The sequence below is a fragment of the Mauremys reevesii genome, linkage group 1, assembly GCF_016161935.1.
Source record: "Mauremys reevesii isolate NIE-2019 linkage group 1, ASM1616193v1, whole genome shotgun sequence".
NCBI lineage: Eukaryota > Metazoa > Chordata > Testudines > Geoemydidae > Mauremys > Mauremys reevesii.
Genome location: NC_052623.1, coordinates 103,323,984 through 104,204,687, shown reverse-complemented (window position 1 = coordinate 104,204,687; position 880,704 = coordinate 103,323,984). Strand labels below are relative to the sequence as shown.

Below are 880,704 nucleotides of genomic sequence, written 5' to 3'. Positions count from 1 at the left end.
TGAAACAAATATTTTTAAGCATATCCAAGGAAAACAAGCAGATTAAGAGTTAGCCACAATGGAAAAGCCAGAATCCAGTTGTCTGTACCCTAGTTGGGCTACATGGGATAGATCACTTGATGATTACCTGTTCTGTTCATTCCCTCTGGGGCACCTGGCATTGGCCACTGTTGGCAGAGAGGATACTGGGCTAGATGGACCTTTGGTCTGACCCAGTATGGCTGTTCTTATGTAGTTTTGCTGTTACAGATGTAAGCAATCAGATACAATTACAGAGATGTGGAAATGTATATATGTCAATCGTAACACTCAGGGATGTCAGAAACCAGGTGAAAAACCTCCTTATATAACTAAAGAATAGGAGAGAGCCATTACATTCAATAGTGGAGAACCTAGCACGGGAAAGAGGTTAAGAGGCGACAAGTTGAAAAATCACCTCAAGTGCAGTGACAACTTGCCTGAACAATACTGTTCAGCCAGGGAAAGAAAAGCCTGCCAGGGAGACAGAGTGCACCAGTTCACCGATGGAAATGTAAGTGTCCTGGAGAAGAGAGAAGTTGAAAAAAACACAGACCTAAAAGTTTAAAAATAAAAAAAGAGCACTCCCACAAGGCCAGAAACATCTGTTGCACACAATGTCCTTGGTATATGAAACCAAACCCAGAGTTATCACGTGAAAATGAAAAAATAAAATATTTTGGATTCCCCATAAGTCCCAGCCCTACTCCCCATGATGTCAGTGGCAAAAATCCCTGTGACTTCAACAGAGCAATAATGAGCTTTCACAGAAATAAAAAGCAAGCTATTATAAAATCTGAGCACCAGCCTTAAATGAGCTCAATATTATTTTATTGGTTCACTATTATTTTATCATGTCAGATTTCAGACAGTTAAATTTGCAACCAAAAATGGATAGCATTTCTGATAAGGAGATACCACTTCTTAATATTGATCTAAAAATTCAAACAAGATGTTTGTCTATCAGACTTAAAAATTATCATTTCTTTAGTCAGTGAGGACCAGGTGGGCTTTCTCATTGGTAGATTCTCCAAAAAAAATATTGTCACCTCTGAACTTCTGAAAGGGCCTGAAATTGATGTTATATTAGCTTAATGGCTACCTATGAAGATCAATATCATAGCTTCTGAGCAATCAGAGGAGAGTTGTACTCCCAAGTGGGGTGTTTTTTTTCGTAGGAGAAAAATTCTGAGGGGACAGAATCAGGATGAGATTTCCTGCTCTATTTTTTATTTGCAATAATCCACATTGCTCCTGTCATTGCTTCAGAAAAGGATGGCTATTAACCACAAAAGCAGCAGCAATGCTTTGCTTTGTGTAATAATACTTTTGGAACCCCAGCAACATAATGTGCAATCCAGACTGCACTTTATCAACTCCTCTTAAATCTTCCTCAAACCACAATCACCTGGAACCCAAGCAGGTGGTATGGGTATCTCAACCTCCCTGAGCTCAGCGTCAGCAGGCCAAATCTATCCCTGCTGTAATTCCATTGAAGTCAATTTATTTACAGGAGGGATTAATTTGCCCCAAAATGTAGGTTGTTGATGGACAAGTTGGTTGTCCTGACTTGTTCAATTGCTCTGCAACACAAAGGAAGCTCACTAGAATTCAATTAACCTTCCTCTTAATCTCAAGGGTTGTAGTGTGGGAATCCATTAGCAATTTTTGCTCATTGTTCTCACTGAAGTACCTTCAAGCACCAGAGTTATTAACCCCTCAGTGAGCTAAGTGTATATGCAGCACATTTAACCCCTCTCTGCAGGTCCCCATCTCAGCTATTTATTTCACTAGCATTATAGGGTTCATACTTTTACCTGACTTGCACATGTGCATTGGGGGATTTGGGCAACTAATTTGGGCACACACAAAAGTGTCCCTTACAAAAGGGAAGCTTGTTGTGAATGAAAGAAAAGCTTAAGTAGAGGGTTAAAAGGAATAAAATGTTTAGCTGCCTGACGTTTCCTCCTCAGACTTGAAGAGCCTTTGCTTCTTTTGTTGCTGCCACAAAACTGGAGTTTTTCAATAGACATTTTGTGTCTCAGCAAAATTTTTGCTGAAGTTGGACATAAAAACGTTTGTACTACATGCATATCAGTAAGAATCTGGGGAAGGCTTTGACAGGGCTTTCTGAATTAGCGATAGGGTAGACTCAAGGAACTCAATCTCTTTAGTTTAACAAAGCAAAGGTTAAGGGGTGAGTTGATTAGAGTCTATAAGTACCTACATTGGGAACAAATAGTCAATAATGGGCTCTGCAATCTAACAGAGAACAGTGTTTGTACCTAACATGCTCCAGTGGATGGGAGTCAGGGCCGGCTCCGGGCACCAGCATTCCAAGCTGGTTCTCGGGGCGGCACTCTGTAAGGGGCGGCAGTCCCTGTTGTTTTGCCCCCAAGCAGCACGCCCTTGGGGGCAGTCAGTGTGCCCTTAGGGCGGCAGGCGCGTTTCCACGGCGGTGGCAGCAATTCAGCAGCAGCAGCTTCTATGTTTAGCTGTCTGCGGCGGCTTCAGCTAAATATAGAAGCTGCCGCCGAATTGCCACCACCGTGGAAACGCGCCTGCCGCCCTAAGGGCACACGGACTGCCCCCACCGCCCACGGTGGCAATTCGGTACGCTGCTTGGGGCGGTGAAAACTGTAGAGCCGGCCCTGATGGAAGTTGACGTTAGCCAAATTCAGACTGGAAATGAGGCGTACGTTTTCAAAAGTGAGGGTGATTAACCGTTGGAACAATTTACCAAAGGTCATGGTGGAGTCTCCATCACTGGCAATTTTTAAATCAAGACTGGATGTTTGTCTAAAAGATATTCTTTACTGATTGTTTTGGGGAAGTTCTATGGTCTGTGATATACAGGTCGTCAGACTAGATGATCACGCTGGGCCTTTCTAACCTTGGAAACTATGAATTTCAATCTGGAGTAGTCACATGATGGAAGACTTGGATGGTGTTGCGGGTTCTCTGAGTGGCTAAGACTATGCCATGGGTTTAGGAGGACCAGATAAGTTTTTGTTGTTTTTTTTACTTGCTGTCGCTGATGGAGAGGCTGGATTTAGTAGTTCTAGCCATTATGCCAGCCTGTTTTTTTTAAAGCCTCAAAACGCCAACTTGCCTGTCAGACAGCAGCCTGATACATTTAACATTCTCAATATTTACCCAGTTAGTGGGCTATGTGTCACTATAATTGTTTAATTTTTTTTTTCACATATTGGATCTGATGGCAGTTTTACAAGGAAAATCAGTCTTATTTTCCATCTGGGTATTCCTCTAGGAGCCCTACACTCTCCTTAGATCAGTAATGTTACTTTCTGGGCTTCTCCTACTTCTTACTGATTGAGAACTCTACTAATAGTACAGTTTAAAGACTTCCAAGCCTCATGTTGTTATTATGGATTTCATGTTACTGTTTTTGGCATAAGAAAAATGTCACTTTTCTGAGAGGAGAGGGGGAAATATTGTATGGCTCATTTCATTGCTTATCAACACATTAAAGTTATACAACAACACTAACATTTTGCTGTACTTGCTTCAGTTGCTTTGATCCAAATTTCGGTTGTGGACGTTTGTGGAAATCTTCTTTTTCTAAACACTTGAGATGTTTTAAAAACTAAACAGATCATTTAAAAAAAAAACCCAAAAGCCATTTTGGGGTTTATTTTTTTTTTCCTTCTCAGCTGTCTGCCAACTCTTAGCCCTGGTCTACCTACCTAGACCCCAGTGTAGACAGTGCTATGTTACTGGGAGGGCTTCTCATGTTGACTTAGCTACTGCCTTTTGGAGAGGTGGAGTACCTAGCCAACAGGAGAAGGTCTCCCATCAGCATAGCTAGCGTCTTCACTAAGGGCTTGTCTACATGACAGAATTATGTTGACCTAAGTTACGTTGGCATAGAACCGCCACAGTAATTAAATCCCTTTTGCGTGTCCACACTATGCTCCTTGTCTCGACGATGTGTATCCTCACCAGGCACGTGTGTGCCAACTGTACTGTTAGTGTGAGGCATTGTGGGACAGCTTCTGAAAGCTGTTAACAGTCAATGTAAACAATGCAGTGTCACACTGACACTGTGTTGACCTAACTACATTGACATTGACTCTATGCCTCCCAAGGAGTTATTCAGTGTAGCAAGGCATTTATGTTGGCAGGAGTGAAATTTTAGTGTAGACACTTATAAGTTAGGTCAATGTAAGCTGACTTGCGTCAACCTATTTGTGTAGTGTAGACCAGGCTTAAGCGCTACAGCAGCGTAGCTGTAAGTGTAGACAAGTCCTTAGGGCTGGTCAAACCAGAAAGTTACACTGGCTTAACTAAAGTTGTGATTTTAAACCCCTTTAGTTAAACCACTGCCTCTTTGTCTGTGGACTCTCTTAAACCAATTTAAACCTGAACATATCAGTTTATATTGCACTGGTAAGGCCTTGTCTACATGCAATGGTGGAACTAAGTGAAACTTAGGGCATGGCTACACTTGCAAATGTAGAGCGCTTTGAGTTAAACCAGCCTTCATAGAGTGCAGTAGGGAAAGTGCTGCAGTTTGTCCACACTGAGAGCTGCAAGCGCACTGGCGTGTCCACATTTGCGGCACTTGCAGCGGCATTAGGAGTGGTGCATTGTGGGCAGCTCTCCCACAGAGCACCTCTTCCCATTCTGGCGCTGTGGCTTGTGGGAAGGGGGCGGAGGATGCGGGGCATTCTGGGTCCTGTCCCAACGCCCCGTGATGCATCAGTTCACATCCCAGCAATCCCTCTGCTTCCGTCCACAACTGGCATCATCTTTCAACATTTTTATACTGCGTGCTCTGTCTTCCCTTTTGGTCTGTGGGAATGGAGCCCAAACTGCTGAGGAATATGCTGATAAGTGTCGCCAGCACGTCACGTTTGGCAGTTGAGTTATTCCTTAAGACCCAAAGTGACAGTCAGGACTCTGACACTGATATCGACTCGAGTAACGCATACAACACAAGAGTGTTTGTGGCATTGACGGACATGCTCACCACCGTGGAACAGCACTTTTGGGCTCGGGAAACAAGCACTGAGTGGTGGGATCACATCATCCTGCAAATCTGGGATGATGAGCAATGGCTGCAGAACTTTTGGATGAGAAAAGCCACTTTCACGAGACTGTGGGAGAAACTCACCCTCACCCTGCGGCGCAAGGACATGCGATTGAGAGCTGTCCTGATGGTGGAGAAGTGAGTGGCTATGGCAATCTGGAAGCTGTCATCTCCAGACAGCTACTGATCAGTCGTGAACCAGTTTGGAGTGGGGAAGTCGACCATTGGAATCATGTTGATGCAAGTTTGCAGGGCCATTAATCGCATCCTGCTCAGAAGAACCGTGACTCTGGGGAACGTGCAGGACATTGTGACTGGCTTTGCACAAATGGGCTTCCCTAACTGTGGAGGGGCAATAGATGGGACGCATATTCCAATTCTGGCACCAGCCCACCTAGCCTCCAAGTACATTAATCAAAAGGGGTATTTCTCTATGGTTCTTCAGGCACATGTGGATCGCCGTGAGCATTTCATTGACATTAACACACGCTGGCCCGGAAAGGTGCATGATGCATGCATCTTTCAGAACACTGGCCTGTTCAGGAAGCTGCAAGCCGGGACTTTTTTCCCAGACCAGAAGCTCACCATAGGGGACGTCGAAATGCCCATTGTGATCCTTGGAGACCTCGCTTACCCTTTAATGCCGTGGCTCATGAAACCCTACCCAGGGAGCCTTGACAGCAGCAAGGAGCGGTTCAACAACAGGCTGAGCCGGTGCAGAATGACTGTGGAGTGTGCTTTCGGGCGTTTAAAGGGCCACAGGCGCTCTCTGTATGGGAAGCTGGACCTGGCCAATAACAGCAGACTAGCAGTTATAGCCGCGTGCTGTACCCTCCATAACATTTGTGAAGGGAAGGGTGAAAGATTCACTCAGGCCTGGAACTCAGAGGTTCAACACCTGGAGGCTGAATTTGAACAGCCAGAGAGCAGGGCTATTAGAGGGACCCAGCACGGGGCTGCAAGGATTAGGGCTGCCTTGAGGGAGCAGTTTGAGGCTGAAAGCTACCAGTAATGTCTGGTGCCCTGCAATAATGCAATAATAAAGAATGTTGTGAAAGCAAAAAATGCATTTATTGAAAAGAAACACAACTGCCTGGGAAACAGAAAAAGCAAGGGGCTGGGGTGGGGAACGGTACAATCACAGATTTGCGTATGCCCTGTTATCATTCTCAGCCTTCCTGTTTGGAGTGCTGTGCAATGAGTGCTCCACTTCAAGATGGCTATACTGCATGGTGATGGGGGTTGAGTGCAGAGGGTAAGGGTCGTAGTTTACAGGGCTGGGTGGTGAAGCTACAGGTGTTGGAGGCAGCTGGTGGTGATAAGAACCTGGATGTTGGGGAAATTGGGTTGGAGGTGACATGGGGGCACAAGGGAAAGAGTTTGGGGACAAGGGCTGCAGGGGGGGCGGGCGCAGTAGTGCTCCACCTGCATGGCTACGAGCACCTGGATCATGTCTGCTTGGCGCTCCATGATGCTTATCAGCCACTCCGTGCTTTGGTGCCGGTGATCCACATTCTGCTGGCAGACCCTCCTTTCACTCTCCTGTACTTTTCGATTTTCATTAAGGGAGCACTGCATGACTTCATGCAGCATGTCCTCTTTGCTTCTACATGGCCTCTTCCTGATTCTTTGCAGCCTCTCAGCCGGTGATAACACAGAGGGCTGAGATCTCAAGGTTGCATCTGTAAAGGCAAAATGCAACACTTAACAGAGGCAGCATTGTTCACACCAGACAGAGCAATGATTCGCCCATACTTAAGGAGGGCAAGCACAGTCTACACAATAGCATAATTTGCCCATCCCAAAGCGAGTGCACATAACCTCCACGACCTCCAAAATGGTGAGTAAGCACAGGGTCAAGCATGACTGATTGTTTCATAGCTGTACTGTACTCTGGGTTTCTGTGCCTTGGGGAGAGCCAACAGCTGCAGGGGGGCCCTATACTGAACACTGTCCCCACATTTTCCATAGGAGTTCATCCTGTAAGATATCTCGCTGCTGAGGGTGACCTGGGAAGCAAGAGAGGATCTTCTACTACAATGCGGCTTCCGCCCTGGTCCATCTGCAGCTTGCCTATGTGCAGCGATGGTCCCCCTGCCCCTCACGACACGGTGGTGCGGACATGTTAGCCAGACTGGGACAAGGACCACAGTGGCTCTCCCAAGAAACCTGCACAAGCGCATTGCCCAAGTTCTGGATGAGACCTTTGAAGAGATCACTAAGGCCAATTACCACAATGTGAGAGAGCACATCAACGCCCTATTCTGCATCTAGGCATGCATGCAGCCCTAACCCTCCTTACCCTAAGAGCCCGCACCTAATAACTTCCTTCCCAAAATAAAAACCGCTTACCAGGAACCTCCTCTAGTGTTTGTCCTTCCCTAAGCACCGGCTGCCGCAACTGGCTACCTTCCTACTGGCTTGAGAACAGCTCCTGGCTGCATGCATCTAGGGATGCCAGGGTGTCTTTCTCCTCCTCAGCACCCTCGCTCCCGCTTTGCTCCTCTTTCCATCATGTAAATGCCCTGGGCCACACACTGCTACCCATGCTCCCCCCTGCCAGCACCAGCTGGGGTCCCAAGCTGCATGGCACCACACATTCCCCCTGCCAGCACCAGTGGGGGTCTAGGCCCACCCCCCCCCCCAGCACCCACGGTGCCCCCAGATCACTCCCCCCCCCAGAGCATCTGTGGCACCCCGACCCAAGTTTCGTATATAGTAAAAGTCATGGACAGGTCACAGACAGGTCATGGGCTGTGAATTTTTGTTTACTGCCTATGACCTGTACATGACTTTTACTGAAAAATCATCATCATCATCATGTTCCTATTATGCCTCTGGCGTTTAGGGCAGTGCTGAAGCTGCTCCACTCCTGTCTGTTTCTGGCAAGTCTTCCAATGGTTCCCCAGCTGTGCCCCAGGTTTTTCAGCTCGGCTTCCACAGCTCTTCGCCATGTTGTTTTCAGGCGGCCTCATTTTTGCTTGCCTTCAGGTGTTCAGCTTATTGCTACTCTGGTGATGGAATCAGTTTCCATCCGAAGCACATGACTGATCCATCTCCAGCACCTCCTGGCAATGATGGTGCTCAGATCCTGTTGGCTGCACAGTGTCAATATATCTTGGTTTGAGATTGTTCTGGGCCAAAAGATAGGGAGGATTTTTCTGAGACAGGTTGTATGGACTGAAGACAGTTTGGACATGTCAGACTTTCTCATTCCTCAGGTCTGATAAATCTTGGGTTTGGTTTTGGTGCTGTATTTTGATGATTTCCAGACTGTATTTAAACTCCTGAAGGTACTCCTGACTTTACTGATTTTGTTCCAGATGTCCTAGCTTGTTCCACCATCCTGGCTGATGGTGCTGCCAAAGTATGTGAATGTTTCTACATTGGTGAGAACACAGTCCTCTAGCCGTACTGGTGATGGTGCGACAATACTAAAGGTCATGATATCTGTCTTATTGCGGTTGATTTTCAGTCCAATTTGCTGGCTGAATGCATTGAGTCGAGTTGTTTTTTCTTGTACTCACAAGAAGGGTGAGCATAGGCTCAGGGCTGAGAGTGTGTATGTTTTTGTTGGTTTGCATTAAAGATCTGTAACTCTTGTAGGTTTTAAGTGTATAAATTACTGTTGGTTTTAGACCTGCAAAACCCGGGGTTCTTACTTGACCTGCCACAAGTGTCCCAGGCATTAAATTATAAACCAGAATGCCTGTGGAGCTGGAAATCTGGGCAGCCATGACTGGGGAGGCTTTCAGGGCCTAGTTGGGCTGCGGATGTCACTTCCCAAGGAAGGGGGCCAGACAGAAGAGCTGCACCCAGCAGTGTGCATGTGAGGCCCAAAGCTAGAAACAGTGTTTGGACTCTGCCCAGACCTCGCCGGCTTGGAATCACATGGTTTCCAATTACAAGATTGGTGACAGTCCACTGGGGGACTCAGGGAGGTTTGTAATAGCATCTACAAGAAAAAAAATCTTCTGTGACAGAGCAGACGTTGAATGAGGGGAAAAAAGGGAAAACCTTTCACTGAAATAATGTTCACTTGTGTGCAGCTAAAAAATAAAAGCCACTGTGAGTATTATTAAACACTACAATGGAGATGTGAACGTACAAACACTGTAGTGCTGTTATGAGTGTGTCCTCACTAGCCAGAGCTATCTTTACTTGCAGTGGCAGCCGCAATACATAAGTGGCATTGTCACAGCACAGAAAAGATGGCAGATTAATGGCAGCTGTTTATGATGAGCTGTGGTTCCCAACACTGACATATAATGGGGAGTGATTTGTTTTTGACACTGCACTGTAAAACAGCAAAGAATCAAGCTTGTCTAGTGAATTGTATTTGAGCCAAAAGATATTTAATGTCCTAAAAGAAACAGCTTTGCCATACACAGAGATCTACGGAAATAGCCATTTAAACAGTAATGTTAAATCAGACAAGTTAGGGCCAACTTGGTTTGAAGATTTTATGGAATGAGGAGGACTCCATTTCACAAACAGACGGAGAATCAGAAGATCCTCGGTGTGAGGAACTGGGAATTTTCTGTAATATTTTTGTGAATCCTATGTATGCCTCAGTTTCCCTCTGGAGCAGAGATGTCATGTAGCTGTCTCAGTGGAATGAATGGGTCATTAAGGACTGGCTGAAACCAACCCATGTCAATAGAGATTCCAAAAAGCCAGTGGGAACCCTGATTGCTGGGATATTCAAACAACAGGAGGAAGGAGATTTTCCCCAACATCTCATCATGGAAGCAGAGCACAGGCCCGAGAACAAAGGGGAAAGTTGTCAGGTGGCTGGGGTAAGAGCTGTCCTTTGAAGAGAGACAGGGCTTTCACCTGGAAGTGACAAAAAGAGCTGGAAAGAGTCCATGGCAGCATGGCTGAGTGAGCCAATGTCTTAAACTTTATTTCTCTGTGCTCACCTAAGGACTCCTCTTGCTGTGTTCCAGTTGACTAATAAACTCTAGTCTGTTTTTGAAAAATGCTGCCTGGTGTCACTGCAAATACTTGCTGAGAAGCATTGGTCACTGAAGAGAGTAAATCTCTGATTAGGAGTCTATGTGAGATGGACTTGCTGGGCAGAGCTCTTGGTGTGGAGCCCAGAGACTCAATCTAGGAGGCATTGAGGCAGGGGCGGCACTTGTGGGGGGAGGCTTGTGGGGGCTATAGCCACCCCAAAATTTGCCTTCGCCACACTGTAGCCACCCTGTAGCAGCTGCTGCTCTCTGGCTGCCCAACTGTGAAGGCCGAGTGGAGAGAGTGGTGGCTTCTGGCCGGGCACTGAGCTCCAGCAGCAGCGGAGAAGTAAGCCTAGGTGAGTGGCAGCGTTGTCTAAAAGCAGCTCTCAGCCCATCCCTGCCGGCCGGGGTGCACTGCCCATGGCAGGTGGAGAGTCCGGAGCTCCCCACAGCAGCCTGAACTGACCCCTCCATCCTGGGCTCCTCAGCCCCGCCCCTCAGGATCACTGCTCCCCGAGCACCACAAGGGCGTTGCCATCTCTGGAGCTGGGTCCCCTGCCTGGGTCGCTCTTACTGCCTGGGAGCAGCCAGCACTGTGCACTTCCCAGCACCAGCTTCCAGCGTCCAACAGGGCTAGGAGGCAGGATCTTGGGGGGAGATGAGGGGCAGGGCCACAGAGACAGGCAGGGCGTCATGGCAAGGGGGGGCCTAAGGCTCTCCTCAGACCCCCCCACCGGGTAGAGGCTGATGCTGTCCCTGCATTGAGGCCACGTGGCCTACCTTAAGGAAGACTGGGACCATTTTGGGGTGTGCCACACAGAAAGGGTTCCTCCAAGGGACTGTTTAAAAGCTGAGGTGTGGCACAGACCCTATGGATCCATGACACTGGCTTAGACTATCAAGGACTAACTTACTACCTGATAATTAGTTACAACATCCTCATCCACCAGTCCACTGTCAGCCCAAGGGGAACCGCATTCATTCTCTCAAATGTTTTTGTACCATTATGTCCTAGAGCCAGTCTGTGCAGTGTGTCTCGTTTTGACAGCTGTTTTAAATTCACAAGCCACCAGCTGTCCAATTGTTAATTGGCTGTCCTGGCCTTTGACACGTGTAATGATTTGAGTCACCTGCTCATTGATCACATCCTCTTGGATGTTAGATTTTACCTGAACCAGCTGCATGTGCAGGCTCAGTAACAATACCACTGGAGCTCCTCTAGCTGTTTTGAACATTAGCTATATTGACTTGTGAACAGTATTCCATGTGCTAATCTCACTGATGATAAAAATGACATCAAAATGTCACTTTAGTTGTTTTTCAATTTAGACTTTTCTCCTGCAACTTTGCCCTAATAACACAAGGAATGACAACATAGCAAAAAAGAAAATCTCCTGATGCTGTTACCTTCATTTTACAATGCAGCCTTCTGTTGATGTGAGGCACCTTAGCAAATATAACAGTAAATATGGTTTTAGCAAATCAAATTTGACAATCCTGACCACTTACCATTGGTCCTTGCCTTTACTACCCAACACATCCCAGCAGAAAACAATTAAAAGTACATTTAAGAAAATAAACCCTTCTCTTTAAGGATGCCCTAAGCTACATTGGGAGGAGCCAATTGCCCCATATTTCTTCAAACCACTTCAAAAGCCTGGCTGGAACTAGCACAAGCGAGGCTGAAATAAAGCGGGCACATTTTCTTATAATGAGTGAGCCAACAGAATGGTCTTAAGAGAAATACAGTGACATCTGAGTGGCCAGACCCTCTGGCAATCTTGGAGAGAACTCAAGTGTTACCAGAAAATACAGACGGTGAGCTGTAGATGGAATAATTGCATCATAAGAACATAAAAATGGCCCTACTGGGTCAGACCAAAGATCCATCTAGCCCAGTAGCCTGTCTTCCGACAGTGGCCTATGCCAGGTGCCCCACATGGAATGAACAGAACAGATAATCATCAAGTGATTCATCCCCTGTCGCCCATTCCCAGCTTCTGGCAAACAGAGGCTAGGGACACCATTTCTGCCCATCCTGGCTAATAGACACTGATGGGCCTATCCTCCATAAATATATCTAGTTCTTTTTTGAAACCTGTTATGGTCTTGGCCTTCACAACATCCTCTGGCAAGGTGTTTCACAGGATGACTGTGCGTTGTGTGACTAAATACTTCCCTTTATTTGTTTTAAACCTGCTGCCTATTAATTTCATTTGGTGACCCCTAGTTCTTGTGTTATGAGGAGTTGTAAACAACACTTCCTTATCTACTTTCTCCACACCAGTCATGATTTTATAGACCTCAAGCATATCTCCTCTTAGCTGTCTCTTTTCCAAGCTGAAAAGTCCCAATCTTATTAATCTCTCCTCATACAGAAGCCATTCCATACCCCTAATCATTTTTGCATCATTTACAATTGAAACAGAAATTGTACAGATGTTGAGGCCTAAAGTTTCACCTGTGTTAAAGTGATCACAACTGGTAAGTTTACATCTTCCAGGCTCTCGGTGATACTTTTTTTAACCGCCCTAAATAAAACTCTCCTCTCCAAGACCTGTTTTTTGAAGAGCCGATAAATATCCATAGGGGACCCACATGGAAGGAGTGTTTTGTTATTGTTGCTTAGCGGCCCCAGCTGAGATCAGGGCCCTGAGGTGCATTACAACCACACAGCAAGAGACTGCTCCAAAGAGTTTACAGTGTAGGGTCCTGGTCCTCTGAGGACAACTGTGTGGGCAGACTGCAGCATCATCATGAAGCCCTAGTGATTTCAATGGGAGCTGAGCACTTTTGAAAAATCCCATTTTAAATTATTCACCCAAGGCCACACAGGGAGCTCAGGACTGAACTCAGCTTCCCTCATCCCAACCCTGGGCCTTAACCACAAGACTATCCTTCCTCTTCTTCCTTTCTGGGCTCTTGTGTTTTCTCTGGTGGCTCCACAGCAGGTAACTAGTCTGCACAATTATCAGTGGTTTTGTTGCTGTTAATGCTGGTGCTGGTGTACCATGTAAGCAAGTGGAGCCTTGGAAAATAAAGCTCCAAGAGAAACAAAAGGAAGAAAAATCAATGTTTGCTACAGAAAAGCAACCTGCAGTGAAAGGAAATGACTGCTGAGGAATGGGATTTTGTGATATTTTCTCCCCACGTGCTCTCTCAAGCTTTTCCCCAACAGTCAGAGATCTGGAATGATAAAACACTGGCCGAGGGGTTGCTGCTGGTGCCCCTCTCAGCCCAAAGATGTTCCAGTTTTGTCTACAGAATCTGCTATAATCATAATATTTTGTGAGAGGTTTTTTTTTTTAATGACCAAGCAGCTGCAGATTACTTGCTGTGCATCTCTGGGCTGTACAGTGGGCACTGGTTCATACTTATTTAGAGGTATGAAGCAGGACACCAAAAGAAAGGAATAACACGCGGCCCCTAAGTTGTGTTGATGGATAGAAAAATTCTTTATTTGCAGGGCATGAAGCCAGTGTGAATGTGCCCAGAATGGGGCAGTTAGTTCTTACTGAGGAGTGTACACTATATTGGGTTATTGATTTATTCTCTGCGTGGAGATAAAAATAAGCAGGAAACTCTTTTCACACTTGACCTCATGCATGTTCAGCAGTGAATTGTTTCCTAGCAGGTTCTCATGCATCAGTTTTTAACCTTTAGATGCTGCTGTCTCCATTCACTCAGCCAGGACACTCCACACACTGTTATCTACACTTAACCATCAGCTAATTAGTCATTCCAAAATACAGCACATTCAGCCACAAATTATTAAATCGATGCAGTTTTCAAACAAACCATTAATTATTTTTCAAAGCTCTTGTGGTTTGTGTGACCTGCTTTTCTATCAGCACATCCTATTAAGCAACAGTTTTAACTTGTACCGACTCTAATGATATATTTTTTCTATCTTCAATCATTAAAATAGGGACAATGATGATTTACACAAAAATACAGATAAAGAGGCAAATAATTAATTAGAGTATGCATTGGTAAGCATGCAGTCTCCCTTATTGTCAATTGCAACACAGCAGTAGGGATTTAGCAAGTCCAAAAGTAATATCGTTTAATGTAAATAATAAATCACTATATAGTCTCTTTTTTTCTTGAGAGCTACACTTAAAATTGCAAAGCTTCTGACAAAAGGTAATGCACTTACTTTGTCTGACTCTTCAAAACTAACCACGTTAATAACAAAATTATTTTCATTGTGCGGTTAATATTGCTGGTTGAATAATGCAAAAAGTGATTCTCAAATATTTTTGTGAATAAGTGATACATTCACTTCATCTTTCTGTTATTTTGGGGGTCCTATGATACATTGTCTGCACAGTCAAATAGGCACAAGCTATTTGTGCAAATGTTCAAGACAGAAAATCTCAAAAATGTAATTAATTTTAACATAAGTGTTAAATTCACAAAATTCACAGCACAAATTATTTATCCACTCTTGATCATTCTCCTTTTAAAAATGTCTCAGCCATCCAATCAGGGAGCAGGAACAATAACCACTGATGCCAGTGACTAGTCTTATACCCCAAATAATAAATGGTGAATAGCTCAGATTAATATTTCCCAATCATCCCATAGACTTAATCTATTCCACACATTTATGAATAACAAACACATTCTTTCATATCAGGATTGAATCACAATTGATTTACTCTGAGATAAAAAGGCTAAATTTGCAATGAATATTATTCACAATGAATAAATTGACCTGTTGGTTTGGCTAATGTATGCCATTTATTCTCTATTCTTATACAGTTTGAAACATAATATAAAAACTTTAACAATGGGTGAACGACAGTGAAAAGTTTTCTGATAGCTTCTTCTCAACTTTGATACTGTTGAAAGTGGACAGTAGCCCTCTTTTATTAATCTTTTTTTCTATACTGACTTCTAGATTCCTTGAGGACTTTAATCCAAATGACCCTATCACCGACAGATACTTTTAGAGGAAATGTGGGTTTGTAAAGCTAGTGTTTATGAGGTAAGTAAATAATTCCAATAAACTCCTATTGGATTGCTGGTGGTGTCATATTTCAATAAACAATGGGATATTTTTTAAACATAAAATAACAATTGGATTGTCACAATATGGGTGGTTTCTCAGTAGGCACTACTTTTGTCACTGGACCAGAAGATAAAAGGTTGAAATATTAAGGGACACAGAGACAGATGTGCTTCATCTGACAGCATCCCAGCTTGGTACCAGTGATGTGGTTCTGTGGAGGAGACATTAAACTGAAATCTCCAAGAATATTAACCCTTGTGTCATCACTCTATTCCTTTTGTCCATACACTCACATCCTCCACCACAGAAATGGGGATAATGCCACTGTGGTGCTACTATCCGTGGTGTATTTTCACACGGCTGCAGAAAAGATGTACAATCAAAATTTGACTTTATCCTGTCAGCTACAGAGCACCTTGAGCTCCCACTGAAGTCTCATTTAGTGGACCTCTCCCAGGACAAACAGCATTTATTTGTTGTACCTCTCTGTACATGTCTCTAAATATGTTCTGTGAGGTTAACTACAATATTACCTCAAGATTCTAAGGCAAGCTAAAGTCACACTGCAACTGTAAAATGAATTTGATTCAGCAATGCTTGTACCCATCTTGCTGTGAACATTTGTGTTATTCGAGTTGTACTAACACAAATGTTCATGGAAGACAGATTTAAAAGTCTCACGTACACAAGGATTTTCGATAAGGGGGTCTTCAATTTCCATACTGCACCCCAGCAGAGTGCTCAAGTACCCAAAAGCTCTCATACCCTCAATTTTGAGAAGTCCTTCCCTTCCTGACTCACCCAAGCCCCAATCCAAGCCCAAGCCCCAAGCCCCAATCCAAGTTTCATCCCCTAACTGTCTAGTTAATTATTAAAAATACTTTGCTGTTAAGTACTGTTTCCATCATGTTTTTTTTACAGAAGACTGTGTTTGAAGGGAGGAGTGGGGAAGGGGGTTGGTAATTGCATAGGGCAGTCTCCTTTACCAGGGTACAGACACGGGGGCAGGATCAGCAGCAGGTCACACACACAGTGCAGTCAGTAGGCACCCTGGTCGGTATGGGAGGTAGTTTCCAGGTTCTGTGTGGGTGGGGGGGTATGTGACTTTGTAGCGGGGGAGGGCGGTTACAGATCTTATGCAGCGGTCCTTGTCCTGGACCACAGGGCCACGCAGCAGGGGAATCTGTAACCGTCCTCCCCCGCCACAAAGTCACAGAGCCCCCACACACAGAGTCCCAAAAAGGAGGGATGGCAGGCTCCATTGAAACAACCAGTCCGGCACTGCGGACCGCTCTAGGAGCAGGAGCCTGTCATTCCTCGAGTTTAGAGGCGGTCTTTACATCACCGCACACCCTACCCAGCACAGTCTGCGTCCCAGTTTCAACCCTTTAACGCAAAGTCATTAATAAAGAAACCTTTGTTAAGTAACAATGGAACATGTATTTTATTTTTACACGTGTGTTGGAAGTGGGGGAAACGGGGTAAATGGGGTATGTAACTGCAGAGGATAGTCAACAGTAACTGGGTAAAGAAACAGGGGCAGGTTCAGCTTCTCTGTAAAGAAACTGAACAGTCACAGGTCACGCTGCTCGCTGGTACTTGAAGAGTTCCTTGTTGCTGTCCAAGGCGCCTGTATAGGGTTTCATGAGCCAGGGCATTAGCGGGTAGGCTGGGTCCCCGAGGATCACTATAGGCATCTGCACATCCCCAACAGTTATTTTGTGGTCCGGGAAGAAACTACCTTCCTGCAGGCGTCTAAACAGACCACAGTTCCTGAAAACACGCGCATCATGAACTTTGCCCGGCCACCCGAACGTTGATGTTGGTAAAACATCCCTTATGGTCCACCAGTGCTTGCAGCACCATTGAAAAGTAGCCCGATTTCTCAGCAGCTGACTGTGGAAGAGGTGGACGATAAGGTGCAAGGAGGTGAAAACGGCCATAACTGCAGCGGGCTCCATGCTCGCAGTGCTGTGGCGTCTGCACTGTCACTGACCAGAAAAGTGCATGAACAGATTGCCCGCAGGTGCTTTCAGGGAGGGAGGGCGTGATTGATGGTTGAATGATGACAGTTACCCAAAACCACCTTCAACACATTTTTCCCCCAGCAGGCATTGGAGGCTCTACCCAGCATTCCAATGGGCAGCGGGGACTGCGGGAACTGTGGGATAGCTTCCCACAGTGCACCGCTTCCAAAGTCGACGCTTGCCCCATTAGTGTGGACTCACAAAGTCGAATTAGTGTCCTTAGTGTGGATACACAAATTCGACTTTGTAAGGTCAATTCCACAAATTCGACTTAAGTTGAATCGAACTACTCTTGTAGTAGACATACCCTAAGTAGTGAGTTAATAGATTAGATGCCAGGATATGGTGCTCAGGAATATGTAGCATAGTTCGTGACGTCTTTCAGACCAATAATGCTGGTTGTTGTGCACTCCAAATGGCTCCTGCGTGTGCAGCTCTTAACATGGAGCATTTAACATATAGTAAGGGAAGGGTGGTAGCGAGGAAACCAAAGGCCAATGCTCCCCTTTGGAGCAGGCTTTCCTTTGCAGTCTTGTTTTAGTTCTACAATATCTTCTAGTGATATTCTTTGTAGCTCCTGTTTCTTTTCTTCTTTGTTCCTATGTGCCTTGTTCATCTGGAAATTTTCTGGAGTGCTTCTCCCGTTTTTGTACCCTTTGGGAGGAGGAAAAAGGTTGGTCAGACTGGTCTTTGCACACAGAATAATCTGTCTGCCTGAAACTCAGAATAGTGTCTGAACGTTTAATTGTAGCACTTTTGCAGTTTCTTTCATGTTGGAACAATTCTTTAAGCTTTGACCGTTGTTATCTTTGGCCCTCTCCACAGGTTCTGCTCAAGTTCTACCCCAGTAGACATCAGCTAGTGATCTGAATGCATCTTATCACTAATATCATTGGCTTTCTTCTCTGATCACACAGACAGAGTTATTTCTATGCTCACAGTTAAAGCCATTAAACACAGTAGTTCTTAGCACCCTTTGTAAACTGGTGTTCTTCCACCCCAATTAGAAAAGTAGTCTGCCTTGCAAAATAAAAAAAAATAGAGAGAGTATTGTCTTGCCTTCTCCTTAGTCACATAAGATGTTTCTCAGTTCCTTGGGCTGCATTCCAAATGAAACTCTGTCACAATCCTCTAATGTAAAAGGCCCTCCAGGAAAAGACTGAATATGGCAATGCAGAACACATCCATTTTTGGACAGGTATAGAGAATGTGTGAAAGGTTGGCATGTGGCTGATTGCATCTCCAACATTCACTGTGTGTTGCCAATCTAGCCTTAAACAAATGTTCTGGAGTCAGGTAGTACCTGTTTAATATCTCGTTTTGAAAGAATCATAAGGATAAAGAACTTGAAGTATTTTTCACATTAAGCCAGGTATCTTCCCAGGTTTCTGTTGTGATACTAAGGCTAAGCTGTTTTCCCCATTTTAATTTGAGACTGAGATTGTGAGGGTAAGGCAAATTAAGCTACCTATCAGTAATTCCTACGAAGTGATTTTGTATCCATATTTCTTAACATGTTCTTCTAGAGGTGAGAGAGTTGAAACAGAACAATTGTATCCTGTCCTTGGATGAATCATTGGGCACAGCCGCTGAAAGAAGGATCTGTGAGAGAGCAGTAGCTAACATTTGTTACATATGTAATCAAATTAGGCCAGTCTATTCAAATTATGTTAAGCATAGAGTTGACCTTGATCCTGAGGCATGTGTTATCCCATAGTGGTACGAGAAGAGAATTAGTAAGATGCAGGAGTGCTGAAACAATTTGTACGGTGGGGTTACTGAGAACCATTGAACCAAACTGTAAACTCTACATATGATAGAAACCACTTCAAGCCAGTGGGTGCTGCCTCACTCCCAGCACCCCTGGTTCCAGCACCTATGGTAAGAAGGGAATGCTACAATCATAGAATTCTATAATCATAGAAGTGTAGGACTGGAAGGAACCTCAACAGGTCATCTAGTCCAGTCCCCTGCACTCAAGGCAAGACTAAGTAATAACTAGACCATCCCTGACAGGTGTTTGTCCAACCTGCTCTTAAAAACCTCCAATGATGGAGATTCTACAACCTCCCTAGGCAATTTATTCCAGCGCTTAACCACCCTGACACTTTGGAAGTTTTTCCTAATGTCCAACCTAATCTCCCTTGCCGCAGTTTAAGCCCATTGCTTTTTGTCCTAGCCTCAGAGATTGAGAACAATTTTTTATCCTCTTCCTTGTAACAACTTTTTGTGTACTTGAAAACTGTTATCATGTCATGTTATCTTCTCCAGACTAAATAAACCTAGTTTTTTATATCTTTTCTCATAGGTCATGTTTTCTTAGATAAGAAAGATTAGACAAGGCCATTCAACCCTATCAAAGGCTTTCTCTGCACCTAGAGATAAGGCTATGGAGGGAACATCTGACATCTGAGCTTGCTGGATCAAGTGAGCATTTTTTTTCTTGTATTACCAGCAGCCAATCATCCATTAATAAACCCAACTTGATCTGCATGTATAATTGATGGGAGGCTGGTGTTCAGTCACGTTGCTAAAAATTTTGCAATTATTTTGTAGTCTGTGTTCAATACAGATATGGGGTGGATGTCACCACAGTTGCAACCATCTTTATTCTTCTTTAATATTAAAGTAAATAAACCAGTTCTGATATCATCAGACATGGTTCCTTTTTGGAATGTTTCAGTAAAAACCTTTGAAAAAATACAAGATAGCTGATTACAAAATGCTTTGTAGAAATCTTTCAGAAAGCCATCCATCTCAGGGGTCTTGCTGGAATTAATATTTTTATAGCCTGTTTGACCTCTTGCATTGCTTTAGATAGCTTTGTCTACAAAACATTGTTCTGAAGTTAGAGTTTGAAAAGGCAGGCACTCGATGAAATGATCAAATTTATTAGGGTCAAATTGGTTGTCTGATTTATGTAAACACTTGATAAAATTGCTTAAATTGATTATTTATATCTATTGGTTCCAGGATGGCACTCTTGTCTTCTTGTAATAGGGAAGCAATATTGTTGTTGCCTAGTTCCACCCTAAGTCTTCTGACAAGTAGTTTTCCTGCTTTATCTCCCCATTCGTAATATCTTTGTGTGACCCTGTTGAGTGCAAATTTGATTTAAGCTGAGTAAGTATTCATTATATTTACATTTGGCCTTGATTAGAGAATGTAGGAGATTTTCATTATGTGGGTAAGTCTTATACTTTCTCTGCAATTCATCCATTTCCTGGTGCAGAGAATTTACTAATCTGAGTCTTTCTCTCTTCTTTTGGGAGGCATACTTTAAGCATTTGCCCCTTTCAGGGCTTCCCAAAAGATGGTATCTGAGGTAAATGAGTGCTTATTTTCTTGTATGAAGATAGAGATGACTGAATTAACTGTGAAACGAAACTTTGCATCTTTTAGTAGCAGAGTGTTCAGCTTCCATCTAGAAGATTTTAATGACCTTGGTAAGAATAATTGGAGCATGATCTGAAATTAATATATTATCAATAGCTGCTTCTAGGCATCCTGCAATCAGTTCTGAATACAAAAAAAAAGTCAGTTCTGGAGTAAGATGAATGTAATGTAGAGCAATGTGTATAGTCACACTCCTTGAGGTGTCTCGGTCTCCACATATCTTTTCAATCTTTTTTATTCAGGGTTGGCTTATTGTGCTGTGAGAGCTGGGTCTCATGTAATTGGATTTGTCCAGATGTCTATCTAGTGTAGTATTCCAATCACCTGCCAGTATTACAGGAAGGTCTTTTTTATTAGAATATCTTCAATGTCTTTGAAAAATTCAGATTTACCTTCCTAGAATTAACTTTTTTGAGTTAAAACAACCTTAAAGCAGAATGTATATTCTTTCAGGATCAGACTAAGACTGCATACATTGAAAAGTCATACTTTTATGAGTTAAGATTGATGTGCATCTGTTCTTAGAATTCAATGATGAATGATACTCAACACCTACCCACATCTTCTTGATTCTATTGGCATCAATGCTAGATGAGTTTCCTGCAATAAAGCTACTTGACACTTTTTTGATCTGAGGTGTCTCAGTATTTTAATTTTTTTGGAAGGTTGATTACATTCCCTCACATTCCAGCAGTGCATTCTAAGAACATTCATGACAATACGGTAGATATACTGTAGAACCTCAGACCAGTCAACCACACACCTCATTTGGAACCAGAAGTATGCAATCAGACATCAGCACAGACCAAAAAAAAAGAGAGCAAATACACTACAGCATTGTGTTAAAATACAAAGGGAAAAGTTTACAAAAAAGATTTGACAAGGTAAGGAAACTATTTCTGTGCTTGTTTCATTTAAATGAAGGTGATTAAAAGCAGCATTTTTCTTTTGCAGAGTAATGTTTCAAAACTCTATTAAGTTAATTTCAGTTGTAAACTTTTGAAAGAACAACCATAATGTTTTGTTCAGAGTTACGAACAATCTCCTTTCTGAGGTTCTACTGCAGGGCCAAGGGACGTGCTGGCCACGGCTTCCCGCCACCCCCATTGGCCTGGAACAGTGAAACATGGCCAGTGGGAGCCGTGGTCCGCCAAACCTGCCGACGCGGCAGATAAACAAACTGGCCCGGCCCGCCAGAGTGCTTATCCTGGCGAGCCGCATGCCAGAGGTTGCCGACTCCTGTTCTACAGTATTAAGATATATAACCTTATTGTAAAGATACATATTTCCCCATTGATATTGTAAAACCATATCTCTAGGATATAGTCTGTATTTATACATATTAGATACTGGTTAGTTTTGATTAATTTATGCCTTCAGTTGAGCCTCTAAGAGTGTCAGGTATACAAAGAGATCTATAATTAAATATCATGTGTCTTCCAAAGTATATTTGTAACAGAAAACAAAACAAAACAAAAATTAACAGACTTAAAACAAGCAGTGTGGGCATGTTCAGATTCCTGCTGGCATCAGTTTCATCCATTCCTCCCCTCCTATATTTTCTAATCGTCTAAACAGCTGTAAATATAAAAATATTTTAAGTCATATATTACCCTGTAAATACGATTGGGTATTCTAGAAAATATATAATACATTCCTACCTACATACATATATGCATACACATATATACAGACTCATCATATGTAAATTTACAATAGATTTGCTAAATCAAATATAAATTAGTATAAAATCTAAATATGAAAAATATTACAATATAAAAAAATCACAATCATAGTATATGAAATGCCCTGCACAAATTGAATAACAAGTATTTATTTGAGTAAGTGGCATTTAAGGTTTAGGATATAGTTTACACATCAGGAGTACTGACAATTCCATGGGACTTGTGTCTAGAAGTGCAAGTTGTGATGACTGGTGCACATAATACTTCAGTCAGTAGATGGTGCTATAAACCCCAGCTTACTGTTAAACTGTTACTCAATGCATGGGGTGGGGGGTTTATACAGTTGCTATTGCTCAGTTCAAAAGTAGATAACAGAAGAGTTCAGTCTAGCTGGTTAGCTGTTAGGAGCTGGAAGATTATATAAGCAAATATTACTATATCTATAAGGATACATAGGAAAACAAACTGATTTTTAAACTTGTTGAGGTACACTTTTTGTGATAAAAACCATTCTGCTATTTTTGGTCGAAGCTGGTCTCAGTCTTTGAAGTGTTTGCCAAGCTTCAGAGGGGGTCTTACAAAATCTTATGGAGCCTGCTAAATCTATAATGAAGGTAGATGGGTACTTCATGTTGTATCTGACTTTGGTCCCCCTCGGAATTTGCTTTATGCCATTGAATGCAGCCTTCTTTTTGTTAAGCTCAGCTGAGAAGTCAGGAAAAAGAGAAATGTTGTGGCCTTTGTACATCAGGATTTCAGATTTTCTAGCAGAATTCATTAACGTTACTTTATCATTGAACTTCAGCAGCTGGAAGATGATGGTTCTGGGCTTGCCAGACTCCTGCCTTCTAGTACCAGCATTCAATGAGCCTTTTCAATATCTAATGAGGGCAGCTGGGGGGCCAATTTAAGTATGTCAGGGAGCAGCTTCTGAAGAAAGCTGATAATATCCTTCCCCTTTAGACCCTCAGCAATGCCCAAGAGGCAAACGTTGTTTCTTTGAGAGCTATTTTCTAAGTCATCCTGTTTTTCTCCCGGTTTGTCTAGTCAAAGCTTTAAGGAGGCAGTTTCTTCTTTAATTTCACTGGTATCAATGGCAGTCTTTTGTAGCTCATTTCCCAAGGAAGCCAGTCAGGATTTTACATCACATCTTTAGAGAGGCCATAAATGTCTTTTGAGATTGAATCCAGTCGGTCTATGAGGAATTCTTACAGTGCCATCTCCCCTCCCCCCGCCCAACCCCAATTTTTTCATTGGAATCCATATGCAACTGTCTGACATTTATCCAGGGGATTTAATTTAAACTTTTATGACAGAAACTTATTGCCAATTTGCTAGGAAAGTAATTATTGATATGTGGGGAGTGAGGAGGTCTGGGACTAGGTATCCATCTTCCTCATGAGTATCAGGCTAGGCAAAGCTGTCCCCTCCTATTCTGCATAGAAATGAAGTAACTACTGAGGTCACCTAGTGAGTCTACCCACCTACCAAGGCAACACTGTTCATTATGGTACATTTTTTGTTAAAGATGGTGCAAAGATCGGATCAAAAGAAGACCCTCAAAATTTCCCATTCCCAAAGGGTGACTGAAATTCAGACCAAGAAAGTGTGCTTTTCTTCCAGTTCTTTTCAGGTAAGTCTGTCCTCAGCAGGACCAGCAAGATCAAAATCAGAACAGGAGCAGTAACTAAGAGGGTGAACATGAGTGAACATTTGCCAGCTGGCTTAGGGTAACAGAACCCTCAGAAACACCCTTTCCCAACAAGAATCCTCTAGAGCAGAAGTTGGCAGTACAGGACACCCCATGTTTATCTTGTTGTCACTGATTTTATATATCTCTATCTGCATACGGATAAATTGTCATTTCTGAGACGGTCCCATTGCGTTTTTGTATCGCATTAAGAGAGCAGACTGAAGAGGAGTTTTGAAACTGAAGAGGAGTGAAGAAATTAAATGGGACAGACAGGTAATGTGAATGGTGGGCTTTCAATGGTTCACGGACGTTAAGTAAAATGTAAAATGTTATTTGAAAAGGTCACATACTAGAAAACATCTATTTTAATAAGACATTCCTCACAGCAGTTGAAGTGAAAGTGCTGGTATGCAACACGCTAGTAACAAAAGCATTAGGGTTTTCATGCTGCAAAGTTTTCTCGTGTTTTTAAATACCATTCAAAATTATTTGAAACTGAAGTATGCAATAAACGTATGTGGGTGTGGGGAGGTCACTCTGATTTTTATTAACTTTAAACAAAACAGATGGGGAAAGTATCATATCGTGCTCCATATTTACAAAGTTGTACGTTGAGACTTGTTCACGTACGTTTGTGTGCACCTATCTTGTGCGTGCAAATAGCTAATATGTAAATGTGGGACCCTGACCCAGGGTGGATCACGTGAGTTCAGGAGTCCTGGGCTGCACTGTACTATGCTGATTGGGTGTCTGCACTAAGTTCAGCATCAGTACAGTGATCCCTGAGAAGCTTGCAGTCATCAGGTTTCTTAGGAGGAATGCTCCAGCCCAAGTCAGAAATGAAGCAGGCCATAACTCCCATGCAAATCAGAAGCGGGATCAAATCTATGAATGTGAGGTAGACTGATTGGTTATATATGCATGAACAGTATTTGCCCATGGACATGGTTATTTTGGCAACTACATACTGAAACAACTAATTCTGAAGCTAATCCTAATTGTTTCACTGTTTAACTGTTTAACTTGTCTTCCCACCTCTACTTATTTATGTAACCCACATACCTCCTGGGTGTGGTGTTTTGTCCCATCTAGTGGCACCGAGACCACTTAAAAGAGAGTTAAATGAGTCTGCTCTACAGCCTTAACTAAAAAACAGCTGGCTGTTAGCTAAGACTGTAGAGCAGACTCATTCTCTCTCTCTCTCTCTCTCTCTCTCTCTCTCTGAGTGGCATCAGTGCCACTAGATGGGACAGAACACCACACCCAGGAGGTATGTGGGTTACATTTGTCAACTGGTTATTGCATTGCAAACATAGATTGTACTCTCCAGAGAGCAGGGACAGTCTGTGTACAACACATAGCAGAATGGGACCCTGATCTCCAATCAGTGCCTCTGGATGCTACTGTAATAATAACATAATAACAATAAATAACTGACCGCGTGCTGATACCAATTGCTGACTTATGTGAACACTTCTTATATTTGCCTACCTATTTGTAAAACTGTGCAGACCCAACGTATTGAATTTAAGTCATATTTTTAATTTTTATTGCTATTCTTTATTGACTGTCTTCTTATGGGCATGGAAGAGATTAGCCTTGAAGAGGTATTTGAATGATGAAAGTGAAGTGTCTTGGAAAACTAGAAATGGGCGTGTGCCCCAGGCACGGAGTAGGCCCATACAAAAGCTGGGGGTGATGCAGTAAAAGACTATGTTGGATGTAGAAAAAGAAGCAGATTTATGGAGGGTCTCTGATAGTGAACCAAGAGTGACATCTTGACTCCATTGTAGACAATGGCAAAACTCCCATTGACGTCACTGGGGCCAGATTTTCACTTCAGAAATTTAAACCTGATGCAGAGGAGAAGGGGGAGTCAGTGGAAGGGTTCAAAAAGGGGGTGACGCTTAAGAATGCTGCTAAAAAGCAGAAGTCTCAAACAATGCAACTGCCCCTCTGTGTTACTTGAAGATAGGGATTACTGCCTTCATTTTACAGCTTTACTCAAACCCTTCCTGATGCAGATCATTTCTGAACAAAGCTGATATCCTTATGTCTTAGCTGCACAAAAATTCAAATAATATTTCATAGATGCGATTCCTGTTTTTAAATAATTAAAACATCACTTATGGAAGGACATATTATGGCTATTTCAGTCTTTATGTGCAATATTTTAAAATCTTGTTTTATAGAGACTGAGTATTGAATCCCGGCAGTCTTAATGAACAAAATTCACTTTCCAGTTTATATATTATTGCCATAATACATCTGTCATCTTGTGGTCTATTTTATATGTTTAGTCACTGCTTTCTTCTTCTAATCCCAGGGATGAACATTTTTCATAGGTTTTCACTGTACAAGGCTAGAGGAAACATCAAATTTCCTCTGGGTAATAGGTAGCAAAGCCAGCAAGGCACAGCAAGACTCTGATTGTGAAGAATGGCAAATCTGGTATCTCTTGTAAATTGTATTTTCACCGCACTGAAATTAATAAACATTCACTAAGAATAGAAGAGTTGCAATGAGATTGAAAAGGAGATTAGCACTATTTAGCATTTATACACCAACCTTCTTCTTCCAAGAACTTTACAGACATTAGCAAGAGTGATTTATCTCTCCTTTAGCATTTAGCAATTCTTCCTTCCTTCCACTCTTTGGAACGGTAGACTCTGTTCTACCGCACTCGCACTAGCAAAGATAGCTTTCTTCATGTTTGTTATTGCTCTTTTGAAAACGAGGTGCTCACTTTCCAAAGTTGTGGCTCTGGGTATGGCCCAAAGTCACAGCAGTTAATAGAACATGTAAGTCTCTATTACAAAGATCATTTTTCCCGGGAGAAAAACCGCAATAGAAATCCAGCTTTCTTTGATAAAAATGGGAGTTGAGGAAATAATTCTTGCTTGTTATGAGATTTGAGTTTGCCATTTCTGAGAATTATTTCTGATATTACGCAGTTAAAGAAATTACTCCCTCTTTTCCACCATAACTTTCTTATATGCATATGTATTTACTCACAGACAACTGGTTACTGTAGTTCCTGGGGGAAAGCCATAAGTTACACTAGGATGAAAGGGTGACATTTATGCATCACTTAATTCCCACTCAGGGCATAAATAACTGGTCTCATGCTAGCCCATTGCACAACGTGAATGGTACCCAGAATATGAGAATGTCAAACTTTTCAATTCCATTGTTCAACCAAAAGGGTCTTAATTTTACTGCTGATCCCTAGAGGAAAATATAAAGATCTTTTCTTCCGTCACTGCATAAGGGATCCACACATGTGACTCTTTAGCACTAATGCTTGTTGCTTTTTGCAACAGTTTTTCCAGGCTGACTGCTTGCTTCTCAAGAGCACCACTGTACTGTTTTATTTTCTTGAAGTTTATAAGAACACATAGCCATACAACATACAGGGTTCTGTTTTAATTCACAGAACACACAGCTTCAGGCTTACATGGCATAGGACAAATGGAATCACTGTGCATATGCAAAGGTCAGCTGGGAAGATTATATTTAAACTTGAAATACCATCTAGGAGCTTCATTAAGGGGCAGTATGGTGACCCTTAGGGCCAAATCTTGGCATCCATTGATGTCCCCTTTGCACTGCTTCAGTTGCTCAAGAGATACTTAAAGCTGACTATTGCAGCATCTGAGGATTACCTCAACTAGCATAAAGGAAACCTCACATGGTATAGGGGTGTCATAAACAGCCCCTCTTGGACAGCCTATAGCAGTGGTGGGCAACCTGCAGCCGTGGGCTGCACTCGGCCCATCAGGGTAAGCCGCTGACGGGCCTCCAGACAGTTTGTTTGCATTTGCACCACTTCCCACAGCTCCCATTGGCCAGGAACGGTGAGCTGTGGCCACTGGGAGCTGTGGGCAGCTGTGCAAATGTAAACAAACTGTCTGGGGGCCTGCCAGTGGCTTACCCTGATGGGCCAAGTGTGGCCTGTGGGCCACAGGTTACCCACCAGTGGTCTATACCCTATGTTCATCCCTTTTATAAGACTATGATAAATTTTGTATGACGTAAGCCTTGTGAGGTATCATTTGAAAACTCATAATTTGCTGATCATTTATTGTCCTGGTAAAATATGTGTGGCAACATTGTATGTAAAGTTATAAGATTCTACTGTATGACATTACTGAGACATGTTCCAAGTGTAGAAAAGCAGCCACAAAGCATTTCTTCAATGACAAAAGGCAAACTGATACCTCAGCCGGGTGTCAATGAAATCAAATGGACTATCACCAGGTTAAGCAGCCATTCTTTGGCAGGAAAGAGGGTGGGAGTGAGAAATCTACATTTTGACAAAAGAACAGCTTGAGGTTCCCAGCCACAAACACTTTCTGTCTCCTGAACCTCAGCTGGAGTTGATTTTCAAAAGAAAAAGAGAATTATAAGAAAGGGGAACAGATGCCCCAAAATACTCCTCCCTTTCTCCCTAGCCACGGCATCAACAACACCTGAAGGACAAGGAAAGTAACACTGAACTGAGGGAGGAGTCCTGGCTGAAAGGAAGCCAGCCAGTAAGATGCTGAATCATGTGGTGAGAGAAAATTTTGCATTGAATTAATTTAGCTTGTTAAGTTAGACATTAGTTGCATTTTACTTTAATTTTCTTATATCCAGTTCTGACTTTTATGTGTTGTTACTTGTAATAACTTAAAATCTTGAAATAACAGGATTTTTGTATATCACTTTCTATTAATAAAATGACGGGCTTTATATGAGCTTCTATTGTCCAGGAGGGTGCCAGGCAGTACAAGACGCACATTTCTGGGGGCAAGTCTGGGACTGGGAGTTTCCTGGTGTTGCTCTTCAGTGTAATTCAAGAATGGCTGGCCATAGCACTCATACAGTATAACTGGGAGTGATGTACATGCTGGTGTCTGTGTGTGAGCAGACCAGGAGTGATAGCTCTCACAGAGAAGCTGTGTAAAAGGCACGCCAGGGTGGAGAATTGAGGGGACACAGCTGTTCAACAGTCCAGATCGTACCGTGGGGGATACCACACCTTGGTACTGTTTCTTTAAGGGCCTGGGGCCAGGAGCCTTGCAGAGAAAGCAGGACAAGGCCCCCCCCCTCTCCCAAACAATTGGAGATGAGTTGGGAAACGGAGACAAGCATAAATGCTGATGCCTCCTCCCTCATAGCTAGGGCCCTACTAAATTCACAGCCATGAAAAACATGTCACTGACCATGAAATCTGGTCTCCCCTGTGAAATCTGATCTTTTATGTATTATTACCCTATAGCAGCATTTCTCTGACTGGGGGTCCTGACCTAAAATGGGGTTGCACAGCTATTGCAGGGGTGTCTTGGTAGTGTCATCCTTACTTCTGCACTGCCTTCAGACCCAGGCGGCCGGAGAGTGGTGGCTGCTGATTGGGAACTCATCTCTGAAGGCAGCACCCTACCAGCAGCAGCACAGAAATTAGGGTGGCCTGGTATGGGTGGGGGGTCATATGGGGGGTTGTCATGGGCTTTACATGTTTATAGTTAGCCGTTTTAAAACTACATATTCATGCTTTGTTACAACACTGTGAAATTTTAGATTTAAATATCCGAAACTGTGAAATTCAAGATTTTAAAAATGCTATGACCATGAAATTTACGAAAATGGACATGAATTTGGCAGGGCCATGCTCATAACAGTGCAGATGCCTGCAGATACTGCAGGAAGTAAGAAGAGTCCTGCAGGGCCCTGTGTGAGCCAGGGGAAGACAGCAGCAGAGGAAAGGCTGCCTGCTCAACCCTCCCAGCCTGAAAGAGGAAGGCTTGACTGGGAGAAGGGCCAGTTGGAGGAGAAGCTGCCTGAGGCTCTATGGCTGGTCTAAAGTCAACCCCAACTCCAAGGAGGCTTCTGTCTTAAGGAGAAGGACAGAGGGATTGTATTAAGTACAACCTAGCTCCAGGAGGTAGACCTGAAGCTCCTGAACAGAGATGGAAATTGACCAGGACTCTTCAATGGACACAGACTGGGTGTGAACTTCAGCAGCTAAATAAGTGAGTTACCCTCTGTAGAATGAATAAATAAACCAGCCCCTGCAAAGTAGGGTTGAATCGTCTGGTCTGGGTAATTGTTTGAAAAGACCCTAGGGGAGCTAAGCTCAATGTATCTGCAGCCCCATGATGGACCATAAGGGGAGGCTTCTGGAGAAGCATGCCCTATGACTATGCAAATCTGGAGTAACTCCACTGAGTGAAAAGGGCACTAGTATACCTGAGATCAAAATCTGTCCCCTAGCCTTCTGTTCCAGTTCTGGGTCTCTCAAGACTGAGACCTAAGTAACTCTGAATACAGGTCTCTGGAACTGAAGATCTGGGGCATTAGTCCACAGTGACGACAAGCAGTCTTTCCACAATACATTGTAGGAAAATCTACCTTTTTCTTGAGCTTTTCTACCTTCCTTTTAATCTTTGAACTTTGAGTTCAGTGGTTTATCAAGATGACTCACCTGCTTCTGTGACCAAACCATTCAATCTCATGCAGGAATCTGATATCATTATTTGGTACTTTTGAAATATATATTAGCATATATTAACATGCATTAACTTTATTAAAAAGCAACAATTTATTTGCTGCTTTGTTCTTTCAGATATGATCCACTGGTCTGTAACAATTTTTTTAAACTCTTGTAGCAAAACCATATTACAAAGTCACACAGTAGTGGGCAAATTAGATGCATGTTCATATTTTTACATAAAATGCATCTGCAAAGAGACAGATAGACATCTTGCAATTGAAAACCCATAATTTGATGTGCTGTTCTAATAATTCATTAGGGAATCCAAAGATTATACTATTTAAATTTTCAAAAATGAAATACAAAGAACTGAAATAATCAGGAAACCAAGCCAAATAACATGCTGAATATGTAGATGTAGCTTTTTCCTTTTTAGATATTACAGGAAAATATGACGAGATATTCTTCTCTTGATGTACAGTTAAAGACCCACTAGCACGCTACATTCAAAGGCAAGTATATACGCCATGTATTTTGAATGATATATTTCCACATTCCATCACATCAGTACACACATTCTAAAGCGATGTAAAATAATTGGAGGCCAACATGGACAGCTTTAAAAAATACACTGGGCTCAATCATGACTTAGCACAGCCCACAGTGCTTTAAGAGGTGATGCAGAAGTGTTCTGCCCCAGTGGGAGCTCCTAGAGACACCTTTACACTAGCTGAGGATCTGAATGCCTCCAGGACTAGAGGAGGAGTGTGGCTATTGAGGACCTGTCTACCTCTGGCACTTGCTAGAAAGGGCATTCTCGGGCTAGCAGTGCTGCTAGTGCACTGCACTCTTTGCACTCCAGAGAGCACGGGGGTCTATTTTTGTGCCAACTCTCCGCACACATACACAAGCGGTGTAAAGCTCCTTATGGTTCCTCATCACCACTTGCACACTATGGCATAGCCAGATGCCATCTGGCACAACAGTTAGAAAGAACCTGCATTATATATAGTAGCATGAGCAAACATAATTGTGCCCTCATTTTTTATTGTACTAATCACCAGAACAAATATTATTAATGTCTAACTATCAGTTTGTCTACCAATATTTGCACCAGCAAAAATAGTTTTGCAGTTATTTGTGACCCCAGAAAATGACATCCGCAGAAAATGGCCTGTTTTTTCATGGTAGCCCCTATCTTGTGCATGTGTATAGATCCCATTTTCTGTTGTATCTTCTAAAAGACACAAGCATTAAACTATTTGCTACTTAGGAGTTTATTTGCTCTTGCAATTTATTCCTTGTCCAAAGTCATAAGCCTATAATCCTCCCTCTTTTAAATCACTGCTTGGATGTGGTGGAAAAAATTGTCAAAAAACAGATGACTGCATTCAGGAAGGGTGAAATTGGCATTTAGCACATTGACATTAAGTCATTTAGCACATTGACATCGGTGGGAGATGCAGAAGTTCATTACCTTGTAGGGTTTGGCCCTTTAGGCCAGGTTTAAAATTGGATCTAAATGGTGTGAAGTTCCTTGGGCAGACCTTCTGCACAGGGGTGAATTTCACATGAAGGAATAATCCTCAGGACCAAACAAATAATCCTAAGAATTAAAAATCGTGTACATTAATGTTTTCAGCTTTGTTATAGCTGTGTTGGTCCCAGAATGTTAGAGAGATAAGGTGGGTGAGGTCATAGGCACTGATTCCATGGGTGCTCTGGGGATGGAGCATCCACAAGAAAAAAATGGTGGCTGCTGAGCACCCACTGGCAGCCCCCCTACCAGAACCTCCCCCGCCCCCCAGCACCTCCTGCCCGCTGGCAGGCCCTGCTGATCAACGCCTCCCCTTCCCTCCCACTGCCTACCACCTGCTGTGAATCAGCGGTTTTGTAGCATCTGGATGTGCTGGGGGGAGGGGAGGAGTGAAGGTGCAGTGTGCTCGGGGAAGGGGGCAGAACTGGCTGGGGAGGAGGCAGAGCGGGGGTGGGAAGAAGCAGGGTGGGGGTGGGGCCTGGGTGGAAGGGGTGGAGTGGGGGTGGGGCCTGGATGGAGCCAGCAGGGACCACCCTCTGGCAGATTACAAACTCGGCACCTATGGGTGAAGTAATATCTTTTATTGGACCAGCTTCTGTTGTTTGGTGAAAGAGACAGGGCAGGTCTACACTTAATATAGGGACAGCTGCACTGATGCAGTTGAGCCACCGTAGCACTTTAATGAAGACGCTCTATGCTGACAGGAGAGAGCTGGTAGCTATCTGGGTGGGATTTTTCACACCCCAGAGCAAAGTAAGTTATACCAAAGTATTTCTATAGTGTAGACCTGCCCACAAGCTTTCAAGCTTCACAGAGCTCTTCTTCAGGTATGGGAAAGGTGCTCAGAGTATCACAGCTAAACACAAGGTGGAACAGATTGTTTAGCATAGTTCCTAACACATGTTGTAAGAGATAATTCAAGGTAAAGCGGCTAGTTAACATCTCTGCGGTCATGGGACAAAAAGGGGGGGTTAGTGGATGTGATTGGGTGCCTACCTCATACAAGGCCTGAGTAGTGAGAAAGGGCCAGTTTACCTTATAGGCTTCACCTACAGGAGAGGTAAGGCTGATAAGCTTTTAACTGAATATGAAGCGCAGCTAGGCAAGTACAGGCTGGGCTTGTATAAAGCTAGGAAGTTGAGCATGAGAGGGGGCTGCAGTCACTCCCTAGAAAGAAAGGAGGTTGGCTAGGCACAAGGAGGAGTTTGTGGGGGCAAGCACAGGTGCCAGCTTCCAACTTTGCCTGGGGGTGCTCAATCTACATTCAGTCCCAGGCCCCACCCCCACTCCACGCCTTCCCTTAAGTCCCCACTCCCACCCCACCTCTTCCTCACCTCTTCCCACCCAGTTCTGACCCTCTCCCCCAAGCGTGCCCCTCACTCCTTCCCCTCCCTCCCAGCACCTTCTGCATGCCACGGAACAGCTGATCCACAGTGGGCGGGAGGCGCTGGGGGGAGAAAGGAGTGCTCGGCTGCCCAGTGGCTGCTAAGCACCCACTAATTTTTTTTCCAGAACTGGAGCACCCAGGGAGTCAGCACCTATGTGGGTAAGTAAGACCTGAGATCCTGCCCTGGACTACAGAGTCTGGCAAGGAGCCAAGAGGGGGAGTAGCCACTGGGAGCAGAGCAAGCATGGGCTGGTAAACCCAGGAGAGGGCCAGGACATAGAGAAGTAATATAGGAAGGAGACCAGGGAAATCGCAACAGGGTCTGAGATTGAGTAGCCCACAGTTGTTAGACATAAGGCACCTGGGCTGGAACTCAGCGTAGAAGACGGGCCCAGGTTCCCCGACCAGCCACTGGTGAAGTGACACTTGAGCTGGACTTGGGCCAGAAGACTGCCTGACACAGCATATGGGTAACCTGTCCAGTGAGATTTGGATACCCTGGAAGGGGAGGACAATAGAGACCTCGCCAGAAGGCCCAGCCATGAGAAGGGAGCACCTTGAATTATGATGAGGAGGTCACCTGGCTCTAGAGAGAACAAGACCACAGGGTGAGAATCTGAAGGAGGGGGCATCAGACTGGTCTTGAGCTAATCCCCAGATGTGGTCATTAGGAGGCACCACATCAGTGAGTAGTGTATCCCATGACAGTGGGTTACAGATTGTTGTAATAAGCCATAAATCCTTTGTCTTGATTCTGACCACAATTTTCAGTGTCTTACAAAATTATGAACTTAAGCTCCCAGGCTCATCCTTTGAAGGTGTTGTGCAGTTTCCTTTGAGGATGAGGACAATATCCTCATTAATAACCAAGGTCAAGATTCTGCCACCATTACTCATGTTACGAAGCACTTTACTCAGTCCCTTGGGGCTCGTTGGCACTAATTGCGGCATCAGGGTCTACTCAGTGCAAACACTATTTGTGGGAACGGCTGTCTTGTTTTGAGTGGAATGGCAAGAAAAGCAATTGCTATTTAAATAAGTTTGGTGTTTTGGTGTACTTATATGTTTTTTCAAGTAAATTGCTTTTGTGCTCTTTTATCTTCCCAACTGTATTTTTTTCTGTTTTTATTATTTATTTAAATTTGGGCCAAATTCTCTGGTCCATTAGGGCAGCTTGTTGTGGAATTTTGATGCAAATTGCTTAGAGTTTAGTTAGATGTTATGCAAAGCAAAAACAAATAAGTAAAAATTCAAAAATATTCTACCAGCCAAATAAACATTAGGTCAGTGGAAATTCAAAAATCACTTTTGGCCCTTAATAGCTGAGTGACTTAGAAGTACTATAAATGCCAAATGTTTGACTTTTCCATGTACCTTTTATCTTCTGTTACATATAAACCAAATACAGGAAAAACAACCTACATTTTCTCTGAAGTTTCATTAACGGTCTAACCTTTCAGTAAGAAATGGCATTTTGGAAATGCCACCTTCAGCTTGACTGTTGATCCAATTACTAAAGGAAAAGATTACCTAGAAAGTAGGAAGTGGAAGGGAAATAGCCCAGCCATTAACCATGTGTTAACCTTTAATGGCTCACAAAGCTGTTATGGTTCTATTTTCTGTTTGTGCCACGTGATTTCACTGACCTGGTATGCAGTGCACCCAGCATTTCTTTTCCAGGTCTAAGATGACTTGCCATGCAGTTGATCATTAGTGCCCTCAGCCAGAAGGTCTTCACGTACTGTGTAGTCTTAAAAGAGAGACCCAGCAAACATTACCAGTTGAAATGATGGCATTTTATTTTATTTGTTCGTTCTTTTGTCTGTATATCTAATTGGCTTCCACTATCTCTCCCATTTGTCTCCTATGCAGTAGAAATAATAGCCCTGAAGTTCATACTTTCTAAAAGTCTTCAAATGGCTTTCATCTCTTTATGTATCTAGGAAATTATAACCCCCCTCCCCACACACACACACACACACACATCACAGTATTCCCAGACTGCCTCCCACATATTTGTGAATTTATCCTCACTGTAGCCAAATGAAGTAGGAAAATATTATTTCCATTTTACAGATGGAAAATTGAGGCAAACAGAGGTAAAATGACTTGCCCAAGGCCACACACTGGGCTTATGCCAGGAGCTAAACCCTTATATTTTTAGTCCTAGCCCAGCGCCTTAACCACAAGGCTGCCCTTCCTCTCTTCAAAGGCTTCAAACCTACCTTGGGAGCAAAAAGTAACTCTTCCTCCCAGGGGGTAGGAAAGAAGAGACCCTTCCCACCCCCTCACAATTGCAGCAGCTAGGAAGAGAGGGGCTGCACCCATAATCACACAACACTTCCTAGTAGCCAGCAGGAGAGAGAAGAGAGACACTACCAGATTCTAGTAGGGAAAAGAAAACATGAGGACAACATGTAAATTGCACACCAAGGAACCTGTGCAGACTTTGATCCATGAGAGTTGCCACTGATGCTGATGGGGAATTCAGACACTATTGTTGCTAATTCTTGAGCTTGTTATCGTGAATCTTGTGATATGTGATATGTGACTTGCATCCGAAGAAGTGGGTATTCACCCACGAAAGCTCATGCTGCAAAACGTCTGTTAGTCTATAAGGTGCCACAGGATTCTTTGTTGCTTTTACAGATCCAGACTAACACGGCTACCCCTCTGATACGTGATATGTGGTGTTTTTCTTGGAGCCCCATCTCCTGGAGGCATGTGATTAAGTAAGAATCTGAGTTTTCATTTAAAGAAAAAGTAAATATCTAGCCCTTGTATTTAGAGATTAAAAAGGCCACCTAAAGGCTCAGAAACCAGAAAGCTAATAAAAACAACTCAACATTTATTGTTTTTTTCCCACAATCTCATGACTGCTAACAAAATCTTATGGTTTGGGGTTGCCTGATTCATGTTTTTTGAATACTTGGGGTTGGCAGTACTGAAATGTAGATGGATCAAGAGCAATATCTGATTATCAGAATAGTGTGATGTGTTTGCAGGTTTACATCTAATTAATTCCACTCAAAGAGCAAAGCATTAGAAGAAACATTGCTGCTACGACCAAGCTGAGTGCTTGGACACATGCCAGCCTCACTTCCCCATTTGCACTAGCAAGCCTGAGACAATGCTGAACAGTATCTTCTAACTTATTTACAAGACTTTTGTTATTTCTTCTGTGCTGCTTTTAAATGTTTCTCTTTTCTCCTATGGCTGGTATTCCAAAAGTTGAATGGCTGCACTAACCAGATGCTTTAGATTTGAAAATTCATTGCAATGTTGAAAAAACATTCAGTTGTGACTCTTGATATTTTCTGTGCAATACAATCTTCTACTCTGAGCTGCTCCTGCAACAGGAGCAGAATGTTACATTGCAAATGCTTGTGGACTGCTTGGAGATTGAGGATGGATGTATAACTCTATTCTACTCTTATGCAGAATACCAGCCTTCTCTCCTAAAAAGTCTAAATGACAAATGTGATCCTAAACTAACATTCCCCATGTGACAAAAGGGAGGAGGACGACAGAGCTGGAGAACTAAAGGTGGAATATTGGAACATATAACACAAAATTACTGCCGCCCTGAGTGACAACACTTCCTTATTGGCATCACCAAATCATGGAGAAAATATGGGTAGCCAGATGGACTTGGACCCAGACATTACATAGCGAGGCAGAGACAAAAGCCATGCTGTTGTTACTTTGAAGGAGTCTCAAGGGAGAGCATATGGTCAGAAATCCATGGACTAGAACTTTGTCATTCTCACCTATTGGGACTTCATACTGCATCGGACCAAAGGTTCATCTAGTCCAGGATGCTGTTTCTGACCAGATGGTTCCAGATAACAAGGCTTGGACACATCTTCCTTTTGTAAAGGGAAATCATGCCTCACCAATCTATAAGAATTCTTCAAGGGAGTCAAGAAACATGTGGCAAAGGGTGATCAAGTGTATATAATGATCTAGTGCAGTGGTTTTCAACCAGTGATCCGGGGGGCCCTGGGGGGCCTCGAGCAGGTTTCGGGGGGGCTCCAAGCAGGGCCAGCATTAGACTCACCTGAGCCCTGCCACCCGGGGCTGAAGCTGAAGCCTGAGCAATGTAGCTTTGTGAGGACCCCTGTGACATGGCGTCCCAGGCCATTGCCCTGCTTGCTGCACCCTAACGCTGGCCCTGGCTTTTATATGCAGAAAACCAATTATTGTGGCACAAGTGGGCTGTGGAGTTTTTATAGCATGTTGAGGGGGGCCTCAGAAAGAAAAAGTTTGAGAACCTCTGATCTAGTGTATACAGTGACAAGGTCCCTCACCAAAGACTCCTAAGCAAAGTAAGCCATCATGGGATAAAAGGGAAGTGCCTCTCATTGACCAGTAACAGGTTAAAAGACCTGAAACAGAGGATAGGAATAAATGGTCAGTTTTCACAATGGAGAGGAGTAAATAGTGGTGTTCCATAAGGATCTGTACTGGGGCCAGTCCTATTCAACATATTCATAAATGATCTGGAAAAAGGTGAAAACAGTGGCAAAGTTTGCAGATGATACAAAATAACTAAAGATAGTTAAGTACAAAACAGACTGCAGAGAGTTACAAAGGGATCTCACAAAGCTGGGTGACTGGGCAACAAAATGGCAGATGAAATTCAATGATGATAAATACAAAGTAATGCATATTGGAAAACGTAATCCCAACTATACATACCAAATGTTGGGGTCTAAATTAGCCATTACTGCTCAAGAAAGAGATCTGCATGTCATTGTGGACAGTTCTCTGAAAACATCTGCTCAATGTGCAGTAAGCAGTCAAAAAAAGCTAACAGAATGATAGGAACCATTAGGAAAGGGATAGATAATAAGATAGAAAATATCATGATAGCACTGTATAAATCCATGATATGCTCACATCTTGAATACTGCGTGCATCTCAAAAAAGATATATTAGAATTAGAAAAAGTACAGAGAAGGGCAACAAAAATAATTGGCGTATGGAACAGCTTTTGTATTAGGAGAGATTTAAAAGACTGGGACTGTTCAACTTAGAAAAGAGATGACAAAGGGGGGATATAATAGTGGTCTATAAAACCATGACTTGTGTGGAGAAAGTGAATAAGGAAGTGTTTTTATCCCTTCACATAACACAAGAATCAGGGGTCACCCAATGAAATTAATAGGCAGCAGGTTTAAAACAAACATAAAGAAGTATTTCTTCACACAACGCACAGTCAACCCATGGAACTCATTGCCAGGGCATGTTGTGAAGGCCAATAATATAACTGGGTTCAAAAGAGAATTAAATATGTTCATGAAGGTTAGATCCATCGATGGCTATTAGCCAAGATGATCAGGGATGCATCCCTATGCTCTGGGTGTCCCTAAACCTGTTAGAAACCAGGCCTCGATGACAGCGGGTGCATCGCTCGATAATTGTCCTGTTCTGTTCATTCCCTCTGAAGCATCTGGCACTGGCCAGTGTTGGAAGACAGGATACTGGCTAGATGGACTGACCCAGTATAGCCATTCTTATGTTCTTACGATGATCTCCTCTTGGCTGAATAACTTTTTAACATAATTGAATAGTCTGCAGCATCACATTTTAAGCACAATCACTGAAGGCTTTTTGTGTTTTTGAAATGCCTTTCTATGATTGCCCAAACAAGAAAGCCATGTAGTTATAGTTGGAGTGAAAAATTCTACTACTAAAAACTAAGTGTCTGCTTCCAGAGGAGGTTGGATATGTCTCCTAAATTTATCAAGGATAAGTTCCTAGACTAAATACATACAATAAAACTCTGCCTCCTGCTGATTGATCCTATTGTGTTCAGGGAAACAGGATTTTATGTACATTCTTTGTAAATAAATGGCGTTATTTAAAAGAGTATGCCTGACTCCATCATCAATTTTTCTTCTTAATGCAAACAACCCACAAGGTCCTGAATGTTGGCTAACCATCCCGGCCAAAATATAAAATAGGAACAGTAAAGATGTTGAATCAAGAGAATAGTAATGGGACACAGAGGGGTTGATTCACTGGGATTACACCTACATAAAACTGAAGTGGTGAATCTGGGCCTTAGTCTTTCATCTTTAGGGTACTGGTTTAAACTTGGTTCTGGCTGGTATTAGTGGAAAGATATTACCATCTGACATCTATTCACTGAGTTATGTATACCATCACAATGATACTAGCTTACAGAGTCCTTGAGGAGACCAACAACTGAATTTGCATGGCAGCGCTCATGGCAGGCTCGTCAGATCAGTACTGAGGCATACAGGGTATGACAACACTTAAAACGCGACAGGAGCACAGCTGCACCGCTGTAGTGCTTCAGTGTGGACACTACTTATGCCGACAGGAGGGGCTCTCTCATTGGCATACATAACCACGTCTCTGAGAGGTGGTAGCTAGCTCTAAGGGAGGATCCTTCCATTGACCTAGCGCTGTCTACATGGGGAGTTAGGTTGGTATAGCTACATCTCTCACAGGTGTGCACTTTTCACACCCTGAGAGAGACAGCTATCCCAATGTAAGTTTCTTGTGTAGACTAGCCCATATGCTGAGAAGCTTGCACTGCTGCTTCACATGCTCTACCTCAGGGGTCTCAAACATGCGGCCCGCGGAGCTCTTCCCTGCGGCCCGCGGAGCTCCCCAGGGCCGCCCAGAGGGGGGGGCTCCGCAGGGGCCCCCAAGAGAAAAGCGGAGGCTCCCGCCTCCGCCCCTCTCCTGGAGCCTCGGCGCATAGAGCGCCGAGTCTCCGTCCGAGCGCCTGAGCCCCGCCCCGATCCGAGCCGCGTGGGGAGGGGGCGGGGCTGGGAGCTCTGGGCTGGCGCTGCGCTCGGCGTGGAGCTCACAGCCCCGCCCCTCACCACGCGGCTCTGAGCGGACGGCTCAGGCCTCGCCGAGACGCGCTGGGTAAGGGGAGGCGGGAGCCGCCGGGGCCTGGGTGGGAGGGGGGACCCGCCGGGGCCGGGGCGGGCCGGGGCCGGGGCCGGGCCGGGCCGTGGGGAAGGCGAGACCCGCCGGGCCGGGCCGGGGTGGGGAGGAAGCGGGACCCACCGGGCCGGGCCGGGGTGGGGAGGAAGCGGGACCCGCCGGGCCGGGCCGGGCCGGGAAGGAAGCGAGACCCGCCGGGGCGGGCCGGGCCGGGGTGGGGAGAGCGAGACCCGCCGGGGCCGGGTGGGAAGCGGGACCGGCCGGGGTGGGAAAAGAGGACCCGCGCCGCCAAAGCGCAGCCCGGTCTTGGCGGGGCCCCTTCCGTTCGGGACCCGCGCCTAAGTGCCCCAAAGACCTGTGGCGGGACCCCCGCCGCAGGTCTTCGGGCACTTTGCGGCGGGTCCTGGAACAGAAGCCCCCGCCGAAGACCCCAGGCCCCCAGAATCCTCTGGGCGGCCCTGGAGCTCCCCCAGTTACTTCCTGTCACCGCCAAACTCCCCTCACCCCCGCCCTCCTCCCCGAGTTATTTTCTGTGCCTAAGCTCCCCGCGCGCTGCTCCCCAATGTTTGGGGCCGGGTCTCTCCCCTGGCCCCCCCAGCCCCCCCCACGCACCTCCCCCCAGTGTCTCCCGGCCCCCACTTGCTGCCCCCTCACCGCCCGGGAGCTCACGCTGACTCCACTCCTCTGCTATGCCAGCTTCCGGCATCACCTGCTGCCGCAGGGTCCTAGAGCCCCCCTTCACTAGGGCCAGGGCAGGCTGCCCTTCCCCTGCCCTTCTGCCCTAGTCCTGAGACAGAGACAGGGCAGGGGCGGGGCCTCATGGAAGGGGTGGATTGGGGGTGGGGCCAGGGGCAGCAAGGGGGCGTGTCAGTGATGCGGCCCTCGGGCCAATGCACTAGTCCTCATGCGGCCCTCGGGGTCATTTGAGTTTGAGACCCCTGCTCTACCTGTTCTATAGATGAAAAGAAAGACAGAAAATATATTGCCTCTATATCAATCCATGGTACGCCCACACCTTGAATACTGTGTGCAGATGTGGTCATCTCATTTCAAAAAAAGATATATTGGAAGTGGAAAAGGTTCAGAAAAGGGTAATAAAAATTATTAGGGGTATAGAACGGCTTCCGTATGAGGAGAGATTAATAAAACTGGGACTTTTCAGCTTGGAAAAGAGGCGACTAAGGCGGGATATGATAGAGGTCTATAAAATCATGAGTGGTATAGAGAAAGTAAATAAGGAAGTGTTATTTGCTCCTTCTCATAATACATGAACAAGGGGCCACCAAATGAAATTAATAGGTAGCAGGTTTAAAACAAACACAAGAAAGTGTTTTTTCCACACAACACACTGTTAACCTCTGGAACTCTTTGCCAGAGGGTGTTGTGAAGGCCAATACTATAACGGGGTTCAAAAGGGAGCTACATAGATTCATAGAAGATAGGTCCATCAATGGCTATTAGTCAGGAGGAGCAGGAATGGTGTCCCTAGCCTCAGTTTGCCAGAAGCTGGGATTGGGTGATGGGGCATGGATCACTTGATGATAGCCTGTCTGTTCATTCCCTTTGGGGCACCTGCCATTGGCCACTGTCAGAAGACAGGATACTGGGCTTGATGGACCTTTGGTCTGACCCAGTATGGCCGTTCTTATGTTCTTCAGTCTCCAGGGCTGTCAAATGGACCCCTTTGGCAAGCCCCCAGTATTTTTTTTAACTATTCACTTATGTCTACAGTAGAATGTCTAGCCCCAACTACTGTTCATTGAATCATTGTCCCTGTCAGTAGCCAGTACTCAGAGCCCATGTAAAATGCCTGTTACACATCAATAAATGGACTTGGTTGTTAGTAGCCTCTGACTCAGTTGCCCATCTACTGTGCTCTCTTCATTGTATCTGCAGCAATTCAATCGTTTGCTTCGATTTATGACTGCCTGAAAGTGGTCAGACTGGCATTTTCTGTCTTTTACACCCATACGTGTGTTTTGTGCGCTCTCATGGATGTGTGTATATCTTTATGGCTCACCCTTGCAGCTGAACTGGTTACCTGAACGGAGGGGACTGGCCAGGGATGTCAATCAGTCTGACATTTTGAAATACATGGACCAGGTTTCCTCTGGAGCACAAGTTCTTATTCCCCTGTCAGTGCTAACCCATCAAGTCTCCAAATGCTTCCAGGGTTTTGTAATGATTGAGCTAGGTGTAGGTACCTTCTGCAGGCACCCTTCTACTGCTACTCTGCCTAAAGGCACTGGGAGCTTCATGGATGTGTCTTTTAAAAATTAATTGCACTACTAAAAGTTAGAAAACTCTGAAGTTTGTTCTTTCTCCAGATTCTTAAACTGAATTTGATCTGTCTTTCTCTCATCTTCCCTCCATTCTCGGGTTGCTTTCCCCCATTTAGCTTCAATCTAATTTTCTTACTCCACTCCTCCAACAGGAGTTTCTCTGGCTTTCTCACTCTCCTCCCCCTCAGTGAGAAGCATCTCCTGCTGCTGCAGCAGACCATGTCACAGACACAGGCCACTCATGTGTTGCACTATTAACAACAGTGGCTGTGCCGTTGCACTACAGCGACTAGAGGTTCTGCCATATTACACTTTTTAAAATGTGCAACTTCTGCTTTGATCTTGGCCAGGGCCGGCTTTAGGCCAATTCCACCAATTCCCCCGAATCGGGCCCCGCGCCTAAGAGGGCCCCGTGCCCAGTGAGAATCTCTTCCCTGGCTAGAGGCGCCTTTTTAATTTTTACTCACCTGGCGGCGCCACTTCGGCGGTCCTGCTCTGGGTCTTCGGCGGCACTTTGGCGGCGGGTCCTTCAGTGCCGCCGAAGACCTGGAGTGAGTGAAGGACCCGCCGCCAAAGTGCTGCTGAAGACCCAGAGCAAGCGAAGAACCCACCGCCGAAGTGCCGCCAAAGACTCGGAACACCGCCAGGTGAGTACAAGCCCCATGTGTTTTTTACATACATATATATATTTTTAATAGTCATCCCTGCCGGGGTCCCGTCGAAACTGTTCGAATTGGGCCCCGCACTTCCTAAAGCCGGCCCTGATCTTGGCAGACTACGACACTGATTAGAATGCCTCCTACCTCCTTTCCCAAGCAAACCCTTCAGCATCCCTGCTAAAGAGCACAGCAGGCTGACAGCTCTTTGGGAATCAAACTACTGAAATGAGTCCCAGGGAGGAGGAAATATGACACTGTACCTTGTCTGCTTTGCCGATTTTAAATGGGGACTCAAATGGCTAATTCTTCAACTTTTTTTTTTTTAACAAGCAGCTTCCTAAATGGACTGGGCCTTTCTCTAGCCACTACAAGGGAAGCATCCTCTTTTCTCACCAGGCCAGCTTCCAAGAATGTGGATATTCCACCCAAGACCATCTGGAGATATTCATGAGCTTTGTTTTCCCTTTCCTTTTCCCAAGCAGACCTCTGGGACTCATGTACAGTATCCCTGGATCATTACCAGAAGCAGCATTCTCTAGCAACCTTTACAAACTTTCGGCAATAAAACGGAATACTTCCCAGACAAGAAGTTCTCACAGCCACTGAAGTAAACAGTTAATCATCACTAGCAATCTAGAAGCCAGCTCAAATTTCACTGTACCCTAGATTGCCTTTTCAAAGGAACACTTAGCCTTAAGAAAGCTTTTATGATCAGCCAACTAACTCACTGACTCTAGTGTTAGCCTGGGATCTCTGATATTATTACATAACAATGCAAATATTGAAACTATTCCTCTGGAAAGCGATGAGCTTTCCATATGTATTTTGGTTAGTACTTGACTCTCATATAATGGTGGAGAGAAGGCATATATAATTAAGAGTATGTCATAAATCATTAGCAGTTTTAAGTGAGGATTATAAGCCAAAACATCCAAGTGGTGACATGGATAATTTGGGCAAATGTCATTTTTAACTGCAAGTTGAAGGAGTTTAGTTCCGATAGTTAACTATGGAATTTTATTTAATTAGTTAGTTTGATTCAGATTGTTACTCTTTTTAAATGATAGATGATCCTTCGTAATGATTTAGACTATAGCCCAGAATTTCCTGTTTGTGTTGAGATTTGAACAGCCCTGGCAAAAGAGCTAGAAAATCAGTACAGGATTCAGTGCTAATGCACTGCCTTGCTGTGTTTACAGTTTTTCTACAGTGCTAGCAAACTGATGCGCCTCTTATGAAAACTGGTTTTCAAGCTACGAAAGACTCTAGTTCACTACTGGGAACACCACCCAATTCAAGTCCGCAGCAGTGGTATGTCTGCCTGATGGGAGGGTTCAGTGGTGCAAATTGGCCAGACCGGGGTGAAACCAGCCCAAGAAGTGGGCAGGACTTGCTGAGTAGGACCTGGCCAAAAAGAGATCTCCTGATTCCTTGAGTTCGTAGGTAGTCTCTCCTGGCCACACTGCATAAGAGCTTTCATCAGATTTTAAAGATTCCTTCCCCACATGGGACCCTTGAAGGAGGGCAGCAGCAATACTGACTCCTCTGGGGCAGGCCAGGATGTATACAAATGACACCCCTGAAGTTGCAGAGATGAATCTGACACACACACATGCAAAAGTTGCTTTGTATTTATTTGCATCAAAAGTAATTGAAATTTTGGCCACCTACTATTTTCAACAAGGCACATGTCGCAGCCTTCACAGCTTAATCTCGTTAAAAATATGTGGATCACACTTGGTTTGTATTTTCCTTATTGACCAGATAGAGAAGTTCATAGCAGTTAGAAACTTGAGGATTTCAGGTTACAGGAGTTCAGTTAAATTTTTTGTTCATAGAACATAGGAATTACCATGCTGAATGCCATGTTGAATACTTTGCCTGGTGTCTCTGGCAGGGGCCAGTATCTGATATATCAACAGAAGGTATAGACCCACCAGGATTTAACTTGCAAAGCTAACAAGAACCCTGCTTCAGCCCCTTTGCACCTGACTGAGCATGCAGGAGTCTTGCCTCAAGATGACTTTATTTGACTAGACTTTTCATTATATGCATGGGCGGCGGGTGAACCCCAGGCTCGGGAAGGCTAGCTCCTGGCCTGGCCCTCCACTTCTACCTGAGGTCCCACCCAAAACCCAGAGCACGCCCCCACCCCGCATGGCCCTCAGCCACGGACCACTTGCCACCCCCCCCCAGCACCCGCTCTCCCAGCCCCAGAGTGCCATGTAGGCGGGCAGTGTGGCCCCTCCTCCAGCCCCAGAGTGCCAGGTGCTTGGGCCGGCAGTGCGCTCCTTCCCTGCCCAGCACACCGGGTGGGTGGCGCAGCCTCCCCCCAGCCCCGGAGCACAGGCCAGCCCCCATTAGCCCCAGCCTGGGGCCCCAGCCACAGGGGGAAGAGCTCCCGGCAGCACAGTGCTGGGAAGTAGGAAGGGGCGGAGCGTGGGCTGGGCCACACAAGGCTGTTTGGAGTGGCTCAGCTTTCCCCTGCTTCAATACCCACCACCCATGATTATGTGGCTAACTTAGCCAGGCACTTCGATTCCTTACCTCTACACTTTAAAGCTTAAAAATATCTTCTGCTCGTGGTTTTCAAAGGCTTATAGATTTCTCATACCAAAATCAATTTCCTGCAGAACAAGCAAAGGCATGGCTTCTCAGTGTACGCCAGTGGTGTGAATGAGCTCTCCCCTGCCATCCATTGATTAACTCTGGGGAAAGACCTCAGGAGCAGCCTGTATTTGCTTAGACACATCTACTTTGCCTAGGTGATCAGCAGACAGACCTGCTTTGCCAAAAAGATCAATTTTGGCTATGTGGGGTTAAAATTCCCTTAAGATTTGAGTAATGAAATGTTGTTATCCTTATTGTCTGACTAAAGGGCAGCAGAACTGTTCTTAATATGCCCTAATTGAGGGGGAAGGCCACCCTAGCTTTAACCTCACTAAACAAGGGGTAGTGATGTCAACTCCAAGTGAAAATCAGAGGGAGGAATAGCTGTTCCTTCCTGGGGGTGTAGACATGGGCAGTGGGTGAAACTTCCCTTGGGAGAAGACGGGCTCCTTGTCCTGCTTCTTCTGCCCACACTCCACCCCTGCTCTGACCCAGACCCTGCCCCCAGGCCCTGCTGACTCACCACTCATCTCTTCAGCCCCCCCAATATCCCCCCTCTGCTCATCTCCTCCCCCACCCACCTGCCGCTTGCCCACGTGCTGCTCACCCCCTCACCCCCCCGCCAGACCCTTTCCCTGCCTGCCATGAGACCCCCCACACCTGCTGTGCAGCTGGCTTGCCGCTCACCTCCTCACTCTACTGCTGGCCCCGCCCCTCATGACGCCCTCTCTCCTTTTCACCTTAAAGCACTAATAACATCCCCCAAGGGAATGAACTGGTATAGCTCAGTTGCCAGACAGATTCTCCTCTGCATGGCAAGGAGTTCCATGTACAGAGAGAGATGAAAAGCCAGACTACCTGTGCCAAACTGAAGCCTAATATCTTCTTTTGAAAAAGTGCTTGTCATTGACAGCCTGCATTAAGGCAGTAGTTAAATCACCTTTCTTACACAGAATTCCCTGCCGGACTTGTTTACTTAAACTGGGTTTGAATAAAACGACTAGCTCAAGAAATAAACTCACTGGCTATGTCAGCTCCTCCTTGAGCCAGGTTAGCAGTTACTTCTCCTGGGTACAGGGGCGGCTCCAGGCACCAGCACCCCAAGCGCGTGCCTGGGGCGGCAAGATGCGGGGGGCGCTCTGCTGGTTGCCGTGAGGGCGGAAGGCAGGTTGCCTTCGGCGGCGTGCCTGCGGAGGGTCGCTGGTCCTGCGGCTTCGGCAGACCTCCCGCAGGCCGCCGCCGAATTCGTGGGACCGGGGACCTCCCGCAAGCAAGCCGCCAAAGGCAGCCTGCCTGCCGTGCTTGGGGCACCCCAATAACACATTTTCCTACAATATAAAAGCCAGCTGAATTTGGCCAAAGGCTCCCTGGGCGTTGACAAATGCCTGTTAAATGGCTTCATTACCACTTTAATGGCTCTTTAATAGTTTTGGTGATCTCTGCTGCTAGGTCTCTGGAAGGCTTTTTCACTGTGTACAGTTACTCAGCGATCCTCTCTGCTCACCTCCTCACTCCCCCCATCTGTCACTGACTCCCCGCTTGCACTCCCACACACACACGCCCGGCGGGGATGGAGGGTGAGCAGAGACGTGGCCAGCAGCTGTGGGAACCTCCGAGTGGAGAAGGGGATGGAGAGGAGAGGAGGAAGATTCACCCCAGGCAGCAGGAGCAAGCCGTGGGCGCCTCGGGTAAGGGTCAGAGCAGGGAGGGGAAGAGGTGGGGGTGGGGCACCACAGCCCAGGTGTCGGGCACTGAAATCATTGGTAAGCTGGTCTGGCGGGGGTGAGCCTTGGACCTGCTGTTGGGACAGCATTGTGGTGCAAGGTGATACAGAAGGGACAGCAGCAGAGAGATTCCCCACTACCCACTGAAATTACTAAGAGGTGACATCACTAAGGAGTGGGCTATGTACTGGAACCTCTGAACAAGGCATTGCTGCTACAGGTAGCAGTGGTGAGCTGCATCAGTGGTATCACTCAACATTCTCCCTCCAGGGGCTGGAGGTGAACCCATGCATATGCATCCCTGGACTCTAGGACTTCACTGCCATCGGACAACAAACTGTGAGTGGGGTGCAGCAGAGGGAAAGGGAGAGTGGCATGTTAAAGGGGCATTCGTTGGACTTCCACGCTGCAAGGTGGAAACTGAGGCAAAAGACTAGTGCCCAGAGTTCTGTGGTGCAGGTGTTTGGTTAGCAGTTCCAGACTTTTGAGCCACTATTGTGGTGTTTTCCCCATGCTGTGTTCCTGCTTCTCTTCATACAAGTTTTCTTTTGTTATACACAGTCTCAGTGCTTGTGAGTGAGGAAGTATTGTTTCTTAGAGTCACCCCAGAGAGGTGTTTAGTTTTCCCAAATTTTTGGTTGGGGGCGCAAGCCTGTTCTGTATTGTAATGTTAAGAGGAACCCCTAAATATGGAACCCAAACCTTGTTGCTGCTGACATCACCTGGGAGAACAGTTAAATCAGCTTTCATAACAAATTTCACCTTGCTGCCCAGGCTGCTCCATTCATTTCATATACAGCTGGTCAAAAGATGGGGACCTTCTTTTTATTTTCCCAAACTACTTTTTCTCTTTTTTTTTTTTTTAAATTACCTTTCAGCAGAGAGTAAGGACTCGACTCACTTCTGAGTTACTCTGTTAATTCCAAGAGTGACCATGATACAAAACTGGAGGAATGCTTAAGTTAATTGGGCCCCAAATGTGGAAAGTTTCTACAGGCAGAAATTTAGAAAGGTATGAGTGACTGGAAAACATGGATTGAATGAAAACTCATATGCAATCTTAACTATAATGGTTGCTGCCACTCCTGCTGTAACTGGAGTGTGTCCAGTTTCTTTCTTAAATTATTTGGAAATCATTTGAATGAAAGCACCCAAGCAGTGCTGAGAAGTAAATCAGACTCTAGATAAATAAATCTTGGAGAAACTCCAGAATCTGATACGAACCCATTGATTGTCTTCCATTTCTATTTTAAGGATAATTCAGAACATCTTTTGTGAATGACAGTCAGTCATGTACAGAGGCCCAAACAATATTGTTGACTTGGCTTTTAGGTCACAATCAGAATTCTCATTATTACAAGGCTTCTTCAGCTCAAAATAAAGTATTATTAAATTCCAATAAACCTCTTTTACTGCTTTTTAGAAGCCCAAATAGACATACGCAAAGATTTATGACAGCTTTGTAATAGAGACTATAGAAATGAATTTGTCCTAACTTCAGTGCATACATTTCCTTATCTTAGCATGTAGCTAGATTTAGAACTGTCTTTTGAAAATCATGGAGAAATTATCAAGGATATATCCCGAGATCAACTCTGTATGGAGGGGCCACTTTGCAGGCAGATTGAGGTAAGGCAAAGCTCATCCATATGGTTCTCGGCTAAAGCTGAGGATCAGGACCCTTATATAAGAGCAAACATTGCTTCTATTGTGAGAATGACAACTCAGGCCAAATTGTGCCTTGATCAAGCAAAACTCCTGCTGAATTTAATGGGAGTTTTGCTTGAATAAAATCTGCCAGATTTGGCACTTATTTATTATGTATGTTATTTTGCCATCTCCTATCTATGGTAAAATTGGAGAATATTTAAAAGTAGATACTTTTTATAGGTCACATCGTTTATTTAGTAATATTATCATTGATGATCAGTCAGTAGCCATCAGTGTTATGTAGAAAGTTAAAATTGTTTACTGGATTGTTAATCCAGTAAAAGAAAACCTTTAGTATTGATTATTAGTCTAGTAATGGTAACGAAGGTTCAAAATTCCTGCATTTCAATCCAATTTTGAGTGAAAAAAATTGTCTATATAATAATAACACTTTCTAGCATCCTTGCTGGAAATCTTGACAGACAGCCCAAGAACTGAATGAGGCTGGAAACTGAACTCTACCCCTCACTCCTAGACAGGGTCCCTCCAGGTTAGAGTTGAGGTTTATTGATAGAACAATGAGGAGAAACTGGCAGAGCCATGGCCCTGTAAATAAGAAGATAGTTCTGTAAATATGCAGAAGGCTTCAGTTTCCATGACTGTAGATACACTGGCTAATATTCTCAACAACAAAAACGCTAAAGTTAAACTTTGATTTAAAAAGCTGAACTGGGAGATGATTTAAGGCTCCCACTTATGTTTGCTAGCAGAACCATACAGCAATTCTATAACAGGCAAGGCACAACCGGATAATGGGGCAGGGGGGAGCTACAGGCTGCCTAGGCCTTTTCATTTAAGGCACACAATGGGAGTGAGGCACCTAAATAGCTTTGAGGTTCTGAGCCTTACTCCGTAGAAAACTTAATCTGGAATGGTCTCACTGGATCTTACAGGGCTGTATCCCTGGGTATCAACAGGCATTTCCATGTAGCAGGAAGTCCTTGAGGCACTGAACAGATCCTAATACCACATGCCAACTTTGATCCATGACAGTCTTGGCAGGTAAATGTCAATCCAGAGCACCTGCAGCCTCTCCTAACAGAGATCATCAATGCCTCCTTTAAAGAGGAAAATGTGCTAATGGTAAGCAGTCATAGCCACCCCTGTAAATACATAGCTAATCAAAGTCAACTACAGTAGTTTCTCATGCATTTCATTTATCTTTGATTTTCTACCATACCAGTTAGCCGAGCTAAAACTGTGCACATGAAAACTCCTCTTCTGTTGCATGGCAGTGATTTGGTTGTATTGAAAAGGACCCTCTGACAAATTATTTATTTATAACTAAAGAGGGATCTGCTTATAACATGAAAATGCCTTTATGTTCATGAATTAAATTAGCCACATTTTCATAGTCAAGGTCATCACGATTCTAAACTAGGTAACTAGGAAGAGCATAACTCATATTATGTGGGGAAATTATCTTTTTTTAAGAAATAGGGAATAGCTCAGTTTCTCTGTGTGTGTATTATATATAAATTTTAGTACAATAATAATTTCTTTTCACTGAGAAAATCTAAAATTACATCATTCAGCAGACGGTCTAAAGCAGCTAGATTGACTTAGCTTTAAAGAACACTTGCACCCAGACCAACATAAAAATTAAAAACTACAAAGCAAAAAAAAGGAGCTGCTTTTGTTCCTTTAAATTGTTTTTTTTATAGCAAAGATACCTTTGCTAAATAGGTTTATATTAATATGTATTTTCAAAGAATTTAACAAAAGATAACCTGAATTTTTAAATTATAATATATTCCCACCAACTGTGGTTTGTTACTAGTAACAATTAAATTTGGTCTTTTCTACCCCGGCATTGTCAGAAGCATGACACATGTGATGTTCCATTTCTGTTTAGATGTGATGTGATAATTCTGATAACTGCACTTCTGCAGAAAAACTTCCAAAGGTGAAATTAGAACTAACCTTATTTTCAACATGAAATTTGTTGAGCTGGGAATGAGTTCAAGATCGCTACTAAAGACTTAATAAAATATATTTCATGTAATTTGGGGGCAACTGAATAGTTAGTTTCTAATACATATTTATACTGTACATGTACCTTAAATACAACTCTTATAATTTTACAGTGTTGGAGATCATTATTATTATAACCAAGAAAAATGTGTTGGACATAATGTTCAGTAACATTTTTTTCAATAAGGACTTATCCTGATCCCACCAAAGTCAAGAGCAAGGCTCCAATGCAAGATCAGGACTTACATTCACATAATACGTTTGGGACGACTGATTGACGTCTAATAGCAAAGTTATAGTAAAAATTATATTCTCCCCGCATAACATTTACATCTTTCTTTTGTGGTGCAACATTTATTTTTTTTAAATAATTAGACTAATATCTATGGAGAGAATGATCTGAAATACTTACCCCTTTTTTAAGTTTGGCCGTGAAGGTGTACACATTTTTCCTTACATTTCCTTTGGCTTTTCAAGTCTTCCCTTGTAGTAACATTAAGGAATGAATAGTGAGCCACTCATTTATATTTCTTATTTTAAGTTCCAGAAAGTCTTGACATTTGCATTCTACAGAAAGCCAACAATATATAGCATAATGATTTTATCATCTGTTCTACTTTAGGCAGAGATGTGGTACCAAATGGGATAGGATAGATGTAAGTGAGGGCAAAGTTCAGCTGATGGGATCTCAGGTTAGATTGGATAGTTTTAAGTAAAGCCAACTCTAGTGGTTTAGGAAAATAGCACTCAGAAGCTTGCAAACAAAGCTTGCTGACTAAGTCTTGTGGTCGGAGTGACTTTTGGCAATAAACATGGGGCCTGATGAAATTTTCCCTTGTGTACTTAAGTAACTAACTGAAGCAACCTCAGGACCTTTAATGATTATTCTTAAGACCTAATGAAGTGTGGGTGAGGTCCCAGAAGACTGGAAAAGGACAAACATAGTATCTATCTTTAAAAAGGGCAACAAGGAGGACCTGGGGATCATAGACCAGTCTAACTTCAATACCTGGAAAGATACTGGAACAAATTATTTTAAAAAATCAATTTGTAAACACCTAGAAGATAATAGAGTGATAAGAAATAGCCAGCATGGATTTGTCAAGAACAAGTCGTGCCAAACCTATCTAATTTCCTTCTGTGGTAAGGTTACTGGCCTGTAGGGTGACCAGACAGCAAGTGTGAAAAATCGGGACAGGGGGTGGGGGGTAATAGGAGCCTATATAAGAAAAAGTTCCCAAAATCGGGACTGTCCCTATAAAATCAGGACATCTGGTCACCCTACTGGCCTGTGGATGGAAGGAAGCAGTATGTGTGATATATCTTGATTTTAATAAGGCTTTGGACACAGTCTCACTTGATGTTCTCATAAGCAAACTAGGGAGATATCGTCTAGATAAAATTATTATAAAATGGGTGCACAGTTGGTTAAAAAAACACATTCAGAGAGTAGTTATCTATAATTCGCTGTCAAACTGGGAGGATGTATTTTGTGGGGATCCCCAAGGGGCTATCCTGGGTCTTGTACTATTTAATGTTTTCATCAATGACCTAGTAATGCAAGGAAGAATATGCATATAAAATGTATGGATGACACCAAGAGGGGGTTACATACACTTTGAAGGACAAGATTAGCATTCAGAATGACCATGACAAATTAGAGAATTGGTTTGAAATAAAAAAGATGAAATTCAAAACAGACAAACGCTAAGTACTACACTTAGAAAGGAAAAATCAAATGCACAAACACAAAATGAGGACTACCTGGCTAGGTGGTAGTACTGCCGAAAAGGATCTGGGGTTTATAGAGGATTATAAATTGAAGCTGAGACAATAATGTGATGCAGTTGAAAACTAGGCTTATATTCTGGGGTGCTATAACAAGGGTTTATGTTTTTCCCCATCCTCCCCTCCTGAGTCACCACAGAAACCACTCTTTTGGTGTCCACGCTGTATAATTTATTCAAGTCCCCTCCACCAGCACCTGTGCAGTGCAATACAACCATTCTAATACCTGTAACCCTATTGCCTTCAACCCCTGTTCATCAGGGCCCTGGGAGGAAAAGGGATCTCCCTTCCTTAAGATCTCCTTTGGTCTGTGAACTGCTAGCCCTGTCCTCCCCAAACACTTCCTTCCTACCTTTTACTATGCTAGTCAACTAATGAGCCAATTAGTTCCTTAACTCACTCAGTCTCCCCATATGATTGAGGAAATAGGGAGGAATTAGCCAAACAACCATCACCAGAGAAACTAATTAAGGCCACAGTGGTCAGAGTGCTGACTCATCTGTTAGGCCTCAGCACTCTGTCACAAGTGTATTCACAGGGGTATGGGAGGTTATTGCTCCACTCTACTTGGAAATGGTGAAGCCTCAGCTGGAGTATTGTGTCCAGTTTAGGGTACCACACTTTAATAAAGCTGTGGACAAATTGGAGAGAGTCCAGAGGAGAGCAACAAAAATGATAGAAGGGTTAGGACATATGAGGAAAGGTTAAAAAACTGGGTATGTTTAGTCTTGAGAAAAGAAAATGGAGAGGGGACCTGATAACAGTCTTGAAATATGTTAAGGGCTGTTATAAAGAGGATGGTGATTATTTGTTCTCCATGTCCACTGAAGGTAGGACAAGAAGTAATCAGCTTATTCTGCAGCAAGGGAGATTATTAGATATTAGGAATTATAACAATAGGGATAGTTAAGCCCTGGCAAAAGTTTCCAAGGGAGATAGTGGAATCATTGTCATTGGAGATATTTAAGAACAGATTGGACAAAGACCTGTCAGGGATGGCATAGGTATACTTGGTCCTGCCTCACTGGAGGGGGATGGACTTGATGACTCTCAGGGTCCCTTCCAGCTCTACATTTCTATGTTTCTGTGACACATGACCAGAAAAGGTTAAGCGTCCTGCAAGATAAATGACCCAAATTCAACCTCTAGGGACATATTGGTAAATAATATTTGTGTTTTTGTGTATTTACATATATATTGTTAGAAGTGAACAATGTAATCAAACAGTTCCTGTCTATGCTTGTAGTCTGTTAATTCAGAGATCAAAAGGAGACCTTAACATTTAAATGAATTGTAAATATAGTAATATCACTGTATTCATCTCTTTTAGAAATGTATAGCAAATCACCTGCAAATGGCTGAAAACAGGCAATTTCCTTATATTAATCCCTGTAGCTAAGTACCACTGATGCTTAGGAAATAGGTCTACTTCAAAGTCTCCATGATTGCCTATTGTTCACCTGAGGACTACTAGCTGTCAAGAGAAGGCCTGGAATGGTATAAAGGTGTCTTGGGTCCTGATCCTTTTTATCTCAGATCTGCTTGATGCTTTATGCAGGGGACGCTTGAGTCATAAGTCTGAGATCTCCAGTCCCACCTGGATCACCCTGAATATGAACATTGGACTATAACCTATGGACTAATTCTGAAAGAACTCTTTGCAACTACAAAGCTTACCATCTCTACTATAAAACTGATCTCAGAATGGTACTCATGTCTGTGTGTATCTTATCTTTTAACCAATACTCTTTCTCTTTCCTTTTTTAATAAATTTTAGTTTAGTTAATAAAAATTAGCTATAAGTGTCTATTTGGGTAATATCTGAAGTATTCATTAACCTGGGAGGTAATGTGTCCGATCCTTTGGGATTGGTAGAACTTTCTTATATGATGAATAAGATTTTCAGTAATCCTCATCATATTTGACTTGGGTGTCTGGGTGAAGGCCTAAGGCTGGGTTGCTTTAAGGGAACTGTGTTTTGGCTTCTGGGTAACCAATAAGGTATTATAGAAGCTGTTTGGAGGCTAGTTTGGTGGAGCTAAATACTGGAATTACCACCAGTTTTGGGGATTGTCTGCCCCATTCTTTGCAGTTTGCCCTAATTAAGTAACCTCAGTGTGGCTCCTCTGGGACCCCAATCACAGTTTCTATATCTTTAGGTTTTCCCAGTATAAATAATGTGCCAAATCCTGCAGTGCTTCTGTAGGGTCATATTCTTTTGGACCCAGGAAAAATCTATGGTGGCGAGATACCATAAAAGTTTAAACTCAGAGTTTTCTCCTCATATTCCATAAATAGATGGGAAGCTCCCCTTTCTACGGAGGTTGCCCTCCTAAACTAAAAGCTGTCTTGGAAAGCCTGGTACATGCATATAGCTGCCAAGCTGGTTCCCTCTTTCCCAGCAGTAAGGCTCCTACAGTGGCTCACCCAGGAGTCTCACTGTAGCATGCATAGAGGGGAACCCAGTAAGAGGTTACTGCTTGGATCATAATTAACTCCCATTAGTTAACAGGGCATGTAACCCTGGCTCCTGTAGGAGATCAGGTTTATGATAGTTATTCTCTAGCCCAACCTCTTCTTTTCCCTGACCCCATAGGCGCCGACTTCCCTTCTACCCGGGGGATGGTCGAACCCCTCGCCCCAGACCCTCCCCCACTCCACCCCATTCCACAAGCCTCTGCCCCCACCCAGCCTCTTCCCCACCTCTTTCCACCCCCTGCCCTGAACATGCCCTGTCCCCGCTCCTTCCCCTCCCTCCTGGAGCCAACCAGCACGCCATGAAACAGCTGTTAACAATGGGTGGGAGGCACTGGGAGGGAGGGAGAGGAGTGATGAGTGGGGACGCCGGCGGGGGAGAGGCATGGGGGGCTAAGGAGGGAGTTTGGCTGCCAGTGGGTGCTTGCACCCACTAATTTTTCTCTGTGGGTGTTCCAGGACTCCAGGATCACCCACAGAGCTGGCACCTATGCCTGACCCTATTTCCAAAATCCAAGTAGACCCTGAAGTAGAGTTGTGCCAGTAGATGAGAGTCTGTTAGATCAGAAAGGTGCACACCATAGAGCTAACACTCCCCCATTCTGTGTGCTTCTGGTGGGTTCCAGTAGATTTGACTCCTCTCACAGAAGTAAATGGGAAATGTGCCTGAGTAAGGAATTAGGCCAATTATTGGTATTGGCCTAATAATTAATAATGTTTAGTTCTTTTAAAGATATCACAACTCTTTTACAAAGTGTAGCCAGATTTGTGAAGGCTCTAGTTGCAACCAGAAAAGAGTAATTTTTCTGTGAATTTGTATGAAATTATGTATTTTCCAGAATGGATTCTCTTTAGACTGTCACAGACCCTTCTTATGAGGATTCTGATTGTCACTGTATTGGCGCACATCAAATTTTCATTTTGATTCTGGCGTCTGTACTGATTAAACATAGAGGAGAGTGAAGTGGTGATGATACCTGTTATTGCTCTGAACTGTGAAGGTCAATATGTCTTTTCCTTTTTTCCTAGAAACATTTCTTCTGGAAAGCAGAAGTACCAGAAATGAAATCACATTTAATTATTGTGGTCTGATACAATGCCATTCCTAACATATTTCTAGATGTCTGCATTACCGTTGGCCATGGTTTAGCTATCACATAACAAAAGTGGTAAAGATAGGAAATCAATATAGTTGTTGAAAGAAATATTAGAAATGTGAAGTTGCAGAAGAGGTAAATGACTATTCTAGATAGATCTAGATCATGGATAGTCCATACCTCAGTGCTTGAAGGTTGTAGGTGATCCCTCAAGGTCGAGAATGATCTCTTTCACAGATTTTATTTTTCATGGGTGACTGAGGAGTCCGATTTTTGAGCCACAGGCTTGTTGGTAGACATTGCAGGTAGTGTTGGAAGACAGGGTTGGGCCACAATTGCAGTGTGACAGTTGTCTTTCCTTTTTTTTCTGGCATTTTTCTGTGACCAGGGCAAGGCGATTTTCCTCAAAAGTGGACGTTCCCTCTCCGACAAGTCTTTGCCAGTTATCCCTATCCTGAGCTGCTATCTCCCAATGTGTGATATCAATGCCACATTTCTTGATGTTTATCTTGAGGGTGTCTTTAAAGTGTTTCTTTTGGCTTCCCCATTTCCTTTCTCCTTTGGTGAGTTGGGCATACAGCAGTTGTTTTGGTAAGCATACATCAGGCATGTGCACACAGTGCCCGCTCCACCTCAGCTGGTGCTGGATAATCAGGGCCTCAACACTGAAGATGTTGGCCTCTGTGAGGACACTAACATTAGTGTGATGATCCTCCCACTTTATGTAGAGGATCTTCCAAAGAAAGTGCCGGTGCTGGCGTTCCAGGTTTTTCAGGTGTTTTCTGTAGGTCACCCAAGTCTCACAGCCGTAGAGGAGAGTTGGGATTACCACCGCTTTATAAACTAAAAGTCTAGTATGTGTTCTTGTGTTGTGATTGTTGAACGCCCACTGAGACAATCTGACAAAGGTAAAGCTGGCACAGTGAATTCTGTGCTGAATTTCGACGTCTATGTCTGCCCTCTGTGAAAGATGGCTGCCAGGATAGGCAAAGTATTCTACATTTTTCGGTTCTTCTTTTTTTATATAGATCTTCCTTGCTGGGTCTGATGATTGACCGGAGACTGGCTGGTGAAGAACTTTTGTTTTGCTGATGTTCAGAGTGAGCCCTAAGCTTTTGTAAACTCCAGAGAAGCAATTAAGGGCTGTTTGTAGAGGCTCCTTTGTGTGTGCAACTACAGCATAATCATCTGTGTACTGGAGTTCGGTTATTGTTGCTGATATTACTTGGTAAATGACTATTCTAGATAAACCTAGATCACTGATAGTTCATGCCTCAGTGCCTGAAGGTTTCAGAGTGATAGTCGTGTTAGTCTGTATCAGCAAAAACAATGAGGAGTCCTTGTGGCAACTTAGAGACTAACAAATGTATTTAGGCATTTATTTAGCCCACAAAAGCTTATGCCCAAATAAATTTGTTAGTCTCGAAGGTGCCACAAGGACTCCTCGTTGTTGTTTTTTGAAGGTACTTCAGTGAGAACAATAGGTGACAGCTGGAGAGAAGCACTACACTCAGAGGTTTGAACTTGATTATGATTTCACACCCATTTTACATCTGCACTAACTTAATTTGCATTACTTCTATTTACACCAGTGTAAGTGAGACTGAAGGAACAAAACATGTCTGGTTAGTTTGTGAGAAAATTCAGGATTCAGATACAGACTCTGCTCATATTATCCTCCTCAACCCATCATCCTTAGACTGACTCATAGCTTCCCAAAAAAGCCATTGATTGATTGGTCAGGGTGATTATGTTATGGTGAGTCAACAGGAGCACAGAATAGTGATACTCAAACTTCACAGTTGAAGAGGTTTGGTTGGGATAATGTTGATGCTTACTTGATCCTTACCCACACTATCCAAAACTCTTGCAGCCTTAAATCTGGAACATATCCCACATTCCTGATGTTCCTAAAACTCCCATAAATTTCCATTGGAGTTTTGTGAATATTAAGATCGAGCTGTTGAGCTGGAAATCTTGCACAGTCAGCCTTTCTCGTAGTATCTGTGTTTGGTGTCAGCTGGAAAGCAGAAGAGACTGGAAAATAAAGAGGAAAATGTTAACCAAACTTTTTAAAACTTTTTAAAAGGTTCTGTTCCAAAGGTTGACGTTGATTAATACTTTACTCAGACAAGTTCACCAACCCTTAATACAGATGCTGGCACCTGATCAAGATGTGGAAGAACATAACCAGAAAAACACATATAAACAAGGTTAAGAAACTGCTAGCACTTTTCTTCTTGAAGTTTAAAAAAGAAAGGTAAGGCAAATCTAAAATGGAAGGTAAATTAAAACAGTGAACCCTTTCCTTCATGGAGTTAGAATAATACATTAATTGCACAGACACCTCTGTGAAATGCATTTTATAACATTACTGATAAATGTCTCTCTCCCACTGTTTCCAAAGGTTGAGCCATTAGTCATTAAATGAGCAACTGCCACTAATAATTCACTTGGCCTCATTCCACACCATAATGAGTTTTGGGACAGTTAGAAAGTATTATATATTAATGCTTTCCTAGTTACTGACCAAAAGAAATTGCTCAGAGAGTCTTCTAAGATCTGCATTTTCCCCTCATATTTACTCCCATTAAATTCTAAATTACTACCATTTTTCTTTCCATTTAACCATTTGAGGATGAGAAAATGTTTATTTAAAGTTGAAAAGTAACATATGCAAGGAAAGTTATGGTTAAGAAAGACCTTTTGTACTCTATAGTTGATACGCTGGTTTGAAATATAGCATGGAGAGGTTCAAAGAGACATTAAACTAGAAAGCTATTACATGCTTTGGAAACTAAGAGCAATATTTTTAAATTTAGGTGACTAATGTGAGACTAAAGTCAATGGGAGCAGCTGAGTGCTCAGCAGTTCTGAAAATCAATCCACTTTTCTGTAGGTCTCTACATATGGATCTAGAAGCCTAACTTTACTCAGCTTTAGTTGAAAATATTGTCCTAAGTCAATAATACAACAAAAAGGACAGGAGTACTTGTGGCACCTGAGAGACTAACACATTTATTTTAGCATAAGATTTAATGGGCTACAGCCCACTTCATCAGATGCACAGAATGGAACATATAATAAGAAGATATATATACGTACAGAGAACATGAAAAGGTGGAAGTTGCCATACCAACTCTAAGAGGCTAATTAATTAAGATGAGCTATTGTCAGCAGGAGAAAAAAAACTTGTGTAGTGATAATCAAGATGGTCCATTTCGGACAGTTGACAAGAAGGTGTGAGGATACTTAACATGGGGAAATAAATTCAATTTGTATAATGACCCAGCCACTCCCAGTCTCTATTCAAGCCCAAGTTAATGGTATCTAGTTTGCAAATTAATTCCAGTTCAGCAGTTTCTCGTTGGAGTCTGTTTTTGAAGCTTTTCTGTTGCAAAATTGCCACCTTTAAGTCTGTTACTGAGTGACCAAAAAGATTGAAGTGTTCTCCTACTGGTTTTTGAATGTTATGAATCCTGATGTCAAATTTGTGTTCGTTTATTCTTTTGTGTAGAGACTGTCCGGTTTGGCCAATGTACATGGCAGAGGGGCATTGCTGGCACATGATGGCATATATCACATTGGTAGACATGCAGATAAACAAGCCCCTGATGGCGTGGCTGATGTGATTAGGTCCTATGATGGTGTCACTTGAATAGATATGTGGACAGAGTTGGCATCGGGCTTTGTTGCAAGGGTTCCTGGGTTAGTGTTTTTGTTGTGTGGTGTGTGGTTGCTGGTTCCATTCTATATGTTCTATATGTTCCATTCTATGCATCTGATGAAGTGGGCTGTAGCCCACGAAAGCTTATGCTCAAATAAATTTATTAGTCTCTAAGGTGCCACAAGTACGCCTGTTCTTTTTGTGGATACAGACTAACACAGCTGCTACTCTGAAATAATACAACAGACATTTGACTGCAAAATAACATAAAGGTAATTTATGGTATGTAAAAATGAAGCATACATAGAACTATATATATACATATAACATATTATCTTATGAGGATTCAGATTAAATGGGATCCAGATCTTACATTTAATCTTATGTTTGTAATGGAGATGGACTGGAACTATTTATTCTTGTGACAGAATATACCCCTGTATTCACTACCTACATGCTATTGTAATAATCTTTGTACAAAGTATGTCTTGTAATGTATCGTTTGAAAACTCATAATTTGCTGGTCAGTAATGTCCTGATAAAATAGGTGTGACAACATTGTATGTGAAATTATAAGATTCCTCTGTATAGTCTTATTACCATATGTTCCAAACCCTACAACCCTGCCCAAACAGAAACTGGCAAACAAAGAAATGTGTGCTTGCCTTAATTTGCATTTAAGCAGCACGGAGTCATCAAGCAGGAAGGAAAACAGAGTTCAAACAGGTGAGACAAAGCCAGGAGGGAACATCCTTCCACATAAACTCTTTGTACCCTCGTGCCTAGCTCTAAATGTTTTTCAAGAGGGGATTGAAACTATAAAAAGGTGGGACAAACACCCCAAGGAGCCCCTCTCTTTTCCCCTGCCCATCACATTCACTGGACCCAAAGAGACAAAGGAAGCATTTTTTGGACTCTGCAGGAAAGCATGTGGTGAGAAACCTTGCTTGGATCTTACATGGTTTGCTAAGTTAGGCATTAATAAGTGTTTTGTCTTTATTTTTTGTAGCCATTTCTGGCTGTTATGCCTCATTATTTGTACTCATTCAAAATCTATCTCTTTATAGTTAATAAACTTGTTTTACTGTTTTAGTATGTTTAAATTAAAGTGTCTGAATAACTATTTGAGCTAATAAGCTGACATATTATTCCCTTAAAGGAATAATGGGTTTTTAATGGTTGTACTATCTAGGAGAGGGCTGGGCAGTACACAAGAGATACATTCTGGGGGAAATCTGGGGCTGGAGGTATGTTGGGATCACCCTGCTGTATGACCAAGGCTGGTGGAAGCCACAGTTTAACTTCTGTCAGTCACTCAGGGTGTGGCTTGCATGCTGGAAGGCTGTTTGTCAGAGGCCCACATGGGAGCTACTTCAGCAAGGCACTGTACGGCTCCCAAAGTTGTAAAGCAGGGGTGACAAAACCCCACGCTGGTCTGGACTATACCCTGGTATGTCACAATTCTAACTCCATGTACTTTGACATCCAGATGAAATAGGACCTTAATATGAACATCACCTTGGTTTGGGCTTGGTTTCGCAAAATCAAAAACCAATTGACAGGGTTTTCGAAACCAAAACCACCCTGTGACTTCAGACTTCTACCTCTTATATGTCAATTTTAATTCTTCTTTCCTCTTCTCCATCTTCTTTTCTTTTTTTCTTCTTATCTATAATCTTCTCCATCAACACCTATGATGGGAATGATTGTATTTCTGGGCACAAGTTTGGGTTTTTCATTTTGATATGAACAGGCTCAGGAATGAGTCCAATCTTATGTGCTTTGGTAAGGAGTCCTACAGCCAAGAGTGATCTTCCCTTAATACCTGAGAGTCATATTTTGGATATCTCCAAGTGCAGATGTTGTGTTGATTGTAATAGTGAGGTGGTATCTGAGATAGCCAGGTCACAGCCCTTTAAGAACTTTTTGTACATTAATACTAGAATTTAGAATTCAATGTGAAAACAAACAGGGAGCCAGCCAGTGGAGTTTATAAGAACACTGGAGTGATATGGTGCACTGTCCTTTTTTGTTTATTAGGTGGGGTGCTGAAAGTTAAACAAGATGTTTCTTCCATGCGCCATTCACCTTCTAAGGTAGAGCAAGGTAAAGTGAGTTGTAGGAATATAGTTGGAAGATGACAAACACAACTTACTGTAGCAAGACCCTAATTTGAAAGGAAAAATTGCAGTCTCTTAGTCAACCAAAGAGGAAAGAAGGCTTTCCTAATCATGGCTGAAATCCAGGAGCAGTGGGGAGTCCAAAACAGTCCCCAGAACTGCACAATATTTTGATAATGGGGGCTCGTATGTATTTTTAAGTGGAAAGGGTAAAGTACTAAACCTTACAGGATTCGATGTGTGAGGAGGCAAAAGTTTCCATCGTGAGTTTCTGGGATCTGCCTGACAGGAATGAGTGAATCCTAGAGTGCCCCTTTATTTACTCCTGTTAAGTTTTGTGTGTATCATCAGCATTGTAGTGGGTTTCACTCAGAGGCCAGCAGTGAGCAGACCATGGCCCATCAATTCCCTGGTGCTCCAGAGTTCTCCCGGACAAATGGGAGTGAGGGGAGGTAGGGGCCTCTGGGCCTTCCCTCTCCACCAGGTCCCAACCCAGGACACAAGGGGGAGAAGTGTGATTACACTGGATAGCAAAACCCCTTGCTGGTCAGGTGCACCAGGCTCCCTGGGGTTGCTTCCTACCTCTCTGCTCTCTCTTTAGTTTGGGGTATGATTGCAGCTCACTTCCCCCCACAGCAGGAGTTCTCAGGCACTCCCAGTAGCTCAGTCAGTCAACTGAACATTCCCCAGCAGACCCCTACCCTCTTAGTTGGATCTTACCCATAGTCCAGACCCTCGTCTGTGGATTGCTTTGTCCAGAGAAGCTGCAAACTGGCTTCCAACTTTAGACAGCCTATCCTTTTCTCTCCCCTCTGCTTGACTGTCAGAGTCCCCTTTTGAGCAGATTCTCCATTTGGAGCATGATCTGCAGGTGCTGAGGGGTGGAGCCTTCAGGCTCAGTACTATTCCTTCACTCTCTTAGTTTCATACACACACACCCCCCAACTCAGGCCTGGCTTAATGGGGTTGGTCTGTGTTGAGAAATTCCTCCATCCCATGAGAAGAAGTCCACACACTTGTGATCTTTTCCCAATTGGTGCAGCACATCAGACTGATAGAGCTGTAGTGAGAGGTACACAATCCAGGGGGTGTGGTCCTTCATGCCATGTATCCACTGGAGGGGTGTGTGGTGTAAATATAGAAGAGTTCCTATAGTGGGAGTGTTGCAACTGGTTCCTCAATACTAAACCATAATGTGGCATTAGGCTGCTCTCTCTCTCTCTCTCTCTTTCATATAACCTAGAGATTACTATCTCACAGGCATTAGCTATTTGTGTCACTTGTGACACAGGGATGTCTAGTTCTTGTATAATCACAGTTTCCAAAGGCATTCCCTCTTCTCTATCGGGGCAGACGCTAACAGAGAAGAAGATATTTCCTCCCGCTTTGCTCCACTAGTCTCCTCTGCATCACCAGTCCCCTCCTCTAAGATGACACTTGACTCCACCTCCTGCTGTGTCACTCTGGGGCTTCCATTTTCTGTTTGCAGACTACTTGTAGCTGCTTCACTGCTAACCTCCTCTTCTGACTCTCCCTGCAGCTCTTGAAACTCAGTCTCTGACTCTGCTCCTGAAGGTACCATCTCAGCCTGAGCTAACTCTCTTGTCCTACTTCCAGTAACTGGCTCCGCAGGTTATTCTATCTCCGTCAGTTTCACCATACCATCTAGGAGGGGAACCGATGCTCTGTCCTCCTCTAACTCATGTCCTATGTCTCTAGCAATATGTGTCACCATCAGCACCACTTTATTTGCTCTCTTTCTCAAGCAGCTCTCAGCAGCGGGTATTTCTGTAGCTCTGCTATACTAGAGGCCAGCTACACCACACCGCCTTCCCTCTTCGGCTCAGACATTCACACCCCCTACCTCCAGAGCCCAGCCACACACCCCCTAGCCTAGACACTCACACTCCCTACCCCCCAGAGCCCAGGCGTGGGCCCCACCAAGCCCAGACACTCACACCTCCTACCCACCAAGAGACCAGCTGAGCTCCCCCACCCCAGCCCAGACACTCGCAGACCTTACCCTCCTAGAACCCAGGGAGCTAGAGGGAGAAACAGCCTGATCATGCTATTATAGAATATCAGGGTTGGAAGGGACCTCAGGAGATCATCTACTCCAACCCCCTGCTCAAAGCAGGACCAATCCCAACTGATGCTGGGCTTGCAAGGAATTTCCTGTGCACCGCCACCTCCTTCCTTCTTGGCTCCACAAAAGCGATGGCCCCTACCCTGGAGCTCATAAAAGTGTTTTCCTAGGTGGGGATCCCTCAAGAAATGATTACGAAGAAAGGTATAATTTTATGAGCCAAATCCCCTGGCCTTGTCTGCTATTTGCGAGCCGGGCTCTGATAGGTCCAGTGGCCCCTAGGGTGGCCAATATCTCTGCAGCCCACTTCTGTGGGGAAAAAAGGAAATTCTGCATCCACAACATTAATTTCTGCAAAATTCTGCATTGCATAGGAGCACAGAATTCCCCCAGGAGTAACTTATGGACCACCTCACCCCAAACTTTACAATAGCCCTCTCAAAACTACTCTGTGGCAACTGTAGTGCTTTGTTAAATGAAAAGAAAAGAAAAAAATTAGGACAAGAATAAAGAGTCAAGACGAAAATAAATTCATTGTAATTTGGTGCAGTTGCTCAGATACATTCCCTCCTTCTCTATCCCCTTCATTTCCTCTAGGAAATGCTCCATCCTTTGAAGCACTGAGCATCTTCAACTCCCATTGACTGCAGTGGGAGTTAAGGGCTCTCACCATTTTGCAGTGGGTTTAAACTTCAGCAAACTAAAACCACTTTATTTCTGCATGAGAGCATCCACATGTGGTTTTGATGCACTTTAATTTATGTGCATTAATTTCACATGCATCCGACGAAGTGGGTATTCACCCACGAAAGCTCATGCTCCAATATGTCTGTTAGTCTATGAGGTGCCACAGGACTCTTTGCTGCTAATTTCACACAGTTAGTGTAGACATGCCTTCAGCGTCTTGTTCTGTCAGGGCCTAAGTAAGATACATAATACAGTTCCGAAATAGAAAATACAGAATGAGCAGATGAAGTTAAAGTCTTCAGGCAGTGTGCTACTACACATGTAGGGCCTGATCCAAAACCCACTCTAGCCCCTAAAGTCTCCCGTTGACTACAGGGGTCTTTGGACAAGATCATTATTGCTTGTCTACACATAAGAAGATGTACCACTTTAACCACACAGGCATGCAGTCATATGGGTAGAAAAGTACTTATATCGGTATAGCTCATTCACGTATGAGAAGGGGAATAAGATATATTGATATAAACATTTCTATGCTGATATAACTGTGTCCATAGTAGGGCTTTACCAATATAACTACTTTAGCTAAAAATCACACCCATAACCAAAATATTGATACTAGTAAATTTTTTAAGTATAGACCAGCCTTATTTGTGGATTAGCATTACTAGCCTTCCCAGAATTGTGAAAATGTATCCCTGAATGGTGGAACAATTGTAACCATAATATGATTTCTTCGTCCCAAGTTTCACTTGTTGTGATAGATAGATACTTATGGGACCTTTACTAGTAGCTTTAGAAATATTTAAGCAGCTAAACATCTAAACCTTAAAGACTATGAAGTGGGTAAAGTTAACTTGAGTTCTCAAAAGTTATGTTCTCACCAGAAATTCTAGTGGTGAAAATTCTGGGTTGTATAAAATGATTTAATGCCCTTATGTTTCCTTCAGCTGATGTAATGAGCCATTTAGCTCACACAAGTTTGGTGGGTTTTGACAGTTAATTTACAAATGACATCTCAAAACAAGCAACTAAGATTTCAGGTCTCTCTGTGCCAAAAAGTAATTAGCCTGAACCTACATAACACTAGCAGTTAAAGCCAAGCTGAGCTGTTTTATGTGCCCTTTCAACATGGTGCAAATGAGTTTTCAGTGCAGAACTGCACAAACCTATTGTGAATTAAAGTCAGATTCTGCCTCAGAGGAGCTATATGCAAATCTGAGAAAAAAAAATTCTGCCTAGGCTTTCTTTTAAAATCGCCCCCAAATTAAAAAATGCCATCTCTTCTGACCACAAATTTGTCATCCCCTTGCTAATCAAGTGTCCATAGCAAGCCATAATGACATGGTAAATTATAATGAATAGCATAGAGACCTAGCATTAATTAAACACACATCTGATTTCTATTATAACAGGAGCACAGACAGGTTCATACCTATGAGGCCAGAGAATGTAGAAACGACTGCAAATTCTACTATCCTCAGTGGTCTTCTTAAAATGTGTCGGTAGTTTCATAAAATGACTGGTCAATAATAATTTCATTTCACAGTAGAATCAATGCTTTGGGAACTACCATACCCTGCGATGCCCCTAGCATGAAATTAATGAGGCAAGTGAAATGGCCATTTTAATTTCTTTTTAGCCCCGAGACTTTTCAGAACAATATTTCCATTACTCATATTCAGTAGCATTAAATTTCTAAACTGCATGTAGGTAACACCTCATTAAAACATATCACTTTTTGTTTGTAGATCTCAAAAGAACTTCACCAAAGGTGATAGGCATCTTTAGCTCTGTTTTTCAGATTCACAAACTGAGGCCAAGGTCACACACTAAGTCAGTGTCAGAACTGGGAATAGAAGCCAGGTTTCCTAGATCCCTGTCCTATGCTGTCTTTGAATAATGCGCCCATATGCCCATAACACACATACTTGTTCTCTGCCTTTGCACTGTACTGAATAAGAGCTACTTACACCTGTCCTACATTTACACTTAGCTTACTTCACAAAAAGAACGTAACATCTGCTAACTCTTCCTTGACCTTATCGGGTACAGAAAACAGCTGAGACAAGATTCTATGCTGCATCTGTCTGCATAAATAAAATGATAATGATAGCTCAAATGCTTTTGCAACACATGGCACCTCAAATTCAAGTATAGCTAGTGTGCAATTTTTCCACCAGTGTAGGCAGCAACTATAAATTTCAAGCACTATAACATGGCAGCCAGTTGAAGGTGTATTGGGTGCTCAGTGAGAAAAGAATGTCAGTCACTGAGCCGTCTAATTCCTTACACCACCACAGCCAACAGAACATGAATATTTATTTTCATCCAGTATTTTCCAACTAATTTTACTTTAAAGTCACTGTCAAATTTTCCAGCAGCATTCTCATTCCATCAGCGAGTGCCTCTAGTCCTAATCCCATATCACTCTCTCAAGATAAGGCAGTGACAAATGGCCAGGCCTGTCTGACTGCAATACTGCCACACTCTCTCTTTTTCTCTTCAGGTTTCTCCCTCTGGAATAAGAAACAAATGTAGTATTGTCTGCAGTACCTCCTTTGAAATTTTAATCACGTAGATAAGAAAAGTGTGAGACAACATGCTACTAAACCCTCCTTCTCCCCCCCACCCCACCCTATATAACTCCCTCAAATTTTGCAGGAGAGAAGGCACATCTGTTTATAATTTATGGGACTCACAGTGTGAAAGTGGAACAAACTCTTTCAAACATAGATGCCTAAAGTTAGTCACTGAGAAGCAGATGCTTCAGATTAAAGGATTATTTATATAGGTATCTGTAATGGTCTTCACTCGGGGTCTGGTTCTGGAGCATGGCCTAGTGGTCATGGCCGCAACCTGTGACTGCCAAGGGGGTTGTGGGGAGGGGAGCCCAGGCCCTCCCACTCCATTGAGCTCTGATGCAGGGTCCTTTGGGCTACCAGTAGTCTGGCAATCAAGACTGCTTAAGGATGTCCTCATTGGGCCTCTTCCTCTTGTGACCCCCCTTCCCCGCAGGGTCAGCTTAGTCCAAGGCTTTCCCCTGGTGGGAAAATCCAACCAGAATAAGTAAGAGGCAGTTACTAATGTCCAAGGTCCCCAGGATACTTCCCTCTAGGGGGTGGGTCCTTCCTTCCCTGAGGGAAGGCCCCTTTGGGCAGCTGTGTCAGAGCCTTTAGGCTTCCTCTGCTCTGCTGGTGCTGTGGGCTGCAGTTCTGCTCACTTAAGAACATCAGAACGGCCAAACTGGGTCAGACTAAAGGTCCATCTAGCCCAATATCCTGTCTTCTGACAGTGGCAAATGCCAGGTGCCCCAGAGTTAATGAACAGAACAGGTTATCATCAAGTGATCCATCCCCTGTTGCTCATTCCCAGCTTCTGGCAAACAGAGGCTAGGGACACCATCCCTGCCCATCCTGGCTAATAGCCATTGATTGACCTATCCTCCATGAATTTATCTGGTTCTTTTTTGAACACTGTTATAGTCTTGGCCTTCACAACATCCTCTGGCAAAAAATTCCATAGGTTGACTGTGCTTTGTATGACGAAATACTTCCTTTTGTTTGTTTTTAAACCTGCTGCCTATTAATTTCATTTGATGACGCATAGTTCTTGTGTTATGAGAAGGAATAAATAACACTACCTTATTTATTTTCTCCATGCCAGTCATGATTTCATTGATCTCTATCATATCCCTCTTAGTCGTCTCTTTTCCAAGATGAAAAGTCCCAGTCTTATTAATCTCTCCTCATACGGAAGCCATTCCATACCCCTAATTATTTTTGTTGCTCGTTTCTGAACCTTTTCCAATTCCAATATATCTTTTTTGAGATGGAGCGATCACATCTGCACACAGTATTCAAGATGTGGGAGTACCATGGATTTATATAGAGGCAAAATGATATTTTCTGTCTTATTATCTATCCCTTTCTTAATGATGCCCAGCATTCTGTTCACTTTTTTGACTGCTGCTGCACATTGAGTGGCTGTTTTCAGAGAACTATTCACAATGACTCCAAGATCTCCTTCTTGAGTGGTAACAGCTAATTTAGACCCCATCATTTTATATGTTTAGTTGGAATTATATTTTCCAATGTGCATTACTTTGCATTTATCAACATTGTATTTCATCTGCCATTTTGTTGCCCAATCATGAGAGATCCTTTTGTAGCTCTTTGCAGGCTGCCTCGAACTTAACTATCTTGAGTAGTTTTGTATCATCTGCAAATTTTGCCATCTCCCTTTTTCCCAGATCATTTATGAATATGTTAGTAGGACTGGTCCCAGTACAGACCCCTGTGGGACACCAGTATTTACCTCTCTCCATTCTGAAAACTGACCATTTATTCCTACCCTTTGTTTCCTATCTTTTAACCAGTTACCAATCCATGAAAGGACCTTCCCTCTTATCCCATGACAGCTTAGTTTGCTTAAGAGCCTTTGGTGAGGGATCTTGTCAAAGGCTTTCTGAAAATCTAAGTACACTATATCAATTGGATCCCCTTTGTCCACGTGCTTGTTGACCCCCTCAAAGAATTCTAATTGATTGGTGAGACATGACTTCCCTTTGCAAAAACCATTTGACTCTTCCCCAACAAATTATGTTCATCTATGTGTCTGACAGTTTTGTTCTTTACCATAGTTTCAACCCGTCTGCCCGGTACTATAGTCAGGTTTACTGGCCTCTAATTGCTGGTATCACCTCTGGAGCCCTTTTTAAAAATTGGCATCTATCCTCCAGTCATTTGGTATAGAAGCTGCTTTAAATGATAGGTTACAGACTACAGTTGGTAGTTCTGAAATTTCACATTTGAGTTCCTTCAGAACTCTTGGGTGAATACCATCTGGTCCTGGTGACTTATTACTGTTTAGTTTATCAATTTGTTCCAAAACCTCTTCTAACACCTCAGTCTGGCACAGTTCCTCAGATTTGTCACCTAAAAAGAATGGCTCAGGTTTGGGAATCTCCCTCACATCCTCAGCCATAAAGACCGATGCAAAGAATTTATTTAGTTTCTCCGCAATGGCCTTATCTTCCTTGAGTGTTCCTTTAGCATCTTGATCGTCGAGTGGCCCCACTGGGTTGTTTAGCAGGCTTCCTGCTTCTGAAATACTTAAAAAAAATGATGTTATTTTTTGAGTGTTTGGCTACCTGTTCTTCAGATTATTTTTTGGCCTTCCTAATTATATTTTTGCACTTCACTTGCCAGAGTTTAAGCTCCTTTCTCCTTTCCTCACTAGGATTTAACTTCCACTTTTTAAAGGACACTTTTTTGCATCCCACTGCTTCTTTTACTTTGTTGTTTAGCTATGGTGGCACTTTTTTTGGTTCTCTTACTGTGTTTTTTAATTTGGTGTATACATTTAAATTGAGCCTCAGTTATGGTGTCTAAATTTTCCATGAAGCTTGCAGGGATTTCACTTTTTGTACTGTACCTTTTGATTTCTGTTTCACTAACTTCCTCTTTTTTGTGTAGTCCCCCTTTCTGAGATTAAATGCTACAGTGTTGGGCTGCTGTGGTGTTTTCCCCACCTCAGAGATATTACATTTAATTATATTATGGTCACTATTACCAAGCAGTCTAGCTATATTCACCTCTTGGACCAGATCCTGTGCTCCACTTAGGAGTAAATCAAGAATTTCCTCTCCTCTTGTGGGTTCCAGGACTAGCTGCTCCAAGAAGCAGTCATTTAACATGTCAAGAAACTTTATCTTGGCATCCTGTCCTGAGGTGACATGTACCCAGTCAATACGGGGACAGTTGAAATCCATTATTACTGAGTTTTTAATTTTAATAGCCTCTCTAATCTCCCTGAGCACTTCATAGTCACTATCACCATCCCGGTCAGGTGGTCGGTAATATATCCCTACTGCTATATTCTTTTATTCGAGCATGGAATTACTATCCAGAGAGATTCTATGATACAGTTTGGTTCATTTAAGATTTTAACTTCATTTGATTCTATGTTTTCGTTCACATATAGTGCCACTCCCCCACCAGCTCAACCTGTTCTGTCCCTCTGATACATTTTCTACCCTGGTATTACTATGTCCCATTGATTATTCTCATTCCACCAAGTTTCTGTGATACTTATTATATCAATATCCTAATTTAAGATGACACTCTAGTTCACCCATCTTATTATTTAGACTTCTAGCATTGGTATATAAGCACTTTAAAAACTTGTCACTGTTTAGCTGTCTGCCATTACATAATGTAATTGAGTGTGACTTTTTTTCATTTGCCTGTTTCTCATCAGATCCTACCTGTATTTTATCATCTTCCATCCTCTCCTCCTTATTAGGACATATAGAATCTCCATTAATAGATCCGCCCCTAAGGAATGTCTCTGTCCAAACCATGTGCTCCTCCGCACCTGTAGGCTTTCCCCCAGCCTTTAGTTTAAAAGCTGCTCTATGGTCTTTTTAATTTTAAGTGCCAGCAATCTTGGCACTTTGGTTTAGGTGGAGCCCATCCTTCCTGTATAACGTCCCCCTTTCCCCAAAGTTTCCCCAGTTCCTAATAAATCTAAACACCTCCTTCCTACACCATCGTTTCACCCATGCATTGAGACCCTGCAGTTCTGCCTGTCTATCTGGCCTTGTGCGTGGAACTGGAAGCATCTCAGAGAATGCTACCATGGAGGTCCTGGACTTCACTCTCTTACCTAGCAGCCTAAATTTGGCCTCCAGGGACCTCTCTCCTATCCTTCCCTATGTCATTGGTACCTACATGTACCACGACCACCGGCTCCTCCCTAGCACTACACATAAGTCTATCTAGATGTCTCGAGAGATCCACAACCTTCACACCAGGCAGGCAAGTCACCATGCGGTTGTCCCGGTCATTGCAAACCCAGCTATCTATGTTTCTAATCATTGAATCGCCCATTACTAATACCTGTCTCTTCCTAATAACTGGAGTTCCCTCCCCTGGAGAGGTATCCTCAGTGCAAGAGGATACCACAACATCATCTGGAAGGAGGGTCCCAACTATGGGATCATTTCCCTCTGTTCCAGTTGGATGTTCTCCTTCCCTGAGACTTTCATCCTCCTCAACAGCACATAGGCTGTTAGACCAGGGGTGAGACTGTTCTACTGTGTCCCGGAAAGTCTAATCTATGCACCTTTCTGTCTCCCTTAGCTCCTCCAGCTCAACCATGCTAGTCTCCCAAGCCCGTACATGGTCTCTGAGGGCCAGGAGCTCCTTGCACTGAATGCACACATATGCCACCTACCCATAAGGTAGGAAATCATACATGCTGCACTGGGTGAAATAAACTGGATAGCCCCCAATCAGTTGCTGGACTTCTGCCTGCATTATCTTTTTACTCCTGAAGCTCATTCCTTTGTTGCTGTTTTGTTTTTATCAGGGGGTGTTTTGGGCTTTAAGTTTAAAGAAAGTAAGTTTATCTAGCCCCCCTCCTCACACTTCCCCCAGAGAATTCCCTTGCAAAACTCCCCTGTTAGCCACTCCTGTTCACAAGCTAGTTCACTTCCAGCTCTGCCACCCAAATGAGCTAATTTCCTGCCTTTTAATTCCTCAAGCACATGGAACATTTCCTGCAGGTGTGGCAAGGCAGGGCTGGCTGAGCCCAAAATAATCCCTTAATCCCTTGTTGCCCAGTGTGGGTTTTGTACACCCTATCACAGCGTCTAAATTTGGATTTAGGTGCCTAACTTTAGGTATCCAAGTTTGTATGTTTTGGCCAAAATAAGAGAACTAAACTCTTATTTCCACCTTTAACAGAGGAGGATTTCCCACCTTTTCATAGTGTTAACTCCTGCTCCCCGGTGCCTGTTCAGAGAACGGATTTGAAAGCATTTAAAGTGTGATCTAGACCAGAGGTTCTCAAAGTCGGTCCGCTGCTTGTTCAGGGAAAGCCCCTGGTGGGCCGGGCCGGTTTGTTCACCTGCCACGTCCGCAGGTTCGGCCGATCGCAGCTCCCATTGGCCGCGGTTCACCGCTCCAGGCCAATGGGGGCAGCAGGAAGCGGCACGGGCTGAGGGATGTGACATCAGAATGGACTCACTTTCTTTTGAGGACCCTCCCCTAACCCCCATTGGTGCTGCAGACCTATTGAGTAGTCTAGTGTACTTTGTAATTCCTTTGGATTCATACATTAATAAATAACCACGTGTGTTTTTATTGTGGAAACCTTATTCTTCTGATATCCTTCCGCATCACCATTTCTGATGCCATTTTCCCTCTCTACTAGATGTAAGGGTTTATCTACATGAAAAGGTTGCACCGGTATTTCTTGAATTGGCTTTTAAACTGATATAATTAAACCAGTGCAAAAGGCCTGCACAGACACTCTTATTTTGGTGTAAGAGAGGCTTATCTCAGTTTCTGTTAAACCTGTAACTGATCAAATTAAGCTAAACCAAAAATAAGCCACTCTTACTGAAATAATAGTGTCCACAAAGCTTTTTGCACTGGTTTAACTATTTTTAACAAGTTAAAATTCACACCTTAAGTTGTACCTGTAAAATTTTATTGGAAAAAACACATCCATACATTGACTATTTCAGTCTGCCCATGCACAGTTTACACAATGAAGGACTGTGGTCTTAGATCATAAACTCCTTTCAGCCGGGACCTAGCATATTATGAATAAACAATTTAAAGTGTGTATAACATTCAAATTCTGCTTTGGTCATATGTGGAAATGTGTGTGGTTTCTTCATGTCAGTCCTTTCTGGATGCTTTGTCCACAGCAAAAACCACCGTAGAATTTGGTTCTGTTGGCAGCTGCCGCTCAGGGTGAGAGTCAGGACTGGAATAAGAGGAGTTTTGCTGGCTGTGACTAAGGTGCATTGCCAGAGTTGTGCTAAGGGAAGCTTGCCTGCCTGCATTCTTTCTGGCACAAATCTGTGCTATTAGTGCCTCGCTTTCATGAGCACTCAATCCATCCATAAAACTAATAAAAAAGAGTCATGCCCTTTCTTATTAAAAGATATTTCCAGTGACTCATCTTCAAAAAAATGTCATGATTGCATTTCCTGCTATCTCACTCCTGCTTCAGCTCAAAAGATACCCTGTTGATGTGAAGCCACATAATAGCTTTATGTCCCATCAAGTTATCTCAACCAAAACCAGCTGCACCACTTACCTAATTAAACTCCAGTCTAAAATGTGTGCTCCTACATCCATCATTAATATTGTCGTTTGTATCAGCTGAAATCCTTCCTGTGGCTGGATGGTTCCTCTACATTGGTCTCTGAAGTAGAATTTTCAAATAATCTCCAAACTGCATCTAAAAAATAAAACAAGTTGCCTGCTGTTAGATGACAGTATTGCTGCTTTGATGGGTTCAGATTAGCTGTTAATACTAATTGAGAGGCACATATTGTTTCTTCAAGAATACTAAATATATGTATATATATATTCATTAAAGGAAGTAGGAATCTAAAAAATTGGCTTCTATCTTCAACACTGGTCTTTCAAAATTGTGTCTTTTGGTTCTTTACATCTATATTATATTTTGCAGAGGAATTAAACCAAATCCCTTCCCCCCAACATGAGTAACTTCACACATGTTGGGGAGCTGTGATCTCTACAGAGATTTTACACATTCACACAGGAGTCAGGGAAACCTCATGATCAATTCCCATTTGTAGGTAAATCTCAGACACAAAAAGATATAGTTTGACCTTTCCTTAGTTCTAACCTTGTAAACTATAGACTTGATGAAGTCAAAGAGATCAAGCAGAATGAAACCACATAGCTGTGATTCTCTTTTTATCTAACTTACTAACATTTTCACTGTCCTGTTTTATGGGTGGGTTTTTGGTTACCCTTTCTCCCATCTCCACCCCCACCTCTGCCATCTATCTGCCCAACCTCTTTAGGTTGAAAATGCAGACCCTGGTCCTTATTTTGAATTCATAGCAGGTAATCCATCTAAATTACACAATGTAAAAAAATGTAAATGTGACATTGTCACATTGTGTAACATCTTATTATAGCAAAATATTAGAATGTACCAGGATCACATTAAACTAATTTGCTGTATGGAAGACAACAAATAAGCAATGCACAGAATATACTTTCCTCTGTATTGGACATATAGAGACAGGTAGGCCCGCTTTGCACCACTCTAATAGCATAAAAAGGCCTAAACTGGGCAAAGCAGCCCTCTGGGGAATGCAGGGGCAACATAGGGCCAATGTAGGCAGCTGTATGCTGCCCTCCTGCACAGCCCAGTGCATGAGGCATGTAGGATGCATGGCCATGGCAGGAGGGAACATGTCAGAGCAAGCACAGCAGCAGCCTCAGCACTTTACACTACAACTGTCCTGGGCTGCATATGCAGCCAGGCCAGGCCGTCAAAAATTGAAGTACTACCTAGGGCTGCTTTAAGTTACAGAGCTCCTTGAGCATCCCCAAATAGGAATGCCTCTGCCTGTGATCCAAGTCCTGTGCTATACCTCCACACAGTATCAATTCAAATAGCATAAAACTTTCTTTTAGGTAATTAGCAAGCACTATTGAGCATCAAAGCTCATATTCCCTTTTGTCCTTCTCTTAATTAAAATGTCTTTCTACTGTACTTTCTCTATTTGTCTGAGGATATAGGCACATTTTTGCCTATCAACAAACAGAAATAATTCCACAGTTATCCTTAGGAACCAAACACAAGTAATGGAATAAATCCCATGTCAGGGACTGTGGGTGACTCAGTCTACAGAGAGCAAGAGTAAATCTGATATAATTTCTGAGGTCAGAGCACAGTAAATAACAGCTTATGCTGTTTTCCCATCTAATACCCCTATCTAGTATTGACTCATTTCTGCAAATGGGTTCATAACATGCCTTCCAAGAATGTTTAGAGATGAACATCATAAATGGTGTAAGTGCTTTTCTGTTATTGAGGTGTTTTTCTTTTACCATAGCATCTGGTCTCCTTGGCAACATAGGAATATGCCTGTAGTAAGTAACATTACTCTCCTTTAAAAGACCTTCACCTTTCTGAATAGCTACGTCTCTGATGATGCTCAACATATAAAAAAAATAGCAATAATGGCAAAGAGATTCCAAGATAAGAAAACTCTTTTTAAAAGTATATTTAAAAATGCAAAGGCATATTTTCACACAATTGTTATACACAACCTCATCTCAAATCTCTGCTGTAAAATAAGCAAATGTTCACCCTCTCTTTCACATTTTGTCCCATGCCTCTCGGGGCATTTGCCTCAGACCACATGGTCTGATCCACTGAGGAACCATCCAGGGGGTTGCATCAGCCTGGGTTCACCACACCTCTGAGACCCTGATGAAAACCATTGTCCAATTTTAATATTAAAGCATTCAGGGTTATCTTAAAAATGGAATGAGATTTCAGATTTGGATTCCTCTCAGAAGGACTGGATTTCAATTTGCAAACAGATCTGGAAGGTCTAAATTAATGCAAAATATAAAATTGATCTATTGAATTTTCAACAGAGAATGTAGTTAGAACCTAAGAAGTTGCATACTATTTTTTCTTCTAGATAAAAATGTGTATTAAATGTAAAATGATTGATATATTGTAGGGGAAATTCTTGATTCACATTTGCAGTTGCAGGAGAATTAATAAATCTTGGTTAAAAAATAATTTAGAATGAATTGATAGGAGCAAAATAGGCAAGAAAGGATGGTCTTGTGGGTGAGACAATAGACTAGGGTTCAGGAGGTTTGGGATCAATTCCTGGCTATGCCACAGACTTCTTATGTGACTTTGGGCAGTTAATTTAATACTCAGTCTTGCTCCTTTTGAAGCCAATAGCAAAATTCTCATTGTCTTCCATGGTGCAGGATCAGGGCATTAATCATTGTGAGTTCTGCTCAGCTGTGTGTGCATGTGCACATGTGTTTGGGGTTGGGGGGAGATGACACTGAAAGCCAATTATGGCCCCTGATTCTGTGCTGGACCAGCCCAAGCATATAATGTAGCTTCTCATCCCAAACAATCTTTACAATCATGGGAAGGAGTACAGCGTCACCATTCATTCCTGTCCATGGCTTGTTCCTCCATTAAGCCCAACCCGGTCATGTTCCTGCATAGATGTTCCACCATCAAGTCAGTAGTCAGCCTCTAGGTCTGACTGAACTTGGTTGAATTTGCATTATTTTCTTTGGCATCCCATCATCTGTTTGCATCCTGCAATGTGCCCTCTACTGTAATCTTTTTGATTGCAGCCAATCCTATGCACTGATTTCATGTCCTACTCTCCTTCTAACACCTTCATTTATGTTAAAAACATTCCACTATACACCTGCCATCTTCTGGAGAACTATCTCTACTGCCTCTAGCCTTCTGATGTCCGTTTAAGTTAATGCAGCTGCTTCCAAACCGCAGAGCAAAACTTTTAGTAGACTAGTTTGATAACTTTTCACTTTGATACCAAGTGTAATGTTATTATCAGTCCATAAATTCATCAACTTCTGTGCAGCACTTGTAGCTAAAATCCATCTCCTTTTAAACTCATCCGTGCTGGAACCACTGGCACTGATCAAGCCTCCACGATACATATAAGATTTTCCTTGCTCTGCAACTTCACTGCTGCTGCATTTCAACACTTCTATCTATTGTCACTTTTCCAAGACATAATAAATGCCAAGAAGACAGAGTAGTTGTATATCCAAGTGAACTACACCAGTTTTCCAAGGTGATGAAGAGCATCATTATTCATTCAAACATTGGTGTCAGCTGTACAGTGTCATCCGCACCATAAATGAAAGTTTAAGTTTAGATCACCCAATATCACGCCCTCCACCTCACCTACGTTCTTACTGTCCAATTTAAGAATATGAGAAAAAGGTAATGATGATTCTATTCTCCCTTCTTCTTCTTCTTCCTTTATGCTGCTTTTTCTGGTGAGGGTCATGACAACAGCATGGAAAGTAGGGAGGAACAGACCTTTTCCTCCTCAACAGGTTCCAGCTCCTCCTGGGCAATTCCCCAGCATTCTCAGGCCAGCCGGGAGATGTAATCCCTCCAGCATATCCTGGGTCAGCCTAGGGGCATCCGCCCCATGGGACGTGCCTGATATAGTTCCAATGGAAGCCTCCCGGGGGGCATCCTTATCAGATGCCCGAACCACCTCAACTGGCTCCTCTCGATCCGGAGGAGTAGTGGCTCTACTCCAAGGCCCTCCCATATAGCCGAGCTCCTCACCCTATCTCAAAGAGTAAGCCCAATCACCCTGCAGACAAACCTCATTTCCACTGCTTTTACCCATGATCTCATCCTTTCGGTCATTACTAGGGCCCTACCAAATTCACAGTCCATTTTGCTCAATTTCATGGCCGTGGGATTTTTAAAATTATAAATTTCATGATTTTAGCTATTTAAAACTGAAATGTCACGGTGTTGTAATTGTAGAAGTTCTGACCCAAAAGAGTTGGGGGGGTCTCAAGGTTATTTTAGGGGGGTTATTGTAGGCGGTTGCTGACCGGGCCTTCAGTCAGCAGCTACCACTCTCTGGCTGCCCAGCTCTGAAGGCAGCAGTGCAGAAGTAAGGGTGGCATTACTGCAACCCCCCCACCCTAAAATACCCTTGTGACCCTTCCTCAACTCCCTTTTGAGTCAGGGCCCCCAATTTGGTCTCCCCCGTGAAATCTGTATAGTATAGGGTAAAAGTACACAAGACCAGATTTCACGGGGGGAGACTAGATTTTACAGTCCATGACGCATTTTTCATGGCTCTGAATTTGGTAGGGCCCTAGTCATTACCCACATTTTATGGCCATAGGTGAGGATGGGACATAGAGTGACCTGTAAACCGAGAGCTTCCCCCTAGAACTCAGCTCCCACTTCACCACCACAGATCAGTACAGACGCTGTACCAATCCGCTGGTTGATCTCATGCTCCTGCTTTCCATTACTCTTGACCAAGACCCCTAGATACTTGAACTCATCCACTAAGGGTAACTGCTCCCCCGTCACCTGGAGAGAGCAGCCCACTTTCTTCTGGGAGAGGACCATGACCTCTGATTTGGAGGTGCTGATTCTCATCCCAGTCGCTTCACACTCAGCAGCGAAACGTTTCAATGAGCATTTGAGATCACAGTCTGAAGAAGCAAGAAGGACAACAGCATCTGCAAACAGCAGAGATGCCACCTCTGAGTCCCCATACTGGATACACTCCACAGCTTGGCTTCACCTAGATATCCTGTCCATGAAAAAATCACAAACAGGAATAGGGACCAGACACAGCCTTGGCAGAGTCAGACACCCACCTTGACTGAACTGGACTTAATGCCAAGAATACAAACACAACTCTCTCTCTGAGAATAGAGAGACCAGAGAGCACACAAAAGCAGCACCAGCACCTCATACTTGTGCAGCACATCCCACAAAACATTTTGGGGAACATGGTCATATTCCTTCTCCAGGTCTACAAAACAATGGTAAACTGGATTATCATACTCCTACAATCCCTCGAGTATCTGTGAGAGAGCAAAGAGCTGATCCGTTGTTCCACAGATGGGATGGAATCCACATTATTCCTCCTGATTCTGAAGTTCAACTAATGGGTATAACCTCCTCTCCAGCTCCCTGGTATAGGCTTTGCCAGGGAGGCTGAAGAGTGTGATTTCCCCCTTTAGTTGGAACACATCCTCTGGTCTCCTTTCTTAAAGATTGGGACCACCACCCCAGTTTGCCAGACCAGAGGAACTGCACCCACCTGCCACGCAACATTGAAGAGGCACATTAAACATGACACCACAACATTGTCCAGTGATTTCAACATCTCTAGGCAAATCTCATCCACCCCTACTGCCTTACCACTACAAAGGTACTTTACCACCGTATCGCCCTCAGGATCAGAAATAGATCCAATCTCACCTGCCTCCTGGAAGGGGACATGTCCATTGGGTTGAGGAGTTCCTCAAAGTGCTCCTTCCACCTCTCAACGATCTCCTCAGTCGAGGTCAGCATTTCACAACCCTTACTGCGTACAGCCTGAGCAACGTCCCGCTGAGCCCTCCTAAGATGATGAATGGTTTACCAGAACACCTTTAAGGCCATACGGTAGTCATTATCCATGATCTCTCCAAACTCCTCCCATGCCTGGGCTTTCGCTTCAATGACCACCACAGCCGTAGCCCTCTTAGCCAGCCAGTACCTCTCAGCCATATCAGGAGTCCAGTTTGAGCATTGCTCAGAAGGCCTCCTTCTTTGACTTGACAGCTTCCTTCACTACTGGAGTCCACCAACAGGTCCTAGTGTTGCCACCATGACAGGCACCAACCACCTTCAGGCCACAGCTTTTCATGGCTCCCTCAATGACTGAGGCCCTGAACATGGTCCATTCAGACTCAATGTCCAAGACATCACCCAGAATGCAGGAGAAGTTCTTCTGGAGATGGGAATTAAATTATTTCTGCACAGGGTCCTCCACCAGATGTTCCCAGGTGACTTGCACTGATCGTTTGGGTCTCCTGTGTCTACCTGGCCAGTGACCCTTGCGTCGGATCCAATTCACCACCAAGTGGTGATGGTTTGCCAGTTCTGCCCCTCTTTTCACCTGAGTGTCCAGAACATACGGCCTTAAATCTGACAAGACAACTATGAAGTTTATCATCGATCTTCAGCACAAGGAACTTTGGTACCAAGTACATGTATGAGCAACCTTGTACTCGAATATGGTATTTGCTATGGACATGACTAGCACAGAAGTCCAAGAGCAACTCGCCTCTCAGGTCCAGACCAGGGAAGCCATTCCTCCCAATCACTCCCCTCCAGGTCTCTCCATCATTCCTCACGTGAGCATTGAAGTCCCCTAGTAGAACTACAGCATCGGTAGGTGGCACTCTATTGAGCACCAATCCCACTGTCTCCAGAAATGCTGAGTACTCTGAACTGTCATTAGGTGCATAGACACAAACAACAGTCAGGGTTTTCCTCTCTGATATCTGAAGTGTCATTGAGGTGACCCTCTCATCAACCAAGACAAACTCCAACTGCACAACACCCAGCTGGGGACTTGTGAGTATCCCCACACCCGCCCAAGGCCATGTGTGGCCACTCCTGAGTAGGAAAGAGACCACCCTCTATCAAGATGTTTGTTTTCAGAGCCAATGCTATGTGTGGAGGCGAGGATAAATATATCTCGTCAGTACCTTTCCACCTATTCCTCTTCTGGCTCCTTCCCACGAGTGAAGTGACATTCCATGTCTCTAGAGCCTAGAGCAGAGGGCCGCCGCGGGTCTTCAGAGCCAATGCTATGTGTGGAGGCGAGGATAAATATATCTCGTCAGTACCTTTCCACCTATTCCTCTTCTGGCTCCTTCCCATGAGTGAAGTGACATTCCATATCTCTAGAGCCTAGAGCAGAGGGCCGCCGCGGGTCTTCGGGGCACTTCGGCGGCGGGTCCCGGAATGGAAGGGCCCCCCGCCGCCGAAGACCCCGGGCCCCCGGAATCCTCTGGGCGGCCCTGCCCTCAGAGGGGCATTCTTCCTTGTCTTGCACCAAACTTTGACTCTAATTTTCCACCAATTCTTACAGCACTACAGGAGTCTTCATACCTAACTTTTATAATTGCAAATGTCTTATCTGGAACTTCATGATGCTGGTTTCAAACCAGGTGTCAGCTCTTGCCAAAGCTTTAGGCCTTAGCCCAGCACTGATAATTTCATTGCTGGAAATCAGTCCAGCTCACCTTTGTGTTAGTATGTTTGAGATGGGTATTGAATTTATAACAAATATTTACTGTTTAGATTTTATGAAATGCTTGTAGGTTGCTACATGCAGGGCCGGCTCCAGGCACCAGTTCAGCAAGCAGGTGCTTGAGGCGGCCAAGGGGAAGGGGTGGGAAGGACCTGCCGCCGAATTGCCGCCGAAGAAGAAAGCGGCGCAGTTGAGCTGCCGCTGATCACGATCACGGCTTCTTTTTTTTTTTTTTTTCCTGCCGCTTGGGGTGGCAAAAACCATGGAGCCTGCCCAGGCTACCTGTTTTAATGCTACTTATAATGTCTGTATCCCATGCTATAAAATAATCCTTAAATGCGTACTATATATCTGTTCTGAACTACATAACTCACCAAACAAGAAAAAACTATACCCAGTGCAAAATGCTAAATGCCTATGAAAGATATTACTACTTGCTCATCAGAAAAGGACTATCAAAACCAAATGGGCCACTGTGGGACTTCACAATACAGACTTTGCTAATTGCTCTGGCACACCCAGGAAGAGGCTATGTGCAAAAGGGCTCCTTACATCAGCCTGAATTCTGTAAGAAGGAAATAAAGATAGCTGACAAGAACTTGTAATCTCCTTTGCTGTTAGTGCTCTCACAGAGACAGAGCTACGAAACAGAAGCAGAGATCCCCTGAAAGACATTCAGTGCTGACAGACTGCTACAACTCTGTGACCTTTTGGAGCCACAGACTGTAACTCATTTGTGTATATATATTTGCCTGCTATAACCTGTAAATAACTCTATCATTTCTTTTTCCTAGTTAATAACTCTCGAGTTAGTTTACTATAGGATTGGCTACAAGCATTGTGTTTGGTGTGAAATCTGATGTACAAATTGACTTGGGGTAAGTGACTGGTCTCCTGGGACTGGAAGCAATCAGAATCTTCTGTGATCTTTGATGTATAGCAACCAACTATCACATAGTCCAGCTTGCCTGGGTAGTAAGATAGACTAGAATGCCCAAAGGGACTGTCAGTGACTCCATGTAAGACTGTTATAGCACTTCAGGAGTTCACATTTGTTACTGGGTTGCTGAAATCTAATTACAGAACATACCACCAGTTTGGGGTGTCTGTCCTGCTTTTTGACAGTCTGCTCTGAGGTTGGCACTCACGGCTGTGAACTACTCCAGACAGCGTGGCAAACTAAATATGATTTATGATTTACTACTTTCCATAATGCTTCCCTCCAAACCAAATCAAATACCTTTGTGAAGTTGATGAAAACAGCAAACATCTTTAATTCCTTTCTTGTTTTTTCCCCCCCATCAGCTGTCAGAGCATGAATATCTGATCAATGCAACTTCAGCTTGGTCTGAAGCCACACTGTTCCTGATTTACTACTTCTTCTAAAACTAGTCTTAATCTGTTGATAGTCACTTTAATCATGATATTTCCCAGCACTGATAATAAGCTTATAAATCATCCAGTACTTCGTCTTGCTCCCATACCTTATTTATTTTTCCTAATGTTTTTCTTGCATTTGTCCACCAGCTTGTAGCAGCTCAGCTGTTGTATTATCTATTCCTCCAGCTTTCCTATTTTTTAACAGATTCACTCCTCTTTCTATTTCTGCTTCTGATGATGGTTCAGTGCTGATATCCATTCTGCCTTGCAAGCTGCTTTATTCATCTAGCATGTCTAGAATGCTTGCATCTGGATAAGCTACAGGGTTCTAATATATAATATAACATAATATATTGAATAGGAATTAACTAGGTGTATTCCTTCCAGGCTAAATTCAACTATGGCCATATGGGCTGTAGAATGCCCCCATTGTAGTGGAATTGTAGGTTCTGCTACACATGGGGTGTACAGCTGTGGCGCTGACACAGAGCGGGAGCCTATAGCCCATTCTACCATGAAGTTTGGCTGATCCTGCAAAGACTTAAGCATGTAAGTAACTTTACTCATGTGAATACTCCTGTTGAAATCAGGATAAAATTAGGCCCTAAATCAACTATGTATATACTATGATAGAGGAGGGTTTGAGGATGGGACAGGAGAGGAAGAGCAGCCTGTGGTCCACATCTGTTGTAGATCCAATTGCCAAAAGTCACTCATAGGGGTGCAAAGGCTTTGTGGCTACTGTTCCAAATGAGGGACTGAAGAATTCATAACAACTGCCTCACACGTCATTTGTGAGCAGGGAGTTAGATTTGCAACCCCTGCATAGATTCCTACATAAAGCTTATTTACTCAGGCTTGGTGCAAAAGGGCTGTCAGAGTTCCCTCCCCACTCTGAACTCTGGGGTATCCACATGAAAGACCCCCTAAGCTTATAAGTACCAGCTTAGGTTAAAAACTTCCCCAAGGCACAAATCCTTTCCTTGTCCTTGTCCTTCGATGGAATTGCTGCCACCACCAACTGATCTGGACAAAGATTCAGGAGAAGGACCACTTGGAGTCCCTATTTCCCCAAAATATCCCCCAAAACCCCTTCACTCCCTTTCCTGGGAAGGCTAGAGAATAATATACCAACCAATAGGTTAACAAAGTGAGCACAGATCAAATCCTTTGGTTTTTAGGACACTAAAAATCAATCAGGTTCTTAAAAGAAGAACTTAATTATAAAGAAAAAAGTAAAAGAATCACACCTGCAAAATCAGGATGGAAGGTAACTTTACAAGATAATAAAAGATTTAGAACACAGAGGACTCCCCTCTGGACTCAACTTCAGTTACAAAAAACAGGAATAAAACTACCTCCTAGTACAGGGAAAATTCACAAGCTAAAACAAAAGATACTCTAACGCATTTCCTTGCCTTTACTTACAATTTCTGTAATTTTATATGTATCATTTCAGGTATCTTTTTAGGTGCTGGTTTACTTGCTTGGTGTCTCTCTGTGTCCAGAGAGGGAACAACAAAGAGAGTACAAACAAAACCTTCCCTTCCCAGATTTGAAAGTATCTTCTTTCCCCATTGGTCCTTCTGGTCAGATGCCAACTAGGTTAATAAAACTGATTAACCCCTTACAGGTAAGTGATTCTGAACCTCTGGACAGGAGCCATTTTATGTTACTGCATACATCAGGGGTTGGCAACCTCTGGCACGCGGCTCACCAGGGTAAGCACCCTGGTGGGCCGGGCCAGTTTGCTTACCTGCCACGTCGGCAGGTTTGGCCGATCACGGCTCCCACTGGCTGTGGTTTGCCATCTCAGGCCAATGGGGGTGGCGGGAAGCCACAGCCAGCACATCCCTTGCCCACGCTGCTTCCCGCCGCCCCCATTGGCCTGGGACGATGAACCGCAGCCAGCGGGAGCTGCGATCAGCCGAACCTGCCGACGTGGTGCTTACCCTGGGAGCTGTATGCCAGAGGTTGCCGACCCCTGACATACATAAAGGTTGTTATCCTTCCTTTTATATTTATGACAAGGGCACTGAAATTGACCTTTAGGGTTTATTAGCTATAGGCTCAGAGAAGAGACAGATGTGTTTTACATCATTCTCAATAAGAAATACTAGCTTAACTTACTGGATAGCTAACACTTATTGTCCATGAAGGTTAGTTATTTTTGTCTTCATATTATATATTTATTGCTGTGTAATGAGACAGTTAACATTCCAGGTATGTTTTCTGTACATTATATTTATAGAAACCTACATACAGATGTTTCAATAGGTAAACCACATGTATTGTGTTGTCTCATTTTTAAAGGCTGGTGTTAAACAGAATCAATATTATTAGCGTCCTACCAAATTAACATCTGTGAAAAACACGTCACAGACCATGAAATCACAACTTCCCCATGAAATCTAGCTATTGGATGGGACAGGGAGGGACAGGGCTGTGGGCTCCAGCTGCTTGTCCCGATGAGGCTAGGGAGGGACGGGACTTCCTCTTCCCCTGAATGGCCACTCTCGAGTAGGGTTACCAACCCTCCTGGATTGGCCAGGAGTCTCCCAGAATCAGAATTAATCACCCAATTGCTATGGAAACCAGTTCGGGAGATTTTAAGAGGTCGCTAAAAGTCTGGTTGGCGTGCAGTAGGGCTAAGGCAGGCTCCCTACCTGCTATGGCTCCATGTGGCTCACAGAAGCAACTGGTGCAGGGGCAGCCTGGGGGTCTCCGCATGCTGCCCCCACCCCAAGTGCCAACTCCGCAGCTCCCATTGGCTGGGAACCATGGCCAGTGGGGGCTGCGAGGGCGGTGCCTGCAGGTAGAGGCAGTGTGCAGAGCTACCTGGCCACCTCTGAGCCTAGGAGCCAGACATGCCGGCCACTTCGGGAAGCTGCCTGAGGTAAGCACCGCCTGGCCAGAGCCTGCACCCCTGCAACACCGAAAGCCCCAGCCCTAAGCCCCCTCCCACCCCAAACTCCCTCCCAGAGCCTGCACCCCCTCCTGCACCCCAACCCCCTGCCCCAGCCTAGTGAAAATGAGCAAGTGAGTGAGGGTGTGGGAGAGTGAGTGATGGACGGAGGGGGGATGGAGTGACCGGGGGGTGGGGCCTCAGGGGGATGGCAGGGCAGGGGGCAGGGCAAGGGTGTTTGGGTATGTGCGATTAGACAGTTGGCAACCCTAGTCTCAGGGGGAGATCAGATCCACCTCCGGGTACCTCCCCCAGCTGCAGGAAGCTCCATGGCTGCACTGCCTTCAGAACCCCTCACTTCTGCACTGCCTTCATAGCCCAGCAGCCGGGGAGCTTCCTGCACCTGGAGAAGGTTTCTGGAGGAGGGTCTGATCTCCCACAGAAAGCAGCCATGCAGGGGAAGAGGAAGTCCCATCCCTCCCCAGCCCAGCTGGGACTAGCAGCTAGGAGCCCGCTGCTGGGGCACTCCCAGCAGCACAGGGGAGATCAGACCTACCTCTGGGAATCTCCCCTGGTTTCAGGAAGCTCCACAGATACTGCCTTCAGAGCCCAAGGCAGCACAGAAGTGAGGGTGGCAATCCTGCGACCTCCATACAACAGCTTTGCAACTACCCCATGATCCTCTTTTGGGTCAGGACCCCCATGGTTACAACACCATGAAATTTCAGATATAAACATTTGAAACCATGACATTGACTATTTTTTAAATTCTGTGACCATGAAATTGACCAAAATGGACTGCATTTCACAGGGCCGTAAATATAATCTAGATAAATAATCTACATAATAAAGGCACAATCACAGTATGAAACTTCATAAAAAACTTGGTTATGGGGCAAGTTTCCAAAATCCTGATAGGGCTTGATTGTGCTCCTCAGCAGACTAAGAAAATAGTCCATAATGTTCCCATTTGTCTTAGAAGCAAAAGCATTCAGTGGAATGATGCAATTTACATCTTGGCTGAAGTCAACTGTAAAAAAGCCTGCTCAGTCAGCCCTTAAGTGTGTTTTTACCACTTGGTGCCAATTGGCAATAAATGAAAACTACTACTGTGGGTTCTCAATGGACATTAGGGATTTAATCTAAAATACAATTTTAAGAAGAAAAGCTCACTCTGATTTCTTTCTCTAGACAAAAAATATAATCCTGTAAATGCCACAATTAAAATGTAAGATAAGTTTTTGCCTTTTGAGTTAGCCCTTGGACAATTAAAGCTGCCTGGCATTTGATACGTTAATAATCATAACTAAATGGCTATTTTAACTCTAGGCTACTGCATGCTGAAGTAAAACTCCAAGGGTGAAATATGATGCCATTGAAGTCCAAGGGAATTTTGCCATTGACATCAGTGTGACTAGGATTTCACCCCAAGATGGGTAGAGGTCTCTAAATTATATTACAGCACGGAATCATTGTTCAGATATAAAAATTCAATAAAAAAGATTGTTTTATAACATGCAACGTTACCATATGTGACCTAGGGACCCCTTAATGCCAACTGGCAGAGGGCATAAGGGCTGCACAGGGGTTTACAGGATCACTTGGGTCTGATGTTTACATAATAGTTATACAAAGGATAGCATGTAAGGTCTCTGAGAGCCCGTAGCCTGCTGGTCATCATAATCATTGCAAAATATTTGTAAGGATATTATTTTAAAAGGTATGTATGTATCTAAAACTGTGTTCTTAAGGTATGTAAGTTAAAACTGGTCACCAGAAGGTGATAAACAGGTTCTGTTCGGGTAGGAGGTTGTAGACACTTATCTCCTCTCACAATTTAAGTCTATTTGCATATGGAACAACCGGCTAATCAAGACTGTGAAGTCGACAAGGGATCACAAAATCTACAGGAAGGAATGCCCATCTGGAGGGCATTCTGTTTATAACTAAGATCAAAGGAATGGCTTGGTATCCTTCTCCTAAGGGACAGAGTGCTTATCTTACAAACAGAGGGGCACGCTGGGCCTGGCAGTTGAACGCTTGGAAAGAGAGTTTGGGTGAGCTATCCTTTGAGAGAGGAGAATGGCTTCTTAGTCTATGCTTTAGAAGGCATATTACAATTTTGTTTTAGATGTAAACAATTGTTTCCAATACTTCCACCTACTTGCTATTATTTAAATTTTTATTCTTTGTTAGATTCATTGGTACTACGTTTATTTAAGTGCTGTTCATTGAGCAGAGCAGTGATCCTGGGGTGAAACCATTAAACTGAAATGTACTGTTCTTTGGGAGCAGTGAATCTGTGACTTCTGGGAGAGTCCAGTGGAACAGGGCCTGGGCACTCCACAGAGACACTCGGAGGACTTGGGGGTTGGAGAGTGCCAATCGCTTACCTGCAGAGGGTGAGAGGAGCGTCTGTGGCAGGTGGAGTCAGGGAGAGGACCCGTGGCTGGCACAGAGAAGGTTTTATCACACTAAGGGAAGGTGGCAGCAAGGTGCCTCACAACCCTGGGTACCCCAGGGAAGTGTCACACTATCCATATTTCTGAATGATCAGACTACCGTAAGGAAGAAAATCACTATGGGCTCAATTCTGCAAATACTTAGGTAATTGCTAATTGCTAATTTTTGCAGGATTCTAAGGCCAGAAGGGACTCCATTGTGATCATCTACTCTGACCTCCTATATAGCACAGGACATAGAACTTCCCCATAATAATTCCTAGAGCATATCTCTTAGAAAAATATCCAATCTTGATTTTAAAATTGTCAGTAATATAGAATCCATCACAACCCTCTGGAACAATGGATAATTACACTCACTCTGTTGGCCATAGAGTTTGCCTTGTGTTCCTTGGCTTCCCTTATCAATTTTCTACAATTCCTGTCTTCTGATTTATATTCATTGTTAATAACTTCCCTTTCTTCCATTTGTTAGATACATATATATTTTACAGCTGCAGGTGTCGGATGCATGCAAATCTTAAAAACTCCTAACCTCCACAACTTGCCTCCTACATGACCAGCATCTCATTGTCTCCCAGCAGCTCTGTAGCTAGGACATTCACACGGTGGCCCGCTGCCTGGCAAGAAGATGCTTGCCTTCAGAAGTTCATGTACTTAGTGAAAAACGCAGTCTCAGTCAGAAGCCTTCTTAAAACTTTGTTTTTAGGAAATAAAAAAAATAAGATCCATAATACATATTCAAGCATTCAAAAAAGATTCAGAAATATAAAAGTATAGTCCTTACCATGAAAGTGCTGTGTAATGTAAAGACTATTCAGACAACTAAAGATGAAATCTTCTTGGATAATGACATCTGAATTCTTTCTCAAAGACATCCAGGGTCCGTTTTGAACTCAAAGCATTTTCATATGGTAAGAGAATTAGGTTTCTCTTTTATTCATGAGTCATGCTCTCTGATAAAATGCTTTTCAAACAAAAAAAGGAATTCTCACAAGCTGCAGTTGATGCTCCAAACAACAAAGACCACTATAAACCTTTCAAAATATATGAGAAAGCCTTGTTTAATTCCTTAGCAGAACCTAGGATTTTTTCAAATTCCAGAGAGCTGGTGAAATAGATTGCTCACAAGCTTATGTATAATTTGGGGGTTCTTCTCAGAAAATCTCATCTGCAATTCACTATTGGTTTAATCAATCAGTTCAGGATAAATCTGGAACCACTGATGCCCATTTACATTTCAAAATCCAGGTAAGTGCTCAGTGACTATGGAATCTTGAAATTCTGGGAGCAATACCTTGGCTCTTTTAGTGGCACAACTTAAAATTGATGTTTCATCACATGTATCTTTCAAAACATTTTGCTGGATGAAATCGCTGAGAAAAAAACCTTAAAATGTCTATTTTATTGAAGTTCTTCAGAGGCAACGATAATCAATTCAACTCAGTTAGCAAGTTGCATTTGTTCCTTTTGAAGGTAATTGTTCACAGGAGCAAAAACATTCAAAATTCTCATAACCTCTGTTGAGAACAAGAATTTGGATGATTTTGTAACTTCCAACAGCCCTCTTCTTCAATGAACAGATCGCCATATCCATTCATAAAGGCTGACAGAATACTCTGAATCTCCTCCAAATTATTGAGGATTATTTCATAGAATCATAGACCTGTAGGATTGGAAGGGACCTTGAGAGGTCATCTGGTCCAGTCCCCCGAACTCAAGATTTTCCAAGTTTTTCAAGTGATCAGTCTATTTTGTTTTTTATGAGTCTTTGCAGCCTTTGTTCAGCATGCTCACTTCATGCCTGTGAAAAAAAATTCATACAGACCTACAATTTAAGAACATATATGTCACAGCTGTGTTCTTCTCACACACCAGTAACCACCAGATGTAATTGGTGATTCAAACAGTGTGTGTAAGCTATTTGTTTGTTTAATGTCTGTTGTAAAAGCATTTGTACACCTCCTTTTCACCCTGACATAACTTTTGCACCATCAAAGCAAGAACAACGTATCTTGAGGGTCAAAAGCCAGTTTGTGGAGATCTTTCAAAGTTTGTTGTGTAACATCTTCAGCGATGAGGCCATGCAATTGGGCTAGTCCAATAAGTCTCTCCTTGGCTTTTGCTGTCAACAGAGGAGCATAAAACAGTGGATAAACATAAGTATGTTGATGAAAATTCCTGATTAATTGTTCACAGTAAGATGTAAGTCCTTGAAGTTTATGGTATCTTGATCTCTTCTCAAAAGCAACTCATTTGCCACTGCAAACTGGATAATTTTTGTCAAGGTTTTTAAATAGTACTAGTTTCTTTCAGTTGATGAAGGTGACACCAAAGCAGCAATCGTGGAACTTGAAAATGAAAGTTATGATAAAATAAATATCATAATTCATTAATGTTATTGAGCAAATGAACATACTGAAATAATAAATTTTAGCAAACTTTTGTATGATAGATCTACCACGTCAAGTTTTAAAGCTTTCCTCAAGACAAGGAATTTAAAATTTATAGATGCCGAAGATCCCCCCCCCCTTTTTTTTTAAGTTTCTCTCTCTCTCCCGCTTCTTTCTCCCCCACCCCCTACACTTGGCATGGTGACTCATGGTTATTCAGGGTGGGGAAAATGTTCTTCTTTCTTATAGCTTGTCTACGCTTACTGCACTGCTGTAGCGCTTAGTGAAGACACTATTTATGCATAGCTTCTCCAAGAGTCGGTAGCTATGTTGATAGAAGAAGTCCTCCTGTTGACACAGCACTGTCTACGCTGGCGGTTAGGTTGATATAACTGTCATTCAGGGGAGTGGATTTATACTGATATAAGTTTGTAGTGCAGACCAAGCCTTAGTTTTCCAGTACTAAGGGGTTTTATTCGGTTTCAAATTGTTCTGATATTTTCCCATTAATTTTAATGGTCCAGCACTGTCTTTTTCCTGACTTGTACAATGTTAAGTACTTGGAGCTAGCCTCATTCTCTGTTTGAGGAGGCGGCCCCTCCCTGCCTGATTGCTTCACAGAAATTATGAGCACAGTTTTATATACACAAATACATACCCACAGTTTGTATACATATCTCATAATGACCATTGGGTTCAGAACATGACAAGCTTTCATACGAGATCTTCCTTGACATATAGTTATACACACTAATATGGTATACAACCATTTGATTAAATTGTATATTGTTTGGAGTTCAGACCTCCTGTTCCTCCATCGGGGTGTCAGGACCCTGATTGTCACAGAAATGTGGAATAGCAAAAAATTATCTGTAGCATCTCTTTTCCTTGCTGCAGTCCAATCAGCTGTTTTATTCAAGCAGACGAAGTAGTTTTCATATTTGATTAAACTTTTGTCTGGAGAAAGTGCATTTTTCCATTTGAAAAATCCAGATTTGATAAAAACCATATCAACTCCCATTCCACCTACATTCCCAGGGTGTGCATATATCCCACAAGGAATACAAAGGGCCTTATCATCTTTGACAGAGATGGTATTCACAACCTGTTGCCTGTCAATGAATTCCCCTTGACTCTGTCACAGTCCCTGGAGCCTGGATAGTCCATCTAATAGTTTCTTCTAGGCTCTAGAGGAGCATTCCATTTCAAGTCAGCCCATCCATGCACTCTCATGCACTGTAAATGGAGCTTTCTCCTCTCTCTCAGTTTGAGAGAGGAACTCTTTCCTTCTTTGAAAGGAAAGGAGCTCTTTCCTTCTTTTCCCTCCTAACAGGTAGGCAGGGTCCGGTCACAGAAACTCCCGCATAGAACCCTGTGTCCCCACTTAGCTACTTTGTATACTTTGCAAGCCTCCTTACAGAGACCCTTAAGCACGTGAGTGCTTTCTTACCAGGATTACAATGCAATCCCCAAGTTTAATTTTGCTGAAAGACTGTTGATAAAATGTCCCACCCCCAGACCTCTGCTAGCTGCCGGAATTGTGACTACTACTCTGTGGCTTTAGGCCTACAATCACTTATCTGTGGAAACTCAGATAAGAAATTGGGGGGCAGAGGACAGGAAATGGAACAAATTTAATTTCTATGGGTGGGGAGGGGTACAATGGCCCCTCATGCCTCCCCCAGTTATGGGCTATCTCCCAGCATTAGGGACCCCCACTCCCATCAGGGGGATGGGTATCTGAGGCAGAACTGACTCATATATAAGCCAAATTCCTGCCCTGATATTAGCCTCCTGTTTTGGCAGGAGTAAAAATAAGCTTATATATGTGAATGATATGGCTGACATATGATATATAAAATCACCTTTCATGTATTGTAATTATTCTAAAATACAACTAATCCATGCATCATAAAACATGCTTCGCCTCAACCTATGAAATGCAAATGATCTCAGTCTAAGAATGCATGAGTGGAACTTTCTGAATTCCAGGGGACTACTACTCATGGCATATCGTATTAACTGAAAGAACCAAGAGGCATTTACAGTGACTTTCAGCAGGAAGGATTTCACATTAGTGCTATCTCACAGGACTTCATAATGCAGAATGGCCCCTTTGGATTACTCTAAAACTAAATATCCTCTGTAAAATATAGCTATCATTACCCGTCGGCAAGTTAGACCCTTTTATTACTAATATGTGGACAGATTTATTTCCAGATCCAATAATACTCTCTAAATCTTTAGGAAGTCTGTCTGCCTTCATATCAAATCCTTAAATATGAACCAAAAGCTTTATAAAAAGATATGATAAATGTGACGGATAAATTCTGCCATAAGATGAACACTTGGGGAGCCCATTGATTTTGATGGGAGGACCACATGCTAGTTCAGTTTCTCTGAGCGCAGAATTGGTCCTTTGGGACAAGCGTACTCTTTATGGCTTGATGCTCAGAGGGCCTTGAGGTGCTGGGGACAGTGGAAACCACAACCTCTGGGGTAGGTATATATCTCTCCTGTCTGATGAAAACCAGTGGGGCGGCACTGAGATCACTGCTCATTTGACTGTCAATATCCCCAAAAGAAAAGATAGGTGATATCTTATCTCCATTGCTTAAGATTCATAGATTCTAGGACTGGAAGGGACCTCGAGAGGTCATCAAGTCCAGTCTCCTTCTGACATTGAGGGTCTTGTTGGCTATATTCTGAATCTTCTATTTACAGCAATTATTATTAAATAGGCTGTGACAAAATAATTCCAGTAGCGTCTAGATTCTTTTTTCAATATTTTTACCAGCTCTCTAATGTGGGTTGTTGTTTTTTCTTGGGGGGGGGGGGTCGACTAAATATTTGTGGGTGTTTCTTACCCCTTTTTTTGGTTAAATCTAGCTACATTTCTAAACAAAATGCCATTTTGAATCAAAAAGAGTAAGTATTTTGTTTTGAAAATGTTGCAGTTAAATAATTTGACTTGTTTGGAATGCCCCCACTTCCTTTTTCTGAAACTATTTGCTGAATTTCACCTGAATACACAAATAGTTTCAGTCAACCCAAAACTGGGACTTCCTGCCCCTTAGCCAACCCCCTGGCCCTGGCCCCGGCCCTTACCCCTGGCTCCCCCCTCACCCGGAACCTCAGCCCATCCAGGACCGTTCCTGGACAGCTGCACCGTGGCTCCGGTGGGGCCTGAGCTCCTCCCCGCTCAGAGCCGCATGGTAAGGGGGCGAGGCTGCAAATAAACTATTTGTCAAAAAAAAAAATCACTCAGCTCTGGTCCTGAGTCTCTGTGGGTATGTCTCACCCCCAGTTGGCCCATGCCAGCTGACTCAGGCTCATGGGGCTCAGGCTAAGGGGCTGCAGACATTCAGGCTTTGGCTGGAGCCTGAGCTCTGGGACCCTCCCTAATCCCCTCCTCCCCTGTGGGCAGGGCTGGCTCTAGGCACCAGCAAAACAAGCAGGTGCTTGGGGCGGCACATTTCCAGGGGGCGGCATTCTGGCCATCCGTTTTTTTTTTTTTTTAAACTCACGTCCTCCCCTCTCACAACCCTGCAGAAGTGGACCCACGGAGCAGCTGGGGATCCAGCATGGGAGCTGAGAACCCACAGGACCCTGGGAGCTGTAGTTCCTTGCCTAGCTCCCTGCCTATAGAGCCAGCCCTGGAGCAGGGAAAGAACTACATTTCCCAGCAATCCCTTGGCTGCTATCAACAGGAAAGGGAGGGGTAAGGAGTGAGGTAGCTGTGCCATGCTGCAGCTTGCTGTGAGTCGAAAGGGGTGGCACTGTGAATGGGGAACAAGTGTGACCAGGGAGTGGCAGGCTTTGCCCCAGGTATCCCCTTCAGAAGACTTCCCCAGACTGGATTGGGGATACTGGTGTGACCTCACCTTGCAGCCCACAAAGAAGGAATTGGGCAGGGCTGCCCAGAGGGGGGGGCAAGTGGGACAATTTGCCCCGGGCTCCGCAGGGGCCCCCATGCGAATGGCTGAGGCTTGTCCCCGCCATTCCCACGGCGCCTCAGCGCTTCCTGGACAGCGCTGCAGCTGCATGGCTCCGGTGGGGCCTGAGCTCCACCCCGCTCAGAGCCGTGTGGTAAGGGGGCTGGGCTGTGAGCTCCAGGCTGAGCGGAGGGAGCTGAGCTCCTGGAGCTCACAGCCCCGCCCCCTTACCATGCAGCTCTGAGCGGGGAGGAGCTCAGGCACGGCCGGAGCCACGGTGCAGCTGTCCAGGAACGGTCTTGGATGGGCTGAGGTTCCGGGTGAGGGGGGAGCCAGGGTAAGGGGCCAGGGCTGGGGGTTGGATAAGAGGCAGGGAGCCCCAGGGACACTCAGGGGACAGGGAGGGGGCAGAGGTTGGGGGGGCGGTCAGGGGACAGGGAATGGGGGGGTTGGATCGTGGGCGTTCCAGGGGTCTGTCAGGACTCAGTGGGGGGGTGGATAGGGGTTGGGGCAGTCAGGGTACAGGGAGCAGGGGTGGGGTCCCGGGGTGGTGGTAGTGGAGGGTCTCTGGGGGATGGTGAGGGGGCAAGGAGCAGGATGGGTCAGGGATTCTGGGGGATGGGCAGTTGGGGTGCAGGAAGTGGGTGGAGGTCGGATAGGGGGCAGAGCCAGGCTGTTTGGGAGGCACAGCCTTCCCTACCCTAAAGCTCATTCAGCAGTTTGAGGCTTGCAGAAAAGCCAAGCTGTTAGCTTTTCCATTAGGGCTCCCATCCCTTTCACTTCTCAAATGCCAAATTATGGTCTATATTTAATTTCAGTGCCATTGGGAGATTCATGTCAGGGGAGGGTAGCTTCATTTAAAATTAGCCACTGGGGGAGGGATCACATGAGAAGAGCAATATCCTTCCCAACCCTACCAAGGGAGACCCCCCTCCCCTGCATTCCCTGAGGCTCCAGAGGGGTTAACTCAGTGGTTCTCAAATTTTTATACTGGTGATCCCTTTCACATAGCAAATCTCTGAGTGTGACCCCCCCCTTATAAATTAAAAACACTTTTTTATATATTTAACACTATATTTAAATATTTAAATGCTGGAGACAAAGCGGGTTTTGAGGTGGAGACTGACAGCTCGTGACCCCCAGTAATAACCTCGTGACCCCCTGAGGGGTCCTGACCCCCAGTTTGAGAAACCCTGGGTTAATTTAATTTTAGCACCCTGTGTCCATTCACATGCATGTGCTATTTTGAGCATTTCAGTTTTCACAACAGAGGCTCATCTCAAATGCTCAGTTTGTGGAGTATATACATAAGCTATACTAAAGACAAACCCACAGTAACGGTCTCCAGTTTGTGAGGGACCCCATGGAGCCAGTCTCTAGGAAACAGATACATTCATGGAGGTTCAGTCCATTAATGGCTATTAGCCAGGATGGGTAAGGAATGGTGTCCCTAGCCTCTGTTTGTCAGAGGATGGAGATGGATGGCAGGATCATTACCTGTTAGGTTTACTCCCTCTGGGGCACTTGGCATTGGCCATTGTCGGTAGACAGGATACTGGGCTGGATGGACCTTTGGTTTGACCCAGTATGGCTGGTCTTATGTTCTAACCTAAATTAACCCAAAGTTATGGAGACAGATACGAGTCAAAGAAGCCAACAGAATATCAGAAACCTGGAAAAATCTCTGACTGGATGGGCTCAGGCGTTTGGTCACAAGCTGAGGTGGTTCAAAAGTTTTGGATTTTTTTTAAGCAGAATTTTTTTTATTGTTTCTTTAAACAGTCAAACACAGCAAGCAGCAAATATTTGGCCACACACTTCTGAAACTCCAAACCATATTCAGGTTTTGGCAGACTAATTTCAGCTTTTCAATTAAAAAAACACAACAAATTTGGAAGGAAAGCAGACGTTGTCCGTGATTTTTTTCTGCTTTTTAAAACCCCCTAGTTTTCGATCCAGAAAAAGTTTTGACGGAAAATGTTTGTCCAACCCGTTTCATGAGCTTTAGTGCCTTTTAGCACTAGCTGATGCTGAGAACCAGTGATACCTTGTAAAGAAGTTTTCTCAAAACTGGGTTTGTGCCGAGATGCAGAAGGTTTATGTTCCCAGGGCCGCCTGTGGGAGGGGAGCAAGTCGGGCAATTTGCACTGGGCCCCGCAGGAGCCCCCACGAGAATATAGTATTGTATAATATTGCAATTTTTTTTATGGAAGGGGCCCCCGAAATTGCTTTGCCCCAGGCCCCCTGAATCCTCTGGGCGGCCCTGGAATTGGGTGGACTAAATGGACAGTGTATCTCTCTATCTGAAGCCTAGCAAGGGAGGTACGTGAATCCCACTAGAATTTAAAATGAAAAGTAAGGGAGGGGAGGCTCTGCTAGGGGACTTTGGCAGCTTTAGATACAGTACCGGGCACGTAGGAGGATTTCCACTTCTGAGCCATGGAAGCAGAAATTGACTTTCCTTTCCAGATTTAGCTAATATTCAGAAAGGGAATCTAGCACCTGCCTTCCAGATTTGAACATCCTCAAAATTCAGGAGTGCTCAAGCTCAATTTGGGCAGCTGTTACTTCATTTTTCCCAAATCAAATATACTGATCCACTGTAACTTACTGTAGAAAAAGTAGGATAAAATTGAGCAAGAAATGCTTCCCAGTGGTTTTTAGGACTGGAATTGCTATTTTCAACAGCTATTGCCTTTTTTTTAAAGTTTTAGTTGTTTAAAAGGAAGACAGTGATATTGCATTGGCAAATTCCCCATAGAAACAAAGAGTGGAACAAAAGAATAATAAAGGCATCTCAACTTTTCCTCATTTATGTAGGACAGTCTTATAATATGCATCCAGATATCCTCCAATCACACAAGCTGAAAATTGTTCCACTTTACTACAGTTCTGTAACATATGGGAACCAATCCTGTCTGTGTTCTGTGCACATCCAAAATTCCTGCTGAATGACCCGCCCTGGGAATGAGTTACCAGTGACCCAGGGCTGGGACAGCAGGAGGGTGCAGGTTGCGGGGGAAGTCCAGGGCTGGGGCAGCAGGGGAGTGTGGGTGGGGGGAGGGCACTGGTGGCAGGGAAAGGAGGGAGCCCAGCGCTGGGGCAGCAGGGGGTGCGGGTGTGGGGAGAGCCCAGGGTTGGGGCAGCAGGGGAGTGCTGGTGGGGAGCCCAGGGCTGGGGAGAGGGGTGGCCAAAAATTTTTTTGCTTGGGGCGGCAAAAAACCTAGAGCCGACCCTGCCTGTGGGCCCTCAGAAGCTGGGCTCCAGCCTGAGCCCAAATGTTTACACAGCAAGCTTGAGCCCTGCAAGCCTGAGTCAGCCAGCACAGGCCAGCCACGAGTGTCTAAGTACAATGTAGACATACCCTATATTCCTCTGCATTTGGCAAATAGTTGTGAAACCCACTACCAAAAGGTGTTTCTAGTGTGCAGAATGGACAGTGTTCTGGGAATAAATCAGGTTGCATAGTGAAGCAGCCTATCTGTAGGACCCATGCCTCATTTGTTGCAGAAGTTGAAAGGTGTGCAGTGAATGAGGCAGGGGACTGTAGGAAGAAAAAGGATGACCTCATGATTAAGGAAGTTGATTCGCTTTCTGCATCAGCCATGGAGTTCCTCTGTAATGCTGGGCAAGTCACTTAAACCAAAATTTTCATACATATTTGTGGCCACTAATTGGATTTTCCTCATGAGACACCTGGGGCCAGATTAAGAGAAGTGCTGAGCACTCACAACTGTAACTATCATCAATTGGAGCAGTGCTTTAAACATATGTGCAATTAAAATATTAAGTACTCTGAAAAAATCCGATCATACGTGTCTCACATCGGGCACCCCAGATCAGTTCCCAGGTTTGGCCTTATTCGCTATTCCTTATTTCCTCAACTGTAAAATGGGGATAATCCTACCTAATCTCATAGAAGTGTTGTGAAGGTAAATTAATTTGTAGTTGTGAAGCACTCAGATACTGTGGTGAGAGCACTATAGAAATGTCCTAGAGGAAATTAATAATTCTGTATTCAGTGCTGGATTTGAATGGAGTCCATTTAATGAGGGGTGGAGCTGCATGTTGAGTGAGGAGAATTGAAAGAAGTATTGAATATTTCTGGTGAATGAGGCAGAGGGTCTTGTGAAAAAAATAGTCTTTAATTACATGATCGCATGCTATCACAATGCATATGCACAAGGGGATCCAATTATGGCTGGATGGGCAACCTTAATTCTGGCCTTTACTAACTTCTGAGTGCTTGACTTTTCCATCTTAATAATGCTCTTTTAACATAGATTTTGTTTTGATGTAATTTGTATAAATATTGCTTTAATCAGTTTTTAATTGGTTTTATACAACAGCCACTGCTCATGTTATTATCTGGTACACATAGCTAGTGTCCTGTGAGCAGAATACCCAGTATTTGGTATGCAGAAGGACAGAAAAAATGGATTAATCCTAGTCCTAGAAAATACTGTTTAAATGCGATGCCTCATTTGATGAGGCTATTAAATATACATAAAAGAAACTCTGCCTTCCATACAGAATGTGATCATTATCTGCCTCAGCTATGTTAGAACTTTCTGAAGTCCTACTCCTAGTCACAGTACAAAATAAACTCTAAGTTGCAGACATTGCAATATTACAGCCTAGTTATAATAAACAGTAATGTTGAATTTTCAAAGGAAGCCCCATAAAATAACATCTGTACAAGAAAGAAAACAAAGAAATGGCTCACTAGAACAGGATTCAAGCCTGAGAGAGTGATACTGTACTAAGCACTTAGGACTGGCACAGCATGAAGCAGGATCATTCACTGGGGCTGTTGCCATTGCATGTTTCCAACCAGCAAAGAGTAAATCCTTGTGTGCATGTGTGCACTCTGAATGGTTATGTGCCCTCGAATTGATTAAAATAAACACCACTATAGGAGTTTATGCTGTTCAATGCACTTCTGGAAGGTGCTCAGCTACTACCGTGATGAGCGCGGTATAGAATAGAAACGAGTTCAAACTGACTGGCTTGTAAGACCAAGATTTTGGCCAGAAAAGATAAGTGCCAATCAAGGAAAATGATTAGGAAAAACAAGACGTGGGAAGTTTTGAATGTAAATTTCCCAAGCCCTTTGTTAGCAGCAAAGCACATGTTCATATTAATGGTCACTGTTTAACAATTCTGATCTACCTGTTATACATGTCGGTTAAGCAAATGGTTCGGTCTTTGCATGTATATTATTACCATGTGCAGAAATTGTTCTTTTTGTTAATTACTCACATGACCTTGGATCACTAAAACAGACCAAACAAACAAAAACCCCAACCCTGCTAGCTGCAACTAACAGCTTTAGTTAAGAAAGTTGCACAGTAAACATATAAAAATAAATCCTGGTTAGGTGAATGTTTAATATTTGAATGACTGCAGGTGTCTAGTTAAATTCTGTATTTGAGGGTTATTTCTGCGATCCATATGGCAAGCAAACTGATGGTTACAGGCTGAAGTCCTCAAAAACTTTACTACGTCAGGCTATCTCCATCAAGGAAAGCTAAAGTTGAGAGACAGCTTTGTGGTACAAATAGCTTCCAGAACCCAATTTGAGGGATTGGAAGAATAGAAGAGATGCGTAGCTGGATTCCATTAGAAAGACATTCACAGCAGAAACAGTGGCTCACACTGTGGCTTCTAGAGCCACACATAGCAGGTTATTTCTCAATATGTAGGTATTCCCTGTACGTAAATCTCTGTACTGACTTGTGAATAATGGATTTGCAGAGTAAAGGGATTTGGATTTGCATATTGAATAGTTACTGCATAATCACTGTACCGTTATATCCCAACAAATGCTATGTGTGTCTATGCTTTCTCTACTCTGCACTGGCCACTCTAATTCCTATGCTCTGAATGGCTCCTCTGCTTAGTTACTTTCAAGCTAGGTTGTAGTAAGAAAGAGGCCACCTCAGCTTCTCACTTCCTTCAGCTGAACCAGAAAAGTGCAAAATGCACAAAGACCCTACCCAATCCAGTGCAATGGAAAAAGCTCTTAAAAATTAACCCTCTGTGTCCCATTCCTCTACTTACAAACCAGCAAGACTCTTGTCCCAGAATAAATGTGATATATAGTTGGGGTGGGGGAGGGGGCGAATCTGATCCCACTGAATTAAATGGCAAGCTTTTGTAAATGTGATAATTAGTTTGTTCATCCCAGAATAAGAATCCAGCTCCTGGTAAATACTAATGCTTACTGCACCTCACTTCAAGCATGCACTTTTAAAGATAAATATACTGTGCATAAACATAGATTAAAATGATTAGAGAAAATTAAAGCTGGTCATATTGGCCTTACTTGTGACAGTGACAAGATTTTTAAAAACTATATTATAATTATTATTAACAGTAGATGATGCAATAAGCAACGTGCTATTGAAAACCAGAGAAGAATTTCAAATTAGCAATTAGTGATCCCAAGCTTCCCTTCAAAAGAAGTAATATTTACAGTTCTGATTATCTTCCTTCCCTCTGTAAAATCCACCGCTGAAGTTACCAAGATTTTTTAAACAAATAGTTTACAAAACAAATATCACTCAGATCCTTATATGATGCCATTCAAATCAATAGAAAGATTTCTACTGCCTTCAATGGGCTATCGATCAGGTCCATAGGGACTGATCTTGCAAATCCCTGCTTATTGGTTTCATTTAGATTACTTGCACGTGTAAAGACCAATTGAGTAAAGATGGGCAGAACTGGGCCCATATCTATAGACATAAAGTTACGACAACTTTAGGTGCAACAAATAGAAAACATTCTTTTATCATGAATGATGTTAAACTGCTCCAAAAGGGAATAATATCAGTTCTTGAAGGTTGTATGCCGCTTGCAATGCTTACAATAAAAAAGTAATAGGTTTTAAACACTAACAAACAGATTTTTAAATGTATTTAGGCACCTAGAGGGATTTTCAAAAAGCACATAGGGGCCAAGCACCCACTGAAATAAATGGGTTAGGTGGTGATGCTTTACAGACATGCCAAACCCGCAAAAAAACCCACAGAAATCGGGCTTAATTGGCTTGTGAGTTGCTTGTTGGCTAGTTTTTGGCTTGTAGCTTGTTGCTTATTTGGCTTGTAGCTTGTTGCTTCCTTTTTTTATTGGCTCCCGGCAAGCAGGGGTGGGGGGAGGGGGGCCCCGAATGGGCAAGTTGGGGGAGCAGGGCCAGCTTTAGGAAGTGCGGGGCCCAATTTGAACATTTTCGGCGAGGCCCCGGCAGGGATGACTTAAGTAAAAAAATCCTTTCATTTCTTAGCAACCGGTTCCCTATACAAAGTTCTGATGTAAGGGATGTGCCACAGTATGTATTTTTTGTACCAGTAGGGTTACCATACGTCCGTATTTTCCCAGGAGAAATTTTTAAATTTAAAAAATTCCTCCTGGATGGCGATTTAAGAACCAAAAAGCCTGACATGTCCAGGAAAATATGGATGTATGTTAACCCTATCTAAAGTTCTTTTTTAAAAAGATGGGCCTGAACTAGAAATGAGCTCTGTTTCACATGACTGGGTTCTCGCTACTCCCTGGGGGTATGTGCACATGTGTGGGTCCCAGCTGCTCCCTGCACCTCTCATTGAAGCAGGTGTGCAGGGTTACTGCCCTGGGAACTGCAGGGCACCAGTGGACATGGGGCTGGCTGGAGGCAGGGCAGGGGCTGACTGGAGGTAGGGTCTGGCTGCAGGCAGGGCAAGGGGTGCGGGGCTGGCAGGAGGCAGGGGGGTGTGGGGTGGGCTGACTGGCTTCAGGCAGGGCCGCAGGGGGGGATGCGGCAGGGGTTGGCAGGGCTGGAGACAGGAGTGCGGGACTGGCTGGCTTCAGGCAGGGGGGTGCGACGGGTTGGCTGGAGACAGGGCAGGGGGTGCAGGGCTGGTGCGGGTAGGGGCTGGTTGCGGGCAGGGGGTGCGGGGCTGGCTGGAGACAGAACAGGGGGTGTGGGCAGGGCAGGGGGTGTGGGTACAGGGGGTACAGCCCACCCTGTATGGTGAGAGCCCCCTGCTCCCTCCCTCACCGAGGTAGCAGCAGCAGGCCGGGGCTCCCCTGCTTCTACCGCCCCGGCCCTTTAAATAGCCAAGGGAGCCCTGAGGAAGCAGCGGGGCTTCGGCGGCTATTTAAAGGACCGGGGCTGCAGAGGCAGCTGGAGCCCCAGCCCTTTAAATAGCCCCCAGAGACACGCAGCCCTATACCAGGGCTCCAGCAGTGGGGCTCTGGTGACAATTTAAAGGGCCTGGGGCTGGAGCCACAGGCCCTTTAAATTGCTCCCTGGGGAAGCCGAGCCACCCCGGTACAGTGCACCAGCTCTTGCTGGTACGCTGTACTGGGGCTTGGGTGTGGGGCCCCCTTAGGGGCGGGGCCCAATTCAGGGGAATTGGTTGAATTGACCTAAAGCCGGCCCTGGGGGGGAGAGAGTCAGGGGTGCACAGCAGGCCCATCACAGTCCCAGACTGCACACCGTGGGATCTAGTCACATAGAGTGTTGGAGTTCTTAGGGACTGGCTTGTTTTGGCCTTGTTTTGAAATGGGATTAGCTTGATTTTGGGCTCATTGTGAAAGTCGGGGTGCTTCTTTACCGCATGAAAGTTGGCAACTGATGCTTTTGAAAACCCTACTATGTGTCTAAATATCTTTAAAAATTTGGCTCTAAACCTTTTGTAAATCAATTAAACAAGTGTAACATAACAAAAATATAATTCTCATTATGACTAGGTTGTTTTTCAAAATCTACCACAACAGTAAAACTTCAGTGTCCATAGTATGACAATATCAAAATCATTTGGCATTATAACTGTCAGACTAAATATTTTGAATGATTAGAACCAGCCTTAATTTTGTAGGGTAATACATTGTTATGTCTGCCCCCATTCAAATACTGGTTTCAAAGCCACAGAACCTAAACAATAGCAGGGAAAACAACAACTCATTTCTTAACAAAGAAAGATTTTCAGGGTTCTGGCAGCAGCCATCTGTCATGGTTGACTGTTGATAATAATGAGAAAGTTACAATCACATTGTCCAGATGTTACACTTTTTATAGATACAGACTCCTGAGTGCTTGGTAGGAATGGAAATTTATCTGGCTTCCAAAGCAGTATATTTTTAAGAAACTAAATGTTCACATTTTCTGATATTTTACTGGGTAATGACGTTACATTATCTGTAGCACCAGCCTCTCCGACCATCTCGTTTATCTGAATTTTTTTTAAATGAGTGTTTTATCTCATTCCCCAGAGTATCTTTGTATGAGAGGAAATCCTGCTCCTACTGAAGCTAAATTCCTGTTGACCATAATAGGATCAGAATTTGACCCTTATAAAGTTTCTTTAACAAATAGCCCACCTGGAGATCTTAAGTTTTATAAACAATAGATCAGATCACACTTCCTGGTGTACAAGAATGCACACCTCTAATTATGGGCAAGATCCCAGTCAAAAAGTGCCTCTTTGAGGCTGCTTGCAGAAGAATCCCCTAGTCTCAATGGCCAAGGAGCATTCAACTAGACATTAGCTCTCTCAAAAGCATACTGAATCAGCAGGATTGTTAAATATAAGCAACCAATCTTCTGAGAAACAGGCTTCTAGCTTCTGCACCAGTCTCACTCTCCAGTCTTGTGTTTTGTCATCCTTTGAACAAATCCGTAAAAGTTGAGCATGTTTTGTTTGCTACAAAACATAGCTCTGCAGCTGTTGCAGCTCTGAAGCAGGTATCAGGCACAGATTTAGCAACTGGCTCCCTTTCCTTTCGTTAATGTGCTAAATCACATTAAAAGAAAGTAATCATACTTTAAATATTTTCCTCATATCACTTTTCCCTAGGAAAGGATCTGCACTGCCTACATCCACCAACAAGCAGCCTGCCTGAATTCCCAGAGTTCGATACATTCACTGATGGAGTAGTTCTGGACACTCCAAAGGAATCTCAACCCAAGAACTGTGAATCCTACCTGTGTCCTTCCTGGCTGGTGAAAGATTCATGAGCAACTGGTACCACTCATGACTGAAATAGCTCATGCCTCATTCAGGCAAGGAATCTTTCCTTCTTACTTCAAACATGCAATAGTCTGACCAACGCTGAATGAACCCACCCTGGATACATTGGTTCTATCTCACTACAACTCCAATATCAAACTGTTCCTGAGTGAGCTCAGAGAAGTCAGCCAAAGGCTGACTACATGCTCATCTGATTGAAGCTAAAAGTCTAGACCCAGCACAATCTAGATTCAGGCCAGGACAAGGAATGGAAATAGCTTTAGTGACACTGATGAATAGTGCCTGAGTGCTAAAAAGTAGAAGTGCCAGAACTCACTTCTCTGCTGCCACCTGTCTGGGTCAACTTGCTCACAGCCAACCAAAACGAGTGGGGGTGTCACTATACTCCTGCCAGGACCCCTCAACTTGTGAAGCAGTAAAGAGCTCTCCCTGCCTGTGGCACTGACCATGGGAGAGGCAGGGACAGAGGTGCAGCAAAGGGGGGGGGGACCCAAACCTTTCTCTTGTCCAGCTTTGAGCAGGGACCCAGCAGTTTCAGCCTCCCCTCCTGGCCATGCCGAGACAGCAGCACAGGGTAGCTTTGTGGCTGGGGACTCACCACCTGCATAGTTTAGGGAGAAAATTTTTATTTTACTGTTATCTCCCTTACACCATCTTGCATCCCTTTAGCAACAAGAGGGAATCCACATTGGTTGCTCTTCTTCCTCAGCTTCTGTTACACCTTTGGTGCCCTTTTTGCTCTAAGGCGGAAAAATGGGTAGGTCACCTGACCTGTAATCTGCCTAGCAACCGTACATTATACAAAGATCAGCAGCATGTCTATCAGATGGGGCTGCCCATCTTGGAGGTAGTGTGTGCTGCTGCTGCCCATCTGAGAGGCAGAGTGCTGCAGTGTGCTACTGCTTGCCTTGGAGGGTAGACATTAGCATCATGCATAGGGCTGTAGGGAGGGTTTCTTACCTGCATGCGAGAACAAGCCGTCATCTGCAGTTTTGATCCTGCCTCAGACATCCACCCACAACGACGCAGGGAAGAACAAGACAGAACTTCTATCAGTCTGTACCTGAAGTCCTGCCTTCCACCTGCCTTACCATCTGGATTGGGTCCAGAGCCAGTCCTGTCATGCCCGTGCCAGGGATAATGCTGCAGGATATGGTAGAGACTCATTTGTCCTCCATCTAACCTACTTGGGGTCAGCCTTGGGGAGGGAGCTAAGCCCTCTTTGTTACAGCCAGTTCCCTTTTATAATTAGTTCCCTTGGTTTTTGATTATAGCTTGGGAGTGCTTATAGTTACCTACCTGAGTTATTCTTACCCTTGTTAAATGTTGCCTGTCTGATAAACCTGTTCTTGTTCTGCACCTTATCCATTGCCAGTTTTCCTTTGGGGGAAATAAGACCTCAATGATAGACACGGGAGGGGGGAGACATTCCTGAGACTGGTCTTCTGGCCAAGTATAAAATCCAGTCAACAACAGCAGGTAACAGAATGGGGTACCTGCATCCCCACCCAATAGGAGAACACCTGTTAGAGTCCCAGGCGGGGAGGAGAAGACCCAGCACTTCCCAGAGCCTCCTGCCTCGGGCAGGGGAGCACCAGGGAGGGGGGCTGCAGCCTGTATGCCAGGGCTTTCCATTGGGAGTGGGGGTGGGCTGCACGGTACCTCCCCCAGAGCTCTCCAAGCTGTGCACTACCTGGCATTGAGGGCCCAAGCTCAGCACATCCCAGGAGCTTCCTTCCCAAAATCTCACTGCTTTGCACTTCAAGTGTAAGTCACCCTTCTTTGACCTCACCTTCTCTGACACACACACAGAGAAATGCATACATTTAAAAAAAACCCTAAAACCAAAAGCCTTCCAAAACAAAATACTCTGCTGCACATACAATTCTTCCCCTGGGGAGCGGAATGGGCTTTGTGCCTTGCCTTTTAAGGGCCTGATCCTGCTCTCATCGAGCATCATAAAGGCTAAATCACTATATACATATTATACTGGACAAAACTCTAACTAGCTAATGGTGTGTTCAGCATTGCAGATACTGAGTAGGAGGGTTTTAAAGATATTTAGAATATGGATGACTTTCCACACTCAATTAGAATAATTTTGTAGTCAGCCACTTTTGCCCCTCAGAAATCTTGACAAAGTCTATTTGAAACACTAATTAGTTTACTATAAATAAAGGGCATTGCTGTTTGCATTTCAATTTGTGTGAAAAAAATACAATTAATATAAACCTGAAGAGAGGCAAACTCTTCTTTACTCGTCCGCTTTGTCATTTGAGAGCCTGATGTATGCTGAAGTTATATGAGTTTATTTAAAAGAAATTGATTACATGTGTGCCATTCAGCCCAGTGGAATTTTACCAGCTTATATATCACATGTCAGGCTTTAAAGAGGTATCAGTAGAATTATTATACAGTAAAGCATCAGATTTCATTTTTAGGTACATCTGTTCCCCATTGAGCATAGGGCTTACTGGACATCACCAATGTTTGGGAGTTCAGCTGTTCACACTATGAAATGTTTCCAAGCCCAACTTTAGCCCTAGTTGACTGTTCTTTCTCATTATTCCCTTTTTATTTATGATTCACCACATTTATTAAGATAAAAGCTTACACTGCAGAAACAGTCTAAAGCATACCCCCTACGTACAAACTGATCTCCAGATTACTAGTGAAATTGCTGCCTTTGTATACTTATGGACTGATGTGATAACTGAAAATAACTTCCATTAGCACTATAAAAACTCCAGCTGATACCAAATGAATTTCATTTGATACCAGCAGAGAAAAATATTGGCTACTGAGATATTTTTTGTTCGTGGTTATTTACAGTTGCTAGAATCCATGTACCATTCAGGAAGTCAGAAGTCTCCAGGTGTTTTCCTTAACATAAGACCCTTTACAATGAGCCTTCTACCTTGAGGCTGACTAACATTTGTCTATTAAAAGGATTTTTCTCTCTCCTATTCCTTATGTGTCTTCCAGGTTCTCCAGGTTTCTAGGAATTAAATTTCTTGTGGGGAGTTCAGTCTTTAAGAAATATGTTGGCACTTGACTGCTATCCATTACTGGGTTTGTCTAATTTTTGCAGCAGCAGATGGCTCCTGCAATGCATATGTAGTGCTCTAAAAGGTAGACAGTGTTACAATAAATATGACCTGGTACCATTCTGATGTTATGCCATACTGGTTTTTGTCCATCAAACGTTGGGAAAGCCTGTACCAACACAATAAGAAGAAACAAAGAACCGTCAAAGTGCTGTACAAATATGTAACGACTCCTAGACTGTATCTACACCACAGGGTCAATAACTATAGGAGGAGGCTGAGACACAGATGTGAATTATAAAAATGTTTGGGTGATCAAAAAAATATTTCACTGTTTATGTTTAATGCCATGTAGTTTTTAGATAGCCCACAACCATTTTCTCTCTCACAAATATCTAGTTTTTCCTCAACCCCATGACCAGAATATCTCAGAGCAATCAGATTTCCTGGAGCCAAACTGCAAATTACCTTCAAATTCCAATTTAAGTCTTAAGTACACATTTTTGTATGGTCAGTGACTCAAAAGTGCAAAAGGATTCCAGGATACAATTAATCAGATAATTATTTCTTTATTTATCCGTAATATCAAGAATAAAGAGTTAAATGAATTCTTTAGCAGTATATTTTTCTACTTAGCTAAGCATTCTTTAAATACTGTGCTCTCTCACTCTCTTTAGAGATTGAATAAGTTTGTGTGGTAATTTTCTCTACCTTTTTATATTTTAAATTCAAATTCAATTAATAACTTGCTTAGCTGGAAGACACTTTGTTTCAGTCTCTGTTTCAGATTGTTTACCATTGTCTTCTAGCTGCATCCAGTAACAATAACTCTTCTGCTCAGTTGCACAAACACAAAGACATGCCATCAGTAGGGTATTTGTGGAGGTGTATATCTTTAGTTCTCTATAAAATTAGCTTGGCTAATTAGTATTTCAGCGCATCCCGCTTTGTGCATTTCTTGGTTATTTCTGTCTTCTTTGTGTTACATTTGGTTGCGGGGGAGAGGGTTATACACAAAAATGCCTTGGATCAGAAATTGGATGACTTTTCCCAGAAACATCTGTGATTCCAGCACTTCAGGCAGAGCTTGATGAGAGTCACTTGGGGTTGCCCAGAGGGAGGGCAAAAGGGGCAGTTTGGCCCAAACCAGTGGAAGTTGAGATAATGGCATTGCATCACACCACTCTCTCAAATTTGTTCTGAGTGCCCCTTCACGAATGGAGGGGTGGCCAGGTCAAACCTGAGTGGCACTGCGATCCCATGACCCAGGTTGCAACTTAGGCTCCGAAATCTGATCAGTTTTTCTATGTTCAATGCAGCAATGCCTAAATACCTTTACAAATGTGGGCCTATGCGTTAGATTGTGCTCCCCTCACATATCTTGAGTAGATCTTACTTTACAAGTAATCTCATTAAAACCAATGTGACTACTTGCAGCATGAGACCCTGACTCACACTAAGTTGGACAACAGAATCAGATTCTCTGTCAGCCTTAGTAACAAGTTTGGAAGGAAGAGTTCAGTGACTTGGAAAAGAGCTCTTCCATATTACTAGAAAAAGAAACTGAAATGTCAGATAAATTAATATCACTGTACAATTCTACTGATGAAGGGAAATATGTATGTCGAGTTTTAATATTTATACATTTTGAATTAAGTATATTGGATTTTTCGCCTTCCTCTGTAGCGTGGGGCACGGGTCACTTGCTGCACCTTGAAGTCTTTAAACCACAATTTGAGGACTTCAGTAGCTCAGACATAGGTTAGGGGTTTGATACAGGAGTGGGTTGGTGCGATTCTGTGGCCTGCGTTGTGCAGGAGGTCAGACTAGACCAGTGGTTCTCAAAGCTGGTCCGCTGCTTGTTCAGGGAAAGCCCCTGGTGGGCCAGGCTGTTTACCTGCCGCATCCGCAGGTTCGGCCGATCACGGCTCCCACCAGCCGCTGTTCGCCGCTCCAGGCCAATGGGGGCTGCAAAAAGTGGTGCGGGTGGAGGGATGTGCTGGCCACTGCTTCCCGCAGCCCCCGTTGGCCTTGGATGGCGAACCGTGGCCAGTGGGAGCCATGATCGGCCAAACCTGCGGATGTGGCAGGTAAACAAACCGGCCCGGCCCCCCAGGATGCTTACTCTGGCGAGCCACGTGTCAAAGGTTGCCAATCCCTGAGATAACATTTGCTTTTGTCAGTATTCTCACAGAAGGCTTTGGGCAGTTTTTCAAGGTAGCTGGATCAAAGCTGAAAGTCACATGGCCAGCAATTTCTTCCCTTTTAAAAACAGATGTCAGTCCTTTCTGTCAGCTCTAAATAGTTTTATTTTTCAAACAGTGACAAAATGTAATACCAAGAGAACACAATAATAAAATATTAATTCCCCACCCCCCTTAGGTGGAAAAGAGGTTAGCTTATATGAGCACATAAGATTTACAACACCTTGTATTATTTCCACACAGCTTGAAAATGTATGCCATATCAAACAAAGTACTGGGTTTTACAGAAAAGCAAAAGTAGAGTAAGGAAGCAAGAGCCACGAGGTTGGGAACACTGCAGTCACTACTTCCCTGGCCTGACCCACTCCTAGCCAAGCCCCCAAGACCACCATCTATGGGGCCAGCACAAAGACCATTTCTACAACACACAGATGGTGAGTGTGTTCATCTACATAGTTCCAATGCACAATGTAAGTGGGGGAGGGTCTTGCATTGGCCCTCCACGTCACTCACGCAGCATTTTTCTGCATGGTGCAGTGCTGTAATGTCTTACCTGCTCTGTTTTTCAGATTTGGGGTCACTCCATTGAACTCTGATTTGTCAATTTCCCATGCCAGTGGAAGCTTTCCAAGACTACTAGAAACCGGCCCGGCCTGCCAGGGGCTTTCCCTGAACAAGCAGTGGACCAGCTTTGAGAACCACTGGTCTAGACGATCATAATGGTCCCTTCTGACCTTAAAGTCTATGAGTCTACCATTGGTTTGTCTAATTTATATCAGGAAGAAGTTTTGGACACTTTTTCCTCTGCATTCTCCACTTCTCTGGAAACAACCTTTGCTTTTCCCACTGCTCATCTGAAAGAATCTTAGCATTGTTTTAATGTTGTGCTTTAGCTTTCTCTCTATGGTTACAGGATGATCTCTTCAGTACAAGCCTCTCGACTACCTAAAAATAAAACATGGCTTTTCACTCAAGGGTTGTTTATGTATTCTGCAAACTAGAAAAACAAATTCTACGATCTCTGCACTCTCAGGAATACAGCTATATGTTAATTACCTCCCCAGTCCAAAGAAACTTTACCCTTTAAAATTCATTTTCTTTATAAACCATGGGCTAAATTTAGTGTGTTTTCACATTATACCAGTGTAAACCCTTGCACTTGGTCTTTATCATGGAAACTCCACTGGATACAGGTTTCAGAGCTGCAACCTTTCTTCTGCCTTGGGAGTCATAAAGGACTAACACGTACAGCCAAAAGTATTTTTAGTCTTATGATTGGCCCAATATGACTAGAGATGTAAGTAAATACACCTTATTTTTAAGTCAATAAACAATAGATAAGATTCTACAGAGTCCGCTGTCTATCAAAGTGCTCCACTATATGAGGCCCATCATACGTCTCAAAGGTTTCAAGGGCTATATAACCTTTACAGAGACAAGTTGGGTGCAATAATCTCTTTTATTGGACCAAATTCTGTTGCTGAAAGAGACAAGCTTTCAAGTTACACAGAGCCTTCTTTAGGTCTGGGAAAGATACTCAGTGTCACAGCAAAATTCAAGGTGGAGCAGATTGTTTATCATAAGTAGTTAACACTCCATACAATTCCGAATATGGTGAACAGCTCTGCAGAAGCACTTCAGAAAAACTGAGGAATACTCTCCAACACCTCACATACTCCAGAAGAGACCATCTCATACAATAAATAATTACAGTCACACACTAGGAAAAAAAAAACAGGAAACCTATCTGGAGATGATGCAAGAAACCCAAAGCAACTATTACAAAACTCTGACAGCCATCCAATACACAAACAAAAAGTGAAACCAACTACAACTCCACAGCCCACAGAAAAGTCACCTCCAGGATAAATCATGGCACCAGGACCCACCCCAACACCCCAACATCAATTTATCAAGACTACCCTTATCTGGAGCAGAATTATTTGTTCTCTCCAAGGGACTGAACTTCTGCCCCACCACAGAACCTGATACCATACTAACCTGTGGAGAACCAGAAGAATTCTTTCATGGACTCCTCCTCAAAGAATTATTTCATAACAATGGAAACACCAATTACCATGTCCCCACTGACAGTGAGAAAAAAAAGAATCAGTTGAATGGACATCCCATAGTGTATGAAACCACACATTTGATCATTACATTGAGTGCTTCAGGGAAAAAAATTGACTGAAATCCTTAACAAACTTCACATCCACCACAATGTTTCCAGTGTCAAGAGGACAACTATACAGTCCCTGAAATCCAACCACCAGGTAGTGTTCAAACCAGCAAACAAAGGGATCTCAACTGTGATAACTATGTTGAGGCCAACAGACAACTCTGATACCACCTACTATAAAGAACTCAGAGAAGACCCACACCACAATTCACCCAGGAATTTAAGGATATCATCAAATCCTTCCCCAAACAACTCCAAGAGAAACACTACAACTTTATCCCCACAGTTCTAGCCCAGGGATATTCTACATGCTTCCCAAGATACATGAACAAGGGAATGCAGGTAGGACCATCATATCTGGCCATGGCACTCTTACTGAAGGAATATCAGGACTGATAGAAAGCATCCTCACACCACTCACCACACAAAGAGCCAGCTTCCTTCAGCACACAACCAACTTCTTCCAGAAACACCTCAACATTAACAACCTCCCGCAGAACACCATCCTTGCCACCATGGATGTCACTTCCCTATACACCAACATCCCTCACCATGACGGCATCACTGCCTGCCTCAAATATCTACAAGACAATGAACAACACTCAGAATTCCACCCCAGACACATCGCTAAACTCATCCATTTCATCCTCACCCATAACAAATTTTACATTCAACAAACGCTTTGTTTAAGCCATGGGAACAGCCAGTGGTACTATGATGGCTCCCCAATATGCCAACCTCTTTATGGGCCACTTTGAGGAAGAATTTCTGCACAAATGCACCATGAAACCAATGATATACCTGAGGTACATTGATGATATCAGCCTATGGACAGTTGACCTAAACTCCCTCATAAATTTTCACTACAAATTCAACAACCACCTGCCATCCATCAAACTCTCTCACATCAGCATCACCTTCCCGGATACCATGATCAGCTTCAACAATGGAACTTTACAGACAACAATATACAACAAACCCACAGATCACCTCACTTATCTTCAAAGATCTAGTAAACACCTCAAATAAAACAAGAACTAAGTTATCTATAGCCAGGCCCTCAGATGCCACAGAGTATGCTCCAGGGAGAAAGTCTGGGATACAAATCTTAACACACTTAAAACTGCCTTCACCAAACAAGGACACTCCACCAGAGAAGAAGATCACATCATGGAATGGGCCACCCAAATACTCTGAGAGAATTTGCTTTAATACAGGGGAAAAAAACAAATCTCCAACCGCACACTCCTAGTTGTCACCTACCACCCACCCTGTTTCAGTGTGATCATTTAACAGTTACAACCCATAACTCAAGAGGACCACATCTTGAAAGAAATCTTTCCCAAGATCCCTCTTCTGGCCTTCAGACAACCCCCCAACCTTGCCAAGCTCATCATCAGAAGCAAGCTCCTCATAGATGAGGATTCACCAACTCAAAAAAGTGGCACCAGACCCTGCCATAACACCACATGCAAAGCCTACAGACATATCTCCACTGCTATGATGATCAATACCCCCCAGAACACAGCTTTCAAGATCCATAGGTCCTACACATGGCTATGACAACATGTGGCGTACCTCACCCAGAGTATTAAATGCCCCATGTGACCGGGGTCCCGGGGGAGCCAGCTGAGGTCACTCAGTTAGGGTGAACTGCAAAGAATGGGGCAGATAATCCCCAAATCTGGTGGCTATTCCAATACTTAGATTTACCAAGCCAGCACTAAACAGCTTCTATAATACCTTACAGGTTACTCAGAAGTCCAAAACACAGTTCCCTTAAAGTAACCCAGCCTCAGGCCTCCATCTAGTTAACCAAGTCAGATAATCCTCATCATAATGAAAATCTTATTTCATGATATAAAGAAAAGGTTCTACCAATCCCAAAGGATTGGACACATTACCTCCCAGGTTAATGAATATTCCAGCTCTTACCCAAATACATGCTTAGAGTCAATTATTAACTAAACTAAAATTTATTTAAAAAGAAAAGAGAGTATGGTTAAAAGATCAATAAACATACACACACGAGTTCAATTCTTGAGGTTCAGATTCATAGCAGAGATGGTGAGCTTTGTAGTTGCAAAGGGTTCTTTTAGAATTCTGTCCATAGGTTATAGTCCAATATCATATTCAAAGTGTACCCGTTTAACTGGGATCGCAATCTTGCAACTTAAACTTCCCCTGATGAAGCTTAAGCAGATCTGAGATGACAGGATCAGAAACCAAGGATCTTTTATACAATTTCAAGCCTTCTTTGACAGGTTGGAGTCCCTTGGCTTACAATAGGTGATCAGGGCGACTTTGAAGTAGGTCCATCACTAGTACTTAGATACACAACTTAACACAAGGCAATTGCCTGTTTTTCCACCATTAGCAGCTGATTGGCTATACATTTCAAAGAGAGGTGAATACAGTGACATACTATGTTTACAGTTCATTTAAATGCTAAGATGTTCTTTTGATCTCTGAATTAACAGAATACAGCATAGCCAGGGACTGTTGATTACATTGTTGACCGCTACCTATTTTATATATATATATATAATGTGTGTGTGTGTGTATATATATATATATATATATATATATATATATATATATGTATGTATATATATATACACATACATATACATACACACACACACACACACACACACACTATCTCCCCATATGTCTTTAAGGGGAGAATTTGAGTCATTCATCCTGCAGGATGCTTAACCCTTTCTGGTCATGCATCATACCCCAATAATAACTATGTGAGTGAAACCAGACAATCGCTACACTTTCAAATGGACTCACACAGAAAAATGATAAAAGACAAAAACACTGTATCACCCTGGGCAACCATTTTTCACAGAATGATCACTCCATATCTGACATCTCAGTCCTCATCATCAATGGAAACCTGCACAACACCTTCAAAAGCATAGCCTGGGAACATACATTCATAACTTTTCCAGACACTAAAAACCATGGTCTTAATATTACAATACTCTTTTTTGTCCTATGACTACCGAGATGTTAAAAAGCCATTTCACCCTGAATGGTCCCTGTCACGGGGCAAGACTCACCCCTGCAGCGCCTCCTGCTGGCGTCCTGGGAATCAGCTCTTTTTCTAGCCTTGGAGCACCCTCTGAAGGCCAACGTCTCGCTGCCGCTGAGCCCCCGTGTCCCTCCCAGACCCTGGTGCCCCTTTCCACTGGGGTGCTTCCCCCTGGCAGTAACCCCACAGTCTCAGAGTCTCCCCCTTCCAGGGGAACCCCCACCCCCTATCCCCACCTTGCCTTAATATATGACTACTGCCCAGTCCCATATAGCCTCCATTCACTGGGGCAGACTGCAGTATATAAGCCATTCATCACAGGCAAGGGGGGTTTGGACCTGCTCCCTCTGCCTACCCTTAGGCTGCCCCCTGCAACCCTAGTACCTATTGGGCCTTATACTAGGCCTGCAGCCTGGGGGTTTCCAGGCCAGAGCTCCCCAGCTCCTCTGGCCTTCCCCAGCCCTGCTCCACCTCAGGTACCTTGGTATGCTCCCCAGCAGCCAGGTCCCTCCCTCTCCAAAGGCTAGAGCGAGACTGTCTCTGTCTGCTCCTAGCCCACTGCCCTCTTATAAGGACCAGCTGGGCCCTGATTGGGGCATGGCCACAACTGAGGCTGCTTCCCCAATCAGCCTGGGCTGCTTGCCTCCAGCCACAGCCCTCTCCTGGGCTGTTTTAAGCCCTTTATGACAGGAGCGGGTGACCACCCCACTACAGTCCCTTAGAATCTCTGTTAGCTACTTATGCTAAACAACCTGTTCCACCTTGTCTTTAACTGTGATACTCCTTACCTTTGCCAGACCTGAAAAAGAGCTCGGTGTAGCTTGCAAGCTTGTCCCTCTCACCAACAGAAGTCGGTCCAATAAAAGATATTACTGCACACACCTTGTCTCTCCAATATCCTGGGATCAACATTGTTACAACACTATATAACCTTTGTCATTACTGGGGTGGTTTTTTTTGTTCCCACACTATCCCTGGTACTGTAGAAGACACAAAGAAAAATATAGTCCCTCCCCTGAAGAGTGTACAGCCTAAAGGTATGTCTACACTGTAAGTGAAGCTGTAATTGTAGTATCACATGCTTGCTGTGTACACATACCTTTAAAGGCAGAGTAGCTAGGACATCCAGAGGAGGGGAAAGTCTAAGGGCTTGTTTGTTTGACAACTCATGAACATCACAGACATTTATTTTTAGGAGGGATTGGAATGAGGAGAGGGGATTGATTTATGAACCGGCATTAGGATGCCATTGCACATATAGGGAGAAGCATGGAAAAAGGCACTGAGGTGGCTGTAAGAGAAGAGAATGCATGGAGCACCAAAGCTGCCACCAATGGTAAGCTAAGGAGGGGATGTGTTTTGAGACAAGGTCCAAAAAAGGGCAGAACTGTGTTGGGCTGTGAGGGTGAGGTCAAGATGTGTAAATTTGATGCTTTGTTGAAGAGGGAGCCAATAAAGAGAGTCAAAGAGGAGGATATGGCAAGGAGGAGAATTTAGGACATGCTGCCTTTGGTTGAGGCAGAGACATACCCGTGGGAGGATTTCCAGTAGTGTGCAAATGGGGCAGTGTGGTGCTCATCCCTCACATAAATCCTCATTTTCTTCCACTACCGTCCCCAGGTTTGTTTTTTGAGTAGCATAGCCTACATACCCAGACCCCAGCTCCTCTCAAACTTCCTGCTATCAGGAACCATTCAATGGGAAATTGGCCAATTTTCAAGGGAGTAATGATGATGGAGAAGTAGGGAGGCAGCTTAAGCTGTTCTCATGGAACAAGTAATTTGTTTCTCAGAAAAAAAGGAAGACAGAGAGAGAATGTGTGGCCTTGACATTCAGATCAGATGACAGACTGGAAACATAATGCTAAAAGATTGCATTGTCTGACAGCTAAATTCTTTAAATGAGGATATATTTCAAAAAGTGACTGAATTTTTATTATTTTTGTTATTTATTTAGATTTATAAATACATTTTAAATGGCTAAACATGATCTCGAGGCCTTTGACATTTCTTAAAAACACAATCAGACTGTAAAGACAAATCGAGCAGCAAAGTCCACTATATATCAGTGAAAACCAGCTAATCCTTACAGCAAAAAGATTACAGGATATCCCACCTTCTATAAATACTTCCCCTCAGTATTGGCCCAGAGTCAAGCCCCACAAGCCTCCAAAAAAGTGCCAGTGAAAGGATTTGCTCTGTAGCATGCTATGAAGGCCAAGATCTGACTATTTTGCCCGGGAGGGAAGTAAGTTCAAAATTCAAGAGACTTCCTGGAGCCTTGCCACCCACTCCCTGCCATTTATAAGGGAGATCCAGCGTGAGTACCTTTGCTGGTAGCAGTTGTTCCAATATCTGTCAACTATTTCAATATCAGATTTACTCAGCATCAGGGGCGGCTCTAGAGCCCAGTGGGGCAAGCACCCGCCTGGGGCGGCCCTTTCCCGGGGGGGCGGCAGATTGGGCCGGTGGACCTGCCGCAGTCATGCCTGCGGGAGGTCCACCGGAGCCCCGGGACGACCGGACCTGCCGCAGGCATGACTGCGGACGGTTCGCTGGTCCCGCGGCTCGGCTGGACCTCCCGCAGGCATGACTGCGGCAGCTCAACCGGAGCCGCCGGACCCGCGAACCGTCCGCAGCTGCGGGAGGTCCAGCTGACCCGCGCGACCAGCGGACCCTCCGCAGTCATGGCCGCGGCAGGTCCGCTGCTCCCGCGGCTCGGGGGCGCCTCCCGGGCATGATTGCTTGGGGCGGCCAAATTTGTAGAGCCGCCCCTGCTCAGCATTCAGGTAAACCTTACAAATCCAGCCAGGATTCTGGAAGGCAAGCTGATTTCTTTCTGCCTTGTGCATCCACAACAGGACAAATATTATCAGGAACGAAGACTTTGCAACTGGAAATTAGTTAATGATTCTGTTGATCACAAGTTGCAGGAGATTCTCTCTCACCTTCTCCTAGCTTTTTTAGCTCTGCAGACCTCACAAGTAATAAACTCTTATTTTTATCTGTAAAGGAAGCAAATAGGATTCCCTCTGAAGCACCTGGCATTGGCCACTGTCAGAAGACAAGATATTGGGCTAGATGGACCATTGATCTGCCACCGTATGGCTGTTCTTATGTTAGGATTCATAAATAGTGACATTTTGAAATAGCAGCAAAGAGTCCTGTGGCACCTTATAGACTAACAGACATATTGGAGCATGAGCTTTCGTGGGTGAACACCCACTTCGTCGGATGCATGTAGCATTTTGAAATAGTCACTCTTCTGATCATAATGGCACTTTAAGAGGAGAACTGAATATATTGTTTTTGGAGAAGATAGATGAAATTGACTAGATAAAAATATTATACATTAAAACTGCAAGTATATTGATTTATCAACTACAAAGAAAACAAAGAAATGCGTGCATCCTAAGACTGAACAAAAAAGACGACTTCTCCACCTTACCCAAATTGCTATATAAGCATGGAGTTCTGATATGATGACTAGAAGAGATGCACAGCTTATAGAAATAATTAATCAGCTAGTTCCACATTTCAGGGTTCAACCCAGACCAGCGAGAGGTTGTGTTATCACCTGCCCTGTAACCCTGGGTCCTCAAATGCTCTGCTGCTGTGGCTCACAGCCTGAAGACAAGAATGCAGTTCCCTGACTGTGTGCTGTGCAGCCTGGTTCAGCGCTCTGACCTCAGCAGCCTGCCTATAACATAATAGCCCCACACTGGTCTCCACTAGCCTTGGTTACTACTTAGAGGATGACCCCAACACACCCCCACTCCCAAGTTTCCCCAAAATGGTCTACCCTAAAGTATCCAGGCCTCTTGTAGAACACTCAGGGAAGTAATAAGGTTTCTTGCTCCTTTCAAGAGACAAAAGTACATTGTATCGCTTTAACTGGAGTTAACAATCACGTCCATTCAAACATAGCACTGGTTGGTTTAGATTAAAAGTAAAACAAGTTTATTAACTGAGGCACGTGGATTAAGTGATACCAAGTAAAAAAGATAAAGATAGAGATGATTACAAGCATCTAAAAGTCTAAAACTTAACCTAGTAAGATACAGTCTTTGTTCAAGATGGTTTTCTGACCCATAGTCTTCTTTCCAGCTTTTTACTGGCTGGCCGGGGCAGAACCCATCACAGAGAGCAAATAGCTTGGTTTCTTTATCTCCTTAAGGTGAAGGATCATTTAGGGGTTCACTCCCCCTCTCTTTATCATTCAGTGAAACTCTGAAATGTATTCTTCTGAAGGGTATCCCCAGATAAAGTTAATTAGTCATGCTGAGTAAAGGCACCACGAGGTCTGGATGCTAAGGCTCCATGCTGGTTCCTCCCCTGCAGGTGATTGCTGCTATTCAAACGATCTCTTCCTGCTGCAGCATCTGCTACAAATAAATAGCCCATTTAATTTGGCCACACTGGGTTTGAGGTGTCGGCCTCTGTCCTTTGTCTGGAAAAAACCTGTTTATCAACTCCCCCTGACATGCCTGGTTTACACCTTTTAGTCACAGACTTCAAAGCATAACATCAGTGAGGATCCATAATTTCACATACAGCATTGATACATATATTTACAATGACATTATTGACCAGTGTGTTATTAGTTTTCAAATGATACCTCACAAGGCCTATTTTGTACAAAAATCATTGCAGTCATGTATAGGATGAGAATACAGCTGACCTACAGAAGCTGTTTGTAAATTAATGACTGAATTCTTTAGTTAGGATATAACAGTAACTCCAGCAGGCCATTATTTTGTTTATTTACCAGCATCAAATATTCACAGTGTCAAAGCACACTGGAAGAAGCTTTCCTAGTATTTGCCTTCCATAGGCATCTTGCTCTAATTTATTCAGAATGGATCTGATCCAATGCCCACTGAAGTCAAAAGCCTAGTGTGCAGTGTTATAGAATAGATAGTATCTATAAAATACAGTATCTATGCAGTGTTAACCTTATGTTCTAATCACTTTATTCCATCGCTGATAAACATACAAATACTATTTAGCAGGTTAAAAATAAATGTGTGCATTCTATGGATTCTTACATAGAGACTGTGTGTGGGAGCATTTCACTGATGGAGAAAGGTTATATGTTCATGTTAGCAAGTGTAGCAGTTGTGATGACATTTGTTTGTGATGGTTGCTACTGTCTTTGTGCTGCTGTGGAAGAAAGAAATTATCTGGATATGATATTATAGATATTACCACCATGTTTAACGGGGGGGTGGAGGATGTGTGTGTGTATAATGTATTTGGGATTATGAATCTATATAGAATTATGTACTGAATGCCCCCCATAGGAGCAGGGAGAGAAGGATTTTGGGTCCCCTTTGGTTCAATTTATCTTACTTGGGATGCTTTGTTTTGGTTTTGCAGAACTCATCAAGTCCAGTCACCTCCTGGATCACCAGCTTCTGTTCACAACAACACCTCATAAGCACTCTTCTGGTGACATCGTCCTCCCCACTGGACCTGCTGGACTTTGCAGACTGTTTATAGGGTAAGTGTGTTTCTCTTCAGTATTATGTGATTTTTTTTCCCTACTGTTTTGAGTGCTTTTGTATTTTGTAAAACATCAAATAAGATTTTTTTTGTCTCCTTACATTCTCTTTCCCCATTGCCTTCATCTAGCCTTTCTCCCTGTTCATTCCCATCATTTTCTGCTCTGGGGTTTGCCTCTCCAGCTCTATCTTACACTACATCCAACTTCCTCAGACTGCCTTCTGCTGCCCCATTGTATTTCTTCTTCCCATTATCCCCCATCTATTCCTCTCTGCCAGGTTACCCATGTCCCTGCCTCCGACTCCATTCTTTCCCCTATTTACCTGATTAAAGGTATGGTCCAGTATCCTACAGTAATGGGCAAACACTGCAGTAACACTGTTATAAACGCTAGTGTTACGTGTCTGTTTTAAATAAGGGCTAGTTCGCCCGCACCTCACTCCATCACTTTCTTCTTATTTGATCCTCTCATCCCTTTACACAGAAACACACATACGGCTCCTTTCTCTCTCACTCTATTGCCCCAGCAATCTTCTGAACTCTGCCAGAGCACAACATAGGTAGGAATGTTGCTTATTGCAGCTCACACTCCCAGATGGGCAACAGCTATTGATCTGTGTACCATTCCTTGATTATTAGACAGAGAAAGGAATGTAGTATCTATCAGTACTGCTGAAGAAGTCAGTGTGGAAGCTTTAATATGCAGCAGTCCCATTCAGCAAGACCTGGATGCACACAAAGGGAAGTTCATGGATGAGGAGAGGGAGCATCACTGGCAAAGCAGGGTTCCTCCCCAACAAGCATGTGCCAGAGCATCACAGCACTCACGTCCACAGTGCTTTGCAAATGCTAGAGTGTCTTCGTGGCTATGTTCAAGACAAATACCTATTTTGCCCCTGACAGCTTATTGATTGCTGGGAGTCCTTTGTGAAACTAAAGGTACAAAGTGGAGTTTGTTGGTCCTGGCTGAGATAGATGCTATTTTGGGGGCAGGAGGAGGGCTGTGCATTATCAATAGATCCCACACATTTTTATCCACATCCCTAATCTATTAATATGTTTACACGTTATCACAAATGTCTCCTTAACCCAGTGCAATGAGGTACAAACACTGTGTTCTGGACATGGCAAAATGTGTTTTAATGGGTCTGCTCAACTATTGAATCACAATGGCTCAAAGTCTTTTAAATCCATCGTACCCCCAAAAGTATGGATAACTTCAGCAGTTGCAGTAACATAATCTATTGGGTAGTAATAACCTATTTGGAGACTGGGCATTTGTGGCCCTTCTTAGCTATCCAGTTTGTGCCCTCCCTTTAAGTTCCCTTTTTTAAATTTGTATGGAAAAGGTCTGATCTTTTCTGATACCGACCCAGACTTGCTCCATGAGGTTATACAGTAATGAATCATCATGGCACCTTGTGCAGTGTGATGCCACATGCTATAGAGCTGCTTCTTCCATGTAAAAGAAAACTGCACACCTTTGCTTAGTGTCCCATTCTGGACGCTCTCATGGGGAGAAGAGGCACGTCTCACCATATGGAAACTGTGAAATGGACGCGAGAACAAATGTTTTTAATTGAAATTGTCATTGTTGAGCCAGTCTGCTGTCTGGAGCAACTTGCTGAAAAGTGACAACAGCAGCAGGGAAATTTAATGGAACAGATTGTGAAACTAGTGTCCATTTTGCATTAATTCAGGAACAGCATAAGGAAAATGTTCAGGTTGTTTGCTTAAACAGAACCATAAAGGTTAGGGCCCTGATCCTCTGAAATTGTGAGTGTGGAAAAGCAATGTGGTACAGTGAATCGGACACTGGGGATCTGGTTTCAATACCTAGTTACATAAGAACAGCCATACTGGGTCAGACCAAAGGTCCATCTAGCCCAGTATCCTGTCTTCCAACAGTGCTCAATGCCAGGTGCTTCAGAGGGAATGAACAGAACAGGTGATCCATCCCCTGTCACCCTGATCTGCTGTGTGACCTTGGGCCAAGCACTTCCCCTCTGTCCCTTTGTTTCTCCTCTCAGTCTTTGTGTGTCTTATCATAGAATCATAGGACAAGAAGGGACCTCAAAAGGTCATCTAATCCAGTCCCCTGCACTCATGGCAGAACTAAGTATTATCTAGACCATTCCTGACAAGTGTTTGTCCAACCTGCTCTTAAATCTCTCAGATGGAGATTCCACAACCTCCCTAGGCAATTTATTCCAGTGCTTAACCACCCTGAGAGGAAGTTTTTCCTCATGTCCGGCCTAAACCTCCCTTGCTGCAATTTAAGCCCATTGCTTCTTGTCCTATACTCAGAGGTTAAGAAGAACCTTTCCAGATTCCTTTCCGCAGATTCCTTTCCGCAGTACTCCTTCCTAGACAGTCATTGCCCATTTTGTATGTGTGCAACTGATTGTTCCCTCCTAAGTGGAGTACTTTGCATTTGTCCTTATTTAATTTAATCCTATTTACTTCAAGCCATTTCTCCAGTTTGTCCAGATCATTTTCAATTATAATGCTGTCCTCCAGAGCACTTGCAACCCACTTGGTATCATCCACAAACTTTAAAAGTGTACTCTCTATGCCATTATCTAAATCATTGATGAAGATATTGAACAGAACTGGACCTAGAACAGATCCCTGTGGAACTCCACTCATTATGCCCTTCCATCATGACCGTGAACCACTGATAACTACTCTTGGAATGGTTTTCTAACCAGTTATGCACCCACCTTATAGTAGACCCATCTAGGTTGCATTTCCCTAGTTTGTTTATGAGAAGGTCATGAGAGACAATATCAAAAGCTTTACTAAAGTCAAGATATACCACGTCTATGGCTTCCCCTCTATGCACAAGGATACCTTGTCAAAGAAAGCTATTGAGTTGGTTTGACACGATTTGTTTTTGACAAATCCATGCTGACTGTTACTTGTCACCTTATTATGTTCTAGATGTTTGCAAATTGATTGCTTTATTATTTGCTCTATTATCTTTCCGGGTACATAAATTAAGCTGACTGGTCTGTAATTCTCAAAGTTGTCCTTATTTCCACTTTTATAGTTTGGCACTATATCTGCACTTCTGGAATGTCTCCCATCTTCCATGACTTTTCAAAGATAATCACTAATGGCTGAGATATCTCCTTAGTCAGCTCCTTGAGTATTCTAGGATTCATTGCATCGGTCCCTGGTGACTTGAAGACATATAACTTGTCTAAGTAATTTTTAATATGTTTCTTTCCCTATTTCAGGCTCTGATCCTACCTCATTTTCACTTGCATTCACTATGTTAGACATCCAATCACCACCAATCTTCTTGGTGAAACCCGAAACAAAGAAGTCATTAAGCACCTCTGCCATTTCCACATATTCTGTTATTGTTTCCCCCCGCCCCTTCATTGAGTAACGGGCCTATCCTGTCCTTGGTCTTCCTCTTGGTTCTAATGTATTTGTAGAATGTTTTCTTGTTACCCTTTATGTCTCTAGCTAGATTTCTCTTTTTGTGCCTCTCTTTTTCATCCCCGCTTCTTCCCCCTCATCCTCCCTTTCCTCCCTATGACTGGAGGGGTGGTAAGGACCACTTCACCTTTAATGATCCCTTGAAATATGTGTTAACTACTTATGATAAACAATCCATTCCACCTTGTATTTAGTTGTGACACTCTGAGTAAATTTCCCAGACCAGAAAAAGAGCTCTGTTCAAGCTCGAAAGCTTGTCTCTCTCACCAGCAGAATTTAGTTCAATAAAAGATATTACCTCACCCATCTTGTCTCTCTAATATCTTGGGACTGATATGGCTACAATAACACTGCATACATACTCAAGTCAGTCACTCTGTACAGATTCAGTACATTTACATTGAGTAAACCTAAAAAAAATCTCCTATCATTCATCTTGTAAGTCAACAATGAACTATGTTTGCATTTCACACTACTTAGATTATGCTATTGGGACATTAACTTTTAGACAAGGCTAAAAATAAATGGCAATTTTGCAGATGTTCAAAGGAAGCTGTCCTGATTACCTTCGCTTCTCTTAATGTGCCTAATCAGAACTTCATTACTCCTACTCTGTGAATTAATGTTTACAGCTGCAGTAATTCCACACATTACAAAAAATTGATAAGGACAAAACCCTAAATTAGAGAAAGAAAATTTCAGAATGAATCAGCAAAATATCCCTGCCCCAAACCACATAATATCAAACTGTATGCATTTCCTCTTTGTAGTTCTGTGATGGGGTGTCCACCCCACACAGGTGTGGAAGGGATTAACCATGACATCCCCAAGAGGAGCAGTGGAGGTGGGTCCTCCAAGTAGCTGAGAGAGGCTGCATGGGTGCAGCCAATTACAGAAGAGCTGCAGGAAGCAGCCAGTCTGGGCCCTGCAGGCCCATATAAGAGGAGTTGCAGTGCAGCAGAGCAGGAGTCAGTTGCCGTGAGAAACCCAAGGAGGGAGAACTGTGTTTCTAGCAGGCTGCAGGAAGGGTAGCACCTTGGACAGAGCAGTTGCTAGCAGGGACTGGGGGAGCAAGAGGGAGCTCCTGGCTGGCTAGTGGGACTTGCTGTCTGTCTGAACATGATGAGGGAAAGAAGCGTAAGACCAGACCAGGAAGGGGCCCAGGGAAAAAAAGCATGGTGTGGAGTAGTTAAGGCACAGCTGGAGGCTGCTATCAGCAGGGTCCATGGGTCAGGACCCAGAGTAGTGGGTGGGCCTAGGTCCCCCCATTAGCCATTGGAGAAGTAGCTGGAATGATGGGGGAACTATGGATGGTGACTCAGCCAGAGGGCCGAGTCATGAAGAAGGCGTTGTGATTCTTGGAGTGACACAGGTCAGTATGCGGAGACAATAACTAGAGAGCACCACTGGAACAGGGTGTAGGCACTGGGAAGCTAATCCCCAGGATGGTCAGCAGGTGGCGCCACTGTGGTGAGTGAACTGTCACAAGCTCATTATGGCCCTGATTCAACAATGCTCTTAAACACTTGAGTAGTCTCATTGATTTCAACTTAGGCATTTACTGAATCAGGGCTTATAAAAGTTGTGGGAAATGATTTCAGTGAAACTACACAATCGAATTAGGCTTCTGATTTTGGCACAGTTTGAAAGTCAAAGCAGGGAAGTTGGAAGATTCACTAAAGTTTCTGACTTTTGAGTAGTGATGAATCAAAGCTAGAATGAATTTGTCTGAATGCTTCTCATCCCCAGCTCAAACTTTAGGGGTTTGGACAAATTAAAACCTGGATTCATACTATTTCTGGGGTTGGTTTTGCAAAATCTGACTTACAACCACCACCAATTTTGTCTGTCTGCTTCTACTAAATATAGGCCAGAGAGCAGAACTGACTTGTCACCTGAGGTGTGTAGCAATGCGCAGACTCATCCCTGCGGTGCCTCCTGCTTGTTTCTTCCAGGAATTAGCTCTCCAGCCTCGGGAGTGCCCTCTGCAGGCCGGTGTCCCGCTAGGCCCCCCGTGTCCCTCCCAGGACCCAGTGCTCCTTTACCTGGGGTGCTGCCCCTTTGGGTCTCCCCTCCCCAGGGAACACCCACCCACTATCCCCTCCTCACCTCAGTATAAGGCTACTGCCAGTCATTGTCTAGCCCCCATGCCCTGGGGCAGACTGCAGTATCAGCCATTCATCACTGGCAAGGTTGGGTTTGGACCTGCTGCCTACCCCTGGGCTGCTCTCTGCACCCCCAGTACCTATTTGCCTTCTGCTAGGCCGCAGTCTGGGGCTTTCCAGGCTGGAGCTCCCCAGCTCCTCTGCCTTTCCCCAGCCCTGCTCCACTCAGGCACCCTCTCTAGCTCCCTGCAGCCAGGCCCTTCTCTCTCTACAGGCAGAGAGAGACTCCCTGGGCTTCTGGCTCACAGCCTCTTATAGGGGCCAGCTGTGCCTGATTGGGGCATGGCCACAGCTGAGCCTACTTTCCCCAATCAGCCCAGGCTTCTTCCCCCCCACTCCTGACCTCTCCTGGGCTGTTTTTAAGCCCTTCAGGGCAGGAGCGGGGTCAGCACTCTGCTACAAGGTGGCAGAGGGAAACTTGAAGTTCTCAGTACAGCAACTCAGTCCCTCTCTCCCTGGGCTTTACTCAGCTTCCTACCCTTCAACCCAGCCTTTTCATATTGCAGGCCCCAAACAGAAATTTTCAGTTGAGGACTGGAAAGTCTTGCTTGTCCTTCTCCCTTTGTTCACTCCTTTGGTAACATGAAGAAAGCTGTATCAACTTGCTGGAGGGAAGGATGCTACAATGCAGAACTTCGGAGTAAGTAAAAAAGGAGGGAAGTATGGGGTTTTTCAGAAGACACCCTTCCTTTTAAAGAAATATCAGAATTTTCAGTCTGTATGGCCCTGGACTCAAACATATTGGAAGGAAAAATAAAGGCCTAAAATGACAAAAGACCTGTGGGCCACCCTGTGCAACTGGCCTGGCCTGCAGTGTTATTTACCGCATGGGAAGCCGGCACAGCAAAGGAAGTATAGAGGGAGGGTAATCGCTTAAACCTGCAACAATGGGCAGGGTAACTGCAGCATTTTGAACAACCTGTAATTTCATAATTAACGTTCCAAGGTGGCCAAAATAAACACAATGACATTAATCAAGAACTGCTAAAGGACACAAGTGTTTGAATCTGTGTGCTTTCCATTTCAGGAAAACTGACACTATGCTATGTTGCAACTATGTAACTAACTGGAGCAGCAAATGACAACTGTGAACTCAAGAAGACTCCAGGGTTATACTGTACCCAGAAGATTAGGAAACTACAGTGTGAAGGCACCTGAAATAAAACAAGGTTTAAGACAAGCTCTGGAACAGCACTACCAAATACATTTTTAATGATCACAGGAATGGCATTAAGAGCCACGTTGGGGTCTCCCAAAAAGATAAGACTTGAACCAAGACAATTCTGTCCTATAAACATAAACTTAAATTGATAGACGTCAAAGATCTGAGTGGCCCATTGTAGATAAAGTAATATTGAAACTGCAATTCACTTCTGGAAAGTGATGTATTGAAACTCTCAGCAGACATCAAGGGGAAAATTCAGGACTGGCCTATGTAGAGGTAATTTAGACAAACCATGTAAAGGCATGCAGCTAGACAAAGCCACAGGTGAGGACCCACTCAGGTTATCTCAAGGCTCCTACGAGAAAGAGACTTTCTAGTTGGCTCAGTGTCACTACCTGTGGGTGGGAACACTCCCATTGCTTACTAGTTCTGACAGACTCCTCCAGCTCCAGCGTATGCCTGTTTCCAGGCTAGCCAGCACCTGCTGCAGACTTCACCACCCTTGCCTCAGCCAGTCACCCGGTGACTCTGACAGTTTGAGCAGATTCAGACTCAGCGGTAAGTCACACTCCGGCCAAGTCTACACTACAAAATTATGTTGACTTAATTTATGCCAGCATACAGCCACCACAGTTATTAAATATCTTGTGTGCGCGCACACTGGGTTCCTTGTGTCAGTGGTGCACGTCCTCACCAGGTGCACTTGCATCAATTGTATTGTCAGTGGGGGGCATTGTGGGATGGCTCCTGAAGTCCAGTAACAGTTGATGTAAGCAATGCAGTGTGTACACTGACACTGTGTCAACCTAATTACATTGATGCCGCTCAGGGAGGTGGTGTTACTAAATCAGCGCAAAGAGGCACTTTTGTTGGTGGGAGTCAAATTTAAGACACTTCCACAGTTAGGTCACCACAAGGCAGCTTATGTCAACTAACCATGTAGCATGGACCCAGCTCTAGGCTCAGTGGTAACTCAGGGATTCATCACAGCTGCCTCTCCATATCAGAGCTAGTTGAAAAATGGAAAATATATTTTCAAGAAAAACTCTGAAGTTGTTTTTGTTACAGGTGGTTCAAACCAGACCATTGGAGGGGGTGGAGGGTTATGTTAAAAAAATTTTTATCGAGAGCCCTATAGAAATATTTAACAAGAAGGTACTGAAATTTTTCATTTTCTGAAAAATGGGCTTCCAATTAAAAATTTTGAATTAGTCACCAAAATAAACCCCACCTTTTAAAAAAGTCAGTTTTTTCTTGAAACTTATTTAAAAAAAAGATGGTTTTTGATGAAAAAACTTCTTATTCAAATAACTCCAAGCAGCTCCAGTCCCTATATCTTTGGGCTTTGTGCCCAGTGGCAGAAATCCATCCCTGCACTGGCCAATGCTCCAATGTAGGGACAGAAGGGAGGCAGTCTGGGCCTTTCCTGGCCATAAACTACCTGCTGGGGAACTAGTAGCTCCCCTGAAGGCTGCCCTAATTTGTGTCCCTCTTGCAATGACCCCTAGTGGCCATTCCAAGTGTGCAGAATAGTCAGCATGGGGGTGCACCCCAGCTATTTCCCTTCTCACCCCCCAATCCATCCTTGCCTTCCTCTGGGCCACCCTCACCCCAACCCCACTCACCTCCTGGCCCACCCAGGAATGCCTCCTGAATTTAGGACTCCTGTGGAGATGGCACGGAGACCCCATGCACTAAAGCGTATTCCCCAGACGGTTTTGCACCAGCCCTGAGGCCCTCTGTACCAACCTAGCTGGTGCAAAGGGGTCATAATGCAATGCTGAACGGGACCCAGAGAGCACAGTCCATATGCTCCCCTGAGAACAAGGACTGCAACTCTTCTTGACCTTTGCATGGAGTGTGACAATGGAAGGATTCTTCCTGCATCCTCCCTGCCCTCCCCCACATCTCTGCTAGTGCCAGGAAGAATCCATCTCTTTGTGGCTCTTTTTCCTTTGACTAGGTTGGTGTGGGACCACTGATGCTTTTAGTAACTCTCTCCCATTACAGGTTTCAATTTATAATATTTTTATTATCTCTGGCTTTAGTGTTCATAATAAAAACATGACAGTCAAATCTCAAAAAGCTTCCTTCTCCCAGAAAAATACCGTTATGTCTTCTGCCAGAATCCTATTTTAATGGGTTGCCAGAAGTAGCTTAAGATCAAACCATGGCAGGTTAAATGAAAATAATCACTACGGATACAAGCACATACTGTATGTCTTGTATTTATATTTTGCTTTTGCAGTGCTTGTTCTGTTATTGGTATACATGTATTTTGTACATTTACCATGTAGTCTTTAAATCTGTGTTTTATTTCTCTTGCAATTGAGTATTTTTCAGCCAATATAGTTCAATGGCGTGTGTGTGTGTGTGTGTGTATACACACACACACACATATAAAAACAAAAAAATCCACTTACTCATAGGTGATAAAAAATCACAGTAAAATCACAGACGTAGCACAATGAGAATTACCGAAGCAGCAGGAACTGAAGATAAAAGAGGATTACACATGATGAAATGTAGTAATTTACAAGAAGTCACTGAAAAATACCAGATGGATGTCACTATTCCATACAGATCTCATGTGCCTGCAGACTTTATTGAGCTTCACTTTTACTATTTTCCTGAGTGTAATTGAGGAAATTGATATGGTGTTATAGCCCAGTTTATATGTGATCATAAAAAATACAGTTTGATGCCCTTGTATATCCAGGAATACTGCATTGCACTGCTTGGCTAAAGAGAGTCACATTAATGACTGCAATAAGATAAATTCCAGTTTCTTCCATTAGAGTTTGAATGGTAACTACTTGTAACATTTTGGGGTGCAACCCAGACCAGTGAGAGGTTGTGTTACCCTGTAACCCTGGGTCCCTTAAATGCTCTGTTGCTGTGAACACCTGGTTCAGTGCTCTGACCCCTGCAGCCTGCCTACAACACAACAGCCCCATCCTTGTCCCCACCAGCCTTGGTTACTACATGCAGGGTGACACCCACACATTCCCAGTCCTGAATTTCTCCTGGAATACTCAGAGACGTAATAATATTCATGGCTCCTTTAAAGAGAACAAAAGCACAGTTTATTCCTTTAACTGGAGTTAACAATCACTTCAATCCAAACACACCACTGGGTTGGATTAGATCAAAAGTAAAACCAGTTTATTCAAAGAAAAAGAGAGAGGTTTTAAGTGAATTCAAGTACAATGGATAAAGACCAAAATGGTTACAAGCAAATAGAGCAGATTCTGCTTAATAGCAACCTCTTGGTTCTCAGCTAAATGTTGCTATTATCCAGAAGTTGCGAAAAAGCAGAAGGCACTGTTTTCAGGGGGATACATAGAAAAATGAGCACAGAACAATGATAAGTTGTACAGAATAGTTATTGTGAAACTGTTTATTAACTTTCTGTACTAAAGAAAATCAAACATGACACAGTAATAGATACAGTGTAAAGTGTACCACAATGCTTAGAGCAAAGTTGGGAAATTTCAGCTTGCTCTGTGGCACAAGAAATACTGTAAAGCAGAACACAATTCTAAAGTATTGTATAAAGAAAGCTTTTAAAACCCTCCAAACTTATAAAACACTTAAAGTATAATGCCTCTGTATGCTGAGCAGTATTATACTTACAGTTAGTGCTCCTTATGTATCACACAAATTAAAGCAGCAAAATTTTTTACAAAAAATTAAAATAAGTGTTTTTTTAAGAATGAAATGTCTCCATTTTGCCACCTTTATCTGTAAATCCTTGTCAATTTTGTGTGCAGCCTTGCAACTGTTCTTAAAGCCACAACGCTGGCATATCCTGCAAAAAAATGTCCACCACATGTAGCTGCTCTGTGAGGGAAAGCTCTTTGGGTTCATCACCACATGCACTATTCCTTTGTGCCTCATCAGCCTATTGGTGCTTCACAGCCACAAGAGTATCCACAAGAAGTTTGGCATCAGAAAGCCCCTGCTCCCCCAACTCTGTCTCCAAATGACTGTCAAACTCAACACTGCCCTTAACTTCCTCTGCAGTGAGATTTTCAGGAACAAAAACATTGGCCAGCACATCAGTGTCCACCAGACCATCATTTTTGTTGTTGTTGATGAAAACCTTCTGTGATGCTGTATGAAAATAACCAGTTACACTAATACAGTCACCATTGTTACAAAGTTGCAATAAATCTAGTACTAAGTATGTCATATAAGGTATCAATGGAAAAGTTATGATTTGCTTCTGTTTATAGACATGTATCATCTTTGTATCTGAAGTTATGAATATTGACTATGTATCTGTACCCCAAATATGTGTTGTATGCCTGGGTGACAGCCCTCCCGCCCGGATAGATTTACATCAGGGCTAGCCAGCTGTGTGTTGATGTTCCATTAAGGACACTCCACTCTCACATTGGGCCATTGAAGAAACTCATACTGTCAAATGGGCCTTTCCTGTGGATGCCACAGACAGCAAGGAGCCAGTGGCCACCCCTGTGATTCAGCAAATCATGTACAGACATATGATGTGGACATGTGACCTAAGACTCCATCTTTTACCAGTAACTTTTCATGCTCATGTGACCCTGGACTCCTTCTTGGGCCAGTACCTTTCCATGCACATGGCAAAAGATATAAATGACACCTGAGACATCTCCATTTGGCCTCTTTCCTGCTCCAATTCTCTGGACAGTGGATTTACAACTAAAAGGAGTATTTTGAACTATGGACTGAGGACCTTCCAATCTTTGGGAAGTTACCAGAGAGACTTTTGCAAGCCATCACTGCTACAACCTGATACAAGGACTTTGCAATCACTTTTGTGTATGATTCCTTAACCATTCAATAACTTTCTTCTTTCCTTTTATTAATAAATATTTAGTTACTTTACTAATGATTGGCTGACAGCATGATATATGGGGAAGAGCTGAGATATATTGACTTGGGGGTAAATCTCTGATCCTTTGGGATTAGTAGAACCTCACATATGGTGAACTGAGTTTTCAGTAACCTCTCACTATATTAGACCTCTTTGTCTGGAAAGGAGCCAAGGGCTGAAATACCTAAGGAGGACTGTGTTTGGCTTCTGGTTAACCAGTGTGGTACTGCAGAAGCTCCTTTGTTACTGGCTTTTGGGGATTGTCTGTCCTGATTCTTGCAGGCAGCACTGAGTGTGATCCACCCCAGGCACCCAGTCACACCCTCTGTCTCTGAAGCAATTTAGAACAGTCTGTGGGAGAACAGCTTAGCAAGATGAAGTACATCGATCAGAGTTGTTTTTTGGCTACATCTATGGCTCATAGGTGTGGTCAGCATCCAAAGAGATAGGTCCATGCATTTGGAAACTATGGCACACAGTGGAAGCCCTCATTTGCACATGCTCAGAGGCAGGAAATTAATTACAAGTAGGACCTTCCCTCTAAAAAAAAGTTACTATTAAGCATCGTGCCTGTTGCTAATATCCAAATGCCATTAACATTGATGTTAATGGGATGGGACTGGTTCCTGGCATTATGTTGCCCTTAATGAGAAGTCGCTATTATGAGGATTGCTATTAAGCAAGAATCTACTGTAAAAGTAAAATATGCTTTCTAGTTGCTAAGACTTAACAAGCTACAGCCTTGACTCAATGTAGATTTCTTACCAATTTTTCTTCTTTCCAACCATCCTGACTTTTTCTCAGTCAGGAACTTCCACAGAAATACAAGGTGCTGGTTTCCCTTGTCTTCCTAAGTGAAGGATGCCAAAATGGCTTTCTGTTTCCCCTTATATCTCTCAGAGTTCACTAACCCTGCTTCAAAAGGCAGGATGACCTTATGCTGTTCTTCCCTTCCCGTATACCTCCCATCCCCCTGCTGATCTGTATGTAAATGGAGCTTCCATCGGTTTGATTCCATAAGGTTATCTTCTCTCCTGTCTGGGAAAAAAACATTTTTTCCTTGTGGTTGGTCACAGGGCATAATATCACAGAGTAGTCATAATTCCTCATATAGTGTTAATAGATACATTCCACAATTATATTAATCACCAGTGTGTCATTAACTCTCATAAAAGACCTTAGTTGATACACTTTTATAATACAGTAATATTGTATATAATCAGTTGATTCAATTGCTTATCATTCGAGCTTCAGACCACTGTCTTTATAGCTAAGAGCTTATCTCCCCCACTCCCTAAGTTTATTTACCTTTTATGTAAATATACCTTCATTGTCTCTGCCTGACAACATGTCTGGTCAGACAAACAAACACACATTCCATTGTCTAGGCAGACTGGACTTTTGCATTGTTTGCCAAACACATTTTAAGAACATAATTCTAGCACATACCCATAACTCTTTGTACAACCATTATATGTACATCATGCAATAATATTAATGATCAGTGGGTATTAGTTTTCCAATGATACTTTATATGACACCTTTTAGATGTCAATCAGCAGATTATGACAACAGATGTAATGAGTATGTCAGGCTTGACAAGAGTGTCTGACACAGAGTAGTGAACCACCAATGGGTCTCTGTCACACTGCTCCACACAGAATTTAAATTGCAAAAGTATTTCCAAGGGGGGGGGGGGTGTTGCATAAAAGATCAGACATGCAATTTTAGATTCTACAAGAAGAGGCTTATGTAAGATTTTGATACTGGTTTTATGTAAAAAGTAATCAAATCTACATACTATAATGACTTGCCACAGCCAGTTCAGAGCTCCACTCAGTTATCAAGAATTTCTTTTTCTATTTACTTTCATGATGGGGGTTGGGGAGGAGGCGAGACACATTGCAGTTCATAGCATGCAGAATATTCTCTTTGAAATTCACTCACTTTCATCTCCCTTTGTCAGCTCCAACCCACCAGGGGCTAAACTAAGGGGCACTAAGAGGCTACAAGCAGATGGAGGGCTCCCACTCTTCTGTCCAGCTTTGGGGATCTCTGCTCCTTGCTTGGCTGGCAAAGAGAGGCCAGGGCAGGAATCTGAAACTGGTGGTAGCAGGCAGGGCTGGCTGGTGGCCTGGCAGTAGCAGTTTCTAGGACTCCTAGCCTTCCTGCCAGTGGGTGGAGCAGCAATAGCATCTAACATGAGAAGAGGCATCCCAGCTGAGAGTCCCTATGGCCAGATTTTTAATAGGGATTTAGGTGCTTCTTGACTGGGCAGAACAACACTTAATCTCTGGGGTGGCCTTCTGCATAGTGGAATTCTCAGCCCCGAGTTAGGTGCTGCCTAGGCTTCCTATGGAGTACATGGGGATAGTTAAGTGCCTAAGAAAGGGATTTTCAGAAACCAGTCTGCAGAGCAAGATGCTACCTTGGCTATCCAGGAAGGAGACAAAATCCACACTTGGCAACCTTGAAGTGATGAGAGACATGGCAGGCCATGCAGCGGTGGCTAGCCAAGACAATTGCTGCAGTCAAACCCAGCTCTTAGGAAAGGCTACTGTTGTAAGTACATGGACATGTTGCTAGCTAGTGACATTCTGAACAGAGGGGTGGGGAATGGGGCAGAGGGCCAGGACAAGGAGAGGAGTGGGGCTTAGGCAACTAAGGGTACATCTTCACTACCCGCCGGATCGGCGGGTAGCAATCAATTTCTCGGGGTCTGATATATCGCGTCTCATCTAGACGCAATATCTCAATCCCCGAACGTGCTCCTGTCGATTCCAGAACTCCACCAACGCGAATGGCGGTAGCAGAGTCGACATGGGGAGCAGCGGACGTCGATCCCGCGCCGTGAGGACGGTAAGTAATTCGATCTAAGGTACTTCGACTTCAGCTACGCTATTCACGTAGCTGAAGTTGCGTATCTTAGATCGACCCCCCCCCCAGTGTAGACCTGCCCTAAGTGTCTGACCTGCTACTCCTGGGTGATTGACCACAGATAGATGCCTCTCTCTGCCCTTTTAAATCAAATTGTATTTATGGAATACAATATAATATTTATACTGTACTATGACATAGGTGGGAAGATTTCATTTCAATAATCTGAATCTTTGTAAGAAATATAGGTATACGAATATTTGTAGCTTTGGCCACAATTTGCATACTGGCACTTTAATCAGTACACCTTATGGTTTATACAGTATATTTTAAATATATTTTCTTTCTAAAAGGGATAATTTTCTTAATGCCTCTATATTTAATATGCTTATAAATTTCATTAGATAAAATTGTCAAAAGGAACTCACAAGAAATCAGTGGGGCAGCTAGCTTTTCCCCTTGCTGTCTGCAGGATTCTGAACCAACAAGACCTGACTCTCTCTTTCTGTCTCCTTCTCATTCTCCCATGACAACTGCTAATTGTGATGTCTTTAACCTAACTTTAGATTAAAAGGGAACCCATCTTTCTACACATCGATTAAAGTGCCATGTATATTTATGGCACTATACAAATAATATTTATTAATAATAAATGATATACAGATATTAACTTTTAAAATAAAATTACAAACACCAACAAGCCCATCACTGTGACATCACCTTGAGAACTCAATGTATTTAAACTGCTAAAAGCTGATTAAAATGTCTGTGAATAGTATTTAATATGATATCATGTATTTATCCCACAGGAAATACCTATCCTATCTTATAGAACTGGAAGAGACCCTGAAAGGTCATTGAGTCCAACCCTCTACCTTCACTAGCAGGATTAAGTACTGATTTTGCCCCAGATTCCTAAGTGCCCCCTCCCCAAGGATTGGGCTCACAACCTTGGGTTTAGCAGGACAATGTGCAAACCACTGAGCTCTCCCTCCCCCTAAAATAAAATAAAATACTAATTTTGCCCCAGATTCCTAAGTGGCCCCCTCAAGGAGGGCACTCACAACCCTGGGTTTAGCAGACCAGTGCTCAAACCACAGAGCTATCTCTCTCCCATAACTACCAGAGACTTACAAAGATAATGTACAAATAAAAGAGGTTTGAATCTGCTATGTAACTATATTGCAAATATCAAATTAGATTTAGTGAGAACACATGTACAGAAGTATTCAATGAACTGAAGGATAATAACTGCTTCAGAAATTAAAACAGCTGAACTGGAACAATGATATATGTCATCCTGTTGCCATCTCCTTATGAAGTGTAGTAAATAGAAACATTTCAAATTGCATTTCCTGATTCCACACCCCTCTCTCTCTCACACACACACACCAACTGCCTGATAAAGTGCAGAGTGGGCACTTGGTACCAGCACTGATTGCTCCTAAATGGTCTGTGTTGCACCAGGTACTAGTTTATTAGCATTCAGCACCATTGCCATAGGATGAATGATTAAAAACCAGAAACATGAGAAGAGATTAAAAGACATGAATGAGGGGGAAATGCCTTTAAACTGTCTGTCTCTCTTCTCTCAAAGGATCATCCTCCCAAACCACCTTCAGTCAAGTAGCTGACATGTGGCTTGTAGTGCTGATGGAGAAGCAGACATCTATCTGAAGTAGTTATTTGATACACAGATTTTTTTTCTTGCCTTCTGCAATGACTATCAGAAGCCAGATTATTTCAAGTATAACCACAATTGTAGCAAAGAGAACGTCTTTTTATTAATAATAGTAATAATCCTCACTCATGGTGTGTTCAGTGTTTTATTCAGAGCCATTTCTCTCACTTTTAAGAACCATATTTGCAGAAATTAATATAATTAGCTTTTTCTTTGATGAAGCAAAAGGAGCAAAATTGATCACTCATGCATCAAAAAATAAGAAGACAAAAGGCATGGTGATTATAAATTCAAAGATGATACATATGTTGTGTACAATACAACTGTTCCCTCTTATCAAACATACTACTCTATCAGAGACAGAAAAATCAGATGTGAAGTTTATAGCATAAGCATATCAAATAAATACTTTGCTGCTGTCTTGTCTGCAGTTCTGCAGCTCAGTTGTAATGTCAGGCCTAATATTTACGAAGTCTGACAGGGAAGCACAGCTCACAGTTATTTTGATGTATGCTGGCACCAATATGTCTTTTTATCTTATTTTGCTGCTCAGATCAGACAGGAATTTATGACTCTGATTAGTAAGTGGGAATTTATGTCACAATACTCATAATACAGTAAACCATTTCTCTTGCAACTCTCCTAGTTTTACAGCTTTTGAGACTCACAGGAAAACAGTGGGAAAACCACAGAGGAGATATGAATTTCATAGTAGATGTGATTTTCAAAAGGAAGAACTGTAGGTAAAAAAACAACCTGCAGGTAATAACCACCATTCAAGTGGGTTCAAAGCCCAGTTAACAAAGCCAAGGAACCTGCCCTTTGAATTTCTAATTGTATATATCACAATACACAGTAGCATAATTCTGTCTGTGTGTCTCACGGTGGGCATATATAGGGCTGTTTCTTGATGGAATCCTCTATGAGCAAATTTTGTTTTTTATGTAAGAAAAAATGGCTTCAGTATACTCACTGCTCACAGAAACATCTGGCCCCCATCCTGAGATCAGTGAAACCTTTTACTATACTTCTTCAAAGCACTTGTGCTCTGGAGATATTTACAGTCATATCATTTTAAGTGGTTCATTTTCTGGATATATTTTGCTGCAAACATTCCTTTGTTAAAATACATCATTAGAACATGAATCCATATAATTACGTACACCTGACATATAAATGATAGAACTGAGCTATGATTCCCAGTCTAAGATATACCAGTGGTCCCAATCTTTCATATGCATATCAGCAGCAATATAGTAGTCCACATTAAAAAGCCAGATCTGCCGTCCTTTGCATCTGGCTAATTCCGGCAACAGTTGGAGCCTGCCCAGCAAAACTGAGAGCAGCCTTAGGGTTGGTCTAAATTATGCCATCTGAAAACACCTTCTCCACCCCACAGTCTATCCCCAACACACGCCCTATGCCAGGAGTAGGGCCAGCTTTTACACTAGCTCCATACCAGCTAGATAATCCCCCTGTGATGAAGGTATTCTAGAAGGGTCATTTAAGCCTCTTTTAATGACTACTTTTCACCACCCTGTATCATAGAATCTAGCCCAGCATTTGTTAATAGTTACCAAGATTTTCTGTAGATTTAGACCAGGAAACATTGTGGTAACTGGGGGAATCCTCAGATCTTTGTCAGGGCAACTTTATGGCCTCTTTGCACTGCTAGAGTGGTACAAAGGGGACATGTTGTGGAAGTGAATATAGTCCTGAGCCTTTAGCTTTTAAAAGGTTTAGAATTTGTAAGATCATTTGAATTTACTAAGACAATCCTCTCTATTAAAATGGGGTAAATTTGTCAATCCTTCATGTAGTATATCCGTTAACAAACCTTTCCCATGGCCTAAGGACATGAGCAATGGGTAATATCTCTGAATTTTAATGGAAGTTATATATGGTACAATGGAAAAATAGGTATTTTTCAACATTGGTAGCACTGGTGGCTCTTCAACCATGCAGAAAAATGAATATACATCTTCTGATTGTAGACAAGGTGTTGATGGCTAGAGTTCCATATGATGAAGACCAGACAAATTACCTATCTGATTTCAGGTTAATGCTGGGTAACTCAGGATGGATAATGTCCATGAACTTTTGCGTCTGACTATTCGACTTTTAACTAAGATTTTAGGGAGAGATTTTCAAAGGCACAAATAGCAATTAGGTGCCTAATTCCCTGTCTACACTGGAAACTTATATCAGCATAGCTATGACTCTCAGAAGTGCGAAAAATCCACACTCCTGAGAAACATAGTTATGCCAACCTAATCCCTAGTGTAGATAGCACTAGCTTGACAGAAGAATTCTTCCCTCAACCTAGTGAATTAACTACAGCGATGGGAGAACCCATTCCACCACTGTAGTAAGTGTCTTCGCTGAAGCAGTACAGCAGCCAAGCTACAGGGCCACAGATGTTAGCATTTTAAATGTAGACATAGACTTAGTGGGTTAAATATTTGTATGTAAAATAGAGTGTTTAGTGACTTTATAGATTCATTAAAATATTTGAAACTATTTTCCCTTTAACCCTTTAATTCAAAAAGATTATAATGAACACAAAATCCTTTATAGTTGAATGTCCTTGTTCAGCAATCTATTGTCACTCTCATAAATTTATCCTAAGGGTATCTTTCTTTCAATCCAAGATGTTAGTGTGTATCTATGATATTCTGTCTTTCTGCTCTAGTTGTCTGGAGAGTACATGTTTCTTTCTATTCTTTTCAAGGCATTTCCATCTACTCTGACTGTGATTAGGCTCTATGTTTCCTGGACCCACACTTGGGGATAGATTGAGCCAAGCCCATGACATGGGGCCGGGTGTAGTTGTGCCACCCAAGGAGGATCTCTGGAAAGGAATTCAAAGTAAAAAGAGAAGTTCTTGCTGAAAATAACGTATTTTTGAACCATTCATACAAAGTGAAGTTTCATGAGGTACCAATAACAAGTTAAATAATAGAAAATTAGGACAATCTACATCATGTACTAATTCCACTGACGGTTCAACTTCCCGGGTTCTCTACTGTCAAATATCCTTTAATCTTTACATCCCCTGCCTGGTGAAGTCTGCACCTGTGCTAAGAGAATTAATCAGCTCTGTCCAGATGGATGCTAATGACAGGGACTTTATACAAAACATTATTATAAATTCACATCTCATTTTCTTTTGTCTCACTCTATTTATAGCGCTGATGTCTACAGGTGCAATTATGATCCCAGTATTTTTCAAACAGGCAAAATATTAAGGTACTATTTGAAATGTTTCATGTACACCCACTCGGATTCATATCTGTCAAGGGCTGTTGAACAAATCCTACAATTATGCTTCATCCTTTCCATAATATTTATGTTATTACACTTCTATATTGAAGTATCCTAAAATGCTTTTTCAATTTTACATCTACAGTACAGAAGTAATTTCACCTGCCCTGAAGTGCAGCCAATTCTTGGGGAGAAATCGCTGAGCCGATTAACAGTGTGCAGCAGCATTACATATACAATTAGGCCGGGAAAGGGGAAAAGAATTGAAATTTCAGGAGTTTTTAAGTAGGAAATATGTACATAGTGAAATTTGGATTTGGTCAGAATACCAAAGCTAGCACACAGTCTCTTATAAAAAGTGACCTGGATTCTATAATGAACACAAGCGGTTAAACTTTGGTTTTACATTTAATTCAACAGAGTTGAACATGCAACAAAGCATTCCCCACAACCATGCTGGGTATTGGTTCATTAATGACTCAGAAAGGAGAGTGCTGCTGATGGTGGGGGGAAGACAAATGGTGTGTATTTTGTGCTTTTTCCAAGCCTTGTAAATTGTTATTGGACAAATCTAGGTTGAGTTTGCAAAGCTTTTTTTCCTGTATTTTTAAGAAGTCACGCTGTTGGTTTTATTCAAGGATATTTCTGTTTATCAAGAAAAATGGCTTCTTAGCTAAAAAAAAAAAAAAGATCTTATAGGCAACACACTATAGTGAAGCCTACACTTAAGTTTGTCCATAACAGCCTGTTTTCAATTGCTTGTAACTCTGCCAAACTTTAACCAGTTGGGCTAAAATTTTCCCTGCTCGGTGTCTGCATAGGCTGAATTCTTTTTGGAAAATTTCGGCTAAAATGAGTCTCAGGTGAGATTCAGAAAAAGTACATTGTTTTACCCATGTTAAAAATTCTTATAAAGCTGTTTCATTGAGCAGGGACTTGAAATTGAGGGGGGTCACCTTGGTGCAAGCAATAAACCTATGGATGTCCACATGAAAATTGGCCCAAATTTGGCCAAATTATGAGTCTCAGACAGTGTATCTTCTCTTCTTGCTTCTTTCTTGCATCCAGACAGGTAAGTCATCTCAGGCATCAGCAAACATGCCCTTTTTTCTCTTTTTGCAATGTCATTATTTATGATCTTATACTGATTGGTACCAAATTTGATGATGATGATGATGCCCAATCAGACCTTGGGCCCCGTTATCCTGGGTTCATAGTTCTGTGTTCAGTATTCTTGCCAGCAAGTTAAAGAAGTCTGGGCTGGATGAACGGACGGTAAGGTGGATAGAAAACTAGCTAGATGGTCTGGCTCAATGGGTAGTGATCAATGGTTCCATGTCTAGTTGGCAGCCGGTATCAAGTGGAGTACCCCAAGAGTCGATGCTGGGGCCAGTTTTGTTCAATATCTTCATTAACGATCTGGAGGATGGTGTGGACTGCACCCTTAGCAAGTTTGCAGATGACACTAAACTGGGAGGAGTGGTTGATACGCTGGAGGGTAGGGATAGGATATAGAGGGACCTAGACAAATTAGAGGATTGGGCCAAAAGAAATATGATGAGGTTCAACAAGGACAAGTGCAGAGTCCTGCATTTAGGACGGAAGAATCCCATGCACTGCTATAGACTAGGGACCGAATGGCTGGGCAGCAGTTCTGCAGAAAGGGACCTAGGGGTTACGGTGGACAAAAAGCTGAATATGAGTCAACAGTGTGCCCTTGTTGCCAAGAAGGCTAATGGCATTTTGGGTTGTATAAGTAGGGGCATTTCCAGCAGATCGAGGGATGTGATCATTCCCCTCTATTCAGCACTGGTGAGGCCTCATTTGGAGTAGTGTGTCCAGTTTTGGGCCCCACACTACAAGAAGGATGTGGATAAATTGGAGAGAGTCCAGCGGAGGGCCACAAAAATTATTAGGGGGCTGGAGCACATGACTTCTGAGGAGAGGCTGAGGCAACTGGGATTGTTTAGCCTGCAGAAGAGAAGAATGAGGGGGGATTTGATAGCTGCTTTCAACTACCTGAAAGGGGGTTCCAAAGAGGAGGGATCTAGACTGTTCTCAGTAGTAGAAGATGACAGGAGTAATGGTCTGAAGTTGCAGAGGGGGAGGTTTAGGTTGGACATTAGGAAAAACTTTTTCACTAGTAGGGTGGTGAAGCACTGGAATGGGTTACCTAGGGAGGTGGTGGAATCTCCTTCCTTAGAGGTTTTTAAGTTCAGGCTTGACAAAGCCCTGGCTGGGATGATTTAGTTGGGGATTGGTCCTGCTTTGAGCAGGGGGTTGGACTAGATGACCTCCTGAGGTCCCTTCCAACCCTGAGATTCTATGATTCTATGATTCTATGAAACACAGAATAGAGTCAATCCCTGCCTGAAGGGTGTACAGGCTAAAGAATAAAAGAAGATAGATACACTGATTGATTCAGGATCAGGGATGGCTTCCCTAAAACTTTTAAGTTATTCTCTAGCTTTTTTCCCTAAATTATTGAGTGAATAGTTCTCAGATTAAGCTCCCTGATTTTCAAGAAAAAAGTTTCAGTTTCTTGCATCTGTATTTGACCTGTCACTCATCTCATTCGTCATGTAGCTCAGTACTTTAGTCCACCAAAGTCCTCCATGAATTCCAAGGTCCCAGAAAATTACATGTAGGGAAATAATAACTCTTCTAAAAGTGAGAAAGTCAGTCACAGGAAAATCAGTTTTAATCTTTATGTGTGGCCTCATCCTGCACCATGAGTTGTGCCAATGACTTAAATAGGAGCCGAATCAGAGCTTGAGCCAAGAGCCCCACTGTGACAATCAGAGTCCAGACATCCCAGGGGAGAACAGGGGATATGAACTCCATCCAAAGAATAAGCAATTGAAATCAACTGATTCTATGTAATATTATTGTATTATAAAAGTGGATCGAGTAAAGTCTTTTATGAAAGCTGGTGACTAATCTCATTGTGAAATGTAGGTATTAATACTTTATGAGGAATTATGGATATTTACTGATATTATGAAATCAGTTTAATTTATAATCTGTAACCAGGGCCAGCCTTAGCAGTGGGCAGGCTGGGTGACCACCCAGGGTGCACCTTGCTCAGGAGGCACCTCCGGAGCAGGGGTTTCATGTCTCTCCTCCCCACACTCCTTTTCAGCCATCTGCAGCTGCTGCTGCTCCTGCTCCTCCCTAAAAAGTGTGGGGGAACCACCGCCCATTCCCCATGTGCCCCTGCCCTCACGCCGTCCCTCCCCTCTGAGTCCCCACCCTCACATTGCCTTTCCTCCCAAGGCCCTGTCCTCGCATCGCCTCTTCCCCCCCAAGACCCTGCTCCCTGATTGCGCCTCTCCGCCCACTCCCCCATCACTTGCCCTTACACTTTTAAAAGTGATGGGGCCAGGCCCTCTGACCCCCACCCCCCATTCTGGCACCCCTGCTCCTGCCCCCTCCCCCTGCTTGGAGCTGCCCCGGCCATGCTGATCCTGGGACCCTCCTGTCTGCTGTGCGGGGGCAAGGGGGCTGATGTTCGGGTATCAACATCCCCCCACCTGGTCTTTGCTGATCTGGGGTGGGGAGACCGGAGCCTGTGCTGCTGCCTCTGGGTCACAAGTGGGAGCTGGTGGCTGCTGCTGCTAGATTGAATGAACCTCCAGACTGGTGGGTGCTGAGCTTAAAGTGACAGCACACTGTTTCTCCCACTGCCCCAGCACACCCTCTATCTTTCCCTGACACACACACATACACACTCTGTCTCTCTCTCACACTCCCCCAACACACACTTGTATTATTGTTTAAGCTGCAGCAAAGGGCTCTCTTGCTGAGGCAGAGAGGTAACACAGTGGTTTATGGTTCCGGGTGCCTTGAGGAGAATGTCACACCCTCAGTAGCAATCACCTAGCCATTGCCATGGTAACCATAACACTTGTGACACAAGTGAGTCTATTGTGCCATGCTCCTGCCTCTTAACCACTGGTGAGATCCTTCCCTAGCCCAGCCCCAAGTGATTGCTTTACTTCTACTAAGGCAGATGCTGCTTTCCTGATTGCAGAAATCAAACTGGAGACACACAGTATTACTCAGCATCCCATCATCTCAGACATATAAGTGGATCTTCCCATTTATCCAGATGCTTCTACGCACATTCTGCATCCCCATATGGCATTTACTCTGCTGATCCCATCAGCCATCATGTGCCCTGCTGCTCTCCAGGTGGCAATTACTGTCAGCTTGTGAATATCAGGGAGGATCTGCCTGCCCTTTTCCATGTTGCTTTCTATCCTTTTGTGGCATGATGGCCACCATCTTGGTTGTGAGTGAGTATTGCACAGAGCTAAAAGCTAAGCTAAGAGATACTGCTTCACCTAAAGAACTGAGTCCTGTAGCTGGAAACTATAACAGACTTGTATCCTTTTTGGCCTGGACACAGAGTGGGGACACATACCACACTGTTAATAGTGGGTTGTAGGGTCACATTGTGGCGCTGGTTTTACAATGTTTTTTCATTTAATTTTAAAACAAAAATGTGTTTTCTTGGTAACCACGCTACCTGTGAGTGACATTCCTGTCCATTGTGCCCTGACCTTGGAGCCCTGCACTGCTACTCAATACAGATTGATGGTTTTTACTCTCTCTAACTCTCTGTTATTCTAATCCAATCTAATCTGATGTCATCTGCTTCGATGCACCATCGCTCATGCAGTTTTCACTTGGCTGCTTCCCCCCAGTTCTGTAGTTTCCAGGTGAGAGTTACCAGGTTGATGCCATCCTCAGAGTTGTTTGCCAGCAGCAGCCAGCCTTCCCCAGGCTGAGACTTTCTTGAATCCCAGATTTCCTGAGGTACCACATAACAGACATTTCTTCATCCAGACAAAGACTAGACTAGACTCTTTGCTGCTTTTACAGATCCAGACTAACACGGCTACCCCTCTGATACCAGATTTCCTGAGGTAGCTCCCAGTTTCCTGGCTGGGACATAGAATTTAAAGTAAAATTCTTACAGAGGATATAGCTGGGAAAATTCTTGACCTGAACATATCCAATATTTGAGCAGATAGCAGTGTCCCCTGGGAATGGCAATTAAAAAACATTAAATTTTAAGCTTAGAGTTTTGAACTACATGATTAGTGAAGTGAGAACTTGAATGACTGAAACTCTAGTCTTTGTCTGATGAAGAAATGTCTGTTATGTGGTACCTCATTTTGGCACTGGAAGCATCTGTGAGCTCAACTGTTCCAAAGCAAAATAAAATGTTAACCATTAATGGCAGCTTCTAATATTTTTTGAAAGTCTGTGCAATCTTATCTCAACAGCACGTTAGTCAGTGTGTCCCTTTGAATTTGAAACAAATAGGAAATATTTTACAGTGAAGATTGTCTTGGTATATCAATTTTTAATTAATATAAATTAATATTTGGAAACAAAGACATTCTCATGACCAAAGTATACCCACTGGTAGAAATGTATGTTACTAACATAGAAAGAGAAAGATTTAAATTTACCATACATAGTTAAAAAAAAATTAATTAACACCCCTGCATGATAGGTAGGTAATTATATCAATTTTACAAACGGGAAACTGAGGCCTCAATGATTTAGGGCCAACATTTCAAATTTGAATGCCTTAAGTTATCCAGAATTATAATTGATGATAAGACTGTTGGAAGGGATAGAAAACCTTGCTGGGTTTAAACCCATCTCTAACTATTAGAGATTAGGATGAAACATAATGTGGAGGCCAGATTACCCCACATCTGCCTACTGCAAGGTTTTTGCACCTTCCTCTTAAGCAGCTGGTGCTGACCACTGTCGGAGACAGGATACTAAGTAGTTGGACCCTAGGTATAATCCAATCTGGCATTTCCTGTGTTCCTACACTGATTATCAGAGATGCTGAGTATCCACAATTTCCATTGAAGTCAATGACGCCCAAGTTTGGAAATTCTGGCCAAAAGGATGCACCAAAGGCTACACATAGTTAGGCAGTGGCAGAGTTAGAATTAGAATAAGGAGCTTTTGGCTCCCAGTCTTATACCGTTTTCACTAGACTCTCTGTGGTAGGAATAAAAATGGGTGGGTTTTCTTTCTGTCTTGCTTGTAGGATGGCATTAGCTATAAAGAAATTCATCAAAACAACCTATATTATCTATCTGGAGCTGAAGAAGGTTCCCACCAGAGAACCAGAGATCATCTTCTTAGATGAAAATATACAGCTGCGCTTGGGGAATGAGGTAAACACTGTGAACCAACAGCAGCAGGCAACTTTTGAAACATCTCAGCGCATTGCTCATGGGAAGGAGAGACGCTGTGTGCTGAAAAGGAAAATCAGACGCAAAGTGGTGGAGGAGAAGGTTCTAACTGGTGAACTAGAGCCTGAGCCCCGTATTATAATGGAGGAGGCAGAAAGCATCACCCTGCAACAGGAGGAGGAAAAAGAAAATATCAGGGCAGAAGGGGAAAGCGCAAAGACATATCGTGGTTTTAATACAGATATCTCCCCACAACAGGAAGAGAAGAGCGACTGTGAGGTACAAACATTCACCATTTATTATGCAAATCATGGCTTCTTTGTACAGGTGAAAGTGGGCTGGTACAGGCTGATACAGCATACCGGTAAGAAGCCGGTACCAGCCTGTACGCAGTTGATGTTAAAGCGCTGCTGCGGCAAAGGACCCGCCTTAAAGTGCTGCCACGGCAGCACTTTAACATCGCTGCCCCTTCCCCCTCCCCCAGGCCGCCGACACAGGGTAAGAGGGGCAGCTGCCCCGGGGCCAGTGATTTAAAAGGGCCCGGGGCTCCTGGCCACTGCCATCAATATCGTAGCAGGAGCTGGAGTCCCGGGCCCTTTTAAATTGCCGCTGGAGCCCCGGGCAGCGCAGGCCAGGCAGCATGGATGGGCTGGCTGGGGGAGGCTGACCCCAGCCCTGCCTCTTCCACCAGAGGCCACGCCCCTTCTGCCAGAGTTCATGCCCCTTCCGGGGGCCCGGAGCTGGGCCCCAGTACCAGTAAGTGTTTCATATTACTTTCACACCTGCTTCTTTACCTCTCACGCTCCAGCCCTCTCTCTGTATGCCCCATGCCTTCACTTGGCCTGTTTATTCCCACACGCTCAGAGCATCTTGTCTGTATGCTCCTGGTCAACTCTCTGCACACGTGAGGCTCTTTCTCTGCCCACTTAACCCTACGTACAACAAGGTGCTCTCTATGCACACATTTCCCTGCATGCTCTGGTCCTTATCTTCACACATCTACTCCTGCAGGTTTCTGGCCCTTATCTGCATGGTACTGGCCCTATTTTCCCTCCACACACTTATCCTGCATGCTCTGGGCCTTCTTTTTGTACACCTATCTCATACAGTTCAAGCCATTTTATAAACTATGACATTACAGATTAAGGAAACCTGCTGTGAGATTTTATAACTCATCTGGCACCAGGAAAGAAGCTTCCTCTCCAATTCAGGCTTTAACTAGACTCCTGGTAGTATCAGTCTTTTGAATGCAGGTGATGTAAGTCATCTGAAGGAACTCAAATATGAAATTGCAGAACTACTACCTGTGGTATATAACCTATCACTTAAACCAGTTTCTGTACCAGATGACTGGAGGATAACTAATGTGACACCATTTTTTTTAAAGGGCTCCTTAAGCAATCCTGGCAGTTACGGGCCAGTAAGCCTCACTTCAGTACCAGGCAAATTGGTTGAAACTATAGTAAAGAACAGAATTGTCAGACAGATAGATGAACATGATTTGTTGGGGAAGAGTCAGCATGGCTTTTATAAAAGGAATCATGCCTCACCAGTCTATTAGAATTCTTTGAGGGGGGTCAACAAACATGTGGACAGGAGTGATCCAGTGGATATAGTATATTTGGACTTTCAGAAAGCCTTTGACAAGGTTCCTTACCAAAAGCTCATAAGCAAAGTAGGGAGCTATGGGATAAGAGGGAAGGTCCTCTCATGGATCAGTAAAAGTTAAAAGACAGGAAACAGAGGGTAGGAATAAATTGTCAGTATTCAGAGCGGTAAACAGTGGTTTCCCCCAGGAATCTGTAGTAGGACCAGTGCTGTTGAACATGTTAATAAATGATCTGAAAAAAGAGGTAAACCGTGAGGTGGCCAAGTTTGCAGATGATACAAAATTACTCAAAACAGTTAAGTCCAAAGCAGACTGCAAAGATTTACAAAGGGGTCTCACAATACCATGTGACTGAGTAACAAACTGGCATATGAAATTCAGTGTTGATAAATGCAAAGTAATTCACTTTGGGAAACATAATCCCAACTATACATTTGTAGTGATGGGGTCTAAATTAGCTGTTTACACTCAAGAAAGAGATCTTGGAGTCTTTGTGGCTAGTTCTCTGAAAACATCTGCTCGATGTGCAGTGACAGTCAAAAAAGCGAACAGAATGTTAGGAACTATTAGGAAAGAGAGAGATAAGACAGTAAATGCCACTACTAAATCCATAGTACAACCACACCTTGAACACTGCATACAGTTCTGGTCACCCCATCTCAAAACAGATGTATGAGAAACTGAAAAAATACAGAGAAGGGCAACAAAAATTATTAGGGGTATGGAACAGCTTCCCTCTGAGGAGAGATTAAAAATACTGGGACTAGTCATCTTGGAAAAGTGATAACTAAGGGAGGATATGATAGAGGTCTATAAAATCATGACTGGTGTGAGAAAGTGAATAAGAAAGTGTTGAAGCAGCAAAGAATCCTGTGGCACCTTATAGACTAACAGACGTTTTGCAGCATGAGCTTTTGTGGGTGAATACCCACTTCTTCGGATGCAAGCCGAAGAAGTGGGTATTCACCCACGAAAGCTCATGCTGCAAAACGTCTGTTAGTCTATAAGGTGCCACAGGATTCTTTGCTGCTTCTACAGAACCAGACTAACACGGCTACCCCTCTGATACTTAAGAAAGTGTTATTTACCCATTCACATAACACAAGAACCAGGGACCACCCAATGAAATTAATAGGCAGGAGGTTTAAAACAAACGTAAGGAAGTACTTCTTCAGACAATGCACAGTCAACCCATGGAACTTGTTGCCAGGAGATGTTATGAAGGCCAAAAATATAACTGGGTTTAGAAAAGAATTTGATGAGTTTGTGGAGCGTAGGTCCATCAATGGCTATTAGCTGATATGTTCAGGGATGCAACCTCATGCTCTGGGTGTCCGTAAGCCTCTGACTACCGGAAGCTGGGACTGGATGACAGGGGATGGAACACTTGATGATTGCCCTGTTCTGTTCATTCCCATTGAAGTATCTGGCATTGTCCGCTGTCAGAAAACAGGATACTGGGCTAGATGAACCATTGTTCTGACCAAGTATGGCCATTCTTACATTTTTATATACAAAAGGCTTTTCCCTTTTCCTTCAGATCTATGAGGAATCTGGTCCCCTGGCTACAGTTACCAGCCAGATCCTTGTAGCTGTGGCTGGTCTGAGAGACACAGTGAAAACCAATGCTCGGGCAGCTGCAATAATGTTGACCTCAGTCCTGAAAGAGCAGAGGCACAATATTAAGGAAAAGGTAAGAGGTTGGGAAAGTTAGAATTCTCTTTTCTGGATCTAGAAGATGGAATTTGCATTCTTTAGAGTCTCTGAGTTGTCTTTCTCTTTACAAGTTTGAAGCCTGTAGCACAGGCTCAGAATCATCTTTTTAAAAAGATAATCCAAACTCTTTCCTCAAGGACTGTGCAGTCCCCTCTTGTTCTGCTTAAAAGGTAGATGAGCAAATCCTTCCTATGTCTTTCTATGAGTATTTGTATCCTGTCTATATAAAAGCATAGTCTCAAAACAAGAAAATGCATCTGAAATAACAGATGTAAATTGGGGTCAGCAAATTGATCATCCAAACCTTAAACAAAGCATTTTTAGGGAATTGAGATAGTTTGGTTGATTTTTATTTCTTTTCATTGTTTTTCATTTTCACTGCATCTTTGCATTTCCTAGATCTGGATGTGACTAGAAGCCAAAATAATGCAAGAAAAAAAAACACATTTGTGGTATTTCCAGACTCAACAGAGGCAGGAACTACCAGAAATCCTGTAAGGAACCCAGTGTTCAAACTCTCAAATCCAGTTTTGCAGACACAGGAGGTTCAGATAGTTTGAAAGAGTGTCCACATTTTGGATGTGTATCTGATACAAATATCTGAACCCTTAAAGATTCAACTTTCACTAATTATAAATGGTCATTGGGTAATCATTATGTGAATTGTCACATGAGATCAGGATTACTCAGAAGCCCAGCAATTACAATGGTGACACTTGATGAACTGGATTAGCAAATCTTCCCATATATGCCCTTTGTTTGTTTCTCTATCAGGGCCTAATCTTGCAAAATGCTTAGTGCCCTCAATTCCTATCGAAACTGATGGAAGTTGAGGGTGCACAGTATATGCTCATCACCTTGTAGCATAAGGCCTTTAGCTCTTCTGACCCCTGGAGTTGCTTTGTTTGTTATTCAGCAGGAGTATTCTGTAGCACCATGAATCAATCCCACCCAGACACTCATCATTGCTAGATTCAGGCATAAACTGGAAGGGGAATGAAACCACAGAAGAAACAGTCTCTAAACCAGTTTTATTGTTTTTTTACAGGTGCCAGAGATCATGGATATTATTTATTTCCACCTGCAGGCTATCGAGGAGGCCAGTGCCAGACAGACAGCTATGGGTGCTGTGTGTTTACTAGCTGAAAAGCACACAAGAGAAGTAGTCTCAGCCCTACTGAGACTCTCGCTCCCATGTGACAGGTAAAATTGCTGCACTGCTCCCTTCATGGGTTCCAGAGCTGAGTGAGGACAGAGGAATCTGGTCTCAATCCATTTCCCCATAGATGGAAAGATAGGAGGAACAGGATGCTGAATACAATAGAGTTCATCCCAATGACTCTTTGATATGTAAAATAGGGTTTGTAATTAAAAACAAGAAAACCAAATAGAGCAGCAGAAGTCTAATAATCCCTGTCAACTTTGTTATGATGCAGACTCAGAGTGCCTTCTGCTATCAGGGTGTTCCTCCATGCCCTTTTGAAGGACAGCAATTTTTTCTACTGAAGACTACATGATCCCAGTTACTAAACCTATGTCTCAGCTCCCAACTGTGCTACTCCAGAACTAAGGTCCAGTTCCTTCACTGACCGCCACTCATGGCCATAGCTCTACTTACTAGCACAGTACGACTGTGAAGAGATCTGTCAATCACATATTCCTGTGTTTTCGAATCTGCAGCCATGTCAGTCAGATCTGGGAGGCCCTAGGCAGAGCCAAAAAAAGTGTCAGTCTCCGGGTGCTTGCTGAGCTCCTGGAGATGCTAAAAAGAAGACCATGCCTCAAGAAGAGTGAAACCTCTGAGTCAAGAAATAGCTTTGAGGATAATGCCTCTCTTTTGCCTCTAGCTGTAAGTAATAACCCAAATATTACCCTCCTATCCCCCAGCTTCCAGACTTGTCTATACGGCTACCTAGGAGTTATATACTTCATGGCAACCTGTGCAGGGAGCTCTCATCTCTTGGAAGATGGAGAGACCTAAAGAGCATGATATGCTGCTGGGTCTTTCTAGGACAACTCTTGGATGGTAGCTTTTACTGCTGCAGGAGCCTTTCCAGAACTGAGCAGCAAGGAAGGAGAAACCAAGGGTAGGGGAAATTGGTCTGCTTTGGCGTTTTGGAACTGGGGTCCTTAGTGTTGGATAGCACTTTGGGGTACATTTAGGGTCTCAACCTATAGTAGAGGCTGGTCAAAATCTTCCCTTTACCTCTTCACCTCCCTCCATTGCATTGGTATGGAATTTCATTGTAAACATTGGCAGAGACCCTGAGACCAGAGTGGCTGAAGACTGGGTCAGGTATTATTTGTGGAGTAACACTGGGGAAGGAAGAACCCCGAGAAAGGGTAGATTTCTTGATTGGACTTTTTCTGGAAGGGCAGGTCAGTGTTTGTTGAAAGGGGTGAAATTTAACCCAGATCTAAACTTTTGCTGATGTAGCTATGTCAGCTGGGGGTACGATGAGCAGTGATCTCTAAATGACATAGCTGTGCGAGCAAAAGCCCCAGGTGTGGATGTAATTATAAGAGTAAAACTGCATTTTTACCAGCATAGGTTATGTCTCTCAGGAGGGCTGCAATAAGCTGTGCTGGTAAAAGCACAGTTTTGCTGGTATGAGCTGCATCCCCATTAGGAGCTCTTTGCTGGTATAGTACACTGGTATATATACCGCCAAAATGCTCCCGCTGTAGACCTGACCTTAATTTAGCTGGAGACCCAAACAACCCACAGGCCAGAGAAAGAAGGGTCCATGTTACTACTACAACAATGTATGGCCTCCCTCCACCAAGAAAGAAATGTATAATATGCTCAGTACTGTATGTCTGAGATTGAAGAGATATAGCTCCATGGCACAGGGAAATGAGAGAAGTCCTTCATGTCCTTGCCAAAGCCATGACAGCTTCCTCATCTTTTCCTGCTTTGCCTCTCTCATCACCCAAGACATTAACCTTCTTACAGGTGCATGGAACATGAGTACTTTTGTAGGTCATGACATCAGCTACTCATACAACAAGGGGTTCACTGTGAAGCAGACTGAGGGCTTGGCTACACTTGCAAGTTAGAGCACATTAAATCAGCCCCGGGCGCCCTAACTCCTGAAGTGTCCACACTGGCAAGGCACTTAGAGCGCCAGAACTCTGCAGCTGGAGCATTCCTGGTAATCCACCTCCATGAGAAACATAAAGCTTGCTGCACCCCAGCTGAAATGCCCAGGTGTCAGTGTGGATGACGTGTTGCATTACTGCGCTGTGATTGGCCTCTGGAAACATCCCATAATCCCCTGAAGTCAAGTGGCCACTCTTGTCATTGTTTTGAACTCGGCTGCAGACATGTGGGTATCCCCTTTCAATGCTCCATTTCTGACAACTGGCATGCTTATCTGCTCTGGGACAAAGCAATCATTACTGTGGAATGCTGCTGTTGTGAGTGTGTGTGAGAGATGTGGCACAGGGGAGGGAGATCTGCTGCTGTCTGAACTTACAAGATAGCATGCTGACACACTCTCTGCCCCCCAAAACACACTGTCTCTCCCTCCACATACACACAACACACTCTCTGTCACACTCCACCCCACCCCCTTTGAAAAGCACATCGCAGTTACTTGCACACTGGGATAGCTACCACAATGCACTGCTCTTTGTGGCATTGCAAGAGCTGCTAATGTGGCCACGCCAGTGCGCTTGCAGCTGACAGTGTAAACACAGAGCAGCATTTTCCCTGCTGCAGTCTCTGAAGGCTGGTTTAACTCCCAGCGCTCTACATCTGCAAGTGGAGTCAAACCCTGAGTAGAGCTCATGTCATACTGGAATGCTCCAGAATGCCGCTCTGGCACTTTTGGAGGGCATTCTGGTACTTCTGGTAGTATCAAGTAGGAATAACAGTTCCAGAACTATGTTCTGGCACCTCTCTTTTTAGGACTCTCACACTTCTTCAGTACAGCCAGGCCCTGCAGTTTATGAAACAAGTACCCGGGATGCAAATCAAAGCTGGGCCTTTGTAGCATGGTAGTGCCGTGTTCTGGCTGCTCTAATGACAATATTTCAGGGGACACAGTTCCATCTTCTGTGATTTACTGTGAGTCAGGAGAGGAACAAAGCATATTTGTGGCAGAGAAAAAGAAATATTGGAGTGAAATGGAGGCTTTTAGAGTTAAATTTGTGTCTAATTTTTATCTTTTTCAGGCAACAAGGGCCCTGTGCATAATATTCAGTAATAAAGAATGCACAGTGCCTATGGATGCCTTTTATGTATCTGTGTTAATCTTCCTGATCATTCAGCTGCATTACCTGGTGAGCCTCCCAAAGGTTGTGTGTGGCTGGGAGGACAGGTTCCAAACATCCAGCTTTGTGAGGTAATCTCTGACAAGGTGCTAATTAGGTGGATAATCCTATTTCTGTGAATCACCATCATCAAAGTCTCAGTGGTAATCCATGGCCCTATAGTTTGAGAACCTCTGCACTAGAGGAACTTCTGATTTAGCAACTTTCCTATGGGATGATCTACATAGGGGAAATTCTGAGGAGAGTGTTTAGGACACCCCGCTTAGAAGACAATTCCCCAGTCAGGCCTAACCCCTGGAAGAATATTTCTGTCAGAGCAATCTCTTAGAATAATGCTCCCTGATGGGTTTGAGATAAGAGGCTTTAATTAATGCAAAAGAAACAGTATCAATATTTAATGAATGTTCTTTGGAGGATGGGATGGGAGGAGGTTAATCTATGTATGTTTTTTTAAATGCGGATAACAAGGAAAGTATTAGAATGTCTGGAAACAGAATCTCTCCTGCTTCATCTCTTCTGTTTGTTCTCATTTTGATACCTGTACCCACTGCCTTCTCTGCTTATTTATTTGTGTAAAAGGCCTTATGTACTGGGTGCCAACAATTAATTAACAAAAACATGAAAAAGCCATAAGATGCTGCATTAAAAGAACTGAAATGAAAAAAGAAATGTTTCTAACATAGTGTGCCAGGCCAGGGATAATCTAGGGAGGTGAGCTCTGTGTAACACTCAGCCGATCTTGCTTCACTGGGTTTCCAGTAAATACTGAGGCTTTCTTCCGATTGTGGTTTTTGGAGTTTCTTACTCCTTTGAATTTCATTTGGGGTTTTCATTTGAGATGAACCAAAACCCCAAAAAGACATTCAGCAGGAATGTTTGCGTTTTTTCTTGGCTAGGGTAAAAAAAAAATGCAAAAAGACAGTTTGCCTCCGAAAGATAAATTCATCCTCAGCATTCCTTTCCTTAGCTTAATTGGCATGGGGACAAGATGATTCCCAGCAGATGCTTGCTATGAAACAGAGGAGAAGTGGGGCTACCCGCTGGCCTTCCCTGACTCAGAAAGGCAGATACTTTGGGGTTCAAGTTCAGATGTACTAAAAATTCCAAGTAAACCTCAAAGGGCTCAAATCCCACCCATACCTAAACAGATGGATTTTTCCCAACACTTACTGCAGTTTAGTATGGTGATGCTCATAGGTTTGAGATCTTGGCTGTACACCAGGGCTACAAATGTAACAAACATGCTAAAATGTAAACATCAGTGTTAGCTATGCTGTACATGTATGTCATTTGAAGGCATAGACCTCAGGAATTTTGGCTCCAAAAACACAGGCCTGTCCTACCGGAACCAAATAAAGTCTTCATTAGCCATATTTCTTGACCAGTCCAGGCACTCCCTGGTAACCATTTGAATAAGTCTATGAGATGCCAGTCACATAATTCTCACTCTTTCCAGTACAATACACCATGTGGTGAAAAAGGGGGGGGTCAAAGTCTCATTTATAATATAAGATGTGCATGAGAGTGGTACTGATGGCTTAATTACATTAGTTTATTAATTTAGCATCTTAGCCATAGGCCATTGCACAACCCCTAAAAACAGATATATATTTTAAAAACAAAAATTAAAAACACAAGTTTAGCCCTTCAATTGCTTTGCATAACAAAATCTATGTTTTGGTGTGTCTCCAAATATCACTCATCTATCACTCTCTTGTCTGGAATTTAGCTGTGCAGTGGAGGCTCTGAAAGCTGTGATTAAAAGAGAAAAATCCTCTTTGATGCAATCTGTGAGTCTAGCAGGAGGCTGGGACCTTTTATCCATGCCAGAGACTTACCTGGAAGGAGTTCTCCTTCTGGCTAGGTAAGTTATTGGAACATTGAGTTCATCTGGCTGTGCTGGCCAACGTGGTTTCTGTCTGGAGTATCCTCTATTCCAGGGGTAGGCGACCTATGGCACGCGTGCCAAAGGAGGCACGTGAGCTGATTTTCAGTGGCACTCACACTGCCTAGGTCCTGGCCACCAATCCGGGGGGCTCTGCATTTTAATTTAATTTTAAATGAAGCTGCTTAAACATTTTAAAAACCTTATTTACTTTACATACAAAAATAGTTTAGTTATGTATTATAGACTTATAGAAAGAGACCTTCTAAAAACGTTAAAATGTATTACTGGCACGCGAAACCTTAAATTAGAGTGAATAAATGAAGACTCGGCACACCTCTTCTGAAAGGTTGCCGACCCCTGCTCTAGTCCTTGGCTTGTTTACTCTTTCTCTCCCAATAGTAAAAGTTTTGATATGTGTTCTACAGAGCCATTGTAAAACACTACCGGAGCCTGGATTTTGCTGTGTTTACCAAGGTGTCCCCTCTCCTGCACCATGGGGATGACAAACAGAAGCTGACCGCAATGGCCTTGTTCACTGGGGTAAGACTCTTATCTGCTTTGAAAGTTTGGGATTCTTGGGAACCGCTCACTCTCAGGCTAGCTCAGTGAGGTAATGGGTCATTTGCATCAAGGTCTCAGTTGATGCAATCTCTCCATTGCCCTACACCTTATATAGTCATTTATACCAGTGCAAAGTGGGCATAAAACATTGCCTTTCTGATTTGGTGTGACTTACATCCACTTTGTTCTGGCCTAAAATGACCACATAAGGTGCATGGCAACAGAGAATCAAGTCCAGGAAGTTTTATATCTGATATGACCCATAGGAAAATCTTTCTATTTGCCTGTCAGCTACTTATTATGTGTTCTGCCTCTTTAGCTTCTCTCTACTGAGTCCACATATGTGACACTAAAAAAGCAATATATTCTGGGCCACCTGAAGAACTGGCACATTGACCCAAGTCCTACTGTCCGTTGGCTTGGTCTTCTTGGACTTGGAAATGTTGCACTTCATCTGCAGAAGGTGAGTGATGATTGTTTATACATGAAATCAAACTCTAGAGGACTGCCAAGGATATTTAAACCTACCATGAAAGCAATGAAACAAACCACACCTCTACCAAAGTAGAATAAGAAGTGCTAGAGGGAGTCAGGACTCAATGAGAGATACCTGGCACAGCCACAGAATCTGCCCATGAATCTTCAAGGAGAAAAATAACTGTTCCTCGCTGTCTCTAATAGCCTCTGCCTCAGCTACAGGGGGATGAGCACCTTTGCTGTGTATCTGGGTATCTTCCTTTCCATCCATCTTAGAAGAAATGGCTATGGGATTGTGAGATTGTTGTTATACTTCTAGGGATGTGAGCAAATTTCCATTTCTTGTAGCAGAAAGAAGTCAAAGCTCTGCTTACTGATATCCTGGAGACTTTTAATGACCCTGAGGAGAAGGTAATTCTGATGGCTTTTGAAGCTGCTACCAAAATTGTCACCCGCCACAAGCACAAGGGCCATCTTGGCACAGAATTTGTGAAAACTGCCAGACAGCTTCACCCATTCCTGGCTGACGTAAGGCATAATGGTGGGGGAGACTGTTGAAGTGAGTGTGGTTAAACCTTTGTGGGGGTAGGGGGAGGGGTGTTAAAGCTTGTGTGTGCATGTCAAATAAAAATAGAAGCCAAATCGTACTCTATAGCAAACATTGTTGCTACTCTTGTCTATTACTGTATTGGTTGCAACTCCTGTTTTCAGGTCTCGTTAGGTAAGAATAATTTCTGATGGAAAAAGGAGACTTGCTCCCATAAGGACTGGAGACAAAGACTAAGTACGGACAGGCTAAAATCCTATCTGATTGGATTCAAGCAATATAAAGGGCCTGAGTCTGCATTTTCACTGGTGCAAATGAGGAGTAATCCACTGAAGATAATGGAGTTACACCAGCATGAAATCTGTGTGAGGGCAAAAATCAAGCCCAGAGTGTATAAGCAATAATACACTATGGGGTGTGCTATTATTGTCATACACAGATCACAGGCAACAAAATAAAAGGCATGGTGTGCAGATCTGGTGTTATATATATATACACACACAGACACACAAACACAGTGTATTACTTGATAGGGTGTGCAGATGCCTAAGCCGAGAGTGTTGCATCTCCTGCATGCATCTGTCACTGATACTGCACATGCTGGAGATATTAAACATTGCCTTAATTCAACAACATTTAGCACTTACAGGGTAGAGAGCTTTTCATCTTCAAAGTGCTTTATGAACTTTAACTAATTAAGCTTCACAGAAGCCCTGTGCAGTAGGTAAATGTTATCCTCATTTGTGTAGATGAGAAAACCAGGACACAGATGTTCAATGACTTGCACAACCAAGGTCACACTATGAGTTACAAAAGCCTCAAAGTATAAGTGGCCAAACCCCAGGAGAGGGAAAGTGAAGAACACTTTAAACTAGAATCTTATGCCTCTCTTATTTGACTGTATTTTGGGGCCTCAATACTACAAGCTGTACACATACACACATGAAATAGAAACAAATGGGAGTTCTTGGCTCTGGCTTTAGCATTCATTCGATCATTCCTTTCTTTAACCCATTTAATCAATAGAAATGTTTGACACAGTCTGGCTTTTGGTAAGTTAAAAAAACAATTTTCTCTCCATGGTTTGCATTATGCTGTGATCACTCAGTAAATTGCATGGAAATGCCCTTTGTTGAGGTTCTTTCCTTCGTCATTCACAGGAGAGGCAAAAAATATGCTGTGCTGCAACTGAGCTTTTTGGGGATCTGCTCAGGGCCCTGAATAGGAAAGATAAATCCCTCATGCAGGAGCAGGTCCTCAGCAGTATGGTCCCACTGCTGCTGAATCTGCAGCAACAGCATCCTGATGTGATCAAGGTAAATGCCACTGCCATAAGTTCCACAGCACAACACTACAAGCCTGATCTTCAGACTTTCCTGCTAAACTCCCAAGGCTGCATCATCTCACCTTTTTCATGATAGTATCCCAAGACTCCTGGTTTTCATGCTATCATACATTCTGTGCGGGTCGTTAGTGAAGTGGAGATTAAAAATCTATTCCATTACCAGGAAGAGAGGGATATGAATGGCTCAGACAACTATATGGCCCCAACGGACTACTTCCCTATGATCACTATGAACAAAAGTATGTTAAAGGCCAGGGGGAACCATATGGCCTACTGAGCCCTCCCTTTAATATTCATTTCAACTGCATTTCCATTCTCAGTTGTCACCTATTTGATAATATTATCAGTACTCCTCTCTGTTAACTCTAGAAACCCTTCTTGTCTCATCTTTTATAGAGTTGTACAGACACCTTACAGGAGTGTAAAGTCTTCTTGGGATGGACCTTAAATGACAACCAGGAGTCCTGGGACACTCTCTGTGAGCATCTTGTAAGGGAACTCTGGGATTTCCTTCATTCTGCATGTTGCTTTTTCAGTGGTGTGGGAAGAAAAGAAGGGTAACAAACATAAGCTTCATTTTTAAATTGTGAGGGACTTCCATCTCCTCCAGTACATCACCTGACGTGGCTCATGAAGTTCCACAGCATCGCCATCTGGTATTTCTACTCTTTGGGGGTAATCCAGTCATAAAAAGTTTTGTTTGGAAAGGATTGTTTGTTGATAGGCACTAGGCATAGGTTTGTGGAATATAGGTACTAAAGGGATGTTCGCGCCTCACTAATCTGAGATTTTTCTTTGTTTTTTTTCCAGATCGAGCAATACCCAGGAAGACTATGGAGCTTCTTACACCAGGCCCAAGAGTATCTCAGAAGCCCATGGACTTCTTCAGGAAGAGCTGCCGGCATATTCATAGGTAAACACTAAGTTATTTGATCTCCTTCAGCTTCCATCATCACTCTTAACAAGGACTATTTCCTACAGCAGCAAGAGCTAATCCCTTAGTTCCAAGAGTCTTGATTTCCATCACCTGAAGGATTTAACACTAGAGTTTACGCAAAAATAGAGGAAACGCATTAGACCCTTAACATCTCTTGTTATTCACACTACACTACCCCTAAACCACTTTCCAGATATCCACCTCATTATCTTGGAGTTTGGTGGCAGAACAAAATATTAGACATTTCACTGGAGGGTATGAAATGTTATGTGACATTAATTGTTTTTATTTACCTCTAGACGTCATAATCCAGCATATGGAATACAGCCTAGTGAAAAAGGAAGCCATGGATTTATTGCAGTGTGGTAAGTAATGACTTACCATTTAAAACCAAGTGTGCTTCCTTGGCATTGAAACACAGACATCTACATAGATCTGTCTGTGATTGCACATGTCCATCCTTCACTTCAACTGTGGTATCTTCATGTCAACCTTGTGTGACAATTGCAAGCTGAGAACCAGCAACCAGTTACGATTTCCTGATTCTCTGCCCCAGTGCAGGTCAAAGCAACCTCCTTTACCTTGCACTCTCTCTTGGAGAGGGTTGGCAGTTAGCACAAGTTAGAGGCACCCTTGGCCTGCTCTAACCTGTATCAGGGTAGAGATTCAGGGTGCCATAACTGGTTGCTGGTTCTCATCTCCCCACCACACCCTCCCTTGGACTGCCGTAGGTCGCTGTGTGCTAGACACTCCCCTCGTCTCAGGCAGAGTGAGTAGAGCACTTATCCTTCTATCCCAGGGGCTCTAACTGCTCAGCAGGGAAGCAAGCAAAAAACAACACCCAGAGTTACTCTCTGCAATCCACTGGGTGAGCTGCTGAGCTCCTTGGGCTGCAGATGGGGTGGTTGGAGGCAAATGAGGAGGTGGCACCCCCTACCTACTCTTCCCTATTTCAGGCATTAAAAAACTACAGGATGCAGCTCAGATAACACTGTTACATTCATAATCAAATACACGTTTTCTTCTTAAAACAGTCACCTTCAAGGGCCACAGTTTAGAGGCTTGAGGTTTACAAGTGGCCCTTGGGTTACAGGTTGGACTATCACGGCGTAGATAACTTAATCATAGACTTTTTGTAGCTTTTATGTATATGATTCCATCAATCATCAGAATCTATTCCAGACAAGCCTCTGGAACCTCTCCCCCTCCCTCACCCATGGAGTAGTAACATGACATTTAGAAAGAGATCAGGCTTTCAAAGTTCACACAAGATGAGATGAGAGCAGGCTGCACTCAATGAAAGTCACTTAAGAATAAGATTAGACAGAGCTCTCCAAGTCACATGTGACAATGGGGGTGGAGAGGCTTCTGGGATGCGTGAGTGATCATGCAGGAGTCCCGATGGTAGCTGGGACTGGTGACAGTAAGAAGATCCAGGTCATTTCTGTCTTTATGCAGCAGTTCTGCCCTGCCCTTTGCTCTTTGGTTCAGCTTTGATGTCTTTACCATTAGAATCAGAACTATCAATCCAGACAGTTGCCAGTATCAGCACTGAGGAGGTGAGGCAAGTATGCAGGCCTTACCCACCACCATGTGCCATGGCCTGCTGCTTCCTGTGGTAAGCTTTGCCTCATTTTGTCTAATAGAAACATGCAAAAATGAGCAATGACCTCAATTATTGTCACAGTGCTGGTGTAATGGATCCAGGACTACAAAAGACTTAATATTCATAATCTTTATCAAATTCAAGTCCTTCTCCAAAAGCACAAGCCCTATCTTCTGAACTAAAGGAGATTCTCCATTAGCTGTGACAATATTTGTGCTTATATGTAGAGCTGGACCCACAACCAGGAAAACACATCTCAAGCAATGCTGCTTTGTTGAAATTTCCACCCCAAAATTTACAAACCCAAGAGGCTCAGAAAGTTTAGAGGAGGTGTTGGAAAGGCTCTAAGTCAAACCACTGAACTTTTTGAAGTTTCTGCATTTCTAATATAAAGTGTCATAGTCCCAAAGCTTAAAATCAGACAACTAAGGAATAGTCAGAAGCCGTACAAGTAAAATAGTGAAATATAAATAAATAGGGCTCAGATTCAGTGCCCATTGAAATCAGTGGCAAAACTTCAATTGATTACAAGATATTGTATACTGTGTGCAGTTTTGTATCTCTGAATCTAGAGGGATGTAGCTCATTGAGGAACCCACGTGGGGTTCTCTCAGATGTTTAAAGGGATCCATCACGTCCCTTCTGAAACCCTGGCAACTTCTCCAGTTCTCCGCTGCAGATCCGGTATTCCAAACCAACATCTTGTGAAAAAAAGAGCACTGGATGAGTCACCTTTAGAATAATGGCATCTCCTGTGGAGTCACAGAGGAATCTCTATAGGATACAAGGAGTAGATGGGGATGCCAACTAGGATATTGGGAACAGGGGAAGGGGAGGATTCAGGAGGTACCTGGGATATACTGGATTTAGGTCACAGTCAGAAAAAGGTAGAGACTAGAGCTGGCCGGATGCCAACAATTTTGTTTCATGAAGACTTCGAGGTTTCAAAATTTGTTTTCATTCTGAATTGGAATGAAAACCAAACTTTTTGAAAGTTTTCACAAAACAGAATATTGTTGAAATGCCCATTTTCAGATTGAAAAGTGAGGTTTGCTGTCCTCCTACTCCTAACTGACCAGAGAGTCCACCTCAGAAATCTTCCCATTAAATATGTCATCAAAATCGATACAGCTCTACAAAAAGTTGCGGTTTCAAGGAAAACTGCATTTTCTGACCAAAAAAAAGTTGTGTTAAAAATGTTATTGCCAATTCTAATGGAGACTTTTTCTGTGGGAAATTGTTGATGTTTTTTGTGCTGTGTTTCTAACTGGACTTTGTTCTATGTTTCAGTTCTTGTGGATTTGCTGTTTGATTCTGAGGCCTCTGTCCACACCATGATCACCATCCACCTCAAGATAGATCAGGAATCAATAACGTGTGCAATTCTCAGTGAAAATTATCTTCTCCATCTTCCTAGAACTTTATTTTATAATAGTAACATCCAGCAATTAACAATTCAGTCAACTATTGCCAGCATTCCTCTGTTAGATCATCATGTCAGAGAAATTGCCTTGTTTGTTTGTTCTTTGGGGTTGTTTTTCTGTAAAAGTTGGACAATTCAACCAAGAATGTTCACTGATGTTTGTGATGGGAGGTATCAAACCCACGCTGGGCCAGAAGGGGTTAATAAGAACCTGTGGGCTCAATCAGCCTTGCCCTGCTATACTGGCAATAGGTGTCACACCTAGAGGAGGGAGTTAAAAGGACAGAACCCAGGCCTGTTGGGGGCTGACCAGAAAGAAAAGCGAATTGCTGACTCTCACTCAGTGAGAGAAGCCTGGCTGAAGTCAGGATGCTGAGTGGGACTGCTGGCAGACAGAACATCCATGAAGGAAGGTAGCCCAAGGCAGTTGGGAAGGAGAGTGGGAGGAAGTGAGTCCTCTAGGATTCTCCCTGGAGGGCGGGGTCCTGCAGAGAGCAGGAAAACTCCAGCTGAGTCAGGAACTGCCCTGCCAGGGGAACAGAGAAACCTCTCCGGCAGCAGAACTCACTGCTTGGGCAGAAAGCACCAAGAAGCTCTACAGTGAGCCTGGGAAGAGACTTAAAGAAAGAGGAGCTGATACCCTGTGAGCCCAAGAGGAGTCTGTGGCAGAGGCACAAGATAGAGCAAGGTAGGAGATGGTCCAGAGAGGCAGCCAAGGGTCTGTGTAGTCAGGCCTTGACTGCTTGTTAAAGGGTCCCTGAACCAGAACTCAGTGGAGAGGGATGGCCTGGGTTCCCCTACTGAAGAAAGTGGAGCTGAAACCCCTTGACGAGAGCTAAGGCCTATTGAAACCCCATGATAGCAGAGGTAAGTCAGGAGTCAGACCTAAGTTCTAATGTGAAGTCCGTGAACTTCACCTTTGTTGGACAGTTGGTTTACCCCAGAACGGGTGGAACTATATGTGACCTGGCTGGAAAGCCAAGTTGCAAGGAGAAGCAGCCCCCGCAGGGCCAGAGCAACTGTCCATAGAGGATGCTAAAGGAGGAAAGCCTGCTATACTGTGCTCATCTGCAAAGGGGCACACCTGTGAGTCGCTCACTTACATCTTACATTCAGATTTAAATAGGAAAGGGAAATGACCCACAAAGAACCACAGATGAATTAGTCTCTTAACTGGTTCTGTTTTCTACCAGATTCCAAAAGTTGCATCTAGATTGTGATTCCACTTAGGTGCCACAGAAGGGACTAGCTCTGTGGCCCCTCTGTTCTCTGAATGAGAGGTGCAGAACAGAAGTGGTCTCAAGCCATCTCGGCCATACAGCATGGAGCTGGCATGTACAGGTATGTCTATACTGCAACTGGGATCATGCTCCCCAGTCCAAGCAGACAGACTTGTGCTAGCTCTTCTAGAGCTAGTGCACTAAAAATAGCAGTGTGGACATTCAGCCTCCTGAAGCCAAGGCTGCCCTGGCTCTGAGGTTGGGTGGCTAGCCTGAGTGCCAGGGCTGCAATGTCCTTGCTGCTAATCTGTAGCATGCTGGGTTTAGCAGAGCTAGTAAATGTCTGTCTACCTGGACAGGAGGCACTCTCTGAGCTTCAGTACAGATACACCCCAAAAGTACTCCATAGTGCTCCATGGTGATCCACTGGCCAATGAAAGAACAGCTGGAGTCTCATCCAACCTTCCTTTTATCAGAAGGATGGCAGCTGGCACTGGGGTGGCTAAAGAGAAGAATACATTTTAAAAATCAGTGAGTTGCCAGGGCTTTCAAAGAAGGATAAGGAGACCCTTTCTTGCCTCCCCACTTTTAATATGGAGTACTATGTATTTCTGGGCTGCCTGCCATCAACGACCCAGTGCTGAGCTGTGTAGCTTGCTTCTCTCTGATGATAAAGATACGTCTGTGTTATTTTGCAGTGTTTTAGTTAAATGCTAATGCCTTTCTCATCATTTCAGAGTTTTCTTGCCAAAGTGAACTCAAGCTGCTGCAGTAGACTGCCTGACTGAGGAAAAATATTTCACAAAAAAATTCAGATCATCGTTTTTTCAAATTTGCAGCACCACTTTTTTTTCATTTTCAGCAATTTTTATGAAGATTTTTATTAGAATCATTATCAAAATATTAGAAATATTTTGTTTATTGAAAATATTGTGAAGTTCCTGTCTCCCTAATATAAACTGCTATAACTTCCCAGACGTCTAAACAATTCAGAATCACAGAAAATCAGGATTGGTCAATAGCCCAAAAAGTACAGTGGGAAGACTTATAGAACTAGCTGAGCAAGTCTGCACATATTTGCCTTTCAGCAGTTATTTGGTAGTTCCCCTCACTACAGAAATCACCGTTACTCTTCACAAAGGAGTTTTCTGCAGGAACAAACAGGAGACTGGGTCCCTTACACTCAAAGATAAACAGGAAGAGAAAAGAACAAACAAGTAACCCTAAAAACAGTCTCTTTATTAATTCTTTTTTATTCTAGGTCGTTGAATTCATAACTTTAAACACAAGCCAGGGCTAGCACTCTATCCCATGTATTTGAGAAGCTTACCCTAGAACTGCCCACTTAGGTTCTCAGGCATCCATTCTTTATGGCAGCTACAGAGGAACACTGATGTGTCTCAGATTTCTAAACGTTATTTCTCATACTTACACTCCAAGGTGCAAGATGGGAAGGAATCTTCTGACCTCAAATCATGCTCTTCCATGACCAAGTATCCCAAGTCAATGTTCTTCTGAAGAAAGTCGTTTGAGTGAGACGCCTATAAAATTATTAAGGCACCTCCTGAGATGACTGAGGAGTCAGTATGGAGTCACATGGGATATGAATAGGTGTCAGGGAATGCATGGGATGTAAGGGGTAGGCAACCACGAAGATTCATGAGGTGGGTTTAGGTTTAGGTCATAGGGAGACATTTCTGGACTGGGTTAAAACTAGTAGGAAATATCACTGCTTAAAGACTCCATGGCTGCAGGTCCAAGAACTACTTAAGTCATAGTTTGAGATCTACTCGCTTAGTATGTAGGGATGTGTGAGGGCATAAATAACTTCCCCTCGTGCACTGAGGTCTTTGCACTCATTAAAGTCCTAGCACCCAAAATGGACGTGGGTTTTTATGTTCAGAGTTAAACTGAGTAAAACTTTGTACTTACATCAGAGAGGGATTTTCCTTAGTCATGGTTAAACATAACTGGTAGGAAAATGGCCTCTTGAAGAAGAACTAGAATACTAACTGTGCTTTCACAATCTTTGCCATTAAGTTCCCGCTTGACCATTAGAATCTGATAGGTGCTTGTTTCTGGTAGTATCACTAAGCTTCACGTGTGGTGAGGGGTTGGGGAGGGGGTTGCAGAGACCAACACCCTAGTGAGACCTGCTATAAGCACTGCATCCAGAAAAGCAGATGGAATGTGACAGCTGCACTGTTCTTGAAGGGGGTGCAGCGTATGCTCCTGATCATGGGGGCCAGAGATACAGGCACAGATACAGCTCCATTTTCTTCTCATCGCCTTTGGGTGCTAGGACTTCAGCGAGTGCAAGAACTTCAGTGCAAGAGGGGAAGTTCCCTGTGCCCTCACTGCCTTGCAAATTCATGCAGGAGCCAGGGACAATTTACTGTGTTGCCTGTATGAGAGCAGAATGCTATATCATAATCTTAGTTTTAATAGGGGTGGTTATACTAAATATCAAGTCACCACTGTGTATTTAAAACAGATTTTAAAATTTCCTTTCAACAAGCCACTTTTTCCTCAAACATCTCCTCACTCTTAGCCTGGTCAGTTATAAAACACTAACCTTCTACGTATAACAGCAGCCAGTGCTGGAGATCTTTCAAATGGCATTAATAGCCTGAACTAAGTATGCCATGTTTCAATATATGTATGAGGAGGCAGTCTCTCTCTCCCTCCCTCCTGTCCATAAAATCTAGGCATTTTTACATGCATGTTCCTCTAAAAACTATACTCTTCGGTCCTTCTTTTGGAAGTGCTCGATCTTCAGAACAAAAGATAATCTGAGAAGTAATTAACTATTTATCATTCAGCAGCAGAGGTTGTTAGAGAGAACTAGTTCCATGATAAGCATGCATATGAGCTTCCTGAAGTCTCAGTGTGTAGCACACATGAAAAAGAAAGGGACCTTGAGGTCAGAAGCAGATTGCTATTATACATCACCAAGGACGGTGTGTCAAGTACCATACTTATGTGTGAAGTGGAAGAGAATTAATTAATACAAGTACAATTCAGACAGTACATGTTCTCTGGAGCAATACAAATGACTGGTGGCTTGCAATAATCATTGAGCCAGATCTATTTAAATAAGAAATTCTGAATGTATTAACATGTTAACTGACTTGTTAACAGTCCCAAGTATAGAGTGCACAACAAAAAGTTTGCGCTATTGTTTCCAAGGTTTTTAACAAGCTCTTCATTTTTCTCATAAAACATGTGGGTGTCAAGATGTTGTTGAGCTATTGCAGGCATTCTGCATGGTATTTAAACTTTGGAATAATAATATAATGCATAATTTTACACAACATGCACTTAAGCATTCTTTATGAGACTGAAATAAATCATTTGTTTTAGGAAACTCACTTGTCAGCACTCTGTAATTAGTTATTAGTGCCATCATGTTCTTGGATATCTTTTTCTTCACTAAGAGCCAGATTCTGCCACCCTTACCTTACCTCCATGGAGTAGTACTTTTCTTGATGGGTGGTCCTATTTACATCAGTGGTGCTAGACACTACTCCACAGAGGTAAGGGTGGTAGGATATGCTACTAAAGGGCTATATATCCTCCTGTATCACAAGATTCACTGGGCCTTTAAGAGGTTCAAGTCCCAGCTCTGATCTGTGCCTGGTTCCCACCTCTTCCTGATCACATAATGTAGCAAGCAGATGATTTCAAACCAGGCCTGCTGGAAAATCTGAGGCCCCCAGTTCTTAGCAGAGGGAGAACTAACAGGAGCAGCACTACACTGGGAGGCTGTCCTGGAACTGGTGAAGGACTGTTAGTGGCTCCTGGCTGCGTGGGAACTTAGCAGAAGAAGCCAGAAAAGAGGCAAAGAAAGCCTGATCAGCAATAGGCACTGGAGGAAATGACCCGGGGAGTCAGTGGGGCAGGGCAGTCCTAGGTTTAGAGCAGACTGCTGCCCATGATTTAGGGGTTCAGGGCTAGAGACTGTAGCAGAGGATGTCTCAACAGTGCCACCTACAGAGATGGAAGGGGCATACTGCACCTATGGGGAAAGAACTAGTGAGTTTGAGGGGGACCAATAAAGGTCTATTTAGGTTTTTTTCTGGATTCTTTTAATTTGATCTGGGCAGGGAGGATTCTTACTTTGGCCAAGGTCAATCACCAACAAACCCCAAATCACTTGTTCAGCCAGAGGACAAACTATGGTGTAGAGTGAGGGGAAACTGATGCAGTAGACAGCTCCTGATGCTGGACCAGGTAAGCTGCTATTACATCCTCCCTTTAGTCCTGCATTTACTTGAGTAAGGCAAATCTTGCTTTTAACTTTGCAAAATATTTTCTGAAAACTCAAAAGGCAGTGTCACATCAAGGTTGCACAATAGTTTTTCTGTTGGAAATTTTCAGTGAATCTTAAAAAATGTGTCATCCCTTAAAAACAGTGTGCCAGTTGCACAACTTAGCCGGAAAATCAGTTGCAAAAAAAAGTCTAATAGAACAAAACTGTTTTCCACTTTACTAGTGGAGAGTGGGTGTTTTGCTAAGTAGAGAACCAGATATTTTTGAGATCCTGAAGAATTATTTACTATATTTAATAGTGAAGAAAATAAGAGAAATGGAACAAGCTGGTGATGGGAGAGGGAGGGAAGGAAGACTGTAAACAGAGAAATAACCATTTTGATTATAGGAAATCATTTCATAGAGGGAGACGAACCTCTGGAATATACCGCATAACATTTTTTTTAAAAAAGCAAAGGACAAAACAGATGGGAGACAACTGAGGCAAATGGAAAAATATGGCTTTCCTATTCTCAAATCTGCACTGAGCCATAAGTGTCTAAACAGACCAAAACAAATTAATCCAGAGAATTTTAGGCCCTGATTCTCTCTACTCATAGGTGTAAAACAGAAATAAGTCCACTGACCTTAATAGACGTATTAGAAGCTAATTTCCATGGGCTGTCTTTTGAGTGGTGTTTTTGTGGCGGTTGTCTTCCTTGTAGAGAAAAGCATAATGTATGCCTGGACTACTACAGATAGCCTCACACTGGGACCTAGCCACTGATTTTTCCTTGTGAATAAGGCCTCTTCCAATCAGTGGTACATTAAAATTATAAGTAGCCAATTTATACATCAGAACAGCAGTGAATTATGCTGCAAACTAGGAATTATGAAGCAATGGTAACTGATTATGAAACTATTTGAAAACATTCAGTCCTACTAAAATATGACTATGTGGCGGTGTATGCACACCCCATCCCCCTCAGGGGTGGATCGTGGGTGCTCTGACATCGCAGTTACAGTCTACTACACTGTCCTGGGCCTCACAACAGTGCCACCCAATGGCCAGTCAAAGTGGCAGCCCTTAGGTTCTGGGCTGCATGGCCTAATGACCCGAGACAATATGGCTGCCATGAGTGCATGCAGGAGCCCACAAGAGCAGGGCAGCATGGCCTAGCGGCCAGAGTAAATGTGGCGGCCCTCAAGGCAGGGCGGCGTGTCCTAATGGCCAAATCCGGGGTCATTACTAACGGGAGATGGCGGCAGCATAGCGGGATCCGGGCCCACTAGACTCCTGGGTCCTGACCCAGGGCCCTAACAGTGGCAGAGTGGTCCACCACTGGGTCAGCAGGGAATCCAACCACAACACGCTGACCTTACACATGTGGGAGATACCACTCACTCCACTTCCCTGGGTCACTTCATACCTGGCTTCCTTAAACTGCAGTCCATATGACCTCAGGGTCTCCAGGCTCCTTGGTGCAGGTAATTCCCTGGGACTCCAACTCCCCCAGTCAGCTGTAGGCAATGGGTCTCCGGAATCTCCAGCTTTCACAGGCAAGTGCTGTAACAGTTCCTGGGCTGGAGCCTCCACCAAGTCTCCTTCCTCCTTGGCAGTCAGCCCAGACTGAATTGGGCTGCTCTCCTTTATACTAGCACAGCAGTTGGAGCAGGCCCAGCACAGTCCGAGGGGAGGGACTTCCTCCACCCATTGTGTGGGATTAACCCTTTCCAGCCTAGTGTGGGGTATGCACACCCCATCATAGGCTAACACAAAGCAAATACATATAATTTATGCATATTATTTGTAGTGTAGCAAAGGCACACCGCCAAATACTGTCTGAAATCTCTAGAATGTGCAAGAAGTTTATGATGATAGAAGCAGTAGTTAGTTAAACCAGCTCCTGACTTAATTTCAAGGGGCTCGCATTCACACTTCTGAGGTGAATGGAGCATAGCCTCAGAATTTCATACGCCATGTAAGTCAATGCAAGGAGGGGAATTTCATATTTGCTGCTATCTCTTCTAAATAGTTTTCTGTCTTAAGCCCTGTCTACACACGATAAGTAATGCTGACAAAGGAGGCCAGCAAACGGTGCAGCTGAGCTGATGCTAAACGTGGTTTAGTTGCAAAGGTAAAGGAGGATAAACCATGCCTGGACAATTTTTCTCTTGGCTGTCCAGAATTTCATCCTCTGTACATCTCCAGATATAACTTTTGGTGAAACACTCTTCTTGAGACTGAGAAAAGGAGAACTTATGCTTCACCAGGCTATTAAAAATTCAATAATTCTGAACAAATCTAGAATTAATGTATGTAATTTTTAAAGGATTAAATACATTGCAATATTTTTCTTGACTTATTCATCACTGCAGCGCCTTATATATTGCTGATATCAGCCTTATATTGCCTCACTCCCACAATGAGAACTAGGCACCTCGGTGCTCTGAAGTCCCAGTAGGTGCCTACTTGCATCTTTAGGTGCCTAAATACCTCTAAAATCTGGCCCTAAAAGTCTCAGGTTGTACCCTGTGGACCAAATTAAAAACTTGTATAAAAGTTGAAATCAGTAGGGTTATGCCTACAAGTGTCAAGGTTGAATTTGCCCCCCTTTGTACTGCTCCAATAGACCACTTTAGCACATTGTTCTGTTTATAAATAATTGTCAGCTTGCCAACTGCAAAGGGCTTGGTTCATTATGTCTGTTTTTAAAAGGGATGATACAGTATTAACACCGTGGTACAGAGAAGCAGAGCATGCAGTGGGTCACATTATTTTGCTCATACTTCTCACCTAAAACTTTTTTGTTTATCATTTTTAACTGCCAACTTTGTTTCTTTCTATTAGGTTGAAGTGAGCACTTCTCTACAATAGAGACCAGACTTACAATATTAGCAAAAAATTACTCAAGAGAGATTGGTTACCAAGGTCTAATCATAACCTCAGGGAATTAGCATGTCTATCTTGCATTTTGCAATGCCCTAAAGATGCAATTATTGTACTCTAGCCACATAATTTATTATGGTTATTAATGAAGGAATAATACATATACAGAATTATAAAGTGACATCCAAAAGTAGAATCTTACAATATAAACAAAGTTTATAGATGATATATTTTGATTTAGCTCAATAATTATGGCTCCAGACTTGCAAACTTTAAACACATGGTAGATAATGGTCTTTTACAGGATTACTCATATGAGTAAAGTTGACAGGATCAAGCTTTCTATATGATTAAATTAAGACATTTAATTTAACAGTACTCAGTAGGTGTGTTATCACAGGTGTGTTATCGTGGACTGTCAGTTATAAACCCCAATTTTAATGGGTGTACATGGTCACATACACAATACAAAATTCCTGGGGAGGAAAAGCTTGGCCTATTAAATTCATAGGAAGGGAGAGAATTTCCTTCTAAAATGATTTTTAAAACCCACTGGAGAAACAATTTCTGAGATTTTTTCCCTCTCCCTTAATTTTAAAAAAGCTTAATTAAAAAATACTTTCTAGACCAGTGTTTCCCAAACTGGGATCACCGCTTGTGTAGGGAAAGCCCCTGGCGGGCCGGGCCGGTTTGTTAACCTGCCCCGTCCGCAGGTCCGGCCGATCGCAGCTCCCACTGGCAGCGGTTCGCTGCTCCAGGCCAATGGGAGCTGCTGGAAGCGTCGCGGGCCGAGGGACATACTGGCCGCCACTTCCAGCAGCTCTCATTGGCCTGGAGCAGCAAACTGCGGCCAGTGGGAGTCGCGATCAGCCAGACCTGCAGACGCGGCAGGTAAACAAACCAGCCCAGCCCGCCAGGGGCTTTCCCTAAACAAGTGGCGTCCCAAGTTTGAGAAACACTGTTCTAGACAATAGCTGGAGTTTGCAATAAGGAGCACCCCCTGGTCTCTCTTTTAAAAAGTAAAAGAAGGTTTAAAAACACAGTGCTATTTTAAACAATCTTAAAGTATTGCAAATCTTTTCAATGATGATGTATTATGGCTAAATGTAATACACAAACTATAAAGTGCTGACATGCAAAGTTTGCCTCAATATAACACTTGAGTGCTGCAATCTTACCTTGCACTACAAACTACAGTAAATTTTGCTCCATTAACAATAACAACAGGCCCTATTGTTAATCTGAGTTTTACCAACAGAAGTGATTAGGAACATGATCAAGTCAAAGTATATAATTTATACAGCTGCTTTTGTGCATGCACACACATACTCAGAGCGCTGCACAAGTGGTTCAAATACAATATTGGACCCTAAATGACAGGCTAATTCATGTAGTTATGGCATTTTGTGAGATGGTACAATATCTCATTTTAGAAAAAAGATCTAGTATCCACTGTGCCTAAATACAGTTACTATTAAAGAATATTTATTCATGTCCAAATCTGTCTTTACTAACACTGAAAGCAATTTCCTTGGTCCAAAATCTATTCAATCCAAAGGCAAGCCCTGTTAACTTAGCTAAATTAGCCCCCATCATATTGTATGTATAGTTGGGGTTCTTTTTTCCCATGTGCATTACTTTACATTTATCCACATTAAATTTCATTGGCCATTTTGTTGCCCAATCACTTAGTTTTGTGAGATCTTTTTGAAGTTCTTCACAGTCTGCTTTGGTCTTAACTATCTTGAGCAGTTTAGTATCATCTGCAAACTTTGCCACCTCATTTTTTACCCCTTTCTCCAGATCATTTATGAATAAGTTGAATAGGATTGGTCCGAGGACTGACCCTTGGGGAACAGCACTAGTTACCCATCTCCATTCTGAGAATTTACCATTAATTCCTACCCTTTTTTTCCCTGACTTTTAACCAGTTCTCAGTCCATGAAAGGACCTTCCCTTTTATCCCATGGCAATTTAATTTATGTAAGAGCCTTTGGTGAGCGACCTCGTCAAAGGCTTTCTGGAAATCTAAGTACACTATGTCCATTGGATCCCCCTTGTCCACATGTTTGTTGACCCCTTCAAAGAACTCTAATAGATTAGTAAGACATGATTTCCCTTTACAGAAACCATGTTGACTTTTGCCCAACAATTTATGTTCTTCTGACCATTTTATTCTTTAATATTATTTCAACTAATTTGCCCGGTACTGACATTAGGGGCAGTTGAATCCTCCCTACCTCTAATAAAGAAAAGCTAAGGATGGTTGACCTAACGCTTTGACATTCAGGGCCACATTTAAAATGAAAGACCTAAGGAAAGATGGACCTATTGAATTGCCAGGGATGGAGAGGTGCAATCTCACCCACATCTGAAGGACACCCCCCACCACCACCCAAACCTACAGGGAGGAACCACTGGACCCAGGCATCAGAAGAGTTTAGAGGGCAACAAATGATAAAACACTGATGGGAGTGAGGTCATAGGGTTGAAATCAGGAAACCAGAGAGAGATATGAGCACAGAACCATGGACAGCACCCACTGCTCCTCAAAGGCATCCAGAGAGCCAATGCACACAGTCCAGATGAACTCTGCCTGGACACATGACATGAGGGAGGAGCAGAAACAGGTCCCACAGTTGCAGAGCACCTCCCAGTCCAACTTCCTCCTACTGGTGTGGGGGATGGCCACCTTGGCAAGCACCAGGAGGACATTGATGAGAGGCCTCGAGACTTCATGGGGCCATGGATGGGGTGTGCAACATAGGCACCAACTCCATGGGTGCTCCAGGGCTGGAGCACCCATGGCAGCTCCCCGTCCCTCTCCACCCCTGCTCCAGCTCACCTCTGCCTCCACTCTGCTTGCATCCGAAGAAGTGGGTGTTCACCCACGAAAGCTCATGCTACAAAACATCTGTTAGTCTATAAGGTGCCACAGGATTCTTTGCTGATCCTCCCCTGAGTGCACTGCCACGTCCTGCTTCTCCTCCCTTCCTTCCTCCCTCCCTCCCAGCATTTACACCATGAAACAGCTGTTTCGTGCAGCAAGCCTGGGAGGGAGGGGGGAGGAGGGGGAATGCGGCACGCTTGGGGGAGGAGGCGGGGCCAGGGCAGGGATTTGGGGAGGGGTCCAATAGGGGCAGGGAGGGGTGGAGTTAGGACAGGGACTTTGGGGCAGGGGTAGAGTTGGGGCAGAGGTGGGGCCGGGGGCGCAAGCACCCACCAGAGAAAAAAAAAGTTGGCACCTGTGGTGTGCAAATATCAGGAGATGCAGGGGAAAGTGCAGCCATAACCTGAGGAGAAGGTTCTGGAGGAGCTGGAAAAGGGGCTGAAACCCGGTGCACTCAAGGTGGATGTGTGCCAGGGTCTCCATCGCACTGCAGAAGGGGCAAGTGTTGGAAACGGGGGTGAACCACACCAGGTACATGCCTGTGCTCATGGCTCCATAAAGGAGCGATCAATTAATATCTCCAGTGGCCGGAGGACCAGGGTAGAATACAGGAGAGCAACCCGCTGGCTCTCACTCAATGAGAGAAGCCTGGCTGGATTCAGGACACTGAGTGGGACTGCTGGCAGACAGAGGCTCCCTGAAGGACAGTAGCCTGCAACAGGGAGCCCAAGGCAGTTGGGAAGGAGAGTGGGAGGAAGTCAGTCCACCTAGGATTCTTCATGCTGAGGGTCAGAGGGGAAGCCTGCATGGAGCAGGAAAACATCAGCTGAGTCAGGAACTGCCCTGCCAGGGAAACAGAGAAACCTCTCCTGCAGTAGAACTCACCGGGTGGGCAGAAAGTGTTCAGAAGTTCTGCAGTGAGCCTATGGAAGAGGTTTGGAGAGGGAGGAATTGATATACCTTGAGCCTGGGACAGGCTGTGGTAAGGTTGGAAGTGATACAGGAAGGCAGAGATATGCGTAGTTAGGCCTTGACTGCTTATTACTGGATCCCTGGACTGGAACCCAGGGGAGAGGGCAGCCTGGGTTCCCCTACCAGTCCACGCTGGAAGGTGACATGGAAATCCCCTGATAAGGGGTAAGAACTAATGAAACTCCCTGATAACATGGGTAAGGACTAGTGAGTCTGGGGTCTGGAGGTCAAAGGACAATTGTTTGTTGGACTACTGGTTTACCTCTGAAGGAGTGGGACTATATGTGACCTGGCTACAGGGCTAAGTTGTAAGTAGAAGCAGAGGACCACAGGGCCAGAGTGGAGCTGTCAGCAGGTGTCCCTAAGGAATCAGGCCTGCCCAGCCAGCAGGGGCCATGTAGGCTGGTGAGTCATATGTTCACAGCCTTTGACAGAACATTTTAAGTGAATATGTGCACTTGCAGGAAAAGGTACAATTACAGGGAGACATTTAAGGTAGGCTCCAAAGTTAGGTTATGCTCTGACAGTTTAAATGAAGCAGCATTTTCGTCCAGTCCAGCAGAAATTCATTTACACACTACACAATTCTCACCGAAGAAATCTCTTTTTTATGTACCAGTACAAGCTGTTATGTATTCCTCAACCCTCATTGAATAGCAGAATCGGACCCTATGTCAATAAGCATTCAGAGACACACAGACCTCCTATAGCCTGATTCAAAATCAGGCATTCTAATCTCAGTTATACCATTGTAGGAGAAACTCCACTGAAGCCAATGGGCCAAATTCTGCTTTCATGTCAATGAAAAATGGAGTCACTCCACTGAAGCCTATAGAATTACATGATGGAAAACCATTGTGAGATCAGTATCAGGCCTTGATACACAGTGGTCTCCTCACCCCTAAAGAGCTGAGTAGTAGACAAAAACTAACACACTCAAAGAGTCAGATTCTCTTACAATTTGTTAAATCCTTTTTCACACCATAATGTGTGGTGGTGGAGACCAGCATCACAAACCAAAAATTACCATGATTACTTGATGCATTTTTGTTACTGCAAAACATTATTGTCATGGGAACATGGGTGTTAGTTTACTATTCTTTTGCTCTACTTTCATTATACCAATTTTCTCCCAAAAATATCAGTCAAACAGGGAAAATAGAAGCCTCTCTGAGCCAAACAAATGCAATCTTCAAATACTGTAATTAGAAAACGCCTGCAGATTTGAAAGAAAGAAGAGGAAAAGAAGAAACTACATATAGCAATACAATTTCTAGTGTTTTGATCATATTCCATAAGAAGATACTTGGTATTCTTATGAGAATCAAGTGTGCTAGTCTACAGAAATCAAATTGTGTGTGTTTTTGGGGGAGATAGAAGTATTTATAACACATGTATATAGCTCCCTTCATTCAAAAGAACCAGAGTCGCACACTGTTGGACAGTTTGTAGTGCAATGCACTGTGCTTTTTAGCAGTGCCAGCACCATTATAAAAGGAGGTAAGGAAAGGGGTAAAAACATAACTAAAACTAGAATGGAAAACATGTGATGGGAGGTGATGTTAGATTGTAATTGTCAACTATTAAATCCTGTTCTTGTTGTTATGCTCATTGTGACACTGCACTCTATATGATTTTACGAAAGTATGCTGATGAGTGTGAATATAATGTAACTAAAATATTCTTCATGCAAAAGGTCTCTTGTAAGGTATCATTACAAAGCTTATAATCTACTAAGTGTGTTCATCCTATTTGTATAAATGCATCACTCTTGTATCTGAAGTGGGTGAAACAGAACAAACGGGGTGGCCATCATGCGAAATCCCTTAGCTCCCACCTGAGCTGGAACAAGGGCTGTACCAGGGGAAAGGATTGTGCCCAGACTAGGAAGGCATCCAGTCTGTGGAAGAAACTTATTGAAACAGCTCAGAGAGTGAGATTTTATCTATATTCAGTTTTATTACTGTACTAGGCTTAGACTTGTGTGTTTTATTTTATTTTGCTTGGTAATTCACTTTGTTCTGTCTCTTACTACTTGGAACCACTTAAATCCTACTTTTTGTATTTAATAAAATCACTTTTTACTTATTAATTTACCCAAAGTATGTATTAACACCTGGGGGTGGGGGGGCAAACAGCTGTGCATCTCTCTCTATCAGTGTTATAGAGGGCAAACAATTTATGAGTTTACCCTGTAAAAAGTTTATACAGGGTAAAACAGATTTATTTGGGGTTTGGACCCCATTGGGAGTTGGGCATCTGAATGTTAAAGACAGGAACACTTCTTAAGCTGCTTTCAGTTAAGTCTGCAGCTTTGGGGCACGTAGTTCAGACCCTGGGTCTGTGTTGGAGCAGACTGGTGTGTCTGGCTCAAACCAGGCAGGGCTCTGGAGTCCCAAGCTGGCAGGGAAAGCGGGGGCAGAAGTAGTCTTAGCATATCAGTTGGCAGTCCCCAGGGATTTCTGTGTCCCAGCCCGTCACGCTCACATTATCCAGATTATTAGTAATGAGGGGGAATCCTATTTAAATAACGTTTTAGTGACTGATTCTCCAAGCTCTGCTTAAGCAGTTCTCCCTTTATGTTAATAATGAGTGTTCTGGAGGTTTTGGGCTTGCAGAACAGGAGTCTTGATAGTGGCTTTTAATAAACAATCACCCAGTTTACATATTAAAATGCAAAATGATAATATAGAACTAGAAGGGACATCAAGTCTAGCCCCCTGCCTTCACTAGCAGGACCAAGTACTAATTTTGCCCCAGATCCCTAAGCAGCCCTCTCAAGGATTGAATGCTCAACCATGGGTTTAGCTGGCCAAGGCTCAAACCACTGAGCTATACCTATTTGCTTAGAATTGGTTGAACTACATGCTATTGTAATTTAAATGCTCTTTAACTTGCAATAGATTTGTATCTCAGGGACTCTCTGACTTATTTAGGATTTTTAGATCATATTGTAGGAGGGATTATTAGTTACATGAATAAAAGATATTTTGTTTTGGAAAGAATACTGCCTGTGTCAATTACTTCAATGGAAGGATCTGTCCATGTCCTTAGTGTTTCCTTAGCAATCCTGGGAACTTTTACCTCAGGAAGAAGAGACTAAGGAGGCAATAGGCAAGTTGTTGCAGCAGCGTCCCAAAATCCATTTGTTGGGGTAACAGAGGAAAGAGGGTAGAAGGAGCAAAGCTTGGATGATGCCTTCTAACCAATTGGTTAGATGAGCAAAGAATTCAAGAGGAGGAGCCACAGTATAAGAGACATTCATACTACCCATGTGTACAGCTGGGAAAAACTCTTCGGTAAAATAGTAAATTTGATAGAAAATGCTGTTTCGGGGCAACTGAAGCTATTCAAGAATTCAGGTCAAATTCAATAGTTTCAGCTGAATAAAAAATTTAATTTTTTTTCAAAAGTTTGTCATTTTTGAAACAAACCGTTTTGACATTTTGTTTTGCAATGAACTGTTTTGTATCAAAATGCTTCAAATCAACACTTTGTTTCAACATTTCACTTTCAAACTAACTGTTTCAGTTTGAAAAGAACCGCATTTGTGGGGCATTTTTGGTTTGGTCACCAAACAGCAAAATCAATTATTTGCTCAGCTCTACCTGTGAGTGACTAGAGAGGGGGACGTGATGGCTGGGAAGTTCTCTTAGCATTAGCGACTCTCATTAGCAACTCTATTCTTTGGCTGAGTTAGAATGCTGAACACACTACCTTGAGAGGCCAAGCACTGAGGGAGTGTGGGCCAGGTTCAACAGCTCACAGACTAATAAGGAAATCATCTGCACTGGACATAAAGGGAGAATTAAGGCTGTGATTGAAAAACTAGGTTTAGGGCGACAAAATGTTTGATGTCTGGAAAGAACGTAGATCAACGAAGAATCTGAGGGATATATAGGAGTTTTCTTGGGACCCCGGTGACTCTAGACACTAATTAATATGCCTCCAGCTCTGGATAGAAGGATTTGGGGGGGGGGGAGATATTTTGGGGGGGAGGGAGAGAAAGGAGTTGCTGTTCTTTAAAGAAAATTAACAAATGTGTGAGTGTTTATGCTAGAATTATTAGACTGGGCATTTATCTTAAGGGTATTTTCTTTTTTAAAAAAAGGACAGATTTGCCTATATATTACTAGCTAGTTTTCACTAATATGTTTTCATAATAGTAGCACATTTATTAACATATCATATTTAAACTATCAGCTAACATTGTCAATTTGATAGATAAGGTAGGTGAAGTAATGTCTTTTTACTGAACCGATCCTGATTTCACTCTGACTTCCTTCTCCAAACCTGAAGATGAACTCTGTGTAGCTTGAAAAGCGCGCACCTTCTATCAACAGAAGTTGGTTTCATAAAATAAATTACCTCACCTACCTTGTCTCTCTGATCCTGGGACCAACACAGCTACAACAACACTGTAATTCTCAATTTGGTCTTTTAATGATGCAATAGTTTTCCTAATGGTTAGTAGTTTAATTTATTTCTTTTAAAAATATCTCTCTCTAACTTAATCCAGCACCAACTAGGTGGATTTTATGAGAGGTTATTACAATACATGAAACATATGGTCTCACTTCAGCTCCCAGTATGCTGAGAATTGGTCAAAAACTAAACACTACTATCTAACCCAGGCCTGCACAACTCGTAAAGCGGCGAGGGCCACATTACTCCAAAGAAAACAGCTGAGGGCTGAAACCCCCCGGCCCCGTGGAAACATCCCCCCAGCACCTCCCGGCCCCGCGGAAACACCCCGCCCCAGGACCGCCCAGCCCTGCAGAAACAAACCCACCTTCCCCAGTGCCGCCCCACCAAAACAGCTGTGGGCCAAAAAGGAAGGTTGGGGTGGGGAGGTGATACTTGATTTTAAATCAACCAGGGGCTCCCAGCTGAAGAGGTGGCTGGGAGCCCTCAGGGGCAAATTAAAGGGCCCAACACTCCGGCGGCTGGGGGAACCCGGAGCTTTGCGGGGCTGGGGCAGGGATTTAAAAGGCCCAGAGCTCCTGCCGCTGAGAGGAGCCTGAGTCCTTCAAATCCCAGCCCCAGCCCATCCGCTGGAGCTGCGGCCGGGATTCAAAGGTCTCTGGGCAGCCCACAGCCCTTTGATTCCCGGCCACAGCTGAGATTCAAAGGGCTCAGGGCTCCCTGCGGCTGGGGGCAGCCCAGAGCCCTTTGATTCCTGGCTGCGGCTGAGATTCAAAGGGCTCAGGGCTCCCCGCCACTGCGGGCAGCCCAGAGCCCATTGGTTCCTGGCCGCGGCTGAGATTCAAAGGGCTCAGGGCTCCCCTCCGTGGCCGGGATTCAAAGGGCTCTGGGCTGCCCGCAGAGCGCCGTGTGCACGGGATTTATAATCCCCCCGTGGCCCGCACAGTGAAGCCTGGTCTACACTAGGCGTTTAAACCGGTTTTACGAGCGTAAAACCGATTTAACGCCACACCCGTCCACACTAAGAGGCCCTTTATATCGGTATAAAGGGCTCTTTAAACCGGTTTCTGTACTCCTCCCTAATGAGAGGAGTAGCGCTAATATCGGTATTACCATATCGGATTGGGGTTAGTGTGGCCGCAGATCGACGGTATTGGCCTCCGGGCGGTATCCCACAGTGCACCACTGACCGCTCTGGACAGCGGTCTGAACTCGGATGCAGTGGCCAGGTAGACAGGAAAAGCCCCGCAAACTTTTGAATATTTCCTGTTTGCCTAGCGTGGAGCTCAGATCAGCACGTGTGGCGATGCAGTTAAAAATCAAAATAAAGAAAGAGCTCCCGCATGGACCATGCGGATGTGATCGCTGTAAGGGCAGGCAAATCTGTTCTATCAGCGCTCCATTACAGAAGACAAAATTCAAAATCATTTTTAAAAAATCTCCAGACAGACGCCATAGCAGGGGCTCAGTGCACTGCTGCGTGACAAACGTAACGGAAAGCCCAAGAATCAAATGGACGCTCATGGACTGGAGGACTCAAGCTATCCCACAGTTCCTGCAGTCTCCGAAAAGTATTTGCATTCTTGGCTGAGCTCCAAATGCTTCTAGGGTCAAACACAGTGTCCGCGGTGGGTCAGGGCATAGCTCGGCAATTTACGCACCCCCCCCCCCCCCCAGAAGTGAAAGGGAAAACAATCCTCTCTTGACTCTTTAACATGTCACCCTATCTTTACTGAATGCTGCAGATAGACCCGATGCTGCAGCACTCAACACCAACATCCTTGCTCCCCTCCGCCATGGGTGGCTGATGGTGCAATACAACTGGTATCCGTCCTCGTCATCAGCCTATTGGCACATGGGGCAGTGCAAAAGGACTGGTAACCATGCAGACTACCATCCGTTAGGTTGATCAAGGGTGCCTGGCCCTAATTTTTCATGGTAGATGGTACAGTATGGCTGATAACCATCATCATCATAGCAACAGGGGGCTGAGCTCTGTCAGCCCCCACCCTTCATGTGTAAAAAAAAGATTCAATTGCCCCTGGACTAGCAGAGGGATGCTGGGCTCCTCTGCTCCACACTCCTTACTGTCCTGTCTGGACTATCATAGCAGCTGGAGGCTGCCTTCCACTCATTTCTCACTAACAAGTCAGTGTGTCTTATTCCTGCATTCTTTATTACTTCATCACACAAGTGGGGGGACAATGCTACGGTAGCCCAGGAAGGCTGGGGGAAGAACGGAATCAACAGGTGGGGTTGTTGCAGGAGCACCCCCTGTGAATAGCATACAGCTCATCATTCCTGCAGGATCTGACACAGAGCAGCTGTGCTCTCTGATACAGTGGTTCTCTAGTACACTTGCCCATATTCTAGGCAGGACTGATTCTATTTTTAGATACCATAAAGGAGGGATTGACTCTGGGAGTCATTCCCAATTTTGGCTTTTGCGCCCCTGGCTAAGAGCAGCCAGGGGCACTTATGACAGCAGCAAATGGTGCAAAACGACTGGTAGCCATGCTCATCTTTTTACCAATTTATGGATTGGTAGATGGTACAGTATGGCTGATAACCATCTCTGCTGTCATGCAAAAGCAAAAGCATGCTGCTGTGTAGCGCTGCTGAATCGCCTCTGTCAGCGGCATCTAGTACACATACGGTGACAGTCACAAAAGGCAAAACAGGCTCCATGATTGCCATGCGATGGCATCTGCCAGGGCAATCCAGGGAAAAAAGGCGCGAAATGCTTGTCTGCCGTTGCTTTCCCAGAGGAAGGAGTGACTGACGACATTTACCCAGAACCACCCGCGACAATGATTTTTGCCCCATCAGGCACTGGGATCTCAACCCGGAAATTCCAAGGGGCGGGGGAGGCTGCAGGAACTATGGGATAGCTACGGAATAGCTACCCACAGTGCAACGCTCCAGAAGTCGATGCTAGCCTCGGACCGTGGACGCACACCACCGATTTAATGTGTTTAGTGTGGCCGCGCGCACTCGATTTTATACAATCTGTTTTACAAAACCGGTTTATGCAAATTCGGAATAGTCCCGTAGTGTAGACGTACCCTGAGCCTCCGCGGGCCGTATGTTGTGCAGGCCTGATCTAACCACTATTAGAACATGTGGTTCAGTTAGCAATCTTGGCCCAGGAGCATCTTGGGACTGATTTAGCTTGAAAAATGCAATCTTTTCCTCACCCCAATCTTATCTCTGTAGGTCACACTGCAAACATGAGGCAAAATAGAAAAATGAAGTCTGTCTTCTATATTGCTCTCAGTCCCTTACTTTGTATTTCTCTCAAGCTCGTCTCTGCTTCCAAAATAACAATTGCTTTCAGAGACTGGGAAGTCTATTACTGGAATTTATATTGGCTTTTGGAATCATAGGAATCTATAAATATTCTTGCATTGATGAGACAAATACTGGAGAGAAATATAGACACAGCACTGAAAGCCCTTCCTAATTCAAATGTCAGCCTGGCAACAAAGACACTTTTGAATTGTCTGTGGGAATGGAGGAGCACCAGCATCTGAGTAGAACCTTGCTTTCTTACTCTCCATCCTAGCCATGGTGGCTAACTCCTAAGCAGTCTCTTGTTTCTTTATGAATGGAATTGGAGGCAAGACCAAAGTGTGGTCTTACGTTTTTCATCTCCCTGTTTATTTTGGAATACCAACACTAAAAGGGAGGCACACTGGGACGAAATCTCCACTGCTATAAGTGGGTGTAACTCCTCTGGGGCAAACTATTCTCTAAATTATATATAGTTGTAAATCTGCTGGATTATTATTCAAATAAATCACTTTGGATTTACGCCAGCGTAACTGCAAAAATAGAACTTGACCCTTTAGCTTAGCTGCATTTGAGCCTCGTTATGGCAACTGTATGCGTGGCCCACTGCTGTTCTAGTAAGCATGTCAGATTAAAAGTGAAATCAAAATGTAATTTTATGTAATGAAATAATAGTACACAACAGCTGTCAGGGGTTTCAGATCAGGAAGTAAGTTCAAACACAGCTCTTCCTCTCAGAGTGACTCCAATTGTTTAAATTCTATGGGTACGATTCTGATCTCATACTCGTGAAATCAGGAGTAACTACACTTCAGTCCATGCAATAACCATTGTGTAAAACTGGAAAGTGAGATTAGACCCAGGCCTTCTATATTGTAGTAGGAAATGTAGTACTAATCTGTGCTATGGGACAATTTTTTTCTTATTCTCTTTAATCACAGTTTTCACACGATTCTCTGAGTGAAGAGAGTCTAAGGATCATGTATCCGGTGTTTGAAGCTAAAATAATGTGGCGTTAACTGGTGTAATCTTCTGAGAGAGCGTGAAACCTAGGATTAACACCACTGAATTGAGTTTAATAACACCACACACCAGACCCACTCCTAAAATCAATATCTAATTTTCTCAACTACCTCGCAGTTTAGTTCTTGCCATTATTTTTCCAGTGAATGCCAGTCACCTTCTGGAGGGCCATCCTTCTTAAGTAACATTTCCAGTAGCCTCAAGTAACCAGATACACTTCAAAATATTCTTTTGCAGCGTACATACCAAGCTTCCACATGTGCTTATCCCATTCATCTTGGAGGCACCCTCATGGCTCCATGTTAAATATTGCAATGAGTTTTTCCACTCTAAAACAGGGTGTATTATGCCAATTCCTCCTGTGATGGTGAACAACAGATAACTCCTTTGGACGCAAACAAAAATATTACTGCCTATCTGTTTTCACAAAAATAAACTTACCCCACTGTGACCCAGGGACCCCACTGGTACCAACCGGCAGAGGACACAGGTGGTGCATAGAATTTTACAGGGATCCCCTTGGTCAGATATATGCATAATAGTTCACCAAAGGGTGGCATGTGAGGTCTCTTCTGAGAGTCATCATAATCATTGTGTGATGTATAGATGGATAATATTAAAGGAGTTATGTATTTATACTAAAAATTATGTTCTTGAGATCTTGGAGTTCAGGTGGGGCACCAGGCACCAGGTGGTGACATAGCTAAAAGATATTCCTTTCAGGCAGGAGATAATAGACACCTAGCTTCCTGTCTGGTCATGTGTGTATTGTATGCTCATTTGCATACTGAGCCACAGGCAAAAGGCACTTTGCTTCATCTTGTGCATTTATTCTCTTGTAGATTTCAGAAACAGCAGGGGGTGTCCTGATTATGAATGGAGAGAAAGGCTTGTTCTGGTCTATCTTGGGGTGCAAGGAAACACATGGGGTCCTTCACCTAGGAAACAAGCTGCTATTGTGCTTGTCTTTTGAAAGGAGGATCACAGCCAAGTCTGGCTGGGAAAGAGCGGCACTGATTTTGGGTGGGCAATACTCTAGAAGACATGAGAGCATCTTGTTAATTAAGTCTATTCTCTAGAATGCCATGTTATGTTTTTATTTTATATATAATCATTTGTTTCCAATACTGGACTTCTACTTGTTATTATTCAAGTCTCTAGGCTTCGTTAAATAAACATATACTTCATTTTACTTTAAACATAACTCAGAGCTGAGTGTGAGGCAGAGTGGTGATCTGAGATAGAACTGGTAAGCTAGGGTGTACTGTTTCTTTGGAAGCAGCAAATCTGCTAATACTGTGAGTGTCCAGGGGCTGGACACTCCAGGGAGACACTGGGAGGGCTCAAGGGTTGGGGTGTGGCAGTCACCAACCAGTAGAAGTGACAGCAGGGCCTGCAATGCCTAGAGAAGAGTGTTTGTGTTGTCCATGGCCAGTGGAGTTGAGAAGCTGATGCATGGCAGGGACAGACAAGATTTCCTTGTGCAAAGGCCAGTTGCTAGCAAGACACCTCACAACTCTGGATACACCTAGGAAGGGTGTCACCCACCATTGCTATCAAGAAAACTAAATCTCAAATAGAGGTCACATTCTGCATGCTCTACCATACAGATTCACTGTTTGAATCACTTCCATATTTTATAATCATGCACCTTTTGCTCAGGAGTGGCTACTAGTTAAGAAGAGAAATTACATTAAGGGCTAGATTGTATCTGAAAGGCGTAGCCCCAGCCTCAGCTGTGAGAGAATTGTTTGTGATGGGACTGTGTTGCAGTAGGAGCCCTGTCAAGGCTGATTTCCCACTCTGTCAGCCTGAGTGCAGAAGGTGGGGACCCGCAAGGATTCTAAAAATGATACTAGCCACTCCAGGCTGGTATTTAACTCCCAAGGTTACAGCTTTTCTCTGACCTTGGCTTTGTAAATGGTGCCACCACCCAAATACAAAAAAAAAACAACCCTTGAACCCAGGAAGGAGCACTTCGGAATTCCTCTCTGTGGAGTACTCTCAAGCCCTCTCTCTCTCTCTCTCTCTCTCTCACACACACACACACACACACACACACACACACACACGCTGAGCAGAGCAAGAAAACAAAGGAAATTATCTGTTGCTACCAGCTAGTCAAACAGCATATACACATCTCTTAGGACACCAAAAATCCAATCCTGTTCTTAAAAAAGGTAAATTACATCTGGAACTTAGGCTTTTGCTAGATTTTAAACGAGCAATTCCAAAAATCAATCACCCAAAATAGCTTTCTTGGGGATTCAGCTTAAAGGTTACAAGCAAACAAAAGCATTTGGGGCTAGCACAGAGGAGATCCAGAAACCAAAATAAAAAATAAACCTGATCGTGTCTAACTAAACATTCCCTATCCAAATAATTTCTTCTAGGTATGGAAGATGAATTTTCATACCTAGTTCAAACCTTACACAGCATTGCTGCTCCGTCTCGCCTTCTCCGGAGAACAACAGACAAAGGGAAAGTTTCTTTCCCAAATTTAAAAGTTCTAGCCATTGGCTCTTTTGGTCCGGTGCCTACTCCTTTTCTTTTACCTGTGGGCTTGTTAACTCTTTACAGGTAAAGCAAGCAGAGAACAGACACCAAGAGGGATTTTACAGCTAACTGACTGGCTGAGTGTTCATAAACGGGGGCTACCCCTCCCCTTCATTTATCACAGATGGTGCTGGCCAGCCTGGTTCCAGTCGGGTCCACACCGGCTGGAATTTCTTCCAGGAGGTTTAGGAAACAGAGTTAATAAGATTCATGCACCTCTAATTTTACTAATAATTATATGAAGAACTAAACAGTACTTTTTACATTTCAAGGACTACATTGACTTAGAATGCAGGAACGTTTTTACTCGACTGATTCTGAGAAACCTTCCTGGGAGAGTGCATCAGCCACTTTGTTAGAGGCTCCTGAAATGTGTTGTATTTCAAAATCAAAGTCTTGAAGAGCTAAATTCCACCGAAGAAGTTTTTTGTTAGTCTCTTTGACTGTGTGAAGCCACTTCAGTGCTGCATAGTCAGTCTGCAGGTGAAACTGCCATCCCCAAATATATGGGTGTAGCTTCTCCAAAGCATACACAATGGTGTAACATTCTTTTTCTGAGACTGACCAGTGGCTTTCCCTCTCAGAAATTTTTTTGCTGAGAAACATGACAGGATAGAATTGTTGATCTGGTCCTCCCTGCATTAAAACCGCTCCTGTGCAACGCTCGGACGCACCTGTGGTTACGACGGTTGGTTGAAGTCTGGGGCCCTCAGTACAGGATGAGACATAAGGGCCGCCTTAAGCTAGTTAAAGGCTTTCTGACACTTCTCAGTCCACTGAATTGCATTTGGTTGTTTTTTCCTGGTCAGGTCTGTCAGTGGGGTGGCAATTTGGCTGTAGTATGGTACAAATTGTCGGTAATACCCAGCCAAGCCCAAGAAGGATTGGACCTGCCTCTTTGACTTTGGGATAGGCCAATTTTGGATAGCATTTACCTTAGCCTGTAGAGGGTTGATAGCACCTTGACCCACCTGGTGTCCAAGGTACGTTACCCTGTTTAGGCATATTTGACACTTTTGGGCCTTAACGGTTAATCCTGACTCCCTTATGCGCTGGAAGTCAGCTTGGAGGTGTTCCAGGTGTTTTGCTCATGAATCTGAGAATATAGTCACATCGTCGAGGTAGGTGACTTCAAATTCCCCAATCCAGCCAGAAAGTTATCTACTAATCTCTGGAAGGTGGCGGGTGCATTTCGCAATCTGAAAGGGAGCACATTAAATTCATACAACCCTAGATGGGTGATGAAGGCTGACCTTTCCTTGGGGGGGGGTCATCTAGCGGCACTTGTCAGTAGCCCTTAGTTAAGTCTAAGGTGGAGATGAACTGGGCACATCCCAGTTTCTCCAGTAGCTTATCTGTGCATGGCATTGGATAGTTTTCTGGGCGAGTTACAGCATTTAGTCTATGGTAGTCCACGCAAAAGTGGATTTCCCCGTCTGGTTTCAGAACCAGAACCACCGGAGAGGCCCAGGCACTCTCAGAGAAGTGGATTACATCCATTTGTAACATGTCCTTGATCTCTCTTTCTGTGGCAGTTTTGGCTTGAGGAGGGTTGGGCTGTAGTTGGGTGAGCATCACCTGTGTCAATGGAGTAGTACACCCGTTCTGTCCATCCTGGGGTGGCTGAAAACATTCCTCCTTCATTTATCACAAACCCCAAGAGGATTCCTGGCTCACTCAGACTGCAGCAGAAGTGCTACCACCTTTTAACTGGGTACATGGGGCAAAAATGTTGCATCTGGCCACTTCCCCTGGCTGGACTGGAGGGAGAACACAGTCATGGTCCTGCCCTTTTTGGTTAGGGAAACTTGTGCAATCAGCAGCGCTAGAATAGCACAGTGGGGGGATTCTCAAAAGCATTCAGTGCTGGCCCAAGTCTCCCATTGGCATAAGTGGAAGTCGTACCATCAATGTCAATGGTAGCAGAGTTACACCAGCACAGAGAACTTTTGGAAATCCCACCTTTTGTGGCTGACTGCTGCACAGGGGTGAAAGGAGAGAGAAAAAAGCTCTTTGTTCCCTCGCCATAGATACACATTACTTTAAACCTCCTTCTTGGCTCAGTTATTCTTACACTGTTATTTCATAAAATGATTTATGGTTTTGGGAGCAATGAAATCATCCTGCACATAACATTCTCCCCCAGGCAATTTGGGAATAAATCTTACTGAGGTCATGGAAGCAGCATATGGTAGTCTCCGCTTTACCTTTGGACTCTGCTGGGTGGCTTTGTGAAACAATTGCCCAGTCTAACGTGGCAGAATTAAAGACACATGTGAGACTTTTAGTGAGAAGATGTGTTTTGTTTGGGGTTGGCTTTTTTCCCAAGTGATAGGTCAGTTAGAGTTATATGTAGATGATGTTTGCATATACCCGTGGCCAACCAGGGGGTATTTTTCGGTCTCTGATCTCCATTATTGGAGATGGGTTACTGGATAAGAGCAGTGCTTCCCAAACCAAGAGTCATGCCTACCTTGGGGAGCTACGAAGGGTTCATGGGAGAGCCCCAAGTGTTTGGGGAGAAATTGTAATTGATATGACTGTTTGTTTTTTTCTAATTAAGAGACTATTAAACTAGGCTTAAAAATCACCTGTCTTATCTACGGGTCTGTGTTTTATGCTGCTGTTGCTGCTTCCACGGCCTGGGAGCCTGTCTGTGCCCTCCACTGCTGCAGTGGGGCCTTCAGCAGAGAGACTTCCTGCTTGGAGAAACATTCATCAGGAACTCTCAGCTGAAAGCTCCCTACTAGAGTGGAGGGTAAAGAGAGGCTCCCAGTGCCAGCAGCACCAGCACCAGCAGATAGGGCAATAGGGCTGAGGAAGAGACAGGTGCATCTGATCTTTATAATGGAATGATTTCTACCAAGTGTTAAGCCTACATTTAGCAAACACTTGGCAGAAGAAGACCATTTTAATAAAGTTAAACAAAAGAACCACAGACAATACAATGATCAGATGCATGGAGTGGAAAATACAGTAGAAGGTGTGTATGTATATATATATATACACACACACATAGGACATGAAAAGATGGGAGTTGCCTTACCAAGTGTGGGTGTCAGTCTAACGAGACAATTCAATTAACAGTAGAATACCAAGGGAGGAAAAATAACTTTTGTTGTGGTAATGAGGGTCGCCCATTTCAAACCAGGGCCGCCCAGAGGATTCCGGGGGCCCGGGGTCTTCGGCAGCGGGGGGGCCGTCCGTTCCGGGACCTGCCGCCGAAGTGCCCCGAAGACCCGTGGCGGGCCCCCCCCCCCGCCGCCAAATTACCGCTGAAGCGGGACCCGCCGCCGAAGTGCAGCCCAGTCTTCGGCGGTAACTTGGCAGCGGGTCCCGCTCCGTCTTCGGCGGTAATTCGCCAGCTGGGGGTCCTTCCACCCCGGAGCGGAAGGACCCACCGCCGGCGAAGACCGGGAGCAGAAGAAGCTCCTGCGCCCGGCCCCGCAAGAGTTTTCCGGGCCCCCCGGAGCGAGTGAAGGACCCCGCTCCAGGGGCCCCGAAAAACTCTGGTGGGGGCCCCTGTGGGGTTCGGGGCCTGGGGCAAATTGCCCCTCTTGCCCCCCCCCCCCCGGGCGGCCCTGTTTCAAACAGTTGACAAGAAGGTCTGAGTAACTGTAGAGGAAAATTAGTATGGTAAAATTAGGTTTTGTAATGACCCATCCACTACTGTATTTTCCACTCCATGCATCTGATGAAGTGGGTTCTAGCCCATGAAAGCTTATGCCCAAATAAATTTGTTAGTCTCTAAGGTGCCACAAGGACTCCTCATTGTTTTTGCTGATACAGACTAACACAGCTACCACTCTGAATACAATGATCGTTGTATTATGTTTGGATTTGTGTGTCTTGCTATTACTACAGAAAGTCCACAGCCACAATGAGGCATTTGGTTTCAACTGAATGGAAGTATAAGGCCAGGGAAACTACAGAAACATTTAGAAATCAACACCCTGAAGTCGTGAACAAGAGCCACAATTTTTTAATTCTGAAACCAAAAGAATTAAAGCAGAAAAAAGGCACATCTAATGAAACAGCTGTTCCTCAAAAAGCCCTTAATAGCATCTTATGTTATGACCATATGAATTGCAAAATGCAAACAAGCACACACAATTGGTGAGACCCTTCTGCTTCCAGAAGCAATAGAGATGTAGAATTATGAATGGGAAGCAAGCAGCCATGGCACTGAACACCATTCCTATGTCAAATAATACACTCCAACAATGCTCTGATGACCTCGCAGAAAATGTCCAGGACTAGTTGATAGAACAAGTTAAGAAAAGTCAGTATTTGGCACTGCAGCTTGATGAATCCACAGACATAGCCAACATCACTCATCTTCTGTGTTATGTGAGATTTTTCAAAGCAGGTGCACTAGCTGAAGAACTTTTATTTTGCAAAGAAATTCCAACCCAAACAACCGATGAGGAAATAGTCTACAACCTGTATAAATTCAGAGTGGATGAAGGTCTTAACTGGACTATGTGCGTGCAGTTGTGCACCGATAGGGCAGCAGTCGTGACCAGAAAGAATAGTGGGGTGGTGGCACAAGTAAAGAAAGTGGCACCAGCAGCAATTTGGACACACTGCGTGATCCATCATCAAGCTATAGCATCAAAGAAGCTGCAACCTGAAGTACGTGAGGCCCTCCTCGTTGTTATTAAAATGGTTAATTTTATTAAATCTTGAGCAGTGAATACACAGGTGTGCAAAGAGAAGGGCTCTGATCACACAGACCTTCTGTTTCATAGTGAAGTCAGGTGGCTAGCGTATAGCAAAGTGTAACAACACATCTTTGAATCACATCACAAAATTAGAATTTTTCTCCTTGGGAAAACAAACCTTGTAGATTTCATATGTAATGTGGACTCCTTGACTATGTTACCTTAGCTGGTGTACTTATTTGGCAAACTGAAGGCACTGATCCTAATACTTCAAGGTAGGAATACAAATATACAGTACTAGATGTGAAAATAAAAATCAGGGGGATTTTGAAATAGGAGTTACTGAGATGTTTTCAGGTTTATCAGACTTTTTAAAAGAACAGAGTGAAAGTGATCAAAATGTTATTAAAGACCAAATATTAACTCATTTGTCTGGATTGTACTCCCATGTTGATGATTATTTTCCTGGAATTGAACATGAATTGCCATATACTGATGGGGTCTGAAATAGATTCTCAGTAAGAGTTGACTCTACTCCAATTTTAAGTATCTCATCTTAAGAAAAGCTCTTAGAATTATCAAGGGATCACATGCCGAAGACCAAGTTTTCAAATCTAACCAATCTGAAATTCTAGATTTCTGTAAAGGGAGAGTAGGAAGAATTCAGCGATGAAGCTATGAAAGTGCTGCTTCCATTTGCTTCCAGTTATCTCTGAGAGGCTGGATTTTCAGCAATAATGTCTGAAAAGTAAACATAAAAACTGCTTAAACTTGGAAAATGACTTATGTCTGGTGCTTTTAGATTCAGCCAAACATTGTGCAACTATGGGACTGTTTTGAACTTCAGTCTTCTCACTAAAATCTAAGTCTGAGTCTGAACACAGCAAAAAAATCCATAGTTTCAAATTACAGTTTTTAAAACCCAGATTAGATCAGAGTATATAATCAAACAAGCTATATGTAGCTCAATAAAGTTGCAAAACTGTTATAACTGTACTGTTCTGAGCTCTTCAATCTGGTATCCTGAGTTGGTTAAATAAATAAATAAATAAAAATGGTTTTTGGTTGAGCCATCACATTTTAAAGTATCTGTAAGGGAGTCACAGTACTAAAAGGTTAAGGACCCATAGTATTAGAGGATCATTGGTCTGACCTGATCTGGCAATGTCAATGTTCCTATTCATCTCTGCCCCGCCTGGATATTGTTAAACCATCCCTAAAAGGGATAACTGTTCTATTGGCTGAAAATACTTCCTGGGGGAAGTATCCTTCCAAACCTCCCCAATAAGGGCTTTATTCTTCTTGTCAAAAATTACCCCGGAGGCTGCTTAAAAGAGATCTTCCAAACTGCTGCTACGTGTCAGTCTGGTCCTGCTTGATAAACAAACAATGCATGTGTGAAAATGCTGGAGCAGGTAGAAGACACTAGCACTGCCATGTGAAATTCTGATCTCACATTTATGTCCCTGGCTCTGGTGGTTTTGGCTGGTATAAGACACATATGAAAGACACCTCTGCATTGTGAGAGGACCATGCAATTATAGTGCTGCCATAGTAGATAACACATAATGTAAGACAGTACATCAAACCTGACTTGTAGAGATTACCATCTCCAAATATAAAAAGTGATTTAAATCACTGATACTGCATTTGCTTGTATTCAATATTTAGCATGCAACCTGTGGGGTACTCGGTGTTATTTAGTGATATACCATGTGAGAAGAGTCAATTCAAGTGTCTAGGTTCTGAGAAGATAGAAACTGATCCTAGTAATAAAGACGTGCTTATAATTTCTGGGAAGGAAAAGGATGGTTTTGACAGTAATGTAGTTGTCATGTTACATAAGCCAGTCCAGGAAACAGTATTGGCCTCAGCTCTAAATCAAGCTTTCTCTCTGTCATGCAGACATAGAAATTCTGTATCATACTATAATATTCACCAGAAACCAATGGCCAGAAGGGAAAAAGTCTGAGTGGGCGAGCAAGGAGAGGAACAAAAAGAATTTTTGAAAAGTAAACACTCACAGTCCTGATAATATTCTGCATTCATGTATAATCTTCACACTCTGGATGTCACTTTAATATTGGCAGTATTCGGGCACAGTGGGATGCAGTCTTCATTTACTATAATTAGACTTGGAAGAATTAGATTTTTATCAGTAAATGTCAGTAAACGTCGATTTCACTGTACACACACAGGCTGATGAAAAACTATTTCCATCAGTGATAATTGACATTTGCAGATAGACAAAGTAAGAAAAATGCTGCTTGAGAACGTATTAGAGTTTAATTTAAGGGTATTTATTTTGTATATTTTTATATGTGATGTTGACAATTTGTGCCTCAAGGATTTATAAAGATTTAACTTTTTGAATCTCAACGCCTACATTCATTAAATAATTGTCTAACCCCTACATAATTTTCCAAAAGTGTGAAAATTGTGATCAATACCCATAAACAAGGCTTACAACCCAGAATTTTGCATAACTGCGAACATTTAAATTGGAAACAAATATTTTAAAATTCTTAAAAATAAACATTGATATCTGTCAAAATTATTTTAAAAAATGAATTCTGCTAAGCCTAACAATAAGTAAACACTGTACCTGGGGGATTTTTATATATACATATTAGTTGTTTATTCAAGCAGTACATTATTATGTAATTAATACCTTTTATTACTTTTAAGAATTAAAAGTGCAATTGCTATATGCTGGCTCGGCTCTGCTCTAGCCATGTGGAGTGAGTGACTAATCGGTATGCTTTTACTCCAGGTAATAGGCAGCTTTATTTCAGATTGTTTGTTTGTTTGTTTGAGTTTGTTTCTCATTTTTAGCATTCCTAAATGAAGTTTCAGGCCTCCCTAGCCAAACCAAAGCACAGGACACAAGCAGCAATTATTAGTTATCCTCTTCACATGTACCAAGAAACAGAGTTTCAAAAGTACATAGGTGCCTAAATATGAAGCTAGGTGCCTAGTGGGATTTTCAAAGATGCCTAAACAGGTTAGGATTTGAAAATTCCACCAAGAGTCTATCTGCATCTTTATGTGTTCAAACATTTTTTAAACTCTATATCACCTGGTGTAGGTCCAAAAGAACTAGACAATATCATGTTGTACAATCAGTGAAAACTTTCTTTCATATTAAGATTTAATTTTGTTGTGTTTTTAAATGATTTCTCCTTGGTTTTTTTCTCTTAAAAATTGGGGATGAATAACACTACATAGAGCCAAGCAATGGTTGGATCTCTGGTACTCATGAAACTGAGTCATTGCAACTGACTCAAAATTATTCCTAAATGCAAGACATCAAAACATTGGCTTATTATCTGAGAGCATATTTCAGACCAAATGAATATGGGACAATTAAAGTGGCTTCTGTTTTGCAGCATATAACTGATGACATGTTCCCTTCTGCCAAGGTATTCATGGGGCTGATCAGTATAATAAAAATAGGATTTAAATATGTGGTGTATTGAAGTCTGTGTTGGTATTGCAAACTCTCACTTTGGGGGTGGGGGGGAGGGAGGAAGGAGGCAATTCCAGCTCATGTTTGCAAAGCAGGGGGCTCTGTAGGAAAGTATTTGATCAGTGTCAGGGTACGTCTACACTACGGGATTATTCCAATTTTACATAAACCGGTTTAGTAAAACAGATTGTATAAAATCGAGTGCACGCGGCCACACTAAGCACATTAATTCGGTGGTGTGCGTCCACGGTCCAAGGCTAGCATCGATTTCTGGAGCATTGCACTGTGGGTAGCTATTCCGTAGCTATCCCATAGTTCCTGCAGTGTCCCCCGCCCCTTGGAAATTCTGGGTTGCGATCCCAGTGCCTGATGGGGCAAAAATCATTGTCGCGGGTGGTTCTGGGTAAATGTCGTCAGTCATTCCTTCCTCCGGGAAAGCAACGGCAGACAATCATTTCGCACCCTTTTTCCCTGGATTGCCCTGGCAGACGCCATAGCATGGCAACCATGGAGCCTGTTTTGCCTCTTATCACTGTCACCGTATGTGTACTAGATGCCACTGACAGAGGCGATTCAGCAGCGCTACACAGCAGCATTCATTTGCTTTTGCATGATAGCAGAGATGGTTATCAGCCGTTCTGTACTATCTACCATGCCATTGTAAATTGGCGATGAGATGACAGTTACCAGTCCTTTTGTGCTGTACCATCTGCTGCTGTCATAGGTGCCACTGGCTGAGATCAGCCGGGGGTGCAAAAGACAAAAATGGGAATTACTCCCTGAGTCAATCCCTCCTTATAGTATCTAAAAATAGAATCAGTCCTGCCTAGAATATGGGGCAAGTGTACTAGAGAACCAGCGTATCAGAGAACCAGAGAGCACAGCCGCTCCGTGTCAGATCCCGCAGAAATGATGAGCTATATGCCAACAACCCCACCTGTTGATTCCCTCCTCCCCCAGCCTTCCTGGGCTACCATTGCAGTGTCCCCCCATTTGTGTGATGAAGTAATAAAGAATGCAGGAATAAGAAACAGTGACTTGTTAGTGAGATAAAATGAGGGGAAGGCAGCCTCCAGGTGCTATGATAGTCCAGACAGGACATTAAGCAGTGTGGGGGAGAGGAGCCCAGCATCCCGCTGCTATGATAGTCTAGGCAGAACAGAATCTTTTCTTTACACATGAAGGGTGGGGGCTGATGGAGCTCAGCCCCCTGTTGCTATGATGAAGATGGTTACCAGCCATTCTGTACCATCTACTGGGAATGATCAGGAGTTTTTTACCCAGGCGCCCCCAGCCGACCTCACCGGAGGCCAGCCAGGAGCACTCATGGGCTGATGATGAGGACGGATACCAGTCCTATTGTACTGCACCATCTGCCACAAGGCTGATGATGACGATGGATATCAGCCATATTGTACCATCAGCCACCCATGAGGGGGGGCGAGGATGCTGCCATTGACTGCTGCAGCATCGCGTCTATCAGCAGCATTCAGTAAACATAGGGTGACATTTAAAAGAGTCAAGAGAGGATTTTTTTCCCTTTTACTTCTGGGGGTGGGTGAGGGGGGTAAATTGACGAGCTCTGCCCTGAACCACCACGGACAATGTGTTTGACACAACAGGCATTGGGAGCTCAGCCAAGAATGCAAATGCTTTTCGGAGACTGCAGGAACTGTGGGATAGCTTGAGTCCTCAGTCCCCCCTCCCTCCCTCCATGAGTGTCCATTTGATTCTTTGGCTTTCCGTTACGTTTGTCACGCAGCAGCGTGCTGAGTCCCTGCTGTGGCCTCTGTCTGGAGATTTTTTAAAAATGCTTTGGAATTTCGTCTTCTGTAACGGAGCTCTGATAGAACAGATTTGCCTGCCCATACAGCGATCACATCCGTACAGTCCATGCTGGAGCTCTTTTTGGATTTTGATTTCGGACTGCATCGCCACCCATGCTGATCAGAGCTCCATGCTGGGCAAACAGGAAATGATATTCAAAAGTTCACAGGGCTTTTCCTGTCTACCTGGCCACTGCATCCGAGTTCAGATTGCTGTCCAGAGCGGTCAGTGGTGCACTGTGGGATACCGCCCGGAGGCCAATACCGTCGATTTGCGGCCACACTAACCCTAATCCGATATGGTAATACCGATATTAGCGCTACTTCTCTCGTTAGGGAGGAGTACAGAAACCGGTTTAAAGAGCCCTTTATATCGATATAAAGGGTCTCTTAGTGTGGACGGGTGTGGCGTTAAATCGGTTTAACGCTCCTAAAACCGGTTTAAACGCGTAGTGTAGACCAGGCCTCAGCCACACAGGAAAGAGCCAGCTTAAAGCAAAGTGTAGTGAGCTGTGCCTCTCTGCCTTAGAGAGCAACCTGTTTTTACTCTCATTTTTGGGGTTCTGGTGTGTAATCATGCTGAATTCTAAGACATAAAGTACTGTTAGGTTGCAACCTTCCAGCAGGCTTATGTATATTTTTATCAAACTTCTCTGTGTTTATGCCATGAACAAACTATAATTTAAACATAACAAAAGCACCCGCTTAAAGTCACATGAAAACAACAGGTCTGATTCTCCTCTCACTTACACCAGTGTAAATCAAGAGTAACTAAACTGAAGGTGAAATGAAGTCAGTATATAAATATTTCATTGATAAAAGACCCCACTTGAGTCCAGAAAAACTTAGAATATAACAACCATACAGCCTGTGAATAACTGTGTTTTCATCAGAACTACAAGACCAAGAGAAGTCGAGATTTTCTTATCTCACCATTTTGACTGGAGCCCATAAAGTTCTTCAAAGCATAAACTTGGTTTTAGTTTGAACAATTGAAGCTAACTTATACTAACAAAATATTTGTATGGGCATTATTCATACAGTATTTAAAAGTACTAATTGTATTTAGTCATTCAAGTTTAGTTATTGTATTACATTTAAGTTGAAAGAATACTTGTTAGTGTTTTCTGTAGTAGAAGTTAACAAGAAATCTGATTATAATAATAATAGCTTGAGAGTGCCTCTTGTTTACAAGTCAATATTCATAATGTGGACTAATAGATTCCAAGGCTGAAGGCCAAGGACTTTATTAGCGATAGTGAGCTATTACCAAATCATTATACTGAATGTTTGTTTAAATATTTTAATCTTAAATTAAAGAGGGAAAGGCAAATGATTTTTAAGAAGTTAAGACACCATTCTGGTTCTTTCTCCTTTAAGGTACACTTATAAAGTCAGTGGATGATTCCAAGCTGGGAGGGGTTGCAAGTGCTTTAGAGGATAGCACTAAAATTCAAAATGATCTGGACAAACTGGAGAAAAGGTCTGAAGTAAATAGGATGAAATTCAATGAGGACAAATGCAATCAGTTGCACACATACAAAATGGGAAATGACTGCCTAGGAAGGAGTACGGCAGAAAGGGATCTGGGGATCATAGTGGACCATGAACTAAATATGAGTCAACGCTGTTGCAAAAAAAAGCAAACATCATTCTGGGATGTATTAGCAGGAGTGTTGTAAGCAAGACATGAGAAGTAATTCTTCCACTATACTCTGCACTGATTAGGCCTCAACTGGAGTATTGTGTCTAGTTCTGGGTGCCACATTTCAGGAAAGATGTGGACAAATTGGAGAAAGTCCAGAGAAGAGCAACAAAAATGATTAAAGGTCTAGGAAGACATGAACTGTGAGGGAAGATTGAAAAAAATGGGCTTGTTTAGTCTGGAGAAGAGAGGACCGAGAGGGGACATGATATCAGTTTTCAAGTACATAAAAGGTTGTTACAAGGAGGAAGGAGAAAAATTGTTCTTAACCTCTGAGAATAGGACAAGAAGCAATGGGCTTAAATTGCAGCAAGGGTGGTTTAGGTTGGACATTAGGAAAAACTTCCTAACTGTCAGAGTGGTTAAGCACTGGAATGAATTGCCTAGGGAGATTGTGGAATCTCCATCATTGGGGATTTTTAAGAGCAGGTTGGACAAACACCTGTCAGGAATGGTCTAGATAATACTTAGTCCTGCCTTGAGTGCAGGGGACTGGACTAGATGACCTCTCAAGGTCCCTTCTTGTTCTGTGATTCTATGATTTACCACCTAATATGTGCTTTAGCCTCCCATCGTATTTTTCTTCCTTATTGCCTTCCTATTATGTCCTTCCCCCACCTTTACCCCTCCTCAGCTTCATTTTCTCATCCTTTGGGGTGTTGTTTCCCCTCTCTTCTCATTCCCTTCTGTCCAAAATCAGCATGAAAGAAAATCTGAGACAGTATCTGTTGTTGGCTGACACTTGAAAAATCTGAGTAGAGCAGCCAACCAGAGCAGAGGAATTTTAGAAGCCAGTAAGAAGAGAAATATTTGCATATTCACAGTAAAGTTATTTTAAAATAACAATTATATGATTATGTAAACCCCTGCATTGTGAGTGGTTAATCACAACTGTCAAAGCATAATGATTGATAGGTAGTCTACTCTGTGGGCAACAAACAGTTATTGAGAAATAACACTGCAGTGATAGTGTAAATCACACAGTTACAACCAGTTTGAGTGCAGGGAACTGCACACAACTTAGAAATAACTGCATAGTTGTACACTCACTGTTCAGCATCCTTGAACTCTTATTGGCCAAGACCATTCCAGTTTAGTATTATTTAAAACACATTAAAAGGTAAAGTTCCTACAGTGAAATGCAGTGTTCAAATAAACACACAAAACATGTCTGGGTAGCTGAAGCCAAAGTAGGGGTAAATGGTGGCAAATCATATAGGAATCAGTTGCAATTGCTATGGTGACTGATGTTGAGTTCAAATTTGTTCAAATTACCTGCAAAGGAATCTGCAGCAAATGGTGCTATTTTGCAGATGACACAGTTGGGTGGGTTTACCAGTACCCCAAAGGAGGGAGGCAGCTTGTGAGGAGCATGAGATGAAAATTACATTTGCAATTTCATGTAGATAAATATAAAGCAATGAGGACATGGCTGAGAACTGATAAAAGGATCACTAGTAAAACTTAGTCCCTATTGAAGTCAATGGCAATACTTCAATTTATGTTGATGTGAGCAAGATTGTTCCTTTATTTCTAAATAGTTATTTTCTAAAAGTTGCAATGCACTAATCAAGAAAAGGGTCCAGGAATGATAGTGGGAAGAAACTTTAAACCATCTGTTTAAACTAAATGGAAGGATAAACGAAAATAGGCCTGCAACTAGTGTCCTTGATTTCAAAAGGGCAAACTTAAAAAATTAAAGGAATTAGTTAGGGAAGCTGACTAGACTGGGTTTGGTGGAATGGGTGGAGTGGGGGCGGAACTTGAGGTAGAGGGGGGTCAAGTACCCCCCAGGAACTCTCGAAGTTGGCGCCTCTGGCAGTAGATCTAATATATCTGGATTTCAGTGCGGCATTGTATACAGTTCCACATGGGAAACAATTAGTTAAATTGGAGAAGATAGGGATTAATATGAGAATGGGAAGGTGTATAAGGAACTGGTCAAAGGGAAGACTACAATGGGTCATACTGAAAGGTGAACTGTCAGGCTGGAGGGAGGTTATTAGGGGAGTTCCTCGGGGATCAGTCCTGGGACCAATCTTATTTAACATTATTATTAGCTGCCTGTGGTAAGCCAGATCCTTCATCTTGCACACACACCCCCAACCCTCTGCCCTAGGTCAGAATCCCCTCCTGCACCAAACTCCCTCCCAGAGCCCGCACCCCTCACCCTCTCCTGCACCCCAACACTCTGCCCAGCCGGGAGCCCCCTCCTGCACCCAAACTCCCTCCCAGAAAGAAACTAATAGAACAGCTGTTCTAAGGTCAGAAGTAGGTTATTTTGAATTAACGTAACTATATTCTACATGTTTTAAGACTGAAATGTAACCACGGAACGGCTTTATGTTCATTAAAAGGCAAGTTTAGTATGGCATTATCAGCCTCGATGCCATAATTGTGAGCATTTTGTTTTAAATTAGGAAAAAGACTTGTATACAGGGGCCCCACAAAATCTAATTGCCCTGGGCTCACAGGAGAGCTAATCCAGCCCTGATAGTGGTGGTGGATTTTAGGAGGGAGCCCTAAACATTGTGAGGATAAGCTCTTCCATGTACACCTGACCCAGATTTATCTATAACAAAGACTCCCAACTTGCATAATACAGTCCCTACCAAAATGAGGAAATGATACACGTAGAGTCATTGAATTTTTGTCCATCTGTTGTTCTAATCCTAATAGTTTCCTGCTTCTCATTTTCCCTCTGGGCTTTTCAATTCTCCAAAGTGCTAGAGCTCAGCCTCTGACATTAGCCATGAAGAGAAGCGTGAGTTCTGTGATCTGGATGCTCCCCAGGCAACTTGAAGTGACATTGCCAAAACTCCAGCAGGGAGCAGGAGTTCTGAGGCAAAAGGCGGTTGCCAAGGCACTGGGCTGATTTATATTTTTTATTTTCAATACACATGTATTTCAAAGTCTAGTCTCTCGGTATTTGACCCACACTGACAAGTCCTCACACAAAAAAAGAATATCTATTCTATTGTTCATATATTCTACTTCAGGGATTCTTAGCACTCGAGCGGAGGGCTAGCTCGTGTGCCTACCAGTCAAAGATATTTAACTTCTGGCTGTAGAGTAGTTAGCTGTCTACAAAATCCTTGATTTACTGGGAGAAGGGAGGTCTGTATACAACAACAAAAACACCAGTAAAAACACATGAATAGAAAGCTTTATTTAATGGATTTTTTTATTTTATGTCTTAGAAGTGATACACAACAACTGTTACATCCTGTAGTCAGAGTAATGGGAAAAGTCACAAAGAATAGAATTCTCAGGAGACAATTTATACTATATTCTTTCCCAGCAGCCTCAAAAGAGGTAGGGAAGAAAGACGCTTACTTGATTGTTCCCATTCAACCTTTCTCAGTGAGTCAGTCAGTTGGAGAAATTTTTTTTGTGTTATTCTGATCTGGCTGCAGCTTCCTCTCCCCTTTGCTATGTTATAGTCAAACCCTATCAGTAGCTCCATGAGAGAGACTGGTTATAAAACACTACTATTATGTTTGCCCCCATGGCAACATAAAAAGAATCAGTATTGCAGCTATGGTGATTGTTGAAGTGCACATACATGTGCACATCATCTATTTTAATATATGTAACTGACTACCACTAGTGGAGCTGATCTGGGAGCAAAGGAAGGGCAGAGAGTGTCTCTTCTGCAACATCATTCCCCTGACTCCACAGAAGCTGCTGTATAGTTGCACGATGAGGACTGGGGAACCTGTTCGTGAGGAGGTCGGCTGGGGCAGGAAGGGCTTAGTTGGTGACATGGCCATGCAATTAGCCCACAGCAGGTTTTACCAAGGTAAGGATCATGCTGACCTATTCACCGTGATCTGATCTGGGTGATTCAAACATGCTCCTTAATGGGAGACTCCTAGGCCACAGCATGGGATCATGGCCTCAGGAGTTAGCATGATGCCATGGAGTCCAGAGCATCATGAAAACAGTACTGAGGCACAGGGTCTCAGCATAGAAGTACCAGGACTCCACTAATCTCTCATGACCCATGGATTTATAAAGTCAAACCCCCTGTCAGTTCCACAGGGGTACAGCAAAACTCTCAGCCCAAGCCTGTGACGGAATGGTGTAGGGGGAATGCCATGAACGAGAACTCATCATCTCTTTTCCCCTAGGAGAGCTTTTTTCCCTCCATATAAAGGATGCTCTGGCTTATAATGGTTAGCTTAGAAAGTATCCTCTATTTTCAGTATAATGGTGTTATGTTTGTTTTATACAACATATTTAGTAACATGAAACTGAATAATTTGACAATGTTGTAAACAGAGTAAACATTGGCACGCTGTAAATATAATGAGCCAGATTCCTGAATGTGTTGCTTCTGCTTTGAGCAACACCACCTGCAATGTTTGGCCACAAAACCTGAGTAATGGACCTAGGGAGGATCAGCCCAGTGTAAGGTTGACCCTACAGTGGCATATAGCTGGCATAGGGGTTCATACTACACATCCTCCCAGTTGTGAGCATAACAGGAAAAGGGAGAGCATGGGTGATGGAGGGAGGGAGGAATGGGCTATCCCCAGGCCATTTGGGTGAATGTTTTGGCCCTTGTAGCCTCTTCAGGCTGCTTCAGTACATTGCATGGTAGAAGAAATGCATAGAGAAGCACCAGGATCAGAATAATGCCCATCACTCTGCTCACGTGTGCTCTGGGCATTTTGGCAGACCCCAAGGGGCTGGCCTAGTATTTCATTAAACATGAAATAAATATATGCAAAAATGGGCCAAAACCTGCTCTCTCTAACTCAGACAAGTAGTCCCATTGACTTCAAAGGACCTACCTCTGTAAGTAAGATCAGCAGGATTTCTCCCTTTATCTTTTTGCCTAAACAATTAGTGTCCCATTTTCATAGGCTAACTGTTTTATCATGCCTACAAAGTGGCAGGTGCTGCACAAATACCAAAAGGCACAGTCCCTACCATAAAAAGCTCACTCTAAAGGACAAAGACAGGGAGAAGGGGGGCCCAGATTCTGCTTTCTGTTCTGGCCTCTTTATGATGCTCCAAGTGCAGAAATGGGTCACAAAATAGCTGGTTCTCCCCACCTGCAACATATTGTGGTGCAGGAGTGTTCCTTTGCATAGCAAAGTGTGCAGCGGCGGTCATAAAAGCAAACAGGATGTTAGGAATCACTAAAAAGGGGATAGAGAATAAGACAGAGTATCTTATTGCCCTTATATAAATCCATGGTACATCCACATCTTGAATACTGCGTACAGATGTGATCTCCTCATCTCAAAAAAGATATACTGGCATTAGAAAAGGTTCAGAGAAGGCAACTAAAATGATTAGGGGTTTGAAATGGGTCCCATATGAGGAGAGATTAAAGAGGCTAGGACTTTTCAGCTTGGAAAAGAGGAGACTAAGCGGGGATATGCTAGAGGTACATAAAATCATGAGTGATGTGGAGAAAGTGAATAAGGAAAAGTTATTTACTTGTTCCCATAATACAAGAACTAGGGGCCACCAAATGAAATTAATGGGCAGCAGGTTTAAAACAAATAAAAGGAAGTTCTTCTTCACACAGCACACAGTCAACTTGTGGAACTCCTTGCCTGAGGAGGTTGTGAAGGCTAGGACTATAACAGTGTTTAAAAGAGAACTGGATAAATTCATGGAGGTTAAGTCCATGAGGTTAAGTCCATTAGCCAGGATGGGTAAGGAATGGTGTTCCTAGCCTCTGTTTGTCAGAGGGTAGAGATGGATGGCAAGAGAGAGATCACATGATCATTACCTGTTAGGTTCATTCCCTCTGAGGCACCTGGCATTGGTCACTGTCGGTAGACAGGATACTGGGCTAGATGGACCTTTGGTCTGACCCAGTACGGCCGTTCTTAAGTTCTTATGTAGCTGTTACATCACCAGTGCAACACAGGCCCCCTTCATAGCCCCTGAATGCAGAATCAGGGTCACAGGTCTCCTGCTCTGTTTTTGTCCTTCTAGAGTGTGAGCTTTTATGGTTGGAAGTGTGCCTTTTTTATATTCGTGCTGCACCTGGCACATTGAAGACATAATAACCCTAGCCTATGCAACTAGAACAGCTATTGTTTACACAAAGATATAGGGGGGAATCTTGCTTGTCTTAGGCCATGTCTACACTAGCACTTATGTCGGCAAAACTTTTGGCACTCAGGAGTGTGAAAAAACACCCCCTGAGCAACATAAGTGTTGCTGGCATAAGCATTCATGTGCACAGTGCTGTGATGGCAGGAGACACTCTCCCACCGACATAGCTACCACCGCTCATTGAACTGATTTTATTATGTTGATGGCATTACACGGCTACACAGGCACTCTTACAGCAGGACAGCTGTATCGATAAAGCTGTGCGCTGTACACTTGTAAGTGTAGACATGGCCTTACTTACAAAGGGGCATAGTGCCAGTTATCATGACGTTGGGAGGCATGAGGCCAGAGCACTCTGTGCTCCAGTTATTCTGGGATTGCCAGACTGTCCTCTGAGCACTTTTGCAGACTGGGCGTGTTAGATCAACCCTTGGAACTGTTACATTTTATGTCAGGAACTGTGCTGGCCCCTGGCAACCCAGCTGGAAGTGCAAAGATGGTATAGTCACCCTTGCCCCCCTCCAGAATGGTACAGCTCAGAATCAAAATTGGAGTATAGGACAAAGGGACACAAAATACACGTACAGTGGTCAGGTGGTAATTGGCCAGGTCCTGATAATACATGTTTAAATAGTCATTTCTTCCTAATGAAAGATATAAAGGTTATCCCCAATTCCTCTACCACCTTGCCACTCTCCACTGGCTAGTTCCTTTTATTTCCCTTGAGGAAAGTCAGTCAATAAAGTTATCAAAGTGACCTGTTCACACGACAGGGTAAAAGTTACTAATTACCAAGCAAATATAAGTGTGCAAAGCAAATTTCATACTGTGGGCAATGTGACTTCTTGTTACTTTACAGATAATGTAGTACTATATAAGAATTCTTTATTCTCCATATCTCAACATAGCATCACAACTGCAACTGAATAAGGCAATATAAATATGCAAAATGGCAATACATTAAAGTAAATTATAGTAAAATATTGCCAAGCTTAGCACAAAATTACAAATAACTAACTGAACACTGTATAGTGGGTTCATTCTCCAAGCAATTCAAAAACTAACATAATGTAATTGCGCAGCTGGTTAGAGCAGCTCATGCAATGTAATTTAAGCCTCCTTAATGGATAAGAAGAACTTTGAAGCGTTCCCTAATGATATTCCACTTTGGCCCTAACAGCATCCTGAAACAGTTCCCTCTTGGGCTTTCCCTTTGCTTCCCAGACATATTTATAGCAATCAAAGTAATGGCTTCTGTACATTGACTACATGCATTTGCACCTTTACTATATGAGGTGAAAAATGGGTGTTGCTCCAAGTGCTTACACAGCTGTGCCTTGTATACTTCAAAAGGGTAAAACACTGGATAGAATATGAACACACACCCTAGCAAATGATGAGAGGACAGCTGCAGTGTCAAGGCAGAACAAAGTTATTGTGTTCTGGTGATTAGATAATGCTGGTTTATTTGGCTTGTTCCAAGAGGTAGTACCGTCCAAGAAACAACCTTATTACTGGTCATGTTGAAATCCAAAATTACCAAGTCTCTTCTCTGTCCCTACAGTTTCATACATGGTCAATAGTCTTGGTAACTGAACCACACTATTAGGACTTCTACACTTGCCTTTAGCATGTTGGGACACCTTATCAGTTAACTAATGACACTTAAAATCTATAATGTGAATAGAAAAAAAACAAGTGAGTCAGCAGTATTTTAGATAAGCAGCAGTTACACATGCATGCAGTAAATTTGGTAGATTTTCCATAAGAAAGTAAAAGTGATGCCACAATGCAGAAGCAGTTATTTCAATAGAAAATACACTGCGTGATATTTGCTAAAATAACAGAGTACAGGGGTTTTCTTAAAACTGGACTCTGAAAGGTGGTCTGATTCAGAAAATAAATCCCATGTTTCTCCCTAGCATTTAAATCTGGAAAAACTGCTTTGAGCTGTGATAGTTGCTCATTCTATGAAGAATTAAAACACCTCTACCCCAATATAATGCAACCCGATATAACACGAATTCGGATATAACGTGGTAAAGCAGCGCTCTGGGGGGGCGGGGCTGCACGCTCCGGCAGATCAAAGCAAGTTCAATATAATGCGGTTTCACCTATAACGCGGTAAGATTTTTTTGTCTCCCGACGACAGCATTATATCGGGGTAAAGATGTATTTGCAGCAACACAAACTAGCACTTTATGGAGATCATCAGATAAATTATTGCAATAAATATGAGCTATAAGAGTTCACTGATACATTGTTGTTAAGAGATGTAAAAGATTAAAAGAACCAGACAGGCATCTGGTTTTGTAAGTTTTTGTTTTGTTTTTATAATCAAATTTGAGAAAGACAAAACACCAAATAACCCACTCGGGTTTACAAAAATGTAATATGAAAACATTCTGTGCGGGACAGAAACATAAATGCCAAGTCATTACCAGTCAGTTGTTTTCATACTTAGGCTCTTGAGAATGTATCAAGTAATTAATGATCATGAAAGACAAAAAGATTCATTGTTGGTGTTATGCATTTTTCCAAGACATGCCATTTCTTTAGTTTGTTATAAAACAGCACATACTATGTTAGGACATTTTCCATTAAGGACCATATCCTGGAAGCAGCATGCAGCCGGGCTCTATGCCACCTCCCTCTCAGTCCTTGGCAAAAGGGGTGTGGCTGGGGTATGCTATCACAGTGAACCCTTGAGGCTGTTGGTAACTGGGTATAATTTTGATCAGACCTGAACTATTTTGATTTTTGCTACAGACTTTCCCAGTGCTGTAGTGGGCCGAGTTGGAAAGGAAGAAAGTGGCTTAAACTCACCTTTGCACACACAGCTCTTCTCATGTCCCACGTCCAGCCCTTTTGGTTTTTATAGTAATAAACTGTTTGAACTGATTTTCTATATAAGGAGGTTAGTTGAGAGAGGCTACAAATACACATATAGTACAATGTGTTGATTCACGTAGTGCTATCAGCAGTTCCTCTTGTTACAAGTTTTTATGGGTTTTGGATGGACCTATCCTGACAAAATTAAAATTAGGATAACAAAGAAACCCACAAATGATCACTGCACTGCCATACAAATGTTACAGAGGATGACAGAATTTCAAAGTTACCAGATGAAATATGTAGAAAACCTGTCACAGGGAGACTCTCTCATTCAAGTCAGAAAGTCTCTTTGCCCTTTCTAATAGTGAAGACTTAATAGCTGTGAACACAAAACAGCGAGTATTGCGAGTCAAGACTTCTTTTTTGAAAAAATGGCTTTTTGTTTAATCAAATTTTGTTGTGAATTTTTTCATTTTCATCAAAAAAATTCCTTTTTCATGAAATCCAACCCAGCCTCCAAAAAAATCAGCAAAAGAAAATTGAGGAAATGAAAAGTTTTTGCTGTTGTTGAAATTTTTGACAGAAAATAGAACACATTTTTCAACCGGTTCTCGCAGTGATGCCTGTGCAGGCCCTTGCTGGTGCACCTCAGTACGGGTTTGACCAGGGCTTCTCCTAAGCAGGGATAGCAAATCACAACCAAGCGTGTAAATGTACATATGGGGCCTGTGATAAGCCACCAGTTATTTTCATTTTAACTCAGGGCAGAATTTGAACCCCTAACTACTTCAGAAATGAAAGACAGCGTAAAATTTTCCAAAGCACCTAAGGCTTCTCTACACGTGCAAATTAATACAGAATAAGATAGAGTGTGAATTTAAAGCAGATTAACTAATCCTGAACAACTTCATGAGTGGATGCTCCTATTCTGAAACAAGAGTCCCTTATTCAAAATTAGCATAACATACTTTTTGCTAATTCTGAATAAGGCACTCTTATTCCAGAATGTGTGTGTCCACACACAGAGTTAATCAAGAGTTAATATTCTGTTCCAGAATAACTCCCTGTGTAGACAAACCCTAAACACCACCAACATTAACAACTTCTTCTTCTTCTTCTTTCTTGAAATCACCTTCCCATATAAAAAGAAGGAGAGTGCCTTCTAATCTAATCACTTCTTCAGCAGCTCTGAGGTACGCTTTCCAATATGGGGACCAGTATCTTTAACAGTGGACTATGCTGCAGTGTTTGTTAAAGAATTATTCATGGACTTAATGAAGGCTGAGCCATTTTTAGCTGAGTGCACAGAACAGTTAAAGAAGCAATTAATCTTTAAGCTGTTTGCGTCTTGATTGATCCATTAGATGAAAGTTGTGCTGTGCAGGTGCTATTCAGTAAAAACAACTGATAAGAAATCAGCTCATCCCATATAATGTATTCACTTTATACTCTGATTATGTAAACAAAGACTATCCAAAGCAGAAACACTCAAAATCTAATTTAGGGACAAACTCTGATGCCTTCAGTCATGGTGGGCCACATCATGAACTCCTTGCTCCCACTGGTGAGCAGCTACTTCAGCTGAAACTAGTGTAAGCTGGGGCATCAAAAACGGGCTCATTATACTCTCCAGGTGTATGTACTATATGGTATATTTTTAGTAAACATTCTGATTGATAGCATAACTCCCTACTCTGCAAAACTTCACCAGAATAGTCTTTGCTCATGCAGGTAGTTCCATTAACTTCAAATAGACCTGGACAAGTGAATAACTTAATTGCCTTCTATGACGAGATACCTGGCTCTGTGGATGAGGGGAAAGCAGTGGACGTGTTATTCCTTGACTTTAGCAAAGCTTTTGATATGGACTCCCACAATATTCTTGCCAGCAAGTTAAAGAAGTATGGGCTGGATGAATGGACTATAAAGTGGATAGAAAGCTGGCTAAATCATTGGGCTCAACAGGTAGTGATCAATGGCTCCATTAGGGTTACCAGTAGATGTGGGGCTGGCTGCAGACAGGGGCATGGGGCAGGGCTAGCTGGAGGCAGGGGGTGCAGGGCTGGCTGGAGACAGAGTGCAGGGTTGGCTGGAGGCAGGAGGGTGTGGGGCTGGCTGGAGGCAGGGCGGGGCAGGGGGGTGTGGGGCTGGCTGCAGGCAAGGTAGGGGGTGCAGAGCTGGCTGGAGACAGGGGGGTGCAGGGCTGGCTGGAGACGCAGCAGGAGCTGGAGACAGGGGCTGGCTGCTGGCAGGGGGTGTGGGGCTGGCTGCGGGCAGGGTGGCGGATACTCACGGGGAGAGCGGCTCAGGGCAGCAGCGCACGGAGCAGCCCGAGTGCCGCAGCAGGACTCAGCCCAGGCCAGCAGAGCAGCCAGGGACCCGTCAGGCAGCAGCAGCAGCGGGAGCCCCAGGGCCAGGGGAGCAGCACAGCAACAGGGCCTGTGCCCAGGGCCAGGCGGCGGCCCGCATGGCTCCCGCTCCAACAGCACCGCGCCCCCGGCCGGAGTGGGGCTGGAAGAGGAATGACATCACTTCCTGGCTGGCCAGAGGCCATCAAAGCTGCGTTGCCCCCTTGCACAGTGGGGGGGAAATGGGTTACACATTTAGCCGCGGCCGGGTGAGCATCCCAGGCATTCAGCTCCTGCAGGCAACTCTAGGTTTACCAGGCCTCCCTATTTTCCCGGACATGTTCGGCTTTTTGGAAATTCCTCCCGGACAGTGATTTGAGAACCAAAAAGTCGGACATGTCCTGGAAAATACGGACGTATGGTAACCCTAGCATCATGTCTAGTTGGCAGCCTGTATCAAGCAGAGTGCCCCAAAGGTCCGTCCTGGGGCCGGTTTTGTTCAATATCTTCATTAATGATCTGGAGGATGGCGTAGACTGCACCCTCAGCAAGTTTGCAGATGACACTAAACTGGGAGGAGTGGCAGATATGCTGGAGGGTAGAGATAGGATACAGAGGGACCTAGACAAATTAGAGGATTGGGCCAAAAGAAATCTGATGAGGTTCAACAAGGACAAGGGCAGAGTCTTGCACTTAGGCCGGAAGAATCCCATGCACTGCTATAGGCTGGGGACTGACTGGCTAAGCAGCAGTTCTGCAGAAAAGGACCTGAGGATCACAGTGAATGAGAAGCTGGATATGAGTCAATAGTGTGCCTTGTTGCCAAGAAGGCCAATGTCATATTGGGCTGCATTAGTAGGAGCACTGCCAGCAAATCAAGGGAAGTGATTATTCCTCTCTATTTTGGCACTGGTGAGGCCTCATCTGGAATACTGTGTCCAGTTTTGGGCCCCACACTACAAGAAGGATGTGGAAAAATTGGAAAGAGTCCAGCGGAGGGCAACAAAAATGATTAGGGGGCTGGAGCACATGACTTCTGAGGAGAGGCTGAGGGAACTGGGATTGTTTAGTCTGCAGAAGAGAAGAATGAGGGGGGATTTGATAGCTGCTTTCAACTACCTGAAAGGGGGTTCCCAAGAGGAGGGATCTAGACTGTTCTCAGTGGTACCAAATGACAGAACAAGGAGTAATGGTCTCAAGTTGCCGTGGGGGAGGTTTAGGTTGGATATTAGGAAAAACTTTTCACCAGGAGGATGGTGAAGCACTGGAATGGGTTGTCTAGGGAGGTGGTGGAATCTCCTTCCTTAGAGGTTTTTAAGGTCAGGCTTGACAAAGCCCTGGCTAGGATGATTTAGTTGAGGATTGGTCCCGGTTTGAGCTGGGGGGTGGACTAGATGACCTCCTGAGGTCCCTTCCAACCCTGATATTCTATGATTCTATGAATAGCATTTACTCCCATGAATAAGGTTTGTAGGACGAGACCAAAAAAACAGCCCTGAGTGTCATTGAGTTTGGTGTTAATAATGACCTCGGCTTGTTAGGTAGTGTTCATCTTAGTAGTATTAGGTTTTTTGCTAAACAGGCAATGGAGTTACTAGAAATGGGTAGATAGCTTTAGGCAGTAAAACTTTGTTTCTTGAGTGTACAAATTTAGTACAATTCTGATTTTCTAATATACAATGTATGAATAAGTAAAAATAAGACATTAGTCATGCACTTATCCATCAACTTTTATAATATAATTCACATTATTATAGATTTTTAAAAAAAATTAAAATGCAATATGTAGGATCAAAACATATATACCCCAAATTCAGGAATTTCTACAGGATTCACACGACCAATGTTTTCCACAACATTGCACATATGTAGTGTTTCAGACAATTCTTTTCCTCATTAAATATACTCCTTAATACTGAGTATTTGAAAAGTGGCCAGCATTTTAGAGGGAAACAGCATCTATGTGGGGTGGGCAAACTTTTTGGCCCAAGGGCCACATCTGGATATGGAAATTGTATGGTGGGCCATGAATACTCATGAAATTGGGGGTTGGGGCATGGGAAGAGGTGAGGGCTCCATGAGGGGGTGCAAGCTCTGGGGTGCGGCAGGGGATGAGGGGTTTGGGGTGCAGGAGGGTGCTCCTGGCTGGGACCAAGGGGTTTGGAGGGCGGGAGAGGGATCAGGGCTGGGGCAGGGGTTGGGGCCTGGGAGGAGGACAGGGGTACAGGCTCCAGCAGCGCTTACCTCAAGAAGTTCCTGGAAGCAGTGGCATGTCCCCCCTCCGGCGCCTATGCAAAGGCATGGTCAGGCATCTCTGCATGCTGCCCTGTCCACAGGCGCTGCCCCTGCAGCTCCCATTAGCCATGGTTCCCGGACCCTGCTCCTCAGCAAGAGCTCAAGGGCCGGATTAAAATGTCTGAAGGGCCAGATGCAGCCCCTGGACCGTAGTTTGCCCACCCCGATCTATGTGAAACTTCGCTACCAGTCTACACAAAGCACTCCATGTAGACTGGAGGGAACATTCCAGTATTGACAGGGAGAGGGACAAGATGATCTAATTGATCTCTTCTTTCTCTAATTCCTATGATCCTTATTGTGGTTAGGAGAGATGCATGGCTCTTTAGAACTTCATGCTTATTTGGCTTCCTGAAAAATATTGGTACGCATGATGTCTGTATTTTGACTTGTCTACTGGTCTGAAAGAGATGTATTTGGTGCCCTACTTCCCTCTCTCTCGCTATATATATGTATATCTATATATATAATCTTGCTCTGGAGTGTTGTTTACCCTTTTGCTGCCTGAAATAATTACAGCCTTTCTCTATGAGAAAACGTATAGATTAGTGAAGATCCTGTCTGCAACATCAAAAGCGTAATTGGTAGATCTGTGTTACAGCCTTATTTTTGACCCATAAACCTCTGTCAAAACGTGTTTAGCAAAGAGACCTCAGACTGCTATATTCTCTGTCTGGATCTACTCATCAAATGCATTTCACTAATTCAATTATAAAGTTAATAGAAAATTAATAAACCTAGAAGTTTAGATTGTATTTTTAATATTCCTGATCAATAGGTTCCATTTTTTGAACACAAGAGGAAGAGTACAGAATATAAACAGATAAGGGAAATTGCCTTTCTAATGGATGTAATCATGGGAACAGCACAAGGAAACCATTTTCTTTTGTTTCCACAATATGAGTCCAGTGTGAATTTCAAAGGGGAAAAATAATTTGAAACAATGCAAAAACCCAACATTTAAATAATATTTTTTACAAAATTATGAGAAATTGTTGGGTCTTGGTCATAAGAGAAGTGTTCACAAAAAAGGAGATCAATATCAAATGAATTGCTTCCATAATTCAATAGCTATAGAGTCTATATTTTTGGCTTGATTCAGACCCACCTTTCACCAATTCCTTTCTGTACATAGTGTGGCCCCTCTTCTTTATGGAGTCAAGTGATAGCAGGATTCCAGAAGTATTCCTGCAGGAAGCTCCACTCCATCCATATAATATAAGCATTATGAAGCACAAGTATATATTGTTGCAGTGGTTTACTGAGGACAGGCAGGGAGGGAGCTAAAAAATCCCCCATTACATGCAAGAGTCATAAAAGAAGCAGCACAGAGGTTGTTCTGTAGGCAAAGACCAAGGAATCCTAAGATAAACTAATTAAAGCAGAACAAACTGCAGTTTCTCTGAAGAAGAAGAATCAAAGAAATAGAAGACTATGTAGTTTCATGAGGGGCTTCTCAAAGATCTGAGGCTAAATGGAACCCTGCACTGTGAGGAGGCACGCAAACAAGAACACTACAAACTGCACGGGCAAAGCCTTGTGTACTCTGTGTCAAGTAGGGTCTAAATTTTGTAGCAAAGTCCCTGGATTCCACAGTATGCTGGTGAAAAGCTGGAGAGATTCTGTGGCTGTTTAAAATATTATGTTCTATTGAAATAAATATTAAAATGATCATTATGGTCAGCTCAATAGCCCCTGTGTTGGTTATTTTAGGGGTTACAGGATAAGCAAACTTGGATTATTTCAGCTGAAATGGTCAACAATTAAACAGTTAACAAGATTGACATTTTAAACTGTCATCTTTAAGTTACAGAGTTAGCCCTCCCAAGCTGTGAACTCTGGCCGATGTAGCTGCATGAGTTTATACTTAATTAATGTTTTCTTTGCATCCATAAACATTAGATTTTTTTTTTAATGAAAGCTGAGATTCTTGAGGACAATTCTGCAGTAAGGGTGAATTCCATGGCAAATCCCATAGCCACGTAATATTAGAGCCTAGGAAATAACTTCTAGGGAAAAATATAAGGGTAGTAAAAAAGCAAAACAGTGAAAGGAGTCAAGAGAGCAAGAAGTGCTTTTATAAATCAGAGCGAAAGGAGGTAATTTGGAGAACACTATTATTATCGATCTATCTAATGAGGCCCAGTTCAGCGATCCAACCCTATCCACCACAGTATTTCCCCAGGTGTTCAAATCCCATTCACTTTGCTGGGATTTAAGTGCATGCTCACACGCTTTTGTGAATAGGGATGGACTTAAGCAGGTGCTGAAATGCTTTTTTAATTAGGGACACAGTACCAACAATGTGCTAGACATGAAGTAGGATCTTTGAAGGGACTTAGGTGTCTGAACACCTGTCTTTCCTTGGTTCATGAATTGCTCTGGGATATAGGCAGGAGTTAGGCACCTGGACTCCTAGAATAAGGCAGCAGTGCTCATGTCCAGAAGCAAAAACTTATGCACATAGGGAACTTTTACACCGAAAAATTAGTTTGGGCGCCTACATAGTTCAGCAGGAGTTTTGTGGATCACAGTGGGGCCAAAATTGGGATTTAGGCACTTATACTTGAGACTTAGGCACCTAAGTAACTTTGTGGATCCTGATAATTGTGGGTTAAACATTCTATCAAAAAAAATCAAGTCAATATTTGTAGTTTTAGCATTTGTTCTGAGGCTCTCCTAGGTAGTGTTTGCATTGTCAACGTAAGAAATCAGTGCCAAACATTCTCCAAGGTGAGTAGTTAGAGATATCTTCTTGCTTTAGTAAAGGCTTAGTCACTTTCATTTTTGTTAACATTATAATTATATACCTCTTAGAGCAGGCTTGTTTACTCTCTTATGGTGGAGGCTATTCCCAGCATTCATTATTTTTAGGATCCAGCACACACAGAGTTCAGGGATGACCCATTATAGGTGCATTGCAACCTTAACAAACCTATGAAATAACACAGCAAAGATGCTTTGTCACAATGAGTGTTCTGACTAATGGTATCAGACATAGATATAGGTTTGAGTGATGTCCAGATATTTTTTTCTTATTTTAACCAATAATAATCAGAAAGGAAAGTTCAAAGGTTGTATACTGTATGTTAGCTAGCTCAAATTATAATTTTAGTACATTAATTAAAATTCTGCTAATTGGAAGTTGGACTGATCTTGTGGATTGGAAGGAAGGATGATCTTGTGATTAAGGCACTAGACAGACTCAGAGATGTAGGTTAAATTCCTGGCTGTGCCACAGATTTTTGTGTGACTTTGGGCAAGTCACGTAAATTTTGTCTTGACATGGGAAGAATATGGTAGCTAAAGCTGACTTAAATTTAACTTTTTTCCTAGTGTAGATGCAGGGGAATACCTTGAAGTTCAATTTTAGCTGATCCAGCTATTGCCAAGGGTGACCAACTAAAATCAAGCTGAGGCGGTATCTATTGCGGAAAAGCTTTAGAAGATTTAAAGTTAGATTTAGGTGCCACATGTTAGCTAATCTTGACCTAAACTCAAGCATTTTCCCTCATCAAGACATAGTCCTTGGCCTTATTTCAGCAAGGTGCTTAAACTTATGAGTAGTCCCATCCATATTCGGCAAATGACTAAAGCATGAAGAGCAAATTAGTACAATCTGGCCCTATAAAAATTCGAGCAGGACAGGATATGGGTTTCCCATCCCACAAGAATTTTTGAAATTTCAAAGAATTGTACTATCTCAAATCAAGAAGAAAAGTCAAAATCTTGGAAACTTTCTCAAACCAATAATAAAAAAAATTGTGGAACAGGTCCACTGAAATGTTTTGTTTCAATTTCAAAAAGTTTTTTGGTTTGACCTTTTCTGAATTGTCATAACTTTTTTTTTTTTGAACTGGGAGATTCATTGAAACTGACTCCCACAAACAGTTTTGGTTTTGACAAATCAGCATTTTCCAAGGAAAAACATTTTGTTGGACAATTCCTGACCAGTTCTAACAAATATATTTTTAATATGATAGTTTGTGCTTTTGCTCCATTTGCAGCAAAGTGTGTGCTAGAAAATAAATACACTATCAGGAAGTCAATGATAAACGAGAAAAAGAAGTCCTATGTATTACCAACAGATCCAGTCAACGTTTATCTAACATGAGTTTCCATGGCAAACCACATTAATGAAAAATACCTCAATTCTGAATTGCATCACAAGAGAGCAATTGAAATGGAAGTAACAATGAGATATGTAGGTGATAACATTCTTTCTACACAACATAGCAAAATGGGGAATAAATATCCCTGTTGTATAGTAAATGCCAGTAGGTATAGCCAAAGCGTTTATTGTACCAAAGCCCTAAGGAAAATTGTATAAAAGCTCGAGCCAATTTTTCTATTGGAACTTTCAGTTAAATGAATGTTCATTACAGCACATAAAAATGAAACAATTTAAGGCCATTTAAAATATATTTTTATCCAGTTGAGCAAAGATTGTCACATTATTCTCACTGTAGGGTATGTGTTGTTGCATCAGTTAGCATCTGTTCCCTGCAATTCCTCCAGTCAGAATTCAGTCATTTAGTAAATATACAGAAGGCTGTACTTCTGCAAATTATAATTTTTCCGGAGGTGTTTGTTTTTATTTCACATACAGTAGATGGCACTGGCTGATTAGGAAGTTGTGATATGCCTGTGGCAGTTGAAGTGAATTTTGCCAGCCTATATTAGATCTCACAAATCATGCTTTTCTCTTCAATGGGAAAACAACAAAATACTGGAGAAACCCACTAGTAGCCTAGGACCCCAAAATAATTGGAAAAACAGTTTCCTTATTTTTAAAACAGAGAACGTTCTCATATTACCTCACAAGAACTAATGCATGTAACTATAACTTAGAAAGCCACAGCATCAAGCACTCAATAAGTTTTATATTGCTGAGAGGTTGCTGGGGCACTGCTGTACTCCAAAATAACAACAGCTATAGGAGACCCGAGATATTTCCTAGCAACACTCTCGTATGAGAGCTTCGGAATGGCACCACTTGCTATTTAGGTATATTGGCTTCCCTAGAGTGACATTCGGTTTTTACCTCATTGTTCTGATGACAGCTGCCTGGGCAGAATGCTGGTGAGACGAGAATAATGAGAAAATTCATGGAAGAATCCCATCTGGTTTCAAATTAAATTGCTGAGTAAAAAGGTATGTTCAAAGTGTTAAGAAAAACATTATGGGTTAGAGAGGGGAACTGAGGTAGCTTAAGTTACTGATGTGAAAAAGAGACTGGGGATGAGGAATATATTTTGAAACTTCAGTGAGCCACGGGCCCTGAAAGACCCTATACAATGTACCAAACATGCTCACATTTTATCAGACGCTTTTGTTACATTAGAAGAGAAGGTAAAGTCCCATATCTATTATGTAAGATTAACCACTCTTTGGAGACATCTGCAATACTCATCCTAAGCACAAAAAGCCAGCTCTGCCTTTCCTAGATTTTCTTAGCAGCTTAAATATTACTGCTTTGTAGATTCTTTTATTGCAATGTTATGCTTAATAGTAGCATTTTTTTTAAAGTAAAAGCAAATTGACTTTTACTTCTAAGTGCATTTTAAAACCATTTTGTTAAATTAAAAGCTTCACATGGTATAACTTCCCATTCTGTATGTGAGTAGAAGTAGCGCGAAAGAAAGCTTTAGCGGTTCACACAAGAAAATGCAGTTGTGACTGTCAGTTGTCCCCCTGCACTGAGAAATTATGCAGGCAATTTGCATTATTTATGATAAATTCTGTTCTATAATAAGGGTCCCTGCTGTACTACAGAACAACCAGTCGCTGTTTTCAGTATACTAATTCTTCTTCAGTGCATCATGCAAGTACCATGCTAAATGTCCATTCATCTCAGGACAGAGTAGCATACTGACAGTTCTGGAAAGTCTTTCCTAGATCTATCTTCTCTGCATGACTTTGGGACTGCACAGTCTCATCTTTCACTTCATTGTATGTCACTGTGTTAAGTGAAGAAGCAGGCAACCTATTGACTTCCTTAATCCTTCAGTGCCAAGTAACACATGTATTCTTTCCCCAAACACCGTTCTGGCAGTTACTTCATGAACATCTGTTGTCCAAGGCCAGGAACCTCGTGGCTCCTACAACAGATAATAGCAGTAGGCAGCTCATGCCTTCACCTTTTTCTAAAAGTTCAGCTATCTCCACCAGCTTGAGGTCTATAACTAAGACCAGTCAGAGATCAACTACCACAGAAAGCCAGAGGACAGAGCAGTTGTGGTCATTGTAGCAAAGTAAAATGAAGAATGACGTTTAACTGACCTGTTCCAAAATTTCAGTTCATTGTCCTGAAAACTTGGAATCTCTCCAGAATTCACAGGAAGAACTGGCATCACAAAATGTGTTATATGAGTACCAGAAACATGTCAAGCTCTGTCCCTGACTCTTGCTGAAAAACTGATTTTGGAGGAGGGGAAGAAAATGTATATGGACAGTGGGAAGGGAAAGAGGAAATCTACTAGATTATTATGATTATACATTATGAAAGGAGGCTAATATTTCTCAACTCTGGTGCAACAATGTCAGAAATGATTTGTAGTTTTAAAAAAAGAGTAAAACAAAAGTCATTAAGTATAATTTGTTTCACTTCTTCACAGTTATAGTTGGCTTATCGCCAAGGCATTCATGGGCTGCCAAAATACTACTCCTGCTCAGAATCAAAGCACACAGTAGGGATAGTTGGTTCTACAGACGAAAAGGGAACAAAAGAAAGAAAATAGCTAGAGGTGTTCCAAATTCTCTCCAAAATATACACCCAGTGGGGATGAATATGCTTCATCAGTAGGCAAGTCACATATCTGATCATCTTCTGTGCTAATTTTAGTTTTGTTTATTTTGAAGGTTCTATTTTTTAACACTCGTTCAACTATTTTCCACACTTTCACTTTCTAGATTGCAATAGTTCTCTGTAATTCTGAAATACAAGCCATATACAATCAATGATTCTTTGTTCTCACAGCATACAGCACCATACAACAGAGATTGCTCCTGCTGGCCTGCCAGCTACTGGGTGAGGAGCATGAGTTCAAAGAATCAAAAAAATAATGACAAACAGTATCATTCGTTCTAGTTCATTAATGTTCAGTTTGAAGCAAGCTGTGTCTGCTGTGGACAAAAAAGTCACATCCATTCATCTAATTTTTGGGGTACAGAACTCTAGGTCTCCAGTTTGAAGGTGATACCTTATTTCATAAATTACAATTATAAGCTGACTTTCTGTTAATACTTGGGAATGAAATAATGAACTCTCAGCTAGAAAGGGGTCCATGAAGGAACCAAGATTTGGGCAGCTGCATTATTTTCCCTTGCATGATGCTGGTTTGAGTGAATAACTGAATGGTTCCTTTGGGAGGTGCCAGGTGCCCACTAGCTGTCATTGGCTCAACTCTTCACAGGATTAAGCTGCTGATTGTTCGATCCTTTTGGGCTGGAAGCCCTGAGGGATCTTGTGTGACTCATTTCTGCTCCCCAATAAGATGGCCTCTCAACAAGAACATGCCATGTCTTACTACTTAGCAACAATTCTTTTTACTTGACGACTGCAAAAGTTGGAGAAATTGATGTCCCACCCCCGCACAAACATGCACAAGAATATGCCAATGTTTGCTAGAGGTCTACAATGTGCCTACACCCATACACACATATATCACTGTGTAAATATAGATGACAGACTGGGAAGAGAGTGAAAATACTCTACTCTCAAACCTTACTCAACCCATCCACAATCCCAGCATGCTTCACTTGTTACGCCCACAATCTCAGCATTTCATACTAATTATGTCCACAGTCCTGACATCACCCACTCACCATTTCTACTCTGCTGGGTCCTCCAATTTTTCTAAGACATAATATTGTGAATGGAGGCAGTGCATGAAATAAAAACCATGATGAGATTGAGAACTCTTGAGTTGTGATCCTGTCTCTGCTCTTGCTAGGGTGACCAGATGTCCGGTTTTGTACCAGAACACCAGTCCAGTTTTGTACCAGTCGAAAAAGGAACCTGGCAGCTCCGGCCAGTACTGCTGACTGGGCCGTTGACTGTCCGGTTGGCGGTGCCGCACAGTTCCCAGGAAGCAGCCGGCATGTCCCTCCTCTGGCTCCTATGAGTAGGGGCAGCTAGAGGGCTATGGACGTTGCCTGCACCTCAAGCGCAACCCCCACAGCTCCCATTGGCTGGGAATCATGGCCAATGGGAGCTGCAGGGGCAGCGCCTGCTGCTAGCACAGCACGCAGAGCTGTCTGGCCGTGTCTCCATGTAGCAGCTTCCCGGAGCTACTTGAGGTAAGCACCTCCCAGGGTCTGCACCCCTTGCCCCATCCTGGGCCCCAACTCCCTGCCCCTGCCCGGATCCCCCTCTTACCCTCCAAACCTCTCAGTCCCACCCTGGAGCACCCTCCTGCACCCCAAACCCCTCATCTCCTGCCCCACCCCAGAACCCACCCCCACAGCCAGAGCCCTCACCCCCTCCTACACTCCAGCCCCCTGAGCCAGCCCGGTGAAAATAAGCAAGTGAATGAGGGTGGGGAAAGCAAGCGACAGAGGGGGGAGGGATTGAGTGAGCAGGGGGCAGGGCCTCAGAGAAGGGGTGGAGCATGGGTGGGGTCTAAGAGGAGGGGCGGGGCAGCAAGCGGGCAAGAGTGTTTGGTTTTGTGCAAGTAGAAAGTTGTTGTATGGTCATAACCACAAGATCTTGCATGATCTAAAAAATAAAAAGGAGCCATATAAAAAATGGAAACTAGGTCAGATTACAAAGGATGAATATAGGCAAACAACACAGGAATGCAGGGGCAAGATTAGACTGGCAAAGGCACAAAATGAGCTCAAACTAGCTATGGGAATAAAGGGAGACAAGACGACTTTTTATCAATACATCAGAAGCAAGAGGAAGACCAAGGACAGGGTAGGCCCACTGCTCAGTGAGGAGGGAGAAACAGTAACAGGAAACTTGGAAATGGCAGAGATGCTTAATGACTTCTTTGTTTCGGTCTTCACTGAGAAGTCTGAAGGAATGCCTAACATAGTGAATGCTTATGGGAAGGGGGTAGGTTTAGAAGATAAAATAAAAAAAGAACAAGTTAAAAATCACTTAGAAAAGTTAGATGCGTGCAAGTCACCAGGGCCTGATGAAATGAATCCTAGAATACTCAAGGAGCTAATAGAGGAGGTATCTGAGCCTCTAGCTATTATCTTTAGAAAATCATGGGAGACGGGAGAGATTCCAGAAGACTGGAAAAGGGCAAATATAGTGCCCATCTATAAAAAGGGAAATAAAAACAACCCAGGAAACTACAGACCAGTTAGTTTAACTTCTGTGCCAGGGAAGATAATGGAGCAAGTAATTAAGGAAATCATCTGCAAACACTTGGAAGGTGGTAAGGTGATAGGGAATAGCCAGCATGGATTTGTAAAGAACAAATCATGTCAAACCAATCTGATAGCTTTCTTTGATAGGATAACGAGTCTTGTGGATAAGGGAGAAGCGGTGGATGTGGTATACCTAGACTTTAGTAAGGCATTTGATATGGTCTCGCATGATATTCTTATCGATAAACTAGGCAAATACAATTTAGATGGGGCTACTCTAAGGTGGGTGCATAACTGGCTGGATAACCGTACTCAGAGAGTGGTTATTAATGGTTCCCAATCCTGCTGGAAAGGTATAACAAGTGGGGTTCTGCAGGGGTCTGTTTTGGGACCGGCTCTGTTCAATATCTTCATCAACAACTTAGATGTTGGCATAGAAAGTACGCTTATTAAGTTTGCAGATGATACCAAACTGGGAGGGATTGCAACTGCTTTGGAAGACAGGGTCATAATTCAAAATGATCTGGACAAATTGGAGAAATGGTCTGAGGTAAACCGGATGAACTTTAATAAAGACAAATGCAAAGTGCTCCACTTAGGAAGAAACAATCAGCTTCACACATACAGAATGGGAAGAGACTGTATAGGAAGGAGTACGGCAGAAAAGGATCTAGGGGTTATAGTGGACCACAAGCTAAATATGAGTCAACAGTGTGATGCTGTTGCAAAAAAAGCAAACGTGATTCTGGGATGCATTAACAGGTGTGTTGTGAGCAAGACACGAGAAGTCATTCTTCCGCTCTACTCTGCGCTGGTTAGGCCTCAACTGGAGTATTGTGTCCAGTTCTGGGCACCGCATTTCAAGAAAGATGTGGAGAAATTGGAGAGGGTCCAGAGAAGAGCAACAAGAATGATTAAAGGTCTTGAGAACATGACCTATGAAGGAAGGCTGAAAGAACTGGGTTTGTTTAGTTTGGAAAAGAGAAGATTGAGAGGGGACATGATAGCAGTTTTCAGGTATCTAAAAGGGTGTCATCAGGAGGAGGGAGAAAACTTGTTCACCTTAGCCTCTAATGATAGAACAAGAAGCAATGGGCTTAAACTGCAGCAAGGGAGATTTAGGTTGGACATTAGGAAAAAGTTCCTAACTGTCAGGGTAGTTAAACACTGAAATAAATTGCCTAGGGAGGTTGTGGAATCTCCATCTCTGGAGATATTTAAGAGTAGGTTAGATAAATGTCTATCAGGGATGGTCCAGACAGTATTTGGTCCTGCCATGAGGGCAGGGGACTGGACTCGATGACCTCTCGAGGTCCCTTCCAGTCCTAGAGTCTATGAATCTATGAATTTACTGATCAATCTCAATTTTCACACCTGTAAAATGTAGATAAAAATTTACCTACATCACAGGAGTTTTGTGAGGACTAATTAGTTAATGTTTGAACAAGCAAAGTGTTGTTATGAAAATTAAGTGCAATTGGCATTTAATTCTTCAGCAATTTTTCTCACAATGGATTCAATTTGTAATTTACAGTTATTAAACTGGATACTGTAAAGACCGTGACCCCAATTGTGGGCCATCTTAGCGCAAGATAGGGTGCAAGATGTGGATTCTGGGGCCCTAGGATGGCTGTAAACAAAGCTGTGATGCAACAGCTCCCTGAAATCCAGAGAGTACTCAGTACCTTAGAGGATCGGGTCCTGAAAGAACAATCTTGTGAGGTTCTAATCATCTCTGGAAGCTGCTGAGCACCCTCATTTCCCATGGTGATCCATGGGCCAGTTCCCTGAGTCAATATTCAGGGCCTACTTGCCAGGTGCTGAGCACCTTGTAAGAGGGAATGGACAGCTTCCGCTTCCCACAGGGGGCAATCAGCACCTTTCAGGAATGAGCCTTTAATTATTTATTTATTTTTTTTAAAAAACACTGAAAAAGAAGGCCCTGGGCAAAAAGGAAAAACAAGGACATATGTTGAAATAAACCCACCATCTTTTGTTAGTGTGTGATGCAAGATTCAGATGATTCCATATGGAAAAAAACGTGTAGGCAATAAATGTGGGTAGGTGTTCACTTTTAATGCAGTGAATCAGTACCAGTTATAAAAATCTGTAAACATGACAGGGAGGAGGATGTAAAATTACCTAGAAACACATGACTCCAGCACAGTGAGCTATCTATAGTACATGACTCTACTGTTCAGTGTGGAGCCTCTTTGCTAGCAAATGCACTAGAAAGCTATCTATCGCATTGCTTATAAATTAATTTTGAATTGACTGTATTAATACTGAATAAGAGTACATTGTCTCATTATTAACAACACATGTTTATAAATATGTAAATAGCACTAGGTTACCATCATTATCTGAAATCATAAACTGAAAACACTTAGCATAACATTGGAAATCATTAATGAAAGACTACTAGGGTTTGTTGTGTGTTTTTCCTGCCCCCACCCCCCATACTCTGAGCAGTCAAGAATCATGCATAATGTAACAGCACAGGCTGCAGCTGGTAACAGCGGGCTGGCTCACTAGCGATATTTTAAATGTGTTTTTATTAACACAAGGAAGAGTCCCCAAAATTGCTACTCCAGAGAAAAAGCTGAAGGTGATCATATTTTAAAACTTAATTGTATGTAATGATCACCAGCAGACACTGTCATGAGAAACTGTTTCTCCCTGTATTTGATCAATATTTGTTGACTACTTGACCTTCAGTGAGCTTTGGACCAGGTACTGAGTACAGAATAAGGCTACTGAAATTATCCACAAACATTCCAACTTTAAATTAAAAGTAAATGATGGTCAATATCATCTATGAACCTGACATTAAAACTAGCTAAAAAGTGTCCAAAGACTCAAGAAACCCCAGGCAAATATTTAATTTCATAATTGTGGGGAGTTAGAGCCCAACAGCTCACGTCCCTCTAGCTATGGGGGCAAGGGCCTACCCCTGTGTACACTCTCTTTTCATCTAAGCTGTCCAACACCTTGCAGATCCAAGCAAGTCTCCCATCTGTTAAACTGGCGGGTGGCGATCATGCTCAGGATCATGTCTGAAGCTGGTATCAAAATCAGAGATAAGACTAAGCTGCAAAATTTGGATCTGATCTACGTTTCAATCCCTTCAACTTCCCTCATCCAACCCCTCCTCTAAAGTTTGGGAGGTTTTGGTTCTTAGGTTTTGGTGGAAAATCATTACAGAGAGGGGCCAGACAAGTCAGTTCCAGAGAGACATTCCCTGTGTTTTAAAATAGAGAATTCTGGGAGCAGCAGTAGAATCTTCCACTGTATGCCAGGGTTGAGGCAGATTGGCAAGCCAGTGTGTAGATGCATGCACTGCTGATGTACATATTCTGTGGATAAATAGACACTAGTCTGCAGAACTGTTATTCTAGCACCTTTCATGAACACTTACTTTCATTTAAAAAAAAACAAATTAACAGGGATGTCAGGAAATTAGATAAATTGCAATGCTGTATGGTTGTTAACTAAACCAATCTGCTTTGGGGTTGAGAGGCTTCTAGAACTGCAAAACTCTAACAAGATTCACACCAGGGAAGAAGAGAATTCAAAAGCTGGTGAGTTCGTGCCATGATAGGAAGCAGTAGCAACACATTAGGGTCACTCTACCTCCTCCTCTTCTTTGGAGCAGGAGGGATCTGTAACAAACCCTTTTTTAAAAGGTTTGCTTTTTGGTAAAGGGGTGGTCAAAGTCCTTGCTGGTTCTGATTTTATCCTAATCAGTTTACTAAGCTTTACGGATAATACTATCAGAGACTGTTTCTGCTGCTGGTGAGGACTTAGAAACATATTAGTTCTTGTCTGTTTCTCATTTATTTTGGGCATCTTATTTTGTAATGTAGAGTTTGATAAAGGGTCTGGGCAACCTTTTCTCTGTATAGTTGTGTGTGCAGAATGGAATTAAGAGTTATTTATAGCCTTCATGGCTTTAAGCAGCTTTTTATGGAAGAAGAGACCTTTCTAACACACTCTTCATCATCCTGCAGGTGTGTTTGATATACCTAATTACATGTGAGTGGGGATATCAGCCTTCCTTAATGTACTTGAGACCTACTCTCTATTGTGGTCTTTCTATCACTGATGGTTTACAAAAAATATACATACAAAACAGGCTTTTTAAAGTAAACTTGGTTATCTGTATTTTTCATTTGAACCCTTCCTTAACATTTTGTTTAGACTATGGCAAAGGACTTAACCCGTGCAATATATTTCCCAGCATTCGATTTCTGTTTATTTTGTGATTTCTATATAGCAGGGGCCGGCAACCTTTCAGAAGTGCTGTGCCGAGTCTTCATTTATTCACTCTAATTTAAGGTTTCGCGTGCCAGTAATACATTTTAACATTTTTAGAAGGTCTCTTTATATAAGTCTATAATATATAACTAAACTATTGTTCTATGTAAAGTAAATACGGTTTTTTAAATGTTTAAGAAACTTCATTTAAAATTAAATTAAAATGCAGAGCCCACCGGACCGGTGGCCAGGACCCGGGCAGTGTGAGTGCCACTGAAAATCAGCTTGTGTGCCGCCTTCAGCTCGCATGCCATAGATTGCCTACCCCTGCTAGATAGTATATCAAACTAATCTTTCTTAAACACATCTCTTTTTCTCCAGGCATGCGCTAACCTACAGCATATACACAGAGCCAAATCCTTCTGCTAAGCAGGCATGGGGTCTGGGTACCTCTGTGGCTTGGCTGGTGTTTGTGCCCATAAAGCTGCAATCAATGCCCTCAGCAATGATGCCAGAATTACTCCATGGCCACTGGCTGCTATCGATGGCACATCTGAGACACCAGCCTGTATATGGCAGTGGGGCTGGTGATATCTGGGAGGTGGTGCACAGGAAAAGCAGTGAGTGCCTCAGCTGACTGGTAGGTAAGGAAACACTGCAGAGAGCGAGCATCACACCCTTCTGGCAACAGCCAACTGACAGCCCCAAGTGACATTGAGAGCCACCAGCTGAAAACACATACACCAGGCAATTGGCAACACATAGAATCATAGAATCTCAGGGTTGGAAGGGACCTCAGGAGGTCATCTAGTCCAACCCCCTGCTCAAAGCAGGACCAAACCCAACTAAATCATCCCAGCCAGGGCTTTGTCAAGCCTGACCTTAAAAACCTCTAAGGAAGGAAATTCCACCACCTCCCTAAGTAACCCATTCCAGTGCTTCACCACCCTACTAGTGAAAAAGTTTTTCCTAATATCCAACCTAAACTTCACACACTGCAACTTGAGACCATTACTCCTTGTTCTGCCATCTGGTCCCACTGAGAACAGTCTAGGTCCGGGGTTGGCAACCTTTCAGAAGTGGTGTGCCGAGTCTTCATTTATTCACTTTAATTTAAGGTTTCACGTGCCGGTAATACATTTTAATGTTTTTAGAAGGTCTCTTTCTATAAGTCTATATATTATATAACTAAACTAGTGTTGTATTGTAAAATAAACAAGATTTTCAAAATGTTTAAGAAACTTCATTTAAAATTAAATTAAAATGTTGAACTTACGCCGCCGGCCCACTCAGCTCACTGCTGGTCTGGAGTTCTGTTCACCTAGGCCGGCAGCGGGCTGAGCGGGGCCTGTGGCCGGGTCCCCAGCTGGCATGGGTCTGGCAGCCAGAACCCCAGACCAGCAGCGGGCAGTGCGGGGCCGGTGGCCAGGACCCCAGACCGGCAGTGGGCTGAGTGGCTCAGCCCACTGCTGCTCAGGGGTTCCATCCACCGGCTCCTGCCAGCCGGGATTCTGGCCGCCGTACCTGCTCAGCCGACTGCCGGTCTGGGGTCCCGGCTCTGCCCACATACAGTGGGTACCTACCTTCTCCCTGGTTCTGGCCCATTTTCTTCCTCTCTCTGCACTGAGCTGAGGGTGGGAGTGCACTGAGCACAGGGCTGGGGGTGAAAGGTCTGGCCAGGAGCTAGAATGAGGGTGGGGGCTCAGGGTTGGGGCAGCTCCCATTTGGTGCGAGGGGTGCAGCTGGGAATGGGGGGCATGCAAGAGCTCTCGTTTGGTGCTCAGGGTGGGGTGGGGATGTGGGGGTGCATGGGGTGTGGGGGCTGGGGATGTGGGAGTGTAAGAGTCAGGGCAGAGGGCTGGGGGCATGTGAGGGGTGCAGGTGTCAGGGCGGGGGCTGGGTATGTGTGGGGGTGCCAGAGTCAGGGCTGTGGTTGTGGGGTGTGTGTGAAGAAGTCAAGCGGAGGGGAGGGGGCTATAGGGCTCAGGGCAGGAACCTGGGGTGTGTGGGGGGCACAGGGCTCAGGGCACGGGTCTGAGGGATGTGGGGGGGGGTCAGAGCAGAGGGCTGGGTGGATGTCAGGAGGGGTCAGGGCAGGGGGCTGAAGGGGATATGTCCCTATTCCACTCCCTCTTCCCCAAGGCCCTGCCCCTGCTTCTCTGCCTCCGCCAGGAGCAGCAAACACACTGACTCTGCTCCTTCCTGACCCCCGCCCTAGGGGCGGCTCTAAGTATTTTACCGCCCCAAGCACGGCAGGCAGGCTGCCATCGGTGGCTTGCCTGCGGGAGGTTCCCGGTCCCGCCGATTAGGCGGCACGCCTGCGGGAGGTCCGCCGAAGCCGCGGGACCAGTGGACCCTCCGCAGGCATGCCGCAGAAGGCAACCTGCCTGCCGCCCTCACAGCCACCAGCAGAGCGCCCCCTGTGGCTTGCCGCCCCAGGCACGCGCTTGGTGTGCTGGTGCCTGGAGCCGCCCCTGCCCGCCCTGGCAAGGGCCATCAGCTGATCGGCAGGGAGGGAGGGTCAGGAACCCAGCACACTACGGGAAGAGGCAGTGGAGTCAGCAGGACCAAGCTTCTGCCCCCTGCCGCCACGGGGGGGAGCAAAGGGTGGAGAAGAGTGGGCCGGGCCAGGCTGGGCAGGATTTTTAATGGCACGCTGCTGCCTGCCGGAACTCCGGCAGGCAGCAGCGTGTCATTAAAAATTGTCTCGCATGCTGTCTTTTGCACACGTGCCATAGGTTGCCAACCCCTGGTCTAGATCTATCCTCTTTGGAACCCCCTTTCAGGTAGTTGAAAGCAGCTATCAAATCCCCTCTCATTCTTCTCTTCTGCAGACTAAACAATCCCAGTTCCCTCAGCCTCGCCTCATAAGTCATGTGCTCCAGCCCCATAATCATTTTTATTGCCCTCCACTTGACTCTTTCCAATTTTTCCACATCCTTCTTGTAGTGTGGGGCCCAAAACTGGACACAGCACTCCAGATGAGGCCTCACCAATGTCAAATAGAGGGGAATGATCACATCCCTCGATCTGCTGGCAATGCCCCTACTTATACATCCCAAAATGCCATTAGCCTTCTTGGCAACAAGGGCACACTGTTGACTCATATCCAGCTTCTCATCCACTGTAACCCCTAGCTCCTTTGCTGCAGCTCTAGTCTGTAGCAGTACGTGGGATTCTTCCATCCTCAGTGCAACACTCTGCACTTGTCCTTGTTGAACCTCATCAGATTTCTTTTGGCCCAATCCTCTAATTTGTCTAGGTCTTTCTGTATCCTATCTCTACCATGCAGTGTATCTACCATTCCTCCCAGTTTAGTGTCATCTGCAAACTTACTAAGGGTGCAATTCCCACCATCCTCCAGATCATTAATGAAGATATTGAACAAAACTGGCCCCAGGTCGGACCCTTGGGGCACTCCGCTTGATACCGGCTGCCAACTAGACATGGAGACAGTGATCACTACCTGTTGAGCCCGACGATCTAGCCAGCTTTCTATCCACTTTATAGTCCATTCATCCAGCCCATAATTCTTTAACTTGCTGGCAAGAATACTGTGGGAGACTGTATCAAAAGCTTTGCTAAAGTCAAGGAATAACACGTCCACTGCTTTCCCCTCATCCACAGAGCCAGTTATCTCATCATAGAAGGCAATTAGGTTAGTCAGGCATGACTTGCCCTTGCTGAATCCATGCTGACTGTTCCTGATCACTTTCCTCTTCTCTAAGTGCTTCAGAATTGATTCCTTGAGAGCCTGCTCCATGATTTTTCCAGGGAGTACATTAGCTTTTTCCACATCTCTGTCACTAGATTGCCTCCCTTATTCAGTAAGGGGCCCATTCAGTAAGGGGCCCATACTTTCCTTGACCTTCTTCTTGTTGCTAACATACCTGAAGAAACCCTTCTTGTTACTCTTAACATCCCTTGCTAGCTGCAACTCCAAGTGTGATTTGGCATTCCTGATTTCACTCCTGCATGCCTGAACAATATTTTTATACTTCTTCCTGGTCATTTGTCCAATCTTCCACTTATTGTAAGCTCTTTTTTGTGTTTAAGATCAGCAAGGATTTTGCTGTTAAGCCAAGCTGGTCACCTGCCATATTTACTATTCTTTCTACACATTGGGATGCTTTGTTCCTGCAACCTCAATAAGGATTCTTTAAAATACAGCCTGCTCTCCTGGACTCCTTTCCCCATCATGTTATTCTCCCAGGGGATCCTGCTCATCAGTTCCCTGTGGGAGTCAAAGTCTGCTTTTCTGAAGTCCAGGGTCCATATTCTGCTGCTCTTCTTTCCTCCTTGTGTCAGGATCCTGAACTCGACCATCTCATGTTCACTGCCTCCCAGGTTCCCATCCACTTTTGCTTCCCCTTCTAATTCTTCTCTGTTTGTGAGCAGCAGGTCAAGAAGAGCTCTGCCCCTAGTTGGTTTCTCCAGTACGTGCACCAGGAAATTGTCCCCTACACTATCCAAAAACTTCCTGGATTGTCTGTATACTGCTGTATTGCTCTCCCAGCAGATATCGGGGTGATTGAAGTCCCCCAGGAGAACCAGAGCCTGTGATCTAGTAACTTCTGTTAGTTGCTGGAAGAAAGCCTCGTCCACCTCATCCCCCTGGTCTGGTGGTCTATAGAAGACTCCCACCATGACATGACCCTTGTTGCTCACACTTCTAAACTTAATCCTGAGACTCTCAGGTTTTTCTGCAGTTTCATACCGGAGCTCTGAGCAGTCATATTGCTCTCTTACATACAATGCAACTCCCCCACCTTTTCTGCCCTGCCTGTCCTTCCTGAACAGTTTATATCCATCCATGACAGTACCCCGGTCATGTGAGTTATCCCACCAAGTCTCTGTTATTCCAATCATATCATAATTACTTGACTGTGCCAGAACTTCCAGGCTTCTTGCATTTGTGTATAGGCTCTTAAGATAACTCGCTGATCATCCTGGTTTCTCAGTATGAGGCAAGAGTCCTCCCCTCTTGCGCTGTCCTGCTCGTGCTCCCTCCTGGTATCCCACTTCCCAAATTACCTCAGGGCTTTGGCTCCTTCCCCCGGTGAACCTTGTTTAAAGCCCTCCTCACTAGGTTAGCCAGCCTGCTTGCGAAGATGCTCTTCCCTCTCTTCATTAGGTGGAGCCTGTCTGTGCCTAGCACTCCTCCTTCTTGGAGCACCATCCCATGGTCAAAGAATCCAAAGCCTTCTCTCTGACACCACCTGCATAGCCATTCGTTGACTTCCACGAATCGACGGACTCTACCTGGGCCTTTTCCTTCCACAGGGCGGATGGACGAGAACACCACTTGCACCTCAAACTCCTTTATCCTTCTTCCCAGAGTCACGTAGTCTGCAGTGATCTGCTCAAGGTCATTCTTGGCAGTATCTTTGTTGCCCACATGGAGAAGCAGGAAGGGGTAGCGATCCGAGGGCTTGATGAGTCTAGGCATTCTCTCCATCACATCATAAATCCTAGCTCCTGGCAAGCAGCACACTTCTCTGTTTTCCCAGTCGGGATGGCAGATAGATGACTCAGTCCCCCTTAGGAGGGAGTCCCCAACTACCACCACCCGCCTCCTTCTCTTGGGAGTGTTGGTCGTGAAACCCCCATCCCTAGGACAGTGCATCTCATGGCTTCCAATCGGTGGAGTCTCCTTCTGCTCCCTTCCCTCAGATGTATCATCTAGTCCACTCTCTACATTAGTACCTGTGGAGAGAACATGAAAACAGTTGCTCACCTGTATCTGCATTGCTGGTACATGGATGCTCCTCTTTCTTCTTCTGGAGGTCACATGGGAGCCCCCACAATCTTCCCTAGTCCCCTCACCAACGTTTTTCCATGTACCATTACAGAAGAATGCTAGATACTTCACAGGAATAAGGCACAGTCTCTGCCCTGAAGAGCTTACAGGCTAAATTCAGATATGTTGCAAAAACGGAGGATCGTAAACAAACAAGAAAGGAGAGGAAGGACAATAGCAGGTTACACAGATAGTCAGCCATCTGGTTCCATTAGTTGGTTTATTTAGCTCATAAGTGACATGGCAAAAAATGAGTTTTTAAAAGGGATTTGAATGAGCAGTATAGTCTGAGATACTGCCCCTTCACCTCCTCAGAGGGAGTGCCATGGGGACCACTGAAGTGCCAGGTGGGGGAAGTGAGGAAATCCACTGGGAGCTATGGAACTCCAGCTATTCCACACCCTTACCCTGTGATCAGTCACACCATCACGGTAACGTCAAGCTAGTGTTGTGCTTCCCTTCTTAGGAGCCCGAAGCCTCTGCAACCTTCAGGCCGTGGACCACCTGTCTGTCTCATGTGATTAGCATGGCTCTGCCACTGAACGATCACAGAATTCCATCTGTAGTGCAGACATATGCATACACAGTAACCCTGACTCCCTCCTGTCCCTGCCCCTATTCCTGCTCCTCTAATGTCAACAAAAAGATTTTTGCAGCTATTGCACGAGGGGAGGGGGGGAGGTTTAGAGTAATCTGGCCCTGTTGCTAAAATGACAGCAGGTGAGCTACTGTAAACAAAACTTTAAAACATGCTCCTTGCCACCATCTAGTGGGTGGCTGGACATTTTATTTACCAGAATAAATTACTGGGCTATCTTTTGGCAGAGGCCACAGTAACACTTCACAAGCCTACAAGAAATAGCTAATCATTTGCCCTCATAAATAGCTACTCTACTAATAGATTCAATAATATAAAATATGTAAAACATTTGCATCATAAATACATTGCTAAAAGCATGGCCTCTGTTCTATAGCTTCATGCTATCGATTAAAAATAAGAACAATGTTGGAAACAGCTGTGTGCATTTATACTGACTTTCATTGTTTCTCTGAGCCCGGCTTTCAGTTAGCCACTAGCATGCAATAAAGAGCTTCTTTTCATGTTCTTGATTTGCATTTTAAAAAGAAGAGAGAGAATTAGGCTGCTTGTGCAGTGTTGGCCAGATGCTGAAGTTCTTGCTATGTTATTCCTGTGACAACGCTCTCACTGAAATCCTGATCCCACTGAAGGTCAATGGGTTTTTTGGCATTGTTTTCAAATTGGCCAAGATTTGTCCCACGGGGTCCCTTGCTGATCTAAGAAATGAGTGAAAACGAAGGGTCAAATCCTGAAGTCCTTACTCAGTTTTATCTCAGTGTTTAATAGGCGTATAGAAGAATTAATTTGTTTTTCTTTAAGAGGGAAGATGTAGAGATATGTTTATAAAAGACTGTGATTTGGAGATGCTCCTTCATAAGATACTGTGTTGCGAGTGTGGGAATTTGGAGATGTGCCCTGGAGGTGGGGGTTGGGAACACCACATAGTTGTGTGCAGCAGCTCACTACAGAAGCTCTCCCGTTTGTTTTATTAAAGTTTTATTCCTTTGTTATTTGTTTGTTATTTAATGAACCCCAAGATTATTACTGCTTCCAAGAGGGAAAGCTGAGTAAGGACTTGAGGCTTTGCCTGTTTGAATATGAGCTGGGTAATGGCTATTCAAGTACCAGTAGTAACTGCGAATCAAATTGGGAAAGTTCCTTCAGAGATTGAAACCTAGGAACTTAGAATAGCTTTGACAAATTGTGGCCCATCTAATTCTCCCTTAAGAAAAACCAACCTAGGAAACAGGAAAGTCTGCAAGGAAACAAGAAAAGACTTAGCCAGCGTGTTCTGTTAGAGTCAGCAGGGGTCACAAGCTGGTGATTCTTTGGCCCCCAAAACCTGTGGCTCTCTTGTTAAGCACATGAATAGCAGAGGATCTCAGGGAGGCCAGAACCAGCTACTTTGCTTTTTGAATGGCCTTTGGCCTTTTGCCTCCTGCAGCCCTCTCCATATCCTTTCTGCAGCTATTCTTGGATCTCACCTAACCAGAGGGTCCAAAAAGGCAGAATAGAGATTTCAATGTTTATGCAGGCTCAGGCTGTATTAACTGGTCAGCTTAGCACATCCTGCCTCCAGCCCCACTCCCGCTCTTTTCTTCCACCCCCAGCCTGCCCTCTTGCCACAGAAGGGCTTGCCTAGGGACATATGGGGGCAAGGCATAGAGGCATCTGATCCCTTTCCTGGAAGGGAATCTGCTGTTTCCAGAGGGGATAATTTGGTCATTGTAAACATTTCCCCTTCCGCACCACTGTCGGTAAGAGGTACATTCCAGCAAAATGACAAATACTTACCCTTCTCTGCATGACTTTTGTTCATTTTTTTTCTGCTTAGCACCTAACACTGTAAGATTGCTGTAGCCCACAATTTAAGTACTGTCACACTCCACACAACCATTGCCTTCTCATTCCCTTATTGGGCTTTGGGGCACAGATGCTTTTAAACTGCACTCAAGGATTATCCATTTTCTTTAGACATGAACATTTTTTATATGAATGCAGCCCTTTACCAGTAAAAATGTGATTTTTCCAGTGACACTTCTGTATGTATAACCTTTGTTGATTTGGCTATTGCTTACAAGAAGTGACTGGGATCAAAACTGTAATCTTGATAGGGAAAATAACAGGCTGAATTCAGAGATGGGGAAAGTGTTTTCATCATCAGTTAGTACTTCTATCCTGTAGTTCTAAATCATAGAGATGCTATCCAACAAACCATACAGATACCAGTTTGTAAAAAGTAGCAATCTGTCAGTTTGGGATAAGGTACCCACAAATTAGGGAGGCAGTGAACTTTAGGGTTACAAAACAAAAGTAACTCTGCATTTTAGTGGCACAATTAACCACTGTTTAAATCTGACTGTGGAACATGTATTCATGTTGCAGAGCATTGACTCACACAAGTGTTGAAATTGACGTCGATGCAATTTCTCTTGGGAGTAAGTTCTCACCAACAAAAGTGGTCCAACAGTGAATTCCTATGCGCATATTCTTATTGCTAACATATGACTTCATTGCACTTGACAGCACACACTCTCAGTTAATACTGAATGAATTTACACTATTTAAGCTTTCATCTTTATAAACAATGGACCCCATGTTTTTGTACTGATAAGGTTTTCTATTTCCCAAATCTAGAACTCGGGTGCAACAATAAAGATGGCAGAAATGCCTGGGGAGACGGATAGCTCTGGAATTCTAACACTCCAGACTCCTCCCAAAGTCATATAGCATGTGAAATGACAATGATACACTCTAGGGATGAGCCCAAAATGTCAGAATTCCAGATCTGTCTGTCTGTGTCCAGGCATTTGGGTTCATTATTGTTGCATACAAGTTTAAAGATTTCTAAAACAGAAACTCATTTATCACTACATAAAGCTAGGGACAGCTGTTGTGTCCGTGGCTGGAAAAGATGGAGTGTGTCCTCAAACAAAAGAAATTTAACATAAATGCAACTTTTTATGCTTAATTTCACCTTCACATTGAAGGGATGGGGTAAAAATTATTAGCAACTAATTAGGTGGTGCTATTAATGGAGCTCTGCTCATGGGCAGCGTGTGAACCGCTGGCTGGAGGATGCTAGCCCCCAGCCATGCCCCTTCCACCCGAGAACCCCTCTTCCATGTCCCCCACCCCAGCCCAAAGCTCCCCCCACAGCAGCCACTGGCCCACACTCCAGGCTAGTGCCCCCAGCTTCCTCCCACCCTGGAGCAGGTGGTGTGGCCACAGCCCTCCCAACCCCAGAGCAATGAGAGGGCAGTTGGTATGGCCCCAGCCCCGGAGCAACAGGAGGGTGGGTGGTGTGGCCCCAGTTGAGGCCCCCCACAGGGAGACTGGAGGTGGAGCAGCCATGCCGAGCAGAAGCTGGGGGTGGGGCTGGGGACGCAGTGTGGGCAGGGCTATGCCCGACTGTTTGGAGAGGCACAGCCTCCACAAGCCTATGGTACCCACTGCCCATGGTTCTGCTTTATGTCTATGTAATGAACTTCTGGTGAAACATACAGTCTAAGGCATTTACTGAAAACAAATATTGAGCCGAAGATAAAATGCTTTGTTTCCGTGTAGCAGACAGTAATCCAGCCTTATACATTATTTCTATAATATAAGAGTTTTGTCCCTTTAAAAAACAAAACAAAACCAAAAAAACCCAGCTCCTGACAGCATGTTGGATTTAACTTTACAGTTAGAGATCCAAATTGGCACCACTCCAAGGAAATTTTTAGAAGGGAATTTAGACAGGCTAGTGCTTAATGGTACTGTATTCTTCACTGACATGTGGGACGTGTAAATTAGTTTCCTGGTCTTTGCCTCCTAAGAGCTGGGGCTACAGAAGGTGGGAGTGCTAAGGAGGATGCACAGTCATATGCTAATACATAATGGGAGAAGAGAGAACATTTTACTTTATAGCACATAACCACAAATCTTCCAGCTGAGGAGGCAGCAGTGTTGGCTAGTTTCAAAGTGAACCATCCCACAGTACTAATCTGGAAAACTGATAGCGCACAGTGAGGCAGGAGATTATTAGTAGTACTATTTATACAATGTCATAGGTGTGACAGGAATTGTTCAACCATGTTTGAAACATTTTGGCCTAAGTCAGTAGACACCGAACCATTATAACAATGAAATTACCCTAGTATATGCATAAAACAATTACAATGGGGCCCAATCCTGCAGGCCCTCTTCACACACGTCCTGATCCAAACCTCAATGAGAATCTTTTCATTGACTTTAATGAGCTTTTAATGAGGCCAATAGATGGCTGAAATCATCCAACATACAGGATTTGGTCCTAAGAACTCATCATATTTAGCTATTATTATTTCATATTTACTGTATAATAGTGACCACATTGTACTGTACAAACAGAGGCAAAGAAACAGTCCCTTCCTTGAAGAATGCTGAGGAGTCACATTTGGCTGAGAGCAGGAAACAGTTAATAAAACCACAGCTGTAGATCTCAGTACTGGGATTCAGGATCCTGACATGTATCTACTGCCACCAGAGGAGGGATCAGCAGAGATAAGATGATAATACTTAGCATTTATATAGTGCTGTTAATCGGTAGATCTTAAAGCGCTTTGTTAAGGTTAGTAAGCATTATTATCCCTACTTTACAGATAGCAAAACTGAGACACAGAGAGCTGGGGTCATAGAGTGGGTTAGCAGCAGAGATGGAACAGAACAAAGGTCTCCTGACACTCAGATGAGTGCACTATCTGTTGGACTACATTGCCTCTGTGTGAAAGGAAGAAAGATGTGCATCCCTTTTTTCAAAGAGTCATACAGTTTAGGGCCAGAACAGACCATAAAATCATGTATTCTGGCCTCCCATATAACACAGGGCACAGAATTTCATCCAATTCTGTATTGAGTCCAATGGCTTGCGTTTGACTAAAGTCTATCTTCCAGATAGGAATCCAGTCTTGACCTGAGACTTCAAGAGATGGAGAATCCACCACTTCCATTGGTAGTTTGTTTCAATGGTTAATCATCCTCACTGTTAAAACTATGTGCCTTATTTCTAATTTAAGTTTTGTCAGGTTTTAGATTCCAGCTGTTGACTCTTGTTATGCCTTTCTCTGCTAGGTTAAAAACTCCTTAGTACCCATATATTCCTTATACACTGTAATCAAGCCACCTGTTGATCTTTTTATCAATAAACTGAAAAAATGTGTCAATTAGCAATGAGGTCACCACTGGACAGAGACCCACCAAACTCGTTTCACTGAACAACTGGTGCATGGGAGTGATTTTCAGTTACTGCTCACTGGGCTGGATTTTATTAACCAGTGGCACAGCAGTAAGATAATCTATATGCTGTTATTTTACCCCACTGGGCCATCTAGTCCCCCTAATAGTTTCCTCAAGAGATTACCCTACCACTAGGGGTAAAGAAGACCATCCCTTTCCACCCCTCCAGGCCACCAAAAATGACCTTCCACTGAGGTAATTATAGTCATTGCTCACAGGACTGAGGTGATAAGCGGGTGGAGGAGATGGGGAGGAGTTACTGGGAGTGGTTAGATGTTGCTAGATGTTTGGCTGTGTGTGTGTGTTCCCTTTGTGTGCCACCCAGCCCTGCACAGACAGCTGGCATGGCAGACCTCGAGCGAACCACCCAATGACCACAAGAAAATATCCGATAAGGAACGAAGGCACCCAGCCAGGTTTATTGTCAACAAAGTATGGTACTAGTATCCCGCAGACTCTGCCGGTCACTAATACATGTATGCCCATAACAATGAACCAGTTCAGTGAACAGTGGGACTTTCTGTTCCTCCATAAGGCCAGACAAAGATACTCCCTCTGAGATACATCTTTATACCCCAATACAAACAAGTTAGTACTGCCAATCTGACATAGTTAGTTACTCCCCCGTGACGTCGCTAGTTATCACCCATCATCTTGTACATGTTGGTTCAATCAAAACATCTTTATTATCATCCTGACCTTATCTTTTAGGCGGGGTCAATGTGTTCTTGTTATCCTTGGGGAATGTTTTTGTACCATCCTTGATATCAGGATGTTCTGGTACCACTTGATATCGGGATGTGTTTGTGTGAGCACTCTGTGACTAGCACTTCTTAGGAATGTGTATTTCTGCAATATTAGCCCGGTTCTTCCCAGATTCTGTGAGCAGGTCCTTCCTTATACCAGGCCTCTAATACAAGGGCTTACGTCTCAGGGTCTCTTCCTGCTACACTGGACCTTTCCCAAGTCTACACAATTAAAAAATCTAGTTTGGTTTGTTTCTGAGCTTGATGAATAAGACCAATTCTTATGTTGTCTGAACTGGCTTGTTCATCCCTATTCTAATCCTTTAAAAATTAGATACTGACCGTGATACCCCATCTGATAATAACACTTGCTGAATCTAAGCACAAAATAGGGGTTCCTGAAGGAATTATAAAATTGGTGGGATTGAGTTGCACAAAGATTTTTTTATTACTGCATTCAAGCACTATTAAATTCCCCCCATACATTTAAAGAACCACTGCTGCACTAAGGCAAATGTTTGAAAATACACTTCATGGAACTTCTAGGATAGTATAATTGGAATCATTGTCTGTTATAATAAATGTTTAGGGTATTAATTTTGTCTTCCTCCCTTCTCCTTTTTTCCCTTCTTCCCCCTTCTTTTGAATCAGTGTGTTAAACTTTTTTAAAACCATATGTTATTGTGATATAGTAGAACCTCAGAGTTACGAACACGTCAGGAATGGAAGCTGTTCATATCTCTGAAATGTTCGTAACTTTGAACAAAACATTATGGATGTTCTTTCAAAAGTTTACAACTGAACAGTGACTTAATACAGCTTTGAAACTTCACTGTGCAAAAGAAAAATGCTGCTTTTTTAGTAGTTTATGTTTAACACGGTACTTGCTTTTTTTTTTGTCTCTGCCTGATTGTGTACTTCCAGTTCTAAATGAGGTATATGGTTGACTGGTCAGTTCATAACTCTAAAGTTCTACTGTATGTGTGACTGCATATTGTTGGTTTGACTTTTTGTGGTTTTGCTGTACACTGTAATATGCCTATTATTTCAAACCAGGTAATGTGTTCATAGAAAAATATAATAAAAATATTGTTAAAATACATTGACATTCTCAGAGTTGTACAGGGTTTTAGCCTCAGTTCCCATTTAATCTAGTTTATCTGTAATGGGAATCATGGCGCTACAAATCTACAATACTCTATGTATTTTGTACATTTACTGGATAGTAGTAGACTAGCCCCAGCTTATGTACTTTTGCTGCATTTCTTTTCCCATTACTGTTGATTACCAAGATATGCATGAATAAATAGAAGCTGTCTCCTTTATGATTGGTCTATCCCTTCAGAATGGTTCATTCATTTGCAAAACTAGCCTACTGAAATTATTCCCTTGTCTTATACCAGGACAGAATTTGGACCACTGAGTCTATGATCTTGTGTCTATAACATCATCATTGCTGCCATAGTGATGAAATGTGAGGTCAGAGACACTGGACTGTGGTATTACTGAGGACATGATCTTGTGAGGTGCAGAGTACTTCCTCAGAGACACTCGGTATCTCACAAGATTGAACTCAAAATGAGTCTTGCTGGAAAGGAGGCTTTAGGAGAAAGTTTGTATGTAAACAACTTGGGGCACAATCCTGTATGGTGCTCAGTGCCCCCAGCAATGTGGTAATCATCTTTTACCATCAGTGAAGTCTGTGGTAGCTGAGAATGCTTGGCAACTTTCACGACTGGCACTTGATCTGAGACAGAAAACGTACATAATTGTAGGGGGAAGTGAGGTTTGCTGTAGTTGTTTAAAGGTACAGCAGTGTTACACAACTTCTCTAACTAGTGAGAGCCTTAAAATGATATAAATAAAGAAAACACTGAGTTCATTAATCCTGGGAGGGATAGGAAGATATTTTTATACCAACAACTGGTGCCTGAACTACATGAGTGCTCCTATCAATTGCTAGCACTGAGAAAGCTATACTGATGCTAGTACAAAGTACGATGGTGAAAGAATTCCCTAAAATCCTCATTTCACTTGGAAGTGAAATATTACAAGAATGAAAAACAGAGGACATGGTAGCCCCCACGAACCTCTTCTGTTCATAGAGTCTGCTTGAAGGCTTCTACAAAATGTTCAAAGAGCCAAACTGCTGAAAGCTCTCTTGTATATTTGCCTGAGGGGATGGGATTGGAGCGTGTCTATGTTATATTTATTTCTAGCGGGTAGAGTGAAGTATCTCTTTCTGGTTGATATGAGTTCACTTATTTGGTGATATCTTTAAAAAAAATGTTACGAGCCCAGAAACAATGGCAATGGGATTTTTCTTTTTTTTTTTTAATACAAGTTAAATAAATGCAAGATATTGTTGATATTGTGTTGGCTTCAATTGGGGTGGCACTAAGCTACTATTCTAATTATTTTAATTGACTGAGCCTGTTACAGAATCTATAGCAGCCCAACAATTCCACAGATGATTTGTTGGCAGGAGGCTCAGAATATAAATAGGATTGAGAATGAAAGCTGATGTACATGGCTGCACCTTTCTTCTGCCATGTGCTGTAGTGTCACCAATTGACTCCATTGGCCAAATCTGTTTGCAACCATGAAACTTACTTGCAGCAATTGCAACAGAAAATGAGTTCAACTATAAAGAGATGTGTTTGCATAAATTCTACTGAATATGTGTGAAGTGAAGAGAATGCCTTTGAGAGAACTGTACCTGAAATTTCTTAGTATCTATTCTCAGTATTCAATTATATATCTGTTCACAGACTTGGAAAAGAAGGATAAGTATTATTATCCCCATTCTACAAATGAGTCACAAATAGCTCTTAGGGTTTCTCTTACTTGTGATAGGGCATGAATCTCCAGGAGCCCCAGCACAGAGAACCCACAAGCAGTCTGCCTTCGTCCCAGGCTGTCTTTTAGTTACATATTTTTACAGTGCCTGGCTGTAGTAAGCTGGTGTGGCTCCCCGCTGCCCCAGAGGGGGAAGAGCCCGTCCGGAGGCCGGAGTGGCTGGAGCTAGGGAGCTCTGAGCCTGCCCCTCAGAGGGTCAGGTGGCGACCCAGAAGTATAAAGGCTCGCCCTCAGAGCTCAGTAAGGCCCCAGCTGCCGAAAAGACCAGACATCTCTAGCCTAGCCTGTGACTGAGAAAACCCCATGGCCCAAGGCGGCCGCCCGGACTGGCCAGGCCTGCCCTGCACCCGCTACCTGGAGGAGTTACCGAACCTGCCCTGCACTCGCTACCCAGAGCAGTTGCCAGGCCTGCCCTGTGCTCGCTACCCGGAGGAGTTGCCGGGCCTGACGCTCGCACCCTGCCCCGAAGAACCCATGGTCCTGGATCCCCCAGAGGCCAACACCAGGACCCAGGTATAACCCGAGGGGGAGTGTGGAAGTAGCCTGGGGGCAGCCGCCCCCAGTCTGGCTGCAGCACTGCCAGAGCCCATGTTGGTGTGCTGCGGCCAGGATCCGCACTGACTAAGCAGTGGGCCTTCTGCTGCTGCTAGGGCCCCGGGCTGGGATGCAGTGGAGCGGGAGGGCGTGCGTCCCCCCTGCCACCCAATTTGGGGGTGGCAGTCTCCCCCCTTCCCCAGGCCTGAGGAGGTTTGGGCTTATTATTATTGCTCAGCCCTGCCTGAGGGCCTGAGCCCTTGACTCATTGTTGCGCCGCCCTGACCCAGGGCCTGGGCTCCTCGTTATTTGCATTGCTACTGCTCAGCCCTGCCTGAAGGCCTGAGCCCTTGACTCTTTGTTGCCCGCGCTGACCCAGGGCCTGGGCCCACAGTGTTCCAGTTACTGCAAGGGCTGCCGAGGGAGACCTCCGTGGACAGACTAATTCCCCCCGAATGACAACTGTGTGTAGTGAGCCGGTGTGGCTCCCTGCCTCCCGGAGGGGGTCGAGCCCCAGCTAACCCGTGTACACTGGCACAGTGCGGCATATCCTGGAAATTTTACCATACAGAGGTGGATTAAGCTTTTGTGGGGCCCTGGGCCAGAGCAAGTGGGAGTCCCTCCCCACCCATTCTGCCTGGAGGCCTCTCTGCCACTCCCCCCATGCTCCTGCTGTGGAAATGGGGTCGGGGCACAGGGGCTTCCCCCACCCGGTGCTCCTGCCAGGGAGTGGGTTGGGGTGCAGGGGCTTCCCCCACTCCCTGGCAGGAGACCTGGGTGGGTGGAGTGAAGCAAGCCCCTGACCCTATTCCCCAGCAGTTGCACCAGGCAAGTGGGCGGAGTGGGTTGGCGCACAGGGGTGCAAATAATTAATAGTAAGTTGTGTATTCAGAAGAGAAGAGACATTGCTTAGAAGCCAGACAAGCTGGGTTCTGTTTCCAGTTCTGCAACTGCTATACTGCATAATCCTGGGTAAGTCACTTTACCACTCTATTCCTCAGTTTCTCCATTTGTAAAATGGGGTAATGGTACTTATCTTTCTTTGCCAAGCCCTTTGGGATTTTTGGATGAAAAGAGCTAAGCTAAAGCTAGTTCTTCTTTTAAGCAAATGTTGTATAGCAGCCCTAAATTACCCCGAGCAAAAAAGTAGGGAAGAGTAATGGTATTTACAAGTAGCTACTTTAATTATACTGCACAATAACTCATATGCACTAAATTCAGAGTGCTTATGTGAGCAGGCACAAAAATTTACTCATTTAATTACTGTATTCAGATTTATAGCAGTGCCTACCTAGAACTCAAGGTGTATTACAAAATATCCATAAAGCATGATTTTAATAAAAATAACAAGGCTATCAGAAATGCTGATGTTAGGGAAAAAAGCTTGAACACCTTCCTTCTGCTTTGTAGGAGATTTTGCTGTCTGTTCTCTACTGGTGCTACTCATCACCCTGCCTCAAACAGGATATATATCAGACAGAGACAGGTTTAAGAACCTTCCCTTCCCTCTGCTCTTTGGGAGAATGCTTTTAAATGCATATATTTTGATTTGTGAGTTGCTAACTGGGTTTTTAATATTTCAATACATATTCGCATGAGTCATATACTTGGCTCTGAAATTAAGAATTCTGAGCCTCTATACTGTGGGATATTTTATTATATTCATTTCTCAAGTATTCCCTTATTATTTCGGGGCTGATCTTAAAAGACAATCTTAATTTTTCCCTACTTTTTTTCCTTGGGGCTCCAATCCTGTAGCTTGGCAGTGGTGGAGATCCCCCAGCACGAACAAGATGCAGGACTGGAGCCTTAGTTTGTAATACTGTATAATGCTATCAAAAAGAGAGAAAAGAAAGTGTATGTACACAAAAATGCATAAGGCCTGATTGACTGTTGCTCTGCACCTTGTGTAGTCATTTACACTAGTCACTAGAAAATGTCATCCTTCTGACACGTATCATCCACTTTGATCTGGTGTAAATGAGAATATACAAGGTGCAGTGCAACAAAACATCAGGCCTCTTGGCTAGTCATGTACAGCCATGCCATGGGATTCTGAATGGGTATCAAATGCTACCAAATCATAATAGTTCCATTTCTCACTCACTTTGCATTGGTGTAAATGGCTATACATGGTGCACAGCAACAGTGAACCAGGCCCAGAACCTCCAATTTTGTAACACCAGAAAGTGTATGGAAGGCCAAATTGGTTTCCTTGTTCTCTTATCAGTCAAAGTGCCATGAAAGCAGTTTTAATCTCTGCTTGGACAGTCAGAAAACTGTCCTCTGTCCATTCTGTTCCCTCATCTCCTAATGTATATTACCAAACACAGCTTTGGTGTATAATCAAGTTTCAGTCACTTTTAGTGAGATAGATATAGCAGACTTTAAAACTACCTATATAAAAGAGACTGTTAAATTGGTAGAGAAACATAATGAATTACAAATTGTTTCTGACAGCACTGATACCGAAGGAGATGTTTTGATGAAGGATAATGCAATTCTTCATACAAAATTTAAGCTTTAGAAAATAATTTTAAATTATATAATCTTAGAATATTTGGTCTTTCTGAGACTTTAGATGACTCAAATCTCTTCCTTTTATCGCTTGAAACAATTTTGGGAAGAAAATCTGATCCCTCTTTGAAAACGATTAAAGCACTCCACTTTCTATTTAAATATTCTCCTCCATTATCTGCTTTGTTCGAAACACTGATAGCTACTTTCACTTCAATATCTGGCAGATGAGGTGAAGTGGAGAAATAAGGGAAAAGCATCATGGGTGAGTAAAACTTTGCATTTAGCAAGCGTTACATAGATGCACAGAAATAATTGGTGAGGCTTAAATCTCAGTTTTCTATCAGCTGCTCTAGCTGCATCAGTACTTCTGGACAGCTTAGATTTACTGTAGATGGGAAGAAGTGAACTTTTTTGATTTTTGAGAAAGCTAAGCCTTGTCTTAGGCTATGTCTGAATAACGGGAAAGAAAGGCAGATAGTTGAGGGTCCGGATGGTTCAGGCAGTTTCTGACCTTCTGAATTTCAGAAAAGTATTTTGATATGCTGTGGAGTTTTCACTGTGTATTAAAATGAATGCATTTCACAATCTCCCTGTAGAGGAATGTATTTCTTGCATTTTCTTACTATTTTTAGAAACATTTGGTAGCTGTTTATTTTTTGGATTAAGAATATTTAAAATAATATTTAAGAATAGCATCCAAAGTAATTTGAGGACTTAGGCCCAATCTTTCAAACACACATTTATCTTTACATGTGAATAGTGCTCCTTCAGTGGGTCTGCTCATTCACACAAAATTAAGTATGAATGTAACTTCAATATCAAGGCCTAATACTTGACAAGTGAGTTTTTTTATTGTTTCCTTTTGAATGTTATCTCTATAATTTATTACTAATCAATAAGAGTTTATTCCTGACTACAATTTTAAAGGATACCAAATATATTTTTAAAATGAAATAAAAGACAGGATGCCCAAACATTATACTGTGCAGTACATTTTGTCATATTTAGAAAATACTCAGGAGGCATGTTCATTGGGGAGAGAAACTACCACACTCTTATTAACTTCAGAAGCACCCAATTCAGATAGCGTTTCTTCAAGCTTCTGAAAATATGGAGGTCATATGGGGTATGTTCAGAAATTTAAGATATTATTAATATAGTCACTCCCATACTAACTTTACATCTTCACATTTGCATAATCATTCCAGTATGAGTAACATTATACCTGTCCTTAACAATATCATGTAGTTTGTACACTTTTTTCATTCTTACATATGCCTTTGTTCATGCCAGTCCTGCAACATTATGTTTCTAAAACAAAGATGGTCTACCCACATAGGCAGATCAACTTAACATGATGAGAAAACTACAGAGTAGGTAGACTCTCACTCCAGCTATTCTTTCCCAGAAATTGCAGATTTTTTTTTTTAAAGTACTGTATTTAGGAACAACTGTTTTAAAATAAAACAGTGTAGTAACACTGCTGTGAAGCCAATGGACTGGAGATAAATTCTGCAAATATAATTTAATTGAACCAGATTTTGAAGGAACTATAGAATGAACCCTTCCTAAAACAGGTACTTGCTCTGTGACTCATCGGATTAATTGAAACAGAACAGAAGGTCAGTGTGACAAGGTGATGCATTACTGATGGTGAAATAAGAGGACTGAAGAAATATACCAATTAAAATACTCTGAAAACAACAAGAAAGCAGGACTAATATGTATTGGCCAGAACCTAAAGCGCTGTAAATCAACACAGCTCCATTGACATAAATAGAGATAAGCTGATTTACACTACCTGAGGATCTGGACAAGGATGTGTAGGTATGTGTGGATGTGCACATCTGACCAGAGCTGATAATATTAGCAGACTTACATTGAACAAATGAAATTCTGTTTACTAAACATGGATCAAAGATGCACAGATGTATCAGTTGTGAGCAAAACAACTTGGCAAGATAAATGTCTGATATGAATGGCCCATTAGCAGACACAAATAGAGCAGCAAACAATAGTGTCAAATCCTCTTTAGAACAATATATGATATAAGATGACTCAATTGGTATAAGTCTGCCAACTGTAAGAATTTATGCAATGGGAAAAACTGGAAATCATGTTAGCACATGCTTAAATTCTATTGATTTCAATGGGACTTAAGCATGTATTTAAAGTTAAACATATGCTTAAGCATCCTTCCTGAATTGGTGCTCTGGACATCATTAAAGCTAAAGAAGTTGAAGATATGTATAGGCAGAGTGGCTTAGATGAGTGTTGGATTTGGGGAAGTCTACAATAGTCTTGTAGGGCAATAGTCTACAAATATTTGAAGTGTTAGCACAAAGAGGGAAAGGAATTATTTTAGGTGGTTCAGTGAGGCATAACCTGGAGTAATAAGGAAAATGTAGTCTGGAAATCAATAAAATTTCCTGACAATGAATTCCATTAGACTGTAAACCTATCTTCCAAAAAAAGTGGTGTACGTCCTATTGCTTGGGATTTTTAAAAGGAACCCTAGCAAGTAGTGCTAGGGATTATCACAGATTTGGTCAAATCCCCCCTCTTGGGCTCTCACCATACTGCTACGAGAGGATCTAACTGCTGGATCCTATGAGCTTTCTCTGCTTGAACAGAGGCCAGGCACCAGGGCCAGCTCCAGCTTTTCTGCTGCTCCAAGCAGCAAAAAAAAAAAAAAAAAAAGATGAGCGGCGGCACTTCAGCAGCAGCTAAATCGCACCGCTTCTTCGGCGGCAGTTCGGCAGCAGGTCCTCCCTCTCTTCCTCTTCGGCATCAATTTGGTGACAGCTCAAAGAGGAAGAGAGGGAATTGCCGCCAAAGACCCGGACGTGCCGCCCTGATACCAGACGGAGTGCTGCCCCTTTGAATTGACCGCCCCCACTACCTGCTTTCTACGCTGGTGCCTGGAGCTGGCCCTGCCAGGCACTGCCCCTGGCTTAGGGTTCCTAGGCACAATCTCAGGGTTCAGACCCTCTTTCTAGCACACCCTCCTGGAGAAAGGAGACCTCATACATAGTCCAACAGCCCAGCCCCTGGGACCAGTGCTGATCTCCTCATACCTCCTATGTAGCTTAAACACACCCCTCCCACCTGAAGGCATCAGGTGTAACCCATAACACAGACCACACAGAATTCTAAAACATCACTGCTCTTTTTTAATAACGCAAGAAATGCACAGACTTATACAAAAATAACAAATCCTACACTCATTTACTGTTAGGCTTATTTTGCCTTTTGTTTTTTCTTATCCTCCATATTGGTTTTCCTCCTTGTTGTCTTGTTGGCGCACTTTCCTTGAAATCTGCCCAGCAACAGGCACGTTGGCAGGTAGACTTCAGCAGGAAAGGTCACATGTAAGATCTGCCTGGCAATTCTGAGCCCTGCACAGGGTACTGTCTGCCGACGTGGCAGCCTGTGCTCACGTTTCAGTTCCATCAAGAAGAGAGAAGATCATGCTGGTTCCTGCTCCTGACACCTACCTTGTTCCTGTTGGCCTCGCCGTGGTTCCTGTTTCATTGGTCTCCCGGTAGCTCCTGTCTTGTTGGTCCCATATGGCTCTGTGTGGGCTCCCTGGTTCCTGTTCGGCTCCTTATGAGTGGTGAAGTATACAGTTTATTTCATATCCTTGTAACCCACATTTGGTTAGTTTGGGGTCTAGGCGTTATGCTTCTGAGGCTGTTAACCATCCAGGTTTTTTATCAATAAAGCCCTTGTTTTATTTGTACCCTAATTATCTCTGGTCTATTTCCTTTAGAGAATCACCACAGGTGATTAGATACTGATTCAAGAGATAGAAGCTGGGGAGGGAGTCCTTTATAAAGATTGCTTCTCTCTTTGGTAAAGAATTTTCTGGTAACATTATCTGCTTTGGTTTCCTCACCACCCTGGAGCATTTTTTGGGCCGGGGAAAGTGGCACAGTAATATGGCACTCCCTAGAAGCTGGTGCCCAGGCCAGGGCAACCACTCTGATCACTTGCTCCTAGAACTGGCTCTTGTAGCAACTTTCTATATTATTATTATTGCAATGGGTTTATAACATCGTCTTCCCCAGGATCAGTGTGTGTAATGAGTTGGAAGAAAACTCATTTGCAAGAGGAGAGGTGCGGTGTGAAGCAAAAGAGAAATAAACAGATGCTATTTCAAACCTTTCAGTTTCAGATTGTAAACTCCTTGGGGGAAAGGACTTCTCCTGTGCGGGCACTACAGTAATCCCCATATAAAACAAACGCGAGTGATCGATAATAAAGCAGGGCGGGAGGGGAAGCAGACCAGCGACAGGACAGTACAGCCCTGCCAGCGTGCCCGTCAGCCGCGCAGCTCGGCACCCACGGGAGCAAAGGGAGCGACACACGCTGCGCCGCCCGGACAAAGGTTTTTGTGAATGAGGCGCAATCTGCGAACCGGAGGGCAGCAGCCTCGCGGGCCTGCGCAACGCCGGCTGGGCGGCCGCACCCCCCGCCCCGCCCCGCTTTGTGTGTGGAGCTGGGGGGTGTGGCTCGGCGAGGCTCCCCGCTTCCCTGCGCCCGCAGCCGGGCCAGAGCCAGAGCCAGAGCCAGAGCCAGCTCCGCTCGCTCCGGGCCTCCCCCGCCCGCTCCGCCCCGCGTCACGGCGGCCGCCACCAATGGGCGCGGGAGGCTGCCGGGCGGGGCGGGGAGAGGGAGGGGCGGGGACAGGCCGCGGGCCAATGGGCGGCGAGGATGTTTTCAGGGGCAGACGCCGCGCCGCCCCCTCCCCCGCCCCAGCAGCTCCAGCGGCGGCGGCGGCGGCGGCGCCCGGGCGCGCGGAGCGGGCAGAGTTTCGCAGCCCGGCGGGAGATGCCGCTCTGGCTCCGTCTCCTGGCAGGTAAAGCTCTGCGGGGCTCCCGGCGCAGGGCCGGGCGGTGGCGCCTGCCCCGCGTGCCGCCCGCAGGGACCGGGGCTGCTCAGGGGGGCAGGTGCCCTGTGCGCCCGGGCTGGGGCATGGGGCTGAGCCAGGTCCGGGGCGGGGGGGGTGGCTCTGTACCTCGCCAGGTAGGGGCTGGGTTGGGCTCCTGACTTCTGCTGCAGTGGGCGGCGGAGGCAGCACGGAAACCTCGCCGGCGTTACGAACCGCGCTACATCGCGTGTCATTCATGTGCCGCTGCTCCCAGGACAAAAGAGAGACACGGAGCCGCCGCGGCTACAGCTCTGGAAACGTGTGTGTGTGGCCAAAGCTTCCTGTACTTGCTAGTAGCGCTCTCTGCCCCGGTCTCATCCCACCCTTCTCCCACTCCCCTGCTGCCGCCTCCCCCAGCGGAGCAGCCCTCCTCCTCCTTCCCGAGAGGACAGGCTGCAGCGGGCGAGCTCTCGGCGTCTGCCTTTCCCCGCTCTGGAATGGAAACTAGGAAGGATCAAGTTTCTTGATTCCCCAAACAATGCTGGTGGCCAGCTGTATTCTTATAGCGGGACGGTGTGTGGGTATCGTCGTCTGTGCAATGACAGAGGCGCTCTCATGCAGGCGGAGTACTGACTCCCTGGTTTTCTTTACCTGCATAAACAACTGATTCCATCTGAGACGGCACAGCCTCATTAATTCACAAATATCAAAGAAATCTGTTCTTGTTACAATGGAGTCTTGAGCTCTAGCAGTATGTTTAGATACGCCGCCAGCTAGTGGAATGTGGTGTTGCAAGTAATATTAAATATGCAACTTTCCTTCTACATGTAAAGGAACCCCCTAGAATGATATTTCATTAGGTGCTTTGCCACACCACACAGCAGTGAAATGTAAATATGCACTCTGACTGTACCAAAAAGGGAGCGGGTGTTGTCAGACCCCAGGTGGTATGATCCCCTGGCGTCAAGCCCACAGTGGGTCCTGTTTAAACAAACAAAACATCTGTGATGCATATGATTGTTTCTCCCCCATATTCAGGGAACATGCTTGAGTGTTTTAACAGTTCTATTCTGCTAGATAGCTTCTTCTGAATATTTTTCTTTCTTTCTTTCCATACCATGCCACACCTGTATCTCAACAGAATTGGGTACCACAATAGAGCGCTTGAGGGGCACACCTCAGGAGCGTGTGTACACACACACACATGTACCTACACAGGTTAGGAATGTGTAGCAGTTCAAGGAACTTGTATGAGTTCCACCGGTAACATTGACAAGCTCTGCAAGCTGAACAGTTACACAGTAAGGAACTTTATCAGTTCTGTTTGCCAAGCCAGTAGAGCTTGTAAACTCCACAAGACAAAAAAAACTCTGGACTTTTTCCTTCTTAAAATAAATAAATAAAACTAGGAGATCAAATGCAAAACCGCATCACTTAGGTTCCACAAGTTAAAATCATAAAGTCAAGAAATGCAAAACTTAAGGTTTTGACAGCATTAATAAAGCTGGGTTGCAACATGTACTTACTGTCCTTTTTCCTTATTAAATATATATTTGATATGTGCCTATTTTATCTCTGTTACTAAGATGTGTATTATAAAATATGCATGACGTGCTGCATGACCGAGTGAACTTTGCAGTTAAACTCTTAAATTTGTGCTTCTTGACAAGGGTTGCCAAGCCTTCAGGATTGTCCTGGAGTCTCCAGGAATTGAAGATTGTCATGTGATGAAACTTCCAGGAATCCATCCAACCCAAACTGACAACCCTATTCTTGACTGTGCCTTTTTGAATACCAGTTGTAGGGCCTCATTCTCTAAGAACTCTATGCATGTGTTTCCTGTTGAAGTCCCTGTGAGTTCCACAGATGGAGTCCTTGCAAACTTAGGCCCTTCATGTTGCATCAACGCAGTTGTATTTGAATTTATTGTGCCCGAACTGGTATTCATCATCCTCAAAGAACTTTATTAATTCTCACAAGGCATGTGTTTATGAAATGGGTGGTATTATCCATATTTAAAAAACAAGGAAACTTAGTCCAAAAAGTAGAGTGACTTGCCCAAGGCTTTCGAGGTAGCATGTGTCAGAGTAAGGATTATAACTCAACTCTATGCTCAGACCATAGTCAACCATGCTTTTCTACTTTTTTAAAATGTGAAATATAAAGTTATGTTCAAAGAGGTTTTAATAACATTTTAATTTTTTTTCCTTTTTACCTTAATGGATTTCAGAATTACATCTCGCTTGTGTAAGATGTCATGTTTTCCTATGCATGATTTTAATTTCTTTAAGCAAAGCTAATGGTGTTTAAATGTAATCGTACATTGCATTTTTTTTTTTTTTCAGATTTGCAACCAACATAATGCTGGAGCGCCACACTCGAAACAAGCATTTCACAGAATGGCACAATCAGAATTTAATTTGGATCATGAAATATCATGGTTTGTGCTTCCCTCTTATTGGGCTAAAATTATTGTTGGACTCATTTCCTGCATGTGTTTTGCGAACAGCTACGATGGAGATTTTGTCTTTGATGACTCTGAAGCTATCATCAATAATAAGGTTTGTATTTATTCTGACTTAAATTGTAGTAGAAGAAAATTAATTTAAACTGATACTGCCAACTTAATTAGGCCTTGACCCTTGCAAAATAAGAATTTGGGGTTGAATTTCTCCTTCCCCCCCCTTAAAAAGATCATTTGTCTCTGCAAAGACTTTAAAAAGTAAGCCACTACTTATGTAGATAATGCACAAAAGCTATGCATTACTGCTCACCTGTGTACTGAGGTGAAATTGGCTAGATTTGCACAATGTTTGGGCCTGATCCTGAAAACACTCGTGCACATGGATGTGTGTACATGAGACTATTTATAGACCCAGTCTTATTCCCATTAAAGTCATTGGGGGTTAGATTCACTTGGGGGATTTAGGCACCCAGTGGCATTAGAAAACGCCAAGGAGAGGGGCAGGGCTTAATCTCGCCCCTCAAAAATGGTTAGGTCTCTTAACTCGGGATTGGAGGGAGGTGCTTTCCTCTGCTATGGATTCACAGACATGAACCCTGTCCTGCAATTAGATATCCAAGCCAGGTCAGTCCTTGCTTGTGGAAAAATTGGAGAGTGAGAGCCCTCCACCCCATTATTGTCAATACTCTTGTGATTAGGTTACTCACCTGCGATATGGGAGATCTGGGTTCAAGACTCTGTTCCAAATCAGGACGAGTGGGGATTCAAACCTGAGTCTCCCACGGCAGGTGAGTACTCTAACGACTGGGCTATTGGGTATAAGGAGACACATGCACAGCTCCAAAAAATCCTGACCTGCTCCCTCCGAGCTGTCCTTTTTTGACTATATCTGCTAGGCCTGCTCTGAGCAGGCCTACTGAATAGGTCCCCACATATGAGTTAGGTGGGGGAACACCTAGTCTGAGAATTCCACCAGGGTTTATGTATGGACTAGGGGACTGAGCAGTTAGGCATCATCAGGATTGAGGCTTTTTGGTGGATACTCACTAGCAAAAATTTAGGTACCTAAGGGACTTTACTGACAAACTTAGGCACCTAGGGAATTTCAACACCTCCAAGGTTAGGCAGCAGATCAGTGGGGTTTTGAGGATCTCACTGGTAACTATAATGTTGGACTTAGGTGCCTAACCACCATTTTGAGAGCCTAAATACCTTTGTGGATCTGGTCCTAGGAGTTTTACCATAGACTTCAGTGAATTCAAATTATGGTTGTTAAGATCCAGTCTAATACCCACTGAAGTCTGTGGGAGACTTTCCATTGACTCCAATGGGTGATGGATGGAAGCCAAGTGGATACAGTTACTCTTGTGCAGAAGTTGTTTGCAGGATGGGCTGATGGTGAGTTGCACTCAGCAAGAGTTCTCAAGGTTTTTCATAAGGTAAACCCCAGCCTAACATAGAGAGAGTCTCGTGGACCATCTCACTTGTAACATTCCTGTGGCAACTACAACAATTGTTTAAGTAGAAAATAATATTAAGAAAGTATTTGCTTTTTTAACAACAGTCTTTAATGCACTGCGAATCTTGTTCTTTTTGAAAAACCATTTAGCCAATCATTGCTTACATCCCTTAGCCAGTTTTCAAGCTACATGATTTTAAAGTATGAATCCTAAAATAGATGGTTTAAGATGTGGTCCTGCAAGATATTGAGTGTCCTCAGTTCCTGAGATACCTCTCATGGGGACATGTAATAACTTCCAAGAGTGGGCCCTTGGGTGGGGCCTGGCCTTATTCGAATGGTCCTAGTCTGATCTGGGAGGTATGCGTGATGGAGGTGGTAAGAGAGGCACATAGAAGCAAAAAGAAAAGGAATAGATACAGATACTGTACTCTCTTAACACCAAAAGAATGAAGAGAAAAATACCATAGTGGTAGCTGAAAAACCTTCTGGAAAAAATATAATCTAAAGCAGGGGTCGGCAACCTTTCAGAAGTGGTGTTGAGTCTTCATTTATTCACTCTAATTTAAGGTTTCGCGTGCCAGTAATACATTTTAACTTTTTTAGAAGCTCTCTTTCTATAAGTCTCTAATATATAACTAAACTATTGTTGTATGTAAAGTAAATAAGGTTTTTAAAATGTTTAAGCTTCATTTAAAATTAAATTAAAATGCAGGGCCCCCCAGACCGGTGGCCAGGACCCAGGCAGTGTGAGTGCCACTGAAAATCAGCTTGCGTGCCGCCTTTGGCACATGTGCTATAGGTCTTCTACCCCTGATCTATAGTATTTTTTTCACAACAGAAAGTATAAAGGTAGCTACTGCAATTTGCCTTTCAGCATCCCACCAAATTATCATTGCTTAAATAAATTTGTAGTGTACTTGAGTAAGTCATCCATACCCTAAGCTAGAAAAATGTTGGGGCGGGGGAATGTCTGCTAAATTGCAATGTAAATGCATACAAAGATTATAGAAGTGTCATTTTACAAATGCAATACAAACTTGCAGAACCAGATTTTCCCAGGAGATGTATTTGAAGGATAATGATGCAATTTCATTTTCTTAAACTGACATTTAAACCAAGGCAATGGTGGATGTAGTTTGTTTCAATGCAATTTCCACACTTGTAATCTTCCTCCACTTCTCTTCAGGTTTACCTGACAAATGTTATTGTTTGTTTATCAACATGCACGCACACAAATAAAAAAGCCGTGCTAAAATTCTGGCTGCAGGCAAGGACAAGAAACTAAATCAATTACTTAAATAACCTCATTCTTACTTATTCAGCTTGCATTTGAAAATATGAAGATTTAATTTATTTCCCTATCTAAAGCTTGACACACTCCTTTAGAAATTGAATGGGATTTTGGTGCCACTGAGACTTTTTAATAAAGGGGCTAGATAAATATGTAGAAATATTAAATCAGTACCAAACATGTGGAGATGAAGGGTTATGAATTGGTGGGGAGGGAAAGTACCTTAATAAAAGCTGGTTTTGTTAAGCAAGGTACTGCAGGCCATATTTTATTTTTTCATGTGAAATACAGCTGATGAAGGCATTCCGTGGATCTGCTGAGCCTTGCTTTGCCAGTGTTTTCTTAGGTACCACACTGTGATCCTTTTGTTAACTTGCTAGCCCTCCCCCCACTTTCCTGTTTTAATGAAATATATGTTGTTAGTTGGCCCCATGCCTACCGTACCATGGCGCATTCAGTTATTGGATTTTCATTGGTGTTCAAGGCTGTTTTCCAGATGCTTCCTTATCATTTAAAACCACATTTTTACTGATGCACACCAATGATTTGTCTTTATTTATTTTTTTGGCAAAACAAATGGTTGGGTTAGCAGGAATTTCAGACACAATGCATCTTTTCCGCAAACCATTATGTGGAAGAACTGACCCTTCTTCAAGTACTGCACCCTACTGTGCATAGGCTGCTGCTGATCAAATATTTAGGGATTCCTAGGTATCCACTTTCTGTTCCAATGGAGAAAATCATACATAACTTTTCAAATAGATGTAAAGTTCTTACAGTTAAGGAAAAGCAAACAATTCCTTTTTTTTTTTTAGTGTAATCCCGTGAAGGTGAACAAACTATTTTATGTAGCATTCTCCAAACTTTCAGTGCTTGATGATCAAGTTCACCACTTTTTAGCTCTGGAGAATTCAGGTCATAAGTAAGTGGAATTGAATCACAAGATATTTCTGGGTATTTTGCTTTGTCTGCTTGTTTCCTACTGAAGATAAAAAATGAACTCGGATAAAATTGTGCAAACTGTTTCCTAGCTGCAGCACTTAGAGACCATGCAAGACTTTTTTTTTTAATAGTTCGCGTTCTGTTTTATGAACATAACGATGTTGAGTACTGTTTCTTATGGTGGTTAAAAATCTCTGTTAGCACACAACAAATATATTTTGTACCTCTTGTTGTTACAGTCTTGACATAAGAGATGGTATTCAAATCGTAATGCTTTATATTTTAAGAAATATATTAGACTTTCTGATAGCTTTGCATGTTCTATATACTGACAAGTTAATAACAAACAATTGCAATGGAATGGAAAATCAAGCTGTAAGTGGCTTGCAGCGGATCATGGAGGAAGTCTGTAGAAGAGCTGAGAATTGAACTCAGGTCTCTACAGTCCATATCCAGTGTCTTAATCACATGAACATCCTTTCTCTCGGGTATAGGAATGCAATGGAGTTGCAGCCTATACATCCCTGCTGAATTCAGTGCTAAACTTGGCCCTATGTATTGGTTAATAACCCTTAGAAAGTACAGTACTTGGCTTCATGTGGTGATGGTGGAGTTATGGAGTTTTGGGTTTTTTGGTTTGTTTGGTTTGGTTTTTTTACTACTACGTTAGTTGAATGGGAAATAAGGTGAGCTATAATTTATTGCACCCACAGTACCAGTTCTCCTATTGAACTTATTCTTTTGGTAGTGATATCTCACTCTTAGGTGCTCTCATGGTTTTGGATCAAACTAAGGGCACATTTTGCTTTCATTTATACCCCATGAGGTTCCACTAACATAAATCAGAGCAGAATTTGGCATGCTGCGTGTGTGGAGGAGAGGTATGGGAGCTCGGTGGAAGTAAGGTGGCCTTCTCAGCAGAGCAGCTTCAATTATTGATGAATATGAAGCATGCTGTGCTGCTGCACAGAAATTTCTCAGAGGCTGTGTAGATACAGCTATATATAAAAACATATTTTTAAAGGGCTGCCTTTATGTCCATATGTGTTCTTCAGATTTTCACATAGTCTCCTATGGGACCATTTACAGTTGAAATAATCAAAATTACTTCCTTATCACCTTAGTTATGAGATTAAACAAACTGTACACTTCCATTTTGTAATTGTTTTTAAAAAGTGTGATTTTATTTTTCCTTCATGATGGTACCTAAGAAATTCCTTTCCTAACTATTACTATGAATCTTCTTGTAGAGCGGTACATAGAGGAACTTGCTGATAGGTTTGATATGTCAGAAGCAGAGAGTGCTAGTTGAATGGTGTTATGTGAAAGTTAAGGAAGCCACCCAACAGGATTTTAAAAAGAGCTAATCACTGGTTGCCATCTTTAGTCTTTTCTGTATAGCTTGCTTTCATTAATGGTTCTCCTACTGATGCTAGTGGAAAAATGGCAATTTGCAACAGCTTGTGGTGTTCCTATTTCCAAAGATCCTAGCTCTAAAATAAGATATTGTACAAAACCAGACATTTTTAATACATTTTACACGAGAGCTGTTGAGTCAGAATATCAACTGGTGGAAATCAGCATAGCTCCATTGAAATTCATGAAAATATGCTGATTTATGCCATATGAGGATCTAATCCACAATAATTAAAGGAATACAAGAGGGTATTGAAAAGGCTTGGAACTATCGATCAGGTTTCAGTAGCCAGTCACTGAAAGACTTGATCAAAAGTGTTGTCTATAAAATATGGTCATGGTGGTGCCCATTTGCTTTGTATGTAACTGGTCTCTTTCCAACTGCTTTAACTAAACTGAAATGTTAACAATGTGGTGCTAAATGTGTGTTCTTTCAGGACCTCAGAGCAGAAACTCCACTTGGTGACCTGTGGCATCATGACTTTTGGGGTGGCAAACTCAACAGCAATACCAGCCACAAATCATATCGACCACTTACTGTCCTGACTTTCAGGTGAGACCTGGTGCCGTTCCCATAGTACTGCGTTTGGAGGTTTATTTTGTTAACTGACTTTTTTTGTTTTGGAAAATAAGAGACTTTGAGGGAAGTGAAATCTCTGATGCAACTTATTTGCAGTACAGCTACTACCTTGCTTAACTCCAAAGACCTGAGCGTGCAATAAGCTCCATGCAGGTGAACTCTCACGTCCCACAGCTTGTTGCAGGTTCGGAACCAAAGGGTGAAATTCACCCTTATGCAGAGGGCCAGCATAAGGGATTTAATTGATGCATAGACCTCGTGTTGGTGCTCTGCATAAGGGTAAATTCTGCCCAGTGGGAAGAAAAGTGGAGCCTGGATAGATGAGAACATTATTCATAATTGTTTATATAATACTTCCTACTTAAATTTACCTCAGAGTCATGTTTAATATACCAAGAAAAGTATCCCTACCTCAGATTCTGTAATTGTGTTTTTTTCTCTTTAATCACTGTAATGTCTGAGCAGCTTCCACAAATTATCAGTTTAAGGTCTGAAGACCCTTCTATGATCTAAACCAGTTTTCTCCCTTTCGCTCAATTTCTTCTTCCCTTCTTTTTCCTATGGCAAGAGGTGCTGTGATATTAAACAGTAAGAATGTAGCTAGAGAAATATATTCATGTCACCAGAACCCTTTGGTGTAAGTAGACTGAACTGTATACATCCTGGTTGATGTATACATAGATTAAAAAACGAAACAAAGCTAAGTGCCCAGTTTTGTGTTTATCAATCTATCTTAAGTATATATAGAACATCAATAATAGTAGCTTCTAATCTAGGTGCTAAAATGCAGTGAGATAAGTATAAAACTAAACAAAAATGGGCTCTGTTCTCATTTTCCTGGGGTTCGGTTGCATTTTGATCTCTGCCCATCTACTCTAACCTCAGCTTGACAGTTTGTTTTTTAACTACTCACCCCGTCCTCCCTCTGATTCAGTTTTAATATACACCTCTACCCTGATATAATGCGCCTCGATATAACACAAATTCGGATATAATGCGGTAAAGCAGCGCTCCGGCGGGGCGGGACTGCACACTCTGGTGGATCAAAGCAAGTTCGATATAACGCGGTTTCACCTATAACATGGTAAGATTTTTTTGGCTCCAAAGGACAGCGTTATATCGCGGTAGAGGTGTGCTTTCCTGCTATGTATTAATGTATCTTTGTACATATATTTTTGCTTTCTTATAATAGCTGTACTGGAGGCAGCGTTGTTCAGTGAATAGAGCACAGGTCTGGGCATCAGTAGAACTGGGTTCTTCTCCCTGCTCTGCCACTGACTTGCAAAGTGATCTTGGGCAAGTCACTTTGCTTCTTTGTGCCTCTGTTTCCACACCCAGCCTTGTTCTTGTCCATTTAGGTTGTAGGCTCTTTGGGGCAAGGGCCATGGGACTTTCTCACAATGGCTAGATTGTAGAAGTTCACAGTTTACAGTCTACGTGGGGATGGGGTGGGGGGTGGATGTAGCTGCACTGTCCTAGAAGCAGACCAGGGAGACTGAGTTTCATCCATACTCCCCATTTGCCTGGGAAAGGAGTAAGTAACTTCACCGTTGTCATGGAGCTGCTTACTGCATGCTGTGAGCCTGGCCAGCCACTCCCCCTGGTGAGTAAAGGGGGCAGATCCAGGACTCCTCCCCACTCACTTGCTCTCAGCGGGGAGTATTGGGCAAGTATTCCCCTGCTCAATCTGTGACTCCAGCAGTAATGGTGAGAGAAGGGTCTGCATGGGACCTTACTTCCCTTTCCTCCCCTGCATGGTCAAGGAAGGGCTGTGACCATGAACTATGGGGTCCAATCTCAGTCCAATCTAGGCACCACGGTAATACAGATACAAATAATGTAAATGTCTGGGTGTTTGAAATGCCTATTACAGGCTTCCAGATATTGCATAAAACATACATTATAAAATGATTCCTTTCCTCCTGCGGCCTCTGAAGCTCATTCTGACTCCAGTAACACCCTGGTTAATTTAAACCGAAAACGTACGCATAAGTATTTAAAAATCTGAAACTGTAGAGGAACACGTGGAGGTAGCCAGTAAAATGCTATTTCCTCCAGCAAGAAATTGGCCTTCCCTAACTCCCTTAAGACTTTGCTTTTATGTGTATTACACATTTATAACAGGTTAGATCATCATAATGAACTCCACTTAAGCCAGATGCAGGTTGGATAGACATACTAGGTGAAATCCATTATCTAAATTAAGTTTCTGTATGTTTTTAGCATATTGCTTGTATTATACAGAACATTGTGGTACACTTTTTCCCCTTCAGCTTTCCTACCCAGAATAAGCACCTACACTGAACCTTTATCCAGACAGCCTGACCAGTACTAATTCCCTCTCTCGCCTCTCCAGCCTACTTTCCTGACCTCTTTTCACCTGCACTCCCTTCCCTGTCCCTGAAAGAATGCTGCTTCCACATACACCCTTTAAATAATGATGATGATGTGTGTTTTCCTTGTGCAAAATCCTGAAGTACATCACTTAACTGTATGTATAGAGCACCACGGAAATGCAACCACCGCTGGAGTGGAGAGTGAAAACCCAGCAGTGAGTAGGCCATACACACTGGAAAAATTTTGGCCAAGGATCCTGTGACAAATCTTTTTTTTTTTTTTTTTAACTGAAAGCTTCATGGGATCTTTAGTGTCTATGCAAGTCAGTTAGGACCTTAGTGTGTGAGTGGTGTGGACTTTTTTTTAAAAAACATTTATTTTAAGGTACACCTCTACCCTGATATAACGCTGTCCTCGGGAGCCAAAAAATCTTACCGCATTATAGGTGAAACTGTGTTATATCAAACTTACTTTGATCCGCCAGAGCATACAGCCCCGTCCCTCCGGAGCACTGCTTTACCGCGTTATATCCAAATTTGTGTTATATCGGGTCGCATTATATCGGGGTACAGGTATATAATCTGAAAGAACAGTCTCATATTACACCATCCTTCCTGCTTGCACCCCCAGGAACATTCATGTGCACACACTATCTTTGAAGTTCAAAGATGCCCTCCAGGAGGTTGGGCTGCTTTTCTGCAGGACTCTCCAACTTTCTAATTTTACACAGGGTTGCATCCCAGAGCACTACTAGAACATGCAACTTTAAAGTTATGGCGCCAACTGAGAAGCAGCCACAGTCGCTGTTTCCCATTTGGGATCTTGTAAAGGTAGTGGTCGTGCAAATTGGCACTGGTGTGAGGGTATGGATGTTATTCCGTAGGGAAATCCTCTGTCTGGGAAAGGATCAGGGCCTGGTAGCTGCAGGCTAAGAGCCTACAGGGATGCTTGGAGATAGAACCATGGTAAGGTGGGTGTGTTAGATATTATTTAAAATGTACTTTTAATATTAAGCTTATCGTGCAATGGCTACTACTCTTTCTTCAGGAGTGTTTAGTTTTTCTTTGTGTGTCTCCAAGCTCTCCTCTGACTCTTAATCTCAATGTTTTTGTTTTTATGTAGAATTAATTACCTTTTTGCTGGAGGCTTTCACCCAGTGGGTTTTCATGTCATCAATATAATACTGCATTGTGCTATCTCTGTATTAATGGTTGATGTCTTCTCGATATTATTGGGTGGGCTGCAATACAGCAGTAAAGGAAGAAGGCTAAACCTTGCTCCAAAAGCATCTCTTCTAGCTGCTTCACTGTTTGCTGTGCATCCAGTGCATACTGAATGTGTAAGTACCTAATACTTAGATCTTTGTATAATGTTTTATATCTCCAAAGTTCCTGACCAACGCTAATTAATCCTGGAACATTCCTATAAGTTGCACACTGTATCTGTCATTACTACCCAGAGTATCTATTGTTACAGCTTTGCATGTATTACATTGAGAATCATGTAATATTATGGTTAATGTGCCCACAAGTTAGTGATTCTTCAGAGCAAGTCACTATTTAGGGCAAAAAAGGGCAAAAAAGGTAAAGTACAATAGATAAACACTATTCTTTCAGGCCATCCATCTTTAGTTAGTGGATAAAGAATACATTGCTGGACATGCTATCTCATGAACAGTAGAGGAGAGGCATGAATAAACTGCATGCCAGGGCTTAATCACTGTTAATTCCTTTCTTTGCTTTACATAAAGTGGAGTCTCAACTAGGAGCAGGGAGGTTATATGGCCTCTGTGTTTGGCACTGGTGCAGCAACTCCTGGAACACAGTGTCCAGTTCTGGTGCTTGCAGTTCAAAAAAGATGATAAATTAGAGAGGGTTCTGAACTGAGCCATGCTAGCGATTAAAGGACTGGAAAACAAGTCATATGGCAATAGACACAAGAGCTCAATCTATTTAGTTTAACACAGTGAAGGTTAAGAGACTGACTTGATTAGTCTGCAATAAAAATACAAAACAAAAATTTGATAATGGGCACTTTAATCTAGCAGAAAAAGGAATAACAAAGTCCAGTGGCTGAAAGTTGAAGCTAGATAAATTCAGACTGAACTATAGTGCACATTTTTTAACAGCGAGGGTCAATAACCTTCGGAACAATTAACCAAGAGTTGTGTTGGATTCTCTGTTAATGGGAATATTTTAATTAAAAACTGGATGGTTTTTCTAAAAGATAGGCTTTTTAGTTCAACAGTAGTTATTGGACTTAAGGAGGAATTAATTCAAGGAAGCCCTATGGCCTGTGTTAGGCAAGAGGTCAGATTAGATAATCACAAATGGTACCTTCTGACCTTAAAATTCCTGAATATTCATAATCCAACAGGAGGCATTTTAACTGCCTTTCCATTGTAAATTATTAAAGAGTTTTAATTCTAACGTTCAGTCTGTGCCCTAGAAGTAAGTGCTCTTAAGTTTGGTACACATTTTCCATACATAGCAAAGGGATTTACTCCACCACTTGAGCCAGATCCTTGGCCCTGCTCCATCCCTTTTGCACAATGATGATGGTGAAAAAGAAAGGGACAGCTATATTAAACAGCCTGCTGGGGAATTGCTGTTGTGCAGGGGGATCCTTATGTACAGAGCTCTACATCAGGCTTTCCTGTCCCCCACCCTTAGTAAGAGGTGTGACCGGAGCATTCTGCATTTCGGCAATCTAGAGAACCATGGCTACCAGTGTAAAGTTATGTGAGGGTGAAGAGTGCTCTTGGCTGTCCCAAAGACCAGATGTAGGGCAAAAAGGTGGTGGAGAGCGCAGCTTCTGTGCACCTGGGAATCCGTGAAATCTTAGTGCAGCCTGAACAATAGAATTACTGCCTAGACCTTGATAATATAAACTATTACACATTTGTTTAAATTGGGCTCTAAATGTTACTAAGGCCCCAATTCTGCAAGCTAATCTGCATTGGCTCAGGGGGTCTGTTTGTATATATGAGCTTGCAGGATTGGGAACTATAAAATTTGTTTATATTTTGGAAAGAAGAACCTAGCATGCTGAAAATAAACATGCCTTTTTTTAGATCAGATGGTGCACAGATGTACTTAATCTGCTAAACAATGAATTATAAATCTTTTACACTCAATATTTTTAACTGTAACAATCAAGACATTGTGTGCTTCCAGCACATACATGAATGCGTTTCTCACCCCTCAAATAGCACCTCCCAGGAGGCTGAAAACTCAGTTGCTTTGAAATCATGACAACCCGTCTCTGAAATTAGATAGCAAGTTTTGACACATAACTGTGAAGAGTTTGTCACTTTCCTGTTTTGATTTTTGGTATGTTCAAAACCAAGGAATTTTAAAGCTTTCATATATAAAATGGATATTGAAAAGTTTAGTCTTGGTAATGTCTGAAGATAAAATTTGTTATGTCAGTATGATTTTTCTGAGTAGCAGGTAAGTACTTCTGCTGTATAGTTTTCTTTTAAAAAACAAAATGTGTTGAATTCTTCCTGTTCAAACACGAGTGATTAAAATATTACCTGTTGCATGGATTTGATAGCTAGTTTGATTGTAAAATTAAAACTGTGTGTTGCCTTGAGACCAGAGGCTGTGGGCCTGATCCTGTGCCTCTGTCTCACACAAGGAGTGCTGTTGAAGTCAATAAGACAGTAGGTATTAGAGGACCAGGCCCTTTGCTGTAATACATTGATGTTTATTTCTAGAATTGATTCTTTTATGTCATTAGCTGATGACAGTTCCTGAAACAGAACAGCACTTTGACTTTCACCTTCAAAGCGCATTACAGCCATTGAGTTAATCCTCACAACACGCTTATGAGGTAGAGAAATACTATTATCCTTAATTTACAAATAGAGAAACTGAGGCAGGGGTTAAGTGGCTTGTCCAAAGCCACACAGGGGTTCTTTCAGATCTGGAATTAGAATTCAGCAGTTTCTTTCCCAAAGGCCTGAATTAAAAGCGCGTTTGAAATCGGGGGGATCTTTCCATTGACTCCAGTGGGCTTTCGATCAGTCCCCTGGTCCTGCACTCAAACCGCTAGACCTTTCAGCTCTCGAAAATTCTATTTAAGTGATGCAGTTTACTCATTTGAGAGTAGCACAGCCTTGCTCCAGAGTCTGCATTTCACTCTGAACCCTGTGCTTTGCCCAAGAGAAGACTAGAGAACTCCAGTGAGGCAAGTTGGGGAGGCGTCTTCTGTCAACAAACAAATATTCCTCCAAAATCAGGGAAAATGCTCATGGTCTTATAAAGTTTATTAAAACAATTTACAGAAATGAAAGTCACACACAATGTTATGTCCGTTTCATATTTTCAGTGAATTATATTTCTGCGTTTTCTCACATATCAAAAATATTTTTTAAAGAAAAAACAAAGTAAATCCTTTTTTCTTTTTCTTTTTTCAAAGGTTGCAGGGATTGTTGGCAGAGCAGACCTGCTGTGTGCCCTGTTCTTTTTGTTGTCTTTCCTTGGCTACTGTAAAGCCTTTAGAGAAAGTAAGCATTATGTTTGCCTCTTTTGTGTAATTCATTATTTTTATTCACAGCCTCTGTAAAGTACAGTAAACTAAACCATCAGCTTGACATGAGCTATTTTTACTGCTGTTTAAATTATCAGGAAATACAGAAGATCTATTTTAACAGGTACATGCCACTAGAGGAAATGGGAGAAACTCTATACCTGACTCCTGTTGTACATTACATTAGAGACACATTTTATGTAAAAGATTTGTTTTGTAACAGGGCTTATTTTTTATGAACATAAAGGAATAAATCAGTTTAAACCGATGTCTCTCTGGGTATAAATTGACAGGCTAACTTTCCAATTTTAATCTTTTTGGCATGCTTGTCAACGTTATGCTGGGATTGTTTACACAGGAATTAAGTTTATAAGCCCTACTTGTATTTTAAAATACAGCCAAGTCCTGCTCACTTTGCTTACGTGACTAGTCCCTCTGAATTCAGTGGAAGTGATTGTTCATTTACCCCCTTTTTGACCCAAGCACTTAACTAAGGTTCAGAGTCCTGGAAATGTTCCGTTTCGGAGAAAAGGTTGATGATGCGTCAAAAAAAAAAATAGACTCCAACGTTGGTACATGCTTTTATAAATAAACAAATCCTGCTTGTCTAAATGCAGGAGGAGACAAAGGCAAAAGAAGTTTCTTAGCTTATGGGCCCAAGCGTATTGTCAGCCAGCACTCTGATCCAGACTACTACTACTATTGGGGTCATACCATGCTTGTAGGCTTCACCTTGGATTTCTTCAGGTGCTCTTTCTTTTTTTTCTCTCTCTCTCTTTCTTTGTCCTGTTTTGCCTTCTCTCTCACGTACACTCTCCCCTTACGCAAAACAATACTCAGCAAAACTCCCTGTGCTCACACTATCCAGGACTCCTGGGCAGGTTCATATAACCCTTTTTTCTTAGCTGCAAGTTTGTGATTAATATACCATTACAGTTATGTTAACAGATGGGTGCAAATGCACCCTCCAATCTCAAGGTTTTAACTCAACTTAGAACAAGGTTTCAGCAAGCTCATAACATGTTTAAGGTGTACTGAATTTGGCCCATAGGCTTTAGTTCACAGCACCTGTATTATTTTAACATGCATAGACCTTTCAGAGACACTCTTCCAAGTGAGCTCTGCTGTGGTATTTGATCTGGAAGGAATTTGGTGGTACAGATACTTTGCTTTGAGAAAATATCTTGGGGCCCTATTTAACAGAGGTGTCTAAAAAAATACATTAATGTCTGATCATGAAGTTATACATATGTGTACAGAGCATTGAAAATCTGGCTATAGCATCTTAATGTGCCTCTGCCAGAAATGTGGGTGGGGTTAAGGCCCTATTTAGTGGCTCTGTGAGTGCTGTGGTAGAAGAACTTTGTTATAATACTTCTCTAAGATACGATAGACTACTGGCCACATAAATGATTTTTAATGGCTGCTGTTCACTTCTAAATGTTTGTGTAGCTAGTGACTATGCCAACTAAACTGAGCTTAATCAAGAAACTCTACACCATCACGCTCACAATGAATAGTCCAGACACCATCTTGTATTTTATATTTACTTCTCTCGCTACATATTTGTGTCAGAAAAGGTCATTGGAGGTTTTTAAGAACAAGTTAAACACCTGTCAGGGATCATCTAGGTATACTTAATCCTGCCTCTGTGTGGGGGGATGGGGTAGATGACCTCTTGAGGTCCCTTCCAGATCTACATTTATGGGATTCTATATGCTATATTTCCCTGCAATCACTCTGTACTAAATCAAATAAATTAAAGACAACTTTGTGCATGCAATAAGACCCTGTATGAGACTTGTCTGCCAGTTTGTTGATGCTGGTAGATATGTGGCAGAGGTAGAACGCCACTAGAAGAACACAGGAACAAAACATTAGCATGACTCTTGGAGACTTTTTAAAATAACAATTTTACTATGATGAGTAGACTGAAACTTATTGAAAAGAATCTTTAGGCTCTGATCCTACATATTCTGAATATTTGTGCAATACAAAAAGACTAGCCAGGCTGTTTTAAGAAGCCTTGGTTACTTTATTAGCCACCTTGTGCAGAAACCTCTGGCCAGAGATGTAGTGGGGGAACCCTTCAATGTGTAGGAGGATGTACAGAGTACTGCTTGGACAATCTGTTGGAAACAATGAATTGCAGACAACTGTCTTTATGGTACTACTGACAGGAGAAATAAAAAGTAAAGCTGGAGAAAAATTCCATGAAAGAAACAGTCTCATCTTTGCTTAACCTCATCCTTGTCCCTTGAGGTCATAAGATGGGAACTCTGTTTTCTGAAGCAATGTCTTGTGGTGGGCATGGGGCTAATCTTTGAAAATGCTGACTCTTGTGCTTTTAGCAGACTCCTATAGAGTACTTAAAACAGTGTGTTGTGTGGGATAGATGTGGCATTACATCAATACTAGTGACCTTCTAAGAATATTCAACGTTAACAGATATAGTTATTCTTTATTAAGCTGGTTTATCAGGGAAAGCCCAATCTCCCTGCCTTTTATCTTCCAGGCCAATTCAGCTCTCCCAAAGTTCATAGTGGCCCTCACCACACCACCTTTGGCACTGTTTGGGGAAAGCAACCGAGGATTTCTTCATGCCCAAGAATTGTATCCAAGCTTTCTGCTCATGGCTCTCCCAAAATCTGAATTCAGTTGCCTTCTCCTAGGAGCCTTTCATAACTGCCTCAGCTCATATATCACAGATTCAGTTTGGGGAGTCATAAATGAGGGAATATTTGTTAAAGATGTAGTGAGATACTGTGGAAAGCAGTAGCAGGCCGCATGGAAGTTGGCAGGAGGAGCACAGGTGCAGGAGGGTGCTCCCCCCTTCCAGGTTACACACATGTTGGCACAGGCTGGTTCTGTTCTTAAAGCGGAGTTCTAGTCTGAAAAGTGACTGTAAAATGCCACTGTATGCTTTGGTGTTTGACTGACTTTCAGAACAAATGTAGTTTTTTGTAAGGAAAAAGATGTGGGTTCCACTCCTCCCTCACCAAATATCCCTGCAAACTCAGCCTCCTTAGACTCAAGTTGGGTTCCTTCTTTCCACACACCTTCGCCAGTAATAAAGATGACCCAATTAGGCCCTCGGTGATACTTGTGGACCCATTGCCTAAGTGGGTTTTCACAGTGATCAGAGTCTGTGAACAATTCTGCTGATATGCCAGCTGCACAAGTGAGTGTGTACCCTGGGGGTCAGGCACACTTGTGCAGCAAGTGCTTTAGCATCCACTGCAGTGTCCTCGCTTCTTTTTATTAAGAGAGAGAGCTAGCGTACAGCTAGTGCTGTAGCTGAACTGCAAATCACACTACTGGCTGCAGTATAGATGTCCCCTTAACTGTGGTGGTTCTGCAGGGCATGCAGGAGTAAAAATCCATAAAAACATTTTTTGCCTCCAAGGTAAGCGCATATGACTGACTATTTAGAAAGAACAGACCTGTTAAGCAATAAGATGTATTTTTTACATTTTTGGGAGTCAGACCTGAAAAGGTCCAGAGAGGAAGCTGGCACTGCCTGGGAGGGGTGAAGTATCAAAGCTGTTCCAGGGGTGCGGGAAAGCAGGAGAAGTTGTCAACCTGGAAAACTTTCAGGAGAGGAAGAATGTTTTTTGCAGTTTGTTATATTCTAGCACGCTTGTCTAGTTTGGTTTACTTTTGACTTTTGTCTGGATTGTCAGACAGACTCTGGTTTAACTGGAGTCTTTTGTATTACATTTAAGAAAAATGCATCAAGATATAGGGTATAATTATGTCTTGTGTGTCCCGGGTCTAAATTTCTCTCACTCCCTTTTCATGGTATTTGATGTCACTAAACTCCTCCAGATAATATTTTATTTGCATGGCTACTAATCCATTTTCTCATTCTCTCCCTCTATTTTAAAACACATTTATCTGGGACTGAAAATCTACTCTGGCTATTGGAAAAAGCAAGAGCTGACAACTGTTAGGATATAGTAGATACTGTAAGACAGTTGTAAATTATTGACTTTAAGTTGATTGAATTTTAATACACTGTACTTAAGGGAATTAATAAAGAGATCTATAATGTTCATCCTGCCTTGCTTTGTCCTCAGCCCTGTAATCAATCCTGTCGTGGGTGTTTTGCTCTGTGGATTTGTGATAATTGTGTGATGTGGGATGATATTAACTTGAGATTCACTGCATGTGAATAATATTTGGCCAAGATATTAACCAAATGATCATACCCTTCATTCCTATATTGTGCACATGCTAAAAGTGACTTTGTTCTGCTTTTGCTTTTTATTCAGAGTTTCAAGTTTCTGGTTAATATTCTTTTCCACCCACCTCTTGCTGTCTTTAATGTGGTATAACATTCAAAGTAAAGTAGAGTGATGTGCATTTGCGTGATTCTACTGCTCATATTTTGTTTAGACTGGAAATATTCATCTCTTCTACGTGAAGATTACCATTATAGTATTGAAGCAGACTTTGTGAACTATTTCTGTTAGCTGTTCTGCAGTTGGCAGATGACTGTTCTTTTGCCATTAAACACTTGGGGCCTGATTTTTCAGAGAGGTGTCTGTTTGTGCAGTTCATGTGTCTGCACATCAGGTGTCTCCTATGTGCATGGCTAATTTTGAAAATCTCAGCCCTGTTTTATTTCTCCTCTTCCTGTCTAAAATAATTGTGTAGCTTTTCTATGTAGTATGAAATGAGTGGCGCATTTCTCCCCTGACATGGTTGTAGGTGAATGATAGATAGGGCTCCATATCTGTCACGGATTCCATGACTTTCCGCAACCTCTGTGACATCTGCAGCGGCCGGTATGGCTGACCTTAGGGCTGGCCCCAGGGACCACCCAAGCAAGAGCCGGGGTGGTGGGAGTAGCTGCAGCTCAGCGGCTCCCAGCAGCGGCCCCGGGGGTGGCCAGAGCAGCAGCGGTTGGGTGGCTCTGGGGGCAGTTGGAGAAGCTGCTGCTCGGTGGCCCCTGGCAGCTGGTGCCGCTGTCCCTGTCTCTCCCCCCCGCCCCAAGCAGCAGGCCCTCTCCTGCCCCCTAGAGCAGCGCCCCCCCCTAAGATTTAATCAGGGGTATTTATAGTACGAGCCCTGGATAGGGCATGGACCGTGAATTTTTGTTTATTGCTCATGACCTGAACATGACTTTTACTAAAAATACCCATGACTAATTCATAGCCTTAGTGATAGATGAATTGATCCCCTTATAGAGCAGTTTACGTTTATATACTTAGATTAGGGATTCTTGGGATATATGGGTCCTTTAGGACCTCAGAAGGCCATGGCACTCCTTGTCCTAGTTTCATCTCTAAGGGTATGTCCATACTGCGAGCTGGAGGTGCAAGTCCCACTCGAGAAGATATACTCGCCCTAGCGCTCATCACACTAGTGTGCTAACAAGAGAGCGTAGCTGCGGCAGCAGAACAGGTTAGCAGCACTGAACACGCATGCAGGGTCCTGGCTGGGTACATGATGGGGGCGGCTAGCCCCTCCCACAGCTCGCACTGCTGTGGCTACATTCTATTTTTAGCACATGTGAGTGTGTCTGCTTGAGCTGGAAATCACCCCCCGCCCCCAGCTCGAAGTGTAGATGTCCTAAGAGAATATGTAGCTGAACTGAACATCAGAGGGATTAATATCAGGGAGGGAGAGGAATTATTTAAGCTTAGTACCAATGTGGACACAAGAACAAATGGATATAAACTGGACACTAGGAAGTTTAGACTTGAAATTAGACGAAGGTTTCTAACCTTAGAGGAGTGAAGTTCTGGAACAGCCTTCCAAGGGGAGTAGTGGGGGCAAAAGACATATCTGGCTTCAAGACTAAGTTTGATAAGTTTATGGAGGGGATGGTATGATGGGATAGCCTAATTTTGGCAATTAATTTAGCAATTGATCATTGGTTATCAGCAGGTAAGTATGCCCAGTGGTCTGTGATGGGATGTTAGATGGGTTGGGATCTGAGTTACTACAGAGAATTCTTTCCTGGGTGCTGGCTGGTGAGTCTTGCCCACATGCTCAGGGTTTAACTGATCGCCATATTTGGGGTCGGGAAGGAATTTTCCTCCAGGGCAGATTGGCAGAGGCCCTGGAGGTTTTTCGCCTTCCTCTGCAGCATGGAGCACGGGGCACTTGCTGGAGGATCCTCTGCAGCTTGAGGTCTTCAAACCATAGTTTGAGGACTTCAATAACTCAGACATAGGTTAGGGGTTTGTTATAGACGTGGATGGGTGAGATTCTGTGGCCTGCATTGTGCAGGAGGTCAGGCTAGATGATCATAATGGTCCCTTCTGACCTTAAAGTCTATGAGTCTGAGTTTATGAACAGCAGTGCTAGATGGAGCCAAAGAACTGGAGATGAATGAAGAGGTCTTGGTCTTAGGAAATATGTGAAGTTAAATTCCAATTGCAGATACTAACCTGGTCTCTTTGGACCAGTGAGTTCTTACCTCAGGTCTCTGAAGCTGAAGGGAAAGTAGCTTAAAATCAGTCAGCTGAGACTTGTCATGGAGATTGAAAATGGACAGGTCTTTTCTTGAGGAAGGAAAGAAGGAAACTACACATGGTAACCAGAGGGCTGTGGGTTGTTTTATGTAGCTGGGTTATGCACTCTAGATTAGTGGTTCCCCACGTTTTATATTGGTGACCCTTTTCACAAAGCAAGCCTCTGAGTGCGACCCCCTTTATAAATTAAAACACTTTTTATATTTAACACTATTATAAATGCTGGAGGTGAAGTGGGGCTTGAGGGGGAGGCTGACAGCACGTGATTTATGAGGAGAGGCTGAGGGAACTGAGATTGTTTAGTCTGCAGAAGAGAAGAATGAGGGGAGATTTGATAGCTGCTTTCAACTACCTGAAAGGGGCTTCCAAAGAGGATGGATCTAGACTGTTCTCAGTGGTAGAAGATGACAAAACAAGGAGTAATGGTCTCAAGTTGCAGAGGGGGAGGCTTAGGTTGGACATTAGGAAAAACTTTTTCACTAGTAGGGTGGTGAAGCACTGGAATGGGTTACCTAGGGAGGTGGGGGAATCTCCTTCCTTAGAGGTTTTTAAGGTCAGGCTTGACAAAGCCCTGGCTGGGATGATTTAGTTGGGTTTGGTCCTGCTTTGAGCAGGGGGTTGGACTAGATGACCACCTGAGGTCCCTTCCAACCCTGAGATTCTATGATCCCCTGAGGTGTCATGACCCCCAGTTTGAGAACCTCTGCTCTTTCTTTCTTGTTTGGTTGGCCAGCCCAAAACCTGAGAGTGGCTTATTGGTTCAGGACATTGCTTAACTTTTTTTCTCTTGTTGAACCATAATAATAAATGTGAGGTCTCTCCAAAAGAGAAGTTAACTTTGCTTTCTTAAGTGCTGCGGTATGTCCCCTCAAAAACACGGCTGCTGTCACCTTAAAATCCAAGCTGTCCATCAGTTACAGTAGAAAAGCCTAGGCTCAATTAATTCCACAGTGTGGAGCATCCGGTGTATGCAGAATTACTTAGAAATGTTCACCTACCACAGCAATCAATGGATGACCATCCCATAGTGGTTTTTCTCCAGCTCATGTGGGTTGGTCATTCAGTCACCCGGACTCTCGCCCTTATTCTTGTTCTAAGAAGCAGCAATCTTAAGATCTCTTTATGTATAAGTACAAAACACTGCATTGATTTCCAGCTTTTTTAACAGGAATTTAATGCACACTTTGTTTCTTTGGCTTATTTACAATCGTACCCATCTGTTAGTGTGGCACTATGCCCACTCACAATATGGTGTACTGCTTTCAACTAGGTACAGGTGCCAACCAAAGATTGGTTTCCTTTTCTGACAGAAGATCTTAGTGGGAAGCAATGCAATGTTAAGGGAATGTGCTTCATTAAATTGATTACCTTGGTTGGTATGTGTGTATCTTATAATAATTAGCGCTTATACTTTACAATGTTTTACATTTTCAGAACGCTGTTCAACAGTTAATTGACGGCATTGCTAAGTGCCTTTCTTCTGGATCATTTTTCCAGGCTAGCTCAGTACTGACACTTCTGCATGAAGAATAAAAATTATTGACCCAAGGAAAAACACAAGAAAATATATATTTAAATCTTACAGTACAGTACTGTCCTTTTGAAAGTGCAAAAGGGAATAAAGGGACTGGAATTGCATTTATAAAGGAGAGGAGCTTGATTTTTATTTCTCTTTTCATGCTGAGCACTTTCAACATCTAGGAGTGCTTGTACTTAACCAGAATCATGCTGAGATGATTCTGGCTTCTGAGAATCAAGGTGTGCCCAAGAAGTAGTCTCTGCTTCTTGTGTATATACGAGAGCAAAAAAAAAAAAGTAACAACAAATGTAAAATAGGTGTGACGTTAGCATCTATCTGGGACTATGGCAATTCAAGCTGGAAACTTGAGCTGGTTTTCCCTTGGCCTCTGGCATTACAACACAATAGGAGCACGCGTCCATGCTCAGGAGAAACATGAGCTTTATCTTACTTCATGTGGAAATTTTGCCTCCATATGTATATGATGAGGATAGAAGAATGGAGAAAAATAATCTTGTTCCAGTGTGGCTATCAATTTGAAAACTTTCTTTGTAGTAGTAGATACTCAAACATGAAATTACTCATCTTGAGGCTTTTAATTTTGCATGTGTTTCATATTCATCTGTGGAAGCAGGGAAATAATTAACAAGAATTTGAAGGGAATTTTAATGCATTTCCCTGCTTCCACAATCATATTACAATAGCACTCGGAGGGCCCAGGATTTGGGCCATTTAATGTGAGATGTTCTATTTACATGTAGAAAGAGAGAGCCCCTGTCCCAAAGAGCTTAATTTAAAGTGGAAACCTGGACAAAGAGTGGGAGAAAGGAAGCGTTATACCCCCATTTTACATATAGGAAATCAAGGCACACCGAGATCAAGGGTCACAATGGGAGTCTGTGGCAGAGCTGGGAGCTTTGAACTCAATATCCTGAGTCCTAGTCAAATGCCTTAATCATAAGATCATCCTTCCTCTCAAGTAAGCAGAGTTGTTCAGTTTCCTAAGTCTATATTTCCATGCTGGACTGGAATAACCCTTCAGTGGGGTACATACTAAGCCAAATGCATCCCTGGGTTCCGTCATCCAAAACCTTCAGCATAGTTACCCCAAAGATGAATTTGGCTTGTTTTTATGTTTGCTTGTATACTATCTGTATTTCAAATAAAGTCCTTTCTGTTTGGCTGATCTATCCGGGTGGTGTCAGGGATCAGGGTCTGCAGCAGAAGCAGTCAACTGGCAACCCAGCAAGTACAGCTGGCCTGCAGCAGGCTACTTGATTGACGACACCATATGATTGGTCAGGAAGGGTGGCTGACTTTTAAGCCCAGCAGCAGCTCTCTGCCGTCAGTGCATATCATGCCTGCTGTTGCACTTGCTCCTGTTCCAGTTCCTGCTTCCAGTCCCTGCTCTTGCTCTGCTCCGCTCCAGTCCTGGTTCCCATTTGGCTCCTACCTCTCCAGAACTGATCCTCTGCCCTCGCTTATGACTCTGGTTGACCTTCAGTCTCTGGCATTCGGCTCCTGTCCACCTCTGACTTACGACTCTGATTACACTTTGGCATTTGGCTACTGATTCTTGACTCATTCCTGGACTTTGCCCACCTTGGACCCAGCTGTAATCGATAGACTGAATTTTCCCTTTAACCATTAGGCCATACCGCCCATGGCCCAGTCTCTAACAATTGGAGCAGCCTCCCAAAATAACAAGGCTAGGGGTCCATCTCGCTGACATAGATCTCACCCAGGCTAGTCCTTCATTAGTAGAGTTGGTAGGAGCTCTATGAAACTTGCAGGAGCAGGGGGCATCAGCAGGTGCCCCAATTCCAGCCCTCTGGGAACTGAAGATCCTGCTGCCAGAAAAATTTGGCTATGATCGCAGCCAATTCTGAGCCTTCCTGAACCAGTGCTGGCTCCTGTTCTTATGTCCTCTTTGTTCCCTACCGACCAGGCTTGGGTTGAGCTTATTAGTTGATTGACTGGGGAAGTCTTGGCTTAGGCATCTGCCATTTTGGAACAGTCCTGCCCTCCTGGGCCAGTTGGAGGGGTTTATTCAAGCAGTGTTTGTGATCTTTGCTGACCCTCACTGCTCTTGAACTGCCAAGGCTAAACTTCAAGTGCTGCGGTAGGGGTGTTGATTTGTGGCCAAATACATAGCCAGATTCCACCATCTGTCCATGGATGCTGAATGGAACGAGGCAGCACAGCGCCACCATTTCTGGCTAGGGTTGAACAAAGCTGCTGAAGATGAACTGGTGTGGTTCAAAGCGCCATCTAGTCTAGACATCCTGAATAATTTGTGCATTCAAATTGACAACCAGCTGACCAAGCTGTGCCATGAACCTGGTTAAGCCCTCTGAACCCTGCCAACACGCTGGACTCTTGACTCTTCAACTGTGCAGTTCGCTCCAGAACCCAGGTGGTTTGACCAGGTCTGCCCACGTCTACCTTTTCTAGAGAAGCACAGATGCAGAGTGTCAGGGCTGTTCTTATGTTGCAGATACTTCACAGTGTTATGTCCAGCAAAGATCATGCTGGTCATTGGGTCAGGAAGATGCCAGGCCCCAGCCTCGATAAAGTAACCTGTGGTGGTCCACTCTCATCCCTCCTTTGGAAATTCTTGGCTCCCACGTGCCATTGTTGGGACAACAGCAATCCTGATTCAGCATCTGACATCCCTTCGACTGCCACCGAGGATCCAGCTTTCTATGAGTCCCAAGATCCACCTGGAAGCTCTAGTTGATTCAGGGGCCTTGGGCCTTAAAGTCCCAGCCCAGAAAATTGTCCAAGTGATTCCTACTCTGTGCAAGAACTTTCTGGATCTCGTGGAAACCATTGATGCTTTGCTCCTGTCCTTGGGCCCAGTAATTCTCCAAACCATTCTCCTAACAGTTGTTTCTCTCCATGGGCATTGGGGAAACACTCTAGTGTGAATTAATTTGGGCCCCTGCTCTGTGGTCATCTCGGTCTGCCCTAGCTATCTGCACATGACCCCAACATCCACTGGCAGAAAGGAATGATATGTTTCTACTTGCAGTATTTCCCGCAACCCTGTTTCCCAGAAGCCAGTAAGAGGACTAGTGCTCTCTGCAGCTTGTGCCATAAGCTGGGAAATCCCTACTCTGCATAAGCAAGCTCACAGCAGTGAAACACGCCAGGCCTGCCATAGACCAGTCTGCTGCTGTCATGATACTGCTAAAATACTATGACCTCACTGATGTATCCAACAAAGGAAACATGGATGCCCTACCCCCACACTGGAGATATGACTGTCTGTCAACCTCCAGCCCAGAGCTGAGACTCCCTTCCACTGTATATATGCCCTCTCTGAACTGGAACTGCAGGCTCTCTGCACATATCTGCAGGAGAACCTGCAGAAGGAGTTCATCCATCCATCCACATTCCAGGCCGGGGCTCCAATCTTCTTTGTTAAGAAGGAGGATGTGTCCTTGCAGCACTGCATTGATTACTGGACACTCACAAGGTGACCGTTGGGAACTGCTATCCACTCCCTCCCATCCATGAGCTCCTAGACCATCTGTGCCTCGTTTGACTTTTTATGAAGCGAGATCTGTGTGGGTCCTAGAACCTGGTATGTCTGTGAGAGGGAGATGAATGGAAGACTGCCTTCTGCACTCGGTATGGCCACTTCTAGTACCTTGTCATGCCAGTTGCCCTGTGCATCCCTCAGTGACCTTCCAGCATTTTATTCATGACATCTTCTGGGACATACCGGATCAGTTCGTCATTTACTGATATCATCCTTTTTTTTAGGATCAGGTACGTCATGACCAGCACATGCAAAGTGTCTTGAAAAAGCTTTGCCTGAATCATCTGTATGCCAAGCTGGAAAAATGCCAGTTTGACCAGAACACAGTGGAGTTTCTGGACTGTCATCTCCCATAATGAACTGGCTATGGATCCATGTAAGGTGGCAGCCATCACAGACTGGACAGTACTAAAAGAAGTCTGCAGAATACAATGTTTTCTGGGCTTTGTCAATTTCTATAGGAGATTTATCAAGGGGTTCTCTGGTGTGGGTGCCCCAGTACCGACTTCCATGTTAGGGAGCATTGTTTATCTCCAGAACCACAGACTGCATTTGCTGGCCTAAAGCAGAGATTCGTCTCAGCCCCCATCTTGATCACTTAAATCCAGACAGACCATTTGCAGTGGAGGTAGATGCTTTAAGCTTTGTACTGGGACCAGTTCTCACTGATGGCTAGCTTCATCCTTGTGTTTTCCATTCATGCAGATTTACTCCACCAGGGCAGATTTATGACATTTTAGACAGTTATTGAAAATTAAAGTGGCTTTTGAGGAGTGGTGTCATCTCCTGGAAGGTGCTAAATTCTCAGTCCAAGTTCTTAATTCCTAAAGACAGGTTGGCCCTTGAACCAACAGCAGGCCTAGTGGTCTCTCTTCTCTACCCTTTGATTTCATGGTCACCACCTGTACCAGAACAAGGAATGAGAAGGTGCACACATTATTTAGAAAGGACAAGTGTTACGAGCCTGGCATGGAAACCCCATCCATGATCCTCAGACCTTAAAATTTTATTGTGGAGTGTGGTGCTGGCAGTCTGATTCCCTCCATCGGGTCCCTGTTGCCCAATGAATCATTTGCTATTCAAATCCATTGGGCCCTAGAAGATACCAGCCATCAGACTGACTTGGCGTTCACCCGCCATAATGGGAATCCTCTACCACAAGGAACGCATCTGTGTGCCTGAGGGGCCAGCCAGGCTCCATGTCCTAAGATTCTGCCATGACGCTCCTCTGGCAGGCCACTTTGGCCAATTTAAGACCCAGGACCTGGTGTCTAGAAGCTTATGGTGGCTAGCCTGGCATGCTTCTGTAGTAACTTACGTGAGGTCCTGTGATCTCTGTGCCTGGACGAAGACCCTTGTGTCAGACCACTGTCTCTCCTGGAGCCTTTGCCCACCCCATCTCATCCCTGGACTTTCTTGTGGAGCTGCTGCCCTTCATTGGACACACTACAATTCTAGTGGTAGGGGATCTTCTTATGAAGATGCTGCATTTTGTACCACATTTGGGGCTTCCACACCGCCTGAGACAAGCCTTCCTTTTTGAAGAAAATATCTTTTGCCTTTGTGGGTTACCAACAAGCATAATTTCTGATTGGGGATCCCAGTTTTTCTCATTTTTGGCAGAAATTTTGGCAGGTGCCTTCCAAGAATTGACACCTGTACCTGTACCTTGACTGCTTACCACCCAAAAACCACCGGTCAGACGGAACAGATCATTCGGTTTCTGGAGTAGCACCTACACTGCTTTCTTAATTATTGTTGCTTATCTTTCACAGGAATTCACCTACAATAGTGCCACGCGCATCTCCACCCAACAGTGTCCCTTGTTTTGCTAAGCATAGATTCCACTTTTGCTTCCCCCCCCAAGATCTCCACCAAGTCCCCAGTGCCTGCTATTTCTGACCTTACTGCTTGCATCCATCAGGTGCACCAAAAGCTTAAACGCTGGCTAGAAGAAGCTAAGGCAGCCTACCAACTATATGCCAGTCTGCACTGTCAGCCAGCCCCTAGCTTCTCAGTAGGGCATAAGGTCTGGCTCTCTGCCCAGAACTTTAGATCTACTCACTCGTCTGCGAAGCTGGACCACCAGTACTGGAGAGCCCTTTCAGGTTATGGAACAGATTAATCCAGTAACCTTGAGGCTACAGCTATCGGAATCCTTTCAAGGACTGTCCCATATTCCATATCTCCCTGTTAAAACCACATACTGCAAATCCCTTTAACAGCCACACCCCACTGATAACCAGTGAAGAGTAGGAACAATACATGGTATGGCAAATTTTGGATGGTCACTGACTGTGGTGAAGGCTTCAGTAATTAATTGACTGAGAGGGATATGGCTCAGATGAATGCTTGTGGGAATCTGGGGAACACATCCATGACCCTGACCTGCATGCTTTTCACTGTGCCTGATTGAAGAAAACAGGCCCCGAGGCCCACAGGAGTTACACTTGGGGGGAAGGGGACAGGGCCTGCAGCAGAGTCAGGCTCCTGAGACCTCAATAAGCAAAGCTGGCCTGCAGCAGGCTACCTGATTGATTGCATCACCTGATTGGTCAGGAAGGGCAGTTGGCTGGCTTTTGAACCCAGCAACATTAGCTCTCCGGCTGCTCAGTGCATATCAAGCCTGCAGCCGCGCTTGCCCTCGTTCCATCCTTGTTCCTGCTTTGTTCCAGCCACGGTTCCTCTTCTGCTCCTGCCTCTCTGGTACTGATCCTTGGCTCTGCCCCTGGTTTATGACTCTGGTTGACCTGCCAACTCTGGCATTAGACTCCTGTCTCTGTTACTGACCCTTGGCTTGTTCCTGGACTCTGCCCACCCTGGACCCAGCTCTAACGGGTAGGCTGAACTCTTGCTTTAACCACTAGACAAGACTGACCACAGCCCAGTCTTTAACAGGTGGAAATAAAAATGCATTGCCCCTTTTCAAAAAGCATATGCAGTAACCTCAGGGTATCCTGATCACCATTCTCTCTTACATCCCCCTCCTTTCCCAAACTGGAAGGGAGAAGAAAATGCTGCAATGTTCAAGGGTATGGATGTGTGAGCTCTTGCTAATAGCATAAGGTTTCTCTTGCTACACCAGAGGTAGGCAAACTATGGCCTGTGGGCCACATGCAGCCCATGGGGCCCCTGAGGTCCTGGCCCGGGAGGCTCTCCCCTGGCCCCACCCCCATCCCCTCAGCTCACTGTGCTGCTGGCGCAATGCTCTGGAAAGCGGGGCTGCGAGCTCTTGCCTGGCAGCGTAGCTGCAGAGCCGTAGCCTGACCCGGTGCTCTGTGCTGTGCGGTAGAATGGCTGCTCCAGCCATGCGGCATGGCTGCCTGTCCTGGCACTCTGGGTGGTGCGACTGTAGCGCCACCAGCCAGCGATGCTCCAGGCAGCACGATAAGGGGTCAGGGAGCGGGGGGGTTGGATAGAGGGCAGGAGAGTTCGGGGTGGTGGTTGGCGGCTGGGGGTGTGGATAAGGGGTCAGGGCAGTCAGAGGGCAGGGAATGGGGGCAGGGGTCCCGGGGGGCAGTCAGGAATGAGAGGAGCAGTTGGATGGGGTGGCAGGGGGTAGGCAGGGGTGGGAGGGTCAGCGGATAAGGAGGGATGGGTGGGGCAGGGGTCCTGGGGGGGCCATCAGGGAACAGGGGGGGTTGGATGGGGCAAGAGTCCCGGGGCAGCTGTCAGGGTGAGAAGCAGGGGGGCTCAGATTGGGGGCCAGGCCATGCTATGCCTGGCTGTTTGAGGAGGCACAGTCTCCCCTAACTGGCCCTCCATACAATTTCGGAAACCTGATGGGGCCCTCAGGCCAAAAAGTTTGCCCGCCCTGTCCTACACAGTCCGTGCACTACCAGGGTTTGTGTTAATAAAGATCTTCGGGTATCTCATGCATGAAAGGTGCCATAGGTGCTAAATATTATACTACTTATTTATTATTTTAAGATAATTGCTATCCTATTCTAGCATACTGCTTCTGATATTAATTTCACCAAAACAGTCTCCAAAACTAGGTCTGTTTAAAAATCCCAAGTACCCCGAAAACATCTCCCTTTCCCCCAAAAGCCTGATCCAATTGTCAGACAAAAATATTCTAAAGACAGAATATGGCAATGGAACATTAAATCATAAACTTTGATTTGTTCTAGGTAGTCTCAGAAATCTATGTCCCTGGATTGTTATGAGCAATCACGTGATTGGTTATGCCATACAGAATCAGCTGTACTTCTCTGAAGTCCAAACGTACTGAATACATAAGTGTCTTGAAACAGTTGGGCATGTTGTGATGTAGATATTGGAAATGCCTGTTACGTTGCCCTGAAAGCATCAGCTGTCAAGCAATATGCTGCTTCTGAGGGCTTCTGTCCACAGTAGTATCTGCTGGTAACCCTCTGTGTCTTCCCACTGACCCTGAAGTTCTCACGTTACTATAATCTGTGCTTCCTGACCTTAATTGCTGCACTATGGCCCTCCACTTAAACACTGGAGTTGCTGAGTTCTATGACATTCAGGCCTGGTCTACACAAGGGGGGGATCAATCTAAGTTACGCAACTTCAGCTATGTGAATAACATAGCTGAAGTCGACGTACTTAGAGCTACTTACCGTGGTGTCTTCGCTGCAGTTAGTCGACAGCTGACGCTCCCCCATCGACTCTGCCTGTGCCTCTCTCCCTAGTGGAGTACTGGAGATGACGGGAGAGTGCTTGGCAGTCGATTTATTGTGTCTAGACTAGACGTGATAGATCGACCTCCGCTGGATCGATTGCTGCCTGTTGATCCAGCAGGTAATGTAGACAAGCCTTCGGTTACAATGTTAGTTACTCCTGGGGAATTCTGTGCCACTGCACGCGCATAGAATTCATGTTCCCTGCAGATTTCTTTGCTTCCATGCAGAAAAATGACTTTGTGATGGGGAAGCAGAGGGAGGCTACAAGAGTGGTCACGGTCATGCGTCCCTCCCCAGCAGCATGGGCACGTTGTTTTGGGTGCCTTGGAGCAGCTGGTGGAGAGGTAAATCGCTGCCAGAGGTTGGGGAGGGAGGAGTGGGGCTGGGGACACCCCAGCTGGCTGTTCCTACCTTTTGCTGGGCTCAGCATGACAGGACTTCCTCTTCACCTCCAAGGAGCAGCTGGGCCCAGGTCAGACCCACCCCCAGAAACCTCCTCTGGCTGCCGGAAACTCCAAACCCCACCCTGCTTCCTGCCCCCATCACTCCTCAGCCATGGGGAGAGGGGTCACTGTACAGGAAGCTGTTCCCCTGTGCATCCAGGCTCCTACATACCCAACCCCCCATCAAGCCTCATCTCCTGCACCCAGACCGTCCCTGCACTCGAACCACCACCCTGATGACTCTCATCCCCCCACCAGGCGAGCCCCCTGCACCCAAACCCCTTCCCTGCTGAGCCCCAGCCCTGGGTCCTGGAACTGGGGATGCTGCCTCACCCCCGGCTTGAAGTAGTTTGCATCATATAGAGGGTTTACAGTTTGGTTCAATGGCTCTCAGCACCTCCACTATACAAATTGTTCCAGCACTCCTCGCCCCAACCACGTTCACCTGCAGAGTCCCATTGCCCCAGCACCTGGAATGCCCCCACCCCATCCCGCCCACCCAACAAACCCCTGTGCATCCTGATCCGCATCTGGGCCCTCTGACTGAGCCACCCACACCCAGATTGCCCCAACAGAACCCTCTTGCCCCACACCTGGATCACCCCACACTAAGCCCCAATTAGATCCTGCTGGACTGAGCCTGCCTGCCCTGCAGCCTCACCGCCGTGTCTGTGTCCCGGTAGGGAGGGGCTGCAGTGTGATCTCCCACCTCCACGCAGCCAGTGATCTTTGCTCCTCACTGCCATGCTAGAGCCTCCACATTTATTCATTGACAAAATTTGCAGAATTTTAAAATACTGTGTGCAGAATTTTTATTTTTTGGTGTGAAATTCCCTCATGAGTAGTTAATGGAGTATCCTGATGTATTACTTAAACAAATCAGCCTTGCAAGTGCTTTTAACCCAGTGCACCTTTCAGATTAAGCAGCAGTTAAAATATGACTCACGTGGATGATACCTCACATAGAATAATTAGGAGGAATTTTAATTTCTTATTCTTTGATAGCCTGGGAGAGTGGCCAACAATAACAGACCTATAGCCAGGAATGATACACTTGTGTCTACGGAGTGGGGATTAGTCTTTGAAGATAATGTATTGTGGAAACCTATGTGGAGCCTCTGCCACACTAGAATTGGAGAGACTAGAATGTCTACCAAACAGGAAGATATCTAAAGTGTCTATGGTGCATTAAATAGCTACTGCCAAGGGACTAATGCAAGTATATTGCTATTGGTACCTTCGAGTCTTAAAAGGTGAATCTCTCGTTTGGCATGAGAGAGAAGATTTAAAGAGAAAATGAATAGTGTGTTTTATAAAGTAAAATTTCTAGTGTTAATTTAGGTTAATGTACCATTTTATGTCATATTTTACATTGACAGATAAGGAAGGGAACCATTTTTCTATGCTCTGGGTACTGGCGAGTGTTCTTCTTGGTGCAATAGCCATGCTGTGCAAAGAACAAGGAATTACAGTACTGGTAAGGTCTCTTCGTAACCCACTAAATTCTGTCCTGAGCATCCATAAGTTACTACTGCACACATGCTGCTGCAGATCTTCTCCACATCTGTGAACAACTTAGACTGTGCTTCTGCACTAGTTAGTCTGTTAAGAAAATTGACCTATGAATGTTAAACATTGACCTAGCCAGGCTCTGTGCCCAGTGCTTCTAATGTGATTCCTTTGTGCTTCTTTGTGTCTCTGAGAGTAGCTTGCATGTACCTATAGAAGTCTCTGCTTGCCTGCTTTGTAGATATTATAATACCAGTTTTAGTTTGTGCCACATTGGATGCCTGTGTTCTTGCATGTCTTGGGCCCATGATGCCAGCAAATCTACAAAGGGATTGTTCATAGACTAAATGAACAAGACTGATAAATGGCTGATAAAGAAGTTTTCGTGTGCCCCACATCCCTTCTTTTTTTTAAAAGAACTGTTGACACTGCCTAGTTAGTAGCTGTTCTGCTTATCGCTTTTATTAATTCTCTTCCTTATTTTAAGCACATGTCTAAATAGGAGCCTTCTTTTTTTGAGTTGATGTGCTTCTGTATCTTTTTACTCACCTGAGGTTGTCCTGTTTGTGATGACCCTATCGCTTCAACAGTAGCCTACTGAGATGCCAAAATTAGGGTGTATTTCTACAGCTGGAGAATGGCTTCAGCTAGAACTGGGAGGGATGGAGTAGTACAGCAGCAGCAGTAGTAGTAGAACAGAGGAATATTTAAGGAATGAAGAACCTTATTCATATTATTTTCGGTATAAAGAAGAGAAAACAAATGACAGAAAACATACCCTGGAGTGTAAGCAGAATTGTTTTTAAATAGACTATCTTTCAAAGGCATGTGTGGGAGACACAGAAGTGGCTCTCTAACTTAAGGTGTGCTGTGATTGTTTCTCATAGTAGCATGACAATAATGTTTGAGTAGCAGCCTCAGCTTTTATTTTCTGGCCGTCTTTGTTGGATGTTACATTGTTAGGATGATTATATTCATCCTCAAGCTCAGGGATAAGGGTTTCACAGTAAGAGAAGCACAGGCCAAAGGGAGCAAAAACAAGGGTAAAGAAGAGCCATAGAAGCCATACACAAAAATGAATAGTGCCTCATGCTGAAATGCCCCTTTCCAACTGGATCCCTGCCTCCCTCTCTTCCTCAATAAGCCAACCACGTATACTGCCTGCTGGCCTCCTTGCATGGAGTCGCTCTGAGGTTCATGCCAGTTTCCCTCTGATTCCTGTGGCTGACAGACTGATTTGGTCTTTGCCTCTTAATGAATAGAAACCCTTACCCTCACCTAGCAATGTGCTTGTGCTAGTTCCTCGTAGCCCTTAAGACACTAGATCATCTCCAAAGATAATATTAGGATGCTAGCTACATATCCCTCGTGCATAAGTGTTAAAAATTACTGAACATTTTTGGTGGGGTTGGGATGTATTTGACATAGAATATGCCATGAAAATAGCATGTCAGAATAAAATGGTTACTGGAGCAGATGGATATATGGGACCTGATTCTGATCTTGTTTTCACCAGTGTAACTCCATTAACTCCAGTTGAATTACTCCTGATTTTAAGGTTTTGTCTGGCAAAGTGCTGAGAAACAAAGGCTGATGCCCTCAGATCCTATAGAGGTCTGTAGAATTTTGCCAGAGGTTTTCAGCACCTTGCAGGATCGGGCACTTACATTGGCATAATTCCAGTGAGAATCCTGCCTGGATCCTCAATAACTCTGTCTAAGCTATTGCTCTGGCAACCTGTGTGACCATTTAAAAAGAAAAAGGTGATTTGAACCCATCCAGCCAAAATATGCTTGATGCTTCACTGGTGCACAGTGAGAGGTAAGGGATGGGTGGCTTTTAAAAATCCACTTTATTGCTCTAGTCCCTATGACTGCAACCCCTGGGCTGCGAAAAGGGTTGGGAGGGCAGAGAGGAGGTGGGGTAATGTTCTCATGCCCCCCATTACACATGCATAGGCCAGGAGGCTGCCTGGCCATGCACAGGGGTGCATGCGGCATCCTGTCAAGTGCTGAGGCATGGTCTCCTGCAGTGTTCTTTCTTTTTCTTGGAGCACTGACTCTATCCATTTGTAACAAGTTCAGAATCAGAATTAAGATGCACGATTCAATATAGAAGTAGGATTTTTAAAATACCCTTTTAATAAATGAATTCTGCTTTCTCTCTTGGTTATTTAGGGCTTGAATGCTGTATTTGATGCTCTGGTGATTAACAAACTAAATATTTTGGAACTTATTCAAAAGGTACTACATAAGGACAAGTCATTGGAGGTGAGTGTGCTCAGTCTCAGTTCATTCTAGCTGACCAGGCAACAACAAAGATGCCATTTTCACAGTTTTGTATGTGCTGGGAGTGCAGTCAAAAACTAGATATAATTTCAGAGTCAGCAAAACAAGGCAATGATCTGGAACGTCTTTTCAGCAACCTGAGTGATCATGGTAGAGCACCGCTGTACCCAGCAAGACTTAAATGCCTGCATTTCATAGCTCTTTTCACAGCAATATATAAAGAGCTGATGTCCAAGTATTTAAGAAAGCTGGCTCTAACGTATGGAATCAGTCCAAGACCAGTCAAATGGATGTTGACAACATCCGATTGGCAAAGCGAAGAGTGAATTATTTATCCAGGTTTACAAAACAGATTTTAAGGCCGAAAAAGCAAGAGTTACAGCATGCACAGAAGTACTTGTTATGTAAGAGAATAATTTTCTCTCTTGGCAATCCAGCTCAACTACTTTCTTTCCCCTGAACACAAATTGCAAAGAAAGAAAGAGACCTAGAGACCTCCTAGGGGTCGGCAGACTTTCAGAAGTGGTGTGCCGAGTCTTTGTTTATTCACCCTAATTTAAGGTTTTGCGTGCCAGTAATACATTTTAATGTTTTTAGACAGTCTCTTTCTATAAGTCTATAATATATAACTAAACTATTGTATGTAAAGTAAATAAGCTTTTAAAATTATTTTTAAATTTAGGCTTCATTTAAAATTATATTAAAATGCAGAGCCCCCCGGACCGGTGGCCAGCACCCGGGCAGTGTGAGTGCCGCTGAAAATCAGCTTGCGTGCCGCCTTCGGCCCCCGTGCCATACGTTGCCTACCCCTGATCTAGACATAGAAGCTGTGAATGAGAACCCAGTTAATCCACTGGCAGTCACTGGAGGATAAACGGGTGTCTACAGTGAACCCTAATTCATCCATTATCAGCTCAGATGGAATCTGGCATGTCACATGTGCAGTGGCAAGCAAATCCCAGAAATAACAAGCATTGGGTAAACTTTTGACTACAACTGGATAGTCCCTCAAGAGAGAGGAGAGTTACTAATGACAAACTAATTATCTGTCCCTTCTGTGGAGGGTTCAACAAGGCAGAAAAATCCTCATTGGACTTTGCATGGTGTAAAACTGCAGAGAACCGTTGCTCCTCTGGTGCTTAGTTTAAGCCCTGGGGAGCTTCCATAAACTCTGCAAGGATGAAATGTGAATGAAAGGCCCTTTGGAGCTTAAGGAGGGATCTCAGTAAATGGGAGTGGACTCTGTAGAATTGAATTAGCCATTTTGGGCAAAGATATCTAGCTCAAGAGAAAGGGGTAGTTCTAGCAGCAAAAAGGAATGCCAGAGCACTCAACCGTGTAAGATGACTGTCAGTCAGTTTAAGAGAAGTGAGGAGTCTTGGGATTTGTAGGGGGCTAAAGCAGAACCACTTCAGAGTTTTATTGAGGAAAATGGTTCAAAGATAAGCCTTTTTTAAGTGAAGCTCTTTAAAATGTGAAGAGTTTAAAGTATTGTTTCGGTTTACAATTTTAAATCATTAGGGCTATGTGTGGAAAACTTCAAATGCCAGTTATTTCATGAAAATATAATGGAAAATATTAATAGCTCATTAATTTTAACTTCTCTCACCTCCAAAAATTGTTCTGATCTGTGCATGGAAATGTTGTATACAGACGGTTTCAAGTTTCTTACAATTTCTTCCCCCATCCCTTGGGAGCCTAAAGAAACATTAAACTTTTTTTTACCACAATTTCAGTTCCAGACCCTCTTTTCACATTTAAGCCTCAACCCTTGGCATAAGAATTGGACAAAAGAGCAGTGACATTTTTTCTAATTTTTGTTTATTTTAAATTTTTCTCTCCACCATGATGATTTTCATGAAAGATAAACTTCCCTAATCATGTAGTGGAGAGTGACCTGAAAATTAGGTCATAATGGAACACCAGAGGCAGTCTTAAGGATGGAATTCTTGCCTCGTTTCTCCATAATAAATCCTGTATAAACTGCAATAGTACATTTTACAGTAAAATATAGGTTCCTAAGTCACTTGGGCTTAGTCACACTTTTAATAATTTTACCACAGTTTCCTCCTTTTCCCTAATTTTTAACTGTGCAACTTTCATGTATCAACTCGTATAATTTTTACAATGAATAGATTTAAATGGAGAAAAACACTTGTTTTGGAACAATATCATATAAAAATATCTGTTTAAAACAGAACGCTAGTTAAATATTTCAATTGTATTTAATTGAGATATTTTTAAAATTAAATGCTCATGGTACATTATCATTAATTCTCAGAGTATTGATCTTTCCAACATGCTGTATGCATACTTACATGTATGTTCCTCAAATCCCGACAGAAACTGACTTGAGAAATAACTTAAACTTCCAGAGATTGTTAGAGACGCTTCTTAAAGAAAAATTGTTTCCTTTGTAATTCATTATCAATAAGATTTTGTTTGCAATAAGTCTTTCTTTTCAAATTAATCAGTGAAGACCACAAAATAAAACCAGAGAGAAAGGAATCCTCAGCCTTTATTATTTTTGTTTCTTGATTATTTGTTTCCCAAAGCTCCTACAACAGTGGCTCTCAAACTTTTTTTTACTGGTGACCCCTTTCACATAGTAAGCCTCTGAGTGTGACCCCCCGCTTATAAATTAAAAATACTTTTTTATATATTTAATACCATTATAAATGCTGGAGGCAAAACAGGATTTGGGGTGGAGGTTGACAGCTCGCGACCCCCCCAGGTAATAACCTCGTGACCCCCTGAGGGGTCCCGACCCCTAGTTTGACAACCCCTTCCCCTACAATATACATATTAGATGCAGTACAATCAGAAGGCACAGTCCTTCTGAAGAGCTTCTTTCTTATTCTTTGTTTATAATAAATATTTTTGCCATAAAGCAAGTAGATACCCATGCAATAGAGAATTTGGTTCAATGGCTGTAAAACATTTATTCCCTTCAATATTTAGAATGCACAAATACCATCTTCTTTCCAGCTATTTCTGTTTTAGGTGGGTGGGAACAAGATCTGAAGGTGTTAATAATTTGTCCTGTTGTTGTTTTCTCCTGTAGAATGTTGGGTTGTTTAAAAAGGGACTCCTCTTCAGGATAACTCTTCTGTTGTCTGGAGGGGCCACTATGCTCTGCATGCGCTGGAGAATTATGGGCACAGGACCACCTGCTTTTACTGAAGTAGACAACCCAGCTTCATTTGCAGACAGCTTGTTTGTGAGAGTAAGTCACAAACCTGTCATACTTCCGCAAGTTCAAAAAAACTGGGTCTTTAAAAGGAAAGTTCAATTTTACTTCAGCACTTCAAAAAAAACCAAGCCAATAAAATGAGTGTTTCTTGTATTTGTGGACTGTATGATGAATCACCTTTTCAGTAAATCTTGTGTGGTTTTATTTAATGTACTGTGTTTTCTTCCCCTCTTTTCTTTGTTCTTGGGAGAAGGGATACAATCCTTTTGCTGTCCTTTCCCTTAACAAATATTGAAAGTTGGTCCTGCACTTTTCCTTCACCTTTGAATAAAATAACACCATGTTCTGGCTGGGTATGTGGCTTTGTAATTTTTTTTTTTTGTGCTTTGCCTACAGTGGGTATGTCTACACTGCAGTAAAAGACCAGCGGCTGGCCCAGGTCAGCTGACTCAGGCTCGTGGGGCTCGGGCTTTGGGGCTATAAAATTGATGTGAAGATGTTGGGGCTCTGGGACCCTCTCCACCTGTGGGGTCTCAGAGCCCAGGCTCCAGCCTGAGCTCAAACATCTACACTACAGTTTTATAGCCCTGCAGATGGAGCCCAAGTCAGAAGACATGGACTAGCTGTGGGTCTTTATTGCAGCATAGACATACCCAATAATAAAGCTGGGCTTTTTTCACATTGCCTCATATTCTGGGAGATTGTCCCACCGAGATCCACATACATAGAGGACTGTCTATAATTGGATCTCCCATCCTGAATAGGAGAACCATCCTGTGCATGGAAAACGTTTTTCATAAAAATAATCATATTTTTAAAAAATGCAAAATGAATGGACCTGTACGTAATTAGAATCATGCAGCATTTAAGTTAGGACACTTATTATTTTACAAGATACATTTTGGGGGTGGAGGGAAGGGAAACAAAGAGTGCTGAAGTTGGATTTTGGGGGTTTTTTTTGGAAGTTTAGTATCAAATAAATGTTTGTTTTCCTTTGACTGACAGGCTATAAACTATAATTACTACTATTCGTTGAATGCATGGTTGCTGCTGTGTCCCTGGTGGCTGTGTTTTGATTGGTCAATGGGCTGCATACCCCTTATTAAATCAGTCAGTGACTGGAGAATAATTGCACTAGCAGCACTTTGGTTCTGCCTAATTGCCCTGATATGCCAAGCTCTGTGCTCACAAGACAGCCATAAGAGAAGGTAAGAGACAGTGCTGAATTTTAAATTCCACATTAGGTTAAGTACAGTATTATTTTGTTAAATCCAGTACTGATCATTTTAACAATTCAGTGGAACCAATATCTAGCAAATGTATTTCAAATAAATATTTATAGCTATTATTGCAGTTTCATCCCAATTTGGGCATTGACTACTGGGAGGCAAACTTGTAGAAAGAGGTATGGATGGCTGCTTTATTTTCCTCCTGAAATGGCATTTTGAGATCCTTAGCACTGTAGGTGGTAAAAAGTAATTTGTGGTCAGAGCAGAGTGTAATTGATGTATGTTGTGCCCCTCTTTTTACAATTCTTTTTTTCCTTCTTTTGTAATAACAAAAAAGGGGCCTTTTTTGAAAAGATGTAGTGATTCTGGCCATTGATTAAAAATAAAATGCTATCCCAGAGTGATTACTCTTTTATCAATGAAGGGTTATTGAGAAAATAATTGGGGGGGAAATCGTACTTCATAGAAAAGAAAACCAAAAGCTTTCTGTAAATAGAAGCCTTTAATACATAAAAGAATTTAACATCTCTCATGATATGTTTAGGTTGCACCTTTTGGATGTCCGTAACTGATAAATTTGCCAGCTCTTTAAAATTATATAAACAATTTAATCCCAGTGCCATCCATTGTTCAAATTTTGATCATCTTCTGCAGTGCCAATTTTTCCCTCTAAAATGTAAATCTAATATATATTTCCCTTTCCTCCATGCTTTTACCACTTTGCACAGCCTAAGTCATTACTAAGTATATACTCTCTTATTAATACAGAGACAGAAGCAGTGAGACACACACACCAGAGTATGGTTTAATGCAGAAGCTGCAATTTTAATAAACTACCGTATATACGTGATCATAAGCCGGTTCATTTATAAGCCGACCTCCCTGAAATGGATAAGTAAAAATAGAAAATTGTTATGACCCGTTCATAAGCCAACCCTATAATTCAGGGGTCAGCAAACTTTGGCTCCCAGGCCATCAGGATAAGCCGCTGGCAGGCTGAGATGGTTTGTTTATCTCAAGCGTCTGCAGGCACAGAGGTAAACCTAAGTAAACAAAATGTCCCAGCACGCCAGCTGCTTAGCCTGATGGGCTGGGACAGCAACTGGTGGGGAAATTATTTTTGGGGGGGAGAAGCTGGGGGTCAGGGGAGTAACCCCCCGTGACCACCCCCCACATGACCCTACCCCTAGCCTGGGACCCTCACACTCTCCCCATCCCATCCCTTCCCACCTTATCTGGGGAGGGCCAGGGGAGGATGTCTCTGGCCTGGCTGGAGCTGCTCTGGCGGGCCGGGCAGTGCAGCCGCAGCCTGCTCTGGGGGGCAGGGCTGAGCGGCATGGTTGCAGCCTGCCAGCCCCAGAGCTGCAGCTCCTTCGGAGGCTGGGGGAAGAGCAGCGTGGCCAGAAGCAGAGAGACTCTGGCCCCGCCTCTTCCCTTCTGGCTCTGCTGGCTGTGCTGCCTCTCCTTGCTCCCTCTGTTGGGGGGAGGGGCTGTGTCCCACCTCTCCCTCTCTATACCCGTTCATAAGCTGACCCCCTTCTCTGGTGCTTCCCTTTTTTACTAAAAAAATTTGGCTTATGAACGAGTCTATACGGTATTAACCAACAAGGAACCCCTTACCAAACTACCAGGCAAGGCTGTTCTAGTGTGCAATTTAAGTGGGTGCTAGTGGCTCCAGGTTCTACAAATCTCACAATGGATATGGGGGCAGTGCCCCCTCTATGCCCCCAGGCCTGCTCGGGGATCTTGGCAAGAAGTCAGAGTCACAGCCCATTCCCCTCATCCACACTGGAGGTAGGAGAGATGGGAGCCAGGCTGCACGAAGCATGGACCCCTTCACGCTGCAAAGTTGTGCTTGAGGCCCATGCCCAAGAAGCACATTGAGTTAAGAACCTCATATAGGACTGTTTCTTAACTCCCTTTTCCCTCCCCCCCCCTCCCCACTGGAAACAGCCAAAATTGCAATATATGTAATATAAATCCCTAAATCAAACTGCTTGGATGTTTGATGGAAGGTGGAAAAAACCCCACGCAGTCTTTTGCCATGTAGGGGAAAAAAATTCCTTCCAGACTAGGTAACCAGACAGCAGATGTGAAAAAATCGGGACGGGGGTGGGGGGTAATAGGAGCTATATAAGAAAAGGACCCAAAAATTGGGACTGTCCCTATAAAATCGGGACATCTGGTCACTGTATTCCAGACCCCAAATAAAATTTGGCCAGCAGCATAGCCCCCTAAGGATCTAGTATACTAAGGGGATGGGGTGGAGCTGGAACAAAGCCAAAATGGCTACAGGCCAGCCGTGGGCAGAAACAGTGGTTTGAGCATTGGCTTGCTAAATCCAGGGTTGAGAGTTCAATCCTTGAGGGGGCCATTTAGGGAACTGGGGTAAAAATCTGTCTGGGAATTGGTCCTGCTTTGAGCAGGGGGTTGGACTAGATGACCTCCTGAGGTCCCTTCCAACCCTGATATTCTATGACTCCTCACCCTGCCTCTGCAGTTGGGAGCCAGTCAGTGGGTCTGTCCTGATCTAGCAATTCAATGGCAACCGGAGTGTGTGGGTCAGACTCAGACCCTGTTAGAGCCAAGCCACTCCCTCCCCTCTCCTGGAAGGGAAGAGGGGAAGACCAGTGAAAGCCCAAATTTCTGCCTCCATTCCCCACCCAAGCAGGAGGGGCAGCAACTCAAAGAGCCAATGAGCCAGCATCCATGATCACCTCTAAACTAACAAAATAATTTGGAAAGTGCAGTGAAGTCCTAGCACATTGGAGAGGAGGAGGGAGGACACCCAATTTTGGTTTCAAGTTCTCAAAAGTTTATTATAAATAAAAATTAGTGTAAAAATAAATATTTTAATATAATATATAAATATTTTGATGGTGGCTCTCTTTATGATGAACATGGCGGCTTTCTGACATGAACACTTGTCTTCTTTGATTGGTCTTCTACTGAGAAAACTGGTTATTTCAAGCACAGTTTCTTCTTTAACATGTTTATGAAGCCTCTTTGAGGTGGCTTTTTAAAAAAAAGTCAAATATTTTACCTTAATTGGTCATTTATTAGTTTCAAAAATTTGTATATAGCTGTAATCAGTAGTTTTATTGCCTGTATATTTGGATCAGGGAGAACAGAATTAATGTTGGTGTTGGTCCTGTTTGAGCAGGGGATTGGACTATATGACCTCCTGAGGTTTCTTTCAACCCTAATATTCTATGATTTTATGAATGATTTCCAGTTTATTAGTTTCAGAGTAGCAGCCGTGTTACTCTGTATCCGCAAAAAAAAACAGGAGTACTTGTGGCACCTTAAAGACTAACAAATTTATTTAAGCATGAGCTTTCGTGAGCTATAGCTCACTTCTTCGGATGTTTATTAGTGTAATTTTGTGTCATGGAATCCACATCTTGACTTCAGTTTAATTTTGTGGGAAGTGTGTCTAGATTTTCAAAGAAGCCCACGAGAGTTAGGCATCCAGAACCCATTTAAATTCAATTGGAGGTAGATGTGAATAGGTTAAGTCCACATAATAGCTCCCAATGATTAGTAAACAGTTTTTGTATATTAACAAAAGCACTTTTTCATCTAAGTTTTTTTTGCTAAATTGTAAGTCTGTTTCTTATTTCCAGAATTCTGACACTGGGACTGGGATTTCTTATTATCCCTTTTCTTCCTGCAAGTAACCTGTTCTTCCGAGTAGGATTTGTTGTTGCAGAGAGAGTCATCTACCTCCCCAGTATTGGCTATTGTATGCTACTTACGTATGGATTTAGTCTATTGAGCAAACAAGCTAAGAAAAAGGTACTAACTAACGGTCAATAAAACTGATGACCAAGACTAGTGGAGGAACTTTAATACAATGATGATTAACCTATATCTCCTTTCTTCAAGAAAATGCTTGCTGCCGCTGTACTAGGAATCTTGTTGATCAACGTGCTGCGCTGTGTTATCCGCAGTAACCAGTGGAGGTCTGAAGAACAGCTTTTTAGGAGTGCTCTGTCAGTGTGCCCTCTTAATGCTAAAGTAAGTTGGTCACACTCACCTTTTATTTAGTTTTTTAATATTCCACATGGTGTATACATTGCAGTACAGCATCTGATGTACAATGCTAGCCTCGTGAAAGCACAGCCTAAAATAGACATCTAAATTATAATGACAGCATAGTCAACTTCTCAGCCAGTGCAAGTTACAGTACTTTAATTCAAAACTGAAAAAGATGAAAATAAATTGACTTCAATGCAGACATCCAGTCAAATAAGAAAAGACCAAATACTTAAATACGTAACTAGTACCATCCATTGAAATAGTTGCATACAAAAGTGACTCTTTTCTGCAGCAGTTTCATAATCTGTGTAAAAAGAAAAATTAAACCATAAAAATGTATTCAACTGATTTGCTGTCTTGTATTTTTAGAATCCTATTTTTGTCTCCTTCAGTGGCATTAGTACATTTCTGCTTTTTCTCCTGTTAGCTGTGCTGCCTCTACAGGGCTATGGGAGAATGAACTGAATCACTCATCTCAACAGAACTACTGAATTTATGAGTGAGATCCTCACTCCTGCTCCTTGACATCCATTAAAATGGCCAGAATGATGAAAAGGAGCGCAAAAAGCTTCCATTGTGGACAGGGGATGATTTCCCCTGGTGGCAGGCACTGCAGAAAACTGCCAAAGGCTGCCTTCAGAGAATCCCCTTGCAAGCCCTGACTTAGGGGGAATGCTAGGGGTGAAGCTGGAGGGGACGTGTCAGTGGTAGGCACTGGGGTCCCATAGGGCAGGCCTGAGAGGCTGCCATAACTTAGACAGATCCCCATGGCTATCTAGGTTTTGTTCTAGGCCTCTTTAGCTCCTGGAGCAACCCAGTATCAGGAGGGTTCAAAGGTGGCTAAAAGCCATGGTAAGCCCTCCACATCCTTGGGCTGCAAGTTCTGTGCTGCCGCACTAAGAGGTGCAGGGAAGAACATCACCATTTAATACTAGCGTTGATGCACAAGCCAGAAAGAATAAAGCTTGAATTTTGACCCCAAGTTGAGTTCTAGGACTGGCAGTGAGGAGGAATATTCACCATCCCCTTATTTGTAAACTATTACATTTTTGCCATTTCTCTTCGAAGTATAGCTGCAGTTTAAATTTCATTCACCTTTTGCAAGTCCAAGCTGAGATTTCCATTGGGTAGCATCCCTGTAGAAAAATATCTTACCAGCTTACATAATTTCAGAGCTCTGTAGTCTAGAGCAGTGCCTCAGAAAATGTGGATCAGGACCCCGAGGTGTTGTGGCGTTTAAATGAAATATTTGAACTTTCTTATTTAAAAAAATGTAATAAATATTCAACTTGGAGAAGCGAAAAAATATACAAATTAATGAAATAGAGCTATAAAGGGGTCACCTTTAAAAAGGATCTTTTGCCAACATTTACACCAAGGTGGGGTTACCTCACCTACCACTATTTCCTTATCTCAGTAAATGAAAAAAAAAAAAACACACACGTGTATCTGAGGTTCTGTTGTGTGGTAACTAGGCAACCTTTTGCCTTGCCCATTTATTGAGGCATTACTCTCACCGGCCTGTATGGTTTGGCAGTAACAATCCCAGCCCCATGCAAATGCGTTGACAAAAAATATTATCTGCTAGTCAAGGATTTAGAGTATTTTTTCCCCCTCCAATCCCACCCCTAACTCCCTGGTGGTAGTTGCTGTCAGTGAAAGAAATAAGCAATATCATTCCAGGACTATGCCTTCTGATAAATAACGTAGGTACTTGGACCTTACAGGCTACAAGAGCTATTCCTTGGCTGCTGTCCAATTTAGAGTTGTGAACTATCAGGCCTTGATGTGTGGTGGGCTCACTCATCTTTGAAGCACCCCCTTGTGTTGGCATGGGATGTTGCTGCTGTCTTTGACTTCAGTGCCTCCTGCTGACTTCCTGCTTCTGAATCCAGTGGCTCAGTCCTCTGGCCATGTCACAAAGTTCAGACCACTTCCAGGGTATCATGAACAAGTGCAAATGTATATGGATAATTCTCCTGCCCCTTTGAGCTGCTGAAGTCATCTCCTTGTACTCCTGTTTTAGGGATTCCTTTGCAGGAGTGTATGTGGCCCCTGTAGGGGACTTGCCCCCATTATCTCTGTTACCCTAACACTGGGCTTCCCTCAGCCAGAGGCACCTGTCTCTTCTGCAGTCTCACCCTTCAGCTGAGCTTCTTCAATCTACTTATTTTGTGGCTTAGCTCTGCTCCCTCTGGCTGGGAGCCAATTAACTATTCACCTGCTCCTTCCAGAGCTGCAGAGCATGACTAATTGGGTGCATTCACTAGCCTTGCAGGTGATGGGGATTAAGCCTCATTACATCACGGCAAAATATGGCTTAACAAATTACATTACATTTTCACATTTCACTGAGCATTTGCGTCAAGACCAGAGGGAGCAGTTACAAGCCCTCTTCCCAGAAGGCCAGTTAATCATGAAGGCTTCCTTTCAGATTTCTCTCAATGTGGCACATACAGCTTCACATTCGATGGCAACTGCTGTAATCATGCATTACGTGTCATGGCTGCAATCCTCTGGCCTTGCCAGGGAGATACAAAATACCATGGAGAACCTTCCTTTTGAAAGGCCTAAGCTTTTCAGTGATGCCATGAATGGTTCCCTCCGCTCACTTAAAGACTCTAGGGGGACTGTGTGATCTCTTGGCATCTGTATACCTGAAACAAAAAGAAAATACAGCATGTTGCAGACAGCACAGTGATCCCACCCAGTTGACTACCAAACCTCCCTCAGACTGACTGAACCAACCACATTTCCCAAGAAACGGTCACCATTTACAGTAAACTCTGTTGGCGACCTCTTCCAAGTGACCTTTTTGACTTGCTGGTCAAAGGTCATGAACCACCCCTTAATCTGGATCCTATGATGCACCAACTCATCCTGTGGAGAATGACACCTCTCCTATTTCCTACTTTCCTGGGTGCTCATCACCTTGGACAGATGGATCCTAGAAGTGGTTTTGACAGGCTATCCATCCAGTTCAACTCCATGCCTCCCTTCCATCCTCCTCCCCACGTCCTTTTTCAGGGACTGTTCTCATGAAGGCTTCTTAAGGCAGGAGTACAATCTCTCCTTCTAAAGTCCATCAAATCCATTCCACCAGACTTTACTGGAAAAGGATTCTACTCCGGGTACTTCCTGGTTCCCAAGAAAAGAGGCGGATGGAGACCAGTTTTGGATCTATGGACTTTTGAACTCCTTTGTCCTCACACAGTGATCCAGGATGGTAACTCAGGCAGTGATCATTCAATTTTAGATCCAAGGGACTGGTTAGTTACCCTCTACCTCCAAGATCATACTTTCATATAGCTATGAACCTATCCCACAAATGCTTCCTACAATTTGTTGTTGGCAAGCACCACTTACCGTACCGGGTCCTACCCTTTGGCCTTTCAGTCTCCTAGAGGATATTCACCAAGGTCTTCTCGGCCATTGCATGAGAATAATTCATCACTTGAGAATAATTGTCTTTCCCTATGTGGATGACAGGTTCCTCAAGGTTCGCACCTTCCTCAAGGTACAGTCAGCAACCAACAAGGCCCTATTTGTCTCTGCCTTAAGGTGGAGAAGTCTACTCTAACACTAGCACAATGCATAGAATTTGTTAGAGCCATTTTAGACTACACAACTGCCAGAGCAAACTTGCCCTCAGGCAGGTTTGCTGCAATGTCCAGCCTCATTTCCAGGCTACAGCAGAGCCCACAAACCACATCAAGGGCCTGCTTTCAGCTCCTGGGTCATATGGGAGCCCTCACATTTGTAACAGCCCATGCAGGTCTGCACACTCAGTTGGCTCAGGTCTGTCTACACTCCCAACAAGCACAAACTGTCTCAAATCTCTCACCTGGTGGAAGGATCCACAGAATGTCTGTGGGGGAGTTCCATTCTCCCGTCCCTCCCTCATAAAGATTATTGGCACAGATGCCTCCCTGTTGGAGCACTAATTTTCAGGACTTCACTGCTCAGGGCAAACAGACTCACAAGAGGTGTCCCCCATATCAACGTTCTCAAACTCAGAGCAGTCCATATTGCTTGCTTCCACTTTCTATCCAACATCAGAGGTCACTCAGTCAGACTAATGCTAGACAACAGGGCAGCAATATACTATACAAATTATTGAGGAGGACCAAGATCGCAGTTCTTATGTGCAGAGTACATAAAGCTATGGAATTGGTGCCTATCTCTCCACATAGAAATCTCAGCAATTTATCTTCCGGGACTACACAACATCTTAGCAGAAAATACCTTGAAGAGATATTTCAGTCAAGACCACAAGTGGGTGTTGAACAACGCAGTCTTTCAGGAAATCTGTCTCACCTGGGGCTCCCCAGAGCTACATCTCTTTGCAACACCATCCAATATGAAGTGCTGGCACTTTTGCTTTAAGGGAAGGCACAGTCGGAACTTGCTGAGATGCACCCTCCTCATCCCTTGGCCTCGCCTCCTGCCATACACTTATCCCCCAATGACCTGGCTCCTCAAGGTCCAGAACAGAAACGAGAGAGGTTGGTGATCATTTTTATAGCACCATCGTGGCCCAGGCAGGTATGGTTCCCTGATCTGCTCCACCTGTCTCTGTGACCACCTCTTCACCTCCCTCTGACAGCAGACCTCCTGACCCATCCCAAACTTTCATTGCTTTACCTCAGGGCTTGACTCCTTGATGGCTCTTAGGCATAGAACAGGAGTGTTCTCCCAAGATTCAGACAGTACTACTGAATAGTAGAAAACCCACCACAAGGATAAATTACCTGCAAAAGTGGAAGCGTTTCCAAGCCTGGTATGCCCAATGGTCCACGTCTCCTCTGGAGTTTCTCCTTACAGTCTTTATTACCTGCTAAATTTAAAAAGCCATGGGTTTGTCACTGACCTCTGTTAAGGTTCACCTAACTGCCATTACAGCTTTTTACCCCCCAATCAAAGGGTTTTCAGTTTTCGCTCATTCTACCATGATGAGATTCCTTAAGCGTTTATTTAACCTTTTTACTTATGTAAGGGAAGCTACTCTGCTTGGGATCTTAATTTAAGTCCTTAGCGCCTTAAGGGGAAAAAAATGTTTTAAACTCTTGGGGAATTTTTTGTTTCTTCATCTGTCCTTCAGAATCTCGTTCCCTGTAGTCATCTGCCTCTGCCGGAAGGGTAGGATTGCTAGGAACACTTTTATGGCTGATCCACCCTATACGGTGTTCTATCCTATTAAGGCGACTCTGTCTCCACCTTCATTTCCTACCTAAAGCTCTTCTGACTTCCACATCAATTGCCAGTGTTTTACCCAAGTGTCACACCTCCAGAGAGGAAGGCAGTTTTCATGATCTGGATGAAAGCAGGGCTCTTGCTTCTACCTTCGTAGGCCTAGGCCCTTCAGGGATTCTCTCAGATTGTTTCTTTTGCAGAAAGATACTAAGGACATCTGATTTACACACAAAGATTATTGAAATTGTTTTGGGGGATGCATTCTGGCATGCTATGTAGCTTTGGTGGTACATTCCCCACCTAGCGCTGACTGCCCATTCCACTAGGGTTTAATCCATCTCTGTTCAGTCGCCCTACTGGAGAACATACCTATCTTGGACACTTGCAAGGCTGCCACCTGGTCAGTAGTGCACACACTTTCCCAACACTGTGCTATCATGTATGCTTCCACTGACCTGGCTTTTGGCAGTACTGTCTTCAATATGCTCTACACTTGCCTCCTCAGCACCATTATCTGTATTGAGGCACTGCTCCAGAATCTGCTCACACGGAGCATCCGTAGGGACAATAACTTGAAGGAGAGATTACTTACTTGTACAGAAAGTGGAGTTCCTTGAGATGTTTTGCCCCTATGCGTGCTCTACTACCTGCCCTCTTTCCCCTCTCCTCTGGAGTCCTTGACTCTGGATTTCGTGGTTGAGAAGGACCCGGACTGGCCCCTCCCTATAATTGCTCTCATTCCAGAGTATGAGAATATGAAGGGTCCAGACACTGCTGCCAAAATTTCTGATTAAAAGTGCATGGGTGTGGTGCACACATCCTCACATGGAGCTCCCGTAGGGACAAACATTTTGAAGAACTCCAGTTACTGTATGAGTAAGTAACTTCTCCTTATTGCTGTTCACTTTATCGGGATATTAAACCACCTCTCTCCCCCCTGAGCATTTGAGTCTGGGCTGCAGATTATCCTCTTTATAGATTTTTAGAATAACTCTTTCGGAAATGCTCAAATTGCAGACAATTTTAAGTTATGAATGTCTTGTTACTTTAGAAAACCACAAGCTGTTTCTTTCCTTTTAAGCAAAACTATAGCAATCTACACAACACTGGTACCATGAACAATTCTTATTTCTGAATAGTTTTCTCTAATAAGTACTCTAAATAAAACATGTAGTTCTGCAACAACACAGCCATTAAAGAGGTGGAAAATATTTACCCCTTTTTGACTTTCAGAAAGTAAATGTCTGGCTGCAAGAATAATTTTAAACTAGTCCCAGAATTTTAACACTTTACACACTGCAAATTCTTTCCCTGTTGCTGGATTGTCTTTAGAAAACTCTAATTATTTAAAAAAAATAAGAATTGCAATGAATTTATTTATTTATTAGTAATACTTTCAAAATAATGAACAAGGAAGGTTTTTTTTGTTATTCCCAAATAGCCAGTGGCTTCATAAAGTCCGTTAATGGATTAGTTTAGATGGTAGTTAAGGGGCAGCTGGCTTCTATGTGTATTTGGCATCCAAAATTGGTTCGCCTTGGCTCTCAATGCATGCCTGTGCCTTTCATCTGTTTTCAAGTGGTTGCTGACAGAAATGCTCTCAGAAGCATCTCTAGAATAGTCTCTGGCATTCTGCCTCTCCCTTTGTCCATGCAACTATTGGGTGGTGGTTGTGCTTAGTCTGTACCTCCCAGGATTCTGCCTCCACTTCATACTGTTTCAGCCTCTTCTCTGGTGACATTGAATCATACACCTAGGCTATTCATCACACTAATCTCTAGAATTTCACCTCAGAACATCTAATGTCACCCCGGTATCTCCACAAACAGCTATCATGTAGCTTGTGGCTCTTCTGCTTTTTCAGTGCAGATATCAGTTTCATTTTAGAGTTTCTAGTAATCTGGAGATTGTTTGGAACCCTTTTCTGAAAAAGTGGTGGTCCTGCATGCTCAGTATTTCCTGCTGCCTTTCTCTCCCATTTTCTCCAAATGTGTACATTGTTTGCCTTTTCTATTTCTTTTGTTTGCCTTCTGTCGAGACAGCCTTCTCTGGCGCTGAAACTGACGCTATTTGAAGCACTAAGCTATGGAACTTGTTGCCCAAAGGCTGACTCCCAGATCCCTTCTGCTACACTCTGTTGTCTCTCTCTGGCCGTACTCAAAGCCTGCCTCATTTTGTTTACATGATCAGCAACCGTTTATCTCAGCCATCCAATTCCTTTGCCGCTTTCTTAGCACTGTCTAGCATGGTTTTGTCATTGTATTTTGACACATTCCTTTCTACTTCTACTGCTCTGAAAGACATGGTAGTTTATATTTCATTTTCTTAAAGGAAGAACTTTTTTTTTATTACTTTAATACAAGTCAGACTTTCTCACTATTCAAATTAAATACAAATATATTTTAGAAGTGTTTTATTTCTAATTTGTTTAACTTCTTATATAAGTAAGAACAAGTTGTTAAGATGGTTGGAATCTATACTAGCTTCCTTAAGATTAATTTATTTTAAACTTTTTTCTTGTGTTTCGTAAAAGTGAACTATTTCTAAGCAGTTCCAAAGCCTCCATCACCATGTGGTTTAAGTGCCAGTTTTCAGAACTGTATGTTGCTATACAGTGTTTCCAACCTTAGCAGTTTTATTGTAGGAAAAACTTCAAATTAAAGAGTCCCAGTGCCTGAAATCAGGTGATTATATGAAAATCTCAGCTTTCATTTTTAAAAAGCCACTAACTTCCTAATCCTCATGGATGCAGAGAAAAGCTTGAAAATATGAACCTTAACAGTCCAAAAAGCAAATAAAATAATTCACCATTTATTATTTCTTTAAATCTCACGTTTTCAAGCCAAATCTCATGATTTTTGAACACTTGGGTTGACAATAGTGCATAATGTCTGTTGTCCAACCAGGTCAAACCCTGTTTTATGCATTTTAAAAGCATTTACAAAATATAAAAATAACTTTTAATGTTAAACATCACAAGCAGGTTAGACCCTGTCAGAAGTTGAATCTCATTCTTCTTGCGTCAGAATTAAAGTATTGCTTGGATAATCTTAACCATTGCATATACAAGAAAAGAGAGTAACTGAATGGAATAACACCAAAACCATTCTGTATTCTAGAGGTTGATAAGAGGCTTAGCTTGCTATGCTTCAAAGCAATACTGTATAGTTCAAATACCATAGTGATGTGTGTTGTATAGAACCTAACAGAATTTAATAGAATGTGTCACACCCATACCATAAATGTTCTAAAGCACAAAATAAGTATGTTAAAGCAATTCCAAATAAAGTCCATACTATGCTTGCTCTGTCAGATAAAAAATATCCTCTCTCCTCAGATATCTCAGATGATGTAAGAAGGATATTGCTTGATATATATTGCCATGTGATATATAATCTCTCAGAATGGAGTATCAGTCCCCCTGTTCTATGTAAAAGTAAAATGAAAGACAAACCAAATTAGATATGTGGGTTGTCATCACTTGCAAGGTCCGAATCACTCCACTTCTTCAAAACACTATGCAAATGTTGTTATATCAGTCTTGTGATACATACGTAACGGAGAAGGCAGTTATGTACTTGGTGTTTAGTTTATGCTAAAATTATACTTGTCAAATGCAAGCTATGATAACACTGAATATGTACAGCGGAGAACTAATTTTCTGAACCTTACTAAAAGGGCTGGCACTATTTCTCTTCAGGTCAGCACAAGATTTATAACTAACTGTTTAAAGATTTATTGAGCGGATGTAGAGAGCATCCCTTTTATTGACTCTTTGATTTTCTTGTCTATGCTACGCATGAAAGAAAAACATACTGTGCATGTTGTACAGAATAGTTACAAACACGGCCATGGAGTTTGACACAACTGATGTTTAGATGTCTAACTTTCTCATATATGTGGGCACAGTCATGTTATTAAACCTCTAGAAGACATTAATTGCAGATGGAAAAAGGGAACCTGGGATAAGTCCAGGACTTAAACTGGGTCATTTTGTCTTGTATATTATTTAGAAAATGTTTGATGAAAGGAGTTGGGCTGAATTTTTGAGCAGAAGCATCTGTATTCTTACTGCTGAAACTTCAAAATTTAGGGCTAGTCTACACTACCGCACATATCTGGTGATGACGTGCTATGCTGATGGGAGAGCACTCTCCCATTGGAGTAATAACTCCACCTTAATGAGAGGCGGAAGCTAACACAGCGCAGTGTAGACACCACATTTAGTCGATGTAATTTATGTCGCTTGGGGGTGGGGGGTTTTTTCACACCCCTGAGCGACGTAAATTACATAGACTTAAGCAGTAGTGTAGACAAGCCCTAAGAGTCATATTCATAGATTCCAACACCAGAAGGGACCATTGTGATCATCTAATGACTTCCTATGTAATCCAGGCCATACAATTTCCCTCAAATAATTCCTTTTGAATTAGAGCATAGCTTTTTAAAAAAACATCTGGTCTGGAGTAAAAAATTTCCAGTGATGGAGAATCCACAACAATCCGTGATAAACTGTTTAATGGTTAATTAGCCTCACTTGTAAATTTGATTTATTTCTAGTTTAAATTTGTCTAGTTTCAACTTCTAGCCATTGGCTCTTGTCATACTTTTGTCTGTTAGAATGAAGAGCCCATTGTCAATATTTTTGTTCCCCATGTTAGTACTTGTAGATTGTGATCAACACCTCCTAACTGTCTTTGTTAAGCTAAATAGATAGACTCAAAGAGCTCAATCACTGTAAGGCATGTTTTCTAATCCCTTAATCATTCTCATGGCTCTTTTCTGAACCCTTTTCTATTTATCAACATTCTTCTTCAATTCTGGACACTGGAACTGGACACAGTATTCTGGCAGCAGTTGCCCAAGTGCCAAATACAGAAGTAAAATAACCTCTCTAATCCTACGGAGTTTCCAATTTATGCATTTTGGCCACAGTGTGACACTGGGAATTCATCTTTGTGACCCTAAAATCTTGTACTCTGATTTCAATTGTCTCCTTTATATTCATATTTGTTTACAGGGTGATTGGAAACAACCTTGAAGAAAGGGAAAGCATCACAGACTTTATGAAACTACAGTAAAGAACAAAATTGTCAGACACATAAATGAACATAATTTGTTGGGGAAGAGTCAACATGGTTTTGGTAAAGGGAAATCATGCCTCACCAATCTACTAGAATTCTTTGAGGGTGTCAACACGCATGTGGACAAAGGGGATCCAGTGGATATAGTGTATTTAGATTTTCAGAAAGCCTTTGACAAGCTCCCTCACCAAAGGCTCTTAAGCAAAGTAAGCAGTCATGTGATAAGAGGGATGGTCTCTCATGGATCAGTAACTGGTAAAAAGATAGGAAACAAAGGGTAGGAATAAATGGTCAGTTTTCAGAATGGAGAGGTAAATAGTGGTGTCCCCCAAGGGTCTGTACGGGCACCAGTCCTATTCAACATATTCATAAATGATCTGGAAAAAGGGGTAAATAGTGAGGTGGCAAAATTTGGAGATGATACAAAGCTACTCAAGATAGTTAAGTCCCAGGCAGACTGCAAAGAGCTACAAAAGGATCTCTCAAAACTGTGTGACTGGGCAACAAAGTGGCAGATGAAATTCAGTGTTGATAAATGCAAAGTAATGCACATTGGAAAACATAATCTCAACTATACCTATAAAATGATGGGGTCTAAATTAGCTGTTACCACTCAAGAAAGAGATCTTGGAGTCATTGGGGAAGTTCTCTGACAACATCCACTCAGTATGCAGCGGCAGTCAAATATGCAAACAATGTTGGGAATCATTAAGAAAGGGATAGATAATAAGACACAAAATATCATAGTGCCTCTATATAAATCCCTGGTACGCCCACATCTTGAATACTGCATGCAGATGTGATCACCCCATCTCAAAAAAGATATATTGGAATTGGAAAAGGTTCAGAAAAGGGCAAAAAAAATGATTAGGGGTATGGAATGGCTGCTATATGGGGAGAAATTAATAAAACTGAGACTTTTCAGCTTGGAAAAAAGATGACTAATGGGGGATATGATAGAGGTCTATAAAATCATGACTGGTGTGGAGAAAGTAAATAAGGAAGTGTTATTTATGCCTCATAACACAAGAACTAGGAGTCACCAAATGAAGTTAACAGGCAGCAGGTTTAAAACAAAAGAAGTATTTTTTTTCCACATAACGTACCTGTGGAACTCCTTGCCAGAGGATGTTGTGAAGGCCAAGACTATAACGGGCTTCAAAAAAGAACTAGATATATTCATGGAGGATTGGTCCATCAATGGCTATTAGCCAGGATGAGCAGGGATGGTTTCCCTAGCCTCTGTTTGCCAGAAGCTGGGAATGGGCGATAGGGGATGGATCACTTGATGATTACCTGTTCTGTTCGTTCCCTCTGGGGCACCTGGCATTGGCCACTGTTGGAAGACAGGATATTGGGCTAGATGGATCTTTGGTCTGACCCAGTATGGCCGTTCTTATGTTTATTTAGAATATAAATAAAGTGTTCCCTTTAATATCAGATTTGATCATTGATTTTCTTTCACAGCTGAAAGATGGTTGTACTCATGAGCAGACATTACTTTGTTGGAGAGGGAATAAAATGTACTATACCATATAACCAGTGTTCCAATTGAAGGCTGTGTGAGTTTTTTAAAAAAAATAAAATTATGTCATAGTCCCACTTTTACTGCCCCTAGCTGAAAAAACAGAGGAATCGGTTGGACAAAAACGTTGCTTTTGTGTAGGGGAATAACATTGTTTCTCTCGAGCACTGTGTTTCAAGCACTGCTTATCAGTCTTCTGTAGAACAGTATTCCGTTACATTGCCTGCTTGTTTGTATTGATTTCCTAATCCCACTGGTATATTATGCAAAGACAACTATATAGGGTCAGATCTTTGGTTAGTATAAATTGGGGAAGCTCCATTAGCTTCAGTGGAGCCATGCTGGCCTATATCAGCTGAGGGTCTACCGTACAGTATCTCTAAAATACTACAGTGCATTTTTAGATTACACCTTTCCAGTCACCTAGCTCTTAGAGAGCACTGTGCTGTTACACAGCTGTAAGGAATTTTCCTCTTAGCGCTATTAATATAAGATAATTACCTGTTAAGACTGGTAAAGAAGTGTGTGCCATAATATAATAGGTCATTTCCAGTTAACATCTTGCTTTTAATACTGATTTGACAATGAAATGCTACACAGCCCATAAGTGTTTAAACAGGAAACAAAAGTGCTCTTCTGGAACACGCGTGCATATTCCCATTGAAGGCAGTTTTGTTTCTGAAGGCAGAATTTAAAATATTATAGTCTAATTATTAAAGGATAGATTTTTTTTTCCCCCTGGCCTTCACCCAGGTGCACAGTGGGTAGGGAACAGTATCAGGAGCTCCCCTTGAGTAGCAAACCAAGCGGAATTGCATCTCTTGTGCTCAGTGGAAGGCAGGTATTACTCTGTTCTTACTCCCCTCGGAGGACACAAGGGGGCCAGGAAGCTGGTCCATGGGTCTCTTTTGTGTAATGGCCAGTAGAGCTGACTGGCTGGCTGCATGGCAGAAGTAAGCTGCACTTCATCAGTGTCTCTCTGTGTGTGTGAGCCTGTTGGTGCTCTTGCTGCCCTTTGAAATGGGCTATGCCTACATGGTGCAATCTAGCGGTTAATCTGGCTGGAAAAGAGCTTCCCATTAATGTACCTCTATTTCCCCCATCCTAAAAGGGATAAGCTCACAGAAAGTGATGTGACTTCATTGCAATATCAGGAAGCAAAGAGACTTGCTAATCATAGCTGGTATAATTATCCCAGACAGGGGCAGCCCTAGACTAGCTGCCAGCAACTGGTGCCCTAGGCGAACCATGCAATCGGCATCCCCAAACCCCAAGGGCAGATTTAGGCTCAGATTTTTGGGAATCTGGAAAACATTTTGCCCCTTTTTTCCTTTTAATGTTTTTTTAAGCGCTTTTTTTTTAAACAGAAGCTTAATTATTTGGTTTGTCTGTCCATCCATCAGTCCAATCAATGTTTCTGAGATCAGTTAAAGTAGAGACATGAAATTTTCAGATTTGTACACGACAGCTAGATGATATTTCAGTCCAATTTCAAATAAAAATGCATTAAAAATGTTTTTATTACAAATCCAAAATCATCCATTACGCTATCCTGCTTTAACTGCCATTATCACCACATCCAATATAGAAAGAAATAAGAAAACTCTTCAATGAACTTTTATCTGTATTTACAAAACACTCAAAATAAAAAACACTCTGTGCTCTTAAAACATGACTTTTCTTGCTTTAAGTTTTTAAAATTCAGTCACTAGTTCTTTTAGATCCAGTTTTCCAGCTATTTCATGCTCTACTGACATTGTGGCAAGTCCGACAAGACTCTCTTGCACCATTGTTGAATGCAGATATGTTTTTATCAATTTTAACTTTGAGAAGCTACGTTCCCCACTAGCTACGGAAACTGGCAAAGTTAAAAGAATGCGTAGAACTATAAATATGTTTGGAAAACTGTCGGAGTTTATTTTCACAAACAAACTTCAGTACTTCTTTAGGAGTGGAATGTTTCTTAAGTCATCTTGAAAAAGCCTGAAACTCACTCCACAAATCTGTAGCATCAATGTCTTTTGAATTTTCATGAGTCAATGCCAACTCCAGTTTTATACAAAATTATCTTATCTGTTTTGCTGTTTTCTTTTGCAAGCTATAGATATCATCTAGAAAGCCAAATACTGACTCTAGCTGCTGCATCTGTTGACACCTTTCATCGACTGAGTGAATAGTAGTATCAAGGACTGCGAAGTAGAAATTCACTTTGAACCTTTGTTTTGGGTTCTGAATGGGTGTGTCTCGTCCTTCATAAGAAAACTGCTGTTTCTTTTGCCGAATGCGAACTGGCTCTGGTTCAAATTCTGTTGGAAAGTTTATTACTTCAGCAAGCTCGAGAGAATCTACCAGTGTTCTTTCAAACCCTTCATCACTTCTGAATTCCTCCAGAATATTTTTAGTTTGCTGCAGTTTTTGAATAGCAGAATGTATGTTCAAGTTCTTTCCTGAAGCTGCTTACTAGTGAGGTTAATCTTGAAAAGGATATTATACCACAAAATAAGTAAGTCACAAATTTGAACTTGGAAAGGCCATTTGCAAGAGCTTCTGCATCTGAATGTGCCGTATTGCCAGATGATCCAGTAAAGGTAGTATCAGAAATTTCAATTAGGGCATCATAAATGTTTCCAAGTACATAGTGAAGAGGCTTCAGAGCATTGATACAAAATATACAAAAACCTGTAGGAGAACACTTCAACCTCCTGCACACACACAATGATGTTGTTAGTGGCCATCATCCTACAAAAAAACTTTAGGACCAGACTTCAGAGAAAACTGCTGAGCTCAGTTCATGCAAAAATTTAACACCATCAGCTTAGGAAAAAAAAAAGACTGTGAATGGCTTTGCAAATACAGAACAGTTTCTCTCCTCCCTCTTTCACACCACACTGCTGGAACAGGGCCCCCCCCCCTGATTGATTGATCTAACTATCTCTAGCTCTCTTTTTTTTTGCTTTATATATTATACACACTACTGTTCCTGTCCACTTCCATCCCATCAAGAAGTGGGTATCACCACCATGCTGCCAAAACTTCTGTTAGTCTAAGCTAAGCCTTCTTTTTCTTTGCTGCTTCTACTCTTAAAGAACTACCAGACAGACACGGCTACTCTACAGAGCATTGATGCAATTCTCCCATCTTGTCTGACTAAGTGGTTTCACAGAGAATTCACATGGCCAGTTGGAATCTCCCAATGGTGTGTTGAGCCTGAGAAAAACACATAACATGTTGCACCAGGTCAAAGAAACTGCTTGTCTCCAAACAGCATCTAGCAGCATCATTTACAACCAAATTCAGAGCATGCACACTGCAAGGAACGAAAAAGGCCCTGGGATTGATTTCCATCATTCTCCTTTGCACACCATTGTCTTTACTCTTCATATTACTCCCATTATCATAGCCTTGGCTGCATAAGTTTTCAACAGATAATGACATTGTTTCAAGCTCTTGTAGAATAGTTTCAGTCATAATTGCTCTAGTCATCTCCTTCAGTGGTATGAAACCCCAAAAATGTTCCTTTATGAGCACTTCAACGTTATCTTCATCTGCAGACTTTTCGATATTCACAGAATGAATGATCGTCATTTGTTCAACAGTACTCACATCTGGTGTACAGTCCAGTATTATTGAAAAGTATTTTGCAGAATAGGCAGCTTCTACAATTTTCTTTTTAATGGCATTTGCTAGGATTTGAATCAGTTCATTCTGCATATTTTTTCCTAAATAATAAACCTGTGTTTCATGATCAGTTATTTTGTGTAGATGCTCCTTCATGACTGGATCAAACAAAACTTAGGTATTCAACAAATTTTAAAAAGTTTCTATTACCTGGACTGTATAATTTTTTATTTCTATCCTGGCCATGGAATGCTAAATTTTGCCCACTGAGAACTCTCACTAAAGCAATCAGATGTTCTAATATTTATTGCCAATAATCTTCTTTTTCCTTGATCACATATAAATTTTCTTCAATAGTTTTTCCTTTTTTCAGTCGTAATTCAAGTTCTTTCCAATTTTGAAAGCATTCCAAATGTTCTGTACTTCTTTCATGTGAAGAGAGAATTGAAGATATATTTTTCCGGTCCTTTGAACCATTTTCAATAAGTGATGAACCAGTTGCTTGATTTCTAAACAACTTGCAGCAAAAGCAAAACACAGAGTCCTTCGACACTGAATATTGTAACCAGTTTCAATGAATTTCTTCCCCGTTAATGAGTTTTTTTTAATGCTGAGAGCATTTTTTTTTTTTTTTATTTAGAAAAAAAATCAATTTGTTCGGTCCATGTTGTTCAATGATTTTTTGCTTTGCACACTGTTATCACATCTGGGCCCTGAAGCTGGGTCCTCTGTAACTTAACTTGTTTTTGTCCTTTTTTTTCTTCATTCTTTTTATTTCATTTACTTCAATTTCTGTGTGTGTGTCTGTGAATGAATACATTTTCTCCACTTCAGTCTGAGGCTGTGAGCTTATCTAGAAGATCTAGAAGTAAGTTTCCAGCATCTTGAGTTTTTTTTTTGCTTTTTGTGGATGTCTCAGCATCTCAATCTCAGTCATCTTGATGTTCAATCTTGATGTCCATGCAGATGTCTATGCCTCCTCCTCTCCCTCCAAGTAAAATTTCTTCATCTGATGTTGTGCTTTTGTCTTTTTTTTATTTATTAAGATATTAGAGAGATTCGGAAAGGATCCCTGCTTTCTTTTTTTTTGGTCCTCCTTCTCAGGCTTGGTTAACGATCTCAGCTCCTTGAGGTTTTTCTTTTTCCTTTCTGTATTGGGGGATTATTCTGTGTACTGTGTTCAACTGCATGCATTATAGCTAGCTCCACACACATGATTACACACACAACATTACAACATTTTTACACCACAGCACATTCATCACCATCTTTTCACTGCTTTTTTAACACATAATAGTTCTGCTATTAACAACATACATTCACTTGCCTATTAAAAACAGCTAATACAAATAACAAATGACCTTTTTCACATTGGTTGTTTGACAGTAATTGTGTTTTAGTGTTTGCTTCCTCACCCCCACCTGACGGTTTATGACATCATCATTTTTGTTCATCAGTTTTGTTAATTTGTTTTTATTTTTTTTTATTATTATTATTTATTTATTACATTAGAACAAACTATAAAATTAATTTCATAATATATATAATTTAATAATATAACAATTTAATAATACTACATTTTGATACTATACTTTTTTAATTTATAATGCTGAATAGGCAACCAGACAGCAAGTGGAAAAATCGGATGGGGGGGGTATCGGTGCCTATATAAGAAAAAAGCCCCTAATAAAAAGCCATCTGGACATCTGGTCACCCTAATGCTGAAAGACATTTTTTATTTTATTTTTTATTTTTTGGCACCAAGCAACACAATTTTCCACAGTATTCGCTCGATTCTTAACCATCTACCAGCGATGTGTGTTAAAATGACCATTTGACATGTATCAGCTTGTGATATCTCCACTCTGTATGAATTTCCGGCCATGCGACCTTGATGTATGTTTGAGTTAGGTGTCACTAGCATTGCAGCTCTTGCCGCTGGTGGATGTGTTTCACTGTGGCTGAGTTACTGCTTATCAAAATTGTGGAGTGGGTCATCTTGACCCTACGTTGCAAATTGGAAAAAAAAATTGCTAAAATATTTTCTTGCAGTAAATAAAAGATTTGACATATTAATACATTTTCAGAAATGTAGAGAAATGAATTATAATTCATATTCCCTCCATATGCACACGGGAATTGAAATAATGACATCTTCGTTATTTTTTTCATCTTTTTCATTTTTTTCTATTTTTTTACTTGATTTTTTTCCTTGAATTTGGCGCTCCATTTAACTTGGCACCCTAGGTGACTGCCTAGTTTGCTTATATGGATGGACCGCCCCTGATCCCAAATTGTCCATTTCTTCCTCAGATACTTTTGGGCCCTCTTCATGATAGAGTCCATATCTCAGGAACCAACTGGAACCTTTCCCACCCCTGACTGCAAGTCTGGGGGAAAGAAGTCTTAAAGGTGTGAAAAAAGAAAAGTAGCCATGAAAAGGTTCAGCACTGAAATAAATGAATACTGATTTTGTAGCCAAAAACTTTAGCAACTTGGTCCCACAATATATCTGACTGGAACATTTGGATAAATTTTTTATTTGTATTTTCAGGTGCACTACAATGTTGGCAAAAACTTGGCTGATAAAGGCAACCAAACAGCTGCAATCAAATACTACAGGGAAGCTGTAAGGTATTTTCAATTTATTATTTCACTAAGCTATCCTAAAAGTTCTTTAATTTCTCAGAGGCACAGTAAGACTGAGAAAATGTTGAGGACTTTGGGATTTCAGCTGCAAAATTTTGCAGTGTCACATAACTAATCATCCAGCTGAAAGGAAAGGGAATGACTACAGTACCTTGATTCTGTATGAGTAACAAATTTCTCTTATATTCTAGGTTGAACCCCAAATATGTACATGCCATGAACAACCTTGGAAATATCTTGAAAGAAAGAAATGAGCTCCAGGAAGCGGAGGGGCTGCTGTCCTTAGCTGTGCAAATACAGTATGTTAAAAGAATGGCAAGCATTGTTGCGTCAACTGACCACAAACAGTACAATGGGATCTTGTATTCCAAATGCTAAAATGTATTTTAAATTTTTTGCCTAGGCCTGATTTTGCTGCTGCATGGATGAATCTAGGAATAGTACAGAATAGTTTAAGAAGGTTTGAAGAAGCAGAGCAAAGCTACTGGACTGCAATTAAACACCGGAAAAAATACCCAGATTGTTACTACAATTTAGGACGGTTGGTAAGTGTTTTTTTAATGAAATTGTGGCATGTGATTTAAATTGTGATAGCTGGATTTTCAGTGTAAATTCTGCTTTATCACTCAACACTGACAATAACTCAGATTTGAGTGTAAATTGGAGGTGATCTCATGTTTTTAAGACCATCTCTTGTGAATCCCCAATCTACCTCTCCCTCATCTACAAAAGAGGCATTCTTCCTGAGTTTGTCATTACTTTTTCATATAAAAACATATAAATACAAATATATTCGGCAAAAATCTAGCTTCTGTGCTTCACAAAGCTACCTTTTCCTCCAGGAGATAATTACTAGTCACTTTTCAAAATCTTGGCTTCAGTTCTAAAAAAACTAGGATATTTCAACAACCTGTTGTGTAACAGAGCTATACCAAAAAGGAGGGGGAGAAAAAAAAAAGTCAATGCAGATTGGTTTCAATATTTTATTTAGATTTAAAAAAAAATGTATATGCCCATCCTTTTCCTCTAGGCACATGAATCTCTAAAAACCATACACAAATCATACCAGAAGAGCAAAAGGAAAATATGATTTTTTCATAAAAAGGGATAATCTCTAAAGATTTAAAAATACTGTGAAACCCCGCTATAACGCGATGTTTGGGGTCCAAAAACTTCCATCGTGCTAAATGTGGGGTCGCAGTATAGCGGGGTTTCAAGCCAGTCAGTTTGTCAGTGGTCCCCAACGCGGTACATTGATGTGCGCCGCCTAGTGCCTCTAGTGCCCAGCAGGGGAGAGGAGCTGCAGCCTCCTGCTTGCCGGGGACAGAGAACTCCAGGGCTGCGGGCGCCGGTACTCTCTGTCCCCGGCAGGTGCGGGGCCGTGGTTTCTCTACGGCTTCAAGAGTAGTTGCGGCTCCCCGCCTTCTGGGGACAGAGAACTCCGGGGCTGCAGGCGCCGGTGCTCTCTGTCCCTGGCAGGCCGTAGAGAAGCCGCGGCCCCGCACCTGCCAGTGATAGAGAACTCCAAAATAAGTCTTGAAAAATTGTTGGCTCCACCACACTCTTCTCAAAACATGAATGTGCTACTGGCCACAAAAAGGTTGGGGACCACTGCCGTAATACTGTTCGCGTTTTGCTGGAATACTGTACTTTTTTATGACATTTAGGATAAAGTGACTTGTGGCCATTGCAGATCCATTGCACTTACTGTAGTTCTCAGGTTGTACATGTGTATGGTGTTTGTCTATGAAGTTGTTGTTAATTTTCTATATTTTTAAAGATATTTTACCGTTATGAATATGCCAGTTCGCAAACGCAAGTCGCTTTCTGCCCAAGAGAAACTGTATGCCCTGGATCAACTAAAGAAGGGCAAACAACAAACTCAGCTTGCTAGATATCTAGGGATTAGCGAGTCCACTCTGCGAGGGTGGAAAAAAGAAGAAGAAAAGCTCCGTAGCCTACCCTGCATTCTTGAAGAGGAAACTGGTTTTCAGCGCAAAAAGGTCAAGTTTGCTAATGATGAAAGCCTAGATTCAGCCTTGTATCAATGGTTTGTCCAGGCCTGCTCAGAAGGAGTTCCTATTTCTGGCCCTATTCTGAAAGCTCAAGCAGAGAAATTTGATCGCCTTATCAATGGAAATGAATCCAAATTTAAGGCGTGTAATGGCTGGCTGGACAGATTCAAGAAAAGGCACACTATAAGCCAAGTTCTTGTGTCTGGGGAAATCCGCTCAGCTGATAAAGAGGCTGCTGATTCCTATCCAATTGAGCTTAAAAAGTTGCTGGAGGAAGGTTGCTACACAGCCAATCAAGTTTACAACTGCGACGAGACTGGTTTATGCTTTAAAATGTTACCCAATCGCACCCTCGCAACCAAGACTGACAGTCACAAATGAGAAGGCTTTAAGCAGAGAAAGGACCGAGTCACTCTCTTGTTTTGCGTCAACAAGTCTGGCAGCCACAAACTCCGACCTCTGATGATCGGAAAAGCGAGGTCTCCCAGATGTTTTCATCATGTTAATATTAAAGCCCTTCCCTTTGAATACACCAACAGCAAGAATGCATGGATGAATAGCTCCATATTTGAAGGCTGGTTCCATAAAACTTTCGTGCCAGCCGTTCGGGCTCATTTGCGAAAAATGAAGCAGGAGGAAAAAGCTCTCCTTCTGCTGGATAATTGCCCTGCCAACCCCCCAGCAGAAAATCTTGTCAGTCGTGATGGCAAGATTAAAGTCTCTTATCTCCCGAAGAACACTACATCAGAAATCCAGCCACTGGACCAAGGCATCATATCGGTATTTAAACAAAACTATCGTCGGGAAATGATCAAGCGGATGGTAGTGGGTAACAACTCCTCAGTCCACACATCACTGGCATCACTCAACTTGAAAGAAGTCTGTCACCTCGGCGGGAAAGCCTGGGATGCTATCTCTGCACGTTGCATTGAACGGTGCTGGATTAAGGGTCTTGATCCAGCTTTTCCATCATCTACACACGAAGATGGCAGTGATGATGAGCCTGAATTTACAAGATTCATTGAAGACGATGTATGTTTAGCCAAAGAAGCACTCCAAGAATATGAGCACAGTCATCATGATATCCTCAACTGGTTTTCAGCAGATGACATCTGCCCCATATATGAACACATCTCAGATGATGAAATTGTTGCAAAGTCAGTGAGAAGAATGAAGCTGCACCACCAGAGCCTGAAACCAGTGGCGATAATGACGACGACGACGATGATGCAACCTCAACTACCCCACCAAAAGCGTCTGAGGCAGTAAAGCACCTAGAAGCCAGTTTGAGGTGGCTGGAAACTCAAGACGTGGAGAGTATCAAAATCCTCCAACTCAGAAGCATACTTGATTTTGCTAGAAGCCAACCGTCCGCGGCAAATAAGCAGACCACACTAGATAGCTTTTTTAAGAAGCGATGACATTTAAAATTATGAAGTCATGCAACCAGATTGACTTTGCACTCTGCACAATGATTAGTACTGTACTGTATACAGTACTGTAGTTGATTTCACGTTTCTCTGTCCCCGGCAGGTGCGGGGCTGCGGCTCCTCTTGAAACCAGAGAGAAGCCGCGGCCCTGCGCCTGCCGGGGACAGAGAGCACCGGTGCCCGCAGCCCTGGAGTTCTCTGTCCCTGGCAGGCGGGGAGCCGCGGCTCCTCTTGAAGCCGGACAGAAGCCGCGGCCCCGTGCCTGCTGGGGACAGAGAGCACCGGCGCCCGCAGCCCCGGAGTTCTCTGTCCCTGGCAGGGGGGGAGGCGCGGCTCCTCTTGAAGCCGGACAGAAGCCGCGGCCCCGTGCCTGCTGGGGACAGAGAGCACCGGCGCCCGCAGCCTCGGAGTTCTCTGTCCCTGGCAGGTGCGGGGCTGCAGCTTCTCTCCCCTGCCATGGTGTTGGGGACCACTGGTACAGTACTATATTATGCCTTAAAGGGGAACCAACCTATGATCACGTTATATGCGATTTTGCATTATGGCGGGGTGCGTTATTGCAAGGTTTGACTGTACCACCACTCTTAAACACTTTATATCCTCTTTAATGCACCCTTGTCTGCTGAATGGGATAGTATTCTGATACTACATACATGTTTTAGTTTCTTTTCTGAAAAGAACATTGGGAACACTGAACAAGACAAATGAGTATCTCTGTACCATCTTTAGCATGAACTGTATGACAAAAGCAAAGCAGGATATAATTACTGTGGATTGCCTTACTTTCAGTATGCAGATTTGAATCGCCACATAGATGCATTGAATGCATGGAGGAATGCTACAGTTCTGAAACCAGAGCATAGTTTGGCTTGGAACAACATGATTATATTGCTTGATAATACAGGTACAGTATATTAATGGTTTTGATGGTTACTTACATAATAGGTCTTATAAACCTTGAAGCTACAGATAGAGGGATAGCAAAAATGCCAACCTGGCTCTGCGACTTTTAGGGATGTTTACCAAAAAAAGGCGGATGCCTGCACTCTCTCTCTCCCCCACTCCCCTCATCCCAAAGAAACCAGGAACTCTCTCTCCTCCCTAGAAAAACAGAGATCTCTCCCCCACCCCTTCCTATCTGTGGCCCAGATGGGGGCCTGCCCCCCCCCCCGCTTATGTCCCTGACTCCCACCCCCAAACAGGGAGAACAGGAGAATCGGCATCAGAAAGCTGCCCTCTTATGCCACCTAGGGCCCATAATTACCTTGGTCAGTTCCAGATGTGCACCTCCTTCCCAAGATGATGATACTCTTCCTTTTCTCCCTCCTCTGTCATGTTCCCTCTCTTGCTGCTTCTCGTCTTCTCCCACAGTCTGTGCAGTGAGGGTCTGATAGGAAGCAAATCACTGCAATTGTCAGTGGAGTTCGGGGTGCTGGATTCACCGCCCAAGCCACAGGCTGCGTGTTGTGCTCTTACTGCTCTGTATGCTGGCATGCTCTAGGTAGCTAGTGCATATTAACATAGGCAGGCTCCACGTGGTCACTTGTTCTGGCAGCTCCGGGAATGGAAGCTACTTCAGTTATGCCCCTGAAGAAGTCCTGGAGGTCCCAGAAGGTCACGGAATCTGTGACCTCTGTGATGGAATCGTAGCCTTATTTATAATACAGTATACATATGCTGACTGGAAAGCGTCTAAAATATTAGCTATGTTAAAAGTTCTCTGTTTTTCTTTTCCTTCTCTCCTTCGTCACCCTATGCATTCCCAGGGAATTTAGCACAAGCCGAAGCAGTTGGAAGAGAGGCCCTGGAACTGATACCTAATGATCATTCTCTTATGTTTTCTTTGGCAAATGTACTGGGAAAATCACAGAAATATAAGGTATGTAATCTGAAGTGATCTGAATGTTTGCATTTAAAAGTGAAATGTGTGGGAGGAAGGCACTGGACTGTGACTCGGCAGGTCGGGGTTCAGCGTCCCACTGTGCCACAGAACTCCTGTGAGACATTGGGCAAGATACTTAATCTCTCTGTGCCTCGGTTTCCCAAATGTAAAATAGAGATGATAATTCCTTAGCATCCATTGTGTCATGAGAATAAATCTGTAAATACTTTGGGGCATCCAATCACTGTGGTGTATATTTTGAAAAATAGAGCCAGATAATGTATTTAAGACTGTAGATAGGACAGGACTGAAAGAACCAACCAGTCCTTGTACTTGGACATAAAGAAAACATCTGCAAATAAGGAGGTAAACACAGTTCATATGGTAAGTGTTAGACATTTGTTTCTGAAAGGAATTGACTGCCGCATGTAACAAGAATCAGTCTCTTGATTAAATATTCTCATCAGTAATTGTCACCATTGCTACAGCATGAAAGAGAAATAAAACACACATTAACAGGAGACAACATAATGGAAGGGCAGCAAGGAAAAAAATTGCAATTAACTGTTCCGTTTGGTCTCATTTTTTGTAATGGGTAGTTTAGGAGCAAGCTATCAAAGTCAACTCATGCATCTGTGGAGTGTTTTGCAAATGGATCAGCAGTAGCACACAGCTCTGCATATGTGTCACGAAGGGTTTGAGTTATGTTTGCTTGTTAATGAGCCAAAAGTTAGTCTTATTTTGTGGAATCACTGACCGAGAATAAGCCACCTACTGTGAATAAATGTAGTTGTCCTCACTGCCTCTGTGTTTATCCTCATCATCTGAAATGTAAGTGACAGGAAGAGATGAATAATCTGGGAAGCTTTTTGGATTTCTCATATAAACAATGTTTGCTCCACTAAGGTCTTTTGATTTGTAGCAATAATATAGCACTGAAGTAACATCCTGAGTACATCTTGAATGAGAAGCATTTATGACCTCTAGATCTTTCAGGATAGAAATATATTTTTTTTCACCGATTACAGTGTTAGGTGATATTTATCTCCATTTTCTTGCCCTTTTCCAGGATGGTGAAACCTAGTTATGTATCTAAGCTATCAAGTTTACTGTAGTTGTCACAGGAGAAATGTGCCTTCAGAGAGGACTTAAAAGAGAAGAGGGGAGGTGCTTTGATGACCAGCTCAGGAAAGTCATCCTGTTTGCAGGGGGGTAATATGGAAGAAATTAGAGATGGTTGTGGGAGAAAATGGGGCTCTGGGATTGGCACCATTAGTGGAGTGGAAGGAACCAGAAAGTGGTAGTGGGGGAGAATGTGATGAGAAGCTCAGTATGATCAGTGGGGAAGTGTGGAATTATGCACAGGGCCAGCTCCAGGCACCAGCCCAGTAAGCAGGTGCTTGGGGTGGCCACGGGGAAGGAGCGGCACGTCCAGCTCTTTGGCGGCAATTCGGCAGCAGGTCCCTCAGTCTCTCTCGGAGCGAAGGACCAGCCGCCGAATTGCCACCGAAGACTGAAGCGGCGGCAGTAGAGCTGCAGATCGCAATCGCGGCTTCCTTTTTTTTTCCTCTCTCTTTTTTTTTTTTTTTGCTGCTTGAGGTGGCAAAAACCCTGGAGCCAGCCCTGGTTATGCAGGGCCTTAAAAGGCACTAACAGGCAACTTGAACTTGGTGTGGTGTAGCAGGGGAAGAGCAAGTGGAGGGATTCAAAGAAGGGACTGATATGGTTTGTTCAATAGGGAAGGGAAATGATCTTAGCAGCTACCTTCTCTATGGACTGGAGGGGAAGAATGTAGGCATCAGGAAGGCTAGGGAGCAGTAGGTTACATGGGAGATAATGAGAGCTTGGACAAGAGTTCTAGCTATAAGGATAGACAGAAAGGGATGCATCTCAGAGATCTCTTCTAGGAAAAAGATTCAAGATTAGAACGTGTCAAGTGCCTAGACAGGTTGAGTGAAATTTGTGTTGGAGAGAAAGATTGAATGATGATATGGCTTCCAGTACTTAGTGGATAGATAATCTCATAAATAATGTGTCTGCATAAGGGTTGCCAAGGTGTCAGTTCTGCCCTTGAAGCACACTAAGCATATTTTTTCAATCCATATTCCTTTTGAAGCATTCTATTGATTTTGGAAATGTCTTGCCAGCTTGAAAGCTAGGTTTTCTTTCAATATGACTGCAGCAATGTTGCCTGTAGTTTCAAATTCACTATGCATTTTTCCAGAACGGATGACTTAATGTAACTCCTAAGCGTACGAAAGATGGAAATTCTTAACTGAGATCTGGTTTTAGCAAATTAATTTCCTTCCTTAAATATACTCCCTTTTTGAAATGGACAGAGCAACCACAGATCTCGGAAGCCATCTCTACCACTTTGAAAGTATGTGTATATTATAAGTGTAACCACAGTGTTTTTGTTCAAGAAATACAAGATGTTAGCCCCATTGGCTAAGTTAACGTGTCTCCATATTTGAGGTAAAAACAAACTCGTTTTGTGCTGCAACTCTGGCAGCCGATGGAATATGCAGCATGCTTTTTTTCAAAGCTTTTGCTACAAACAGTGCTGCAAGTATCCTGACAACACTTAATTTAAAGATTTGGCTGTCCAGACCAACTGAAATATTGCTCAGTGTACTGAAATGTTTATTTAATGCAATGGGATAGTCTTCAAACTGCCTTTAATCATCTGATGCTCTTCTACTAACTGCTGAGCAAAGCAATGGCAGTAAAATCTTTTCAATAAGTATGTGCCAGAAGGCATATGGTAATGGGAGTCAGTTGCAAACGTGTTTTATTAAGTTTTCTGGAGAACACCATGCACAATAACTGTACTCTATAATACTTGGGTAGAGGAGGAATGAGTTCCTATGTTTGCTCCTCCTACTATGTGGCTGGTAACAATTTATTGAAATACTGGGTTAACTGGGCAGCAGCACATCTGTGCACTTTGATGGCTCTATCTTCCCAATGGAAAAAGCAGAAGTCTACTTTTTAGCTAAAATCTTAGAATTTCCAGCATATTGGATAATACAGCAAAGATTGCAGAGAGATTCCAACATTGTGGGAAGTGTGACTTTATTAATCTTTTACTTTTTCCCTGCTCCTGGTGTTAGGGCAAGTTTGTTTGGAGGATTTTGCTGTGTGTGTATGTGCAATGAACTTGGAGACAGATGGAAATGCCAATCCTGCCACCAAAGGCCTGTTTTCCCCACTTTAAAGAATTCAGATGCATGGTTCAGTAGCTTGTTCCCATGTAAGGACAGAGTAGGCCTTCATGGCTGTGGTTTATAAAACTGTTCTCACAGGACAGCTTGTATTTGGTTTTTGGGCCTAAGATGTAAAGGCCTTGTACACCAGACAATCTTCTAGGAAGTAGTGGCCTTTCCTTAGGTGTACTGGACAGTAACTGTCCATTAGGGTATGCTTACACAACAGCTGAAAGGTGCGATTCCCAGCGTGGGTAGACTTAAACATACATGCTAGCTCTGTGGCTGTGGTGGCACAGATGGTGCCTTGGGCTAGCTGCCAAATATATACCTAGGAGGTTGGGTGGGATTATACTCTTGCAGCTTGCCCAAACTACTGCCCGTGCTGCGGCAGCTATGCTGCTATTTTGAATGCTCCATCTTGAGCGGAGCTAGTACGTCTGTCTGTCCACACCCACAGACTCAAGGAACGCAAAACGTACCACTTATAGCTGGCCTTTTGTCTCTAAAGTCTTTTGCCTGGGAACTGAGCTGGAGACTGTCCAAGAATCTAAAATATACAGCAGAACAGAAATTACCTAAAATTACCTTTCTAAAATATCTAAACTTAACTTTTTTTTTAACATGATTTTTAACAAGACTGATTCTCTGGGCACAGAGTAAAGGTCTCTGCACTGGTGGTTAGCTTTGGGAAGATAAAACTTGAAAAGCGGTTAAGAAACTGACCAGATTCTTATAATCTTGGCTCTGAACATCTGGTGCCATGAGAGGCCTTTGCTTTTCTAAAAGATTCCCAAACGTCAACAGTGCTAAGGACACATCCCACAAGTGGGAATATTCAGAGGACACGTATAGATGTAGTGATTTTTTTCCCAGTGATTTGTAGTTTTTATATTTTAAAGTAGAGGTACTGTTCCTCAAGGTGGATTATATTCAGACCTCCACTTCAGATGTGTTTACTGTAACTCTGTTTTACATTCTGAAACATTAGGAATATGTGAAAATTTGATTAAAATGTACACTGCTTTACAAACTTACTGCTAGTTGCCTGCTACAATAGCAGAAGCCTGTGATACATTGGTGCTTGTGTAGTAAGTATTAGTGTAGTTTATATTTAGTGGAGGCTGCAGCCACCAGAGAGCAACAAGTTCAGACTGTGTTATATATAACATTGTGAGGAGGTAATATATTGTATAGATGAGAAAATATGGCTACAACTCTAATACAATTTGTGACGTCTTTGTGGTGCTTTGGTGCACTTTGCATTTTGTGTACTACAATAGTAACCTATACTGTTGACATCTTCTTCCAAATTATTCAGGAATCTGAAGCTTTGTTCCTCAAGGCAATTAAAGCCAATCCAAATGCAGCCAGTTATCATGGTAATTTGGGGTAAGAACCTTTCTAACTCCTCAAGTGTAAACTTTTATAACATGCGTTGTTTGTTCCCTTATGTTCATTGTGTATAAAAAGAAGTTTTGAGACTGTTCCTGCTGGGTGGATTTCTATTCTGACTAATTTCTAGGAAGCCATCAAGGAAATGGGGCATCAAAAACTAAAAGCTGTCACATGGTATGATAGATCAGATAGGTTGCATGTAGTAGTCCAGAGATGGCAGAACTTCGGTGGCTGCAAATTGGTTCATTTGAGCTATGCTTGTAAACCTTTATGAGCTCATATAAATACAGTAATTTATGGCTACAACATAGTTCATTCCTCCATCATTCCATGGCTGGTTCTTTTCCCAAGCTCTGCTCCTGCAGCTGGCAGAAGAACAAACTACTACTGTGCCACTAACCAGCCAAAAAAACCTTTATTGGAAACAAATGCCTTAATGTTGTTTTCCAAGTGATTGGCAAGATTGCACATTATTCAACAGTATTGCTAATGAAAACTCCTCATTGCTGTTTCAGCTGTGCTTTACCATCGCTGGGGAAATCTTGACTTAGCCAAGAAACACTATGAAGTCTCTCTGAAGCTTGACCCTGCTGCACCTGGGACCAAGGAAAACTACAGCCTCTTAAAAAGAAAACTGGAACAATTGCAAAAGAAAGGCGATGTCTGATGTTTCTTTTTAGGCTGTCAGTGCATGCTGCGTACCTTTAATGTTACAGGGCTACTTTTAACCATGTAAGGAATTCAGTCACAGAGTTTTAAAAATAATAATTACAGCACCACTAATGCACACTCAAATGCTTGATTTGGTCTTACATTGGAAATGTATCTTTTTTCAGTTGACGCAACTGTAGATTCTAAAATTTCCGCTCAAGAATGTTATCTTTTCTGTTTTTGTTTTTTGAAATCTTTAACTGTTTTAAAGCCCATTAAATACACTGACATGGGTATGTGAAATTAATGTAGAGTGGAGTTTCACAACTGTACTTCACAACGCTATAAGTAAATAGCAAAGTTTATTTTCATATGCAGTTGATTCATTCATCTGACTTGTAGTATCAATGTAGAATACTAAAATGGAGAAAGTGATTTGGAAGAAATGGCACTTTCCTACTTGAAAATCTGATCCCTTACACCAGGGGTCGGCAACCTTTCAGAAGTGGTGTGCCAAGTCTTCATTTATTCACTCTGATTTAAGGTTTTGCGTGCCAGTAATACATTTTAATCTTTTTAGAAGGTCTCTTTCTATAAGTCTATAATATACAACTAAACTATTGTTGTATGTAAAGTAAATAAGGTTTTTAAAATGTTTAAGAAGCTTCATTTAAAATTAAACTAAAATGCAGAGCCCCCGGACCGCTGGCCAGAACCCAGGCAGTGTGAGTGCCACTGAAAATCAGCGCGCGTGCTGCCTTTGGCACGTGTGCCATAGGTTGCCTACCCCTGCCTTACATGTATGCAGAATCATAGATATTCACTTCAGAGAGTGAAGTGGATTCCAGTCTATATAGCACATCAACAGAATGGTTAATCATTACAATTGTAGGTCCAAATTCTGACTTTGTTTGTGCCTGTGCAAACCCGTTGAAGGCAATGAAGTTGGCAAAGGTGTAAATGAGGCCATAATTTGACAAGCATAGGGTTATCGACCACATGTGATGGTGCACTCGATCAAAGTATTTTAGGGTGGAAGGACCCCAGGAGCAGAGAGTCTTCCCAGAACAATGTAGTGGTACAAGTGGACAGCCCTGGCTAAGGAGTGAGTGTGGCCTTGGTACAGGGGGTGCACTGACGCGGCCTTTTCCAGTCAGCCTCTGCTGGCAGGACTCCCCTAGAACCGTTCCCCAAGCAGCCATTAAAGTTGTCTTAACCCTTGTGGCAGGATGGTGGGGCAAACACAGTCTACTCTATGCCAAGGGTTAATCCTTATCTCCTTGGGCATAGCAACTCCCACTGGTTCAGGAAGTTGCAACTTGGAGTCCCTGCATCAGGGATGAACCAAGCACAAAGCTACACAGAAACTGACCTGCAGAATCCTTTGCTACTGGCGCATGAACCAGAAGAAATCCAGATTCACTTTCAGAACTCAAGGTGAGTTTCCTGAAGTGGCAATTAGGGGGGAAAAAAATCTTTTAATTTATAAACTGAGAAAATATTATATGGAAATGACTGCGACATTTGTACAGCACCACTTTTGGAGTATGCTGCACTTTACACTAGGGTTGTCGATTAATCGCAGTTAACTCACACGATTAACTCAAAAAAATCACGATTAATTGCACTGTTAAACATTAGCATACCAATTGAAATGTATTAAATATTTGTGGATGTTTTTCTACATTTTCAAATATATTGATTTTCTATTACAGCACAGAATACAAAGTATACAGTGCTCACTCTATATTTTTATTACAAATATTTGTACTGTAAAATGATAAAGGAAATAGTATTTTTCAATTCACCTTATACAAGTGCTGCAGTGCAATCTCTGTCATGAAAGATTTTTTTTTGTTACATAACTGCACTCAAAAGCAAAACAATGTCAAACTTCATAGCCTACCAGTCCCGTCAGTCCTACTTCTTCTTCAGCCAATCGCTAAGACAAACAAGTTTGTTTTCATTTACAGGAGATAATGCTGCCCACTTCTTATTTACAATGTCACCTGAAAGCGAGAACAGCCATTTGCATGGCACTTGCTGGCATTGCAAGGTATTTATGTGCCAGATATGCTAAACATTCGTATGCCCCTTCATGCTTCGGCCACCATTCCAGAGGACATGCTTCCATGCTGATGATGTTTGAATTAATACTTTTTTTTCAAACAATTTGTGACTGAACTCCTTGGGGGAGAATTGTATGTCTCCTGTTCTGATTTACCTGCATTCTGCCATATATTTCATGTTATAGCAGTCTCGGATGATGACCCAGCACATGTTCGTTTTAAGAACACTTTCACAGCAGATTTGACAAAATGCAAAGAAGGTACCAATGTGAGATTTCTAAAAATAGCTACAGCACTGGACCCAAGGTTTAAGAATCTGAAGTGCTGTCCAAAATCTGAGAGGGACGAGATGTGGAGCATTCTTTCAGAAGTCTTAAAAGAGCCACACTCAAATGCAGAAACTACAGAACCCAAACCACCAAAAAAAGAAAATCAACCTTCTGCTGGTGGCATCTGACTCAGATGATGAAAATGAACATGCATCAGTCCGCTCTGCTTTGGCTCATTATCAAGCAGAACCTGTCATCAGCATGAACGCATGTCATCTGGAATGGTGGTTGAAACATGAAGAAACATACAAATCTTTAGCACATCTGGCATGTAAATATCTTGTGATGCTGGATACAACAGTGCCACGCGAACGCCTGTTCTCACTTTCAGGTGACATTGTAAAAAAGAAGAGGGTAGCATTATCTCCTTCAAATTGTAACCAAACTTGTTTGTCTGAGCTATTGGCTGAAGAAGGACTGAGTGGACTTGTAGGCTCTAAAGTTTTACATTGTTTTGTTTTTGAACGCAGTTTCTTTTGTACATAATTCTACATTTGTAAGTTCAACTTTCATGATAGAGATTGCACTGCAGTACTTGTATTAAGTGAATTGAAAAATACTACTACTTTTGTTTTTTACAGTGCAAATATTGTAATAAAAATAACTATAAAGTGAGCACTGTATTCTGTTGTAATTGAAATATATTCTATTGAATTCAATGTTTGAAAATGTAGAAAACATCCAAAAATATTGAAATAAATGGTATTTTATTGTTGTTTAACAGTGCGATTGATTTTTTTTAATCGCTTGACAGCCCTACTTTAAACTTTTAATTAGCAACATAGAGGAGGGAGTCAAATGCTATTTGTGTGCTGGTATTTACATAGATCAACATAAAGTTGCTGCTTCCGTAAATATTAGTTCATCTTTTTAAAAAGAAAGTGGAAGAACAGTCTATTGGATGTGAGAATTGAGAGGTTTGACCTCCTCTCTCTCCATGTTCCTGCATTCTATATTTTTTTTTCCATAGGAAGAAATTGATTCATGCAATATTTGCAGCTTTCCTAACTTGTGTGATAATATTGTACAGGCAGTTCTGGTATATTCTTAATATACCACTCAACTTAATATGAAACTGTTTAAAATGTAAAGCAAATGTCTACCATAGTACAGAATATTACATGATCTTGTCCTTCTGAATACCACGTAAATGTTTTACATCTACAGTATTCTACTTTTTAAATGTTATTTTGCTTGGAAAAGAACGCCACATTTGGAACTAAAATACAAGTGGCAGGTTTTTATAGATTTTTATATTCTGTCCTACAGCTCAGCCTAATATGCATGAAATGTAGAAGGTATTGTGTTAAATAAGCCTCTAGACAAACAAAACAAAACAAAAACAAAAAAACAACAACCCATAAATAGATTTTGCTATGGAAACTAGTTTCTAGCAGACAAAAGAAATGACTTCACAAAAACAAGCCATATTTGTTTATTCACAATGTCTGATGTAATTGAGTTCTAAATTATTTTTCTTGAAATGCAGTTCACATGTATGATAATCCTTATCGGCATGTACTGTTAGTTTTGGATTAATTCAATAGATCAATATTGTACTTAGGGCAGGAAATCTCTGCATTTCATTATGCAGCAAACCCACTACACGCACTCGTCTGGGGATGCTGACTTGTCCTCCTAATCTGAGTTTCTGATGGATTGGACCTCCTATTTTGTACTGTTAGTATTTTAAAATGTTAATTTACTCTTCTAGTACCAACCCCATGATCTCTTCTTGATTTATTTTCTGGCTATTTAATATCACTTAACTTTTTTATTGGTCTTCATTGTTTTAATTTATAATTATTTAGCTAAATAAAAATGAAAGGTAATCACTTATATGAACTTAATAGCAATGATACACTTATAGCAGAGTATAATGCAAGAGCTCAACTGGCTTCTGAAGAACTAATGGACAAGATTCTGTTTATATAAAATACCCCATAAATCTTTTTCAAGAACACTAAATAGAATAGCTAATCCCATATCTTCCACTTTATCCTCTCAAACAACTTGGTAATGCAACTCATTCAATGTATTAGGCCTATTAAAATATTTATGAATTTACCTTTTTGAAATGTTTAATTTTCCATACCTGATTAACTCCTGAGTCAGCATAGAAAATATTGCCTGCAAGAGAGAGAAAGAGAGGGGGGTTTCACAGGAAGGAGATTTTATAAGCTAAGACCCATTTGTTTTTTTAATATTTTTTTCTTGCCACCATTGCGAATTGATCGAATATTAATATCAAATATTACCATTGCTAATTTCTCCTTGCCAGCTGACCAATCCTTTACTATTTGATTAGACAGTGAAGTCATAAAGCTATATTTGTGACATTGTATTAATTTCCATGGCAATAGACTGTGAGGTCACAAGTGCTTGGTCACTTTGCTGTTCACTCATTTAAACAAAATTACAAAGAAAGAGCAAAGGTAGGCAGCATGCTTCAGTGGATAAAGCACAAAATTAGGAATAAGGTCTGTACTCAACTGCTACTGTTAATCACTGTAATTTTGACTTACTCACTCATGGAAACATTTTAAAAGCATCCACTAACTTTGGGAGCCTCAATTTTCGAGTGTCCAACTTGTCATACTTCGGGTCTGGCTATCGGGATGTGCTGAGCACTTGCTGTTCCTGTTGATTTTAATTGCAATTGTCAGTTTTAGTATATCTGAAGATCAAGCCCTAGGTGTCTGTTTGGACACGTGACACTGAGGCACTCAACTTTTGAAAATGTTGGCTTTACTGTCTCCCAGCTATACCGTATGCATCTGTAAAACTGGAGCCAACGATATTTGTTAGGCACCTCTGTAAAAGTACTTTTGATCTAAGGATGAAAACCTCCTTATTTAAGATAAAAAATGACTCACCAAATCGCTTTGTGTACATATTCTCCCCATGCTACATGAGGCTTTCTCTTAGGATACATATAGTTCCTACAATTCATTATAATAATGAAAGAATCTGAATCATATCAAAGCATCCCACATAGCCAACTATACCTACAACATTAAGTCATTTTCCATCTTCATGTGCAGTTGTTCTTTATGGTGACCAGATGTCCTGATTTTATAGGGACAGTCCCGATATTTGGGGCTTTGTCTTATATGGGTGCCAATTACGCCCCACCCCATCCTGATTTTTCACCCTTGCTGTCTGGTCACCCTATTGTTCTTTCCTTTCAAGGAAATCCCCTACTGGTTAAAGTTTCTTCAGACCTCACTCCTCTTCCTGCCCTCTTCAATTAGTCCCCTGAAGTCTGGCTTCCTGAAACTCCTGGTGTTTTATCTTTATGGGTACACATCCTTAGCATGTGTGTCCCTTACATCAAGAATCCTAAAAGTCTTGAACTCAGGCTGAATGTAATATGAGCAACAGGTACACCTGGGGAGGTCAGGTGGCAACAGTAACTGGATGAGGGAATGAGATTGTAAAAGACAAGTGAAGGAAGAAGTAAAGTCTGGGGTTGTGTTTTTTGTGGGGGGAGGTTTCTGTTCATACAAAGGTTTGGCTACCCAAAAGAATTGCAAGTTCAGACTAGGACAGTTTATTTTCTGAACTAGTTTTGCCTATTGCTAGGTTATATATGATCATGTTGTATTTTGGTAAAGTCATTTATTTATTTATTTATGTCTAATCTTACAACTAGTTTAAAAGTAATCAAGCAAATAACTGTAAAGCTCTTAATATTTTTTTTTAGTTTAAAGCCCTGTCTTTTGGAATTCCGAGTTCTAAATTGTAGCATATTGCTAAAAGAATAAAATGTTTGAATTAAAAACATCTAAATATTTTGTTTAGATGTTGGTTCCTTTGTGCATACTAGATTTCCAACAAGCATAGCTACAGTGTCTGCTGATTCAAACATTATTCTCATTTTCAGTGAGTAAGCAGTACTGGTATTTTCAGAGTCCTTTAGATGAGTCTCTTAAATGTGCCCTCTACTAACAAATCTTTTGTAATATGAAATATAATCCACTAGGAATGAAAGTGAGAACACAAATCACATTGCTATAGCATAAAGGTTAAGTACTGTACACCTGCTACTTTTAAAGATGCAGATACCTGTAGCTGCATGAGCCATGTACTGGAGGACTGATTGTACTGTTAGAAAAATGCATTAGCTGTGTTGTGGCATGGGTGTTTGGTATGTGTCAGTGTATGGTATATTAGAAATGATTCAAGGCTTATTAAATTATGGGTTTTTGTAGAAATCTGGTCCCAAGAAATTTGAAATCGGTGGCTTTGAATTTGATGCTGATATCTGAACTCCTTTCTTGATGTACTTGTTAATGATCTGAGTTGCAAATAGCTATTTTAACTTACAAAGGTTCAACCAAGAAAGAAGCAAATGTATTTGTAATAAAGCCCAGTAATAAATCTGCATTTTTGCTATCATGTTACTGAGGTTTTATTTTTGCTTGTAATTAAATAAGTGGTGTGTTTATCTTATAGCAGTACCCAAAATGTGCTAGGCACTATAGAGAAATATGACCTAAGATGACGTGGTCCCTGACCTGGTGTGCTTACAATCTAAAGCACTGATCCTGCAAACATTTACACTTCATTAATTTTTATCATTGTGAGTAGTCTCAATAAGATTAAATGGGGCCTAAAAGGGGGGGGGGAATCACCCCTGGGGGTGGAGGGGAAGGTGTAGCAAACAAGGTAGGGGCATGACCAGCATGTTGGTTCTAACTTTAAAAATAATGATATAACACTATCCACAGGTACTCCATCCTTGTTCCAGAACCAACTCAGGTACTGCTCTTGGGGAACTGAACCCATCAAAATGAATTTTGACTTGATCAAAATTTCCCTCTAACGGTACGGCTCCTGAACCTGGGGCTGTCACGTTACTGAAGCCCTTGCAAGGCTGTGCGCACTTGCTCTCCTCTGCAGTTTTTGGCAGCTACTTCCCCAACAGACCAGCTGGCCTAGGAGCTAAAAGGGAACATGGTCTGGGAGGTGGGTTCAGGCGCTTGTGGGCTGTACGGGGTGAGATCTCCCCGGGGCCATTGATGCAGAGAAGGGATTCCATCTGGCCTGTTTCTGCTCCCGTCTCCCTTTAGGGTCTAGTCCCGCTTTGGGGGCCCATGGGAGGTCACTGGGCCGCTGCAGGTGTTTTTCTGTAAGAAGGAAATTTCCCCTTTATTCCGCCCAGAAGCTCGTTTCGCTCTTTCTTCGCACGTGGGGCAGCGCTAGGTGGAGACGATGCTTAAGCCGGGAGGAGCCTGCCAGGCTCAGGGCAGCCAAGGGGAGCAGAGCTGCAGATGCAAGCGGTCCGGCCTCCGAGATGCTCCGCTGTGCGGCGGGGGCTCAGCGGCTGCAGGGCAGAGCCACGCGGGGGGGGGGCGCGCGCTCTGACTCCGCGACTCACAGGCAGCACGCGAGGGCGGAGCCCCGAGCGGCACAGGGACTCGGCGCTTTAGCATCAGCCCGTGGCGTCACGTGTCCCTAGCCCAGCTCCCAGCTGCGCGCGCACTCTCCTGGAGGGCGGGAGTAGGGGCGTTTCCACGGCAACGCCCTCTCTCCCGGCTCCGTCCCCTACCTGTGCCGCCGCCCGGCTCCTCCCTCCGCGCACGCTCCGGGCTCTCCGCAGCCGTAGGGGTGGGGCCAGAGCTCACCCAGGGCCCGCCCCGAGGGTGGCGCTAAACCCGGGAGCAGCCGGGCGAGGGGACGCTCGGCGCAGGGAAGAGGCTTCGCGGGCGGCCAGGCTGGCGGGTGAGTGCTGGCGGGGCGCGCGGGCCGCTGACACCGTTACAAAGCAGCGCGCCCCCAGTTACCCGCCCCAAGCGAGGGAGCCGCCAGGGCGGAAATGATTGGCTCAAAGGCGTCACGTGCCAGAGCCCACGGGGTCACGTGCCAGAGCCCACGGGGTCACGTGCCGCTTTGCAACCGACGCGTTTTGGCGGGAGGAAGCAGCGCAAGTAACATGCTCCGCCCCCTTCGTGTACCAGGGGCTGGGCGGCTCCGTGCGTGTGTCTCGTCCCGGGAGGGTGTATTGTGGTGGGCCGCACATCCCTCCCTGTCTGTTTTGTTTTGTTTTGCCATCAATCTCTCCCTGCAGACTCTGCCTTCCCATTGCTTTGTGGGGACCCAGGGGAAAATGTCTTGCTCAAATTCCCATTCGGGGCTGAATTGTTTGAGTTCTGCGCCCGTGTACTGCAGCCCATTGTCTGAGTATAGCATATCAGACATGACATCTCTTATAAAATGTGCCTTTAGTTTCCTGATCGCTGTTGTTGGTTGAGTGTCCTCCAGATAGTCCATCTCCCAGAAATTAAAGTAGTAAGCCACTGTAACCATGCACTTCCTGTCATTAAAAGTGGAAAGGTCTCTTGATCTTTCTCCAGGCCATTAGATGCACAGCCTGGCTCATCACATGTCTCTTTATCCTGGTGTATCCATCTCTTGATATTAGCATTTAAATCTGCTTGGTCCCCTTTAAACAAAATTCTGGCTTGCACTCACAGCTCATCCCTCATCTGGTAATAGGCGGTAACCTCCTGTGGCACTTGCTTCTTGCAGTCAGGAGAATGAACTCTTGTAATGCCTGTAAACCCTGTTCTTCTTCGAGTGATTGCTCCTATCCATTCCAGTCAGGTGTGCGCGCCGTGCGTGCATGGCTCTCCAGAACATTTTTACCCTAGCAACTCCGGCGGGCCGGCTGCGCGCCCCCTGGAGTGGCGCCGCTATGGCGCCTGTTATATACCCTAGCCGGCCCGTCCGCTCCTCAGTTCCTTCTTACCACCCGTGACGGCCAGTTGGAACAGTGGAGTGCTATCTCACCTCCACAGCCCTAGCGTTTCTCTGTATCTTTAGTGTATATAGTTGTTTCACTTAGTTTAATAGTTAAGATTAGTTGAATAAGTTAGTTGTATAGTTGTTATAGTTGTGATAGTAGGGAATTAGAGGGGTTAGCCCCTCTTCTTCCACAATCGGTGCGGGCTCATGCCCAAGGCACCGGGCTTTAAGCCCTGTGCGGCTTGTCAGCGGCCTATGCCCATCGGCGACCCGCACGATTCCTTCCTGCGCTGCCTCGGGGAATCGCACAGGACTGATAAGTGCCCGATTTGCATGGCATTCAAGCCGCGCACAAGAAAGGAGCGAGACTCGCGACTTAAACAACTCCTTACGGAGGCGGCACTTCAGCCCCCCGCTCCGTCCCCGGCACCGCTGAAACCATCCTCGGCGCGCAGCGCACCAGCGGCACCGAGCCGTCCCGGTACCGAGGCTCCTAAAGGCACGCAGACGGCACCGAAGTCCCGGCACCGTTCCCTCTCCCCCCAGAGGAAGCGGAAGACAGCGCACCCGGCTCCAAAACCTGCAGCTTTGGGACAGTTTACCCAGGCACCTCCGGCACCGGCTGTGGTAGTGCACAAGCCGTGCACGGTTCCGCTGACTCCGGCACCGCAAGAGCCGTCGAGTCCGGTACCTCCCTGCTCCCCGGCGCCGGCCGCGGTAGAGCTGCATCTCCCGTCCACCCCTGAAACGTTTGTGACGGCGAGAGAGCTTATTCAGCTCGTAGAGGCACCGAGCCTCCGGCCCCCGGCACCGCCGGTGCGGGCTGTTCAATCGTTGGGCAAGCCTGCAATGATGCGGCCCCAGACCCCTGACGGAAGAGAGGGGCGACGCTCCAAGCCTCGGACCCGGTCCCGGTCCAGGCAACGGTCGCCGTCACGCCGGTCCCGATCCCGGCACCGATCCCAGTCTCGGTACCGCACCCCGTCCCGGCACCGGTCGCAGTCCCGGTACCGCTCAGTCTCGCGGTACCGGTCGCACTCCCGGCACCGCTCACGGTCCCGGTCACCGGACCGACGGTACCGTCGGAGATCCAGTTCCCGGTACCGATCTCGACGTCGCGACTCCCGCAGCCGCTCTCGCCACCGGCGATCAAGGTCACGCTCTGGCTCCCGGTACCGAAGTGACCGACGGTCCAGATCACCGTCCTGGCACCATGACGGCCGGCACCGCTCCTCGGCACCGTCTGGGGATAAGCTGCCTCATTCAGCGGCGCACTCCATCAGCGCCTCTGCACCCCCGGGGCCTTCGCGTCAGCCATCGGTCGTCTCCCAGGCGGACAGCGAGACAGATCTCCGGGCTCCCACCCAGAGCCAACATCTTGGACACCAGCAGTGGGGTTTCTGGGTCCCCTGGGCCGGCTATGAGTCCCAAGGGCTCCCCTTGTCCCAGCGCCCAGTGGGTGCTGAACGCAGGATACCGGAAGCCACGGTGAGCCGCCCTCCCCCAACACCACTGGGGGAGACCCTACCGTCGTCGGATCCCGCAGGGCTTCCGTCAACCTCACAAGCCCCTGAGCAGCCTCCGGCAGAGGTGGTGGTACAGACTCTGTCTTCATCCTCCTCTCCGGATGAGGCAGTGGCGGGCGCCGCTACGGTGGACCCTCCCCCGATCGACCTGCGGGCCCACCAGGACCTTCTCCGCAGGGTGGCAAAGGCCATTGACCTTCCGGTGGCGGAGGTCCCGGAAGATGAAGACCCGGTGACCAACGTCATCGGCGCGGAGGCCCCGACGCGGGTGGCCCTGCCTTTTATTAAAACAATCCAGAAAAATGCCACGACCATCTGGCAGTCGCCGGCGTCCGTCCCCCCTACGGCAAGGGGCGTGGAATGTAAATACTCGGTCCCCCCCATGGGATACGAGTATCTGTACACTCACCCTGCTCCGGACTCACAGGTCGTCCAGTCCGTTAACGACCGTGAGCGGCATGGACAGCCAGCCCCAGCGCCGAAGTCGAAGGACGCCAGGCGCATGGACTTGTTGGGCCGCAAGGTGTATTCGGCGGAGGGTCTTCAGCTGCGCATTGCAAACCAGCTGGCCCTATTAGCCCGGTACGCCTTCGACATTTTCGTGTCCCTCACGAAATACACGGAAGTGATCCCGGCGGATTCCCGACGAGAGTTTTCGGCTCTGGTCGAAGAGGGCAGGACAGCCTCCCGCTCTTCCATCCAGGCTGCCCTGGATTCGGCGGACTCAGGGGCCAGAACCCTGGCCTCTGGAGTAACTATGCGGCGCATCTCCTGGCTGCAGTCCTCCACCTTGCCGCCGGAGGTGCAGTATACCCTCCAGGACTTGCCCTTTGAGACTCACAGCCTGTTCTCAGAGAAAACAGACTCGAGGATACAGACCCTGAAGGACGGTCGTGTAGCTATCCGCACTCTGGGTATGCACACACCAGCTACCCAGAGGCGCTCCTTCCGCCAACAGCAGCCCTTCCGGCCTTTTACCCAGGCCAGGTCAAGGCCTTATAATAGTCGGTGCAACGGCCTCAACCGCCGTAGACTTTCAGGCAGCAGGCGCAACCAGGCCCAGGCGTCGTCCAAGGCCCCGCAAGGGCCCAAACAGCAATTTTGATGGGACGCCCGAGGACGGCTCATCAGTCTATTCCCAGGATCCAACCCCTTTATTTTGCAACCGCCTTTCCCACTTCCTCCCGGCGTGGTCCCAAATCACATCGGACAGCTGGGTACTCCGTACTATCCAGTATGGTTACCACCTTCAGTTTATTTTGCCCCCTCCTTCCCACCCCCCTTCCCCGTCCCTCTTCAGGGACCCCTCTCACGAGCAATGCCTCTTGCAAGAGGTCGAGACTCTATTGAGGTTGGGTGCCATAGAGGAGGTGCCGCAAGACAGGCAGGGCAGGGGATTCTATTCCCATTATTTTCTCATCCCCAAGGCGAAAGGAGGCCTCAGACCCATACTGGACCTCCGGGAGCTCAACAAATACATGATCAAGCTCAAATTTCACATGGTGACCTTGGGGACCATCATTCCCTCTCTGGATCCGGGAGACTGGTTTGCCGCCCTCGACATGAAGGACGCACACTTCCATATTGCTATTTACCCTCCCCATCGACGCTACCTGCGTTTTGTGGTCAACGGTGCGCACTACCAGTTTGCGGTGCTACCCTTCAGCCTATCCACCGCTCCGAGGGTCTTCACCAAATGCATGGCAGTGGTTGCTGCAGACCTCCGCCGTCGTCGAGTTCACGTCTACCCTTATCTCGACGACTGGCTGGTTCGCGGGCCATCCCGCCAATTGGTAACAGACCAAGTTGCCGAGATACTCTCCCTATTTCGGGCACTGGGCCTTCTCGTCAATGTGGAGAAGTCCTCACTGACTCCATCTCAGAGGGTGGAGTTTATTGGAGCGGTCCTCGACTCCACGGTGGCCAGAGCCTGTCTCCCTCGCGCCCGGCACCAGACGATGGTCTCCATCATCCGAGACCTGCACGCTTTTCCCACTACGACGGTTCGGTCCTGCCTACGTCGTGCACGTTCGTCACCGCCTATGCGAGACTGCACCTTCGCCCATTTCAATCTTGGCTGGCGTCGGTGTACCGCCCGCACCGCAACTCGATGGACAGAGTAGTCACGGTCACAAAGCCTACCCTCGCTTCGCTCAGTTGGTGGCTGAACCCAGAGGTCGTATGTGCAGGAGTCCCGTTCCGCCCGCCTCGTCCGTCCGTGACACTGACGACAGATGCCTCGGCGTTGGGATGGGGAGCACACCTGGGCGACCTACACACCCAGGGCCTCTGGTCGCCCCAGGAGCTCTCCCTCCACATCAACGTCAGGGAGCTGCGGGCAATTCGCTTGGCGTGCCACGCCTTCCACACCCGTCTGCAAGGCCAATGCGTAGCGGTGTTCACGGACAACACCACAGCGATGTTTTATGTGAACAAACAAGGCGGAGCCCGCTCCTCCCCGCTCTGCAAGGAAGCGATGCTCCTGTGGGACTTCTGCGTGACCCACTCAATTCACCTGGAAGCATCCTTTCTTCCGGGAGTGCAGAACACGCTGGCCGACCATCTCAGCAGGTCGTTCCTCTCCCACGAGTGGTCCCTCCGTCCAGATGTCGTCCACACAATCTTCTGGAGGTGGGGGTTTCCCCAGATAGACCTATTCGCCTCCAGGGAGAACAGGAAGTGCCACCTGTTTTGCTCGTTCCAGGGTCGCTCGCCAGGCTCCCTGTCGGACGCCTTCCTTTACCACTGGACGGATCGTCTCCTCTACGCCTTCCCTCCATTCCCGCTCGTGCACCGACTGCTACTGAAGCTTCGGAGGGACAGAGCCCGCGTCATACTCGTAGCTCCAGCCTGGCTGAGGCAGCACTGGTATACCCTGCTGCTCGAGCTCTCCGTTCGGGATCCCATCCCCCTTCCGTTATGGCCGGACCTCATCACCCAGGACTTCGGCAGACTCCGCCATCCGAACCTGCAGTCCCTCCATCTTGCAGCTTGGTACCTGAGTGGTTGACCCACACAGAGAGGGACTGTTCGGCGGCAGTACAGCAAGTCCTGCTAGAGAGCAGAAAGCCTTCCACTCGCTCCACTTACCTTGCGAAATGGAAGCGATTCGCAGTCTGGTGTGATCAACGAGGACTCAATCCATTCGTAGTCCCTATCCCTACCATCCTGGACTACCTCTGGTACCTTAAGGAGCAAGGTCTTGCGGTCTCCTCCTTGAGAGTACACCTGGCAGCAGTGTCCGCCTTTCGTCCATCTATGGGAGGTCGGTCCATCTTCTCTAACCCGATGGTTTCCCGCTTCCTTAAGGGCCTGGGCCGGTTGTACCCGCCGGTGCGGCGTCCTGCCCCGACCTGGGATTTGAACCTCGTTCTGGCCAAGCTTATGGGACCACCCTTCGAGCCTCTAGCCACGTGCTCTCTGCTCTACCTCTCCTGGAAGACGGCCTTCCTCGTCGCAATTACATCAGCGAGACGAGTCTCTGAGCTCCGTGCTCTAACGGTTGGACCACCATACACCGTCTTCCACGGAGACAAGGTGCAGCTTCGACCACACCCGGCCTTCCTCCCCAAGGTGGTGTCGGCCTTCCACCTCAACCAGGAGATCTTCCTCCCGGTCTTTTTCCCGAAGCCGCACGCCTCCCCTCGGGAACAACAGCTTCACACCCTGGACGTCCGCAGGGCCCTTGCCTTTTACATCGAGCGGACGAAGCCTTTCCGGCATTCGACCCAGCTGTTTGTGGCAGTCGCCGACCGCATGAAGGGTGAGCCGGTCTCCTCCCAGCGGATTTCCTCCTGGGTAACGGCATGTATTCGGACATGCTATGAGCTTGCTCGCGTGCCACCATGCCGCCTCACTGCTCACTCAACGAGAGCGCACGCCTCGTCAGCCGCTTTCCTGGCCCATGTTCCCATCCAGGACATCTGTAGAGCGGCCACCTGGTCTTCTGTCCACACCTTCGCCTCCCATTACGCGTTGGTGCAGCAATCAAGAGACGATGCAGCCTTCGGCTCCGCAGTCTTACACTCTGCCACGTCTCACTCCGACCCCACTGCCTAGGTAAGGCTTGGGAATCACCTGACTGGAATGCATAGGAGCAATCACTCGAAGAAGAAAAGACGGTTACTCACCGTAGTAACTGTTGTTCTTCGAGATGTGTTGCTCCTATCCATTCCAGACCCGCCCTCCTTCCCCACTGTCGGAGTAGCCGGCAAGAAGGAACTGAGGAGCGGACGGGCCGGCTGGGGTATATAACAGGCGCCATAGCGGCGCCACTCCAGGGGGCGCCCAGCTGGCCCGCCGGAGTTGCTAGGGTAAAAATGTTCCGGAGAGCCGTGCACGCGCGGCGCGCACACCTGACTGGAATGGATAGGAGCAACACATCTCCAAGAACAACAGTTACTACGGTGAGTAACCGTCTTTTCTGTGCTTTGTTGAGTTGCCCGGAGCCTCCCATCAGAAATGCAAAAGTATGTTCACAGACTCTAATTCCTGTTACGCAGAGCCATTTGTGTTGTACTCTGGAAGATATGTCCTGCTCAGTGTATCTGGCACCAGTAGTGACTTTTCTGGGCAGTGTCGTATTCTCTTCTTATAGAGCTGGAGTTTCAGCAACACGTGGTTTAGTCATATGGATGCACTCACCAGTGGCTTCTTCACAATGCATTCTAATGGTTTGGGACTAGACTGTATGCCCACCTAGAGCCCAGAGGTCAACTGATGGAATTATTAAGACAGCAGCTTCTCTTCTATATGAATATATTTCCTTTCTGTGTCTATCAGGGCTGTACTAGCAAATGCTATGGGCTGCTGGCTTTGCAGAACTAATGGGCTGCTCCTCTTTCTCCTTGTGAACTATCACACTGTAGTTCTAGCTGTTCCTCAAGGTTGTAGTACTTTAGAACTGGTGCTTCACTTATGATTTTCTTTAAATTTTTCAAACACATGTTTTGGGGTCTCTGACCATTCCCATGCTGAATCATTGTGTTTTAATTATCTGAAGGGTCACAGGCTTCTGATAGATGTGCACAGAACCTGGAGATATTTCCTTTATGGTTCTCAATTTTTCAGGCAGATAGCTAATATTATGCCAACTCTTTTTTTTTTTTTTAAGACTCCAGAGTTGGTTTTAGGCTTACTGGCATGTAATTGCCAACTTCGGTATCAGGTAGGTTAGTTGAAACTAGTAAAGAACAGATTTATCAGACACATAGGTGAAAATGATATGTTGGGGAAGAGTCAACACAGCTTTTGTAAAGGGAAATTATGTCTCACCAGTCAATTAGAATTCTTTGATGTCAACAAGCATGTGAACAAGGGTGATACAGTGTATATGGACTTTCAGAAAGCCTTTGACAAGGTCCCTCACTAAAGGCTCTTAAGCAAAGTAGTCAGTCATGGTTATAAGAGGGAAGGTCCTCTTATGGATCAGTAATTAGTTAAAAGATAGGAGACAAAGGGTAAGAATAAATGGTCAGTTTTCACAATGGAGAGAGCTAAATATCAGGGTCCCCCAAGGATCTATACTGGGACTGGTGCTTTTCAAGATACCCATAAATGATCTGGAAAAAGGGGTACACGGTGAGGTGGCAAAGTTTGTAGACCATACATAGTTACTCAAGATAGTTAAGTCCAAAGCTGACTGCAAAAGGTTAGAAAGGGATCTCACAAAATTGGGTGACTGAGCAAGAAAATGGCAGATAAAATTCAGTGTTAATAAATGCAAAGTAATGCACACTGGAAAACTTTCTGACTGTATGTAAAAGATGGGGTCTAAATTAGCTGTTACCACTCAAGTAAAAGATCTTGGAGTCATCTTGGATAGTTCTTTAAACTTCTGCTCAATATGCAGTGGCAGTCAAAAAAGCTAACAATGTTAGGAACCTTTGGGAAAGGGACAGGTAAGACATAATACCACCATATAAATGCTTGGTACACAAAAGTACAGAGAAGGGAAACAAAAATGATTAGGGTGTGTAACAGCTTCCATATGAGGAAATATGAAAAAAATTGGGACGGTTCAGGTTAGAAAAGAGGCAACTAAGGGAGGGTATGATAGAGGTCTATAAAATCATTAATCATGTGGAAAAAGTGGATAATGAAGTGTTATTTACCCCTTCACATAACACACGGGTTACCCAATTTAAATTAAAACAGTAGTACCTTCAGAGTTATGAACACCTTGGGAATGGAGGTTGTTTGCAACTCTGAACAAAATGTTATGGTGGTTCTTTCAGAAGCTTACAACTGAACAGTGACTTAATATAGCTTTGAAACTTGACAATGCAGAAGAAAAATGCTGCTTTCCCTTTATTATTTTTAGTAGTTTATGTTTAACACAGTACTAGATTTGCCTTTTTTTTTTTTTGGTTCTCTGCTACTACCTGATTGCATACTTCTGGTTTTAAATGAGGTGTGTGATTGACTGGTCAGTTCATAACTCTGGTGTTCGTGACACTGCGGTTCTACTGTAGACAGCAGGTTTAAAACAAACATAAAGAAGCACTACTCCAGAAAATGCACGGTCAACCTGTGGAACTCATTGCCAGGGAATGTTGTGAAGGCCAAAAGTATAGCTGGATTAAAAAAAATAATTAGATAAGTTCATGAGGGATAAGTCTGTCAATGGCTATTAGCCAGCGTGGGGTCAGGATGCAAACCCATGCTCTTGGTGGCCCTAAACCTCCAACTGCTAAAAGCTGGGACTGGACGAATCTCTCAACCAACTGCCCTGTTCTGTTTATTCCCTTTGAAGCATCTGGCATCAGCCACAGTCAGAAAACAGAATACTGGGCTAGATGGCTTATCAGTCTGATGCAGTATGGCCATACTTATGTTCTTATGTAGCCAATCAGGCAGTCTACTACAGGCCAGCTGTGCTCATTAGGTTGCCCAGACACTGGTTCTGCTGCAGGCCCTGATTCTTGAGGTTCTGGAATCTCTCAGAAGTCTACAGTGGTTTATTGTAGAGCACCTCAGTTCTTCTCAGATTCAGTTTGCCTGCATTCAGCCTAATCTGCTCCCAGCAGTTGTTCAGGTGTTGTTGCAACTTGGTATTATGGTCATGGATTTCCTCTTTCTTGATCTCTCCTTCTGCACAATAAGAAGGTGTTGTTGCAACTTGGTATTATGGTCATGGATTTCCTCTTCCTTGATCTCTCCTTCTGCACAATAAGAATGTAATCAGCTACAATCTTGATGCCTAGGTTTCCCTCTAATGCTTGGTTCAGTTTGCACTGGAACACCTCTGGGACCTGGCTGATGCCCACAAGCAATAGTACTTGCCAAAAGGTGTGATAAGGGTTGTTAGGTGGCTGGAGGTCTCATCTGCCTCAATATTCAGAACCCGTTCTTGTCATCAACAGTGAATACTTTCACTCCTAGATAAATAGAATACTGTATGTGACATAGAGGTCCAGTTGTGATTCTCTTCTACTCTGTTCAACTTTTATCAGACCTGCTGTACTCACTGCACCTCACACACTGTTGTCATAATATATTACATGTCACCTTTTACATAAATATCTTTTGGAATCTAATAACAACCAGTCATTAATGTCACTGTGACGTGTTTGTAACAACTCTGTAGATGAAATTATGGATATGCTGATATTGTATCCTGGAGACTGCAAACACCCAAAGGTGATGAAAACAGGTTTCTTCTGTATAAAGGGGAAAGAAGATATGGTGGCAGGCTCTGACCTGTTCTCTTTGGGTCATCCAGTAGCTAGCCCTCCTGCAGTTTTGTAAGAGGGAAGATGTCATCCTACCAGCATCCAAATGCCAGAGGGCAAGGGGCTCACTGGTAGTAATGAGTTTCAGATGGCTTGACCATTTCCATGTACCTCAACTCACTGTAGTTATAATCTGTATCTAAAAGGTGTCATTAGTTTTCCAATGACATATTACATAATTCACTGATCATTAATATTCTTGTATGATGAATGTATGCAGTGTGTGTTAAGAGTTATGGATTATGACTGAAGTGTATTTTAAACCAGGCATGTCAGGCAGATTTGATAAACAGGTCTGCCCCAGACAAAGGACTGTGTTTGCTTCTCTGATCAGCTCTGTCATCAGGCAGAGATAATGAAAGTCCATGTACATAATAGGTGAACAAAGCTCTCAGACTAACACATGAGGTAGGAAACAGCTTGGCATCTACTCCCCAGCAGGGAAGAGAAATTTTATTTGGGCTATAAACACAGGGGGTCTGAACCTCAAGTGATAAGCAATTGAATCAACTGATTGGATATAATATTACTGTATTATAAAAGTATGAGTGAGGTGTTTTATGAAAGTCTATAACAACACTGGTGACTAATATAATTGTGAATTGTATGTATTAACAGTACATAAGGATTTATGGCTACTCATTAATATTATACGTTAGAGTCTGTGACCAAACAAGACGAAAAGCAGGTCTCTCCCAGACAGGAGTGATCATCCCACCTGTCTCCAATGAAATTAAGCAAGGTATGATAAAAAACAGTGGAAGCCTCATTTACATTCAGATCTTCAGGGGGATGGGAAAACCTCAGGAAGGGAAGAACAGCATGAAGTCATCCTGCCTCTTGAAACAAGGTCATTGACCTTCAGAGTATATAAGCATGGATAGAATCCATTTTGGCATCCATCACTAGATAGACACAAGGGGCCAAGCTTTTGCAAGCTTAGAGAGATGAGTCCTTCAACCGAGGTGCAAAGTGGTGGTGGGGGAAGGTGTTGAAGTCTCTGAGAACTGAGTATAGCTGAGACACCTGCCTAGGCAAAGATTTTTCACCTCGGAAGATGAAGGAAGCCAGCATCTTGTACTTCTGTGGAAGGTCCTGACTGAGGGAAGGTCAACCACGGCATTTCAGGTACCAAGGGTTACAGGGAAGGTGGTGACACAACCCCTCACTGGTCCAAATTGCACCCAGAAGTGTGAGAGTATGTTCTCAATTGCTAGTAATGGATAGTGACTTTTTTCAGTGCGCTGTTCAGTGGTGTTGGAATTTTACCTGAAGGTCTTCTCACCGCTATGAGGCTGCTGAGCCACTTTGCTCTCATTTCAACGGCTGTAATGATGCCTCTTCTTGGCAGGCTGGCCAGTCACTTCTTCAGTGGGTCCATGGAACTTTGCATTTTGATAATCTCCTGGGCTACATAGGGAGGTCTATTTCTGACTTCAGCATGAACTTTAGGTGTTCATCTCCTTGAAATATGTCCTTATATTCTGTTATAATGTTGGGCAGGAGCCACCATGACCACCTCTTTTTCTTATATTGAGGCTATTCTGGTGGTGTACTGTGATCAAATTCATGGCTTGCTCTGCCCTTTATCCAGCAGTGGATGGTATTTCTGTGTCAACTGCTATAAAGCCCAAATGATGATTCTTGTTTCATGCAGATATGGCCGTAGAATGGCTGCAGTACGTGTATGATGAGAATATTTGAATCTGCTAGAGTCAAACTGCAGATATCCTCCTCTTCACTGGAACTCATCCTCAGTGACTGCGTGCACTGCTGGTTTTTAGTTCCTATGGAAGCTGTGGCTTTGGGACATAAAGTGGTTTTGTTTTTTGTCCTGTTAAACTGAACGACCCCCAGTTTGAGAACCACTGACCTAGATAATCACAAATAACCTACACCTGCTTGATGCAGAGGAAGATGAAAAACTGCCAGAGTCCCTGCCAACCTGACCTGGGGGCGGAAATTCCTTCCCGACCCCATGTATGGCAATGATTATTAGCATATGAGCTAGCACCTGAGAGAGAGAACGTTTGGTGTACCTCAGAACCCTGGCCTACCGTTCCCAATGTCCCATCACTAGCTGTAGCCATCCCTGATGCTTCAGAGGAAGGTGATTTAAAAAATAAAAGTAAAACTGGAATTCACTGGGGGGAAAATATCTCTTCCTGACTTCTGCCAATGGCCAGCTGAAATCCTGAAGCATGAGCTTTAGAAACATAAGATATAAACAGCAAGTAAACCACAGGGCTGTTTGGCTTGCTTGTGATGGATGGGGGCAGGGCTCATCATATAATTGTACTCATAAAGTTGTCCATCTGTTTCTTAAAATTTGGAGGGTGTTCCAGAGCCTCACCTCTCAGATGGTTAGAAACCTTCTTCTGATTTCCAGTCTGAATTTGTTCATGGCCACTTTACAACCATTTGATCTTGTGCCAACATTGTCCTTTAACTTAAATAGCTCATTCTCTAGGGTTAGATCTTTTTCTCTCAACAATCTCTCTTGTAAACTGCAATCTAGTGTTCCACAAATGATTCTGTCTTTAATTAGGAATCTTTAATGTCTCCAAAGTTACAGGTGGATGCCAGAGTTCTCAACTCTGTAATGTAAGTATCTATTCCCTCTTCTGGTTCTTGGTTTTGGGTTAAAAAAACCCCAACAGATTCTCCATACAATCTCAATCTGTGTGGGGTCACAGTACTAGGGTTGCCAACCCTCCAGGATTAGCCTGGAGTCTCCAGGAATTAAAGATTAATCTTTAATTGAAGATTATGTCATGTGATTAGATCTCCAGGAATGCGTCCAATGAAAATTGGCAGCACTACACACTACTCAAATACTTTATCAATTTGTTCCAGTGTTTCAAGCATTATTCCTGGCTAAAGTGTGTTTCTCACTTCTTGAATTATTTTCCCCAGTGAGATATTTAAAAAGCTTTATCTTTATATTTCCAACTTTATCCCCCAAGGGCGGCTCTGTATGCAAACTCAGTTCTTGGTTAAGCTGCTTCATGCTTGTGCAAGACTTCTTTTGTGTGGAAATCCAGCATTCCCAGTGATCTGAGTCCCTTCATGCTGCCTGTTTGTTTTGTTTCTAGATGCTGATTTGTTTGCCTGCTAATTACACTCTCTTCCTTGTGGAGGGCTTTGCTAGAGTGACTGCTTCCATCATGTTTCATATACCACATGCTGGGTAATAACACAAGGACTCCATGTTTCTAAAATTAAACTGGCTCTTTATTAAGAGAACTACTTACAGAGATGTTGCAACTGCAGCTGACGTTCCAGCCACATGTACACTGAGTGGCTTCCTGATGCCTTCTCCAAACTCTTCTCTCCTGCAACCTGTGCTCCTCCCTCCAAGTTCAATGCAGGCTGCTACAATGGAGATTAGTGAAGATTCTCGTAATAAAAACTAGGCTATTGCTCTTGCATTCAGTTTTATGTTCAGTGTTACTTTTGAAGCAGGAGCTTTCTGAGATTCAAGGAAGCTTTATGACTTAGAGAGCAGGGGCCTCAGGGCTGAGTTGTTAGTAAGAAGCTTTGCTTACTGAATTGGGTGTTGAATGTCCTTTCTGCTTGGAAATGGCAGAAAAGGACTTCAGAACCCCTGCTGTAAAACCTAAATACAGAGTCTTGTTTGAATTGCAGTATTTCCTGGCTTGAAGCTGTGTAAAACAGCCATCAAAGTGAAAAGAAAACCATACAGTTTCATGAGCAACCTAAAATCACTGTTAATTGGCATGGGAAGCTTCACCCCTTGAGGTACAGCAAATATCATCTGAGCTTAGAACTAAATATTTCAGAATAATGTGTAGAGTTGCTCCAGTTCAGCTCTGCTCAAGCATCCTCTTAAGCTTCCTGTTTAAGTACTATATATCTATACTCCAACATTTTTCCAAGACGAAGTACTTTATCACACTGGATTTAGGAATATAACCAGAGTTGACAAAACTCTGTGCTGCCTTGCCAGTGTTTCTCAGTTTGGATATGGAATAAACACCTCTGGAATTGAAAGACTAGCTCAGTTTCTGGCACCCCTTCTGAAGGAACCAGAGACCAGTTTATGTCACATGCAGGCCACCTAACTGCAAACTGATGGTAATGACTTTCAGTTACTCTGACCTGGGCTCTCTTATCCGCTCTTGAATGTCCAATTTCCTTCTGGAATTTATAGATCCCATAGGCCAGAAGGGACCATTGTGATCATCTAGTCTGACCTCCTGTAAAACACAGGCCACAGAACTTGTCTGAAATAATTACTAGAGACTATCATTTAGAAAAACATCCAATCTTAATTTAAAAACTGTCAATGATGGAGACTCCATTATGACCCTGGGTAAATTCTTTCAGTGGTTAATTACTCTCACCGTTTTAAAAAAAATGATGCTTTATTTCCAGTCTGAACATAGCTAGCTTCAACTTCCAGCCATTGGATTGTGTTGTACCTTTCTCTGCTAGACTGAAGAGACTGTTATTAAATCTTTGTTCCCCATGTGGATACTATAGACTGTAATCAAGTCACACCTTACTCTTCTCTTCGTTAAGCTAAATAGATAGACTCCAAGAGCTCAATCAGTGTAAGGCATGTTTTCTAAGCCTCTAATCATTCTTGTGACTCTCTTCTTTGAACTCTCCTCAATGTAGTAACATCCTTCTGGTGCCCACAATTCAAGAGCTGGATGCAGTATTCCAGCAACAGTCCCACCAGTGCCAAATACAAATGAAAATAACCTGTCTACTCCTAATCAAGATCCCCTTATTTATGCAACCCAGGATAAGATTAGCTCTCTTGGACAGTGTGTCACAGTAGAAGCTCATGTTGAGCTGATTATCCACCATTACCCCCCAAATCTTTTTTTCAGAGTCATTGCTTCCTAGGATGGAGTACTCTATCTTGTAAGTGTGCGCATTTATAGAAAAGTAATTCAAATTCTTTAAATGTGTAACTATTGCAAATTATTAAAATAGATAGACTAAAATTTTCAGATTTGGGTGCCTACTAAATTTGTATTAGCCACCTAAATAAGTGGTCTGATTTTTTTTTTTCAGAGGTGATGGGCATCCACAAATCCAATTAGCACTCGTCCCTCTGCAAATCAAACCACTTATGTGGTGACATAAATATTAATTTTAAGAGCCTAACTTTAGGCACCCTAGTCTGAAAACTTGGGAGCATATCTGGCTTCAGTGTATATCTTACTGTGCAGGGAAGGCTAGGGTAGGGACCTATGGCACCCTTCCTCATTCAATATGCACTGTACAGTGTATTGAGAATGAGGCATGCACATCCTAGTTATGTTTGCCATGCAGCTAAGTTAGCTGCTCCTGTGTACATATCTCAACCTTCAGTATCTTCCTTCTGAATGTTGGTATTTCTTTCTGAATATTGGAGTTTTTCTTAAAAATATTGATTCTCAGGTTTCCTCCATGGGTCCCTATTAACACACAGATTGTGGTGATGTAACAAAGGATTACTAGGACAAATACCCTAGCACAGCTACTTTAACAGCTGCAAGAAAATTAATAATTCCAACAGTTTCTAATTCAGCCCTTGGACCAGAGGCAGTCCATTAAAAGGGTATAAGGTCTCCTCATTGCAACACCTCCACACTGTGATCCTGCTGCAGCTAGTGCTGGCCCTCTTCCTATCTGGCCTTTCCTCTGCGGTCAGCTCCCATGCTGTTGCCACTGGCCTACGGCTCCTGCTTTCACACAGCCACTAGCTCATTCTGCAATTGAACCCTTCTTACCTCAAATGTTGTTTCCTTTTCTTTTACTCCATGGGTTATGGAGCCCTCTACTGGCAATATTGGACTGAGTAACAGTGCTTTCTAGTGGTTAGGTCCTTCCACCCCCAGCTGAGCTGGAGTGAATAGAAGTTACCTAGTAATGAGGCAGAAGATTCTTTTATAACTTTCCATTTGAAGAATGGAAAATACTATAAACTCTTCACTCTGTTCAGTGGAAGAAGATGGAGGTGATAACAAGAATAACAAAGCCTATGAACAGAGGCAGATTAAGATATATTGGGGCCCTGGGCACAAAGAACATCTGTCCCCCCCCCAATCCTTCCACCATGGGGCTCTGCCCCCTGCTCCTTCCCTTTCCCCCAAGGCTCTGCTTTCTGGCCTGGCCAGAAGCCAGGCCATGGTAAGAGCTGTCCAGGGAGCCCTGGACCCGCCAGCTGCCCTGGGCAGCAGGCCCTGAAGGGGCAGGGACAAGGGCTTGGGGCTGTTCTCGGGCACTCTGGCCCCCTGCCCAAGGCAGGTGCAGGGTCCAGGGCTTCCCACAGCTGCCCGGGCTCCCTGGGAAGCTCTTACCACAGCCTAAGGCAGTGGTCCCCAAACTGTGGGTCACCCCCCCGCCAGGCCATGGCAGGGCCCACCTCCAGCTCTGATCTGGCCCTGGCCCCAGCCCCAGCTGGAGACTCTGCTCCTGCCTGCACCCACACTCATAGCCCCCATCTGTGGGCCCTGGCCCTGCTCCTGCCCCGGCTCCCAGGGTGTGGGAGAGCGTGGACCGGGTAAGAGGGGATGGGCATGACTCAAAAAGTTTGGGGACCCTGGCCTCGGATGACCATACATCCCCTTTTGGCCCCAGATGTCCTGACATTTTTGTCAAAACTGGGCATTTGTCCCATTTGCTCTTGCCAGCTGATAACCAGTTGGCAAGAGCAAATGGGATAAATGTCTAGTTTTGCACAAAAGGAGCCTGGGGGCGTGGCTAGAGTTCCAGCCACTCCTGCGGGGGCCCCCAATTGGCCGGGGCCCCATTGGCACATATGGTAATCTGCCACTGCCTATGAATGATTGATGACCGAAACTTGGTTGGACTGCAGCCCATCAGTGAGCTCAGGTATATGCTGACAATAGGGCTTGAGCTCAGGGAGCTAATCTTTGTAGCTGGGTGTATGGTTGGAAAAATCAGAGAGAGCTGAGGCAAGGGAGAGTTGTAATCCAGCAACAGTTGGGTGAGGGGGCTAAGGTTATCTAAGGAGGGATCAAGAAAAATTATTGCTCATGGAGAAGTGAAGGGGGACCAAGTGTTCTAGAAAATGATGATGAAGAAAGAAGGGAGTACTAGAATTGGTAGACCAAAATCAAATCTGAAGAGGAATTGACCACTACTACAGAAGGTCAGAAAGACTGAGGAAGGAAGAGCAATATGAGATGATGATGATGAAGAAGATATGATTCTTGGACTAGATCCTGAGAGATAAGTCTAGGAGGAAATGGAAATTAGAAGTTAGATGGAAGGGTCATTGACATGGTTTCACTCACCTGAGATTTTTTGTGATTAAATTGCAATACGAGAAGCCAAAAGTAATAGGTTGTATATGGAATGAGTACATAAAAGCCTAATCTTTGATAGTGCACAGTAGGTTCACTAAGATGGGACAGAGTACAGCAGATATGTGGGGTGTGTAAACATGAACTTTCACACTAATGCTTTTCAAAGTACTCTTGCCCATTTGTGCTCCACGCTGCTGCATCAGAGTGTTGCTTTATTTCTCCCGTGTTGTCTGAAGTGTGGGTATGTTTGGTAACTATTAACATTTTGGGGGAGGGAGAGAGAGTAGAATAGCTAAGTTAAATTTAGATTGTACCACATAAGGAAAATGTATAAATTAGCGTGAAACTATCTGAATGAGCAAGAAATGGTTCAACACCATTTATGGAAATATCACTCCAGGCTTAATTTTGTCCTATCTGAAGATTTTGTAGGGAATAAAACCCAGCAGGATATATATCATATACATACAAGAAGTTTTTCACACATCAAACTAGTAACCTGCTCCAAGGTTGCAATGCTTGCTGTGAGACTGCTTAAATATACCAACTGTGAGAACTTTTCATTATGTGAAGCCAGCCACTTGAAATTTTATGACACTCATTGATTGTACCCATGAAAAATACTAAAGCTATATTCTTCTGAATTTTGTGTATTAGGAAACAACGTTTTTGGGGAAAGGAATAGGAAGGGCTAAAATAGAAGAGGGTCTTGTCAATGGGTATCTCATAGCTCTGACTTGTTTTTGAATCATTCTTATGGAAAGAGAGGTGGAGGGTATGGAGGGGGGAGAGGAGGACTTTAAGCACAGAAGAAAATTAACATTTGTTTTTCCCCTAGATTGTAGAGTGTGATCAAAACCACACCTGTATTCACACCCTACATGCTATTGTAATAATCTTTGTATAAGATATGTGCCTTGTTAAGGTATCATTTGAAAACTTGTAATTCACTGGTCAATAATACCATGGAGAAATGTATGTAGCAATATTATATGTAAAAGATCCCCGGTATAATGTTCTTAGCACATGTTCAAAACCACACAGCCCTGCCCAGGCAGAAGTATCCTGAATGAAGAAATGTTTGTTTACTCATTTAAATTGAGGTAAACAGGGTCCTTAAGACAGCAGGGAGAAGAGATGGCAGGAGACAAAGCAAATTTACATTTCAGCAAACACAGGTGAGAATAAAGAACACGGAGCCTCCTGCACCACCAGACTCAGGGCTTGTCTACACTGCCACTTTACAGTGCTGCAACTTTCTCTCTCAGGGGTGTGAAAAAACACCCCCCTGAGCGCTGCAAGGTTCAGCGCTGTAAAGTGCCAGTATAGACAATGCACCAGCGCTGTGCTCCCAGTGCTGGGAGCTATTCCTCTTGTGGAGATGGATGTTTTATAGCGCTGGGAGAGCTCTCTCCCAGTGCTATGCCTCGACTGCACAGCCACATTAAAGCTCTGCCATGGCCAGCACTTTAATGTTGCTAGTGAAGACATGTCCTTAGTGTCACCCTTCTTTACTATTTGAATAAACTTTTGCTTTGAGGGATAACCCTCAGAAGTATCCACTTCAAAGGTTAAGTGGACTATAAAAGAAAAGGGCAGAAACCCACAAGCTCTCTCTCTTTCACCTAAGCAGACAAAGGAACCAGTCCTTTGACTTTGGGGGGAGAGCTTGACCTGAGAACTTGGTCAGGTGTGTTGCTGGGAACTTGTGGTAAAGACGTTACCTTGAACCAAGTCTAGCTTGTTAAAATGCAGATAAAACTTATCTTTATTTCTCTTGCAACCATTTCTGACTTTAATACCTGATACTTGAATTCACTTAAAATCCTATCTCTTCGTAGTTTAAACAAACTTGTTTTATTTTTTTAATCTAAACCAATGTAGTGCTGCCTTTAAACTGATCGGGCACTTTATTCTTTTGTTGAGCATATATTATAATGCATTGTTTTCCCAAAGATTACAAATGGGTGAAGTGCAATGGACGGCATGTTATGAGCATGTTAATATTGATATTGTCCCATCTTTCTTACTGCAGGACTCTGTTGTGACTACACTATATACTGTTCACAGCTTGGGTTTTTGTTTTGTTTTTTAACATGAAAACCTAGTTATGATGCAGACTTAACTGCCTCCACAGTAAGCACATTTCCACCACAATAAAATACTAATGATAAAATGTGATTTAAGAAAATTAATGCTTGTTCACCTACACAATGATGATTTTAGTTTTGTCATAGTAGCTTTAATACTTTTTGTAGTTTAATTTTTAACATAGACACATATGATAGGACTCTTAGGCTTATCATGAGAATCTGATTTTTAGATATCCAGGGCTGGTCCATAAATTATGGGCTTTACCAACTATTTCTCAGATATCGCTTTTGTTTTGCAGATTAGAAATTAACCTGTTTATTTCTGTTTTTAAAAATCTGTTTTTCCCCCACAGCTTTTGCTGGTTGTTTTAAAACCACATTATCAGTTGGAGTCTTTAGGTAATGGTAATTCTATGTTAATGTGTTCAAGTTGTTCTGCTAGCATCATACTGCAGAATGGAAAAAATGTTCATAAATATTTTCAGGGACTATAGAAAAGACGTTCTTAAGCTTAATGATTTTATCTCTTACGAGGCATAAACTCCCCAGTAATTTTGTTCTTGTGTTATCTGTAAAAACACAGCAGTATGAGCAGCATGCACACAATTTAGTATTTAGTTGGGCAGCTGTTCTTGGATCTGAACTTCTAATTATTTCTGGTTTGTGGGGAGAACTGCTGCTGATGCAATTTGTGTGGCATATTGTCTGAGATTCAACAATATAATCATTTATTTAACTGTCTGCCTAGGAAACCTTTGTTGACCTACATTGTTCTGTTTGTTATGGCCCTACTCTTGCTTATACCCATGCACATGTGTAACTGTCCTCATGTGAGTTGTTCCATTGATTTCAGTGGGACTACATATATGAAGAAAGTTACAGTTGTATTTGTGAGGGAATGGGGCCTAAATTTGCTGCAGGTCTAGAAGAATACTGCACGTCTTGTCTACAGTTATCACATCAACTGCTTGGGAAAAATCTCTGTAGGTACAGATTTCCTCTATTAGTCTTTCACCACTGTTCTACATCAGTGTAATCTAGTTGACAAGGCTGCTATCAGCAGAGCCAATAAAATATATACTTAAATCAGTATTTTGGATATCCCTCATTAATACATATCAAGGAGATCATTTAAAACCAAAAACATGTGTGCTAAAATAAAAATATTTTTGTGCAGGACGTTTTTTATGCTGTGGGGACTGTAGTGAGAAGGAAAGAAAAGAAAACTGGAACATCAGTAACATTATGTATAAGAAGATAAAATTCAGAAGATTGGGGGAAGGAGAGAGGAATGGGGGATAATGAGTCAGTTAATATATAGCTGAACTTCAAAAGGAACAACTTGCAGGAAACTAAGCACTAGAACAAAATAATGTGTATTTGGAAAGAGAAATGAATACGTGCATTTTTACAAGTAAACAAAAATACTAATAACATGATTAGAAATGTTCCTAGAGAGGAATGAACCTAAAGCCAATACTTTTTATTTCAATGTTTTCCATTCAGTAGGTGTTTTGGACGAATTTGGTGTGGGAACAGATGCAAAGGTTCAGTTTTTAAGCCTGTATATGGCACAGATTGTCCAATGCCAGAAGTAGATAATCACTTAACCAATCACAAAGATATAAAGTATCCATAATCGTTGTTTTATCTCTACAGCTGTCTTTGATATAGTGGACTGGATAGGGGTATGGATTGCTCTGTGAACCCTGGAAGAGAAAGGCAGAATTGAGCTTGAGTGGCTCTCTGCTCTTCTCTTTTTGAGAGGACGTGTAAGGTAACTTTGAAACTTACCGCAAGGGCTTGTTGATGTGGGGTGCCACAGGGTACAATTCTCTCACCTTCTGTTGAGTGTGTAGACGAGACTCCTGGTCTAAATAAGATTAACAGCACCCCTCCACTGACATTTTTCTGTCTCTGCCTTCTACCCAGATAGAGTCCTCCAGTGAAATCCTGGCCCCATTGACACCCCTTGACTTTCTCCCACCAAGGTTGAACAGTTTTATCCAGCCCAGCCAACACTGGACAGATCTTTGTTTCCAAGGACTATCCAGGTGGGCCTCATATCTCCTTCATATCTGGCCAAAGAGCATCAAAACTGACTTTAAAAAAAGAGTGATCTATGAAGGAAAATAGGTTTGTGCCTCTGACAGTTTTAATTTCTTTAAAGGAAAAAAACAAACTTTGTTTTTCACATTAGAATTTTTGGTCTTGTTGACTTTTTTTTTTTTTTTGGGAAGACTGTAGATGACTGGAGAGCAAGTACATTTAAGATATTAAACAAATCATGAATGTAAGATCGTCCTAACTGAGTTAGCAAGCAATCCAATGAATTCTCTTCAAAAGTTTGATTTTTTTAAACACCTGTTTAACTCAAGCAATTGAGTGGGGGAAAGCTCTTTCGTTAAAGACTCGGCACCCCTCTTATTCAGGCTCAGCCTGCTGACTGCTTTTTACAACATTGAGCTGTGAGGTGCACCCCTTCTGTGCTTTCTCATTCTCTCTCTCTCTCCCCCCTCTCCCCCTGCCAGGTTGTGTCCCTTGATGAGAATATTTGAGGCTGAGTTTGCATGCCTCTCCTCCTCCCTAGGTCCTAATTCTGGTCTCCTATCTGTAGGATGCTGGCCAGCACCAAACCAGTTTTGAGATGCGCTGTCTGATGTAAGGGTTGGGAATGCCTCCAAACATTGGTTAAAGATCCACAATTAATCTTTTCCAGAAAGGAACTTTTTTCAGTAATTATTGGGTTAAATGTCCTTCTGGCCTTAAAATCTAAGAATATTTAATTTTTAAAAAAAATTTCTTGTAAAGTCCATATAACCCGGTGTATTTCTTCACCTCCTCACACTTCAAAACCAACATTTGAAAGTTATAAAAGATGGATATAAAAGCAAAGCCATCAGTAGCTCACCATTCATGGAGAAACTTGCAATAATAAGCCAGTATATGCATAATAGAGAAAAAAAGAGAGAAACAGTTTGAATATATACCTTGTTATAAACAGTGAGTTGAAAAGTATCTTGACAATGTCTTTTATTTACGCTTTTTGATTTGCTTGTATGATATTTTTCTTTTAAAAGGGGGGGGAGGATCTCTTTTGGAGCTCTAAAACAAGCTCAATGTCTCCAGTCTTCAATATAAATTTATACACAGTAAATATTTTTATGAAATTTCTTTTCAAAGTTATGGGCATTTGCAATGGCCTCTTTCAAAAGCTGTTTAAAAAAATTGTTTCTGTTTTCTGGCTACTCAAGCTGATTATACCATTTTATGGTCTAATTGCCTGCCAAACTTCAGGTTGGGTTTTAAAATGAGCAGTGAAAGCTGGGAAAGATTTCAACCTCTTGTACCCATTAAAGTAATATAAAAAGTACATGTGTTTACTAGCTTTACCCTTTTTAGCTAATGAAATACAGGGTCACCAGTTCTGCCTTTCTTACAGGGTTGTCAATTTGCTTTGCAGAAAGTAGTTAAGGAAAGTTGGGCTCTTTAGAATTCTGAGCTGTACGATTATTATTTTGAAGACACAGGAACTCCAGAGAAGCAGAAAAATACTCCCACCTCTATATTCTTAACAGAGCTTTCAAGTGACCTGACTCATATAGCCACAGATTAGGTGGAAAAGTCATAATTGGCACATACTTAGAAAGCAAGGATTGACCACTATGGGGCAAATTTTGGTTTAGCTGGAGTCAGGAGTAAAGCCTCTTTTACCTTTAATGGGACCAGGATTTAGCCCTAATCAAAATAGGAGGTTTTAACAAATTGTTTCTCATGGCTTTCGGCTTTTCTTAACATCGGTAAGACCCTAACGAAGACACTTGAAAACTTTTAGATATGTAGAGTTCATTGCTCAATGACCTACCAAGGACAATTGTATGATCATGTGGCTTGTTAGCGACTAAAGTCATGCTCATGCATGATTCCTCTTAATTTTCTATGGAGCAGTTTTGCTTTTATTGTTTTTATTTTTAAGTACTAACTGTCTTAAAATCAAGGCATATACAAGTGCAGAGCATTTATAGCAATGTACTGTGTTATTCTGGTGACACCAGGTGTTGAAAGGAAAAAATGTAATGCATTCCATATTCAGAAACATGCATTTTTGTATTTGTATTTGAAGTAAATATTGAATTGTGAAATAACAAACTGTTTCACTAATATTTTTAGCAATCCATTTTTAAACAAATGTCAGAATGCAGAGAATCAAAAGTGGCCATTTCCTATCTCTTCCCTGGAATGACCTATTTTGCTATACAATCATAGGACTGGCGGGACTTGCAAGGTCATCTAGTCCAGTCCCCTGCACTCATGGCAGGACTACGTATTATTGTTTGATAAATACAAAAAGAAAAATATTTTTCTTTTTGTAATGGCTTTACTATTGTACACTGTTTCTGTTTTCCCTGGAATTTTGTGCCTGTTTTTCAATTTACGATTGAATTTAGCTCAGTAGCTCACTAGTTACATTGGGCTAAATCCACAAAGGGGACTTAGGCTCAGTGTGGAACACCTAACTCTAGGCAGCCTGTAACCTAGTGGAATCCACAGCCCTGAATTAGGAAGCCATGGTTCCTATACAACACATAGGGCCCTACCAAATTCATGGCCATGAAAAACACATCATGGTTTGTAAAATCTGGTCTTTTGCATGCTTTTACCCTATACTATACGGATTTCGCGGGGGAGACCAGCGTTTCTCAAATTGGGGGTCCTGACCCAAAAGGTTGCAGGGGGATGACAAGGGTATTTTAGGGAGGTCACGGTATTACCACCCTTACTTCTGCATTGACTTCAGAGCTGGGCGGTCGGAGAATGGTGGCTGTTGGTAAGGCACCCAGCTCTGAAGGCAGCGCCCTGCCAGCAGCAGCGGAGAAGAGCAGCAATACCATACCATGCCACCCTTACTTCTGCACTGCTGCCTTCAGAGCTGGGTGGCTGCACAGTGGCGGTTGCTGACTGAGGGCCCACCTTTGCAGACAGCAGCGTAGAAGTAAGGATGACAATACCATATTATGCCATCCTTAATTCTGTGCTGCTTCTGGCGGTGGCACTGCATTCAGAGCTAGACTTCCGACCAGCAGCCACCGCTCTCCAGCTGCCCAGCTCTGAAGGCAGCGCCACCACCAGCAGCAGTGCCGAAGTAAAGGCAGCAGTACTGCAACCCTCCCTACAATAACCTTGCGACCCTCCCCCAACGCTTTTTGGGTCAGGACCCCTACAATTACAACACCGGGAAATTTCAGATTTAAATAGCTGAAATCATGACATTTACAATTTTTTAAATCCTATGGGTCAAAGGGAGGCACCTCTCTCTGCCTGGAATGCACTGCCTTGAATGCTCTCCGGCAGTTAGGTGTCTAGGCCTATTCCTGCCACACAAAAATAAACCTAAGAACATAAGAATGGCCATACTGGGTCAGACCAAAGGTCCATCCAGCCCAGTATCCTGTCTACTGACAGTGGCCAATGCCAAGTGCCCCAGAGGAAGTGAATATAACAGGTAATGATCTCTCTCCTGCCATCCATCTCCACCCTCTGACAAACAGAGGGTAGGGACACCATTCTTTACCCATCCTGGTTAACAGCCATTAATGGACTTAACCTCCATGAATGTATCTAGTTCTCTTTTAAACCCCGTTATAGTCCTAGCCTTCACAACCTCCTCAGGCAAGGAGGTCCACAGGTTGACTGTGCACTATGTGAAGAAGAACTTCCTTTTATTTGTTTTAAACCTGCTGCCTATTAATTTCATTTGGTGGCCCCTAGTTCTTACATTATGGGAACAAGTAAATAACTTTTCCTTATTCACTTTCTCCACATCACTCATGGGTTTTATATACCTCTATCATATCCCTCCTTAGTCTGCTCTTTTCCAAGCTGAAAAGTCCTAGCTGCTTTAAATTCTCCTCATATGGGACCCGTTCCAACCCCCTAATCATTTTAGTTGCCCTTTTCTGAACTTTTTCTAATGCCAGTGTATCTTTTTTGAGATGAGACTACATCTGTACGCAGTATTCAAGATGTGGGCGTACTATGGATTTATATAAGGGCAATAAAATATTCTCCGTCTTATTCTCTATCTCTTTTTTAATGATTCCTAACATCCTGTTTACTTTTTTGACTGCCACTGCACACTGCGTGGACGTCTTCAGAGAACTATCCACGATGACTCCAAGATCTCTTTCCTGATTAGTTGTAGCTAAATTAGCCCCCATCATATTGTATGTATTGTTGAGGTTATTTTTTCCAATGTGCTTTACTTTACATTTATCCACATTAAATTTCATTTGCCATTTTGTTGCCCAATCGTGAGATGTTTTTGAAGTTCTTCACAGTCTGCTTTGGTCTTAACTATCTTGAGCAGTTTAGTATCGTTTGTAAACTTTTCCACCTCACTGTTTACCCTTTTCTCCAGATCATTTATGAATAAGTTAGGACTGACCCTTGGGGAACGCCACTAGTTACCCCTCTCCATTTACCATTTATTCCTACCCTTTGTTCCCTGTCTTTTAACCAGTTCTCCATCCATGAAAGGATCTTCCCTCTTACCCATGACAACTTAATTTACATAAGAGCCTTTGATGAGGGACCTTGTCAAAGGCTTTCTGGAAATCTAAGTACACTATGTCCACTGGATCCCCCTTGTCCACATGTTTGTTGATCCCTTCAATGAACTGTAATAGATTAGTAAGATATGATTTCCCTTTACAGAAACCATGTTGACTTTTGCCCAACAAGTTATGTTCTTCTATGTGTCTGACAATTTTATTCTTTTGTTTCAACTAATTTGCCCAGTACTGACGTTAGACTTACTGGTCTGTAATTGCCAGGGTCACCTCTGGAGCCCTTTTTAAATATTGGCATTATATTAGCTATCTTCCAGTCATTGGGTACAGAAGCCATTTGAAAGGACGGGTTACAAACCATAGTTAATAGTTCTGCAATTTCACATTTGAGTTCTTTCAGAACTCTTGGGTGAATGCCATCTGGTCCCGGTGACTTGTTACTGTTAAGTTTATCAATTAATTCCAAAACCACCTCTAGTGACACTTCAATCTGTGACAATTCCTCTGATTTGTCACCTACAAAAGACAGTTCAGGTTTGGAAATCTCTCCCTAACATCCTCAGCTGTGAAGACTGAAGCAAAGAATTAATTTAGTTTCTCCGCAATGACTTTATCGTCTTTAAGTGCTCCTTTTGTATCTCGATTGTCCAGGGGCCCCACTGGTTGTTTAGCAGGTTTCCTGCTTCTGATATACTTAAAAGGTAATAACAAAATGTTTTTTAAGTTTTTAGCTAGCTGTTCTTCAAACTCCTTTTTGGCATTTCTTATTACATTTTTACACTTAATTTGGCAGTGTTTATGCTCCTTTCTATTTACCTCACTAGTATTTGACTTCCACTTTTAAAAAGATGCCTTTTTATCTCTCACTACTTCTTTTACATGGTTGTTAAGCCACAGTGGCTCTTTTTTTAGTTTTTACTGTGTTTTTTAACTTGGGGTACACATTTAAGTTGGGCTTTTATTATGGTGTCTTTAAAAAGCGTCCATGCAGTTTGCAGGGATTTCACTCTAGTCACTGTACCTTTTAATTTCTGTTTAACTAACCTCCGCATTTTTGCATAGTTCCCCTTTCTGAAATTAAATGCCACAGTGTTGGGCTGCTGAGGTGTTCTTCCCACCACAGGAATGTTAAATGTTGTTATATTATGGTCACTATTTCCAAGTGATCCTATTATAGTTACCTCTTGGACCAGATCCTGTGCAGCACTCAGGACTAAATTAAGAATTGCCTCTCCCCTTGTGGGTTCCTGTACCAGCTGCTCCAAGAAGCAGTCATTTAAAGTATCGAGAAATTTTGTCTCTGCGTTTCGTCCTGAGGTGACATGTTCCCAGTCAATATGGGGATAATTGAAATCCCCCACTATTATTGAGTTCTTTATTTTGATAGCCTCTCTAATCTCCCTTAGCATTTCATTGTCACTATCACTGCCCTGGTCAGGTGGTCGATAATAGATCCCTACTGTTATATTCTTATTAGAGCATGGAATTACTATCCATAGAGATTCTATGGAACGTGGGTTCATTTAAGATTTTTACTTCATTTGATTCTACATTTTCTTTCACATATAGTGCCACCCCCTTCCCCCCCACCCCGGCACAACCTGTTCTATCCTTCCGATATATTTTGTACCCCGGAATGATTGTGTCCCATTGATTGTCTCCACTCCACCAAGTTTCTGTGATGCCTATTATATCAATATCCTCCTTTAACACGAGGCACTCTAGTTCACCCATCTTATTATTTAGGCAGTGGTGGTGCCCCTCTTATAATCTTTAGCTCAGTGGTTGGAACACACTCCAGAATGTGGGAAACAGAGGTTCAAATCCCCCCTCTGCCTGACATGACCTCATATCTTCCACCTCTCAGGAGAGTGCCCTAACCACTAGACTATGGGGTATACGGGGATGGGTCTCTATCCCTCCTATTGAGTCTGTTCCACTTTGTATAAATAATTAAATAATCATTGGAAAAGAAGCTGGAATTTGGGTCTCCCACAGCCTGGGTGAGTACTCTTAACTACTGGGCTGAAGTTTATTAAGGAATCACCACCACTTCCTCTCCTTTGTATGAGGCCCAGTCTGTTAGGTGGCCTCTGAGAATGCCCACCGGATTGTGTCCCGCAGGTGGGATAGGTGGGGGAATGCCTCAGTTGAGGATCCCACCATAAAATAGGCACTTGGCATCAGGACGTAGGCATCTGTACAATCACTAGCAGATTTTTAGGCACCTGGCAGACTTTATTAGTGGAAAGTTAGGTGCCTGTAAGTTTAGGCACCTACTTGGGGTAGGTGGCAGCTGAGTGGGGTTTTTGAGGATCTAAATTTTGCACTGCCTAAAGGGGTAGTTAGGCAACTAAGTCCATTCGAGGATCTGCTGCCTTGTACTATTTTGCTTTCTCTTTTTCCAGTTAATTAGCACCAATAAGTAAATGTTTGCCCAAGGGTGCTGGTATAACATTAATAAAGGCTCATAAGTATCCCTAGATAATTGCTGTCAAATATAGAGCAAATGCTATTAAAGTTATATCATCATCTACTTGGAGACGGGAGGGCTGTCTCAGCGATTTGTATACTTAATTGCATCAGCATTCAGTGTAGATTTATTATGGTGGTAAAGTCCTCTTCCACTAAGTTGTTGGGCCGTGTAGTCCATTTAGACAGTTGTGTATATTTTGTAAAGTGAATGATTATCTTTAATTTTGATCAGTTACTAATTTCTCCAGTCCCAAACAGTATAATTTTTTATGTTTAGGTTATTTTATATGCTTAATAATGTAGTTGTAAAATCTAAATCAAAATTGTACTTTGCTTCCAGTTTCTTAGTCCCTGCTGACCTTTGTGAAATTATGCTTTTGGTATGGATGGCCATGAGTGCTTATCTGCTCTCAGATAAGATAAGATATCACACACCCTGACGAGGATCAAAACTATCCCTCTTCATGCCATTTGAATTGTGTAACCCACAAATGAACAATGTTCAATCCAGTCCTCCTCCCCAGGCTTGGCTGCTCCTCAGGTTCCTAGCTCACAGCTGCTCAACCCACTCCTTAGGTCCTCTGTGCCCAAGAACCCTTGGTCAAAGCAGCCGCTTTGTGGAGCATGTTGCTTTCCTTTTTATGTCAGTCCCTCCCATAATAGTGTTGTCATGTGCTGTGGAGCTGGCTTCAGCAGCTACCTCTAAAACAGACCATTAAACTCTTCCTGCGCTTGTCCAATGTGAGGCATATCCCCCCTCTTCATAATGTGAAACACCTATTTTGTTGGCCAGATCTAGTGTGCTTAATAAATTAATCAACCCTATAGCAGATTAGGGATTTGAGGAGATGAGTTAGGAGATACCAAATGCAGTGCTGGGATCCTTAGGCTCTCTCGGAGGCAAGGGGCAAGAAGGGGGGAAAACTAGGATCCTGACATAGCTGCAGAAACAACAACAAGCCAGCTCAGCATGAGGAGACAATTGGGGAGAAAGGGCCCACTGCAGCAGATATGAAACTTTTTTTATATTACATTTACCAATGGTGGCTAACTTTGTGGGCTCAGGGTCTGGGGAAGAGTTTCTTGTTTTTTATAAAGGGTGGGCAAAGCCTTGCATAAAGGAGCCAGCATCCACCTCTTTCTATGTCACTTCCCCAATCTCCATGGCATAAGAGGCAGAAACTGACCATTACCAGCACTCCTGGGGCAGTTTCCTTTTAAGTCGAAAGTCTTTGTATCCCTCTTGAGCTCTCCTTCTGGCTGTTGATGAAATGAGCCTTACACCATTTCTTGCCAACAATTCCACCTCATGTAGGAAGCATCAGGGGGCTGTTGTTACCAGTATAAATATCCTGAGGATATTCTGGCTTGTGCTGGGGGGCTAAAAGTTACCTTTGCTTGGATTCTTCTCCCAGAATAGTTTACCCAGACCTGATGATCTGGCCCAAGATGTCCAATTTTTGCTATGTCACCTATGAAAGACCTAACATGCCTGGTAGCCAGGTTTTTACCCCTATGTTAGCTAAGTTCTTCCCCTGGAACACGTAACCAAGACCAGGGAGCTTATAAGGACTTTACTTTGATACCCACCTGGAAGGGACACGTTTTTTTAGGATTATGATTTCCCATACAGGCACTAGAGTAGGCTCCCCTACGTTGGAGTCTCCGAGGCATTGCTGCTATCATTATGGGATCACTGACCACATCCAGATCCCTGGATGACCACTTCACCTGCTCTTCGACTCCCATCCAATCTCTGAAATGATGGGACCAGACCAGAGATCTTACACACATACATGGTTTCTGAGGACCTGGTTATGAGGAACACATTTAACCCCATTGTTGCCAAGGGAAGTGGTCCCCCTCAGAATGCAAGAGGAGCTTCAACTGGCTGAAGATGAAAGCAATTGGAAATGCCATAACAGCCTCCTTCTGTCTGGTTCAGAGTGACAGCTGCACTATGGTGAAAGAGACAAACTTTTGAGGTCTGTGTAGCTATGTAGAGTCAAGTTACACAGAGAAGTTTGTCTCTTTCACCAATAGGAGTTGGTCAAGTAAAAGGTATTACCTCATCCACTTTGTCTCTCTACTATCCTTGGATGAACGTGGCTACAATAACACTACAAGCTGCATTATGGTCATTTGCATTGATCAACAATATGAAATTCACAGCTGAGAACAGAAAGAAAGCATTTACAATCCTCCTTTGGAGGATCTTTCAGTTTTGGCATGCTGTATATATGACAAGCTCAGGTCCCAGGTTATCTTATTGATTCCCAGGACCCTCTCCAGGGGAATGAAATCTGGACAGTCAATTTTCAGTACTTCAGACAGTTTTCCTCAAGGAGAGGGGACTTCCTAGTTTGGCTTACATGCATCAAACAACAGCAAAAAGTTGGATATTTTGTGCTCTGGACATTGAGAGGAAAACAAACACACACATGGAAGTTAGTTTGACTAATTACATGAAAAGGTATCTATCTCACACATGCTTTTTTTCCATTTCAGCTCTGGTGACCAGGAAAATCAAGGATAGTGAGCTCTGTGTAGCTCGACAAGCCTTGGTTCTCCTCTCCAAATGACTTGTCACTCCATCTTCCATAGTGATTGTTCCTCATCAAAGATTACATGATGGGTTACCAGTATGCTGCCAAGATCCAGGCAAGTTCTTGCTGGTGGCCTGGAAAATAGAAGTTAACTGTAATTAATGTGGCCACTCTGAGCATCTGATTTTGTTAGTCCAGAATGTAGGATCTACTGCCGTAAGGTACGTCTTCAGTTTCAGGAGTGCTGAACATGATCTCAGTGCAAAAGTTCCAGTCAAGGCCTGCTGATGTTTCCTTTTTGACAGATTCATCAAGGCCACAGTGCTTTCATGTGGCTCTGCTGGTGTTCTACAGACTTCTTCTGGAAGAGATAGTTTGGCATTCCATATCCACATTTCTAGAATCGTAAAAGCAGTGGTGAAACTCTGCCAGCCTCTCAAACTACCCAGCACCAGCTGGAAGCTGAATTTCTTTCTGAAACATTTAATAGAGCAGCCTTTTGAGCCTATGGCTCTTTGTATTTCCTCTTTATTTAAATTGGCCCCTCTTGTGACAATCATCTCTGCAAGATGGTTCAGTGAGAATACCTTGCCAATCAAGAAGCTGTTTCTGCAATTCTTTCCTGACAAAATAGTTTTAGGAACAAGTACAGAATTCCTTTCTAAAGTTGTTTCTAACTGCTAAATCGAGACATCACATTGCATCTGACCCAACCAACCTCATGCCAAGGATTTAAGATGGCATCACCTGAAGACTTGTAGAGTTGTTGAATTTTACCTGAGACAGAACAAAGTCTCTCAGGCAAACAAATGCTTTGTTCATCTTTTATGTTGGCAAGAACAAAGACATAAAGGCATCCGAAGCAACCTTCTCTTGGTGGGGTAATCAGTTGGTGTTCAGTCTAATGGGAAGGCTGTTAAAACTTTCTTCCAGCTAAGAGCACATTCTAGGAGACCTGTTTCAATTTCTTGGAGAGAGAGAGAGGTGTAGAACTTCGCTGAGCAGTGACCTGGCCATCTCTCCAATCTTTTATGAAGTGCTACAAGATGGTTATCTTCTCTTTTAATGCTGCATTTGATGGCTTGTTTACCTGGTGCATTAGTTTGCACTTGAGGGATATAAATTCTACTGTGTTGCATACTATCTGGCCTATTTAGACCCTGCTCGGGCACACTAAAAGTTCCCTAATTTGTATTAATGTAGTGCCATTTGAAATTGGACATTAATGTGCACTAGGGAATTTTTAGTGCTTAGCAGCAGGGTCCACTTGGGTCCTTTAGTGTGTCACACCAGTACACACTGGAATTTAGACTCCTCTAGGGCAGACTAATGAACCATGTAGACAAGCCCTGAAACTTGCAGTCTGTTGTGCTCCCTATATCCTTTCCTTTTTTTTGAGTCCTACTCAAATCATCTTTGCACTTGCTTTGTTCCAAGAACTAACACACAATAACTGGAAATATTCTGGGAATTGGTATGTAAATTAATGTGCTGACTTGGCAGCAAAAGCTCTGTTCCAAGTTTAAAAATGCCTGTATTCTGCCTTCACAGGATATTGGTACTTACTTTGAACCAATGTGGAATGTGTGGTGTGCTCTGCTGCATGCAAATACACATAGCAGTGTTTGTGCCTGCACTGGGCACAAACAAGGTGCGGTATTTTCTGTATTTTTCTTTAAGGCTGATTTGGCTTTAACCCACTCTACCTTTTTTTCCTGCTGAAAGTGAAACAATGCCCTAGCACTTATGCCTGTAAGACAGATACATCTGTGTATAAAAAGTGAAGCTTGATGTCCTGGAGTGGAGATCAGATTCTGGGCTGGTTACTCTGGCATGTTTATATAGCAGGATCACAAGATGGACATTTCTTTTGTTTGGTGACCTTCCCTGAAGATCGTTCAGACACTTTTATGTTCGTTCATATACTGTTAACTTTTGGGATGAACAAAATAATATTTTGCAATATCTGAAAAAAAATTGCAGCTAAGTTCATCAAAGTGAATGTAACAAAAATGTTGCTGATTTTTACGACAATGCTAATGAATTAGTGCTGGAAACTTTCACAACATTGTGATTCCTGACAGTCAGAGGCGATATTTTAGCTATAGTTGCTAGTTGTAAATATCTTCAAGATAGTAATGCTTAGGTTTAGGTATGCTAAAATATCTAATGCTGGAGTGCAAAGGAAGCTGTAAAATAGGGTGGTGCAGTGTTACAGGTACTCCCCAGTAGTGTCCAACATGGCATTGGTTACTATAATGCTGTTGTTTGTTTTCACAAACCAGCACTTCATAGTTTGAGAGAACAACTGCTGAGAGGAGACCATAACCTCTTGATTTCAAAGGAACCATCATTTCACTGGTGCCTCTGTGGTTAATGTAAGAAAGGTGTTTTGCCATAAACTTTTCTGAGGTATTCAGCGAGGTTGGAAAGGGGTCGGCCCAAGCAGGAAGCCCTTGTCTGTGCCATAAAGAAAATAGCAAGTAACAAAATGAAAGCATCAAAGAACCAACAGGATGCAGTCCCAAGAGTCCTTTCTGGCATGTTGGTCCTTCTTGAAAGTTAGCATTGAGTGAAGAGTGACCTTAAAATTCATTTCATTCAAACAGACTGAGCTCAAGTTTAAAGTTCAAGGCATTTTGTTTTTTCACCTGTTTCCTACAGTTTTAAGAAACTTCTGAAGAATTAATGTGTAACTATATCTGGTCACTGAGCCAACAGTAAGAATTTTTCTCAAGGGAAAATAATGTTACTGTATAAAGGGAGAGAAATGGATACGTTTCTTAGTTGCAAGAAAATATTTCAACAAAGTAAAACTCAAACGGCTGTTACCATGATCCCTAACATCTCTGGTGCTGCTGCACTAGTGCAGTCTCCTTTTAAAACCAAATAATTGTCTGAAAAATCATGGAAAGGATGTTTTATTATGGGATTTACAGTTGGACATATTAGGCAGTGGTTTTGTTTTAGAGACAACCTTGGAATAGAGAGTCTAATTGTGACAGTTTAATCTAATCTGCAATTACAGGTTGACTAAGCTAACATTTAGCAATAGGTCTGGCCATCACTTTCACATAGTGTTTGAATAGTTAGGCAGTAAGGTGGAGGAAGCACTAAGCAGAGTCTCAGTCATTAGACAGGCTTATAAGGGAATACAGTATTTAAACCTTGTTACTGCTCATGTTCAGCACCAGCCCTGTTTGTTTTCTAGCATTTTTATAGCTGGCTTTACGCTAACACAATCACAGTTTCTAATTTCATGATCCGAAAACCCAGTTACTTTAACTTCTAGTATTTAAGTCTAGTCCTGACAAAATGACTGGTGATAGGTTGCATCAACAGTTTGACAGGCTGTCACTCATAGTTAAAAGAAATAATTTGAAGAGATGACATACAGATTTCACTCACATTTTCCCATGTCATTAACATTTAATGACTGTAGTATGAATATTTCATGAAAGTACTTTTGAATGGGTTTGTTTTGCCCAGGAAGCTCTAGTGTACATTATAGGGTCTGATTTTCTGTAGTCTAAGATAGTAAAGGTATGAAGTGTCAAGCTGGATTACCTGAAGAGGCACCTGTTTGTTTTCACTGTTGAATATTCAGTCTAGGAGTACAGCCTAGAACTATTTTTAGAGTGTGGTTTAGCAGTTTGTTGAAAGTCCTAAAATTAGATGCTGCTCTTTAGTCTCTTGCCACCAGGTGGCTAAAAATGAACTTAAATCAGACAAAATATAACTCTCTGAAATTATGCTAATAATTTGTAACTGTTTCTGTGATGCAGTAAGCAACAACTAGGGTGGGAGACTGGATTGATTGTGTATTATGCGGTATAACTTGTTCTTACAGGAAACTACATTCAGCAACTATCTTCATCAACTACAGATGTTAACTGCTCTTGTTTGGACCATGGTTAATTTATTTTTACAAAAGTTTGGCCAGGATTAATGATTCGTTTTAAAGTGTATTTACTGCAAAGCAGTGCAACAGCTTTTTATTGTTGCGTCTTTTAACAAGTCACATTTTTTTGAGGCAAAGCCACTTAGGCTTTGTTACATTAGACAGATATGTTACATTTAGATGAGGGACAGTGATTGAAACTTCCATTTCCTAGTTGATCTTTACATGGTAAATTCCCTTTTTTAAACATCGTGTCACAAACTGGAACTTTTAACAGAAACCAGAGTGGTAAATATTGTGGAGTGCTGGGACTGCATTAGCTATTTGAAAATAGATTCAAATGAAATGATATTAAACATTCAAGTACACTTTGGTAGTAGAAAATGTGATGCATACATTTCTCATTTAACAGTCCTCCCACTAGAAACTTTTTCAAAGAGTAACTTCAGATGTACAGTAGGGAAAATCTTTTGTTTAATGGAAATGAAGCATATCTTTTTCTTACAGATGCACCATTTACTATTGAGCTTTTTGTGTGCATTTTAGTTTTCTCCTTTTATATTTTAACTTATTAACTCTGACAAGTAACCTCTTGGTTGTGAACAATTTAATTCACAATTCATTTTTCTGATTCAAAGTGAACACAAGTGCCCTAATCCCCTAATGGGAATTAATTGCATGTTTCAGTGCTTAACTCTGATCCTTTCTCAATCCCCACTGGGACAAGTTTCTTCCTGAAGGATCTGTGTTTGTTATTCAAAACACAAGCTGAAAGGTAATGATTTTTCTTATAAAAGGGAGCCAGAGCAACCGAATATTAATGTTCATTTTATTGTAAGGGAATGAGCTGTATCCTAAAACTCATTTGATGTCATGAATGGTAAATTATACTGAACTAACTTGACAACACACAGACCAAATCAGTGTGATCTTTTTTCCCCCAAGTGGGGGGAAAGTTTGTTTTTTATTTTGTTTTGGGCAAACAATATAATATTAGGAAGTCATTTTTTTTCCTCACTGAAGTAATAGCATTATTCCGATAGTCAAATGGGCTGCTGGCTGTTTTAAATGACAATCCTGTAGACCAATAATGTGCCCTTCCGAATAGTCCAGCTCTTCCCCATCTGCAATAAATATTTGGTAGGGCACTAAAATAAGAACAATTAGCAGAAAACATGTTAATTCAATTTTGCTTTTAAAGGTTTTCTTACTATATTTGAGTTTTGTCTAATAAAACCTCTCTCAAAAAGGAGTGTTAGGCTCACCTCTGTTGGGCTGCCAGACTGCAGTGTTGGGTGAAAATGAGACAGTCTCAAGGCAGCTTAGTGACTGATAGTGAAATATGGAAGCACATCAAACAGTTTGAAACTGCTTTTGACACACACACAAAAAAAGCTAGGTTTTTTTTTCCATACCTTTTCATAAAACCACCCATTTCTCCCACACTAAGCCCTAGGACTGTTATACTCAAAGATAAAACAAAGAGTCAGAAAATGTATTCACAGCCTGTGTTCAAGTGACATTCAGGAGTGGTCTAGGCAGGGTAATGTAAGTTAAGGTTGAAGTGCATTGGCAGAACTGGATATGAGGATTTGGCTAGGGCTTGAACAACATTCTGTACTTGCCTTCTACACCAGCTGAAGTCAGGCTGTTGTTTCACTTTCATGAGCACTGAAATTCACTATTCTTTCCCCTCCCCCCATTCCCCCACCCCGCAAATGCTGGGTGTAAATCATAACATTTGTACTGTTCATTCAGAAAAGACGTGTAGTGGATAAGCTTGTGAGAACACTGTCCTCTGGTACTACCTAGTCTGTAAATTTTGTCATTTAATAGTTGTTACAAGCACCCCGGAGCACCTTTTTCTCTAAATGTATGAGTCTAACATGTCCTTGCACTTGTGACCATTGCTTTCAACTCTCAGTGACTCAGTTGTGATCTAATTTTCCCTGCATCCTCCCCTCCCCCCAATCTGGTATTCTTATTATTTTCACTCTTTGAATTCACAAATGCTGACTCACAAAGCTTAGGTTACAGAAGATTCTTTAGCACATTACATGAAACAACCCCACATCATACTATTCTTTTTCCACTACACTTTTGATGTGCCTCACTTTGGGACATTGCCTCCTGTTTCTGAGCCTATTGGCACCGTTGTAAAATTCTCTCCAATCACTAGTGCTACTCATCCTCTGTTTCCTAAGGCCAGAGCTCAGGTTACTGCTACTATAAACATCTTCAAGGCTCTGTCCTTGCTTTAATGTTGGGACCAAGCTTGCAGCATCATATGGAAAAATAAGCCTTACTGTCGTCTCATTTAAATGCTCTCATGTAACATAGCACGATGATGTTATGCTGTGTTCAAACACTTGAATTTTGCTTTTAAATGACGAACGCCACACCACTGTGTTACCCTGTGTGACGACTAGCCATGCAAACATTCATACTGAAATGCATTGCTTCTGTTCTAGGGCAGCAGTGCACTTTCTTCAGTGTGAAATAAGGACTCTCAAATGTGCTGGGAGGGTAGCCACACACGTTTCCTCTGTTGAGGTGGAAAGCACCCAAGTGGCTATGACTCACTCGTTGCTATCGCTAGTCCCAATAAATCAAATGCAGTTTAAAAACTTGCTACACCCAACCGTCCAAATTGTAATAATTAGCAGAGGAACAGACAGTTAAAAATGTAACTGCTACTGTGCATTTCCACATTGGTTTTGGTAAAGGACATGTAAATTGTAGTGCAGTTGTTTTGGTAACTGAAATGGCTCCCCGGGTTGCTTTTGGTATGTCACAAAGCATCATAGCACAGTAGCATTAGCATCGCCGTAGCAAGGGTCATGTAAACATGTGAAAGAGCGAGCCAAGCTATGTTCTAGTTTCACTATGGTTCAAAAATACATTTGGTCATTGTTGTGGCTGCTGTAGTGAAAGAATGGAAATTAATCTGTGTATAGGAAAGAAAATTAAAGATTAATAGAATTTTCCCAAACAATATTTATGCTGGACTTGAGCACAATGGATAGATGCTGTTGCTGCAATTTATCTGTTTAAGAATTATCATGTAATAAAATTCCCTTGCTCAGTTATAGTTCCAGATAGTTTTGTGTGTGCATGTACCGTCAATGCACAGTGTACACTGAATTTTCAATTGAATATATTTTATGAAATAGATTATTTTATTTTTGTCTCTGTTTCTTCTGTAGGTAGAATGGCTCGTGTTTTTGTGTATGGAACCCTTAAAAAAGGCCAGCCCAACTACCAGCACATGATAAATGGTACCCACGGGAGAGCAAGATTCCAAGGCAGGGGACGCACTGTGGAGAAATACCCTTTGGTGATTGCAGGAAAATATAACATTCCTTTTTTGCTGAACATCCCCGGAACTGGACACCATGTTACTGGAGAGATTTATTCTGTTGATGACCAGATGCTGCAATTCCTTGATGAATTTGAAGGTTGCCCAGACATGTATCAACGTACTCCAGTGAGAATTGTAGTAGTAGAGTGGGAAGGTAAAAGCAGTGCACCTGAAGAGAGGCCAGCTGTTAACAGCATTATGGAATGCTTTGTGTACAGCACAACTACCTACCAGCCAGAGTGGATAAATCTCCCTTACTATGACAATTATAATTCCTTAGGGAATCACGGTCTTCATTATGTGCTACGTGAAAGTAGAGATTAAAAATGAAAGGTAACAAAATGTATTAAGAAAATGCACTAAACACGTGTTGATCACAAGCCTCTCTCAAGTAAATCTACAATACTTTTATTGAAGCACCTAAGACCTTTTGTAACCTTTCTAGCCACAAAATCATTGATTCTAACATCATTACCATAGAGATACAGACTCTAATGCCAAGCCTGGCAAATATTTACTTGTTCCCTTGGCCAAAATGAATAATTGTTTTTGATTGGTGAGTAAAATACTTTGGGTTTGGGTTTTTTCTTTCTTTTGTAAAATCAAGGTAAAAGGGCAGCTGAGTAGAAAGGTTCTTCACACTAACTGGTAAAGTTTCATGTCAGGTTTGTAAAACTGGTAAAACAGTAGTGCTACTGCAAGATAATGAAATATGGCTGATTTCAGTATATTGGAAAAACAGCCCAGATTACTGCACGACAATCCTCAGTCAGTATCTGTCTCAAAAGAAAACAATTACATCTATGTCAAGTGATAGAAAAGAGAATTAGAAAATCCCGAAAATAGAATGAACTTCTCTCTGTGTGGTGTAACAAATTGTACTGAATTTTGTCTGTTAAAGCTAACTTGATTGTAACAATTGTTTGTAAGATCCACTGGGTTTATAAAATGTATTAGGATAAAATCTTGGGAATGTACAGGAGTTAAATTTAAAATCATGTTATTTTGTCCCACTAAACCATCCCAGCACTTTTGGTGCCATTATAATCTGAGTAAATGTGGGCTCAGGGACTTCTTAACAGCTGATTTTAACTGCCCAGTACCTTTATAGGACTGTTTTTTAGCAAAGTACTTAGTGATATAATAGCTCATAAGTCTGTAGGAAATCTTTAATGCAAAAATCACAAATACATGAAAACTGAACTGTTTTCTTTAATTTTTGTTTTTTAAATATAAAAAAGGATTGTCTTTTTCTTTTGCACTATTTAGGCAAACACTTTTTTCTCTTGCTGCTTGTTACCTAGTAGGTCCTCTACTTTACATGTAATATTCACAGAGCACATGCTACATTCATTGTATAAACCTGTCAATGAAGGGAGGATGTGTGTGAAATGTAATGTGTAGAATAAGCCAAATTACACTTTCAGTGAGGTTCCTTGCATTGGGGCTACAACATCAAGACAGGTTTTTTTTTTGACAGTTTACCTGCCATGTCTTCAGGTTCAGCTGATCGCGGCTCTCACTGGCCTGGAGTGGTGAATCGCGGCCAATGGGGGCGAGGGGAAGTGGCAGCCAGCACATCCCTCAGCCCGCGCCGCTTCCTGTTGGCCTGGGATGGCGAACAGTGGCCAGTGGCCACAATTGGCCGAACCTGCGGATGCGGCAGGTAAACGAACCATCCCGGCCCGCCAGGGGGCTTACGCTGGTGAGCCACGTGCCAAAGGTTACCGATCCCTGGTATATACTATCTGATGACAATGGGAGATTTTCACACCGATCCAGGGAAGAATATGTTCTTATTTAATAATTGTAACACTGTTGTATGCAGAATCACATGGAAAAGTTATACAGGGTACTTTTAAACATGCCACTAAGATGGATAGGGCTTTTATTTCAGGCTGCCTGACACACTGAGTCATAGCTAGGTTTTCTTCAAAACTGTAAGGGCTAAAAACATTTTTACTGAAACTTGGAAGAATCTTGCATGGTTTCTTGCTAAATTTCTTAAGCAGACAGTTTTATCCCATACTGCTGTAAAACTAGGACATTGGAATGGATACACTGTTGAATATTGAATTAAGTATAGTGATGCTTGACAAAGTAAAGTGGTCTGAGTATAGGACAGGGAGGGGGTATGTCTACATTACAATCTTAAGTCGATCTAGGTTAGTAATTACTGTGGTGGCTGATGTCCACACTACTCACCAGGAGCACTTCCAGCGAGTGAAGAGCGGAAGTCAGGTGGGTGGAGACCCAGGGCTCCCAGCTCTCCAGTAGGATCAGGGAGGAAGCCATGCCCAGAGTCCAGTCAGGGAACTGAGAGCTCAGGGGGAGACAGCTGATGTAAGTAACATAGTGTCTACGTTGACTCTGTGTTGCCCTAATTACACTGCCATAAGCCCTATGCCTCTGGTGGAGGTGCAGTTGTAGTAGGTACCCCATTGGCCAGACAAGGCTGTAGTGTAGACAGTGACATAATTAGGTTGACATAAGTTGCCTTATGTTGACCTAACTACAGTGTAGGTTAGGGCTTAGTCAGGATAGGATTCAGGCCTGCCTGAATTACGCTTTCTGTGGTTTTAGACAAATCACTAAGGGCTTGAGGTAGAAGTAACTCAGAAATCAAGGACATACCCTTGGCCAAACTGGAGATAGGCCCGTAGTAAGGTTCTAACGTCACTTTCACCCTGAAATGAAAATACCTCTTGGCTCAAACACTTCAAGCAAAGTGGGCCTTTGGGGAAAATTTCTAGCTGAAAATGAAAGTCAAGGGGATTTAGGTACTTAAGTCACTTAAATAATTTTGAAAATTTTACCTTTCTCCGTTATGGAGGGGCCACAGGCATGCTAGATAGGAGGAGATCTTTCTAGTAATTGTCTATAGTAGTCAACCATTATACTAGGAGAGAAACTGGTGGCATTTCTACCCAAAGCAAAACAAAATACTACTACTGCCCTCCTAGAGACTCTCTTGGGTAGCAGTACAATCCAGAGCAGGGCTGATGACAGAATTAGGCTCACAGGATAAACACTTGGCCTGAGACTGCAGCAACCAGGTTTGTGGGAGCTGCACACAGCAGGCTTAGGGTTTAATGCATTCTTGTAACTGGGGGTGGGGTGGGGTGGAAAGAAACCTCTGCAAAACTACCTAAAGTGAAGATTCAGCTCCATGGCAGGCAGTCTTTAAATGCGGGACCTGTTTACTTTCAGGGTGATCTCTGCCATTCAAGAGAGAGGGGTGCTGCTGGTGAAAGGTCAGTAACCACTATCTACAGCAGCATGTTAGGACGCTGGAGAAACTAATTTTAGTTTTGGAATAGAGTATAAAGAAAGATCCAACTTCAACTGATGATTCAAAGTAGTTTCAGATTTTGTACAACTTTCTTTCCCTCTGGTTATCTGTAAGTAAAGTAATGCAATTCTTATACTGCAGCTTTACAAGAACATGTTTAAGCAGAGCATAAGTTACCAGTTTGGTAACCACTTTCAGTGAACACTCTGGCTCACACTTCCTTTTGCCTGCAGTAGACAGTAATCACAAATGTAGAACAAATGCTCTTTTGTTTTAAAACAAATTGAAAATGTTCTGCACAAAATACACCTGATTACCACCTCAGCTAGTCTGAGGCTTTAGACGTGTGGGGGGTTTTCACCAGGAATCACAGTTCTTTCAGCTTTGGAAGAACCACAGTAGGTTACTGGAGACACACAAATTCATTTTTACCAGTCAGGAATATAGACTTGCTTCTCTTCCTTTATAGCATCAACCAATGATGGACTAGGTTTAGAACAGGGGTCGGCAACCTACGGCACGTGTGCCAAAGGTGGCACAAGAGCCGATTTTTGATGGCACGCGGGGCGGGCTGAGCCGCTTAGCCCACCACTGCTCTGAGGTTCCGGCTGCTGGCCCCTCGCCAGCCGGGGTCCCCGCTGCAGCCCCACTCTCCTTGCTTCCGGTTGGAGTTCCAGCGCAGGCCCCCTGCCAGACAGGGTCCATGCCTCTGGCCCTGCTCAGCCCTACCAGCTCCACTCACCTCAGCTGCCGCTCTGGGGTTCCAGCCGGTTAACAACTGAACACTCAGAAGCCTGTGTGCAGCTTAAAGTATCCAAATATGTGCCACCAGACATTGGAAAGCTCAGCAAGGGCAAGGATCACACTAAACTGATAAGATCTGCATTTTAATTTAATTTAAAAAAAAAGCTTCTGAAACATTTTGAAAACCTTGTTTACTTTACATATAACAGTAGTTTGGTTATAGACTTATAGAGAGCCCTTCTAAAAAAATGTTAAAATGTATTACCGGCACACGAAGCCTCAAATTAGAGTGTATACATGAAGACTCAGCACACCACTGCTGAAAGGTTGCCAACCCCTGGTTTAGAACATCTGCTGCATTTTTTTTGTCTTGGTGGTGGTAGACTTGTTCCACATTTTCCAACTTACAGACATTTTCTAGGTAGAGGCTTCAAAATTCTGTAAGTTACAATGCATCTGAACAGAAATCAAACACTTAGTAGTTATTGTTTAGGGGGAATTGCTCTGTTTACTGACTGATTACTTTTTCACTTTTATCAACTATTCTGGACAGTGGGCCTCATGCACATTTGAAATGGCAGTGGCTGACATTGAATATTATGTACTTCAAAATACATTCAAAGAGGCTTTATTTAAGCATATGTTAAATTTTTATTGATTTGTATTTGATACTGAAAATCAGGAGAATTACAAATCTTATGTACAATTATTTATAGAAATAAAAATCTGACATCCATTGGCGGTCTTAATATTTGTCTGCTGGATAGAGAACGTCACTCATAAATACGACTGTATAAAATTTGCTCCATGGGAATGTCTGTTTTACACTTTTCTCTGTATTAATACCTTCATTTTATATGCTGGATATAAATAGTTAATTGAACTGTATGATGATATGAAGGAAGCATGTTTCATTCCAGTTCTATGAGCACATCTCCTTCCCCAACAGTCTCACCAGCTTTACAGTGCACAGCTTTCACCTATAGTGTGAAGGTGAAAATAATTATTAAATCTTCCCTGAAAACATGGCTGTGTAAGTTCTTTAGCATGCGCAACCTACATTAGTGCATGTACCTGAATGTACAGTACATACACAGAATAAATGACGGATTGCTGAGTAAGTAAGAATACTATAATACCTAGCGCTTTATCAGTAGATCTCCAAGCGCTTCACAATCTTATGGTGACACTTTCTGCAAGGCAGCCACACAACCTTAACTCTACCCCAGAGAACTGTCAAGAAGAACTCAGAACACTGTTACCCCTCCCTAAAAAAATTTCATAAGTAAAAATAACAAGGTTAAAAAAGTCAAAGAACCACAGTTGTCAAATAAATTCAATTGTATACTTAGTTTACTCTCATGTTCACAAAGTCAGTTTCCTGACTATTTCTTTTTTTTTTTTTAAACTAGTCCCACATACCCAGTATATGGGATTGCAGAGTATAGAGCATGTTTTATTTCAGTATGTACAGCTCAACATCTTGTAGTAGCTGAAGACTCTACACCGGCAAGAACATTGTGGGATTTTTTTTAAAAACAGATCTTTATTTCTAAATCAGTTTTCCTCAAACCTGCCAGACCCATATGTCTGAATCTTTTAGATAGCTACTTTTAAATTCTGACTGCAAAAAGATTCCCCAAAATTAGTGAGAAAACACTTTACTTAATTAAAAAACCACTTGTCTGTTCTCACAGCAGTTTCAGCGAATGGGATCCCCTATGCTTTCTGAAATGTACTGGAGTCACCTTGGCCAACGCCTATTTCTGACACATGTAGAGTCTAGAACCTTCATCAGGCAAAACCAAATTGCTCCCTCATTTTTATTCATTTTACAAACATCCATAATAGATGCAAATTAAATAAAACCCAAGCCACTTGTTTTAGCAGTTAGAATATGAGAACAGATTTTGGAGGTGGAAGACAATTCAGAGGAAAAAAGGGAAACTGAATATCTTCCAGCTGAAATCAATGAAACTGAACAGCATGAACTAGATTCAAGGGGACAAATCTAGTCCAGCACCAAGAGTACCAAAACACATCATCTCCACAAAGGCATTGAGTTGTATTTGCTGTGGGAACCATAACTCTGAACTTTCGAAAGTTTGACCATGTCACTGTTTTTCACATTCAATAAATACAATAATTATTTTCTAAAAGCTTTAATGAACTGACATTGTTTTACTATCTACAGCTCCAAATTGTTTTTATTTTCTTAAATTACATCATTTTATTTTAAAATGGAGACTCCTTTGGGGGTATACAAAGAGACCACTTAGAGCTCAGATACTACGTAAATCCTGCTTTAAAGGTTTAAGAGGGACATAAATGACATATTGGGCATGGTACTGGCCAAATTTTACCCATATGCGGGGGGGAAGGGCATCTGGACAGAGGAATAGAACATTACTACAAGCAGGAGGTGTGCAGGGACTTGGGAGGAAGCTCAGAAGCTGGCTAGGGGGTCACAAAATGAATCAGTCAGAGTGAAGGCAAGGGTGGGAATATGTAAAGGTTAAATTAAACTAAGAAAGAAGTAAAATAGAATGTAAGTAACCACTGCAATATGAGAATAGATTAAAAACAATGAGTAAATAAATGAGAATTAAGGAGAAAACTAAACTGTAACTAATATTAAAAATGAAAAGTAATAAATGTAAAACAAATTAAACCTGGTCTTACAGCAAAAGTATTAATACCAAGAGGTTAATAGTCAAGAGACAACATTACAGTAATAGGAAAGAACGAGAGAGGCATTCACGTTGCTCCTCGTCCTCTTGCCATATTTTGTTTACCTAAGTCCTGGTCCTGTCTCAGGATCTGCTAGTACTACAGTACATGAAGTTAAACATGTATGTGTTTGCAGGACTGAGGTCTTACATTGTTTATTCTTTGCAGCAGGGATCTGTCTGTAAAGAGCTTAGAACACTTCTGGACACTCCACGTTTAACAACGTCCTCATCAAAAAATGCTCAGTCTGGAACCTGTTACTTTTTTTAAAGCAATATTCTTTTCTAGGGTAAACACCACTCATCTACACTACTGATGTATTTTCCATACCTTGTTCCAAGTATCAGGACAATGTGAAATTAATGTACATTTAATTAATTTAATTGCAGAAAGATCTCTGCTTTTAACTGCTCTCTGAAAATATGGAATTTGGAGAACCGGCTGCAGCTCCTCTAATATTTCAAACCAGTCTGAATTGCTCTATCTTAAGGAACAAATCATTTTGAAGAACTCATTTACATTAATTTTTGCAGCCTGTAAAACCACTTCATGCTGTGTCATCTAAGTCTTGTAACTATTTAATAGCTTTCCAGGCAGATGTAAATGTTAAAAATTAAAGGTACCTCATTTTGAAAGATATAGAAAATGAAAAACAATTCTACTTCTAATACTTTAACTAGCACAGCCCTCCTCTCTTGTTTTTGTACATTCTGTCCAATTTGACAAGTGACATGCAATTTAAAAAGATGAGACGAAGCATACCTTGCCAGTTTTAGCAGCAATCATACTGTTCTGCATTTTCATAGCTTCAATTACACAAATCTCCTGCCCTTCTGAGACCTGGTAAAATTAAAGCAGTACAAAAATGAGGATAGAAGACTTTTAAATGCACTAAACTTGCATCTTCTGTCTGCAGAATAAAGTGATTAATTCCTTAGGCAAAGTTTATCAAAGTCTAAAAAGTTTTTCTACAGAACAGCTGAAACCAATTTGTCATATAGAAGTCCACAGCACATGAAGTGCGACTTGCCGTGGTTACCTTTAGCTAATCAAAATTAAAACAGAAAATGAATCAATTATGTAGTGGGCGGAGGAAGAAACAAAACAAAAACAAAGTGATCCCCTCCAATCCCACATTTGCAACTTGAACTTTCCAAACTCTCACCTTCCAACAGCCATCACACTGACATCAATAAAGGACAGAACAAAATTTAATGTGTGCGGTTTTTTACTTTGGAGCCACTGCTGTACTTCCCTGGCTCAGATCCATATGGATACTAATCCTGATTCAGGAGCCAAATAAGTTTCTTGGCATTAGTCCTATGGAGAATGGACTAGGGTCTTTGACAATACTCAGTAGCAGACTAGTGCAGAGCAAGAATGGACACCTTTGCATATCACTATATGGATGGTAGCTGATGCCTTTGGACTGCTTAGAGGGAAACACCAATTTTTAATCCACCTGGGAGGGCTCTTGGAGGCAAAAATGACAATTTTCACCACAGCTGACAGCTCTTAAAGGGAAACTCTCACATTTCCTCTTTCAGCTTATTTGCACTCTGCCAGCAGACATAGACAAGCTCAAGGTCATAAGCAACCCACTGTGTAGCTCTACTTTTGGGCTGACTGTGGCTAGGAATCAGATTCTCTCTTCAATGCCTTTGACTATGCAACGGAAATAAGCCACTTGAGGTTTTATGCTTGTTATGCAGGTTACCCATTTACGGTGGTGGGGGGAACCTTCATGGTCCAAATTCATCCCTGGTTTAATCCCACAGACTACAAGGATTGTTTTGGAAACCCTGTGATGATCATCAGAGATAGCAGTCAACAGATTTACACTTTGGATGGAATGGGCCCTGTGTGCCAGTAGCCAGGCCTTTGTGTAAGGATGAACTTTCCTGAGACATCTGGGTAATCTTCATGGGTTTCCACTGTGACTCCTATAGTACATGCAGTTTTAGTGCCTTTGAACTCTGTGTCCTCTTTTCCTGCACTGTTCAGATGGTGGTATTTTTTGGTACACAAACATGAAGGGATGTGATTCACAGTGATGGTCTATGCAGTCTTGGGCATGTTGCTTGTCTCCGTGTATTGTCACCTGGTACCTAGGACCCATTAGTGAGGGTGTGCTATCCAACAGAGCGATATGAGAGCAGTCAGCAAAGAAACCATGGATGTGAATACACTGATTGTCTAAATGACTTTTCTTATGAAGTAATGTACTGAAGGTAAGCATCTCCCCTAACTCTGTTTTGGGTGGTGTGTCCCCTGCTGAAACATCCAGGAATCTGAGGGAAGCCAGAGAGATACTTATTACTTCTAGACTAAAAGAAGCTTCTGCACTATCCCTCTGTCAGACTTACCAACCGCAGTATGAGAGTTTTAGAATAAGAGCAGAAAACGTTGACTCTAAGAACTCTGCATTCTAACCAGATATGCTGAACAATTAACATGAACCATTGTAAATACAGAAATTCTGTCATGAGAGTCAGGTGTGCAGTTTAAGTCATTAACACTGAGATTCTATGTATGGTACCAAACACTTGTTCTTTATTATCAGTTATGTCTCTAGCCCATCTCTGCCTATCTTTTGTCATTCCCCGCCCAGGAGTACGAACAAGAGAAATCAAAACCAAACCCACCCATTACAGTTTAGCTACAGTTGAAACACCAACCTACTAAAGAAAGAAAATTCAGAGATTTAAGACCATTCCATTAGTGCACTCTTAGGAAAGCTTTGCAGTCAAGGGCCATGGACAGAGGACTGGGCTCCAGGAATTAATAAAATGCTCATCCCGGCTCTGCAACTGATTCTCAATGTGACCATGGGCAAATCACTTAGGCCACAATTTTCAAAGCCGAGTTCTCAAAGTTAGACATCTAAAGCAGCAAAGTCAATGGGAGCGGTGACTACTTAAGAGCTCTGAAAAACATCTGGGCATTTAGGGGCCTAAATATGGATTTGGTGCTTAATGTTAAGCACACAAGTTGTCCCAAGCCCCTGTGCGATTCAGTTTCACAGTCTGTAAAATGGATCATTTGGTCAGATGGTTGGCACATTAATCAGTTAATGTTTATGCAGAGCCTTAAAAATGTATTTACTGTCTAAATGGTAAGTAGAGTTGTCTCTGTGCATGTCAGGTACTGCAGTGCAAATGGATGGAAATGAGTGAGAATCAGTATTCTGTATTCGTTGGCTTCTGTTTGGTGCCTCGAATTCAATGTAGTATTTTTGTGTTTGATATAGATGTGTGTTTACAGGGATGAGAATAAAAGAGTTGGGCTTTATAAAGAAAACAAAAAAAAACCCAACACATAAAAGTAATTTAGTCAACATCTAGTATTCTTATTCATTTAGAAGCCAGAGCGTGCTTTTTGTAAGTACCCAAAGTTAAAATGCTGTGACAGTACTTCTGATAATGTGCAATTTGTTTAAAACTACTTGGTGAAAGCATCACTTAAGCACAGAAGTTTAATCACAGTTCTTACGTTAAATCTTTATGATCCTTTCATTGTACAATCCTAAAATTAGGCATTTGGATCTCTCTATTTTCTTTTGGGCTTTGTCCAATTTCTTTCATTACATAATTGTGTGTATCCTTTAGCCTGTCCGTATTATTTAGCCTGTAAATGAAGATCTTAGTGGTGTGTACAACTTCTTCCTTCCTCACTTATTTAAGGATTAATCCGTGCTTGTTAAAGTATTATGCCTTTTTTCACATGTTCTAATTCTTCCCTGTGTGTGTTAAACAATTAAATCCACTTTTGATTCACAATCATCTTTAAGTTTTAAATTTATAGGGACAAGTCCTTGATGACCCAAATTTGTCAAAACAAACATACAAATAACCCCAAAATTCTGATTAGTTTGCACTGGCTCAGATCAATTTGTTCTGTTGGTTAAAAAGAAACAAAGACTTTTTTTTTGTTTTAATAGATTTATGCTGTATAAAATCTACATTTAAATTGCTTGGATTAATGTGAATATGAAAATGGACAAGTCAGATTTAGTTTCTAGAATGCATTTTTAGTGCAACTCTGAATATTTCAATGGTTAATTTTTTTAAATCCATTTTTATTTTTTAAGCAGATCTAAAAATGAAAGGAAGAGAAGGGAACCTAATATCCAACTGCTTCTAACAATACAGATAAGAAATTTTGGAACAGCAAATCCCATTTTAACTCTTTCTCTGTCTAATTTAGGGACTGCATGGTCTTATTTAACCAATCTTAAAGAAAGATTACAGACAATATGTGGAACTGTCTTCAGTGTTTTTCTAACCAAATAATTCAGGATGAGGAGTGGAAGTGGAACTTGAAAAAGTAGCAACCTTGAGCTATTTTCATTATGCATACAGGAGGAACATAAGGATTAATTGTACTCCCAGAGATGGCTCCTTAAAATTCAGAAGTACAATAAGACATCTGAGGGCATTACTACTGAGAGATCTTTGTGAGTATAGTACATGTCTCTAAGACTTTTGTGAATCATTTGATAAATACTTAATGATTGTGACAGGATGTCTTCAATGTTAGGCTTATGAAATGGTCACAAGTCCCACAAGTCTTTTTGATAAACCCAATCAGCACTGATGTATTTCTCCACTCTATGTCTAATTGGTGTAAAGTTTGTAGATCTGAATCTTGTATCTTTCATCCAGCTTACTGCGTCCTCTCCTTTGACATAGGGTCAAGGTTCACATTCGCATCCGATTATCAAAGTGGCACTCATTAAGCAGCAGCCTGCCTTGCACCAAAATGAGTTAGCTTGAAGGAAAACTCAGCCCATTTACTCAGCAGATTTTAGCATTTTAAGGAGGCCTGAATGTCACACAGTATTGCTAGATTTTGAAGAGTTTCAGACATCTCCAGCTGATGATTAATTGTAAGTGATGGGAAATAAAATCCAGTAAAGCCAGCTGCTTGCCATGGTCGGCAAAATTACTATAATGGATATAGGCTGCCAATTTTCCAGTTTTACTGGCAAGTCTTCCAAGTGTAATTAAGGGAAGTTATAAATGATATGGAAATCTATCAAGTCCCATTTATTTTCAGAGGACTCTTTCCCCCAGAGACTTTTATCTTCAAGCTTATAGTTTGCTTTGTTGTGCTAATGATTTAAACCACTTCTTATTTCTGATTAAAGCCCCCAATATCCTTCATAAGAAGTTAGATCCACTTCTTTCACAAAGATTTAAAGAAACAGAACCCTTTTTAAGTTGTGTTTGTGAAATAAGCTCAGCTCTTGTTTCCTCTGAGCTGCATCTTAGGTATCTACATACTTTTTGGATTTCAAACCATGAGTAGCCTTGAAGAGACTGCAAAGATTTTGGGGTTAGAGTTGACTTTTTTGGTTTTCTCTATTTAAAAAAAATTAAGATTGTAGAAACTACCTTTCATGCTAGGCATTTAGCAGGAGGTGGTTTTTCTTGCTAATGTTGTTTGATTTGGAATAAAAGCATGAAAATGATGTGCAAAGGCCTAAAATTGGAGATGTAAAGGATGACTGCACAGTATTTCATTTCTCAATTTCATCCTTCAGAGCCACAAAATGGGGGTGATACAGTTACTGGATGAGATTTACAGTAACAGCTGTGGTCTTCCCACACAAGGGAGGACCTTCTAATGGGCTAAGGTCTGTTTTGAACAGACGGGGAGTAACAAAACAAGGTTCCCTATTAAGGGTGTGCAGTAATATTTCTGATAAAGAAAATGAGAATAGTCAGATTGCTTTTAAAAGACCCAAATCCCCTTCTGCTGTTAAAAAATGGAATTATGTTAGAAAGTGCTAACTGCTAAATAAATAAAAGACTAAAGAGATGTAAATGCAGGAGAATTTTTTTTTAAATCTACTCTCTAGCAACTGTAAAGAATGCATAGGAACCAGTGCCAGTGGCATATGGCTTTCTACTGTGCTAAACATTCAAACAAAAGACAGGTTCATCAGTCATTGGTGTATCTGGATAAAAAATTAGCTTCTGATGGATGGTATTTAGAGCTTACCTGCTGCTAGTACATTACCAGAGAAACACAGGTTTTGAAACCCACATGACATTAGAAACTGCCGACCATGAATACAACACGTGCAAGCACTCATAATGTATGCCAGGTTATACAAAATAATAAATAAGCTATTTAAACCCTCTGCCTAAAATTGGGCCCGCTGCAAGGAACCCTGGGTCAGTCCTACACAGGCCAATTAATGCACAGCATCTGCTGTACAGAAGCAGTGCATGAAGCATTTCCCAATGATTTCAGCAATTAAAAGAAAACTGTTTCCTGCCTGTTCTGACAGCAACTGTGTTCAATGCAACAGTGAGCACCAAATCATTGTGTGCAGCTGAAAAAATTAAGTCTTTTTTTTTTTTTTTTGAGAAGGGGGTGGGTGGGATGAAGATTTCTTATGGAACAGGATAGTTCTTTTGTTGTCCTACATTCTGTGTTTTTCTGCCAAATTAGACAGAAGGCTCCGAGGGCTTACAGGGCCCTCTACAGTATCACCTTCTGGTGCACTGTGGCTCCCTAAAAAGATGGATCAATATCAACCCTGCTGATTTGTCTACAAAAGTGAAAATCCTTCAATTACATTTTTAATACCATTGTATTTAGAACACAGGTGTTTGAATGCAACACAGTTTTAAGGCTCTTAGATCTGAAGAAAAGCCCAGTAACATCCACAAGCAAAAAGCATCGCTGATTTGGTTAAAAGCACAGTTAGAATCTGATTTTAATCCTGTCTCCTTTCTGAGCCTGAGAGAGAGAGAGAGAGGCTGGTAAATATCGCTCAATATTCCCATAATTTCCACACTCGCATCCCCACATATTTATGTATACCAAGAATGGACAATGGGAAACTATGCAATAATAAAGCAACAATCAAGCAACCTTGAACATACAAAATAGTGCATATGCTCTTTCAAAATTAATACAAACACGTACAATTTGTAATCGTTATGGTTGCAAGAACATTATATGGTACATTAAAGCCATGTTCCTTTTGTGCACTGAGGTATGTAGAAAGTGCTTGAAAATAATGCTCAGTGTTAGTTTAAAAAAAAAAAAAAGTTAGTCCATTTTAGTATCATTGCCCTCCCATGACGTTCTTTCTCTATGACTTGTTGGCATTTTGGCAGCAAGCACCTAAGTAGAAAACAAATCAGGAGGAATCGGATGAGCAGCGATTGAAATTCCTTGACGTTGTCCAAATCTGTGTAAAATAATTAGTGCAGGTTTTCCCTTCCTTCCAAATTAACTTGGAAACAGAAGCTATAGAGTTGAAAATATAATTAGCAGCAATTAACAGTGCTTGACAGATGATTATTCAACTTTTTATGCCACACTCCTTTAATGAATGAATGTAGGTATAGCACATCCCAGATTTTCTGACCTCTGATTAACCAAAGGTCAGTGACGTCCTCCTGACAGCAATGAGCACTGGTCATTGCACCTCCACTTATCCAAAACACTAGTTTTTCCAATTGTTTCAGAAATTTCCAAAACTTTTTTTGGGGAAGCTGATGTGCTACATATGTATTTTGGTGGTAGCAGTTACCACCAAATACTACACATATACATGGTCTTGACAGCCTAAGACAAAAGCTAGTTTCTGTTTTGGACACAAATATTTTGATTTATCGGTGATCTTTTAAAAGTTCTTATGAATTTGGTAAAACAGCCACCATTTTTTTTTTAGTACGGCCTTCTAATTATTTATGAATCGTTTCTTATTGTTACAATAGAATTTCACCTTTAATAAAACCCCACTCCCAAAGAATCTTCAATTACGTGTTTACATAAAGAAATAAGTAAAATTATTAAAGTAAACTGTATATAAAACAATGCAATCTTAGACCAATATAAATGTTACATTAAACAACATACACTTTTAACAAGTAATACATTTTGAAAATAGTGGACACTTATTAGCATAAATCACAATAGAAAGATCAGTTAATTTAACTATTGCGTTCAACCTTGTATCAGCATGGTGGGAATATTGGAATGTTACAGTTTTTTGAAATTGAAAATGGTTTCAGCTTCAGTTTACTGATAATTTTCCTTACAATAAGACACAAAAGCTATAATGAAATGTATATGGTTGTACATTAGTTAATGTACAAACATATAACGAAATACATAAAAGGGCAAGTGAGATTCCTGATCATGTTTGATCAAGTTCATAACCTATATTTTACAGAAATATGCAGCTAACATCCACACTGGGAACACCACACACACACACACACACACACACACACACACAGGAAAAAACTGAACAGAAAGGAATAATTATACCCACAAATTATTGGTTTATTCACAACTGGAGTGGAGAATGTGTATGGTTTGTGAAATATATGGTATATTAAATAACATCATAGATGTCTATGTAAAAGGTATAAATTAAATTACCAACCTCATTCCTTCTATATTCCATTTTGGTTATTCCCCCCAGCTGGAATAAGAATTATTATGGACATAAAGTAAAAAAAATAAAAAATAAAAAGACAAATCTACTTTATTTAGATTTTTGGGACTGCATTGCAAATAAGGTTTGAAACTACAAGTGAAATGGTGAAAAGCAACAGGTAACGTATAAAATCCCAATTTCTTATTTTACAAGAATTTACAATGTAATGAGGAGTATATGTGTTTGGGTGGCAGAACTGTGGAGGTTTTGTTTTTTCACTCAATATTTTAAAGTTAAAAACTCTGACTGGACATGTCTGTAATCCACGCAAGCCTTTTTCTAGACTTTACTGCCAGAGGATTGGAATTCAATTTTCAATAAAATCTCTCAATTTGTTTCTAGTCTAGCAGCATTAAGTAGTTTTGCAAAATGAATTTAGCCAATACATCTCACTTCAGCAGTTTTAAACAATTCTCAGGATTTTAATCTTAATTCTGAAATTACTCAAATCAATTAAATTCCATAATCTAGTAATATTGTGGGGGGAAACTGTCTGTGCATTCTCAGTACACAGACATCTGCTAGTCAAGCAAAAGTTTTAAATTACAAATTACAGCTTCACTTTAAAGTCATGGTAGTTTTGTTAAATGAGAAATGTCCATTTAAAAAAGTAATTTGACATGCTAATATTCCCAAATCACGATAGTCTTACATTTATTGGGGAAAAAAATCTTGAAAATTGAGATAACAATCCTTAATTACAGGGAAACCTCCAGCAGTGTTCTTACGGCTGGAATAATATACAAACAAATGAAACAAAAAACAAATCCATGTTGTGACTGGACATTTTCTCCACAATCACTGTTCTTTTGTACCGGGTATATATTTGTAGATGCCCAAAGAAAATAATTAAACTGATTTATCCAACTCTGCAGGCTATAGCTTACTAAATAGTGTCTGGCTTATTAATGCCACCTATTTCTAGTTACTGTGGGTTTTCTAAAATGTTTTTATTTCAGATACATGCAAAATTGAAAAAAGTAACAATAATATTTTCAGAGGGCCGTTGAGACCTTTACGATCAATTATTGTTGCCATATACAATCACTAGCAAACTCAGAAGAGTTATGAAGAGAACCCATTTTGGGAGCACCCTGGCAGGTTTTCTGTAACCATGATACAACATTTGAGCTATGCACACAGAACCATAATATCTTTTGCTTCCGATATTCCACTGATTCACTCTACAGCATTCTTTACACACTGAGCTCAAAGCAGAATATCAGAAGGGAAAATAACAAACAAAGGATTAGAAGGCACTGTTTTACTCTGCCCTCAGTGCTTAATATAGAATGTCTGTGCAGCTCAGAATGAGTTTTTAAATTTTGTTGTATTTTTTGTAATTGTTACAAGATTCAACTGTATCTGTAGCATTTTCCTGGAGGTTTATGAAGATGGCAATGTACACAATCCGTGCCTGGGGGCCAATTGTGTTCCCGCTGAAGTCAATTTGAGCAAGATCAATGCCTAGGCTATGATTTTGAATGTGTATAACCTCTCCTGTCTCATTTAACACTGCCAATGTCCTGAATTTTGACTATACCAAATGGCCTCTTAACAACAGGCTTTCATTCTAATATGTACTTCTTTATAATAACCCCCTTCACAGAAAATTAAAATAGATGTTCTTTACTAGACAGACAGTGCTATCATTACAAATAAGACATAAAAGTTTAGCCTAAACTGAAGACTCATCTGCTAAATATCAGCATCTTTTTCTCATTCAGAGAGTTTTCAAATACACAATGCTTTTGTGGTTCACATTACTTTGTTTTTAACTGTTCCCAGTGACAAGCAAGTGACATTTAATTACATCCCTCAGATAACGTGGGGAAAATGGTAAGGAAAGAAGAAAGCATTGTTAAAGCTAAAAAAAATCAGCACAAGTCCTACTCCCCTTCGTATGACAAGTAGCGCATTCCCCTAGTGGGAATCGAGCAGAGCAGAAGGCTGACTTGTGGCCAACAGAAAATGAATTTCTTGCTTGTGCACTACTTCTTTGGCAGAAGTGAATTCCAAACTGGTTATCAGATTCGCTGGGGCACGCACATACAGCCTTCTATCATGCTTCAGCAGCCCAACGCGTTTTTCATAAATAGCAGCCAAAAGAGAACATTATTTTATGAAAGGCAATGATATAAAGTCTGAGGAAAACTAATGAAGAGACCATCGCTGGCTTCTCATTTGGCTAAGGACACAGAGAGAAACTAACCAACACCATGTGTTTTACCTGGCCAAGCAAAATGCCCATAACTAAATGGCTGATAATAAAGACAGTTGTAAATGCAGCCATTCAAACAAAGATGATGTGCCCCCTCACTAGGAGTTTCTTTTCTATTGTAACGTTATCTCTGAAGTATGGCTAATGTAGACTACCTCTCGATGCTATTGAAGTCTCTGAAATAATCTCTTGGAGAGCCCAGCCCTGGTGCAGAGACTGTTATATGATCTTCCAATAATATTTAGCATAGGTCACAAGTTTAAAAAAAAATAATCTTGGAACAGCTAATAACAATGCCGTTTTATTAATAATAGCTATAGCCTGAATGAAAACTAGGAACAGCATCTGATTTTTCCCTGCTTTTCAGCTGCATTGTTTTCAGACACCATTACCATTGTAACTGATAAATACAGCTGGAAATACAAAGATGACTTAAATTCTTTAGTCAGCCTGAAAAACAAGGAAGATCAGAACACATTCAAGCAGTGGGACAAAAAGGTTTGTATTTATCAGAGAGCTACAGTTCCCTATTCATCATGCCTTGAACAGCTGTAGTGAGTAAACCTCGTTCTGATGGACAGCCAAGACATGTAATCTGAATCACACCATCCCACTGCTTATTCAGTGCAGATAGCTGATACTACCGCAGCTCCTTTTTAAAGTTTTGACACTAGTCCTGGAAAGGAAGGATTTAAGTTAAACCCTTTCCAATAACGCAAATGTGTTTTTGTAATTAAAGCCACACAATTAGCATTGACAAGCTCAGGTCGGCAGAACAGAGATTATGCTGTTCAAGGGTTCTGCCACTCAGTGCCTCCAGCAAAAAGCTGCAGGAGAGGAGGAGAGAAAAAAAAATCCTCACACATTATTTAACTTGTACTCTTGCACTGCACCACTTGTGGATTTGTACAGGGAGGTTTTTAATTCCTTGTCCGTGGCCCCATCCCCCCATGGTTCTGTTCCTTCAAGACCACAAAATATTTGTCAGGCACAAGGAAAACATTTTATAACATCCAGCAGAATTAACTTTTTTTAAACCCAATCCATTTATACTGTGAAAAATGTAACGTAAAAACGGTTCAGTCTTGCAATATTGAAATACCTTGAAAACATGATCTTTCCTCCCACAAAAACAAATATTTGCTTAGTACCTTACTCACTAGGCAACTCTTAGGCTGCCTCTCTATAGAAGGAGTGGGTTTCACTCTCCACACAATGAGATGAATCAGTTGTAAGCAGTCAGTATTCCAACCAGCTTTTAGGCAGATCTCAAGACTAGCTGTTTTGTTAACTCTTAACAACTGACCATTCATTTTTACTCTTGACAGATTGCTAATACTTTGCTGTAAACAACAGATGATTTACTAATAAGCTTTTCTGATCGCTTGTGACAGAGGCATCTGAGTGTTTCAGGCCCTGATCCTGCAGACACTCCCACACGATTCACTTTACACCAGTGAGTAATCCAGCTCACTTCCATGGAGCTATTCCTGTGCATAAAGTCACTTCCCAGGCATAAGAGTTTGTTAACATTCACTGGTGAAACAGGTTAATTTTAAGCGAATTCAACAGTTTTTAAAAGTGCACATTTAACAACGTTTGCCACATGCAGCAATTACAACAGTCAAGATATATTCACACCTCTGCCACGTGACACAGTGGAGTTTTCCTTTCAGTTGCATTTTTACCAAACTGGAATTAGGTGAGAGAGAGAGAGAGAGAGAGAGAGAGAGAGAGTGTGTGTGTGTGTACACACACATACATTTTATTTATATATAATTAACATAACAAACATAGATAGTAACATATTTAATATAAACATATGGAGGCAAAGACCCACTTTTCTGGATCTCTGCACCTGGAGCTTTTATTTCCCATCTCTTTTTCCTATCAACAGAGAGAAATGCCCATACGTATGCTGTGTAAAAGCAGAGAAAGCTGCATGGAAATGTGTAAAACAAGGTGAAGCACTATGTAGTGCTTCACCCTCATTTTAAGGGGCAACACCTTTTGAGATTAAACATGTAGTAATTTGGGGTCCTTATCCAGCTTGTACTCAACCTCTCACTGAAGACAGGACTGTACCCTGGGGGTCTGTCTGCACCTCAAAACAAACTAACGCAACAGGGCAGATGTCTCAAAGCCAGGGTCATGGGGCTCACATTGTGGGGCAATGTAGACTTTGGGCTCCGGCTGGAGCCTGGTCTCCGAGACCCGCCCCCCCCCACTGTGTTTTAGAGCCCAGACTCCAGAACCTGGCCCCAACCTGTGTCTATGCTGCTGTTCTAGGCCCTGCAGGACAAGCCCCAAGTCTCTTGACCCGGACTCTGAAGACTTGCCGCTGCTGGTCTTTTTTTGCTTCATAGATGTACCCTTGAATTATAAATTCAGGGATCAGGATTTTCTATTTGCCTGTAAAGTGCCACATGCCTATTTATGGTACTGTCTAAACAATAACAGTACTAAGCACTTTAGACTCAGGCCTGTGTTGCTTCATTCTTATGTCCCCTATCCCAGTATAACATCACCCCCTTCAACGCTGTAAGTTGGCTCAGATTCAAGGCTCTTAACCCCTAACTATAATTTTATGTAATGCGGTTGTGCTCGGATGTCACACAAAACTGAATAATGTAAAGCACCCACATGTAACTCTCAAACATCATGGTTTTTTCTAGTTCTGTGTGATGGAAAAGAATGGAAACCCCCAGGATAGTGGTGATGTGTCCTATTACCCTCCTCTCCCTAGATTTTGCTCCTTAGACAGGGTGAGGGAATCGCCTACAGAGATTTCTTACTTAGCATGGAATGCTCCCTTCAGGAATGTGTGAATCACAGTACTCCTGACATGACACTAAATGACAACTTTTTTTTTTTTAAATCAAGTAACTCTTCCCCAGGAGGACACATTAACATCTATCCTGTTTCACATAAACATGAAGATTGTACTTGACAACTACAGTACTTAACTGGTCCATGGCAGAAAATCAAGCAACCTCCCCCACCACAATCAACAGGATAGCATGCTATCCAGATGAGTGTTTGCTCTTATTCAGCTATGAAAGTTCCCCTCCACCCCAATGTAATATGAAATGTGATTTTTAAGAGTACAGCTTAAACAGAGAAATAAACAACGGATAATGAAAAAGAAGCAAGCAATACACACACACAATCATACTCTCCAGACAATGTTACAAAAGAAAGTTCTGTGAAGGAGGCTGGCTCAGGCTTTCAGTTATACTGTGGAAGAAACTGTGTGGAATATAGTATAAAATTATATATAGCAAAAGAGCCTCTCTTACCAAGTCCCCAGGCTTTACAGAAACCACCACCACTGCTCCAGGCATCGGTGATCTCAAAATACTGGTTGTATCTTCCACTGCTTTCTCTGGCATGTATTTACTCAACTCTGCAGCAAGCTTGGTCAGTATGCGTAACTTGTACTTAAGGAAAAGACAAAAAGAAAAATATTTTAAAATATTTAATCTCGTGTCTCTTGTGAATTTCTTTGTAATGATCTAAAAGTCTTGCATTGATATACTATTTGTATGACGACTTAAGAGATGGTGTTTTAATACTATACACACATTATCTATACTGTATGGAACTGTCTAAAGTTTCAAATCCGTGTCACAATTTTCACTACCTGAATATACGGACAAAGGTAAAAATACAGGACAACCCAAGACAGCGGCACTGAGTAACTAAAAGGGCAATATTGGATTAATAATCTGGTTAACACGTTTCAGGGTTTTTTTTCCCCCAAAGGGAAAGAAGATTAAAATTTAAAAATAATTTAAAAAAGAGAAAATATCCTTTTTCTCACCAAATCCTACTCTGAGTTACCCTGGTTTAGGTCTGGAGTAATTAAATGGAATATTTTCAGATACACACCTGAGTGTAACTGAGCAGAACTAGAATTTAGCCCTGAATTACTAACGCCTCCCTAGACTATTAACAATGAATGAATTTTAAAACATTACTTTACTTTGTACTATTCAGTGTTTGCATCTAACACTTCATTCAGCTTTTGCAATCAAAACAGATCAGACAATTTCACTTCCATAATATCGTGTATAAGCATAATGCTGCAAACAAGGCATGGAAAGTCCTACTGTGAGGTAAGAAAGAATAGAACATTTCCAGGATAAGGGTGATGAGTCCTGTTCAACCTAAACTATTTAACTGTTTTTGTCTAAATTTAAAAAGAAAAAATATTTCTATGGTGTTTTATAAATTAACAAAACAAAACAAAACTCCAGGGCCTGAACTATCTAACAGCATCCCTTTAAACTAAACCTTTCTGAAACTATGTACATTTGTATGTCAATATCCCTTTTTACTTTAGTTCTTAAAAACATGTGTACACTTTCAATGGGCATTTCATTGAGTTTGTGAGAATTTTTCTTCAAATCTGCTGCAGCGCATGTGAAACTGAATGTAGAAATCCAGTAGATGGCAGCAGGTCTCTGTGAGAAACTCCTTGATCTCCCAACATCAACTGAGAGCGAAGAACAGTATTGCACTACATCAATCATTTAAACAAAGGTTTCAATAATAAGTGTTGTAGGCTGAAGTTCATTTAAAATTCAAATATGTATTTTGATGAGGTAAAGTTTAACACCTTTTAAAACGTATATTGTCTACTGAAATAGTTAACCATTGTTTTGTTAAATGGAGTCTCTGTACTTTTCATTTTTATACAAAATGAGACAGATGAAGGCAAAGGGGAGTCTAACTTCTGCTTCCAGAGGGAGCAAAATGGGATACTTGGAAAAGACAATGATAAGCTAATTAACTGCAGTGGAAATCTTTAAAAAACAGCTTTCTGAAGATACACATTGTTTGGTTTTAACAGAGGGTTATCATCCTACATAAATGCTGTCCGGATAGATGGAACATGTGCAGTGAACAGTGTAACCATTTGGTTGGAAAATATTTGGAACTCAGAAATATGAGACACAATTTATATGAAACAAATAAAACCTCTGAATTTAGTCATGTGCCACAGTAATAAACAAAGCTATACCCACCACCTGGAGATTTTCGGACTCTCACCAAAATACGTATGCCTTGAGTACGTCTGATGCGGCACATATGAGCCTGCACCACTTTGTATATAAAAAGCTGTTTTAACTGAAAACATCCTGCTGGCATTATGCTGTCAATTAGAGTGTGGAGTGTACATTTTCAAAAACAAAATAAGGTAAGTTATTTACCTTTCTGCACAAATGACTAAATTGAATGCAGTGAGCTGCTTGCCATGTCCCTTTAAAAAAAAAACACAACTGTTCATGTGCGTGTACGTGTACTTGTGGGGGGTGGGAGAAGATACCTAGAGGAGATTTGATAACATAAGTTGCAAGCAGAATTGCGACAATGTGACAGGTCAAATAATAACATCTTATGCATGTTTCTTTACTCTTGAATGTGTGTGTTGCAATCAAGACATACAAGTGTCTGCCAGTTTCTGAAGGATATGATCCTTAAGTGAAATTACAGTGCAAATAAAAGCTTTTTGCTCCTATTTAAATTCATCTGAGTCATAAGTGGCAGGGGAAAAAAGCTAGCAGAGTGCATTCTGCTGTCAATCTAATAAACATTCTGTGCAGAGGGACTATTTATCAAAGATAAATTGTACTTAAAAGTCCTTCATTAAATCTATGGGGGGGAATATAATTACACCAAATTGCACAGTTTCAGTATCCATGGTTAGTGTCTGCTTTGTACTCATAGTTTGAAAATAATAATAATAAAAAGCTAGGTCTTGGAAGAAAACACAAATAAGTTAGCTTTCTGGACTGGCACTACAGTATGGTGTTAGAGATTACTTTGATATAATTTTCAAAAGTTATGCCTACTCTCCATTTGATTTTCTAGGTATTATATAGATTGATTCTTCTGCACTGCCCAACCTCAAAATTTAAACTTTAAATGCAGGGGGGGAAATCTGCTTTAATTCCAAGGAACAAGCCGTCTTATAACATTTCATTGAGGTTGAAATACTTAAAGTAATTCCCCAACCACATCAAAACCTGCAGCAATGCAGGGGGATGGGAGACAGGGAGAGTGTCCTGCTGTATGTTGCACATTAAAGCTCAATTTTCCTTACCAAGTTATAGTATCCCTACCAAATACTCAGTTTTTACCATCTTTATAATTTTCATATCTTTTACATTCCTTTCTCTGCAGGACTCCTGCTTTGCTTGGAATGAGATGTGAGAGTCAGTAAACTAACAGCTTTCAAATGCAGGTCTTTGTTATTGATGCGCTGTTCCTTTTCCTTTTGTATTTGTTTATTGTTCTTTAGTCTGTTTTGGGGATAAGAGAGTTATTGTAATCTAAAAGTACAAAATAACAACAGTAAACTTCTCAGGAAAGGCCTTTTTTGGTGCAGTTGGCTAACAAATGACCTTTTGGAATATAAAAAAAGAAGACAAAGCACCAGAGAGAAGGTTCCTTCTTTAAGGTTACCTTTGATGTATTTCTACTTTCTGCTGGACCCCACTAAATCCCCACATAAGCATTCCTTTGTAAAGCTATCTCTTAGCTCTCAGAAACCATATTACAGAGAGGGGGGTTAGTGAGCTCTTGATCCTAACCTGAGACATACACATGTGGCTTGATGAGAACTGCAAAGGCCTTAGGAAGACCAAACTAATCATACAATGCCTACAGAGGTCTCTAAAACAAAGACAATTAAAGACATACCAAAAATGTCTAACCGTGTGATATAATACTGTTGCACCTTTGCTTTACTGAATTAAATCTAAAATCTGAAGTGGAAGTTTCCGTATGTTTTTTTAAGGTGTTTTTTGGTTGGGTGGTGTGGAGGAGAATGGGGAACGTTGCAGAGGTTGGATTACAAGTGGAGACCATAAGGTTTCCATTGGTCTAAAACAGAAGAAACATCTGCTGGAGTCATAAGCAGGTTGGCTGTCGGTGGACTTTAGCAGCAGCAAAATCTGCCATTGATCAGATCTGAACTCATCAGCAGTTGTCTCTGGTCACTGCTCCACTCTGCGGGGTTTCAGAGGGTAATTCTGCCAGCCAAAGTAAAGTTAATAAAAAAGTACCTGAATGGAGTCAGGCATGCCTGATTGGGTAGAAAACAGGTATTTCTTTTTCACAGGATTATTGAAGTCCACTATCAGTAAACAAGAAAGAATGGTAGGGAAGGGTGATTTTAGCTAACAGTCTGCTTAGGGTAACAGTATGCTGTCCTAGGTAAATGAACGTTATGGTGTATGTAATGCAAAACCACCTCTTACAACTAAATCTCTCTGACTAGAGAAAAGGGCATAATAATAACAGATGTGCAGGGATAAAGGTACAAAGAGAAGGCAATAAATTGAAAACAAAATATATTTATTTTAAACCTACTGTATAAATCTCTTAAGTAGAATAAGTGGTAAAAAGAGGAAAAAGAAAAAAATGTAGGCAACCAATTGTGGTTTAAAGGAGGTCACAAGCACATATTTAAAATACATTTCCACTAAAGAAAAGCTCAGTAAACTATACAGGTTATTCTACCAACTGTAACAGAATATAATATGCTGCAAGTATAATGCTCAAACTGCATCCTGTTACATCTTGCATTAGTTCATCAAATAGGATCTTCCCTACATACCTTAATCTCACGTTCTCTTGAGTTGTAAATACTCAAACTCTACTGGATATTTTATAGAGCAACCTAGCATAGCAATATACGTATGTATATCTGTAACTTAAGTACCTATTTGGATTGCTGACCAGAAGCAGATTTACAGTATGCTTTACATTATATTCAGGCATGTTTTTAAAACCTGTCATTTTTCTGGTAGGAAGGTTAAAAATTGTAAATTGCTCAGCTTCTAGCAAATAAGTCACCCACTGTGCATCTTGATTATTTTCAGTAAAACAACTGCACTGCAGACAGTAGAATAATGTCCATTTCTGAATTAATAAACTTTATTAGCTAGGTAATTTCCCTTTAGCGCTCTTAGTAAGCTTCCTTTTCTGTCTCAAGTCATTTAACAGGTGTCAATTGGCCATCAGGAGCTCATGAGTAACAGTTTTCCAGTAATCATTCAAGTCAATAATAAGCAATGTTCAATGCTGAACTGCTATCAGCACATTGTCTTTTTCGTTAATTCCTCTTTACATTTCAAAGCAGTGACCATATCCTTGTTTATACTTTCACCATGACAAATAGGAAAGCTTGTGTATTTATTCCATATTACTTGAAGATGGCAGTCATCATCATCATCTTTTACAGACAAGGACTTCTTACTCAACAAGGAGATTTAAAGTAAGTCTCAAATTACAGAGATCTTGAGCTCTGGGTTCTGGAGCTAATTTACTTCCACAGTGTGGTAGTAAGAACTAATATTAAGATCTCCACACAAGCAACTACATCTCTAATATAGTGCAGGAGCAAACACTGCACGTGCTGGAAAATGACAGTCAAAAATGAATACCCACAAAAATCATGAGCCTTTAACAGCAGCAAAAGGGAGGAGGGGGAAGAAGGAGAAAATCACCATCATGCAGAACACAGTCCAGCAGAAAAACTTAATTAGAATTGCAATCCAGCCATGCTTCCCACTTTCAATTCATTGTGTGATACATAATTAACACTCTAGAAAAACTTAACAAGGGTTAAAGCCATGCAAAATACATCCCCTTCACTTTAGGCTAAGGCTAAACAGTCAGGATCAAAAACATACAGAATTAAAGCTTGTAGATGTCCTTCTCTTGGAGTTACAACCCAGACGAAGAAGGTGAAATGAACAGACAGACGTTAGAAAGCTCTGTGAGCCTCAGAGCTTTGTACATCTGCAGTCACTGGAGCAGCCTGTTAGCATAATGCTTTGACAACTCCATCAGCGCAGTCTCAAGGTAGCTGTCAATCAGGATGCATCATTTAATACAACAGCACTCTGAGGATTTTCTCCTACAACCCACATGACAGCATATCTACAGCTCTATTTATATCAGCGCCCAGTTGTGTTTACAATGCTGTTGTAATTAGAAAAGATGCAACAGGCAGCAATATTATTCAGATTTCCATTTTGCCATAGTGCCATGTAAAGTGCGATCTTGCTTTACAGAGTCATGCTAAATGACAAAAGCGCTATTTTCTTTAGTCTCTGTGCTCAGACAGCACTTCATTTGCAGCTATCTATAATTAGATTAATGGTGTAGTGCAGTACAAAGCAGGCCCACTTCACATCAGATAGCATATGAATTAGGACAAACACTTATTTCAATTCAAGGCAGAGAAAGCAGTGACTGGGGTATTTAGCATACCCTTTATGGTGGAATGAGATGTTAATTGTGTACCATTACCTCTAAACTGCTTGCTTGTTGTATAAATCACTGTGCTAATTGATGCAGAGATAGAAACGTAGCCACAGGCAAGAAAGCAACGGAATGAGAGCTGAAGATGGTGGATAAAGGATTATCGAGTAAAACCATATGGAGATGAGGTTCCTTTGAAACCTGCCCATGAGCAGTGCTTCTTAAACTACAGGGGGAAAAAGTGCTGTACTGATGTGCAGAAAAAAATATTTTTACATCACGATTTACCAACAGACTCTACAATAAAGTGTTTGAGCTCAACAGAAAACTAAAAAATATGTGCAACGAATCTGGACACGCGTCTAAAAGGAAACTAATTGGGAGAGCATGACTTGTGAATGGCCACAACATTCTGCTTGGGGTTTGGGAGCCTGAATTAATAAGTAACACTTGCAAACTATCCTTAGCAAGTGTTTTGCTGACCCTCCCATAGAACAGAAATACAAATTCTTCCAACACACAAATGTTTCCGTTTAAAAAAAATAAAATCCAAGTTGTTGCTGATTAGTTAGAAACCTTATTAGGTAGAGAGAAGATGGAAGCTTGGGATCCCAGACTCCCAAATACTACATTATATATATTATATTATTCAGTCCAGTTAATGTATGTCTATATAAAGGACAAAATCCTGGGGAGTCCCTCCCCATGTGCTGTGCAAGCCACCTTGAAGTTTGTATATTCTCTTGCAAAATTATTACAAACACATACAACTTGTAATCATTAGGACTGCAAGAGCATTAAAGCGGTGTTCCTTTTGTACACTGAAGTATGCTGAAAGTGCTTGAAAATAACACTCAGTGTTACTTTTCTTAATTTTTTTTTTTTTAAACTTAGTCCATTTTGGTCTCATTGCCCTACTCTGATGTTCTTTCTCTATGACTTGTTGGCATTCTGGCCAAGCACCTTAATAGAAAACAAATCAGGAGGAAATGGATGAGCAGCATCTCTCAAAGGAATCAAGACCACTACAAAAGGGAAGCTGGCTACTGAGCCTTCCAGCACTTCATGTTCCAGAAAGCTCTGCAGATAAGCGGCATGTTCAGGCTTCTAGTCAGCAACCTGCCCTTTCCAGTGGTGGGCAACCTGCTGCCCACAGGTGGCCCAGCAGGGTAATCCACTGGTGGGCCACGAGATAGTTGGTTTATATTGACCGTCCGCAGGCACGGCCACCCGCAGCTCCCAGTGGCCGTGGTTCACCATTCCCAGCCAATCGGAGCTGTGGGAAGTGGCGCAGGCTGCAGGGACATGCTGGCCGCTGCTTCCTGCAGCTCCCATTGACCAGGAACAGCAAACCGCGGCCACTGGGAGCTGCAGGTGGCCATGCGTGCAGACGATCAGTGTAAACAAAGTGTCTCACAGCCCCGCCAGTAGATTACCCTGATGGGCCGCGGGTTGCCCACCACTGTTTTAGAGCCATATTAAGATCTGCCTGGCAGGAGTGTACTGCTAGCCCACAAGGAGCTATCCTGAAGTAACAGGACTCTAGTTTTTAAACAAGAAACTTATGGCAAAATCCTGTTTTTATATAGCAATACAGGGGTGGAGGGTAAACTATTAGCTTCATACTGTGGTCACCCATGAAATAACCATTGTCAACAGTTACCACACTCCTCTCATTGCAAGCATAAGTTGGTATCCTGGAGAATGTAGCATGAAAATGGTGGGCAAATGCTGAGTTTCAATGGCAATCCAACATACAGCCAATATCAGGTTCTAAGCCATGCGTACAGAGACAAACTATTTCAATTGCCACTACTCTACTGTGTCTGATTTGCATTATAGGGCAAAGGGAACGCGTTATGTCTAGTAGTCACTTCAGAAAAATTGTATTGGTCTCATTTCCCAAAGCAACACGCACACACACAAATAGACACACATATATGTGTATAATATTGGTAGCGTTTTTACAGGCTTATTTATAATAAGGCAGTACTAATGTGCAAATTAGCGTTTGCTGCAAATACTAGTACACGGAAGTTAACATGGTTATAAGAAAACTGGTTGAAAAAGTGAGTTGTTTGGTTAATTTCAGGATATCCTATAAAATTTCTGCTAAACTCTCTCTCAAATAATACCAAGTATAGTTGATATCAGGAAAGAAATTCCCCCATGTCTAAAGTGGCACTCAGATTCAACGGTTTAGCTTTTGGTTACTAGACTAATAAAGCCTGTGGATAATCCTCTTTTATCAGTGAAGCTTACAACTGTAAAGAAACATTAGCTATATCTAGACAACCAAAGGGACCTATGAAATGGAAACAAATGGCAGCAGAAAAAAAAGTGTGTTGACTACTTTGAAATAACACCTCCCAAGTGTGCAGGTAGTTGACATAAATGGCAACGCACTGAGGAAAAGCACCGGGAAGCTGCGTAACAGCCCTGTTCCTAATCATTAATCATGTTTTTTAGACCATTTAAACTAGCCCATTACAGCCTGCAGCAAAACGCCAACACTCCCATCACTTGCATGTCAGCAGTGCCGGTGTGAACAGGAGAAAATATATGGTTTCTACTGTTGTGCCCCAGTTCCCCAGCATTTGCAACCTTTAATTGAAAAAGGCAGTTACACACAAGGTAAATCATTCAGTTAGCTAAGCTGTTTAATAACATATAATTGATAATGTCAATATGTTACGGTGATCTAATGCATCACTTTCATCACTCCTGCATACATGTATAGGCAAATCCATACTTAAAACATTTACTTTTACATCTGTCATTTAACTAAAAGCCCAGTGAGAGCTACCTCGGAATGGAACAGATCAACGTGGCCTGTTGTGTGGCCAGAGTTGGATTCCTGACACACCAGTTTCTAATGGGGACGAGCAGATTAATTATGTTATCAACAGATTGTTTCTTGCTCTCACCACACTGGAAATTCCTTCCGGGAAAGTGGACATATCTTCGATAGGGTCTGTCTGAGAAAGTATTGGGGAAACCCCATAAGGTTTAAAGCAACAACTCAGATTTGCAGACTGACCCTGATCCTGTTACCACTTACACATGTGCTTAACTTCACACATGTGAACAGTCCAGTGAGGCCAGTGGGACTACTCACATTATGCAATTAGTCATAGACAGGATCGAGGCCAGAGTTTCCTCTAGAGGAGGAAAAAGACTGTGTATGAACTGCTGTGAACAGGGAGAGCAATTAAACCTAACTAACCCCATCACATGCGATAATCTTTTAAATAGAGGTTTAATTTAATGTGCACAGGTATTTTAATGTGTACGAACATTTGCCCTGCTTATTTTGTAATAGTGAAATTTAAGAACTGACAACGCCTTCTCCTTCGTCTGCTCTCCTCATCCCAAAGCAGAGGGCTGTTTAGCAGCACAGCTAGTTGAACAATGGGAACATGTTTGCAAAATGTGTCCGATTTTTATAAGAAAATGTCAGTGTTTTTTAACCAGCTCTCATTAACAGTGTTATATGGGGCCGTAACTGCAGGCAGGGCTGAAGCAAATCACAGATCCCCAGTCCTAAGAGCACACAGGCTAAAGGCAAAGCAGGTACAATGCAAAACAGAACAAGCAATAGCAAGCAAAACAAAACAATGCCCTGGTACTTAACCATGTTTAATTTTAACATCATTTCTGTTTGCTCGGATCTGAAATATATCATAAATATAATGACTACAAAGGCACAGTATATTGAAAATACAAGCACAATACCACATAGGTAGCCAGCCTCCTTCCTCTTGCTCTTATAATTAGTAAGTAGCTGTAGTTAATGGTAATGATACCGTTAAGAGCAGGTCTTTAACATCTTTCAAAGGGAGAAAGTTTGGCTTAATTGTGGTAACTACTTTGGAGCTTGCTATCGGCAGAGAAGACTTGTGCAGGTGCACAAAGAATAAAGGTGGCGATGAACAGCGCTCAGCCCACAGGTGACTGTAAGCTGTCCAACAAATAGGTGCATAAGTTGCAAAGGTAATTTGCTGGAATAAGTGGCACTTCCACAGCCATAAAAACAAGGCCATTGAGAATTAACTGTACAATGCTCACAAAGGGAACACGTGCATTTTGGTTTGACCAGAGGTCTGGGTGATACATTATAACTGATGAATAACTTAAAGAAAAGGAAAAATCATATAGATCTTCAAAAGCCTTGTTTTCAATGACATAACAATGCCAACATCTGCTAAGGGAACAGGCTGCTTCCTATTTTTTGGCTTGAATTGTTTTATTTAATTACAAGTCTATAAGCCATTAAGCAAGGTACCTTTTTAAAAGCACTATACAATTTGGGGTAGGACAGACCCCTCGCTTAAAAAAAATATCTATAGTTAAAGTCATATCAGCTTACAGAAAAGTTAAAGAAATAGTGTAAAAAATGCCAACAACTATCACCTCCAACTATGGGACCAATCCTGCTTCCATGGATATCAATGGCAAAATTCACTCACATGAGAGCACAGTTAGGCTCATTGTCAATAAAAAGGCAGGCTTGATAATCATGCTATTTTGCTGCAATTTTTCAAAAAACAAAAATAAAACAAAAAAACCCACTCTTGCTTTTTTCCTATCTGGGTGGTGACTGAATAATAAGAGACTGATTTCTGCTCCCATCGAGGTCAATAGTACCTCTGATAGTGATTTTAATGGGCGCAGGAGCAGATTCTGAATCACCTTCTTCAGTGGGTCAGGTATGTAAGAACATGTAACAATTTAAAATGGACCATACACTGTATTTACAGCAAGATGAGTTTTAATATCTTTATGTTACACAGGGGGACGAAGCGAGTGAATTGTGTGGTTTCACAGTTTACAAAGTTTGCTGACTGTTGAAAAGTTATTAAGAGCTTGCCTGTTTCATAAAGTCAGCTGTAGCCACCTCATCCAAGACACAATAAAGCTTTCAGCATTAAGATGTCTTAACAGAGTTCAGAAGGTTTAACACAGCCATGAAATAGCAAGTTAGAGACGGGTTCAAAGGGAGGGATGTAAAGGCTGATGCCTGGTCTACACTGGGGGGGGGTGGGGGAGGAAATCGATCTAAGTTACGCAACTTCAGCTACGTTATTCACGTAGCTGAAGTCGACTTACTTAGATCGACTTACCGTGGTGTCTTCACTACAGTGAGTCGACTGCTGCCGCTCCCCCGTTGACTCCGCCTGTGCCTCTCGCCGAGCTGGAGTACAGGAGTCGACAGGAGAGCACTCCGGGATCGATTTATCGTGTCTACACTAGACATGATAAGTCAATCCCCGCTGGATCAATCAGACTGCTAAGAACCATGGTGGAAGCAAAGGAGACCCAGAATGAAGGTTTATCCATGGTGGCATCTAATCTAGGGCCAGCCAAAGGGTTCAGCACTTAGAGATTAATGTGCTTTTCTTTCACGTTTCGAACCATAATTTGAGTATAATTTCCTAGGTAAAAGTAAAATAGGGTTACTTACTGATGTTGGTCTCAAAAAGGAAAGCATGCCTTAGGTTTTAAAATGTGAGTATCTGAACTAACTATGAATATACTGTGCATAATCTAGCATAAGAAATCCACTCTATTTGCCTGTGTGACATGGCATCAGTTCATGGCAGTGGTATCTAGAACTTCAGAGTTAGAGAAGACAATTGAAATCAAGGGTTCCACTATACCATATGGTAAGTCATACAGTCTTTTAGTGATGTGTTTGTACAGTGCATACCACAGTGGGATACATGACAGGGCTCCTACACGCTACTGCAATACAAGTAACAAGCAATAATAAGTCAGACAAATGTGTGAAATTTTGTAACAACCTGAAACCAGGGCATTGCTACAAAACCAAGATTTGGATGAGTTTGTGAACCTATCAGTGAACCTGGGCTGAATTATGGGTTGAGGTGAAAAACACAAAGCCAGTGAACACTTGGCAGATTCGGATGCATTCTGGGATTGTTGCAAACCCAAAAGTCAAAGCAGAGGAGTGTGACCATTCATGAAGTGAAACCAGGGAAAGGGTTTGACTGAACCTATGTTTATTAAAGCCACCAAAGATGGTGTAGCTCTCTGGAAACTATGTAATAACCTCCTTCATGCATACTACCTGTTACTCGCCAAATCACCTCCACGCCACTTCCACAGACTGGCAATGCATTCAGGATTACTAGTAGCATTACTCATACTAGAGACCAGGGGTGAAATCCTTGCTGCATTTTAGTCAGTAGCAAAACTCTCATTGACTTCAGTAGGGTCAAGGTTTCACCCAAGATGCTCTACTAAGTGCTTCATGCCATTCATCCACCTAAAGGAAAGATGCTATATCAGACATAAACAGGCACAATGCAGATTGAAAAAATGTTCTTTTATAGACTGGTCCCTTATATTTATGATTTTCCCAGCAGCAATCAAGGCTTTAGGAGGGATCAAGTGAATAACTGCTGATTAATACTGGGGAAAAATTGTGTGTGTTTCTTCATTTTCCTTTTTCACTGTCCAGTCTTAGGCTGCTCTGTTTAACAATTTTCTTCCAGTTGCAATAAAACTAACAAAACAGACTGGGGGCAAGGCAAGTACCTATATTATTTGCATAAAAACTCCCGTTAATTTTACGATGTGATACAAATTTTAGTTTAATTAAGTTATGTATCTTAAGTCCTGTGTACTAAATATCCAATTAGCCTGAATTGCAGCTTTATAGACCTACAACACCTACATTTTTGCATACCGAAGTATTTAGTTTCATGGGATGATTTCAGGATGTGAGACTGAGACCTGAATGAGTAATCTGAATCCACTGTCCATATTCTCTAATCCTGTTAGGACAGAATGGCATATTGTCCCATCTGGAATTACTAACAGCATTACTCCTGTTAGAAATGAGATGCTCTACTTACTATGTACTACATCTAATGCTGTTTACAGTTGACGCACTACATACTAGAACCGCTGAAGTCTAACACTAGGAGCTCTAGAGTAGGAGAATGGAAATAGAGAAGGGGAAAAGTAAAGGTAAAATAAGAGGGTAAAAATGAAATGTGGAGTAGAGGAAAAGTGACAAGAAAGAACGAACAAACGAACTAAGGGTGTGAGAGTGGGGAGGGCAGAAGGGAGAGAAAGAAATACATGAAAATAGAACACAAGACATAAAATATAAAGTAAAAACACAAGAAATGGCAGAAAATTGCTTCCAAAGGACTTCTCCCATGCTGAAGGTTAAGCACACTCATAAGTGATTTGCTGAATCATAGCTATTATTTTGCAAAACTAGGACTGGTTCACAAATGCTTCACAAAGAAAAAAAAAGACTAATAATTGCAGAATACTATTCAATCCGCTCTATGCTAGGGACGCCTTAGCCCATCACTACAGTGCAGCCACAGCTGCAATGAGTCACAGCAGTCATTTGACAATCAAGAGCAATACTACCCAATAGATTTAAGACACGAAGTGATGAAGATTATCGTATCCAATTATACTGTAGGTAGAAGACAGGTGGAAGGTAATCACCTAAATGCAATTTTGACAGATCACCAGGGTTAACAGACTCATGCTAAAAGCATCATGGGAACTTTAATAAGAAGTGGTCAGGACCTTGTTTTTATGACTCATCTGAATGATGGAGCTACAGTACTGTGATGGAGATTTCCAAAGGCAAAATGGGATTTGGCTGCTGGGCATCCAAATGCCCTATGAGTCTTTGAAAATCTCCCTGTCTCTCCGTCTATCTCTTGTGCTTTTAGAGTGTACTTCCCCCTTAGGCCTCCCCCATACTTCCTGATGTAACCTTGAATTGTGCTTGAAGGCACTGTATGTGATATACTGCTGAAGTGCAATTGAACTTACTTTATATTGTAACTATTTCCATTTTGGGGAGATTAGAAAAAGATGCAAACATATACCGTATTTTCCGCATTATAAGGCGCACCTAAGAGCCTTAAATTTTCTCAAAAATTGGCCGTGCGTCTTATAATCCGGTGCGCCTTATGTGTGCACTGAGTTCCAAAATCTGTAAAAATGTTGTTGTGCGACTTTGGTAAGCGCTTTGCTTGATTGACTGTCGGACCATTTTTCGCTGACACAGGGACGTAATACGTAAACTACGTACGCTGGCAGCGATAAACCAATCAGAGAACATTACGTAATACGTACAGTACGTACATTTACCTTCTCCACTCCTCCGGTAGGTATACTACCGGTATGCTGCAAAACAACATTTGTTTGTCTAAGGACCCCCGAAAATGGCACCAGTGAAGAGACATGCTTACGAGGCACAATTCAAACTACAGGCTATCAGTTACGCGGTTGTAAATGGGAATAGAGCAGATGCGAAAGAATTCAACATCAATGAATCTATGGTTCGGAAGTGGAGGAAGCAAGAAAATGTGAGTGTATTGTTAAATAGTAGAATAAAGTTCAACTAAACTCACTGTTTTGCTTCCGTTACCTTTTTACTACACTATGAACACCGTTACCTTTTTTTGTAGACCGTATGTTTTAGCATGCGCCTTATAATACGGTGCGCCTTATGTATGGGTTAAGTACAGAAATAGATCCCGTAATTGAGACTGCGCCTTATAATCCGGTGCGCCTTATAGTGCGGAAAATACGGTACATTTGCACAAGAAACTTTTCCATTCTTACTACCCAGCTGAGCCAGTCTCCAAACTGCAACTCCTTCTGCCAGGTACTGCACATATAAATTATGGAGTTTTCCCAAGGGCTTAAAAAAAGTTAAGAATGTGAGCTTTGGTCATTATTTTACAACAGAGTTAACCTCTGTCTTTAGGGCACTATTTTGCAGCTTTTGTTTGAATGAGTAAGTATTATTTTTTTAAATTAGACCAAGATTTTGTGAATAAAGAATTAAGAACATGATGTGTCTGAGTACATGCTGGCTTCTGTGAACTCTTTGATTTTTTTTTCAGGTAAGAGCAAATTGCATATGATCCTATGAAGCTATTACAGCCAACCTGAATTGCAAAAAAGGAGTCCCCCCCCAAAAAAAATCTAATGAAACTTTAAAGCACCAAGATAAATGGTTTTATACTCTGAATTAACAAATAGCATCTTGGTCCCAGTCCTCACTTCAATGATGATTCTTTTTGTGCCACAAAAAGACATTCCTAATTAGTTTTATTATACTATGAAATGTATTTTATTGATGTATTTGTGTATGAACATTTTCTTACCTTATATTTTATATAAAAGTTATGCCTATCTACTTCACACCCTTGGATTTTCAAAAACAATCCAATTGATTGATTGCTCATGTGAGCTATAATAGTTTTTCACCAATACCCTCTTCCCAGCTGCTCAGCAGTTTGGTCCCTAAAAAAATTATTTAACAAAATTATAAGGCTAAATGCTTTGTTTGTGTAAATAGGAGAGACTCCATTGAAGTCAATGGTGCTGCACCAATTTACACTGGCAGAGAACTTGACTACTAGGGTTCTGATACTTAGAAGAGTGGTTCTTCAACTTTTCATTCTGTGAGGCAGCTCTTAGCACAAAGTTCCTCTCATTGACTCACCTCCCTTCCCAACCTTATGGTTTGTTTTTCATATGAACATGTTTCTGAACCACCAGGAAAGAGTTCTGTACCTCTGGTCCTCCACAGACCTCAGTGTGAGAACCACTGACCCCAGAGAAGCATGTTAGCACTGTAACACTGATGTTGCAGCACACCATTATTTTACTTTTTATTCGTAGAATTTCAATGTACATGTTAATGACAACTGATAATGATAGGCTACAAATTGTATAAGTAGTTACATTATTAATCCTATAAATCTTACAAATATTCTAATATTAATATTTTCCTATAAAGTTCAAAGGTAAACAAAAGTCTGCACACTTTGGCCGGTGTGTGGTGGGGAGGGGAAAAATCCACTTCTGAATGATGTGAGAGCAATTACTAATTCTTTTCCGTCATGATATTCTTAACACAAAGAAATTTAAAAACTTATTCCAAACTCAGTGTAGATTTAGGAATACACTTCCAGATTCTTCTGCTGCTTTTACCAGTCTATTTGTAGACTTCAAATTTGTAGGAAAAAGAAACTGCACATCATTCAAAAATAAAAATTAAGTCAGGATAATGTTAAACTGGTGAGTCCTACAATACTGGTTAAAATGAAATTTTAAAGTGAATGTGATGGAGAGAAATTACAGAAATTAATCATTCAATTAAATTTATCCAAAATTACCGCATCTATTACTGCTAGAATTCTGTTATTGGCTGAGAAGATAACATTCTGTGAACTACAAAAAGAACCTTCAGCAGGGGATAACAGAAGTTGCAGTTCATATGCAGTAGGGCAGAATGATACATTTAAAGAGGATAATGAAACAGACTGGAGCTTGGGGCTCAAGGATTTAAAAAGTGACCCGACTCAGATTTTATGATTATATAGTCTGACTTCCTGCACAACACGGGCATTTCACCAAGTGATTTCTGCATGAAGCCCACAACAACTGGTTGAGCTGGGGCATACCTTGTAGAATGTCACTCAATCTTGCTGTAAAGACTTCATGTGACAGAGAATCCTCCACATTCCTCTCACTGCCACTTTACAGCGCTGAAACTTTCTCACTCAAGGGTGTGAAAAAACATCCCCGAGCGATGCAAGGTTCAGCACTGTGAAGGGGCAGTGTAGACAGTGCACCAGCACTGGGAGCTACTCCCCTTGTGGGGGTGGGTTTTTTACAGCGCTGGGAGAGCTCTCCCAGCACTGCAACTACACAGTCACGTTAAAGTGCTGCCGCGGCAGCACTTTAACATTGGTAGTGAAGACATACCCTCAATTTGTCTAGCTTCAGCTTCCAGCCACTGGATCTTGTTATGCTTTACAATGTTAACAAGAAAAGTGTTATAGAAAAAGAATTCTTGGTTGCTTTGCAGCCATTCTGAAGGAAAAATGGGCCCTTTTCCAAAGTGATGTTTGTAAATAAGCCAGGCAAAAATACAATCTGCTTTGAATCATTTGACCGAACAATTTAGTCAAATTTGCTAAAAGAACATAAGGGGTTTCTATTGGAATTTACCTGACCCCAAATGTATACAAATGTAATCTATGTACATTACAGCTGTGTAAAAATTAAAGCAGTGTAAGGGATGTTAAGCAAAAGGGTATGTATGTATCTGTATGTGTGTGTGTATAAATATATTGTGTACATATGTGGAGTGTTTAGGACCTAAACCAAAGTTGTAAAACTGTCAGACACTTTTTTTTTGCCAGACACAGGTAATTAGTGTTGTTTGGCTTTGGGATTTGGCATTTAACCCTTAAGCGGTAACTCGATGCTTTACAAAATTTAAAATGTTTTTAAATAAAGACCAAGTCGTGGCTGCAGCAGGGCAGTCAAACCCAGGAGAATGGGAAGAAACTCTGGATCACTTTTTTTTTTGTTGGGGGTGGGGGACAAAATAGCAGATAAGAACTGTAGTAAAAGAATAAAGAAATAAGACAGTGCCCCTCTGGAGCAACAGCAGGGGTGAGGTGCACAAAAAGGAAGCAACATTAGAAACACTGAGCCTTAAGATGGCTCTGAGGAATGAGACTGTCACTTTGATAAAGGTACATGAAAACTCTGAGCACAAAAGAAACTGTTACACCTTATGTACAAATTGATATGGCTAATATAATGTTATAGAAGTTACACCATAAAAGGAATGTGCATTTTTTTCCCCAAGACAGGTGCAGTGTATATTGTAGAAGAGATAAAACAAATGCAAACAAAACATGCTACTTAACTAAAATCCTATTAGGGCTCTAAAGGGAGCCACAGTAGGTTGTGTTTTCTTTTTCAGCTCATCGTGTGTTTTGGAAGCAGGGGTTGAAAGTGAAAATAAATCAAAACTCATGTGGAAGTTGATTGTGTCTCTTTTAAGACAGAGTCTCTGAGCTGCTGATGGCTTTGGATCCAAAAGCAAGCCAGGAAGCCTCTGTGTTAATGCAAATCACCTAACTGATAGAGGAAGGAGAGAACTGCCCATAAATGGCAGCACAAAGGAGCTGCAGATAATGAACATACCTGGTCAGCAAACAAACTACCTGAAACCAAAAGGCTCAAATTATGACATTCCAGAGGAAGGTGGAAAAAGAAATCAAACCTAAAAATAAGAGAGGGACAGGTTAACCTTAAGTAGGGAAAAATATTCTTTTTGTGTGTGTATGCAGTGCTGAAATCTGAAGTTTTTAATAGATCTGATGTTAGTATTAAACACTGGGATAAATTTAATGTTAATAAGTACCCCTGTAACAATTTATACTGTGTATGATTTTTGAAAAAAATCTTTAAGGTCATATGGTAATGATGCTTCTCAGCTTAGCACAGCAGAGAAACATTACAAACTTGTTCTGCTGTATAACAAGAAAAACTGAGGTACGCCACCTCATAAGTTTCATAAATGAACAGTGGATAATTTCCCCTAAACCCTTAAAAGGTAGGAGCCATTGAAACCTGGCCTGCCTATAGACCAAAAATACAGGAAGGTATGGGGGTAATTCCTCTGTTTTGCCTGCACTCAGCCAGGATATTTGTAAAAGGAATGGATAGTTTAAGCAATAATCTGCCACCCTAAAAGGGGTAGAAACATGTTCTTTTTGTCTTTCAGAAAATCAGGAAAAGCTGGTACCAGCTGAAGAGCAACCCAGAATATCATGGGTCTATTGTCATGACAAAAAGATTGTGTTTTATGTTTTGTCTTGTTTTGTTTGTCTTGTTGCTAGCATTGTTGTGTACTGTGTTACAAAAAAGGAAATACTGCATTAGGCAGAAAAGGATGAACAAGCATTTTAACTGTATTTACAGAAACCAATGTTGCAGAAGGGCGGAGGTCAAGAAATGCCAGTCTGTTAACAGGGAAACATCCTTAGGTGGTAAAGGCACATTTAAATGCAAAATATGCATGAGACTCAAGGTTTATCTGTTTGTGGGAATAAAAGGAATTAAAAAAGAAAGAAAAAATGTTTAAAGTACAAAATGAAATTACCAAGGGAAAAAGGGTATGTAAAAACATTGGTTACTAAAATAATAAGACCTGCCAATGATTACTTCCTAGTCATCTTCCAGCATGCAAGCCCAGCTGAATGCAACTGGGTGTTGTATGACATTGGATGTAAGGAAGGAAAGGCCCAGTGAAGATATAGCTGCCCTCATACTATCTCAGTGTGAACTACTGAAGGTTATTGGATTTGCCTGGCAGCCAGGAGGGGTGGGTAGCCTAAAGAAAAGGCTCCCAAGAAATGTATTGAACTGCTTTGGGTGGAACTGGATTAGAAGTTGGAGTACTGGATGCTACTAACATAGAGGTATTGGCAAACAAACAAAGTTATGTTATAAATGTTTCTGTCATATTACAGCAATTAGGGTATGTGATTTTGAATTTCATGTATCCGAATTTAAATATAGTCAGTTAAAAGTGTCGTATTCTATCGTAAAACCTGTGCCCCTTGGAATGGATTTAACTGCTTTACAGAAATTGCTTGTATACCTTGATTTATAGAACCAGCCATATACTGCAAAACAGGAAGGGCACAGAGTCATACTGTGCATCATACCACCAGTGAAATTAAATGGGTATTTGCAAGAATTGGCCAGGACCTGTCACACAACTGGTGGGAAGTATTATTGGGATGATCCCCCACTGGCACAGGCATCCTGAATTTGGCCCTACACCCCATCATAGTAATCTTGGGATGCCAAATAGGAGTGGTTTTTGTTACCAGCCTAATGACATGCTGGACCTGGCACAAAATCTGGCAACTGCAAGTCTCCTGACAAATGAGTCAGTGGTTACTGCCACCGGTGCTCATACCCCCAGGAAAGGAACATATCGAACTTGTCGCCACTCCCTTAAATGGGAAAGGAGGCTAAAACGATCACTTGTCAAATTGCTATGCTGGTGTGCTAAGTGTGGGATGCCAACAAGAAGATCATTTGCTTGGTCTTGGCTGAGAGCCTTGAGCTTTTGTTGGATCTCAACTCAGGTGCATCCAGAAAAGGTGTGGCAGCGATCATGTAAAGGCCCCCTTGTGTGAAAGGTGACCTTTAAGGAGGGGAACTGTACAGGGAGATGTCAGCAAACCAGTAAAGTGCCTGAAACCACTATGGCTTATTGCTAAAAGCAGCCAAGTCAACAGGCTGTAAAGTGGCCACGCAGCTTGACCAAGGCAGGAGGGGAGGGGGTTTTGGGTGCCACAGAAAGGGCAACTTGACCCTGCGTCCTTCCCGATAAGAATTGTGTTGAAGTTGCTGATACCTGCATTTTAAAGGAGCAGGATGTGTCCTCAGGAATGTGTCCAACAGGGTCTCAAGGCTGCCAACTCTGGAAAAATCCACACCTCTTCTTGACCATTGGAACAGCTTGCTTAACAAGCTTTAAGGGACACGTCATTCTATTACTAATGTATAAATAAGGGGGGAAAGTTTGAGGTAGGGGGTCTCTTCGGGACTGGACTCTCCCTCTGGATGCATCTTGTGTTCCCCACTGGCAGATGGGCTGCCGCTGTGCCACTCGAGAGCCACACTCAGCTTCGGTAATTATTGAGGGTTGGGGGTGTTTTGCTAACCTGTTGCAAACATGTGTAAGTGCTTGAGACTAAGTAAAGTTTAGCCTGAAGTGAAAGCACCCGTGTTGTCCTGTCTGTGCCAGCCGTCTATCAGTCGGACGGCCGTGTCTCCCCTGATTTATTTCCTGACACCACCTCGTACAGAGTAAAAGTTACCAAGAGCTTTAGGTTGAAAGAATCCCAGGTAACAACCACGCAATCCCAATTGTGCTGACCTGTCATTATTCATCTCTCCACCAACTGTGAGATGCAAACATTATCAGCAATGATTTTATATTTTCTTCCAGATCACAGATACAGATATTGAATAGCACTGGGCCAAGAACAGATCACTGTAGGACCCCACTAGGAACACACCTATTAGACGATGATTCCTCATTTACAATTATGTTTTGAGATCCCTCAGTTACAAGTTTTTAAATCAGGTTAGTATGTGCGACCTGGATTTTGTATAGTGTGAATGTTTTAATCAGTGTTGTGTGGTATTAAATCAAATGTCTTACAGAAGTCTGAGTATATTATATCAACAGTTACGTTTGTTAACCAAATTTATAATCTCAAAGAATGATATCGTTGGTTTGATCTGACCCTATTTTCCATAATACCATGTTGACTGGCATTCATTATTCCACTATCTTTCAATCCTCACAGATTGCATCCGTATCAGCTTTCCCATGATTGATTCCTGTGATCAGTGTCAAATTAAACAGCTATAGTTACCTGGAACATCTTTTTAAATACTGACAAAACATTAAGTTTTTCCAGTTCTCTGGAACTTCTCCCGTATTCCAAGATCTGTTAAGTAACTATAATGGCTAAGAGAATTCATTGACCAATTCTTTTAAAACACTAGGGTGAAAGTTATACGGTCCTGCAGACTGAAACTGTTGAAAGTAGTTGTTTAACATCCAGACTGCTGTTGAAATAGAAAATATTTAATTGTCACCGTAAGATGTTAATTGTAAGAACAATTGTTTATTTGCTTTTTTTGTAGGTTAAACATTTTTTGGAACTAGAGTATATATATTTTTGGAACAACATCTGAACTCTTAACATTTGTCCATTAATAATGAAACAAAGATGGTGTAAGTATCACTGTGGATCTGCATTGTTGTAGTTAGCAATGAATTTGCGTGACAGAGTTTTTTTAACCAATTAGGATGCTATATTAAGACTAATCAACTACAGTCAGTGGAATTTTTTAAAGAAAAGAAATATGTTCACTGTCATTTTATAAGGGTAGCTTGTAACCCTGCTAAGGCGTGTGGCTGCATCTTGCCTCATGATATCATATTATTTCACAACATTCACTGTTTAAATAGTCAATAAAGCATAATTAAATAACTTCATAGAACTAAATTAATTTCTCCTACCCTCTATTCATTTTAAAATGGAATCAATATTATTTACCCTACCTGACAAAAATGCCCTATGCTGCACATAAAATTGATTCAATATCAGCAGGTAGTTATCAATGAATGCACTTTACTGTGGTAAATGAACACAATCGATACTCAGAAATGTGTGTTTTGTGGTGTATGAACAAAATGCAACTGAAGTGAGCATTGAGTCTTGCTCAAAATATTTTAATTCTTCTGCTAGGTTTTACACAACAATTTCTGTCTGAGATTTTAAATTTCACAGCTAATACCATTTACTGTAAAGTAACCCTCTAACAATTAATCACATTATGAACTAAATATTTCCATCCTCTGATAAAGCCTATAATGGGCAGAAGGACATGCATGAAGTTAAAAATCTAACATACAAATCTTATTAAAATTTCCCCACTTTTCCTTGACAGACTCTGCTATTTGCATTGTCAGTGATTTCTGAGGGTAATTTAAATTTAACCTTTTTCATTTTCAAAAAATCATCTTTTAAAATGAACAGTGAGTTGAAGGAAAAAAATCCACGTTATGGAAAGCATGTAAAGTAAAATTCAATATGCTCCATTCAAAATAGAGATTTTGGATAGACACTTAAAATTACTGTAATGATATCCACTACATTTTCATTTTCATTTGATTAATTGGATCAGTTGATTATACTGTTCTTTTTATTCCGTTCAATCATCTTTAAGACATATACAATGTGTATTTAAAATCATAAATAGAAAATCACAGTAGAATTTTTGATGCACTTTTGCTGTTAACTACACAAAAGAGCCAGAGTCTTTGGTTAGCTAAATAATTTCACTTTGGATGTTTCTTAAGCTACCAAAAAAGTGAAGGGGGAGATTTTCAAAGACACAGTAGGATGTAAGTTCCCAGCTCCCACTGACATGCACTGGGTGGTGGGTGCCTAGCTGCCCTTTGTGCCTTTGAAAATTTCCCCCTAAATTACTACAAGCCTATAGCAATATCTTCAAGGCAGCCCGTTTTTCCACTGAAGCCTTTACCCAGCTTGGTGTGCTGTTCTCTTAAGCCACGTGTAATGTCACCTTGCATCTTGGACATTCCCTACAGCAATCATTTCCCTAGCTATTGAAGTACTGATCCTTCCTTCTGGCAAGTTTGTCAGCTTTCACAGATATTGAGCAGGCCTGGTTTTATTTCACAGAAAACCTAGGGAAGTATATTGCTGTAAATCCCTTCCAGAGTACAACTGTTCGTAGACTTTACAGATGATTTACTAATGAAATGTTCCTTTCGGTAAGAAGCAAGCAAACCTAAACAAATTGCTCTGTTTAATTGGGGTAAATACTGATGTATTTTATGTATTTGTTTCTAAAGAAACGTATTCCAATTTTATACATACTGGAGCTATGTAGTTCCTATCTGGTGTAATCAGCTAAGCGCCGCATTTTCTTTTACTCTGTGCACCTTAACAGGCCAATATCTGAACTGGTGTTTGCTTTTTCAGCAAAAATGTGCAAACTAATTTAGAAGGAAGTTTATTTCCCAACCAAAATACATTTTTCAAATTAAACATAAAAGCTGGGATTGTTCTGATGTGCAAGCTTGGGGAAAAAAATGTTCCACATCAAAAACAAGTATAGTGACTTGGAATGCTGCATTGTCTTTCTTCCCCCAATATTAGCCTTTCACCAGGCAGTGTTCCATAATATCTGACTTACAACATTTTGTGTCCTATTAGACCTTTCTTTACTTGCTTAGAATTGAGCTCTCATAATTGCCTCAGGAAATTACATGAACACTATTTCACTGTAATTTTAAAACCCTAATATAAAAATTAAATTGAAACTATTATAGCTAGTATACTACATTTGAGATGTGTTTCATCTAAAATACTGATACAAGCAGAAAAGAAGCTTGCATAATTTACATTTTGACTGCATGTGGTGACAAACTGAAATCAATACAAACATAAGCTCAATTCAGAAAGCTACTATAACTGCAGGAGTCCCCAAACCCTAGGGTTCACCCATGGGGCAGCAAGGTAATTTAAGGTGACGCTATCAATTCAACCACTACCATATAGGATTAATTCATTTTTAGTATAATATTTTGTTTCACTCTGCCTGATCTGGTTTTTACTTTACATTATTTTATCTGGATTATAAATTTCTATATAGTTGCATAGTAATTCCACAAATTCATTTAATATTTGAGTAAATTCTGTTATATGATAAAAATCAATCTAAGCTGTCATATCACATGCATCACCTTCATATCTGAGCACTCAATGCAAGAGCACCTCTCCAAATCAGCTAATTGCTTAACAACTTTGATAATCTAAAATTAAGTAATTCTCCTTTGCTGAGGAATCATGTTTTTCAAAATTTTGTGCTCTTGTAAGTTTACTTCTGTAGATGGAAAGAATTTGGGGGGGGGGGGGGGTAGAGGGGAGAAGAGTTTGAACAATAGGAAACTCAGATTTTTCCTTCCACTCACAATCAGCAACATTAGAGAGTGGCAGTGATACAAGTTTTGACTTTGACATGTTCCTTTTTAGGCATCTCCAAAAAAAGTTCTCTGATAATGAGTCACCTATTCTTAAAACACTAACAGTTCTATATCCCTTGCAGCCAGCTAACATTTACATTCAGCAAAATAGATATGTTTGAGCCAAAAAGGGAAGGGCGGTCTTATGATTAAGGCTCTGGGTTCAATTTCAGGGGCTCTGCTACAGACTTCTAGTGTAAGAGTGGCCAGGTTCCTTCTTAGGAACTTCAGGTTCTCTGCTTCAGTTTCCCTGTAAAGTGGGGATAACAATGTTTCCCTACCTCTCAGTCATGTAATGAGAATAAATTAATGAATGTCTGAAGCAGTCAGATGCCAGAGGGGTAGGGATTATATCAGGTAGCATTTTCCTTTCTGGAACCCGGCCTCTCCTCTGCCTGGCACATTTGGGATGTAGAAAATGGTATGGAAGCTTTACCAAGGAGGGAGAAATACACAGGATAGAAGAACATGATTAAATCAGCTGCTAATTAGAATTGTTGTACTATGTTGGGACAACTGCTTGGGGCGGCTTCTACCCAAAGGACTGTTCTGCAGAGAATTGCAGGTTGAGCCTGTGAGTAAACTGTACGTTTACAAAGCTGTTGAGGGATGACCTGGTGGCAACTTCACAGATTTTCCCTGTGGCTGCTGGGTCCCTTTCTGCCCAGGATGCTGCAGTGGAATATACTGAATGGGTTCTGATCCCTTTTGGATGCAGTGTATCCAACCAAAGCTGTGCATCAATCTGATCCATATATGCTTGAAAGATTTAGTTTTACAGGCAGAAGTAGGCTCGGGCTAATGACTTGGACTGAAAAGGGAATTGATCCATTTCCTGAACTTTTGCACTTCTCTAAGGATTTACAAGTCCTCCCCGGAGTAAGCAGCAAATACTCTGGTTGAGATTGTGATGCTGCTCTGGCCATTTTACACTAGGTAATGGGCCAAAGCAGTACCACAGGGCTCTAAAATCTCTGCATCTGTCCAAAGGAAAATTTCCCTGGACGCAAACTGAGCAAGTCTCCCACATGTTGTATTCCAAGCACTCCTCCAGAAGCCCTGACATAGGGGAGTATGCCAAGGGTGTGGCAGAAGCTGAGAGGGGCACATTGGGGTGGGCCTACAGTACATAGTGCTGGGAGATTCTGGACAGTGGTGCTACCCATAGGCAGCGATAGGCAACCCTTCAGGACTGTCAAAGGCACAGCATAGACTCTTACCCTCCATCTTGTCTGTGTTGTCAGTCACTACCTTATCAAATTTCTCCCTTAATATTTCTCCAGAGGGCCTTGAGGTGCAAAACTTTGTTTTTAACAATTATTCACTAGCCGGGGTTCGAACTAGAGCTGATGTCTGGTCACTAAGTTTGCTGCCATGGTCCATACAGACTCTGATGGAATCTATTCATCCATCCATTACAAACATGATTGCAGTTCTATGGTTCGATTATTTTCGGTTCAGCATACCACGACATCATGAGCCTGATGAAACATATGGTAGCTACTGAGACACTGAGGGCCACCGACAAGGCTCTGAAGTCCTTTCTGAGAGTGGTCTCTATTTTTCTATATGTGGAGTCTTCAGGAAAATAGCTCCCCCCTGCCAGAGTAACAGCATGCTTCACCAGGGATGTTACTGCAGAGCACACATTAGGAAAGATAAAAACAGCATCCTTGAGGCTCTGACACCTTATAAATTGAATGGCTTGCAGACTTAGCATTTTCTCTCCAACATAATTCTCCTATTCCTCTCTGATGCCTTCCCTGTAGGAAGAATTAAAAGGGATTGTAAAATTCTGCCTTGCTTTTGGAAGAGGAGTTTTTGCTCCTCCTGCTGCTGAATTTCAAAGGTAGAATCACCTTGCGAGCCATGACTTCAAACACATGTGGGGAGAAGAATTTCATTTCTCTGGCTCAGAGTTATCATGGTCTTAAGCACAGACCGTGTGCTCCTTCTTTCAGGGAGGAGATGGAGCTAGAGCTAGTAGAAGAGGGTCAGGGTCTGGAAGGCCTCTCAGCTTTTTCCTTATTCTTTTGGGCCTTTTTAGATTTTGTAATTTGCGTCTGTCATTTGGATAGGGGATTCTGATCCCTGTCGGGATTGGCTTGGTGTTTATTCTAGATGATACTCCATCAGGCTAAGATCCAAAAGTGAAGTGAAGTTCCAGCTCCCATCCACCGCTTTATAGGACATTAGTTAGAAAGGAAATGCAGGGGGAAAGTCCTGTGAGAACCCAGAGACCCTTCCTGAAAAGAAAGTGAATTGGACAGGATACCAGACCCCTTCCCAGCAGACTCCTTTATCCACTTGGGGACCAGAAAAGGGGCTCTGAAATTTTTCTTCTTAGAACTGGATGGGACCGGGGAGGAGGCATTTGGGAGAGTACTTGGGCTTATCCCCAACTGGTCTCTGATTGGAAAAGACTGCCCTGCTTGCTAGGTCCCAGATATTGAAGGCTGATGAACCCTTGCAGAGGCGTGTCTGGATGTGACTCAGCTGTGGATGGAGAAACTCTCAAACACCATCCACATTCAGAAACCCTTCCCCTGGCAGAACATGGTGCAGGCTAGGAGCAATGCTTATAGAGTTCCCTTCTGTGGCCCCGAAGGCTCTCTTCACAGGTGGACTATCTGATGTGCTGATCTTAAGGGCCAAAAGAATTAAAGGCGTTATAAACTTTTTCACTATTAAACAGTGTTAAACAAGGTCTGGGGTCTAGTATAGAGACCTCAGCCTGCTTAGCAACACGGCAAACATACCATTAAAAATCCTTTTAACCTTTTATTAAAGATACAGAAAAGAAGGAAAAACAGGTAAAGCATTTGAAATGTAAAGTATTAAGTAAGACTTTCATTTTAACATGTCTTGCTCCCTTTAGCTGGAGAGAGCTCTAGAAGGAAAACCCCCTTGTTTGACCATCTCTTAGATGGTATTAAAGATGGCAATAATTGTCCTCTAGGGGAAAAAGAGAATACGTTACTGGAGATGGGCTGCAGTTGCTGCTGCTGTTAAAGCTTGATTCCCTTTCCTTTCAGAAGGTGTTCGGCTGGAGCAGGTAGGGGTGGCCACGCCATCTGGATACTTCTCTGGCCCAATTCACTCATGATCTCTCATGATCAGTGTGACGAAGGCCCACGGCCTCAGGAAACAGTGGCAGTGGCAGCCATGATGGTGACGCTCACTCCTGTAACTCTGTCTGTTCTTCTCTATTTTCCCTCAAAGTCTCTTTCCAAAAAAGGGAGTGATGGGTAGAATTATCCTTCCCCTCATTATTTTGTCCACCAATTAGGTCTAATATCCAACAGGCCAATTTTGGTTCATTAATTCCCAGATCCACATCTTCTGCTTTTACGGAGCATAATATAACTAAATTTTAACATAAATTAAGTTATATCAGTAGGCTTTTTGTTTGTACTAATTTAGTCTGCCTGTCCTCTTTTAGTACCTTTCCCCATCAACATTCATTATTATAGGTTACTGGGCCATTTTATGTGAAATTTCACATACTTTTTACAGTCAAGCTCACAATTAAAGTAAATTTGTAGGTCCAATTATCACAAGGTACCTTCTCATCTTTGCTTGCTGGGAGGAAGATAGGAACAAGCAGAAGAAAGGACCTCAGCAGCAGGTCCTGTCCATGAAAAATTTTAGGGCTAGGAGTGGGTTTTTTGTTTGTTTGGTTTTGTTTGAATCTCCAAATTGTGCTCCCAGTGAAGGAAGCTGGTGGTGCTGATGGTGGGGTTTGGGAAGGGAATAGTATAACACTGTTCATCAACTACTGTCCTGAAATTGACTTTAAAAGCCTGGAATTTAAAAGGAAAGGAAGGGGAGAGCTGAGCTACTGCTTTGTTCATCTGGCCAGCACCAAAGAATTTTAGGAGCAATTGTTTGGGACATATCCAGTCCTTCCTTTGTAGCCCAAGCCAGCTTTTCATCAATGGAACACAGGTACTGGACACAATACTTAGTGGCTGGAAAACAAACAGTATAGAAATGTTTATAATACCTAAAAAATAGAGTACTTATTGGGGGGCTGGGGTGTACAAACTCTTCTCAGAAAATTTCTATTTTTGCGTGCTCCGACTCTGCATGTAGCCTCTGCCCATTATCCTTATAATAAATCAAAAAGCCAAGATTTCATGAAAAGTTTCAATCGGTTTTTGAGATTATATTGTCAACTTGCTAATAATTTAAACTAGTGACACAGCTCTATAAGCTGAAGCTTCAGTTTCACAAACAAAAGCTAGCCACCTGAGACCACAGAGGACAGGATATGAGCTACTTATAGCAACTCTGAACCAATGAACAAGAATAGCAGGAAAACTGCTTTTTTTTTCAGCAAAGGCCTTTGAAGTAAACTATTTATTAAACATTATAATACTCAAAACAAAAATCTTTGAAGGCAGGTTATCCTCCTCTGCACCATGTCCCATTGTGAATGAATTGCTTCCTTTTCCTTTTGGGACTTTTTTCATTTGTGAAACTGACACTCAAATCGTTCCCCTAAACTACTCGAGTGAGCCATTTCCTTTGGCAATAGGATTAATCTATCCAGCAGCACACAGAACATTAAAAATATTTGTAGTTAAACTATTCTAACATCACTGTGATATAAGCAGCCATGCTGTTTCTCAGGCGTTGTTATATAAATACAATAAATAAAGTTCCTCTTGCATGGTAAAACAGCATTAATTAATAAGTAATGATGAAATGAAATCATTTGAAACAGGAGCAAGAATTCTAATTTTGAGACTTCATTTTTCACTTTTTAATTAAAAAAAAGTAAAACCTACCACTAACCCTTTATTTACGACTATACATGGATTTTCTTTGCTGTTCTGATTAAAACATTTTTCTCTCTCCCTCTCTGTTGGATGAAGTCACTTTCCTGAACAACATCACCATAATCAGTGGAATCACATCATATAGATTCACATTTTCAAATGTGTGTGTGTGGGTTGGGGTGCTATAACTGTACATATCTAATTTACAGCATGTGTGTCAACTGATGTGCACACACTCACTGAATATTTCCACATAAGAATGGCCACTTACCTGGTTGCACATCCATACAATCACCCAATACATACTCACTCATACAAATTGTAGCTGCACAAATTTATATTCACACAAAGACACAGATACATCTTTGAAAACCTGGCTCTTATTATGTGCACTAAAAGAAAAGTCTTTGACGCAACTGTTAATAACCATTTGTGCATGAGAAATTCTCTGTCCAAAGCCTGGAAATGACTCATAACGAGTGAACTGAAACTCCCACTGGGCCAACATGCATGCCTGCATAGTAAAGATGTCACTGATGAGCTACAGACAAATCCGCAGAAAAAAAGTCTATAGTTCTATCAGTTGACGGAAATAATTTGCTCAGAGTTAGAGGCAGTGAAGAAACCTACCACAATAGTGGCCTTCTCCTGAAACATGTTAAGCACCTCCAACTTCCACTGACTACAATTGGTGGGAGCTCAGCACTTCTGAAAACCAGGCCACAGAAACAGCCTAAGTGCTTGTGCCTTTTCTTATCTAAGGGTCAGATTCTGCCTTTACTCGTGTGCAATAAGGTACTACTCATTGAGCAATCCCATGTCCTTCAGTGGGACTACTTTGAGGAGTAAGGTACTGCTCAGCATGAGTAAGGGTGGTAGAATCTGGCTGTAAGCATTTTAAATGTTTCCTTCCCTTCCCTGTAAGGTCCACTCTTTGGTATGGTATGGTAATCACAACAGAGTAAGGCTGAAGAAATAATACTAAATACACAGGCCATATACTTAGCTGGTGTAATTTTTCATAAATAGATTATTTCAATAGAGCAATGATGATTTATACAAGCTGAGATTCTGGCCTAATAAGAATTAATTTGTTTTTGTTTACTCATATGCTGCCCACCGTTAGATTTCAGCAGGTACACACTAGCATCACCATGTGATAATGTGACTGCTTCTTTTATCATGGGAATCTATCATCTCCTTCATCTGGTACAGTTAGTAGAACTGGGCATAGGCAAATGACATATGCTTACAGCCAAACTTGGAGGTCCATTATGAGCTATGATGGCCACAGGCCTTCATGATGTTAGGGAGAACTTTGTTAGTCAAGGAACTAGTTAGATGTTAGTCAAGGAACATTGGAGAGCAATAGCTCAAGAATGTGGGAGCTCTCATTTTCTTTGTCTCCAGAACTCGATTTAAATGTAATGCTGTGTGAGAGGCTGCTGTCCAATCCCTCTACCCTGCATTATAATTGGGCCAAAGAAAGTCCTGCACACTGGCCTGCAAGAAGAACTCACTGGGATTTCCTGTAGCTTAGATGACCCATAGAAACCTGGGGCTGCCCTGGAGGTCACAAATAGCCCTGGCAATATCTTTGGAACAGTGCATAATAGTTGAGAGTAACATCTTAATTTACCTAAACTATTTGCATATCTAATATAACATGGTGATTCATTGACAATCTTAATCTTCCCCCTCAGTTAGCAACAGGAAATCTGGCACACTCATTCATTTTGAGCCACAGAGTATGGAGGAGGGGAGGAAATCCCATATCTGACTTTTGTCCTTTCTATTAGAGGACATCAAGAGGTCAATCAGTAGCATTGTCACTTTGTGGATTAAATCACTGAGATACAGACTGTCATTTTGTGATAAGGGAGCAGTGTCTCAAGGAGATAAATGATAGGTCTTCTCTTGCCCCAGGTCTACACTAAACAAACTTACATCAGCATAACTAAGTTGCTCAGGAGTGTGCAAATCCACACCCCTGAGTCTAACCCCCGGTATAGACAGACTATGTCACAAGGAGGGCTTCTCCCTTCAGCACAGCTACCCTTCTTGGGGAGAAGGATTAAATACACAATGGGAGAAGCTGTTCCATCAGCGAAATAGCATCTGAAGTGGTGCCACTGCAGCATTTTAAATGTAGACCTGCCCTCAGTTTCAGCCAGTGTCACTTATTGAGGTTCTGGGGAATTAGCAAGTGAATCAGATTCTTGTTCCTGGCTGGTGAAGCCCAGTAGCACTAGGTTCTCTTTAGAGGTGCAATGTAGACACTTTTCTTTATGAAGAAACGGCTATAAAGCTGCTCAAGAAATCATCACTTGACATTAATAATCTTGTTAGTTATCAACATGTAGCCAATCTTTATTTTTTTTTGGGAAAAGCTGCTGACAAGGTAGAATCAGGATAAATTTGATGAGTCCTGGAGACCTCAGATTTCCTTGATCCTAATCAAACAGATTCTGGATATGGAACTGAAACTCTGCTAGAGATATTGGTTGAGGATCTCCTGGTGACAGATCAGGATAAAAAGAAGTGTCCATGTTGACTCTTACAAGACCCAACTCAGGAAAGCATGTGCTTCAATGTTTTTCTGAATCAGGGCCTTAGATCAGTGAGCTGCTCTGATACCATTGACCATGAGATGTTGTTGATACGGTTATAGTCTCTAACATGGGTGGGTGGACTCTTAAGTGGTTCCATTCTGGTATTTTTGAGAATTCAAATAAGTTTATTTGGTGCAACTGCTCATCTACCCCGAGGGATGGCTCTTACGTGGGGAACCACAAGGTTAAAAAGCATTATCCTTCCTATTCAACTAGGCAGATTAGATTGGCAGCGTGTCAAAAGGAGGGTGGTTACAGCAGGTCTCTTGCCTGGCCTACCCCAGGAGTTCCAGTTCCCTGTAGGTCGCTCTCTCAACTGAGCACTGTTCGCTTTTCTATCTCCCCTCAGGCCTGGTTCTCAGCCCTGTGCTCCACCATGATGTAACCCTCATGGTCTGGCAGGTAAACTACACGCAGGTGAAACTGAGCCCAAAGCCCCTTAGAAGAGGCCAGTTCATCCTGGCACAATGTAGAAACAGAGAAAACTGGAAACTTTTGTAGCCAAAAAGGTTCCTAGAATTTCCCTAAGCACTTTCAGCTGAGCTTAGCGTGGATGAATTCATTCATTATTGTGCATATATATTGGATTGTAATTTTGTTTTGTTGTTTGTTTTTGTTAGATTACAGTGACTTAATTTTACACCCCTTTTTGGTGTTTTGATTTCTTTAATATAGTTAATAAAAAGCGTTCTGGCACTTTACAAAGCCATCCTTCCAAATCATGCATTGAGCATCAAGCAGACTTTCACACTTCAAGAATGACAGCTTACTTAGCCCATACAAAATACTTCTCGCAACTACATATTCTATGGAAGTCGTATATACGTAGACCTCTGTGTGTTTGTGTGTGTGTATAGTCACATATATATGCTTTCCGTCAATACTTGAAATCAGTGACGCCTTCCCTTCCTACCTTTTTCTAGAATTCCCTGTTTATCATTTGTAAGGGCTCAATCTTGCAAGGTGTTGAATTCCCTGAACTTGTGTAGGGATCAGTCCAATTCTCACTGAAGCCAGAGAGCGCTGGCATTGACTTAATCAGGAGTAAGATCTGTTTCTGAATCCTTAGGCCCTGTTTTTGTACAGTGTTTTGAGAGCCTTCTGGATGCTAAGTGTTATATAAGAAATGGGGGGAAGGAGGGGAGAAGAAATCAACATATCAACGTCAATTGACCACAGGGTATTTTTAAATAGACCATTTCTAAAGAGAACATTGGTTCATGTGTTGGTGCCACATACCTCACTATAATAAGTTGTCACATCCAAATGACAAATTCATCACAAATACAATATCACCAAAGTACAAAAATGTGTTTTCATTGTTTCCTGGGGACAATGTCAGGTTGGGATGGAGATTAAAAACAAGCCACTCCACACCAGAACAAAGTGCAGATTTCAGTGGGGTTATGACCTAAAGCAGTAGTGTCACAAAGCATGAAAAATCCAGAAGTCTTGATCTGCTGAGTCACTGAGCCAATCACAAAGACAGAGCATGTTTAACAACATTATTTTGGAAAATTGGTGGAGACAGGCCAGGTGTTCAATGAAAAATAGAGGGTAATCTAGGGGTGGGCAGAAGTAATTTACATTAAAAAGTTATAATGGACATTTATTAAAACAGTTACAGTAATGAAATTTTATTCATACTTGTGTCACTTATGGTCATATTCATTTGGGCTACTCTCTGAGTAAGATACTACTAAACATGAGTAAGGTGGGCAGAATCTGGCCCCTAATATATTTTTGGCATGATTTTCTTCATATGTTTGAAACTGAGTTTTGAAATGGAGCTAAACTAGCTCATTAAACCATTTTCAGATGCTGTTTACATCACCTACACCCCCTTTTGAAATTCATAATAGCATGATTTCATTAATTTTCATAAAACCTTATTTCTCATTCAGCCAGTCAATTTGATTTTAAGTGCCCCTATCTCAACCTGAAAATCAGCAAAATATAAAATACCATCAGCTGAATATTAAAATCTCCCACTGTGATAAATAGAAATATGAGGGTTCAGACAGAGCCAGATAGATTAGTGCTCACTTCCTATTCATTACGTGCTTTCAACTAGCAGAGTACAGTTCTATAATTTGATGGAAAAAATATTATACTTTTAAAGCTATTTTTCCAAGCTGATTCTCTCAGCCTATCCCTCTCCCACCCTAAAACAAATGACTCAGTGTTATTAGATATATATAGAAAACATGACTATCCTATAAAACTCAATTAAATAATCCCAGTGTTGCCAGGAACATATATTTTTGTCATCAGGAGAAGCAGAAAATCACAGAAGAAGAAAAACAACAACGCCGTTAGACATGCTTCTTACTTCAGAATTTATTTCCAGTTCACTATGGAGTCAAATGTCATACTGGTAATTAAACTTTGACTCCTGTTAGCAGCTGTATTAATGTGGAGTTAGTCCCAGAGCAGCACTACCCAGTCTGTTGTTGGGGTTACTCCCAGTGCTAAACAGCACGTTTGCTGCCCAGCACAGGAAATCCCTCTCCTGTTCCTTGAGTTGAACCAAAGGGCTGGCAGAAAGAAAATATCTGAAGTATTCAGAACAAAACTGGACTCAATCTACCCCTTTCTTAAGCCACTTCCAGATGCCACAGCTTTATCAGGATGTAGAGGCAATTACATTTCCCTGCTTTGAGTCCAAAGATACATTTTGGTAATCACACAAAAAATAAAAATATGATACTTTTAACATAGCATTTTCCCATTCAGTGGAATCCTCTGTTGGCTCCGGATAGCCATAGACTTGATCGTTGGGACTGGAGGCTCTTTATATTTTGTATAAGCCAAAAGTAGCTATGGATATGCTGAACCATTGATACCCAAATCACTGCAAGTGCCTCCTTTAAATAGGAGAAGTATGAGATAAGGATAAAAACACACTATCAGCCTTACTGAATACTGGTGTAATGGCTGTTCCATAGAAATACCAACTCAAGGACTTTATCCTTGAAGAAATAAGATAAGGATTAGATTTCATACAGACATTGGAAATTAGCATATTGTGGTGTCTATTATCATACATTACTGACACTAACACAACTGAAAAAATACACTATTTTGGATTGTGAAGGAATCCATTTTAACAAACCACAATGAATATGAGACAACCATAGGCTCATGTTACCTCACAATGCAGATGCACAGGCACTTAGGGTTACAGAGCAGGTCTCACAATGTATTAACTCAAGCAAACATAGGTAGCTGTGATGATACCCGTCACTTCCAGGTCATTTAATGTTATGTACCCACACTATGCCTGCAGATCTTTCGGTAACATCTCTTGTGAGCAGAAACTGCAGTCTATTTCCTCACACATGACCACTACCCAGGCTGTCACTCATACTTGTTTTACTTGCCTGGGGTCAGAGTACATGATACTGATCTCTTTAAAAACATCAGACAATACTTTGTCCCCAGTATATTATCTATAACAGTTACTCTGGGGTTTCTGGACCAAATCAGGCTTTTAACTATCTAGTGATGTTACATAAAGGAAAACATACAGAAAATAAACAGAGTAGCTTTTAAACCAGGGATCAGCAACCTTTGGCATGCGGCTCGCCAGGGTAAGCACCCTGGCGGGCCGGGCCAGTTTGTTTACCTGCCACGTCCTTAGGTTCGGCCCATCGTGGCTCCTATTGGTCGCGGTTCGGCGTCCCAGGCCAATGGGGATGGTGGGAAGTGGTGGCCAGCACATCCCTTGGCCTGCGCCGCTTCTCGCAGCCCCCATTGGCCTGAGGCAGGGAACCGCAACCAGTGGGAGCCGCGATCAGCCGAACCTGCGGACGCGGCAGGTAAACAAACCGACCCGGCCCACCAGGGTGCTTACCTGGCAAGCCGTGTGCCAAAGGTTGCCGATCCCTGTTTTAAAGACTCCATTTTCCCCAGTGGAAAGGATCTGGGAACTAGCACATTAAACTTAGTGGTACTATGCATATTGCTTTTCTTAGGGAACAGTGGAAACCTTTTGTATCTCTAACAGCATCGTTTCTTCTCTCTGATCCTATAAGGCAGCATGTTGTGTTTGCTCCAAAATAGAGTTTCTTCCTCGCCAGTCTCTGAAACCTGCTTGTAACTGGCTCCTACATTTTTGAAAGGCTATTCTCCTAGGGAGTGACTATCTCCGCTCAAGATCCTGCTTGAGTAGTTTCAGGCAATTTGTTTATGACTCAGGCTAATCCTTCCTGGCTAGTCACCTTCCCTTTCCTTCCCTCACTTGCTATTATCTTTTAATAGTTGAACGTGCCCTATATGTCTAAGTCATTAGACAACCCCTTTCCGTGAAGGACTGGCTAAGCAGGAATTCTTAAAGGCAATTAACATTCAGTTAGCCCCACATGCTTATATTTCAGTGGGTGACAGGACTTTCCTGACTTCAGGTATGAACTGAATATGGAAGTTTTCAGTTTAGGTAAGTCAGAAGTACAGTTCTCATGCAATAAAATACAAAATTAAAAATCATGTGTATCTTACTCATATAAGACCTTGTTTTCCCAACATTAAGCTACCATTGCCAACTTTTTACTTCCCCACTCTGCTCTACCCACATGCCTGAAATGTGCTTCGGAGCAGAGGAGTACTCTCTAGAAATACAAGATAGCTAAGTTTCTATCCACATACAATCTTTGGCCTCTCTGCTGAGACTGCAAACAACAATGCCAACCAAAGGATGGTTATTGGATGGTGATGTGGACACCTGTCCAATAAGAAATGAGAGAGAAAAATCACCAATGCATTTTGCACAGGTCACTGTGATGAACAGCCATCAGACAGCACTGACTTTCATTCACTACCTATTGACCTAAGCTGGATTTCAGTCTGAAACCTGGTTACGGGGTATACCAACCCCACACTGGGCCAGCAAGGCTTAATGAGCTGCTGTTGATCACTCAGCCCTGCCCCACCACACTTGCTGTGAGGTGATGAAGGGGTAGTTAAAATGGAAGGAGAAGAGCTCAGTTGCTGGCCAATCAGAGACAACAGATCTTATCTGCTGTTCCTTGAGGGAAAGGATCAGCTCAGGATTTCTACAGAGAAAGCGGACTGCCAGACCAAGGTAGCCAGGCCCAGGACTACTGGGTTTATTTTGAGAGTATTTTTCTTTGCTTGTTTGTAAAAAGGTGGGCTGGGCTGGGCTGCTTTGGAGAGGCCTGAGGGGCCTACTAAGACTGCTTTAGGGAATCCCTGCTCAGGAGGGGTGTGGAGACACTGCCTCAATAAACTCTATAGATTTTTTTTGCACCCTACTTGAGCCTGCCCTGTGGCTCATCTGGGACCAGAGCATGCAGTCACAGACCTAAAGTGTTTTAATAGTTATTTCAAATGTTTTTACAATGGAGAATTGGGGTTAATTAAATGTAATGTCAATCATATCCTTCACACTGTAGGAATACAAGTACTGTAGGTGGTCTTTAGAAATGGTTTAACTTTTCTTTATATGTGCTAACATATAAAAGAAACATGCTAGATATTTTTTACTGATATTTTTACCGTCTGCATTTTCAAGAAGTACCTGTGATTGGAGGAACCTATGAAGAAGCTGTCCAGCATATTGTAAAGAACAGTTTAAGCCATCACTTGGCTTGATTCTCAACACATTCCAGGAACCTCATAAACAAAGACAACATGTGCAATGTTAACTTTCTCTTTTATGCTGACAGCCTTTTTTCTCAGTATAATGACCTTCCTGCACAGTGTGTGTTACCATAAAAAGAAACAGAACCCAGTAAAATTAGAGGAACTGCTTAATATCAAAATGTTTTATCTGAGGAAGACGATGCCAATGTAAATATAAAAGGCACAAGAATTAAGAAGTATTTGTTTTGCTTCTTTCTTCTTCTTTAAGTTCAGATTGTTCAAATGAACTTAGCCAGAGTTTTTAGTTACTACACATCAGATTCTCTGTCCAGAAAATGAAATGCTGCTCCAGAGAACATGAACTTGGCTAGAAATTCAGACAGTTTTGATTTTCTCCATTTAACAAGCAAAAACTCTTTGAATGCTTTTGTCAGTAACTGGGGTGGGGTGGGGTGGGATGGGGTGGGGTGGTGGGGAGCCAGAACAGCAAACAAACCCAAATAGTTGCCTGATGTGGTATATGGTAATAATAATTATTTATTTAAAAAAATTACATTTTAGGCTTATATCATGGACATGAAACATACATCAGAGATTGTCTTTTATACCCAGATAAAGAAGATGATCTAACTGCATTTTGTTACTGATAAATAAATAAATGAAATGGTAACCTCACATCTATTTAAGGTTCATAATATTACATTTAATAAATAAAATTACTCTGTTCAAAGTGTAGATTTCTTTGAACTAAATATAGAGTTAAACCCCATAGTCACACCTTGCACAATTTTATTAATACACTCAGGAAGAAAACTGAAACTTAAAAAATATTCCATGAGCTGTAATAAATCTACTGTAGACTGGCAGCTGGCCCATAAAGCTGAGAAGGGCACGCTTAACACAGTTCCCTAGGATTATTATTGTTCATATTATGGTAGCATTGAAAGGCCCCATTACCTTAAGTGCAGTGCACAGTTCCTTCTCCAAAATGTTTAAATGCACTACAGTAAGCATAGTGAGTCTGCATTTTCAGCAGTCACAGAATGCCACATGAAGCAATGTATACTCTTTCTAACACGGAGCCTCTAGCTCCACAGAGCGGCACGCATGGGAACTGAGCAATAGCTGAGTGATGTCAATGAGATTTCACTGAACTTGCTGGTGAAGTCTCCCTAAGCAGACCAGAAACCCGAGGGAAGGAAATGAGAGTGATTATGTACAGCTGAGCAAGCACAGTACAGAGACTACTAAATCAGTGATATGGTGTTCACTGTTGGTGTTCTGTGGTAAAAATGTTTACCATCTGTGTTACTCCCTCACTGTTATGGACACTAATGGAGCCTTCAAACATGAAAGCATGAGGGGGAGGGACAATAATATTAAGGGTAACTATTTTAAAGCCAGTCTTGGTTGTACATTACATCAGAAAATCTTGACACTAAATAAAAATGCTAATTTGCTCTGTACAAGTTTCTGGGCTCAGTTTTGGGAGGTTGCTCAAATTCACACCAGTGGAGAACAGGGCACAGTGGAACCCTGTCCCATCACATCCCATGTCTTTAAGCCCCTTCCCTCACCTTACCCTGGGAGTATTAGGGGTTGGGGGAAGAAGGGAAGCTGGTACAGGAGGTGGCTATACTGGTGGAGATCCTCCTCTGCTAGCCATATCTGGGGTGCAATTAAACTTTAGTGCACTGGAAAATCCATCGCTCTACAATTTAAACCAAGAACTGAAATACACTATTCAACTTTCATGCTGTATATTAAACCAGGACCTGACTACCTCAAATTAAAGACTCCTATGCTACTTGTACTCTGTATGAAGACAGGTGGTAGCCACAGCATCCAGTCTGAATTGCAACTCAGGTATTTACATTTTGCTTACCTAGATTTCTCCTAGGGAAAGGAGCTGTAGGAGCCTCTCTACTCCTCCCTCCCTACACCAGCCATAGGGGTTTCACAGTTCTCCTACATCCTGCACACACAGCAGAACTCCAGGCAGCTAAAGCCAGTGGGAGTTCACTCTGCTCCTCTCCGTGGAATGGAACTGAAGGGGATGATCAGATCCTCCATTGACTATCACCCCAGCTAGCCAAATGCACTGGGAGGCCTGTCATTCAAGCCCCAGGCAGTGACATCAGCTCCCAACTCCAACAGAGTGGTAGGCGACATCACCACAATGGCTGGTAATACCACTGCAGATCATCCAGAACTGCAAGCAGAAGACAAAGTGAAAGAGGAAACTCCCAACTGAGTCTGCTATGGACACTCATGCCCCTTTGCCCAACCATTCCAAACACTCCAGCACATCTGTACATCAGTTGCACATTTACAAAAAGCCACCAGGCAAACCTGGATGAAAGGACAGCACAACACGGTCAGACCCCTAGCATCTGGCGAAAGGGAGACCCAGCCCCTCCATGGGACCTAGGAACTCTCCCACTCTCCCAGATCACTATTATCATTGGGCTGCAAAGACATCACCCAAGAACACTAACATTACATTATTAGTGATGCTGATAAATGCAAGATCATCTGTCAACAAAAAGAATGCTATTCTGGATTTGATTTTGGATAAGACACCTGAATGACTGACACTGGCTCAATGCTGTTTCCATCGTAATTCTAGGACAGCTAGTACCCACAGGAGACCGAATATACCATGAACCAAGCCAGAAAGAAGAAACGAGGAAGTGGAATAGCGGTCTTGTTTCTTCCTATCTTTGGACAGACTCTCAGCATTCCCTCTGTGCTGAGAGTGGTTTTGAAGCTGGTTCATGCGCCCTGGAGCCAGTTCTACAGTACCTCTGCAACTAGGTTTAAAACCAGTTTTAAAACTGATTAAAATTTTTGGGGAAACTTCCTTGGAGTAGACCAGGCCTTATACAAGCTTAACTAAAGCAGTCTCTGCCACAATCTGATGTAATTTTCATGTATATTACATACACTCTTGGCAAACTAGCTGCCAAGTTTTTGTGTAATTGTTCAGTAATGTTTTTGTGAAAACATCATTCTTGAATTCCAGGGAAATCACTGATGCTTCGTTCCTTTTCCCCTCCCAACAAATTTTCCAGGATTAAGTTGAAAAACAATATCTGCTGCACAGTTCTCATTTTAAACATTGAGCTTCTGCAGTATTGTAACAAATAATCAAATGGTGAATCTTATATTGAAATGAGCAAGGTCCAAATGTTGGAGGATAACAAAGAGCAAGAAATGAACAGTTGAACCCCTGATATCTTAGAGATGATCAAATTACATTACCTTGCTGTTCTTTTTCTTCTGCTTACCCTCTCAATGAGCTTCCATGTTACTGAAGCATGTTTCTATGACCCTGGCATTCATGCAGTTTTTCTACCTACAATAGTCTTTCTAACATTCCCAGATGAAAAATGGTGATATTATGTACTACCACTGAATTTAAGTATTTTCCTTTTAACAAGGACACAAATTTAAAGTTTCCACTGAGGAAAAATCACCCTCTATTTTGGATAGTGATTCTATTTGCCTGACACCTTGCATCTAAGATCTTTGCTGTTCTCTAGGCACCCTGCCGATATTTCTTTAAACCTTTATTTCTTCAGAGCACTAATGGTGGATTATTTCAAGAATTCCATTTATCTCTGGTGCTAATCTCTTCTTAACCTTCTCTACAGCTTCCATCACCACCTTCCAGCTGGATTTTGACAGGTTAAGCAGCATCAACCTGTCAGTTCTCTTGATCTTCAAATACGTGCAATACCTTGCAGTTACATTCTGCTGCATGTATATTATTCTAGCATGGGTCTCCAACTCCTCCTAGATTAAAACCAAAGGTTCTGATCTCCCCTCATTCAGGATACTCTTGGTATACCAGTATGAGTTCTTGTAAAAGTTGCTTTCTCTTCTTTGCACTCTTTCTGCTTTTCAAGTGAACTGAACACTACCTCAAGCTAAAAAATATTTGAACTTCGTTTCCTCATATGAATTAATATGCTTATAATTCCTAAGTAAGTTTTTGAGACTTCTTCTCACTGTCCTCTTTAAGGCTGCAAATTTATCATGGATGTGGCTCATTGCACCTAGGTTTGCTATATTTCTGGTTGTGTGATCAAAAGGACTCAACTAGGAACAATGAAACGCCAGAGTTCTAATCCCAGTAGCATGGACTCACTGTATGGCCGTGGGCAAATAACTCTTTGGTGGTACGGAGTGTAAATGCCTCTCTTGGAGAGGCCAGGTGGCCTAGTGCTTTGAGGGAAGGATGAGTGCAGCCTCTGCTTCACAAAGCCATCATATGAGATTGATAATCTGGCCAACTATAGCTTGATTTCATATTTCCTTTCTTGAGTAAGATTGTGGGCAAGCTGGCTGCAAGACACCCCTCAGAGTATCTAGATGTGTCTGATCTCCTTCACCCTTGTCAAAGAGTGGTGCAGACCTGGCTTTGGCACAGACTACATTTGATTGCATAGCCTGTTGATCTCCTAACTCTGAAGATTCCCAGCACTCTTCTATAATGCATTATTTTTTGAGCATCAATTATGCTTGGTGTTTGCAAGATACAAACAAAAGCCCTGGCCTGAGGATTTTAAGCACTGGGAGACCAATAACAGGATATTAACTTAGATATTTTAAAATTCTAATATCACTCCCCCCCTTATATAACATTGGCACAAAAAAAGCATTTTTCAGAGTTAGCTTGTGGGAGTATTGCAGAAAAAATGACTCTTTAAGATGGATTGGAATGAAGTGACAGGGGGAGCCAGGTGGGCCAGGATGGCATTAGTAGAAACTGGACTTCACAGCACTGATGGAATCTTGCTGTACTCCAGCAAGATTTTACCATATCCTTTGCACTGAAGCACTTGGGCACCTGGACAATTTGTTTTCACTGTTATTACAACAGTGTGGACTTTCCCCTTCCATCCCCATTGTCCTGACCTCTCTCCTCCTCCCAAATCAAACCACCACCAGACACAGGAAGGACCTTGTTGTGGTTCTGTTGCTCATAACACAATTTGCTATGCTAATACTTCCTGTGCATGCTGCAAATATGGCATCTTGCCAAAACTAAGGACTGGCATTTGAAAGACCGTCACACAAGTGTGATACTTCCTGTGCTCTACAGGACCTACCACAACTGCTCTGCCCTTCACCTCCTCCGTAGCCATTTACTTCTGAGGGTCAACGGCTATAAGTATTAAATGGAAAGAATAAACTGAAGAGGTGGATTGCCTACTTGTGCCAGTACGTATTTGCTGCAGGGTAGGCAGATTGGCTGCTCTTCGGAGAAACAGAGGTTCTTGAGAGACCTCTTACAGCAATGAAAATGTAGTTTAAAATATATTTTGCTGTGGTGAAGAGAAAATTTAGAGCCATTAGTTTTGCTCTTCTGTGTCCACAATTATATCATAAGGGGACATTGGCAATTTCACTGTCCAGTCCATTTCTCCACTCAGAACCACAGTGCCCTCTCCTTCTCCCTTCATACTGACTCTCTCAATACATTTCTACAACAATTCCAAACATTTCTTTCTTTCTATTCCCCCCTCTACCCACCCTCTCACACAGTTTTTCTGGCACTGATTATTTCTCACCTTGATTACTACAAACTCCTCTCTGGCCTCTCACCTTGTCATTCCTTACGTTTCCATTTCTCTTAAATGCTGCCACAGACGACTATCTACCTTACCTTACCATGTCCATTCCCTTCAAAGGCTTTCCCTCACCTTTTACATCAAATCTATGCTCCTTGTCCATGCCTTCAATGTGCAGCCCAACCAAGCTCCTGCCTATTTCTCTGCCACCATCTTTTAATTCATTACCCTTTGCTCCATCCAAACTGCTCAATTTTTCATCTTCTCTTTATTGATTTTTTTCCTGCTCCTTTTTTCACAGCCCCATCAGAGGGACCTGAGGGAGAATGATACAATGAGCACATAAGCCAGCTGGTGATGGTGTAAACTCAGATCAAAGACGATATCTTGAAGAGACCATCAGTGATAACCCCTCTGAGAAAAAGTATGTTTCTAAAAGAAACTTGGAGGAAGAGAAAGAGGTTGGACTGGCACACAAGAAAAGTGAGAGTCTGAGCACCAAGGTATGATGGAACTAGCTGTGGAGACAAGCATGGAAGAAAGATTGAACAAAAGGACGTTTAGAAGTCAAACAGGTAAAGTAATGCAAGGCCTTGAAAAGGAAGACAAAACTGAACTTCACATAGAAGGCAGTGAGCCAATTCAGAGAGAAGAGACATAAATCAGAGCAGCAGGAAGAGATTATTTTAGCAGCAGCAGAGCTGAGATGAAACCAACAAAGGAGGAGGCGGCAGCGGCTGTAATAGTCAAGGTGAGAGACAACCAAGTATGGACAAGGGTTTGAACTGTAGAAATGGATGAATTTTAGAGCTGCTCTAAAGGAGTACACAGCCACATTACAGCTGTATTCAGAGTTCTGCACTGATTTCCCATCTGCTTCAAGGTCCGATGCAAGGTTTTCAGTTTGATTTAAGATTTGGGATGTGGCTACTTTAGAGATGGCCTCTCTTCCTATGTACCTTTCCCAATTGCAATGGTAGCGATCACTAGAGACAGTTCAGCTCATAGCCCCTTGATATACACACTATTGAGATATGGAAGCAGTGTTTTCACAGAAAGGTTCCTGTCTACTTCACTCCTTCTAGTAGTCCAGCAGAACCCAAGTCTACTGACCTTCGTAGCATATTGTTCAAGGTTAAGCTTTCTGGTCAAAGATTTGTCTGCCTATAGATGATCCCTTGGAAGATTCTCTTTATGATGGGCTAGTGAAATTGAGAAGTTAGGCTATTTGTGCTGTCTGTTGTGACTGCTTTAATTTAGTGTCTTGTTTTATGTCACATACCCAGACTATGGCAATGGGAGCAAAAAATTCATTAAAGAAGTGTACAGGAATCACTTCACTCACACTTGAAATACAGCCACAGCACCTGTTAACAGTGCACAGCAGCACAACAACTGTTTAGGACAGGAAGTATAGAATAACAAATACAGCTGAAACTGCGGTGGGAATTTATGTAGACAGAAGGTAATTACACAAAGTGGAATTTGGCCAAGACACTGAGAATGCAAAGTGCTATGGGGCTTGTGTAAATTGCCATGGGAACATTAATGATTGTAAGCGAGCCGGTTCTTCATTTACAGTCCCTCAAAAAGACGGCCCATTCAATAGCACACTATCCCTTTGCTACATTGAGTTACAACAAGCTGCACAGTGCTCCCTAACTTGATGGCATCTCCTGTGTCACAGCACCCACTAGTAACAGTGTTATAAAAAACAGGATGAGGCATCTCTTAAATCTTGGAAGAATGGATGAATTTTTCATTCCCTATTGTGATTTACTTTAGACTTATAAGAGCGCCTTTATTTTAGGTCAGTATTATGACAATGGAAGTAAGCCAATGTAACCTTCATTTTTTTAATTAGCATTTAACAAGAAGTGTGTCTTGTTCTTAGAAATATTTTCCCTCCATAAGGAAGAATAACCTTGAACAGAAGACAAAACTAAGCTAAGAGGAAAGGAAAATCAAATTAAAACGAAATATACTTATTTTATTTTAAATGCCTTTAAAACACACTGAATAAAAAGTTATTTCCCAGAAGCAAACACTGTATCATATCCTTATTTATAATCAAGCCCAAAGAGAATCTCTTTTCTCACACATGCTACCGACTATACCATGTGCTCATGTAAATTCATTGTCTATTCAAAGGGGAAATAAAAATACAACTAAAAAGCTGGCACAAGACAGATGGCCAGTTTCACTAATCTGACCTTATTTCTTCCAGACTAAATCTAGTGAACTGTTACTAGAATGATCCACTATTCCTATAATTCTTAGACTTGAATATTTAGGTTAGAAATGCAAGCAAATCTGAATTACAAATTCCCACTTCTAATACATCAATGCTTTGTCATAAATTCTATTCCTAGACTCCAAGGGTGAAGCAGTTCTTAAATCATAAAAATCATAAGAGAAAGCTTTAAATTCATAAAACATTCAAACTTTGCCTCTGCAGAAAAGTGCATTTGGAACTTTTCATTAAGTGTACTTATACCTGAGTATAAAGTATGACAAATGCAAAGAATTCTTTCTGTAGCTGCCCCCATGATATCAGAAGACAAGATGGAGCACAAGCTTCATCTCTTGCTAATTAAACGAATCAATTAACAGACTATTGTTGCAACTGTGTAACTGCTGTTCTACAATGGCAATAACAACCCCACGGGGAGGTCTTTTACTACATTAAAATGCTGTCCTCCACAACTCTATTTGATATTATTAGAAACAGTTATTTGCGTCTTGCTGTCATATTAGTAGCAAAGGCAAATTATGGAAATATGCAGACCAGAATGGTCCCAGTATGAGATCAGGTTTGGTTTTCAGCCTCCAAGGGAACAATTGCTGAAATTCCAAAGTTCCCTAAAGTTCTTTAATGGAACTGATAAATCTATCAGCACAGCATCCATTTAGATGCTAGGTAAGGGTCACATATTTGCATACTTTCCTGCTAAGCTGATACAATTCAACTAGATATATTATCATATTAAGTTTACCCTCCTGAGTTAAACCGATGGAGTTCAAAATTGTTTTCGATGGTTGTCATTAATCGCTGTTACATCTTAAATGCTCACTTTGAAATCTAATTGTGCTGCTGTACCAAGGGTCATATTAATAGCATTCTTAATGTTAAATCTTGGTAAAACATGTTTATTTTACAGATATTATCACTGAAGCTTAGAAGACTAATGAGAAACAAAGTATATTTATTATCAATAAAAACTTAATTTAAAATGTACATTCTGAGACTTAAATTAGCTTTACTAACTTCATCATGCCTTTGTTTCATTAAGATCCCTAGTTAAGCTTCTCAGCCATATAAATTAATATCTCCTAAACAGCTCTTGGGTAAATGCCAAAACTGCAGCCATCAAAAAGCTGTTTAAAAAATGCAGGCTACACATATGTTTGTTTTTTTGGCAGCAGGAATCTTCCTCAGAAAAGAAAGGCTGAACATTCACCATGATGTAATCATCTTAAGATGGCAGTATTCAATCACTATTTGTAGGTCTTAATCCACCCACAGGAAAATAATTGAACTACCTTTGGCAACTTGTTAACCTATCCTTCAAGCAGCCACCAAGTCCAAACCCTTGTTCTTGCTGCAGAAAGTACCAACAAGCTGAATAAGAGGGAGTTTAAATTTTTCAAGCAAAATACAGAAGAAGTTACAAAGTCCTGTTCATTTTTCTGGAAGGCAAATGGTATCATTTGAGATATTCGAGTACTACAGTGCAATCCACCCTACAAATGCCATCATTGCATAGTCTCATTGGATGTTAAGCTTTCCTTTAAAAACACTGGCCAAGATTTAAATAATTGGGTGCTACTTAGGTTCTTAAGCCCTTATTTAGGTACCTAAGCAAGTGGCCTGATTTTCAAAGAGCACTGGCCACCTAGCAGCTCCACCCAACTGAAACCAATGGGAGCTAATCAGTGCTCAGCACTTTTAAGTCAGGCCACTTATTCAGTAGCCTAAATAAGACTTTAGGTACCTAACTGCAGTAAACCCATTTATTAAAATCTTGGCCTAAAATGTTATTTTATTTATTTATTTTGGCCACTACAGAAGATAGTCATCCCAATCCAAAGAGACGTACTGCTTTGCATCGGTAACCTAACTTTTCAGGAGTCAACTGCAGCAACAAACCTGGCAACTTGCCCATCTCTGAGGCATGAACTTCAAAGACTAACTGGGACTATTGAAATATTATAGCTAATAAACAGAAATAATTTCTTGTGAATTTTTTTTTTTTAAGCAAAGACAACTAAATGCAAAAAAACCCCATTTTTATTTACTTTTTTTTGAAATTCCAGCTGGGATTTTTAAAAGTGTCTAAGTGACTTAGAAACAAAGTCCAATTGACATTCAGGGAGACTTGTATTCTGAAATTACTTAAGCACATTTAGAAATCCCAACTCCAATGTATATCTTAATGTGTTATTACACTTTTCAATGTGACTGAAAGGGAAATCTCTGTGTGAAGATCACTCCCTGCCCTCAGCAGCATCCAGGGTCATTCTGTGGAGAGACAGTAGGCCAGAGGATGCTCATCATCATATTCAAAAGGAATGCACAAAAAAATAACATTTCCTGAGGCAATTATTAACTTTCCCCTGGAATCCCTTCTGCACTGTTTAACTCCCCTGCCAGAAGTCACACTGGAGCAATGCTGCCAGGTGCTCTGGAGCCAGGGTAAAGGAAAAGGGTGATTCCCATGATTGCTATGACTTCAGATAAATTCAGTTCAGATTAGCAAGGATCCCGAGTGATCTTCAGACTCTAGAGACCATACCTACTGCTTACTCTGGAAGAGCAAACTTTGACTCTTGATGGGGGCAGAACTCAATGAGAGGTACTTTGTGAAAACAAACAAAAAAAAGAACTGTGGAAAACCAGAGTAGAGTTTGCAAGATTAAAATGTGAGACTTTTTTCTGTGCTATTAATACTGTCATCCCATTAGATATAATATCTGTAGCTTTTACAGGCTTCAAAATTGCTTTTGAAAGTCCATACAGGCCTTCATAGCTAAAGTTTCAGTAGTGCTATATATTGAAAAACAAGCATGTTCAGAATTGGACTGATCTGTAATGGTGAAAGAAGCAGGTTATTAAACATTTGCCATTGCAACCTGAGTCACAATGTCATACAGTGGAAGCTTCACATTCTCTACCGCAATTTAATTTTACCATGCAAGGATGCCAGAGGGAGAAGACAGAGGAAAGAAACTGACTACACATTGTCGACTTTAGAATTTTCAAGCAATTTATAAGCATTGGCAATGGTACAGGAAGGGTGTCTGAGAAGTGAGCACATATTAATGAAAGTCCATTACCAGGAAAAACAAACTGAAGAGAATGTTCTTGTATTCCTAGCTGTAATTTATAACTAGTTCACAGATTTACTGTAGGTCCACAAAATGACAAAGTATTCAATAAACCAGGTAACAGAATGTGATGGTTTGGTGAATTTGTCTATGTAAAACTTATGAATTCTGACAGAGTTATACATAGAGTTCGTAAAATCAAACCAGCAATGTGTATTGAAGCAGCTATTTGCTAGCAAAGATTGATCAGGCATATCACAAACCCTGTCTGGAAGTCAGTACAAGACAATCAAAAAATCGCTAACATTGAACAACTCAACCCTGATAGAACAATCAGGATGTTAAAGGAAGCTGGTTTTCCCAGATTGCCTGCAGGGGGTAGGGTTGGAGGCGGAGCAATGGAAACTCCCTAGCAGAAAAGAAGGAACAGAGAAAAAGCTGTTATGAGCTGCTGTTAAAAATGGACATGTGGGGAAACCTTGTTACCACTGGTTCTGAACAATCTAAGGGGAAATTTTTGCAGGGGAGATAGAGAGACCCTGAGGCTGAAAAGGAGGGAGTGATGGTACAGGAGGGGGTACTGGGACCCCTAAAAGGACAGCCAACCCCCAAAGGTGGTGAGACACCGGAGAAGGGATTTGTGTGCCAGTTGTGTTCTTTTTCCACAGATCTGTAGATTTCGCTCTTGTGCGTTCTCTATGAGCAAAAGCACCCGTGTTTAAAAATTCCTCTACAGAGTCTCTGTGTTACTTGTTTACCCTGTCCCATTGTCCCAGAAGAAAGAGACAGTAAACCAGAGGGTCAAAAGTTTTGGTGGAACTCTGAGAGAGTGCACCAGCTGCCGGGGAGGCTTGGGAGAACCAGCACTAATTTCAGGGCCTGGGCAACTGGATTGCCCCTGCCAAGAAGGGTATAAGACACAGTGTCTGCACCTGGAGTATGTGCCTAGAGGTCCAGAGACAGAGATGATGCCTAAACTCTGCCCAGCCCCAAGAGCATGTGGGATACAATGTTTGGGTTGTAACATAGGATATCAAAAGTTATGTGAGGTAATAATCTCTGCCAAGATTTTCAAGAAGAAGAACTTAAAGCTAGATACCTATATATTTATGGCCCTGCCTGCTTTCAAAAGTACTCAGAAGCCAACAGCTCTGACTGACGTCAGCAGAAGATAATTGGTGCTGAGCACTTTTTGATTTCAGGCATACCCTAAATAAGGGGTTAGGAGCCTAACTTTAGATCTCCTATTTTTGAAAATCTTCGATTTATTGGATAAAAAGTAGAAACAATGTCTTGTGAGACAATTGAGAAAGAGTTGACTCCTGGTTTCCTTGTACTCCCTCCATCTGTCTGTATCCATCTATTGTTTCTTGTTTTATACTTATATTTTAAGCTTTTCAGGCCTTTTTCATTCCGTGTTTGTACAGCACCTAGCACAATGGGGCCCCAGTCTGGACTAAGGCTCCTCAGTGTTCCTGCTATACTACTCCTGCTAGTAACAGCAACACATAAACTGTCTAATGCTACTATGAACTAACAGAAGAGAGAATCCCAAAGAATTTCTAGTCGTGTCCAGGAACAGGAAACATTACTAAAGACCCACATAAAACCTCTGAATTATGTCAACACTGTGGAATTCAAACTCATGATCCCTACTTCATTTGGAAACAGTAGCATGACTTTTTCCATTTTCATTTTAAAACAGCAGAAACAAATACCTTTGCTGCTACTTAACAGAAAATCTTCACAAGTTTACTATACATTATGCTTTAATATTCATATTAAAGCTTTTTATTTAATTGCAAGTCTTTCTGTTGAAGTGTACATTCCCCCGTCTGTTAACTAACTATATGGGATGCCAAAGAGGTTTCTAATAGAGAAGCATTCTCGGCTTCTCTTCAGTGTCTGTCAGCCAGCTCAATGAAGTTGAGACTCATTTCTTATCAGAAACCAGTAGCAAAACTGCTTTTGCTGTCTAATGTCAGGAAATAAAGTGAATTATTTTATCTAAGCTGATGCCCTCATGACAAGTTGGATAACTGTGCTCCCAATTAGCTGGTTCTAAAAACATGTGCTGATGAAAAGGTATATGGGGCATGTGCTAAGTAGCACCACGCTGCTTGTCAGCATTGAAACTCATGATGAATTTGCATACGTATGAAACTGAGAATGCTTGAAGCTAGTTTTTCTTCTCTCAACAGAAAATATTAAAATAAAATATAAATTGTTTTTCTAACCAATTTCTACAGTGATGTATAGCATATGCAAGCAGAATACTGAGAAATCTAAATATCATATCACCAAATATTTCTTTCAAGCATTTAGTGCAGGGGTAGGCAACCTATGGCACACGTGCCGAAGGCAGCACACGAGCTGATTTTCAGTGGCACTCACACTGCCCTGTCCTGGCCATCAGTCCAGGGGCTCTGCATTTTAATTTAATTTTAAATGAAGCTTCTTAAACATTTGAAAAACCTTATTTAATTTACTTACAACAATAGTTTAGTTATATATTATAGATTTAAAGAAAGAGATCTTCTAAAAACGTTAAAATGTATGACTGGCACACAAAACCTTAAATTAGAGTGAATAAATGAAGACTCGGCACATCACTTCTGAAAGGTTGCCGGCCTCTGCTTTAGTGTTATGAGGGGAAAAACCGCACTGCCAACCTTATAATGCATTGACTAGCCTTCTGTCTGTTAGTAATGGGCATGGTAGTGCATACTTACTGGAGTTCCCAAAAAGAGGTTCTAAGAGTGGAGAAAGGGGTCCTCTTTTCTAGCTTTGGAGTTATATTTTTATTAGTTATTATTATTGATATGACAGCAATTCTCCAAAAGCACTAATCCATATCAGCCCTTCCCCCTGTGCTAGATGCTGCATCAATACACAGGAGGATGCTGTTCTTGGCCCAAAGCTTGTAATCTGAAGAGAAACTCAGATACATGGTAGAGGAAAGCGATGAAATATAGCTCAGAGTGACAGCTGACAAACAGCATGGAAGTTCTGATTTTTTTAATCTCTCCCCCTCTATTGAGTAGTAGGTTGGGGTGCAGGGGAGGCAGGAGGGGATTAGTTAACAATAGCAAAGGCGTGGGGAAGGAAGGTGATAAGGAGAGCAGAATGGAGAGGAGCAGAGACACCAGGGAGAGTGAGACAAGCAATGGGGAGGACTTTGAGGGAGAAGGGAAGTCAGAGCAAAGAGCCAATCTGAAAAGGAGAGAACATCCAGAATTCTCTTACCTAACCCTGCATCCCTTCAACATAACCTCTTCTGTTGCAAGGAATTATCAATTCTGCTTCCAAATACTGAAAAGATCTTACACGTAGCTTAGAAAACAGACTTAGAAAAAGGTTTGTCTCCGTTACTATTTTTCTAATCTACTGATTACAATTCTCTCTTTAGGTTCAACCAACAAGAAACATGTTAAGACTAGTCTGTATTACATCATCTACATTAAGTGCCTGACAGTGCACACTAAGTGCTCTTCTTCTCTTCTCCCCCACTCCAAAAACATATTCTGGTTTTTTTTTACCTTTTTCATTAAATAATTATTAGGTTTTCTGAACAGATGCAGATTCGATAAAGCAGTGTGAGCTAATCAATATTAGTTTTAGTTAAGATAGTAATCATCAGCAATAGAGAATTAAACAAACGACTGTAAGATCCTATTTGTTTTACTTTCAATGTCTTAAAGCTAAAAGCGTATCAAGACTGTAAGCTTTCTAGGGTACGGACTGCCTTTTTCTTGTGTATTTGTACAGCCCATAGCACAATGAGGTACTGTTGTAACACTGGGGTTCCTGGAATTACCACAATACAAATTAATAATAATAGTAATTAATAATAAAAACACACACTTGCATCCCACTTAAAAAAAAAAAAACAAAAACCTCACTAGTCATAGAATTGACCAGTACCTTCCAAAGTTTGGTGATGCTGAGAAATACGGTTTTGATTAAACCCTATTTTGACTTTTTACTATTAACTGACCAAGATGTGTTAGTATTCTTATGCAAGAGTCTCAATAATTATTTTTTCCTGCTGTGAGACTATCAGACCAGCCATGTAACAGCAGCCTTTCCTGCAAAGCAAGTGACCAGTATAGGGTGACCAGACAGCAAATGTGAAAAATTGGGACAGGGTTGGGGGGTAATAGGAAAAAGACCCAAAAATCGGGACTGTCCCTATAAAATCGGGACATCTGGTCACCCTTGACCAGTGCCAAAGCCCAACATCATAAATAGGGCAGTGTTCACTGATTGTTAAGCACCAATAATGTGGCTGGTAATGAATGAGACCTAAGTAAAAGCACAATCCTCGAGCAGAAGTTATTACAGCAGTTTACTTTTTTTTTTAAATCTGTTCAAAGCTTTAAGTTTAGAATTAACTTGGAAAAATACAATTAGAGCCCTTTAAGTATCACTTTAACCACATGACTGACAGAATTAAGATACCGTTTCGATAAGAATTAAGATACCATTTTGATATAGAGTATGTAGACTTAGAAGCATCTATCACTTAACACACAATTTTGTTTTTCCATCTTACATGAGTACCCAAGATACACAAAAGAGGCAAAAGATCTGTCCGATTGCTTAGTTCTCCCATGGTAGAGACCTGGCCATGATTCTTAGTCTATTGTTCTGCAGGCCAGCAAGAACTGAGGGAGAGCTGTGGAAATAGCTCTCAGCTCCTCAGGGTAGAGTGAGACAATGAGGATGGAGGCAGCGCTTTGCATTGCCCATTAAAAGAGCTATTCTCATCTAGTCCTCCTTAGCTGGGAGGATGGCTACTACAATGCCTTGAGGATGAGCAGTATAGAGTGAAAGAAATTGACCCTGGGCTCAGACAAAGATGTACAGAACACCAGTGGATGAGCAGGGAGTGGGAGGAGAGAAATCAGATTTCAGTCCATTTCATCTGAATATATTCCAATAGATTACAAGCTTAAAATCTCCTATGTTTTACAAGTTTATCTTCATTTATACCTTACCCTTTTAGGGGCCAAAAAGTTAGACTCATATCAAGTGAAATGTGGAATGTAAACATTTTGTAGCATTCACTGAAAGATAGCTCTGCTTCCATCCACTTTGAAATACCTGGAATGGGGATTTTATGTATCCTATACTTTGAAGCAAACACAAGCTAAAACAGATACTGACAAAATTCATGAACACAGGTGTGTGTGCAGTCATTATCAACTGCCTATTTTTTGTTGTTATATTTCAATACAAACATAATGTAGTATAGTAAATCTTGAATACTTACCACTGTGCCCAGAAACTGAATGCTTATGTTTCCAGCTGCATCTCGAGAGAGGCACTGAAAGAAACAGGTGTAAAAACTAATTAGGAGCTTTCTCAGTAAGTTGAAGCAGTGCTATTTTCTTCTTGTAAGGTCTGCAGGAAATAACCAAAATGTCGGTACATATATTACATATGCACAAAATAAGCATAATGTAAAAATGTATTTAAGAGCTTCAGTGCTAAGAAGTTGATTCATACTTAAGCTCAAATGCTAGTTTTTGCTTTAACAGATTCTAACAAATTTACTTTGAAGAGTACTGAAAACAAATGTGTCTACGTACAATGAAGAACGTGTGTGTTTTCAGAGAGATGGACGTTATGATATGCAAGAACACTACAACAGTGAAACAGATGACATAGGGAAGTTGTGAAAGATCCTTCACTGGAAGTTTTCAAAAGGAGGCTGTCTTTGTTTAATCCTGAGCTGATGGTGTCAAATTTGCAGATGAACTGAAGCTCAGCAGTTTCTCTTTGAAGTCTGGTCCTGAAGTTTTTTTGCTGCAGGATGGCCACCTTAAGGTCTGCTATTGTGTGGCCAGGGAGGTTGAAGTGTTCTCCTACAGGTTTTTGTATATTGCCATTCCTAATATCTAATTTATGTCCATTTATCCTTTTCCGCAGAGACTGTCCAGTTTGGCGGATGTACATAGCAGAGGGGCATTGCTGGCATATGATGGCATATATTACATTGGTGGACATGCAGGTGAATGAGCCGGTGATGGTGTGGCTGGTGTAGATATGTGGGCAGAGTTGGCATCAAGGTTTGTTGCATGGATTGGTTCCTGAGTTAGAGTTACTATGGTGCAGTGTGCAGTTACTGGTGAGAATATGCTTCAGGTTGGCAGGTTGTCTGTGGGCGAGGACTGGCCTGCCACCCAAGGCCTGTGAAAGTGTGGGATCATTGTCCAGGATGGGTTGCAGATCCCTGATGATGCGTTGGAGGGGTTTTTGCTGGGGACTGTATGTGATGGCCATTGGAGTCCTGTTGGTTTCTTTCTTGGGTTTGTCTTGCAGTAGGAGGCTTCTGGGTACACATCTGGCTCTGTTGATCTGTTTCCTTATTTCCTCGTGCGGGTATTGTAGTTTTGAGAATGCTTGATGGAGATTTTGTAGGTGTTGGTCTCTGTCTGAGGGGTTAGAGCAGATACGGTTGTAAAGAAGTTACTGCTCCTTTTGAGTCTTTTCCTCCTTCAGTTCAAAAGCTGTTCACAGCACACATGTTTCACAGAGAAATTCTACACTAGACCAAACTGATATATTTTACACTATATTTCTAAAGCATTTTCATGGGAAGAAGCGTTTTGACTTAACTTTTCAAATTTACCTGTAAAATAAGTGAATATGTACTCCTCTGTCTGACTTACAGAAGATAATATTTAATGCAATTAGCTGTACTATTTAATATAAATTATACTGTCAGAATACTAATTCTCTGATTTGCTCTGTGATATCTCTATTTTTTCTCACAGCTGTCAAATTACTGTATGCATAGGCCCTCACACAGCATATGTGGTTAAGAGCTTTGCTGAATGAAGAACAAAGTCAAAAAGTGTAAATACACAGTATAGCTCTAAATTTAAAGAGATATAAATATCTATACAATATGCCCTGTGTGTCGGTATGTATGGAAGCATATACAATATATTACAAGGATAGGTATAAAATGCAAACTAACATTAGTACTTTCAGATTTTAAAGACAGTTACAATGAAGTGACAAAATGTTACACAACCGTAGTACTAAGTTAAATGCTGTCCCTTTTCTGACAATGTGGCATGTTTTGCAGCTATATATATATATATATATATATATAAAAGCAATAGCTTTCCTACCACAGTCTAAATTTGCATTTTTTAATTTATTTTTTTTTACTAACAGGTCATATACTGACACTGCAATCTGTACAATCATATGAAAACAAAGAAGGATGTGCCAAGGCCTGACATATTTCAACAATAATGATTAATGGAAAATGGAAAATATGGGAAATAAAATTTCATACAAAACCTGACGTTTACTTTTATAAAGGAAACAGGAATATACACTTTTCCCACAGTCTAGGATAAACACAATCAGGTTTTGGAAACTGCAAAGAAGAACAAAGTACCGACAGTCTACAATGAATGAACTGTATGCCAAAACAAACAAGTACTGACCACTTGATAAGCTGTCAGAAAATGGCAAGTTGAAAAAAAAAACAAAACAATAAAACATAAGGGACTTAATTTCTTTTTTTCCTGGAATGCCCTCGCCTTCATTAGAGTGCTGTCACTTACTGTGCTGCCCTTTTATCCCCTTGAAGAGGCCATTAACAATAATTTCATAGCCTGATAAAATTTCCATTTTTTTGGCTAATCTCCCCATCACTCATTTCATAGAGGAATACAAAGCAAAACAAAAAAACTGTTTCTGTTTTTCCTTTAAACACTTTCAAAGCAATAGCTTTGTATGGTGAATGGACTTGTGGGTTTTAATAGCTATGGATCAGATCCTGGAAACCTCTCCTCATGCAGGTTGTCTTTACTCATATGAGCAGTCCTTTTGTTTCCAATGAGACTACTCACATGTAAGATCTCCTTGCATGCTAGGAGATTTGCAAAATCAGATCCAAAGAAAGCAAGGACTTCACCACACTTTCAAGTAACTAAAATGCTTGTTCATGTGATAACTGTTGAGTCATCTAGAAAATAAATTCAGAAACATGTAGATTAGAATCTACAACCTAAAACCAAATACATATTTATACCCAAAAAGTTGTCTTCCATCACTACAGTATCAGTGCTAAGAAGATAAATACCCTCTTCCTTAGCCTGTTATCGTTGAAAGGGCATAAGCATCGCAGTACGATAAGTCCCCATGGCACCTGCTTACACTGTATCCAATATGTGGTACAGCACTCAGTCTTCAATAGTATCAAGAGTTCACTGTAAGCATTAAAATCCATCCCTCAAATTAACAGAGTGAGGAGAAAAAAGTCAGGGTGGGGGAAGGAGAGGAAAATTAAAAAAAAACAACAGAGGGGGAAAAAGAAATTTTCCTTCTGGGCATATTTAAAAAAAAAAAAAAAGTGGATAGATTCTCCAAATCAACCATATGTTACCAAGACCAAAAAGAAAACTGCCAGGCTTTTGAACACCATATTACAAAAGAAGTCAGCACATTATCATAATTAATGTTTCAAATTACAGTTGTAAATAAATCTCAGCTGTTAAATGTGATTAGATTTTTTTTAAAGCACATCGAAAGGAGTTATTTCTGTTCTACTGGTGGGCTTGTTACTGAGATCTGTAAATGCAATTGATGTTTTCAGGAAAATGAAAGAAGATGGTTAACAGTTTCTCTTATTTTCTACCTTTTTAGAAAAAGAATATACCAGTCTCCACGTATTCTAATTTGTATATTTACATGAACTATACATTCTAATACATGGTTTCATATTATGTGTGATAACAGGGAAGTAATCAAATGCAAGTAACCAGAAAGAACAGCTAATACCTGCAACATGTAAAAACCTTTTTTAAAGTAATTTGCAAAACATGTACTTAGAGGTCTGAAGCAGAAGATAATACATGCAAAGTATATTTCTACCGTTTTCACAAAGCCTAAATAATATATTTTTTTCCTGTGAAAATTGTAACATTATGTTATATGTGTGAATCATAGGATTTTTTAAAATAATTTATATTCTTTTTGATTAAATTAATACAGGTTGAGAGATTCTAAGTTAACAAAATCCCATTTAAAACTATCATTTTTTTTCATGTGAACTCAGGTGGCAGACAGCTAAACTCAAAATTGTAGAAAATATGAATTAACTTTAAAAAACATTTAAATTCTAAAAGCTATCAAATTCACATACAATGATTAATATTATGTACATGTGGTTTTGTGTATATTATGCTGTATGTATATATTTATATTTACACATAAATATAACATGTACATTCAGGATATGATCTGTATAAACAAAGTATATAACTAGGAAGTGTAAATCCATGTGCATATATCTACATATAAGTACAGACATGGGTGCAATCACACATATCTGCATGATTATATGCAATAATGCAATCATTTCACAAGGAATCAATTCAGTCTGGTGTTTCCCACTAAATTACAAGAGGTTTGTGTGACACTACTCCAAATTCTTCTGCTTTGCCATAGAAAATTAGTTCCACTTAGTTGGATATCAATGAGCTATTCAGTGTATGATGCAGTAGGGTTACAATCAGCTAAGTACTCAAGCCTGCAATGGATAAGTACCTTTAGATAAAAATGAAATTGAGAAACAAGCTATAAAAGAGGGGTGAGGAAAAGAAAACTCCCCCCAAAATACAAAGTATGAGAGAGAGAGGCAGACACACCACACCAATACAGATAGGATTAGAACGGAAGAAGATCTCAAGGTATTTGCCAGAAGTGTTCAGATACTCTTGGATCTGCAGATTACCTGCTGTGAGCAGGTGGAGAGAAGAAATGACTGCAAACAAAGAAACTGAAACAGACCAATAGCAGTTGCTTTGCTTAAAAATGAACAGCTAATGTGTCGAGTCAAAACGAATATTCACTAACAAGAAAAAAGATATTAAAGCCTAGCAAACAAATATCTTGTGATACTGAAAACTACTTCATTTGCTCAAGGTAAGATGAAGAGAACTTGGGTTTTTTAAAATATGTAAATATGGCACCAAGGCAAAAACAGTGGGGTAAAATGTATTAAAATATACAGAATAAAAACACACAAAAAGTACCTAAAAATAATTACAGTAATATCACAACCCATGTGAATACTCTGAACACATTTTAAATACCGCAGCAAAAAAATTTTAAAAAGCGGCCATTACTTTAGCGTGGATCGATGTGTTTACCAACTTGACACACTAAGGAACTGATTTTCAGAGATGCCAAAAAAAGCTCTGGTTTATCATGTTGGGAACCCAAACACTGATTCACTCAAAATTAGTACACACTTTAGATAATTTAACCTATGAAAATATGGGCTATACCTACATGTGATTTATTTCTAAAATAGAGGAATGGAAAAAATCAGTATTTTAAAATTTGCAAAATTTCCCCAAATTTCTTCCTTCCCAGTTTTCTTCCCCACCTGGACACCCTGAAAATACACCCCCGCCCCCCAAGATCCACATGGACCTCAGAGATCTGCTGGAGGCAATAAACGTCTGTGAAGAAGCCCCTTGACTCCACACATGCCTTTCCTACCTCTGTTCCCTGCAGAAGACTTGCATTAAGGAACTTGCCTAACCAGGGCTGTGCCTGGAAGAGCTGGTAAGAGTTCCACAGTGCAGAGGAGGAAATTGCATAAATTACTGCAGATTAGAGCCACAGGAACTTATTCAGCAAGTTGTGTGCGCTTGGGGAATCTGAATCCCAGGAGGTGGGCCACCCAGCCTTGCCTCCTGACACTTCAGAGTTGAAATGTTAATATGTACAGCCAACTGATTGACTACACTTGTGGTTCATAATTAAAAATGTTCAACAGCCCAGCCAAAGTTTAGCCAGATTTATTGTCTAAAGACAAAACAGTACAATAACCAAAAGAGATGCACATACCCTTATCCCAGGAAGCAAGTCTTATCTTACACACAACGTGCACTTTGAAGATACACCCCAAAACTACCTCTTTATGTCATGACTGCTTACAAGTTAAAAAGCACTTTCTCCGTCACCTAAGATCTAACTCATTGGTTCCTTAACTTGTTGTTCTGTACCTTTCCTTATCTCTGTTTTGGATATCACATTCCAAACCAGTCAGGCATAGTGGTATATCCCAACCTGTGCTAAGATATACCATTCATGTATCTTCCTATTTGCTAATGCCAAAGCTGACTTCAGCTTTGGGAAATATTGTAGGTACACCTGTAGCTGAGGTAGATGTATTCGTTCCCTGTAGATGCAGTCTTCCAGATAACCTTCTGGATGGACAGTAACCAACTTATCAAATATTGCAGTCTCAGGATCTAATATCAGTACAAGCACTGTAAAAGAAATCTACACAGAACCCAACGCTGAGAACAACTGTTTGGAAGAACATGTGTCTCGATTAGGATGCGATGTCACTGACCCCAAATTATGAACTGTACTAAGTGGAATTTGCGTACACCATTTAATTCATTGCCAATTTACAATAGCCTCTGTTATGCACTGGGGACAATACCATTTAGCCAATTATTCGTAATATTAGGTAAATTTCCCCTTTTCAACAGTCCCTAATGAACTGGTTATGGTAGTTAATGCCCATAAATAGTGCACATAATTAATTAGTCAATTTTTACTTGTTTGGTTAAACAGTTTAGCAAAGTCTTCTTGATTAGCTACTGGGTCTTGAGCATGTTCCTGATAAAATGTTATTAGCCCGCCTCATGACCTTTGCAGTTTTGTTTTCTCTAAATCATGCTATTATGTTAAATCCCAATAGAATAGTTTAAGAGACAAGATGGGTGAGCTACTAGCTTTTACTGGACCAACTTCTGTCAGTGAGAGAGAAGCTTTCAAGTTTTCCCAGAGCTCTTCTACACCTCACCCACCTTGTCTCTAATATCCTGGGACCACACTGCATAATAGAATAGTTGGTTAACAAGCTTTGGAAACCCTACCACAAATTTTCATATGCTGGGATGCCTTGTATTTTTAAACTGTCATGCAGTGCAGACAATACACCACCGTGCAATCCTACACCTCATGATCATCATCATGGCCCCAGTTGAGACTGAACACAAACCCTCTTAAATTATTCTCTCTCTATCTTAGCTGTCCCCCTTCTTTCTCCTATATTACCATATTGCATTTTACTTTATTGTGGTATCTTTATTTCTGCTCTCTGTTCATAGTCTCATAGACTCATAGACTTTACGGTCAGAAGGGACCATTATGATCATTTAGTCTGACCTCCTGCACAATGCAGGCCACAGAATCTCACCCACCCACTCCTGTAAGAAACCCCTAACCTATGTCTGAGTTATTGAAGTCCTCAAATCGTGGTTTGAAGACCTCAAGCTGCAGAGAATCCTCCAGCAAGTGGCCCATGCCCCATGCTGCAGAGGAAGGCGAAAAACCTCCAGGGCCTCTGCCAATCTGCCCTGGAGGAAAATTCCTTTCCGACCCCAAATATGGCGATCAGTTAAACCCTGAGCATGTGGGCAAGACTCACCAGCCAGCACCCAGGAAAGAATTCTCTGTAGTAACTCAGATCCCAACCCATCTAACAACCCATCCTCACACTGGAGAATGTGTGTGTCAGGAGAGAAGCTCTCTTATGATGTAATACTTGAGTATAAATATTCTTTTGGTGTGAACTTTTTCCTTACAACCATTCATACAAAGTATTCTGAGTCACTAGGATTTGAAACTCCTCTGAAGAAAATTATGATGCTATGGTATTGTGATAGCTAATACTTTTAAATTAACCTTTTGGATAGTAAAGGCTTTTGTCAGATGAAGAAGCTGAGAGCTAAATTGAAAAAGGTGACTGCAGATGTGAACTTATTGCAGGAGACTTAGCTCATTAAAAAGGCAAACCAAGTCTATAGGGACTGGGTGAGCAGAGTAATTAACTCTTCCTTCTAGGAAGAGAGGAATGGCCATTCCTTTTCCTAATGTATTAAGAGTACAGGTCGTTTGGTGTCCTTAATTCCTTCTTGGTCAAGATGGTCATTTATAAGGCAACAGTGATTTATAACCTTATGGTCTTTGGTAATTTGGATTCCCCAGCTCCCTCCCTACCACACAATCCATACATATCATCAACATGGAAGTTGAGTCAGCCATAAGATAGAGTGATTGCAAACTAGCTGCTGACCCATTATTAGATCAGTCATGACCTCTGGAGACCTTTCTGACATTGCTAAGGTAGCCTTATGGCTAGAGACCTCTGACATGGTGGTGAAAGATATCCGGTACTTTTTCAGTCTCTGTATCAGAGATTACATGTTTGTCTTTCTTGCTGACCATATGCATATGCAAGACTAACTTTTTAAAAAGTAACTTTAGCAACTCTGGTAGACTCCACGAGAAATGTCAGCACAGCTATAATAGCAGAATCTGATTATGCTCCCATTTTACCGGATGCCACTGTGATGAGCACCATCACAAGAAAAGAGATTAATCTAAGCCAATATTTAATATCTGGTTATTAAATGACTTCCCTTTCCCCTTTGCTCTTAGAAACAAAGGAAGTCTCAGTCCCGTCTCAGACCACCCACTTGCAAACGATGAGATAGTGTGCTGACAGTATTAATTTTATTGCATGGGGAAAAAAAATAATCTTTCACCAGCTCAGATGAACCAATTATCTAACAAACTGAAGCAGATAATTCAGGTGTTAGCAAGTGCACCTACTTGATTACTGCTATTATAGATGCAGTGAAACTATTTACATACAGGCTCTAAACTCTAACGCATGATGAGGAGGCTTCAGAATCTCTTTAAGGGTGACTTCTCTCTTCCTGTCTATGGGGTCTCTCGAGAAAAAATCTCCTTCAGCAGGTTTTGACTGGGATGTCACTGTGACACCAATTTTAGGGAGCTCGAAGAGTATCTGTGTTCTAGAACCCTGTAGAGTTTCCAGATTTGCTAAGCCTTTACCAAGAATGTTTCACTCCTCTCTAAAGATCTCTTGAAGACAAAATGAAATGCGTGCCAAATTCTAGTTTTGGTGAAAGATTTTCCCTTGCCTTTAGATATTTGTTAGTTGCTCAGCCCCAATGGCGGCACCTCTGAAAGAATGCCAGACATCTTTGCCCTGTGACTCAACTGCCCACTTAAGAACCTGGGATGAGACCACCTTTGGTGGCGGAAAGGACAATGAAGTTTGGGTATTGGGGAGTGGAATTTTGGCCTCAATCCTGAAGAGTCATTGTTGGTCCATTTTGGAGAGAGCCAAGAGGAACATTGACACTTGTCCTTTTGGAGCTGTCTCTGGAAAAGTCTTTATTGATGTACGGGGCATCAATGAAGAGAGAGGGAAATGAAGAGGCCCAAGCAATCTGTCCATTCTCTGAGCTCTTTCTCTTTGCTCAGCCTTGAAATTATCCTGTCTGAGCTCCCTTTATGTGGCTCCTGAGAGAAATTTTTCACAGATGGAGCACATCATCTTTAGTTTGCCCTGTTTAGCCTGCTCTAGACTTTGCAAGTTGGTCAATCGATGGGTCAAATAATATAACTTGACACCTGTTATTTGAACATGGTCAAATATTGTCAAATATTCCAGCAAGAATGTCATGATGTAGGCAAGAGGACTGTCTTTTTGACTGCATCATGGTGCCACCTGTTAGCAAACCTACTGAAATATCTTGATCACTCACTTTAACTACATGATAACGCCAGCTGTTGGGAAAAAGGTCAACTAATTGAAAGTTGAGCATCTTGATTGGCTGGAATCTTCTAGAACAAACATTGTTTGTATGTATATCTTTATTTCTATACCATGCCATGTTCCGAAGAGTCGTGCACGCGCAGCGCGCACACCTAACTGGAATGGATAGGAGCAACACATCTCGAAGAACTACCGTCTTTTTTGCATTTTTCTGAATTAAAATAATGCCTTTTTTTTTTAATTAGGAGTAAGTATCAAAGGGTAAGCCTATTTGAGACCATAAAGTCTTACTCTTTTTTGTTATTGTTCTTATAAATTAGTGCTTTAAAACATTTGACATTATTTGACAATATTTGACTGGTCAATTGACCAATTATTTTTGAACTGGTCAAATACCCAACCCTAGCCTGCTCCTCCATGAGTGGGAAGGGGAAGCACGGGGAAGGAAAGAACTTAGGGGGTGGCCTGGTACAGGAAGCAAAACCCTGGAAGTTTTTGTCTCTTAATGAAGAGAAGTAGAGAAAACTTTTGTTTTATTCAGCCATAAAATCAGGTTTCAGAGCTAAGACTGCAGTGGAGGAAGACGAATTGCTGAACCACCACTCTGCTTGCACAATTGGAGGTAGGGAAATAACAAGGGACAGCACAGAGAATAACACACAACTGAGATGAAGAGTTTAAAAAAGAAGGAAGCCTGAAATATAACACTGCATACTTCAGCAAAACTCACTGATATGTTTTTTTCTTTTGGGGGATGGAAGACTGGAGAGGGGTGTTGTAGTGTTTTTTTGTTTTTTAAATGAGGTATTTGAGAGATCACTTGTATTTGCTTCAATTGCCAAGAACAGGTGACAAGTGAGGCAATGAAAATCAGCTACTCAGTAGCAACCCCTCTCATCATGTCTGGAGTAACACTGATGAGCTCCTTTGGCTGTGATGATTGTGGAATTACAGAGTAAATGTGAAAACATAGGGTGATCCTACAAGCTCTGAGAAAAGCCAGGCCTCCTCTCTCATCTAAGAAAAAGAAGTGGGAGCATACACAATATTTCTCTTTCATAGAGATAATAGTAAAATGACCCTGCAGAAAGCAACAGTGTACAGTAGCTGTGTTTTACTGGAAGACATCAATCAGTCTTCATGCACCGCACTCACTAAATCTTTCCAAACTCATCTACTGCTTAAACAAACAAAAATGTTTTGCAGTTCCTGTATTTAGGGTCTGAAACCCAAATAATACATAATCTATAATAAGCAAAACTGTTTTGAGATACTGCACCAATAAAATAAATCTATGGTTGGGGGCAGTCATTGAACTCTCAGCAATATTTTATTTTTGAGATTTTGTCAGCAAGGTGCTTAGTACTCTGGCTCCTATCCAACAAATCACTTAAGCACAGTTAATTTTAAGAACAGGAATCCACGGATTTCAACTTTGCGGGATCACGGTATTTTCTGGTACCCACCCATGTCACTGATCCACTCTTTGCTTAGACCGGTACTTCCTTTATTTACACATTTTGAGCCAAGATCCTTTAACAGATGAATGAAAATAGACTCATGTGTCTAATTACTTATTTTAAGCAGGTGACAGATATACAACAATTTGAATATCTAGACTACAATTTGCATAAATACATTTTAAAACAAAACATTTGAAAATAATTTCCTTCTTTACTCCTTACATGCTTAAGGGCTTTGCTGGATTGGGATCAGAACACTCAGCACCTTTCAGGATCAAGCCCTAGGTACATAAATCAATCTTCAAAGAAATGTAATGTTCACAAAGAATATACTAGTTAAACAAATTTAGATGAATGAAACCAACTATGAAGAGAAATTAGAATGTCTGAAAATTAATAAAGCACAGCTGGAATTATTCGATTCATTTATGTTAGTTGCTTAAATGGCTCTAGGGCGAAGACTTGCTGAAGGAAGATACACTAAGACTCTGGGATCAAATGCTCTTGGGGACAAATGGACCCATAGGAACATGCTAGTCTAATCTGGTCCTTGCAGAGGAACAAGTCTAGAGAAACATAACAAAAAATCCAATTTGGATTCCAATGAGCAGATATCAAGGGTTAATCACATTGTAACCATAATTTTACATATATAAACAATCACAGCATTCATAACCTTTCAAGCTACAGGATTTCTGAACAATACAGAGGTTTACAGATATCTCAAAGAGAAACAATTGTTGTACAGCAGCTGGAGTGACCCCTGCATGCATTACATATGATAACTGTATTCCAGCAATTCAATGACCCCATTACCGGGCTCAACCACCTAGCAGTAAACGTGTCCAGCTATGGCAACATTCTGTGCTTTGGGAATTAAACAAAGATGCAAGTTCAAATATCATGTGTTTGGTATATAATCAATCTACCTACTATTAGTCAGCAACAATAAAAGCTTCCTAATGCTGTATACTGCTGTAATATATCCTTATGTACTTCCCATTAGTTTTGATGGAAACTCATCTGAAAACATGCATGTATGCACACCAAATATGGTGGGTTTCTTCTGAACATCTCTTATTTTTTTATAAATATATAGGGCTTGTTGAAGATTAGTAAAGTGAGCAGGCTTTAAATCTAAACCTAAAGATTTTCTTTAGATGGAAGCAGGTAAATTCTGAGAGTGGAGCATGTAAGTAAAAGTTGAGGATGATGTCCAGCCACACCGACCCTGCAAGAAAACTTTGAATAGTCCCTAAAGAACACAAATGCGCTAGAAAGCCCCATTTGTATATATTTGCCTGGGCATACAGTGAGAATGTCACTCATTTCCCACTCGTACCATCCTTAAAAGATACAACAGTTTCTGTTGCCCAAAACTGAAGTCGTTCAAATTCAGTCACACGGAAAAGCTCATCGGTGTGGCATTTGCCATGAACAAAAATGAAAAACATAATGTACATGTTCAGCAGTAATTTTAAAAAAATGCTGAATCATTGATACATTTATACTATTTTTCAAGTAATTCCAGGGTTTCAGAATCTTAATCTCTTTCCTATAACTTGGAGGGTGTGCAGACACCCTGATCTTATTAATAAAATGGCTATTTAGTAAATGGGATCCTGGCTACAGAAGAGTGCTTACAGTGGCGCAGTTGCATGCTCTCTAGTGCAGGGTTTCTCAACCTTTCCAGACTACTGTACCCCTTTCAGGAGACTGATTTGTCTTGTGTAACCCCAACTTTCACCTCACTTGAGAAGTACTTGCTTACAAAATCAGACATAAAAATACCGAAGTGTCACAGCCACACTATTACTGAAAATTGCTGACTTTCTCATTTTTGCCATATAATTATAAAATAAATCGACTGGAATATAAATATTGTACTTACATTTCAGTGTATAATATATAGAGCAGTATAAAAGTCATTGTATGAAATTTTAGTTTGTACTGACTTCTCTAATAGTTTGTATGTAGCCTGTTATAAAACTAGGCAAATATCTAGATGAGCTGATGTACCCCCTGGAAGCCCTCTGTGTACCCCAGGGGTACGCGTGCCACTGGTTGAGAACCACTGCTCTAGTATAGCTACTCTTGGCTTAATTAATCCACCCGCAACGTGTGGCGATAGCTATGTTGTTGGAAGAAGCTCTCGCGCTGTCTACGCTGATCCTTAGGTTGGAGTAATTTATGTCGCTCAGGTAGGTGACTTTTCACAGCCCTGAGCAACATAAGTGGTAGTGTAGATATAGCCTATGAAAATTCTGAACCACCTTACCCTGAGAAAAATTGAAAAACAGTTAATATAAAATGGCAATGCAATTTCTTTTTTTTTTAAACACTTTCACAGGGATACTTTAGAATTTGATGCAATTCATGAACTATTCTTTAGCTTTGTGGAGGTGAGGGTGTTGCTTTTTTCTTCTTGTTCTTCTTTAAAGCAAGAAACTGATATACATTAATAAAAAACAACAATTCAGGAAAGATGCGGTCCTTGCCTTTCAATCTGGAAAGACTCAAATGAGGGATACATAATTATTCATGCAGCAATGGCTTTGTATTTGTTCCTTTAATACATATATATTTCTTATTTCAACAACAGAAGTGAGGAGACACTACAATTGTGAGAAACACCGGTAAATCTCAGACTAAAATGAGTGAGGTCCCTTGAAATGTGAGATATTTGAAAGGTGTGATATTGTCTCTAATATAAAGGGTATTCTGACATGTCATCTTCTCAAATATTTTCTCTAGAAATCGATCTCAATAAAGCTCCAGGCTTGTTAAATGGAGGGAGAAAGACTATGTTAGAACAACACTGTATTTTTCTGTTGTACACCAAATTTAGTATCCCTACAGATATATAGTGTTTTTAGATCTGAAGGGGTGCAGTCATTTCAGTTCCACAAATAATGTGTCAGTGAATTTACCTGTATAGTCCTCTGAGTGCCATCAATGGTGACAGACGATAAGGGTGAAGCCAGGTTCCACTCACTGGTCACATTTAGTTTCATCCCATCAACTTCCACCTGTTGTGACACCAAATAAGACTGTTACCATGAAGACGGACAGAACACTGATCTCAAGTTCATTGCTGCATACCAAGCAGAAACCATTTAAAAACAGATGGCTCCCAAACAACCTGTCATGTTTACTGCTTCTGCCATAAAATACAGGGTCCAACAACAGAGTCTTCTAGGCATCTCTGGGGAGAGGTGAAGGACCTGTGAACAGCTGCCTCTGAGTAGTGAGGTTTCAAGTGATTTCCAGCAAGTAACAAACACCCATCCAACTTTTAAATCTATCTGGACATGCTACATTTACTGCAATTAGACAAGTAAAGCATATAAATTCTAGTGACACTTTGCAACCCACACCACAGGGCTTGCATATAATATCCTCTCCAAGGACCAAGGAAGAACTTTCCCTGTGCTCTTAATGAAGGGTTTTGCATTGTTATCTTGATTAATATGAAGCAGTAATTAATTCTTAGGTGTTACATCTCAAAGTCCAGTCAAACTTTGCAAGTTCTGTCATGTTTCCCCTCAATCTATTACTAATCAGAGGACTGATTTCACACTTACATTCCATTGTGGTTATCCTGAAAGACTTAAGGGGGAAAAATCATCACGGCATTTTTTTTAATAAGAGAATTTTTCTACATAAGGACAAACGAGCTGAGTTATGAAACAAAGTTAGTAACAGGAATAATGCTGACTGTGCTCTCTTGCATTCACTCTAATCGGGCTATCACTCCCTGTTAAAAAAACATTACCACAAACTGCTGAATGTTGTATTCTGCTACAAGGACCTTAGAGTTCAGTAACAGTAGAGTTTAATAAAAAGGTAGTAAAAAAACCATTTATACAATAATATAATATTGATTAACATTTGTAGAGTGCTTCAAACATGTAAAATGCTATTTATGCAACAAACGATCTCAACTATACATTATATTTTAAATAAAAGGAAAACAATGGAGATTTTGTTATCTTGCATCCAGTCATACCCTCAAAAGACCCAGAATATGTCCAATCGATAAATCACAGACAATTACATCAAGTTTACCAAAATCACTTATATTTCATGCCACTGAAATTATCTCAGTAAACTGGAAGAAAACACTGCTACAGCAAACTGTATTTACAATAAGTGCTGTGCCCTTTTTTGGCAACATAGTAAAGCCATCTAAAAATTAGCATTTTTAAATTTGAACATTTAATAATTCCATTTAATATATTTGACAATAGGGTAAGGCAGCAAAAATTATACTGTATCTAAAGGAGTTCCATATAAACAAACATATATGGCTAATATGCATAATTTCATTTCACCTTGGAAAACCTTTAGCCCAAGAAACCTCTAATTCCACAGATGCTTATTTTAGAATATAAACGTTTTCTTTAATGGATATGATCCACTCAATATTCCTACAGGCTTTGGCTTCAAATACAGTCATGTTTAGAGATCATGAATAAAACAAATAATTTATAATGGTTCACCAAAAGGCTAGATCAGCTGGCATGATCCAGCTGCTTTGCGCTGTTCCAGTGATACAAAACAGCCATCAACCTGGCCTAAGTTAAACCAGGTTTACAGCTGCTTTGCATCACAGGAGCAACACAAAGCAGCCGGAGCATACCAGTGAATCTGTCCCAATGTCAATAAAAGTAAATTGGCAAATATTATCTCTGCTGAGAACAGTATAAAACTTGTGAAAGAGACTCCACTTAGAGCAGAACAAGCCTGGTGCCCTGTCTTCACACTAACCAATAGCTGTCCTTCCAAACTAAAGCTGATAGAAAAGCCAGTTCTTCTCTGATGACATAATTAAGAACACTACTAAGAAGAAATCAGTTGTGCTAAAACAGTCACCACCTTCAAATCCTTCCTCAAAATTCTCCTTTGCTGTGATGCCTGCAAAGAACTTGGCAACAGCTAAGCTGCTGGTGTGCTGAGAGTACTCTCTACCATGCTGACCAGTACTGTCTCATTCTTTCCTTGTACTTCCCCGTCTGTCGGTAGCCATCTGTTGTCTCTTATCTTATATATAGATTGTAAGATCTTTGGGGGCAGGGACCGTCTTTTGTTCTGTGTTTGTACAGTGCCTAACACAATGGGGTTCTGGCATATGACTAGGCTCCTTGGCTCTATGGTAATACAAATAAATAATAATAATAAACTTGCAATGTTTCTCAGGAACAAGAAAACAAAGGAGCAGCTGCCAGAGCAGATCAGAATACTGGCCAACAAGCAACTGAGACTGCACTCTGGGGCTGTACTTCTGCAAGACTTACATATAGTCTGGTAGAAGCTACAGCTGACATCTAAGTACTAATCAAAGGTGAAGGGTGCCATTCAAACACCTCAACTCTGCAACCAATTTCATTATTAGTCCCTCTATCACTGTAAAAAGATATTTTAAAAAGTGTCAGACTGGCAAGTTACCAGACTCTGAGCCCTCACAAGAATACATACAAGTCTAGCCATCTGTGATTCAGATGAAGTTAGCATCCAGGAAATGGGGCAGGATGCACTGTGAGGGTGGCCATGATGCAAGTTGGAGGCTCTGGAGCAGGTTTGATTAGTGAAGCATGGTTCAAACACTTCAGCATTTATTGTGGATTGTGTGGAAAAGGAGAAAACGCAGGCAATGCATTGTTTCTACCATATATTCACAATTCAGCAAGACATGTAGGGCCAAATGAGGGAATCGAATATGCAGTCTGTACCAAAGAGAGTCCAGCGAAAATTTTGCAAAGGTGACCGAGACAGCAAAAGCTCTAATGCTTAAAGTGGCAGGGCAGGGAGGGGAAAATATATCACACCATAGGAAAAGTGAGCAAGGTCTGAGGATAAGAGCAGAGTGGCCTTGCAGGAAGCAGGTTAACTGCGCTATGTAGCAAGAAGCTTCTATACAAGCCAAAAACAAATTAAAAAAACAGTTATTTGTGGGATTAATTTGACCCATACTTGTTTAAGTAGTGAGACTGTCCCTTCCAGAAATGAGCCAAGTAAAGTAAGAGCAGAACCACAAGTCCAAAAGCCAAGCTAGCTAAAGGGATGGAAGCAGAAAGCCAAATATTATGGTCAGAGAACTCTGACTCAGTGGGAATGTCACAAACCTCTATAATTAGGCATGGAAGGATTCAATTTTAATCGGTAAATGTCACTAAACATCAATTTCACTGTACACACAAATCAGTGAAAAATATTTCCATCGATGATAATCAAGAGGTAAAATAAGAAAAATAGTGCTTGAGAACTTCTTAGAGTTTGATTTAAGGATATTTACTTTGTATATTTTGACATATGGTGGTGACAATTTCTGTTTTAACCATTAGATAGCGTCAACTTTTTGAACCTCAATATCTACTGTCAATAAATTATTTGATCCCCCCAATATCAGACTCCCCCATAATTTCCTGAAACTGAAAATTAACAGATAAAATTGAAAAACTGTTTCAAAGCCATTTCACACAACAGTGAAAAATGTAAATAAATATAAAAAACAATCTTAAAAATAAACATATTATCCATCAAAATTATTTAAAAATATATAGAAATCGAATTCTGCCAGGCCTGTCCACACTGTTGTTTTAAACAGAAATCAGCATCAATAGCTTGTTGAGATATGAAGATACCTTCCTCTAGGCAGTGGCCATTCAGACACTACAGGATGACACACTAGGACAGGGGTCGGCAACCTTTCAGAAGTGGTGTGCCCAAGTCTTCATTTATTCACTCTAATTTAAGGTTTCATGTGCCAGTAATACATTTTAACGTTTTTAGAAGGTCTCTTTCTATAAGTCTATAATATATAACTAAACCATTGTTGTATGTAAAGTAAATACGGTTTTTAAAATGTTTAAGAAGCTTCATTTAAAATTAAATTAAAATGCAGGGCCCCCCAGACCAGTGGCCAGGACCCGGGCAGTGTGAGTGCCACTGAAAATCAGCTCGCGTGCCGCCTTCGGCACGTGTGCCATAGGTTGCCTAACCCTGCACTAGGGCAACAATATAGTTGAGTGATTTATAGACACTAAGTAGTAAACAGATGAGCAAATTTTGCAGCATTAATCTTGTGTTTAATTTTTGTCCTGGGTTAACGAGGCTACAACCACCAACCAGGAAACTCCTACGACCCCTGTGGGCACATGGCAGGTTTTGAATGTGCAAGATCATTTGTTTGGTTGGTTTGGCTGTAAGACAAAGTGAAAGAAAGAAGAAGGTTTGGACTCAAGACTTTCAGCTGCGTAGGTTCAATTGGAAAATAACCTTTCCTCCTTAGAAAAAACTGACGTTGGAAATATGAAAACAGATGCCTCTTTGTAGTATTTCTGAAGAGTCTTATTTACCATATTCACCACTGACAAGACATTTTGGTGGATGTATTCATACCAGAGTATAACTTACAGCCTTATTTAGGCTAGGTCCAGAACATCACTCAACATAATCCCAGCAATGATTTAAAATAAATATGTCTAAGAGGAGCGGCAGAAAAGGTGAATTAAAGAGCAAACAGGACAGGCAGGGCCTTTGGGGAACAGGAGAGCGCAGTACAATGCAAGGGCAAATTGGGAAAGGCAACAAAAGAGGAGAGCTCACATTAAGCCGGCTAGCAGTGGCTTTCAAATAAAAGCTGGACGCACTAAAGCATATATGATAGGAACATCTTTGATACAAATTAACTAGTCAGTGATAAGGTGCATTATCTGTGTGCATCTGTTGACAAAAGTATATTCACATCAGTTTAACAGAAATCTGCTCCCCCCCTTTCTTTTTTTTCAAACAAATGCAAGGTCAGCATTAAATACCTTTGAAGTGGTTGTTCCTGTACTCTCAAAAAAAGAAGTTAAAATGTGTGATGTTTCAATCTCATTAGAAGAAACTTTTCTTTTGTTCATATTTGCACTTACTTCTAAAAAAGACCCCAAGAGAGAGTTCCAGCCTATACATCACTTGTCCTGAAGAAAGCTCAGTTAACTATTTATAGATCCTGCCCTTTTGTACCAAACCAGATCAAGCGATTTATTCAGTGCATGACTGCAGGAGAGAAATTCATTTGCTCTAAGTGTCATCAAGGCAGCCTTTTACCTGCTATGAATGAGACCAGAAGATTTTGAATTGCTGGGCTCTGACTTCAAATGCACATTGCTATGTTGTATGGTGTACCATGATTTCTTTCAGATTTTCAAAGCATTTTAGCACATTTATAGAGTGGACAGCCTATAACTGCAAGATCATTTTCCTCCCCAATAACTCAAACACGCACACAGTCAGCTCCATATTAGATTTCTTTTCCGTAAGGTAGCACATTCATATAAACTGTCATTAGAGGCTTGGTATATCTCACTTTAGAAATTGGAGCATGCCAGTCTAGGAGGTAATGGGGAAAGACAGTAATGAATATCAACTCTTCAGCTCGGTGGCAATGGAATAAAAAGCAAAACAAAGAGAGAGAAAGTGATGGCATTTATCACTCTGATCAGCAAGACTCAACTTTTGGCATTTACTAGGGTAAAAGTCCCCTTAGAAAAGCCTAACAGAGACACTATATCCTCCAAATGAATTTTACTATGGCAAATGCTTTGTTGTTCGGTGGCTTCAGATTTTCTTGTAGAGTCATTACTGAGAAAATAGCTTATATTTGTATGATAACTGCATCCACATAGCTCAAAGCCACACTAATGCAAAGAGTTAAAGAAATTAGTTGTTGAGAAATTGACGTTTATCAGGATAATATTTTGTAACAGCCATTGTGCCTTTAGCCTGATCGCGTACAGTGGGTTTGGGAAGCATGGTTCATGCTTTCATAGGATCATTACAGAACAGAAAGAGAGAGCCTGATTCTCTTCCCGGCTCCATCCCGTTTGCCCCATCCTGGCTGCACAAAGAGCACAGAAACTACTCAGTGCTGCCCTGCTAGGGTTTGTCCTAGCATGGAGTCCCCAGAGTACAGAACTGGTATGGCTAGCTCATATGCCACTCCCTTCAGGCTATGCATAGGGGTATATTTCCTCAGCTTGTGGCTAGTGCATTGGGTATAGTCACCAAGTGACAGAGTTTTGAGCAGTCTCTGCTTCACTAAATGATGTTAGGGAGAGGTCTCATGTAGGGCCAGCCAGAAAATGGCAGAATAGTTCAGACATTCCCCTGTCTTTTCTGGGAATTCAGAGCCAAAATTCATGTCTATGTACTGCAAGCACTAAGTAAGTCTGATCTTTAACTGCCTTTCTGTTGCAAAGGTTCCATTCGTTCACCTCAGAGGCAGACCATGATCCTAACTCTTTTCCCACTTAACCGTGGAACTCTGAAAAGACTAGGTAATGGCCTTATTGTACAGCTGTTTTACCATGAGTATAAGATAGATTTAAACTGCTTCCATTTTAGACAACAATCAGATTTTAGAACAGAAATGAATTTTTAAAAATCATTTATTTAGTAGCGACCTTCACTAAACCTTATGGTAAGTTTCACAATAAGAAATGATGGACAGGCCAAAAACAAATAATTTTTAATATAGAGACAATATCCCTATCAATTAGCTCATAGGCTGAGCACCAATAATTCCTGAATTCCTATTCTGGCTCTTTTATAGGCAAGTCTTGTGCCTTTAATTTTTGGTGTCTCATTTATGGGAAGTCAACTTTCGACATCTGATAGTTATAGGTATTGCTGCATGGATACCTACTGGGAGGGAGGATATGTGAAAAATTAAAAAGTACACACACACACACCCTACTTCATGGGGAAAAATATCTTGATTTATTTGGAAATGGCCTTTTTAAGATGAGAATTATGTACTTGATGGGCTTCTGTGTCCAGTCTAAGCTAAATACTGTGCTACAGCAAACTGCTGAGCACTGACAACAGTCCCCCAATAGAACAGAAATGTTTTATTTCATACATCTAGAACTTGGTGCATAGATCCAACAAGGTCAGCAGGCTTCAAAATAACAAATGAGAAAGAAAAGTGTTCTTTGTTATACTTGAAAATTGTATCCAACACATGACACTATACAGCAGTGGTTCTCAACCAGGGGGGGACGGTGAGCAGGTTTCAGGGGTGGGAGACGGCGAGCAGGGCCAGCGTTAGACTTGCTGAGGCCCAGGGCAGAAAGCCAAATCCCTGAGCCCTGCCACCCGGCACTGAAGCCAAAGCCTGAGCAACTTAGCTTCACAGGGGGCCCTGTGGTGTGGGGTCCTGGACAACTGCCCTGCTTGCTACCCCACAATGTCAGCCCTGGGTTTTATATGCAGAAAACCAGTTGTTGTGGCACAGGTGGACCGTGGAGTTTTTATAACATGTGTGTGTGTGGGAGGGGGGGTCTCAGAAAGAAAAAAGGTTGAAAACCGTTGCTATACATCACCTAGGTAGTCACATTGGACATAATCAGCCACTAGTTTCAATGATTTTTCCCATTACACTGCACTGGCAGCAATGCTATTTCTCATTAAACTAGTAAATTATAAAGAAAAGGACTGACAGAATGATACTTTTGATTTGAACATTTTGTATTGACAAAAGCTAGGTTTACTGGGCCCTTGGGTACTGATTTCATTTAGTAGTTCCAATCCTACTGACCTCAGTTGTCATAACAGCACACAAGGCTGCAGTAGTACCTAAAGGTAGGTCTATACTGCTGGGGCCAGACTCCCAACTTAGGTAGACAAACTCATGCTAGTGGGGCTCTCGCTAGTGCGCTAAAAATAGCGGTGTTGACGTTGCAGCTTTGGCTGAGACTCAGGCTAGCCACCTGAGCTCAGACCCAGGGTCTTGGGTGAGCCTGAGAACCTGAGCTGCAGCATCCACACGGCTAGGGTGACCAGACAGCAAGTGTGAAAAATTGGGACAGGGGGTGGGGGGTAATAGGCACCTATATAAGAAAGAGACCCCAAAATCGGGACTGTCCCTATAAAATCAGGACACCTGGTGACCCTACACACGGCTATCGTTAGCAAGCTAGCTCGAGTCCTGCTAGCATAAGTTTGTCTCTCTGAGCTGGGAAGCTCATTCCCAGCCACAGTGTAGAAGTATTCTAAGACAGACAGCAGCTTATGTCGATCTAATTATGTCAGTGTTGACACTACAGCCTTGCTCCAGCTGATGTAAATGTCTCCACGGGAGGCGTAAGGCTTATGTCAGTGTACTTAGGGAAACGCAGTGTCTGTGTCTGCACTGGAGCTGTGAAATTGAAAAGAAAGGCTGGTAGGGTCCCTGCTGTGAACCCCGCACCCGGCTAACAGCTGTGGCTGTCACCCTAGGGCAGTTAGGGAGCTCCAGCTGTGAGCCCAGATACAGTCTGGGCTCTGGGCTCCAGGCTCCCCACTGGGTTCGAGTGCTGTCCAGGCTCTGGATGCAGAGCTTTGTGCCCAGAGCCTGGGCAGCCACTGGGCTCCCTGTAGGGAGCCTTCTGGGCTGGACTTTCAGCAGGGAGTGGAGCTGACAGCCCAGGCGGCAGTTGGGCTCCCAGCAGGAAGCTCTGGGCTCTCAGCCCCCCACACTGCCCCTCTTACGACAGTGGGAGCACTCCTGGTGAGGATGTGCACCACCAACGGAAGAAGTGTAGTGTGTGTGTACATGAAAAAAAAACCCAGTAAATACTGTGGTAACTGTAAGTCAACCTAACATAGGTCGACTTAATTTTGTAGTGTAGACATGCCCTCAGTTATCACCTCTCATCCCGAGACTGAACTGGAGCTGGCCCTTGGGTTTCAAGACAACTGTAGAATCACAGAGTCATAGAACCATAGGCTTAGAAGGGACCGCAAAGGTCATCTAGTCTAACTCCCTCTCTAGATGCAGGATTTTTTTGTGTCTAAACCACCCAAGGCAGGTGGCTATATATCCAGCCTCTTTTTGAAAACCACCCGTGAAGGAGATTCCATGACTTCCCTAGGTGTTCTGTTCCATTGTCCTACTGTGCTTATAGTTAGGACGCTTTTCCTGACATTTAATCTAAATCTGCTATGCTGTAGCTTGTAAATACATTATAGAATTAAAGCAGGTTCTTTCTTAACTCCCTCCTAATTTGTCATTGGCCACTTCGGCTCTAACTTATGCCCCTCATCCAAAAAAACCACAGTGAACACATCTGTAGTCCATATTAACCCACCTGGGTAAAAACAACTTTTTACCAGCTGTGCAGTTATCAGAGTGAAATGGCCCTTGGAGGTCTTTTCTTTTCTACTTCTAGATGTAAAAAGCAACTGGCTCACTCTTTAAAATTTAGGTAAGAGAAGAGAATAGATGAAGGAAAATGTAACCAGGAGGCTCTTTATTGTGGCTTTTATGAGCATGCTAACTTTTAAAACACGAGCTCACATGCTAAAAGTGAAGCGGGTATTTTAACGGCAGGTCTGCAAAGAACAACAGTAAGTGAGAGGAGAACATATACATTACACCAAACTTTTGGCAGTGTGAACTTTACCTCCTCCCACACACACCAAATTCACAACTGTTTTTGTCCTGAGCACTCTTGGCTTGAAACAAATACAGATTTCTCACCAATGAACCAACAGGACTTTTAGAAAGTAGAGACTGTGTGAAAGCGTTCAGGGTAATAGTAAGTTTATTCTCACTGTAGAAACAGCCTGAGTCAGGCTTTAAAAAAAAGACAGGCAAGAGAAGGAGAATGTCAATGACTCTAGAGGCTTCAATGACAGAGGTGAGACGAATTCAGCCACATAAGATAGTTCAGCCTAACGTATAGGAGTTAAGAGCAGGAGGAAAAGCTAACGCAACAAGGAGACGTAAAGATGGGGGGAAGCTATTAGTGCCATTCTCACAAAAGGAATGGAGATTAAAGAGTTTGGAAATGGCTCCAGTTTTGAAATAAGATGGATACCACAGGAGATGACTCATTATGTGGAAACAAATAATACATTTTTACATTTATTCCTATTTATTTTAACTTTACATTGTTTACCATGCACTCATTGATAGAAGCAGAGATGTTTTGTGCAAATAAATGCGGTATGAATTCTGTGAGTTTTGGTATCCTCAACAAGTTTAATTAGGTGCCACTGATTTTTACCAGGGTTAATTTCAAATTTGCTATGTTAAATATATCAGCTAAAAACAAATCAACAGTATTTAAAAAAAAATCTTTCCAACATTAATTCATTCTAGCCCTTTTTATGTATTTAGCTGAACACATTTAATTGCATTTTTAGTACATGTAAAGTTGATGTGGAAAAGTTTCCACAAGTTGTTTGGAACATTCAGTTTTCCGATCTACGCAAATGTAGGGGAAAAAGTAAAGTGCACACCCTGAAATAATTTGGCATTAGAGGCAGATTACCTACATCCTTTGAAATTATTTTTGTTTAATTCTCTCACCAGAGAAACCTCATAATACTGTAACTACAAATTGAAGTCAGCACCTGCTAAATAACCTCTCTATTTTAATCACCTATAAATATTCAAAACTTTTTGCAAATCAAAGATACATGTCTTTATAATGGTTGTGAACAACAACTGAATGAGTCTTACAGTTCACTAAATAAAACATGCATTCCATAAAATAAATTCAGAAAGACATGTTTACTGCAACAATTAGGCATCCTCCAGAATTAAAGAAAATACTGTTAAATTTGTACAGGATGCAGTACAACAACATACTCTACATCTAAGTCACCAAAATCTAAGGTAGGAACACACCACAAATATTATCCTTGCCTGTTTAAATAACATAAAACTGTATAGGTCTCTCAAATGCAAAAACATTCATTTTTTATTGTTTCTATTGCAATGAAAACAGAAGTTTATTTCCTAAAGAATACTTACACAGAGCTACCTTATACCTGTCTCTAAATAATGCTGGTTTGCTTTGGGATCTCTCAGTAACACCATTATCATTACTTATATTTGAGTGGTTAAAACATAGGTTCTTGTGTTGTGCACTTTTTTAAAACTCAAAAGAAATAACCAATTACACAGGGATCGGCAACCTCTGGCAGGTGGCTTGGGCTGGGCCAGTTTGTTTACCTGCTGCGTCGGCAGGTTCGAACGATCGCAGCTTCCACTAGCTGTGGTTCACCGCTGCCGGCCAATGGGGGCAGTGGGAAGCTGCAGCCAGCACATCTTTCGACCCGCGTATCTTCCCACAGACCCCATTGGCCTGAGACAGCGAACCGCGGCCAGTTGGAGCCACGATCGAACCAACCTGCCGACGCAGTAGGTAAACAAACTAGCCCAGCCCGAGCCACCTGCCAGAGGTTGCCGACCCCTGCAATAACCCCTTCTACCCTAGAATCAAGACTGGTTTTAGTTTTTCCACAGGAGCCACAAGATTCCAGTAAAACTCCAATGATGGGAAAATAATGGAAACTAACTATGAATGCTAATATTTTTACTTTTAAACCTCTCTTAGTCCCCAGAGATACTAACATTTTTTCTACTGTCTCCTAACACTTCATTTAAGCACAAAGGCACAAATCCTGAACCAATGCCCAGCCCACATAACCCAGCTGAGTTTTGGCCAACTGTGCAGGGGAGAAATCATGTAGCCACAGCCCATATGGAGATTCCTTAGAGGAGGGATCAAAGACTGGGGATCTGCATAGTAGTGGGTCCTCTGGCCTCTCCCCGTTGGAGCTGTGAGCCTCTTTCGAGCAGAGCTCTACACAAGGGGTGCTCAACCCCCAAACAACCTCTCCAAATCTTGTTCCCATTTGCACAACAGATCCCCACCATCTCCATGGGTGATTTGGACATCTCTTAGATCCTGTGTTCTTACAATGACATAGTCTAGGACTATGACTTATGAGGAGAGGCAAGGGGAACTGGGCTTATTTAGTCTGCAGAAGAGTGAAGGGGGATTGACAGCAGCCTTCAACTACTTGAAGGGGGGGTTCCAAAGAGGATGGAGCTAGACTGTTCTCAGGGGTGGCAGATGACAGAACAAGAAGCAATGGTCTCAAGTTGCAGTGGAGGAGGTCTAGGTTGGATAGTAGGAAAAACTATTTCACTAGAAGGGTGGTGAAGCACCGGAACGGGTCCCCTAGGGAAGTGGTGGAATCTCCATCCTTAGAGGTGTCTAAGGCCTGGCTTGACAAAGCCCTGGCTGCTCAGAGACATAAGGTTAGCAATAAACTGTATCTAAAATGGTAAGGTAGTGATACAAACCACTAGAGGAAAAGAAAAAGATAGTTATGTAAGTGAAGCAAAAAAAAATCCAGAAAATTATGATAACCCAAAAGGCTTTTACAAATATATCAGTGGGAAAAGTAATATAGTACTGAAGAGGAAGAAGGAACGGTAATACAAGGGGGGGGGGGGGGAGAAGGGGTGTGTGTGAAACTAATAACTAAAGAGACACAGATACTAGTACTACTTTTGAGCTTCTCTTAAAAATCTTCCTTTCACAAGACAAAGAGATTAGAAAAATGGGCAGAAAATCAATAAAAGTCAGCAAATCAGAAATTAGTTTGAAATTCAATACAACAGCAAAAAAGGCCAATATAACGTCAGACTGTATATGAAATAGCATCACATCACTGAACAGGGAAGCAACAGTCCCTCTCTACATACCAATCCAGCAAATCACTAATGTCAATGGGTCTGCACTCATGGGTTTAGATTTAAAGCATGTTATAAGCAGAGGAATCAAGACCTATAAAGCCTTAGAGCAACTGAGTCTGCAAACTGCATTCAGTTCTGGGCTGCACATTACTGGAAAGAGATGACAAACTGAAGACAGTGCAGAGAAGAGCACCAAAAATCATCAGGGACTGGTTGCACTGATTTATGAAGAACATTTTAAAAAGTTAAGTGGAGTTTACATTGAAAGGTCATAATTTATCTACAGTAATCACAAAGGGATACTGGAAATCCCAGACTGGCTATTCTTAGTTTAGAGGAAAACTAAATCTTTGATACCACCGTGTAGTAATTATTAGGCAATCACAGAGTTCGACTAACAAACAAATTGTTTGAGGGGTGAGGGAAGAAATCACCAACAATCTACTAAGGCTTTTAGAGGAATTATTTTTGGGACGACAACTAGGAATAATGAAATGAAATTAAGAAAAAGGAAATTTAGACTATTGTGAAAAACTGCTTGACATGTGTACAAATAGCTTCCCTTATGAATGAGTGCCACCCTCTATCCCTAGGTGGAGATATTGATTGGACCAGCAGTGCAACAGATGGCCCGTAAAAAAAAAAAAAGAGAGAGAGAGCAAGAGAGAGAGAGACACACACACACACACACACACACACACACACACTGCATGCCTGAAAATGCAGAGCTAGAGTAAAAGGGGACTGGGCTTTCACTGTTAGACCCTCTGGGAGAACAGGAGATCTGAACTGTTCAAGGACAGTTGTCATCCTCTACTTCCCCCATGGGCAGGAGAGGGTGAGAGAGAGGGTTCAGAAGTGAGCTGAGTGCTAAGGGTAGGCTAAGGAGGGTCCACCCTGAGTTATAGGTTATATGGCAGGTAGCCCTGGATCCTCCAGTGGACTTAGTTAAATGTATGGTATACAGGAGACCAAGGGGGAGGTGGCATATTGCCCCCAGTGTTAATAAAGTAGCAGGCTGCACCAAATCCCTGTATATCATTCATCTGTGTCTCCTGATCAATATGGCATTCATGTATTAGGCCACGGAATAACTTCCCAAACGTAGAGAAGTTAGGGACATTTAAAACTGGATTGGATTAAAAAACAGAAAATATATAGAAAATTTCTTTATATTGGCAGATACATGGACTAGATGACTTAACAGGACTATTCCATCTCAACTTCTAGGATCTTAAAGGAAATAGTTTCATTTTCACAGTCATCACAGACTTCTCAGAAAACACAAAATTGACTATTGTTAGTTTGTCACTTTTTGGACACCTTCAGGGACATCATGAGAAATGGATGTGACTGAGGGACCAATCTCATTTAAGGACATGGTGAAGTGTATTTAACAGGAAAGGACTGAGTCTTGAAACCACAGTAATCACAGTAGAATGGGGAGAAACAAAAAATACACAGAACTTTAAAAATGGAAGGGGGGAGGCGATTCTCCCAAATAAAATAACAGTGGTCTCTCAGAAGTGAAACACTTTCTTCCAAAATCCTATGCTTTTCTCTCTTCATCAGCTACACTCAGCAGTCTAACAATCTCAATCTCAGAAGACTCAGATCCTTGTTTCAGATGATGGGGACGATGTTCAAAGGTAGAGGAATGGAAGGAAAAAAATAAAAAACACAGGGAAAAAATGGCCTTCTACCTCCTAGAGGAATACAGTGCTATTAACATATGGAGGGAGCACATTCAATTCTTAACTCCCCATCCCAACTGAATGGGTTGCTCCCATCAGAGCAGGCCAATTCTGGAGATCCTGCTTTCCCTAGAGTAGCCACTTCTGGTAACTAGCCTGGCAGATTTGAATGTGAGAGTTCTCATATTGTAAGATGCAATATTTTGCCAGATTTGAATACATGTAGCATGAAAGCAGAATTTGTCACTGTTTAATGACAGCTTGTTTTGCATCTCAAAGGGTCAGATCATCACTGGTCCCAGTGCAGCAATGCAAGGAAATATGGTTTCTCTTAATTCCCTTGTGTGGCCTTCTAAGGTGTAAGCACTGAGCAGGTTTTGCAGGGCTGCTGCTCCCACCTATAAGCAAGTGGACTGAGCCTAAACACTGATGAAATGGGGATGGAGAATAAGCTGCACCCTATAAAGAACTACATAAATTACTTCTCCACTGGAGCAAGGGGAACCAGAGAAAAACAATTCTTGAGAGTCTCAATTCCTTCCAAGGGCTCCTACTAAGATGGTGTAGCTTTGTGCCACCTCTTATTCAGGGCTTCGGTGCAAAGGTTCAATCTAGCGCTCACTGATCAGTAACAATGTTTAGTACTTTTTGAAAATGAAGACGCTATTTTGCCTAATAGCTCTGGTTTATTCTGCATCACGGCAACTTCCCACTTACTAAAACAAATACTAAATATTGAAAATTGTAGCAATATGATTGCTACTTCTGTAGAAACATCTTTAGACAGACTAGTTAACCTAACACTGCACATACAAATCGGCAGAAGTCAAATGGAGCTATGCCTATTCACAGCAACTGAGAATCTGGCCCCATATATTTAAAATAAAATAGTCACCACTAACTATTCAATGCTGAATGACGCTTTCTTGATATTTTAACTTCTGATAGAGCTAAATAGGCTTTTATGAGTGTCACAGTGAAGGTGGTACACTTTACTAAGAGAGCTATTAGGAAGCTACTCTGGGGAAAATGAATGATAGCGCAAATCGTGGACAAGTCCTGGCTTTCATATGGCCATTAAATACATGTCATTTTCAACTTGATGCCACTACTTGCCCTCCTGTAACAATTATTCTCAATGTCTTTTCATCTGTCCCACAAAAAAAAAGATTGCTTCTGCTTTATTTAATCCTCCACTTACATCTACTCTATTGTTTGCTTGTTTCCCTTTCATCTTCTCCACATTAATTCTCCACATTGCTTTTGATCTAGCTTTTTTGTTTCCTTTTTCCCCTACAGATTCTTCCTGATGAAGAATTTGCAGCCATAGTGTTGCAGCTAATGTGCAGGGAGCTATTTTATTGATTTTTTACCACCTACACCACCTATTTGTTCTGTATAATGAATAACATTACACAATAACCACAGTACTGGTTGTCTATGGCTACTTCTTGGGAAATGACCACTAAGTAAAAAAAAAATATATTTATGCTTAATTAAAATTAAAAACAGCATATGCAAACAGCCAGGAAAAACAAACATTTCTTCTCTACCATCCAGACAATTTTTCTTTGGCATAGTGACACTTACTGGCAAGCCAAGTTAACAGAATAATTTGCAATTTTCACTGCTGTTAAATAGGAAATAGGAATCCTTGCTGGGAACATATCTATATTGTTGTAATAAATGTCCACAGAAGCAAACTAAAAACTAAATTATTTATTTCCATGCAGAAAGTATGATATTGGTGGAACTAGAGAGGCTGATCTTTGTGGCTATAATCCTACAGTTACAACCTTGGGCATTTGACTCTACTGGAACAGGTTTTAACCTCTTTAGAAGCACTGGAACATTTGTTAAGAATGCCACTTTTCATGTTTAAATAATTTAATATTACAAAGTTTTATACCCCTGCTTTTAATGCATCTGATCTTTATTAGACAACTTTAAAACTTACTCAAGTACATGCTAATAGATAAAAGAAAGGGATAGTGCAGGTTTTATGTAGGTATCCTAAACAATATTAAATATACCATTATTTGAAGAAGTAGAGGAAGCTAGATTTTGCCAAAAGCATTGAGTAACTGTGCACACCCATCCAAAAAGAAAACCCCCATCTGAATTATTGTTCAGTTTTGATGTTAAAGAAAAGGGGAAAAAAACTCACAAATCTATTCCCATGGAAAATATAGTTTTACTTACTATAAGAGTTTGTAACCCAAGTTAAATCATATACACCTTTACCCCCGATATAACGCAACCCGATAGAACGCGGGTTCGCATACAATGCAGTAAAAGCTCTGACACGCTGCTCTGAGCAGCGTGTTAAGGGTGCCAGGCAGGCCGGGGCCGAGGGGTTGGATAAGGGGCAAAGGGTCTTGGGGGCGGTCAGGGGGTCCCCCACCCCAAGTCTGGGAGGCAGGAGCTGTGGGGGGGTACTTTTGGGGGCCTCGCAGTCCCAAAGTGGCCAGGAGGATTAGCAGGGGGCCAGGAGCAGCCCGCTCCGCTTCCCCCCCCCCCCTCGCACTCACCAGCAGTGGCGGAAGTGGAGCAGCCTGGCCCCAGCCCGCTCCACTCTGCCAGCTCCCAGCCACTACACTCCGCTTCCCGCTGCAGATGAGTGCGGGACCTTTCCCCAACCGCCCTCACCCCCACCCCCCAGCGACTCGGCTGGGGCCAGGGCAAGGAAAGCGGGGTGGGCTGGGGCCACGTTGCTCCGCTTCCCACCGCAGGTGAGTGTGGGGGGGTGTCCTTTCCCCAACCTCCCCGCACTCACCGGCGGTGGGAAGTGGAGCACCGAGGCTGGGAGGTGGAGGAGTGGAGCAGGCTGGGATCGCGTCACTCCACTTCCCGCCGCAGGTGAGTGCAGAGGCATCTTTTCCCCAACCTCCCCACACTCACTGGTGGCGGGAAGTGGAGCAGCCCAGCCCCAGCCAGCTCCACTCCTCCAGCTCCCAGCCAGGGTGCTCCGCTTCCCGCTGCAGGTGAGTACAGGGGGGGGGCGTCCTTTCCCCAACCTCCCTGCATTCACCAGCAGCAGGAAGCAGAGCGCTGCAGCTGGGAGGTGGCAGAGTGGAGTGGGATGGGGCCACATTGCTCCGCTTCCCGCCGCTGCCGGTGAGTACCTGTCAGGGGGTGGGGTGTGTGGATAGGGGTCGGAGCAGTCAGGAGACAGAGAGGTTGAGTAGGGAGTGGGGTCCTGGGGTTGATTAGAGACGGGGAGTCTCTGGAGGGAGTGGTCAGGGAACAAGGAACAGGGTGGGGGGAGGGCAAAGCAAGTTCGATATAACGCGGTCTCACCTATAATGAGGTGAGATTTTTTGTCTCCCGAGGACTGCGTTATATCAGGGTCAGAGCCTCCCAGAGAATTCAGGGGGCCTGAGGCAAAGTGGGGGAGCTATGGCGCTTGTATTCACCTGGCGGCGGTCAGAGTCTTCGGCGGCATTTCAGCGGCGGGGGGCCCTTCAGTTGCTCCGCGTCTTCGGCAGCACTGAAGGACCCCCCATCACCGAAATGCTGCTGAAGACCCGGAGCAACTGAAGGACCCCCCGTCACCAAAATGCCGCTGAAGACCCGGAGCAACTGAAGGGCCCCTTGCTGCCGAAATGCCGCCGAAGACCCAGACCGTCGCCAGGCCAGGGTGCGTGGGGCATTTCAGCGGCAGGGGGCCCTTCAGTCGCTCTGCATCTTTGGCAGCACTAAAGGGCCCCCCGCCGCCGAAATACCGTTGAAGACCCGGACCACCGCCGGGCTGGGGCCCCTGCGGGGCCCGGGGCAAATTACCCCACTTGCCCCCCCAGGGCAGCCCTGATCAGGGTAGAGGTGTATTTAAAAATCTATAGCCCACACTTTGTCAGCTTACAAGAATAAATAATATTCAATACATATCTATCTTTCTGAATGACATATGGACTGTGAGGCCTCAGGCAGCTGGATACATAGGTTTAAAATCATTCAGTTTAAAACTACAGCCTTGTAACTCTTGTTATTTTCTGTTAGGTGCTGTGGGGGAATTTACCAGGGACTAAAGAACATACAGACATTTCTACTATATGCATGAGCTTTACAAACACTTGTCTCACTTTTTTAAAAAAGTTTCCTTTCATTACTAGTGCTAGAAGTACTTCCTATTGTAAGTGCACTATTTTTTAAAACAGAAGAACATTTATGAATACCCACTGTAGTGAAATGTTCCTGTACCTATGAATGCAGATTCCTATATGGCTCTTAATTTGTACTTCCAAAACTCCCATAAAAAAGGAAATTTTAAAAACTACATAATTTGCAAGAATAATCTACTCTCTATACATATTAGCAGCTACATATAATAATTTCACCACAAACAGGATAGAAAGCTGTTGTGTACCTGTGACCAGTTCCTATAAAAATACGCTTTGATGCAACAGTGGCTTCAAATCAATATATTCTATTTACTATAAGACTTCAAAAATTATTACACTGACTACAGAACAATTACTGAAACAAAATACAGTTTTAAAAGGCCTCACTTGTCTTTCACATATAAAATTATGTAAAGTAACATTAAAATAGACATTCACAGTTAATTCAGACACCTAACTCTTTTTGCATTTGTATTACAGAATAAGTGACACATTATCACACTCTGCAGGTAAAACTTGATAAATTGCGGGAAATAGGCAAAAAAAAAAAGTTGTTAATTTGTATTACAATCTTAAAATCCATGAACTATTCACAGAAAACTGTAAAATATTCTATTAGAAAAAAATCCAGATTATGGGTCCCAGGTCCTGTATTTCTCTTTGCCTGTTCTTTGTTGTTAGGGACATCTGCATGCAAACAGGACCTTTCCTCTACATGTTGTGGAGATTATTATGATGTCACAAACAGGATGATGACTTCAGATGGAAAAAGCAGTAGGAGCAGTTTATCTTCTAAGAACTAAGAACCTGTTTTCATACACACCTCCTCGGTAAATAAAAAACAGGAAATAGAAATTCAATAAATATGAAACAGCAAGAGTTGTTTCAATACAGAATGTTTTCCTAAAAAGTTTTCTCTGAGAAGTAAGCACGTCTAATATTATTATTTGTATTGTAGTAGTGTCCAATGTAATGACCAGGGCATGGAGGTCATGCCTAATGGTTAGAGTCAGATGCCTAGCCAAAGGTCAGAGTTATAGAGAGAGCATCAGAGGTGAGGCATAAGAACAGGGAGCTAGAGTGAAGCAGGAAAACAGAAATTGGGGGAACAGATGTGGGGTCTGGGATTAGGACGACAGGAACCAGGAGCAGGTGGGGAGGCAGGAACCAGGAGCAGGTGAGAATACAGGCTGCAGAAGCCAAGTAAACAGGAGGGGTCCATAGAAGCAGCCAGCCAGGGAATCCTCTGTTGCTGGAACAACTTTGTGTGCCTCTTCCTTCTTTAAACAGAGCTCCTCACAGCCAGCCATGGTACCGGATATTTCCTCCAATCAGGGGCAGGGCCCTCTGCAAGCTAGCACTTTGCTGGTTCCCTTCTCTTTTTTTCAAAATTCTCTGGGTCTTTTGAGGTATAGCCTAATATTACACCTAACATCTAATTTGTGCCCTTTTTTCATTCCTCTTATGTTTTGTCTCTTGACAAAAGAAGGCAGAACTATTTCATACCAATGATAAAAATCTGAGCATATTTTTGGAACGAAGGCACGATCACAGTTTGCTGAACCACTGCATCTTTGTAATTTGGCTTATCTGTTCATAAAGATCCTAACTACAAAATGCTCCTTGTTGACATAATTGCTATTGGTTTAGCAACTTTAAATTTTAGAATGTTTCCATAAGACTGACTGAGGAGGCTCAGATGGATGGAAAACTGAAATTTTTATTTAGATTCCACAACGGGTAACTGTTAACAACTCCTATTTAGGAAGGAACATTGCAATATAAGGCTGTGCCAAAATGAGTCCTAGTTTAATGCTTGCTAGGTATAGCAATCGTGACTTCCTCTTTTAGGAAACCGGCTGAATCTATTGAAAAATCTATAATTTAAACAATTCCAGTATGTGCTGGCTTTTTGCCTACATTGTCTTGATCCCATGCCTTTACACCAAAGTCTGCTTCTGAGTCACATTTCAACACAGACGCTGTTTACTGAGTTCTTCTTGGAGGACATCATGGTTTCAGTCACTCTATAAAAGAAAGCTATGTTATACTTAGTTGCCTCATCTCAAGAGCCATACAGACAGGCACATCTTGGAGACTCGGATGTAGAACTGAATTTTGTGTCAAGAGGTCTCTTCTTGGAGGCAGAGGAAGTGAAAACTCCACCTCAAGTTTAGGAAACTACAGAACTAAAGTCTTCCTAGCCATTCAAGAGCAATTGGAATTACTAGAACTTTGCCTCAAGCTTCTGAACTGTTATTTGAACTAGTCCAATGAGTAAAGAAGTAGAAAGCAGTACCTTTTTCATTTCTGTGCTGTGATTTTTCAGGTAGCAAGTACTGTAACAGCTTGATTTTCACTGATGCTGAGTATCACAATACCACTTCAAATAAATGGGAACTGCTGGTGCTCAGCAGCATTGGAATCGGGTACCAGGGACTGAATGCTCAAAAAGAGATAGAAATCAATGCAAGTTAGGAGCCTAATTCCTTTTAAGCATTGAGCCCCAAGGCTATAATCAATTTCCCAAAAACTTATGGTTTTCATGAATGTGTCTACATAAAGATTAGAGTCCCCTTAATCCAGTCTCAGCATGCAGAGACAATTTGCCTGGGAGAAGGGTCATAATTGGAGAAATGGTCTGAGGTAAACAGGATAAAGTTTAATAAAGACAAATGCAAAGTGCTCCACTTAGGAAGGCACAATCAGTTTCACACATACAGAATGGAAAGAGACTGTATAGGAAGGAGTACGGCAGAAAGGGATCTAGGGTTTATAGTGGACCACAAGCTAAATATGAGTCAACAGTGTGATGATGTTGCAAAAAAAAAGCAAACATCATTCTAGGATGCATTAACAGGTGTGTTGTGAGCAAGAGACACAGAGTCATCCCCACTCTCTCTCTCGCTGTTAGGCCCCAACTGGAATATTATTGTGTCCAGTCTCTGGGCACCCAAGAAAGAGAGAGATGTGGAGAGAGAGAGGAGAAGAAGAGCAACAAGAATGATTAAAGGTCTGAGAAACTGATCTACGGAAAGGAGGAAAAAAAAATTGGTTTGTTTTTTTTGAAAGAGAGAAAGAGAGAGAGACATGAGACAGTTTTTCAGGTATCTAAAAGGTCTCAAAGGGGAGGGAAGAAAAAAAACTTGTAACTTAGCCTCTAAGGATAGAACAAGAATAAAAAAAGAAACTACTGCAGCAAGGGGGGTTTAGGTACATTAGGAAAAAAAAGTAACTGTCAGGTGTTTGTTTACTGGAATAAATTGCCTAGGAGGTTGAGGGAATCTCCTCCTCTATAAAAATATTTAAGAGTTAGATATATAAAAATGTCCATCAGGGATGGTCTAGACAGTATTTGGTCCTGCCATGAGGGCAGGGGACTGGACTCGATGACCTCTCGGGGTCCCTTCCCGTCCTAGAATCTATGAATCTATGAGAATAGCTCATAGACAAAGAAGATTTCTCTGCACATAGAAAACTAACATTTGTATTTCCTTAGAGAGACCGGATGATTGTGTCTCTTCTTTCCTGTTTACAGAAGGTTCTGGAACAGTCTCTCAATAGGAGCTTTTGGGAAAAACAACCTAATTAGTTTTAGGATAGAGCTTGATAAATTTATGAGTGGGACTGCAAGATGGGGTTGCCTAAAGTACAAAGGGGCTTACGCTCAGCAGCCCTGGAAATCCTTTCTGGTCCTATGTCTTTATTCCCTTTATTCACTTTCTCAGATGCTTTGCTGGTGGGTCTTGCCTACATGCTCAGAGTTTAACTGATCATCATTATCAGGGTCCTGAAGCAATTTCCCCCCAGGTCAGACTGGCAGAGAGCCTGTTTTTTTGTGTTGCCTTCCTCTGCAGCATGGCACATGGGTTGCTTCCTAGGATCATATCAGTATATCTCACCATATCAATTCTCTGCCACTGTGGGGGGCCTTGGGCATTGGTGTACCTCAGTCGTCCTTATTCTCTGCCTGTGGCATACAATAGCTTAGTCTTCTAAAGGCTATAACACTTATTTAATCCAGGTTATTGGACTCCATACAGAGGTACCTGAGTGGAATTTAGTGGCCTGTGATGCGGGGGAGATCAGCCTAGACACACTGGTGATTTCTTCTAACCGTAGACTCCCTGACTCTATAAAGGTGCTCCCTTTGTGATCTGGCACAAGCATGTTAGGAACCCTCAGGAAGGGGATAGATAATAAAACAGATAATATGATAACACCACTATATAAATCCATGATATGCCCAAATCTTGAATACTACATGCAATTCTAGTTGACCCATCTCAAAAAAGATACATGAGAATTGGACGTACAGAGAAGTGGGGGGGAATTTGGGGTATGGAACAGCTTTCATGTGAGGAGAGGTTAAAGAGACTGGGACTGTACACCTTGGAAAAGAGACGACTAAGGGGGGATATGATAGAGGTCTATAAAATCATGACTGGTGTGGAGAAAGTAAGTGTTATTTACCCATTCACATAGCACAAGGACTAGGGGTCACCCAATGAACTTACTAGCCTGCAGGTTGAAAAACAAACAAAAGAAAATACTTCTTCACACAACACACAGCCAGCCTATGGAACTCGTTGCCAGGGAATGTTGTGAAGGCCAAAAGTATAACTGGGTTCAAAAAAGAATTAGATGAGTTAATGGAGGACAGGTCCATCAATGATTATTAGCCAAGATGGTCAGCAATGCAACATTATGCTCTGGCTGTCTCTAAACCTCTGATTGCTAGAAGCTGGGACTGGATTTCGGGATGAATCAGTCAATAAAATTGTGCCTCTGTTCACTTCCTCTGAAGCATCAGGAACTGGCCACTGTCAGAAGCCATGATATCGGGCTACATGGACCATTGGTCTGACCCAGCATTGCTATTCTTGTGTTCTTAGTGATTTTGCCAGCCGATAAGTTACCTGAACTGTCCCTGCAGTCAGCTTGGCGACCTTTCTGCAATTCAGACAGAGCTCATGTTTAGCATGGAGATGGGAGTTTACTGCCCATGAGGCAAATTTCAAAACACCTTTGTGTATTTCTTTGCATCCAGCCTTTGCAACCTTAGGGACTGTGAGATAAGTGAAGTGTATCAGGTCTCAGCCAGATACTAACTGAGTAAGGCTTTTTAAAGTATTTTGTATTACAGCATTACAGAGTTATTAAAAGAATATAATCTGTAGATTTTTTTAAACACTCTTTGGAAAAAATGGTCTGAAATGATTGTTGCGACTGTTCTTGGGACAGAAACCTCAGGCAGGCTTTTCCTATGAGACAAGCCTTTGAGTCCTGGCCTGTGAAATAACAAGTCTGAGTCTGCCCCCAGTTGCCATGGAACTAGAAAATCCTCACAGTGAGTGGAGGTGAACAAGGCTGTATTTAGAATCCCTTTTCCAGTCAAGAGTTGGCAATCCATTTCACCATATAAATAAAAAATATGGATTGACTATTTCCTGTAAAGTGACTCCTAACGAAATGATGTCCCATTGACAGGTTTGGTAAGTTTCAATGGAACAACTTTAGAGCAGAAATTTCTTAAATTAAAGAGTTTGCCAAAGTTCTTAATAAGCACTGTCACATTAGATTGGAGCAATTACTACCTAAACCAGCGGTGGGCAACCTGTGGCCCGCACGTGGACTGTCAGGGTAATCCGCTAGTGGGCCACGAGACAGCACTGGGAGCTGCAGCGGCTGTGCCTGTGGATGTCTCGCGGCCTACCAGCAGATTACCCTGACAGGCTGCGTGCAGCCCACAGGCTGCCCATCACTGACCTAAACTGTCAAGTCTGGTTTTGCCACCACTTGCCAAAAGGTCAAAGCAAGGCCTTTGAAACAGAGTACAGTATCACAGAATGATCAAGAACCTTAAAAAAAAACCAGCCTGTAAAACCAAATGTAGAAAAACCCCAGATAATAAAAATATAATGTTTACACTCCATTTCAAGAGTTGCCAAATTACTTCTACAAAAGATGAGATCTATTCACAGAATCAAACTTTAAGGTCAGAAGGGACCATTATGATCATCTAGTCTGACCTCCTGCACAACGCAGGCCACAGAATTTCACCCACCCACTCCTGTATCAAACCTGTGTCTGAGCCATTGAAGTTCTCAAATCACAGTTTAAGACTTCAAGGTGCATAGAATCTTCCAGCAAGTGACCCGTGCCCCACACCGCAGAGGAAGGTGAAAAACCCCCAGGGCTTCTGCCAACCTGCCCTGGAGGAAAATTCCTTCCCGACCCCAAACATGGCGATCAGCTAAACCCTGAGCATGTGGGCAAGACTCACCAGCCAGACACCCAGGAAAGAATTCTCTGTACTGACTCAGATCCCACCCTATCTAACATCCCATCACAAGCCATTGGGCAGATTTACTGCTAGTAGTCAAAGACGAATTAATTGCCAAAATTAGGCTATCCCATTATACCATCTCCTCCATAAACTTATCAAGCTTAGTCTTAAGCCAGATATGTCTTTTGCCCCCACTACTCCCCTTGGAAGGCTGTTCCAGAACTTCACTCCTCTGATGGTTAGAAACCTTCCTCTAATTTCAAGTCTAGACTTCCTGATAGCCAGTACTAACGCCTCCTTATCTCTACTGGAAATAACTCACCTGATGCATCCTAAGACCGCATTCGCTTTTTTTCATGGCCATATCACATTGGCAGCTCTTAGTCATCCTGTGATCAACCAATACTCTGAGGTCCTTCTCCTCCTCTGTTACTTCCAACTGATGCCTCCCCAGCTTATAACAATAGTTCTTGTTATTAATCCTTAAATGCATGACCTTGCACTTTTCACTATTAAATTTCATCCTATTACTATTAATAGTACGGTTCTATAGCCATATAAATAAGAAGAAAACAAAGAAAGAAGTGGAACCGCTAAACACTGAGGATGGAGTGGAGTTTAAGCATAATCTAGGCATGGTCCAATATCTAAACAAATACTTTGCCTCAGTCTTTAATGAGGCTAACGGGGAGCTTAGGGATAATGGTAGGATGACAAATAGGAATGAGGATATGGAGGTAGATATTACCACATCTGAAGTAGAAGCCAAACTTGAACAGCTTAATGGGACAAAATCAGGGGGCCCAGATAATCTTCATCCAAGAATATTAAAGGAATTGGCACATGAAATTGCAAGCCCATTAGCAAGAATTTTTAATGAATCTGTAAACTCAGGGGTTGTACCGTATGACTGGAGAACCTTACTATTACTCCAGTTTACAAGGTCATCCAGATCTTCCTGTATGATATCCTGGTCCTTCTCTGTATTGGCAATACCTCCCAGCTTTGTCTCATCCGCAAACTTTATTAGCACATTCCCACTTTTTGTGCAAGGTCAGTAATAAAAAAATTAAATAAGATTGGTCCCAAAACAGATCCCTGAGGAACTCCACTAGTAACCTCCCTCCAGCCTGACAATTCACCTTTCAGTAGGACCAGTTCCTTATCCACCTTTCAATTTTCATATTGATCCCCATCTTTTCCAATTTAGCTAATAATTCCCCATGTGGAACCATATCAAATGCCGTACTGAAATTAAGGTAAATTAGATCCACTGCATTTCCTTTGTCTAAAAAATCCGTTACCTTCTCAAAGAAGGAGATCGGGTTGGTTTGGCCCAATCTACCTTTTGTAAAACCATGTTGTATTTTGACCCAATTACTATTGACCTCAATGTCCTTGACTACTTTTTCCTTCAAAATTTCTTCCAATACTTTGCATACTACAGATGTCAAACTGACAGGCCTGTAGTTGCCCGAATCACATTTCCCCCCCCCCCCCCTTTCTTAAAGATAGGAACTATGTTAGCAATTCTCCAGTCATAGGGAAAGGTTCTTTAGTTTTGGGGGTCTGCTAGCAAAATTAAGATTACCCTGTTACTCTTAAAACTGAACTCTTGTATTCCAACATGGGGGAAACAACTCTGCCAATTTTTCATGACTCACTAGCTAAGGACAATGTTAACATATCAATAAAAGGGAAATAGGTGACTGTGGCAGCATTCCTACAGTATTGAAGCTCAAGGTTATCCAAACCTGTGGATTTGTTTACATTGTATATATGTTTATAAAGGTATAACTAGAGAGAGGAAGATAGTGCCAAATTATGATTCATACTGCTTGAGGCCACATTTGAACATGACAGCTATTAAGGCTGGCTTTAAAGTACAATATTTGTCCATATTCTTGTATTTAAGACCAAATAAATGTATCAAGATAGATCCGATTATCATGCATTGCAGAAGAAAAAGGTACACACACTACTCACTCCTGCATAACTCAGGATCAGGTTTTAGTCCTATATCCAGAACGATTATGTCTGAAAATTTTGTTTTTTCCACTGTCTAATTTAACTGGTGGGAGGTTTTGCTCAGTTTCAAAGGGAACAGACACTCCATTTTTTAAAAGACCAAAGTATAGGAGCACTCTGAGAAGAATCAATGTACACTTCTAGCTCATGTTCAACACTGCTTGGTTGTAAAGGTTTGTTTGTTTGGGGGGGGGGGGGGGGGGCTGTTACAAAACAAATGTTTCCTAGCTGATCATCCCCAATTCAAATTACTTGTTAGAACAATCTACAAAATTCCATAAACTGCTCATTCACTAATGGCTGTCCGATACTGAACACTGACCCAACTCTAAAACCTTATGCAAGCTGTCTCAAATGCCCAAAGGGACTAAGGTGCCTACGCCCTAGATTTAGGCACCTAAATAGCAGATTTGAGCATCACTATGATCCACAAAACCCCTGCTCAACTGCTGCCTAACCCTGGAGGCACTTAAACTCAGTTGGTGCTTACATTTCTGCAGGAACCTATGTTTCTGCCTCTGGGCATATGCACTGCTGCTTCCCTCAGGGTGCCTGGGTACCTCTGTCACACTTAAGCCCCAACGCAATGATCAAACCAGGTGGAGACAAGGGTGGAGGGAATCCTTTCTTGTCTGTGGGACCTGGTCTGGTAGGTGTGCTCAGAGCACGCCTACTGCCATATAAAAAAAGCCAGGAGGAAGAGGAGGCATGCCTTATAACCTTCAGCCCAGTGGCTTGGGTCTCAGCCAGGATGTGGAAGACCCTAGTTCAATACCTCCCCCCCACACTCGCCTGGTGAGGAGCAGGAATTTAAAGGGGGTCTTCTGAGCATTGCAACACCTAACTCCCTTTCTAGATCTGGGCACACGAACAGTCCCAGTCATTGAAATCATACAGCTGAAGCCAATGTTACCATTTATGTTGGTAAGGGGTTGCAATGAGGGTTGCAATATCAAGCAATTCAATAGTATATACACAAACATATTAAATGCATATACAGGAAGTTATGTCACAATTATGAACTGAATACTGTCTTCCTCAACCACAAATTACAGATAGAATCTAAAAGCATTTCCATTATTAAAATCATTTGTAAGGTCTCCCTCTGCTAAGCCTTAAACATTCCATCTGGGTTGGCACTTCCTTATAAAAAAAATTCTTCAGGGAGGTGGAAATTAGTCAAGGGAAAGTGAGGAAGGAAATTCCATTTGTTTACTGTATTACTGAGAACTTGTCTACATGAACAATTTATTTGCAGCAAGCTGGAGTGTGAATCTGCCCCACACTAGTCAGCTGTGGACTAGATCAAAGTACATTAACATAAGAACATAAGAATCCGTACCGGGTCAGACCAAAGGTCCATCTAGCCCAGTATCTGTCTACCGACAGTGGCCAATGCCAGGTGCCCCAGAGGGAGTGAACCTAACAGGCGATGATCAAGTGATCTCTCTCCTATTAATTAATAATAAAAATTAATAATTGGAGATATACCAATCTCCTAGAACTGGAAGGGACCTTGAAAGGTCATTGAGCCCAGTTCCCTACCTTCACTAGCAGGACCAAGTACTGATTTTTACCCCAGATCCCTAAGTGGCCCCCACAAGGATTGAACTCACAATTCTGGGTTTAGCAGGCCAATGCTCAAACCACTGAGCTATCCCTCCCCCTGCCATCCATCTCCATCCTCTGCCAAACAGAGGCTAGGGACACCATTCTTTACCCATCCTGGCTAATGGCCATTTATGGACTTAGCCACCATGAATTTATCCAGTTCCCTTTTAAACATTGTTATAGTCCTAGCTTTCACAACCTCCTCAGGTAAGGAGTTCCACAAGTTGACTGTGCGCTGCGTGAAGAAGAACTTCCTTTTATTTGTTTTAAACCTGCTGCCTATTAATTTCATTTGGTGACCCCTAGTTCTTGTATTATGGGAATAAGTAAATAACTTTTCCTTATCCACTTTCTCAACATCACTGTTAATGTGCATGAGTAGGGTCCACATGGACAATTAGTCCACGGCAGACTACAGCTGTTGTAAATCAGCATAGCTCCATTGAAGCTGATGGAGCTCTCTCAATTTATACAAGCTGAGGATATGTCCCAGGAAGTTTAGCATTCATTACATTTGTCAAGGTAAGTAGAAAGAACTACTAGAAAATGAATTGCAATTATGAAAATGGCACTAGGAAGAGCGTGCCTTGTATACAATTCTAGCATTTTTGGCATTGTCAGATCTGTTCTATGTTATACTGTATTTGCCGTTCTGTATTTGGTTCTTTTATCTGAAGCTTCTTTCACAGGGTACGTACTATTCGGCTTTTTCATAAGTTGCTTATATTTTTACAGAGTTAAACTCTAAAGAAATCAGTTGGAGTGAAACTTTAATACATCCAAGAATCACTCCCTTGCTCTCAGCAAATATCTGTGCAAGCCACTGGCAAAGTGTCTCATTCTCCTCTAGAGCTGAACCACATAGAGTATAATTATCTACTACTGCTATGAGTTATTCAATTAGCTCAACTGGCAGAGGTCTGTGTGGGTGGATCTAAAGGTTCTAACCCTATTGATGATCCATATGGGTGTCAATATGATGCCACATGATAGAGTTTTTTGGGGGGGGGTTCAGATTGCTTTATAAAATCTCGGCAAATATACACAAAAAACTAATACAAGCAACATTTTTAAGTTGAAAAATAAAGCACTCAAAATTTAGGAAATGCCATAATTGAGATGTTTGTGCAACCATAATTCGGCCCCCTTCTATGCATGCATTATGATACTCTTTTTAATTATATGGCCACATATTTTCTCCACTGGACCCCAGCCCATTCAGTGCACAAAATGGAGATCCTCACTTATGAGCAGCTATGCAATATTTTGTTGTCTTCTCAGTGTTCAACGTGTGGCCACACACTTTATTTACTGAACACTATTCAAACCCTGTTCTGAAGACAAAATTATGCATTTCTTCATGGGCTTTTTTATGGCACTCATCAGTATTGTATCTGAGTGCTTCAGAAATACTAATTTATTTTACAACACTGCTGTGGAACGAAGGGATATTAATGCCCACATTTTAGAGAAGGGGAACTAATCCACAAAGAGATTAAGGTCATAAGTAGTCAATCGTTCTGGATGCCGAACTTGAGACACCCAGAACCTGATTTTTCACATTACTTAGCATTGCATATCACTTTATATGTTAAAAGAACAGATCCCATTGACTTGAACTGCAGCTATGAGTGTTCAGTGCTTCTGCAAATCAGATGCCCGGGTCTCAAATCAGGCACCAGAAAAATGAGGAACAAACAATTAGTGACCACCTGGAAAACAAACTGGTTTAAGTGACTCATCTAGCATCTCTCAGAAAATCTGTAGCAGAGGCAGGGATATAATCCAATTTTCCAGGCCAAGATTCAAATGCTGTAACCATGAAACCATCCTTTTTCTTTCTGCAATCTCTTGCCTCATTCACTACACACCTGCCAACTTCTGGAACAAATGAAGCAGTGAGCCAACAGACAACATTCTCCTTCACTGCACAACCCTGATTCATCCTCGCAGGTCCACTTTGTGCACTGAATGAGACAGGGGACCTGTGAAAAAAATATCATGTAATCCAGACCATATCATAATGCATACACACAAGTGGGATGAATTCAGGTTGGACAGGCAAAACTTTAAATCTTACATTTCCTAACTTCTGAATGCTTCACTTTGCAACCTTAATAATGGTCTTTTAACAGTTTTCTGTGTCTACTATTATATAAAATACTACATACATTTAGAATTGTGGAGGTATAATTCCATTTCATCTTTCTGGTGACTACATAAACCGTTTGTGATTTGTCCTTGTGGTTAGCATACTTTCACCAGCAGTCCTGACACTGAAGTATCATTCCATAATCCGTTTGATATTCTATATATGAATCACATGCAGTGACCCAGTTCAGTTGTGCTATTTTAGACAAATATTTCCCTTTGCTTGTATGTCTAGCAAATTCACTCTCCTCCTTCAACCCACTCCACAAAAATCACTTATTTTAGCTAGGTTTACTCAGGCACTTCCCATTGCTACTCTCCAGTCTGACTATGACTAAAGTTTAAAAACAGTTTAAAATAATGTAATCATTAAGAACCTAGAATTGTTCTCACAACATCATTGCCCTGTGTACTGCCACATTCTACCCTCCAACGAGTCAATATTTATTTACAGCAAATACAACATCACCATACTATAATGTCAGTGCTGCACAGCAGGTACCTTGGTTTCCTGGTATGCCTGTTTGATATATACACTCACACCATAGTGCCACAGATTTGATCCATCGGTCATTGAGAAACACTGCTCTTGGGGAATATGCAGATAACTGATTATGTCTCTGGCAAAAGCAGCAAAATGGGGATGGGAGTAGGCTGAGAATCTGATCCCTTTTCTTAGGTATTATACTTAGGATGTATCTATCATCTATTGAAAAATTATAGATTAATTCAAACATTTGCCACCCAGAGTATTTGCAATATTTCTTATTTTAAGATAGGGAATGCTGTCACAAAGGTAAATATAGCTGTAGAGAAAATGCTCTTTTTTGGCAGCAATTGTACTTAAATAATAAATATGATTACTCTTTACTGATGAATCCCATAACTGATAGTCCTTCATCTTTATTTTCATCCAGTTACAAAAAGTGTTTCCTGTTTTATTAATACATTCTGTTTGCATTAATATCTTTCTTCAGTGAACTTAATAGTCAGACATATAGCCGTCCTACTAGTCTGGTATAGCAAGATCTATTAAACAGATCTCTGACTTCTACCAATAGCCAACATTGATACAGAATGAACTCTCATGAACAAAGCTATGTTTTCTTAATAATAACAGTTGTATAAACATAAGGTCTTCTCAGTTAAAGGGAAACCAACATCAAAAAGCAGTAAAACATGGAATCCTAAACCCCTCTTTCTTTGAAGAAACACGTTTGAAGAGAGGTGTTTCTAGTTATGGGTGAATGAAATGAGAATTCAGCTGCAACAAACGGACATCCAGTTCTATGAAAGACTAATTAGATCCATCTGAGAAGCTGTGTCTAAAACTGCTTCACATATTTCAAAGGAAAGCTCTAGTCTGTCTTTTGAGAAGACTACATCAAAACATTTAGTCACAGCTGACGCACATCTAGCCATTACAACAGCATTATTTTTATCAACCATGAAAACTACATTAAAGTAATGTTAATAGTCTTCCTTACATTAAAAAAGCAAGGAAATTTAGAGCTAAGAAAACAACTCTAGGCTGAAATTACCCTACATTTCCTTCCCCGCACCCCACTCCACCCCCCATCTCCATGTGCCTAGGAGTCAGAGATCCTGGACCTGAAGTGTGATGCTGCATATCAAATGTGCTCATATATACTGAGACAACAGAATTAAAGTTGAAGCTTCAGCCAGGAGTTGCAGAGTTAATGCTGCTTTTGTGGATTTAAGCCAGACTCTTAGTTTCGCCTGTAACTACTGCTGCTGCTGAACCAGCAGGAGGAGCTCACAACATTTTTCATCTATTCATTCTACAAAATCATGGGCTCTTTTTTAAAATAGTCTTGGATATGATTCTGTGATGAAAAGAGAATCCAATGAATATTTTACTTATGATTTGTTTTAGGAACCCTTAATTAATTATGTATGCTTTTTAATACAGAATCATAGTTGTACCTGGCACATAAATGAATAAAAAAAGACAATGCCTTGGCCCACAAGGAGTTTACAATCTAACAACAAGAGACCATAAAAGGGAAAGGAAGAGGGTGGAGAGACGACAAACACTGCTCTACCAAAAGATAGGATTTCTGAAGAAACCAAATGGTATGTTATAGTTTCACATGTATTTTACTTAGATTTTACTTTACTTTTAATAATTTAAATACCTGTCATTAGTGGGCTGTAAACCATATAGAATAGACTTAATAATACCTGTTATATCATAGAAACTCACCCTACGAAGCCACCAAGATGGTAACCAAGTATATTAGCAGTAGCCAGCTTTCATTGGCTAAGAACTTAGAAACTGACTATTGGTAAGCTTATTCAACCTTATAAGAGACTACGCTTCCACATTTCATTTAAAAAGTTGATTCTAAGTTATGAAAGGAAAATAAGTGCCCCAAACTGAAATATTCTCTATATTGCTAAAATATAAGTCATTCTAACATTTTTCAGACCTTTTTTCTTGTCTTTGTTTTTAGACTTGTTCACAGGATGAGAGTTTGTGGGCCAGACTTCAGCTCACAGCAAGTTTTACAGAAGAGTTACAACTCCTTGAAAAATAGGGTTTATTGTAGAACTACAGTAATCATTGTTACAAAACTACTCTAAAATGGAGAACAAAATCTGTTACCAAAAATTATCAGATATACTAACACATTTTTCTTGATTATCAACATTAACAGGTATTTCTTCTCATCCATTTATAAGGTATATAACTAGTATAGCAAATGTAAATAAGCGTGTATGGACAAACATCATCTACATTAAAAAAATGTATGTCTTCTACCCAATCCCTTAATGTACCAATTTTACAAACTGGCATGTTATTTAAAACAACCATGTAGCTCACGTACATAATAGCAAAATAGCACCTGATGCCCAAAGAAAGTCAGTATATATAATATAAGACATAAGATATAATCTGATAGAATATTTAATATGTTTTATTTCCTTAATGAGGAATACTCTAGTGGCACTGTTTAAAGACAAAGTAGAATAAGTACAGATTTTTTTCCAAAACTGGACACGTATAGATTGGTCCAGAACAATCAGAAGCAATTGCTGAAGTGGAAGTCATGTTTAACAAATTCTAACTACATTATGGTGACAGAGTTTTGAATATGGTGAACAAATAGTTTTATTGCCTTTCTTGAAATACTCAATATACTAAAAGAATTAAGTATATAGCTGTGGTGCTAATGGTACAATTCTGAGTTGGACTTGAGCAACCAGTTCTGAGAGGAGTGGAAAATGGTACTAGGATCAGCCTTAAGTTTGTCTTATTTACACCACAAATGGATGACAAAGAAAGAGGAAAATTAAGAAAGCAGTAAAATAGTTCAAAATATTGAAAGTTGGATGTTCAGCATGTCAAAAGAGAAATTCTAGAGAAATTAGAGGAAAAAAACATGACGACAGTTCCCTCCCCCACAAAATGCCACCCCTTCTTCAAACTCTGTCCCTCCATAAACAAAATGGTGGAGAGCAGATAAGAATAACTTCTGCTTACATTGACTTCAATGAAACTCAATTTCATTCTTTTTAATTCCATCCTTCCTTTAAGCCATCCCCAAATGGCTGCAGGTGGGGGTAAGCAAACAGCTGTATAAGAAAGCAGTGTAACAAAAGATCCTTATAGCTATTATACAAAGGGCATCCAAGAATACTGCACTTCCAAGCTGAGCCACTGTGCATAATTTTGGACACAATATATAACAAGAATGCTATTGAAGCAATATATGAGGTACATAAGACCACAATGAATTTGTTACTAGATAATAGGTTTTATTGTGTGGTGAAAAGTAAAGTTAGGTTTGTACCCGTTAGAAAAAGAAGGAGAAAGGATCGGATTGAAATGCACACAATTCAAGAAGGTGGATGAGAGAACTCAAGAGGACATCAGATTTTTTAAAAAGTTAAAATAAAGTTTAGTGGGACATTTCTGAACACAACAGATTTTTTATGATGTGGGATGGAACTTTTAAAAATTACTAAAGATAAAATAAATAAAATACACAAACTTTGCAATCTTGCATACACACAAAAAAGGAGTCAGGTACTTTCAAGAAAAAACTCCTACAAACATTATATAGGCAGAAGACCAGGATAGTCAATTTTCATGCCAACAGAAGTTATGCTCTGATACACATTTTCAGTATCCAATTTATTTTGTATTAAGTTAATTATTTTATTTTAAAGCTGGTGCTGGACTACCCTAATTGAATTAAGAATTATATCTACAAGCTTTGACTCTCAAGACACAAACTGACACCTAATGCCAAAGGAGGTATGAAACTAACAGTGGCAGGACAGTACTTCTATATATGAAGTAGTTTAAGTACACAGTAAAGTGTAATTACACACGCTAGGAACTAGAAATATTTTTATGAGAGCAATTTAAGCATTTGCAAAAACTGGTAATTGGGAGTGACACTCGGACAGTTGTGCACCTACTGTGACTGCGCACTTAGGTGCATGACTGTTCAAGTAAATTATCAACGTTTTGTAAAATGCAGGGAAAGTTTTTCTGCTTACAGTTGTAAACTGATCAGTTCTCCCTTGTGAAATGTACCTGACCCCTTCTACTTCTGCCCTCAAATGTGCTGTTTCCCTTCATTCAAACGAACAAAGGACTCTGTAATCAAAAAGAAAATTAGTGACAGGCAAAAGCCTATTTTTATGTAACGAACATATGTTAATTACCTTAAATTAACATTTTTTCCTTAAAATTCTTTTTTAACCATTACAGATTTTTGCCTATCACACCTACTGGTACATCCCTAACATTTTACTGTTGTGCCCTATTCACTGTGTATTACTATACGACTAATGCACACCTACCACATTGGCATTAATTATAAATTATATTATTAATAATACAGTCTAATTTCTTTGTATTTATTCTCTTAAATTAGATAATTTATTTTATAGCAGTGATGGGCAAACGGCGGCCCGTGGGCTGCAGGATGCCCACCACTGTTTTATAGAGACAGGTCTGGGAAACCCGTTACATATTGACGTAAATCGGAAATGGACAGGGAGGAAGCCATTAGTTATCTGAATATTTTACTGCACATATACTTGTATTTAATATATTAAATGTGGACTGGGGTACATATAACTAGTTTATGTATAATTTACCTTTTATATTATACTATACCATTTTTTCATTTTTATAATAAATATTTTACAAATTTTGTAACAGCTGATATGATTTTCAGTAATTTTCAAGTATTTTTTCTTTCCTTCTTTAAGGATATTTTAAACAAAGGAAATATTTTCAAAATAATTAAAACATCAATTATATCCCTTAGTAACTGGATTTGTAGCAAATGAACATAGAATTACATCATACTTTTAATTAATTACATTTTTAAATTGAAACAACCATAATTAGTTACACATGCATACACTAACTAAATTCAGGCATACGGCTACTTAATTACAGAATATTGACAATATAGGATATAGTCAATTAATGACAACAGCATGTTGTCTTCAGAATTGTATATTTTAATAATGACCATGCCTCCAGTTCACAAGATCAAATTCATCCACTTATTTTTATGCTCTCAATTAGGCCCACAGTAATAGCTTTGCTCTTGAAAATGTTAATGGGCATGCAACTACAACTGTCCACCCAACTAGACATGCAACACATGGACATCTTGTTGAAAGATGTATGTAAACTGTTCCTCCTAAAAAGAACATGCATTTAACATATTCTTTAATATACCTGTCATTGTGCTGAACAAGTCCACCTACTTCCCACAGATATTCATTTCTATATCAATTTCCTTTTCTTAAATTTAGGAAAACATACAATACAATGCAAAAATGTAAGCCTGTTTTAACAGTGATCGAAAAAGTAATCTGAACTGCTGTTAGCCATTTTATTGAGTGTTTTGATTTACACAGCTCCCCACTGGAAATAGATCAAGTTTCCATTTGCTAGAAGTGACTCCCAAACTACTTCACCTTGTTCATGCCACTTTGTTTCATAGCTTACATTTGACAGAACTACAGTGATAAGAAGCTACTCTGTAAATGAAAACATCTGGAAATTCTCTGTCAACTAAATGGAAAAGGTGACGTTAATTCAGGGGTGGGGAACCTACCGCTCATGGGCCGAATCTGGCCTGCTGCTTCATTTCATCCACCACACAGCAAGTCTCCACACCGTGGGCCAGAAGCCCCGAGCCTCGGCATCCTCCTGGCGGGGCTGGAGCTGCAAGCACCAGCTTGCTCCACTGCAGGTTGAAGCTGGGTTGCCAGGCTATTAAAAGTCCGGTCAGCTCCGTGCAGCTGCCAGAAGCGACCAGCATGTCCCTGCGGCCCCTAAGAGCAGGGGTGATCAGGGAAGCTCTGCACACTGCCACTGTCCCTGCCCCCAGCGCCAGATCTGCAGCTACCATGGCCTGCATACCAGGAACTATGGCCGATGGGAGCTGCAGAGGCAGCGCCTGCGGGCACACCGCACAAAGCTCCCTGGCTCCTCTGCCTAGGGGCTGGACAAGGTGGCTGCTTCTGGAAGCAGTGCAGAGTCAGGGCAGGCAGGAAGACTGCCTTAGCCCCGCGAACCAGGAGCCGCCTGAGGTAAGCACCGCCCGGCTGAAGCCCACAACCCGAACCCCCTGCCCCAGGTCAGAACCACCTACCTCACCCTAACTCCCTCCCAGAGCCTGCACACACCCTCGCACCACATCCCCCTTCCCGAGGTTGGAACCCTCTTCTGCACCCAAACTTCCTCCCAGAGCTTGTACCCCAAACCTCTTCTCGCACCCCAATCCCCTGCCCCAGCCCTAAGCCTGTTCCTGCACTTCAAAACCCTTGCCCCCAGCCTGGAGCCCACTCCGACACCTCAAATCTCTCCGCCTCAGCCCCACCCCAGAGCCCATAGCCAGAAACCACACTCTCTCCTGTACCCCAACCTCCTGCCTCAGCCCGAAGGCCCTCCCACACCCTGAACCCCTCATTTCTGGCCCCACCCCAGAGCCTAGGAGAAGCCCCGAGCCCCCGCATCCTCCCGCGGGACTGGAGCCACAAGCACCGGCTCGCCCCACCGTGGGGGGAAGCCCTGAGCCTCCGTGCTCCCCCGCCCTCCATGGGGCTGTGTGTGGCCCATGACTGATTTCTTCTGTGGGTCAGTGACCCCTCACAGAAAAAAGGTTCCCCACTCCTGGGTTAAGTGGTGAGTAAGGTACCCACTATAGCAATGAAGAGCCCTAGAGGGAAGGGGTAAATGTTCAAATATAATAAAGGAGAAAAATTATTGCTAAGCTCAGAGAAATGATGCAGAGCAGTTCTCAAATGCACTTTGAACACAGAGAATTTGGAAGATTAAAACAGAGAATCAGACACAAATTTTACATAAAATTGCCTTCCCAAAAGAGATTTTAAAAATACACATTGTAGCATGCAGCATAGCTTCAAATCCTTTGTTAATATGACACAAGAACCTCAACCTACATAGCAAGAAATGAACTGTAAATAGGCAACAAGGACTGTACACTCTTTTGGGCAGGGCCATATCTTTTAATCTGTTCTCTAAAGTACCTGGCATATTTCTGGGCACTGTAAAATACTAAACAACAAAAATGAGAAAGCAGCATGCTTTCTAACGTGTCATTCCTTACTGCTGATGTCCAACATTGGATTCACTCTTCATTTTTGTGAAGACAGTGAGTGTAGCCAAAAATAATAATAATAAAATCCTCTCCACCCTGCCAACATCTTTGCCATAACAAAGATTCTAATTCAGCCTGCTCTCTGGCTTTCTAGTTCTGGAGATATTCATAACAGAAAGAAATAAATACTGAAAACTATTGAGGGAAGAAAAGAGGGTGGGTGGTAGAAGTGAAATGAGGACACTTACAAGCATGTAATTATTTATCTTTCACTCTTTTGTTCATCACCAAACCCTTTACTTTGCAACAGGCAAATTATAGGGTGATGAATTCAATAAATTAAAGCTCAGAAGATCCTGGACCACTGTATTTAAATTCTCCCTTGTTTATATCTCTTAAATTTCTCTACCACTCTGCTATTACTTTTTATTATAAAATTTAACTAAATTATTTTACTCCACAAAGATTTCTGAGATGAAAGATTCTCACTGGGTATGACATTCACCCACAGTGCAAAGGGTCAGCCCAAGGACCTCCACATCACTTATGCCCTACACAGCGCCTATGCGGAGGGTCTCTTGGCAAAATAGCTGAATAGGGCACTCACAACAAAAGGGTCTTCACATTAGCTCTGAATAGTCTGGAGTTGAAGACCACGATAAAAGTAGCCAAGAGGCAGGCCACAGACCCACCCTTATGTGACTCCATTAGCCTCTGAAATACCCTGTGCACCTGGCCAGGAGAGACTGCTGACACTATTCCAAACCCTGGCTTAAAACAGCTGCAGTGGTAGAGAGAAACCACACAGCAGCCATGCCTACTGAATCTGGATTCAGGGTGGATCTAGTCTTTCCAACCACTCTATGATGCTTCATGCCTAGATTGTTCCATACATCTGAAGGAATAATATTTGAGTCCAAACTGAATAAACAAAAATACTCTAGTTTTATTACACTATGCTGGTGTATGGAAGGTTTTAAAACTGATGTTGGTAATCATGATGATCGGACAATTTCTTGATAATGAAAAATATACATAATTGATAGGAAAACTAAGAGCTGGAGTATGAAGAATTTGTCTTTCAAAGATCGAAGTATGACGAGCAGCCAATTCATTGATTCTTCTGGCAATCAATACAAAAGGATAAAGCAATAAAGTGAAGAAAACAGAAACACTGATGTTTTCAAGAGTTAGGTTAGTGAGTTCATGTTGTACAAGAGAACAGATCTCATTAAGGTAGCCAAGATTTTAAACAAACCAACTTGAGTATAAAATTTCTTAACAATTAAAGTGCATGTAGATGAACTGACATTGGGATAATGCCTGATACTGGAAAATGAAACAAAATGTATTTTGCACAAATTGGTTAAGTATTGGAGTGGCTGAAGGATAATGGGGGAGAGTGAGTTTCATTTATTTGTAAAACACCTTAATCTACTTATTTTCCAGCCCTTACTGTAGGCACAAGCAGCAGAAAATTCTCTTTACTTTTGGAGTATTTTATAGACCTGAAGTGATCGCTGCAAGCTTGTGAGCCCTTGAGCAGGTAAGTTCTGGGAAGCCATGGCACTCAGTTTTTAGGCCAGGCTGCACTAAGGAAATTCTGTTCTGAGTAAGCTGCACAGAAAGACAAGTTTAAAAAATTCAACAAATTAAAAAACATGAACAATAAATATTATTGTTCCTTGACACTGAACAATAATTTGTATTACTCTTATGATAACAGTAAGGAGAAGAAAATTATAAAGATGACCCATGGATCAAATTGTGCTGGGAAGATGATCCCTTCACTGATCACTGAATTATCCAACTGAACAATTGATTCAGCTACCTTTGTCACAAACGATGAGGGCATCCATCCCACAAAGTCAGCATCCCTGATCCTGTCAGTGCAACAGGGAAGAGTAAAACTAAAAGTTCAACATGTGGCTTGTATTTGTTTTTTTCACATTCTAGGTGAAAAATCTGACTGGAAAAAGTCAGTGCAGTTGGGCTTTGCATTTTCCATAGTACATTACATCCGATTCTCGGGAACAGGACTTCTCTGCCCTTTCTTTGATTTTTCTTGTTTAAAGTTTTAAGAGGGTTTTTTCTTCTCATCGCAATTTTTTAAAATAATGTTTCAGAAGGTTTTGATTTGATTATTTTTATTACAGTGACCCATGAACCACCATGAGGTAGGTGAAGATAAAAAGAAATTTGACAAAAAATTATAAACACAGAATGATGTGTCATTCTTTAATTATCCAGTAACCTGATCTTATCATGGTCTTGGTGTTGAATAATGTTACCTTTTGCTTTACAATCTCCAGGGTTGGGTTCTATTTTCTAATATATTTGCACCCAGGGAAGTTTAGCTCAGATGTAGCCTTTGGTCATCTATGGGATTCACCTATCTCATCCAATTTCCAGTTAGGTTGGTTAAGGTACAAAGAAATAAAGTATCTTATCCAAGGTACATAGCAAGTTACTGGCCAGCCTAGAATTAGAACCCAGAAAGCTACTGGCTCTCAGTCCATTTGGTTGAACCTCTAGACTGCCCGGGATCCAGTTACTCCTCTCTCTCCCCCTTATGTATTTCATTTTATTACATATTGGCCAGTGACACTGTATGGGGATGCCCATGAGGGCTCCTGTCTGCTTCACTGCAACACAACCTGAGGGAAAAGTAGCAGCATGCTGCCTAGGATGCTGGGACAAGGGCAGAAAGCTCCATGGCCATCCTGTTCAGGCTTGCTGGAACTCTGTGGAGCAGTACTTTCCTGTTGCCCTGCCCCCCAGTCTCTTTCTCTCAGGCAAAGTGGCATGAAACGATAATAAATTCCTTTAAGCTACACTTTAAGTACTGAAAATAAGTTTACTTTTAAGTTACTTATTCTTTCCTAGACCATACTCCGTACCCTTTGATTATGATGGTGGCGCTGTCTTTTTAACTGCACGTAGAACCAAAGAGTCCATGACAAGCTGGACCTAAAATCTGGGTTCACTGTGCTGCAACAGACTGGGAATTCTGGAGCCGCTTCACTTAAATTAAAATATGGACGGTTTTATTGTATTATTTTTCATAGTTAATCCAATCAGTACAACTCCTCCTGTGTTATTTATTTTGATATTAAATTCCATTTATTTTAGACTGTCACAACATTTTCACTTTTTGATATGTTGCTGTTTTTGGCATTGAAGAAGCTGGAGGTTTTGGCAGCCGGCTAGTGGACAGCTGGGGAGACCGTTTTTGATTGTGGGATATGCACATGCGCTTTTTTCCTGCTAAAACTGCTAAAAATAATACTGGCATTTAAATTGTCCTCTTCAGTTGTTATATGTTTGAGAGGAACAGGGCAGTTTACACCTCTCAGGCTACCAGGCTCTGTCCAGACTCTAGAAGGTAACACTTGGTGCTTTCAAGGTTATCTTTATAACTACACGGGGCAGAAGCATAATTCTGGTTTTAAAGGCCTTTTCCACACAAACTTTCACCGGTTTAACTAATGGTGTGTTTTTAAACTGGTGCAAGTTTGCATGTAAACTGTCTAATTTTGCAAACACACAGACAGGAGATATTTATACATACAGAGAACATGAAAAGGTGGAAGTATGCATACCAACAGGCAGAGTCTAATCAATTGAGATGAGCTATCCTTAGCAGGAGGAAAAAAAACTTTTTGCTCAATTTATTACCTTTTTAAACCAGATGAAACTAAACTGAAATAAGACCCTCAAACAATACAAATTTGCACCAAATTAATTAACTGGGTTAAAAAAAACACTTAGTTATCCAAAGGAAAATGTGCATGAAGACAAAAACCTTAGAACCTGCTCCACAATTCCCCATCAAGGGTGACTCCCACAGCTATGGAACAATGGAATACACAAGACTCTGAGGACTGTACTCTTAAAGGAGTTTATGGAATTTTTCAAATGGGCATTAACCAGGCACTAGTCAGGATTCGGAGCTACTTTCTTCTTCGCACAATAAATAAGGCTACGATTATGTCACAGAGGTCACAGAAGCCACAGAATTCATGACTTCCAGCAACCTCTGCGACACTGGGGGCCCCCGCAGCTGACTAGCCACCTTGTAGTGTGAAAAACTGTTATCTGACTGAATTTGCTAGTTAGGGTATACAGAGCATGCTCAGTAACACCTGCTGAAGTCAGTAGCAGGAAACCCCTGCAGCAGCCCAGCCTTCCCGGGCGATCCTCCTGCAACTGACTGGCTGCCGGCGAGGACCCCTGAGCTCCCCAGCCGCAGCTGCTGGCAGGGTCCCTCCCTGCAGTTGCTCAGCTGCTGCAAGCAGCTGGTCCCTTCCTCCCGCCCCGCAGCTCCCAGCTGCATCTGGCAGTGGCACCCCAGATCTGCTCAGAGGCCGCTGGAAGGGACCCCCCCCCCCCACACACACATCTCCCCAGTTGCCGCTAGTGTTATCGAAGGGAGCCCCTGTAACTGACCGGCCATCGGCAGGGACCACTGAACTGCTCAGCAGCTGTGGCAGAGGGACCCCAGGGCTGCTCAGTGGCCGCAAGCCGGGAGGCCCCCGGCAGCTGCTCAGCCGCCGCAAGCAGCCACACCCCCTAAAATCTGACTAGTTTTAAGTTAAAATCATTACATCTTTGCTCTTTTTTAAGAGAACTTTTAAACAAAGCAAAACAACTTGAGAAAGCTGTATTCATGACATGAAATATTTAAATTTGGATTTTCTGTGGAGCTGCATTAATTTGAAGATCTTTTGAAAATACCAGCCTTAAAGCTTTGACAGACTTCATGTAAATGGTGTCCATTCTTAAAACTCTCAGGTTAGCTTTGAAATCAGCACTGCAGAATTATAAAAACAATTTCCTCCATGAATTTTTTCCCCCAACTCTCCAAGTTACCCTACCTCTGATTTAGCTTGATTTTATTTTATCACCATCTGTGGTTCCACCATAATCCTAAAATAATGCAATGCTTTATGCCTTTCACTCTTTAATATCACAAGATGAAAGAAATTATTTAGCAAGTTTTGTAAAAGCTAAATCACATACAGTTGTGCATCTGAAGCAAATGGTTTCCAGACACAAAATGAAGTGTCAGCATATTGTGGCTAATTACTGTATTTGCACCCTCAGTTTTAATGGTAGCTTGCTACTGTCATCCCGATTATGCATTTTTCCTGGTTAGTTTGTTTGATTTTTACCAGTATCTTAAATTGCAATTTAATTTCTTGCTCTCAAATACCTCTTGTGGCACAGCATAAAAGCTCACTTCTAAGTAAGGCATTAAACAACAATTTTGTTAATTAGAAAACAAATGTAAGAAGAAAGTAGAATACAAAAATGTTTCATTGACTTTAGAGTGTAGATAAATCCCTGTATGGGAAATGTACCACTTAATTAGCATATGGAGGATGGTATTCTAATTTACAGCAAGGCCTCCTGCAGAAGATGAAACAAATGTGTAACTGTGCTAGTGCACCGAACAGATGAGAGATCTGTACCACAAATCAAGAATAATATATACACTGACTCAATGCCTCACATTTCTTAGAAAATTAGCAAAACTTACAGAGAATGTTGACCCGTTGTTTGAAACTGTAACAGAGTAAGTTCCATCTCCTAGCTGTACCGACAGCTCCCAGTTGTTCAGATCCAGCTTAGCAAGAGAAATTCTAAAGCAAGGAATGGAAAAAGAATATTTTAACAGCATTTTCAGGTTGTCCCCATTTTTAATCACATGAACTTCTTTCATAGGGTCTCCATAAAGGATTTTAAACATCATTAATCCTATTGACACAGCCAGGGAGCATGTTTGGGAAAACTACCGGATACCATTTTTTTGGTCCATTATGGCACATAAGGAGAAAACTTTTTAGCGGAGAAGCCTTTTGAGATATTTTCTGCTTTGCCTTGACACCCTGTGTCACTGAAGTGTACTGATAAAATTTGAGGAGAATCCCAAAATCCAGCCATCGTTGGTTACGGGGATATTGCAAATGGTGAAAAACAGATGAGGAGAGGGAAGGAAGGAAGGAAGGAGAGTGGCACTTGAAAAAATAAAAAGACTACTTGGAACTTCAAGAGCAAAACTGGTTCACCGTCACCTTCACATCATAATCACAGACAACAAACCTAAGTTAAAGGCCAGTTAGACACAAAAGCATGCAAATTCAGCCAAACGAATAATATCCATACATTATTTGTAACATTATATGTATTTTATACATTATTGATGGATCTCTGTAGATACAATAAACTGAAGATTTTTACATGCCAGGACTTGAGGTCAGAGTTCTATATCCTCCCATAATAGTCTATGACCTCACAAACTTAAGATAACCCAGGGAAGTGCACCTTTTATGTTACATCAGAGTGGTCCATTACACTGTCCACATTTAACTCTCTCCTTAAAATTCAACCCTGCCGTCATGTTTACAAAATGCTTGATAACTACTAGGCAGCTGAAGCACTGTATCCACGGCATATTATGCTAATTATAGAATCATAGAAATGTAAGGCTGGAAGGGCTGGAAGTCTTTCCAGCCTCCTGAGCTGAGGCAGGACCAAGTAAATCTAGACTATCCCTCACAGGTGTTTGTCTGTTCTTAAAACCCTCCATTGACAGGAATACCACAATCTCCCTTGGAAGCCTACTCCAGAGCTTAACTATACCAATAGATAGAAACATTTTCTAATTTCTAACCTAAATCTTCCTTCCTGCAGATTAAGCCCATTACTTCTTATCCTACCTTCAGTGGACAAGGAGAACAATAGATCATCATCCTCTGTAATAGCTAGGGTTGCCAGGCATCCAGCCCGAGCACTGGCTCTGTACTTCCACTGGCCAGGAACTATGGCCAATGGGAGCTGTGGGGGCGGTGATTGTGGGCGAGAGCAGTGTGCAGAGCCTCCTGGCCCCCCATGCCTAGGAGCCAGACCTGCTGGCCGCTTCCAGGACACAGCACTGAGACAGGACAGGTGCACCTACTGCATCCCAACCCCGTCTCCACCCACAGCCCCCGCCTACATTCCAAATCCCTCGGCCTCACCTCCGAGCCTGGAGCCCCCTCCTGCATCCCAACCCCCTGACTCAACCTGCAAGTACCCTGCCGCATTCCGAATGCCTTGGCCCCAGTCCCTAGCCTGGAGCCCCCTCCTGCACCCCAAACCCTTCATCCCCGGCCCCACCCCTGAGCCCACACCCCCAGCTGGAGCCCTCGCCCCCTTCTGCACCACAACCCCCTGCCCCAGCCCAGAGCCCCCTCCCACACCCTGAACCCCTCATTCACAGTCCCACCCCGCAGCCCTCACCCCCAATTAGAGCCTCACCCCCCCCACACCCCAACCCCCTGCTCCCGCCCAGTGAAAGTGAGTGAATGTGGGGAACAGCGAGCCAGTGAGGGAGGAGGAATGTAGTGAGTGGGGAGCAGCGCCTTGGGGAAGGGGTAAGGCTAGGGTGTTCGGTTTTGTACGCTTAGAAAGTTGGAAACCGTAATAATAGCCCTTAACATATTTAAGACTGTTATCAGGTTCCCACTCAGTCTTCTTTTCACAAGACTACACATGACTTAACCTTTAATTATAAGTGTCCCACTGTTAACTTGAGTTGCCCTATCTGTTGTATTCACCTGTTATTGCTCACCATATCCTTAGGCCCCTGTCACTGCCTCTTGGTGTGGTTTCTTGAGGGGCCTCAGCTTCTTCTGAGCCAGCTTAGTTTTCTCTCAGTCAGGTCAGTTCCTGGACCCTCACCTTCAATTAAGCCTGTCGACCCTTCACTTTTTGGGGTTTGCAGTCTCCTTCAGTCTCCTGGCTGTCTTCTTGGAGGCAGTCTGGTGCAGGGCTGTCACCACCTTGCTATTCCAAGTCTTTCTGCCTCCCATTCCTTCTCTGCACTCTCCCCTTTATAGCAGGCCTTGTTTCCTCTACTGATTGCAGCTGTGTGTGCCTGCCTCCATGACTGGCAGCTGCCTGGGTTTGTGATCAAGCTGCTTGCTTGTAAACAGGAGAGACTCTCCTCCCCCCATCCACATTCAGTAAGGAGGCTGTAGATCACATTACAGCCCCATACATGCAAAGACTCATCCAACTGCTTGTATTTCCAAACTGAGGGCTGGTCTACACTACGGGGGGAAATCGATCTAAGATACGCAACTTCAGCTATGTGAATAACGTAGCTGAAGTCGAAGTATCTTAGATCGAATTACCTACCGCCCTCACGGTGCGGAATCGATGTCCGCGGCTCACCATGTCGACTCCACTACCGCCGTTCGGGTTGGTGGAGTTCCGGAGTCGACAGGAGCTCATTCGGGGATCAATATATCGCGTCTAGATGAGATGCGATATATCGATCCCCGAGAAATCGATTGCTACCCGCCGATACGGCGGGTAGTGAAGACGTAGCCTGAGAGAAGCTGAAGTGTGCAAGGTGGTACCCCGCTTTGCATTTTTAAAAAGAAAAATTAAAAGCATCTTATTTTTGCTCCAAAAGGCACATCCTTGATAAATAATCCATATATCTTTTTTCTTCTAAATTTTTTATTTTTATTCTTGTATAATAATTTTACCTGGATAGCATTGGAATTCATTTTACGCGGGTACCTATTTTTCCTCATCCTCCTCATAAACACACATACTCTTCATTATAAACACACATAAACACACATATTACATACGCACATGGAACACACGATAGTATGATGTAGTAAAGAAGTTGTATCTTCAATCGTTTGAGGTGGCCACATTACTCAAAGTCACTAGTCACTTTTGAAAATCTTGACCTTGGACTCAAAAGCATCCCCTCTCAAGTATGACCCACTCCAAAATTCCCAAGTGATCTTACCTAGAGATCCTGTCTATACTCACAACACTTGTACAAGCCTCTTCTATTGGCATACAGAAGCAAATGTCAAAATAGATTTGAGAAAATCTCCATGGAGCATTGTTAGCAATGATATTTCTCCAGGTCTCCATCTTGAAGTTTAGCCATTTTAGATCCCACCCAGATATGCTTATCCTGATCTCTGCAGGACAGCAAGTAGAAGAGTATAGACACTGGAATCAGGAAATTTCCTGGACAGTTAGTAGGCAGCTAACAGTGTGATGTTCTCCCAACATTTTCTGGGATAAGGAGAGAGAGGAGGAGGAGTTTAGTGGGTTCTTGGTGGCGCCTGGTTGAATTCTATATGGTGTCCTGATGCAACGACTGATAGGATTTAGCAGTGTGTGCTGTGATTTCCCTAGTTCTTGTGAAAGAGGTGAAGTCTACTCCCAGGATATCAGTAGATCAGCCTCATTGCCAGTACAGCATCAGATTATTTGTTACCCGGGGCATAGTGTGCTGGGCTTGGTCCTGCTCGTGTTTAATTTGGCTGGGAGTGACCTCACAAATTTGACTTCGCTGGCAATCAAAGGGGAAAAAAAAAAGGCTATCTTGCTCTCCCAGCAGAGATTATTTTTGTTCAGCCTTTCTTGCTCAGCTTTATCGAGTGTATTCCTTCTTGAAAAGCATGGCTACTATCCCAGTTATGCCTGGGTGTCAAACACCCATGAGCAGAGCCATAGGCTCCCTCTTTCTATCACACTGTTGGTCAGCAGGGTGAATGCAGAGCCATGTCTTGCGTGAAGTTTGTTGCCAGGTGCAATTCTCTTGTTTCCTGAAACTGCAGGATCCTTTTACAAAGGGACTTTTCCAGCTCTGTTAACTGGGTGCCCACAGGTTTGGAACAGTAGGTTGCAGCTATACTGACTGAGATGGATTTGGAAGTTAGCTTCTGAGAACCCTAAACCTTTTTACCTTTAGATTAATTTCCTTTCAAATGAGTCTTCTAGAGCCAGAGTGTCCTCCAGCAGGATGTAGTTTCTTCATACTCATATGGTTACTAAGTCCAACCTAAGGACAGCTTCCCAGACTTAGAAGGGAAGTCAAAGCTTCTAAATTCCAAAAAACTATTCCTAGCACAAATAAAGGGTGGGGATTTGTGTTTGTTTTTTAAAAAGATGGTTATTTGAAGCTGCTTGGAGGTTTGGAATGCAAGACGTAGCCCTGGGAAATGAGATAGCGGCAGAGAATCAAATACGCATTTATCACATACCTCTGTAACTTGGCACACTGATATTGCTAACATGTACTTGTACGTGTACTTGTGTCTCTACCTATTATAAAGGAAGTACATACCAACGCCATTAGATAAGGTTACACGCGCATTTTCATTCTCGAGAGTCATTTTCAGAGGTTTATAACTATATAAACGTTTCCATTTTGGGTTGAAATTTGATACATCTGTACCAGACCAAAAGCATTTCTGAAAGTGACCCCCCCCACACACACACACACTTTTACCATTATAAAATGTGTGGGACAACCTTTTTTTGACCTGGGGCAAAAAGTTTCACATAATCTTTCTTTGATGGAACTTAAACCCCACAATCCTTTGGGACTGGCAAAGGATTGTAGGACTAGGACAACAGCAAAAAATAATGCTTGGTTTTGGGTGCTGGTGGAAACAAGTGCAGAGAGGGGGGATGTGCTTATGGTTATTGGGTAGAGGGGGGTGGCCCCCACAGATTAGTGTGTGTTGTTCTCCCTTGAGATTAGTATTATGTGAGCGTGCATAGGAGAGGGGTGAGGAACTGCAGTGGAAAGGGCAGAGCAGGGCAGAAGCAGAGGCAGTACCAACAGGAAGAGGGTATAAGGCAGAGGTGAACATGGTCCACAGCAATGTCTCCCTCAATCACATGGGTATTATGCAGTTAAAGTAATTCTGAGGCTCTGTTCTTGGAATCCCCCTTTCTGAGGGAAATGTTAAGAAAAACAGTAGACGGGCACATACCAGGAGTAAGGGGATAATTTGGCCCTAAATATGAGAGTCACTTCTATGCACATTTCTCTTGCTAAAATATTAAAGAACATGATGGGGAAATGGTCTGTAATTTGGAGTATTTACATCCTGTTTATCTCTGATATCATCCTGAACTTAATAAATGCTGACCTAGTCTCATAATTTATCTGAACATACATTTTCTCTTCCCTCCTCCACCCATAAAAGGTTTATTTAACTTTATATGAACAGCAGCAATTATACTTCTGGTTTTCTTTGCTGCAATACGTTTTCAGTGAGGGAAACTGCCAACTGCTGAAATTTTAAATCGACACACACTTATTGTGTTCCTGGAAAACACATATTAGTTAAACTTTTATCTATTCTAGTGAAGCAACCAAGGAAAACAGACATTCACAAAAGCAAATCAAGTAATAGCTCTGCCCCAGGCCTGTCCACTTTGATTGTTACCAACCAATCAGAATGGAGGAGCTCAATAAAACTACAATTTTCTGTAGTGTGTGACAAATAAACTCCTGTCTCTCGATTGCTGTTAATGATGTAATCGACTACAATAAATGTCACCAGCTCCTAAAGGGTCATGAAATGGAGTATAGATTTCTTACCATTCAAAATGTGAGCTATAATGTTCCAAAAAATCCTACAAATGCTCTTTACTTTTTATATTGTTGCTGCATAAAATTTTAGGTAAATACAGAGCCCAAACTATCCTAATGAATTCTCCAATTATCAAGGATTATGAGCATTGCAAAACTAGATTATGTGATACTCACTAAAGCTGTTTTTCAATTGTACAATTACCTATTCAGCAGTTAAATAAAAGTGAAATATTGACTTAAAACAATGTTAATGGTCAAAGAATCATTAGAAATCCTTCATCATAACTTTCACAGCAGGTGGCCTGTAAAATGATCAAGAATAATGTGCTGGATTCTGTAGCCACTGAGGTCAGTTTCTGCATACAAATCTTTGCGGTGGGTGGGGGGGCTGCTTCAGAAAGTGGGCCATTCATCTGAACCAAGTTCAGAGAATTTTCAGCACTGTGAAAAGATATGTTATGCAAGCACATAGATGTATTCAGTGGGGGTAGACTGAACCAGCTACATGGAGACTACAAAGGAGCCCTCCCATGGCTCATGAATAAGTCGAGGAAATGATCAGAAAAAAATAGAGAGATGTTTAGACAGATGGCCCACTTAAAATGCCTGGGACAGGGCGTAAGCAATTTTAATGAAACTTTAGATCTACCGTATAAATTGTTGGGTTTTTTTGTTATTTTCAAAAAAATAAAAAACAAAAAACAAAAACAAAACAAAAAAAACAACCAAGAAAGGCAAATAGAAATTTAACAGCTCACACAAGAGTCCATCTTATCATGTCCCTCCCACAAATAAGAAAAACCTCAGATTTCTGAGCATTATTAATTTAATAATTTTATATATAAAGAAAAATCCTTTCGAGAACCTTCAGCTATCAAGATGAATAAAAAAGCAGGGAATGGATAGATTAAAGGAATTCTAAACAGAAGTGTACTGCCAAATAAAACAAAAATCTAAGCTTTACTATCTGAGTACTTTCAACACTTTCCAACATAAAAGTTCTTCACTGCACAGAAAAGATAAAAGCAGCACTTTCACAGGATATTTTTAAGAACTAAAAATTATGTGACAGAGGCCTAAAAACTGAGAATATCATACTCAGCAACTTCATATATTTTATACAGACACACACACACACACACGCGTATCACACATACACAAAAACACATGCTGTCTCTCTACTATATGTATATGCATCTCACCAAGAGTAATAAACTATATCATTAATCTAAATTACAGTTCTGAGTATGTCATAGAAAAAAATAACCTATCCTAGTCATAATGTGCTAGCTTATGAGACAAAGCCTGAATGAACTGCTGAATGGTTCTGGCAAAATGGTATTTCTATTTAATTTGCTTTGTATTAAATTTGGATCAAGAATATACCCATTTACAGACACCAAACACCCTTTTGTCAGCCAGTTGATGCTAGCTGAATATTGAGTACTAAAATGATTAAGTACAGGGGCAGCTCTAGGAATTTTGCCGCCCCAAGCAGGGCAGGCAGGCTGCCTTCCGCGGCTTGCCTGCGGACGGTCCGCTGGTCCCGTGGCTTCAGCGGACCTCCCACAGGCACACCTGCAGGAGGTCCGCCGAAGCTGCGGGACCAGCGGACCCTCTGCAGGCAAGCCGCCGAGGGCAGCCTGCCTGCCGCCCTTGCGGCGCCGGCAGAGCGCCCCCCGCGGCTTGCCGCCCCAAGCACGCACTTGGCGTGCTGGGGCCTGGAGCTGTCCCGATTAAGTAACATTGAAGGTTAACTGGATAAATACAAAATATTAACATACTGTGGGGAAAATTCTATTGTCATTACACAAGTGTAAATCCAGAATGCCACCAGTGACTTCAGTGGAATTTCCCTGGATTTACACCAACATAAGGACCTTGTTCAATTCCCATTGAAATAAATGGAAAGCCTCCCATTGACTTTGGATCAGGTCCTAAATCAACAAGGGAAGTGATTCTAAACTATTAGTCAAAAGCCAGTATAGTCTTAAAATTACAAATAAAGGAATTTAAATCAAGATATCTGAAACTCATTACCTCTTATTACTTGTCAGGTCCCTAACGCTGGATAAGAGATGCTGCTTCTTGTTTTATGTTTGTGGTGTCCTTGTAGGTGACATACAGAACCGTGAGATCATGTTTTGCCAAGTACAAAGAAGAGGAATTTATTTTAAAAATAATTTAAAGTACATGAGAGCACATTCCTGCAAACATTACTTACATGAGTAGATCTATCCAAGTCAATGGGACTACTTATGGGAATAGGGACTATTCACGTAAACTACTTATATCAAGCAATGGTACTGACTTATGTTAAGAAATGTATTGCCGTTAAGAAAGCAGTCAAAAAGAAGAGAATTAACTACACTAGACATCAAAATTATTGTATTTTACATGTTTTCTACCAAATGTATTATCATACATTAAAATATTTTATTTTGAAAACACTGCATTGCATTGCACAGATCATTGCATTTTACACCTTTTTCTGTAAAAAAAAATTAAATAGTTTAATACAAAATGGTAAAAGTAACTGTAATACTGCTCATGAAAGTGAAGGACTAACACTGACTTAAGCCACAGGCTTTCCTGCATAGATCTTCAGTGCATTACAGTCCTATTTGTACCACCTAGACTATACCAATTAGAGCCCTGCATGGATACAAAATTTGTATCCGATCCACAAAAATGGTCCATGATAGAAAGTGAATTTCCAAAGACTTGCAGGGCTCTAATCCTAAAGCCTGAGCTTGCTTGAGCAGACAATGCCAACCCTGCCTAATTTGGCAGTAGTTTTGTCATGCAGATATTTGGGTCTTATTTTAAGATACCAAACTCATTTTTGCTTGCATTATATTTTTCATTCTTGTGCTTCAGAATTACTACATGTTTTCTGTCTATATTGAAAATAGGGCTGGTGTTGGCTATTGTTTAAACTCAATTTTTAGATTTAGTAAAATATTAAGACCTTTTGATATTAAAATATGCATTCAACCTTACATTTATGGAGGACAACTTTGAACACTGGATAAGTTTTCGAACAATTAGAATCATTCAGTGTGTGTTTTGGTCTATTAATTTAATAGTGAAATTTGCCAACATTTTAGCATGTTGTTCTCTGAGTCACCACTAATCACTTTAAAACTAAAATCAAACCACAGCCATTATTGCAGTGTTTCTCAAACTGGGGCCGCCGCTTCTGTAGAGAAAGCCCCTGGTAGAACAGGCTGCTTTATTTACCAGCCCCATCCGCAGGTCCGGCCAACTGCAGTTCCGACTGGCCATGGTTCGCTGCTCCAGGCCAATGGGAGCTGCTTGAAGCAGCAGCCAGTATGTCCCTCAGCCCGCGCTGCTTCCTGCAGCCCCCATTGGCCTGCAACGGTGACCCGCGGCCAGTGGGAGCTGCGATCGGCCAAACCTGCGGACAGGGCAGGTAAACAAACCGGCCCGGCCTGCCAGGGACTTTCCCTACACAAGCGGCGGTCCCAGTTTGAGAAACACTGCATTATTGCAACATGTCATTCCTTTTGACAGTATGGCTGTGCTGGTCAGTATGGCTGTGCTGTTAAGTCTCTCGCTTCTTGGCCAAAGGTTCATGAGGTTGTGACTTTGGCTCATACGCAGTCAGGGTAGCGCACAGTGATATATAGAGAGATTAAATACTGTTATACCTGGAAACAAAGTGAGGTGTGTTTTTTTCTTTTTGATAGCAGTAGTTTAGGGGAAGTTACAATAATGTTCAATCACCTTTCTTCAAAACTACAGTTTCAGTGTCACAGTTAGAAATCAGTCACCCATTAAAATTAATGGTAGGCCAAAGTTTTCAAAAACGGGTGCCTAAAGTTAAGTTCAGAAATCCTTATTTAGTTACCCAAATAAATAGCCAATTTTCAAAAATCCTTAACACTCAAGCTCCAAACCGTTGAAAGCACAGGGAATGCTTCACTGCTCAGCACTTTTGAGCATCAGGATACCTATCTAAGAGCTTAAATATGGATTTGAGACCCAAACTTAAGGCTGCCTTTTTGAAGATCTTGGCCATAATGGCCAATGCTGCAAGTGTTCTGTTCTTTGTAGTGTTGTTGTAGCTGTGTTGGTCCCCGGATATTAGAGAGACACATGGTCTAATCTAATATCTTTTATTGGGCCAACTTCAGAAAAAGAGCTCTATGTAAGCTTGAAAGCTTGTGTCTTTCACCAACAGAAGCTGATTCAATAAAAGATATTACTAAACCCACCTTGTCTCTCTAATGTTCTGTTATGTTTAATAATATCTTCCACTTACATCGGCCCTGATTTATAAACCCCCGTGCAACCTGACTCAAATAAATATGTATGGTGTGCACTCAAGGCAGAATATGCAGGTCAACTAGGTAATAATCTGCCATTCTATACTCGAAGTATATGAAATAGAAATAAACCATAAATGTGTTTGATCTTTACTGTTCACTTTGTTTTGGATATGGGCTAAATGTTCAAAAAGATGCTTCTCTGCTGCACACAAAAACTGACTGTGAAATGAAAGGCCGAAAATCACTGAAGTAAGTGCCAATCATAGAAAATTTTGATGCCAGGGTCCAATCAGATGCACTTTTGTCACTATTACACGTAAAAACATTGTTTTTTCTAGCACACTTCACTTCCAGAGATGACAAAATAGAGAAAAATAAACTTGCCATACTTTGGTAAGTAATTCAAAAGTACAAATATTCAATGGAAGTTGCACAAATATGATGTACATTATATTTTGTTGACTTGCAAACAATGTATTTGAAATCCTAAAGGTAAACAGTTATTCTGCAAGATGGCTGAAACACAGAAAACAAATCATTTCCAGAGGCAAGTATCGCAGGATTAGGAACAAAGCCAGATATATGGCCAAACTGACTTCAACAGAGCTACATGACTGATAATTTTGGTCCAGCATCTATAGTATTCTAATTGATGCCTCCTGGAAACTCAGAGGAAAAACTACCAGTAGCAGCTGAACAGGGAGAAGTGAAGGGCAAGAGTACAACAACTATAATTTCAAAATGAAAACCCATATTAGCTGTCTGGCAGATGTGCAGGCACGGGGATAGAGATACATCAGGAAGATTTTGAGACTTGGGGGATAGGGTGCTCTCTTCCCCTTCCCATTGAACCCACCCTGGCTCAGGGATGCCCCATATCACAGCAAGCAGGGTCTCTCTATGATCTGTGTCTTCTTGCCCACATTTGATGTAGATTCCCTCAGAATGTAAGGCAAGCCCACCTATTGAAGGTGGCAATTCCCTGAACCCTTCTTTGTGAGGGAGGGAGTGCAGGCGGTTCTAATACTGAAGGATTTTGTTCCTACCTCGATGGACTGTGGAAGCAGCACCCCCACTTAGTAGTCCCCAGAAGACACAAGCTGGGAAGAGGGGGAAGTGAGCCAGCTGGCAAACCCCGGAAAACCAGGGAAAGGGAGAAAGGCTATCAGCCCCCTGGTCCCCTCTTGGGAAAGATTCCTATAAATCAGAAGGGGACTGGGGAAGCCAGAGGGAAGTAAAGTTGTGGAGCACTGAGGATTGCAGGTGGGACCTGAGTTCTCACAGGTGCAGGGAAAGAGCAGATGAGGAGCTCAGAGCAGGGGTGGGTCAGAGAAATCTCAAGTTGGAGATCAAAACGGGGTAACTTACAGATAAAGTCAGAGAATGAGGGAGCTGAAGCTAAAGGGGACATGGGAAGCTGGTGGATTATGAGAGACCGGGGAGCTGGAGAACTTTGAAATAGGGAAGGAGGTTTTGGTGCAGCCTGCATTTGGGACCAGGAAGGCTGTTGTAACAGCAGACAAGGAAAGCCAGGAATTCAGGAGTGGGCAAGTTGCTGCTGGTCGAGAAAATGGAAGTGGGTGGACCTGGGAGGAGTAGGTGCCTTGAAGTAGTCGTGGGGTACATTGGGGATTTAGAGGTTGAGCAGCTGTGGCCCAGAGGAGGTGGAGGTGGCCTGCAGAGGTGCAAAGCAGTTTTGGGGTTGGGGAAAGCAAAGAGCTGTAACTGTGTAAAGGGGAATCCAGTAAGGAAGAGACACTGATTTGTAGGGTGTTGCTGGTCTGAAGCACCAATGGGGGCCTGGATCAGGCCAGAGGAGGAGCTGCTTTGTAGCAGGTAAACAATCACATTTTCTGCATTGTAGAAAAGTGGGCAGCATGGGCTGCGGGAAATTCCTACTGCTGGGTCAGTGTTTCAGAGCAGCACCTCTTGTTGCTTAGCCCAGCCTCACAGCAGAAGTAGGAACTCCAGACACCATATACGTTGGGACTGCAGTCAAACCCTCAACTAACAACCTAACTGAGAGCCCAGGTCTAACAACAGATTTCTGAAGATATGGGCACCCTAGGCAAGAGGTACCTCCTACTCAATTTATGGATGTCACTGTAGTCAGAGAGATCTACAAAGTGCAATATATAATGTTCCCCTTCTAAACTAAAAATGCCACTGATTTCAATGAGACCATGATTCCACTAATGGTTTTTGAATGGTTTTTTCCTAGGGCTGTCAAGCAATTAAAAAAATTAATTGTGATTAATGGCACTGTTAAACAATAATAGACTATTATTTAAATAAATATTTTGGATGTTTTCTACATTTTCAAATATATTGATTTCAATCACAACACAGAATACAAAGTGTACAGTGCTCACTTTATATTTGTTTTTCATTTCAAGTAGTTGCACTGTAAAAAAACAAAAGAAATAGTATTTTCCATTTCACCTAATACAAGTACTGTAGTGCAAACTCTTTATCATGAAAGTTAAATTTACATATGTAGAATTACATACAAATAAAACTGCATTCAAAAATAAAACAATGTAAAATTTCAGAGCCTACAAGTTCACTCAGTCCTACTTCTTGTTCAGCCAATTGCTCAGATAAACAAGTTAGTTTCATTTGCAGGAGATAACGCTGCATGCTGCCCGCTTCTTGTGAAAATGTCACCTGAAAGTGAGAACAGGAGTTCTCATGGCACTGTTGTAGCTGGCGTCGCAAGATATTTATGTGCCAGATGTGCTAAAGATTCATATATCCCTTCATGGTTCAACCACCATTCCAGGGGACTTCCATGCTGACAATGGGTTCTGCTCGATAACAATCCAAAGCAGCGCGGATCAATGCATGTTCATTTTTATTATCTGAGTCAGTTGCCACAAGCAGAAGGTTGATTTTCTTTTTTGGTGGTTGGGGTTCTGTAGTTTCATTGGAGTTTGGTCTTTTAAGACTTCTAAAGCATGCTCCACACCTTGTCCCTCTCAGATTTTGGAAGGCACTTCAGATTCTTAAACCTTAGATTGAGTGCTGTAGCTATCTTTAGAAATCTCATATTGGTACCTTCTTTACTTTTACTGCAAAATTTCACAAAATGCATTCTTAAATAAACAGCATGTGCTGGGTCATCATCCGAGATTGCTATAACATGAAATATATGGCAGAATGTGGGTAAAACAGAGTAGGAGACATACAATTCTTCCCCAAGGAGTTCAATCACAAACATATTTAACAGATTGTTTTTTTAATGAGTGTCATCAGCATGGAAGCACGTCCTCTAGAATGGTGGCCAAAGCATGAAGAAGCATACAAATGTTTAGAATATATGGCACGTAAATACTTTGCAATGCCGACTACAAAAGTGCCATGCAAATGCCTGTTCTCACTTTCTGGTAACATTGTAAATAAGAAGAGGGCAGCATTACCTCCCGTAAATGTAAACAAACTTGTTTGGCTTGGTGATTGGCTGAACAAGAAGTAGGACTGAGTGGACCTGTAGGCTCTGAAGTTTTACATTGTTTTGTTTTTGAGTGCAGTTATGTAACAAAAAAAATCTACATTTGTAAGTTGCACTTTCACGACAAAGCGATTGCACTACCGTACTTCTTTGAGGTGAATTGAAAAATACTAATTTCTTTTATCATTTTTACATTGCAAATATTTGTAATAAAAAATATACACTTTGATTTCAATTACAACATGGAATATATATGAAAATGTAGAAAAACATCCTAAATATTTATTTGTTTTGTTTTTTAAATCTGGTATATAATAGATCAAGGAACACTACCATAATAGCTAGCAGATTATTAATCATTATTATTATTATTATAGCATCTAGGAGCGCTCCTCATGGACCAGGACCCCATTGTGCTAGGCAGTGCACAAACGTAGAACAAAAGACCTGGGAGCCACTATGACTCCCTCTGAATACAATGGGAAAACACACTTGGATTTCAATAGAACCAGGACCTTGCCCTAATTCCTGCTCAGATTAGATTCTTTGAAAGGGCTAAATATTTGTTAAGAGAAAATTACAGTTTAACACTAAATAAACTAGATCACTACATCTAATTACAAAGAGAAGTAAATCACTGAACAGTTAAATGCTTGAAATATAATCCAGTATCGTTAATAATCAAACAGGGAGCTGTCATTCTGGCAGCCTCAAAACAGATTAGGAAAGAAAATTCAGCTTTTTCAGATCTTATGAAGAGCCATTAGAGATCAGAGTAAATTTGTTTTAAGGTACATTCTATTTAAATACTAATTCACTCAACCATCTGAGTTATTACAACTGATAATTACAGTTTTCCTTTAAAAGTAAACACAATGACAGAGCAAAGTACACACATTACCTGCAGCAAAGAGAGTTTAATGAAACAAATATAGATGTACATTTATTGAGGTGGTTTACTCACTAAAGGCCCAGATTAGTGATGCATTCTTGCAAACCCTCTTCCTATATCAGAAATAGACACGTCCACATTATGAGGTGCAAACAAATGGGCCCTAACTGTGACCCGATTTACACCAGTTTTACATTGGTATCACTATTGACTTAGTGGAGTTCCTCCTAATTTACAATGGCATGAGACTAGAATTGGGCCAAGAAAGAGGGAGCCCATCCCCTTCTCAGAAAAAGAAAGTGCAGGAAGACTGACATGCTTTTTGAGGAACATTATCCTGATTCTGATTGTGTCCGTGTGAGAATTAGCTTATGCTGCTGAAAAAGGAGCAAAGAAGAGAACACAGCCCTTCATAAACCAGAGACAGTAATAACAAAGATCCCTTTCTGGGATTATCCTTCTCTAATGTATGTACCTGAAAGTGCCTTATCAAGCAAGAGGAAGGGATTAAGACCTCTTTCCATCTGAAAAATGCTTCTTTAATTTTCAATTAAACACACACAAAATTACGCAGAGGTGATCTGACACTAAAAGAAAAAAAATTAAGTCCCAGTTCAGTCTTCTACACTCTTAATCGTATTCTTAAACAAGACTAAATTGAACATAACTGTATTGAAGTTCAGCATGTATATTGGCATATCAAATTTCAAGCCAATAGCTCTTTTTGTTAAAGTACATGAGATAAAAAGGTAATATACTCTCCGTAAGAGCTCCCCAGAGGTTAAAAGAATCAATAAATTAACTGTTCCCATATGTTTGGCTCCTTTTGGCAAAATTCAGTAACAATCCCTGCCAAACCACTTTTTTGGCAGGTAATACCATTTGGTAGTTATAGTATAACTTGGAATAAAAGAAACTGGAAAGAGCTTGGAAATTAATAGAAGAAATGGCACTTAAATCCTGGTATGGTTAGCTGAATGCCATTAAAAGAAAAAAAAATCCTTACAAAGCCAACTATATGGGTCTGCTCTATCATAAGCAATGAACTCACCAAGACAGAAAAGCTTTCTCATATCAAAACCTCAAACACTTAGGATTGGACATCAAAGCAAATGCATTTTTATAATATCATGCATATATGTGATTTTAAAAGGCAAGAGTGTGTACATTAATATTACTACTTCAAAATGTCAAAATTGCATAACAATGTAAGTGTTATTTTTTAAAGCCTGGATATATTGTTAAACTATATTTTGTGCTTCGGAACACTAGCGTGAATTAAGTTTACATCAATGGATCTACTCTGGATTTACACCCATGTAACAGATAATAAAAATCTGACCAAAGGAAAAAAAGCTTTAAGCAGTAATTTAAAAACATTGAATTATCAAAGCATGTTATATACCTCTGCTCATTTTAAGAATATTTACTATAATCTAATTTAAAAAAAAAATACCAGACAATGGGAAAAAAAACTTGTTGGCCCTACTCATCTGAGCAAGACAAGCTGGATTCGGTTCACGGGGTCATATTTAAAAGCAACCAATATGAGATCACAATGTGCATTTTGATTTATTTTACTTTTTAATTATTTAGTTAGATATTTTATATTCACTCCTTTTATTCTAATATTCCAATATCTACCAAAACTACAGATTAGTTAGTGTCATGATATTTGGAGCGAAGGGAAAATATCAAGTTTTTCATGTTGTGTTTCTCTAGTCAACTGCATTATATGCAAATTTCACAGGATGACTGGTGTAGCGAATCTTTTTCATGTCTTAGTTATGTTATTGCAGTGTTAATAATTCATATGCAATAATGCAATTAGGGGCACATACAGGTAAATGTAATTCTAATTTGTGCAGGTCCAGCGATAATAGGCATATGGAATGTTTTTCCAATGGAAAACTTTTGTTCTTATTCTCAGATGCTTATCCTGTTCAGCCATTTGGGATTTTACTAAATAATCTTCTCATTAACTGGATTCATCTTCTGACATTTTATTTTAAATAAGGCAATTTTTATGAAGACTTGACACTGAAATCAGAGACTTCATTACCCTACAGAACATATTTGCAGTTCAAAGTATTTAAGGGGGTTAAACAAAATGCAAACATTTAATGCAACATTAAGCATGTGAAATAAAAACTTGATTGCCTAAAGAAAGCATGCTATGCTGTTACCCTGGTGACAGGTTAAAAAAGGATTGTGAGCTGAATGGCTGTATGATATGAAATTAAAATGTTTCACATTGAACAATCCAAAATGAATTGGGAAAGGTTAGAGCAGGAGAGAGAGAAATCAATTCTCCAATGGCAATGGTGAATGGAAGAGAAGTATGAATAGGATTTGCCAGTGGGGTGCAACAGCTGCCAAATATCCTGCAGCCAAAGAATTACAATAATACTGATGAAGTGTGCAAGAGCTTTTGGAATCATTGCAGGGAACAGAGAAATACTCCTACAATAACAAGGCTATTCTATATCCCATCCCACTCCTGCAGCAGAATAAAAGAAAAAAGAGATGTTTAAAATTGCAATATTCCATAATAAATCTAGAAATACATTATCTATCCCTTATTCAATATTTTCTACCTAACTATAGTTTTTGTAAGCCATAAATTAAGTGTGTTACAAAATGGAAAATTAGCATACATATATGTAAAAGTATATATGCAGAACTTAAAGGACAATACTAAATGAGACATTTTGTCTTCCCACTTTTGCAGCATTTATTTTGTTGCTAATATTTAAACTGCAATAGCATCCAAAATATGCTAGGCACTACACAAACATACGGGAGGAAACAGTCCATGCCCCGAAGAGTTTACAATCTAAGGGGCTGATTATGCTAACACTTATGCTCTTGCTTATCTTTATTCATGTGAGTAGTCACAGTGAAGGGGCTTCAATGTTAATTCTATGTCTTTATATATATAATATTTTACACAAGCATGTGCATGCACAAACACACTTAATATTATAAAAACCCATAATTTTAAATGGTATTGAATTGGGTGAGAGGAAGGGATTGTTGTGCTCAGGGAGGAGAGTAGATAAAGGGAGAAGGAAACCAAAGGGAACGGAGCAGGAAGAGGAAAGTGAGAAGCACAGTAATGGAGAGGGGTAAAGGTTGAGCAGCTGAAGAGCTGCAGTAGTAGGAAAGGGTAGGATGAAGGTGGACCAGCAAACCAATGGTAATACAATACAAAACTATATTCATTCAGAGTTAAGTAACTGGTAATCTCAAAAATCTGTGAAGGCTCCTACAGCTGCTGCTATTATTCCCCCATGTGCTGTGGAGGACAACAAGAAATGACCCCAATGCCTCAGGAGGGTCCCCTGGTCTGATGGGAGGCAGGAAGGCTTTAGTTTTATCCTCTGCATCCTCAGCTGCAGTGGTGTCTGCTGCTTTAGACCTATACTGGGAGAAGATACTCAATCAGGTTCAGGTCTTTATATTATTTATTGTAGGTAATTCCAAAGATTGCATGAGTGAGTGCCCACAGTACTATTCCCCTGCCCTACAAATTTCATAACCAACCATCACCACAATAGGCTCCCAAACGTAAGAGACCAACTGGCTCTGGGAACTTATCTTCACAGAGGTAATGCTCTCCTTTCAAATAGTATGTACTCTGCATCCCCCTATTATTGACTTAGTCCCAATAAATTATTGTTACGTCTCTCAAGATATTTACTTTCCATGAAGACTATGTCATGATATCTACTTTAAGATGTTCTCTTGCAACATTTATATTTTATTTAGCTTTAGTTAGGCTTTAGTAGCTAAAAATCTATTTAATATATCTGCATCTAAGTGTGTGTATATTTTCTTTTTATCATAAGTAAGTTGAACAACAAATGCCAGATTTTAAAGATAGCTAGATAATTATATAGATGAGCTGGTTTAACTTTCTTTAGGGAAGGGCAACAAAAATGGAAAAGGTTTAGGGAAAAATAATTTATTAGGACAGGTCAAAAGTACTCAACAAGTAAAAAGTCAAAGGGAAAATATCCAAGTACATGCAAGGATATTACAAAGAGAAGTGGGGGGTGGCGGGAAGATTCTCAGTAACTTAGTAGTCCATGGGGAAAGAAGAAGAAATAAAAGACGGTTACTCACCTGTAGTAACTGTTGTTCTTCGAGATGTGTTGCTCCAATCCATTCCAGTTAGGCGCGCACACCTAACTGGAATGCATTGGAGCAATCACTCGAAGAAGAATGGAATAATCATCTGAAGCTTTAATGATTCCATAAATACATCAAGGTGTTCTGGTGGCATCATAATAAATCATTAAAGCAACGCTTGAGTTGCTGATGAGGAGATCAGGACCCAGACTGAGCCAGTGTTATTTTCAGGAGCTAAGAATGACTACATATCTCAGAAGTGGTGGAATGAAGTAAAGCCACAAGTGGGTTGTACTTACTCATCCTTACCAAATGAAAATAAAGTGTTTTATCTTTATTTCACACCAGAGGGGTATCTGTAGAGTAATCTGAACTATAAATGTTTAGCTGTATTTACAATAACTGCTCATGTTATTACTGCACCTCTATAAAAAAATAGCATATCGTTGATACTATTTACTGATGATTGAGACTGTGCCGCAAATGAGAACACAACCTCCTTGCAAGAGGCCTGCATAGATGACTCTACTAAATTTAAGTTTATTTTTAGATCACTACATTTTTTATTTTTGAATGTCATGAGCCAGATGCTGGCTCCTGCTTTGGACCCTTTGTTCTTCTCCACTGGGGCAAAGGGGCCAGAAAGCTTCTTCAAGTGGACAGCCGAGCTGAGTATTCACCCTCCCAGACCCATCAACATTCATGACTGAAAGGTGCTGCACTCCTGAACGTTAAATGGCTGCTCCAAACTACACAGAGGATAGGGAAAACCAGACACAAGGCTAGGGAGCTGCAAGCAACTCATTTGTGGCTCACCATACCCACAACTTACTGGATGTAGGTGAGGTTTTACTCCAAAATGTTTAGTTTGTTGTTGGATACAAGTCTACAATAACTCACAAAAAAGATTTATACAAATGCTTCTGTTTTCTTAGTTCATCCATTTCATTTTGAATACAGCATCATGGCCTTGGTAAGGTCATATGAGTCAGTTGTTTCAGGAATTTAATGAGAATCAATTGATTGACAGTCTTTTTGACCAACAGTACTGTATAATCAGCTGTTACTGATAGAAACAAAATGCTTTTATTTTAATATTTGAACACATTATCTTAACAACAGATACATTTCTTTGGAGACAAATATTTTTAATACAGGTATAACTATATATTACAGTTATACAAATCTACATGGAGTTATATAAAATGATTATTTTACACAATAATTTGCAATTATGCAGTGTCTTCCATCAGAGGATCTCAAAACACTTTACAAACCTTAATGAATATATCATCACAATACTCCTGGATTATAAGAAAATATTAATCTCATTGACTGATGATGAGGCAAAATGCAGTTAAGTAATTTGCCCACGGTCACACAAGAAGACCTAGACATATGATCTAGATATCCTGGTTCTAGTCTTCTGCCTCAGCCACAAGACCAAAGAAAACCTAGTTTTTTTTCCAAGCAGAATAGTAATATTTTTAATGCATTACCATTCTTTTTACATGCAGTATCAGGTAATATGGACATGTAGTCTCACTGGTTTTTTTCCAAGTCATAAATGATGAAAGGGTAAAACTCATATAAAAATTAGGAAAATATGCTTAGCAGCCAACATAAGCAACACATAGGAAGTGCTGTTGGCAATTGGGTTTAGAAGTATAAACATTACATTAGTAGACCCATGAGATAGCATGATGTAGCCACACCTGGAGACTCTCTCCTATTCCCTTCCCAAGCCACTAATGAAAACAAGACTGAAGCCAAAACGTGAAGATTCAACTATACAACATGAGTTAGGCCTCAGAGGCTCAACTACATCAAACAGGCATAAAATAAGCTGGATTCACTTTAGCCAAATATGTTTCCACTTGAAACAAGATCAAATTCTGTCAAGAAGGCCTCAAAATTTTACTAGATGCTGTAAATCTGTTCAGCAGCTGTGGGTGGCACCAGTTTCACAATAAACTGGCCTACTGAATAAACAGGGACAGTTCTATGTAAAATAAGCGAAAGCTGAACAATGAAACAATCATCAATCATTCACAGCTGCTTCCTGTAGGAAATATGTGCTCCTATTATCTGAATATCACAGTTAAATAATCACACTAGTAACTGACCCTCCTGGTACAAAGCATTTCATTAGCTAATTAGCTTGGAAAAAATCTGTTCCAGTTTCCCAAGAAAACCGTTGAAAGAATAACCAGTTTGGTTTAAAAACAAGGACAATTTAGGAAGTGTTATACTATATAAAGAAAACTATCTGCACTTCTATCACTTTTTACATATATCCAGCAGTCATTCTAATTAATTGTTGGTAAATTTATCCAAAAGGACTGGTGGCGGGGATGTGCTTAGACACTCATGCAAACAGTAGAAACCTCACCTGCGTACGCTCCGAACATGTTACAATCCCATTCATGGGAGCTGGTCATTTTGATACAGCTAAGACATTTACTATAGTGTATAGTTTGTCAAACTGTATTATTCGTACGTCACACAGATTGTTCTAACAAAGAACCCCGACTATTTGAGAATCGCTGCAACAAGCTGTGTGTTTTATCCTAATGAAAATATAACTCAACTTGCCAGCACAGTGGAATTTAGCCAGCTCCCTGTAATTAGTGTTTCACACAATCATGCAAGGGATTTGGGTTCAACTGCAGAATCTAGTTTTTCCACTCATCAAGCTGGCAGGGGCTGAGAACAAATACTTTTGGCTGTGTAGTGGAATCACCTCATGATTCCCCTCCAGCAGCAGTGATGTCTTCTGAAAGGAGTTCCATCCAGCCATCACTTACTAGAATGCAGATAACTGTATTGTAACCACCATGAGGTTGGATTGGATAAACTATAGAAAAACATGGGGAATCCTTGGAGTTGAGTCAGTTGTGTAAACGACATATACAGCTCTCGGGGGGTGGGAGCATGGAAGGGGAGGAGTATGCAGTATGCAACTCAGGTCCAGCAGAAAATGACTTCTGATTAGCAGCTGTACCTGGTTTACAGGATACAATACATGTAAAAAATACCACTTTTAAATTTTATTCCTCACACATCCATTCCTCAAAACTTCCTTTCAGTATGTACAAAAATAAACAGTCAACAGAACTGGAATTCCAAAGAGGATCACAGTGATCTGGAATAGTTTTCCAAAATTTTATGAGAAAGTGATATGTTAATTTTAAAACGTGCAGTTTAGCTGTTCTGTTTCCATCACCCAGCCTGGATCTAAAAACAAATACAGACTTCAGACATGCATTTCACCCATAATGAACTACATGCCTTGTTGAAGACCACCAAACAGATAACATTTTTGGTCTGCTGCCAATAACGAAGGTCCTTATTCTGCTCTTCTTCGTTATTTACACACATCTAACAGTTTGCAACAGTTCTCCTATACAGAGCAAGATGTGCTTTGTTTGCCCACAATGCTACTCCCTTATTATTCCCCTGGGACACAAAGTACCTCCTGAGGAGATAGAACTGACTGGACAAGACGAGGGCAGATTATGGTACACCACTTAAAAGGGATGCAGTAGTTTGTGTGCTACAGTGTCCCTTAACTCTCCCCCAGGATGGCATAACACTACACATCTCCTAAAGAAGGGCTGTGCCTAAATAGCACAAGGTAGCCCTCCCCAGTTACATTTGCTGAGAGGGGCATACCAGACACTGAGGTTATTTTTAGTTGTTTTTTTAAGCAGTATGACCAAGTCTTGCATATTTCCTTTCCATTATTTTTTAATCAAAATAACAAACGAGTTAAAATGATACAGGTATATTTTACAATAGACTTGAACGAAAAGTAATAAAGCTGTTAGAATGAAATTCTAATGCATATTACAGTGGGTACTGGGAAGAAAGAGTGGGGCTAAAAGTACATAAAAAAGTCAAGCTAAGGGCTTAAACCTTTAGTTTGCTAAGGGTGAAACCAGAGATTTGCTTAATCTGTAAAAAAAAAAAAAAGGAAAAATGCACAAGCACTATGAAGAATATACAATATATATTTATCTGCACAGATTTTTCCTTTAAAAGGCTTCATCTTTCAAAAATAATTGGTAATTTTATTTCTATTTCTTCTGTGAGTAAGTATCAGCAAACCCTTTTACTTCATTTTGTTCTTACTTGGTCTCAGCAGGCAGTGCTACTACAGTAGAATCTCAGAGTTACGGACACCTTGGGAATGGAGGTTGTCCATAACTCTGAAATGTTTATAACTCTGAACAAAGCACAGTTTGGGGTCCAGATCCAGCAGCTGACACTCCAGACCAGGCTTCAGCAGCAGCTGAGCTCCCTACACAGCCTCATCATGAATTTGCAAGCTTGTACCGCTCCTGGCAGGGGTGTGTGTAAAAACGGTGCGCCCCCTCCTGGCCCCGGGGAGGGGGGGTGAAAGCGGTGCAGACCCCTGCACTGCGCCTGCTCTGCTGGCTGGCTCTGGCTGCCTTGGGCTGGTAGTCCTGGCATCTTGCTGTAAATGGCCGCTCCGCACATGAAGGTTGGGGGGGACAGGCAGCCCCCAATGTTCCTACCTTTAAGATGCAATACAGGCACAGCATAGTATTTGCTTTTTTTCCCCCTCTCTGCTTCTGCCTGATTGATTACTTCCGGTTTCACTTCCTGTCTGGTTGACCAGTCAGTTCATAACCCTGGCGTTTATATCTTTGAGGTTCTACTTTATTGTTACAAAGTTAATAAGCCTCAAAATGTATGTGGACATTGACTGTGAAGCTGTTCACCAATAAGTAAATACTGGCCTCCGAACCACTATTTTGTGAAAACTGAAGGGGGAAGCTACAAGAAATTCATTCGGACTCTGTTCACTGGGCATAGTCAGACAGGATCAACTGTCGGACACTAAGCTGAAAGTCCAGAAAATCCACAATACCACCTCACCGACAGCAAAGAAGCTAATCCTTACCTCATAATGACAATACATCTCCACCTTTCAAGCTGTGGTTATAAACTCTGCCTTCTTAAACTAATGCATCAAGTCAGTGGTACATGGGGTCCACACGCAATAACATTCAACATTAGCTGACAAGGCTCAAGTAGGTCTCTAGGACTTGTTTCCTCATGCTGAGGAGATATGAAAGGGGGAGTTTGGTGCAGCAAAACTCTAAGGAACTCTGGGTGTGCTCTTGTTGGCTTGCCACTACACAAGACCATTGACAGAATACCAGGCTAGCTTGCTCCCGTAACATTTGGTTTACAAATTTGACTTTCGGGTAGAAATTGTTTGAACTTGTTTTTTCTTTTAAACCGTGGTTTAAAACTAACATTCACAGAACATATTTTCTTTAGGAATAAAATGTTAAAGATTTTGTAACCCTTGAACTTTTCTTTTTCCCTTGCCTGCATGGGAAAAAGAAAATTGCGAAATTTCTCACCTGACAATTTTCTATGAACAGCTTCTCCCCTCACAGACTCATAGACTTTAAGGTCAGAAGGGACGATTATGATCATCTAGTCTGACCTCCTGCACAATGCAGGCTATACAATCTCCCCCATCCACTTCTATAACAAACCCCTAACCTATATCTGAGTTACTGAAGTCCTCAAATTGTGGTTTGAAGACCTCAAGCTGCAGATAATCCTCCAGCAAGTGACCCGTGCCCCATGCTGCAGAGGAAGGCGAAAAACCTCCAGGGCCTCTGCCAATCTGCCCTGGAGGAAAATTCCTTCCTGACCCCAAATATGGCGATCAGTTAAACCCTGAGCATGTGGGCAAGACTCATCAGCCAGCACCCAGGAAAGAATTCTCTGTAGTAACTCAGATCTCATCCCATCTAACAACTCAGATCCCATCCCATCTAACAACTCAGATCCTCATTCATTACTCATGAGCTACCTAATGTCCCCCACCTGTAGAATTTGGAGGCAAGTCCAATGCTGTTGCTGGAGGCTCCAGGACTAAGCTCCGCCCTTCAGCTCAAGCCAGCAGAAAAGATTTCTATAGCTGCATAAACGCTCCAGCAACCTATTACTAGCATTAAGACAACTTGAAATAAAGTATTAAATTAAACTTAAGACACTATCATTATGTCTACACATCCCGTGGAAGTGAGCCTCTCAGCCTGGTTAACAGACTTGGGCTAGCGGAGTTTATGCAGTGCTCTAAAAATAGTGGTGTAGGCAGCCCTTTGAAGTTGCAGCTCAAGCGCCAACCCAGGCCACACTTCAAAGGGCTCTCTACATGGCTATTTTTAGAGCACTAGCATGACCCCACTAGCCAAAGTCTGTTTGCCAGGCAGGGAGCTCACTTCTGCGGCCTGTGTAGATGTAGTCTCAGTCTCCCTTTACAGAAAATTTTCATCTTAAATTCTGGTACTTTACCAGACTTCCAGAGTGGGTTGAATTTGGTGAGAAGCTACTAAAGGAAATTATCAAGTAAGAAATTTCTCATTACTTTTGCAAATATTCCTCAGATGAGGCTCACACATTTCCCTTAGTGTCTCTGGTGACTGCTGTGAACAGCTTCCCAGATGCCTAGCATGCCAACTGGTGCAGCACCCTCGAGGCCCTAAGGCTTTGGCATTTTGGACAGAATGAGATGAACAGGGTACAATCAGCATATGTACTCCATATTCTTGAGCTATATCTTTAGAGCTCCAGGAATGCCCATTTATGCCACAACCTTCCAAAGATTAGAACAAAATGATGAGAGAACTACTTCCCAGAAACTGTGGAAAGAGGAACTTACCTCGACCAGAAAGGTTTCTGGAGCTATAAAAATAACCTTTTCCACATGACAAAGACAGTGTGTCTCTTGTATGGATATGGAAACTAATTTCCAAACTTGCCTTTCAGAGGTAATGGTGACTAGAATGACTAGTCACAGGCTTCTCTAATTTGTCCTTGTGAATAAACTGGGCACCCAACACTCAAATGGAGTATTCAATGTGCCTAGCAACAAAATACTGCTATAGCTGGTACCCACATTTCTACAGTGCTTGGTTGCAGGACTCCAGTAAACCTCCTGGAGAAACTCCAGTGTAGCTGAGTTCACCAAAATGTTGGGATTATAATATTTGCACCAAAATGGCATCTAGAGGTCAGGGTCCCAGTGTGCTGGGCATTGCATAAACAAAGAGGCTACCCTTGCCCCAAAGAGCTTTCTGTTTTCCCTCACACCAAAAAATTTAAATTTGACCAGATAAATGAATGAAATATCCTGGCCGAGTTCTATCTGGACACCAAACTGTACCAGAGCCAGATGAAAATGGGCGTGAGTGCTCTATCCCAGAGCCAGAAAGCCTCTCACAGTGGATAAGCCAGAGAAATAAGCCACATCTCCAGCACAGATCGCTATGTGGAGAGTGGAGACGACCCACCTTGGGGAAGGAAACTGATGATGGCAGTGCCACGGTTGGCCAGCAAGGGACACTACATGGGGCTGCCATGCCACAACACACCTACAAAATTCATGGCCAATTAATAATGCTAAAAGTGGGCTACCAACTGCTGCTACCCAAAAGAATGGGGGAAAACACAATTCCTATTGCATCGCTGTACTCAAGAGTACACTTACAAAGTAAAGCCCTCATTCTGCAAACATTTACACACCAGAAAGTGTTTGCGGGATTGGACCCTGAACCATCATGTCTCTTCATTAAGGTACTGAATTACTCATGAATCCACAATATTTTCTGAAGATTTATTATGCAACTGAATAATACGATCCCAAAATGCTGAGATCACTTCAAACAGGCACATGGGAAATTTGTGATGCTCAATTTGTGGTTAGTTACTAATGTAGCATTTTGCATTAATGAAACTCCTGATGTGCATTAATTACTATTCTGCCTCGTAACAGTTTTTTGTGCCTGTTTGTTAATATGGGAGACAAAATAACCATGTTTGACTTATTGGGGGGTGGGAAGGGGGGCAGAATGTAAGCTAAAGCTCATCTGGATTTAGAAAAAACAGACTATATTAAGGAACCATGCACCAGTGTTCCTCCTGAGTATGGAAAGGTGCCATTAAGAAAAGCATTGAGCACATTTTAGTTCCTAGAAATGAACTTACCTTGGAGACCCTAGAAATTGCTGTGATCTCAGTTGTTCAGCCATATACAAAGAAGTTGCTATTGCCAGTAGTTCCCTCTTCTCGAGATCTGTCAATTTGTGTCCTAGTTTTCAAAAACAATTTTTTAAAATTGTTATATACCATGAGCCAATTTAGCGCTTCTAGCCCCACAAAATAATAATCAGTAAAAACACTATTTAAGTCCTGTAGCTGAAATCTATTTTTTCCCTAAATTAAGAAACACTTAGGATGGCAGACATTCACAGTTCCAGGATTTAAATAGTATGTTTTCATACAGCTCAGCCCTACAGTTAACACTGGTGTCTATGTTAAAAACAATCTGACAACTGAAAGAAAAAAAATTAAGTGATGCTGTAGCATCTTGTTTTCATTAGTAAAATGTCACTGGTTGACATATTGTGGCTCATGCTGATAAAGAATCCATCTGTACATTAAAACTTACTCAACATATGCAATATTCTTTTCAATACTTTACTTTCTAAAAGCTACAGATCTCCCTCCCTGCAAGCGATGATACAGCAATATATCCTACTGGAAATACCTGGAACTGAAACTACTTGTCACCCCTATTACAGCTAGTGTCTGTCAGACTGGGGGTATTACTATTTGTTTGTCTGTGGTAGAGCACAAATTATACTAGATGTTTTCTAAACAGAGAAGTGGTATGACCTCCCTGACCCACTAAGCTTGACTTAAAAGAGAGCCAGCCAAATGAAGGTTAGGCAGAATGGGTACAACATAAAAATAGAGTGGTTAAGGTGATCTTTGGCCAGGTATTTGTTCAGACAGTAAAAATCAGCTAGATTTCTCATAGGAAACATAGCAGAATTCAGTCTCCAAGTGAAACTTAAATATGGACAGGTTATTGGCCTTACAGATTAGCTCAGGAAGAACTTTCCAGGCACAGCAGATAGCATTGAAGAAGACACAGATGGGTTTACATGAGAAGCTGACACATGGGAGGATAAGGCTGGCATCACAGGCAAAGCAGAAGGAGTTCTAAATGACTGAAAACGAAGCATAGGTGGATAATCAAGGAGGACAGAATTCAGCAGGCCTTTGAAGGCAACAATAAGAAGTTAAATTTGATGAGGTAATGGAGGCTGAGGGATTCAAAGAGAGCCCACAGTGAAAAAAACAACTGGCAAGAAAGACTTTTTAGCAGAGGTGTTTTGTATGGACTGAGGAGGGTCAATGTGTGTGTTTGGGAGGCCAGAGAGCAGGATATTGCAGCATTTGACATAAATGAAGGAATGAAATAGAGCTGTAGTTGGAAGGAAGGAAGACAGACAGACACAGAAAAAGATGGGTCTTAGAGATATAGTGGTAAGGAACAAACTACGCCATGCTACAGGGTAAAGAAGGAACACCTTGTTTTCACAACACAAAAGCGATTACCACTTTTCTTGTCAAATGTATCTGTGCCCCAGAAAAGTGCCACCAACTCAGATTAGTTGGAAAAAAAACAACACAAGGATTCATTCAATTTATTTGGATTAGCTATTACATAGAGAGCAATTCAGTGGGACACACAAAGATGCTTCATGGTTATCTTAAGTTCGCAATAATAAAGGCCCAGTCTTGCAAACCCTCACATGAGGCACCATTACTTAGGGCTAGTCTACACTTACCTGCCGGGTCGACGCGGTGAGTTCGACTTCTCAGAGTTCGAACTATCGCGTCTAATCTAGACGCAATAGTTCCAACTCCCCGCGCGCTCCGGTCAACTCCGGTACTCCACCACTGCAAACGGCGGTGGCGGAGTCGACCTTGGAGCCGCAGACTTCGATCCCGCGGCGTCTGGACGGGTAAGTAGTTCGAACTAGGGTACTTCGAGTTCAGCTACGCTATTCACGTAGCTGAATTTGCGTACCCTAGTTCGACCCCCGCCCTTAGTGTAGACCTGCCCTCACTTGGTGCCCCAATTCCTTCACTGAAGATGTCTCACATGAGTAAAGTTCTCTCAGGTGATCATTTGGTGTCCTGGGGCCTTGTTGCACCTCACCACAGTGATGGCCCTCTGAAGAAGCTCTACACTGCTCTCTGTCTCTGCCTCAAGCAGAGCCTCTACTTGCAGGTGCAGTAGGGTCGCAAACACCATCCAGAGATCACTAAAAGACCCATTCAAAGGGTCCTCAATGTTTATTTACATTCTGCTTGTGATCATTATTAGCGCATGCTAATTTCCATGACTATCATAAAGTACGATTAGTATGATTCTTGGGATAATCTATAAAATATATCTGAAAATTGCAGCAGCAGGAATTACTTTAATATAATATAGAATAATAATAAAACAAATATATATATAAAAATATATTATAACTTGGGCAGTAGCATGGTTTCAAAATAAGTATGTCCTCAGCCAATTTGAGGAGCAGAGACAATCTTTGGAGTTGGCACCTCTTGCAAAAAGAGAATGTGGAACGTGTTGCTTGGAATCCACAGAGCAGCAATGGTATCCAATTAGATTGATGCTAAATGCCCTTACACTGACTGTCACAAACCAAAGAATGAAAATTTAAAGATAACAAGGAATGACAAAAACATACAGGTCTGCATCTATTTTTTAAATTTAGCATTTATTAAAATATTTACTGTAATTTCCTTCACTCACTGTTTATTGCTTCCTTCTGCCTCAAAATGGAAACTATATGCACGTCAATGAACACATGGACAAACACAACTTCTGAAGAGAAAAACCTCGAGCTTTCTCTTGCCATTTAGTGGAAACCGTGTGAAGGCAAAATGAAAACGTGGAACTCTGAACTTGTGTGTATTTTAGGGACATATACAGAGACACCCCGGAAATGTTTGAGGTGGTACGCACTGTCAATCCCTGTGGAGCCATCCCTGCTGCAACCACTGGCCCTTCACCTTACCTGCTGAGTCTGTGCCATGCTCAGCCCATCCTTCAGTCCAGTCCAGCCCGCTCAGTTGCAGTGTCACCCCTACCCCAGAGAGGGGACATGTGCTATTGGAAGTCGGCCAAACCAGGCAGTCTCCCAGTGGGAAACCCTGGTGCAGAAGCTACCCCCATGGCAGTGGTGAGGTGGGGCAGCACTGTCCACCTCACTGTCCAATCAAATTTGTCCCTGCCAGCTCTCTGTCATGACAAGAGGGCAGCGGGTTCAAAACTGAGTGAATGGCGTTGTGATCTGGTACAGGGGGGACAAAGGGATGTCACACCAGGTCACCACAGCAGTCACTCAATTTTGGTCCCACTGCCTCCCCATCATGATGGAGGGCCAGCAGGGCCAAACCTAAGTGGACAGCGGGGAAGCCAGCACTGCTTTTTCTCATTGCTGCCAAAGGGAGGCACCATGCATGCGGCTGTGGGCACCATTGGACATATATGATTCCACAATTTCATGAATAAACTGGCCTGACTATTACGCATAACAAAGTGAGCTTCCAGCTCTCTATACACCAAATGTTAAAATGTAATCAATCATGAGATTTTGTTTTGTTTTTTAAATAGATAGTACTGAAAAATAGTCTGATTACATGCCTTGACCCAATAAAAAGCAGAGTTCCTTATATGCTGAAAAATAGATCTTTTCCCCCTCTGTCCTAAAAATCCAAGACAAGTATGTGTAACCAAATTCACGTATGCCAATATGTGGGAGAACATGCTCCCAGGAGTACAAATAGCATCAACTCGTATATAAGAACAAAGAAAAATTATAAAGATCCCAATTTGCAGGTTTTATTGTATGACCTTCATCTGGGATGAAATCAATAACTGCTTTTGCACTTGCCATGTTGCAAAAACTATTTTCTTCCTCAATCTTCAATAAAAATCAAACTCCAAACAGTGAACAAGGGTCAATATCTTGAAACAGCTTAACAACAGAATAAGAGGTACATACATCTCTTCACCAATAAAAACATAGAAAAAATATATTTATCTGCTTTCTTTATTTGTCACTGTTTGCATTTGTTGTGGTATAATTTAAACCAACAGAAAACCAAGCATGACTGGGGTGCCCACTGAGCAGGGGTGGCTCCAGGCACCAGCACACCAACCATGTGCCTGTGGCAGCAAGCCGCGGGGGGCGGCCTGCTGGTCGCCATGAGGGCGGCAGTCAGGCTGCCTTCAGGAGGTCCACCGGTCCCATGGCTTTGGCAACAATTCGACGGCGGGTACGCCAAAGGTGCGGGACCGGCAGACCTCCCACAGGCACGCCGCCGAATCTGCGTTACCAGCGGACCTCCCGCAGGCTTGCCGCCGAAAACCACCTGACTGCCGTGCTTGGGGCAGCAAAATACATAGAGCCACCCCTGCCACTGAAAGTGGTTCTTAAGTCTAAGGTCATATATCTACACTCTGAAAACTCTACTGGCATAGCACTGTGAGTTACACTGGCATAGCTACGTTGCTCCAAGGTGTGAATTTTTCACATCCCTGACAATGTAACCATGTCGACCTACATTTAGACCAGGTTTCTGTGTTTTGCTACAAAAGGTGCCATCTGTAGCCTTTTTCATTTAAATTGAATTGAGTAATTCTGTATTAAAGTACCATGGGTTCAGCTCCTGTTGCTACAGTTTCAAGCTCAAGTGAGTGAAAAATCACCTCTGGTGCTTTTCTCAAATTTGGAGGCTCCAGGAACACATGAAGACTAAGGATAGTGACCACAGACGCAACCACAAAGACAAAGTCTTATCTGTACTAAAAGTTTTATTAAAGCAATAAATAAAGTTACAATTTCCCATGCACCTATAAATCCTACAAAACCCCATGCAATGACTAAGACTGTAGTCATACTAACATCCTCAAAGATATTCTAGGGTCCGATGGACCTCTCAGAGAATCGTCAATAGAGGGATGGTTCCTGCTGGGGTTTCCTATTGGGTCGTCCCTTGGGGTCTTCCCACTTTTACCCAACCAGGGAACCTCTTTTACATTGTTGTTTTGACCACACCTACTACCTTATGCATTTGCATGAGGATTTCAACACTCTTTTCCTTATCTGTACACACCCCATGAATATTGGAGTGCTCCATTTTTCATAGATTAAGAGGAAATAAGAAACATTCTCCTTAGCATCTATGCACAACATGTAACCTGTGTCAGGACAGGACATTCCATGATGTGACAATCAGGTATCTCGTGATCTTGGACAATACACTGCAGCCTATTGCAATCTAGGTCTCTGTACTATCACCTACTGACACATCTTTTACAGTAAACTTGTGGCCTTGCTGGCACAGGGTTGTTCCTAGATCACCCACTCACATCAAATGTTCTTAAGCCTATGGCTTATTATGGCTAAGCTAAAAATTTAAAGGTCTCAGCCTGTAAGCCTTGCATTCTAGCCATACCTATATACTTAATACACACTCATCACTCCTGAATACTTGCCATTATTATACATTTATAATCCTATAATTTAAATCTATTTAGCATACACTGATTATATATGGAATAACATATGAGTTGAGTACAACATTAAACAAAATGATAAAATTAATTAATTAGATACACATCTTATTGAAGCATAGTCTTGGAAATAGACTTATGAAATTCCATTTAAGGCTACTTTTGATGCACTGTATAGTCAGTGTTTATTTATATTATCTAAGAAAAAACTGCTTTAATACAATGTCAAGGCTTGAGAGGTTAACTACTGAAAAATCAAGACAGTCAAAGTTATGGTTCCCCTTTAATTCAGGAAGACTCTACTTAACATAGCACAGTCCCCCTTCATGACAAAAGGGTCTTTCATTATATGCTCACAAAACAACATTTATGGAGTTAATCAAGTCACTATAAACTGCAAGAACGTATCTTTCATGTAGCTATATATTTGAAAAATATATTACAGAAAAAATCCACAGTTGCTACAAACAATAGTTTGTACTATGTTATTTGCCAAATAGTATGAGATGGTACAGTTTTGTATGACCACAGAATGAAAGGCCTTATTAAGATACTGTTGGAACTCTCTGTCTAAAGTCAAGTTGTGATTGGGCCTTTTGACATTGACATAAGTGTTTACATCTACCACAAAGGCAAGAACACGCATGTCATCACTAGATCATCTCACTAACATGAGAACCAACACTAAAACTGGATAGCCCTGGTCTGTCCACATGGATCCAGCTGCAAGATTTAGACCATACAGTAAACATACACTCCCCTTGTCTCTGTAATGGTAAAGTCCAATATCTTTTATTGGACCAAATTCTGTTGGTGAGACAAGCTTTAAGCCACACAGAGCTCACCCACCTTGTCTCTCTAAAATCCGGGGCCAATATGGCTACAACAATACTGCAAACATATCATTATGGAAATCAGGGAGAAATGGGGGAAATAAATCACAGGCAAAATATAGTAACAGTACCCAGATAGGTGGGGTGGGGTGAGGAAACAGCATATCTCCTTAAAAAAACCTGCTGACACACTTCAACTTTTTGTCAACTTTTTCTACCTTCTTTAATATTGTTTTCCTTTTTGCAAATCAGCAATGGTGAGAAATAAAAGTATGACCTGTCCACATGTGACCTCTCTTAATTTCAAGCACAGGATAGTAAAAGCCCATTACCCCTCATATTTAAATTATATTATAATGTTGATCAGAATTTTCTGGCATTATTTTCATTATTACTGTTCTAAACTCCAGTATCCCTGGCCCTCCCACTCTTTTTCTGCTAGTGTGCCCTGTGCACAGTTAAGCTGCTTTTAAAGTTTAACTTCCACTTAGGAGGCTAAACTGGGACCAAGTAGCGAGACTCTTATTTTAAACTGAATACTACCTTACCCCACATATAGCCCTCATTGATTTTAAATGGGATTACTCAAATGGTAAGATAATATTCAATGTGAGTAACAGTATCACAATCCAGCCCTTAGCATTAGTCATGCAACAGTGAGATCTGAAAAGCAGCAGTCACCTCTGAAGTACTCTTCATGGGGGTGGCTGGACAGGAAGAAAAACAGTTTCTCTTTGAAAAGTAGCCACTTGAGAAGCCGTGGCTCCTGAATTTCAAAGAGAAGCTACAACCTCCCTAAAATATCCTGGACTACATTCATATTTTACATCCACCATAAAAAGGCAGTCAGCTCCCAATTTATCTTTATTCAACCCACTGAATGTTTCTGCATCCCCAGAATCATTAATAAGTTGTGTTATACAATGCGAGCTATAAAATTTCATTAACTGCTGTGAAAATAAGTAGTTGATATATTTAGGAGGGTTAACTGTTGAAGGAAAAGAGCATTTAGCAGCATTCAGGTAGGTCAGATTTCCCATACCCTTTAGAGAATACATAAACTAGCTCTATAAGCAAAGAGATTCATTTTCCTCTGCCAATCAAAAGTACAACCACTTTGGTGCATCACATAAAGTTAATGAAATAAAGGCAGTGCAGCTGCTCACAGTGAACTGGCTGTCATAAGGCAAATCTCATGAAAAATGGCACACAATAAACTTCAGCTCTGCACCTCCCTTAAAACTCCTACTCCAGGTTAGGTATGGTCCTCTCCCATGGCATCCACTGTTCTTCAGGTCCCATGCCAGTTCACTACCTGCACTAGATTCCAGCCCTCACTAGTTTCTTTATGCCATTTCCATGGTATAGAGGGGCCACAACTGCCCAAATGATTTCTCCAGGGGCAGAAGCAGCTTAGGCACAACATACATAGGCCTGCCTTGCCTTCCTATGCAGTCCCTGTTGTAGAGCTCTGAGGCTGATCTAACCTACACCAGGAGCCACATCCCAGAGCGACCCAAAATTCAAGAGGCATGAAAGTGGTATAAAGACACCTTTCTCCCATCTCCTCTTGGCACAGCACATTCTCTGGCCCCTTGACAGATTTTGCTCCTGCTTCCTCAGATGTGGAGCCATAGCACTGATCGTTAAGGCTGCTGGCCCACAAACCAGAGAAGAGGGACATACAAGATAGATATGTTTTAATTTTTAAAATAAAAATAAAAGCCATACCAAAAGTGATGAAAGCTCTGTGCTTGAGTTATTTAAAACTAGTCTGCACTCATCTATTACAAGTAAAGAGCAGACTCCTGCTTCAGGAGAAAGATGAGAGAAGCGATATTTTTCTTTAATTTCTCTGATGTTCTGATTGTTTAAATCAATATTAGCCCAGTATCCCCCAAGCTGCGTCAAAAAGGTTCTTACATAACCGACTTCAAATTAAATTACATAAAAGGTCATTCTTTCCATAACAATCTCATTTGCATTTTGTCAGAAAAAAGTTTCCTATTAATACCAAAAAACATCATACCACGCACCCAACTGGTTTTGTGCCCACTCTCGTTATTTAATACTAACATAGTGATTTTCGGTTCAGGGTGAACAAAAATTAAATACAAAATTAATGAGATGGAAAGTATAATGCATAATTTAAATTTAGATTAATATAAATGGATGCTAACTTCATGTTTGTTTTATAAAAAAAATTAATTGGGGGTTGGCTGGCATAAATGTCAGACACCAACTCATTTGAGTCAGGAAATTTGACATTACTGAGGACACTCATTCCTGAAAGACTCAAATTTGTCATTGAAGTGTGGCTGGGCTCTGCTTCTCCCCTGTGATCATGGTGAGTTGTAAATCAATACTGGGGTCTGCAGGTGTGACTCTGAGTTATTCAGAATGCATATGGGAAAAGGGAGGAGAGCAGTATCTTTTGGGGCTGGACAGACCCCTTTCTAAAATTGATGTTCAAATGGAAAAAAGAAGAATTCTCAGCCATTCTGAAGAGCATGGGGGTCTCCTGAAAGGCCATAAAGTTCTAACCTAGATCCCATGGAGGAAAGAAAGCCACCTGGAATGCCTAAGGGCTTGGCTACACTTGCAAGTTGCAGCGCTGGTAGAGGCTTTCCAGCGCTGCAATTACACCCCGTCCACACCTGCAGGGCACAACCAGCGCTGCAACTCCCTGGCTGCAGCGCTGGCTGTACACCTGGCCAGGTTGGGGTGTAGCGATTGCAGCGCTGGTGATCCAGCGCTGCTCATCAAGTGTGGACACACACCAGCGCTTTTATTGGCCTCCGGGGAATAAGGAGATATCCCAGAATGCTTTTAACTAAAATTACTCCCTTTGTTTTGTTATGCAGCCTGTCTTTGTTTTGTTGTGAACCTCCGGAGCTCCGTTTCTACCGGAGCTGCTTATCAGCTCCTGTTTGCTGTGATCAATCTGTGAACAATCAAATGAGATCCTCCTCCCTGTTGTGAACAGCTCTGTGGAGCTCCTCCGTTGCCGCTGCTGCTATCTAAAAAACAAACATAGCTCCTGTTTGCTGTGATCATCTGTACCTGGCTGTAAACAATCAAATGAGAGGCAGGCAGCAGCGGGGAGTCGTGCAGGCTGTTTGCAATTAAGAGTTAAGACTAAGGGGTCAGAAAAATGTTCTGATTTTTCAAGTCAGGAAGCTAAACACACAGTGTTGGCTCCAAAAATCCCCTCTCTCTTTCCCCCCGCTCCCTGTCACACTAGACCCCACTCCACCCCCCTCTTTTGAAAAGCACGTTGTGGCCACTTGAATGCTGGGATAGCTGCCCATAATGCATCACTCCCAACAGCACTGGAAATGCTGCAAATGTGGCCACACACCAGCGCTGGTAGCTGTGAGTGTGGCCACACACCAGCGCTGCTTCTACACAGCTGGATGACCAGCGCTGCAAACCGTAAGTGTAGCCAAGCCCTTAGGAGTGGAAGGGAAGTCTGTAGGGTTTGACTGTTTCCTAAATGGAGAGGAAGAAGCAGTGCTAATGGGTGGGAACATGAGCAAAGTTTTTTGGCATAGTCAACAGCAACTGTCCTCCCTACTCTATTCTTCCTATTCTTTGTTTAATAAAAGCAATCGCAAAGCATCACTCAAGTCTCTCACACTTCTAAAGAGCCCTTGCCTGTAGTATCCCAAATGCAATACATCTATGAGTCTTTCCATCAGACACTCATTGTGAGCAATATGCAACCCTCTTTCATCATCTTCATTACAGAAATTACAGAGAGGAAGGACAGGGAACTGTGTTAGGAATGCCCTTAAAACCACCATGCTATCCAATATGGGGTCCAAACCCCAAAACGAGGTACTACTGGGGTGGGAAAAGTGAAAGATCCCCTGCCCACTGTCTCATATGTTTTAGTATGACTTCTGCAACATCCCCAACATATGCCCCACTTCCTGTCTACATAGGAGCCCTCTCCTACATTATCAGTAGAGTAAGAGAGACCCTTTTCCACAACCAGGAAGTGTGCAACTTAAAGAAAATTCCCCCAACATTAGAAAAATACAATATTTAGGGTTGGGGACAAAGCCACACTTTCAGCATAGCTGTTAGAGGACCTTGATAAGAGGGAGGATGGTCCACTGGACAGGATGTTATATTGGCATTCAGGAGACTGTGGTTCAATTTCTCTTCTGGGACCTTGAGTGACTTCAGTCTCTCTCTACCTCAGTTCCTCATCTGTATAATGTGACACCCCTACCTCACAGGGGTGCCACAATGCACTAAAGACAGTGAGGTGCTCAGACACCATGGTGATGGAGACCATATAAATACCTCACCTAGTGCCAGGCCATTACCAAACCCTGATGTTCTGTCTAGATTGAACAGTGTGAGGAGCAGCAAAGTAGTAGTATTTCCAGTCTGAGAATGCCTGACAGTTTAAATTAGCATAGTAACTTTCTAAAGAAAATGCCTGAAACAAATAAAGCAAGCATTTTTGTATTGGTGAAAATTAATTTAGATAGGGGGAAGAGACATGTTTTAAAATAACTATAGAAACTATCATTTATGCCAGTCAAAGCAAAGATTTAATTTAAAGTGGGCAATGTGGGTTAATAGAAAAGCTGTCAAGATATAGCTCATAATTTAAAAAGTTATTAACTTCAGTTTATAATAAAACTTATAGAAACTTGAGACTGAAATCAGTTCTTATTTACTTAATTATTTTATTTAGATTCTTACACATTTTACAGATAAAGAGAAGTTAAAATTTGTTTTTGGCTTGAACATCTCGGGAGCACAATCTCTCGTGAGCATTCAACCAGAGATCATCCATGCCATGAGGTGGAAAGATTGGAGACTGGAATGCAGGGACCTGCCCTGGTTTTCAGATAGATGATCCTTGACTAGGGCAAAGTTATTGGATATGTGATGGAAAACCAAAGATTCATGAAGCAGTAGCGCCTTGGCCAGGCTAATGCCACTAGAATTAAAGTTGCTTTGTTTCTCTTCAGTTTCCTTAGTATCCTTGGAATTGGAGGAACTAGAGGGAATGTATATAGGAGATGATTGAACCAGGGAGAAGAAAGGCATCTGCAATGGAACCCCAGCTGCTCCCAAGCAAAATCTCTTCCACTAGTTGTTCAGGTTGGTAGCAAACAAGTCTATCGTTGGGTACCCTCCCCGCCCCCCACTGGTGAAAGGTTTGGAGGATGTTCTTTCTGATTGACCACCCATGTTAGTCTATGAAATCCCTGCTAAGGGTGTCTGCAATTATGTTCCTCACTCCTGGAATGTGGAATGCCTTGAGGAAGACATTGTTTTTTATATATAATTCCACAAGTGGATTACTTCCTTGCATAGCCGAGATGATCTTGCACCTCTCTGCCTGTTCAAATAAAGCATAGCACTGGTGGTGTCTGTAAGAACATGTATCACATGGTTGTTGATGGAAGACACAAATGTCTCACAAGTCCAACAAATAGCTCTGCACTCCTGCACGTTTATGTGGAAAGAGAGAACTCCTGGGATGACCAAAGAGCTTGTGCCTGAAGTTGACTGAGGTGGGTCCCCAACCCTTGGTAGACACATCTGTTACCAGGGTCATATTCAAAACTGGGAACAGAAAGGGAACCCCTCTGCACACAGATCCAACCACCAGTCCAGGCACTGGAGCAATCGTGGAGTCTGCATATCTAGAGGATGCATGGTAACACCATATATTGAATGGAGCCTGGCCTGCAGACAGTGATTGTGAAGTCTGGCATGAAGAGTTACGTACACGCAAAAGGCCACATGGCCCAGGAGATGTAGGCAGGCATGCAATGTTCTCATTGGTTTGCACTTGAGACTTTTAGACAGAAAGGCTACGGACTGAAATCTAGCCATCGGAAGGTAAGCCATTGCAGTCATGGCCTTGACGTCTACATTGATAAAGGTTTTGTGTAGTCTTGGTTATAACTTTGAGCTGTCCAACTTTAGTTTCAGGCTCAGATGAGAGAGCAGCTGCCTGATGACACGCATGCTGTTTTGGATTTGGGGGTTACCTGATGTACTGTAAACTAGTCAATCGTCCAGATAAGGAAATCTCTGAACGCCTACATATTATAGGTGGGCTGCCACCACTGAGATGCACTTGGTGAAGACCCTCAGAGCTGACGACAGCCCAAAAAGGAGCACCACGTGCCAGAACGGTTGTTGCCTGCTATGAATTAAAATAATTTCCTGTAGCTGAGAGGTATTGCCACATGTAAACATCCTGTAAATCTAAGACACCATGCCAATCTCTAATCCCCAAGGAAGAAGCGAGGGTGACCATCCAAAACTTTGCTTTCTTGATGATGCAGTTCAGTTTTCTTAGATCTAGAATGGGATGAAGGCCACCAGAAAACTTTGAGACCAGGAAATACCATGAACAGATGACTTTCCCTCTGTGTTGATAAGGGCCCTCCCTCTGTCACTCCCAATTCCAGAAGAGACTGTACTTCTTGAAACAAAATGGTCTCATGAGAAGGGACCCTGAAAAGAGACATGGATGTGTGTGTGGAAGGGAGAACTTAGAAGAGGGAGATAAACTGGATAAGTACATAAAAGGTTATTACAAGGAGGAGGGAGATAAATTGTTCTTCTGAACCTCTGAAGATAGGACAAGAAGAAATGGGCTTAAATTGCAACAAGGGTGGTTTAGGTTGGACATTAGGAAAAATTTCCTAACTGCCAGAGTGGTTCAGCACTGGAATAAAATTGCCTAGGGAGGTTGTGGAATCTCCCTCATTGGGGATTTTAAGAGCAGGTTGGACAAACCTGTCAGGGATGGTCTAGATAATACTTAGTCCTGCCTTAGTGCAGGGGACTGGACTAGATGACCTCTCGAGGTCCCCTCCAGTTCTATGATTCTAACATATCCCTCCTTCTCTATGCTGAGCACTTACTTGTCTGACATGATCTCTTTCCAAACACAGGGAAAGAGAGACAGGCATCTTCCAATGGAAGGAATAGGTGGATGTGGTCAGTGTGCTGTCCTCGATCGGTCACCATGACTGCTTAGATGTTGAACTTGTCTGTGAGAAGAGCCTGTGGATGAAGCCGACTGGCCATTTCAGGGAGGTCTAAACCTTCTTTTCATAAAGTCTTTTGACCACTACTGGAAAGAGGATCTATAGTAAAGGTGAGATCTAAATTGCTTCCTCTTTGTCACTGGCCTTACTGGTCTTGGTCTGTTCTGAGGGAGTCTAGATCCATCTGCTATGGAATGTATATGTGCATAATCACTAAATTAGACAGATAGGACAAAGGGTCCCAAAAATAAGAACTTGTGGGGAAAAAATCAACAAACTGCCTGACAGGTTTAATTTCTCAATAAAACAACTACATTTGCAACAGATTATATAAATACAAAGAAAATATTTCCTCTCATTTTTACTACTTATGAATTTAATATTAACAAGTATAAATAAGTCTATATTTTCCATGATATCACAAGGCCCAATCTGATATGGTGTCTCTTGCGAGATGTTAGAGCCCTCAAATGCTCACTGACCACCCATATGTCAATAGGAGTTATGAATGCTGAGCACCTCCTGTGATTGTGCCCGTATTCAGCAGGATGTTTATTATTTCATTTTCAGTATCAGATGATGTGAAATATGTTTTTCCTGACCATTATTTGACTTTTTTTATTTTCAATTTGTAGCCAAAGATGTCTTTCTGAAGCTCAAGGAAAATAATTCCAATTTTGCAACCTGTTATTAAAAATTCCAAAACATTTTGTAGATAATGATCTTGTTTAAAAATTGAAAAACTGATTAGAGAATAATTCACTTTAGAAGTAAACAAATTGTAATAATGAAGATAATCTTTCACACACACAAATATTTTAAGGGAGAACAAACCTTTAAAGCCATCAGGATACACATCGGGAAGAAATTTAGTGCTGACATCCCCCTGAACAAAGCGTGGATGGATTATCACTTCTCGCAGTAAAGCTATATTGTGAGTCACACCTATAAATAAAACATTGAGTCAAATCAGATGAATGTGTTAATCACAAGCAATACCAAGAAACAACAAAACAAAACCGATTCAGGGGGCAGCTTTTTCCCCTCCAGCTGAATTCCAGTCAACCAGTTTGGCAACCATGGCACTGACAGAATCATTTTTTGAGGAGGGTGGTCCACCTAGCATTCAGACATTGGCTGTTCCTGGATGATTCAGTTTAATTAAGACATAAACCTTTGCAATTCTCACCTCTCTGACAGACTCTGATCCAAAACCTAATGAAGTCAATAAGGGCAAAAAATGACCATAAGGTTTTTGCTTTACTCCAATGAGATACAGGCAGGACCTAAAGAGAGCTCAGTGAAGTCCCATCAGAGTGTCAGTGCCATACGCACAAGCTCAGCATTTCCCATTAACCACACCCACCTTGCCATTCTTATGTTTTAGAGACATCCTGTTGGGAAAGTTATGTACATAGCAATGAAAACACTGTCCATTAAAAGATTTTACCTCACCTATCTTGTCTCTCTATTCAGTTTGAAGCATTTATGTAAGATTTTATAACATACTGTCATTTATAATTCATGAAGGTTATATATAGATCTTACAAAAAAAATTAAGAGACTTATCTGTGCTTTCTTCATACTCTGTAGAATACAATCTTCATATCCTCTTACTCAACCTTGCCCAGCCAAATCTCTAATCAAGTTTTTCACTCTCCATCTGCATTACATCGCACTAATGGCCACAAAAGGTAAAATATTTGTTCTTGGGTTTTGCATTTTCCCTTCTGCTTATCCTATTCTGTCTCTTTCTTCTCCCACCTTTTCTTTTATTTTGTCTTTTTTTCTCCATTTTACTGCTTTCTGGGGACATTGTGCCAGCAAAGAAGTGGAGCTTTAGATTGCTAGGAGACAGAGAAGGCCAGGATCCATGGGTGATTTGAACTCCAACATTCCCCACTAAAAACTCTCCACACAACGATATAGCTCAGAAGCATACAAGTTGTATTTTAATACAGTGCTCCCTCAAAACATTCTTCAATAAACCCCATGTACTGGAGGAGTATCTACCACAGAGAGACAGAGTGAAAAACTGAGTAAACTATTCATTTATTTTCTCATTTAAGCAAAAATCTCTCATATCCACAACCTCTAGGAAAACAAACTTACATTCAACTCCGTTTTGCTAGAAACATTTAAAATTTCTTTCACAAAACGATATTGACGATATAAATAGCACAACACACTGTTAAGTCTATGTGATTTCATTGAAATGTTGGTGGAAGGTGAAGACTTCGTAGAGGTGCATGGAGGGGGATGGAGGTAGCAAGAATAAAGCATCCTCCCTGGTGAAACGGCTTATATCTGGTATTGATGCAGTTCAGCCATTTCTAAAGTTAAAAAGTTTTCTCTTCCGAGAGCTATCTCTGGAAAGGATAATTTAGGAGTATCCAGAGAGGAGGTAATCTCCATCAAAGATCACTATCCTTACTCTTCCTTTAATTTAGGGAAGGACTTTTAAGAAAAGGTTCCCAAGAGCCATCATGAGCATAACCAAGATCTGGCTAGAGAACAACGTCTCACAGTAAATAATGGCATTTCTTAGAAGTTTATAGAGTTACTAGAGTTATGTAATTATATGAAGTGCATAACCCATATAATATTAACTGGGCTGGGCACTTTCATTAAGAGTTCTAACATTCAGAGGAAAGCTTCCTAGCTTTGTATTTTAGAGATTGTCACTTAACAGGTACATTTTCAGGGATTAGTAGAAACTGCACATGAACACTGATGACTACCTAACTGATCTTTCTGATAGCCATAATTAAAAATAATAAAATATGAAATCGCTGTACTATTTGTACCGGAATAGGTAAATATAGTCAAACTTCACAACTACAGATCTAACGAACTATTTACATTCTCTCTTGTCTGAAATGGAGATACCACCACAGCAATACAGTGAATGTTTTTTTTAAATGTACTATTTTCCCCCCCTTTTTCCTTCTCCAGCTTTAGAAACATGAATAACATTCTTGTTATCTTATGCATAACCCAGTTCACACACTTTTAAAAAACATTTTCCCCCTACAGTCTGCTGCTGGTGTGAATTTTCTAGCTCTCTGTGTGGCCGATACTGAAACCACTTTCAACACATGGAATCTGACTTGGCCTCATGAAACAATGTTGTAGCTCTAAAGACTAGTTCATGAGCCATTAACCAGCACCATACATCTAGTTCAATTATGAGAATTTGACCATGTGATTAAAAGAAGAAGAGTTTCTAAGCCACCTGGGTGATTAGGTCATCCAAGCTCCTTGGATGTTTACATACATATAACATTCCATTCTTTATACCTCCAACAAACAATTTAGTAAAAACATAGAACTGTTACAGAAGATAAATGAATGTAACTTGGGAACACATATAATCTATATTTTGGATACTACAGAGCAGAGCTATCCAAGCATAAGACTAACTATTGACTTTTCCCCTAATTTTCCCACTTGACTAGAAACTGCAGTAAGTTAAAATATGACAGATTTTCAAGAGCAGCTTCAGAATCGTAATTAAAAACACAGAGTAGCCTTTCTGTGTTCTGACTTTGATTGAATGCAAAATGTAATATGTTACAATGTGAAACCATATCATCTCATGTTTTTCTTTCCTAAACCGCTATAAGATCCCTGTTGAGATGATGGCTGATGACAGATGACAGAGATCTTGGTGTCTCAACTGATTGCCCCAAAAGACCTGAAATCAAAAACTACCATGAGTATCTTAATTCATTCCAAACCATGTGCAACAGGAAAAAAAAATATCAGAGGCTTCTGCAATGCTTTCAGCTCTAAAAGTCTTTCTATAAGTTCAATAAAAGCAGGCAAGCCTAGGTGTTTCAGAAGCAATATAAGAAGTGTGTTCTACATATGTAAATTAGCATTTTAATATGCAATAGTTTCCTTTCAAAGTACCATGAAAGACTGTATCTGTTCCCAAGATCACTTGTTTAAACAATGAATGGATAGTTGATCTACTCCTTAAAAGTAAGTTTACAGCTTCAATGATGTTCCTAATCACAGACTGAAAAAATAATAATGTGCCACCCTAAGTCTTCAGAAGTCTAGAAGTTTTAGATTTGCAATTTAGCATGACCTCTGTCAAAGTTCATAAGGTCTCCATCTGTGTGTGAATAACTGCCACGCTACAGAAACATGGACCCCTAGAACAGCTTGCTCCTGACTACCTGCTGCTTCCCAAACACTGGCCAGACATTAGCCCCCACTCTCACAGGATCAAACAGAGGCCAACAGGCACAGCTTATTTCATGCAAAGTTAGAAACTAAACTGAACTATATTATATCCATTCTGCAACTGACTAATTCTGCCATCAGCCCAGGACTTAAAACTAAAATAATTAAAAAAATAATAATCACATTTTGTAATCTGGAAAAAACATGAGATAAAAATCACTAAAATTCAGTTTCATTTTGTTTCCTTCATAAAACAACCTTTTATTTCTCTACCTCTCATTCACATTGTAAAGAGAGTTGCCAGTATAAATAAGGATCACAATCACAGCTTTGTTGTTCCCCTCTCTGACCTCTTGTCTACACTGTAATAAAACACCCGTGGCTGGGTCATGTCAGCTGATTCAGTCTTACAAGCCTTGGGCTGAAGGGCTATAAAACTGCAATGTAGACATTTGGGTTCAGACTGGAGCCAAGGTTCTGGGACCCTCCCCCTTGTGGGGTCTCAGAGCCCAGGCTCCAGCCCAAGCAACTACACTGCAATTTTATAACTCTGCAACCTGAGCCCCACGAGCCCAAGTCAGCTGACCTGGGCCAACTGTGGGTGTTTTAGTGAAGTGTAGACATACACTGTGAGGCAAAATACAGTAGAGTTTAGTAGTAGTTGCCAACAAGAAGATTTTTCTTATTTCTTTTTCCTTCTTTCCATCATATTGTCCACTGTAAAGTATTAATGAAACAAAGGATCTTCTTAAGATGTACTTTTAATTCTTTATCTATTATTATCATCAATCTATTAATTTTGAGACAATATTCTTCAACAGCAGCCTCATAAAAGCATGAGGATTCTTTGGGTCAATGCCCTAGCTTTTAATTTAAGGAGACCTAAGACTATATATATACCACCACTTGGGTCCAATTAATTTTGTGATCTGAACCAACTTCCTGGCGAATACCTGTGCACATTGCAAAACCAAAACAATTTGGCATTGTTTGGTTAGTAATCTTGGTATCCTTGTTTAGGAACAGAAGGCCCAAAATCCACTGTCAGAGTTATATCATGAAATCTGCATATTGCCTGCCTATCTGCACTGTACCTGGTCCAGCTCCATACTATCTGGAACATGCTCATGGAACAAAACCACAAATACCAGTAAATTCACCCCTTTTTTAATTAATTAAAAAAAAAAATACAGCCAAGCTCATGTGTTGTCCTTCTCCAATACCATCAAAGTGATGAAGTGATAAAAATAATTTTGTACAAAGCAAAATTATACAGAAGGGATGTGGATGGGATGATATACAAATTACAGTATTTAGTCACTAAAAAGCAGAATAAACTTGGTTTTGTGCCTTAGCGTTCCATGAGCAACATTTTCACAATAAATATTTACTGACACTAAACATATTCAGTGTTGATTAGGCCTTTTACAGTATTAAGCTTCTGTCAGCTTGACATTCACAAACACAAATCTGCATTTATCCATGTAAACTTAATTGGAGCCCTACATGCCTCTCTGCAGATAAACAATTCAATATATTTAACTTGCTGAGAATTTTAATTGTGTTAAGTGGAATGGAAAGAACTTTATTTGCATACTTATTGATTGCTAAAACATAACATTCATTTTATGCAGAATTTGAATTGACTGATGATAATTTAGCAATGCTAGTCTGAAAAAAAAATACTCTAATACTGTACTTTACAAGTTATTACATTAAGTAGTGTGACAAAGTTCCTCCTCTACCTTGGTGGGTCCTGCACTTATTGGCAGATTTGCTCACCTCAGTGATCTTCCCCACAGTCTGGGTCAACTTCTCCTGTGTCTGATCAGGAGTTGGGAGGTTTGGGGGGAACCCAGGCCCGCCTTCTACTCCGGGTTCCAGCCCAGGGCCCTGTGGATTGCAGCTGTCTATAGTGCCTCCTATAACCGCTGCATGACAGCTACACCTCCCTGGGCTACCTCCCCATGGCCTCCTCCAAACACCTTCTTATCCTGACCACAGGACCTTCCTCCTGGTGTCTGATAATGCTTGTACTCCTTAGTCCTCCAGTAGCACACCCTCTCACTCTCAGCTCCTTGCGCTTCTTGCTCCCAGCTCCTCACACGCACTTCCTCGCCTGACTGGAGTGAGCTCCTTTTTAAACCCAGGTGCCCTGATTAGCCTGCCTTGATTGGCTGCAGGTGTTCTAATCAGCCTTAATTGGTTCTAGCAGGTTCCTGATTACTCTAGTGCAGCCCCTGCTCTGGTCACTCAGGGAACAGAAAACTACTCATCCAGTGACCAGTATATTTGCCCTCTACCAGACTCCTGTACCCCATTGGTTTGGATCTGTCACAGTAGGTATTCCATTTCATTTCATTAGGACCTCAAAAACTAACTAAATAAATAAATTCAAGTACTACACTGAGTTACAATTCCAGACAACGATCATCGGAGCAGTTGAGATATGTCTGCAGGTTTTGCATCTGTTGTTATGGCAGGGCCTGGGCCTGCTTTCGGTTGGTGGTCCTGGTATACGGGGAATGTCCTGATGATGATGCACTTGGAGTGACTGGAGGGTGTGGGGGTTGTCTGAAGGCCAAAATAGGGTGTTTGGGAAATAATTTTTTCCAGATGTTGACCCCATCACGTATGGGTTGTAACTGTTTAATGATACTCCATATGGATTCCAGTGTGCGGTGGCAGGTGGCAACTAGGGGTGTGTGATGCAAAGTAGATTCGTTTCCTTATTGAAATAGGTTCTCACAGGGTATTTGGGTGGCCCATTGCTTCTCTGATGGAATGTTCTTGTTTGGTGAAGGCAGTTTTAAATCTGTTAAGATGTGTATCCCAGACTTTCTCCTCAGAGTATATTCTGTGGTATCTGAGGACTTGGCTATAGATAACAGATTCCTTGGTGTGTCTGGGATGCTTACTGGATCTTTGAAGGAAAATTATCCATGGGTTTCTTGTACATTGTTGTCTGTAGAGTTCTGATTATGGTGTCCCGGGAGTTGATGCTGGTATGGGAGTGTTCTAGAGAGAGTTTGATGGATGATGGTAGCAGCTGAAGATGTGGTGGAAGTCTATGAGGCAGTTTAGGTCATTGTCAAGAGGATGAAAATATCAATGTATCTCAGATATATCTTTGGTTTCATGGTGTGTTTGTCCAGAAATTCTACGTCAAAGTGGCCCATGAAGAGGTTGGCTTTCTGGGGAGCATTCCTAGTACTCCTAGCTGTTCTCATGGTTTGGACAAAGTGTGTTGTTGAACGTAAAACTGTTATGGGTGAAGATGGAATGGATAAGTTTGGCAATATGTTTGAGGTGGATATTGGAGCGTTTCCATTGTCTTGTAGATATGTGGGGCAGGCAGCGATGCCGTCATTGTGAGGGATATTTGTGTATAGGGAGGCGAAATCCATGGTTGCCGTGATGGTGTTCTGAGGGAGGTTGTTAAGATTGCAGAGTTTGTGGAGGAAGACGGCTGTGTCCTTGGAGGAAGCTGACCCTTTGTGTGGTGAGTGGTTTGATGATGGTTTCTGTGAGTTCTGATATTCCTTCAGTAAGAGTGCCATGGTCAGATATGCTAGATCTGCCTCTGTTCCCTTGTTTGTGTATCTTGGGAATCCTGTAGAAGGTTTGGAGGGGGGATGATGTCATAGAGTTTCTCTTGGAGTTGCTTGGGGAAGGATTTGATGATATCCTTAAATTCCTGGGTGAACTGTGGTATGGGGTTTTCTTTGAGTTCTTTATGGTAGATGGTGTCAAAGAGTTGGCAGTTGGCTTGACATAGTTATCACTGTTGAGAACTATAATGGCATCCCTTTTGTCTTCTAGTTTGATCACTCTCTGGTAGTTAGATTTCAGGGACTATATAGCTGTTTTCTCAGCCACGGAGCTATTGTGTTGGATGTGATGTTTGTTAAGGATTTCACAATCTTTTTTTTTTTCCTGAAGTACTCAAAGTAATGATCAAGTGTGTGGTTTCATCCACTAGCTGTCCATCATATGATTCTTTATTCTTATGACAGTTGGAGGGGAGGTGGTAGGTGTGGCTGATATCATCATTGTTGTGAAATAATTCTTTGAGGCGGAGTTGGCAAAAGAATTCTTCTAGTTCTCCACAAGTTAGTATGGTATCAGGTTCTCTGATGGGGCAGAAGTTAGTCCCTTGGAGAGAACAGATAATTCTGCTCCGGTTAGGGGTAGTCTTGATAAATAGATAAAGTTGGGGTGTTGTGTAGTGTCCATATGGTGGGTCCGGGTGCAATGGTTTATCCTGGAGCAGAATTATGTGATGATTTCTTGTTGAGGTGGTCCCCTTCTGGAGTATATGAGGTGCAGGAGATGGTTACTCAATTTTTCTGAAGTCCTCCTGCAAAGCTGTTTGGCATACTTGGAATTGTATGTGGTAGGTAGAGGGTTACAGATGGTGAGTCCTCTAGGATGATATTTTCTTTCTTGCATTCTCTAAGAAAGTAGATGTCACTGTTTAGTTTTGCTTCCTTTTTCTTCATGTTGTGCAGTTTCCATTTCAGACAGCAAAAGTAAATATCTTCCATTGTTGTTTGTGGTGGTGTTGTAGCCATATTGATCCCAGGATAACAGAGAGACAAGGCAGGTGAGGAAATATCTTTTATTAGACTATTACTGGTGAAAAAGAAAACTTTCGAGCTACACAGATCTCTTCTTCAGGTCTGGAAAGGGTACTCAAGCCTGCTGTACACTAGGAAATTGGGTTGGTATAACTGTTGCTCAGGGGTATGAAAAATCCCTATCCTTGAGCAATGCAGTTAAACTGACCTAATTGCTAGAATTCTACCATTGACCTAGCCACCATCTCTCAGGAAGTTGGATTTCCTATGCCAATGGGAGGACCTCTCCCGTTAGCATGGGGAGTGTCTTCACTGAAGTGCTACAGCAGTGCAGACAAGCCCTCAGAGTGTCACAGCTAAATACCAGGTAAAACAGATTGTTTATCATAAGTAGTTAACACATTCTATGAGACCATTCAAGGTGAAGTGGCCCATTCACATCTCTGCAGTCACAGGACAAAAAAAAAGGGGGGGGGGCAGTGTTAGTGAGTTACAGGTTTTTGTAATAAGCCATTAATCCAGTGTCTTTATTAAAACCATGATTTCCAGTGTCTAGCAAAGTTATGAATTTAAGTTTCCAGGCTTGTCTTTTGAAGGTGTTCAAGTTTCCTCTGAGGATGACAACTAAGAGGTCAGATGTGGAGTGATTGTTTTGTGAAAAGTGTTCATTCATTATTCTTGGAGTTCATTCTGCTTCAATATGGAAAAAAAAAACCTCCAACAGCACACCCCTAGTTGTCACAAACTGTACGGGGAGACTTTGGCAAACCACTAAAGTGCCTGAAACCACTATGGCTTATTGTTAAAGACAGCCTAGTCAGCAAGCTGTTAAAAGCAAGTCTCAGCTTGACCAAGGCAGAAGGGGAGGGGGATTTAGGGTGCCACCGAAAGGGCAGCTTGACCCCATGTCCTCCCTAATAAGAATTGTGTTAAAATTGCTGATACATGCATTTGAAAAGAGCAGGGTGTACCTTCAGGAATGTCTATTGGGGTCTCAAGGCTGCAGGCTCTGGAAAGACCCACACCTGGTTAATCAATAATCAGGAGGAACCTCTTGCTCGATCATTAAAACTGCTTACTTAACAAGGTTTCTTCAATTACTAATGTACAAATAAGGGGAAAAAGCTTGAGACAGGTGGAACTCGTTTCGGGACTGGCCTCTCCCTCTGAATGCATCTTGTGTTCCCCAGCGGCAGACGGGCTGCGGCTGTATCACTTGAAAGCCACACTCAGCTTTGGTAATTATCAAGGGTTGGGAGTGTTTTACTAACTTGTTGCGGACATTTGTAAGTGCTTGAGACTAGCAAAGTTTAGCTTTAAGTGAAAGCATTCTTGTGTTGTCCTGTTTGTGCCAGCCGTCTATCAGTCGGATGGCCGTGTCTCCCCTAATTTATTTCCTGACACCTCCGCGCACAGAGTAAAGTTACCAAGAGCTTTGGGTTGAAAGAACCCCAGGTAACACTACCACCCCACACTGGAACCCATACAGGGTAACATTAAACAATAAGAACATAAGAACGGCGATACTGGATCAGACCAATGGTCCACCTAGCCCACCATCTTGTGTTCTGACAGTGGCCAGTGCCAGATGCATCCAGTCCGAGCTTCTGGCAGTTGGAGTTTTAGGGACACCCAGAGCATGGGGCTGTATCCCTGACCATTTTGGTTAACTGCCACTGATGGACCTATCCTCCGTGAACTTATCTAATCCTTTTTTGAATCCAGCTATACTTTTTGCCTTTATAAAAAGCCCCTGGCAAAGAGTTCCATAGGCAGACGGTGAGTTGTGTGAAGTATTCCTTATGTTTGTTTTAAACTTGTTGCCAATTTTCATTGGGTGACCCCCTGGTTCTTTTGTTATGTGAAAGGGTAAACAACACTTTCTTATTCACTTTCTCCACACCATTCATGATTTTATAGACCTCTAATATCTCCACACTTAGTTGTCTCTTTTCTAAGCTGAGCATTTCCCATCTTCTAAATCTCTCCTCAGGTGGAAGCTGTTCCATACCCTAATCATTTTTGTTGCCCTTCTCTGTACTTTTCCAAATTCGATCTTTTCTGAAATGGGGCAATGAGAAGTTCATGCAACATTCAAGGTGTAGGACTACCATGGTTTTATATAGTGGCATTATGATATTTTCTATCTTATTTTCTATCCCTTTCCTAATGGTTTCTAACATTATTATCCTTTTTTTTTAACTGCTGATGCACACTGAGCAGATGTTTTCAGAGAACTATCAAGATCTCTTTTTTGAGCAGCAAAAGCTAATTTAAACCCCATCATTTTGTATGTTTAGTTGGGATTATGTTTCCCAATGTGCATTACTTTGCATTTATCAACACTGAATTTCATCTCCCATTTACTTGCCCAGTCACCAAGTTTACTGAGATCCCTTTAATTCTTCGCAGTCAGCTTTGGGTTTAACTATCTTGAGTAATTTTGTATTGTCTGCAAACTTTGTCACCTTTCAAGTTCCATGGGTCCTACACATGCCCATTACAATATGTGGCATTCCTCATACAGTGCACCAAATGCCCCAAATAAAAACTATGTAGGTGAAACCAGATAATCACTATGCTCTTGAATGAATTCACACAGAAAAATGATTTTTAAAAATATCATATCACCCTTGGGCAAGAGGAAGTTACTTACCTGTAATTGGAAGTTCTTTGAAATGCACAGTCCCTGTCTGTACTTCACCTGTAATGGGTGGTTACACATTTGCATCAGGCGCCTGGAGCTGGAGAACTTGAAAGTAGTGTACATTGGTCCACGCGTGCATGCACTCTGACTCACATCATGCCTCCAACCAAGGGAATAAAGGGAAGAGTGGACTGACTGCCTCTCCAGTTCCTTCACCACAAATCTGAGGAGATCCAAAGCAGAAGGGAAGGAAGTCAGGGTGTGGAATACAGACAGGGACCACACATGTCAAAGAACCTCCAGTTACAGGTGAGTAACCTCCTCGTCCTCTTCTTCAAGTGATGGTCCCTATTGCATCCCACTGTGGGTGATTAACAAACAGTACGTAAGTAGGAGGAGGATGTAGATGGCAGGGCTGAACAAAGGACAGTCATTCCAAAGGAGGTATCAGCAGAGGAGTCTTGGACTAGGGCACAGTCTCTTGTGAAGATGTGAATGGAGCCCCATGTGGCTACTTTGCAGATATCCAGGAGGGATACCTCCTGAAGAAATGTCAGTCACTGCTTGTGCTCTCATGGAATGAGCTCTTACCCCGTGGCAGGGGAAGGTTAGGTAATTGATAGAGTAAAATGCAGCAAGAGATCCATTTGGAGATCCTCTGGATGGAGATCACTTGTTCATGGATTCTTTCTGTTATATTGATGAATAGCCTTGGGGACTTCCTGATTAGTCTTGTTCTGTGTTGGTAAAAGGCCACAGCCCACTGGACATTGAGAGTGTGGAGTGTCTGTTCCTCAGAGGAAGCGTGCAGGTAAGTGGATCAATTGGTTCAAGTGAAGAAAGCAGTTACTAGACTTCTGTAACTGTTGTTCTTCAAGATGTGCTGCACTTTTCCAATCCAATCTAAGTGTATGCATGGCCCAAGCATTTTCCCCTTAGTGGTGTCTGCTGGGTTAGCTCTAGCGCCTTCTGATGCCGCGTGCTCATAACACCAGTATAAAGGGCCCTGCCGACCTTGTGCCCTCTCAATTCCTTCTTCCGACAACTCCAATAAGAGGGGTAGGAGGGCGGGTCTCCACCTAGCCAGTTAACATTGTCTAGTGGAATCCTTCCTACTATTAGAAAGTATGTGTTTTCCAGGAAGGTAGGTTGCTGATAAGGTGATTTGGCTGTGGACAAGTCAGCTCCACAAGCTGACTGCTTCTACAAACAGGGAGATGAATCTCACTCTTCCTTGCTTTTTGATCCGGTGCTTTTTGATCTTCCTCCTCTGAAGAATCGGGGGGGGGGATGGGAATCAGAGTGTCTCCTTTGAGGAGAGACAAGGAATGACTCCTTAGGAGACGTGACCAACTCTGCAGGGGTGTACTGGTCCCAGGGCCCCCCAATATAGTAGAAAAGGTCGAAGGGGAGAGCACATTGAGGCTCCCAAGGCATGATGTGCCAGCCTCTCTGACCTAAATGTGGAGGTTGGTCCCAGGCTGCTGTGTGTCTTTTGGGTGACAGAGGATATGTAGGGTAAGAAAACAAAAAGATTCGTTGGTGGTTTGGAGTCTCCCGATGAGGAGAAAGCTTTTCTCTTTCACCAAAAGATGTTGATCCAATAAAAGATATTACCATACCCACTCTGTCTCATTCACTAATTTATTATGTATAGTTAGGTGTATTTTAACTAATTAACTAATATTGGGTAAACCATTCTACCCAGCAAAGTCAGGGGACTTAAACATACAATACTAATTTAAATGAAAGTTTGCTTTATTTCCAGAAAGCCCAGGCCTACCCCCAGCACCATGTACGCTGCGCTGTACCCTTCCTCCATCATAACAACACTTAATTTCTAGATAGCACTTCTCATTCATAGATCTCAAAACAATCTACAAAGGAGGTAATCATTATCCCTATTTTACAGTTGTGGAAACTGAGGCATAAAAAATATTCCTCCTACTCTTCCCTGTCTCCACAGAGTATGTCTATACTGCAGCTGGGAGAGTGCTTCCCAGAACAGGCAGATAAATATGCGCTAGCGGCATAGCTGGATGTTGCACAGGCGGCAGCTCAGGCTAGCCACCTGAGTACAAACCTGCCCAGGCCCCCTGGGAACGCACTTGAGTGACTACCCCAATCCACTGCCCATGCTACCTCTGGCTATACTGCTGGTTTTAGCGCACTAACTCAAGCAGAGCCAGCACATGTTTGTCTACCCGCACTTGGAAGCAAACACCCAGCTGCAGGGTATATTACTCCTGGGGGAATTCTGCGCCAAAAAATAAAAAAATTCTGTGCCAATAAATTAAAAATTCTGTGCATAATATCTTAAAATTCTGCAAAATTCCGCATATTTTGTCAAAATAACATGATGTAATCACTCCAGTTTCAATTATTTTAGTAATTTATTTCAAAATACTTGTCAACAAGTATGTCAACAATACACATAGCAAAAAAGACATCTCTACAACAACCCAGTTCTAGTTGGGGGATGCTGGAGGGAGCTTTGTGGGACCCCCAGAGCCCAGACACGCACACCCCCTTTGCCCCAAAGCTGAGCTATGGGGCATCCCCTGGTCCAGATACCAGCCCCCTTCTCCCACAGAGCCCAGCTGCAGGGCAGCCCCAGACACCCGCCTCACACACAGCCCAGCTATGGGGCAACCCACACACATCAGCCCCCCACACACACAGCCCAGCCACGGGGAAGCCCCAGACACCAGCTTCCCCACACACACACACAGCTCAGCTGTGGGGCACCCCCAGCCCAGACACCAGCCTCCTCCTCCCTACAAAGCCCAGCTGTGGGGCAGCCCCCAGCCCAAACACCAGCCCCCCCAGAGCCGTTATTCTACTCAGCTTCTTCATTGTCCTGCCAGGAGACATGGTGTGGTGCAGCCCTGCCCTTCCTCACCCTTTGTCAGAACTGGCTGGGTCTCCCAGGTCCTCTCCCGTTCCCAGGAGAATGAGACTCAAAGAGTGTGCAGCCACCAGGCTGGGCGCTCTGCTCACTGCAAGCTGGTCTCTGCAGAGTCCAGTAGCCCCTAGTGGGGGCCAGAAATTCTGTGGGGCAAACAGGGAATTCTGCAAAATTCTGCATTCTGAAGTGGCACAGAATTCCCCCAGGAGCAGAATATATACCCACAGAGTCCTCCTCTTACACACAGTACCATATATGCAGTACACTTCCCTCTCCTCTCATACATTCATCATAAGCATCTCCTGGTTCAGTCTTTTTGTATCCATTTTTCTTTTGAAATGTCTCTCTTCCCTTGGCCTTTTTATCCTATCACTCTCTATCCTGTCTCCTCTTTCTCTTCTTGTTGATTTCCTCCTCCACTACTGCTCCCTAATGGCTGCCTTACTTTTCCCTCCACTCCATGTTTTTGCCCGCTTTTAGTCTTGCTGTTTCCTTCCACATGCTCTTCCCACTTTTCCACAGAATACTCTACTGCACTACTCCCTCCACAGCACAATAAAAATAACATGATTTCTTCAGCAAAGTAATGACAGAGCTTCAGAGGTATTGTTAATTTTACTTTCTTGCTTTACATGAATCAACAGGGAGCACAAAAAAAAAGTGTTGACATTTGTTAGTATAAGCAACTGACCCAATCAGACCCTTACTTGACTACTGAAATAATCAATTATCTCACTTTTCCACATAAAGGTGCCCATTTTAATTAAACAATCATTTTAAACACAATTCACAGAACTAGAAATACTCTACAAAAAAACTTTCCAGATCATGATGCTAGGTTTTACATATGTTTAATAATCTGTTCACTGAAAAAAATAACAAAACAAACTACAAAGATAAAAGACTCATTAGTAAAAGAAATCCTATCGTACCTAATAGCATGCTTCAGCTATTTAAAGAAAATACCCTTTCATCTTTGAGGATTCACAAATTAAAAAGGTAGTTTGGCCAAAATCCAAACAGACACAAAAGGGCTGCAAGATAGGTCAAGTTTGGAAAGGTGAACAATTAACATATATTAAAAAAACATAATAGATGCTAATGTTGAGCCACTCCAACTCCAAATCCCCCCATAGAAGTGAATCATCACTCTTAATATTGAGGGACATTCAATTTTCCTTCAGCAGTCGTCGGATAAAACTAGAATTGTAGCAACTCGAGACAAATCTATGTTTGAACTCAAGGAAGCTTGCTATTTTGAAACATCAGTGGACAAAAACGTGTTGCTGTTAGACCACTGGTCACTCAGAAGGCTACAAGTCCAGATTCTAAACGCAGATTACTTGTCAATGGAAAAACATGGACCTAACAAGAGTAATAGTGTAGATATCTAGTGTAGAAAATAGAGGACAGGTTTTGTGTTCCAGTAATTGAAGTCAGTATTACTTCAGTGAGTCCCACTTTAAGACCTGATTCTTGGCTAGTGGATTCTAGGATTTCTTATTTCAGTGTACAGTAGTTGTACTCTTCCACCTCATATTAAATAGCACTGTAAACTGACTGGCACCTCAAAGATAATGCCGTTACAAATATTATAATTGATTTTTTTCAACCTTCCTCCTCCCCAAGAAACTGATATTTCAGGTATTGCACGCTGCAGTTCGCTGTCGAAAATATGCAAAATTTCAATGAAATCAAATAAAATTTGCTTTAAAAAGCAAACCGCAGTTTACATTGAAGTTAAAACAATATGTAGATGCAAATGAAGGAAGCCTATTTTAAAGAGAGAAAAAAAAAATCACCTCCAATGTCACCATTTTACTTTACTTGTGGCGTACAGACAGTGTGCCCAGATCTGCTAAAGGCAGAGTTGAAGAGGGACCCTCCCCTAAAGAGATTATAATCTAAGAACTCCACTAAGACTCCTAAAAAGGCTGGGGTAAGAGGTACCATGGTACATCAATAGTAGAGACACAGATTATGGCCAAGGTGTTCAATTTAGGTTCCTAAATCCATATTTAAGAACCTGTGTTAGTGGGTAGATTTTCAAAAGTGCTCAGAATTCAGAAATGCCCACTGAAGTCAATGGGAGCTTCTGGGTGTTCAGCATTTTTAAACCAACCAGACCACTTATTTAAGAGTCTAACTTTAGTCACCATTTTTGTAAATCCTGGCCTGAGCCTATGTGAAGTATAATCCCTTCAGGGGCACTGGGAGCAAGAACTGGCAGAATAACGACACCTGTTATGCCACTAAAGAACTCTGGCATGCATTTGCCTGTGTGCTGCCATGATGGCACTAGCAGGCACACAGAGTGTGAAAGGACCATGGGAACACTCTTGCCATGCCCAAACTTAATCATTCTTGGGACTGAAACTCTTCCAGCAGTACTAGCTAGTAGTACACCCTTTGCAGACACATCATTGCTGTTTCCTGTACCCCTCAGAAGAAAATCTGTTCAAAGCCAGGCCTAGTTTAACCCTAGATAAAGAGACAACAAAAACACATTGTGGGTTGAGGATCTGTTCATCACCAAGTGGAGTATGGTTGTAAATAGGAGTAAGTGGGGGCAAGTTTGGGAAACAAAGCTGACCAAATGCTTACCAGCTTCCAGTGAAGGCCCAACCTTCATTCTTCTCTGTACAGCTCCTTGTACAGGAGGTGTCTTATTCCATGTACTATGCAGGCACTGAGCAAAAGTCAGCATTCAATAATGTTCCTAACAATAATAATCCAGTACATGTGTTCTATATACACTAAGGAAGCAGGAGACATTTCAAGGCTGATCAAGATCTACCCCTTATACATATAAGGAGCGAAGCCATGAAACTAACTGAAAGCATAACTTGAAAAAGGACTGCACAGTAATTATGCAGCTTGGATGTTTGGAATAAAATTTAATGCTGAGGTGTTCAAAGCCACCCTAAGGAATCTGGAAGCCCAATTCCCAAATCTCAGCCTGACTATGTAAAGTAAGAAATTACTCACCTTGTGCAGTAACAATGGGTCTTTGAGATGTGCCCTCTTATGAGTACGCCAGTGTAGGTGTGCTTGGTTCCTGCGCTGCTGGTTGGAGAACTTTACTAGCAGTGTCCATTAGGCCTGCACATGTGCTGTCTCTTCTCATGCTGTGCCATGAGGCTAGCCAGCGTGCACTGGCTAACCCTCCTCAGTTCCTTCTCCACCAGAGTCATTGACAAGAACTGTGAAGTAGAGGGGAGGAGGGTAGGTTGTGGATCACCTATAGGGACACATCTCAAAGAACCATCATTACTGAACAAGGTGAGTAACTTCTTCGAGTAGTGGCCCTATGGATGCTCCACTGTAGGTGACTCCTGAGCAGTTCCCCTTCTGAAGCATCAGGACTTCAGAGGTGGGTCTGTTACAAAAGACAACATCATGGAACCAAAGATGGCATCGGAGGCAGAGTACCCAGTGATCGCATAGTATTCTGCGAAAGCGTGGACTGTCAACCACATCGCCGCTTTACAGATCTTTGAGATAGGGACATCCTTAAGGAAGACAACGGGTGAGGAGATTGACCTTGTGGAGTGTGTACAAATGGCATCTAGAGTGGTCACATTACGAACTTGGTAACAATGTCTGATACAAATCGTGATTCGCTTGGAAAGTCTTTGGGCTGATACTGCTGAGCCCTTGGATCTTTCCACCATGGAGAGGAAAAGCCATGGGGACTTCCTGAAGGCCTTTTTCCTATACAGGTAGAAGGCCAGGGCTCTTCTGACACCCAGGGTATGCAATATATCCTCTCTATTGTCTTGGTGAAGCTTGGGTAGAAGATTGGAAGGTAAATTAACTGATTCAAGTGAAAGTGAGAGGTTACCTTAGGGATGAATTTTGGGTGCAGTCTGAGTGTAACCTTGTCTGGAAAAAATATAGTGTATGGAGGACGTGCCATCAGACCTGCACTCTCTCCTATTCTCTTAGCCAAGGTAATGGCTACCAGGAAGGCCATTTTCATTGATAGATACATTAGGGAACAGGTGGCCATGGGTTCAAAGTGGGGGTCTAGTCAGTCCTTTCAGTGCAAGGTTAAATGTAGGGGTATGATATCAAGGTTGTGGGACGAAGTTTAATACACTCTTGAGGGAACTTTTTGTAGTTGGGACTTACAGCACTGACTACCCCTCTACAGGTTGGTGAAAGGCTGTAATATCCACCAGGTAAACCCTGAGAAAGCTTAGAGACAGTCCAGCCCATTTATGGGTTAAAGCATAGTCTAGGATATGTTAAAGAGTCGCGGATGCTGGGGAGATTTGTTGGGATGTGCACCAAATCTGAAACCTGGGCCATTTCTGCAGGTAAGTGTGTCGTGTTGAGGACTTTCTACTATGTAATAGAACCTCTTATACCAGGTTGGGATGTAGGGTACATCCTTTGTTTTACGGGAGGAGGTGCAGAATGGCCATGAGAGAGATCAGCAGACACACTGCAAGCTGTGACAGGTAAGGGTACCAGGTTTGTCTCAGCCAACTAGGCGTAATCAAATGAAACGAGCGCCTTCCCTTTTTATTTTCAGCAGGATAGTTGGGGAAATGGAAGGAAGGTGCAGAGAAGGTCCCCATCCTTGGGGAGAAGAAGAGCATCGCTTAAGGAATGTTGTCCCATCCTTGCTCTGGAGCAATAGTGTAGACACTTCTTGTTCAGGTAAGTGGTGAATAGATCTGTAGACTGTGTCCCACATCATCTGAATAGGTTGTGAAGTATGGACAGATGTCTCTTCCGCTTGTGGTCATGTGGGAATTTGCTACTGAGACTGTCCACTATTGAGTTGTGTACCTGGGAGGTATGCCGCAGACAGTATAACGTTGTGGGAGATGCACTAATTCCATAACCTCATCGCTTCTGCACATAGGGAGGGCGATCTGGCTCCCCCCTGCTGAATGGTGTAGTACATACTGGCAATGTTGTCTGTCAGAATCTTTGTAGGTGATCCTATGATAAGCGGGAGGAAATCGGCGCAGGCATTCCTGACACCTCTTAGCTCAAAAAGACTGATGTGGGGTCGACAGGCAACTGTTTGCCTTGTTTCGTGAGGCTGTTATGTGTATGCCTCACCCTATGAGTGATGCATCAGTGGTGAGGAGTAACAAGGTGATATTTGCAAGAAGGGGTTCCTTTGCAAACATTGGCTGGGTCTTCCCACCCCTTTCAGGAGTTTTTGATCCTAATGGGTAGTGACAGCAATTTGTCCAACCTGTCCTTGTTCATTTTGTAAACCGAGCCAAACCACATTTGGAGGCATTGCATGTGGAGCTTGGCATGAGGTATCACTGCCATGCCCACTGCCTTATGTCCCAAGAGTTGGATGCAAAACCTGGCTGGTATTTCTGGGCTGCTTTGAACAGTGTGTATGAGTGTGACTAAGGATAGAAACTTGTGTTGAGGCAAGAGGGCTTTGGCCTGTAATGCACTGAGGTCGACCCCTCTGAATTCCAGGCATTGAACTGGAGTGAGGGTTGACTTCTGGGTGTTCATCTGTAGACCCAGTTCTGTAAACAAATGTATCGTAGTATCGGTGACTTGATGAGCCTCCCAGAGAGATCGGGCTCTGAGAAGGCAATCGTCCATGTATGGGTAAATCATTATCCCTTGAGAGTGTAAATGAGCAGCTACCACTGAGAGCACCTTGGACAATACCCTCTGGGTCGATGATAGCCCTAAGGGAAACACTCTGTATCAGTAGTTGTCGTGAATCTGAGAAATCGTCAGTAGGATCAAGATGTGAAAATAGGCATCCTAGAGGCTGAGTTCCAAAAACCAGTCTCCCTGTTCCAATGCTGGAATGATTGTCAATAAGGTGACCATCTTGAATTTTTGCGCCTTGACAAACCTGTTGAGAGCTCTGAGATCTAGCATGAGTCTCCTACCTTCCTTCCTTTTGGATATTAGGAAATACCTTTGCCTCATAAATGTTGAAGTACTGGTTCTATAGCTCCTAACTAGAGGATCTACCTCATAGAACCATAAAATGTCAGGGTTGGAAGGGACCTCAGAAGGTCCTCTAGTCCAACCAAAGCAGGACCAATCCCCAGACAGATTTTTGCCCCAGATCCCTAAAAGGCCCCCTGAAGGATTGAACTCACAACTCTGGGTTTAGCAGGCCAATGCTCAAACCACTAAGCTATCCCTCCCCCCCAAAAAAATAATATATGGAGATATACCTATCTCATAGAACTGGAAGGGACCCTGAAAGGTCATTGAGTCCAGCCCCCTGCCTTCACTAGCAGGACCAAGTACTGATTTTGCCCCAGATCCCTAAGTGGCCCTGTCAAGGATTGAACTCATAAAACTCTGGGTTTAGCCAGCCCATGCCCAAACCACTGTGCTATCCCCCTGTTGTAATAAACTCTTGTGAGAAGGATCCCTGAAGAGAGACTGGGAAGGGTGTTGTGGAGGGGATATGGAGGTAAACTGAATGGAGTACCTGGTTCAGATGATCCATAGGACCCATCAATCCAATGTTATGCATTCCCAGGCACTGTGGAACACTGCTAATTGGTGGCCAAATGGGCGTGAAATGATGGTTGGCTGTGTCAGTTGGGTAGTGGTCTAACGGCAGCTTGACCTGCCCATCAAAAGTGGTGCTTAGATGTAGAGGGCTACGATGAAGATTGTGGGCCAGATTGTTTTCATTTAGGGAATTTCCCTTTTTCTTTGCTACTCATAGTGGCGCTGAGGTTGGTACTGAGATGTGTGTGGTCTATGATGGAATTGAGGACTAAATAATCTCTTTTATCCTGGTGTATACCCAGTGACTGGAGGGTTGCCAGGGAATACTTCAGGGTGTGAAGGGAGGCACCAGTCTTCCTGGAGAAGAGCTTTGTGACCTAAAAGGGAAGGTCCTCAACTGTGGACTGCACCTCTTTTGGGAATCCCAACAAATGAAGCCATAATGCTTGTCGCATCACCACATCCATGAAGACATACTTAGCCACAGTGTCGGCCACATTGAGCACAGATTGAAGCAATGTCTTTGCCACTAATTGGCCCTCCTGGATAATGGCCTTAAATGAGTCATGATGTGCTTCTGGCATCTTTTCAATAAAGTCATTCAGCTTTGAGTAGTTTATGGAACGTATTTCGCCATGAGGGCCTGGTAGTTGGCGATACAAAATGGTAAACTGGCTGAAGAGTACACTTTTCTGGCGAACAGATCCAGATGCTTCCAATCCCTGTCATGGCGAGAAGCCCTTGACTGCTGTTGTCGGCCGCAAAAGTTGAGACCATCCACCATGATGGAATTTGGTGCTAGGTGGGAGAACAGGAATTCAGATTCCTTAGTGGGGACATAGTATTTTTTGTCTGCCTGCTTGCAGGTCGGGGCCACTGATGCTGGAGTTGGCCAGACAGTCTTTGCTGGGTCTAAAATGGCCTCATTAATCAGGAGGATGATCATTGAGGAGGATATCAAGTAGCTGATGGTGGGTACTCCTCATTTCCTCCAATGGAATCTGGAAAGTGTCTGCCACCCTCTTTGCCAGTTCCTGAAAGAGATGAAAGTTATCCACCAAAGATGGTGGAGAAGGCATGGTACATTCGTCTGGAGGAGGAGGAGGAGATGGTCCTCAGTGTCACTTCCTCCTTGGTACCAGCTTCCTGTTCCTCTAAGTCTTGAAGCAGTTCCAAAAAGCCCTGGATGGTGCGACTGAGGGAGTGTGCCTCAAGGGTTCTCGAGTGAGACTCAGTGCTTGAGACGCATGTTCATGGTGCGCCACCCAACGGTCCGAATATGACCACTGGGGGGTGGTGTCAAAGCCCGGTGGTGGTGCCCAGAGGTGGACATACCAGGATGGTGGTGGTGGGGCCAACTGTGGGTATATCCTTGGGCTCTGTTGGTAGTGAGCACCATATGGAGCTTGGGAGAAGTACTGCAACACCACCTCCTCAGGCTCACTGTCTGAACGCTCACTAGATAGCAATGGGGCATGGCATGACAGAGATAGGGGCTCAGTGCAGAGGTCTTGGTACCAAGAGGAGGGGACTCCGCTATTTCTGGCATGTGGAGGTCTCTTGAATGGCAGAGTTCTGCCTGTACCAATTGTCTCATCATCCATTCAGTGCCAGCAGGGACAGGGATCTTGTCCACACCGGTCACTCTTGTGTCAGCTGAGCCAATGCCAGCGGTACTGATGCAGGATCACGTAGCAGAAGCATCTTTTTAGCAGAATGCTTACTCCTGTCCTTCGGTGTCAATGACTTGACTCCCATCCTCATCAGGCCTGTGGCCTTGTCAGCGGTACTGGTTACTGTCAGTTTCCATGAGCCATGGGAGTTGACTGAGATGGCCTTGGTGGCAGTGGTGCCAAAGATACCAAGCAAGATGGTGATTGCTTGCTGCTATCTCAGGGCTCACTAGGGTGGCTTCCCTCTCTCTTATTAAAAGATTTGTGAGAGGGGTCTGCAGCTGTTTCTTCGACCTTCAGACCTTAGATGTAGAAGTCTGTGGGGAAGACTCATGTCTACCAGATGACTGGGGTCAGAGAGCTACCTCCATGAAGATAATCTTCTGGTGGACCTCTCTGTCTTTGTGGGATCTAGGCCAGAGCTGTTGGCAAAGACCACACTTCTGTTGCATGTGGCCTTCCCCGAGGTAGCGAATGCACTGACAGTGATTATTTGTGCTTGGGATCATCTTCTTGAAGCCCAGTGAACCAGGCATACCCCATTTGGGGAAAGGTTCCCTGTTGGGGGAGAAAAGGCAGGAAGAAAAACAAAGGTTTTTTTTTTAAAAAAGATAAAATAAAGAAAGGGGGAAAACTAGAACTAGAACTAGGAGACTGACTAATTATCCTTCTTCTTCGGCTATCCCTCAATGCCAGGATGATGTCTTCCAAGGGAGTGCGCATTGGTGGGTTTTCAAGTGGCTGAGAAGCCCAATTCATGCCCTGGAGATTTTCCCACAGAAATGACAGGTGTAATCTTGGAGGAGACATACTTGTTGGCTGGACTGTTGTGCCCTTTCTTTCCTCCTTTGTCGCTTCTCTGTCTCATGAGCACGTCTGTTCTCCTCAAAGTGAGCTGTGCCTTGGTGTACGGTGTGGCACCACTGTGTTCTGTTCCATGCCGAGTCCTTCCAGTTTGTTGGGTTGATGCCTCCCTTTTTAAGGTGTACTTTCAGTATGTCTTTGAAGCGCTTCAGCTGCCCTCCATGAGCCCTTCTTCCCTGACTTAATGGAGAGAAGAGTACTTGCTTCAGGAGGTGAGTGTCAGGTATACATGCTCAGTGGCCAGCCCAGCGGAGCTGATGTTTCTACTGCTGAAGTTGGCTGCAGAGAGAATGCTGATGTTAGTGTGTCGGCCTTCCCAGCTGATCCTGAGAATCCTCCTGATGCAGCACTGTTGGAGCCACTTGAGATGTTGTCTATAGGTTACCCAGATTTCACACCCATAGAGAAGGGTGGGTATGACAACCATGATCTTGGTGCCTGTTTGCAGATCCCTATCATTGAAGACTCATTTGAGTAGTCTTCCAAAGGATGTGCTGGCACAGCGGATCCCGTATTCAATTTCTGTGTCAATGCTGGCTGTTTGAGAGAGGTAGCTGCCAAGGTATGGAAAATGGTCCATATTTTCCAGAGATCCTCCGCTGATGGTGATTTGTGGAGTCCGAAGAGTAGTTTGTGCAGGTGTGGGCTGGTAGAGTACCCTGGTTTTCCCAATGTTGAGGTAGGCCCAGGCAGCATCCCAGCTGAGGTTTTTAAACCTGGTGGAACAATGTTCCAGCACAAACTTTGCCAACTTCTCGACACAAACTGAACCTGCTAAGAAATTCCACCTGACTTTAAGAACACCAACATTATAATAATAGTCAAGAAAGGGGACAAACCTTTGTGCGGGAACCACAGAGGTATTGCCCTCCTCTCCATTGAAGGGAAGATCCTTGACCAGATCCTACTAAACCACCTTCTCCCCCTTGCCAAGGAACTCCTCCCCAAATTACAGTGTGACTAACTAGAGTTAAGTGGATTAAGACGATAGTCTTAATGGACTGCTAGCCAGGGGCAGTTAAGAAGGAACTAAGCAGGGTTAGCCCGTGCATGCTGTGTTCCAATGGACACTGCTACTGAAGGTCTCTGATTAGCCGCACAGGGATGCAAGCACACCTGCAGTGAAGCACCCATAGGGACACTGCTGGAAGAAGAAATTGATTTTTCCTAGCAAACAAAAGATGTTTAGTAAAATTAACTTAAGTAAATTTAGTGCTTATGAAAGATGTTGGATTGGCAGCACTGGCAAACAAAGTCTTCTGTCTGATCACAGAACAGGTACACAACAAGAAGCAGCACAGTAAGCTTCCTCACCCCACTCCAATATGCCTTTAACCTGACTTGGAGGGACCATTTCTGGGGGGCAAAGTGGTTCAGTCACCATGCCATTTCAATCCCTAGATTCTCTACTGAGACTGTAATGAATGACTCTATAAAGGTTGGTTTTGTTCCTGGTGGATACCTATCCACTAGGAACTGGATTGAGACCACTAATTTCATAAAGGTCATCAAGCAGCCATTAAAATGGTAGTACTAAAAGTCCTTGCCAACCTGTGCCTGCTTTGAACTAGTGACACAGAAGTGGTGAAAGGCTCCATATTCCATTAGCAGTCCCTGAGCCATCCATTTGCAGTCCCCTGGGCTGTTAACCAGTCACTCCATCCCACCCCCCATGAATAAGTGAATGCTTTTGTTTGGAAAACAGTGTGATTCTTGCACATTTAAATGGAAATTTTCAAAGACTCAAATGGATTTTACCTGGAGATGTTCACCTAAAACACCATATAACTCTAAAATTTCCCCCATAGGCTGTGCAGTTTATTACATAAAGAGAAACAGACAATTTGTATAAAGCGCAATATATTTAATATAAAATTATGTATAGATCCAAGCAGCTTTTGTTCTTTTTTTTAAAAAAGAGGAGTACAAAGTACAGAATTCACTGTTCTGAAAATTTATCCTGAGCCTTCTACTACTTGTGGCTGCCATTTAGATGGGAGGTGACTTCATGGTGTGAGACTACCATATGCAAGCCCCATTTTGGACATTCTAAAGTATTTTTCATTTTGATGTAATACTGGTTTAATAAATCAAAAACAAAAAACTTAGAATTAACATTTTAAATAAAAAATGCCTGGACTATGTTAGAACAAAAAACAAGATATTTTATTTTTAATATTGGGATGTAAATGCCAGAGAGTTAACAAGATGGAACTTCATATTTCTTCTGCGCCATTTTTGTTTAAAACATTAACATACACAAGTTCAAGTAAAGGGCCAACAGAGCTGGAAACTGAAGTTCTGCATGTGTCAATGCAGTTCAGATGATTACAGTATAAACAAGCTTTTTGAAATTATCCCGTTAGGCATCACTCGCTCTAGAGATGAGAGACTGTTTGGTATCCATGAATACTCAGTCTTAAATAAATGCAGGGCAAAGATTTCCTGCTGTGCAAAACTGTGCCAAAATCTGTGTTGCTTTTCAAATAGAAACTAGTATCTCCCAAAGAGTATGGCGAGTCCTGTACACTCGTTACATTTTAGGACTTTGCCCTAAGCTAAAACTGGTGCCTTACAGGTTAATATTTGGGCTTATTGGTATTTTACTAATACTTTTTCTTATTACTTACCTATTCATTTTTATTTTTCTCTCTTTCACCATACCAACTTTTTCTCAGAGGTAAGATCTTTTTAATCTTGGTAAGATTATAAACAAGAATAAACATCAAATATAAATATTTAAATACCAAAAAGAATACTTGTGAAAGATTAAGACTGCAAAATTAAGAAAACAAGGCAGGAATTCCCAAATTTAAGAAGCTAGGTTCTATGTGAGAGAAATGTGTGCCGGCCCAACATGAACTGAAAAACAAAAAGGAATCCTACAAAAATTGGAACCATGAATAAATTGCTAAGGAAGAGTACAAAAGAATAGCACAAGCATGTATGGACAAAATCAGGAAAACTAAGGCAGAAACCTAGCACCGGACATAAGAGGCAATCAGAAGAGGTTCTTTAAATAACATTAGGAGCTAGCGAAAGATGAAGGAAAATATAGGTCCTCTACTTAGTGAGGAAGGAGAGCTAATAACTGATTACATCAAAAAGGCTAAGGTGTTCAATGCTTATTTTGCTTCAGTCTTCACTAAAAAGGTTAATGGCAACCAGGTACTCAACACAGCTACTACTAACAAGGGGGAAGGAATGCAAGCCAAAATAGAGACAGAACTGGTTAATTAAAATTTAGGAAAAGTAAAATGTATTCAAGTTGGCAGGGCCTGACAAAATTCATCCTATGGTACTTGAGGAACTAGATGAAGCAATTCAGAACTGTTCAAAATTATTTTCGAGAACTGCTAGAGCCGTGGTCCTCAACCTTTTTGTGGCTAGTAGCACATTCATGTTTTCAGAAGAGTGTGGCGGGCGCCAACAATTTTTCAAGGCTTATTTTGTATTTGTACATTAAATAATATGAAAAACATCATATTTAATATTACATAATATATGAATCCATAAGATAAAAAGGGTAATTTTACATGTAAAAGGTATTAATTAAATTATTTGGCAATTACTCTTTCACCTTACCATGTGAATTTGCTCTTTTTTATCTACCTGTAAGAAAAATTAAGGGGTTTTTACAAAATAAATATCATAAACAGTTTTCATCTTATTTATTTTAAAAAAGTAAAACATTGTTGAACTGCTGGTCCAAATATATTTATTATTCTTACTTTTAACATAGAATGAAGCCTGCAGCCCTGGAGTTCTCTGTCCCCAGCAGGCGTGGGGCTGTGGTTTCTCTCCGGCTTAAGCCGCGGCCCCGCGCCTGCCAGGAACCAAGAACACCGGCGCCTGTAGCCCCGGAGAAGCTGGAGAGAAGCTGCAGCCCCACGTATGCCGGAGATAAAGAACACCGGCGCCTGTGGCCCCGGAGTTCTCGGTCTCCGGCAGGCACAGGGCCGCGGCTTCTCTCCCCTGCTGGGCACTAGGCGGGCGCACATAAATGCCCTGGCGGGCGCCATGGCACCTGCAGGCACCACGTTGGGGACCACTGTGCTAGAGGATGGGTGACGTGCTAGAGGAAGACAAACGTAGTATCTACCTTTAAAAGGGGGAACAAGGAGAACCCAGGGAATTACAGACCAATCAGTCTAACTTCAGTATCTGAAAAAGATACTGGAACAAATTATTAAACAATCAATTTAAATGTAAAAGTAATGAACATTTGAAAAAATAACCCCAACTATACATACAATATGATGGGGGATAATTTAGCTACAATGAATCAGGAAAAAGATCTTGGAGTCATCATGGATAGTTCTTTGAAGACGTCTACGCAGTGTGCAGAGGCAGTCAAAAAAGCAAACAGGATGTTAGGAATCATTAAAAAGGGGATAGAGAATAAGACGGAGAATATATTATTGGCCTTATATAAATCGATGGTATGCCCACATCTTGAATACTGCATACAGATGTGGTCTCCTCATCTCAAAAAGATATGCTGGCACTAGAAAAAGTTCAGAGAAGGGCAACTAAAATGATTAGGGGTTTGGAACGGGTCCCATATGAGGAGAAATTAAAGAGGATAGGACTTTTCAGCTTGGAAAAGAGGAGTCTAAGGGGGGATATGATAGAGGTATATAAAATCATGAGTGATGTAGAGAAAGTAGATAAGGAAAAGTTATTTACTTATTCCCATAATACAAGAACTAGGGGCCACCAAATAAAATTAATGGGCAGCAGGTTTAAAACAAATAAAAGGAAGTTCTTCCCACAGCACACAGTCAACCTGTGGAACTCCTTGCCTGAGGAGGTTGTGAAGGCTAGGACTATAACAGCGTTTAAAAGAGAACTGGATAAATTCATGGAGGTCAAGTCCATTAATGGCTATTAGCCAGGATGGGTAAGGAATGGTGTCCCTAGCCTCTGTTTGTCAGAGGGTGGAGATGGATGGCAGGAGAGAGATCATTTATGTTCTTAATTTGTAAGTACCTAGAGGATAACAGAGTTATAAGAAATAGCCAGGATGGATTTGTCAGGAACAAGTCATGCCAAAGCAATTTAATTTTCTTCTTCGACAGGGTTACTTGCCTAGTGGATATGATATATATTGATTTTAGTAAGCCTTTTGACACAGTCCAACATGAGATTCTCATAAGCAAACTAGGGAAATGCACCAGCGTTTTTCAAACTTCAGGTCAGAACTCAGTATTGGGTCGCGGCATGTCAGGCACTGGTTCGCTCTGATCAGCACTGCCAAACGAGACGTTTAAAGTCCCATCAGCGGTGCTGCCCAGCTAGAGGCAGGCTAGTGCCTACCTGTTTCGATACCGCGCTGCGTCATGGACGCAGCCAACAGCAGGTCCAGTTTCTACGCTGCCCCCGCCCCGAGCACCAGCCCAGAAACTGGCCAATGGGAACAGGGGTGGGGGATAGGGCCTGCAGGGAGTGTCACACGAAGCCGCTTGCACGCCTTCACCTAGGAGCCAGACCTGCTGCTGGCCACTTCTGGGGCACAGCGCAGTCTGTGGTGGCAGGACAGGCAGGAAGCCTGCCTTTGCACCCCAGCTGCGCCGCTGACCAGGAGCCACCAGAGGTAAGTCCACCCGAACCCCACAAAAAAAAGTTTGAAAACCACTGGTCTAGATGAAATTACTATATGGTGAGTGCACAACTGATTGAAAAATCGCACTCAAAGAGAAGTTATTAGTAGTTCACTGTCAAACTTGGAGGGTGCATCTAGTGGGGTCCCACAGGGTCAATCCTGGGTCCAGTAGTATTCATTATTTTCATTAATTACTTGGATGATGGAGTAGAGTGCAAATAAAATTTGCAGATGACACTAAACTGGGAGGGGTTGCAAGCACTGTGGAAGACAGGATTAGAATTCAACACAACCTTGACAAATTGGAGAACTGGGTGTGAATTCAACAAGATGAAATTCAATAAAGAAAAGGGAAAATTATTCCACTTAGGAAAGAAAAATCAAATGCACGATTACAAAATGGGAAATAACTGCCTTGGTAGTAGTACTTCTGAAAAGAATTGGAGATTATAGGGGAGCACAAATTCGGTATCAGTCAACAATATGATATAGTTGCAAAAAACGCTATTATTATTCTGGGGTATATTAACAGGAGTGTTGTATTTAAGACCTGGGTAAATTGTCCCATGTCCAGTTCTGGCTGCCACACATTAGGAAAGAGGTGGACAAATGAGAGAGTACAGAGGATAGCAACAAAAATGATAAAAGGTTTAGAAAACCTAACCTATGAGAAAGGTTAAAAAAAACTTGGCATGTTTAGTATTGAGAAAGAAGACTGACCGGCAACCTGATAACCTATGCTATGGGCTGTTATAAAGAAGACGGTGATCAACTGTTGTCCACATATATAAAGGTAGGATAAGTAGTAATGGGTTTATTTTGAAGTAAGAGAGATTTAGGATAAATATTAGGATAAACTTTCTAACTATTAGGGTATTTAAGCTCTGGAATAGCTTCCTACGGAGACTGTGGAATCCCCAACATTCGGGGTTTTTAAGACCAGATTGGACAAATACCAGTCAGGGATGGTCTAGGTATACTTAGTCATGCCTCAGTGCAGGGGGCTGGACTTGCTGGCTTCTCAAGGTCCCCTCCAGCCCTACATGTCTATGATTTTATGTGCTTATGTCCAACTGACTAGGTGCCATCACATAACATTAGATGCAACATCAGGCTATGCTCTAGATATGTGGTATGTATAATGCTCGTTTTCCTTATTAAATATAAACCTTATGAGTCACTGTTTGTTATTAATGTAATTGAATCAGAATCCAAGGGCCTATTTATGAGAGAAATAAGGGCTGTGTAACCATGTCAAGGTGTTTGCACTTGTGTAAATCCCCACTAAACATACACCACACTGATATAAAGCAGGGTTTACATCAGCAGAGTTTACTCCAGTCATCTACTGGATAAAGTTGCATTGGTGTAAAACCCATTTTACAGTGGTACAGTGAATTTATACCAGGCATTTATCACTGTAAGTAATTTGATGCAGTTACACTAGTGTCTATTTTTCTCACATAGATAAGCCTTTAGATTCTGACTTTGTTATATTATAATACAAAAGTGACATAGTAAGACTTGCATTTAAAAGGGAAAACAGGACTCAAACACACTACATATATGGGGCAGTGCCTAGCCAACTGGTCTTAAGTATGTGCTTAATTTAAGCACATTTTAAGTGTTTTGCTGAATGGGGACCAAAGTTATTTGCTTTCAACCACATACCACGTCCATAGCAGAATCTAAAATATCACTCATGCCAGCAGACTCAATGAAGATTGTTTCACATCCCTGGAATATTGTGAAATTTGGACTTTTACAATGAAAGAAAAAACCCCCACAAGACTTCACAAACTATTTAAGCACTGTGCTTACAGTACACAACATCATGGCATCTAAATTATCTGTGTAGTACACACTGGTAAAACACCATAAAAACTGCATGTTGGGTTTTCAGGTGTTCAATACACAAGTGCTATTTTGTTGTTCTTGTGTAGCTTATAGACCACACTGGGGCCCTTCCAGGTCAGTAACCAGATCCAGGCTACAGATGGCAGGGTTTCACGGCACAATGCATTTTCCCCTTAACCCTGCTTTATATCCCTTAACCTTCCCTACTCAGAATTCCTCTTGAATGGCAGGGCACAACAGTGCCTTCATCCTTCCTTACTTTGAAACCTCACTGGGACAGAGCCCTAAAGCCTGAGGACAGTCACAGCAGCTAGGACTACTTCAGAGAGCTATCCACATCCACAAAGTGGATTTACAAATAATTGTTCACCCTTCAGAGAGTTGGGAGAGTCAGCATCACATTTCCAATTTGCACCAGCCAGCTGAGTAAAGAGCTAAATTTTGGATCCTCATATCATAATCTATTTCTGGGCAAATGTTCTGTTTTCTGTATGGGAATTCTGTACAAAATGACATTGTGCTTATTACTTGTAATTCAAATTATTATCTTCTTCACAGATCTGTAGAATAAGAATTTTAAATTCTACTGAAAATATAGATGATCAAGTCAGATATTCCTAAAGCAGTGTTAATAAAAAGATTATTACGTTGAAGCGATACCGACTGGGATTACTGTGACTCTTATGAGTGTAAACATATTTGTGAAAGGAGAACTCTGAAGGATGTACCTTAATATGGCATTCACTTCTGTCATGAGACAACGTCTTTATCAAATAAGCATAGCCTGATTCCCACCAAATCTTTTGTCAGCCAGTTAAGAGAATTTCATATATTTAAATGCCTGCATGTTAAATTTTAAATACATATTTGCTTAAACTATCTAGTATACCTGGAAAGACACATGTGCCTCCTTTAGTTTACAAAATACAAGCATTTGACACAACTGCATGAACACTGCTGCCACCAGAAGATTAGAAAGTTTAAAGTGGATTCTCTCTTATAAATAATATCAAATTTCTAACTTCTTGTGTAATGCATTTTGTTTGTATCTAAACAAAAGAAAGTAACAACCTTTAAACAGTTTTAAATTTGTGCTGAAAACTGACAGACAATTCAAAGTTGAGGAGGTGGGTTAATGAGGCAAAAGAAAGAAATGATCCAGGAAAATTCATAAGGGGTGAAATCTTGGTCTTATAGAAGTCAGTGGAATAACCCCCCATTGACTTTGATGGGGCTAGGATTTCACCTACATTTCTGACTATTTTCTTTGCTTACTTTTCTGTAAAGGAGTTAGTAAAGGGGGCTTTCAGGTAGCCCAGGCATTACTAGTTTCTTCTTTCTCTGAAGAGAAGTCACAGGGGAAGCAGAGGAAAACAGAAAGGGAAATGTTCTAGGTCTCTCTCTCCTCCCTTCTCTCTAGTAGAGTGATTTATATGTTGAAACTGTAGAGAGAGGTTTTAGCTAGAAAGTTGTCAAGCCATCAGATCTCCTGAAGCACTGTAATTACCAGTCACCACCTGGGAAAAATGGGCTCACAAGAAGAGGTATTCTAGAGGAGCAAGGATGAAACAGCTTGGAAGTTTTCTTTCTTCAAACCTCTGAGTATTGGAGATCAGATAACAGATGAACATAGTACTAGGGAATGGACCCTTCAATGGAAGGGGATTTCAAATCCATTACTTTTCTAAATGTCTCAAGTTCTGATGTAATGTTGCTGTTTTGCGGCTGAGCTGAGGCACTTTAAAGGAGTGGACCTGGAGATTATTGCAATCATGAGCAGGGAAAGCTGGGAACTCAGTCAATCACACAGTGGAACATCAAAGGTTTTCTGAGAACACTGGTGACCAGCATCAAGTCAAATGCCTACAGTATATTCAATTTTAAACTGTTTCTCCCTCAACAAAAGGAAATCAAAATCTTCACTATCTTCTTGCACACCTATCTGCCATTCTGACAACAGCAGAGGTGCATGAGTAATTATTTGAATAAAGGGTTTGAAAGACACCCCAGTGCTGAGCTGAGGCTTGAAATAAGTAAGAACATAAGAACAGATATACTGGGTCAGACCAATGGTCTATCTAGCCCAGTATCCTATTTCCGCTTATGGCCAATGCTAGGTGCTTCAGAGGGAATGAACAGAACAGGTAATCATTAAGTAATCCATCCCGTTGCCCATTCCCAGCTTCTGGCAAACAGAGGATCCAGACACTTCAGAGCATGGTTTTGCATCCCTGCCCATCCTGGCTAATAGACATTGATGAATCTATCCTCCATGAACTTATCTAGTTCTGTTTTGAATCCCGTTATAGTCTTGGCCTTCACTACAATACTTCCTCTTGTTTGTTTTAAACCTGGTGCCTATTAATTTTATTTGGAGACCCCTAGTTCTTGTGTTATGAGAAGGAGTATAACATTTCCTAATCTACATACCAGTCGTGATTTTATAGACCTCTATCACATCCCCCCCTTAGTCAGTCTTTTCAGCTTGGAAAAGAGATATCTTATTAATCTCTCCTCCTATGGAAGTTGTTCCATACTTCTAATCATTTTTGTTGCCCTTTTCTGAACCTTTTCCAATTCCAATATATCTTTTTTGAGATGGGGCAACCACATCTGCACACAGTATTTAAGATGTGGGCGTACCATACTGGAGACAATATGATATTTTCTGCCTTATTATCTATCCCTTTCTTAATAATGCCCAACATTCTGTTAGATTTTTTGACTGTCGCTGCACACCGACCAGATGTTTTCCAAGAACTATCTACAATGACTCCAACATCTCTTTCTTGAGTGGTAATAGCTAATTTAGACCCCATCATTTTATATAAATAGTTGGGATTATGTTTTCCAATGTGCATTACTTTGCATTTATCAACACTGAATTTCATCTGACATTTTGTTGCCCAGTCATCCAGTTTTGAGAGATTTCTTTGAAGCGCTTTGCAGTCTGCTTTGGACTTTACTATCTTGAGTAGTTTTGTATCATCTGCAAATTTTGCCACTTCAGTTTCCCCCCTTTTCCAGATCATTTATGAAAATTTGAATAGTACTGGTTCCAGTACAGGCTCCTGGGGGACAGACACCACTATTTACCTCCCTCCATTCTGAAAACTGACAATTTATTCCTTCCCTTTGTTTCCTATCTTTTAACTATGTCCATGAGAGGACCTTCCCTCTTATCCCACAACAGCTTACTTTCCTTAAGAGCCTTTGGTGAGGGACTTTTTCAAAGGCTTTCTGAAAATCTAAGTACACTATATCCACTGGATCCCCCTTGTCCACGTGCTTGTTGACCCCTCAAAGAATTCTAGTAGATTGGTGAGGCATGATTTCCCTTTACAAAAACCAGGTTGATTCTTCCCAACAAATAGCATTGATCTATATGTCTGATCATTCTGTTCTTTCCTATAGTTTCAACCAATTTGTCAGGTACTGAAATTAGTCTTATTGGCCTGTAATTGTCAGGATCATCTCTAGAGCCTTTTAAAAAAAAACTGGTATCACCTTAGCTATTCTCCAGCCATCTGGAACAGAAGCTGATTTAAATGATAGGTTACATACCACAGTTTGTAGTTCTGCAGTTTCACATGAGTTTCTTCAGAACTCTTGGGTGAATACCATCTGGCCCTGGTGACTTATTACTATTTAATTTTAATCAATTTGTTCCAAAACCTCCTCTTTAATGACACCTTAATTTGAGACAGTTCCTCAGATTTGTCACCTGAAAAGAATGGCTCAGTTTTGGGAGTCTCCCTCACATCCTCAGCAGAGATGACCGATGCAAAGAATTAACTTAGTTTTTCTCCCCAATGGCCTTATCTTCCTTGAGTGCTCCTTTAGCATCTCTATCATCCAGTGGCCTCACACGTTATCTAGCAGGTTTCCTGCTTCTGATGTACTTTAAAAAAAAATTGCTGTTACTTTTTGAGTCTTTGGCTAGCTGTTATTCAAATTATTTTTTGGCCTTCCTAATTATATGTTTACATTTCACTTGCCAGGTTTATGCTTCTTTCTATTTTCCTCAATAGGGTTTAACTTCCACTTTTTAGAGGATGTCTTTTTGCCTCTAACTGCTTCTTTTACTGTGTTGTTTACTCACGGTGGCACTTTTTTGTTCTTCTTACAATGTTTTTTTATTTGAGGTATACATTTAAATTGAGCCTCTATTATGCTGCCTTTAAAAAGTTTCCATGCATCTTGCAGGGATTTCACTTTTGGTGCTGTACCTTTTAATTTCCGTTTACCTAAATTCCTCATTTTTGTGTCATTCCCCTTTATGAAATTAAATGCTACTGTAGTGGGCTGCTTTAGTTATTCCCTTCCCCACAGGGATGTTAGATTTTATTATGTTATGGCCACTATTACCAAGAAGTTCAGCTATATTCACCTACTGGACCAGAGCCAGTTAATTTAGGATTAAATCAAGAATTGACTCTCCTCAGGGTTCTAAGACTAGCTACTCCAAGAAGCAGACATTTAAGGTGTCAAGACTCTATTTCTGCATCCCATCCTGATGTGACATGTAGAAGTAATTAGCATTTTCCTCACATACTGTGGATAAATAAAACTGATTTTTTTCCCCTTAGTTCTGCTTTTGTCATGTCTTTTTCTTATGGGAACTGAGTAAACCTGTAAAGAAGGGAGAGGTCAGAAACACAAACTCTAAGCTTGAGCTCAGAAACTTTTAACTAAAATGTCTGCTACTAGGTAGTTAGGTCTGATCATGTTTCATTTAGTGAACTTTACACGTAGGTTACTAATTCATGGACAGTCACCATCAAAGTGGTCTGGCACTTGCATTGGTTTATTACAGACTGGGTGTGATCATTTACATGATGTCAGACGGAAATTTAAATGTCCTGGTTTTTGCTGGGTTATAGATACACATGTACGTTAAAAAGAACCAGTGTGTGTCAATTAACTGCACCATTATTGAAAATAATTTGGGGAGACCTGCAAACCAGGATTTTCAGCAGCTGATGCATACCACTTGCTCTATATTATATCCTTTATTTCTGCCACTGGTTTCATTACAGATTATGCACTAGCTATGTGAATAATAAGTACTCAATGCAAAAATATCTGCTGATTTCCATTTAATCCCTAAATTTAATGTACATAATATTTAATATATGGAGATATACCTATCTCATAGAACTGGAAGGGACCCTGAAAGGTCATTGAGTCCAGCCCCCTGCCTTCACTACCAAGACCAAGTACTGATTTTTGCCTGGATCTCTAAGTGGCCCCCTCAAGGACTGAACTCACAACCCTGGGTTTAGCATGACAATGCTCAAACCACTGAGCTATCCCTCCCCCCACATCACCATGACATCATGCTGTGCTATGTTGGTTAAAACCTTAGAGGTTTTTAAGGTCAGGCTTGACAAAGCCCTGGCTGGGATGATTTAGTTGGGTTTGGTCCTGCTTTGAGCAGGGGGTTGGACTAGATGACCTCCTGAGGTCCCTTCCAACCCTGAGATTCTATGAGTCTATGCTAAAAACTGACTCACATGAGCATTACGTGATGTGATGTATTATAAATGACAGGATATATCATTAATATGAAGTATATTGCTCACAGCACCCAAAAACCCAAGTATCAGATTTTTTTTGTTTTATTTTTAAACATTTTGTGGAACACAGTATGAGATAATTAACAGATGATGTGCTGCTGGGGGCCAAATACCAGTCCCATCTGAAGTCAGTGTGAGTTTTTCCTATTGATAGCATTTGGACCAAGATTTAACTTCAAAAGGCTTGTCTATACAGTACAGCAGTGAGATCTACAAGGATGTAAATTGTATAGCACTCTAATGTATTACACTCTAACTGCCCCATGAAGAAGTAGTTACTCACCTTGTGCAGTAACAATGGTTCTTCGAGATGTCCCTATGGGTGCACCACTATAGGTGCGCTTGCGTCCCTGTGCTGCTGATCGGAGAACTTTGGAAGCAGTGTCCGTTAGGCCTGCACATGCCACAAGACTAGCAAGTGTGCGCAGTTACCCGCTCTCAGTTCTCTGCCCAACGCAGAGTCACTGACAAGAACTCCAAAGCAGAGGAGAGAAGGGTGGGTTGTGGAGCACCCAGAGGGGGACACATCTCGAAGAACCATCATTACTGCACCAGGTGAATAACTTCTTCTTCTTCTCCTTCGAGTAGTGTCCCTATGGGTGCTCCACTGTAGGTGGCTTCTGAGCATTACCCCTTCTGGAGTGTGGGGACTTCAGAGTCAGGTCTGTTACAAATGACAGGACTACGGAGCCAAAGATGATATCGCAGGTGGAGTCCCCAGTGATTGCACAGTGTTCTGCGAAAGTGTGGACAGATAATCTTGCCACTGCTCTACAGATCTGTGAGATAGGGACATCCTTGAGGAATGTGACAGATGAGGAGATTAACCTGGTGGAGTGTGTACGAATGTCATCTGGAGGGGTCACATTACAAACTTGGTAACATCTGGTAAAGTTCGAGACTCACTTGGAAAGTCTCTGGGCTGATATTGCTGAGCCCTTGAATCTTTCCGCAATAGAGAGGAAAAGCTTAGGAGACTTCCCGAAAAACTTCCTCCTATCCAGGTAAAAAGCTAGGTCTCTCCTGACATCTGGTGCATGTAATATAGCTTCCCTGTTGTCACAGTGAGGCCTGGGGTAAAAAGTCAGAATGTGAATCACTTGGTTCATGTGGAATGGGGAGGTTACCTTAGGTATGAGTTTTGGGTGTAGCCTAAGCATGACCTTGTCCCAAAAGAATACTGTGTAGGACGGATGGGCCATCAGAGCCGCTATTTCTCCTATTCTCCTAGCCGAGGTGATTGCTATCAGGAAGACGTTTTCACTGACAGGGATGTAAGCGAACAGGTGGCCATGGGGTTCAAAGGGAGGTCTAGTCAGGCCTTTCAATACCAGGTTTAGATCCCATGTAGGAGTGGGATGCAGGGCTGTGGAAAAAAATTTTACAATACCCCTAAGAAATCGTTCAGCGGTTCGGTGTGATAGCACTGAGTATTCTACTTGTCAGTGGAAGGCTGCTATACCTGCTAGGTGGACCCTGAGTAAACTAAGAGATAGTCCTGACTTTTTTTTAAGAGTCAGTACATAGTCTAGGATCTTTGCAAGAGTTGCAGATGACAGAGAGATTTGTTGGGAATTACACCAAATCTGAAACCTGAACCATTTTAGCAGGTAAGTACAGCATGTTGAGGACATTCTGCTATGTAGTAATACCTCTGTACTTCCTTCGAGCCCGAGCTCTCTATGCATTGGAACCATGAAGGAGCCAAATCTTGAAGCGGAGAATCCCCAGGTTGGAATGCAGAATGCAGCCTTTGTCCTGCAAAAGGAGATAGGGAGTGGACTGGAGAGAGATCGGTGGGCACGTCACGAGCTGTGACAGGTGACGGTAACAAGTCTGTCTTGACTAAGTGGGCGTAATCAATATGACATGTGCTCCTTCTCTTTTTATTTTCGACAGGATTTTAGACTGTAGGGGAAATGGAGAAAAGGCACAAAGAAGGCTCTCGTCCCAGGGAAGAAGAGGAGCATCATACAGAGTGTTGCCCCATCCCCGCTCTGGAACAGTAGCATGGACATTTCTTGTTCAGATGAGTAGTGAACAGGTCCGTGTCCCCCAGCATCTGAATAGGTCATGGCCAAGGTTTGTGTGCCTGGAAGGTAAGTCACTGATAATGTAATATTGTGGGAGATGCACTAGTTCCATAGCCTTATTGCTTCTGCACAGAGGGAAGGCAACCTGGCTCCTCCTTGTCGATTTATGTAATACATACATGCTATATTGTCTGTTAGGACTCTCATGTGTGTTCCCTTGATCGGTGGGAGGAAATGGGCACAGGCATTCCGGACTGCCCTGAGCTTGAGAAGGCTGATGTGAAGGGATATTCTCCATGGACGACCACTTGCCTTGTGTTGTAAGGTCATTTAGATGTGCACCCCATCCTATGAAAGATGCATGGTGATGAGAAGCAACAACAGGGAAGTTTGCGAAAAGGGGATCTCTTTGAAAACATTTTCTGGGTCTTTCCACTAATCCAGGGATGGGTTTGTCTAGCCTGTCTCTGTTTGGTCTGTAAGCTGAACTGAACCACATCTGGAGACATCACACGTGAAGCCAGGCATTGGTACTACCGCTGTGCCCACTGCCATATGCCCCTAGAGTTGATCTATCTGGCTGATATTTGGGGGCTGTTTTGTACAGTGTCTATGAGTGTGGCCAAAGAGAGGAACCTGTGCTGAAGTAGGAGTCCTTTGGCCCGTAATGAGCTGAGGTCGACTCTTATGAATTCCAAGCACTGTACTACAGTGAGGGTTGATTTCTAGGCATTGATCCGCAGGCCCAGTTCCATGAATAAGTCTATCACGGTTTTGGTAACCTGGTGAGCCTCTTTGAAGGATCGGGCTCTGAGGAGACAATTGTCCAGGTAGGGGTAGATCATGATCCCCTGGGAGTGTAAGTGAGCAGCCACTACTGAGGCAACCTTGGAAAATACTCCTGAAGCTGATGATAGCCCAAAGAGGAGTACACTGTATTGGTAATGGTTTTGTCCTAGGGTAAATCTGAGGAAATAGGCGTCCTGAAGGTCACGGGCTGAAAACCAATCTCCACGTTCCAATGCTGGAATAATCGTTACTAGAGTGACCATCTTGAATTTTTGACCTTTAACAAACTTGTTGAGTGCTCTGAGGTCTAGTATGAGTCTCCAACCTCTCTTTCTCTCGGGTATTAGGAAATAACGAGAGTAAAAACCTTTGCCTCATAGATGTTGAGGTACTGGTTCTATGGCTCCTAACTGAAGGAGGCGATCTATTTCTTGTCATAGTATACTCTCTTGAGAAGGGTTTCAGAAGAGGAACAGGGAAGAGGTTGTGGGCAGGGGAGGGAGGTAAAGTGGATGGAATATCCTTTGTGAACAATTTCCAAAACCCATTGACCTGATGTTATGCATTCCCAGGTGCTGCAGATCATGACAAGACAGTGGCCAAATGGGATAGGAGACACTGGTCAGCTGTAGCATGTGAGGGGAGTTGTCTATCGACACCTCGATCAACGTATCATAATTGGTGTTTGGAGGTGGATGGCCTCTGAAGTTCATAAAAGTGCTGAGTCGGATATTGAGAGGTGCGTGATTTGTGTTGGGTCTGTGGACTAAATTTCACTTTTGTCCAGGTGTGTACATCACTAATGAGCAGACAGCGGCCCTTGAATCTTCAAGGATATGGAGAGAGGTGTCCATCTTCTCTGCAAAGTGCTTAGTGCCTTCAAAAGGAAGGTCTTTTGATAGTCGACTGCACCTCTTTAGGGAAGCCCAAAAGGTGTAACCACGATGCATATCACATAACCATCACCATGGAGATGGACCAAGCCGCTGTGTTGGCTGCATCGAGGGCAGACTGTAGCACTGTTTTGGCTACTAGCTGTCCTTCCTGGATGATAGCTTTGAAGTGGTCATGCTGCGACTCTGGAAGCTGATCAATAAAGTTGTTGAGTTCTGAATAATTGACAGTCATATTTTGTCGTTAAGGCTCAATAATTTGCTATTCAAAATTGTAGCAAGGCCAAGGAATAGGCTTTCCTCCCGAAGAGTTCTAAGCACTTCCAATCCCTATCACAGGATGGAACTCATTTGGTACTGACAGCCCCAAGAGTTTACCACGTCGATGACGATGAGGTTGGGGAAGGATGGGAGAAAAGAAATTCTGTCTCCATAACCAGAACGTCATATTTTTTATTGGCCCACTTATAGATAGGCATCACCGATGTCCATAGGGATACAACTAAAAAGGATATAGAGCATATTAACTCCTTTTCTCAGCCACACTCCCAAAAAGGTAACCTAAGCCATCATTCTGGTGGCTCTCCCCACATAGCCTCTCTCTCTCTCTCTGGTGGTCTTCAGGGGTTGGAGAGTGGAACAAAATTCCCAAGAAACAAGACACTGTTTCTCCCTGTATTCTCTTTTTAACTCAGAGGAGAAACAAAGACCTTCTCCAGAGCTTAGAGGGGAAAAGACTCAAGATTCATTATGGAAGACTCATCCAAGTTCTATAAAGAGCTTAAGAAAAACATCTGATTCTCACAGGTAGGCCTGGGAAGAGAGCTGAAAGAGATGTTTATCATCATCATCATTATCATCATCATCATCTCAGGTTCTAAATATTGTCCACATTTATATGCCCTGGTATTCTCCCAGTGCTAACACAACCCTTTAGAATGAAAAAACTCAACACACGGGCATGTGGTACTATAAGAACACAGTAGATCTACTAAAGTACAATGAATAATTACAATATACTTGCCTTTGAATTTCACAGGGTAATAAATGCAGGATCTACCATGAGTTTGCGAGAGCTCTTATCAGTTTTTTAAAGTAATTAAATTAAATTATTTAACTAATTACTTTCAACTAAAAATGCTGCAGGAAAAAATGAAGTCTCTTTAGATTTGATGTATCTTCTCAGCTTAATTAACACAAGCTTTTCCTGGTTTAATTTGCACTTAATAAGCAGGAACTTTACTCAATTTGCTAATTACTACATTTTCAAGCTGTTTTCTTGAAATAGATGCCAGCCTACCACGCTAGGAACCCAAATTTCCGTAGTTACCTCGAATTACATAATTGTCCAGAGCCTCTTCCATTCTTTGCAATGCTTCAGCTCTATCAGAGCCATATGTAATTAGCTAAAAACAAAGGTATTTAAGTCAGCTATAAAAATTCAGTTTTAATTTCTGAAATATAATTTTCTTTAAAAAAACTTCACAAATCATATGTTTAGATATTCCATTTACAGAAATCATTTTGCACATATTACTGTCTGTCTACTGGAGCACTTCCCCAAAACAAGAGAGAGGCCTCTCAACCCTCTGGCATCCAGATACAGAAGATCAGGTTTTTTTCTTTATATGAGTTAAGCATATCTATATCTGGCTCTCTATTCTTTTTAGAGTCACACAAAAAATTCGATTAAAGATCAGGAACTCTCACTGTGAATTTCCGTATTTCTTAAGATTTTGTTTTCATGTAAATTTAATTCTTGGTGTTTTAAATCACTAACTATAATGTCCTTGTAGCAATTTTACCCTTAAATAACTGCAATGTACTCTCAAACTTTAACTCCTATTTAACATTTTTTGTCAGGGATTACGGCCCTGTAATTTCTCAGAAAAATCAAACAGATTGACGTGGGATAAATCTGTGAGACTGTAGGCCGTTGTTTAATATGCTTTTAGAAATCAGAATACATAACAAGAACAATAAAAAACAAGTAAAAGGGTGAATTAATTTCTGTGAGATCAGACATATTTATAAATTTTCTTCCATATTAAGCTTCCTTTTCAATATAGCCTCTTTTCTCTCATGTTTCCTTTATGCATATCACATCCAGCAGCTTTGAAATATTGGCTCATTACTAAAAAATATCTCTTCATTTAAAAATTTTGTATCTAAAACTAGTATTTTATATATTAGAACATTAAAAAAAAATCAACTCACTTTTGAGATCATGGGATCATAATAAATGCTAATATCACTTCCTTCTTGTATGCCACTGTCAACACGTACCTTCAAAAAATAAAAAAAGGAGCAAATATAATTTCACAGTGGAACAAAAACCAAGTTTTGACCTCATAGAAGACATACATCTCATACTTTTAAACTTGACAAGTTTCATGAGAAGATAAAATATTCTTTTCACCAAGGGCTAGAAAATCCCCTCCCACTTCCCCCTTGTGGGAAAAATACCTATGAATTACTCTTTTTTTTTTTTTTTTTTTTTTTTTTTTTTAAAGATTGAATGCAAACTTGCACTGTTAGTCAAAATCACTTTTTTCTTGTAAAATCCAGAGCAAACAGATTTGGCTTTTGATCACTATCAATTTATAGTGGTTTATACAACTCTAAATCTGAACTCTCAATGCAACCAATGCTGACTTAATTACTGCAATAAAATACACTTGCAATTATTCCTCCAACTGACACCTGGCATGAAAGATGCCCCTTGTAATCGCATCCTTTCTGAGTATGTATGTAATCACATCCCTTGTGCCCCACACTATAGCCCTTCTGAGGGCTCCAGTGGGGACACAACTAAGGCTCATTCAGCAGGAACTTTGGAGCTCTGCTTATCAGCTCTATAGGAATACTAGGCTTGTAGCTTTCATGTCTGTAACACTTTCCTTTTCTGCCTCACCCTCTCCACTGTAAAACATTTTTTTTCTGTTGCTGCTGTTCCCCTGGCTGTTTAATGTTTACACAGCTTTTTCCATGGCTTTGCTTTGTAAGGACACAGCCTCAATTAAAGCTCTGATTCCGCAATTTTCATAGGAAAAAAATAGCACAAGTTCAAAAATTTCTTTTGAAGAAACTGATTGCTGTTAACCAGCCAACAAGTCAGTTAGTATATTGCTGATTCTTGTTTTCATCTCTCAGTTTGATTTCATCAGTGTGACATTGAGGTTAGCCATATAAAACTTTTAAAATGAGCAATTTCTGAGAAATAAATATTTATTAAATTGTTGCTGTTGAACTTTGGAATCTAAAGCACTTTAGTGTTTTTTTAATCAAAGTAATTCAAGACTGATAAATGCATCCCAGTGATCTTAAGGACAGAGGAATCCAATTGAAGTTGCTTAAACACCAGGGCTTTGATATTTTGCATTGTAAAGGGGGTGGCAAGTGGGACCTAGAAACTCACTTTCAATCTCCACCTGTGGGAAGGAATCTTTCTAATAAACAGCAGCTCATCTGATTGCAGGAAGGCAAAAAAAAAAGGTCAACACAACGGCTGTTAGGCCTTTAATATTTTAATTTAGGCAATTACCAAGGGACCACATGTAGAACCTCTTGTCTAAAGAATACACATGAGGACAGGATGATGACTTTATTATCTAAATAACCTAAAAGATATCCCAGTAGCTTTATTCTCTTTCTTCAATGAGAACTACATCCTAACATGGGTTTAATGATCATTTTATTTTTTAAACACTTTAATTGAATATTTATTAATATACACACATAATATATTTGTATTTGCAGTTCAACAGCACCTTCATTATAAAAAATCAAGATGCTTTATAAATAATTAGTTAGCCCTACAACAGAACTGTGAGGTAAATGGCATTATTATCCCCATTTTACAGATGATGAGGCATAGCAAGGTCACAAAGGAAATATGTAGCAGGAAATTCAGACTTCCTGATTCCCATTCTTATAACTATTAAGCCATCCTTCCTCTCTGTACAGGTACATACATACACGAATGAATACATCCATACACAGAGATGGAAAGAACTATTAAGATATCTAGTCCATCCAACTGCCAGTCAAGACTGTTCCCTATAGGCAGAATATTGCTTCTTGTACTGCACAGTACGTAAACATATATAACATGAAGCATACCTGTGTACATATTCTAATAATGCATGGCATTTATATAGCACTTTTCATTTCCAAAGCAACAAACACATGTAAAGTAATTAATCCTTACAACACCTCTGTGAGGTATACAAATATTATTATCCCAATTTTACAATGAGAAAACATATGAAGAAGGGCCAAATTCAGATGTGAAATAAGCAGATGCAACTGTTCCTGAAGTAAATAGGAGTAGGCACTGTTTATGCCGGTACTAATTTTGGCCAAAAGAAATTCAGTGATTGGCTGTTAGTGGAAGATCCAGGATTAGAAAACAGAACTTCCTGGCTCCCCATTACATGCTTAGTACACTAAACAATGCTTCCACCGTATATACTGTATACACAAAAACTTATACGTAATGTACTTGGATATATCCACACTAATTTAAAAATTCAAATATACTGAAAAACAAGGAACTAAAAAAAGGTTCTTGAAAATTTGCTTTATAATTTCATAAAATTATGAAAAAAGTACCTGGGGCCAGTTGGTATATAATAAAAGCTTTCATTCCTTCTAAAATTTATTCTTCATAAAATAAACACAGGAAAGCTATATAAAAATGACAAACTGATAGCAGAAAGGAAATAATTTTACCATCTTCAATTCTCTCTGTTGTGCTTAGGTATATCAGGGGGCTGATAACAATAGGTGATCCTGTAAACTATAGTGTGCAAAATTGGATATAACAGAAACCTTTATTTTAAAGATCCCTGCTCTAGTGTGTTTATCTTGATAGATAATAGTAATACTTATTAGCATTACTTTTTCTTAATGTTTTTCCTTTTCTCAGTATTTAAAAAAATACTACAGGGAGTATACAAGTCAAGATCCTTTCACAGCCCAAACAGCTCCAGTGGTGTACTGTGGTGCAATTGTGTATTACTACATTATAATGTTAGGTGCTCTAGGAAAACATAGAATCATAAAAGATTAGGGTTGGAAGAGACCTCAGGAGGTCATCTAGTCCAACCCCAATTAAAATCATCCCAGCCAGAGCTTTGTCAAACTGAGCCTTAAAAACCTCTAAGGAGATTCCACCACCTACCTAGTGAAATAGTTTTTCCTAATATCCAACCTAGGCCTCCCTCACTGCAACTTGAGACCATTACTCCTTGTTCTGTCATCTGCCACCATTGAGGACAGTCTAGCTCCATCCCCTTTGGAACCCCGCTTCAGGTAGTTGAAGGCTGCTATCAAATCTCCCCTCACTCTTCTCTTCTGCAGACTAAACAGGCCCAGTTCCCTCAGCCTCTCCTCATAACCTATAGCTCCAATCCTGCAATGAACAGTGCACTGGCACACCACTTTGCCAGCATGAACTCCTACTAACTTATGCACCCAGAGTTCCACCCATACACAGTTCACTGCAATACTGGGGTGTAAGAGACAGACAGACCTACTCCACCTTCCCTAGGCTTCAGAGCCAAAGCTCTAACCCCAGCTTCAACGTGCTGTCTTCACAGCTATTTTGAGAGCTCTAGCATAAGCCCCATTAGCCCAACTCTGTTGACCTGAGCTGGGAGGCTCACTCCCACAGACTATGTCACAATCAGCACCCTTAAAGAATGGATTGCTGATCACATTAGCGAAGAATGGCTTCGGAGCTCTTCAAATCTTAATGCCAACTGAAACACAGTCAGTTTGTTACAACGTGCAAGAGTAATAAGTTTCTATTGTCATAATCTTGATGATACTTATTTCTTTTAAAAATTGAATACTCACTAACCCTAAAAATCATACTCTGAACTAGCAGCTGGTACATTTAAAAGTTATTATAATCTCAACCCCAGTATAGAATTCTTAGAGCATAGGAAAAACATTTCCCCAATGACCCGTCTTCCTAACTTTCCTAGTCACTTTTCTACTTCCCCTATCCACCCACCCATCCACACACCCCTACCTCCTTTAATTTGAAAAACAACCAAACTAATTTAAAATCACATTTGTAAGATGCCACTCCTGAGACTTTCTATGCCAAATTTTTAGCTCAGAGCAAATTTTTAGACAACTTATCTTTTGAAAACAGGAATTTATAAAAGAAATGGCGAAGCACCAATAGCTTCAATATAATATCCAAATTCTTCAGTCAAATCAATTTTATTCTTAATTATGTGACATCCTCAGAAGACAAATTAAGCTCCAGTATTGCACATTTTCTGCTGCTACAGAAGAACAGACCAAAAATATGGTTTGCTAAATAAAAATAGAACAGATTTTTTTTAATAAGACAACAAGAGTAAACAGAAAGAAAACAGCCCAGCTACTCTGTATGAGATCCTCAAACCATTTCTCTGAAGCCTCCAGCATAATTAAAATTTCTTTCTTCAGTACCACGATGGGCCATGTGAAGCTATCAGCCATCTCCCACCCTTCATTTTCAATTCACCTCTCCCCCTAAGCACAACTCCCAGCCCGCCCTGTCTACCTGACAAGTGACAGCCCAATCTGATTAAATGCTTGCAAGGGAGGGGACTTGTGGGCCTCCATGACAGGCCAAAAGTGATCACCATGGAGATACATAATTACAGCTGTCAACGCGTCTACTGTCCTGCTGGCATCAATTTGATTGCTCCCAGCAATAATGATAGACAAAGCTTGGTGTGCACTCTCCTGCACCCAATCACTTTATCTGTTCCGTGGTCCATTTAGCTGACATGCAACATTCACACAAGCAAATAACAGCAGTAAGCAGAACATTTAAGGCATTTTAATTGTTTTTTCTTTCTATGGATGGCTCACAAGCGCAAATGTTATTACATAAAACTCCTGCTGCAACATTAATTGAAGAAAGATTTGGTGGGACAAAGACTGTAGGGGGTATAGTTTGTCCATTATCACTTGTACTTTCAACAGGTCTCACGTTTGGAAAATTGCAAATTGCAAAAACTTGCAAGGGCAAAATGTTTGACATCCTGTTAGCTATTACAACATGGTAAAAATGTCTAACAACCACTAGAGTAATCACTATAAATTATTAAATACACTCTTTGTTTCATTAAAAAAATGTTTAGATACATCCCATGATACTTGTTTTCTTATCTTCCATTTAACGTCACATAATGCCTGTTAAATCTTTACAATTTTTTCTTCTGCTTTCAGGCTTTGAACACAGCATGAAGCCTTAGAGCCCAGAAAGGGTCAGGTCCCTTTAGAAAGCATATGGGCAAAAACAATTTAAGAAGTGAAATAAATCATATATCCAATAACATCTCCAAATTTAGGATTCCTCCTGTAATCTTTCACTATTTTCCATTCAAGTAATCACACTGAATAATCATATTTACAGATGGTATAGGCTTGTCCTTCCACCAGCTGACACAGTGGATTTATTACTTATTACTTTGATTATACAAAAAGGAGATGTCCCTGTTCTTTTATTGGAGCAAAAACCTGTTTGTTAAGGATATGTTTAATAATCACTTCAACTGTAACGAATGGCATTTGCTTTTTAAAGGCTGCAAATTTGAATAGCAGTCCAGCTTCTCTTTGGAGTATTCAGTCCTTTGCAGTTAAAGGGTTAATTCAACATCTGATTATGCTATTTGCTCTACAGCATATTTATATTTGAGGCTTGTTTGAAAGGATTAAACAGAAGAAAACTTTATAGCTTAATAGTCCAATTTGGTTAGCACTGTATTTTTTTAATCATCTTATCTTAAATTAGCACAAATAATAGTATTAACCGCCTTTAACAATGAGAGAAACTAAGGGCCTGATTGTCAGAGGGACTAAGCACCTGTGAAGATTTGAAGTTCTTAGCACCTACAAAAAGAGCCTAGGTCACTTACATTGGACACATGTAGTGGTTCTTGGTATTGAGACAATCTACCAATAGATGGCAGACCGAAAGATTTGTAGGGATCCTGAAATGAAGGTAAAACATGAGAAAGCATTAATTTAGAGACATTACATATAGGAAACAAGGTTAAATAGTTGCAAAATTAACAGCTTCTACCACTTCTATTTTGATTAACATTCTGTTTCCAGAATTACTTATTGTCGGGGCATTTTCCCTTTTTCCACTGAAGAACTGGAATATTTATTAAAACCTCATCTTTCTGAAATGCAATTATTAAAACAGAAAAGAGTATTTCTTCCTAGTGAAGTCTTTATAGCAGGGGTTGGCAACCTCTGGCACGCGGCTCACCAGGGTAAGCACCCTGGCGGGCCAGGCCAGTTTGTTTACCTGCCATGTCGGCTGGTTCGGATGATTGTGGCTCCCACTGGCCACGGTTTGCCGCTGCAGGCCAATGGGGGTGGCGGGAAGCTGCGGCCAGTACATCCCTCGACCTGCGCTGCTTCTCACCACCACCATTGGCCTGGGACGGTGAACTGCAGCCATTGGTAGCCGCGATCGGCCGAACCTGCTGACGCGGCAGGTAAACAAACTGGCCTGGCCCGCCAGGGTGCTTGCCTGGCCCGCCGCATGCCAGAGGTTGCTGACCCCTGCTTTATAGTATCAACTCTTCAGCCATCTTCAAGCTTTGGTATTTTTGGGTGGGGGGCGGAAGGGAGGGATGACATAAAAGATGTTTTTCAAAGGCAAAATGGGCAATTAGGAGCTCAACTCCCTTTGACTTTCTATGTGAACAAGCAACAAACTACTGTGTCATGAAAAATAAAGAAAGAGGAACAAGAGAAATTAAGATGTCTTGGGCAATAAAAGCAGCAATAGTCAAATGGGAAAACACATACCAAGATGCTGATTTTTTTTTTTTTAAAGACTGCCTATAGTATTAAAATTCTGAAAACAAAATGAAGACAGCTGAATATCATTCATTCAATAGACAAGTCTAAATTTCCAAATATCAAAAACAATGCTAATAACTCGTTTACTTACAATACCAGTCTTAGTCATGCTTAAAAAGAGAATTTTTTTAATTCAGATTTTTTGTTTTTTGTTGTTGTTTTTTATTGCTATTACTATGAAGAGTCATAATGTAACTGTGTACTTATGGTTTTGAAATTCACTTTCCAAATTGGTCATATAAAGCAAATGTAGAGCAAACATCCTTCCTGAACTATTAGCAAATGTCTCAGTACCACTAAAAGTTTGGCAGCTTACAAAATTTTACCCAAATATTTAAGCCAAAAGGTTTAAGAAAAACGTGGAGGTGAGCAAACCTGAAGTACTGGTTAATAGTTCAGAAGAAAATGAAATATACCCCGATTATCATATTAAATTAGGCTGAAAATATGCCATGAACTTCCTTTGAAATGATTATTGGCTACTTGCAGGAGATAAATTTTTAGACGAACCTATGTGGCAATAATTTTGATCTCAGGCTATTCTTTTGAATTACAACATAAAAATCCACATAAAACTTTCTTTAATCAGTTGTGTTACATACAGTAAATCACAAATCTCAAATTATAAACCTTGACATCACCTTGGTGCCTATCTACACCTGGGTATTACCGCTCCACATATAGCCTCCCACGCCGTACCACTTATTTTACCTCAGCATAAACTCGACATTCAACCGCCCAGCCGTTGATGGGAATATCAGCTTGTTTGTGCCTGAGAGGGTAACCCTTAGCAACACGGATCATTTCTTGGACTAGGTCCAGGCCAGTAATGCATTCTGTGATGGGATGTTCAACCTGCAAGGTCAAGAACTGACAGTCAGTAGGTAACAAAAACAACCAAAAAAACCCATCATAAACAAATACAGATAAACAAAGATATCACCAGCCAAAAATGGGACAAGGGTTAATTTTCAACTCTGGGCTTTCTTCACCAAACCAAACTGAAGAGACAAGCAAAATCAAAAGAAAAACAAACAAAAATCACACACACACACACACACACACACACACACCAGTAACCATCTTCTTTTGAAAAAACCTAAATAAAATAATCAATTTGTAAATACAATAACTAAGCACAAGGAGTAAAAGCAAAACTACAAAAAAATATGGAAGTATGTTTTATTTTTTACAACATAATGGTATTTGGTGCAGATGTGTTAGTTTCTTGTTTGTTTGGCAGTATATAGAAGGAGGACTCATTTTTAATCTAGCAATGTAATGTATTTTAACTGAAATCCTCAAAGTAGCTGATAATCAACCCATTCTGCTACACTTAACATGGCATGTACAGGAGCAGCTTACGATTTTCCATAGAGCTAGTCTACCCTAAATCTCACCCATTCGCCTGCTTTCACTAACCTGTCCTGACAAGCAACCAGATTAGCGTAATCTTACATCAGCGCAGTGTAGCAGAAATGAGCAGATGGATCCTTCAGTTTTTTTCCCTCCAGACTTATCTGTGTAGTGCTTAGCAGGCACAATAGCTGGGCTGGACCAGTCGAGTCACTCTGCTCTCTCAGCAAATTGCTGCTAACGGCTTTGGATGATGCTGTCATGGGAATACCCATCATTCACACTAAAGCTGGGTCGGACTGGATGCGTGTGCAAACTTACGTGCACGCACACACACGTGGTTTTTTATGTGGTTGTAAACTGAAAATGTTTATTAACTTAGAGCAATCTCTAACGAGTGGAAAACTTGTGAAATGAAAGCACCCAAAGAAGATGGGTTATGGTCCTACTATGTAGACACAATCAAAGACACATACTATATTAGCATGTGATACACACAATGAGAGCATTACAACTTCCCAAGTAAAAAATATGACAGAACTGCCATTTTTATTATAAAATGTTTTTGTTCTAGGGGTCAAATATCCTAAGAAAATGCACTTCACAATGATTTCTATCATGAGATGTCAAAAAATATACATTTTATGACACAGGAAAAGGTCAATGAACAAACTAGTTGTCTTCCTTACTTCAAGTACACTAATTGAAGGAAAACAGTTAATCATTATAATAATCTTGTGGTTTATCAGAGCAAGAAGACGCACTGGTCTTAAAAAAAAATTTGCTTTGTAAAAATAAACAGATGGCACCCATAATTAGCCCTGTGTGTGTTGTGAGTGTTTTTATAGTTTCAACAACATTTTAAGACATTTTGACATAATTTTAATGACAAATCATCACTGAAATAAGCACCTATTCTTTGAAGTATAAACATGGTATTGAAAATGGGGATCTGATTATGCAGTTTAAGAACATACCTTTGGGATTCAATCTTGATTTTACCTAGCACATGATACTCTCTAGTATGTCACACTTAATAACCCTATTTGGAGTATCTGGGAAACAATTCAGCAGCCACCTTGCGGTGTTACACTGCAGCACTTAATTTTGTTATTAAAACAAAGTTTTAATAGAAAGTTACTTATATATCAATTATTTGGTCAAGAAAACTTGTTCTCACAGTTAGGATTTTAATTAAAAATTACCATCAAAACATTTTCAGAATTTTAATACTGGGAAAAAAATGTAACATTTCTCTAAAGAAGACATTTTTATTATTTAGCCTCATCATTTTTCTTGGACTACACTTGGCATTCCAGGCACAATAGCGTCATTGTGGTTTTCAGCTTTATTGTTGATGATCAAAATAGGATGGAATGTTTCTGGAAAGAGAAATATTTTTGTTGTTTGTTTCTTAAGTCTCACAAACATTTATTTAATCTACTCTACAATAAGACTCTTTGACTTAGTCAATATTATCTTGTTGCTTCAAAAGACTCCCTTTGTATTTGAAGAAAATGGTATTAAGAAAATATGGCAAGCAAGCTTTTTTATATACATAGTCCACTGGAACTAATCTAGACACTATTTTATTAGTAATTTCTAGTCACACATTTTGTTAACACACTTGCATTGTTAAACCTCCAAAATATAATCCATAAAATGGGGTGGAAACTGAGCTGTATATTTTAAATTGAATTTTTTAATTAAATATCTCAGTGGCATGAAGCAGTCAGCTAAGAAACCTTAATTTTTTTTTATTTTTTTTTAGTCTTTGCAATTCATTTTTTGAATATTTTTAGCAATAAGCAGAGCATGAAGCCTATAGTCCAAAAGAGTAAAACTGTTCTATCCTGTTCAAACTATGGCCCTGATCCTGCAACACACTCCCCGAGGATGCAAGGATCCACACACATAGAACTCACGTACAGGATCTGAACCTAAGGGTCTACCGTATTTTCCGGCGTATAAGACGACTTTTTATACTAAAAAACAACCCCCAAAAATCGGGGGTCGTCTTATACGCCGGGTATAAACAGCTTCGGCTACATACAAAACGTCCCTGTGCTGATACTGTATGTACCGCGCTGAGCCAATCCCGGCAAGCGGTGTATTCTATTAACGCATACAAAGCCTGCTCGGATTGGCAAAGGTTGTAATAGCACGCCTCTCTGACTCAGCCAATCCGAGCAGGCTTAATAGATGACACCGCTCCCGTGAACGCTCCGTCCTCCTTCTCCTCCCCTTCCCCGGCTTCCCGCAAATCAAATGTTCGCGGGAAGCCTGAAAAAAGGAGCGGGCAGGTAAGCCGGGCGTGTGGGGGAGGGGGCGGGACGGCTCCTCCTGGCCCTGGCCGAGCGCCCCAGCCCAGTCCCAGCCAAGCACCCCCGGCTCGGACTGGTCCCGCCTGCGCGGCTCGGACCTGGCCCAGCTCGGGCCCCGCGGCTGCGGCTCCGGCCGGGCCCGGGGATTCGGGCCTCGCGGCTGCGGTGCCGGTCCCGGTGTCGGCCTGGGGAGCCGGGCCCCGCGGCTGCGGCGCCGGTCCCGGTGTCGGCCCGGGGAGCCGGGTCCCGCGGCTGTGGCTCCGACCCTGGCCCCCGGCAGGGGTAAGAGGCCAGGGCCAGGGCTGGGACTGGGGCGGGGGAGGAGGGGTTGCCTCGGAAGGGGGGGTAGTATTATACGGCGAGTATAGGCCAAAACCTATGTTTTAACTGGAAAATTAGGGGGTTGTCTTATACGCCCAGTCATCTTATACGCCGGAAAATACGGTAATCCCACAGATCTTACTGAGGGGTAAAGGCTGCAGAATTGGCCTCCTAAAAGGAAACCAATATATCTTTTTTTCCTCAAATAATGGAAGGATTGTGATTATGTCACTAAATATATTTTTTTGTACATGGTGGTCTTGGATTTATTTCCCCCTTCCTCCCCTATTTTTCTTTAAACAGATTTCCCCATTTAATGTAATCTTCCTTTTTTTGGCAGGTTATTCTATTTTACTTTTACTCTTTTCAGAGATCTACTCTTGTTTTTCCTGCTTATAATAGATTTATGATCTTCTTTTTATATTAATTTTCTTTCCCTCCTCCAACCTATATTTCCATACTAGCTATGCATGTGTTGAGGGGCACGTCTACTCTACAAAATTAAGTCAACATACAGCCACTGCAGTAATTAAATTGCTTTTGTATGTCCACACTACATTCCTTGTGTCAGTGCTGCGCGTACTAACCAGGGTGCTTGCACTGATTTAACGGTCAGTGTGAGGGCATTGTGGGACAGCTTCTAAAAGGCAGCAATAGTGATGTAAGCAACCCAATGTCTACACTGACACTGCATCGACCTAACTACATTGACTTAAGCAGTAAGCCTCTCGCAGAGGTGGAGTTACTAAATCAGTGTAGTAGGCAAGTTACATCAGTGGAAGCTACTTTCTGTCAACCTACTTGGTAGACCAGGCCTATGCCTTAATTTGTCTCCCCGTGATGTTAGCTCTCCTCTGCACTCACATAGTAATACCAGCTCCCTGAGTGGCACTGAGCCATGGTTGACATACTGACATCAATGCAGCACGAATATAGACACTACATTACCAATATTACCCTAGCAGTTCTCCAGCAGCTTTCACACAATACCCAACATTGAATGTTCTGGTCACAATTGTGAAGCCCTCTGCCCTGGGGTCAGAGAGACCAGAAACCCCAGCCCTGCCTTTTAAAACCCTGTGAATTTTTGAAATGCCTTTTTCAGAGTGTCCATCTTGGCGAGCATACCTAGCAGTTCTCCATTGTAGTGCGCAACTGCTCCACTGACCATGCCAGCTATGCACTCCAGACACACTTCTGGCCTAGAGTACACAGGAGATATTGGATCTCCTGGACCTGTGGGGAGAAGAGACTGTACAGGCATAGCAATGGAACAGCCATAGAAATGTAGACATCTACAAAATTGCACAGGTGATGCAGAAAAAGTACCATAGGGATCAGCAGCAGTGCTGCATAAAAACAAATGAACTGCGGCAGGCATGTCACAAGACCAGGGAGCCCAACAGTCAATCCAGTGACGAATCACAGACCTGCCACTTTTACAAAAAGAGGTGCATGCCATACTTAATGGAGATCCCACCACCATGCTACCAAGGAGCCCGAGTCACAAGTCCCTGGCAAGAGCAGTGAGGATGAGGTTGTGGTAGAGAATAGGGGACATGTGACTGGCTGGGGTCCAGCTATGCTGCAAGCCAGAAGCTGTTTTGAGACTCCATCCAGTCTCAGCCAGAAGTGTGATATCAGCTAAAAATCACCACTGCCTGTGGAGAATGGTGCCAGTATCCCGTGCCACTGCCCTATACTCAGTTCTATGCAACCTAGCAATTCCCTCATTTTCCTCACCCCTGGCAGGCCATACTCAACATGGCTGGAACTGCGAGTAGCACCCTGCATATGCACTCGGAAGCAAGAGTGTCAGTGAGGGAGCCAGGGAAGGGAGTTCTGAATCTTAACGTTCGCTTTCCATTGTGACTATACTGACAGTGGTACCTCTGTATTTTATCTGTAGCTGCTGCAGTTGTGGCCTTGAGGGGTTTGCCAACCACACCAGTGAAGTGCCTGACTCATATCAGAAGGGGGGGTGGGGAGGAGAGGATTCTGGATGACATCTTCACCAAGATCCTGCAACCTAGTGTTACATCAGATGATGACCATAAGGCCTGGAGGATGAATATTGCAGACAGTAGGGAGGCCCAGAAGTTGGAGAGGGAGATGCACCTCTCACAGTTCTCACAGGTCAGCGTACGTGTGGCTAAAATGGAAATCAATGTTCCTTCTGTTCCATTTTAAGTTTTAATATATTTTCTTTTAACTTGCACAGAATATTTTGAAGTGTTTTCATTACTCAATAAAATGGTATTGTTTGGAAAATAATTAATCTTTATTAGTTGCTAACATATGCAGCAGAGTGCCTGGCAGTAGTGAAAACACCCACTTACTTGTTATTGTACTCTGTGACATAACTCACAGGATCAGAGACAAACACAGTATAATAAGCATAAATGTACAGCAAGCACCACAAAATTAATAGGTGCACTGTCAGTGATATAGGCATAGATATGCACCAAGCACCACACAATTCCCAACAGGACCCCAAAGAGCAGAGCCAGGGAGAGCACAGGACACCACAACTCATTACTCTGGCTCGTTGTTAGAGTGCTCTTTCAAAACCTTCCTGAGCCATAGAGTGCCACATTGAGCTCTTCTGATAGCCTTTGTATCTGGCTGTTCAAACTCAGTGGACAGCTGCTACAGCCTGGCAGCAACTTTTCCCTGTTGGCATCACAGATATTATGCAGGATGCAGTGGGCAGCTATAACCATAGGGATATTTTTCTCACTGAGATCCAATCTTGTGGGCAAACAATGCCAGCATCTGTTCAGACTACCAAAATCACATTCAGCTGTCATTCTGCACGTGCTGAACCAGAAGCTGAGGTGGTCAGTGTACAGCCTCATGAGCCAGAGGAGTAAGGGGTAGGGTGGGTCCCCCAGCATCATTACAGAATTTCAACATCGCCACTGATAATCTGCTGGTCGGGAAAGAAAGTCCCTGATTATAGCTTTCTGAACAGTCCTATGTCCTTTAAGATACAGGTGTCATGCAACTTCCCTGACCAGCCAACACTGACGTCAGTGAAGCAACCCCGGTGATACAGCATCACTTGCATAACCATAGAAGATTAACTCTTTCTGTTGATATACTCTGTGGCAAAATGGACTGGTGCCAAAATAGGAACATGTGCACCATCTATCACTCTACCACAGTTTGGGAACCTCACTGCTGAAAATCCATCCACCACGCCCTGCACATTGCAGAGAGTCACAAACCTGGGCCTTGCACACTTGCATAACAGTGGCCCCCACAGTGGATTTTCCAATTCCAAAATGATGAATGGTGTCCCACTAACTGGTAGCAATTTGGCATTGCAAGTTTCCAGAGTGCAATCGACACTCAATTCTCCACTGTGAGGGCAGCTCACGTTCTAGTGTCCCTACCAGAGGGCTAGGGTAAGATCTGCATACAGATCCAAGAATGTGGCCTTGCCCATACAAAAGTTCTGCCTACACCATTCATCATCCCAAGCCTGCATTACAATGTGATCCCACCAGTCAGTGATGGTTTCTCAGGCCCAAAAATGGCTCTTTACAGTTCACTCTTGGTGGTGTGTTCCTAGACCAACTATCTTGAATTGGTTATAGTTATGTCCCACAGCAATCTACCCTCCAGGAAATGGTCATGTTCCCTGTAGCTCTTCCTTTGGCTCTGCAAATACTGGAGGATCGTATGTCCTGTGCTTGCAACACTCATGACAACAGTGCAGAGCTCTGCAGACTCCATGCTTCCATCAGAGCAAGTCCCGCATGGGTTTGTGGTATTTTAAAAACAGGTGCAAAAATTATGGGATAAAAACAGAATTATGCAGTGGAGAGAGCTGCATAATGGGAACTTGACACCGCAGTCGCAGTCACTCCTGTGCGACTCATTTCTGCCCCACCATGCCTTGCCAAAATTTTCAAAAAGATAGTGTGCTGGACCGTGGCAAGTACCACACTGGGATACCAACCCATGGTGCACCGCATTGTGCACTGAAACCAGCACTCCTGGTGAGTATACACAGCACCGATGCAAGGAAGCAAGTACACATGCACCCAAGCAATACACTAACTGCGACAGCTTTGTGTTGACGTAACTTGCATCGGCAAAAGTTTGTCAAGTAGACACGTCTTTAGGCTGCTAAATCAAAACTTTATTTTTAAAAAAAACAACTGGTTTAAATAGGCTCATGAAACAAGCCCTGACAGGATGGAGACAAGCTAGGCAGGAGGGGGAGGGCCTGGTATAAAATTGGGAAAGTTGGCAGCAGAAAGGGGCTGCAGTGTGAAGTAATGCAGTCACCCTCTGGCTCAGAGAGGGAAAGGAGAAACTCAAGTGGGAGCAGAAGCCATGGGATCCTAGCCCTGAAGGCAGGGTTTACCCAGAAGGGTGGTGGAGCAGAAGCCTGATAGAGGTGGAGTAGGAAAAGGTCCAGGGAAATGGCAGCAAGGTCTTAGACAGTGCAGGCCTTGGCCACTGCTTTAAGGGTCTCTGACCTAGAATCTGGAGTAGCAGTAGAGTTCCCCTACTGGCCACTGGGGAAGACTCATAGCTTTGAATTAGAGAATTGCCAGGAACAATATCCAGATAGCCAATCCAGTGACTTAATACCCCAGAAGGGGGAAGCCATATAGTGACTTGGCCGGAGGGCCAAGCCACAAAGAGGGAACATCCCAACCCATAAAGAAGCAGCATCCCGGGTCAGGAAGAGAAAGCTGTCCTGGAGCATGAAAGGGACACAGCATTAACAAGAGACAGAAGGTGGCATCAGACCAGGCAGATCTATTCCCCAGATGCAGCTACAAGGAGGTACCCCGGCGCTGAGTAGAGAACCCTGAGACACCATCCCTCAGAAATAAGAAGTGTATTTGCTTACTTAGCCACTCATAACATCTTTGGGAGGTGGATAAGAATACAAGGAGGTTAAGTAACTTAGTCAAAGTCTCAGTCCAGTAAGTGTCAGAACATGGATTAGAGTGAAGAAGCTTGTGCTCCGGCTTCCAAACCATACCTAATCACAGTCACCTAATCACCCAGCTAAACACAGCTATAGACTGCAGCCTCTGAAACAATCATATAACTTCTGTAAACAAATCCAGCCAAGAGCTGGACTGGTAAAGGCAGTTCCCCGATCACAGATGAATAACTTCAAGGAGTAAATGGTCTAGATGTTCTGAGGTGTTCATAACCATCAGTAAACAGACCACACTTATGCCTGTTTATTCAAATGGCATCATGCTACTTACAAGTTGGCAAGAGTATCTGAAGCCTGGTCTACACTAGGCGTTTAAATCGGTTTTAGGAGCGTAAAACCGATTTAACGCCAAAACCGTCCACACTAGGAGGCACCTTATATCGATTTTAATGGCTCTTTAAACCGGTTTCTGTACTCCTCCCTAACGAGAGGAGTAACGCTAGTATCGGTATTAACATATCGGATTAGGGTTAGTGTGGACGCTGATCGACGGTATTGGCCTCCGGGAGCTATCCCACAGTGCACCAGTGACCGCTCTGGACCGCAATCTGAACTCGGATGCAGTGGTCAGGTAAACAGGAAAAGCCCCGCGAACTTTTGAATATTTCCTGTTTGCCCAGCGTGGAGCTCCGATCAGCACGGGTGGCGATGCAGTTCGAAATCAAAATAAAAAAAGAGCTCCCGCATGGACCATGCGGATGTGATCGCTGTAAGGGCAGGCAAATCCGTTCTATCAGCGCTCCGTTACAGAAGATGAAATTCAGAATCCTTTTTTAAAAATCTCCAGACAGACGCCACAGCAGGGACTCAGCGCACTGCAGCGTGACAAGCGTAACGGAAAGCCAAAGAATCAAATGGATGCTCATGGACTAGAGGACTGAAGCTATCCCACAGTTCCTGCAGCCTCCGAAAAGTATTTGCATTCTTGGCTGAGCTCCAAATGCTTCTAGGGTCAAACACAGTGTCCGCGGGTCAGGGCATAGCTTGGCAATCTACTCACCCACCCCCACCCACCCCAGAAGCGAAAGGTAAAACAATCCTCTGACTCTTTTACATGTCACCCTATCTTTACTGAATGCTGCAGATAGACGCGATAGTGCAGCACTCAACACCAACATCCTTGCTCCCCCCCCCCCCGCCATGGGCGGCTGATGGTACAAAAAGATGGAAATCCATCCTCATCATCAGCCTCAGCTGATGGTACAAAAGGACTGGTAACCGTCCTCGTCATCAGCCTATTGGCCCTAATTTTTTCTGGTGGATGGATGGTGCAATATGGCTGGTAACCATCCTCATCATAGCAACAGGGGGCTGAGCTCCATCAGCCCCCACCCTTCATGTGTAAAGAAAAGATTCAGTTGCCCCTGGACTAGCAGTGGGATGCTGGGCTTTTCTCCTACACACTGCTTAATGTCCTGTCTGAACTATCATAGCAGCTGGAGGCTGCCTTCCACTCATTTCTCACTAACAAGTCAGTATGTCTTATTCCTGCATTCTTTATTAATTCATCACACAAGTGGGGGGACAATGCTATGGTAGCCAAGAAAGGCTGGGGGAAGAACGGAATCAACAGGTGGGGTTGTTACAGGAGCACCCCCTATGAATAGCATACAGATCATAATTTCTGCAGGCTCTGACACAGAGCAGCTGTGCTCTCTGGTTCTATGATACGGTGGTTCTCTAGTACACTTGCCTATATTAGGCAGCACTGATTCTATTTTTAGATACCAAAAAGGAGGGATTGACTCAGGGAGTCATTCCCAATTTTTGCTTTTGCGCCCCTGGCTGATCGGCCAGGGGCACTTATGACAGCAGCTAATGGTACAAAACGATGGAAGGTGCAATATGGCTAGTAACCAATCTTGGCTTTTGCGCCCCTGGCTGATCGGCCAGGGGCACTAGCAGCAAATGGTACAAAAGGACTGGTAGCCATGATCATCCTCAGTTCCAATTTATGGAAGGGTTTGGATGGTGCAATATGGCTAGTAACCATCTCTGCTGTCATGCAAAAGCAAAAGCATGCTTCTGTGTAGCGCTGCTGAATCGCCTCTGTGAGCGGCATCTAGTACACATACGGTGAGAGTCACAAACGGCAAAACAAGCTCCATGATTGCCATGCTATGGCATCTGCCAGGGCAATCCAGGGGAAAAAGGCACGAAATGCTTGTCTGCCGTTGCTTTCCCAGACGAAGGAGTGACTGACGACATTTACCCAGAACCACCCGCGACAATGATTTTTGCCCATCAGGCACTGGGATCTCAACCCGGAAGTTCCAAGGGGCGGGGGAGGCTGCGGGAACTATGGGATAGCTAGGGAATAGCTACCCACAGTGCAACGCTCCAGAAATCGACGCTAGCCACAGACCATGGACGCACACCACCGATTTAATGTGCTTAGTATGGCCACGCTCCACCTGTTTTTATAAATTCTGTTTTACAAAACCGGTTTATGCAAATTCGGAATAATCCCGTAGTGTAGACGTACCCTGAATAGAGCACAGTGGCCCAGAGAATTTGAATTTCAATGGGATTAAAAGTAATATGTCATCCTTTCTGCGGAAAGTCTTTCCTTGGTTATAGCAATGGCATATACCTCTTTACATTCAAATAAATAACCCAAAGCTTTCAAATTATGGCACAGTATACAAAAGCATATGATTTACTCGGGATCTTATGGGCTCTCCCTACTCAACAAAATAAATTTTCATTACCCAAAACCAACTAACATTTTACAGAATACATTTTGGATAAACAATTCCAAGGTCACATAGATGCTTTTTATTTCAGTAAACCCATGTTCTTTATATCGAAGAGCTGAAAAAGAAGTAGAGTTACAGCAGTGTACTTATATTTAGGTACCTCAAGTGTTCTTAACTGCTAAATCTCACAGTCTCACATACACCAACAATCCCACCATTTGCAAGACCACGTTCATTGAAAACGTATCCCAGAATGCTTTACTGAACGGGGACTAAGGGGAGTATGTAATGTATATAGACATAGGACCAGATCCTCTGATGGTTTAAATAATTGGGGCTGCCTTGACTTCAGTGGAACTACATCAGTTTACACCAGCTGATGATCTGGCCCACATAAATTACTGAAAATAATTATGTGAAGTCATGACATACGACCTGAGCTGTGATCAGCAGAGGCACACTAGCTGGACCTGCACACAGAATTAAAACAGAGAAAGAGGAAGGAGAGGGGGCTCCTGGCAAAGTCCTTTCTGTAAGGACCTCTTTCCTTCGGAATGCACTTCCTCAACTTTGGTTCACAAAAGCCCACATCTGTTGGCCTTTATGAAATGTCGTCAAGCACATCCCTTCAGGGACGAGTGGGGGTCTGAAGAAGAAAATATTGTAAGTGGGGAATTTGGTTTATCATCTGCCCTGCCTCATTACTTATTACTATATAGTATGGGTTACTATTTTTCAATCTATTTTATGTTTTAAGTATTTGTCAGAGGCAGAACCTCAGCTAATGGAAGCTGACTTCAGTGGAGCTATGACAGTTTACACCAGCTGAGGATCTGCTTCTAAAGTGTACAGATGGGTGTCTCTTCTTGTTTTAAATCAAAATTAGTAAAGACATCATGTAGCAAATACTTTAACAAAACTTTCCAGTACCTGCTGACTCTTCTAAAAGATCTCTTTGCATATGCAATTATAATGAGATACTAAGTCCTCTTCTCATGATAACCATAAAAATTTCCACATTTTGATGTTCTGGAAGATCTACCACATAGATTTGAAATTTAAGAATTCTGTTTTGTCAACTTTACTTTGCAAGGATTTTTCCCCCCCATTACTGTGCTGCACACACATGTAATATCCCATAGTTAGCAGACAGGTCAAAAGTCATTTCCAGAATGCTTACATTCATAGGCTGTGTAAAATTTAAAAAAATAAATTATAATTTTCTCACAAGTAGCCTTTGAAAATCCAACACATTTCCTTGTTCAAAATTTCAAGATTTCTGTGTAAACTAAAATCCTGCTCTTTAAAAATCCTGACAGTCTGTTAATTCTACAGAATTTCCTTCCCATTTCACACTTGGTAAAGAATCTTATGCCTTTCTTTCTAGAGCTTCTATTTCCTCTTGCTTCCACTTTATTCAGCAATAATCTCAGATCCCTCTTGAAGTCCTCTAAGTTGGCTATGGTCACATTCTTAAATATTCTTCATATCCAAATAACTAAAACTAATAAACTCATTTGTAGTTTGGAGAAAGGTCTTTGGTTTCTTTCTCAGGCTTATTCTCAATGCCAAAAAAGAATTTCTTTTGTTTTCCATTCTTTGATATATTTTATTATAGGCACATGGTGGTATCATCTCTGAGGCCATAGCTATACTTACAAGCTTACAGCTATGCTGCTGCAAGAAAACTTGTGTAGCCACATTATGCCAACAGGAGAGAACTCTCCCACTGACATAATAAAGCCACCTCAACGCACGGTGATAGCTATATCCGCGGGAGAGCATCTCCCACTGACATAATACTGTACACACCAGTGCTTATGTCACCAAAACTTATGTCACTCGGGAGTGGGTGGGGGTGTTTTTTTCACACCCGAGTGACAAAAGTTTTGCCGACCTAAGTGCTAGTGTAGACGTGGCCTGAGACATTATTCCATGTATTGGCAGCTCTATTAATGGCATCCATCAGATTCAGTGACTTTGGAAATAATGCAGTCTCTTCTGTCAACAACAATTAGAACGCTTTTCTGTAGCTCTTTCTGAGAGTTTGAGCAGCATACAACCAGTGGCTATATAATGGAAGTTGCATTAAAGAGGCAAGAGCATGGCAAAATCTAGTTAACTGTTGTCGGCTGACCCTCTTGTGTGAAGGAGATTTGTCTGGAAGCAAAATCACCTTTTCCTCCGGCTCAAACAGGCATGGACAGCCGGCATAAACTTTGTGAAGACTGGATTCTGGGAGGCTTAGGGGATTGGTAATGGGAGAAGAAACCTTTCACCTCTAGGTCAGTAGTTTAAATCCAGCCCAGGTTAGTAACAACTGAAAGCCTTTACCATCTGATGCCTGTTTGGTGGACTAAGTGAAATGAATGCAGCGATGCATCACTGCAATATTAAGAAACCTGAACAACATGCCTCAGCAAATTGCAGTTGTGATCATCTGAAATTTTACTTTGAGACACTTCACATTTCTTAATATTGCAGTCTTCTGATACAATGACAACCACCCCTTACCTCCCACTTCACCTCCCCCACAAAAAATAACAAACCAGCCAACAAAAACTATCACTTACTTTCTCAGGGATTTGCTACAGGTAGCAGAAAACACAACTTCTGGTTGTATCTATCTAGTTGTATCTATCTACAACTGAGTTCATTACAAGAGTTGGACAGAAACCAGTTTTCCCATCCCATGAAAACTGTCAAGATTTCAAAATATTTTCCCATTCTGCATCAGGACAAAACTGAGACTTCTCAAAAATTTTCACAAAGGACAGACAGACAGACTAACCCACACCTGCATAGTTAACAGCCCACTGGTCAGGGCATTCACCTGCAACATGGGAGACCCAGGTTCAAGTACCTGCTCTGCCTGATGTTTTGGTAGATCTACTACCTAGATATGAAATTCAGGAATTCTGTTCTGTCAATTTTACTTTGCAAGGATATTTTTCCCATTATTGTGCTGTATAATGTGGAGCAGATAGGTGAAAAGCCATTTCCAGAACGCTTACATTCATAGACGGTGTTGAATTTTTCTTTTAAAAAACAAAAAAATAAAAGCCAGAATATAATTTTCTGACAGCAGCGCTTGGAAATCCAGAGTAGAGACTTGAATCTATGTCTACCACATCCCAGGTGAGTACTCTAAATCCTGGACTATTAGCTATGTTGGAAGGTATGCCTCCCTCTCTCTCTTTTCAACTGTCTTTATCAGGTCAGTATAAAAACAAGCAAACAAAATACAGATACATGTAAGGATGGACAAAATTCCTCAAATGTAAAATCACAGCTTTAAAGATTTGTACTGAGTGTTGACAGTAGCATGCCATACCAAAACTATAGCATGACATTTTCCAGAAATTGTTCATACTCTGACAAGAGTAACAAGAATTTTGCTGCTGGACAACACTTTTATACATGTTATGGACATATAGTAAACAATAATCTCAGGGCTCGCACGTTTAAGATAAATTTAAACAACGTGCTTATATATGATAGATCTAGAACAGGCTATAATGGAAATAAATGTGGAAGCACTAACACACACACAGATATGTAATTTTCTTCTAGTAAACCTGATACAAACATGATACACTAATGCTCCCTTACTTCTATCTAACCACAAATCCTCTTTTTTCCTAAATAAGAAATTAAAATTGTGTGCTACAAAAATATTCAACAGAATTGTTACATGAGAAGATAACATAATGATCACTTCTCATGAGCTACATGCAATATTTTCCATCTCCTTCTGAGTCCGGTTTATACATATAACCTTTTAATACATATTATATTAATCAGACCTAGTTCAAAAAAAATCACGAAACTGTATGTATATGAGTGACATAGATTGGCCTAAATCCCTGGATTATACATACTAAATTGCTTAAGTAACTGTTGTCATATCTTGGGCAACCCCATAATATATTTTCCATAAATTAAGTGGTTATGGTTCTGAATTTGAAGTACTACAATTACTTTAACATTTTGAAACCTTCTTTTTGCCCTCATCAGATAATTTACATTAGAGGAAATTTAGTAATATTGTACACCTCTACATTACATATACGCCTTATTCACAAGCATTAGTGTCTCTAGATCTAAAGCCTAATAGAAATATTTCAACTGAAGTGTTCCTAAAGCAAGAAAAACAATCATTTTGAATGTTTGTTAGAAAGAGAAATTTTGATACCGCTCTCAAGCTAGGAAGGTTATAGAGCTGAGATTCTGCTTTTAATTTATTTCAAAGCATGTTGAGGCTATTTTTGATTATGAATACTTTTTATTAACCAAATGACAACTAAGTAACACAAACCAATGCACTCCTCGAGTGGTCTATAAAGGATCAAATATGTAACATCTGCTCTGCTCCTAACAGTGGTAACTCTGCCTGAAAGCTATTCCAAATGTGCAGTATATGACAATACACAGCAAGCTCACTTGTAACTGATACGGGAAGCATCTAAGTCTGTATCCTTTCTGCATGATAGCAAGAATGATTTATTCTCTAACAAAATTAGCTGATCTCAGATCCTCTTGTAGTCATCAGCATATGGCATGACAGTTAGATGTAAATTTTTTCTGCTGACAGCAAATAATAATTCACTTTCCCCGAACCACTGATTGAGAGTAAAACATCTGTAATGAAACAATTCATGTAAATTGTAATAGAAATCATATAGCTGGTACACTGGTTTTCTGTCTCCCAACTTCATACTGTACTGCAACATTTAGCACAGAAATAAAAAAACATAAGCATCCTTTATTTGTGCTTGTTTACAGGATTGTGTGGTAAAAAAGAATCTTCCCAAGGAATTGATCAAAAGATAGCACCGCCCCTAAAAATTTTAAAACCACATGATAGGGTAAGACACACTGCAGATGTTTCTGAACTATGCTCAGCATGCATAAGGAAGGTAAGTAGGCAGCATGAAGAGTTTGGAACAGAGGAAAGGATCTGCCCTGATGTAGTTAACTGTATGTGAGTTTACACCAACCCACCCCAAAATAGCCAATAGCCTGGTGGTTAGGACACACACTTGGGATGTGAGACCCTGCTCTGTCCAGTTCAGAGTAAGCACATCCCAGGTGAGTGCCCTAATCACCAGGCTACTGCCTATTCAAATGTCTTCCTCAATCTCTCCTTCTGGAACTGTTCTGCTTTGTGTAAATAATTACAGTAACTATTCATTGGGCCAGAGAGAGAGACACTGGGTCTGATTCTGGGGTAAATGAAGGCTGTGACATAACTGCACATTTTATTTGGGATGAATTTTGAGGATGCTAAAAGGTAAAGGGAATAATGCTTGAAGCGTGCCCAGGATTAGGCTTGGCACACTTTTACCTATTAATAAACTGACCCTCAAGGAAAGTTTCTCTAAATGCAGGGAGCTCTGCACAAACTAGCAGAAAGAGTACACTCACTAGCAATCCTGATTCATAAGCACTTACAAGCTACAAAAGGCAGAAGGCTGAAGCATGTACCAGTAAAAGTGAGTGCAAATACATGGACATCTGGAGACTCTCCTGGTTCTAAAGTTAAATTTGGAGATGGTTCATTAGAGTGTCTATGTTTGGCTTTTAATAGAAGGGAGCAAAAACTAGATGCTAGTTACATATCTGTTAGTGGAACTGAAACTCAAGTTTGAGAGCTGGGAAAAGTGACAGATCAACTGGGAAAGCTTGGAGAAGAAACAAAGAAAATTGCTACCCTCCATCCTCAAACTGAAATGCTAATTACAGATAATACAGAGCCAAGATAGATAGTAGAATTAGAGAATGTACATAAGTATTGTAATTTAAGGTTAGTAAATTTCTTAAGACTTGGAAAGAATGGGTCTACTATTAGAGGGGACCTCTCAAACTGCTTACATAATATTTGAAAGAAGTCTTTAAAAAGTTTCTAAAGATGGCATTCATTCCATTCTGATGGCTTTTTTCTTGCCAATTTGGAGATATCCACAACTGAATGAGTTTGATGCTGAGGAATTAGAAGATTTTTACCACCATATATTACAGCGCAAAACCAACAGACATATAAGGCAGAAGGCTGAAGCATGTACCAGTAAAAGTGAGTGCAAATACATGGACATCTGGAGACTCTCCACATGAGATTAATACATGCAGCATCCTACAAGCATTTCATAAAGTCTAAACACATTTTTATGAATCTAATACCTATTTAAATAATACTAAAACACAGGCGAGCCAGACTGGTTTCCAGCTATGCATTCATCAGTGTTCACTCAGGGCCTAGGAGCCTTGGCATGAGCTGGCACCTGATCTGCCAGCATTATAGGGCCATATACCCATTTAGGATCCTGCATCCCTGCTGGCATCAGGTTAGGACTGTATCCTTTATGAATTTTTATAATCATAAAAAGATTTATCAGAAGCTTTATATGAAATGCTAGATAAACTGGGAATTATAAATGTACAGAATGTATATACAGAAGAAACAAGCATTTACTAGTACTTTAATGGCCAATAAATTGGTAACTTGTCTAGTGATTAATCCTTACCAATTCTCATCAAATCTGACATATGGCTAACCTGTGCCTGGTAGACATAGCCACAGTAAGGGCAGTGCAGAGCTATACCATACCAGGGAAGGCACCAAAAAGCACTCCTTGTCCTGTAGGAGGATCGGTGTTATAGGGTGCAGCCTTCCCTCCAGTGCAGGCTGATGGAAGGGAAGATGGGTATATGGCCCTATAATGCTGGCAGATCAGGTGCCAGCTCATGCCAAGGCTCCTAGGCCCCAAGTGAACACTGATGAATGCATAGCTGGAAACCAGTCTGGCTCGCCTGTGTTTTAGTATTATTTAAATAGGTATTAGATTCATAAAAATGTGTTTAGACTTTATGAAATGCTTGTAGGATGCTGCATGTATTAATCTCATGTAACATCTGTACCCCATGTTATACGCTTATATTGAGGGTTTGCATTGTAAGCCTCTGTAGCTGTGTAACGCACCAAGCAGGAAAGAAGCATTAAATTAATGTAAAGGCTGGCTTCCTACAGAAGATGCTAGGTCCTGCACACAAGAAGGCCCTGTGAAATCCCGGGGTGTACTCTGGGACTGTGGACCGCTGTGCCCCCTTAATTCTCTCCAGCCTGGGCTGTCTTTCACAATGCCTTGCTAGTGACCAGCAGCAAACCCCTCCAGGTGCTTTTATCACTCAGCACAACCGCATGTGGAGCCCCAGAGCCAGCAATGATTGCATTAATGGTCCCAGAGCCACTCATGAATTACACAGAGAAAGGCATCAAAGCCAAATCCCCCCAGCTCCCAGCACTGTACCTCAGGAATATACTTCTTGCACTGCTCAAGATGAGTAGTACTAATTTATTAACTGGTTTACCTCTTCATCAATAGAAAGTGAATATACACCAGCCTTTGCAAAACCTGAGCAGATTTGCCACACACTTCATACAAACTCACTGGTAAAGATAAACAGTTAAACAAATTTATTGACTATAAAAGATAGATTTTAAGTGATATTAAGGCAAAAAATCAGAGTTAGTTACCAAAAGAAAATAAAATATAAGCATGCAGTCTAAACTCTCAACCCTATTAGGCTGGGCAACATCTAGATTAAGCCGTTTTCCTCACCCCACAGGATATTGCAGTCCATAGTATACAGATTTCACCCTTGAAATCTGGGCCAATCCCCTCAGTTGGAGTTTCAAAGTGTCCTTGTTGCTTGCAGCATAGGTGGGAGCAGGAGAAAAGCCCAGCATGTGGCCACTGTGTTCTGTTTTATAACCTCGGGCCCATGTGCTTGGGAAGCACAAGTCCAGGCATGTCTGGGGGCATTGCTGAGTCCCCAGGCAAGGTTGAGCAATTCCCCTGGTGTGGCCTCATGCAGGTGAGTCATTGAATTGTACTTCCCTTGCTGGACAATGGTTGATGATGGATCATTTAAAACCCCGCCCAGGTGTTGGTTACTTTCCTTGCTGTTGCCTCTGGGGAGCTAATATCTGGCTGATTCCCCAGCTTACAGAATGTTTTAGTGACAACCATACAACACAATTCTCATAACTTCATATGCATTAATGATATACTTATATGGATAGAGAAATTACTTTCAGCAGATCATAACCTTTCCCCTGATTCCCCAATGAGTTTGTGCTTCTCAGGCCAGTTCCTCACGGCATCACTCACAGAATCAGCATCACTGGTTGATCCCCAGGAGATCAAGATGGGGGAAATTGTCTTTAAATTGTCATGGCAGCACAGAATGTAACCTGTTACATTCTCCCCCCCCTCCCCCCCATTACACAGCCCAGTGGGCGTTTCCAATTCAAACTGCAGTGAAAGAGTTACACCGAAATTATTTGTATCCCTAATTGCTTTCCCTCTTTTACCATACAAGACATGCTTTAAATGCAAGATCACAATTATATGAAAATGAGGAATATGGGGGTTACAGTACGCTCCCCCCAAGGTATAGAATGTCACGGGCCCATTGAAACCAACTGAGCCATTGTGAAACATCAAAGGACAAAGACTCTGCTGACTGCTCCCCACCACGCCCATGAAGAGGAGACCTGCAGGTGGACTTGTCCCATCAGCTTGAATGCTGGGGGAAGGGAATAAAAATCCCTGACAAGAAGGAACTGACCATCTCTATGCTGCTTGAACTCTGATGGGCAAATATCTCTAAGCATAAGCAAGCGTTCCAGTGCTTGGCCTGGGTTAGCCCTAGAAAAATCATAGAGCTTGCATATTACAGCAGCTTCTATTACTTTCTGGGACCTAGACTGTATCTTGTGTGTGTGTGTATATGTCTACCTGCTTTAACCTTGTAAATAACTCATTTCTTTTCTTAGGGCTTGGCTACACTTACGGTTTGCAGCGCTGGTAGTTTGTAGCGCTGGTCGTCCAGCTGTGTAGGAGCAGCGCTGGTGTGTGGCCACACTCACAGCTACCAGCGCTGGTGTGTGGCCACATTTGCAGCATTTCCAGCGCTGTTGGGAGTGATGCATTATGGGCAGCTATCCCAGCATTCAAGTGGCCACAACGTGCTTTTCAAAAGAGGGGGGTGGAGTGGGGTCTAGTGTGACAGGGAGCGGGGGGAAAGAGAGAGGGGATTTTTGGAGCCAACACTGTGTGTTTAGCTTCCTGACTTGAAAAATCAGAACATTTTTCTGACCCCTTAGTCTTAACTCTTAATTGCAAACAGCCTGCACGACTCCCCGCTGTTTCCCTGCCTGCCTCTCATTTGATTGTTTACAGCCAGGTACAGACGATCACAGAAAACAGGAGCTATGTTTGTTTTTTAGATAGCAGCAGCGACAACGGAGGAGCTCCACAGAGCTGTTCACAACAGGGAGGAGGATCTCATTTGATTGTTCACAGATTGATCACAGCAAACAGGAGCTGATAAGCAGCTCCGGTAGAAACGGAGCTCCGGAGGTTCACAACAAAACAAAGACAGGCTGCATAACAAAACAAAGGGAGTAATTTTAGTTAAAAGCATTCTGGGATATCTCCTTATTCCCCGGAGGCCAATAAAAGCGCTGGTGTGTGTCCACACTTGATGAGCAGCGCTGGATCACCAGCGCTGCAATCGCTACACCCCAACCTGGCCAGGTGTACAGCCAGCGCTGCAGCCAGGGAGTTGCAGCACTGGTTGTGCCCTGCAGGTGTGGACGGGGTGTAATTGCAGCGCTGGAAAGCCTCTACCAGCGCTGCAACTTGCAAGTGTAGCCAAGCCCTTAGTTAATAAATCTTTAGTTAGTTTATTATAGGATTGGATACAAGTGTCGTCTTTGGTGTAGGAGCTAAGGTGCAGCTGACCTGGGGTAAGTGACTGCTCCTTTGGGACTGTGAGCAATCTGAATATTGTTGTGATTTTTGTTTTAAGGGACTATCTAACACAAAGGCAAGCTTGCCTGGGTGGTAAGATAAACCAGAGTACCCAAGGGGACTGTCTGTGACTCCATGGTTAAGCTATTATAGTGCCTGAGAAGCTCATGCTTGATACTTTGTTGGTGAAATCTAAGTAGAGAACTCTCAACCAATTTGGGGTTTCTGCCCTGCTTCTTCAGTCTGCCCTGAGGTTGATACTCATGCTCGTGAGCCACTCCAGACAGCTTGACAGGCCCCACTACCTCTTCTGTGACCCTCCCCAACCTAAGGGCGTGGGATCCCTGTGCTCCATTCTCTACAAGTGTGTCTGGCCCTTATGCAGCTCGAGCATGGACGATGGAAGTAGGAGGAGCTCCTTTTACCCTCCCCGTCACTGCAGACCTGTATAAAGAAGCAGGTAGAATCTGGCCCAATTAGTGGGTTAACAAGCTGCTGAAAACTGAACTAATTTTATTGTTCCTATTGCATCGTTTCACATTTTGGTTCTTTTTAGACATAGAAAATGAACTGCTAATCTTTAACGCTTCGATATGGGGAAAGAGGGAGAAGAAAGGGGAGAATACTTTACTTGTTTACATGAGATTTGGCAAGTTATGTTGTCATATCTTTGAGAATGCTACACAGATTTTAAAGATATGCACCCTGTTTCCTTGTATAGCTATTATTGGTATGTTAAAGCAGCAGCAGAAGAAAGCTTATCAATAGTGAGGTTTTTGGACACTCTGGCTATTAAACAGGAACCTTTAATAAAAAATATAATTTTTTTAAAAGGGATTATTCCCAGCCATTTCTATTTCACATTATCAATTCCACAATTAAGTGCAAACACCAACTTGAAATCCACAGAGCTATCCTTTTTTAGTATTCTTGTACTGTATTCATGACTTAAAATAGTATTCAATGGGTCAATGTTTTTATTTCTGACATCATTGTGTAGTTTAATCACCTTGCTGGTAAAACTCAACAAACTTTCACCAAAGCATGAAAAATACATGGAAATTTCTGTTACCAAGAGGGAAAAATATCAAAGCACAGTGACTAGCCACTTACTGTGAACTCACAGTAGCACTTAACTGTGACCTCTTGCAAGGTCTTTAGGTCAAGTGTAACAAAGAGCAAAGCACTGAATGCTCATTTCTATGTGCTGTGCAAGGGCCCATTCCTGCAAAGATTTGTGCACACTAGCTTACTCATGAGAGTAGGACTATTAATGTCAGTGTAAAGTTACTCATATATGGAAATCCTTACAGGATACATATAATCCCTCCAAACGTAGAGCCTGATCCTGTAAGGATTTACATATATGAGTTACTTTACACTGACATTAATAGGCCTACACACACACACACACTTTTTTAAATAATCCTGTCTCTGAATCTGAACAGTAGTTTTTCTTACCTGAAGTCTAGTGTTCATTTCCAAAAAGTAGAAATTCTTCTTGGTGTCCACAAGGAATTCTACAGTTCCAGCAGAGGAATATTTTACTGCTTTGGCAAGAGCTACTGCTTGTTCTCCCATTGCTCTTCGTGTCTCAGGGTCCAGAAAAGTGCTACAAATCCAGAAAAAGTGCCTTTCTTTAGTAAGAAAAACATAATTTTATCCTTTTCTTAAGCTACATACAAAAGAGGGCCAAAAAAAAAAACACGTAAATTAAAAAGGACATCACTTCTGGTCAATCAAATGCACTATATTATATCTCTACGGTTGAATTAACAAGTTAAGGGCTTATTTACACTGGGAGTTATTCTGGAAGAGCTTTTCCTGATTAACTCCCTGCATAGACACTCTTATTATGGAATAAGAGTGCCTTATTCTGAATTAGTTTTAACCATACAGGGAGTTAATATTGTGCTTTAAATTCACACCCTACATTACTCCAAATTAATTTTCCTTAAAATTGCCAACAGACTACTAATTTCTGTACTTCCATCCATGCTCAGAAGGTTAGCACATCTTTAGAACTAAGAGATTATTTCATTCTAAATTCCTTTAAAAAATAAATATTAAATGCAACATTCAGCCCTCTTGGTAACCAGTATTAATGCATTTCAGTATTAAGAGCATCTTCAAGACAAATTAAAGGAAAATACTCTGAAGATATAAATTAAATCAATATACACATTGTATATAACACTGAGACCTTTAAAATAATATAACCTAAAAAGCCATCAGTTATTTGGAGAGCACATCTAAATTATTAAAAAACAACATTAAAGAAAATTCTGGACAATTATGAAGCCTGCAGACAATAGCTACACTATGGAAATATTAACGCCTAGATAAACTAGAGCAAACCCTATGGTTGTGGTTGTCTTGTTTTCCACATCTGTTTGAAATACAATTAATGTGGCTGTTTCATAGCTATGCACTCTGTAATCCAAGTTATGATAAACTTTGGAAGTTCATAAGGCCTGAATGAGAATCTGTACTGTGTTTTGTTTTTGTTTTCATTTGACTTTCTTGTATGCAGGCAAGGTTGTGAGGAAAGAAAACTAGGACATGCACAATATTGACTCTGATAACCAATGACAGTTTACAGCCTCCACCTTCAGATCCTAAATCTCTCTCTCAACTTTACCCTTAAACTGCAAGTTTTAGTTTTGTGGCTTTCTGATTTTGATTCATTCCCTTCAACACAGCATGGTCACCATTCAGCGTTGTTCTTCTGCCCCAAAGTGCAGCTCAGCTACTCCCCCAGGAGCCATTGTTAAGACTGGTCCCCAACAGTCAAGCTTCCTCACCCCAGGAAACTAAACACGTCACCTCCAATAGGCCACTGAATTTACAAACTCAAGAAAACATATATCCTGATGATTCCTCTCCACTACACAACAAGTTCAGATTTAGATTAACCTATCTAGCTAGGGAAACTCTTGTGGCTTTTACCAAAGCTAAGGAAAGTTTTTCTCTAGGAGATGCTGAACCTTGTACATGATCTTAAATGAAAGATCACATTTGTCCCTTACTAGAAACAACAGTAAGCAAAAATATGTATTACACCCTTGTTGCAATTTATTTTAGGAACATGTCAACTATAATCAAGCAAATAAAATAGAAAAAAAGATTATACAGAATCAGTTTTGGTCCACACCAGGCCACTTTTAAGAATGTTTTTGCTTTAAGTCGTTTTTAAGATCTTTGCTTATAGACAGTTAGATAAAAAAAAAGTGCATGATGCCTAGAAGGGGAAGTAGTCAGCCAATTCCAACACTGAGTTTTGTGCATCTGTGGCTTGTCTTACTGAATTAGGCCCCACCCCTGCAAAGAGAACCACACAGGAGGAACCCTGTAGTTGCTTGGAGCCCCAGTGAAGTCAATGGGGTGCCACATGACCACACAGAACTGGCTAGACAGAGTCAAATGCTGGATCAGGGCCTTAGATTACAGTATTTCCTATGACTTTTAATTGAAAGGAAAATGTTTAGAAGATGAATGATCAGCGAGTTTGTGCAAGAAAATTAGTTATATTGGACTCAAGCAAAAGAAAAGTGAAGTAAGATTTTGGACGAACCAGAGACAATGGGGAGACCATTCCTTTATAGGTAAAATGCTAGTTTGGCCTCAGTCCTTCGTAGAGTGGTAATATATGGGTTCTTATGGACAATAAACCAGAGACTTCTGGCATGTTAAAAGAAGCTCTCTAGATTTAGGGAAAAAAGACCCTCTTTGCTGGCTACATATAACAAAAGAATCTGAAAACAAAATGTCTGATTTCAGAAAAGGTATCAGTCTTTGCTCTAACACCTCTGATGAGATCACAGGAAACAAAGGGATGAGGAAAGCAATGAACACATCTTACCGGGGCATGGTTATGAACTGGTAATATAAAGAGATGGGGGTCTATTATTCTGATTCAGTAACAGAATAATGCATAGCAACAAGTTAAATAAAAAGCTATAATTCAATAAAGGGTCTTCTGTTGATGTCATCAATCATGGAGCACAGTTTGAATGGTTTATGAAGAGCAGTACATTTCTAATTTGGAATTATAGCCTTGGTATTCCTTTTCAAGAACAAGCCTTATTATTTCTCATATGGATAAAAGGACAGTTACTTCCCTGTACTACAGTAATATCTTCCTGTATTTTCTAAATGTATGTCTGAGGTCTCTCTCTTTGCCTCCTGCTGCAGCAGAAGAATGGAACAGAAGTGTCACACTGCTAAACTTGATCTCTGCCATGTGGTTAAGCTTTATACACTAAAATGACTGGATTATCTCTGCAATCAGCTAGGTTAATTAACTGAGGTTTTCCTATTCCCTTCTGTGCCTTTACTTTTTACATACATTGTTTCTCTCCCTTTTAAACAATTCACTCCCTCCTCTCAATACACCCTAAACAGCCCCTTTTCCAACCTAATCACATACCACTTAAAATGAAACATTTTAAACTTGACTTCAACTCCTTCTCCACCTCATATACCTGTTACTCTCTGAACTAAATAGTTCCTCTGGCAGCATGAAGGCTGCAGAATAAAAAGACTTCACAAGATAAAAGCATCAAGAAGAGAAAAATATGAGACCTTCTTCAAGCTATTGTGCATCCAATTAAAGACAATACAATTGACTTGTTTTATTGTTTCTACAGCCTCAGGGATGGACACATGGGCTAAATGTTACTCCCTATCCCAATAGCATTTCTGTTCATCAACGCAACTTTAATACAAAATATTCCTGCTCCCTTCATCCAGATATAAAGCCGATTACTTTTCAGAATCGAGGAGCATTGTTTCATCTGAAACATAGTTTTATGCCGCAGTTACACTAAAATGTCAATGAGAATTCCCTTCTTTGATGATGCCATGGAGTTTGGAAGTCACAGTAGAGTCATTTTTTTTAATTTCAAGTTCAGTTTGTAACACACTACAGCAGTCTCCATGTTTCAAAATTATTGTTATTTGTATTACCATAGCACCTAGTAGTCCTAGTCGTGGACTAGAACCCCACCGGATTACCATTCTGTCCTTAGCAGCTTCGCTACCATGTGATCCAAAGCAATCAAATTCCATGAGTGAAAGAAAGTCAGGTTCTTGAATGGGAGGCCTTTGAGGAACACACAGGTGTTGCAAGAAGTGACAATGATTAATCAAGGTAACACTTTTTCCTCTGAGTCTGTGCTCAACCGGTGTATTATGTTATGTAATATCCTGCACTTAAAATTACTGTCTGTCAGATCAGATAGATACATATAGCATTTAGGACCTTGATTTTGTAAGTGATGGGGAGAGTTGGTTCTACAGCCATAATCAAATTTTAACTCAAGTAACTTAAAATGATCCTAAATGCCCATTGGATGTGGTCATCACACCCTAAATTGTTGTACAATGTTGTTCTGCACTACTGAACAATTGCAAGTTCAGACCTAAACGTGGTTGCATTTAATAGATAATTAAATGCAGTTTGGGGCATCGTCCTGATTTTGAATAATCCAGGTTTTTCCACTTTCTCCCCCCACCTCCCCAATATTCTTTCTGGTGAACACCTTTGCAGCATGTTATAAGATGGTGTATTAGAGAGCTTTTAGACCCAATCCTGTTAAGAGCTAATGTGCCTCAACTCTTACTAAAATCAATGGAGTTAAGACATTGAGCAGCTGAAGGTACTGGACTCCTAATTACTACAGGTCATTAATTTGATTGGGACTTGCTATGGAGTGAGGTACTACTCAACACTTGAGTACCAGGGCGAGATTCTGCCATCCTATCAATTAACGTAGCAATCAAACATCTTCAGGAACAGTGAGTTTGAGACTTCATTTGGCTTGTGTACTCACTGGTAGGAGGCTATCACAAAAGGAGAAAATATCTGTGCGTATGTCTAAAATACTTGACCAGTACTCTTAGTATCTATTTTATACAAGATTATGAATAAAAACTGTAATAACTTGACATAGAATGAACATTGTGAAGCTAGATCAGAATATTGCGATGCTAAATTCTGAATCAGAATTACATTAGTTACTTAAACACTACTACTTGTGTTTACGGTGTTTTTTAATGGACTAAAAATTGTTCAGATCTGTACAATATGTAAAAGTAGCAGCTTTCCAAAGCGTAATCAATGCTCATAAAAACGTACATGGAGAGAAGTTTATACTCACCTTGGTGCCTCTTCCACAACCTTTTGATTTCTTCTTTGAATGGAGCACTCTCTTTCATTCAGCCACAAAGCATTGTCATGCTTATCTGCCAAAACCTAGTAGAATATGTTGCTATTAACAAAGGAGTGCATATATCTGGCCTTTTTATATCCCACTATCAGATACCTGTGATTTTATCTGTGTGCCATAGATTTCATTACATAGAGTTCAAATGTAAATGTTTCACCAAATTAAACATAAAAAGAAGCACTCTAGCAAAGCATGCTGAAAATGGAAATGAACATTTCCTTTCTAGAAAATCAGCTGTATTATAAATATGGGGAGAATATTATTTCAAACTCTAAACACAGTAAATATCTTTTTTCTAAAATCTCTATTACTTATTTTTTTTTAATTATATTTATAAAGGATATGTGGGGGGAAGCTCCAATCATTTCAAACATTGTGAGAAATACAAAAATGAAGTTCATTAAATAAAAGAAGCTGAAAATCAATGGATGGAGACAAAATTATATTGTAAGCTCCTAAAATAGTATTGCAAACATAAGTATACTCTTAACAATAGCCTGTATCAACAAAAGGGAGTAAAATCTCAAAAGATGTCAAATTTAGCTATTGATCTATGGATAAAAAGCTTTCAGAAACAGTTACTGATGGAGCCTACTCAAAGGGTTAATCATAATACAGTGCCCCTCAAATGGCAGACAAGTGTTCAGAAACATCGTAACAACAAGGAATCTGGTGGCACCTTAAAGACTAACATATTTATTTGGGCATAAGCTTTCGTGGGTAAAAAAAATAAATAAAAAAAAATGCGGTCTCTTGGCAAAAGCGAGGGGGAAAGAATGAGATTTGCAATGTAACATCCAGATTTCTCCAACAATTCAGATGAAAATTTAACTGGTCGTTTCAAGGAGCCTTCCCAAGCAGCTGAAGCTACTGCAGTCCCTGCAACCTTAGTATATTGAAGAGCAAGGCATAGGATGAAGAGTCTGAGTACCATTTCACACATCCAGACTGGAGAAGCGTGCAGGCCAGCAGGATAGGACTGTCAATTGATCATGTCAATTTTCAAACTGTCAGAAGAAAGGAAAATATAGGCAATCCTAGTCTGAGCCCAATCCTCTCGTTCATACTCAGGCCATCCTCACTCCTTAATGATTCCTTTGGCTTTTCCCAACTTTATATCTTATTTCATGCTGCTCCCTATTCTTGGAGCAATTCCCCCCTTTTCATGTACTAAGCATACTTTCCTCTCCTACAAACCTTTTTCCACTAGCCTTCCTGCTCTGATTTACAATTGTCTGTGCCAGTCCTCATGCTCCATCCTTTAAAAGTGCAGTTCTGAACTCAAAATTGACTAGATAAAAATAGCACCATCTTACTCAAAAACCTGTGCGAACTCATCCCATTCTGCTTACTTTAGCAAAACAAAGTTTTGACAACTTGTTCCTTTTAGCACCACAGAGTAAATAGACCTGAGAGTGAACTAGATTCCATTACAGCTCATGCATCAACACAAAATGGTTAACTAATGTGGAAATAACCCAGGCAAATGAGACAGAAGTCTGAGTTTTGATTTCAGTGGGACTACTTATGTGTTTAAAGTTAATCTTATGTTAAAGTGCTTTGCTGGATCATGGCCAGATCAGCTACTTGCAGCATCAAACTCTACTTTTTCATAGGAATCCTTAGGGGATAGAGGTGAGGCTGGAGCATAATTTGTCCCCACTTAACCTGTGGAACTTGAGGGATCCCCAGGAGAAATCCACATAGGTGCCTTTTGCTTTTCTGCTGGTGCTTGATCCCACCACTTCCCAAAGCCCTGGAGAGCACAAATGCTGCTAGAGCAGGGGTAGACAACCTATGGCACACGTACCGAAGGCGGCACGCGAGCTGATTTTCAGTGGCACTCACACTGCCCGGGTCCTGGCCACTGCTCTGGGGGGCTCTGCATTTTAATTTAATTTTAAATGAAGCTTCTTAAACATTTTAAAAACCTTATTTACTTTACATACAACAATAGTTTAGTTATATATTATAGACTTATAGAAAGAGACCTTCTAAAAACATTCAGATGTATGACTGGCACGCGAAACCTTAAATCAGAGTGAATAAATGAAGACTCGGCACACCACTTCTGAAAGGTTGCCGACCCCTGTGCTAGAGCATTGCTGTAAAGGTGTATTATAATGCATTACTAATTCATAGGAGTTTCCTAAGTACAGCTGGTCCCTGAATCTCCCAAAAGGAAGGTTTTGAAGCACACTTCAGCAAACAGAGCAACACAGCATAGCTTCAGGGTGTATTAACTTGTGCTGGAGCAGAGGAATGGACAATCCAACAAAGCATAGCCTATCTCCTCATTCCAGTCCTGCAGAAACTGAACTCCATGGAGTCCCAGTAGAGAAGTGTCTTTAGAGAAGGGGAGACTTGTACTATAAATATTATTTTAAATAATAAAACCCAAAGGACAAGGCATGCTCGCTTGTGTAGAATTGCTCTTTTGGAACAACAGCTGCTTCATTGCCCTGCTTTTCTATGACCAGACCCTCTTACTAGGACTTTTCCATTTAAACAGTTTTTCAATAGAAAATTTGGGGTGAAAGTAACTAAACAAAGCTTTTCATGAAAAAAGTGTCTGCTTGCCACCGAAAAATTCAAGTTTTAATTGAAAAAAAAGCTTTGACAAAAAGTAGAAATTGTCAATGGAAATCTGACAAATTTATTTCCCCCTATTTATATAAACATTTTCCAGGGGGAGAGAGGGGAGAATCATCTGATCAGCTCTCCCTTATCTCCTTCTTAGTTAGGAAACCCACCTTCACTCCTCCCACTCCTTTCCCCAGTTCTGAGGTACATACAGTCTCTAGGGAAAGTGCTTGTATCATTACTCACGTTTGCAATCCACTTCTTAAAACTATTATTTTGCCACTATCAACAAACTTGGCTTAAAAGAAGCAGCTATGAGTACTTAACCCATAGGCTTACGACGTTGCTTTTAACAATCTAGCTCAATAGTGTAAGCAAAGAAACATCCAGAGTTGGGTCTTTATCTAGAGACCACTACCCATATTATTTTTATAAACAAAACAAAAATAATTAATAAAAGCATTATTATATATAATTATTTTCAGAAGAGGTTTCATTGCCAAAATGCATTTACAGAAAGTGGGAATAACAGTCTTCAATTACTACTGGAGTGAACTGAAATTCCCATCTACCTCTAATTAAAAATACGTGTTCCATCTACAGTATTTTTTCCTAATTAGTGGTGATAAAAGCAAGATATTAAAAAAATTACTAAAGAAAATGGTCAGTTTTGTGAAGTTCCAAGATTAACTAATTACTGGTATTTATGACTGACACCTCATTACACTAAATAATAAAATAACATTCATTGCACTCTCTCCTATTTGAATTCAGCCAAATGCCATTTCCAGTTGCAGCATTTGGTATTTAACCAAATACCTTGCAATTAGACATTCAGTTTACTTTTACTTTAAACTGAGATCCTTCATGTCAGATATTCAAGGAGAACAAGACTCCAAAAATCAGTTCAAGCCAGAAGTCTATTTGGACTCTTTTTTCCTGTTAATTGTTTTTGCCTTTTCTTATGTTTTACAAGTGTTTGTTTTATTCCTCAGCACAGGAAACCCTTACATTTTTAAGTACGCAGGGTTTTGGAGCTGTGCAAGAATGTTAAAAAAAAACTCTGTTTAAAAGCTACTGCTAAATTAATAAATATTTGGCATCTGTTTTCAAAGTGTTTGTATGTTTAGGAGATTGACCTTGATTCATGTTCAGACTGCTAAACTTGATTAGGATATGTAGCTAAAATGATATACCGGATTGTTGTAAAGGTGTATTATAATGCATTACAAGGATAAAATATGATTCATTATTCTTATTTCAAATTTATAAATTATAAAAATCAATGATATCTTGTTTGATCTTTGATATTATTTGATTTATAGTATCACATTGTTCTAAAATGTGAAATATCTGAACATTTTTGAAAGGTAAAGCAAAAAACATCAGTCAGGCAGGATTATTTAATAAGAAGTGAATAAAGGTAGATTACAAAATTAAGTACCAATATAAGAAAGCACTTGAGCACACATTTAACTTTAAGCATATATTAAATCCCATTGACTTTCAGAGTTTTCCTGAACTGGGGGTCTTAAAAATCAATTTAATTTCTGAATCCATTTTTAGACTTCTTAAATAGCCTACCATCCCCACTTCACGTGCTAGTTTCACTGTGCATTTTATAGTACTTTTGATCCAACTCTGTATCTACTGAAATAGAAGGAAATTTTGCAACTGACTCAGTTGGGTGGTTCTGCTTACTTGTTTGATGAGGTGGAAGAGAAATAAGGCAAAGATTTACCATTTTTTAATTTTTATAAAAAATAATTTGACAGCCAACATTACCTCTGTTGAGGAACAGATTACTTTAAGGCCCCAAGCCTACAACCACACATGCATGTGCTTAATTTTAAACATGTGAGGAGTCTCTTTGATACTATTTAATATTGATCTTTTATGTTTATAAAACATATTTGATAGCTGACACTTTTTTAATGTTGGTATCTTTCCAGAGACCAAAGAGATGGTATTTGGTGTCACAAAGGAAGAATAGGAGTCTACAGTTTCAAAAGTGAATAGTAGTTTGGGGTGTCAAATTTGAGTCCTATCAAAAGGCCCAGATTTTCAGATGCTGGATGTTCAACACCTTATGAAAAATCAGGCCTTTAAAGGTATTTAAAGTGGAGCCCCCCAAAAAGCTGGGGGACCCAAAAACCAATAGTCACTGTTGAAAATTTGGGCCAAAAGCACTATTTGTTTGAACTCTAATGTGTTCTCTGAAATTTAGTGGCTCAGATTGTACCAGCCCCTGGTCACTCAAAAACCAGAATATAGTTTTGGGCTTAACCTTCACCCTTAGTAGATTCAATATTTGCTCATTTTTCTGATGCCATATCAAGTCTGTGTTTAGGCAAATTTTTAAGCTAAAAAACAAAAATCAGATAATACTAAGCCTGTGGGGTAAAAGAGTGGACATATTTGGCAGCGTTAAAGGGGTTAATTTGTTTTTTCCTCTTACTTACCAGTCTACACAATCAGCAGGGTTTTTTATATTAAATTATTGAACTGCTGTCAAAGTATCTCAAGGTCTCAGTGAAAAAAAAAATCACATGACAAATTATAAGGAATTTGTATTTTGGACTGGAAAAACAAATGAAACTTCTGTTAAGGAAACCGACACACACATTATAGATTTCTTGTCAAAAGAGATTCATTCAGGGTTGCATCCACAATTAAGTTCCATAGATAAGATGGGAAAGAATACATTGAAAATATTAAACAGGTAAAACTTTTTACCAAAATCTGTATGCCTAAATATAGTCCTGTTTGGTATCAATAAATCTGGTTTTAATTTATATGATACCCACTGATGCACACACACTAAAGAAAGATGTCAAGTAAGTTGTTCACTCTAGTCTAATAGCACTTGCTTGGGCTTCAGAACTTTGATTTTTCAAAATTCTGACAGGCAAAAAACTCACATTAAGAAGTAGGAGTTGGATTGTAATTAGTTATAAATATATTTGAAAATCTTTATTCACATCACTTTACCTAGAGTCTTAAGAAAACAGTAAAAGAAACCTCAGAATCCCTTTCAGGTTTGTTAGAGTTGTATGCAAAACTCTGACTTGACTCTTTAAATAACGTATTCTATGCCCAGTATTTTGCACTTTGAAATAATAAATCCACATAATTATTTAGCCTGAGGCACATTTTATGACTAAATCCAAACATAAGCATGATATAATAAATACTTCCCCCCCACCCATAAGATCTGCAGGAAAGTTCTAGGGCATAGTTTTATATGGATATCTTTCTGCTTCCATATGAAATAGGATGCAATATAAATCAACACTGTCAGAACACCCACTGTACTTGTCTTTTATTGAAACAAATATTGAAGAATGCGTTAAAATGTAAAGAAATTCCCTTCAGAAAATCTAAAGGTTATTCTTCTAAAAAAGTTTTTAAATAATTTAAATAATTATTTAAAAGATCCCCAAATTATGTGCAATTGATAAGTCTAATAATGGTATAATTTTTCACTTTGAATTCAATGTAAATATGACTCAGATATTGGTTACATAATATGAATCAAGCACAGTATATTATACACCCACTAATGGCAAAGATTCAAAAATTCTTTAATGTACATAATAAAATTTTAGCATAATTTTGAAGTATAATAGTGATGATGTAGCTGAGATGGCACTTCTGCTCAAACTCTATTTTTAATCATTTATATCTTATTTCAAAGTAGTATTTGGGGCTGCAAATTTCTTGTTCTTGGCTAAAAGTCCAAAGGAAATTGTCTTGGAAAATGTAATATTTTGCTACATTATTCTTCTAATGCATGAGCATTAGAAGAGATTTGTTTTCCATTAGTTAAGACATCTTTAAATGTATTTATTTTCAAAACAGAGGCTTGTTTTAAATTTTCAGATTTGGTGAATTCTTGTAAAAGGACTAGTGTCTCTGGCATGAACAAAATTTATCTTCAAGCCTGAAAAGAGCTGCTTGTAACACAAAGGGCATTTGGAGTAGTTCCATTTGCTTCAGTGGAGCTATGCCAAATTATACCAACTGCAGGTCTGGCCCAAGATCAAAATTAATCTTCTTTTGTAACTAAGCTAGCCAAGTAAAAAGCAGCCGTATATTGTGAACTGTGAGGCAACACCTACACACACCTTAAGTGGTTCAACTGACTTCACAGCAACTACAAATGTGTAGTTCAAATTATATGCATCATCAGTCATGAGAACCTGTCGATGACTTTCATTTGATTTTCCTGTATTATGTCCAATGTATCTGAAGGAATTAAGCAATCCCCTCTTGACAAATAAGAAAATGTTAAATGTGCTCTGGAGGAAGTTGGCTCTAGACCACCTTAGCTTGAAGAATGCTTCAACAGTGGGGAGTGGAAGTGAAAAACAAATGAGAAAATCTGGGGCAGGCAGATCTTTGAGGTTCAGACAGATGCATGGATACCATTCCTCCCATTTTCCTGGAAAACAGAGGGGAATAGGAGCGAAAATGTTATTTTGTTATCTGAAGTATATTAATAGATTAATCCATGCTAATGGAAAGAAGGGTAAAATATAGCTCCTAGCAAAGCCCGCTCCCATCAATTAGAACAAGTAGCACTGCATCAAATAGCCTCACTCAGGGTTTCTTCCAGATCAGGGGAGTTTAAAGTTGTGATGGATTCTCTTTAGGAACCCTGCTGCAGGAAGCAGCTGAAGGGATATGCTAGATCAGTACATCACATAGCCACCATGGTCACAAACGCCTTCCCCATTAGCCAGCACCACCCGCTTTTTGGGTTGCAATGGACCCATCTGGACTCTCTAGCAGAAGAGATGATGCAGTGGAAGAAAAGAGGTTGCAAGACTTTCCACCTCCAGAATCTACCATGAAAGAAGCTTAAGAGGACAGCTGAATCCAAGTCACTGTCTCTGAGTAACAGAATACAGTTTGATATCCACATTAATGTCTTTAAAGCTATAATAAATCTGACCATGCTTACCATTATAGTGCATGTTTGACCATCTCAAAGTTTGATCATTTCAAATGGAAAAAATACAAACCTGGATTTCTATGTGGCGAGGGTTATCAATAAATTTTTCTATCAATAGTCGATCATCACCAAAACTTGAAGCAGCTTCTTGAGATGAAAATCTAAAGCCTTCCCTTTAAAAAAAAAAATAAACAAAAAAGAAAGGCTGACAATAAAGAAAATTAATCCTTTTACAGTCTGATTCAGTTTCCACTTAAGTTAGTGGGAGTTTTGGTATTCACTTAAATCAGACTACCATTTGTTAATCTATATATCACCAAAAAGACTCAATTCACTAAGTGTACATTCATTTTTTTAAACAGAATGCAAAAATAAGAGCTTTCTTGGATAGGCAAAAGGAAAGTAAAAATTCATTAATTTCCCCCTCAAAGAACAAAGGGAACTTTGAAGAGTTTAAATGTTTGAGCATTTTTAAAACAATTGGACAACTCTGCACAAGTTACGTATTTTCCATGAGAAAAAATTGTACAATTCCAAAAACAATTATGTAATATAAAATTTACATCTTGGATGGGTCCATCATTAATTTTTAGGAATTGCAGCATCTGAATAACTCAATGACGGCAGAGCCAAAGGTTAGTTATACAAAAATTAAATGAAAGAACAAATCTTGGATGCTGTACTCAGGGCTGGTGCAAGGATGTTTCGCGCCCTAGGCGAAACTTCCACCTTGCGCCCTCCCCCGTTCCCCGAGCCCCCACCCTGAGGCGCCCCCTTCCCCCCCGCAGCAGCTCCCCCACTCCTCCCTAAGGTGCCTCCCCCCGCAGCAGCTCCCCTCCCCACCCCGCTCTGAGGCACCCCCCCGTGCCCCAGCTCACTCCTGCTCCGCCTCCACCCCAAGCACGCTGTCGCCGCTTCACTTCTCCCGCCTCCCAGGCTTGCAGCGCCAATCAGCTTAGGTGCCGCAAGCCTGGGAAGCGGGAGAAGTGAAGCGGCAACGGCGTGCTCGTAGAGGAGGCGGGGCAGGGGTGAGCTGGGGCGGGGAGTTCCCCTGCGTGCCACTCCCCCTTACTTGCTTCAGGCGGCCCTCCCCGCACCCCCCTGCCCCAGCTCCCTCCGCCTAAATGCAGGCAGCGACCGGGGCAGCCGAAGACCCGTCCGCCACGGTCGCTGCCGAAGAAAATGCCGCCCCTCAAATCCTAGTGCCCCGGTCGCCTAATAGGTTGCACCAGCCCTGGCTGTACTATGTAAATTCAGCTGTTCCACACATTACTAAATGCACAATTTTTTTAAACACAATACTTAGCTATAGTCATAAGTTTTTTTCATAATGTATGGTAGAACTCAGCCTTACATTGCATGCACCAAGCCCCTTAGTATGATTTTCCCTCCTGCCTTTATTTACTTTCTCCTACATAACAATTTAATTTTTCATTTGTTTGATTAGTGAGATACTGAACGTGTTGGTTTCACTTTTCCTGAGCAGTTACTACTGCGGGACATGACTAGTGAAATACAAATTTAAGTATAATTTCCACTGGGTAAAGTTGACACATGGTGAATAGGGCCCAAAGGCGGCATGGTGGACTCTGCAACCCCTTCACACAGCAGACAGAGGTTCTGTGCTGGCCCCAGAGACAGGCCACTTCACAGAGGAGGTTGGGGGGGGCGAACCACTGTATCTTCAGCTGCAGGAAAGCAGACATCCTAACACCACACGTAGGAGGTGCAGAGTGGTAGCAGTCACTGTTTTAGCCTATAAAATGGAACAGTAGCCATGGAAGGGCTGTGATGCACTTGCCTATTAGTTGGAGGTAGCTGTGAATTTCTTCTCTCCCAAACTCAGTTCAGTGTCCTAAACAAAGCCTTCCTGACAGTTTTTTGTAGGATGGATGAATGTGGCCCTTTTCTGAGTATTATGTTTAAAGGTACCTCTATCATCCTCTTAAACATACACATTTAGATAATGGCTGTTTTATAATTTAAAGAGATTTGAATTTGTTTAGCACTCAGTTGTTCCCTTTGGCCAATTTTATTTTTTAACTTCAAAACATTAAATTTATTTATTCAAGAGGAAGATGAACTTCAGCGTATTCGTGCTCTGTACAACAAAATTATACCACTTGTATAGAAGTAGACACCACTCTAGCTTATCTGACTAAAAAAGTTAAACTAAAATGGTGCAAAATACACACACACACACACACCCCTATATTTATCAAAACAGATTCTGAACAATTTTAAGTACACCAGACCCTCGCGAGAACATGGGATTGGGGATCCATGCGCTGTACCGCATTATAGCAGGGACTGCGTTAAAATGAATTGCATTTAAAGTAATTAAATTTGGGATCCATGGCCGCGACCGTGTTATATGTGAATTCGCACTATACAGACACGCATTCTAGCGAGGGTCCAGTGTATTAAATCAATGGATTTGCTTTTGTAAACATTATATCAGACAGTATTATGGGAAATTGATTGATTACTTTATTTTTCCTTCACTGAAGCATGTGCTAATTAAAAATCCAGACTGCAATGCTTGTTTAAAAAAAAAAAATCAATATGCCTAATTACCTCATCTATACATCTGTAAAACCTAAAAATACATGATTGTCTTAATTAGGTATTTTGACCTTATTTACACACTTGTGTTTTCTAAACCTATCTTTGAGTCCATAAATAGAATGAAGAATATTAATAAAAGAATGAATTTCATTCATTTTAAAGGGGGCATAGAAGACCTAGTCAGATTACACAGGCTAGGCAGAGAGACAATGTCTGGATGTAAGCCCTACAAAGATATTATGTATTTTAAGCTTCATGCTTCCCTTTGAATCAGTACTGAACCAGTGGCGTAGGGACCCAAAGCCTTAGGATATACTGTCTCAGATCCTTGCCATGGCTGAGGAGCACACTGTCAGCTCAGGAGAGGGTGGTGAAAAGGTGGCCTTTGCACTCCTCCAATTCTGGTTGAGTTGTGTGCCACACTGGTTTCTCCAGGGATGCTGTAGGGCTTCTTTAATGTCTTTTTTTTCCACCTAGACTATGCTTCTTGGCAAGAAATATGCATTCAATAAAAACAGAACCCACAAGTTTTCTTGCTGTTGGCTAAACTGCAATGGAATGATCTGGGAGCACTGCATGCCCACAAAGCTCAGCCTCACTACAATTACAGAAACCATCTTCTTTGGGCAGAAATAGATAGGGTAAGTAGGAGACTTGGGATATAATGTCACATTACAATATCCAATACTGGGACCAAATACCAATTAATGGGGGGAAAATAAAATTCCAGTGCTGGCATTGCTTAGACACTTTCTGTCTAGTTCTGTGTTCTTGTGAAACCTAGCTCTAAAAACAGCTGTTTGAGAATAGCCAATACAATCCCTTTAAAACTGTGACTGTTAAGTGCAATGCTTAATGTTAACCAAAATATAAATAACCTATAAATAATTGGTTTTAAAGTAAACATAAAAACTAAAACAAAAAAACACAATGCTTTAGCTTGATTCCAAATTTCTTTTAAATGATTTGAGAAAACTGTTGTATATAGTCACAACATTTTTACTATATAAATGGCTGGCTTCTTGTTTATAAAAAGACACAGTCAAAATCCTAGAATCACAAATTAAATACCCGGGGATTTGATTCCTCCCCTGTCCTTCTCTCTCCCCCCCCAAGAAAGGAGACAAAAGATCTATCTATCAAGGCAGGTATACAAGCACCAACCTGTTCTCTTCTTTTCCAGTGAAACTTCGAGAGCAGAGTAATAGAGAAGTTCAGAGACAAAACTCCAAGTGATGCTCTTTGAGGGGAGGTGGGAGAAGAGAAGAATATAACAAAAAGAATTACTGACAAATAATTTTCTCTTATGTTATATGTCCCTCTTCTCCCATACTGCTGAACAGCAGCAATTGAAAACAACCAATGTTGTGAACAGTAAATCAAGAAAGGTGGGCTTACCTTCCAAAGGCACTTGAAGCACCTAATAGATATCAGCCGCAAAGACAAGTTCGACTGGTAATGAGGAGTTGAGGAGATGACTGAGAGGGAATCTCAATTTTCGGAAGCAAATGCTTCTGCCCTGAAAGCTCACCAGGTTGCCATGCCTCTTAGAGAACAGCATTTAACAACACTGAATATAGCTTCTGACATAGCTGTAGGCTAATGGGATACAATCTTTAATTTGCCTAGACACTGTGGTCTTAGTGGCCTTCTTGTTACAACCTTCAAAACAGATAAACTGTAAACTTTTCCAGAACTGAGCAAGAGTTATGGAAGATTTCAGACATTCAAGGAGAGAGCGACACTGCCTTTACTACAGTAAGATTGGGACACAACTTAGGTAAACAATAGGCTCACCATCATTTCATACTCATCTCAGGAAGGTACTTGGGGCAGTTGTTAAACTGACAATAAGAAAAAAAAATCGCCAAGCATAATTTCCCATTCTAAAGGCTGTCATAACTACACCTGAAAATAACTTGAAAAAGCAGTTTCTATCTAATATATTCATACTTTCATGGATCTGTCATCCAAAGGTTTGAATAGGGTCCTTTCATCTCCTGGAAAACTAAGAATAAATCCCACTGCAGAAATGTTACCTGGTACAAAGATGAGAAATTGTGGCCCCATAAAAGGTAGAGCTCACACAAGAGCTAAGATGGCTAACACATGACCAGAAAGAGCATTGACTGAGACTTTTCTTGAAACTAGCTGAGTCAGGGGGAAAGGGAGACACAACATGCTGGAGGGAATAGGACTACATGTCCAACGTCTTTCAGAACACCAATTCCAATGGTGAGGGGAGCATAATTCCAATCCAAGCAAGGGTAAGAAAGGATGGCTGCATCCTGCTGAGAGATGCATGCAATTTGTAACCACCTTGGAGAAGCCTTCAGCTACATACCTCCACAGCTCAATCTCTATGCTGTCAGTGCAAGGTTTTCTGGGTTGGAGAATAGTGGTCTATACATGTGGGCCACAGCCCTCTGCTTGCCACATCTTGCAAGGGCCTAGTGCTGATGGAGAGATACCTAGGACTGGAGAACAAAAGCTCCAGATGGTTGATACTGAGAAATCATTCAAGGAGATGAAGGGAGACCAGAGACCTTGGACTTTCAGGGTTAGCTCCTTAACTGCAAAAAATTCATGTATCCACTACAAAGGTTGCCAAGAGATAAGAACTCCCTAGCAGTCTGTTCCAAACATACACACAAAGTGGGAAATTAAATGAGAGATGCATTTTGTCTATGGAAGTCAATAATGCTGACAGAGAGCTTGAGGTGACAGCAGACAGCAAAGTAGAGGAATCACAGTATGAGTCTACAATGTATCATGAGTTTGCAATAGGAAATAAGTCCAATGTAATTTTGGACTGTTTATGCAGAGAAGTTCATCACAATGCAAAGAGGCAATAGTCACTCCATACAGCTCTGCTACAATTGATCATTCTAGACACCTCCATTACCACAAGGATATTCATAGTTTGGAGAGAGTTTAGAAGAGATCAATTAAAATGGTGAGAGAGCTGACGGGATGACATATGAAGATAAGAAGATCAGAAAAGCAGAGATTAATAGGAGACTTGATAACTTTCCAAAAGCAAGGAGAGTATAAATACCAAAGAGAGAGAAAAGAATTATTAAGAGTGGTAGACTGAGGTATAACTAGGGATGAATAATGGGATGAAATTAAGAATGAAAAGTTTTCTGCCTAAATTTTCCTAAGAGTGAGATCTGTAGGATTGAATAATAAAAGCCCCCGGGATATGCTGAAAGTCTCATCACTTAAGACCTTCAAAAAGTACACAGGATGAAGCACTAGTAATTATGCAACAAGGGAATAATCTTGCAATAGCAAGGAGTGAAGTAGTTCAAATAGGTCTTTTCTATGTTCAATTTCTATTATTCTGGGAATCGTAATCCGTGGTCTTTAATCTTAATTCTTAAAACAAAATATTGTGCATCCCCTGTTTTGAAAAGTAGATTGCAAACTGTGCATCAAATACTCTATATCCTGAAAATCCAGTAAGTGTTTTTTAAGTAAAGTAACTTAAAATGAATTTAGAATTTATGGAAGGTGTCATGTTCACAGCACTCAGAACTACATCCACTGAGCAAACACAATATAAATGTGCATACACAGGCCCACCAACATATTACAAAACTGTTCTAGGGTTACTGCCTCTATAGTTGAGAAGGTAGTTCAGTCTTCATGTTCATTCAGCCTTTGACCTCTGCTGAGATTGCCAACATTAGAAATTAGCATCTTTTAAAAACTGAAACTGGATTGAGACCACAAATTCATCCCACAGGATACCAATCAGCAACTAATCAGATGGCAATTGTTTGTCACTACCAACCTGGGCTGCACTCAGAACAAGAAGCTCAAGGTGAGAACAGCAAAATGCTATCACTTTTCCCTGGAGCCACCCATTTCAAAAATCAATGTCAATAGGATTCATGTGATTAGAACCAGAAATTACTCTCTTGTTGCTGCACAAAACGGAAAAATACTTTACTATATTTCTTAAACAATATAATCAGCGTGTAGAAGAATCTTTCACAACCTTTCAATGTCACACATATGTCATCAATGTTGACTATTAAAAATTAGCGGGAAGTGTTGTTCTATTAATATTTCTACTTCTCCAAATCATACTGTTCCTATTCTAAATATTTCCCCTCACTCTTAATCTCAGTTTACCTTTCTGTAACAGATAGCAAAATATTTAGCCAACTTTAATTAAAATTTAGGCTTCACTGCTGCCTAGTTGTGAATTGTAAAATGAGAATTTCCTCTTGATTAGATGGGTAGTGCAAATATAGTGTATTTATAAATTACTCTTTTTTCTTAGTGACTCTGTATGTTCTTTCTCCTACCATTTTTTACACTTTTTGTGGGGTAAGGAAACTTTGCAAAGAAAGGATAAATGTAACACTAGCTAGATGACCATCCGGGAGACAGAGTCCTGGGTACACAGTAACAAAACACTGAATGGTATTCCAGTGGTTTTTCCATAAACAAAGGCAAGTAGCACTAGCTGTTGATCCTAAAGCAGTGTTATTAAGATAAACAAAAATCACATGCCTACTTGGATTCTGTTGACATCACTCATCTGCATCAGAGAGCTTTCTGACTACCCCAATTCTTATCTGTACTGCTTTAAAACCACTTAGCAATCATGGTTTAGTACTGCATTTTCATTTTTTTTTAAGTTACTTATTTTGTGAAATTTCTTTTGATGCTATCTGAACAAAAACAAACAGAAGTGAATATCTTTTGATTTAGTACAACAGAAGTACTTGTTGACTGTACAAGATCAAGGGAGTAATTCTGATTTCTAAAGCAACAGGAGCAAAGCATCCTTCTAAGTATGAAGTGTGTTATCCTAGAACTTCATTCTAAGATGCTATCCTTAATTTCCTATTTAGATTAGAACATAAAGAAGCTGTAGGAAGTAAAGAACATAAATAAGATTGTATTATTTATATGTAAAAATTGTTTAAATGTTGGCTATTCATTTTTTTAAATTTTCTTCTAGCTTTTAGAACCGAAATTTAATTCCGTTTTTTAACACATGGCACAGCAGTTCATTAAAAATGAACTTATCACGTAAAATTAAACTGAGTTAATTACAGCTGTTATGTCCTAGTGTGGGCAGCATTCAATTTAGAAATAAATCATGAAAAAAGTATACCTCAAGTTAAATCATTTTTCTCACTGAGAAAGTCTTCTGACAATCCCTAGTGCACTGAAGGCGTCCCAAAATGCATCATTCTGTGACATCATTAATACGATAAATTGCAACCGGTCTCCTGATTATTAGGTCACAGAAAAATGCATTCTGAAATATCTTCAATGAACTCAAAAGTGATATAAAGGGCTCAGTATTTTGTGGGAAGACCTATTATAAAAAACTGAAAACTTTTTTTTGGTGTTGAGTATACTCTCTCTCTCTCTCTCTCTCTCACACACACACCAGTTTACTGGAGATTAATTACGTGATTTTGTGCTAAAATATTAGTTACAGCCCAGATCCTGAAAACACTCACAAATGTGTTTCCGTACATTAATAGTCAGTCTCATTGAATTTAAGAGGACTAATTACATGAATAAACATTTGCAAGACCAGGGCATAACTGTTTACCTTACTTAATACACTGATAATTCATATAACAATAAATTCAAAGACATACAGTATAAATATTATTTACATCACAGATTTATAAAATAAATAAAGCCACAGTAGAAAGGCAGTTGGAAGATATTTTTTTCTTATTCCAGTAAGTTGTAAACTGTTTGTAATACTTGCACAGGCAGATTTGTATTGAAAAAATATATATTAAAAAAATAAAGAAACCACCCATGTATCATGCACACTTTCTACAAAAGGGATAAAAGCAGAAACTATCCAATTTCTCCATTTCGCATTTGGTATCTGTTTCATTGTCAGTTCACAGTGGTTTAATGGAACTTTGGTAACTGCAGTATTCATCAAGTCTAGTTTTTTGGACAGCATCTCACCTGGTCTCTTCATCATCCCAAGCGATTCTCATGCCTTTCCCACCACCACCTGCTGAGGCCTTGATCATGACAGGGTAGCCTAACAGTGGGGAACAAGTAGACAGAAGTTCAAACTTTGATCAGTTGCTCATATGAACATGACAACTGACCACATGTCCAATAATGCAGCAGACAATAACTTGTTTATTAAAAACTGTTTGGCGAGAGAAGTGTTTTTTCTTTCCTTTTTAAGGCTACATTGTCAATACAGTACATTCGTGATGCCATGAGAAAGAGGTTTTCTCTATTTCATTTATTCCTCCAAAAATACTGAGTGAACAGAGTCCCCGAGTGACGAAGTGGTTTATGAGAAAAGGTATGTTTTTCACTTCTGAGTTAACTTTACTCTTCAAACTAATTTTGTTACCTTTCTTCTGTTGTAATAAGTATTTTCACTGATGAAGATAAAACATATATACTTTACGAGCAGAAATAGACAGGAGGTGTTTCTACGCTATTGGTCAAAATGGCCAGCAGCAGCAACTTATGTATTCAAAGGCGTTGGCCAATAGTGCAGTAAATTTCTTTGCCATCACAAAGAAATGTGCTGCACTCACATTAGAACAAGTGAATAAAAAAATACTAACAATTATATACCAATAGACAATAACAGAAAGGACAGTTACCTCTTCCGTAACTGGCGTTCTTCGAGATGTGTTGCTCATGTCTATTCCACAGTAGGTGTGTGTGTGCTCGCCACATGCACAGGTGCCGGAAGTTTTTCCCTTAGCAGTACCCGTGGGGGGGCCCGCTGCAGCGACCCCTGGAGTGGCACCTGTATATCGCGCTATAAAGGGAGCTGCGGGCTCCCCCCACCCTCAGTTCCTTCTTACTGGACAACTCCGACAGAGGGGAAGGAGGGCGGGATGTGGAATAGACAGGAGGCAACACATCTCGAAGAACGCCAGTTACGGAACAGGTAACTGTCCTTTCTTCGAGTGATTGCTCATGTGTATTCCACAGTAGGTGATTCCAAGCAATATCTGCTGGAGGTGGGTAGGAGTTCACGATAGTTCGGGACAAAGTACCGCCCTGCTGAACCAGGCGTCATCCCTAGACTGGGAGACGATCACGTAATGCGTAGTAAATGTGTGAAATGAGGCCCAAGTGGCCGCCCTACAAATGTCTTGGATAGGGACATGGGCTACATAGGCCGCTGATGAAGTTTGAGCCCCGTAAAGTGAGTCCTAATGATTGGTGATGGGGGCACCCCTGCCTGATCAGAGCACATGTGTATGCATGAAGTGATCCAGCAGGAAAGCTGCTGGGTGGAGATAGGCTGCCCCTTCACCCGCTCAGCTGAGACTATAAAGAGTGGCTTGGTCCGATCCAGATAAAAAGCCAGTGCCCTACGCACATTGAGCACGTGCAGGCAGCGTTCCTCATTAGAGGAATGGGGCTTAGGACAGAGCACAAGAAGAAAGATGCTCTGTTCCATATGGAAGGTGGAGACCACCTTCAGGAGGAACGCCAGATGTGGGCGGAGCTGGACTTTATCCCTGTGGAAGACTATATAGGGGGTTCCGAGGTTAAGGCCCTAAGTTCCAAAACACATTGGGCCGACGTGATCGCTACAAAGAAGGCCACCTTCCATGAGAGGTGAGACTGGGAACACGTGGCCAGGGGTTCAAAGGAAGGTCCCGTGAGTCGGGACAAGACCAGGTTTAGGTCCCATTGTAGCACGGGAGGTCTAATGTACGGGAACGAACAGTCAGGGCCCTTCAGGAAATGAGAGGTCATCGAGTGGGAGAAGACTGAATGTTCCTTGCACCAGTAAGTGGAAGGCAGATATGGCCACCAGGTGCACCCTGACCAAGGCAGGTGCTAGTCCTTGGGCCCTAAGGGATATGAGGTAGTCCAGGATAAGCTGGAGAGGCGCAGCAGAGGGGGAGCCCCCCCGCTCACTCGCCCACCTGGCGAACCTGGACCACTTCGCCACGTACGTCCGACGCTTCCTGATTTCCAGGAGGACTTGCCTTACCGGCTCCGAACACCTGTTCTCCTCCTCGTTTAGCCATGGAGCAGCCACGCTGTCAGGTGGAGCGCGGCCAGCTTGGGATGGAGGAGGCGGCCCTCGTCCTGGGAGAGGGGGTCCAGGCAGAGCAGCAGCGCCCTTGGGGGGAGGAGAGGGCCCAAGAGACGTAGGAGGGGCCCGTACCAGTGTTGAAGGGCCCACACCGGGGCTATGAGAATGACTCTCGCCTTGTCCGCCTTCACCTTCTGAAGGACCTTGGCGATGAGGGGGAATGGGGGGGTGGACGTAGAGGAGCAGAACCAGGGGCAGTGCCATTTCTGGTGGGTTGCGAACAGGTCAATATGGGGAGCTCCCCACTCTTGGAAGAGCCAGTGAGTGACCTCTGAGTGGAACGACCACTCATACTGGGGGGAGAAGACCCTGCTGAGGCGGTCCACTTGTGTATTGCGGACACCCGGGAGGTGGGCCGCCCTCAGGGAGATATCGTGGGCTATACAGATCTCCCATATGTTCAGGGCTTCCTGGCAGAGGGCTAGGGAGCAAGTCCCGCCTTGCCTGTTGATGTAGTACATGGCAGCGGTGTTGTCCGTGAGGACCCTGACCATCCTGCCATGCAGGTGCATGTCGAAAGCCACGCATGCCAACCGCACTGCCCTGAGCTCTTTGACATTTATGTGAAGGGACAGGTCCGGGGTCAACCACGTTCCCTGGGTCTGCACGTTCCCTGTGAGGGCTCCCCAGCCGAAGTCCAAAGCGTCGGACACCAGGTCTATGTACAGGCTGGCATCCCGAAAGGGAACTCCTTGCAGCATATTGCTCGGGCAAGACCACCATTGAAGGGAAGCCAGTATCAGGGTGAGCACCTTGTCTAGGCCGTCCCGAGCTTGAGAGAATTGGGAGGCTAGCCAAATCTGGAGGGGCCTCATTCGGAGTCTGGCATGGCGGACCATGTACGTACACGCCGCTATGTGCCCCAGAATTCGAAGGCATGCCCTCGCCATGGTCACCGGGAAAGCCGTGAGTGAGGTGATGAGATCCCTTAGGGTCTCGAACCTGTCCGAGGGGAGAGAGGCTCTGGCCCTCAAGGAGTCCAGCAGGGCCCCAATGAACTCTATGAGCTGAACGGGAACTAATGTTGATTTGGTCTCATTCACCACTAGGCCAAGACCGGCGCATGTCGATAGGAGCAGCTCCACATGGGTCTTTACCTCGGAGCGGGACTCCCCCTTGAGGAGCCAGTCATCCAGGTAAGGAAAGATCTGTACGCCCTCCCACCTGAGATAGGCCGCTACCACAGCCATACATTTCGTAAAGACCCTGTGTGCCATGGATAGGCCAAACGAGAGGACCGCAAACTGGTAGTGGTCCATCCCCACCAGAAAGCGGAGGAAGCGCCTGTGCCTCTCAAATATATAGATGTGAAACTACACTTTATTAAACGGGGGGTCTCCTTGGCAACAGGCCTGGTGACCCCCTAAAAATAGTCAAAACCGCCTCTTTCCCTGCCTCTTGCCCTTGGAGGGCCCAGACTGCGGCGCAGAGCGGGACTGCTGCTGAGACCGGTCTTTCTGGTCTCTGGATCTTTTACACAGGGGCTAGTATCTGCTCCTCACAGGTTGAGCCGCTGGAAGCGATTTGGCCTTGTCCTTAGCAGGAGGGACATAGAAGCCCAAGGTCTGCAAGGTAGTGTGGGAATCTTTCATCCCATGCAGCCTGATATCCATCTGGTCCGCAAAGAGCACCTTCCCATCGAACGGGAGGTCCTGCATCAGGGATTGGGCCTCCGTCGACAGTCCCAACAACAGGAGCCACAACGCCCTACGCATGGAAATCGCGGAAGCCATCGAGCAGGCCACAGTGTCAGCTGCATCCGACGCCGCTTGCAGGGCCACTTTAGCTGCCGCTGCCCCCTCTTCAGCCAGCACCTTGAAGTCCTTCCTATCCCAATCCAGGAGGAGGGACTCAAACTTAGGCAGAGACTCCCAAAGGTTAAAGTCATACCTGTTCAGTAAGGCCTGGTGGTTGGCTACCCTAAGCTGGAAACTTGCAGAGGAATAAAGCTTTCTCCCAAAGGAGTCCAGCTGTCTGGCGCCCTTATTTTTGGGGGTAGGCGCAGTTTGGCCCTGTCGCTCCCTGTGGTTTATCGATTCCACCACGAGCGAGTTGGGTGCCGGGTGGGAATAGAGGTATTCGTGGTCCTTGGCCATAACGAAGTATTTCCTCTCTGCCTTCTTGGAGATAGGGGCCAAGGAGGCAGGGGTTCACTACAGGGTGTTGGAGATGTTGGCAATACCCTGGTGCAGGGGCAGGGCCACGCGGCCCAGTGCCGAGGGAGACAGAACATTGAAGAGGGAATCAGATGGACTCTCCATCTCCTCAGCCTGCAGCTTGAGGCTGGATGCCACCCACTTCATCGGGTCTTGGTGTGCCTCGAAGTCCACCTGTGGGACTGTCCTGCTGTGAGCAGGGGCTTGGACTAGATGATCTTCTGAGGTCCCTTCCAACCCTGATATTCTATGATTCTATGATGGCGGAGGCGCCGTTATGGTGTCGAGGAGAGGGCCCGCATGGAGCCGAGAGCCTCGGTTGGTGCCAGGGTGTCGAGCCCCAGTTCAGAGTCCGGGCATGGGTCCGCCAACTCGTGACCCACCAATTTGTCCCGTAGGCAGCCGGACAAGGCCGATGGAGTCTGGGACGCTTCAGCAACCAAACGAGCCCCTGTCCGGGCTGGCATCAGTGGCCACGGTGCCCATTGGCACCACTGTCCCTGCCACCATTGACCCAGCTGAGAGCCCAATGGCACTATCTGTCCCAGCTGAACAGCGCAAACTGAGGATAGGTGGCTGGATACCAAGCACAAGGTCACCGATGAACGCTCGGTGCCCCGGGAGCAGTAGGAATGGTGCCTGTGACGCTGTCTCCCTCAGGACCCGGACCTCAATGCTGAGGAATGGTACTCACCTGAAGAACTACTTCGGTACCCATGATGACGACGTGAGGACAGGTGCCCCGGTGCCAAGGCACCCCAGGGGGAGTCTCGAGCGCGACATCTAGCTGATCAGGAGCTGGAACGGGAACAATGGCATCTATCCCGTCAAGAGTGGCTGCGGTACCCACGGCATGCAGGGGAGCATTCCCGGTGCCTCTCTCGGTGCCTACGCTCGCTGGCAGGAGGTGTCGAGGGTCCCCGTGACTCCCGTCCTGACGGCAACCCGGATGGTCTGGCCAGCGTCAAGGGTGGGTGAGAGCTGCAAGACGAGCGGCCACTGCGAGCTGAGCGGTGCAGGGAGCAATCCACGGAGTGGGAACTGCGGCTGGCTGGAGAGGTCTGGTGGGCACCCAATGGAGGCTTGCCACAAGACCTGGGGCCCGTGCCCGGCTGCATGCTTGGGATCGGCGGGCTCATAATGTCCTTCGCAACCTGCATCGCCTCCGGCATCGACGGTATCCATACCGGTGGGGATGCATGGGCCGATGGTGCCAGGCTGCTCCGCTCCACACAAATTGGAGGCCTTGAGCCTGGGGCGGGGACCGAGGGCTGCCCAACGTGGGACCAGCCTCCCCGTTTTTCTTGTCACGGAACTGCTGCAAGGCAGGGCCCTTCCTTTACTTTTGGAGGGAGAGCGGCACCAACTGGTCGAAGGGGCCTCGCTACACACCGCCGACACGGCGGCCGGTTCCGAGTCCGATCGGCATGCCGATGTTGGGGCCAGAGCCAACTCCATCAGGAGAGCCTGAAGTCTAATGTCGCTCTCCTTCTTAGTCCTTGGCTTGAACGACCTGAAGATCTTACAACGGTCGCTGTTGTGAGTCTCACCCAGGCAGCGGAGACACTCAGCGTTCGGGTCACTCCTAGGCATAGAGCGGCGACAGGAGTCGCACGACTTGAATCCTCGGGCACGGGGCATGCCCCGAGCCCACTCTAACACCTGAAGAAACGATCCACAAACGGTACCATTAATGTCAAGAAGAAAAGGCTGCAGCAGGGCTGGAGCACAAAGTTCCGACTACCTTCACTGGCGGCAAGAAGGAACTGAGGGTGGGGGGAGCCCGTGGCGCCCCTTATAGCACGATATACAGGCGCCACTCCAGGGGTCGCCGTGGTGCTCCCCTAGTACGGGTACTGCTGAGGGAAAAACTCCCGGCACTGGTGCACGTGGCGAGCACACAGACCTACTGTGGAATACACATGAGCAATCACTTGAAGAAGAGGCATTTTCCCCAAACTGATACAAACACTAAATTAAGGGACAAAATCTGACACCCCTGCTCAGACTGAGTGGTATTTTACTCCCAGAGTAAAGTTAACTTATTATGAATTTTTCAGTTTGGCTGTAAAAGTTTTCTGAATGTTAAAAAGAAAGCGAGAGAGAGAGAAATTAGTAAATGTAGCATAACTATTTGGATTAAAAATTACTTTCCAAAGGTCATTTCTTATTTGCATTGATTCATCTGCCTCTCTCTTACACTAATCTGTGGGACATTTGGTAGTTAAGGATCAGATTGGAATAGCTTCTTAGATAGTTTGATATTTGCAAAGATAGGGAAAAAATTCACAACCATTTGTGTGTCACAGGGCTGCAGGTATAAGTTTATAAGGATGCTAATTAGAGCAAACTCTACTCCAGCTGACTTGTCTTGGCACTAAAATCGTCATCTGTCCTTGCAAAATGAAGATTTGTTTCTACGCATGACTGATTTGGGAAGCTCACTATTTAAGTGATTTGGGGATGACGGTGAATATTTGGATACAAGCCAAAACAGGGATGCCCAAATCAACCACTTTAACAAATTTCACTGTAGTTTTTACTGTTTACTTATTTAGTTCTACGAATTGTGAATAGTTTTACCCCTCACTTTTCAAACAGTTCACATCTATTTAATTTCAAAGGGAAGGCCGGTAAGAATAATTGGACTTGAAAAAAACTTTCACATAAAGAGAGATTGGGAAGACTTGAGTTTTCTATCTTTGAAATGAGGTGAATAAAAGTGGAGATGATAAAACCATATAAATTAATTAATGGTCTAGAGAATGCAGATTGGAAGCTTCTGAACTTTCCTGCCTCATAATACAAAATAAATAGGACACACAGTTAAACTGAGGTGGCAAATTCAAAACTGATAAAAGAAAATACTTTCCAAAAGTGTAATTTAACTGTGGAACTCCTTGCCACAGAACATCAGTGGGCAAATTTAGCAAGATTCAAAATGGGATTAGACATTTTTATGGCTGAAAAGAATATCTACCAGAGTTATCATTGTGAAAGCTAAGAAAGGATATTGGAAGGGATATAAAACCTCATTATAAAACCTTATACTTCAGGCCTTTAGCTAATATCTAACTATTAGAGATTAGATGTGCCCTGTTGTGGGGAGCAGATTACCCTATATCTTCCTACTGTGGATTTCTTACTCTATTCTCTGAAACATCTGGTGCTGACCAGTGTCAGCGACAGCATATTGGATGAGATGGAGCATGGGTCTGATCCAGTATGGCAATTATGATGTTCCAATCTAACATTAAAAATAAAAATTAATGTTATGTGCTCCATAGTAATACCGCTTGGAAAAGTTCATCTTCTTACCAATAAGGCTAATCATTTCAGCCTGGTATAACATCATATTATTCAATTGAATGACTCATTGATTTTACTTATACATCGGAGCTACAGTCATTATAAAAATAATTATAATTTTGCTGACATTCGGTTCTGGGTGAAAATGAGGTATACTGTTTACATATGATAAAACATGTAGATCACATTTCTCAACCAAGTTGGCTAAACTGGGTTACTTAACAAAAAATGTACAGGAGGGTTGTTATTGGTATGACCCACTGAGTTTTGCTGCACTTTACTGCTGGTTTTTGGTAGTTTTATGTGTATTGATTTCATATTAGCTGTAAATGTACATAAGGTGGCAAATCAAGACTAGGCATAGTATAGTCCCAGTTAAAAAAACAGCACACATTTTATAAAAAAAGAGTTTCAATATACACATACAACTTTCCATGGTAAGGGAGAAAATTTCTGCAGTCTACTCTTTTTATGCCTTCCAAGAGAGCATTTTTATTAGATAGTTATCATACTTTGGCTTTGTCTGCATTTGGAAAAAATGACAAATGCAGCAATGGTTTCTCCCTATCATCTCTCAGCTGGCATTGAAAACAATTTAAGTCATAGACCAAGCAGAACAGTATTGACAAACCCAGATAATAGAGCCATGTTTGACTTCTGCGTTACAACATGATTCAAACAGGTCCCATTGAAATATTTTCTCACAGTTTGGGGCAGAGAGAGAACTGCCTATTCCCTACTGTTACAACTGGGTTCAAAAATGGTATTTGAAAAATGTACTGAAATAAGGAAAGGGAAAAAATGAAAAAATAATGGGGAGAAAAGAGTATCCAACCTTTTTCAAATTTCAAGAAGGTCTGTATGTGAATTTTGAGCAGAGGCTGAATCCTATTTTATGTGAATGCATCAACCATTCCCTAGAAATATGGCCCTTGAAATTTAAATTAGAAATGCTTCAGGTGAAAAAGACAACAAAACATTAAAAATAATATAAAATAAAATAGGGCCAAATTTTTCAAAATTGTGTGTTTAAGATTAGTTTCCTAAATACATAAGCAAAAACCAAAAAAATTTCTGAAAAAACCAGAGAACTTTCATTTATGTGTCTAAATGTGGCCTTAAGAATAATCATCTCTGATACTGGCCTTGGGTCAAGGACAGAGTTGCTGTCCCAAGGGGTCCTTTTGTTATTTGGCAAACCTGAGAGACCTGCCAATCCTGCTATATAGAAGATGAGGGTGCCTTGGCTGGGTTTAGGAGGTTCTGTGTATCTGTTGGAGGAAAGATGCTGAGGGTATTATCATTGTCCTAGTCAATTTTGTATTGATGGCCTGCACCTCTCAGACATTGGCTACAGTCTCAATAACTGAATATATGCACATGGATTAAAGATTGGCTGGATTTTTTATTGTTGCTAAACTCAAAACTCAAAGCTAATAGCATTTATGGTAGTATGTTCTAGCAGCAAGGATTAGATTCATCTTCCCAGGTAGGGGTAAATTATTAGAGCAGGGTTGGGTCTTCAACTCTTTCCCACAGATTAAGCACCAATTTACCTTCTTGTGCCTACATTTGGATTCACAAGTTTACCCAACTCTTGGTGCAAACTTTGGTGCTTTTCCTGGTGCATTAGAATTCACGGGATTGTACACCTGTCTAGGTCTTGGAAATATACAAGCCTTTTTGCCTAATTTAAACAGAGTCTGGTAGACTTTTGATGCTGTATAAAATAAGTAATATTGTCATCATTAAGCTGGTCTGTTCAGTCTTTGCACAGTTAAGTATATTCAGTATTTGAGTATCAAAAGGGGTCAGCAAGGGCTTGTGATGGTTCCCTATTGCTGTTACTTCCCAGTTTTCATCATTGTCAGCACATCTTACCGTCAGGTATTATTTTATTAAATTATTTTTATAAAGTAGTAGCCTTTGGACCATTAACTGTGTCTGTCCAGCAACAAGAGTCTCTGTGTCTCTTTTCAGTATCTATTTTAAGCAACATTAAACATCAGCCATCTATCAGTGAACTGAAACATGACAACAGCATGTTTTCCAGCTACTTTGTTTTTGTACAGGCTTTGGTTCCTGGTTGTTCTGCTCACTCACATGGCAAGATGTAAAGTGAAACTTACTAGATCCTGATCATGCTTCAGAGATCAGGACTCTAGTAAGTTTCAATTTGCGACTTACAGCCTGAATAGATGGAACAGCCAGGAGATTACCCAAAAAAGAAAATCCCTGCTGGTTTCACATCACTGCCTGTACATCACACAGAACAGAACTCTTCAGAATGGAGCAATAGGAGCAGAGAGAAGAGGAAAGAAAGGATGGACCACAACAATAAAACAAGAAGGGAAAAGGAAGACTGACAACCTATCGGAAGTGATGGGAGAAGAGAATTAAAAATACTGTTAAAATGGTAAAGGAGTAGAGCTACTGAGATTATATATTGCAGAAAGGATTATGGGAGAAGTAAAGCTCACACAGTAAAGTATGGGGAGAGGGAACATGCAAACAATAAGAGGAAAGAAGAGTTGACAGAACATATCCTAATTGGGGGGGGGGGCGCGAAAGGATAGGGAATGGCAGGGTGAAGGAAACTAAGAGAACACTACACCAATTAAAGGAGGGAAAGAAACAAATTCAGCACACTTATGATTGGACAATAAAATGTGTTTTTCTTTCTTTTAAGCTATATTTATTAGTTTATTTATAATGATAGCCTTGTCTTAGACAGTCACAGGCAATACCACATAGAACATTGATGCTGCATGCTACACAGCCAGTATTGCTAATGGATAGCCAGTCAGAACGCACCATTGAGGAGCAGGAAGTGAAATCAGCAGACGGCGTTACTTGGAATGCTAAACATTGATATATGCATTCCAACTGACATCAGAACAATTTTTTCTTTGCAATAACTATCTCAGACAGTCTTAGAAAAGCAAGACTGTTTGGATGAGCACAGTTAAAGGTAACCTGAAAATATTGTAAATAAATTCCAAGTGCCCCAAACAGCAAACGGATACAGGTGCATTACACAGATTAGAGATTTCAGTTGTATCCTGTTTTCTTGTTTTAGGTCACCTAACATCACAGATCACCAGCTCACACTGATATGATGCACTTAACCGTGCTGAGAACTATACATCACCTTAGAAACCTCAATGAAGTCTAACTATTTGAGCTGGTGGGGGAAACGTAAAAAGTGGCTTTTTTTCTTTCAATATACAGTATGATTCGGCAAACTTTTTAAACATTGTTTTTAAAACTAGCCAGAGACCAAAAGAAAAAAAATGCTACCTGCATAACTCCCTATAACTGTCTCCAATGCCCATCAAGGTTAACAGATTGAAGTGATACCATCAGCCTACTGGAACAATCATATCAGAAAAAGGAATAGGTCAAGAGGACATCAGGGGCCCGAAAATTAAAAATAAGTGAGAATAAGTGGACTACACCACTGCCCCTTGCTATTTGTGTTGCCCAAAATACTCAGTTAATTTACAAAAACACTTGCAGGTAGCCTTTTAGATCAGTGGTTACAAATCCTACAAAAACAAAACTGCAAGTCAAAATATACAAATGAAGCTGAGAAAAATGTATTTAATTTATTTTTTTAAAAGGGTTCCATACTATAAAACACCAATTTTATTTAACAAATTCTCCTACTAAAATTCTACCATGGCTAGCAATCTTGTCTTCCTTTCATTTCTGCTTGAATGACAGTGAGTGATAAGTCATCACCTGATCTCACAACAGTGACATAAAAGCTAGCCAAAAGAAATGCTGAATTAAATTTTGCCATCCTAATTTCCAATTTGTCTACACCTGTGATTTCAGTGCAGTTAAACTAGTGCAAAATAGCTGCACCAGTGAAAACTCTCAGTGGGAATGCACTGTACTGGTATAAAAGTGTTTTTCAGCACCACAAATTATCCCAGTTTTAAACCAGTCTAAGGTGTTACAGCACTAGTCACCTTTTGCACTGGTGAAGTACATGCATCCATGGCAGGGGTTTGTGTTGGCGTAGCTCAGGGGTAAGCAACCTGTGGTACGCGTGCCAAAGGCAGCATGCAAGCTGATTTTCAGGGGCACTCATACCGCCTGGGTCCTGGCCACCGGTCTGGGGAGCTCTGCATTTTAACTCAATTTTAAATGAAACTTCTTTAACATTTTAAAAACCTTATTTACTTTACATACAACAATAGTTTAGTTATATATTATAGACTTATAGAAAGAGACCTTCTAAAAACGTTAAAATGTATTACTGGCACGAAAAACCTTAAATTAGAGTGAATAAATGAAGACTCAGCACACCACTTCTGAAAGGTTGCCGACCCCTGGCGTAGCTACACCATTAACAAAAACCAACAAGAAAACCCTCTTTAAGTGACAAATCCTTAGGCTCATACAACGGTAATCAGAGAGCCCATCCAGGCTGTCGCCTCCACAAAACACTTTACATCAGTGGTTTTCAACGTTTTCTCATTTGCAGACCCCTAAAAAAATTGCAAATGGTAGTGCAGACCCCTTTGGAAATCTTAGGCATAGTCTGCAGTCCCCCAGGGATCCACAGACCACAGGCTGAAAACCACTGCTTTACAGAATTACCGAATTCAGGAAAGCACTTTCCGCATGTGCTTAACTTTAAAATAGATATTTTCCTGAAGAAGCAGCTCTCCTAAATGAGGACCGAAGGTGACTATCACACATTACACTTGGCCTTAGCTAAAATAAGAGTCCCAGGTGGGTTTTTGTTTGCTTTTTCCCATTCTATAATGTATTTAGAAGCAGAATGGTGATTTGATTTTAGCATGGGATAGAGGAAAAGTTGGTGGTCCAGACTGTATTCATGCAAACTGTGGTCCAAATAATGATGAAGAATGAAGAGCAGAAGCATCATTCTGTCAGCCTCCATATAAAGAGAAATGTACCATGCCTAACACCTTATGCAAAAAGGATATATTTAATTTCATGAATACTTTAAAATAAATTCCTTTTTAAACTAACCAGTGATCACTGTGTCTTGTATCCTGTCTGCAACTCATTCATGTACTCAGTCTTTAAAGCTCAGTTTGTAAAGCTAAAATGTGATGATTTAAGAGATAGGGCGTTAAGGCAATGGGGAATTTAAAAACCATTAAAACATTATTTGTTCTATAGGGATTACTTATTACACATTCAATTTAGTCAACCATGTCTGCTGAGAGGCACACAAATCCCACCATAGCTAATTTAAGAACTTACCAATTTCCCTTGCAATTCTGACAGCTTCATCTGCATCCTGTAAAAGCAGGAAATGAGACCTAACATTAATCCCATCAGCCATTGCACTATGTCCTTAGGGCAGTCATATATTGCACTACTGTCTCCTCTGATTCATTTAATGTTTGATTTTACAACCTTCTGACCCTTTTCAGTCAGAGGAATGTAAAATTAATACCATAAGTGGAATGTAAATTCTACCTCATCATTATTATACTGAGAAACTCAAAGCAGCAAGCAATCAGCTGACAGGAAGCACTACCAGAATCTCAAAATCATTTTCTGCAATTGAAGGAATTTAAATGGTAAAATTTAGAAGTTTACAATCAATAATGGATCATAAATCAGATCATTAAAGCTCGTCCATTGCCAGCTTGTTTCTGTCCCGTTATTTATGTCATGTTTTCCCAGATGCTGTCAGCAGGGGGAGTTGATTCTCTATTGTTTGGATAAGATTCAGATTCAGAATGAATCTTACAGAACTTCTTTAACGACTAAATCTTGCAGTTCTTATTCAGCCAAAATTCATATCAACTTCAGTTTTGAGCCTCAAGAGAGATGCTTTAATGTAACTTGTTAGGGTTTTGAACTGTTGTCTGAAATGCATAAATTCAAATAATGGTTTCCATGATCAAAAACAGTTTGTAAAATACTATTAATTAGCAAAGTTCTTTTGTTGTCACCATCTATATTGCATCAGCTGACTCAAACTACGGAAAGGAAAGTGTAATGGAGTGTGGGTGAGAGGGAAGCCAAGGGAAGTAAAATGATTCTCCCAAGGTACTTTCAGCACAGGTTCACTTGTAATAGCCAAATTTTCTCTCTCATTCAGTAGTTAAATTCTGCTGCCCTTCACCCACAATAATATATTTCCATCATGATACCGTAAAAAGAAAAAATTTTATATGCTAGTGGTATGGGTTAAATCTGAAAATTCCATCCAAATTTGCTAATATTTATACTATTCTGTGACATACATTAAAAGATTTGAATGGAAGGCAGTAATGTCTGGAAACCACCAGCTGCTAAGTGCGTCTGAAGCTTAAGGGGTTGACTTATGAACATTAAAATGAAACTCAATATTCGTAAAGCTTTTAAGGCAATTTGTTTTAAAAGCACCCAGGTCAGAACTTTTTTTAAAATACATACAAAATGTTCATACCTGGTTCATTTATGTCAAATAAAACAAAATCCTCTTTAAAAGTCTTCAGTACCTAGTAACAACCCCATGAAGAATAAGGAGGCTGGCAGGGGAAGTTGTCAGAAAATTTAATTTCCTTTCATTAGCTAGTCTGCTCCACAAATCGGTGCTTGTTAAGTTCAAAGCAGTCCTGAAAGCTACATCAGTTTTAAGTCTTTTTACTCCAAGCAGTCACATCTGTTAATGAGATTTTTCCAAATAACAATTGTTTTTAAGTCAGAGATAAATCTACAAAATAAAATCAAGGTTTACTGTTTTATTACACCTTGCTGCTTTCCATGACCCTGCACTCTCCAAATTTTAGCTTAAAGGGATAAAAATGCATGAAAAGGGTCATTTAAGAATGTTAGTGGTTTCCACACATTGAGTTTGAAGGTTCTTTGTTCCTGCCTGTGACAGTTATGCGAGAATACTTCCCCTTAATAGCCTCTCTGTCAGGAAGTGTTAAACCTGCCAAATGCAGACAATTAGAGCCTCTTGAACAAAATGCAGGAAGAGTGATGACTGATGAAGAGCCACGATTATAGTCAAGAAGGAAACTTTTACATTTCTTTTCTCTTGCAAATTCAGTCATATATTTGCAAAATAGAATTGGGAGAGGGGGAAGCAAATAGGATAAATTTTTTCACTTAGTTACCTGCAAACAAGTGGCTAATGTATATTGCAAATTCAGAGAAAAACAAGCAGCAAATCACTGGAAGACAACTTTTCAGAGGCATGACTGTTTTATACGTACAGTCAACAATTTTAAAGAATAAATAGCGCAATATGAGAAGCATAGCATTAATTGCCTCAAATCATTTTATCCTGAAAAACAATGAGGGGAACAGATTTAAGAAGCCTGCCCAGCAAGGATATCACTTATTTATACTATTTTAACATCAATTTAGTTGGCGCTAATGTATTAAAATTAAAACAACTTCACAACAGCAATTCAATGTATATCCGAATTTTTTAGCTTTCACAGTCTGCTTTAGAAACAGAAGATATTGTTTGTTTGTTTTCAAATTGTTAAAAGAGGGAGGAGAGAGGGAAACTGTTGGGAAAAAATGCATAATCAACTAGCATAATCCAGTCTCTAGCAACTGCCTTTTGATCTCTTTCCCTGAAACAGTAAATTTTAATACGGTACATTTTATTTGAAAATTACATAAATATGGCAAGTGTCCAAGTTCTAATAAAAATTTAAGGCAGTTATTTTTAGATTATTGGTGCTGAGTAGTTCTGACAGACACACTGCATAGCTGCCATGGAAAAAAATTCAGTATCACAAATAATGTACTACCCAATGCATAAGAGCATGTGTGGAAAATATACAAAGAAAACATGAGTATTAAAAGAGTATTTTAAAATATTTTAATGTACTTCATCTTTTGCAAAGGTTTCATTGGTGTATTGAAGTTTCCTGTAAATACCCTTAAGCTACACTAGTTTTTGTTTAAAACACATTAATTATTAAAAAAACTATACAATTCTGGCACATTATTTTATTATGTTAATACATTTTTACTAGTTTGGACAATTAATAAAAGAGTGATATAAAAGTCACGTTACCGATTATGTTTTACAAATGGCTGAGTTTACCATGGTTAAGTTAAAGGGGCATTAAAAAGTCATTTTTGTTAAATTAAATAGAAATTTCTTACCTGTTCATTTGGATTAAATTCTTCTTTGCAACGTACCAGCAGATGGAAACAGGAAAAAAGTAGTGGATTGACTTGCTGAACTAGTTGAGAGACTTTGGGAGCTCTACAATTTTCATTACCTAGTAATAACTACTTAATATTTTTCAGGGATGGGGATGTTTGGTGGTGTAGAGGAACATGGAAAATCCAAACTAATAGGTAAGTGGTTACTAATATCCAATATTTATTTTGCGAGAGGTTTAGGGGGCATTTTAACATCAGCGTCCAGCTCAAAAACATACTGAAATGGCTACGTAGGAAAAAACCAAAAACATACAGAAAAATCTTCACCCCACTGAAATCTCTGTCAAAACTCCCATTGACTTCAGAGGGGAGAGGATTTCATCTACAGATATTAACCTACTGGACCCACACTCAGCCTTGCGGCACTTGCTGTACAAGTAAACTGGACACCGTCCAGCAACTTTTCTCTGCTATCTTCCCCACTCCCACCTTTCACTACAGCCTCTTTCCGCCTCCCCACTACCCAGTTTCTCCCTCACGTTTCTTTAACCTGTAAAATCTTGCCTTCTGTCACTTTTCCCACTGTGAGAAACCCACATACACTTCTTTATCACCACTCAGTTTGGTCATTGCTCACCTTGATTATTATTGTAACTTCTTTCTCTTTGGCCTCTCTGCTTCTTACCTCTCCCATTTAATGCCATGTCTTCACTATAGAGACTATACCAGCAAAGCTATAGCACCACAAGATTCTTCTGGCAGCATAACTGCATTTACACTGGGGGTTAGGTCAGCATAGCTATGTCACTGAGGCCTTGGCTACACTGGCACTTTACAGCACTGCAACCTTCTCGCTCAGGGGTGTGAAAAAACACCCCCCTGAGCGCAGCAAGTTACAGCGCTGTAAAGCGCCAGTGTAAACACTGCCCCAGCGCTGGGAGCGAGGCTCCCAGTGCTGTAAGCTAATCCCCACAGGGAGGTGGAGTACCTGCAGCGCTGGGAGAGCTCTCTCCCAGCGCTGGCGCCGCAACCACACTTGCACTTCAAAGCGCTGCCACGGAAGCGCTCCCGCGGCAGCGTTGTACAGCTGTAAGTGTTGCCATACCCTCAGTGATGTGGGTTTTTCATGCTCCTGGGAGATGTAGCTATGCTGACCTAAATTTTAAGATGTAGACCAGGCCCCAGTCTAACCAAAATATCTGCTGAAGTCCTCATGTTCTCAAACCGATGCCCCCTACTGACTCCCTTTATCTTACTGTATCAGATTTAGGCTGCTCATCCTCATATTCTTGCATAATCCTGCTCTCACCCACAGCTGCACTCTTATTTCCTCTTACTTCCCAACTCACTTTCACTGCTCCTCCCAATACTCTATCTTCAATGATCCCTTCATCTCCCTCTTCCACTCTTGACTTCAGACCTTCATTTATGCTGATCACTCCCCTAGGAACAGGTTCCCATCTCTTGAATGCCAGGCACCTTCTTCTTCCATTTTTCAAAACTCTTCTTAAAGAAGAACCCTTGAAATAATCCTTTCTACTGTACAATACTTTGTTCTCCTGGCCAAAAAATTTTCAAATGCAGGTGCGGATCCCTTTGGAAATCTTAGACATAGCCTGCAGATACCCTTGGGTCCATGGACCATGGGTATAAAACTGTTGTCTTAAATGATAAGCTATTTGAGGAAGGGGACGTGTTCCACTCTAGATTTGTGAAGCACCCTGTACATTTCGCAGCACTGTTTAAATGACATTTAATAAACAGACAGATAGCTCTTCACTCCGAGCAATGTAGTCTTCCTTAATGCAGTCTTGAACTGAACAAGACAGTGAAGCACTCGATCTTTCTTATGCCTTTTTGTGCACCAAAAAACAACCACCCTGATCGGTCTTTCTAACTTGTAAAGTAGTCTTTACAGTATTATGCAAAGCTCTCTTCAGGTAGAGAGTGTGAAGGCATTTTTCTTTCCAAATGGAAAGAGGAAGTCAACTGGGTAAGTAAAAAGGAGAACAGAGTTAGGCACAAAGGAGAGTTAGGCATCCAACTCTCAAGGACTTTCAGTAGAATTAGAGAACATAAAAGCCCTTTGTGTCTTTAAAAATCACACTCCTCAAGACTACCTTGTCCTGATGAAAAGTCAGGTAGGGATTCAAACACAGAAGAGCCTGAAGGCTCTCCTGCTCACTGGCCAAGTGGATGGGCTACTAGAAAGGCAAAAATGCAAAGTTAAAAACAAGTCTGAGACCAAACACCATGCTTTTAGCTCCTCATCCCCTCCCTTGAATGCAGCTCCTGTGATAGTATCCACTGAGCTCCTCACTGCATTGCCCTTCACTTCCTGGCTGAATTGGCAAATGGAATGCAGAGCTGTTCTGCACTCTCCTGATTGATCAAAAAAACTCTGTCTACCAGGGACTAAAAGCCCTGTAACACTTTGTGATCCAGGTGGATACCACAATAAACAAGTTCACATCTGTTGTGATTCCTTCCAATCAGGGATTCAAGGCAATCGTAGGCAGATATTCTCATCCTACTTCGGTTGATGGGGTTCTTCCCTTGGGTCTAAGTATATAATGCCACAGGCTTTCCCAGTCAAGTCAACCTCTCTTCTGTTCAAGGCTTTATTTCATGTGGGAGCAGAGTTGACTAGTGTGCATCGCTATAGGTTGTTTCTGATATCCAGGAATCTCACAAGAATCTAAAAGAAACAATTTCCCTTTCTCCCCAGAAGGTAGGAAATCCAACCTGATTAGTAAGTTTTGTTTATGAGGATTTGGGGGGGGAGGGTGGCAGGAGTTTTGATGGACACTGCTCTTCATTCAAGTAGGTGCTGATCTCATCCAATTGAGGGCTGGGAGATGACGTTGTTTATTTTTGGCATAAAGGTCACGTATAGCTGCCTGTCATCCACATACTAATACAAACATATCACTAGTGATCCTCTTTACATTAATTTTTGGGGTTCTGGGAGTTTCTGAGCTAGTTTCCCAAAACACACTGCACCTACAGGCCTCTGGAATAAGTACATAGTCAGTTATTTTCAATTATTAATGGGGAAAATAACTGACTATATGTACTTATGCCAGAGGCCTGTAGGTGCAATGTTGCTTGGAAAACAAGCTATTAGTTGTCGTTAGTGTTTGCTAACCACTCATCAAGCCCACAAAATCAGGGTATTTTACAATAGCACAAAACAACCAGTACCTGAAAACATTAAGGCTGTGTCTACACTACCCAGCTTTTAGCGACACAGCTGTGCCACTACAGCCGGGCTGCTAAAATGCGCACAGTGCAGCTGCTGTCTGTCGGCTCTCCACCCCCAATGAGTGGCGTTAGCGTTGTTGGCAGGAGCACGCTTCACACTGAGCGCTCTTCACACTGGTGCTTGTCGTTGACAAAACTTTCGCCTTTCGGGGGTGGGGGGTTCCCAACACCTCTGAACAACACAAGTTTTGTTTTTCACTTGCCAGTGTAGACATAGCCCAATAATATTAAAAATCATAAAATTGTTTTAAGTGTTCCATAAACATTTGATGGTTTCATGTGTAAAATAAAAGCTATTTCTGAATATTCAACTCCATGGGTCCTACTCATCGGATTTTTTTCCAGCTGCAGTCCTCACTTGCCCTTAGGATTGTTAGAATGAGGGACAAGGTATCAGAAAGAGCAGAGTTCACCTGGGGGTATGTCCACACTACCCGCTGGATCAGTGGGTAGCGCTCTATCGGGGTTCGATTTACCGCGTCTTGCCTAGACGTGATAAATCGATCCCAGAACGCGCTCCCGTCAACTCTGGAACTCTACCAGGGCGAGAGGCAGAAGTGGAGTCGACGGGGGAACCGTGGCCATCGATCCTGCGCCGTGAGGACGGGAGGTAAATCGAAATAAGATATGTCGACTTCAGCTACACTATTCCCGTAGCTGAAGTTGCATATCTTACATCGACCCCCCCACCCCTAGCATAGACCAGGCCTAGGTAACAGCTAGACTGTTGCTAAGTCTTTCAAACCTTGTATGAAGCAGTTGCTGAAAGACAGGACATGGAAGCCTGCAATGGATCCGAGATGACCTGTTATTGCTGCAACACCTCTGCATTCCCATCAATATTAGCACTGCACCAGCAGAGAGCACACCAGCATAGGGAGTGGCTTTATAAAGGTTTGATCCAAGGCAGTGTACTCTCCTGGATGGTAATGGCATTGTAAAATGCCCGTGAACACTTATTTGTGAACACAGTGAGTCCTTCAGACATTGCAGGCCCCAGGCATTTCCACAGCACTAGCAATGCTATTTTGCCTAGCGTATGCAGATCCACAGTGACTAGCATCCAGCGTCCAGTCATAATCTAGGTCATTCTCAGGCCAATCCAAAGAGGCATCCACATAGGAAAAAATGGTTTTGTAAAGCTGTCTCTCTATGGGGAAAGCATAATGGAAGCAAAGCTACCTGTGTAAAAGCCAGGCTGGCTTCTCTTGCTGCAGGAAAAGCTAGATTTAGGCTGTGTCTACGTTGCCACTTTCAGCGCTAAAACTTTAGTCGTTCAAGGGTGTGAAAAACCACCCCATTAAGTGACAAAAGTTTTAGCACTGAAAAGTGCCAGTATAGACAGCACTTTAAAAGCTACCACCACTCGTTCGGGGTGGGTTGTTTTGGGTTTTTTTTTTAAATCGCCAGGAGAGCTCTCCCCCAGCAATAAAGTGTGTCTACACTGCCCATGTCACAGCACTGCCACAGCCGTGCTGTAACGTGGGCAGTGTAGATATACCCTTAGTGAAAACGCAGAACTAGGAGATGAAGGATTACCTCTGCTCCCAGGTCCGTAGGATATGTTTTTTCAATTTCTCCCCCATCATGTCCTCTCTACCTCCCTCTCTCCCATTAATCTCTCTGTCACTCATTCCTTCCAGCAAAAAACATCAAAAGGGTTTAATCCTGGGTAGCTGACATGATGCTGAACACTGTGCATCTTGGTCAATGAAGATCACTAAGTGTTTGTCTACGGGAGAAAAGCCCAGAATAGCTAGTATGGTATAGCTATCAGTGAGCATTCAGTACCATCTCCTTGTGTCTACCAGTCTCATAATATATGGTAGTCTACAACTGACTCAGTACTGGGGAGAACTACAAAATAGACATGGTGTATCAAATGCCATTGCCACTGCAAAACCTGTGCTGCCCACAAATACTTAACATATTAACTTTGGCAACACTTTACCTAGGTCATGCCAATAAAGTTAATACAACTGGGGGGAAAATGAAGGAAGAGAAACACACATCAAGGTATATATGCATGCATACACACACGCACACATACACAATCACCAACCTACACCTAGTGTATTAAACTCATATTCCCGTCTTAACTATCTCAAATGTAATTTAAAAAGTGAGATGTTTTGAGGAACCACACCTCATATGCCATCCATGGCATACTGCTTAAAATTTGACAATTCATTCTATTCTTCCAACAGCTCTTCCTCTTCAGAAGCATTTTTCCCAATGAAAATATCAGGACCATGACATTTTTTCAGTTGGATCTTCTATTGAAGTTGGAATATTGAATTTATAATTGCATCCTATATCACACCTTTGAAAAGAGTGGTACTTTTATTTAAACAATGTGAGAGCCTATATAGGAGAGACAGCGGTTAAACAGTTTCTCACCTTGACCACTCCATCAAAGCCAGGGATTGTGTTGACCTTTGCATTCTTGGCTAATAATTTGCTTTCAATCTTGTCTCCCATAGCTTGAATAGCATGTGTGTCAGGTCCAATAAAGGTGACACCTTCTGATGCCTGTGGAGACAATGAAGGTTTAAATTTAAAAAAAAAATCCTTAGGCAGGAGTTCATTATGGGTTTACACAAGAAAAATCTAAATTTATTAATGAAACTTTATTTGGAGAATAATATATTTATGGAGAAACATAACTAAAAGAGAAGACGCATTTGAGCTGGTACATTAAAAATGTATATGGACTTGTTAAACGTGCATACACACAGATCCAAACCCCCTATAATCCATGTCTGTATAAATCAAAGCCAGGCCAAAGAAAACAGCAGAAAGTCAAAGTATTCCAGTCTGAAAATTAGAAATATCCCTTGAGTGAGAGGAGTCCAGTTAACCAATGATTGAAATAGCCACAAGTGACTTATAAAGATTGCTTACTAAAGTATAATACAGTTCAGGATTTCATTATGCATTCTTTAAACCAAAGCCTTATCCAACATCAAAATGAAAGTATAAAGTCTCTTAGTCAACATTTTAAAAGACTTTGAAGATTGAACTTAAAAAATATTGAAAATACTGCAATATGGAAAATATAATATTTGCATGCATCCTTCAGACAAGCAAAATATTATAAATGTGGTTTTCCACATTCAGCTGGAAATAGGGTGGCATAAAAATTATTTTAATACCAGTAGAATGAATTATGATTTTTCCTCATTAATCCCCTATGATGCTAGCCAACAAAAGTGGGTTTTCTTAAGTGAAAAATGTACCTTTCATAACAGTTCTTAGAATCTTCTATTAAGGGATAATATTATGCAGGTCCACCGGCAATTCCACTGCAATCACCTTTGGTGAAAGTTACTATTTTCCTTTTCTGTGTGCGCACACACACATAGTGTAAGGAGCTTGTGTGTCCTTTGTACTCAAAAATTAGAGCCAGAACTATTACATTATTAAGATATTCAAAATTTTATATGGGGATCAAAGTAGGATTAAGATTAACCATCAAAAGAGTAGTCATGCCAGACTGTTTGGCTTTTCCCATTGGCTTGATTTAAAAGAGAAGAACCTCTTTCTTACTGATCAATGAGTTAAGAAGCAAAAGTTACCCACCACAACTGAAAGTGTTGAGGAAGGACAGCTTACTGAATACCAGTATTTTCACAACTGCCATTTAACACTGATACTATTTTGAAGTTCAGAATTTGTGCTTTAAAGTTTGTGGAATGACCCAAGTCAGCCACCATCAACACTGCCATAGTAATGAATAATCATTATAAGGAATAATCAAATGCTTATTAAATATTTTTAAAGCAAATGTTTGTACTTATACCAGTTTGTAAAGGCTGTTGGACATCTGTATACCTGGATACTCTGTGAGGTGTATTGAACCAAATGTGTCCTATAATAAATGTTTAAGGTACAAACACATACACGTGCATATTACTATAATTCTGACCAACGCCCAACTCACTGACCACCAAGTAAGTATAAAGGCCTTCTCATTGTCACAACCCTATACATAGTTATGGTTCTGTATGGCCAATTGTCGGTCTGCGGCCATCTTGTTCTGCTAAAAGGACAAGGCAGCCTCCATCTTGGACCAGGTTCTTGTTCCACAGGAGAGGGCAGAGACCTAATTCTGCCCAGCAACACCGTGGTGTCGTGTGCAACCCTGAGGTGCGGTGTGCAACATTCTAGTGCTGTGTGCATTTTCCCGCTCTTTTTGGCCTGGTCATCTAGGGGTCAGGCTAGTGCCTTGTGCAGAGACGCCAGTGTGCCGTGTGCAAATCCTGTTGGCGTGGGGGGCAACAGTTCGGAGCCTGAAGGGTGTAGGAGCCAGGGACCAATCAGATGCTGACACGAGTGAGTGAGACCCTTCGAATAAAACTAGGTTTCCCCCCAAAACTTTTGCGGAGTGTCCGCGTGTCAGCTGAAGGGCCTGATCAACCTTTCAGCCAGGGTCTCCTCCCGTTATAGCTAGCTCGTGTCGTGTCGTTTCGGATTTATCGTTTTGGATCTATTTCTATCAACTCGTCATGCTTCTGGTGTCTGCTCTGCTGGTCAGCTGCGCCTGGAGTGCGGTATTTGCTTTCTAATTTCTGACAGTTTGTTTACCTAGCTTCCCCTCTTTTTCCCCCTCCCGAACTCGGTACCAAGTGTGTATACAGTATATGAGAGTTGAATTGTTGTATTCTATAGTATTGAGCTCATAATTGCACAGTTGTTTAGTTTGTATAGTTGTTCTGAGTTTTAGTAGATAGTTAACTATAGACTGTTTTAAGTTGTGTGAGTTACTGCTCTGTCTTTGTCTGGAGTGTTTGGTGCTAGGTGCTGTCTCCACCTGAGGATTAGCTGACCAAGGGGTTTCTGTCCCCGCGGTCTGTGTGAGTGGAACCTGCACAATCGCAGCCGCACCACACTCTGGGTAAATCCCTTAGTGTGAAAGCAAGGGCGGTTGAGGCAGTGGCCTGTGGGTCTCTTTTCTGTGTTGCACCGGGCACCGCTCTGACGAACCCGATTTCCTCCTTGTGTAATTGGTGTGTCTGCCTACTCAGTGTGAAGCAGTGAGCAGTATAGAGTTGTATTGTTAATGATTTTTGGGTGTGTCTGTATTGTTTAATAACATCCCAGCTAAGAATTGCCCCCCTCCTCGGCCAACGTTGTAACTATCCCCCCAATAAACGCAGCCACTTGGCTTTAAACTTGATTCTGGTCCAGCCTGGTTTTTCCTCTCCCAATACCAAAGCTGATCGAACTGCAATCGGTTTCGGACACTCACGTCACCCATAGGTTATCAAAGTATAACTCTACACCCCATGCCTCAGCCATGGTGCCAGGCCTAACCTTCCCAGGTCCACTATAAGGGACTAAAAACAATTGGAAAATAAAATCTGTCCATCAGTCGTACAAGGGAATGTGCAGACTAAGGAACAGAGGGGGCGTGAATATGTGGATGGAAAAGTAAGGTGGACACATAACAGTGTTTAGCCCACTGGGCCATCTTCAGTCCAAGCATTATGCTTTTCTGGAACAATGGGTAAATATCCTCCCCATAAAAAAAGACAAAAAAATGGGGGAATTTAGTAGGAAGAGAGCCTGAGACATAAGCCCTGGTATCAGAGGCCTGGTATGAGGCAGGACCTGCTCACAGAATCTGGCAAGAACAGGGCTGATATTGCAGAAATACACATTCCTAATAAGTGCTAGTCACAGAGTACTCATGCAAACACATCCCGATATCAAGTGGTATCAGAATATCCCAATATCAAGGATGGTACAAAAACAATCCCCAAGGATAACAGGAACACACTGACCCCTCCTAAAAAATAATGTCAGGATGACAGTACGTAATAAAGATGTTTTGATAGAACCAACATGTACAAGGTGATAGGTAATAACTAGCGACGTCAGGGGGCAGTAACTAACTATGTTAGAGGGGCAATATTAACTTATTTGTATCGGGGTATAAAGATGCATCTCAGAGGGAGTATTTTTGTCTGGCCTAGGGAGAAACGGAAAGTCCCGCCATTCACTGAGCTGGTACATTGTTATGGGCATACATGTATTAGTGGTCTGGTAGAGGCTGAGGGATAATAGTACTGTGCTTCGTCGACAATAAACCTGGCCTGGTGCCTTCATCCGTTAACGGATTTTGTGGTCATTGAGCGATTCGCTCGAGGTCTGCCATGCCAGCTGTCTGCGTCGGGCTGGGGCTACACACAGAGGGCACACACACACATACAGCCAAACATCTAACAACATCTAACTACAAAGTTAAAATTAATTTTACGTGTGCGTATGTTGGTTTGTCACCTATTTATCTTATCCTTTTAAGACACTGTAATCATTAACGACTCCGCTTAAAGCGCTTTAACGACTCCCCTTAAAGCGCTTTAACATCGCTACCCCTTTTCCAACCCCCATCAGCAGCCCTGCTGAGTCCCTACTGGCAAGGACGACGATGGGGGTGGGAAGAGGCAGCCATGTTAAAGCGGCCAGGGCCCCAGGCCCTTTAAATCGCTGCTGGAGCCCCTGGTGGCGCGGGCCAGGTTGCATGGATGAGCTGGCTGGGGGACACTGACCCCTCAGCCCCGCCCCTTGCACCTGAGGCCTCACCCCTTCCGGGGGCCGGTGCCAGCACCGATAAGTGTTGAATGTTACTTTCATCCCTAGGAAGGTGAGGGGGGGATGAGGAAGAACAGGAAAAAAGCTAAAAAGAGAAGGAGCAGAAAAAGTGATGCAGAAAGGAACTTCACCTAGAAGCGCAGAGGAAAGCATTACGGACTCAGCAGGGCCGGCTTTAGGAACTGCGGGGCCCCAATTCGAAGACCCAGCAGCGGTCCAGGTCTTCGGCGGCACTTCAGCAGCGGGTCCTTCACACGCTCTGGGTCTTCTGCGGCACTGAAGGACCCGCCGACGAAGACCTGGAGCGAGTGAAGGACCTGCCGCCGAAATGCCGCCAAAGACCTTGAACGCCGCCGGGTGAATAAAAATTTTAAAAAGTTAGACACACTCTTCTTTAGGGCGCAGGGCCCTCTTAGGCGCAGGGCCCGATTCAGAGGAATCGGCCTAAAGCCGTCCCTGGGACTCAGTTCTACAAGGAGCTGAGCATTGTGATCCCAATTCAGCAAAGTATTTAAGCACGTAAGTAGTCACACTGACGAAGTTAAGCTCATGCGTAAATGTTTACTGGATCTGAACCAGCATTCAGCAGCTCTCAAGATCAAGGTCTGAATACTTCTCCAAAAGAGGAGCAATGAAGATGTCATGAACTGGATCCTATGGCCAAGCCACTTCTCACTGTGCTGCACAGAGTCCACTATTAAAACAAATAACATTTCTGTGCTGTCCTTTTGTTCTATAATGCAAGCAGGGCTACCAAAGAAGAATAGATTCTAGATGAGTCCACTTTAGAACTCCCAGAATAAATCTACATTCTACACTTGCAGAAGATAGGACAGACTCACAACATTCCTACATGTTGAGTCCAAGAAAGAAAGTACCTGCATGGTTTAAAAAAAACAAACAACATGGGTTTAAAAAAAATTCTTAAATTATCTTCAAATTTAGTTTAAAACTTGTGCTTTCTAAAAATAAGAGGGAAACAATCTCCCTTTCGACACATGCACCAACTCACTGTCCTATGCATCTGACAACTCAAAATCTTTGTCCTCCCATAAAACTATTCTAAAAATGTCAACAGGAGACAGAAAAGCACCACCAGTTCTTCATCCCCCTATGAAGCTAGTTTAGCTACACTGGGTCACTTCCCCATCTAGTTCTTTCCCACCACCATGTGACCATGATAGGATACCCATTTAAAATCCTGAAACCGCTGAGATATATTGGATAGTATTTAATCTACTTGGAATTCATCCAAGTAGGAGGCTTAAATTTATGTTTTTGCTTTATTAAAACATGGACAAACAAGATTTATTTGTATATTCCTCTGTGGTACACCACTAGCACATTGAGAACTGCTATGAATTTAAACCCCACTCTTCATTCCAAGTAATAGTTATACATAGTAATGGCAATATAAACATGATCAGACAGCCAACTAGCCAGAAATAAATTCTGTTGCAAATTAATCATTTTATTGGAGACAGTGAATTTTTGTCCTATAATACCAATAAAATAACATACGTAATCAATCTAGCCTGCTGGATATTTAATACATTTCTGTCCATATGACAAGCACAAGCCTCCTATGGACAGGATACAAAAATAGGACTACCTCAAGTTGCACCAAACATTTTACACTCTTGCCCTGTCTGTAATGGGCTGTGAAGAGAGTAGGGGCATAGTGTTCACACTATATTTAAGTACATTTCCACAAGAACTAACCAAAAAAAAAAAAGGGGGGGGCGAAGAGGAAGGGCAGTCTAACTGTTCCAGAATTCTGTTTAGATAGAATCATGCTTAAATAAAATTTAAACAATTTCCAAGCACTGTTTCTGGCCCAGTATGGACTGGACCCAAGATTGCATTATAGGACTCTAGTTCCACTACCTCTGCATTATAGGACTCTAGTTCCACTACCTCTGGTTGTCTCAGAGGAAAGGTATGTAACCTCTTGGGTAGGGGTCAAGGAGCAGCCATAATACATCTAGTCAGCATCACCTAAGGCACAAATAACTAAATGAAAAAGTAATATTAGAAACTAACATTTATTTTAAAGTTTCCTAAAATATGAAATTCTATACCCATAACATGGTAATTAGAATGGCACAATAAAGAATATTAATCTTATAAGGGCATATATATTCCAAAATCATACTATCGTACAGTATGAACTAATTTTCACATTTATTAACCATCATACAGGAATTTCATAGTATATACAATAAATTGTATTTTCTTTATTTAGAAGAAATTTCCAATTTGTAGAAATGCAATAATAAGAATACTAAAATATCATTAACACGAGAGTGCAACAGTAAAATTGAAAAAACGTTTTCTGAACTCTCAAAAAGCTAACCATCTTCGTGAAAAAGTATTCAAATATTTGCTTTGGATTTTACTATGAAGCCCAAATCTAATTTAATAAAACATCAAATCAAAGCTTAAGAATAATCTAAGTAATCATCTTTTTATTATTATAACTGTACACTTCTCAAGAACCCAAATGCAGAACCAGACCATATAAGAAGTCAGAAAGCACTTTCTAACAAAGAAAATCTACTATAAAATCCAAGTGTACAGTAACTTACGTGACATACAAATATTAATGATCAATTGTGCTTCCATTTATAGGATACTTTAAAAAAAAAGTGAGGTTCCCAAAAAGGATATAAAGTTAACTTTAACATTATGCACCATAACAACTAAGTATTTAACTTTTCATAAATAATGAACACCCAGAAAATTTAGGTAGAACTAGATGAAAACATGTAAGAATTTTCCCTAGATGTTTTCCATATTGTTTTCTTCAGTTCATGGCACTGAAACCTGCCTTAGTTTTTTACATGATAAAAGAAATCTGTGGAACTAATCCTAGAAACCTCTTTCTGTTTTCTTGCATAACACCTCCAGGCGACAGTAAAGACAAAATGCTTCATTTGCATCCTTAAACATTAGAAACTGCGAATGAGCCTTTTCAGCTGCAAATGTTATTGCATCTACATTTCCAGAAGAGAAAAAAGGTTAAACAGCCTACTCAGGTTTATGTTAACTCATCTCTTTTTAGCACCATGATCAGCACAAAGAGCAGAGAATGCAGAGGCTTAACGGCCCAACCTCTTTCTTCATTACGTTCAATTAGATTCTGGAAATGGATATAGCTGCTGATTACATGAAGATAAAGAGAAGAAATCAGGTATGCACAAAGGAAATGGCAAACACTAACAAGTGTAATCTCAATCTTCCAGCCTTGTAGGGACCATTTTCATTTTTAATGCAAGATAAAGTTCTATCAGTTCTCTTCACTGGAAGACCATCTGTGGTAGAGGATTTTGCCAGAGGCAAAAGGAGCATCTATCTCACCATTAGTACAAGTTGTTGGGTTTTTGTTTTTTTCTTAAATGTTCATAAAGGTGCAAGTGTTGTACAAAACGTTCTGAAAGTGTCAGCAAGATAGACACTCACCTGATGTATGACATATGGAACACCATTCCCACCAATTAGACAGTGAATATGAATCCCTTTTAGTTACACAAATTATTAAGCAACTTACCTTTTCTCCACGATATAAACAGCCACATAAGATTTGTTCTTCAGAAGGCATTAGTTAATTTCCCCTGTCCACCAAAAAAAGTCTTGTTTGTTTGGTTGGTTTTTTAGGATTCATCTAATATACCAATCATTTCTCTTGTCCAAAAGAAGCACTACTTCAAAGATTGTACTATCTACAGTAGAGAAAGTTAACAGTACTTTATTTTCCAAGCTGTTTGGCTTTCAGTCTGGAAGCAATAACGGCACTTGGCACAGAATACTCAAGTAGATGTTTAATACAAAATATACATTACACTAAATGAAAAACAGGCACTGATGGTGGAGAGGAGGGGGTGTTCCTTTGGCTAAACTAGTATCTCATGTTACTAAGGAACTGGGCTCACTTCTTACGAGTATTTTACATTTCATATATTACCAAGCTAAAAGTTAATATACATATACAATATGTGCATATGACATATCTAAATACCCTACAACCATACCTTTGTCCATTCAATGCCACAGGTGGACATGAAGCCTTTCAAATAAACACAAGAATGAAACTTCCTTCTCTGAAATGTTTGCAATAGTTCTCAATTCTGCAAAAGATTATGCTTGTGCTTAACTTACATGGCTATAACAAAATAATGCAAACAATTGGAGCTCAACAAATAATGAAAATCGATAAGATTTTATAATTATTTGCATTAACTGTGTGTATTATTGTAGTGGCTAGCAGCCCCAGTCATGAACCAAGACCACACTGTGCTAGGTGCTGTACAAACAGAAATAAAAGACAGTCTCTGCCCCCCAAAAAATCTTACAATCACAGCCTCGTAGTCACTGGATTTTTTTTTTAATTGCAATAATCCCATAAGACTAAATCAGAACTTGGAGGAAATTCCTCTAAGTCAAATAATAAATTAATAATGTTTAATGTTTTACCAATACTTTTTTCCCCAGAGATCTCACAGGGGTTACAAAGCTGAATAAGCATCAATATACCCATATTGCAAATAGAGAGAGTCAAAGAGAGTACAAATGGCTTGCCTAATGCAAGTCTGTTGCAGAACTGGGTGCTGGAAGCAGTGGTATTGGTGATTCAGTAAGTGGCACTGTCTCAACAAAACAGTAATGAGCTAGTGTCACAGCAGGGTGCTTGGAACATCATGATACTGGGAGGTCCCAGTTTTCAAATGGCATAAAACTGAGGTGGTCATTAAATATCCAGTGGCACTATTCATAAGAACAAGGCTGTAAGCCCATTGTCCTGACTAAACTCCAACTTGGGTAATTAATTACATTCTGCCTACCTAAAGTCCCCTGTTTTTTCAATTGGACATACTATTCTTCTTCATTTCCTGCCCTTAAATGAAGGGTACATTGTTGCTATGCTCTGTCAAACTTAAGCTGCATATGATCATCGATCTAGAGGCACTCCATTGGTAGGAGAAGTTATCCTAAAATATATCAGTTTAAGGTTGTGAAGTGTTTTAAGATCACATGTAATACAGACATCTAAATAAACCTCATATTACAGTATATACACAACACTACATACAGTATATATTACACTGTCATACAATACAGAAGTACTGATAGAGGGAATTTGAGTTAATATAGCTTTAGATCCTAGAAAACTAATAGTGTAGTCAAATAAACCAACTCAATTAAAGTTGTGGGTTGTTTTTGTTTTTTTAATTTGTTTACTACAAAAAAAGCAACCTTTAAACTTGTGCACACAGAACTTGGACAAAACTTGTCATCTGGTAACGGAAGATAAACTCTCTCTTACAGCTAGTACCAACAAGCTCACTGAGAAGTAGCAAACACGTAGTCTTCCATGCCATTACCTTGGTTATTTAATGGTGATACAACGCTCCCTCCAATTGCTCTGTTCTGTGTTCAACTGTTCTAAATTATGTCAGGTAAGTTATTACAGGGTTTTTTCTCCTCCTGAATACTAATGTGTTTTTTTTTAAACACCCACACATTTATATCCAAACCCTAGTTGAGAGAAGCATTATTGTTGCTGATTTCAACATCTCTGGATATGAAGGCCTGTGTAGGTGATGCTTATTTTCCACCAAATCCTATTCACCTTAGTCATGCAACTTACTTACTGTTGGCTGAGTAAAGCAAGCAAGAATTTGGCCCTTTATCTTATATTTAAAAACAACAAAAAACCTGGATTGTAAAATCCATTACATAAATTTGTATTTTTCACCAATATTACTATCTACATTTCAACTCTAAATTGCAGTTTGGGGCCAGTACTAAACTCTGCCTCTTCTAATCAGTGCATCAGCTAATTTATAAGGAAGTTGTTTATTTCAAACCTATTGAACAAAATATATGACGGAGTGGAAGTTCCTGACAGAACAAGTCTGAATAATATATGTATTGGTGCATGGTGCTGTAAAGTTTACTGACACCTGCTATGAAAAGATCTGTAAAAATCAAATGTGGTTCTATTCCCTTGATGGTTCTAAATTGGGAAAGGAAAATTTCACAGAAATTAAATTGTCCAGGGACTGAAACGTGTAAAGCAATGTGGCAACCAGTATGAATATAGGAAATATCCAGCATTCAGGCCAATACGTAGAAACAGTAATAAACCCAACCCTTATGCTAAAATGTGCAGAGAACACAGGAAAGTGCATGTATTAAGTGCAGTAATGGATTCATCAATAAAGAGGAAGAGCTGTTCTTAAGCATAATAATGGAGGAGGCTGAAAACTCAAAAGATTGGCTAATTAAAATATGCGCAAATGGCACTTAAGTGACATACAAGGTAAGACACTGGGGCACAAATAAATATAGTAAATTGAAACAGAGAGATGTAAGGAGCATATAAAAGTTGAAGAGTCAAAACTATCTGAAAGAGTATAATGGAGGGAAAATTCCAGTGTTGGGAGAATGCACACTGACATTTAAATAAAAGGGGGAAATGATACAACAAGAGTTTGTTGTGGTACACAGAAGTAAGCAACCAATCTTGGGCCTACACATGCGTAAGGTGCTTTGTCTCATTAAGAGGATGTATGCCATAGAGACAGACAATGAAAGAGAGTCAGAAAGTATTAATAACATCATATACAGATGTATTCACAGGAAAAAGACGGTTACTCACCGTTGTAACTGTTGTTCTTCGAGATGTGTTGCTCCTATCCATTCCAGTTAGGTGTGCGCGCCGCGCGTGCACGGCTCTTCGGAACATTTTTACCCTAGCAACTCCGGCGGGCCGGCTGGGCACCCCCTGGAGTGGCGCCGCTATAGCGCCGGATATATACCCCAGCCGGCCCGTCCGCTCCTCAGTTCCTTCTTGCCGGCTACTCCGACAGTGGGGAAGGAGGGTGGGTCTGGAATGGATAGGAGCAACACATCTCGAAGAACAACAGTTACAACGGTGAGTAACCGTCTTTTCTTCTTCGAGTGATTGCTCCTATGCATTCCAGTTAGGTGATTCCCAAGCCTTACCTAGGCGGTGGGGTGGGAGTGAGACGTGGCAGAGTGTAAGAGCCGAAGGCTGCATCGTCTCTGGATTGTTGCACCAACGCGTAGTGGGAAGCGAAGGTGTGGACAGAAGACCAGGTGGCCGCTCTACAGATGTCTTGGATGGGAACATGGGTCAGAAAGGCGGCCGACGAGGCTTGCGCCCTCGTGGAGTGAGCGGTGAGGCGGCTAGCTGGCACGCGAGCAAGCTCGTAGCATGTCCGGATACATGCAGTCACCCAGGAGGAAATCCGCTGAGAAGAGACCAGCTCGCCCTTTATGCGATCAGCAACCGCTACGAACAGCTGGGGCGAACGCCGGAAGGGCTTTGTCACCTCTATGTAAAAAGCGAGGACCCTGCGGACGTCCAGGGTGTGAAGCTGTTGCTCACGAGGTGAGGCGTGCGGCTTCGGGAAGAAGACCGGAAGGAAAATGTCCTGGTTGAGGTGGAAGGCCGACACCACCTTAGGGAGGAAGGCCGGGTGTGGTCGAAGCTGCACCTTGTCTCCGTGGAAGACGGTATACGGTGGACCAACCGTTAGGGCACGGAGCTCGGAAACTCGTCTTGCTGACGTTATAGCGACGAGGAAGGCCGTTTTCCACGAGAGATCGAGCCCCTGGCCACGTGCTCCCTGCTCTAAGGGACTGCCAGATGGTAGTGGCGTTCTTTTGAATGGTGCGGATAAAGGGGAGGGCCACCAGCAGCGGGGCCTCAGCTCCGAGCACCCTGGTCACCGGGTCGTCATCCTCAGCGACCTCTGCCACGGGGAGATCAATAGCCTTCGCCACCCGGCGAAGAAGGTCCTGGTGGGCCCACAAGTCAATTGGAGGGGGATCTGCCGTAGAAGCCCCCGCCACCGCCTCGTCCGGCGACGAAGACGAGGACAGACCCTGGACCACGGCCTCTGGAGGTGGGTCTTCCAGGGGGTGGGAAACCGCCTTGGCCACAGCATGCTCCGCCGTAACAGGTGGCGGTGGGGCCTCACCCAGTGGTGATGGGGGAGGCCTGCTAACCGTGGCTTCCGGCATCCTGCGTTCGGAGCCCACGGGGAAGGGGAGCCCTTGCACCTGGTGGTAGGCCCAGGGGGCCCAAAAGCCCCACTGCTGTGGTCCGTGGTCCTGGCCTTGGGGGTCGGCCCGGAGATCTCCACCGCTGCCCGCCTGAGAGGCGACCGAGGGCTGGCGAGAGGGTCATGGGGGGGCAGAGGCGCTCAGAGATTGCACCGTCGATGCCACCAGTCTGTCCCTGGACGGTGCCGGTCGTCGCGGTGCCGGGAGTGAGAGCGGGACCATCGACTGTGTCGGTGCCGGGAGCTCGACCGCGATCTCGACCGACGGCGGCGGGAGCGGCTTCGGGAGTCGCGGTGCCGGGAACGGTACCGGGAGCCGGACCTCCTGCGGTATCGGCGGTCAGGTGACCGGGATCGGGAGCGTCTCCGGGAGTGCGACCGGTACCGCGATGCTGAGCGGTACCGGGACTGTGACCGGCGCCGAGACGGGAAGCGGTACCGCGATGGTGATCGGTGCCGGGACCGGGATCGGCGTGACGGCGACCGTCTCCGTGATCGGGATCGGGACCGAGACCGAGACCTGGAGCGCCGTCTATCCCGTCTGTCAGGGGACGAGGGCCGCATCATAGCCGGCTTGCCCGCTGACTGAACAGCCCGCACCGGCGGTGCCGGGGGCCGGAGGCTCGGTGCCTCTGTGAGCTCGATGAGCTCTCTCGCCGTCGAGAAGGTCTCGGGCGTTGATGGGAGAGGTAGCTCGACTGCAGTTGGCACCAGGGAGCAGGGAGGTACCAGACTCAACGGCTCTTGGGGTGCCGGAGTCGACGGAACCGTGCCCGGCTTGTGCACCACCACAGTCGGTGCCGGAAGTCGCTGGGTGAGCGGTCCCGGTGCAGGAGGCTTAGAGGCCGTCTGCGCCGCCTTCCGTTTCCATGCCGGAGAGAGGGAACGGTGCCTGGACACCGGTGCCGGTTGCGGAGGTCGTACAGTCTCGGCACCGGACCGACTCGGGACCGCTGGTGCGCTGTGCGCCGAGGAAGGCTTCGGCGCCGCTCAGGTCGGCACGGCAGGGCTAAGTGCCGACTCCATAAGGAGCTGCTTTAATCGAGAGTCCCGCTCCTTTCTCGTCCGTGGCTTAAACGCCGTACAAATCGGGCACTTGTCTGGCCGATGGGACTCCCCGAGGCAGCGCAGGCAGGAGTCGTGCGGATCCCCAATCAGCATGTGCCACTGGCAAGCCGAACAGGGCTTAAACCCCGGTGCCTTGGGCATGAGCCCGCACCGGTTGTGGAAAAGAGGGGCGAACCCCCCTAATTCCCCTTACTACACTAACTATACTAAACTATTTAACTAACTTAACTAACTTAACCAACTATATATACTTATCAAACGGAGAAACACTAGGGTTGTGGAGGTGAACGGAGCACTCCACTGTTCCAACTGGCCGTCACGGGCGGTAAGAAGGAACTGAGGAGCGGACGGGCCGGCTGGGGTATATATCCGGCGCTATAGCGGCGCCACTCCAGGGGGCGCCCAGCCGGCCCGCTGGAGTTGCTAGGGTAAAAATGTTCCGAAGAGCCGTGCACACACGGCGTGCACACCTAACTGGAATGCATAGGAGCAATCACTCGAAGAAGAACAAGTAACATACAAGACAGTTGTGAGAAGATGCATAATCTGCAATAGACTCTATGAAAAGTTCCACAAGCCTTAAGAAAGATGCTGGAAAAACAGCTGCAAAATATGACAGCAAATGGTATCATTCACCAAATGGAAAAACAAAACAGATTGGGTTTACTTCTGAGTAATTGTAGAGAAAAAGGAGTGGGACGACAGCTATGTATGAACCCTAAGAAGCTGAACAAAAACATAAAAAGAGAACAATTCCACTTGCCCACAAGAAGTGAACTATTGTCCGAGTTGGCATGAGTCAAATTTTTCAGCAAATTGGATGCAGAATTTTGGTAGATCTCCTTGGACGTGGAGGTCTTCAAGATCTGCGGTTTCAACACACCGTTTGGGAGATACCACTTCCTAAGACTGCCTTTTGGAATATGTTTGGCTCCAAAAGTATTTTGCTGTAAAATAAGCCAGCTGCTAGAGGATCAGTATACATTGATGACCTAATTTGGAGCAGCACTGCCACTGAACATCAGGAACAACTGAGGAGAGTACTGCAAATTGCAAGAGCTAATAACCTTAAACTGAGTAAGACCAAATGTTAATTTCAAACACGAAACATAACATACTTGGAAGAGATTCCTCAAAGGGGATTTTGCCGGTTAAATCAATGATTTGAGCAACAGTGAACATGCTGAAACCAGAAGATAAAAAGGAAATATAAAGGTTGCTAGGCCTGTTGAATTATGTCAGCAAATTCATATCTAACTATGCAGCTCACACAACGCACCTAAGACTCACCTCCACAAGGGCACTGAATGGGCATATATGCCAGAGCATGAAAGAGTTTAAAAATTTTACAAACATTCAGACATCAACTCCAGAGCTGTAATTTTCTGGCCCACTGAAAGCCACAGATGCTTCAACGGGGCTGGGAGCAATGCTATTAGTCTCATGGAACAGACTGGTTGCCAACCTTGTGTGCTTCTAGAGCTATGACAGCCACAGAGAAGACGTACGCACAAACTGAAAACTGAGAAGCGATGAGATCTGGCATGTGGAGGTACAACTTTTCATGATTTTCTCTGGTGATAGCTTCAAAGAAGAAACTGATCACAAACAACTGATTGCAATACAGCAGAACCTCAGAGTTATAAATTCCTTGGGAACGAAGGTTGTTCGTAACTCTGAAATGTTCGTCACTCTGAACAAAACTTTATGGTTGTTCTTTCAAAAGTTTACAACTGGACATTGACTTAATACAACTTTGAAACGTTACTATGCAGAAATAAATGCTGCTTTCCCTTTTTTTTTAAGTAGTTTACATTTAACACAGTACCATACTGTATTTGCCCCCCATTTTGGGGGTGGGGGGGGGTCTGCTGCTGCCTGATAGTGTACTTCCTGTTCCAAATGAGGTGTGTGATTGACTGGTCAGTTCAAAACTCTGGTGTTCAAGGGGGAGAGATAGCTCAGTGGTTTGAGCATTGGCCTGCTAAAACCAGGGTTGTGAACTCCATCCTTGAGGGGGCCATTTAGGGATCTGGGGCAAAAATCAGTCTGGGGATTGGTCCTGCTTTGAGCAGGGGGTTGGACTAGATGACCTCCTGAGGTCCCTTCCAACCCTGATATTCTATGAACTCTGAGGTTCTACTGTACACAAAGATGGACCTAGAGAAACACCACCAAAGCAACTATTTTTTAAAATAGAGAAGCATATGACATGACCCTGGAGTTCCAACCTGGATGCCATTTAGCAAGAGTATATGCTCCATCTGACAATACACAGTCTGATGATCTGGAACAAGCAATGAACATATATGTGAACATGGTAAGTGACATGGGCTGTATCTACAGGCACATGGAATGAACTGGTGACAAACAGCTAAGGTTGAAACATTGCAGTGATACAAGCAATACGTAAAGGAAGGAGGGGGAAAACACTTTCTACCTGCCTATTCCTACTGTAAAAAGGAGCCTTCAGTTATCTCAGGTGTGCTTTTGAAAAGAACACAGATCGTGGTTACATAGTGATGAGAAGGAAAATACTGAAATAAATACATGATGAGCATCTCTGAATGACCAAATCAAAAAGGAGAGCTAGAGAAGGTGTGTTCTGGCTACAAATTAATAGCGACATAGAAGAAAGCAAGTGTGGAACATATCAGAAGTACAGATATTACCAGCAGAAAGGACCAATGACAATGCACAAACAACTTGCAATTCCTTGGGAAGACATCATCATGTGGTTATAATGAACTACTTAACCAGTTTCCCAGAGGTAGTCCCACTAGAAGACACCACAACAGTGATAGCTCTCAGGCACATTAATCTGTATTTGCACATCATGGAACTCCAAGAACAGTAATAACGACCACAATTCAGGAAGAGGGAATTCCTGGGTTAAAATGCACAACTTTCATTCTGAGACATCTAGCCCCAGATATCCTCAAACCAATGGATTAGCTGACCGTGGAAAATGTATAATGAAGAATTTGCTCAGAAAAACCAATGGATGTGAGAGACAATCCATATTTAGCAGTACTCAGCTATAGAGCCACACCACTGCAATGTGGAAAGTCACTTGCTGAATTAACCTGCAACAGACATATAATACTCTATTACAAAATACGGGACTGTAAGCCTGCAGGTGGGTGTGGCTCTCCCTTGCTGTCTTCTCTGAGGGAGGCCACACCCCTTTGCTACACACACTCCTTTAAAACAGGCTAAGTAAATGGGGAAATTAACAGTCTCTGGCCCCAACCCATAGGCAGGGTAAGGCCACAAATAGTTCAGGGGGCCCAGGCCCTCATCCAGGGCAGGGGCCCCAGCAAGCAGTCTGTAGAGCACTGGCAGGGGGTTGCCCACAGAGCACAGGCCTCCTGACCTAAGGAGGGGGAGTACTGCCACCCCAGAGGTGAGGTGGCAGGGGGGACACGGGCCCACCCAACACCACCACGTCCCAGCCCAGGGGTCTAACAGCAGCAGAGTGGTCTGCCACTGGGTCAGCGGGGAATCCACCCGCAACACGCTGACAACGGTCTACTCATAAGATATTACCACCACAGCTTTAACTCTGCCCCATAGCCTCCTTCAACCCTCCACCCCCAGATATTAACCTGCTTACCACAATATATTCCGGGGTGGCCAAACTGTGGCTCGCAAGCCACATGAGGCTCTTTTACCACTCAAGTGCAGCTCACAGATTCCCTCCTCCCATACACACACCCATTCTCCACCTACCAGACTGGTGGGGAAAGGGGGGTGGGGGGGGAATGGCTTGGGACCTCTGCCTTTCAGCGGGGTGGTGGAGTAGGGGCTTCTGCCCAGCAGGGAGGGGGGTCTTGGGGCTGCATACCTGCTGGGGCTCTCAAACTTCTGAAGATTGTCATATGTGGCTTAGAGGGCCAGTAAATTTCGTTACCCTGATATAGTCCTTGTTCTCACCTGCATATTCACCTTCTACACCTCCTGAAAAGCACTTGGGTGGCAATTTTCCAGAGGAGAACCTGGCTGCACTCTCACTAGCGGTGGCCCTCTTTACTGAGGTGGACTAAGGCCTCAATCCTGCAAACTCTTACTCATGTGCTTAATTTACAACACATGAATAGTTCTACTGAAATCAGACTACTCTCACACCTAAAGTTATGCATGGGCTTAAATAGTTGCAAGATCAGGTCCTGAGCTTCCATCTGCCTAAGCTGCAGAGAAATGGTGGCCATCCTAAATGAGGCCAGACATTTTGAAAGAGGACATTTCTTTTTAAGATTCTCTGCAGGAAATAAACATTTAGCTAGCCTCAGCAGATACGTTTTTAGTCATGGAAAATAGCAGGAATTTTTTTTTTAAATGTAAAGTGTGTTATGTCAAGAGGTTCTTAGATGGGGGTATGAGTGAAGTGCAGTATTCTGGAGGGAAGATATAGGTGGGTTTTTTTAAGCTAGCAGAGTAGAAAAAAGGTGAGACTCACCATCAGAAGAAGTTTTTTAAACGGTCCATTAAACAAACTAACATTTACTTAATCCTCTGAAAATTCAATCTTTATTCATGGATTAGGAGTTGTAAAATTTGAAGAGAGGCTGTAAACTTCTGAATAGTACTCTGTTCTTACAGATGTGGGCATTATGCACCTTCCCCAACCAGAGCACACTGATAACAGTGATGCGTCTTCACTGAGCCACCAACACTTGAATAACCATAGAAAAATCATCATTGCCCCCATTGTTACAGTTCTTCCTGTTGGTCAGCAAATACAGGAGAATTGTGTGTTCTGTATTTGCAACATTCATGAGAACAGTGCAGAGCTCTGGGGACTACAGGCATCTGTCAGAGATAGACACTGAAAAGTGCCACATGGTTTGTGAGATTTTTCTTCTTCAAAATGGTGTGGAAATTATGGGATGGAGAAAGCTGCATGCTAGAAACTTGACCCCTATATCCCAGAGATCCATGAGTCAGTCATTTCTATCCCACAACACTTGCAAAAGGTTCTCAAAAGGAATTGTGGTAGATGGCAACACCTGGCACACAGATTCCGACCCATGGTGCACAGCACTGTGCACTGACACAAGCTCTTGTGGTAAGTATGTGCAGGACAATGCAAGCAACCAAGAACGTACATGTACAAGCAATATACAAACTTCAGAAGCTGTAGGCTGATGTAGCTTACGCTGACCGAAGTTAATACTTTACACAGGGCCATAGAAAGTCTGTGACAGGTGAGGACAGAATCCAGCTCTCTTGGGCCCGAGTCCAATACATTAAAGCACCAATCCCTTCTCTTCTTGTAAGTATCTGCCTTATTCATTGTCCACTAGGTACACAAAATGAGACGGGTTGTATAGATAAACAGTATGTGATTTAACAATAGCAGTGGTAGTATTAAAGAAAAACTTATAATGCAATATGCACAAAGGGCTGAATTAAGATTTCATAGACAACCTTAATTCTGACATTTCCTTGTGATTGCTTGATTTTGCAAGCCTCATATTATTTTAATGTAGTGGTTTTTAATGTAGTTCCTTTTGGGTTTTTGTTTTTTTTTTAAACTGCAAAAATGGAAATTCCATTAGAACCACAGAGCCACCACAGAGGTCAGCAGGAGGTTTGGAATCCAACATATCTTTATAACCACAGAGCAGACCCCAACAAACTGAGCTAATGGAGTAACTGGTAGCAGTAGTACACTGTTACTCTAGTGGGACAGCCACTAGAAAAGGAATGTGACACTCAATTTGCCAGTGGCTTACACAACTATTTACTAGATAGCAAAGGAATGCCGTTAACTGGGAATCTTGGGTTCCATTCCAGGTTATTGAAGGCAATGTAGACTAGATGTTACAGACAGCATGAACTATCATGTAGATTCAGCACATTCATTCTGAAAGGCAGTGTGGTTAAAACAATGAGATAGACTTGAAACATTAGAGACCTGAGTTCTAACAGAGCTGAGACTAGAACTGACCTGAGCAACTACTCAGTTATCCCATCTGTAATATAGATAAATGATACCTGCCTGCAGGGGGTATGAGGAATTCCTCAATATTAATGGATATGAATAGCACATAAATAACACCAGTGAGTGGGAGATCTAGAACTCACCACTGTCTCCTTCTGGTTCCCAACCAAGTGCACCTTCCCAAATGTCAAGCCAGAGACAGGTGATACTGCTGCAGCTGAATCCCCCCAATTTGGAGGTATAGCTTTGCGAACATAAGAACAGCCATACTGGGTCATAGAATCATAGGGTTGGAAGGGACCTCAGGAGGTCATCTAGTCCAACCCCCTGCTCAAAGCAGGACCAATCCCCAGATTTTTACCCCAGTTCCCCACATGGCCTCCTCAAGGATTGAACTCACAACCCTGGGTTTAGCAGGCCAATGCTCAAACCACTGAGCTATCCCTCCCCCTGCGCCAGAGCAAAGGTCCATCTAGCCCAGGATCCTGTCTTCCGACAGTGCTCAATGCCAGGTGCCCCAGAGGGAATGAACAGAACAGGTAATCATCAAGTGATCCATCTCGTTGCCCATTCCCAGCTTCCGGCAAACAGAGGCTAGGGACACCATCCCTGCCCATCCTGGATAATAGCCAGTGATGGACCTATCCTCCATGAACTTATCTAGTTCTTTTTGAACTCTGTTATAGTCTTGGCCTTCACAACATCCTCTGGCAAAGAGTTCCACAGGCTGACTGTGCTTTGTGTGAATAAATACTTCCTTTTGTTTGTTTTGAACCTGCTGCCTATTAATTTCATGTGGTGACCCTTAGTTCTTGTGTTATGAGGAGTAAATAACGTTTCCTTATTTACTTTCTCCACACCAGTCATGATTTTATCGACCTCAATCATATCCCCCTGTAGTCATCTCTTTTCCAAACTGAAAAGTCCCAGTCTTATTAATCTCTCCTCATATGGAAGCTGTTCCATACCCCCAATCATTTTTGTTGCCCTTTGTTGTACCTCTTCCAATTTCAATATATCCTTTTTGAGATTGGGGTGACCACATCTACTGCCCACATAGAATGTTTGGTGAGGGCTGTGAACATGCACAATATAACCGGCACACAGGGAGCTCTGTGAGGAATGAGCATGCTCAGTGCAGCTTTTGGGATTTTAGCAGCCACGTTCTAACAAGCTCTACTGAGCCAAATAGAAAAATCTACATGGATTTTCAGTGACATAGAAAAGGATACATCTCTGATTCTAGAACTATACCCATAACAAATTTGAAGTTCCTGCTCCAAATCACTTCAAAAAAGTGTCTGAAAAATATTTTATCATTAGCAGAACTACTTTTTTCATCTAACCTCATTCTTTGGAAACGGCTGAACCATTTTCACTGAAACATTACAGAAAGTTAATTCTGTCTGCAACACAGCAAGCATGGGGAGAAAAGAGCCCAACGGGTTAGAGTATGACAAAGTTATAAGCAACTGAAAACAAGCACTTATAACAGAAAATGTTAGGCAACCTTAACTATAGGTAAAAAGAATGAGTACTTCTGGCGCCTTATGCTCAAATAAATGTGTTAGTCTCTAAGGTGCCACAAGGACTCCTCGTTCTTTTTGTTGATACAGATTAACACGGCTACCACTCTGAAATTTAACTATAAGTGTTGCTACCAGCTCTGCTTCTGCTGCTAACGGAATATTGTGTTAACTGCTCTGAACGCTGAATAAAATGGTATGTATTCATTATTCTAAAACGAGTCATTACACAAAAGGCTGTATTCACGAGAGAGTCAAATTACAGATAGTATGTAATGAGCAAAATACCAAAACAAATACAATAATAAGAATTTAGGATTGTGTGTTCATGAAAGTCTTCACCATATATAAACGGATTGCATGTCATACCTCAGCAGAGAAATAAACTAAACCAAAGGGATTAGAACAAAATTAAAAATCAAAGTGACAAAGAAATGGTATGATCAACAGTGCAAAATAAATTTAAGGGAAAATCTTCTCAACATTTTCCAAAAAGTGTTTATTAATTAATTTATTAAAGTTGGTACCTTTAAGAAATGAGTTGAGACATGTTTTGGAAAATTAACAAAAATGCTGGTTCCCAAAGATCTTTAAAATATAGGAAAGAAATGTGAAAATAAGGAAATCATTAACTTAAATCTGGAACAGACAACATCTTAGTTCTAGATTTATGTAAGTTTAATAGGAATTCCAGAACATTATGTACGGGAAAAGTTCTCAAGATAAAAAAAAAAGGGGGGGGGGGGAGACCTATGGCCCAATTCAACCCTTTATTCATGCAAATAGACCCTCCGACTTCAAAGACTGTAGGATCAAGACCAAAAGACAACTACAACAGCTGTAATTCACAACCCTGGCATTCATACAAAGAGCTCATCCTCCTGTCTGAAAAAAGCTACATTCAAGTTTTTTCTCCATATCAAGCTTTGATAGTCAAACATGCTACAAAATGAAATAACCATAAACAATTCTTTTTTAAAATGAAGTATGTTACTGAATTGTTCTAATAAGAGTAAAAGATATATATGGGTAACCAAGAAGAAAAGGAGGTGCTTTATGAGAAAATACAAAGGAAGAAAAATGCCCCACATTCTCTAGTACTGCCTTCGTCCAGCCACAGAGCTGATCTGCAAATTGTCAGCATAAGCAGAGTTGGCACACTAGAGGGAACTGCTTGCATTTCCCAATCTACATGCCCTTTCTGAAAGTTTCTTAGCCTAGAGCCCTGGATAATTCCCAGCGTGTATAATCTACTGATTTTCCATTTTCTCTTCTTTTTAAATGTTAACAGAATCAGAAGAAAAATAGCACAAATCATCCTTTAATTATGTACAGCACCTAGCACAATGGGGTCCTGATTGCACCCAAGGTTCTGTCGCCAAGTAACAATAATATGAAAAATGATAGATCTTGCAGTGCAGTTACATTTGCTATACTCTGCATTACCCGCCATTATGCACTCAAAACAGGAAAGATACTTGTCTTCATTTATACATTAGAAGTTATCAAATTACACCAGACACATTTTTGTTTGGTTCTATCTAGGATGTAAATATATGTTTGTTGAGTATTATTTTATTATTTTTCTACTGGGATTTTTATTCTTTTCTGCAGTCAGTCTGGAACAGAAAATCTTGAGATTACTATGATCACAGACTTCCAGTTTATGCAAATTTATACAACTTTATAGTTATCTTACTCGCAACCCCATCCTATATTAATTTGCTTGTTCATACATCTGTTCCATTTTTCCATAATCAGACTCTGAGCTTTCTGGGGAAACGATTGCTTTTGTTTTACCCTTCTGTAATGGGGCTTCTTGGTAGTACCATAATAAGGAAGAAATCAAGGCAATCGACTCCTATCTCAGAAAAATGAATTCCATTAAATTGAGGATTTCTGTCCTGCTCAGAACTTTGACATACTACTGAATGACAGACTTGTATATAGATCTTCAAAAATAATTTTCTGATAATAGTAAACTGAAGTCACCAAAGAAACCTGGAGGCAAATAAGGCCTTCCCTATTTGTTGCTGTAATACAGGTACGAATGTTCCGCATACAAACCCATCCTAAAATGCACTTAACTCACAAAACAATAATAGTTCAACACCTGAAGTTTGATCCTTGGCTGCAAATAAACCAGCTATCGAGCAGACAGTACCCATCACTCTCCATTTGACTGATACTCCTTTTTAAAATGCATTTCAAAATCTCAATCTTCTATCCCAGTTCTCCACACCCGTGTGAGGGATCAGGATGAACCAGTTTGTGATTATACAACATACCAGAATTTCCCTGGTTGGCTGCTGTCAGTTTCTGCATAAATAACACTTTTTCTTATTAAAAATTAAGCTTCTAGCCCTTGTAGCTGTGAACATAACCTTCAGAATGTGACCCAATCTGTTGCTGAATCCGCAATCTGCTAAAGGCCAAATGTCCTCTCGCACATGGGAACAAAAGATCAAAACACAGACATGCTGCCATTGTTCCAGTGTGCACAGGGCTACTACTAAAGAGGACCCAAGAACATGAGAAACCAGTTCTTATGTATGATACGGTTTCTACATTGGGTGATGTGAAATACTTGAAACAAGAATTAGTTGTACTAGATGCCTAACCTAATATTATTTGCCTCTTCTCAGGCATCCCAATGTTTACCCAATCTTGATTTGTGATCATGAGCTCCTAATCTCTGGACCAGTGGAAGGCTGATAGAAGTAATGAACTTATTCACTGGGGAAAGGCCTGACTCACCTATCCCTCAGCACAACTGACTCACTAATAAAGAGTATGATAAAAAGCTATGTTCATTTTCCCTGAAGGAAATAGCTTATTTAACTTGCTGGTTAGAAGTAGTGAGTGGTATATTGGTTGTTACTTGTGACAAAGCAGGAACCAGAAATTGGGATGAAAGGTAAGGGAGCAAAAAAGAACTATATAAGGAAAAAATTAAATGTTCAACACATTTTGAAATAATTTTCACTGCAACAAAATTGATTAACAGTGTAATAGCTAGCTGAAAGATAAAAATTATGGCTGACGACTTAAAAAAAATCAGGCATAAACCAACATCTTTCAACACAAATGTGGAAATGGAAATGGTTGAAGCCGGGTACAAATTTAATACACTCACATGAGAGAGCATACGGCAGAGGACATTTTGCCCCTGAAAATGCTACACTGCGCTTCGATGGAAAATTAATTTTTTTAATTAAAAAACAATGGTTCTATAACTTCCTGACACTTGGAACAAAAAGTATTATCCAGATTTACGTTGAGAATTTGTTAAGCAAATATACAGCAAAATTACTTATAAAGATGTAAGATCAATGTCTGTACTCAAGTCTTGGTCCTACCTACCCTCGTTCAATTTCTGACAAATGACTTTTATGCTATAAATGGTCTTTTAATAACAAAATTTTAAAAACATATTTTATAGAGGTTTAAACTTGAAAAAAGTACTCAGAAGAACAGACAACTGCAGTTAATGCCTTCAACTTTTTAAAGTAACATTTTTGAGGTAAAAGCATTCAGAAAAGCAACAGGCAAATCATCAGAAAGAAACAGAGCAAAAACACCCTGGGAAACCAAATACAAATCTATTTTCAAGAGAATCTTTAGCTTTTGCCGTAGGAGTGGTTTGAACCTCCCATCCCTTTAATTGTACGGACTACTTAAGAAATTCTATGTCAGCAATCAGGACCAGCACTGAAGCACAACTATAGTCGTCCACTTTCAAAATTCATGAAAACCTATTTAAAGATGTTAGTAGGGGGTAAATTAAAGCCATATGCATTAAGAAGCTAATAATTTGAAAAATGTACAGGGGCAATGAACCCTGAAGTTATCAAGCACTGAAATGACTATAAATGTGTTTTGTGTAGTTTACTTAAAGTAACTAAATATGGCCAAAAAATAATGCTATTCTAAAAAATGTACAAGTATACCTACTATATAATGTACCCCTAATATTAATATTTGAAACATAGCATAAAAATGTTGTGGCTAAAACATGACAAATTCAAAGGCACCTTTTTATTTCTTATATAGGTTTCAGTATTATAGGTGAAACTGGCCCGCATTATAGTTCCATCTCTAGTTAAGATTGTCCAACACTCCCCATTATAACACTCTTTTTCAGTTGTTTATACTTTGGCCACACTTTAACAGTTTGTGTGGAAGTTTTCCAAACCAGTCCTCTATTTTGGGTTGAATTCTTTTGGGAAAGTTTCAACAAAAATGGTTCAGATGTTTCCAAGAATGAAAATGTGTCATTTCCCCCCTTGTTACAAGAACTCTTATAGCTATTTCACTGGGAACCTCTTCCACAGGTAGGGGGACTCCCTAAGTGGACCTGTTTGTGTCCAGGCAGAACAGAAAGTGCCATGTGTTCTGTTCTTTGCTGGGCAGGGACAAGGGCTCCCTGTCGGACGCCCTTGCTTTGGAGTGGTAACTTGAAAGTTGGTAAGGGAGACGCTCTAGTGTCAAAGATGTGCCTTTATTCCATCCTTACAAAAATATGCCCAAATCTGGCCAAGTTATAAGCCTCTGAAAGTCTCAATTTGCACATGCTCAATAGATACTTCTTACAAGTTTTGACACTTAAATTCTCTGAATATTCCATCTACACTGAGCATGCTTAAGCCAAAGCTGCAGGAGTTGAGCAGAACTTTTCTCTGAAATTCATCCTCTCAAGAGCTGTGGGGCCATAAACAGTCTCTTGGGTGTTCTCTTTGCTCCTCTTGCAAGCATCCAGGCCACGTGGAAGAAGAAAGAGGAAGCAGCCACGCCACAACAGAATGAAGAGGGGTGAGAAATGGGGATGACAGGGGCAGGAAAAGAGGAGTGATGTGAAGACAAATTAATTAACATGTATAAAGTACTCATACAGTGGTAAGTGCCAAAGAAAAACCTATGAGGAAATTAACTATTTTGTATTCTGTTCAGGGTTTGGCTGACATCTGTCAAGTAAGTCAGGGGGCCACACATTGAATGCGGAGGATAAAAAGAAATATTGAAGAACTACCCATTCACTGAATAAGGCAGATACACTATGGAAAAAATTGTATGTGATCATGTGATCAACAACTATCAAAGTACATAGGCAAAATGGAAACAAATTACGATTTCAAGGGCAACCTTAATTCTGGCATTTGTTAACTCCTGAATGATGGATTTTAGAACCTTAATAATATTCTTTTAATGTAATTATTTTGATTCAATATCTTACATATAGGAGAATTCCTACAATAAAATATACAATACAGCCTTGTTAAACTTCAGAAGTCAACTTCAAGCCAAGTAAACAAAAGAGCCAAGTGTCTAAGATCACGGTTAGGCCAGCCACGATCTATGGGTTGGAACACTGGTCAATGAGAAAGAGAGAAGAATAACTACTGTACATCAAACTGCCAAAATAAGAATACTCAGGTGGATGCTGAATGAGACGAGAGCTCACAGGCTATACAGTGAAACAGTGAGAGCCATGATGCAGGTAGCACCCACCATGGAAAAGCTAAGAGAGTACTGACTGAGATGGATGGGTCACATGAAACAACAAGATGTGGGATACAGTGGCCAGAGTGCACAAGAGTGAGTAGTCATGGAACAAAGAACCACAAGCAAGACACTCCCCCCCCGCCCAAAATAGTTTGAGATGCTGAAGGAGGACATGAAGAAAGTTGGTGTCAGCTTGTAAGACACTCTTGACAAGAACGCTTGCAGACAAAATTAACAAGAGCCACCGACCACAATTGACAGGACAAAGCACAAACAAGGAAGAAACAGCCCTGTTAAACCTAACTGTCCCGCATATTGGCTTACTGGAAACATGGTGAATGTCTACACCAGATATCTACGTGTAGAATGAACTCACTCCCAGTTCCCAGCGCTGTGAGGCTTGAATTAGTTTGAACACAAAACGGTTACCTATCTTTCGTAACTGCGTTGTTCATGTCTATTCCATTGTAGGTGTGCACACGCGCCCACATGCATGGTTATCGGAGATTTTTGCTTAGCGGTATCCGTAGGTCAGCTGAGATGCCCTCTGGAGTGCCGCGCTCATGCAGCTATCAGGCGCCGCCGGCCCTAAGCCCTCTCAGTTCCTTCTTGCCTTGACAGCACAAGATTCAGGTCCCATGGCGGGGGACCAGGTCCTGAACATGAGGGTAGAGGTGCTCCAGACCTTTCAAGAACTGCGCCGTCATGGGATGGATGAAGACTATCCTGCCTTGAAATGGAGGGTGGAATGCCAAAATGGCCACCAGCTGTACCCTGACCAAAGATAGCAACAGGCCCTGGAACTTAAGGTGCAGCAAATACTACAGGATGTCCTGCAGCGGGGCCTCTTCAGCATTAATGTGTCGATCTGAGGCCCAACACGTGAACCACTTCCACTTCGCCACGTAGGTAGCCCTTGTGGAGGGTTTCCTACTACACTGTAGGACCTGTTGGAAACCAGCAGAGCACTCCCATTCGTCCATACTTAGCCATGCAGTAGCCAAGATGTCAGGAGCAGCGTCACCAAATTCGGATGCAGCAGATTGCTATGGTTCTAGGACAGCAGATCCAGCTGAAGAGGCAGCTGCTGTGGGGTGGCTGCTGAAAGACTCAACATCTTGCCGAACTAGTGTTAGTGAGGCCACATTGGGGTTATGAGGATGACGTCCGCCTTGTCTTGCTTCACCTTGAGCAGACCCTGTGGATCAACAGCACTGGCGGGAAAGCGTACATCAGCACTGCTGACCACAGGATCAGGAAGGCGTCCGACAGGGAGCCCTTGTCCCTGCCCAGCAAAGAACAGAACACATGGCACTTTCTGTTCTGCCTGGACACAAACAGGTCCACTTAGGGAGTCCCCTACCTGTGGAAGATTAGGCTGACCACCTCTGGATGAAGCGACCATTCATGGCAAGACAAAAAGGTCCTGCTGAGGCAATCCGCCAGGACATTCCTGGTACCAGGCAGGTGGGCAGCCACCAGATGAATGACATGCCGCACACAAAAGTCCCAGAGGCTGAGTGCCTCCCAACGAAAGGCTGAAGACCTGACACTGCCCTGCCTGTTGATGTAATACATTGCGGTGGTATTGTCCATCAGGACCTGCACCACCTTGCCTTCCAGGTGGGGCAAGAAAGCCTGGCAAGCCAGGCGAACCACTCTGAGCTCCCTGACGTTGATATGAAGGGCTAGGTCATGCTAGAAAGACCTGGCCCTGGGTGCTGAGCACCCAAGTGGACTCCCCAGCCCAGATCCAACGCATCTGACACCAGGAGGAGCAACAGGGATGGGGCTGCAAAGGGAAATCGTTGCGGCACCGACTTGGGATCCAGCCACTAGTCCAGGGATGAGAGGATGTGGCTCGGCACCATGACCACTCAGTCCAGGGCGTTGTCTGCTGGCGATATAGACCAAGGCCAGCCATGCTTGCAGAGGCCGCAGATTAAATCGAGCATGGCTGACCACGTACATACACGTGGCCCATCAGTCACAGGCATGTGTGGGCCATAGTGAGCAGGTGGCTCTTTACGTGGGAAGTCAAGTCCGACATGGCCCGAAAACGCAACTCTGGAAGGATGGCCCTGCCTTGCGTGGAGTCAAGAACTACTCCGATAAATTCTATGCATGGCCCAGCGTTAACGTGAACTTTTCTGTGTTTATTAGCAGTCCCAAGTAGCTACAGGTGAAATGCACCAGATCGAGGCTCCTTTAAACTTGCCCCGGAGACCTGCCCTTGATGTGCCAGTCATCGAGATACAGGAAGATCTGAACCCCTCAATGTCACAGGTAAGCTGCCACCAGCGCCACGCATTTTGTGAACACCCTGGCAGCTGAGGACACAGTGCCGTGAACTGTAAGTGGCACCCAGCCACTATGAAACACAGGAAATGCCTGTGTCCTGGGAACATAGAGACATGAAAGTAAGTGTCCTTTAAGTCGAAAGCAGTGTACCAGTCTCCCGGATCCAGAGAAGGGATGATGGAAGCCAGGGAGACCATGTGAAACTAAGTTCATGAGCGACTTGTTGAGGCGACGCAGGTCCAGGATAGGTCTCCCCATCACTAGTACCACTCTCCCTGATGTAGACACCGGTCTCCCACGTCTGGTCAGCAGTCGCAGGTAGTCACTACCAGCAAACAGAAACAGGCATCGACAGCCGAAAGGTGATTCCTGGGGCACAGAGGGCCAGTTCAGCCCATCAGCTAGCTCCCATCTGCGAGACTGGGCACCAGAACCCACACTGTCGTCTGCGGCACCACAGTGGCAGCACAACCAGCAGTCAGTATAGTGGCCTTATGAGAGCATGTGGGGCTTACCGGTCATGACGATGCCCCCTTCACAGTGTTCCTTGGTTGCTGAATCAAAGCATCGATAGGCAGCACCAGTGGCATCAGGCTCAGTGCCAGGGTCTGTTCCGAGACCAGAGTGGAGGAACCCATGCCCACCAGTAAGCCTCCATCCCCGGCAGCAATCGATGCCCTGGGACCTCCCAGAGTGGTCCAATCTTTCTCATCATCTTCAGATGAAGCAGTCGCAGGACATTTGAGGGCTAGCCCACTAGATGACTTCAGGGAGCATCAAGCCCTATTACGGCGCGTGGCCAAGAAATTAGGGCTGGAGGTGCAGGAGACGGCGGAGCAGGAGGACACCCTTTTCAACGTCATCTCAGCCTCTATGCCCACCCGGGTCCCCCTGCTTGAGCACCCGCAAAGAAAAATTAGCGGGTTCTGCTCAGCAGCACCCACTGGCAGCCAAGCTCCCCCCACCGCCCAGGGCCTCTCACCTGTCAGCAGCCCCACTGACCAACTCCTCCCCCTCTCTCTCAGCGCCCCCTGCCCGCCACCAACAGCTGTTTTGTGGCATGTAGGAATCTCCAGGGGTGGGGAGGAGTAGGGATGGGGTGAGCTAGGGGGAGGAGGCAGGGAAGAGATGGAGATCGAGCGCTTATGGCACCCCTCCCCTGGCCGCAGGAGGTCCCAGCTGGGTGGGTTCCCTGAGCGGCGCTAAATAGGCTGCTGTGCAGCCTCGCAGCTTACAGGGAACTTAGGTGTGCATCCTACATGGCTATCAGGAGTCGGAGGCAGACCTTTAATGGGACTGGGAGCCCCAACCGGGGAAGCATGATCACGTGGCTCCAGAGTAGACTGGCAGCCAGGCCCGGGTCCCTTGGTCAGGGACCCTTGGGCCTTCTTGCTCAGTGACGGGGAGCTTCTTAGCTTTCTTCTTCGGCACCAGCAACGGCGCTGGGAGGAGCAGGGTGCCAGCGACGCACTGCACACAGAAGCCCAGGCGCTCAGTGCAACCTGCCTGGATGGCTCAGAAGCCAGGCGGAGGGCAGACTCCATCAGGAAAGTCCTGAGGTGGATATCCCGCTTCTTACAGATCCGGCACTGATCCTTGACATGTGACTCCCCCAAGCACTTAAGACAGCTGCTATGAGGATCACTCACAGGCATAGGCCTGTTGCAGTCCGAGCAGGGCTTAAACCCGGGAGACCGGGGCATCCCCCACCTGGGGCAAAGTCCCCACCGGGACCCTAACTACTAACTAAAACACTTAACAACTACTTAACCATTAGTGTGTCAAACTATGTACAAAGGCTTAAGGCACAAACCTCGTAAGAGAAAAAAAAAAAAACACTAGCTCTTGCTAAACAAGGAAGGCGCTCCAACTAACCACCATGGACAGGAAGAAGGAACTGAGAAGGCCTAGGGCCGGCAGCGCCTGATATACCACTGCATGAGCATGGCGCTCCAGAGGGCACCACAGCCAACTCTTTGGGTACCACTAAGGCAAAAATCTCCGACTGTGCACATAGGCGTGCACACACTTAGAATGGAATCGACATGAGCAAGCACTCGAAGAAGAATCTTGCAGTTAGGGGGCCATAACCCCACATCATTCCTATTGCCTCATACAATCCGTTTCCACATGGTGGGTCTATGTAGACAGAAGCATGTTCTACATGGGTGCAATAAAGAGCATGTGCATGCTCAATCCTTGGGTAGGCCTACTGCGAGAAGAGAGAAAGAAAACAAATGCAGTTACAGGCCACTAATGTCACTACTGCACAACACAGGTACAGTGAGAACATATCTATCTAGTTTGATACAAAAACCATGGTTCCTGAATATACACAGCTTTCTGTATTTGGAATATTTTTAAATTTGCACTGTTTCTGGGCAGATAAAATAAATAATAGTTAATAAAGCAACGGAATGTATTATCATTTCCAAAAATAATTCTGCTGACTCGTTAAAGGAGTGGCTGAAATATTAAAGTGTTCAAGAACTGATGCATATATTTATTGGTTTTCCCAAGGACAAAAAACAACAACATTCTTAATTGATTTGGAGACACAAAAAACAATGTTTGAAGTACTATACATAACAGCAGTACTCTGCTGAAATCCACTGATGTACATGAATGAGTATTGCAGTGTTATAGCCGTGTCAGTCCCAGGATATTAGAGAGACAAGGTGGTTGAGGTAATATATTTTATTGGACCAACTTCGGTTGGTGAGAGAGACAAGCTTTTGAGCCAAACAGAGCTTGCATATTCATTTTGATAACAATCTCTTAATACGCCTTAGCTATTTTAGAAGGAAAAAAGACCAAAAATTAAAAAGCAGGTAATGCTATGCTAACATATGAATACATTTATCAATGCAGTTCTTTGTGTTTAAAACTATCACTACTATAGCACGTATGGACATTCTGACTTGGGGATGGGAGGTCTTCTATAACAAAGTCTTCTATAATAAAGATCTGAAAAGGTTTTTTTTGTTTTGTTTTGTTTTTTTTAAAAGAGTTAAAGGAAACAAATGCAAGAGCAATATACATTCTTATAGCCCCAGGTGCAATTATGTAGCATATATTAGCACGGGGTCAGCAACCTCTGGCACGCGGCTCACCAGGGTAAGTACCCTGGCGGGCCGCGCCAGTTTGTTTACCTGCCGCCTCGGCTGGTTTGGCCGATTGCAGCTCCCACTGGCCGTGGTTCACCGTCCCAGGCCAATGGGGGCGGAGGGAAGCCGCGACGAGCACATCCCTCGCGCGCGCCACTTTCCGCCGCTCCCAATGGCCTGGGACGGCGAACCGCGGCCAGTGGGAGCCGCGATCGGCTGAACCTGCCGACGCAGCAGATAAACTGGCCCAGCCCACCAGGGTACTTACCCAGGAAAGCCACGTGCCAGAGGTTGCCGACCCCTGTATTAGCACATCAAAGCCCATGGCTATGATACATATTTTAGATGATATTTTACATGCACTATAATTATGATTGTACATTTATAGTGCAATAGCTCCCAGAAATACCAGACAGGATTGGGACACCACCATCACGCCCCCACAGATAGGACTATGTGCATCCTTATATGCATTGCTGAACGGGGGCCCCATTTAGGAGTCTAAATAAGGATTTAGGATCCTGGCTTTGGGCTCCTATTTTTTAAAATTTTGGTCTTAATAAAGTGGTACAGTACTCTTTGCAGATGAGAGATTAACTGATTTGTTCTCTTTTGTAAAGCTATAATTCACTGAAAATAGGTGGACAAAAAATATAATAAAATAGTGATGCAGTAAAAACCTGGTATAAAATATCTTTCAGACAGATTAAAATGTGTTTGCACAAACTATGACTTGTAAACTATTAGTTATTCTCTATTCACACTGCATGACTGGTCCTCTGAGTCACATGGGCATTGTTTTGGTTTCCCATTGGATTCTTTAACAATAGGGGTTTCTTTTTCCTTGTTTGAAAATTGTCCATGAACATATGCAATTTTTCTACAAAACTGTACGAACAGAAAGCTTTTTGAGAAGGTCACAAAAACATTTACATTGTGATTTCCACTCTCCCAAATATTCACACCACTTTGTTTTCAGCAAACATTCTTGTTAAAAAGAAAAAAAAGAAAAAAAAAAACCACCTTTGCCCACCTAATGTTCACAAATACCTAGCAATGAACTGACAGGTTTTATTCACAAAAATATCTGAGAACACCTTCTGCTGTATTTCCCTGGCTCCAGTCATTAAATATATTTTGTCCCGAAATCCTCTAATAAATAGCTTTGATATAAACAATACTGCACATCATAGACTTTAACCCGTGTACATTTTAAAGAGAATGAAGGTGCGCATCAACATTCTTTTCCAAAACTTCTAATGTTCAGAAGAGCATCAGTATGTTTCTATCATGACATCTGAAATAAAAACGCTTGGTAATTTGTGTAATTTCATATATAGCTACATATTGTTAAATTCATTTGCTTTTATATAACTATCACATCCATCTGCACATGGCATATCCTCTCTACAAAGGAAAGTATCATTTCAGAATACAGATTTTATAAATTAGCATTCTGTATACAGTCAAAGAAGATTTCAAAATGGTAAAAATATCATTCCATCAGGAATATTTTTAGCTAATCTTATGGCAATATTGGTTTTAGTACCAACCTAAACAAATTTTTCCACAAGAAAGCATTACATTCAATCTCAGAAAACAGCTCATAGCCTTTTTTTTCTTTCTTCAAGTGCCCCATATCTCAGCTGCCAACCACACTGCCACTGTATCCCAGTGTGTGTATATATATTTCCCTTTACACTGTGTGATCTGTGCAAGTCTTCAAATAAAGCCAGAACAAGCTGGTATCAAATCAGGCAGAAGGAAAGAAATGAGTCCCAGAGCAAAAATTCACAGGGATCCAAATCACAATAATCTGATCCCAGGGAGCTGTAAAGCCTATCAAGTCCTTTGTTATGCAATGAGTTCTAAAGAAACAATCAGACGTTGCTTAGTTGTTAGGAGGGGGGAAAAGGAACCTGGTTGACACGGCATTGTTCACCCCTATCTAATACACTGTATTTTCATATTAAGAGAGGGTCTGCCAAGAAATAGGAATTTGGTGAGGATGAATGTACAGGTAGCTACAAAAACAGGGGATTTAATGGGCTAACCTACCTGTGGTAACTTTTGTAGGTCGTATCTTTGCATTTTCTTACCACTCCATGCATTGCTAATCAGTGATCCACTGGAAACTTCAGAACCTACTGAAAAGCCTGGCAGGGTATTTGGCTTTCAATTCTTCTACTCTGTTTATTCCCAATACAAGTATATTCATCAGGCTTAGAAACAACTCTTGAACAAGGGCAGCCACTCAGCAAAGAAATGTAAATTACTGACATGTGCTAAAACCTAGACTTGCCACTGCTAATGAGCACATTAAAGGAAAAATACTCACTAGATTACTTCAACCTTTTCACTTAACCCTGTATGTACTGAAAGTCACAATTCAGCACCAATTAAAGAACCTATCTGCTAAACAGTAACAAAGCTGCTACCCAGCAGTCTTTTGCTACCTACTAATTCTGACCTAAAAGCTAAGAAAATTATTGGGCATTTCACACATTTATTTAATCAATCAGAAATGTGTACACAATGATACTAACCACATTGGCATCCTCATAAAACTTAATCTGATTGCCTAAAAGATTATTGTTTCAGAAATGTAGCTGGTAAATTAAAAAAAATTAAGTGTAAAATTTCAGATCGCTGAACACAACCCACTTTACTATCAGCAAATATTCACACCAAGGTAAGAATGAATTCCTCTCCATCATTTCACACAAACAGGTTTCCACCAACATAATGCACAATCATGACATTTCCCCTCCCTATTACAGTTTGACAAAAGTGAAATCCCCTAGGTTTAGGAGACCAAAAAAGTACTTTTTCCTTTTATTAATATGGTGTTTGATGTTACCACTATGGATAAGACCTGTCAAAACCTCCACAGCATACCTCATTTTCAAGAGTTTTATAATTCAGATACACAACATTGTGAGGAACAACTATGGGTTACTTAATTTGGGGGAAAAAAGGGGCCATGGAAAAAAATCTGATAAAAAAAGATTTTTTGGTTATGTAACATTGGTTTCATTAATGTAGTAAGTTTTTATTGCAAGTACATCTAAATGTTGGTGACAGACATATCTTATAAATAAAACATACAATACGGACACTATTTTTGAAACTTGCACACAAAATTAGCACCTAAAACCACATTTACTCAGCTTAAAGAGGGGTTGAATGTGTTCCATGAAAAGCAGTGGCAGATGTAGGTGCTGAGCACCTACAAAAAAGCAGGTCCATTTATTCAGGTGCCTAATTTTGGGAACCCAACTTTTCAACTGCATTAATAGAAGGTATAGGAAGCATTTTAAATTCTCCAGAAGAGATCAGAATCAGATCTTCAAAATGGGCCACCACGCACAACTTTGAGTGTGAGCAGACATTAAGTTTTGATCCTTAACTATCAGTTACTGTTTTGGCTCTATCAACAAAGGGCTTTCAATGATAAATATTGACAAATGAGGTTACACCAATTACATACATATGCGTATAGATGTTCACATAGTATATATTACATATATTTATTTGAAATTAAAAACGCTTTTTTGATATATCCTTTTCCATCTCGTAAGCTGATTACTTTTATTATTATTCATTTGAATTGCAGAAGCCTAGAGGCCCCAAGCAAAGATAAAGGCCCCAAGTGTGCTAGGCACTGTACATAAAAAAGGAGATGGTGCCTGCCTTGAAAATTATATAAACTAAGTATCAAAATGAGCCCCAAACAGGTGAACCGATGACCAATGGCATTTGATACTTTTTGGTATATATCATTTAATCCTGTGCTGTCTGCACTACAGATTCTATAATTGTTCTTGCCAGTGGAGCAACACCAGTGGAGGGTTACAGGTGTGATTTTTCCCAGTGCAGATGCAATCTCAGTGTTTAATGTAGATCTGCATGAAATTTTTTCCAATGAATAGGTACAGTGGAGTCGCATCTTACGCGGGGGTTAGGTTCTAAAGTCAGCGCGTAAGGCGAAAATTGCGTATAGTCAAAATTACCTTTGAAAATCCCTTAAATTGCCCATAAAGTACAGTATACTGTACATGGTTTTGTGTATACAACCCTGTATAGTGATTTATAAATGTATACAGTAATGTACAGTATATAATGAGTACATATGCAAAATATAATTTTACAGTACTGTATTTTTAATTACAGGGGGTTGTCAGGGCTTGATGTCGATCCAGGAGACGGAGGTGACAGAGAGCTTGGGTGACAGAGAGCGAGTTGTAGAGAGATCGTATTCAGAAATTAAATCATTCAAGTGTTTTGCTGCTTGGAACACTTCAGCAAATTTATGGATGATTCCAACTTGCTGGCTCTTCCTGTTTGTCGTCATCATCTTTGTCTTCTGTAGACAATTTTATCAGTTCCTCTAACTCTGTGTTAGTCAATGTTTCTCTATGGCTCTCAATTAATTCTTCAATTCCTTCCTCAAGGATGTTGACGAAGTCATCACCACCCATTTGCCTGGCCACCTGAACAATGCCTTTCACTTCTTTGTAAATGGTCGGGAAACCCTTAAAATCATTCGCACATTCTTTCCATAGGTTTCGCCAACATGCACTGACTGTTTCAGGCTTGATTGCATCCATTGCCAGTTTAATATAAGTGATGCAATTGGCAATGTTGAAGGACTTCCAACACTCCATCACATTAAGATTGGGATAAGCATCCATAGCGCTATGTATCCGTGAAAACGTAAGCCTCGTGTACGTGGCCTTGAAACAGCGAACCACACCTGGGTCGAGAGGTTGGAGGATGGAGGTGGTATTGGGGCGGTGGAGAAAGACGACTTCAACGTCATTATGTGCAAACCGGAGTGCCTCAGGGTGGCCAGGAGCATTGTCTACGATCAGCAACACTTTAAAGTCAAGTCCTTTCTCTTCGAGGTACCGCTTGACCTCCGGAATGAAACACTTGTGGAACTAATCCAGAAATAATGCTGCCATCACCCAAGCCTTTTTATTTGATTGCCAGAACACAGGCAGGAGATTTCTGTTCTTGCCTTTTAGGGTAACAGGGATTTGCAGCCCTGTAGAGCAAGCCTGGCTTTATTAAATGCCCAGCCGCATTACCACAAAACAACGCAGTCACACGTTCTTTAGCTGCTTTGAAGCCAGGGGCTTGTCCTTCTGATTTCGAAATGTAAGCACGGTTGGGCATTTTTTTTCCCAGAAGAGCCCAGTCTCGTCAGCATTAAAAACTTGTTCCAGAAGATAGCCCTTTTCTTCTATGATTTTCTTTAATTGTTCGGGGTAGGCTTTTGCTGCCTCTTCATTGGCAGATGTAGCTTCACCAGTAGTCTGCACATTTTTGAGGTTGAAGCGGTTAGTAAAACTGTTAAGCCAAACTTGGCTGGCTTTGAATTCCTTCTCATCAGAAGGCTGTCCCTCTTCGGCAGGAGGTTTAAACAGAACGTAGAGGCTAAGAGCCTTTTCTTGCAATGTGTTGCCATCGATAGGCACACGTTTATGGTTCATGTCTTCCAGCCATAAGTTTCATGCCTTTTCAGTCTTCACTAAAGTCTTATCACGCACCTGGCTCGTCACCTTAGCAGTTATTGGAGTACTTGATGTCACAGCTTGACAAATTTCTCTCGAATCTTGATGGCATGGATGCTAGATTCATTGCAGCCATATTTACGTGCCGCGTTGGAGAATGATATACCGTCTCTCAATAAGTCCAACACAGCCAGTTTTTCCTCCAGCGTTGGAACAGATCAAAGTTTCTTCAGTTGAGCACCAGATGAAGTAGTTGGCTTGCATTTCGGGGCCATGTTGTTTGAAAAATACGCATCTTTAAACACTAGAATCACATTCAGCGCAGAGAGATGCTCACACTATGAGAGGCACGCGGAACTGAGACCGACTGAGGGAACAGCAGATTCACGTCTCCCATCTCATGCTCACTCTGGGGCATACGCTCATTGGGCGGAATCGCCCGCACTATTTACAGGTATCTCATTGTTTTTCTTTTTTTTGCCAAGCGCATATAGTTGAATTCATGTAAGTTAAATGCGTGTACGATGCAACTCACCTGTAAATTCACCAGAAAATTAATTTTTCTGGGCACCAAAAATCTTCATGAATTTTGTCCAAATTTGGCAAGTTGTTTCTGGTTAAAAAATGTAAAGAAGTTTTTGGAAATGTCAACATTTTCTAAGTGAACCATTTCAAAAATTTGGTTTCCAATCAATATTTCATTTCAAAACATTCTGTTCAATCTGAACAACATTTTTTTCGTTTTGGTACAGAAAAATATCAGAGCCATGGAAATGCAAGGCTGGAAGGGATCTCAAGAGGTCATCTAGTCCATCTCCCTGTGGTCAGGCAGGACCAAACACACCTAAACCATCCCTGACAGGTGTTTGTCTAACCTGTTCTTAAAAACCTCCAATGACAGTGTGACTGGACTGTGGAATTGTTATGCCCTCTTGACTCTCTAGCTTAGGGTACCTCTCTCACATACTCTCCTCCAAGCGCTGGAAAGATCCTTGCTGTGTCATGGCGGTTAGGCAACCCCATAGCGTACATGCTCAAGCAACTGTCTTTCACGTGAATTGTAAATCTCTTGTTTATAACTCCCCTGCTGGTGAATGGCCAGTGATGGTCACTCAGTAACTGGCTGGGTGTTGGTCGCTCCTTTGTTGCTACTGAAGAGCCAACCTGTGGGTGTTTTCCAGACTCACAGCCTGTTTCAGTAACAAACATACAATAACTCCTCACTTAACATTATAGTTATGTTCCTGAAAAATGTGACTTTAAGAGAAACGTTGTTAAGCAAATCCAATTTCCCCATAAGAATTAATGGAAATTAGGGGGTTAGGTTCCAGGGAATTTTTTTTCCACCAGACAAGACTATTATATATAAAACACACACACACACACCTAAGTTTTAAACAAACAATTTAATACTGGTACACAGTGACGCTGATTGTGAAGCTTGGTTGAGGTGGAGAGTCAGAGGGGTGGGATATTTCCCAGGGAATGCCTTACTGCTAAATGATGAACTAGCAATTGGCTGAGCCCTCAAGGGTTAACTCTCACACTCTACAAGGCAGCAGGAATGGAGGGAGGGGAGACAGCATCGCAGACAGACACACACTGTGTGTGTGTGTGTGTGTGTGTGTGTGTGTGTGTGTGTGTGTGTGTGTGTGTGTGTGTGTGTGTGTGTGTGTGTGTGTGTGAGAATGTGCAGTTCCCCTTTAAGTACACTGTCTTGTTAATTAGATCAGCTTGCTGAGATCGCAGCTGCTGCCAGCAAGCTCCCTCGGTCCTGAGCCCTGTCATGTGTCGCCCCCGCTCTACGGAACATGGGGTAAGCGGGGTGCAAAAGCAGGGGGGAGGGGGAACACCCCGACATTAGACCCCCTCTTCCTCCCCTCCGCCCCACACAGCAAGCAGGAGTCTTGGGGAGCAGCTCCAAGGCAGAGGGCAGGAGCAGCACATGGCAGTGGGGGGAGAGAGAGCTGCAATTGCTAGCCTGCTGGGCAGCTGCTGCACAGGGAACTTAGGAGAGCAGGGAGCTGACAGGGGGGCTGCCGGTCCACCCTGGTTCCAACCACCCACCAGCTAGCTGCAACGGGCTGCTCTGCCTGCAAGCAGTGGACAAAACAGGCGGCTGCCAAATGACGTTAGAAGGGAGCATTGCACAACTTTAAACGAGCATGTTCCCTAACTGATCAGCAACGTAACAATGTTAATGGGGACGACTTTAAGTGAAGAGTTACTGTATAGCATAATCTCATAACTTCATATACAATACATACATTTTGACAGAGCAATGATGCTCAACAGATTATAACTTTCCAAATTATACCTCATACTTTGACGTTTTGTACAATCATGTAACAGTGGCGAAGATGAGGTTTTGGGGTGTTATTTTGAGGTACAGCGCATCACATCTCCTCCTTTACTGCACTGCAAGAGTGTTAGTCACTAACTAATGTGAAGGCAATTTGTGTTAGGGCCCTTTTGAGTTTTGACAACAGAACTCCCAAGTCATAGTATTGTTAACCACAGATACTCCTGCAAAGTTTTGTGAATCTTTTAACTCTGTGGACCACTCTAGTGATCTCATGAGTTAACAAGTGAGCAGAGAGCATCTCTTTGCAGCATTGTTAACACTTCTGCTTTTCCAACTAGTGTTTGTTCAATGTAGATATCAATGTTTTCCAAATGTAGCTATCTTGACATTTAGCCATAAAAGCAATGACGTGGTATGCCTAATTTTCCCTTTCCACTCAACAGACCAGGTTGATTATTGTTCCTGTGCTGAGACAAGCTCTAAGTCTGTTTACAGGTAATATCTGAGAAGCAACATTACCATAAAGGCTTCTGAACCCGGGATGTGTTCCCATTTACCACTCCTACCATGTCCAAGGGCTTTTCCCCGAAATTGTGCATATTATACCTTTTTCACAGGGTTTAACATCAGCACCAATTTTTTTAATCATAAGGTTTAACACTAGCACCAAAAGTTTTATCACAAATGGGCCTTAACAAGTATCTTTGTCATACCATGCGCCTTCTGTTTAGACAGTCTGGTTTTGAGGCTGGTTTGTTCAATACCTACTGCATCCTTCAACTCTTTCCTGAACCTTTGCATGTAAACAGTTACTGGCTTTGTTTTTACTACGGTGTTCCTTTCTGCATGGGTTCTTAATCCAACCACATTTCTCGGGTTGTGGTACCCAGGGTCTGGTGAGATAAGAGTGCTGTGAGATCCTGTATATTGGCTGGCCATCTGCGGAACTGACTCCCAACCCCAGGGTTGTGCATATGCAAAAAGCCTATGGCCACTTTTGGTGTGAACCCGTTCCCCTCACTCCCAGTACTGAGTCTTTCCCAACCCCCTTTTCCTAAAGGGTTATGATTTGTGCTCTCTTAAGAGTAACTACTCTTTGATCAGATGTTCCTGCTTCCAGCAGCATTCCTTCACCTGCTCTCTGTGTCTTACCAGCCATGGGGAAGACCCTCTCCCTTTTGCAAGATGGGACATTTGTATACTCACAGACACTCAATTGCTTGGGCTGAAGGTTTCTCATTGTGGGTGCAGGGGCTGTGTCCTGTCTTTAAAACAGTCATTTTCCACAGTCATGTCAAGACCGGTGTCTTGGCAAATCTCCATTCCCAACTTCTGTCCCCACTGGGAATCAGATGCACCTGGGCCCAAAAGGATACAACAGGACGCACCATCTGGGGCCTAGGGTAATAGTCTGCTTGCTTCCGCCCCATGTCCCCAGGGAACTGACTGCATGACCGCTCTCCTCCAAAAGGCCAGTTACACAGTTTACTCTCTGAATCTAAGTTGCAGGTTGCTTGCCTGGGTGGACAGATGCTGAGACAGTCCCGCTGTTCTAGGCATTTCCTCCTAAGTGACTAACATGGGGACATTCATGTGCTGACAACATAACTTACCACAGCCAACCATTTACAGGACTGTCCTTTTTCTATAAAAATCCTTTCCCCGCTTTCTCTTACTGAGGTGCCCTCTAGAACATCCCTTTATGGGCTCTATAGTGGGATCTATCCTTTGTTCAGTGGCAAATTCCTGGCAGCTAACAATTGGGATAGCATCCTCAGTCACAGACAACAACCCCACCCCTCTGCCCCGAGGGTATGTTGCCTTCTGCTGTGAGAGAGCCAGTCTCAGCACCCACTCCCTCTCACCCCTGGAAACAAGCTGCTTCCTTTTGCTGCAGAGGAACCAAAGAGACTTCCTCGATCTCCCTCAGCAGACTCTGGGCCTTTAACCCTCCCCTCTGGGATTCCAGCGTAACATTCCCTTTTGCTGCAAGTTACCACCTTAACAGCTTTAGCTACACGGGGAGAAGTCATTTCCAACAAGTATGTCAATGGAGAGATCATCCACCAACCCCACTTTTAAAATATTTTCTAAGCTATCATATTTTATATGTACCTTGGCTAAAGGCACAACAATCCTGAAATCTCCTACTAATACCTGCTCTGGCCTTTGACCTGGCAACATGTCACCTTCTTGAACCATACTCTGTTTAACCAAATAAATTTGTGCACCTGTATCTCTCCATCTTATGCATTCCCTGTCATTAATTTTAACACAGTTTTCACATGCCTCATATCTAGCTCTCTAGAGCCAAGTCCCACAAAACCAATATTGTAAGTTTCAGGTGACTCAGACGCTTGTGTTTTGAGGATAGCAGAATTAACATGGGCTCCCAGCAGCTGGTATGCATTCAGCTCTGGACAACAATTTCTTAGATGTTCAGAAGACTTACATTGGTAGCACCTTTTGGGCTCCTCACCCTTTTCAGGAGCCTTGGGAAAGAAACTACCAGGAGAGGAATGACTTTGTGGAGGCAAGACCCTAGCCTTTTGGCTGTTGTTCTCTCTGATTTATCTGCTGTTGTGCAGTCCATTCCTGTGTGCACATTCCAAGCACTGATGGTGAGTGGTGTCATCTCTGTCTTTTTGGGTACAATGTGTCACAGACAGTGATTCCACAGACAAGCTTATCCTTATTGTTAGAAATTTTTTCTTATTATCTATCCTAAATCTACCTTGTGGCAAAGTAAGCAGATTGTTTCAGTTTTAATTCAGAGTGAATCAAATTTTTTTTTCTGGCTTTTTCTACTTGGCCACCAAAATAAAATAAAAAAAAAATTATCTAGTCCAGGGGTCGGCAACCTCTGGCACGTGGCTCGCCAGGATAAGCACCCTGGCGGGCCATGCCAGTTTATCTATCTGCCTCATCGGCAGGTTCGGCCGATCGCGGCTCCCACTGGCCCCGGCCAATGGGGGCGGCGGGAAGCGGCGTGGGCGAGGGATGCGTTGGCTGCGGCTTCCTGCCACCCCCATTGGCCTGGGATGGCGAACCGCGGCCAGTGGGAGCCACGAACGGCCAAACCTGCGGATGCGGCATGTAAACAAACTGGCCCAGCCCACCAGGGTGCTTACCCTGGCGAGCCGTGTGCCAGAGGTTGCCAACCCCTGATCTAGTCTAATGCTAACTAGCAGCATATTGATACTAAATCCCCCAGTGGGCAAAGGGGACTGGCATTGTTTATTCTGTCCTCTATCAAACTATAATCATGAAGTTAGGGCAATGTTATACACCAGTGGAGCAGTTCTGAAACCATCAGTGAATCCTGACACTCTCCACCCCCCCAAAAAGGCAGTGGAGTAAACTATTTTTGTGGCCTCCACACAAAATATTTCTTAAGGCTCTGGAGAGTCTTCCTCTGACTGCAGCAGCAACAAAGTAGATACTATACCTGCACTGGTAGAGAATTACCCATCTGATTTTTCTTAGTGTGAATAGGCTCTACAAGAGAATGGTCACAATGAAGCAGATGTAAAGAGGAAGTCATACAATTAAGATTGCCAATAGTCCCGTGCTATAAAGGGACATCCCATATTTTAATAAAAATGTGTCTGTCCTATACTAAATCAATATGGAACACCTTTTATCCCATATTTCTAGTGCCCTGTCAAACAACTGCAGGACGGTGGAAGCGGGCACGAGCTCATAGCGCACACCAATGGCATGTTGGAGAAGCAGTTCATGATGGGGAGGGACTCAGCAGCCAATTTTATGCTTCACAAATGATCTTCCTAATACCCCTGCCATATGTCGGATTGCTGACATAAAAGAGACGTCCCACTATTATAAAAGATGCAGACTTAAACCTAGTACTAAAAAGACAGTTTCCAGCCACTTCCATCTATACCATACCAAACAGTTTAACATATTCCTGAATGGACACACTCCGGACCACAACCCAAAGCTTGTGTATCTAGGTATTACACTGGACCACACCTTGACCTTAAATGAACATCTTACCAAGGTCTCATTGAAGACAAGAAATAACCTGTAACATGATTAGTCTACAATGCAAAGTGCACCTGTCACAAATATTCAGGTAGCTACTTAGAGTTAATTATGATGATGAAATTGGTGAAGCACACAGGAACTTTGAGCTTTAGTTAATATAGACAAATATAACAGAAATCATACTGAAAATCAACATACATAAGTTTAAGAATAAGATAAGCACAGTAAAACGGTTTCCTGTATTGTACAGACTTATAATCTTATACCGTGCATACCTACAACTTTGTGGAGAACCATTAGAAACACAGGTGGAAGGAACACTCATTGGAGTGCACCAGAGAGTTGGTCCTGATTTGTTTATGCTGTCTTTGGGTCCTTTTGTGACCATAAGAAACCTTGGATCATGTCCAAGTGGCATTCCAAGTGACTATACTCAGACTTCGGACCACTGACATAAGCCATTTGGTTCAACTAATTTCTTAATAAACGATATGCATCAATATGGTTATTTCTATAGTTAGCATATTGCACAAACCCCAAACTGCCCTCCTACTTAGAGATAACTTGTGTAAGTTTGTGGTGTACCTTTTCTTCACTATAAAATCTTAATACTTCATACCAAAAACCTATAGCTAAGCCTATTTTAATACATAGATTTTGGTTATAGACTCATAGACTTTAAGGTCAGAAGGGGCCATTATGATCATCTAGTCTGACCTCCTGCATAACGCAGGCCACAGAATCTCACCCATCCACTTCTATAACAAACCCCTAACCTACGTCTGAGTTACTGAAGTCCTCAAATTGTGGTTTAAAGACCTCAAGGTGCAGAGAATCCTCCAGCAAGTGACCCATGCCCCACGCAGCAGAGGAAGGAGAAAAACCTCCAGAGCCTCTGCCAATCTGCCCTGGAGGAAAATTCCTTCCCAACCCCAAATATGGCAATCAGTTAAACCCTGAGCATGTGGGCAAGACTCACCAGCCAGCACCCAGGAAAGAATTCTCTGTAGTAACTCAGATCCCACTTCATCATAGGGTTTGGCTACACTTGCAGCTGTACAGCGCTGGGAGTTAAAGCTGTCTTCGTACAGCTGTGTAGGGAAAGCGCTGCAGTGTGGCCACACTGACAGCTACCAGTGCTGCAGTGTGGCCACATTTGCAGCATCTACAGCGGTGTTGGGAGTGGTGCATTATGGGCAGCTATCCCACAGAGCACCTCTTCCCATTCTGGCGCCATGGGTTGTGGGAAGGGGGTGAAGGGGGCGGGTCATTCTGGTTCCTGTCCCAATGCTCCATGATGCATCGCTTCACATCCCAGCAATCCCTGTGTTTCCATCCACATTTGGTGCCATCTTTGCATGGTTTCTGTGCAGCGCGATTCTGTGTTCCGTTTCGGTCTGTGGGAAATGGAGCCCGAACTGCTGAGGAGTATGCTGACAAGTCTCGCCAGCACATCACATTTGGCAGTTGAGCTATTCCTTAAGATCCAAAGTGATGAGGAGTCTGACGATGATAGCGAGAAACGTATGACACGAAATTGCTTGTGGCATTCACAGATATGCTCACCACCATGGAACGCCGCTTTTGGGCTCAGAAAACAAGCACTGAGTGGTGGGATCACATCGCCATGGAAGTTTGGGATGACGAGCAGTGGCTGCAGAAAAGCCACTTTCATGGGACTGTGTGAGGAACTCGCCCCCACCCTGCGGCGCAAGGACACGAGATTGAGAGCTGCCCTGCCAGTGGAGAAGCGGGTGGCTATTGCAATCTGGAAGCTGGCAATTCCAGACAGCTACCGATCGGTCGCGAACCAGTTTGGAGTGGGAAAGTCAACCGTTGGAATCGTGTTGATGCAAGTTTGCAGGGCCATTAATCGCATCCTGCTAAGAAGAACCGTGACTCTGGGGAACGTTCAGTACATTGTGGATGGCTTTGCACAAATGGGTTTCCCTAACTGTGGAGGGGCGATAGATGGGACGCATATTCCTATTCTGGCACCACCCCACCTAGCATCCGAGTACGTTAATCAGAAGGGGTATTTCTCTATGGTTCTCTAGGCGCTTGTGGATCACCGTGGGCGTTTCATTGACATTAACACAGGCTGGCCTAGAAAGGTGCATGACGCACGCATCTTTCGGAACACTGGCCTCTTCAGGAAGCTGCAGGCCGGGACTTTTTTCCCAGACCGGAAGATCACGAGGGGACGTCGAAATGCCCATTGTGATCCTTGGAGGCCCCGCTTACCCGTTAATGCCGTGGCTCATGAAACCATACACAGGGAGCCTTGACAGCAGCAAGGAACGGTTCAACTACAGGCTGAGCCGGTGCCGAATGACTGTGGAGTGTGCTTTTGGCCGTTTAAAAGGGCGCTGGCGATCTCCGTATGGGACGCTGGACTTGGGGGAAAGCAGCATCCTCGCGGTTATATCCGAGTGCTGCACCCTCCATAATATTTGTGAAGGGAAGGGTGAAAGATTCACTCAGGCATGGACCTCCGAGGTTCAACGCCTGGAGGCTGAATTTGCACAGCCAGAGAGCAGAGCTACTGGAGAGGCCCAGCACAGGGCTGCAAGGATTAGGGATGCCTTGAGGGAGGAATTTGAGGCTGAAAACCAACAGTAATGTTTGGTGCCTTGCATGGGAGTGAAGTGAAGTGAAGTGCAGTGGTTACTAAGCTGATTTGCAGTGCCTGTTTCTTTCCTGGGCTAAGGTATCTTTAACTTTCTGCAATAATAAAGACTGTTTTCAAAGCCAAAAATTCATTTATTGAAAAGAAAATTACTTTATTGAAAGACATACAACTTTTTTGGAATCTGAAAGGGCAAAGGGGTGGGGTGGGGAACTGTACAATCACAGGTTTGCATATGTCCTGTCAGGAGGGCTGTGCAATGACTGCTGCACTTCAGAAGGGCTATACTGCATGGTGATGGGGGTTGAGTGCAGAGGGTAAGGGTCGTAGTTCTCAGGGCTGGTTGGTGAACATACAGGTGTTGGAGGCAGCTGGTGGTGGTAAGAACCCGGATGCTGGAGAAGGGGGGTTGAAGCTGACATGGGGGCACAAGGGAAAGAGCTTTGGGACAAGGGCAACGGGGGGGTGGGGGGGCGTGGCAGCAGTGCTCCGCCTGCATGGCTACGAGCGCTTGGAAAGAGTCCGCTTGGCGCTCCAGGATGCTTATCAGCCGCTCCGTGCATTGCTTCCTTCGCGCTGCGTTTTCCTTGCGGATCCTGCTTTCCCTCTCCCTCCACTCCTGCGCTTTTTGATTCTCTGTGAGAGATTGGTGCATCACTTCTTGCAGCATGTCGTCTTTGCTTTTTCGCGGTCTCTTCCGGAGGTTTTGCAGTCTCTCAGCCAGTGATAACACGGTCAGCCGAGATCTCAAGGTTGCATCTGTAAAGGCAAAATGCAACACTTCACAGAGGCAGCATTGTTTATACCAGAGTAATTCCCCCACAGTTAAGGAGGGAACATTAACAGTCTTCACAATAGCATAATTTTCCCATCCCAAAGAGAGTGCACGTAACCCACGGGAGCCCCGAAATGGTGAGTAAGAACTTGATTGTTTCAGGGCTGTACTGGGGTTTCTGTGCGTTGGGCAGGGGGCACCTACACTGAACACTATCCCAACATTTTCCACAGGAGTTTATCCTGGAAGATATCTCGCTGCTACGGGTCACCTGGGAAGCACGGGAAGGTCTTCTACTGCAATGCGGATTCCGCCCTGGCCCCTATGCAGCTTGCCTGTGTGCAGCAATGGTCCTCCCACCCCTCGCGGCACAGTGGCGTGGACATGTTAGCCTGACTGGGACAAGGACCACAGTGGCTCTCCCAATAAACCTGCAGAAGCGCATTGCCCACGCTCTGGATGAGATTACCGAGGCCGATTACCGCGACGTGATAGAGCACATCAATGCGCTATTCCGCATCTAGGCATGCATGCATGCAGCCCTAACCTTTCCTCCTCTCCCGAAATATTTCCATCCTGAAAATAAAAGCCACTCACCAGGAACCCGCTCCTCTGTTTGTCCTCCACCAAGTACCGGCTGCTGCGACTGGCTACCTTCCTCCTGGCTTGAGAAGAGCTCCTGACTGCATGCCTCCTGGGACTCCGGGGAGTCTCCCCCCACCCCAGTACCCTCACTCTCGCTTTCCTCCTCCTCCTCCTCCCCCCCCTCTGAAGTGTCCATGGTGGTCCTCGGAGTGGAGGTGGGGTCACCCCCAAGTATCGCGTCCAGCTCTTTGTAGAAACGGCAGGTCGTGGGGGCAGCACCGGAGCGGTGGTTTCCCTCACGGGCTTTGCAGTAGGCACTCTGCAGCTCCTTCACTTTAACCCTGCACTGCAGCACGTCCCGGTCATGGCCCCTTTCCATCATGGCCCTTGATACCTGCCCAAAGGTATCGTAATTCCTACGGCTGGAGCGCAGCTGGGACTGCACAGCTTCCTCCCCCCAAACACTGATGAGGTCCAGCAACTCACCATTGCTCCATGCTGGGGCTCGTTTGCCGCGTGGAGGCACAGTCACCTGGAAAGATTCACTGATTGCACTCCACACCTGGCTGAGCAAACAGGAAGGGGATTTTTAAAATTCCCGGGGCATTTAAAAGGCGGGTCTGACGGTTGGTCACCTGAAGCCAGGGCAGTAGAGGTCAAACTGATGAGCAGAGTAGCTAGAACAGGCATTCTGGGATACCTCCAAATACTTCTGGAGGCCAATAACAGCGCTTTTGGTGGCCACACTGGCCAGGCAGCGCTGCATCAGCAGCGCTATAGTCTTTATTCCCCTTGTCAAGGTGGAGTACAACCAGCACTGTAGCCAGGGAGATACAGCGCTGTATGTGCCTTGCAAGTGTGGACAGTGATTCAGTTGCAGCGCTGTAAAGCCACCACCAGCGCTGCAACTCTCCAGTGTAGCCAAGCCCTAACATCCCATCACAGACCATTGGGCACATTTACCTGCTAATAATCAAAGATGAATTAATTGCCAAAATTAGGCTATCCCATCATACCATCTCCTTCTCTTACTCTTACAGCTTTAATAACTAGCATTATTATTTCTATAAGTATTCTTGGATTATATTTTACCCAAAACTATAGATCCTCCAAGATCAGATCGGGGTCAACAGTCAATTTGGTTAGTAAATTGGGTCCCTATATAAGTCTCTGCACATTAGCTGAATGTAAGAAATACTGCGCTTTCCTTGTGTTACTCTGTAGCAGAGTATCGCTACCTGGTATGGCTCCATTCTTTCCACACAGGGCTAGTAGCCATTCAGCTAAATGAAATTGTGCATCTAATAACAGGTACCATGAGACTGACTGTAATAGAGTTCTTGGTAGGCTGGGTGGCCTAGTGGTTACTGCACACACACACCACCCCCACACACTAATGGGGAAAGTGGTAGGGGAGCCTGGGCCTGCCCACGCCACCGGGCTCTGACCCAGGGCCCTAGGAGGCTCAACAGCCCAAGGTGGCCCTCTGAGTTACCCTCCCTAGATCACTTCCCACTACTGCTTTCCTCCCTCAGCTTCTGGACCAGATAAGAAAAAGAAACCCAACTGTCAGTCCCAACTGGTCTCAGCATATAGTCCTATTCCCTCATGGAGACTTCAACACCTTTGTCAAGAACCTTTCAGGTAGGTCTGTCTCCGTCCCCAGTCTCCCCCCTTCTGAGCTCGGTTGCACCTTCTTCAACCCTGTCTCCAATTGGAGTGTGTTCTGCAGGGCAGAAAGGGTGGGGCCACCTGGGCCCAGGACTGTCCTTTAATCCCTTCTGTCCCAGTGTGGGGTTTGTATAACCATCACACTGACCAGTCTGCCCTGGCTGCCAACTACAGCTCTCCTGATATCAGGTAAAAAGTCTGCTTCTTAAGGTGCAAGACATGCCACATTTACCTCGTTTAAAGATACGTTTAATCCACTGTGCCCTCATCTCAACTCAAGACACCCAATTTGGAAAAGTCTCCTAAGCAATCTCAGTATTTCCTCCAGTTGGCATATTAGGTGACAAGAAATATAGCCATGCCTATCACATGACAGATCCAAAAGCCCAACCCCCTGGTTTTGACCTTCTGTGCCACATTTGGGTAAAGCTCAGATCACCTCAGATGTAGAGTGATCAGATGTACAGCTAATGACTATAAGTTGGGCCTTTGTAATTCCCCCCTTTGTTGCTACGATCAGTTAGAAGATGTAGGCCACATACTTGTAGGCTGCACCTCTCAGCAAGGGCTGTCTAGTTACCTCACGGACTTTCATAATGCCCTTCCCTCACTGACTTGAAAAAAAGGGCAAACTGCAGCCACTGGGAGCTGCGGGGGGCTGTGCCTGAGGATGGTCAATGTCAGCAAAACGTCTTGCAGCCTGCAATCAGATTACCCCGATGGGCTGCATGCACCCAGGGGCCACAGGTTGCCCACCACTGATCTATGTAGATGCAGTAGCAATTAGACAAAATATCTATCTATCTAGGCGCTTTAGTCATCCACTTCTGACAATTTTTGCCATCAAAATGTACTGTATTAAGTTTGTAGCACAGTGTTCACAGCTATGTGCAGAGGTAACAGTAGATCAAATTCTTTATAATGTGCCGTTCTTTCAAAAAAATTTGCCTTCTGACACTTTAACCAGAAACAATATTCTAAAAGTTTTCACAAAAACTGTTTACTAATAAACACCTATTGCAGAAAGCATGAATGTTATTTTATTCAGTTTATTTTGCCAGTTCTTGAAGATTAACAGTTAGAAAGCAAGTATAGCACAGATAAGAGAAATCTTGTAAAATGTCCAAGATATGTCACATAATGGGATAAGAGTTTGCAGCACACAATATTTTCCACTTAGTAAATTAGCAGATCACAAACACCATATTTCAATACAGCGTCTAAAAAACTTTGTAACTTTGTAGAAAACATCCAGTCCTATAACTAAACAGTGGTAATCATCCAATTACTTATGCCCACATGCACATTTTAGGAAGCAAGCACGTACACCTTAAGCTGCATTTGGTGTTCTAAGAGATGGACTCTGTAGAAAACCCACCCATTGTTATAGTGTGTAAGTTCTCCTATGCCCTAAACAAAAACAAAAATATCAAGTATCTATTAATTATAAGGAGGCACTGCCTTTGTTGAATTCTAAGTTGAAATTTCATCTGCTTCTGCGTGTAATGAATTAATCCACAGGGCAACAGGAGCTCTTATTTCAAAGGCATATGATCTGCTTTAACTGTAAAGAAATGGACATTTCTTTGTAATACAAATTTCAGGCCAAATCCTATGCCATTGAAGTCAATGAGAATTTGCCATTAAATTAAATGGTTTAAGAGAAGGAGCAGGCCCATAATCATAGTTTCAAAGTTACTGTACAAAAACTCTTATCAATTATGCCAAAACACTACAAGTTAACAAGTGTATTAGATCGAGAATGGGCAGATGGAGAGCTTATTGTAATCAAGGCAAGATTGTTTGTGTCATCCCAATCAATAGCTGAAAAGAGAGCCAGCCAATGTGAGCAGTAATAGCATTACCAGTATCAAACAAGGAAATTTTCTGGTGATTTGTTTGCAAATCATTTACACACACACAAAATGCAATTTTCCAAGTAATTAGAAAAAAAAATCTTGATTTTATACTATAAACCAAATATGACTTGAAGAAGATGGCAGGGAAGAGGAAAACAACATTTCAGAAGCAATACAAAGGCTTATGGAGAGCCTAGGGGAAAAAAACGATTGTGGTTACACAGCATGTCAAAAAATAATGAATTTTAAAAATCAGAATTCCACAAATCCACTCATCTTTGGTACCACACACCTCATTAAATGTGCCAGAACTGGTGTTGAAAAGCACCTCATGGGAAAAGTTACATGACCCATGTTAAATAAAGATATTTTGCCTATCACATACATAAAGTTAAATCATTTAAAAAAAAAAAATCAGGCTGCCCCATGATACGTAGTGACAAATGATCCTAAACTAATGTATCATTTCTACTTAATCAAGAGGTTTCACAGGAATTACACAGGTTGAAAAATTTGGCTGACACCACATTTCAAGAGAATATTTGAGTTTTAAAACAAGGGTATATTTTGTAAAGAAAAGGTAAATGAAATATATTTAGATTCTGTCACACAGGAGAAGAAAAGTGTCCTGTATGCACAAGGTCAACAAGAAAACCAAACATATAAAGCACTCTGAAGTTAAGGCACAGGGTGTCAGCAAATATTATCAAATTATATAGACAGAAGACAAAAGTGTGCATTTTCTTCACAAACCATGCCATTCTTTCCAACTATACAGATTATCTATTTAATTAGACCAAGTTTTCCAGACAGCCTCTAAAAATATACCTGAAAATTTTGAAGTTCGATTAATTAATACATGAAAAAAAAAGTATTTGCAAGTGCTAGTCAAAGTAACTGTGTACCCAACCTACCCACAGAAACGTGGGATTTTGGAAGATATTGTACAAAATGTATAAATGGCATTCATTACTATTTATCCTAGTCAATCTTTAAAGCACTGAACCCTGATACTGTACTGGTATTTGCCAATTTATTGTAACATCTTCTAGAGAAAAGACTAATACCATTTTTCTACTGTACTATTAGGACTTTTTAAGCAGATAGTTAATGAAAACAACTCTTACTGCCTAAAACTGGTAGAAATGGGTGACTGAAATATGCTCCACAGAGTACAGAACAATGTGAATGTGTTTAAATTATCTTACTAATAAAGAGTGTATGTTTTAAAGAGATGCTGTCAGATTTTAAGTCTTTAAAAATTGATTTCCCTAGGCTATTTATCAATACCACCTTAACTAATGGATGATTTAGTTGGGGATTGGTCCTGCTTTGAGCAGGGGGTTGGACCAGATGACTTCCTGAGGTCCCTTTCAACCCTGATATTCTATGATTCTAGGATTCTAAAAGAGTTTTACAATTTTAATATACTTTTGACTACTTATTTAAAAGCAAACATTTTACTTTTTGTATTTCATCCCTATGGAAAAAAAGACTACTAAGTTTCACTTTCTGGATCTCATGCACTGGCACAGCGCTGCAATGTCTGAGTTGCAAATACTGCAGGTGAATGTTTAAACTCAAACAAAACACTATTTTCTTTTCCCCCCCCCATTTATTCTGTAAGTTAAACGTGTAACCTCATAAAAAATTGTTTTGTATGTACTGAGGGGCATGGGGAAGAATTACAAAATCTAAATCTTGAGCTTACACCACCTGACACTATCCTTTTAAACAAACAGTAGCCAAAATAAAAACTTTGTTCTTATTTTAAGGTGCGCTGTCAGTATTTTGATCAGAGTTACTCGTGTGTCAGAGAGCAGGTTTACCATGCTACTTTTTTTGTTCAGCATGTTAATGAAGGTAGCCCAAACACATGGCTTATTACATCCAAATAAGCCTAATGATGTCTATTCAATACATAACTGCACTCAAAAACAAAACAATGTAAAACTTTAGAGCCTATAAGTCCACTCAGTCCTACTTCTTCTTCAGCCAATAAAGTTTGTTTACATTTACTGGAGATACTGCTGCCCGCTTCTTATTTACAATGTCACTTGAAAGTGAGAATAGGCGTTTACATGGCACTTTTGTAGCAGGCACTGCAAGGTATTTATGTGCCAAATATGCTACACCTTTGTATGCCCCGCCATGCTTCAACCATCATTCCAGAGGACATGTTTCCATGCTGATGACGCTCATTAAAAAAAAAATTGTGCATTAATGAAATTTGTGACTGAACTCCGTAGGGGAGACTTGTATGTCTCCTGCTCTGTGTTACCCGCATTCCACCATATATTTCATGTTATAGCAGTCTCAGGTGATGATCTAGCACATGTTGTTCATTTCAAGAACACTCTCACTGCGGATGTGACAAAATGCAAAGAAGGTACCAATGTGAGATTTCTAAAGATAGCTACAGCACTCAAATCCAAGGTTTAAGAATGTGAAATGCCTTCCAAAATCTGAGAGGGACAAGGTGTGAAGCATGCTTTCAGAAGTCTTAAAAGAGCAACACTCCAATGCGCAAACTACAGAACCCAAATGACAAAAAAAAAAAAATCTACCTTCTGCTCGTGGCATCTGACTCTGATGATGAAAATGAACATGTGTTGGTCCACACTGCTTTGGATCGTTGTCAAGCAGAACCCATCATCATCAGCATGGACATATGTCCTCTGGAATGATGATTGAAGCATAAAGGGACATATGGCTCTTTAGCGCATCTGGCACATAAAAATATCTTGCGAAACCAGCTACAACAGTGCCATGTGAACGCCTGTTCTCACTTTCAGGTGATGTTGTAAACAAGAAGTGGGCAGCATTATCTCACGCAAATGTAAACAAACTTGATTGGCTGAAGAAGAAGTAGGACTGAGTGGACTTGTAGGCTCTAAAGTTTTATATTGTTTTATTTGTGAGTGCAGTTATTTTTTGTACATAATTCTACATTTGTAAGTGCACTACAGTACTTGTATTATGTGAACTGAAAAAATACTATTTCTTTTGTTTTTTACAGTGCAGATATTTGTAAATCAAAAATAAAGTGAGCACTGTACACTTTGTATTCTGTGCGGTAATTGAAATCAATATATTTGAAAGTGTAGAACACATCGAAAAATATTTAAATAAAATGGTATTCTATTATTGTTTAACAGTATGATTGTGATTAATTTTTTTAATCACTCGACAGCCATAGTTCATACCCAACATTTCCCAAAATATAACAAATTTCAACCCATTATATTTCAAGCTTAAATAATGTATTTTGGAGAACAATTAAAGGAAGAGAAGGGTCAAAGCAAGTAAGTGGTGTGTCAGTTTTCCTTCCTTTCATTTTTAAGGCTTTGAGAAAAATCTGCATATAGTGTCTCATTAGGACTGTGCCAGTATGATAGCACCCTCATCACTACATATCACAAATTTGTCAAGATTGAGTCAAAGCAAGACAGAGTCCTTCAAACAAAATTCAATCCCCCCACTTATTTACACAGTGCCATTAAGTGTACATGGCATGCTGTAAACACGAGGGAAAGTTTCTACTCCCTACCACCAAAGCTTACACTTTAAAGGTGAGAATTCTGCAGTTAGCTCTGTGGAGGCATGGGTCCACCTGCACTGAGTTTATTGTAGGCACAGGCTTCAGATTCTTATTACACGGGATGACACAAAAAATGAGAACAGTTTGAGGTAATAGGAAAGAAAAGGCTTATAATAGTTTATAATCATGTGATTAGTTATTTCTATACATCTCTTGTTTCTTCAGTTATTTTGCTAAAGGATTTTTTTTTAATTTAATTCCACCAAGAATCTGAATATAGCCTTTAAAGGTTAAAAAAAATAGCACTGGCTTCTGTGTCTTTTTCTTAGCCATGTTGTACAGTAATTACTAGAAAAGCACTAAAGAAACAGAAAAAAGTTTTTAATGAAAATGTCTGAATACTGCACAAGTGAAGATCTGTATCTCATCATCAAAATGGAACCAAGATCTTCATCCAGGTCTACTACTGTAGATTACATACCAAAAAGTCCTGTAAAAACCATATGCAAAGTCAAGCACTCAAAAATTAAGAAAATGCTAAATTTAAGATTGCATGTGCAATCTTAATTCTTCCCTTTGATGTATCTATAACATACACTGAATGGAACAGTATTCCTGTGCAAAAAATAGTATGTGATCATATAATTAAAGACTACCATATTACATATACACCAGGGAGCAGAATTAAGGTTGCACTGCAACTGTAAATCCAGCATTTCCTAGTTTTCAAGCATTTAACTTTGTAATCTAAATAATGTTCTTTTAACAGATTTTTCATAGCAATTTCCTAGTTTTGTTTAGTTTAATCAAAAAAGGTAAAAACAGACACCATTGTGTGCAACTAGCACTACTCCATCACGCATCATCATCAGGGTTTGAACCCTAAACCGCAGACTTGTGCCACTTGAGCTTCAGGACTAACAAACCAGTATTAGCTGGTAACAGGAGAAGGCTGGCAATCCCAGAAAGGGAACGGATGGGCTGCTGGAGCCAGGTGCTGAGTCTAGAGGGTGGCTAAAGTAGCCCAGCCCGACACCTGTTCTCTCCCCCATCCATCAGGAGCTGGGTGCCTCATGCGGTGCCCCCAGAGAGGAATGGGCCACTGGGACAACATGCAAGGTGTAAAGGGGTGCTCTGAGTATGGGCCTGGCCCAACTCTCTCCATCTGCACAGCTACAGCTGATCTGATAACTCCCAGGCATTCTTAGTGCAGTGTTTAGGATGGTGGTGGTGGCGCTATTGCTGTGTGGTCCTGACTCATTAGACTGTTTTTGATCAGTTATTACTTTGGCATGCTGCCAAATTTTTCCTGACAAATGTTAGCAAGGAAAGAGAAATGGTTATTTTTAAAAAATGAATAACTGATCCATGGGTCAAAAAGAAATCTCTCCCTAGCCACGGAGCTTTCCCCTGGCCCAATTTCAAAGGCTTGTTGCAAACAATGCAGATGTTAGAGCTTCTCAAAGAGATCAGAAGAACTCTTTCCATTTTATACTGGAAGTGTTACGTGACCTAAACATCGGAGGGTCACAACCACTCCTTCTGCAACACAGAGACAGATTTCAAGGGCATAAATAGTTGGGCACCTAACTCTCATTGACTTTTACTGAAATTAGACACCTAGCTGTCATTTGTGCCTTTGAAAAATCTTTTCCATGACATACAGTAAAACATACTCAAAATCCATTTTTATCAGGAAATGAAATTTGACAACTGCATCTCTAGATTTCTGTCAATACAGGATGTTATTCAATTATTCCACCAGCAAAACTCAAGTTGATTACTTGTAGTTTATGCTTATAATTGCATTTACAAGTAATGACCTATTTGTGCATTGAATTAAGTAGCCTCAGTTAATAAATCATTCTCTCTACATAAGGCATTAACAGAGTTATAGCCTGGAAATCTCAAACCTGTGAAACAACATTAGAATGTAAAATAGGGTTCTCAGGTACCTAACATGCTTGACAATGTACATCTTATCAGTTTATTAAGATAGAATTTAAGTATCCAGTGTACATCAAACTTCAGTGTTATTTACCTCACTGTTTTATTTAAAATTACAATATCATAAAAAATAAAAAAAAGTCTTAATATCTGAGACATGGACCTTAAATTTTGACTATGAAATCCACAATAGAGCCTCAATTCAATACAGAAAAAAAAAAAGGTCTACTTCATTTCTAAGTCATCAGAGGAAAATGGAATGGATAAACCTAGAGAGGTGACTGAGTAGACTGCGAGAAACAGGCTTTGATAGGACCCTTTCAAACATCACCTCAGATTTTCAGGTGCAAGTAAATTTCACTTTTCAAAAGATACTTTGTCAAAACTCACAGGATTTTTTAAAAATCCCAACTGTGCGTATGCTCTTGCGTTTCATTTATTTGCTACAGGGAATAAGAGAACCCAAGCGGGGGAAAAAGGGAAAATAATTTGGCAAATAGATTATTTGATCAGTACATTAAAACCATTACAGATTATGTCCCTTTACTAGAACTGTTTATCGCTGTGTGTTTTTCCATGAATCATTTTAGCAACAATGACCAAAAAGACATGCTTTTGTTCAAATCACACACAATAGGATTACATGTGATCTGACCTTCCATGTGTTAATTAAAGACAAAGCTCTGCTTTCAGCTCGTTATTGCTCTTATAAACAGAACAGTGAGTTTATAATGTTTAGTATATTGCCTTTTTACCTTTGTGGAACTGTGTGGAATAGCTTCTGATGCATGCATATACATCAGGGCATAAATGTATTTTATCATTACTTTAAAGTATGGAGAGCAACCAATGAGAGGGAAAAAAGAAAAAACTCAAAATAAAAAAACCCCAACCTATGCTATTGCGTATTAATTAGGGCTGTCAAGCAACTAAGAAGATTAATCGTGATTAATCGTGACATTAAAAAAAATAATCAATTGCCATTTTAATCACACTGTTAAACAATAGAATACCATTTAAATATTTTTGATGTTTTCTGTATTTTCAAATATATTGATTTCAATTACAACGCAGAATACAAAGTGTACACTGTTCACTATATATTATTACAAATATTTGCACTTCAAAAAAACAAAAGAAACAGTATTTCAATTCACCTTGTACAAGTACTGTTCTGAAAGCACTTTATTATGAAAGTTGAACTTACAAATATAGAATTTTTATTTATTTTTTAACATAACTTACTCAAAAATAAAATAATGTAAAACTTTAGAGCCTGCAAATCCACTCAGTCCTTGCTGTGGATATGGAAAGGTTTTACCTCAGGATTTTAGCATTCAGTAGGGGAGTGAATTGTGCAAGAGGCTTTTTTTTCCCCTGCTGCTGCTGGGTTAGCCTTTATTATGTATGCGTCTCCTTTAGAAGAGCCTTGGCTTATTGAAGGGATAAGATTTTTTTAATCTCAGAAAGTCAGTATTCTAGAAATGGGAGGGGTGTTGTGCAGGAGAAGGGTGAATTCTTGATGCTGCTCCTGTTGGGCTAGAGGTTTCTGAGCTCACCAGGCTCACCTCCTGTCCAAAGAGGAAGACAGTTTCATCTTAGAAATCAGCATTCAGTGTTCAGGGATCATTAGCAAGCAATGACTTGCGCAGGAGGAGAGTCCAGGAGTACAGGGGTGACTACAAGGATGGGTGGTGGGGAGCAAGCAATGTTTTGTGCAGGAGGAAGAGGAGGGAAGTGTCTTGCTGCTGCTAGGAGGTTGGTTTCTGGTACTGGGCTCGCCTCCTTTTACTGAGCTAGGTGGGCTCCCTTCAGTTGAGTGAGTCCTTGTTTGCAAGGGAGGGTGGATTTTACCTCAGGGATTCAGCATGTGGCAGGGGAGGAGAGGCTAGTGGAGGGAGGCTGAGCTCGCCAGGTCCCTGTTCTCTATGGGGGACCCCCCAGAGTGAGGAGTTGTATGGGAGCAATGGGGCATGGTGGGGTCAGGATCCCTCTCTCTCCACTGGAGCCAGAATGGGAGCCACTTCCTTTTCTCTCCTCTTCCCGCCCTCTGGAGGCATCTTGGGTTCCTGCGTCTGTTCTGACACTGTTGGGTCCCTCTGCAGCCAATGCCTCCCTTCCCACGTAGAGATATCTGATTAACGTGTTAATTTTGTTTTCAGTTAATCGCAGGCATTAACTGCGATTAATTGACAGCCCTAGTATTAATCCTTGACAGTTGTGCTAGATTGGAATGAAGAGAAATGTATGAGCCTTCAGTTTCCAGCCTAAATATATAGATGAGAAATACCAATAATGCTCAGTTAAGAAAAACAAGGAATCATTACATTAAGGAGTCCTCTGAGAGCATGATTCTGCACCCAATGGGAGCAGGATTGGGCCTTCAATGCAACTTTTATGTAGAGCATTTAAAAGTAAAAATTAATTTAAAACATTATAAATTGTATTCTGGTTTTATATAGCTACAGAGTGAGCAAATTTGTGAAATAAACAATTTAAAAAATATTTTAAATTTATCTCACCAGCCAGATCTGAATATGCTTCTAGATACAAATGAGTATCTGCAGATATTTTGAGGAGGAGGGAAATCCCCTTTGCTTCATTCTGCTTAGTTCTGCCAAAAAGAGAGTGTTCCAGATTGTCACCCAGAGTGTAATCCACACCACCAAATAACCACCAGATTACTAGGAAATGTGCCCAGTTTGGGATAATGATTATCAAATTTCAAAGTTTGGCAGCAAAATATACACATAATAGTTATACAACATGAGCAAATACTTTTGTTTCTTTTTTTGTTTTTAAGGCAACTGCCAACTAAAACTAGCTATCATGCTAGAGTAATCCAGTGGGAACAGAATTCACTTACAATTAAAAACAAAATGAGTAAAAGGAGTCATTTTGAGCTCTGGCCAACATACTGTTCTTCATACAGTCAGAACAATTAGAATGGAAAAACTGCTAGCGGTACAAAGTTAAATTTTAAGAAGTTTTACCAGATTTGGGGGGCAAACCAGGAAGGTACCAAGTAGTCACAACTCCTTCCAACTTCAGTGGAAGGAAAGGATACTCAGCAGCTTTCAGGATGCATTTAGCATCATGCAGAATCTGGACTCTTGTTTATTTGTCTGCTTTTTGCAACATGGTGATTAAAGATAGCAAGGGTTCTGTATTCCACTTACAAGTAAAGTTTTCTTACTGGGGTGATGGCATCCAATAAAGTTGGATATCCAGGGCAACTAAGCCCTGCCTTCCCCTCCCACACTTTACAGCTGGAATCCTGAACAAAATGAGCACAGACCAGGTAAGACAAGGGAAACCAAGGACTATTTACCAATATCCTCTGTAAGGTCACAACTCTTTTCTCCATTCTTGTATTTTCCTTACACATGTGCTTCAAACATGAATAACAGGGTACAAATACTCTTAATTACTTATTTAAATGGTAACAAATATTCCTTACTACTTAAAATATGTGAGCTTTAAATAAGTCACACTTTTCAATTAACATGTAATCAAGTTACATGGGGGAGATGTGATAGTTCTCAGGGTACCCAGGACTGAGAGTCACCTTGTTACTTCTTGCCCTCCAACAAGAGGGAGTCTTGCCTGTGGTAGCTGGGTGGTAGGTCCCTAACACCATCAGCCTGTGAGTCTCTCAAGCACTCTCCTCTGGGCTATGCCAACCTGCTTTTGCCTCGCAGATTAACAATAGATGCACCCCACACCCCAAAACCCCTTGAAGTGTTCTCCTGTGATATGCAGGCCCTTGAGACTGGCTGCTCTCAGAAATTCCCAATCCTCTACTCCCAAAGGAGCATGGTACCCCTGTTTACCAGTTTTACCTTAGGTCACCACTCCTGTATAATGCACAGCACCTATCAGCAGTTATAATACAAAAGTAGGTTTATTTACGAAAGAACAGAAACTCCACTAGAAATGAGAGAGCGAAGGAAAGAAATGGTTAAAATACAATACAAAACAAAATCATAAAATGTGAACTAGGGCTTACACTTAATAGTTATTTTTCCTATCTAATAAAATAAGTTCTCTCCCCAAAGGTTCAGTCCAGGTATTGGCAACCTTTGGCCCGTGACCCGCTGAGGGATGTGCTGGCCACCGCTTCCCGCTGCCCCCATTGACCTAAAGTGGCGAACCGTGGCCAGTGGGAGCCGCAATCAGCCAAACCTGCAGATGCAGCAGGTAAACAAACCGGCCTGGCCCGCCAGGGTGCTTATCCTGGCGTGCCACGTGCCAAAGGTTGCCGATCCCTGGTTTGGTCTGTTGCAAAGCTGGCTAGTTTCTCAGGAACAGGATCCAATTTTTCATGAAAAACCACCGCTCAACAAGATGTCTCCTCAGTGAATGGATGCAGTGTCCTTCTCCCCAGATATACTGAGGCTGTCTTTTGTCTTTATTCCTAGACAGGGCAATCCCCTGACTGTTATAATGTTCCCTTTTCACCTCCAACTGGTTTTAAAGTTTATAGTTTATCTTTGATGGTTTTCCATTGACTTTTCTGTGTTGTACTGCTCAATTGCCTACCACTGCAACATTACATAAACAGCTAGGAAGGGAGGAGTGTCAACTCCCTTCTGCTCGAACTGGCCAGCACAGAGACACATGATTCCTCTGGGTCCAAGGAGACAAGAACAGTTTTCTACTGAAAGATGAGAAGCAGCCAGATCCAACACCACTAGAAAAATGGGGGATTCACCATTGTCTTCAGTGGATGAAGAATCAAGCTCCACATCATGAATTTGGCTCTTTCATTCTAGGCCCAATCATAAAAACACTTATGCAACTGAATAGTCCCAATAAAGGTATTTGCAGGACTAAGTCCTTGGTTCAATCATTAAAATAAATTTAATAAATTCAATCAGCTTTTGTATTATAAAAACAGTTAATTGCATGTGAAAATAGATACTTTTCAGTATGTTATAAAATTCAAATTTGTAATGAGAAAATCCTTTCAACTTCCTCACCATCCACATCTCAGAATACAAAAAATCCAGCCATACCATTAAAATGCCCTCGCTTGCTCCCTTCCCTCCAGCCCCCAGCGACAGAATCCCTTTATTTTAATATAACCTTTAAATGTTCTATGAATAGGTATTTTGATATTTCAGGTATGTTCAATCACAATCCTTTTCTTCAGGTTACAGTGCTATTCTGGAACATGTGCAGTTTAATCTCTAAATATGCTGCAACAACGTTTTAAATCTTCTAAGACACTGGTTCCCATTGAATGTACTGCATCTACGATACCTCCTCATGCCAGTGCTTTGCAAAAGATTCATAAACAAAAACAAACAAATCAAAAAAAAAAAAAAACACCTTACCAGACGCCTGGCAAATTCTTTGTTTTCTGAAAGAAATCCATATCCTGGGTGGACCTTTGAAAATAAAAACCAAGATGAGTTTTAAAATTTATCAGATTTCAAAGACTAGAAATCAATACACAGACAGTTAGGCATGTCAAGGTGAGACAGTGTCTCACTGATTATTATTTAAATTAGCTTAACATTTCAAGATTGTTTGTCCTCAGCATAGGTTAAGTCAGTGGTCCCCAACGCAGTGCCCGCGGGCGCCATGGCGCCTGCGGGGGCATCTTAATGCGCCCGCGTCCTGGCCCCCGGGAGAGCACCCGCCGAAATGCCACCGAATTTTGGCGGCATTTCGGTGGGGACACCTCTCGCTGACGACGCTTGCCGATGGCAAGTGACGTCGTCGAGAGGCGTCGCCGCCGAAATTCGGCGGCATTTCGGTGGGTGCTCCACTGCTGCAGTGGTCCTTCGGCTGGCGCCCGCCAGCCAAAAAGGTTAGGGACCACTGGGTTAAGTGATCTGGCCCTCTCAACTCACATCTGCTAACATGAATTGTCTGACCTGGCTTTTCTGGAGGCAGCACTTCTTGTCTGTGACAGAGGGAGGCACTGTCTGAAGAGGCACAGAGATGATCTTTTTTTGTTTCTTTGCCACACTTCTCTGACTACAGATATCTCAACATGTATCCTCAACCACATCCTTTCTATTCCTCTCTAACTACCCGCCCCATCTACTTCCTCCCAAAATTGTTCTAGCACAGTGGTTCTCAACTTGTGCACTGGTGACCCCTTTCACATAGCAACCTCTGAGTGCGACCCCCCCTTATAAATTAAAAACACATTTTTATATATTTAACACCATTATAAATGCTGGAGGAAAAGCGGGGTTTGGGGTGGTGGCCGACAGCTCGCAACCACCCATGTAATAACCTCACGACCCCCAGTTGAGAACCCCTGTTCTAGCATAAGATGTTAACAGTAGTTCTAGTGTCTACCATTAAAAGTTCTACCACCTCTAATGCTCCTAGCACTGCTAGTGATCAATGGGATAATGTGCTCCGCTTTTTCAGCAGGGACGAAAGTAATGTGAGCTCAGATCAAAATTATGTACCCCCACATGCTATCTCCACTTTAATATAAATTCTGCATAATTACACAAAACCAGCACTGTTTTTAATTTTATATAAACAGTTAACTAAAGAAACATTCTGACAGACTAAAGATTAAAGAATAAACTATTCTTATCTGCACTGTGTCTTAAACAGTGTAAGCATCTGTACTATTTGTAAATTCGATTTCAAGGGGGGGGGGTTGTTTTGGTTTTTTTGCAAGCACCATACTGAAAGACATTTATTTCAAAAGAAATGATAATGCTAACTGAGCCACTCCAGGGTAATTACTGGTGTTGACTGATTCCATCCATCAAATTTTATTTAAAGATGTTTTTGTACATAGTAATGCACTTAATTCACTGGTACCACAGCAAAAAGCATTATTTCAATCAGTTATATGTATGTTTGCTTTTCCAATATAATCCCAGATAAACTTTGGATCTCTGGCCCATTGGAATAGGAGGGGGGCAGACAACAGCAGCCGTATTTACCCATCTATGTTAATGTGCATTTTGTGGAACATTATGAAACAACAAAAATAATTACTGGATGCATCATTTACCTTTTTGCAAGTGTAATTATGTGTGTAATTTTAAAAATGATTAAAACTGAATTTGAACAAAAGCTTTTTTTTTTTGGACACACTTTATAAAAACATCGAAAAAAGCTGTTATGGCATGGAAAGGGTTAGTGCTCAAAACTAATTGGGGTTTTTTTTCCCAAGCAAATTTGGGAATGAACTGAAGCTGCTCCCTGGTGTGAAAGCTGAATCCAGCAGCCACCTGCAGGATCAGCAACCAGAACTGCCAGATGCTACAAAGCCTTTGATTTCCAGTAGCGATTTCGGCCACATTTAACTCATGTGACATGAACTAACTGGAATAGCATATTCAATCACTTTTTTTTTTTTTTTTTAAATACAAACTCTGGCTTTTCTGCTTTCTATATATGAAACAGCTGCAGCAGATAGACTCATTCAGACTCACAGCTTGGGCCCTGGTTTTCTTAATGGCTTCCATGATGGCATCCATGTTGAGGTAGCTTTTGCTGGTGGGAGCTGGGCCAACACAGACAGCCTCATCCGCCATTTTCACATGAACCTGAAGAGGCAAAATTCTGCATTAACAGATGCTCCCAGCAAAAATAATTACCACCACCCTGAAATATGCACACAAATCTGATTGTTTCAAAGATAATTAACATACCATAGCCACTTCTAAAATGTGCAGTGAAATTGAACATCAATGTACAAGAACTCAAAGTAACATTAAATTGCATTTCATTTGCTCCAAGCTTAAGTCACAGTCAAAATGTTTTATTATTTCAATATATACTTTGTATTTGATTAAATAAAATTATGACAAATATAATTTCAGCTTCCTGTACTGATCATCTATATGTAAATTCACAGCCTAAAACTACTTTGTTACATGTAACCAGGGTAGCCTAATATCTTAATACTTAACAACAAACATTCATGGCCAGTTCTAAGCAGGCTCCCCAGGAAGTTGGGGATAATTAGAGTGAATTGAATGAAGGGATGCAGTGAGTGTCCCTGCACAGCATCAGGTCAGCACCATGCACAAATTAAAGCCTATGACTAAAGAGTTCAATATCACTACACGTGAACCAGAAAATCTTGAAAATTATTTAAGCAGGCACATATTTGATTCCTGATCCACTGTATCCGTATTCACATGTGCAATTGTCAAATATATTTTTAAGTCAAATCTTAACATACAAAAGTCTAAGAAAGTTTTCCCCATATTTTATAGGAATAATTAAATAGAAATGTTTTAGAGAAATTTAAGTGGCTCATCTGCATAACATATTGGGTTGTTTTCGTTCGTTTGGGAGAGAAGTTATAAAACTGCAACTAAGCGATGATCTTTGCATTGGTTTGGGAGTGCCAAGGAGATTTTTAAATACATATATGTATTTTTTAAAAAAAGAAAATATTTGATAAATGAGAAACGTTTAATTGCAATTTGCAAAATGGTTAAACTATGATTTTTTTAAAGCCAGTGTCTATGTTAACGTATCAGTTTTGGCATTCCAGCATTAGTACAAATCCAACACACATGAAGGCCTGTTTGTTATTTCTTCCAGGTAATATTTTAAAAATACCACAGCCAAAATATTTATTTAAATTAAACGCATTACAGTTAGCTGTTGGACACTGGCATTAAAATACATGAAAGTAAGTAGCAAAATTTAGAATACTTTCATTTCCTTGATTTATTTTCTTTTAGGAGTCTTACTCCAATAGCATGATAATTTTATATTGTAAATAGAGTATGAAGTTGTCAATTCACATGGTGACACATAAAAACAGTTTGCTTTTTATGTGGCCTCTGCATACTACAGGATTATTCAAGGAAAAAGAGGGTAGAGAAATGCACACATACATGAAGATTTATATAAAACAACAAAAGAGGCAGCCAAAAATATATTTTAATGGCAAAATATTCTGCTTGAGAAGCTAACATTCAAGAAGACGTGCTAAAAACATTTCTAGCAGACGCACAACTACCTGATATAACAGGGGCATTGTTCTGAACCTGAGTTTTGTTTCCCATTTTTAGTCAGGCTTTTAAGAGTTAGTTTGGAGAATTAAACCCCAATTCCTAGACTCAACAAGGTGTTTAAATTCATGCTTAAGTTTAAGCATATGATTTGTCCCATTGTAATTAGTGGGGCGAATCACATGCTTAAAATTAGGCATGCACTTAAATACTTCCCTGAATCAGAATCTACAAACACCCATTACTTTCTGGAATCTCTAATCTACCACATGTGAACTATCACAGCTTCTGACAAATACTCAGGTTTCACTATGCAGCTATTTAACCATACATATATTTAAAAAAAAAAAAGTCTTTATGCAGGAGATTTTAATGTCTATTTGAACACACAGAAAACAATTCTTAGATTGTAATAAATGATTTTGAACAAACATTGCCAAAATTAACTTATGCACTAGCTTTCATTAAGCACTAAGAGCAAGAACATTTTAAGGTCCAAAACCTGCATGCATCCTTACCATAGAACCATAGACTGGAAGGTACCTTAATAGGTCATCTAGTCCAGGCCTCTGCACTGAGGTAGGGCTAAGTGCTATCTAGTCCATCCCTGACAGGTGTTTGTCTAACCTGTTCTTAAAGTTTCCAATGACTTGAGATTCCACCGCCTCCCTTGGTAATTTGTTCCAATGCTTAACTATTATTACAGTTAGGAACTTTTTACTAACGTCTAATCTACATCTTTCTTGCTGAAATTTAAGTCCATTACTTCTCATCCTGTCCTCAGTGGAGAAGGAGAACAATTTATCACCCTTCTCTTTACAACAACCTTTTAGATATTTGAAGATGTTATCATGTGCCCCCTCAGTCTTTTCTTCTATTCTCCGGACTAAACAAACCCAATATTTTTCCCCATTCTTTCCTCACAAGTCTTGTTTTCTAAACTTTTAATCATTTTTGTTTTTCTCTCTGGATTGTCTTTGATTTGTCCACCTCTTTCCCACCATGAGGTGCCCAGAACTGGAAGTATTACTTTAGTTGTGGCCTGATCAGTGCTGAATAGAGTGGATGAATTACTTCTCGCATCTTCCTTCCTTCCTCTTGCTAATACATCCCAGAATGATGCTTGTTTCTTTTGCAATAGTATTACGTTTTTGACTTGTATTTATTTTGTGATCCGCTATAACCCCCAGATCTTTTTTCTGCAGTACTCCTTCCTAGGCAGTCATTTCCATTTTGTATCTGTGCAATTGATTATTTCTTCCTAAGTGCAGTATTTTGCATTTATCCTTATTGAACTTCATTCTATTTATTTCTGACCATTTCTCCAGTTTGTCAACATGTACAAGCTTAAAACTTCAAGCACAAAAGCAATCTTACTGACATAAATGGGACTATTCAGGTGAGTGAAGTTAAGCAGGTAAATGTTGGCAGGATTGAGGCCTTTCTTACAGCAGCATATAATCTTAGGACAAAAAGTTAACAACCATTTTTTGAGTACCAAAAGAAACACACAAAAGCGATACAGAGCTTCAAACACAGAACTGCATTCATTAAAAGTATTGTGAACTGAGTCAAAAGTGACATTTCTGTGTTTGTTTCTCCTTCTTTCTTCTCTTCTTTCAGCTCTCTCCCCCCCTTTTTGCTCTCTCTTCCCTTTGCATTCCCTGCTCACTTCCTTTCCCTCCTCCCCCTTGTTTTCTGGTTGTTTCCCTTCTCCCTCCACCTCCTCCAAATTTTCCCTAATTGCTGGCATCTTCCCCATCTCTTGCTCATAGTTCAGCACCATTTCAGTCCTCCCCCTCTTTTGCTCTACCTCATATGTGTAGGCATAGCAAAAAAGTAGAATTGACAACATCCTTTATTATTATTTTCAGTTTGCCTGTTCTGCTCTGGCATGGCGCACAAAGCACAGACTCTCTGCATGTCAAGCCAAAGAGCTTTTCATGCCACCCTCTGGCATGAATGTCAGCATTTGTTGACTTTAATGGCAGCCGCTTGAGTAACTGAAGGAATGTGGCAGGGGCATGAACCTTTTGTATATCTGATTATCTACTGGCTCTAGTGATCCAACTTTAAAGACCAATTTCATACTAGCACTCTTGTGTCATCCCTCTATTACACTAATACCTGTTGGAGCAGGCATTTTACTTATGTAACACACTGGATCATGATGAGTATGTTCATGTACTGTGCCATGAATGAATTATATAACTTATAGCAAGTTATATTGAAATATGATAGTAATATCTAAACCATATAGGAGTACCCACAATTACGGATAACTATTACAAAGCCATTAATTGTATCCACATTACAATATCACCTTTCAAGTTACCACACAATGATGAGCAAAGACATGTACAGTGACACTGCAAGCACACTTCTCTGAAGAAACCAGAAACATAGATGCAGATTTTCTACATTTCTTGAAGAATCCAATAAATTTCTCTTTGTAAGCATTGTGAATTTCAGCGGTCTCCTCTGAAATTCAAGTTGCTTTAGCTTGTCAGTTATAAATACCTATACTGAGTGTGTGTTTGTTTTTTTAATTTAGCCATAACAACTTGTTCCAGGCTAGACTTTGCAAGGGAGTAATTGTTTCCCTTCATTTACTTTCAAATGAAAAAAACTCATTCTTAAACAACTGTTGAAACTGTTTGGACTTTGATTAGTTTAAATCATTAGAACATCAATTTAATCTCAGCTCTACATGTGGACAGTACCAATGAGTGGAAGAATGTATGTTTTTAAAGTGCCTGACGGTTTCTGATCTAAACTTTAACAATGTTGTGCTATCTTCCCTCCAAAGTATGTATTTCAAACAGATGCTACTGAAGGAAGGGGGGAGGGGGAAGACACATTAAAATGACACTTCACCAAGTCATGTCTTACACCTCCATACAAGCTGCTTATATTCTCCAAAATTAACATATCTAGAACACATTTCCTAATGACTAGATATTTCGTGTCATGGTTGGCATAAGACACTAGAGTTTCTTCGAAAGGGTAGCTAAAAGATCTAGCAACATGTGATATCACACATCTAAATCAGATTTAAAGGCAAAATTTAGCAATCTGTGATACCATGGGGGTTTGTGATACTCTTGTGAGTGTGGATCCGTAAATCAATCAACAGATTATACTCATCCACAGCATTATTTCTTCCCCAATCCCCACATCCATGACAAATCCATTATGGGAAATATTCTATATTTAATTAGTAGTTCAACCACAAGAGAGGTTAGAATGATTATGCCTAAATAATTTATTTAAATGTTTTTGAATTAAGTATCCAAGAAACATCTGAAAGGAAAATGCTTATACAAATCTTAAGGTAAGACTGTAGCACTGACATGAATAGGGCCCTACCAAATTCATGGCCAAGAAGAATGCATCACGGACTGTGAAATCCGGTCTCTCACTGTGAAATCTGGTCTTTTGCATGCTTTCACCCTACACTATACAGTTTTGGGGGAAAGGGGGGAGACCAGCGTTCCTCAAATTGGGGGTCCTGACCCAAAAGAGAGTTGCAGGGGGGGGTCACAAGGTTATTTGGGGGGGTCACAGTATGGCCACCCTTACTTCTGCGCTGACTTCAGCGATGGGCAGCCAGAGATGGGCGGCTGTTGGCCGGGCACCCGGCTCTGAAGGCAACACCCTGCCAGCAGCAGCACAGAAGTAAGAGTGGCAATACCATACCATGCCACCCTTACTTCTGCACTGCTGCCTTCAGAGCTGGGTGGCAGGACAGTGGTGGTTGCTGACTGAGGGCCCAGCTTTGCAAACAGCAGTGCAGAAGTAAGGGTGACAATACCACAACATGTCACCCTTAATTCTGCACTGCTGCTGGCAGCGGCTCAGCCTTCAGAGCTGGGCTTTGAGAAGCAGCCAGCACCGCTCTCCAGCTGCCCAGCTCTGAAGGCAGCGCCACCACCAGCAGCAGTGCAGAAGTAAGGGTAGCAGTACTGCAACCCCTACAATAACCTTGCAACCCCCCACACAACTCCTTTTTGGGTCAGGACCCCTGCAATTACAACACTGTGACATTTCAGATTTAAATAGCTGAAATCATTAACTTTACAATTGACCAAAATGGACCGTGAATTTGGTAAGGCCATAGACACGAAGCATAACTTGCATTTTCTTACAGTGTAAGGTATGTTCTTTTTATTTTTTATTTTTAAAAAAGCACGCCACCTGAACTGTGCCATGTCACAGCCAAAAATGCAGCTTGTGAGGCATGCCTCATCACCACATGAGGGGGGGAAATAGATCTTGTGAAAGTGACCCATGGCCACGTATTGATCTCTGGAATTCTGACCTTGCAACAACTCCAAGTTGAATTACCATCCTCCAGAACAAACAACTTTTGGACATATCCCATCTTTATAGTTAAGAACTCATGCGAACAGCCAAGTATGCAATAAGATACTTTAAACCCTAGACAAGAACTACAATCTGCATTTATTCCCTCTCGTCTTCATGTTATAAAGAGCATGGTGCCATAAATCTCACAACAGCAGCACTGTCAGGATGAAAAGGCCATAAATACAATTCATCTTCAGAAGAAAAAGTTCCTTGTTTACTCAGCCAATAAGGCTACATCTACCATATACACCACTGGCAGGAGTCTGTAGTGTATGAGTAGCTATATGTGTCAGTGAAAGGCTCTGGCAGAGAAGGAAGCAATGAGGAAAGGATTCAACAGCTCCCCGACTACTGGGGACGGATGGTGCTCAGGGAGGCTGCCGGCTCGGCTCAGCCGGCACGGCACTGGAGCCAGCCTGGCGCTCAGGGGACCCAGCGGCTCCGGCCAACAGCGTGGCTGGCTCAGCGCTCGGGGGGCCCAGCGCCTACAGCTGGCAGTGGGGCCGACCTGGCACTCGGGGGTGGGGGGCGGCAACTCTGTCCGGTGTTGTGAGGGGCAGTGGGTCTGGCTGGGGCAGGCCAGGGCTCCTCCAGTCAGGGGGGACTCCCTCAGGGCTTTACTTTTTATGGGTGGAGTTTTGGGGCTCCAGCATGCGGGGGGGGGCGTTGGGCATAATGGGCGAGGCTGGTCGGCTAGCCTCCCCAAAGCGCAGATTCACCCGCTGTCCATGATGCTACACTGATAAAATTAGGGAGCCGTGTAGTGTATGAACGTACTCAAGGACATACCCACACCCTTCAACCATGTTTTAGTTCTACTTGCCTCACCATCTACCTTGTTATTTTTAGGCATGCCTGGGGGCAAGGAGGATATGAACACTGCATATATATGAACACTGCATACTACTAAAAAGGGGTGCAGTGTAGACGCACTCTAAATGTACTCATTCCAGCCAACTTCTTTCTATGGTGCATGTGATGGGGTGTCCACTCCACACTAGGCCAGGAAGTGTTACGATGGTTAAATGGGCCAATTAATTGTTCAGGCTGCATCTGAGTAAGGAGACGGGGCAGGGATTTAACTAGAAGAGGCTGCAGCCATTCTTTAGGAAAAGGGAGGTGTGTCTGGGACTAGAAGAAAGTAGCCTACAGTTACAGTTTGGGCCGGCAAACCCAGAGAAGGGGGAAGAGCCAGAGAAGTACACAAGACTCAGGAGAAAAGCAGCATAGTATGGGGTAGGTCAGACCTTGGCTACCAACGAGAGGGCTCCTGAGCCAGGACCTGGAGTAGAAGGTGGATCTGGGTTCCCCTACTAACCACTGCAGGAGAGGCATGGCCAGAGCAGTAAAGGGAAGACTGCCATTTTGTATGGAGGGACTTTGATACACCCCCCAGGGGGGAAAACATACATGGTGACCTGACCAGAGGGCCAAGTCAAGAAGAGGAAGCCCCTTGTGTGGCAGATGGCAAGAGGACAATGGGAGAGACACCATCAGAGGAAGGCAAAACACCTGGTCAGTGCTAATCCCCAGAGCAACCAAGACGAGCCGCCACGAGCAGTAAGTGCACCCAATGACTGTGCATAACATCCAATAAGGTTAAATAGAAAGCGCAAGCTTTGATTACTAAACAGAGACTTCTTCAAAGATGAAGTTCTTTAATTACCGAACATTCTTTTGCAGAAAACTCAGGAAGCACTGTTCCCAAAATTCCAGCAAGTGATACTGAAGACACTGTTAGTCTGATCTAAAATCTATGACGACTTAACTGGCACAGTTCATCTGGATAACTTTCTAGGTTGCCTGGCAAGTTACTATTAATAGAAGGTACTAAAATATTTGTGCGATTTGGTGCCAGTACACACTGTTGTCCAGTCAGGCCATACCCAATCTGAGTTGACTAATTGTCCCAGTGACTTGTGTTGGAGAAGGAGAATGGTTTGTTTTTCCTAGTTTCATATCTGCAGATAACCCCTTATTTATAGATCTTATTTATATAAACGTAATAGGATAGGGGCCACAAGTGGCAGGTTTTATATCCAGGATTTATGTACAATCTCTTGAGATTTAGAATTTAACTTTGCAGAATAAATGTAGTCTTCTTCACCATTAAGTCATTCAATTGCTCCAAATGACTAATATGTGTACACACACACACACACACACACTCACTCCCCACGGTGTTTTCAAAACCAGTGATCCAACTATTTTTCTAAATATGGAAAGTTTTAGGGATAAGTGGGTGTACCTATATGTAATGTGAACACTTCAACTTGAATGGAAACACTTATAACTTGACTTCACCACTGTTTATAGTCTATAAAATTAAAAAAGAATTTAAAGTCATAGGCTATAATTTACATTAGACATCTAATACTACAAGTATACATTGACTATAAAATCCTTCATTTCTTTCACACACACATCATATTGATTTATACAGGTGTCATGGCATGACACAGAAGTGTCTTTTTCATTCTCCTTAGGGTAATTCCCACCTACTCTTTGGAAAAAGTGAAAGTTAATTTGCAGGGAGGGGTGGAAGAGAGAAAAAAAACATACATCTGATCAGCTTTTTAATCCAAAGTGTCAATATCACCTGCACTGCTTTCACACAAATCTTGCACTTCAGACAGATGCTGATGTCTACCATGTGACAGATGCCAATTACTTGAGTGCAAATGCCTAATTAAAAAAAAAAAAACCAAAAACCATACACACACACCCAATCCCTCAGGAGATAAATGTCTGGGCTTCCTGAGTGTCCCAGCTTTTCAGATTAGGTCACCCTTTGTATCCACAGGTCTTCATATGCAGAATTCTATATTGCTGAAGGACACATGGTTACACTAAGTGGCAGTTGGTTTTTCCACTCTCTCTGTCCATTTTGGATTCTATACTTTACTATCATATTTCATATTAGTATACTATCATATTTCATATTAGTATATATAGTCAGTCTTTGCCAGATCTGAAAAGTAATGAGAATTCTATCAGAACACTTCTGTTTGGTATCCTAAATAAATGAGATCTTGAGCGTTGTTTGGACAAAAATCTCAAACAAGTCATACTCCTTTTTAGTTCAAATCAGTATTACGCGCCAACGGATGTTGTTCCAATATAAGTGGATTCCCTCAAATGACCCAAATTGAATAATAATGCTCAGCAAGAGAAACTACAATTAGTTCAAGCCATAAAATGGAGCTAATGAGTAAACTCTTTGTAAGGTAGTTTTAAAAAAAAAAAGGGCATGGAAAACTCCAAAATAATAAACAATGAAATTAAGTTTGAATTCACTTCTTTGCAAAAACAAACCTCATTTCTCTCTCTCTCTCTCTCTCTCACACACACACACACACAAAATATAGTAAGTCTATAATACTATGTAGTTTTTAAACCCCTATCCACTGAGATAAATGCCATAATTGTGTGGTAAGGTGGGTGAAGTCACATCTTTTATTGGACCAACTTCTGTTAGTGAGAGAGACAGGCTTTCAAGCTTACACGGAGCTCTTCTTCAATTGTGTGGTGGTATTTAACCCTAACATGAAATACTGGAATTATTTCTAAACTCTGTGAGAAGCTGAACTGTGAAAGACTACTAGCACAAATATCATATATTCCACATTGACTTTTAGTCAGCATTTCAAAAAAACGTACATATTCATTTAAGCATATAAACAAGTCAAGCCTAAAGTCATCATGAGTAGATCAAACTGCAGTGCTATTTTGAAGTGTACACAATCTAAACTGAGTCCATTAAAAAAAAATGTGTGTGTAATTTTAGTGAAATTGGTCTTCAAGGGCCCAGTCCTGCAAGCACTTATTTGGTGCACGGCGTTTACTTATGTGAGTAGTCTCATGCAAGCCAACGGTACTACTTAGTAATAGACAATATGCCCAGTAGTCTTCAGGATCAGGTCCTCAATTAGCAGTCTCACACCAACTAGTCAGGAAAGTGAAACCTGTTACCAATGATGCTCTTTCTTTCTCCTAATTATTCTTATCCTGTAGTTCAAGCCACCAGTTCAGGCTGGCTTAGTGGTGTATCCAGATTATAGAGAGGGGTCAAAACCCACAGATTTCGCCTAAGAGAGTAGATGGAATACCCAGTTTGGAGTCATCCTCCTTTAAAAAGGAAGATACAATAAGTAGGGAGGAAACACCATGCTTCTGCTTCATATTGAGAGGAACCTATATCTATCTTTGGCATGGTAAGACTGTTATTCTTTTGAACAGATATGCACTTTCAATGCATGCAAGTCAAAGAGTGAACATGCCAAGCTACTTGTGACAAAAAGGTCCTGTTTCATAAGAGAAAAAAAAAACATTCCAACTTTTGGATTCTTTAGTGAAGTCTGATATTAAAATGTTTTTTTATTTAAATACTTATGAATATTTAGAGTGAATAAAGCAACGGTCTTAAAATTAATCAGATTTGACACAGTGATTCTTTGTAAGGGAAGAAAGCCTGCATCAGGGTATGCTCATGCCTGTGTCAGAACTAATTCATAATCAGCAACATGACCTTCTAGAGCACTGAAGCCAAGCTCACTCTTTACCACAGAACGCTTACCTAATGTCATCAATAACAGTACTGCTTAACAAAGCTAATTCTATCCTATCAATTATCCCATAACTTTTGCCTGAGATGTTTCAGTAATAAGTGTGATCCCACTTCGTAGTATTGCAGTCACACAGACAATCTCAATCTGTGCTCAGGCAACGTAAACTAGAGCAATTAACACACACACACACACACACACACACACACACACCATAAAAATTTAGCCCCCCGATGCTACAAGTTGTTCTCAGGCGGGCCTCTGCACCCATTTTCAAAGCGCCACTGACTTAAATGGAGGGTCTGCTCTCACAGACTAAATTACAGAATCAGTGCCTTTGATTATAAGCTTTTTAGGCATGGATCAGGACATTTTCTACTAGGCATGTAGTAGCACCTGGAATACTTTTTTGATGTTCAATGAATGAATATTTATTATGTTTTTTTTTTTTAAAAAGGCATTTGTACAATTTAAACATGAGAACAAAGTGGTTACTATTTAAAGATGAATGCCATCCAAAAATATATTCATACAAGTAAACTGTTTTTATATGAAATCCATTGTTCTACAGCAGTCTATACAAACTTTTGATTCATTAAATATACTTCATATAAAAACTTTTCCTCTGCTTTAGTATATTGTAATTCTTCTTAAACTAAAATGTTATATCCGATATCTAAATGGCTTATTAAATTATGACCTCACTATACAATTTTCACTGAAGCTTAGCATTTATGGCGCTCAAAGAGTCATTCTACTCTGAAAAGTTACCTTCTCATTCAAAAGATTTGTTCCGTGTGTGTTTTCAATTATTTTGATACTCTTCTCTTCTTTAGTCCTGCAGAACCAACCGAATTATAGGAGACTGAGCTGAGTTCTTTTCTGGCTCATGAAGCATCAGAATTGTTAATGAAGTTAGAGAGCAAATTTGAAGGTAACGGAGTTCCACATAGCATACTGAGGGCAGATGTTGGCCTACAGAATCTTCATTACTAGTGTTGATACAAAAGCAAGAAAGAACACAGCTTGACTTTCAGATCCCATAAAGAGTTTGCAAGGCTGGCTGTTAGAAAAACCATCTTTATACTTGTTAACTGAGTAAATTTGCTTTGGAAGACACTGGAACACAATAAACCAGGAACCCCAGGATACTGTTTTTGGAGTAAGTTTTCACAGTAGAACCACATTCTAAAAAAAGAAAAAAAATGTACAGGAGTAGAGTTTCAGAACTGGCAGAGTCATGCAGCTAAGAAGTCAGCACAATTCAGTATATGTGGTCTGATTTTACTACAGGACCACCAATTGGACTGACATGTAAATTCAAAGCAGCTCGTTCGAAGTGTAAGAGAAGCAAGAGCTGAGTCCTGTCTATATCAAAAGTAGAATTATGTTCATTTAACCAGTTTATGACATTTATTTGAACTAGTTACGATCAACATGGCTGATTCCACCCAGGAGCTTTTTTCATAAAACCACCAAGTTTCAGCTATGTTTACACATACCCACCTACACAAACATCTAACTGTATTTGCACCAGTGTACTCCAATAAAGACTAGGTAGCTGTTGCACAGTGCCTTCCAAAGGTGACCACAGAGCACCTAGCAGTCAAGCAGAAAGAGCACCATATGGGGAAATGCATTCTGGAATCTCCTACCAGAGATGTGAGAGGAAGAACCAGACTCACCAGTTACATGGGCAGTTAGGGGATCCCATTTATCCTAGGAAACAACAGCACTTAAACCAAGCTACAGGATAGCAATCATGCTACAACCCAAGCAGCTGCGCAAGGAGGGAAAACACTATTAGCTGCAATGGTTATTAACAGAGTCATATGTAAGTTAGCCGGGACAAGCCATTTTCAGTCAACCGTGTTACCAACCAGTTACAAACCTGGATAAAAGATGTAGTGCAGACAGAGCATTAGAAAATGATGGGGGGGGGGGGCGGAGAAGAGAGGGGAGAGGCGAACACAACACAGTTTCATGCAATATTTTCTTTTTTCTAGTTTTATAAGCAACATATAGTAGCTTAACAATGCTAGTTATATCATTATACTGGTCTCTGTTTCACCCGTAAGTAGAACTTACAGAGGTTTGCGCTATGCTGCCCTAACACACACTACCATCTCTCTGTAGACCTAAAAGTCAACAAGTGAGCCTGTATCTGGAGTTACACGTAATAACATGCTGTATAACGGAACACTGGTAAAACAGTTTTACAGATTACTAGTTGATCACCACCACAATCTCAAATTTTAGAGTCAGACTGAATTATCTTCTGCTGAGTACACATGGAGGGAGAGTGCCTGGGGCCCACTGTCTTCACTCCAAATCCTGGTCCTTGCTGTGCTAGCACAACCACTGGGTGAGTCTACCATGTACAGGGGCACTAGATGCCCAAACTGAGGTCAGTGAGCCAGGGAGAGGTAGAGGCCATGGACCAGCTCCTTCTGCACCAGACAACAGAGTCTTTACAAAAAAAAGAATTTTCCAATCCTTCTTCCCCACATTATAAGTCCTGTGGTCATTGCAAGAGCAGCAAATTTTGGAGATTCTCTGATCATGACTACAATGAGGCCTGATCTACACTAGGCTTTTAAACCGATTTGAGCAGCATTAAACCGATTTAACGCCGCACCCGTCCACACTACGAGGCCCTTTATATCGATATAAAAGGTTCTTTAAACCGGTTTGTGTACTCCTCCCCAACGAGAGGAGTAGCGCTAATATCGGTATTACCATATCGGATTAGGGTTAGTGTGGCCGCAAATCGATGGTATTGGCCTCCGGGTGGTATCCCACAGTGCACCACTGTGACCGCTCTGGACAGCAATCTGAACTCGGATGCACTAGCCAGGTACACAGGAAAAGCCCTGCAAACTTTTGAAATTCATTTCCTGCTTGCCCAGCATGGAGAGCTCATCAGCACAGGTGACCACGCACAGCTCATCTGCACAGGTAACAATGCAGTCTCCTGAGAATCGAAAAAGAGCTCCAGATGGACCACACAGGAGGTACTGGATCTGATCGCTATATGGGGAGAGGATTCAGTGCTAACAGAACTGCATTCCAAGAGACGAAATGAAAAAGTATTTGAAAGAATTTCCAAGGGTATGATGGAAAAAGGCCATAGCAGGGACACAGTGCAGTGCAGAGTGAAAGTTAAGGAGCTCAGACAAGCCTACCAGAAAACCAAAGAAGCAAACGGAAGGTCCGGTGCAGGGCCAAAAACATGCCGCTTCTACGCTGGGCTGCATGCAATTTTAGGGGGCTGCGCCACAACTACCCCACCCCTGTCCGTGGATTCCGAGGTGGGGGTTGTAATCTCTGCCATGGCTGAGGATTATGCGGACGGGGAAGATGAGGAGGAGGAGGAAGAGGACGACGACCTTGCAGAGAGCACACAGCACTCCGTTAGCCCCAACAGCCAGGAGCTTTTTCTGACCCAGACAGAATTACCCTCCCAGCCCTCCCAAGCCACTATCCCAGACAATGAAGCCATGGAAGGGACCTCTGGTGAGTGTACCTTTGTAAATATCAAACATTGTTTTTTAAGCAAGCGTTTTTTAATGATTGATTTGCCCTGAGGACTTGGATTGCATTCGCAGCCAGTAAAGTTACTTAGAAAAGTTTGTTAACATGTCTGGGGATTGAGCGGAAATCCTCCAGGGACATCTCCATGAAGCGCTCCTGGAGGTACTCCAAAAGCCTTAGCAGAAGGTTTCTGGGCAAGGCAGCCTTGTTCCATCCACCATGGTAGGATACTTTACCACGCCATGCATGTAGCAAGTAATCAGGTATCATTGCATGACAAAGCATAGCTGCGTATGGTCCCGGTGATTGCTGGCATTCAAGAAACATCCATTCTTTATCTCGCTGTGTTATCCTCAGCAGAGTGATATTGTTCAGGGTAACCTGGTTGAAAATCAGGAATTTAATTAAGGGGACAGAGATGGCCATTTTCCTACTGGGTTCGTGGACTGCAGCTTAAAAAAAAATCCTTTCTAGCACGTAGCCAAGCGGGGGGAGGGGAGGAGTGAAATACCGATGAGCTTTTTCGCGTTTGGTTCGCAGGGATCTTCCCAGCTAACAGCCACGCGGTGGGGGTGGGGGGAAGGGGGGTGATTAGCAGCTTTCATGGTACCAGCCATGCAGTGGGGGAAGGGGTAAAGCACTGCAGAAGCCAAAAGACAGTGGCTTACCATGGCCGCATGCAAGCTGAATTCTGATGCCCGGACCTGTGTCTGTGAGATCTGTAACACCAGAGCCGCAGGCACTCAATATTAAGATTCAAAATGTGACCTTGTAGTGAAATCACATGTGCTATGTAAGGTGAATAGTACTGTTCACTGTGAAAGAGTATAACCATTGTTCTGTAAAATGTATCTTTTTTAAATACTTCTCTCCCTTTTTTCCCTCCCTCATGCAGCTGCAAAATTTTTCAAGCCTCTCTCCTCCATCCCAAAGGCTAACTCAGATAAGGCGGAGGAAAAAGACGACGCGAGATGAAATGTTCTCGGATATAATGGAAGTAACCCACAAGGAAAGAGCTCGTCTGAATGAGTGGAAGGAGGTGGTATCAAATTACAGGAAAGATGCCAGTGAACGTGAGGACAGGAGGGACACCCGAGATGAGAGGTGGCGGCAGGAAGATCAGCGGTGGCGGGATGCAACTCTGGGGCTGCTGCGTGATCAAACTGACATGCTCCGGCGTCTGGTGGAGCTTCAGGAACGGCAGCAGGATCACAGAGTGCCGCTGCAGCCCCTGTATAACCACCCTCCCCCCTCACCATGTTCCACATCCTCCTCACCCAGACGTGTAAGAACGCGTGGGAGGAGGCTCCGTGCACCCGCCCACTCCACCCCCGTTGACAGCCCAACCAGAAGGCTGTCATTACTGTGAAATTTTTTTAGTGGGCTTTTCCATTCCTCCTATCCTCCTCCCAAACCACACCTGGGCTACCTTCTCAGTTCTCTCCCTCTTTTTATAATGAATTAATAAAGAATACATGATTTTTAAACTATAGTGACTTTATTTCCATAAGCAAGCTGTAATCGAAGGGGGAGGGTGGATTGCTTACAGGGAATGAGTCAATCAAGGAGGGTGGGGGTTCATCAAGGGGAAACAAACACAGCAGTCACACCCTATCCTGGCCAGTGATGAAGCTCGTTTTCAAAGCTTCTCTGATGCGCACCACTTCCTGATGTGCTCTTCTAATCTCCCTGGTGTCTGGCTGCGCGTAATCAGCGGCCAGGTGATTTGCCTCAGCCTCCCACCCCGCCATAAAGGTCTCCCCCTTACTCTCACAGAGATTGTGGAGAACACAGCAAGCAGCAATAACAAAGGGGACATTGGTTTGGCTGAGGTCTGAGCAAGTCAGTAATGTGCGCCAGCGCGCCTTTAAATGGCCAAAGGCACATTCTACCACCATTCTGCACTTGCTCAGCCTGTAGTTGAACAGCTCCTGACCACTGTCCAGGCTGCCTGTGTATGGCTTCATGAGCCATGGCATCAAGGGGTAGGCTGGGTCCCCCAGGATAACGACAGGCATTTCAACATCCCCAACTGTTATTTTCTGGTCTGGGAAGTAATTCCCTTGCTGCAGCCGTTTAAACAGAGTAGTGCTTCTGAAGACGCGAGCATCATGAACCCTCCCTGGCCAACCCACGTGGATGTTGGTGAAACGTCCCTTGTGATCTACCAGTGCTTGCAGCACCATGGAAAAGTACCCCTTCCGGTTTACGTACTGGGTGCCCTGGTGCTCCGGTGCCAAGATAGGGATATGGGTTCCATCTATTCCCCCCCCACAGTTAGGGAATCCCATTGCAGCAAAGCCATCCACTATGGCTTGCATGTTTCCCAGTCACAATCTTTCGTAGCAGCAGCTTAATGATTGCTTTGGCTACTTGCATCACAGCAGCCCCCACAGTAGATTTTCCAACTCCAAATTGATTCCCGACTGACCGGTAGCTGTCTGGCGTTGCAAGCTTCCAGAGGGCTATTGCCACTCGCTTCTCCACTGTGAGGGCTGCTCTCATCTTGGTATTATGGCGTTTCAGGGCAGGGGAAAGCAAGTCACAAAGTTCCATGAAAGTGCCCTTACGCATGCGAAAGTTTCGCAGCCACTGCGAATCGTCCCACACCTGCAACACAATGCGGTCCCACCAGTCTGTGCTTGTTTCCCGGGCCCAAAATCGGCGTTCAATGGCTAGAACCTGCCCCATTACCATCAGGATCTCCAAAGCGCAGGGGCCCGCGGTTTGAGAGAATTCTGTGTCCATGTCCTCATCACTCTCATCGCCGCGCTGCCATAGCCGCCTCCTCCTCGCCTGGCTTTGCAGGTCCTGGTTCACCATATACTGCACGAGAGTGCGTGAGGTGTTTAAAACGTCCACGATTGCGGTATTGAGCTGAGCAGGGTCCATGCTTGCTGTGCTAGGACGTCTGCACAGTTCACCCAGGAAAAAAGGCGCGAAACGGTTGTCTGCTGCTTTCACGGAGGGAGGGGTGAGGCTGTACCCAAAACCACCCGCAACAATGATTTTTGCCCCATCAGGCACTGGGATCTCAACCCAGAATTCCAAGGGGCGGGGGAGACTGCAGGAACTATGGGATAGCTTCGGGATAGCTACCCACAGTGCAACGCTCCGGAAATCGACGCTAGCCTCCGACCACGGACGCACACTACCGAATTAATGAGCGTTGTGTGGCCGCGTGCAATCGACTTTATACAATCTGTTTTACAAAACCGGTTTATGTAAATTTGGAATAATCCCGTAGTGTAGACGTACCCTGAAACGCCAAAGTTGCCAAAAAAAAAAATACTGTATTCACTGTGCAGTCAATGTTACAGTTAATACAACTAAGTTTATTGAGCAATTTCCATTATAAACCCGAACCTCCCCCTTTTCACTTGCTTAGAACTTTTTGAACAATTCCCCATGGTAAAAATATTGTCACATAGTTGTGCCTCAGCAGACGCAGCTCAAGAACAGCTGAGCCTTATTGTCCATTGCATTATCCAATCTAGCTGCTATGGCTCAAAAGAACTGCACCAGTCTGAAAGTGGTACAGAAACAGGTCATTGATATTTAAACAGTGTTTATTTTGGAGTACTATATAATCCAACCGTGAAGTATAAAAAATGAAAATGGTCAGTTAAAAGTGTCAAAATTACTGGCAGGAAAAAAATCACTTGGAGCATTCCCAGCAGACAACTGCCAAGATTAGAGTTTAAGCATAGTCCCAGATCCAGCCTCTTACTAGTCATCACAAAAGCATGTGCTCAGCTCTCATTTCCATTTACACAGTTCAATAAGAAGTGTTAGCTTTATAGATTAATTGGGACCGTCTAAAATATTACAGTTCAGTTAAAAAAATTGTTTTCCTTTACAAAAGAGAGAAACAAGGAAATTAAATGCAAAACAACTGCCTTCCTATGGGAGTATAAGGTTGTATGTTTAAAACATAAAAAATAAAGCTGAAAATACAAAAATGTTAGTAACAATGTTACCTTCTTTGTGATATTTATCATGTATGTTTTATGGTCTATATAGAATAGCATTAATATATTTAAAATATCAATAAATAATGTGTTCAATGTTTCATAAAGATGATGTATACAAAATTCAGTAAACCTATGTCTGCAAATTTATACTATTTTCCTTTCTGTAACAATTTTATATAAATTAGGACTTCTACATATTGACAACTCCTCCCCTTTTTAAAAAGGCAATTTTTTCTTCCTTTTTTACAACATGCACAAACTTTCAAATGTCATATATGACTTAACAGTACTAACAGCTTATTAAATCCTTTTATTTTATAAAGCATTGCTAAAGTAACTAATTTCCTGTTGAACAAAAGAAGAAACCTTAAATTCTAAGGAAGTCTTGCCAAAGTACACAGTATATACATAACCTAGTATTGCAAATATGAGGGTTCTGACTAAATCCTCTTTCCTGTTAGCATTTAATTTTTTTCTGCCTCCTAAATAAAGTCATATTCCCTGCTGATGGCAAATGATTGGTTTACCTATAACTCCAGGGGGTTTAACTATCAGTCCTTTAAGAAGCTTTGACAGTTTAACCTGCTGAGCTCACAGCACCCAAGGGAGGTTCTTACTTGCAGTTTTACTTCTGATGCTGCTGACCACCAATACTGACTCCATAGATAATGGATTTCAATAACAACCTCCTACAGGTTAACACTTTGAGTACTATCCATGATACTGCTTTAATTAAGTTAATACATGAAGGTCACAGTTTGGTAGAAAGTTTTATTAAATTTGGCAGTGCTTACAATAATAAAAAAAATTGTGTGTGCTCATCTCTACAGTAACTCTAAGATAAGTTTGCCTACAGATTTAATCCAATCCGCTTGCGGATTTAGGCAACATTTCAATTTATTTTTTTAAATGAACTCAATTTATTAGTTCTACTTCCTAGAAACATGTATATTTCTAACTGATAGTTTCATGACAGATATGAAATGGATGCCTCTACCCATGCTGGGCACAGGATGGGTCTACCTGGCACACAAACAGACCACCCTCTACAGCTAAGGGGGATTTTTTTTTTTGCAAGGTTTGGAGCATTTTGATGGTGGAAAAGATTTATGCTTTTATTTGCCTGTAGCTGCCAAGTGTTAAATATTAATAGCTTACTGAAATATGTGAATTGCTTTCCATTTAAAAAAAAAAGGTTAAAAAGTCAATTTCATTTTCTAATTGAGACCAGTAAAGGTAGTATCTACTAAAAGCAAAGATTTGGATGATTTGTGTACACAAAACCATCACAAAATAACTACCAGCAGACTGAAAAGGCACATTTTAAAAGTATGCCTCTTGAAGCCCAAATATTCACTTACTGTTCCTTTAACAGTGAATGTACATAACAGGGGTAGGCAACCTATGGCACGCATGCCAAAGGCGGCATGCAAGCTGATTTTCAGTGGCACTCACACTGCCTGGGTGCTGGACACAGGTCTGGAAGACTCTGCATTTTAAATTTAATTTTAAATGAAGCTTCTTAAATATTTTAAAAACCTTATTTATTTTACATACAACAATAGTTTAGTTATATATTGTAGACTTATAGAAAGAGACCTTCTAAAAATGTTTAAAATGTATTACTGGCACGCAAAACCTTAAATTAGGGTGAATAAATGAAGACTCGGCACACCACTTCTGAAAGGTTGCCAACCCCTGGTACATAATATGCATATGCTTCAAAAGCATAGAGAGAAGGGTTTTGGTTTTTTTTAAACAAAGGTAACTAGTTTACCTGCAAAAAACATATCTTCAATTTTGTTTGTTTTTGAAGTACACAACCTGACAGACACTATACAGAGTAATAAGGTAACAGCATGAGAGCCATTTAATATACTTCTTGATTAACTCATTGCCTGTCCAGTTCTCATACAGACATGTGCTAACATGTCATAATCGTCATAATTCCCATCATCCCCACAGCTAACACACAAGCTCCTTGATTAGTGCACAACTCCCAGACGAGCCATTGCTAATGCTAAATAATTCCCTTCAGCCTCCTGCTACTATACCGCAGGCTCTCCAATTAAATATAATGTCTCTGATGAGCCATATTAATGTGGACAACTTCCTGCCAGGGATTCTAGCCTACTCACTTTCACCAAAGAATTGGAGGGGGGTGGAGGGGTGAATGGGACCTAAGAAAGTAAAATACAAACGTATACTAAAGCCATATATTTAAATTCTAGCCTGTCTGATGATTTTGCAATAATGGTTTAATTAACGAAGGAAACCTAGGAGAGAAAAACAGGAATCTATTCTTAAAGTTACTTAAATTTTGTTTGCAGTTAGTTAGATCATCTACCTTGAATAATGCTTGTTAGTCATGAAGAAACTTGAGGGTTGACATACTTAATACATGTTTATTGATGAATGGATATGAGTAAATTTAAGACATTTTAAAAGCAAGCATATTTGGTAACTCTTCAACAAGTTAATTAACATGGAGATTAATTGCTGACCGCAAGTGTACCACACTGTGGCCACCAGCCAATGATTTAAAGGATTTTGTAGCTAAATTACATTCAGCTGGTTTTGTAACTTCACTGTCACGTGAAACATGATAAATATAAACACAATAGGTTTTTAGAAATAATATTTCAGTAATGACTTATGCATCCTATTACTTTTAAATTGTATTAGGATACCACTATCTTTGTTAAGTACCTGCTGTGACACTGCAGATGCAGATTACAAAGGCCACAGAGACATCCAAGATTAAGCATGTGCATTCAGTATTCTAGCAACCCAAAAATATTTAAGAGAATAAATGACCAAGTGAAAGGTGGAAATACAGGGAAAGCAAAAACTATAGGTGATTTTCAGTAATTTATCACATATATAAAACCCCTTACAACCCTTGCTATGACTCTTTAATACAATTTAACTAGCAGTTGCCTCTGTTGTATTTGAGTATCCAAATTTTATGAAAACAGTAAGATATCTCTAACCCTACAGGAGGCACCCTTTAACCAAATGTAGAAATCAACAAATGTCATGAGAACAAAATGAATAGTTTGTGAAGTATTCTTATGTTAGGAATTTTATCTATGGCTCACAACTGAATGTATAAAACTGAATTAGACAAAAAACATTCAAATAACTCCCATGAAATTTTGATAAACTCTTCCCCAAGGTCCTTGCAACTTTGTCTACACTAATGTACTCTATCTTCATTTACCTGATCATTAGCTTCCAGTTTGTTCAGCTGGAAACCAACAAACACTAATTACTTTGACATCACAAAGTCATATCTTTCCTCACCACCTCCCCAGACAGCAGGGAGAAATTATCAAGGGTAGGCATGATAATATCTTGATAAATGATGATTCACATCACCTCACTGTCAATCATTCAGAAGTGCTCACGCAAGATACCACTCAATCTCATTACTGAATCCTAGGGCTAAGAGTACAATACACACCAGGAGTCATATTTCAAGCAGCAGGCCACCTGGGTAAGACGCAGTTCTCAGTAAAGATTTTCATGAATTTCGTTGACTTTTTGTTTCAACATGGTAAATGTCAAATATTTATACATTTTAACATGTGTACAATACACTGGGGGGGGGGAGGGGAGGACATGCTTAAAGAAATACAATTCATTTTTAAGAAGTCAAACAAGAGCCAAATCTCAAGTTTTTCAGAAGTCTAATATTAATTTTCAGTTAAAATAACTAAACTAAACTTGTTTAAACTTTCAAAGTTTACAAAGATATTTTTGTCCCTAAAACACGCAACAGATTTGGAAGTAAAATGCAAATACAAATTTAGAAGATTAACGTCAGAATCTTCCACACTGCAGAAAAGTAGACAACCACAAATTCAGTGTTCCCCATCCCAGTTCAACACGGGAGGTGAATAAGGTAGAAACTTCCTCAAAATTCATAAAAGTATTGAAGTCAAGAGTATGGCATGCACTTGCTTATTAGCAAATGAAGATCACAGCAGCAACCTTCCTTACCCCTCTTAAGTCAATTCCTACCCAGGAATGGAACACACTCACCCAACTCCTCCCATTATAATCCTACTCCACACCTTCCCTTAATATTTTTGAAAATGGTTAATTTCCCACTAGCTAGCTATAAGGATTTTTAAAAGGAAGAAGTTGGCATAGAAGGAATCCTGACTTTAAGAAAGCGAGGACTCGACTAGAGAAAATCCCGTCCGACGTCCAGCTGCTAGAAACCCCTCATTAATCTGTAGCCTGAGCTACCCCTTGACCCACCATTGAAGTGGGTCAGCTACTAGCACATCTGCATTTTGGGCTGAAAGCCACCTGAAACCCAGAAAGGTGACCAATAACAATGAAGCAGCAGATGAAGAGAGGGAAAACTCATTGCGTCAGGTTTGTCAGAGAGGTGGGGGCTTGGCTCATAAGCAAAAGTCCATTTGAACTTAGGCAGTGGGATGAAAGGTTGGTGGGATGAAGATGGAAATAGAAGGAGGTCTGCAGAACCAAAAACTATTTACAGCTCATCAGTGCTTTCAAGGGTTGGGTTATGTACAGCTCTGATTAATTCTCATAATATAGAAATCTCCAGGGAGTGGCACACCTCAGACTGCATTGCATGAAAGAGCACACAAAAATTAGAGAGTACTTGGAGGAGGACAAGGCTCATGACAGAGGAAAAAAATTAGTAAAGATGAGGTTCTGCTCACCGCTGCCAGTGGAGAGGAACAAGGTAAGGGGGAGGGGGGAGTGAGTGAAAGTTGTAGTGATGGGAAGAAATATGTGAACAAAGAAAAAAAACAGAAAGAAAGCAACAAGGAACATTACATGTAAAGTGTAGAAATGTATATTCCTACATTTAATTGTATTTTCTTAGCAGACGAGAGTGTCTCCAAACGGGCAGTATATTTTGCAGTAAAAAGTGGTTTTGCAAGGACTGATGGCATTAACTTTTTCCCCAGATACCTTGATACAATGTCCGGTAAGTCCACATGACTCAGCCTGAACTTGGCAGGAATACTCATGCACACTTCTTCATACCATCTTGAAATGGACAGGCTCATCATGAAACCCTTGTCCCGTGTTGCAACATTTCTCCTGTGTGTCACGCAGAACAGACTACATCTTACCAACTCTTGCTTAGATAAAACATTTAGAGAACAGAACCTCAGAGGATATACTAAGCCCTTGCTTAAATAACAGAAACTTGGAGGATACGCTGAAAAGAATAATGCATCAGTATGACTTATAGCATTTACCTGTAAATGATACAGTAAGGGCTATATGGCAGTAGAGAGGACACACAAAAATATAGAATAAGTAGTTTTAGCAGTGTGGTATTATGTAGTTAATTTTCACACTACTGGAAATCTGAATTTCAGAATAACCTGGAATTACCTTTATTAAACTTACAGAATATCCATCCATAAAGCTCTTCCCCAACCTCTCCCTCTCCCTCCAAAAGACGACAGGAACTACTACCATCAGCATACTAGAAAGATAGGATGTGGGAACAAAGACAAAAACTCTTTGTAACTTACTGCACGCAACTGGACTTGTATGAAGGCAGGTTGAACTAGACATTGTGATGCAACGTATTTTAAATAAACCTACCATACCTCAACCTGGAAAGTTTAGATGACAGTAAACTATTGCACCAGATAGGTCTCTCCTCCATGTACTAGGAAGCCCAAACACAAACCCCAGGCTTCTGTACCTAACACTCCTAACTCCTTTTGCTTACAATATGCAGACTCAACAACTCAACGCTCCTCTTCCTAGAGATACAGAAGGGCCATTAGAGAGGGACAACCAGTGTGCTTACATGTTTTGTCTCACAAAATAGTCAGAGGAAACAAAATGAAAATTAAAAGGAGGGAGGGATCCACAGCCCAGCAAGAATCATGTCCAATCAGGTTTTAAAATTATACAATTTCAAAAACAGTAAGCAAGTGACACTGTTTCATATGAGGTTATGTTTCATTTTAATTGAAAAATAAAATAAAGCTCCTATTCAATGGAGCCATGAACTACCTTTTAATTATTTTATGAGCATATTATCCAAATAAATGAGCTTTTATTTCATCTGTTTAAAATCATACAGTTGCATTTATTTTGGGGCAGAGAATAGACAAGCATGCTTGCCTTCAAAATGAATTTAGAAGGAAAATGCATTATTCTTATTTTCAGAAATCTATTGAGGGCAGAAAATTGTAGTTGTGATTGTATGCTGAGTTAGTCCAAATAATTTAAATATACTTGATATTTTATGCTACCATAGCAATATCATATGATGACACTGCATCATAATTTGATAATAAATAAAAACATATTAAGCTTTCCTTGCATCTGCAAACTATTTCTTTCAAGATAGTTTCATCAACAACTTTCATGTTTTGTATTTTTCTGTACTGTAATGACATTGGAATTCTGTCCACTGTGCATGCGCAGAATTCATGTTCCCCCTGCCTTCCCCCTTGGAATGCATATTTTTTTTCTCCACAGAATATAGATTCTGCAGTTATACTTTTTGCTCCCCAGCGCCTACTGTGGTACCAGAAAAAAGGACAGCCACCCCAGGGAGAGGCTGCATTCCTCACAGTGGGGCCAGGTGAGGAGGCACAGAAGGGACAGAGAGGGGCACATGGGGCTGCTGGGGGGGAGGGGTCTGTTACACTGTACCTCGGAGGAAACACCCAGCACTCCCATGTTCATCCTTGTAAAATGACTGTGTAGTATCCAATACAAAGTTTGTCATGTCGGGTGTCTTTGGAAGGCTCATGATGCACTGAGCATTGTTGTGTTAGTACTGTTCTAGGTTGTAATTTCACGTATAAAGTTATGAGGCTGAAAATGTGTCCTCATGGCTTAAAGCAAGCCCAGGCAAAAACTCTCCAAGAGCAATGAGGCAGGTCACACCTCATCAGGGCATGTATGGGACAAAACCAGCCCAGCCTCACAGGAACAAAGGACACTGGCTTAGGCAGCAACAAAGGATCTGTTGGACTCTCACGTGAGTCACCCCCCCTTCCTCTAGTCAGTTTGGGACTACAATGAGGTAATGCTCACCTTACTCTGAAAGGGGCGGGGAAGCCAAGAGGGAAGAAATGACATGATAAAAGGGAGAGACGTTTGCCATGTTCTTCTTCCTCTATCTACAGCAGGGGTAGGCAACCTATGGCACGTGTGCCGAAGGCAGCACGTGAGCTGATTTTCAGTGGCACTCACACTGCCCGGGTCCTGGCCACTGCTCTGGGGGGCTCTGCATTTTAATTTAATTTTAAATGAAGCTTTTTAAACATTTTAAAAACCTTATTTACTTTACATACAATAGTTTAGTTATATATTATATAGACTTATAGAAAGAGACCTTCTAAAAACATTACAATGTATGACTGGCACGTGAAACCTTAAATTAGAGTGAATCAATGAAGACTCGGCACAACACTTCTGAAAGGTTGCCAAACCCTGATCTACAGACATCACCACCAAGCGACTGAAGCGCTGATCAAAGAGAGCCTGGCTGAAGGGTAACCAGCCAGCCTGTGGTGAGAAGCATCTAAGTTTGTAAGGGCACTGAACATGTTAACAGCAGCTTAGAATGCGTTTTGCTTTTATTACATTTGACCAAATCCAACTTATGCTGTGATTTATAGTCACTTAAAAAAAAAAATCTATCTTTATAGTTAATAAATCTGTGTGTTTATTCTACCTGAAGCAGTGTGTTTGGTTTGAACTATGTCAGAGACTGCCTTTGGGATAACAAGCCTGGTACATATCAATTTCTTTGTTAAATTGACAAACTCATAAACTTGCAGTATCCAGCAGGCATAACTGGACACTGCAAGATGGAGGCTCCTAGGGTTGTGTCTGGGACAGGAGATATTGGCTAGTGTCATGCGATTGGACTGCCCAAGGAGCAGCTTACATGCCAGAGGCTGTGCATGAAGAGCCCAGGAGTGGGGGTTCTCGAGCAGAGCAGGGTAAGGCTGGCTCCCAGAGTCAAGGATTGGAGTGACCTAGCAGATCCCCTGTCCAAATAACACCAGGGGAACATCACAGCATCACAGACTGGAATTCAGAAGGGCTAGTCGTGGGGGTGGGGGGGAGAGACAGCCTGGGGCGTGAGCTCAAGATCTAGTGGGGTTACAGCATTGAGCCAGGGGCTGACTGGGAAAGGGGCTGCAGAGCCATACGGAAACTGAGGCAGATGTGCCTGACTGATTTGCATGGGGGAGGCTCCCCAACTCCCTAACAATCCCTCCCTCCCGCGCAAAAAACCTGTTCCATATTTCTCCCACCCACATCCAACAACCCTCCACGTTCACTCACTCTCCTTCAGCTTATCTGTTACCCCTAGCTCCCGCAAGCCTTTGCACTGCTTCTGAGGGGTGAAGGCAATATGTTTCTGCATTGTAGTTTAAATGAGTTACTCAAAGTTCTGTATTAATATGCCTGCTAAAGAATCTATATCAAGAAATGTTTTCTGAATCTTTGTCTATATGGTTACAGACGTACTTGCTGACATGAATTTTGAAATGACCAAAATAATTGAAACTGACATTATATTGTGTTATTTTGACAAATAAAATATTGTGCACAGAATTTTTATTTGTTTGGCACAGAATTCCCCCAAGAGTATAATATTACAGCAATTTATACTTCTTAAATCTCATTAGCCTAATAAAAACAGTAAAATTAGTGCTGTTATATTTTTGGACAAAGCTCATGAAAGAAAAAGAAAAAAAAGCAAGACGTGTTTAGTTTGTTTCTTTGTGGACAATTTTTTCAGACTGAAAGAGAAAAGAAAGATGCAAAAGAAAACGGAAGTTTCACCAATGCAAATGTAATTGTTCAAACATTCACATAACAGTTCTATAAAAGTACAGATCCTGATAAAGCTTCTCCACAGGGGCACATAGAAGTTTCAGGAACATAGACCCTTATACGGAATCCTAAACAGTAGCATCACTGAAGAACGGGGCTTCTGGTTAGCACCTACAATAATACAGTATATTCTGAGGCTATGTCTTCACTAACCCCCCCCAATTAAAAACAACCTTTTATCACAGGATAAAAAAAGTGTACCATCCAAGCTATCCTGCTGTAAAATCCTAGTGGAGACAAGGCACCTGAAGTGGTTACCACGAGGTAAATCAGGTAAGGTCAATCATGGGCAGAGGCATAGTGTTTAGCTCGTCTAACTACCTCACAGTAAATTCCACTTTGTCCACGCTTAGGATTTTACAGTGGAATAACTAGTGTGCATTAATTATCTTGCTGTTAACCCTTTTGTGTCAGTGAAGACAAAGCCCCAGTCCTGATTTTGTGCATGGCAGTAGCCTTTGGAGGCTTGTATAAATAAAGACATTAATCTTCCTATTAAGTTATTGTAGCAATGGTCTTTCAGCATGAAGAAGTTTTTTCCACAATTGTAGAAAGAAATTAAATGGGAAGTTTTCCCAGCAAGTACAGCTGGTGCCATTTAGGCAGGAAAGTTCATGATACCCACTGGTCCATCTGCTTGCCTGTACTGAGATCTTACATTGTATTTTTGTTTAACATTGGATTTTCTTTTCTTGTCACTTTGATTAATCAATGTTCAGTATTCATTTGAGAGCTTACCTATCCTCAAAATCTTCCACAAGTGGAAGTGAAATGCAGGTTAGACTGAGTGCAAACTGCATTATGGGAAAATCAAAATGGATTTAGCATTAACATGCCTCAAATTATTATGCAATGAAGATCAAGTGAAAATTGTATATTAATGAAAGATCACAAAAATGTCTTCCTTTCAAGTTCTTCTTTAAGTTATGCTTCACAAATAGAAAATCATGGTACTTCAAATTCAGAGTGCCATGTATTTCTATAAATTAAAATGTATTAGTCATAACAAAGGCAAATAAATTCACCACTAAGATAATGTCTTTATTGATAAAATAAAAATATGAAAATTAAATCTACATCTAAAGTTTTGGACAAATAAAGCTTTAAATTCATTACTGTTCTCATAAGTTAAAAAATAATAATAATCAGCCTGGAATATATGAGTACTCTGTATTATATGATTTCCCACCCCACATGTGATGGTTCAAACAAAAATAAATACTATGTCACAAGAGTTTATGTAGTTTAATTAAAACCCACTACATAATGTGGAAAACAAAGATCAAAGAAAAGTAGTCAGCCTCTTTATTCAAAACAACCACCATTGTCATGACTATGTTCACACAGAATTAGGATTTCATTAGACTTTAATTTGGAGTATGCCTTATTATATGATGTTCATATAATGTAATCTTTGCACATTTGCACAGTAGATGGCAAAATATACTGTACATTTAAAAATTGGTCTCTGGTTTCATAATGAAGCAATACAGTCACCTTAAATAATCAAATACATAGCATACAAAAAGCAGTATATGTAGAAAAGCAAAAATAATCTTAGGGACAATCTTCATGAATAGAATTGAATCCACTAAAAAAGAAAAACTCCACAGAAGTCAACTGTCATATCTACTAAATGTCTCTGTAGAATATTCCCCTATATACTTTAGTATACTAGTTAATAAATACTACCTAAATAAACTGTTGTTTATGAAGTAAAGATGCAACATTCTATAAAATATATATTGTGTTTATTATTTGGATTCTATACTCAGTTTTATTAATTTTTGTTCTTCAGAAGTAGAAACTCTGCTAGTACACAAACTTCCTTTGCTTATATGGAGGCCCCTAAAGTTTGCTACAAAGGTAATAATTGGAGATATACCAATCTCCTAGAACAGGAAGGGACCTTGAAAGGTCATCAAGTCCAGCCCCCAGCCTTCACTAGCAGGACCAATTTTTGCCCCAGATCCCTAAGTGGCCTCCTCAAGGATTGAACTCACAACCCTGGGTTTAGCAGGCCAATGCTCAAACCACTGAGCTATCCCTCCCCCCAAAACCTGGTGTTCCCAAAATAAAAATGTGAAACTGACATTTTTGTCAGTGTCACTGCTGCGTGAAACTGATAACCTCAATTTCCCTCAGCTGCTGCTTGGCCTCCCAAGGTCCACAGCTCTGGGGCAGCTCTGCCTTGAGAATTGCCCTAGAACCAGGAACCCCAAAGCTCCCAGACTCTCCAGCCAGCTGGCTCCCAGGCCTGCCTGCTCAGGAGTTGGGGAGTCAGGGGAACCCCAGGCTAGGGAGAGTCTGGAAGCCCAGGGTCTGCTGCCTGCAGCAGTCCACATGGTGGGTCTGCCATAGAGACACTGGAAACTGGTCCCAGGGCTCCCAGCATCTCTACTGCAGAGCTGTGGACCATGGAACATTGGAAGGTTTCTAATAGTAACAAAGAGTTTGTTGAATCTGTAAACAGATCCAACAAACCTTTCACTTTATCAAAACAGCATTTGCTGACAAAAAACTTAGTTTCATCTGAAAATGTCCAACAACCTCTAGTCTACAGATATCCAGGTACAGATTATGAAGTTAGCCCTAAAATATCTGTAGGCACAGTATGGCAGAAAATGAAAACTGACAACCTTGCTATTGCATTTTATGGATTCAGGTTTGACCCTTAATCTTGTTTTTCCATCTGAAAAAGACAAGACTGCAATATAGTTTCAAGTAGTTCTGAACATATCAAAACTACAACATCTTTCCATTTAAAGTTTAATAGAAAAAAATAGAATTCATGTTCAAACCATCAGGAATCACAGCTCCTCAATGGCTATTATTCCAGTTAGCCACTATGGTTCTACTAGATCTGAGCGAATAATTTATTTTTCAATTTGGTGGTCAAACCAAAAAAAGAAAAAGCCCTCCCAAAAATTGTTTTAGATTGAACAAAACATTTCATTTTGGGTATTTATTTTTACACTTTTTAAAAATAAATTTGCTCAATTTCAAAACTAAAAACGTTGAATCGTTTTAAAGCAGGGGTCAGCAACCTCTGGCATGCGGCTTGCCAGGGTAAGCACTCTGGCGGGCTAGGCCAGTTTACCTGTCACATCAGCAGGTTCGGCCAATTGCGGCTCCCACTGGCCACGGTTCACTGTCCCAGGCCAATGGGGGTGGCGGGAAGCCGCAGCCAGCACATCCCTCACCCGCGCCGCTTCCTGCCGCCCCCATTGGCCTGGAACGGTGAACCGCAGCCCGCCAAACCTGCCGATGCAGCAGGTAAACAAACTGGCCGACCCACCAGAGTGCTTACCCTGGGGAGCCGCATGCCAGAGGTTGCCAACCCCTGTTTTAAAGTGTCAAAAACTATTTACTTACTTTTTTGGAAAAAAAAAAAATCTTCATTTTTAGGGGAGCCAAAACCATTTCCCAAAATGCAACCCAAATTCACAAATAGTTTTGGTTGACCCAAAACTGAATTTTTCAGCAAATAAACTATGACAGAAAAAATTCACTCAGTTCTAGTCCCTACCCCTTTCTACATAAGCTATTCAGCCACTAGACTAATGTGAACATGGATTTTAGTGCACACATACACAATTCCTAGGGTGACCAGACAGCAAATGTGAAAAATCAGGACACTTTACTTTTTTTTTTTATTTTATTTTTTTTATTTTTTTGAGGGGGGAGGGGCATGATCCATAGTTGCCTTTATAAAACAAATCCCCTAAAATCCCCTAATACTGGGACGGCCCCAATAATATCGGGACATCTGGTCACCCTAACACCACCACTCACCCACTCAATCTGTATCCTACCCAGAGAAGTTATGGACACCCTTCCCATAGCACATCGGATGCACAGACATGCTGGCATGTCCACTCCAACGTTGCCACTCCTCACCAGAGTGCACAATAGATCTTCAGGGTGACATTTGCTCTAGCACAAAGTTAATATGTAGCATGGGTGTCCTCCTTGTACAAGCTGTGACGATTTGGGTAATCTGTCTGTACAGCTTATGAATACTGTGCAAAATGAACTGTCAGTGATGGATGTAGCCTCCCGATTCAATGGGTGCAGCATATTAAACTCTAATGTAATCGCATTACATTGAAACAAACAAAAAATAAATACAAAAAGAGTAGGATACAAGCAGAGCACCAGGGGAGGAGGGGCATCTGGTGCCCAACTAAGTATACGGCCTGCTGCCCGCAGTCACCCAAGGGCTGGTCCCAATTACTCACGGTGACAAGAGACTCCACCCAGGATGCACAGGGGGAGGTGTCTCTGATCAGCATCCAGAAGCCGCTGCTCAGAGCAGGAAAAGGCCTTGCCTTCAGCCCAGTGCCCTGCACCACTTTTCCTGCTGCCTGGAGACTGGGACACATGGAGGCTGCTTGGAGATCTGGACACATGGAGGCATCCATCCACACCACACCACCCCCTACAACTCTCCTCTGGGAAATTTTTGCCTTTTGGGCCTTCGTAGCAGCATGCAACTGATATCACTGCACAGTAAACATGGCCAGGAGTGGCATCACCATGACAAAGGATCCAAGCTATCGAGCCATGCATGGCTTCTCATGCAAAGGAGTGAACATGGCTCCTTGCCCTTCTCCTCGCAAAGTGTGTTTGCGCCCTTGGTTTCATGCTTTCTATGGATGCATCTGAACTCATGAACCCTTTTTAAAGCCACCTCTGCTCATTGTATGTATCTTTACCAAGCTGCAAAGTCCATTTTGAATGTGTAGCTTGGAAGCATGCTGAGCACAGAGCCTAATATCTATCTATATCTATCAAGAGAACCTTCCATCCTAAATGGAGAGCTTATCATCTACTGCTCTGGATGCAAATATTAAAATCTAATCCTTTGTTTACTAACAGTTATAAAGAAACCATGAAAAGCACTAAGAACTTGAGGCCTAATGGCACTATTATCACCACCCTCTCAAACTTTTATGATTGCCAAGATTTTAAGAGCTCCCCATGCCCAGAAAAAAGTGTGTTCAAAGGGAAATAAAAATGTTCTTTTTCCTGAACTGGAGCTCTGTGACTCAATGAAGGATGACTGAGTATTTGAAGACATCCTCTATTACAGAAGGAGCAGAGGCTGCACTTCTGTAGCTAAGATTAAAGTTATGCATGAGGGACAGCCATTCGTTTTCTGATAATGGTAACAAGCTGCTACAATCACAGAGATTATCACACATTCTGAAACTTCCACTGTGGCATTCAGCCATGGCCTGTAGACTCATCTGGCCTGTGATATTTTGTCATATACATGAATAGTTTATTCAGTTTTACTTGGATAAAAAATAACCAACTTTTTGTATTAGTTTTTTTTATGCCAGTTTTGCCAGATGGCTTTTAAACAAAACAGAGATTTAATATTTTAACCAGAATTATTCTTTCAAAGTGTTTTTGTCATTTGCCACTAGCATACAGTGCAACTGAGCAACAAGCCTGATATGGAGTAGATATTGGGTTATAGCTCAAATAGATTAATGTAAGCAACAATGCTTCCTAGATGTTCAGTTAACAAAATATTATAACATATGGGCATCATATCCCCAGTAGAGAGACATTCCTGCTTGAGCTTATCATTTATACCTTCTGAACATACGTAGTTATATATATATCATCACAGGGACTTCAAGCCACTCTATTTCAGTTTGCTAAAATCCCAACCACCAATTTGACACAGTGTCCCAGGACCATCAATTTAAGTACAAGCTAAAAAAAAGGCCTATGGTTTCTGATACTTTAGACACATAACTTCCAAGAACTGAAAGTCTTGCATATGTATAGATAGGACTATTGGCCAGGAAAGTTGCAGTACATTATTTCCTTAGAAGATATGACTCCCTCCGGAAGGGATTGCAAGAACCTCCCTTCAGCAGTCTACCAGTTTGTCTCCCCTACAGGGCATAAAGTTGTTCAAGTCATTATTCTAGATATCTGTCCACTCTTTGGTGATGACCTATCTTTGCTATTAAAAGCAACTTTCCTTTTGAGATCAATGTCAAGATACACTGACTTATTCACTACCTGAGACTGATGGAATGTGCACGGGGAAACAGGACTCGTGCCCCAAAGTGCCAAGGTTGTAACTCTTGTTTCAGGAAATTTTTAATCATTTTGAGAATGCCACTCAACTATTCAAGATTGTGGTAAAGTGTTAAAAAAGAAATAGCCCAAATGCCAGGCATGCTACTTTACAGATCTCCAGCCATTACACTGTTTGGGATCAAGATGATAGGGAAGGAAATCACTTATACCGAAGCAAATAGTTATAAGACTACTACTTTTATGTTTTTGGTGATGACACCTGCCAAGGCGGTGGGGGGGGGGGGGAGTGAAGAATCTATGGCATTCAAAGTAAGTGTGACCCTTAATCTATTACAGAATAAGTGTGGGACTAGCCCTAAGAGGTTGAGGAGGGAATGCAGAGCATATCTTACACAAGTGCCAATAGTCAGCATTGACAGACAGGGCTAAACAAGACATGATGATAGGTGTAACCACCCATGGCACCAGGTGAACCAGCGGTGATCCAGTACCGAATATGCCAGACGTAGATGGGTTGTGTCATAACCTTGTGACATGGTCATCACTGGTGGTAGCTATGATCTGTATGGACTAGGTCTCCTTAGCAGTCTCTCTCCTACACTTCAGTATAGGAGTAATTATACTACAGTAGTACTCAGCTCCTAGTCAGCATCTTATTGTGCTAGGCACTACACAGACATAAAGGCAGGATTGGTCTTCGCCTTGACAAGCGTACCCTGAGACTGTAAATCTACACTGCAAAAACCCAACCCAAGGTCACTGAGTCTCAAAGCCCAGGTCAACTGACGGGCTGGCAAGACTTGTGCTAGAGCAGAGCTGGGCATACTACGGCCCTCCAGACGTTTTAATATGGCTTGCCCCGGTCCCCCCTCCAGCTTCTACATGTAGGGGCAGCCAGGGGGCTCCACACACTGCCCCTGCCCCAAGTGCTGCCCCCATAGCTCCCACTGGCCAGGAACCACAGCCAATGGGGGCTGCGGGGCGGCGCCTGCAGATAGGGCCACGCCTCCACGGAGCCAGTAGGGGGACACGCCGCTGCTTCTGGGAACTACTTAAGGTAAGTGCCGCCAGGAGCCTGCCCCCGACCTCTTCCTGTGCCCCAATCCCCTACCCCAGCCCTGATTCCCCTCCCACCCGCTGAACCCCTCTGTCCCAGCCCAGAGCACCCTCCTGCACTCCCAACCCCCCCCATCCCCATCTCAGAGCTGGCACCCCCAGCCAGAGCCCTCCCCCGCCTACATCCCAACCCCCTGCCCTAGTCCAGAGCCCCCTCCTGCACGCTGAACTCACTTCTGGCCCCAGATGGAGTCCTTACCCCATCCCAACCCCCAATTTCATGAGCACTCATGGCCCACCATCAATTTCCATAACCAGATGTGGCCATCGGGCCAAAAAGTTCGCCCACCCCTGTGCTAGAGGGCTAAAGATAGCAGCCTAGACATTCAGGCTGAGGCTGGATCACTGGCTCTGAAATCCAGCAAAAGGGGAGGGGCTTAGAGTCTGGGTTCCAGCCGGAGCCAAAATGTATATACAGGAAGTCCCCGATATACATCTCCCCTTTATCCGTTGTTTTGCATATCCATCGTTCATCAATAGGGGAACATATTCCAATTCACGTTGGTCCTGATCCACATATCGGTCATTTGCAGTACTGTGCTGTAAGTTGCAAACAATGGGTATGCGGATCTGGACTGTCGGAACACATTCCCCTATTGATAAGCGACGGATATGCATAGCCACTTAACATCCAGACCCAAACCCCCAGTCCCAGCTCAGCTCTGCTCCCACCCCAGTGCTTGCCCCACACTCCACCCGGCACTCTAGCCGGGGAGTGGGGTCAGGGCGCAGGGGCTTGCCCAGCTCCAGCCGCAGAGCGGGGTCGGGAGGCTTGCCCCACTCTGCTCAACTGGCCCTCCTGCTAGGGAGCAGAGTCAGGGCCTAGGGGCTTCCAAGCCCCGAGTGTCCCAATCCCACTCCCCAGCAGGAGCACGGGGCGGAGTGGGACAAGGAGCACTGGGTGAGGTTGTGGGGGCACAGGCGCACATTTGTACAGGGCCTACCATTTTTTCGGGAACTCCTGGTCAGAGCATCTATCTCCCCCACACTCCCTGCAAGGCAGGCTAGAGGTGGGGGGAGAGAGGCGGCCAGATCGTTCCTACCCCTCCGCTCCCCAGTCATTGTCCGCACACCCAGGGATCACGCAAGTGGACAACAGGAGACAAGAAAGAACAATAGTCAGCACTGAGGTTCATTTCTTGTATGTCAGAAGGCACAAGGAATGGAGGAAGAGGTAAGGAGAAGCTGTGCAAACACACTGCAAGAAAACTGTTCTTACTTTTTACATTGTAAGTGGCAAAAAAGGCAAGTCTCATTAATGCAGTTTTCCTGCATTCATCTTTGGAAACAAAATGCTACATTGCTAGAGACATGGGCAAGTAAGGAGCACACCCTTTTAGATGATGAAACTGCCCAATTGTTTATTGAACAGCTAACTAATAAACCCCAAGTGAGGCATTCTTGCCAAATAGGTGGAGGGAGTATGTCCTTTCCTCTCTATCAAAGGACCTTAAGACCCTGTTCTAGCTCACCCGGGCAGGGAACCCACAAGGTCAACAGGTCAAAGCAAACAAATACTAGTCACGTCCCAAAAGGTCACAAAACTTCATAATTTGCAAACCACATTGAAAATATGCTATATGTGCATTTCCATGGTACATAAATATTGAGCAGAGATGCTCGGTGCAATATTAGATCCACCAGTTCGGGGAACAAGGGGAAGGGTCAAAAAAGAAATCAGGAATCCAGTGAAAGTACGTCTCATGTTCACAACTAAATAAGCAACATGGTATGTCAGTATATGTCTTTATAAGAAGCTTACAGCAGGGTGTGAAAAAAGGTCATGCTATCAACATTCCCGACCAAGGAACATTAAGTCCCCACACTCCAAGCTTGTTCATCAAGAATCCCCTTAGTTATTCTAAAATATTTTCTTGGCAAAAAGCTGGGTTACTTTTGACCAAAGTGTAATCTCCAGCCTGAAAATGACCAATAATAATAGCTGTAATTAGGGCAAAAAGAGCTGTGGATATGCCCAGCTAATATCATTTAAGGGAGATCTTGATGCATCTTTTATCATTTCATTAAAGACTATAAAGAGTTCTATTACTATAAGGTGTTCTATTCTGTTTGCCAGAAGCTGGGAATGGGACAGATCATTGATGATTACCTGTTCTGTTCATTCCCTGGGGCACCTGGCATTCGCCATCGTCAGAAGACAGGATACTGGGCTAGATGGACCTTTGATTTGACCCAGTGTGGCCGTTCTTATCATCAGACAGTACTTTGGTATAAAACTATACGCCAGTAAAACCACGTACATTTCAAAGTAACCAAAGTACCTGTTCCTTCTGGATTGGGGCGGGGAGAAACAGAATCTAAAGAACTTTGAGGGTGGAGCAAACTGGCAATATATTTTTTTTTAAAAAAAAAAGCTTTGAGCAGGGTTTGTTTGTCTTGCAGTATGGTTTACTAGGAGTGCTTACAAATTAACTTTGACCGAGATTCCGGTCAAAGTTACTCATATTTACTCATGTTAAATAATACTTGGAAACCAGTGGGACTGTTCTGGTCTATCAGACTACTTGTGGGGTAAGGCATTACCCAAGTAGTGTAAAGGTATCAGCAACGTGCCTCTAGTTGTTTATTCTCCTGCTGCTTGTCAAGCATGGTAGGGAAATCTTTTAAATTTGAGGGAATGGAATGCTATTTCATGTAGGTTTGAGGCTAGTCAAGGTAACTGAAGGCAGAGGTTAGAGTGGTCCCAAAATAGAGTCCTTTTCCAAATCCTAGCATTACTTTCTTACACAGTGAATAGAAGAAACAAATTAAGAATTAAAAAAAAAAAACCCTTGAAAATAGTTTAAAACATTAAAATTTTTAACCAGCAGGGTCAGTGTTCGTATCTCTAAGACTCATTCCTTGCATAATACAAGGTGGATTAACAATTTTTTTAAATTTAAATTGTTTTGTCAAGGCCTATACTTACTATAATCTATTACAATAATTTAAACAAAAAGCATTAAGCAATATACATTTTCTGCTGAAGTTCTAAACAAAGGCAAACCACTGAACTGGTGAAAGTCACTGGTAAGCACCTGGAGTTTGCTGAAGTGCTAAACCAGCTTTTGACAGCAGCAACCTCTTCCACAGGTGCAGAGAGAATATTTTCTTCATTTCAGTTGATTCAACTAGTTCAGTTCAATTACTAGTTTGAAGTTAAAATACAGACAGAGTTATAAAAGCAGGATAGCTTGTTTTTCCTCTTCCAACTTATGAATGCCACTGTGGTGTCAGAGGATGAGCTCTACTAGTCCTTCAAGATATTAGAACAAGAGTGATCAGAAGTATTTGGTTCACTAACTACAGATTTGTTTAATATATCAATTTTAAAATGTAAAACATGTTTTGATAAAGTTTGTGTCCAGCACATTTAAGGTAGATCCATTTAATGACAAAAATAAAATGCTGTTTTAGCATATTACTGAAATCTAATTTTCATCCAAACACAGCCTGACAAATCAAAAGTAAAAAAATTCATCATTCACCATTTTCCAACAATGAAAATGTAAAAATTAAGAATCTGAATAAATGTATGTTAAGCTATATAATTGCTTAAATGTGTATAGTGTACTGTCCTGGTTAGCAAAAATAAGTATCAAATGTAGCACGAAGGTTATATTTTAGTTGCAAGTCAATGTGTTTTAATGGTTACCCAACCAATGAGAATTAACTTTTCTTTAGAAAAAAATTCAAATTCAAAACAAGATTAAACCCAATAATTTAAATTAAGGTTTCCTGCTTGCCGATAGAAATTGGCTATTGAAATTGCTTTGATTTAGACCTATCCATCTTGCATAATGCTTGTGAGAATTAAGCCTACTGTTGCAAACAATTCAGTAGAAGGCAAGAAAGGGAAGACAGACTTTTACATATACACACACAAAAACCAAGGTCTTTTTGGAACTATGAAGACTCTCAGTCGCCCCACCCCGATGGTTATATCGCTCTTCCCTTACATCATGCTTTCCATCTGGTTTTAAATGTTTTAGATTTTAAGCTCTCCAAGGCAAGAATGTGTTTTTCTGTACAGAATCATAAAAGTGTATGACTGAAATGGATCTCAATAGGTCATCTAGTCCAATTCCCTGCATTCATGGCAGGACTACATAATAACAAGACCATTCCTGACAGGGTGTATGTCTAACTTTTTCTTAAAAGCTTGCTATGACAGAGATTCCGTAACTTCCATAGGCAATTTGTTCCAATGTTTGACTACCCTGACAGGATATTTTTCCTAATGGCTAACCTAAACCTCCCTTGCCGCATTTTAAGCCCACTGCTTCTTGTCGTAGCCTCAAAGGTTAACTAGAGCAACTTCTCACCCTTCTCCTGCAGCAACCTTTTATGTACTTGAAAGCTGTTATGTCCCCTCAGTTTTCTCTTCTCCAGACTAAACACACCTATGTTTTTCAATCTTTCCTCATAGGTCATATGTTCTAAACTTTTAATCATTTTTGTTGCTTTCCTCTAGACCTTCTCCAATTTGTACACATCTTTCCTGAAATATGGTGCCCAGAACTGGACACAATACTCCAGCTGAGGGCTTATCAGCGCAGGGTAGAGTGGTAGAATTACTTCTCATGTCTTGCTTACAACATTCCTGCTGGTACATCCCAGAAACATGTTTGTTTTGGGGGTTTTTTTTGCGCAACAGTGTTCACTCATGTTTAGCTTGTGAACCATTATAACCCATAGATCCCTTTCCACAGTACTCCTTCCTATGCAGTCATTTCCCATTTTGTATGCGTGCAATTGATTGTTCCTTTCTAAGCACAGTACTTTGCATTTGTCCTTATTAAATTTCATCCTATTTACTTCAGATTATTTCCCCCGTTTGTCCAGATCATTTTGAATTTTAATCCTATACTCCAAAGCACTTGCAACCCTTTCCAGTTTGGTATCATCCTCAAATTTTATAAGTCTGCTCTCTATGACATTATCTAATTCACTGATGAAAATATTGAACAGAACTGGACCCAAGACTGATCCCTGTGAGACCCAACTGGATATGCCCTATCTGCTTGACTGTGAACTGATAACTACTCTCTAGGAATGATTTTCCAACCAGATATGCACCCACCTTATAGTAGTTCCATCTAGGCTATATCTTCCCAGTATGTTTATGAGAAGGTCATGCAAGACAGTATCAAAAGCCTTAATAAAATCAAGATATACAATATCTATCACTCCCTCCTCTCCCCCCCCCCCCCCCAGACTTGTTATCCTATCAAAAAAAGCTATTAGGTTGGTTTGACATGATTTGTTCTTGACAAATCCATGTTGATTGTTCCTTATCACCTTATTATCTTCTAGGTGTTCACAAATTATTTGCTCCATTATCTTTCTGGGCACTGAAGTTAAGCTGATTGGTCTAGCTTTGTCCTTATTCCCCTTTTTACTGATTGGCACTATATTTGCCCTCTTCCAGTCCTCTGGAATCTCTCATCTTCCATGCCTTTTCAAAGATGATCACTAATGGCTCAGATATCTCCTCAGTCACCTCCTTGAATGTTCTAAGATGCATTTCATCAGGCTCTCACGACTTGAAGACATCTAACTTGCCTAAGTAATTTTTAACTTGTTTTCCCTATTTTCACCTCAAATCATATCTCATTTTCATTGGCATTTACTATGTTAGACAGCCAATTGCTAACAACCTTTTTGGTGAAAACTGAAACAAGAAAGTCATTTAGCACTTCTGCCACTTCCAGTTATTGTCTTTCCCCTCACTCAGTGCATAATGGATCTACCCTGTCCTTGGTTTTCCTCTTTCTTTTAATGTATTTGTAGAATATTTTCTTATTGCCCTTTATGTCTCTAGCTAGGTTAATCTTGTTTTGTGCCTTGGCCTTTCTAATTTTGTCCTTACAAGTTGCTTGTTTATATTGATACTTTGGAATTTGACCTGTTTTCCACTTTTTGTAAAAAAAAATTTTATTTAATTTATTTTTTATTTATTTATTTCTGAGTTTCAGATCATCGAAGATCTCCTGGTTAAACAAGGGTGGGCACTTGTCCCACTGCATAGGAAAGATAGGAAGTATGGCAGTTTGCACTTGTGCCCTTAATAACAACTCTGAAAAAACTGCCAGCTCCCTTAAACTGTTTTTCCCCTTAGACTTGTTTCCCATGGAATCTTACCTACCAACTCCCTGAGTTTGCTAAGATCTGCCTTCTTGAAATACATTATCTTAATTCTATTTTCCCTCCCACCATTTCTTAGAATCATGAACTCTTATTTCACGGTCACTTTCACCTAAGCGGCCTTCCACTTTCAAACTCTCAATAAGTTCCTTCCTATCTGTCAAAATAGAATCTAGACCAGCCTCTCCCCTTGTTGCTTTCTCCACTGTCTGAAATAAAAATGGTCTTCAATGCATTCCAAGAACTTGCTGGATAATTTGTGCCCTGCTGTATTATTTTCCCAACAGATATCTGGGTAGCTGAAGTCCCCCATCACCACCAAGTCCTGTGCTTTGGATGATTTTTTGATATGTTTATACACTAGTTAGTATATCTTGGACACAATTGCTGAAGTAGTAAAAATTAATGCAAAGTTTAGGAATTGAGCTGTTTGGAAATTGTCAAAGATGAGCTTTGGCTTTTTATTTTTTTAAATTCACAGGAAGTGATTTCTACCTTACGACCAGTTCTAATTGGAAGGTTACAGACTAAGGGGGTTCTGGAAGCAAATTCATAAATAAGATATTACCTTCAGCTGACATCTTATTATGAATTCACACCTCCAAAGACAGTGTACAAGATTATGCATGGTTCACAGGCCTCCCTGCATCAAGACAGGCAAAATTTTGGAGTGTGCATAGCCCCTGCTTACACTGAGGAAGTTGTGAGGTCAAAATGCACCATGCACTATTTTCCTGCCATAGCTTCCAGGAGTAGAAAACAGAATACAAACCCAGATCTAACTCAAATTAACCTAACACCATGACAGCAAATTAACTGGACAAGAAGCAACAGGGAGCTGGTGCAGACTCCCAAAATCCATCTTTGAAAGCCAGGAACTAGAGACCAAGCCAGAGCCGGCCCATACAAAATTTTGAGGAGCATGACTGGCCACTGGACAGATGGAGCAGTCAATATGTCCAGAAGAAATTCTGGATGGAGAAGCCATCTAAGAGTGTCACAATTTTTAATGGAAACATTCCAAAATACTTAAGAGGAAGATGAGAGCAGAAGTTTTTGTATATTTGTGTGGCAACATGACAAAAAAAAAAAAAAAAAAGTAAATTTATGCCTAAGGAGCCTGCACCTTCTGCCCCAGTCCTGAGCCCACTCCCAGAGCCAGCACCCTATACTCCCTTCTGAAACCAAACTACCTCCCAGAGCTTGCACCCCTCACCCTCTCCTGTATCCCAAGCTCAACCCAGAGCCCCCTCCCACACTCCAAACCCCTTGGCCCCAACCCAGAGCCTGCACCCCCTCCCAAACCCCTGCCTCAGCCTGGGGAGAGTGAGCGAGCATGGGGGAGAGCGAGCAATGTGGGGGGGAACGGAATGAGCGGGCGGGGCCTCAGGGAAGGGGTGGGGTAGATCCTGAGTTGCACTTAAATTCAAAAAGTCATCTTGTGCATAAAAAAAGGTTGGAGACCACTGGTTTAGCACAATATTAGCTTCGCAAAAAGCCTTCTTTTTCTAACTCAGGACTAAGTGCATTGGCAAAGTCGTACAAAGGAATTTATACTGTGTGTCTAACCCCCACAGTCACAATGTCTAAATAATCTTTTTTACTGCTGATCATGAGCACCACTCTCCATACCTCATATAAGATAATGGAGGACAAAAGTAGTGCACTGAAATATTTTGTAATCATTTGGATAAACAAATTTTTCCATTACGAATAGAGTTATGCATGCGTTTTTATGTTATGAAGGATAAGGCTAAAGATAACAGATGTACAGTTCTCATCTCATAACACTGCTCTACAGCCAAAATGCTTCTGAAATAAATGTAGTCTAAACTTTACTAATTCTGGGTCACTGAGAACGAAAATGATGCTTAAAATTGTTGATTGGCTCTAGTTTTCAAGATATGCTATTGGGTTAGTGTATACGACCCTTGACTTGGGAATAGCGGAGGATAAGTGAGTTATAAAGGGAAGGGATCTCAATTTAAACCAGAAATGACTAAAATACATCTTTGACTGGATCTATGAATAAATCTATGACTGGGTTTGGACAGTACTTGCTTTTTAGGCAAAACAATGAATGATGCAATCTGAAGCTGGTATTGCGTCATACATGATATGAATTGCATCCTGTTATTCCTAGAAGTCATGGATGATGCAATCATAACGAAGCTTACATCACTCTGCTGAACAAATTGCCCTATATCAGCTCTAGAAATCATACAGTGTCACGCTCTCTTATTTGTCAGTGTTTGATTTTGCAAAGGGACACATTTCTGTTTAGCCAAAGTGAGCAGAGATGCCTCGTACTTGTGTGAACAGTGCGGATAACTTCTGCTATGTTTGTGGTGAAGTGAGACTTTTGCATCACAAAAGCGCAGTATAACCACTATGGTTAAGAAAGCCTATCACCTTTATTTTGGCTGCAAAATTGGAGATCAGGACAAGAGGTGGGCCCCACACATATGCTGCAACACTTGTGCAACAAATCTTCGCCAGTGGTTGAACAGGAAAAGGAAATCGATGCCTTTTGCAGTGCCAATGATTTGGAGAGAGACAACAGATCATACCAGCAATTGTCACTTCTGCATGGTGCCTCCAGTTGGGAAAGGTGTGTCAAAGAAGAAAAAGTGGACTGTGCATTATCCAAACATTCCATCAGCTATACGCCCAGTACTCTACGGAGAAGGACTGCCGGTTCCTGATGCACCAGAATCACTCTCACTTGAGTCAGACAAGGAAGAGGATGAAACTTCTGGTCCTGAACCATCAATGTCACAGGACCCACATTCTCTCCCATCCTCCTCCTCTGAACCACACCTCATAACACAAGGTGAGCTGAATGACCTTGTCGGGGATTTGGAACTACCCAAGAGTAAGGCAGAGCTGTTGGGCTCCAGACTACAGCAGTGGAATCTCCTGGTAGGTGATGTTAGGGTTTCCATGTTCCGTGACCGTCAAAAGGATCTTGTCCCATTCTTCTTCAGGGAAAGTGATCTTGTAGCCTGTAACAACATCGATGGGTGATGGCAGCCCTCAACATCGTTCACGATCCAGATGAGTGGAGACTGTTCATTGATTCATCGAAGACGAGTCTTAAAGCTGTTTTACTGCATAATGGCAATGTTTTGCCATCAATTCCAGTTGGTCATGCAGTCCATATGAAGGAAATCTATGACAACATGAAACAACTTTTGAGGTGCATAAACTATGACCAACATCAGTGGCAGCTTTGTGGTGATTTGAAGGTTGTTGCTCTCTTGCTTGGTCTGCAGACTGGATACACAAAGCACTGCTGTTTTCTCTGCGAATGGGATAGTCGTGCAAGAGATTCCCACTACATCAAGAAAGATTGGCCACTCCAACAGTCATTGGAGCCTGGGAGGAAAAGTGTTCAGCATCCACCACTTGTTGAATCAAGGAAGATTTTGTTACCACCTTTACACATCAAGCTGGGTCTGATGAAGAACTTTGTCAAGGCCATTGACAAAACACAAGCAGCTTTCAAGTACCTCCGTGGAAAATTTCCAAGGTTAAGTGAAGCTAAGATAAAGGAAGGTGTCTTTGTTGGTCTTCAGATTCGTGAACTTCTTCGAGATGATGCATTTGACCATGCACTGCGTGGCAAGGAAAAGACGGCCTGGAAAGCCTTCCAGTTAGTGGCAATAAATTTTCTGGGAAACAACAAGGCAGACAACTACAGGTTGTTGGTGGAAAACCTCCTCAAGGCATACAAAAGCCTTGGTTGCAACATGTCACTAAAAAGATACATTTTTTGCACTCTCATCTAGATTTTTTTTCCACCAAACTGCGGAGCAGTGAGCGACGAGCACGGCGAGCGATTTCACCAGGACATTGCAACAATGGAGAAACGCTATCAGGGCAAATGGAGCCCATCAATGCTTGCAGACTATTGCTGGACAGTGACAAGAGATGCTCCATTTAATGAATACAAGAGACAAGCCAAGAAGCGCCGAGTAGACACTGAATAGGACTAAACTATGTACATAATAGTTTTTTGCCTTTTGTTTCATAATAAAAATTTATATAACCCTTTTGCTGATTTTTAAAGTGTTACATAAACAGGACAGGTGAAATATTATCATGTAAAGCAACCATAAACACATGAAAAGACCTAGGTTTACAATTTATGATTAAAACTCTACTATCTACACAATATACATAGACATCAAATGTAAAAACTTAAATATCTTAGAAACAGTAGCCAGTTGTTTTAATTGTCATATTTGAATTCAGCACATCAAAATACATAATAAATAGCACATTTTATCTCTGAAGCAGACGACTTCTCAAAAATTGTAGACCAGTGTAATCAGAACCAGATATCAATCTCTGAAAATTTATCACATGGGGGATCAACAAGAGCAGTAAGTATGCAACAAACTTCACACAATATAAATGAATTCCTTAAACTCTCTAGGCATCAGCACTTCATCCAGTTAAGAGCTACCCCACTGTGTTAAAAAATTTTCAATAAATTAATTCAAGAAGCTGTGTAACACACTCTGCCTCATGGACATCTTGATGTTCATTCTGTTTCCATCTACCTGAGCAGAAATGCACCACATAGGTGACTATCAAAACTGAATGTACCAAAATGATTTTCTCTACAGACAGACAATACACAACAGGTGATCGTCTCTCCTATAGGCAGGAAAATAGACCACTTAAACTGGCTGTTGGGTGTAACAAGACAGTGTTAAGTGGACAGGCATATTTTCTAAGCCTACAGACCTGTTTATGAATTTCAACTCTTGCTCTTCACAGTACTGTAGATGGAACGGTTTTAAAAAGGACTTTACCAAACAGGTACATTCATGGCCTTACTATTAGTATGTAAAACCTTAAGCAATACAAAACCAACCTAAGTGAGGAACTGCTGCCTTAGGATACCACCATGGCAACTGCAGCCACTGAACTGGAACTGCTGACCACACCTATTCATAGCAGCATTGGACACTCACTAAACTGCTGTAAGGGGACCCACAACTCCGGCCCCATGTGCTGAAATCCTCCAGAGTCTGAACTGAGCCAAGCACTGGCCCTGGCATGAGGCCTCTAGGCACAATTTTGGGGTACAGATCCTTTGTCTAGCATCTGCTCTGAGAGCTGGGACCTCATGGTCCAACTACCCAACCCCGGGATCAGTGCTGATCCTCAGACTCCTCCGCAACTTAAACACACCCTCTCCCTGAGTTCCAGCCATATGGATTCTCAGAATTCAGAGGTTAGCTCTTCAAAGGCATGTAGTAGGTGTCTCACACACACTGCACAGAGTTCTAACACACCATTGTTCTTTACTTAAAACCACAAGAACTGCAACTCTACAAGAGTATTAAACCCTACATGCATTTCCCTCCAGAGCATTCTTTGGGCTGGGGTCAAAGTCCTCTGGGGACATCCAGGATCCTTCTTCTGTATCACATGGCTTCTCTTCTCAACCATGGAGGCCCCACCCCCCACCCCCTTTCCAGGTCAGTTTGCTTTGACTTTGGTTGGTCCCACAGCTAAACTGGGCCCCTGCCCCCAGCTACAAAAAAGAGCCTGCTTGTCTCTTTGCATCTCCTGCCCAAAACTTTGTAACTATGTCCAAAGGCTTCCTGCTGAGTCCTTCTTAAGCCCTTGCTTTGTCACCAGTCCCTTTATCCTGTTTGAGAATTTTCCACTCTCCTAACTTCCCCAGCCCCTTGCCGAGAAATAGGATAAAACGGCTTCTTTTAGGCTTGAGCTAATCCATTGTCCCAAGGTGTTTCCACCTGAATGGGAGCTAGTGGAGTTCTAAAGACCCCCGTTGTACCTGGTCTGGGAGGGCGGACAGACAGTTCTTGTCAACAAGGGTGGAAACCATTAGCACATATGTATTCAATGATACAGCAATTTTCTTAATCTTATACTAGCAACCAGAATTCATAAATTGAATAAACATATTCTCCATCTCACCACAGTGCCTATGATGTGGAAATGCCCCTCTTTTAGATTATGTTGTGGTGGGCAGATTCTCCCATATTGGCATCCTGATGCCCACATGCCAACCCCTCGCTGTAATAACCAAGCCCAAAGTTCCAGAATACCCTCCTCCTGGATACACACTGGAATACTTCTGTGTCAAAGACATTTACATTTCTTTATTGTTACATTCAAAGGGAGGGCTCTTGTGTGTATTTTGAGGCAGGTATGTTTTAAGTTTGTCTTTGTTTTGTGGTTTGCTTGCAGCATGTTTACTATTAGACGTCTATATTTGTATACTTTATAGAAACTGGACACTTAACAGCATACTTTGTGTTAGCTTCCATTGTTTAGAAAGTGAGAAACAAATGGATAATATTTCCAAAGTGGGAAGATTAGTCTGAATTCAAACAATTAACCAACTCTACTCCCACATTTGTGTTATTTACTTTTGCCAAAGTAGAATTAAGAAGTCAGAAATACAGGTTTGACAGTATCCCTTTTAATTGCATGGTAATCATCAACAAAACTAGAAGCAATCACAGTGCTTCTTCAAAAGAGTTGACTACTCAGAACAAATATACATGACTGAGTTACCTGGTTCTAGATTAGAAGTTAACATTTTAAAATACTGTGTATAGCCTTTCAAATGAGTCATTTTTTATTGTCTAAATTATTTTGAAATTTAGTAAATTTCAAAAAAGCCACAAGACAGTCAGAGAAGTTACCTACAGTTTTGAATCATCCAGTTTCTCCTTCCATCCCTCTACACCATTGCAGGATTTTTCCTACAGTACATTTGAATCTAGTGCAATTGCTTTGATACAAGCAAAGTATTTGTAAATTTAGAAACAACTCTGGCATGTGTATTTTGTCAGTTTTAGTTTTGCTCAAGGGAAAGTATGTTTTAATGGCCAGTAAATATAAATATCCAATCCACAGAGTTCTGAACATGAAAATGTTTGAGTTTAGCCCACTTTGATACAAAAGCAGATCACACCTGGAGTCCTCACTTCAACTGAAAAAAAAAAGGACCAATATCAATAACTAGCCTACATTAAGGTATAACTAGTCATCTTTTACTTCACAGATTTCCAGTGACTTACATGACTTTCCCATGGGATTTTTCTAGTCATTTATAGTCCATTACATTCTATGGCTATAGAATCCCTGCTGTGTTAAAAATGCCAAATAAAATTATATTTCGTTCACTGCTTTATGCTATATCTTCTTTTGTTCAGATCTAATTAGCGTAAGCCTGTTCATTTATCGGGAGCTTTTAGCTCATTATATTAGGCATTACAATATTTCTTTAGCTTTTCTTTATAGTGTTTACTCTAGCAAGGCTATACCTATGGCTGAGGGGCACTTTCAGCCTAAATCCCTATTTTCAAGCACTTTTTTAAGAAGTAAGATTGCTTTGGGGCTGAAACATCTTTGTTTATTCTCAGTCAAATGCAGCAACTTTTGGTTTATTTCAGGGTTCTTCTTGTTTGTTTTTAATTAACTGGCCGAATTTTTAATTATCCAAAAGGCAAAATGAATCTTCTTTCCAGTTATACTTTTCATGTACTTATACTGCATTCAAGTAATTCACAACAACATATTTCCTGGGCTTCTTCAAATAACTGCTTGTAGCTAAAACATTAGCCAAGTGTTTTAAGATCATAGAGTGTGTATCATGACCTACTACTCTGTATATATTTCAAATTCCCATAACCAGCACTATCCTTTGCCTGTCCCTTAGCAGCTATATTGTCAAGGTCTCTGACTTTCTAAATTCCACTTCTGTTACTTCTCTATTTAAGGAACTATTTTAAAGCAGTATATTCTCAGTTAATTTACAGTCATCCTTTATTTTGTTTCCTGCTTCATTCTGGACATATTCTCTCTAGTATTTTCATCCTCATGGTATGTGTAAAGCTAACCTTATTTCCCTTAATTGATGATGGCTGGAAGCTGTGTTCTCTCTAAGCTGCGCGGTCGCATGGCCACCCAAGAGTCAATCAAGTGCTGCGTACTTGATTAGCAGAGCCCGGTACATCCGAAGTTGTGTGTTCAGGTGCCCCTCCCCTCGCTGCTCTGCAGCCGTGTTCCTCCTGCCCTCTGCTTTGGAGGCCCTGGTCAGCTGCTCCCAGAACCCTCCTGCTTAATGTGCAGAGTGGGGGGGGGGGGTGGAAGGAAGGAGGTGCACTGTAGTCAGGGTAGTATGGAGGCAAGTGTGAGACAGACTCGGGGGGGGGGGAGGGGGAGAAGAGTGCATGCGTGCTGGCTGCTGAGGAAGTCTGAGAGACTGTGCGCCGTCTCTTTAAAGGCACTCACCAGAAGGCTCATTGTTCAGACCACAGCAGCTCTGTCCTGCTCCTGAGCCCTGTCCACCCTCCCCAACTCCACAGACATGGAGTACATGGGCAGTGGGGAGACAAACACCATGATATCAGTGCCTCTTCTCCTCCCCCTGCTCTGCACGTTAAGCAAGAGGTTCCCAGGAGCAGCTGACCAGGGGCTCCAAGGCAGAGGGCAGGAGCAATGAGGCTGCAGAGCAATGGGGGGGATGGGCACCTGAACACATGCCGCCAGACATGTACGGCTCAGCTAATCAAGTGCACAGCACTTGATTGACTCTTCATCAGCCGTGCAACCACACAGCTTAGAGGGAACACAGGTTACCAGAATTCCCAATCCTACAACCAATCGCTCCTGTTACATCTTACTGTAAAGACTCTCACTTGGAGCCAGGAAAGTTAGTTCATAAAAACTATTTCACTAGCTAGTTTTTAATGTCAAATCTAGAGTGGATATTAACGTAAACTTGTCAAGGCAAAATTTGAGATGCTATTAGTTACAGTCAAGTCAGTCATATTACAATACCCAGATTCTTTTAAGGAATCCACATTATTCATCTGCTTTCCTTTAGGTGTTTTTAAGCTGCTTAATAAATAGTTACAATAATTCATTAAAATGCTATAGTTATATTTACTAGTCTTTAGTTCCCTAGGTACTTAAGTAGACACTAGGTTTGCCCTTTTGTAGTCTTGCAGGGCCTCATCTGTCCTCCATGAACTAAAATGCCATTTAGATGCCATCTACACTACAATAAAAGACCCGTGGCACAGCTGCTGCTGGCCTGGCTCAGTTGACTTGGGCTTACCAGGCTAAAAATTGCAGAATGTCTGCACCAGTGGGTCTCAAAGCCAGTGTGCCACTTGTTTAGGGAAAGCCTCTGGTGGGCCAGGCCGGTTTACCTGTCATGTCAACAAGTTCAGCTGATTGTGGCTCCCACTGGCCACGGTTCACCACTCCAGGCCGATGGGGGCTGCGGGAAGGGCAGCCAGCCCACGCCTCTCCACAGCCCCATTGGCCTGACCCCACACACACAGGGTCACAAAGCCCAAGCTCCATCCAGAATCTGAACATCTACCTTGCAATGTTTAGCCCCACAGCCCGAGCTAACTGACCCAGGCTCTAAGACTTGGTACCGTAGGGTTTTTTTAGTGCAGTGTAAACACACCCCAAATGTCTCTGATGCTACTTCATTTCATTCAACACACCCTATGTTGTCACAGCAAAGTTATTTGAATACATCCAGACATTCTTTAAGCTTTTCATTCTTGCTTCTGCCTTTCTTTCTTTCCCCATTCTCCCCTATTAGTGTGGTTCAGAACTTTGCTGCATTTTTTAATGTTCCCAATTAATATTACATTGGTTTATCGTGCCTTAGCTTTCCCAATCAGTTTTTCGGTTCAAGCCTCCAGTTCTGTGTGTTGGGGTATACAAGCCACACACTGAGCACTAATGGCTAAAGGGCTCATTTTGGGCTCAGCCAGCCCCACCCCTCCACACCTGCAGCAAATGCTCCATCTGCTGGAGGAATTAAAAGGGAGCAAATTAGCTCAGTTGGTGAGCCATGCTGAAGGTGAGCAGATCTGCAGCCCACAACTACAGCAGAGTAGAGCAGAGCAAAACCTAAAGGCTCTGACGCAGCTGCCAAAGGGGCCCTCCATGAGGAAAGGGATGACCCTCCACAGAGACAAGCAGAGAGGGAAGTATTCTGTGTCCCTGGACAGTGACGACTCCCTCTTGCTTCCTTAAGATTTGGATTTTCCCATCAGGCGAAGGCCTTGGACTGAGGTGACCCTAAGGGGGGACAAGTGGAAGAGGCCCAGGGAGAACAGCCTTAAGTAGACTTGGCTGCCAGGTTAGCGGTAGCTAAAAGGGCCCTGAGTCAGAGCCCAGTAGAGTGGGAGGGCCCAGGCTCCCCTCCCCACAACTCCCTTGGCAGTCCAGGGTTGTGGCCGTGACCACTAGGCCATGCTTCCCAACCAGACCCTGAGTGGAGACCATTACAGTCAGTTAATTTAATTTAGTAGAGAACCCTGGATGATACTCTGATTGATAGAGCCAAACTTTATTCTAAAGAAAAATTAGGTAAGCAGACAGGCAAACAATTACCAGGTACTGCAATTACACTCACATTCAAAGATAGAATGGTGTATCAATGGGCGATCAGTCCACTGACAACAGAATGAAGCATAGCCTTATAACCCTGTAACTGAGGGCAGGTCTTGACGCTGCTTTTCCACAGCAGTGTCACTTGCCCCATAACCTCAGCTGTGCAGAACTCGCCACCATCCACAGCCTCAGGAACAACTCTGACATCATAATCAAAAAGGCTGACAAAGGAGGTGCTCTCATCATCATGAATAGCTCAGAATATGAACGAGAGGCTGCTAGGCAGCTCTCTAACACCACATTCTACAGGCCATTACCCTCTGATCCCACTGAGGGTTACCAAAAGAAACTACATCATTTGCTCAAGAAACTCCCTGAAAAAGCACAGGAACAAATCTGCAGACACACCCCTAGAATCCCGAGCAGGGGTATTCTATCTGCTACCCAAGATCCACAAACCTGGAAATCCTGGATGCCTCATCATCTCAGGCATTGGCACCGACAGCAGGATTGTCTGGCTATGTAGACTCTCTCCTCAGGCCCTACATTACCAGCACTCCTAGCTATCTTCGAGAAACCACTGACTTCCTGAGGAAAGTACAATCCATTGGTAATCTTCCCAAAAACACTATCCCGGCCACCATGGATGCAGAAGCCCTCTACACCAACATTCCACACAAAAATGGACTACAAGCCGTGAGGAACAGTATCCCCGATAATGTCACGGCAAACCTGGTGGCTGAACTTTGTGACTTTGTCCTCAAATGTGAAATAGTTGTGGGTGAGGACAATGTGTACCTTCAGGTCAACGGCACTGCTATGGGTACCCACATGGCCCCACAGTATGCCAACATTTTTATGGCTGACTTAGAACAACGCTTCTTCAGCTCTCGTCCCCTAATGCCCCTACTCTACTTGTGTTACATTGATAACATCATCATCTGGACTGATGGAAAAGAAGCCCTTGAGGAATTCCACCATGACTTCAACAATTTCCATCCCACTATCAACCTCAGCCTGGACCAGTCCACACAAGAGAACCACTTCCTGGACACTACAGTGCTAATAAGCGATGGCCACATAAACACCACCCTATACCGCAAACCTACTGACCGCTGCACTTACATGCCTCCAGCTTTAATCCAGACAACATCACACGATCCAATTTCTACAGCCAAGCTCTAAGATACAACCGCATTTGCTCCAATCCCTCAGACAGAGACAAACACCTACAAGATCTCTATCAAGCAGTCTTAAAACGACAATACCCACCTGCTGAAGTGAAGAAACAGATTGACAGAGCCAGAAGAATACCCAGAAGTCACCTACTCCAGGACAGGCCTAACAAAGGAAGTGGCCGTCACCTTCAGCCCCCAACTAAAACCTCTTCAGTGCATCATCAAGGATCTACAACCTATCCTGAAGGACGATCCTTCACTCTCACAGATCTTGGGAGACAGGCCAGTCCTCGCTTACAGACAGCCCCCCAACCCGAAGCAAATTTCCCCATGCTAATTTTTCCCCTATTGTTACTCACACCTTCTTGTCAACTGTTGGAAATGGGCCATCCTGATTATCACTACAAATTTTTTTTTCTCCTGCTGATAATAGCCCACCTTAATTGATTAGTATTGTTATAGTTGGTATGGCAACACTCATTTTTTCATGTTCTCTGTGTATGTGTACAGTAGGAAGATATATATATATATATATATATATATAGATATATATATATATCTATATATATATATATATATATATATATAATCTTCCTACTGTATTTTCCACTGCATGCATCCGATGAAGTGGGTTTTAGCCCACGAAAGCTTATGCTCAAATAAATTTGTTAGTCTCTAAGGTGCCACAAGTACTCCTCGTTCTTATTGCTGCTTAAGTTGATATAACTTACGTTGCACAGGGATGTGAAAAAGCCCCCATCCCATGTGATGCAAGTTTCACGCTATCCACATTCGCACTAGGTCAGCGGAACTGTAGTGTAAACTTGCCCTTAATTATATACTTTTGGGTATTAACTAGAGTTTTCCACAAAACTACTCCTTTTATAACCTATTATTATGCTAATTAACATTAAACCTATGCATTACCATATACACATTTCTGCCACCTCTTTATTGGCTTTTTACATTATACATAGTTTAAACTAACATCTGCATCAATACCCTTCCCATGTTATCAATATAGACAGCATTTTAATAAAAAAATTCACAATTCTCAAAAACACTCGCTAAAAACCGTGCTAAGACCAGTTATAATCAAAATATAGCTACAACATAACCCTGGGTTATGGACTTACCAGCTTCAGTTTTTCCATCTTATCATCTCAAACTTATCTTTATGCTAACTAACTCATTTTCGCATTCTCCTCGATACTTAGCAGGCACGCTCCCTGCTGTGGCGTAGGCATACCCTAGTGAAACAGTAGGCTATTCACTGCACCCACTTAATCCTTGGCTTCCAACTAAACCGGCAAAAGCACCATTTACTGATAACTGTGACACTGACACCTGCCCACTAGGAACTGAACAAGAGACCAGAAACTCATTTCACAGTACACTGAACAGCAATATCTTCCAATTACCACTGCCCTGGACTGAATTTCAGCCAGAGGTTATGAAGATACTCTATTCTTCTCAGGGACAAAAGGATGGTCCAGTAGGACCATCCAGGGGTTTGGACACTAACCTGGGTTTTGAAACCCAGGGTCAATCCCCTGCTCTCCTACAGTCTTCATGTGTGACCTCAGGCAAGTCATTAGTGGTTGGTCCAGACTAAAGGGGTATGAACTGCAGAGTGCCTTGAAGTGATGCACTCTAAATGCTCCATGCAGACCTTGCTCTAAATGATCCATGTAGACCCTGCTGGCATAAACGTAAAGATACTTTGAAACAGGGACTACATCAGTGTGAACAAACAAGACTACATTAACATGAAGTAGGTACCTTTAAGTTTATGCTAGTAGGGTATTACATGGGGGCAGTCAGAGAGCTCTACCGTTCACACCTCTGTACTCTGGTTGTGGCACTGTGTAGCTAAGCCCTTAAATTCTGTGCCTCAGTTCCCCCATCTACAAAAATGGGGAAGAGTACATCCTACCTCACAAGAGATGTTGGGAGGAGAACTACAGTAGAGACTGACAACGTGGGTATTCACCCACGAAAGCTCATGCTCCAATACAATCTGTTAGTCTATAAGGTGCCACAGGACTCTTTGTTGCTTCTTAGTAGAGACTGAGGTGCTCAGATACAATGGCAATGGGGCTATATATACCAAAGATAGATTTACGCCATTATTGGCACTCGGACATTCAGTCCCCTGGGATGATTTTCAACAATCCTTGACAATATTTTTTTTTTTTTTTTAAAAGGAACACCAACTTTTTTCCCCATAATTTCACCCCATAGAAGACTTTCCCATTAGCCTACCTACCTCTTGGAAACCCAACTTTCGCGTCCATCATTCTTATACTGTTTCATTCTCCCTTCCTCATTTGTATAAACTCATTTTATAAAAACACTGTTATTAGTTACCTACTATTTCCAGTTGGTCACAGTCAAACAAAACAACAACAAAAAGGCTATCCACTTGCTAACTTTTATTACAGAGGAAGAGGTATCATCTAAACTAGTGTAGGATACTTTACTTTTGCTGTATTAGGCCAGGTTTACACTACCTGCTCCCCACGCATTGCATATGGAGCCTAAGCACCTAATCCAGGCTTTGTGGATTCCAGAGATTTCCTAGGTGCCTAAAGGTTAGGTGTCACATTGCCGAGTGGTGCAACACTTTAATTCCTTTGTTGTTCAGAAAGAAGCTTTAAAAAAAAAAAAAAAAGGAACAAAATGATCAGACAATACTTACAGCACTGGAATCAACATCGCTATGTATAGCAACAGTTTTAATGCCCATCTTCTTGCATGTTTTAATCACCTATTAAAAAAAAAAAGTTTTCAGTATTTAAGTAATCTTATAGCAAAAAAGTTCAAGAATGATAAATGCTTGAAAGTTATAACTTACCCTGCATGCAATCTCTCCTCTGTTGGCGATAAGGAGTTTCTCAAATGTCTGAAGGGGGAAGAAAGATATTGACGAATCAACATTTTTCTTTTTAAACACAAATATAACTAAAAAAACCAAACACTCCTCATAGATTTTTACCGGTGGGCCTTGTGTAAATGAGAAGAGGGAAAAAATCAAAACAAACAAACAAACTTTGTTCATACCACAGTCTAATCTTGATTATTCTGACAGAAAGGAAGACAATCAATTCAGATCAACAGTGATCAAACTGGTCTCCTTCCATGTAATTTTGCCAACTCCAAACTGGAATTTGCTGTTCCATCAGGCTTGAACTCTTTGGCTTTGTCCACATTTAGGAGTTTTGTCACTTTAACTACGCTGGCATAATTAAGAGGCAGTAGTACCCTCCCAGTGCAGGCACAGTTATACTAGAATACGGGCCTGTCGACACAGTAAAGTTACAGCACTGTAAGCCAAGGTATGAATTTAAGACATTGTAGTTATACTATCAGGTCTCCTTGTGTGGAAACACTTGTTTCAATATAGCAGTGCCTCCCCGCTCCTGGCCTCAGTTTCTTACATCACCTTGTAAGTGTTTAGACTAAAATTAAAAAAAAAAAAAAAGGCAAGCCACTTATTCCAAAATAAGAGTAGCCACAAAGGGAGCGATAGCAGTATAGTTATGTGACATAAAGTCAGTCAATTCTGCAATAGACACACTAACAGGAGGAGACACTCAGCTCTTGTTCCTGCTATTACAGGGGACACATTTGACATCCAGCAAGAAACATCACACATTGCTTTTGAGCAACATGCTGTCTTTCCTGAGTAGGTCATTTCCCCTAATTAGTAGAAGATCTTGAAATTCAGTTTTTTTTAAATAATGTTCAAATAACTGAGTTTGAGCTCCACTGACACCCACTACCCCCTGCACGTACTCACAGGACTTCCAATTAACAGATTGAGGGAAGCTAAGCACCCTGCTTCACTGCCAATACAGAGCTATCCTCATGACAGAGAGGAAATTAACCATAGTGGGAGAGGGAGGAGCAGTCTTGAATAAGTGACAGTCAAGACTTGTAGGAAATGTCGCAAGTGCAAATTCATGATCAAATTCTCCCAAGAATGAAGTTACTTTTAAGAACCTGTTCTACAACTCCTGTTCCCCCTGCCCTTCATTTTCTAATGTAGCTGTCATCCCGTCAGTTGCTTCTATGCAGACATGTAAATCTATGGCTTGTATTCCCCAGAGTGAAACACAGCTGCTATACTTTCCCCTCAATACCAGAGCACATGCAGCCACAGTATTTGCAATCATCCAAGCAGATTTACTTAGAGGGAAGCCAAGTGAATGTACCTCCCATTAGAAAAAGTTTTGCTTGGCTAGTAGCTGCAGACCTAGATTGCTACTTCCTGAGTCAATTAATGGGCCAGACACAGAGAGAGAGAGAGAAAAAAAAAAAAGCTGGCAACCTCCTCCAACTTGAGGATTTACTCTTCTCTGCTAGCCCTGTAAAGTCTCATCTGTATACCTTCCTAGCATGTGAACTGTTCGTAAACATTAGATTTGGAAGATGTTAGGTCATTTAATAAATGTCCTGCTGCTAATGCAGAGTTGCTGTCTATAGTAATTTGCAGTGTTTTGTCCGATCTAGCTTTAAAGATTCTCAAGAAATGGGGACTCCACCTCTTCAAAAAATGACTACGTATAATGTAAATAACTATTTCAAATGTGTTTTGGAATGTGAAAGAAATGTACATTATGTCCAGGGCATGGGCAAATACACTCCCAAGAATAAGGATAATTTATTTGCCCGAAGAGTAAGATTTTTTTTTAAAAATCCAACATTTAAGGAGTTTTGCTAGTGACAGGCAGTCTCACTAAAACTACTAGTGTTAGCATAGGCACTGGAGAAAAGATTAACTTTTGGATTTCAAATATATGTTTATGGTACAGTATAGTAAAGCAATTTTATAAAAAAAACTTACCTTTTCATTGGGGTCATATTCAGCTGTATAGAATGTACGTGAAGTTATAAGGCACCATCTTGAATGGCGTGTTGCACACTACAAAAAACATGGAGAGGATAAGGATTCAAATTACAGATGTTTGGTTAATTAAAAGAATAATTTATACATAGCATTTCTTGAAAAAAAAATTTAAGCTGCAAAGAAGTTTAAAAAAAACAAAAAAAACCCACTACACATATATACCACACTTGAAACTTCTTACATTCAAACCTAAAAAACAATTTAGGAAGTTTCAGGAAAAAGTTTTTCATTAAATACTAGACATGAAAAACTTCTCCCTATGTATTGTATTAGATCTCAAACTTATTCCATTGCCAAAAAAGAGCACCGATTCTTCATGGCACGATCAATGATTAAAGTTAAAATTGCAAGAGTACCATAAGTTACAAGCCTTGAATGTTCTTTTACTGCCACATTTCCTCCCCCCCCCCCCCATTTTTTTAAAAAGGGTAGCTCTTCTCCCTATGATTTTAGGTTGAGGGGGCTTTGTTTTAATTTTAAAAGGGGGGGGGGAGAATTAAGTGCCTCTCCCTCTCAAGAGATATATTGAGAGAGAACTAGAAAGAGTTTAGTTCTGATAGAGAAGCTTGAACACACCACACTGGTCTGCCAGTACTTCTCAGACCTGAAACGCTACATCCCCTGGGATTACAGTTTCTGCCTCAGAAGCACGTAAAGCAGGCAAAAGTGATTTTATGTGGCTAAGAAACTACTAAAGGACCAGGTTAAGACTAAGTTTTCTTAGGTTCAAATTAGCATTTTGGCCAGAAGTGTCCAGAACTAAAAGGACAGTACATTTTCATCTACTGTCTTACTCCCTTATATATCCAGCAAAACATCTGTCCATCCTCAATGATTTTGGAATTTGTTTACAAAAGGATTGTTAGCAGTTCACATCTTAAATAGCCAAGTTTTTCCATTTCATGTAGTTTAAAATAACAAAAGCCAAATAATTAGTTTCCTCTCATCAAGCAACTCTTTATAAGCACTTCTAAGTGTATTCTTTAAAGCTGGTAAAGTAGAAAGATTTGGTAGTCTATTTGATCAGTATGTCAGACTACTCGAAATGTCATTTTGAGTCTCCAGGCAGCAATTTTAGATGAGCAGTGAAAGATGTCCACCCACAAGAATGACTAACTTACAGGAGGAAGCAAAAGCTCAGAGATGCTCTTTGTTCATCACCCATCTTTTCCTAGGACATATGTACTCTACTGAAACTGCCATCTTATGGAAGATGGTCTAGTGGAACAAAGATTAAAATCTGCAAAGCTACTACATGCACTCTCTCAATAGCTGTTGTGAATGAAATTGTGTGTCAACTGATGTAGCTTATAAGTTTAAACTACTACTAATTCTGGCAAAAGCCGAGCTCCCACAGTGACAAAGGTTATGTCTACACTGCGCACCTTACAGCGGCACAGCTGTGCCACTACAGCTACCCATTGTAGAGAAATGCAGACCCAACCAAAAAAAAAAAAAAATCTAGTGTTCGAGAAGAGACGGGGACAGGGTGACGCAGTGGTTCTCAGGCTGTGGCCCACAAAGCACTGCCAGAAAGTGTGCAGAGCTATTCCTGTTCCAATGGCTTAAGCTTCACTAATAGTGCAGTCCAAGACTTCCACAAGGCAAAGAGGCTTTTTATATTTTTTTTTTAAAAGGCACACATGCACCACCCCCTTGCAGTCATTTCAGGTCATCTCTCTAAAGCCTGCCTGGCTGCTCATGACTCTTCCCATGCCACCCAGGGATTTTTTTTCCCCCCCGAGTTGGAACACAAGAATGATCAGGTTCAGACAATAAAATTAAAGTAGCAGTAAATATACACAGCAGGACAAACCCAAACTGCAAAAGTGACTGGGACAGTCGCTCTGTCTGTATTCCACATAGCTTTAAAGATTAGGAAACAAAGACTATAGATCCCTAGACCCAGGAAGATTACTCAGGATTCAAATACAAAATGGGGTAAAGGGTAATAAATAATTAAGTAACTGCACTATCAAGGTGAGTTTTTCCAACTTCCTGCCCTTATGTTTTTTCCATATAATCAAGCTCTATAAATGTACCACAACGAACTGCTATCTGATGAGGGGGTGAGTGAGTGAGTGTGAGCATGACCGTGACACAGACATAGTGGGCTAGAGAAAAGGAGGAAAAATGAAGCTTGAAGAAAAGAAAAAGAAAAGAAAAAGAAAGTATGTTCGAAGGCCAAATGAAGTGGGGTTGTACAAAGAGAGGGACAAGTACAAGGTAAAATTTTGTACTCTATTCTGGAAAGGACAAACCAGAGAACATGAGTAGGGATAGTAGACGAGTGCAGGAGTGGGCCATAAAGTCCTATTTCTGCATGTGAAATAGAAGAATGGACACCTCATTTTGGCTGGACTGAGAGAGAGAGAGGGAGGTAAGGGGACACACACCCTCCTCCCATCACCACCACCACCCCCCAACAGAAAGGCACCATCTCCTTTTTGTACACTACTACAGAAGGGTAGGGAACCCCACAAGAGCTCAATCACACACACATTCAACAAAATCTTTGCAAGTTAATATAATTCACTAGAAGAAAAGCTTCTGATGGTTTATAGCAGCTGAACCAAGTGTGTACAGCTAATTTAGAAAGAGAGGCTACTGAACTGTCTTGTAAACACCACAATACAAAGCCCTTTAACTTTGAAGGCACAGAAGAAGCCAGAAGATTGTGCTAAAGAAGCAAATTAGAAGGGAAGATATGGAAAAGTTACAGTCCGTTGTAATTAAAATGGATTTAAGGCCTTGGCATTTATTGAAAACACCTTTTAACATTGGAAGAGGAAAGCTGTCATGCAGTTAGAGAACTGAAAAAGTAAGAAACCTTATTCAACTGTTTTAATTACACCTCTACCCTGATATAACGCGATCTGATATAAACACGAATTTGGATATAATGCAGTAAAGCAGCGCTCCGGGGGGGGGGGGGGCTGTGCGCTCCAGCAGATCAAAGCAAGTTTGATATATGAGGGGGGATTTGATAGATGCTTTCAACTACCTAAAAGGGGGTTCCAAAGAGGATGGATCTAGACTTTTCTCAGTGGTAGAAGATGACAGAACAAGGAGTAATGGTCTCAAGTTGCAGAGGGGGAGGTTTAGGTTGGATATTAGGAAAAACTTTTTCACTAGGAGGGTGGTAAAGCACTGAAATGGGTTACCTAGGGAGGTGGTGGAATCTCCTTCCTTAGAGGTTTTTAAGGTCAGGCTTGACAAAGCCCTGGCTGGGATGATTTAGTTGGATTTGGTCTTGCTTTGAGCAGGGGGTTGGACTAGATGACCTCCTGAGGTCCCTTCCCACCCTGATATTCTATGATTCTATAACGCAGTTTCACCTATAATGCAGTAAGATTTTTTGGCTCCCAAGGACAGCATTATATCAGGGTAGAGGTGTTTAATAACCATTTTGACAGGAACTTCATCTTAGTTTTATAAAACTAATTCATTTACAAAGCTTCTACATTAAACAAATCACCTATCTTCCTCTTTTTCCTGTATTGAAAATACTAGGAGAATCAAACTCAAATTCTGTACTGAGTTTACATTTGGTATACAGTTTGTCTAACTCCACCAGAGAGGTCCTTTGGGGCCATCTGCCTGTCCCAAGTCAGGGTAAAGGAGGAGGGTTGGGCATCAACAATAGAGTTAACAGAGACTTTTAGCCTAGAAAAGAAGGGTCTTCAACTCGAAGATGCATGACGCTGGGTGGTGATCACCCTTCTTGCAGCCAGGAGGATTACCATCGGCACATGGCTATACCTGGAACCAGCTAGAGCGAATGGCCCAGGATAGAAGACTATGGAGATCTGTTGTTGGCATGAATGAACGAATGAATGATACAGTTTGTCAGACTAAGTGCTTAAGTACACAGAGTTGTAATCTAACTCAGTGTGTTGCAGTTAATTGTGTTTTTAACAACCCACTCAAAGTAAGATTTAAGTCAAATTTGCTTCAACTTGAAGCAAAACCATAATTAAAAAAACACACTAAGAGCAGTTGGTTGAGCATGTATTGATAGGACCAGAGTTTGGCAACTCTGCGCTAGCCAAGGTATCTATAAAACAAGTTTCAAGCACTTCTCCAACAAGATGACATTTTACAATGCATTTAACAGGGCCTTGGCCCAGAGCCACAAAGATAGAGGCTTGGTCTACACTACAAAATTAGGTCTATGTAAGACACCTTGTGTCAGCCTAGTTATGCCTGTGCCTACGTTCAAAATTTGTCTACCACTGATGTAAGTACCCCATTATGGTAATACTGTTTGGGGAAGTCAGCCTGTCGTGGTTAACGCAGTGCAAGTATAGACACCGTGACCTAGGTTGACCCTAACAGCTATCCCACATTGCCAGAAACTGACCACAACTGTGAACTCCACTGCCCAGGGGCCACAGACACCAGGAGCCACACACAACCTGTACAAAGCACACTTTTTAAAATGCTTTTTTCCAATTTCCCAGTTTGATAAGCACACCTAGCAGTTCTTCCATGTTGCACACAAGTGCTCAATGGACCATGCTGGCTACATGCTCCAGATGTGCCCCTGCCTGCAGTAGACAGGAGGCACTGGATTTCTTGGGCCTGTGGGAAGAATAGTCTGTGCAAGCACAGCTACAGAGCAGTTCTGGAAATATGGACATTGACAGACAGATCGCACAGGGGATGCTGCATGAAAGCGAAGGAGCTGCAGCAGAGATACCAGAAGGCCAGTCAGGCCCAATAGTTGATCTGGTGCTGAGCCACAGATCTACTGCTTTTAATACAAGCTGCCTGACACACTTGGCAGAGACCCCACCAGCACCCTGCAGAGCACCATGGGTTCCTTTGAAGAGCCCAGGATGCAGACCCTCCTGTGAACAGCAAGGAGAAGATGGGAGACAGGGGGCATACAATCAATCAGGTAGGTCCAACTACGCAAAGAGCCAGGATCCATTCAAGACTCCAGCACAGTCTAGTCAGTTCTGGCAGCTAAGCCCTATGCAGGGGAAGAAACCTCAGGAAAAGTTTGTGAATCTATTTCCTGTTACCATGGTGGATACAAATCAATGATTTTTAAAAAAGATTTAAAAAAAAGTTTTTAATAAAATGCTTTGAGGAAAAAAACCTATCTAAAGATACATTATAGCTCAAAGATATCTCATCATGGAATAGGGATTATAAATTCTAATTCTAGAGTATGAAACAATATATTCCTGTAACATTTAAGAAACATTTTGTAAATGAGTTCATGGATTAGGGACCCAATCTTATGGAGTTAAAATTACAGCAACTCCCCACGTAATGTCCTCTCACTTTACATTGTTCGATCTCATGTCCCTGCTCAATTACAGAACGTGCTCCATTTAAAGCTGGGCAATGCGTTGCTATAATGTTGTTTGGCTGCCTGCTTTGTCCACAGCTGGCAGCCTCCCTAAGCCCCCCCCCACACACACACACAGCACCTCCCACCCACCGGCAGACCCCAGAGATCAGCGCCTTCCCCCGACTCCTGCCGCAGCAATCAGCTGGCTTGCGGCATTCAGGAGGAAGGAGCAAGGACTCGGCACGCAGGCTCCCCCTCCCTCCTGAACACTGCAAGCCAGCTGATTGCCGCAGGAAGGAGGAGCGCAGCAGGGTGCTGGTGCAAAAGCACCTAATAACCCCTGCTCAGCCAGCTCCAATCAAGGGAAATAGATTGGGGCCGGTGAAACAGTCCTGATGCCTGGCCTGGGGATTGGCTCCACCTGCGGGCCTGACAAGTCAGCAGTTATAAGGGCTGGGAGCCAGAAGAAAAGCCAGCCAGGGAAAGGTCAGACTCCTAGCTGTGGGCTGACTGCAGGAAAAGAGAGAATAACCCTGTAAGCCTTGTGTATAGCTCAACACTGGTGGTGGGAGAACTGTGTATGTGTAAATAAAGCCATGGGTGCTGCATAACTGAAAGCCTCTGCACTTTATTGGGACAGCCAGCAGGCTCTGGAAGAGGGGCGTGACAGAGAACCTGTCACAGGGAGGAGTGAAGATGTGCTGTGCGGAGTAAAGGTGGGGGGAGAAGAGGGAGGTTAAGGGTGGGAGCTTGGGGAAGGAGTGGCATGGGCGGGCCGAGGGTTGAGCCCCCCACCCCTGGTGCTTGCAGAATAGGGGAAGCTGCCGCTGCTTCTGCGCTTCTCCTAGCCTACAGGACCTTCAGTCTCCTTGCCTGCCTCATTGTCTCCAGTGCCTGTGTGGGGTAAGGCAGGGGCACCTCCAACTATAGTACTGTACAGCCAAAAAAAAAAATTCCCTGGAACCTAAACCCTCACATTTACATTAATTCCTATGGGGAAACTGGATTTGCCTAACATTTCCCTTAAAGTCACATTTTTCAGGAACATAACTACAACATTAAGTGAGGAGTTACTGTACAAACATTAAAAAATGAATGGGACAAGCACTCTCTCTAGCTCATTCTCAATACTCGGTACCAAGGTGAAAGCTTTATTGCCGAAGAAGAGGAGTTAGCTAGGACATGAACATCCTGCTATCATCCCTCCATAATGCCAACTTCAGAGCTAATGGTGAACCATTCAAGAAGCATGTTTGCTGATGATTTTTTAAAGAAAGTCACACCAGTGAACCAGTGGAAGTCACTTAAACACTTGGATTCAGAGACTGTTGAAGTGATCTCACTTTTAACAGCAGTAGCTTCTTCTGCCAGTGTAAAAAGAATATTTTCTTCCTTTGGACTAATTCATTTCAAATTGAGAAATCATTTGGGACTTGAAAAAAATGCAGGAAAGCTTGTTTTTCTTTTCCAGATTATGAACAAACAGGAAAATGAAGGTGAAGACGATTGAGTTAACTGTAGAAGTCAGTATTTTAAATTTCTCATGTTGACCTGGCTGACATAAATGAACTATTTAAAAAAAATCAACTAACTATTTTAGTTAAAAGCAATTAACAAAAATAAACCTGATTTTAAAAAACTTTAATGTTTAACTAAATTCAAAAATTCATGTGCTTGTTTTGTTAGAATATATGTTTGCTGTTGAAGAAAAAAAATCCAGAGTACATAACGTTGTTCTAGTTAAATAAAACAATTTAAATGTCTGTCTGGTGATGTTCTCCTCCTAATACAGCCTGGCAAGAAAATCCTCCAAATATTAATGATTAACCTGTTGAATTGGAGATATGAAATCATTGGGTGGTGAACTAAGTATCTGCTTCAATTACCTTCGGTAAATGAATATAACCAAACAAACAATCATTCATTTTCTGATATAGCTGTAAAACTAATCTGACAAGTTTTCAAAATAAATCACTTTAAAAATGTATAGTGTGTGCCTTCTAAAAATGAAACCTATATCTCTCTCTGAGTTGTGAAGAATATGTATTAAGGTTATAACAACCAATAAGAATGCACTTTTATGTAGAAATCCATGATTAAATGGAGTCTTCCTGACTAGTGATTTAAATGAAAACCACCCTGCCTGTTACAATGTTTAAATGTATAGATGAAGCCCAACCCATGAGTTGGGCTTCATCTATACAGGACATGAGTATTGATTTTTCATTAATGTACTCATACTAGAAAAGGTAGCAGTACAACAAACAGAGGCAGAGTTGGTATTCGCATTGCCTCCTGGCTAACTTGATGTGGGAAAGCAGAGCAGTTTGTTTATGTACACAAGGACAGCCCTCGAGAGATCTTGATAAAATTTTCCACAGAGCTACACTGCAATGCTCTGCCAAAGGTTTCTGGGGATGGTAACATTATTTCTTCCCCCACAGTAACGTGCCAATCTGCAATGACTTTAGGGTGACCAGATGAGAGAGAGAAACTATCAGGACATGAGGGGAGTGTGGGGAGGAAAAAGAGAAGAGATTCGCCGGCGGAGCAAAAAAAAGGCGAGTGCTGCCAGCGGAGCGAAATATCGGGACAAATTGTGTCCCAACCAACACCTAAATATGGGGACGGTCCCAATTTTATCGGGACATCTGGTCACCCTAAATGACTTTGGCTAGCACCATAGAAGTAAGAAGCCAGCAGCATACAGGGCCATGTGGCTTCAGGATGCCAGCTGCAGCTGTGTTTTCTACATCTTTGTTACCCTTAAGAGCAAGATATGAGCTAAAATCACCACCACCTGTGGAAAATAGTATCAGTGCTCCATGCCACTGCCCTACACTCATACCCCAAAATTTTACTGTATTATTTTAAGAGCCATAATGTTATTGTACAGGGCGAGTTCAACCTACCAAAACCACATTCTGCTATTATTCTGCACCTGCTGAGCTAGCACTTGACTCTTTCCTTGATGCTGTTGAGGTGGTCAGTGTGCAGCATCATGAGCCAGGGAAACAAGGGGTAAGCTAGGTCCCCCATGATCACTGTAGCACTGACAATACTGATATGCCAAATCCTCTGGTCAGGAAAGAACATCCCTGTTTGCAGCTTTCTGAACAGTCCTGCATTCTTAAAGATGAAAGTATCGTGCACCTTCCCTGACCGGCCAACATTGATGCTGGTGAAGCATCCCTGGTGATCCATCAGCACTTGTATATCCATAGAAGAGTAGCCCTTTCTGTTGACGCAGTCTGTGCAAGGTGAGCTGGTGCTAAAATAGGAATGTGTGCACTTTCTATCACCCCATCTCAGTTCAGGAATCCCACTGCTGCAAATCCACCATCTCCTGCACACTACCAAAAGAGACACTCTTGTATTGTATAACAGGCACAGGAAACAATTAATGACCCTACACACTTGCATGACAAGGGTCCCCACTGTGGATTTTCCAAATCGAAAATTATTTCCCACTAACTGGTAGAAATCCAGGGTTGCAAACTTCCAGAGAGCGATCGCCACTCGCTTCTCAACTGCCAGTGCAGTTCTCAATCCGGTGTCCCTGAGCGGGATGGCAACAGCAAGCTCAGCACAATCCCAGGAATATGGCATTGTGTGTCTGAAAGTTCTGCAGCCAATGCTTGTCATCCAAAGCCTGCATTACAATGCAATCCCACCAGTTAATGCTGGTTTCTCGGGGTCAGAAGCAGCTCTTCTCCACCTGCAGCTGATCTACAATGCCATCAGCAACCTTGAAGTGGTTTTCACTATGTCCCTCAGCAATCTACCCTCTATGAAACAGAACCTTAGCAGCAAAGGACATTACTTTCTATGGTTCTACAAATACTGGAGGATTGTCTGTCCTGTGTTTGCAACACTCATGTCAACAGTGCAGAGCTGTGTGAACTCCATGGTTCTTTTAGAGAGGACTGACAGCAAGAAGTGCTGTGCAGTTTTGCAGGGTTGTTGTTGTTTTTTTTAATAAAGGCATGAAAATTAAGAAATAGATGAAGTTGCATGATAGGAACTTGACTCCTTGCTCCCAATCACTCCCACACATGTTTCTGTCCCACCATGCATTGACGAAGTTTCTCAAGAGACCATGCCCCAGACAATGGCAAGTTGCACACTGGAATACCTACCCATGGTGCATCAACACAGGCATTTCTGGTAAGTACACACAGCACCAATTCCATGAACCAAAAATGCATGAGCAATACACTAACTGCAGCAGCTCTATACCAAGATAACTTGTGTCAACCAAGGTGTCTAGTACAAACATGGCTTTAGGCACCACTGCCATCCACAAAACTCCCGCTTGGCTGTAAGCACCTAAACTCATTGGAGCCTCAATTTCTACCACAAGAGCTCCCTCTGGGCATGTACACTGCTATCGCCCCCCCCTCACAATCCACAAACTGTGGAAAGATAGATTTAGAGTGCCTATCTCACATACAGGGCCCAATCCAATAGGCATGCTCAGAGGCCCCCTACCAGATCAGGTCCCATTCAAAAACCTGGCTGGAGGAGATGGAGGCAGTGCCCATGTTATAACTGAGCCCAGTGGTTAGAGCACTCACATGGGATATGGGAGATCCAAGTTAAATTTCCCCCTTTTTGGAAGTGGTGTTTGAAAACTGGATTTGTAATGGACTTCGTAGCTTATAAACAAAAAAATCTTAATTATGGCAAGCTTCTGCCAATCCATAATGCATTTCACCTTTAATTACAGGTTCCCCTCCATTATCCTTGTTGACCTAATACCATCAGTTATACTATATGTCAACTTCTAGAGGAAGAAATTAAGGTCTCCAATGTTCTCCTATTTTGCTTAGAATCCTATTTTAAGTGTCAGTGACAGTCTAGTTTTTCATTATATGCATCACTAGTTATATACTTAATATCATGAATATGCATCTTCAAGTATAAGAGATCTTTGTAAGAATTCACACTGTGCACTTCAATAAAGTTCTCATTAATGTAACCTATTAACTTGTTTTTTTCCCTTATAAATTATTTTCACCGTGTCAGAAGATGCCTGCCCTTGGAAGCTCATAAGCTACTGTGGCGTTTCATGCTTCATTGGACAGGTACCAAGTTATATATGCTGCTCACTCTACCATTTATTCCTAAGAAATCTTTCACTTCTGGGCTCCCAAAGGGGAGATGGGAGGGAGAATCATAGAATATCAGGGTTGGAAGGGACCTCATCTAGTCCAACCCCCTGCTCAAAGCAGGACAAATCCCCAGACAGATTTTTACCTCAGTTCCCTAAATGGCCCCCTCAAGGATTGAACTCTCAACCCTGAGTTTAGCAGGCCAATGCTCAAACCACTGTGCAATGCCTGGCCTCCCCTCCTTATTTGTTCTAATTTGCTGCATCCAGGCCACACCCATGCTTATTCACTGAATTCCTGCAGACCTTCTGGACAAGAGAAGTCTCTTCTCCTGCATGCCTCCTAAGATACACAGTATGGCAGCTTTGTTGCCACCATCCTTAAGAGGTTCAACACTGGAGAAGGCTCCATTCTGTGGAGTTCGGCGTTCTTCTGATCAGTTAAATTGTGGCTTCGGTCCCCTTTCAGGTGCTCTTTCTCCCTTGACTACTTCAGATATCCATTCCAAGGCAATCTGCCTTCAGAATCTCAGGTGTTCACATTCCATCCCTTCCACTGCCCACTGGCCCAGCATTTAGGAGGTGCACTATTCTGCAGAGCTCACAAGTTCTAAGGCTATACAAGGCAGATGCTTTGTTCTGCAAGTTTCTCTCCAAGCTCTACCCTTTTTCTCCTCCTCCCTAAAGGATCTTCAAGACCTCTCTATATGAATGCCTCTGTTCAGAAACAGAGCATGCATGAAATATCATATAACAAAATGTTAATATTTTTGCACAGCATTTCACATAATTGCTACTTGTGCAACAAATGAGATATTACCCATTAGTTTTTATGCAGTACATAGAAGTGAGACAAATAACTTGGTTTTTCTTTTTGAAAACTAGCTTATACACAACCTTTGACACAATCATCCCCCAATCCTGACTGGAAAATCCAGAAGCCACAAGTCTCGTATGAGAAAAGTAACTCATTTAAACACACACACACACACACAAGTGCCTACTCCAAATTTGAAAGGAGAGGCGCCATGGCAGTCAGAGCTGTCAGGAGAAACAAGCATGCTCCTCATAGACTTTAAGGTCAGAAGGGACCATTATGATCATCTAGTCTGAAGGAAGGGCCCTGAAAGCTGAGGCCCATTTGAACATGATTCCCACCAGTCCCTACCAGCCCACCCCAGAGGCAGCAGCTGGCCGGGACTAGCCTGGCACAGCCCAGAAAAACGTGGACAACCCTTCCAGCTCCCTGGGGCAGGGAAGGGGCTCCTAGCACAAGATCCCAGAGCCGCTCCCTGGGCCCCGGGCCCTGCGGAAGGAGCCGCTGGTCTCTCACCGGCCCCAGACAAGGGCGGCGACGGGCTCGCTCAGCGCTGCTCCCCCGGGCTCCTGCCCCAGCCCGTAACGCGTCCTCCGGGGGCTCCCGCTGGGGCGCTGGGCTGGGCTCGGCTCCCGCGCATCCCCGCAGGCGGCTCCGGGAGGGCGCTGGGGCCCGGCCGCTGCTAGCGCGGGCCCGGCTCCCCGCTCACCTGCAGCGCACGCAGGTGCCGCTCCGGCCGCTGCTGCCGCCGCCAGCTGCCCGCGACCACTTGGCGCAAGGACGCCGCCATCGCCGCTGCCAGCCGGCCTCCTAGTTGCCCTTTCACCTCGGCGAGGGGGCGGGGCCAGCGCTCCGCGCTCAACCAATCAGGATCGCCTCCCTCCCTCGCGCCAGGCAGGCACTGGGAAAGTGTCCGGGAGAGCGCGCGCGCGCGCGCCGCTCCTTCCCCGCCTCGCGCCCGTCATCCTCGTGCCTCGGAGGAGCCGGGCGCGCCGGGATTCCGCAGATTAGCCCCCGAGAGCGCTGGGCTGCTGCGCGTGCCCGGCAGCCCAGCGCGGCCCCGCCCGCCAGTGCCACCCCGAGCCCCGGCGAACCCGGCGCTCCGGCCACAGGCGCCGCGAGCGTGTCTGTCCGCGCGCCGGGGTGAGGCCGCACTTTCTTCCCTGGGCTCGCGGTCACGCCCCTGGGCACCGAGGCCAGGCTCCGCGGGCGGCTGCTGCAGCCACGTCCCCAGCGCGGGGAGCCCCGAGCCAGCCCGGGCGGTGACACCAGCCTCCAGGCAGCTTTGGGAGTCGTGCTGGCAAGTGCACTGCCGGGGACCGCCCGGCTGTGAGGACATAAGGCAATGCACACACAGGACCCCCGACCCACTGTCAACGCCGCAGGTGCTGGTGGGTTCTCTTCTCCCCCACTCCCCCCCCCCCCCCCCCCAGCATCTCGGGGCTGGTCTGGCGGTATTAGCCATGGGTGCTGTTCCCCCTCCCAATGCACACTGTGTGTGTCCCCCACAGCCAGTAAGGTACGTTATGTACCTGCTGTAGTGTCACCAGTCTGGCTGCTAGTTAGAGATTTTTCTAGCCTAAAGAAGTTAATAGTATAAAACCCTTCAGTCACCCCACTCTGGGAGGTGATAGTACCAGCCTACTCAGCACTGGTTAGGCCTCAGCTGGAGAACTAGCCAGTTTTGGTCGCCAATGGATAGAAACAGGGCCGGCTCCAGGGTTTTTGCTGCCCCAAGCAGGGTGGGGCGGGAGGACTCACGATCAGCTCTACCACCGCTTCAGTCTTTGGTGGCAATTCGGCGGCAGGTCCTTCGCTCCGAGAGGGAGTGAGGGACCCGCCGCCAAATTGCCGCCGAAGAGTCCGAGGTGCCGCCCCTCACTAGGGTGACCAGATGTCCCAATTTTCTTTTTCTTATATTATTATCCCCCACCCCCATCCCGATTTTCCACATTTGCTGTCTGGTCACCCTTCCCCTCACTGTTGGGCACCCCAAGCACCTGCTTGCTGGGCTGATGCCTGGAGCCGATCCTGGATAGAAAGGATGTAGAGAAACTGGAAAGGATCCAGAGGTGAGGGACAAAGACAATCAAAGGGATGGAATGCAAGTCATATCAGCAAAGACTGAAGGAACTGGGTATGTTTAGTCTGGAAAAGAGGAGATTAAGGGGGGATATGATAGTGGTCTTCAAATACTGTAAAGGCTACCATAAAAAGCTGGAGAAAAGTTGTTCTCTTCTGCCATAGATGGCAGGACAAGAGGCAATGGGGTCAAACTGCAGCACAGCAGCTTTAGATTAAATCTCAGGAAGAAAACTTCCTAACTGTAAGAACAGTAGAACAATGGAACAGACCGCTTAGAGAGGCCTTGTAAGCACCTTCACTAGAAGTTTTCAAAAAGAGGCTGGATTGGATAGCCACCCGTTTTGGATGGTTTAGGCCAGTGATACTCAGACCTCAGTGGTTCAAGAGCCAAATTAGCAATCAATATTACCCAAAAGAGCCACAGTAGTGTAAATTCATTGTTTCATTTACAATAGTACTATATATTCATATTTAAACAGGATGACAGGAAATATTTGGTTTTTATATTGATATATATTATTCTCACAGCAAAGTGAGTTAGTATTATTTTATCAACTACAGTTAGCGAATAACATAGTAAAATCATCCCGATTGGTTAATAATTAGATCACACAGTGTTTTAATATGTGCTGCAAAGAGCCTCAGGAGACACATTAAAGAGCCACTTGCAGCTTGTGAGCCTGAGGCCTGGTCTACACTAGGCGTTTAAATCGGTTTTACGAGTGTAAAACCGATTTAACGCCACAACCGTCCACACTAGGAGGCACCTTATATCGATTTTAATGGCTCTTTAAATCGGTTTCTGTACTCCTGCCCGACGAGAGGAGTAGCGCTAATATCGGTATTAACATATCGGAATAGGGTTAGTGTGGCCGCAATCGACGGTATTGGCCTCCGGGAGCTATCCCACAGTGCACCACTGACCGCTCTGGACAGCATTCTCAACTCGGATGCACTGGCCAGGTAGACAGGAAAAGCCCCGGGAACTTTTGAAATTCATTTCCTGCTTCGACAGCGTGGAGAGCTCATCATCACAGGTGACCACGCACAGCTCATCAGCACAGTTAACAATGCAGTCTCCTGAGAATCGAAAAAGAGCCCCAGCATGGACCGCTCGGGAGGTAATGGATCTGATCGCTATATGGGGAGATGATTCAGTGCTAACAGAACTGCGTTCCAAAAGACGAAATGAAAAAGTATTTGAAAGAATTTCTAAGGCTATGACTGCTAAAGGCCACAGCAGGGACTCCGTGCAGTGCAGAGTGAAAGTTAAGGAGCTCAGACAAGCCTACCAGAAAACCAAAGAAGCAAACGGAAGGTCCGGGGCAGGTCGAAAAACATGCCGCTTCTATGCTGAGCTGCATGCAATTTTAGGGGGCTGCGCCACAAGTACCCCACCCTGACTGTGGATTCCGAGGTGGGGTTGTAATCTCTGCCATGTCTGAGGATTATGCAGACGGGAAGATGAAGAGGAAGAAGAAGAGGAAGACCTCGCAGAGAGCACACAGCACTCCGTGACCCCCAGCAGCCAGGAGCTTTTATCACCCTGACGGAATTACCCTGCTCCCAGCCCTAGCAACTATTGCAGAGAATGACGCCCTGGAAGGGAGCTCTGGTGAGTGTACCTTTGCAAATAGCAAACAGTGTTTTTTAAGCAAGCCTTTTTTAATGATTGATTTGCCCTGAGGACTTGGGATGCATTCGCAGACAGTATAGTTACTTAGAAAAGTTTGTTAACATGTCCGGGGATTGAGAGGAAATCCTCCAGGGACATCTCGATGAAGCGCTCCTGTAGGTACTCCAGAAGCCTTTGCAGAAGGTTTCTGGGCAAGGCATCCTTGTTCTGCCCACCGTGGTAGGACACTTTACCATGCCATGCATGTAGCAAGTAATCAGGTATCATTGCGTGGCAAAGCATCGCAGCGTATGGTCCCGGGGACTGCTGGCATTCAAGAAGCATCCGCTCTTTATCTTGTTCTGTTATCCTCAGCAAAGTGATATCGTTCAGGATAACCTGGTTAAAAATCAGGAATTTAAGTAAGGGGGGTGGCCATTTTTCTACTGGGTTCGTGGAATGCAGCAGCTTAAAAAAAACACTTTCCTGCACGTAGCGAAGCGGGGGGAGGGGAGGGGTGAAATGCCGATGATCTTTTCTGTTTGGTCACCGGCGAGGCGAGCTTCCCCAAGCTACCGGACAAGCAGTGGGTGGGGAGGGGAAGGTTGTTGATTAGCAGGAGCTAGCGTGGTATTAGCCATGCGTTGGGGGAGGTAAATCACTGAGACAGTGGCTTACCATGGCCGCATGCAAGCTGAATCCTGATGCCTGGACCTGTGTCTGTGAGATCTGTAACCCCAGAGATGCAAGCAGTCACTATTAAGATGAAAATGCGACCTTGTAGGAAATCACATGTGCTATGTAAGGTGAATAGTGCTTTTCACTGTGAAAGAGTATAACCATTGTTCTGTAAAATGTATCTTTCTAAATATTTATCTCCCTCATGCAGCTGCAAATTTTCAAGCGTCCCTCCTCCATCCCAAAGTCTAGCACAGATTAGGCTGAGGAATAAGAAGACGCGAGATGAGATGTTCTCAGATATTATGGAAGTTACACGCAATGAAAGAGCTCATCTGAATGAGTGGAAGGACGTGGTTTCAAATTACAGGAAAGAGGCCAGTGAACGTGAGGACAGGAGGGATGAACGTGAGGACAGGAGGGACAACCGAGATGAGAGGTGGCGGCAGGAAGACCGGCAGGAAAATCAGCGGTGGCGGCAGGAAGATCAGCGGTGGCGGGATGCAACTCTGGGGCTGCTGCGTGATCAAACTGACATGCTCCGGCGTCTTGTGGAGCTTCAGGAACGGCAGCAGGATCACAGAGTGCCGCTGCAGCCCTGTATAACCACCCTCCCCTCACCATGTTCCTTAGCCTCCTCACCCAGACGTGTAAGAACGCGTGGGAGGCTCCGCACCCGCCCACTCCACCCCGTGGACAGCCCAACCAGAAGGATGCCGTTACTCTGAATTTTTTTAATGGCCTTCTCCATCCCTCCTTTCCTCCTCCCAAAGCACACCCTTACTTCTCTCCCTCTTTTATAATGAAAAATAAAGAATTAATGCTTTTTAAATGAGAGTGACTTTATTTGCATAAGTAAGCTGTACTCGAAGGGGAGGGGAGTTGCTTACAGGGACTGAGTCAATCAAGGGGTTGGGTGTTCATCAACAAACACAGCAGTCACACTGTACCCTGGCCATTGATGAAGCTCGTTTTCAAAGCTTCTCTGCTGCGCTCCGCTTCCTGGTGTGCTCTACGAATCTCCCTGGTGTCTGGCTGCGTAATCAGCGGCCAGGTGATTTGCCTCAGCCTCCCACCCCGCCATAAAGGTCTCCCCTTACTCTCACAGAGATTGTGGAGAATACAGCAAGCAGCAATAACATAGGGGACATTGGTTTGGCTGAGGTCTGAGCGAGTCAGTAATGTGCGCCAGCGAGCCTTTAAACGGCCAAATGCACATTCCACCACCATTCTGCACTTGCTCAGCCTGTAATTGAACAGATCCTGACCACTGTCCAGGCTGCCTGTGTATGGCTTCATGAGCCATGGCATCAAGGGGTAGGCTGGGTCCCCAGGATAACGACAGGCATTTCAACATCCCCAACTGTTATTTTCTGGTCTGGGAAGTAAGTCCCTTGCTGCAGCCGTTTAAACAGAGTAGTGCTTCTGAATACGCGAGCATCATGAACCCTCCCTGGCCATCCCACGTGGATGTTTGTGAAACGTCCCTTGTGATCCACCAGTGCTTGCAGCACCATTGAAAAGTACCCCTTCCGGTTTACGACTGGGTGCCCTGGTGCTGCGGTGCCAAGATAGGGATATGGGTTCCATCTATCGCCCCACAGTTAGGGAATCCCATTGCAGCAAAGCCATCCACTATGGCCTGCACGTTTCCCAGAGTCACAACCTTCGTAGCAGCAGCTTAGTGATTGCTTTGGCTACTTGCATCACAGCAGCCCCCACAGTAGATTTTCCAACTCCAAATTGATTCCCGACTGACCGGTAGCTGTCTGGTGTTGCAAGCTTCCACAGGGCTATCGCCACTCGCTTCTCTACTGTGAGGGCTGCTCTCATCTTGGTATTATGGCGTTTCAGGGCAGGGGCAAGCAAGTCACAAAGTTCCATGAAAGTGCCCTTACGCATGCGAAAGTTTCGCAGCCACTGGGAATCGTCCCACACCTGCAACACAATGCGGTCCCACCAGTCAGTGCTTGTTTCCCGGGCCCAAAATCGGCGTTCAATGGATAGAATCTGCCCCATTACCATCAGGATCTCCAAAGCGCCGGGGCCCGCGGTTTGAGATAATTCTGTGTCCACGTCCTCATCACTGTCATCGCCCTGCCGTATCCGCCTCTTACTCGCCTCGGTTCAAGGTCCTGGTTCAGCATATACTGCACGAGTGCGCGAGGTGTTTAAAACATCCACGATTGCGGTATGGAGCTGAGCAGGGTCCATGCTTGCTGTGCTATGGCGTCTGCACGGTTCACCAAGCAAAAAGGGCGCGAAACGGTTGTCTGCCGCTGTCAGGGAGGGAGGGAGGGGTGAGGCTGTACCCAGAACCACCCGCGAAAATGATTTTTGCCCCATCAGGCACTGGGATCTCAACCCGGAAATGCCAAGGGGCGGGGGAGGCTGCGGGAACTATGGGATAGCTACGGAGTAGCTACCCACAGTGCAATGCTCCAGAAATCGACGCTAGCCTCGGACCGTGGACGCACACCACCGATTTAATGTGTTTAGTGTGGCCACGCACACTCGATTTTATAAAATCTGTTTTACAAAACCGGTTTATGCAAATTCGGAATAGTCCCGTAGTGTAGACGTACCCTGAGTCTGAATATCACTGGCTTAGACACAACAAATCCTGCATTTTAGGAGTGGATTAGACTAGATAACCCTTGCAGTCCCTTCTAACCCTATGGTTCTATGATTCCATCATCACTGTACAGCATAGGCTATAGGGAAACAGGAAGGGAAATTTTCAAAGGGCCTCAGGCCGGGGGGGCTCTGTAAAAGGTCTGGCTCCCCACATTCGTGCACTCAGACAGAATGGGAATTTCCAAAGTAGAATGGAAGTAATACTGATTCATTAATTAGAGGTATAAAAATAAGTACAGTAATGGTAAAGTGTAGAGAGGATAACTGAGATGCATGTATTTACTCTTTCCCCTAATAAAAGAACAAGGGCATATTCAATAAATGTGAAAAGCAACTAATTTAAAACAGAGAAAAGAAAATATTTTGTGTGCATTATGAAATTAATCAATGGAATCTATGGCCACAAGATACTGCTAGTCCTAGAAAAGCACAAAAATGGACATTCATTCAGAAAATATATATAGATACGTCGTTATATTTAATAGGTCTAAAAAGCTTGGAACAGATTAAATGCTCATGCTTCTAGGCACAAACCAACCTCTAGTTGAGGGGGTTAAGGAAGAAACTTCCTTTATAGTCAGATTATTGCATACTTTCACTTTCCTCTGACACATCTGCCACTGTTGGAGACAGGCTACTAAGCTAGATGGACCTATGGATTGATCTGGTACATAATACTATTTCCTATGTACTAATCCTATAAATCCATAGTAAATTCTCTGTTTCTCTCAAATGTATGTAGAGTCAAGTCCTTCCTTCATGCTATCTTTTTTTCCCAGAGTGCAGAGAGTCGAGAACAACCAATGAGGGAGTGCTGCTTGAATATCTTAACCTGTGCTTCCTCTGACAACTAACTTTTGAGCACTGACAGCAGCTGTTGAGTACATCCGGGCCCTTCTGGAACTTCTTTTCGGACACTCAATTTCCAGACTGTGTCCCTGTCCCGTGCCCTTGGAGTGCTCAGATATATTTGGGTTTAACCAGACACAACCTTTGTAAATTCCCTCCAGGATTAACTCCAGTTTGTGCCACTAAATGGATGCTCAAACACCTGTTTGCACCTACCCAGGATTTTAAAAACTTTGGCCTAGATTTATTAATTTTGTCAGCTCTTTTCTAACTTCTCATGGCAATAAATTTACTGAAATTGCACAGACAGAGAAGATGCAGAATGGTGGACAGTAGAATACTAGTTTTGTCCCTGCTGCTTACTAAAAGACAGGGATGAGTTATGTGCCTCTTCCTCATATAAATTGAGCAGTGAGAATAAAACTGACATTTCATTGTTGCTATTACGTTTTATATTTATGTTATTAAAAATGCTTACTCAAGCCATACAGATGTAAATAAGCTAATCACAAAAAACCTTTATTGTCTAAAAACATGTCATAATATATTTAATCCATCAGTGTCACAGATAAATACATTTAACAATAAAGATCCCACTAAAAATACCCTGGAAACAACCTCTCCAATTTCTTCCACCCACTTTCCCTGGAAAGTCCGGAAAATCACTGAATTAGACCAACTGCAGAAGAGAGGTCTAGAGTAGATGTCCCTCACTTCAGGGTTTAAGTGAGATATCTATTTCTATCTAATCTCTACCACTGTATAACATCATAAAACTGTATAACAAAATTCTGAGACATGGATGTCAGTTCCTCCACAGTATATATTTAAAAAAGAGTCACATGACATCACACTGGTGTTTTCTTTTGCTCCACAGAAGGGGTTCTGTTTGCAGGCCCTCCTTTAAGCATAGGCAACCTCCTACAGCACCACATCAAAGGAGGCACCCCACAGTTGCAAAGGGAAACTGACTAGGATTACACAGAGGCATGGCTGCAAAGAGAAACTTTGCAGCCAGCTGGGTGTATAAAGAACTTGATGCAGTAGGAAAATGACTAATGCAAGTCCTTTTTCTTCTGCAGCAAGGGCAGGAACACTTTATTTATGGAAGGGACAAGAGAGAAAGTGTAGGAGAATCCCAGTCAGTTCTATCTATATTTGAAGCCTTTCTGCTTTTTAGAGTGATTTAACTTCGGCTTTCTGCCTATTTTTTTTTCTATTTTTTTATTTATAAAATTTTATAAGCTACAAGTATAGTCTTTCTCAAAAAGACTAACTGTACATAAATAAAAGAAAAAAATACATAATTGACTAAAATTATACAGATATTGCTGCCAAATTTACAAGAACAATAAGGGGTCAGCTCTAGTAAAAACTTCCCACTCGTTAAAGGCATGAATTTTTTAAAGTACCATTCAAAGTCAAGGATATCAGATTTGTTTGTAAAATCTAAATAAATAGTTTTTAAAATAACGTTTCATAGACATGCCCGGTCTATTAAATACGTGTAATAGCAGATTTCACTCAAGTTCATAAAAATCACTGGAAACAATATGTCCCAGATGTTGTTATGATGCTCACTCTAATATGGTAACACCTTGTAAAATAAAGAGATCTGATGACTATATTACTGTAGAATGTCTCTTTAAACCAAAGCTCATTGTTGTAATGATTATTGTTTTGGTTTTGATATTTACATGTCATGGATTTATAAACCTGTTAAAACTTCCTAAATAAATAGTTTTTTAAAATTGTAAAATCTAAGGCCCTAATCCTGCAAACACTCTAGCACATGTGTAACTCTACTCATGAGAACAGAATGAGTTATCGGGGCTATTCACATTCATAAAGTTCAGCATGTTCGTAAATGTCTGCCAGACTGGGACCCATATCATCTTCTCAATATGCCCATTGGTTGCGAAAAAACCCTACAATTTTAGATATTATAAATTGACTTGCTTCTTCCTAATCAGAGAATTGATGAGCTTTTGTCTTCAAACATAACCCTGAATTTACCCAGAAACATTTAAGCTTCTGTAGCATGATTTAATGTTAAGTTACAACTCAGGGAAGGAAAATTCATAGTGTAATAGTAATCTTCATGTCTGTACCTTATCTAACAAAGAAAATAGAATATGAGGTTTATAGGATGTAAAAACCATAACAGAAAAGTCTGTGCCTAAATGACTCAAAGCTAAAAGAAACTTTACGTATGTGTTACATACTCCGTAATCCATGTTCCCTTCTATTAGCATTCTATTCAATGGTCTATGAGAGACAGATTCAATCTTCCAGTCAGCCAATATATCTATCTATTAACTTATTTACAAGAGATCTGAAACAGCAACAAAGATATGTAGGGACAAATTAATCTAAATGCAACCTAGTAAGCAGCGCCAATTCCTGGAATTTTCTGAACCAAATTCAGGGTGACATAAATGACAGTAGGATGTATATTACACATTGGATGTATATTGGCCAGATTCTAGGGTGACCAGACAGCAAGTGTGAAAAATCAGGACAGAGGGTGGGGGGGTAATAGGAACCTATATAAGAAAAAGCCACAAAAAACAGGACTGTCCCTATTAAATCAGGACATCTGGTCACCCTAGCGCCAGAAAGAGGTGTAAAGTGACACTGTAGTGTAACTTGCACTAACCTAGATTCAGTGCATGTGCAAAATTAATGTAATTTATATGCCATGCCATGTTCGTCTCACAAAGATGAAGAACCAAGAGGGAGGTGAAAGATAATGCAAACTAACAGTACCAGGGCCAAATTCAGTTGTACCTTTTATACTAAGGCTGAATTTTGTCCCAATAATATACCAAATCAGTATAAATTACGTTGTTTTGTTTGGATGTTTTTTGCACACCCACACAAGTTATGCTATTTCACCATTTAAGCCTACTTACGCTCACTTTCCAACCAATGTCCCTTAGAGGCTAGATTCACCATTGCACTCTGGTGTTCCACACTGCTTAAACAATGCTAAGTAGTTGTAAATTCAGTTTATTTGCTGGATAAACCAGCTTTATGGGTATTTTGCTTACCTCAAAGTTGCAAAGCAGCTGGAACACAGTAGTGCATCTGGTCCTAGATGTATAACTTATACCATCCATTTGTATCAGTACTGAATTTGGCCCTAAACGATATATTCACCTATTATTGGAACCTCACATCACTGAAATATAATACTAAGATCTTTCTCATTAAATTTACTCATCCTTGAGCTTTTCATATTCAGTTCCTTCCTTTCCTGCTTCCCCTCAACCCCGCCACATCATGTTATGAATGATCATTCTGTATAGTTCAATGCTGATGTCTCTAAATCAGTACCACTCTTTTTTCGGTTATTGTTATATAAAAGATCTAGGACCATATTCAGACCTCATGTAAGTGAGAACTCTGTGAATTACATGTGCAGTTGGAACTGCTTGCACAAGGTCTGAACTTGGACAGCTACACTGCAATAAAAAGACCTGCAGCATGGCTGTGGCTGACTCAGGGTGCAGGACTAAAAATGGCAGAGTAGATGTTTGGGCTGGGGCTGGAGTCTGGGCTCCAAGACACACACACACACACCGACAACCTGAGCCCCGCAAGTCTGAATCAATTGACTGGGTTCCAAGATTCAGTGCTACAGATTTTTTATTGCGGAGTAGACGTACCCAAAGACTCCTCACTTCTCTCTTTCACTTACTTTCTCTTTGAGGCCCCCATTCAGCAAAGCACTTAAGCATGTGCTTTACACTTTAAAGTGTGTAGCTGAATTGGGGCCTGAATGTAATGGGCCTGATTTTGATGTTAGACCTATTTTAAACCAGTTTGACTCCACTGATTTCACAGGAATGGTCATACCTGTGGCCCATCTAGTGCAGTATCATTTCTCGGACAGTTGCTAGTGCCAGATGCTTCAAAGGAAGGCACAAGAAACTCTGTAGTAGATCATTTTGAAATAAACTGCCCATAGGGGAAGTTTCTTCAAACCCTCATCACAGTTAGAGGTTGGTTCATGCCCTGACACATTTATATAGACAGCAAGAACATCCATAAGTACATAGAGATAGGATATCGCTATCCCAATTTATAAGGGATATAAATTGTCATACTTCAGGTCATACATCATCTGCTGACCAATGGGAATAAACAGCCTTGATTCAGCAATGCTCTTAAACCTGTGCTTGAGCGTTTTGCTGAAGAGGGATGGGATTACTCATGCACTTAAAGTTAAGTATGTGCATAAGTGTTTTCCTGAACTGGGGTCTAAATGAGGGAAGGATTTGGCCCAAAGTTCCCTGCTCAAGATCATACAATGAGTACGGAAAGAGTGGGGCATAACCTCTTGAATCCAGTGCCCTCACCAGTGAGCCACAATGCCTCTTTAGACAATCTAACATAATCCTCAGAAAAATCAGGAAAACAAAAACAGGATTTCTAGTTTATAAAGATAAAGCTGTAACTAGAGCAGATAACAGGTTACCTGAAAAAATGCTGGCCATGTACGCTTAGTGATTGTTGCTTAATTTGTTTAAACTGAAAAAGCCTATTTCTACAGTGGAATACAAATTAGGGTAATTATGTTGTGACGGAGTACTGAATGTTTAAGATGAAAGGTTTTCCTTACAAAAGCCCTGTCATCACTTGACTAGAGAAATATAAAATCCCACTTAAACAAATTGTTGTTTTTGGTATTTCCATATGAACAAACGACCTTTTAATCTCTTTTTAATATTGTATGGCACAGATTTTTAACCACCTCACAGTCAAAACAATTGCCATATATTCAAATGTGTAATTAGAGAAGGAAGAGATTGATATTTTAAAATATAATGAAATATGAAATTATATTTATATCAGATCAAAACAAAGACTTATAGATTTCATTTAATTACTTACTATGGGTGTGCCTAACAGGCACAATCTACCCCTTTACATTTATTTCTATTTTATTCTCTTATGAGTGGAGATGCACACAGCTGGAACATCTGATCAGAACCTCTCAGACCTGGTGAAGTTCAAATCAGAAGCAGTTCAGGCAGGCAACAGGGTGTACAGGTTATTGTATTAGATGAATATGTGGTGATTATTTATATTTTATCTACACAGATATAATTATAAATCTTTACTTATATTGTATTTGAGAACTGAAGTTATTTCACAATGAACATTTTCTAAAAGGCCAGCATGGGAATCTTTATTTCATTCTGCCTAGAAGAATAATAGCATGTCTTAGGATCCAATCCTAGAAATCCCTACTCGTTTGAGTAGATTTTATTAATGTAAGTTGTTCCAGTGAAACAAATGGGACTACTGTGTGACTAAGGCCTCTGACAGGGTAAGAATTTGTTGGATCATGCCCTTAGTTAATACAAGAGGCAAGGAAATCAATTTCCTAGTTCGGTATAACCAGCCTGTGTTTAAGTAAATATATCCAGAACCATTATTCATTCCCTTCACAGTAGAATTGAAAACCAACATTTGAAGTTTGGGAAAATTGTCTTAATAAGGATTATTTTAAATGATGGAAGTTTAAAGGCAAGCAATTTAATTACCAGGAAACCAGATCAAAGCCAATGTTCTAAATTGGCATTTTTAAATGAGTTAACAACGAAGATGCAGTTTAATAAAAGAAAGTAAATATGCAAATTGTCCCAATGTTCCCCACCCAGAGAGATAAAAAGACTCTTGCTATATGTCTGAGTCACATTTGTAACAAGTTAGCATGTCAGACCTGGCACATACACATGCACAGAAAGAAAGAGAAAGACAAAGAGAAGATTGCTTTTATCCTCCAAAATGAAATGATAATTTCTAATTTATTATTTCCTAACTAATATTTCTTTGTATTTATCTATCTAATCAAGATTTTCACAGGTTCACATATCCTTAGCAAAGTAATATGTACTGCAATTGAAAGTCTGATTTTTAAAGGGGCGTCGGGTCAGCCTACCATTTTGAAGGCGCAAATGCTAGTATTTAGACATCCTAACAGGTGGCTGCATCTGCAAGTAAAGCAGACATCTCAATGCTATAATTTGCACCTACAATTAACTGTGCATGAAAAATTACATGTGAAAAAAGCAAGTTATTTCCATCAAATTAGGCCCTAAATGTTAGGCATATGACTAGGTCAGATTATGACAGGTTTCAGAGTAGCAGCCGTGTTAGTCTGTATCCGCAAAAAAAAGGAGTACTTGTGGCACCTTAAAGACTAACAAATTTATTTAAGCATGAGCTTTCGTGAGCTACAGCTCACTTCTTCGGATGCTTAAAGCTCATGCTTAAATAAATTTGTTAGTCTTTAAGGTGCCACAAATACTCCTTTTTTTTAGGTCAGATTATGTAATTTACAATCTCTCTTGAACTGGGGCAGAGCTGCACCACTCTATGGGGCTCTCTAGGAAGGATTGTGCCTCCTCTCTCCTCCTTTTAGGATGGTGTGTGCCCCTGAAGACAGTAAGAGAGGGCAGTGAGCACTGGTAGCTTTCCTAAACAAAGCACCCCCTCCTCTACTGAACTCAGTGGGAGTTGAAGTTCTCAGCACTTCTCAGGAGGGACTCAGCATGTTGCAGGATCAGCATGTTGCAGTTTTCTTTTTTACATACATGGCCCAGAGCCTCAAAGGTATTTAGGTGCCTAATTCCCAATGGTAGTTAATGGCCTACTACCTTTGAGGATCTGGGCCTATATCCTTAATGCTTCTTTAGTGCCTCATTCATACACAATGCCTATTTACTTGTGTTAAAATATGTTGCCTGAGTTCTCTTCAGAAATTGTGGACACTGGTAGACCAGTGAATAAGAGAAACAATAAGCAGCCTCTACTGGGACAGTTAATCCTTTTTATTGTATAATAATTAGATAGTCTCTTACTGTTGGTAGATGACTACTTTTGATGTGTCCAGTACAATGAAAGCCACTGGATAAAATGTAAAAGATTATAATAGCTAAACATTTTGGCACCTAATTAGTTTAATTAGGACCACTGGACTTACTTGAGTCTTTGTTAAAGTGACTATATTAAATGAAATTCTTCAGCTGTCAGGTGTTTTTACCCTCTTTCAGTTTTTTCTTTTGATCCCAGAAGAAGGTGGGTTATGTATTGATTTTGCTATTTCATCAATGTCAGGATTTTTTTTAACTGATCTCACTTTGTTTCCCTTTAATATTGACATTTAAGATGAATACATGTAGATGCTGACTGAAAGGCGATATCAGTATCTGATTACATTTCCCCCTCTCCACATGTATTCTGAAATAAAGGTACTGCTTTTTTTCCTGGTAGCAATACATTTAATGGGGGATGTTGTAGTGGATTAAAAATATAATTTTGATATCGAAGAACTGAAGATTTATGGGCTTTCAATGCATTACTATTTGAGAAGTGATACTCAAATGTTCTGTAATAATGAAGACTTTTGGTTCACTCCTTACAAAAAAAGGAGCACATTATTCTTTAGTAATGGTCCAAAACACTACAACTTATAATAGTAATATTGCAGTGTTAGGGGCTATTCCATTACCATAGAATACCCCTATGTGGTTACAGGAGTATTCTGCCCTCAAATACTTCACTGGTGTCCAATTTGACAACTAAGTTGGTCCTTAGTGAATTTTTAGTACATGGAGCTATGCACACAACTTCAGTTAACAATAACATGTTGCTATGGGAGCTCTGTATGTGTAACTCCTTGCTCACTGTGCTGAAAATTGTGCTGGAAGGCAAACGTAACCCTCTCTGGTGTTAGTCTAATTGTTAAGTAGAATTAGAATATGGTATTCTATAAATACTAACCTCAAAAGGCACATAACATGAATAAGGATACTCACCAGCAGTGATTGAGGTGCTGCTTCTACATTCCTTTAAACGGAAATCACATCCATAGCCGTGAGACTAATTATTTTGGAACCTAAGGGAAATGCAGCCTATATAAGAGAGAGTGATCTGCAGTTAAGGATCAGTGAGCCAGCTAATGGCTGGTTAGTCAGAAGGGTACAACTGTAGAATGTTAATAAAACATGTCTGAAGTCCAACACTTCAGGGAAGAGACTAAACATAGCGGAAAATATATGGAGACAGAGGTACTGTTGTTTTACACTACTGAACTACTCCATTAAAGCATGCTTTAAATCTATTTTGAGACTTGTTTATAAACTAAGATACTTACACAAAAAAGTCAGATTCACTGAAGCAACTACAGATTATAACACAACATAATCACTTTGTGAAGAGCTTAAAACAATATGTATTTCTAATGTTTGTCATATAAGTACATCAATTAACTCTATAATAGTGGCTTAGCTGCCATTGTACCACTACTGAGTTATGGATTAATTTACAGTCACCATCTTGCCACCCCCCGCCATCATATACATTATGACATAGATAATAAACAACATTATTAATTATACATAGCCCTTAACATTGTCATAGTGATGTATATACTTTAATCAATCCTCACAAAGCCCATCTGATGTAAAAGAATAAGTAATAGCATCTTGGATTTACTTAGAGATGAGGAAAATGAGACACAGAGCAGTTAAATGACTTTAACAAGGTCAGGCAGAGAATCTGTAGCAGAGTGCAAATTACAATTCAGGATGTATTGCATAAAATTGATATATTTAACTTTCCTTGCTTGACATGTCACATGCTGTTATGTATGTAGGGCTGGATACTCCCAGGTAGAAGCACATGGAAGGGGAAAACTAATCCTCAAAGATACAGTCCTTTGAGAGCTCTATATTCACTGTGCCTTCCTTTTGGGACTGAGGGGAGAGGTGTACATGTCTACAGTCCGGCCCAGCCTAGTCTATGTCTCAAACCACAATAGCAACAACCTTGTTATAGGGAGCCTATTCAGGAAGGATGGGCTCCGCCTAAACCAGGATGGAACCAGATCGCTGGCACTTAAAATTAAAAAGGTTGTAGAGCGGTTTTTAAACAAAGGGCTGGGGGAAAGCCGACAGGTGCGGAGGAGCACGTGGTTCGGACAGAGACATCCATTATGGGAGGAGCTATTAATGGAGATTGTCTATGTCCTAATAAGGAGGAGAGGATAGAAGATGATAAAATACAGGTATCTTATAAGAAACAGTCAAATGAAAAAAAGTCTCAATTACATCATGCAATGGGACACAGCTAAAAAGTGACAAGCTTTTAAAGTACTTATATACCAATGCTAGATGTCTAAATAATAAGATGGGTGCATAGGCACCGACTCAGTGGGTGCTCCGGGGCTAGAACACCCACGGAGAACAATTAGTGGGTGCTCTGCACCCACCGGCAGCCAAGCTCCCCTCCCTCCCACCTCACCTCTGTCTCCTCCCCTGAGTGCACCACATCCCCGCTCTTCCCCCCTCCCTCCCAGCGCTTGCCACCACCAAACAGCTGTAGCAAGCTCCAGGAGGGAGTGGGGAGGAGGTGGGGCCATGGCAGGGATTTGGGGAAGGAGTCGAATTGGGTCAGGGAGAGGGTAGAGTTGGGGCGGGGACTTTGGGGAAGAGGTTGGAATGGGGGCGGGAGAGGGCAGGGCAGGGGTGCAGTCGGGGTGGGGCCGGGGGCAGAGGGGGGTTGAGCACCCACTGGCACCATTAGAAGTTGGCACCTATGGATGGGTGAACTAGAGTGCCTCATATTAAATGAGGATATTCATATAATAGGCATCACAGAAACTTGGTAGAATGAGGATAATCAATAGGACACAGTAATACCAGGGTACAAAAAATATCAGAAGGACAGAATAGGTTGTGCTGGTGGGGGAGTGGCATTATATGTGAAAAAAAGTATAGAATCAAATGAAGTAAAAATATTAAATGAACCAAACTGTACTATAGAATCTCTATGGATAGTAATTTTATGCTCGAATAAGAATATAGCAGTAGGGATATATTACCGACCACCTGACCAGGACAGGGCCGCCCAGAGGGGGGGGCAAGAGGGGCAATTTGCCCCAGGCCCCGCGTCCCGCAGGGGCCCCCACGAGTGTTTTCTGGGGCCCCTGCGGTTCCGGTTGAGCTCCCGCAGGCATGCCTGCGGCAGGTCCACCGGAGCCCGGGACGAGTGGACCTGCCGCAGGCATGACTGCGGAGGGGGTGCTCGTCCCGGGCTCCGGTCGACCTGCCGCAGGCATGCCTGCGGGAGCTCAACTGGAGCCAAATGCCGCCCCCCAGGTCTTCGGCGCGCTGGAGTCTAGAGCCGCCCCTGAGCGGGGGCCCCCCGCCGCCGAAGACCCCGGGCCCCCGGAATTCTCTGGGCGGCCCTGGACCAGGATGGTGATAGTGACTGTGAAATGCTCAGGGAGATTAGAGAGGCTATTAAAATAAAAAATTCAATAGTAATGGGGGATTTCAACTATCCCCATATTGACTGGGTACATATCACCCCAGGATAGGATGCAGAGATAAAGTTTCTTGACACCTTAAATGACTGCTTCTTGGAGCAGCTAGTCCTTGAACCCACAAGAGGAGAGGCAATTCTTGATTTAGTCCTAAGTGGATCACAGGATCAGGTCCAAGAGGTGAATATATCTGGACCACTTGGTAATAGTGACCATAATATAATTAAATTTAACATCCCTGAGGGGGGAAAACACCACAGCGGCATAACACTGTAGCATTTAATTTTAGAAAGGGGAACTACACAAAAATATTAGTGAAACAGAAATTAAAAGGTACAGCACCAAAAATAAAATCCCTGCAAGCTGCATAGAAACTTTTTAAAGACACTGTAATACAGTCTCAAATTATATGTATACCCCAAATTAAAAAACACAGTAAGAGAACCAAAAAAGAGCCACCGTGGCTAAACAACACCGTAAAAGAAGCAGTGAGAGGCAAAAAGGCATCCTTTAAAAAGTGGAAGTTAAATCCTAGTGAGGAAAATAGAAAGGAGCATAAACTCTGGCAAATGAAGTGTCAAAATATAGTTAGGAAGGCCAAAAAAGAATTTGAAGAACAGCAAGACAAAGACTCAGAAAGTAATAGCAAAAAAAATGTTAAGTACATGAGAAGCAGGAAGCTAAACAACCAGCGGGGCCACTGGACAATTGAGATGCTAAAGGAGCCCTCAAGAATGATAAGGCCATTGCGGAGAAGCTAAATGAATTCTTTGCATCAGTCTTCACGGTTGAGGATGTGAGAGAGATCCCCAAACCTGAGCCATTCTTTTTAGGTGACAAATCTGAGGAATTATCACAAATTGAGGTGTCATTAGAGGAGGTTTTGGAACAAAGTGATAAACTAAACAGTAATAAGTCACCAGGACCAGATGGTATTCAACCAAGAGTTCTGAAGGAACTCAAATGTGAAATTGAAGGACTACTAACTGTAGTCTGTAACCTATCATTTAAATGAGCTTCTGTACCAAATGACTGGAGGATAGCTAATGTGACACCAATTTTAAAAAGGGCTCCAGATGTGACCCTGGAAATTACAGGCTGGTATACCTAACTTCAGTACCAGGCAAACTGGTTGAAACTATAGTCAAGAGCAAAATTGTCAGACACATAGATGAACATAATTTGTTGGGGAAAAGTCAACATGCTTTTTGTAAAGGGAAATCAGGCCTCACCAATCTACTATAATTCTTTGATGGGGTCAACAAGCATGTGGACAAAGGGGATTCAGTGGATATAGTGTATTTAGATTTTCAGAAAGCCTTCGACAAGGTTCCTTACCAAAGGCTATTAAGCATAGTAAGCAGTCATGGGAAGAGCCTCTCATGGAATGGTAACTGGGTAAAAGATAGGAAACAAAGGGTAGGAATAAATGGTCAGTTTTCAGAATGGAGAGAGGTAAATAGTGGTGTTCCCCAAGGGTCTGTTCTGGGACCAGTCCTATTCAACATATTCATCAATTATCTGGAAAAAGTGGTAAACTGTGAGGTGGCAAAAATTGCAGATGATACAAAACTACTCAAAATACTTCAGTCCCAGGCAGACTACGAAGAGCTACAAAAGAATCTCTCAAAACTGGGTGACTGAGCAACAAAATGGCATATGAATTTCAATGTTGATAAATGCAAACTAATGCACATTGGAAAACATAATCCCAACTATACATATAAAATGATGGGGTTTAAATTAGCTGTTACCACTCAAGAAAGAGATCTTGGAGTGATTGTGGATAGTTCTCTGAAAACATCCACTCAATGAGCAGCGGCAGTCAAAAAAGCAAACAGAATGTTGGGAATCATTAAGAAAGGGATAGATAATATGGTAGAAAATATCCTGTTGCCTCTATATAAATCCATGATACGCCCACATCTTGAATTCTGCGTGCAGAAGTGGTTGCCCCATCTCAAAAAATATATTGGAATTGGAAAAGGTTCAGAAAAGGGCAACAAAAATCATTAGGGATATGGAGCATCTGCCATATGAGGAGAGATTAATAAGACTGGGACTTTTCAGCTTGGAAAAAAGACAACTAAGTGGGGATATGATAGAGGTCTATAAAATCCTAACTGTTGTGGAGAAAGTAAATAAAGAAGTGTTATTCACTCCTTCTCATAAAACAAGAACTAGGGGTCACCAAATGAAATTAATAGGCAGTAGGTTTAAAACAAACAAAAGGAAGTATTTCTTCACACAACGCACAGTCAACCTGTGGAACTCCTTGCCAGAAGATATTGTGAAGGCCAAGACAATAACAGCAGCAAAGAGTCCTGTGGCACCTTATAGACTAACAGACATATTGGAGCATGAGCTTTCGTGGGTGAATACATGCTTGCATCCGACGAAGTGAGTATTCACCCACGAAAGCTCATGCTCCAATATGTCTGTTAGTCTATAAGGTGCCACAGGACTCTTTGCTGCTTTTACAGATCCAGACTAACACATCTACCCCTCTGATACAAAGCAATAACAGAGTTCAAAAAAAGAATTAGATAAATTCATGGAGGATAGGTCCATCACTGTCTATTAGCCAGGATTGGCAGGGATGGTGTCCCTAGCCTCTGTTTGCCAGAAGGTGGGAATTAGTGGATCACTTGATGATTACCTGTTCTGTTCATTCCCTCTGGGGCACCTGGCATTGGCCACTGTTGGAGGACAGGATGCTGGGCTAGATGGACCTTTGATCTGATCCAGTATGGCCATTCTTATGTTCTTATCTAAAAAAAGTTGCTGCTGGCATAATTATAGCACAGTTTTCTGATCAATATGGACACACATTTTGTCTGAGAACCATTCTAGTGAAACCATACTATTCTCACAGCCTGGAGTTTAGCATAGCTTTATACACACAGCACGAGTGCTAGAACCTGTGGCCAGTTTAGGAGATACAAGAGCTCTTGCTAATGGATGTAAAACTGATCCATCTTTGTTTCATTGCTGGCCACAAAAAACAACAGCAACAAAAACCTGCCATATCTTCATCATCATTATCTTCAACACTGTTTTATGTATTACTGTTTTGAAGTAAAAACCTCCAGGATTTTCAGTCTATATTTACTTTTGCATTTTTTCACCAGTAATCTAGACTCTCAATATCTTTTCCCCATTTTTTTCTTTTCGATAGAGGTATGACTTGTGTTTAAATAATAATCTTGTATCTATCTGAAAGTCAGGTCATATCATGAGCAATGGATTCTTAACAGAAACTGCACATTGTAAATATGTTTGCTTTGTTTTCAGATAATTTATAACTTCATAATACAATGAGGTTTGGGAGGAAAACCTATCAGGTGTTTATAATGGGCTTGCTGCAAAATCCAGTCAACCTTTGGCATTTGAAAAACAATAGCCAAGTTTACCCCAGCACAAGAAATCTTGAAAAAATGAAATGGACTAAGAAGCCTACATTTTAAAAAGTGCGGGCCTTCAGAGAAAATTGTGCATGCACTTGCACTGCTACAATTGCCTATTCATTTGTTGCAACTGTATGCACTAATCCAGCAGTTGTGTCCTCTGAGAGGTAATTAGTTACAAAGTTGCCCATTTGCACTCACAATTTCCAAATTTGTACTTATTATTGTGGTTATTATGCACAATGGCTGCACAATAGAACATAAAGTTTTTGGCCTCCACTGTTTGAAAATGTAGTCTCATTTCACTTCTATTTTCTTCTCCACCTCCTTTCATCTCTCTCTTTAGAACTACATCTGGTGAAATATTCCATGATCTTTTATTATCTTCTATGTGAATTAATTTTGCCTGTACCTAGAAAACCAAATTCTCCCACAACTTTCATTAATTTCCATTTTTGATCCCCCGGTTTTCGTCACATTCTTATGGGAGTCTGTATATGAAAAGTTTGCAGGGATCGGTTTTATCAAATATACTTGTATTTTTTGGGGGGTGGGAGTGAATTCACCACAATATCATCTCTATTCCAAAGTGAATTTGGCAGGTTTTTTCAGTTGTTCCTTATAATTACTTGGGTGGTATCCATATAAGGATTTAGGCATTGCAATGACGATCATCACAGCACCTAAATTCTAGGCATCTACAGAACCACAGGAACTACAAAGCCTTAGTTAGGTGACTAGGCTCCTATGCAATGAATGAGGAGAAATAGGTGCCTTAAAGTGTGATCCACAAACCCAGTTCACTAGGTGGGGAGCCCCTAAGCTAGCCAATGGGAGATGCTGACAAAAGGGATGTGTACTAAGACCTGCACCCTCTGGGAGAAAGATGCCTAAATCTGTGCTGTAGGGAGGCCCCTATCTCTGTTTAGGGATAAACAAACAAAAACCAGTCACCTGGAGTCAGGTGGTTTAGGCACTTCTTGTGGGAATGAGTTAGGTACCTGCCTTGCACCTAATGGCTAGAAGAGGAGAAGGTGCTGCCTTGTAACTTTTAGCTCACTGGTTAGAGCACTCAGTGGGGATGAGGGAGACACAGGTACAATTCCTCCCAGCATAAGGTGGAGCAAGGATTTGAATAGGGGTCAGCAATCTCTTAATACAGTCAGTGCCCCAACCACTGAGAAATGGAATATTCTGATGGGGGGGGGGCCTTCCTCAATCCCTCCTGTTGCAGCTGTTCCACTGTGAATAAACGCTTACTAGTAGCTGAGTCAGAGAGAGAATGACTCTGTAATCCAGTGGTTAGGGCACCCCCCTGGGACATAGGAGACCCTGACTCTGTTCCCCTTACTCTAATCACTTTCAATATTTATACATCATGGAACAGCTTCAATAGGACAGACTGAGGGAGTCCCATCTCAGAACATCTCATAGCTCAGTGATTAGAGCACACCCCCGAACTAGGATTTGAACAAAAACAACAAGGAGTCTGGTGGCACCTTAAAGACTAACAGATTTATTTGGGCATAAGCTTTCGTGGGTAAAAAACCTCACTTCTTCAGATGCATCGGATTTGAACAGGGGGCCTCCTTTCTCCCACTCTGGTAGAGAGGGGGAATTTAATCTGAGTTTCCCACTTCCCAGGGGAGTGCTCTAATCACTAGGCCAAAAGTTAGAAGGTGGTCACTGCTCCTCTAGCCAAATTTTGATTGGGGTGTGATCTAGTAGCAGGGGCGGCTCCAGGCACCAGCACGCCAAGCGCGTGCTTGGGGTGGCAAGCCACTGGGGGCGCTCTGCTGGTCGCCGCGAGGGCGGCAGGCAGGCTGTCTTCGGCAGCTTGCCTGCAGAGAGTCCGCTGGTCCTGCAGCTTCGGTGGACCTCCTGCAGACATACCTGCAGAGGGCCTGCTGGTCCTGCGGCTTCGGCGGACCTCCTGCAGGCATGCCTGTGGGAGGTCCGCCAAAGCCGCGGGACCAGCAGACCCTCCGCAGGCAAGCCGCTGAAGGCAGCCTGCCTGCCGTGCTTGGGGCAGCAAAATGCCTAGAGCCGCCCCATCTAGTAGGCAGCTTCTGAGCACACCAACTGGATCAGGCCCCAGATGTGACTTAGGCAGCAGTGAAATGCGGAAGACAGGTTCCTGGATGCCTAGAGTGAGTCAACAGTGCCCATGCCCAGAGGCAGAAATCCAAGTGCCTATGGAATTTTTTCACTGAAAACTTAGGCGCTGAGTGAGTTTAGGCATTTACAAGGTTTGGCGGGAGTTTTGTGGATCACAGTGGAGACAAAACTAAACCATAGGCACCTAAACAGAAGATTACGGCACCTAGATCTCAGATTTAGGCACTGATTTACCTTTGTGGCTCTGGACCTTAACTCTATGAGAACTATATTCTTGTGTTTTCTAGTCTGCGCTTCCCAAAGAACAATAAAATATATTTTAATTAACAATTGTAACTAATTTAATGTCTGTATGTTAGGGGCTGCAAGATCTAGCTAATGATTCATTATAGCCAGAGCACTAGAGCTATAGTTAAGGTTGTCTCTGTTTTCAGGCATAGAACTTTCCAGAATTGTCACTTATTGGGCTGAAATTTCAGGCTCTCTTTCTGGTCAAAGGTGATTTTTTTTTAATTTAAAAGTTTGAGCAAAACAATTCAGCAATCTTTGAGCAGAAGGAGAGTGAAAATTGCATTTTCTTCATTTAAAATAAAATATTGCAGTTTTCTCAATTTCTCCACACACAAGGGCTGGGGATTGAAAAGATAAATTTGACAGGAAGCTAGTCTTTGACTGAAGAGTGTCTTTGGACGTTCCAGGGAAAATTGGTTCAGATTTGGCTGATTTACAAGGCTTTGAAATTGCACTTTGCTTGAACATAGTAAATTTTTAACAATGACCCACCTATGATCACAAGTACAATCAGCTGCCATATATCAGCTGCATGGCAAAAATACATGTCTTCTAAGGTGTGTGTTGACTGATTCAAGGTTCCATAAAGAGCACTGCATTATTTGCTTTATAATGAAGAACATATTAAGGGCTCAATCCTGCAAGGTTCTTAACATTCCTATAAAATGCCCACCACCATAAACTCTCACCTAGAGTGCCTTGCCCCTCCCAAGCTCAAACCTTGAGTGATATACGGCACCTGTGCAGAGGGACTAAGGACATTCATCACCTTCCAATAGACGCTCAACATCTTGCAGGACTGAATCATTAGCTAATACAGTCCTGCACTTTACTATTCAGTATATTTCCTTTTTGTTACATTCTCCCACATTTGTCTATGTCAGCCAGTGTTTGCTCAGATCATACAAGTTTTCTTGTATCTAGCAGCATTGTTGTTCAGTATTTCTGTTAATTGTAAACTTGAATAGCTTGGTTTGAGTAATGCCATTCATGTTGTTTACATAAAGAATTAAATGTAGTCTAACTCTGATCCCTTTACTAGTACGGTGACCAGATGTCCAGATTTTATAGGGACAGTCCCAGTTTTTGGGTCTTTTTCTTATATGGTCTCCTATTACCCCCAACCCCGGTCCTGATTGTTCACACTTGCTGTCTGGTCACCCTACTTACTAGTAACTTCCCTCCTTATTGTAAGGCTCCCTCTATGGCTAATTTGAGGCACATCCTTTCATTAATCCACCCCCTTAATTCCTACTAACTTCAGTGGTACAGGAGCCTAATCCGTATCTAACAGAAGTGTGCCCAGTTGCAGTATGTTAACTTGTCATACTACACATGAATCCTTGTGAACGTACTTTAAAAGCTTGTTGCAAATCTATGTTCAGTGTATTGTCCACAACTTTCCTTGTTCCACAATGTCAACAATATTTACAGAGAATGACAAATTAGTAGGGTAACAAGATCTTCTGTCTCTAAAACATACTTAAGTTGTGTTTTTCATAATGTTTCCCCATGTCTGATCCCTTAAAATGTTTTGCAAATCTTTCTTATACCTAATGGCAAACCACTCTCCTGTCCTTTGTTTTCCATTTATGTCTCTAGCCACCTCTTTTCAGGAGAAGATATTTTGTGACTTACCATCTTGTCCTAAAGAATCCTCAGCATGACCATGTAAATATGTTGATAAGAGTCTCTTCAATTTCAGAAAGAACAAGGAGTACTTGTGACACCTTAGAGACTAACAAATGTATTTGAGCATAAGCTTTTGTGGGCTAAAACCTTATGCTCAAATAAATTTGTTAGTCTCTCAGGTGCCACAGGTACTCCTTATTCTTTTTTGCAGATTAACTCTGAAACCTGTCTTCAGTTTCAGTCCCACTTCCCATTCTTGTATGGATGTCCTCTCTCCCTGGTGACCTTCTATCCTTATGGGGAGAAAAACTTCAAATATGTTGCACATTGGGAAATATGCCCCAAATATTCACATTTGGGTGCCTAAAGTAAAGCACCTGAATAAGGTCTGATGTTCACAGGTGGTGAGCACCAGCAACTCCCACTGAGGTTAACAGGGGCTGTGCTCAGCACCACTGACAATCATGCCAGTTCTGTTTAGATCAGATGCCTATCTTTATGCATCCAAATTTGAAAATTCTGGCCTCCATTAATACTACACACACAAAAAACCTATTTAACACCTGCTAAGGTAGAGAAATTAAGTTCTGAAAAGTCAAGAAATTACAAAAGGTTTATCAGACACCTTCATCTCTGCCACCTCATGCATATGTCTTAAAATATGGCCTTTGTCTGTCAGGTATAAGACAAAACTGGAATTTCTTAGCTTAACATACAACATCCACCTTGCTGTATTGCTCAGTTAAATCGTTCACTGAATACTACTTCTCATTATCATATTTAATTTAATAATTTAGCAACATCTAACTAGCTTTTAAAAATGGAACCTGAACTCAGCCAACCTCACTCAAGTGGCTTTTCACACTCAGTATAGATACCACACTTGTATTCAAAATCACAAGGGCCTGCTCACCCCACCGTTACCACCACAAGCCCCAGACCAAAAGCCCTTCTGGGATGGCATGTGGGCAGCATAAAATACCATTTCTCTTGGTCTCCCAAATTCAGTGGGCTGTGTGACATTACATGGCCCCTGATTATGTCATTTCTGGGAGGAGGGGAATGAAAATAAAATTCCAGCTCCCTCTTGCACCATCGGAATATTATTTATGGATGGCAGTTTTTTTAAAATACATGTTCTCTTTTGTGCTTACTGGACTTTGCTATGGACTTTTGGAAGCAATTAAGTGGTTTATTGATTTTGGGCCTGATTTTGCTCCCAGTGAGGTCCTTGGTAAAACTTTCACTGAGTTCCCGCAAAGCAGGATCAGCCCCTGTGTCAGTATTACTTTCCAAAAATTGCTCAGGTGGTAGATTTATTATTTAAATAATATACAAATTAAATATATTACTTTGATTAAGTGATCTTTTACTAGCGACTGCTTCCTTAGCTGTATATAAATGGCTGACATTTTCTTTTTCTCACATAGGACCCACTGCTTTTGCATCACCTGACCTAAGTACTTTTTTCCTTTCCTTTCCTCTTTTCCAACTGATAAAAGGGAGAAGTGTGGGGATAAAGTACTAATGAAATAAAACAGACTTAGCAACAGCAGATTAAGAAACTTAATTACATTCATAAGAACAGCCATACTGGGTCAGACCAATGGTCCATCTAGCGCAGTATCCCATCTTTTGATGGTGGTGGGTGCCAGATGCTTCAGAGGGAAGGAACAGAACAGAGTTATCCATCCCTTGTGATTCAGTCCAAGCTTCTAGAAGCTGGAGGTTTAGGGACACCCAGAGCATGGGGTTACGTCTATGACCATCTTGGCTAATAGCCATTAGTGGACCTGTCCTCCACAAACTTATCTAATTATTTTTTAACCCAATTATATTTTTGGCCTTCACAACATCCCCTGGCAATGAGTTCCCACAGGTTGACTGTGCATTGTGTGAAGAAGGTATAGACAGAGTTGAGGAAGAGACAGGTGCATCTGCTCCTGCCTCTTCTGCCCTTTCTCACTGGTAACTCAGTTATTCTGGGGGAAAATATCTTGGAATTGCATGATGTCCCCTAAAATGCAGTTTCATTACTATTAACGATATGGAAAAACAGTTAGAAAGAAGAACTGAACATTTGTAACTATGGAAATTAATGTTAACATATGTCAAAATGCTGTGCGCATGGAGTTTGAAAGTATGAATCTATACTGAAAAGCTGCATAAAAACGCTCTTTACATAAGAATGTATATTAACAAAAGAAAAAAGGAAAGCTATTTTAATCTAAAAATTGTGGGCTTTAGGCTTGCAGGAAGCTTCACAGGAGGAAGTGTCTAGAGATTTTTTGAGACAATTTTGTCTAAATTTGATTCTCCACAATTAGTGGAAAAGGTGTTTTGTACTCTAGGTTTGATTTTAAAAAGCACAGCAGTTCAGCATATTAATACAGCATCAGGAACACCTCCAATATGTGCTTCTACCTGATTTTCTTTCCTTAGTATAAATAACCATCATGTATCATTTGTTTTAGAAGAAAGTATACCTCTTACTGGCTTCAGGCACTGAGCTGCTTCATAATTCCTGCTGCTGCTCTCCCTACCCCCAAGGAGCTCCCTTTCAGATATAACATGAGTTGGGGTTCAGTCCTAGTTTAGGGGAAGGTCATAGGGTAATGCTTATTTCTATTCCCCTAGATAAACAGAATAATATTTTTAATCACACCCATGCTGGGCACTTATTCACCATGACCCCCATTTGTTTATGAAATGAAGGTGAGGGAGAAAATTGAGGTCAACCACATGGAATCTATATAGAACAGAATTCTCCAAAGCTGGTCCTCTTTTGCTATCCTGCAAATCCCTGCACCTAAAGCGGGAAACTGTCCTCCCTCTAGTAGCCAAATTGAGATGACTAAACCCTTCCCTGCTAACCTTTGGGTGTGGCCTATACAACCAGCTACATTCATTTTAGATTGAAAGGTTGATCTAACATATCAGTCTGAACTAGCAATGTGTATATAAAATCCATTGTTGTGATATAATATATGCAGCAAAACCAAAAGTATACAAATTGATTGAATAGAATTGTTTCCAATATTTTTGTTTAAAATATTTTGGGACTGAGTGCTTTCTCCACTGAAATAAAATAAGTCCTCACTCAGCAAAGCCCACAAAATATACGTGCATATAAAAAAAGCATACTGGCCAGCTGTCTCTGGTACACAAGTTGGACACTTCTGAGCATTTTTTGGGGCCAAATTCTGCCCTTTCAAATAAAAATATTCATGGAGATCTGTGTGGCACGGGGTCAGTGTACCTTAGTTGATAATATTGACCTTTCATTCGGGAAGTTCCGTTTTGATGGCTCTGTATACATTTGGTTAGTTTGACCGAACTTAATCTTTTAAACCTATAATTTTGCCACATCTTTGCATTATTGTTAGACATTTTTGTTTCCAAAACAAGCCTCACTCTGGGTTTCAAATACTGTACAGAACTGCCTACTAATTTCTTAATCTACAGTTGGTCATGTTACTAAGCGGGACTAGCATTAGCAGAAAATTAATTAATTCAGATAAACCCTAATTATTCAAATGGCTTGGGGGACATATCTGAAAATGCTTGGGCTCCAGCAGCTAAATCCTAAACTTATTACTCAGTAGTGAACTCAAGGGGCTGATCAGACACTCAGTTTTGTACATTCAGCTCCCACTGAAGCCAAGGAGAGCTTGTGAAGGGATCAACTCACTGGTGGCCCCTCTTTATGGCCAGGCATGGCATAGCAGCTCTCTCTCCACTGGGTGTCTCCTGCCAATGGCTGCTCTGCCTCTGTAGTAGCCTGCTGCTTCCTGTGATTTTGCCCTCCAGCCAGGTCACTTTAAATTCTCTCCCATTCTGGGGCAGTCCATGACCAATAAGCAAGGGGAATTAACTCAAATAGACTGACTTAGTAAAACACAGAAAGGAATGACTCCCTCTCAGGGTGCATCAAGATCTGGCCTTCCCTTCCTTCAGGGAGGGATCTTCAACCAGTAGTTGTCTGGTTAGCTCCTGTCTTCAGTCAGCCCCTCTCCACAGGAGCTAAAGGTCCATTCTCTTCCCTGGTCTGCCAACAAGTGAGCTGCTCTGCTTTCCTTTTAAGCTCCTCTTCCAGCCTCTCCAAGTCTTAACCCTTAACCCTTTGTTGTCCAGTGTTGGGTTTGTATATCCCATCACAGAGGCTGCACATGGGCTCCTGGCTCTTACACAATAGTTAGAACTAGAAATAGGCCTGGACAAAACCTCGATCTCTGAACATCCCTGAACATTTGGATTTGAATGTTGCATTTGGACCCTAGTTTTATACATTTGGGGGGGGGGGGATCTGAAAACTTCTGAATTTTGAGATGATCAGAATCCAGATCTAAATGCTGTAGCTTGAGCCTACCTGTAGTTACAATATATGTCAGACATTTTGAGGGAGACACAGATCATATAAATCTTGCCATTGCAACTTGAACTATGGGAGTTTCCTGACTTTAAAGCGCTTGATCTTGCAACCTTAATGATGCATTAATGCTAATTTTCTTAGATTTCTTTAAGGAAAATGAATTTGAAAAGGTGTGTGGAGGGAAGGAGGAAGGAGACGAAATCTAGAACTAATCATTTTGTGGAGCCTGGAAATTCCTTCCTCCAAGGCTATTCATCTTGTAGATTATACAAGTGCTGCTTCTTTGAGCCAAGAAGCACAGAACTAAGAAGCTGAACCTTTACAAGACTGTATGTATAGCCTTAAGATTGCCAACTGAGTATGCTCAATACACAATTTTCAATCATATATCTGTGAAACCAAAGTCATTATTTTTCAAACCAAAGGGACATATTTTGCTATCACTTATAACCTATTCAATCCAACTGATGTCTAGTGTACATGGCACATGGTGTAAATGAGTGTCCAATCTGGATGAAAGGCATAACTGAGGGTTATGTTTGTGTTAAATTTCAGTCTTCAAACTTAAGACATTTTTCCTCTACCCCATTCTGAAAAGGTCTGGTTATAGTTTGGAAGGTTTCTTATATATAGGAAAAAATTGACACCTCCGCTAAACTCAAAAGTAGATAAAGGAAATTTGCTTAAACTTTTTAAAAAATCACTTTTGGACAGAGACTAGAATAATAATTTTGAAAGGTATTATCAAGAGATTGATAAAACAGGAAAGAGTATGATTGATTGAAATTAGTAGGCAATTTTAAATATAGTGGGCACCAGCAATTGTCTCCTGTTGTATATACTATACATGTACTAGTTAATGCAATATACAAAATATGTCTCATATCCTAACTGACATATATTTATTACACCATTATCTATAATAAAATTCTATTTCTTTGTTTTCTCTTACTTATTCTTGAAAACTTGTGAAAAATTGAGAATATAGGATCAAGATTCTCTCTTTTCCAACTGAAATACTATATTAATAGAGCATGATAATCTGTTCCTCAGTTCAAGAATTCCAGGTCCTGCATGGAGTGTCACACAACCATATAATATCTCTGAATGCAAAGTTTTGGGGTCACTTAGACTAGACTAGACTAGACTAGAATATCAGGGTTGGAAGGGACCTCAGGAGGTCATCTAGTCCAATCAGCTTTAAAATAGTTAAGTCAGACAGATCCCACTACATTAAATCTGAGGAGACTAAAACAATTATGATTCCGTCAAAGGTTGACTATTACTTTCTGCTATGTGTGCATTGGGCACCTTCCCCTTCTGGAATGCTGGACACTGAAATGTAAAGCAAAAAACAAAAGAAAGAAAGATTATTGCTACTTTTTCAAATTTCAACTCAACTTTGTGCTTTTATCCCCTCTACTCACATATATAAAATGTATACATCAGTGACTGGTTCCATATTCTCCTGCAAAGGAAAGTAGTATACAAAGACCTTCAGAATTTTTGTAATTTGACAATTTTTACCTAAAACAAACCTTTTCAAAGGGGGAGGGATAGCTCAGTGGTTTGAGCATTGGCCTGCTAAATCCAGTGTTGTGAGTTCAATCCTTGAGGGGGCCACTTAGGGATCTGGGGCAAAAATTGGTCCTGCTAGTGAAAGCAGGGGGCTGGACTCAATGACCTTTCAAGGTCCCTTCCAGTTCTAGGAGATTGGTATATCTCCATTTATTTTTATTATTAAGCATCAACCCAAATTCTGGGAACTGGTTAATAGAATGTGATCTTTGGAGAGTGGCAACATTCTAGTGGATCATAAAACAAGCAAGATTTTTGGGATTAAGTGTGGGAGTGGTCCTAACCCCATGGCTCCTGGGATTTCCTGAGGAATTGTTCCTCCGTTCAGAAGAGACTGGAGTATCCATGCTGTTTCTCTGGTCCCTCAAGAGTTCTGCTATTATTGGCTTTGTATCCCTATGGTGACTGCTCATAAGCAGCCATAGAGAGGGCCCCATGGGAACTAATACATCTTCCAACAGTACAAAAATTCTGCTGGATATCCATAAGGAAATCCTACAGGACAACACAGAATGGTAATACAGTATGGCCAGTCCCCTTCTCCTCCTCCTAAGGCTTACCACAGAGAACCCATTAAGTGAGGAGGCATGGATATTTAGTGAACACTCATCTACTGATAAGGTAGAATACAACAGCTGTTCTGTAACATCACACAACAGATTTTTAGGAGGGAAAATTAGAAAAGGCTATCTAACTGAAAATTCAGGGAAAGTTTAGGTAGGTAGAAAATAACAACTCAGTTATTCTAGGGTTACAATCTAACAGTGTGGAAAGCTCTATGGAACTATAATGATCACCTCTCACCTGAAACAGCAGCTCAGTACCTTCTTTTAACCATGCTGGGATATTATTTCATTGCTGACCCAAATAGAAGAGTGCCACTTACAACTGGATTTTCTTTAGAGACGCCCATCCAAATTTTCTTTAATTCTGGCCTGGAGGAACCACTGGTAGGGGAGAGAAGGTAGTTTAATTTCCATGCCTAGTCAATCATGGACTTCCTCACTGAGATTTCCCACAAGCCTATAAAATGGTGACATTTCTGGTGGTGGGATTTTTTGGCAGGGGGGAAGGCGGTGGGGTTGGGCGGTGTGACTGAGTGAGAGATGTGCACACCTGGTCACTGGGAAATGGCTTGAGAGTGTATAGCTGTTGACTAGGAGTAATATCCTTTTATGATTATATGCAGAAAACTCTCTCTAAAATCAGTTGCCCAAATTCTGGTTCTATTTAAATCAACAGAAGCTTTCCTATGAACTTAATTGGAACCATGATTTGTCTCAAATAGGATTTTTCCTAGGAAACAATCTAAAAATCAAGCCCTAACTGATTTTTTAAAAATTCAGTCTTTAAAATAGGTTTACACAGACTATAATCATGCATAATAATTTCAACCTAACATTTATATTTTGTAAGGACAGATCCAGAAAAAAAGTTTCTGATATCCTTATTCATCTACTTCACTTATAAATGTTAAGTCACTGTCACAACCAGTCACAATCAAGCACTGAGAGGCAACATTTTAACATTTGTGGAGGAGATATTACCTCATAACTATATGTAGAATTCCAGTCTGCATATTTCTGCATTGTTTTTAAAATCTGGATTTAAAATATGGAAAAATAAATGGTGATCCAATATTTTGGAATATTTTTACACTCTCCAGACCCTGACATCTTCTACAGAAAGTCTGATCCTGTTCCCATCAGACTTTTGCCATTGAGTTCAAGGGGAACAGGACTGGGCCCTTACACTAGACGGTCTAGTCAGCTGTTCAGATCACATAGTTCAGTCTTTCTTTTGCCCAATCTGCTCAAGAGACAACACTAATACATAAAGAGACCGACTGTGGAGGATGTAGAAATGCAGTAATGTGAGGTGCCTACAGTCAGAAAATGGCAAAGAATCAGGATGGGTCAAATGAAACATATGTCAAAACACTTTTGAATAACAACTAGAAAAGTAAATATTCTTAAATGCTGTATGCTTAAAGGGCTGTTGACATATCATGGAAACCATTCTCTGACAAAACATTTCTGCTGAAGTATCAAATATTTTCTGTATTTGTCTTCTCTCATTCTTGATTACTGAATGAAAAGAAGCTCTTTTTTACTTAGAACTTGTCTACACCATGCAGCTTTTAGCAACAAGGCTTGTTGCTAAAAGTCAGCGTGTGTAAATGCTCTTTGTCGGCACTTTTGCCTACAAAATACTTCCAGCCCCGTGAGCGCTCCTGCCGACAAAGCTGCATTCACACTGCCACTTGCGTCGGCAAAATTTTTGTCTTTCGCGGCGGGGCTTTTTTAAGTACTCGTGAAAGACAATATTTTTTTGACAACTTTGCAGTGTGGACACACCCTTAGAAGTTCATCTGTTCCTGCAGCTCATTCCTTATTTGCAGTCTCTTTACTACAAATCATTTCAGCAACTAAATCTGATATCACAGAGGATTGTGTTGTCTATCTAAATATTTCTGACACACCTACCCAAGAGTTACTTGGCAAAATATCTAGGCACAGTGGGTAAAATATATTCTTCTGTAAAAGAGGCCACCCAAGGTCTCTGCATCACTTAAGATATGCTTAAACCCTACTAATGGAATAGGAAATATATGTAAGGATTAATTAAGGATAGCAATGGAATATACTTTAAGGATAAAAATACCTACTTGGTTTCTGTTGCTTCATGATAAGATCATGCGTACCTCTGTATACAAGTAAGCTGAAAGATTCTCATTGACTTCAGTGAGCTTTGGAACAGGTCCATAATGTATGTGGCTACTAGAATCTTTGCTTCTTCATTCTCTCACAGAGATACAAACTGTGGAGAAAAAGTATGTGAATTAACTTTGATGTAATCACAGCTTAGATGTAATACACTATTTCTTTGATAGCACAAACTAAACACTTGTATTTCACTTGTATTTCATTTCATTTCATTGTATATCATCAAGGTTGATAATACCTTAAAGTGGTCTAAATAGAGGGGCAACCTCTTATGACTGTATACAATAATAACTGCAAACAATAAGTGATACAGACTGATACTTAATATCTTGAGTGGTTTATGGTTCAAACAAATTCCCTTCTGTTGCACCATAAATCTCCTAACTGAGACTTTCTTGAGGCTTTATGAGACAGTAACAACACATTGAATATACAACTCCACTGAACACAAACAAAATATTTTACAATTTTGATAATTTTTTAGGGTATGATCATTCAGTCATTCATTTGCAAAACTCCCTTTGTCTGTGATATGTAACAGAACTTTGTTGGATGGAAATGACTGGTGTAGCACTTAGAAAAAGTCATTTCACATAGCAGTTCCAATACTAGGTTAACATTACACTTCATTGTAACTTGTGTGCAGTAAAGGATTATTCTTTAAACATGCATATTTCTTCGACAGGTATCAATTTAAATACATACTTCAATATGCATACGGTTTGGTGTGCTGGACATTAATTCTTCTGGCAAGACTGTTTCTGTTACTGTAGCTCTGTACAACAGAGCCTTTGTTAAGCTCTCAGAGGAGATGTTTGTGCTATGTTAAGGATCGCTTCCTGTGTAGGTGTTCTTCCAATGCCTCAAAAATGTAATCCATGCAAACACAAATTAAAGAAAATGAAAGGGCAAGGGCTTCTGAACAATACTCAACCCCCCCAGAAACAACCATTGGAACAAGAATAGCATTATTTGTGTGTTTCCCACCTTTTCAGGTCAATACAAGTCTCTTGCACTCAATTGGTTAAAAAAACCCAGAAGATCCATTTTACACGTGGAGGATGAGCACTTCCTCTACAAACAGACAGGGTGGACAAGAGGTCTCATTGCAGCTGGATCCAGCTCTTTTGAAGTCAATGGGAGTCTTTCCATTGACTTCAATGGAGGTTACCTCATGTCCCAGGATGGGGAATATAACAGAAGCACATTAGAGAGCCTCTGCTGTGGGCAAGATGGGGTGCATCAGGTAGTCTCAGAGGTGAGGAGGAGCAGGAAGACTCTGTGTCTGGTGGGATGTGAGGGTGTAATGGGTTCAGAATATGAACATTCAGGAAAAATAACTGCTAGTATGTTATCCCTGGGTCAAATCCTTCTTGCCTTGCTCACACAAGATGTCAGTGGAACTGCCTGTGTGAGCAAGGCAAGTAAACGTTGGCTCCTCAAGTGAACCTTCTTTTAAATGATCACTACTGAACTTGAACATGAATTTACACACACATTTGTTTCACAGACAATATTTGAAATATATTTACCAGAAAAAGACGCAGTCAGTAGTTGTTTACTGACTACTGATGGGGCCTGCTTCTTTAGCCCAATATCTGCACTTGGAGTAACTACAGCAGTGTTGGAGTGGCTCCTCTTGGATTTGAATCCTCCAAGTTCCTTGCTTTTCGTGTGGCCATTGAACAACACGAACCCTTCTTAGATGTCCTAGACTAGAGGATGTGAAGGAAAATGACTGTAAAATAGTGACTTTTCCCTCAGTCTCTTCCCTCTGGTGGCTGGTCTACTTTGACAATAACAGTTTACTACTGCTACCAGTTACCCCATTGGCTCAGTTGGTGTAGCGATGTGGGAATCCAGTTTGGTGCCATATGATGGAATTTCTCATTTTGCTGTTTTTGTTTTTTTTTAACCTAGGAGATCACATACAGTGATATAGTCTTTAATTACACTATTTGTAATTAAACTATTCTCTTTGTTTTTCAGAGTCCTAGCCTCATTCAGTGCTCAGGAGACTCAGAATGAGGCAGAGGTTTCCAAAGACAGAACGGCTATTCTTCTGTACTTAAGACACAGGATGGGGATCCAGTAGAGCATGGTTCTAAACTTGACTCTGCCACAGACTTCTCATGTGGATATAGGACAAGACTAACATAATGTCTGTGCACAAGGGGATCAAATTAAGTCTGCATGGCACAACCTTATATCTGGTATTTCCTAACTTTTGAGTACTTGACCTTGCCCCTTAATGTTCTTTCAGCATGTTGTTTTATATGTCATGTGTATATTGTTCCTACAGAACCTATAAATTTGCATCTAAATTATTTGCATCTAAATTTCACTACATATATAGGGTATTTATGTATCATGCATGGATGGACAGAACATTCAAGAGTATTTTTCTTCTCTTCCCAGAGGAATCTCAAGAGAACTATTTTTCTGCTTTTACCAGAGTTAGCCACCTCCCATGCGCCCCCTTGTGGCTGGAGGTCACTCTGCACCACCCTGCCTTGATTTCCCTTCTTGGACTTCTCAAAACTCCAGATCATAGCCCTAAAGGTAATTAAAACACCTTCTTGGAGACCAGTTTATTTAGTTCTAACATTCACTGGCCCTCCAGCCCCCAAGTCCAGTAAATGTCTCTCTTAGATAAGGAGTTCCCAGTCCTCCTTCTGGGATGAGCTGATGCTGTTTCCTCCCCCCACTCTCCCACTCCAGTTTTCTGCTGCTCTTATAGAGGAATCAGCTGACCTCTGCTCAGGTGCACCTACTTAGTAACTAAGCTTGGCTGGCCCTAGGTCTCTAGACCTTAAAAGGAAAGTCACCCTGTTATATTGTTCCAGCTCAACTGCAAAATATTAGTAATATCTTAATAGGACATTTGCCAAATACCAGTTATCTAGTTTGTAAGCTTTTCAGGGCAGGGGTCCCTTTTGTTATGTGTGTATTCAGTGCCTCGCATAATTCACAGATTTGAAGGCCAGAAGGGACCAATGTGATCATCTAGGCTTGACCTCCTTTGTAGCACAGGCCACAGAACTTCTCCAGAATAATTCCTACAGCATAACTTTTAGGAAAATGTCAATCCTGAGTTAAAAATTGTCCATGATGGAGAATCCACCACAACTCTTGATAAACTGTTCCAATGGTTAATTACTCAGTGGGGTTCTGATCCCTGATTGGAACTCCTAGATACTACCATAGTGAAAACAGCAAGTGATAATAATAATTTATAATAATTGACATTATTTCCTCTCACTTTGACTTATTTAGAAAACATTAACACATTTAAACACTTCAAAATAAGTTCTTCATTCTTTGAAAATATTGGTTATTTGGTCCTAAATAAATTTTAAAAAATAATAATGTGCTGAAGGAGCCAATACTGTCCCATATTTTGTAGTATTCTTTACAAATTACAAATATTCTTAAACACTTGAATAATACACCTTTGTAGCTGGGGACAGGATATGAAATAACCTAACAAAGTACACAGCTCTGCATTTGAAACAAGATTTTGTATTTGTAAAGTTCTCCTAGATGTACAGATGTGGTTCCTAGACTCAGTGCAGAGAAAGCAGACTTTTGCTCTACCTACAGTTTTGCTTTTAATTAATAAAATGTGGCCAGACTCACTGTGATCCCTTTAGTCACCCTAAATGGTATGTCACCCCACAAGGAGTTCCAGTGTCTTCTGGGGGATTTCTCACATTGTAAGGTCCTGAGTAATGTTATCGCAGTCTAGCCTGGATTCATTTGTGAAAGGACTAGAGTGGCTGTGGAAGGCCACACAGGAAGCTGTGGAGGGAAGTAACCATTTCCTAATAGAATTACTAAATAATGTAAAAAGCGACAGAGTCCTGTGGCACCTTATAGACTAACAGATGTATTGCAGCATAAGCTTTCGTGGGTGAATATCCACTTTGTCAGACGCCCACAAAAGCTTATGCTCCAATATGTCTATTTAGTCTATAAAGTGCCACAGGACTCTTTGTTGCTTTTTACAGATCCAGACTAACACGGCTACCCCTCTGATAAATAATGTAAACCACAGATAATATATAATGAAGAGAAGAGAAAAATACTCCACCAAAATTTAGTCATTAGGCAGGTTGCTGGTGGTGGGGTTGGGAAGAAGTACTCTCTCTCATCTCCCTATAAATAAACCACTGATCACCTATGATTCCATAGGTGATCTGCCAGGTATCTTTTCAGCTAGACCCCAATAGCCTTCATCCACAAAGTGGGATTACCCATGGGATGCAGCAGTAAGGAAAAGACCCTAGGATTCCCCGTGCATTATAAGACACTCTGTGTTCCTTTCCTCCCCGACAAAACCTAAGCTCCAGAGATCTCCCCTTGCAAATGTGGCTACATTGTGAAACCAGGATCCTGTAGGCTGGAGTGGAAAGAGAGGGAGGGACTGACATAACTTATGTGGAGCTGCCTATGAAAACAGGGGAGAGACACCCCAACATGTTTACTTTTTCTTTAAAGAAATACAGTGCACATACTGCACCTAAGGGGCTGTGCCAAGAAGCCTGGACAACAGTCTGGTGAGGGGCAGTAGAAAGAGGGAGTCGGGAGGGGACCAGGTATTGGTGGTGTAGGAGGTGGGGCCCAACAAAAGTGGGAATGGGGGGCAGGAGGGAAATGGGGGGCGGAAATAAGGCGGGGCAGGAGTGGAGATGGTGGAGAGGAGTGAGTACTGGAGAGGGAGTGGCTGGGAGAAGCGGGGGAGATTCTCCTGGGGAAGGGAGTCCTCAGATCTCCCCAGGCCTCTCCCTAGGGAGCGCTCCTCGCTCACTCTGCCAGCGAGGGGGACCGCTAGTTTGCAGCACTGTGTAAAGGGCGCCTGTTTGAAAGGCGCCTGATCCACTGCGTGACGTACCCACTCATTGCAATCCGAAGTAAAAGCGAGGACATGGCGCTGCCTCCGAGCGGGTTTGGATGCAGCTGGCAGATTGGAGACTTCAGTTTAGAGAGATGAATGTTTAACTCCCTACCTCCTGACACGGGTTTGCTTCGGAGAGCTGCTGATGCACAGCAAGGCGCGATGGTGTGTGCGGGTCTATCCTTGGGGTTTCCTTCAAGCCAGCCGCGGTGGCGCGTGCTTTGTGTCATTTCACAGCCACGCCTTGTCGGGGAGGGAGCGGGCTGGCCTCCTTTTAAAGCCGGGGGAAGGGATTTCTTATGATTCCGATGACTCGAGAAGAAACGAGACCCCGAACGTGCAGGAGAAGCATGTGCTCCCCACACTGTGGAGGGGCTAAGGGCTGTGATTTATACCACCCTAGTGGAGGGCTCGTGGGAGGGTTACGATTTTGGTGCATGCCCTGGATGCGGAAATGTAAAGCAACACATGCCAGTGCGCTAAGGAGCCGCAGGCTTAGACACATTTCTTTGCGGTAACATGTATTTTATTCCACGTGGCCAGACATGTACGGCGCTAAATTCTATTTTCCCGGGACAAGAGCTATGATTAAAGCCTGAAAAGCCGCAGCCCGGAAATGTCCCTTGGGAGAGTGGCTTTCCCATTCAAGCCCCAGGGCTGAAAGCCCAGCAGAGGGATCAAGTTGTTACCGAAGTGAGAAGTGTGGACACGCACACAAAGGAACTTTCCGCCACTCGCTGCAAACCGTTAGTATTCCGGCCATGCAGCTCCCAACAACTGGCCTTGACACAATAACAAAGACATTTAAATGCCAGGACGCATACTTCACTTTTTAACCTGCTGAGAGGAGCTACTTTCAAAGCTTCCCTACGGTGAATAAACTGACAAAAAATATGGGGTGCGCTCAGAAATTAAACACCTTCTCCTGTAGCAAAGTGGCGTTAATCAGGTTTCTAAGGCAATCGCCATCTCTGTCTTTTACCATTCACCCAAATAATGCCGAAAGAAGGGTCCCTTTAGCACGAGTGAAAGCAGAAAGAAGGAATTATACCCATTGCTAGTAAAATCATCTTAAATCAATAGAGCACCACTTGAACTCGAGTTTCCATTGTTTCAGTGAAACATCAATGTTTTTAATTAAACACAGCTACCCCTTTCTGTTAAAACATTACATAAAAGGGTTAGGTTTCTACTTTTGTTGAGGCAGCTGGCGCTTGTTGGCTGTTGTGTTTGAGCAACAGACTGTTCAATAGGAGCGAGAAATAGCTCAACGCACTCTTAATAGACCTTATTAACAATGCACCTTGAAAAGGAATACATTGTGTTATTGTGTTAGTTTGCTACAAACCTATTAAAGGAAAAATAGCATCCATCAGGTCTAACAAAACGCATTTGTATTATACATACTTATCTGCTTCAAATACGCTCCTTGGCACAATGTCCAGACATTCAACCAGATCATCAAGGGCTGGACAGCAGAACACGCTCTAGTTAGAGAGTGATACACGGGAGTTAAAAATCCAGCCGATTAGTTATTTTTGTTTGCAGATGGGAAACCCAAATAGCACATTTAATTAGGAACCATTCTGCAGACGCACTGTGGGGAATTCAGGGATTTGATATGAGTGTATTACGTGAAACCAAAAATAATAGCGAAGTTGGGTAATTATGAGAGGAGTATGTCAGGGAAAGCTAATGATCTCCCGGCTGTATTTTGAATCTATCTAATACATATTTTCAATATTTGTTTGTTCTTTAGTAAAACTACTGTGAAACCAAATACAACTCAGAGTATAATTGACGATTTACCTATAAAGGGGCTGATTTTTAGTTCTTCGAAGTATAACGGGTGTTAAGGAACCAAATGAAACGCGAAGATCAGAGCCAAATAATGATTGTTGCCTTGAATACAGCCCGTTTGCACAGGCAAACGCTTAACAGATTAATTTTCGAAGTAAATTCTTGCTTCGATTTGTCTTGTTACGTTGCACCTGCATCGACGGGTTAAAGGATCCAAACCAAAGCACAAGTCAAGAGCGACTTTAAAATTGTTACTAAATACATTATGGCACATACTGTACACACAACCGTGGGACCACGAACCTGGGAGAAATTTCAGCTGCCCAAATAAAGGCTAAGTTGTCGCGGCGTTTTCTGCCTCCCATCCCAAAGCATCAGCTCTCAAAGTGCGACATCTCCTTTGAGGCAGACAAACCAAGCCAACTGCAGCACCTTTTGACACTCATTCTCGCCTGCGAACGTTTCAGTGACCGTTTTAAGTGCTGAAGTGATGCAAGAAATTATAGAAAATGTTTACCAAGAACTCAATGCCAAGAGAAATAGCGCAGGAGTTCTGCCCAAAGGAACTAGCCAGACCCACAATCTGAAACTTGCAACCGCCTAGTCCGCTGGAGAATCTTCCAAGATCAAGATCAATTTGTCAGCTAAGCACTTTTGATATGTAGTAAATGTCTAGCTCTTCCCCGTTCAGTGTTAGCATAGGGAAAAAAATAGTATTTTCCCAACTGGTGTGTGAGCGCTCGTGTGTGTGTGCGCGCGTGCTCGTGTGTGTGTGTGTGATATTCACAGTTGTGGAGCTTTTCTTCCTGACAATGTATCAGCAGATCACAAATCTTTTTCAAAGGATTTATTCAAAAGTTATGCATATATATGGTGGGTTTCTAGCGCCGTAAAGATAAAGACTCACAGTCTGATGGAGAAGCCGCGCTGTCCCGTGTAGAATAAGTTCCCTCTTGGTGATTTGTAGTGTATGCTGCATAATTCACCTCTTCTTACCCTACTTCATTCAAATATAGAAATGCGCGTCAAAAGTAATTACAAATAGTAATAAGGTAAGTCAGAAGCGGCCCGATCCTGCCAGATCGGTCAATGGGATCTGAGAGCGGGATGGGATCCAATGTCTCCTATACTGTCCAGGTGAAACTGAAGAAACAACATCACATTACCAAGTATATCCAAATATTCAGGAATAGACAGTCTCTATACGCGGAACCGGCTGTCTACAGATTTCTGTGTTGTCTTTGCTGACTTTTAGCAATCCAAGTCGGACAATACGACGGACTGAGTCCTTCTCTCCCCCACCCCTCCTAAACAGGCTGAAGTTCAGGTTTTCCGACTTTGAATAAAAGTCAAACACTTGGCAAACAACCAGCTCACACAATCATGTCCAGCTTTAAGGGAGAAAAACGACAGTCACCTGTACACTCATCTAATTAGTCATTTTGCTCATCTTTACAGTACTAAAAGTTGAGTGAGCAACTTAATTCAGTTTCTTTACGATTGTGCTGGTAATATATTTCTATACATAAGCATTGAATTATTAACCAATTATATGTACTTTACGCCTTAAATTTTAACCAGAAGTTACCCTGCAATCACAAGGGATCCAAGAGATGATTCGTTTTCTCGAAAAGTGATCGGTGTGTCCTGGTGAATAATTTAGGGAAACTGGAGTTGTTCCCGTTAAACAAGGTCATAAACCTTTCCAGCCTTTCACCTGCAGAAACACCGCACTGCGATTATTAGCTTTAATTCAATTATTCAAAGTTCCAGTACATTTTTTGATCAGTTTCCCAAAGTTCTTGATCTGTTTTCCAGGGAATCGTCTTTTTTATACGTATGGGCAATTCAGGTTAGCTAATAAGTGAAAGAGCATCTGTCCTGTTCCCTGGTATTGGCATTTCATTCGTTGACTGTGTGTGTAAAGAGATGAATGAAGAACGCATGGATGAGTGGAGAAAAGACGAGCCGAAATCTATCTCAGGGCAAAAGGCAGGAGGAAAGAGGAGCTAGAATCAAGTTTGTATTGAAGAGAGAAAAAGTTCAGCAGTTCCCATGAAGGTGTTTTGAGAGGTGGGGAGTAAATTGCATTAAAAGCAGACAGCTAAAATCTATCCCCAGCTATACCTAAAGTGGATGTTAAATATGGAGGAAGATTGCTAAGCGTAAGGGCAGCTAGACTGCAAGGAAGCTTTTAAATCACCACCACGTTGAAGGCTTGAAGTGGTTTAGAAGTAGGGCCGGCAATTGGAACTTGTCACCTTCATTAGCGAACAACCAAGAGACAACAACTCTGAAACGACAGAAAGTGGTGAAATCGACTCTGTACGGGGCCCGATTCTGTGAGGCCTTTCAATGGACCAGGCCCTGAGCAGCTGTCCAAATCCGGAATCCCGTCTGTAAACCATTTAGCAGAATACTGAGATTATTTTGCTTAGTATGTCTGTTTTGGGCTTGTAGTATTGAAGTTAAATAACCAGCGAAAGTGTGCTATGAGGAGACTACGGTTACAGCATTTCCCCCTGATATTTCCACATATAATTAAAAACATACCCGCAATACAAAACAAAGGGATCCATTCCTCTTTCAGCATTTCGGTTGAAATCAATTGTTTCGACTCTGCTGTGATAATGTTTTATTTCAGAGGACTATTCAGATCCATGGTTAATTTTTTTTAGGGGGGAGGAGGGGAGGATAGGGAAAGAAATGATGCATTTGTTTTCTTTCTAAGCCTATGTTTAGTTTTAATTTTCCTGTATTTTAAAATAAACACATTGGCTGAAGCCTGTTTGATCTGTGCAAGAAGGAAGTCTACATTGTAAAGGAATGCGCAGAGGCTTGGTATGAAAATGAAGTAGTGACTCACAGCTGCAGGCAGGAAAAAAATGCACTGTGGTGTCAGCCAGAGGTGTTTAGTCTAATAATTTAGGCTGTAAACTGTATCCCCTAAAATTACTTACATAATAAATCACTCCGGGGATAAAAAAAATATAGCCTGAAAAGTGTAAAGGGGGGGGGGGATCTTTCCTGAAGTTACTTGCTTGAAAATGATTTGTAACCATGTGACCTATGAGTTTAACTTTTTAAAAAATGTCAGCTTGATAGAGCTGATTGTTTTAGTACAGCGGGTTGTGGCCATGGTACATAGTGCGTCTGGATCTGTTAAGTTAACAGCAGTATGAAGCGGATGTGTTACTATTGGTATGGCACACACAGCTTCACCTGGTTCCCCGCTAATTGAGTCAATTTCATAAGACAAAACCATTCAGATACTAGTTTGCAGATAAAGTGATTATTAACCAGTAAATTCGTAAGAGGGGCACCGCTGGAAACATTTCTGAACTCCCTTCAGTGTGTTTCCATATCTATTTTATACACACAGAACAGATAAAACGAGAGAGGAAAGTTAATTTGAAATGAGTGCTTCTCCGTGATAATTGTAATGTTTATGCGATAATTGACTAGTATAGGGATGACTAGTCTCGTAACATTTCAGGAACTCGGATGTCTCTAACCAGAAATCACTCCCCTATTTATACTGATAATTTTGGTCCAGCGTCCGGAGACAAGATAAAATAAAGAAGAACAAGTTCACCACATAATGATACAAGGAAATATATTGAATAAATAACCGGAAGGTCGAAATGTGGGTCCTGGTCGAAATAGTGCATTTTATGAGAACTTTTCTGCGTTTCAAGTTTTAATGAATTCAGTAATATCTCCCCCTGTGAACTGTGATATGGAACTGAGTGCAGGCAATGGCGTCTCTGGGATTATACGTTCGCTGTTCGGGAAAGTAAATTGCTGCGAAGATTTGCAACAAGAGAGAGATACAGGGGAAAAGGAAAACCAGCGAAGATTTGCTTCACGGAGGTCTGCAATAAATGTTTATCGTGGAAAAAAAAAGAAGTCAACACCAATTAAAATCTGGAACCAACATTCATTAGTATTCATGACATAGGATCTGGCTTTTATGTTTATCTTTCTCCATGGATCAATATCGTAGCAGCATGTGCCAGGAATGAGCAGAAATCTGGTCACTGCATGTAGCTGACCTTTCACTCTCTCCCTACAGGTCATATCATCTTCATCAAAACAGGTCAGATCATCTTCATAACTAGCACCACCTAATGCAGCAATAGCCACCGCTCTCATTAAAACTGTTATTTAATCTGCAGCCTGCGACTAGGACTAGAAAGCGAGGAAGGGCTGTTCACACACACTGCGGAATTGTTACTTTAAAAGTCGGAATGGACATTGCTCTTTTCTCCGCCACAAGCAACTGGCTTAAATCAAGATCCAAACAAAACAAAACAATCGCTCTCCTGCGAGACCTCCACTAAAAGATAACTCCGCAGAGACACTCACAAAAATGGTTATTCACCAGCCCAGTTCTGATGAAGTTGCTATGTTGAAGTGGGTCCCTGGTGTGTGAACTAGACCGTCCATATCTGTATCTGGCAATTGTAACTGGTGCAAGGAGGAGCCCTCACATTAACCACCCACATTATACTCCTGACCAGAGCAACAAGCATTTCCTCCTGGCCCAGAACCCAGCACCTCCGCTGGCTGCGGCATATCAGTACCCCAATAATCAAAGGGAGAGGCGGGGAGCTAGACAGTACAGATCAAACTGTTGCATCTTGGAAATCGCTGGAAAGAGATTTGGGCAGAAAATATTTACCATTGCAATCTGAGACTCCAGATCTATTTTCCATGTTTCCCACAGAACCTGTGTTTCCCACATATTGTTCATCTCTAGAAAATAGTCTCTAAATATAAACCTACTAATTGGCAGTCACCTCTGCTCCTAGCCCCAGCCTACGCATATGCCCATGAAAACAGGACTGTTAACAGTTGTACCATATTTTAAAGAGGTGACATTCGCATCAAAACTCAACCCTCTGTCTGTGTGGATCGTGGCAAAAAAGGTGAAGTGTCCTGGTTAATTAAGAAATTGTTTTCCCATATAGGAAGCAACAGATGGCTCCCACACCTGGGGTTACACCAAGAATTAGGAGGGTTGGTCTAAAAATGGTAAACTAACAACTTCTTGCAGCTCGGAAATGTATAGCCCGGCCATAAAAATTCCCACCGAGGGCGTCATTAAAACGCTATTTGAAACATGTTAAAATGTTAGGGGATGGTAGGTATTAGGAATAACCTGTTATTGTTTACTGCCCGGTGCAACTCCCTGGTAGGAAGTCAGATCGCCAGTACGTTTTGTGTTATGCTTCCTCTCCTTAGGACAACAGTATAGCAGCAATGACTTTGAAGTATGATTAAATAAAGACATGAAACCTCTGGCAACCCCTTTGAAAGGGGCAAGCACTAAACACGGACATTTTGTGCAGTGAAATCTTTCGGCGTGTGCGGGGGGTGGGGGTGGGTGGGGGAGTCGCTGCTGAATGAAGGAAGTAAAAATCCACAGAACTTGAGTTAAATCTCACTTTCGGAGCGAGGGAGTCATGGTGCCCTAGAGTGGGTTTAATCGCTGCTACTTACGTTTGCACTACAATACCGGAGTCTCCGCTTGTAAAATGAGAAGCCCTCCAGTTTGTGTATTTCGGGGGGCCGAAGGGGGGAAGCCAGCCCCAAACCCCCAAAAGTTGTAGATGAAAAATATACGTACCTCGCTGTTAATTAGCATGTCCAGTGTGCACATGCGGTTGGGTAGCAGTTTTGTGTCGCTTGCTGTCTTCATATTTGGTAGAAAAAAAGAGTGTGTGAGTTTCTGAAAACAAAGGAGTAACTTAAAAGGCTGCTATAGGCTTAGTGGAGTCTAGACAGAATGAAACTGAACAATCTTGGAGACTCTCCATATGAATCCTCTGCGGGGCTGATCCCAGGCAAGCTGACCTTTAGCTTGTATTTTATGTTGTATTTTTATTTTGCTGGGCAGAAGGGAGCCTGTTCTGGGTATTAAATCATAAAATGACTCACACCGTACTAAATATATAACTTTAATGCTGGCCTCCCTGGCACACGGAGTTTTTTCCCCCTAGGGATGCTTAAATAGTTTTAAAAAAATGTTTGATTTGTTACAGTCATGTCAAATAAAGGTACAGGTAAAGGTAGGCTATTTTAGAAAATTACACTATACAAGATACAGGCAGGGAGAAATCAGGAGAAAACATCTAAACTCTTTTCTAAATTACATCTTGAGTTTGCAGCTTTGGGAACAAAGTTTTAGGAAACCAGCTAAAGGTAAAATCGTTAAATGGCCACAGGGCATATGAAGAAAAAGTCAAAATCCAAAATCAGGAGAAGTGATAAAAATAACAGTATTGCCTGATATTGATTTTCGGTGTAATACAGCTACCTCCTTGCAAAAGAAGCTGCAATTTTGCAGTTAATACGTGTAATCTGTGCATCGTATTTGATATATTGTGTTTTTCAAAGTGAATGCTGCCGCCTTAGCTGTGAAATCCTGCCCCCCTTTTGTTATTTCACTGGAACTAGGTGTGTGCGAGACAGAGACCACTGGAGCTCTTCTGGTCTTCTGCAGACCTCAGTGCTGTCCTGGCCTTTAGTTTGTGTGCTGGGGAATAGAGCTGGCTCGCTCCAACTCCTTAGTGTGCGAGGAGGGGTACGGATGCAGCAGGGTCCAGGGCTGTCGAGAGAGCCACAGGCCTTGCTTACGATTTGTCCTTGTTTTCCCTTCGGGGTGTGCAAAAGTGCAGCGAGCAAGACACTCCAGGTTTGGAAACACCAGGCTCAACCTGAGAGACAAAGAGAAAAGTGAGAGGAGGGGGGGGAGAGAGGGAGGGGAAGGTGGGAGAGAGGAGATGGATGAAGAGAAGGAGCCGGCGAGATAGAGACAGGTCTTGCTTGCAGAGCTGCATCTGCCAAGCCCAGACGGCTGTGTCCTGCCCATTGGTTCTCGTCCCCAGAGAACCCTTCAGCCCCACGGATGCGTGTGTGTGTGTGTGTGTGTGCTGTCGAGCCGTACACAATGTCCGCTGGGAACCCTGCAAGGCTGGCAATCGCCATAGAAATCGCCAGGCTCAGAAAGGAAAGGCGGTTTACATGTATTATGAACTATTACTAACAACAGAGGCGGTGTGGGCCCTGCCTGGGTCCTGGGAAAGCCGGGCAGCCTTGAGGGGGGAGGCGACTGCTTTACTTTAGGTAGCGGGCGAGCCAAGTCAAATTCAAGTTCAAGTTCATGGCCAGTCTGGCGAGGGGAAAAAAAAAGCCATTCTCATGACCACGGTTGTTGCCCTCCCTTCCCCAGGGCCCGTCATGAAAAGGCAGCTTTGTTAGCCCGGCGGCGGGGACTTGTTTTACTTTTCTGTATCTGCTGCTCCTAAATAATGGCCGGGAGAGAGCCCAGCCCCGTTGCGGTTCTGGTGGTGATGGGGGTTATTTTAAAATAGAGCCAGTCGGTCCTACGGCAGGGATCTCACGCCAAAACAGAGATTAGGCTACAAGACATGAAAACACAACTCCAGCTGGCGGGCGGCGGAGAATCTGTTTCCAGGGCCGGGGAAGGGAAACCACAGTCGATCGCAAGCGAAGTACAAACTTCTCCCGATGCTCGTGCGGGCTGACAAACGGAAGCGAAGAGCGGAGCTGCAATCAATAGCTCCTGAGTGCATGGCCAGCCACGGAGCGGGGAACCAGTGGACTAGCCAGCAAGACCCCCGAAGCCGCTCCCTTCCACCGGCTGGGCTAACCCTGGGCAGCCACTTCGACGAACTCCGAGGCGAATAAGGATGCCTCTTCCTCCACAGACTTGCTTTCCCTCCCGCCGGGGTCAGGGAGCTACCTCCTATGCACAGGAGACAACGAAACACAAAACCCTGGGGGAAGAGTTTGTAGGACTGAAAAATAGCACAGGAATTGTTCTGAAAGGGGAATGTGTCTCCAGCGCTGAGCGTTAATTTCTACAGTTCCCCCACACTAACTTGAACCCGCTTGGAAACAGGACAGCAATAGCTGGGTGGTGGGGAGGATGGTTACAAAAAATAACTAGAATTTCAACCACACTTCGAACACATTTTAATCTGAAACAAGCCCTATAAATGAGGTTACATTTTTTCAATAGGAAAAGAACTTTACTCAAGCTGCCTTTTCCAGTGATCTCTCCAAGGGATCGGCGGCGTGTGCCAATGGTTTTAATAATTTTGCGTAATATTATTACAGAACATCAATTAGATTTTAATAGCTGTTTGATTACTTCAGGGTCTTACATTATGCAACCTGAATGAACGCCAGACTCCAACCCGCAGAAGAGCTCAGTATGGAAAGGGCGCAGTCTCTGAATCCTACCAAAACTTTGCTCCTGGAGCAGCATTTGGGGAGATTTTCCGGAGTTCTTCCCCTTTCCCCCCCATGGGATTTAGTCTTCTGCTGCTGAGCATGTGTCACTCATTCCCAGCCGTGTGTCATTCCCATCCAAAAAGAGAACAGGATCCCACAAACACGCACAGCTCCCCAGCCATCGTGGGACACTTCTATTGTCATTTAAACTCGGAGAACAAAACAATAATTGGGAGAAAAGAAAGCTGATGTGGTTGGCTGCGTTTGAGAGGCAAACCGATCTGTACATGTTTTTGCTGAAAACAGTGTAGCCACAATAGGGCGCTAGGAGCCCTATTCCGAGGAGCTGGCTCTTCGAGCTCCCTGTTTTCAATACGTACGTGGCTAGAAATCGGTTTGGCAAAGTCCAAGCTTTCCAAGATTCCCAAGCTGTGCCACACACGCCTTGGGTGTCTTGATTATTCCGGTATTCCTAGAAAGCCGCTTCCTGCCCATTAAAGGGGAAAATCCCCTATTTTATTTGATGTCTAATTCCTTAAGAAAGCCTGGATGCTAGTCCACACCCTTTCAGCCTCTCACTAAAATCCAGCGGCAAGCAAGAGTTAATTAAAATCAAGATTTATTCTTTTTCCTTGCAAACCTCACGATTAACAGCTGTAGATTTGTTTGTGTTGATTACTCATATAATACATTGTAAGTAAAATCACTATATGGGCTTTTTAAATTTATTTTAAAAATTTCTTTAAGAGAAAATGAAGCTACCTTATGCTGTCTTTCACTTCTTCAGTGGTGTATGTAAGCTGTACAAATATTTTAAGGATTTAAACAATAAATGTAAATTTTAAAATGTCATGACCAAAGGAACAACTTTAGGTCAATGTTTGTGAATTTCTAATCCACCAACATTCCAGTCTGCACTATTTTTGGTACCTTCTACAAAAACAAGTAATGTAGAACATAAATATAATAGAGTAAAACAGATGACAAAAGTATACTTTCCTGAGGAAAGCTCGAGGTATCTTATATTCAATGTAAACACACACACACACACACATATATATATATATACACACACACACATAGTAGAATACTTGAAAAGCTCACTCTTATTGTCATCACAGGGTTTTCCAAAATGTTATTGTTTTACTGGCACATAATGTAGGGGTTTGTTGTTGTTTTTTTTAAAAAAGGATGTTTTGGAGGAAAGTTAACGCTATCATAACTGAAGAAATTTTATATAATTTTAAAAAAAATTACCCTAAGGTGATTTTGCTAATTTTTAAAAAATGTTTTGCATATTCTAGCTACACTGATTTTCATTCTTTAGGTGCAACCTACCCAGTTAAAGAAAGGTATCCGACGTAAAAAGAACCAGTACATGCAGTTTCAACACATTTTATTATATTTCTGTATGCATTACTCTCAAAACATATCACAAGAAATGATGAAACCACTTAAACCTTCAAATAAAAAATCTGAAACAGTTTATGCTCACAATTGTACATATTTATAGTTAAGAAACATTCTTTATAAATACTGTTTCCTCTGTAGCAAGTTAATACCATAATTTAATTACAAATGGATAAATATGGTAACAGGTATTTACAGAAGGAAGGGTGTTATTAGGGAAAAGCTAACGGCACGACGTTTATTTTTCCTCACAATCTTCCAGACAGGAACTAACAAATTGAACTTGCAAAAGCACTAAAACATCACATGTAAACCCAGCTAACAGAAAAATACATTCACAAGCGTTGTTGTTGGTGGTGTGTGTGTGTAACAGAATGGAGACTTTGGCACAGTTTTCCCCCCAGTCTATAGTTGAATTAAGTTTACAATCAAATTGCCTCTTAAAAAAGAACACAATATTCATTATCACAATTACAAAAGAAACCATTTTCTTCCACGTTACTTTTTTTTTTTAATGGATGAACTAAAAAGAGAAAAAGAAACGAAAAAAGTCCATCACTTTTTGGGGTGGGAGAAAATCAATCCGTAGTTTACAAATGGGGCGAACTTCTATACACCAAGAATCGAATAAAACTTCGTTTACCACCTTGGAGGAGGAAGGAGGAGTCCTCTCTGTACACAGCTGGTCGGGATGGAGGGTGCTGGGGCAGAGGGACGGGGAGGGGGAGACAAGAAGAGTTTAGCTGTGGCGGATTTTTTTTGTTTTGGAGGCTCTGGCGGGGATTTGCTCTCCTGGGCTCTAGAGCCCTTTAAGTTGTTAATCCTTTCGCTGGTTAAGAATGAAACCCAAACCAAACAGGATCCAGCACCTTCCCGGTGTGTCTGCTTCTTCCTCCTCCTCGGCGGGGCCTCGCCCAGCAGTCCGGCAGGGCCCCTACACGTACCATTCGTTGAAGTTGGAGGAGAGGCCGCTGTGGCTCCCGCTGGCCCCCCCACCCCCGCCGGCTCCGCTGCCGCTGCCTCCCCCGCCGCCGCCGCCGCCGCTGCCTCTGTGCACCGCAGACACCGCGGCCGCCGCCGCCGCCGCCGCCGCCGCCGGGGACAGGTTGGTGGCGCTCTGAGTCTCGGCGCTGGGGGACACCAGGCCCGGGGGGGTGGAGGACTCATAGCCCGAGCTGGCAGCCGGGGACGATTCCGAGCCTTGAGGGGAAGATTCATGGACCTGGAAAGCAAATGCAACAAGACAGGGTGGAGTAAGTGTCCCTGTGCGCAAGGCAGCCCCGGCCAGTGCTCACTCCCAGGCGCCCCGGTCCGGCCCCCTGTGCCAAGCAAAGGCTCCCTGGCTTCACAACCTGCCGATGAGGCGGCTCCTGCTTTTGTTTCCCTTCCCAATAAAGAAAATGCGAGTTAAACCCTTCTCCCAGACCGACCCCCTCAGAGGATGTCAGCTGGAAAAACGGCGGTGTGGTATTATACCTTCATGTGCTTCCGCAGAGAGCTGGGGTGGGTGTAGGATTTGTCGCACATTTTGCACAGATAGGGCTTATCTGAAGTGTGGACATGCATGTGCTTCTTCCTGTCGCTGCTGTTGGCAAAACGTCTGTCACAGCCTTCAAATTCACACTGGAAAGGCTTTTCTCCTGGAAGATAAACGAGGAGGATTTGGTTATAGTAAACAATCAACTTGGACTTCTCCCCTACTTATTGCACAATAATCCACAAATGCCTGCCTTAAAATAGGGGTTAATAGGAAGAACTGTATTTTTTAAAAATTTCGAATGCTTTGTTTACCAATGTCAAATCCACTAAAATGGTTAACAAAAGATTGATGTCACTGTGTGGATTGTTTTCTGAGGACGCCTTGATGTGCAGCTATGAACTAATCACTTCATTACTGACAAGATATTTTATCATAAAATACAAAAATATTGGAGCCATATCTAGCCATTGCTTTTTAAGTAGGACTCCCCAGTGAAACCAGTAGGGAGTTCTCCGTCAAAACTGGTGACACGATATGGCTCCAGTGTATTTACGGATTTTGTTTTGTTTCAACTGGTGCTATAACACAATCGTCTCGAAAGCATTTTTTTTTAAATTGAGACGTTTGCACCTTTATATAAGATTCAATATCCTGTTAAACTATAAACCATTAACAAAAGAGTTAAGGCTACACACATTTTATTTCATGTATGGATCTTGGAAGTAAACACATATCCGCTGGGGGAAACTAAATGTCTGTAAAATACTCCATTTAATTTTCATACTATTTCTTCACCCTGTTGCCAGAATTCCAAATGCTCAGAGTAATTTGGAGGTGAGAACTCAAACATCCACCCATTTGGAGGGGGAACCATTTAACATTAAATTCCATTAGCACCTAAATTGTTTCTTAAAGACATCCGCTCAGACACAATGACTTAAGTGCGGGCATTTCATGCAAATAAATTTCTCAAATTTTAAACCTTGTTAAAGCTCGTCTCGCACCTAGCATCATTCTTAACACTTAAGAAAACAATAGGCCTATCGATCTTACCCGTATTCAAGTAAATATTTATAGTGGAAGTTGCTAAAATATTTGGCTGTCTTTTATGAAATACTCTGGCACAATTCTAAGCTGCAAGTAATAGTAAATGAATACTCTATGAAGCAGGATGATGCGTTTGTTTTGTTACTGTTCAGCTCATGCAATTTACCACCAGGAAGTGTTGTGTTCTCTCATGTCTGACCTGATTTTTGTGTAAGTTTCTGAACCTCAAATCCTCTGCTACCTATTATATAATTTAATAAACTGTTGCAACACCATCCTAAACCACCTCACATGAGACTTTAAAAACACTTTCTAAATTAGAAAATTTTATTGCCCTCACTCACACCATTTAAATTTAATGAAAAGCATTCCCTGAAAGGGACATTTCGCCACTTACTACGAGATATTGTTATATTTACAATACCTATGCACGCACGCACACACCCAAGTCATATATAAATGTGTACATTACTTACGGACAATATTTTATCTATACATATGTCAAGCCATATTTTAATAGTATCAATTAATATATCTCGCCTGTATTTACTTTGAAAGGGAAAGAGTTCGGCCAAGTCTATACATGTTTTCACATTAATAAACGACCACAGATATAAAGCAATTAGTAAAAAAAAAATCCTTTCAAACTGAAAGAGCCGGAGAAAACACCCGGGAAGCGCTGCAGCATGCTGAACATGGAAGTCTTTACACACGGGAGCATCTTTCAGTGCATTTTTTTAAACCAATAAGCCATTTTTAAATCTTCGAAACCAAACATAATTACCTGTGTGTGTCCTTTTGTGGATTTTTAGGTTTTCTGATCTGGCGAAAACTTTCCCACAGCCAGGAAAAGGACAGGGGAAGGGCTTCTCTCCCGTGTGCACTCGGATATGATTGACCAGTTTGTATTTGGCTTTGAAAGGTTTGCCTTCCCGGGGACACTCCTCCCAATAACAGATATGGTTGCTCTGCTCGGGTCCCCCAACATGTTCCACCGAGACATGGGTGACCAGCTCGTGCATGGTGCTAAAAGTTTTATTGCAACTCTTTTTGGGGTTGTTCAGCTGCTCGGGGTCGATCCACTTGCAGATCAGCTCTTGCTTGATGCACTGTTGTCTCATGTATCGAAAAAAGGCACCTGGGTGGTGATGGTGGTGAGCTGCCATGTTCATGCCCATATTCATATTCATGGGGCCATACTGGTTGTGCAGCTGAGCCGCCGAATAGGGATCAGTCCTGGGGCTAGAGACCTGGCGGTATTGATCCGATCGGGCGAAGACCTCCCCGGGCAAACCCAGCCGCATCTGGCCGTTCAGGACGTTTTGGGAGGCGTGGGGGCCGTGCTGGTCGTGAATGGCGGGGAAGAGGATGTGGCTCTGAGCGTCCGTGTGCGGGTGATGGAGGGTCCCGGCCGCAGGGCCAAAGATCCCGTGCTGGCCGCCGGCCGGAGACGAGTCCCCAAAGCCCCGGCTGCGAAACAAGAAGTCCCGGGTGGAGTTGAAAGGCGCCCCGGAATAGGAGCTGACATGGGCGGCGTGGGGCCCCAAGGCTGCCGCCGGGTAGCCGGGAGCCTGCGAGGTGAAAGCCGAGCTCTGGCCGGGGGACAGATCGTGGGCCCCGGGGTTGAGTTTAAAAGCCCCCATGTGGGCTGCCGAGTCCACAAAGCTGTTCTGCGCCGCCAGGCTCAGCTCCCGGTCCTGCATCTCGGCGGCGGCCGAGTGATGGTGCCGAGCGAAAGTGCCCACTCCAATGGCAGGGAACTGGGGTCCGGCGTCCAGCAGCATGGTCCTGCCGCTCCTCTCCGCTGCCTCCCCCGCGGCCGCTCCTCTTCCTTCCCGGCCACCACCCGGCAGCAGCAGCAGCAGCAGGAGGAGGATCCAGGGACCAGGCTTCCCCCCGCTGCACCGAGCCGCAGCAGCAGCAGCCGCCGAGCGAGCGAGCGAGCGAGCCACAGAGAGACGAGTCCAAAGCCAGGCGGAGAACCAAAGTGTATTAAAGGAGCTGAGGCGGGGGCGGGCGGGCAGGGCAGAGGAGGGGGAGCGGGGGGAGGGAAGGAAGGAGGGGGGACAATCGCGTTGCCTTTCCCTGCAATACACACACACACACTCACACCCTGCCAAGGAAATGTCACTGCCGCCAACCTCCGCCCTGAGCCCCGCACCCCCAGAAGCGCTGGCCCCTTTGATGCCTCCCTGCTCCCCCACACCTCGCTGGCTCCCCCCCTCTCCTCCTGCGGCTGGGGTGTCCCCTCCCCCCGCCTCTTTTTTATTCCTCTTCTTCTCGGCTGGGCATGAGATGTGTCTCGCGTAGTAAACTCGCAGGAACGAATTCCCACAGATGAACGAACCAGCCGCGGCTCTGTCCTCGCCCTGGAGCCTCCTGTCTCGCTTTAAGTTGGGTCTGAGCTGGGGTGGGGGTGATGGTGGGAGGGGAGAGGAGGAGGAGGAGGGGGGAGATGCGGATTAAAAACAATAACAATAAAAAGTGATCCCCTCTCTGGGTCCCCGAGCCGAGCGGGGGGGGCTCCGCAGCAGGACCCGCAGCCCCTGCAGATGATCACGCCTCTCTGGAGCGGGCTGGGGGACGGGAGCCCTTCTCCTCCTGCGCCCGGCTGCTCCCTCAGTGCGGGGGGCTAGTTTCCTCCAGGGTCTCTCCGCCTCTGTTTATTTCGGTGGGTGCTGCTGCTGCTGCTTTTATTTTTTCCCCTCCCCACCCCCCTTCTTCCAGCCTCTGTCTCTTACTCTCCGGCTGGACTGGCAGCGCCTCTTCAAACGCCCCTTTAACAGCAGCCCGGTCATTCTCCAGGCGCCAGCTCATTGGTCAAACTGGCCTCATCCATCCTGGCGTCCCCCTACGAGCGGCTAATAGCGGCTCGCGCTTCCCCGGGTCCTTCCCGCCTCCCCCTCCCGCACCAAGGCTGGGCGGCGGCGGCGGCAGCAGCGCCGGGCTCTGTCCCCCCCAGCACAACCCCACCCCGGAGCTCGGCCACAGGGGGAGGCGGAGTGGGGCTGCCGCAGCTCCAGCCACCAAGCGGGAGCAAGGCTGGAAACGGGGGGTTCATTGAAACCCTTTTTCGCTGTTTCTTTTTGCTGGGGAAGCGATCGGGGGAAGAGGCAGGGGAGCCGCCGGAGCCAGCCTGCCTCTGCCCGCTCCAGTCGTCCTTCTCGGGAAAAACCAACAAGCAAAACAACGCGCTTAAAACATGAAGGGGGGGGGGACCTGCCTATACTGCCGCTCCCCTCCCCCTTTTCTCTCCTCTGCTGCAAAAGCAAATCCGCCAAATAATCGAAAGGGACAGAGAAAAACCAAATACACTGTTGATAATGGTGCTATTTCGTCCCGGGGGGGAGGGAAGAGAGAGAGAAAAAAAACACCAAACAGCTATTTGGTGTTTTAAACCACTTGTATAGAGCGGAGAGATCAGACTGCCTCTGCATGTGCATTGCAGAGCAGGGGCTATACGGCTTCATGGTTCCTTTCTAATTTCTAACAATAACCGCAACAACAAAACTTGCTGTTGTTGTTTGAAAACCGTATTATTAGAGGGCAGGAATAATAACAATAAATAATAATAAAAAGCAGCACCCTATGCACACCGAACAAGTCCGCTTCCCCTCCCCCTCCAGTAAATACATGTCTGGCCCCTGGTTGGGTTTGTTTTGCAGTGGCTGGAAAATAATCATGTTGGGGCCAGTATCCAATAAACAAGGCGCTTAAAAAATAATATTTGTAATACTGACCTTTCTGCACTCAGCCTGACGTTTACACTCTAATCATCTCTGTGCTCACCAGAGAGAATCAACCCAAAATGTAGTGTTGTGTTGTTGTTTTTTAAAGAGGCGGAATAAATACTCTTACCAGCGACATTCCTATCACTCCTCACGTTATTGTGTACTGCACCAAATACAAGTGGACTTTGCGTGGGGGGGGGGATTTTATAATGCTCTGCTGATAGATAGATAGATAGATAGATATAGATTATATTACAGTGTCTAACGATATGTGAAATCAAAACAACATTGCAAATAGCTTTTCTCCCTTGATTTGGTTAAATTAGTATTTCCCCCTTCCACTAAATGGTTAAAAACAATTAAAAGCCTGCCTTGGAACAAGCTGAAACATAAAAATATCGCTGGGTTTATTACTCTTCGTAAAACGCGAGGGGTTCCTTTATAAATAACAGGAATTCCTTCTAATCTAAAATGATCGTTAAAACTCACAAACTCCAAATGTATCTAGACATCCCCCTCTGTTAGCTAAAGCCCCGAACCCTTCTTCCAAGCCGTCCCTTGGTCATGTCTTTCTACGTGGGAGTGCTGCTCCCCGAAGTTCTCTTTCCAGACTGCAGAATTCATCCATTTGCTGTCCTTGTATTGACCCTAAACCTATATGGCCAGACAGCAAACAGATTGTATTGTCCTTTTCCTATAACACTTCAGAAAAGAGGATTTGAGGGATGCCCCTTGAATCGGAGCTAGGGAGATAGAGCACAACTTGAAGGTTATAGTTATCTACAGTGTCTGCCTCCGGAAAACCGAATAATCATAAACACTGATAGCCACATGGGCTTATTTATTTAGTCAACATTTCAGCAGGAGAGTTTAAAGGAAGGTTCTGCATCTAAGAAAGGAAGAGCCCCCAAAAATGTCAGAGGAAAATATTGTGTTTAACATATGTCATAGTAAAACAATGTTAACATATCCAAATGCCTACCTTTCTTTCTTTCTTTCTTTCTTTCTTTCCAGATCACCCTGCTGCTGTATGCTGGCTCTGCGGCTTCAGGCGGCTGCATTGGGACAGTTTGGGGAGAATTCGTTAATTCCAGCCGGAGACCCCGCAGGCTGGACTCTGCTATTCTTTCAGGGCTCCAGTTCTACTCTCTCTGCAGGAAACAGAGGAGCTGATCCAAGTTCAAAGTCATGTCGCCGTCCCCTCTAAGACGTGCTTTATTTCTCTACGAACCGCAAAACCCCTTTCCCCCATGTCACAGGGTGAAAAGGGAAAAAGAGAGAGAGGGGAAAAAAACCTGCAGTCGCTTTCAGGGCCATTGCCAGAAGTGCAGACTTAAGCTCATTCTTTAGAGGGAAGACAGCGGCCAGTCAAACTCCCTTCTAAACTGTTTTAGTTAAATAAGTTTTTCAACAGGCTTGCGGAGGTGCCCGCAGTGCAGTGGTGTCAGACCCGCAGAACAAACAGCCGCTTCACATTCCCCTGTTTGTAAGTTTTACTTATTTCTCTTTGAAACTACACTGCTCTCACTATTACCGATTGCTTATGCAGATAGGGTGTGATAGCAAGGGATTTTTCCTAACTTCGGGTATTGTCTTCGTCTTTTATTATCTTCCTCTTCCTAGGAATCAACGTTCATGAGGACAGTTGAGTATTAGAATGTAAACTCCGCTAGATTTTTTCCCCACTCGATTGTTGTTTACATTGGGAAGTGTGGACTAGTTGTATTATAAAAGTTGATATGGACATGTGCATAGAATGTATGGTTGTGTGAAGCTGAATTTAAAGGCGTGCCTGTACCGTCTATTTAAATGCATATATATTAGGGTTAAGAAAAATGAAATTAATTATTTAAAGTAGAGATAAGATGCGCAACATTCAGTACAAAATCCAAACTTTATTTCCTTATGGAGAGAAGAGAAGAAGTGCAGAGAGGGGAATGATGCTCTGTTTAACCTGAAAAGAACAGAGCAATTTAACAGAATCACTTGCACCGTTGTCTGTATCACAGACACTCATAAATTCAACAAGATCATCAACAGGATATTAAGTTGCAGGTTACCTTTGATTTTGCCGATCTTAGCCACTTCTAGGCCGTTCGACCTATGACCCGTGAAGACCACATGTGTTGTGTTGTAGCCTCCCTCTGTAAAACACACTTTGGAACAAAAGTTCTTTGTCAGAGTTTAATAGAAGTGTAATGTAAAAGAAAAGGGAAATAATGAAAATCTCAGCCAAAGTTGTAACTTTTAAATGCCATTTCTTAAAACCCACTACAACATATAGGGAACCTACAAAGGAACACCTTTCTTTCATACCATTAAAATTTATTGTTCTCTCAGTTATACTTATAAAAAGTTCCTATATAAAAATGAATTTGCCAGTGATTTAGTGATGCAGAGTACAGTGGATTTTTTTTTAAGGGATGAAGAATCGGCCAAGTAACAGCGAATACTTGGACAATATTTTTACAGTTGTTATTGTGCTACTGCATCACACTGCAGATTTATTTTGTCACAGGAGACACTCTGAATTCCCTACCAGACTAGGAGTATTTTTATAACCGTAAAAATAAAAACACCAAAACCACTAAAAGCAAGATGTTAAACATGAATGTGTAATTTGACTGACATACCTTTTTCATATGGAGGTTGCCTTATAAATGCTAGTGACAGCAGAGCAGCTTTCCAATAAACTGCACTATTATTGCGATAGACTTTGTAATACAATTTATGCTGTCATTCATAAATAACAATGCCATATGGTAACCATATTGCTTATACAAGTAAAGCCGTCAAAATGTCACCATTTGATTTATCTCAACAGCTTCTTCAAACGTTGACGTTCAGATATAGAGAAAAATACGCCGAATTTTGAACTAATTTTAATAAACACTGTGCCACGTAAAACACTATTTACCATTTTTTTAAAGTTTTAGGGAAAAAATCAGAGTATTAGAACTATTACATGATTCTTCTAACTGGTAGTGTATTGAAAATTATTGCTTTTCGAGTTTTGTTGCCATATATAAATATACTTAAAAATGTCATTATAGTTCATTCACAATATGTTTATATTATAAATTCTCTTGATTTTTCAAACACTTTCACCAGTCCTTTATCACGAAAGCATTTAGGACTAAGTGGATACTATTCCATTAAATACACTCAATTTGTATTGTACCATAATGATGACTTCTACCTTCATTTGGATATATGAAAAAGAAGCTACGGGAAGTTGGCGTTTATTGTTAACAGCTGAAGTTTAAAAGAGACACAGCATGTGTAAACTATATCCAGTTGAGCACTGCATCAGGGAAAACAAATCTAGAATCCCAAAGTCTGCTGCTTTTTTACCTTTAGGTCGTTTCGCCACCATGTATTTATGCAAGAACATATGAGGTTTAATCTTAAACCCTCGCACTGCAGTGTGACCAAAAGTAAATCCTCCATGTTCCGTACTCTTTTGTGGTAACCAAAGAAGTTGTACTTCTAAAAATCATTGCTAATAGAGTCCTTTCAATGATGGACTGTACTGTGCATTCCACACATATATAGTACATCCATTCTGTAGAAACAGAGACCAATCGGTTTGATCGCATTTTCGCCAACTTGCAATACCACCCACTACAACATTTAATAATAAAAAGGCGTATGTAAAGAGAACTCTGTTCTGAAAGAAACAGAAGGGCCTGTCATGTATAAATATGTCATCGTCGGTATAATGTACAAACAAATCATACCTGGGCTTCTTTTAGTCTGCTATCTGAATTTGGGGGACATAATGGGATGTGAAACAGAGTATGTGTGAGCGCATGGATAATCTCCATGTCAACAAATACTTTCCGTTTATTATCACATGTGTATTTGGCAGGGTTCTTTCCACTTGTTCTGTTGGTATCAAATAATTATTACCCATATACTTCACCCATAATGGGGTTGTGACTCTTTCTGCACACACATATTTTCTGATAAGAGTTTTGAGACCATTGGTGCATCAGGCTTGAACTCTGAGGTCTTCACCATTATTAGTGTGAAAACTCTACCATAGAATTAATACTTGAATCCATTTCCAATCTTAGTCTCCCCTCGCAGATACACTCTGTCGCATTTTCAATATCTTGCCTGTCAGAAAATAAACCTGGCATAAACCACGCCTGACTGACGATAGGGTAATTTGCGTTCCAATAAACATGGATTTTCCATTCTGTACGTCTTTTCCCTTAGATCAAGAACAAAACTACAAACAAAGCAAAGCTGCCAGGAAGCCGTCCTGTTCACTTCCTTTATCGTTTATTAATTACCTACATCCATCCGAAAGAAACTTGTATCTGTTCAATAATTAAGGGCGTGCAATCAAGCGTTATGCTGGAGTGTCTGTGAATACAGCCTTACAAGGCGCGAGGTAATGGAGCAGGGGAGCACCTTGTAAGTACGTGGGGCCGCCCTGGCAGACACACCACACTGCATGTGTATAAAACTTGCAGTGGTTTAACCAAATCTGGCCCCGAGGAAAGTTTTGGGTTGTCTTGTTGACCGTTTGTTTTGCTAAAAAGTAATCTAATTGTGTGTGGGGGAGGGGTAATCTACTTTAGTTTTGGTCTACTAACAGGTTTTAAGGACTTGTTGAGAAAAGCTTGAATATTAATTGTTCCCCAGAAGGTTTATATGTTATAAAGTATTGTTCTCTTTTCCCTAAATATCAATAAGACGTGTATTAAAGGCGACAGTTTATAAATGGTGCTCGTGCTCATTAGCATATATTTACATAATGCAACTAGCAACAAAATATTTAAAGCAAACATTAAAAAGCCAAGATAATGATATATTTTGAAGTGGAATCTTTAAAAAATGCCTCAAGTCTTAATAGAGTTCATTCTGACTTTTATAAACTGCCACCTGAGCGTTTATTTGTAATATTCATATTGGACTAGTGATTCACCTATTCACCAGAGTTTAAAGGGCCTGTTGGGTTTCTAAAACTCTCTGGAGATGGAGCTGTGCGTGTGTATGTGCATATCCACAAACATGCTGTGTCTTCGCGATTTTCTGTGTACTCATATACATAAATATAGCACAATATGTATCGTTAGGACAATTTAGGCCTAATATGAAATCATATTAGTAGTCCTGGATGGTGATGTATTTGGTTTGAATTATTATTTTTTTAATTCCAGCGTCCAAAATCAAAGTACCTGAGCAGTCGCCTATATTTTCCATGGTTTATGTTTATTCAGAGGTTGACGAATTTTCATGTGATCGTGTAAACGTCTTTCTTGTCTATCGGCGTTTTTCTGACTATTGTTTAACCATTAAATATTTTCTTTATTTTACAGTCCCCATAAAATGAAATTGATCAGGGAGATATATTTGAATTAAGACATATTAAATCGATGACAGATACATATCATGCTGTGTTTAACAAGAGTTGTACAAGGAGGCGTGTACAAGATACCGCATAGCTACGATACTATTATTCACGTTTACAGCTTCTCCTCCATGCATTCACCCATTAAGCCATTAAATCTCAGTAATTCAATAAAACAAAGTGCTTAGAATTTTTGTGAAAAGCTATTTTGAAGAGAAAAGGTTTTATTGCGTAATAAAAACATCAAGCAGCCCATTTTAAAAGCAAGGGGTTGTTTATTTTTGTACTGTTCTTCTAACCTGACTAAAATCCCAAAAGATCTTCAGGCAAGGGCTGAAGCTCGTTTTTGGAGCAGGTTTCAAACACTTTTGGCAGGTATTCCTGAATTAAACAAGCCACACTACGGTGCGCTGCGCAAGCCCCAGTCTGATGTCACGAAATGTAAAGTGAACCCTTGTGTTTCTGAAGTGATTATGGTCCAAATTGCGCTCGCCATACCCACCCTCAAGCGGGAATCGCAGAATCACCACAGGATTTTCTTAAACACGTGTGAAAAATAAACAAGCAAAATAACCCGAATTATGACCTAATCGATAACACTTTTGTCGGTAGCACTGGTTAGATGGGGATACTTGGAACTAATATGACAGTTCTCATGTGATCCTCAGTTCAAAGTTTTCTCTCATAACGTTAAAAAGGAGTTTCTTGTAGATGTACAGAAAACGGAAGGTTACGTGCAGTGTTTTCGTTTATTTGATTTATGTATCTAATGACCACTTCATTGCACTTAGCTTCCGCAGGGACACGTCACTAAAGAAAGCAAATTATATTGAGTACAGAATGTATGCCAAGCTTAGCACCAATTATAACAGTCATACTAGTTCTTACTATTTTATATCTCGCTGCTTTAGGAGACAGCAACTTCTATCTTTTATTTGTTTTGCAGAATAATTCAGCATAGCTTTCCTTGTAGCACCCCCAAATAGGGACATCAAACTTTCGTGTCCAAAGGATAGTCTTATCACTTTATAATTTATTAATAACAAGGTAACAGATACCCTAGAAGCGAATATGTCTCAACTTCGCTTCACTTTCGAGGATCAGTATAAAAATGTTTGCCATCTCGGCCAAATTACGTAACAGAGACATCTGATTAACACAACTACAACGTTTCAACCTAAAGGAAACTTTCAATATTTTCTTCGACTGTTGTGCACCTGTTTATAAAAATCGATAAGAACAAACAATTAATAGTTTCTCTTTAGAAGGTTTCAGAGATTGTAAACAGGACAAAGGTCGGAGGCTTTTAAAATTTAAGAACAAGCATCATATAATGTATCCATTCTATCAAACTTTTAATGCCCTAAAGGAAAAACTAAGACGTAACATTATTTTATTATCTGGTCACCTCATCAGCTATTTTTTTGCAAAGACTCTTACTGTATTTGTGAGTTTTACTGAAATGGTGAGAAATGAAGGGACTGATCTAGCGTTTTCTATAAAATATGCTGATTGTGGGTTCTTTGTAGTGCCATATGTAAGTGAAAAGAGTCTCAGATCCACTTGTATCATTCCAGACACTTTACCTGAGAGATATACCGCGCAGTTATTTTGTCTGTTTGTGAACAGTAAGTGTTCTTTATCTCTGTATAAAGCTGGAGAATACACGTTGAGCAGACCCTTCCAAAACTCGCTTCTACCATGTGCAACATGCCTTTTATTTTATTTTATTAATGAAAGAAATTACAGTTTTAATATGTGCTGCTTCTGCAGTTAATGTCTTAAATACTTGTGCTTTACTCTGTAATCAGCACTTAGAGTGTAAGTTTTGTCTTCCAGCGCTGCATCAGGACATTATTTCCCCGGAATTTAACAATCTCCTCCTATTCAGCGAATGGCTTGGCTTCTTTCAACAGTTGCCTGAATAACTGTTCCAATTGGCAGGGTTGTGCTGAACAGAAGAACACAGGAGTAAAAATGCCTGCAGCCTGAAAATAAACACAGAAGCACATTGCTGAGGGAGCAGAACGAGCCATAAGGGTGTGCGTGTGTGTGTGTTTAAGTTGTAAAATCTCTTTCCCAGCACGGCTGGGAAGCCCAGTATCCCGTGATTGAGTAAGTGCGTGTGAGAGCGTGTTTGATCCCAGGGCCTTATTTCTCCAAGGCGAGTAGCCGGCCGGCATGAGAGGCTTGGCTTTGGCACGCCGGCTGGCACTCACTCACTCACACACTCACAGGTTCGCCGCTAACTTTCGGCCAGCCCAACTTTGGGAAAGAAACCGGAGGGGGAGAGCGCATGAGGGCGGGTCCCCGCTGAGCAGCCGGCCTGAAAGGGAGCCAATCGCGCTGCCCTGGCCTCTGCCAATCACTCGGCTCCCTCCAATCCCACCAGTGCCATTTCCAAACTCTGGTTCCCACTGTGCCGCTCAAATGTGGTGAGCGCTCTGCCAATCGCTGGAGGACAGAGTGGGGAACGGAATAAGCGGAGTTCGGAGCGGAGACAAAAGAAGTTAAAGAGCCGCTTAATATATACATGTTTTTGAAGGCGGGCAGAGGGAAAAACATAACACCAGTGAGTGTAGATGGGCTGGACTGTGTAGTTATGGAGCCCCCTTTGAGCAAGAGGAACCCGACACTGAGATTAGCGGATTTGGCAGCGGCTCAACCCCATCCTCATCAGACTATGACAGGCTTCCCGGGGCTGGGGAGCCACCACCTCCACTCCCACCCCGCCGCTCACCTCCACCCTGGGGAGATGGGGAGTGACCCCGGCGTGGCCCTCACGCCATTCGGACCCGAGCACATGGCCCAAGCGAGCGTCCTCAAACTCAGCCCCTCGCCGCATCCCGAGGCGCAGACAGCGGCCGCCTTTGCCTCGCCGGCCGCCCAGAGCGGCGCCGCCGCCGCCGCCGCTGTCAGCAGCTACCCGGCCGGCGCGGCTCCCCCGGCTCCCCACCCGGGCTACGCCGCCAGCAGCGCCGGCACCAGCAGCGCCAGGGACTTCATCCTGCGGAGGGAGCTGCCCGGCGCGGCCATGCACGGGGCGCTGGGGGAGCCGCACCCCGCGGCCAGCTCCCCGCACCCCCACCACGGCGTGTTCATCTCCGCCGCCGGCACCTACGGCCCGTCGGACGGGGCCGCGGCCCACCCGGGCTTCCCGGCGCTGCACGAGCAGCCGGCCCCCGGCGGCCACCACCCGCTGAACGGCCAGATGCGCCTGGGGCTGGCGGCCGCGGAGCTGTACGGCCGGGCCGAGCCCTACGGGGCCGCCTCCTCGCTGCACGGCTACGGCTCCCTGGGCTTGAACGTCAACCTGGCGGCCGCCAGCCACGGGCACCACCCGGCCCCCCACCACCACCCGGGGGCGGCGGCGGCGGCCTTCCTGCGGTACATGCGGCAGCCCATCAAGCAGGAGCTGATCTGCAAGTGGCTGGAGCAGGAGCCGCCGCCCAGCGCCGCCGGGCAGCCCTGCTCGAAAACTTTCAGCACCATGCACGAGCTGGTGAACCATGTCACCGTGGAGCACGTCGGCGGGCCGGAGCAGAGCAGCCACGTGTGCTACTGGGAGGAGTGTCCCCGGGAAGGGAAACCTTTCAAGGCCAAGTACAAACTGATCAACCACATCCGCGTGCACACCGGGGAGAAGCCCTTCCCCTGCCCCTTCCCGGGCTGCGGCAAGGTCTTCGCCCGCTCCGAGAACCTCAAGATTCACAAGCGCACTCATACAGGTGGGTATTTCCCCCGCTCCCTCGGCCTCGCTCCCTCGGTGGGGTTGTTTTCTCTTCCTCCTCTCATCACGCGGCCATTCAAACATGTGACTTTTTTCATGAATAAGTAATTCAGGAGCACCCAGGGCGCGTTCACACACACACACACACCGTCTCTCTCTCTCTCTCTCACACACACACACACACACCGTCTCTCTCTCTCACACTCACACACACACCGTCTCTCTCTCTCTCTCTCTCTCTCACACACACACACAGACACACACACAGTCTCTCGCGCACACACACAACCGCACAGCCAATCCCTAGACCTGCAGCAAAAAATTCAAGCCGATAAACACCTAGAGCTAGGAAATTAGGCAGGGCCTGGAAACAGCACGCCAGGAAGGAGGTGAAAACCAAGGCCAGTCTCGCCAGGCCCCGCTTTCCCTCGTGGAATATGAGGAGCGGGTGTCTCCCACTGCAGACCAAATCCCACCCCACCCGAAAATCCCGGGTGGTGTTTCCGCGTCTGCGCTTCTGGAGGGAGCTTGTCCCAGGCAGGGTTTCAACCGAAGGACGCATGGGAGGGTTGTCCCAGGCAAAGTTTAATTTGAAGTGGGGAGGTGGGGGCTCAGGGGGGCGCAGTTCCCCTTTAAATTAAGCAAACGTGTTTGCTAGGGGCAGTGAAAAGACTTGAGCTATAGGGAGTTTCCCTGGTTAAATGCTGATCCTTTAAAGGTTCCGAGATGAGTAACATTTGGTGTGGGTTTTGGGGTGTCTGTGTGTAAAGAAGTTTCTTATTGCTGTTTTGAGGAGGAAACTTCAAAGAAGCCTCTTCACAGCGCCAGTTGTGATTTTAAGAAGATGTCTGAGTTAAACGTGGAGAAACGGGCACCCTTCACTTGTAGGGAAATCCCCAGTCAGACTGGGTCGCTCACTAGGGTTTTGTTTATGGGATTTATGTTGGTTTACAAATAGACATTTTGTTTTAGGTTAAAAAAAAACCTCTGAGGAAAATGAACGAAGTTGGGATTGATAGTTGTAGACAAATATTATTCCTTGGAGGATAGTTAAGGAAATGGAGTTTACATAATTGCTTTCTTGATTTATTGTGTGTTGCTGCAAAGAGAAAAGCGGACAACGTGCAACGTGTTGTTTCAGTGTAAAGCCAAATGGCCCATGGCTGAAAGGATTATAGATTTTATCTACAGAATATGTCAGACAAGAGCCCAGATGTACGCGCAGAGAGATGAGGACACCCAGCCCGGGCTGTTCATTTCCGAGACAGGAAGGATTGCTCCTGCAGGCAGGCTGACAGCTTTTTGTTAATGGCATTGCGGACAGGCTGAAATGCTGGAGGCATTTCCGAGAATCCTTGTTTCCCTACCATGTTTTTGTAATGTATCTGTATCCATCTGTCGCGATGATTTGGAAAACAAAACTTACACCCGACACTTACAGCACCCCACTAGCTCCTTGTGCCTGTCACAGTGCAAGGCGGTGGGGATGGCTCCTGCATATTAAAAGGGAATGGTGCCAAAGCCTAAAAATATGATTTGCAGCTTGGGAGCCTTCTCATATTTCCAATGCAGTGAGCAGAAGGTTGGAGTGCGGTTGGGGAGGCAGGGAGAGAGAGCGGAGCAGGCTTATTCATTTATCTTTGTAAAAATAAACCCTAAACAACAACAAAGGGCGGCCCACAGAGCACGTTTCCCTTTTTGCAATTAAAAGGGAGCTCAGATTTATGACTCGGGAACCGCATTCCCTTTCCTACCGCTGCTCTCAACTTTTCCCGTGTGGGGGCAGCTGGAGTAACATTCGACAGTGCACAAAATACAGCGCCGCTAGAAACAGAGTTTGGGGACTTGAACCTTGTAGCTGCCCACAGGACCGGCTCCCCCGGTTAAATGCTGGGTTCCGCTGGGTTTAATTCCCACTCTGGCATCCTGTTTACAAAGCAAGGGGCGATTTTCGGTGTCAGCTCTTCCTGGCAGTTGAGCCCAAGGATGAGGCGCCTTCTCTTTCTGGTCCCCCATCCCCAGCGGATGGGGGAGCGGGCCACGGCTGGAGAAAGAGGCGGCTGGGCCTTGGCCCTTGCATCTTCTCTGGATAGTGGCCTCCAATGCAGAGCAGCGAGACATCCGAATGCAGCTGTAGAAACTTACGGAGACACACCCACAGAGTGGGAAACACGCGCGATCACTGATCTCTGTGCACTCCAGTCCACAGAGATGCACACAGTGAGGTACAGCAGCTCGCACACACGCGTACAGAAGTAAATACGTACAAAGATACACAAAGAGACTGATCTCTATAGATACCGAGTGGCACGCAGCTGTAAATAAATATACACGGATACAAAGACACACAGAGATCGATATAAATAAATACACACAAAACACTCTTACACGGGGAGAGAGACACACGGAGAGATCGATATAAATAAATACACACTAAAAACACATACAGAGATACAAACAGATACCGAGCCCCACACACAGAGATATGGAGACAGAGAGCGCCTGCGAGAAGCTCAGATACTGGCGCACACACACACACACACACACACATACTGATATCAGAGACACACTGACACACATACACAGCAGCCACCGGGCACACACACACACACACACACACACACACACACACATATATTGATATCAGAGACACACTGACACACATACACAGCAGTCACCGGGGAGGCCATTGCAAACCAGCAGCCTTCGAGAAAGGAAGAAGGAGGATGCAACAGACAAACTGCCCCTTCTGGGCTGCAGCAGAGAAATAAAATCTTCCCTCCAGCCTGCTGACACCCCAAGGAGGAAGGGGCTGTTTTTAGGCCACTCGGGCCAGACTGCTCTTTGCCAGGACCATCTCATAACGTGCAAACACATGTCTGCACAGAAGATTTACTTGTTTTAAAGACCCAAATCTGAAAGTCAAATGAAAAGATCAGATCATTACGGTAGCCTTGTGTTTACCACTTAGATCTAATTCAACAATGTAGTCGAAGTGCGCTAAGGATTTACTAATTATTCATTCTTAGTGTCATTGTTTAAAATAACCACAATAATTTAATGTTTCATTATTAGTGGATTTTGTGCGTTTCTTATAGGCCTCCAGACAGGAGAAATATGTCTATAATTTGAATTGTTCCCCCGCCCCGCCCCTTCTTAAACTGCACTGGGCAATATGTTCCCAAACTATTTCGGTCTAATAGCTTAAGACTGTAAAGCGTAACTAATCCATTATCTCAAACAAAATATTGTATTGATCCCCGAAGATGTTTGCTACATAATGTTAATGGAACATATGGCTTAAAACTGTGGCCCCTCAACAGGAAAGTGTTTAGCATGATCACTCTTTGGCAATAAATAAACAAATGTTTTCACAACTGTGTTTTTGTGCACGGGAAGAACTTTACAAAGATGCACTTGTGTATCTTCAAATCCTTTTCAGCTAGCAATATTAAACGGGAACAATCTGCAAATGGTTAAACTCTGACGTAAAGTCTCCGTCAGAGTACCAAATATATTTGATCACTGCAATCGAAGTGTCCTTGAAAGAACCATTTTCTTTTTTTGAAACACTGAGGGAACCAATTTTTAATAACTATTACTGTGTCTGATGCAAATAGCACAAATCAGTTTATCTGTCGAATAGCTTTTCGTAAGACTATCCGGAGTGCACATTACAATCGGCTATGTAAACCTAATATTTTTGTAAAACAATACAGATGTAGCGAAATTTTCCAATGGATTCGCTATTTTTCAGATAAAATGAACAGATAAAGTGACTTCATCTATGTTGTGAAATCCTTTTTAGTGGGAAGTGTGAGTGCGCGAGCGCTTATGTGTATACGAAAACTGCATTTAAAAAGTACCAGATTGGTTTTCTTAATCAACATAATTTCTGGGGTAGGAGAGAGATAATAGTGTTTGTTTTGTGTGGAGCTAGATATTTGCTGATAGTTGTGACTAAGTGCAAATGTATCTGAACGATTTCAAACTGAATAATTTGATAAAAAAGACGATAGTTATCAAAAGTGTGCTTATTTTCAATTAATATTTTATTGTAAGATTATATAATTATACAAAAAATAGTGACTAACAAGGTTTTCTTCAATAAAAATCGAAGTGCTTCCATTGCGGGGGCTAGAGTACATTGTTATTTTTGAAAATGTAGAACAAAATATATATGAAAGTATGCATCAGACATAATATGGCATAAAACTTCAGCATTTTAAATAAATGTTTGCAGTAATGATGTTATGCATTTTAGATATATCAGATTCACGTGTAATATGAGAGAGAGAGAAAAAGTTACTCTTCTAAATTATATTACATTTATAATAAAATGATATGGCACATTTTTCCCTGTTATCTCAATAATAGGCATTTACACATCCCTGATTCAAGAACTATGGGAAAGAGTTTATCTGGAGCACAGCTATATGTAACAAAATACACATGAGCCAAAGTATTGTATTACAGGACCCGGTGGAACTTAAAGGTATGCCAGACAAAAAGGCCTGAGGCTGATTTTCACAACCACTTTAACTGTTAAGCAATGCGTAAAGCTATTAAAATAGATTTGCTATAGATTTTTAGACACAAATTAGCCTCAGGTAAATAGATACCGTAATAGCAGTCCACTGTTGTCATTATTACTGTCTATTGCTATTACAGTATATTATTCTCACTAACGTGCAGATTGTGAATAAAGGTTGATAGATATTGGTCTACATTTAAAGTATGGCCTGCAAAAATCCGATGTTATGGTTATGCGCTTAAACAGGTGTTATTTGTATTTCCTAAAAGGAAAGATTCTCCATATACTATAAACCATTGTGAAAGGATTAGGACGAGATGTGCCAGTCTATAGACAAAGCCACCCCTAGATGACAAATGTATTGATGGGGGTAGTTTTGTTTGTTAATGCATCATTTAAAATTTTCATTTGCAAGAGAATTTGTGCATGGAAAAAGTAGACACTTCATGGTTCTGTCTGAGTCTTTTTGAAAATCATAGTTAACATTTCACAGTTTACCAAATATTATGCATTTGACACCAGTGCAGTTTGAACTCTCCGGCAGGTATAACCTTATTTCCCAACCATATCACGAGTCTCCTCATGACAAGCACAGAAACGATTTGCAGTGAATTTTTCCATGGGGACCGTGTTTTATAAGAGCTGTGAAATGTTCCACTTAGTGCTATTGTTGTTTGTTATTAAACTAACCATAGCTCGGACCTGAAAATTATGTGACCAAGATTTAGGATTTCTCCCCCAGAAGATAATTATTAATGTTTTCAATTGTAGGAGAGAAGCCTTTTAAATGTGAATTTGATGGCTGCGACAGGAAGTTTGCCAATAGCAGTGACAGAAAGAAACACTCCCACGTCCACACGAGTGATAAGCCATATTACTGCAAAGTCAGAGGCTGTGATAAATCTTACACGCATCCCAGCTCTTTAAGAAAACACATGAAGATACACTGCAAGTCTCCACCACTTTCTCCTACACCTGGATCTCACGGTTATCAGTCTGCAGGAACCCCCCTAGGTGCTCCCCTGTCTCCTGCCCAGGACTCAGCCAGGGGCCGCTCTGCCAATCTTTCCCCTCAGGTCACCAACCTCAATGAGTGGTATGTCTGTCAGGCCAGTGGGGCTTCTAATAACCTTCATACACCTTCCAGCAATGTAACATCCTCTGAATCTGAAGATGAAGAGGCTTATAGAAACTCTGATAACAGAACTATCCATTAGAGGAACAACAACAAGAAGAAGTTTCTGGCTTGGAAGTACTTGGACCATTCTCCTGAACTGTAATGACACAAAGCTTGAAAGAAAAGGATGGCATAGTATTGCCATCATGTTGAATCGCCGCTATTTATTCAGTATATAAAACCCTATGGTGTTTGTACACTTAACTAATTTAATTAAGACACTTGGACCCTTTTATAAAAAATAATAAATGAAAATACCAAGCTGGACTATCTCAGTGAACCAAGTTGCATGTTTGCAGGTATGGGGAAGATGCCAAGGGAGCTCAATGGACAAATAAGTTCATCAAGATTATACACTGCCAATGCAATAGTTCTAAAAGAGAGAGGAAGAGTGTTCATTATGTAGCCTGCAAGCTGATAGGGCCTCTCCATTTCCTGGAGTGGCTCTTAAATACTTTAGATATCATTCTGGGGGCTTCTTAACAGCTTGACTAGGCCCCAATTCCGCAATGGCCTCTTAATTGTAAACCACCACCACCTGCTGAATTTCCAACAAATCTTGGACTGGTTACATATTAAAAAAAATGTGTTTTTTTCCTCTTTCAGTTCGGATCTTTTGTAATTTTTGCTTTTTATTCTGAGTCCTTAGGTTTCACCCAAATCTGATATTTTATACCTAGACTTGTTTCCTTATCCCTTAGCTGTATACAATGTGAAAATGGTCTTTTAAAAAGAAAAAAAAGATGCAGCATTTCTCTTAACATTTCTCCACAATTTTGTATCATTATCAGTCCTGAGACTAAAATGGAGAATAAAAGAAAACCGCTGCTATCTGACAACTGTGATACTGTGATTTTTTTTAAATATAGCACACAAAATTCAAAAGTGAATTCCGTTCCCTTTAGCAAAGTTTGTTTAAAAGAGAAGATCCTGCATCTTGCTATGTCAGACCATGTGTGTAGTAGAGTTTGTTGTTAGGTCAAAAGTGCATTGGACATCAGAGCCATTATTACTTCAAAATCTTCAAGTATGAGAAGCTGTGACACTGTAGTGAAAGCTGATATTTTAGACCAATCAATCTCCTTTTATACCATTATGGATACTCATTTGAAAATGCTTTATTGTTTTCAACATCTAAAACCATTATTGTATTCATTCTCCGCCTCCATCCCATGCAATCCTCAAATGACCATGTATAGTGGTCAGTTACATTAAAAGAGGAAAACAATTGTCACAAATATTAAAATTTAAAAGGGTTGTAGTTAGAGCAAAAAAAAATGATGAGTTCATGACCTTTGGCATAGCTGTCAAGCTATTAAAGAAAAAGGTCAGGGAACTATGACGATAACTCTTAGTCAATTTATTTGCGGTTGGTACGACACATTTCCCATGCAAAATGTTAGTCCATCATAAACATCATACAAATAAACTAAAGAGCACTAATTTATCCTCAGAGACCCTGAATACATAAACAGGTAGCCTCCCTTCCCACAGGGTTTGTAGAAATTTGTTTTGTGTGCTGTGACTGGTTGGTGTAGTCTTGTCATTGTTAATAACTTGTATGTGACTGCTATTATTTTGTACAGTTGAATTAATTTATTTTTGGACATCATCCTTTTCTGGAAGAGTACAGAACACACCAAAGAATTATATTATTAATTTTGGTGATAGATTGTTGTTTATGATTCCGTGGTTTGTTTAAAAAAATCATTATATTTTTCAGCTTACTTGAATGAACAATGTAATGTGAAAACAAGCTCTTCCTGCATGTCTTCTGTGCAGTGTGTTGGTGATGATATATATAGATTATAGAGATATTATATTATTAGTACAGTGCATGGTGCTGTCAATCTGGAAGCCTTTAAACGTTGTCTTCATATTGTTATGGTGAATTTAAAGATACAGACATTTCTTAAAAAACAACAAAAAAACTTGAATAGAAAATAATTTTTAAAATTTTATTTTATTTGCTTTTTTTTCACTTTCAAAGCCCATTCAAATAAATAGAAAATGATAACGTAAGGTATGGACTTTTTAAGGGTAATTTTTGTAATATAATCTTGTTAGAAATGATTTTCTTACTGATTTATAACGAATTGTTTAATTTATACAAATTTTCAATAATAGATTGCACTATACATTACTACATTACAGGGGTTTTAAAATATGAAACTGAGGGATATACTAATATTTTTATGTACTATGCCACACATAAGGTCACACACTTGCCCATACATTTTATGACACATAATGCCTCCTAAATAAAAACGCCCTTCATCTCTGTAAACCCGACCATAAGAAAGCAAGAATGATCATCAAGCAAATAAATAAAAATATTCTTTCTATGGATTGCATGTGCTTTACTGATAGATGAGAAAGAGCTAGAGACCAAACACTAGATAGATAGATACTTTTGTACCTCAGGTCATAGCACACCAGTGAAGAACAATAATATAAATCGTTAGCATATTTTTCTTGGTCATGTGAGATACTGTGATAATTTCCAACAAAAATATAAGTAAAGAATGTTTCTTTTTGTTATTTAGAGTTGTTTTTCAGTCAACAAATATGTGTATATACTGGGAGGTTCTAACTATATATCCCCATTATTCATCATCAATTTCTGCTATATTTATTCTCCTAAGTAGTTTCCCACCTAAGCCAACCGGGCTAATCGCGAGAGTAATTACAGGATTTGGCTCCTAATAATGAAACAATGAGACATTCTACGAATATCTTTACGTGCAGAGAGACTAGATAGATAGATAGATTAGATTATATGCTATGTTACATCTCACTTCTGCAATGATAGCTAATCAAAGTTCTAATGACAGCTAGTCAAAATTGATAATTCCAGTAGTTAAAATACTAATATTTATTTTGTTATAGCTTGCTGGATCTTTCCGGCACTCATGACAAATAAAGCATACAGAGTATCGAATGGTTTAATTTTTAGCTATCCTGGGATAAAAATTGTGCTACAGTAAATTATGCTGCACTATATAAATATTCTCATAACATTATATATAACATTATATTTAATATATTTATATATTATACATATTATATAATGTTATGGGATTACATCAAAGAAACTTCTCGCAAGCTGCATAAAATATATCACTATATAGCAATGAGTTTCTGTGCAGAAAATGAAAACTGAGTGAAAGCTACTATAGAAAAAACCTAGATAAAACTATTATATCTGTACATAAGTATTATTGAAAATTTTTTTCTCTGTTTTTATTTATTTTTTAAAGCTAGCTCAGGAATTTTGAATACTTGAAAATGACTGGTCAAAATGTCAATAACAGTTTCACCAAAAGGTTATAGTGTTTTTTTAAAGTCAGTTTTGTTAAATGTGGTAAAGGTGAAACAGGTTGCAAAGAGTTGTTTCAAGCAGAATGACAATAACCAACATACGAAGCAGAAAAACACTCATAAATGAGAGCTCCAATCAATGGGAAAACTTATAGCTCTCTAATGAAGTTTCTTGTGAAAAGGAGGGCAACACAAAGCCACCAAGACATGAATCATTCATGGGAAATATAAAAGATAAAAGATATCTGACAATGAGCAGAATCTTGTATAGAGAGTATAAAACAAGTTTCCCCTTCTTATTTTCTGCTTTAAAACGCACAATCTCCCACTCCTAGTGTTCTCTGTCCAGTGTATAGAGTTAAAATTGACCAGTGCACGTCCTGCGCCACTTCAAAGTAATTTAGCCCAGAACGGAAGGCTTGGCGCTTGGACAATCTTCATGGTGTGTTAAGATTTCTATGGCAATTGGCAAGCAAGACGTTCCCATCTGAATATGTCTCAAAGAAAGCCACTTATTGACACTAAGTTGGCCATCATCAAAGACTTCATCTTTTCTAGGCAAAACGTGTTCCTAACAAACACTGTTTAAATCATCTACCTTTGTATTAAGAACTGTGAGACATTTCACCACACATTATTATTTGCAGAGGTTGTTCAGTTCTTTGAGGGGTAAAGCCGTGATACAAACTTTAACAGAATTCGAAAATTCTTGAGTGTGGGAAATTACATGTCAAGACATTATAGTAGCGGTATTGGCAATGAGGTATAGTTTTTACAGACTCATGTACATGTGTGGCACTGTCACCACATCCACAGCCAGTTTGGTGGAAGAATATGGCTTTGTTTTCAGGGTAGAAATGGCCAGTGCTTTCTTTACACGTTGTGTACACAGGACTATGAAGACAAGTCGTTGTAAATACACTTGGAAACGTGGCCTGCTATTGTCTCAAGGAAAATACTCCAGGTACTCCCTCGAAAGAAGGCTGGAGAGTATTCCAGGAAACACACACACGTCAACTCACAAAAATTGCTACAATCCTACTCAGACACACGATCGGTTTATCGCTTCCACACACATTCCGACTAATTCCAAACCCACCTCTTCCAATCTGTCCACCTAGCTACTTACACGCCCCCGACCCCATTACTGAAGAATCTGAGCGCCTTACACCCCCCCCCCCACACACACACTGACATGAACACACACACAACACACTCACAGCCGCATATTCACACACAACGCAAGTGCCTAATCAGGCAGGGAGAAGTTCAAAGGCAGGTTCTTTGAAATTCAAACTACTGCTTTTATGGTACATCAACATGGAGCGCTAGGATTGCTATGGCAATGAGGACAGCAAAAGCAGGCTGCATTGAAAACAGTCCACCTCGATTCGAGACACTCTATTAAGATACAGTTGCATTGACCTTTAGTTTCATGCCGTGTTAGTTCAGTCAATTTTCACTTCATCAGAACCTCTCATTTTTTTTGGCTTCCGTCCCATTCTTTTTTAGGCCCTTCACAATCATGGCCAGCTTAAATAAATAAACAAACAAACAAATGGAAAGAAAGCACCATCCCTAGCTCCTCTCCCCCCCCCTCCCTACCCAAGCACTTTTATTTGCAGAGCGATTGTTCTTTGTTTATTTAATACAAGTACTGTGTGAATGGTGAAAAATAAACACGATGAAAAATAACCAAACAGATGATTCCTCCGAGTGAAAAAGCCCGGACTTAATAAAAGTGCGAAGCAGTCACCGTTGAATGAGAAATCCTTTGAAGTGGAACTTATTATAGGAGGAATACTTTTTGGTTGCCCTAACGACGCTTCTGAATTGAAAGGGCTCGCCTTTGTCAACGATTTGTTCTCCTTTGCTGGGATGCCCGTAGAAATTACTTACATGGGCTGCCTTAACATGCAGCCTGCAAATCAGTAACTTCCCAGCTCAGACTTGCAGACGCCACTCTCCTAAGGACAAAAAGGAGTCAGGAGGAAAACACCCCAACCTTTCACTCAGCTTTTTTTGGGGGGGGGCGGGTTGGGAATGGGGGGGAGGAAAAGGAGGTTGTATTACAACTCCCCCCCCGCTCTGCGCGCACACAGACCCCTCCCTCCATACACACCAGACCCCTCCCTCAACAAAACACACACACACTTCTCAAAATGGGACACAGCTTTCTCTCCATCCCAACCCGGAGTGCAGCAAGAGGAACGCCACAAGGTCTCTCGCAAGGCGCTCTCTGTGCTCCCCACCCCGACCCCCTTTTTCTGCCAAGTGATTTTCCCAGGCAGAGCCATATTTAATAAGGGTGGTTTATTCTGAAGGCGCTTTGAAGGGTCGCCCCTGAAGCCCTGTGTCCATTAAAAACATGGAGGTGACATTTAAACCTCGTTGTAGAGGAGCGCCGGGGTAGCTCAATGAAAGGCAACTCGTTTGTCTTAGGAGCTTGGCAACAGCCCCCCCTTCGCTCCTTTTGACCACATGGCATAACTCAAAAACAATCGTTCAAAAGTAAAATGGCATCGCGGCGTTCCCTCTCCTACAGGCACCCATCTAGCCCCAGAGAAAAGGAATCGTCCATAGCACAATGTGCTTTTTGTGCTGGCTCTGTCACAGGGATGCCGTTGTTTGCTTTGGAGGCTGCGCCTGTTATACTTCCTTGCAAGTGCTTGTGTTAAACAAGAGTTATAAGTCATCCAAAACAACAAACATTTTGATTTTCTTTGCCTAAAGGGCTTTCCCTGGCTATGGGCACCGTGAAAAAATAACGTACTCGCTGAGAAAGGAGCACCAGTAGTAGCATTACAAGCACAGTGCATTAAATATTGAATGACACGAGGGGAAAAAAGAGCTTGTCGAGGGGCACTCAGCCTTAAAGTCTTTCTTCAACTTTGTCGTCGGTGCCTGTTGGACTATTTAAGATGGTGTTAATTAAGGCTGCGCCTGATTCCACTAGACTCCAGCTTTGTCTCCTTGCAGTATTCCTGTCAATAGCCCTCTGCACCCAGAGCTCTCCTCACACGTTGGTTTCGCGGTGCATGTGACACTTATTGTGAAGCTGAAGAGAAACCTGTATCGTACATTAAAGAGAGCGTGGATATAGTAATCAACTGGTATTATAGGAATATTAGGGCGGGAGTGGGGTGGGGGGGGATCAAGGGGGAAGATTGGATGGTGTTAGGTCCTGAGCTGAATTCAAACAACAGCAAATGGCGTAGTGGGTGCAGAAAGCCGAAGTGAATGGCTGTGTTTGCACATTTCCTAGAGCCTGTTTGGCAAACAAGAGACAAGCGGGCTTCATTTGTTTCAAATTAATCGTCAGAAATGTCCCTCCCTAGATAATGAAAACAAATCTGAAAGAATGTATTAAAGGATTTGGTGTTCTAAACATTCCACCCCTATGCCTACATATGCGATGAGATAATCAACTCGTCTGTTGTGCAGGGAAACAGAAGAGGCTGTCGATGATTTTCAAAGTGAAAGCTGTAGATAGCCCCATGGCTTGGGGAGTCACTAACTCAAAAGGATATAGGCATCGTCTGGAATAAGTTGTTGCGGACCAGGAAAAAACGTGTTCCCCGCCCCCCAGGACTGCGTGCTATCTTGTTTTATATAAGAAGCAATTGCACAACCAGCTCTCCGGCGAGTTTTGGGGAACAGTGGGGGTCATCATAAAATAGAAGCAAGTATTGTTTCTGTGAGGCTCCCTATAAAAACCTGAACTAAATGAACTGCCAGATTAGTGTAAACTAGTATGATCTCACAGAGAAGTGAGGCTCGGTCTATAAATATCTAACCTAAATCTGAATACAGCGGTAGATGGGAGAGATACACAGTAGATTGTAAATATGTGGCGGCAGACACAGTAGCATAGAATAGAATAGAAAGTGTCCAGCAAAAAAGGGCAAAGTGCAGGTTAGATCCCTTGTTGGAGGAAGCACTAGACTAGGATGAAAGGGACATGCCAATCAGCCCTCCCTTTCCGAGACATCGCCTGTGTGCTAAACAAATACAAACAGACCATGTTAGAACTCAAGGACATTTCTTTCTTCCTCTCTAACTCTCGTTTTCACACCCACAAGGGAGATGGATATTGATTGTTAAGAGGAAGGGGCACCCGAGGGGCTTTGTGCCGCGCAGAGGGCGAGAGTTGGGACAGCTTTAGAAGAAAATAAAAAATGCAGCGAGGATCACAAACATCGGCGAGGGCTCCACTTCAAAACTAACTTTGTAAACTTGGTGTTTAAAAAAAACAAAGGGGGAGGGGAGAGGCAAACAGCTCTAATCTGCCAAGCCCCTTCTATCCCGCCAGAGTAGCAGGAAGGAAAAGCCAAACATGGGTCTTAAAATAAAATCGCTGGGTTTTTTTTTTAATTTCTGTTTCCCTCCCTCTCCTACTTTCACACAACTGGCGGTTCACCCCTTTAAGAGCTACGAGTGGCCTTTCAAAAGGAAAGCCCTTCAAGTCAAAATGGGCACAGATTCCCATTCCAGGCACCTTGCCAAAACCTTCCAAGCACCCTACCTGGCATACTAGCTTAAGTTTCTTGAAGAAGTGGGGGAAATTACAGTCGACTTGTAGTAGTTGAGACAAGTTCAGTGCTCAGCTCCCCCCTCTCTAATGAGACTCGGGATCTCTGTGGAAGGCGCCCAGTTGCGAGCCAGCCAGGCTGGAGGTTTGAGTGAGTACCATCAGCACTGCCTGCCTGAACTGGGGGGACTGGGCGGGTGGCGGCGGGATGCGTTGTGGGGCTTGGAGAGGGACCTTGCAGCCGAAGCGGGCCACGGGCCGCAGTGGAAGAGCTCAGCCGGGGCTCGGCTGGACTGCCCGGGCTTCCTCCAAGGGGGCTGGGGCCGGCTGCTTGGGATGTTTGGGGAGCGAGTCCTGGTGCTCCAGAAGTCAGCCTGGAACAGCTGTGACTTCACCTATTAGCCCCGATGTCTTCCCGAGGAGATTGGTGGAGTTAAACATCCCACAATGGGCGCTCTGGGGCGTCTCTAGCCTGACCTCTACCCGGTTTTAATAGTTTCATAGGAACTTCATTAAATCAATTACTTAGTGAGCACATCATCATTTATTTGTAATTAGCACTGAAGAGCTTGATTTTTGCAGCAGACCGCAGCCCAGTTCCCAGCGGGGTTGGCCATGTACTACAAGCACTTTTGTTTGCTGGGTGTGTTGACTCGTGGTATTATTCGGCCGTCACACTAAAAGTGTGTGAGCGTCACGTCTTCATCTGGCGTGCCGGGGGGAAAGGAAAACAAACAAGGCGCGGGCGAGGAGGCGATCGCCCCCCACACCCAGCTAGCTGGGGAGCCCGGGGCGTGGGGCAGGGAGCGCGCGGGTCCCTGTCCCTTTCCTTCTGCTGGGGCCGCAGCTCCGGCTGGGGCGGGCGAGGGGCGCAGAGTCAGTGGGGACAGGAGTGGGGGGCGGAGAACAGAGGAAGGAATGGGACAGAGAGGTGGCGAGAGAAAAATCGAGGGGAAAGGGAAAAGCGGGGGGACAAAGAGAAGGGGGGAGAGGGAAATGGGTCATCAAAACTCAGGACAAAAGGGAACAGCGAGGGGCCCCGAGGAGCATGAAATAAGCGTTACGGCTGCAAACCCACGGGCCGGAGCCGGGGAGTGCGTGTGTCAGAAACAAGAGCAACAGAGGAGAGAGCGCGAGCGGTGTGAGAGAGGCAAAATGGTGCTTTCCCCGCAGTGCCTGAGTGGGTGGGTGGGTGTGGGGTGCTCGTTCCCCTGTAAGTAGTAAATGTTCGCTGGGTGTAAGCTAGTTCCCTCGGGTGTTGTGGTTCCGCTCGTGGGGAATAGCTAACACCCGCCGCCCCCGGATGGGTCTCCAGGAGGCGATTCTGTTTCTGATGTACCCAAGGGACCCCCCCCAGCTTCTAAGGCGTTCAGCGGGACGCGCCTGCCTCTCCGGAAAGGAGAAACTTTCCTAGTGAATCAAAGTTCAACTTCAAACTGCTCCGGAACGGGAGGGGACTGGAAGGGGCTGCTGCGGCTGTTGTGCGGAGCGGAGCGCTGGGGACGGGGGGCGGGGGGTTAGAGACAGGCTGTAATCACTGCCCATGTGTGGCTGAGCGGTCTGTGGGGCGCCGGGGGTACGTGTGTTGGGCGGGGGGGGATTTCGCTGGATAGATGTTTGCATGTAACGGCATGTGTGTGTGTGCGCGCCAGACACTGACTCGGCGGCTGGCTCTGTGCGTGTGTTTTTACATATGTGAGCCGGGTGGCATTGCAGGCATCTGGCTGGCTGAACGCCCGTGTTTTTGGCACCTCCTGGCACTTTTTATCTAAGCCTGTGCGTGTCTGTGGTTGCCATCGCTGTGCGCATGTGCCGGTCGGTTTGTCTAGCCGTGCCTCTGTGTGTGTGTGTGTGTGTGTGTGTACCTGTTTGTGTCTGTGTGTGCAGAGCACTTCGGAGAGCTGCCTTTCTCTCCAGCGCGGCTGCCAACCTGGAGACTTCACACGCCTTCCCCGAGCCTTCTGACACGATGGCTCAGCTCGGGCAGCCTGGCTGACTCGGCTGGCGCGGAAGGAGCTGCGTTCAGCACGGACCCCGTGCATTTTAACCTCTCGCTTCTTAGCAGATTGTAAAGAAAAAATATTTCTAGAACCCGGTACACCAGGCTACGCGCAATAACCTCGCCCCTTCCCCGGAGCGCACCTTCCCCGTGCGCTCCTAGACAGAGAAACACTCGGAGGCAGCTTTAGCGTAGTATCGAGGAGGTCCGTGGCGCCGGGGGTGTTTGTGGAGGGAGGCGGGGTCAGAACAAACAGCAATAACTCAGGTGCCACAAAGGTGTCCCTGGCCAGGAAAAGCCGCACTGATCTATTGTAATGCTGCATATTTCGCTCGATCGCTGCACTCTCGAAATAGATCATTGACCAACTCACCCACCCTGGCACTAACGTGAAAAGGAGTGTTACTGAAAACCGTAATAAATCAGAAGACTCCCGACTCAAAGTCAGGTCCACCCATAACGAGAAATATTAATTTATGAAAAATCAGATACAAAACATTTCAAAGCCCGGGCGAATAGAGCGTCTAGAAGTGTATAGAGCCTCACCCTGTTATTAGCCAAACTATTCTTCAGGTGCTGACCATATTTAAACTATTAATCTTTATCCATACGGTACTTTTTTTTTCCAGGCTGACGAGCTCAGCCCTTAGCTACTTAAAATCGACAGGGTTAATGAGACTTTGACCTTCTTAAAACATTGCAATGAACAGGGGAATTTTTTTTTTATCACTGAGGTGTGATGTAATGTTCATTATCTTTACTTTCTGACCTAATTGCTTTTAAAGCCTAGACTGACTAAGAGTTGGCTGTCCAAACATTTCTTTGGTTGTATTTCATACGTGACAGCGGTGTATCTAACCGCTTTATGAATATGCAGCCTGCACACCTCTTTTTTCGGTTGCAGAGTAAAAAGCCCCAGAGTCTTGTTCTAATCAAACTGTTTCAGAGTTCCGCCTGCATTACGGAACTTTGTGATCACCTTAATGCACAGTAACAAAATCTGTGCTCTTCTGTATATGAAAACCAACTCCTGCTCGCCTTCCTCAAACTATAGCTGCAGTTGAACGGATCTGAGTAAGAAAAGCAGCATTCGGTCAAGTATGGTTACATCATTCATTATTAGGAAAGCAAATATTTAAAATAAAAATACAATACTAATGTTAAAAATAAATACAAATACAAAGTTATAGGACTGCACATATCCAGAAAATATTTCAATTTTTGGGGGAATATTTAACATTATTTCCCCAAATACAAACCAAAAGACATACATTGAGATGCTGGAATATTTGGAATAGCCTTACACGGCTATTTATAACATACAACAGAAAATATGGTACATACAAAAATGGGAAATGCTATTTGGGAGCTGCGTATATGTCAGTATCTTAGTAGCTTCACATCCTTTTTGGTGGAAATGGTCAGATTTTTGAAAAAAAAATCATGGTGGTTTGAGAGTAGCCAAAATATGGCTTGCATTATTCACTTTGCATACGTGTGCTAATCTATTACAAATTCAGAAGAGACTAATAATTACATTTTGTTTTATTTTAATAAATGTCTAAGGAACGGACAAGCCTCACCTGACACCTTTTGTCGAAAACACTTGGTTACAAATCCAAACAATATAATTCTCAAAATTACTGTACAAACCTAATTCGCTTTTTCAATATCGCAAGGACTGCAATGCCGAACCATTCTTTTTGCAAGGGGACATGGTATAATGCGGTATTAACAAGGAACGTACCCTACGACAGCCAGGGAGGGCATCATGTTCAGTGAATAAAGTTCATTTTGCTCGAGAGCTCTTGAAAGACGAAAACAGACAGCTTACAATTAAAACGCATTTTAGTGTGCTCTGTTTAAACGCCAAACCTATTACCAAAGCATAAATCAGATCAAGCCTTTTAGATGATAAAATAGTTACTGAATATTTGGCAAAGGTTTCTCCAAACAGTTTCATTCAAATGTGCAAAGCGACTTTCAGTGAAAGGGCATTTGCAGAGACTAAACCTTTCAGACGGGCAAGAAAGGGCTATTTTTGTCTGAATGACAAAGGTGAGGTATAACAACCAAGGAGGCCCAGCCAGAATTGTCCTTTAGGATCTACCAGACACTTTTTGCTTCAGCCTTTGGCGTCCTGATGCAAAGTATTACATTGCTGGGCTAGGCAAGTCCATGGGGTTGACTTTTCCAAATGCTGCGAGTTTTCACACACATCTTTCTAATTGTGGAAGTTGCAAAAACTTCAAATTATTCCTCTTCCTTGATCTTTCGGGCATTATTTTTATGTGTGAACAACGGTATAAATCAGTTCAGCGTCAGTGTTTCCAAAGAATTTGGTGGCGTTAATAGAGTTTATGATGGTCTGATTTTATGGAGAATAAAGGCAAAATGTTATATAATAACCCAGCGCCAGAAAAGAAATTTGGCTACAAGCCAGGAATTCAGAGTATCAAATTTCGTATGTGAAACGAGCTAGACGGTCTCAGCACTAGTACAAAACCCAAAGCAACGCAGAACCTAACCCTTCCTTAATTCGCTGGCCACATGCAAACACACCCTGGGCTGTGTGTGTACGCATTCCTGTCCGTAATCCTAAATAATGTCGAACGTGTCTTGGCGGAACCGTTCACACACTAATGCCGTTATCCAAAGCAGGCTATGCACGTGCCGGGAGGGTTTTATGAAAGCGTCGGGCGCAAGCACTTTCAAAGCCCCCGTTTGTTTTACAGTCAATATTTGATTTTATGGTAGCTGCGTCCGCCAGAAGGGCGGGCGCGCACCCCCCACCCCAGCACGCCGGTCTGAACCCTATTTTTATATTGCTTTTGTGCCTGGTATAAACAAACTGCGCTTCGGATTCCAGAGGCAGCATCACGGGCTTGCAAACAACGCAGTGACCCTTTACCAACAAATTAGTTTTTAACGTTGTCTCCAAGCTAGGTGAGGCTCTCTGAGAGCAAAAGTGCCAGGGTTCTGGTATATCAGCTGCAGCTCCTGCTAGCGGGTTTGCCCCGGGTATCTCCCAAGGTGCTGTTATAAAGACGTTATGAAACATGCAAAGGATTTAATGCAATTCTAAAGCTGGACCTCTTTTTTTGTTGTTGTCATTTCTGCTTATTCCGGTGGTTTTCTCACCCTCTACCCCACCTCTCTGATGAATTAACGCATTAGTCTGCTCCTTTGCGAACAAACTATTCCGAAGTCTCTGAAGTTAGCGCTATTGCTAGCGGGAGCAAATCGCTTAAATGGAGTTAATATATAGTTACTGGCCATTTCACCACCCAAGAGCCTACTCTTCCATCTTCAGCAAGACACGAGAAAGGCTGTATCCCGCGCCAAGCGGATTTTTTTAAATAGAGAGTTTTAAAACAGCTCACTGACACATTGCCTCGCCCTGAGATTAGGCTACCGCGCTTCTCCTGTTCCGTTCCTCTCCCTGAGATGGCAGATCATGCTGGAAAGTTGTGTCGTGAGCGCACACAACAGTCAGGCGGAGATGGAATGTTTTACAGCAGCTGTTGAGCATTTCCCTGCCTAGTTATTAAACGCGAAAGGGAGTAAATTAAAATGGCAAAGTGAAATGAAATACAAGCCGCCGTGGCTTTCTGTTAAGAGACAGCAGCTAATTAAGGAATATTTGACTCCCTCAAAAAGACAGAGTCTCGGAGGTGACATAAAACTTCTTTAAAATCATGAGCAAAAAACCCGAGAATTATGGACGGGCTCAAGGGTACAGCTTTTAAAACAAAATAATTCCTGCCCCTCAAGAGGGATTTTTTTAACGGTATTCAGGGAGTATTAAACTAAACCAACTCTTCTGAGTTCAAGTTTTCTGGTGGTTAGCCAGGAAAGAGCCCCAGCCGGTGTTTTAAACAGCACTGCCAACAGAGGCTAATTTCCAGGGACAGCCCTTGAATTTTGTTTCCCCTTCCATGCCACAGGAAAAGTCTCTCTCTAAACTGTCCATCATCCGTTCACTGGGGATCTTTGACTATTTTATGCGACTCCATCTCCCCAGTCAGAGCACAGAACAAGCTGCACAAGGATATTACTGAGCCCTGCTTTTTCCATTTACTTTGTCAGCACTTACATTTCTGTTCTCTAGTTGGCAATGTTCATATGCCAGATGCGTTTGCCGTTTGTTATATCCTGCAGAGGTTGGAGAAATGTAACCAATTATCGGTTCTACAACTGAACCTAACCGTCACTGATTGTTAGTAGTAGTGTCCCTGTATTATTTGACACTTAAATTCCGGGTACTTGACAATGCACCACGTTCCCATGGATACAAAGCCTGGCAGACGTGGCTCACAGGTGAAGTTTTAGGGATTCATTGATGGACCCCAACATTATTATGATCTTAGGCAGAAAACTATTAACGTCACACACACACACACACACACACACACACACACACACACACACACACACACACACACACACACACACACACACACAAAATAATAAAAAAAACAACCCTAAGAAGATTATTTAAAAAAATGAAAGCAAAGAGGCAGTCAAGTTCCTGAGGGGTAACTAAATATTGGACCCTATGCCCAAGGTACTCGGAGACATTAATCAGTTGGAGATCTAAGGATTTAACAGCATCTGTTAACTATGGAACTTGTTTAAACGGTGTTTCATTTCCCCCTTTTAAATCACCGTAGAAACAAGAGATTTTCCCCCTGCCTTTGCTACAGTTTTGTTTAATATTCTTCCCCAAAGTATCTATTTGTGTGATCACAACTTAACCCCCCCATATTTATGATTAGCAGAATCGTCGGCCATTATACAAGTATCTTCAGGATCATGTTCATTAGAGAAGTAAAATCGTGGCGATTTTCCTCCAGGCTGCATCCAAACCGAATAAAGGCTGGCATTCACGGCAGACCTCAGTAGAAAGAGTCGGGGGCGGGGGATGGCTATTTAAAGGCAGATATACGTGTATGGTTTGGCTGGTACTGCAGAGTTGGCTTTTTTTTTGCTCCCCTGTTCAATAAACCGAGTCACCGGTGGGGCAGCGCACCTCTCTCCCGCAGGTGCCGAAGAAGTACGTGGTTTACAATGCACGTGCCGTGCTTTGAGCTGGGTTCAGAATAAAAAAGAAACTGGATGTGAAACTCCAAGCAAAGGCCAGAGCCTGGCGACCAGGGAGCGCAAGACAGCGAGAAAACGCCGCTGGGACCAGACAATCGCTCTCTGCCTCCCGCCCCGCACCTGAGCCGGCCCAGGCACAGCAGCTGGGCGGGGCGGCTCCTTTCCCTGGCCCTGGCCCTGGCCGCACTGGGAGAGGCCCGGGCACCCCCCCCCCATCCTGCCCAGGCGCCGAGCAAAGGGGGCTCCTTTCTCAACAGCCGCCCCCAGGCAGGGGGGCCGCCAAAGCAAACTCCCCAGCGCCACCAACGAGCCCGCCGCGCGGCTGTTGGGTGGGAAATTGGTCCCAGCGCTTCCGAAAACCACGGGCCAAACTTTGCCGCCTTGCCCCCATCGGCACCACGCGCTGCCTGGCCGCGGGCAGCGGCCTCGGGCCCCAAGGGGTTTGCGCAGGAAGGGAGGGGCGGGGCGTATTCATTCATTAACAGCCCTTCGGTATCTTCTCCCACCCTAACTCCGGCTGCCCCCTTCCCTGGCGGCCCGGCGGGCGCTGCCGGATGCGGGAGGCTGCAGTGCAGACCCTGGACCGCGGGACCTGCGCGCACCCGGCCGGCGGAGAGCAGCGTTATTGTCTGCTCCGTGCCGCAGCCCCGGTGCCCGGGGACGCCAGAAGAAAGAGGGACACCCGGGCCCCAAGGCACGGGCCCTTCATGTTGTTGTCAGTTTATTACACGGGAACCCAGAGCTGATCAATGCAGTCCAAACGCACGGACTCTTTACTGGTTGGGATGCCTGGTTTGGTGTGGATTTGCGGTGGGTGCTTCATGCCAATTATTCCAGGAAACCAGGGTGTTTATCAGGTTGGCAGATTTAGAAACGCGGCTAAACCAAGTCTTGGCTAAACAGCGCCTGGAAATCTGTGGTTGCTACGGGGCAAGAGACTTATCTGTCACCCAGTGCACGCAGTGGGTTGGCTTTCCACGTTTGCCTTGGGTGGATTTGTCTGACGTCTGCCCACAGAGGAATTTAGAAAACAGTCCTTTGCTTTTTAAACCTTACTAATCCAGACTCCGGCCAGGAAACAAACATCAGGGGAAGATATTTTTGTTGAGGGATATAACATACAAATCCAGGCGTCTAGGCAGTGAAACGAGGAACTGTACAAAGCTGGGAAGAGATGACAAGTAGAGAAATACTTGATGAGAATATAGGATTAAAGCAGGAACATACTTTTTCATAAGCAATTTGTAGGATACAGTGGAGCGAGAATTCACATGGAAAGTGAGAAACTCCAGAATGTAATGCAGCGAGGAGAAACCTACAGACATATGTATAACCCTCACTGGTCGTTTTAAATATATGTCTACAACAAGTTGATTCATACGCACGCACGCACGCGCACACACATTTTTGTAGTGTGCTGCATAATCATTCTTTTGTTCTTTAAGAGATTTGAAAACTTTGGAGCTCTATATGCGAAATTTAACCCTACACATTCATTCTCTTTTGGCTAATAATATGTTTTAAATGACCAGCGACGGAGTGCCCTGCATTAATGGTTAGCGATGCACTCTACATAGATTCAGACATTGACTCCCGAGGATTACTTTGCCAAGCTATGCTGTCTCATCAGCAGGTGTTAGTAACCGAGGCAGTGTTAAATCAACAAGCCGGGGGACAGGAGAAGATCTCACCTAACCAGGATGGGTCTAAAACCACAATATTCACAGAACACTGTTAAAGCAGAAACAAATTCGACTACTGTCAGGTTGTTTGGAATACAAGGATTACATAATCCACATGTTTTACAGTACAGAGATTATAAATGGCCTTCCTACATTTGAGGGAGAGGTCTGTATTGCCAAATTACAATCTCCTATTTCTGTCATGCTCTCAGAAATCTTCCAGACCTAAGATAAGATAAGAAAGGCAGCAGATAGTTACACCCATCTTCAATCACTATCTGACATTACATTTTAAAGGGACAATCCAGCTGACATGGTGCTTGGAAGGTACCATTGTGCCAACCAGGGGCCACTCTTTCTCATTCTGCAACCTTGGAGGGAGTGCTGAAGAAGTGACATAGTCAGCTCTGGAGATATGTGGAAAGAGGCAGTTGTGGACCAGATTGTTAGCTTCATCTCCCCTTACAACACTTATTTTCCACTCAGGAGACTTGCTGGCTGATCTCAAAAGTGGGAAAATAACTTGTAGTGACAGCTTGTGGGCAGGGAAGATAATATATGGAGCTATACCTATCTCGTAGAACTGGAAGAGACCTTGAAAGGTCATTGAGTCCAGCCCCTGCCTTCACTAGCAGGACCAAGAAGATAAGACCTCCCCTCTCCTCCCAATTCTATATAGTCTGGATTTTGAACCCACTTCCTAGGGAGACTGCCTCTGTCTTTGGGAGGGCAGGGACAGGTGGCAATGGGTTGAGATGCCAGGACCCATTCTTTCTCCCATTGAAGTCAAAGGGAGTTCTGACTTAGACTTCATGGGGGCTAGATTGGTTGCTCCATGCTGGAGCTGGGTGGCTGGAAGAGAAGAAGGTGAGCCAGTCCAATATAAGAGCAACATTTGTAAGGAGTTAAAAAAACTAATCCCTGCAGGCACATTGATTTCTGGGGGTGCCCCCCCGGAACAGAATAGGACCATTTATCAGGCTCTGTGTCCACATTTTCATCTGATCCTTTATGTTGCTGATGATAATTTACAATCTATGTTATTCCCTGCTCAGAAATGCATGTTTTATGTTTGGCCACTTTGGAATATTAGATTTAGTCAACGGTGGGAATTTAAAACCCAGCTAATCCTAACAGTGCCCTCAACAGAAGAACACAGCATTGGAAGGATGTTTAATGAGCCCTTTCCTAAGGAAATAATTCTCTTAATCAGCAGTTAGAATATTTCCCCCTCCCTCCTGCCCACATCATGGAAATGAAAATTTTCCATCGAATATGTATTCAAAGAGGCGGAATCTAATGAGCTGTGCATGGACGAGAGCTAGGACTCCCCACATTCTAATCCCAGCTCTAACACTGATTCCCTTTTCGCAAAGCACTCCAACCTTACTTTCCACATCTGTAAAATGGATATAATATGAACTACCTCTTTCCCTCACAGGGCCTCCATAGGTTATTGAATATTTTTAAAGATGGTAGAAGAGTAAACGTAGCTATGTATGTATGCACATATTCTTGCAGCCAGCTTGCAACATTGTAGTCCTAGGTATTTTGCTGCTATTACAGTTTGGTTGGCATACATTTTATACAAGAATGTAATATTCTAGAATCTCATGTATGCACATGTAGGAGGCATCCTTTGTTTTCTTTAATTTCAAGCACAAAATAGCTTTTTAATTTTTTTTCAAGAACTGCAGAAAATCACTTGGCCGCCTGGCAAACAGATTTCTTAATGCTTATGAGCTTACTGCTATTTGCCTGGTGGGCTCACTTTGGATTCTCCCCATTAGCCTCAAAATGTTTTTTATAAAAAGTCTAGATTTGACAGAAAATTGATACTTTTGAAAGTTCCAGAGCTAGTGCAGCTGTTGAAATAGAAAGTAATAATCATGCAAGGGATGCTGCATCATGACATCATGGGATGTGCACCTGTCTCCTTCCAGGCAGGTGTCTGTATAAGAAGCAATGTAAAGTGAATACAAAAGCAGCACTTTTAGGTGATTTTTTCCACCTTTCATAAAGCATCTGGCAGACCTAGGGATGAAGAGAAGGGAGAAATGGTAAACTCCGAAACAGCACTTGAAAGTGCATTTTTGGCCTTGAAGAGTTTTTTAAAACTCTATTATATTGAAGAACTGTCAGTGAGCCAACAGGAGAGAAATACTTTTGATTTTTAGTCTGAAACACAAAGCACAAAGACTTGAGATTCAAACACAATAAAGGACATTAAATCCAAAGAGAAAGTGGGCTACATGCACTAATCTGGCTACCACTTCCATATGCCTGTACTAGCTATCAGATCTGAGTGAGATAACTCAACCAGGCTGCTGCTGCTGCTGTGACAGTGTCACTGGGGAACTGTCCAGCCAAACAACACCTCCGATAAAACGGTGTGGTGTGTCATTACTGAATGCCAGCCTAAGGAAACCAGTGATATTACTCAAGCACAATTGCCAGGACCCACCGCTCCCCCACTGTAAAACACCACACAGAAGAGTACTACCCCCAAAACAGCTGTAGCTGAGCTGATAACCATGAAGATGTGAGAAAGGTTCTATCAGAGAGGCAGTGGAGGCCAGAGTCAGGGCACTAGAGCAGGACTCAGGCAGACTGGGTTTTATTCCCAGCTCTTCCACTGTCCTGCGTTGTGACCTGGGGCAAGTCTGTTTCTTCTCCGGTTCTCTGTCTGTCTTGTCTATTTAGATGGTAAGCTCTGGCCCTTACAGAGGTCTGGGCTAAACTGAGTCTTGGCATAACTACATTGCCTAATGCCTGGAGACAAGCTTTATGAACAAGCTCCATCATCTTGGGTTTCATCCAATCAGCCCTCTCCACGTTCCCCATATTTACCCTGCAACGTTGTGTGTATTTTAAGCTGTTAAAACAACCTGCCTCCATAGCCTTCTCTGGTCAGCAGGGAATAAGGTGGCCCCAAACCATTCAGTCATGAAAAGGTGAGAAAATAAAACAAAAAAGAAGGAAAGTTTAAAAAAAAAGCACCCAAACTAGCATCTGCAGTTTTCCATTATACCATTCTGCCACCATGGGGTATTGTGGAAGGCAGTAAATCATCAGCACTCCTGGCCTCACTCCTGGCTCCTGGACTGAGAGGAGACCTCAAACAGAGGAAAGTGCTCCGGTCTCAATTTCAGTGATGCAGTCTGCAGGGGAATGGAGGGAACCAACTCTGCAGTGTGTACCCTGCCGCGGCTGTCTCCATCTCTGTCTTTTCCTCCGGGACTCTACTATAGACTTCAGGGAAAAGTTTTAATATAATTAGGATATCCAATGGGATCTCTCCCTTGGTCTTTCTCTTCCTCAGTAAGGATTGCTCTTTTGGATAAAAGACTGAATTCTGACACATGTGCGTATGTGTGCTAAACCCAGCATACCAGCCTCAGACCTGGGCTCTGGTGATTGGCACACCCGATGGAGTGTGGCTCATCTTCTGCCTGAAAGGCTCTGACAGATCCTTTTCTAATCCCTCCCATGACAGGCACGCTTTTATGTATCTGCCTTTTTCCATTCACAGAGTAAGAAGTTGGTTCTGAACTTGCATTTTGCCTCTTGCATGGAAATCAGTTCCAAGAGTACACTGTGTGGGAATCCCTGCACTAAATCAAGGGCCATGAGGTGAGAGTCCATGTGAAAATTATTTTTAATCTTCAATATTTGTGATGCGCTCACTGAAGCTTGGAAATTAAAGTTCTCTCCCTGCCAATGTTTCTGTTTCCATTTGGTAAACATTTCTTTCCTCTTTCCAGTGGAGCAGAAGCCTAAATGGCTGCCTTGTGTTTACACCAACTCTCTGTGCACCATGATAATCAACGCTGTTAGCATCAAAATGTACAGCTCTGGGACTAGTGCTTCATAGCCAGCCACAAGCAGGGGAGCTTGCACATTGGTTTTGGTGTGTCAGACATAACTGGGGGCTGCTTTTTTTCTTAAATTGAGATAAACTACTGGATATTTTTTCTAGTAAGTAGAATCTTGAGGACATTTCCCCAATTATATTAAAGTATGTAATTTTTAAATTTTATGTATGTATTTATTTTGCTTCTACCATTTTCTCATGTCCCTTTCAGATAGGCCCTACTCCTAAACATGACTCATGAAACATGTGAGCATGGCATTCCATTTTATTGTATCTCAGAGATGCCACACAATACAAGCTCAGTCATGTTACATGGGAGAGTTTTTCTAACTGCTAGTCCTGCAGACTCAACCTAGACTCTGAAAGTCCAACTAGGTGCTTTTTGGCTTCTCCATCGCCACCAGTAATAAATATTCAAAGACTCAAATTCTTGCCACACAAGGGTTGCAGTTAGGCTAGCCAGGGAATGTGCTGATTCAGAACATTCTTTCAGGCTTTTCTGCTAGCACATCTCCTAGGCAGTTCCTGGAGAACTTTGAAGCTGCCTCTGCAGAACAGAAACCTTGAATGAAGGCAGGTAATGAAAATACTTGTGCTCCCTTGAGATGAATGGCCTTTGGTGTAGGGGTGCCAAGAAAGTGTGCACTTGGTGAGTGTACGTTTGTGTGATGGGGTGAAAAGGATGGAGGTGTAGCAGGAAAAGCATGAAAGAAGAAGAAACAAGAAGGTGTCAGATAAATACACCAGGCCTGCTCAGTTTATCTTACACACCCCTGTCCGTTGCTTTCCCTACTACATCCCTGCTCTGATATACACACACTATCAGCAAGTAAGCGAATCACACTCTTTTTCTGATCTATGTCTTGCTCTACCATTTATGACACTTCTAAAAATGGCCCAATGCTTTTGGAGCCATTTTTTTAATGCTGTACGTTAACATAAGAACATAAGAACAGCCATACCGGGTCAGACCAAAGGTCCATCTAGCCCAGTATCTGTCTACCGACAGTGGCCAATGCCAGGTGCCCCCGAGGGAGTGAACCTAACAGGCAATGATCAAGTGATCTCTCTCCTGCCATCCATCTCCATCCTCTGATGAACAGAGGCTAGGGACACCATTCTTACCCATCCTGGCTAATAGCCATTTATGGACTTAGCCACCATGAATTTATCCAGTCCCCTTTTAAACATTGTTACAGTCCTAGCCTTCACAACCTCCTCAGGTAAGGAATTCCACAAGTTGACTGTGCGCTGCGTGAAGAAGAACTTCCTTTTATTTGTTTTAAACCTGCTGCCTATTAATTTCATTTGGTGACCCCTAGTTCTTGTATTATGGGAATAAGTAAATAACTTTTCCTTATCCACTTTCTCAACATCACTCATGATTTTATATACCTCTATCATGTCCCCCCTTAGTCTCCTCTTTTCCAAACTGAAGAGTCCTAGCCTCTTTAATCTTTCCTCATATGGGACCCTCTCTAAACCCCTAATCATTTTAGTTGCTCTTTTCTGAACCTTTTCTAGTGCTAGAATATCTTTTTTGAGGTGAGGATACCACATCTGTACACAGTATTCGAGATGTGGGCGTACCATGGATTTATATAAGGGCAATAATATATTCTCAGTCTTATTCTCTATCCCCTTTTTAATGATTCCTAACATCCTGTTTGCTTTTTTGACCGCCTCTGCACACTGCGTGGACATCTTCAGGGAACTATCCACGATAACTCCAAGATCTTTTTCCTGACTCGTTGTAGCTAAATTAGCCCCCATCATGTTGTATGTATAGTTGGGGTTATTTTTTCCAATGTGCATTACTTTACATTTATCCACATTAAATTTCATTTGCCATTTTGTTTGCCCAATCACTTAGTTTTGTGAGATCTTTTTGAAGTTCTTCACAATCTGCTTTGGTCTTAACTATCTTGAGTAGTTTAGTATCATCTGCAAACTTTGCCACCTCACTGTTTACCCCTTTCTCCAGATCATTTATGAATAAATTGAATAGGATTGGTCCTAGGACTGACCCTTGGGGAACACCACTAGTTACCCCTCTCCATTCTGAGAATTTACCATTAATTCCTACCCTTTGTTCCTGTCCTTTAACCAGTTCTCAATCCATGAAAGGACTTTTCCTTTTATCCCATGACAGCTTAATTTACGTAAGAGCCTTTGGTGAGGGACCTTGTCAAAGGCTTTCTGGAAATCTAAGTACACTATGTCCACGGATCCCCTTGTCCACATGTTTGTTGACCCCTTCAAAGAACTCTAATAGATTAGTAAGACACGATTTCCCTTTACAGAAACCATGTTGACTATTGCTCAAGAGTTTATGTTTTTCTATGTGTCTGACAATTTTATTCTTTACTATTGTTTCAACTAATTTGCCCGATACCGACGTTAGACTTACCAGTCTGTAATTGCCAGGATCACCCCTAGAGCCCTTTTTAAATATTGGCGTTACATTAGCTAACTTCCAGTCATTGGGTACCGAAGCCGATTTAAAGGACAGGTTACAAACCTTGGTTAATAGTTCCGCAACTTCACATTTGAGTTCTTTCAGAACTCTTGGGTGAATGCCATCTGGTCCCGGTGACTTGTTAATGTTGAGTTTATCAATTAATTCCAAAACCTCCTCTAGTGACACTTCAATCTGTGACAGTTCCTCAGATTTGTCACCTACAAAAGCCAGCTCAGGTTTGGGAATCTCCCTAACATCCTCAGCCGTGAAGACTGAAGCAAATAATCCATTTAATTTCTCCGCAATGACTTTATCATCTTTAAGCGCTCCTTTTGTATTTTCATCGTCAAAGGGCCCCACTGGTTGTTTAGCAGGCTTCCTGCTTCTGATGTACTTAAAAAACATTTTGTTATTACCTTTGGAGTTTTTGGCTAGCCGTTCTTCAAACTCCTCTTTGGCTTTTCTTATTACACTCTTGCATTTAAGTTGGCAGTGTTTGTGCTCCTTTCTATTTGCCTCACTAGGAT

At 42.2% G+C, this 880,704-nt stretch overlaps 6 protein-coding genes and 3 long non-coding RNA genes across 43 annotated transcripts; 7 read left to right on the top strand and 2 right to left on the bottom strand.

Annotated features, from left to right (window-relative positions):
- The first annotated feature begins 21,235 nt into the window (after positions 1-21,235).
- On the top strand, positions 21,236-29,888 carry LOC120395464. Of its 4 annotated transcripts, none has more exons than XR_005592639.1 (5): positions 21,236-21,353; positions 23,683-23,787; positions 24,058-24,120; positions 28,302-28,402; positions 29,494-29,888. It is a non-coding gene; the product is annotated as an uncharacterized LOC120395464 (long non-coding RNA). The 4 variants fall into 4 exon arrangements; XR_005592640.1 differs by having other exon boundaries at positions 29,410-29,888; XR_005592638.1 differs by lacking the exon at positions 24,058-24,120.
- A 114,306-nt stretch (positions 29,889-144,194) lies between these two features.
- Positions 144,195-164,917, top strand: LOC120378342 (maestro heat-like repeat-containing protein family member 6). Of its 12 annotated transcripts, none has more exons than XR_005587507.1 (16): positions 144,195-144,550; positions 146,335-146,761; positions 149,632-149,784; positions 150,856-151,010; positions 151,488-151,656; positions 153,987-154,156; positions 155,815-155,949; positions 156,399-156,513; positions 156,854-156,997; positions 157,363-157,422; positions 158,719-158,874; positions 159,300-159,392; positions 159,714-159,816; positions 160,140-160,205; positions 162,737-163,557; positions 164,827-164,915. XR_005587507.1 is itself a non-coding variant. In XM_039497115.1 (16 exons), exons 1-16 carry the CDS (start codon positions 144,501-144,503, stop codon positions 162,756-162,758), a joined length of 2,244 nt encoding a protein of 747 aa, XP_039353049.1. In that variant the 5' UTR covers positions 144,195-144,500; the 3' UTR covers positions 162,759-162,905. The 12 variants fall into 12 exon arrangements, 3 of the variants coding, with proteins under 3 accessions (XP_039353049.1, XP_039353048.1, XP_039353050.1); XR_005587505.1 differs by having other exon boundaries at positions 157,363-157,539; positions 164,827-164,914; XR_005587506.1 differs by having other exon boundaries at positions 157,360-157,422; positions 164,827-164,913.
- A 76,945-nt stretch (positions 164,918-241,862) lies between these two features.
- On the top strand, positions 241,863-246,885 carry LOC120384324. Its single transcript, XR_005588754.1, has 3 exons — positions 241,863-241,941; positions 243,714-243,751; positions 246,817-246,885. It is a non-coding gene; the product is annotated as an uncharacterized LOC120384324 (long non-coding RNA).
- Positions 246,886-248,229: 1,344 nt separating this feature from the next.
- TMTC4 (transmembrane O-mannosyltransferase targeting cadherins 4) lies at positions 248,230-321,518 on the top strand. 2 transcript variants are annotated; one of them, XM_039502559.1, is made up of 18 exons: positions 248,230-248,350; positions 250,708-250,923; positions 256,375-256,490; positions 259,977-260,193; positions 263,280-263,367; positions 281,416-281,513; positions 283,723-283,815; positions 286,898-287,059; positions 288,032-288,234; positions 291,882-292,053; positions 292,144-292,275; positions 310,271-310,350; positions 310,557-310,664; positions 310,769-310,910; positions 314,600-314,714; positions 315,577-315,689; positions 320,220-320,289; positions 320,812-321,518. In XM_039502559.1, the coding sequence occupies exons 2-18, from the start codon at positions 250,762-250,764 to the stop codon at positions 320,961-320,963; spliced, it is 2,223 nt and encodes a 740-aa protein (XP_039358493.1). In that variant the 5' UTR covers positions 248,230-248,350; positions 250,708-250,761; the 3' UTR covers positions 320,964-321,518. The 2 variants fall into 2 exon arrangements, with proteins under 2 accessions (XP_039358493.1, XP_039358500.1); XM_039502566.1 differs by lacking the exon at positions 248,230-248,350 and adding an exon at positions 248,666-248,683.
- Positions 321,519-324,075: 2,557 nt separating this feature from the next.
- On the top strand, positions 324,076-378,609 carry GGACT (gamma-glutamylamine cyclotransferase). Of its 14 annotated transcripts, none has more exons than XM_039502713.1 (5): positions 324,076-325,825; positions 328,079-328,109; positions 367,437-367,717; positions 370,802-370,845; positions 376,136-376,196. In XM_039502713.1, exons 1-5 carry the CDS (start codon positions 325,790-325,792, stop codon positions 376,179-376,181), a joined length of 438 nt encoding a protein of 145 aa, XP_039358647.1. In that variant the 5' UTR covers positions 324,076-325,789; the 3' UTR covers positions 376,182-376,196. The 14 variants fall into 14 exon arrangements, with proteins under 14 accessions (XP_039358647.1, XP_039358657.1, XP_039358642.1 ...); XM_039502723.1 differs by lacking the exon at positions 376,136-376,196 and adding an exon at positions 378,564-378,609 and having other exon boundaries at positions 324,077-325,825; XM_039502708.1 differs by lacking the exon at positions 376,136-376,196 and having other exon boundaries at positions 324,077-325,825; positions 370,802-371,478.
- Positions 372,165-786,296, bottom strand: PCCA (propionyl-CoA carboxylase subunit alpha). Of its 7 annotated transcripts, XM_039502573.1 has the most exons (24): positions 786,150-786,296; positions 774,143-774,220; positions 772,151-772,198; positions 771,995-772,063; positions 717,508-717,621; positions 715,426-715,479; positions 653,507-653,638; positions 644,975-645,011; positions 632,138-632,216; positions 623,676-623,778; positions 615,997-616,091; positions 611,297-611,447; positions 589,057-589,200; positions 587,385-587,459; positions 581,674-581,742; positions 580,787-580,862; positions 540,195-540,305; positions 526,084-526,186; positions 499,404-499,506; positions 455,744-455,842; positions 441,979-442,032; positions 388,348-388,488; positions 375,120-375,197; positions 372,165-372,607 (listed from the first exon to the last, which is right to left on the bottom strand). In XM_039502573.1, the coding sequence occupies exons 1-24, from the start codon at positions 786,228-786,230 to the stop codon at positions 372,539-372,541; spliced, it is 2,163 nt and encodes a 720-aa protein (XP_039358507.1). In that variant the 5' UTR covers positions 786,231-786,296; the 3' UTR covers positions 372,165-372,538. The 7 variants fall into 7 exon arrangements, with proteins under 7 accessions (XP_039358507.1, XP_039358513.1, XP_039358548.1 ...); XM_039502579.1 differs by lacking the exon at positions 441,979-442,032; XM_039502605.1 differs by lacking the exons at positions 372,165-372,607; positions 375,120-375,197; positions 388,348-388,488 and adding an exon at positions 391,175-391,356.
- LOC120384319 lies at positions 475,277-488,929 on the top strand. The gene is made up of 3 exons (XR_005588753.1): positions 475,277-475,334; positions 488,170-488,333; positions 488,714-488,929. It is a non-coding gene; the product is annotated as an uncharacterized LOC120384319 (long non-coding RNA).
- A 50,056-nt stretch (positions 786,297-836,352) lies between the features above and the next one.
- Positions 836,353-840,626, bottom strand: ZIC2 (Zic family member 2). Its single transcript, XM_039489367.1, has 3 exons — positions 839,454-840,626; positions 837,619-837,782; positions 836,353-837,364 (listed from the first exon to the last, which is right to left on the bottom strand). Exons 1-3 carry the CDS (start codon positions 840,451-840,453, stop codon positions 837,077-837,079), a joined length of 1,452 nt encoding a protein of 483 aa, XP_039345301.1. The 5' UTR covers positions 840,454-840,626; the 3' UTR covers positions 836,353-837,076.
- A 9,330-nt stretch (positions 840,627-849,956) lies between these two features.
- Positions 849,957-858,684, top strand: ZIC5 (Zic family member 5). The gene is made up of 2 exons (XM_039496951.1): positions 849,957-851,493; positions 856,801-858,684. The coding sequence occupies exons 1-2, from the start codon at positions 850,299-850,301 to the stop codon at positions 857,244-857,246; spliced, it is 1,641 nt and encodes a 546-aa protein (XP_039352885.1). The 5' UTR covers positions 849,957-850,298; the 3' UTR covers positions 857,247-858,684.
- Positions 858,685-880,704: the final 22,020 nt, after the last annotated feature.

Bases quoted from the DNA above. Each gene is read 5' to 3' on its own strand.
- LOC120378342 (XM_039497114.1), top strand. From the start codon at position 144,501: ATGTTGCTTTCTATCCTTTTGTGGCATGATGGCCACCATCTTGGTTGT. The intron at 144,551-146,334 runs GTGAGTATTGCA...TCTTGCTTGTAG, and splicing joins GGCCACCATCTTGGTTGTGA to GATGGCATTAGCTATAAAGA. The intron at 151,011-151,487 runs GTAAAATTGCTG...TCGAATCTGCAG, and splicing joins CTCTCGCTCCCATGTGACAG to CCATGTCAGTCAGATCTGGG.
- ZIC5 (XM_039496951.1), top strand. From the start codon at position 850,299: ATGTTTTTGAAGGCGGGCAGAGGGAAAAACATAACACCAGTGAGTGTA. The intron at 851,494-856,800 runs GTGGGTATTTCC...TTTCAATTGTAG, and splicing joins TCACAAGCGCACTCATACAG to GAGAGAAGCCTTTTAAATGT.
- PCCA (XM_039502573.1), bottom strand. From the start codon at position 786,230: ATGGCGGCGTCCTTGCGCCAAGTGGTCGCGGGCAGCTGGCGGCGGCAG. The intron at 645,012-653,506 runs GTGAGAAACTGT...CTGCTTTTACAG, and splicing joins GCTTTGATGGAGTGGTCAAG to GATGCAGATGAAGCTGTCAG. The intron at 499,507-526,083 runs GTAAGTTCATTT...TCCTTGCTTTAG, and splicing joins CAATTTCTAGGGTCTCCAAG to AATTTCTCTTGCTAAGCTGG.
- TMTC4 (XM_039502559.1), top strand. From the start codon at position 250,762: ATGGCACAATCAGAATTTAATTTGGATCATGAAATATCATGGTTTGTG. The intron at 260,194-263,279 runs GTAAGTACCTAA...CTTTTTTCAAAG, and splicing joins ATCCAGTGCATACTGAATGT to GTTGCAGGGATTGTTGGCAG. The intron at 292,054-292,143 runs GTACTAACTAAC...CCTTTCTTCAAG, and splicing joins GCAAACAAGCTAAGAAAAAG to AAAATGCTTGCTGCCGCTGT.
- ZIC2 (XM_039489367.1), bottom strand. From the start codon at position 840,453: ATGCTGCTGGACGCCGGACCCCAGTTCCCTGCCATTGGAGTGGGCACT. The intron at 837,783-839,453 runs GTAATTATGTTT...TTTATCTTCCAG, and splicing joins CCACAAAAGGACACACACAG to GAGAAAAGCCTTTCCAGTGT. The intron at 837,365-837,618 runs GTATAATACCAC...TTTGCTTTCCAG, and splicing joins CTCTGCGGAAGCACATGAAG to GTCCATGAATCTTCCCCTCA.
- GGACT (XM_039502634.1), top strand. From the start codon at position 325,790: ATGCTTCAGTGGATAAAGCACAAAATTAGGAATAAG. The intron at 325,826-328,078 runs GTCTGTACTCAA...CACTATCCACAG, and splicing joins AGCACAAAATTAGGAATAAG to GTACTCCATCCTTGTTCCAG. The intron at 328,110-367,436 runs GTACTGCTCTTG...TTTCTTCTGTAG, and splicing joins TTGTTCCAGAACCAACTCAG to GTAGAATGGCTCGTGTTTTT.